The 1,153,433-nt window shown below is 35.6% G+C and overlaps 1 protein-coding gene, 1 non-coding gene and 3 pseudogenes across 5 annotated transcripts; 2 read left to right on the top strand and 3 right to left on the bottom strand.

The window, feature by feature from the left end:
• Positions 1–225,315: 225,315 nt before the first annotated feature.
• Positions 225,316–1,003,000, bottom strand: PCDH11X (protocadherin 11 X-linked). Of its 4 annotated transcripts, XM_039475604.2 has the most exons (8): positions 1,002,713–1,003,000; positions 946,791–947,373; positions 897,172–899,661; positions 606,640–606,720; positions 555,454–555,483; positions 447,477–447,675; positions 366,828–366,851; positions 225,316–230,231 (listed from the first exon to the last, which is right to left on the bottom strand). In XM_039475604.2, the coding sequence occupies exons 2-8, from the start codon at positions 947,328–947,330 to the stop codon at positions 229,591–229,593; spliced, it is 4,005 nt and encodes a 1,334-aa protein (XP_039331538.2). In that variant the 5' UTR covers positions 947,331–947,373; positions 1,002,713–1,003,000; the 3' UTR covers positions 225,316–229,590. The 4 variants fall into 4 exon arrangements, with proteins under 4 accessions (XP_039331538.2, XP_074248273.1, XP_039331539.2 ...); XM_074392172.1 differs by lacking the exon at positions 366,828–366,851; XM_039475605.2 differs by lacking the exon at positions 555,454–555,483.
• LOC101033218 (large ribosomal subunit protein uL4 pseudogene) lies at positions 415,138–416,454 on the top strand (annotated as a pseudogene).
• Positions 858,011–858,881, top strand: LOC104652982 (KATNB1-like protein 1 pseudogene; annotated as a pseudogene).
• Positions 984,112–984,302, bottom strand: LOC120366728 (U2 spliceosomal RNA). Its single transcript, XR_005581300.1, has one exon. It is a non-coding gene; the product is annotated as a U2 spliceosomal RNA (small nuclear RNA).
• Positions 1,003,001–1,112,944: 109,944 nt separating the features above from the next.
• Positions 1,112,945–1,114,190, bottom strand: LOC101033848 (transcription factor Dp-1 pseudogene; annotated as a pseudogene).
• Positions 1,114,191–1,153,433: the final 39,243 nt, after the last annotated feature.

Raw genomic sequence — 1,153,433 nt, 5'->3', positions numbered from 1 at the left:
TTTTATGTGTGGCCCAAGACAATTCTTTCATTGTGGCCCAGAGAAGCCAAAAAATTGGAACCCCCCTGACATAGAGTGTAATAAGTAAAATTTCAATGCTGCAAAACAAATAGCACTCAAAGACAAATCCTCTCAGCAAGGCAGTTTACTTCTGTAGAAGGGTGCACCACATGGATGGAGCAATGGTGAGCACACACCTGGACAGGGAAGGAAAAGGAGTGCTTATTCCTGATGGAGGTCACCCCTACTGCTGTGTTCTATTGGCTAGAGTTAAACCACACAGGCTTGCCTAATACGGATTGGCTATTTTAAAGAGAGCAAGGGTATGAGCTGGAGTGGCAGGGTGGGTAGTTTCCCAGGAAGGATGGTTACGAGCAGGTCAGAGCAGGTAGCCAGGGGTGACCTAGGTCAAAACAAGTGACCAGAGCAGGTGACTGGAGCAGATGACCTGGGCTGGTGACTGAAGCAGGTGACTGGGATGAGTCAGGATGGAGCTGGGGACCAAGGGAACAGATGTGAACTACTGATTAGAACTAGTGGATATGGTTGTTTACTGAAACTCCAAGGAAGTTAAACTTTAAAATGGGGGACAAAAAACTGAACATACTGACATACTGATTCTTTGAAAAGAAATTTAGAGCTCATTGTATCCAATAATAGGATCTGCGATTAGCCCAAAGTCACACAGACAATAAGTGAAGAACCAAGACTCAGCTCATGACTACTGTATCTTTATAATGGAAAAAGTGCTTTGTAAGGATCTACATTTAAATTCATCCCCAGTGGTGTAATAATATATATCTCTATTATCCTTATATTAGATAACTATTGCTGTATAGAAAACCACCTCAAAACTTAATGGCTTCAAACAATAATCATTCATTTGCTTGCAATTCTGTGGGTCAGCAATTTGAGCTAGACTCAGCCAGGAGGGTTTACCTCTACTGTGTGAGGTGATGGCTGGGATCAGTGTTCAGTCTAAGGCCACAGTTTGCATAGATGGAATGGCCGGGATTACCAGTCCTCTCCCTCTCCATGATCTCTCATCTCCCAAAAGACTAACATGGTCTTAGTCAAATGGTAACAGCATTTCTAGAAGGAAAGAATAGAGCTATTAGGCCTCCTGAGGCCTAAGCTTAGAAAGGGCACCACATCAATTCTGGTTCACTCAGTTGGTCAAAGCAAGTCAAAAAGTCAGCCCAGGTACACAGACTTTAGAACTAGATTCCATCTTTTGATAAAGGAAAATGAAACTAATTTTTGGTAATTTGAGATTTTCCATATTCCCATTAGTAGTAATAAAGGCCTGTTACTTAATAATTACTTAATTTCAATTATTTAGTAACTACTTGAATATATTTAATGTAGTATCAAAATAAAGACTTGAAATTATGAAGATAAAAATGAAAATACTGAAAATGGTATTATTATTGGTAAATTAATGCGGTAGATTCAAATGTAGTTAATTTGTTCAGTAGGAGAAACAGAGGTTTCATTAGAATATACTGTAAAGTACAATTCATTTTTAAGTTTAGTGTCTTATTTTTGAATCAACTCAGGAACATAAATCTTTTGACATCTTTTATTAATATATAAGTAGTTTCTAATAGTTAAAAAGAACCATCAAATTTAAATTTATCACTGTTTTCTGATACAATCAAATTTATTTTAAAACATTTTATCTTTGGAACACCTAAATGAATGCATTGAAATATTCAGATAACAGAAACAAAGATTCAACAACTGATACAAGTATCTTGTCAACAAGTTACAGAAAATGTATTAAAAGAAGTATAACTGTATAACTCATAATTTTTCACAGAATTATAAAATGATTAAGAGGTTAGTGCAAAAATATTATCAGCCTTTATTTCTGTTTTATAATAATAATTTTCTCCTAAAATTAATGAAAACATTAGGTAATAAGCACTTCAGCAGTTGGCAAGCCAATATTGCTTTGTGGGCTTTCCAATGATTAAGACTAATCATTCAGATTATTCTATTAGAATTTCTCTTTCTGGGTTAAAAAATAACTTTGTTTATAAAGTCAAATACTGAGCTTTCTTTTCAACCTGAGTATTGACTTATTCTTTTGTCTAATGGAGAGCAGTAACTTCTACATCCCAGGAAGTATACCAAGCATAGGATACCAAACTGATAAATTGCCGTACTATTCTTTATATATTGACTCTCAAAGTCCAGTTAAGATCCAAGCCCAAGATAAAATAAGAGGAAAAATTAGCTATAGATCAGCAAACACAAAAAACTTCTTGTGAAATCCAAGTGGAAATATTTGGTTCTAGAATCATGAGCTTGACTATTTGTGAAAAATATACAAGGTACATTCTCACCTCACCTAATGAACAGGTTTTACTCTATAGAATGATTATACCCTAAGCTTGATTACTGTTGATAATCTCTGAGTAAAATTATCCATGCCCACAATACACATCCTCTCACGTGGCAGACACCCTGATAATTTACCTTGTCTTTTGCTATCTTGTATAGTTGGCACCAAGGACACAAGAAGGCTAAATAAAGACTTGATGTAAACAGTGTTTTCAGGAAACATGGCTTACCAAAAACCATCAGACATTTTCCAACTTTGGTGTGGATAACAATCATAGTAAATGCAATGCAATTAATACTCACAGACTACCAGACCTATAACATCACATTTGATTTAATGTTTACAACTCTCTGTCTTATGCATTACTATCTCTATTCCCCAGGCAAGTAAACTGAGGTTCCAAGAATTTAGTGGCGGATAAAGGCAAGATTCAATTCAATTCTTTTTCAGAACTTAGGACTTCTGTGAACAGTAAATGAAATCAGAGTCTAAGAGATCTGAATTCACAATGGGGCTTTATCCACAGAAAATATCATAAAGCAGGCTATGCCGATTCATACTGACCTAAGTCTCAAAAGGGAATTGAGTTAAATATAAGCTCCATACTTCACTGAGTTCTCAAAACTGACCAGAACACTGTCTAATTTTGAATGCACATTTCTATATATGTCTTTGTGTGCATATGTTGAGTTCTTCTGATGGAGCAAAGTACTTCGTTATCTAGGTCTGAAGCATGCACAAAGAAAATGAAATGACTAGGATAAGAATCAGATCATATTTTTGAATTGTAATTCATTTAAGTTAATTAAAGATGTCATATCTTCGTATGAATTGGGTTTAATTCATGTATTGAGTTCAAACAGTTTCTTAAGGGGAAAAATTATTTCCTGAAGTAGTCAGATAACAGTAGCAAAGGTCTTTTAAAAGTTATACTGATCTAATTTTTTGTGTTCACTGTTGTTTACATACATTAGTATACATTAAAGTTAAGCACACAAATGCACTTATAAATTATTATTTTATAACCTTTCTCAATACATCTAATTCTAAATCCTGACTTTGCATATAGAACCTTCTTTGATACCAGTTGCACTTTCATACTTTAAATATCAGCAGCTCATCTTTGATGAGCTGCTTAACAATTTGAAAATAGCATGTACATTATTTAAAAAAAAAGAGAACCAGTTTGCAAACTCGTGTCAATATTTTATTCTACTGCAAATAAAGTGTCTATTGTTAAAATCGGTGACTTGAAAATCAGCTAGCTGGTGTCCTTTTCAAGCCCATTACGTTCTAGTAAAGTTGACTGTAATATATTGAAGCTGCTAAAGACTCACTTATACCCACACATGAAAAGAATATTAATGTAGCACTGGAAGTTTGAATATGAGCATCAGAATGATGTTCTTTTCCTGTAGACATTATATCATATTAACAGATGGCTTGCTTTTTTTCAGCGAATATTTTTTTACTGCTACAAAAACTCTCATGGTATAACTGAAAAGGCAGTTGGACAGGGAGGGAGAAGACTGGGTTTTAGTGTAAGCTTTTTTATGATGCCACTAATATGACCTGAGGTAAGTCAGTTTTAGAAACTGAAAATAAAAGAAGTTTATGTTAATGCTGTGGATATTAAAGAGGAAATTTGAAGTAAATATTTACTATCAACCTCAAAGAAGAGGAAGGAAGAGAGGACCACAAAATACCACTTTCTCCAGAGTACCATTAGAGGATCACAAAACCCATTAGAGGATTTTTAAATAAATTAAGTGGACCATAATTAGCATTTTAAAATAAATAATTCAGAATACAGTAGAGGGAAAAATATTTGTATCTCACAGATAGCAAGTGTATATACTCTTTGAGAGTTCTCTTTTAGTTATATAAATGTCTTGTGGTTTTCCATGAAATGTTAGATCAACTTTTCCCCAAATAAACTTAGTTTAAATATCAAGACACCAAGAAGGTATAGGAAAAGGCATATAATTCACATAAAGAGGCTTCCTGAGAAGAGCAGGGAAGGCACAAATGTTGGTTCAACTGACTTGAGTGAAGGGAGGGGCCAGTAGGTTTGTTTTTATTATGATTTGGAAGTGGGGCTGGCTGGAGTGAGTGTTTTTGGGGTTTGGGTGGTTCGCACTTCCCTCTGGCACCAAGAAAGCTAACTAGAAAATGTACGTGTTTTTTCATGAATTTTCTCAGGTTTGAGAAAAAGGGGAAAATGGAGTGGTTGATCTTCGAAGCTTTCATGATCAAACATCAAAAATGCATTCAAAATCTTTGTTGTAAGAGGTATGCGTGTGCATAACTGGTCACTTCTCATTGAGAAATGCTATCAAAAAGAATTAAAGTGTCTATTCTCAAGTGGTTTTACCTCTTAAAATTGAGGAAAATTAGGCTAAAGACATTTCAAAATGTTAGGAATCTGGAAGTCACATTATGAGGGGAGAGTTCCAGTTTATGTGTTTCCTATCTACTTATTTATCCCCAGTGCAAGGGGACTTCTGCAAGTGGCAAGAGACCCTGCTTACTAATAGATAGACAGGTCATACTTGTGCAAGAGTCATGGTGTGTTAGCCATCGCTCAAATTACAACTGATCATCAGGAAACCATGTCCATTGGTAGGCCTGTATGAGTATTCGATCCACTCATCACAGAACAGTCAACCCATCAGAGAATATGTCAATATCTCTCAGCCAGGCATTAGAGTCTCCTTAGAAACTTATACTCCTAGCCCTGGTGGATATAATTTTCCAGAAATTCCTGACTTGGAGCAATCCCAGCTGTTTGACATCTCACTCATACACATGGATAATTGCTTCGAGGAAATTTGTATTTTGCAGCCCTTTCTTCATTTTTCTTAAAGTTAATACTAAATGCATATTTCAAATTTCCTCTTTAATATTCACAGCATTAATATGAACAACCCATATCTCAGACTTTTAGCTTTATTGTGTAATATGCCTTACCATATAAATTACAATTCTACTGATAATATATTTTTTATTTTTCTCTATTTATGAAAGGGTTAAAAGATTCTCCTTCCTAAAATATTTCTATACCCTAAGTTATTGTAACCCAAATATTAGCTAAGGATTTATTGACCAATAAAATCTAGTTAGAATGAATTTGAATCCTTTTACAGGTCTCATAGAAGTGTCAAACTAGTATCAGGAGTTCTGCGAATTCCTAGAAAACCTATGTTATCATAGTCACCCAAGCTCTAGGCTTCAACTTCTGCTGAATTACTTCTGTTTATAAATAATTTCTCAAAGCCATATTTTTTTCTATTCCTGTTTTGCCTTGCATTATATGAAGAAACAATCTCTCTCTTTCTCTGTGTGTGTGTGTATGTGTGTGTGTGTGCATGTGTGTGCGTGTGTGTGTGTGCATGTGTGTGTGTGTGTGCGTGTTTTGAGTCAGAGTCCCACTCTGCCACTCAGGCTGGCTTGCTGTGCCATGATTATAGCTCACTGCAGCCTCTAACACCAGGACTCAAGTGATTCTCCTATCCCAGCCTCCTGATTAGCTGGCAGTATAGGCGCATGTCACCATACCTGGGTAATTGTTTTTGTAGAAATTGGGTCTCACTATGTTGTCCAAACGGGTCTTGCATTCATGGCCTCAAGCCATCCTCCTGCCCCAGCCTCCCAAAGTATTGCAATTACAGATATGAGCCACCTTGCCTGGTAGGATTAGCATGATTTATTTAAAATTTTTAATTTTAATTTTTGTGGGTACATAGTAGGTATATATATATATATGTTTATGGGGTAAATATATATATTATGAGATATTTTCATATGGGAAGGCAATGCGTAATAATCATATCATGTGAAATGGGGTATCTATACCCTCAAGTATTTATCCTTTGTATTGCAAACAATCCAATTATACTATTTAAGTTATTTTTAAATGTAAAATTAAATTATTATATGGTTTGTGGAAAGGTGTTCTTTTCAAAGGTATTAAAACTGCAAATATATATTAGTATTGTCATTAACTAAACTCCATGATTTATTCAGATTTCTTTGGTTTATTTCCCAGAGTTTCATCCTGGATACATCCTTAATTTAGTCATCATGTCTCCTTAGGATCCTCTGGAATATGACAGTTTCTCAGATTTATCTTTTTTTTTTTTTTAATAACCTTAACAGTTTTAAGGCAGACACGCCAGGTGTTTTGTAGAATTACCCTCAATTTTGGGGTGTCTTCTGTTTATCTCATAGATTGTGGTTATGAGTTTTGGGAGGTAAAGAGCTATTGTAATCACATCATATCAAGGGTAAATCCTACCAACATGATTTATTACTGAAGATATTAAACTTGAACAACCAGTTGAGGTAGTTTTTGAAAATTTATCCACTGTAATGTTACTTTCCCCTCCTTTCTTTTCCAGTAAGAAAGCCAGTTACACACTTTAAGGGAAGGAGAGTTATGCTCCGCCTTCTTGAAAGATATATTATTGCTTAAATTACTCCAGGTTTGGCCCTTAGGAGCTCTTTCAGTTGGTTCTGGTGTCTCCTTGACAAATCTCCATCATCATGGGTTTATTTTTTTTTTTTTAATCTCTCTCATTTTCCTGCCCTATAAACTGCTCCAGGCCCATTCTATATGTTTTCTGACTCAGGCCCGGTTCTAACCTTTACTCCAAGAATCCTCAGTTCTTTTTGTTGGAGAACAGCATTAGACAACAATGCCTGGACACTAGATGTGTTTGTTGTTACTGCCATCCCATTGTCTCTAAGCCCTATCAACAGATAATACTAATGTATATTAACTACAGTATATACACAGGTCTATAATTACTTCTCTCTATCTATATCTATATCTCTATATCTCCAAATGTATCTATATTGAAATAAAAATGAATTGAAACTGATGTCTCCAACTCTAATCAGTACTAAAAGCCTCATTCTAGCCTTCTCTCTTTGCTTATCTGTAATCTCTAACTGCCATTGTGAAAAACCTAGCCCCACTATCCACGAATCACTTTTCTCATTTGTTCAATTTTATTCTACCTGCATAGAAAATGACTTTCCCAATCAGAGTACAGTGTTTATGTATCATTTTTTTTTTTGTCTTTAGTCTTGTAGATTCTGTTCATTTCCAAAGCCACTCAAGTCAGCATCTCTATTTCTTTCCCTGTTTCAGTGAGGCTATATTATACATTTATAATATAGCTAGATTCTTTGGTCATAATCTGCATTTTATTCTAGGATACCCTGCCCTTCTAGCTGATGTTTTAAAAGTTTTAAAAGTTTATTCTTTAAGGTTTATTTTAAGGTTTATTCTTTCTGTTGTGAAGTTCTGTGGATTTAAAAAGGTATCGTATAATATATCCACCAATAGAGTACCTCACAAAACTGTTTCACCATCCTGACCAAAAAACAAAAACAAAAACAAAAAAACTCCTGTGCATCATCTAGTCCACCCTTCCTCTTTTCAAATCCTTGACAATTCTCGATCTGTTTACCATCTTCATTGTTTGTTATTTTCCAGATTGTTATATAAATGGAATCATATAGTATGTTACCTCCTCAAACTGACTTCTTTCAGTTAGCAATAGACATTTAAAATCATCCATATTGGCAAGTGAATTAATAGCTTTTTCGTTTCAATCAATGAAAATAGTATTATATACTACGGATGTACAAGTTTATTTATCCATTCATCTATTGATGACATCTCTTTGTTGCTCCTAGTTTTTAGTGACCATGAATAAAAACTATAAACTTTAACATGCAGGGTTTTCTATGGACATATATTTTCAAATCACTTGTGTAAACACCTAAGAGTTTAATTGCTGAATGATGTGGTAAGACTATGATTAGTTTTGAAGAAACTGTCAAGCTGTCTTACAAAGTAGCTCTACCATTTGCATTCCTGCCAGGAATGAATGAGAGTTCTTGCTGCTCCACATTTTTGACAAAAACTGGTATAGTTAGAGATTTTGTATTTTCATCATTTTAATAAATGTTCATGATATTTCATTCTTTTAATTTGCATCTTCCTGATAGAAAGAATATTAAGTACCTTTTTGTGTCTTTGTTTAGTATCTATAAATCTTCTTTTGTGGTATTTAAAAATATTTTCCCAGATCTTATAGGAAAAGCTTTACATTTTTCTCACGTTTAAATGGATTGTTTTCCAATTGTTGACTTTTATGAGTTCAGTGTATACAATTTACTTATCAGATATGTATCTTCCAAATATTTTCTACCAGTCTGTGATTTGTCTTTCCCCCTGAGGAGAGAAGAGGGAAGAGTGGTGGGGTTGTTGTCGTGTATCGTGGATGATCAGCTCAGACACAGCAGGATAGAACTCTAGTCAGAATCAAAAGGTCCTCTTTCCAGGCTCCCAACTAACAATTCTATGGACCCTGGGCCAGAAGGGAACCTGATTTTTTGAAGAAACAAAAATACAGCCTTGGGAGGATTAATCATCTGCTAATTGAAGAGCTTTGGGACCTTGAATTACCAGCAGTGATATAAAGATATGACATTGACGGCCTTGGGTGGGACTCTGAGACATGTTGGCTGCAGATATCAGCTCAGCCATGGGGAAGGTAGAGCAACAAGTGAACCCTTGAGCTTGTCAATTTCAGGACTTGGCTCTTGAATGGAATTTCCAGAGCTTCCCTGGGTCAGAGGGGAGCCCACTACCCTGAAAGGTGAGTCCCAGGCCAGATAGCCTCCACCACAAGCTGACTGAAGAGCCGTTGAGTATCAAGGGAACATTTGTGGTAGTCTAGCAGTACCCTCCATGGGCCTGTTGTAGCAGTGATCACAGAGTGAGGCGCCTCTACCTTTGGAATGGGTAGGGAAAAGTGGAAAGGACTGCATATTGTGGTTTGAGGGTAGACTTCTAAGGTATTTGACTCTAGAGCCTGGCTCCTAAACAGCAACTCTGGACCCAAAGAGAGCTTGGGTGGAACTCCCTATCACAAAAGGAAAGAGACAGACCTTACTTGCTTTGTGTACTGGTGATTCTAGAGCCCCAGGTCTTAGAACAAACATAGGAAGTAGGCAGTAACCAGTGTGTGGTTACCAGAGGCCTTTGATGAGACAGAGTCCTATCCTGGCTTCAGAACTGATCCACTGCAGTCTTAGTGTGGTGGTCATAGGGATGCTTGGACCCAGTGCAGAATTACTGGTGGTGACCATAGGGATGCTTATGTCACTCCACCCCAAGCTTCGGGTGGCTCAGCAAATAGAGAGACTCCATTTGTTTGAAGAGACAAAGAAGAGAACAAGAGTCTTTGCCTGGTAATCCAAAGAATTGTCCCAGTTCTTGCCGAAGACCATCAAAGTGATACCTCTATAATTCTGGAAGAACAACAGTGTGAATGGGTTTGTGTCATACCATATAGCAGATACAGCTTAGATAACAACACCCAAGTCCTTCTTAATATCTGAAAAGCCTTCCCAAGAAGGACGGGTACAAACAATCCCAGACAGTAAAGATTACAAATAACTAAATCTTCAATATCCAAATACAAATGAAGATCTATAAGAATTGAAATAATCCGGGGAAACATGACATCATCATATAAGATAAATAAGGCACTAAGGAATAATCCTGGAGAAACAGTAATATGTGAACTTTGAGACAGAAAATTTAGAATAGCTGTTTTGAGGCAATGCAGATATTCAATTTAATACAAAGAAGAAACTCACAAATTACATCAGAAACATTCAACAAAAGAATTAAAATGATTACAAAGAATCAGGAAGAAGTCCTGGAGCAAAAGAAATGCAATTGGCATACTGAAGAAGGCATCAGATTTTTTTTTTTTTTTTTTTTTTTTTTTTTTTTTTTTTTTTTGAGACAGAATTTCACTCTTGTTGTCCATGCTGGAGTGCAATGCTGCGATCTTGGCTCACTGCAACTTCTGCCTCCCGAGTTCAAGTGATTTTCTTACCTCAGCCTCCTAAGTAGCAGGGATTACAGTCATGCACCACCATGGCCTGTTAATTTTGTATTTTTAGTAGAGACGGGGTTTCTCCTTGTTGGTCAGGGTGGTCTCAAACTCCTGACCTTGCGTGATCCACCTGCCTCAGCCTCCCAAAGTACTGGGATTACAGGCATGAGACACTTTTAATGGTAGAAATCATCAAGCAGAAGAATTAGTAAGCTTGAATACAGGCTATTAGAAAATACATAGACAGAGGAGAGAAAAGAAAAAAATAATAAAAAAACAATGAAGCACACTTGCAGGACCTAGAAAATGACTTCAAATGAGCAAATCTGAGAGTCCTTGTTCTTAAAGAGGAGGTAGAGAAACAGGTAGGAGTAGAAAGTTTTACTCAAAGGATTAAAGCAGAGAACTTCCCAAAACTGAAAAAAGAAATCAAGGTTTTTTATGGTGTTAGGTCTTATGTTTAAGTCTTTAATCCATCTGGAGTTAATTTTGGTGTAATGTGTCAGGACAGGGTCCAGTTTCTGCTTTCTACATGTGGCTAGCCAGTTTTCCCAACACCATTTATTAAACAGGGAATCCTTTCCCTATTGCTTGTTTTTGTCAGATTTGTCAAAGATCAGACGGTTGTAGCATAGGCATACGCAAGGACCTCGTGACTAAAACACCAAAAGCATTGGCAACAAAAGTCAAAATTGACAAATGGAATCTAATTAAACTCCTGAGCTTCTGCACAGTAAAAGAAACAATCATTAGAGTAAACCAGCAACCAACGGAATGGGAAAAAAATGTTTACAATCTACCCATCTGTCAAAGGGCTAATATCCAGAATCTACAAAGAACTAAAACAGATTTACAAGGAAAAAACCCCATTCAAAAGTGGGCGACAGATATGGATAGACACTTTTCAAAAGAAGACATATATGAGGCCAACAAACATATGAAAAAATGCTCATCATCACTGGTCATTAGAGAAATGCAAATCAAAACCACATTGAGATGCCATCTCACACCAGTTAGAATGGCAATCATTAAAAACTAGAGACAACAGATGATGGAGAGGATGTAGAGAAATAGGAACACTTTTATACTCTTGGTGGGAGTGTAAATTAGTTCAACCATTGCGGAACACAGCATGGAGATTCCTCAAGGATCTAGAAGTAGAAATATCATTTGACCCAGCAATTCCATAACTGAGTATATACCCAAAGGATTATGAATAATTCTATAAAGACAGATGAACACATATGTTTATTGCAGGGATTTCATCAACACTAGACCTGTCCTAAAAGAAATGACAAAGGAATTACTTCAATCAAAAATAAAAGGTTGTTAATGAGCAATAAGTAATCACATGCAGATACAAAACTCACTGATAATAGTAAGTACCAGAAAAATGAAATATAATACTGTAATGGTAGTGTGTTAATTACTCTTTTACTAAGTAGAAAACTAAACAATAAACCAATGAAAAATAATATCTACAACAACTTTTCAATATACAGACAGTAAAATAATTTATAAATAGAAACAACAAAAAGTTAAAAAAATGGGTCAACAAGTTTAAGATGTAGTGTTGTTGTTAGTTTTATTTCTGCCTTTTTGTTTTTATTAAGTGGTTAGTAGGTTAAAATAATGGGTTATAAGACAGTATTTGCAAGTCTCCTGGTAACCTCAAAACAAAAACTATACAAGAGATACAAAAATAAAATAAAACACCACGTCTGCAAGAACAACATGCAAGAAACAAAATCTTACCACCAGAGAAAGTCATTTTACTAAAAGGAAGACAGAAATGAAAGAAGGAAGAGAAGACCACAAAACAAACAGAAAGTAAATTAAAAACTGACAGAAATTGGTCTTTATTAATCATATCATTTAATGTAAATAAAATAAACTCTCCAATCAAAAGACATAGACTGGCTGAATGGATTATGAAACAAGATCCATTAATCTTTTGTCTGCAAGAAAGTCACTTCACCTATAAAGACACATATAGATTGAAATTAAAGGGATGGAGAAAGATATCTCATGAAAATGGAAACCAAAAAAGAGCAGGAGTCACTATACTTATATAGAATAAAATAGATTTCAATGGCTGAACGTGGTGGTTCACACCTGTAATCCTAACATTTTGGGACACTGAGGCAGGCAGATTGCCAGCTCAGAAACTTGAGACAAGCCTGGGCAACATGGTGAAAACCTGACTCTACTAAAAATAAAAAATAATAAAAATTCAAAATAGATTTTAAGACATAAATTATAAGCAGAGACAAAGAAGCTCACTATATAATGATAAAGGGGACAATTCAACAAGAGAGTATAACAATTCTAAATATATATGCACCCAACAATGGAGCACCCAGATATAGAAAGCAAATATTATTAGACCTAAAGTGAGAGATAGATAGGTCCCATTACCATAATGCCTCACTTTCAGTATTAGACAGATCTTTAAAACAGGAAGTCAACGAAGAAACATCAGATTTAACCTGCACTATAGACCAATAGATATTTACATAATTGAAGACATATTTACAAAGCATTTTATCTAACAGCTGCAAAATATACATTGCTTTCTCAGGACGTAGATAATTCTGAAGAATAGACCATATGTTCGGTTACAAAACAAGTCTTAAGAAACTTTCAAAACAAATTAAAATAATGTCAAGCATCTTCTCTGATGACATGAACTAGCAGTTAATACTCAAGAAGAATTCAGAAACTATACAAATAAATTGATATTTAAAAAGATTTCGCGGAATGACCGGTGAGTCAATGAACAAAATAAACAGAAAATAGAAAAATTTCTAGAAACAAATCGTAATGGAAACATAGCATATCAACCCTATGGGATGCCGGAAAAGCAGTACTAGGAGGACAGTTTGTAGCTATCAGGGCCTACATCAAAAAAGAAGAAAAAATTTTAAATTAACAACCTAATGATGCATCTTAAAAAACTAGAAAAGCAAGAGCAAACCAAACCAAACCCAAAATTAGTGGAAAGAAAGGAAATAATAAAGATCAAAGCAGAAATAAATGAATTATAATAATGGAAACAATACAAAAGATCAATGAAAGAAGAAGCTGATTTTTGGAAAAGTTAAATAAAATTGACAAACCATTAGCCAGACAAAGACAAAAAAAATAAGATCCGAATAAACAAAATAACAGATGAAAAAGAAAACATTACAACTGATACTGCAGAAATTAAAAGGATAATTGGTGGCTATTATGAGCAACTATATGCCAATAAATTGGGAAATATAGAAGAAATGGACAAATTTCTAGACACATAAAGCCTATCCAGACTGAACCACAAATAAATAAAAAATCTAAGCAGACTAATGATGTGGAACAAGATCGATGCCATAATAAGAAGTCTCTTAGTAAAGAAAAGCTTGGAACCCAGTGGGTTTGCTGCTGAATTCTACCAAACATTTAAAGAATAATACCAATTCTACTCAAACTATTCTGAAAAATAGAGGAGGAAGAAATACTTCCAAGCTCATTATAAAAGGTCAGTATTACCCTGATACAAAAACCTGACAAAGATACATCGAAGGAGAAAACTATAGGCCAATATCTCTGATGAATATTGATGCAAATATCTTCATCGAAGTACCAGCAAATAAAATTCAACATTAAAAAGGTAGTTCATCATGACCAAGTGAAATTTCTCCACGGAATGCAAGAATGGTTCAACATAAGCAAACAATCAATTTGATACATCATATTAGCATTTACATTGATACTGAAAAAACATTTGATAAAATTTAGCATCTCTTCATGATAAAAAACCCCCAAAAAACTAGGGCTAGATGGACCATACCTCAACACAATAAAGTCATATATTACAAAACCATAGTTATGCTTCTGTACCCATAACTAATGAGATGGTTTGGGTCTGTGCAGGGAAAAATTGAAAGCATTTCCTTCAAATTGATATGGTTTAGATCTCAATGGGGAAAAGTGAAAGCCTTTTCTCTGAGATTGAAAACACAGCAAGGATGCCCACTTTCACCATTGTTATTGAACATAATACTGGAACCCCTAGCTAGAACAATCAGACAAGAGAAGGATATAAAGGGTGAAATCAATTTTTTGTTGTTTGCAGATGATATGATTTTATATTTGGAGAAACTCAAAGACTTCACAAAATCAACTATTAGAACTAATAAATTTAGTTAAGTTGCAGGATTCAAAACCAATATACACAAATTAGTAGCATTTTTATATGCCAATGGTAAAAATTGTGACAGATAAATTATAAAGTAATTCTAATTACAATAGTCACAAATAAAATTAAATACCTAGGAATTTTTTTAAAAGTGTGAAAGATCTCTATATTAATGAAAACTATAAAACACCAATAAAAAATTGAATAGGAAACCAAAGAAGTGAAAAAATATTCCGCTTTCCTGGATTGGAAAAATCACTATTATTGAAATGTCCATGCCACCCAAAAACATTTAGATTTTGTGCAACCCTTATCAAAATACCAAATACATTCTTTACAGAAAATGAAAACACCAACTTAAAATTTATATGCAGTCACAAAAGATTCAGAATAGTCACTGCTATGTTAAGTAAACAACAGCAAGCTAGGGGAATCAAATTACCTGATTTCAAATTATACTACAGAGCCTATAGTAACCAAAACAAAATTGTACTGATGTAAAAACAGACACATAGACCAATGAAAAAGAATAGATAACCCATAAACAAGTCCACAAACCTGCAGTAAACTAATTTTTTCAGAGGTGCCAAGAACATGTGCTGGAGAAAAGACAATCTCTTTAATAAATGTGCTGGGAAAACTTGACTTCCATACAGAGAAGAAGGAAACTTGAACCCTATCGCTCGTGGTATACAAAAATAAAATGTTATCCCTCCCCAGTCCCCCCACACCCTGTTATCTCTCCCCTATTCCCCTCACCCCCTGACAGGCCCTAGTGTGTGATGTTCCCCTCCCTGTGTCCATTTGTTTGGGGGATGAATGCAGCAAACCACTATGGCATGTGTATACCTATGTAACAACCCTTCGTGTTCTGCAAATGCGTCCCAGAACTCAGGAACTTAAAGTATAATAATAATATTTAAAAAGTAAAGACGTTCAAGCAGAAGCCACAGGGAAAAAGCAGGGTAAAAGTAATAAAATGGATTAAATACTTAAATCTAAGATCACAAACTTTGAAACTACTACAGGAAAACTTTGGAAAAATTCTCCAGAACATCAGTCTGTGCAAAGATTTACTGAGTAATACACAAGCACAGACATCCAAAGCAAATATAGGCAAATTGGATGACATCAATGTAAAATGCTCCCACATAGCCAAGAAAATAATCAACAAAGTGAAGAGACAACCCACTGAAAGGGAATAAATATTTTCAGATTCCTCAACTAGCAATGGATTAGTAACCAGTATATACATAATGATTTTATACTGTATATATACACATATGTATATAAAAGGAACTCAAACAGCTTTATAAGAAAATAATAATTCAATCAAAAATGAGCAAAAGATTTAAACAGACATTTCTCAAAAAAAGACATACGAATGGCATGCAGGCATATGAAAAGGTGCTCACCGTCACTGATTATCAGAGAAATGCAAATCATAACTATAAAGAGGTTTCATTTCATCCTAGGTAAAATGGCTTATATTCAAAAGACAGGCAATAACAAATGCTGGCAAAGATGTGGAGAAAAAAGCATTCTCATACACTGTTGATGGGAATGTAAATTACCACAACCACTAGGAAGACACAGTATGGACGCCTCACAAAAAATTTAAAATAGAGCTACCGTGTGATCCAGCAATCCCAATGCTGGGTATACCCTCGAAAATAAGGAAAATCAATATGTAAAAGAGATATCTGCATTCCCATGTTTGTTACAGTACCATTCACAATAGCCAAGATCTGGAAGCCACCTAAGTGCTATCAAAAGATTAATGGATGATAAAATGGGTAACTTATATAAAACAGTGCATAAAAAATGAGATTCAGGCATTTGTGAGAACATGGATGGAACTAGAGATAATTATGTCAAGTAAAATAAGGCACAGAAGGAAATTCATCTCATGTTTTCACTTATTTGTGTGATTTAAAAATAAAAATAATTGAACTTGTGGATAGAGAGAGTAGAAGGATGGCTATCAGATACTGAAAAGAGTGACTGATTGTTAGTTTTATAAAGGCAGTTTTGTCCTCAAGCAAGGAGGGGATGTGTTTTGGGTAGGGGCTGTTACTTTTTTTTTTTTTTAAGTTAAACTATAAACTGAATTCCTCCCAAACTTAAGTTGAGCTATACCCAGGTATGAACGAGGGAAATTTGGAGGTTGGAAACAAGATGTCGTTGAATAGGCCACATTCAACTTCTCTAACTACCATAATTTTTTCACTGTTGCAATCTTTGCAAAGACAGTTTCAATGTACCCACACTGCACAAGTAATATTCACCAAATAAATTACTTAAAAAAATAAGTTCCCACTGTTGTTACTGGGTATAGGGTTAATCCAATCTATATTAAATAGCTATGACAAAATGGAAATGGATGAAACAAATGATAGAGTGGTGAGCAATCTGCCCAGCAGAAGCTAACCTAGCCTGTAATACATACTACGTGTTCAATAAATATTTGTTTCACTTTAGTTTCCCTTACATAGATAACGCTTTCTATAGTAAGGGTAAAAAAAAAAAAAAAAAATCTATACAAAAGTTTTGATTCAAGGAAAAAAAAAAGATCTTCAAAGCAATAAAATCCTTTATACACTGATGCGTAAATGAAGACTATTAGTTAAAATGATATGGCTTGATTTATAAATTTTATGTTCACCTTGTATTTTGAAGCCAACACATTTTAAGAGCAGAAGAAAAAGATTCTGAAAAAAGTGCGGGAAAAGGGTGGGTGGCATGGTGTTTCCTAAATGGAAAATATTTTTCATCTGTTCTATCTACCAGGTGTGGAAAGTGTATTTCTGACAAGAATTTCTTGATTTGCTTTTCAATTTATGCATTTAAGCAATATTCTTTCTACCACACTACATCAAATTGAAATTTGACATACTGAATGTTCTTTGTTAAGTTTTTTATATTATATAATGGTCAATAGAGTTGTGAACTCTGATAAACCATAGAAATGCCTGGGAACTCTCTGTATATGTGAGAATGCTTATAATACCATGTTATTACTCAGTATTCATTTCCCTGGAGTTTCCTGCTAATTGACTCTCAAATCATTAAGAAAAGAGTAGTCATTAGTTAGATTGTGCTTTTATTTTCTCAATATAATTGCTTAAATGTGTCACTTATTATTTGCTTAAGGGTAAGATCAAATAAAATGTTTTTTTCACTTTTTCTGATGACCCAATTCTGGAAACTTCAAGCCTATACAAATGTAGTGTTTATAACAAATTGTTTTAGACAAGCACCTTTTGAAATAGATGCAATCAATTTCAGCCTTTAGTAAGTTTGAGATATTAGGATGTCTGGCATAGCACTAATGAAATAGAGCTACTTATAGTCAAATCTTATTTCTGATGCTTCTAAATGAGAACTTAGCTTAACATAATAGACAATTTAGCATATAAATGTTTCCCATAAAAGCAAGATGTTGGTAGTTCAAAACAGTAAATGCTAACCTTCAGGCAAGCTGTTAGTGAGGTGTAAAAGGCCCTTGAAATTTTAATGAGTTAGCTTATTCTAAGAATTTCCTATACAGAGTATCTTTTCTGATTTTATCCATTCCTGCTCTAATGACCAACTACAGAAGGAAAAAATTCAAAAAGTTCATCCTTAATAATTGAACTTTTCATTGGATTATTTTCACAAAAGATTTAATGCATTCCTTTCTCCTTAACATTTAGTTTGCACCTGTGATCTATTCTGATAACTGTCTAAGCTCTAGTGGCAGTTTATTCCCTAGGACCAAGAGGAGGAACGAATTACTGTATCTTTCTGAACTTGGAAGCCACTTTCAGTACAAGCATAACAGTATTTTTATAATCCAAATAATACAAAGATGGCTGTATGTCTTCCTCATTTTTCTAAGCAGATATATATCATGGTCACATCTACCCAGGAGACCTCTGCTAGTTGCTGTAACCCTCAGGGGAGATTAAAATGTCTGGTAGTGGATTTCATTGAAATGGAAACCCAGTTTAAAGTGGACTTAATCAAGTCTCCGGAGGAGATTCTTCTACTCATCTTTGTCTGTGTCTTCAGCTATCTTCTCCTCCATGGTCTTCGACTTCGTAAATTTAAATACTCTCTCAACTTTACTCTTTTCTCACTTTGCCCCTCTTTACTTTTTCTTTATTTTTCTGTGTTTATTCTATTCACTCCCAGAGTGCTTCAGTTATCCCTATAAAATTGATTCCAAATTATATATCAAGGCTTCCTCATAATTTGAGCTTTGGAAACCATTTTTAATGCCTCATACATGATTAATTAATAAAGTCAACATTTTAAAAACTTAACATATCTTTTATTTTTCTCTTTTTTTAAATATATTTTTTTCAACTTTTATTTTCTATTCAGGGGGTACAAGTGTAGGTTTGTTACTCCAGTATATTGCCTGTATTGCATAATGCTTAGGTGTGGTTATGTATGATTCTACCACCCAGGTACTGAACATAGTACCCAATAAGTAGTTTCTCAACCCTTGCTCCCGGCCTTATAATCCCCATTTCTATTGTTGCCATCTTTGTATCCATGAGTACCCAATGTTTACCTCCCACTTATAAGTAAGAACATGTGGTATTTGGTTTTCTGCTTTGGGGCTTAATGTAACAGCTTCCAGCTGCATCCTCCATGTTTCTGCAAAGGACGTGATTTTATTATTTTTATGGCTGCATAGCATTCCATGGTGTATATGTACCACATTTTCTTCATCCAATCCACCATCAATGGGCAGGTTGATTATATGTGTTTGCTTTTGTGAAAAGTGTGACAATGAACATGTAAGTAATATGTGTTTTTTTGTAGAACAATTTGTTGTCTTTTGGGTATATACCCAATAATAGGATTGCTGGATTGAATGGTAAATCTATTTGATGTTCTTTGAGAAATATCCAAATTGCTTTTCACAGTGATTGAACTAATTTACATTTTCACCAAAAGTGTAAAAGCATTCTCTCTGCAGTCTCACAAACATGTTTTATTGTTGTTGTTTTTTGTTTTGTTTTGTTTTGGTTTGGTTTGTTTTGACAGAGATTCGCTCTGTCACCCAGACTGGAGTGCAGTGGCATAATCTTGGTTCACTGTAACCTTCACTTCCCAGTTTCGAGCAATTCTCCTGCTTCAGTCTCCCGAGGAGCTGGGATTACATATGTGTTCAACTACACCTGGCTAATTTTTGTATTTTTATTAGCAACAGGGTTTCACCATATTGGCCAGGCTGGTCTCAAACTCCCAACCTCAAGCAATCCACCTGCCTCAGCATTCCAAAGTGCTGTGATAACAAGCATGAGCCACTGCACCTAGCCTTGTTTTTTGACTTTCAATAGTAGCCATGCTTGACTGGTGTGAAATAATAGCTTATTGTGGTTTTGATTTGCAGATCTCTGATCATCATTGATGTTGAGCATTTTTTTCTTGTCTGTTGGCTGCTTGTATATCTTGTTTTGAGAAATGTCTGTTCATGTCATTAGTCCATTTTTTAATGTTTTTTTTGTCTTTTGCTTGTTCAATTGTATAAGTTCCTTATAAATTCTAGATATTAGATCTTTGTCAGATACATCGTTTTTAAATAGTTTATCCCATTCTCTAGGTTGTCTGCTTGCTCTGCTGATAGTTTCTTTTGCTGTGCAGAAGCTGTTTAGTTTAATTACATTCCATTTGTCATTCTTTGTTTTAGTTGCAAACAATTTACAGAACTTAATCATAAATTATTTCCCAAGGCTGGTCCAGAATGGTGTTTCCTAGGTTTTCTTTTAGGATTCTTACAGTTTCAGGTCTTATATTTAAATATTTAATCCATCTTGAATTACTTTTTGCATATGGTGTAGGGAAGGGGTTGATTCTCATTCTTCTGAATATGGCTAGCTAGTTATACCAGCACAATTTATTGAATAGGGAGTCCTTATTCATCATTTATTCTGGTGGACTTTGTCAAACATCAGGTGTGCCGCTTTATTTCTGGGTTCTGTATTTTGTTGTTGGTCTATGTACCAGTCTTTGTAGCAATAACATGCTGTTTTGTTTACTATAGCCTTATAGTATAAAGTCTGGTAATGTGATGTCTCTGGCTTTCTTTTTTCACTCAGGATTCCTTTGGCTACACAGGCTCTTTTTTGGTTTCATATCAATTTTAGAATAGTTTTTCTTTTTTTCCCTAATTCTAGTTCTATGAAAAATGTCATTGGTAGTTTTATAGAAATAGTGTTAAATCTGTACATTGCTTTGGGCAATATGGACATTTTAATGATATTGATTTTTCTTATCCATGAACGTGAAATATTTTTGCATTCATTTGCAGCATCTATGTATTGTAGTTCTCCTTGTAGAGATCTTTCACCTCCAGATTGCAAGGGACTCAGGAGAAGGTTGAAAATCAACACAAAAAAAGTTCTAAAGCAATCAGGAAAATAAAGGAAAAGATAGACATTTTAAAAAGGAATTCATCAGAGCTTCTGGAATTGAAAAACAAGTTAAGAAATTTCAAAATACTATTGAAAGCTTTACCAATAGACTATATTTTTTACAGTCCTAGGTTCACAGCAAAATAAAGTGGAAGGTACAGAGAGTTCCCATATACTCACTGTGCCACATATGCACTCTCTGCACCATTATCAATATACTCCATCACAATGATACATTTGTTACAATTGATTAATGTACATTAAAACATCATTATTACCCAGAGTACATAGTTTAAATTAGGGTTAACTCTTGGTGTTGTGCATTCTATGGGTTTGGAAAATTTTATTATGACATGGTTTCATCATTTTAGTATTTTATTGAGTAGCTTCACTGCCCTCAAAATAAATTATCTGTGCTCCACTTATTGATCCCTCCTTGCCCTCTAACTCCTTGAAACCACTAATATTTCACCATATCAGTAGTATTGACTTTTCCACATGTTAGACTCATAAAGCATGTGGGAATCATAGAATATGAAGCCTTTTCAGGTTGGTCTCTTTCACTTACTATTACACATTTACGTTTTTTCCATGTCTTCTCATGGCTTGATAGCTCATTTATTTTTAGCCTTGGACAATATTCCAATGTATGCATGTGTCACATTCTATTTATTCATCCATCTACTGAAGAACATCTTGGTTGCTTCTTAGTCCTAGTAATCATGAACAAATACACTTGTAAACATCCATGGACAAGTTTTTGTGTGGATATACATTTCCAACTCTTTGGGTAAATACCAATGAGTGTAATCGGTAGATCATATGATAAGAGTATGTTTACTTCTCCAAACCATCTTCTTAAGTGGTTGCACAATTTTGCATTGCCATCAGCAATGAATGAGAGCTCCTGTTGGTCCCCATCCTCACCAGCATTTGGTGCTATCAGTGTTCTAAATTTTGGCCAATCTAATAGGTATGTAGTGGTATCTCATTGTTGTTCTACTTTGCATTTCCCAAATGACACATGATACAGAATATCTTTTCATGTGCTTATTTGTCATCTGTATATCATTTTTATTGAGATATCTGTTAAGATCTTTATCAATTTTTAGTGAGATCATCTTTCTTTAGAAACCAGTAAATAACAATATAGTGCCAAGCAGTGTTCTAGATGCTTTACGTAAGTTAAGGTGTACATTCTTTCAACAACCTTTTGAAGGTACTGTTTCTTAACATCATTCCTTTTTTAGAGATTGAAAAATGGAGGCACAGAAAGTTTTAGTGACTGTGATTTGAGATTAAGCAATCTAGTGCTACAGTTCATGGCCTTAACTACTTTGCTTGGCTGTAGTTCATGATTTTTTTTTTAATTTTTTTTCATACCTTACCCCACTTCTCACATCAAACCAGTTGCAGGTACCCAAGTTTTATACCTCTACCACTTCAGATCTGTTTTCTTTTTTTTTTTTTTTTTTTTTTTTTTTTTTTTTTTTTATGAGTAGTGGGACTCCTTTCCTGGCTTCACTTTTCTTCTATTCCAATTTAGGGCTTACGAGATTAATGTTTCTACAGCACAGTTCTAATGCACTTTCTCCTTTTTATTTACCATAGAGTGGAAAAAGACTTTCAATCTTGAATTTACAGTTCTCCACAATATGGGCTCTAACTACTTTTCTAAGACTATTTATTATAGTTCCAATACACAAGCTCCGTATATCAGCCATACTGAACTATTCATTCCTGTATGGAAACCTCTTCATTGAAGTGTATCCCTCATCTCAGAGCTCTTCATTTTCTGATCCTCATGTACATAAGTATAATCCCTTCGTTAATTCTTGACTTTCTTAATTACAACATAGCCACTAGCACTATATATCACCAATATGCAGGGTCATTCGTGATCATTTTAGATATCAAAAATAACAAATTGACTGATATATAAAAAGTGTTATTTGGTGGTAAAATATAAATTAAAAAATTAATAAAAAAGAAATATAAATGATTATGAACCAATGAAATATTCAACATTGTTTGTAATAAAATAAATTTCTGTTAAAACAATTGGCAACGGTATATGAGATAGCCCCTTAAATTTATGATGGTACTTACCATCTAAATTGGCTCAGCCTTTTGGAAATTAATTTTATCAATCTGAAACAAAAGATTACAGTGACAACTAAAGAAGAAATGTGTAAATATCCACTGCTACGACAGTCACCAAATTAAACATGGTATATATATTTTATTCAAATTTATACAATATTTAAAAATAACAAACTACACTTATATGTACTGAAATTAAAAGGTCTCTGAGGTAGATTGTCAAGTGGAAAAGCCAAGTTGCAGAATGATACACATCATATTTGTATCAATATATACAGACAAAATATCTGGTACTCTGTGACTATGATTGCATATATTGGTATATAAATACACAAAAAATCTTGCATTGTTGAAACTATATTCTAAAATGCTTATGCACTTTGTTGTGGTTGATCCTATTCTAGGATGACTTTTTGGGTGGATCATCAGGAAATACACAAAAATGCATATATGTTTATCGTTAAATTATAATAACCTTAAGGTCCAGTATTGGAATGATGTTGATATGGTTTGACTGTGTCCCTACCGAAATCTCATCTTGAATTCCCACATGTTGTGGGAGGGACCTAATGGGAGGTAACTGAATAATGGGAGCAAGTCTTTCCAGTGCTATTCTGTAGATACTGAATAAGTCTCATGAGATTTAATGGTTTTAAAAAGAGGAGCTCCCCTGCACATGCTCTCTCTATTTGCCTGCTGCCATTCATGTAAGATGTGACTTGCTCTTCCTTACCTTCTACCATGATTATGAGGCTTCCCCAGCCATGCAGAACTGTAAGTCCAATTAAACCTCTTTCTTTTTTTTTTTGATATTATCTATATTTTTATTTTTATTTTTATTTTTTTTATTGCATTTTAGGTTTTGGGGTACATGTGATGAACATGCAAGATTGTTGCTTAGGTACACACTTGGCAGTGTGGTTTGCTGCCTTCCGTCCCCTCACCTGTATCTGTCATTTCTCCCCATACTCTCTCTTCCCACCTCCCCACCTCCCGCCCCTCCCCCATTTCCCCCCAACGGACCCCAGTGTGTAGTGCTCCCCTCCCTGTGTCCATGTGTTCTCATTGTTCAACACCCGCCTATGAGTGAGAATATACGGTGTTTGATTTTCTGCTCTTGTGTCAGTTTGCTGAGAATGATGGTTTCCAGGTTCATCCATGTCCCTACAAAGGACGTGAACTCATCGTTTTTGATGGCTGCGTAATATTCCATGGTGTATATGTACCACATTTTCCCTATCCAGTCTATCATCGTTGGGCATTTGGGTTGGTTCCAGGTCTTTGCTATTGTAAGCAGTGCTGCAATGATCATTCGTGTGCACGTGTCCTTGTAGTAGAATGATTTATAATCCTTTGGATATATACCCAGTAATGGGATTGCTGGGTCAAATGGGATTTCTATTTTTAGGTCCTTGAGGAATCGCCACACTGTCTTCCACAATGGTTGAATTAATTTACATTCCCACCAACAGTGTAAAAGTGTTCCTATTTCTCCACATCCTCTCCAGCATCTGTTGTTTCCCGATTTTTTAATGATCGCCATTCTAACTGGTGTGAGATGGTATCTCAATGTGGTTTTGATTTGCATTTCTCTGATGACCAGTGATGATGAGCATTTTTTCATATGTTTGTTGGCCTCCTGTATGTCTTCTTTTGTAAAGTATCTGTTCATATCCTTTGCCCATTTCTGAATGGGCTTGTTTGTTTTTTTCTTGTAGATCTGCTTTAGTTCTTTGTAAATTCTGGATATCAGCCCCTTGTCAGATGGGTAGACTGCAAAATTTTTTTCTCATTCTGTTGGTTGCCGATTCACTCTAATGACTGTTTCTTTTGCCGTGCAGAAGCTGTGGAGTTTGATGAGGTCCCATTTGTCTATTTTGGCTTTTGTTGCCATTGCTTTTGGCGTTTTGGTCATGAAGTCCTTGCCTACACCTATGTCCTGAATGGTTTTGCCTAGATTTTCTTCTAAGGTTTTTATGGTATTAGGTCTGATGTTTAAGTCTTTAATCCATCTGGAGTTAATTTTGGTGTAAGGTGTCAGGAGGGGGTCCTGTTTCTGCTTTCTGCACATGGCTAGCCAGTTTTCCCAACACCATTTATTAAACAGGGAGTCCTTTCCCCATTGCTTGTTTTTGTCAGGTTTGTCGAAGATCAGATGGTTGTGGGTATGTGGTATTTCCTCTGAGGCCTCTGTTCTGTTCCATTGGTCTATATCTCTGTTTTGGTACCAGTACCATGCTGTTTTGATTACTGTAGCCTTGTAGTATAGTTTGAAGTCCGGTGGTGTGATGCCTCCTGCTTTGTTCTTTTTGCTTAGAATTGACTTGGCTATGCGGGCTCTCTTTTGGTTCCATATGAAGTTTAAGGTGTTTTTTTCCAGTTCTGTGAAGAAGGTTATTGGTAGCTTGATGGGAATAGCGTTGAATCTGTAAGTTACTTTGGGCAGTATGGCCATTTTCACGATGTTGATTCTTCCTAACCATGAACATGGAATGCTTCTCCATCTGTTTGTATCCTCTCTTATTTCGTTGAGCAATGGCTTGTAGTTCTCCTTGAAGAGGTCTTTTACGTTCCTTGTTAGTTGTATTCCTAGGTACTTTATTCTCTTTGTAGCAATTGTGAATGGCAGTTCGTTCTTGATTTGGCTCTCTTTAAGTCTGCTACTGGTGTATAGGAATGCTTGTGATTTTTGCACATTGATTTTGTATCCTGAGACTTTGCTGAAGTTGTTTATAAGTTTCAGGAGACTTTGGGCTGAGATGATGGGGTCTTCCAGATATACAATCATGTCATCTGCAAATAGAGACAATTTGATTTCCTCCTTTCCATTTTGGATACCCTTTATTTCTTTTTCTTGCCTGATTGCTCTGGCTAGAACTTCCAGTACTATATTGAATAGGAGTGATGAGAGAGGGCATCCTTGTCTAGTGCCAGATTTCAAAGGGAATGCTTCCAGTTTTTGCCCATTCAGTATGATATTGGCTGTTGGTTTTTCGTAAATAGCTTTTATTGTTTTGAGATACGTTCCGTCAATACCTAGTTTATTGAGGGTTTTTAGCATAAAGAGCTGTTGAATTTTGTCAAAGGGCTTCTCTGCATCAATTGAGATAATCATGTGGTTTTTGTCTTTGGTTCTGTTTATGTGGTGAATTACGTTTATGGACTTGCGTATGTTGAACCAGCCTTGCATCCCCGGGATGAATCCTACTTGATCATGGTGGATGAGCTTTTTGATATGCTGTTGCAATTGGTTTGCCAGTATTTTATTGAAGATTTTTGCATCTATGTTCATCATGGATATTGGCCTGAAATTTTCTTTTCTTGTTGAGTCTCTGCCAGGTTTTGGTATCAGGATGATGTTTGTCTCATAAAATGATTTGGGAAGGATTCCCTCTTTTTGGATTGTCTGGAATAGTTTCAGAAGGAATGGTATCAGCTCCTCTTTGTATGTCTGGTAGAATTCAGCTGTGAACCCATCTGGACCTGGGCTTTTTTTGGGTGGTAGGCTCTTTATTGCTGCCTCGACTTCAGACCATGTTATTGGTCTATTCAGGGTTTCGGTTTCTTCCAGGTTTAGGCTTGGGAGGATGCAGGTGTCCAGGAATTTATCCATTTCTTCCAGGTTTACTAGTTTATGTGCATAGAGTTGTTTGTAATAATCTCTGATGATGGTTTGGATTTCTGTGGAATCTGTGGTGATATCCCCTTTATCGTTTTTTATTGCATCAATTTGGTTATTCTCTCTTTTCTTTCTTATTAATCTGGCTAGTGGTCTGTCTATTTTGTTGATCTTTCCAAAAAACCAGCTCCTGGATTTATTGATTTTTTTGAAGAGTTTTTTGTGTCTCTATTTCCTTCAGTTCTGCTCTGATCTTAGTTATTTCCTGTCTTCTGCTAGGTTTTGAGTTTTTTTGATCTTGCTCCTCTAGCTCTTTCAATTTTGATGATAGGGTGTCAGTTTTCGATCTCTCCTTTCTTCTCATGTGGGCACTCATTGCTATATATTTTCCTCTAGAGACTGCTTTAAATGTGTCCCAGAGATTCTGGTATGTTGTGTCTTTGTTCTCATTGGTTTCGAAGAACATCTTTATTTCCGCCTTCATTTCATTGTTTATCCAGTCAACATTCAAGAGCAAGTTGTTCAGTTTCCATGAAGCTGTGCGGTTCTGAGTTAGTTTCTGCATTCTGAGTTCTAACTCGATTGCACTGTGGTCTGAGAGACTGTTTGTTATGATTTCTGTTCTTTTGCATTTGCTGAGGAGTGATTTATTGCCAATTATGTGGTCAATTTTAGAGTAGGTGTGATGTGGTGCTGAGAAGAATGTATATTCTGTGGATTTGGGGTGGAGAGTTCTGTAAATGTCTATTAGATTTGCTTGTTCCAGGTCTGTATAAACCTCTTTCTTTTGTAAATTGCCCTGTCTCTGATATGTCTTTATCAGTAGTGTGAAAACAGACTCATACAAAAGTTAAATGAATTTTAGTACATTCCTTATGTGCTTTAAAAGTTATACTTTTGAAAACTATTTAATGTGAGTGCTTATAATATAATGCTATAAAACTATGGTTTAGTTTGTATCTCCACTGTCAAACACATGGCATGGCACTGTTGAATAAATTTTGAGTGAATAAATGTGCATGTATCGTATTTTAATTGGAAAAAAAGAGAAAGTATGCATGCTTAGAATTTAGAAAAAAGTTAACTAAAAATTTAACAGTAATTTTTAATGGATTTGGGGCATAAGAATATATTTTCAATATTGCATCATTCATATACATATTTCTTTCAGAAATGGCCATTTGTTAAAGTAGACAAAATAATGGTTTTACAAAAATATCCGCATCCTAATTCTCAGAACCTGTTAATATCTGTCTACTTGGTAAAATAAACTTTACAGATGTGATTATGGGTAAAAACATATTGGTATGTAGATTATCCTAGATTATACAGATTGGCTCCACCTAGTCTTTATAAGTGAAGAACCTTCTCCTGCTATGGTGAAAGAGAAATCTGTGACAATGTAAAAAGGGTCAGAGAGACATTATATTGCTGGCTGTAAAGAAGGTGAAAGGGACCCTCAGCTCAAGGAATGCGGATGGTCTTCAGAAGCTGGGAATAGCAAAGAAATCGTTCTTTTCTGGAGCCTCCATAAAGGGATACAGCCATGCCAAAAACTTGATTTTAGCTCAGTGAGAACAGTGTCAGACTTCTGACCTAAAGAACTAGAACATAATAGACTTATATTGTCTTGAGATTGTAAGTTCATGGTAGTTCGTTATGACTGCAATAAAAACCCAATGCATTTCTGAATTAAAAAATGCCAAATAGAGATATCCACCAAAAAAATCTCTGATTCCACGCATAGATATAACTACCATAACAGTATGATACATACATACACTTCAAGTCATTTTCATACCTATATATAGATATATATATATGACACATCTCAGTAGTTAAAGACAACTTCATTTTTCTTGTTGCATAGGTCAAGTTCTTTAAGGTGGTCATTGAATTTGTCTTCCCTTTTCACATACTACATTTGATTAATCAGGTATAACTTGTAATAATCTAACCACTCCCATTGTTTCCTACACTACCTAGTCAAAACCACTATTATTCTCTCATCCAGATTATTTTTCTGTAGCCTCTTAATGCTTCTCCCTGAATCCATACTTGCTCTTTTACAGTCTCTTCATCATATTGTCCTAGAATGATCCTTTAAAAGATATAGGTTAGTCACCTACGAAAAATGGCCCCTCTCACTCAGAGTAAAAACTAAATTCCTTACAGTGGCTTACAGGCCCTGTAAAGATGACAGCCCTCAGCTGCTTCTCCCATCACATATTCTGTTACTCTTGCTGTTGGTCGGTCACCTCCAAGCATAATATGTTCCATTTTTTGTTACCCATGTATCAATCATGTTTGCAAAACAGGAATTTTTATTTTTGATTCTTCTGTCTATAGCATTTTCCTAAAGATGTCTTTGTGAGTCACTCTGATGTCTCTCAGGTTCGTGCTTGAATATTATCCTATCAGAGTAGCTTTCTCTGACCTTCCTATATAAAATAACACCACCTGTTTTGTCAGTGAACTGGTTCAGGTTCTTGCTTTCACCACACAAAGGAATTTGAGAAATAAATTGAAAGTAAAGTAAGCAACAAAGCTTTATTGCAAGGCAAATGTACATTCTGAAAGCAAAGTCCAGGTGGGCTGCCTGAGAATGAGACAGCACCAACTGGCACTAGGAAAACTCCACTTACCGGGATCTTACATGATTATTTATAAAGAGGCAGGGAAGAAGTGTTGCTATAATACTAAGCATGTTGTGGGTGGTTTTCAGGCCCACATGTGCCGTGGCTGTACATAATAGTATATCACATCTCATTACCATCTTAATTCTCCACCCAAAGGTGCATTTTTTTACTATTGAAATGAACATAAGTTAGCCCAAAGACACTAATCATAGGTTACGACGCTTGCACAAATCTGAGAATTTTCTCTTCTCTTCTTCTTTCTCCTTGCTGCAGGATGTTCTAACCACAAGCCCTTGATGCAGTTTGTGCCCTGTCAGGTGGTTTGTTTTCTCCATCAATTTGACATGTTTCTGTTGATATTCACTCGGGGTGGCTGGCAAAATCCTAAATATTAGGAAAAGTTACAGATTGTAATCTCAAACTTTTTGGAAGGCCAGAAGGTTTTATTGAGGCACACCGAAGGCAGCCACCTCATTTACATTAGCATAGAAAAGAAATAGAGACAATGAAAGGTATTCCCAGTTTAAGTACATTTACCCCACATCCCTTTATCTCCACTCTGTTTACTCATGTGAATTTTGTGCTGGTTGGTCTTCTCACTGGAGAGATCAAAGGGGAATTACTTACTAATAGGGTTTACTCTGGGCCCGTACCTAAAGCTTTTATCAGTTGTAAAACCATTCTTGTAACCATGTAAATCATCCACAAGTGTGTGAACTTAGAATCTCTGTTGTAAAATCTTGACTGAAAAAATGTAATGATGGAGAGGGAGTCTTGGTTGATTGGTTGCATTTCGCCCTCTGAAAACAGCCAATGGCCATCCCTAGCCCACTTGTATCACTGTAATGGTATGAGAGTGCATTCATTCATCCATTGCAGCCAACAAAGGTAGCTGTGGGCCAGACCTCCACAAGTTGTGATCAACATGTCATGTTTCTTGCTTTTGTCCAAGGGCGGCTAGGACCAGCCTATGTAATCTGCCTCATTATCACCGTGGTCTCCACCTGTTTACCTGCTTTATTTTTCTTCATGACACTCACCATGCTCTGTAATATAGTATATACCTTTTAGGTATTTTATGAAATTTTATATAAAAATATATTTTATATATATTTTATAAGCATATGCATGAACTTTTCAAAGTGTGCAACATTGTCAATAACATAGATATTTGTCTCAAATTTTTGGAAGAACTTGTGAATATGTATATGAAATTATCTCTTCCTAATACTTTTGTTATGTGTACTTTTTTTAGTTTGGGACTATTTCATCAAATGCCACCATGAACACTCTTGTTTATGTATTCTGGTACACATAGGCATGTGTTACTATTGCTTGTATACCTAGACTCACTCGTTTGCTTTATATACTGTGGCCTTCTTCTACATAGACTTTTATCTCTAATACTTTTTCCCACACAAAGCCTGTTTTACTAGATAATGGTATATTTATATTTCAATATATATTTTATATTATATGTCATTTAAATTACTATCCTATTTTATTTTTCTTTGCATTTTTAATTTTCTGTGTTAGTTGTTTTTTCTTAGACTTGTACCTCTATTCAAAATTATAAAACTTGTTTGAGATGGGTGCAGTGGCTCACACCTGTAATTCCAGCAGTTTGGGAGGCCAAGGCAGGTGGATCATGAGGTCAGGAGTTCAAGACCAGCCTGTCAAACATGGTGAATCCCCATCTCTACTAAAAATAAAAAAATTAACTGGCTATGGGGGTACATTCCTGTAATTTCAGCTACTAAGGAGGCTGACACAGGAGAATTGTTTGAACCAGGACTTGGGAGTCAGAGGTTGCAGTGAACCAAAATTGCACCACTGCACTCCAGCCTGGGCTACAAAGTGAGACTCTGTCTCAAAAAAAAAAAAAAAAAAAAAAAAAAAAAAAAAAAAATTCTTGGTTTAAATGTTGATAGTTGTATCAGTTACCTTTATTGGCTACAAACAATAAACATTTCTCTCACCAATTTGATCAGAATAAACAGTTTTTTTGGAAAGGTATCGGTGGGATCATAGGACTGATAGTAAGGATACAGAACCAGAATCAGAAAAAACAATGTAGCATTCAGGGAAGAAATAGGGGTCCAGGTATAAGAGCATATTCATCATGATACCACCAATAGAATAATTTGACTTAAAATGATTTCTCCTTTTTTTATGTGTTTCAGATATGAATTTACTAGTCTGGGACATATAACTACTCCTTGGCTAAGCAGGACAGAATGTTTTCTTTACAGTCCTACAATGAATCTATATAACTGGAAAGAGAAAATTATGCAATCATGCATTTGTTTTCCTAATGCTTTTTCAGCTGCAGTTGGTTGTATCTATGGATTTGAAACCCATAGATAAGGAGGGTTGACTGTGTGTGTGTGTGTGTGTGTGTGTGTGTGTGTGTGCATGTGCATGTATTAGATCAACCTTATTAATTTTGTTGCTCAAATAAACCATATTCTTACTAGTTTAAAATGTTTGTTGTCTGAATTATCAAACTAGAGAGAAAAAACAGGTAGGAGTAATATTTCTATACCTAAAGAAAAATATGTAAGATGAGTTTTATTTATCAAAATGATATGAAGAGTCCTTCAAAAATCAGGAAGTAGGTGATTGGTGAGTGTGATATGGCATGTTTTAATTAATATTAAAGTTTTATAGAGTATAAAATGATAAATAGTACTTATCACAATTTACTGCCTAAAGCTTATGCCAAAAAAATTACAGCATCATTATCATTATTACTGTTATCATCATTGACATGATCATCATAATCATTGATACCATTTATTGAGTTTTATTCTATAATAGACACTGTGCTTAATATTTTATATATGCTATATCATTAATTTCTTAGAAAAGTCCTCTGAAAAAGATACTAAGATAACAGCTACTTTTAGATGAGGAAACTAAAGCTAAGTGATTATGTAGTATGTTCTAAGTCAAATAGCTTACTGTTCCCCAGCCAAGACTGAAAATAAGTGTGTCTTATTTTAAAGCCTAAGCTACACTGTTTATTTCTATGTATTTCAGTGCATAACCAACTTGGTTTTTCACACACTTTCTCACAAAGATCATCCTTCCATTTATAACAGTAGTGCCGTGTGTGTGTGTGTGTGTGTGTGTGTGTGTGCGTGTGTGTGCTTGCATGTTTCTCCCTGTGACTATATTATCAAGCCACAGACACCTTTCCTTTCTTTGATCCTCATACCTGAACCTGGTTCACACAGGCCGGGACTATCTATTCAATCTGTGCTTTTCTTGTATTGTTAAACACAGAGATAAACTTGCTCCCTCCCTCTGTCTACCTGGAAGATTTCCTTCAGGCTACAGCCATTTCACTGGTGTCCAAATCAAGCAAGGAATCATGACCTGAAGTTACATGAGAAGAAAACAAAGAAGGTCCAAATAAGGAATTTGTTTCAAAACTTTTCTTCCACACTTCTACATATAACCCCAAATAAGAAACTATTTTTTTTCTCTCTAGGGCAGAAACATCACTAATTCACAATCTAGGCAAAAAGCAAGATTCTAAGGTTCCAACAAAAGATTAAAAAACAATCTAAACTTAGTATTTCTGGATCTCTCAGGCCGTGCAGGACATTTTTCTGCTGAATTTGACTATGTGGTTTCTTAAGAACCTGTTTTCCCCTAATATTGTATATGTTTTATTCAGTGTCATTATTACCCAGATTCTCTTTTGATCAATTTTTCTAACCCTAACAAATATATTCTCAATTCATTACCTCATATGAAGATAAATTTATTCATAACTACTGGATGTATTTCCAACCTAAGTGTATCTGCATGTTAATAAAAATCAAAGTTCAATGCTTACTGGCAAATTATAAAATTTCAAGCATTAGCCTCACTGTAAGCATTAGTCTTCTTCCTGACCCTCAAATTGCATCATTTAACTGCATCGTTTACAAAGTTTACTGACAAGACTATCCCATCGTGACACACATAGCATTTTTAGTTGCTCTTATGTTTATTCTTTTGTGAACCCTGCAAAGATTCCTACCATTTGATCACCAGAGATTAATTAATGTAATTTTCTTTCATCATCTGTTTCATAGACATATCTCTATTTATGGAACGAACAGCTTTGCTCCAGGGTTAGTGGAAAAATAACTTTTGTATATATTAATTTTTTATGAGTCTTTGTTATCACTATTTCTTCATGGAAACTGCAGAAAAGCCTCTGAGAAGACTGGAAATGAGATGCAGTCTAGTTTAGTAGATATACACTTGGGCACTAAAATCAGGTAAAGATTGAAACTATATCACTCATTTTCATTGGAGGTATGGCATTGAATAAGTCAATTTAACTCTTCTATTCTCATTTGATATTGCAATAAAATAATGTACGTACAGTGCTTGCACACAGTAAAAACTCAATAATTGCTCACCAAAGCAAAAACAGCCACAATGAAATTTTAGAGAGTACATGGATTTCATAACCTTGTTGAAAACCAGATTGTGTCATCAATCAATTAAACTTCACTCTCCACAGCTAAAATTATATCTGTAAACCATTTGTATTTCATAAAAGTAAAAATTGAAATAATGATTAGAACGATTCAGATAGTAGGGACAAGTTCCATTGATTTTAAGTGTTTAAATTTTTCATATAAAATCTGTGTCAGAACTCTGCCAATGTTTGTGTAAATCACAAACTAGTCTTCATGGTTCAGTTTTGCATTCTTGATCATTCATTCAATATTTATATATCATCTACTGTGCACCAAGACTGTATCAATTACAATTAGTACAAGGTTGCAAAGTACATTGTTCCTTCCTTCAAGGAATGCAAGGTTTAGTAGAGGAGACACATATGTAAACAACTAATAAGAAGAAAATGTTGCGTGTATTCAAATTACTTGTTATACAAAGTGCAAATGACAAATGTCATAAAACAGATTGACCTGAGTCATGACAATGATTGTTGTAAAATAGTAAGATTCATAAAATTAGAGGCTGAGGAAGATAGTGGAAAAGAAAGCTCCACCAATTGTCCCCCTCTGCAAAGAAAGCAATTTAGCAAATATCTACACAGAAAAATCACCTTCACAAGAACCAAATGTCAGATGTGCACTTATAGTAAATGGTTTTAACCTCATATAGCTAAAAGAGGCACAAAAGAGATAGAAAAACACAGCCCTGAATGACCAGAGCCACCCTCACCACCAACAGCTTCAGCATGGTATGGAGAGCATCTCTGGGCACTGAGGGGGAGAGAACACAATTGTGAGGCATGGAACTCAGCACTATCCTGTTAAAGCAAAACGAAAAATCAGACCAAACTCAGATGATTCCTGGTTACAGAGAAAGGGTTTAAACCAGCCCTAGCCACAGGGAAATCACTGATCCTTTGTGGTCTGAACTTATGCCTGCAAACCTTGCCACCAAGGACTAGAGCACTCTGTCTCTCCAAGTAAACTTGAAAGGTAGTCTGGGCCATAAGAACTGCAATTCTTCGGTCAGTCTTAGTACTGAACTAGGCTCAGAGACAGTGAACTGTGGGGAAACATGACCTACTAAGACACAAGCTGGGGCAGCCCAGGGAGTGCTGACATCACCTCTCCCCTAACTCCAGGCTGCACATCTCGGAGCTCCAAAAGATACCCCTTCCTTATGCTTGAGGAGAGAGGAGGGACGAATGAGGAGGACTTTGTCTTGCATCTTGAATACCAACTCAGCCACTGCAGGACAGGGTACTGGCCAGAGTCACAAGGCTCCTGTTACAGGCCCTAAATCCCAGATGCTATTTCTAGACACATCCTGGGCCAGAAGGAAACCTACTGCCTTGAAGCAAATGACTCAGTCCTAGTAGCATTCATCACTTGCTGACTTAAGATCTCTTGGGCTCGGAATAACCACAAGTTATACCTTGGCATTACATCAAAGACCTTAGATGAGCCTCCAAGACTTGCTGGCTTCAGGTGAGACGCAGCACATTACCAGTTTGGGTGGTTATGGGGCAAAACTCCTTCTATTTTAGAAAAGCAGAGGAAAAAGTAAAGGGGACTTTGTCTTGCACCTTAGGTGCCAGCACAACCACAGAAGGTAGAGCAATAAGCAGGCTCTTCAGATCCCTGATTCTAAGATGTGATACTTGGATGGCATTCTTGGATGTGCCCTGGGCCAGAGAGCCGTACACTGCCATGCAGGGGAGTCCCAAGTCAGGCAGAATTCACCACAAGCTGACTCAAGAGACCTTGGGCTTTTAGAGGATATCCAAGGTAGTATGAGAGTAGTCCACATGGCCTGAGGTGGAGAAGGCTACAGGGTGAGGCTACTCTGCCTTTGGAAAGAGGAGAAAAGTGTGGAAGACCTGCATTGTATGGCTTGAGTGCTAGCTCTGCTGAAATATGATAGAATACCAGGTGGACTGTTAACATTTTTTACTCTAACCTCTGATGCCGGGATGGTGCTTCTGGGTTCACCTGGGGCCTGGAGAACCTCATTTCTCAGAAGGGAGAGAGACAGGCCTGGCTGGCTTTGGTACCTGCTGATTCTAGAGTCCCAGGGCCTTGAGGAAATATATACAGTAGCCAGGGAGTGGTTACAGCAGGCCTTGGGAGAGACTCAGTGCTGTGCTGATTGTAGGTCTGACCTACTACAGTCATATTGTTGGTGGGCACAAGGGTACGTAAGTAAGCCCACCCTCAGCTTCAGCAGGCTCAAAACAGAGACAACCATATGTTTTAGAGAAAGTAAGGGAAGAGAATAAAAGTTTCTTCCTGGTAATTCAGAGAATTCTCTTGGATATTGTCTAAGACCATCAAGGTGGTACCTCTATGAATCTGAAAGAACCACAGCATTGCTGGGCTTGATGTGTCCCCTAAAGCAGATAAAGCTTAGATCACAACATACCCGTACTTTTAAACATCTGGAAATCCCTCCCAAAAAGGAGAAGTACAAACATGCCTAGAAGTGAAGACTACAATAAATACGTATCTCTTCAATGCCCAGATATTGAAGAACATCTGTCAGCATTATCACCATCCAGGAAAACATGATCTCACCAAATGAACAAAGAAGGAATTCAGAATTCTAGAAGATACGTTTAACAAAAAGATAGAAACAATTTTTAAAAATCAAGCAGAACTTTTAGAGCTGAAGGATGCAATTGGCATACTGAAGAATTCTTTAGCATCCTTTAATAGCAAAATTGATCAAGCAGAAGAAAGAATTACTGAGCCAAAGACAGGCTGTTTGAAAACACACAGTAAGCAGAGACAAAAGAAAAAAAAAATGAAGCATGGCTACAGGATCTTGAAAATAGGCTTAAAACTGCAAATTTAAGAGCTATTGGCCTTATAGAGGAAGTCGAGAAAGAGATGGAGGAAGAAAGTTTGTTTAAAAGATAGTAACAGAGAACTTCCCAAACCTAGAGAAAAATATCCATACCCAAGTAGAAAAAGGATATAGAACACCTAGCAGATTTCACACAAAAAAGGGCTACGTTAAAGCATTTGATAAACAAACTCCCATCTTGAGTTAATTTTTGTATAAGGCATAAGGAAGGGGTCCAGTTTCTGTTTTCTGCATATGGCTAGCCAGTTTTCCCGTTATCATTTATTAAATAGAAAATCATTTCTCTACTGCTCTTTTTTGTTCGGTTTTTCAAAGATCAGATGATTGTAGAGGTGTGGTGTTGTTTCTGAGGGCTCTGTTCAGTTCTATTGGTCTATATACCTGTTATGGTACCAGTACCATGCTATTTTCATTACTGTAGCCTTGTAGTACAATTTGAAGTCAGGTAGCGTGATGCCTCCAGCTTTGTTCTTTGTGCTTAGGATTGTCTTGGCTATATGGGCTCTTTTTTTGTTCTATTTGAAATTTAAAGTAGTTTTTTTCTAGTTCTGCAAAGCAAGTCAGTGGTAGCTTCATGAGCATAACATTGAGTCTATAAATTACTTTGGGCAGTATGGCCATTTTCATGACATTGATTCTTCCTATCCATGAGTGTACACTGTTTTCTACACTGTTTTCCATTTGTTTGTGTCATCTCCTATTTCTTTGAGCAATGGTTTGTAGTTCTCCTTGAAGAGGTCTTTCGCATCTCTTGTGAGTTGTATTCCTATGTATTTTATTCTCTTTGAAGCAGTCGTGAATGGCAGTTCACCCATGATTTGGCTCTTTGCTTGCCTATTGGTGCATAGGATTGCTTAGGATCTTTGTGCATTGATTTTGTATCCTGAGACTTTGCTGAAGTTGCTTATCAGCTTAAGGAGTTTTGGAGCTGAGACTATAGGGTTTTTTCTAAATATACAGTCATGTCATCTGCAAACAGAGACAATTTGACTTCCTCTCTTCCTGTTTGAATACCCTTTATTTCTTTATCTTACCTGATTGTCCTGGCCAGAACTTCCAATATTATGTTGAAGAGGAGTCGTGAGAGAGGGCATCCTTGCCTTGTGCTGGTTTTCAAAGGGAATGCTTCCAGCTTTTGCCCATTTAGTAAGATATTGGTTATGGGTTTATCATAAATAGTTATTATTTTGAGATGTGTTCCATCAATACCTAGTTTATTGAGATTTTTTAGCATGAAGGGATGTTGAAATTTTATCTAAGGCCTTTTCTGCATCTATTGAAATAATCATGTGTTTTTTTGTCATTGGTCCTGTTTATGTGATAGATTACATTTATTCATTTGCATATGTTAAACCAGCTTTGCATCCCAGGGATGAAGCCAACTTGATCGTGGTAGATAAACTTTTTAATATGCTGCTGGATTCGGTTTTCTAGTACTTTTTTAAGAATTTATGCATTGATGATCATTAGGGATATTGGCCTTAATTTTCTTTTTCTGTTGTGTCTTTGCCAGGGTTTGGTATCAGGATGATGTTTCCGAGAACTTAAAGTAAAATAAAAATAAATAAATAAATAAATAAATTCCCAAACATCAAAGATAAAGAAAGGATCCTAAAAGCAGCAGGAGAAAAAAAAAAAAAAAGTAGCATAAAATGGAGCTCCAATGTCTGGCAGCAGACATTTCAGAGGAAACCTCAAAGGCTAGAAGGCAGTAGCATGACATGTTTAAAATTCTGAAGAACAAAAAAACTTTTACCCTAGAATAGTATATCTGGTGAAATTATCATTCAAACATGAAGGAGAAATAAAGCATTTCCCAGACAAAAGCTGAGGGATTTCATCAATAGCATACCTGTTTTGTTTTTTGTTTTTTGGGGTTTTTTTTAGACAGAGTTTTGCTCTTGTGGCCCAGGCTGGAGTGCAATGGCACATTCTTGGCTCACCACAACCTCTGCCTCCTGGGTTCAAGCAATTCTCCTGTCTCAGCCTCCCAAGTAGCCGGGATTACCGGCATATGCCACCACGTGCGGCTTGTTTGTTTATTTTCAGGAGAGATGAGGTTTCACCATATTGGCCAGGATGGTCTTGATCCCTTGACCTCATGATCCACCCGCCTTGGCCACCCAAAGTGCTGGGATTACAGGTGTGAGCCACTGTGCCCAGCCAATTACAGACCTGTTCTACAAGAAAGGCTAAAGGGAGTAGTTCAGTCAGAAATAGAAGGCCATTAATGAGCAATAAATAATTCCCTGATGGGGTGAAAATTACTGATAATAGTAAGTAAACAGAAAATTCTTAGAATATTATAACACTGTAACTGTAGTATGTAAACTATTCTTATCCTAAGCAAAAAGAGTAAAATATATATATATATATATATATAACTAAAAATTATTTCAAGATATAGTATAATAGGATATAAATAGAAACAACAAGAAGTTAAAATGTGAGAGGATGAAGTTAAGGCATAGAGTTATTATTAGTTTTCCTTTGCTTATTTGTTTATTTATGCAAATAGAGCTACATTGTTATCAGTTTAAAATACCAGGGTTATAAAATAGCCTTTGCAACTCTTGTGGTAACCTCAAAGCAAAAACCAAACAGTGGATACAAAAAATAAAAAGCAGGAACCTAAATGAAATCACCAGAGAAAATTACCTTCGCTAGGGGAAGACAGAAAAGAAAGAAAGAAGAAAGAGAAGACCATAAAATGACCAGAAAACAAATAACAAAATGGCAGAAGTAAGTCTTCATTTGTCAATAATAACATAGAATGTAAATGGGTAAAATTCTCCAATCAAAAGCCATAGGCTGGCTGAATGGATGAAAAACAAGAAGCATTCATCTGTTGCTTACAATAAACACACTTCACCAATAAAGACACACAGACTGAAAATAAAGGGACAGAAAAAATTATTCTATACTATTAAAAACCAGAAAAGAGCAGGACTCATAATACTTATATCAGACAAAATAGATTTCAAAACAAAAACCGTAAGAAGGGACAAAAAAGCTCACTATATAATAATAAAGGGGTCAATTCAGCAAGATAATATAACAATTTTAAATGTATATGTACCCAACACTGGAACACCCAGATATGATAAGTTAATGTTATTAGAGCTACAGGGAAAGACAGACCTCAACACAATAATCGATGGAGACATCAACAATCAACTTTCATCATTTTACAGATCTTCCAGACAGAAAATCAAGAAACATCAGACTTAATTTGCTCTATAGACCAGGTGAATTTAATACATATTTATAGAACATTCCATCCAAGAGATGCAAAATATACATTCTTTTTCTCAGCATGTGGATTATTTTCAAGAATAGATCATATCTATCTATAGGTCACAAAAAAGTCTTAAATCCCAGACATTGAAATAGAATCAAGCATCTTCTTTGACCATAAGAAAATAAAACTAGAAATTAATAACAAGAGGAATCTTGGAAACTAAACAAATATGTGAAAATTTAAAAATATGTTTATAGTTATTACCAGTGGATCAATAAAAAACATGAAGAAGGACATTGAAAAAAAATTCTTGAACAAATGATACTAGAAAGACAACATACCAAAAGCTATGAGAAACGGTAAAAGAAGTCCTCAGAGGGGATTTTATAGCTGTAAGTACCTACATCAAAAAAGAGGAAGAACTTCAAATAAACAACATAATGATACATTTTAAATAACTAAAAATCATTAGAAGAAAAGAAATAATAAAGATCAGATCAGAAATAAATTGAAATTAAGAAAAAATGCAAAAGATCAATTAAACAAAAGTTGGTTTTTCCAAAAGTTAAACTAAACTGACATACATTTAGCAAGACTAACTAAGCAAAAAAGAGAGATTATCCAAATAAATAAAATCAGAACTGAAAACGGAGACATTATGACTGATACTGCAGAAATTCAAAGGATCGTTAGCGGGTACCATGAGTAACAATATGTCAATAAATTGGAAAACTTTAAAGAAATGGGCAAATTCCTAGAATTGTACAACCTACCAAAATTGAATAATGAAGAAATACAAAATCTGAATGGACCAATAACAAGGAACAAGATCAAACTTGTAATAAAAAGTCTCCTAGTAAAGAAAAATGCAGGACTCAACAGCTTCACTGCTAAATTCTTCCAAATATTTAAAGAAGAATTAACACAAATCTTATGCAAACTATTTTGAAAAACAGAGGAGGAAGGAACATTTCCAAACTCATTCTATGAGGTCGGTATTACCTTGATACCAAAGAAAGACATATCAAAAATAAAAATCCTCAAGTCAATGAATATTGATGTGAAAATCTTCAACAAAATGCCAGTAAACTAAATTTAACAATATGTTAGAAAGATCACTCATCATGACTATGTGAGACTTATTTCTGGAATGTAAGAATAATTCATTACATGCAAATTAATCAATCCGATGCATCATATTAACAGAATGAAGGATAAACACCATACAATCATTACAATTGATGTGAAAAAGCAGTTGATAAAATTCAACATCCCTTCATGAAAAAAACCCTCAAAAAACTGTGGATAGAAGGAAAAAATCTCAATATAATAAAAGCCATATATGACAGACATACAGGTGCTATCACACAAAAGACAGGAAAATCTGAACATCTTTCCTCTGAGATCTGGAACATGACAAGGTTGCTCACTGTCATCACTGTTATTCAACATAGGAGTGGAACTCCTAGGTAGACCAATTAGATATGAGAAAAATACAAAAGATATCCAAATTGGAAAGGAAGAAATCAAATTGTCTTTGTTTACAAATGATATGACCTTATATTTGGCAAAACCTAAAACACCAGCAAAAAAACTGATAGAACTGATAAATGAATTCAGTAAAGTTGTAGGATACAAACCAAACACACAAAAATGAGAAACATTTCTTTGTTTTTCTTTTTTTGAGATGGAGTCTCACACTGTCACCTGGGCTGGAGTGCAATGACACAGTCTTGGCTCACTGCAATCTCCACCTCCCAGATTCACGCAATTCTCCTGCCTCAGCCTCCTGAGTAGCTGGGATTACAGGCATGCACCACCACACCTAGCTATTTGTTTGCACTTTTAGTTGAGATGGGGTTTCGCTATGTCACCAGACTGGTCTCGAACTCCTGACCTCGTGATCCGCCCACCTCAGCCTCCCAAAGTGATTGGATTTCAGGCGTGAGCCACCACACCCAGCCAAATCAGAAGCATTTCTGTATGCCAGCAGTGAACAATGTGAAAAAGAAATATAAAAGTAATCCCATTGGCTATAGCCACACATAATATTAAATACTTAATAATTAACCAAGAAAGTTAACATTCCCCAAAATGAAAACTACAAAACACTGATAAAAAAATTGAATAGGACACCAAAAAATGAAAAAAAATATTTCAATGTTCATGGGTTGCAAGAATCAATATTGTTAAAATGCCCATAGTACCCAAAGCAATCTACAGATTCAATGCAATCCCTATCAAAATCTTGAAGATATTCTTTAGAGAAACAGAAAGAAACAATGGTAAAATCTATATGAAACCACAAATGCCCCAGAATAGCCATAGCTATTCTAAGAGAAAAGAACAAAACTGCAAGAATCATATTACCTGACATCAAATTATACTACAGAGGCCATATTAACCAAAACAGCCTGAAACTAGCATGCAAACAAACACATACACCAATGGCACAGGATAGAGAACCTAGATACAAATTTTACACACCTACAGTGAACTCGTTTTAGACAAAGTTCCGAAGAACATACACTGAGGAAAAGACAGTCTCTTCAATAAACAGTTCTGGGAAAATTGGATATCCATATGCAGAAGAAGGAAATTAGACTCCTATCTCTTACCAGATACAAAAATCAAATTAAAATGGATTAAATGCTTAAATCTAATACCTCAAACCAAAAAAACTACTGCAAGAAAACTTTTTGGAAAATCTCCAGGACATTGGTTTTGGTGAATAATTCTTGTGCAATACCCCTCAAGCACAGGTACCCAATGCAAAGTGGAAAAATGGTATCACATAAAGTTTAAAAGCTTCCACTCAGCAAATGATACAATCAACAAAGTGAAGAGACAACCCACAGAATCAGACAAAATATTTGCACACTGCCCACCTGATAAGGGATTAATAGCCAGAATATTTAAGAAGCTCAAACAACTCTATAAAAAAAAAAACTAATAATCCAATCACCAATAGACAAAGATTTGAATAGACAGCTCTCAAAAGACGTCAAGCAAATGACAAATAGGCATATGAAAAGGTGCTCAATATCACTGATTATCAGAGAAATGCAAATCAAAACAATAGAGATATTATCTCAACCCAGTTAAAATGGCTTATATCCAAAAGATAGGCAATAACAAATGCTGGTGAGAATGTAGAGAAAAGGAAATGCTGGTACACCAATGGTGGGAATGTACATTAACACAACCACTGTAGAGAACAGTTTCGAGGTTCTTCAAAAAACTAAAAATGTAGCTAATATAAGATCCGGTAATCCCATTGCTGGGTATATATCCAAAAGAAAGAAAGTCAATATGTTGAAAAGAAATCTGCGTGATGTCTTTCGCAACACTTTACAATATGTCAGATTTGAAAGCGACCTAAGTGTCCATTGACAGATGAATGGATAAAGAAAATGTGGTATATATACACAGCGGAGTAATATTCAGCCATATGAAAAAGTGAGATCCAGTAATTTACAACAACATGGACGGAACTGGCGAATCTTATGTTAAGTGAAATAAGCCAGGCACAGAAAGACAAACATCACATGTTCTCACTCATCTGTGGAATCTAACAATCAAACAATTGAACTCAAGAACATAGAGAGTAGAAGGACAGTTACCAGAGAATGGGAAGGAGAGTGGGGATGATTAATGGATACAAAAATATAGAAAGAATTAATAAGACCTACTATCTGACAGCACAAGAGTGTGGCTATGGTCAAGAATAACTTAAATGTACACTTAAAATAATTTAAAAAGTGTAATTGGTTTGTAACTCAAAGCATAAATGCTTGGGACATGCTTATTTCATATTGAATGCCTGTATCAAAATGTCTCATGTGTCTCATAAATATATATGCCTACTATATGTACACACTTTTTAAAAACAGAAAACAAAAATAAAACTTTCCTAGAATATAAAAAGTATGTAGTTTACCTCATGTGCAATATTATCTCATGTGCAATAGTAGAATCAGGCATAGGAAAACAGGTGTTGTCTGATTATAAGAGCTCATAATGTCTTCTATAATTCGAGGTAATAAAGTTTACACTTTAATACTTGTATTGATAACTTGTTTAATCCAACAATTATTTATTAAGTTTTTATTCTGCCAGGCAATATGGTAGGTACTGGATTAAATAAGACACTGTAAATAATACATTTGATACATGGCAGGTCCTCAATATAAGGCAACTATTTAAATGGGCTTCCTGTAATAATACTAAAGTAACAACAGCAGTTAAAATGTATTAAATATTTTCTATGGGACATGTTACATTACTTTGAATACTTACAATGGACCGAAGGATATGGTTAATAGATATATTTGATGTTCTAGTCCAGCATTTATCTGTATTATCTGGAAATGATTCCCGCAACTACCAATAAAGAGATAGACTTATGTAGGATCCTTTGTATGAGGTGATCTTGGTCCCTAGTTACCACTGAGTGAACAAGTAATTGATACTTTACTCAAAATAAGCCAATCAGATTATCTGTCATTAATTGAAATAAGAGTCAAAATTAATAAAAATTTTGGTAAATACTGGAGGTGTAGCTTTTGAAGACTGAACTGTTAGTCATTTTAGCTGTGTGCACTCACAAAAGTCAATTCAGTATAGAGTAGCAGGAAAAGCAATAGCTGCAGAGCGGGAATCAGTAAGAACAGAACTTGTGGCAGTTGGAAGACAGAATAGTAGTAAGGGGAGCTGAGACAGGTATTCAGTGAAATTGGGTTGTGAAAATTCCATATAAATTCCTATGATAATGTCTTTTCAATTTAAGCTAGTTTGGTACCTGTAACCAAACATGCTCTACTATAGCTCGGTTTACTTTTTTGAGATATTGACTGCTTTTCTTTTGGGTATGTATACCCAGAAGTAGAATTGCTATATCATATGGTAGTTTTATTTTTAATTTTTTGAGAAACATCCATACTATTTTCCATGACTGTATCAATTTACATTCCCACCAACAGTTTACAAGGGTTCTCTGTCTCCACATCCTCACCAATATGTACCTCTTGTCTTTTTGATATTGATATAATAGTAGGTGTGAGGATATACTATGATTTTGATTTGTATTTCCCTTCATAATTTTTTAAATTTAGTATTTGTTGAGGTAAAATATATGAGATAATTTGCAAAGTTTACCATTTTTAAGTGTAAAGTTCAGTGGTGATAAATACATTTATATTCCTGCTTTTTACTCCATTTATCCCTGACCTTTTCCTTCCAGTCTCTAGTAACCACCAATCTACTCTATCTTCATGAGTTTCAGGATATGGGAACCCACATGAGTGAGAACATGGAATATTTGTTTTCTGCAGTTGGCTTATTTCACTTTCGCTTAATAGAATGATCCCTAGTTCCATCCATGTTGCTGCAAATGGCAGGATTTCCTCTATTTTATCACTGAATATTGTTTTATCATGTGTATTTATGTGTGTATATATATGTGATATATGCATATCACATACACACACACATACTATACTATCATTTACTTATTTTTTTATTTGTTGGTGGACACATGTTGTTTCTATACCTTTGTTATTCTTGGCAATACTGACTGCATATTTTGGGGTACATACCAATAAATGGGATTTCTGTACAGAATAGTAGCTTTATTTCTGATTTTGTGATAAACTTCCATACTGTTTTCAATGATTGTACTAATTTACATTCTCACCTACAGTGTGTTTCCTTTTTTCATACCCTCATCAAGACATTATCTCTTGCCTTTTTGATGATAGCCATTCTAACAGATATGTGGTAATATCTCTGTGGTTTTGATTTGATTTTCCCTAATCATTAGTGATATCAGGCACATTCTCATTTGCCTGTTGTGATTTGTATGTCTTCTCAATCAGGTTATTTGAGTTTTTGTTTTTGTTTTTGTTTTATTTGCTATTGAGTTACTCCAGTTATTTATGAACTTTGGATATTAAATGCTTTTCAGATATATAATTTGCAAAAGTTGTCTCTCATTCTGTAGGTTTCCCTTTCATTTTGCTAACTGTTTACTTTGCTGTGTAGGAGCTTTTTAATTTCTTGTAGGACTCCTTGCTTATTTTCACTTTTGCTACCTGTGCTTCTGTTGTCATTTTAAAGAAATCGTTGCTGACACCAATTTCAGGGAGCTTTTTCGCTATGCTTTCTTCCAGGAATTTTACAGTTTCTGACATTGTAAGACTTTAATCAATTTCTAGTTAAATTTTGTATAGGGTGTAAAAAAAATCACCCAATTGGGAAAATAAGCAATTAACTTCAGTTTGCAGATGAATGATGTTCTATATAGAAAACCCTAAATACTCCACCACAGAACTGTCAGAATAAATGAATTCAGTAAAGTTGAAAAATACAAAACGAACACACAAATATTCGTTATATATCTATACACTAACAAGAAGCATATGTTTTTAAAGAAATAGTACATGCTAAAATCAATCTTTTATCAATGCTTCACAGATTTCATTGTACAGATATTTCACCTCTTTGATGATACTATTATTAATGGGATTTTTTTTGTTTTAATTTCAGACCTTTTCATTTTCAGAAGCTTCCAGTTTTCTGACCCTTTATTTAGGTAGTTTTCCCTGCTCATAGCTTCACATCCTCTATTAAATGAAATAGCAGCTGATGGAAATTAATATAATCTCATACAATTAACCATAAAAAATTATTTATAAGGATGCTAGCATCTCATTAAGTTACAATAGTAAATAAAGTGGAAATATGACCGTAGTTCCAGGGCTAACAACATCTCCCTAATAGAACACAAATAACCTACTGTAAACTTCTGTTTTTCTATGAAATAGCATGGGCAATGTAAATTTCTAGACCTTTTATATTTTTGCTATAGCCAAAATTTAAAATCTTTTCCTGAAGACATTTTAGAGAAGCTGCCAACATATAGAAAAATTAACTAATTCAAACACCATTTCTTCTTCCCAACTTGCATTAAAATGCTAAGAAGTGATATACCTAACAAATGGGCAGTATAGAGGAAAATTGAATTAAATATCCAGATATATATTATCATGAGGTCACTCAACTGACCAAAAGTGGGCTATTTATAAATATATCTGCAGCAAAACGTTAAACCATTATACAACATTTTTAGAATTTTTTTTTATGCTATGTGCTGATCAGGAGTGACTAGTTTTTGTTCCAGTACCAAGCAATCTTAAGATCTCATTTGATTAAAGCAATAAAAATTTATTTTTTTTCTCATAGTACATGTGTTTCACAGGTTGGCTAGGATCTGTGTTACATTTTGTCTACCCAGAAACCTAGGCTTAAAAGAGGAGCTACCATCCAGGATGCCACAATCAATTGAGATGGGGGTAAAGAGAACATGGAAACAGGCACTACCTCTCAAAGATTTTACTAAGAGGTAAAATGTGACATGTCTCCTCACATTTCATTGGTTAAAGCTAGTTTAGTGGCCCTGATAAACTTTGTGAGGTTGGGGAAATACGATCTCATTGTGTAACTGAACTTAATGAGGAAAGCCAGAGGTAAATGGTAAATAACAATAGTGACTACCACAGTCTGCCCTTTTGGTCATAGAAAATTCAGTTCACTCCCTTTATCCACACGGAATATCATCACTACTTGCCCATGGAGAGCAATACAGAAATCTCATCTGGTGATTGTGTGGCACTCAAAATCCAAGCTCTTTGAGTCAGGCACAATATTCACTCTATCATATCCAGATGTGACTCCTCCTTACTTAAGACCTATGGAATATAAAGAAAAATGATCTACCTCCCACATATACACAATATACAATGGTCAAAGAGAAAGAAATAATCCAAATAAATATCTTCATTAGGGAAAGGGAAAGGATGAGAAACACACATACTGGTTGTTAAACCTTCGACCTGTAATTGACATACATCAGTTCTGCTCATAGTTCATTGCCCAAGCCAAGTCACATGGCTATACATAACTTAAAGTATTTGAAAAAATGCATTTCTAACACAAATCTGGAAGAATAAGAGTATGAAATAGTGTAGAACACTCATGATTACCATAAGTACACATAGGGTTGTCTGAAACCACAATATCCATGTTTTAAATAGCGATTATTTTCTTCTATACTCTGAAATGCAGGCTTTACTTGTCAAACTGTGACTATAACCAATCTTTTGTTCAGTCCACAGGGAGAGGTGACAAGTTTACTTTATTACATAAGGGCAGACACAAATGAATTTTTACATCTTGAATTAGAGGTAGAATTTGTAAAAGATGAAGTGTTGTGATAATTGCAACAAATGAAACATCACATAAGTTTGAAGTGTCACATAAATTTATTTTTTGTGTTTAGAAGAACATATTAATCTGTATTTAATACATCTTATTTCTAACATGTCAGAATTTTCAAATTTCATAAAGCATACAATTTTACTGTGCATAAAAATTACCGTGAATCATTAAAATGGAAGAAAGAAGGTAAGAAGAAAAAGAATTAACATGGGTTCTTATTAAATATTCAGTTAGCCCTGTTCCTTATTAGATCTGTGGTGGGTTTAAAGAATCTAAAATTCTGATGATTCAGAAGTAGGTAGTCTCTGAAAACATCATTTAAAAATGTATGAAATGGAGTAACAAAAAGAAGGTAATCATGAATTTCTGAACTACTTGGCAATGAAAATCTATATTAATGATAAAATTTGTGTCTCATATACCTAACTAAACAGCTAAATAAAAAACCACAGTACACTTCATGCTAAAATAGATAAATCAGTTATGAGTAATATTAATTACTTACTGGAAAAAATGAATCACATTTGATTCTAATATATTAGCTATTGAACTAAATATATCACCTTCTATATCAGATACATCATGCACTGAGTAAGGTATATCATCTGCTGAATTAGGTCTCCTGCATAAATCTGATACATCACCTCTTGAACCAAAAGTCTAACCCTCTAAATTACATATATAACTTGCTGAATCTAATATACTATAAACTAAATCAAAATTACCACCTACTAAACCATGAGTATTAAAATGACTACTTTAAGTTGCATATATCTTTAAAGAAGTTGTACAATGCCTTGCATCATTCTTAGTTTAGATTTTACTTGAGTGAGCTCCTAGAGACCTTCATTTTGTTCTATAGAGTTTGGTCAATTTTCCTCTACTTAGTGTAGAAGAGGCCACCAGTTACCAGGAGAAAAGGGAAATATATCTCTGCTTAAACTCTGAAAATATATGTATGACATATATAATAAACCTATACATAAAAATATAAGTACATATATTGAGCTAAGTAATCTAAACAATACAATATTCACTGAGATTTATATTTACTGTTACTACTCCTGTGTTATGCAAAGGCCATGCCTAAAATGAAGAAAAAGCAACTTGTCAGCTGTTTATCAAGATCCATAGCGACATTCTGGTGATCTGGAAAGATCTTCAAGGTAATCTTGCACTGGGTTTAAAACTCAAATTGAGTGAAACCATTGTTATTGTCTGATGAATGTATTTACATTTATAAATACAATTTTAATGTAGTGAAAGTCATAAATCTTAAAATAAGTATGGTTGTAAACAAAGACCTACAACATAGGACCAGAATATAATATATGAAATCATATCTCATGGCCTCTGTATATCATACTTAATTGTTTTCCAATTATGTAAACTATTTAGGCTTAGCATGAAGTTCTGTAATATCTTGTTATTATGTGAGCTTTGGTTATGTATAAAATTAATGTATTTAAATAAAGTTATCATACTAAGTATTTTTCCAGATATATCACCTGCTGAATAATTATTCTGTTACAGTCAATGTTTGCGTAGTTTTTTAATTTGTGGACTATTTTCAAACATCACTTTAAATAAGAAACATGATCAACATATTTATAAAAAATTAACTCAAGTGCAATAATTTAATCATTACTTCCTTTTATTTTTGCAATAAAATTTACTTTTTATAGAAAAATTAAAATACAAGTAAGAAACTTTAAAGTTACCAAAAATCTAATGACTCTGAGATTACCATTGTCACTACTCAGATATTCCCTACACAAATATATGCCTTGAACGCATATTGTTAAAGCCATTTTAACCGACATAGCAATGTGAGGCTGATTTGCAGCGTTAGAACTCAGCATATTTATATTTTGTTTGCTTAATTACTTAGCAGTCTTGTGAGATAAGATAGAAGGTTCTCATATTGTGTATTCCATTTTACAGATGAAGATAAAATAGAGATATGTTTTCATGTTGGCATATTGACATTTTAAGTCAGTTATTTGATCTGTTAAAATAACTTTTATACATGATTACAGTATAAATAGTCAAAATGAATCATTTATAATTGTTTGTCAAGGGTAATATTCTTTGCCCTTCACCAGGTTTTGTGCCTTTAAAAATATTCTGTTTAGTTTATTTATTTATGATAAGTATCAGAATACTGACCTTCACTTCATCTTTACTGAATTAATTCCATAGGTCAACCTTAATGTTACCATAGCTCTTTCTCACTTTGCAGCCATTATCTTCTAGTCTATGGGTTCTCTGAGTCCTTCTTATATTGTAGCACTGGGTCTATATCACAATTAGTGGAAACCAGTAACATGAGATATTAGAATCCAAAGCACTAGTGGAAATATTCATCAACTCCTGTATGACTTTTTTTCGGGAATGCCAAGAATAAGTACTACATAGTCTACCTATGTAGGAAATAAAGTACAGAAGAGGGCTGATATAGACAGACATGGATCAGTCAAAGTGAAGACAACCAAAGTAAGATTCATACTAGCAATGATCTCTCTCGGTAACCATTTCCCTGGACAAAAATAACCTGTTTTGATTGAACCAGTTTGCTTTATTATCCCATCTTTTAGTCCTCAAGGTTAACATTGAAACTGCACATCAGAATACTTAAAGATAATGCTGAGTCAGCTGGGAAGGTCATTCAAATGACTTAGACTAGTGGGTTCCCTTTTTAACATGAAGGGATGTTAAATTTTACTAAAAGCCTTTTCTGCATCTATTGAGATGATCATTTGTTTGTTGTTGTTTTAGGTTTTGAGGGTTTTTTGTTGTTGTTTGGTTTTTGGTGGGTTTTTTTTGAGATAAGGTCTTACTCTGTCACATGGGCTGGAGGGTTGTGGCACAGTCTTGGGTCACTGTGTCTTCAGCCTCCTGGACTCAAATGATCCTCCCACGTCAGCCTCTGTAGTAGCTCGGATGACAAGCTCACACCACTACAACCAGATCATTTTTGCATTTATTGTAATGACAGGGATTTGTCATGTTGCCCAGGCTGATCTCTAACTCCCGTGCTCAAGCTATACCGCCAACTTGGCCTCCCAAAGTGCTGGGTTTACAGGCATGAATCACTGTGGCTGGTTTGAACATGTGGTTTTTGTCTTTAGTTCTGTTTATGTAATGAGTCACATTTATTGATTTGTGTATATTCAACCAGCCTTGAATTCCAAGAATAAAGCCTACTTGATTATGGTGGATTAACTTCTTAATTTGCTGCTGAATTCAGTTTGCGAATATTTTGTTAAAGATTTTCAAGTCAATGTTCCCCAAGAATATTTGTCTGAATTTTTCTTTTGTTGTTATGTTTCTTCCAGGTTTTGTTATCAAGGTGATGGTGGCCTCATAGAATGAATTGGAGAGGAGTCTTGTCTTTTCAGTTTTTTGGAATAGTTCAGTAGAAATGATGCTAGCTCTTTTTTCTATGTCTGGTAGAATTCAGCTGTGAATATATCTGGTCCTGGTCTCTCTCTCTCTCTCTCTCTCTTTAATTTTGTTGGTAGGCTATTTATATTCATTCCATTTTAGAGCTTGTTATTGTTCTGTTTACAGAATCCATTTCTTCCTGGTTCAGCCTTGGAAGGATGTATGTTTCCAGGAATGTATCCATTTCTTCTAGGTTTTTTAGTTTTTATGCATAGAGGTGTTCATAGCAGTCTCTGATGGTTATTTGTATTTCGGTGGGATCATTGATAACATTCCCTTTGTCATTTCTATTTGTGTCCATTGGGATCCTCTCTCTTTTCTTCTTTATCAGTACAGCTGGCAGACTATCTATCTATTTTTTGCAAAGGCGAAATCCTGGATTTGTTGATCGTTGAATGTATTTTGTGTCTCGGTCTCCTTCAGTTAAGCTCTAATTTTGGTTATTTTTTTGTCTTCTGCTAGATTTGGGGTTAGTTTGCTCTTGCTTCTCTATTTGTTTTAGTTGTGATGTTAGGTGGTTAATTTGATATTTTAAAAACAATTTTTTTAGATATATATTTTACTACACTTTAGGTTCTGGGGTACATGTGAAAAACATGCAGGATTGTTCCATAGGTACATACATAGCAATGTGGTTTGCTGCCTCCATCCCCATCATATATATCTGGCATTTCTCCCCCTGTTATTCCTCCCTAACTCCCTACCCCCCACTGTCCCTCACCTAGTTCCCCCAACAGACCTCAGTGTGTGATGCTCCCCTCCCTGTGTCCATGTGTTCTCATTGTTGAACACCTTTCTATGAGTGAGAACATGTGGTGTTTGATTTTCTGTTCTTGTGTCAGTTTGCTGAGAATGATGGTTTCCAGGTTTATCCATGTCCCTACAAAGGACATGAACTCATCGTTTTTTATGGCTGCATAGTATTCCATGGTGTATATGTGCCACATTTTCCCTATGCAATCTATCATCGATGGGCATTTGGGTTGGTTCCAAGTCTTTGCTATTGCAAACAGTGCTACAATGAACATACATGTGCATGTGTCTTTATAATAGAATGATTTATAATTCTTTGCATATATATCCAGTAATGGGATTGCTGGGTTAAACAAAATTTCTATTTTCAGGTCCTTGAGGAATCACCGCACTGTTTTCCACAATGGTTGAACTAATTTACACTCCCACCAACAGTGTAAAAGTGTTTCTATTTCTCCACATCCTCTCCAGTATCTGTTGTCTCCAGATTTTTAATGATCACCATTCTAACTGGCTTGAGATATCGCAATTGAGGTATCTCAATGTAGTTTTGATTTGCATTTCTCTAATGACCAATGATGATCAGCATTTTTTTCATATGTTTGTTGGCCTCATATATGTCTTCTTTGGAAAAGTGTCTATTCATATCCTTTGCCCACTTTTGAATGAGTTTGTTTGTTTGTTTTTTTCTTGTAAATCTGTTTTAGTTCTTTGTAAATTCTGGATATCAGCCCCTTGTCAGATGGGTAGATTGCAAAAATGTTTTCCCATTCTGTTGGTTGCTGGTTCACTCTAATGATTGTTTATTTTCTGTGCAGAAGCTCTGGAGTTTAATTAGATCCCATTTGTCTATTTTGGCTTTCGTTCCCAATGCTTTTGGTGTTTTAGTCATGAAGTCTTTACCTATGCCTATGTCCTGAATGGTTTTGCCTAGGTTTTCTTCTAGGGTTTTTATGGTGTTAGATCTTATGTTTAAGTCTTTAATCCATCTGAAGTTAATTTTAGTGTAAGGTGTCAGGAAGGGGTCCAGTTTCTGTTTTCTGCACATGGCTAGCCAGTTTTCCCAATAGCATTTATTAAACAAGGAATCCTTTCCCCATTGCTTGTTTTTGTCAGGTTTGTCAAAGATCAGATGGTTGTAGATGTGTGGTGTTGCATCCGAGGCCTCTGTTCTGTTCCATTGGTCTATATCTCTGTTTTGGTACCAGTACCATGCTGTTTTGATTACTGTAGCTTGTAGTATAGTTTAAAGTCAGGTAGCATAATGCCTCCAGCTTTATTCTTTTTGCTTAGAATTGCCTTGGCTATGTGGGCTTTCTTTTGGTTCCATATGAAGTTTAAGGTGTTTTTTTTTTTTTCCAGTTCTTGAAGAGGGTCATACATAGCTTGATGGGAATAGCGTTGAATCTATAAATTACTTTGGGAAGTATGGCCATTTTCACAATATTGATTCTTCCTAACCATGAGCATGGAATGTTTTTCCATCTGTTTGTGTCCTCTCTTATTTCCTTGAGCAGTGGTTTGTAGTTCTCCTTGAAGAGGTCTTTCACTTCCCTTGTAAGTTTTATTCCTAGGTATTTTATTTTCTTTGCGGCAATTGTGAATGGCAGTTCATTCTTGGTTTGTCTCTCTTTAAGTCTGTTATTGGTATATAGGAATGCATGTGATTTTTGCACATTGATTTTGTATCCTGAGACTTTGCTGAAGTTGCTTATCAGTTTAAGAAGATTTTGGGCTGAGACAATGGGGTCCTCTAAATATATAATCATGTCATCTGCAAATAGAGACAATTTGACTTTCTCCTTTCCTATTTGAATGCCTTTCTTTTTTTTTTTTTTTCTTGTCTGATAGCTCAGGCTAGAACTTCTAATACTATATTGAATAGGAGTGGTGAGAGAGGGCATCCTTGTATACTGCCAAATTTCAAAGGGAATGCTTCCAATTTTTGCCCATTCAGTATGATATTGTCTGTGGGCTTGTTGTAAATAGTGTTTATTATTTTCAGATATGTTCCGTTGATACCTAGTTTATTGAATTTTAGCATAAAGGGCTGTTAAATTTTGTTGAAGGCCTTCTGTGCATCTATTGAGATAATCATGTGGTTTTTGTCTTTGGTTCTGTTTATGTGGTGGATTACATTTATAGACTTGCGTATGTTGAACCAGTCTCGCATACCCAGAATGAAGCCTACTTGATCGTGATGGATAAGCTTTTTGATGTGCTGTTGCAATCGGTTTGCCAGTACTTTATTGAAGATATTTGCATCTATGTTCATCATGGATATTGGTCTGAAGTTTTCTTTTCTTGTGGAGTCTCTGCCCGGTTTTGATATCACGATGATGTTGGTCTCATAAAATGATTTGGGAAGGATTCCCTCTTTTTGGATTGTTTGGAAGAATTTCAGATGGAGTGCTACCAGTTCCTCTTTGTATGTCTGGTAGAAGTCGGCTGTGAACCCGTCTGGACCTGGGCTTTTTTTGGTAGGTAGGCTATTCATTGCTGCCTCAACTTCAGTCCTTGTTATTGGTCTATTCAAGGTTTCAACTTCTTCCTGGTTTAGGCTTGGAAGGGTGCAAATGTCCAGAAATTTATCCATTTCTTCCAGGTTTACTGGTTTATGTGCATAGAGTTCTTTGTAGTAATCTCTGATGGTAGTTTGTATTTCTGTGGAATCTGTGGTGATATCCGCTTTATCGTTTTTTATTGAATCTATTTGATTTGTCTTTCTTTTTTCTTTTATTAATCTGGCTAGTGGTCTATTTTGTTGATCTTTTCAAGAAACCAGCTCCTGGATTTATTGCTTTTTTTTTTTATTTTGTGTGTGTGTTCCCCTGTCTCCTTCAGTTCTGCTTTTATCTTAGTTATTTCATTTCTTCTGCTAACTTTTAAGGGTTTTTGACCATGCTCCTCTAGCTCTTTCAATTTTGATGTTAGGGTGTCAATTTTAGATCTTTCCTTGCTTCTCATGTGGGCATTTATTGCTTTAAATTTTCCTCTAGACACTGCTTTAAATGTGTCCCAGAGATTCTGGTATGTTGCGTCTTCGTTCTCATTAGTTTCAAAGAACATCTTTATTTCTGCCTTCATTTCATTGTTTATCCAGTCAACATTCAAGAGCTAGTTGTTCAGTTTCCATGAAGTTGTCCAGTTCTGAGTTAGTTTCTTAATCCTGAGTTCTAATTTGATTGCACTGTGGTCTGAGAGACTGTTTGTTATAATTTCTGTTCTTTTGCATTTGCTGAGGAGTGATTTACTTCTAATTATGTGGTCAGTTTTAGAGTAGGTGTGATGTGATGCTGAGAAGAATGTGTATTCTGTGGATTTGGGGTGGAGAGTTCTGTAAATGTCTATTAGGTTTGCTTGTTCCAGATCTGAGTTCAGGTCCTGGATATCCTTGTTAATTTTCTGTCTCGTTGATCTGTCTAATATTGACAGTGGAGTGTTAAAACCTCCCACGATTATTGTGTGGGAGTCTAAGACTCTTTGTAAGTCATTAAGAACTTGCTTTATGTATCTGGGTGCTCCTGTATTGGGTGCGTATACATTTAGGATCATTAGCTCTTCTTGTTGCATTGATCCTTTTACAATTGGAATTTCATATCCAGCCAAACTAAGCTTCATAAGTAAAGGAGAAATAAAATTCTTTAAGAACAAGCAATTGCTCAGAGATTTCATCATCACCAGGCCTGCCTTACAAGAGCTCCTGAAAGAAGCATTAAACACAGAAAGGAACAACCTGGACCAGCCACTCCAAAAACGTACCCAATGATAAAAAGCATCAACACAATGAAGAAACTGTATCAACTAATGGGCAAAACAAACAGCTAGCATCAAAATGACAGGATCAAATTCACATATATCAATATTAACCTTAAATGTAAATGGGCTAAATGCCCCAATCAAAAGACACGGACTGGCAAATTGGATAAAAGTCAAAACCCATCAGTGTGCTTTTCCCAGGAAACCCATCTCACCTGCAAGGACACACGTAGGCTCAAAATAAAGGGATTGAGGAAGATTTACCAAGCAAATGGAGAGCACAAAAAAGCAGGAGTTGCAATCCTAATCTCTGCTAAAATAGACTTTAAACCAACAAAGATCTAAAGAGACAAGGGCATTACATAATGCTAAACTTTTTAATGTGGGTCCTCAGTGCTATAAATTTTCCTCTTAAAACTGCCATAGCTGTGTCCCAGAGAATCTATTATCTTTGCCTTGTTATCATTAGCTTCAAACAATTTCTTGATTTCTGTCTTAATTTCATGATTTATCCAAAAGCTATTCAGGAGCAGGTTGTGTGATTTCCATTTAATTGTACAGTTTTGAGCTATTTTCTTAATTTTAATTGCCAATTTGATTACACTATGGTTCAAGAGAGTGGTTGGTGTGATTTTGGTTCTTTTGCATTTTCTGAGGATTGTTCCATATCTGAATGATTGGTTAATTTTAGAGTAGGTACCATGTGGTGATGAGAAAAATGTATATTTTGTGTGTTGTTGTGGGAAGTTCTACAGATAACTATCAGGTCCATTTGTCCAGTGTTGAGTTCGGATCCTTAATATCTATGTTAATTTTATGCCTCAATGATCTGTCTAATACTCAAAAAATCAGGTTTTGAAAGAATCAAAGTAATAAGAGCCATCTATGACAAATCTACAACCAACATCATACTGAATGGAAAAAACCTGGAAGCATTCCTCTTGAAAACTAGCGCAAGCCAAGGATGCTCTCTCTCACCACTCCTATTCAACTTAATATTGGAAGACCTGGCCAGAGCAATCAGGCAAGAGAAAAAAATAAAGGGCCTCCAAATGGGAAGAGAGCAAGTCAATATATTCCTGTTTGTGGATGGTATGATTCTATGTCTAGAAACCCCATAGTCTCTGTCCAATAGCTCCTTGAGCTGATAAACAACACAAGCAGTTTTATGTCACAGAAATAATGTACAAAAATCACTAGCATTTCTATATACCTACAGCCAAACCAAGAGCCAAATCAGGAACACATCCCCATTCTCAATTACCAAAAAACAAAACAAACAAAAAAAATCAACAATAAACTGCCTAGGCATACAGCTAGCCAGGGAGGTGAAATATCTCTAAAGTGAGAATTACAAGGCACTGCTGAAATAAATAAGAGATGACACAAATGAAGATAAACATATCCTATGCTCATGGATAGGAAGAATCAATATAATTAAAATGGCCATATAGCAATTTGCAGGTTTGATGATATTTGTATCAAACTACCAATAACATTCTTTATAGAACTAGTAAGAAAAACTGTTTTAAAATTAACATTGGACAAAAAAGAGCTTAAATAACCAAGGCAATTTTAAGCAAAAAGAACAAAACAGGAAGCATCATGCTACCTGACTTCAAACTGTATAACAGGACTACAGTAACCAAAAGAACATGGACACTGGTACAAAAATGGACACATACACCAACAGAACAGAATAAAGAGCTCATAAATAAGGCTGCACACTTACAGCCATCTGATCTTCAATAAAATTGACTAAAGCAATAATGGAGAAATGATTCCCTATTCAATAAATGGTGCTGGGAAAACTGGGTAACCATATGCAGAAGATTGAAATGTATCCCTTCCTTATACCATAAACAAAAATCAAGTCTTTAATCCTTAAGATGGATTAAAGACCTACATGTTAAACCTAAAACTATAAATCCCTGGAAGACAACCTTGGCAATATCATTCAGGACATAGGAACAAGCAAAGATTATATGACAAAGATGCCAAAAGTAATTGCAACAAAGGCAAAAATAATGAATACGCTCTCATTAAATGAAACAAATTCCATACAGCACACACACACACACACACACACACACACACACACACACAAAATATGAGGAAACAGACAACCTACAGAATGAAAGAAATTTTTTACAATCTGTACATCTGAAAAATGCCTAATATCCAGTATCTATAAGGAATTTAGACAAATTTACAAGAAAGAAACAGACAACCTCATTAAAAAGTAGAAGGACTTGAATAGATACTTTTTAAAAGAAAACAGCAGCATATGAAAGAAACTCAATATGACTGATCATTAGAGAAATGCAAATCAAAACCCCTATGAGATACCATCTCACACCAGTCAGAATGGCTATTACTAAGATATCAAAAAATTACAGATGCTGGCAATGTTGCAGAGAAAAAGGAATGCTTATACACTGTTGGTGGGAGTGTAAATTCATGCAACCCTTGTGGAGGACAATGTGGTAATTCCTCAAGGACGTAAAGATAGAAATACCATTTGACCCAGCAATCCCATTACTGGCTATATATCCAAAGGAATCGAAATTGTTCTATCATAAAGATACATGCATGCATATGTTTATTGTAGCACTATTCACAACAGCAAGGACATGGATTAAACCTGAATGCTAATCAATGGTAAGCGGACTAAAGAAAATGTAGTACTTATATACCCTGGAATACTATGCAGCCATAAAAAAGAGATCATGTCTTTGCAGGAACATGGATGAGGCTGGAGGCCATTATCCTTAGCAAACTTATGCAGTAACAGAAAAGCAATTAGTACCTGTTCTCACTTATAGGTGGGAGCTAAACGGTGAGAACACATGGACACAGAGAGAGGAACAACAGACACAGGGGCATACCTGATGGAAGAGGATGGGGGAAGGCAGAAGATACAAAAAAAAATAGCTACTGGCTGCTTGTATTAATACCTGGGTAGCAAAGTAGTCTGTACAACCAGCATGACTTTACCTATATAACAAACCTGTGCGTGTACCCCTGAACCTAAAACACAAGTTTTTCTAAGAAAGAGTAGTTTGTTCCTAATGTAGAACCCATAGCTATATAGTCTTAAGGAAATCATATCACTTTTCCTGGTCTCATCTATTAAATACCATTACACATCTCTTCATTTCAAACACTGTAGAATGTTATGAATGTTAATTATTTTCCATTAGGTAAAGATTTTGAAGTTCTTAGTAAAAAAGGGAGGAGCTATGTAAGAACAAGGACTACCTTTATTTTGTTTATATTTTTAATTTTGTTTCAAGACTGGATCTTGCTCTATTTTCCAGGCTGGAGTTCAGTGGTGCATTAGGAGCTCACTGCAACCTTGAGTTCCTGGGCTCTTGGCAGTATTTCTACCTCAGCTTCGCAGGTAGTTAGGACTATATTCATGCACCACCATGCATGGCTATTTCTTTTTTTTTACTTTTTGTAGATATAGGGTCTTGCCTTTTGTTGAGGCTTGCCTTAAACTTGAGCCTCAAGCAAATATCCCACCTTGGCCTTCCATAGTGCTGGGATTACAGAAGTGAGCCACCGTGTTTGGCCCTAAGAACAAGGACTACTTTTAATATAACATAGCAGAAAAATATAAAACAGTCTAACAAACTTCAGTTCAAAATCAATTTTTATAAATTCTATTCTTCTTTATTTTCTGAATGTCTATAAAATTCCTCATCATAATTTGTAATGGGAGGGAGCATTGATTGAGAAACTGCAAAAACACCTGTGTGACTAGTGTTCAGAGAAAAAGAAAATATTTGTAATAGACGAGGCTGGACAAATAGAGAGGGACAAATCAAATAAAGTGTCGGGAGCCATGCTGAAGATATTTTTCTTTAGCCAAAGACACAATTGAAAGTAATTGAGAAGTTTTAAACAGAAAAATAAAATGATCAGACTTATATTAGGTTAGTCACCATTACTTTTAATGGAGAAAACCATGATTATTTTTACACCAACTAATTTTTTACGAAGCTCACTCTGTTTGTACTGTGGAAAGTTGATTTGCAGTGGACAAAAGCAGTTATAGTAAAACTAACTAGAAAATTGCTATAGCAGTTCAGGTAAGAGAAGATAGGGAATTTGTCTTAGATGTTATTTATGGAAATGACACAAAGTGGGCCAAATAGTAGTTTCTTTGAATCAAGGGAGTCAGTAATGGGATATAGGAGAAATATAAAGAGATACATGAAATATCAATGTACTTGGATTAGAGAGGTAGCTGATCTATGTGTATTTATTATTTTATAAATTAGCAAATAAATTAAGATAGAACAATACATAGAACAATGGTGACAATATTTCATGAAGCAAAGATTGCGGCTAATCTTATACAAGCAACTGACACCCATAAGAAATAAGAAAGGAAACACAAGAGACTTTACTAAGTAGAAAATGTGAATTTAATTGAAAAACATGTCCTAATGTAACAGCAATTTCAATGCATATAAATAGATTATAATGATTAATGAAGCAAAGCAAATATACAATTTCAAAAAAAAAAAGAATTTACAAACATTGTTTAAAAGTACACAGAATAATTGGAAATAGAGAAGAAGAAGAAGAAATACTAAGCAGTATGAACCAAGAAAAGCTGGGGGTGAGGCAGATATAATTTAGGGAAAAATGTTATTTTATGGTAAAAGGGACCATTGTACAAGGAGATGTATCTATTATAAATATATACTCCCAAGAGTGCCAACTCAAAATGTGTTAATTAAAAAGTGACAGAACTTTAAGGAAACATGGATAAACTATTTTAATTAGAAACTTTAACACACTCTTCTAGAGAACCCAAAATAAAGGTTTAAATATATATACTCTCTGTGTGTGGGCACATATAACTACAAAAAACTGAAAATTATTTTGAGTCACACATAGAACATTTAAAATAATAGACCATATATTTTGTCTGATGGAAAGTCTCTGTAAATTCCAAAAGATCTGTAAAATAAAATAACATTTGAAATCAATATTAATGAAAGAATAGCTTAAAATCACAAGTTAGAAAATAAAATAGCATATTTATAAATAATTCATAGTTTTAAAAAAGAATCATACAAAATTACAATAAATAAATATTTTGGGTGTGTTATCGGACACCAATTGTCAGAAATTGTAGGTCACAGAGAAGCAATAATTACTGGAGAATGTGTACGGTTTATGTCTTATAAACAAATAAGAATAATTTTTAAATTATTGAGAATTTAGTGCAATATTTTGGAAAAATTGAAACAAACTAAAACCAACTTATCTAATAGTATAAAAATGACAATGGGCAGAAATAATAGTAATAGTAATAATGATAATAAAACTCAGAAACAACTTTCTTTAAATTTCAATATTTCCTTAAAAGGAGTAATAAATTCGTTAGACTTCTCTCAAGTGTATAATAAACTAGAAAAAATGCCAAATTAATACAATCATAATATAAAAGAAAATAGCTACAGACCCAACAGAGTTCTAGTAAATAATAAGGAACAAAATTGGTGACTATAACATCAATTTGAAAACTAGATTAAATGAATACGTTTACAAAATAATATAAAATGGCAAAATTGGAAGAAGAAAAAGGTACTTGAGTATATCTAGAAGCATCAAAAAATAGAAATAGTGGCCAAAACCTTTGTTCCTCAAATCACATGCCCAATAATTTTGCAAGTGACTTCTATCCAACTTTCATGTAAGTTAGTCTATATTTTAACAAATTTTCCTGGAAATACTTTTTAAAAACTATACATTCTCAGCTCTTTTCATAATGCAAGTGTAGTATTTATTGCTAAAACAGCTGTGAACAATTCAAGATCGAAAGCATATTGACCATTTAACTTATGAAAGTAAATGTAATTAGCCAAGCTTGGTGGCACGTGACTGTAGTCTCAGCTACTCAGGAGGCTGAGGAAGGAGGGTCTCTTGAGCCCAGGAGCTCCAGGCTCCAGTGGGTTATAATCCCACCACTGTACTCCAGCCTGAGTAACAGAGAAAGACCCTCTCTCTAAAAAATAAATAACTAATTAAAAATAAATAATAAAGTAAATACAAACATTCAAAAATAACCTATGGAATTCTATAGTATATTTTTAAAACTTTATAGTTAATTATTATAAGTGCAAAGATATAGCTACAGCAGAAAATAAATGAATGTTAAGGATGGCCGAATAACAAAATAGACTACCCTGGGTCCCAGGCAGAATGCAACCACTGTACTGAATTGCTTTTGCTCAGGTTGTTATTGGAGAGAAAACAAAACTTCTAGCTTGTTAAACCGCTACATTTTTGTTGTTTGTTGTGGAATCTAAACCTGCACCCTAACGAATAGCCCTACTGTCTCCCAAATTGTGTTTAAACTGTCCTCATTGCCAGCTGGCTGAAAAGTGACACAGTACCAAAATCCCACTGTAGAGTTTGCTTCCTAGGTTTACACCTGCCACCAATTATGTTAATTATTTTCCCTAGCAGACTGATATGGGAATTAGCAAGCAGAAAATGCATTGAGAAGTGTTTCAGTTGTAGTGAATTGAAATGTCTAGGATTGAATAGTGGGAGAAACTTAGCACAATTCCCTAATAACTTAGTTATCAAGTGATATTCAGGTAGTATATTCAGCAGACAGCAACTCTGGAGGTGGGATGGCCCTTCAGAGTTGCTCCAGTTGAAACAAAGGCCTGGGCTTTTGCATCCTTGCATTGGCCAGTCATTTACTGCAGCCTGCTTCCTTACAGAAGGTGTAACTTTAAGAAGGCAGTTCTCTAAGGGCAATTGGCAATTTCCCATGAGGAATGCAGCTGTGGCTTGTCAGTAGGCCATTCTCAAGCAGGTAGGGAATGGATGCAGCCCTGAAGAGTGAATCTACTCAGGAGATCATAATATTCACTACAATACTCTACCATAATACCAGGCTTTCATTTAGTTATCTCCTCAACTACAAAATACCATATTTTGCTGCTGCAGAATTTAAAATTACCTGTGGAATTTAACAGGACCTTTTGCTTTTAAACATGTAAAAAAATCAAGTTCACTTATAAGACAAATGTAAAATAAATTACATGAGAGATGGGTCTCCTGAATACAGCAAACTGATGGGTCTTACTCCATTCAATTTGCCACTCTGAGTCTTTTAATTGGGGCATTTAGCCCGTTGACATTCAATGTTAATATCATTATGTGTAAATTTGATCCTATCATTATGATGCTAGCTGGTTATTTTGCCCATTAGTTAATGCAGTTTCTTCATAATGTTGATGGTCTTTAAAATTTGCTATGTTTTTGCAGTGGCTGGTACCAGTTCTTCCTTTCCATATTTAGTGCTTCCTTCAAAAGGTCTTATAAGGCAGGCCTGGTGGTGACAATATCTCTCAGCATCTGCTTGTCTGTAAAGGATTTTATTTCTCCTGCACTTATAAAGCTTAGTTTGGCTGGATATGGAATTCTGGGTTGAAAATTCTTTTCTTTAAGAACGTTAAATATTGGCCCCCACGCTTTTCTGGCTTGTAGGGTTTCTGCAGAGAGATCCTCTGTTAGTCTGATGGGCTTCCCTTTGTGGGTAACCCTACCTTTCTCTCTGGCTGCCCTTAACATTTTTTCCTTCATGTCAACCTTGGTGAATCTAATGATTATGTGTCTTTGGGTTGCTCTTCTCAAGGAGTATCTTTGTGCTGTTCTCTGCATTTCCGGAATTTGAATGTTGGCCTGTCTTGCTAGATTGTGCAAGTTCTCCTGGATAATATCCTAAAGAGTGTTTTTCCAACTGGTTTCATTCTCCTTGTCACTTTCAGGTACATCAATCAAATGTAGGTTAGACTTTTCATATAATCCCATATTTCTTAGAGGCTTTATTCATTCTTTTTTATTCTTTTGTCTGTAATTTTGACTTCACACTTTATTTCATTAAGTTGATCTTCAATCTCTGATATCCTTTCTTTCTCTTGATTGATTTGGTTATTGATACTTGTGTATGGTTCACAAAGTTCTTGTATTGTGTTTTTCAGCTCCATCAGGTTATTTATGTTATTCTCTAAACTGGTTATTCTACTTAGTCATTCCTCTAACTTTTTTTCAAGGTTCTTAGCTTCCTTGCATTGGGTTAGAACATGCTCCTTTAGCTTGGAGGAGTTTGTTATCACCCACCTTCTGAAGCCTACTTCTGTCAATTCGTCAAACTCACTCTCCGTCCAGTTAATAATAGTTATAACTTCTAGGTGGATTGATTCATTTATCATAATTTAATGTCCTTCTTTGTCTGTTGTAACAGTTTGTGACTTAGAGTCTATTTTGTCTGCTATTAGTATAGCCACGCTGGTTTCCTTTTGGCTACTATTTATTCACATGGAATATTTTCTCTCCCTCTCTCTCTTTTTTTTTTTTTGTTTTTACCTTTTTAAGAAGCATTGTCTCACCCTGTTGCCCAGGCTAAAGTGTAGTTGTATGATCATAACTCATTGTAACCTCAAACTCTAAGGCTCAAGAAATCACATCTCAGCCTCATGTGTACCTGGGACTAAAGGCATGTCATGCGCCACCATGCCTGGCTTTTTGTTGTTGCTTTTTGTTTTTTAAAGATGGGATCTGGCTGTATGGTTCAGGCTGGTCTCTAACTCCTGGCCTGGCCTCAAGTGATCCTCTTGCCTTGGCCTCACAAAGTGCTGGAATTATAGGCATAAACTGCAACACATTGTCTGGAATATATTTTTCTATTCTTTTACTTGTCCTAATGTGGGTCCTTAGATCTAAAGTGAATCTCCTATAGATAGAATAGTGGAATGGATTTTGGGTTTTTGTTTCTTATCCATTCTGCCAATCTGTGTTTTGATTGGCAGTGAAAGTTATTTACATTTATGTTTAACGTACGTGTAAAGTAACTACTAATAGGAAAGTACTTACATTTAAAATAATTACTAATAGAGAAAGACTCACTAATGCCATTTGGTAATGGTTTTCTCTATGTCTTATGTTTTTTTTTCATCCTTCATTTTCTTCCTTATTGTTTTTCTGAGTGTTTAGTTTATTTTAGTAGTACCACATTTTGATTCCCTCCTTATTTTCCTTTGAGTATATTTTCTTTGTAGAAAATTATCTGCTTTTTTGTTTTTAATATGGATATTACATAAAACATTTCAGTTAGTCAATTTTAAACATAACTTTAATTTCATACAAAATCTCTACTTGTTTACCACTCCACTTTTCATTCTGTTATTGATGTCTCAAATTACATCTTTATAGATTGTATACAAATTAACATAGAATCATAAGTGTTTTCTGAGGTTGTGTTTTAAATTCCATTAAAACAATAAAAGCAAAGTTATAAACCAAAATCTTAATAATACAGGTTTTAATATTTGTTCATCTATTTACCTTAACTGGGTAACTTTATATTTTTATATTGCTTCAAGTTCTCCTCTAGGGTCCGTTTATTTCAACTTGAAGGATTTACTTCATCATATATTGTAGAGTAGGTCTAATAATAGTGAATGAATGGATGCTATTCTTTGGTTACCTAGGAATGTCTTAATTTCTCCCTTAATTATGAAGGACAGATGTTTGAGGTACACAATTCTCCTTTGACATTTTTTGTTCTTAATCTCAGTTCTTAAAATATATAATCCAATTTTCTCTTAGCCTAAAAGATTTCTGCTGAGATATCTGCCGATAATCTTGCTGAGGAAAACTTGTATGTGATGAGTCACTTTTCTCTGTTTGCTTTAAAGATGATCTCTTCCTTGACATTCAACTCTTTTATTATTACCAGTCTTAGTGTGGGTATCTTTGAACTTTTCATATTTTGAGTTTTTTTGCCTCTTGAATTTGTATGTTTTTCTCCAAATTTGGGAGATTGTGGTAATTATTTCATCAAATGATCTCTCTTCCCCTTTCTTTGTATCTTCTTCTGAGACTTTCATAATGTGTGTATTAATCTACTTGATGGTGTCTCATAAGTCCCTTACTCTGTTTACTGCCTTAATTATTTTTTTCTTTCTTCTCCTCAGACTCCATACTTTTAAATTATCTGTCTTCATGTGTACTATTTATTTATTTTACCTTTTTAAGTCTGCTGTTGAGCTTCTCTAGTGTATTTTTCAATTCAGTTATTAAATTTTACAGCTCCAGAATATAATTTGATTCTTTTAAATCATTCATATCTTTTAATTATTTTTATTATGTTAAGGTATTATTTTCCTATGTTTCTTAATTCTTTTGTTCTCCTTTAGCTTTTTGAGCATATTTAAGACAATTTTTAAAAATAGTTTGTCAAATAACTTCTAAGACTGTTTTCTTATGGATGGTTTCTGAAGATTTACTTTGTTCTTTAAAATGGGACATTATTTCCTGGGTCTTTTATGCATTGTGATCGTTTGTTGAAAATTGGTTTTGAAAAAACAATCACTTCTTGCAGTGCTTGTAGATTAACTCTATACAAAAGACATCTTCACTAATCACTTCTGCATGAATACTCAAGATCTTATCTGGCCTTTTCTGAGGATACATATTCATGGGGACTGTGCATGTGCTCTATTACACAGTCTCCCATGTACATGGCTGGTTTTAATTATCTTCATTCCTTTAAAAGCCTCATCTCTGTTTCTTCTCTGGTCCTTAGATGTTCCATTAGTGTGCTTGTAATCTCTTGTCCTCAGCCATCCACAAGGCTGCAGTTTTCCTGTGGTTTTCACACACCACTGTGCCCACTATTGTTTTCAGTACCTTACAACCTGATATTAAATCTATGCCACTGTCCCCATCAGTGTTCTAGTTAAGACAAGACAGAAACCATTACCTAGGGCAGGCCCAAGACAAGCCAAGTAATTGTGAACAAGTTCTACATTTTTTCTTCCGTCTTGAGAAACTAGGAATCAAGGAGGCTTCCTCCCAACTATGCCACACCACATCAGGGAGGGAGTAGGGACATGGGCAAGAAAAAAATGTCAGAAAATATATCACCATTTTGAGTGTGGGTTTTTCTTGGCTGAGGGTTCTCTGAGATGCTGCATTAGATGTTTCTTAACTGATTTCCAGAGTTTCCATAAAACTACTTTGGTCCATATGTTGTGTACTTGATGTTTCCACAGGGTAGTGAACACTTGGCTCTTCGTAATTCACCATCTTGCTGACATCATTTACTTATGCTTGTTTTGAGTTATAAAAATTGTGTGACAGAAATTGTCTTCTGTGTATTGCTCTTTGATGCAGAAATTATGTCTCTAATATTTATCATACTTGTAAAGTATAGTTGCAGTTCCTCAAGTATCACAGTTGGATAATATTATGTAAGGTGAATATGCCAATGCATATATATATCCATTATGCTACCACAACAGTTATATTAGTCTATGTTTTTGCTATTAGAAAATTGTTGCCAATTGTATTTTCATTTAATTTGATTTCTATTTTTATCGTGGTTACTTTCAAAATCTTATCTTTATTTTAGAACGTCAATAGCTTCACTACAGTGAGTTTATGAGTAAATTTATTTTTTGTTTGTGTTAACATTTCCTCTTATTTCTGAGGCTTCATTTATTCTACAAATATTTATTAATATTTACCACATATCTAGTTTATGCCTCTGAGACTCTGTTCATTTTTTAAAATTCTTTTTTTTTTTTAACTTGTCTGATTGGTTTCATTCAAAAGCCTTGTCTTCAAGCTCTGAAATTCTTTCTTCTCCTTCTTCTAGTCTATTGGTGAAACTTTCCACTGCATTTTTGTATTCTTCTAAATGTGTCTTTCATTTCCAGAAGTTCCAATTGTTTTTCTTTATAATATCAACTTCTCTGGAAAATATTATATGCATATCCTCAAGTTTTTTTTAATTTAAGTGAGTTTTCACCTTTCTCTGCAATCTCTTTTACTAGCTTAAAAATAAATCTGAATTTTTTTATCTGACAATTCAGAGACGTATTCTTGGTTTGGATTTATTTCCAGGGAACTAATGTCTTATTGCCAGAATTACTTTTCTGGCTTCTTCTCATTTGGGTAGACCATTTATTCAAATTGTTCTTGAATTCATTTTTTATGGAACTCTTTTTTTTTTAATATGTATTTCTTTTTTGTTCCACTTAAGGATCAGTCTTTAATGTTTATATTTCATTTTAGCCTCATTTGATTATTGGTGCTTTCAGGGGTGAAAGTGAAGACTCTGTATGAGTTCCTCAGTTATACAAAATCATTGTGCACTAGCTTTCCCAGATGCTGGTTGTAGTATTTATGTACTTGGTGTGTGGGCATGTTCACTATCTCCTATGCGGTTGGAAGGTCAGGGATCTCTTGAAGGTTATCTCATTCTCTCATGGTGCATAGTTAGTTTATTTAATTTTCCCCTCAGTATTTTATTCGCTGAGTTGATTTTTTAAGCTTCAGGCCAAAATGGGAGATATCCCTGAATGGGCACTGACTGTAGCTAAGGCAGGAGGGTAGATGTAATACCCAATGGTGGGCAGAAGTCCTAGGCTTGGTGAAGGTGGCTGGAGGAGCTCTCAATTAGAATTGCTGAGGTTTTATTGGGGTGGATAATGGGAGCTACCTCAGCTTCCCTGCAAAACCAGCAGGAAAACTATTCACTTCACAGCCTCATTTTTGTACAGGCGTTCTGACTAGTCAGATGAGACGGCAAGTTTTTTCGTCTATAAGAAATGTTGATATTCCAAGAAGGGAGGAATTGTGGCTCTGCCTGTTATGCAGGCCTGAATCTGTGGAGTGCTCCTCTTGTGGGGTTGCAATCACCCTGGATTGTTCCAGGAAGGCTTTCTATAGGTGCAACAGTGCTACATTCCCATAGAAGCCACAGCCGCCTCTGCAGTGGTGTGCCAAGGGCAATAAAGACCTCCTCTCCAAGGCCTTTCATAATCACAGAGGCTGCCTGCCTGTTGGAGCAGAGATGCAAACTTTCTTTACTATGTCCAGCACTACAATTGTGTCTGTGCTGTAAGAGTCTAACCACAAGTGGAAAGATCTGGCACTACAGTCTCCCATGGGGTGATGCCTTGATGTGGTGCTCTCTCCCTTCCCCTGGAATGGGGTACCCTGAGAGCCAGTCTACAGTGATTGTTATTGCTCTTCTGGGTGTAGCCACCCAGTGGGGTACCAGACTCTGAGCTGGTGCTGGGGAATGTATGCAAAGCATTCAGTGATGTGACCTCTCTTCAGGTCTCTCAGCAATGGATACAAGCATCTGCTCTGATGGAGGTGGCAGGGGAGTAATGTAGATGATGTTAGGTTCCTTGGGTGTAGATAAGCTTAATGTGCTGGCTTTCTCTAATGCTTGTTATGCTAGCAATGAAGTTCTCTCGTGGACAGACTCAGGACCTCTGGTTAGCCAGGATGTTGCAGGCAGTGGTGTTAGCAACCATTTTCTTCTTCTTGGGTGCGGTGTTATTCTATCAAGAGGTGCTGTAATGGCCTGAGTTGGTTGGTCTCCAGCCAGGAGGTGGCATGTGCAAGAGAGCACCAGCTGCAGTAGTAGCAGTAGAATTTTTGCTTTCTCTAAGTTGTTCAGGGGAAATATTCTGGTTTCTCAGCTGATGGGTCGGACCATAAAGCTCCCAAGAGTTTATGTCCTTTCTGTTAACCTACCAGGGCAGGTAAAGATATTTCATCAGGTTTGGGGAGGGTTAGTCAGGTCAGAACTCAGACTGTCTTTGGGCAGGGCCTGCCACAGTCACTGTACGGGATGAAGGATGAATCTCAGATCACTTGGGTAATGTTCCAGAGGGGAGAATAACTGCCTCTGCTGTGAATAAGAGTTTTCAAGGGGAGTGGGGAATAGCCAGCAAGGGTAGTCCTCACCTAACTCCCACGCAGTTGGTATGGCCAGCCTCATTCTTGCAGTGTCCTGCTAACAGCTCAGGGTTTAGATTCAGGTAACCTGAGTACAAAACTCAGAACTGCTGCAGGCTCTAAGATTCCCTATAGAGATAACAATCATGTCTTTCACGCCATGACCCTCCCTGTCTGACCGCAAGGCTGGATGTGCAGCTTCTGCTCACAAATCTGCAGCACACTTCCCGTTCATCCCCAGATTCTGTTCAAGCAAGCTTTTCCCCAGTTGAAATTGTATCACAAAATTAGGTTGGGAACTTCTTTCACTATGCAACCTCTCCCTGAATCCATTGTGACTTTCCTGAGGATTCCTGTGAGATATAGTTACAAATAGCTTCCCTGGGCTTGTGCTGGAGACTGGGAATACTTATAAGGCACTATTCACTGCTGCTTCTACTTTTATATTTCACACAACTCCATAAATCTGCTCCAGCTCTTAGCAGGGCAAAGGTCTTCTCCTGTAATCTGAATTTTCAAATTTCTAAGTGGAGATGTGTGTTTGGAGGCATGTGGTCCACTTCTCACACTCTGGAAACTGACAGTTTTTTGCTTCTCTCATGCCACTTCTTTCAGAGGATCAGTGAATTGTTGTGATTTTCCTGGTAAGTTTCTGTGGGGATTCTTCAAGAACACATTCACAGTGTGAATCTCTGCCCACTATTCTGTCCTTCCAAGTGGGAGAGACACACCAACACTGCTTCCTATCCACAATCGTTTCTCAGCTTATATTAGAAAAACATTAAACCAAGTAATCTATAGACTTCTGCTTGTGAACAAGACATGGTAATAGGTACCAGATTTATCCTCACAACTGAAAGAACCAGAACAGAAAATAACAAAAACAACCAAAAACATTTGAATGGTGCCTCTTCCCATCTGCCAGATTGAAAAACCTTCACATTCACAGATAATTCAGTAGTGTCTCACCTCAGTACTGGGAAATGACTCTCCCAACATTGAATACTGTTCTAGTCTTGCCTACCTGGATTTTAATAGCAAATATGCATAGGAAAAATCTGACTGTGAGATTTTACGATGCGTAAAATAAAAAAGAATAAAAACAGTAAATATTGACAAATGTTATAGTCTGGATATTTATGTCTACTCAAAAACCTCACCCTCAAGGTAACTATTAAAAGTTGAGCCTATTAGGAGGTGATTATCTCATGGGGGCAGAGCCCTCATAAGGATTACTACCCTTATAAAAGAGGCCTGAGAAAAAAGTCTTGCTCATTCTACCCTGTAATGTTAGCGTGAAAAGAATGCTATCCATAAGGAAGTGGGCAGAGCCATCAATGAGGAGTGAGTCAGTGAATCTGCTAGCTCCTTGATCTTTGATTTTCTTGCCTCCAGATCCGTAAGAAACACGTATCAGTGGTTTACATGCTATCAGGTCTATGGTGTTTTGTTGTAGCAGTCCTAATGAACTCAGAAAGTCAGCTGGAACTGTCATACTTTGACCCTGGGAGTTAAAATTGTTTAACCACTTTGGAAACTCAGCTGTCAACCTCTACTAAAACTAGACATATTCCCGCCAATGAATCAGCAATCCTTCTAGATATTTACCTAACAAAAATAAAATAATATACAAAAACGATTTGTACAAGAATATATTAAAAAGCTTTATTCCTTGTAGTCTCAAACACTATTATTCATAGTAGCCCCAAAGACACAACTCAAATATTCATCAACAGGGGAAGAAATAAAAAACTGTGGAATATTTGTATAACGAAATGTTACCAAGTAATGACAAGGAACAAAGTATTATTATATGCAACAATTGGGCTGAATGGAAAACATCTGACTCAAACAAGTACAGACTTTGTTATACCATTTATCTAAACTCTTACAACAGGTAAAACTTATCTCTGGTGAAAAAAAATAAAAATGAAACAGTGGTTGCCTGGAAGTGAGAGTAGAATCAAATGAAAGGGGGAAAAAGGGGTCTTTCTTAAGTGATGGGAATGTGCAATAACTTACTTGAGATGATTATGCAGTTGTAAGATCTCATCAAACTACATGCGTAAGACTTATCCTTTTCTTACACATGTAAATTATAGCTAAATTTTAAAAATAGTTTGAAAATAGTTGACAGAATCTCTTTTGGATATGTGATAATTGAAAATATGACAGTGAGTCACAGAAATAAAGTCAAGAGTCAGTATAACAAAGTTGGGGTATCCATCAGGATCAAATGTTCCACCATTACCATCATGAAATGCACACACAAGAATAACAGCTCTATGGAGGAATAACTTATTATCAGCTTTTTTATTTGATTTAACTCTGCTGTGGGACTGACATATAGTTATTTCTCAATAAGTATCTGTTGAGTAAATCAATATCCTCAAAGTTGAAAGAGATAGGATATGAGGAAAAGTCATTGGATTTTCAAGTTTTGTTAACAATGAATTTGAAATAATAGTTTAAATAGAATAATGGGTTTGAAATAAATCTCTTCTTTGTTAAACAATCCTTGGATATTGAATCTACATGGAGAGGAAAGATATGCATAACATGGATTTCAGTAGCTTTGAAAAGTGTTTCATGTTTTAAGATATTTAATTGGTAAAACAAATTAACTTCAAGTGTTGAGTAAGAGAATAATGATTTTTGTCTCCCATGTGAAGTTACAGAATGAAAGAAGAAAATTATATGTTCACACATATAATTACTGTGGTAGATTGTAAATGCAGTTTGGACTGCAATTATGACAGCTGCAAACCTATGGTTACAAATTTGGTCCTACTGAAGAGACTTTGTAGAGATTCTTTTGTTTAATACTTAACTGCTTCTAAAACAAAAATATGTGGTACCAAATTTTATGATGATATTATCCAAAGGAAGAAACAGTTGTGAATTTTCTTGATGTCCATAAGTATAGAGATAATACCACTTACACGAAACCATGTATTTTGTAAGATTTTATAATTCCAACTATGTTCTATGTGTAAAGAAAGAAAAAATGAATTATAAATAACAAAGCAGTTCAAATAATTGATACTTGCAGGTCTAAAGGGAAAAAAAGAAAAAAAGCATGATGGTGGTATTTTGAGGGGGATTGTGTTGAATTCGTAGATCGCTTTTGGTAGTCCTTCTAGACATTGGCTTAGGCAAGGATTTCATGACCAAAAACCCAAAAGCACCAGGTGCAGTGGCTCAGGCCTGTAATTCCAGCATTTTGGGAGGCTGAGTTGGGGAGATCACAAGGTCAGGAGATCGAGACCATCCTGGCTAACATGATGAAACCCCATCTATACTAAAAATACAAAAGATTAGCCGGGTGTGGTGGCAAACACCTGTAGTCCCAGTTACTCAGGAAACTGAGGCAGGAGAATTGCTTGAATCCGGGAGATAGAGGTTGCAGTGAACCAAGATCATGCCACTGCACTCCAGCCTTGGCAACAGAGGGAGATTCTGTCTCAAATAATAATTTTAAAAAAAAAAGGCAAATGCAGTAAAAACAAAGATAAATAGCTGGGACTTAATTGAACTAAAGAGCTTTTGCATGGCAAAAGGAACAGTCAGCAGAGTAAACAGTCAACCCACAGAGTGAGAGAAAATCTTCACAATTTAGGTATCTGACAAAGAATTAATATCCAGACTCTACAATGAACTCAAATCAGTAGGAAAAAAAAAAAATCCCATCAAAAAGTGGGCTAAGGACATCAATAGACAGTTCTTAAAAGAAGATATACAAATGGCTAACAAACATATGAAAAAATGCTCAACATCACTAATGATCAGGGAAATGCCAAACAAATTTCCAATGCAATAGCACCTTACTTCTACAAGAATGGCCATAATCAAACAATCCAAAAACAGTAGATGTTGCCGTGGATGTGGTGATCAGGGAACACTTCTACGCTGCTAGTGGGAATGTAAACTAGTACAAACATTGTGGAAAACAGTGTGGAGTTTCCTTAAAGAACTAAAAGTGGAATTACCATTTGATCCATCAATCCTGCTACTGGATATCTACCCAGAGGAAAGGAAGTCATACGAAAAAGATATTTGCACATGCATGTTTATAGCAGCACAATTCACAATTGCAAAATCGTGGAACCAACCCAAATGCCCATCAGTCAATGAGTGTATAAAGAAACTGTGGTATATTTATATGATGTAATACTACTCAGCCATAAAAAGGAATTAATTGATGGCATTTGCAGCGACATGGGTGAGACTGGAGAATATTATTCTAAGTGAAGTAACTCAGGAATGGAAAACCAAACATCATATGTTATCACTGATATGTGAGAGCTAAGCTATGAGGATGAAAAGGCATAAGAATTGTATGATGGAATTCAGGGAGTTGGGGAGAAGGGTTGGGGGTGTCAAGGGACAAAAGACTATGAATATGGTATAGTGTTTACTGCTCGGGTGATGGCTGTACCAAAATCTCACAAACCACCACTAAAGAACTTAATCATGTAAACAAATACCACCTGTACCCTAATAACTTATGGAAAAATATATATATATAAAAAGGTTTATCAGGAGAGGTGTTAAAATCAAGGTTCTGAATTGACTGAAGATTGTAGTTATCTATTATATAATTGGAACACAGTGAGTTATTAATGATTCTTTAAATAAACAATGAAAGAATCAATCTCCGTACTCTATCACAGAGGGGAAACAGAATTGGCTGTTGTGAAACAGGAAGGAACGCTCTTTTCATAATTGATTTGTAATCAACCCTTCCCATCCAACAAAAAAAGTGATGGCCCTAGGAAATTATCAGTGGTTTAAACTCTGAAGCATCAAGAAAAATCATCGTAAGTCGTCAGATAGCCTTCAGTTGCTGAAGCCTAAGTTCCACTAAGAATTGTGAAAGGGATGATAGGGTTGTAGAGATTAAGCAATTTCTTTTTCTAAAAATTGAATTCAGTTTTGTGAATTGGAATTGACAAATCATTAAAAGTGAATATTTCTTCCTGTCAGAAAGAAAGGGGAAATACTACTAGTATACTATGTATGAAGCACACTAAAATATATTTATATTTGAAAGTACTATTGACAATATTATTGAGATAGAAATATATTGATTTCTTACAAGAAATCCTAGAAGGCTATGATCTACAAATCTTTTTAAAAAGTACTAAAAAAAACCTCTGTCTGCAGAAAGCCCTTTTCTTGGTTTGAAAAACAATCTTCTCGCTATTATTGCATTTTATGAGCACTAGGTATGACTCATAAGAGGGGTACTCTGTATGCCCAAAGGTCTAGACGTACCCTTTTGTATGCCGGGTTAGCGTTTCTTCACATACATTGGAAATCCATTAAAAGGTTGTCTTTGCTGGGATGGAATAAAACTTGAAATAGTTGCTTTCATTTCTTTCACAAATTGCTGGAAAATTCCAGGTTCATATCCCTATTTACTGTTTTAAAGCAGTGACAAGATAAACGATACATTCCTAGAGAGAAATATGTCATTAGTGATAGTCCCAAACTCAGTCAAGCAAGTAAATACCCCAACAATACCTCACATCCAAGTAATACACCACATGACGTATTTGAAGGAGAAAATGCTTTTTCTACTGCTACATGCTCAACAATTTATACTATTTGCTAATGTAGAGATAGGAAGGATTTGCAGTAGTAGAGGAATGCATTTACAAATTTTATGAGCTGTAGGGATGCAATTCACAACTGAAACTCATCCAGAATATTAGCCAAGCAATAAATCATGGTAGAATATCATGACTAACAAGATTACATGTTCAATGTAACTAAAGATTAGGTCCTGTAGACAGAAAAGACCCAAATTCAATGTCTATAAAATTACACTTGATATTGGTTGAAACAGCAGGGAGAGAGGGGATTTTTCATTCTCGAGTTAAGCCCATTTCATATTCCCTCTGTCTACTCAACTGTAGATGAATTAATTATGAATATGATAATAGACTCCTACTCTCTCTCCAGTCAACTAATACAGCTTCAGAAGCAGTAGGGAGGAGATTGCTTTCAGTGTTTAAGTATTTAAACAAATAGAACTATATTACTTGAATTTTAAAATCTAGATTAAAAATTACCTATAGCTATTCTTTTCCCAAGCAAAAGCTCACAGCATTTTACTGACTATATTGGTAAATGGGATAACTCTATATTATTTTTTCATGCAAAGACTATGATTCAGCCATGCCATATGGAACGATTTCACAGGTTTAGGGCACACCAGATATTTCCACTTAGCATATTTTGGCAAAATCGCATTGTAAATAATCAATCATAACTCCATGCTTTTAGAAGCCATACTATTAGTGGGTTTTATCATCCAAAATCTATAAATAAATGAGAACAATGGTTTCTGTAGAGTCTATGCACATTTCCTGCAGGAAATTCCCAGAGCGGGGGGCAAAAAGCAGCTTAGAATTAAAAGTTACATTGTTTACATATTATTGCTTAAAAAAAGCATATTAGAAGCAACCAGAAATCAGGACTGCTTTAATAACTAACCTTATATACAATATTTACTTCAGTCCAGACACTGTTTTAAATGTGCTACATAACTAATTCCATCCTTAAAACGAGACTATAAATACATTCTGTGACTATCCCCAGTCTACCCTTGAGAGAAGTAAAGCATTCAAAGGATAAATACATTGTTCAAGATAAAAAACCCAATTAATGATTAGAGTCGTTATTAGAAGCCAGAAAATCTGCTTCAACACTCTGCATTGTTTACCTTTATGCTGTACTATTGGAAATTAAAATACTGAAGGATGATGGTAAACAGAAACAGAAAAGTAGCAGCAGCAAAGACTCGCCACTCTAGGAGCAGTTCACAGAGTGCAAAAAAAATCCTCTAAGGGTTGCATTGCGTTAGCACAAAGGAATAATAATAACACGGAAATAGAGGCAACAGTAACAGTGGTTTCTTGAGCAACAACTACACAACAGATGCTTTCACAGAGTTATTTATCTGATTAATCCTCAGAATCCCCAAATTAGGTTAATATCCTGCTTTTGAAACAAAGACTATCTGACTTCCAAAGAAAATATGACTTCTAATAGATAATACTGGCCAGTGAAACAATTGCTTTATATTAGGATGGCTATGGATGTCCAAAAAAAAAAGAAAAAAAAAAAAAGAAAAAGAAAAAACGTTATTTCATACTGTTAACAAAGACAGGATATCCATAAATGCAGTTTACATATTTTTTTTAAATACTGGAAAACTAATTTAATCTAATTTAATTCAACAAGTATTTGCTTGTTGAATTAAGCAACAAATACAGACGGTCCCTGACTTAGGATAGTTCAATTTGAGATTTTTCTGACTTTATAATAGTGTGAAAACAATACACTTTCAGTAGAAATGGTACTTCAAATTTTGATTTTTTTTTTTCTGGGCTACCAATATGTGGTATGAAACTCTAAAGCTCCCAGGCAGCCATGCAATCTCAAGGGTAAACAACCAATAATCTACAATAAGCTGTGTTGCCATGTTATTTTGCCAAACCACAGTCTAATATATGTGTTCTCAGCATGTTTAAGGCAGACTTGGCTAACTTATGAGGTTCAACAGGTTGATGTATTAAATGCATTTGCAACTCATGATATTTTCAACTTATATAGATTTATAGGGACATAACCCAATGGTAAACCGAGAATCATCTGTAGTTAAGGCACCAAATTAGATTTTTTAGGGGAAACAAAAATGAGTAAGCAATGAGACAGACTGCTTCCACAGATCTTATAGTCTACTGAAGGAACTCACTGCACAAAAAATAATGCTGTATGCAAGAAAAGCAAACACATTTTGAAAGAGATACAAAATATCATAAAGGTCCATCTAGATTTAGGATGATATAATGAAGAGATTTCTGCATATTTATCTTCTGAGAATCATTCCTAAATAAGAGAAAAAGATAGAAAATGAAAACCTGACCACCATGATTGATGAACTCAGGATGTTGCTGAAAGAATGTTTTTATTATATGAAGGTGGAAAGTAGATGGAGAGATTGTAATAGACTCAGCGGTGATAATAAGGTCCACACACTTGTTTTCTGGGTGGAAAACAATTCCAGAGGTGAGAAGAGAAATTGGGTGAGAAGCTTTCATTTGTACTTTTTCATTTGTCCTGCAAATTCTAGGGATGAGCCTGAGCTCAAGCATATGGAATATTGTATGTTAGACATATTAAAACATGTGCTACATAACTAATTCCATCCTTAAAACGAGACTATAAATACATTCTGTGACTATCCCCAGTCTACCCTTGAGAGAAGTAAAGCATTCAAAGGATAAATACATTGTTCAAGATAAAAAACCCAATTAATGATTAGAGTCGTTATTAGAAGCCAGAAAATCTGCTTCAACACTCTGCATTGTTTACCTTTATGCTGTACTATTGGAAATTAAAATACTGAAGGATGATGGTAAACAGAAACAGAAAAGTAGCAGCAGCAAAGACTCGCCACTCTAGGAGCAGTTCACAGAGTGCAAAAAAAATCCTCTAAGGGTTGCATTGCGTTAGCACAAAGGAATAATAATAACACGGAAATATTAAGTAAAACAAAATATTAAGTAAATATTAAGTAATATTAAGTAAAACAATATTAAGTAAAAAAATTAATATTAAGTAAAACAAAAACTAATTACATGAAATACTATTATATACTTTTTGAGTCAGCAGTAAATATTTCTTAGTTGTAAATATATATGTGTGTGTTTATCTATCTATACATATATATATATATCTATATATATATATAGATATATGACTTTTGTATTAAACTCAATCACTTTCTTGTGTAGCCAAGGAGTAAGAAGAGAAACAAACAGAAATTGATGATTAGCGAAAATGTGGTCTAAAATTGTGTGACTTAAATGACACATGTAATGTGCAAATTTTGCTGTTGTGCATAAGTTTTAAATTACTCTGTTTACAGTTTGAATGCAGTATATAACCTGAATATAATTAATTTTTATTAACATATTATAAATATTCTTTAATGTATTTTGAATATTTTCTTATATGATTAAATATTATATATTAAAGTATGATTTACATACAGTGATACACAGATCTTACATGTTTTGAATACTGGTAATTGTATACATTATATAACCGTCTACCACAAGAAGTTATAGAATAGGTGCATTGCCCAGGAAAGTTTGCTCCTATCCCTTTTCACGTCTACCACCTCATTTCCAACTGGATCACTCTTTTCTTACCTTATGACTATAGGTAAGCTATGCTTGTCCTTGTATTTCACATTAATAGAATCACACAGTACAAACTCTCGAGGCTGGTATCTTTTAGTAAGTATCAGGTTTCTAAGTGTCAATATATAGTGTGTTTCTGTAGGTTGTTTCTTTCAACTGATGAGTGATATACTTTTATCTGAATATGCCCCAGCTGTTTATGCACATCTTTTTTGGACTTATGCACATAATTTATTTTTCTGTATTATTTTATTCCCCTTTAAGAGCAGAGAGCATTAGCATTATTGTGTGTCGGCACCTAACCCTTCACGTTTCCTTCCAAATTAATGACTACTGTATTTTCTTTTTCTAGAATATAAAAATATGACTAATTAGGAAGTCTCTGAATTTGTTATTTAAATTATCAAAATAAAATCAGTGCTATACATTTAGTTTAATCAACAAATAAAATTTCTCTGCTAGAAATATCTGTAAACCAAACATTACATTATAATCTCCTGTATTAAAATACATTTTGTTTTGTTTAGAAACTTGACTTTAAACTATATACCAAAATAAACCAGTGTATTTTTTTACTTAAAAATTATTTTAAAATTATTATGCAGTAAAACTGATTTTATTTTTCTTTCAGTGCACATTTCTATAAATTTTAAGACATATATAGATCTTTGGAACTACCACCACCATCATAATATGGACACTTTCATCCTTCAAAAAATAAAATTAACTTATGCTATTAATTTATGATCATACTGTATCCCCAGCTCTAACCCATGGACATTCTTCAGCACTCTAATTTTGTCATTTCAAATCTGTCATATAAATGGAGTCATGCAATATGTAACATTTGAAGACTGGTTTCTTTTACTCAGCACCATTGATATTCATCCAAATTGTTCCATGTATCAGTAATTAACTCCTTTTTATTGCTGTGTAGTATCCATTGTGTGACTATAATCCAAATTATCAATTATCTAGTTATAGGACATTTCAGTTGTTTCAAATTTTGGCTACTATGAATAATGTTTCTATAAAATGTGTTACGAAATTGGAACCGTTATTTAAATTTTCTGATTTTCAGGAGGTTCTTTCATAACACAGAGAAAATGCTAATAATCACCTCATAAGATGAAACAATTATTAGAATGTATGTAAAACGAAGTATATGTTAAGCAAAATTTTATTGATTACTAATGTAAGACAAATAAAAAGACAATGCAAAATTGCACTGTCGTCATCTACTTTTGCAATTGATTAAAAAAATGACAGCTGAAGAATATTCCATTTACTTCTATTTTACATCATTTTATTAATGTTTCTATCAGTCAGAGAATATCAGTTTCCTCATGCTGAAACATTAATTGCCCTTTCATAAGATGAACCATCTAAAAATTTGAAAAGTATGTTTTTCACACTTTAAATAATATGCTTCGGAACCATCCCAGCAACCCGACCAAGTCTGGTCTTCCCTGGACAACACGAATCACACTGTCCAAACCTTCTTCACTCCGGCCAACACTGGCCCTCCGCTCAACTATGAGATGCTGAAAGAGGAGTACGAGGTGGATGTGCTAAGGGCGCCCCACAACCCTTCCCCCCCCCCCGACATCGACCGTGTTCCACACCCTCAGCAAGACCTCCGTGCCCAACCATGTCGTCTGGTACCTGTTCAGCACCCCCTTCATGAAATCCTGCTCCCTGGGCTTCATAGCTTTCGCCTACTCCATGAAGCAGCCCAGAGCAAGTCTCCCTATAACCCAGTACCAGAAATTACAGCCTCACCTTCTAGACAGGCAGCCAGACTCCCCCAGAAATCTAGGGACAGGAAGATGGTTGGTGACCTGACCAGGGCCCAGGCCCATGCCTACACCAATGAGTGCCTGAACATCTGGGCCTGATTTTGGGCATCATCATGGCCATTCTACTTATCATCATTCCAATATTGATTTTGCAAACCTATCAATAGATCAAGAGGAATCATCCAGGCCATGGGCTCTGCCCGTGACCTGTTTCTTATGTACACAATCTTCCATTCCTCACCCTGCCCCCAAGCCAAGTCCTGTATCAGCCCTTTATCTTCACACACTTTTATACAGTGGTGTTCAACAAAATGCACATGTTCCTGGAAAATAATAATAATAATAATAATAATAATAATAATATGCTTCACAAGGCACAATAGTAGTCAGCAATGTGGAAATGAATAGATTAATTCAAGATAAATTAGGAAGAATTAAAATGAATTTGCATGTTTTGAATATAAGAGCTGATAGTAAAAAAAGGAATAAGATGAAGCTTTGGACTTGAGTCCTGAAGTCAGAACTGAAAGAGGAGGGATATTCAATTTTATACATGAAATTCTCCATGGTAAAAGAAGTATAATATTTTTAAAACATATATTATTAACTGTAAAATAAAGTTAAAATGCTTTGGGGAAAAGTAAAGAATAAATGAACATATTAGTATATAATCACCTAAGAGAAAATGTTCTAATGAGGAATCATGGGTCTCTAGATTTAGCAAATAAAAATATATGATACCCAATAAAATTAAAGATTCAGATAAATAACATTTTATTTACTATATAAAATACATTTACTAATATTATATGGGGCATAGTTATACTACAAATTATTCATTGTTTATTAAAATCAAATTTAACAGAATCTTGTATTTAATCTAGAAACCTCTGATGGTTAAAAAAATTTGTTGAACTCTGAGCATTTGCAAAAATTTAAGCAGTAACACTAACAAGCCTAAGATAAAGTAAGAATCAGAAAATAAAGAGATCAGAAGAAGGGTAAAGAAAAGACAATAAAATAGGAAAAAAGAAAAAAGAGACTGAGATAAATAAAGTAACATACACATTTTAAGGTGCTAGAGTATCATTATCCAGGGAAAGGCCTTGATGGGTTCCATTAAGCAAATGTTAAGTAGCCATAAGATAACTAGTATTTGGCTAATTCTCAGCTAGACTTCACAGAGCTGAGGTCCTTGTAAAGAATTGCTTATGATTCAGAGAATTCAAATACCAAACTAAATAAATAAATTTATACTGTAATTGTCCCAGTTTATCCATGTAGTAAATGTTTTGAGAGGTCGATGTGGAAGATGAGGAAAGTGAGCAGCTGAGATGTGCCTAAACTTGTACAATGGATTAGAAAATGAACTACAACTAGATTCTAGGTGCCTGATTGCTACTTTCATTGTTCTTTTAATTTAGACCTTGATATTTCAGTGCTTTATGGAGGTAACATTCAAAACGATGTCAAACAAAAACACAAAGAGAAAGTTTGATATCTCCATCATGTAGACGAGACATAAAAGGAACCTCAGAATGTAATTTGTGTAGCAGTATATAAATAGTGTGAGGAAAACCATTGAGCCAGAATAATGGCTAACTACAAAGCTTTGGCAGGGTATGAATCATTGTTCAATTCAATTTTGCACCAACAGAACTGAGCACATAATCTTGCAGTTACTGGATGCTCAATAACCACTCATTGAAAATAACAGGAAGATTTTTTTGTTTATGGTGGAGATCAAACTTCTCATAAACTTCACCAAATGTTTTACAATACTGGAGACTAACTCAATAGAGATCACAAAAAAGATCTGAAAAGTTAAATTGAAATATATATTTATTTATGTATGGTGTGTATGTGTTTGTGTGTGTGTGTGTGTGTGTGTGTGTGTGTGTGTGTGTTTGAAAGACATGACGGACATGAAAGAATCATGGTCCTCAGAACGTAAGGCTGAACATTGACAATTAAACAGGACCCTTGAAGCTATGATGAGAAAACATGTCATTTTGAAACTAAACATATCTAAAATATATTTTAAACATTTCAAATACAAAATAAGGTGTGCAGATTTTTGAGTCATAAATACATACATTCTTTATCACTCATTATCTCTTATTTTATCCCAGAGATACACGCAGACTTTTCTAAAATTAGAGAGGTAAAGTATGTTTTGATTGGAAAGGATGGAAGATCCATTTAATAATGAACTGCTACTTAAAATTTTAAGTATGTTTTTATAATGTCTGAAGACAAAAAAGACCTGGAGGCATTTTGAAATCTCATTTGTCATGGGAGGTAATTCTTCTAATGACTTTAAGTCCAAGCTTTTATGCGGTTTGTTTTATGTGTGTTTAGGAATCACTTGGCCAGACAATTTCCTTAGGACAAAAGAGAAAAGACATGGCTCATTGCAACTCAAAAGGACATTTAATTATCATTCCTTCCCCTCCATAGTAGACCTGGCAGTATCTTTTCCTGGCTATTTGTTTTGTGAACATAGACTAATTAGCTGCTATCTCAAAAAATAGCTTTGCTTGGTTAGCACTGATTTCTAGTCTATAAGAGGAAAAAACACTAAAGGTGCCAATTGAAATTTTTTGCTTACTTCTTTTGTAATGTTGTATTTGGTTTACTCCAGCAACTAATCCAAAAGAATTTTACTATATAGGAAGTATAAAAAACTTGGATCATTTTAAAGACCTGTAGCTATGACAGAAACCAAGAACCTTAAGCAAGATTGAGGCAGATGTTGCTTTTATAAAAGCCATGAAACTCCCATTTATACAAATATGATGATTCCAAAGATCAAATACAGATTGTTTTACTTCATAGATGTAATATGTATTTGGTAATGAAGGCACAGTTGCGTCCAGTTACTAAAATGTCTCCGACTTTGCACACAGGATAAGAAACTACACATGCATTTGGGAATATGATTTGCTATTAGTGTTATTGATATAGGACAGTTTAGTCAACAAATGATATCAAGAAACGAAAAGTCTAGCAGAGAGCTAATTGATAGTGTGATGCTTTAATACTGGGCAAAGCTATTAGAAAGAGCTATGGAGTCTAGCATTTCTCATGCGGAAGTAAGGGCAATACTACACTGCTAACAACAGCTTCAGCCAATTAAGAATTCTTCAATACCACATAAGAAAATGAAGAACAGAAGTAGAACACAATCTTTATTTCTTTTCTTTAAATTCAGAGGGTACATGTGCATATTCTTTTTAATTTTTGTGGATACAGAGTAGCTGTATATATTTATGGGGTTCATGAAATGTTTTGATATAGGCATGAAATTTGAGATAAGCACATCATAAAAAATCGGATATTCATCTCCTCAAGCATTTGTTCTTTGAGTTATAAACAATCCAATTACACTCTTTGTTTCAAAATGTAAAATTAAATTTTTGTTGACTATAGTCACCCTGTTGTGCTATCAGTCTTATTTATTTCTTCTATTTTATTTTGTACCATTAACCATCCCCACCTTCCCACCAGCCCCTCACTACCCTTTCTAGCCTTGAGTAATCATCTTTCTACTCTCTATGTTTATGTGTTCAATTGTTTTGATTTTTATATATCACAGATAAGTGAGAACTTGCAGTGATTGCCTTTCTGTGCCTGACTTATTTCATTAACATAATGATCTCTAGTTTCATCCGTGTTGTTGAGAATGACTCGATTTTTTCTTTTTAATGAATTCATAGTACACCATTGTGTATATGTGTCACATTTTCTTTATTCATTTGTTGATGGACATTTACACTGCTTCCAAATCTTAGCTATTGTAAACAGTTCTGCAACAAACATAAAAGTCCAGGTATCCCTTTGATACATGGATTTTGTTTATTGGGGGTATATACTTGGCAGTGAGATTACTGGATCATATGGTAGCTGTATTTTTAGTTTTTTGAGGAACTTCCAAACTATTTTCTATAGTGGTTGTACTAATTTACATTTTTCACCAACAGTGTATTAGGGTTCCTTTTCTTCACATCTTTGCCATCATTTGTTATTGACTGATTTTGGATATAAGGCATTTTAAGTGGGGTGAGAGGATATCTCATTGTAGTTTTGATTTGCATTTCTCTGATGATTCATGATATTGAACACCTTTTCATATACCTGTTTACCATTTGTATGTCTTCTTTTGAGAAATGTCTATTCACATATTTTGTCCATTTTTGATGAGATTATTAGATTTTTGTCCCATACAGTTGTATAAACTCATTATGTATTCTGGTTATTAATCTCCTGTTAGATGGTGATGTGGTTTGGATTTGTGTCCTCACCCAAATCTCAAGTCAAATTGGAGGAGGATCTTTGTGGGAGGTAATTGGATCATGGTGGCAAATTTCCCCTTTGCTGTTTCTGTGATAGTGAGTTCCCAAGAGATCTGATGGTTTTAAAATATATGGCCCTTCCACTTTCATTCTTTCTCTCTCCTGCCTCCATGTGAAGAGCTGCTTGCTTCCTCTTCACCTTCCTCCACAATTGTAAGTTTCCAGAGGCCTCCAACTCATGCATCCTATTAAGCTTGCAGAGCTGTGAGTCAACTAAACCTCTTTTGAAAATATATTACCTAGTCCAAGTTAGTTCTGTCTAGCAGTGTGAAAATGGGCTAACACAGAAAACTGGTACCAGAAGAGTAGGACCCTGCTATATACATGCCTGAAAATGTGGGAGTAACTTTGGAACTGGGTAACAAGCAGAGGTTGGAACAGTTTGGAGGGTTCAGAAGAAGACAAAAAGATGTAGGAAAGTTTGAAAACTTTAGTGACTTGTTGAATGCTTTTTACCGAAATGCTGATAGTGATATGAATAATGAAGGACAGGCTGAGTTGGTCTCAGATGGAGGTGCGAAATTTATTGGAAACTGGAGTAAAGGTGACTCTTGCTATGCTTTAGAAAAGAGACTGGTGGAATTTTGGCCCTCACCTAGAGATCTGTGGAACTTTGAACTTGACAGAGATGATTTGGGGTATCTGGTGGAAGATATTTCTAAGCATCAAAGCATTTAAGATTTTACCTGGCTGTTTCTCAAAGTGTACACTCATATGCATGACCAAAGAGATTATTTGAAACTGGAATTTTTGTTTAAAAGGGAAGCAGAACATTGAAGCTTAGACAATTTGTAGCCCAGCCATGTGGTAGAAAAGAAAACCCATTTTCTGGGGGAAAATTCAAGCCCACTGCAGAAATTTGCAAATATTAGGGGAGCTGAATGTTAATATCCAAGACAATGGGGAAAATGTCTCCAGGACATTTCAGAGACCTTCGCAGCATCCTGTCTTATCACAGGCCTGGAGCCCTAGGAGGGAAAAAGGGATTCATGGGCCAGGCACAGGGCCCAGCTGCTCTGTGCAGCCTTGGGACATGGCATCCTGTGTCCCAGCTGCTCAAGCTCCAGTGGTAGCTAAAAGGGGCCAAGGTACATCTCAATCCATGGCTTCAGAGGGTTCAAGATCCAAGTTGTGGAGGCTTTGACATGGTATTGGTGCAACACGTGTGCAGAAGGCAAGAGGTGAGGTTTGGGAACCACCTAGATTTCAGAGGATGTATGGAGACACTTGAATGTCCAGGAAGAAGTCTGCTGCAGGTGCAGAGCCCTCTTGGAGAACTTCTATTTGGGCGATATGGAGGGGAAATGTGGGGTTGGAACCCACACACAGAGTCACCACTGTGGCACTATCTAGTGAAGCTGTGAGAAGAGGATCATCATCCTCCAGATCCCAGAATGGTGGACACACCAACAGCTTGTACTGTGTGCCTGGAAAAGCCACAGGAACTGAGCATCAACCTGTGAAAGCAGCCTCAGCAACTGTACCTTGCAGAGCTACAGGGGCAGAGCTGCACAAGTTCTTGAGAGCCCACCCCTTGCATCAGTGTGGCCTGGATGTGAGACATGAAATCAAAGGAGATCATTTTGGAGCTTTAAGATTTAATGATTGTCCTGCTGGGTTTCAGACTTGCATGGAGCCTGTATCTCCTTTGTTTTGGCTGATTTCTTTCACTTGGAATAAGAGCATATGCCCAATACCTGCACCCCCATTGTATCTTGTTAGTAAATAACTTGTTTTTTATTTTACAGGGTCATAGGCAGAGGGAAATTACCTTGTCTCAGATAAGATTTTGGACTGTGGACTTTTGATTTCATGGTTAAATGAGTTAAAACTGATGTGCTGTTAAGAAGGAATAAGCGTATTTTGCAATTTGAGAAGGACATGAAATTTAGGAAGGGCTGGGGCAGAATGATATGATTTGGATTTGTGTCCCCACCCAAATCTCATGTTAAATTGGAGAAGGGGCCTGATGGGAGGTGACTGGATCCTGTTCTTATGATAGTGAGTAAGTTCTTATGAGATCTGATTGTTTAAAAGTGTATGACACTTCCTGCTTTGTGCTCACTCGCTCGCTCTCTCTCTCTCTCTCTCTCTCTCTCTCGCTGACATATGAAGAAGCTGCTTGCTTCCCCTTCACCTTCTGCATAATTGCCAGTTTTCTGAGGCCTCTCAGTCATGCTTCCTGTTAAGCCTACAGTTCTGTGAGTAAATTAAACCTCTTTTCTTCATAAATTACCCAGTTGCAGATAGTTCTTAATAGAAGTGTGAAAACGGATTAACACAGATAGGTAGCTTTTAAAAATTTTCTCCCATTATATGGGTTGTCTCTTCACTTTGTTTATAGTTTTTTTTTTGTTTTTTTTTTTTTTAACTTAATGTGATGCCATTTGTCTATTTTTGCTTTGGTTGCTTGTCTTATGGGGTATTGGTCAATGATTTTTTTGCCCACATCAATGTCATAGAACATTTCACCAATATTTTCTTTTAGCAGTTACATAGTTTGAGGTCGTAGATTTAAGTAATTAGAAAATAAATTTTAAAAATGATTTAAATAATTAATTCATTTTGATTTGAGTTATGTACATGACTGAAGAGAGAGGTCTAGTTTTCTTCTTCTTCATATGGATATGAAGGTTTCCTGTCACAATTTATTGAAGAGACTATCTTTTCACCTTTGTTTGTATGTGCTTGGCATCTTTGTTTGAAATGAGTTCAGCAAAGATGTATATATTTGTTACTGGGTTCCCCACTCTGTTTCATTGGTCTGTGAGTCTTTTTTATGCCAATATCATGCTGTTTGGTTACTATTGTTCTATAGTATAATTTGAAGTCAATGTGAATACTCCAGTGTTTGTTTTGTTTTGTTTTTTTACATAGAATTGTTTTGTCTCTTCTGGGTCTTTTGTGGTCTCACATAAATTTTAAGATTTTATTTCTATTTCAGAGAAGAATGTTACTGGTATTTTGGTAGAGATTGCATTGAATCTGAATATTGCTTTTGGTAGTATGGACATTTTAACAATATTGATTTCATCTATCCATGAACATGGAATATTTTCCCAAATTCTCATGCCTTTTTCAACTTCTTTCATTGGTGTTTTATAGTTTTTATTAGGGAGCTCTTTCACTTCTCTAAGTGAATTTCCATGTATTTAATTTCATGTGTGGCTGTTGTAAATGAGATTACTTTTTATTTCTTTTACACATTGTTCACTTTCGGCATATAGAAATGCTACTGATTTTTGTACATTAATTTGTATCTTATAAATTTACTGAATGTATCAATTCTAATAGTTTTCTTTTGTAGTCTTTAGATTTTTCCACCTATGCACTTATAATATCTGCACACAAGAATAATTTGATTTCTTCCTTCCTAATTTGGAAGACTTTTTCTTTCTTTTTCTGTTGGCTCTAGCTAGGACTTCCACACTGTGTTGAATAATAATTATGAAACTGTTTATCCTTGTTATGTCACATATCTTGGAAGAAAGGCTTTCATTTTTCCCCATTTCGTATAATACTACCTGTGGATTCATCATCATTGGCTTTTAATATGTTGAGGTATGTTCCCTCTATAACCAGTTTTCTTACAATTTTTATGATGATGGGATGTTGAATTTTACCAAATGCTTTTTCAGCATCAATTGAAATAATCATACAGTTTTGTCCTTCATTCTGTTGAATAATGTATCACATTGATTGTTTTGCCTATGTTGAATCATCCTTGTATCCCAGAGATAAATCTCACTTGGTCATGATGAATGATCTTTCTGAAGTATTCATGAATTTCGTGTGTTAGTATTTTTTTTTTTTTTTTAGGATTTTTGCATCAATATTTATCAGAGATATTGGCCTGCAGTTTTCTTTTTTGATTGTGTCTGGTTTCAGTATCAGAGTAATACTGACCATTTATAATGAGTTTAGAAGTATTCTCTCCTTCTATATTTTCCAAAATAGTTTGAGTAGAATTGGTGTAGGTACTTATTTATATGTTTGGCAGATATACAGCAGTGAAGTCATAGGGTCCCAGGCTTTTCTTTACTGTAAGAGTTTTTATTATGGCTTCTTTTGCATTTCTTATTTTATTTGAATTCTCTCTTTTTTTCTTAGTTAATATGGCTAAAACTTTGTCTTTTGTTTAACTTTTCAATAAACCACCTTTTTGTTTCATCATCTCTTGTATTGTTTTCTTCATTCCAATTTCATTTCTGTTCTGATCTTTATTTCTTTTATTCTACTAATTTTGGGCGTGGTTTACTGTTGCTTTCCTAGTTTTTTAAGATGCATCATTAGATAGTGTATTTGAAGTTTTTCCTCTTTTTTGATGTAGGCACTTATTATGGCTAAAAAGTTTTGTCTTATTACTATTTTTACTGTATCCTATAGGTCTTTGTAATTGTGTCTCAATTATCATCAATTACAAGACATTTTTTAAATTTCTCACTTCATTTTTTTTTTATTGACCCACTAATCATTCAGGGACATTTTGTGTAACTTTCATGTATTTTTATAGTTTTCAAAATTCCTTTTTTTTATTAATTTCTGGTATTATTTTCTTATGGTCAAGGTAGTTGCTTGATTATATTTCAATTTTGGGGGTTTAAGACCTGTTTTCTGACCTGTATGGTTTATTTTTGAGAATGATACATGTGCCAAGGAAAAGAATGTGCAATCTGTAGCCACTGGATGACATATTCTGTAAACATCTATTAGATTTATTTGGTCTACAGTGCAGATTAAATTAGAAGTTTCTTTGCTGAATTTCTGTGTTGAAGGTCTGTCCAATGATGAATGTGGCATGTTGAATTCTCTAGTTTTTATTTTTGGGGGGTTTATCTCTCTCTTTAAGTCTATTAGTATTTCCTTTATATATTTATGTGCTCCAGTGTTAGGTGCACATATATTTAAGTGTTATATCCTCCTGTTGAATTGACTCCTTTATCATTATATAATTTCCTTCTTTTTCTCTTCTTATAGTTTTTGTCTTGAAATATATTCTGTCTTTTATCAGCGTAGTGACTCTTGTTCTTTTGTGGTTTTCATTGGCATGGAATATTATTTTCCATCTCTATTTTCATTCCATGTGTGTCTTTATAGATGAAGTGTGTTTCTTGTAGGAAACAGATCAATTTGTCTTGTTTTTTCATTCATTCAACCAATTTATGTCTTTTGATTGGAGGGTTTTCTCCATTTTCATTTAATGTTATTATTAAGTAAGGACTTACTCTTGACACTTTGCTATTTGTTTTCTAGTCATTCTATGGTTTTCTATTTCTCATTTCCTTCTTATTTTCCTTTAGTGAGGGTGATTTTCTCTGATGATATGATAGTTTATTGCTTTTTTATTTTTTGTGTATTCATTATATGATTTTTGGTTTGAAGTTACCATGAGATTTCTAAATAGTATATTATAATCTATTATTTTAGACTGAGAATCACTGGGCACTGTTTTTATAAACAATAAACAAGCAAAAAGAAAACTGATTTTAAAAGTCTACATCTTAACTTCCCGTCACCATTTTGTAACATTTTGTTGTTTCTATCTGTGTCTTTTTGCACTGGACTTTATGTCTTGAAAAATTGTTGTAGTTATCATTTTTGATGGTTCAGTGTTTAGTCTTTTTACTTAGAATAAGAGTTGTTTACTCATCACAGTTAAAGTGTGGTAATATTCTGTGTTTTTTTGTGTACTTGCTATTACCAGTGAGTTTTGTACCATCAAGGGATTACATATTGCTCATTAATATACTTGTCTTTCTAATTGAGGTACTCCCTTCAGCATTTCTTTTAGTACAAGTCTGGTGTTGATGAAATCTCTCAGCTTTTATTTGTCTGGGAAAATATTTCTCCTCCGTGTTTGAAGGATATTTTTGCAGGGTATATTGTTCTAGGGTAAGAGTTTTTTATTGTTGTTGTTTTCAGCACTTTAAATTTTTCATGTCACACTCTCCTTGTCAGTAAGTTTTTCACGGAAAAATCTGATGCAAGAATTATTAAGGCTTCATTGTATGTTATTTGCTTCTTTTCTCTAGCTGTATTTAGAATCTTTCTATTTTTTCTGTACTCTTTGGGAGTTAGATTATTAAATATTTTCATATAGTCTACTTTTGGTTAAATTTGCTTGGTGTTTTATAAGCTTCTTGTAGTTAGATTTTGATTTCTTCTCTTGGTGTGGGAAGTTTTATGTTATTATTCCCTTGAATAAACATACTACTTGTTTCTTTCTCCACCTCCTCTTTAAACCCAATAACTCTTAAATTTGCCCATTTTAAGCTTTTCTTCTAGATTCTGAATAGCATACTTCATAGTTTTTTTATTATTTTCTCTTTTGTCTCTTCAGATCACGTATTCTCAAACTGCCTATCTTCAAGCTCACTAATTCTATCTTCTAAGTAACCTTGACAAGATTGTTTTCACGTGAAAACTATAAATGAAGTTTCTTGTCCATTGAAGCATTAATTTATCTACTGCTTCAAACAATATAATTGTTCTTGTAACTAAACATGAACCAAATACAGTTATCAAATTACTGTGAATCTGAAATACCTTCCAAAATCACTAGTGATAGCAATACTAATAGAAATTGTCCTATGACACAAACACGTTATAATATGTTTTTAAGGCTGTTGAAGATGTTAATTTATAAATATTAGACTATTACAGATAGAATGATATGTATGGAAACTTGGAAAGTAAAATTCTTTTAGGAAAATTGGTTTAGTTATTTCTCTTGCCTCTAGCAAGCAAATTATGTCTTACTGAACAGCTGTTCTCAAATTTAGTCATTTACTTGAAATACCACACACTCATTTTGATGGTAAAAAATGATGAGAAACTGCTTTTAAACACCTCTCTACTTTTTTTTTCTTTTTTGTTGGTGTAATAATTGAGGCATGTTTTCTTACTAAGCTATATCCTTTGTTGAAACATTTTGAAGTATCAATTTTGATTCTTGGGTTTGCTTATTGCTTGGCATTTCATTGTAGTATATTAGAATGTGTTGCATGTCAATTAAGAATCAAAGCCTGTAAAATATTTGAAGAGATTTATTCCGAGCCAGATATCAGTGATCATGGCCCATGGCACAGTTCTCAGGAGGTCCTGAGAACATGTGCCCAAGGTGGTTAAGTTGCAGCTTGGATTTATGCGTTTTAGGGAGGCATGAGGCATCAATCAAATACTTTTGAGAAATACATCGGTTTGGTCCAGAAAGGTGGGACAATTCAAAGCAGAGGGCTTCCAGGCTGTAGGTAAATTTAAACATTTTTTGGCTGACAGTTGGTTGAGTTTTTTAAAGACCTGGGATTAATAGAAAGGAAATGTTAAGGTTAAGATAAAAGATTGTCAAGACCAAGGTTCTTTTGAAATCTCATAGTGGCTGCTCTTAGAGACAATAGATGACAAGTGTTTCCTATTCAGACCTTTAAAAGGTGCTAGATTCTCAGTTAATCTCTTCAGAATTGGGAGGGCCTAGAATAAAAAATTCTGGCTTTGTTAATAGAGATTCTTTACAGATGCAAATTTTCTCTCACAAAGGACTGCTTTGCAGGGACATTCCAAAATATCACTATGAAACATGTTTTGGGGTCACATATTTTTATTTTCCTTTTTGTCATATAATATTATGCCAGTCATATTGGAAAGTAACTCCCAACACATAGGGTTAAATAAAATCCATATAATGAGAGTTTTGGGATTGTAAAGCATGACTCCTAGACTCTTTAGATAAGAATTTGGGCAAGATAAAAAAAAAAAGCAGAACGTAGTCCTCAGTGGTACCCATTTTACATTTATGACATCAGTGCACTATAAAGTTTTATGACACAATTTAGTTCTAACAAACTCTAGCACTACTGTAACTGTGTATGTTTCATCTGCTTAGAAAGAAATGGCAGAAATCTTTATTCATCTTTGAGGAGTGGAGTAGTTACTCTAACAGGAAGTTCACTATTTGGATAGTACTTATCCAAAATTGTCATAAAGGAGAAAAGATTTTTACAGCTTTAAATCAGACGTAGACATTTCAATTAAAAGTGCTCTATTTATAGAATCACTAAACCAAATAAATATATATATATTTTTTAATGGTAAGATGGTAAATGTCCTACTTGTCAATGTGCCTGCTGCTGAAGTCCTATGAGACAGGAAAATAGGATCTGGAGGCAGGAAGCATAAGGCCCATTCATACTTCAGCTATAACAGGAAATAATCTCTCCACAGGGCATAGGCCACGTAATTGACCTTGTAACTTTACTTCATCCTCTCCATTTATGTAGGGCCTACCAGAAGTAAGCAATGGAATCCTCTAGAGGGTATTGCAACTTCCCAAAATGCTCAAAATCCCTTGAGCCCCTAAGGACCTGCTCCCACACTGTGGAGTGTACTTTTATTTTCAGTAAATCCCTTCATTTCGTCCTTGCTCTGTTTGTGTGGTTTGTCCAGTTCTTTGTTTGAGATTCCAAGAACCTGGACACACTCCACCACGACACTAGGTGCTCTCCTACTGCAAAAAGACAAATTATTTAAATATATACATACATAATAATATTTCTAAAGACATACCATTCAAAACTACTAGTACTTAAGACCACATGCTTTCGGAAATAAATCCCTAATTCTGCAAGAAGCCTCATCTGAGCACATTTCAACTATGTTTATAATTAGGATTTTAAAACTTGACACAATCATAAAAATACAAAAATCATGAAGTAGCATCAATGTACTAAATTTTTTCTGTAAGAAAAAACACATTTATACTTGTATTCATTGAGGAGGTTAGACTACCTCCATAACCTATAATATTTATCTAACTTGACCTGCCAGAAATGTTTACCGTTAGCCAATTATTTGTGTTAAAACATTATTACCTCCCTCTATCAGATTGCGTGTATTATCCAACAGGGAGTAGAATATTAAGCCATTAAATGTAAACTTCAGATGGGTTAGATTTTTAAAAATGAGACACAGCCAGTTTTTTTCAGTTGAGGCCAATTTCTCATGAAATAAAAGTAGGCATATAAAAATGAATAATTCAGTATCAGTAGTTACATTAACAATGTTGTACAATCACCTCTATCTAGTTCTAAACATTTTCATCACCCCAAAATAATATCACATACCCAGTAAGCAGTTATTCTTCATTCCCACTTTCCCCCAGCCTTTGAAAACAATCAATCTACTTATTTCTATGAATTTACCTATTCATAAATTATATATAAATTGGATCATACAATATATGGCCTTTTGTGTCTTAACAAAAGATATTTTGCAGGTTATAGCACATATAGGTGCTTTACTCCTTGTTATAGCTAAATATTTTTCATTATATATATATATATATATAAAACACCATTTATTTATTAATTAAGCTATTTATAGACATTTTGGTGTTTCCAGATTCTGTCAATTCTGACTAGTCCTACTATGAATATTTGTAAACAAGCATTTTTTTTTCAGTACTAGTATTCTATTCTTTTGAGTATAGACCTAAAAGTGAAATTGCTAGATTATAGGATAATTCTATGTTTACCTTTTTAAATGACTGCTCCTATACTCTCCCTTTTGATGAATGTACCTTGGATCCCAGGTGAGCCCCCACAATGAAGTGGCCTTGTTGTCTAGGGTGACATCCGAGGTTTGTTGTCTCAGCCACAGAGATCAAGGATGCAGACACAAGAGTGAAACCTGGAAACCATCACTCTCAGCAAACTGACACAAGAGCAGAAAATCAAACACCGCATGTTCTCACTCATAGGCGGATGTTGAACAACAAGAACACATGGACACAGGGAGGGGAGCACTACACACTGGGGTCTGTTGGGGGGAAATGGGGGAGGGACAGTGGGGGGTGGGGAGTTGGGGAGAGATAGCATGGGGAAAAATGCCAGATATAGGTGAAGGGGAGGAAGGCAGCAAATCACACTGCCATGTGTGTACCTATGCAACAATCTTGCATGTTCTTCGTATGTACCCCCAAACCTAAAATGCAATAAAAAAAAAAGAGAAAAAAAAGTGGAAATTTTAGGTGAAAGGAAGATAATAGCTTTCTATTACAAAGAGGGGTCCTGGAAAAATGGGCTGCTGATCTGCAGTGAAATGAAGGGGTTTTATAGATGAGCTAGTGGGGAGCTGGTGTCTTATATACACAGGGCATGAAAAAACAGAACAAGGTTTGCCATTTGCCTAAGGCACAAATCTCTGGCAGTCCCCACTCCGATCTTTTATTATGCATGTGGGTTTTCTGTCTGAGCTTCTCCATGTGGCCCATTTCTTTCTTACTGTGCAAGTGCTAACAACAACAACAAAAAAGAAAACAGAGCTTCCCCGGCAGACATGCCTGGCTCCCAGGTAACCCTTTTCTATTGGTGTAGCTGCAGGCATTCCCCCTTGCAAACTTCCACCTTCCTTATCTGTATTTGCAGCTCAATCTTTCAGGCTGCTCTTTGTTAGAAATAAAATGCTTTTTTGGATTGCTTTCCTTAGAAGGGAAGTTCTGCCAAGGACTCTTTTTGCTCTCACTATCTGCCTAAATAATTTCTTTCTATCTCCTGTATCAGAACTGTTAAACTTTTCCACAGCAACTGACCAATTTTACATTCTCATCAACAATGTAAAAGGCTTGCAATTTTTCCATATCCTTGACAATGCTGGTTATTTTTCTGCTTTTTAAAAATTGCCCTCTAATGAATTGGTATCTGATTGTGATTTTGATTTTCATTGACCAAATGACTAATAATGTTTAACGTCTTTTCAAGTGTCATTTGCACATCTGTAGAGGAGCATCAGTTCAAGTCCGTGGGTTGGTTGTGTGAGATTGTTTTCCTTGTTCTTGTTGTTAAAGACTTTTAAAAGTTGAATTGCAGTACTTTTCATTTTGTTATTGAGTTGTAGGAGTTCTTTATAAAATCTGGACACTATAACCTTATCAGATATATGATTTGCAAATATTTTCTCCCATTCTGTAAGTTGTCTTTCTCTTCCTTGATAACATCCTTTAACATGAAAAACGTTTAACAAACTCAAATTTATCTATTTTTTCTTTTGTTGTTTGTACTCTTGATGTCAGCTTGTGATAACCAACCCTTTGTTAGTCTAACCGACTCTTTCTTAGCTGTGAGCTGTACAGACTCCATGTTAGCTTTTTGAGCTGGACAGACTCCATATTAGCTTCTTCACTTGACCCCTTTTTCCTTCCCTGAGCACGTAGCTGGGTTAAGCTGACTCCAGGCAGACCCAGGAATGTCCTTACAGATAAGATATAGAGTTAAGCTGTACCAGACACTCCTAGGGATGTGTCTGCTGATAGTATCAGCAGCCCCTTGGAATGTGCCTGCTGATAACCAAAAGCCCCTACATCTGCAACTGTTTATCTTTCTGTAATAGTTTACCTTTTAATTTTTGCTTGTTTTGCTTCCGTAAAAATTTGCTTCAGCCAGGCTCCCCCCGCCTCCTTTAAGCAAGGTATAAAAAGAAACAAATCCCCTTCTATGAGGCTGATTACCCATCTCTCAGTCGTCAGCAAATAAAGGACTCCTTATTCGATCTCAGAGTATGGAGCTTTTCTTCAATGATCTCAGAGTGTGGCGCTTTTCTTCAACTTGCTCGGGTACACCAAGCTCTTAGAATCCATTGCCAAATCCAAGATAATGAAGGTCAAGAAACCCCTTTTCTTCCTAAGAGTTTTAGAGGTTAGCTCTTATAATTAGGTCTTTGATAAAATTTTAAATAGTCTTTTGTATATGTTGTATAATTTTGTATAAAGCTCCAACTTTATTATTTTGTATATGAATGTCAATTTGTCTGAGGACCACTTTTTTGAGGAAACTATTCTTTACCTATTGAATGATCTTGGCATCCTTGTTGAAAAGCAATTGACCATACACATATGCGATTATTCCTGGACTCTCATTCCTGTTCCATCAATGTGTATGTCTATTCTTCTGCTGTTTAATTATTGTAGTTTTATAGTAAGTTGTAACACTTGAAAATGACAGTAGTTCAACTTTGTTCCTCTACTTTGTGAGCATTTTAATATTCAAGGCTCTTCACAATTTTATATGAATTTAAGAACTGGATTTTCCATTCTTGCAGAAGGGCTCTTAGAATTTTGATAATGATTGCATTGAATCTATAGATTGCTTGAAGTAGTATTGCTGTTTTAACAAAGTAAGTCTTCTAATCCATAAACATGAGATATCTTTCCATGTATTTATGTATTCTTTAGTTTATGAAAGTAATGGTTTGCAGTTTTCAATGTATAAGCTATTCACATATTTGGATGAATTTATTCCTAAGTACTAAACTGTTTTGGACACTATGGTAGATAGAATTATTTCCATAATTTCTTTTCAGACTGTTTATTATTCATGTATAAAAAGACAGTTGATTTTTATGTGTTGGTTTTTACCCAGAAGATTTGCTAAATTCATTATTAGGTCTATTAGGTTTTGGTGGGTCCTGTGAGATTTTCTATATATAGAATCATGTCATCTGTGAATCAGTTTTGTTAGGGGTATGAAGAAGTAAATAACATCATACAGTATGTGACCTATTCTGTCTGGCTTATTTCACTTGGCATAAATGTTTTTCAGGTTATGTCATGTATCACTATTTCATTCCTTTTTATGGCTGGATATTTTTATATATGCCACAATTTGTTTATTCATTAACTGCCAATGGACATTTGGGTTATTTTTAACTTTTGTCTATTTTGAATAATGCTACTATGAACATTTGTGTACAAGTATTTTTTGAGTAGCAGTATGTAAACCTTTTGAGTATATACCTAGAAGTAGAATTGCTTGGTTATATCATCTTTGAGTCATATAGGAAAGAAAATATTCATAACATAGGAGTGCAGAGGATGTAAGTCTTGCATATGATGCCACAATTGGTATAGAGAAAGAAGAGCCAGAGGGAGAGATAGAATATTAAATTCCCAGGAAATGTGTAGAAAGAAAGAAGTTAAAAAATGGGTTAGAGAAATTTGTGAGGTGAGGTTTTCATACTTCACAATTTATTCAGTAGTTGTCTTTATTCATAGAAGAAACGAAATAACCACAGTTAATCACAATTCGTATTATAAGTATGGTACTTAGTGACATGTTCTTGTTGTAACAAAAACTTGATTCTCTAGGAGTTCACTAGGTCAAATCCTTAAATTCTGTATATATAAGGCCAGGTGCAGTGGCTCACACCATTATTCCCAGTACTTTGGGTGGCCAAGGTGGCCAGGTCACCTGAAGTTGGGAGTTCAAGACCAACTTGACCAACATGGAGAAAACCCGTCTTTACTAAAAATACAAAATTAGCCAGGCTTGGTGGCACGTGCCTGTAATCCCAGCTACTCGGGAGGCTGAGGCAGGAGAATAGCTTAAACCTGGGAGACAGGTTGCCGTGAGTTGAGATTGCACCATTGCACTTCAGCCTGGGCAATAAGAGCAAAACTCCATTTCAAAAAATGTATATATACATATATATGTAAATATATATACACATATGGCCTTTAACATATAAGGTAATATGTTTTATTTTAGTAGATGCTTCCAATTAAATCATTTAGTATCTCCAAATAATCTTATAGCAGGTAACATGGAGTTTGAAGGCATTTAATAAAGTAGATTTGCATTTTAAGAATTTCTACAGTAGATAGTATTTTAAAATTTGCCTACCTACTTCAACACAATTTAATTTCAAATGTTTCAATGTTGATTCATGAGAAACATTCAGAATTAGAATGGTCTATTTTATATGCATTATTTTTTAGTTATGTCTGAATAATAATAAACAGAAAAAGGCACAAGTAAGTCATTTTAATCTACCATTGAATTTTAACCTCATCATATCTCAGTAGACTAAATAAATTGTCCTTTCTATCACTTGATTTCCATCTGCCACATTGATTAGATCGGGTTTCCTGTTTAACCCTATTATTTAACATAATCAAAATATCAAGTAAATGCCTGAATTAGAAATCTAATTTCTTTCTGAACACTTTTCTTTCAGTCTTCACACACATCTAATCCATCAAAGTTTTGAAATTTCTACTTGCAAAGAATATCCCACTTCTCCATTTCTCTTTCTCCTCATTATCACTAGCCTAGGCTAGGCCACCCTCACCTCTTGGCTGAATATTAATATAGCCTTATTATTTGCACCTGGTTCTCCTCTCCACCTAGTTATGCTGTCCATACAGCAATGCAAATGATCATCTAAAAATTTAAATTAGAAAATTTCACTGTCTCATTCAAATCCTTCAGTCTCTTCTCCTTTTACACATAGAATGTAATATTCAAACTCTCTTAAAAAAATCCTGTAAAACCCTGCAAGATCTGAACCTTTACTGACTCCCCCATATTTTCTACTGCTTTGTCCCTCACAAGATATGCTCCAGCCACTTTATGACCCTCCATATGCTAAATGTGTTACCTCTTCTGAACATTGTTATTTTCCTGTTATTTCTACTTGAAAGGCTTTTCCAGCTGGTCAGCACCTTGTTCAGCCAACTTATTAAGATCTTAGCTCCAATGAAATTTCTTAAAGCTGGTCTTCATTTACAAGCTGATCTAAATTGGCTGTCTAATCCCTCCCCTTTTCCATATTTTTTTTTTGTTTTCACAACATTCAATTCTTTTCTACAGAAGTCTTATTACCATATATATATGTATGTATATATAAACCATCTATATATACTTCATGTTTATGAGTCACATAAACTAATCTAGCCATTTTCAGTGCCTTGGCTTGCTCTATTAAATTACATTAATTTAGCTCTAGGGAATGTCCTCTTGGTTCAAAATAGAGGTCCGAAGTGTTAAGCTAGTATTAGGACACTATTTAGTGTATATATGTGTGTGGGTGTGTGTGGGGGGGGTGTGTGTGTGTGTTTCTGTCTCCTCTACTAGATTTTAAGCTTCATAAAGTCATATCCTTGTATTTAATGATTACCAGTCTATAATATGCACCCAGACTGGTACCTGATTTATAAAAACAAACATTTATTCACTGTAGAAATAATTTTATTCTGTTAAGGAATAAGAAAATGCCAGCTCAATTTCTCAATTCATTACTTCCCTCCACAAACTTTATCCTTTCTGTTACATATTTAATGTCTTCTACTCAATTGTTTTTTTTTTTTTTTTCATTTCTCTTATACATATGTTCTAATTATCTTTAGGAAACAAAATGAAAACTTTACCCCATGTGTCAAGGCATGCCTGGGTTCCTCAACCGCTGCCTTGCCAGCTGTTTCTAGCCGGATGCCTATGATTTGAAAGCTTGTTCTTTACCTGATTCAAAATGATATATACATTACATCAATGGCCATAGCTCTAATTCTACTGACATGAGTAGTAAAAGCTATATATTGAGTTGCCCCACAATTCTTGCTGCCAAACAGTCTAAAATCTGGTTCACTGAGATATACCCTTCAGAATGTGCTTTCCTAGATTCATAGATGTATTGTGCATCTGCACATTAGTTTCATAGAGGCCAAGGGAGACTTTCTTCTTGCTCTCTGAATGTTTGTTGAAAATCACTGACATAAAGTAGATTAATAGGAGAGAAGGCATATAAATTTATTGTGCAGATGGGGAGCATCACAGAGTGATTTTTCACTATCCAGTGGAGTTCAGGAATTTACCACTCTGGCAAAAAAGGTTATGAAAGGCGAGAGAAGAGAAAATCTATTAAGGGGATCACTAGGGAGAATAATTTGATCAGGGAACAAGTAACTTGTACATTATTTTGTGAAAAGGCTTGTTAAGATCCGATTGTACTCTTGGCTTTACACAGAAGAAAAAATTGTTCTCCTTGGTGGATCTGGATCTTAAGGGAAAAAAAAAATAAGCTTTTGAAGACCTAATGTGTAGGGGAAGAAAGTCATAGAGACATTGAAGGATCTTCAGAATGTCTATATACCATATTTTGGAGTACTGACTTCTGAACCCTAACATTTCATTCACCAGACCCGGATTTTTGTGTTAGTTTATATTTCTTCATTGTGACAGGTTATTCTGTCTGTCTAGTTTTTATTCCAGGGCTGGAGTCCTGACATATCTCGTGTTCACCTACTGGTCAACCTGCTGTTTTGACTTACTTTTACCCTATTTCACTTAAACTGCAGAATTGCTCATTAGTGTAGTCTCAGGGCTGAGGACTAAGCATTTAATCCACTTATTTTCCTGAAGAAAAAAAATGTTCTAAAGAAGGACTGGCCACTCTTTAAATGTCTTCCAACAATTTAGATCCTTATATTTGAGTATTCTCCTCAGGACCAACTATTTCCAAATTGTTATTGAGATTTCAGTGGGTGGAGTAATCAACTTTACCACTAAGCTCTTAGTCCTGTCCTTATGAAGAAGCCTTAAATACCAAGTTCTGCCTACTTTGGGCTTCTTGGTTGCATAAAATTCTTTAAAACTTTATACAATTATTTCCTCTATTTTGGCAACCTTGATCTGAACTTTATTTATTTGTATCTGATTTCTTTCTCTTTCTCATTATTACAACTATTCTTAGAAGTGATTTCCAAATGATAAAACTAATTTTGTAGTTGTCATTAAAATTTATTTCCCTGCAGTAGTTGACTAATCCTTTCTTATTGAAACAATCTTAAACTTTATAGTTTGTGACCTTTTATTATCATGTTTCTCCTCTCATCTTTTCAACTAGGTATATTGTTGTTTTTCTAATAACTCCTTTTCCCTGCTGCTGCTTAATATAATACTCTGCCCTTGATTTAATTTTACTTTGCACCTTAGATAATTTATTTCATTATCTTAATTATTACTTCTATGTGAAGTTTGTATACTTAGGTCAAACATCTCTGGAACACTCTTCTGATGTTTGTATTTGATAGCTGGCTATTCCCATTTTGAAGTTCTATCAAGATCTCACTCTCAATATGTCAAAACCTCAAGCCCATTGTGTAATGAACCACAACTCCTTTTTATTAATGGTTACCCTTCTTTTCCTGTTTTCCGTCTACAAACTTTAAAATTACTTTTACATCCTCCTACATCACTCCCTACCCAGTAGGTATTATCACGTTTTTCATTACACTGTTTCTCAAATAAGACTATATATTCAGTGTTTTTTCCAGAAACCGAGATTAATCTTTCATGTCACGGAAACTACATAAACATTTGCCTAATCATATCTTCTGTTCTCAGTAATTCCTCTAGAGCCGTTGGCTACAAATTCGAAGTGCTGTGACACAAAGATACACGAGATTACTCTTTAGAATTATTAAGTTTAGTCTAAAGCTGCCACCTTACATATTTTGACTGCAATCTAAAAGTTTCTGGGTACACAATGAACTGTAATCTAAGTGGTTTTAAAAATAGACGGCACTTATTCTTGTACCAATCATTGAGTTTTGGCCAGTTAAAGGCAACCAACTCTTCAGCCCATGTTGAAATAAACAAAACACCAAGCTGTGTTCAATCCACCTGTTTCTGGACCTCACTTTCAGTTTCTGTATGTCACTTTCCTGTTTTAGTCCACAAACATTCTTCAACCATGGGACATAACTGGAGATTCTTTGAACATATTCTGGTCTTAGAGACTGTCCAATTCATAAATTATGCTTTGCTCAATTAAACTCTGATTAATTTAGTTTGTCTAAAGTATTTCTTGGTGGAAGGGACAAGATGGCCAACTAGATGCAGCTAGGAAGAACGTGTCTCACTGAGAGAAACCAAAACCTTGGGTAAACAACCAAACTTCAGTTATTTCAGAGGAAACACTGAAAGTTGACAAAGATACAATACAGACTCCAAGATTAAACAGGGAGGAGGCTGAGAAGTCCACACAGAATCACCAGACCAGGCTCTTGGTCCTGAACAGGTCCTAAGGAACAGGTAAATGAAGGAACTCTGTGACACCACATTCCTGCTGTGGAGCCTCTGGAATCCTAGCTAAAACAGATGTCATGACGCTCACAGACATTTCAACTGGCAGAGGAAACTGCCTAAACAGTAGGCAGAGGCAGAAAATAAACTAGCACAGAGCCTAAAATGTTATATGGCACACATGGCAACTGCAGCAAAACGTGACCATAAGTGCCCATCTCCCAAGGTTCTCCATCTTGCTCTGAATGGGTGAAGCCCCTCCTGAATGTTGGCTAGGGAGAGCAAGTCTGCTTTTCCTGCAGCATTAAGGTACAACTTATCTGCATGCCCCCTTTTTCACTGGCCCCTCACAAAGCAAGGTGCCTTTCAGCTCCCACAAGAGAATGCACACAGCATAGCCTCCAGTATTTTTGAGTGTTTTTGCCAGCAGCCGAAGAGCGGTTCAACAGCCCAGTGCAGCCAGTTTTTGGCCCCAAGACCCCAGAGGACAAAGCCATAGGACTAGTTTCAACTCCCCAGGGTTTGAGCACACCAATCACAGTTATTGAGCTGAGATTTTTGGCTACAGTTCAAGTTGGGAGGGAAACCCCAAGTCTCAGAACACAGAGAAGAGTGAGGTATGGATTCATATGCTGGTGTAGGAGCTAAATGTCCCTCCCTCTACAAGACCAGTCAGGGAAAGGTGGAGCCTGTTGACCAGGCACAGTTTCTTCCTGAAAGAGTACCATGGTCTTGATCACCTGGAACATGCCAGAAATCTGAGTGCAGAAGGTTTGACACAAAACTAACTGATCAGGCTGGATATGGGGATCTCTTTGCCCAAGGATCCTCCACCCTAGACCCACTATATCACCAGATCACCTGCAGACATACACCATGACGTGCTCTGTCTTTGCTAAGCTCAGAAAACCAATGAGTCCCTGAGGAGTTGCAGGAATCCTGGTAACCTAAACTTTGGCTCTGGCCACCCTTAAGGGAGGAGAAATGTAGGCTGCCAGGGCCCTCCTTGGAGCTAAGAGAAAATGAGCACAGCACCAGTGATTAAAAATGGTTTCCCCAAGGCCCAGGAATAGACTTGGTGAGGGAGTTATTTCTTGCACACCCCATCTCTCTCTCCACAGAGCACTGCTGCATATGAGCCTATGTGCTGACCCTTATTCTTAAGCACCATCTACTGGATCACAGCCTGAATAACATTAATAAACAAAAATAAATTCATTTCACACTGTGAAACCCAATGTAGAAACCCAGTCATAACTATGGAACTCACAAAGAGCTTTATATAAGAAACAAAACAAAACAAAACAAAAAAAACACAATTAGAAGACAGAAATTTCAAAAAGATAAAGGAATACCAGCTTCTCAGATGAGAAAGAATCAATGCAAGAACTTCAACAATTCAGTAAGTCAGAGTTTTCTTACCTCTAAATATACACAGTAGCTCCAAAGCAAAGGATCCCAACCAGATTGAAATGTCTGAAATGACACACATAGAATTCAAAATATGGATGGGATAAAAGCTCAACGATATTTAATAAAATGAAAATCCAATCCAATGAAGTGAGTAAAATTATTCAAAAGTCACAAGATGGCATAGCTATTTTCAGAAAGAACCAAACTGAACATCTGGAATTTCAAAAAGTCACTACAGGAATTTCAAAATACAACTGAAAGCCTTAACAACTGAATAAGCAAAGCCAAGAAAAGAACTTCAGAGTGCAAAGATAATTCATTCAACTCAACCCAGTCAGACAAAGACAGAAGAAAATTATAAAACAATGAAAGTTTCTGAGAAATATAGAATTAACATATTTAAGGATAGAGTTCATTAAAATTTTCCCATTCATGATAGAGATCAACATGCAAATTCAATAAATTAAGAGAATCCTGTGAGAAACTGTAAAAACAATCAACCCAAAGACACAGTCACCAGAGTTTTCAAGGTCAATGTGAAAGAAAAAATCTTAAAGGCAGCCAAAGACAATGATCAGATCCCTTACAAGGGAAACCCTGTTAGTGTAGCAACAGGCTTCTCAGCAGAAATTTCACAGGCCAGAAGAAAATGGGGGCTTATTTTCAACATTCTTAAAGAAAAGAAAATCTAATGAAGAATTTAGTATTTCACCAAACTAAGCTTTATAAGTGAAGGAGAAACAAAATCTTTATCAGCCAGGCACTGCAAAGGGAATTTGTTTCCACTAGACCAGACATATGAAAGATTCCTAATGGAGTTCTAAGCATGGAAACAAAAGAATAATACTTGCTATCACATAAACACACTCAAGTACATAGTCTGGAGACCCTATGAAGAAGCCACACAATAGAGACTACAAAGAAACCACCTAACAACATTAAGATAGGATAAAAACCTTACACATCAATAACAGCCTTGAATGTAAATAGTCTAAACACCTCAATTAAAAGGCAGAGTATCAAGTTGGAGTAAATGCAAGACTCAACTGTCTGCTGTCTTCAAGAGACACATCTCACATAACAGCATGCACGGGCTCCAAGTAAAGGAATAGAGAAAAATTTATCATGCAAAGAGAAAACAATAACAACAAAAAAAGCAGAGGTCACTATTCTTATAAAAGATAAAACAGACTTAACAACAATATAAATGGACAAACAAGGGCATTACATAATGATAAAGTGTTAAATCAAGCGAGAAGACTTAATAACCCTAGATATATATGCATCCAACATTGGAGCCCCCAGATTTGTAAAACAACTACTTGTAAATCTATTAAAAAAAAAAAAAAAAAACCGTAGCCACACAATAATACTGAAGGACTTCAACACCACAATAAGTGAGCTACACAAACTCTTGAGGCAGAAAACTAATAAAGAAATTCTGCAATTAAATTTGACCCTTGACCAACAGGACTTTGTAGATATCTACAACATAATCCACTCATGAACCACAGAATATGCATTCTCCTCATTTTAACACAGAACATATTCAAAGATTGGCCATATGTTTGACTATAAAGCAACTCAATAAATTCAAAAAATATAAAAAATCATATCAAGAATGCTTTTGGATCACAGTGGAATAAAAATTGAAATCAGTACCAATGAACTCTATTAAAATCACACAATTACATGGAAATTAAACTTGCCCTCAATGACTTCTTTTATTCTTTGAGGCAGAGTTGCACTCCTGCTGCTCAGGCTAGAGTGCAATGGCATGATCTTGACTCACTGCAACCTACACCTCCTGGGTTCAAACAATTCTCCTGCCTCAGCCTCCCCTGCCTCAGCCTCCTGGGATTATCGACACATACTACCACACCCAGCTAATTTTTATATTTTTAGTAGAGACAGCGTTTCGCCATGTTGACCAGACTGGTCTTGAACTACTGACCTCAGGTGATTCACCCACCTCGACCTCCCAAAGTGCTGGGAATACAGGCATTAGCCGGAGCACCTGGCTGCTCCCCAATGACTTTTAAGTAAACAATGAAATTATAGCAGAAATCAAAACATTCTTTAAAGTAAATGATAACAAGGCCGGGCGCGGTGGCTCAAGCCTGTAATCCCAGCACTTTGGGAGGCCGAGGCGGGCGGATCACGAGGTCAAGAGATTGAGACCATCCTGGTCAACATGGTGAAACCCCATCTCTAATAAAATTACAAAAAATTAGCTGGGCATGGTGGCGCATGCCTGTAATCCCAGCTACTCAGGAGGCTGAGGCAGGGGAATTGCCTGAACCCAGGAGGCAGAGGTTGCGGTGAGCCGAGCTCGCGCCATTGCACTCCAGCCTGGGTAGCAAGAGTGAAACTCCGTCTCAGAAAAAAAAAAAAAAAAAGAAAGAAAAGAAAAAAAAAAGTAAATGATAACAGATGTGTAACATACCAAAAGCTCTGGAATGCAACAAAAAGAGTGTTAAGACTTAAACAAAAAAAATAAGCCTTGAGATCTAAGGCTCAGCTGTCACTTCGAAATTTTTCTGTCTTACTATTTAGGTAGGATTTATTGTTTCTTGGATTCTGTGGCTTTTCCTTTTATCTTTTTTCACTTGTTTTGGTGCAGTACATCTTCCAGTCATTCCCTAAGAAAGAACACACTATAGAGATACATTTTATGAATCTTCACATCTATAGTAATCATTTTTCTTTGTCCTGATTGGCAGCTCATTTGGGTATAGAATCTTAAGTTGGAAATAATAGTCAATCAGAATTTTAAAGTGATTCTGCTGGCTTCCAAAGTTGCTGCTGATAAATATGGTGTTCTAACCCATTATTTTCTTTTTTTAAAATTCTGCCTCGTCTTTCAAGTTTTTATGGGAAGTATTTTGGTCCTTCTTTTTATCATCCACCTTGTTGAATCTGATGGTACTCTTTGTTTTATGTCTCTTCTCATCTATGCTGCAGAGTTCTCATGAGATCTTTTAATCTAGAACACTTTCTTGTGTTTTTCTGACAGTTTATTTATTTATTTATTGAGATAGAGTTTCACTCTTGTTGCCTAGGCTGGAGTGCAATGGCAGATCTCAGCTCACTGCAACCTCCGCCTCCTGGGTTCAAGTGATTCTCCTGCCTCAGTCTCCCAAGTAGCTGGAATTACAGGCATGCACCACCACATCTGGCTAATTTTGTATTTTTAGAAGAGACAGAGTTTCTCCATGTTTGTCAGGCTGGTCTTGAACTCCCAACCTCAGATGATCCCTCCGCCTCAGCCTCCCAAAGTGCTGGGATTACAGGCATGAGCCACCGTGCTTGACTGTGACAATTTTTTTCTCTATATTTTCTCCTTTTGAAAAGTTGATTGGTAAAAGTTGGACCTCCTGGATTGATAAAGTATTTTTGTTCTTTACTATTTACTGGTACTTTGGGAGATTTCCTTAACTTTATCATCAAAATCTGCCATTACAATTTTCATTTTAGCAACTATCTTTTTCATTTGCAAGAGTTGTTTTTGTCCTTTGTTGGTCATTTTTGCATCTTATTTTTGACTTTTAGATGTCCTCTGAAGATGATTTTTGGACGTTGATTTTTTTTTTTCAATTTCAATAGGTTTTTGGGAAACAGGTGATATTTGGTTTCATGAATAAGTTCTTTAGTGGTGATTTCTGAGATTTTGGTGCACCCATCACCTGAGCAGTGTACACCATACCCAATGTGTAGTCTTTTATCCCTTGCCACCCCCAACCCTTTCCCCGAGTTCCCAAAGTGCAATGTATCATTATTATGCCTTCAAAAAGTCACTCAAATCTTTCTGCGTTGTCTAAATTTGTCAGAAGCAGGTGTTAGAGACACAAATTCCTAAAGGACACAGAAAACTTTTTTTCTTTCATATACATATTGCTCTCTTTCATGTCTCTTAAACATATTACAATCTTTATGTACTTTTTTTGCTATGGCAAAAACATGATAACATGTATCAATTGACACTTGGCCTTAAAGTCACAGAGACAAAAGAAAGAAGTTGCAAATTTGATTAAGTAGTTCAAGATGACAAAGGGCTTTAGAAGTAAAGGATCTAGAGAAAATAGAGACTCAAGAAAAGCCTTTGATATCAGAAAGAACTGTGGAAAAGATTTTCATACGTAGATTGCAAATGGCACAATTGAAAATCAGGCTATTAATAGTTCCAGAAAAATGAAAGAGCTGTAAAACGAAACAAATGTAATCACAATCACTAACTCATGCTACAATTAACAATGTAAACACTAATTATTCACTTAAAGTAGCACGTTTTAGAAAAAGAGCTAAAATAATTGAAGAAGAAGTTATATTTAAAAGATAATGGCTGAAAATTTTTCTAGAACTAATAAAAACAGGACTATAGATCTAGAAACCACAGCACACCGAAGCATTTGGAAAGAAAAGGCATCTAAAAAGAAACAATAATTTTAATTGCAACTTCTTTAAAACATTAAGAACTGGAATACAGTAAAATCAAATCATCAAAATTTCTGAAAGAAAGTAATTCAGTATAGATTACTGTACTGTTTTAAATTTTTAGTAATTGAGTCAAATTAATTTTCCTCCCTATATCCCTATAACCATGTCCTAACCCCTTCCATATTGACTTTGGGGTTGGTTCTGTGAATTGATTTGCCAATTAGACTTTATCAAATCTGAGACTTAAAAAGCACTTGATCATTGGGGCTTAGCCTCTTACTGTTGGAAAGTCTACCTCTATCATATGAAGTCTGGGCTGGCTTACTAAAAGATAAAAACATATGGAGCAGAAACAAAAAAAGATCTCAAGTGAGATCCTCCTAGATTGGCTGTGGTAGACATAATAATTTTCTCCCTAAACCATCCACATCTTAATCCCTGGAATGTATAAATATGTTACCTTACATAGCAAAAGTGACTTTAAATATATATTTGATTAAATTAAAGGCCTTAAGATGAGGCTATTGTCATTCAGTATCCCAGTGGTCCTAATGTCATCAAAAAGATCCTTAAAAGAGTCAAATAAAAAGATGTGACAGCAGAAACATAGAGAGAGAAAAAAAAAGGAAAAAGATGCTAATATTGCTGGTTTTAAAAACCGAGGAAAGACCCAGAAGCCAAGGACTGTGAGTAATCCCCAGAAGCTAGAACATGTAAGGAGATTCTTCACTAGAGTCCCAAGAAATAACACAACTCCACCAGCATATTGATTTTAGCCCAGGTAAGATTCATTTTGAACTTCTGAACTCCAGAGCTATAGGATAAAAATTGGGGTTGTTTTACGTTTTTACTTTTTAAAAAATGTATACATTAAAACTGTACATATTTTCATGACACAAGTGATAATTTGATATACATATACAGTATGTAATAATAAATAAGGGTACGTGAGATTTCCATCACCTCAAATATTTACCTTTTATTTGTGTCACCAACACTACAATTCTTCTCTTCTAGCTATTTTGAAATATACAACAAATGATTGTCAATTATAATTTCCTATTGTACTATCCAACAATAGGAGTTTCTCCTAACTGTATTTTTGTACTCATTGACCAACTTCTCTTTATCACTTTCCTTTTCTTCCTGGCCTCTGATAAGCACCATTTACTCTGTCTTCATTAGATTCACTTTTCTAGTTTCTACTTATGAATGAGAATATGAAATATTTGTCTTTCTGTGCCTGACTTATTTCACTTAACATAATGTCTTCATGTTCCATTCATGTTGCTTAAAATGACAGGATTTTATTCTTTATAGTTTAATAAAATTGATTGTGTATATATACCACAGTTTCATTATCCATTCATTTATTCATGGACACAGGTCGATTTCAGATCTTGGCTACTGTGAATAGTGCTGCAAGAAACATGAGTAAAGATATCTCTTTGATATCTTTATATTTAAGAAAGAAAATTTCTTGGATATAAATTTCTTGGAAAGAAAATAAGTATTCTTTCTTTTGGATATATAACGCATCTCAGTGAGTTTCATATGGTAGTTCTAGTCTTAGCTTTTGTGAGGAACCTCAATACTGTTTTCCATAGTGGTTGTACTACTTTACATTCCCACCAAAAGTGTAGGAGCATTCTCTTTTTGTCATATCTTCACCAGCATTTGTAATTTTTTTTTATGATTTCCATTATAACTAAGGTGAGATATTTCATTGTGGTTTTGATTTGCATTTTTTTGTTGATTAGCATTTAGTAGTTTTTTTTATATAGCTTAGTCATTTGCATTTCTTTTTTGAGTGATGTGTATTAATGTATTTTGTTTTGAAATTATTATTTTTGCTACTGAGTTTGAATTCCTTATATATTCTGGTTACTAATATCTTGGTGGATAGTCTCTGAACATTTAACCCCATTTTGCAGGTGATCCCTTCACTGTGTTAATTGGGGTGTGTGTGTGTCTGTGTGTGTGTGTGTGTGTGTGTGTGTGTGTGTGTGTGTGTTTTGCTATGCAAAAGCTTTTTATTTTGAGGTAATTCCATTTGTCTGTTTTTGCTTTTGTTTTCTGTTCTTTTGGGATTTTACCCCAAAAATATTAGTTTCAAATTTTCAGGTCTAACATGTAAGTCTTTAGTCCATTTTGAGTTTACTAGTTTTATACATCAAAGGATGGGGATCTAGTTTTATTCTTTTGAATAGAGATATTTAGTTTTCCCAGCATCATTTTATTAAAAAGACTATTCTTTCTCCAATGTATGTTCTTGGTGCAATGCTGAAAATGAGTTGGCTGTAAGTGCATGGATTTATTTATGTGTTCTCTATTCTGTTTCATTGTTCTATGTCCAGTTTATATGACATACTGTTTTGGTTATGACAACTTTGCAGCACAATTTGAAATCAGGCAGTACAATACTTCCAGCATTGTTCCAGCATTATTTTGTGAAAGATTTTTTTAATGAATTTGGCATATTTGATGGTGAAATTTGGGTTGTTTTTAAAACATTTGTTTTAATTTTGTGGGTACATAGTAGGTGTATATGTTTATAGGGTACATGAGATCTTTTGATGCAAGCATGCAATATTAAATAATAACATAATGGATAATGATGTATCAATCAATTCATTTTCTCTTTTATAAAAAGGAATTTCTATTTTGTGTTACAAACAATCCAATTACCTTCTTTTAGTTATTTTTAAATGTAAAAATATTGTCGATTATAGTCACCTTGTTGTGCTATGAAATACTAGACCTTGTTTAGACTTTAATTTTTTTTGTACCCATTATCCTTCCCCACCTTTTCCCAACTCCTCACTATACTTCCCTACCTCTAGTGACCATCCATTTACTGTCTATGTCCATGAGTTCAATTGTTTTGATTTTTAGATCTTACAAATAAGTGACAACATGCAATATTTGTTTTTCTGTGCCTAGCTTATTTCACTTAACATAAAAATCTCCAGTTCTATCCATGTTGTCAGTGACAGGATGTCGTTCTCTTTTATGGCTGAATAGTAAGTACCCCATTGTGTATTTGTACCACGTTTTCTTTATTTATTCATTTGTTGATGGACACTTAGGTTACTTTCAAATCTTAGCTGCTGTGAACAGTGCTGCAACAACCATGAGAGTGCAGATATCTCTTCAATATACTGATTTCCTTTCTTTGGTATATATACCCAGCAGTGGCAATGCTGTATCATACGGTAGCTCTGGTTTTAGTTTTTAAAGGAAACTCTACACTGTTATTCATAGTGATTGTACTCATTTACATTCCCAACAACAGTGTACACAAATTACATTTTCTCTACATTGTCACTAGCATTTATTATTGTCTGTTTTTTGTTTTTTGTATATAAGCCATTTTAAGTGAGGTGAGATAATACTGTAGTTTTAATTTGGATTTCTCTGATAATCAAAGGTGTTAGGCACCCTTCCTTATGCCTATTTGTCATTTGTATGTCTTATTTTGAGAAATATCTATTTAAATCCTTTGCCCAATGTTTAATTACACACACACACACACACACACACACACACACACACATATATATATATATATATATATTTTTTTTTTTTTCCTGTAGAGTTGTGTGAAATTCTTATATATTTTGGTTAAGAATCCCTTGTCAGATGAGTAATTCACAAATATTTTCTGACACTTTGTGGGTTGTCTCTTCTTTTCATGATTGTGTTCTTTGCTGTGCAGAAGCTTTTTAACTTGATGTAATGCCATTTGTCCATGTTTTCTTTGGTTACCTGTACATGTAGGGTATTGCTCAAGAAATACTTGCCCTGACTAATGTCCTGGAGATTTTCCCCAAAGTTTTCTTGTGGTAGTTACATAGTTTGAAATCTTAGATTTAAGTCTTTAATCCATTTTGATTTGATTTTTGTATATGGTGAGAGACAGTGTTCTAGATTTATTTTTGTGTATGTGGAAATCCAGTTTTCCCAGCACCATTTATAGAAAAGACTGTCTTTTCCCTAATGTATGTTCTTGGCATATCTGTTGAAAATGAGTTCACTGTAGGTGTGTGGATTTGATTCTGGGTTCTCTATTCTATTCCATTCTTCTATGTGTCTGTTTTTATACAAGTACCATACTGCTTTGGTTGCTATAGCTCTGTAGTATAATTTAAAGCTAGGTAATTTGATTCCTTCAGTTTTGTTCCTTTTACTCTGAATTGTTTTGGCTATTCTGGGTCTTTTGTGCCTCTATATAAGTTTTAGAATTTTTAAAATATTTCTGTGAAAAATGTCATTGTCATTTCAATAGGGATTGCATTAAATCTGTACATTGCTTTTGGGTAATATGGACATTTTAAGAGTATTCATTCTTTCAATTCAGGAACATAGAATATATATCTTTTTATTTTTTGGTATCCTTTTCAATTTCTTTTATCAATGTTTTATAGATTTCACTATCTCTATTTTACACTTCTTTGGGTAAGTTAATTTCTATAAGTTTATTTATTTGGATCATATCTCTTTTTTACTTAGTCTGGTTAAAAGTTTGTCAGTTTTGTTTTACAGTAAACCACTATTATGTTTCATGTTTCATTATCTCTTGTATTGTCTTCTTCATTTCAATTTTCTTTATTTCTCTCTGATCTTTATTTTTTCTTTTCTTCTGCCAATTTGAGGTTTGGTTTGCTGTTGCTTTTCCATTCCTTTAAGATGCATCATTAGATTGTTTATTTGAAGTTTTTCCTCTTTCTTTAAGAGGAAAAACTTTAAACTTTCTTTAAGTTTTTCCTCTCTTTATAGGTCCTTGTAGCTATTCAATTGTCCTTTAGTATGGCATTTGCTGTATCCCATAGGTTTTTATATGATTTTTTTCATTATCATTTGTTTCAATATTTTTTCAATTTTTTCTTAATATTTTATTGACTACTTGTCATTCAGAAGCATACTTATTTGTATGTATTTATACAGATACAAAAAAAATCTGTTTTTTTTATTTTTAGTTTTATTGTGTTAAGAGAAGATGTCTGATACAATTTCAATTTTATGTTAGTGTTTTAAGACTCCTCTTGTGACCTAACATATGGTCCATACTATACCTAACATGATCCATGTGCTGAGGAAAAGAATGTGTATTCTGTAGCCATTGGATGAAATGTTCTGTAAATACATGTTATATCCATTGGGTCTATAGTTCAGATTAAGTCTGATTTTTCTTTTTGGTCTGCAAGATTTGTACAATGCTGAAAGTGTGATGTTGAAGTTTCCAGCTATTGTGGTATTCAGACATCTCTCTCTCTTTAGTTCTGATAATATTTTTTAATTCTATCAGGCTGCTTCAGTGTTGGGACAAGATTTATTTAAATTTGTTGTATCTTCTTGCTGAATTGACCCTTTATCACTATATAGTGACTTTATTTGTCTCTTCTTATGGTTTTTGTTATAAAATTTATTTTTTCTTATGTAAGTATAGCAACTCCTGCTATATTTGGGTTTCCTTTGGCATGAAATATTTTTCTATACCTGTATGTTCAGGCTATATATGTCTTTATAGGTGAAGTGTGTTTCTTATAGGCAGCAGCTCAATTGTTCTTTTTTTTTTTTTTTTTTTTTTTTCATTTATTCAGCCAGTCTACACCTTTTGATTGGAGAGTTTAGTACATTAATATTCAATGTTACTATTGATAACTAAGGATGTACTCCTGCAATTTTTGTTTGTTTGTTTTTGTTTTTTCTTTGCTTTCAGATTGCTTTGTGGTCTTTCTCTCTCTCTCCCTCTTTCTATTTGTCTTCCTTTCTTTCTCCCTTTTTTCAATTCGGGAATGTAGTTTTCTCTTGTAACATGTTTTAGCTTCTTTCTTTTATTTTACTTTTGTGTGTGTGTGTGTGTGTGTGTGTGTGTGTGTGTGTGTGTATCCATTGTGGGTTTTTTTGTTGTTGTTGTTTTTTGATTTGAAGTTACCATGAGGCTTGCAAATACTATATTATAACCTATTATTTTAACCTGATAACAACTTAACACTGTGACATAAACAAAGAAGCCAAATGAAAACTGACAAAAATTTTACATCTTAACTTTGTTACTCCTCTTATGTTTTGTTCCTGCTATCTGTATCTTCTTGTATGTCTATGTGTTTAAAAGTTGCTGTAGTTATTATTTTTGATTTGTTTATTATTTACTCTTTGCACTTAGGACAAAAGGGTTTATTCACCAGAGTTAGTGTTATACTATTATGTGTTTTTTGTGTGCATTCTATTACCAGTGAGTTTTGTACCTTCCGGTGATGATTTTTTGCTCATTCACATCCTTTACTTTATGATTGAGGTATTATCTTTAGCATATCTTGTAGGACACATTTGGTATTTATTAAATCCTTCAAGTTTTGTTTGTCTGGAAAAGTCTTTACTTTTCCTTTATGTTTGAAGGACATTTTTGCTACATATACTGTTCTAGGGTAAAAGGTTTTTCTACATCAGCACTTTAAAGATGGTATGCTACTCTCTTCTGGCCTCTAAGGTTTCTACCAAAAAGTCTGCTGTTGGTTGTATTGGAGCTCCATTGTATGTTATTTTTTTCTTTTATCTTGCTTCTTCTAGGATCCTTTTTTTTTTTTTTTTTGTATTCTTGGTATTTGAGAGTTTGATTATTGTTTGATTATTAAATGCCTGGGGATAGTCTTCTAGGGTTAAACCTGTCTGGTGTTTTATAACCTTCTTGTATTTTGATGTTGATATTTTTCTCTAGGTTTGGGAATTTCTCTGCTATCAACTTTTAAAATAAACTTTCTAATTCTATCTCTTTCCCTACCTTCTCTTAATAGCTAAATAACTCTTAGATTTGCCCTTTTGAGGTTATTTTCTAGATCATAAAGGAATGCTTCATTAAATTTTATTCTTTTTTCTTTTGTCTCCTCTGACTGTGCATTTTAAATAGCTCTTGAAGCTCACTAATTCTTTCTTGTGCTTGAGTCCATTATTAAAAAACTCTGATACGTTCTTCCAGCTCCTCTTTCCCTTTTCTAAAGGCAGAGGAGGCTCACTCCCTAGCCACCTCTACCACAGGCCATGGGGAGTACTGCCAGACTACCACTGATGTTCCCTTAAATTCCAAGTGCTATTAAGTCAGCTTGTGGTAAATGCTGCCTGGCCAAGAACTTACCCTTTTGAGGCATTGGGCTCCCCTGTGGCCCAGTGCAGGTCCAGAAATGCCACTCAAATATCTAATCCTGGAATCAAAGGCCTCAAGTACCCACTTGGTGCTCTACCCTCCTGTTGCCATGCTGGTGCCTAAGGTGCAAAACAAAGTCTCCTTTACTTTCCCCTTGCTGGAGCAAAAGGCATTTTGTCTTGTAGCCACCATAGCTGGTAATGTGCCTAGTCTTGCCTTAAGCTAGCAAGTCTTAGAGCTCACTCAGTGTATTCAAGGTAGTAGCTGAGTATCGCTGCCAATTATTCAAGGCCCTACGGCTTTTTATTTAGCAGTTGATGAATGCTGCCAAGACGGAGTCTTTCCTTTAAAGTCAACATGTTTTATTTTATTTCATGGTGTGTCTAGAAAAGTCATCTAAGGGCCAGTGCCTGGAATGGGGTCCTCCCAACCCTTACCAGTGCTCTATGTGCTGTGGCTGAGCCAGTATCCAAGATGCAAGAAAAAGTCCTCCCCACTTTTCCTTCTCCTCACCTGAAGCAAAAGGAAGAGGTCTCTTTTGGAGCCATGAGCTGTGCAGCCTGGTGGTAGGAGAGAGGGGATGCCAGCACTCCCTTAGCTGGCCCAGCTGGGCTAAAGTCTCCGTAAGTCATGTGTTCTCCCAGTCCACTGTCTCTGGGCCCAGTTCAGCACTAGGAATCACCTAAGAGTGTCAGTCCTTATGGCTTAGACTGCCTCTCAAGTTTTTGGGGTTTGTTTTGTTGTTGTTGTTGTTGTTGTTGTTTTAACAGACCCAGAGTAGTTTAGCCCTTGGTGGCCAGGTTTGAAGAAACTCACCTTCCAGCTGCTGAGACTGTTGATTCACTTCTGGGTTGGGCTGTTTTAAATGCTCTCTTCATGGACAGGCATCAGTTGAGTTTGGTCAGACTTTCCTCTGTGCTCTAACAGCACAACACTAATTTCAATGCCTTGCAATTGCTGTGCTCTTCCTTCCCCAGTGCCCAGAGATGCTCTTCTTACCACCACACTGTTGTTGGGGGTGGGGAAGGCGTGGCATTGAGGATGCAGAACATTTTCTTCTACCTCTTCAGTGCCTCTTTCAGTGATATGAAAATAAAATCAGGTACTATGAGGGAGATTACTTGATTTTGTTTTTTTATGAAGGTATTTTTTATGTGTGTGTAGATAGTTGTTAAATTGGTTCTTGTAGTAGAGATGATCAGTGGAGTCTTCTATTCTGTCATCTTGCTCTGCTTCTTTCTCCTTGGGTTATTTTAAATCACTGTTAATTTGTTACAGCAGCAATAAGAAATAAAAAGTTAGCTAAGTGTCTCTCAGCCAGAAATGTCAGAGGACACTAGTGTGTATGTGAAGACATTTCTGGTTGTCATAATTTTGGGAGTTATATGGTTTGTAATAGAAAAAGGCTGTGAATATTATGAACATTCTACAATGCATAGGAAAGTCCCACAAAACATAAAAATATACAACTCAAAATGTCAAATATTCTGAGGTTTACAATTCCTATTCTGGGCTAACATGCCCAAGCTAATCCACAAGCTGAGCATAGCCATATGACTAATGTTAGATAAGATCAGCAAAAAAAAAAAAAAAAAAAAAAAAAAATCCCATCCAGCTAAACATAACTCTAGTTGATAATTCATATTGTGATCACCTGATAAAATATATGTAGCTGTTTTGTGGCATAGAAGTAGATAACTGATACATATACCCAGCAAATCAATAAATTTAAAATAATAGTGGAATAAATATATTTTCAGAGAAATAAAAAAGGTAATATAGAAAGTGTACTAAGTCATCTTTTTAAGGATTAACAGTTGATGTCAGAAGAATAGTTTGAGAAGCAGAATAGCAATCAAATACAATGGTAAATAGGTATGTAAATTCAAATAATTTATTTTTGAGACAGGGTCTCATTCTGTTGCCCAGGTTGTGTGTCACCACGCCCTGCTTTTTTTTTTTTTTTTTTTTTTTGTATTTTTAGTAGAGATAGGGTTTCACCATGTTGGCCAGGTTAGTCTCAAACATTTGACCTCAACTGATCTACCCACCTCAGCCTCCTAATGTGCTGAGATTACAGGCATGAGCCCCTGTGCCTGGCCCCAAACTATTTTTTTAATTAATAGAAATAAGTTATAATGCATGATATTAAAATAAATAAATAAATAAATAAAATAAGAGACAAAAGTGGTATATGAATAAGGATGCAAATGTTTTGGATTAAAGTGTTCTAAGTTCTTAATACTATTCAGAAGGGGCAGCAAGATAAATTTACTTTTTTTACACCTGTTTTGTTTTGTTTGTTTTCATGTTATCTGCATTTTTTTTAAGTTGATTGAGATTTGTGATTGCACATTTATGTGATTACTGATACATTTATTTTGGTAAAAATGCAAAGAAAATTACTTAAATAATGTGGAAGGTAATTCCAAATAAGTGGAAAATATGGAAAATGAACAAAAGCAGACAAAAACTAAACTGATAAAAAGCCAAGCATATAGAAAATGCAGGACAAATACAAATAAAATTAGGATGGTGGAAGTAAGCCTCATAACAATAATGACCATTGCAATAAAATATAGGTAGATGAAATTTAAGTAAATAAGAGATAATCAAACAGCATTGTAAAGACTACAGCTGTAAATGTCTTCACAAGAGACAGTTCTTTATTTTTTTAAATATTTTTTGAGACGGAGTCTCGCACTGTCACCCAGGCTGGAGTAAAATGGCATGATCTTGGCTCACTGCAACATACACCTCTCAGGTTCAAGTGATTCTCCTGCCTCAGCCTCCCAAGTAGCTGAGATTACAGGTGTGCACCACCACCTCTGGCTAATTTTTTGTATCTTTAGTAGAGACGGGGTTTTACCATATTGGCCAGGCTGGTCTTGAACTCCTGATCTCATGATCCACCTATCTTGGCCTCCCAAAGTGCTGGAATTACAGGCATGCACCACTGCACCCAGACAAGAGACACTTCTTAAGTATAACAATGAAGATTGGTTACAAGTTAAAGTATGAAATTGATTTACTAAGAAAGACTAATTGAAAGAAAGCTAATATCAGACAAAATCATTATTAGGAATAAAGAGAGTTACAAATAATAAGATTTAAATTAACAAAATATAAAAATTCTAGACTTCTTTTAATAGTTAATTATATGTATCAACTTGTTTGAACCATTGAGCCTAAATATTTGGTAAAATATTGCTCTGCATGACTCCAGGAAGATGACTTTGGAGGAGATTAACATTTAAATTGGTGGACTTTTAGTAAACAAAATTGTTCTCCCTAATATGGGTGGACCTAATCCAGTCAGTTAACAAACTAGATAGAACAAAAGACTAACCTCCCCAAGCAAGGGAAAGTTCTGCCAAGATACAACCTTTGGACTTGAACACCAATATAAGATTTTCCCAGGCTCTCCAGCCTGATGGCTTTCAGATTGGAGCTGCAACATTGGCTTCTCCCTGGATCTCCAGCCAGGCAGCCCCTCATGCTGATTTTGATTTTCCCAACCACCATAAGCACTTGAGCCAACTTCTTAAAATAAATCTGTCTCTATTTCTCTCTGTCTCTCTCTATCCAAACACACACACAACACAGGAATACATCCTATAAGCTCTGTTTCTCTAGAGAATTTGATATACTTATATTTAACTAATGTGTTCTCAAAATGTATCAAGCCATACTTGAAATGTTGATAGGAAAAAAATTGAAATAAAAACATGCCACAATAGTTGGAAACTAATTCTGCATTATTGATGGATCAAGTTATCTAGAAGTCTGTATATGTAGAGAAAATTTTATAAATATATTTAACAATTATAGTATAATTGCATATGTAGCATTCTGTACCAAAATATTAGAGAAGATACATTATCCTCAATCGTACAAGGAAGATAATTTTCAAAATTCACATTTTAGATTATGATGTAAGCCAATTTCAACAACAAAAAATAACATATTTGCTACCACACTAAAATTAAGGTATAATCAATTTAGCACATTTTTTAAAAGTCATATTTACAGAAATTTTAAAACACACAACAATTTATTGAGTCAAAATGAAATTTTAACATTATGGAGAAAAGAAAGATAATACAAATATTTCTTATAAAGCTTTTTAAGATGCAGCAGCAACATGTTACTTTTAGAAACATTTATGGTCTTAATGACAGTATTAAAAAAAAATAGCAAGGCCGGGCACGGTGGCTCAAGCCTGTAATCCCAGCACTTTGGGAGGCCAAAGCGGGTGGATCACGAGGTCAAGAGATCAAGACCATCCTGGTCAACATGGTGAAACCCCATCTCTACTAAAAGTACAAAAAATTAGCTGGGCGTGGTGACACGTGCCTGTAATCCCAGCTACTCGGGAGGCTGAGGCAGAAAATTGCCTGAACCCAGGAGGCTGAGGTTGCAGTGAGCCGAGATCATGCCATTGCACTCCAGCCTGGGAAAAAAGAAAAAAAAAAAAAAAAAGCAAAGACTATAATATATGCCTAACTTCAGAAATTTAAAAATAATAAGAAAATAACTGTAAAGAAAATAGAATAAAAGAGAAAATAATAGAATAAAAGAGAAAATGTAGAATCTCAAGCATGTATCACACAGAAAATAAATGCTTCATAGAATAAGAATCCACAAAGCCAAGAGTTAGTACTTTTAAAACTTTCATAATACGGACAAACACTAGTCAAACCGATGAAGAAACATTAGAGAAAGGGCATATCAAAAAATGTAATGAACTTAAAAGGGTACATAAGCACAAATAGAGCAGATATATAAAGACAATAAGAAATCGTGATATATTTTCAGCAATAAATAAAAAAAATCAGTCAAATGAGATACACTTCTCTCAAAATAAAACATAAAGTTTGAATTCTCATGCACCTACTACTGAGCAAAAATGAAATTCTACCTCAAATGGTTTTACTTGAGTGTTCAAATAATGTTCCAAGAAATAGGTTACTTTATTCAGTAGTATTAATGTAGACTGTTTTAGACTAATTCTTCCAGTGTTAATAACTAAAGAATGATTACCTAATGTAGACAACATATGGTTAATAATGTTACAAAATGACCAAGTTTTCCAAGGATTTTGAGACCAGGATCTCACATGGAAGGGAAGCGTGTTGAAGTCAGCCCAATATTTTGTAGCAATTTGTCTCCAAGACATTTTCCATTCCATAATTGTCAGGAGGCTAAGAACAAGTTGAGAGGAAAAAAAAGAAAGCTACAAGTAAAGGGCTGGGAAGCCAAATATAGCTCTTAGTAATCTCACGGAGTTGGAGAGAGAAAAAAATACTGCAGTTAAGGCTGAGAAAAATATGATGAGTCTTGGTAATAAGATTGCTACAATCAGCAGATAAAAGTCCAATATGCCTCCATAAATTTGAACTTCAGCTAAATAGCAATTGTTTTATAGTATAAGCATGTACCATGCAATACTTAGACATACTTATACTTGAAATTATGTATTGTTTATCTGACTTCCATATTTAATTGGGTCTCCTGCATTTTATATGATAATTCAACTTGATCGACATACCAGATAACTAGTTTGAAAATTTAATAAGCCTATACTCCAGAAAGGAAGACAAACCAAAAATATACCAGCCCTAACAGACAATGAAATCAGAACAAGAAAAAAAAATAACATAATAAGGAATTGAAATAAAAATCTCATTAGTCACAAACACATTGCTGTGTATGTTCAAAATAAAAATAATCAGATAAATTACTGAGTGAATTAGAATTTATTAAGGTCAGTGGATGCAGATTAATTGATCAAAATGATTTTTAATAAGCAACAAATCTTCATAATATACAATTTTCAATGCGACCAAAAACATGCAATTCCAAGGATGATATGTAAAGAAAAGATGTACAAGACAGCTACATTAACATTTTAAACACAATTCAGAGAGAAATTTCAAAAGTCATACATAAATGAGGAAATATACCGTATTCAAGGAATGAAAAATTCAGTATCTTTCTCCAATTAACAAATAGATTCAATATGATACCAATCAAAATTCTAAGGCTTTTTAGTGGAAATTGACAAGTGGATTCTTAACCTAATATTTAATTTGAAGAAATAGCTAAGTAATTCTAGAAAGAGAAAGAGAAGAAGGGAAAGAAGGAAGGGGAGGAGGAGGAGAAAAACAACAGCAACTACAAAAAAAATATCAAAAGTTTGCAAACCTATACTATGATATATTAAGACTAGTTATAAAACTGAAGCATGGTATTGTAACAAAACAGACAAATAGACCAATAGTAAATTGTGGAGTCCAGAAACAACTCCACATAGTACGGATATTTAAATCTATGACAAATATATTACTATGGAACCATAGAGAAAAGATGATGTCTTCAGAGTGTGACTTCAGCAAGATGCTGGGTTAGGAAGCTCCAGGCCCTAACTTTCCCATGGAAGAATCAGATAAACAATATGTAGGCCAAAACAGCTTTTGAAGAATGCCAGAAACCAGTTGATATAGTTTAGATATTTTCTCCACCCAAATCTCATGTTGAAGTGTAATCTCCAATGTTGAGAGTGGTGCCTGGTAGGAGGTGTTTTGGTCACGTGGGTGGATCTCTCATGGCTTGGTGCTGTGCTGACAATAGTCAGTGAGCGCTCATGAGATCTAGTTGTTTAAAAGAGTGTGGTACCTATCCCCTCTCTCTCTTGTTTCTATTCTTGCATGTAATATGCTTGGGCCCCCTTTGCCTTCTGCGATGATCCCCAGTGCTGTGCTTTCTGTACAGTCTGCAGAGCCATGAGCCAATTAAACCTTTTATCTTTATAAATTACCCAGTCTTAGATATTTATTTATAGCAATACAAGAATGGTCTAACACAGAAAATAGATACCAAGGAGTGGGACATTGCTATAAAAATATCTGAAAGTATGGACATAACTGGAACTGGGTAGTGGGCAGAGGCTGGAGAGTTTAGAAAGCTCAGAAGAAGACAGAAAGATGAAAGAAAATTTGAAATTTCTTAGAGTCTGGTTAACTTGTTGTGACCAAAATGCTGATAGTGATGTGAGGGAAGCAGGAACCTAGGGAGCCAGAGTGACACCATTTTAAAATCAACCTCATATTAAAACTAGCAAGGCACCTTTCTTGTCAGTCATGACCCATGGTCTTAGAATATTTATGGTTGAGGATACAGCCTAAAGATACCTACGAGGACATACTCCTACAACAGGAGAAAGTCCAGAGATCCTAATACCCATAATCATATATGTTTTGAAGATAACTATAGTTATGCTTTGTTTTATTTGCATGCTACATTGTCAAGGATAGTTTTCCTTAAATCAATACAATAATAAATTTTATCATGCTGTCAGTCCACCTGCACATAGGCACACCTTTGCTTAGCTTTTACATCAGCAACACCCATATATATATATATGTATATATATATAAACTTAAAGAAGGTGCATTTTCCCACTTACGATCTGAGGATTCCCTACTCTGTAATGGAGTACCTTTCAATAAACTATCTCTTCTCACTGTAATTTGAGACTCACCTTGAATTCATTCCAGCATGAGATCCAAGTATATTCTCTTGGGGTCTGGATCAAGACATTTTTTCTTTATCTTTTTCTTTTTCTTTCTTTTTTTTTTTTTTTTTTTTTTTTTGAGACAGAGTTTCGTTCTTGTTGCCCAGGCTGTAGTGAAATGGCATGATCTTGGCTCACTGTAACCTCCGCCTCCCAGATTCAAGCAATTCTCCTGCCTCAGCCTCCTGAGTAGCTGGGATTACAGGTGCTCGCCACCATACCCAGCTAATTTTATATTTTCAGTAGAGATGGGCTTTCACCATATTGACCAGGCTAGTCTTGAACTCCTGACCTCGTGATCTGCCCGCCTCGGCCTCTCAAAGTTCTGGGATTACAGGCATGAGCCACCGCATCTGACCAAGACCTTTGTTTTTCAGTAACAATGATGTGGACAGTGAAGTTCAGACTGATGAAGTCTCCAATGAAAATGAGAAACTTTGAGAACTGGAACAAAGGTCGCTTGTGTTATACCTTGACAAAGAACTCAGCTGTGTTGTGTTTTTGACCTAGTAATTTGCAGAAGTTTGTACTTAAGAGTAATAATTAAGGCCTGGCACAGTGGCTTAGACCTGTAATACCAGCAGTCTGGGAGACAGAGATGGGTGGATCACCTGAGGTCAGGAGTTTGAGACCAGCCTGGCCAACATGGATAAACCCTATCTCTACTAAATAAAATACAAAAATAGCTTGGCTTGGTTTCACATGCCTGTAATCCCAGCTACTCAGGAAGCTGAAGCAGGAGAATTGTTTGAACCTGGGAGGCAGAGGTTGCATTGAGCTGAAATCATGCCACTGTACTCCAGCCTGGGAGACAGAGCAAGACAAGACTCTGTCTCAAAAAAGAAAAAAAAAAAAAGAGTGATAATTTAGAGTATCTGGTGGAAGAAATTTCTAAGTTGCACAGCATTTTAAGAATTGACCTGGCGGCCAGGCCTGGTGGCTCACGCCTATAATCCCAGCACTTTGGGAGGCCGAGACTGGTGGATCACGAGGTCAAGAGATCGAGACCATCCTGGTCAACATGGTGAAACCTTGTCTCCACTAAAAATACAAAAATTAGCTGGTCATGTTGGCACATGCCTGTAGTCCCAGCTACTTGAGAGGCTGAGGCAGGAGAATTGCTTGAACCCAGGAGGCCGAGGTTGCGGTGAGCTGAGATCACGCCATTGCACTCCAGCCTGGGTAACAAGAGTGAAACTGTCTCAAAAAAAAAAAAAAAGAGTTAACCTGGCTTCTTCTAACAGCCTATGATCAGATATGGATGCAAAGAAATGACCTACAGTTGGAACTTATATTTAAAAGGAAAGCAGAGCATTAAAGTTTGGAAAATTTGCAGCCTAGCAAATAAGAAAGGCTGAAAGTGACTCAGAAAAGTCAAGTTATGAGTAAGAAGTGATACAAGTAAATATAAAGTTATTATGAAAACAATATATAGAGAAAAAATGTTGCACAATGTAAAGACTGGGGTAATTGTTGGTAGTAACAAGTACAGGAGAAGCAAAGACAAGAGAAAAGGAATTGCCAGAATGAAAGATGTCTAATACAGGCCACCAAGAGACAATTATACCCCCAAAGATTGGGCAAACTCAGTCTCTAAATTGCATTTCATCTTCAGGTGTGCAGTCATACAATTAATTTTGAAATCCTGCAAAATTGCTCTTTCCTTTACTGACATAAGTGACATTTATTATTTATTACAATAATTTAAGCGAATTTATATTCTTTTTGATAAAAATAAACTATGACAGTTCTATGTTTTTGTTCTATATAATACAAATGTGAATTATTTACAAAAGCATATGGTTTGATAAGACTTCCTAAGAAAACAACAAGGAATCAAATATTTATAAGAAATATACCCATGCACCAAACAGTTGAAGCATTGTTTCTATTAGGGTATACAATTGTTAGGATTAAAATATTGAGTTTTTTCTTTGTTAAATATGATTGTTTTCTTCTTAAGTTCATGAATATTATTTCACGTTTTTCTATTTTACTTCTATTCTTCAATACATTATTTCGAAAGCTATGTGACCTGACTATTGAATTTGAAATGCTGCTAGACTTGGCAAAATATATTATGTAATCTATGTTGATAGGACTTCTTTATCATTTTTAATGTTTTTAACTTTTATTTTAAGTTCAGGGGCATGTGTGCAGGTTTGTTATATAGGTGAGCTCATGTCATGGGAGTTTGTTGCACATAATATTTCATCACCTAGGTATTAAGCCTAGTACCCATTACCATTAGTTACTTTTCCTGATCTTTTCCCACCTCCACTCTCAACCCTCCACTTGGCCCCAATGTCTGTCATTCCCCTCTATGAATCCATGTGTTCTCATCGTTTAGCACCAACTTATAAGTGAGAACACATGGTATTTGGCTTTCTATTCTTCTGTTAGTCTTCTAAAGATAATAGCATCCAGCTCCATCCATGTTTCTGCAAAGGACGTAAATAATTTCATTCTTTCTTCATGTCTGCATAGTACTCAAAGGTGTATATGTACCCCATTCTCTTTATCCAGTCTACCACCAATGGGCATTTAGGTTCATTCCATGTCATTGCTACTGTGAGTAGTTCCACAATAAACATGCACATGTACATGTCTTTATAATAGAATGATTCATATTCTTTTGGGTATATACTCAGTAATGGAATTGCTGGGTCAACTGTTAGTTCTATTATTTGGTCTTTCTGGTAGAATTCCTCTATAAAATTTTCACAAGGAACAAATTTATACTCCCACCAACAGTGTATAACCGTTCCTTTTTCTTTGTAACTTTACCTGCATCTGTTATTTTTTGACTTTTAATAATGGTCACTCTGACAGGTGTGAGATAATGTCTCATTGTGGTTTTGATTTACATTTCCCTAATAAACAGTGATGAGCTTTGTTTCATATGCTTGCTGGCAACATGTTTGTCTTGTTTTGAAAAGTGTCTGTTCACGTCCTTTGTCCACTTTTTTTCTTTTCTTTTTTTTTTTTTTTTTCAGACAGAGTTTCATTCTTGTTGCCCAGGCTGGAGTGCAATGGCGAGATCTTGGCTCCCTGCAACCTCCGCCTCCCAGGTTCAAGCAATTGTCCTGCCTCAGCCTCCTGAGTAGGTAGGATTACAGACATGTGCCACCACGCACAGCTAATTTTGTATTTTTGGTAGAGATGAGGTTTCTCCATATTTGTTGGGCTGGTCTTGAACTTCTGACTTCAGATGATCTGCCTGCTTCAGCCTCCCAAAGTACTGGGATTACAGGTGTGAGCCACCGAGCTCAGCCCTTTGTCTCCTTTTTAATGGGATTGTTTATTTTTCTCTTGTAAATTTGTTTGTTTCTTATAGATGCTGAATGTCAGATACATAGTTTGAAATAATTTTCTCCCATTCTGTAAGTTGTCTGTTTACTGTGTTGAAAGTTTCTTTGGCTGTGCAGAAGTTCTTTCGTTTAATTAGATCCTATTTGTCAGTTTTTGCTTTTGTTGCAATTGCTTTTGGCACCGTTGTCATAAAATCTTTGCCCACTTCTCTATCCAGAATGGTATTGCCTTTGTTGTCTTCCAGGGTTATTATAGTTTTAAGTTTTGCATTTAAGTCTTCAAACCATCTTTAGTTAATTTTCGTATATAGCGTAAGAATGGGGTCCAATTTTACTCTTCTGCGTATAACTAGCTAGTTATTCCAGCACCAATTACTGAATAGGGTATGCTTTACCCATTGCTTGGTTGTTTCAGCTTTCTAGAAGATCAGATAGTTGAAGGTGTGTGGCCTTAATTTTGTGCTAATTCTGTCCCATTGTTCTATGTCTGTTTTCATACCTGTGACATGCTCTTTTGGTTACTATAGCCCTGTAGGACAGTTTGAAGTCAAGTAGTTTGATGCCTTCAGATTTGTTCTTTTTTGTTTAGGATTTCCTTGGCTATTCAGAATGTTTTCTGGTTCCGTATCAATTTGAAAATCATTTTTTCTAGTTCTGTGAAAAATTTCACTGACAGTTTAATAGGAATAAAATTAAATCTATAAATTGCTTTGGGCAGTATGAACATTTTAATGATATTGATTTTTTTCTATACATGAAAATGGAAAGTTTTTCCATTTGTGTTATCTCTAATATCTTTGACAAGTGTTTTATAGTTCTGTTTATAGAGTTCTTTCACCTCCTTTGTTTTCTATATTCCTTGGTATTTCATTTTTCTGTGGCAATTGTGAATGCAATTGCGTTTCTGATTTGGCTGTCAGTTTGACTCTTGGTTTATAGGAATGCTAGTAATTTTTGTATGTTGATTTTGTACCCTGAGACATTGCTTAAGTTTCTTATCAGCTTAATAAGCTTTTGGACTGAGACTATGGGGTTTTCCAGGTATTGAATAATGTCACCTGCAAACAGAGATAGTGTGACTTTCTTTCTATTTGCATGCCCTTTAATTCTTGCCTGGTTATGCTGGCCAGGATTTCCAGTACTATGATGAATAGGAACAGTGAGAGAGGTCATACTTGTTTTGTGCCAGTTTTTAAAGGGAATGCTTCCAGCTTTTCCCTATTCAGTATTATGCTGGCTGTGGGTTTTTCATAGATGGTTTTCATTATTCTGAGGTATGTTTCTTCACATCCTAACTCATTGAGACTTTTTAACATGAAAGGGTATTGAATTTTATCAAAAGTCTTTCTGTACCTGTTGAGGTAACCATGTGGTTTTTGTCTTTCATTCTGTTTATGTGATAAATCACATTTCTTGATCTTCATATGTTAAACTTACCTTGCATCCCAAAGATAAAGCATATTTGATCATGGATAAGCTTTCTGATGTGTTGCTAGATTCAATTATCCAGTACTCTCATTGAGAATATTTGCACCAATGTTCATCAAGGATATTGGTCTGAAGTTTTGCTGTTGTTGTTGTTGTTGTGTCTCTGCCAGGTTTTGGTCTCAGGATGATGCTGGCCTCAAAGAATGAGTTAGAGAGGAATTCTTCCTCCTTAGATTTTTAAAATAGTTTTGGTAAGATTAGTACCAGCTCTTCTTTATACATTTGGTAGAATTCCTCTGAGAATCCATCTGATACTGGGTTTTTTTTGGGTTGGTAGGCTACTACTGGTTCAGCTTAGAAGTTTGTCATTGCTCTGTTCAGGGCTTTAATTTCTTCTTGGTTCAGACTTGGGAGAATACATATAATCAGAAATTTATTTATGTATTCTAGATTTTTTAGTTTGTATACATAGAGGTGTTCATAATATTCTCTGATGGTTATTTGTATTTCTGTGGGGTTAGTGGTAATAACCCCTTTGTCTCTTCTAGTTGTGTTTATTTGGATCTTCTCTTTTAGACTATCTGGAGGTCTATTTTTTTTTAACTTCTGCATTTGTTGATTTTTTGAATGTTTTTTATATGTCAGTGTCTTTCAGATCTTATTTTTGTTATTTCCTGTCTTCTGCTAGCATTGGGGTTTCTTTGCTCTTCATTTTCTAGTTCTTCTAGTTGTGATGTTAGGTTTTTAAATTGAAATCTTTATAAACTTTGATGTGAGCACTTACTGCTATATATTTCCTTGTTAATACTCTCTTAGTTTTGTTCTAGATATTCTTTTATGTTGAATCTTTATTCTTGTTAGTTTCTGAGAACTTCTTGATTTCTGTCTTAATTTCATTATTTACTCCAAAGTCATTCAGGAGCAGGTTGTTTAATTTTCATGTAATTGTGTAGTTTGTAGTGATTTTTTTAGCCTCGAATTCTATTTTGATTGCACTGTACTCTGAGAGAGAGTTTAGTGTGATTTTGGTTCTTTCGCATTTGTTGAGGATTATTTTATATCCAATGGTATAGTCCAATTTAGAGTATGTGTGATGTGCATATGAGAAGAATGTATATTCTATTGTTTTTGGATGGAGAGTTCTATCAGGTTCATTTGATTCCAAGCTCAGTTCAGGTCCTGAATATATTTGTTAATTTTCTGTCTCAATGATCTCTCTAATATTATCAGTGGGATGTTAAAGTCTCCCACTATTATTGTGTCAGAGTCTAGTCTCTGTAGGTCTCTAAGAACATTTTATTGTGAATCTAGATACTCCTGTGTTGGGTGCATATATATTTAAAATAGTTAAATTCTTCTTGTTGAATTGAACACTTTACCATTATGTAATGCTGTTCTTTGTCTTTAGCTTTTTGAGTTTAAATTCTTTTTTTCAGATATTAAGATGGCAACCCCTGCTTTTCTGTTTTTCATTTGCTTGTTAATGTTTTCCACTGCTTTGTTTTGAACTTACAGATGTGAGATGGGTCTCTTGAAAACCACATACCATTGGGTCTTTATGCTTTATCCAGTTTGCCACTCTGTGCTACTTAATCAGGGAATTTAGTCTATTGACATTCTAGGTTAGCATTGATATTTGTGGATTTGATGATGTCATCAAGATAGCTGGTTATTATGCAGACTTGTTTGTGTGGTTGCTTTTTATTGTTACGGTTTTATGTATTTAAGTGGGCTTTTGTAGTGACTGTAGTGATCTCTCCTTACCACAGTTGGTGCTTTGTTAAGGAGCTCTTGTAAGGCATGTCTCACGGTAAAGAATTCCCTCAGCATTTGCTTTTGTAAAAAGGATCTTATTTCTCTTTTGCTTATGAAGCTTAGTTTGGCCAGATATAAAACTGTTGATTATTTTTTTTTATTTAGGAATGTTGAATATTTGCCCCCTAATTTCTTTGGCCCTTTAGGGTTTCTACTGAGAGGTATGTTGTTAGCCTGATGGTCTTCTCTTTGTAGGTGAACTGACCTTCCTATCTAGCTTTAACATTTCTTCTTTCATTTTGACTTTGGGGAATCTGATGATTACGTGTGTTGGGGATGATCTTCTAATGAAGTATCTTACTGGCATTCTCTGCCTTTCCTGAATTTGAATGTCAGCCTCTCCAGCCAGCTTGGGAAAGGTCTCATGGATGACATCATGAAATGTGTTTTCCAACTGACTAGCCATGTGCAGAAAGCAGAAACTGGACCCCTTCCTGATACCTTACACTAAAATTAACTCCAGATGGATTAAAGACTTAAACATAAGACCTAACACCATAAAAACCCTAGAAGAAAATCTAGGCAAAACCATTCAGGACATAGGCGTAGGCAAGGACTTCATGACCAAAATGCCAAAAGCATTGGCAACAAAAGCCAAAATAGACAAATGAGACCTAATCAAACTCCACAGCTTCTGCACAGCAAAAGAAACAGTCATTAGAGTGAATCGGCAACCAACAGAATGGGAAAAAATTTTTGCAATCTACCCATCTGACAAGTAGCTGATATCCAGAATTTACAAAGAACTAAAACAGATCTACAAGAAAAAAACAAACAAGCCCATTCAAAAGTGGGTGAAGGATATGAACAGACACTTTACAAAAGAAGACATACAGGAGGCCAACAAATATATGAAAAAATGCTCATCATCACTGGTCATTAGAGAAATGCAAATCAAAAGTATGTTGAGATACCATCTCACGCCAGTTAGAATGGTGATCATTAAAAAATCTGGAGACAACAGATGCTGGAGAGGATGTAGAGAAATAGGAACACTTTTACACTGTTGGTGGGAGTGTAAATTAGTTCAACCATTGTGGAAGACAGTGTGGCAATTCCTCAATGACCTAAAAATAGAAATCCCATTTGACCCAGCAATCCCATTACTGGGTATATATCCAAAGGATTATAAATCGTTCTACTATAAGGACACATGCACACGAATGTTCATTGCAGCACTGTTTACAATAGCAAAGACCTGGAACCAACCCAAATGCCCATCAATGATAGACTGGACAGGGAAAATGTGTTACATATACACCATGGAATATTATGCAGCCATCAAAAACGATGAGTTCGTGTCCTTTGTAGGGACATGGATGAACCTGGAAACCATCATTCTCAGCAAACTGACACAAGAGCAGAAAATCAAACACCGCATGTTCTCACTTATAGGCAGGTGTTGAACAATGAGAACACATAGACACGGGGAGGGGAGCACTACACACTGGGGTTCATTGGGGGGAAATGGGGGTGGGATGGGGGTGGGGAGGTGGGGAGAGATAGCATGGGGAAAAATGACAGATATAGGTGAGGGGGAGGAAGGCAGCAAATCACACTGTCATGTGTGTACCTATGCAACAATCTTGCATGTTCTTCACATGTACTCCAAAACCTAAAATGCAATAAAAGAATTTTTAAAAAATGAAATATGTTTTCCAAGTTGCTTCCATTCTCTCCATGTCTTTCAGGGATACCAATGAGTAGCAGATTTGGTCTCTTTACATAATACCATAGTTGTCAAAGATTCTGTTTGTTGCATTTCATTTTTTTCCTCCATTTTTGTCTGAGTGTCTTATTTCAGAAAGCCAGTCTTTAATCTCTGAGATTCTTCCTCAGCTTGGCTTATTCTGTTGTTAAAATTTGTGATTGCATTATGAAATTCATGTATAATGTTTTTCAGCACTATCAGGCTGGTTACATTCTTTTCTATACTAGGTATTTTGTCTGTCAGCTCTTGTATCATTTTATTGTGACTCTACGCTTCTTTGTATTGTGTTTCAACATACCACTGCACCTCGATATCTCCATTCCTATCCACACTTTGAACTCTATTGCTGCCATTTCAGCTATCTCAGCTCAGTTTAGAACCCTTGCTGCAGGGTTAGTGCAGCTGTTTGTAGGAAAGAAGGCACTCTGGCTTTTTAAGTTGTCAGACTTGTGCTGGTTCTTTCTTGTGTTTGTGGGCTGATGTTCCTTTAATCTTTGAATCTGCTATTCTTTGGACTTTTTTTCTTTTATCTTATATGATGACCTTGAGGGTTTAATTGTATACGATGGGCTTGGTCTGCTGGTTACATTTCTGGAAGACTTTAGGGGGCCAAAACTCAGCTCTCAACTCTTGTCCTGTGCGTTCTGAACCTTGGAGACTTATATCATGCCCTGACTTATTTCTCTGGCTCCTTGAGATTAGAAACCACTGTGCTAGGGGGAACCACTGTGCTAGGGGGAGCCAATGTGCTTCTGGACTGCTGGTCACTACACTGATGGGTGATGCAGCCAAAGCATTTCATAGGTTGGTGGCAGTAAATTCCATTCTTGTTCATATGTGCCAGCAGTAGAGGCAGGGCGGCAAAATGCACACTCATGATCTGCAGCAAGGTGCTGATGGCTTCAAGGGCACTTGTCTCCCCAGGGGCATTCATAGCAGCAGCAAAGGCAGCATGGCGCTGGAGTAGTGGGGAACCCTTGATTGTCTACCGTGTGAATGGTCACCCTGGTGGTGATGTTAACAGGGGGATGGGGCACTTGCAGGCGCAGGTCTATGTGCACCTTCTGTGACTGCTCAGGGTGGAGAAGTGTCCACTGTTCTCAGTACGTAGTTTCACTCTGGCACAATGTTGTCACAATGTCAGTAGCTGGCTGGAGCAGGCCTGGGATACTCTGTGCCTGTCAAGGCTTTGACTGCAATCAATGGTGGGACAGGGGAATGGGGTGCATTTCAGATAGAAGCAGAGCTAGGGCAGGGTACACACACACACACACACACACACACACACACACACACGTGTGTGCTGGTGGAGCAGGGAGGTACAACACACTGCCATGCACACACACATTGGCAAAGTGATGTGGAGAATTGAGGTGGGCCTGGAGTAAGCTGTGGTATGGAAAGTGATACAGTGGGCTGGTCCATGGCTGTGGTGCTGCCCCACTGGAACTCTCTGACCGTCAGGCACAGTCCACCAGTGCAGGAGCTATGATACAGAAACCCTGGGCACCCAAGGCTGCCCTACAAGCAGCCACTACCAAGCTGGAGCCTCAGTAGAAGCCAGCACGACAAGGGGTGCTCAGGTCAGACTGGTTCTGTCTAATGGGCAAGACGGCACTGCAAAATTTAGGTCTGAGAGTTCCCCCAGTGCTAAAGTCTTCTATGGGAACAAGTTGAGCCTGTAAGGGATGGGCATCCCCGGCCATGTTCCACTACAGATGCTCCCACACTAAACCCTCCGTGCTCTGCACTGGCTGGAGTTCTGCCCCTACCACATCTCTAAGCAGCCTTCTCTGCCAGCTCAAGTGTCTATAGTTGTAGAGGAGTCTGTTACTGCCAGGATTCCAGAGATCTGTGGGGAGAGTAGGTTGCTCCTTGGCAGCTCAATAAACGTGGTTTCTTTAGTGGGATTAAAAATTTCACACAATTTATAGATATGTATGTATATATGTATACACGTAAATGTGTGTATATATATATATATATATATATATATACACATGCACACAAACATATATATTTATATTTATACACATATGTTTTATATGTACGCATAAAAGATCTTGACAAAATCAAGTCAAAATTGACATTAAGAAGTCTATTTTATTCATTTATTTATTTGCAGGATCTGTAAATCATTTTCTTGAAATTTCACGAATAACACAACAGTCGTTCTAGGCTAGAGGCCACCTTCCCCAAGCCATTTCCCACACTCTGTGCTTCTAGGCACAGAGCTTGCACAGTACATTTTTTTTTAAAGTTACCTCTATATAGAAATCAGACTCTGCCATGACATCATCATGGACTATTTACAAACCTTCACATTATAATTATTTCTTTTATGGTTTTTTCCTCCTTTCTTTCCATACCCAGGGGCTCCAGTACTTTCCCTTGAAGGATCCTGAAGGGGTGAGGGTTACTGTAGGGGAAGGGGTGGTAGGCTACTCATAACTATGGGCACCAGCCTTAGGGTGTTGTCTCTTACCACAAGGTGGTAAACAGTCTCTTCCCAGTTGAGTGGAGGACTTGGTGCAAAGGTATTAGACAGAATAGGTGGGTTGGAGTAACTCCCTATAGGCACAAGAATCCACAGCCTGGACTGACCGTAGCCTTCGCCCTCTCAATTTGGGAGCGGTGGCAACAACTAGTTGCAGTATGGGGATCAGCCCAGCCCTGGGTAGAGAGAGAAGCCCCCACCCAGTCTCCACTTCTATCAACAGTCAGCATACTGCCCATCCATCTGAAAGTGGGAACAGACGTTAGCTAGGTGGGAAGAATCAGGCTGGCACTGCCCCCAGCCTCTGTCCAACACAGGAGGAATCGAGGTAGCAAACCGTGGTAGCTGAAATGCTCTGACTAGGGCTTAAAAGGGAAGTGAAGAAAAGGAAGTTCCTACTTGTATACAGCGCTGACAGCCTAGGGGCTGGAAAGAGGCAGACCTTGCTGACAAAGTGCTATAGCCTCTACCAGGGTTAGGCTCCAGGCAAACTTGGAAGAAAACAGATGAGGCGAAGAACCAGGTACCAGGCATTCCTGACAGGTGTAAGCCCTGCCATGCTACTTGCAGGAGTGGCTGGGGAGAGTGGGGTGCTAACTCTTCCATTAGCCTTCACCAGCCAACAGTCACCTCTTGTCCACACACAAATCAACACCCAACCAATACTGCAGGACTAACCCACTCACACACAGCTGAAGGTTATGTGCCAACAGAGTTTATTCAGGGTTGTGGCCCCAGCCTGGGCTCCTCAATGGCAGCCACACCTTGAGCCTGGGAGTTTCTTGCTGGAGCAGGGGGAGCTGCTGTCTGCCACCTCCCAGGCTTATACCTCATAAAGGATCACAAGGAAATCTACGCAGATGTGGGGTAGAAGGGGGGTGATTCCAGAAATTCTATTTTATAGTAAAATAAAACTAAGAAAAGCAAATAGTAATGAATAAAAACATAGATTATCAATAGTGATTATTTTATTACAAAATATTGTAAATTTGGTATATTAAAAATATAAGATGAAATTTTTCCTACTTTGATAGAATTAACTGGTAGTGAACTTGCCCTCCTTTCAGAAAATTTACAAAACTTGAAAATATAGATGAAACACTGTTTGCCGACTTTGGCAAACATGCAGCATAGAACCATAATCAGTGAACAGATAAAAGACGGTAAGCACCACAATACCCAGACAGAGAAATCAGATAGGTAAATTCAGGAAAATGCCAGTAATCTTCCTGGATTGAAAAGACCAGAACTGAAATTTTGGAAAGTTTAGATGGCTAAACTTTGGAATTTGTGGAGTAGAGTACCAGAGTTGAAGGAATACCACCGAGGAAGAGCATTAAAAATCTGCATAGAAAAGCCTTTGCTTTTATTTATTTATTTATTTTTTATTTTTTATTATTTTAAAGACGGGGTTTCACCGTGTTGGTCAGGCTGGTCTTGAACTCCCGACCTCAGGTGACCCGCCCGCCTTGGCTTCCAAAGTGCTTGGATTACAGGTGTGAGCCACCACGCCCGGCGAAAAGCCTTTGAAATTTTTGCTAGATAAAAAGCTGTGCATACGTAAGATGGAATTCCACGAGGTAACACAGATAACTGGAAAGCGCTGACTTGAATAATTCCCAGATATTACCCAGGGTTGGGAAACATTTAAATTCCGGCCAATGAGGTTGAAAAAATTTCATTGTTTGATAGATTTTTCAGTAGAGAGGGATTCAACTGATCTCTAAGTAACTTAAATGCCTGTCTAAACATAATTCAAGTTTAGTTAATTTAGAACAACAAATTTAGACACTCAACACCATAATAATCACCGATATTGACCATAGAGTAAAAATTATTAAATATGAAAGAAGCAGAAAATTATGACACATAAAAGTAAAGTGATGGAGAAACATATACCATGCTAATGACACTAACAAGGAGACAGCTACAGTAACTATATTAATTTCAGACAAAGCAGATTTGAGACTAAGGAAAAATATCAAAAGTAAAGAAGGGTATTATATAAAGATAAGTGAATCAATTCTCCAAGAAGATATAACAATTCTTAATATGTGTGTGCTTAACAAGAAGCACAGAATATGTGAATATGTCTTCTACAATGAGTCTGATTTTGTCTCGTAAAAAGTGTGGCAGGATTTGGGTCCAAATTAACACTTGATATTTTATTTTTTCAGACTCTTGCTTTTTTCCAGTATTAGTGTTCAGTTAGCCAGTAGCGTCAGCCCCTACTATTTACTCCATGTGTGTGTGTGGTGGGGCAGGATAATACTGTTATTTCTCTTCCATGGGGTTTTAAATTAATATTGAACATTTTTATGTCTTCTTAATATGTTAAAATACATTCTCTAGCATATTGATGGTGTGCATGTGTGAGTATTTTAAAGAGAACCCATAGGATCACCTAGACTTGAATTGTCTCCTCTGTGTTTAACCTTTAGTTTTCTTCAAGATTTGAAGGATAAAAGTTTACCTAGGCAATTACTTCCTACTCTATAGCATATGCAGCTGGTTTTATAAAGCAACTATTCAAATAAAATTTGTTATATTTTCTTCTAAATCTTTTACTAACAGACACTTCTATAGCATATGGTTAGAAAAAAAAGGCCTAAAGGAAAATCAATTTACTGTTTATCATTCTTCTGAGACAGTTTCATAAACAGATATTAAGAGATTCTAAGATGATAAGTATGTATGTGTTTGTGCATGTGAAAGGTAAATCTTTTGAACTTACCTGCAGTAGATTTAAAAAGCAGTCTCTGTCTCTCTAACACACACATATACCCCCCATACATACACTCTTAGGTTTCATGCCACAATATTGTCATCATCAGCCTGTGTGCAAACATATTCTTGAGAGATTGTCCTTATTGTATGTTTACTTCTTTTGCTATCATAGAATTTGTTTGGAGTGTTTCATAGAATTTATGAATTATCTATTTCATATAAATATAAAATTATTCCCTTTTTAATTTATTATTTTTATTTTTATTTTTTGCAATGGAGACTCGCCCTGTCGTCCAGGCTGGGGCACAGTGGCATGATCTTGGCTCACTGCAACCTCTGCCTCCCAGGTTCAAGTGATTCTCCTGCCTCAGCCTTCCAAATAGCTGGGATTATGGGCACACGCCACCATGCCCAGCTGATTTTTATATTTTTACTAGAGATGGGATTTCACCATATTGGCCAGACTGGGTCTTTTTCTTTTTTTGATGGAAACAGTGTTGGGAAATGTTTCCAGTTTGGGGGGTACAATGCAAAAAGAAAAGTATAGCAGAACTGTGAGAAATTGTATATCAAAGCAAGATAAAAGGTATTACTGTGCAAAAAAATTTTCTTAGTCAATGGGTATTGTCTTTTTGGTCAGTATGTGGCATTAACAATGAGAAAGGGCAAGTTAAAATATGTAATTAATAAACAAGCACGATGGCTCATGCCTGTAATACCAGCACTTTGGGAGGCCAAGGTGGGTGGATCATGAGGTCAGGAGTTGGAGAGCATCCTGACCAACATGGTGAAACTCCATCTCTACTAAAAATACAAAAATTAGCCAGGCATGGTGGCACAAGCCTGTAATCCCAGCTACTCTGGAGGCTGAGGCAGGAGAATTGCTTGAACCCAGGAGGCAGAGGTTGCAGTGAGCCAAGATCACACCATTGTACTCCTGGGTGACAGAACAAGACTCCATCTCAAAAAAAAAACAAACCATATATATATATATATATATATATATATATATATATATATATATGTAATTAATTATTCAACCAAAGTATGAAACTAGGTGGCTGCACAAAAAATTTAATTACACATTTAAGGAACAGATTATCTGCACTATGCAATTTTGTTCTTTAAATATAAAGAACACAAAGATGATAAAAATATTAATCTGGACAACTATTATAATCATGCTATTAGTGGCTTCTTTTAGAAGTAATGGAAGATCTGGTAATCCTGGCCTTACATTTTTGAATGGAAATAATTAACGGCAGCAGAGCAGCAGTGGCATTTTGGAAATGAAACTGTAATCTTTGTAGCAAAATATAGTTTAGCATATTTTTCACCACTCATTACATTTCTGACATTGAAAGATTTTTAAATCACTTTTCGGCATAGTGTCATGAACCAATTAAAATAAAAACATGCTACTGATAACAAGTAATTATTTGAGGGATGAACTAAATATTAGAAAAGGAATCAATCTGAAGTTTCCATAAGCAGAAAAAAGTGCAAGAAGTAATTGCTAACTTTCAAGATAGCCGTATATTATGAATCACAAAAAGGCTGCAAATTTTTTTAAACTGTCCATTCAACATTGGCTATGAATTATAATAGTCATATGATTATTTCTGAGTCTTCATATGTCAATGACCATTTCAAATAATGATTTCAGGCTATAGAAACATAGAAAATAAAATGCGTTCATAAAAAATTGCATTATTTCATTGTGGAAGAAATTATGGAACTGTTTAGCTATTTGTCCCTTGAGTATGCTGCTAGGTCTCATATAACATCCTCACGATCCTTCAAGCAAAGTGTTGATATTAACTTTGTCCTATCAACAGTTTCTATCTCTTGTTGTTCATTGATATAGCATGTTTCTCATTTAAGAATTAATATGAAATATTGATGCAGTATGTGGAGTATTTTGTGTTATTAATAACACACTGTTGTTTCTCATCGTTGAATCTCTCTTGTAATGTTCCCAGGAAGAATAGCAAGGGTAGTGGTGAAATAAAAATTGGGTAATTACTAACAGCTGAGATGGCTGAAACTCATGGTTGAGATGATCATCTGTGTAGCTTGTGTGCTCTCCTTGAACCTCCTTCTGTGGGTAATCAAAAATCTGCTATGTGATTTCTTTAGCATAAATACTACATGCAGCTGTTAAATCATGTTGCCAAAATCTTTTTTTTTCTTGCTCTTAAAAGAGAATGCTAGTAGAAAACGTTTGTTGTCATGTAACTCACTTCAGCTGTGTAAGTGTGTTTTTCAGATATAAATTTTTAGGTGATTTCTGAAGCTAGGTGACTCAAAAGTAAATTTTTATAATACCACATCCAAATTACTGAATGCCTGCTTTAAAGCAAAAGAACATACTGTATCATGTTTTAGAAAAGAAACTATTGAAACAATAAGTAATCTGAGCATCTAAAAGGACAGTTTAAGCAAATATATATATATATATATATATATATATATATATATATATATATATTTACTTTAAAAGTTTATGCAAAACTTCAAAACACAGCTGTTTTTCCTCAGCAATTGAGCATGATTTGGCTATGTAGTCCTTGGCAAGTTATATAAGATTGGGTTTTCTTGGATCATTAGGATTTAATGATAGCTTTTTAATACCACATTCACTTTAGGGAATAGAATACCGCCAAAGCACAGAATTTGGGAATGCCACGAAATCACTCTCCTTAAATATAGCTACCAATTGACGAACGCATGTCTCCCCGTTATATCATCAGCACTTTATCAAGCTCAAATTACACTTAATTCCTGTTCAAATTATCCTAAAAGGAGACACTAGCTGTAAGTTAAATAAACCATTAGGTTTAACGTAAAATGAGTCACATGAGCAAAATTAATCAGTTTTATTATTATTGCTGAGCTCTATCTGATTTCTATACCCATTTTACCAAAGTAATTGGTGGATTTTATTATCAAGACTGCATAACCTCACTTTTAGTTTTATGCATTATTCTATTTAAACAGTGCTAAAATGCATACCTATGACTAGGAGATTAATAGAAACAATATAGAAATCCTAATGGATGAATAAAGTACAGAAAAATGTATAATAATCTTCTCAGATACAAATTTAGAAGTGTTCAGGAAATTGTAGGTTAATGGAAAACTAATATATAATACAACTTTGAATATTTAGCTATATTTACAATTGAAAATTATGTGAGGTCATGGGATAATACTGCTAGAATTTCTGATATAATAACTTTTATTTTTTAATACATATATTCTAATTGTCTATATAATGTACAGGGCACCAGAGTTATAAAAAAGAAAATATGCAGTTCTTATGTATTAGTCAAAATATATGCATATGTCATCATAGCAGGTAACCCCACTCAACTGCAAGAGATGGAAAAAAAAAATCCCGAGGAAAACTCAATATAGGTGGCCACAGCAGTTCATGCAGGATAGCCCTCTTGTTACCAAATGTGTGGTTCCTTCTACTTCCCTCATATAGAACACACACTATTCATGTCAGATTCCATACTTTACATGTAATGTACGTTGTCACTTAACATCATGGATAGGTTCTTGGAAACTGTAACATTAAATGAAACAACATACAGGAAGTCCTTGAATAACATAATGGTGATGAGAAAACAAAATGATTTTGTTATGTAAATTGTTTCATTTGATGTAGGTTCATTCCATGAACCTATCAAAGATCTCAAGTGAGGACTTACCGTAATAGTCTTGTAACCACCCAACAGATTCACCTTGCCCACTGTCTAGGCGGACTTGATTTTTTAAGACAGGGGAGCTGCAAGAGAGAAACAGTAATTCACACAGAGCCTGCTGTGTATCAGACCAAAGTTTTATTATTACTCAAATCAGTCTCCCCAAGAATTAAGGGACTGGAGTTTTTGAAGATAATTTGACGGGAGTTCTGACTGGTCGGGTCAGAGATGAATCATAGGGAGTTGAAGCTGTCCTCTTGTGCTGAATCAGTTCCTAAATGGGGCAGGGAGCCACAAGACCAGATGAACTAGTTGATTAGTCTGGATAGTGCCTGCTAATACATCCAATGCAAAGTATGTCAAGCACTGATCTTACATTTCACAATAATGATGTTATCTCCAAGGAACCATTTGGGGAGGTTAAGATTCTTGCAGCTTCCAGCTGTATGACTCCTAAACCATGATTTCTAATCCTGTGACTAATTTGTTCGTCTTGCAAAGGCAGTGTAGTCCCTAGGCAGGAAGGGGATTTGTTTTGGGAAAGGGATATTATCGTCTTTGATTCAAAGCTAAACCATAAACTAAGTTTCTCCCAAATTTATTTTGTCCTACACTCAAGAATAAAGGACAACTTTGATGTTAAAAGCAAGATGGAGTCAGGTCATATCTCTTTCACTGTAAAAATTGTCTCAGTTATAATTTTTGCAAAGGTGTTTTCTAGTATCTTTAGCAGTACAGATCTTTTCAAAATCAGTAGGATACTATGGTCTTGAAAATAAAGAATCAACATTATATTTCAATTTTCCTTGAGTTATCTAAATGTAAAACTATTCCAATAAAAATACCATCAAGCACTTTTATGAGCCTCAGTTTTATAATTCATTTGGTAAAACCAACAAGAATACTTAGGAGGACCTTGAAAAATAGCCATGTGGATAGGAGGGCAAATGTCAAAATATATTATGATGTTTCTTTTATTAAACCAGTGGACTATGTGCATATACATAGATACATGAATCAATGGACCAGAACAAAACAGTCAAGAAATAAAACAATGTTATATATGACAAATATGACATCTCACAACAGTTGGGAGAAAAGATGGGCTTTTTAAATTAGTGGTATTGGAACTACACAAAAGCAAAACACATGAAACCCAAAATTTGTTCTGTTCCTCATACCATATACCTTGATGTGTTTCAAGTAGACCAGAGGTTGAAAAGATCGAAAAGTAAAATGAAACACAATGCCGGTAGTAGAATCAGGCAAGGATGCTTTAATCTATTACCTGTGAGAAATGAATATTTTCTTAATTGAGACTTAAACTTCAGATACTGTAAGAGAAAATATTAATAAATTTGAGCACATTTAATTAAAAAAGGTTTGTCTCAAAGAAAACACCATCAGCAAAAAAATAAAAACTTGTGTAGATTATATAACAGAAAAATAGTTAATATAGATAATATGCAAAGAGCTTGTAAAAAAAAAGAGAAGAATACAGCAATAGGCTTATGGGAAAATAGACATAAGATAAAAGCATATTAGCCACAGCTTAAACATATTACAAAATCACAGAATAGGTTAACATTAAAATCACATGGTGATATAATTTATCACTTATCAGATTATTAACAATTCAAAAGCTTGACCACATAGTTTTCTTTTTTTTTTTTTTTTTTTTTTTTTTTTTTTAGCAAAGCTATGGAAAAAATAGGCAATCTGGCACTACAAAAGGGTACAATCACTTAGGAGTAGACTTTGTCAAGATCTAACCAAAACAGTGTGACTGAATTTTTTGTAGTGGACAGCAGACAACTTTTAAGACCCACCACTCCTGCTTGCCCTTCCACACACATCTGCCATGAGAAAGCCTGGGTGTTCTTACCTTTGGTGTCAGTAGGAAGTTCAAAACACACAAGTGCTAGCCCCTACTCAGTAATTCTTATCCTAACCGCACTCCCAGCTACCATAAAAAACAAACTAATCTCCTTTCTCCACTTTCTCAAGCCGTCCTTATTTATTTTTGAGACATTGTCCTGTTCTTCTAAAAAAAAAAAAAACTCATTTTGTGAGTAATATAACTTTTTATACCCTCTTGGTACATATGTGGCATCATCAGCCTTGATATCCAAACCAAATTTTGGGTGAGGGTCTATCCCATTTTTGTGGGATGGCTGCATTAGAGTTGTCTAGAGGGACAGAACTAATAGGAGATATATATGTATGTGTGTATATATATATATATACACACATACATGACACTTCTAACAAATTCGGTATCTAATGTATAAAAAGTATAGAAAAATATAAAATACACTTTAATATCTATATATTAAATATATTAAAATATATATTTATATATATAAATAAAATATAGGGACATTGTGGCTAAAGAATTAAAATCACTTGCAAAATAAACATATTATTATGGCAAAAAAAAAATCAGTAACTATACCTCCAGTTCTTTTCAAGTTATATTCTCAAATATTATATAAATCATAAAAATATTATGGATTATATGATACTATATATTTTTATTTTAATGTTATATATATTTATATTTTACATATTTATATTTAGTTTTATTGTATATTATATAATCTATCATATATACATATATATATAGAGAGAGAGAGAGAGAGAGAGAGTTTTTGAACCTCCCTACTCTCCCTCAATTTAATCGGGATAGCCTTGAGGTGAGGCTTTCAGTATGGTCTTCTCTTGGAAGGTCACATACTTAACAGGATTTTTGTTCTGAGTTACCTTATTAAATTAAAATATTTTATTAGGTGCCACACTCTTAAGCAAAACTTTTTCCAGAGGAAATTTAAATCAGATTAAATGTTTTATTGGGAATTCATTTCTTAAAGTCTTATCACCTTATCTTTTATATTTGGAGCTCAGAAGTAAGTAGATTTTTTTAAACACTGGAAGGTCTAGAATTTTTGGACTTTTCCCATTATTATTATTATTTGCTTTCAAACTAGTCGATTATTTTCAGAGTTCTTCTTTTACTTATAATACTATGCCAAACACAACAAATAACAACTAACACAATTACCATTAGGTTGGTGTAAAAGTAATTGTGATTTTTGCAATGAAATTGTTGCCAAAACCACAATTACTTTTGTATCAACCTAATAATGTTTTCATTTTCTACTTTGCTTTCTATCTTCTTTTTGGCTACAAGTTCATTTGTTCCATGTTCTGCTTAATAATTTGTGAAACATGACAGTTATTCCAAATGCATTGTCACTGTATAATACGGTTACCATCCTTCCCAGCTATATTAAAATGTTTTATTTTATTTTACTGTTGCCACTTCTACAGTCAAATTTAGGTTATTTTTTTAAATTCATCTAAAAAATATATACTGCAATTACAGAAACTGCCAAACTTTGGAGGCTCTGCACAATCACCCAGAGACAGAGACTGATAGACTTTTCACTCTCTCTCGAAGCTGCATCGTTTAGAATATGTATATGTGTTAACATGTCACAGGAAGAAAAGACTGGAACTGATTATTTTAAACCAATTAGCCATAACTGTGGCACCATCTCCAGCCTTATTATAAAGGAAAGAAAAGTATAATTATCCTGTGTACCTGAAAGAAGAGAAAAGTTCATTAGATATTAGTGCACACTAGAAATCCATACCGCACCTTGACCTAAAGCACTGTGAATCAAGCAGATTAGTAAACCTCATGTTACAATACAGAGCAATAACTGATATGATAAAAGTATTCAGTGTACAACAAAACATTGTGAGTGATATAGAGGAACTCTCGTGGTTGTGTCTGTTCCATCCTTGCTATAAAGAACTACCTGAGACTGGGTAATTTACAAAATATAGAGGTTTCATTGGCTTATGGATCCACAGGTTGTACAGAAAGCATGGTGACATCAGCTTTTGGGGAGGCTTCTGGAAACTTTCGATCATAATGGGAGGCAAAGGGAGAGCCTGTCCTTCACGTGGCTGAAGATAGAAGAATAGGGAGAAGGAGAGGTGCCACACACTTTTAAACAACCAGATATCATGAGATGTTCTCACTATATATATGTATTTTATTGCACGTTTGGTTCTGGGGTACATGTGCAGAACATGCAGGATTGTTGCATAGGTACATACATGGCAATATGGTTTGCTACCTCCATCCCTCCCATCACCTATATCTGGCATTTCTCCGTGTTATCCCTCCCCAACCTCTCTACTCCCCACTGCCCTTCCCCTATTCCCCCCCAACAGACCCCAGTGTGTGATGCTTCCCTCCCTGTGTCCATGTGTTCTCATTGTTCAACACCCGCCTATGAGAGAGAACATGCAGTGTTTGATTTTCTGTTGTGTCAGTTTGCTGAGAATAATGGTTTCCAGATTCATACATGTCCCAACAAAGGACATGAACTCATCATTTTTCATGGCTGCATAGTATTCCACAGTGTATATGTGCCACATTTTCCTTGTTCAGTCTATCATTGATGGGCATTTGGGTTGGTTCCAGGTTTTTGCTATTGTAAACAGTGCCAGAAAGAGCATACTGGTGCCTGTGTCCTTATAATAGAACGATTTATAATCCTTTGGATATATACCCCATAATGGGATTGCTGGGTCAAATGGAATTTCTATTTCTAGGTCCTTGAGGAATCGCCAAACTGTCTTCCACAATGATTGAACTAATTTACACTTCCACCAACAGCGCAAAAGTGTTCCTATTTCTCCGCATCCTCTCCAGCCTCTGTTGTCTCCAAATATTTTAATGATTGCCATTCTAATTGGCATGAGATGGTATCCCAATGCAGTTTTGATTTGCATTTCTCCAACGACCAGTGATGATGAGCATTTTTTCATATGTTTGTTGGCCTTATATATGTCTTCTTTTCAAAAGTGTCTGTTCATATACTTTGCCCACTTTTGAATGGGTTTGTTTTTTTCTTGTAAATCTGTTTTAGTTCTCTGTAGATTCTGAATATTAGCCCTTTGTCAGATGGATAGCTTGCAAAAAATTTTTCCCATTCTGTTGGTTGCCAGTTCACTCTAATGATTGTTTCTTTTGCTGTGCAGAAGCTCTGGAGTTTTATTAGATCTCATTTTTCTATTTTGGCTTTTGTTTCCAATGCTTTTGGTGTTTTAGTCATGAAGTCCTTGCCTATGCCTACGTCCTGAATGGTTTTGCCTGTCTTGAGAACAGCACCAAGAAGAAATCTGCCCCCATGTTTTAATCACCACCCACCAGGCCCCATCTCCAACATGGGGGATTTTTTTTTTTTTTTTTTTTTTTTTGAGTTTCACTCTGTCACCTAGGCTGGAGTTCAGTGGTGCAATCTCAGCTCACTGCAACCTCCATCTCCCAGGTTGAAGTTATTCTCCTGCTTCAGTCTTCTGAGTACCTGGGACTACAGGCATTTGCTACTACGCCCAGCTAATTTTTTTGTATTTTTAGTCAAGACAGTCTTTCACCATTTTGGTTAGGCTTGTCTCAAACTCCTGACCTCAAGTTATCTGACTGCCTGAACCTCCCAAAGTGCTGAGATTACAGACTTGAGCCACCATGCTGGGCCAACATTGAGGATTAAAATTAAACATAATATTTGGGTGTCACACAGAGTCAAACCATATCATGCTGCCCCTGGCCCCTCCAAAATCTCATGCCTTTCTCACATTGCAAAATATAATCATGCCTTCCAAACAGCCCCCCAAATCTTAACTCACTTCAGCATTAACTCAAAAGTCCAAAATCTTATTGGAGACAAATCTAGTTCCTTCTACCTATGAGGCTGCAAAATCAAAAAATAAGTTCATTACTTCCAAGACACGATGAGGATACAGGCATTGGGTAAATACTCCCATTCCAAAAGGGAGAAAGCTGCCAAAACAGAGAGGCAATAGGCCACATGTGAGTCCTAAACACAGCAGGGAAGTCATTAAATCTTAAAAATCCAAAATAATCTCCTTAGACTCTATGTTCCTTGTCCAGGACATACTGATGGATCTTGTTTACTTTTGGTTTATCAATCTTGTTTATTTTTTGCAGAAACAACTCAGTTTTATTGATCTTTTTATGGATTATCACCTCTTAATTTTATTAAGTTATCTGATTTTAGTTATTTCTTTTCTTTTACTAGTTTTGAAGTTGAGTTGTTTCTTTCTAGTTGCACTAGGTGCAATGTTAGATTATTAATTTGAAATCTTTCTAATTTTTTAATGAAGAATTTGGCACTGTAAATTTTTCTCTTAACGTGAATTTAGCTGTTACGATTCTGGTAATTTTTATCTCTGTTTTCATTCATTTTATATTTTTTTTTACTTCTGCATTAATTTGTTGTTTACCCAAGAGTTATTCAGGAGCAAGTTGTTTAAATTCCATGTATCTGTGTAGTTTTGAGATACATTCTTGATATTGATTTCTATTTTTACTGCACTGTGGTCAAGCGTATGCTTGATATGATTTTAATATTTTAAATTTTTGAGACTTGCTTTATCCAAACATGTAGTTAATCTTAGAATATGTTCTATATGCAGATAAAAATAATGCATAGTCTGTACTTGTTGGGTGAAGTATTCTATAAATGTTTATTAGGTCCAGTTGGTCAAGTGTCAAGTTTAATTCCAGAATTTCTTTATTTTATTTCCAACTTGATGATCTGTCTAATGCTGTCAGTGGGTTGTTGAAGTCTCCCACTACTGTTGTGTGTGTGTTTAGTCCTTTCTGCAAATAAAAAAAAAAAAAAAAAAAAAACTTTTATGAATCTGGGTGCTCCGATGCTGGGTACATATATATATTTAGTTAAGTATTCTTGTTGAATTCAAACCTTTGTAATTAAGTAATGTCTTTCTTTGTCATTCTTAATTGTGTCAATTTAAAGTCTGTTTTATCTAGGATAACAATAGTGACTCTGGTCCTCTGTGTTTTTCATTTGCATTGAAGATCTTTCTTCATTCTTTTACTTTGAGCCTATTGGTGTCATTACACGTGAGATGGGTTTCATGAAGACAGCAGACAGTTAAGTCTTGTCTTTTAATCCAGCTTGTCACTCTAAGCAATTTAACCATGGCATTTTGACCATTTTCATTGAGGGTTCATATTTGTTTTTTACCTTTTAAGTTCAGGGATACATGTGCAAGTTTGTTATATAGGTAAATTGTGTCATGAAGGTGTGTTCTACAGATCATTTCATCATCCGGGTATTAAGGCTAGTAATCATTACTGATATTTCCTGATCCTCTCCCTCTTACCATCCTCTACATTCTGATAGGCCTCAGTGTGTGTTGTTCCTCTCTATGTGTCCATGTGTTCTCATCATTTAGCTCCCACTTACAAGTTTGCACATGTGATATATATATTTTTTTGTTCCTGTGTTAGTTTGCCAAGAAAAATGGCCTCCAGCTCCATCCCTGTTCCTGCAAAGGGCATGATCTCTTCCTTTTTTAATACTATATAAAAAAAAAGATACAATAGTATTCCATGTTGTATACATAACACACTTTATTCAGTCGATTACTGATTGGCATTTAGGTTGATTCCATTTCTTTGCTATTGCGAATAGTGCTGTAATGAACATACACTTGCATGTATCTTTATAATGGAACAGCTTATGGTTCCCTCTGTATAAAAAAGTAAACATCAGAAATAATAGAAATCAATGAAATTGAAAACAGGATATCAGCTAACAACATGAGGACAGGATCAAAATCTCATAATCTTTATTTTGTTTGCTGGTTTCCTGTTTTCAATTTCATTGATTTCTGCTCTCTTTGTAATTTCTAATGTCATTTTTTCTTCTGCATGCTTTGGATTTAATTTGCTGTTTTTCTAGTTTTCTAAGTTGGAGATTTGACTGCCGATTTTAGTTCTCTTTTCTTTTCTAATATAGGCATTAAATGCTATACATTTCCCTCTAAGTACTGCCTTGGTTCTATTCTACAAAAGTCAATAATTTCCATTTGAGGTATTTAAAAATATTTTCTAAAATTATCTTCACACTTCTGATTAGATATGTATGTTATTTTAAAGTATTAAACTCCAAGTATTTTAAATGTTTTCCATGTAACTTTCAGTCACTGATTTCTAGTTTAGTTGCATTATGGTCCGATAGCATACTTTGTATGATTGCTATTAATTTAAATTAATTGAGGTGGGTTTTAAGACCCAGAATACTTTCTAAGTTGGTAAATGTTTCATATAAGCTTAAGAAAAGTGTTTATTTTTCTGTTTTTGAATAAATTTTTCTATAAATGTCAGTTAGATTCAGTTTATTAAAGATATTATTCTGTTCAAACATGTCCATACTGATTTTATGAATTCTGAATCTGTCAATAATGATAGTGGAGTGTGTTGAAATCTCCAACTATATAAAGGTAGATTTTTCTACTTCATCTTTCATTTCTGTCATTTCTTCTTTCACATATTCAATGGTCATTGTTAAGCACACACATATTAAGAATTTTTATATCTTTTGAAGAATTGATTCCTTTATCATTATATAATGCCCTTCCTTAATTTTGATATTTTTCTTTACTCTCAAATCTGCTTTGTCTGAAATTAATATAATTACTACAGCTTTCTTATTGTTAGTGTGATTAGCGTGGCATATGTTCTTCCATAATTTTACTTTCATGGGTCATAATTTTTGGTGTCTTTGTACATCTAGTAATTTTTCACTGTATGGTAGATTATGACCCTATATTTGTTGTCCTACATTAACGAGATTTGAATTATATTTAGACGGGCAGCTATGTTACTTACAGATTAGTTTAATAATACTCTACAGAAAAAATCTGTCAACCTGATTGGTTAGATAAAGTCTGACAGATTTTTCAGCAGAGAAGGATTAAATGAGTTTTTTCAACCTGATTGGTTAGACTTTAAATGTCTTCCCACTTGTGTAATTTCTGGGAATTAATTAATTTTTTATTTTAATTTTTTTTTTTTTTTTTTTTTTTTTTTTGAGATGGAGTTTCGCTCTTGTTACCCAGGCTGGAGTGCAATGGCGCAATCTCGGCTCACCGCAACCTCCGCCTCCTGGGCTCAGGCAATTCTCCTGCCTCAGCCTCCTAAGTAGCTGGGATTACAGGCACACGCCACCATGCCCAGCTAATTTTTTGCACCTTTAGTAGAGACGGGGTTTCACCATGTTGACCAGGATGGTCTCGATCTCTCGACCTCGTGATCCACCCGCCTCGGCCTCCCAAAGTGCTGGGATTACAGGCTTGAGCCACCGTGCCCGGCCTTTCTGGGAATTATTAGAGTCAAAACTTTCTAGTTGTTGTTTAAGTCATGAGTTTCATCTTACGCATGCACAGCTTTTTATTGAACAAAAATCGCAAAGCCTTTTTTGTGCAGATTTATGAAGCTCTTTCTCTGTGCTATTCCTTCAACTCTGGTACTCTACTCTGCAAATTCCAATGTTTAGCCATCTAAACTTTCCAAAAGTTCAATTCTGGTCTTTTCAATCCAGGGAGGTTACTGGTATTTCCCTGAGTTTACCTTTCCTGTTTCTCTGTTTAAAATATTTTGGTGCTTACCTTCTTTTATCCCTTCACTAATTACAGTCCTATGCTGCATGTTTGTCAATGTCTGCAAACAGCATTTTACCTTTATTTTCCAGTTTTGTAAGTTTTTCTGAAAGGAGGGCAAGTCCACTACCAGTTATTCTATCAAAGTAGAAAAAATTTCATCTTGCAATTTTAATATAGCAAATTTACAATATTTTGTAATAAAATAACTTAGGGTAATCCACGTTTTTATTTATTATTTGCTTCCTTTAGCTTTATTTTACTCTAAAATTGAGTTAGTGTCAATTTTTACTTGTTTTTGTCAAGATCTTTTATGTATACATTAAAAGCGTATATGTATAAATATGAATATACATACATACATATCTAAAAATGGTGTGAAAGTCTTATTCCATTAAAGACGCCATGTTAATTTTAGCAACATTTCAATGAAAGTATGTATCAAAAATCAAGGATAGGAGCTTGGATTGTCTCTGAAACTGGTTGTGGTCTGGCCGTTGAGGTATTTGGGTCTTATAATAAACACATGTGTACAGGTGTTTGTATGGACATATATTGTCATTCCTTTTGAAGAAATACCTAAAAGTGGGATTGCTGGAATCAAGGATTCTATTGTAATTACTCAGCATAGATATTTATAGAGTTTTCTGGTGGATTTGAACAAGATGGCTGACTAGACTCAGCCAGGTGGAACAGCTGCCACAGAGGGGATGGGGATGACTGATGTACTCCTAACAGATCTTCAGATGGGAAGGCATTGAGAGTGGATGGAGGGAAGACACAAAAACTAGCCTGAAGCAGGAGGAAGCTGGGAATACTTCAAGGGGCTAACATGCACAGGGACTCATTCCCAGCATCCAGTGGCTGGGGCAGCCAGTGACTTGAACTGCCAAGGAGCAACCCACTCTCCCCACAGACCTCTGGAATCCTGGCAGGCGAAAACCTCTCTATAAGTATGGAACTTGAGTTGGCAGAGAAAGCTGCTTAGAGAAGTGGTAGGCGCAGAACTCCATCCAGTGCGGAGCCCAGAGCGTTCAGTGTGGGAGCGTCTGTAGTGGAGCATGGCCAGGAATCTCCATCCCTGAAGGTTCCACTTGCTCTCATGGGAGATTTTTGCCCTAAGTGAAGTGTTGGTCCTGAACTCTGGAGGGTGTCGTTGCCCATGAGTCATGGTGCCTCCCCTCAGCACCCCTCATTCTGTTTGCCTCTTCTGAGTCTCCAGCTTGTCTGTGCCTGTTTACAGTGCAGCCCCCAGGTAACTTCTGGGGCCCGCATAATAGCTCCTGCACTGGCAGATTATGTATGACAGACAGAGTGCTCCAACAGATTGGCCCCCAGAGACACGCACCACTCCACCTCTCCCCTCCCCACTCCAGCCTCCCCCATGACACTCACCCACAACCAGCCTTCCCCATTGCTTTGCCAGTGTTTGTGTGCATGGAAAGACCTAGCACCCTCTACCAGTGCTGGAGTGCTCATGCACCCTGCTGTGCCACTGTTGCAGAAGTGACTGCACACACCCCCCACCTACAGTGCATGGCCATTGCCCCAACCATTGCCCCAGTTCTGTACCAACACTGCTGCTGGTGTGAAACTAGGCATGGAAAACAGCAGACCTGCCCACACCTAGTGGCAGTAGCCACCGTGTGTTCAGAGAGGGTGCACATATTACAGCACTCTCAAGCACAGCACCCCTGTGCTGACATCAGCATGAACATGTTCACAGTGACTGGAGGGTGTTCTACTGCCATTAACACTGCTGTGAATGCCTGCACAGAGGCCAGCAACCAAGCACACACTAACGCCCCATCACTACCAAAAACCATGAACCCTCCTGTGTTGCCACTGCTGCTGTTACTACCACATGTGAATTAAGATGGATCCAGCTTCCACTGCCCTATGAAGTGGTTTGCCTGACCCCACTCATTAGATCGTTATGACCAGAAGTCCAAAAACACTTTGATCTCTCCAGCACAGAAAGTTCTTAACCTTTGAGGAGCAAGAGATAAAAGCTGGGGCCTGATATCTGTCCTCCAGAGTTAGAATACCCAGTACAGGAGTCCTGAGATGAGACTTGGCCCATAAAGGCTTCCAGGCATGAAACCAGATCACTGAAACTACCTTATGCCACAGTCAAACCACCAAGGTTTTCAAAAAGGGAAAAAACCTAACCAAAATATAACTACTTCAAAGATTAAAGAAACATCAGCCCACAAAGATGAGAAAGACCCAGCAAAAGAATTCTGACACCTCAAAAAGCCAGAGTGCTTTTTTACCACTGCCCCCACAGAACTACAACCATTAGAGACTTTTATGAATACCTCTATGCACACAGACTAAAAAATGTAGAAGAATTAGATAAATTCCTGGATATACACAGCCTTCCAAGACTGAACCTGGAAGAAATTACATTTCTAAACAGACCAATAATGAGCTTTGAAATTGAATCAGTAATTGACTACCACACCCCCACAGCCCCCAAAAAAGCCCTTGACAAGACAGATTCAAAGCCAAATTCTACAATATGTATAGAGAAGAGCTTGAACCATTTCTCTTGTAACGATTCCAAAAACTTGAAGAGGAAGAACTCCTCCACAACTCATTCTGTGAGGCTAACATCAACCTGATTCCAAATCCTGGTGGAGTCACCACAAGAAAGAAACTTCAGACCAATATTCTTGTTGAACATTGATGCAAAGTCCTCAACAAAACACTGGCAAACCAAAGCACATCAAAAATGAATCCACCACAATAAAATAGGTTTTATCCCTCAGAGGCAAGATTAGTTCAACTTATGCAAATCAATAGCATGATTCATCACATAAACAAAAGTAAAGACAAAAACTGCATGATTATCTGAATAGATACAGAAGAGGTTTTTATTCAAACTCAACATTTCTTTATATTAAAACTCACAACAACCTAGGTATTGAGGAAAAGTACCTCAAAATAATAAGAATAATCTCTGGCAAACCCACAATCAACAATCATACTGAATGGACAAAAGCTGGAAACATTCCTCTTGAAAACTGGCACAGGATAAGGATGCCATCTCTCACCACTCCTATTTAACATACCATTGGCAGTCATATCCCAAACAGTCACGCAAGAGAAAGGAATGAAAGACATCCAAATAGGAAAAAAGGCAGTCAAAATATCCCTGATTGCAGATGACATGATTCTATATCTAGGAAATCCCATACTCTCAGCCTAAAAGTTTCTTAATCTTCAGCAAGGTCTCAGGATGCAAAACCAATGTACAAAAATCTCTGGCATTCTTATACACCAACAATAGACATACTGATAGCCAAATCACAAATGCAATATCATGCATAAATGACACAATAAGAATAAAATAACTAGTGGTATAGTTAATCTGAGAGGTGAAATATCTCTGCAATGATAAATACAAAACACTATCCAAAGAAATCAGAGATGACACAAACAAATGGAAATACATCCCACACTCATGGATAGGCAAAATAAATATCAATAAAATGGCCATACTGTCTAAAGCAATTTATAGATTAGGTGATATTTCTATCAAACTACTAATGACATTCTTCGTAGCACTAGAAAATAATTAAAATATCCCACACCAATCAGAATGGGTATTATTAAAGAGTCAAAAACCAAGAGATGATGAAGTTACAGAGAAAATAGATCAATTACATGATGTTTATGGAAGTATAAATTAATTCAAACATTGTGGAAAGCAGTGTGATGATTCCTCAAAGAGCTAAAAACAGGACTACCATTTGACCCACAATCCTATTACTGGGTATATACCCAAAGTACTATAAATCATTCTATCATAAAGACACATGCATGTGTATGTTCTTTTCAGCACATTCACAATAGCAAAGACATAGAATTAACTTTAATGCCCATCAATGAAAGACTGGATAAAGGAAATGTGGTGCTAGTCGCCATTGAATACTATGTATCCATAAAAAAGAATAAGATCATGTCCTTTGAAGGAATATAGATGAAGCTGGCGGCCACTATTCTTAGAAAACTAATGCAGGAACAGAAAACCAAATATCACATGTTTTCACTTATAAGTGGGAGGTAAATGATGGGAACACATGGACACGAAAAGGGGAACAACAGACACTGCAACCTATCAGGGGAATGGGAGGAGGGAAGGGAGCAGAGAAAAAGTAACTATTGAGTTTTACGTTTAGTACTTGAGTAATGAAATAATCTGTACATCCAATTCCCATGACATGATCTTCCCTGTGTAAAAAACATGCACACGTAATGCTGAACCAGAAATTTTAAAAAAAGGCCGGGCGCGGTGGCTCACGCCTGTAATCCCAGCACTTTGGGAGGCCGAGGCGGGCGGATCACAAGGTCAAGAGATCAAGACCATCCTGGTCAACATGGTGAAACCGCGTCTCTACTAAAAATACAAAAAATTAGCTGGGCATGGTGGCACGTGCCTGTCATCCCAGCTACTCAGGAGGCTGAGGCAGGAGAATTGCTTGAACCCAGGAAGCGGAGGTTGTGGTGAGCCAAGATCGCGCCATTGCACTCCAGCCTGGGTAACAAGAGCGAAACTCCGTCTCAAAAAAAAAAAAAAAAAAAAAAAAAAAAAAAAAAAAAAAAAAAAAAATTAAAGAAAATTGAATGAGTTATATAAAAAAGAAAAAATAAATAAAATCATTAAACAAAACTCAAATCTCTCTGTGACTTGCCAGTCCTCTCCCTTATTTAAACATGTGCTATCCATATATAACACACTGTGAAAAGGAAACAACATATTTGGGTAACGTTGGCTCACCATCATTTTGCTATAGTGCTAGATCTGATAGTGGGTAGGAAAAATTTGTTAGTGAGAATGCCAAGCAATGTGATGTTGGAATTATCCATTCAAATTGAAGATGATGAATTTGCATCAGAAATGCTGTGTATAGTAAAACAATAATACAAAATAATTAAATGCATATGCAAACAGAGAGCACTAACAGGAAAATTAAAGAATAAGAGATTTAACTCTCAAAAAGGTATCCAGCTGAATATTGACTGAATAGGCAAACTAAGTATTTACAGATCATTTTGGATCACAGTGAATCAGAAGAATTGGTGCCAAGGATTCAGCTGAACCAATTGAAAGAAGCTATGGTTAACAGAATTTCACTAGCTATCTGATTGAATGGTATAATCTTTTCAATTTCATTTGATTATCTGAAATATTATGTCATACTCTTTTCTCTCTATTTTTTCTATGTTTAACTTTCATCCTCACTCCTTTCCATATTTCCTTTCCTACCTGTACTATTAGCATCACTTTTCATCAGTGTTCTATTGGTGATTCTGATACACTTAGAAGAATTATTACTAGCATACATAATGAACAACATTTAGGGCACTGAAAAAGTATCTGCCTTATGCTATGATGGAAATTACTTCAGGTCCTCAGATCAGTTTATTCTACATGCTTGTTTTACTTGTCTGCCTGTATCATCACTGGATAATTTTCATATTGATAAAATAATTGTAGTTCAGTGTAACATGACTTATGATAGATCACAAAGACCAAAATTATTCATGATTCTCCACTTTTTATTTAAATAATAAAAAGTTATATGATTTGGTACCATCTTCATCTGTCTCTCCTTTCATGTGGCAATGTTTTCAAGTGTCCCCTTATAGTAAATTGTATTTTAGAAAAATTAAACCATTAGGTTATTCTCCTCCTTTCTTAAACACTGTTTCCTTGCAACTTTCTACCTCCAATCCTTTCAGGAATCAAATTTCCTTGGTTAAACGTGATCAATTTCCTTTATTAGTCATGAGTGTCAACATTGACTTTCTTAAATTATTTAGCAAGAGAAATATTGTTAAAGGTCAGACAAGAGGAAATAATAAGTAACTTTATCTACCATTTAAGAAATTAAGAGGTGGACTTAGTTGATTATAAAATTTCAAATAACAATATTACCAAGATGGGAAAAGAGAAAGAAAAGCCAGCTCATTCTGGTTCCAGGAAATTCTGGGAAGAAAAATTGAGACACAATGAGGATTAGGAGATTAGACACCAGGACTTTCACGAACCCCTACTAGAACAAATGGATAGAGGTGAAGGAGTCAGATGGATGTAAATATTAAGATTATTGACACACTAGGCAGAAGCTGCAAACCTCTAGAAGAATCCTCACATGCCCCTACTTTCAACACAATGTTTGAGCTATGATGTTGAGGTGTAGGTATTAGTTAAATTGTTTGATTAACCTGAGTCCAAGTATCTGATTCCCTGTGGCCTGGAAAATTGGGACTTAGATGTTACAGTGTACCTCATTGTGGATGCTATTTGGAGTTCACAGGATGCTTTTGGGGCAGCAGCAACTTGGAATTGTAATGAAGAGAAATTATGTGAATTGAGACTTCAAGATTAGGGGCCAAAATCCAAGAACATGAGCTCAACAAGTAGGTGCAGCACACCACACATGAGAGGGCAAATGAGACCAGTTGCACATCAGAACTCATCATTCTAAGAAGCAGCACCAACTGCTGAGTATCTGGAGAGAACAACGGGAGTGCAATGGGTTCCATAAGAATGCAAGACATCCCGTACCCCTTTTAGTGCCTTGAGGGTCACATAAGCCATATCCACTTTCCTTCCAAACAAGCCATCTGATAAAGAATCAGGAGGAGGTAGGCAGAACACTAAAAATGGAGATACTTGGGTCTTCCAAGGAGACAGGAACTGAATTACCTAAAGAGATAGTTTCAGTTATTGGAGTGAAATGAGATTACGGGACTATATTCAACCTTGGGTGGGGGTAGTTTTTATTATTGCTTTTTATTACTATCTAATAGGATCATGAACAGGTCCTGAAATGAAAATCAAGTCAATTGTAGACAATTAGAAAAGACATTGCATTTATATATCTGAAGGCACTTTCCTAACAACGCTACATAATTAATTTTTTCTGATAGTCAAGCAAAGTTGGAATGTATTAAATAACTATAATTGAACTAACATAATATTGCTAATCATTTGTATTTTACATGGATATGTATTGTGCTGTCTTCCAACTTCTTATAGGCCACATGAGGGAAAACCACATGTAGAAGAGAAGGAAGCAACACACAGTTCACAAAGTGAAGCAGAGCCGAAAGAGTGAGGGAGAGCTAAATAGAAAACTTTTGAATATCTTGGTACTGTCATGCCTGAAACTGAAACTACACTTAGTCTTCCTCTATTTACAGGTCGCTACATTCCCTGTTTTACATAAGCTATTTTATGATGGATTTTCATCACTTACATTAAAAAATCACAATAAAGTATGTTTGTTTTCAAGTATACACTCTTTTAACATAGTAAGCATACATGTTAAAGATTTTAACTCTTGACTTTTACATCCATTGTAAAGATTGACACCAGATTTGGTGTCATTTTCATGTATGGATGTTTCGGATTTTTTGGTTCTATATACTTATTTATTTTTTACATTTTTCCCAGCTTTATTGAGGTATGATTGACAAAAAATACATATAGTTAAGGAGTACAATATGATTTATTAATTTACTTGTACATTGTGAAATGATTACCACAATCAAGCTAATTAAGCATGTTGTACACTGGATCTCCGTAACTTATTTACTCATCCTGAACAACTGAAACTTTTTACCCTTTGACTGACATCTCCCCATTTTCCCCACCCTGCAGCCCCTGGCAGCCATCCATATTTATAACATGCAATTCTTCTCTTTTATGTTTTCGTTTTCCCCCATAAGGTCAGAAACGCCTGCTTCAACAGAGATCAAATGTGCATTCAACAAGAGTTGTTCCCTTTTTATGATTTTATTATTAATGAAAATTTAACTATGATAAAGAAAATTCCAAATATCACATAATATTATTCATCAATAATTTGTTGTAAATTTTTAGAAAAACCACTTTTTTAACTATAACTATAATCTATTTTTACACTGACATATTAATACTAATCCTTTAAAGCAATACAATTCCAGTCAATATTAACATGTCCTTGATTGATTCAATGTGAATTTTGATAGTTGGTTTCTTCAACCCGTGTCCAAACAAAGATATTACACTACATTTGGTCATGATGTCACTTTTATACAATAACAGTTCCCTTTCCCTTTTTACTACATATTAATTAAAACAATTTATCTTTGAGAAGTTCCCATGTTCTGGAATTGCAAGATTGAATCATCTTTATGGCTTTTAGTATTCCTTTACTTTGCATTTTCTATAATCTGGTGGATAGTGTCTGGACATTTCACTTTTATGATGTTACATTTGATTAGGCACAGGTGTTATAGACCTGGTATATCTATTATAAAGTTTTTTATCAGCATTTCACTATAATATTTTAGGGAACATTGATTATCTTCATGTAGACTCAGTATTTCATTTTTGATTCGTTTACTGCCAGACTTTCTGTATTCTTATGTCTTAAATGTTTCTTTAAAACAGTATACGGGTAGATTTTTCTTCTGATATTTTGCTTCATAAATGGAACATATAATTCATATATAACCAACAAAATTACTAAAAAAAATTAGTTTTAATGAACTGTATTGTGTTGCGATTTTTGTTTGTACTAAATATCCTGTGTTACTTTGTCTCTTCTTTTTTTGCCTAATTTTGAATGGAATAAATTTTATTATGTCACTTTTTTCTCTACTAATTCAGAAATTTTACTTTCCATTTTGAATTTTGTATGGGTAACCTGGAAATTACAGATGTCTACTCGATGAAGTCTTAGTATAAACAAAATCTCTTTTCAATCCTTGTGATTGTGCAAATACCTTAGAATACCTTCATTCAATTTAATCACCTCAAAAAGCATTTGTCTCTTTTCTTACTTATTTTAATTCTTTTTCATTGCCCCATGATGTTATCATTATTGTTGCCTTATGCAGTCAATGTTTCTTTAGATTTCTTTACATATTTACCGTTTTATTTGTTTCGCATTGTCTTACATCTCAGACCCTCCATTTCAGTTTACTTTTCCACTTGAAGCATATCCTTTATTTAGGATTTTTATTTATGAACTTCAGTTGGTAATTACAGATTTCATTATCCACAAATGTTTTTGTTCCCTCTTAGTCGCGAAATATACCTACTCAGTTTAAAACTCTTTTGGCAGCTGTTTTTTAAAACTTTATTCAGTATACTGAAGATATTATTCTGAAAATCACTATAGTTGAAAAGTCAGATTTCTATTTAAACTGTTACCTTTTAAAAGTAATTCAGCTTTTTCCTCTGGCTACTTTTGAAATTTATCTTTATCTTTGGTGTTCTGAAATTTTATTAGAACATACCTAATGATGATTTATTGACATTTATCACATATATGCAATCCAATTGGTGTCTTAAAATTTCTAGAAATATCTCAACAATAGTTTTTCCAAATGATTTTAAGTTTAGTAAAATTGGATTTAAAATATAAGTGCATTATAACTTAAATCTGATATGAGTATTATTGGACATGAAAGCCACAATCATTTTTTTCAGTTTTGATTTTTGTATTTCATGCTTCTTTTTCATTTTCTCTTGGTGAACCGAATCAGTCAAATGTTATACATTCTCAGTCTATCCTCCATTTCTTTAAGTCTTTCTTTTTATATTTTCCATCTTATATCTTTAACTGCACTCTGAATAAGTTCTTTGGATATATTTTCTAGTTCACTAATCATCTCATTATCTGTGTGACAATTGCAAGCTGCCATTTATTCCCCTCATTGAAGTTTTGTTATTACACTGAATATGTATTTTTTTACTTCACGAAGTTTCACTTTGTCCACATATGTCTACTGCTTTCTGATATTTTCTTACTAAATGATCTTTGTAATTTAATCCTTTATTCTTTAAACATTGTGTGCTTAGCTACTCTATATTTCATGCCTGACAATGTATATAATTGCAGTTTGTGGATGCTTTATTCTTGGTTGCTTCAAAATTAAATCAAATTGCCTGTGAAGATGTTCACTCCTTCTTTCAGAGATTATACATTTTTGATGTGGTAAATTATGACATAACACAACATGTTCCATTGCAACCATTTTTAAGTGTACAATTCAATACTCTGCACAAAAACCACTATATATTTCTAGAAATTTTTCATCACACCAAGCAAAAACTATATACCTGTTAAGCAATAAATCTCCAGTGCCTCTCCTTTCAATCACTGGAAACCTCTAAAATGTTTTCTATCTCTACATTTTTGTCTATTCTACATAGTTTTGTTTTGTCCTTTGGTGTCTGGCTTACTTTATTTCAAATGATGTTTTTAAGGTTCATCTATGTTGCAGTGTGTATCAGAACTTCATCCCTTTTAATGCCTGAATAATATTCCATTATGTGACTATACATTTTTTATCCACTAATCCAGTGATGGACATGAGTTATATTTCCACCTATTGGCTACTGTGAATAATGCTTCTATGCACATTCATGTACCACTATCAGTGTGAGTCTCTTATGGTAATTCTACATTTTAACTTTTTGAGGAACTCTCAAACTGCACTTTTCACGGAGGCTGCAACAGTTTGTATTTGCACAAGTAATGCAAAAAGTTTCAATTTCCCCACATCCTTTACAATTAATGTTATTTTTTAGTAGTCATTCTAATGGGTGGGAAATGGTATCTTATTGTAGTTTTGGTTTGCATTTTCATATAACTAATGATGTTGAGAATATTTTTATATGCTTATTAGCCATTTATATATCTTCTGTGAAACGATGTCTGGTGAAGCACTTTGACCATTTTTTAAATGGGTTACCTCTTTGTTAGAGTCCTTTATATATTTTAGATGTTAAATCTTAAGATATTATTTGCAAATATGTTCTTCCATTCTGTGGGTTGTCATTTTATTCACTTGATTGTGTCCTTTGATATACAAAAGTTGTTAATTTTTATGTTATAAAGTTTAATTTATCTGTTTTTTTTTCCTGTTAATTGTGGTTTTGGTATAATGTTTATATAACTATTGCCAAACAAAAGGTCATGAAAATTTGTTCTTAAGATTTCTGCCAAGGATTTTGGAGTCTCAGCTCTTCAATTTAGGTCTTTCATTCATTTTGATCTATTTTTGGATATGCTGTAAAGTGAGGATTTTACTTCATTCAATACATTTGGATATCCAGTTTTATCAGTGCCATCTGTTGAATCACTTTCTTTCCACATTGAATAGCCTTGGCACTTTGTTACAAATCAATTCGTGATATATGTGAAGGTTTACTTCTGAGCTCTCATTTCTATTCTCCTTGCCTTTATGTATATCCCTATATGAGAGTTCTTAAAGTTATTGTCTAGTGTTCTTTTATTTCAGCTTAACGTAGTCCCTTTAGTATTTCTTGCAGAAAGTTCTGTGATTAATAACCTTTATCAGTGTTTGCTTATCTAGATATATTTTAATTCTCCTTCATTTTTGAAGAATAGTTTTGTCAAGTATAGAATTTTTGTTGCCAGTTTTATTTCTTTAGCACTTTAAATATGTCATCTCTCCTCTTGTCTTATTGATTCTAAAAAGAAATCAGTTGTTAATCATATTGAGGATTTCTTTATGTGAAATTAATCTTTTCTATCTTGTCATTTTCAAGAGGTCTCTTTGTCTTAGGTTCCAACAGTTTGATTATAATGTGTTTCAGTGTGAATCTCTTTTAGTTTTTCCTATTTGAAATTCATTTAGCTTCCTGGGTGGGTAGATTCATGTATTTTATCATATTTAAATTTTCATCCATTAGTTATTTAGTATTTTCTCTTTCCCTTTTTTTTCTCTTCTCCTTCTGGCATTGCCATAACATGTATGTTAATACATTTTTGATGTTTGACATTTGCTTCAGTTTTTGTTCATTTCTTTCATTATTTATCTTTCTATTCCTCGCACTGGTTAACTTTAATTGATTTATCTTCAATTTTGCTGATTCATTTTTCTGCCTGCTCAAACTTGAACCCTTTCAGTGAATTTTTAATTCAACTGTTGTACTTTTCATCTTCCGAGTTCCTATATTGTTTATTTTTCTAACATCTCTTTTTTATACTTACAATTTTATTATAAATAATATTGAAAAGGATACACATAAAAAGATTCATAAGGCTAAGAGTATGGGAGGGGTGTGAAGATTTTATGGCTCTCCTGGCACATCATCATTCAGGAAATTACCTGTGTTCAATTATTCAGAAATTCTCCACACCCATCCTTTTGAATCTTTATGAAGGCTTTATTATGTAAGCATAATTGATTAAACCATTGGCTACTGGTGATCAACTTAGTCTTCAGCCCCTCTCCCCTCCCTGGAATCTGGGGAAATCTCTCAACCCTCTAATCCTGCCTTAATGTTTCCCATAACCAGCTCCTATCCTGAAGTTACCTTGGGGCTGCCAGTCATCAGTCAAGTTATTAGCATATACAAAGACATCACTTTGGAGTTTCTAAAGATTTTAGAAATTGTATTACTGGAAACAAGATTGAAGACTAAATATATATTTCACAATATGGCAGACTGCCCCTGATCTTCAAATTCAAATCCCTTACCTCAAAAGGACATACAACTCAGAGGACACTGCTGCATACTAGAATCCCATGTAATCATTAATAATTAGTTCAGTCCATTATATCACATGAATGTCTTCCAGGGTAAAGGCATTAATGTTTACAGACATTAATTCAATCTTGGCAGGTTACAAAAGCAGCAGTGGTCTTCATCCTTTCAGGCAGCTGGCATACTTGAGCTAAGAGACAATATAATCTCTTTCTTTAAGCCTCTTTTGAGGTTTTAATATAATAAAGGATTTCCCTCAATTCATAACCCATTTATTCATTCCTTTACCCTCAGCTACTATTCCATCTCTCCATTAATACTCAGACTTTTCCACCTTTGGATTAGACCTTACAATCAGCAGTCATGTTGATTTCCATTGCAGGCACTAGTTTAGCAAGTACCTCCTCCTCAGTCCATTCACATTTAGATGGCTATTTTTACCACCAGAAAATATAGCTACACTCACTGTTAACTCCAGTTTTGCCAGATGGGGTGAATGCAACACCCACCCCCATCTGGCCTCTTGAAATTCTGACGTAAAGTTTCAATACATAGTTATAGGTTCTTTCTTAAAAATTGTCTCTGCTTCCAGCACTTGTTGTTACTGCCCTGGTCCTAGCACCACTGCATCAAATAGGGAAAATATTTTTTGAGGTTACGTAGGGAAAAAATATAGTCGTTATACTAATATACTCCTCCTCTCTTGGTAACTCTCACATAGTTACACTAGCATCCTTTCCCATCCCTTCTTCACCAAAACCACAGAAATGTGAAGGAATCTAACCAATGGGAAACTTCCCTTAGCCCCGCTTCCGTTGAGTGTGGGTACACATTTATGAAGCCCTGTGCTCACACTCATAAGCCATCCCTTTATTCTTTTATCTTCCCTTGTTTTAGACAGCCCACGTTTTCATTACCTGTTTCATTTTTCTATCAAACTACTGCTCTGAGAAGGAGATCTCTTTGCCCCCTGTTGAACGTTATTGCCTGTATGGTGAGTCTCTCAGCCTGAAGTAGTGATGCTTGACCATTCACCTCTACTCAATATTTTCTGTTCTGGTTTTCTTATAGAACTTTGAACATTTACATCTTCCACAGGATAATCAAAACCTAATCCAGAATCAGTAAATGTCCTGCAAGTAAAAAGATTTTAGTTCAAACTTTTAGGAGTCACCAGGCACTCACAGGCTTTTACCATAAACCCTACCTCAGTGAACACTTGCTGACCTAAATGGAAGAAGCCAGGGCAAAACTAACAAAAGCAGAGATTTTATTGGGGCCAAAATTAACAATTGCAGCCTAAGAACATAGATTCATGTTGTCATGAATATAGCAGGACAACTTCAATTAGCAGCAATTACAGGTGTATTTTTTTTAAAACTTTAAGTTCTGGGGTACACGTGCAGAACGTGCATGTATGTTACAAAGGTATACACATGCCATGGTGGTTTGCTGCATTCATCCCCCCATCATCTATATTAGGTATTTCTCCTAATGCTATTCCTCCCCTATTCCCCTACACTATGCTATCTCTCCTCTAGCTGCCTACCTCGTGACAGACCTCAGTGTGTGTTGTTCCCCTCCCTGTGTCCATGTGTTCTCATTGTTCAATACCCACTAAGGAGTGAGAACATGCAGTGTTTGGTTTTCTCTTCTTGTGACAGTTTGCTGAGAATGATGCTTTTCAGCTTCATCCATGTCCCTACAAAGGACATGAACTCATCCTTTTTTATAGCTGCATAGTATTCCATGATGTGTATGTGCCATATTTTCTTTATCCGGTCTGTCGTTGATGGACATTTGGGTTGGTTCCAAGTCTTTGCTATTGTGAACAGTGCCACAATAAACATGCAAGTGCATGTGTCTTTTTTAACAGAAAGGTTTATAATCCTTTGGGTATATACCAAATAATGGGATTGCTGGGTCAAATGATATTTCTATTTCTAGTTACAGGTGGATTTTTAAAGGAAAAGAGTCCGTTTCTGAGTTGTTTCCCCAGCATTTACACTAAAATTACATAAGCTATTGATCAGCTATACATTGTTCTTTTCATCACAAATTTCAGGAACATAAAAATAATGGGTAAGACAGCTATGCAGACACGAAACCGCTTTTAAAAATTTTCCCCAGGCAGAAGTGTGAACAGAGGGAGATGACTAACATCCCATACTCATTTTCTCTTGTTTCTACATACCTCACATAGTTCAGATTGCTCTGAGCTATTTTTCTTTTCTCTCACTGCACACAGGCTTATTAAATGGAGAATTTATGCCTACCAGAACTCCAGTTTCTCACCTACATTCTGTGGGCTCAGAAAACCTTACTGGTTTCGGTTTAACATGTCCAATTAATATTGCTAAATAGGCAGATTTATATTTCTTCTGTTTTAAACAACTAGGTAGGAGATTTCTCATTCAGATACAATGTCCATGCCCATTATACAATCAAGTAAAAGAGATACTACCACTTCATATAAATCATATTCAAATGTACAAACTCTCCTATAAACTTTTCATTTTATCAACTCTTACTTTCCTAACTGTAGCCTCCATTAGAACTTTATCAATAGGTTTTTGTTGTACGATATCAGGTAGGAAAAGTGTTCCCCATTCAGATGTAATATCCAGTTTTATAAAATATGTAGGTAAAGGAGACACAACTTCTTTATATGAAACCAGTTAAAGCATTCCAACTTTTATAATTATATCAACCCTTACATTTTTATGTTCTAGTCCTAGGAACGTCTCTTCTCCATTCCCAGACCCTTTTATCCCCTCTTGTACACAAAAGCTTTAGGTCCCCAGTAAAACTGCCTTTGAAAGAATTATAACTGAGAAAATTATGGCAGTGAAAGAGATCTTACCTAACTGACTCCATCTTGCATCTATCTCTAAGCTGTCCTTCTGCATTCCTAGACTGGGCATAGTTTGAACTAACTTTGGGAAAACTGAGTCTATATTTCAACTTTGAAACAAAGATGATAACAGCTTTTTTTCCAAAACAAGCTCCTCTGGCTGGGGACTAGATAGCTTCTCAAGACTAACAAATTAGCTACCCAATTAGAAATTATGGTTGAGAAGTCATGCAGATGCAGGCTGCAAGCTGGGGAACCTCCCAAAATTGTTTCTGGAGATAACATCACTATTCTAAAACCTAAGATCAGTCCTTGAGATATTTGTCAGACTCTGTCCTCAATCAGTTGGCACAACCCAGATCAAGAAACTTGTTCATCTGGTCTTGTGGCCATAATCCAGAAACTGACTCAGCACAAGAAGACAGTTTTGATCCCTATGACTTTATCTTGACCCAACCAAAATCAACACTCCCCACTTACTCTTCTGTACCCCCCAAGTTATTCTTAAAATAAACTCAGTCTCTGAATTTTCAGGGAGACTGATTTGAGGAATAATGAACCTCCAGTCTCCCATTCAGCTAGTTCTGCATGAGTTAAACACATTCTCTATTGGCATTTCCCTGTCGTGATAAATTTGCCCAGTCTGGGCAGCAGGCAATGGAAACCCATTGGGCAGTTATATTCTCACAATCCATTTTCGTAAAGGCTTCTTAGGATGTGATAATACAGATCTACAAAATGAAACAATTTTTTCACGCTATACCCTCTGCTTCCAATCATTACTTGATTTTTCCCTTCCCCCACATTGGATACCTTCTTAGTAACCACAGTTCTTAGAAGTACTGTCCGTTGTCCCTGCATAATTTTTCCCTTGGGCATCAGCTTAGAGGTTAGTAGCTGAAGCTCAGACTAACTGAAGTCTGTGCTTGTGCTAGAATGAAGGTCTGACCCAGTACTCTCTTTTAGTTTCATTTCAGCTTTCACAGATAACAACCAAGGGCTTGAATGTTTTGCCTTTTTTTTTTCTTACTAGGTGATATTTTGTTAAAGCATCCAGTGAACTGTCGATTTAAAAAACTCAAAATCTGTAAAATATCTGAAGAGATTTATTGTGAGCCAAATATGATGTACCAAAGACCTGTAATACAGTCCTTAGGAAGTCCTGAGAACATGTGTTCAAGGTGGTCTGGCCACAAATTGGTCTTATACATCTTATGGATAAATAAGTTATCAATCAATACATTTAAGATGTACATTGGTTTGGTCTAGAAGCGGGGGGGAACTGGAAACGTGGGTTTTCTAAGTCATAGGTGAACTCAAAGATTTTCTGATTGGCAGTTGGTTGGAAGAGTGATTATTGATAGATAGGAATGTCTGGGTTATGATAAGAGGTTTTGGAAACCCAGGTTTTATCATGCAGATGAACCCTCCAGGTAGCAGGCTTCAGATAAAATGTATTGTAAATAAATTTTTCTTATTAGACTCAAAGAGCTGTTCTACCAGTAGTTCCAAAAGGGAGGAGGGCGTAATGAGTCATGTCTGGTCCACCTTACAATCATGGCCTGAACAAGTTTTTCAGGTTAATTTTGGAATGCCCTTGGCCAAAGAGAGAGATTCATTCATATGGCTGGGGGTCCTTATTACTTTATTTTGGTTTAAAGGACCAGGTCCGTGGGAGCTAGATTCATCTCTGAATTCCACTGGTAAATTTTACCTTTAGTAACTGATTTCAGCACATCCATGGCTCCAAACCATGGGTGACTACATGGCCCCTCAGAAATCAAAGATTCCTTATCACCAATCTTTTATTCTTTTTCTTCCAAAACCACATGTTTCTAAGAGCCAGGACTATTCTAGTAAATCCCACTCCACTGACACCAGTTGAGAGTAGAAAAAGCTTACGCACAAACTCTAAGTGCTCTTTCTATTCTCTCATCAACAACAATCAACACAGAACATTTCTGTGACAAAATGTATGGGGATTTCTCTCAACTAACAAGCTATCAATCACTTCCACAGTTCATATCAGCCAGGTTTCCTCTAATTCAGTTCTATTCTGACACTGTCTACTTGAAGATAGTCTCAGATCCCACAAATTGAGGTCTCAATCCCAAAGACTGTATAACCCCTACACATGCCAATTGCAAGCTCCAGGCTGTTTTACCTGTGCATCTTACCAACTGGCTATCAGTCAAAATCCCACAACCCCCTCCTTTCATTTGATTAATTTTCTAGATCAGCTCACAGAACCCAGGGAAACATTTACTTATATTTTCCATCTTATTATAAAGGAAATCCCAAAAGACTGGTCAAGGTAGAGAGGCCCACTGGGTTCAACCAACAGGCCAAATGTGGCCAAATGTGGCGGTCATAACCTGAAGCTATCTGGCTCAGTGGGAACCTTATTCCACCCAAGCCAGTCCACCTCCGTGGCCAGCATCTTATAAAAAGATGCATAGGGAAAAGCACATGGAAAGGAGTATGAAGCTTGAATGCCCTCACTAGGTACGCCATCTGATAGATTGGCTCTGTGTCCCCACCCAAATCTCATGTTGAGTTGTGATCCCCAGTGTTAGAGGTGAGGCTGTCTAGTGCTGTCTTATGATAGAGTTCTCATGAGATGTGGTTGTTCAAAAGTGTGTAGCACATCCCCCTTCTCTCTGTCTCCTGCTCTCTGGCCATATGAAAACCATGCCTGCTTCCCCTTCACCTTCCACCATAATTATAAGCTTTCTGAGGCCTCCCCGGAAACAGAAGGCTGTGCAGCCCATAGAAACGTTAGCAAATTAAACCTCTTTTCTAAATAAATTACCCAGTCTCAGGTATGTCTTTATATCAGTGTTAAGAATGGACTAATACGTCACCATCCAGGAACCTTCGTAGGTTCCATTATCTGAAAGATCTATCTCTTTTCTAACATTTGCTAGTTGTTCAGACATCATTCTTCTGAATAACTTAAATTCATTTTCTTTGGTGTCATTTTGCTCTTTGAGGGTATCTCAGGCATTCTATGTAACGTATTTTACTATAAATTCAAATGTTTGGGCTTTCCCAGAGATGGGTTTTGTCAATTTTTCCCCTGTGAGTGGGCTATAAGTTTCAATTTTCTTTTTTTTGTATGCTTTGTAATTTTGTTATTGTTGCTATTCTTTGGAACTGTACGTTTTAAATATTATAATTTGGTAACTCTGGAAATCAGATTTTCTTATTCCTAAGGGTTGCTTATTTTTGCTTGCTGATAGCTGCCATTATCGATTTGTTTAGTAACTTTTTCAAACTATTTTTGCAAAGTTTGCATTTCTTGTTGTATATGGTCACTGAGGTTTCTGATTCAATATCTCTGCCATAAGCCAGTGCAAGTTCAGCATAGAAATCCTAAGCCAAAAATGTATAAGCCTGAAATCATCATTTTCTTTCATTAACCTCTCTACTATGGTCAGAAACAAACACGCAACCCTCAAACCTATATTATTCATTCCAAAAATAATAGTCTATAACAATTGCAATTCATTAGAGTTATCAGTAAATCCTTAACTATTGGCCACTGTGTCCCATGAACTAACAGTAATGCATTTTCCGATAGTAACAGGATTGTCATAGCTTTATACATACCAAGGCCAGATAACCAACACAAGATTACCAATTTTGAAGTTTAATTGCCCATAATTACTTCTAGTATCAGGCACTGTAGTATCAATCAGGGCTCAGTTTAGGTAACAGAAGTCACTTAGAATGTGTAAGTAAAAAAGAAACAACGGGGTAAATTTAGTATTGACTAGTTTATTGCAAGAATTAGAGAGTAAAGATTAAGGTTGTACCTCTAGAAACAACCCCTACTACTCGTAAGAACAAATATATCAGAACCACTACTACCTTCATCATAATCAGAAAGGTAAGGAATCAGAAAGCATGGCCCTAAAATATAAACTTTAATGTAATCTCATTGAAGCCATGATCCAGGGATTAGGAAGACTGTTTAGGAAGCTATGACTACTGCTGTAATTACTACAGCTGTGGTAGGCCAGGTCTCCATTAGGAACCAGAGAAAGCCTTCACCAACACCCTACAGAAACTCTAATAAAAGTACAAGTTAAATACTAATGAACTAAAGGAAATGACACCTTAGAACAAAGGCTGGAATGTAAAACAAGGCATTTAAGACCCCACCTGTGTTTCCTCGGAATTTAGTTTGATTAAAATAATGGAAACATTCTAACACATCTTGTACACCTTGTATCAGGATCCACTTTAGATTAAGTAATTCTTACAAGGCTCTAAAGTAATTTTTCAGATCCCAGACCCTAGTCAAAGATTAAACAGGGTGAAATACCTTGGCTTGCAGATGCACTCTCACACATAGGCATATGGTCTGAATTTATATGAGCACTGGAGAAGAAACTTGTAACTTTGAGTTGATCTGCTGAGTTCCTTCGAATTTCTGCCTGTAGCCGGTTGCAGAAATAAACTCGCTTCTTTCCCAGTCTGTATGCGTCTTGTTACTGGGCCGCAAGAACAGGCAGCCAAACCTTGTTTTGTCTGGGAACACAACTGTCTAGAAAATGAAATATGAAATCTAGCCACCATGACAGGCTGTATTTTTCCCAACACTCAGGATGCTTATAAACAAATTTTAAAATGTTAGTCCATTATTATTGCTGTCACTGCAACTTTCATTGTGAAAACTAGAAATTTAACAACAGAATCTACATAGATGTTGTTTGCTAGACAGAAACCTGAAAAAAGTCATTTTAGAGGAGTTATGCCTCATTTTAGCCTTAAAATCTTAAAGAAGTGCAACTTATTAGTAAAACTTAATTTGACTCTATGATAGCTTTCTATTACTACATAACAAGTTACCACAAACTCTATGGTTTAACACAACACTCGCTTTTTTGCCCACATTTATGTAGTTCAGAAATTGTCATGTCATAGTTGATTTCTTTGCCCAGCATATTACAAGGCTGGTACCAAAATGTCAGTCTGAGTTCCGGTTTAGAGGGTTTGGAATGTTTGTACTCCTAGCTCATTCTAGTTGTTGGCAAAATTTAGCTTCCTGAGGTTGTAAGACTTAGGTCTACATTTCCTTAATGGCTGTCAGGCAGGGGTCACGCTTATCTCCTAGAAACCACTCTCTGGTCCTTGCACGTGGTCCTCCTCATCTTCAAAGTCAGAAATGGAAGTCAATGTTTCTGCTGCTTCGAAGCTTTTCAATATTGTTTTCTGCTATTATTTGAACAAAATGTTCTGCTTTATGCCAGCCAAAATAAGCTAGACAGATAAAGACAAATATTGTATAATCTCACTTATATGTGGAATCTAAAAATGTCAAACTTATAGAAACAGAGGGCGGAATGGTGGATGCTAAGAACTGGAGTTCGGAGGGAATAAAGGATGGTCAAACTGTATAAACTTCCAGTAAGACTATTATGTTCTGGGAACATAATGGATCTTATCTGTGGCGACAGATGTATTAATTTATTTGATTGTAACAATTATTACAAAATATATCCACATATCAACTCATCATGTTGTACAATTTTAATATGTACAAACTTTGTCCATTAAATATTTTAAAAGAAAGAAGGTGCTCACTTGATTGGATCATGCTCACTCAGATAATTGCCATATATTAATGTCCATTAACTTAAAACTTAAATTACAGCTATAAAATCCCTTCACAACCATACCTAAATTAATATCTAATTCAGTAACCAAGAATGGAAACCTTGGGGCTAGAGAGAGCAGATAGAATTCTGTCTATTACAGCCCACATAACTGTAGTTCCAGCTACTATAGTACTAAAAAAAAAAAAAAAAAAAAAAAAAAAAAAAAAAAAAAAAAAAAAATCACACTGCAAATAACTTTGAATTTGGTCATTTAAACATTTTCAGCCTAGAATGTTTGGAATAAACAGGAGATATATTTTTAAAGTGGAGATATTTATGAAACTGCAAGAAGTTTAGTATGATTATATTGAAGGGTAGACACATGATGAGAGAAAGAGGAAAAAAAATCAGCCTCTAAATGTGGCTTGAGGAAAATTGTGAATAACTGTGTATGAATTTTTAGGAATGTTGAACTTCTTTCTACAGGCAATGGAAAGTTGTGAAGGATAGAGTTTAAAATAATAAATATTGATTTGGTATCAGATTCAATACATATTTGTTACATTCCAGTTTCAACACTTACTAACTTTATTCATCTGCTCAGATTATTTGAATTTTCTGAGTATCAATATCCTTATATATAAAGGAGGATGATAATAATAGTAATCTATGACTTGAAGAACATTTTTAAACAACTAAACATGTCATGTGAATAGAGTACACATTGCACTTCAACATGCTAACTTTCATTGACATTAAATATATTGAATAGGAGAGTTATGTTATCTATTATGTGTTTTTAAAATAAAACTCAAAAATTATTTTGGACGATAGTTTATAATGAAGAAAAGATCAGAAACAGACAAGTTAGCAAAGGTCCAAATAAGAGAAGGAAATAATATGTAAGCTAAAACACTATTGATGAAAATAAAGAGGAAAAGACAGAATCACTTCAGAAATAGATTTAGTTTTTCTGTGTTGATTTGTTTCCTTCACAGATGTTCTCAATCAGCCAATCATAATGCCTGCTCGGTCAAAGTTCATTCTATGCGGGATTATCCTCCGCAAGACTCCTGCTGAAGGAAGTGACCCCTGGTTGTTTCTTGATTATGGTCTGCCCACATGGTGTGTCCCTTTATGATTCTCTATAACCAGTACTCCAATACAGAAGATTAGACTACAAATGATAATTTGACCAACTTGACCAAGAAAAGCCATTTCCTAAACATCACTAACCTATAAGGTGGCAAACCATAAATAATTCTGGCCAAATATAGATAAACTGGTCTAATCAAATTATCTGTTAAGAAACTTAAATTAGGAGTCCAAAGAGAATGGGATAGTTAATCGGGGGAGATAAGACTGAAAGCATGCATAAAGAGGGGCAAAAATGCAAGAAGGACCATGAGAAATAATGAAATTCATGGGTCAAAATTATAAGCACACATAAAATTTTAGTAAATTGAACTAATTTTGTAGGACATCAATCTTACACACAAATAAAAGGAATTCATGAACAAAAATTTGGGGGATACTGGGGTATGGTGAATTAGGCATAGTAAATCTGGTTAACATCAGGTCAAATAAGAAATATATTAAATGGTGTAAAAAATCAATGCATAGAAGATGAAATGAATAGATACAAAAAAATCAAAAACCAGAAGAGTACCTGAGTTAAATTAGTAATTGAACATTAAATTGAAAATCCATTAAAAATGCTGCAGAGGTTTCTAGAATAGTCTTTGACAGTCCATAATATAGTCTCAGAAATATGTTTTAATTTCTATCCTTATGAAATATAACCAATGTCTTTTGGGTTTTTTATGAGTCTCATTATGTGTTTCTGCATATGTCTCCTTACATTATGCTTATAACTTGAACTAGTCAGTGAGAGACTCTGTTCCTTTCAATTAGAATAGATAGAGAATAAGGAAGCTTTTATCTGCCTCTGTCCTTGCTATTATATTCTATTTATTAGTATTTCTATTTTTTTTTTTTTTTTTTAGACAGAGACTTTGCTCTGTTGCCCAGGTTGGAGTGTAGTGGTGCGATCTTGTCTCACTGCAACCTCCACCTCCCAGGTTCAAGCAATTCTGCCTCTGCCTCCTGAGTAACTAGGACCACAGCAGCATGCCACCATGCCCTGCTTATTTTTGTATTTTCAGTTGAGATGGAGTTTCTCCATATTGCCCAGGCTGGTCTTGAGCTCCTGACCTCATGATCTGCCCACGATGGCCTCCCAAAGTGTTGGGATTACACTCTTGAGTCACCGTACCCGGCCTCTAACCCCTGAATTTTTTAAATCTCCTTATGTCAGGTTTCCCTCCTGTATCTACAAACATGGCTCAGCTCCTCTAAACCAAAAAAATCATTTACTAATTCCTATCACTGCTTCAAGGGACTATCTTGTCTATTTTTCATAGTCCCACATTTCCTCCAGAGAAGATTTCACGCCAGTTTTCTTCACTTTCTCATCACCCATTTATAATCATACTTTTTACAGTCAGTTTCATTATACCACTGCTCTACTGAAACTGCTTTAAGAGATACTACAAATGAGTTTCCCGTTTCTGAATCCAATCACCTTTGTCGGTATTCATTCTTCTTGACATTTCTGCAGTATTTGAGGCTGTTGATAACTCCATACTTCCAGGAATTTCTCCTCCTTTGCCTTCTGTAATACTATACTCTCCTCATTTCTATCTGGCTGATTCTGTATCCTTTTGCAGCTTCTCTTATTCTGTCAGCCTGCTAAATATATATAACACGAATTGCACTATCTTGTTATCATATTTGCTGACAAGATTTACTCCAGTCTCCCTGCAATGACTGCCCCTATCATTTTTCAAAAAATCTTATGAATGCTCCACTGCCAATGTATCTGCGTTACTCTATTAGGTGCTATAGTCATCACTGCCATTCAGCTAAGTACAGTAGTTCTCAAATTCTGATGGTTGCCTCTCTGCCTACTGCAGCAGGCATTAATTACTTCAGTATCATAGAACAGACTGTTGCCGCTGATACGACGCCCCTGCTTTTTTGGATATTGTAGTCTTTCTACTTAATCTGCTAGGCACAACAGCTATCTTTCAGTTGCCAAAGCTAAAAAGGTTTGCATGACAGTGTGATGAAGAGTAACTACTTATTTCTTTTAGAATTTGTTATAGAAATCCTTAAGAATTATTCTTGTGGATCTATATCTTAAAGAACATTCATCGAAAAATCTCTCCATAGGTCTCAGACAATCCAACTCAATTAGGGCCAGGCGACTAAGCATAATAACAGCAAACATTTGTTAAAGACTTAGTAAACCTCAAGAACTGTCTTATATACTTATTGTATTTTAACTTTTTAAATTACTAAAACTAACCTCTGGTGTAGTATTATTTTTCCCAATTATACATTTAAAGATACTGAGACAGCCAGGTGTGGGTGTTCACGCCTATTATCCCAACACTTTGGGAGGCCGAGGCGGGTGGATCACTTGAGCTCAGGAGTTCAAGACAAACCTGGCCAACATGGTGAAACCCCGTCTCTACCAAAAATACAAAAATTATCCAGGCATGGTGGTGCACTCTTGTAGTCCCCCCGACTTGAGTGGCTGAGGTGGGAGGACGGTTTGAGCCAAATGGCAAAGGTTACAGTGAGCCGAGATCGTGCCACTGTACTCCATCCTCGGTGACAGAGCCAGACCCTGTCTCAAAAGTAATAATAGTAATAAAGATACTAAGAAGCAGAGAAGTTAAGATAATTGCTCAAAGTCACCAAGCTAGTAAGTGACAGGGCAGGAATTCAAACCCATACGCTTTGGCTCTAGAAACTATATTCTTAACAAGTAGACTTTATCATCATTCAAAATTTATACTGAGGACACAATGTTTTACTTAGATTATTATTGCCTAAATTAACTAAGCATTGTTACTGGATCAAGCAAAGGGTGTTTAAGTCTCTCTGCTAAAAGGCTTCTATTGGGAGAGCTCACTAGTTTGATGGACATGCCACACTCTGAGTTGTTTCCTCAAATTTTACTCACACAAATAAATTTTGTGAACCTATCACATGAGCTATTTAGACATTTGCTAGATATGTCCTAATGACTTTTATCTTCAATATGGATTCTACTATTTTTGTATATCCCTTAAGATTTTATTCACATTTCTTTTTAGAATCTATTTATCAGAAATATATCTATATCCATAGCTTCAACTATCACCCCTATGTAAATGACTCTTAACGACCATATCTTCTGTCCTATCATCTCTCTAGTTCAGGAGGCCTACACATCCCACTGCTTCACTGATTTTTTCTACCTCATGAGCACAATACAATCGACATTTTCTTTTTTGTGCTCAAGGTAACTTATTTTCCTGATATTTAATTTATTCTAAAAGCTCTAACCAGGCTTGAGAACTCTTTATCATCGTTGATTCCCCTCTATCTATTCCTTATGGCCAGTTGCTGAATTGTATTGATTTTAGTTTCCACAAAAAAAACTCTTTATTCTCCTCTGTTTCCTCTGCCACCATTCAAGTTCAGGCTTGAGTGACTCAATCTTGTGCTATTGTAAGACGTTTTTACCTGATCTTCATGTCTTCTGCATCCTAACTTAAATTTTCCCGCCTGGACCTGGGCATAACTTCCCCTCAGTAAGCTTTCTATATTGTATAGACCTACTCAAAAGTATTCATTGCTCCTCAGCTAACTGTAAAATGAACTCAAAATTCCTCAACTTTCTATTCAAGACTCTCATCATTTTGTTCAAACTATATGATGTTCAGGCTTTTAATTGTCTAATCTGCTAGATTCTCTACAAAGCATCACTCCTCCATCACACTGGGTGCTTTCTGCCTCATGATTTGCTTTGTCTATGCATATTTTACTCCATTTTTTTTCTTTTTCTTTCTCTTTTTTTTTTTTTTTTTTTTTTTTGAGATGCAGTTTTGCTCTTGTTACCCAGCCTGGAGTGCAATGGCGCGATCTGGGCTCACCGCAACCTCCGCCTCCTGGGTTCAGGCAATTCTCCTGCCTCAGCCTCCTGAGTAGCTGGGATTACAGGCATGTGCCACCATGCCCAGCTAATTTTTTGTATTTTTAGTAGAGATATGGTTTCACCATATTGACCAAGATGGTCTTGATCTCTTGACCTCGTGATCCACCTGCCTTGGCATCCCAAAGTGCTGGGATTACAGGTGTGAGCCCCTGCGCCTGCCCCTCCATTTTTTTTTTTTTTTTTTTTTTAGAATGTCTTATATCCCCACCCTGAATGTCATATGTCAAAATTCTGGAATAATATCTAACCACCTCTTTAACAAAAGCACATTTGATCCTCTAATTCGATGCAATCATGTCTTCATTTGTACCCATATCATTTTGTACATTTTTAAATGCCACTCAACTCATCCCCATCCTGATTTTTATTTTTACATTTTTTTACTTACAAGACTTCCTTAGACCCCCACCTTATAGATCCACCTCCAACTTCATGTCAGCTAGTATCTGAGCATTTTAAGATTCTAGATGATCTTACTTATGTTTGTGTTCCCTGTAGTGATTAACAGATTTATTATAAACAGAAAGTAATCAGTGGAATCATTTAGTTCAATGAAAACTTCAAATAAGTAAGACTTTCTTATATATAAACTGGAAGTATAAAACATCTGTTAGTGCACATGAAAGCAAAAGGAAGTCTAATAGTTTCTTGAGTAGAACCAGAGTGGCAACAAATAGAGCTACACTATGGGCTGCTCCCTCATATTTTTATAGCACACCCCAAAATGTATCACTATATTAATTAGCATTCTCTAGAAAAAGAGAATTAATAGGAGATAGATTGGTTGATTGATAGATGATAGATAGACAGATAGGTAGGTAGAGACATATATAGAGAGAGAGATAAATGCATAGATACATAGATAGATAGAGATATACAGATACTGTTGGTAATTCCTACCCAATTAAATTCTGGGGCCGAGTGCAGTGGCTAATTCCTGTAATCACAGTACTTGGGGCGACCAAGGTTGATGGATCACAAGGTCAGGAGTTCCAGACCAGCCAGGCCAGCATGGTGAAACCCCCCTCTCACTAAAAATACAAAAATTAGCTGGGTGTGTTGGTGGTCGCCAGCTACTTGAGAGGCTGAGGCAGGGGAATCATTGAACCCAGGAGACGGAGGTTGCAGTGAGCCAAGACCGTGCCACTGCACTCCAGCTTGGGTGACAGTGTAAGACTCCATATCAACAAAATAATAATAATAACAAATTTTTTTAAAAAGTATGTACCCAAATACATAATTTTATTGAAAATGAATACAATTTTTATTTCACCAAATTTAGAATAATGAAGGGAGATGCTGCCTGCCAAAGATAACACAGAGGAAATCAACAGAACTTGCTGAACAAGAGACAAGTCAGGAATTCTGCCTTATTTCAGTTATAATTTTCAGTGTTATTTAAATCTTAGCCATTCCAACTGTGTTGAGGAATGCACTATTTATTTTTAATAAACTAGACACCTCCAACATTTACTTTTCACATATTGCAGATAAAAGAAATAAACAAATCAAATGTATTTCTTCTACAAAAGACACAAAAACAATGTATCCAAATGTAAACATGGCAGAAATGGGGAAGATTGCAATCTCTTTTTTTCTTTAACGGTGTTTCTGTTTAGGCAGCTTTTCTGTCAGAGAAAGAATAGGTACATATATTTAATCCATTGTATTCTGGGTTGCAAATTATAACTCTGATTTATGTGGAAATATTCAAGAGGCAATTTATATGCAAAGTAAAAGATGAAGAATCAGAAGTTTTTCTTCCTTAGTCGGTGGCTTATCAAAGATTGAATCTAAGTGTTACTCTATAAACTATGTGTTTTTAGATAAATGAAATTCATATAAAGCAGCAGGTCTTAAAAATCTGTTTTGGTTTGTTTTAAATAGTAACTTAATTGTAGGTCAATGTAGAGTGATAAGTTAGGTATACATAAAACAATTGACTATTATTTATTCATTTGTTTCTTTTTCTTTGTAATTAATCTTTATTATGTTACTATGTAAACACCAATCAACAGTATGAATTAAGATTTCTTTTACCTCGAAATGCACTAGCCACTTCCTCTCCTTTTTACAAACAGCAAAATAAGCTGTGGAAGCCAGCTTTTATTTCTGGTTTATCATAGGCTAGAAGATTATACAAATAAAGAAAGCTTCCGAAACATTTATTTTTTCTAAAAAGATGAACCTGTACAATAGCAAAATTAACAGGCTCATCTTTTTTTTTTTTTTTTTTTTTTTTTTTGAGACAGAGTCTTGTTCCGTCGCCAGGTGCCAGGCTGGAGTGCAGTGGCGTGATCTCGACTCACTGCAACCTCTGCCTCCCGGGTTCAAGCGATTCTCCTGCCTCAGCCTCCTGAGTAGCTGGGACTACAGGTGTGCGCCACCACGCCCAGCTAATTTTTGTATTTTTGGTAGAGACGGGATTCACCATGTTGGCCAGGATGATTTCTATCCCTTGACCTCCTGATCCACCCGCCTCAGCCTACCAAAGTGGGAGCACCAGGCAGGCTCATCTTTGCTATTATACATGAAAATAAACATCTGGCAAAGGGGCAGAACAGGAAGGCTAAATAGAAACCTCCACCAATTTGACCATCCAGAGGAACACCAAATTAAAGAATTATCTATACAATGAAAGAATCTTCATAAGAATCAAAAATCAGGTAAGCAATCACAGTACATAATGTTAACTTTGTATCACTGAAAGAGGTATTAAAGGGAATAGAAAAAGAGTCTTACATGCTGATGCTACCCCTCTTGTATACTCTGGCAGCGGCTGTGTGGCCATGAGAATCTGTTCACCTGGGGAAGGCAAGGTGCAACAACTGTGGGAAATTGCATTGAATTCAGTGCTATCCTGTCACAGAGAAAAGCAAAACTGGACTAAACTCAGCTGACAACTACCCATGGGGAGAGCATTTAAAGCAGCCCTAGGTAGAGGGGATTCACCAACCCCAGTGATAGGAACTTGAGTTTCAGCAAGCCTTGCCACCATGGGCTAAAATTTCCCTGGGGTCTTAAATAAACTTAAAAGGCAGTTTAGGTCATGGGACTGTAATTTCCAGGCAAGCCCTAGTGCTGAGCTGAACTTGGAGGTAGTGGGCTTAGGTGGCACATGACCTAGTGAGACATCAACCGGGGTGTCTAACAGAGTGCTTGTGATACCCCTCTGCGAGTTCCACACAGTTCAGCATTTAGCAATGAAAGTGACGCCTTCCGACTGGGCGCAGTGGCTCACAACTGTAATCCCAGCACTTTGGGAGGCCAAGGCAGACGGATCACGAGGTCAAGAGATGGAGACCATCCTGGCCAACACGGCGAAACCCCATCTCTACTAAAAATATTTTAAAAATTAGCCGGGAGTGGTGACACGCACCTGTGGTCCCAGCTACTCAGGAGGCTGAGGCAGAAGAATCCCTTGAACCCAGGAGGCAGAAGTTGCAGTGAGGTGAGATTGCGCCACTGCACTCTGACCTGCTGACAGAGCAAGACTCCGTCTCAAAAAAAAAAAAAAAAAAAAAAAAAAAGAAAAAAAAAAAGAAAAGAAAAAGAAAGAAAGAAAAGAAAAGAAAGAAAATGATGCCTTCCTTCTGCTTCAGGAGAGGAGAGGAATTTGTCTTGCAATTTGGATACCAACTCAGCCACAGTATGATGTGGCACTGGGCAGAGTAGTGAGGCTCCCATTCTAGGCTCTAGCTCCTAGACATTTCTAGAAACACACTAGACTAGAAGAAAACCTGCTGCCTTGAAGGGAAGAACCGAGTTCTGGCACTATTCATCACCTGCTAACCAAAGGGTCTTTGTCCCTGAATAACCATTAGCAAGATCCAAGTTGTATATACCGTAGGCCTTGGGTGAAATTCTGAGGTGTGCAGGCTTCTGGTGAGAGCCAGGACATTCACAGCTATGGTGGCTATGAGGACAGACTCCTGCTTGAGAAAAGCAGAGGGAAAAGTAAAGAGAATTTTATCTTGAATTTTAGGTACCAGCTAGATCATATCATAGAAGAGCATCAAGAGGGAGCTTGGGATCCCTGCTTCAAAGCATTGGCTCACATTTAAAGTAGTGTCTAGAGGGAAATTCATAGCACTAAATGCCCACCAGAGAAGCAAGGAAAGATATAAAATTGACACCCTAATGTCACAATTAAAAGAACTAGAGGAGCAAGATCAAACAAATTCAAAACCTAGCAGAAGGCAAGAAATAACTAAGATAAAAGCAGAATTGAAGGAGATAGAGATACAAAAAATCCTTCAATAAATACATAAACTAAGGAGCTGGCTTTCTGAAAAGATCAACAAAATAGATAGACCGGTAGCCAGATTAATAAAAAAGAAAAGAGAGAGGAATCAAATAGATGCAATAAAAATGATAAAGGGTATATCATCACTGATTCCACAGAAATACAAACTAGCATCAGAGACTACTACAAACACCTCTGTACACATAAACCAGTTAATCTAGAAGAAGTGGATAAATTCCTGGACACATACACCCTTCCAAAACTAAACCAGGAATAAGTTGAATTACTGAATAGACCAATAACAAGATCTGAAGTTGAGGCAGCAAATAATAGCCTACCAAAAAAAAAAAAAAAGTCCAGGACCAGATGGGTTCACATCAGAATTCTACCAGAGGTACAAAGGAGGAGCTGCTACCATTCCTTCTGAAACTATTCTAAACAATACAAAAAAAAAAGGGAATCCTCCCTAACTCATTTTATGAGATCAACATCATCCTGATACCAAAACCTGGCAGACACATGACTAAAAAAGAAAATTTCAGGCCAATATCCATGATGAACATTGATGCAAAATCTTCAGTAAAATACTGGCAAACCGAATGCAACAGCACATCAAAAAGCTCATCCATCACGAGCAAGTCCGCTTCATCCCAAGGATGCAAGGCTGGTTCAACATCCACAAACCTGTTAACGTAATTAATCACATAAACAGCTCCAAAGGCAAAAACCACATGATTAACTCAATCAATGCAGAGAAGGCATTCAACAAAATTCAACTGCCCTTTATGCTAAAAACTCACAATGAAGTAGGTATGGATGGATCATACCTCAAAATAAGAGCGATTTATGACAAACTCGAAGGCAATATCATATTGACTGAGCAAAAACTGGAAGCATTCCCTTTGAAAACTGGCACAAGACAAGGATGCCTGCTCTCACTACTCATATTCAACATAGAATTGGAAGTTCTGGCTAAGGCTATTAGGCAAGAGAACAAAATAAAGGACATTCATATAAGAAGAGATGACATCAAATTGTCCCTGTTTGCAGATGACATGATTGTATATTTAGAAAAGCCCATCATCTCTGCCCAAAATCTCCTTAAGCTAATAAGCAACTTCAGCAAAGTGCCAGAATACAAAATCAATGTGGAAAAATCACAAGTATTCCTATATACCAATAACAGACAAACAGAGCCGCAGCATGAGTGAACTCCCATTCACAATTGTTACAAAGAGAATAACATACCTAGAAATATAACTGACAAGAGATGTGAAGGACCTCTTCAAGGAGAACTATGAACCACTGATCAAGGAAATAAGAGAGCACACAAACAGATGGAAAAACATTCCATGCTCATGGTTAGGGATAATCAATATTGTGAAAATGGCCATACTGCCCAAAGTAATTTACATATTCAATGCTATCCCCATCAAGCTACCATTGCCCTTCTTCACAGAATTGGGGAAAAAAAAAAAAAAAACAGAAAACAAAAACCTTAAACTTCATATGGAACCAAAAGAGAGCCCACATAGTCAAGATAATCATAAGCCAAAAAAAAAAAAAAAAAAAAAAAACAAAGCTGAAGGCATCGCACTACCTTATTACAAACTATAGTGTACAGGGCTATTGTAATCAAAACAGCATGGTACTGGTACCAAAACAGAGATGCAGACCAATGAAACAGAACAGAGGCCTCAGAAAGAATGCCACACATCTACAACCATCTGATCTTTGACAAACCTGACAAAAACAAGCAATGGGGAAAAAGGATACCCTGTTTAATACATGGTGTTGGGCAAACTGGGTAGCCACATGCGGAAAGCTGAAACTGGATCCCTTCCTTACACCTTATAAAAAATTAACTCTAGATGGATTAAAGATTTAAACATGAGGCCTAACACCATAAAAACTCTAGAAGAAAACCTTTGCAGTACCATCAGCATATAGGCATGGGCAAGGACTTCATGACTAAAACACCAAAAGCAATGGCAACAAAAGCCAAAATAGACAAATAGGATCTAATGAAACTTAAAAGCTTCTGAATAGCGAAAGAAACTATCAATAGAGTGAACCAGTAATCAGCAGAATGGGAAAACGTTTTTGCAATCTACCCATCTGAAAAAGGGCTAATATCCAGAATCTACAGAGAACTTAACCAAATTTACAAGAAAAAAGCAAACAACCCCATCAAAAAGTGGGCAAAGTATATGAACAGAGACTTTTCAAAATAAGACATTTATGGAGCCAACCAACATGAAAAGAATCTCATTATCACTGGTCATTAGAGAAAGGCAAATCAAAAACCACATTGAGAAACCCTCTCACACCAGTTAGAATGGCAATCATTAAAAAATCAGGAGCCAACAGATGCTGTAGAGGATGTGGAGAAAAGGAACACTTTTACACTGTTGGTGGAAGTGTAAATTAATTCAACCATTGTGGAAGACAGTGTGGTGATTCCTCAAGGACCTAAAAATAGAAATCCCATTTGACCCAGCAATCCCATTACTGGGTGTATACCCAAAGGATTATAAATGGTTTTATTATAAAGACACATGCACACATATGTTTACTGCAGCACTGTTCACAATAGCAAAGACTTGGAACCAACCCAAATGCTCATCAATGTAGACTGGATAAAGAAAATGTGGCACATATAAACTATGAAATACTATGCAGCCATAAAAAAGGATGAGTTCATGTCCTCTGCAGGGACATGGATGAAACTGGAAACTTGTCTCAGCAAAGTGACACAAGAACAGAAAACCAGATGCTGCGTGTTCTCACTCATAAGTGGGTGTTAAACAATGAGAACACACGGACACAGGGAGGGGCACATCACACACCAAAGCCTGGGAGTTGGGGGACTAGGGGAGAAATAGCAGGGGGTGGGTGACTGGGGAAGGATAGCATTAGGAGAAACACCTAATGTAGATGATGGGGCAATGGATGCAGCAAACCACCACCATAGCACGTGTATATCTATGTAACAAACCTGCATGCTCTGCACATGCACCCCACAACTTAAACTATAATAAATAAATTTTAAAATAAAAAACATTAGCTCTTGAAAGGTCTTTCAAAACATGCTCTGGGCCACGGGGGAACCCACTTTCCTGAAAGGCCAGTCCCAGGCCTGGCATAATTCACCACAAGATGACTAAGGAGCCCTTGGGCTTTTGGAAACATCAATGGTAGCCCTGCAGTACACTCCAAGGGCCTGTGGTAATGGTGGCCATGGGGTGAGACTCTTCTAACTATGGAAAGGGGAGAGAAGAATGGGAAAGACTTTGTCTTGTGCTTTGACTGCTTGTTTAGTCACAGTAGAACAGAGTACCAGGTAGATTTCTAAGTTTTGGCTACAGTCCCTGGCCGTGGGACAGCATCTCCAGGCCCACCCAGGGCCTAGAAGAACTCACTGTTCTCCTTGAAAGAAAAGACAGAAGTCTGGCTGGCTTCACCAGCTGCTAATTGTAAAACCCTAGGACCTTGAATGAACAAAGGTGATAAGCAGGTAGAGTTACAACAGGTCTTTGCTGAGACCCAGTGCTGTGCTGGCTTCAGGTCTAACTCAGTACAGTCCCAGTGGTGGTGGCTCTGGGGGTGATTGTGTCACCCTACACCCAGCTACAGAGGGCTCAACACATACAGACATTCTATTTGTTCAGAAGAAAGGAAAATAAACAAGATTCTCTCTTGAAAAGTCCAGAGATTTCTTCCAGATTATACCCTAGTCCAAGAAGAGGTACCCCCATGAGTGTGTAAGAGCCACAGCATTACTGAACTTGGTGCTCTCATTAATGTACACATGGCTTAGTTTACAACACCCAAGTCTTTTTGAATGTCTAGAAAGTCTTCCCAAGAGGGATGGCACAAACAAGCGCATACTGAGAACACTACAGTAAATACCTAACTACTCCATGCAGAGATAGCACTTAACACCCACAAGCATCAACGCTATCCAGAAAGCCATAATTTCACAAACTAAACTAAATAAAGCACCAGGAAACAATGCTAGAGAAACAGATAAATATGTCGTTTCAGACACAGAAATCAAAATAGCTGTTTTTAGGAAACTCAAGGAAATTCATGATAAGAAGAAATTTTAAAGAATGCCAGATACATTTCACAAAGAGATTGAAACAATTTTTAAAAATCAAGCAGAAATGATGGAGTTTAAAAAATGCAATTGACATACTGAAGGCTGCATCCGAATCTTAGTAGCAGAACTGATCAAGCAAAGAAACAATTCATGAGCTTGAAGACAGGCTATTTGAAAGTACACAAAGGAGACTAAAGAAGAAAGAATAAAAGGATTGAAGCATGCCCACAAGACCTAGCAAATTTGACAAGTTAAAGATACAAGGGCTGAAAAGAAGGAATAATAAAAACCTGTCAGTGGCCTCAAAAAGAGGAGGAACCAGGAGAATCATCCCTAAGTAAATATCCATGAAGACCATTCTCGTGATGCTTTCTTTGTTTGTTTGTTTAATTTCGGCAGCTTGCTCCCTGAGTTTTTGACATGATTCTGCACTATTCTCTATTTATTAACATGAACACAACATTCTTCTCCAAGGACTAAACAAATGCCTCATTGGGCTGCTATAAGCAGATTTATGACACAGCCAATTTGCATTACAATGTGTGTTAGGAAGTTGACCTGACTTTGGAGGACTTCCTGGGTGTCCGAGATATGTTTGAACTTGGTGGTGAGTTCCATTGAAAGGCTGTAATAAATACGGGCTGTGAAGCTCATACCTATTATTCCCATACTTAATCCAATGGCAATTGCTGGGCCAATGAGCAAGGCAATCAGATGGATTGCTCAGTTTTCCCTGCTAGAACTGTAATGTGGGATTGGGAGGAATTGTTTGGAAGGAGCAATTTAGATGTCTAGGGCTAAGTAAACTAGTGTACAAGTTCTAGTCCAGTTGGCTGAAAGATAAATATATGCATTTGATTCACAGAGGAAGAATGCTCCCTCAAATTTAAGGCAAGATATTGAAGTTAGAGTGAAGTTGTTAGAGGAATTCACAACCTTGCAATTTCTCCATGGAGTTACATCAGGGCAAGTGTCTGGAGAGGGCCTCACTGTACAGAAGTGACAGATTATATTGTGGAGATTTGGGGCATTGAGGTTGGCAAGGCATTATATTATAACTGGTACCAAATTATATTTTCTTCTGATACATATTTTCTATTGATGCCATTTATAGTTACAGTGTAGTTGCAAATGGGTTGAGGAACATTACCAACAAGGATGAAGTATTGTTTGTTTTCTGTTGCTTAAAAAAAAAATAGAATCTTAATGTTTAAGTTGGACTTGTTTAAAAAGTGGGGCTACAATGGGGTTTTCTCTTGGGTCAGGAAACCAGTCCTTTGAGAGGGTTTCTGTTTTTAGCTTGGTTGTGTATCAACTTAAATGGGCAGAGAATGAAGCTACCATTTCTTGTGTATGCTTTTTAGGGTCTCATGGGAGTGGGGAAACAGGAATTTGGGATACAAAGTGGCGTAAAAAGAGATGAAATTCTGAGCATAAATGGGAAATGTGAAATCATACCTTTCAGAGGCTAATAGTAAGCAAAACCAACAATCCTTTGCATACAGAGAATGTTGTATCCTTAAGAGCTTATGAGTCCCTTCAAGTAGAGTGTAATCCACAAGACTTGTCAGAGTAAGATTCAATCTACGTGTTAATGCTAAGTGGAGAGACATCCAAGTAACAAGGATGACCCCTGACCTGTTGAAATTGACAATATATAGTGAATTCAGGGAGACAGGAAAGGAGAAGGACTGTCAAGCATATAAGAAAAATAGTTAAACAAACACCTAGTATCTTGGTATATTGTTGTTGTGATGTGGAGGTATATGAGATTACAAGTACAAATACAAAGAAATTTTATCTGAGTGGTAATCTTGGAAGTCCCCCTGCAAACAGCAACCGTATTCTACTTCCCTTATAATAGTATTAATATCAAGAGGATGATGCTGTTTAAGTGAGGCAGTTGGATTATTACTGTGAGCCTATAATAGAATTGAGTACAAAGAGTTGGATCTAAGAATAAAGTTTAAAAAAGGCATTGGGCTAATCTCCATCAACTTCAGTAGAGTTCAAAATATTCTAGATCTCTTGGGAAAGCAGGAAGCCCTGTTATTAAATGATGTTTTGGGGATCTCTATAAATTATAACCTTGAAGTTCGTCCCTCCTTGCTTCGGTGATTGGTAATTTAGAAAGCACAATTACACACAAGGACATTAAGGATAAAGTATTGTTTAGGCATCTGGTTTTTAGACATTGTTCTAGTTGTTTATCTTCACAGAAAATCCAAACGAGGGAAGATTTTACTGAAAATTTTATGCTATTTTCTCTATAGTATGTGGTATTGACTCGGTGACATTAAATTATATGGCTAATTAGATAAACTCAATGCTCAAAGTTGGTATTATTGCCTGAGTCCACCAGTACTTGTAGGTTTTTATGTGCTTGACAGAGTGCAAATTACCTTGATGCGTATCTGTTTGCTAATTTAATAAATAGATTAACTATTTGGGATCTCAACCAGAAATTGAAAAGGACTCAGTAATAGCTTTAATTGTTAGCTGCAGTGGCCGAACATTGTTATGGTGGTTGGGTTATTGGAATGCCTATTCTTTAAGAGTGAAGTTCAAGAGCAAAGGAGAATGTTATTCCATCCAGATGTAAAAAGGTAGGTAAAGTGCAGGACGATGAAAGCAATGATCAGGATGCAGTTTACAGCTGTATTAAGTAAAGAATCCAGGAAAAAATAGAATTCTTTACTTTTAAAGAAAGTAAAGGGAGTAACAAAAAAGAAACTCCTTGAAGCTAGAGTTGAAAATTAGAGTTAATATTACCTGAGTCCAACTCAGAGTCTCAGTTTATCTAAACAACAGATAGAGTCATCTGGTTTGGCTATGTCCTCATCCAAATCTTATATTGAATTGTGAATCGAATCCCAAATCCCCACAGGTCATGGGAGGGACCGGGTGAAGATAATTGAATCTTGCAGGTGGTTTTGCCCATCCTGTTCTCATGACAGTGAGTTAGCTCTCAGGAGATCTGATGGTTTTATAAGGAACTTCCCCCTTCACTGGGCACTCATTCTTCTTCTCTCTGCCACCATGTGAAGAAGGATGTGTTTGCTTCCCCTTCTGCCATGATTGTAAGTTTCCCGAGGACTCCTCAGCCATGCAGCACTGTGAGTCAGTTAAAACTCTTTTCTTTATAAATTACCCAGTCTCAAGTATGTCTTTGTTACCAGCATGAGAACGGACTAATACAGAAAATTGGTACCAGGAGTGGAATGCTCCTATAAAGATACCAAAAAATGTGGAAGCAACTTAGGAACTGGGTAACAGGCAGACACTGGAACAGTTTGGAGGTCTCAGAAGAAGACAGGAAGATGTGGGATATTTAGAACTTCCAAGAAACTTGTTAAATGGCTTTGACTGAAATGCTGATAATAATATGAACAATGAAGTCCAGGCTGAGGTGGTTTTAGGTGGAGACGGGAAACTTGTTGGGAACTGGAGTAAAGGTCACTGTTGCTATGCAAAGAGAATGGTGGCATTTTGCACCTGCCCCAGAGATCTGTGAAACCTTGAATTTGAGAGAGACGATTTAGGGCACGCACCCCCGAACTATGGCCCGCGGGCCTCATGCGGCCCCCTTGAGGCCATTTATCTGGCCCCCCTCCACACTTCAGGAAGGGGCACCTCTTTCATTGGTGGTCAGGGAAAGGAGCACAGTATATGGCGGCCCTCCAATGGTCTGAGGGACAGTGAACTGGCCCCCTGTGTAAAAAGTTTGGGGATGCCTGATTTAGGGTATCTGGCTGAAAAAATTTGTAAGTAGCAAAGGATTTAAGAGGAAGCAAAGAATAAAAGTTTGGAAAACTTGCAGCCTGGCCGTGGGATGGGAAAGAAAACCCCATTTTCTGAAGCGAAATTCAAGCCGGCTGCAGACATTTGCATAAATAATGAGGAGCCAGATGTTAATCACCAAGACAATGGGGAAAATGTTTCCAGGGCATGTCAGAGACCATCAGGGAAGCCCCTCCCATCATAGGCCCCAAGGCCTAGGAGGGAAATGTGGTTTCCTGCCCCAGGTTGTGGCCCCAAATACTGTGTGCAGCCTTGGGTCTTGGTGCCCTACATCTCAGCCACTCCAGGCTAAAAGGTGCCAACATACAGCTCAGGCCATTGCTTCAGAGAGTGCAAGATGCAAGACTTACCAGGTTTCACATGGTATTGGGCCGTGGGTGCACAGAAGTCAAGAACTGAGGTTTGGAAAACTCTGCCTAGATTTCAGAGTATGTATGGAAAGGCCTGGATATTCAGGCAGAAGTTTGCTGCAGGAAACTCTGCCAGGGAGGTTAGTATAGAAGGAAAATGTGAGGTAGAAGCCCCCACACAAAGTCCCCACTGGGGCACTGACTAGTGGAGCTCTGAGAAGAGGGCCACTGTTCTTTAGACCCCAGAATGATAGATCCACCAACAGTTTGCACCATATGCTTAGAAAAACTGCAGACACTCCATGCCAGCCCATGAAAGTAGCCAGTAGTAGGGCTGTACCCTGAAAATGGTCCTAACCCAGACATTGGGTCCCTTCCAATGACCAATCACATAGTTATCAAAGAACCCTGATTGGTTCACACAGGGCTGTCCTCCATTCCTCCAGGCACTAGCATCTGTGACCCTATTGGTTGAGGGGTTCTCCAAGCTAACTCAGGGCAAAGAAATAATGATATATACCCTGCACAATGTAATAAATATTTTAAACTCAAAGACCATCACTGAGTCAAATTAGCAGATATCAAACACTACTATAAACACCGTAATTAAATATTAAGCCATGCCAATTTCTTAATCCTGCCACCCTGTTACCAGATCCAAATGCAGATGGACCACTTAAACACTCCTGCTTACAAACTATTGATTTAACTTATAGCACCAGAATGGACCTCCAAGATATCTCCCCTTACCAATCCAGTGGCCACTCAGTTCACAGATGGCAGTAGTTTCATGTTGGAAGGTACCCAGTTATCAGGATATGCTATTGTTAGCCTTACTGAAGTTATAGAATCAAGGCCCCTACCAGGTGACACCACCTCGGCCCAGAAGGCAGAACTTAGTGCCCTTACTCAAGCCTTAACAATCAGGAGCTGGCATGAAACTTAATATTTACACAGACTTGGCCTATGCATTCACATAGTTAATGCTGATGCAGCCATTTGATGGGAAAGGAAACTCTTAACAGACAAAACGTCTCCAATTAGACATGCTCCTATAATCATAAATCTGTTAGAGACAATTTTGCTTTCTCACAGGTAGCTATCATTCACTGCAGAACCCATCAGGGAAGCAGTGATGAAATCTCAATCGGGAACAATTGAGCTGATGACTAAGCAAAAGCCACTGCCAGGCTGTACCTTCAGGCAGTTTTGGTTCCTAATCCTGGTCTCCCCTCATGCTATTCACAGAAAGGAACCTAAAGGGCTCTAGTGAAAGGCTTCTCCTGTACCACAGAAGGCTGGCTAAGAAGCTCTAATGGCAAACTTTTGTTGCAGAAGCCTCACAGTGGAAACTTACAAAAAGTTTCAGGCCAGGTGTTGTGGCTCATGCCTATAATCCCGGCGTTTTGGGAGGCCTAGGCTGGTGGATCACAAGATCAGGAGTTCAAGACCAGCCTGGCCAAGATGGTGAAACCCCATCTCTACTAAAAATACAAAAACTAGCTGGGCGTGGTGGCAGGTATCTGTAATCCCTGCTACTTAGGAGGCTGAAGCAGAGAATTGCTTGAACCCAGGAGGCCGAGATCGGCCGCTGCACTCCAGCCCGTGCAATAGAGCAAGACTTCATTTGTTACAAAAACAAAAAAGCTTACACAAATCAACTAATTTGGGGGCCAAAGCCCTCCCAAACTTAATAAATACACTCTTGCTTGGCAAAGAAATAACCTAATCGTAATGAGCCATCTCGCAGGCTTGTGCCACCTGCTGCGAAAACCAATCCTGAGGCCAGGCCAGGCCAGGAACGGTGGCTCATGCCTATTATAGGGCCCACTATTATAGTGGCGCAATCTCGGCCTCCCAGCACTTTGGGAGAATAGTTTGAACCCAGGAGGCGGAGGTTGAGGTGAGCCAAGATCGCGCCATTGCACTCCAGCCTGGGTAACAAGAGCGAAACTCCGTCTCAAAAAAAAAAAAACAAAAACAAAAAAAAAACAATCCTGAAGGGACCCACAAATCTCCTCCTCTCCTCTAATCAATTTGAAGACGAGGGGCCCTACCAGGAGAAGACTGGCAGCTAGAGTTTACACACATGCCTCCAATACAAGGAACTTCAATGCTTGCTAGTCTTTATAGATATTTTCACTGGGTTGATAGAGGCCTTTCCCACCAAAACTAAACAGGCATTAGAAGTCACCATGGCCCTTTGGACCACATTCTTCCCGGTGTTGGGCTTCCTTTTCTCACTTCCGTAAGACAATGGCCCTGCCTTCATTTCTCAAAGCAAGCAGTTGCTAAGGCCCTTCAAATCAAACACTACTCGCATGCATTCTGACATCCACAATCCTCTGGAAAGGTAGAGAAATCTAATCAAACCATAAAAAGGCATCTCACAAAGCTAATGCAGGAAACAACAATTACGGCCCCTTGCGTTCCCTATTGCCCTCTTAAGGTCTTGCATTACCCCAATTTCAGAAACCCATCTCAGCCCTTTTGAAGTTCTTTATGGAAAGCCCTTCTTACAGACAGACCTCTTGTTAGATCCAGAAAGTCATTATCTCACACAGCATGTTATACCTCTAGGACACACCATCAAAACCATTAACCATTACCATACTCTTCTTAGTCCAAAATCCAGTCCCTCTTTTCCAGAGAACACACAGCCGAAACTGATGCCTGAGGACTGGGTGGATTTTAAAACTCTCCCACAGGATGAACCGCCTTTAGAATCTGTTGGGACTGGGCCATTATCAAGTTCTTCCTGCCACTCCAATGGCTGTAAATCTCTGAAGTCTCTCTCCTGGGGTCTGCCTCTCCAGGGTCAAAGTCACTCTGGCACCAAGTGAAGATCCTTCACTGCCTACAGCTGTGAGACAATCAGAGACCTCTGTATTAGTTTGTTGTATCACTGCTAATAAAGACATACCAGAGACTGAGTAATTTATAAAGGAAAGAGGTTTAACTGACTCAGAGTTCAGCATGGCTGGGGAGGCCTCAGGAAATTACAATCATAGCCCCTTTTAGCCACTGCTGGAGCTGAAGCAGCTGGGATGCAGGGTACCACGTTTGCATACAACAGGAGGCTGCATAGAACAGGAGGGCACTGGGCCAGGCCCACAGAACCAAGTACTGTTTTGAGGACTTTGGGCCTTTGATGGGAGGGACTGCCATGGAGGTCTCAGACATGCCCTGGAGACATTTTCCCCATTAGCTTGGGGATTAACGTTCAGGTTCCCATTACTTATACAAATTTCTGTGGCCCGCTTGAATTTCTCCCCATCAAAATGGGTTTTTCTTTTGTATCGAATGGTCAGGCAACAAATTTTCCAAACTTTTATGCTCTGCTTTCCTTTGAACACGTTGCCACTTTAAAACGCCATCTGTTAGATATCCTAAATCATTTATCTCAAATTCAAAGTTCCACAGATCTCTAAGGCAGGGCCAAAAAAATGCCACCAGTCTCTTTGATAAAGCATAGCAAGAGTCACCTTTATTCCAGTTTTCAACAAGTTCCCATCTCCATCTGAAGCCACCTCAGCCTGGACTTCATTGTCTATATCATTATCAGCATTGTGATCAAAATCATTCAACAAGTCTCTAGGAAGTTCCAAAATTTCCCACATCTTCCTGTCTTCTTCTGAGCTCTCCAAACTGCTCCAACTGCCTGTTACCCAGTTCCAAGGTTGCTTCCCCATTTTGGGGTACCTTTATAGCAGCACCCTGCTCTCTGCTGTATCATCTTACTGTATTAGTCCGTTCTCATGCTTCTGTAAAGAAATACCTGAGACTGGGTAATATACAAGGAAAAGAGGTTTAATCACCAGAGGGATGAGAAAAGCTGGTTGCTGAAAGACAGAAAAAAAGTTAGTAGACTCAGGTCCCTTACGAAACAAGTTATGGTGGTCAGACCCTTCCACATAGACACCTTTTGGTCTCGCCAGAGTGTAATTCCAGTCCGTGACCTGAACGTGGCTCTGTGCTTAGATGCTGTCTGCTGAGGGTCCACAGTGCAATCTTGGCTCACTTTCCCAAGTTGGGAACCGGAAAGAGAGAGGGGAGAGAGTTCCCCGTGAAAAGAGAGTCCCCTAATGGGCCACCAAAATGTTACAGGCAAATGACAACTATCTGTGCCAGTGGCATGGGGATAGAAGAATATACCATGACAATTGTAGATAAATAAAGACAGACTTATTAGAAAATTTATTAGGAAAATCGCTTTCAAGAAGGAAATGGGCAGGCCAGCAGAAGCTGACTGCCAGGAAACAAAGGCTTACTGGAAATCTAATAGAATAGCATTTATGCTGTCTGCTGAAGAGAGTTCCGTGCAGTACTGATAATGCCAAGGTTGCGGTGACCTAATTTGCAAGTAACTAATGGTAATTGGGCTCAGGAAGATTGTCAGTGGTGTGTACAGGAGATCTGTGTGCCCTGAACCATGAAGAAAGGCACACTTAACAGCTTACCTGTTTTTTTCCTTTTTGTTTTTCCCATCTCTCACCAGCCTAACTCCTTTGTCTGTTTAAGACTCCACGCAGATCAAACTCGTAGATGGAAATCCCTTTTGGTACCAACAAATTTTACTTTCTGTCACTGTTCAGAGAATATTCCAAGGGTGTATATGTTTGCCTTAACATTTTCAAAATCAAAAAATGTTTCACATCTTTAGAAATAATGCAAATAAAGCAAACTTACCTATCAACCAGAAGAAATAAATGAGAGACAGAAGTCTACGGTATGAAATTCAAATATGACAATATACAAAAAATGTACAAAGGTGGTGTTTTTGCCAATTTTACATGTAAATAAAGATACAAATGGAAAAATTTTACATACAGACATAGAGATAGAAATACATACATAGAGTCGATTCAATAAGCTTTTGTTACCTAAAAGAAAAATCAGAAGTTGATTAAAATGTATCAAAAGACTTGTTGGCTTAGCATTTGTTTTCTCCACTAAACAGCCTTGAAAATGATGGGAGCCGTGGGTGATGAATGCTTGCTTGTCCCTTAAGCTATAGTGAATAAATTGCACAATAAATGAGCAGGGATCTATAAACATAGCTCCAGGATCCTCCATTCTGTTAGTTTCTGATTCGGTGTCCCTCCTGTATACTTTAGGCAAAATGATGCTTCTCTGAAAGTGCATTGTAACTGCTTGAAATGATTTTAAAGCAATAGCATATAAACTATTTCTAACCCCTTTTATATTGCAACTTTTCTCTGTTCTTCAAGAATTGATCAAGTTGGAAGGAATATTCAATTTCAAAGTTTGACTGTAAATAATTTTTATTTGCAAAAAGAAAACTTCTAGAAAATTGTCAGCTTACTAAAATTAAACCTATGAAATGTTTCAATCTACAGAAATTCACAAGGTATTTTCTAGATGTATTATAAATATATGTCAATGCAAAAACTGATTCTAGAATATAGAGATATAATAAAGTTATATATTATAGTAACTATGCCTCATGTTTCTTTGAAAAAGTGACATTTATTTTATTACAATATTTTGCATTTTTAGTGAAAAGGATTAGATATGTTTGCTTTAACTGTTAAAAATCAAAATTTTTTTTCGCATCTTTAAAAATAATATAAATAAGGCAACTTATTTATTAACCAAAATAAACAAATGAAAGACGGAAGCCTGGGGTATGAAATTCAAATATGAAAATATATAAAAAACGTACAGAGCTACTTAAAAAACAGCTTTGCTTAGATAAAATTTCTTTTTTTCAATATTTAGATTTTTTCATAAAAGCCATAAATTGACTTTTTCTTATTAATTCTAGCTCTTCAAAATTTGACACAGGCTATACAAGAAATTACCCATGCATGTATTCATTTGTTCAATCCACCAGTGAATAAAGTAAACAAATATTGATTCATTGGCTAAAATGAAAGTTTTTAATTAATTGGTTTGAAGATACATTGTTTCAATGATTTATTGCTGCATAAGATATCATCCCAAGCTTAATAACATAAAACAAACTTCTTTTAATTATTACCTTTTATGGTTTGAAATATAGGTTAGGATTAGATCAGGTAGGCAAATATTTTTGTACGTCTCCCAGACTATAATCCATAGGTGACCAGGGCTGGAGACATTTAGAAGGCTTCCTGATTCATGTATATGACAATTGATTCTGGCTGCTGCCTGGAAACTCAATAATGGCCTCAGCTAAAAGATATAAATATGTGATGTGACCTGGGCTATTTTCCCAAAAGTAGCCAAGTAGAAGCTCTATTATCTTGTTAAAGATGTGACATCTTTTCAAGGACACAGTCTATCCTTAAACTTTATATATCATCATTTACATTGTATGTAATATCACTTGCATTGGGACAGTAACAAAGGCCCACCCAAATTCAAGAGAAAGAAACACGAGCTTCACTTTATTTATTTATTTATTTATTTATTTATTTATTTATTTGAGACTGGAGTCTCGCTCTGTTGCCAGGCCAGAGTGCCATGGCGCAATCTTGGCTCACTTCAACCTCCACCTCCTGGGTTCAAGTGATTCTCTTGTCTCAGACTCCCGAGTAGCTGGGATTACAGGCACGCACCACCATGCCTGGCTAATTTTGTATTTTTAGTAGAGATAGAGTTTCACCATGCTGACAGGCTGGTCTCAAACTGCTGACCTCCTGATCTGCCCACCTAAGCCTCCCAAAGTACTGGGATTACAGGCATGAGTCACCATGCCCAGCTCTAGACTCCACTTCTTCACAGGATAGTAGCAAGGATGTAGAAGAGCCTGTGGGACCATAAATATTGTTGCAGTTATTACTTGAACAAACAATCTGCCACAGGCATTATAGAAAGCAATGTAAGAAAACAGCTCAATGCAGTACAAATTCTGATGCCTGCTAGATGTATGAACGTAGTAAATTGCTTGACTTTCCTAAGGCATAGTTTCTTCATCTGTAAAATGCAGATAATAACCCATAATTTATAGGACTACTATTATTATTATTACACATTATTATTGGTATTATATGACATACAGCCATTCTTTGTGATAGTATTTTCTTCAACAGTGGAAATGTTCCATATCTTCACTGCCAATAAGATAGCTTCTAGCCATATGTGACTACTGAACTCTTAAAAGTTGACTCATGCACCTAAGGAACTGACTTTTCAAATTTATTTAATTAGATAGTAATTTGGGGAGATAGTTTTCAATAGATCTTTTGAGTGTCTGCAAGTCGTGTGAATGGGGTGCTAAGTGTCCCTTGTTCCAAACAAACATTTCAAGGATGTGTATAGAGAACAGCCTTGAAAGATTGAGACTGTTTCTCTCTGGAGAAAAAGGAAGGCATATAGAGAACCCATTATAAAAGATGTGAGATTCATAAACTCAAGATTTCTCTCGTGCATATATCCTTTTATAAGAGAGACTATCAACTGGGTTTCTATTGCATCACTCTGTGAGAACTGGGGCTCAGTAAAGCAGTGCAAAAAATGGTGACACTCTTGATTACTGCTATTGTTGTGAATAATAAACTGTTCTTTGTTGCTGATCTAGGAGTTCCAAGTCTTCTTTCTGAAGGAATGTATTCTCTCCCTGGGTCCACAAGGGGGTGCAGTTTTGAATGAATAACTTCCCAGCGCCATACCTCACCACATTCTCCATCTGGGAGCTTAGAGTTCTTTGACTTTCACCCGCTCGCTCGGGAAGATAGACTGCCCAGAAACAGAGATCAATCACTCCAGCGAAAGTTTGAAGGAACTCCTCTCATAGGACAAAAACTGTGAATAGTGCAGGAGTAATTCCCAGGTTAAATTCCCCTGCTCCTTTGCCCACACGGACTCCATCTTTTTGGATTCCCCTTTACGCAGTGTGAGAGTTGTTTTTGTCTCCTCTCACTGTGACAGCTGTTTTTCACTTCTCTCTCTCTCTCTCCCTCTCACTCTTCTCTCTCTGTCGCTCTCTTTCTCTCCCCAAAAGAAATCACTTTTCTATAAAACTTTTGGGGTCTGATATTTACTCTAAGGAGCTCACCATTGCTGGCGGGGTCCACTCCCCCAATTCTTGGGCGAGTGTGAGACCGAGGAACCTCAGGCACACCTGATCAGGGAAGGAATAGGGCTGTTGTTCCTCTGATAACATCATCCTCTTTGGTTACATTTCCATTAGGCTGGCCCAAAATCATGCCCACCTAACAAGTTTGAGTAAAATTTCAGACCCTTCACAGTTGTTTGCAGGAGCATATGGCTCATGATTACCGTATTTCAAATATTTTTCTTCAAATATTTTCTCTGTTCCCACTCTCCAATGTTGGGGGTCAACTTAACATGTTTACTAGGTTAAAATTTTCTCCCAGCTCACACTTTTTATTCCTTTTTATTCCAGTTTTATTTATGATGGTTGATGATAAGTCTTTAAGTTCAATTATCTTTTCTTCTGTAAGTCTAATCTGCCATTCATCTAGAATATCATCTGAGACATTGTATTTTAAAATCTTACAGATTTTATTTGTGTCATTTTGAATATTTTTCTTGTCTCTACATAATGTTGAATCCTTCCACTATCCTGTTGTGGTGGCGATTTTTCTATTCTCTAATTCTTCTCAAGCTTTATTCTGCGATGCACTTTTATCTCATAAACAGCCTTATCCATGCTTTTTAAGGTTTGTTAGGTGAGACCTAAGAAACATTTAATGTAAGGCTAATTATCTCCAATCCTGAGGAAAGACTTTTAAAAAATACTTTTTATGTCTGGGCACGGTGGCTCACACCTGTAATCCCAGCATTTTGGGAGGCCAAGGCAGGTAGATCACCTGAGATCAGGAGTTTGGGACTAGCCTAGTCAAAATGGTGAAACCCCGTCTCTACTAAAAATTAAAAAAAAAAAATTAGCCAGGCATAGTGGTGAGCACCTATAATCTCAGCTACTTGGGAGGCTGAGTCAAAAGAATTACTTGAACCTGGGAGGCAGAGGTGACAAGAGTGAAACTCCATCTCAAAAAAAAAAGAAAAACACTTTACTTAATGCTCTGTGAATTATTACATTTACCTGTCCGGTCCAGCTGGTAAGAGCAGGCATTATTCTAGGCCTTTTTTGAGCTCTAAGTATTCTATCCTCTAATTCTTTTGGGCAGTTATTTTGTCTTCAGTAATTTTCTCTTGAGCATCAACTTAACAGTATTCTGCTAAATACTCAGTGATGATCCTATTGTGTTCTCCAAAGTGTTTTCTCTGTGTAGACCTTTCCTTTAAGTTACTCTACCTTGTAAACTCTAACCACCTTGCTCTCTCTTGATTCACAGACAAGTCTCTTCAACTGTGAGAGTCTGCTGGGTTTCCCCTGGCTTCCCCGTCTCTGAGCTGCATCTGAAAATCTCTCAAAAGGCGGTAAGCTGGGGAATTATTGTTATGCATTGCCTGAACACCAATGTTTTGAAAAGTGTTATTTTCATATGTTTTTCAAGTTATTGCTTGCTTTTAGGCAAAAAAAAAATCAAATATCTGTTACTTTCTTTGAGTTGGATAAATTGTTTTATTCATATTATCGGACAGTTCTTTTGCCTTGAGTAGTTTCCTTCCCAAGCATGAACTGATCAGTACTCTGATAACTACTCCAGAAATTTTCCATCAATGATTTATATTGTTGCTGTTTTATTGGCATTTTGTATTCCAGTTTTTCTCAAAAGTCATAGTTAAGAAAGAGAAACCAAAAACTGTTAAGAAGCTCTGTATAAGTAAATCGAGCTTCCTTACATATAAGCTTAGGAAGACCTTTGTTTCATTAGAGATTTGCTCGTTATGTTGGTAAATGTTCAAACGGAGAACTCAGAAAATTTCACTCTAAGATAACTCTGTTTTCTTTAATTGGAATAATCTGCTATATCTGGAAGCTAGTACTTCCAGATGTGGAGGCAATACTTATTTTTTATGATGGATATATTGAATGGGAAATTTACTCATTAATATTCATACTTTCAATCAATTCCCTATTGTCAACGCAATGTGTGTCTCAAAAACTCTCTTACTTAGTAGAAAAAGTAATAATTGGGATTGAAAACCACTAGAGAGGCTGAATACTTAGCACATACATGGTGGAGTGCACACTTGTCTATCAGTCACAGAAGTGGAAGACTGTCTACAGATACTCCAACATCCTCTTCAAGCATAGAGGTGAGCATGTGCATTCCAAGATATTTTCTAATTTTTAGTGACATTGTGAGACTTTTGTGGGTTTCAGAATTGGTCATGAAATGAAGAATTTTATACATTTTTTTTTTTTAAAAAGAAAACAACAGATACAGAACTCACAGAAATGAGTTTTCTATACTGGAAGAAATAGTATAAGCATGTATTTTAAGGCATCTGTGATAGAACTTTTAAAGCAAGGCAGAACAGTTTTGTGTAAGTGTAGATGAGTGAGTTACAATTAGAAGCACACCACCCACCATTACTGTGTGTAAAGCACTATGATTTGCATGCTCCAAATAATTTAATCTCCACACCCATCCTTTATTTTACTATGAAACAAGAAGTTTATAATCCTGATTTTATCTTTGCCTTTGGTATAGTGGGATTCAACTAATTTTGAAACTAAAATACATTAAATAATTAACCAATAACAGTACAAACCCCAATAAGATGATTTGGAATGTACATTTTTATAGACTGAGGGTCTAGAGAAAAATAAAGACGAGATGTTTTAAAAATGGGTTACCTCTAACCCTAGATGTTTACAACCTAATTTAGCATGGTACCAGCCTATTATGCTCTCATAAGCATTACAGATTAAATAAAAAATCTCAGTTTTTAATGTGTAGCACTTAGGAAGGCCAGTTTTCAAGTAGTCATTGAGAATCACCAAGAGGTAAAAACTATCACTTAATATGGAACACTATCACGTAATTATAGCAACATTGATTGAAGCTTGGCTAAGATAAGGAATGGCATGCTTTGGAATCTAACCCCTTGAAGTTCATCTTAGCACAATACCCTTATAAGGTCAAAACAGCTGACTCTCCAGTCTGAATTTCATGGAAAATATCTAATTTATAAGACATACTTTTCGTTTTAATTCACACAAGATACAATATTAAATATTTCATGTGAGAACCTGACCCATTCCTCATAGAAGTATAGGTTAATGTGAAGAGTGATGCCTTTTGTTATATTTTACATAGAATACTGAAGCTATTTAATTTGAGTACAATCTATAATTTTAGTTTCTTTTAATAATTCATATGCATTCATTTATTCTTGATTAATGAATCAAGATCTGAAAAAGAATATATTTTACTTTATGGCATGTATTATTAATAATTTATTACTTCACTCACAAATCTTTTATTTGAGAAAAGAGTGAAAAAATATTCAGGGAAAATAATTTATCCAATCATAATCATACTAATGACAGGTAGCTATAGCATGCTATAAAGGGCAATGTTGCTGAAATTGACAAGAGAAATTAGTGTGTGGAGAAGCAGAGTTATATAAAACTAAATTTCTATGAATTTAGAATGAGCACTTTTTCCTGGGATTATCTAGGTAACTGTGCCTAAGTAAAATACATTCTATTTATGGTTTATCCTCAAGAACTCTCAGTTGACTTTCCAATGTTTCTAATCTTTTTAACATGGTTGTACTTCTGTGACTGACCAGGCACACAAAATGGAAAATAGCAAATTTGGTGCTCTTAGATACCTTAGTAAACACAGGACCTCTATAATGAAAAGACTATGTTGAATTCCATTACTAAGACAAAGACTCTTAACCAGTCATGTGTGTGAAAACCCTTCTTGGTGTGTTGCCAAATTCTTTTTAAAGTATATGTTTTATTGTTACTATTGAGAATACATAAATTTTATGGCAAAGTTTGTCAGAAGAAATACTGACTTAAACAGTTGTGAGATGCAATGCAAGAAGAAAGAGGTATGAAATATCAAGATACTCTTAACAGATTGGGAACGTTCTCCTGGATAATATCCTGAAGAGTAGTTTTCCAACTTGGTTTCACTTTCCCTGTCACATTCAGGTACACAAATCAAACATAGATTTGGTCTTTTCACATATCCCCATATTTCTTGGAGGCTTTGTTTACTTCTTTTCACTCTTTTTTCTCTAATCTTGTCTTCAAATTTTATTTCATTGAGTTGATCTTCAATCTCTGATATTCTTTCTTCTGCTTAACTGATTTGGCTATTGAAACCTGTGTATGCTTTGTGAAGTTATCCTGCTGTGTTTTTCAGCTCCATCAAGTCGTTTATGTTCTTCTCTAGGCTGGTTATTCTAGTTAGCATTTCATCTAACCTTTCTTTCAAGGTTCTTAGTTTCTTTGCATTGGGATAGAACATGCTCCTTTAGCTCGGAGACGTTTGTTATTAGCCACCTTCTGAAGCCTTATTCTGTGAGTTCGTCAAACTCATTCCCCATCTAGTTTTGTTCCCTTGCTGGTGAGGAGTTGTAATCCCTTGGAGGAGAAAAGGAGTCATGTCTTTTGGAAATTTCAGCCGTTTTGTGCTGGTTTCTTCTCAATGGAATTGTTGGATCAAATGGTATTTGATTTCATTACCGGGTTTATACCCAAAAGATTATAAATTATTCTACTATAAAGATACATGCACATATATGTTCACTGCAGCACTGTTTACAATGGCAAAGACTTGGAACCAACCCAAATGTCCACCAATGAAAGACTGTATAAAGAAAATGTGGCACATATACACCATGGAATACTATGCTGCCATAAAAAAGAATGAGTTCATGTCCTTTGCAGGGACGTGGATGAAGCTGTAAACCATCATTCTCAGCAAACTAACACAGGAACAGAAAACCAAACACCACATGTTCTCACTGATAAGTGGGAGGTGAACAATGAGAACACATGAAGACAGGGAGGGGAACATCACACACAAGGGCTTGTCAGTGGGTGAGGGGAAAGGGGAGAGAGAGCATTAGAACAAATACGTAATGCATACAGTACGTAAGACCTAGATGAAGGGTTGATAGGTGCAGCAAACAAACAACCATGACACATGTATACATTCACCTCATGTATCCCAGAACTTAAAAAGAAAATAATAATATTTTTATGAAGATTCCCCAAACAATAACTCCATTGGGATTATTACTGGATGCAGTAAAAAAAATGTAATTAATTACAAGGTCTTCATATTTTGATGGTATTATGTCTTCTCATCTGAGACCATGACTTGTTCTTCCATTTAGACTCATTTGTTTTTGTGTTTTCTATGAAATTTTATAGATTCATGTAGATTTTTTCCCTTTTGTTGAAATTGATTACAAAGTAATTGATGGTGGTGTTATTAGTGTGAATGAGATTTTTTTTTCTTTTCTATTTTTAGTAGGGTAGTATACAAAAAAATGTATTGATACGTTTATGGTAAAAATTTGGTAAAAAGTTTAATAATAATTGTACTATGAAATTGTCTTAATTCTAATAACAGAAAGTTGAATCTTTTAAATTACTAGAATACTTTTATTTTTGAGTTTTTAAAAAATTTTCAACGTTTATAATGATGTTTCATTTGCTTATTGTGCATTGCATTAGCTAAAGTCTCCAAAAACATTGTTGAATAATACTGAGGATGGCAGCTATAAATCTTTTTCTGATAGCAATAAAAATTAGTATTTCAGTATAAACTATGTTTGCTCCTAGTTTCATTGCAAAATGTATTTATCAATTTTTATAGTTCCTCTTAATTTCTATCTAAATTTTTATGTAAGTTGAATGTTTATTTTGACATCTATTGATGCAATCAGATATTTCCCCTTAAATTCATTGATAAAGTGAATTCTTTTGACATTTTCTTTAAAAAATGTTGCATTTAAGAAATAAGATATTCAGAAATCACGGTATTATTCTCTTTATTTATTTCTCAATTTGATTTACTAAGATTTGTTTTAAATTTTTTCACTGATGTTTATAATTTACATTTGCTACCATTTTCTAATTTTGTACTACTGTTTTTAGTTTTCATTTCAGTAGAAAACGTTTGTTAGTTTTATATGATTAATTGTGGAAGTTTGTAATAGTTTTTTTTACCAATGGAATGAGTTGGGATAATATAGAAGTTTTCTTAGAAGAAAACACAAGGGAAAAGCCTCTTGACAGTGGCCTTAGCAATGATTTCTTGGATATAACAACAAAACACAGGCAACACAAATGTAGACAAAGGAGAATTCATTAAACTTAACAGCTTCTGCACAGCAGAAGGAGGAATAGCCAGCAAAATGGAAAAAAAAAAAAACCTCATAAAATGGGAAAAAAATATTTGCAAACCATATATCTGATAAAGCCTTGATATCCAAAATATATAAGAAACTCCTACCACTTAGTAGCAGAAATAAAACCAATAAACTTACTTAAAAATTAGTAAGACACCTGAATAAACCTTTTTTTCAAAAAAAAAAAAAAAAAAAAACATACAAATGGACAACAGGTATATGAGATGGTGCTCAAACCAAACTATAAAAAAAATTATGTCACAACTCTTATGATGGCTATTATTAAATATAAAAGAAGAAAAAATAAATATTGATGAGTATGTAGAGAGAAAAATCCCTTGTACACTATTGGTATGAATGTAAATTGGCATAGCTACCATGGAAAACAGTATGAAAGATTCTCAAAGAATTAGAAATATAACTACCATATGATCCATCAATCCTAATTCTGAATATATTGCCTCAAAGAATTAAAATCAGGGTTTTACAGATGTATCTACACTCTTATACTTATTTCAGCACTATTTATAATGACCACGACATGGGAACAGCCTAAATGTCCATCAACAGCTGAATAGATAAAGAAAATGGGATCTATACATAAAATGGAATATTATTCAGCCTTAAAAAAAGAAGAAAATTTTACTATTTGCTAAAATGTAAATAAACTTGGAGAATACCATGATATGTGAAATAAGATAGACGCAGAAGAGCAAATACAATATGAATCCATTTATGGCATTGTTTATGGTGATGATTTTGTAGGCATATATTATCTTCAAACTCAACAAGATGTAAACATAAAATATGTACAGCTATTTTGTACATGAACCAATTCTAAATAAAAAAAATATGAGTTTTATGGTTTTATGTGCCCAAATCATTATGTGTAATTAAAGACCAAAATAATCTAAGCATGATCTCTTTTTAAATAAGTCGATTTTAAATTGTCTTTGCTCTCTCTTCTGAGATTACTTTACTGCCTAGATATTTTACCATTTCCTCAGTCAGTTTTGGTAATTATGTTTGCAGAGAAATAAATTACTTTTTCCAGACTTTAGACCCACATTAATTTTTTAAAATTTTAATTAACACATAATTGTACATATTTATGAGCTATGTTGTAATATTTTGATACATACAATGTATAATGATTGCATCAGGGGAATTAGCTTACCCATCACCTCAAACATTTATTATTTTCTTGTGTTGGGAATGTGCCAATTCTTTTATTCTAACTATTTTAAAATATACAATAAATTATAGTTAATTATAGTAACCCTACAGTGCTGTAAAATTCTAGCACTTACTCCTCCTATCTGGCTGTAACTTGCATTTTTTTAACCAACATCTTTGTATTCTCCCCTCTTTCCCTTCCCAGCATCTAGTAACCACTATTGTACTTTATACTTGATTGTGAGCAAGTTTTTTTGTTTTTGTTTTTGTAACCTGCAACATATAAGACAGAATATGCAGTATTTATCTTTCTGTGCCTGGTTTATTTCACTTGATATAATGTCCTCCAGTTCCATCCGTGTTGCCACAAATGAAGGATTTAATTCTTATGGTTAGTGTTTCATTGTCTATATATACCATATTTTATTTACCGATTCATCTTTTGATGGACACTGAGGTTGATTCCAAACCTTGGCTACTGTGAAGAGGGCTGCAATAAACATGGGAGTGGAGATATCCCTTCTATGAACTGATTTTCCTTCTTTTGGATACATATTCAACAGTGGAGTTGCTCGTTAATATGGTAGTTTCAGTTTCAGTTTTTTTGAGGAACCTCCATATTGTTTTCCATATCGGGTGTACTACTTTACATTTCTACCGACAATATGAAAGCATTCCCCTTTCTCCATATCATCATCAGCATTTGTTAGTTTTTGTCTTTGATAATAGCCTTTCTAATTGTGGTGAGATAATATTTCCTTGCAGTTTTGATTTGCATTTCCTGATCATTGAGAATGTTGAGCATTTTTAATATACTTGTTCGCCATTTGTATGTCTTCTTTTAGAAATATCTATTCAGATTACTTGTGCATTTCATACTTGATATGTAGTTTTTTGCTGTTTAGTTCCATTTATATCCTGAATATTAATCTTTTGTCAGATAAATACTTTGCAAATATTTCTTTCCATTCTGTAGGTTGTGCCTTCACTCTGTTGGCTGTTTCCTTTGTAGTGTAGAGGTGTTTTAGTTTGCTGTACCGCCACTTATCTGTTTTCCCTTTTGTTGCCTGTACTTCTGAGGTCTTTCTCATAATTTTTTTTTTTTCTGACCACTGTCTTAAAGCATTTTACCTATGTTTCCTTCTAGTTGTTTTATGATTTTGATTCTTAAGTCTTTAATCCACTTTTAAAATGGTTTTAGAGATGAGAGATGGGGTATCACTCTGTTGCCCGGAATGAAGTGCTGTGACTAGCCAACCACAGGTGCAATCATAGAGCACTACAGCTTCGAGCTCCTAGACTCAAGTGATCCTCCTGCTTCAACCTCTTGAGTAGTTAGGACTACAAGCTCATGTCACTACACAGAGCTTTTTAATCCATTTTGAGTTGATTTTTGTATGACGTGAGAGACAGGAGTCCAGTTTCATTCTTCTGCATATGGATTTCTTGTTTTCCCAGCACCGTTTATTGAAATGACTGCTTTTCCATAATGTATGTTCTTGGTGCCATTGTTAAAAGTCAGTTGGCTGTCTCAAGCCTGTAATCCCAGCACTTTGGGAGGCTGAGGCGGGTGGATCACGAGGTCAAGAGATCGAGACCATCCTGGTCAACATAGTGAAACCCCGTCTCTACTAAAAATACAAAAAAAATTAGCTGGGCATGGTGGCGCGTGCCTGTAATCCCAGCTACTCAGGAGGCCAAGACAGGAGAATTGCCTGAGCCCAGGAGGCGGAGGTTGCGGTGAGCGAGATCGCGCCATTGCACTCCAGCCTGGGTAACAAGAGCGAAACTCCGTCTCAAAAAAAAAAAAAAAAAAAAGTCAGTTGGCTGTCAATACATGGATTTCTTTCTAGGTTCTCTACTCTGTTACATTGGTGTATGTGTCTTTTTTTTATATCAGGTCCATGCTGTTTTTAGTTATTTCAGCTTTGTAGTATAGTTTAAAGTCAAGTTTGGTAATTTCTATTTGAAATAAAATATTTTATCCAGATCTTTAAATTTCTTGAATAATGTTCCACATTTAAAATTTTTCAGTAACTTCAAAATCTTTGAATATGTAGTCTTTCTCATCCTTTATTTGATGTTTTTTAACTTTCTTGTCTTACCCTTCAGACAGTTTCCCATTTCATTCCTATTTTTCAACAATTAGCTTTTATTTTCATTTGCCATTTCTTCAAATTAAAAAAAAAATAGAGAATTTAGTTCCAAAAAAGTAGCATCAGAAGTTTCCCCCAAAACAACAACCATAACTGGTATAAATTATTTAATAACAAATATTTAGGCCAGGTGCGGTGGCTCAAGCCTGTAATCCCAGCACTTTGGGAGGCTGAGGCGGGTGGATCACGAGGTCAAGAGATCGAGACCATCCAGGTCAACATGGTGAAACCCCATATCTCCTAAAAATACCAAAAATTAGCTAGGCATGATGACGTGTGCCTGTAATCCCAGCTACTCAGGAGGCTGAGGCAGGAGAATTGCCTGAACCCAGGAGGCAGAGGTTGCAGTGAGCCGAGATCGCGCCATTACACTCCAGCCTAGGTAACAAGAGTGAAACTCCATCTCAAAAAACAAAAACAAAAACAAAAACAAAAACAAAAACAAATATTTAAAGTGTCTGAAAATTATTCTACAGACATACTGTAAATTGGAAAGAAAACACTTTTTTTGTCAAGAAAATTTACGGAATCTTGGCAAGAGCAAAGCAGGCTTGTGGCATTTGGAGTATAACCCACTCCCTCACCCCAACTCCAGCGTATAATAACAAGAGGCATACGCATAGTGGGGTCACCTAGGAACTCAGGGTTCTCTGTCTTTCAACTTCAAGTCAAGATTTACAGTGTAATGCAGGGATGAGAAGGCCACCAGCATTTTTTTTTCTCTCAGCCCTGTGTAACGTACAAATGCTCTGTTCCAAACTATAGCATCTAAAATTTCTGAGGCTCTCTTCTACTACCCAGTCACCACTCATAACATACAAGCTCTTGCCCTGGTGTGGCACACGAAGGATTCAGGGGCCCATTTGTCTTCACTTCAAATTACTTCTAAAGTGAGGATTTCACACTAAAGAGGGCAAACTGAGATAATCAGAAGCTACCACTTACCACCTTGGTCATGAAGCAAATGTGCCTCGATGATAGTAACGAGTCACTGTTATCATAGCAAGTTTTGGAGAAGTGGCTCAAAACTTTTACATAGGGAAGGAGGCAGGTTGTAAGAATAGAAAACTGTGAAGCTCATCAAAAGTTATAAGACTATCTTCAGAACAGACTGTGTAAAAGTTCAATTCCAGGAGTAAGTTGAAAGTAATGGAAGATTTGGTCACAACCAATTAAGAGGAGACTTTTGGCTCCATGAGAGCAACAAGCCAAACTGTAGACCACGTAGAGCTTTACCAGACAACCAGAGAAAATGGTAGCTAACAAGACAATTATAAGATACCTCAAAGACATCCTCAAAACTATATTTGTAAACGGAACAGTGTTTAATCAATCGGTAGAGCAATTTATACCTTTGAGTATTGTTAAAACCAATAAAGGAATCAAATGGGAAGTTGAGGCTTACTTCCCAAATTTGATGGAAAACAATCTGCCAAACATTATATCAAATGTTGCAAGGTAACATTGTCTTCTGAAGAGTGTATCCCAAAGATCCATACCCACACACATAATAGTAAAACTGTGGAAAGTCCTATGCAAAGAGAAAACCTTGAAAGCAGCAAGAGGAAGAAAACTCATCATACGTAGGAGAACCCCAACAATATTAACAGCTGCATTCTCACTATAAACAATAAAATGGAATAGTATATTTAAAGTACTAAAAGAAAAAATATGCTATCAACCAGGAATTTTAAATCTTGCCAAAACTATATTACGAAAATAATGGCAAAGTAGCAATATTCCCAGATAAACAGAAACGAAAACAAATTGCTACTAGAAGAACCACCTAACAAAAAAATACTTAGGGAAAGAAATTCTTCAATCTGCAAGCCAGTGACTCCAGAAAGAAATGTGAATTAATTTTAAAGCATATAAAGTATTGGTAAAGGTAACTCTGTAGCTTTTGTAAAAGAAAGTATAATAGTATATTCCTTCTCCTTTTCTTAATAGTTTAAAAAAAAACAATTGCATAACAATGTATATAAATTATTAAGTCTACAATATATAGAAATTCAATGTATTTTACAATAGCAGCACAAAGCAAGTGAGTAGAAGCAAAGTTGCATTGAATTAAGGGGAGAGCACCAAAGTGGTAGCTCAGACCCACAGGAACAAATGAAAAGAAGAAGAAATTTTGAGAAGAATGTTGATATAATGAACTCTTTAAAAATGTATTCTAGGCCAGACGTGGTGGCTCACGCCTGTAATCTCAGCACTTTGGGAGGCCAAGGCGGGCAGATCACAAGGTCAAGAGATCAAGACCATCCAGGCCAACATGTTAAAATCACATCTCTACTAAAAACACAAAAATTAGCTGGGCGTAGTGGTGTGTGCCTATAGTCCCAGCTACTCGGCAGCTGAGACAGGAGAATTAGCTTGAACCCAGGAGGGAGAAGTTGCAGTGAGCCGAGATCATGCCACTGCATTCCAGCCTGGTGACAGAGCGAGACTCAGTCTCAGAAAACAACAACAACAACAAAAAAAATGTATTCTATTCCTGTCTCTCTTCTTTAAAAGACATAAAATTATATAAGATAAAAATTGTAACAACATATTTTTGGATTTATATAAACGTAGTAACAATAATAGTACAAAATGTGGGGAAAATAATAAGAGTTTTAAAGGAATAACATTCCTATTACTAACTTATTTGGTATAAGTTTGAAGTAGATTTTCATAAGTTAGGATGTATACTAACTCTAGAGAAACTACGAAAAATACTCAAAAATATATTGAAAAAATAATTAAAGGAATTAAAATATTACAATAGACAATATTTACTGAATGCCAAACAATGTAGTTAAAAAAAAGAACAGAGCCACAGGAAAGAGATGAGACACATAGAAAACATAAAGTTAAATGTCAGATATAAACCCAATTAGATGAATAAAATCAATGATTGTAAATTCATTAAAGAATCTACTAAAAAGGCAAAGGTAGTGTTTTTCATCCCCCAAGGGGTCAGATTAGCAGTTTGTTAGCATACCTCTTCAACCTGTAAAGACAGGATAGTGTTTAGAGATTCATACGTGAAATGTTTTCCACGAAGCAGCACAATAAATTAACAGAAAAACAGAACAAAACCACAGAGTTTTTGAAAGAAGCGGCAGGTCGCAGCCTACAATTTGAACCAGAGGAAAACCGTGAGTCTCCACTGCGTGAAACAGAGAGAGACTGCTGCTTTGACACACACGCCCACAAAGTAGCCAGGCAAGCCAGCCCATGGGGCAAAGCTGTAACTCTACCCAGCACTGGAACTGGTTTAGTGAACAGTGGGGAATATATGAGAAGCAGCATGCTTTGTGCACACTCTCAGACTCTAGTGAGGATGGAGAGAAGCCATTCCTGCTCCTTCCTCACAGGGGACCGTGGAAGTCTGCCAGCTAACTCAGGCAGCAGTTCAGAGACACACCCAACGGAGATTTGCGATATAATCTTGAGTGGGCATGAGCCCCATTGGCCGGAACCGAGGGGTGAGCAGGAAGTGTACTACAGCCATAGTTGCAGGAGTTCCGTGACCCTGGGTGTCCCTGCTTCATGGGCACATAGAGAGAGGTGTGGCCTGAAAGCCACAGTTTCAGCCTTCCTGGAAAAAGGCTTATGGCTTAGGGCAGTTTTGAGTTGTGAGCTCTGGCTGCCTGGAATCCAGATAGCTGTTGTTGGCATAACACTCTGGATATGAGGCCTGCCTTGCCAAGTGTGTGGTAGCTGAGTGGAGCTCACTGCCACCTGCTATACCCTGCTCCTCGTTCAGATTCTTATGGGCAACAGAGTTAGTTGTGCTCCTCCCTGGAACATTACTCCAGCAGCCAGGGAACTGTCATCTAATCTCCATACAGCAACTGCTTGCGGCTGCATGTTGGGAGCCAGAGGATAATCCTGCCTGACCCACCCCCAACTCAGCTTTATCCCTTCACCACCCTGGTAGTGTAGCATGTAGACAGGGATATTTGGGAGCTCCAAGGCCCTGCTTATTGCCTGAGGCACCATACTACCTCCTCTGGGTAACATAAGGCAAGAACACATTCTATTGCTCCCTCTGCAGGTGTTATTCTTTTGCAAGTGCCACTTCCTGGCTGGAGGTCCACCAGCAAAGCCTATTACATCTGCAGGCACAGTAACACAGCACTCAGGAAGAAAACCCTTGCACGACCTCAGCTATTTCCAATGCCTGCATCACCCTGATGAACCAAGAGGTCTTGAGTCTGTGCTGGTGTTTGAGAAAGCCAACATGCTAAGGCTATTTATAATCAAGGAAATCTGAGAGTCTATATCATTCGCTTCCAGCCTGCATCAGAGAGGGTGCTTATAAACACTGCTGAGAGATGAGGACACGTCACATCACCAGATCCCTTGCAGACATTTCTCAGCATCAGCCTGGAGCGTGGCAGCCCAAATGGGTGGCTAGACCCAGAGAAGTAACAGGATTCACAGTAGCCTTGCCCTCAGGGACTGCTAATCCTAGGGGAATGGTGAGTACACCACATTAAGGGAGTACCCAATTGGAAAAAAGAAACCAGACTGAAGGCTTTGCATCTCTGAACTTTCCATGTGTGGAAAGTTTTCTTCAGCATTGGTACAAGTGCAGTGTTAGGCTCAGTGGAAAAGTCTGTGGTTTGCTTCCAACACTCAGGCACCCATCATTCTTGTGTAGGATCTGCGAGGAGGAGACTTCTTGTCCCCCTTACCCACCACTGCAGAAACATCTGGGGTGTCTACCATGGGAACTTGGCATGGATCCATCTGCAGGGAGCCTTTCTGGAAGACTTCAGGGTGATTGTATCCAGAAAAGAAGAGTGCCTTACAGGTTCAGGTTTGCACTAGAGGGAAAGTCACAATCCCTCTCTTCATGGAACATCAGCATTCCTCCAGATGAGTAGAAGGTGCCTGCCCTATCTGAATAGCCAGAATCCTGGTTAGGAACATGACTAGGAGGCATATTGCTTTTCTGAGGCCTAGAAGGAGAGCTGTGGTAGCTTCCTCTCTTCTCCCTGAAAATACCACGTTGCAATTTACTGAGAATTTTCATAGCAACATCTAATAGCTGGGACCTCCTCTCACCATTGAGGTATTGCATTTACTTACCTATTTTAGCCACTGCTGATTTTATCTTTGGGCATCTTCTACTGGCCTGAAGCCTGAACTGTACAACCCAGTGGGGAAAAAAAAATATTGGGAGTAAAGGTTAAAAATACACACCACTGGGAAACAAGATAAGCTTCATGAGGACTCTGCCACTTCAGCCAAACAGGAGACAGTGAATCTGCTCATACACCTAGCATAACCGTAACACAAGCAACATCAGAGACAGCCATGGCACAAAATCCTTAAGGGGAAAAAATTACAAAACCTAGTTGAATCAAAAATAAATTAAAAATAAAGAAAATGAAAGGTTTATCCAAATAAGAAGGAACCAAATAAATATTTCTAGCAATATGAATAAAACAAGTTTCTATATCATTCCTTCTCCCTAAATCACAATAACTGTCCAGCAATAGATCCAAGTCAAAATAAAATATTCGAAATGCCAGATAAAAATTCAAAAGTTTGGTTATTAACTTACTCAAGAAGACACAAGAGAAAGGTTAAAACCAACATAAAGAATTTTTTTAAAAAATCAGTATCCAAATAAGAAATTTTCTAAAGAGATAGATACTTTGAAAATAAGCAAACCAGAACTTCTGGAAATAAAAGGAACATTTAGGAAAATACAAAATTCAATGGAAAGTTTTAATATTTGACTAGAACAAGTAGAAGGAATTTCAGAGTTCAAATACAAGGCATTTAAATGAATGCAAACAGATAAAAATGTTTTAAAACTTAAATTATCAACATCTCCAAGAAAAATAGGATTATGTAAAATGCCCAAGTCTAAGAATTATAGGTGTTATTAGGGAAAAGAAAAAGCAAAATGTTTGAAAAACCCATCTGAGGAAAAAATTATGAAAAACTTCCCTGGTCTTCATAGAGTTTTAATCATACAAATATAAGAAGCTCAAACTCCTGTGATACTCACTGAGAAAAGGGCATATAGTTATCGAACTATCTAAAATCCATGTGAAAGAAAGAATTTTAACAGCAATGAGACAAAAGCACCAAATAACCTAAAAGGAAAACCTATCAGACTAACTGCAGACTTCTCAGCAGAATCCTTACAAGCCAGAAGTGACTGTAGTCCTATTTTTATTCTCCTTAAAGCCAAGAATTTTGTATCCAGCAAAACTAAGTTTTATAAATGAAGGAGAAATAAAGTATTTCTCAGACAAGCAAATACTGACGAAATTTGTCAATGCTATATCAGTTTTACAAGAAATTCTAAAAGGAGTTCTCCATCTTGAAATAACAGGTCAATACACACCAGAATAAAAACTCCTGAAAGCGTAAAAGCCACCAGTCTTATAAACAATAACACGGTGAAGAAAACAAAGTTACTAGGTAAAAATCAACATGATGGCTGGCACAGAACCTCACAACTCAGTATTAATGTAGAATTTAAATGGTCTAAATATTCCATTAAAAAATATAGATAGGCAGACTAGATGAAATTGTTGTAAATCAAATATCTACTACCTTCAGGAAATGTACCTAAGACATAAGAATTTTTTATATACTCAAGGCAAAGGGGTGGAGAAAGATATTTCACGGAAATGGAAACCAAAATTAAGCAGGAAAAGCTGTTATTTTATAAGACAAAACAAACTTCAACAACAGTAAAAAAAAAAAAAAAGGCAAAGACGATTATATACAATGAACAAAGGATCAATTTGATAAGACAATATCACAATTGTAAATATATACCTGTATACACTTAACCCCTCAGCTATCAGATTCATAAAACTATTTCTACTAAAGTAAAGAAAGATCATAGCACAATAATAGTGGGGGACTTCAACACTCCATCGACTACATGAGACTGATAATTAAGGCAGAAAGTCAACCAAGAAACATTGGACTTAATCTGTACTCTAGAACAACTGGATATACTGTAACAAACACTTACAGAACATTATATGCAAGTACTATAGAATATACATTTTTGTCATCAACACACAAAACATTCTTCAAGACAAACCCTATTAAAGGACACACAAAAAGCCTCAATAAATTCTTCAAAATCAAATTTTTTTTGTAGAAGTATTCTTTTTTTTTTTTTTTTTTGGTCAAAATCCTACTTTACTGTGCAAGGTTACAACCTCTTAACACTTTAAGGTTCTACTGTCCCAAAGTTGTTTGGTTTTTTTGTTTGTGTGTTTGTATTATAATTTAAGTTCAGGCGTACATGAGCAGAACGTGCGGCTTTATTACATAGGTATACATGTGCCATGGTGGTTTCCTGCACCCATCAACCCATCATCTACTTTACGTATTTCTCCTAATGGTATCCCTCGTGCTGCCACCCACCACCTGACATGTCCCAATGTGTGATGGTCCCCCTCTCTGTGTTCATGTGTTCTCATTGTTCATCTCCCACTTATGAGTGAGGACATGTGGTGTTTAGTTTTCTATTCTTGTGTTAGGTTGCTGAGAATGATGGTTTCCAGCTTCATTCATGTCCATGCAAGGGATGTGAACTCATCCTTTTTTGTGGCTACATAGTATTCCATGGTGTATATGTGCCTCAATTTTTTTTAATCTAGTCTATCATTGATAGACATTTGGGTTGGTTCCAAGCCATTGCTATTGTGAACAGTGCTGCAACAAACATATGTGTGAATTTTTCTTTATAGTAGAATAATTTATAATCTTTTGTGTATATTCCCAGTAATGGGATTGCTGGATCAAATGGTATTTCTAGTTCTAGATCCTTGAGGAATTGCCACACTGTCTTCTACAATGAACTAAGTTACACTCTAACCAACAGTATAAAAGTGGTCCTATTTCTCCACGTTCTCTCGAGCATCTGTTGGTTGCTGAAATTTTAATGGTCACCATTCTAACTGGGGTGAGATGGTATCTCATTGTTTTTATTTACATTTCTCCACTGACCAGTGATGATAAGCATTTTTTCATATGTCTGTTGGCTGGCTGAATAAATGTCTTATTTTGAGAAATATCTGTTCATATTCTTCATCCACTTTTTGATGGGGTTGTTTGTTTTTTTATTTTAAATTTGTTTACATACCTTGTAGATTCTGGATATTAGCCCTTTGTCAGATAGATAGATTGCAAAAGTTTTCTCTCATTCTGTAGGTTGCCAATTCACTCTGATGATAGTTTATTTTGCTGTACAGAATCTCTTTAGTTTAATTAGATCCCATTTGTCAATTTTGGCTTTTGTTGCCATTGCTTTTGGTGTTTTAGTCATAAAGTCTTTTCCCATGCCTATGCCCTGAATGGTATTGCTTAGGTTTTCTTCTAGGGTTTTTATGGTATTAGGTCTTACATTTAAGTCTAATTCATCTTTAGTTAATTATTGTATAAGGTGTAAAGAAGGGATCCAGTTTCGGCGTTCTGCATCTAGCTCCAGTTTTCACAACCCCATTTATTAAATAGGGAATCCTTTCCCCATTGCTTTTTTTAGAAATATTTTATTTTTATTTCAAAATTATAAGGAAAAGAATGTACTTTTTAAAAGATTTATTTTTAGTTTGAGGATGCATGTACAGGTTTGTTACATAGGTAAACGTGTCAGGGGGTTTGTTGTACAGATTATTTCAGCACCCAGGTATTAAGCCTAGTACCCATTTTTATTAGCCCATTTTCACACTGATTACAAAGACCTACCCAAGACTGGGCAATTTACAAAAGAAAGAATTTTAATGGACTTACAGTTTGGCGTGGCTGGAGAAGCCTCACATTCACGGAGGAAGGTGAAAGGCACTTGTAACATGGAGGCAAAAAAGAAAAGAGAGTTGTACAGGGAATCTCCCTATTACATACTCATCAGATCTCCAAGGTGCTTCCATACATCTGAAATGAAGCTGGTGGTTACCAAACCCCAATTCTTGAGTTCTGTGCACTGGCAGGCTTAAAACCATGTGAAAGCTGCCAATGCTTGAGGCTTACACCCTCTGCAGCCACAACCCAAGCTCTATGTTGGCCTCTTTCAGCCATGACTGGAGTGAATGGGACACAGGGGACAAAGTCCCTAGGCTGCACACAGCACAGATACCCTGGGTCTAGCCCATGAAACTACTTTTTCCTCCTAGGCCTTCAGGTCTATGATGGGAGGGTCTTTGTGAAGTCCTCTGACAATACCCTGGAGATATTTTCACCATTGTCTTAGAAATTAACATTAGGTTCCTTGTTACGTATGCAAATTGCTACAGCCAGCTTGATTTTCTCCTCTGAAAATGGAATTTTGTTTTCTATTGCTTTGTCAGGCTGCACATTTTCTGAACTTTTATGCTCTGTTTGCCTTTTAAAACTGAATGCCTTTGACATCACCCAAGTCACCTCTTGAATGTTTTGCTGCTTAGAATTTTTTTCCTCAAGATACCCTAAATCATCTCTCTCAAGTTCAAAGTTTCACAAATCTCTAGGGCAGGAGCAAAATGCCATCAGTCTCTGCTAAAATATAACAAGAGTCATCTTTGCTCCAGTTCCCAACAAGTTTCTCATTTCCATCTGAGATCACATCAACCTGGAGTTTATTGTCCATATCATTATCAGCATTTCGGTCAAAGCCATTCATCAAGTCTCTAAGAATTTTCAAACTTTCCCACATTTCCTATCTTCTTCAGAGCCTCCCAAATGGTTCCAACCCTTGCCTGTTACCCAGTTTCAAAGTCACTTCCACATTTTCAGGTAACTTTTCAGCAGCATCTTACTCCTGTGGTACCATACAATTTACCATATTAATCTGTTTTCATGCTGCTGATGAAGAGATAGCCAAGATTGGTCAGTTTACTAAAGAAAGAGGTTTAATGGACTTACAGTTCCACGTGGCTTAGGAGGTGCACAGTCATGGCTGAAGATGAAAGGCATGTTCTCACATGGCGGCAGACAAGAGAATAGAACTGGTGCAGGGAAACACCTCCTTATACACTCATTAGAACTCATGAGACTTATTCTCTATCACCAGAACAGCACAGGAAAGACCTACCCCCATGATTCAATTGCCTCCTACTGGGTCCCTCCCACCACACATGGGAATTCAAGATGAGATTTGGGTGGGGACACAGCCAAACCATATCACCATTAGTTGTTATTTTTCCTGGTCTTCTCCCTCCTTCCAACCTCCAACTTTTTAGAGGCCTCAGTGTATGTTGTTTTCCTCTACATGTCCATGTATTCTCATCATTTAGCTCCCCGTTATACGTGAGAATGTCCTGTATTGATTTTCTGTTCTTTCGTTTGTTTTCTAAGGATAATGGCCTCCAGCTGTTATCTTGGACATGATTTCATTCTTTTTTTATGGCTGCATAGTATGTCATAATGTATATACATAATTTTATCTAGTCTGCCATTGATAGACATTTAGGTTGGTGTCATGTAGTTTTCTATTGTGAATACTGCTGCAATGAACTACACATGCACATCTTTATAAGTAAATGATTGATATTTGTTTGAGTATATACCCAGTGATGAGATTGCTGGGTTAAATTATATTTACATCTTTAGGTCTTTGAGAAATTGTCTCACTGTTTTCTACAATGGCTAAATTAATTTGCCTTTCCGTTAACAGTGTGTAAGCATTTCTTTCTACCCACAACCTTGCCAGCATCTGTTATTTTTGACTTTTTAGTAATAGTCATTCTTACTGCTATGAGATGGTATCTCATTGTGGTTTTGATTTGCATTTCTCTAATGATCAGTGATGTTCAGCTTTGTCTCATATGAATGTTGCCTACATGTATGTCTTCTATTGAAAAGTTTCTGTTCATGTTCATTGCCCACTTTTAATGTGGTTGTTTGTTTTTAACCTGTACATTTGCTTAAGTTTAGTTTAGACGTTGGATATTAGACCTTTGTAGGATGCACAATTTAAAAAAAGGTTCAAGGAAAATAATTGTTTAGTCTATCGATGGTTTAGTCTGTTGATAGTTTCTTTTGCTGTGCAGAAGCTCTTTAATTTAATTATACCCTATTTGTCAATTTTTGCTTTTGTTGCCTTTGCTTTCTGTCTTCATCATAAAATCTTTGCTCCCGCCTATGTCCTGAATGGTATTGCCTATTTTGTCTTACAGGGATTTTATAATTTTGGGTTTTACATTTAAGTCTTTAATCTATCTAGAGATAGTTTTTAATTCTGTTTATGAGATTAAAAACTCCTTTAGGAGGAGTTCAGTTTTAATCTTCCACATCTGGCTAGCCCATTATCTCAGCATTGTTTATTAAAATGATAAGTATCTTAAATCACAGCAGAATAAAACTAGAAATTAATTGCAAAAGAAACCCTCAAAACTATACAAATGCATAAAAATTAAACAATCTGTTCCCAAATAATTATTGAATTAAAAATGAAATCCATATCCAAATTTTTAAAAATATTCAAAATGAATGTTATAACTGACACAAGTTATCAAAACCTCTGAGATATAGCAAAAGCAGTGCTGAGGGGAATATTCATATTGCTAGATGCCGACAACAGAAAGTCTGAAAGATCACAGTTTGGCAACCTAACCTCACATCTCAAAGAACTACAGAAACAAAAACAAACCAAATTCAAAACTAGTAGAAGAAAACAAACAAACAAACAAACAAAAAACTCAGATTAGAGCATCATTAAATAAAATTGAAGCATTCTTATTCAAGTTCAAAATGGGTCGTAAGGCAGTGGAGCCAAATCGCAACATCGACAATGCATTTGGCCCAGGAACTGCTAATGAACATACAGTGCAGTGGTGGTTCAAGAAGTTTTGCAAAGAAGATGAGAGCCTTGGAGATGAGGAGCATAGTGGTCAGCTATCAGAAGTTGACAATGACCAACTGAGAGCAATAATTGAAGCCGATCCTCTTACAACTACACGAAAAGTTGAAGGACTCAACATCGACCGTTCTACTCATTCAGCATTTGAAGCAAATTGCAAAGGTGAAAAGGTCTCAACAAGTGGGTGCCTCATGAGCTGAGCAAAAATTTTAAAAAATTGTTGTTTTAAGTGTCGTCTTATTTTATTCTCTGCAACAACAATTCATTTCTCTATTGGATGATGACGTGCAATCAAATGTAAATTTTGTATGGAAATCAGAGACCATCAGCTCAGTGGTTGGGGACTGAGAAGAAACTCCAAAGCACTTCCCAAAGCCAAACTTGCACCAAAAACATGTCATGGTCAGTTTGGTGGTCTGCTGCCTGTCTGATCTACTACAGTTTTTTGAATCCCAGCGAAACCATTACCTCTGAGCAGTATGCTCAGCAAATCGATGAGACTCACTGAAAACTGCAATGCCTGCAACCCACAATGGTTAGCAGAAAGGGCCCAATTCTTCTCCACAACAACGCTCAACTGTATGTTACATACCAAGCTTCGAAAGTTTAACGAATTGGGCTACCAAGTTTTGCCTCATCTGCCGTATTCAACTGACCTCTCCCAAACCGGCTACCACTTAGTCAAGCATCTCGACAACTTTTTTCATGAAAACACTTCTACAACCAGCAAGATAAGAAAATGCCCTCCACAAGTTCATTGAATCCTGAAGCACTGATTTTCATGCTACAGGAATAAACATACTTATTTCTTGTTGGCAAAAATTAGCTGATTGAAATGGTTTCTATTCTGATTAACAAAGATGTGTTTGAGCTGACTTATAATGATTTAAAATTCATGGTCCAAAACCACAATTACTTTTGCATAAGCCTAATAACACATGCTACAACATAAATTAACCTTGTAAACATTATAATAAATGAAAGAAGCCAATCACAAAAGACCACATATTGGGTGGTTCCAATTATATAAAATATTCACAATTTGTAAATGTGTAACAGAAAGAAAATTATTGGTTGCATAGACCTTGCACCAGGAGATGTAGTGACTTTTTGTTGGCGTAAGATGTCTCTTGGGGATGAAGAAATATATTCTGGAGTTAAATAGTACTGATGGTTGCACAACTTTCTGAAGATACTGAAACCACTTAATTCTTCACCTTAAGCAGATGCATTTTGTGGTACGTGAACTACATCTCAGGGAAAAACAGATTGTATGAGACAGAAAAAGACCTTGGGGATATGATGAGAAAGCAGAATAATTGAAAATAGAAGCACCAGCTAGAGCTGTAGGAGAAAAACCAGACACATGTGGTGTCATAAAAGTCAAGTGAAGAAAAGTTTTCACGATGGATGCTTAAACTATGTCAAATGTTTCTGAATACTTCAGTAAGAACTGGAAAACTAGCCATTGCAGTTAGCAGCATGGTGTGATTGGTTACCTTGATAAGGGAAATTTTGGTACAGTTGTGGGATAAATAGCTGATTAGAGAATAATCAATGGCTTAATTAGATACATTGACTAAAAACAGCTCCCCTGAAGAGTTTGTTAAAGGTGAAAGATAAAAAAAGAATAGGAACTGGAGGATGAAATAAGGTCAGGAAATAACGTTTTAAATAGCAAAATCAATTGCACATTTTAATGCTGATAAGCATGTATGGTAAAGGCATAAAAGTTAATGATACAAAATAGATAGGGGAAGATTGTTGAAGCAATTTGCTTAAGTAGGCAACAGAGGATTTGACGCAATGCATATCTACAGTGACTGACCTTAAATTAGAGTTTCAACAGCTCATTGATACTAACAGGAGAGAAAGAAGACTACATAGTCACAGATGCAGGTAGATGGAAGTAAGTATTGTTGGTAGGAGCTGAGGATATTCTATTTGTGTTGCTCTAATATTATCATTGAAATAGAAAACAAGACTATCAACTATGAGAGAGTTAACTAATAATCTACAAAGGTAGGAGAGAAAACAAAAATATTGTATGGTTGTAGGCCAGCACTAAGGTCCATTTGAGGGGAGAGACCATTAACCTAAAGTTCTGACATTTACCAGAACCAAATATTCATATTTCATTGATATTATTTTCCTCTTTGGCTTCCAAAAATTACTCTTGGTGTTTCATTTACCTATGTCATCTTCTTCTCACTCTCGACTCATCACATATTTGTCTCTTTTTGTTGTTCATATCTCCTCTCAAATGTCTTCTCACAAATACCTTCTAAACTGGTTATGGTGTTTAACTACACCGAATCTATTCCATATAGTCTAATTTATTCATGGCTTTTTACTCAGTTTAGCAGTGATTGGTTTTAATAAGGGCATATGACTTCATTTTGGCCAATAAAATAGTCAGATGGAAGGCTCCTGAGAAGATTTTTCTCTTTTTTAAAGAGTGATATCTCCTCCTCTTTCTAAGAATGTTGCTGTGTCTAGACGCAACAATGAAACTGCAGCAAAATTTTAATATCATCCTGAGGAAAGAGCCAAAAAACAGCAAGAATAGAAAGCAATGTAAATACAGGAAAACAAATTCAGAGCCTGAATGTGCCATGCTTGAAGTTTTCTTACCTCTGGATATCATGTAAAGGAAAATAATAAAATTTCTCATTTTGAAGCTCTGTGAATTAGGGTTTTTCTGTAATCCGGAGCTAAACTTATCTTAACTGATACAAATCTTAGATAAAATAGCCTCTATTGGCTGGGCACAGTGGCTCATGCCTGTAATCTCAGCACTTTGGAAGGCCGAAGTGGGTGGATCACCTGAGGTCGGGAGTTCAAGACCAGCCTGACCAATATGGAGAAACCCTGCATCTACTAAAAATACAAAATTAGGGCCGGGTGCAGTGGCTCAAGCCTGTAATCCCAGCACTTTGGGAGGCTGAGGCGGGTGGATCACGAGGTCAAGAGATCGAGACCATTCTGGTCAACATAGTGAAACCCCGTCTCTACTAAAAAAAAAAAAAAAAAAAAAAAAAAAAAAAAATTAGCTGGGCATGGTGGCACGTGCCTGTAATCCCAGCTCTACTCAGGAAGCTGAGGCAGGAGAATTGCCTGAGCCCAGGAGGCGGAGGTTGTGGTGAGCCAAGATCACGCCATTGCACTCCAGCCTGGGTAACAAGAGCGAAACTCTGTCTCAAAAAAAAAAAAAAAAAAAAAAAAAAATTAGATAAACGTGGTGGCACATGCCTGTAATCCCAGCTAGTCGGGAGGATGGGGCAAGAGAATTGCTTGAACCCAGGAGGCGGAGGTTGCAGTGAGCTGAAATTGAGCCATTGCACTCCAGCCTGGGCAACAAGAGCAAAACTCCATCTCAAAAAAAAGAAAAAAAAAAAAAGCCTCTATCATATTACCTTGTTTGATTTTCCTTACTTATTTATCACCATCAGACATTCTCTTATAAGTGTCTATATTTTCTTGTTTGTTGTGTTTTGTCACCAGCATATCATTAGATCATAAGCTCTAGAAAAGCGACACGGCTTTGCTCATCGGCATTGTATTTTCATCACCTATAACGATGCTTGCTACATCATAGGCACTCATTAAATGCTCATCAGATACATGAACATTCTCTTTTAGGCCTCTCTTATTTTCTTTCTTGTCTCACTAGCTCACGCCTGAAATACTTGTTTCCCTGGAGTCTTTCCTTGGCTGCTTCCTTCCTCACTAATGGTGTTGTAAGTAGAAATTTTTAGCCATAATGTGATGGCCATGGTCAGGTTAGGTATTTGAAAACAACTGTAAGCATTGCCTCAACACAATAAAGAACCACCGACTCTTTGGTTCTTTAGGTGAGTGCTGTGGTCTGACTGTATCTCCCCCAAAATTTATATGTTGAGACTTAACCACCACAGTGATAGTACTAATTGCTGAGGTCTATAGGAGGTCATTAGATCATTAAGGCTTTGCCTCATGAATGCAAATATTTCCCGTATAAAAAGGCCTGAGGAAGACTTTCACTCCTTTTACCATGTTAGGACACAAAGAAGGTGCCATTCAGGAGTAACAGCTCTCATCAGACACAAAAATCTGCTGGTGCCTTGTTCTTGGATTTCCCAGCATCCAGAACTATGATCAATACATTTTTCTTTCTTTCTTTCTTTCTTTTTTTTTTTTTTTTTTTTTTTTTTTTTTTGAGACAGAGTAGTCTCTCAGGCTGGAGTACAGTGGTGTGATCTTGGCTCTCTGCAACCTCCACCTCCCAGGTTCAAGCAATTCTGACTTAGCCTCCGGAGTAGCTGGGATTACAGGCATGTGCCACCACGCCCGGCTAATTTTTGTATTTAGTAGAGACATTGAGTTTCACCATGGTTTTCAGGCTGGTTTTGAACTCCTGACCTAGTGATCTGCCCACCTTGACCTCCCAAAGTGCTGGGATTACAGGTATGAGCCAGGCAATAATTAAATTTATTGGCCAGGCAATAAACAAATTTATTGCCTGGCCAATAAATTTGTTTCTTATAAATTACTCAGTTTAAGATATTTTATTATAGTAGCTCAAATAGGCTAAAAAGGACATTGGTTTTAAAAACTGGGGTGCTGTTGCAACAAACACAAAAAATATGAAAGCAGCTTTGGAACTAGGTAATGAGTAAAGGCTGGAGGAATCTTCAATTGGATGCTAGAAACAGCCTATATTGCTGGGAACTGACTAAAAAGGGAAAATCTGGCAAACACTTCAAATAAGAAGAGAGCTGTAGAGAAAATGTCAGTCTTCTTAGAAATTACTTAAGTGATCACTGCCAGAATGTTTGTAGAAATGTGACAGCAAAGGTCATTCTCATGAAATATCAGACTGAAATGAGGAAAGGTTATTAAACACTAGATGAAAGGTGATTCTTGACATAAAGCAGCAAACAACTTGGCTGAAATGTCCAGGTCATAGTGTTCCCTCGAAGGAGTTATGAAATAGAATATTTGGCAGAAGAAATCCTTTAGCTAACAGTTGAGGGTATGGCATGACTTTAATTAGACTGTGTATAGTAAAATATGAGAAACAAAGTTGGAATTGATAATCGGAAGGGAAGGAGGGCTTAAAGATTTGAAAAATTCTCAGCCTGGCCATGTTGTAGAGTGGGAAAATGTGTTCAGGAAAGAACATCAAGGATGTGGCCAAGTGAGTGTTTGATAAGATTAGTCTGAATAGAAGGAAGCCAGATGCTTTTCATTCAGGCAATGGAAGAATGATCCTAAAAGCATTTCAGACATCTTTGGGTTGTACCACCCACTATGGGCCTAAAAGCCAGGGCTTTTGGGGCACAATTATTACAAAGTTCCACTCTCCACATTCCAGTAAAGCACTCTTTGGCTACCCTATCTGTGGCTCAAGCAGGCCCAGGTGCAGCGCAGGTTGCCCTCTGAAAGGCACAGATGGTAAACCATGGTAGCATCTACATAGTGGCATCTCCAGGAGTGTGCAACTTGCACAAGGTTTGGAAGCATGCCTACCTTTACCTAGAGTTCAAAGGATGCCCTGGAGAGCCTCAAGGCCCAGGCAAGTAACTGCTAAAGTGGTAGAACCGCTATAGAAAGCCCCACTAGGGCAATGACCAGTGAAACCATGGGAGCAGGGCCGTCAAAAATAATCCCCACTAGGGAAATATCCAGTGAAAAGATGTTTATGGGACCACCTTCACATCCTCAGATTAGTATAGCCACGACTGTACTAATATAGCCATAATTTCTCTGTTTGCCATAATTTCTGAAATTTTCATTGCTAGTGGAATGTACCACACAACTCATTTCCTATTGAGAAAATTGGAAAGGGAAACACATTTACTTAATATGTTTCTATTAATATTTTATTTTCAATTGTTTTATTAGAGACTGAGTAAAATAAAATTTAAAGGTGGTCTTCTATATGATAGGTGGGAATCTGAGAAAAGAGCATGTCCTGAATTGTCCTAGCCGTCAAACTTAGAAAGGACAGGTTGGTCTCTGCCTCAATGGTGAACAGTACATCATGAGCATAAAGCAAAATGATTCCAAATGCTAACTTATACAGGTTAAAAATGTGCTATCACTTACTCCTGATGGCATGTGATGACATGAGATACGTTACCTCTGAAATCTTCCACACAAAAACCCATAACCCTGGTCTAAACACAAGAAAACTTACCATTGAAATCTCAACTAAGGGACATTCTACGAAATACCTGATCAGTACTCTAACAATTGTTCAAGGTCACTATCAACAAGGGAAGTCTAAGAACGTGTCACAGTCCACAGGAGCCTATGAAGATACAATGAATAAATATAATGTTGAATTTTGTTTGGAATTCTGGAACCAGAAAAGGATACTAAGTAAAAATTAAGGAAATCCGACAAAACTAATGGACTTCAGTTGACAATAATGTAAGAACATTGGCTCATTAATTATAAAAAAATACCATGTTAAAAATAAAGAAAACTGGGAGTGGGATATTTGAGAATGAATTAATATCACAGTAATAAATATGTAAGTGAGAAAAGAAATAAAACAAAAAGCACTAAACAGTGCAGTATGCAATTCATCAAAATTTGGAGCTAATAAAATTATAAATGGAATTACATATTGAGTGACACCATGTAGTTTGAGAGGTTTCAATGAATTCTCTCCATTTAGCCAAAGTGAAAACAAAGCCAGGAGTAAAGTTATTTTGTTCCACAAATATCATCAACAATCTCCAGAAACTGATTTCACGCGGATCGCCTGTGGCTGTACAGAGAAATCCTTAGGTAGCTTTTACATCAAGTCAAGCAAAAGGTCTAATCGGGAATAAATAAATCTCTCTTAAACCATGTCTTAAAAGATGTAAAATAAATGCTCAGAAACACTATAATAGTGTTCACAAATTTTGAAAGTGATTGAAATTATGTCGAAGGCAGGAATTTTATTGATGGAGCAATCAGAGTGAACAAAAATATGCTAACTCTAAAATATGCCACTGAAAAAGGGTATTTTATTCTACATAAATTTAAAATTTTATTTAAAATAAAGTGAATCCTTTGTGTTTTGCATTAATGAACACACATAATAAAAATGTTTTTTCATAACTTTTATTAATATATATATATTAATAAGAAAACATGCAATACAGAACCTGAAATAGAACAATTAATACAAATTTGCTGCTGGATTACACACTACCACCCTCAGCCATACAATAGCCAACCTTCTTACTTCCAAATCATGGTTAGAACTGCTTTGGGATACTGTTCACTTTCAGATGCTGTATAATATCACAGAGGAGGAATCTTTCCACAACACAAACATAAATATATATTTTATAAAATTTTTAACGTTTTAAGCAGGGATAGCATAAATTTCACACAGTTTACTCCTAAAAAAGTATCACTTACAATCACTAAACAATTGCCATCATTTTTTTTTATTTGTGCACATACATTTTTTTTTTCTGAGCGTTACTGTTTCTGCTGTTTTCAACTTGCACTGCTTTTAAAAATTGTATTTACTAAAAGCACATGATGGTTAGTGTAAGAAAGCTACTGTGAAAGAATATTTTAAGGCCTCTGCATAAAATTGATCTGGTGTGGTAATTGGCACATAATATAGAAAGGTTCTCGTAGAAATATATTTCAGCTTCTCTTGCTCCCGTGTTTTCCAGGCCAATGGGGCCAGTTGGAAACATTCAACATAGTTTCTAATGATAATGATAAAAATTTTATCCAAACTAACTATAGATTTGGTTTTCAAAAAATATAAAAGAAAGATAAGAAATAATAATAATGAAAAATATAAATCAGAAGTGTATAAATAAAGTCTAAACAAGTAGATTTTCATAAATGTATATTAGGAAGTACACACAACTTCAGTAATAACATGAAAAAGAAACAAACAAAAAAAACCTAATGTTGAAATATACGTGAGTAAAACTCCCTTAACTTTCTCAAGATTGAAAAGGATTTTTGTTTTGTGTGTGATATGATTACGTTTTAAGAACTGAACAATTTGTGATTTTTTTTAGTCTTAGTTTTTCCCATTTAATGGCTGTGTGTGATAAATATTAGTTTGGGAAGGCAGAGGCTCTTTGTAACTGTTACCATTACACAATAGCACTAACCATTTAACAATCATTTTTTCTAACCAAACATATATAATTAAAAATAAAATGTTAAGTAACTAAATAAGACTACACAAAATTACTCTCTAAATTTATTACATTGTAGTCATCACATGTAAAAGCTAATTTTTAATACACTGACACAATATTAGTTAAAACGAAGATAAAGTTTAAGAAAAGAGTGTGTATGCACGTAGCATAAAGGTACTTAGTATTTGAATACATACTTACACGTGTAATAGTAATGCGATAGCTAGAAAATTAATAAGTTCAATCTAATTGAATATGGACACAAAACAGAAAAAGTAGTTTGATTGAACCTAGTATTCTCATATAAGACATTCAGTTTGAAGTTTTAATTTCAAATAAAACCAAATCCTTCTTTTTAAAACAGAACTACTTTTTGATTGACGGTTAAGACATTTTGCAGTTCTAGGACTACATCTTCATACATCACAATAGCCACCTGTGAGCTGTGTCAACCGATACCTCTGTCTAATTCAGTCAAAGAAAGAATCTGTAATGTGATGAAACAGATTTCATCAGATCTGAAGCCCTAGAAGTTACAGGTTTCCAGGGTCAGTCCTAGTGGAAGCTTAGAAAGAGAATGCATAGGGGAGAATAACTGGGCTCACTCCCCTTGCCTCTTCGGCTACTCTCAGCCTGCTTCCATTCAAAGCCTCTCCGGTGCAAACCAAGAAGAGGGTGCCCAGTCATTTAATATTCGAAACACAAATCTAAGTCTGATTATAAAATCAGAGTTAGAAAGGGTAATAAAAGCATATTGGTTCATTCCTATATGTATAGGAAAGGTGTCAAAACTTCACAAGTTTTTAGACATGAGGATTTAGGAACCTCCCAAGTAACTCAGTAAATTATACTACCAGAATAAAAATCCCAAATATCCAGCTTGGGGTCCTATTCGATTTTCATTAACATAGATAGTAATCATTGAGATGCCTGATAAGTTATTTAATAATCTTTCAGCCTCTTCCTTTTGTATCCGTTAAGAGTGTCTGTGTGTGCGTGTGTGTGTATGTGTGTGCGTGTGTGTGTGTGTGTGTAGAACATAACAAAATTAAAGGTTTGCAGAGAGAAAATGTGAAAATAATTAAAATACAAGAAAAAATCTTATTCACATAATCTTTCAAGTTGTTGAGGCAAAAAGTGTTCTAAAATCTACTGTAAGCACTGATTTTTGTCATTATTTTTTCTTTATCTTCAAGTTCAAAATTTTCATCAACAATAGCAACAATAGCAACACATTTATATAATATTAATAAACGTTCAAATATCATCAGTCCTTCAGGATTCACATGCACCTGGAAAACCAGTATGCTCCAAATCCCTTGGAACATCAACAAACACAAAAGAAAAATAAATATATTAATTGGGTTAAACTGATAGTTAAAAGTTATTCTGCACGTCCAATCAAATATGATTTAAGGAGCTTTACAATCGATGGAATAATATATATTCTGAAAACGGCACTTAACCTGCTGGGCACATGGAAAGCTTTCTCCACATTCAGTGGAGATCCTCACTAATGAAATTATGCAATTACCACAGTTTATGTTACACAATTTACACATAGTTTAGTTGTAAATTAAATATCAAGTTACACATCACAAAATCTATGTCTAACTTAATCAATAGGAGATATTCACTCCTCCCGACTGCCCTCATTAAACATCAATTGGTTTAGTGTTACACTGAAACAAGATATTTTCTCAGTTTTACTATGGAAGAAAAATAAATTGGTAGTGTTTCTGTAAATTTATGAAATACGCACATAGAAGATAATGGCCAGTTAAGAGGATAAAAGAAAAAAAGTAAAGAACAGATAACAGAAGAAAACTAATGTTTTCTCTGAATAATACTGTTTCTTTGCTTAGAAGGACATATTTAATATTATATATGAGATTTTCTTGTTTTTTTGTTTTGTTTTGTTTTGTGTATATTCTTGTTGACCGCAAGAAGCAGTCATGAGCCTTATTTCTCTCTCTGCATTTTTCCTTAAAATTCTATGTTTGATGTCGGTTTAGAATTACATTTCTTAAAAAGTTTGTTCCTGACTTTCCTGTTGTTATTAGTCATTTTCTTCAGTAAGTTGAGCTAGAATAAGAAAAATCCCTTAGTCTTGTAGATTTAGTATGTGGATTTTATGTACAGTTATAGGTATTTGTTATTTTTACTGAACACCCTTTGGTAACAGCCTATTGAGCTGTCAAATCAACATTTAAATCTTCCTGAGTTTCTCTACAAAATAGTACTTTGCAGTCAACACTGTAAGTGACTCATGCATTGAATGCATCCACCTCCTTTTAATTTTCTAGACTGTTACATACAAATTCCCCGAAGTAAAGACCCAAGTGATAATGGACTACAGGCTTAAAATGGCAGATACAGTTTTATTTCTGATGTACTTTACACTAAACTATTAAAGTAAAAAGAGGCCCTTTTTAGCAAATAGTTGCCTAATTTGGGCAGATATTGCACTTTTGTGTCTCGGACTCTACTAAAGAGTAGAGAAATAGGTTATAAACCTAGATCTGTACAGTTTATATATATTCTTTATTGAAAATGTATATACAAATTATATCAACAATATAGTACTGGAATAAAGTAGAAAATATAAAAGCAGAGACAGAGACACAAACCACAAGCAGTATTTACACTACCTACTGTGTATTTTGAAGGGAAAAACACTAAAAAAAAAAAAACAAAAAAAAAAACAAAAAAAACCGAAAGCAACAAAAAAATCAAACAAAAAGCCAAAAAAAAGCTAGAGTATGTACACCTTTAAATATTATCAGAAGAAAAGTTGAGATAAACTAAAGGTAAACTTGGAAAATAAGATATTTCTAGGCTTTCCATTAGGTACATACTGGTTCCACACAATCAGAAAGGAAAAAATCAGTAATATTGCACATGGTGACAAAAAACAACAAAAATACTGTACATCAGAAATAGTATACACTGTCATGATAAGCCTTACTGTACAAGGGGATGCAAATTGTTAAATTCCTTTTCTTTTTGAATATACATTCTGAATTAAACAAATTGCAATTTTTTTGTTAACTTTTGACTAAGGGTCTAGCTCTAGTCTTATTCTGGTGTCTGTATCTATTTACATAACTATTTACAAACCTGATAATCAGAATACTCATTGAAATTGTATCTTAACTTTTGACTGCATACTTCTTTTCTGAAAGTTTGAAATAACTATTTTAGCTTTACAAGGGATGTTCTTCCATAACGGGCGAATCAGGACTAGAGGGTCTGGCCTGTTGGCCTGGAGCGAAGGTTGTCAAAGGAATTACTTTAATTGAATCATCACTGGAATGCAGTCTTTCAGACATGGTATAAAACTGAGATGTTGCACTACCTTGCACTCCCTGATCAACAGAGCATAGTCCATCAGCACCTTGCACCCGACCTTGCTGTAAACTAATTGACATTTGGGCCTGGCTGAGATGGAGGGCAGTAACCTGTGGCAGAGGAGAGCTGTGGCAGACTGCAGCAGCCTGTGCTAAAGGAGGGCTGTAGCAGAGGGCTGAGGCCTGTGCTGATGGTGGGCTGTGGCAAAGTGCAGTAGCCTGCACTAGCGGAGGACTGTGGCGGAGAGCAGAGGCCTGTATCCGTGGAGGGCTGTGGCACAATGCGATGGTCTGTGTCACTGGAGGGCTGTGGCAGAGAGCAACGGTTTGTGTCACGGTTGGGCTGTGGTGGTGAGTAGAGGCCCATGCTTGCGAAGAACTGGAATGGGTCAGAGATGCCGGCATCCAGCAGGCATCAGAATGGCCCAAGATGAGACATTCTTGAGTGCAGGTGTCGGAGACCTCTTCCACAGTTGGCTGAACAGTTATTTCTGCAGCTGTTGGAATGAGGAAACAAACAATAAAATTTATATTTCAAAGGCATATTTTTATTAGCTACTTAAGTAACATTGTAACAAAGAAAGGTAACAACCTATATACAAACACATTAGAGACTCCCATTATTTACAGAGTTAGTATTTTTAATTTGTTGAGACATAATTCCTAGGGAAGTATAAATGACTTGGAGTGGGTGGATGGGATCTCATTATTATAATTAGGATCTTTTGGCCTAGTCTCCCAAATGTAGGTATTTTTTATTGTATTTGTGACCCTCAAGGAAACTATGCTCATTCATCAAAACATGTAAGTCAGCTGAAATATAGCTTCTAACTAGCACTTAGAGAGGATGTAAAAATAAAACGAATAGGAAAACAAATTAAAAGAATATATAATTAACTAATTATAGCTAAAAAATAGTTGAGAATAAATTACATAAATTTGGAAATGTAGTTCATTGAACTCTAAGATATGACTTAGTTTCAAGAATAAAATATAGTTGCAATTGTTTTAAAGACAATTAATTTCTGTACTTTTCATTTTCTGAAATCATCATAAAATAGAGGTTAGCAACATAATAAATTAGAGATCCAAGTACTTAGCTATAAACTATAATAGCTTGTAGTACTCTTTTTATAAAATTTCTGTATAGTCCTCAAATGTCAATAGATAATCAGATATCAATATAAATATTATACAAATTTTAGTAAAATAGAGATGGAGTTACCATATCTATATAAAGTTTACTTGAGAGCAAGAAATACTATCTAGTATAAATAAGTACATTATATAACAACAAAAAGACCAATTCTCCAAGAAGACATATGAATCATAAGTGTGTATGCAGCTTACAGCAGAGCTTCAAAATATGAGAAGCAAAACAAGCCAGAAATGAAAGGAGAAATAGACATATCCACAGTTACACTTGGACACTACAATACTTTTTAGAACTTGATGGAAAAAATAGAAAATCAGTAAACACATAGAAGACTTGAAGAATACAATCAACCAGTGATATCAAAACTAATATTAGAACTATCCAATCTTAACAAATTAGAAACCGGGGAATATCTTCAAATTGACATGTAGGTTCTACAAAAAGATAGCAACTGACATTATATTTAAAGGTTAAATATTGATTACCTTTCCCCCAAAATCAGAAACAGTAAGGTTGACACCACTCCTATTGGACACAATATTATAAGTTCTAGCCAATGAAATAAAGCAAGAAAAATAAATGAAAGACATACGGATTGAAAATAAACAAATAACACTGTATCTATTCACAGACACATTTAGGTATATATCTAACAAAATGTGTGTTGTATCTGTGTGCTTAAAATTTTTTTAAATGATAAAAAATAAAGAAGATGTAAAGAAATGGAGAGATATACCATGTTCAATAGCTTGGAATACTCAATATTGTTATGATGTCAGTGGTTTCACAATTGATCTGTAAACTCAACATAATCTAAACAAAAAAGAAAATCCTAGATAGATTTTCTGTTTTTGTAGATATCAACAAGCTGACACTTTAATTTATAGTGAAAGATAAAGTAATTAGGCTAGGCAATAAATTTTGATTAAAAAAAACCTATTTGTGGACTCACATGATCTGATTTCAAGATTTACTATAAAATATACATAATCATTATAGTGTAATATTAGTAAAATGATTAACAAAAATAGAATAATCAGTACAGAAATAGATTCACAAAAATATAAAGTTATTTTCAATGAAGGTCTGAATTCAATAGAGAAAGTATATACTTTTCAACAAATGGTAATAGAACAATTATAGGTTATAAACAAAAAATTAAAACTTGACCCACATTTTTAATCTTATAAAATAATCAACTTGGAATCAACCAAAAGTCTACATGTAAAACTCTACAATCTCTATTAGAAAATATTGGATAAAATCTTTGTGACTATGGGTTAGGCAGCATTCTTAACTGCAATATCAAAAGCACAATTTGTTTTTAAAAACATAACAAGTTGAGCTTATTTGTAATTAAAAATATTTACTTTGCAAAAGGTAATATAAACGAATGAAAAGGCAAGCCACAGACTAAATAAAAATATTTGCAAATCACATTTCTTACAAGAGACTTCTATATTTTGAAAAGGATGTAAACTAACTGTAATAACAGATTATTTTTCCATGATGACAGATTAAAGCCTTTTATCATGCCTCAGTGACTTGGAAATAGCAAGACAGTATGTAAAGAGCAACTTTGTAAACTTTAATTCAAGAAGAAAAATGAGAATCCACCAGTATTGTGAAGGGTGCTCCAGGCCCCAGGGAGGAGAATGTGGGCAAACAGTCCACGTGATGGCATCCAGTTGATAAAAGTAAGTGAAGCCCCAGTACATCAGAGAGGCAGAGAGCCTCCCTCTGACTCACCTTTCTACTGGGGATCTGAGCAACCCAAGAGGAGGGAGAATATTTTGTTTCTTTAAAGTCCTGGTGTTAACTTGGGGAGAGGCTTGGAGACCTGTGAGGGAAAAACACCAGGAAAAACTACAGACATTTGCCCAGGCTGAGGACTGAGAGCAGGATGCCATTTTCAATCCAGGCATATACAAAATCAGCCATTCCTTTGAGACCTAGCAGCATGGCCGTGCAGGTATTTTAGTCTCAGGTAAGAAATTGGAACAGCTGCTCTGGAGCAGGGCAGGGGCCTCCATAGCCAGAACTGTAGAAAGCACCACAGCAGTAGGCACCAGAATTGTACGCTCCCCTGCTGAAGCCCTGGGGCAGGAAAAGAGCTGCTATAGCTGTAGTTTCTCCTGAGTGATGAGACTTTCATTCAAGGCCAGCTGGCAACGTGAAACTGACCTGCATATGCCATTAATGGGTTCCCCAGCATGCTCCCTTGAGATTGTAGTATAGCAGGGCCCTCTCCATTCCACCTCCATGCAGAAATCCAAGCATTTGGAGCACCCATTTGCTTGAATCAGCAATCTGAGTTGCCCCACTCTTCATGGGCATAAATTGTGCTATAGCAGGCACTTTGCCCTCAACGCTCAAACAGATCTCCGGGTATTTATTTGAAGCACTGCCTCACCTGGATCAACAGCCTTAGCTGCCCGTTTCTGTGCATAGATTGTGATGCAGTGGGGCTTTCATCACAACACATGCAGACACATCTCCAGGAATTTGGAGTACTTGCTCGCATGGACTAGTAGTCTGAACAATCCCGCCCTTTTTGGGCATGGATCATGGTGCAGTCAGGCCATCTACACTTTATGCCCATTCAGATCTTCAGACATTCAGAGCACCCACTCACCTGGTTCAGCAACCTGGAGTTGCCCCCTACATACTGTGCAGAGATCTTGGTGAAGGGTGGCTCTCTCTGCATCACACACAGGCAACTCTCTCTGTTCCATACCAAGGCATATGTCCAGGCATTGGAAGCACTAGCTCTTCTGGATTAGAAATTTAGGCCTCCTCTAATTCCTGTCCAGAGAACTTGGGGCTCAGGAGGTCTCCCAGCTCCATGCCTAGGCACACCTTTGGGTGTTTAGTGGCTGTCCACTGGATACTTGCTAAGTGCTGGTGCTTGTGCCTGACATCTGGGGACATTTAGGCAGGCCACACCCATCTTGGACCTACCCCAACATAGTGCTGAGCAAGGAGCTCAGACAACTGTGTACTGCACATATCAGCCCATTGCCTTAGAAGACAGAGAGCCCATCTTCAGCACTCCTATTCAACAAACTACTGGAAGTGCTAGAAAGAGAAATCCAGAAAGATAAAGAATTAAAGGCATCTAATCAGAAAAAGAAGATGTTAACCTAACTCTATTTGTGGCCAGTAGTATTCTGTATGTAGAAAACCCTAAAGAGCATTGAAAGATTCCTGAAACAAAAAAATTCAGCAAAGTTTCAGGATACAAAATCAATGTGCAAAAATCAGTAGAATTTCTATATACTAGTAATATTGAAGCTGAGTGCTGAATCAAGAATAGAATTGTATTTGCAATAGCCAAAAAAAAAAAAAAGCTAGAAATGTATCTAATCAAGTCAGCCAGAGATTTGTACAAGAAGACTACAAAACACTGCTAAAAGAAATCATAGATGACACAAACAAATGAAAAACTATCCTATGCCCATGGATTAGAAGAATAAATATAAAAATGGCCAAAGCAAAATTCAGATTCAACACTCTTCCTATCAAACTACCAAAGTCATTTTTCCAGAATTTGGGAAAGAAAAAACTGTTCTAAAATTTATTTGGAACCACACAATAAGCCAAATAGCCAAAGTAATCCTAAGCAAAAAGAACAAAGCTGGAGGCATGACATTATCTGATTTCAAACTGTACTGTAAGGTTACAGTAATAAAAAGAGCATGGTACTGATACAAAAGCAAACACATAGACCAATGGAATAGAAATAAAGGACACAGAAATAAAGTTGCAAACCTATAGCCATCTAATATCTGACAAAGTTAACATAATTAAGCAATGGGGACAAAACTTTCCATTCAATAAATTGTGCTGGGATATTTGACTAGCCACATGCAAAAGAATGAAACTGGACTCTCATCTATCACCATAAACAAAAATTAACCAAAGATGAATTACAGATTTAAATGTGAGACCAAAAAACAAAGAATTCTTGAAGGAACCATATAAAACATCATTCTGGATATCAGTCTTGGCAAATAATTTATGACTAAATCCTCAAAAGCAATTGCAGCAAAACTAAAAATTGACAAATGGTACCTAATGAAACTAAAGAGCTTCTGCAAAGCAAAATCAGCTACCAACCAACCAGACAACCTATAGAATGGTAGAAAATATGCCTAAACTATACATTCAGCAAAAGTCTACTATCTAGAATCTATACGGAACTTAAACAACAACTCAAACAACTTAAGCAAAAACCAAAATAATCCATTCAAAAGTGGGCAAAAGATATAAACAGACACTTCTCAAAAGAAGACATTACAAGGGGCCAACAAATATATGAGAAAATATTCCACATCACTCTTCACCAGATAAATGCAAATCAAAACCACAATGAGAATCTATCTCACACCAATCAGAATAGCTATTATTCAAAAGTCAAAAACCAACAGATACTGATAAGGTTGTGGAGAAAAGAGAATTGTATACACTGTCGATGGGAATGCAAGTTAATTCAGCCTTTGTGGAGAGCATTTTGAAGATTTCTCAAAGAACACAGAACAGAATTACCATTCAACCCAGCAAATCTCATTACTGTATATATATCCAAAAGAAAACAAATTGTTCTACCAAGAAAGACACATCCACTTGCATGATGACATAGCACTATTCATAATAGCAAAAACATGGAGTCAACCTAGGTGCCCATCAATGGATCACTGGTGGACCGAATTTCTTAAATGTAACGCACATTTACTATAGGATATAAGCAGTCTTAAAAAGAACAAACTATATTATTTGCAGCAACATGGATGCAGCTGGAGGCCATTATCCTAAGCAAATTAACACAGGAACAGAAAGCCAAATACCACATGCTCTCTCTTATAAGTAGAAGCTAAATATTGGATACTAATGAAAATAAAGATGGCAACAATAGACATTGTGGGGTATTAGACCGGGGAGAGAGGGGAGAAAGGATTGAAGAACTATGAATATGATGGGATTATTTATACCCCAAACCTCAGCATCATGCAATATACACAGGTAACAAATCTTCACATGTACCCCCTGAATCAAAAATAATAGTTGAAATTTTTAAAAACTAAAAACAGCAATAAGAAAATAAAGAACTCAATTAAAAAACTGGCAAAGGATCTGTATAGACACTCTAACAAGGAAGATATGAATATGTTAGATAAACATATAAATAGAGGCTCAGCACAGTCAGACATTGAAGAAATGCAAATTAAAAACACAAAGAGATAACATTCTATTTGAGTGATTAAAAGAAAAAACTAAAAATACCAAGTGCTGGTAAGTATTCCAAACATCTGGAATCTTCAATTAATGCTGCTGCTGACACAGAATGGCACAGGGAATTTAGATAACAGTTTGTCAAATTCCTATAAAGCTAAACATAGACATGAAAAACAAAAACAGAAGAAAACCAGCAATCTCAGTCCTGCACATTTATGCAAAATATTTGAAAACTTATGTTAACATAGAAATTTATATGTGCAAGTTAAACAGCATTATTAATAATCACCAAAAAGTAGAAACAACCCTTACTGTTTTTCAGCTGGTAAAAGATGAACTGTATCATAGCCGTACACTGAAGTACTACTCATCAATAAAAAGGAGCATATTGATTCTTAGAGCAATATGGATGAATCTCAAATGAATTTTGTTAAATGAAAGAAACCATAATCAACAGTCTACATCATGTATAATTTCTATTACATAATATTCTGGAAATGGCAAGCTTACAAGGACGAAAAACCGATCCGTGATTGTCAGGAGCTGGGAACTAAGGTAATGTTGACTAGCAGAGCAGCACAAAGAAATTTTAGGAATAATGAAAGTGTTCTCTATATGAAAATTGTGATGGATATATGATTGTAGGCATTTGTCAAAACTGGTAGAACTATAGAACATGAGTGAATGTTATTGTATGTAAACATAAAAAACATCAATGAGTGTTTTCAACTGTCGAGAAATTGTACTTTTTATAAATTATCTTTTATCTCTTTTATTCAGTTCAGAATTATTTTTCCAAAAAATATCCTAATCAAATTAAATAGCATTGGATGCAAATATTACGTGCTTCTTTTTGGGCTCACTGTCTGAAATATTTGTAATATAAAGTTATCAAATTCAAAACATAACTGAAAATAATGTGTGGAAATATTTAAAAACATAAGCAAATACCGTATTTCTTTACAGACAATATAGGAAAAACTATAATACAAAGGTTTCCTAAGATATTTAGCCTCATACATTTTCAACTTTCACAAAGCTACAAAAATGACAATGAGTTTTGTTTAGGTGCATGGAAAGAAGGGCAGAGCAGGAAGAAAGAACTTGTGGGTTTTTTTTTTTTTTTTTTTTTTTTTTTTTTGGTGAGGGGAAGAAACGATCCATATAATCCTCACCATTTTCTTAACTTTGAGTTGCAACTACTAGTTAATTTCAAAAACTTTATAAGTGATTGATATAATTTGTTTTCACACTTAGTTTCCAGAAAAGAAAAATAAATATTATTTTCTCTCTGAACATGTGTGCTTGCTGAGTGATAATGGCAATTCAAATTTTTGTGCATAATTCAAAAAATTTAAAAATAGAGCTTCAATTTCTTATAGAGTCTGGTGACTCATTATCTTATCATGCTTAGTACTAAAGAATGGGATGTAAAATAAGTTATAGTAAGACTAATAGCTCCCCATTAGACAACCATTGATCTTTCTTTACTTAGAGCTCACTTAAACGGGTCCCTAGGTTATTAACATTTAAAATGTTCTATATTTTTTGCACAATTGTATTTGAGAAATGGAAATATAGAGTTTTACATATTTCAAACAATATTAAACCATAATCACAGGCATGAAAATACGTGAACACACATATAACTTTACTTTCAAAGTTTAATGTCCTGGTCATCAGAAAAGCAATTAATTTGGTAGCCTGAAATTTCACAAAAAATAATCCATCATAGTCTCAACATTGAGCTTCCAGACTATTTGTGATAAGGAAATTGAAGCAAAGTCATTTTCTCTGGAAAATGATATAATTTATAATCATTCCTTTTTAACAATGTTCTTGAGATATAGTTTATACCTCAAAATTCACTCATTTAACATGAGAAATTCCGTGGTTTTTAGTGTATTCACAGCATTGTGCAACGATTTCAATTCTAGGATATCTTTATCACTTCAAAAAGAAACTACTAGCAGCCACTGCTCAATTCCTGTCAAACTCCAGAGCCCTAAACAATCTCTAATCTCCCTTGTCTCAATAGATTTGTCAATACTATACATATAATAGAATGTGATCCTTTATTCGGACAGTTTGGTAAGTGGTCTGTTGTATTTAGCATAATGTTTATCGAATTTCATTCATGTTGTAGTATGTATCAGTATACATACTAATATGTATCGGCATCTTTTTAATTACTCAAGATTATCTTTTATATGGATATGTTACTTTTAATTTAGCCATTCATCATATCATAGATGTCTGGGTTGTTCTTATCTTTTGGCTATCATGAACAATGCTTTTATTAACATTTATGTAAAAGCTTGTATGTTGGGTCATATGTTAACTCTGTTTTCCATTTGAGGAAGTGCCAAATTGTTTTCTAAATTAGGTGCACGATTTTACATAAACATCAGAAATGCATGAATGTTCCCATTTCCCTGTGCATTTGCCAACGTTCATTATTATTTGTCTTTTTATTACAGGAATCTTAGGAGTAAGAAGTGCTGTCTCACTGTGATTTAGATTTGAATATCCTTAACTGCTAATGAAGTTAAATATATTTTTATATACCTGCTGGCCATTTGTTGACTTTCTTAGGAAAAATATGTCTATTTGTATTTTTTACCCATTTAAAAATTATCTTTTGCATTACTATTGTTGGATTTTATAAGTTCTTGTTATGGTCTAAATTTAAGACCCTTATAAGATATACAATTTACAAATATTTGCTTACATTCTGTGGTTTGTCTTTTCACTTTCTTGATGATATCCTTTGATGTACAATAGTTTTGAAGTTGATGAGGTGTAATGTATTTTGTTGTTGTTGTTGCTTGTACTTTTAGTGTCGGATCTAAGAAAACTTTGCTTAATGCAAAGTCATAAAGGTTTACCTCTGCTTTTTCTAATAGTTTTATAGTTTCAGTTCTCATATTAAGGTCAGTTATCAGGAGTGGTTATTGTCATGCATTTTGTAAGAAAGGAATCTAAAAATTGTTCTTTCGCATGTGGATATCCAGTGATCCCAGTGCCACTTGTGGAAAGACTATTTATTCTTTATTGACTTTAATTGGCTGAAAATCAATTGTCCATGAATATGAGGGTTTATTTGTGGACTGTAAGTTCTATTAAATGCGTATATATTTCCTTATGTCAGTATCACACTAGCTTGATTGCTATTGTTTTGCAGAAAGTTTTGAAATTCAAAAGGCTTAGTTATGCAACTTCATTCTTATTTTTTCACAATTATTTTGGCTAATCTAATTCTCTTAAATTTCCATGGTTTTAGGATTAGAGTCATAATTTCTGCAAAATCCAAGTGGAATTGTGTTTAATCTGAAGATCGATTTGTGAAGAATTGCATCTTATTGTCTTACAAATTATGAACATGGAATGTCTTCACTTATTTAGATTGTTCATTTCTTTCACCAGTACTTTAGAAGTTTTAGAAGATAAGATGTACTTGTGTTAAATGTATTTCTAAGTATTTTATTTCATTTTATTCTACTGTAAATCAAATTGTTTTCTTAATATTTTTAGAAATGCTTAATGCTAGAGTATAGAAATACACTCAATTTTTAGTACATTGCTCTTACACCTTGAAGCACTTCTAAAGTATTAGTTATAATAGGCTTTTAAAAGATTTAAGATTTTCTGTATAAAAAACTCACATCATCTTCAAATAGAGATAATTTTACTCCTTTCTTTGCAATCTGGATGCTTTTGTATCTTTTTTTTTTTTTTTCCTAATTATCTGTGGTAAAATGTTTAATAGAAGTGGTAAGTATGAACATCCTATGTCTTGTTTCTGATCTTACCGGAAAAGCATTGAGTATTTCACCATTAAATTGTCATTTCTCTTGTTGTTTCTTCTTTAACCAATTTATTCCGTAGGAAGATCTTGTTTAATTTTGATATATTTGCTAATTTTCCAAACTTCTTTTGTTATTCATTTCTAATTTCCTTTCATTTGGTCAAAAGAGATATTCTGGATGAGTTCAATCTTTTCAAATTATTGAGGCTTCTTTCATAGCCTACCATATAGTCTATCTTGGAAAATGCCTGTGTACTTTCAGAGTATACCTATTCTGCTTTTACTAGTTAGATACACGTCTGTTAGGTCTAGCTGAGCGAGAGTGCTGTTTGAGTCTCCTGCTTATTGATCTACTGCTTAGTTGTTCTATTATTGAAAAAGAAATATAGAAATATCCAATTGTTATTGAAGTGTCTATTTCTCTCTTCAATTCTGTCAGATTTGCTCCATGATTTTGGTGGCACTGGAGTTAGAGGCATATATGTTTATAGTTACTATGTCTTTATGATAGTATAACCTTTTTGTCATGATAAAATGTTTCTCTTTATTTCTGATAACACATTTTAAAATCTTTCATTGCCAAATATTTGTGTTGTCACTTCAGCTTTCTCATGATTCTTACTTACATGGTATAATGTTTTTCCATAATTTTACATTCAATACATTTGTAGATTTGAATCTAGGGTATGTGTGCTGTAGGCATATGTTCAGATCTTCTTTTTATTCTATCTGACACTGTTTACCTTGTTTTATGTTGTTTAATCCATTTACTTTGTTATTAATATAAAAAACTTATATCTGCCATTTTTCTTTTTATTTTCTATGTGATTTGTGGTTTCCCCCTACTTCTCCTTGCAGCTTTCCTTTGCATTAGGTGAATATATTCTAGTGTAATATTTTAATACTTTTCATATTTTTCACTATACATGTGTAGGTATATATATGTGTGTGTATATGTATGCCTGAGTGTTAGTCTCTTAGTGTCTAGTGCTTGAATCTTAATTTATCAGAGTTGCTTTGACTTATTGTAAGTTAATTCCATGGGGACATAGAGATATTACTCCTATATGCCTCTATTTACTATTTCCTTTCCTGTAACATATATATGTAAAAAATTCAATAACTACATTGCCATAATTATTTTATGTATTTTAATGAAGCTAATAAAAGGGGAGTAGTACATAATTATAAATTATATTTCATTAACCTTCCTATTTTACATTTTTTGTTCTTTTATTTCTTTTCCTGTGACTTTTAATTATGATCTGGTATCATTTCCTTACTCCAGTGCTTTGTTTCTACCTATTTTTTTTTTTTTTTTTTTGAGGCAGAGTTTTGCTCTCGTTACCCAGGCTGGAGTGCAATGGCGAGATCTTGGCTCACCACAACCTCCGCCTCCTGGGTTCAGGCAATTCTCCTGCCTCAGCCTCCTGAGTAGCTGGGATTACAGGCACGTACCACCATGCCCAGCTAATTTTTTGTATTTTTAGTAGAGACGGGTTTTCACCATGTTGACCAGGATGGTCTCGATCTGTCGACCTCGTGATCCACCCGCCTCGGCCTCCCAAAGTGCTGGGATTACAGGCTTGAGCCACCGCGCCCGGCCCGTTTCTACCTATTTTTGTGCTATTGTTGTAATTATGTATCATTATTATACATGACAGTTCCATATGTTATAGACCCAACAACAAAATTATATATAATTGTTTGTGTATATATATATATATATAATATGTATAAATCTTGTCTTATACAATTGTTTATATTGGTATCTTGCCTTATACAATTGCTTTTCAAATTCATTAAGAGGAAAAAAGAGAAAAAACCATAAAATTATACTGTTTTGTACTTACCTACATGATTGCTTTTACTGATAATATTGTGTTTTCTAATATGATTTCAATTATTATCTTGGGTCACTGATTTTCAGCCTGAAGAATTTCTTTTTGTATTTTATGTAACATGAATATACTAGCAATAAATTTTCTCAATATTTGTTTAGCTAGGAAGGTTTGTATTTTACTTTCATTTCCAACAAATATTTTGCTGAATAAAAAATTATTTCTTAACTTTTTCTTCTTGCGATTTTTTTTATTTCACAGCCTTTTTCCCTTCTGGTATCCATTGAGAGTCATTTTTTTCCTCCAAAATTTTCTCATTTTCTTTATCTTTCAGTATTTTTACTGAGATGTGTCTGTGTAGATTTCTGTGTTTATCAGGCTTCATTAAGTTTATTGTGTGTATATATATGGCTTTTTAACAAATTTGAGAAACTTAATAACATTATTTCTTCTAGTATTATTTCCACTCCTTTTTTTCTCCTTTCCTTCTGATAGGCCATTTCTTCATAATTGTCCTTTTGTTCTTTTTTACTTCAACAAAGTAAATGGATTAAACAACACAAACAAGGCAATATTGTCAGATGGAATAAAAAATAAGATGTGAGTATATGCCTTTTTCTTTTTTTTTTTTCTATCTTTTACTTTAGATTGCATAATACCTACCTACCTAAATTCAAGTGTTCTGATTCATTCTTCTATTGGTTCAAATGTACTGTCGAATCACTCTAATCAATTTTTTATTTTGGTTATTGTACTTTTCAACTCCAGAGTTTCCATTTGGTATTTTTATGCCTTTTATTTAATTGTTGATACTCTGTATTTGATAAAATATTGGCATTTTACCTTCCTTTACTTATTTAAGCAGAGCTTCTTTTAAATATTTTAATATTATTATAATGGCTTCATTGTAGCCATTGTCTGTTAAATCTGACATAGGAACCCTCTCACAGTTTTTGTTGCTTGCTTTTTTTCATGTATAGGTCACAGTATAACTCATGATTTTGTTACAGATTACCTCATAATTTTGTCAAAAAGTAGACATTTTAGATTACATATTGCATTAACCACAAATACTGATACCCCTACCCTTTCTGGGACTTGATTTTCCTGTCGTTTATTTGCTTATTTGTTTTGTTACTTGGCTGGACTATTTGGTGAAGTCTATATCCCATTTAATGTGATAGCTCTGATGTCATGCATCAGAGGGTGCAGCCTTAAATATGGACATAAACTAAGATGTCAGTGATTTTAGCTAGGCTTTCTTTGATGGTCTCTTTCCCTGATTTTTCAGCTAAACTACCTGCTTCATTTGGTATCCATTCTAAGCCAGTTAGGCTTCACTCATTACTGGCTCATTGCTTGATTGTTTTTGGCAATGTCTTGGGGCATAAATTGCTCAGCAGTCTGATCCAATTAAATTTGAGCTCCTTTGCAAGGGTAGTTTTTAAGCCAAGACTTCGATGTTGGTTCTGACCCAAGTGGGCTCTTTCTCTGCACTTTTTTGTCGTTCTCTCTGCTAAACATACAGCTAATCTACAGTCTTTTATTTTTTAATTTAATTTTTATATTTTTGCTCTCATGGAGCTATCAGCTTCTTCTTATTGCCTTACCATCAAAATCTCCACTGGTTTTGACAACTCCTTTAGCCTGAACTTTCCCATACTTTGCTCCAAATGAAGTCCCTTCTCTTGAGGACAGCTTTGGTGCCCTCTGTATTTATGGTCCCCTGGGAAAAACGTGTGTGCCACTGCTTTGGGGTTAAAAATGAGAACAATAGCCTGCTTCTTCTAGATTGATACTCCTGCTTTTTATCAGACAGTTGAAGTATCCTCTGGTCTTCTTAACTTGCCTAACCCAGCATAGGATTTCTACCATATAAGTGAATGGGAGTATGGGCTTTAGGCACAGTATTCTTAACCATTCTTGCCTGATAGAGTTTCTGTAACATACACCTGTTATTAAATTAGAAATCCTGGAAGCCTGTGCCTCAGTGGAAGATACCTTAACCCTAGACTTGGAGTTGGAGGGAAAAGGAGTTCTGTGTTTTTGAATGACCCTGCAAGAGATGAAGATTTTGTCACACTAAATTATGGGGAGAGATATGGGTTATGATTCCCATGCCACAAGCTCTCACTATTCATGCAGAATACTAGTAGATTTTGTAGAATAAGTGCTTTTGCATTTCCTGTTTGCTCTTAGGACAATCTCTTAGGTTGCTTCTAACTCTTGGCTGTTGTGAATAATCTAGCTATGAATATGGGTACTGATATCTGTTTGAATCTCCATTTTAAATTCTTTTTAATATCTACCCAGAGTATAACAGTTGGATCATATGGTAATTTTATGTTTATTTTTTTTTTGATGAATCACCATACCATTTTCCTTAGTATCTACACCATTTTACATTCCCATCAGAAATGTATTAGCATTTTAATTCCTTCACATCATTGTCCTTCCTTCCTCCCTTCCCTCCTTCCTTCCTTCCTTCTTCCTTTCTTCCTTTTCCTAAAACTTATTCACTATCACAAGAATAGCATGGGAAAAATCCACCCTCATGATTCAATTACCTCTCACTGGTTCCCTTCCACAACACATGGGGATTATGGGAGCTTCAATTTAAGATAAAATTTGAGTGGGGGCACAGCCAAACCATATGATTCTGCCCCTGGCAACTCCCAAATCTCATATTCTCACATTTCAAAACAAATCATGCTTTCCCAACAGTTCCAAAAAGTCTTAATTCAGCATTAACTCAAAAGTTCACAGTACAAAGTCTCATCTGAGACAAGGCAAGTTCCTTCAACCTGTGAGCCTGTAGAATCAAAAGCAAGTTAGTTACTTCCTAGATGCAACGGGTGTATAGGCATTGGGTATATATACTCATATCAAATGGGAGAAGTTGGCCAAAATGAAGAGACTATAGGCCTCATGAAAGGTTGAAATCCAGCCAGGTGGTCAAATATTAAAGCTCCAAAATAATCACCTTTGACAGCATGTTTTACATCCAGGGCACAGTGATGCAAGAGGCAGATTCTCATGGTCTTGGGCAGCTCTGCCCCTGTGGCTTTGGAGAGTTCAGCCCCTCTCCTGGCTGCTTTCACAAGCTGGCATTGACTGTCTGTTGCTATTTCAGGTGCATGGTGCAAGTTTTTGTTGGATCTACCATTCTGGGGTCTGGAGGATGGTGGCTCTCTTCTCATAGCTCCACTAGGCAGTGCCTCGATGGGGACTCTGTGTGGGTGCTCTCACCCTACATTTCCCTCTGCACTGCCCTAGCAGAGGTTCTCCATGAGGGCTCTGCCCCTGCAGCACACCTCTGCCTAGACACCCAGAAACTTCCATACATCCTCCAAAATCTAGGTGGAGGTTACAAAACCTCAATTCTTGACTTCTGTGCACGCAAAGGCATAACAACAAATGTAATACACCAACGTGTGGGGCTTGAACCTTCTGAAGCAATGGCCTCAGGTGTACATTGGCCCCTTTTATCCATGGCTGTGATACAGGACACTAAGTCCCAAGACTGCAAAAAGCAGAAAAGCCCTGGGCCTAGCCCATAAAACATTTTTTTCCTCCTAGGCCTCCAACCTTGTGATGGCAGGTGCTACCACAAGAACCTCTGACATGTCCTTTCTATTATGTCATCAGGCTGCTAATTTTCTAAACTTTTGTGTTCTGCTTTCATTTTAAATATAAGTTTCAACTTCAAACTATTTCCTTGTGAATGAATACAACTGAATGCTTTTAAAAGCACCCAAGTTACATCTTGAATGCTTTACTGCTTAGAAATTTCTTCTGCCAGATACACTAAATCATCTCTCTCATGTTTAAAGTTCCACAGCTATCTAGGACAGTGGCAAAATGCTACCAGTATCTTTGCTAAAGCATAGGAATAATCAATAAGTTACTCATCTCCATCTGAGACCACTTCAGCCTGAACTTTTTGGTTAACACCATTCAACAAATATGTAAGAAGGTCCAAACTTTCCCACGTCTTCCTGTCTTCTGAGGCCTCCTAACTGTTCCAACCTCTGCTTGTTACCCAGTTCCAAAGTCACTTCCACATTTTCGGGTATCTTAGTAACAGTGCCCCAATCCTGGTACCAATTTGTTCTATTAGTCTATTTTCTTACTTCAATGAAAAAATTCCTACAACTGGGTAATTTAAAAAGAAAACAGGTTGAATGGACTCACAGTTTCACATGGCTGGGGAGGCCTCACAATCATGATGGAAGGCCAAAGGCATGTCTTACATGGTGGCAGGCAAGAGAGCATGTGCAGCACAACTGCCCTTAATAAAAGCATCAGATCTCATGAGACTGATACACTATCATGAAAACAGCACAAGAAAATCCTGCCACCATGATTTAATTACCTCCCATTGTGTCCTCCCATAACACATAGGGATTATGCGCACTACAATTCAAGATGAGATTTGGATGTGGACACAGCCAAGCCATATAAGGGCAAATAAGATGTTTTGTTGCAGGCATGCAAAGTGTAATACTCACATCATGAAATATGGGCAATCTATCCCTCAAGCATTTATCCTTCATGTTATAAACAATCTAACTATAATCTTTTAGTTCTTTTTAAATGTATAGTTAAATTATTATTGACTATAGTCATCCTGATGTTCTACCAAATATTAGGCACTATTCATTTATTCTAACTACTTTTTGGAACCATAAACCTGCCCTGCCACCCAATCACTTTCTCTACTATGCTTTCCAGCCTCTGATAAGCATATTCTACCCTCTCTCTCCATAAGTTCAATAGTTTTTCTGGATTTCACAAATAATTGAGAACATGCAATGTTGATCCTACTGTGCCTTTCTTATTTCACATAATATGATAACCTCCAGTTCTATCCATGTTGTTGCAAATGACTGAATCTCATTTTTATATGAATAAATAAAACTACATTGCATATAAATTTTATATTTTCTTTATCATACATCTGTTGAGGAACACCTAGGTTGTTTCCAAATCTTCCTTATTGTAAACAGAGTTGTCAAAAACAGTGAGTGCAGATATCCAATTTCTGTACTTTGGGCATATACCATGTAGTAGAATCATTGAATCACATAGTAGCTCTATTTTTAGTTTTGTGAGGACCCTCCAAATTGTTCTCCATAGTGGTATACTAATTTACCTTCTCACAAACAGTGTATGAGGGTTCCCTTTCCTCCACATCCTTTCCAGCATTTTTTATTGCCTGTCTTAGATAAAAGCCATTTTAACTGGGGTGAGATGATCTCTCCTTGTAGTTTTTATTTGCATTTATCTGATAATCAATGATTTTGTGCATCTTTTCATATCCTGTTTGCCTTTTGTATGTTATCTTTTGAGAAATGTATATTGACATCTTGTGCCCAGTTTTTGATGAAATTATTAGTTTTTGTTGTTGTTGTTGTTGTTGTTGTTGTTGCTGTTGTTTTTAATACAGTTGTTTGAACTCCTTATATGTTCTGGTTGTTAAAACCATGTCAGGAGGTAATTTGCAAATATTTTCTTCCTTTCTGTGGGTTGTCGCTTCACTTTGTTGATTGTTTTATTTGCTATGCAGAAGCTTCTTAATTGGATATGATCGCATTTGTACATTGTTGCTTTGGTTGCCTGCACCTGTGGGGTATTACAGAAGAAAACTTCGCCCAGATTGATGTAGAGCATTTTTCAAATGTTTCCTTTTAATAGTTTTCTTTTAATGCTTTCACAGTTTGAGGTCTTAGATTTAATTCTTTAATCCATTTAGATTTGATTTTTTTATATGGTGAAAGAAAGGGATCTGGTCTCATTCTTCTGCATGTGAATATCCAGTTTTCCCAGCACTATTTTTTGAAGAGACTGTCTTTTCCCCAGTGTATGTTCTCAGCATTTTTGGAGAAAATGAGTTCATTTGTAGGTGTTTGGATTTGTTTGTAGGTTCTCGATTCTGTTCCTTTGGTCTATGTGTCTGTTTTTATGTCATTATTATGCTGTTTGGTTACTACAGCTCTGTAACATAATTTGAAGCCAGGTAATGTAATTCCTCCAGTTTTGTTCTTTTTGCCTAAGATAAGCTTGGCTATTATGGGTCTTTTGTGGTCCCATATGAATGTTAGGATATTTTTTTTCTATTGCAATAAAGAATGCCATTGATATTGTGATAGGTATTACATTAAATCTGTAGTAGCTTTGTGTAATATGCACATTTAAAAAATATTAATTCCTATAATCCATAACATGGAATATTTTACCTTTTTTGGGTGTCCTATAAAAATTTTTTCATCAACATTTTATAGTTTTTTAGCATAGCGATCTTTTTCTTCTTTGGTTATGTCAATTCCTAGGTATTTAGTTTTATGTGTGGCCACCGTTAATTTGACTACTTTTTCATTTCTATTTCAGTTTGTTCACTGTCGGGATATAGAAATACTACTAATTATTGTCTTTTTATCTTGTGTCCTGCAAGTTTACTAATTTTTTAAATCAGTTCTAATAGTTTTTTGGCACTCCTTAGTTTTTTTCTCAATATGGAATTATGTCATCAGCAAGAAAAGATAATTTGACTTTTTCCTTTCCAATTTAAATGTATTTTATATATTTTTCTTGTCTGATTGCTCTAGCTACAAATTCCAGTATTGTTGAATAACATTGGTGAAAATGGGCATCCTTGTCATGTTCCACATCTTGGAGGAAAGGCTTTTATTATTTTACTATTCAGTGCAATACTAGCTATGGATCTGTCTTATGTGGCTTTTCTTATGTTGTGGTATGTTCATTTTTTCAGAGTTTTTTTCATTAAAGGGTATTGAAGATTATTATTTTGATATCAATTGAAATAATCATAGTGTTTTTTCTTTCAGTCTGTTGATATGATCGATCACATTGATTGATTTGCATATGTTGAACCATCCTAGTGTCATAGAAATACAGATTTCTTGGTCATGACAAGTAGTCTTTTTAATATGCTGTTTAATTCAGTTTGCTAATATTTTGCTAAGGTTTTTACATCAATATTCATCAGAGATATTTGGGCCTGAAGTTTTCTTTTATTTTAACATCTTTTTGCATGGCTTTGGTATCATGGTAATACTATATTCATAGAATGAGTTTGGAAGAATTTTCTCATCTTCTATTTTTAGGAATAGTTTGAGTAGGCTTGGTTTTAGTTCTTTAAATTTCCGGTATAATTCAGCAGTGAAGTCACAGGTCTTGGGCTTTTTTATCCTGAGAGATTTTTATTAGAGCTTTGATCTCATTTTTTTTTTTTTTTTATTGGTTTGTTCAGGTTTTGGAGTTCTTCATGGTTTAATCTTGGTAGATTGCATGTCCCCAGAAATTTACCCATTTCTTGCAGATTTTCCAATTTTTTGGCGTATAGTTGCTCATAGTCAAAATTTTTTCACTGATATATTTTTTTTCAAAGGTGGTTTCAATCCCCGTTTGCCTTTTTTGTTTTTGTTTTGAGACAGAGTCTCACTCTGTTGCCAGGCACCAGGCTGGAGTGCAGTGGCACAATCTCGGCTCACTGCAACCTCTGCCTCCCGTGTTCAAGCAATTCTGCTGCCTCAGCCTCCCAAGTAGGCAGGACTACAGATGCACGCCACCATGCCCAACTAATTTTTGTATTTTTAGTAGAGACGGGGGTTTCACCATGTTGGCCATGATGGTCTCGATCTCTTGACCTCGTGATCTGCCTGCCTTGGCCTTCCAAAGTGCTGGGATTACAGGCTTGAGCCACTGCGCCTGGCCTGCCTTTTATTCACCTTATTCTTTTTTCTTTTTCTTTTCTTTTTTCTGTTTTTTTTTTTTTTTTTTTTTTTTTTTTTTTTTTTTTTTTTTTGAGACAGAGTTTCACTCTTGTTACCCAGGCTGGAGTGCAATGGCGCGATCTCGGCTCACTGCAACCTCCGCCTCCTGGGTTCAGGCAATTCTCCTGCCTCAGCCTCCTGAGTAGCTGGGATTACAGGCACGTGCCACCATGCCCAGCTAATTTTTTTTTGTATTTTCAGTAGAGACGGGGTTTCACCATGTTGACCAGGATGGTCTCGATCTCTTGACCTCATGATCCACCCGCCTCGGCCTCCCAAAGTGCTGGGATTACAGGCTTGAGCCACCGCGCCCGGCTTTTATTCACCTTATTCTTAAGATGTTTGTCAGAGAGATGGAAAAACAGCAATGACTACTCTGGCTTCTTCTTGCTGACAGGTGGTATAATGGGGGGAAGGTTGGTCCCAGGAGAATAGGAGTAAAATGGCTGCTTAGCAGCCATCTGCATGTATTCATTGGTGTATGACGAAAACTTTAATATTCTCACCCACAGTTCTGATAAAGCACTTAAGTGAACAATAAACCATAGGTTGTTAGAAAGACAGATTGGGAGAAACAGGAAAGGGCAAATTAAATATATCATCATCTTTAGTATATTTGAATATCTTTTGAGTCAGTTCAGTTAAACAGCTGTTTCCCACATGAGAAGGTGGCATTTCAGATTGGCTAGGCTTCTCTATGTTATGAAGGCAAACTAATTTTAATAAGAGGCTTTTTTATAGAGACAGAAGAAAAACAAAGGTTAATGTTGGGTACAATGTAACCAGGTGTTAGTTTTAAAGCATCTTTAGGTATAGAAGAGGACATCGGTAGCAATCTGACACATTTTTCTCTCACCTGTATTACAAGCAATACGCTTCAACTTACAGGGCCTCAGGAAAGAGGTAGTGATAATTTGATTGAGGCCAAGTCAAAAAAAAAAAAAAAGAAGAAAAAAAAAGAAACAAAACTTCGCAAAGATTAGTATGGACACCTGTAGCCTGGAAAAAAAAATTAGTAATTGTATTCTGTCTAATTTGCACTCAAAATAGGGGGCTAGAATCTAATAATGGGTGTACTACAGTTTTTTTTCTGAAATATAATTTTTATCTATCCAATCCTTGTTTTTACTAAAAACAAATCACAGCAAGACTGATTTTTTTGTAAAATAAGTTTTAGTCTTACTATACTTGGCTGGAGTATTTGCAGAACTCCAGCAAGAATAATTATTTGCCACACAGTCCCTTTTTTAAATTGAATTTTCTAGAACGTTATTCCACAAGAAATCTCAGGTAAAACATTTTTAAAGCCTTTAAGCATAGCCCCAGATTTATCTGTGCTTACAAATACCTGTATTAATTGGGTGAATTTCTTACCTCAAGGTCCCAAGATAATTTGGGCTTTTGGAGCCTGTCAGGAATTGACATTCTTTACTTACCACATGGGAGGAACCCTATTCAGGGACTGTATAGACAAGGTGTGAGGTCAGTTTTCCCAAGGGGCTTTCATTGGCCCTATCAGTCAACTTTGACCCTTAAATGAATCTGAAAGTGGCTGGGTGTGGCTCACACTTGTATTCCCAGCACTTTGGGAGGCCAAGATGGGCAGATCACAAGGTCAAGAGATCAAGATCATCCTGGCCAATAAGGTGAAGCCATCTCTACTAAAAATACAAAAATTAGCTGGGTGTGGTGGTGCATGCCTGTAGTCCCAGCTACTTAGGAGGCTGAGGCAGGAGAATCGCTTAAAGGTGATTGTCCCTGCTTCTGGTAGGAGGAGGTTGCAGTGAACTGAGTTTGAGCCACTGCACTCTCCAGCCTGCTAACAGAGTAAGACTCTGTCTCAAAAAAAAAAAAAAAAAAATCTGTAAGTATGCCATTCCATAGAAAGACTTGGTAAAATAACCACTGTCTCTAATTTTTTCTGGTTACAAAAGAAAAAAGATTCTTATTGAACTTATGCAAATAACTATACCTGTCATAAAGTAAGTACACATGGAAATAGTTTTCAAGTTCTGGAGAAATCAGGTAGAGAGAAACATGCTTCAGATTTTACTCACAGGAGTGTAACTCACCAAATTGTTTAAAGCTATAGACATCTCAAATGAAAAAAAAAAAAGTCTGCTAGACTCCAAAACAAAAGAATTAGCAATGTTTTAAAAAAAAATTATATAAAGATTATTTTGGTTTTCCATTAATTCAGTCTATGTAATTAATTCCTGTGCTGCTTGATATTCGTAAACACATTAGATCTCTATGGGAGTCTTGGAAGTTTCTTCTCCTATTTTAATGTCACAATCTCCAAAGTTATCACAAACCTGCATTCAAGTGCACCTGTCTGAGGCCTATAGCTGATTATAAAACCTACCTGAATAAAGTCAAAATAAAACAATTGTGGATGAAAAAATCTCAAAATCGCCATGATTAAGGTCTGGCCATCTCTGTAGCACATAATAGCAAAACAAACATAATTATTACTAAAAATATACTGAGACATATCAGAATTACAGGAATCTCACACAATTCTGAACACACACCAATAACACATTTATGCAAATACAGCCCACAGAAGAAAGCCAAACACAATTTCATACTTGACAATGCTTCCGGTGTGATTTTGGTACACCAATTAAGCCAAATATATCTCTTTTGGACTTCGGAGTATTTAATATCTGAAAGGTTAACTAGATCAAAAAAGGGCTTATTTTAGAATTTGTCAGTCAAAGTTTGTCAAATATCAAATAGTTAAACACTTGATATTACAAAATAGAACCCATGTAACTGTAAGTAATTTATTTAGCCCAAAAGGATAACTAAAATAAATGTAAAAAAACAAAATTCTTTACTTGCTGATAGAGGGGAGACTCAGCTTTCCAAATAGGACCCAATAAAGACAGCTTCAAAACAAGTGGATGTTTTCTTTCACCCCTCTCTAATTATTGTCGTTTATTCAAAAGGCATATAAAAATCTTTTACAATATTTTATAATACACTAAAATATTGTTTAAAAGAGAACACAAAATTTCGCCTTTGCATTAGTGTCTTATTAACTGTTAAACCCTATTGTTAGGGACAAGGAAACCCCCTTCCTGTAGGCTGACCCCTTACCCACCTCTGATTGCTCTGCAGCTGCAATCCTGAACCCCTACCTAGGCGCCACACCAAGGCTGCCAGACGTGCTGCAATTAAGGAAAGCCTGATTACAGCCATCCGGGCTGCATGGGCAGCTCGAGGGAGGACAGGGAAAACGAATGTTGGTTATCTATACTTGTAAATTCCTATTTGACACATAGCTATAAAAAGAAAATCCTGGTTTCTGTCTTTTTTAAAAGACTGCCGCCACAAAAGTCACAGGATGATGTATTGTAGGTCTGTTATAAGTTAAAAAACTATCTCTGTGCCTGTTACCAGTGGATAGATTATCTCAGTTCTAACCACCCCCCCCACCTTATACCTCCCTCACCATATATAAAGCCGTCGTTTTGTAAGCTCGGCACTGCCTTCTCTGATTGTTACGGAGCAGACTGGCAGAGGTTAACAAAACTTGCTTGCCTGACTTTGGGTCTATGCTCCTTTCTTTCAGCTACCCTTACACCTATTATTAATAAAACCTTAGAAACCAATCTATACAATTTTAATTAGCTTGACCATGAGGCAAAATTTTCCTAAAACTCTTATAATTCTTTACAGTTTTCTATTAAACAGCAGGTCCATTCTCTAAGAAAAACATGCTATTCAGACACATGGGCAGAGATTCTGGCCCGGCATTAGTGTGCTTTTATTTTAAGGTTTAACCTACAGAAAAACTAAATAATCCTTTTAAATTTTAGCTAATGTGTCAATATCCACAAACCTTCATTTACAAGATCAGTCCTTCACAAATCCTTTATAGCTTGCTTCAATTTTGTTTTGTCCTATTATCCTTTTCAGAATTAAAAAAACAAACAAACAAACTTCTGAACTAGACAAAATTACACTCCCTTCAACAAAAAACACATTGCCATGCCTTCTTATAACCTCCTACAAAAACCAAATTCTACTTTCCTTTTACAACATGCTTGTAAAATTGTTTATCCAGTAGTCTCAAGTACATGTTACGCTGTGAACTCTTAGCAACTTTCATTCTTGGAAAAAAACCCAAAAAACCAGAAACCTGGTAAGCAAGCAATTTTAACCATGTATAACACTGCAGAGACCATGACAAAGACAAAGCTGCTGACAATGTCTGACTCTTCCCAGCCCAGCCAGGGACTCTGACTAACCCATATGTCTCCAGGCCTTATTTAGAATCTAATGACTGTCTGTAAAACAGACAAATTAACAATTATTAAAAGTCATATAAGCAGTTTATTACCTTAAAGCATCCAGCAAATTATATTTGACCTGCCTAATTCAGACCAAATGTGTAAACCCTGAAGACAGTTTTTAGTTTACCAATAAATAATCTTTTAACTGTCTTTATTTTTCAGACATTATCTCAGTCACATGACCTAAAACATACTAAAGTTTCTTTCTGAAATTTGATCTAAGCATTAGTTTTCATTAAGCCAATTCATTAGAGCTCTTTTATATAAACAGCCCATACATACATACATACATATAGTGACACATACAGACAGAAACAGAGAATCAAGACAGAGTTCCGTCAACTGAAAAGTGATTAGAGGCAGAGCAGGGTCTTCAAGACAATATCTGCATGCATATAGCACAAATATTTTCTATGGAGTTCTCCAAAGAAAAATCCATTTAAAATATTTTACTTAGCCAGGATAAATAGTCAATATTTCTGGCATTTGAATCTTTTTTACTAAAGGTAACCTCCTATGTAAAATCAATAAGCCATTACTAAGGGGATAGCTTAACCGCAGACACACAAGGTTTCTCCAGAGAAATGGTAAGGGATTTTTACAAGATCTAGAATCTCCCCAAAGGTAGTTCAAATAAAAGAAAATTCAAGACAAAAAAATCAGAAGCTGTCTGTGGAGGGGAAAAAAATGTCAATAAATGGCAAAATTTCCACAAGTATCAAACTTCGAAGGATTCACTCCAAAGCCAAAACTGAACACAGGCCACCATTGGGAGCAGGTAAAGAGTTAGCACCTGACCCAGAGCAAAGGTGACTGCTGTTCTTCCCTGAGGGAATCTTGAACATTTTCAAGCTTGCAAAGTATTTTAACTGCTCAGGAAAATTTTCTAAGACTAGCCATGTTATTATGATGCATCCTTCTCTTAATTCAATCATTTACTTTTAATGGTACACTCAGTTCCAATAGTGACTCAATCCAAAATGTCTGGTAAAGTCCAGATCATAATTTTCCAGGTTTTGACTATATCAGCAAAAGGCATTTCCAGAAAGGGGGTAGAGGAGGTGTTTCCAGAAAAGGGGTAGAGGAGGCATCTCGATGATCTTCATGATTCCCAGGAATTTACTCCCAGAAATGGGCTTAAGATAGCAAAAGATCATAAAAGCCCAACAAAGATGAGACCTTTTAAGACAAAACTCACCCAGGGGCTTGGCACATTCAGGATGAAGAGCATGCTGAGTCATCTCAGACTCCTCCTCTCAGACTGGCTGCCTGAAATAAATTCGAATACTCCAGCCCTCCAGATGGTACAGGCCAAGAGAGAGTATTCCACATGGTCGTAAAGTCATGCTCTCAAGGACATAAAGCAAGACAAGAAGAAACCTTCATCTAATTTTTGCTCCAGGGATCTGTAGCTTAGTTTGTTACTGACCAGTATGCAGGGCTGGCTTGAGTAGTAAGCTTACAGGAGCCCTAAATACACATTCTATTCTGTGGTACCTCTCTTCTTTATGACAGAATGGCATAGAAAGACACATTCACAGTGCAAGGTACACCAAGTTTACTACAGTCTCAGACTTGCCTCATAAAAACTTTTTCTCATTAATAAACAGTGATTTCTACAGATCACTCAACTGGTTTGCACAGAGAGAAAGAGGGCCTACAAGCCAGATTGGTAAGAAATTCATTCTTATGCTGTTGCTGGCATGCGGGATTTCCGGGTTCTCTTTCCCTTGGGGCCCTGGCCGCCCTGCTCACTGCACTATAGTCACAAAGGAAAATCACCTTTCTCCACTTCATGGAGCCTTAGGAAAAAGCCTCTTAATTTTGCAAGATGCCACCCAGTGGGCTGTGAGGGGAATCCTAATTGGGGGAACCAAATTAACCTTTTCCATCCCAGCTGACCCAAAACACACCTAACAAAACAGACATTAGTCAACTTGCTGAGCACCCAAAATTGACCAATTCCCTTTGCTCCCTGTTTTCTTTGATCCATTCAAAGTGGGGAGGGACCTCTGACTGATAATTCAATGGGTGGTGTCTGGGCAATTTGAAGAGGAGATAGTCAGCCCTAGTCAGGCCTGTTGACTTTCCACTAACAATTCCTTCAGGGCTTACCAAATGTGACCAGACATATAAGGAGGCTTCTCTTGAGTTAGGCCTGCTGGACCTTCATCCGCAATTTCTTCAGAGATCCCATCCACAAACAAAAACACACACAACAAAGATAAAGAGAAGACCTTCCAAACTGATTCCAGACCAGAGGATCATTCCTCCAAACAGTCCCATATTCTTCACCCAACTGAGGAGACAGTTCCCCAATCTGAAAACCCTCATGATAGGGCCAGTCCCTGTGACAGGGCTACAGTGCATCTTAGTAAGGTCAACAGATCAGGAGAACGGTGGAGGTGATGGCAGTGCCTAGCATGCTCACCAGGCAAGTTCCAGACTATTTCTCCACTGCAGTTTGGCCCAAACACTGTGGGTCAACAGCACCTCATCAGCAGAGACAGCACCAGAGATAGCCTTCGGTTAATGCTTACTTCCATGCTCCTCATTCTGGTGGGGGGGGACTAACAAACCGTGGTCAGGGGATCCCCGATGATTCCCCAAATTTGTAACTTCCCATCAGGTTCTTCCTGCCTACTGCATAAAGAAAGACCATGCCATTGCAGAAAAGCGTTTAATAGATATGAAGCCAGGAAGCCCAAGTGGGACTCGGAGTTTTTACTTAAATCATCTCATCCAAAGCTCATCAGTTAGGGCTTTTTAAAGGCAGTCTGGGGGAAGGGGTGGGGGTGGCCAGGTAATGAGTATTCATTGCTGATTGCTTGTGGTCGAGATGAAATCATAGAGGGTCATAGCTGTCCTCTTGCAGGATGAATTGGGTGGGGTTGGTGGGTCCAGGTGGAGCCGTGGGTGTCAGATATGCAAAAAAAAAAAAAAAAAAAGAAAAAAGAAAAATATATCCCAAAAGGCCAACCTACAATAGTGTTGTTATCTGCAGGAATAATTGGGAAAGTTGTAGATCTTATAATCTTCATAATAATAGCTGAAAATCTTTCAAGTCTGCACTTCAGCAGGACTCAGGCTCCTCTCCTCAGCCCACACTGATGGCCTCCCATTAGCTTTACAAAAGCCCTCGAGTTTGGGGCAAGGCTTATTATCATTTAAACAATAGACTAAATGTCTCTCCTTGGCTTGTATTAATAGCCCAGGAATAATTAAGGGAAAGCTAAGATGGGGGCAGGTTAGCTCAGATCTTGTTCACTTTTGTAATTGTCTCACTCATATAATTTCTGGAAAGGCAGCGTCTTCATTTTAATGAAGGTGATTTTCCCTGATGATATGATTTCATTTCTTGCTTTTTATTTTTTCTGTATCCATTGTATATTTTTTGGTTTCAGATTACCATGAGGCTTGGAAATGCTGTTTTATAGCTCATTTTTTTTAAGGTGGTAAAAAACTTAACAGTACTTGCATAAACAAACAGGCAAAAATAAAACTAATAAAGACTCTATGCTTTCACTTTGTCCCGCAGTTTTCAAGTTTTTGTTGCTAATATTTATATCATTGTACTGTTTAAGTCTTGAAAAGTGGCTAAATTATTATTTTTATTAGGTTTATCATTTTGTCTTTCTACTTAAGAGTAGATTACACACCACAGTTACAATGTCATAATAATCTGTTGTGTGTGTGTGTGTTTGTGTGTGTGTGTGTGTGTGTGTGTGTGTGTGTGTGTGTATTTACTATTGCAGTCAGGTTTGTACCTTTAAATGATTTCTTATTGTTCATTAATTTCATTTTCTTTCTGATTCAAGTACTCCCTGTAGCATTTTTTTGTAGAAGAGGTCTGGTGTTAATGAAATATGTCAGCTTCTGTTTGTTTAGGAAAGTCTTTATTTCTCCTTCATGTTTGAAGAATATTTTTTAACCAGACATACTATTCTAGGGTAGATAGGGTAGAAGGTTTTTTGTATTTTTTTTTTCTTTTGGTTGTTTTGTTTCCTGTCAGCACTTTAAATTTGTCTTACCAGTCTCTCCCGGCCTGTAGGGCTTTCACTGAAAAGTCTGCTTCTAGATGTGTCTGAGCTCCACTGTATTTTTTTTCCCCTGAGGTGCATTTAGAATCTTTGTTTTTTAGTCCTTGACCATTGGAGGGTTTCATTATTAAATGCCTTGAGGTAGTGTTCTTTGGGTTAAATCTGCTTGGTGTTCTATAGACTTCTTATACGTGGATATTGATATCTTTTTCTAAGTTTGGGAAGTTCTCTGTTATTAAGTATTATCCCTTTGAATAAACTTCCTACCCTCATCTCTTTCTCTACCTCTTCTTTAAGGAAAATACCCCTTACAATTGCTCTTTTGAGGCTATTTTCTAAATCCTCTAGGCATGTTTTATTGTTTTTTATTCTTTATTATTTCATTTCCTCTGTGTATTTTCAGTCTGTTTTCAGGCTCATTAATTCTCTCTTCTGTTTGATCAATTCTACCATTAAAAGACTAACACATTGTTCAGTATGCTAATTGCATTTTTCAACTCCAAAATTTCTGCTTGATTCCTGTTATTTCAAGCTCTTTGTGAAATTATACATATATGCATATATATATATATATATATATATATGTAGATACACACACGCGCACACACACACACACACACACATATATGAAAATCTACCAAACATTAGTAAATCAATTTTAAACGATGCACAAAAGACAGAAGTGTAATAAGCATTTTCAGGATTTCTATGTGAATGAATGCTGCTAAAATATTCTTTTAAATATATACATTTTTAGTGCACTGTACGGTCTTTCTTAAATAGCAACATCATTTAATTATCTTAAAAATTATTTTTCAAGGAGAAAGTATGAGACTATCACAGATTAACTCAGTGTAGTTTCAAAATAACATGCATTGAGAATTTGCGGGGTTCAATTTAATTATACTTAAAACAATATACTCTGAGGGCTTCTGTAACTCATTAATAACATTTAATTTTTATGAATTGAATATTCTTCCTAGAGAAATATATTAGCCTCTCACATAGCACCAAAATACCCTGTGGATATCACAGTAATTCTTCTCTAGGGAAATTGTGATGCAGTCATACAGTTGATAATTTTATCTTGATGAAAAGGAAACTTGAATTAAAATTATTATTTAAATGCTGGACAAAAAATTCTGCCAACACACACATCAATGGAATACACTGGGAAGATAGAATATACAGCAGTGTAATAGAAATAGCTATCAGCAAAGAATAGATTTCAGAGAAGACTGCTCCAATATCTCTTCTTGGAAACCATTTACAAGTACACTGTTGCCATCTGCATTTACTGAGAAGTAGTAAGAAGCAATTACAGTATTTTGAAATATATTTTAGCACAATTCAATAAATATCACTGTCAGAGCATAATTCATCTGTTTTGGCTCAGAAGGAAGATTTGCTCTTATGATATTAAATTCTTTTGGGCAAGTTTTTTCTGCATTCTAAATGCTTTCACTTTTATAGACTTTAGATTGCTTTTGATAACTATGTACTATATCATATTTTTAATTGGATGATGCAGAATATGTTTCAAGAAATAAAGAAGAAAATCCCAGTCTTTCAAAATTCAGATAGCAAGTTAACAGACATGATTAAATCCACACTTGTGATGCTCCCTATTATTTTCTAATCTCTATCAATTTGAGAGCAAATATATATTTTATCGATGTTTTTCTTAATATCATTCCAAAGCAGAACTGAATGCTCATTATACAAATATTTCCAGTCAAACTGTTCTATTTAATGTATCTGTTAATGTCTGATAGCAAATTTCATATGATAAAGGTCTCATACAGACTATGTGATTAATGTTCTAAGCTGAACTCTCATGAAAAGAAATAAGATGCTGTAAAATTGCTTTTGATCTTTCTTTTTGATCTCTTGCACTTTCAACAGCTTCCCAATTGCCCCACTGAAGACTGTCAATGTTGTGTTTTAGGGCCATATCAGGTTGTAACTGATATACTAATTTCAGTCAAAAAAAAAAAAAAAAAAAAAAAAGCTCTGTGTAGAGTTCATCATTTGCTCTTTTCAAAACAATAAATGACTCACCTAATGGGCTGACACATCAATGTTTAGTTAAGTGTGGTATACATGCATAGCTGAGTTATTTGAAACATTCAATCCAGATTTTAAGTTTTTATTTAGGGACTTGTGTGACTAAGCTCTGTATTGTTGGGGATATTCTGTGAAGATTGATAACTTCAATCTATTCTATTCATGTAAACTAACCAGAGCAGCCAAAGGACACCCTAGGAAAAAAAAATACCATAAGATGAGTCATCCCATTTTCACCTAACATTTCTTATAATATTTACTGGAATTTGCTGGACACCAATTTAATGAAGTTATCATCACCAAGTTAGTAATTTGGAACCTACATAGATAGGCAGATATCAGGAACTTGGTAAGCATGGGCTTTCTAAGAAAGTATCATCAAATGTTGCTACTTTATACATATAAATATAGCTATACTTTATGTTAATAAAGTGTGCTTATTCAACTCCAGACCTTTAATCAATCCATGGTTCCATAATTGTATTCTAGGTTCAATTATTCAAGTTTCCATAGTTTTATTCCTATACAACTTGAAGTCTAAATCAGATAGGTTACCTACTTTTACAAAGATCAGGTTTAAGCAAATTCTTATTATTAACAGTCTAGCATTGCAATTAGAATAAAATGATGAAAAAAATCCACATTCTCACTCAGTGAAATAAACTATCTGCAGTGGCACAAAAATATTCTTTATATATTAAAATGCTGCCCATACAGCAATACAGAGCTCATTATATCAACAACCATCAAACAATGACAAGCAACTTTCATTTGCTGTAGCATTTCTAATTAACCAATACCTGCAGCATTTTTTACATTATCAGTTTATTGGAACATCAGTAAAAGGAGTGTAATGACCACCTTCCACTGGTTCAGTCAGCAATAGGCAGTAAAGTCTTTTTTTCTCCTTTAGAAGTAGTCTTCGATGAATACTGCAGTGAAGTCCTGGTATTTTTAAAAGCCCCTGAATTATCTTAGCAACTAAAAATAACCCATGAATAACAACAGTATTAAATATTATGTTACATATTATTCTGTATCACATAACTGTAATGTATTTTTAAACACCCAAAGCTATCCATGTTAAAACAGAGTGCACACAAAAGCCAAATTTTCAATTCCTTTATCATTTTATATTTTATCATATTATGGGTATTATTGAAATAGTGCACTCAACTTTGATGAAGATGCAATCACAATTTGATGCAAAATGTTCTCATGCTAGGGGTTTAGTGATTGAAAATATTCTTTAGAAAGCATTATTTACATTTGGCTTTTGAAATAGGAAAGGACAATTAATAGGGTTTAGTTCTGTGACCCTGCCCAAATCTCAGGTGGAATTGTAATCTGCAATGTTGGAGGTGGGGGTGCAGCTGGTGGGAGGTGATCGGATTATGGGGGTGAATCCTTCATGAATGGTTTAGCACCATCCTCTTGGTTCTGTTCTTTTCATAGTGAGTCAGTGACTTATTGTGAGATCTGGTTGTTTAAAACTGTGTAGCACTCCACTTTCCTGCTCCAGCTATGTGTAGTGTTGACAGCACTTTGCCTTCTGCCATGATTATATCCTTCCTTCCTCCTTTCCTTTCCTTTTTCCCTTCCCTTCCTCTCCCTTCCCTTCCCTTCCCCTCCCTCCCTTCCCTTCCCCTCCCTTCCCCTCCCCTCCCCTCCCTTCCCCCTCCCCTCTCCTCCCCTTCCTTCCACCTCCCCTCCCCTCCCCTCCCTTCCCTTCCCTTCCCTTTTTTTGCTTTTCCTTTTCCTTTCCTCTTTCTCTTTTTTATTTTATTTTATTTTTTTCTGGAGTCTCACTATTTTGCCAGGCTGGAGTGCAGTGGCGCAGTCTCAGCTCACTGCAACCTCTGCCCCCAGGGAACAAGCAATTCTCCCACCTCAGCCCCCCAAGGAGCTGGGACAACAGGCACCTGACACCAAGCCCTGCTAACTTTTATATTTTTAGTAGAGATGGGGTTTCACCATGTTGGCCAGGATGGGCTTGATCTCTTTTTCTTGTGATCTGCCTGCCTCAACCTCCCAAAGTGCTGGGATTACAAGGCGTGAGCCACGGTGCCCCACCGATTATAAGCTTTCTGAGGTCTCCCCAGAAACCTAGCAGATGCCAGCATCATGCATCCTGTATAGTCCATGGAACCATGAGCGAATTAAACTTATTTTCTTTATAAATTACCCAGTCTTAGGAATTTATTTCTCGAAATGCAAGAACAAAGTAATGCAACAAATTTTCCTTTTTGTGGTGGGACTTTTAAAAAAATATATTGTTTCATTTACAGCTTAGGCTTAGTATTTACTGAAGAAGTCCAAAGGAGATCAAAGCCCTTGCCTTTGGTATACCTTCCAATTTTTGTTTGTGTGTTTAATGGAGAGTATGTCAGACTGAAGCTTTCATTTGGGAGATGAAGAATGTGTTTTTTGGTCTATGGCCACAGACACTGAAGAAACATACAGAATTATTCATAACAAATAAATGTAGCCGATGCCATTCAGTCAATAACCCTGGCCAATTTGTGCCAATGAAGTGTATTAGGTAATAACTATTGCTACTCTATGAAGCAGGAAACTGGTATTTATTTAGATTGTGCAAACTGGGATACAACTGCCTTATGCAAGAAATTGTTTGGTTAAACCTTCATGATTCAGTGTTAATCCATGCCCCTGTTAGGTTTAGTATACCATATGAGAAACAGAAATCATTCTCTCTTTTTAAAAATTAAGAATTCTACCATTCAAGACTTCCTCTTTTATAAACTCTGGAAATTTCTTATAAGCATGTTAGGTTCCTCAAACAATGAGTTGCTTTAGAAACTTGCATCATTAATAATAAATGTGCTCACTTTATTTATTAGAAAAGGTTATTCAAATTCAACATAATTACACATTATTTTTTTCAGAAACTCAAAAGTGATCATTAACATAAAAGCATTCATGAAATTTTCGTGACTTTTTTGGAAAACATTTTCAGACATTTACCATCAGTTAGTTACTTATTCAAAGTTGCATTTGGCAAAAACAAGAGTTTATTTTAATGAATAAAGAGGTCTATAATTAATAAATGCATTTAGTAATTTTTTAAAATGCCATTTTAATATGCCTTTCAACAAAACCTACAGCATGAGTATATTTAACTTTAACGTAAGGAATAGGAAGTATGGCAGGCGCAGTGGCTCGTGCCTGTAATCCCAGCACTTTGGGATGCTGAGGTTGGTGGATCACTTGAGGTTAGGCGTTCAAGACAAACCTGGGCAACATGGTGAAACCCCATCTCTACTAAAAATACAAAAATTAGCCAGGTGTGCTGGCATGTGCCTATAGTCCCAGCTACTTGGGAGACTGAGGCAGAAGAATAGCTTGAACCAGGGAGGTGGAGGTTGCAGTAAGCTGAGACTGTGCCACTGCACGCCAGCTTGAGCATCAAAGTGAGACTCCATCTCAAAAAAACAAAAACAAAAAAGAATAAGAATTATCAGAAAACAATATATTCAAATATCCTGAAAAAGTAGCATTTGACACTTGTTTTTAAAAGTATATAATTTCATTTATATCAAATTAATTTTTATGCTAAAATATTTACAACATCAGAGAAAGTGTTAGCTATCACTATTGTCATTACTAACTACTTAAGAATTGGAGAAAAGAAAGAATTTATTCCTCTAAAGATGCTCTTCGAATAGGGCACCAGTAAGAATAAGATTAAAAAAACAAGAGCACCAGAGAGTCCCAATGCTAACATCAAGTCTACATTGTTCTGGACTCAGCTTTGGAAATGCCAAAGTATATAATGAAACCAATGTGAACATTTATTTCAAAGCGACTTAGAATAGATTGATCCAATTGTGAAAGAAGCCATAAAAATTACCTTTAGTGGCAATATTATTCTTCCCATTGTGGCATTTATGAAGAATTTTCCAGGTTATAGATGTGTAGGAATTAACCATTTATATTTGACTATTTTATATTATTTGAAGGCAATAGTCAATAAATTCTAATTCAACGAAGCTAAACGTCATGTTTAGAAACACTTATTCACTATTTTGTATTTCAGTCAAACTAATTAAATTATGTTCCTGGTGTCAATATGCTGGTTGCCTTTGAGCAAGATTTAAAAAAAATAATTGCCTTTCCTTTTGAAAGATGCTTGCTACTTGCTTTTCTAGTTGTGCTTGTATTGATTTGCATATATTTTAGAGGTGTATCATTAAAAGAGCAACTATATAGTTTTACACTTGTAACAGAAGCACATGTTAATTGGTTAAAAGATGAAGCTCATTGCTCACTTTTCATGATGCAGATCTCATACATAGACTGTAAATGTCACATGAAGATATTTTTCCTTCAAATTAGATTTTCAGAACTGGCAATCAGTGTCCTGGATGTATTAAGTATACTACATATTCAAAATTCTATCTGGAATTTTGTAATGTGAAGGCATTAGAGTGTTTCTACCGATGTAAGATCAATATTAAATAAATCAAGTTCAGCCTAATGACTGATAGCGTTGATGTTTGCAATGGACATAACTTGTATTTGCATTTCCCTTTATAAGATGTCAAAGGTAAGTGTATGTGCCATAAAAATATGTACAATTATGGAGTATGATATCATTGAACCAAAACTCATTTTCCAAAAAACTAGTCTTGATTATTTAGATAAATAAACTGTTACATTGTGATGAACAAATCATATTCTACTTTCAAAATAGCTGAAGAGAGGTTTGAGAAAAAATGGGGTTTCTTAAAAATTATTTGATTTGGAGATTCATAGGTAACTTATGAATAACAACCAAGTTAAGTACTCCACATATGAGAAAAATGATGAATAAGACATGGGTTTGTGTTAACAAACGATGTGTGTGTGTATGTGTGTGTGTGTGGGGGGGGGGCACGTGCATGTGCACATGCCTATGTGTATAAAGAGAGCCAAAATGTGATTGTGGTCAGTGTTGTGAAGAGAGTACAATATCCACAGTGGACTAGAAATAATGAAAATAAGCAGATGAGAGAGAAATTGTATGGGAAGATTTGCAGCAAGCATTGATTAATTTCTGGATACACGCACCCTCCCAAGCCTAAACCAGAAAAAAAGTTGAATCTCTGACTAGACCAACAATGAGCTCTGAAATCGAAAAAGTGATAATCTACCAACCAAAAAAAAAAGCCCAGGACCAGATGAATTTACAGTTAAATTCTATCAGAGGTACAAAGAGGAACTGCTACTGTTTTTTTTCTGAAACTATTACAAACAATAGAAAAAGAAGGACAGCTCCATAACTCGTTCTATGAGACCAGCCTCATCCTGATACCAAAACCTGGCAGAGATACAACAAAAAAATAAAATTTCAAGCCAATATCCCCGATGAACATTAATTCAAAAATCTACAATAAAATACTGGCAAGCCAAATCCCGCAGCACATTAAAAACTTCTGTACCATGATTAAGTCAGTCTCATTTCTAGGATGAAAGGCTAGTTCAACTTATGCAAATTAATAAACATAATTAATCACATAAAACTAGAGACAAAAATCACATGATTATCATAATAGTGCAGAAAAGGCCTTCAATAATATTCACCATCTCTTCATTTTAAAAACTCTCAGTAAACTAGGTGTTGAAAGAACATACTTCAAAATAGTAAAAGCCATTTATGACAAACCCACAGCCAATATTAGACTGAATGGACAAAGCTGGAAGCATTCCCCTTGAAAACTGGCATTAGACAAGGATATCCTCTCTCACCACTCCTATCCAACATAGTATTGGAAGTTCTGGCCAGGGCAATGAGGCAAGGAAAAGAGATAAAATGTATTCAAAGAGAAAGTGACAAAATCAAATTATCTCTGCAGATGACATGATTGTATATTTAGAAAACCCCTTTTTCTCAGCACCAAAGCTTTTTAAGCTGATAAACAACTCTGGCAAAGTCTCAGGATACACTTTGGGAGGCCGAGGCGGGTGGATCACGAGGTCAAGAGATCGAGACCATCCTGGTCAACATGATGAAAACTCGTCTCTACTAAAAATACAAAAAATTAGCTGGGCATAGTGGCGCATGCCTGTAATCCCAGCTACTCAGGAGGCTGAGGCAGGAGAATTGCCTGAACCCAGGAGGCAGAGGTTGTGGTGAGCTGAGATTGCACCATTGCACTCCAGCCTGGGTAACAAGAGCGAAACTCTGTCTCAAAAACAAAAACAACAACAACAAAAACAAACAAACAAAAACATTCCTATACATAAACAACAGATAAGCAGAGAGCCAAATCGTGAATAAACATCCATTCACAATTGCTACAAAGAGAAATACAATTGCTAAAAACAGAATAAAATACCTAGGAATTCGGCTAATAAGGAAAGTGAACAACGTCTTCAAGGAGACCTACAAACCACTGAACAAGGAAATAATAAAAGGAACAAACAAATGGAAAAATTCCATCCTCATGGATAGAAAGAATCAATATTGTGGAAATGGCCATACTGTTCAAAGAAATTTATAGACTCAATGCTATTTCCATTAAGCTACCATTGACATTCTTCACAGAATCAGAATAAACTATTTTAAAATTCATATAAAACCAAAAAGAGCCCTTGCAGACAAGACAGTCCTAAGCAAAAAGAACAAAGCTGGAAGCATCCCATTACCTGGTTTCCAACTATACCACAAGGCAACAGTAATCAAAACAGCACGGCACTGGTACAAATACAGACACATAGACCAACGAAACAGAATACAGAACTCAGAAATAAGACTGCACATCTTTAACCATCTGATCTTCAACAAACCTGACAAAAAAAAAAAAAAAAAAAAAAAAAAAAACAATGGGAAAGGATTCCTTATTTAATAAATAGTGCTACGAGAACAGGCTAGCCATATGCAGAAAACTGAAACTGTATCACTGTATCTGTTTCTTACAACATATATAAAAATTAACTCAAGATGGATTAAAGACTTAAATGTAAAACCTAAAACTCTAAAACCCTAGAAGAAAGTCTAGGCAATACTAATCAGGAGCTCAATGTGAGACATTGAACTCATTGCCACACTGTTAAAAAGGAAAAGCTGACCAAATTCAGAAAGCACCCTGCCACAAAGGAAGAATTTAAACCAGCCCAAGTCAGAGGAAATTTGCTGATCCCAGCAGTCAGAAGTTGAGTTCATGCAAGCTGTACCATGACACACTAAAGTGCTCTAGGAATCTAAATAAACTTGAAAAGCAGTGTAAGACAATAAGAATTCCAACATGAAGGTGACCATTAGTATTTGAACTGGGCTGAGACAGTAAACTTGAGGGGATACAACCTACTGAGATACCAGCACAGGCAGTTAAGGGAGTGTTGGCCTCACCTCTTCCCTAACCCCAGGCTGCACAGCTCATGGCTCAAAAAGAGATTCCTTTCTGCTCTTGAGAAGAGAAGATAGAAGAGTAGGAAATACTTTGTCTTGTATATTGAATACTAGCTCAGCCACAGCAGGATATGGCATTGGTCATTCATGAGGTCCCCATTCTAGGACCTAGTACCTGGATGACCTTTCTAGACATACTCTTGGCTGGAAGGGACCTGATGGTTTGAAGGGAACGACTCAGTCCTGGCAGCATTCATCACTTGCTAACTCATGCGTCCTTGGGCCCTGAATATCCAAGTATGACATTGAGGGCCTGGTGAGCCTCTGAGACTCTCTGGTCTCGAATGAGATTCAGGATATTACCAGCTGTGGTACCTACAGAGCCAGACTCCTTCTGCTTGAGAAACACAGAGGGAAAGTAAAGGGAATTTTCTCTTGTATCTTAGGTACCAGCTTGGCCACATGGGGGTAGAGCACCAAGTAGGCTCATGGGGTCTATGATCCCAGGATTAGGCTCTTGGATGACATTTCTGGACCTGCCCTGGCACAGAGGGTTGCCCATTGCCCTGAAGGTTGAACCTCAGGCCCAGCAACATTTACCTCAAGCTGACTGAATAGCCCTTGTCCCTTAATGAAACATTGACAGTACATTAGAAGTACTCCCACAGGCCTGAGATGGCAGTGGCCACAGGGTGACTCCTCTGCTTTTGCATAAAGGGGGAAGAGTGAGAAAGATTGTTTCTTGTGGTTTGAGTGCCAGCTCAGCTGTAGTTCAATAGAACACCAGGTAGACTTCTAGTATTTACTCTAGTCCTTGACTCCCAGATGGCACCTCTAGACTTGACCAGGGCTTGGGGAAATTCACTACCTTGAAGGGAAAGACACAGGCCTAGCTTGCTTTGGCCAACTGCTGATTGGAGAGCCCCATGGATTTGAGAGAATCCCTGGTAGGAGCCAGGGAGTGGTTACAGCAGGCCTTGGGCAAGATCCAGTTATTCCAAGTAATGCATCAGGTGGCTCATAAAATAGACTGAGGCTATGTTTGTTGGGGGAAAGTGAAGGAGAGAACAAGAGTCTCTCCTTAATTCAGAGAATTCTACTAGACCTTGTCAAAGACTATCAGGGTGATTCCTCTATGAATCTGCAAGAACCACAGTGTTAGTTGGCTTGTGGTTCTCCCTAAAGCAGAGATACAACTTAAATAATCAGGACATCCAAGCACTTTTGAATACCAAGTGCTTTTGATACCTTGATAAAAACAAGCCCAGACTCTGAAGACTACAATAAATACCTAAATAATCAATGTCAACACCCAGACAAACATCTGCAAGTTTCAAGACAATACAGAAAAACATTAGCTTCCCAAATGAACTAAATGATGCACCAGAGACCAATCCTAGAGAAACAGAGGTAGGTAATCTTTCAAAAAGATAACTCAAAGTTATCTTTGAGATATGAGGAAATTCAAATAAATTCACAAAGACACAGAAAAGAAAATTGAATTTCTATCAGGTAAATTTAACGATGAAACTAAAATAATTAAAATGAATCAGGCATAAATTCTGAGCTGAAAATGCAAATGGCATACTGAAGAATAAATCTGAGTCTTCTAAAAGCAGAATTGATTAAGCAGAAAAAAAAATTAGTGAGCTTGAAGATAGGCTATTTGAAAATGCAGTCAGTGGACAGATATACAACAAAGAATAAAAAACTGTGAAGCACACCTACTGGACTTGAAAATAGCCTCAAAAGATCAAATCTAAGAGTTATTGGCCTTAAAGGGGAGGAAGAGAAAGAGATAGTGGTAGAAAGCTTATTCAAAGGAAAACTAACAGAATACTTCCAAAACTTAGAGAAAAATATCAATATCCAAATACAAGATGGTTATAGAACACCAAACACCAAACAGACTTAACCTGAGGAAGACTACTTCAAGGAATTTAATTATCAAACCCCCCAAATCAAGGATAAAAATGAATCTGAAAAGTAGCAAGAATAGAAGAAATAACAAACAATTGAGAAAACTTTAGCCAGACTAAGAGAAAAAGAAAGAAGATTCACATAAATAAAAATCACAGATGAAAAGGGAAATATTACAACTGATATCAAAGAAACTTAAAAGATCATTAGTGGCTACTATGAGAATCTATATGCCAATAAATTGGAAAATCTAGACAAAATTTACAAACTTCTGTACATATACAACATACCCCGATTGTACCATGAAGACATACAAATCCTGAACAAACCAAAAATAAATAACAAGATCAAAGCTGTACAAAAGAGTCTCTCTGTAAAGACAAGCCCAGTGTCATATGGCTTCACTGTTAACTTCTACAAAACATTTAAAGAATGTGAATGCTACTCAAATTATTCTGAAAAGTAGGGGATGGAGGAATACTTCCAAACTTATTCTACAAGCCCAGTATTAACCTGTTACCCCCAAAACCAGACAAAAACACATCACAAATTTTTAAAAAAGAAAGAAAACTACAGGCCAATGCCTCTGATAAATACTGATGCAAAAATCCTTAGCAAAATATTAACAAACCAAATTCACCAAGTGGGATTTATCTCAGGAATGCAAGAATGGCTCATGATATGCAAATCAGTTAATGTAATACATAATATCATCAGAAAAAGCTCAAAAAACCATTTAAGCTTTTTAATTGATGCTGAAAAAGCATTTGATAATGTTCAACATTCATTCATGATAAAAACCAAGAAAAAACAAATTATAGGAAGAATATACCTCTCTAAAATAAAAGCCATATACAACAGATACAGCTAGTATCATACTGAAAGTGGAAAAAATTGAAAGCCTTCCTTCTGAGACCTGGAACATGACAATGCCCATTTTTACCACTGTTATTCAACATAATACTGTAAGTCCTAGCTAGAGCCATTATACCAGAGAAGGTCATCTAAATAAAAATTTTAAAAAAAGTAGTTTTACTATCTTTGTGTGCAGATATTATCTTACATTTGTAGAAACCTAAAGATGCCACAAAATAGCTACTAGAATGAATAAAGAAGTTCAGTAAATATGCAGAATACAAAATCAACATAAAAAAATACATAGCATTTCTATATGCCAATAGTGAACAATCAAAAAAAAAAACTCAAAATATGTAATTTTCAATAGCCATGAATAAAATTAAATACCTAGTAATTAACCAAAGAAATGAAAGATCTCTAGAATAAATACCATAAAACACTGGTAAAAGTAATTGAATAGGACACAAAAACTAAAAAGGTATTCCATGTTCATGGATGTGACTAATAAATATTGTTATAATGCCCATATTACACAAAGCAATCTATAGATTCAATGTACTTGTTATCAAAATATCAATGGCATTCTTCACAGGCACAGAAAAAAACCAATTACAAAACTTATGTGGAATCACAAGAGTCAGAAAACCCAGTGCTAACCTAAGCAAACAAAAACAAAACTGGAGAAATCACTTTACCTAATTTCAAATTATATTACAGAGATATAGTAAGCAAAACAGCATGGCACTTCCATAAACACAGACACATAGACCAATGGAACAGAACCCAGAACTCGGAAATAAATCCAAACACCCACAGTTAACTCATTTTCTGCATAGATGCCAAGAACATACAATGGGGAAAGTAACCTCTCTCAATAAATGGTGCTGGGAAAACTAGATATCCGAATACAGAAGAATGAAACTAGATGCTTATCTCTCTCCCTACACAAAAATCAAATCAAAATTGATTAAAGACTTAAATATAACACCTCAAACTATAAAACTACTACAAAGAAACATTGGAAAAACTCCCCAGGATTTTAGTCTTAACAAAAATTTCTTTAATAGTACCCCACAAAGATAGCCAACCAAAATAAAAATGGACAAATGGGATTACATCAAGTTAAAAAGTTTCTTCACAGCAAAGGAAACTATCAACAAAGTGAAGAGAAAACCTATGTAATGGGAGACAATATTTGTAAACTACTCATCTGACAAAAAAATAAAAAACAGAATGTATAAAGAGCTCAAAAAACATCACAGAAAAATATTATGATATAATAATCAGAGCAAAAAAATGAGCAACAGATTTGGATATACATTTCTCTAAAGAAGACATACAAATGGCAAACAGACATATTAAGAGAAGCTCAAGATCACTGATCATCAGAGAAATCCAAATCAAACTACAATGAGATAATATTTCACCCCAGTTAAATGACTTATATCTAAAAGACAGGCAATAACATACTGAGAGAATGTGGAGGAAAAGAAACCCTCATATACTGTTGCAATGTAATGTAAACTAGTATAACCTCTATGAAGAACAGTTTGTAGGTTGCTCAAAATAGCTAAAAATAGAGCTAACACATGATTTAGCAATCCTACTGTTGGGTACATATCATATTAATAGCATTACCATATGTTTAAGACATTTTTTCCAAAACTTTTTCCGTTTTGAAGTATTCATGTTAGCCTGCTGAACCAAACTCTAAGAGTTAAGTGAAAAAAACTACCAAGCAAATACACAATATTTTATAGCAATCTTCAAATGCAGAAAACCTACCTGTCAAAACATATAGTAGATGTCAAAACATCTAATATAATTGACTACCTGTCAAAAACAAATTTTTGTAAATTTATGTGCAATAACTGAAATCACATAAACAACTAATTAGCCCAGTAGTTAGTAAATCTAATCACTTCATGCCTGTGCACTTGACATGAGGAAAGAACAATTAAATCAATTTCACCAGATGACAATATTAAAAATACTTGAATGGCATTTCAATAACTGAAAATTAACTGCAGGGTTTACTATATTAGTTTGTAAGAATGAGAGTAGCCTTTCCTCAATGTATATTCTTGGCACTTTTGTTGAAAAGTAGTTCTCTGTAGGCATGTGAATTTATTTCTGAGTTATCTATTCTGTTTCTTTCGTCTATGCGTCTGTTTTATATCAGTACATACTGTTTTGGTTACCATACCTCTGTAGTATAATTTGAAGTAAGGTAAAGTGATGACTCCAGTTCTGTCCTTTTGGCTCAGAATAGTTTTGACTATTCTAGGTCTTTTAATAAACCATATAAATTTTAGGATTGTTTTGTTCTATTTCTGTGAAAAATGTCACTGATATTTGAATAGGGATTGCATTGAATCTGTAGATTACTTTGGGTAGTATGGACATTTTGAGAATATTGATTCTTCCAATCCATGAACATGAAATACCTTTCCAGTTTTTGATGTCCTCTTCAGTTACTTTTACCAGTATTTTATAGAGTTTATTGTAGATACTTTTCACCTTTTTGGTTATTTCCTAGGTATTTAATTTTACTTGTGGCTATTATAGATGGGAATATTACTTTATTTCGTTTTCAGATTGTCTCCTGCTGAAATATAGAAATGCTATTGATTTTTGTATATTGACTTTGTATCCTGAAACTGTATGGAATTTATCAGTTCTAGAAGTTTCCTGGTTGTTGTCGTTATTTTTTATTTCTTTCTGCTTAAGACACAAGTCATTTACACACCACCATTAAAGTGTTTTACTATTCCATTTTTCTGTGTGCTTACTATTACCAGGGAGTTTTTATCTTAAGATGATTTCTTCTAGCACATTAATATATTTTTCTTTAAAGTTGAAAAACTTTTAGCATCTCATGTAGGATAGGTTCAGTGTTGATAAAATCCCTCAGCTTTTGTTTGTCTAGGAGTGTTTTTATTTTTTCTTCATGCTTTAAGGATGTTTTCACTGGATATACTATTTGAAAGTAAAAGCTTTTTTCCTTAAGTACTTTAAATATATGATGTCACTCTTTTCTGGCCTATAAGGTTTCCACTGAAAAGTCTGCTTCTAGACCTGTTGGAGCTTGATATAATTTGAGTGTGTATCCTTGCCAAAATCTCATTTAAATATAATCCCATATACTGGGGATGGGACCAGGGTGGAGGGTGATTGAATCGTAGGAGAATATTTCTCAGAAAAGTATTAACACCATCCTTCTTAGTGGTGTCCTCTTGATAGAGAGTGAGTACTCCTGAGATCTGGCCATTTAAAAGTGTGTTGCACCTCTCTCCTCCCTCTCTTGCTCATGCTTTAGCCATGGGACATAACTGTTCCGGTGTTGCCTTTCACCATGATTGTAAATTTTCTGAAGCCTTCCCAGGTACTGAGCATGTGCCAGCATCATGCTTCCTGTGCTGTCTGCATTATGATGAGACAATTAAAACGTTTTATTTTATAAATTTCCCAGTGTCAGCTATTTCTTCATAGCAATGGGACAATGGACTAATACAAAAAAATTGGTGCCAAGGAGTTGGGAATTCCTCTAAAGATATCTGAAAATCTGGAAGCAGCTTTGGAATTGGGTAGCAGACAAAAACTGGAAGAGTGTGGGAAAGGTTCAGAAGAAGAGAGAAAGATGAGGGAATCTTTGAAACATTTTAGTGAATGATTAAATGGTTGTGGCCACAATGCTGATAGTCATATAAACAATGAAGTCCAAGCTGAGGAAGTCTCAGATGAAAATGAGGAACTTATTCAAGTTAATATTGTTTTAATACCATTAATGTTAACACCAATATTTTTCCAAGAGTTTTTAGTAGGATTTCTGATACTTTAAAAATCATTGATCTTATATCCTTAGTACTGTAAAGCATTCCAAATCACTCATAAGCTAAGTGTAGCAGTGGATGATCTTATTTTTTTTCTTGTTTCCAGACAGTACTTCAAGCACATAAGTCTTAATCTAATTTACTCTTTAATTAGTTCCTTCCCAATGAACTCCATATTTTCAGAGTTTAAACATTATTTCATATATTTTTTATATTATGCCATTAGTAACAATGTAACTCTTCTATGAGCATGTGCCTTTTTAAAATATGTCTCATTTATTTATTCATTCAGAAACTTAATTTAGTTTCTACAATATGTCTGGGCACATAGAACAATGGGCAGGGAAAAAAACAACCTGTGTCGTGATGAAAGTGCGTACAAGGGAAGAACAATGTCAAGAATAAAGTGTGGTGTTTTGAATGCTGTGTATTCAAATAGTGAGTCCCCTGTGAAACATATTATGTGTTGATATGGTTTGGCTGTGTCTCTACCCAAATCTCATCTTGAATTGTAGTTTCCATAATCTCCATATGCATTGGGAGGTAATTGAATTATGAGGATTACCCCCATGCTGTTCTCATGATAGTAAGTGAGTTCTCACGAGATCTGATGGTGTTATAAAGGGATTTTCCCCCTTAGCTTGGCACTCACTCCATCCAGCCAACCTGTGAAGAAAGTGTCTGCTTTGCCTTCTGCCATAATTATAATTTTCCTGAGACTTCCCCAGTAATGCAGAACTGTGAGTCAATTAAACCTCTCTCCTTTATAATTACTGAGTGTAGGGCTGTGTGTGTGTGTGTGTGTGTGTGTGTGTGTGTGTGTGTGTGTGTGTGTGAGTATGAGAGAAAACTAATATAGTCAATTGGTACCAAGGTACCACTGCTGTAAGGACACTGGAACATATGGAAGCAACTTTGGAACTGGGTAACAGGCAGACATTGAAACCGCTTGGAGGGCTCTAAAGAAGACAGGAAAATGTGGGAACGTTTTAACCTTCATAGAGACTTTGAGGGCTCAAAGGTAGACAGAAAAATGTAGGAAAATTTAGAACTTTCCAGAGACCTATTGAATGGCTTTGACCAAAATGGTGGCAGTGATACAGACAATGAAGTCCGAGCTGAGGTGGTTTCAAATGGAGAGAAAACATTTCTTGGGAATCGGAATAAAGATGATCCTTGCTATGCTTTAGTGAAGAGACTGGGGGCATTTTGCTCCTGCTTTAGAGATCTGTGGAACTTTGAATTTGAGAGAGATAATTTAGGGTATCTGGCAGAAGAAATTTCTAAGTGGCAAAGCATTTAAGAGGAAGCAGAGTATACAAGTTGGAAAATTTGCAGCTTGATGATGCGATAGAAAAGAGAAATCCATTTTATTTTCTGGGGGAAAATTCAAGCCTTCTGCAGAAATTTGCATAATTAATAAGTAGCTGAATGCTAATTGCCAAGACAATGGGGGAAATGTCTGCAGGGCATGTCAGAGACCTTCACAGCAATCCTTCCCCTCACAAGCCTGGAGGCCTAGAAGAAAAAAATGGTTTCATGGACTGGGCCCAGGGCCCTTCTGCTCTGTGCAGCCTCAAGTTATGGTGACTTCTTTCAGTCTCAGCCCTTGATGGCAAGAAGAGGTCAACATATAACTGACGAAGTTGCTTCAGAGTATGCAAGTCCCAAGCCTTGGTGAATTATACCTGGTGTTGGGCCTTCTAGCACACAGAGTGAAGAACTGAGTTTTGGGAACTTTCAACTAGATTTCAGAGGATGTATGGAAACACGTGGATGTCCAGGCAGAAATTTGCTGCAGGTTGGGGGGAGCCCTCATGGAGAATCTCTTCGAGGGCAGTGTAGGAGGGAAATGTGAAATCGGATCCCTCACACAAAGTCTTCAATGGGGCACTGCCTAGTTGGATGTGTGAGAAGGCCACTGTCCTCCAGACCCCAGAACGTTAGATCCATAGACAGATTGCCATGTGCACTTGGAAAAGCTGTAGACACTAAAAGCCAGCTTGTGAAAGCAGCTCAGAAGGGTGTTGTACCCTGCAAGGCCACAGGGGTGGACCAGCCCAAGGCCAGGGGAGTCTGCCTCTTGAATCAATGTGGCCTGGATATGAGACATGGAGTTAAAGAAAATCATTTTGCTGTTTTAAGATTTAATGACCTCCCCCGTTGGATTGTGGACTTGCATAGGCCCTGTAGCCTCTTGGTTGTTGTCAATTTCTCCCACTGGGAACAGGTATAATTACCCAATTTCTGTACTTTCATTGTTTCTAGAAAGTAACTAACTTGCTTTTGATTTTACAGAGTCACAAGCGGAAGAGACTTGCCATGTCTCAGATGAGATGTTGGACTTGGGCTTTAGATTAATGCTGGAATGAGCTAAAACATTGGGAGACTGTTGGAAAGGTATGATTGTGTTTTGAAATGTGAGTACATGAGATTTGGATGGGACCAGGGGTAGAATTATGTGGTTTGGCTATGTCTCCACCCAGATCTTATCTTGAATTATAGTTCTTATAATCCCCACATGTAATGGGAGGAACCCAGTGGGAGGTACCTGGATCATAGTGGTGGTTACCTCCATACTGTTCTCATGATAGTGAGTGAGTTCTCACAAGATCTGACAGTTTCATAAGGGGCTTTTTTCCTTTTTGGTTAGCATTCACTCTGTCCTATCATCCTGAAAAGATGGTGCCTGCTTTGATTTCTGCCATAATTGTAAGTTTCCTGAGGCCTCCTCAGCAATGTGAAACTGTGAGTGAGTCAATCATATCTCTTCCCTTTATAAGTTACCCAGTTTGGGGCATTTCTTCACAGCAGCGTGAGAATGAACTAATACATGTGTTTAGGCAAAAGGACCTTCCAGGAACTTATAATAGCCTATGAAATATGATTTTTTTATCAATAATTCTTTTAACTGCAGAAGGACAGAAGCTTTCTAAAATTGAACACAAGGAATGGTAATGCAAGTGCTATGCAAATACCAACCAGCTGTTTCATAAGGGAAACTGTGGCTTTGGAAATCTAACAGCACTACTTACGTGAAGTCATCAATGTGTTAGTTTAAGTCCTCAGACCTCAGACATCTCCAAACTGCAAGTACTGCCTACAATAAACTTTAAAATATTCAGTTGAATTCTCTAATCTGTATGATTCAGATTTCCTTTGGTTATATCAGGATTATAGTACTATCATATTCCAGAAAATATTAGACATTTTTCAGTCAAAATTTCAGGTCTTTGGGAGTTAAAAAATAATCTCCCTATCATAAACCTAATTTTTTTTATGCGAATGCTAAAATACCATCACGATAGACCCTACATACATATTTAAAAGAAGTACTGAAGGTGAGATATTTCTTCTGTGTTTTAGACTATACGCTTGAATTAAAAATTCCTTTCCATTCCAAAGTTTTAACCTTATAAACTCAGTAAACCACTTCTGCTGTGTGGGCCTCAATTTTATTTTTTTAAATAATAAAGTTGTAGAACTAGATGATTTCTAAGATTCTTTCTGATATCAGCATGCATTTCAAAAGTTAGGAGCTTCCTATGTTGCACCAGATATTGGGCTAAACATTGCAAAAACAAAGATAAACATCACAAAAATCCTTCTACTAAGGCTCTGATATTATAATAGAGAATACATATTTGTAAACAAGTAATAACACTAGAAAGTGCTAAAATACGAATTGAGATGCTTTGGTGGGCTAAGGGAACAAAGAATAATCTTAGACAGTATGGAAAGTTTTGGGGGAAGAGGGATGTTGGCAGTGAGAAGAGCTAGCTTACATAAAGGCATGCAGAGAAGAAAGTGAGGCTCTTTTGCAGGACACTTCTTAGTTCACACTAGTAGAAGAATGTGACATATAGAAAAAGACAGAAAAAAAAAGGTGGACGTTATAGAGCATAGAAAACAGATAAGAACTACAAACTTATTTCAATTATTTTTGTAGCCATTAAATAGCTAATAAATTCAGAGCAGTGATATTCAATTTAAAAATTAATAATACATCAATATAAAAATTATGAGTAGCCAAGTGCTCTAGGCTAAAGAATAGTTTATAAAAATGGTGGATTATGGAAGGGGTGATAGTAAGATATACATGTTTGAACTGTATAATTAATATAGTCCTTCTGATTCTAAAGGGTTTGAGGCTTTAACAAGGTTATGCCATGTACCCCATAAATAAATACACCTACTATGTACCCACAAACTTTTTAAAAAATAATATTTTAAAAAGATTCTATAGGTCCTGAAATATCAGACTAAATCTTAGTGTTTAGCTGTAAATAATGCAGTTCTTTTAACTGATTTAAAGAAAGTGGCATGCATAAAAGTGGCATAGAAAGTCTGCATCTATTCTTACTGTATACAAGACATTGAAGAGTAAAATGCAGAATATCCCTGTCTTCCACAATTAAAACATAATACTTACAATAAATATTATGTTTTGAGGAACTTACAGGTCATCAAAGTGGCCAGTTAACTCTTCTTTGCAGATTTGCTGGTGAAAAATGTTGAGAAGAATCATGGTACCCAATGTCTAAGGTATATTCTACCTCTAAAATCGACTGTTCTATGATTACAAAATTTGTCCTTGGTTGATTAACAGTGAAGATCTAGTGTACTTCCAATCTGAGTAAAATTGACTCTGTAAATAAAGAAGACTCTCCAGTAATGGAGAATGAGATACTGAATTGGCCAAGCTTTTCCTACTGAATTTTTGTCACTTCTATTACAAATTTATGTTCTCTATTCCGAATAATGTAGTGGGTTGATTTGAAAGTTTATCCAGAACTCCAGAAATTCAGACAGGTGGGAGAGCAAGATGGTGGAATAGAAAATTCCACCTATTCTTCCTCTAATAAGAATGCCAGTTTGGCCGGGCACGGTGGCTTAAGCCTGTAATCCCAGCACTTTGGGAGGCCGAGGAGGGTGGATCACGAGGTCAAGAGATTGAGACCATCCTGGTCAATATGGTGAAACCCCGTCTCTACTAAAAATACAAAACATTAGCTGGGCATGGTGGCTCATGCCTGTAATCCCAGCTACTCAGGAGGCTGAGGCAGGAGAATTGCCTGAACCCAGGAGGTGGAGGTTGCGGTGAGCTATCGCGCCATTGCACTCCAGCCTAGGTAATAAGAGCGAAACTCCATCCCCCCCCACAAAAAAAAAAAAAAAGAATGCTAGTTTAAGAACTATCTACACAAAAAAGCACCTTCATGCAAAACCAAAATGTGGTGCACACTGACCGTACCTGGATTTTACTTTGTATTGCTGAAAGAAGTACTGACGAGGTAGAAAAAAACAGTATTAAATCACCAATGCCAACCCTCTCTCACCCCCAGTAGTGGCAGTATGGTACAGAAAATATTTCTGAGTGCTGGGAGAGGAAAATCCCAGTAATTGTGATGTATTTAATTCAGCGTTGTCCTGTTATGGCAGAAAGCAAAACCAGACCAAACTCAACTGATGTTCACGCACAGAGGGAGAATTAAAACAAGCCCTAGCCAGAGGGGAATCACCAATACAGTGGTTGTAACTTGAATTCCCACAAGCATCAACACTGCAGATTAAATTGCTCTGGGGATCTAAATAAACTGGAAAGGCAGTCTGGGTCAGAAGAACTGAAATATGTACGAGAGATTCTTAGTGCTAAACTGGGCCCAGAAAGTGGACTAAGCGGGCGCATGCAAGCTACCAAGATACCAAGTAGGGGAGCGAAGGCATTACTGGCGTCACACCTCCCTGAACCCGAGGCTTCACATCTTGTAGCTCAAAAAGAGACCCATACTTCAGCTTGAAAAGAAGGGATGAAAGAGTGGAAAGGACTTTGTCTGAACATGCTTACCAGCTCAAACACAGCAGGACAGAGAATGGGTCAGAGTCACAAGGCCCCCCCTTTCCAGAAGGGCCAGAAAGGACCTGCTGCTTTGAAGAGAAGGAGGGAATCCTGGCAGCATCGATCACCTGCTAATCGAACAGACCTTGGTCCCTGAATAACCAGCGGTGATACCCAGGTACTAAGTCAAGGGCCTTGAGTGAGACTCTGAGGCTTGGTGACTTCAGGTAAGATTGATCACATTCCCAGCCATGGTGCCTAAGGGGCCAGACTCTTTCTTCCTGGGGAAAGCAGAGGGAAATGTAAAGCTTTTGTCATGCACAACAGGTAGCAGCTTAGCCACAGGAAGATAGAGCGTCAAGTGGGCTCTTTGGATCCCTGATTCCTGAACTTGGCCCTTGGACAGCACTTCTGAAACTGTCCTAGGCAAAAGGGGAGCCTACTGACCTGAAGTGTGAGTCCTAGGCTAGGCAGCATTCACCATAAGCTCAATTAAGATCACATGAGCCTTTAAGGAACATCAATGGCAGTCTGAGAGTAAGCCCTGTGGACCTCTGGTGGTAGTGACCATTTGCTGGGGCTCCTCTGTCTTTGGAAAGGGGACGAAAGAGTGGAAAAGACTGCCTTTTGCGGTTCTAGAGCTACACTACAATGGAACACCAAGTACACTTTTAAGGTTGTTGATTCTAGTCCCTGGCTCACAAATGGCACCTCCGGATGCTTCCTGGGCCTGGGGGAACTCACTACACTGAAGGAAAACCACAAGCTTTGCCGGTTTGGGCACCTGCTGACTGCAGAACCCCAGGACATTGAGTGAACATAGGCAGAAGCCAGGAAGAGTTTACAGAAGGTTGTCAGTGAGATCCAGTGCTATGCTGGCTTCAGGTCTGACCAAGTACAGTCACAGTGGTAGTGGTCAAAGGGACGCTTGTGCTGCTCCACCCTCAGCTTTATGTGGGTCAGAACAAAGGAAGAGAAACGTAAGGAAAAATGAAGAGTGTCCGTCTCATAATTCAGAGAATTCTCCCAGATCTTGTCCAAGACCATCACGATGGTACCTCTGAGTCTGCAAGAACCACAGCATTATTGGGCTTAAGGTGCTCCCTAAAGTAAATACAGCTTACATCATGAAATACAAGTTCCTTCAAATATCTGAAAAGCCTACCCCCAAAAAAACAGGTAAAAACAAGCCCAGACTGTAAAAACTAATAAACAGCTAACTCTTCAATGCCCAGATACAGGTCAACATCTACAAGCATCAAGTCAATCTAGGAAAACCTGGCCTCGCCAAATGATCTAAATAACACATCAGGGACAAATCCAGTAGAGATATGTTACCTTCCTTTCTTTCTTTCTTTCTTTTCTTTTCTTTTCTTTTTTTTTTTTGAGACGGAGTTACGTTCTTATTACCCAGGCTGGAGTGCAATGGTGTGATCTCGGCTCACCGCAACCTCCGCCTCCTGGGTTCAAACAATTCTCTTGCCTCAGCCTCCTGAGTAGCTGGGACTACAGGCACGTGCCAGCATGCCCAGCTAATTTTTGTATTTTTAGTAGCGACGGGGTTTCACCTTGTTGACCAGGATGGTCTTGATTCCTTGACCTCGTGATCCACGCGCCTTGGCCTCCCAAAGTGCTGGGATTACAGGCGTGAGCCACCATGCCTGGCCATGATATGTTACCTTTCAAAAATAGAATTCAAAATGCTTATTTGAGAAAACTTGAGAAAATTCAAGATAAAACAGAGAAGGAATTCAGAATTCTATCAGATACATTTAACAAAAAGATTTAAATAACGAAAAAGAATAAAGCAGACACTCTAGCTGAAAATGCAACTGGAATAATGAAGAATGAATGACAGTCTTTAAATAGCAGAACTGATCAAGCAGAAGAAATAATCAGTGAGCTCGGAGACAGGCTATTGGCAAATACACAGTCAGAGGAAACAAAAGAAAAAAGAATAGAAAAAAAAAAAAAAAAAAGCATCACACCAACAGGATCTAGAAAATAGCCTGAAAAGAGCAAATCTGAGTTACTGGCCTTAAGGAGAGTATAGAGAAAGAGATAGGAGTAGAAAATTATTCAAAGACATAATATCAGAGAGCACTCAAAATGTAAAAAAGATATTCATATTCAAGTACAAGAAAAATGCAGGGCACCAAGTAGAATTAGACCAGAAAAGTATACCTGAAAGCATCTAATAATTCAACTCCCAAAGATTAAATATAAAGAAAGGATTCTAAAAGCAGCAAGATAAAATAAATAGCTTTCAATGGAGTTCCAATATGACTGGCAGAGGACTTTTCAGTGGAAACCTTACGGGTGAGGAGAGAGCGGCATGACGTATGTAAAGTGCTGAAGAAAAACAACTTTTATGCTACAATAGTGTATCTAGTGAAATGATCTTCTAAACACGTAGGAGAAATAAAGACTTTCTCAGAAATCAAAAGCTGAGAAAATTAATCAAGGTGAAATCTGTCCTATAAAAAACATTAAAGGGAGTATATCAACCAGAAAAAAAAAAAAAAAAAAAAAAAAAAGCTATTAATGAGCAATAAGTAATCACTTGAAGGAACAAAATTCACTGTTAATAGTAAGTACACGGAATATTATAAAACTGTAATTGTGGTGTATAAACTACTCATATCCTAAGAAGAAAGACTAAATGAAAAACCAATTGAAAATAATAAATATGACAACTTTTTATGACATAAACAATACAATAAGATATAAACATAACAACAAATTATTAAAAGCAGAAGAACAACGTTACAGCATATTGTTTCTCTTAGTTTTCTATTTGCTTGTTTGTTTATGCAAACAGTGTTACGTTGTTGGAAGATTAAAATGAGAGGTAACAAGATTGTATTTATAAGCCTCATGGTAACCTGAAACCAAAAAACATACAATGAATACACAAAATATAAAAAGAAACTAAATTATATGACTGGAGAAAATCAACTATACAAAAGAAAGACAGAAAGGTAAAAAGGAAGTAAGGGAAGACCATAAGACAACCATAAAATAAATAACAAAATGGCAGAAGTCCTTATTTATCAATAATAAAAGTGAATGTAAATGGGCCGAACTCTCCAATCAAAAGACATAGACTGGCTGAATAAATTAAAAAGCAAGACCCATTGATCTGTTACCTACAAGAAACACACTTCACACATAAAGACACACATAGCCTAAGAATGATGGGATGAAAAAAGATATTCCACCGGGCGTGGTGGCTCAAGCCTGTAATCCCAGCACTTTGGGAGGCTGAGGCGGGTGGATCACGAGGTTGAGAGATCAAGACCTTCCTGGTCAACATGGTGAAACCCCATCTCTACTAAAAATACAAAAAACTAGCTGGGCGTGGTGGCGCATGCCTGTAATCTCAGCTACTTAGGAGGCTGAGGCAGGAGAATTGCCTGAGCCCAGGAGGCGGAGGTTGCGGTGAGCCGAGATCGCGCCATTGCACTCCAGCCTGGATAACAAGCGCGAAACTCCGTCTCAAAAAAAAAAAAAAAAAAAAAGATATTCCATGCCAATTCAACAGAAAAAAATAGCTAGAGAGCTGTACTTTTATTAGGCAAAATAGATTTAAAGACAAAATCTGTAGGAAGAGGCACTATGTAATGATAAAGAAGTCAATTCAGTATGACAATATAACAATTTTAAATATATATACACTCAATACTGGAGCACCCTGATATATAGAGCAAATATTATTGGATAAAAAGTGAGATAGACTCCAAGAAATAATAGCTGGATATTTCAACAGCTGACTTCCAGCATTGGATGTAACTTCCAGGCAGAAAATTAACAAATAATCATCCAACTTAATCAGCACTATAGACCAAATGTATCTATCTAATTGGTATTCACAGAACACTTTATCCAATATCTACAGAATATGCATTCCCTTTCTTGGCACATGAATCATTCTTAAGAATAGACTTTAATGGTGAATTCTACCAAACACGTAAAGAGCTAATAAGGATGCTACTCAAACAATTCTTAAAATAGAAGTGGATGGAATACTTCCATATTCACTCCACGAGACCAGTATCATCCTGATATCAAAAGCAGACAAAGGCAACATCAAGAAAAACACATACATACACACAAGAAAATTGCAGGACAATATCCATGATGAATATTGATTCAAAAATCCCCAACAAAATACTAGCAAACCAAATTCAAAAAAGCAATAGAAAGATCATTCATTATGACCAAGTGAGATTTACCCCTGGGATGCAAGGGTAGTTCAACACACACAAATCAATCAGTGTGATAAATCATATAAGCAGGTGGAAGGATAAAAGCCATATGACCTTTTCAACTGATGCTGGAAAGTATATGATAAAATTTAGCATTCCTTTATGATTAAAAAAAATAAAAGTAATAGGTATAGAAGGAACATACATTAATACAATAAAAGCCAAATATGACGGAACCTCAGCTAGTATCATACTAAATGGAAAAAAAATGGAAATCCTACTAACACCTGAAACTTGACAAGGATACCCACTTTCACTGCTGTAATTCCACATAGCAGCAAGAACTAGCTAGAGCAATCAGATAAGAGAAAGATATGAAGGGCATCCAAATTGGAGTGAAAGAAGTCAAATTATTCCTGTTTATAGAAAATATGATCTTGTGGCTGGGCGCGGTGGCTCAAGCCTGTAATCCCAGCACTTTCGGAGGCCGAGGCGGGTGGATCACGAGGTCAGGAGATCGAGACCATCCTGGTCAACATGGTGAAACCCCGTCTCTACTAAAAATACAAAAAATTAGCTGGGCATGGTGGTTCGTGCCTGTAATCCCAGCTACTCAGGAGGCTGAGGCAGGAAAATTGCCTGAACCCAGGAGGCGGAGGTTGTGGTGAGCCGAGATCGCGCCATTGCACTCCAGCCTGGGTAACAAGAGCGAAACTCCGTCTCAAAAAAAAAAAAAAAAAAAAAAAAAAAAAAAAAAAAAAAGAAAAGAAAAAGAAAATATGATCTTGTATTTGGAAAATCCTAAAGATTCCACAAACAAAACCATTAGAACCCATGAACAAGGTCAATAAAGTTGTGGGTTAAAAAAAAACATGAAAAATCAGTAGCAGTTTTATATGCCAACAGTGAACAATCTGAAAAAGAAATTTTAAAAGGTTATCCTATTTACAATAGTAACAAGTAAAATTAAATACCTAGCAATTAACCAAAAGTGAAAGAGCTCTGTAATGAAAACTATAAAAAGCTGATGAAAAAAATGAGGACACTAAAAAATGGAAAGATATTCCATGTTCGTGAAATGGAAAAATTAATATTGTTTGTTAAGATATCCATAGTACTAAAAGCAATTTACAGACTCAAGGCAATCCTTATCAAAATACCAATGGCATTACTCACTGAACTAGAAAAAAAAAATTCTCAATTGGTCAAAGCTATCCTGAGGGGAAACAAACAAACAAACAAACAAACAAACAAACAAACTAGAGGAATCACCTTACCTGACTTCAAATTATACTACACTGCTCTAGTTAACCAACACAGCATGATACTGGCATAAAAACAGACACACAGATCAATGGAACAGAATAGAGAACCCAGAATCAAATCCACACACTTACACTGAATTCATTTTTGACAAAGATGCCAAGAACATACTCTTGAGGAAAGATAGTTTCTTCAATAAATAAGTCTGGGAAAATTGGATATTCATATGTAGAAGAATAAAACTAGACCCTATCTCTCATCATGTACAAAAATCAAATCAAAATGGATTAAATACTTAAATCTAAGACTTCAAACTATGAAATTACTACAAGAAAACATTGGGGAAACTTTCCACGACATTGGTCTCGGCAAAAATTTCATGAGTAATACCTCACAAGCACAGGCAACCAAAGCAAAAATAAACAAATGAGATCACATTAAGTTAAAAAGCTTCTGCATGGCAGAGGAAGCAATCAACAAAGTGAAGAGACAACCCACAGGAGACATACAAATGTAAAACAGGTATATGAAAAAGAAATGCAAATCCAAACTACAACGTGATATCCTCTCAACCTAGATAAAATGGCTTTTATGCAAAAGACAGGCAACAACAAATGCTAGCACAGACATGGAGAAAGGGAACCCTAGTACACTGATGGTGAACATGTAAGTTAGCACAACCACTAGAGAGAACATTTTGAAGTTTCCTCAAAAAAAAAAAAAATCACTAAAATTGAGCTACCATATGATTCAGCAATTCCACTGCTTGGTATATACCAAAAAGAAAGGAAATCAGTGTATCAAGGAGATATTTGCACTCCTATGTTTGTTGCAGCACTGCTCACAATAGCTAACTTTGTAAGCAACCTAAGTGTCCATCAACAGATGAATAAAGAAATAAAATATGGTACATATATACAATGGAGTACTATTTAGCCATGAAAAAGAATGAGATCCATTTATTTGCAACAATGTGAATGGAACTGGAGATCATTATGTTAAGTGAAATAAGCCAGGCTCAGAAAGATGAACATCATATGTTCTAACTTATTTGTAGGATCTAAAAATCAAAACAATTGAAGTCATGGAAATAGAAAGTAAAGAGATGATTACCCCGGGCTGGGAAGCATAGAGTGTGGTGGGGTTTAAGTGGGAATAGTTAATGAGTACAAAAATAGTTAGAAGAATGAATAAGACCAAGTATTTGATGGCACAATAGGATGACTATAGTCAATGATAATTTCATTATCCATTTAAAAGTAACTAAAAGAATATAATTGGATGGTTGGTAACATAAAGGATAAATGCTTGAGGAGACGGGTATCCCATTCTTCATGATTTGATTATTACATATTGCATGCCTGTTTCAAAATATCTGATGTATCATATAAATATATATACTTACTATATATCAAAATAAATCAAAATTTAAAAAATTAGAGAAAGAAAAGTATTCCAGAAATTTATACTAAACTAGTCATGTCTTTCTTTTTTAACTATATAAGTGAGAGAGTACCTAGATATCCCAGGAAAATATTTATGATATTACAATAGGAAAAATACAAACCCCTTATTTAACAGCACATTTAATATGCTTTTTATGTGAATACACAGATATGGGTGAACCTGAAGGATATTATACTAAGTGAAATAAGCCAGGCACAGAGGATTAATATTGCATGTTTCCACTTATATCTGGAAACTAAAAATTTGATCCCATGTAAGCGGAGAGTAGAATCATGGTTACTAGAATAGTGGTTACTACAAAGTCTAGGGAGAAGAGGAGAGGGGGAGACATTCATCAAATGATACAAAATTACAACTAGATAGGAAGAAGAAGTGCTAGTGTTCTATAGCATGTGGGATTACTATAATTTACAATAGTTTATTATATATTTTCAAAAAGCTATAAGAGAGTATTTTGAAGATTCTCACTACAAGAAATAATAAATGTTTCGTGACTAATACACTAATTACCCTGATTTGATCACTATCCATTGATGTACCAAAGCATCACTATGTACCCCATAAATATGTACAATTATGTCTGATATAAATTAAATTAAAATACCTGTGCTGTACCATTAGTAGTATACTTGAGTTTCTTTATATGTATATTTCAGTGAGATGACTTTATTTATTCTGAACTATAGATATTCTTCATTCTCCTTTGCCATCATGAAAAGGATGATAGGAAGAAATTAAATAAATCGTTAAAGTTTTGTTCTGAATAGATAAACCACAGAAAAAAAAGGCACTACTCATTGTGAGAAATACATGTGTTGTCTTAGCAAGCATTTTATAGAGGAACTCAGTGAATCTGAATTTAGATATCACAAATTTGAAAATGTTCATCATTTTCATAAAGCTTCTCATTTTTTATGTTATTTCAGAACTTATTTACATGCATAAAGAAAATTTGCTGAAGGTAAATGTAAGCACTGAACACACTTAACTTCAGATTGAACAATACAGGTAGCATCTTTATATTGACCTGAAATCATGATACTTTCTAAGTAAGCAGTAAATGAAATGAAGTGAAAGTCCATTTCATGTTCAAGATGAAATTATTAATGAGTGCTCCAAAATAAGGCAATGTAAGGTATTAAATCAAATTTTAAATTAGAAAAGCAAAGTCAAATTACATATACGTATATATATATAATTTCTTAATTAAATGTTGTGATATTTGGCAATTACATCTTTGTGTCCCTCATAAAGTACTGAAAGATAGCATTTTGGACCTGTATAATATGCTTTGTGAGAATACATAATGAATCATTTTTTTTTTTTGAGACGGAGTTTCACTCCTGTTACCCAGGCTGGAGTGCAATGGTGCGATCTCGGCTCACCGCAACCTCCGCCTCCTGGGTTCGGGCAATTCTCCTGCCTCAGCCTCCTGAGTAGCTGGGATTACAGGCATGCGCCACCATGCCCAGCTAATTTTTTGTATTTTTTTTTTTAGTAGAGACGGGGTTTCACCATGTTGGCCAGGATGGTCTCGATCTCTTGACCTTGTGATCCACCCGCCTCGGCCTCCCAAAGTGCTGGGATTACAGGCGTGAGCCACCGCGCCCGGCCGAATCATTTTTTATACATTATCTAGTTCTATAATGGTTAGATGTACCTGGCGTAGGCTTTACCATGCTGAAAGGCACACTTTAAGCCTGATTTCAATAAATGACAATTGCACTGTTTTTTTTTTTTTTTTTTTTCACATATCAAGAAAATGGATTAGATAGTTTTAAAGACCTGAGCCTTTCATTTATGTTTTGGTGATTGTTTCAGCTGACATAATTTTTAAAACTCTAGTAATGCTTGCAATATTCTCTAATTATGGGTCAAACATATCACTGAAAAGCAAATGTACCTTTTCTTCTTTGATCCTGTGAGCAAATATTTGAAATAGAATTTATGTCATTTGGTGTTGGCTCTGTCGTCTTTTAAAATGACTATAGCATTTCTATAGCATTTTTGGAGATATAAGGGGAAAATGACTGAAAGGAAAACTTGACATTGCAGTATCGAATTTGGCTCACATTTCAGAAGGCGCTAGTGTTAACTGAAATTAACTTGGGGATGTTCATTATGTCATCATAGGTTTGACAAAATCAGCAACTATCATTCCACATACTAATGATAAGATGCCAGAAGGCGAGGTAAGAGAAACTAAGGGCCTGTGTGCGATGGCTCACGTCTGCAATCCCAGCACTTTGGGAGGCTGAGGTGGGTGGATCGCTTGAACTCAGGAGTTTGAGATCAGCCCGAGAAACATAGTCAAACCCTGTCTCTACAAAAAATACAAACATTACCCAGGAGTTGTGGTGTTCATCTGTAGTCGCAGCTACTCAGGAGGCTGAGGTGGGAGGATCACCTGAGCCTGGGAAGGTCCAGGGTGCAGTGAGCCATTACTGTGTCACTGCACTCCAGCCTGGGAAACTGAAAGCATGTCTCAGAAAAGAAGAAAAAATCTAGAAAGAGAAAGAGTTAAAAAAAATAGAATTGCAGAAAAGGAATGAGTTCTTTCCTTTAAGAGTATTTTATGACATGGCAAAATTTAAACTTGAATTGTGAGACAGGAGGAAACCAGATCATCTCCTTTTTACAAAGGCTTTTGGTTTTAATCACCTTTTACATATATTGAAGCTATTGGCACTTTACAAAAATAGAATAAGCATGTTAATGTAATTTCTGTATTTCCAAAATTACATTTTGATCTATGCTAAAATTCTTGCAAATAGTTTACTGTCCATACAATGAAAATTAAGTAGAACAGTTTGTCAAAGGCCTGTGTAAGGTTTCTTTCTCATGTATAGGTGGAATTGATACACTTATACAGGAAAAAGAGAATCCATTTAACATCAACAAAGAGTTCAGTCTGGGAGTGGTGGTTCACTCCTGTAATCCCAGCACTTTGGGAGGCTGAAGCAGGTAGATCACTTGAGGTCAGTAGTTCGAGACCAGGCTGGCCAACATGGAGAAACCCCATCTCTACTAAAAAATACAGAAAAAAAAAAAATGATCTGGTTATGATGGTACCCGCCATTAGTCCCAGCAGCTGGGGTAGCTGAAGCAGGAGAATGATCTGAACCTGGGAGACTGAGGTTACAGTGAGCCAAGATCCAGCCACTGCACCACTGCAGCCTGGAAAACAAGCAAGATTCCATGTAAAAAAGAAAGACAGAAAAGACAGAAAGACAAGAAAGACAGACAGAAAGAAAGACAGACAGAAAGAAAGAAGAAAGAAAGAGAAAGAAAGAAAGAAAGGAAGGAAGAAAGGAAGGAAGGAAGGAAGGAAGGAAGGAGCTCATTAGAAAAAAATGTCTATCATTTTTTTCTCAAGGTAAATGTTTAGCTTTTAAAGGCCTTGATAGGAAAGAGCAACACTAAATATAAATCCTCATAATTGTATAAGAAAAGTGACTAGAAACATTCAAAATACTAAGGAGGGAGGAAAAGAGGAGAAAGAGAGGGCAAGGGAGAGAGAGAGAAGGAGACAGGGAGAAAGGGAGTAAGGAAGATAGAGATTTTCATTCACATTTCTTTCTGAGATTACAATTTAATCTTCCCTTGGAAACTTCAGGTGAAAAGTAGAATCTGCATTTCAACAGCATTTTTCCAAATAACAAATATTGCCTTAAGCAGCATTTTTAAAAGATCTGCTTTTATTTCAACATGTTTTATTTTATAACCATTTCCTTTTACTACTAATCTGTCACCTTTTATGTCATGTTCTAAATAGTTTATCCAGGAGTTTTGACAGTTATGAGCCAATAGAGAAATCAATCATTAATTTTCGCAGTTCTTGCCAAATCACCTTAATACTTCTTAAATTCACAGAAAGAATTAACAATTCCTAAAAGGGAATTCATGTAGAACTTCTGTAATAGTATTTTCTAACAAAACTATCTGGCAGCTGCTTCTTTTTTTGCTGGGCTTTCCTTAAGGTACAATAAATATGTCCATGCTGAGGAGGAAAATCATTTCTTCCCACAGCAGTGAATGATGTCAGTGCTTCAAGGAGGTGAATAAGATACTATGCTAAGATGCATTGCAAGGACACAGTAAAGAGAACAAAAGATAGGTATTTCAGGCAACAAGTCCTTGAAATATAATTATTGAATATTGACTAGATGATATATGGTCCGTTTGCCCCTGCAGACTTAGACCCAATATAAAGGGCAATAACTAAAACTCACTTTCAGATATTCTATTTTTTAAGTTAAAAGGAATAGACTTGTGTAAATAGTGAGCAGTGATGAAATGATTGTGTGCTTTGAAATACCGCAAGGAAACACAACATTTCATCAGACACCTACACGTTTTATATACTTCCTCATATGAATATAAACCTAGATATTTTTCTCCACCGAAATGTATTATTACTATATAGCAACTTAAGTTAGACTGAAAGAACATGTGTAATTTGTAGAAGAAAATGAGGAATTTGGCATGACCTTATTTTCTTCCTTATGCTAACATATGAGAACTACTATTTTCCATTTTTTTTGCTATCCATTCTCAAAATGAGAATTGATAAGAAAAAACACAAGTAATATAATTTAAATTTGTATTAGAAAACTGTTATATATACAGGGAGATAAGAATTTTTTAAGGCTCCTCTTTTATGTATGTTGATGGAAGATAACATTATTTGGACTTTAAATCAATGCAGTCTTCTCGATAGTGTATAAGTTTTCTGATGTTAACCCCATTCCAGCTAGAATCTGATAGATGGATATTATTTGCCCAATAATTTTTCTTTCAGTTTATAGTCTTTGTTCCACAACTGAATAAATGTGTGATTGTGGGTAAGTCACATATGCTCTAAAACTTAGTTTTCCCATATACACAATAATTTGGTCTCTGTGATTTTTAAGAATGTTTCAAATATAAAATTCAATTATTTTTCTTTGCTCTTTTTCTAAGAGTAGAAAAAGGTTCTCTGTGGTGCAATAATCAGCTCACCACATAGTACATCAAATTGAATATTCAGAAGTTTATCATTGGGTTCACATTTTACAAATATAAAAGAGGTAGACTCACAGCAACAGTACCTGAGGGGTAGTGATAATACTTCCCCTACTCCCTATCATACAATTTAGTGGAAAATGGTATCAGAGAAAATGCTATTTGTAAATCAAAAGCATTAAGTGTGATCACAATTTTATATTCTTGAGATGTTGAATGTAATCACACCTTTTAACTAATTCTACTAATAATCAGACTGATGCAAAAGCTTTATTTAAATTTGTATTTATAAATAGAGAACTCTACGCATACCAGATAATTAATTACGGATTCAAGACTTTAACCCTTGAGGCTGGGTGTGTGGTGGCTCACACCTGTATTCCCAGCACTTTGGTAGGAAGAAGGGGGCAGAGCACCTGAGGTCAGGAGTTCAAGACCAGCCTGGCCAACATAGTAAAACCCCGTCTCTACAGAAATACAAAAATTAGCCCAGCATGATGACAGGCACCTGTAATCCCAGCTGCTCGGGAGCCTGAGGTGGGAGAATCCCTTGAACCCAGGAGGTGGAGACTGCAGTGAGCCAAGATCGAGCCATTGTACTCTAGCCTGGCCGACAGAGCAAGATTCTGTCTCAAAAAAAAAAAAAAAAAGAATTTAACCCTTGAAGTCAATTATGCTAAAAACGAGGTTTTAACAACTTCCCTTATTTGATAGACTACATGTCTCCTATGTAGTAACTTCTTACTGATCTTTGGAACCAATAAGCCTCTAAGTTGTAAGTCACTCAAGTAAAAATGTAAGAATATGCACTAAGGTAAATCCTCATATGGCCCCCGAGTTTTCATGTCAATCACAAAACTTAGTTGCTAATCATTACAACTTCTCTCTCTACTCTTTCCCACAGAGCGTACCAAAAGCTAAAACGGCCTTTTTATTCCAGGCCTCCACACGGAAGCACACATTTGGACAGCAGGATCTCTCCAACTATGCTGTTAAAATTCTACCCTACTGAATAAGCTTTCTGTTCACTTAAAGAAATCACAGAATCTGGGCAAAGGCAATATGAAGAGACAGGTAGCAATATACTCTGACTGCATTTTGTAGGGGATTGAATCTGGATATATCAATTATAGTAGTCTGCACCATCAGGAAAAACATGGCATCCAAATGTAATGTAAAATTTTCATTCATACTAGTTTTCCTTGCTTTCAAAAAGTACTTCCATTATTAATGCACACAAGTAAATTTTCTTCATAAAAGACACTTCTTCATAAAAAATTTGATTGAATTAGGACCTTTAATTAGGGTGAACCTGAGAAAATCTGATGTTTGTGCTGAACATACCTAACCTTCTGAGTTAAAATAAAATTATAATGATGGGATTAAATTTAAGGTGTCTTCAATGGTACCTGTTCACCTAAGACAAGATTAAAAGGAGTAAGAAAAAAATAATAAAATGAAAGCAAAACAAATCATAACAAAATCCAACTCATGCTGACTTTTCAGAGTACCTCAATGACTAACTAACTTTAACATATCTTTGCAAGTCTTTCTAGTCTCGCCATTTAAATAAGAAAATCAAGGGCAAAATGTTTTGCTGTATCTTTTGTTAATTATAGTGAATAATTTCTCTTCTATTCTCCAAAGGCTGTGCTCTTCACAGAATCTATTTTGCAGGAAAATGTAATTATATTTTCCCCAAGGGTAACTTACTCACCTAAGAAAAAAGGTTCCTTCTTGAAATGGTAAATTTCTTTAAGGCATTTTGCTGTCCTACTTAGCAAGTACATGGGCAAATGTCAAGTATGTGGGAATCATGCTCAAGAAGAAAAATTCAATGAAAAAAATGGTAATTGCTTAAAACTCAGGGTTTTATTCCAATTACCTATAAAGTCCATGGTGAGAAAGGTGTCTGACAATTGCCACACATTAACCCTCAAGGATACTAGTTTTATCTCACAAGATACTTTAAATGTCTGAAGGATGTGGTTTTAAAAATTACCTCACTTCCTTTCTTCCTTCCATTGCCTATCATCTGTGCTACTTACGAAGTTTTGTGGTTAGTTTTCAAATTATTATATTAGCATATCTATATTCTTATTTATCTTTAATATGTTTGAAAAACAAGATTGGCTTTTGATGACTTCCCTTAGATGGTATGAGTGTAGTATTTCCTTCTGTTATTTCAGACTATGTATTATGATAAAACTTATTTATTTATTTATTTTGAGACAGAGTCTCACTCTTTCACCCAGGCTGGAGTGCAGTGGTGTGATCTTTGCTCACTGCAACCTCTGCCTCCCAGGTTCAAGCCATTTTCCTGCCTTAGCCTCCCTAGTAGCTGGGATTGCAGGCATGTGTCACCAAATCCAGCTAATTTTTATATTTTTACTAGAGACAGGGTTGCACCATGTTGTCCAGGCTGGTCTCGAACTCCTGACTTCAAGTGATCTGCCTGCCTTGGCCTCCCAAAGTGCTGGGATTACAGCCATGAGCCACCGTGTCTGGCCAAAACTTTATTTATAAATAATGACCCTGATCCCAATTTAATGAATTCATATCATAGCTTCTAGACCATTTAGAAAGTTTCAAAAAATGAGTTAGCTAGATATTTCTTTCTAGTTTCTGATTACTAAGGATTATAGGAAAGGTAGAATTAAAAACAAAATCTCTTTCCATGTATATATATATATATATATATATATATATTTTTTTTTTTTTTTTTTGAGATGGAATTTCACTCTTGGTACCCAGGCTGGAGTGCAGTGCAATGGCGTGATCTCGGCTCACCGCAACCTCCACCTCCTGGGTTCAGGCAATTCTCCTGCCTCAGCCTCCCGAGTAGCTAGGATTACAGGCATGCACCAGCATGCCCAGCTAATGTTTTCTATTTTTAGTAGAGACAGGGTTTCACCATGTTGACCAGGATGGTCTCCATCTCTTGACCTCGTGATCCACCCGCCTCGGCCTCCCAAAGTGCTGGGATTACAAGCGTGAGCCACCGCATCCAGCTCCATGTATATTCTTAACAAGTTCTTAACATCTTCTTTTAGAAAAGTTGTGCCAAAAAATGTGAATATCAATACAATATAGTACTGTATTAATAAGTACATTACTGTAATATTTTGCAAGTCAATTTTATGTAATATTTGCTTTCAATCACGATTGGAGAATATTATGTCTACAGAAAATTATTATAATGTTTTAAAATAAAGTTTAAAAGATATTAAAAGCCAAAATTTTAAAGGACAATATTGTTATTGTATGATTAACAATTGCTGTGACCTGATATTCAGGAGACTTTACACTGAGTTGGAATTTAGAATGCTTTTAAAATACTTGTAGAAATCATATAATCTCATTAGTTCCTTTTATTCTCAACAGAAAAGTGGAAATGAGTGGTTTTATAATCTAGATTTAAGAAGCATATTTTTTGAAGGATAAAACTGTGGGCTAAAGAATTTTGATGTCCTATAATTAATAATCCTGTTCAGGATTGTTAATAACAGAATTGGTTGAAACACTTCATTTTTTTCTATACTTTGAAAAATCTAGAAAGATGGCTCTCAAGAGACTAAAACAATATTTTCTTTATGGTATTGTTTTAAAGATCATGTATTCTTTATATTAAACCTGTATTGAATTTTGTAAATTTCTGCCACTAGAGAGGCTTTAGATTTTTCAGAGTACACCAGATATCAGAAAGTAAATGACAATCTTTTTTAAAGGTAAAACATTCCATTTGTTGAAGTTATTTTGCCTATATTCACAGAAAATAATGTTTTGTCCTTTCATCTAAAAGATTTATATGTCTTATATATTAGTTGACTTCTAATTATATTATTTTAGATAATTTTTAAGAAACATACATTGATAATATATCATGAGTCCCACAAAACTTTGTCTTCTATTATAAGTTCTTAGAAAAAATATATAAAAATGTGGTTTTATTATAACTTTATTCTAATTTATGGACAGTTTGAAAGGTTCTAGTAGTCCCAGTGTTCTAACAATATAATATAAAATATGGTAATACATAAAATTGTAAAGTCAAAAGTTTGGAAATCATTGGGACAATGATTAGTATTTGTGTGCAAAACTACAGGTAACTCTTCTTCATCTTCTAATGCACAACGACATATTAGGGTGTCCTAATATCAATGGAAAAGTGATATTTAATGATTTCTTTTCAATAAAAGGGATTATATCTGCAATGCCAAAATATTCACCTGGTAGAGTAAAATTCAATCAAATAGGTGTTGAATTTCAGTTTATTTAATTCAAAAAGTTTTAAGCTAAATTTAATGATTTTTATAGATTTCATCTTAAATATGTAGTGTGAGAATATGCTATATAATTATATAAAATACATTTGAAATAATCTGATCTCTCCCTGAGGAAAAAATAATATAGAAAATTGTTTGAACTAGAAAACATATACGTGGCAACGTAATTTTAAGTGCAGTATAGGCTTTTTATAGTGAAAGGGGGTAGATGGTCAAATATGGCTTTTTAAAAATTAATTATTTAAAAGAACTTCTTGTTTAAAAGAAGTAAAAACTTAAGAAAAATATCTAAAGAAGGTGGAGTAAGATGGTAGAAGAAAAGCCTACACTATTTGTCCCCATGCTGGAACACCAAATTTTAACAAATATCTGCATACAGAAAAACACTATCACTGGATCCAAAAATCAGGTGAGTAATCACAGTACATGCTTTAAATTGATATCACTGAGAGAGGTATTAAAAAGGATAAGAGAGATAGTCTTAAATAGCTGACACCACCCCGCCTCATCCACTGGCAGTTGTCCTGTGGCACAGAGAGTCTGTATATTTGCGGGAGGGAGAGCACAGTGACATTGAACTTGGTGCTGTCTTGTCACAGTGAAGAGCAAAGTCAAGTCGTGCTGGAATCAACCAGTGCCATGCCCAAGAGGGAGCATTTGGACCAGTCCTTACCAGAAGGGAATCGCCCATTACAGTGGTCAGAACTTGAGTTTTTTAGCAAGCCTTCCTGCTGTAGGTCAAAGTGCTCTGGGGTCCCAGGTAATCCTGAAAGGCGGTATAGGACATAAGGAATACAATTCCTGGACCACTCCAAGTGCCAGGTTGGGCTTAGAGCCAGTGGACTCAGGTGGCGCGTGACCTAGGGAGACACCAGCTGGGGCAGCTAATGGAGTGCTTGTGTCACTCCTCTTCCAAGTCCAGGCAGTGCATCTCACAATAAAAATGACACCTTTCTTCAGATTAAGAAAAGGAAAGAAAGGAGTAAAGACTCCTTTTTTTTGTTTATCTTGGATACCAGCTCAGCTACAGAGGTATAGGGCTCTGGCCGAGTTGTAAGGTCCTCATTCTGGCTCACAGATGACCTATCTAGACACAACTTGGGCTAGAAGCTAACCCACGGCCTTGAAGAGGGGAAAAAAAAAACCCCACTTCTGATAGGGTTTAAAATCTGCTGACTAAAGAGCCCTTGGGCTCTGAATAATAAGGAGTGATACTCAGGGAGTACTCCATGAGACTTGGGCTCTGAGATGTACTGACTTCAGGTGTGACCAGCCATTTCCCTAGCTGTGCTGGCTACAGTGAAAGACTCTGAAAAAAGCAGAGGGAAAAACCCACAGAGACATTGTTTTGCACACTAGATACCAGGTTGGTCACAGTGGGGTAGGGTAACAAGCAGGCCCTTGTTGTCAAGTCCTGGCCTAGGCTTTTTGACAGCAATTCTGGACCTGTCTTAGGTAGAGGGGGAGCTCACTACCTTGAAAGGTGTGTCCTAGTTCTGGCAATATTCACTACAATCTCTCAGAAGAGCCCTTGGTCTTTAAGTGAACATCAGTAGTGGTCTGGCAGAACGCCTTATGGGCTGCTGGAGGTGGTGACCACGGGGAGAAGTCCCTGTGCCTGTGGAAAGAGGAGGGAAAAGCAGGAAGGACCTCGTATTGTGGTGTGAGTGCCAACTTACACAACATAGAATGAAATATTAGGTAAATTTGTAAGGTTTTTTTACTACAATCGCTGGCTCCCAGAGAGGATCTCTGCACATGTCTGGGGCCTGAGGGATCTCATTGCCCTGAACGAAAGGACAGAAACCTGGCTGCTTTCACCACCTGCTGATTATAGAGTCCTCGAACCTTGGAGTGAACATAGTTGGTATCCAGGTAGTGGTTACAGTAGGACTTTGGTGAGACTCAGTGTTCTGATGGTTTCAGGACTGACCCAGCACAGACCCAGTAGTAGTGATCCCATGGGACTTGCATCATAACACCCACAGTTCCGGGTGGCTCAGCACATAGAGAGAGACACTGTTTGGGAGAAAGTAAGGGAAGACAACATGAGCCTCTTTCTGATAATCTAGGTAATTCTTTTGGACCTTATCTGAGAATACCAAGGCAGTAGTACCTCTATGAGTCCACAAAAACTACAGCATTTTTGGGCTCAGGACCCAATTCCCTTAGAATACATGGAAAACCTTCTCAAGAAGGACAGGCATAAAAGAAGCTCAAACTGCAAAGGCTACAATAAATACATAACTCGTTAATGTCCAGAAACTGAGGAAGGTCTATAAGCAATCACGATAATCAAGGAAAACATGGCCTCACAAAATGAACTAAATAAGTCACCAGGGACCAATCCTAGTGAAACAGGGACATGTGACCTTTCAGATAGATAATTCAAAATAGCTGCGGTGAAGAAGCTCAAAGAAATGTAAGATAACTCAGAGAAGGAATTCAGAATTCTTTCAGATAAATTTAACAAAGACATTGAATAATTTAAAAGAATAAAGCAGAAATTCTAGAGCTGATTAATGCAATTGACATACTGAAGAATGCATCGGAGAATCTTCATAGCAGAAATGATCAAGCAGTAGAAAGAATTAGTGAAGTCAAAGACAGGCTAGTGGAAAATACAAGGAAAAAATTTAAAGAATAAAGAATGAAGCACAGCTGTAAGATCTAGAAAATATCCTCAAAAGGGCAAATCTAAGTATTATTTTCCTTAAAGAAAATGTAGAGAAAGATATGGGAGTAGAAAGTTTATGCCAAGAGATAATATCAGAAAACTCCCCCAAATCTAGAGAAATATATCAATATTCAAGAACAAAGAAGTTACAGAACACCATACAGATTTAACCCAAGGGAGACAACATCAAGGCATTTTAATAACCAAACTCCCCAAGGTCAAGGATAAAGAAAGGATCCTAAAAGCAGCAAAAGGAAAGAAACAAATAATATACAAAAGCTGAAGGATTCCATAAACAGAAGCCCTGTCTTACAGGAAATGCTAAGGGTGTTCTTTATTCTGAAAGAAAACACACTGATACATGAGAAATCATCTGAAGGTAGACAACTTACTGGGAATAGTAAGTACATAGAAAAACACAGAATATTATAACACCCTAATGATGGTATATAAACTACTCTTAAGTAGAAAGACCAAATGATGAACCAATAAAAAATTCTAACTGCAAGACTTTTCAAGACATAGACAGTACAATAACACAGAAAAAGTTAAAAAGGGGAGTTTAAAGTTAAAGTATAGAGGGTTTATTAGTTTTTGTGCTTTTTGTTTGTTGCAAATCACTGCTAACTTGTCATCAGTTTAAAATAACGGGTTATAAGATAGTATTTGCAAGCCTCCTGACAACCTCAAATCCAAAACCATACAACAGATATCCAAAAATAAAAAGCTAGAAATTAAATCATATTACCAGAGAAAATCACTCTAGCATGTATGTGGAAACCATGGTAACTATCATAGCATAAATCCTAGAGTAGGTCCTGTTATAAAGTATTCAATAAATACTCATTAGGGATATTTTAATCATTCATATAAAATTATGTGATAATGTCACAGGTATTATGGCTATATTTTACTAAAATTTACTTTAAAAAATTTTTCCTCTCAAAGACACTTTATTTGTATTCTGTTTTGAAAATGATATTGTGTTCTAAAAAGCCTGTTATTTTCTATTTTAATCAGTCTTTAATGTTTAATTTTTTACTCTTTCCAGATATTTAATGTTGGCAGTTAATCTACTTAATTTTTATTTTTTAATTTTTTTAAAGTTTTTGTGAGTTTCCAGAAAGTGTATATATTTATGGGGCACATGAAATTTTTGTTACAGGCATGTAATGTGAAATAGTATCCTCATGGGGAATGGGATATCCATCTTTTGAAGCATTTACCCTTTGAGTTACAAACAATCCAATTACATTATTTAAAGTTATTGATTACAATCACCCTACCATGCTATCAAATAGTAGGTCTTATTTGTTCTTTCTATTTATTTGTAACCATTATACAACCCCACCTCCCCCCACTCCCATCCCTCTACTATCCTACCCAGCCTCTGGGTACCATCCTTCTACTCTGTATGTTCATGAGTTCAATTGATTTTATCTTTAGATCCCATAAATAAGTGAGAACATGCAATGTTTGTTTTTCTGTTTCTGGCTTATTTCACTTAACATAATGATCTCCAGTTTTATCCATGTTGTTGCAGATGACAGAATCTCATTCTTTGCTATGGCTAAATAGTACTCCACTGTGTATATGTACCAAGTATTTTTCTCCATTCATCTGTTGATGGACACTTAGTTTGCTTTCAAATCTTAGCTATTGTAAACAGTGCTGCAATGAACATAAGCATGCAGATATCTTTTTGATATACTGATTTCCTTTCTTTTGGTGTCCTCTTAAATTTCCTTTATCAGTGTTTTAGAATTTTTATTATACAGATATTTCACTTTTTGGTTGAATTAATTCCTCAAGGTTTACTTTTATGCGTGGCTATTGTAAATGGAATTACATTTTTTTGATTTATTTTTCTCATTTTTCATGGTTGGCATATAGAAATGCTCCTGATTTTCATATGTTGAATTTGTATCCTGCAACTTTACCAAATTTATCAGTAAAGTTATCCTATAGTTATCCTACAGCTATAGGTAGCTATAGTTATCCTACAGTTACACCATAAAGATATAGTATCTACTATAAACAACTAATGGGAATGGGAGTCTTTTGACTCTGACTGGTCAAAAGACCCCCTTCTATCCTATTGTGGCTTAGCTGGTATCCAACATACAAGACAACGTCCTCCCAACTCTTGCCTCTCGTCTCCTCAAGTGGAGGGGAAGGCTATCATTTGGAGCTGAGAGCTGTGCAGCCTGAGGTTAAGTGTGGAATGATGCTAGCACTCCCTTGGCTTCCCCAGCTTGTATCTCAGTAGGTTGTGTGTCCCCCGAGTCTACTGTCTCTTGGCCTAGTTCAGACCCAGGAAGCAACTAGGATTTGCATCCTTTATGGTCTAAACTGCCTTTCAAGTTTACTTAGAGATGCACAGCACTTTTGCCCTAGGCATGGAAATTCATAGAACTCAAGCTCAGACAGCTGGGATCCACAATTCCTCTCTAGCTAGAGCTGGTTTACATGCTCCTTCTGTGGGTAGGCATCAGCTGAGTTTGGTCTCTGTTTCCTTTATGCTGTAACAGGACAGCACTGAGTTCAGTGACTCATAATTGCTTTGTTCTCTCTCCCCCAATACCCAGAGATGCTCTCTACACCAGGCCACCACTACAGGGGTTGGAGGAGGGGTGGTGCTAGTGATTCAGGATTGTTTCTCCTACCTCTTTAGGTTCCTCTTTCAGTGATATGAAGTTAAAACCAGATACTCTGAGTGTGTGCCTAGTTACTGGTTTTTATGAAAGTGCCTTTTCTATGTAGATAATTATTAACTATTGTGTGGGGGTAATACGGTTTGGCTCTGTGTCCTCACCTGAAGCTCATTTTGTAGCTCCCATAATTTCCACATGTTGTGGGAGGGACCCAGTGGAAGACAACTGAATTATGGAGGTGGGTCTTTCTTATGCTGTTCCCATGATAGTGAAAGGATCTCATGATATCTGATGGTTTTGAAAATGGGAGTTGCCCTGCACAAGCTCTCTGTTTGCCTGCTGCCATCCATATAAGACATGACTTGCTCCGCCTAGCCTTCTGCCATGATTGTGAGGCCTCCCCATCCACATGGAATTGTGAGTCCAATTAAACCTCTTTCTTATGTAAATTGCCCAGTCTCAGGTATGTCTTTATCAGCAGTGTGAAAAGGAACTAATACAGGGGGTGAACTGGTAGAGCTTTGTATTCCACCATCTTGCTTTACCTTCTACTTATTTTTTTTTCAAATGAAGGAAGAGAACTTTATTCTTGTTAAATATATTATTCCCCAACTTATCCCATATCCCTTTGAATATATTATTAAATCTCACAGCCTCCAAAGGTAAGCATCTGTTCAATTTTTGTCTTGTTTTTTTTTTTTTACATGAACCAAAGCTATATCTCTTCTTCCATTTCTACTCTTTCCTAATTTATTCTTCTCAGTACAACTAAATGCATCTTGTCTTCACTGTGTATTCTCATTATGCTTAATGCAGTATAGACTTAGTGGATGATAATGATTGTATGGTGTCCATTAGTATATTATATTTCATAAAGAACATTTTCTTTAGAAAATGAAGGAACCTTAGAACTACTCCTTATATTTGAAAAATAAAAAAATCATTATGCCTCTAATTTCTTAAGGAGAAAACAAGTCTAATAGAAATTTAAGCTAATGCAATGATCTCTCTCTTAAAAGAGTTTCCTATTGATGTCCTATCCTTCCTTCTCTCAGTAACTCTGGGGGAATATGCATTATATTTATCAGAAGCCAATCTTTATATATCAGCTAAATAATGCAACTTGAAGTAGAAAAAGACAGACCAGATCCTTTTGAGGTACCAGAGGTTCTAAATTAAAATGTATTTCTATTGGTATACCTTTCTTTCATGAAATTCTACTTACTAGAACTTATTTTCTCCAGTGTCCACTTTGACCCTATAGTATTGAAGTGGCTCTGTGTGATCATTACTAATACATTATAGCAACAAGACAGAAATCCTATATATTCTTACAACACCAATGGAGTACATATTATATTATCTACACTAGTGAAATTAATTAACTCAAAGAATTTTCATTTCTCATCCCCAGGCATACTGTTAGGTCATGATCTTTCATGTTTTTTTCTCAGAAAAATATAATTGACTTTATTTTTGTGACAATATAAGGCTCTCACAAAACCCAGAAAAGCTCAGAGCTAAGGAAGATTATATAAATGGGTCAGTCACTTAATACTAATATTTTTCCTATCAAGTTCTCTGGTATGTCAAATATTGTCAAAATTATTCTTTTCAGTATTAGCATAAGGATTTAGCAGCATATTTAATATATTCATTTAAAAACTTCGTATGTCAACTTTTCATAAAATCTGGTTGAGGAAATTTTCACAGCATGTTACTTATTGTTAATAGCAAATAAGATGGCTTAAGCTAATAATATGTAGGAATATCTTTATAAATTAAACACATAAATTCACTAACAGTCTTCATACAGAGTTCAGATTTTCAGAAAACAGCAAGCTTTAGTCCATTATTTACATTACAGGAAATTATATTCACTTATAGAGAGAATAACTTTGACATCTTAAAGTTAAGAAAAATTGGAACACTAACAAACAGACATCCTACTAAAAGGAGTCTCCTTGGCAATTTTGATAGTACTTGTATATTCCTTTTTTTTTTTTTTTCTTTTTTTTTGAGATGGAGTTTCACTCTTGTTACCCAGTCTGGAGTGCAATGGCACAATCTTGGCTCACCGCAACCTCTGCCTCCTGGGTTCAGGCAATTCTCCTGCCTCAACGTCCTGAGTAGCTGGGATTACAGACACGCGCCACCATGCCCAGCTAATTTTTTGTATTTTTAGTAGAGACGGGGTTTCACCATGTTGACCAGGATGGTCTCGATCTCTTGACCTTGTGATCCACCCACCTCGGCCTCCCAAGGTGCCGGGATTACAGGCTTGAGCCACCGCACCCGGCTAGTACCTGTATATTCCTAACCCTTTGTTCTCAGTACACTGCAGAGTTTCACTTACAGAGTTGATTATAATTGAAAACATTATATTTGGTCTTAAATTCTGACAAGAAATTTCATAGAAGTTGATAAAACTTTCTGTGTGCACACACATGCACTTTTAAACTAATGCTTTATTCCTACTAAGTTGATATTTTTGTTTGGCTTAAGGAAGCCTTTCTATTTCTAGTGTTTTTCTCACCTGTAGGAGCTCCATTGAAGTGTTTTTCCCAATACAAAAATATAGTTTTGAATATAATGTATTAACATGAGGATTAAGAAAAACCTAATATATAGTATTAATTTCAGAATTATAAAAAACAAATTGCATTCTAGATTGGCCACCAATATACTTTAAGATGCACTGAAACTTTCTCCAGCTGTATTACTTTCCATCTGGAAAAGATAATTTACAATGCTTGAAATTTTGTGAAGAACTTGATAACTAAATACAATAATTTCACGACTAATACAATTATTTCTATGGTAATCAGTTTTAGAAGAGATAAAAAAAAACTAAGCTAAAAATAGTCGATTCAAATATTCATCTCCGAGGTGATATCATAATCTGTCTTTAGAATGTTGTGGCTGAAGTAGTCCTTGTACATCTTTCAAAGTTTCTACAATCTTATTCCTCAAGCACAGACCTACTGTGAAGCATTACTGTAACTTATGTACTAAAGGCCATTGTATCTTTGAAAGGGGCATGTGTGACCAAGTAGTAGGAAAATGCTAAACTTACTCTTACTATTGCAAGCACTGGTCTCTGGGATTTCTCCTGCCTAACATCTATAGGTTAAATCTATCATCGTAGAAAGGTTTTTATAATTTGTAAAGTAACAACAATGCAAGGCTTGTTTTGGTGGGGCAGATGCTCTTCCCCACCATTCCCCAGAAGTTTGGCATTCATGCACTTTAAGGTAAAAGAGCAAGGGGAATCCACCTGTTTGCAAAATAGCAAATATTCGAATGATTTTGAATCTTTGAAACAATTTGTACTCCCCCATAGATGAAGCCTAATTAGAAGGGCTAATCTACACTTCGACTTTAGGGTTTAAAGAACAGTAAACATAAATGACTGATCTTTTAAAAATATTCTTTTTCTTGGCTGGGCACAGTGGCTCATGCCACTAATTCCAGCACTTTGGAAGGCCGAGGCAGGTGGATCATCTGAGGTTGGGGGTTTAAGACCAGCCTGACCAACATGGAGAAACCCCATCTCTACCAGCCTCTACTAAAAATACAAAAACTAGCCAGGCATCGTGGTGCAGGCCTGTAAGTCCAGCTATTCAGGAGGCTGAGGCAGGAGAATCCCTTGAACCCAGGAGGTGGAGGTTGCGATGAGACAGGATGCACTACTGCACTCTAGCCTGGGCAACAAGAGCAAAACTCCATCTCAAAAAAAAGAAAAAAAAATTTTTTTCTCTCTTTGAGAACCATCTAAACTGAAAGCTCCTTCTTAGGTTCAAAAGTTTCTTTTCTTTTCTTTTTCACATGTTTATAAGAAACATGGTATCAGAGTATTTTGAATCACTTGTTTTTATAATCCTTAGGTCTATTACATACTTTTTTATTTACAAACCCATATGTCACAAAAAAAGAGGTCAATGCTTTCTAAGAAATGATATATTATAGAGAAGTCATTTGACTCTACATTCCTGGTAAATCCTTACATAAGGTAACTTTAAATTATTATTTCTACCAAACCTAGAAAAGACATCAACAATGGACCTCATTGTTGACTCAAGTCATAGATAATTCCAGTTTTTGGTTCTTATTGCCGAACACAATAGACCACTGCACTTTTATTTAGCTATTTTTACTTTTAAAAGTATCTCCCTGTATTAGTATTCAATAGAACATACTTTAGGAAATGCTAGTCTCTGCTTACCAACCTTTGAGTAAGCTAATAATTTTTTCTTTTCTTTTTCTTCAATCAATGACACCTAGAGAACAGATATGTGACCTGCTCTGTGCCATTTATATCTAATTATTCATAATTTTAATTTCCCTAATCCTCTGCACATTCTCTCCCATCTCAATGCTACTCTGAGCAAGACCCTAGACTGGCTATAACTCCTATAGTTGCTCTTTATTATCACAGCGTGAAGGCTATAAAGCATTACGAAGATTTATGAACACAAATGAATAACAGAGAAGTAAAAATCTAGAAAGCTTTAGGATTGGTAATGGCACTAAATAATACATACAGATTCAGTGAACTGTGATTAGCATTTCTCTGAAAGGTATCACAGACATGTTCCGCTGTTAGAATAACCTTTTCAGCCATGGAATAAATCTAAATTAACGCTGGAAACCATGACTAATGCACCTAGCTTTAATAACTCATCCAGAAACAAGCAATGGTGGTGTGCATGTTACATCAACACAGATTGCTCACTAATCACTGCCCGCTTCTGCAAACATCAATCCTACTGTGGTTTTTGCTCCTAATTTTCTTACAAAATTTTTTTCATCCTATAAACCCATAAAAATGGCAATTTTCCACAATGTGAAATATAATGCTTCGGGATAAAGTGATGCATTAAACTGTTCTACCCTTTAGTTCAGTCAGCAATCTAAATCTAATGTAAGGCTGGGTTTGTTAAAAGTATGTGGATCTAATTATCTCATGCAGCACACCCCTCTGTGACCTTTATCAATCTTGCACTTATCTTTCATCAATTAATAATGTCACAAATAATAGGGCTTAACATGCACCTTATTTCCTAGGTCTTAATGCTGATATTCTCATTTTATCACCAGAGTTACAGTATGCATTTGTAGGTAGTATTTTTTTAAAGACAACCGAATGCTTTTTCACATTTAAAACTTTTGTAAAACATTACCTCTTCTTAGAGGTTCTGACATAATAATGTGAATTATTATTAAAATATAGAGAGATATAATAATGCTGTTAGGATTAGATGGAAATGGGTTGAACTGGAATTTTTCTAAGGATTCCTGTCACAACTTAGGACTCAAGGCCGGGTGTGATGGCTCAAGCCTGTAATCCCAGCACTTTGGGAGGCTAAGGCGGACGGATCACCTGAGGTCAGGAGTTTGAGACCAGCCTAACCAACATGGAGAAACCCCATCTCGACTAAAAAATAAAAAATTAGCTGGGTGTGGTGGCATATGACTGTAATCCTGGCTACTCAGGAGGCTGGGGCCGGAGAATCGTTTGAACCCGAGAGGTGGTGGTTGCGGTTAGCTGAGATTGCGCAATTGCACTCCAGCCTGGGCAACAAGAGTAAAACTCCATCTCAAAACAACAACAACAACAAAAAAAAAAAAAAAAAAAAAACAAAAAAAAAAAAAAAAAAACTTAAGACTCATTAAATACATGCAGGATATGCATGTGTGCATATGTGTGTATATGTGTGAGTGCATATAATTTTTATTTTCTTCAAATAAAACTTCTCTTTAATTTTGCTAGATCTATTATGTATACTCCCGTTCCAGAAAAATGAAGCAAATTCTTTTAATCAAATAAAGAGACCCTTTTCACCATTAATCAATCTTATCGATTATGAGATTTTAATCAAATAAAGAGACCCCCAGTTATCAATCTCATTCTGTTTATGATTCGTATCTAGAAATAAGAGTACATTTAGAAGTAGTTCTAGCAATTCACCCCAAAATGTAGAATGTTCCTTACACCAAAAGAGCTATCTTGAAATATGTCAGATAAGGGTCCCCTCAATTCACTCATGCACTCTTTCATTCATTCATAATAAATCAATAATACGTTTTTAAATATGCTTGATATTATTGCTTGAAAGGAAGAAACTTAGTTTTGTCAGTGAAGTAAAATTCAGATATTTGGGCTAAACAATTCACTTGGGTCTTGAAAACATGAGTAAGTGCTCTTCCCAAGAAATGGCCAGTTACGTTAGATTCCTCCTCATGGGCAGGATTTTTAAACAGGAGAATGTATTTTATGTGTTGCTCTTTTAAAAAGTATTTTATTTTAGCTTTAGGGTCTGATAAGTGTTTTAAAGTAAATTAATTTTAGGGCTAATTTTCTAGCTTATTATATTAAATAAGACTGGTTCATTTGTGACAGTGTCTAGTGCTTTAAAATAAGCTATAATCTTTCTAAATATATGCTAATAATACCTTGTGTAATTTAACAAGAAAAAAATGTGTTCCCTGATTTCAAATATCCTTCATGGGAACTGAAATCATAACACTTTATAACACTTTTAACTTTTAAATTTCTAATTTTTTATTTAATTTTTATGGGTACATAGTAAGTGTATATATTTATAGGGTACATGAGATGTGAAATCATCTCATCGTGGCGAATGGGATAGTTGTACCCTCAAACATTTATCCTTTGAATTAAAAACAATCTAATTACACTCTTTATCTTAAAATGTACAATTACATTATTATTGTTTGTAGTCATGCTATTGTGTCGTCAAATAGTAGGTCTTATTTATTCTTTCTATATTTTTGGATCCATTAACCATCTCTACCTCATCCCATACCCCCACTACCCTTCCCAGACTCTGGTAACCATCCTTCAACTTTCTATGTTCCTGAGTTCAATTGATTTTATTTTTATATCTCACAAATAAGTGGGAACGTGCAATGTTTGTCTTTCTGTGCCTGGTGTATTTCACTTAACATAAAGGTCATCAGTTCCATAGATGTTGCAAATGGCAAGATCTGGTTCTTTGTTATGGCTAAATAGTACCCCATTTTGTGTATGTGTCACATTTTCTTCCTCCATTCCTCTGCTGATGAAAAGTTAGATTGTAAATCGTGCTGCAACAAATATAGGAGCGCAACTGTCTCTTCACTATACTGATTTCCTTTCATTTTGGTATATACCAAGCAATGGGATTGCTGGATCGTATGGTAGCTCAATTTCTTTTTCTTTTTCTTTTTCTTTTTTTTTTTTTTCTTTTTTTTTTTTTTTTTGAGGGAATTTCAAACTGTTCTCTATAGTGGTTGTACTAATTTACATTTCTACCAACAGAGTACTAGGGTTCCCTTCTCTCCACATCTGCACTAGCATATGTTCTCGCCTGTCTTCTGGATAAAAGCCGTTTTAACTGTGGTGAGAGGATATTTCATTGTAGTTTGGATTTGCATTTATCTGAGGTTCGATGACGCTGAGCACCTTTTCAGATGCCTGTATGGGATTTGTATATCTTCTTTCCAGAAATGTCAATTGAAATCTTTTGCCTATTTTTGATGGGATTATTGATATTTTCCTATAGAGTTATATGAGCTCCTTATATATTCTGGTTATGAATCACTTGTCAGACGGATAGTAAGCAAATAGTGGCTCCCCCATGTAAACATGAACTATTAAGCAAGCAATTGGAGTGGCCCTCATTAAAAAATCTCAATTCTCCTGAAGCCTTAGCTTCATAAAGGAATTTGAAAATTCTCCTTTTCCTCACTTCATTTTTGCCACCTAAAGTACTCCAAAGGCTGCTAATAATCATATACACGATGTTATGTTGTAAGTTGTACAAGAAAAAGAAAGAAAATGCTAAAGTCAGTCTAAAACGACATAAATCTCCTGTGATGTAGAAATTTGCTGTAAATAAAAACCACAGTTTTTCAGTGAACATTTTTTATGCTGTCTTAATTTTTTAATTATAAAATATCTTGGGTGGGTGCAGTGGCTCATGCTTGTAATCCCAGCACTTTGGGAGGTCGAGACGGGCGGATTACCTGAGGTCAGGGGTTTGGGACCAGCCTGGCCAACATGTTGAAACCCTGTCTGCGCTAAAAATGAAAAATTAGCTGGGCATGGTGGTGGACGCCTGTAGTCCCAGCTACTGGGGAAGCTGAGGCAGGAGAATCACTTGAACCCAGGAGGCAGAGTTTGCATTGAGTCGAGATCACACCACTGAATTAAGAATGAATTTTATTTTAGGGTAGATACTATTCAAAGTTCAGATACTGACCGATTATATTCTGACATCTGGAAAATATTTGACAGGGAACAACGGGATCTGGAGCCCAAGTACTGAGTTCTATTTGTTAATATTATATCCCAATTCATTCTTAGGTCACTCTGTAGTGCTATGTGTTTATCTCCTAATTAAACAAATTGGAGTAAAAATATGGTAATGAACCAGTGAATGAATTCTATGCCCTCACTAAAGTTGCATTATTATTGAAAAATTTTTCTTTTAAATGGTTATCAATTAAAATTTAATAATCTAGCTTCAAGAAAGCATATCATTATAATGTTTGTATTAACTTTTTAATATTCAGTTGTGTACATGGTTGGCCAAGAACTGATAAGATAGTAACTCTACTTTTTTTTTTTTTTTTTTTTTGAGATGGAATTTTGCTCTTGTCTAGGCTGGAATGCAGTGGCGCCATCTCAGCTCACTGTCACCTCTGCCTCCTGGGTTCAAGCAATTATCCAGCCTCAGCTTTGCATGTAGCTGGAATTACAGGCATGCACCACCACACTGAGCTAATTTTTATATTTTTAGTAGAGACAGGGTTTCACCAGGTTCATCAGGCTAGTCTCAAACTCCTGACCTCAGGTGATCCACCCACCTCAGCCTCCGAAAGTGCTGAGATCACAGGTGTGAGCCACTGTACCCAGCCAACTCTACTTTTTTAAAAGTCTTATTTTGGTAATTTCATGCAGTATTACTTTTGCGGATACACTGAATTATTTTTATCTTCCTCTACACGTTGTTCTTATGTCTATAGAGTATAAAAACAGGCAGCCTCTCATCAAGTTGCAAAGACATAATTCAGGAAGGAAAATCTAGCAGTTAACAAAAAGAACTCAAAATTGATAAGAAGGTTATGCTAATGTTAATTGTAATACTGCATAGATACCAAGGTTAAGTTCATTTAATAAAAATGAGGTTTACATTCATTTTGTGGGTTGATTGAAGACATGTAATAGTTTATGAATATTTTTCTAAGCTTCCATTTAAGGACTCCTTTCTGGCACTGTTCTATATTAACTGAGTAAGGAAAACATTTAGATGTTTCCAACTATCAGACTTACTTCTTTGGTAGATTGAGGATTAATTATTAGAAATCATAGAATTCTGCATAGCAAAAAAAAAAAAAAAAAAAAAAAAAAAAAGGCCCTGATTAGAGACACAGCACATGTCCTCTACTAAATTTTAGGCATTACCATAAATATACACTTGTACAGATGATACTCTCTAAACTTTCTATGCTGCTATTAAGTTAATTTTAGTTAGTTATCACGTCTGAAGTGAGTGGCAAGTCACAGAACGGCAAGAGATTGAAAACCGAGTCCATTGAAGGGACAGAGAACAGAATACCACAGGATAAATTTAACTAGTATTTAGTCTTAGGAAAAAAAAAGGTCAAATTCATGCTGAAAACTACTGCTCCAATGAAACTAAACACAAATCTTTTATTTTTTTATGAGTACAAAAATAGGGATGAGGTTACCGCCAACTGGGCAGTTGCTGTGGGCAGTAGATAACCACATTGGAAGATAACATGTCAGAAATCAGAATATAAGCCAGAAAAATAAATATTCCTGTCTCATCAGTTATACTATAATAGGTATTTACAGAAGTCCCTTCTGAAAAATGAATAGGCAAAAAATTCACATTTTGGATAAAAGACATAAAGCAGAATTTGAACATCTGGATTTTCCCCTATCAACTCAACCTGATTTATGGCTTGATGTATTTGCTTCAGATTCTAAATCCTGATTCGCAACTCTAGAGCGACTGAAAGAGAGAAAATGGAAAAGAGAACTTTTCTGTGTATAAGTTGGTTAAAATCAATGGAGATAAAGGCAGAATCAGGGTACTGAGGTGTAATAGGATTTAAAATTTAACTCCATGTAATATGTAATAAAAAACAACAGAATCTTTGCCCAGTGTATTTTTGCATTTGAACCCACTTTTGAAATGTTCTAGAACACCAATCTCCTGTCTTCTGTGCTAAGCATTTACTCATATGCCTGGTAACCACCCCTAGTACTGTATACAGAAAAAAAAATTCTGATCCGTTGTCTGAAAGAACTCACCTTAATTGAAATATTGAGTCATAACAAAGAATTTAAACAGCCCTATTTCATTTGAAAAAATGCTAAAAATTACATAAAAAACAAATGTCTGATGAACTGTGAGGTGAAGGATAATAAAAAGAAGAAAAGCAAAAACAGGGGAAGTTTTGGATTGGTAAGTAAGAAAAGTGACTGAAAGTAAAAGAAACAATTTCATGATCATGTAAACTTCTAAGTCCCAGAAAGGCATACTGATTCACTGCTGTCAATGCTCTTTCTCTGGAAGTCTTTAAAAGGAAAGGTAAGTGTTCATTACAGTGCCTGATTCTTCCCATAGGAAAGCCCTGTGAACTTTATAGGACAGAGTGACCAAAGCAGGGACGAAAAACAGTGGAGACAATCTCTGCCACCCACCAGTGAGTCTAGGAGTGAACTTCGCTGTTCACATATCCTGTAACCATCAGTTAAGACTACAATAGCACTATTAATGTCAAGTTTCAATCTTCATTCAACATATATATATATATTTTTTCTGAGATCCGAGCGATGTCTAACATTACTTTTGCTATTTATAGAAAGAAAATGTAGCTCACAGCTCTCTAACACCTTAAGAGGGAAAAATGAGGAGAAAATGACTGTATACCATATCTGTGGACCAATTTAATAATATAATATTTTAGAGCTAGACTAATAGAAAATTCCCTGTATATCTAGAAAGACATTCAAAGAAGCCTGTGGCCAGAGTAGTATGCAAAAAAAAAAAAAAAAAAAAAAAAAAAGCGACTCATTCAAACTAATATATATTATTATTTTGGTCAAAAAGCAGTGCATCACTGAGAAAAATACATGGGACATTGGACAGCAATAACAGAATGGATTGCCTGTCACTGTGATATTATTCTGGGGAAAAAGACATTAAAATGGCACACCTTTTAAAGGATGTGCATATCATCAAACATCAAAATAGTGCAGGAGGCCTCGCCTCTTATTTTCTTTCCTTTATATTTAGCTCACTCACTGAATGGCCCATCCATGGCAGATTTGTCAGAAAGCCTTAATTTCCTAGTGGCCAAATCTTAACTACTGAGAATAACTCTTGGATAAATGTCATCCAAGTGATAACAAGTTCTGGGAGAAACATTAGTATTAGGGTCAGATTGACTTGGGCTTGATTTTGTGTTTTGCTACTTTATAAATTTTGATCTTGGGAAAGTCAATTAACTCTCTCACCACAATCTGTTACTCACAATTTCTTAAGCTCTGGGGTGCATTTGTAATTCCTCTTCCTCAGAGGACTATTTTGAAAATTAGATACAACATCTATAAATTGCTCAATGTGGCATCTTGTAAACACAATAACATAACATTTATAAGCACACCTAATTTTACTGCCCTTCACTTTGTTGTTCTTCACAGATATTGTGTTTTTTACATATTGAAAATTTGTGGCAACCTTGTGTCCAACAAGTCCATCTATGCCATTTTTCTAACAGCATGTGCTTAATTTGTGTCTCTGTATCACATTTTGGTAACTCTCATAATGCTCCGAACTTTTTCATTATTATTATACTGCTTTAGTGATTAGTGATCTTGGATGTCACTATTATAATTGCTTTTGGATACCATAAACCAGGCAAAGATAACAGGGCAACCAATCAATAAATGTGTGTATTATGACTACTCCACTGACCAGCCATTTTCCCATCTCTCTTTCCTCTGGCCTGTCTATCCCCTGACACACAACAATATTGAAATCAGGCCAATTACTAACCATACAATGGCATCTTACTGTGTTCAAGTGAAAGAGTCACACATACCTAATTTTATATCAAAAGTAAGAAGTGATTAAGCTTTGCGAGAAAGACATGTCAAAAGCCAAGATGAGCCAAAAGCTAGACCTCTTGCACCAAGTAGTTTGCCAAGTTGTGACTGCAGAGGAAAAGGTCTTGAAGGAAAGTAAAAGCGATATTCCATTTAACACATTAATTACAAAAAAGCAAAACAGCTTCACTGCTAATATTGAGAAAGTTTTAGTGGTGTAAATAGATCAAACCAGTCCCAACATTCCTTTAAGCTAAAGACTAATCCAGAGAAAAGTTTAATTCTATGAAGGCTGAGAGAGGTAAGAAAACTGCAGAAGAAAACGTTGAAGCTAGCAGGGGTTGGTTCATGAAGTTGAAGGAAAATAGTTATCTTGATAACATAAAAGTGAAGGTGATGCGGCAAGTGCTTATGAAGAAACTGCAGGAAGTTATCCAAATATAGCTAATATCATTCATGAAGGTGGCTATGCTAAATAGCAGATTTTCGTTGTAGATGAAACAGCCATATAGTGAAAGAAGATAACATCTAGGACTTTCATAAAGAAAAGAAGTCAATGCCTAGCTTCAAATCTTCATAGGACAGTCTGATTCTCTTGTTAGGAGCTAATGCATCTGATGACTTTAAGTTGAAACCAATGCTCACTGACCATTCTGCAAAATCTAGGGCACTTGAGAATTATGCTAAATGAACTGAGCCTAAACTCTATAAATGGAATAATAAAGCCTGAATGACAGCACATATTTTCGTAGCATGGTTTACTGAATATTTTAACCCAACTGTTAAGATCTGCTGCTGAGAAAAAAAAAGATTCCTTTCAACATGGTACTGCTCATTGCCAATGTACCTGGTCAGTCAAGAGCTCTAATGGAGATGTACAGGAAACAAATGTTGTTTTCATGCTTACTGACACAACATCCATTCTATAATCCATGAATTAAAGAAAAATTTTGACATTGAGGTCTCATTACTTAAAAAGATATTTTCCAAGAGTATAGCTGAAATAAATTATGATTCCTCAGATGTGTATCACATCTGTGTAAAGTAAATTGAAAATTATTTAGAAAAGGCTCACCATTCTAGATCCTATTAATAACATTCATGATTCATGGGAGTGGGTCAAAATATGAACATTAAGAGGAGTTTGGAAGAAGTCTATTCCAATGCTCATGGATAATTTTGAGAGATTCAAGTCTTCAGTGAAGGATGTAACTGCGGATGTGATGGAAATAGCTGGCAAGAGAACTAGAATTAGAAGTCGAGGCTGAAGATGTGACTGAATTGCTCCAATCTCAGAATAAAATTTTAATAGATGAGGAGTTGCCTCATAAGGATGAGCAAAGAAAATGGTTTCTTGACATGGAAACTACTACTGATGAAGATCTTGAAGACGTTGTTGAAATGACAGGAAAGGATTTAGAATATTACATAAGCTTAGTTGATAAAGTGGCAGCAGTGAGAAGATTGACTCCAATTTTTTAAGTTCTATGATGGGTAAAATGCTATCACACAGCATGCCATGCTACAGAGAAATCTTTTATGAAAGGAAGAGTCAATTGATGCAGCAAACATCACTGTTGTCTTATTTTAAGAAATTGCCAGGCCAGGCGTGGTGCCTCATGCCTGTGCTTCCAGCATTTTGGGAGGCCGAGACAGAAGGATTTCTTGAGTCCAGGAATTCAATACTAGCCGGGACAACGTGACAAAACCCTGTCTCAACCAAAAAAAAAAAAAAAAAAAAAAAAAAAAGGCCACAGTCACTCCAACCTGCAGCAACCACCACTCTGATCAGTCAGTAGCCATCAACATCAAGGCAAGACCTTCCACCAGCAGCAAGATTTCTACCCACTGAAGGCTCAGATGATCTTCAGCATTTTTTAGCAATATTTTTTAAATTAAGGTATACACATTTTAAAAGACATAATGTTCTTACACATTAGACTATAGTATAATGTAAACATAATTTGTATATGCACTGGGAAACAAAAAAAAATTCCTGAGAGATTTGTATTTATCAGTATTTCACTTTATTGCAATGGTCTGGAACTGAGCCCACCATATTGCCGAGGTATGCCTGTACTATAAACACCATAAATGTTAATGTTGATTCCGTTCTATTTATCTCCTTCATCCACACAAGATTTGTATTTATCAGCATTTTTCCTGTACTTGGAATTATTTTTACAAATGGTGTCTAATTATCGCATCTTCTCTTTTATGTAATTAGAAGCCAATTCATTTTTCCCTCGACCCTATCCCACAGGACAAAAAAAAAAAAAAAAAAAAAATGCTTAATGTGTGTCCGTATTAGTTTTCAACCATTATAGTAAAAACTCAATCTCCAAAGATATAGCTATTGACACTATTGTTATCTTTGATCAGAAACCCTCAAAAGCCCAAAAGATGCACATTTTTTGGGGGGGTTTTACTATTAAAATCTATTTTAAAAGAGTGTACGAAGGCAAAATGACTGAGAGGAATAAAGAGAAAGTATATCCTTGTAAACATGACATACTGAAGAAATCAAGTGTACTGTTTGAATGTACTGAGATTATTACAAATGAACTAATGATAAAGGGTACACTTTTGATTTACCTGTCATAAGACAAAAAACAAAGAATATGACGTTACTATGATATTTCTGTTTTCTAAGCCTTATAATAAATTGAACTAATTAGAACAGATAGGTTAATACTCTTTTTGATAGATGAGTCCATAGTTACTAATGATATGTTTTTACCTTGAGCAAAGAAGGAGTGGTAATTAATTATACTTAAGTGCATTGCCAGACAGTGATACTAATTTAACCAGAAAGTAAAATAAAAAGATAAAGCACATATTAGATGGCATTAGGAGAAAGAAGATCAATTTTGTATCACGTTTTGACAGAGATGATAAAGAAGTCTATTCGCTACTCTAATAGAAGGATAAAAACAAGTTTGGCTTCAATTATACATGAGCTAATGCCCAATTCCACTGCTGCCTACTGTGTGAGCTTGAGTGAGTTACCCATCTTCTCTATACAGATTTTTTCATCTACCAATACATTGTATTAAGCACTAGGCATGTGTAATATATTATCACAACAAATGAAGTTGTGAATCATGGTCCTCATTTTACAGATGAAGAAATGTGGTTCAAAGTGTCCAAGGCCACACAACACAGTAAGCAGCAGAATCAGAACATAAAAGATCTTTTATTTGTAAGCCACACTGAATGTTCCCTGAAAGATTTAATTTATATCTAGTGAAGTCTTCTTTTGCTAGCATGCTCACAGAAGGTCTTAAACAGGCCAAGTTAGGATGTTATCTTGAAGGCCCTGAATCTTACCTTTTGTAAGATTGAGGAAACAGGACTTATACAAGCAAGTTAAGTAGGTTGCTGGACCAAGTGGAAAAATATAAAACATAGGCCCCTTTTAGTTGTTAGGAAGACTGTGATGTTCAGGAAGACACATTGACTCAATTGAGTATATCCGTAGCAGACTCCTTAATCACTGGATCGAGTTTACAGAGTATGTAGACATGTACTTCATATATATGCACATGAACACACATATCGATGTATGGTTATGTTGCTAAGGAAACTGTAATGACAATATCTACATGATAGATAAGGCTAGAGTAAATGAAACTCATTGGAAGTTTTTCACAGACATGGAAAGTCATTTCACAAAGAGAACACATATCACAACATTTACTTCTCAATTTGGATGAGTTTACTGATACTTTTTAAGATAAAAATCTAGTTAAACACACAGAATTAATTACTAACAACAGGTTTGGGGCAGATAGGAAAGAAATTCAACTTAGAAATCTAAAATTATGTGATAGTTTTTACATAATTGTTTGCTTAAAACAACCAATAAATAAAGACAAATCAATCCACCAATTGTGGGATCAATCTATCATCTTAATGTAAGCAATTTTCACCAAAAGAAGACAGAGCCGAGCCCCAGTAAATGAAAAGGCTATCATTGCAGGAAGACAATACTTTTTAAAAATCACAGAAGTCAACAATCACAGAGTATAGTTTGAGGGACTTGATACATGAAAACAATAACATTTTTTTTTCAAATCGAGAAGGAACTTTATTGAATAAAGTAGCATTGCTCAAGAAGTATTTTGTCCAGGCCGGGCACAGTGGCTTACGCCTGTAATCTCAACACTTTGGGAGGCTGAGGAGGGCAGATCATGAGGTCAGGAGTTTGAAACCAGCCAGACCAACATGATGAAACCTCAACTCTACTAAAAACACAACAATTAGCTGGGTGTGGTGGCACATGCCTGTAATCCCAGCTACTTGGGAGGCTGAGGCAGGAGAATTGCTTGAACCTGAGAGGTGGAGGCTGCAGTGAGCTGAGATCGCGCCATTGCACTCCAGCCTGGGCAAAAAGAGCAAAACTCCATCTCAAAAAAAAAAAAAAAAAAAAAAAAAATTAAAAAGTATTTCACTCAAAGTTTATGGCTGTAACTTTTCATGATAGAAAGTGAAGTTGAGAAGAAAAGACGGAAGGGGAAATGTACTTCACATAAATGTCTGAATTAAGTGAATAGATTAGAAAAAATAAATTTGGTTGTATTAATTTTCATATACTTAATGCTTTATATATTTAGACAGAAATAAAAATCTCATTAGATAAAATTTAATAAAGACATAAATCCGGTTTAAAATGAACAGTCCTTTTTATGTAGTTGGCTCTTTAAAGTTATATATTTGAGACCACTGTTCTGGTACACTGTATTGCCCTTGTAAACTAGTTGACATGATTAATTTTCTTATCTCAAAGTTTATTTCACTGGGCATAAAGTGATCCATTTTTGAATTGCCATGAAGATTATGGAAAGTTTATCCATTGTCAGCTTTACAAAAAGAATGGTAATGTGATGTAGCTGTGTAACTATTAATTGTTGACAATTTTCTCAAGAGCCTGAATTGGCTTTCACAGAGATATCTGACGCAATTCCAATTCACTCTTGAAATTTGGTATGAGCACACACACACACACACACACACACACACACACACACACTCTGTTTTTTGTATTGAGCTTTTTAAGTACACAGACAATTGCAATAAAAGCAGGGAGGATAAAAGTTATGGGATAGACAGGGTAGAATAGGAAAGGTTCGAATCATTCAGATTATTGGTATCTATTCTTCAATTTGCCCTCAATAGAAAACAATTAATAAAATCTTGGGTACTGTGAGACATTATTTAGTTCATATTCAGCCTGGACAATATCTCACATAAATCAATCCAGGCTTCCATTCTCACAATCTTTCACAAAAGGTCATTCTTTCATTCAGCAAGTCATTGTCAGAAAACACCCAGTCGTGCCTATCATAGATCACCTCATCTTACATTTCTCTTGAGAGGTCAGCCCCTTTTCTCTCCAGTGGTCCTGAAGATGGCAAATGCCAAATGTTAGAAAGATACTGTTCTCCGAAATGAACCTTCATATCTAGATGGTTGTGTTTGTGATTGAGGTTGCGGTCATCGTTTGACATTGTGTGTTTTATTTTATATCACAGGAGAAAATTAAGAAAAGAATTGTAAAATCTGAGTCTTTATAAGACAGATTGATAACCTCTATAAATACAATGCAAATGCATTCTTTGGAAAATAAATTGATCATATTTGAAATTCTAAATTATTTATAGTAAACCTATATGCAAACTAGAGTTCAATCATATGATTCAGTAATCTTTTTTCCCCTTGGGATTTGGTTTTTTTACTAGTCTCAGCCTTGTATATTAAACTTTTTGTTGTTGTTAAACTACGTGAACTAGAAGGCATTTTTCAAAATAATTTTCTCCCTTAGACGATAAATCCTATTCTCCTCATATTTCACTTCTGTTAACAAAAATTCAAACATTAATCAAGCTGAAAAATCTCCATTTATTTCTTCATTTCCCCAGGGCTCCACCAGTACATTTCACAGACTCTTTTATCTTCTAAACTTCATCATATCAAGACTTTTGTTTAGTCCTTTTCTGTTTTCATTTAGAATCATCATCTTTTTCTTGTTTCTTTTCTAAAATCCACATGCTTTTCAACCTCCTATGACTGGAAATAGTCTAAGCTCAGCAATCAAGTTGGCACAAATATGATTGCCAGGGATTAACAACCCCTCAATTCAATAGGCAGAATTATGCTCACACAGCTGAGAAGATATAAATCAGTTGCTTCTCTAATTAGGCTCCAATGTTGATGGAATTATCAAGACTTCACCTGATAAAATAGAACCTTATAAGGAGATAAAGGCCTATGAGTCTTTCCTCTTTATTTGAACAGGATATGAACTATACTCATTTACTGAATCTTGAGCAGTATAACATTGCAAGAGAACAATTCCTTTTTCATTTGATCTATTGCTTCCATAGGTATATTTGCAAATGAAAGACTCTAATGGAAAATATCAAACATGTATCCAAGTACTTTTAAATAACACCAAATTTGTAATATTACTTAGAGCAATTATTGTTATTGCTATTGTGCAGAAAAAAATTGTCACTGCTTTCAATATGGTGAGTAACTTCTTCAGATGAAGAAATTTCAAATAGACAAACTACCCTTTCTTTAAATTCACATAAGAACATTTGGACATTGAATTCTGAACTACTAACTTAGGGTATTTACAAAATATTCTTCATGAAATAAGAAATGAGAATTGACTAGTAAATAAGTGAAAAATATGTTCATCATGTATCTCCCTGAAACATTTATTATAATACTATTTGAAAACTTAACATTTTCTTATAAGATAAAGCAATACATATGACAAGAGTTAGAGTCAGTTTTGAAGGATAAGGGTGATTTGTTTTTTACTTTTATTTATTTATTTGAGATGGAGTCTTGCTCTGTCACCCAGGCTGGAGTGCAGTGGCACAATCTCAGCTAACTGCAACCTCTGCCTCCCAGTTTCAAGCGATTCTCCTGCTATTCGGAAGGCTGAGTAGCTGGGATTCCAGGTGTACACCACCATACCCGGCTAATTTTTGTAGACCAGGTTTCACCATGTTGGTCAGGCTGGTCTCAACCTGGGATTACAGGTGTGAGCCACCGCGCCAAGTGGGTGATTTAAAAGTATTAATTTTGGTAACTTCAAACTATTAAGCCAGATGCCCTTAAATAAGTAAAACCAAAACCGATTTGAGAAAACTGAAGTTTATCTGATCTTATTCAGCCTCTTATTCACGAAATGCTGGTGATGATGCAAAATGGCACAGCTGCTTTGGAAAACAGTTTGGCAGGTCTTCATAACGCTAAGCATAGAGTTACACATGAACTGGGTATTTCGCTCCTAGGTGTATATCCAAGAGAAATGAAAACATATAAGTGTCTGTGCACAGAAACTTGTACATGAATGTTTATAGAAGAACTGCTCATAATAGCCAAAATGTAGAAACAAACCAAACATTCATCAGCTGATGAATGAATAAACAAAATGTGTTATGTCCATACAATGGGATAGTAGTCCACCATAAAAAGTAATGGAGTAGGCCGGGCGCGATGGCTCAAGCCTGTAATCCCAGCACTTTGGGAGGCCGAGGAGGGCGGATCACAAGGTCAAGAGATCGAGACCATCCTGGTCAACATGGTGAAACCTCGTCTCTACTAAAAATACAAAAAAGCAGCTGGGCATGGTGGCGCGTGCCTGTAATCCCAGCTACTCAGGAGGCTGAGGCAGGAGACTTGCCTGAACCCATGAGGCGGAGGTTGCGGTGAGCTGAGATTGCGCCTTTGCACTCCAGACTGGGTAACAAGAGTGAAACTCCGTCTCAAAAAAAAAAAAAAAATTAGTGGTTGCTCAGATTTGGGGTGGCCACAATCTTTCTTTGGGCAAAGAAAATGTTGTAAAATTGGGTCATGGTAATGGTTGGACAAGTCTGTTAATTTGTTGAAAATCATTGTATAGTACATTTAGAATAAATGGATTTCATGGTATATAATTTATACTTCAAAGAATCTGTAAAAAAAAAAAAAAAAACTACATATTGAAAGATAAAGAAGGCAATGTGAAGAACTTTACGAAAATAACAATTCCAAAAAAAAGTACTTTTCAAATTGAAAATTTTAAGTGAAAAGCATGTTGAAATAAGTGAATCTTCAGAAGCTGAACCCTCATTTAAAAGCTGAGTTTTAAAATTTTTCAAAAGAAATAACATTTATACAGTGAGATGTTTTATGGCCAATAGAAAAGCTCATAAAATTTTACGTTATGTGGTGGCCAGAATTCTAATATTCTCATGTTGTGTAATACTAAACATTAAGAAATTACTCACTATGCATTATTTTTATCAATTCCATAAGCTTCGAATCCCCTTTTACTTCCAAAAATCTTCATTATTTTTGCTAGTAATATTTTTACCACCCTCATAATATAAAATTTGTTACTTTCTTAGTTGGCAATGCTTCTTCCTGTCATCATCAGTAAAATAACAATTTACATAGATTTGTGGGTGTTGTTTTAGAAAGAACAGGTGAAACTTTTAAGTTATTCAAATTGCAGTGGGTATGTGTACACACGTATATTAAAAATTCATTCACCATTGAGTTTCCACTTTTGTTCAGATTTTAACAATAGTAACCATACGCATATACTACTTGTATATTTTATGACTACAAAAGAAAGAACTAACTAATTTGTACTGAATAAGCACCACCCTAAATGTTTCACAATCATTTTATCTCAATTGATCCTCATATTAAATAAAGTTGACCCTTACTGAAGACCTCATCTATGCCAGGCACTCTTCTAAACACATTAAATACATCATCTCTCATTTAGTCGTCAAAGCATTTCCATAAGGTAGGTACCAATATTATCTCCACTTAAGAGATTAGAAAACTGAGCTGTGATTAAGTAACTTGCCCATGACCACATAGCTAATAATTGCAGAGCTGAGAGTAAAAATTTAGTCGAGAATCATCTTAATCACTACACGATGTTGCCTTCAACTTTGTATTAAATTTTCAAGCTCCATTTAAAAATAATCCAAAATATTTTGATTTAATAAATTCACTAAAAAAATTACTCTTCCCATTGATGGCTGATCACTAACAGCTCGGGATTGTAGCTCCCACCGAAAGCGCAAAGAATGAGAGGACGCCACATCTTCACATGAATTCTTGTTGCTCACGCACCAGGAGATTCCCAGCGGAGGAGCCCCACGGGTCGCCAGCGTGACTCTTGTGACCGGCGAGGCGGTTTTGCCAGCGCCTTGGAGCGACGGTTCTTGGTGCAGAGTCGGAAAAGCACCATTAATCTTAACGCCGCTGATTTGGTCGGTGCAGTGGGTTGCTCAGATTTCGGCGCTGAGAATCAGTAAGTTGGACGTCCACTCAGAAACCTAATTACAAAGACGGTGAATTCAAAGACCACAGATGGATAAATTTATAACGAAGGGAGGAAAACGGCCAAAAAAGGCTGAGAATGCCCAAGATCAGAACGCCTCTCCCTCAGCGGGGGATCACAGTTCCTCATCAGCAACGGAACAAGGCTTGATGGAGAACGAGTGTGTTCCAATTACAGAAGCAGGCTTCAAAATGTGGATAATGAGAAACTTCTGTGAATTAAAAGAACTTGTTTTAACCCAATCTAAAGCAACTAAGAACTTTGAAAAAAGATTTGACGAAATGTTAACAAGAATACACAATTTAGAGAGGAATATAAGTGAATTGATGGAGCTGAAAAACACAATAGGAGAACTTCGTGAAGTATGCACAAGTTTTAACAGCCGAATTGATCAAGCAGAAGAAAGGATATCAGAGGTCGAAGACCAACTCAATGAAATAAAACAAGAAGACAAGATTAGAGAAAAAAGGATACAAAGGAACGAGCAAAGTCTCCAAGAAATATGGGACTATGTGAAAAGACCTAATCTACGCTTGATAGGTGTACCTGAATGTGACGAAGAGAATGAATCCAAGCTGGAAAATACGCTTCAGGACATTATTCAGGAAAATTTTCCCAGCCTAGTAAGGCAGGATAATATTCAACTCCAGGTAATACAGAGAACACCGCATTAAGAACATCCCATTAAGCTTGAGCACTCTGTACACTCACTGTGACACCGTGACACCCTGGCTCAGTTTTATGGCCTATAGATACAAAGATAATATAACTTTAATGAGACAGTTTTCTTTCTTTTGTATATTGCCATTTAAATATCTGTCTAGTAATTTCCTTCTATCTAAATAATTTATCTCTTAGGAGAAATTCATCTCAATTTCATATTTCATAACCCAGTCTCCTCAAAACATTTTAGTTGGCTCTCTAAAAACATTTTAGCATGATGAAAGGATTCTGATGAATTTATTATCATTATGTATGTCCCTAAATAGTTCCCACTATTAGTGTATGAGTTACAATCTACTGATATGGAAAATATTGCAGCTATCAAAAGCTTACACTTTCCATGAAGTGTCTGTCTTTTTATAAGAGGAAACACTGATTTAAATCAGTGAATCATGTAGACCAAATTATTTTGCTTTCCGAGAGGTAGAGATAAAAGTACAGGTGTTTGCATTAATATGCTGGTGCCTTAGAGAAAGAGACTATTATGCCAGTATGGCCTTCATATAGTATATAGTATGTAAATTTAGCTTCTTTGATGATAAGCCTTCCAAAGATTCTGATTTGCAATACATTGCCTTAACAACAAGTAACAGCACATATTATACTTGAGGAATAGTTCTCCCACAGCATCATTTTATAAGGACTCATATTTTGAGGAATATTTTTAAGAAGCAGCACAGACAAGCCATAGACATTACAAGGTGATGCCATGGATAAAGGCCTTATTGAATTTCTGCTAAGTTTGCCATCACGAAGCTAGAGCTGTTGTACTCTTAGGCACCCCCTTAACTTCCAGAAGTGTGGAAGTTCCTTGGTAGCTTTTGATGATAGTATGTACACTATCAGGAAGCAAATTAAGCATTGTAGAATTTCAGGCCTTTTTTTTTTTCTGCTATGCTGAATTATTTCCAAAAAATATAAGAAAGTCTGATCACACACAGTATCTTGCCACTGTTCTCTCTCACTAGAAAGTACTGCATCAAGGTAGAAAGTACCGAATTTAGATTGAATTTTGGACTCATTTAGTGCAGTTAACTTCTCTGTATCTCACTTTATCTATGGAATAATAATGCCTACAGCAACAATAACAATAGCTACAATCCAGAAAACACTCTGTGACAGGCATCACACTTAGTGTTTTTAAAAACATTATTTCATTAAGGTTGGTTGAATTATATTGATTCACAGTTGAAACAAATTAGGCTAACAACTAAAAAATACAATAATCAAACTCAGACTCACTCTACAAAGCTGCTCTTTTTCAGTCACATTAACATTGCCTATTTGTCCCCCTACTACTTAAAATGAGATTGTGAGGGTTAAGAGTCTTTGTTGTCACTTCTGATGTAAGTAACTTCCAGTGACATGTTTCAATGACACCATTCATGCCACTGTCTCTTCCTGGAGTCAATACAGTTTACTAAGAATTCTAAAGCTGCCACAGATCTGTTTCGCTGTGACTAATAGATATCACAGAAACTAATAGATCTCACAGGTGTTCTAATCTCTCCAGTGACATTGCATATGAATGGGTACTGGCCACATGTAAAGACACTGTGAATGGTCAGTAAAGGAATTTCTACAGGCCATCCTTTTCTACTTCTCACTTACATCTGGGGAAACTATAGGTCCAATAGCAACACCAACCACACTCAGTGTTTCTGTCTGCAGTCTGAACATTCAGCAACTTTAAAAAGTATTGCTAAATGTTTATTTATTAGAGATAAACAAGATAATTGAAAGCCTGAGGATGGATTTCCATAATTTAATAATACCTTTTATTCACAGTACTTTAAAAGCAGAGTGAAATTGATGTGTTTGGGGAAGCTGTACTTAAAAATCTGGAGATGAGTTAGGATAAGACAACTGAATTTTAAAATAATCTAATAGAATACAAAAGCAGGAGAGTTCCACTGAGAGAACATGTGCTTTCTAGAACTACCCAAGATACAGTCTGTTAACACAAGGAAGCATTGTTAGGAATACTAAATCAAATCTACTCCAAAACCTAAATCACTGCCAGATAATAAGTGAGGTTGCTGCAGTAGCACAGTTCCCTTTTCACAGTCTCTTAGGGATAATTTAGTGCTTTGGAAATTGGCAGTAATGCACTAAATGCCCTTAGGTTACAGCTTCATAGGTTAAGAAGTAGAGATTTGTAGCCATTATTATATCAGAACAATTCTGACAAAAACCCTTTCCTGAATTTATACTGATAGCTACTTTAAAAGAGACAGGGACTGGCATTTGCAAAGTTGTCCCTCTTTTATTTAATTTTCTTAACCATGTTGACACAGCTGAAGTGCTTATCTTATCCACAAGTTGCTGTTCAAGAAGAGGGGAAAACAACCTTTATTAGCTATTACCAAATGAATGAAACACAGTATCAGCTTAGGATACCTCTGTAGACAAGATGTTATAGTCTGGTAATGATCCCTATTAATCATATTTCAGTGCTGTCCTCAGTAAGTTATGAATTTCAGTTACATCAAGATATAGCTTTGTTATGAATCAAACATTTCATTTCACTCACCCTGAAATTGTATACTACATGTTCATTTTCACACAAACCTGACTATGGTAGCCTTACAAATTAAAATGTCAATATGGACAACTTATTGTTACATTATTAAATATCCTATAATTTTCAAGCTAGATTCTAACTCTATCTCATTGTTTATTATAAATGTGGGTATATTTCATTACTAGTCTCAGAAAAAGAAAAAGATATCAAGATATCCAGTGAACATGTGATTAAAGAAAATTAATAGGCTATCTCAAAAATAAGTAGTTGTTTCATTGTATCAATAATTTCATAAGTTGCACAAAGGAGCTTTTAGGAACCTGATTTTTGGCTAGCCAAACAATTATTTGTTCAGAGGAAGGGATGCAAACTAACTTATTAAGCACCACCTGTAAATCAGAATCTAGACTACAAACCAGATCACCTAACCCTTAGCCTCATGTTTCCGCACGTTTGTCATGCTGCCCTTCTTGAAATGCAGAATGAACAAGTAAGCAAAATATTACTGAGAAAATATTAGCTCTTATAATAAATAACAGGGACGGTGTCATCAATAATAAACTCAGATTGCGTTCAAATAACACATATCTCAAAGAAGATGAGTATCTGAAACAGAAATCATTTTGCAGAATTATAAGAACATGTCTCAAAAAAAGAAAAACAAATATTTCTTGTCACTATTAATAGCTTTTTATGTGATGTTTTTATCCTTAATAATCAGGATAACCAGATTCTTGACTTCTTATAATTTATTTGAAGGAATTACATGTCTAGTGCCAGAGTATCAATCATTGCAGGGCTTAAAACATGGGCCAATCTGGTATACCCATTCAGCTTGAACGTCATCTACATTGTGAAGTTTCCATCCCATCCTGTGAGCTAAGAAGCAAATCGTACAATTTATTACAGACTTGCTGTAATGGTCCAATTGATCATATGTGACAGAGCGGCTTAACTTCAAGAGCTACTGCTACTTTCCGTAACTGCTGACACTTTTGCTTTCCTCATCTTCACCTTCATAAACAATTTCCTTGTTGCTGCTTTAATTTTGAGACATCTTGTTTCCCTGGGAAATTGCTATAAGAGTGAATAAAAATAGGTGGCTGTAAAGTATTTTTCCCAAAATACACATTAATTTTTGCTTAATAATCATAGTAGCAGAGCAGTGGCTGACACCAGACCCATTGTTTTCATAGCCAATATGAATAAGTGGCCAATGTCTCATGTTGGCAAAACTCTTTACTTTTCAAGTGATATATAATTCATTGAAGCAGGAAATACAGCTTTTAAAATTAAGTGTTATGATCTTAATATTAAGTAAGAAAATTGCACGTGCTTCAGGCAATTTAGAAATATATTCCATTTCAAAAGTTTTTATATACAAAATTATTTTCAGCCATATTGCATTAAAATTGTGGGTGTATTTTTGTCCCAAGTGCTATTTTTATTTTTACCGTCATTCTTTTTATTTTTTATATTGATTTACAATAATGAGTTTATTTAAGTGTTAGCTTTATATCATTTAAAAAATATCAATAAAGCATTATACATTTTGAGAGGGCTGATATGTGTTGGTATTAAGAAAGTTCTTGGTTTGGCCAGGCACAGTGGCTTACGCCTGTAATCCCAGCACATTGGGAGGCTGAGGTGGGCAGATCACTTGAGGTCAGGAGTTTGAGATCAGCTTGGCCAACATGGTGAAAGCCTGTCTCTACTAGAAACACAAAAAATTAGCCAAGCACAGTGGTGGCAACTGCAATCCCAGCTATTGGGGAGGCTAAGGAAGGAGACTCTCTGGAACCCAGGAGACTGAGGTTGAAGTGAGCCAAGATTGCGCCACTGTACTCCAGCCTGGGTGACAGAGCAAGGACTGTGTAAAAAAAAGTTCTTGTGGTTCAGTGTTAATATTCTTGTTTCTTTTTTGGATTCTTTCTGTTTAGTTTCCTTTGAATTCACATTCTCTTAGGAGCATGCTACCTCTCAGCAGTGCTTCCTCAATAAGAACTTGCCTGTTCATTTCAAGGCCAGCATCAAACATTCATTTGCACATAAGTTTTTCTTTCAGTGTCAATCACATATTTAGTATCCAAATTTAAAACCAGATGATTGAGCTGACCTTTTTGCTGCATATGAAAATAATGTCAGTTTCCAAATAATGCATCTTATTTTTAAAAAATTGAAATAGAGTCAGCTCTCAGCCATCTAGCCCAATGGAGAAGGACAGTAGCGAGGATAAACCAGAACATGAAAAGTGCTTTGAAACCACTGAGAACAGAGATGCAATATACCAGAATCTCTGGGACACAGGTATTAAAACAATGTTAAGAGGCAAGTTAACAGCCCTAAACATTTACACCAAGAAGTTCAAATTAACAACATAATATCACACATAGAGAATTAGAAAAACAAGAGCAAACCAAACCCAAAGCTAGCAGAGGACAAGAGATAACTAAAATCAGAGATGAAACGAAAGAATTTGAGACACATGAAAACATACAAAAGATCAATGAATTCAGAAGTTTGTTTTTTGAAAAAACAAATAAGATTGATGGATCTGGCTAGACTAATAAAGAAAAAAGGAAGGAAGATACAAAAAAGCACTCAGAAATGAAAAAGGGGACATGAACGCAGACTCAGAGAAATAGAAAAAAACCCTCAGAGACTATTATGAACACCTCTATGCACAGAAAATAGAAATTCTAGAAGAAATTCTTACATTCCTGGCAGCATAAAACCTCTGAAGATTGAACCAGGAGTAAATTGCAACATGAAAAGCCCAATAAGGAGTTCCAAAATTGAATCGGTAATGAAAAGTCTAACAAACAGAAAAATCCCAGGACCAGGTGCATTCACAGATGAATTATACCATATGTACAGAGAAGAGCTTGTATCGTTCCTTCTGAAATGATTCCAAAAAATTATAGATGATACTAGCATCATTCTGAACCAAAGCCTGGCAGAAACACAACCAAAAAAATAAATTTCAGGCAAATATAATTGATGAACCTAGATACAAAAAGCCTCAAAAAAAAAAAATTACTAGCAAATTGAATCCATTAGCACATCAAAAAGCGAATTCATCACAATCAAATAGGCTTTATTACTGGGATGCAAAGTTGTTTCAACATATGAAAATCGAAAAATATGATTCATCATATAAACAGAACTAACATCAGAAATGAAATGACCATCTGAATAGATGCAGAAAAGTCTCTTGATATAATTAAACATCCTTTCATATATTAAAAAAATTCCTCAACAAATTAGGCATTGAAGGAACTTACCTCAAAATAATAAGAGCGATCTATGACAAACCCACAGCCAACATCATACTAATTGAGCAAAAGCTAAAAGCATCTGCCTTGAAAACCGGAACCAGAGAAGGATGCTCGCTCTAACTGCTCCCACTTAACACAGTACTGGAAGTCCTAGCCAGAGCAATCAGACAAATCAAAAAAAGAAAGAAAGAAAGAAAATGTATCCAAATAAAAAAGGAGAATAATGTTTAAAAAAGATAATGTTAAAAAAGAGAATTTATGTTTATCTAAATATAAATTCAAATTATTTATGTTCACAGATCATGTGATTCTATACCTAGAAAGCCTCATAGCCTCTGCCCAAAAACTCCCAGATCTGGTAAATATCTTCAGCAAAATTTCAGGACATGAAATCAATGTATAAAAATAAATAGCATTTCTATATATCAATAAGGTATAAGCTAAGAGCCACATCAAAAATTGCAGACCTTTCACAATAACCACAAAAAGAATAAAGTATCTCGAGATACACATAACCAGAGAGGTGAAAGATCTGCAAAACAAGAATTATGAAACACTGCTGAGAGAAATCAGAGATGACATAGCACATGGAAAAGCATCCCATAGGGCCCAAAGCAATGTCCAGATTCAATGCTATTCCAGTCAAACAACTAATAACATATTTCACAGAATTAGAAAAAAAATTTTTTCTAAAATTCATATGGAATCAAAAGAACCTAAATGGTTAAAGCAATCCTACACCAAAGTTCCAAAGCTGGAGGCATCACATTACCCGACTTCAAACTATACTACAAAGATACAGTAACCAAAAGAGCATAGTACTGATACATAAACAGACACAGAGACCAACGAAAAAGAATAAAGAGACCAACAGTAAAGCCACACAACTACAGCCATCTGATCTTCAACAAAGTTGGCAAAAACAAGCAATGAGGAAAGACTTCCTATTCAACAAAACGTATTGGGATAATTGGATAGCCATATGCAGAAGATTGAAACAGAACCCCTTCTTACACCATAGACAAAAATCAACTTCAGTTGAGTTAAATGCTTAAATGTAAAACCTAAAATTACAAAAGCTCTGTAAGATAACCTAAGAAATACCATTCAGGACATAGGCCCTGGCAAAAATTTAATGATGAAGACATCAAAAGCAATTGAAAAAAAAAAAAAAAAAAAAAAAAAAAAAGTGGAACTTAATTAACTAAGAAGCTTCTGCACAGAAAAAAAAAAAAAAAAAAAAAAAAAACTATCAACAGAATAAACAGACAGCATGCAGAATGAGAGAAAATTTATTCCAATTATGCATCCAATAAAGGCCTAATATCTAGAATCTAAAAGGAACTTAAACAAATTAACAAACGAAAAGCTAACCACATACTAACCGAGCAAAAGCTGAAAGCATTCCCCATTAAAAAATGGCCAAAGGACATGAGCAGATACTTTTCAAAGTAAGTCATACGCTTGGCCAACAAGCATATGAAAAATTGCTCAATATTACTAATCGTTAGAGAACTGCAAATCAAAATAACAATTAGTCAAAAAGGCTTTTATTAAAAACCATAAAATAACAGATGTTTGGAAGGCTACAGAGAAAAGGGAATGCATATACACTGCTCATTAGAGTGTAAATTAATTCAGCCATTGTGAAAAGCAGTTTGGTGATTTCCCAGAGAACTCAAAAGAGAACTACCATTTGACCCAGTAATCCCATTATTGGGTATATACACAAAGGAATGTAAATCCTTCTACCAGAAAAACACATGCAAACATATTTTCATCACAGCACTATTTATAATTACCAAGACATGGAATCAATCTAAATGTTCATCTGTGGTAAACTGGATAAAGAAAGTGTGCTACACGTACTCGATCCAATACTATGTAGCCCTAACAAAGAATAAGATTGTGACCTTTGCAGCAATATGAATGGAACTAGAGGTCATTATCCTAAGTGAACTCTTGCAGGAACAGGAAACCAAATACCATATGTTCTCACTTATAAGTAATAGCTAAGCACTGAGGATGGATGGACACAAAGAAGGGAACAATAGACACCAGGGCCTACTTAAGGAGAATGGAATGAGAGAAGAGTGAGGATCGAAAATCTATCTATCTGGTACTCTGATTATTACGTGAGTCATGAAATAATCTGTACACCATACTTCTGCAACACAAAATTTATGTATATAACAAATCTGCACATATACCCCTAAACTCTTAAAATAAAAGTTTTTATTTAAACATCTATAATATGAAGACAGATATTGTGCTCTGAAATGCATTTTTAAGAAGTTTCTTTCTTTTTTTTTGCAACTTGGGTGCTTACTGATTTAGAGCATTTGGTTCAAATGAAGACTTTCAGAGACATCATAAAGGGTGAGCTCTGAAACTGCTGAAAAGCAGTTCTGAACCTGGATGTCCAGAACTCCCCCTCATCCCACCACATGGTCACACTCTTCAATTCTCTTATTTCTAATTTGACTTTTATTCTAAGTTTAGGTTACATGTGCAGAATGTGCAGGTTTGTTACATAAGTAAACGTGTGCCATGGTGGTTTACCACACAGATTATTCCATCAATGAAGTATTAAGCCCAGCATCCATTAGCTATTCTTCCTGATGCTCTTCCCCACCCCTACAGATACCCAGTGTGTGTTGTTACCCCCGATGTGTCTATGTGTTCTCATTGTTGAGCTCCCACTTGCAAGTGAGAAAATGCTGTGTTTGGTTTTCTGCTCCTGTGTTAGTTTGCTTAGGATAATGGCTTCCAATTCCATTCATGTCTCTGCAAATCACATGATCCCGTTCCTTTCTATGGCTGCATAGTATTCAATGAGGTATGTGTACCATATTTTCATTATCCAGTCTATCATTGATATGCATTTAGGTTGATTCTATGACTTTGCTATTGGAAATAGTACTTCAATGAACATATACATGCCTGTAACTTTATAATAGAATGAATTGTATTTCTTTGAGTATATACCTAGTAATGGGATTGCTAAGTCAAATGGTATTTCTGTCTCTAGGTTTTGGGAATTGCCACATTGTCTTCCACAGTGGTTGAACTAGTTTATACTCCCACAGACAATGTAAAAGTGTTCCTTTTTCTCCACAACCTCACCAGCATTTGTTTTTTTTTTTTTTAAACATATTTGTAATAGCCATTCTGATTGGTATGAGATGGTTTCTCATTGTGGTTTTGATCTGTGGATCTCTAATGATGATACCTCCAGCTTTGTTCTTTTTGCTATAAATTAACTTGGCTATTTGGGCTCATTTTTAGTTCCATATGAATTTTAAAATAGTTTTGTTCTAATTCTGTGAAGAATGTCACTGGTAATTTAATGGGAATAGCACTGAATCTATAAATTACTTTCAACATTATGGACATTTTAAAAATATTGATGCTTTCTATCCATGATCCTGGAATGTTTTCTATTTGTTCATGTCCTCCTTGATTTCCTTGAGCAGTGGTTTGCGGTTCTCCTTGAAGAGGTCCTTTACTTCCCTTGTTAGTTGTATTCCTAAGTATTTTATTCTTTTTGTAGGAATTATGAATGAGAGTTCATTCAAGATTTTGCTCTCTGCTTGCCTTTTGTTGCTGTATAGGGATGCTAGCGATTTAGATAATTTGACTTCCTCACTCCCTATTTGAATACTCTTTATCTCTTTCTCTTGCCTGATTGTCCTGGCCAGAGATTCCAATACTACGTTGAATAGGAGTGGTGACCAGGCAGCCTTGTCTTGTGCCAATTTTCAAGGGGAATGTGTCCAGCTTTTGCCCATTCAGTATGATACTGGCTGTGGGTTTGTCATATGTGATTCTTATTATTTTGAGGTCTGTTCCTTCAATATCTAGTTTATTTAGAGTTTGAAACATAAAGGGATGTTGAATTTTATTGAAGGACTTTTCTTCATTTATTGAAATAATCATGTGGTTTTGTCTTTAGTTCTGTTTATGTGAATTACATTTACTGGTTTGTGTATGTTGAGCCAGCCTTGCATCCCAGGGATGAAGCCAGCTTGATCATGATGGATAAGCTTTTTGATGTGCTGCTGGCTTTGGTTTGCCAGTATTTTACTGAGGATTTCTACATCAATGTTCAACAAGGATACTGGCCTAAAGTATTCTTTTTTGTTGTTGTATCTCTGCCAGGTTTTGGTATCAGGATAATGCTGGCCTCATCGAATCAGGGAGGAGTCCCTCCTCTTCAATGTTTTAGAATAGTTTTAGTAGGAATGAAACCAGCTCTTCTTTATACTTCTGGTAGAATTCCACTGTGAATCTGTCTGGTCTTGTGATTTTTTTTTTTTTTTTTTTTGGTTGGTAGGTTATTTAGTACTGCCTCAATTTTAGAACATGTTGCTGGTCTATTCAAGGATTTGATTTCTTCCTTTCAGTCTTGGAAGAGTGTATGTGTCCAGGAATTTATCAATTTCTTCTAGATTTTCTAGTTTATGTATATAGAAGGATTTATAGTATTCTCTGGTAGTTGTTATTATTTCAGTGGTATCAGTGATGATATCCCCCTTATCATTTCTGATTGTGTTTATTTGATTATTCTCTCTATTCTTCTTTATGAGTCTAGATAGCAGTCTATCTATTTTATTAATTTTTTCAAAAAACAGCTCCAGGATTTGTTTACTTTTTGAAGGGTTTTTCATGTCTCTATCTGCTTCAGTTCTGCTCCGATCTTGGTTATTTATTGTCTTCTGTTAGCTTTGGGGATTGCTTGCTATTGGTTCTCTAGTTATTTTAGTTGAGATGATAGGTTGTTAACTTGAGATCTTTCTAGCTTTTTGATGTGGGGATTTAGTGCCATAAACTTCCCTCTTAACACTGATTCAGCTGCATCCCAGAGATTCTGGTATGTTGTCTCTTTCTTCTCATTACTTTCAAAAAACTTCTTGATTTCTGACTTAATTTAATTATTTACCCAAGAGTCATTCAGGAGTAGGTAGCTGTGTCTTTTTGAGTGAATGTCTCCATCTTGCATACTCTTCAATTTTCTGCTTAAATCTTCCCTCCATCTCTCAGGCTTATATATTATCACAAGTGTCTGACATTGCCTCTTACACTTACAGGATTTCCTTTTAGATTATTCCTCATGTTAAACAAAGGGTTTTGCTGTGTTTTCTTAAAAAAAAAAAAAAACAAACACTGGAAATATAATATTTGCCCCCTCCATTATAGATGAAGTGTAGAAATTGATGTTGTGGAAATGGTAATAAAAGGCAGGAGAAATCAGTTGCTTTTTTTATAGTTTCGTGTCATATTTTCAACAAATTAAACTCCCTTAAGTAGAGAGATCTCCATAGAATTCAGATTCCTGAAATATGATTCTTTAAAAGATAAATTAATAGGCATATGAAAAAGTAGAATGCAATAACTTTAAAACATTTTACATCTTGATTGCAATGGAAGCCTGAATTTATTCTGTTTCTCAAAGAATGTCTTAAGTTAGTATCAATTTCAAAAAAAGTTTTATAAGGCACATAAATTTCCATCAATAAATAACCCCTATGAAATACAATATCTGCATTTATAAATGTGTGTTACACAAGAGCAGAAAATCAAACACCGCATGTTCTCACTCATAGGCGGGTATTGAACAATGAGAACACATGGACACAGGGAGGGGAGCACTACACACTGGGGTCCGTTGGAGGGAAATGGGGGAGGGACGGGGGGGTGGGGAGGTGGGAAGAGATAGCATGGGGAGAAATGACAGATACAGGTGAGGGGAAGGAAGGCAGCAAACCACACTGCCATGTGTGTACCTATGCAACAATCTTGGATGTTCTTCACATGTACCCCCAAACCTAAAATGCAATAAAAAAGAAAAAGAAAAAAAAAAGGAAATGTGTGTTACAAAGTAAATAGAGTGAAGAGCTGGATTTGCAATTTAAAAAAAAAAAAAAAAAACATATTTATAGTACAATGACCAGAACTAGCATCAGAAATGCCATAGAAAAATTGTAATTATTTCTTGCCTTTCTTTTGAAGGTAAAGGTCTTTCTTTCCCTCCCTCTCTCCCTCCATACCTTTCTCTCTCCCTTTCTTTATTTCTTTCTCTCTCTCTCTCTCCCTCTCCCCACCCCCTCCCTCTCTCTCTCTTTTTCTTTCTTGACACAGTCTCTATGTCACCCAGGCTGGAGTGCAGTGGCATAATCATGGCTCACTGCAGCCTCTACCTCCCAGGGGATAGTTTTTTTTGTTTGTTTTTTTTTTTTTTGAGACAGGGTTTTGCCATGATGCCCAGCATGGCTTTGAACTCCTGAGCTCAAGCATTCTGCCCCTGGGCCTCCCATCATTACAGGCATGAGCCACTGTACCTGGCCAGGAAGGTATTTCTAAAGTCCTTTATTGAAGGTGATGGCAGTTAACTATCCACTGGTTTATTTTTTTCAAACTCCAAATGAGGAGAGGTACTTCCACTTATTTTATTCTTCCTGCTTTTTTATTCACAACCTTTATGTAGGCAAAAATTACTACAAGTAAAAAATTGTATTAACATACAATCAGATATTCAATCATTTTATATTTATTTACATAAAGAAAAATAAATTTAAATTAACAGGTATCTTATTGATGAGTAAATTTTTTCTATAGGTAAATGGCCATAGATATTGAGACAAACATCACAGAACTACTATATTCTGATTTTTAAAAAGCTTTTCAGTTTATTGAAGTGATTTTGATTTTAATAAAAATAAATAAGATATGAAAAAAATTTACAATGAACATTAGTTGATATTTAATAGATTTAGGAATAATTTTCAAGGTGGTAAACAAAACTGTGTGTATTTTTTTGGAAGCATTTAATAATCAGCTAGAAATATTATGCTGCTATACAGCTGCTCAAGTTATCTAAAAATATACTCAAGAGATTTCAAGTTTTATTATAATATCTAAAATATTGTTGATGAAAATATGAATCAAACAACAAATAGGCGGCTATTTGAGTTAAGGGATTTATCTTTCATTGTGTATTTTGCAATCACTAATTCATGTTATAATTTTTATTTTTTATTTTAGAGTTGTATTTTATGTATGAGTGTGATCTTTGCTTTTAAACATTTTATGAGTTTTAAGTGCTACATATTATAGAAGTATGCAATACATTTACAGTTTGCAACAGAATGATAATTGCTACATTATTGTATTGATTTAACAGTAGGTTAAAGCTATATGTTAGTTACTAAAATATAGTAAAGCTAACTATATGGCTAATATAATAACCTTGCTTGAAGCTTCATTCTTTTGTCATGACTTTTTTTAAATTTTTAAGAAACTGGGCAGTAGGATATTTAAGGAAAAGAAGCCCCTATTATAAACATGTAGCAGAATTATTTTAAACTGTCAATTGTTTGTATAATTAGGGATATTCCAGCACATTTTGTTAGTGAACCACAAGTGTCTCTTAAGAGTGGGTAATCTGGCATACCATATGTGATACCATGCTGTTCCAATAGCATAGCATCTTTGCTATAGAAACTTTGCAAGTTATCATTATACTTTTCCTAATTCTGTAGCTGAACTAATTTTACTCAACTAAAGACAAGCGAAATTATCTCCTTTAAGGAGCATACATTCACAAAATAACTTTAAAAGAGAAATGGAAAAGTCACAAAGTATGATTACTTGTGGACATTTGAAATAATAGTCAAATTATAGAATTCTCATTAAACGGTATGCATATGCTTGTGCCATATATATATATATATATATATATATATATATATATATATATATATTTTTTTTTTTTTTGAGACAGAGTCTTTCTCTGTTGCCAGGCTGGAGTGCAGTGGCGCGATCCCGGCTCACTGCAACTTCCATTTTCTGGTTTCAAGCAATTCTCCTGCCTCAGCCTCTTGAGTAGCTGGAACTACAGGCATGCATCACCATGTCTGGCTAATTTTTTGTACTTTTAGTAGAGATGGGGTTTTACCATGTTGGCCAGGATGGTCTGGATCTCCTTACCTCATGATCCGCCTGCCTTGGCCTCCTGAAGTGCTGGGATTACAGGAGTGAGTCACTGCGCCTGGCCAATGCTTGCTATATTTTACAGTTGAAGCCAACAAGGAATGTGTCTTTACCCGTTAACAAAACAATAAATATATAATTGCAAATAGTTAGTAAACTGTTAATCAGAAAGTGTTTGACTTTTCCCTCACTAAACAAATTAATCAGACCTTTTGCCATCATGCATATATTTTTCTTAAATGATTAAAATCTGCTTGGAACAAATAAGGGCATAGCAATCTTTACAATAGCATATCAGAAAAAAAAATGTGATTACAAATAACTTGAGACAGCTGTTTAGTCCTATATTAGCCTTCTTTCTTATCATTCTCTAATGATTATTTGAAACAAAGGCATACTACTAATAAAAGTTTTAGTCATAGATCAGAAAGTAACTAGTTTCCATTTTCATAATTACTAAATATATATAAACATGTCAATCAGAAGTTTATACTTTGAAGGCTTTATCATTTTCTTGTAGAATCCTAGTATCTAATTCCTAATGAATACCAGCCACTAAAGCTACATGTTTTTTAAAATAGTAGCTCACATTTACCTTATACTCTAAAAGTTAATTTCAATTCAACAAACATTATTTGCACGTGCCAAGCATGGTGCTATTTGTGAGGAATACAATATTGAATGAAGAATAATCTTTACCCTTCTGAAGCTTTCAATCTAGTGAGAAATATGTTAAAAAACAATTTTTAGAAAGCTATTTCAGTACAGTGTGATGAATGTTTTGATAGAAACAAAGAGCCTCTCCTTTACCAAACTTTGCTCGGGCTCCTTTAAGACCTTTCCTGATTAGGCCTTTTTCTTCAGCCTTGTCTTCCAATCTGCTTAGCCCAGTTTCAGTCCAAATCTCCCACCTTCCATATCACCTGACTTGCAAGACTCCACAAGAATTATGTTATGTGAATTTAAGCAGAATTTCCCCTACTCCTGATGGCTCCTCTTAGTAATTTTCCATCCACCAGGCTTCACCTGACAACTTCCTCCTTGTCTATAAATCTCCACTTGTCCTTGCTGTATTTGGAATTGAGTTCAGTGCCATACTGAGGCATCTTTTCCCCATTTGCAGTAGTTCCTGAATAAAACCTGTTTTACCACTTTAACTGTTGTCCAACTCTGGTTTTCTTTAGCACTAATATCTCAGAGTGCTATGGAACACAAGGTAAGACTCTCAAGTAATTTGGTCAAATATGTCCTCTTAGGTGACTTAACTTCAAAATTAGAGCTTATGACTCAGAACTAACTAGATAAAGGGATTTGGGAATCGGTGGAAAAGCATTCTAGAGGCGGGTACTGCAAAGGCATGTAAGAAGAGGTTAAAGTGCATTCTTAGAACTTAGTTATTTAGACTACCTGAAATATAACATTTTAGGGACTCATAGTGAAAGATAAATGTAGATAGGTAAGCAGTATGTTTACGTACCTGGGCTTGTTCCCAGAAAGGTGGAATTACTTTGGTTTCTACATTACCATAATTTTGTGTTTGCCATATACCATAATCCATTGTCATCTTCATCGAATATTTTCTGTGTGGGCATATTTAACAGTAGTCCCAAAGTCAAAGAAAACATATCTCTGAAAAAAGGCTTTGCAACCACCTTCATCTACTGGCTAGCTGCTAGGAATGATACACCTATAGTTTACTAATTGATATTCTAAAACATAAGAGTTACTTTTCTTCCAACAGTTAATTTTGAGATGGCCTACACACAAGAGATGCTTAATTCATCACCACATTTTACCTTACATAATTATCATATAATTAACCAACTTCCATTTTAAGTCTGTTTAGAAAACAGTAAACCCCAGATAAGGCTCAACTTCTGTGATTTTAAAGGGATTACCTATAATTAAATGTATGAGAAAGAAATGGATAATTTGCGTCTTATACTCCCTAATTTATAAAGGTTCTCATGTAAATTTTATGCTTTTATATATTAAAACCAATCTCATCTATATCATAGACAATGAACCCCTACTTTATATATATTACAGAATTACATTGCCTAATAAAGTTATTTCAGTCAATACACATTTACCAATTAACTGATAAAATCTAAAATGTGAGTCACTCCAGTAGGTACTGGGAAAATGAAAAAACTTCTAGGAATAATAATTATGTTCAGTATTTTGATCATGGTTGATCATGGGCTCTGTGTCCCCACACAAATCTCATTTTGAATTGTATTTCCATAATTTCGATGTGTTGTATGAGGGACCTAGTGGGAGATAATTTGAATCATGGGGGCAGTTTCCCCCATACTGTTTTTGTGGTAGTGAATAAGTCTCACAAGGTCTGATGGTTTTATCAGGGGTTTCTGCTTTCGTATCTTCCTCATTTTCTCTTGGCGCTGCCATGTAAGAAGAGCCTTTCACCCCCTGCTGTGATTCTGCGGCCTCCTCAGCCATGAGAAAATGTAAGTCTAATTAAACTTTTTTTTATTCCCTGTCTTGGGTATGTCTTTATCAGCAGCATGAAAACAGAATAATACAATGGTGATAATTTCAAATGTGTACTGATATGTCAAATTGCACACTTTACATATGGGTAATTTATAATTTGTCAGTTATTTCTCAATAAACTCATTAAAATACATAATAAATTTATCTTAGCTGATATGACTGCAGTCCATATAGGGCATAGTGATGTCACAGAGGAGAGAGTGCTCAATTCTACCTCAAGGAGGAGTCATGGAAAGCATTACAAAAAAATTGACTCCGACCATGTCTTGCAAGAGAAGTGTTTTCAAAGTGGACATTCAAACAGAATAGCATATCAGCTGGCACATGAAGCTGCATGAATCATTAAGTGAACCTGAAATTATCTGGATTGTTTAAAGCCTTGGGATTGAGGGGCAACTGGAGAAATCAGTATGGAGAGAAAAAGATGGTATGCACATTCATGGAGGTTTTATTATGCTAAGCAATTCACTTGAGATGATGAAAGAGAACAGTAAATAAAGGATTGTATCAGTGTATAAACATTTTATGAAAATATTGAAGGAAACTCACTATTAAAAATGTGGTATGCCATACTGAGGAAAGAACTTCGAGTATGGCAAATCAGGGTTTAAACATTGATTCTTCCATGTAGTAACTATACGACTACCAAGTTTCCTAACATCTTTGAGCCTTAGTTTACATCTTATCACATAAATTCACTTAGCTATGGGAAAATACGATACCAATGTAGTGATACTTTCGTATCTGGTACAGAGACATCAATGGTAGAATGGTACCCTATAGTCTGTATAAACAACTGTAATATGAGCACCCAGCAATAAAACACTTATGTTCTGTTGTACTGACAAATACTGGTGAACTATTCATAAATCTTATGCACTTACTGATACTTCAGGTCAAAGCACTTTCACCACTATTCAGCCCCTGATGCCTTATTTCAAAAAGAGGACATAGCTGTAGATCAATGCATTTTCTTGACTATTCTATGTAAATTCAGTATTGTCAGTGAGAATAATGGATTATAGTAGTGCTGACCTAAAAAATTCACTGGCAAAAACAAGGCTGATTAAAAAAAAAAAAAAAAAAAACAGAAAATCACATATCAGCCTCCCCTGAAACAAAGTGGAAAGTGAATTGTTTGTACATAGAGCATGACAGCCCCACTGATATATACTTCATTTTTCATAGAATAAGCCGACAGTGATATTTAATACTCCTAACAAGGGCTAGATGTTCTGATCTGTTTGCTTGGCAGTTCATGCAGAGAAGACCAAAGTGCACTGACATCCTATTGAGAGGCCAGGACAAAATATATATCTCGAATCACAAATAAAATGAAAAGAATTTAGGACTGACCATGTATGCATGTATGCATGACTTTCATGTTATTTTATAATAAAAGTGTTCTCCACAATTTATACCTCTTTACTATTTCATGTCCAATAATTGCATCCTGGTTTTGTTTAAGGAAATTTTTGAATTGTGTTTGAATTCAGGGTGAGGATCTCTTAACTATCTTTAGAATAGATAATGTGCAAAATAACAAAACGGTTCTTTTGATAAGGATATGTGTGACCCTTCAGCAGATGCTTTGCATTTATTTCCCTTTGCATTATATCACACAGCCTTGTGAAGAGAAAGAAAATAACATTTAAAAACAAACCTGTTGGCAAAACAGGGTTATAAAAATTAAGGGGGCGGCAGGGTGTGGTGGCTCACACCTATAATCCTAGCACTTTGAAAGGCCAAGACAGGTGCATTGCCAAAGCTCAGGAGTTCACGACAAGCCTGGGCAACACAGTGAAATCCCATCTCTACTAAAATACAAAAAATGAGCCAGGCATGGCAGTGTGCACCTGTAATCCTAGCTACTCGGGAGGCTGACATAGAAGAATCACTTGAACTTGGGAGGAGGAGGTTGCAGTGAGCCGATATCGTGCCATTGTACTCCAACCTGGGTGAGCAAGACTCCGTCTCAAAAAAAAAAAAAAAAAAAAAAAATTAGGGGGCAAACATTATGTAAGTTTTACTACTGAAGTTCTCTAATTTCTGTGTTCTGCAGAATCTAAATCTTGAATGAAAGCTTCCCATAACTTTGTTCCTAGGATTTTGTACTAGAAATGCACACATCACTACCTTATTGACTTCTAAGGAAACTAAAAAAAATAAAAATTTAAAAAAAAATGTGAACTGCCCTATTTATTACATTAGAATTCCAATGCTATAACTTTTTATGACAACTTTTAAGAAAATTGCACTTTATTGTAGTTAGAACACTTAACATGAGAACTACCCTCTTAAATTTTAGGTGTCCAACATGGTATTGTTGACTATAGATATAATGTATAGCTGATCACTAGAGCTTATTCATTTTGCTTTGAAGTTCTTACTAAAATGAAACTTCAGAATTTTTAAAAATTATCATTGCAGTAAAAATAAATTATCTCACTGGACTCTATTGTAGTCTTATACAGTGTGATGATCTGTATTTATGACCTTTTAGTATATGTAATATGCATACATTTAGCTGTGTTTTAAATAGATACTTAGAAAATAAATGTTTATTTTACATAATTCTGATTTTGAAAAAAAATACAATTATATTATTTACTTACATTTAGAAAAATCATACCATAGTCGACATTAAATAACAGGCTCTCAAGTATGTTTTATAAAGGTGTTTGCATATTCTCAAGCTTTACCTCAGTTTTAAACTATCACTTAGTAATGTGGTAGACAAATTTAAGAAATACACAGCAAGCTTGTTGGAAAATGAAAGAAGAGATTATCATAAGGAACAGAAAGAAAAAGCTTAGGAAGTTTTGTTCCAATTATCTATAAAAATTAGTACCTCTAATGCTTGTTTCATACGTTCCATTTGTCATCCAGCACCTGTCTCTTCTGAATTATCACACATGCTGTTTAATAATAGATATGCAAATTGATAAATGCATCTTCTAGATTCCTACATCTGTGTCTGTATTAGTCTGTTTTCATGATGCTAATAAAGACTTACCCAAGACTGAGCAATTTACATAAGAAAGAGGTTTATTGGACTTACAGTTCCATGTAGCTGGAGAGGTCTCAAAATCATGGTGGAAGGCAAGGAGGAGCAAGTCACATCTTATGTGGATGGCAGCAGGAAATGAGAGAGCTTGTGCAGAGAAACTTCCACTTTTAAAACCAACAGATCCCTTGAGACCCATTCACTGTCATGAGAACAGCATAGGGAAGACTCACTCCCATAATTCAATCATCTCCCACTGGGTCTCTCCCATAACATGTGGGAATGATGGGAGCTACAAGATGAGATTTGGGTGCAGACACAGAGCCTAACTATATATAATTCCAACCTGGGCCCCTTGAAAATCTCACATCATCACACTTCAAAACCAATTATGCCTTCTCAACAGCTCCCCAAAGTCTCAACTCATTTCAGCATTAACTCAGAAGTCCATAGTCCAAAGTCTGATCCAAAACAAGGCAAGTCCCTTCCACCCATAGGCCTGTAAAATCAAAAGCAAGATAGTAACTTCCTAGATACAATGGGAGTACAGGCTTTGGATAAGTACAGCTACTGCAAATGGGAGAAACTGGCCAAAACAAAGGGCTACAGGACCCATGCAAGTCCAAAATCCAGCAGGGCAGTCAAATTTTAAAGCTCCAAAATGATCTCCTTTGACTCCATGTTTCACATCCAGGTCAGGCTGATGCAAGAGGTATGTTCTTATAGCCTTGGGCAGCTCCACCCCCGTGGCTATGAAGGGTGCAAACTCCTTCCTGGCTGCCTTCATAGGCTAGTGTTGAGTGTCTGTGGCTTTACCAGGAACACAGTACAAGCTGTCAGTGGATCTACCATCCTGAGGTCTGGAGACAGTGGCCCTCTTCTCACAGCTCCACTAGGCAGTGTCCCAATATGGACTCCGTGTGGGGGCTCTGATCCTGCATTTTCCTTCTGCACTGACCTCGCAGAGGTTCTCCATGGGGATCCTCTCCCTACAGCAAACTTCTGCCTGGGCATCCAGGCATTTCCATATGTCTGAAATCCATATGGAAGTTCCCAAACCTCAATTCTTGACTTCTGTGTACTCGCAGGCTAAACATGACTAGGAAACTGCCAAGGCTTGGTGCTTGCACCCTCTGAAGCAACCGCCCAAGCTCGAAGTTGGCCTCTTTCAGCCACAGCTAGAGCAGCTGAGGTGCAGGATACAAAGTCCCTAGGCTGCACACAGCATGGGGAACCTGGGCCCCGCCCACAAAACCACATTTTGCTCCTAGGCCTCTGGGCCTGTGATGAGAGAGGCTGCCACAAAGATCTTTGACATGCCCTGGAGACATTTTTGCCATTGTCTTTGTGATGAACATTTGGGCTCCTCATTACTCATGTGAATTTCTGTAACCAGCTTTAATTTCAACTCAGAAAACGGGATTTTCTTTTCTACTGCATTGTCAGCCTACAAATTTCCCAAACATTTATGCTGTTTCTCTTTTGAAACTAAATTCCTTTAATGGCACCCAAGTCACCTCTTGAATGCTTTGCTGTTTAGAAATCTCTTACATCAGATACCCTAAATCATCTCTCTAAAGTTCAAAGTTCTACAAATCTCTAGGGCAGTAGAAAAATGCCACCAGTCTCTTTGCTAAAACACAAGAGTCACCTTTGCTCCAGTTCCCAACAAGTTCTTCATCTCCATCTCAGACCACTTTAGCCTGGACCTTACTGTTCATATCACTGTCAGCATTTTTGTCAAAGCCATTCAACAAATCTCTAGGAAGTTTCAAACTTTCCCACACTTTCCTGTCTTCTTCTGAGCCCTTTGAACTGTTCCAGCCTCTTCCTGTTACCCAGTTCCAAAGTTGCTTCCATATTTTCAGGTATCTTTTCAGTAATACCCCACTCTACTAGTATTAGTAGTATTAGTAGTATTAATACAATTTACTGTATTAGTATGTTTTTATGCTGCTGATAAAGACATACCTGAGACTAGATAATTTACAGTGGAAAGAGGTTTATTAGACTTATAGCTCCACATGGCTGGGGAGGCCTCACAATCATGGTGGAAGACAAGGAGAAGCAAGTCACATCTTACATGGATGGCAACAAGCAAAGTGAAAGCTTGTGCAGAGAAACTCCCGTTTTTAAAACCATCAGATCTTGTGAGACCAATTCACTATCTACAGAACAGCACAGGAAAGACCTGCCCCCATGATTCAATCATCTTTCACCAGGCCCCTCCCACAACACATGGGAATTATAAGAGCTACAAGGGGACACAGAGCCAAACCATATCAACATTGTTACCTGGTGATATGTTGCATACAATGTTCTTTTTAAGTGCCTTAATTAATGACATTCCACAGGCTCATCTTCCAGATGACTCAACAAGGGTAAATACCATACATAAGGGCATACATGCACATTCTAATGCTTGATTTAATATTTAAATATTCTGCCTAGTCCATCTAGCTATGCTAGCTCCCCAGAGAAGCACCTCCTGGGATACTATTAATACTTGTAGAGGGCCTCAAGGTGGATGTATGCAGATGATTTTCAGAGGGCATAGTTGTATTCTGAGAAAGTTAAAGCCTAGTCCTGGTTTTTGTGTTAATGAACTCTCTCCCAAGCCCCTATGGTTTGGCCATGTGTAAAACAAACTGAAAAATCAAAAAACCAAAAGAGTTAGAAACAGCCTGAATAACCTTACAGCAGAGTCACCTGAGAAATACAGCCATTTTTCATAGAGTTTTCAACTTTTATAATGAGTCTGATACCTTCCACCTGAATCTCACAACAATCCAGGCAATGAATCAGGGTGGGGATTGATCGTCTCCATCTGATAGGAGAGCAATTTAGCCATATACAATCGGTAGGAATTCTCTTATAGTAAATGGCAGAAAAGGAGCTAGAATTACAATGCAGATTTCTAGGTTCCTAGCCCCAGGCATATTAACGTTTCTGAAAGGCTGATGTAGTGATCTTGCCACTCTGTTATTGGGGCTAAAATGAAACATTGACTTAAAATACACAGCTGCTTTCTACCACCAAAACACATTTGTTTACTTTCACCAGGACTGCAGAATAGACTATACAAGTACAATGCTCACTGTTACATTGAAACACAAATTGATTGATCTGGTCATATCTTGTATGTGTCCCTAGTAGTGTTAGCTTATGTAATCAGCAGTAATGATCTTGCCAGAGTACTTTCCATTCCTTTGTGTGCACAGAGATAGATCTGAAACACAGTTTCCCACAATTATGCACCCAGTTAGGGGAGAATATTGCTACCTAAATTTCTAATCAATGACATAATGATAGTTTTACTTTAGCTCATCACATCAATGCACAAAAAATGCAGCTTTCTCCAAAGCAGACATGTTTTACTATGAAAAATTGTGAGAACAAAATAAAATTATCTGACATTAAAAAACTGTGCATAGAAATTTATTTGGATACTTGTATCTAGCTATTCAGACGAGAAGATAATATTACAACAAAGGTTGTTATGCTGGCAAATGCAAATTCAAACTAATTGAATTATAGTCACTTGTTTGTCACAGCCACCAATGTAAAAATACTGTCTGCTAATACAATGTAGGTTACCTTAAAGTTTAAGTGGCTCATTACATTATTGTAGAAACGTAAGTAGTTTCTAATTCTTCAAATTGTACCCAGAGGCTCAGAGCCAATTAGCAAAAAAATAATAATAATAAATACAGAACATTTAAACATTAAAAGAGAATTAATCACAGCTCACAGCAGTTCTTATAAGCAGCTAAAATAGTGTGTTTGATGATAAAATGTAAACTTTGAAAGAGTATGATTTGTCACTATTACTGATTACAGTTTCCAATTAGTGCATATTTGCCTATATCAAATTCAAAACCAGGAAGTTTCTGCCAGCTATTGCCCACATAAACTGTATTTTTGTGCTATTAGAAATTTGAGACTTCATGATATTCCATAATATTATTCAGCCTTAAATTATATTAAATACAAAAGCAGGGAGTTTCCTGCCAGCTATTGCCAACATAAACCATATTTTTGTGCCATTAATAATTTAAGACTTCATGATATTCCATAATATTTTTCAGCCTTAGGAAAGGATATATTGCCATTGGTGAAAACAGATGTGAGTCTAAAGAACATTATCCTGAGAGAAATAAGCCAAACATAGAAAGAAAAATACTGCATGATCTCAATTATACATGATATCTAAAACTAAGTTAAATACATAGACATAAAGAGTAGAACAGTGGTTATCAGGGGTAAGGAGTGGGAGAAAATGAGGAGAAATTGGTCACAGAGTAAAAAGTTGCAGCTATGTAGGATGAACAGGTCTAGAGTTCTAATAATGAGGTCTAACTGTAGACCTCACGATAAAAATAAATACGTAAATGCACCACTAAAAATAGAGACTTAATACAAAATATCAACAAGCCAAATATCTTGTATAAAGCGGTTAGGACAATACAACGTACTTCTGGAAATGCAACTCAGGGAGGAATGCACTATGCTTGCCCTATTTCACTTCTTGAGAATTTTACAAGGGACCTTGTAATTCTCAGAGTGCGATTTATTATGTAGCATCCATTCCAATTGCTCTCTTTCTCCTCCTCTTTCCCTTTTAAACTGCTTTAATGAAATTCGAAAGATGATTCTGGGAATAACAGTCATGCCATATTATTTAATGGTTTTGAATAGACAAAATATGGTCACTCATATTTTACTCAACTCTTTCTTCCTTTTGAAAGTTAGATCTGTTTCAGTTCGTATGAAAATAGATCGCAAAATATAACACAAGAAAAGCTTAACAAGTCTCCTTAAGTGTGTGCCTTATTTTTTCTGGTTGACCTTTTCATAGTTAATTATAGTCATTTGGCTGTCAAATTCCCAGCTTGGGATTCCCTAAGATCTGCACCAAAACTCACAGTTGTCATTAATTGTTCCTCTAGTTGTCATTTCAGTAAATGTTCCAAGGACCAAATGTCTTATTTCTTTCTTTCTCTTAGAACAAGGTTTCCTGGGCATGCATGGTAGTGAGACAGGGCACCAAAGTTTAATGTCACTGTTCATGCCATTTCCATTCTGTGTATTATATAGAGAACCATGGTGTCTAGATTCTTTCTGACATCTGGCTTAAGTTCTATTGGTGACAGGTTCATTATAAATACATAGATCTTTCAAGATCCTCAATACAGAATGCAGCATTTTGTTTCCTAGAGGTATCTAACTTCATCCTGCATCCAGATTCATACTGGAGGTTTTGTTCATTGTAAATACCTATTTCTGACATAAATTTGACAGCTTCATCACAATAAATGCAAGGAGGAAAAATAGCGCTGAATATGTGACGTAAAGCTATGTGGAGGAAAATACCTGTAGAAGTGTAGGAAATACAAATTATATTTTAAGTTTTATTGTTATAAATCATATAATTAGTTGATCTACTCCAAAGAACATTCATGTCTTTACCTTTCTACTAATTTGACTCTGATGTTCTCATTTCTCTTTCAGGACAAGGATCTCTCCTATCTCTTTTGGACAATTTCTTAGTATCAGAAGTACTAAGAATGTATTGACTATCGTTTCATCTAGTAGTATCCATTATAAACAATTAATTAGGTTTATGTATCAGGAAAACTTTTTTCTGCTTCTGTACAAGTAGAAGGATTATATTGCTTTACTATGCTTACAAAATTGTTTTCTGTCTGCCTTGAATATCAATTTTATTTGTAAAAACTATTATGTTATTGTTGTTATTTTTGTTCTTAGTGTTACTATTATTATAGAATTATAGATGTTCAAAATATCATACCAGAATTAATTACTTGTTGGGTCCAAGTAAGATCAGGTTATTTAGTAAAGTGGCTGATGTGAGAATATTAGCAATGTAAAGTATATATATGTATACATATATATGTATACATACAAATTTATATAAATGTGTATTTATATATGTGTGTATATATATATACATATATATATATATATATAAATCTTTGTGGCATAATTCCTGTTATTTTCATAAATGAAATAGGTAAAAGTGGTTAAAATGATAGAGAGGTAGATTGTTTAGGAATATTTCTGATAGTGAGAACAGAAGGGAGTGAGAAAGAAGAGACACATTATTATGTTCTCAGTTTAGCTGCATGAGGATCTGAAGGGAAAAAAAAAAGCAGGAGTGGGGATACATGCAGAAAATGACAAAATAAACTCCCAAAACTTGGCTCTGCCCAAGAAGAAAAATAAAAAAAATACCATGAGAGAAGAGATAATGGATAAATATATTATGTGGTAAATGAACATGCAAGTGTAAATATCCCTGCATTTATAGGTGTATGCCTCTAAGAGGGCCATTGTCTTCCCCAGGCCTAGTGACTTATTTAAGCCCATGGCAATCATTTCAGCTCAGAGCTGATAGTGGGTGCTTTTCACCCAGCTATAATGCCAGAAATATACCTTCATGCCTTGTTTGCTTTCTTCAGACATAGGAGTAAACCAGAAGAGGTCAAACGTGAGTTAAATACTTCATACACACCTAGATTTCTGGTATTATGATACCACCATAACTATACTTTGTAAAAAAATGTCATTCTATTGTAATATTAAAAGTTCAATTAACATGGGTCCTGTGCTCACAGGCTAGAAGTCATCAGATTGGATAGAAACTGTGCTTTAAAGGTCATATTTTAAAATGCTTGGTAAATGGGGGTATATACCCACATTCAGGGTAAAGGTGCATCTGGCCATTTGGAACAGGTAGGAATTAGCTTGTGCAGGAAAACACTCCCACAGAGCTGCAGGTGTCACCTTCTGGAAAGTTGAGCTGGAATACATGATTTCAAATTGCCATCCTGAAAATTGTTTTTAGCATTCCTGCTTATTCTTGCCTCTCTTCCTATTTATGTAATGCCAGAATCCAGAGGAACCATAATATCATGGCTTTTGAGACAACTGAAATTCCTTCAGATCAGAATTTGCATGGTATATGACTCTCCTTGGCAATAAGGGCTTTGTTGCGTCTATACTGAAACTAATTCAGCCTTTCTTTTCGGGTCAGATTGAAACTACTTCGAATACAGAATTTAGAATACAAACAACTTTCTCAAGCTTGCCTGATTTAGGCAATATAATAACACATATAGATATATAATATATAATATATATTATTCATATAATATATAACACATATAGATATATAATAAAAATATATATAATTACTAATTTGAGTTTTCCAGGAGCTAATTAGCCTAAAAATTCTACCTTAGTTATTATGTCCAAGTTTTGTATATATTTGTAAGATACCTAGAACAATTAGACTTTATTAAGGGAATAGACAAATGATTGCTACTTTAGGTAGAAATTTACTAAATGAATAATTTATTAAAAATCTTCTATGGGCTAAATATTGTTGAAGAAACTACAGAAACACAGGTGAGCATCTCAGACAAGACTGCTGTCATCATAGAGACTATATGCCAGTGAGCTTACATTCAAGTTATTCTAGACAAAAAAATTGCTAATTCTCAAGACACTGAACAAAACTTTCCCATGAATACAGTCCTGTCATTTCTTGCAATCTGATAATGTGCTCTCATTTCATAAAGATGCTACTAATGCTAAGGGGTTAACCAAAGAGTTAATTATGCTATATGATTCTAATAAAACATTATCCAAGTCCAGGAGTGGTGGCACACACCTATAGTCCCAGCTTCTGCTAAAGCTGAGGCAGGAGGATCACTTGAGCCCAGCAGTTCTAGGCTGTAGTGAGCCATGATTGTGCCACTGCACTGCTGGGCAACAGAACAAGATGCCATCTGGTATATATTCACTTTTTTCTGATATACGGAATTTGAAATTAATTGGAAGGCAATTCAACCACACCATTGTAGGGTATCAATCAAAAGATAAAGTACTGTTGTCGGTGCTGTGTACACATTATTAGTTTGCCAATATTAAGGATTCAAAGACAAAAATATTAGGTCTCTTAGTTAAGAGTCAGAATACCCTTCTTTTTTCTCCTCTGGAGAGAAGAAAAATGAAAGCACCCTTTCCATACCTCTATCTTCACTTACTGTATTATATTAAAATTATCTATTTATGAATCTAAATGTTTCCCAGAGTCAGATGGCAGTATATATATTTCCGAAGCCCAGCTTCTACCACAATACCTGACACAGAGTAAAGGCTCAGAATTGCTAATGGAAGAATTATTTAACAACAGTAATACTGTTTTTCATAATGAGAATTTAAATGCCATTTATAAATACCAACTATTTGAAAATATTATCTTTTCTGCTATTTTTCTGCATACAAAAATAACTTGACATATTAAAACACTAAAATACTTAACATCTTATAACTAAATATTAGAAAACTTGATTACCGTCTTGTATTAACTTAAACACAGTAAGTGTATTTTATCAGTATTCTCAATAGAAGGCAAATTTGGCTCCAAGGAGAAATGTGGTAATGTCTGGATACATTTTTGATTGTCACAACTCAGGACAGGGAGGTACTACTGGAATCACTTGATAGATGATAAAAGCCAGTAATGCTACTTAATATCCTAAAATGTACAGGACAGCTCCCCACAACAAATAATTAGCCTACAATATTAATTGTGTCAAGGATGAGAAATACTACATTAGATAAATGTAGGCTAAACGTATAGGAAAAAGATACTGATGTGTACTATTTTGTAAACATCCAAGTGATGATGGTAACTAAACAGTCTAGTAAATATTATTAGTGAATAACAGGCAACATATGATAACACTTTTGTCTCATTTGTAACAGCTATTTTAAATGCTACAACTGTATTTTCCACTAAAAATACATAGATTCAAGCCATATATGTAATATAAAATTCTGTTGTAGCCACGTTTTAAAAAGTAAAAAGAAACAGGTGAAATTAGTTTTAATATTACTTTAATATGCTATAACCAGAATATTACCATTTGCAAGCCATATATGCAATTTAAAATTCTGTGGTAGCCACATTTTAAAAAGTAAAAGGAAGCAGATGAAATTAATTTTAATATTAAACTTTAACATGCTATATCAAAAATATAATCATTTCAACATGTAATCAACATACAATTATTCATATATTTTGCATTCTTTTTTAATACTAAGTCTTTAAAATTCCATATGTATTTTATACTCATAGAACATATAAATTTGAGCTAGCCATGTAATAAGGATTTAGTTCATATATGTAGCTAGTGGTTTCCATATTGTACAGGAAGGCCTAGATATTCAAAACTGACTCTTTAATTTGTTTAGGGGAACCTGGAGAAAGAGGAAGAGAAAACAAGGAATCATGGTGTTGTCCTTATAACTAAGGAGCAAGTTTCAATAGTTTCTTCCTAACTCGTTTTCTGTGACTTATGATAAGGGCTATAACTAGAAATACAGGCCTTACTTTTTTTAAAAAAGCATTATTAAGTAAATAGTGTAATATAAAATAATCTGAATTTTTTTGTTTTAAAATCTGAAGCAAATTAGGATTCAGGGATATTAACTAAACAATAGGATGACAGCATTGGGTTTGTAAAGTTCAAAAATTAACAATATTAAGTACTATCTCTGCAGTCCTTTGGCTTATTTTCATGAAAGCCTTCATTTTTAACCATAATGCAGATGTTTATAAATAAGACTGTAAGAAATTTATAACTTTCTATGTTAAATATAATGCCTTTTGTATCATTCAATCAGTGAATTTCTCTCTCCTCCACCATCCAGTTAACAGTTAAACCAGATAAATTATTTCTTCTTATAGTTTGGGTATTTGGGATTGTTATCGTTAATGTTACATAATAATAGCAACAATCAAAATATTTCATATTCCTTGCTGTTATAAATAGCTGGCACTTAATCTTTATACTCTGTTCTGTATTCTGATATTACTTTCAATCTGATCATCTATTATAGTACAAGGAAAGGCAGTCCCAGAAGGCAAGCTTTGACCTTGTGTTCTACTACATAAAAAATTAATGCTCAGACTCACCGTCCAACCCAGCTTTAATAAAACTACCCAAATTCTCTTGGCTGTATCTTTGGCAGGGTGATGTAAATCAAAGTATTCAATTTTGTATTTGCTAATTCAGTAGGTAGGCTGAAGACGCTTTCAGATCTACATTTAATGGGATAATAGGCTTGTTACATATTTTCAATTTTTGCTGTGTTGACAGAAAAAATGAGTTTTGAGAACTACAGGATGTTCTTTTCTAGTAATAAATGTCTCTTCTAAGTTTAACATTACTGACCATTTCATCAATCTATTATTATGCAAGGTTATATATTAGAGAAAAATAATATTATCTTTACTATCACAAGTAACTGAAATTTCATTGATTATTAAAAATAATATACTGACTCATAGATTGCATGTGCATTCAGGCCTTACAGATAGCTTCTAATTGTGATGAACCATTATGTCATCCTGTTACATTATTATGAACACTTATTATTAAAGGCAAAATTATTCTTCATTGTAAATGTGCTTCTTATGATATATAAAAACATGTGAACATTTTTACATAATAGATGAAGACTTCCTGATCTTTTTCCTACATGATTATCCTTATCATTAATCACTAATGTTTCTGGGGTATATACACTGTTATATATTTATGTTAGGCATCTTTTTAAATATACTTAAAAATTTGAGCCATATGGACAAAGAAAGATTGCTCCAAATTGCCCATAATATTTACAAATTTTGCTACTATAGTAATTACGAAAAAAATATGAAATCTTATTATCTGAAAAATCTCAGCCATAATTTTATATGGAAATGTGAACAAATATGTATTAATAAATATATAAAAATGACAATTTAAAAAAAAAGTTTCAAAAATTTATATTGGTCTTTGATGGAAATCAATTTTAATTCAATTCAAGAGTATTCATCTTATAGTTTCCAAGGCAGGTACATGTTGTGTTCTATAAATAACTCAGAAATATCTCTCTGGGTCTTCATGTAATGCAACCTTTGCAAAGTAGAAATATATGACAAAGACTAAGTGAAATAAATATAATCATAGCCAACTTTTGATATTAAAAAAAATAATATTCAGACAGGGCATGGTGGCTCACACCTGTAATCACAGCACTTTGGGAGGCCAAGGAGGGCAGATCACCTGAGGTCAGGAGTTTGAGACCAGCCTGACCAACAGAGATGAACTTTGTCTCTACAAAATATACAAAATTAGCCGGGCGTGGTGGCACATGCCTGTAATCCTAGCTACTCGGGAAGCTGAGGCAGGAGAATTGCTTGAACATGGGAAGCAGAGGTTACAGTGAGTCAAGATGGTGCCATTGCACACCAGCCTGGGCAACAAGAGGGAAACTCCGTCTCAAAAAAAAAAAAAAAAAAAGAATATTCAATGTTTTGATTAGACTCAGAAGTTTTTACTTCCCCCCCATGCCCCAAGCTTTATTTAAGGTATAATAGATAAATTAAAATTGTGCATTCTTACAGTGTACAACGTGGTTTTGATACATGTATATTTTGTGAAATGATTAAATCAAGCTAATTAACCTATAAAAAAGAGTATTCATCTAAAGTCTTAAATCATACTCATCTTTTTTTAAATGTTTCCTCCTCATTTTATATAGCAATTACATTTAAAAAAATTTTTTTACATGAATAAGTTATTTAGTTGTGATTTCTGAGATTTTGGTGCACCTATCACCTAAGCAGTGTACACTGTACCCCATGTGTAGTCTTTCATTTCTTATCCCTCTCCTATCCTTTCCTCCAAATCTCCAAAGTCTATTATATCACTCTTATGTCTTTGTGTCCTCATAGCTTAGCTACCGTTTATGAGTGAGAACATGTGAGGTTTGATTTTCCATTGCTGAGTTACTTCACTTAGAATTATGGTCTCCAATTCCATCCAGGTTGCACAAATGCCATTATTTTGTTCCTTATTACTTTTTATGCCTGAGTAGCATCCCATGGTATGTACATATATATATATATGTATGTTCATATATATATAAAACAATCATATGTACATATATATGTATGTACATATATAAATGGTATGTACATATATGTGTGTGTGTATATATATATACATATATATATATATATATATATATATATATATATATATATATATATATAAAACATTTTATTTATCCACTCATTGTTTGGTGGGCATTTGGGCTGGTTCCATATTTTTGCAATTGTGAATTGTGCTGCTATAAACATGCATATGCAAGTATCTTTTTCATATAATGACTGCTTTTCCTCTGGATAGATACCCAGTAGTGGGATTGATTGCTGGATCAAATGGTAGATCTACTTTCAGTACTTTAAGGAATCTCCATACTGTTTCTCAAAGTGGTTCTACTAATTTACATTCCCATTAACAGTGTAAAAGTGTTCCTTTTCACCACATCCATGCCAGCATCTATTAGTTTTTGACTTTTTCGTTATGGGCATGCTTGCTAGAACAAGGTGGTATCAGATTGTGGTTTTGATTTGACTTTCCCTGATAATCAGTGACTTTGAGCATTTTTTTTCATATGTTTTTTGGCCATTTGCATATCTTCTTTTGAGAATTGTCTCTTCAGGCCCTTAGCTCACTTTTTGATGGGATCGTTTGTTCTTTTTTCTTGCTAATTTGTTTGAGTTCCTTGTACATTCTGTATATTAGTCCTTTGTGACATGTGTAGATTGTGAAGACTGTCTCCCACTCTGTGGATTGTCTCTTTACTTTGCTGATTGTTTCTTTTTCTGTGCAGAATCTTTTTAGTTTAACCAAGTCCCATATATTTATCTTTGTTTTTGTTACATTTGCTTTTGGGTTCTTGGTCATGAAGTCAACCTAAGCCAATGCCTAGAAGAGTTTTTCTAATGTTATCTTCTAGAATTGTTATGGTTTCAGGTCTTACATTTAAGTCTTTGATCCATCTTGAATTGATTTTTATATAAGGTGAGAGATGAGGATCTACTTTCATTCTTCTACATGTGGCTTGCCAGTTATCCCAGCACCACTTGGTGAATAGGGGGTTCTTTCCCCAGTTTATGTTTTTGTTTACTTTTTTGAAGATCAGAACATAAACAAAAAGGGAAACTACAAGATTAATGTCCCTGATGAACTTATATGCAAAAATCCTCAACAAAATACTAGCTAATCAAATCCAACAGCATATCAAAAAAGATAACCCACCATAATCAAGTGGGTTTCATACCAGGGAGCAGGGATGGCTTAACATCCACAAGTCAATAAATGTAATACACCACATCAGCAGAATTAAATACAAAAATCACATTATATCTCAATAGATGCAGAGAAGGCATTTGACAAAATTCAGCTTCATTTTGGGATTAAAACCCTCAGCAAAATCGGCATAGAAAGGACAAACCTTAAGATAACCAAAGCCATCTATGACAAACCCACAGCCAACATTAAACTAGTACTAGGTCCTAGCAGACCTGCTCTAAACCAATAACAACCGACCCGAGAATCAAATCAAGAACTCAACTCCTTTTACAATAGTGGCAAGAAATAATAAATAAATAAATAAATAAAACCAACCTTAGGAACACACTTAACCAAGGAGATAAAAGACCTCTACAAGGAAAACTAAAAACACTGCTGAATGAAATCATAGATGACAAAAACAAACGGAAACACATCCCATGTTTATGAATTGGTAGAATTAACATTGTGAAAATGACCATACAGCCAAAAGTGATCTACAAATTAAATGCAAGTTCCATCAAAATACCACTATTCTTCTTCACAAAGCTAGAAAAAGTAATCCTAAAATTCATATAGAATCAAAAAAGAGCTCACATATCCAAAGCCAGAATAAGCAGAAGGAACAAAAGAGGAATCACAGTACCTGAACTCAAATTATATTACAAAGTTATAGTAACCAATGCAGCATGATACTGGTATAAAAACAGCGTATTAGACCAGTGGAACAGAATAGAAAATCCGGAAACATAGCCAAATGCTTGCAGTCAGCAATCTCTTTTTAAAGTATTAGTTTATGAATATTTATGAAATTTCTCCCATAACTATTATTTATATACATATCAACACAAACAATAGATTCAAAGTTTTAATCTTTATTAATCTTAGATGTCTATTTGTCCAAAATTAAACTTTACTAGTAAATAAGAATAGAAAGTGTACGAAAATTGTACAATAGAATTATAACTAAACACTTCTGTGACCTTGACTGTCATGGACAAGGTAAAACAAAAATCAACTACAAATGATACTTACCACCTAAACATCAGTTATTTACAGTCTAAAATACTGATTTGGCATCACACAAACATAGCATATAAGTGAAGGAAGATAATGTTCTCCAACATAGATTATCGTAAAAGCCCTACTACTTTTCATTTTAAGGAAAATGGATTATCAACATACAGGACACAGAAAAGCATAAAACAAAACAAAACAAAAACAAAAACAGAGGGGTTATTTTAATGTTAAGATACATTTTAGTACCTGGGGACAGTAGAAACTTGACTAATGAAATAATACTACTTTTAAATTAGTAATAACAAATTCCTTACATTTTAATGGCAATTTGTGACTTATACATTACTATTTACAGTTCCAAAATCATGCTCAGATAAGCCAACTGTTTTCTTAATTTTACACTTAGCAATGATCTCTGAAGTCAAGTTTAGTATTCTTTCCACCAAACCATGCTCCTTACTTAATCAGCAATACTCAGAGGAGTACAGTTACATATTATACTACTATGTCATTGCATTTTCTAGCAGAAATATTAGAAAATCAGAAACAACCTCACACTGGAATAGGCAACATGGCAAATGCAAAATATTGCTTAAATGTTTAAATCATCTCTCTATCTATAAAGAAGTGGTTTCTTTTATGGAGTAAATTATGAAATAAAAAAATAAAATATAAGCTTGCTCTTTCTGATGGTGGGGATTTCAACTTAACTGACATTTATATTCACACAGGGTAAGAATATTGTAATGAACAGTCTGAACTTCCAAATAATTGAACATTACCTAGATTTTAGGGACTGTATGAAGAATACACAGATAACCCTTAGAACTAAAAAAAATTAAAAAACAATTATCCCAATTAAAAATGAGCAAATAATTTGAATAGACATTTATCCAGGGAAAACATATAAATGGCCAGCAGCACAAAAAAAGATGCTCATGTCATTAATCATTAGGGAAATGCAAATTAAAATTTAATTTAGATACCACTGCACACTAACTATGATGGCTATAATAAAAGCGACAAATAATAATAAGTGTGAGTTAGGATACAGAGCATCAGGAACCTTCATGCAGTGCTAGTGGGAACTTAAAATGATGCAGTTCCTTTGAAAAAAGTTAAACAGAGTTACCATATTACCCAGTAATCCTATTCCTAAGTATACACCAAGGAGAGTTAAAAAAATATGTTCACACAAAAACTTATGCACAATTGCTAACACCAGTGTTATTCATAATGGCCAAAAGATGGGAAAATAAACCCAAATATCTATCAATTGACCATGCCTAAATAATATGTGATATGTCTCCACAATAAGATAAATGTAAGTTCTGTGTTATTCAGCAACCAAAATATTAATGAACTGTACAATTAAAATGACTAAATTGGTAAATGTTACTTTTAAACCAAATTATAAAGAAAAAAAAAAGAATTTAAGTACTAATACCTGCTACAACAGGGAGGAACCTTGAGAGCATTATGCTAAGTGAAGGAAGATAGTCACAAAGCCTCCAAATAAGTGATGTTATTTATATGAAATGTCCAGAATAGGTAAATCAATAGAAAATAGAAGGTAGATTAATAGTTGCCTGCAGTAGTAGATCAAGGGAGTAAAAAAATTGGGGGTGGCCATTAATGGGCATAGGTTTTCTTTTTGGGGAGACAAAAATGTTTTAAAATTATATTGTGGTGATGTCTGGATAACTGTGAATATGCCAATAACCACTGAATTTACTTTAAATGGATAAATTTTATGGTACATTAATTATGTCTCAAAGAAGCTGCTAAAACCTATCATCTATTTATCACACATAGAAACTTGCTTTCAAAGAATAAAGGGAAAGGGAAAATGGTAACTTTGGAGTGGGGATACTTGGCAGAAATTATATTAACCAAGAGTTTAAAGGTAAGACCACCAGTGATGTCATATGGATATTACCTTCCTCCTGATAAAATGTGGCAAGAAATGCATTTCCCTCTTTGTTATTCTTCATTCACAACTGCTGTCTAATCATGAGCAAACATCAGATAAACCCAAACTGAGGGACATTCTAGCAAATTCCTGACCAGTACTCTCTGAAAGTGTCAAGTTCATGAGAAATTGTCACAGATTAGAAAAGACAAAGGAGACACGACATCTAAATGGAATGTTGTATCCTGGATTGAATTCTGGAACAAAAAAGAATATTTTTGGAATTATTAGTTTAATCTGATAAAGCCTGTAGTTTGCTTGATTCTCTTAGCAGTTTAAATTTCTTAGTTTTCATCGGTAAGATGGTAACATCAGAAGAACTGGAGGGAAGGGTACATAAGAACTCTTTGTACTACCTTTGCAGATGTTCTGTACATCTAAAGTTGCTCCCAAATAATAAAAATGTTTAGCTATGTAATATTAGATATGTAGCATATGTGACTGTTATACTTCCGGTTTGCAAATGAGTCAATAAATCAGAAACAAATAGAATTATTCTTATTCCAGTAGTCAAACTACAAATAAAAAAATATAATTTTTGATATTAAAAAAATATATATGACAAAGTTATGTTTCTTCTCATGTTATTTCAAAATGAAACATATTTGTGTTAAATGAATGACAGCAAGAAAGTACTAAATCTAAAATAAACAATATCATTTACTTTGGAATTTGTATAATGAACTTTAGCAAAGCGTTGGACATGATTTTATGAATAAAATAAATTACAAAATTTATAACAAATACATCAATATGCAATTTATGAAAATTAAGTGTAAATCATTCAGAAGTGAAAGATCATAGACCTTATTCAGAGTGTATTATCGGCTCGCCAGTCTCTTGAGCCTTCCTAAACTAACTTAAAGGCCATTTATTATAGTCTTGAATAACTGCTTTTGTGTTTATGTCATCTCATCTTCCCTTTCTATGCAAAATTATTCAAATGCATCATTAAAAGCAACATCTGTGTCACATGTGGAAAAGCTGACAAATTTTCCCATACCAAAGTACAGTCTGTTGGCCAAGTGATGACACCAGGAATATTACCCAGTGCGAGAACTATCTTTGAGGAATAATATAAATTCCAAAGCTTGGAGAAAATACCATTTTTTCCCGTAATACTTCACTACCTCTGACTATAGTGTAAAAGGTAATAAATTGTTTCAGTACAAGGAATGTCAAACAAGCCTGGTGTCACAATTGTGTGGCTTCTCTTTGTCTTTATGAAGTTATTGCAATCAGTGTCTCTGTGTTAATTTAATAAATTCATTGCATCACTTTGGTAAAAGAACAAAATACAGATTATCATGATGTCAGACATAAACCTTACAAGAGCCAGATAATTTAGTTTGAGTTTAGCTGTATGTCTTGTCATATGGCTTCAGGGAATTTAATAAATACCTTGGTTATCTTTGAGGCGTAAAAAAGATAATTAATTTACATCTTTCACATCTTTCCTTGAAACACCTCATACACTAAAAAGTATCAAAGGATAAGATTAGAAAGGAAATGTTATGTTTAATGTTTGGTGTCAGATACTTAAGTTAGACACAATATACTGTTCTCATGGATGTTAAAATGCAAATATTTCTGTCAGATTCTTAAAATGATATTCCCCTTTATTACTAACAATCTGATTCAAGCTATTTATAAGGAGTCTACACATAAAACTTTGAAGACTAAAAGAAAAACAAAGTAGAAGAATTTTTCTAATAATTTTAGTAAGACATACGTGGGTAGCAGATATTATAACCATAGATTGATATGCATAAATCTATTCATTTACATCAAAACTTTGATGAAACTTTAAAATACGCTAAAAATGCAATTTAATCATCTTTGCAGTTAGACATTAATTAACAGAGAGGTTAGCTTAATTAAAGGTAAAAGACAATCCAGATTTAATTATGAGAATGGAGACTTCAAGGTATATTTAACAATTACAAGATTATTTGATAAACTCGTAAAAAGAAGTATCTCCTCTGTTTCTTAAGATACAAGTGGCTGAAAATACTAATCGTGATAAAAGAACAAAATTATGCACACAGCTTTATTCTTTAAGTCATAGAAAAATATTTCACGGGTTAATGAAAACAAGCAGTACCTCTTTTACTTATATTTAAAATAAAAACAAAATAAAAATAATTTTGCCTAAAAGGTAATGGGTATCCAATAAAAGTTCCATCCAGAAAAATAAGAATAATAATGGAATAATAAGAATGCTATTATTATATAAGCATAATATTTAACATCTACAATGTCTAAAGGGCAGTGCTAAATTATTTGCAATAGTTGCTATTGGTATTTATATTTTACAAATGAGTAACAGACTTTAAGAGGTTAAATGATTGGAACTGAGCAAGATGGCCAACTAGAAGCAGCCAGGTGGCACGGCTGCCACTGAGGGATCGTGACAGCTGCCGCACTCCTAACAAATCTTTGAAGGAAAGACACTGAAAGTGGACAAAGGGAAGACAAAAATGGGCTGAAGGGGGAGGAAGCTAGAAATACTGCAAGGGACTACAGTGCACCAGGACTCATTCCTGGCCCCTGGTAATTCTGAGGGAACAGGTAAGTTGAACTGGCAAGGAGCAACTAGCTCTCACCATGGACCTCTGGAATCCCAGCAGGAAGAAACCACTTGACCACCACAGACACTTGAGTAGGCAGAGAGAGCTGCTTAGAGAAGTGGTAGGGGCAGCATTTTATCCAGTGCAGAAAGCAGAGGGTTTGGTCAAGGAACATCTGTGGCACAGCATGGTCGATGACACTCACCCCTCAGGTTCGACTTGCTCTATAGGAGAATTTAGCCCTAGGGGAACTGTCATAGTTGAACTCTGCAGGGAAGTCTTGCCTATCAGAAGGGGATGGTCCAATCTGAGCACCCCTTGGTATAGCGGGCTAGTCCCATAGACCCAGCCTGACTGTACCTCCGTACAGTGCAACCTCTGAGGTGCCCTGGGGACATGCATCAAAGCTCCTGCCCTGGTGGACTGCATCTCACTGGCAGAGAGCCCCAGCAGAGCAGGCCCCATGGCCATGTACACCCCATCAACTGCTTACCCCCACTACATCTACCCCCAGGCCCACAGCTACTCCCCATATTGCCTTGCTGGTGAGTGTGTATGCAGGTGGTTTTGCATTCCCTGTTCCGTCAGTGCTGTGTGTGTGTGTGTGTGTGTGTGTGTGTGTGTGTAAACCCTGCCCTGCCACTGCTGCCAGCATGAGTTCACTCCACCTCCCCTCTCCCCACTGCAGGGTCATTGCAGCCAGAGCCTTGGTGGGCACAGAGCCCACCAGCCCCACCTTTACCAAGCCACTGCCCCAGTGCAGTACAACAATATACAAATGGAAAAACCGAAAGGTTAAAAAGTAGGAGAATAAAGATAAAGTGTAGAATATTTATGAGTTTTCTTTATGGTTTTATGCTTGTTTGTTGATGTAAACAGTGTTAAATTATTATCAGCTGAAAATAATGTGTTATAAGATAGTATTTGCAAGTTTCGTGGTAACGTCAAATAAAAAAACAGACAACCAATTGACAAAACAAAACAAAAAAACTAAATTGCATCACCAGAGAAAATTATCTTAACCAAAAGAAAGCAGAAAGGAAAGAAGGAAAAGAAGATCATAAAATGAACAGACAACAAATAACGATATGGCTAGAACAAGCCCTTGTTTTTTAATAATAACATTTAATGTAAAAACAACTAAACTCTCTAATCGAAAGACATAGAGAAGATGAATGGATAAAAAGAACATATCATATAATCTATTGCCTACAAGAAACATCACATTTAATGACTTTCATAGATTGCAAATGAAAAGATGGTAAAAGATATTCCATGCCAATAAAAACTAAAAAAAAAAACAATGCAGGCATAGCTAGACTTATATCAGACAAATTATATTTTAAGATAAAAACTATAGACAAAGGAAGTCAGTATATAATGATAAATAGGTCAATTCAAGAGAAGGATATAACAATTATAAATATATATATATATATATATATATATATATATATATATGGCACTTAGATATATAAAGTAAACATTACTGAGCTACAGATAGAGATAGGCCCCAACACAATAATAGGAGGTGACTTCAACACTATACTTACAGCATTAGATATTTCAGGCAGAAAATCAACAACAACAACAAAGAATTGAACTTAATACTCACTATAGAACAAAGAAACCTAATATTTACAGAAAATTTCAACCATCTGCTACAGAACACACATTTTTCTCCTCAGCAAATAGATCATTTTCAGGAAAAGGCCACATGTTAGGTCAAAAAAAACAATTCTTAAAAACATTTTAAAAAATCAAAAATTATCAAGCACTTTCTCTAACCACAATGGAATAAAACCAGAAATTAATTACAAGAGGAATTTTGGAAACTATACACTCACATAGAAATTAAACAATATGCTGCTGAATGATCAGGGTGTTAATGAAAAAAATTGAAAAGAAAATTGAAAAATTCTTGAAGCAAATTATAATGAACACACAACATAATGAACCCCGCAAGGTATAGCAATAACAGTACTATGAGGGAATTTTACAGTTATAAGTGCCTGCAGTAAAAAACAAAAAAACCCTTCAAATAAACAATCAAATGATGCATCTTAAACAACTAGAAAAGCAAGAGTAAACAAAAGCCAACATTAGTGGGAGAAAAAGAATAACAAATAATAGAAGATAAATCAATGAAATCAAAACAAAAACATAAATACATAAGATCAATGGAATAAAAAATTTGTTTTGCCAAAAGTTAAACAAAATTGACAACCCTTTGCCAGAATAAAAGAAAAGAGAGAAGACCTGAATAAAATCAGAGCTGTAAAAGGAGACATTACAACTAATACAGAAGTTCAAAAGATGATTAGTGGCCATTATTAGCAACTATATGCCAATAAATGAAAAAATCTAGAAGAAATTGACAAATCCTAGACATATACAGACTATCAAGATTAAACCATTAAGAAATCCTAAATCTGAACAAATCTGTAACAAATATTGAGCTCTAAGCCATAAGAATAATTTTCCGGCAGAGGAGAAGTCAAATTATCTCTGTTTGCAGAAGACATAACCCTATATCTAAAAACGCTCCATTATGTCAACCCTGAAACTTCTGAAGCTGATAAGCAACTTCACCAAAGTCTCAGAATACAAAAACAATGTGTAAAAATTGCTGGCATTCCCATATATCAACAACAGTCAAGCTGAGAGCCACAAACAAATGCCTATTCACACTTGCCACAAAAAGAATAAACTACCTCGGACTACAACTAACCAGGGAGGTGAAGAATCCCTACAAGGAAAGTTATCAGCTACTACTCAAAGAAATCATCGATGACACAAACAAATGGAAAAACATTTCATGCTCATGGATCGAAATGATCGTATCATTAAAATGGTCATCCTGCCCAAAACAATTTATACATTCAATGGTATTTCTATTAAATTACCAATGATATTCTTTACAGAAATAAAATTTAAAAAATATTTAAATTCACATGGTACCTAAAAATAGCCCTAGTAGCCAGGGTAATCCTAAGCAAAATGAACAAAGCCAGAGGCATCATGCCACCTGACTTTATACTACACTAAGGATTATAGGAACCAAACAGCATGGCACTGGTACAAGAACAGACACATAGATGAATGGAACAGAACAGAGAACCAAGATGTAAGACCCCACACCTACAACTCTATGATCTTTCACAAACCTGAACAACAACAACAAAAAGCTATGAGGAAAGGATTCCCTATTCAATAAATGGTGTTGGCATAACTGGCATATGCAGAAGATTGAAACTGGACCTTTTCCTTATACTATATGCAAAAATAAACTCAAGATGGATTAAAGACTTAAACATAAAACCCCAAATCATAAAATTCCTGTAAGACAACCTAGGCTGGTACCACTCCTTCTGAAACTATTCCAAACAATACAAAAAGAGAGAATCCTTCCCAAATCATTTCATGAGACCAACAATCATCCTGATACCAAAACCTGGCAGAGACTCAACAAGTAAAGAAAACTTCAGGCCAATATCCATGATGAACATAGATGCAAAAGTCTTCAATAAAATACCAGCAAACCAATTGCAACAGCACATCAAAAAGCTTATCCATCACGATCAAGTAGGCTAAACCATTATTATTATCATTCTTCTTATTATTATTTTATTATTATCACTGCTATTATAATTCAGAGACATACAAATATTGCAATTTTTTAAGTGAGGGAAACAAAAAAAGTAGAGATCCTGTGAGTTTAAATGTCTTGGTTAAATGTTTGCATCTAGTCAGGTGTAGAACTGTCATCACAACTCAAGATGAACTGACTCACGTTCAAATGCTCCTTCCACTATACCCATGAATACTTAGGACCACAACACCTTGACGATGTATTACAAACACAAATGAGTCCCCACAACAACTAATTATCTGTTTTTCCTGAAGAGTATCAGAGGATGCCAAGAAACCAATGAGGAGGAGACAAAATAAAAGGCACATACAACGCATTTACTTTAACCTGCGTACTGAATTACGCATGTAAACTGAATTTTCAAGTTTCTCAAAGGGAATAAAATATTCAGCTTGAAATGTCATTATTTAGATGATAGCCAAAAATGTATCATGGTCATTAGGACTGATTATAGAACAGGAGAACTACCCAAACACAATGTAAAAAGTCAAAAGCAACATTTCACAACATTTAAAATACCAAAAATTGATAAAGTATGTCATTAATATTGCTAATATGTCAAAATTAAAGATTAAAGGTAAATTTCTTCTTGACATAACAATTTAGGTTTATGACTGATTTCAAGAAAATTTATTCTTTAAGTGCTATTTCTATTTCATCAAAACATAAGTGTATTATACATTGCAGTTTCAAATAAAAGCATATGAGTAAAATAAATATTGTTATGAAGAGCAGTGGAACAATAAGACAGAACCATAGCAAAATGTAAAGCGGACAATAAAGAAATGTGTGCATATACACGATGAGTGCAAATATATTTGGAACATTCACTATATCCTACAGCATTTTAAAATTTTATCAGCACAAGAAATATATATATATATATATATATATATATATATATATATATATATCTGATTGCTTAAACTCTATGGTTTTAGAAATCTTTTCTGTCAACCTTATTACAAGATTACACATAATCTATGTGTTAAAATTTGGCAAAGAAAATGCATATTACATATTATTTCCAAGTTTATAAACAATGTAAACTTTATTTTGTTAGTAATTTAGAAAACATATACAATTTATGGATCAAATTGTAATAGAATGCAGAAAAGTATAATTACATCTTTAAGGGGTACTCAAACAAGATATTGAAAATGCTGACACTATGAGAGGAGAAAAATGAAAAATTAGATTCGTAGGTAATTTGAAAGCAACTACTTTAAGCCAAATAAATAACTATAGGGTCACATTTATTTTACTATCTAGAGACTGATGACACACAACTTAGAAAAAGCATTCAGATCTATAAGATATCCAACTGACTGAATGCCCTTCCTATATTTCAGATGTTTTAAATGTATTAAAAACGTGTTTTAAGCAAACAGTTGATATTTTATGAAAAGCAAAAAGGTAAAAAGTTCTTAAACACAAATCAGCAATTCATCTGAAAATGAAACATGCAACATGATTATGGTTTGTGTTGATTTCTACTGTACCTTTCTTTAGTCCAGGAATGAAAGCTAAAAAGAGATTTTAATAAAGTTAGACACAATACATATTTTCTCTGATTTCTACAATATTATGTTAACATACCTAACTAAATGTAAATTGTAACATATTGCAATATATTTTCAACTTCACTTTACAAAAAAATGTAATAATTCAGATAGACAAGGACTGGTGCTCCTTGAAATTTGTCCTTTTTAATACATTTTTATAGAATTGGACCAAGCTTATACAATATGTTGGCTTCCTGGGAAGTAATGATTGGTCCTTTCTGTAAAAGAAATGTGTTGTTGAACTTCACATTTTGCAGTAACTCGGTAGATTTTCTAGCTTGGTCACCTGTGATGGCTAAGTACAGCTCTCTATTGACATAACAGTTTCTTTCATGCAATCTACTATAAATGTAGAGCAAAAAAAGACATTGTTTTTGACTTAACAGGTTGCTCTGTCTCCAAATTCTTGTATGTAAAATCTAATAGGAAAAACCCCAAATCAGCAGACACTAGCATGAGAATGGCCTAATAAAATTATTCTTATCATGGTTTAAGAAACTTTTTCTATAATACTGCTGTCTTCACCTACATTTTATATTATTTCTCACAATTAGAATATAAGGGATTAGAGATTATTGTCATTATTATCTAGGTAAATTCAAGCCTTGCATTATTGGCTTTTCTTGAAACATTGTAAAATCATGCTTGATCTGGAACAAGTAGCAAAGTCTATTTTTAAACAAAATAATTTTATGTTTATAAACACCCAAAAACGTATTGATCTGGGCAGATGACTCACAAGTTTATTCACTGTAAGATTTTAAAGGCAATATTAATAAGTGATTTCCTGATGACATCTGTATTTTATGAATTACTTAATAATATGCATTATGGATAAAAGCTTAAAAGATAAACATTTTGAACTTGTTAAAAATCTATTTTGAATAAAATTAGAATATTATATAACCAAAGACATGAAATTCTTAGATAGAAGTAATAAGGCAGAATAGAAAAGTAGAGGTGAAGGTAATGTTTCTATGCAGTAATAAGGATCAATAAGAGAGCACTGTACAATATTTTGAAGTGTCATTGACAAATGGCACATTTATTTCTCATCACAAAGTGTTTCATCTGTATGCAATGTAAGTTAATGGTAATACAAGCTGAAGTATAAATTTTTTTTTAAATAGTGTTTTCATAAAGGGAAGGATTGGTCTTCTAAACAGAATTTTGCAACTTCCCATCTTTTAAATGAGGATTCTACTTCAATGATAAGAAACACACACACACACACACACACACACACACACACACACACAGAGAGAGTCACACATACACACACATACAATCATTCTAATTTTTATTAATTAGAATTAACAATCAACTCGTAATATTTAAGTGTAGAGTTTTTAAATATACTGAAGTAAAAAAAGAAAGACTGCTTTAAATAGAGAAGTAATAATGTATCCTCTTTACTTTTTTGTTTTTTAATTTTTCTGGGGTACATGTGGAGAACATGCAGATTTGTTACATAGGTATACACGTGCAATGGTGGTTTGCTGCACCCATCACCCCATTATCTACATTAAGTATTTCTCCTAATGCTATCCCTCCCCAATCCCACTACCCACTGCTCTCTCTCCCCTAGACCCCCATCCTCTGACAGGCCCCAGTGTGCGATATTCCCCTCCCACTGGCCATGTGTTCTCATTGTTCAACACCCACTTAGGAGTGTGAACATGCAGTGTTTGGTTTTCTTTTCTTGTCAGTTTGCTGAGAATGATGGCTTCCAGCTTTTTCCATGCAAAGGACATGAACACATTCGTTTTATGGCTGCCTAGTATTCCATGGTGTATATGTGCCACATTTTCTTTATTCAGTCTATCATTGATGGGCATTTGGGTTAGTTCCAAGTCTCTGCTATTGTGAACAGTGCCACAATAAACATATGTGCGCATGTCTCTTTATAACAGTATGACTTATAAATCCTTTGGGTAAATATCCAGTAATGGGATTGCTGTGTCAAATGGTTGAAAGTCTTTTCATTTTTAAAGACTGTAATTTCAGTGTTGTCCAGAGCTTAGTGATAATCATCCTTTCTAATTTGGTGACTAAGAATGTCAGAAAAATAAGTAATGTAATGGGTCTGGACTTATTTCTAAGAGTATGGAAGGTACGAACAAAAGCAGCAAAACAAGGGATGTGACAACAATAAAAAAGAAAACAAACACATTTTAACAATCTATTCAAGACCTTTAGTTCTCAATTGAAAAGTGAAAATTGGTTTATTAGCCACCAAAGTCAAATGTTGATTAATTTTTCTTAAAATTCAAAACAATAAGCATATTTAACATAAAACTTTTAAGACTGAATATAAAGAATTTCTTTAATTCATCATATGAGAAAACAGTCCAGAAAAGGAACCATTTTCCCACTGCAAGACAGTATATATATATATATATATATATATATATATATATATATATATATATATTATTATATGCTGACAACCACTAAGAAATGCATTCATTATAAGGACTTTTTTGCATAAGGTAAAGGTCCATCTTCAAATGTATCTCTAAATTTCAGAGTAATTTTTAATTAAGGTTAAAAGGTTTATCACTGACATTTTTAAAGCATCCACACAGCCCAAGATGTTTGTAGTAAACAGATCAGCATAGTCCTTGTTACCTGAAATACTATAGTTTATGTGAATCATTACTACTGGAATGAATTTTTAAAATAATTTTAATAATTTTAAAATAATTAAAATAATCCAACGAAATATCATATTATGAATGACTAGGTATACAATATGACTAATGTGTAACTAAAAATGTAATTTGTATAATATAAAAGATGAATGTATCTCATAGTTAAGGTTGTTTTTAACAAGAATATTGTTTTCAGCCTATTAAATATTGTGTGATTAAATTTATTAGTTAATAAATTTAAACACAACATTTTGGGTATCATTATTTTTACTTACACAAATTCAATAATAAAAAATATGTTTGCATAAATTATTACTTTGAGTAAAATTGAGTTTTTAACATTATTTTCTGAGTTAATTACTATCAAATATTTTAATTAGTAAATTAAAACAATAGAAACAACTAGGCTTCTTTTACAACAAAATTAAGGAAGATATCTTTTAAAGAAAAAAAATCTCCTGTTTGAGTTTCATAAATATTACTAAAATTTATCATAAGAACAATACCAAAACATGCTACATTATCACATACACACATATTTTAATATCTCCTTTATAATCCTAAAACAAATATTTAAGTACTAAATATAAACCTGAAATATCTGGCTAAATGTAAAAGAGAATTCCCAATAACTAGATGATATTTGAAGAGCTTAAAGGTCAGCAGAACTCACCATAAAATTCACAGTGTTGGCATAATGTTTGTTGAGTAACTGTCATGCATCAATCTATAATTGCCATTTACTTCAATAAAGAAGTGACAGTTGCAGTTTTATGATGCATAATTTTTTAAGTCATGTAATGAAGCTGCATTAATGAAGCCCTATTAAAATAAAAGTATCATTTATTGGAATAAATAGGAAGTGAAAACATTTTCAAAGACATTTGTTTAGAAATAATCTGATATCTTTACTACTAGTCAATTGAAATACAGTATTGTAAGTATTTATCACTCTGCATATGCATATGTCTTCTCCTTAACTCAATGCATTACAATGTTTATTATGCTTCCTATTACACATAAAATCTGATCAGTCAAGATCCAATTCATCTGATAACTAACACATATTCTGTTCTTATGAGCTTTTATTCTCTTTTAGAGACAGGCTCTCACTCTGTAGCTCAGGCAGGAGCACACTAGAAAGATTATAGCTCGGCCGGGCGCGGTGGCTCAAGCCTGTAATCCCAGCACTTTGGGAGGCCGAGGCGGGTGGATCACAAGGTCGAGAGATCGAGACCAACCTGGTCAACATGGTGAAACCCCGTCTCTACTCAAAATACAAAAAATTAGCTGGGCATGGTGGCGCGTGCCTGTAATCCCAGCTACTCAGGAGGCAGAGGCAGGAGAATTGCCTGAACCCAGGAGGCGGAGGTTGCGGTGAGCCGAGATCGCGCCATTGCACTCCAGCCTGGGTGACAAGAGCAAAACTCCGTCTCAAAAAAAAAAAAAAAAGAAAGATTATAGCTCAGTGTAACCAACCCCAAATTCCTGGGTTCCAGCAGTCATCCCACTTCAGATAGGACTACAGGCCTATGCCACCTATAGCATGGACTAGCACATGCCACCATGATATGGGCTAATTTTTGAGAACAAGTTTCTCATTTTCTTATGCAAAGCCACACAGTAGTTTATACTGAAGGTCACAGGGTATGGCAGACTCGGTATGAAAAAATTATAAAATCAATGTATGGAAGATCGTAATAGCAAATCAATAAACCAATACCTCTGAATAATGCTAATTTAAAAAAATTCTACAAAATATGCCAAAAGATTCCATTCTTCTTGATGTATAATTCAAATCACCCTAGTGAATCTCCTATTAAGTGTAAAACTAATAAGCTATAGCAATGTTGTAATTGTGTGGATTGCATAGGGTCCGGACTACAAAAATAGTGAAGCACAAATCAAATGTTCTATTCAAATTGTATAAAAAAATTAAAAATTCTGTATTAGTTCGTTCTCATGCCACTATAAAGAACTGCCCAAGACTAGGTAATTTATAAAGGAAAGAGGTTTAATTGACTCACAATTCCACAGGGCTGGGGAGGCCCCAGGAAACTTAGCTTCGTGATAGAAGGTGAAGCAAACATATCCTTCCTCACATGGCAGCAGAAAGGAGAAGTGTCGAGCAAAGGGGGAAAAGCCCCTTAGAAAAACCATTAGATCTCTTGAGAACCCACTCGTTATCATGAGAACAGTATGGAGGTAACTGTCCCCATGATTCAACTACCTCTCACTGGGTCCCTACTGAGACACGTGGGGATTATGTGGACTATAATGCAAGATCATATTTGGGTGGGGACATAGCCAAACCATATGAGCAACAAACAGAAAAGCTTCAAGGTGATTAATATAATGAGCATCTTATTTGCAATGAAATAAACGTTTCAAATATAAAATTAATTACATATCCCTGTATAGTAAATTTTTCATCCATATTCCTCTGTGTCTTGGGTTTCAATAAAAATTAGGCTACTACTTGATCAAAGAAATATTAATTTGAAAATTGACAACAGCTAAATTGATAATGTTGGCTTTATCACAGAGGTAACTGAAACCTTAGGAATCAAAACATTTTCACCAAATACGCAATTACCATTTTGTACATTAACAGAATTTTGGTTGACTGAACTCATGCAGTGCCATAACACAAAATGGCTTATTTTCTTTCATAGAGTTATATACATTTTCTTCCATTTCTGTAATTAACTCATTTTTCCTATTCTTCACAAAATCTTCCTAGTCCACAAGCTGTTGGCTCTATTTTCCGCTCTTTTATTCAGGGGAAATGTTTGCAAACATTGTAATTGATACCACTTTCAAGTCTCATTTTTTATGTTGACAGCGTTTATGTACTTCGAAGAGCCTAGAGTTACAACTTAAATTTTACCTGAAATAAAATAATTAGAAAAGTCAAGGAGCAGAACCCTTAGACAGTAATCTGATTGAGCATACTCAATAAACACATGAAGAAATGACATCAAGATAAATAAAATGAATTAGATCTATGACTCACACAACTAGTTAGGGAAATAAGTAGAATTAGAATTCATGTTTTCATTACCAAGGAACTCACACACTATTAAATTCCACCACTTATTGATCATTTCCAAGGTATGAAAACAATATGTGTATCCAAACCTATTTGCTGAAGCAAAAGTTTTATCAGTGCTTTCAGAATATACTTTTGGAAAATTCAAATTTAGATGAATATTAAATGTGATTTACCTCCTCATGTACACATCAACTGACAAGGGGAAAATAAAAGATATTCATATTTTAAGAAATAAAATCTTGCTTTGGCAGTTCCAATAAAATGATAATGCCTATTGAAAAATACTAATTAGCAATTTAGCTTTGTCCTGAAGAGAAATATAATTGAAGTTTATTTTTAGAATAAAAATTTTCAAAACTTTTTCTTCACATTTCACCAATCTGTTTGCTCCATTACAAATTCATTTAAAAAACAATGAGTTTGTGTCCTTTGTAGGGACATGGATGAACCTGGAAACCATCAATCTCAGTAAACTGACACAAGAGCAGAAAATCAAACACCACATATTCTCACTCATAGGTAGGTGTTGAAAAATGAGAACACATGGACACGTTGAGGGGAGCATCACACACTGGGTTCTGTTGGGAGAAAATGGGGGAGGGACAGGAGGGTGGCGAGGTGGGGAGAGATAGCATGGGGAGAAATGCCAGATATAGGTGAAGGGGAGGAAGGCAGCAAATCACACTGCCATGTGTGTACCTACCTATGCAACAATCTTGCATGTTCTTCACATGTACCCCAAAACCTAAAATACAATTTAAAAAATGGCTTTTATCCAAAAGAGAGGCAACCACAAATTCTGGCAAGGATAGGGATAAAAGGGAATACTCATACACTGTTGATGAAAATGTAAATTAGTACAACCACTATGGAGAACAGTATGGGGTTTCCTCAAAAAACTAAAATTAGATCCACCATACAATCCAGCAATTCCACTGCTGGGTTTAAATCTAAATGAAAGAAAATCAGGCCGGGCGCGGTGGATCAAGCCTGTAATCCCAGCACTTTGGGAGGCTGAGGCGGGTGGATCACAAGGTCAAGAGATCGAGACCATCCTGGTCAACATGGTGAAACCCCGTCTCTACTAAAAATACAAAAAAAATTAGCTGGGCATGGTGGCGTGTGCCTGTAATCCCAGCTACTCAGGAGGCTGAGGCAGGAGAATTGCCTGAACCCAGGAGGCGGAGGTTGCGGTGAGCCGAGATCGCGCCATTGCACTCCAGCCTGGGTAACAAGAGTGAAACTCCGTCTCAAAAAAAAAAAAAAAAAGAAAAGAAAAAAAAAAGAAAGAAAATCAGTATATCAAAGAGATATTTGCACCCCCATGTATATTTTGCAGCACTATTCACAATAGTCAAGAAATGAAAGCGATCTAAGTGTCCATCAATGGATGAATGAATAAAAGAAAATGTGCTGCATATTCATGATGGGTTATTATTCAGCCATGAAGAGAATGAAATTCTGTCATTTGCAACAACATGTATAGAGCTGAAGGATATTGTGTTAATTGAAATAAGTCAGACACAGAAAGACAAATGTTACTCGTTTTCAATCATATGTGGGAGCTAAAAAAGATTTGAACTCATGGAGGTAGAGATTGGAATGATCATTGCCAAAAGCTGGAAAGCAGAGAGTAGACGGGGGATCAAATGAAGGTGGTTAATGTGTACAAAAATAGAGTTAGAATGCATAAGATCTAGTATTTGGTAGCACAATAGGTGATTCTAGTTGACAGTAATTTTTATATATTGCTAAATAACTAAAAGAGTGGAATTGGAATGTTCCTAAAACAAAGAAATTATAAAAGCTTCAGATGATAGGTTCTCCAATTACCCTGATTTGATCATTGTACATTTCATGTCTGTATCAAAACATTACACATACCTCATAAATATATACAATTATATATACATAATAATTAAAGTTAAAAAATGACAATAAAAAGCACTTGAAAGTTTTATTTTGTTAGTGAATATCAATTTTGTGAGGTCCTTCGCATATTTGTCTTTTCGCATGTTTGTATGCATTGCTAAATATATTAAGCTCTGCATACAACTTAGGACATAGTTTGGAAACTAAGAGAATTCATTTGAGAAAGACATAAATTTATCACATATCATGTGCCCTCTGTATTTATATTAATACTATATTATATACATATTCTATTATATATAGCATATGTAACAGAAAACTGGAATAAGAAGTAGGTAATATAATTACCATTTCAAAAATATCTATTTCAAGTTTATTTTAGGCAGATGCTTACATGTTTCTATATGTGAAAGCATGCTTTTTCAAACCCATAAAGAAAAATTTGAACTAATTTCAATAGTTTTCATTATAATAAATATTGCATAGTTCCCCCAAAGTAATGTTCTATTACTTTCACTTTAAAATTTGCTACAAAATGAAAAAGACAATGATGTTTATTCATTGACAGTATTTTTTTTCCTAATACATCAGTTTAGACAGATGCTTCTGGATGGACAACTTATAAAACTACAAATAAATTTATTATTTTATCATATAGATAATATTTACATATCAAATATTTAGAAATAATTGAAATGAAAGTATGGTGTTGGAATTGCAAGCTGACTTGATAATTCTCTTTATAAATATGTTTTCATAATCTCTTATGCTATGTTAGCCTCTACTGAAGTTGTGATTTCTTGTAATCACAGTGAATTAGTGACAGCTTAACAGGAGTACCATGCTGGCAATTTCAAAGAATTGGAGACTTTGATAGATTTTCTGTATTTAAAGTTTTTTCATATATATATATATATATATATATATATACACACATATTATTGGGATTTTATGATTGTATGAACACAAGCTTTGACAGAAATTTTCATTTATGGAACCAGCTGGTTATTTGTATGCTGTAACACTGGGGAAAGGAGGGATCCTTGAAATGATAGGTCACATCTAAAAACATAGTCTCTGAATAATGTCATTATTTTAATTATTTGGGAAATCATAGTAATGAAACAATGAAAAATAAGTGTATTAGTAAGCTTGTTTTCCATTATAACAATTAAAGGAATGGAATAAAATGCAAATCCATGTTTACATTATATTGAAAGATATATGATTATTGTTTTAGTTTAAATCTAAATTATTTTAAAATTTACTCTTTAGTGGCAATGTTTATGCATAATTGCTATCCACAGAATTACTTAGTTTTACATTTTCAAATATCAATGGATAAACCAGACATATGGGAATTTGGCTACAGATTTTAGGAATAAACAAAAAGAGACATTTTCCATGTGGTGAAACATATTGGATATCTACTGTGGAGAACCAATCTTCTTAGATGATATGTTGATAAATATTTTATGTCAGCAAAGAATAAAGCATAAAAAGTAGTGCCACAAACATGAAGAGGAAGCGAAAATAGAAGCAAGCTATTTCAAACAGAATTAAATAAAAGCTTATATGCACAGGAAGAGGAGGGGGAGTATGAGGAATTTATTTTATCAGTCTGACAGATTAACTCACTGCAAAAGACATGTTAAAAGGTTTTTTGAATAAACCAAATGCTGTCTGCCTTAAAAATCATCTCCACTTCATGATTAGAAGATAGAGATTTAAGGTAATGGCTCTTTGGATACTCAAAATATAAATATTATATTTTGGTATTTATAAAAGGAGAGTATAACACTAACAGATAAAATATTGTCCAAGTTCTAGTTATATAACAAGGAAGAAGATATAAATCTTTAATACACTATAAATTTGATTCTGCATTTGTTTGAGTTCCTATTAATCTCTCCCTTTGTTTCTTTAAAAATAAAATGATGTTTCTGCTACACAGTTTGGATAATTTATACAGAAATTCGCTCAAATATGCATATTAATATTGCTAAGAATTTGACTGAAATTTAGTCTAGGAGACTATAAACCATGAGTAGCTAACATATTTATTTAAACTATAAGCCAGTCCTATCCATTCCTTGAATGCACATTTGTGCTCAGATGAAATATCTCGTCTGCTGATGAAAAAGGTATGTCCCCTGATCCCTAAGTAGCAATATATCCCTATTCTCTTTCATCTTTTGTACTCTATTGTACAAAGAATTACCAATGTTCCCTTATTTTGCATGGACACAACTCACTGAAAATCTTCCCAAAATTATTTTACTTTTTAAAAGTAGAATTAACTTCAAGTCTACATGTACTTTTGCTAGCGGAAATTAAAGACTATATATATATATTTTATATATATATATATATATATATATATATATATTTTTTTTTTTTTTTTTTTTTTTTTTTTTTGAGACGGAGTTTTGCTCTTGTTACCCAGGCTGGAGTGCAATGGCGCGATCTCGGCTCACCGCAACCTCCGCCTCCTGGGTTCAGGCAATTTTCCTGCCTCAGCCTCCTGAGTAGCTGGGACTACAGGCACGCGCCACCATGCCCAGCTAATTTTTTGTATTTTTAGAAGAGACGGGGTTTCACCATGTTGACCAGGATGGTCTCGATCTCTCGACCTCGTGATCCACCCACCTCGGCCTCCCAAAGTGCTGGGATTACAGGCTTGAGCCACCGCGCCCGGCTTAAAGACTATTTTTTATAATTTGTCAAAATTCCCAAAACACAGGTGAGTTTCCTAAAATACAACAATCAATTATTCTGATGTTTCCCCTATAATTTGAAATCTTACACCAGGATTTCAAGTGTCAAGAGAGAGCAAAATATACTCCTATCTTGAATAACAAATATATTTGGTTTAAATAAGATTTTGAAATTATGTTCTTTTCCTAATAGAAGATAACTTTTTAAAGATACAAATTATCCCCATAAGTTAACTAAGTTAAAAAAGAATTAGTCATGTAATTTTGAATTAGATATGGATAAACTTCCTAATTCACTTTTTTCTTTTTATTAAACTTGTTACTTCATATAAATAATTAATGGAATAACATATAAAGGAGGACATGTATGGTGGCTCATGCCTATAATTCCAAGGCTTTGGATGGCTACGGGAGTAGTATGGCTTGAGGCAAGGAGCTCCAGGTTAAAGTGAACCATGATCACGCCACCGCACTCTAGCCTAGGAAACAGAGTGAGATCCTGTCTTTAAACATAAATAAATAAGCCAAAGTTAGTCCAACATTACATTCTTCCAACATTAAACTATATACAAGCAATGCTAAAGTCTGAGGACCTACCTCAAAAATTCCTTCCTTTTGAAAAATGGGCACCATTAGGAATGGACACATAATATTCCCAGTTATCACTTGGCCCTTTAGCTACAATAATTTAAATGAGATACACTGGGAAGAAGACACGATTAACAATTAATTATATAATCTAAATAAAAGTTTTAGGAGTCATAAAGGTATCACAAAATGTAGCACTGACACTAATAAGTAAACATGATACCACCACTCAAGTACTAATACAAATATAAAACTTCCTGACAACAAAAGTCACTAAGAACAAGTTCTTTATATAAGTGAAACTATTTTCTGTCAATGTATAATCAAAACCAGTCATACTTTAGGAAAAAAAGGTACATGCAGAAGCATATAATGCATTAACACATTTCCTCACAATATTTTTCTCAAAATTTTTGTGTAAGGGTAATGTATATTTCGTTTACATAAAGGTTACATAAAGAATACGCTACAATTGTGTCTGGTACTATGCAACCTTAATAAATATTTGTTGAATGAATGAAAACACGTTGAATGCTTAAGGGTCAATATGCCACAATTACCCTGTGACACTCATTCTAGCTCAGTGAAAAGGAAAAAAAGCAAACCTAAGAATGAAAGAAAAAAAACAGTAATTAGCTCATGCCCATATCTAATCAACTTCTTACACTTTTAAGACAAAGTTCCTAAATAGTCTTTTTCTCAGACTTCTTTATAACCCATTTCTTTCATAATGAACATTCTTCTTCATCATTACCTTAGTGTCCAAGCCATGAATTCTTCACCAAAAAGAATTTCTGAAACCCTGTACTGCACTGTTCATGTCTTTTAAACTTAAAAGAAGAATATTTTTGCTAACTATGCCCATTTGGGTAGAATTCCCAAATCTAAAACACTATCAAAATAAAGCATTTTTGACATTCATTAAACCAAACATATGTATTGATTATTTATTATGTTTCTGGTCTTGCTACATACGAAGAACACTGTGCTGAATAAATGACATGATCCCAGACCCCACTTGGCACTGACTTTGTATCTTTGTATATATTTAGATAGATATATATTTTACAAATAGATACATATATAATATCTATATATACTGAATATATAAATATATATGCTGATTATATATAATATACATAATTTAATTATATGTTTAACATATATGTATGAAGACATGATAATTACAGGTCTTTATTTGGCATTTTTGAGCAGTCTTGTCATTCTGTGATTAGTATGCTGTGTAAATGATTTCACTTCAGTGAGCTACTTTTTAAAAGGGGCAAGTGAGATGACATTTTTCTACAAGTGATTGATTCAAACTAATTATATTTTTTATACAAGTACAGATACAGATTATGGAACATCAGCCCACTGGAACTGTTACTGATATTTAAAATTTTAGAACATTATCAAATAATTTATATGCACACAAAGCAAATAGGTATGGTTGTCATTGAAAATATTATTAATACAGCAAGAGTCAAAAGACCATACAGATTTCACCTGATTTGCAAATACCTGTAATCACTTTAAAAGCTCCGACTTTTAAGATACTCTAAACACTACTGCAAATTGAAGTAACACCTTCCTTGGTTTTCAGAAACATGTAAGTCATGGACTGTCTCAGCAGAAAGAATTATTTAAAAATAATTTATTAGACAATAGAGAAAAGTAAAACACAGCACTATATGTAGTACCATAAAATGAAAAAAAAAATCTGTTAACTAAATAGTTGGAGAGGATTCCATGCATATGTCTTTTATAAAGTCAGTACATGCTTATACTTGAAACATTTAATACAGGAATTCGTCTTCCTATAGCTTCATAAAATAATATTAACTAGGATAAAATTTAGAGCAGATACTCATGACTATAGTATTTGCTATAAGTTTCTATGTGTTTGTCCTGTGTAATGTGTGATGTGGTGGTCCAAAAAAATGTTTATCATAGTGTAATTCATCAGAATAAGCCACTTCACTAGTTTGCATTGACTTAGTAATAAAGGAAGTCATTTGTTCCATATCATTAATATATAATCCCAAATTAATATTTAATATTGCATAAATTGTGTCATTACCGGTTACATTTATAAGACAGATTTAGGAGAATAATTTGTCTACTTCAAACACTGTTATAAATACTGACATATCTATAAAAAGGCAACATAATTATAATTCCATATAAGTCACTTACTAAGGATGCAAGGTAACATAAAAGAGGGATAGAAGAAAATAACAAAAAAAATATGGAGGTAAAAGAAGGAAGAAAAAGAGGGGTAGAATAAAACATTAAAATAGAATGCAGAAGTAAAGGAAGAGACCCAAATACAGCAAGTGCTATATTAGACCGTATTTTATATTATATAATATTATATAAACTAATATATATGTAATTTTCCTCTGTTTTAGATCATCTCAGCTTTGCAGTATAGTGCTCAAATATAATTTTAATACTTATGCTATCAAGATGGGCTCATCTTTCTAACAGAGAGTTCAAATGATTCTCATTCTTATAGGAAGTTTTCATTGTAGATGTTAGAGAGCTCAGAAATGAGTAGTTACTTGCTCGAGTTTATAGAGCTGTTATTATTTGAATCTAAGTCATATGGTTGAGATGAATATATTCTTTCTTTTGAGAAATATTTGGTTTTCATAAATGAATTTCTACATAAATAAATATTCTCAAAAGGCATTTAGTCTGGATATAATATGGGTACATCTCTCTATCTACATAATTTGTATATACATATTCAAATACAGCTAATATTAATATACAAAAGAATTCACACATTTATGTGAACTAAAATATAACTTCACAGTCCTTCAGTTTTCATACAGGTTCAATGAATAATCTTAGATTAATAAAAATATGATGATGTATAATAGAGTAAACTTAATATCCATTTGAATCATTACCAATCACTCTTCTGTTTCCTACATTTTGATTATTAAACAAAACATGGAATTTAGCATAAGGAGAATTTGACATCATTAAAGGAAATTTTCATTTCTGTCTGTCTACTAATGTATTTTGTGATCATCAAATACTGTCAAGTAGTCAACTACAAACAAATAAGAATGTCAGAAGTTTATGGCTCTTCACTAAATCAATCTCTGTTAATCAATCAAATTTCATTGCTTTTCTTATCATGAAGTCTTTTTTATGTTACATTCAGCCTAACACTCTTAAGAATACGCCTACTTAGCAAACACATTTTCTTACCCTGTAACAGCAATAATTGATAGACTCAATGATAAATCTTTACTTTTGTTCTCACTGGAACTCAAGTGGTGAATGATTGGAACACATTTCACGGTTTTCCATTTAAATCAGGTTTTTGTTTTTTTTTAAAATTTGCATGTACATAGATCAAATGGATAATTTTACAAACATATTATTTCCAGGCTACACTCTCAAAGGAAATAATAACATTAGTAGAGCATGGCATTAATATTTCTTTTTTGCCTTTTTTATTTTGGCAAAATGTACATAACATAAAATTTATGTTATATGATGGATCTGCACATGAAAGTTTGAGGTGCACTGATTTTAACTACTTTTTAAAATTATGCAAATGTACTTGTTTCATTCAAAAATTCATACTTTTGGTTAAAGGCTGGTGCTGCTGTCATGTAGCAGTCAGGTTACCGTGAAGGTATGTGTAGATTGCAAACAAACATCTTGAGATATGAGAATCATCAAAAATTCAGTTTAGATTTGTAAATATAGCAGTAAGTTGTGAAATCTTCCACAATTGGATGACTTACTCTGATATAGTAAATGCATCAATATTAATAAAGAGGAAACTTTTTTTACAGGCCTCTACTTAGCCAACTCTTTCAAGTAAATAAAGCTCATTATTCTCACAGTGAGTAAAACATTCACTTGATGAATTCAACAAGCTTTATGTCCTCAGGTAGGATGCCACTTTACAGTATGCCTACTCACTTCTAAGCCAAAGTGAGTATTATGCTTAAGAAAAGCCAAATGTTGTTTTAAAGTACATTTACATGAGCTGCATTTGCTATTACAACCATTTAATTAATTAAAATCTCACATAACCTGACATTAATATTAATCTAAAAATAATTGCTTCAAAGAAGATGAAATTAAACTTTTCAGAAACATTTATAAAGGGCAAAGTGCTACAATGACTTGTCATAGAGTACTGTCTGAGAAAGAGAACTACAAAAGATTCAGAAAAAGTATCATAAAACTCTAGAAGCATTCCATACTCTAATCACTTTTCAGGAGCATTTAAACACACACTCCATTTTATGGGAACAAAAACTGGATACCACAGAGGATATAATATTGGTGCAGTGTATGTAATAAATATCGTGCATTATGCAAAAATAAGTGAACATATATACAAAGGAAAGGCAAAGACTCTAATTCAAATTATGGAAGATTAATGTACTCATCATTCTTTCAAGTATTTGTCATATATATGTAATATATATGAGATATATATGCATTTCTTAATGATTTACCTGTTCATCTGATTGCTTTGATGAACCAACTTACTCCTGATTCTGACTGTGACTGTTTAAAGAGCTTCTATTGGAATTAAATGGGGTTACGTGCCTGCTAATAAAACCCTGATGTTCTATAACCTTCTAACCAAAGATTTGCTAGCCTTGTGAGTAAAATTTAGCTCTAATATCTAATCTCTAAGGTTGCATTCTTGGTATGTATTTCTGAGTGTATATTTGTGAGAGGAAATTTTTCTAAATAATCTGAGATGGATACAATGTTATTGACTTTATCTTTACCATTTCAGGAATTCTATAATAAAGTTATTATTTATTCAATATTATATGCAATATTAATTTTTTTAAATTGTACAATTAAACTTTTCCAAAATTTTAAGAAAAGCACTACAATACACTAATACTTGTTACAACTACCATGTGCCAGGAAGTCTCTTTTTGGATGCATTTTATCATTTCAATAACTCTCTGACATAAATAATATTTTCATTCCTGTTTAATCAATGAGAAAACTGAAGGTGAAATAGAAAGGTAAATGACAGAGCTGAGATTCGAACAAAGAGTGTCTGACTCTAGAGCTTTTCTTGGGCTTAACTGCTGTATGATAATCACCCTCCAGAATGTTTTCTGGCAGAATGGGCAGAGCACAATGTAAATTAAGCTCTCACGTATGATTCAAATATAATCGTGATACCGTGTTTGAACATGTTTAATAACATGTTCTATTATTAAATATTTTGTGTAAATTTTTGCAAATAATCTTTCCTTCTCCAGCTTTCATTTTCACATCTTTAAAATGGGGTATTTGTATATATTATTATAAATGTTCACTTAAAGTTAAAATAATTTTTACACTGTCATATCAAGGACTAAATTTTGAATTAGTAGGTTGACCAGAAATTAAGTTTCTGCTGCTTGATGTTTCCTAGTCTTCCACTGTTCATGAGAATGAACAACCATCTGGGAATAGTATGAAGACAAACAAAAAATCCTCATTTAGTAGTTTACTGAAATTTCTGCTAGAGAAGATTGAAGCTACTATATAAGAAGTTAATTTGAAAGTTGTGTACTTCTCAAATATCTATGTTGTCCTGATTCTACTCAGTTGACTTAACTTTTCTGTTCATATAGTCTACATAGAAAATGCCTAAGTAAAATGCCTATACTATTTGTTGAGATTTTTTCCTAAAACTAAAAATGTGGACTCCACTTGTAGCTTAATAATTGTAATCTATCAAGAATGAGCAAAATATTTGGAGCATGTCTATGCTGATCTATCTGTTCTCAATCAGTTTAGTAGCTGAAGGATGTCAAACACTTGTTCGTTATGCTTGGCAAATAGAAGTAATGACATATTACATTATAAGAGGACTTTAGAAAAGCCCTATCTGGTACTGCACATTTAAGTGATGCCTATCTGAGGAACATCAAAGCCATCTGCAAAAGAACAGATCTACTTATGCGAGTCATTCTAAAAAGATATGAAAATCTGTTGCTCTATATTTTTAAACATAATGCTTTTGCCAGCTAAAAAATGATAAACTTTCAGCTATAAGAAGTTACTGAAAACTATCAAAACTACATATACTACGTAGACTATGCTGAAATATGGACTTTCCAAAATTCACAAATTGTAAAGAGTTAATTAAACCCTCTTTCCCCACGACACACACATGTTCTTGGAGGCATATATGCTCCATCTCCTTAGTTATTATTTTAAAACATAGAGGAAATTTCATGTGTTAGTCCATTTTCATGCTGCTAATAAAAACATACCTGGGTAATTTATACAGGAAAAGGGTTTAATGACCATACAGTTCCACATGGCAGGGGCATCTCACACTCATGGCAGAAAGCAAGGAGAAGCAAGTCATATCTTACATGGATGGCAGCAGGCAAAGAAAGAGCTTGTTTGGGGAAAATCCCAATTTTAAAACCATCAGATCTTGTGAGACTCATTCAGTATCATAAGAACAGCACAATAAAGACCTGCCCCCATAATTGAATCACCTCCCACCAGGTTTCCTTCACAACATATAGGAATTGTGGGAGTCAAAGTTAAAGAGGAGATTTGGGTGGGAATACAGCCAAATCATATCATTCCACCCCGGCTCCTCCCAAATCTCATGCCCTCATATTTCAAAAACAAGCAAATCTTCCCAACAGTCCCTCAAAGTTTTAACTCATTTCAGCATTAACTCAAAATTTCACAGTCTGAAGTCTCATCTGTGGAAAGGAAAGTCCCTTCTGCCTATGAGTGTGTAAAATGAAAAGCAAGTTAGTTACTTCCCAGATACAATGGGAGTATAGGCATTGGGTAAATACAGCCATTCTAAATGGGAGACATTGCTTAAAGCAAGGGGGTTACAGTCCCATGCAAGTCCAAATTTCAGCAAGGCAGTCAAATCTTAAAGTTCCAAAATAATCTCCTCTGAGTCCACATCTCACATCCAGGTCTCACTGATGCAAGAGGTAGGCTCTCATAATCTTGGGTAGCTCGGCCCCTGTGACTTGACAGGGTACAGCCTCCCTCCCAGCTCCTTTCATGGGCTGGCGTTGTCTGTGGCTTTTCCAGGCACACAGTGCAAGCTGTCAGTGGATCTACCATTCTGGGGTCTGAAGGACTCTATCCCACTTCCCACAGCTCCACTAGATGGTGCCCTAGTAGAGACTCTGTGTAGGGGCTCTGACCCCACATTTCCCTTCAGCACTATTTTAGCAGAGGTTCTTCATGAGGGCCCTACAACTTAGCAAACTTCTGCCTGGACTGCTAGGCATTTCCTTATATCTTCTGAAGTCTAGGCAGAGGTTTCCAAACTTTATTTATTGATCTTTGTGCAGCCACAGATCCAACAACAAGTGGAAGCTGCCAAGGCTTTGAAATTGCACCCTCTGAAGCCATGGCCAGAACTCTACCTCGGCCCCTTTCAGCCATGACTAGAGCTACTGACACACAGGGCACCAAGTCACTAGATAGCACACAGCATGGAAACCCTGGGCCTGGCCCATGAAACCAATTTTCCCTCATAGGACTCCAGACTTGTGATAGGATGGGCTGCTGCAAAGTCCTCTGATGTGCCCTGGAGACGTTTTCCCTATTGTCTTGGTGATTAACATTTGGTTCCTGATTAATTATGCAAATTTCTACAGCTGGTTTAAATTTCTCCTCAGAAAAATGGTAATTTATTTTCTATCAAACTGCCAGACTGAAAATTTTCAGAACTCTTATGCTGTGTTTCTAATATAAAACTGAATGCCTTTAACAGCAGCCAAGGTACTTCTTGAATGCTTTGCTGCTTAGAAATTATTTCCACCAAATACCGTAAGTCATCTCTCTAAAGTTCAAAATTCCACAAATCCTTAGGACAGGGGAAAAGTGCCACCAGCCTCTTTGCTAAAACATAACAAGGGTCACCTTGGCTCCAGTTCCCAATAAGTTCCTTATCTCCAACTGAGCCCACCTCAGCCTAGACTTTATTGTCCATATTGCTATCAGCATTTTGGGCAAAGCCATTCAACATGTCTCTAAGGAGTTCCAAACTTTCCCACATTTTCCTGTCTTCTTCTGAGCCCTCCAAAGTGTTCCAACCTCTACCTGTTACCCAGTTCCAAAGTCACTTCCACATTTTTGGGTATCTTTTCAGCAACACCCCACTCTACTGGTAACAATTTACTTTATTAGTCTGTTTTCACATTGCTGATAAAGATGTACCTGAGACTGAGCAATTTACAAAAGAAAGAAGTTTATTGGACTTAACAGTTCCACATGGCTGGAGATGCCTCATAATCACGGCAGAAGAAAAGGAGGAGCAAGTCACATCTTACATGGATGGCAGCAGGCAGAGAGAGTTTGTGCAGGAGAACTCCTCTTTATAAAACCATCATATCTCATGACACTTATTTGCTATCAGGAGAGCAGCATGGGAAAATCCTGCCCCCATGGTTCAATTACCTCCCACCAGGTTCTCCCACAATGCATGGGTATTCAAGATGACATTTGTGTGGAGACACAGCCAAACCATATCACCACATATTCTTACTTATAAATGAGAACCAAACATTGGGCACTCATGAACATAAACATGGCAACAACAGACACTGAGGACTACCAGAGTGGGGAGGAAGCATGGGAGGGAGGCAAAAGTTGAAAAACTATTCAGTACCATGCTCAGTACCTGGGTGATGGGATCATTTGTACCCAAAACCTTATGAAATATACCCAGGTAACATATTGCACACGTACTCAGTGAATCTAAAATAAAACTTGCAAAAAAAACCCACTTAAGATCTTTCAAATTATAACAAATTATTGGAAAAATAATTTCTAAACAGAAAATTTAATCTTTGACATTATTAGGCATTAAAATCGAGACTGACACTGGAGAATACCAAGAAGATAAACATGTTCACACTCCATAATAAAAGACAATGAAACTGATTTTTTAAAAACTAGCTATCACAACACTATCATGAAGTATAATTATCAAGCAAAAATGGTTCTGAAATGTAACTATTTGTACTCCCTTCTCCCATGTAATATCCCACAATTTATAACATCTTGTTGCTTATTGTTTTTAAAAATCTTTAGTTTTCCAAAGATTGTTTAAGTGTAATGTTTTGTCAGGAATCATTTTGCATAGAATGTATCTAATGCATAAGTAGATGCAAATAGAAGAAGGGATGGTAGGAAGGAAGGGAGGGAGGGGAGAAGAATCGAGGAGCGGAGAGAAGGAGGTGAAATTTCTAAGTTAATACCTCTTTATGTACCTAAAGCTGAACTCTCAAGAAATTCATAAAATGTTTAAAATGAATTAAGCAATGAAGTCTTTATATAGAGAAAAATCTTTTGGCAAGATTTGATTTATAAACTCCATCACTTTTTCATACTCTCCTAGATATATTTTTTCAAAATTATAATGGTTTCAGTACTATATGCAAGCTAACTTGATCCACAGCCATCCAGAATAGCTGCATGTTTTGGTCATTCATTACAAGGAGGAAGATCCTATGACTCTGATTCCATCTATGGTCTATCCATATTTCTCCAAATTCAGGTCACATTTTGTTTTCCTTTTAAGCTCTGGCTTCCATTTCAATATAATAGAGATGACCACAATCCAAAGTAATTTCTAAGAGAATACACAAGTTTGTTATTATTGTAGCCTGGTTGGTGTTACTACCTTCAGAGGTAGGATCCTAAAGAAACTCTTCTTTACTACTTCATTTTTATGACAGTTCATAACCTCAGTTTAATTCCATAAATGCCATTAATTCACAATAACACCTAAGAAGCCCAAATGAATTCTGGGTTGTATATTTATGCATAGTCTGATGTTTGTTAAAATTCCAGATGTCTTCTGTGTGTTTTTCTAACACAAAAATATTAAAAATTACATTCATGTATATTTCTGGTATCATGACATATAAGTCAAAGTATGTCAAGTTTACTGTGGAAGAGAGGAGAAATATCTTTTCCTCACTTATATTAATTTCATGTTTCAGGCACTATAACAAAAGACTAACAAGAGAAAACCATACAAATCTATTTAGTATAGCTTTCATATGACATGGGGACTGTACTCAGGAAATGAAGACCCATTAAAAACAGGTAAACTTGTATATTTTTATGCTTATGTTTGACCAAGAATGAACAATTATGGAGAAATAATTGGACAAAGAAGGGTGGATCTAATGGTAACTGGTGGATAGTTAGCAAGAACTGTTGTTTCAGATCCTTCTCTATGACCCTTCATCTTCAGAAATAAAGATGTTCTTTTCCTCTGGGTATAAGAAGGGCACTTTTCTAATGAGTGTCTTACGACCTGCTTCAGGGAACAGTCAGAAAATCCTTCCTAAGTTTTATGGCATGCTTCAGGTAAGGAGAGATGGGGAGGAGTTGAGACTGACCTTCCTGCTTCTGCTGTCTTCTCAAATTACTTCAGCTTAAAATATTCAGTATGCTAAGGTATCACATTTTGGAGTAGAATATCCTGAACTTCATCAACCCCAATGAATGTTTGATATATAATTAACTTTTTAAAATGAAACAAAATAATCAATTCCCTTAATAATAACTGCTTTGAGTGAAAGCAATAGCACTCAGGTAGTTTTTTAAATCAAATTGTGTGTCTTATGTTTAGTGAAATACATGCTCATGCAATATACATGCAATTTATAAGACAAATTCTACTCTAAACTGGTAGTTTTTTCATTAGAGTAGAATTAAGAAAAGGACAATATGTAGACTAGTTTGCTTGACTGAGTTGAAGACGGAATATACAACTTTCAATTTACTTACAACATCACATTTCTATAGACTCTAAAATACTGTCTTTGCTCATGTTTGTCTGACTACCTAACAGGTTAAGTTCAAAGCACACAACTGGCCATGTTTGACAGCATCCAACTTTCTATTCAATCTTATGTGTAATTGTTTGCAATACACTTAAATCATGTGGTCATCTGTCTTGCTACCTAAAGCTGTATTTTTTAAATCTTTTTTTAAATTATTTTCTCTGCAAGGTTTACTTATATTAGGGCTTAAAGGAGGGCCCTTTTCCACCCTTGACTTCATTCAGACTAATTGTAAGTTTTTTTTTGTTTGTTGTTTTTTTTTTTTTTTTTTTTTTTTTTTTTCCCTTACAAGAATATCTTAAGGGAGAAAGATATACTACACAGCACCTAGGAAAAGTTCTGCACCTGTTGCAGGACTTGCTGTTTCCGTGTAAATTAGTGGGTCATTCCATGTAAGAAAGCTTTGCTTCTGCTTATTTAAGACTCAAAAGCAATAACAGTACAGTGCCAGCACACATGATACACTTACTAGAAGCCAGGGAAATTAATTAATGAGCAGAAGCTAAATTTAAAGAGAGAAGGGAGGTAACATATGGACAATTTTAAAATTATAATCATATTTATACTTCTGTTATAAGATAAATTATATATTTAAGTAAGGTGATTTATCCTTAATTATCAGTATCTGACTTTCCAAAATTACGTTTTAAATATTTTGCTTTTCTTAGTAGGGATTCACTGAAGCTCAGACTACAAAATTGTACCAACATCTTCAGAGAAGATAAAAAATTTTACTAAAATCATTATGTGGTTATTTTTAATTAGAATTATAAACAGAATCCTGACTTTCTATTTTAAGTGGTTACACTAATTCCTATTCTGTATGTTAAAGTTCAACCTTAATACAAAACATACACATATGCACACATCTACTATATTTGCCACTTCGTGTTTTTAATTTTTGTGGGTACAGAGTAGGTGTGTGTATTTGTGGGATGCATGAGATGTTTTGATACAGGCATGCAATGCACATTAATCCCATCATGGATAATGCAGCATCTATCCTCTCAACCATTTATCCTTTGTGTTACAAACAATCGAATTATATATATTTTTTAGCTTTTATTTTAGGTTGGGGTACATAAGCACGTTTGTTATGTAAGTAAACTCCTGTCATGGAAGTTTGCTATACAGATTATTTTGTCACCTAGGTACTAAACCTAGTACTCAATAGTTATTATTTCTGCTCCTCTCCCTCCTCAACACTCCAGCCTCAAGGAGGCCCCCTTTGTTGTTTCTTTAAGTTCTCATCACTTAGCTCCAACTTATAAGAGAGAACATATGGTATTTGGTTTTCTGTACCTGTGTTAGTTTGCTAAGGATAATGGCCTATAGCTTTATTCTTGTGCCTGCAAAGCACATGATCTCATTATTTGTATGGCTGCATATTTCATGTGTGCCATATCTTATTTATCCAGTCTGTCATTGATGGGCATTTAGCTTGATTCCACGTCTTTACTATTGTTAATAGTGCTGCAATGAACATTCGTGTGCATGTTTCTCTAACATAGAGACACTTTTCTCTATGTTAGAATCGTCTCTACTCCTCTGCGTATATACCCAGCAATAAGATTGCTAAGTCAAATAGTAGCTCTGTTTTAAGCTCTTTGAGGAATTTCATACTGCTTTCCACAATTGCTGAAATAGTTTATACTCCCACTAACAGTATATGTGTTCTCTTTTTTCCACAGCCTCACCAGCGTCTGTTATTTTTTGACTTTTTAATGAAAGCCCTGTTGACTGGTGTGACATGGCATCTTGTTGATGTTTTGATTTGTATTTCTCTAATGATTAATGATATTGAGATTTTTTTCATATGCCTGTTGGCCACATGTATGTCTTTTTTAGAAAAGTGTCTGTTTATGCCCTTTGCCCACTTTTTAATGGTTTTTTTTTCTTATACATTCTTTTAAGTTTCTTATAGATGCTGGATATCAGACCTTTGTTGGATGCACAGTTTACACAAAATAATTTATTCTGTGGGTTGCCTGTTTACTCTGTTGATATTTCTTTTGCTGTGCAGAAACTCTTAAGTTTAATTAGATCCCATTAGTCAATTTTGCTTTTGTTGTGATTGCTTTCAGTATCTTTGTGATAAAATCCTTGCCTGCTTCTATGTACAAGAGGGTATTGCCTAGATTGTCTTCCAGGGTTTTTATAGTTGTGGGTTTCACATCTAAGTTTTTAACCCATCTTGAGTTGGTTTTTGTATATGGTGTGATGAAGGGGTCCAGGTTTAATCTTCTGCATGTGGCAAGCCAGTTATCCCAGCACAATGTGTTGAATAGGGAATTATTTCCCCATGACTTGTTTTTGTCAGCTATGTCAAAGATCAGATATTTAGGGGAGTGTGGCCGTATTTTGTGCTCTCTATTCTGTTCCATTGGTCTATATACCTGTTTTTTACTAGTACCATACTGTTTTGGTTACTGGAGCCCTATGGTATAGTTTGAAATTAGGTAACATGATGCCTCCAGCTTTGTTCATTTTGCTTACGATTGCCTTGGCTATTAGGGCTCTTTTTTGGTTCCATAAAAATTTTAAAATAGCTTTTTCTAGTTCTGTAAATTATTTCCTTGTTAGTTTAAAGAAATAACATGGAATCCATAAACTGTTTTGGGCAGTATGGTAATTTTAATGTTATTGATTCTTCCTATTCGAGATCATAGGATGACTTTCCATTTGTTTATGTCATCTCTGATTTCCTTGAGCAGTGTTTTGTAATACTCACTGTAGAGATCTTTCACCTCCCTGGTTAGCTGTATTCCTAGATATGTTATTCTTTTTGTGGCATTTGTAAGGTTGTGTTTTGGATTTAACTCTCAGTTTGGCTGTTGTTTGTGTATAAGAACGCTAGTGATATTTGTACATTGATTTTGTATTCTAAAACTTTGCTGGAGTTGTTTATCAGCTGAAGGAGCTTTTGGGCAGAGACTATCTTACTCTAGGCAAAATATCTTATCTTGCTTTTGGTATTCTCCTGCTTCTAGGAAGGCAACTGTGTGTTCAGAGTGTTTTCGCATTGTTTCGCCACAAGTCACATCATTAATGCTTTTTGATTATGAAAGGACAGGCACATGTCAATTTTGTCGCATATTGTAAGTCTTGATAAATCAACAAAAATAAACATAAGAACAATAATTATCATTGCTGTTCAAGCAAAAAACTTCAACCACGACATAAGGAGCTTTACATACATTATATCATTTGTCCTGCACATCTACCCTCTGAGGTAGACATTGTTTTATCAATTTTTAAGGAAAATCAGAATTCACTTTCAGGACTGATTCCAACCTCATGTTTTTTACACTATTCCACATTGAGGGTCATTTTGTAATCAATTACAAGTTCCATAAAAATGACATTTTGGCAACACTATGTGAACTTTACTCTTAACATGGGCAGTCTCAGGGTATAAAATCTAAGAAAAAGAAATAGAGCATATGGGACCCCTTGCAGCTGCCTTGTATCTCCCTCATATGTTAATAAGACTTTCTGTTAATAATTTGAAAATGTGAGTGATCTACAGTGTGAGTGTAGGCCACAACAACATGTTTCCAAAATGTAGAAGCAACCAGGAAAGAAGACTGAATACTGTTTAATATTACTATCACTGCAAATAATAGGAATTACTTATATGCTAACTATTCATTTCCTCACTATTTTTATTTGCTGGGTCAGGCTCAATGCAGGAACAAGATATTGAAGCTTTAAAACAGCAAATGATTTAGAAAACTTTTTTTGAATAAATTTATTGTTGACTTATACTCCCTAGTAGCAATGACAATAATAGCTCTTTAAAAACAAAGACACAAAATGCGAAATGAACAACAAAAAGCACCACTATAACTCTCCCCGTCACCATTTTCTATTGCAGAAACTAAGGTAGTTCATTTATTGTCTATTCGTTGTTAAACTAAACTACAGTAGCTGATTTCAGACCTGTATTAATGGATTCACAGTATGCTTTGGAGTAACATTTCTATATCTCAAATCAAAATTGTACCGAAGATGATTTAATTCACAAATAAGTTTTAGTTGATTTAAAACATAAAAATCAAAAGTATAAATTTTGAAAACTTATGAAAGTTTGTTCACTAGGTTTTTCTGTGGATTTCGTTAATGATTCAGAGCTCTAATTATAAATTTCATGGCCAGCAGTAAAAAAAAAAATTGTAATGATGTTATAAATATACTGACTGATTATTTTTGTCAAAAATATATTTTAAGTTTGTTTGGCCATCATATATATGAACAAATAAATATCTACCCTCCTTCTTCCTTTTTAACATAGAGTGTCCATGGAAATTACAGTCATTTTCTGGTAGAATTCATTTAGCAACTGTTTTCCATACATATTCTACAAATATTTATTCAACTCCTACACGATATGAAACACTGAACTAGCTACCACAGGAAATACACCAAATAAAGAAGGTATTTTGAGCCATATAACATTTATTAATGCATCTGATGAAATTTTTCAATTTTGAAGAAGTATTTTGATATCACTCAGATCTTGTAATATCACATGCTGGAGAATAAAACTTTTAAAATGCAAAGCTACATTTAAACTAATTTATGCAATCTTTTAATCTAATTTACATGGTATTTCTGTTGAAAGATACCAATATAAATACACAGCTGGTCATTGAAAATATTAATCATTAGAAACTTTAAGAGAATGGTGCCACATTATTTGCAATCATTTAAAAATTTTAAAATGACAATATAATTTTAAAAGACCATGAAAGGAAGCCTACAAAGGAAAAAATAAGAGAAAAAACAAGGACAAATACTGGTATAGAGATGCAAAAGAATCATTAACTATGATAAAATGGTCAATTCATATTACCATTTGTGGGATGCTTTTATTCATATTTCTTGGAGGGTACGTTTCTGAGTCAATCAAATGTTAAGTAAATCTATTGTCAAACCATTCTGTCCTTTATATTAAAATATGTAAAAATTACTAGGTTAATGAAAATTTCATTGCAGAGTTAGAAGTAGTATGTCTATTGTAGTGTTACTTTAAAGGGAATTTAATTTTTTTTTTGAGATTTTTCATCTTGTCTAAGTTGTCAGAGGAGTTAACAAAAAGATGAGCTTCTAGATATAAGCTAATTAATTTCTATATAGATGATACATGGAGAATTCAGTTTTTACCAATATGTAGCTTTCCCAATTCTTGCCTTGATGCTGTATTGTAAGGTGGAGAACTTCAGGTAGTGAAGGAGAGAAAGACTGATCATTTTTTTCTCATGTCATATAAAGATAATCTGATTAAGATTACTGTGGATTGAAGTAATAGGTATCTTAGACATGATATAGAATAAAAGAAATACTCCCATTCCACCCCATTCCAAAATAGTATCTCAGTTGCTGCACATTTCTAAATGCTTTACTTATAACTACATTTTTCCCCTTACCTCCTTATACGTGTGAGTAAACTTGTCGAAAACAAAAATTGAGTTCTTTTTTAAGTCTTAAACTCAAGTGCAATTTTCTTCAGCCCTTAAAACTTCCTTTGTATCATAGTGTTAATTCAAAGACAGCATTATCAACTAGGAAAAAAAACTGCCCCTTTTCAAAATACAACTATGCAAAGAGTCAGATATCTTCAATGGAAAATTCCTGTCTACAAATAAATTTCATAAATGTGTTACTACTCTCACACAAAATGTCAACACATTTTCTTCACAAGTATGGAGACTTATAGGTATTAAAGAAAATATGAAGACAATTTACTGTTTTAAATAACAACTTGAAGGAGACTGTTGGAAATCCTGCACTTTTAATTTCATTTCCAAGAGACAATATTATATAGTAAAGCTGAGATAAGCTTTCTTTTACATTTTCAACTTTTAAAAAAAGGAAAGAAAGAATGCCTCCTGCAGGTAAAGCTGTACTTTGTAAACTGATTAAAAGAATAAGTAAAATAAAATTCCCTTTAGCTTGTAATTCAACCATTAGCTTCTATCAGAGAGGGGCTTTCAAAGTCAGTTTTGAGAATTCAAAGATGTATTCTCTCAATAAAACTATAAAACACATGCTATCATGCTTTACAGATGGTTGCAAACAGAGCTGTAAACCTGCTTTATTTTTATTTATGTGCTACATATAGTGCTGCCTCTGCCATCACCTCACTGCCTCATAACAATGAGCCACACATGACAAACTGCAGTGTGATTACAATAAGTTGTATTTTCAGAATATTCCTAAAACCTATTTTAAACCGATCTTCCACAATAGAAATGACACAGTTTTGCTCCTCTGTGGCTTCTGAATATATTTTATAACACATAATTGACTATGGATTTATAACTGATCTCAGAGTTTGCAAATTATTATTAGAGCAAAGATCAAAGTCCAACCACATAGGCAATGCCTTTACAGCCACGGAGAAGATCAAACTACCTGAAACCAAGCTGTTCTATTGGCAAGGTAGCTCACCCTTGGACATAATTAGTGAAAAACACTGACATTTTCACAGAAAGTAAACAATATAAAGTAAAATTAATAAACTGCTCAATTGAAATTGGAAAGTTACTATTTTAATCAGGCAACTGTGCCAAACTTTTGAACAAATGTAATCAATTGCCATGGAAAATTGTATATTAGTTCTTAACAGTTATTTTTTATATTAAATGCTTTTCTTCTGAATTCTATCTAGCGTTATCTCCTCCTACAGATAAAAGTAGAGCACAAATTTCAAACATGGATTCAGAACAGAAATATTATGCATATTAAGATGAACTGTCACAAAATTTTACAAGAAGGTCTGAAGTTTTGTAGAATGTTATTGAGAGGATATTTTCAGACTGGGTGAAATCCTAAAGACGCTTGCAATACAATAAGCTCAAGTCTATACCCTAGGAAGGTAGTCATTGATAACCGTTCTCCAATGACATTAAAGCAGATGACAAGGCTGATGTTCTCATATGGAGCAGTTTATGCTTTTACACAGACAGAAACTCTCAAGACTGAAAGAGTTTCGTTCTCTGTTGTTTAACAATATACTAGAAGTTTTAAGAAAACTTATATTGGAAGAAAAGTTATCAATTACTTCTAAACCTTTCCCACTCATCAACAAACCTGAATGTGTTACTATCTGTCAGTGACACTGACTAGGCAGCAATTCTCAACAAGGCTATGCATGGCACCACTATGGGCTTCAGAGAATCTGGGTAGTAAAGTGGTAAATTTTTAAGGGCCCATAATATGTCATGATACACATCCCCTGTAGCAGCATTCCCACCCACTCAACCTCCTTGAAAATCAAGAGTCTTTCTTCTCATAAGGCATAGCATATTGGAAGAAGGGCCTGAGTAAAAGCATTTAAAACACTACCTGCCCTAACTTTCCATTAGCTGGGGGTGGATTATTATTTTAAAATTTCATTCCTTGACCTTGGCTTTCAAAGATAGCCCATTTAACTCCTAAAGGGTTTGTATGATAGACACTAGTAATCAACAACAAAGTTATCTGTGACATTAATGATCAGGGTGCTAGCTGTCTCACCTGTGCTATCTGGTCAGTGTGATTCTGTAGGAGATACAGATTTCTCAAACTGTTTCTTTTTTATAGGCTGATTGAGAGCATAACAACAGTGACTTGCTTATCTTGGTTTGTTGACTATGTCCCTAGGAGTTTATTTTCAAATACTGTTGGATTTCTCATTGGTCAAGGTAGGCAAGGTAGGCTTTATGATACAGGTAAAAGAGGAAATCCACTTACATTCTGAGTTAACGTCTCCTAAATAAGTGCAAAGGGCTATTTATGCTAGCTCAAGTTATTGACCACTGCCAAGAAAATGAGTTATCATTTTCCCTATAAGTTGACATTTGAACTTTCACTAAAAAATGCAGGTCCAAAAAAAAAAAAACAGCTTTGAGGCATCTAGAACTTTTAGGCATCAAAAAACCAGCTTTGAGGCATTTGGTCACACTGAGGCATCACATCTAGTACAGGACATACTCAATTCAGTAACCTAGCAGAGTGCTTCCTGGTCTCTATGAAGTGTTATCCCCTCTTGCTGTATCGAAAGTCAGAGTACATGGCTTTACCTGCTCCACATTCACCCTAACATATTTGTCATAAAAGCTCTCTTGCTCTGAAGAGAGGGTGATATTATACATTCCAAGTTGCCTTGACAGTGTGGTACAAGCTGGATTTATTTAGTTCATATTAATTATATCATCAAGAAAGCTAAAAGGCTAGATTCTCAGATAGCACAATCATACTAGCATGATCACTGAAAGAAAATAAATAAGTAAATGTACAAGAGTTTGCTAAATTTTTTTTAAAAAGAAAGAAAAATAAATGACACTCTTTTTTTTGGGGGGGGGGGCGGGGGGGATGGAGTCTTGCTCTGTCACCCAGGCTAGAGTGCAGTGGTTTTGACTCACTGCAACCTCCGCCTCCCGGGTTCAAGCGATTCTCCTGCCTCAGCCTCCCAAGTAGCTGGGATTACAGGCGGGCACCACCATGCCCAGTTAATTTTTGTATTTTCAGTAGAGACGGGGTTTCGCCATATTGGTCAGGCTGGTCTCAAACTCCTGACTTTGTGGTCCGCCTACCTCAGCCTCCCAAAGTGCTGGGATTACAGGCGTGAGCCACCACGCACAAAATGTGTACAAAGAAATCCAGTGTTACATCACTCAGCCCCTTATGGACACAGATGTACAGTTCAATGTATGCTAATATAGGCTATCAATTTCCAGAGAAAATTCATTGTCATTTCATTTTGATGCACATGTATATTCTGTAAGAGTTTTATTATGATTCTGAATATAGTATGTACAGGAGATGCTGCGATGTCATTTGTACACTTGTATGAGAAATTACAATGACATTAGTAGATGCTCATTTGAGGCTCATAAATACAATTTTCCATATCACTTTTAGTAAAACCCATTTCAACGGTACAGTTAAACACTCTAATAGCAAGCTCAATCAATTCTATTATAATTATTGGATTTCTTAGGATGGAGTATGGACACATGCCAAAAATATCAAAGCAAACATAATATAATTTAGATTATGTGTCATATCTTCATCTTTTGGTGATTTAACTAACTAAATTTTATGTTAACCAGCACCACAGTACTTCACAGGTCCTACTTTTAACTAATTTCTGAAACAGTGACTGAAACATTTATGAGTTTTCAGAAAGATATTTTCCATTGGAAGAGTGTTATTATTGGTAACAACAGCAATAATAGCAATAAAATAATACAGTTATGAGACAGGTGTACCATGTACAGCTATCAATTGCTTTACAAAATAAGCATTAGTGTCATCCTTATTTTTTAGATTAGAAAACTAAAAATCAGAGGTCTTACATAATCTGCAAACTTAAAAAAATAGTGACTATGAAAAGCAGAATTTAAAATTGTGCCTGTCTGCATTCATATGATGCTAAAATTTTGCTATATCGGTCAATAGCTGACAGAAAAGTGAAACCTCAGAACATGATTAATCTGAGGTTCATGAAACAAATCTTGGTTTATTTAATAAAGTATGGTTACTGTTACTGCTTTCTGTCCCAGGATACAATATTGGACGTTACTTTTTTTTTTTTTTTTTTTTTTTTAGACGGAGTTTCGCTCTTGTTACCCAGGCTGGAGTGCAATGGCGTGATCTCGGCTCACCGCAACCTCCGCCTCCTGGGCTCAGGCAATTCTCCTGCCTCAGCCTCCTGAGTAGCTGAAATTACAGGCACGTGCCACCATGCCCAGCTAATTTTTTGTATTTTTAGTAGAGACGAGGTTTCACCATGTTGACCAGGATGGTCTCGATCTCCTGACCTCGTGATCCACCCACCTCGGCCTCCCAAAGTGCTGGGATTACAGGTATGAGCCACCGCGCCCGGCTGGACGTTACTTTTTAAACTAGAAATAATTTGAAAACTTAGTGCTTTTAGGATTTTATCTTCCAAATGGCTTTAGATACGTGTGTGCATGTGCATAAGCATGAAGGTAGATAATTTTAGGGGAAAACTACTAAAATAATTCTCCTTTTTCAACTTCCTCCCACCGCATTAACACTTAAGTTTTCCTTTCTTAAAGAAATGGAAAATTTTTTTTATAAAGCTAAAAATGGATGAGGACAGAAAGAAGAGAAAGGCAGGGAATGAAGGGGAGGAAAGAGGAAAGAAGAGAACACAACGTTTTCCACATGTTTCAGTTGCTTCTCTAATATAATTCTGAATAGTAAAGTGGCAGTAGTACTGAACCCCACAGAATACCAAACATTGTCCAAATCAGTTGTGTTACTTTGGGCAGGCCATTATATACATTGCATCTAAATTGCTACGTTTATAAATGAAGAACATTGGAAAAAATCAACTCCAGGGTCCCTTTCAAATAAAATAGTATTTCCTCTAGTATTTTCAGCTTAGATTATGAGACACCATATTATTTTTAAAGGGATTTTTAAAAAATAAGCATTTTTAAAAATGTTTTTGCCATTTCGTCATATTTTCAACTTCATGAATATAAATGATTTATTTTAATAATTTCTTAAAATAGTACTATTTTATACAACAATACTTAAGCATTGATATTAGTTATCATATTGTTAAAACTGAGCCTTTATATTATTCATTATCTTTGTTTTTGTATGAAAGCGTAGTTCGACGCAAATTTTTCCTTAATTTGAAACACACATATCAGTCCTAAATATGCACTCCAAAAATAATGCAGGCCAAACTGTTATTATTATATTCATGACATTGATGAAAATACGTATCTTAGTAAACTCTGGTTGCTCTCTTTCTCTACCTTGCATTGTTTTTTTAAAGACAGGACAGTAATGTTTCAAATTGCTTGCAGCAATGCCTGAAGTCTAGAATTACTGAAACGTCCTTAGCTCTATAAATATTATTTACGCTCTATTTATTAAGAGCAGAACATTTTGGTCAATTCTATTATACTTTGAGGTTAATAGGTATCTATTGATTGTCTAATAGCTCAATAGTTAAAAAAATACAGTTGCTGAAAGAACTAACATATTAATAACATTTTTAATCTAAATACAATCTATATTTGTTCTCTGAAAAAGATTTTCTTGAACTCAAAATTTCTTTGCTCCCCTTTCTATCTTGAACCTACTAGATCCACACTTTCACTCCCAATATTACCCTAAAAATTATCTTTTCAAGGTCACAAATAACCCTCCATCATGCTAAAATCAAATAGTTATTTGTCAGATCTAATTTTACTTCACAGATCTCATTTTCTGAACTCTACGTTTGACATTGTTGATAAAGCTTCACCTTTCTTGAAATAGCTTCTTATGTGACTTCTGATCTGCCATTAGCTTAGTTTTCACTTACATTATACTAAACTTTTCTCAGTCTACATGGCTGATTTCTTCTCAGCAACTCTATTTCTAAAACCTGGAATATCTTAGAATCAGTACCCAGACTTTTCATCTTCTCTATTTGTACTCTTACCCTACATGATCTCATCCCTTCTCATGGTTTAAAACCCCATTTGTACACTTTTCATTCCAAGCCAACACATCTCTCCTAAAATACAGCCCCATATATCTAAGTGTCTGCATAATATCTATTTACACGAGAAAGAGGAATGATAAACCCAATCTTCCCACAAAACCTTTTATTCTAAACTCCAAACTTTCTTCTCCACAAGTCTTTACCATCTCTATTTTTAAAAATGCAACCTTCTATTTACTTAGGTGATAAAAAATGGAGTCACCTTTGATTTTTTCATTATTATCAAAGGAGAATGGATACGTACATAGCACACATACGATATATTAGGGAATCTTGTTGGCTGTATCTTTAAAATACATCTATAATCTAACAAATATCCGCCACATCTACTGCTATGAACCTTGTATAAACTATAATTCACCTAAATTATTTCCAAAGCTTTCTATGTGGTCTCCATTTTGCTCCAGTCCCATTTATTGTTTTCCAAATAGCGATCAGACGATTCATTTTAAAACATACATTAGATCATGCCACTTCTTCGCTCAAAATTTTTCTATAGGAGTGATCTCAGACTTTGTGTGTGTGTGTGCTCGTAACAACAGTTTGTCCCAGGACTCACTGCTGAAACCACCTTGCAGTTTTCCCAACACTTCTAGAACCAGCCAGATTACACTTCCCTCACAAATACCACTACCAGTTAGCCATCATCTCTTTCTCAAAGTTCTAGGTCTCAAGCCCACAGAACCCTCCTCTGTGCTCATAAGCATAAGCACCAGCTGAAGTGCACAGCCTGTACAGAGGGTTGCAGTTGCATCCAAAAATGTAGTAAGCCCAGTATAGCCCATATATACCACTTGTCATAACTAAGACCTCTGGAAAATATACAAAAGGCAACTACCCGAGGACTCTGAAATGTAAAAAAAAAAAAAAACAAGGGCAGATATAGAAAAGTAGTCAAATCATAGAGAAGCAACCCATTCAGGGATGAGATTTCTCATACGTTTTTCCCTTTTGTCTTACAGATTTGACCATAATAATGGGTCCCCTTTGCAAAGCTCAGCAGAGGAATAGAGCTGGCAGCCGAAACTTTAATTGAAAATGCATCTTTCTGCCAGAGGAACCAGAAAAGGGTCAGAGGATGTGGCAGAATTCCTGGAAACAGAAATGTTAAGTAAAGGGACTCCCTAATTCTATGTGTATCCACACAAATCCCAGGTTCACCTCTGAACTGCACCAGCCAGAGAGAGACCCAAAGCAGAATAGTAAGGGATTTTAAAAACTGAACTATGATATAAACTACAACCTGAACTTCAGATTAACCCCTGAATCATGCATGTACTGGATTAATCCAGATATCATAGAAAGACTTTAAAAATTTAACAGATACTAGAACAACTGCTGTTTAAAAAATAAACAAAGAAAAAAATCAGCATTATCCAGATAATTAAAATAGAACCCAAAAAGCTACACTATATAATATATTACATGAAAATGCTCAGAAAAATATGAAAGATTCTGAAGGAAAACAAAATAACATTTGCCAATAGAAATTCTGTGTTCCTGCTGAGAGAAATCATAGACAACACAAACAAATTCCATGTTCATGAATGAGTAGAATGAATATTGCGAAAAACACCATGCTGTCAAAAGCAGTCTACAAATTCAGTATAATTCCCATCAAAATACCACCATCATTCTGCACAGAACTAGAAAAAACAATCCTCCAATTCATATATGACACCAAAAAAGAGCCTTCATAGCCAAAGCAAGACTAATCAAAAAGTACAAATCTGGAGGCATCACATTACCTAAATTTAAACTATGCTATAAGGCCATAATCACCAAAACAGCATGATAGAGGTACAAAAATAGGCACATAGACAAATGAAACAAAATAGGGAACCCAGAAATAAACCCAAATACTTACAGCCAAGTGATCTTTGACAAAGCAAACAAAAACATAAAGTGGGGAAAAGACATCCTATTCAACAAATGGTGCTGGGATAATTGGCAAGCCACATGTCCAAGAATGAAACTGGATCCTCATCTCTCACTTCATACAAAAAACAACTTACGATGGAACAAGTCCTTAAATCTAAGCCCTGATACTATAAAAATTCTGCAAGTTAACATTGAAAAAAACCCTTCTAGACATCGTCTTAGGCAAACGCTTCATTACCAAGATCCAAAGCAAATGTAACAAAAATAAAGATAAATAGGTGGGACTTAACTAAAGAGCTTCTGCACAGCAAAAGAAACAATCAGGAAACAGACAACCCTCAGAGTGGACAAAAATCTTCACAATCTATACACCCAACAAAAGACTAATATCCAGAATCTACAAGGAACTCAAACAAAGTCACAGGAAAAAGAAAAAATCCCGTCAATAAGTGGGCTAAGGACATCAATGGACAATTCTCAAAAGAAGATAAACAAATGGCCAACTAACATGAAAAAAGGTTCTTCACCACTAATTATCAAGGAAATGCAAATCAAAACTACAATGCAATACCACCTTATCCCTGCAAGAATAGCCATAATCAAAAGATCAAAAAATAATGGACATTGGAGGGGATGTGGTGAAAAGGGAACATTTTACACGGTTGGTAGGAATGTAAACTAGTACAACCACTCTGGAAAACATGGTGGAAATTCCTTAAAGTACTAAAAGTAGAAATATCATTTGATCCAGCAATCCCACTACTGACTACCCAGAGAAAAAGAAATCATTATATGAAAAAAAAAAAATACTTGCACACACATTTATAGCAGCACAATTCACAATTGAAAAAAAAAAAAAACAATGTACATCAATCAAAGAGTGAATAAATAAATTGTGTTTTATACCATGGAATACTACTCAGCCATAAAAAGAAATGAAATAATCGGTTTTGCAGCAACCAGGATGGAATTGGAGACCATCATTCTAAGTTAAGTAACTCAGGAATAGAAATCAAACATCATATTTTATAACTTACAATTGGGAGCTAAGCTATGAGAATCCAAGGGCATAAGAATAATACAACGGTCCTTGGGGACTAGAGAGATCTAGGGGGAAAGGGTGGGATATGGGTGAGGGATAAAAGTGTATACGTTATCACATTTGTGATAACACTGCTGGGGTGATGTATTCACCAAAATTTCAGAAATCACTAAAGAACTTATCCAGGTAACCAAACACTACCTGTTCCCCAAAAACCTAAGGGAAAAAAATAAAAATATAAAAAAATAAAGAAATTCTATCTGTTCATTTATTTCATTGAGCCAGTGTATAATCATTATAGCTGCTTAAAATCATTGTCTAATAAGTAGGAGTTCTATTTCTTTCATAGAAGTAGAAACTATAAGATAATCAAATGAAAATTTTAGAACTGAAAATGCAACATCTAAAATAAACAATTACAAAGGTCTAATATCCAGAATCTATAAGGAATTTAAACAAATTAACAAGCAAGACACCACCCCATTAAAAAGTGGGCAAAGTGCATGAACAAATACTTTTCAAAATAGAACATACATGTGACCTACAAGCACATGAAAAAATGTACATCACTGATCATTAGAGAAATGCAAATTAAAAACACAATGAAATACCATCTCACACCAGTAAAAATGGGAATTACTAAAAAGTCAAAAAAAACAACAGATACTGACAAGATTATGGAGAAGAGGAAAGACTTACATATTGCTATTGAGAATATAAATTAGTTCAGCCATTGTGGAAAGCAGTGTAGTAACTTCGCAAAGAACTTAAAGTGGAATTACCATTTGATCCAGTAATCTCATCATTGGGTATATACCTAAAGGAATGTAAATCATTCCGCTATAAATACACATGCATGTGTATGTTCAATGAAGCATTAGTCACAATAGGAAAGACATGGAAACAACTTAAATGCCTATTAATGATATACTGGAAAAAAATATGTGGTACCTATATACAATGGAATAGTATGCAACAATAAAAACAGAATGAGATCATGTTCTTTGCAGAAACATGGATAAAGCTGGAGGCCATTATCCTAAGAAAACTAACACAGAAACAAAAAACCAAATACCACATGATCTAACTCATAAGTAGGAGCTAAACATTGCATACATATGGACACGAAGAAAGGAACAACAGAGACAGTAGGGTCTATATGAGGTGGAGAGTGGGAGGAGGCTGAGGAGAGAAAAACTACCTATTGGGTACTATGTTTATTACCTGGGTGACAAAATAATCTGTACACCAAATCCCCATGATGTGCAATACACCTGTATAACATGTGCCCCTGAACTTAAAAGTTGGCCGGGCGCGGTGGCTCAAGCCTGTAATCCCAGCACTTTGGGAGGCCGAGGCGGGTGGATCACGAGGTCAAGAGATCGAGACCATCCTAGTCAACACAGTGAAACCCCGTCTCTACAAAAAATACAAAAAATTAGCTGGGCATGGTGGCGTGTGCCTGTAATCCCAGCTACTCAGGAGGCTGAGGCAGGAGAATTGCCTGAACCCAGGAGGCGGAGGTTGCGGTGAGCTGAGATCGCGCCATTGCACTCCAGCCTGGGTAACAAGAGGGACACTCCGCCTCAAAAAAAAAAAAGTTAAAAAACAAAACACAGATAAATAAACTATGCCCATAATATGATCATGCGATCAATAGCAGAATGGAGATGACAGAGGAAAGGGTCAATGAACTTGAAGACAGATCAATAACAATTATACGAGCTGAAGAACAGAGAGAGAGAAGAAAGACTGAATAAAAAGAGCTCCGAAAATAGTGGGACAATCTCAAAATTTTAAAAATAAATGTCATTGAAGTCTCAGGAAGAAGAAAAGTGATTGCTCCAGAAAAAAAATTTGAAGAAATTACGATAAAAAACTTCCAGATTTGATGAGATAAAATTACATATGCATGAAGCTCAGCAACCCCCCAACCATGATAAACTCAAAGAAATCAATGCCCAGATACACCATAATCAAGATGCTAAAAACCATAGAGAAAGAAAATATTAAGTAGCTAGAGAAAAATAATTCATTATAATTAATGGAACAGTAATTTGAATTACCAATAATCTCTCACTAAAAGCCATGAACCCCAAAAAACAATGAGATGGCATCTTAAAATGATGAAACAAAACGACAGCTAATGTAAAACTTTATATCCATTAAAAACCCTCCTCGGGATGAAGGATCAAGAGAGGCATTCTTAAATGAAGGGAAACTCATGGAAGTCATTGCTGAAAGACCTCAGGCTGAAGGAAAATTACATAAAGTTGAATTTGTTAAATCTCTTTCTTAAGAGAAGAAAATTAAATGTTCAGTTTCATTGTTGTAACTAACAAAAAGTTAATTTGAAGACCAGTAGACAAAATTTTCAGGAATAAAGTAAGAGGAAGATGAATAATAAAAAATGTGTAGTATGATACTCAGTTTTCTCTTCTTAAATTCTTTGAATTGTGTATAAACTTTGCAATCAATGTGTACATAGTTAGAACCCATGACAATTATAACAAAAATGGTGGGAAAAGATAAACTGCATGGTAAAACCTCTACGTTTTTACTGTGGTGATAAAATATAACTCTGAGTAGACTGTGAAAAGTTAGATATGTATATTATCAGGCCTAGCACAAACAGGAAGAAATAATAAAAGGGTCATAGTCAGGGGTCAACAAATATATTAAAGTGGAATATGAAGAAAAATCCAAAGAATTCAAAAGAAAAGGGGGAGAGAGAAACAGAAAAGAGAAGGGACAAATAGAAAACACTTATTAAAATGGTAGAATTAAATGCAATCACATCAATAAATACATGAAAATACATAGTTGCAGCACATGGATTATAAGATTTTCAGGTTGGATTAAAAAACAAAACAAAACAAAGCCCAACTATATCCATCAACAAAAGAGCTGCTTTAGCTACAAAGAGATAGGGATGGTAAAAGTTAAGATAGCCACCCAGGTGCAGTGGTGCACACCTGTAGTGACAGCTATTTGGTAGGCTGAGGTAGGAGAATCTCTTGAGCCCTGGAGTTTGAGCCAGCTGGGGCAATATAATAAGACCTTGTCTCTATGAAAGAAGAAAAGAGAAAACAGACATACAAAAAAAAAAAAAAAAAAAAAGCTAAAAAATGAAAAAAGATATATCATACAAACCAAAATCAAAGTTGAAATGACTATATTAATATCAGAAGAAGTAGATATCAGAACAAGGAATATAAACAGGGATATAGAGTGAAATTTTATAATTATGAAAGGATCAATTTACCAAGAAGATTTAAGAATCCTGCATATATATACACAGTAATAACAGAGCTTTGAAATACATGAAATAAAACCTAATACAACTGGAGACAGAAAACGAACACTTCTAAACAGTACATAGGCCAAAAAGAAATCACAGTTGAAAGAAAACAAAATAAAGCACATCACAATCGGTAAGATGCAATGAAAGCACGGGTACGAGGGAACATTACATTACACTAATTACCACAAACTAGAAAAGGAAACAGTTCTCTATTCCATGTTCTAAATTTTCACCTTAAGAAACTGGAAGAACAGCAAATACAATCAAAGCAAGCCAAAAAAAGTAATTAAAAAAAAAAAAAAAGTCATTAACCAGGCATGGTGGTGTGTGTTTTTAGTCCTAGCTACCAGAGAGGCTGAGACAAGAAGATCACTTGAGCCCAGGAGTTTGAGGTCACAGTAAACTATATTCGTACCACTGCACCCCAGCCTGGGTAACTGAGCAAGATCATGTCTATCTAAAATAAAATAAAACAAAAACATAAATCAATAAAATTCAGAACAGAAAAATAATAGAAAAAAATATAAAATCCAAATCTGGTTATTTGAAAGGTCCAAGGTGGGGATAATGAAAAGGGGTAATACACAGCATTTAGTATATATGACATTTACTTGTAATGATATTTTTCTTCCTGGCAAAGTAAATCATAGCAAAACTCTGACTACAATATTATGTAGGAAACAAAATCAAGAATATCTGCTGTTGCCTCCAGGAAAGAAAATTACATGATACATTTGAAATGCATGTATGCTTTTGTGATTACCTGGCCATTTGTATTTTATGATTACCTTCTGTTATAGATAATCAAAAATTTTCTTTATTTGACAGTTATGTCTCAGTAAGCAACAAACCCGAATAGTAATTATTTCACGTTGCTAAACTAGTAGAAACTACTAGCAATAGTAAGGGTGTTAAATTTGAATAAAAAAAAAAAAGAAAAATAGAATAACTAGTAGATAGAGAAGAAACCTGGCTTGCGGCAATGGAAGCATAATGGAAATCTGATAGCGATAAGTAGTTCAGGTACACACCAATATATATCAGTGAAAGGTTAGTTGAATGTTATTTAACACCACATAGAATATATAAAATACTTTATCTACCTACGTAAAAGGCCTACGCTAAAAATGAGCAAACTGAATACATCCTATGTATTAAACCAATCTGCTAGGATTGGGCTATTCAAGGCTTCACCTTCTGGCTTGTGAAAACTGAACAGGCTTTTGCATAAGAGAGGAAAGAGACAAAGGAAATGAAAAACAAGAAGAAAACAAAAGTGTACGACCATGGCTATAAACCACAGGTGATTTTGCAGTTGTTCAATACTAATTAAAGACATTAGGCAACCAACTAAGCCTCTGCAATATTCATAGCCAGCAACAGTTTCAGTCAAATAAAAGCAAGATGGAAATCTGTTGCTAATAAGTAGTTCAGGTACACGCCAAATATATCAGTGAAAGGTTAGTTGAATGTTATTTAACATCATATTGAAAATATAAAATACTTTGCCACTCTAGATAAAAGGCCTACACTAAAAACGAGCAAACTGAATATATCTTATGTATTAAACCAGTCTGCTAGGAGTGGCCTATTCAAGGCTTAACCTTCTAGTTTGTGAAATCAGAAATTAGTTATTCAGATTTAACACCCTTACTATTACTAGTAGTTTCTACTGGTTTAGCCATGTGGAATAATTATTATTCAGGTTTGTTGCTTACCAAGACATAACTGTTTTGACCTATAACAGTTTTAACCATTCATTTTTACCTTTAATTTTAGAGTGAGCAAAGAGCAGAAATATAGTTTAATAAGAATTACATGCAAATATTAGGATTCTCTGAACATTGAAATATACTCTTCAGATCCATATTGAGTAGTCTCTAAGTGTCTTTTATGACATAAAATTAGAAAAAATTTCTATTTCACTCTTGTAAGTAATAAAAATATTTGTTTGAAAGCTAATATAGAGGATTCATAATTTAATTACAGACACATTTGGCAGTCATGTCAACTGTGACCAAAGCAGAGCACGTAGCTTTTGTTCTAATACTGACTGCATTCATAAAAAATAGAAATCAAAAAGAATAGTACTAATTTTGCAGCTATAGTCTTGATAGGTCATTAGCACTGTAATTGAAAAAATATATATACATGAAAGTAATTGATACTTTGGAAAGGTCTACTGATATAAAATGTAAAAGCTAATATTTACTTTCATTGTACAGTTCAACTAACAATATTTGTTAAGTTTTACTGGAATTTTTATTTATTGCTACCTTTCTTTTAATGAATCACTCATTTTTGTCTACAGATGGCATTTATTCAAAGCATAATGCATGCTACAGCATCATTCAGGGAAGGACTACAATAGATTAAGAAAAACCGCTCTGACAGTCATCCACCCACCTCTGTCACTGGTAAAATCAATGAGATATATTTATATGCAATGAAGTAATTGCCTGGTATATGAAAGTTATAATTATGAGACAATGTTAAACTAAAAAACTGCCACTAAAGTGGCTTGGATCCTGAAAACACAGTAAATCACATGCAACTTTTATTCGTATTGAACACATATTCTATTATCAGAATAAACAGCAGTGCTTAGTTTAATGTACTCAAAGAGAAATATTACATATTTTACTTCTTTAAAAAGGGGTAATAACTTTTTTTATTCTTTATTTTTATGGACACATAATAGTTGTACATATTTATTGGGTACATGTGATATTTTGATAAAAACATACAACAGGAAATGATCAAATTAGGAAAACGGGGAAAATATCACCTCAAACATTTATCATTTCTTTGTGTTAGGAATATTTTAACTCCTCTCCTCTCGTTATTTTGGAATCACTTTCTAATTTCCATTCTCAATCCGAGATTTTTCTTTATAAACACATGCCTTCCATAGTTTCTTTTTAATTGGATGTATAGAATTATTTCAATTTTTATTTTTAAATTTTGTGCATATATAGTAAGTGTATATATTTATGGAGTACACGAGATGTTTTGATACAGGTATGCAATGTTAAATGATTACATCATGGAGAATGGGGTATCAATCCCCTCAAGCATTTATTCTCTGTGATATAAATAATCCAATTACACTTTTGTTTTTTTCCAGAATGTACAGTTATTATTGACTATAGTCAGCCTATTGTTCAATCAATTAGTAGGTCTTGCTTATTCTTTTGATTTTTGGGTACTCATTAACCATCCCCATATCCACAATCACCCCACTACCCTTCCCAGGCTCTGATAACAATCCTGCTGCTTTCGATATCCAGGAATTTTTTGCACAGTAAAAATTAATAGTTTGACCCATTAAAATACCGACACACACACACATTCATATACACAATAGCAAACCTATGACTTTGAATATATCATATAGTGAGAAATGAAAAGTGTTCACTCACATATAATAAACACATATTATGGCAATTTTTCCAATTATACAAAGTAAAAAAAAAACCTATGTCTTAATAATATGAATATTTGAAAATAAAATATATTTTTCTATTAATCTAAATGAATTGTAGAATGTCACTATTCGTGGTATTCGGGACCTGTGCCAGATCACCTAGTAGTTAAAATATACATTCAGTCTAAATTGTGTTCTTGAATTTCCGTTTGCATGATTGCTATTCAGTGGAGTACCTAAATAGGTTAAACATATCTCTTATTGTAGCTATAAACAGAATGAATTATTATTTTTCTTTCCTTAAAATCCATACAATTCAGCTTTAAAGTCATTAGGAGATTTTTATTAAAAATATGTTCTAGTTGCCTACACTGCTTCCTCTTATTTTAGTGCAAATGAATGCTGACATATTTTAGACTATTTCAAAATTTTTCATTTATACATAGTAAAAGTAAAAATACTATTTTTTGGGAGACATACTTAACATTCAGGAAAGATAATTGCATTAAGGGACTGGAGTTCTCATTCACATAAAAAATTACAAATTACATTATTTGTTAGTCAATGATGTAAATGTACATTAATGTCATGAAATAAAGGTCAACAATCGTCTGGAAATTGTTTTAAAAGGATAAAATTATAGGCACACATATGTTGACCCATATATGGTTAACCATCTCTTCTAGGAAGTTAAGTGTTTCTCCTGAAAGCAGTAGAGTACTTTCCTCTGATGAAGTACATGATTCTCTCATCTCAATGAGCAGTGAATGGGTAATGATGAATGCATTATAGAACTTTTCACTCAATACCATCTGCTTCAGAGAAAAAAACAAAAGCTGAAATTGTCTAGGAAAGTTTAAAGAAATATGAGATTTCTATCAAAATCCACATGCTTGCAAAGAAAACTTTCTTTTCTCTCCAAATTAGCATTACTGATTAGAACAGAGAGTCTATACTAAAATAAATAAAAAAGTATAGACTGTACTCAGAGGTAAATGCTGAGAAGAGAATATAATTGCCTTCTGAAAATGAAATTTTCAATTCATAGGCCAATGGATGTGACTGAGAATAGAAATTCTATTCTGATTGCTTATGTAAAGAATTGCATCCTAGAACTCAAGATATGAGGTGTTACTGGCACAGCCATGCAACTCGGTTGAGAATGGTTGATGGTCTTGGAAAGCTGTAATATTGTAGAATTTTAAAAATGGTGATTCTAGGAAACAGTTTGTGATGCCTTAATTCAATTTCTTCTTGTTCCATCCACCATGGAAGTGTATGTGTCAATGTGGTGAATCTGTAAACAAACTTATTTGTTTCAGGATAACATAACAGTTAAAGACAGATATTGGTGGCACATGTACTACTGGTTCCATCATGTCCTAATGGTGTAAATTGAAAAACCTCCTCCTTAACCCCTTTAAGCTTCAGTTTACTTACCCTTAAATTTGAGATATTAAATTTATCCCATATGTTTGTTTTGAGAATAAAATGTTAGCGCTTTGAGCATGGTAAGCACGTGATTAAAGGCCTTGATATTATTACTTAATAGTAGTAGTACTTAAACATTTAGTTTGACATAGTTTCTACATTTTCCACAATGATTACTGCATGATCTATTCTACTGAGAAATAAAAATAAAATCTTAAGCCCATAATTCAACTGAATGACCCCCCGCATTGGCCAACGGATTCCCCAAAGAAACCTTAGAACCTGAGTTTCTGGCCGTGACTCAATGGGAGGCCGTCATTCCTCATTATAATCCTTCCCTCACTCACTAACCACCGTTAGACTTTCTTCTCTAAGGATTAAACAAAAAACCATCACTTTTAAGAGACTTGCTGCATTGCCGTTTTTAACCAAGCACCTGATATATCGCTCCATCTTTTTGCGGTTTTCACAAAACAACAGATCAGCACTTCTTCCTAACAAGAGACTGCCAGCTATGGATTGGTTCTAGACAGTCTACGTAGAATGCACAGTGAGGGTTTTTGTGTTCTCTGCTTCATCTTTTAATGTCAGAGGGTCAAAAACTCCACCCTCATATGCTAACACTGCCATTTTTTGAACATGGATCCCATGAAGAAGCATAAAGCTCAATTCTGCATGCATGTATTTCTTCTTTCATAAATATTCATGCCTCCTCCTATAGCTTACTGAATATATATATTTGGGCACTTCATTCGGCATATATCCCTGTCTTATTCTTCCAACCCTTTAAGTATGTGTTTCTGGCTTCTGACTAGAGGCTAGCTTTCCCAGCCTGTCACAATGGCCACTCCACAGGCTATAATCCTTTATGGAAATAAAGATCTTCTTTCCAAATTTATGAACCTCATCATCCTTCAATTGACACTATCATAGTATATTGACAGTCTATGAGTTGAGAAGCCATGAATACCTAAGCCTAACAGCCCCATTCCATGGTAATAAGACTTTTTAGAAATATATGAGCATCAAATAATACTATTTGATTCTTTTCAAAGAGAGGTACCATTAGAATTTATTCAGTTCTTAAAAAAATTCTATATCTGTGTATAATATATATACAGATAGATGGATAGATAGATAGATAGATCTAAAGATTCCCAAATTCTTCTTAACAGAAATGAAGAACGCCTTTGATGGCCTTATCAATAACTTGGAGATGGCTGAGGAAAGAATCAATGACTTGATGTCTATTGACAAAACTTGTGAATACAAGTTTTCCAAAATGAAATGCAAATAATAAATAAAGAATGAAAATAAAAAACAATCCAGCAAAAAGGTGGATAGAAGAGAGGACTAATGTGCAACTCTCACTTGCAAGAACAGAACAGCATGTGGAGACTCACATCATGAACTTTTGCTGCAAGAATCACCACAGGAAGATACCAGAAAACCAAAAGAATTCACAAACCCTTTGAAAGAAGCAGCTTGCCACTGCAAATCCCATGAGACACCTGAAGAACTGTGAGTTCCCAGAGTATGAGAGGGGGAATAGTCAGCCTCCAAACATATATCCCCACTAGACAATCTGAAAATCCAGATTACAGGTGGAGGATTTAACCTTACCTAGAACTGAAACAGGTTCAAGTAGCCAAGTGAAATATAAAAGGAGAAGAAAAAGCCCTGTAGGCACTCCTGGTCCCAAGCGCAGGGAAGCCAACCCTAGCTTTATCTCATAGGTGTCCTTGGGCAAGGCTGCCAGCAGAATTGTGAATGGGCCTCAGGGTAAAGGATGCTTCTAGCTGAACTTTGTAATAATTTTGACTGCACACAAATTTTCCTGAGCAGAATTTATGGTAGGTGGGTGAATGTGAAGTGCAGATACAGATACGAGCTCAGAAGACACAGCTAATGGTGCAGGCAGGCAGGGAGGGGCGAGGACTGAGAGCCCTGCTTTCTTTCTCAGCAGGGAGATTTATAACCTGGGGCAAGATCTCAACCCTATGCACCTGCTGCCTAGATATAAACTCTGCACTGTTGGTGGGGCACAGCAGTGGGAGTGAGACTGGCCTTGGTGAATGCATGGGAACTGGGTGAAGTCAATGCCGGCTTTCCCCCATTTCCCTGGTGACCTGTGTGACACAGCAAAGGCAACCATAATCCCCTTTGGAAACTAACACCGTTGGCCTAAGAACCACCCACTCATCTCCCACAGTAGCTACAGCAAGCCCAACCCAAGTATAGATACCTGCCTAACCCTGTCCTCATCTGATGGTTTTTCTCCACCCTGCCTGGTAGCCAAAGACAAAAGACATAAACTCTCAGAAGCCCCATGGCCCCCATCACCTGAGAAACCTGAATACTTATTCTGGCTAACATAGGGCAAGCTTACATTCCTACTGCTGCTACTGCAGCTGGCTGTCTTGCAAGTGCAATCTCCTGGCTGGAGGCCAACCAACTCATAACAAACAACCCTGTTCCAAAGAAGGAGAAAACAACAGTTAATTCCACTGCCTGCAACATCCTGGCTAACCAGAGGTCCTGAGTCTGTCCAGGACCTGGACAGACTGCTAGCACAACCAGCATTCAAGAAAATCAGTACACTAAACAAAACTACAAGCAACGACTACCACAGAGTCCCCTTTACTCCCATTCTACCTCCACAGGAACAGGTGCTGGTATCCATGGCTGGGAGACCTGAAGACTGATCACATCACAGGAATCTTTGCAAAGATTGTTCAGCACCAGTCCATTGGTGCCATTGGTGGCTAGAACCAAAAGGGCAATATCACACTGCAGTCTAACCCTCAGGAAGCCCCGTTCCTAGGGGAAGGGGGAGAACACCACATCGAAGGATTACCCAGTGGGACAAAAGAATCTGAACAGTAGCCCTTGAGCTCCAGATCTTTCCACTGAAACAGTCTGCCCAAATGAGAAAGAACGAGAAAAGTAATTCTGGTAATATGGTTAAAAAAAAAAAAAAAGGCTCTATAACAACCCCAAAAGATCAAACTAGCTCCACAGCAATGGATCCAAACCAAGAAGAAATCTTTGAATTGCCAGATAAAGAATTTGGAAGGTTGATTATTAAATTACTCAAGGAAGTACCAGAGAAAGGTGAAAAACATTAAAAACAAAAACAAAAACAAAAACAAAAACAGAATATAGATGAAAACTCTCCAGAGAAATAGATACCATAAAGAAAAAGTAGTCATAACCTCTGGAAATGAAAGACACCATTAAAGAAATACAAAATACACTATAAAGTTTCAGCAATAGACCAGAACAAGTAGAAGAAAGAACTTCAGAGCTCAAAGACAAGGCTTTCAAATTAACACAATCCAACTAAGACAAAGAAAAATAATTTTAAAAAATAAACGAAGGCTTCAAGAAATTTTGGATTATGTTAAATGGCCAAACATAAGAATAATTTGTGTTCCCAAGGAAGAAGATAAATCTAAAAGTTTGGAAAACATATGTGAGCGAATAAATGAGAAAAAATTCCCTGGTCTTGCTAAAGATCTAGACATCTAAATACAAGAAACTTAAAGAACACCCAGGAATTCAGCACAAAAAGATCATCACCTAGGCACATAGTCATCAGGTTATCTGAAGTCAGGAGAAAGGAAAGGATCTTAAGAGCTGTGAGGGAAAAGCGTTAGGTAACCTACAAAGAAACACCTATCAGATTTACAGCAGATTTCTCAGCAGAAATCCTACAAGCCAGAAAGGATAGGGGTCCCATCTTTAGCCTCCTTGAACAGAACAATCATCAGTCACAAATTTTGTATTAAACAAAACTAAGCTTTACAAATGAAGGAGAGATAAAGTCTTTTTCAGACAAACAAAAGCTGGAAGAATTTGTCACTATCAAGCCAGCACAACAAGAAATGCCAAAAGGAGCTGCTGGGCTGAGAGGAGGGAGGCTGTCTTCTCTCTCCGCCATGGCGTGTGCTCGCCCACTGATATCGGTGTACTCCGAAAAGAGGGAGTCATCTGGCAAAAATGTCACTTCGCCTGCTGTATTCAAGGTTCCTATTCGACCAGATATTGTGAACTTTGTTCACACCAACTTGCGCAAAAACAACAGACAGCCCTATGCTATCAGTGAATTAGCAGGTCATCAGACTAGTGCTGAGTCCTGGGGTACTGGCAGAGCTGTGGCTCGAATTCCCAGAGTTTGAGGTGGTGGGACTCACCGTTCTGGCCAGGGTGCTTTTGGAAATATGTGTCGTGGAGGCCGAATGTTTGCACCCACCAAAACCTGGCGCCGTTGGCATCGTAGAGTGAACACAATCCAAAAATGATATGCCATCTGTTCTACCCTGGCTGCCTCAGCCTTACCAGCACTGGTCATGTCTAAAGGTCATCGTATTGAGGAAGTTCCTGAACTTCCTTTGGTAGTTGAAGATAAAGTTGAAGGCTACAAGAAGACCAAGGAGGCTGTTTTGCTTCATAAGAAACTTAAAGCCTGGAATAATATCAAAAAGGTCTATGCCTCTCAGCGAATGAGAGCTGGCAAGGGCAAAATGAGAAACTGTCACCGTATCCAGAGCAGAGGCCCCTGCATCATCTCCAATGAGGATAATGGTATCATCAAGGCCTTCAGAAACATCCCTGGAATTACTCTGCTTAATGTAAGCAAACTGAACATTTTGAAGCTTGCTCCTGGTGGGCAGGTAGGACGTTTCTGCATTTGGACCAAAAGTGCTTTCTGGAAGTTAGATGAATTGTATGGCACTTGGCATAAAGGTGCTTCCCTCAAGAGTAACTACAATCTCCCCATGCACAAGATGATCAATACAGATCTCAGCAGAATCTTGAAAAGCCCGGAGATCCAAAGAGCCCTTTGAGCACCACGCAAGAAGATTCATCGCAGAGTCCTAAAGAAGAACCCACTGAAAAACCTGAGAATCATGTTGAAGCTAAACCCATATGCAAAGACCATGCGCCAGAACACCATTCTTCACCAGGCCAGGAATCACAAGCTCCAGGTGGATAAGGCGCCTGCGGCAGCAGCAACACTAGAAGCCAAATCAGATGAGAAGGGAGTTGCAGGCAAGAAGCCTGTTATAGTAGGTAAGAAAGGAAAGAAGGCTGCTGTTGGTGTTAAGAAGCAGAAGCCTCCAGTAGGAAAAAAGGCAGCAGCTACCAAGAAACCGGCCCTTGAAAAGAAGCCAGCAGAAAAGAAACCCACTACAGAGGAAAACAAGCCTGTTGCATAAACTCTTAAATTTGATTATTCCATAAAGTTCAAATCATTTTGGACAGCTTCTTTTGAATAAAGACCTGATCAAACAGGCAGAGAAACACACACACACACACACACACACACACACACACACACACACAGAAATGCCAAAAGGAGTTCTAAATTTTGAAACAAAACTTTGAAATACACCAATATAGAACCTCCTTAAAGCATAAACTTTACAGGGCCTATAAAAGAATAGCACAATAAAAAAGGTATTCAGGCAAAAACTAGCATGATTAATACAACAGTACCTCACATCTCAATACTAACATTGAATGTAAATGGCATAAATGCTCCATGTAAAAGATACAGGATGGTGGAATGGATAAAAATCCACAAACTAAGTATCTACTTGGTCTTCACCAGACTCACCTAACACATAAGGACTCACATAAATGTAAAGAGGTGGAAAAGGATATACCAGGCAAATGGAAACAAAAAGAGAGCAGAAGTAGCTATTTTTTATATCAGACAAAATAGCCAATAAAGCAACAATAGTAAGGAAAGACAAAGAGTGACATCATATAATGATAAAAGCAGTGGGAAAATATCACAATTCTGAATATATATGCACCTAAGACTGGAACTCACAAATTTATAAAACAATTACTACTACACCTAAAAAATGAGCTAGACAATAGCACAATAATAGTGTGGAACTTCAGTTCTCCACTGACAGCACTGGACAGGTTATTAAGACAGAGAGTCAACAATGAAACAATGGACTTAAACTCTACTCTAGAACAAATGGACCTGAGAGATATTTACAAAACATTCTACCCAACAACTGCAGAATATACATTCTTTTTAGCAGAACATGTAACATTCTCCAAGGCACACCATGTGATAGGTCATAAAAAAGCCTCAATAAATTTAAGGAAATTGAAATTATATCAAGTACCCTCTTATACACAATTAAATAAAATTGGAAATTGACTCCAAAAGGAACCCACAAAGCTATACAAATACATGGGAGTTAAATAATCTGCTTTTGAATGATCTTTGGTTCAACAATGAAATCAAGATGGAAATTTAAAAATTAGTTGAACTGAACAATAATAGTGACACAACCTATCAAATCCTGTGAGATACAGCAAAAACAGTGCTAAGAGGAAATTTCATAGCATTAAATGCCTATGTCAAAATATTAAAAAAGAGCACAAATAAGCAATCTAAGCTCACACCTCAAAGGAACTAGGGAAACAAGAACAAACCAAATTCAAACCCAGCAGAAGAAAAGAAATAACAAAGATCAGAGCAGAACTAAATGAAATTGAAAGAAAAAAATACAAAAGATAAATGAAACAAAAAGCGGTGCTTTCAAAAGATAAACAGAATTGAGAGATCACTAGTGAGAACTAACAAGAGAAAAGTCCAAATAAGCTAAATTAGAAATGAAATGGGACATATCACAAACGATACCACAGAAATAACAAAGCTCATTCAAGGCTACTACGAACACCTTTATGCACACAAACCACAAAACCTAGAGGATATGGATACGTTCCTGGAAATATACAACACTCCTAGATAAACCCAGGAAGAAATGGAAACTCTGAACAGATCAATAATAACTAAGGAGATTGAAACAGTAATTTAAAAATAGCCAACAACAACAAAGCAAAGTCCAGGACCAGAATAGATTTACAGCTGAATTCTATCAGACATTCAAAGAAGAATTGGTACCAGTCCTACTGAAACTATTCCAAAAAAGAGAGAAAGAGTGACTCCTCTCTAAATTGTCCTATGAAGCCAGTATCACCCTAATAAAAAAACTAGGAAAGGACATAATGAAAAAAGAAAACTACAGACCAATATCCCTGATAAACACAGATGTAAAAATCCTCAACAAAATACTAGCTAACTGAATCCAACAGCATCAAAAAAAAAAAAAAAACCACACACACATACACACACACACTCACACACACACACACACACACACACACAATGATCAAGTGGGTTTCATACCACAGATACAGGGATGATTCAACATCCACTGACTTAATAAATGTGCTACACTACATAAACAGAATTAAAAACAAAAATCATATTAGTATCTTAATAGATGCAGAAAAAGCAGTTGACAAAATAAAGCATCCCTTTATGATTAAAACCCTCAGCAAAACTGACATGGAACCAAACTTAAGGTAATAAAAGCCATCTATGGCAAACCCACTGCCAACATTATGGCAAATGGGGAAAAGTTGAAAGCATTCCCCCCAAAGCAGGAGCAAGGATGCCCACCTTCACTCCTTCTATTCAACATCATACTGGAAGTCCTAGCCATAGCAATCAGAAAAGAGAAAGAAATAAAGGGCATCTAAATGGGTAAAGTGGAAATGAAACTGTTGCTGTTTGCCAAATATATAATTGTATACCTAGAAAACACTAAAGACTCATCCAAAAAGCTCCTAGATCTGATACATACATTCAGTAAAGTTTCAGGATACAAAATCAATAGATAAAAATCAGTAGCACTGATATACACCACCAAGAACTCAACCCCTTTAACAACAGCTGCAAACATATAAAATATTTAGGAATATAGCTAACCAATGAGGTGAAAGACCTCTGAAGAAACTACAAAACACTGCTAAAAGAAATCACAGGTGACACACACAAATGGAAAACCATCCCATGCTCATAGATGGGTAGATCTAGTATTGTGAAAATGACCATACTGCCAAAAACAATCTAAAATTTAATGAAATTCCCATCAAAATGTCATCATCATTCACAGAACTCAACAAAAACAATCCTAAAATTCACATGGAACCAAAAAAGAGGTCGCATAGCCAAAGCAAGACTAAGCAAAAAGAATGAATCTGGAAGCATCACATTACTTGACTTCAAACTACTCTATGAGACCATAGTGACCATTACGTTAGTAATAATGTATCAATATTGATCCATTAATTATAACACATGTGTCATACAAATGTCAAATGTGAGCAATAGGGAAACTGTTAAAGACAAAATTATTCAATTACACCTGTTGAAGCATGGTAAGGAAGATTTCATTCAAAACTATCACAATTGGCATAGGGAGCACTGCAATACATTGCAGTGGGGGATAGAGATTGTGCTTAATTTCAAATACAGATGGAAAAGTGGGAATATGTAACCAAGGACCAGCGTGGAGGTTAGCGAGTGGAAAATTACTAAGAGGAAGCATTAAGGCTAAGGGAGACCTTGACTAAACCTACCTAATAGGATTCTTGTGAAATACAGGCTAGGGTGATCAGACATTATCTGGAGGGTGGTAGAGGATTACATTATATATCTGATATCACCAATGGGATATCAGGGTGATCAGATAGAGAGGAGGGTGTGTTCTTCTTAAAACTGAATTTTGCAAAAGAGTACACAGATGGAACTAAGAGAAGGTTCAGGAGCGATATTGACATTTGATCAACCAAATAATCTTTGTCAAAACTCAGTATGGATATATTGGAACTCTGTTCTATCTCCAAAATAATTCTGCAAATCTAAAACTTCTGAAAGAAGTTTATTTTAAAAATATTATCAGGCCGGGTGCAATGGCTCAAGCCTGTAATCCTAGCATTTTGGGAGGCCGAGGCAGGTGGATCACAAAGTCAAGAGATCGAGACCACGGTGAAATCCCGTCTCTACTGAAAAATACAAAAATTAGCTGGGCGTGGTGGCACATGCATGTGGTCCCAGGTACTCAGGAGGCTGAGGAAGGAGAATTGCTTGAAACTGGGAGGCGGAGGTTGCAGTGAGCCGAGATCACACCAGTGCACTCCAGCCTGGCATCTGGCGACAGAGCAAGACTTTGTCACACACACACACACACACACACACACACACAAAAGAATGAATGTGTGTGTGTGTGTATATATATATATATATATATATATATATATATATATATATATATAATCAAACTGCCAATTACTACATTTAAATCAATACACTTAACATCTCTTACCCAAGGTTCTTTGGTTAGAGTACTATTAATTATTTGAAAATAATGACCATTTATTTGTTAAATCACAGGTGAGATTTTGCTAAATTTGCAATCCACACACTTATTTTCTTTTTTTCTTTTTCTTTTGAGAGACGGAGTCTCACTATCTTGCTCAGGCTGCTGGCCTCAAAGTCCTGAGGTAAGTCATCCCCTGCCTCAGCATCTCCACCCCAGCATCTGGAAATACAGCCATGCACCACCATGCCCAGCTTTTTTCCCCAATTTTGATTTTTTTTTTCAGACACTTGTCATGTCTAGAACATAATTTCTGAGCGTGTGGTCCCACTAAGAACTATAAGATGTGTACAATTCATACTTACCAATAAAATAGCAATATAGGAATGGGATGTGGTGGCTCACACTTGTAATGCCATTGCTTTGGGAGGCCGAAGCAGGAGAATCCCTTAAAGCCAGGAGTTCAAGGCCAGCCTGGGCAACATAACGAGACCCCGAATTTTACAAAAAAATAAAATAAAATTAGCCAGTTGTGGTGTCATGTTCCTGTAGTCCCAGATACTTCAGAAGCTGAGGAAAGAGAATCACTTGAGTCCAGGAGTTTGAGGCTGCAGTGAGGTATAACTGCACCACAGCACTCCAGCCTGGACGACAGAGCAAGACCCTATATAAAAAAATAAAGAAAGAAATAGAAATATAGTATTCTATATTGAAGGGTAGTCATTTCTGTAATAAATAATATTACATTAGGTAAATTATATATGTAGTCCACTGTACAAGTCAGCATAGTCACATGAATTTTAAAATATGTTTATGTTTGAAACAAATGTGAACATAAGCCTACATGTAATATGGAGAAACCATGACATAGTTTCCAGTTGTTGGACTAAAAGAGAAAAAGACAGTCAGCTGTATGAAGTGCATTTTGAGTTTTGCTTTGTTTGGTCAATCCCTAGAACAGTGTGAGTCACATATTAGTTGAACTATGACTATATGTTAGATGCATGAATGAGCATTGATGGTGGATACTGACAGCAAAAAGATGGATGATTGATGTGGTTTTGTAAATTCTCAGATTTATATTTGAATAGGATTCTTAGAACTGTTGTTCTATGAGTTCAAAACTCTAAAATAATTGAACTCTCTCTCCTCATTTTCTCCTATTGTTCTCATTTTTCTCTAAGACTAAGCTTCCAGAATAATAGAGAATATCAGAATGAGTTCTCTGTATTACTTAGTAATATATTTCTGCTCTTAGCGAAGCTTATGAGGAACGTGGAATGCTTTTATATGACAGGATTTGTCTTGTTATTCTTGCTAGGTTGAGAGGGAAATAAATCTAAGATCCAGTTGAGTATCAGTAAATGTACTTAGTTGGCGGAAAGATAAACGACAATGTGAGAAATCCCCCCATAATATCTGAGAGATGATTGTAATCGTGGTATGCGTATGTTATTATTTAAAGATTCAATTATTCAAATGTGAATTGTTCATGTTTAAAGGAGAAAAGGATCTCTATTGTCAGGGTATGAATACTATCAGGTATCTACTATTAATTTGTCTGTTTTTATAACCAGCATACACCGAAATTCTTCTACTCACCATTAATCAAAATCAAATAGGAAGAAACCTAATGTACAACAAAATGAAATAAGTGTAAGAGTTAAAAGGAAGAAAGATAATATAAAAGCATATTAAAATAAATGTAAGTGGAATAGCAATGCATTAATTAAATGCTACCTTCTTGCTTTATTGGGGCCACAATTTTGGCTCTGTACTTCACAGAAAACAACACAAATGAAGTAACATAATTAGATAAATTATACATGCAGTCAAAAATAAAAGACAAAGCAGTTTCTTAGGAGGAATAGAGCTATCTTCATCAGAGAACCGCCTAACATGTACATATGATCATGTACATATGAAGCTTCTAGCTGCCTATCTTAAAGAGAATGAATATGCTTACTTTTTTCTCTATCTGAAAATACATTTGCACAGAGAGAGAAACAGAGAGGAAGACTGTTCTTTGAAATATAAGAGAAATTGTTAATAAGTAATAATTAATAGAAAATAATTCTTTTTGCACTTCCAACCGAAGAAATCTTTAAATGATGGTACTATAAGGCCGGGCGCGGTGGCTCAAGCCTGTAATCCCAGCACTTTGGGAGGCCGAGGCGGGTGGATCACGAGGTCAAGGGATCCAGACCATCTTGGTCAACATGGTGAAACCCCGTCTCTACTAAAAATACAAAAAAATTCGCTGGACATGGTGGCACGTGCCTGTAATTCCAGCTACTCAGGAGGCTGAGGCAGGAGAATTGCCTGAACCCAGGAGGCAGAGGTCGCGGTGAGCCGAGATCGCGCCATTGCACTCCAGCCTGGGTAACAAGAGCGAAACTCCGTCTCAAAAAAAAAAAAAAAAAAAATGATGGTACTATAGATGCAAGGTTGTCCCGTTATGGCAATAAAAGGTAAACTCCAAGAGTGTGGGTATGTGGGTTTACAAAAAAAAAGAAATGGTAAATATATACCATGTTTATCTAGCTATTTCTCTGTATATCTATATACGATTTTCTTTATTTAAAACATCAATATTTTATTTTTAGAAAGTAAATTGTAAACAATTAAAGCTCCTTGTGACAGTGTAGCACCTCAGTAGGTTCTGAGACGGACAATTAATTGGGCAACTACATCATAGTTTAAAATTGCCAGTCCTGATATCACTGTTACAGGTGCCAATAGAGTGAGAGCCAAGTCTCACCTTCAGAAAGCCGATAAAAAAAAGCACTACAGCAGGCAGATGTGTGACAACGTAAAGAAAGACCTTCAGCTTAAGCAGTTGTAGGTAAAGCAGGATCCTTATTTTGGCAACAGGGAAATTTCTCTTTCTCTCCCTTTTATTCGTCTTCCTCCTTCTCCTCTTTTGCCTCCTCCCTCTCCTCCTCTTCCTCCTCTTCTCTCCTCCTCCCTCCTCCTCCTTTTTCATTCTTTCTTCTTCCTTTCCTCCTCCTTCTTTTCCTTTTCCTTCTCCTGCTTCCTTTATTCTTCCTCTATCTCTCTCAAAATTTTACACCAGTAGCATCCCTTGTTTACCTTCAGTTTATCTGATTATACCTCTCTGAAACAGCATAGCCAATCTGCATTTCCTGTTAACTCTTAACTACCCTTAAAAAAAAGTGCAACAGACCGGGCGCAGTGGCTCACGCCTGTAATCCCAGCACTATGGGAGGCCGAAGTGGGCAGATCACAAGGTCAGGAGTTTGAAACCAGCCTGGCCAATATGGTGAAACCCCGTCTCTACTAAAAATACCAAATTAGCCAGGCATGCTGGCGCATGCCTCTAATCCCAGCTACTCAGGAGGCTGAGGCAGGAGAATCACTTGAACCTGGGAGGTGGAGTTTGCAGTGAGCCAAGATCACACCATTGCACTCCAGTCTGGGCAGCAAGAGTGAAACTCAGTCTCGATTTTTTAAAAAGTGCAACACTAATTACAAAAGCAAAGACTTGGAACCAACTCAGATGCCCATCAATGACAGACAGGATAAAGAAAATGCGGCACATATACGTCATGGAATACTATGCAGCCATAAAAAGAATGAGTCCATGTCCTTTGCAGGGACATGGATAAAACTGGAAACTATCATCCTCAACAAACCAACACAGGAACGGAAAACCAACACTGCATGCTCTCACTCATAAGTGGGAGTTGAACAATAAGAACACATGCACACAGGGAGGGGAGTATCACACACTGGGGCCTGTCAGGGGATAGGGGGAAAGGAGACGGAGAGCATTAGGACAAATACCTAATGCTTGCAGGGCTTAAAACCTAGATGATAGGTTGATAGGTGCAGCAAACCACCACGGCACATGTATACCTATATAACAAACCTGCATTTTCAGCACATGTGTCCCAGAACTTAAAATTTTTGAAAAGTGCAATAACATAGATTAGTCAATTTATTCAACCTGTAGGGAAATATAACATTAATGTGTATTTACAGCATTGATCTATTCAAACCTTCTCTGATAGTAATCTCTTGCAATATATTTAGATTTTAAAACATTTCTTCTTCATATTTTATATTAGCTTTAAAAATTGGTGACACACATGCACATATATATTCATTGTGGCACTGTTTACAATAGCAAAGTCTTGGAACCAACCCAAATGCCCATCAATGATAGCCTGGACAAGGAAAATGTGGCACATATCCACCATAGAATACTAAGCAGCCATAAAAAAAATGATAAGTCTGTGTCCTTTGTAGGGGCGTGGATGAATCTGGAAACCATGAATCTCAGCAAACTGACACAAGAACAGAAAATAAAATACCGCATGCTCTCACTCAGAGGTGAGTGTTGAACAATGAGAACGCATGGACACAGGGAGGGGAACATCACACACTGGGGTCTGTTGAGGGGCGAGGAGATGGAGAGAGGGTGGGTGGGGAGATTGGGGAAAGATAACATGGGGAGCAATGCCAGATATAGGTGATGGGGGGATGGAGGCAGCAAACCACATTGCCATGTATGTACCTATGCAACAATCCTGCAAGATCTGCACATGTACCCCAGAACCTAAAGTGCAATAAAAAAAAAAAAATTGGTGATACAAAACAACCAGGAATAGTGAAAACAAGAGATTATTTTATATATAACCTGCTGAGTTTATTTATTTACACAGCAATAATGGGATGTACATAGCTTTCATTAAATTAAGCCTTTTTCTTAGTGATTGATACCACATGAATATATTTTGCTTCTTACAGAGTTTGCAGGTATTTCTTTCTTACCCCCAAGACACAAATTGTTTTCTTTAATAGAAGACCAGTATCCTTTGATGGCATCAAACATCAGTTGGCCCTTCTGAGATCCCTCAAGAAAGCAGTCTTTACTACCTATACAAGTTCTCTTATTTTTCCATTTTCCCCTATAACATTTTGGCATTGTTGATTCAAAATATGAGCTTCTATATTCCTAACATTTCCTGCCATATTTTATAATAATAGATATTATGCTTGAGTTTCATTTAAGCCAATTAAGCAAAAACTAATGATAATCACAAACTAGATTTTTTAAATATCCTATATTATCCTTTGTATCTTGATGGAAGCTACTACCTCTCCTCAAAGGAATCTTTTCTTTATAACCTTTATGATTCTCCCTTTCACACAGGTGCGGCATTAAAATCCTATAACGTGGTACCACAGGGGCAATTTTGCAAGAAGCATACCACTCAAGTACCGATTTCACCTTGAAAATGTCACAAGAATGTACCTTTTGTTGCTGTGCAGGTAATTATCAATATTTACAGTATGTCCCCAAGTAAAGCCACTTCCTATATGTACTAAGAAAGGTGATTCACTCTATTTCCAGCTAAACACCTGAATGGATGCTTACCAGAAAGCAATAGGAGGAAAACAGATAATTGCTTATAATTCCCAAATGAGATTTTCCTTCCTTAATTATATTTCTTCCTACCAATTTACTCAATGACAATGATCGGGGGAAAAACTGAAATGCTTAAGAGATATTTCTTTAAAAATAAATTATACTGATGCTACTATGGAGGAGGGGACTATGGGAGGAGAAAACTTTTATTCCCATAGAGACTCATTCTAAATTCTGTAAAAGTAATTAAAGTTATTATTACTACAGTCATATTTCTAGTTTAAATTTTTTGCCACCAGTTTTATGTATAAATCTATACTGATTTTAAAAGGTTTAAAAAATAGGCTTATAAAGTTCTGGGAAAGCTAAATATTTCACACTTCAAAGTATAAGCCTTAAAATAAGCAATTTCTTGGCATTGATTTTTCAGTAAAAACAAATGTTGAGTCCACTAATTGAAACAGAATAAGCACAAGCAAAATGAGGTAGAGTAAATCAATTAACTAAGAGAAATGTGAATCAAATACAGTTAAGAACCAACTCTTCACTTGAGTTTGGACATTGTTACTTTTCTACCCAATAAGTCAAAAAGCGTGAGCAAATATAATGCATGTTTTGCAATTGTATAAACCAAACAGTTTGAAATTGTGTGTAATCTAGATCTAGGGAAGAAAAACATTTCATGCCTCCATCAGTTCAACCAAATCACATTTTCTGCCATTGTCATCTACATGACATATCTATGTTATGCTTCTAATAATACATATAATTCAGATGGCCTATTCACCAACATAGAATTTATTTGTAGAATGAATGTTTGTAGCTACAAAAAAATGGTGCTTTATAATTTTTCTTTTCCGTGAAGCCTAACAATGCAATTAAGTGAGAGGAATGTTTACCGTTTTGATGGGTGTTTAAACAGAACGCCAGATCAAGTCCTAGCTTATTGTGTGATATGATTATGTCTATGTGACAGAGATACTATATAAGATTGTCCTCTGCTGAACTATGGCAACATCAAGCATATTATTGGATGACATATAATTTAGGTTAATTCCAAAAATCCATTTGGTTTTGTAAATAACTTCTCACAAATTGGTCTTGCATGATTAAAATAAGCAAAGCCTTAATCAAGAGAAGTCATGCTATCAAAATAAATTCCACCAAAATATTTTAAAACGTTCTCACTCATAGGTGGGTGTTGAACAATGAGAACACGTGGACTCAGGAAGAGGAGCATCACACACTGGGAGCAGTTGAGGGGGATAAGAGAGACAGCGAGGGGAGTGGCGAGGGAGGGGAGGGTGGGAGGGATAACATGGGGAGAAATGCCAGATATAGTATGCACCTAAAGTAAAATAAATAAATTAAAAAAAAACTTATTCAAATTAGCAATCAATGGCTTGTCCAGCCCCTTATCTAGTTCTCAGAAAGTATGTAATAAACCACATATTAATCTAATATTGGTACTTCCCGGCTTAAATTGTATCATTCTAAATATTATTGGCCATTTACATTTTTCAAAATATGTTAAGGTTAAGCATGCTTTTATATAAATTCTGTATCTATTTGAATAAAAGTAAAAAAATCTATTTATTTAAAGAATAGTATTACATGAAGCAGTTCTTTCCATTACATGCATTCCAATAACTCTGGCAAACACTAACATTTGTGGTGTTCCTTCCCCCTTCTACATGAGCTTGACAAGGCAAATTAATTTCAGATGCATCCAGCTCTATAAAATTGGCAAACTATTTTTACCAAAAAAAAAACACCTGCAATAATTTGCAAAAGTCTTGTATTTTCAAGTAATAATGATGAAGGGAATTTTCTGTAACTGAAATTACTATTCTGATAAATACATGTTAAAACATGCTAACATCCTCTGTCTCACTTACAAATATGGAAAATTATATCGAGGCATCAATGAGACATTTTTTTCAGCTATTCATTTCTTAATATTAAAACTCTTTAAGGCTGGGCACGGTGGCTCACAGCTGTAATCCCAGCACTTTGAGAGTCCAAGAATAGCAGATCACGAGGTCAGCAGTTCGAGAGCAGCCTGGCCATGGCCAACATGGTGAAACCCCATCTCTACTAAAAATATAAAAATCAGCCTGGGACAGTGACATGTGACTGTAATACCAGCTACTCAGGAGGTTGAGGCAGGAGAATTGTTTGAACCCAGAGGCAGAGATTGCAGTGAGCTGAGATTGCACCCCTGCACTCCATCCTGGGCAACAGAGCAAAACTCCGTCTCAAGAGAAAAAAAAAACAAAAAAACAAAAAAAAAAAACACTTTAATAGTATCCAGTTTATACAAGAGTTTAGGGGAAGAGTAACCTCATACATACTTAATGGGATTATAATCCAGTTTATTCTTTTTGTCAGGCAGCTTAACAATATCTACCAATACATGTGTTTTAATGTACATACAGAGAAGATGAATTGGATATCAGAAGATGACACATGCCATACATATATCTGATTATTTTTATCAAGGCTATGTAAAGAATACAAAAATTACTAAGTATAATACGATTTAAAAATCAGCTACATTCACGAATAGTTTATTCAAGAGAAGAAAAACACCTAATAAGTAATACATTTTTGAATAGATACTCAATCATATCAGTAAACTAGAAAATGTACATAAAAGACAAAATGATGTTCCATTTTATAATTTTCACATTTGAAAAATTAAAATAGATTATCAAATGGCTATGGGATGTTGAGCAACAGTTGTCTCTTGTACTAGTGAGAGACTTTGATTAAATATGCTTATATTCTACAACTCAACAATTCAATCATAGGGAAATACCTAAGAGAAACTTTAAACATGAGCAATAGAAAGCACATAGAAGGTTGTTCTTTGTAGCAGTTTTTGTAATGGTCAAGTATTCATAAACAACATCACTTGAAAATATCAATATGGAACTAACCTGTGAAATGTTCAAACAAAACACTACAAAACAGTGGGAGTGGAGGAAATAGACTTACATACACCAATAAATAAGAACTGGTAAAAGGAGCAAACAGCAGAAAGGTCTGTACATGACTATACTGTTTATCATGTATAGTGTATATAATAAAAATATTTAAAATAATAATTGGGGGTAATAAACACCAAATTTGGAATTGTGAGCTACTCTGGAGAGAGAGGAAGTAGATTGGGAACAGAGGAATATTTATAACTCTGAGAGTTCAATTTTTTCTTTTTTTTTTCTTTTTTTTGAGACACTTCACTCTGTCACCCAGGCTGGAGTGCAGTGGTGCCATCTCTGCTCACTACAACCCCGTCTCCCCAGTTCAAGCAATTCTCCTGCCTCAGCCTCCCAAGTAGCTGGGATTACAGGTGCCTTCTACCATATCTGCTTTTTTTTTTTTTTTTTTTTCATTTTTAGTAGAGACATGGTTTCATCATGTTGGCCAAGCTGGTCTTGAATTCCTAACCTCCGGTAATCCACTCACCTCGGCCTCCCAAAGTGGTGGGATTACAGGCATGAGCCACTGCGCCCAGCCAAGAGTTCAATTTTTAATAATAAAGGGTGATATGACACAATCATGGCAGAATGGTAATCTTTCAAAATATTAAGAGGATAGAAACAATAATGTATTATTATCAGTCATTTTTTCTTACTGATTCAAAAATTTAATAATTAAAATTGCACAGTCCTTTTCATCCACCAATTCCATTGTTTCCTTGACAGATTGACTAGTGATGAAGCATTACAATTTCTGCTCAAGTACACTTTGCAGCATTGTCTGTTTTAGCAAAAATCTGGACATTACCTAAAAGTTATCAATAGGTTAAAGCAGTCATAGTTCATCAAATCATTAGAATACTACGCCACCACTAAAAATAATGAGTTACATTTGTTCTTTTTAATGTAGAAAACTCTCCAAGACATACTTTAAGTGAAAAACAAAACAAAACAAGACATCAACATTTGTGTATAGCAATAATAAAACATTTTTGTACTGGTAAATTTTTTAAAAATCGTCTATCTACATATACATAAATGTTGGTATACAAATTTTAGGTGAAATTAAACGGAAAACACTTTTAACAGAAATCTGTTTTAAGAGGTACTTGTAAAGCAGTGAAGAGGGGTGCTGAGGGAGACTAACTTTTACCTGCATCTCTTACAGTGGTGTTTAAATGTTTTACCATGTATGCACATGTTATTACTTTTATTTTTAATATAACTGGTATTATCTTGGTACTGAGATTATGGGTCATTTTATTTTCTTCTTTATTCTGAATGCCAATATAATGTTCTTTGCCATAGAGACTAAAGAAGAGCTACTTTTTAAAAATACAACTAAAGCTTTGTCTATATGAAAATAAAATGACTGATGAACTCACTCAATTTATCTAAACAATTATCTTCTAAAAAGAACCAGAGAAATCACCTATTAACATGAGTGGTTCAGGCTTGGAAGACAAAATGGTCAATGAAGATTCTTCTAACCTAGTAAACTAATACCTATGGCCTTTCTTGTTGAGGTCAATCAACTGAATCTCCAAAGTGATCAAAGACTTTGTGAAATCCCATGTGGATCCTTGAATGAATGTTTATTATTCTGGGAAAGGAGTTCATGGCTTGAATATGATTAGAAAAGTATCCATTATTAACACCAAATTGTTTAAGGTATGCGAGATGTGGTGTTATGTGTATTGTATTGCTTGTGTCATTTGGTCCTCAAAATTATCCAGTGAGGTAGGTAGTATTCTTACATACATTATACAGAGGAGGAAATTTGATAGAGCATGAGTATGTAACTTCCTCAAGTCACAACCACTCATCATTCCATAATATATATTACTTTGTAGGAAGTGTTAGGGGCAATAACAGAATGAATGTAGAATATAATTTGCATGCATTGAAAATTGCTCAGACACAACAAACCATTATTGTCTCTTAAAATTCTTCAGATATATGTTCACTTACACCTAGTGGCAGAGACCAGAGATGGCTTCCATAATATGTAGCCAAGTCCTTTCTCCAATACCTGCTTATTTTACTCATGCACAAGTTGGAGAAGTGGAAATCAGTGACTAAGCTCAAAAACCAACCTATTACCTACTACTCAAAGTCCTGAAACTCTGCTAGAACAGTTCCAAAATTATGTAAACAGGAAGGAGGCAAGTTGCGATCTATTTAATCTCCTGCTACCTAATTTTTCCTTAAAAGTCAAACTTTTCAGAAAAGAATAATGATTCTATCTCCATACATAAAACTTTAAGATAAATAACAAACAGGAGGATATTCTTATCATACATCAAAGCTTAAAGATGCAGTAAGGCTAAGTGTCTTGTATAATTTTTTCTGATTTAGCAATCAGAGGAGATTAGAGTGAAATTTTTACTCTACATTTCTATGTGATCCAGTGAAAGACTTAACTTCCCTATATAGATTATTTGAATATAAGTGAGGATAGAATGAAAATTTATTCATTTTTTTAATTTCACAGTAGACATAATACACATGATCATAATTTGGCCTTACCAGACTAAAGCTTCCAAATATTCTTAGATGTCTTTGAAAGTCCAAAGTAGGCATTTCTATTTTTACTATTTGTCACCATTCTCAGTAGATAGATAATGTTGAAAGAAACTTTCAATTTTCTTTCATGTTGAAAGAAAATACTATATGTAAGTATTTTTGAATCTGTTCCTATCTCTTTTCATAACTTTTGATTCCTGTGAGGGTGGAAACATGGTTTTGTGAGGTTTTGCTTTAAGTATTGATGAGAGCAGGCTAGGTCAATTACAAAATATACAGTTACCACATGACATTTGTCAATTTTAAAAAATTTATTTTATCCAGAAGAATTATGCTTTTAATATTAAATGGTGAAACTTTAGTGAAGTCTTCTTATATTCTGCCACTGTCACCAGTGCGCAGATCTCATTCCAATCATCTTGTTCAAAATAAGATACTAATTCGACTCAAATGAATTACTCGGTCCTATTTAACATTTTGAAAATGATGACCCAAACTAGGAAAATTTTTAAATTCTACAAAGAAACTTGAAAATGTGAGTCACATTGATTTTCTCGTTAGATTTTATCCAGAAGACAAAGCTTTGCTTATTGTCTTCTGTTTTCCTGATTGCAATCTCATTTTACTTGCCCTTCAGAAAACACATTTGCAGTGACCTCCAGCTTGTTAAATATTCAGCAGAAAGTTTATGGACTTTCCCATAACCTTGATCAAAAGCCTTCTGGGAAACTAAATGCTGAAAGAAGAACTTTATTTGAAAAGTAACTTGAGTACTCCATGCTGATTTCTGTTTCACTAACAGTACATATAATCAGCAGTCACTGACTTAAAATGAGGACAGAGGTAAAATATTGAAAAGCAATCTTTCTCTTTTCATGAGTTACTGTAGTAGCAGATTAAATGAGATATTTACAACTTGATTTAGCAGAAAGAAGAGATTTATTTTTAAAGCCACAGGAGATATCCATAAAGTGACTTGCAGATTCCCATTCTACCAAAAAAAATTTAAAAAGCAAAGTAAATGCCCTGACACATATCGTAGAATACACATATAAACAGATACTCCACTCACACAGCAACAACACGTGAAACAACTCAGGATGTTTTGAACCAAAATAACCAGGAGATTTGAACATTTTAAAGTTGAAGATCTAGGTAGAAATTAATCATTAAGACTGATATAAGATGAGCTTCTTATATTTTATTAGTGATTTACAGTTTATCATTTATTTGTTATATTCTTTTGTTCTAGAAGTTCCTCATTATCAGTATCTCAAGAGGCAAGGAAGTAAAATTTCCAGAATTTACAAATATATATGTGTGTGTGTGTGTGTGCGTGTGTGTGTGTGTGTGTGTATACACAAAAATATACATATATATATACAGACACATATACATACACACACACACACACACACATACACATACACACTTTTGGCAAATATATGAAATTATAAACACATATAAAAGAACAAATGCAACAGTTGAAAATACAATGTTAATTATTTGTCTTGTATTTGCCTAAGAAGCAATTGTGAAATTTAGTAGTTGCTCCTTACAGATGCTGTAAGTTGTCTGTTTACTCTGTTAACAGTTATTTTGCTGTCTAGAAGCTTTTTCATTATATTAGATTTCCATTTGTCAATTTTTGCTTTTGTTGCACTTGCTTTTGGGGGTCTTCAAATCTTCGCCAGTTCTTATGTTACAAATGGATTGCTTAGGTTTTATAGTTTTGGGTTTTACATTTAAATCTTTAACCCATCTTGTGTTGATTTTTGTATATGGTGTAAGGAAGGGCTCCAGCTTCAATCTTCTGCATATAGCCTGTTACCCCAGAACCATTTATTGAAGAGGGAGTTATTTCCCCATTGCTTGTTTTTCTCGGCTTTGTCTAAGATCAGATGGCTATAGGTGTGTGGCCTTATATCTGGGATCTCTATTCTGCTCCACTGGTCTGTGTTCCTGTTTTTGTTTTTGTTTTTTAACCAGTACCATGTTGTTTTGGTTACTGGATCTCTGTAGTATAGTTTGAATTCAGGTAGTGTGATGATTCCTGCTTTGTTCTTTTCATTTAAGATTTAATTTGGCTATTTGGGCTTTTTTTGTTTCTGTATGAATTTAAAATAGCTTTTTTCTACTTATGTGAAGAATGTAATTGGTAGTTTGATAGGAATAGAATTGAATCTGTAAATTGCTTTGGGTAACATGGCCATTTTAATGATACTGATTCTTCCTATCCATGAGCTTGGAATGTTTTCCATTTGTTCATGTCTACAAGGTCACAGAGTTATTGTTAGAATCCAGACTATATATCAGGTCCTCTTCTTTCTAATCATATTCTTTCCACTGAATATACAATACCAAAGAGTTGTATATGTATTAATTTGATAACAGAATTAATCTTGAAAAACAGAAAGGAGTAAAGGACATCAAGGATTAATTCATGTATCCAGCTTAAGGCCATTTACTTTTTCACACAAATGACTATAACTCTTGAAAGTCATTTTTACATTTGTTTACAGTAAAAATATAGATTAAAGGATGATATGAAGCATTATCATTTGATCTATAGTAATTTTTTCAAAACTACAAATTATTCCTTCAAGAACTCTCATGCTTGCCTAACACTATCTTCATTAGATAATTACTTGTTATAAATCAGCACAGCCTGAAGTCTGATAGGGCATTCAGCATTCCATATGTACAGAAGTTTCTTTGCTAAGTTAAAGATACAATCATTTAAACAAATTGCATTGATTAAAAATGTAGTCTTTGTGCTTCCTATGCAATTTTTAAAACAAAAAGATAGCATATTGCCATGGGGTTACTAGCAATAAATCACCTTAAAATATCACAATAAAATGGCTTGGTCTCGTATAATACAGCCATTGTAAAGAAAATTATAAAAATATACTAAAGATTTGAAATGATACACTCTTATGATGAAGTAAAAGAAAATTGTACTGCCATGTCTATACAAGAAAAAAATGTAATATTAAAAATGTTTGATTTCTGTGAAGATTTAGAATTATAAAAATGCCAAGTATACTCATTATTCCCTCCTGTTGAGAGTAAGTTAGTTTGTTTCATCATCAATATATTCAATATTCCACCACACCTTGAGGACGAATGTTTATTTGTACTTATTCCTATGTGACAGTAAGCTTGATTATAAGTTAGCAATGACACATTATCAATCTACTTCTAACATCTCAGAAAGTTGTCTGTAAATTTAAATATGAAGAAAGTAAAATGTTGACTATATGATTATTATTGCTGCTGCTAGTGTAAGATATGAAACCGTTCGTGTCTTGGGAAACTTCAGATGGTTAATTCGAGAATGCTAAAATAATTTGAAATAAATAAAATGATCAATACATTTTAAACTGAATGAAGTCTTAATTCCAATGAGCCACAATGTTCTTAACTTGGCTATCTTTGATTCCTACCATGAAACAGAAAAAGCTACATAGTGTGAGAGGTGAAAACACACCTGCCTACAATTTCCTTAAGCATCTATATTCAGAAAACATCATGCATACTAAAACACATAGACTTCCCTTCATTTTATGTCCATTAGACTCAAGGCACAGAACCTCCTAAAACATACTGGGAGAAGGAGATTGCAAAGAAAATGAATGGTGATAATTTTAAAAGATGCAAGAGCAAATATTCAGTCAATATTCCTTCACTCTTTGGAATTAAACTAGGATATATTAGTAAGCAATGAGTTGTTTTTTAAAAAGAAATAAAACTTGCACATAATCAGCAGTTACCCAATTAAAATTCCTATCATATAATACATCCACATTAAATAGCTAAGCAAACATGTTTCCCAAAACTATGAGGACTTTAACAGGATGTTTGGGATGTTTGTTTTTTATGATGCAATAGGCATGCACAAAAAACAAATTCTTCTGGTTATTGGAAAAAGTAGTCAAATAAAACAGTCTGGCACCCCACATTCAATGGAAAACTTATCTGTCTCTTTTTCCTCTACTTTCTGTAACTTTCTTAGATTCCTTTGTTCACTGTTCCAGTCTGATAATCACAGGCAAAAGTTGGCACTTCAACACCAGTAATGATCCAGAAGGATTTTTAATCTGCTTGAGTGTAATAGACATCACAATGACTTCACCTGCAGAGATGTTTGCTGACTTGATTAGTTGACGGTGCAGCTGGTACTCTGCTTTGCTAGTGCCCTATCTGCCCTGTTAGTCTTCTTCTGATCAGTTTCCTAGAAATGAAGAGTTCATCTATAGGTGACCATCTAAAATAAAAATGGCATTTATGTTCAACTAGATGACATGGGTGATGTATAAATAGAGTGCATTGTTTTTCAAATAAAAATTATCAGAAAAAATCAGGTGTGCATTTTTGTGTGCATGTGCACATTTGTGTATGTGGACAGAGAGAAAGAAAGAAGGGAAAGTCTATTGAAGAATCAAGCAAGTATGCACTGACACTTTGAAACTTTCTATAATACGTTTCTGCACTATGAGACTTATCTCAAAGTCCCTGTAATATAAACTCTGGTATGGCAAAATTTTATGTATCTTAAAATATAATATGTTTGAGGCTTTAGGACAGACCTTCATGAGTTATTTTAATGCCTCAATTTATCATGGCCAATTGCTGCTCTGCTCTCCCTCATCTTTACCTGCATCAGTTGCTAAACACATTTGTTAGAACTTTGGTACCCAAAGTGTAGCCCCCACACCAACAGCATTCACATACCCTAGGGATTAGTTAGAAATGAACTCTCTGGTCCCTACACCCAACTGCTGAGTTTGCATTTTACCAAAATTTCTAGGTGGTCTCTATGCATGTGAAACTGAAAAGTACTATGTAAGAATATGATTATCTTATATTTTAAAATGATGTAAATATACGTATATATTCAGACAAATACATGTACTTATATTCATTTAATACGACAATGCTACAAAGCAGCTGCTTTTATTATTCCCATTTTAAGAATACAGAAACCTGAGGCACAGGAAGCCCGAATGTCTTGTCAAATGTCATTCTACTAGGAAGGACAGACTTGAGATTCTACTCTAGGCAATCTGGCCCCATTCCAATGGAATGCTTCTCTTCATAACGAATTATTTAATCATACACATTTTCATAGCCACTAAGGTGTGTATTGTAGATAAGAGATTAAGAAATAAAATAGAAGAGAATTAAACATATCTGCATCTCTTACATTTTAATGTATTTTTAAAAATCTTATGAGTGTTAAAATTCTCTGATTTCAAAAAAATCTTTCTGGGAGTAGACAAAGAAATTCAAGGTCTTTTGAAAACAAGGTCTCTGAAGGTCAACTTTTTTTTTTCTTTCTGCAAAAATAGTACTGCTAAAGCAGCTCTGAAAGTTGTTTCAAGCGTATGATACATTTTACTTACGCAGTGGTCCCATTCTCTGCCCTGAAAGCAGTCTGTTTTTACCCTATATTGCATACTAACGCATAGACAGATTCACTTCAGACTGTTGGGCATTATGGAATCTTTCTAGATGAAAGCTTTTTTTTTTTTTTTTTAACTTAGCCACAATTCATATCCTTTGATACCCTGAGGGGACAGTCCAAAAAGTTACATTGGTATTGAATTGGGCTCAGTGTGTTTAAGATATTTCCTCATGATATTTGGATTTCAGATATTATATTTCAGAAGTTAAGCTGTTCTGCAAAAATGTAATGGCTAGTTATCTCAGAAGGGAAGACTTAATAGCTCAATACTATGGCACTTTTAACTGGAATTTCAATATTTGGATTTAATTTGGGTCGAATCCTAAAACTCCAATTTTCTACTTGAAGAAAAACAGATATTTGTGTGACATTTTTCAATATATCCTGTTCTTCTGCCCAATTCAATTCATAATCAACTGGGGAGGAGGTAATAGAACACATTATTACTGCAAAATTTGCAATGAATTTAAAGTAGTAAAAGTAGTTTTTATAGAAGATTTATCTGAACAACAACCAAAAAAAAAAAAAAAAAAAAAACCACACACACAAACAGCTAAATCAAAAACATGATTCATCCAAAAACTAAGAAGGCCTTTGGTACATTCATATATCAAAAATATCTCTAATGAGTACTCTGTCCTTGTAACTACCGTACCAATTAGGCAAAGAATCCCTGAATTCCTTGTTAATATTTAACTTAGTCTTTAAAAACCAGATTAATTAGCTGCATTCTTTAAAAGAATGTAGAAGATACGTATGTACCTCTGTAAAATTGACTTCTCCCTCAAATCAAATTTAAGAGGTATTTATGCGATATGAGGACACACATTTTCCAAAGAGACAGGCAGAGTACAGTTAAATGGAAAGATCTGTTAGCAAAAATGTCAAATTCAGTTTTAGATTAAGTTATATGCATAAATCTAAGGAAATCACAGTCTAACCTCAACCCTGGAAAACTAGATCATTAAAATAAAAATTATAGTCAGCCAAGTGAACCTTGCAATGCACTATTGCTAAGTGAAAGTGTAGGAAGATCATCAAGTTTTCTTCTCAAAATATTTTTATTTTTTGCATGACTTTCTCAATCTAGAGCATCAATTTCTATGTTGTCATCTATTAGTATAAATAAAAGCTAACTGACTATATGTAAGACAAACTTCATATAACTTAATGATTTGAGCAGAGGAGTTGTATTCTGCTCAGTCCATTAGAACTAGAATCAGAAAATAAAGCAGGATTATTATTATTTTTTTTTAATATATATACAGAGTCTCTCTGTCACCCAGGCTGGAGTGCAATGGTGCCATTTTGGCTCACTGCAACCTCACCTTCCTGGGTTCAAGCGATTCTCCCATCTCAGCCTTCCAAGTAGCTGGGATTATAGGTACCCACCATCATGCCTGGCTAATTTTTGTATTTTTTGTAGAGACGGGGTTTCTCCATGTTGGCCAGGCTGTTCTTGAACTCCTGAAATCAGGTGATCTGCCCGTCTCGGCCTCTCAAAGTGCTGGGATTCCAGGCATGAACCACTACACCTGGCTGCAAGCAGGGTAACTTTTATAGGACATTTATATAACTAGAAAAGTTATCCTGCTTTCATCTCAAGTTCTAATCATTGTCCAAAAAGGACTACTATAATAGGTTTTACCCAAAACATTTTGATATATGGCACACTAATCAATTCCCTATTAACTGAGACTTCATTCTTCCAGAAAGCATAGAGTCACACAGGAATTTCATATAGAGGGAGTGCTGAGTTTACAGCAGAATGCATGATGGATATATTCACATATTCTGTGTTTCTCCTGGAGATTCTGTTTACATATGTTTCATCATATTCAAAGGAAATTTACCTTCTAAAAATCAGTTTTTAAGTCCAAGTTGCTCTAGAAGTAATCATACACACACATAAACATAATTTAACTACATTAGATAAGCAAAGCGAAGAGTGGCAAATTTTCCTGATCATTATCATCCAGCATGTTTACAATTTTTCCTGCAAGACTTTCACTGGTTAGCACTCACAGTAATTTCAGAAATTAGCAGTCCATATTGCTCCAAATGCCCTTTCAGGGCATTTTTAAAATGAGAAACTTTTTAAAAAAATAAAGGGTCTCATCACATATATAAAAAGTTTTCAATTTGGATAGATTATGACATGCCCCTTGGGTGATGATAATGCTAAATTTTATACTACTTTTCTCCCATGAGTTGTTTCATTTAAATTTCAAAAGGAACTGCTTACCAACATCAGTGACTCTTATTTTAGAACAGGATAGATGATAAACATCAAATCTTAATTTAGAACATTAAGTTGTTGCTTAAAAGGGCCAAATCTCAGTTATCTCATTTGCATAATGAGGGAGCTGGACTAAATAAATAGCACTCAAGGCCCCTTAGAGCTCTGAAATTTAAAGACAATATCAAAGGTAACCACCTGCACATGTAAATTCTGGGATTTTAGTAGTTACAAAATTATGACCCTAGAAAGGGCACTAGAGATTCTTATAATCCCTTCACTATATAGGTTAAGAAAAAGGGACCTAGTTAATTTCAGTAAAAGGATTAGAGTCCTATGATATGTAAGGTGATTGCCTAAAATGAATTATCTACAATGGTCTGTGGTGAAAAGGTTTCACAAAGAGTGATTACAAAATGAATTACTGCAATAAAAATTCTTACTCAACATTCAAGTATTTTTAACATACAATTAAATAGATGCTCCAAAATAGTATTTTAAATTACCAACTTTTTCAGAGCCTTTGAGGTCTATACAAATTGCAAGAGGAGCATTTTCTAAGAAAAAAATAAACTTTTAATGGCTAATTTCATATACACTATTCAGAAAAAGGTTTTTTAGATAACATACAAACAGTTCCAATATAAGATTGATTTAAAAAAAAAAAAAAAAAAAAAAAGAAGTGCCAGATGAAAACCACGTACCTAGTGGAAGTGGGACAACAACTTCTAAGATTATTGATTAAGGCAGACAAAGAATTGGCTAAGCAAACATTGTCATCTCTATTCTAGCCTCTACTGAACATCTTCAACATTCAATAATGTAAATTTAAAAATAGCAGAAATCTTGGTAAGACAGATGGTCTATAGTTATTCATTTTTTAGTGAATTCTTTGATATATTCACTAGTTGCTGAATGTTCTGTTGATGTAAGCAATTATGAAAGATGCAAGTTACTGTACAATTTTAAGTGTCATGGAGATTAAAAATATGTTGCTATAGTACTCCTCATTCATTAAAATTTATAAATCATTTCAAAGTAAGAAGTTGGTGTGTGGCTAACACTACTGAAATTCCAAGTCACCCAAATGCTACATCTTGAATGACTGATTATATTGACTTTCAAAGAACTACAAAAAATAACAAATGGCAAATAGTCTATCTTATAGGCAAAGAAAAGTGAGAAGCAAGAGTAAGACGTTTTTTAAAAAAAGCAGAAGGAAAAAAGGTTGTCATAAAATGAATTGCTTCATGGCTCATGAATTATAGAAACACAAACATCAAATGACCTTTATTATATGATGTAGGTAGTTTAATAAAAATTTAGAAGCAAGGGGTTTATTGTGAAGAGAAGGCCACCTATTCTCTGTCACTTTAGGTGATTATTCAAGCTTATTGACGTTCCCGACCTTATGGCATTGGCTTTCAAATGGAGGCTTGTGCCAATCTCCTAGTGCTTGTCATTTTCAAACAGAAAAGACAAGAGATTGCTTTACTTATAGTGGACTGCTTTTGAGCAATAAACCTCTATCTAATCCGTATTAGATTTAAGATATTAAAAATACACTCATTTTAGAGACTGTCACCCAAATAAAATCCTGTAAATGTCTTCAGGTCTCCAACTTTAAAGATATACTTCTCATTTTGATTCATGACCTCTATGACTTTTTAAAGGTTATCTCTAGCATAAAGGATTTGTTGGCCAGGCGAGGTGGCTCACGCCTGTAATCCCAGCACTTTGGGAGGCTGAGGCAGACAGATCACTTGAGGCCAAGAGTTCGAGACCAGCCTGCCCAGTATGGTGAAACCCCATCTCTATCAAAAGTACAAAAATTTGCCAGGTGTGGTGGCGGGCACCTGTAGTACCAGCTATTCAGGAGGCTGAGACAGGAGAATTGCTTGAACCCGGGAGGAGGAGGTTGCAATGAGCTGAGATCATGCCACTGCATTCCAGCCTGGGCAAAAAAACCTTCGTTGCCTTCATAAAGCCTACGTGCTACAACTTAGCAGTCATTTTTCAATTGGTCTACATTGTGATTGCATCTCTTATATAGGGAAGTTGAATATGATAGGATGGTATCATCAGGTATCATTACCTATTTTCTTATGATGTATAAACTTTCATAAGCTTCAATAGAGAAAGATTTACTTTTCAAAAGCATGTCAGTTTAAATGGTAAAATTAATATACATCATAGAGCATCTGTTACTAGATCACTGTTTATTCCTGCCTAAGCACATTTATTATACAAACTACTATCACAGTCAGTATGCCTTATTGTCTCTAAAATAAGGGCAGATGACAGAGAACTCTTGCGTGAAACCATTCTTTATAATCTATTTATACATAGACACTTTTGTAACACTATTTACATAACACTGAGGGACTAAAATAAACTGGTAAACATAGAAAGTACCAATTATTACAATAATATTTCATTTGAAAAAGAATAAAAGTGACTTTAATATTATCATTACCTTAAAAATATTAATAGATGCAAATGAAATGTTTAAAATTTCAACAGCAGCATAAAGCTATATATTATTTTCTGTTGTCAAGACGAGGAAATAGAGCAGGGATTTGTCCTGTATTTCCAGAACCCAGGGCCACAGAGTCCAACCTCTTTTTCCAAATAGACCATAACTGATACCATTGATAATAATATCACTCCATGGAAACACTGATTGATTAATTTTTCAAAACACATGACATTAAGCTTGCTGAACTGATTTAAATTATTTTACTCCCCTCTCTCTACCATGGACTGACACTATTATATAGGCTAAGAATGAACACAGTTTTAAGAAATAATCTAAAAATTACATATCCCACAGAGACAGAATTGGCCTTACTACATAATTAACCTCCGAAGGGAGCATAACTTCGTTTTCTTAAGGGGAATGTATTTCCTATTTGTTTCATGTGAAACTATTAACAAAATGATGGCATTCACTTTTGATTGTGATACATGAATTGATATGTGACTTTCCTCAAAAATGCATTTTAAAGAAATATTAGAGAGCCTATGGAGTCAAACTTTCCTGGGCATATAGCAGCAAAAGCAAAAAAGAAAAAAACACTTAATTAACAGTTATATGGATAACATTAGGTAAACTGTGGATTCAGATGATTTTCTGTCACATCAGAAGAGTTACTGGCCTCTTAAGTATACTAACCAATACTACTCCTTTTTTCTATAACTGAGTCATATTTTCTCCTTGAATTTTTTAGATAAATAATTAGATCACTGCTTTCCCCAAGGTACTAGTATATCAATATTTTCCAGGAAAAAAATATTTGCATGGCTTTATTTCGCTTTTAGACAACTCATACCTAATACTTTAAATTATGAAATGCTGAGTTTTAATGACCCATTACTAGGTGATTCTTTTAAAGTTTCACAGTTTTGGGTTTTGATTTTTTAATTTCAGTTTCCTAACTTTAGAATTAGATATTTAAATAATGAAATGTTCGAACACTTACTAGTAATTACCCTAGTGTTATTCATGTCAATACTCTTAGCAGATCAAGAGAAAATTTGGCATTTCTCTGTGTAGAAATTCATTTTAGTCAATCAAATTGGTCTCCCACTTTTTATACCAATTGATTATATTACTAGTAGAAGATCAATCAAAGTGCCTTGCCAGGGAAAGATTAATTACTTCCTTGTGAATTAATCAGTAGTGTACTTGAGTGCTAAACAAACCTGATATGCTGAAATAAAAATGAACGTCAAACAGATGTGCTAACCTGAGATAAACTCTAGCAGACATTATTTTCAGTTAATAACCACGTATATTTATCTTTATTTTAATTATAGAAACTTTTTAGCCCTAAATGTTCTAGAAACTCTATATTTTCTTCTTTCATATCACAGAAATGACTATGGTGTACACAAATAAGAAAAGCATTAACTTTTTTTGGAAAGTTGAAGAAATTTCACTCAAGTATTTCATTACTTTAAGATCAAATGTTATACACTAGATTGGCCGTAACATTTTCAGAGAGTGACTTCATGTGTGAAATGACCACATACAATGAAGAGGTTTTAAAAATTTCAGATGACATAACTTGTTCAGTTGAAGAAAATTAAAATACTGATATAAACTAATTCATTCTCCCCTTCATTTTAGGGGGATTTTCTCTGCAATTAAACTGATATATGGCTAGTAAAGTGAAGACTGATTTGAGTCTCTTCAGCAACATTCTCTTTCACCATTTCTCTTCCAAGCTATTTTATCTCTTCAAATGAAGCTGGAAAATTATAATATACCAGTGGATCAGTAGAAACTTAAAAATATTAATAATTATCCTTTTGGATCCAACTTACTTATAGTGAAAGAGTAACAATGCATTCTTTATTTGAAGACAAGCACAAAAACCCTGGCTTCATAAACATAGACTATTAAAAAATCTCAGAAGTTTAATGTGGCAGACATTTGCTAATATTTCTATATGTCTCCGAACTCTGATTTATAAAAACAGAATAGAGTTTCAGAAAATAAATTGGAAAGCACTTTAAAATCATATCCTCATAAATCATATTTTACCTGAGGTTACTTAAAATTAAGCCGATAGAAACATAGGGCAATATGTAATGGGTTTACAGTAGCCCCTAAGAGGATCTCACTGTTCTAAAATCTCTTAGTTAACACTATATCTGGATATGTAAAATCCTCAAAAGTAGATTTACAACTTGTTCTTTAACAGGGACACATGTGTCTCCATGAATATGCATACAGAAAATTCTTTGAAAATGCAGGCATTATCTGTTCCAATATTGACAATAACCCAGCAGCAACCAATAATGCTGTTTTTTAATTGGGTTTCTGTTTTATGTTTTTTGTTTTGTTTTGTTTTTGTTGTTGTTTGTTTGCTTGTTTTTAACAAATTAGCTACCTTTATTTCTTTTTTTTTTAAATATATATATATTTTTTCCTTTTTTGAGACAAGGTTTCACCATGTTGGTCAGACTTGTCTTGAACTCCTGATCTCAGGTAATCCACCCGCCACAGCCTCCCAAAGTGCTCGGATTACAGGCGTGAGCCACTGCGCCCAGTCAATTAGCTACCTTTAAAGAGCAGGGTTCATGCTAAATAATTTGATGAGGCTGTGGTAGGAGAAAAGGTCTGGAATATAGGCTGTCATCCAAGGAAGACAGAGCTGTATGAACATGACCCTATGGTGAAATAGAATGTTGCTGAAGAGAGTCAAATCAGTCTTCACTTTACTAGCCATATATCAGCTGCATTAAGTGACCCTTAGTCCAGTGGCCACAGTAAAGAGATTGTAATTATAAAATTTAAAAATTACAGAGTCTTGGGATGAAATGAGACAGGATATTTTATTAAATTTGTCTCCTGAAAAAGTAATGATTGGCTTGAGTTTGTTTTCTTTATTTTAAAAAGTAAAGTTAATAGTCTTGGCAAAAGACTTAAGAGAATGAAACTGAGTAATTTCTTCATCTAAACAGCAGATTTTTATCACCCAGGGAACTATATTTTTAAAGCAGTATTAATAAATCCCTCTAGCAAATTTTACAGAAAACCCTTATTCACAAATGTCATATTTATCTCTGTTTTGTAAATTTACAAAGGATTTGCAGAACTATGTGCTATTTTTGGCAATTCACTAGCAAGAAAGAAAGCAGATTGAAGATGTAATACATTTCAAAATATGAAATGGGAACTGCATAAATTAATTCCATTGCTTAAAGACAGCATTTATTTCCTCTAACACTTTACATTCCTATCTGTGGTGCTATGAACTAACACTGAGCAGAGTATTGGCATCAGCTCCATATCACAAAGCTCATTATTGTGTAATATTTCAGAGCAATAGCCTTTCTTTTTGAAGAATCAAAGTATCTTATCATCAGTGTTAGCCTAAAGAGATTGCTGTGCCATGGCCTTCTAAACCAGTTTTTTTTTTCTTTTTAATTAAAACAACACACATACACACACACACACACACACACACACATACACACACACTCACTCACTCACTGTTAAGCATTTCACTGCTATGACACATTAAAACAATACAACTTCATTTCAAGTAAATTATTGTGTTTCTTGCACTTTTAGTAGGGCCTCAGACTGTCCCCAAACAGGACACCTAACGAAAATTTTCTTGGAACATGATTTAGGGGGAGGTTTCAAGTTTAGTAGGAGAACAGTTTGTTAGTATTATTCATAGCAAAAAACACCCTTTAAATATTCACTCAACAATCTGTTAGACTTGTAGAAAAATGGACATTCATTTTTTTTAATTATCTCTACTCTTTTCATACGTTTATTAAAATAATAAGCAGCAAAATATGTAATTTGCTTTACCATTATCATTGCCCATAGACATCTTCATTTTAAAATAAAATCAATTTAGCAAGTTTTAATGCAAAATTTGTGAGTCCTTTATTCTGTAATCATAGAAAAGATATTTAATGGTCAAGATAATAGTGTCAATATAATTAGAAGAAATAAATATTTAGCTTCTAATAGAAATAAGTTATTTTTTAATAAGCCCCTAAGTATGTCAGCTAATACACTGATGCTAGCACTTACATCCTAAACCATAAACAAGATCAGCTTCTGTTAAGAACTCTGTGTTTGAACACTTTTTAAAACAACTACTAATTTCTAGATATAATTGGGATTTATAAAGCTATATTTAATGTTAAATGTTTTATAATTTCTAACACATACCAATTCTTCTCCTCTTATTTTCAACAATATTCCATTTGAGTCCCATTCAGTTAGAATTTTGCTTCAGGGTTAGATGTGCACTGCGGATGCTTATGCTGAGCTTACTCTTTAATTGTTGCTATGCAATCCTCTGTGAAAGAGGATTAGTAACACCTGTCATGTGCAAATGAATCATCAACTCTTTGTAGTTTATAAAAATGATACTTATTTCATTTCTATATTCTTACCATTTAACAGGGCATGATAGACCTACAAATAAAATAATAATTTATAAAGTAAAAAAGATCAGTGGCACCTTTGCTTAATGTATATTTGTTACTTACTGGAGATTGGCTCTTAGTTCATTTCACAAGTAAATAAAATCACAACTATGTATTTCTACCAGGAGTCAGTATGTTGTGCATATATACAAAGTAAATAAAGATGGCTCAGTGACACAAAGTATAGGAAAATGTTTCATACTCAGAACAAATGTAAATTATTTATTCCAAGTATAAAATTGAAAATGGAGTTAGCAGATGTTTAGGACTGCCTGAACTTGCTGACTCAAAAATCTTTAATATTTTTGTATTGAAAATACATATAATATACAGCATCTACATTTGTACAGAGAAAAAGTTGATGTTATGTTGTCATTGGTTCCATATGTTTAGCCTTAGATTATATCATAATGTTTAACCAATCCATTTCCCTTATTTTTTGAAGTTTCAAAAATAGAGGAATAAAATACCAAGATAGGGAAGCTATTTTGTTCTAAAGCCTAGATGCTTTATTTGAATTATACATCCCTGCAATTCATAATGCTCAAAATAACCTTTCAAAATGTCCAGTTTATATTACCGTATTTATGTTTATGTCAGGTATTTGGCCCGTTTTTTTTCGTATTGCTTTATGGCTATTACTTTTCTCTCACATGTATCATATGCTTTTTTGTACCTATGTTCTTTTATGTATATAACATATATGGTGCGAATTGTAGCTACTTTCAATTTCAAAAATATTCTGAGAAATGTATACCTTATCAAATTTTCTATTTCCTGAAATTGTAAATCAGCAGGGTTGGTCGCTACATGTTCAAGATAATACGTTTAATGAAGTTTTATTTAATATCAACTCTATAGTCCTTTTAAAGACTTCAACATCTTTGGAATTTGCAAAACACAGATTTCGTGCCTTCTGTCTGAAGACAAAATGTGACGTGAATACCTTTCTAAACAGTAACATGGCGCAGGCATGTGATTTCAGTATGTTATTGAAAACGTCAGACACACTCTCCTACATTGGAGTCAGGATCTCTTATTTCCTCAGGAAGAAAATAACTGTCAATGTTTTTTATCTCTACTAAAAATAAAAATAAAATCTGGATAATAATTTTTGTATATTAGAAAAAAATTATACCTCCATAAATAAATGAATAAAATAAAATAAATTGGCTGTTTATATACAAATAAATATACAGGTATACATAAATGGGAAATTCTATCTATGCCTTAACAAAGTCACTATAATAAATTTCATTCAAAGTAGTTATGATCATACATTTCAAATATTATCAACTGCTACATATATGCTGTCCATCTAATTCTGGATTTTTAGCTTTTAAAAACTGTGTCACTGTTTCCAATAACATAATGAATTAGCCCATGTTAGTTATTATGGCTATGACTGCTTGAATCGCAAACAAAGTAAACCCATTTATATTGAAGGACCAGAGAGGTATCACTTACTAGATTCAGGATCGGAGTTGCCATCCCCTTCAGTGCGATTGCTGGGCGTAGCATGATCAAAGTATTCCTCCTGAGGATAGCCAAGGGGCAGGGCATGGGATGTGCTCTGAAGGCTGCCTGCGTCATGGTCTCCAAGTCCACCATCACTACTGCTTTCCTGAGAGCCTTCTGGCAGGTGAAATGTGACACGCCGCTGGGACTGAAAGGGAGAATGAAAATTACAGGGTTTCAGATATGATCTGAATAATTGCTTAATGTCTGCAATTTACAAAATGAATTATTTCAGCTATCTGCTAAAGACACATTAACATTATCTTGAGTTGTGTACAATTTCAGGCTTCTGTGATAAGCAATTCTGTGTTCAAATCTTCTTCATCTGAAGGTAGTGTTGCTTCCCTTATATTTCAGAACAAGGCATAACCGATGCAGAATGAAAGCCAACTTGCTCTAAAGCAAGAGACAGCTGGCTTTACATCATATTTGAACAAACTGGAAATGCCAATCATCATTTTAACATGTATTTATTTAGCTATTATTTGACAATAACTTATTTTTGAATAATACGTGTGGATAAATATAACCATACTTTTTTGCTGTATCTGTAAGTTGCTAGTGGGTTGAAACTGTAAATAATAACAGATTTATTCAATCATGTAGGCTTAGAAAACTAAAAGTACATTATCTTTAGCAAAATCTTAGGAACAGAATTTTGAATTGGAATTCATTTAAGTTGATTTCACTAACGAAACAAAAATAATTACATAATATGGATAACAGTTGATGGTAATTATAAAATCAAACTATAGTTATCATCATAAATGGTATTCCTAGCAGAATATAAAAATATATATACATGTAAAAATATAAACATGAAGCACTTGGATTCCAAAAGAAGAAGTTTGTAACATCTTCACCAGATCTTGTAGCAGCATTTTTGCTTACAGCATTGCTATGCTATATGTAGTAGTCTCCAAAAATAGGCTCTCCAGTGGACATCACTATTCAGATTTTCATGTAGCCTGAGACCACATTAAATCTGAGCAGGCCATGTGAAATCAAACCTTGTAGCTTCTGCTTTGCAACCTTGGAAAACTCATCCTGGAAAATCAAGCTAGCTGCGTGGAAAGCCTGTATAAAAAGAGATTTGAATGCTGAGAGAGGCCCACCTGTTCCAGCCACTCAAGTTCAGGTGCCAGATATGTACATGAAGAATCCATTATGAACATTCCAGCTTCAAGTAATTTGAAACTTTCATGCTGCCAGTAGTTTAGTGCTTTGGTTGATCTATTGTTCTGTAGTGAGCCACCAGTAATCTTTGGAGACATAAAAACCAATAGTCCTTCTTAATTTTTAGGTCAGGAATTTAGGTAGTGTACAGCAAATATAGCTATTTCAGCTCCACAATGGCTGCTAGCTTAAGTAGGGGGTTCTCAAATGTCTGAAGATGATTAGGATGACTCCAATAAAGCCACCAGCTGGAATGTTCATAATGGGTTCTTCATGTACGTATCTGGCACCTGAACTTGAGTGGCTGGAACAGGTGGACCTCTCTCAGCATTGAAGTCTCTTTTTATACAGACTTTCCACGCAGCTAGCTTGAGCTTCCCCACAGTATGGCATGCTCCCAGTACTCAAACTACTTTCAATGCAGCTGCTATTTTCCATGGTGAGTTTTCCAAGGTTGCAAAGCAGAAGCTACAAGGTTTGATTACACATGGCTTGCTCAGATTTAATGTTTAGAGATTTACATACATGGAAGATTACAACAATTTAAGTCCTAGGCATTTTCACGACAGAATGCATACATTTTCACAAATTCAGGTCTAACAGCCATTTCTTCAGATGGAGCTATTAAAAGATTTCAATATCATACTTCAAACTTATTGAAAGATATATGAAAATATAATAGATGCATATAATATTTAAGTAGCTCACTTGAATCTTCTTTAATTTTTAGCCATTATTTTTTATATTAAAATCTCTATAAAATATGAGGAAATGACTAATGTATGTAATATGTAATACAATATATCTTATGGAATAGGTTTATGATCATAAAATTATTCCTAATGAGAAATAGTCTGCTGATTTTCTACATGTAAGTGCTGAAATAAAGAAAAGCTTGCTGGAATTAAGTAATATTGAGGAGTTCAGAAGGCAGGGGTTTTTGTTGTTGCTTGTTTTGTTTTTTGAGACAGGGTCTCTCTCTGTCATCCAGGATAGAATACAATGGCCCAAGCTCGGCTCACTGCAACCAATAACTCTTAGGCTCAAGTGACCCTCCCACCTCAGCCTCCCAAGTAACTGGAACCACAGGTGCATACCATCACGCTAAGCTAATTTTTTGTATTTTTAGTAGAGATGGGGTTTCACCATGTTGCCCAGGCTGGTCTCAAATTCTTGAGCTCAAGCAATCCACCTGACTAGGCCACCCAGAGTGCTGGGATTACAGGTGTGAGCCACCTCACTCAGTCTTGGTTTTAGTATTTTGGGGGGTGGGTGTTGGGTTGTGTGGAAACTGTGAAGAGTGAGATTGACTCTATTATCTGAGGAAACCGCATTGTACCTTCTAAGATTTAAAGCATTTATCAGGGAAATAATGTAACTGAAATATCTTTTTGTATGCTTTTGCCCAGTCAATATCCCTTTTTCTGTTTATCTCTGTATCTAGAACCCACAGTGAAAACAGCAAAATAAAAGCTTCAGGTCATCTTCTGATCATGTCTATACAGACATAATCTGAATGTTACCCTGTGTTACATGGTATTAAAATACATGGATTATCCAGCCTGTCAGTCAGCTATTATTTATTACTACTAAAGATACTTAGTAGGGAGCTACTGAAATAATCATCAATGCTGTATTCTTCAAAAGCAGAGTTTAATAAAAGTTTATAAAAAGTTTAGCTGCTTTAACTCTAAAGTCTCAGAGTACTAAATAAGCCCTTGTGAAACTGCCTTTGCAAAATTATGACTGAGACAGTGAAAGGTATCTAAGCTAACCCACTCCATCTTGCTTCTAACCTCCAAGCTGTCCTTGTCCATTCCTGGGCAAAGGCTGAGCTAACTTTGGGAGAAACTTAGTTTATAGTTTAAAACGAAGATGATAAAAGACCTTTCCCAAAGCAGAACTCCTTCTTGCCTGGGGACTAGATTGCCTTTGTAGGACTAACATTAGCCACAAGGTTAGAAACTATGGTTTAGGACTCATGCAGCTGGAGGATACAAGATTCTGACCCTCCCTAAACTGCTCCTAACATCAGTGCTTAAGATATTTTGCATGTCCTGCTGCACCACCCAGATCAATAAACTGGCTCATCTGATCTAGTGGCCCCCTAACCAGAAACTGACTCAGCCCAAGAAGACAGCTGTCAATCTCTACAATTTCATCCCCAACCAATCAGCACTCCTGGCTCACTGGCTTCCCCACACACACCGAGTTGCCCTTATAAACTCCTCACAAAATGCTCAGGGAGACTGGTTTGAATAATAATAAAACTCTGAACTCCCACACAACCAAATCTGTGTGAATTATTCTTTCTCTACTGCAATTCCCCTGTCTTGATAAATTGGCTCTGTCTAGGCAGTGGACAAGGTGAACCCATTGGGTGGTTAGACTTGCATTATTGCAAATAAACAAACTGAAACACTGTCAATAGCTTGACGGATTTCTGTAGAAGTTCATAATACATAAAAAATTTACAATATTTAAAGGAACTATAATCAGAGTGAACAGGCAACCTATGGAATGGAAGAAAATTGTTTCAATCTATCCATTTAACAAAGGGCTAGTATCGAGAAACTACCAACAACTTAAACAAATTTACAAGAAAAAAACCAACAACCCCATGAAAAAGTGGGCAAAGGATATGAACAGATACTTGTCAAAAGAAGACATTTATACAGCCAACAAACATGAAAAAAACCTCATCATCACTAGTCATTAGAGAAATGCAAATCAAAACCAAAATGAGATACCATCTCATGCCAGTTAGAATGGTGATCATTAAAAAGTCAGGAAACAACAGATGCTGGAGAGGATGTGGAGGAACAGAAACACTTTTACACTGTTGGTGGAAGTGTAAATTAGTTCAACCATTGTGGAAGACAGTGTGGCGATTCCTCAAGGACCTAGAAATAGAAATTCCATTTGACCCAGCAATCCCATTACTGGATATATACCCAAAGGATTATAAATCATTCTACTCTAAAGATACATGCACATGTTCACTGTGGCACTGTTCACAATGGCAAAGACTTGGAACCACGCCAAATGTCCATTAATGATAGACTGGATAAAGAAAATGTGGCAAATATATGCCATGGAATACTATGCAGCCATAAAAAAGGATGGGTTCACATCCTTTGCAGGGATATGGATAAAGCTGGACACCATTATTCTCAGCAAACTAACACAGGAACAGAAAACCAAACACATGTTCTCACTCATAAATGGGAGTTGAACAATAACACATGGACGCAGAAAGGGGAACATTACACACCAGGGCCTGTCAGGGGATTGGGGCTAGGGGAGGGAGAGCATTGGGAGAAATCCCTAATGTAGACGACAGGTTGATGGGTGCAGTAAAACACCATGGCATGTGTATACCTATGTAACAAACTTGCACATTCTGCACATGTATCTCAGAACTGGAAGTATAATTTTTTAAACATCACAACATTTATCTACAATTTTAAGAATGATTATCTAATCATCCTCTAAGATCCCTCTTATAACCATTGAATTGAAGGGTCAGCAAACTTTTTCTGTGAAGAATTAGATAGTAAATATTTTAGGCTTTGTGGGGCGTATAATAAAGTCTCTGTCTCAACTACTTAAACCTAATGTTGTAGTGTAAAAACAGCCATAGACAATATGAAACTGAACAGAACTGCCTGTGTTCCAATAAAACTGTACTTATGGATGTTAAAATTTAAATTTTTGATACTTTTATGTATTATTAAATATAATGCTTTGCTTGAACTTCTTCAATCATTTGGCTCTAAAGGCCATGGTTTGAAGACCTCTGATCTAGAAGGCTAATTTTGTCAATATGGTAAAGCTGGTTAAAGATAATTATTGTGCAGTATAAAAGGGCTACTACATTAATATTCATGTCATAATTTGTTCATGACAAACTTCTGTCTTTAGCCCTGCAGAGAAGCTGTGTCATAGAAATTAAAACAAATCTATCGACTGGAATAGTGACTTTATGGGATGGAAATACATCCTGGAGATTTCATGAATAAATATTTGGCCTGAATAGCTAGTTATTTTCTGCCAGTAGCAGAGAGAAATAGCACAGGATGCTTCTCCCTAAAATCTACACACCTCATTTTAGCTCAAATCAGTCAAAATTCCAGAACAGTCCTGACCCCCAGAAGAAGAAACTGGTAGCAACCCTTACTGTTCTGCAGCTGCTGCAGGTGATCCCCAGGCATGCAGGGCCTGGAGTGGACCTCAGAAGTCCTACAGCAGAGGGGCCAGACTGTTAGAAGGAAAACTAAGAAAGAGAAATAATTTCACCATTAACAAACTGGATGTTCACTCAGAGCCCCAATCTGAAAGTCAGCAACTACAAAGATGACAGGCGGATAAATCCACAAAGATGGGAAGAAACCAGCACAAAAATGCTGAAAACACTCGAAACCAGAATGCCTCTCCTCCTACAAGGGATCACTACTCCTCACCAGCAAGGGAACAAGGCCTGATGGAGAATGAGTGTGATGAAATGACAGAATCAGACTTCAGAAGCTGGATAATAAGAAACTTCTGTGAGCTAAAAGAACATGTTCTAACCCAATGCAAAGAAACTAAGAACCTTGAAAAAAGATTTGAGAAAATACTAACGAGAATAGACAATTTAGAGAGGAATATAAGTGAATTGATGGAGCTGAAAAACACAACACGAGAACTTCACCAAGTGTGCACAAGTTTTAACAGCCGAATTGACCAAGCAGAAGAAAGGATATCAGAGGTCGAAGATCAACTCAATGAAAAAAAAAAGTAAACACGAAGGCATGATTAGAGAAAAAAGGGGAAAAAGGAATGAACAAAGTCTCCAAGAAATATGAGACTATGTGAAAAGACCTAATCTACGTTTGATAGGTGTACCTGAATGTGATGAAGAGAATGAATCCAAGCTGGAAAATACTCTTCAGGATATTATCCAGGAAAACTTCCCCAACCTAGCAAGGCTGGCCAATATTCAAGTCCAGGTAATACAGAGACCACAAAGATATTCCTCAGGAAGAGCAACCCCAAGGCATATAATCATCAGATTCTCCAGGGTTGAAACGAAGGAGAAAATGCTAAGGGCAGCCAGAGAGAAAGGTCGGGTTACCCACAAAGGGAAGTCCATCAGACTCCCAGCAGACCTCTCAGCAGAAATCCTACAAGCCAGAAGAGAGTGGGGGCCAATATTCAACATCCTTAAAGAAAAGAACTTTCAACCCAGAATTTCATATCCAGCCAAACTAAGTTTCATAAGTGAAGGAAAAATATAATCCTTTGTGAACAAGCAAGTACTCAGAGATTTCATCACCACCAGGCCTGCTTTACAAGAGCTGCTGAAAGAAGCACTACACAAAGAAAGGAACAACCAGTACCGGCCACTCCAAAAACATACCAAAAGGTAAAGAGCATCAACATAACGAAGAATCTGCATCAACTAATGGGCAAAACAGCCTGCTAGCATTAAATGGCAGTATCAAACTCACACATATCAATATTAACCCTAAGTGTAAATGCACTAAATGCCCCAATCAAAAGACACAGACAGGCAAACTGGATAAAAAGCCAAAACTCATCGATGTACTGTATCCAGGAAACCCATCTCACATGCAAGGATACACAAAGGCTCAAAATAAAGGGATGGAGGAAGATTTACCAACCAAATGGAGAGCAAAAAAAAGCAGGAGTTGTAATTCTAGTCTCTGATAAAATAGACTTTAAAGCAACAAAGATCGAAAGAGACAAAGAAGGACATTACGTAATGGTAAAAGGATTAATGCAACAAGAAGAGTTAACGATCCTATACGCACCCAATACAGGAGCACCCAGATACATAAGGCAAGTTCTTAATGACTTACAAAGAGACTTAGACTCCCACACAATAATAGTGGGAGACTTTAACACCCCATTGTCAATATTAGACAGATCAACAAGACAGAAAATTAACAAGGATAGCAGGACTTGAACTCAGACCTGGACCAAGCAAACCTAATAGACATTTACAGAACTCTCCACCCCAAATCCACAGAATATGCATTCTTCTCAGCACCACATCACACCTACTTTATAAGTGACCACATAATTGGAAGTAAATCACTCCTCAGCAAATGCATAGCATTTCACTGGTTTAAATGAAATATTGTTTGGTTGCTTGTTTGTTATCTTCCTCCCTTACTCCTTCCTGTCTCCATTGTCAAGCACAATTATTGGCATAAAAGAGGTTTTTAATACCCATTTTTAGACTGCACTCCAGCTTGGGCAATGCAGCAAGACTCCTGATCTCTCTCCCTCTTTCTTTTCCTCTTTCTGTCTCTCTCTTTCTTTCCTTTCTCTCTCTCTCTCTTTCTCTCTTTCTTTCTTTCTTTTTCTTTCTTTCTTTTGTTCTTCTTTCTTTCCTTCTTTCAAAACACACACACACACACACACACACACACACACACACACACACACACACACACAAATATTGGCTGGGCATGGTGGCAGGAACCTGTAATCCCAGCTACTCAAAAGGCTGAGGCAGGAGAATTGCTTGAAACTGGGAGTTGGAGGCTGCAGTGAGCTGAGATGGTGCCAATGCACCTCAGCCTGGGCAACAGAGTGAGACTCTATCTCAAAATAAATGTATAAACAAAATAAATTTCATCTGTTTCTTCTTACGTTTTAAAATGATATTTCTAGACAATAAAACATTATGCTCTTGGCTTACATTGTTTCTGTTAGATGCTGCTCTGCACCAAGTGTTATTTCCCTTTCTGAAACTCCATCACTGTTTTTGTTAAAGTGAACTGCACCCATTCATCAACTCTCTCAGGAAAAGTGGAGGGTTGGCTGTTTTTCAGAGTAATTCATGCTGTAATTAAGAAGTCATTTTTTCTTTTTGGGACAGGGTCTCTTTCTGTCACCCAGGCTGGGAGGCAGATCACAGTCCAGGGCAACCTCTGCCCTCTGTACCCCACCTTCCTGGGATTCAGGGTATCCTCTCACTTCACTCTCCCAAGTAGCCTAAGTAGCTGGGACTATCGGCACACAGCACCACACCAGGCTAATTTTTGTATTTTTTGTAGAGACAGGCTATCGCCATGTTGCCCAGGCTGGTCTCAGTCTCCTGGGCTCAAGTGATCCTCATGCCTCAGGCTTCGAAAGTGCCAGGATTATAGGCCTGAGCCACTGCATCCAGCCATAGTCATTCTTTACTTGAGAGATGCAGACAATCTTAGCTACGGCCTGCTCATTCATAGGGAGGCTAATTTCCTTCTCTTACTATTAGCATTTCCTTCTCATCAGGTAGGAAAACATTCCAAAAAAAAAAAAAAATCCAGAACACACCAATACCCAGAAATTATATGGTGTCACTCCGATAAATCATTTACAGACTAATTATCGAATGGCCAACGCTCTTGTGTCCATTAAACCTCATGAAGGCATCGTTTCATATTACATATCAGGTAAAAATTTTCACATTTCATAACATGATGCAAGTGGCATTTTGGACAGGTTAATCTGGCACCACAGAGCCTGTGATTCTAATTATAGATTACTTTAGTATCATATTAGAGAAAGCTCATTAGAATTACCTATTATACAACCTTGCACACTCCATAAGTCAAAATCTAATACACTCTAAGGCAATCTTCCTTTAGATTCATTGTCATCACCAGTAAATCTGATTAGAAATAGTAATCATACATAGGGTTATTACTTTCTAAGGTTACCATATCCAAGTTTGTTTTTGATTCATGTATAAAATATTTTGAATTTCAAACTATTAAGAATACTTTAAGATTCCAAATTCCCATATTTTATAATAGTAAACAACTTCATTCTGGATGCCAGAGGACTTCTGCATTTTTTCAAAGGTAATGTCTCTTAGCCAAATGATTTATAATTACTCAATATATCATAAAGTATGTAAATAGCCAAGTTAGAAACTAAAGATTTTCATACATTATGTGGTCAGCATACATATCCCATGTGAAGATCACAATTCCCAGTGTAAAAACTCACAGATGACATATCAGGCCTTTTTATTGTGTAGCAGGCCTTTACTACTTGACCCTGAAATTTGTAGTCATAAAACCTTCTACTTTAACAATTCAAGTCATTTTGTAGAATGGATCAGTTGACCTGTTGGCCTAATTGTTTTTTCACTGCTCCATTTCATAGAATTTGAATAGTCTCATTTCTCATGTTTCTGGAGTTTTTACCCTTCAAGGCTATTTTTTTTTTCTTAAGTACCGTAACACATCACTAGCATGTGCTGGAGGCTTTTTATGATGATCCATTGTACCAGCATCAGGTGACCTCCAAGCTCTGACTATTCTGCCATTGCATTTTTCATGGTATTTGGTGTGTGTGTGTGTGTGTGTGTGTGTGTTTGTGTGTGTGTGTGTGTGTGTGTGTCAGAGTCAGATATATTTTTTGACGATTAGAAGACTACATGGCATTATAAGCAGGCAACTTTCCTTCTTTCCTTGAATCATAACTCATTTCAGTTCAGTCAGAATAGAAATAATTTATTTGTAGATATGCAAGGTGAAGTTTCTTCTTTCAGGAATATTATTGCTTATAAATCATTAAATTGGCTATTACCACAGTTGCATGAACTTTGCAAATGAAAACAGCAATACTGTGAATGTTTGAGAAACTACAATTCTTTGACTAAAAATTAAAATATGACAGAATTGAAACTTAACATGCTTTGAAACTGGCATGTGTCCAAAAATGCCATTAAGTAATACTAAAACCAAACATTAAAACTAAAATATACAATGGTTTCAATGAAAAGCCCAATTATCCATCAAAAAAGTATAGTAGAAATATCTACATTGTTTTTGGTATTAACCTCATCCATATTTAGTGACCTACATTTAAACTCATAAATGAGCAAAGCACCTTGACTATCAAGAAGTAGTTATCTGATAGCCTCAGCCATCCTAATAGAACCTCATAGCAGGAGTAAGTGGGGGAATAAAGACTTAGAAATTCCTAAAGTATTTATCACAGTTTGTTTTCAGAATCATAGCTACCATACTCTGCTTTTATTTTTAACAACATTGGATATCTGTTTCTTCAGCTCATTGTGTGTATTAGGAGACTTCATAGCTGCTAGAAATGAAAATATTGACAGAAGGAGAAATTCCCACTAATTTTCTTTAGATCTGTCTTTAGCTTCATAAAATATCTGTGGTTCTTCTTCGATATGACAAGCCCTCCTGTGTTTGAATAGAGTTAAGCCTCATGTAAGTCTTCCTATTCCAGGCTAAATTCCCATCCTAATTTGTTAGGTTTTCAGAACTTTTATTATCATATTCACCCTTTTCTTTCTTGTTCCTGTAGTCTATTTGCATAATTAACAAGATCAGACCTAAACTACTTATCCATCATTGTCAGTGATGAAATACGTTTGGGAGATGATGGAATCATGGATCACATATGTTCTAAATAATCATTTTATTTTTAAGACTATTAGTCAATAGTTAAGTTTTTCTAGTTGTTAAATTATTTGAAAATATGTTTCCATTGAATAAGCCACAAGTTTACACACTGCTTTTTCTCTGGTGTCACTCCTTTATATTTGCAAAATAATTATCCCATTTCCATAGTTACACAATATGTCTGTTTAATTGATACATTTTAAACAAACCAAATGTCATTCAAGCAACAGATGGTTTCTGACTTGGATTTGATGTTGGAACTATTATGCAGCCTGCAACGAAATAGGAAAAACCTGGCATTCTCATTAATTGCATAAACACTTGGATCAAAATATTTCTTGTTTAATGTTAGTAAATACCACAACAAAAAGTTGTGATGGTGAATATCAGTTTTTAAATAATAATTATTAGAATGTTTCCCTAATAAACTTGGAGAATGCATCTCTTTTACCTGGTTTTCATTAGCACATGAAAAACAATTGCTACTTATGTAATATGTGTCACTTCCTGGAAATTAATATGAGATGAATAGAGCAATGTTTCCTTTGAACTTTTCGTACATTAAAAAAAAAAAATTGAAGTTCTGTAATCATCATAGGTAATCAAATAATAAATTAAAATAGCTGCATCCCTACAACAATATGTACCAGTGCGGAAGATAATAGAAAGCAACACTGTGGTAAATATAGTTGTGGGTGGACGGGGGAGGAACTGTAATCAACTAACACCTGTAGTGTTACTGTAGTCTTTTACCTGTGGCTCTGTCTACAGAGATGGATTTCTTCTGTAAGTAGGCTTCCATCTACTTATTTTCCATACAGACAAAACATCTCTACATACTGTCCCCAATACCCTCATACTTTACACCCACATACACACACACAATATTAAAAATAACCTCGAACTGACTGACAAGTTAAAGAGTTTACCAAAGAAATCATTATGCTCCAGTCCCAGGAGTAAATTGATTTGGCACTGCCCTTTTCACTGTTCTTAAAAAGGTATATACATGTACTTCTTAATTCTGTCTAAATTGAGGATGGTAAGAGAAAGTAGTAGAAAGATATAGTGTCCAGCTCTAAAACCCATAAATCAATCTTATATATTTACTTCCAATACATTATTTGGACCTTTGTAACACTACTTTTGTTGCCTTTAATAACATTTGGGAATTAGATAAGGGTATACAATTTTGGGTAAAATTGATAGCTAGCTACTGCAACCAGTAGCCATCCAGTGGTTTTCAAAACAGCAGCTATGTAGAAATCACCTAGTCAATCTGTTAATCATGCAAATGTCACAAGATCCTCGGGGTGCTGCTTCACCAGACAGAAACCTCTGTAGCCAATGGTGTCTTTGCCTGAGTTTGGCTTGGGTCCACTGGGCTTGCTCCACCCACTCAGCCTGGCAGGCTGCACCGGGCTCTCACTGTCAGCCCAGATCCCAATGCCTGCTAAGGGCAAGCCAGATGCAGGGCAGAGAGGGGTGTGTGAGCGAGCAAGCACAGGTTCTGGCCACTGCGCATAGACAGGTATGCTGGTTGAAGTAGGGTGGGCAGCTCCAGGTGCCAGTCTGGGCACTGGCTTCCTGCAAGGCTGTGGCTAAACCAGGTGTACTGCAAGCGAATTCCCCTGTGGGCACTGGGGAACATGGTGGCACCTGGAAGCTTGGTGATGCCAGGAACCACAGAGCCCCCAGAATGGTGTCGCAGCTCCTCAGGGAGCTTCTAGGTCCAAGCTCCCGGAAGGGCACGGCTCTTTTCTGTGCTCTTCTCTGCTCTTCTCTCCTTCTCATCACCCCCAAGGTGGCAAGTTCGGGTGGGGGTGTGTGTTTCAGCCCTGTTTGTGTTATAGCTCTTTCAGTCCTGCCATTTGGTGGGTCCTGAGTCCTGCGTCCAGGAAAAATGAGGTATGCAGACAACTGGAGGGTGAGCAAGGTGAAGAGGTGCTTTATTGAGTGACAGTGCAGCTCTCAGGAGACCCGGAGTGGGCAGTTCCTATCAGCAGTTAGGCCATCCTGTCGTTTGCCCCACTCACACTGAATGCTGGGGATTTTATGGACATCAGAGAGGAGAAATTACATGCTGATTGGTCCGTGGGCAGCCATGGATGAGCCAGAAAAAGCACACATTCTCACTCTGGTCTGAGGAACTGGTCAGAGGATCCCCAGTATTCAGACTCTCTCTGACCGGAAGGTGAGACTTCACCAGGGACCTGCCCCTTTCCAGGCAAAAGCTTATCTGCCTCCTGCCACTATCTATCATGTCATCCATGGCACCCAGGCTGTTCATGCCAAAGGGCACCTGCAGAGCCATGCTCAGCTGCTCTCCACACCCCCTCAGCTTCCCTCCCGTGCTTGTGGGCGGCCAAAGTCTGGAGGGGGCTGAGGTAACATTGGGCTGGTATGTCAGCACTGCCAAAACCTCACACACACCCCACCAGGTTGCCACAGCACCCAGTCTCCGCCTCAACTTTGCTCCAAAATCGGAATGGGCACCTGGAGAGCTGAGAGGCCAGGCAGCAGGAGCAGGCACTTTCAAGCCCCCTGGGGCAGGAGGGCTTCGCGCGTCCCCAAGAGCACAGGATGCCTGGGGCAGCAGCCGCAGCCGAGGCCCCACAACTACACCTGGGAGGGCAGGGCTCACCCCTCCAACTCAGCGGGGCAGGGCTTCCACCTATTCCTGGTTCCCACAGGCTCCGTGGAGTATGCAACCGTGGTCTCGCCTCCCCCACTGCAGCTGGTGTCATGGCAGTGGCCAATCCAGACAGCCTCAGCTGCCATCACAAATTTCTGCGTTTCAATATTCAAATATTCTCTTCTATTTTAGTAGGTCTGAAGTAAGATTCAGATTATTTAATCCATATGATCTACCATCAAGTGAAAGTTTGTGTCACCCTAAAATTCAAGTTAAAATATAATCACTGATGTGATGGCATCTGGAAGTTAGCCTTTGGGAGGTGCTTAGGTCATGAGGACAGATCCCTCATTAATCAGATTAGTGCCCGTATATAAGTGACTTCAAAAACCTCTTACTCCTTCTGACATGTGAGTACACAGCGAAAGACGCCTCCTTGTCTACGAACCAGGAAGTGAGCCCTCACCAGATCCTGAATTTGCCAATACCTTGATCTAGGACTTCTTAGCCTCCAGAACTGTGAGAAATAAATATGTGGTTTATAAGCCACCTAGTTAATAGTATTTTATTAAAGCAGCCTGAACAGATTAAGATATGGCTCTTCGACAATTTCAGAAACATATATATTTATATGTATGTCTGAAAGAAAACTGGGTATGTTGATTTTTCTAAATATATTTATAATAGGTTCTCACTTAACATTTTAATATGAATGACCACACTGGAATAATGAAATTCTAATGATGTCAAAGTGTACCCTAATTAGAACAATTTTGGAATATGATTATTTCATAATTTTTATTCTATAGATATCTCCTTTTGCCACAATATTATATTAAATCACATTTATTGCCTTGACACTCATTAAAGGACCATTAAACAAGACAACTTACAGTAAAACTATGAAATAAAAACTCTAAAACTTAGATCATTATTTTTCCTAACAATCAAAAATGAATCTACACAAAAATATCTTTCTACATTGATAATATTAGTCATTTGAAGGCATTTGAAATCATTATGGGCAATATTTCTGGGATTTTTATTGCCCATATACCTTCTTTGTAGATCAAAAATACATCATATTGATCAGAGAAATCATGATTACAGATTGTTTTCTATTGAATGATTAAGTTCTATAACATTCAAAAGTCATAGGATTATCTTAAAAATAAGAGACTAATTCTTAAACATGAATATATTCACTTTTACTTCGTAAAATTGATGAATTATATTTGTATATATTGATAATTAAAAAAAAATATTTCCTTGGATGTCTGAAATGTTTTTAGTATTACTGGTTCCCAACATTACTGGAGAAGGATTTGTTTTTCAAAAATAATTTTGAGTATGTTTCCTGATCATAACATAAAACACAATCTCAGTAGTAACTGACATAAAGGTCAGGAGTTAGTTAGAACTGTTGGTACTTTGAAAACTGTCATTAGCTAATCATGTTTAAATTTAAAGAATGTTACATTAAACATATTGGAATATTAAGTTATTGCCACAAATGAGTACAGGATTTTTTTTTCCAGAAAGTGATACTGAAAAGAGGAAGAACCAAACGCTATTTATTTTACCTGCAGAAAGAGAATCACACTCTTAACATTTGCTTCTGTTTTGACATCAGTCTTTGAAATATGTTTTACTAATCTAGACTTCACATTGACTTAGTCATCACAGACAACCAGGCAGCTTAAAATCCTCATAGGAATACGGCACAAAAGAATTAATTGAGCTCTATTGTTGAACGGTGAGTTTGCTGTATATTAGTGCTGCTAGATCCTTTTTGTTCCATAGCTATGTGAAAATGCAAATCCTCAAATCTCTTCAGTGTGTTTATTAAATTTGGTTACTTTTCATGCTCCTCTAACATTGCTTATTCATGAATCTATTAAAATTTTATTGTGGTAATAAAGCAAGAGCAAAATAATTACATCACTTAGAGAAAATAACACAAGTCACTCGATGTTAGCAAGGTAAACTCTAAAGTTGAAAACTGGTCATAAGAGATGGAATAAATTCAATTTAAAGAAAATTGCTCACCCGACAATTGATTTTTTTAAAATAAGTTTGAAATGTCAGTTTGTGGTTCATTTTATGAAATAGATTTTATTCTGATTTAAATAACAGCAAAATATGTTGTGATATATACATTTAAAAATATGATCTCAGACCTCATAGGAGAAACATGGTCAGAAAGAATATATATTGATGGTAGGAAGAATACACACACACATACACACACACGCACATGCATTCACATATGCACAATGTTTTTGAAAAGTCTAGGCCCATCAGTATTTCTTAATTTCTTTCTGCAGTTATTTAAAAAATTACATTTAGCAAACAAAACATATTAAAAGTCATTTAAACAAGTAAATACTTCAAATAGGCAATAATCTTTAGATACTACTAGCAAATATATTTAATGTAATAATTGAAAATACATATAAACATAAGCTATTTCTTTAAAATATAAATGAATGGAATGATTCAAAATTAAGTGAGATAAACTCTTTAAAATCTGCATGCTTAGTTTTATATTTAATAATACCAAATATTTACAAAAAATTTCATTAATTGCATATATAAAAATGTTTTCCATGCCAATGTATTAGGAAGAAATCACATCTAAGTTTGCTTACCCATATATTCTTATAATATCAATATAAATCACTAATTCATTTCACACCAATAATTTCAAGATAGTTATTAACAATTTAATATGATAAGCCTAGGGACATTTTAGTAAATTTTATACACATTTTAAATATGAATTAACAAGATCTGAATTACATTTCACACATGGTGATATGGATTATCATTTTAAAATACGGCTCCACTGAATTGCAAAGACATTTGTTAAATGGCAACAGTGTAACATTTGTTAAATGTTGCTTATTACACTCGAATACAACTCATATCCAAAGGATGTATTATTTTCAACTGAATTAACAAAAAGCTCACATTCCAGGAGAATCATTCTTCAGTCAAACAAATATAACCAATTATCACACTAGAAATGTAGCATACTGTGAAGCTTCCACACCTACTATTCCTTTGTTAGGAGAAAAAAAAAATAAAGTTTTTATTGATATTCTAAAGTTTTGGTAAAGGCCCTCCTGATTATTACTGTGATAAATGCAAATATCTGGAGAAAAACAGTGAGCACTCTTAGGGAGACAATGGATAAATCCTCTTTGGATAAAAGAAAAATGTTAAGATAACAAACTTGTACTGTGGAAACTCAGGGCAGTATTCTGTGGTGGAAAAGATAAAATGTGAGTTATACCTAATTCAACTGAAAATAATCTTCAGAAATTAAAATTTGGTAACTGTCTTTTAAAGGGTTACCTTATTGATTTTTTAAAAATTCATATTATAAAAAAAGAAATGGCCAGGAAAATATACAGTTCCATGATTCATCTCTGAAGAAAAAATGACAAATATAAAAGTGAAGTTTTGAAAATGTGATAAAAACAACATAAAAACTATATGAAAATAAACCATGGAAGTTATAACTTTGGTCACTTCATTAAATAAAATTATATATAAAAACTTGAAAATACTAATCTCATAGGAACATGCATCCTTGATCTTTAAAATGTCTCATTTTGTAGTGAAACATCTATAAACAAGCAAATTATTATTTTTTTTATTGCCATAGGTGTTGAGTGGAAAATTGGTTATTGGAATCGGATGAGTGCTGTGAAGACTTAGAAAAATAGGATACAATTTCACTTAGATGAATGAATGTAAATGAATCCAGTTCACTTGTTTGAACACTGCCTTCTGTTATAAAAAAAATCAGTTGATTCAGTAAAGCATTACCCTTTAGGTTTACATTAAAATAGATAGGCATATTTCTAAGAATCAAATATAATTATCTTTCTCATGTAATTATTTGATTATTAATGAGCTGTTTTAAAAAATCAAAGTGTTTAATACCTCTTAGCCTCATTCAAGAACAGCCTACTTCTTAATTTCTCTCAGAGATTTTAAGATTCAGAAGCATCCTTTTAAGAGTTACATTCTGCTCTTTTCTTACTTTGAAATCTAATGCAGTGAAGGACTTTAAGATGCATCACTCCAACTTATGCTCTGCTAAGGGCATTTGAAAAACAGCAGGTGCAAGAAGTTCACGCTGACCTTCACTCTGTTTCTTAAACAGCAAGAGATGAAATCCCCATGTGAAAAATAACCTCTCTATACTGGAAGGCAAGAAACTTTGTCTTCAAGGACAGAAAATTGAGACTGAGGGAAATTTGTACAAACTTTGTTAAACCGACCTTATCTTCTTAATCACAACTCTTACCCAATTAACTACCCTAGCCCAAAACCCCTTTAACTTGTCACATTTTCACAATTTACTATATTTGGTCCAATACAGCATATAAGTTTTCACCTCCAACTGCATTTTTGAGTCTTCATTTCCTTATTTATGAAGATTCCCATGCCATGTAAAATTTGTATTGAATAAATATGCATGCATTTCTTCTATTGATCTGTCTCATGTCAGTTTAATTCCCATGTCGAGCTGAAAAAATCCTAAGAGGCAAAAGTCTGCCTTCCTTTTAGCAGTCTCTGAAACATATTTTAATCTCTTATTATCAATTTATGAATAATTATTTTTAAACATTTGCAAATTAATTTAATTGAGATACCAACTTGAGTCAGATGATTCAATCTAGTTAATGAATTGTCATTTACGGTGTAAAAATTTTTAAATTGTATAATCAAATCTAAGTGCTAGGTCTTATTACTCTGCAACGTCTCTTCAATTTAGCTGAAAATAAATGTTCTATTAATAATATAGTTTTTCGTGATCTATCAATGATACATGCTTAAAATTAGTGGTTTTCAAACATCAGACACATATAGAAATATAACAATTGATAAACTATTAAATACTTGTGATACATTTCAACTTCATTTAAAATGCATTGTATAAATGAGACATTGGAGACCAGTGGTGACTGTGGGGATTGGGGTGGGGGAAGCCGCTGTGGCCACTGCTGCTGCCGCTCCTGCTCCTGATGCTGTGGCTGTTGTTCCGGGAGGTGCAGCCTCCGCCATTACCGTTTACCCCACACAGCAAAGGCCCCGGAACTTCCAAGATCACATAGTTCCGGTCCTGCTGCGAGGAGAAGACAGCAAGGCCAGGTGAGAGGAGGGGAAGGAGAGTGAGGCACATGTTCGGTCCCTGCCGGCTCCACGTCGTGTCTCCGAGCACTCCCGCCACTTGAAGAAGTCACTTTTTATACTGTATTAGTTTAGTTCACTTTAAAACATATTCTTTATAACAGTGTAAAATTGAGGGTTAGATTATTGTCCTATATCTATCAAAGGGAAGTAACAGGAGTTGCTTATCACAAAAAAAATAGCATATTGCCTCCCGTAAGAGTATTTTATTTTCCTTCATGATGTCTATCAGCACACTTTTGTGATATTTTCTGAAAGGAGAAGCTGATATTGATAGTCATGAATTACTCAGTGTCCTACATGGATTCTGGCTTTAATTTCCTTTTTCAATTAGCATTGAACTTAGGAAAAAAGGTAGTTTATTTAGCCAAAACTGACAAATAGGATCGAATTAAACTAAAGACCTTCTACATATCAAAAAAAAACTATCATCAGAGTGAACAGGCAACCTAGAGAATGGGAGAAAAATTTTGAAATCTACCCATTGGACAAAGGTCTAATATTCAGAATCTACAAAGAATTTAAACAAATTGACAAGAAAAAAAAATCCCATCAAAAAGTGGGGAAAGCATGTGAAAAAAAACACTTCTCAAAAGAAAACATCTATGTAGCCAACAAACGTATTTTAAAAAGCTCATTGTCACTGGTTATTAGAGAAATGCAGATCAAAACCACAATGACATACCATCTCACACCAGTTAGAATGGTAATTATTAAAAAGTAAGGAAACAACAGATGCTGGTGAGGCTGTGGAGAAACAGGAGTGCCCTTATACTGTTGGTGGGAGTGTAAATTAGTTCAACCATTGCGGGAGATATTGTGGTGATTCCTTAGGGATGTATAACCAGAAATAATATTTAACCTAGCAATTTCATTACTGGGTATAGATCCAAAGGATTATAAGTTATTCTACTATAAAGACACATGCACACATATGTTTATTGCAGCACTATTTACAATAGCAAAGACTTGGAACCGACTCAAATGCCCATCAATGATAGACCTGATAAAGAAAATGTGGCACATACACACCATGGAATACTATGCAGCCATAAAAAGAATGAGTTCATGTCCTATGCAGGGACATGGATGCAGCTGGAAGCCATCATTCTCAGTAAACTAACACAGGAACAGATAACCAGACACTGCATGTTCTTACTCATATGTGGGAGTTAAACAATGAGAACACAGAGACACAGGGAGGGGAACATCACAAACCGGGGCCTGTCAGATGGTTGGGGATGAGAGGAGGGAGAGGATTAGGACAAATAACTAATTCATGTGGGGCCTAAAACTTAGATGATGGGTTGATAGGTGCAGCAAACCACCATGGCATATGTATACCTATGTAACAAACCTGCAGGTCCTACTCATGTATCCCAGAACTTAAAGTAAAATAAAATAACTAGAAAAAACGAACTAGAAACACAAGAACAAAGCTAGCAGAAAAAAAAAAAACTTTTTTAAATAGAGCAGATATAAACAAATAGAGAACATAAAAACAGTAGAAAAAATATATAAACTAAGTATTGAATCTTCAAAGAAGTAAACAAAATTGACAAGTTTTTCCAGACTTACTAAAAAAAAGAGTGAGGAATGAAATAATTAACATCATAAATGACAAATGAGATATTACAATTAATTCTACATAAATAAGAATTCTAAGAGTGTACTATTATAATTTCTAATTGTCTATAAAAGACAATTCTATACCAAAAAATTGGGTAACCTAGATAAAATAATCAAATTTCTGAAAAGTGCAACTTATAGAACCTGACTCATTAAAAAAAAATAAAACAACAACAACTGAACAGACCCATAACTAGGACAAAGATTGAATTAATAATTTAAAAAAAATTCTCAACATATAAAAGCCCATGACCTGATAGTTCCACTGGTGAACTGTTGTAAATATTTGTATTAGTCCATTCCATGCTGCTAATAAAGACAGCAGGTAAAGATACTGAGTAATTTATAAAAGGAAGAGGCTTGGTGGGCGCAGTGGCTCACACCTGAAATCCCAGTATTTTGGGAGGCCAAGGCAGGCAGATCATGAAGTCAGGAGATTGAGACCATCCTGGCCAACATGGTGAAAATCTGTCTCTAGTAAAATATAAAGAATTAGCTAGGTGTTCTGGTGTGCACCTGCAGTCCCAGCTACTTGGGAGGTTGAGGCAGGGGAATCACTTGAATCCAGGAGGCAGAGGCTGCAGTTAGCTGAGATCGTGCCACTGCACTCCAGCCTGGCAACAGAGCAAGATTCCATCTCAAAAAAAAAAAAAAAAAAAAAGGGAGGTTTAATTGACTCACACTTCCACAGGCAGGCCAAGCCTTGGGAAACTTACAATCATGGTGAAAGGGGAAGCAAACACATCCTTCTTCACATGGCAGCATCAAGGAGAAGTGCCAAGCAAAGGTGGAAAAAGCCCCTTATAAAGCCATCAGATCTTCTGAGAACTCACTATCATAAGAACAGTAGGGGGAAAACCACTGCATGATTTCATTTTGTCCAACTGGGTCCCACCTTCGACATGTGGGGCATACTACAATTCATGGTGAGATTTGGGTGGGGACACAGAGCTAAACCATATCAATATTTAAAGAAGACTAAACACCAATCTTCTTCAAAGTATTCCAAAGAATTCAAAGAGAGATTGCTTTCCAGGCACAGTCTTGCACCACATAACAACATTTCAGTAAATGATGAACCACATATATGACAGTGGTCTCATAAGATTACAATGGAGCTGAAAAATTCCTACAACCTAATGATATGATAGCCATTGTAACATCGTAGCACAATGCATTATTCATGTGTTTGTGGCAATCCTGGTATAAACAAATCTACTGGCCAGATGTGGTACTCACACCTTTAATCCCAGCACTTTGGAAGGCCAGGAAAGGATGATTGCTTGAGTCCAGGAGTTCCAGACCAGCCTGGACAACATAGTGAGACCCTGCCTCTACTTTTTAAAAACACAATACAACAATGACAACAGCAAAAACCTACTGCACTGCCAATGGTATAAAAGTAGAGCACATACAATTATTTGTAGTACATAATACTTGATAATGATAATAAACAACTATGTTATTGATTTATATATTTTCTATATTATACGTTTAATTGTTATTTTTGAGTGTACTCCTTCTACTCATTAAAAAAAAAAAAAAAAAGGTTAACTGTAAAACAGCCTCAAGCAGGTCTTCCGGGAGGTATTTCAAAAGAAGACACTGTTATCATAGGAGAAGACAGCTCTGTTCATGTTACTGTCCCTGAAAACCTCTCAGTGGGACAAGATACACAGGTGAAAATAGTGATATTGATTATTCTGAACCTATGCAGGCCTACACTAATGTACGTGTTTATGTATTAGTTATTAACAGAAAGATTCAAAAAGTTTAAAATACAGAAAATATTTAAAACTAGAAAAAGCTTATAGAATAAGAAGAGAAAGAAATAAAAATTTCTTTTATTTCTTCTTTATTTTTTTTTTAAGGAAGGGTCTTCTTACGTTGCCCAGGCTGGAGTACATTGTCTATTTACATGTGCAATCTTTTTTGTATACTACAGCCTGGACTCAAGGAATCCCCCTATCTCAGCCTCCCAAGTATTTGGAATTACAGGTGCCCACCACTGTGCCCAGCAAAGAAGAAACAATTTGAGCTAAAAAATGTGTTTTTGTCTTAATCTAAGTGCTATTACAACAGAGTCAAGGAGCTAGAGAAAAATAAAAGTTCACAATGTAAAAAAGTCATAGAAAGCTAAGGTTCATTTATTATTGAAGAAAGAAAAATATTCTTTCAAAAATGTAGTGTAGCCTGTGTACATGTTTATGAAGTACACAGTAGTGTAAAGTAATGGCCTAGGACTTCACATTCACTCACCATTTATTCATTGACAATATTACATCCGCTGAAAACACTGGTTTTTATTCACTGAATTTTAGCATAGAGACATAAACTTTGCTTTAAACTAAAGTTTAAATTCCACTAGTTCGCTTGTATCATACTGTGTAAGAAATTAGATACAACAATCCAAGCTGTTCATTGTGTGTGTGTAACAAGTGATATATTTACCCTTAATTGTTGTGAGAAATCTATTTAGATGTTTTATGCTAATATAGTACCTTATAGACTTTTAATTACAGTCAGTTCTCACAGTGCTTTTTCTTTCCTTCTGATCAATAAGTATAAACAATGAAATACCAAATTTTACTGCATTAGTGGCCAGCAAAAATAGCCAATCACTTCTGCACATTCTGAAAGATGGAGATAACACACACAAGATAATGCGTGTTTATCCTCCTCCATTCCGAATCTAATCAAGTTGAATATATATTTTTTTCTAACAAAGGGCAGCTTGGCAGAAGAAAAAAACATAAATGAAATTAGATGAAAAAATAGCAACGCCTGCCCCAGGCATGAGAAACCGCCACTCAATTAATTTACAGAGAAAATGTACAATATAGATACTGCCTTTTGATGACAGCTTTTCACATGAATCAGATTGTAAGGCTGAAAGACTGCAGATTAGTGAAAATTGATGAAATCATAAATGTCCTTGCTTTAAGATTATTACAGCCTGAGGTAGAAACTTACTATAAGCAGGTTCCTTATGAGAAGAATTTGTAATAAATAAATATGAGAACCTATAGATCTAAAATTCTAGATGCTAAAAGAAAATAAGAGAAACTAACAGAGGTGGAATAAAATATCATTCTGTTTGTTCAAGATCATATTTTTGTCTCCATTTGTGAGCATGATAGGTAAAAGAGTTTTTCTTGTCTGTGGGTACCCAGGTTGTGTCATTGGTAACTTAAGCACCAGGAGAAATAGAGTACTTAAAGTCGCAGTGTAAACCATGGGTTAATTTGGGCAAATAAATATGCAATAATCAAATTTCTAGGCTTGCGCAAAGTCTAGAAAAGCACAAAACATCAAAGAATTTACCAGCAATATTATAACATTTTTCAAAAAAGCCTAAAAAATATCCATTTAGGACCTAAAAGGATCTGACAATAGCCAAAAATATAGATTCTACATTAGCTGAATCCACACATTCAACATCTTTGTGTTTCCAATAACAGGAGTTTTATTCTTTTCACCATTATGTGTGGCACATCGTAGGCACTCGAGATTATTTGCTGATCACAGGGATAAATGTGTATATTAAGAGTCTCTAGAATCTTTACTCATGACATCAATGACTATCTCTATCTAATGATTAACTATTTGCCTTCAGCCCTGTTAGATGTCTCTTCTGAGATTTAGACCTATAATTTTTTTTAGCTATGGAATCCATTCCAGATCTACCACTGTTTACTAACAGACATTTCAAAATCAACATATCCAAAAACACAATCCATATTCTCCTTCCCTCAGTCTTCTGCATGTTGCTTTTCATTTATTGTGGTTCCTAGGCTTTGGCCTCATAGACATTACCAATTGTTGTCTATTCTACATCCAAAATATGCCCAAAATTTCTTCCTTCCTCCATCCTTCATGCCTCTTGCTTTATTCTTACAATCATTGCCTATGACCAAAACTGTATGTGGAGGTAAAACATAAAATACATCCTAAAAATTAACTTTCAACATATTCAGTTCTCTTAGTTATAAAACAAAAAACAGACATAACACTGAAAAGATACATATTAAAATAGATTTGTACTTAATGAGATCTATACAAGTAATACAGGGCATCTTAATATGTTCAGGCTTATATAACAAAATACCATAAACTGGGTATCTTATAAACAACAGGGATTTATTTCTCACAGTTCTAGAGGCTGGGAACTCTAATATCAAGGTACTGGACAGCTTCATTGTCTAAGAATGGCCTGCTTTCTGTTCATAGAAGGTTCTTTAGCTGTGTCCTGACTTGGTGGAGTTGGTGAGGGGACTCCCTCAGGCTTCCTTTATAGGGGCACAAATCCCATGCATGAGGACTCCACTTACATGACCCAATCACCTCCCAGAGGCCCAACTTCCCAATACTATCACCTTAGGGGTGAGGTTTTGGTAGGATGCAAACATTCTAACCATAGCACAGGATAACAGAAAGACTAGATTTTTTTTTTTTCCAAATGAGTTAAATGCAATACAGAAATATGTCCTCAATCATAAGAATTAGTGGTAAAGACAATATTAGGACATCAATATGCATTTTTTTCAAATTTTTCCTGATCATCAACTGTAGTAACCACATTCAACTGCTTTATTATAATGATGCAAGGAGAAATCAGGAATTTAAATTAATGATTTACATTTTCTCTTTTGAGCAAAATATAACTTATCAGGCCCGTCTTTTTATTAAAAAAAAAATGAGGCATTGGGTGATTCAGTCAGAAAAAATAAAAATAAAACCATTCTATTCTCCACTGAGAATAAATGTGAAGTTTCGAACTTTGCTCCATCCTCAGTCACCTGCTTTTGGCATTTAGTACTTATTGCATTTTCAATGTTCAAGAGGGGCCATGTTCCCTTCAAAGGTGTACATTTCCTGCTGCCTTTCATGATGCCAATCTTCATTATAGTCCCTGAATCACCTAGAGTAAACATCTTTATGTGGTCCATCTCTGGAAAATAGCCATTGCTGTATAAAGATAATTTCACTTTAAGTAAATAACTAGGGGAACTGACATGGCCAAAGACCCTATTCCAAAGATTACAGCAATTCCCTAGTATGATACTCTGTGTCACATTGCTTAATAGTTTGGCTGTATTTATCCTATTGAGGTTGAAAGATATATGATTTAAGCTGTTATACTTTCTTACACGGTGATTATGGAAGCAACAACAAAGTGATAAGAAAATAAACAAATGTGTGAATACCTTATTTATAAGAGGTAATCCCACCCATATTACAAGCAAATGTGTTCTCTGCTTTCAAGCATACTACTCTATTCTTGCTGCATTTGTTGTTTATTCTACCAAGAGGTGAGTATGTAGGTTTTTAATTTTATTATTACAAGGCCATTCTACTCTAAATTATGTTGTACTATAGGGGAAATATTTCAAAGAGTGAATTGCTTAATAGTTTTAAAGGTTGGGATATACAGTTACCTTAACAGAATATATATGACATAGAACTAGATATATTAGAGCTGAATTTGGTATTATTTCTTTCCTTCTTCAAAGAACTCAGTTTTAGGTAATTACACACGACAATTTTCAGAGACATGAAACATTTTAATGTGGTTAATGGATCGTTGTTGTAAAGTCATATAACTTGCAGTTTCTTTGCTGGCAAAGGAAGACCAGTCTGTGAAGAAAGTAAATGAATTCTTAGTGCATCAAAGAAATAGAGGAAAAAAAGTTATAACTTTTGCTTTGCTCTCCAAATTATCTCCTAGGATTCCCTCTGGGGAATAAAAGTTGAAACATTTACCAGAAGCATTGACACAGAAGGAGCTTCCGGTGATCTATTCATTCTATATATACACCACTTGTTCAGTTGAAGTATGAGGCTGTACATGTAACAACTCTCAGGAGTATTTCAAACATCATTTAAAGTGTTTTTTAATAGAATTTGCAGTGATTATATAAAATATGTGAAATAGCATGTATTTATACAGTCTTGAGATAGCATGGTTCTCTAGCTGCAGTTATCAGTTACAAATGTGCAAAACTATATTGCAACATGAATCTACATTTCTTCCAAATCCTTCCAAATGGACCCTTAGGATCCTATTGCTTGGTCATGATCAAAATTGGGTAACCATGAGCCACATATTGAACAGGAAATATCTATAGTAGCTCCCATGATATTTGCAATATACATATACATATATACAAGCATTCTCTAAAATTTATAATGACAATATAAACTACAGTTAATAAATGAAGAAACAATTCATGTTAAAACAATTCTTCCTTTAATAATATATCCTTGTTATAAAACTCATAAATGTATATTTTATTTGTAACCTTCAGATATATTAAAGAGCTATGTTTTGGTTTTGTATTACTTTTAATAAAGGAGATTCCCCTTCAACAATTTCTTTTTACGAAAAGCAGTCATCTTAGATTTTTATCAGATTCCAAGGCAGATAAAGATTACAAGAATAGCAATTTCTTTTAGAAAGTGAAATCAATAAAAATTATTAATTCATTAGAACTCTAACTACAGACTAGCATAAATGGGGACTATTTATTTCAATAATGCTGCTATTATTCACACATTTTACTGTTTCTCTTTCAGATTTATCTTCTGTGCTATGTTCTGAGCCACACAAGTTCACTGGCATTATTTTATTGATTGGCCTCACATTTATCAAGGCTTTTGTAGCTCTAGGATGTTGAATTCCTCTCTTTCACTGAGTATCTACTAATGTCTCAGAATTTTTCTTGGTGCCTTTAGTATAACTTCAGCCAATTTCAAATATTTCCTTTTCTCCTTGACTGTATTTGTTAACCAACACTTGCCTTGGTGATGAAGAAAAAATCTTACATTATCGAGACCATCCTTGTCAACATGGCGAAACCCCGTCTCTACTAAAAATACAAAAAATTAGCTGGGCATGGTGGCGCATGCCTGTAATCCCAGCTACTCAGGAGGCTGAGGCAGGAGAATTGCCTGAACCCAGAAGGTGGAGGTTGTGGTGAGCCGAGATCGCGCCATTGCACTCCAGCCTGGGTAACAAGAGTGAAACTCCGTCTCAAAATAAATAAATAAATAAATAAATAAAAATAACCTACATTGAATTCTTCATTTATAGTAAAGTTTGGAAGACATAATTCATAATGAAAGGAGTTTGGTGGCATAGAAAAAGCCCTAGATAATGAATTGACAGATCTAAGCTCAATTTCCAGTTCTTGTTCATATAAATCCAGGTAATTTATAACTAAGTTGGCATCAGTTTTCTCAAAAATCAAATGAGAGAGTTGAGTGTATAATGTCTTTTTAAAATCCCTTTAAAATTCTACGGTTTTTGTAGGAATACATTAACTCCAGGCAAAAGCTCCAATCCATTTAGAATGCAAGGTCAGTAGACAGAGTACAAATACAAGATACTGCATCTTGACTAATAACATTTTTTTATTGTATAAAGTAGAAAGTCATGATGATGATGAAGAAAATTATTGTTTCAGTTGTAGGGCAACTGGAAATAGCTTATTCTCTAATTGATGGTATAGTCACATAGTCAGATTGAGTTAATACTTCCAATTTCCCATTGCTTGAAAATAACAGAGGTTTCCATTTAAACACTTCACATGTCTTCTTTGTAATGTATATTATCCTTTATAGGCAATGTCTAGGAGTGGACTAATGATCTTAAGTAATAATAACATCCTTTCTGTTAACACATAGCTGCTGCACTACAGGCAGATTCCAGATGACGGGATGATTTATACACAGTAGAGGATTATGAAGTGAGCTAAAGAAAAATGGATTTTGCCTCATTTAACAGTGACTAATATGATGCTTGCAGTAAATGAACATGCAATGTTTAATTACTGTGTTAAAAAATTTGACTCAAGGCCAGTGTACTCCATTCAAATGTAAAGATCATATAACTGTTATTATACTATAAGTAACATTGTTATCAGTAAGATGAAATAGAATTTCATAGTTACAGATCTTAGAAAATTATTCAATGTAAATGTTAAAGATAGCTAAATAAGTGGAAAGAAAACTTTCTATATGTAACACATAGGTTTAGGTGATATAAAATATTTCTAAATGAAATTATTGTTAGTTTACATGAAATTAAAATAGGTCATTTATTAGTCAAACCTACTCTGAGTCATTCTTGAATGATTTGTTCTGAAAGCAAAGAGATATGAAATTATTTGTGAAACTACACAAAAGAGCTTTGTAGAAGTAGAATTATGTTGATGGAATAGTTCATAAAAAGTGAGTCTTGCAAATTAGAAGTAATTTTAGTTCTTGAAAGAGATATACCTGATTAGAGGTTATTGTATTTTAGGACTGAAGAACAATTGACCTGTGATTGCAGTAAGTAAGCATCATACTGCACCGAAATTATTCAGAAGTTTGAAATTAACTCACAAGTTCTTTCTTCCACTTTGAATTGCAATTAGTCTACATAAGTTCAAAACCTGCCAGCAGTGAAATGAAAAACCTAAAGATGCCAAGTTTCGTTGCCTATCAGTGCACAGTAATTCATGACAAATGAGAATAATGAATTATATGGGTGAAATAGATGTGTTTTGAAGTATGATAGCATAATACAAAAGAATAAAAAGTCACAGGTCTACAATTTTATACACATCTTGATAAGCTGTTTCGGATGGATTCTGAGAAAAATGGTAGATAGAAAGTAGAACTAAATTTCATCTACCATTCAGACAGACACAGCAGCGTGTGGACTTGCATCATGGACTTTTGTTCCAAGAACTACTGCAGGAATATACTAGGAAAGCCAAGAGAATCCATAGACACTCTGAAGAAAGTGGATTGCTCATATAGGACCCAGGAGACAACCCAAATACTGGGTTGATATTCACAGCTGAGAGACCTGAAGACAGTACACATCACAGGACTCTGTGCAGACAACCCCCAGTACCAGCCTGAAGCCTGGTAGTCCTGCTGGGTGGCTAGATCCAGAAAAGAAATAACAATCACTGCAGTTTGGCTCACAGCAAGCCACGTCCCTAGGAAAAGGGAGAGTACTACATCAAGGGAAAACCTCATGAGACAAAAGAATTTGAAGAGCAGCTTTGAGCCCCAGATCTTCCCTCTGACATAATCTACCCAATAAAAAGGAACCAGAAAAACAATTCTAGTAATGTGACAAAACAAGGTTCTTTAACAACCCCTAAAAATTACACTATCTCACCAGCAATAGATCCAAGTCAAGAAGAAACCTCTGATTTACCTGAAAAACAATTCAGGTCAATTATTAAGCTAATCAAGGAGGCACCAGAGAAAGGTAAAGTTCCATTTAAAGAAATCAAAAGAATGATACAAGATATGAGGGGAGAAATCTTTGTGAAGTAGACAGCATAAATAAAAAACAATCACAACTTCAATGTATATGTTGAAGTAATAGTCTCTACTAAAAACACAAAATTAGCTGGGCGTGGTGGAGCATGCCTATAATCTCAGTTACTTAGGAGTCTAAAGCAGGAGAATCCCTCGAACCCAGGAGGCAGAGATTGCAGTGAGCCAAGATCGTGCCATTGCACTACAGCCTAGGCAACAAGAGTGAAACTCCATCTCAAAAATAATAATAATGACAATTTTTATATGTTTGATTTCCCTAAATTAAAACACCTCATAGCTGAATGGTCTCAATTACTGAACTTGGATTTTGGATGGTTACATCGTATTGGTTGAGATCCTGGACTTGGGGAGTCAGATAAACCAGGATTAGAATTCTACTTTGGCTATTTACTACTTTAACACAGCCTTTGGCTTACAAGATATAATACTTATTTGTGTATTTTGTTTTTGTTTCATTTTGATTTTGTGAGCCAGCTGGGGGCTGGATCATTCATTCCTCGTAGTCCACAACTTCACCGTCAGAGGTCCTCAGAGGTGAAAATAACAAAACTGCTTCAATTACTTAAGCAACCATTTTGCTTAAGCTTTAGGAACCAGGTGACAGTGTTGTGTGAAAGAACACAAAAATGCCAGAGTTTGGTGGAATGGGGTGGATTCTATAATGAATTACCCTAACAAGAAAACTTGTGGCTCCAGTGTCCGTAAAAATGGGACACTGACTGAAATAAGTCCTTGTTTTCTTTTTGAATTTCTCTCTGGCTCTGACGTATAATATCTTCTTGTTACATGTAATCTCTCTGGTCCATAACCTAAAATGATATTTGGCTTCCAAGATAGCATTAAATTGCAATATTATGCTACTTGGAGAAAATAAGAAAAATTGATTTGCAAATCAATGGAAGACCCAACTAGTTCTGTGGAATCTACTATGTATATGCTATAATACAGATACTGAGCCAAAATGATAAAGGGTTTTTTTTAATGCACCTTGCTCCAATGTAGTTATAACAAAAGAAACTATCTATGAAGTTATAATGGAGGATATAGACTTGATCCCATGCCATCTGGGAATCCAAGGCCCTCAACTGCAAGAATGGAAATAGGTTGTGATGAACTAAATTAGTGACCTAAACCCAGGTATAAATGGTTTAAAGTGTCTGTGAAGGTCAGTTGCTTTCCTTAACACTCAGGAATACTTAGAGAATTCATTTCTACCCAGAAGCCTCTCAGATTTTGAATTAGGATTTCCAGTGCTCTTTATTTTCTCCAGCATATTTCCTTCTTTGTCCTGTCAAAATTTTTGTTGAATTAGAAGAATATAAGAGCATCTGAAGGAGAAAAAAAGTCTTCTTTATGAACTATTAATGCCATGTTTCACATCGAACATTTCATTAAGTCAAACTATGTGAATATATAATGGCATCTAATATTCTACAATTTCTTAAATTACTTAATGAGTCACTTGTCAAAGAATAAGTTATTTATATGATTATTGACTAATTTGACATTTATCACTAATAGTAACATGGTTTATGTCTGAGCTTGTACACATACAAAAATATGTCCACATATGCAAATAATTTTAAAATATATAAATCAAAGTGTAGCTGTAACTCAATTCATACTTAAGGTTATAAAAGAGAATTTCAAGCATACATAAAAACATAGAAAAGATTATTTTAGCACGAAAGTCACATAATATGTGTAGATAATGCAAGTGAATGACTCAAAAGTGATTTAATAAAACTTAGTCCTTTTATCAGCAATTAACAGAAAAGTAATAGGAAACCAACTGAAAAAAAAATAGATCTTACTGGATACCACATAATACATTTTCTAGGGAAAAATATGCTAGAAGACATCTTCTTTAACATTTCAATACCTTTAGAAAATACATATTGGAAACCATGGCTGCCACCACGAGGATGTATTAGGATAGGCCCCTCTGACTAGAATAAATTATTGAACATTAAGTAAAAGAATTGAATCAATTTCTTGGCAATATTTAATTTTGGTAAAAAGTCAAGATACACAGGCATTTATTATTAAATGTTGATTGTAGTCTACTACATATACCTATGTTTACAATAAAAATATAATTCTACATGTCACTTGTACAATTTTAATACAAAGTCTTACTTTCTGAGAAGATGGTAAGATAAAGTTCAGGTTTTTGGACTTGTGGAGGTTTTATTTATATTATGGGAAGGGATGCTTGGAAGCAGAAATAATTCATCTTGCACAGAGGATCCATCTAGTAAGTGACTGAGTATTCTATTATTGCAATGTTTAAAGGTTTATAAATCTTGAGATGTAAAATGGAGCAAAAATGCTCTCCAACAACAAATTACGCACATATCCCTATCTGAATTGTTCACTGACATTAAACAGACATTTCTATTTTACAAGACAATAAGACTGACTGATAAAAAATTCTATGACCTTTCCTTTTCCTCTTTCTTCCACAACAGAAATGGTCTACTTCAAAATGTCAAGGAAAGCATAAGAACTTAATCTTGAATCTGTCGTATGAGTTGATGAATTCATTGCCAATATAGCATTGGCAGTAGTTAATGTACATGCAAACATCCCATCTATATATGCTGCTTCAATTAAGTAAAGAAAAAGAAGACTAAAACCTATCATTGGACATTCAAAACAATATTTTACTTTAAAATTGGGTTCCTACGTATTTTCTCTTTAGATGGCATACATTAGGTTTCTTTTGATATATTCGCTACTCACACATTAAAAGCTACTACTTTTTATCAGAAAAAATAAAAATACAGGTACTAATTTTGATACTTTTCTTACGTGTGCTCAGGGGTATCTAATTAGCTATCAATATCATGTCTCCTGTGTTGTCATATTCTGAAAAATAATGAATTTATTAAAGTTGCAAAGTAACTTCAAATAACAGATGAAGATGACAGAAATAATTTCATGAATTCCTACGTGGAAAGGAAAAAAATAACTATCAAGACTATGAACTTATTTTATAAAGCAATTTTTTGAGATTTCCTCTGATATTATTGTTCTTAAAACAAATATAAATTAAAAATCTTATTGTGGATTTAATAAAATCTGTTTAAATAATTCTTTAAAACATTTTTAATGTTTAAGAAATTTGATAATATTCTGACTGTGTTCAGAATATTTCTAGTATAAATTTGGTGCCAGTAAGAAAAAGAGTATAAAGCATCATATTCTCATTTTCTCTGTGGTTTTTCTTTGTAATCCCTCCAATTTTTTTTTATCTTCAAGCCAATTATTATTTACTTCTATGTAAAATTAGCTTTCCTGTATTTAACCCAATGGGAGATAGGTGACATGTTTATGTACCCTGTTTGTATGTGATAATAACTATAGTTGAATTATTTCATATTTCTGAAAAGCAAGTAACTAACACATTAATAGTAAAAAAAAATGTACTAAATTGAAAAGGAGTCTTTCTTTCTAACCTTTTCAGCTCTGTTTTCACTAAGGCTATATTATTCTATCTTCATATTGTCTTTTGTTTCATTAATAAGATTTAAAAATTCTTCTTTCAAAAAGCACAAAAATCAAAACAAGTAGAAAAGAACTACTAAACATTTGGAAACATCTGAAAAATTAAAATAAAAAAGGAAAGGAAGTAGAGAAAGCATATTTTTTAAACAGGAAAGATGAAAGGCAAGCATTTCCACCTATTCACCATGTTAGCTAGCAACACTGTATAGTAGGAAATAGCCCTATTCCTGCTTTTTGAAGGGATAGTACACAGTGCTCTGTTACATCCCTGAATACTCTTATCAGATTTATCCTCATTATTTTTTTTCCTTCAATTCTAAATTATTAATTATTCTTTAGTGCTATTACTTCTGTCATTGGCCCTTTATTTCTCATTCACAATTGAGTTTATTGCATAGACGTTAATGTTAAAACAAAACATAGGAGTAGCTTACAATCAAAATGTTCATGAGAAATGAATTTATCTTACATCTTTATCAAGCATCACTAATTTTCTCTGCCTTGGCAATATTTATGAAATCGATAAAATTTATTATGATCAACAGCATTTCTACAATGCAATTCTCTAGTACAACTATGGAAAATGTAAAGAATAAGATTTTACTTTTACAAGTGTTTACCACTACATATAATGTTGTTTAAATATGATCCCCCTCATCCATTCCAGAAAGTAGAGGAGAAAAGCAGCCTATTACAAGGGAGAACTCAGACTCAGACAGAAAACATAAATTATGCTCCTCTATCTGTTTTGACTTACTACCTGACCTTGATAAAATAATGTTAACAGCCACATTGTTAATTAGCTTATAAAATAGTTAATGAAAAGTTCTTACTTTTTGCTAATTATAAATTAAATAATAACTTTAATTTGCTTCTACAGGCATGAGGAAAGGTCCAAGTGGATATAATCTTCAAACATCATCATTCATTAGCCTCATAGTCTGTAAGTCACAAATTATTCATTTATGGAGTCCCTGCTATATCTAGAATAATGTGCCAAAATAATGTGCCTAGCATGAGGAAAGTTCCAGATGGATATGATGTTCAAACATCACAATTCATTAGCCTGAGAGTCTGTAAATCACAAATTATTCATTTATTGAGTTTCTACTATATGTAGAATAATGTGCCAAAACTTTAGAACCCAAAGAACTTAGAGGACAGGAGCAAGAAAAAAACTGCACAACCAGCCTTCAAGAAATTTGAAATCTAATTTAGAGCTAGAATACACAAAGCAAAGTTTTCTCATCCGGCTAAGTTTGTAAACACTCAATACATAGACATTGTCCAAACTCAACAGAAGATCCAATTTGGCTTCCATATAATGTACAATTGAATGTCCCAAAATAGCATTGAATGCTGTTGAGGTGGGTATTCAATTTGGCAGTATTATTTTCACAAGCTTGCTAAAGGTACAATTTATTTTTTGAAATACAGCCTGAAAATTTCCATTAGATAATTCAAAACTAGTTTGGTAAAATTAAAAACTGTATTTAATATGATTCTTTTTCTTTAAAGGCAAAGTCATTTCACATAAAGAAACACATGTAGATACGTAGTTTGACATAAAACAGTTTATGTATGGTCCCTTATGATAATGTCCAATGTGGGTGATTCTGAAATAAAACTTAAAATGTCACTAGAGGTTTAACAAGTAGTGTTAAATCTTTTTCCCTACTCTTTACTGTAATATTATCCACCATATCAAAGGATGAGGTGAAAACCGACTCTGAAAAGCTATTCTGTAATAAAGTCTGAATGTCTAAGTGCTTTGGTTGATTTTTAAAATAGTACAACTATATAGGCTTATACAATATTATTCCGTTGATTTGTGTAAGTTCTGTTCTACCTAAAACTAAACAAGGGAGATAGAATTTCCAAATCTAATCTGGCCTTAATGTTTGGCTTTCCAAATGGCTTTGGTGCAAACCCATTTCGAAAACGAACTTTGCCTGAATGCTATTACACATTTAAAATGAGACCGCTATTTGAGTTTCAAATAATGGTGTTTAGTCCCAAGCCAACTTCAGCAAACAGAGTCTTCATTGTGTTTCTGATTATATAAAACACTTAATTTGATTAGAAACAGTCTCATGTTTGGTCAGCTATTTATCTTGGCAAATGTTTCATATTAGCAATTGAAGAGCATAAAGTAGAAATGATTTCATCATCTATCAGAAAAGGGAAATGGAATAATATAACTATATTCATATATTCTTTTCTCATTTTTATTTTAAATTTAGGGGGTATATATGCAGGATTCCTACAAAAGTATATTGTGTGATGCTCCTGCTCTGGACATGTAAGGTACCTGCTCCCCCTTCACCTTCCACAGTGGATGACAGTGGCCCTCTTGTCACAGCTCAACTAGGCAGTGCCCCAGTAGGGACTCTGTGGGGACTCCAACCCCACATTTCTCCTCTGCACTACTCTACTAGAGGTTCTCTGAGAGGGCTCCATCCTGCAGCAAGCTTCTGCCTGAGCACTCAGGCTTATTCAAACATCCTCTGAAATCTAGGCAGAGGGTCCCAAACCTCAAGTCTTGACTCAGTGCAACCACAGGCTTAACCCCACATGGAAGCCACCAAGGCTTATGACTTGCATCTTTTTAAGTAAATTTCCTGAGGGCACCCCAAAAGCCAAACAGACATCAGCATCATGGTTACTGTATAGCCTGCAGAACTGTGAGTCAATTAAACCTCTTTTCTTTATAAATTACTCAGTCTCCAGTATCTCTTTACAGCAATGTGAGAATGGACTAATGCAAAAACCTGGTATCAAGGAGTGCAGTATTTCTATAAAGATACTTCAAAATGTGTAAGTGACATTGGAACTGAGTAGCAGGTGAAGGTTTGAAGAGTTGGGAGGGCTCAGAGGAAGACAGGAAGACAGGAAGATAAGGGAAAGTTGGGAAGTTCTCAGAGACTGGTTAAATAGTTGTGATCAAAGTGCTAATAGTAATATGGACAATGAAGTAGAGGCTGCTGTGTTCACAGATGGAAATGAGGACCTTATTAGAAAACGAAGTCAATATCACTTTTTTTTATGTCTTAGCAAAGAACTTGGCTGCAATGTATTCATGCCCTATGGTTCTGTGGGAGTTTGAACTTGAGAGTGATGATATTGAGTAACTGGCAGAAGAAAATTCTAAGCAGCAAAATGTCCAAGGAGTGCTGTGCCTGCTTCTAACAGCACATGTTCAGAGGTGGGAGTGAATACATAAGTTAGAACTTATATTTAATGGAGAAGAAGAACATAAAAGTTTGAAATATTTGCAGCCTAGCCAAGTGTGAGAGAAAGAAAAAACTGTTTGGGAAGAGGAATTCAAACAGGTGGTTGAGCAAGCACTTGCCAGAGAAATTTGTATAAATGAAAAGCCAAGGACTGATAGGCAAGACAATGGGGAAAAGGCCTTGGAGGCATCTCAGAGACCTTTGAGACAGCCTCTCCCATTAACAGGCCTTGAGGCCTAGGGCGAAAGAATGGGTTTGTGTGCCAGGACCAGGACCCCACTGCCCTGGCACAGGCTTGGGACACTACTCCCCACATCCCAGTTGCTTTGATTCCAGTCTCAGCTCTACAGGCCTCAGATATAGTTAAGGCCACTGCTTAAAAAGATGCAAGTCATAAGCCTTGGTGGCTTCCATGTGGTGTCAAGCCTGTGGTTGCACTGAGTCAAGACTTGAGGCTTGTGACCCTCTGCCTAGATTTCAGAGGATGTTTGAATAAGCCTGAGTGCTCAGGCAGAAGCTTGCTGCAGGGATGGAGCCCTCACAGAGAATATCTAGTAGAGTAGTGCAGAGGAGAAATGTGGGGTTGGAGTCCCCACAGAGTCCCTACTGGGGCACTGCCTAGTTGAGCTGTGAGAAGAGGGCCACTGTCATCCACTGTGCACCTGGAAAAGCTTCATTCATTCAATGTCAGCCCAGGAGAGCAGCTGTGGGGTCTGGAAACTGGAAAGCCACAGAGACAGAGCTGCCCAAGGCCTTTAGAGCCCATCCTTCACACCACTGTGCCTTGGATGTGGGACATGAAATCAAAGGAGACTATTATGTAGCTTTGAGATTTAATGACTGCTCTCATGGCATGGGGTCTGCAGCCCCATTCTTTTGGCTGATTTCTCTTTTTTGGAATGGGAATGTTTACCCAATGCTGGTTTTTTCATTGTATCTTGGAAGTAAATAACTCATTTGACTTTACAGGATCATAGGAAAAACAAACTCATCTCCAGATGAGAATTGGGATTTTGGATTTTTGAGTTAATGCTGAAATGAGATAAGATTTGGGGGGACTATTGAGAAGGGATGATTGTATTTTGCAACATCAGAAGGACATGAGATTTGAAGGGGCCTGGAGTAGAATGATATAGTTTGGATATGTGTCTGCACCCAAATCTCATGTTGTATTGTAATGCCCAATGTTGGAGGTAGGGCCTGGTGTGAGGTGACTGGATCATACAGTTGGATCCCTCATGAATGATTTAGAACCATCCCCATGATGCTATTCTCACAATAGTGGGCAACTTCTTGTCAGATCTGGCTATTTAAAAGTGCGGCACTTATCTTTTTCTCCTGCTCTGCCCATGTGATGTGCCTGCTCCCCCAGGTCTTCCATCATGATTGTAAATTTCCTGAGGACTCCCCAAAAGGTGAGCAGATGCCAATATCATGCTTCCTTTATAGCCAGAAGAACCATGATCCAATTACATCTCTTTCCCTTATAAATTACCCAGCCTTTGATATTTCTTTATAGCAATGTGAGAATGGGCTAATACAGGTTGCAGTTGCTTTAGAGGACTTAGCCATAAATTCTTTACTAAGGCCAGTGTTAAGAACAGTATTTCCTAGATTTTCTTCCAGGATTTTTATAATTTGCCAGCTTACATTTAAGTAATTAATCTATCTTTAGTTAATTTTTGTATGCAGTGATAGATGGGAGTACAGTTTCATTCTTCTGCATGTGGATAGCCATTTTTCCTACACCATTTATTGAATATAGAGTCATTTATCCATGGCTTACTTTTGTCCACTTTGTCAAAATTCAGATATTTGTATGTGTGTGCTTTTACTTCTTGTTTCTCTAGATGGCTACATTGGTCTTTGTGTCTATTTTTGTATGGGTATCATGCTGTTTTTGCTACTGTACGTTTGTAGTATAGTTTGAATGTAATCACATCAGGTAATGTGATGCCTTCTGTTTTGTTCTTTTTGCTTAGGATGGCTTTGACTATTCAGACACTTTTTTGCTTCCATATTATTTTCATATATTTTATTCAGTTCATGTTGAATTTTATATAAAAGTAAATACATTCAAATCTGTAGCTTTGAGCAGCCTGCCGGTAGATAGAAATAGAGAAGAAGCAAGGTACACACTTGAAACTTTTCTCTGATACCTGAGCTTCAGGACATCAACCAACATGACCCAGCCACTACGCAGAGTAATTGGTAGCAATACAAATTAACAATTTGATTTGATTGCCTATTGCTTATTTACAAGCATTTTCCGTGCTTGTGTGTTTCTATCTCTGCCAACCGAAGACTACTGTCATGTTGTATAAAATTAGGAGTGATTATCTCAGTAAGTGAATATAATAAGTTGCTCTAATAGATAGCGATAGGTAGTGGGATCTAAATCCAACAATAATCCGAGGCAGGAAATAGTAATATGTGGTGAAATGCTTCCAACATTTATAAAAGAACTAACTTAATTTGTATGCCATTTCACAAATTGGATTATGTGCTTGTACTTGTTTTTATAGCCTTTTTTCAGTCTCCAGGCTCAAATTACTCAATTAAAAAAAGGAACATTGTGACAGTCCACAGCTGCAAAGTCTGCACTCTGCGATCCTAACGTGGATTAATCTAATCAATACAGAATGTAGCCTAGACGTTCTAAAATAGCAGAAGCTGATTTAATAACTGTCTAATTAAGAAAAAAGAAAGTAATATAACATTTACTTAAGATAGTAATTTGAATAAGAATCTTCTATGTGGAAAGGTTACCAGCCTGGTTTATTGTTTTATTTCTAAAGGTGATTTAAACACCAGTACAGATCTTAGGAAATGGAATTTTGAGTTCTTTTGGAATAATGACTTTTTGTTTTAAAACATATTTAAAGCATTAACCATCCCCAACACCCTCCCCCAACCCTCTCACTAACTACCCTTCTCAGCAAACTGAATAGGCAAAAAGATTTCTATTTCTTAGTTATGGAAATTTATACCAAAGAGAGGGCCATATAATGTAGAGTTTAAGAATACATCTAATCAAAAAACTGTGGACTTTAGGCAAATGTTTTGTACATCATAAGACTTATTTTTTGCATTTCTTTGGGCACAAATATGTTTGTTTAATTTATATATTCATATTTTGAAGAGTTTTTAGCTTGTTTGTTTGTATGCCTTTAATTTTATCAACATTTCTTAGTATGGTTCATTAAAGATAATAAACACTCTCACTCTATAAATGGTGGATATAGATATAGTATTCATTTTGCCCACAGTAAATCACCCTCTTTTATACATGTATTCATATTTAACATTTTTAGAAAACTCTGAAGATGGCCTTTCTGGAATCAAGACCTAGTTATGCCAATTAATGTCTAGGAATCTACTCAAATTACTGAAACAGACTTACTTTCTTCTCTGCAATCAGGTAGGGCCTCATATCAATACATATCTTTATTACACAGTTTGTTCATATTATATTACATATTTAAATTATCGTGTCTTTCTTTCTTAATTGTTTATAACTTTTACTCAAGCTGGGACCTTATCTTATTCAGTTCTGTGTCCCAGGACCAAGAACAATGAGAACATCCAGGACATTCGATTTTTGTTGAATGAATGACCTATGACTGTCAGCATTTTATTTCCTGTGATGTCAATGGATGCAATATAGTGCTTTCTCTGAAAAAACTAATAGATTGGGAGAAGCCAGAAGTCTATTAACTTACCAAAGGGAGCAAGGGCTCACTTTTACTTATCTACTATAAGGAAGCCACAGGGATAGATGTTTCCAGAGAACTTGCGGAATTCATCAATACATCAGTAGTACAAGGCATTAGGATCTTGGACTTGGATCATGGTGAGAGCTTGCCAGGTAACAAATGCAAAATTTCCTACCTTAAAAGACAGACTGTGAAAACTACATTCCACTGGCCATATATACACCCTCAGTGTTTGAGCTATCTCCAGTAACTTTTTAGCTATATAAAGATCACAAATGGTTCTACTACGTATTAAATATGTCACAGTTTAAGTAGTATAAATTCAGTATTTACATAAAGGCTGAGAAATAACTTCACATCTATATTTTTTTGGAGAAATCTAATGTCACTTGGAGTGAAACATCAAATATTTAGAACATATCAATCCCTCCAATGTAGATATAAAACTAGAAGACAGCACTGTATCAAAAAGTTCTTTGTATGAGTTGTTTGGTAGGACTGAGTTTACGAGTCCTGAGACACTATGACTATTTTCTTAAAAAAAAAAAAAAAAAAAAAAAAGAAAAAACTTATGCTGCACACTTTGCTGTGAACTAACTGGCTCAAGATTCTTACTGGAAGAGATTCAGCTACAAAGAGATAAAAGCTGTCCATGCATTGTATGACTCATAAGTGTGAGAAATATTTAGAAACTTTGAAAAATTGGAGGCAATTTGAGGTCAAGTAATTGTGCAGCCTACAGATTCCACTACAGCATATGTGGCAAAAATCAATGGATTCACAGCTTAACAAAAAATGCCCTAACAAAAAGCATATAAACATATACATTTTTGAATTTAAGGGAAAAGTTTTCATATGTTGTCAGATTTAGGTTCTGAAATTTACAAGGTTGAGATAATGTGAATGATTGATTATTAATGAAAGACTTTTGAATATATTTTTCACATACATGCAATAAACTTTTTAATATATTTGTTTTCAGAATCATGGACTACGTGTGGTTTTCTTTAATAAATGTTAACTATTTCAGCATTACAATGAATCTTGCAAATATCTCAAGATTCAATTTTATGACCTTGAAGACAGGTTTTTTCCAAATAATTTTGTGTGTGCATCCTCCTGACAGATTAAAATTGAAAAAGGATCTTTCACGCATGTCAAATATAACATACAAATTTATTTTCTTAAAATAGTTATTATGTAATTTTGACATATTTATATGACAGCTTCATTTTTTCTTTATTTTTTTCTATTTTGATAATTTTGGTAGATAGCTTCCTTGTAATTTATATAATGAGCACAAACAAAATCATTCAAATAATTGCTACAGTCGTTTTCTTGTGGTAGGTGTCATCTACAAACATTTAAAAGGCAGCTCAAAAGTGAGTTGCCAATTGATAAATTATAGCTTTGCTAATATAACCACTAGTGGTCTATAGGGTGATTTTATTCTTATTTTTATGCCACCGACTGCATAATAGCAGATCAACTACAGCAAAACTTAGATATTAAATAGAGAAGGTAGGTATTAACTGTCAAATCATGATCACTATTGTAAATATTTTAGAAACAAACCCACACCCAATATCTATCTATCTACACACATACATGTGTTTATTTATAAGATACTGGCTAGAATTTCATGATCTCATTGTAGTATAGTCTTAGCGTTACCAAGAAAGTACATTTAAAGAAACTTTTCTGCACAATGTTTCCAGTAGTCGCTTTTCGTTACTCATTGTAAGTGTGATTTTCACAGTTTGGAAAACTCAGGCCTGCTCCATTAACAGAAGAAGTGTTATTGATCCGATACTTGCAGATTAGAGAAGAGCTAATTTTCACTCTTAAGATTTGTTATCATTTGGTTGCTTCTAGTCGAACAATGGATTGGAAAACATGCCTATGCATGCAAAACCCATAAGAGATAAATAGATTTCGATTTCCTTCAAATGCCTTGATTTTCACTTATTTTCAGACAGCTTTCAGGAATCAAAGCCTAGAGCACATTACTTTCAGATTCCTTATTATAGATGCAAGTATGATTTAAACTTAAGAAGCTACTTATACATGAATAAAATAAAAAAGCAATCTCTCATTTTGGTTGAAGAGTCACTTGAGGTCTAAAATTATGGAATTTGGCGTTCATTTGGAATTGAAGGCAGTTACTCCTATGCTTTGGGCTCTAAAAAATGATTTTACATAAAATCAAGGTAGTTGCATGCATCCAGTGTTGGGAAAATAATTCCTTGTCTTCAAGCTAAAAAAGAAAAGAGGGGGTCTTGGAGTGTCAGAAATAGAGTGAATTGTGATTCTTTTTCCTTACCTGTAAATTATTGAGTCTAAACCCCAGGCCCTGAGAGATAGACAAAATACAGTTGACCCTTAAACAACAAGGGAGTTAGGAGAATCAGCCCTTCTTACACTTGAAAATCCACATATAACTTTTGATTCCCCCAAAACATAAGTACTAATAGCCTACTGTTGACTGAAAGCCTTACTGATAACATAAACAGTTGATTAACACATTTTGTTGTTATATGTACTATATATTGTATTCTTTTTTTTTCCTTTTTTTTTGGGGGGGGGGGGAAGAGTTGCGCTCTTGTTACTTAGGCTGGAGTGCAATGGCGCGATCTCGGCTCACCGCAACCTCCGCCTCCTGGATTCAGGCAATTCTCCTGCCTCAGCCTCCCGAGTAGCTGGGATTACAGGCACGCGCCACCATGCCCAGCTATATATATTGTATTCTTACACAAAAAGCTATGGAAAGGAAAATCCCATTAAGAAAATCATAAGGAAGAGAAGATTCATTTACAGTAACGTATTGTGTTTCTGAATACCATAGGGTTATCTTTTCTGCTTCTAAGATGAATCACTTGTATGCAATGGTGGGCAATGCAGCTGCCAACCATAATCTATGGCACATAGCAAGCAATTCAACTTTTTCCTGCAATGGCATGACTTTTCTTTGCTTTTGGGAGTATTCGCAATATGACTACCAGCACTTCGTATGGCTCCCATGACATTATTCAAGGTTTATGGTATTGCACTAAACATGATGAAAAATATACAAGAATGGAAAGATCATTTTTTACTACAATATACAATTTACTAGAGAGAGAACTGCTCACTTGGAGATGATTAGCAGCACAGGGAGTTTAAAGGAGATACTTGCAACACATGAGCTCACTGTAATAGAAATAGAAGATGGCTATCAAATTATTACAGCAGTACAGTATTCATTACAGTTAAATTTATGCAGTTATAATTTAATATAGCATCTTTATGTTTGATTGTATCACTCTCAACTGCAAATGGTGCCATGCATGGTCTGTGTCTGTGCGTGAACATTTTGATAAATTTTAACTTTTTATTAATAATTTTGTGTACAATTTATGGTAGTAAATGATGAAACAGACTAGTATCTACATTTATTTTATGCAGTCATGGTATACTTTTTTCTTAAAAATTTCAATTTTTGTAGGCTACACAGTTTGCAAATTTTTCCAAATCGTCAGAAATTTAAAAAAAAATTTACAGTATTCACTGAAAACAAATCATATAAGTGGATCCATGCAGTTTAAACCCATCTTGTTTAAGAGACAGCCATAGTTTGAAAGCAAATGCTATTCTCAGAGCCTGAAATGCAAATGGAGACATTCCAAAGCAACTCAACTAGAACAGCACAAAGTTAAGGTAGATCCCAACTCAAAATTTCAACACTGATAATAATTTTCTGGTTTTCTGTGACAACAAAGTACTTTGGTTTTTGTGTCACTGAAGATGTTAATAAGTGTCTGTTGCTTAATTGGACTTTGCTTATCAGAAATATCATAGATTTATATATGCTAAATTAGTATCAAAAGACTGAATGGAACAAAGTATATGAACCAAATTAGGTAAATTGTCAACTGAAACTAAACAAGTACTTTGTCCTGACTGTCTACAACCTCTACTGAGTTAATAAAACCTGCTGTCTGACCACCTCTCCTCAGGAAAGTTCTAAAAGTGAGTTCTTTCAATATCTTGACTTATGTTGCTGCACATGGGCTTATAGCAGGAAATGTACTTTAAGTTCTGAATAGTGAAAATTATTTCCAAAACAATTCTTGGAAAAATTAAATGCTTGATAAAACATTAGTTATTTAGTGCAGAACGCTACCTCCGACAGGTAGGAATAATTTCATCACTCTATGATTCATACAAGCATAAAATGTCAGCTCTATTAAACAAGCCACAAGAAAAAATAAAACTTCTCATGCAAAAATTTAGGATTTAAATCTCCTGTAATTCCAATACTTTATATGTATTAACCCCTTTAACCTTCACAACAATGTTATTCATCAGGAGTCATTAACCCCTTTAACCTTCACAATAATGTTATTCATCAGGTGTCAATATCATCATGCTCATTTTGGAGATATGAAAATTAAGTCACGAAAGTTTTACATAACTTGTTGTTCTTATCGTTACTTCATGGTGAGAGTGGGCGTCAAACTCTAACAGTTCTTAGCAAAAACAAGGGCACAGAACTAATTCCCTCTGTTGCCTCCCATGTACATGTTGCATAAATGCTTCTACCCTCACATAAATGCTTCTACCCTCACATAAATGCTTCTACCTGGGATTTAATATGACAGTATTTCTTATTTGTTAACCCCTCTGAAGGCCTAGACAGGAACTCAAGTTGTTAAGTTTCCACTGGGTCTAACCCAAATTCTCAACCTTATTGTAAACTTTAACATGCATCAGGATAAGCTAGCAGTCTATTAAAAAATCCACTGTTGAGGTTTATTCCTGAAGTTTTTGATTCAGCAGGTCTGGGTAGGGCCTGAGAATGTATATTTCCAACCAGTTGCCTGCTGCTGCTGCTGCTGCTACTGCTGTTGTTCTGGTAACTACATTTTGAGAACAATTGGTCAGATTACCCAATTCGTTGCCTACTAATAAACACAATATTTTGTAAAAGCATGTGGTAAGGATAAATTGTCATTTATCTTTAGAAATTGTCAAAACACACTTGTAAATTAAAGACAATAACTGTGGGCTGAGCACGGTGGCTTACGCCTATAATCCCAGCACTTTGGGAGGCCAAGGCGGGTGGATCACGAGGTCAAGAGATCGAGACCATCCTGGTCAACAAGGTGAAACCCCGTCTCTACTAAAAATACAAAAATTAGCTGGGCATGGTGGTGCGCGCCTGTAGTCTCAGCTACTCGGGAGGCTGAGGCAGGAGAATTGCTTGAACCCAGGAGGCAGAGGTTGCAGTGAGCTGAGATCGTGCCATTGCACTCCAGCCTGGGTAAAAACAGTAAAACTCTGTCTCAAAAAAAAAAAAAAAAAAAAAGACAATAATTGTTACTGATTTATTTATTTATTTATTTATTTATTTTTACTGAAAGACAGTGGTTATCAATAGTGAGGAGTGACAATGGTACTTTAATAAACACATAGGAGCTCAAATTAAAAACCTTGAGATCTCACATCTTATGGTCTTAACCTTTATATGTCAGAGGCATGCACGTGAATGCACACACGTGCACATGCATGCACACAAACGCCTATACACACGTAAAAGTTTGGGAAAGTAAGACAAAAGGGTAACCTGAGTACTGTTAAGAGTGGAGCTGCCCTGTGATACCAACAAATAGAAGCCATTGTCAAAAGTAATGGAATGCTCATTAGAAAGGTATTTACTTGCTTTCTTACATTTTCTTATTTGTACAAGTCTCATTACATTGAATATCATGCAATTTTCTTCAAGAAATTTAGGTCACCTTAGCTCTTAAGTATTAGCAGATATACAAATGGTGGTAATTTCACTGTAATTATATTAATAGGGCAACTTTTTTTTTTTTTTTTGAGGTAGAGTTTCACTCTTGTTGCCCAGGCTGGAGTTCAATGGCGCGATCTTGGCTCACTGCAACCTCCGCCTCCTGGGTTCAAGCAATTCTCCTGCCTCAGCCTCCCGAGTAGCTAGGATTACAGGCACCCATAACCATGCCTCACTAACTTTTTTTTTTTTTGTATTTTTAGTAGAGACGAGCTTTCACCATGTTGACCAGGCTGGTCTTGAACTCCTGACATCAGGCAATCTGCCCACCTCAGCCTCCCAAAGTGTTGGGATTACTGGTGTGAGCAACTGTGCCTGGCCATGGGCATCTTTAACAGTTTATAACTATAGACTTCAAGTTGTGAATAGAAACCCTAGTTATGGCATGTATTATAATTAATTTGTTCCAGATAATGCTATTTATTTGAATGTCTATTATTCATGGAACACTACATTGAACAAGGAGGAAAGATGGAAAATAGGGTTCTTGACCACAATTAATTTTAAATTACAGCTGTAATATAGTAACAGAACAAATAAATTGAGAAAAACTGAGTTTACCACACTTGAGAGAATGCATAATAATACCTGATGATAGGGATAGGAGATTAATCAGAGAAGGCTTTATAGAGCACATAGTTTTCAAACCAGTATTTTTTCAGGTGTACATTGTTTAAAAAGGAAGAAAACCATTTGAATAAAATGCCTGATAATCCAATTTCCTCTATAAAATTTCCCCAAGCTATTATGAAATATATTGATCTTTTGCTTTTCATAACTTAAATATCATAATTTGTAACAGAAAATTTGCCAGTTAAATATGTACTTTCTTGTTTTGACTATACTATTTCCTTTTTTTTTTTATGTTCATGCTTCTTTCTCAATTGAACCAGAAGTTTTTTGATGGCAGGTAAAAGATTTACACATTTTCTTTTGGTATTTCCTTTTTTAGTCTGTTAATATCATGAATTACACTGATTGCTTTTAAAATGTTAAACAAATCTTTCATTCCTATAATAAACACCACTTGTTCATGAAATAGTATCCTTTTCATATACTGCTGGATTTGACTAACCACACGTTCATTAAGACTTTTTACATCTATATTCATAAAGGATATTGGTGTGCAAGCTTTCTTCTCTTCAAATATTTGTTTCTGGTATTGGTATCAGAATAATTCCAGCTTCAAGAAATGAGTTGGCATATATTTTTCTCTCTTTATAATTGTTTTTGGAGTTTATATAGAATTGGTCTTATTTAGTCCTTAAATATTTGGTATAATTTCCTAGTGAAGCCACCTAAGCTTGGAGCATTCTTTTTGAGATGATTCATTTTAACTATAAATTCAATTTATTTAAGTGATATAGGGCTACTCAAGCTATTTCTTCTGGATTGGACTTCAGTACTGTTTTTTCCCAAGTAATCTGCATATTACATCAACACTGTCAAATGTATACAGCATAAATATTAATACTTCCTTTTTATACTTTTAATATCTGTAGCGGTATCATCTTTCTCAAGCCAAATACTAACAATGTATTTCTTCTCTCTTTTTTAATCTTATCAGTTTGCCTAGAGTTTTATCCATTTTATTAATTTTCTCAAAATACTAGCTTTTGGTTTCACTAATTTTCTCTATTGTTTTTCTCTTTTGATTTCATTGATTCATGCTCTAATTTTTATTACTTTTCTTCTGCTGCTTAATTTGGTTTTCTTTTGCTCTCCTCCTCGTTCCTCACTGTGGAACCTTAGATAGTTAGCTTAAGATATTATTTTCTGATATTGTAATTTTATGCCATAAATTTCCCTATAATCACTGACCAGGGACGCTAGCCACCTTGACCGCCCTGGCTCACAATTCCAGAAGAAGAATTGACTACAAGGTTCCAAATCATGCTCTGCTTGGGTTCCCTCTCCCTGTGCGAAAGGATAGAAACATTATGCAAGCAATAAGCTAAGGCAATCATAAGTATTGCTTCATTTATGTTCCATTTCTTAAGTATCACTATCCATGTAACTTTATGTATGATAAGTTGAGAAACATTGTTTCACACATTTTGTTTGGTTTCTTTGCTGTTTCCAGTAGAGGGTAAATTCACTCCCCACCACTTAATCGTCACAAGAAACAGAAGTTTCAAATGATTTCATTACTTGTACTTCCTTAAATGTAATTACTACTTTAAGTAGCTTTCTGAAAAATTTTAAACAGGACATTTTTAGTAACACATTTCTTGATCAGAATTATCCATGGCCGGGCGCGGTGGCTCAAGACTGTAATCCCAGCACTTTGGGAGGCCGAGGCGGGTGGATCACGAGGTCGAGAGATCGAGACCATCCTGGTCAACATGGTGAAACCCCGTCTCTACTAAAAATACAAAAAATTAGCTGGGCATGGTGGTGCATGCCTGTAATCCCAGCTACTCAGGAGGCTGAGACAGGAGAACTGCCTGAACTCAGGAGGCGGAGGTTGCGGTGAGCCGAGATCGCGCCATTGCACTCCAGCCTGGGTAACAAGAGCGAAACTCCATCTCAAAAAAAAAAAAAAAAAAAAAAAAAAAAAGAATTATCCAAGTTATGTCTCCAAAATTAGGTTGTATTTCTGAGAAAGAAATATTTACAGGCATAATATTTTTTTCAGCTTAATTATCAATACCTTAGTTCTTCAGAGAAAATGTCTTTCTATTGGAGAAAATCTTCCCCAAGAAAAAGCAAAATATCTTTTGCTGATATATTCATGTTGAATATAAATATCAGGTGTACTAATGCCAGGTGCATACTATAAGGACAGTTTGAGATATCCTCAATAATTTAATTCTGAAAAGGTCAGGATAAAAGCTGCCAGGACCCAAAGTAAAACAGTGAAATCAACTGGTTCTTTTCAGAGTGACAATTATTATTTCTCACATAATAGATGTTATTATCTCAAGTAGCCAAAAGCACATGGGAGCCTTGCAGGTAGTCTGAATAAAGCTCTTTCATGAGTCTTTTTAAAATAAATCCCCCTTAAAGCTTTAGAGGACAGCTCAGTGGGCATTCAACTAGACTGCCCAAGTGCAAATGAAAAATAAGAGATTTTGACAGTAATCAAGCACTGCAAAATCTTAAAATTGATGAACACAGTTTTTCATTACAGTTGTTTTTAAAACGATTTATGTAATTCAAATATTCAAAATGTTCCTGGACTTCCAAGTCCATTTTTTGACTCTATTATGTAAGACTTTTAGGTCTAATATTAATCTCTTTATTTTTACACTATAGTAATTTCCTTAAGATTTGGCCTTTGAAAGCATTAATTATTAGCTGACAATATATCAGATATACATGCTCTAGTTTTTCAGATTATTAACACAGATACCTGAGAAGACTGATGAAAGACTTCCTTTTGGAATGTTTTATAATCATTTATTGAATTATATCTGTAAATTATGAGATGAAGTCTTGGTATTTTTAACAATTTCTGTGGATTTTTCTTATTAAAGAGATTCTAACTTTTCAAATATTTATATTGGTAACTATATCTTCACGAAATATGGCAAAAGTAAATAAAAGTTTATATGCATTTATATAGTCTTCCTGGGAAGAGAAATGAGAAGAGAAAATAAAATTTCCTAAGTGGCATTTAGTCAACTCTCGTACCATTTTATTTTCCATTGTACCTCTCTCCATATATATGTTTATTAAAAATAATTGAAAATAGCATGCTACAGAGTAACATAGCAAAGGGCACAAAATGCCCACATTACTCATTTCGGCAGATCGCATTTTCCAAAGATGACTAGAAACATATCTCCTATCGTACATGTTCTCCTAGAACCTTGCTACTCCACCATCAAAAGGTAGATAGAATCTGTGTTCCCCTTGAATCTCAGTGGGCTTTTGTGACTGCCCAGACTAACAGAGTATAGCAGAAATGATACTCCCTGAATTTCAATGCCAGGTCATAAAAATGCTGTGCACTTTCACCTGCTTCTCTAGGATGTTCATCCTTAGACAATTCAGCCTCCCTGTAAATAATGTGATTACCCCGAGTCTACCATGCTGCAGTGAAGCCCAAACTACTTCATATGGAGAGGCCAGAAATCTACATAAACAGAATGTCACCTTGCCAATTTCCAACCATTTCAGCCACCTGCTGTATTAACTACAATCTCAAGCCAGAACTTCCTGCTAAGCCATTTCTGAATTCTTGACCCACAGATACTGTGAAACATAATACAATAATTGTTCTTATTTTAAACCACTAAGTTTTAGAGTCATTAGTTACATAGAAATAGATAACCAGAGGACTCATTCCTTTCATTATCTGAGAGGGACAACATGTTATCGATGTTATAGCTTTAATGACAGATAACATCAGTCATTTGCACTGTGCCATTAATTTCTCTGAGCAACACTTGACTACAGAGAGAAGTAACAGGAGCAGATTAGCTGTTATAGTAAAGTGGAGCTGAGGAAAATTATGGAACAATGGATGAAACTAACATAAGATGGCTTTGGGCAACCATGGGACAGCATGCGGACAAGTGCTATCATTAAGTATGTGTTGGAGGCAGAGAAAAGCTTTGTCCACTAAATCGAGGTGTTATTAAAGTATTAGCGTTGTGCTGACTGTGGCATTTGCCATATTTACAAGGCTTCCCATGGCACAGTGACAATCTGGTTTCCATACTGAACAGGGATGAAACTGGAATAATATGAGAAAAAAAATGGCGATCTCTTTTTCTCTCATTTAGCTGAAACTGTCATTTAAAATAAGTTTTGGTACCTACACTGGAATGCTGCATTTCCTAATATTTACTTGCTAAATTGCTGTGTCCCTTGATATTAAAATGATTTCATGTAGAGGGACTATCTTAATATTTTGTTTGATTGTCACTTAAAGATATAATACTTCTTTTTTAAAATGTATATATAATGTCTTGAAAAAGCAAGAGGTTTTGGCTCTATCATTTCCTTTCTGTTTTCATTTCTTTGATTTCAGATCAGAGAATACAGGGTGAATAAGGGTAAGAATAATTACTTCCAGAATTCTTGGGCATAGAATGTTGCCAAGTTTAGGAGTCTACAACACCATCTCCAAATATGTGGATTGTTCAGTTTCTATTCTCAACAAGTTACTGTATCTTTTTGTTCCAAGTAATTGCAGTATGTTGTATATTCATCGCAGCACTATTCACACTAGCAAAAGCATGGAGTCAATCTAGGTGCCCACAAGTGGCAGCCCAGATGAAGAAAATGTGGTACATTTACACCATCGACTATCATGCAGCCATAAAAAAGAAAGAGATGACGTCCTTTGCAGCAACAAGAATGAAGCTGGAGACCATTCTCCTAATTGACTTAACACAGGAACAGAAAACCAAGTATCACATGTTCTCACTTAAAAGTGAAAGTTAGACATTGAGTATACATAGACACACACACACAAAAAGAGAACAAGAGACACTGAGCCCTATTTGAGGGTGGAGGGTGGGAGGAGGGTGAAAATTAAAAAAAAAAAAAAAATCTACTTATCAAGAACCATGCTTATTACCTGAGTGACAAATTAATCTGTATATCAAACTCTCATGACACATAATTTACCTATATAATAAACTTGCCCCTGGACCCCTGAAACTAAAAGTTTTTTTTTTTAAAAGAAGAATTGCAATATCTTAATGATGGCACTCAAAGTGATGGTGATAAATAGTGTTATTATGTATTACATTGCTGTCTTTCTATATTAGGATCTTAAGTTTGCAATAAATTTTATATAAACATTATTTAGAATGGTCTATCTTCTTGTTACTGGAAGGTATTTGAAGAAAATTAGAAGAATGTCACCAAGTTATCTCAATAACTTTACAGACTGCTGTGAAGCTCTGAAGGTATAAATGAAGGTACATGTATCTGATCTATGAAGTCAGATTGTTCAATCTATTGACACTGATGAAAGAGATTGCCAGATTGATCTATAAGTACTCTGGACCCATCAAATTAACTTAATGCCTTCCAGCAACAGGTTGTCAGGTTTACACAGAAGACCATGATTCCTGGGGTGGCCTCAAGCATGACCTGAGTACTCTAGCCAACAGGGTAGGGCAAATATCAATGACTTGAGCATAACTTGTCAAAATACTAATTGGACTGGAGATATCACATGCCTACTCATCATAAAAAGGTATATGAGACGTTTTTGTAACACCTCCACCCAGAGATTCGCTCCCTATGCCAATCTTACCTTAACCCTCCAGCTTAAAGCAGAACCACATAATCATTGTTCTTAAGATTATTTTAATAAAGAAATACAGAATATATTAGATAGGATTTGATCATGACCCAAAACTAATCTTTGGAACACTGATTTTTGAATTTTATTTTTAACATAATTTTCCTGGATTGGTAATAAGTATGTTATTAAAGCCTAGGAAAATTGAAACTGTGTGAAGTAATCCTATTTCATTTCCATTGTTGAACCAGAGAAAAATCCAGATATTTAACTGAAATGGATTTGACACTTTTAGAAAGCCGGTTGGTCTGATGATTACAAATGTATCAGAGGGATGTGGTCTTGGGGAGTAATTATTAACTCCCCTTGTCTGGAGGCACATAGCTGTTTTCGTAGTTGAAAGCCAGTAACTGAAAGTCAAAAAAAAAAAATGGGCTAGATTGCAAGATAAATGCAGAACACTCTTTATACAGGGGCTCACCAAGACACCAGTGAAAAGGCATGTCTGAAAGCCAGCATACAAGATGGATCATGTCTGATTATTCATCTTACAGTGGTAGGTAAATGACAAATTCTATAGTTACCTCTCTTTCTTGTCTTGTAACAGTTTCAATATCAGCCTAAATAGTGTAACAGCAGAAAAAAAGATCACAGTCTGACAGTGTTTTGGATTCTTTTTTTTAATTATTATTGTACTTGAATTTCTGGGGTACATGTGCAGATCTTGCAGGACTGTTACATAGGTATACCATACTTTTAATTGATTCTATATGAGAAGGAGCTTATTTCCATTTTCAAACAACAGCTTTAATATTTTCCATTCATGTAAGCATAGTGATGGAATTAAATGGAAAGAAACAGGCTTTCTTCCGTTAAATATCTAAGAAGTATTTGTTTATTAAAATGCACTTGCTTGTTAATTGGTTAATTTCTTGCTTAAGCAAGCAGATAACCTAGAGAGGATAGTGTCATTACTCAAAAACTAAAGAAAGTAGCTGTAAACGTATTATCAATTTCGAGTTACTGATTTTTCCTTGTGGTTCCAATGACTGGACAATCTGAATCCTGAGAGAGAAAACACGACCTATTTGACAGATCTAAAGGACATAATACCACTTAAAAAGAGCTAAAGCATTTATTAAAATCACACAGTATTAAGTATCCCCTTCATCATTTCAGTGTTGCTGTCATTCTTTGCTTTCAAGCTATTTTCCCCAGTCTCTGCCATATTTTTGTCCCTAGAATGACAATATTCCCCTGGCAATAGACTTTCTTAGTGTTGATAAGTGCATTATTAATAATAGTATTGTGATAGCAATTGAATTATTATTGTTACCTCGGAAACACGTCTCTTAACTACTTTTGTTTGTCAAGAAATATTTGTAGAGTTATCTGTTTATAAAATATGTCATATATGTTTTTACTGAAATGAGTAGAAACTTGATCAAATTACAATAAAAAAGGTATAAAGACCTTCATAAAGCCATAGCCTATACCCAAATACCCATGATTAAGCCCATTTCTTTCTATTTTCCTGACATTGCACTCAACCCTTCAGCTTCAATTTAATCATCTGTAAACTGATGGTAAAAATGACCCCTTTCTCTGGTAATTTTGAATTTTATAAAATGAGGAATGAAAAGTACATAGTAAATACTGAGTAAATTTCAGTTATTTTTGTTTTGTTTGTTATTTGTGCTTTTTCTCATACATATTTGATTCAGTCATCCGTCCATTTGGAGAATATTGCATATAATTATGGGAAATGTTAATTATCTGAGAACAAGTTAATTATATTCCAGGTAATGCTGAATATTTTGTACTCTTTGTTTCTTGTAAATATGTGTATCCGTGCATGTGTTAAGTATGTAAGATTAAATTCCTAGACTACTGGGTAAACTCGCCATTAGAGAAAATCAGCAGAAAGTTAGACAAACATTAATTATAATTTAAAAGTCTATATACCAGCAAAGTATATATGCTTCTGCTGCAAAAGCTTTAAAAATAAAAAATATTCTGTATGCTCAATATGCACTTATGTGAAAGCTGCCTGTAGTATAGCCGAAAACTGCCAGCATTAATATTAAAATAGAGATCATAAGATGACAGAACAGTCTCTTTGTGGCTATAAGATACCAAATTATCAATAGGATCTAAGGCCATAGCAGGCAAGGGTTAAGATCCTTACACTTAAGAATAAACTCAGCTCTAACCTGCCACAAAGTTTTCCTTTTTCTCTTGCAGCTAAACAAGCACTGGCCACTAGATATGCAATATTAAAACAATTACGATTCAGCTCACAGATACTGACTCCCTGTTCCACAAGCCATAACTACAGTTTTGATTGGACAAGACAACTGATTTCAGGACTTCCTCCTGATAAGAAGCCCACCAATCAAAGACTGATCCTGGCAACTTTACAGAGACTGCAAACTTCTATATCTTCATGTTCAGAAAAGGCCCTTTCATGTATAGGGCCTAATTGTAATCCATTTAAATGTTAAATGGTAAGGTCTTCACCCCAAAGTGAACATAGGTCAGATGTTACCTGCATGTTGATTAAATACACGTGTCAGCACCTTCATAAATATTCATAGCGCTTCCTGTAACCTGTTGAATATGTATATTTAGCCAATCTGATCAGCATAAAGCTCCTACCCCAACCCCTCTTCCTTACAGTGCCTGTCTCTGGTCGCTGGAGGCACGCTTCTCAGCCTGCAGGATGGACACCTTACAGGTGGTAACCCCTTTTAAGAAATAAACTCTCCTCTGCTTTCCTATATTTATAAATTGTGTGGGTTCTTTAATTAATGAGAGTGTATAAGATTGTTAGAAAAACTTGTCCTTTCATCCTAGTATCTTCAAATATTGTTATAATTCATTATGTGCAACGAATCATAACTTTTAAAACTGTATTTAGGCATTATTTATTTGCTAGTGGTGTCAGTAAGCCTAGTGATTTATGTATCATATATTCTTCATATTGTTGATTTGGTTGAAAAAAAGTGTGTGTGCGCGTGTGACAGACAGAGAGAGAGAGAGAGAGAGAGAGAAGAGTTATCGTGAGATCATTGTCTATTTATTAGATTTGCCTACTTCCTTTCTATATGACAATTCCATAACAGGAGCAGAGATATGTAATATAAATTTCAACAGGAGTCTATAAACAGAGGAAAAATTCAGAGGCATGTGAGCTAGAACGTTTGTCTACTATAATGATTGTTAACATATTTTATTTTTCTCACTAGCCAGTTGCCACAGACACATGCTCTATTTACGTACCATATACAAAACTGAGCAGTATGGGAGAAGATAGAATGAGATGTTATTGTCTTTGTTTCAATGTATAGAAGAATATCATATCATATAGGATTCTAGTAATCAACCCCAAACCCATTAACTGTGGTAGCATTTTGGTTGGGCATGGACGCTTTAATTAACTTACTGAACATACATGAACACTGATTAGAATTATACCATGATGCTTAACAAAATAATCAAGAAAACTGTGTAATATTTTAAGAAAGCATTAGCAGTGTTATAAATGAATGGTGATATTTCAAAACAAATTCTGTATCCACTAGCAAACAAACTGAAAAGACCTTACTCTGCTTATCAGTATTATATTTATAAATTCTAATTTACCATTAATGATAATAATAGCAGCTTTCTCTGTTAAGTATTCATGATATGCCAAGGCCACGTGCAAGCTTTATATATATATAAAATCTCATTTCACTTTCCTGATAATCCTACCTGAGTTAGGTATGATTATCCACATTTAACATAGAAGACACAGAAGGCAGGCTGGATGCAGTGGCTCACACCTGTAATCCCAGCAATTTGGGAGGCCAAGATTGAGGGTCACTTAAGCCCAGGAGGTTGAGACCAGCTTGGACAACATAGTGAGACCCTGTCTCTACTAAAAATTAAAGCAAAGAAAGAAATAATGAAGGCACATAAGATTTTTAATTCTATGGCTGTGGTCTCACTCCTGTTAAGTAGAAGACCAGATCTTAAAATTCAATCCAAATTATTTAATTTTATTTTTTGTTCTCATACTCAGTGTCTAAAACCTGAAGTTCAAAGTATTCCTGTACTGATTTTTATCTTGAAAAATCAAAATATTAATAATGTTGCAAGACAGTGTCAAGACATATATGTAGACACACATATATAATAAATGACAGGGGAAGATAAATTGCACTACCTACTCTCAACGTAAAGATAATCAAGATCCCTGCTTAAAGTTCATCAAACATGGTTATCTAAGGTATCTGACTATTTTCACAAAACATTTTGATAGTAAATTAAATATTTTGGTTTACTTTACAGTTGTGCCCACACAGCAATGAGGTTGATTGCAAAATTGGACTATTTTTAGAGAGAATTTACATTTTTTGAATAAAGTAACAATACCTACTTCATTCTGTGAGAAAAAGTAGCTACCTATATAAAGACATTCATAGCTAGTTTCAACAAATAGGACTTTTTCATGGTATAATGCCTGTAAAATCACTAAATAACTATGGATTTCCTTTATGGTTTTTAAGGATGTTAACAGCTTCCCAGTCCTCTAACTAACTGATCGGTAAAACTGATAACAAAAGTGACAATTACAGAATTGTTTGCCTTTACCTTGGATGGTATTCTATTAATTTTGTTCTGGAAAAGCCAATTTTCCTATGATTAGAAAGACAATAAAACAGTTACTAAGATTTTATGCAATCAGACATGAAACCAATCTATTTCCAGGCTAAGGTGCTTTGAAATAATAATGGTGCTGCACTATATCCATGGAGGTGATGCCAAACGCTGACCTTAACACCAGTACAAGAGTGAAAATATCTGATAAGAGAAACAAAGGGTGTATGCAACTGTGGCCTCTATTTTTTTTTTTTTTTAATCACAAATATCAACTACCCAGTGTCTGTATTAAAAAAAAAAAAAAAAAAAAAAAAAAGTCTGAGCTTGGCTGTGCAATCATCGAAAGAAGAAATTTGAGGGAAAAACTGCTTCCTACTGACTATTTCTATTTTTGTCTTTGTGTCTGCAAGTGAGTTTTGATTGCTGGATTGTATGGGCAAGACTTTTCTGGTTGAAACTGTAGAAAAGCATGACAAATACCAAGCTTAGCTACAAAATATGGACGCCTCAGGAATGTGGCAAATCCCAAATCAGAGGATAAAAACAGAGTAATTTTGAAATGTAGGTAGGCAATAAAAACATAAGGAAAACAGTTTCATCCACATAGTGTATTTTGATAGAAATATACTATAGAGTTTATTCAAAGAGGGTTTTCTCCCCTCGTGGCAATTGTGATGCCAACTCAATTGACCTAAATTTTTTTTAGTAACAAATAAGTGTGGCACTAGAGTATTATACACTTAGAGATAAAGTATTATACACTTAAAGATTAAATGTATTATAAATAAAGATAAAATACATTACACATTTTATCTTTAAGTATATATTATAATAATTATAATACTTAAAGTATATACTTAAAGATAAAATGAGCTAAGAAATACCAAAAATGATAATCTTACATTTTTAGATATCACATTGCTGTTACTACTACTACTATTACTATTACTATCAGTACTCCCAATAGCAATAACATTGAATAAGAATTATTGTATGTTGAGGTTTTTAAGTCTATCATTATGTTGCATGCTAACAGTAATCTGAGGGGGTAATTATTATTCTTCTCATTTCTAGTTTGATAAATTGAGTTTTAGAGAAGTTACATAACTTGCTAAATTTTAAGTTAACAAATGGGGTATCCAGGATCTAACCTCAAGCAAGTATGTATAACTCCAAATCTGTGAGCTTGGCTGTTACATGAAATTGCTTTTTATACTTAAATACTAATGATAGAAAATAATCTGTTAGAACTGTTTAGATTTGCTATGAATTATAAATCTTGGTTCAAAATACTCAATATATGTATTCCCTACTTTTGTACCCAGCCAATCACTCCAACTGAGAAATAGTTGATATTTTATGTGCCACTGGAAAGTATTATCAACAATTATTGTCAAGTTTATGACTCTGTCCTCGTTTTTATAGTGTGCATTGAGAAACAGCATTATAAAATGAGAGAGAAAGATAAAGATATTTTAAAAATTGTTCGAAGAAGTGTTATTTTCACTAACAGAAAGGTTCATATTTGTCCAGCCTAGAGTTTTGGGACTCTTTAAAGAAACTGGTAGAATAATGAGGAAATCTGAGAAAGAAATGTGGAACACATATTATAGATCAAGAAAGGCTGAAGAAGGACCCTCTAAAGACAAATCAAACTATTTTGATCTATCAGTATGTCTTCATTCAAATTGAATGCAAATGTTATTCCTAGCAGGCATGGTGGGGGGTGGGAGGGACAACTTCACAAGCTATAACATATTCTTTCCAATTAACATTTCTTCATTCTTGTCCCTATCACATTTCCACTCTCTTACTCCAATGTTTAAAAATGAACAGTTTTTGGCCGGGCGCGGTGGCTCAAGCCTGTAATCCCAGCACTTTGGGAGGCCAAGGCGGGTGGATCACGAGGTCAAGAGATCGAGACCATCCTGGTCAACATGTTGAAACCCCGTCTCTACTAAAAATACAAAAAATTAGCTGGGCATGGTGGCGCGTGCCTGTAATCCCAGCTATTCAGGAGGCTGAGGCAGGAGAATTGCCTGAACCCAGGAGGCGGAGGTTGCAGTGAGCCGAGATTGCGCCATTGCACTCCAGCCTGGATAACAAGAGTGAAACTCCGTCTCAAAAAAAAAAAAAGAAAGAAAAAGAAAAAAAGAAGAAGAAGAAGAAATAAATAAAAAATAACAGTTTTTCAAATTACTTTTTTTTTTCCTCCTTGACTGAATTTTTTTCTGAGAGTATGTGTTTGGCTGTCTTTCAGACATAAACATTTTAATACCATTTTGGCGCTGGAGACCTTAATTCAGCTTTTCAATGTAGAAAGGCACAGCGGATAAATGCCTATCACGCATTGGTTCTTTAATGACTACAGCGACATTATGAGATTAAATATTCATAAAGAAAGTCACTTGGTTTAGCAGAACCAGCATGAGTTTCTAAAACCTACCAAATCTAATTCCCTTAAAACTTGAAATACAAAATAAATTCAGTTTCCTCAAAATTCTAACACCAGTTTCAGAGTAGTTTTGAACCTAGTAAGTTATTTGTAAAGAGCTCTAAATTAAAGAAACAAATAATATAAGATCAATAACAGAAAAAAATTTGCTGACATTACTGTTTTTATAATTTCATAATACTGTCTCTCAAAATGACATTAGAAATTCCTGTTTAATTAAATTTCTAAACTGAATTAATTATTGGATAATCACAGATAATATTTTTATGAAAAAGGATCCAATTATTTTAAGAAGAGATAAATAATACATCATATTTTATATCACCTTATATATATATGAAGATGCTAATTGGGGAACTGCTTTTGAAAAATAAGTTTCAGTGAACTGTTTAGTAAATCTATTATGCAGCATTCACTGGTCTATTTAGAGAGATTACTAGATTCCTCAGCATTTAGGCAATTTTATACTTTCAGGGTTTTCACAGACAGCGATTTTTCACAATATTATTTGCCTAGCATTTGGCAAATGCTAGGCAAAACAAATACATTGTTTTATAATCTATAATGTATTTGTCTATCTCCCAGTCTAAACTGTTGAGTTCATCTAAAGCCACATGACTTGCCTCTAGCACAATTGCCAGCACAAAGGCTCTTCAGAACATTTGATGGTTAAAGCATATAGGGTTCAATACTTGCCTTGACTTCAGAAGAGCACTACTAATTTGTTCTATTAGTGAAAGTAATATCCATGTTGAATTCATTTGCCAAGTTCATCCATGAAAATAAAATATATTCTTGTTTTGGTCATTATACTTGTCTTAATTGAGTAATTTCCCAACTCTTCATTTGGTTTCAATTAAAAACATACAACAGCAATAAGTGAAGAACAATGCTCTAAGATTAAATAATTCAGGCCTGGTACAGTGGCTCACTCCTATAGTCCCAGCACTTTGGAAGGCCAAAGAGGGTGGATCCCTTGAGTCCAGGAGTTCAGGACCAGCCTGGGCAACATGGTGGGACCCCATCTCTACATAAAACACGGAAATTAGCCCGGCATCATGGCATGCACCTGTAGTCTTAGCTACTCAGGAGGATGAGGTTGAGGATCATTTGAGACCAGGAGATCAAGGATGTGGTGAGCTGTAATCAGATCACTGCACTCTAGCTTGAGTGAAGGCGTGGGAGCCTGTCTCCAAAAGAAACAAACAAAAAAAAAACTTAATTTGATCATTTCTATCATTTCTATCAAGGATGTTATGATTTAAGTTTACTCTTCTGAGGCCAGAGAAGTGAAGTGGGACTTCCAAATGATTCATATGGCTCCAGTCAATAAATAAGCAAGGAAGCATCCTAGCTAGCAAACAAAATAAACAGCAATAATTGCATCAACCAGCTGTTAATAAAAGAGGCTTTTAAATATCTAAACTGTCTCTCTGTTGATTAAAATTAAATGGATAGATGCCAATCCTCCAGTGTAGTTCATGCTATATAGATCTGGCAGGAGTAAATAGTATGTGTTACAGAATATCTTAATAAGACTTAGGGTATATGGCTAATATCACTGTGCATCTAGAGCATCCATAAAAGTCTAAAGATTTGAAAGGTGTTTAGTGTTTTAACTTGCGTAGAGCTCTGTAGGGGTGCACATATTGATTGCACTCTTCTTGTGGCATTTCCTTTCCAGGGGCATTGATAAAGATTCTCAAAATTCATGCTAGAACTTGAAAGGAAAATAAATGAAATGGAAACACAAATCGTAACATATTATTAGGCATTTGAATTTAAACATTTTGAAATCCAAACCTGTAGAGGCTTGCATAGTGATATTAATTTCATCTGGTCTTCAAACATTGTACTTTTAAATCTTCATAGACTAGAAAACAGTCTTAACGCCCTATTTATATAATTAACCGTGATCCAGTATATCAATGTTTTAGATATCCCACAAAACTTGCAAAAACTATCCAGTGCTGTGTGTTGATATATAGTCCTGTGCCGCTTAGTGTTTGGGTCAGTGACAAACCACATATATGAGTGTGGTTTCATACGATTATAATGGAGCTGAAAAATTCCTATTGCCTAGTGACTTCGTAGCCATTGTAACGTTGTAGTGCAATGAATTACTCCTGTTTCTGGTGCGGCTGGTGTCAACACACCTACTGCACTGCCAGTCACATAAAAGTATAGCATATACAATTACGTACAGTATATAAGACTGATAATAATAATTATGCTTCTAGTTTATGTATTCACTATAATTTTTATCATTATTTCAGAGTGTGCTCCTACTTTAGAGAAGAAATTAGTTGTAGAAGAATCTCAGGCATGTCCTTCAGGAGCTGTTCCAGAAGACAGCATTGTTATCATAAGAGATGACAGCTTCATGCATACTATTACCTCTGAAGCTTCCAGTGACACAAGATGTGGGAGTGGAAAACAGTGATATTGATGATCCTGACTGGGTGTAGGCCTAGATGAACATACGTGTTTGTGTATTAGTTTTTAACAAAAAAGTTTTAAAAAGTAAAAATGTTAAAAAGAGAAAAAGTCTATAGAATAAGAATATAAGGACATAAAATATTTTTGTGCACCTGTATAATATCTTTGTGTTTTGAACTAAGTGTTTTTACAAAAGAGTTCCAAATATTTAAAAATTATAAAATGTATAAAGTGACAATTTTACAATAGGCTAAGGTTCATTTATTATTGAAGAAAAAAATAGACTTCCCTCAATTTAGTGTATCATAAGTGTACAGTGTTGATAAAGTCTACAGTAGTACAGAGGAGTGTCCTAGGCCTTCACTTTCATTCATCACTCACTCACCCAGAGCAACTTCCAGACCTGCAAGCTCATTCATAGTAAGTGCCCTATATAAGTATACCATTTCTTCTCTTTTATACCATATATTTACCATACTTTTTCTATGTGTAGACACATTTAAATATACAAATACTTACCATCATAGTTATATGTCTACAGGTTACAAATACATAAACATGCTGTATAGATTTTTTACCCTAAGAGCATTAGGCTGTATAGTACAACTTAGTTGCATAGTAAGCTATACTTTCTAGGTTTGTGTAAGGACATTCTATGATGTTCTCATAACAAGGAAATCACCTAACAATGCATTGCTCAGAAAATACCTTCATCATTAAATGGCACATTCTATGATTTTCTCATCACAAGAAATCGCCTAACAATGAATTGCTCAGAAAGTATCTCCATCACTAAATGACATATGACTGTTCTTAATAAACCCGCACAACGAACACTCTTGGGCATGTGTAAAATTTTCATGTATATATATATTAAAGAAAAGGTATGACTTGCTTCTTGTGATCCTTACATTTGAATACCTGCTATGTATAATTTTTGTAAGAAAAAAATTACATAGCAAATATTCAAATGTAAGGATCACAAGAAACAAGTCATACCTTTCTTTCATGTGCAGGAAGTGTGTAATGATGGAAAAATGATAGCTATTTGGCCAGATGTAGGTTTGCCTTCTCTATCGGTCATTGACTGTGTGACTTTTGCCAAGTTACATATTTTCTCTAAGGCTCTGTGTTATCATCTGCAAACAAAGTTAAAAATACCTACCCTCAGGTATAGTACAGTGCAATGTCCCTGTCACATAGTAGGGACTCAATAAATGTTAGCTACTCTCTTTCTTACAGAAAAAAAAATATATATATATCTGTTTTGTGGAATTATATACTGAAGAAATGTCATTCTTTGTCCCTGCTTTTTACAACTGTCACTGAGACTGCTTTGCTCTTCGCAAATTAGGACTAATGGAAAAGACCCTATTACTAGGAAAATATGGGCAATTATTAATATATAACAATCTAGCCATTAATGAAAAGACTATTTTATAGGAAATAAGAGCATCAGGGAAATCAAGCAATTAAATTGTTATTAATAGTTTTAGATACTAGACTAAGTCTCTACATGACCCCAAAACACACTGGGTAAGCCTCTATTCCTGAGCAGGAGTTAGTTATTTTAGGCCTCCTGTGTATCCTGGTTAATTCTTCTCATTCAGGGTACAGAGTTTAAAAAAGGAACTCATGTTAGCAAGGAAAATGATCTAAAGTAAAGTAGTAAGTTCAAACAGCGGAAAATGACATTTTTCAAAGGGCAAAGTAATCCACTTGAATGTAAATTTAAAAGTGTAAAAATGATTTGTGACTGGTTAAAAAAAAAAAAAAACATTCAAATTTCTAAGGCTTTAGTAAATGTTTACCATTCCTACAAATGGAAAACTATTTTAGATAGGTACTTGTCCTTTTAGTGTGTGCTCTTGTGTAGTAAATTTTATGAAAATAATACAGTATTCGTGTCAGTGATATTATTAATCTGAGTAGTACATTAGTCAAAACCTTTTCCCCAGGGGAACCAATCTCTTACTTTAACAAGTAAGTGAATATAAAAATAGTATTACTTGGCCAGGCACAGTGGCTCACGCTTATAATCCCAGCACTTTGGGAGGCCAAAACACGTGGATCACAAGGTCAATAGATCGAGACCACCCTGGCCAACATGGTGAAACCTGGTCTCTACTAAAAATACAAAAATTAGCTGGAAATGGTAGCACGTGCCTGTAGTCTCAGCTACTTGGGAGGCTGAGGCCAGAGAATTACTTGAACCCGGGAGGCAGAGGTTGCAGTGAGCCGAGATCGCGCCACTGCACTCCAGCCTGGTGACAGAATGAGACTCCATCTCAAAAAAAAAAAAAAAATAGTATTACATCTTTACAAATTTAAAAGAATGTGGCACCAAAATAAATCTATTTAATTAAATAAGGAACACATATGCTAATAAATCTTTTTTCATATTACATACTAAATCTCTCCTTGAACTTATTTTACAGTGCTATTACATGTTTCTCAAATTTCCTGTTTTGCTCTACAAGTTCTCTAAAGGCTAAATTACTGCACTATATCATTTTTAAAAGGTAAATAACTATGCTTTGTGGGAGAAAAATAAAATAGAAAAATTAATTTATCATGGAACAGTTTTATTACCACCAATGGAAAAAGTCCGTGCATAGACAAGTCTGACCAGGGCATTCTTTCACAAATTTGGTTATGCTAAATAATTTTAAACCAAAAGCATACCCAACAATGTTTATTTACTCTACATAATACATGTATTTACTTTTCAAAAGATCATCTTTTTTTACTCTAGTCTCTCAAAAATAGTAATCAATTTCTTTTCTATGCTAAAAAGGTAAATAAACTATCCCCTTCTATTACAAAACTGTTAATATCCTACTACTTCCTTATCATATATTTCATTTTATCTGTATTGTAATAAAGAGGAAAAAGGTCAATATCTTTTTATTTCCATTTAATATAAAATCCTAGAATGTCCCATGTTAAAATTATAAAACTGAATGTTACAAACAAATTTGTAGCACACACACTGTAATTGCTTACTTTCTGGAGTACATGAAATAAACACTAGTAGTGATGAATGATAAGTCCTGTGAGCTACTGTGAAAAAGAAAAAAAAGCAAACATTCAATTATATGGAATTTTTTGAGAATTTACTTTCAATTGCCAAATGTGGTAGCTTCTCAATTTAACTGAACAATGTAAATCTGATACATTGGCCTACTTGGGTTTTGGTGGGCTTTTTTCTCTCTTTTATTTGAAGAACTAAATAAAACATCCAAATAATAATTACCTATGTTGATGGCACATCAAGATTACAAAGTTATCACAAAAAGGAGAAGAAATATTAAAAACAATTATTGCCACTTAAAGAAACACTGACAATTAATTAGTGTAGAGCACTTCCAGTTTTAGAAGGTGCCTCAAAATGGATTCAAGGTAAAAAATAAAACTGACTTGAAAGTAGAAAACAGCCTATTATAACTGAGTGTCTACTATGTACGAGGTGAGTTTTATGCACTGTTTTCTAATTTATAAAACATCAACGGATTGGTATCTTCCTTATTTTACATTTCTATTGTTCTTAAATGTTTCACATATCAAAGTTCATTCTCCATCCATTCTTCATCTAACAGAAATTAGATAAAATGGAAATTTAGTTGAGGTAAAAGTCACTGTACATAAAATCATTTGGGTTACTGGAAAAACTCAAAGCCCGAGAAATTCATTAGTTGACTCACTCATTGATCTAACGTCTTATTATAGATGAAACTGCTCAGATTATTTTACTCAGTTCCAGGTGAACTGGGACTTCCAAATAAAATCTACAGTGTGCTACATTTACAATAAACGAAACCTATATTTTAACCATTTCTCAGAAGTTTTAAATGTGTTTTATTGGAAGGGAGTTCACATTCTCTTGAGGAGATGGCACTTATCCTTATTGTTTTTGTTTTTCACCCATCTCAGAGAATGAATGGAGTAAATATTTTTAATTTACCATTTAGAGGCCAGGCAGGGTGGCTCATGCCTGTAAACCCAACACTTTGGGAAGTCAAGTCAGGCGGAGCCTTGAGATCAGGAGTTCGAGACCAGCCTGGCTAACACGGTGAAACCCCATCTCTACCAAAATTATTGGTGGGCACCTATAATCCCAGCTACTTGGGAGATGAAGCAGGAGAATCGTTTGAACCTGGGAGGCTGAGGTTGCAGTGAGTCAAGCCTGGGCAACAGAGTCAGACTCCATCTCAAAAATTAAATAAATAAATAAATTACCATTTAGAAAAAACATGAGGGTAACACAAAGAAAACTAAGTAAGGCACATGTTTCTGAAAGAAAAAGATATTTTAGGATGTGATGATGTTGATACAATTGAAAGTTCTATTCCCAAATTTAATTAAACATAAATTTTCCAGCCTGACCAAGATCTTACGGGTCCGCATTTCAGCCAGAATAGAAAAGCAAAACAAGAGGGAATACAGGACACAGTGGAGAAAATTGTTTAGAATCAGGTCATAAAGGAAAGTGGAAGAGAGTAGTACATAAGAAACAAAGGCATAACATAAACAGCAACAGAGTGAAGCAGGTGGTGAAAAACAGGGCAAAAAAAAAAAAAAAAAAGAAAAGAAAAAATCCAAGTAAGAAAACAAGAAGAATGATTAAACTTGAGGAGAATACATGCTAAAGTGTCTGGAAATTGAGTCAAATTTTTCTGTTCTTTAAAAAATTAATAATACAATTGTAAAAGTGTCATTCTGCACCATTGAGGAAGAGGTGTCTGAAAAGCAGCATAAAGCAAATCTAGGTCAGTATTAAATAGAAAATTGCTGCTATACAGGTAGTTGCATTTGTCCCTGCTATCACTGGCTTGGGGGAAATGTCTCTGGCAGTGAGAGAACCACCACTAGAAAGCAATTTCCTCTTTTTCCTTAGTGGAGGGAAAATTCCATTTAATTTTAGACATGGTAGAAGTTACAGATTTGAGTTTTGTGTTGTTTTATTGTAAATTTGTTTCTTTCATTGTGATAAAATACACATAACATACAATTTACTATTTTAACCCATTTAAAGTGTACATTTCAGTAGCATTAAGTACCGGCACATTGCTGTGAAACTGTCATCACCATCCGTCTCCAGAATTTTTATCTTTCCAAACAAAAGCCTTAAAACCATTAAACAATAATTCCTCACTCTTTCCTTCTCTCCAGCCCCTGGCAACCACCATTCTACTTTCTATCTTTATGAATCTGACTAATCTAGGCACCTCTTTAGGTGGACAAAGTGGAATCTTCCAGTATTTGTCCTTACATGAATGGCTTAATTCACTTAGCATAATGACTGCAAGGTTCATGTATATGGTAGCATATTGCAGAATTTCCTTCCTTTTTTAAAATTGACTGACATTCTATTGCATATGTATATACAAAATTTGTCTTTTTATTTATCAATAGACACATAGATTTCTTCCACCTCTTTGCTATTATGATAATGTGGCTATAAATATGGGTACACAAATATATGTTCAAGATCCTGCTTTCAATTCTTTAGCATTTACACACAGAAGTGGATGTGCTGGATCATATGTCAATTAGTTAAATTTTTTGAAGAACCATCCTCTCAGTTTCACAACAGCCACACCATTTCACATTCGAACCAACAATGCACAAGGCTTCCAACATCTCCACATCTTCACCAAACACTTGGTATTTTCTTTTTTTTAGTAATAGCCTTTGAATTCATGTAAAGTGGTTTCTCATTGTGGTTTCGATTTGTATTTTTCTAATAATTAGTGATATTGAATATCTCTTAATATGCTTATTAGCAACTTATAGATTATTTTGGGGGAACCTGTTTAAGTCCTTTGTCCATTTCTTAATCAGATTGTTTAGTTTTGTTGCTGTTATTGTAGGAATACTTTACCTATCTGGATATCAATTCCTTATCAGACACATGGTTTGCAAATATTTCCTCTAATTCAACGGGCTGCCTTTTCATTCTGTTGACAGTGTCCTTTGATGCAAAAAAGTGTTACTTTTAATGTATTATTTTTATTGCCTGTGCTTTTGATTCCATATCCAAGAAATCATTATCAAATTTAATGTAATGAAGCTTTTCCCCTATGTTTTCTTCTAACATTTTTATGCATTATCCCTTATGGTTAAGGTCACTGATTCATTTTGAATTATTTTTTTCATATGATATAAGGTAAGAGTCTCACTTCATTATTTTGTGTGTGCATATCCAGATTTCTAACACCATTTGTTTAATAGACTGTCCTTTCCCTATTCAAAAGTCTTGACACACTTGGTGAAAATCATTTAACCATACACATGACAGTTTATTACTGGGATTTCTATTCTATTCCATTGGTCTATATATCTGTCTTCATACCAGTACCCACACTGTTTTGATCACTATAGCTTTGTAGCTGTGAAATAAGAAAATGTTAGGCTTCCAACTTTGCTTTTTTTTTAAGATTATATTCAAGATCCCTTGAGATTTCATATCATTCTTAAAATGTATTTTTCTATTTTTGCAAAAAGCATCATTGGAATTGATATGGGTTGCACTGAATATGTATACAGCTTTGGGGAGTATTGACATCTTAATAATACTAAGTCACTCAATTCATAAACACAAGATATCTTTCCATTTATTGGTGTCTTTAATTTCTTTCAGCAATATTTTGTAGTTTAGAGGCTACAAATCGTTCACCTCTTCAGTGAAATTTATTCCTCAGTATTTTAATCTGTTTGAGGATACTTTAAGTGACACTGGTTTCTCAAATATTTTTATACGTTCATTTTTAATGTATAGAAATATAGCTAATTGTGATAATTTTATGTTCTTCAACTTTACTTTTAATGTATTATACTCATTTTTAGTTCTAAGAATTTTTCAGAGCTTTCACAACTTGAGGCACTTACGCAATTGCTATGATTGCCATGACCCCTTCATGCAAATGGAGACAATCATTTAACACATTTTTAGTTCTAAGAATGTCTTTATAGAATCTCTAGGGTTTTGTATTTACAAAATCAGGCCATAATGCATAGAAGACAACTTAATGTCCTTCTTTCAAGCCAATTCCGTTACAGTGTTAAATGGAAGGGATGCTAGCAGACACTCTACTCTTGTTCCTCATCTTAGAGGTAAAGCTTACAAACTTCCATATTATGTTAGCTGTGAGTTTTTAATATGTAGCTTTTATTATGTTGAGATAATTTCCTTCTATTCCGGTTTGTTGGTTATTCTTTAACATGAAAGGGAATGTTGAATTTTGAAAGTGTTTTTTGTACATTGAGATAATTTTTTTCCTTTATTCTGTTAATGTAGTATATTATATTGATTATACTATTTGATTTTTTTATTTTTTATTTTTTTTGAAATGGAGTCTTGCTCTATCACTCAGGCTGGAGTACAGTGGCACGATCTCAGCTCACTGCAACCTCCGCCTTCCAGGTTCAAGCAATTCTCCTGCCCCAGCCTCCCGAGTAGCTGGGATTACAGGTGACTGCGACCACACCTGGCTAATTGTTGTACCTTTAGTAGAGACAGGGCTTCACCACGTTGGCCAGGCTGGTCTCGAACTCCTAACCTCAGGTGATCCACCCACTTCAGCCTCCCAAAATGCTGGGATTACAGGCGTGAGCCACTGTGCCAGTCCTATTGTTTGATTTTGATACACTGAAACATCCTCTTACTCTAGAAATAATTCTCACTGGGTCATGGTGTATAATCCCTTAAATACGTGGTTCCATTTGGTTGGCTAATATTTGTCAAGAATTTTTCATCAATATTCCTCAGCAGTATTGGTCTGTAGTTTTCTTTTCTTGCTGTGTCTTTGTCTGACTTTGATATTAGGATCACACTGACTATGGAATGAGTTCGTATTTCCTTTTCTATAATTTTTTGGAAGAATTTGAAGAGGATTGGTGTTAACTTTTATTTGAATGTTTTGTAGAATTCACCAGGAAACACATATGGTCCTGGGCTTTTCTTTAAGAGTTTTTTGTTTCCTTCCCCAGCACCCACCCTGCCCAGATAGAGTCTCGTTCTGTCACCCAGGCTGGAGTGCGATAGCATGCTCTTGGCTCACTGCAACCTCCTCCTCCTGGGTTTAAGCAATTCAACTGTCTCAGCCTCCAGAGTAGCTGGGATTACAGGCCCAAACCACCACACCTAACTATTAATATTATTATTATTTGTATTTAATAGAGATGAGGTTTCACCATGCTGGCCAGGCTGGTCTTGAACTTCTGACGGCATGATCCACCTGTCTGAGCCTCTAAAAGTGCGAGAACTACAGGTGTGAGTCACCGCACCTGGCCAAGAGTTTTGGTGTTTTTTTTTTTTCTTTTTTCAATTATTATTATTACAGATTCAATCCCTTTACCTATTATAGTGCTATTTGGTTCCTTCCTATCTCTTTCATTCTTGATATTTCTCATCTTTCATTCTTGATATTAGCTATTAGTCTTCTCTTTTTATTTTCTTCATAAATTTAGTGAAAGTCTTGTCAATTTTGTTGATCTTTTTAAAGAACCATTTCTTAATCTCATGGATATTCTCTATTGTTTTTTCTATTCTCTATTTTATTTGTTTCTGCTCTAGTGTTTATTATTTCTTTCCTTCTGTTCACTTTGGGTTTCGTTTGTTCTTTCTCTGCTTCTTTCTAATGTAAACCTAGGTTGTTAATCTGAGATTATTTTCTATTTTTAATGTAATTTTTTATAGCTGCAATTTTTTCTGCTTTCAATGCATCCTACAAGTTTTGGTATGTTGTTTTATTTGTTTCAAGATACTTTATGTATTCCCTTGCAACTTATTCCTTGATCTATTGGTTGTTTAAGAAATTTCCACATATCTTGGATTTTCCTTCTGTTGTTGATTTCTAGTTTCATTCGATTGTGATTGAAAAGGATACCTTGTATATATTTAGCCATTTAAAATTATTGACTTCCTTTATGGCTGACATATGGTGAATTTTGGAGAGTATTCTAAATGTACTTGAGAAAAATGTGTATTCTATTTAAAAAAACACACACACACACACACACAAAACCTGTTAATTACCATTGTCACCCATTTCACATTTGGTTCAATGGTTTTCAGAGAAAAAAAGATATTACTCTTTTATGTTGGTTAAATTTTGCTCTGGTTATGCGCAGCAAAAATAGTAATAAATGGAAGGGTGATGGATAGTTTGAATGTACCTCTGTCACTCAATCATATTATACTGTATTTGTAACACATATGCATGTGCCAGCTTCCTCTAGGTAGATTGCACTTTAAAAGTCTGTGACTAAAAAAGATGTGATGAAGTAACATCAAATTTATATGTTTAACAGGTGTTATAAACCAAATAGATGTCCCCCAACCCAAATTCATACTTTGAAGCCCTAACCCCCAATGTGACTGCATTTGCAAATAGGGCCTTTAGGGAGGTAATTAAGGTTAAATGGAATCACAAAAGTGGGGTCCTAATTTGATAGGGCTGGTATCCTTATAAGACGAGGAAGAGACACCAGATATCTCTCACTCTGCATGCACACAAAGAGGTCATGTGAGCACACAGCAAAACGGTGGACATCAGCAAGCCAGGAAGAAAGGCCTCACCAGAAACCAAACTTAATGGTGCCTTGATCTTAGTCTTGTACCATCTAAAACAGGAAGAAAATAAACTCCTATTGTTTAAATTACTCAGTCTGTGGTAACTTTGTTACCCATATGTGGTAATTTTCTCAACTGTTATGGGAGCCCACTAGACTAATACAATGTGTCTATGTGTGGCATCACCATCAATAATTTTAGGATTTTGTTAGGAAGTTTTTCTGAATGTCTGATATAATCTGCTGCTAAGTGCAGTCTTAGTAAAATATAGCAAATCAACAAGAAAAATTATATTCAATTGGCTGTCGGTAGACAGATGTGAGTGTAACAGATTGCTTTCAAATATTCCAATTTCCTAGATTATCTCTTGGGATACAGAAAAAAAAAATTGGCTGCAAGATTATATTCATTGCAATCATGGCTAACTTAAGAGGGCTGGGAAGCTGTTATTTTTCTAAGTTTATTTCAATTCAATATTATCATATTTTCATCTCAAATTCACTAGAGGGATTAGTCAAAGTAACAGTTTTACTTTACTGCTCTGAACAAAGTTTATTATGAGTTTTAACATAATGAGTAGTGTAGTACAGTGGAAAGAATATTGGATAGGCTAGAAAGAGTTCAGAACATAAGGATGGTAATCCAGTTTTTCAGAGTAAGATATTTTGTGAGCCAGGGAATATTACTTATGTCTCTGAATCTCATTTTTGTCCTCTGAAGAAGAGTGGGAAGGCAAGCTAGATATTCCCTAAAGGTTCCCCCAGCTCTAACAGTATATTTATCCTAAGACTAGTGTTTTTCTTATACAATATTCTCTATTTTACTTTGAATTACAACAGTCATAAAAGACCATATCTAACACAGATATGGACATCATAAGTACCATATTTCTATCATTGTGTGGTTCTTTCATGATGTCATCAATAAATATCAGTTAAAAAGAAAACATTTATATCTATGTAGGATTTTGTCAATTTTATAAGTTCTAGTAAATCTAAATCAATTTCTTCTTTGCTTCTTACTGTAGATTTGAAGGCCTTCGATGATGCCAAGATAACCATTTTTATATCTTAAATCAAGGGCAGATAGCTGTATTCACTAAATGAATACAGTAAAAGTCTTTAGTAAAAACCAATTTTATTTATTTATATTGGTTAACATTAAGTTTATCGCTAAATTGGGAAACATGAAGGAAGAATTTTTCAGGTATCTGATTAATATCATCCATATAGGTTGACAATGTGGATGACCCTTGGGAGACATAACTTAAACGTAACACAGGAATAAAACAGTGTTCTTTTGATTTATCTTTAAATATTCTACTTGTTTGTCTTCTCTAAACATTATTGTTGACAGAATTTCCAACTCCACTGGGAACTAAGGGTTCTTATTCTTCCAACATAAAATATCTCAACTTAGTCATTTAAAACTCATGTTGCATTGTAATAAATATCTGAACTCATTTAAGAACTGTTTATCTTGTGAGGCATGATTGTAGAGCACCAGCTGTAAATGGCATTACAGTGCACTATCTTGGACTATAACTCAACCACTAGTGTTTGTTGTACTCTTCACGGGAGGGAAAAGCAGTGTCTTAGTATGAAAATTACTATGTAAAATGATCTTTTAAAAATGAGAATGAAATGTTCAATTTCATATGTTTGACAGATATTGCCTCCTAAACATCTGGGAGCCTGAGAAACATTTAAACACATAATTGCAGGTGGCAAACAGATGCAAATATATTCACAGTTATATAAAATGGGACCTCTATAGAAAACATACAGTTACTAAGCACAGTCTTTGCCAGACAATGTTTCTTTATATTACATGGACATACTTCCTGTCAAGAATATTTCTCTGACTGATATTTACCTCAGTTGGAGGTTCTCTAGGACACTATATAAATAGTCATCTTAGAGAAGGAGATATAAAAACTCGCTGAATTTTAGAATTTGGTAGAGAAAGGCTATCCATACTCTCCTCTTGAAACTCTGTCAGGCAATTGCCCTTCAATGCTGTTATGTTCCTCTATTCCATTTTTTTTATCCTCTTCCAGTAGAATTTTCTGACTTCTCTTCTTCCGACCATAGCATTGAAAGTACATTGTGCCTGAATTTCACCCTCGGAGCTGTTATCATCATCTTCTTCTATGTGATCTTCTTGGGTAACATCTGTTCCAATGACTTCAAATATTGTATATCCTATCATGCCTCCCACCTTTCTTTCCCCAAGTTCAATGCTCTCATACCTTAAGAGCCATACTTGTAGCTGCCTCCTAAGCATTTCCCTCAGGATGTCCTACAGCCAAACAAAGCAATGTCTCCAAAACCATACTCATCATCTTCTGCTTCGAGTTTGTTCCCCTCCTTATGTGTTCCACTCGTGCTCAAATCAGACATTAGTTACAAAATATTGTTCCATTATCAAATTTTTACCTGTCTGCTAGTCAATATCCATATTCAATCAATAATGTCTCAACTTTCTATCTCTAATATTTCCCTTGAATTCATTTTCTATCTTTTCTTACTCTTCAAGTCATGGTTTAAGCTCTTGAGTCATTTAATATCTGGGCTTAGCTTAGTTGCATTTCCCTTCCATACAGCTTTCGTAATTATTCTCTAAAACCCCAAATCTGGTCATATCACTCAGGTTCCTAGATAGTACGTGGGTGCTGCACTTCCTAAAGGATAATTTTTTAATTTCCTAGTATGACATACAAGGTCCTTCACAATCTGTGGAAGTCTCATACCCTAAGCTCCAGGCTATTAAAAAATAACTGTTCTAGCCAATAAACTCTGATTTTATATTTTTTATGTTAAAATCATAGTGTAAAAACTGACTTCCAGCATGACATCTGAGGAGCTACATGGATGTTATCCCTTGCAAAACTGGTAAATATTATTTTAAAAACAGCCATTTAAAGCATCAGAATATGATCTTAGAGCATCTAGCAAACGAAGAAATACTTGTTCAAGAAAATCTACTAAAATTCTATAAAAAGAGCAGGAGTCTGTGGTATTTGCATGAAGACCTGTGCCTTCCTTTTTCCTCCCAAGTCAGCAAGACTACAACTCCATTACGTATGAGGGCAGCTAAGAACACAAGGTTCCATTTTACCTGGCTTCCAGTGCGAGTGCTATCTTTATGAAGGGATTATAAGGTCAGCATTTCTTATCCTGCCCCTAAATTCCTGTTGTTGAGGCTAAGTACCAAGTAAATGCAGCTGAGCGGTGAGGGCTTTCTTTTCTACCTAGCCCCCATTCAAGTAATGGAGGTTCTACCTTGGTGAAGACACAAGCAACAGTACTAGGGTCCCAATCTGCCTTGCCTTCACTTATAAGGCAGTGGTTTCATCACCAAAGAATGGCTGAGAAGACCTGAAGCTACTTCCACTGATCACTTTGCTACCTCCACTAAATACTCAGCTCCCAAAGCAAGAGATTCACACACAAAGAAGTGGGCCAGTACAAGACCAGGTAATTTCACTGTTGAATTCTACCAAACATTTAAAGGAGAATTCACACCAATTCTTCACAAATTCTCCCCCTAAAAAAATAGAAGAGTCACGGATACTTTCTTTTTTTTTTTTTTTTTTTTTTTTTTGAGACGGAGTTTCGCTCTTGTTACCCTAACTCATTGTATGAGGCGATGATTTTCCTGGCACCAGAACCAGGCAAAGACAACACAAGAAAAGAAAACTACAGAATAATATCTTAAATGAATATAACACAAAAATTCTCAAAAAAAAAAAAAAGAGTGAACCCCCATTCCGAGGAAAGAGATGAGTTGAGTGGGTGAGGAATGATTCATTTTCACCATGGACATCTGGAATCCTGGTAGCAGGAGACCCCATGAGCCCCATTGACACTTGAGCTGGCAGCAAGAGCTACTTAAAGATTTTTAAGACTGGACAGAATTCCAGTCTATGTGGAGCCAAGAAGGTTTGGTGTGGGAAGATCCGCAGATTGAGGAAACATCAGCCCACACATATGAAAAAGAAACAGCACAAGAACTCTGGCAACTCAAAAAGCCAGAGTGTCTTCTTACATCCAAATGAACACATTAGTTTCCCAGCAATGATTCTTTTTTTAATGTTTAATACTTGTAGGTACATAGTAGGTATATATATTTATACATATACATGGCACATACTCATAATTGAAGACACAATCAGACATAAAACAATCCTCAGCAAATTTTTAAAAATCACACAAACCGTGTTCTTGGACCACAGTACAATAAACATAAAACCATATACTAAGAAAATCATTCAAACCCACCTAATTACATGAAGTTAAACAACTTGCTCCTGAATGACTTTTGAGTAAACAATGAAATTAGGGCAGAAATCAAGGCATTATTTGAAACTAATTATAGCAAGGATACAATATATCAGAATCTCTAGGACACAGCTAACATAGTGCTAAAAGGCAAGTTAACAGCACTAAAAACCAACATCAGAAACCTAGAAAGATCTCAATTTAACAATTTAACATCACAACTAGAGGAGCTAGAGAAACAAGAGCAAACCAACCGCAAAGCTATCAGAAAAGATATCCAAAATCAGAGCTGAACTGAAAGAGAATGAGATGCTAAAAACCATAAAAAGATTAATGAATCCAGGAGTTGGTTTAAAAAAAAATGATAAAATAGACTGCTAGCTAGATAAAGAAAAAAAGAAAAAATCCAGATAAACATAGAAATTTCAAAGAGGTAATTACCCCTGACCGCATGGAAATACGAAAAAAATAAAAATAAAAATCCCACAGAGACTACCATGAATACGTGTATGCACACAAAATTTACAAAAACCCAGAAGAAATGGATAAATTGTTTAACAATCTCTCAAGACTGAACCAGGAAGAAATTGAATCCCTGTTCACATCAACAATGAGGTTCAAAACTGAATCAGTAATAAAAAGCCTACCAACCAGAAAAAGCCCGGAACAGATTCACAGTGAGTTTCTACCAGATGTGTAAAGAACAGCTAGTACCATACCTGTGGCAGGCGAGGTCTCACTAATGCAGGCCTCCATAACAACTGTTTCAGTACTGACTGGGTGGTTACTAAAAGCTGATAGAGCTTTTAGTAACCACTCAGTCAGTTATTTATCTCTCAGCTTTTAATAACCACTCAGGATGGAATGTAACAAAAGCCCATCAAGAGTTCTGCCTAGGGGTTTCCTGGGCCTTAAGGCATGACAAGATAATGAAGGAATTCTTAATAGGAACTGTTTAGGATTAAATAAGTTTTATTGGGGGTGTGGAGAAAGTCCCCAGGCCTCCACAAACAAGCTTTCCTGGGGACCAAAGGAACTCCCCAAACCTCTACAACTTAGCAGGAGACAAAATAAGGGTAATCACTCCAGCAGCCAGAGCCATCTAAGTTAAGTACATTTACTGAGGCTCCAGAGGAAGATCTTCAGGACGCAGATCTTATAGATTAAGTTAATCACTTACGACTTTAAATGAATGGACACTTACATGTGACATATAGCTTAGAAGGTACTCTAGAAGACTAATTTTGAGTTGGTCCAGCAATATTTTTCAGGGTTTCTCCCTGTAACCAGTTACAATAATAAAAACTCTCTTCTCCCCAGTTCATCTGAATCTCATTATTGGGCCACAAGAAATAGCAGCCCCACCCTCAGTTTGGTCTGGGAACATTCCTACTGAAATGATTCCAAAATATGGAGGAAGAGGGACTCTAACTCATTCTATGAGGCCAATGTCATCCTGATAACAAAAGCTGGCAGAGACACAACAAAAAAGAAAACTTCATGCAAATAGGCTTGATGAAAGTGGGTATGAAAATTATCAACAAAATACCAGCAAACTGAATTGAGCAGCACAGAAAAAAGCTAATCATCATGATCAAGTAGACTGTATCCCTGGGATGTAAGTTTGTTTCAACAAGTGCAAACCAGTAAATGTGATCTGTCACAGAAACAGAACTGAAAATAAAATATTCATTTGTATCTCAAAAGATACAGAAAGGGCTTTTGATAAAATTTAACAGCCCTTCATGTTAAAAACACTCACCAAACTAGGCATTGGAGGAGCATTCTTCAAAATATGAGTCATCTATGGTAAATCCACAGCCAACATCATACTGAATGAGCAAAAGCTGGATGCATTGCCTTGAAAATTGGAACAAGACAACAATGCCCTCTCTCTCACCACTCCTATTCAAAACCATACTGGAAATCCTGGACAGAGCAGTCAGGCAAGAGACAGAAATAAAAGGCATCCAAATAGGATGACAAGAAGTCAACCTGACCCTGTTTGCAGGTGATATTATTCTATACCTAGAAAACCCCATAGTCTCTGTCAAAAAGCTCCTTGATCTGATAAACAACTTAAGCAAAGTTTCAGGATACAAAAATCAATGTACAAAAATTGGTAGCATTCCTATACACCAATGACGTTTAAGGTGGCAGACAAATAGAGAATGCAATTCCAGTCACAATAGCCACCAAAAGAGTAAAATATCTAGGAAAACATCTAACCAGGAAGGTGAAAAATCTCTGTAACAAGAATTGCAAAACAGTGCTCAGAGAAATTAGAGATGACACACACAAATGGAAAAGCATTCCATGCTAATGGATAGGAAGAATCAATATTGTTAAAACAGCCATAGAGCCCAAAGCAATTTACAGATTCAATACCATTTCCATCAAACTCACAAAGACATTCTTCACAGAATTAGAAAAGCTATTTTAAAATTTATATGGCACCAAAAAAGCCTGAATAGTCAAAGCAATCCTAGGCAAAAAGAAAAAAGCTGGAGGTATCACATTGCCTAACTTCAAAATATATTACAAGGCTACAGTAACCAAGAGAGTGTGGAATGGGTACAAAAACAAGCACATTGACCATTGGAATGGAATAGAAAGCCTGGAAATAATGCCACACACCTACAACCACCTGATCATTGACAAAGTTGACAAAAACAAACAATATGGAAAGGACTCTCTATTCAATAAATAGTGCTGGGATAACTGGCTAGCCATACGCAGATGATTGAAACTGAACCCCTTTCTTACACCATATACAAAAATCAACTCCAGATGGAATAAAGACCTAAATACAAAACCTAGAAGTACAAAAACATTAGAAGATAACCCAGGAAAAATCATTCTGGACATAGAACCTGGCAAAGATTTCATAACAGAGAAATCAAAAGCAATTGCAACAACAAGGTAAGTGGCAAATTAGATCTAATTAAACTAAAGAGCTTCTTCACAGCAAAAGAAGCTATGAACAGAGCAAACAGGCCACCTCCAAAATGGGAGAAAACGTTTGCAAACTATGCATCTAACAAGGGTCTATCTAATATCCATAATCTATGAGGAACATATATATGGAAAATGTTCAACATCATTAGTGATGATTAGTCATTACAAAATGCAAATCAAAACCACAATAAGATACCATCTCACACTAGTTAGAATGTCTATTATTAGTTGTAACAGATACTGGTGGGGGTGTGGAAAAAAGGAAGTGCTTATGCACTGATGGAGGGAATGCAAATTCGTTCAGCCATTGTGGAAAGCAATGGCAATTTCTCAAAGAACTTAAAACAGAATTACCACTCAACCCAGCAATACCATTATTGGGCAAAGTCCCAAGGAATATAAAGCATGCTACCTGGCTGGGCACAGTGGCTCATGCCTGTAATCCCAGCACTTTGGAGGCTAAGGTGGGTGGATCATGAGGTCAGGAGCTCAAGAGCAGCCTGGCCAAGATGGTGAAACCCTGTGTCTACTAAAAATACAAAAATTAGCTGGGAATGGTAGCAGGAGCCTGTAATCCCAGCTACTCGGGAGGCTGAGGCAGAAGAATCACTTGAATTAGGGCAGCAGATGTTGCAGTGAGCCAAGATCGAGCCACTACACTCCAGCTTGGGTGACAGAGTGAGACTCTGTCTCAGAAAAATAAAATAAAATAATAACTCTGTCACTCTGTCATAAAGACCCATGCACATGGATGTTCATTGCAGCACTAGTCACAGTAGCAAATACATGGAAAAAACTTAAATGCCCATTAATAGTATTTGGATTAAAATAATGTGGTACAAACATCGTGGAATACTACGCAGCCATAAAAAAGAATGAGATCATGTCTTTTGCAGCGACATGAATGGAGCTGGAGGCCATTATCTTAAGCAAACTAACACAGAAACAGAAAATCAGATACCACATATTTTCACTTATAAGTGGGAGCTAAATATTTAGTACACAAGGGAACAACAACCATCGGGGCCTACTTGAGGTTGGGGGGTGGGAGGAAGGCGAGGACCAATAAACTGCCTGTTACTACCTGTCAGGTACCATGCTTACTACCTGTGTGATAAAATAATCTGTATGTCCAGCTCCTGTGACATGCAATTTATCAATATAATCAACTTGCCCATGTATACCAAAACCTAAAAGTTTAAAAGAAAACATAGTGAACCGAATTTAGCAATGTACAAAAATAATTATACACCATAATCAAGTGGGATTTATTCTAGCCATGCAAGACTGGTTCAGCATAGGAAAATCTATCATATATCAAATCAATAAATAAGAAACAAAATGCAAATGATCTTTTTAATAGACACACACACACACATACACACATACATAAAAAGAAAAAAAAAAACAAACCACTTGTCAAGATCCAATACACGTTTATGGGGAAAATATTCAACAAACTAGGAATAGAAGAAAACTTTCTGAACTTAATGAATCGTATTTATTAAAAACCCACAGCTAACATCGTAATTAATGATGAAAGACTGGGTGCTTTCTCACTAAGACCAGGAAAACAACAGGAATATCCACTCTTGCTCATTTCTAACATGTTATCTTGGAGGATGGAGCTAAGATAACTATGAAAAACAAAAATGATTGCAGCAATAATAAATGAAATTCATACAGATTGAAAAGGAAGAAGTAAAACTATCCCTATTTGCAGATGACATGATTGTGTCTACAGAAAATCTCAAGGAATCCACTAAAAATTATTAGAAATAACAAGAGTTCAGCAAAGTTGCAGGACATAAGGTCAACATATAAAAGTCAACTATATTATTCAGTTAGTTTTTGTTCACTTTTAGACAAGACCAATATAAAAAACACCAAATACTTAACTTTCGGGCTGATTTATATCATTTTTATATTTTCTCAGTTCTATGATTACTTACAATTCAGTGCTTACCATATTTTTTATGAGTCATATTTTGTTTGCATTTACCCTTTGCAAAGTTTAAGTTACTATTCATGATTATTTTCTCAATGATTTTGGTTTCAGTAAAAGTTTTCTTAACAATTCATGAAACTACATTTATCTATTTATTCCAATTAGTTAACAAACACTCTAGCTGACTTCTTTTTAAGTATCTACAATTTTGGCTTCGAGAGGAGAGTTTGAAATAGCTGAGGTAGAAATAGATAACTTTGAAACTTCTGTGACTCCCTTAGCTTTACAATATGTGATGCTTCATTGTATTAAATTTGAGTTAATAGTAATTTGCCCACCAAAGAGTACACACATATGTTTCTCTAGGGCTTTGAATCTAATAATTACTGTTTATTTTTATGAATCTCCAAACAGTAGTTCTCTGAGAATATGCCCTTATTTTACAAGTGAAATCCTAAGCTATTATTGATGAGATCTAGCATATAGCAGCTCCAGGGCAATCGTTTATTAAAATTTATCCTTGTAGTAACTTTGAGCCCTCTTGTTTTTCCCTCAAGACCACAACTCCTAAAATGTATAAACAAAATTGAAATGTCTATTCCTGTTGAGTATTGTAACATTTTGAGTAGCTGTCTTCTCAGGTAATGAGCATATTTCAAGGAGATTCAGATAGATTGGAATAAAAGCCATTAGTAATGTTAGAATTGTTACCAGGACAAAATGCTCTAATGTTTTTAATAAACTTCAGAATTGGCAGGGTGAGGTGACTCACACCCTATAATCCCAGCACTTTGGGAGGTTGAGACAGGCAGATCACCTGAGGTCAGGAGTTCGAGACTAGCCTGGACAACATGGTAATACCCTGTCTCTGCTACAAATACAGAAAAATTAGCTGGGCGTGGTGGCGGGTGCCTGTAATCCCAGCTACTCGGGAGGCTGAGGCAGGAGAATCACTTGAACCTGGGAGGCGGAGGTTGCAGTGAGCCGAGATCATGGTATTGCACTCCAATCTGGGCAACAAGAGCAAAACTCCGTCTCAAAATAAATAAATAAATAAAATAAAATAAACTTCGTAATCTTTAATAAATTTTGGAATTATTTTAGATTTTTTAAAAAGTTGCAAAGTTAGTATAGTCTTTCTCTATACCCATTTTCCCTATTGTTAATATCTTACATTAGCATGATACATTGTGCCACAACTAATGAATTAATATATCTATACACTATTATTAACTAATTTTTACTTCATTTCTATTTCTTGATATCTTTTTCTCTGACCCAGGATCCCATCTAGGGTTCCACATTACCTTTAGTCATCATGTCTCCTTCAGTGCATTTTAACTATGACAGTTTGTTAGGTTTTCCTTGTTTTTGATGACCTTGGTAGTTTTGAGAAGTACTAGTTAGGTGTTTTACAGACTGCCCTTCAATTTGGCAAAAGCCCAAGTGTTTTTCATTGAGGTTTCATAACAGAAGAGAGAACGATACGCTTCTACATGCCAAAATAGTCTTTGGAACATATTTACAGCTTTAGTTCTATGTTATAGAACTCTATTATAATTCCAAAGTGATTCATTAAATTTTATGCAGTGTTGTTTTTAATTTTACTTTTGGTCACACTGGAATATTTTATTTTAATGAAAAAGTCTATTGGATGCCACGCCCTAGACATAATTTTATCTTAATCTTGGCATCAAAAATGACATTTTAGCGTCACTGAGATGTGCCTCTTCATTTTTCTCCTCACTTTGTTTTCTGTAGAAGAAATTTTCATGTAACTAAACCTTACTAGTGCAAAGTCACAGCTAAAATCCCTGCATATGTGCACACATGTACAGCATGACAACTGCCTTGGCAAAAGGCTCTTTGTTTCCTGAATGGTTTCTTTATGACTTTCAATCACTGGCTGTTATTGATTCGAGAAACAAATATGATACTTTCTTGGATTTACTAGGCACACTCTCTCTTGCTAAATACTCTTAGTTCAAATCACTTTGCATTTTGTTAAGGTCAACGGATTGAAGAAACTGAATAATTCATTGCTGGACTTTCACTGCAGTTCCCTTTCTTCTACATCTCAGTTCTTTGAATACCAATAAAAAATAAAAACATTTTCTTCTTTGCCTATTGCTCCCAATAGTGTCTCTGTGTGGCTCTATGTGTATGCTGTCGGGGAGGGGTACATGGTATAAGGCACCAACAGTAAAGATTACGGAGCAAAAGGTAGAAAGACATTATCTCCCTTGAACGTTTTCTTTTTGACTTTTCTTATTTTCCTTGTCAGGAGGTTGTGGCTTCAGTAAATGACAGTTTCATTTTACTGTTAAGAGAGGCATTTTAAGAAAATCATCCTCTATACACCTAACTTTAAAAGGTCTCCTGAATTCTATTTTTTTTTTTTTTTTTTGAGACAGAGTTTCGCTCTTGTTACCCAGGCTGGAGTGCGATGGCGCGATCTCGGCTCACCGCAACCTCCGCCTCCTGGGTTCAGGCAATTCTCCTGCCTCAGCCTCCTGAGTAGCTGGGATTACAGGCACGTGTCACCATGCCCAGCTAATCTTTTATTTTTAGTAGAGACGGGGTTTCACTATGTTGACCGGGATGGTCTCGATCTCTTGACCTGATCCACCCGCCTTGGCCTCCCAAAGTGCTGGGATTACAGGCTTGAGCCACCACGCCTGGCCAATTCTTTTAACTAAAATAGAATAAGACATAATCTGACCCAGCAGGTAGTACTTAGAAATGCCTTTCATGAAAAGGTTGCATAAGTAGACATAAAATAAGAATCAGAACATCTAAAACACAAATGTGCAGGCAAAATGTTCCGGGAACGTGCAAAAACATTAGGGATACTTCCAATTTATGAATTTTCTCTTCTTTTCCGTAAAAAGTTACCTGCTGACTGTTAAGACATTCAAAATAATTTTCTCCAAAATAATTTCTTTTCTACAGCTGGCTTTGAGAAGTCTTTGCACATTGATAAAACAAGATCAGCCACTTCCATAGTTTTAAAATTTAAATGACTTTGCATCCATAATTCAGAAAGGCAAGATTAACTATATATTTTATACATAGTAGGTTGTAACTATTATCTATAGTACCTAGTAAAATATATAATAGCCCATATTTTATTGGATTGTATGTTACCATCTGGTAATCCTTAACCAAAGTGATATATTTCACATTTTGCATTCTTTCTATTCAGAGCAATTTTCCAAATAGTCTCCAAATGGATAAAGAAAATGAATTATTTTATTTTATTTATTTTTTTTTGCTTTTGGGTTCATGCTTTTTTTTTTTTTTTCTTTTTCCTTTCTCTCTCTCTCTTTTTTTTTTTTTTTTAAGACAGAGTCTTTACATTTTCATAATGCCACATGGTAGACTAAGTCATGATTTTAAAGTATTTCAATGGCCATAAGTCATGTGTCTGATGCTCTTTTCCAAGATATGACTTTTTCATCTCTGCTCATTCAAATATATAAACATTCTTTGTTTCATTTCCAAAGATGAAAAAGAAAAGTAAGCATATAAGTTTAGCTATAGCTTATAGAACTTGTTCAAAAGTAGGAAACACACAACAAAACTATCTATCTTTAATCTCTTAGTAAGCAACAGAGTAATTAGATAGTTCATTCTGCTAGCTTTAGGCCTCATTACCATTTTTATCCTATATTGCTTGCAGGCATAGACTTTAAAAAGTTGGAATTGGGTTACAGAAGATGTATGTTGTAATTTACCAAACCTGAAAAGTTACAAACACGGTTTATCCATTGGTGAGGCCCTCCTATATGGTAGGAGGGTAAAAATTCTATGATTTTTACAAATGGGAATATTTTTCTGAAACTGTGTTTAATTATTTACAGCTATCAAATGTATATACAGGGAACAGGGTATATACCTCTCCTCCTCAAACACACACAGACTTTATAGTATTTTATAAGAGAAAAATCTTTGGAAAGAAAATGTTGTATCAGTATGTTTTAACAAATGAAAACTTTCTGGGTTGGGTGAAGTGGCTCACACCTGTAATCTCAACACTTTGCGAGGCCAAGATGAGAGGATTGCATGAGCCCAGGAGTTCAAGAGCAGCCTGGGAAACACAGTAAGACTCCATCTCTACAAAAAATCAAAACAACAACAACAAAAATAGCTGAGAGTAGTTACAGACACCGGTCGTCCCAGCTACGCCAGTCTGAGGCAGGAGGATCCCTTGAACCCAGGAGGTCAGTGCTGCAGTGAGCCATGTATGTGCCACTGCACTCCAGCCTGAGTGACAGAGAGAGACTCTGTCTCAAAAATAAATAAATAAATAAATAAATAAAAACATGAAAAGAAAAAAATATTTTCACCGGGCACCATGGCACATGCCTGTAATCCCAGCACTTTGGGAAGCCGAGGTGGGTGGATCATGAGGTCAAGAGATCAAGACCATCCTGCTCAACATAGTGAAACGCTGTCTCTACTAAAAATAGAAAAATTAGCTGTGCATGGTGGCACATGGGAGGTGGCGGTTGCAATGAGCAGAGATCACGCCACTGCACTCCAGCCTGGTGACAGAGTGAGACTTCATCTCAAAAAACAAAAACAAAAACAAAAAGGAAAACTTCTCAGTTCGTCTTTTATCCACAAACTGCATCCTCAATGTAAATTATTTTATAAATCTTGTAATTAAGGAATACATGGTGGTGCATTGTTACCAAACATACAAATACAAATACTATACAATACTATATAATAATTTTGCCTACCAAAATAATGTGATTAAAAAAAAAAGTTCAAGAACTTTAATCAGGTTTTGAAAATATTTGCCCAGTTAGTTATGCCAATGTTTAGTCATTGCAAAATAGTAAACATATTTTAGACAAACATGACAGCATAGGAGGACAATTTCTTCAAACACTTGATTTTCTGCTTTTACAAAGAGTGAATTTGATTTTTCCACAAGTCAATATGCTGATATACTTTCTAAAATATGACTAAAATATCTTTGCTATGACTGCTCTTGACGATTCTGAAATGATGGCATGTGTTATTTAGGAAGTGGAACCTGGTTAAAACACATGCTGTGGAGCCAAATGCTATAAGCCAATTGCTTCTTTCTGGTTATTACATTGAATAGCGTTAACAATGCGTGTTTTAACCACCTAGTGAATCTGTGAAAGTGATATACTGATTCTAACCTCTCTCTACTCATGGTGGAAAAAATAACCATTAGACGTAAAAGCTTGTAAAAATTAGCAAATTTTATGTCTGTTCACCTGTAATATACATACATACAAATGGAAGGTGAATAAGAAATGAAGGTATAATTAGTGTTCACTAATTTGATTTATAATTGTTTTATTAGATAACAAATAAATAAGAACAGCTGCATTATCATTAAATTGTAGCTGGTAAAAAAATTATTCGGTCAAAATTGTAGCTATGATTAATGATAATTTTAAATATTACCTCTACCATTGCCACTACTAACCTTACATAAAAGAAGCCTTTTAAACTAATATGCTTCACATTCATTTCTATGACTTACTTCCTTTAAAAATATAGTAAATATGATTTAGGAAAATGTGAACAAATGATAAGCTTTTCTTGGAAATATTTATTAGGTGAGCTGACAGATATTTCTAGGAAACTGTTCATATAAAAATTATGACCTGTATTAGTCATTTAAGAGAAAAAAAGTAAATAGTTATCTGTATAATGAATTATGCTTTTAGGCAATATTGTTCCTACAGTTACTGAGTCTACACAATACAAACATAGTTGCATTTTTTAACTGAATTGAGGTTTCTGACGTAGTCATAACAGTGGTTTGCTATTTATTTATATGTGAACATCCTCACAATCTTCACATATAAATTTGTTTTCCCTCTTTTTCTAACCCAATAGTACTCAGCCTTTAATTCACTAAAATGTATTAAAATATATTTAACTTTTCCATTTTAAATACATTTGTTCATATTCATCAGTGCATAAGTACTCATTCACAAGTAAAAGCTGAAATAAATGGAGCTGTCGTTTAAATCATGAAAATATAGTTATTTAATTTTATGATGCTTTAGAAACTACGTTTTAGCCTGTGCTATTACAAGTTGGAATAATTGAGCCTCATTTCTAACAGAAAAAACAACTTGAATAAATATTCAACCTTGGTATGCTGTATATTGCATCCATTGAGAAGACAGTAGATATATGATTCCAATGTGATTTTAAATACTTGAGCTGAAATTCTTTGTAATCCTTCATAATGGATGCAATGGTAATAGTTTATATTTTAATGTATTTTTAATAATATGAATAAAAACCCAGCAATAAATCTTGAAGGAATTTCTGCAAATAGAATTGTTACACAGTCAATAAAGATAAACTATAAAAGTTTAAACTGGCCAGGCACGGGGACTCAAGCCTGTAATCCCAGCACATTGGGAGGCTGAGGCGGGTGGATCACGAGGTCAAGAGATCGAGACCATCCTGGTCAACATGGTGAAATCCCGTCTCTACTAAAAATACAAAAAATTAGCTGGGCATGGTGGCGCATGCCTGTAATCCCAGCTACTCAGGAGGCTGAGGCAGGAGAATTGCTTGAACCCAGGAGGCAGAGTTTGCGGTGAGCCGAGATCGCGCCATTGCACTCCAGCCTAGGTAACAAGAGTGAAACTCCGTCTCAAAAAAAAAAAAAAAAAAAAAAAAAGTTGAAACTGGTTAAGTTGTAACTCTATTTGATAGTTCCAGTACAAAATTTACTAAAAGATAAAATACTCATGGTCCGTTATTAAAATAAATATTTTCAGTCTTCTGGTTGATGATTCACAGTTCTTAAATAAATAGAAATTATAATGGGATCAAGTGCAGAATGACTGCCTTTCCGTACAGCATTAATTAATTTCTCTTTTACATTATAAAAAATTTGGTCAATTATGAAATTAAGAAAATATATTCATTTCCATGATATACTCGTAAAAGCATTTTGAAATTCAGACTAAATTATTTGCTGAGATGATATAAAACCTGGTACATGTTTTTGAAAATAAAAAAAAAAACACATTAAGATTAAAATCTGTAATTAAATTCTTAAAACAAATCACAGAAATAATACATTTCCTGAGATTTTTATTTTTCAGTAATGACAATAAAATTTAACTAATGCAAATATCAAGGCATGTGCAAAGAAATGGCTGCCTGCCTTGATTAACAGTAAAAAACAAATATTTTAAGTCTGGAATTTATTGATACAGCCTTAGAAGTAACTAACTCAAAACTTGTAGTGACCTCAGTGCCTCCAATTGACTCTAGATCCTTTCATAATAGTAGAACATTTCTTCCTAAAAGGTAGTATAAGAATCTATTAGCTACAGAAAGGAAAAACTATAGCAGACCTCTTGAACAGGGCTAAAATTCCCAGAAATAGCCATTAATTTTGGTTTCTGCAATCTCTGCATCTAAAAAGAAAATGCATTTCAGTAGTAATACATTACATCCAATCGCATGGATTTTGTATTAGTCTGTTCTCACCTTGTTATAAAGAACTACCTGAGACTGGGTAATTTATAAAGAAAAGAGGCTTAATCAGCTCACAGATTTGCAGGCTGTACAGGCTTCTACTTCTGGGGAAGCCTCAGGAAACTTAGCATCATGGCAGAAGGAGAAGAGGAAGTAAACAGTCTTCACATGGCCAGAAGGAGACAGAGTGAAGGGGGAAGTGCTATACACTTTCAGACAACCAGATCTCGTAAGAGCTTACTCACCATCACAAGAACAGCAAGGAAGAAATATGCCCAAGGAGCCAATCACCTCCCACCAGATCCCTCCCCCAACCTCAGGGATCGCAAGAGATTCAACAAGAGATTTCTTTGGGGACACAGAGCCAAACCATATCAGATCTATTCCAGTAGTATTAGCTAGCTATCAATTTATTAGAGTGCAAAGCCTAAAGAAATGATATATTGCATAAGAAAATGTTGATTTAGTAAAATTTAAAAGAGAAAAGGGAGAAAAGGCTAGGTTTCAGGATAATGTCCAAATAGTGCTGGATCATATAGGACAGTGCAACACTAGTATCAGGGCTGCTGGTTGATTGAATATGCACATTAAATGCTGTAGTGGGTAGACAGAAAGCCAGCGGTGGATGCTGAAAGAGAGGTATGCTGGGAAAGGTGAAAAAGTAGCTTAACGCAGGAAGAGAAAACCAAACATCACATGTTCTCCCTCATAAATGGGAGTTGAACAGTGAGAACACTTGGACACAAGGAGGGGAATATCACACACCGGGGCCTGTCAGGGGGCAATTGGCAAGGAGAGGGAGCGTTTTAGGACAAATACCTAATGTATACGGGCTTAAAACCTAGATGACGGGTTGATAGGTGAAGCAAACAATCACGGCACATTTATACCTATGTAACAAACCTGTAAGTTCTGCACATGTATCCTGGAACTTAATGAAATAAAAAAGAAAAGAAGCAGTATTTTCACGTTCTATTTTGTACTGACAGTCAATTACAACAACAAACCACTAGTTTGGTACTCACTGTCTTAAAGTCATGTAACTACAATGTATTAAATCATACTATTACTACCACGAATAATAATGATAATATATAAACTTTGCATGGCACTGATATGTTCCAGGCACTGTTGAAATCATTTTTAGATACATGAACTTATTTAGTATTCACTTACTTAAAACTTATAAGAACCAAGTGAGATAAGTATGATTATTATTCCCATTTTACAAACTGGAGAAAGACCTCTTTTTATCATTTAAAATACTTTCATGTTTGTAGGTGTCAGATCTTTTCAGGAGCTATAGATTATAGCTCCCTTCTTGCTATATAATTCCATTCCAGATTTTCAGTTGTAGCTACTTTGCTCTTTTTTCATCTTTCAGTAGCAATAAGTAAACTAAATTCTTTAAGAGAGAATCTCCAAAATTGGAACTAGTAAGATCATTTAGTAGAACTTACCTCATCTAATCATCAATTCAAAAATATAAAAGTCCATTTAATCTAGAATAAAAGAAGTAGTCTCTTTTAAGGAAGAAACCTGAATTGTATTTATTTGATTTTCCTTTTATTTTATTATTTTATTTCATTTTCACTTTCTTTCTACTATATCCGTTTGCTTTTCCTTTTATTTTAATTTTTGTTGTTTGAATTTAATTTAAAACTGTAAGAGGAACAATGCTTAACTTCTCACTTTATTTTTCAAAATGTCAACTGGACTTTCTATTAACTTTTAATATCCCTGCATTGAAAGATAATTCTGAATCTTCTGTGAAATGCTGGAATATTTGTGTGTTCCAACATTAAATAATTTTTTCCTGGGCTCATTAATGAGAAGCAAAGCAAAAATTATATAGGCGTGATAAAACTGTGCTGGCTTTATCTTTAGCCATGACGATCTTTAATGACTATTCCTTATATGTGTATAGAATAATAAACAGTTTGGCAGTATGTTTCCTTGTTTTCAGTTTTAGTTCCCTGACAAAATTCAAACCTAAACATATATATATTATTACACACACAGAGTGACTTACTACTTTTACAGAAATATGCTACAGTCTAACAGAAAATCCATACTGTATGATGATGTATGACTAGTATCATAGATTTTGCCGGCACATCTGCATCATATTGCCTGCTAATATCATAACAACAATAATAATAATGAACTGAGCACTGGATAAATGTCATCTTTCATCACAATAAAAAGCATCTGTGCTTGTCTCTTCATTGCAATATCGGTATAGATTGTATGTTTGCCATCTGCAGTGATTTGGAGGAGAAAGCAGAGGGGAAAAGTGGAGAAAAGGGCTTTTAATGTCTATGGGTCTCCAGATACCACAGTTCACTAGCTACACAAATTGTTTCTGAGCAATTTGGTATATCTTATCAAGTCCTTCAGATTAAATTTAAAAGCCAGTCCCATATGTGAAAATATAGTGTTTTATGCACTAGACCCTCGAGTTCCAGCTCATTTTTAGATGCTTCTGCAAAAACGCCATTGAGAGTTGATGCCAGATTTTCCCCCAAATAAAATCTATATATTACATTAGAAAATATCCTGTTCAAGCATAAAAATAAACTGTGATTTGTAGGCAGTAGAAATATTCTTGTACACAAACAATTGTAAGCTTCCTTAAAAGCTTCCGAAAAAAACAAAACAAGGCCCTGCCTCACAGCCAAAATTGTTCTCATCCTGGGTTTTCTAGCACTCATTAGGGGTACTGATCTGGAAGAGGGTCAGTAATATCAATTTCCCCCTTTCTTAGAACTGTCTTAAATCATGATGATTAAGAGTGGATTGAAATATATTGTTTTGTTTTTTATTCTAGTAAAATACGACTGAAGAAACTTTACAGCGGGTACAAACATAACTTGTTTTTGTTAAAACATTTAATTGATTAAAAAACAAATAGTAATTTACAGTGTCTAATAACTGGACCCAGTCCCACACACATTCTATTCCATACATGCTATGCTGCTCTTCGAATTTTTTATCTAATAATGCAATTAGGAAGCATAACTTTAGAACTAGCAGGAATAAATATGAACCATTATGGTGGTTAACATTTATGACTAAGTTTCTCCAAAGTGTAGTAAAGAATGAGAAGAATATTTTATATTGGTCATTAAATTTACATATGCTGGTTGATTTACGTCGGCAGTAATCAGCTACATTGACTATCAATAGGACTCTAAAGAGAATTCACATGTGTTGTCTTAATTTGATTTGTATTAGGAAAAATTAACTACAACGATCAGTTTGTAAGGCAAGTTCAATTAGTTTGTAATTGCATAAAATCTGAAATTGTGAACATGCTAAAAGAAACCTGGATAAACCTGTCAACTCAGAAAAAAGCAAGCTTGTCCAAAATGACAACTTTTAAGCCCATTAATGAAGACTGTTTAAAGTCCATCAAGTAAAAATAAAGAACTGTAAAGGGAGAAAAATATGTCTAACTTCATTCCATACTGAATTTCATGTAAGAAAAAAATTAATCTAATAAGTCCAAGATATACACCTCAAATAAAATATATAAGCCTCTATAGCTAGTGAAAAGTGAATGAATGGAATAAATATGCTCAGAAACACTGGCCATTTTATGTGATGATATAGCAATTTATGTGGCACTATATGCAAAATGTTTATCCGATCATGGAAAGTGCTAATCCCTTTGTGTTAGAAAGTCATATAATTTGTAGATCTTGATGTGGAATTATGTAAAAAATCAGACATTAGAAACCTAAACAGTTGTAAGTAGCAAAAATAAAATGAAATAAAGCCCTCACTAAATCACTGACTCATCAATATTAGGCATGGAATGAAAGCTAGATTAAAGAAAAACCTTCAATTGTGATAGGTAAAAGGCATCCATAGAAGTTCAGGGCATTCTGTTTTAATCACATTGCAACACTGTACACTCAAATGGTTAGAGGCTTAGGAGCAATATTAAAATAAGATCACTTCTATAAAACCTCTAAGTAAATCCTTATTAACATAGCCTTTCTTACCAACAGGAACGAAAGGGGCAAGCAAATTAATAATGTTTTTCTGTACAACACAATACAGCATAACTTGAGTATTCATTTTAAAATATCTGTTTCTATATGATATTAAGTATTGCCATAAGTGTTGCTAAATGATTAATCCTAATTGGAATTATCATGTAGTGATCTGGAAATGTTTATCGCTTTATCTTGATTCTGTCCATTTAATTTTTTTTTACTTAGGAGATCTGGCTCTAGAATTATATTAAGGCTTCAAATCCCAGCTTCATATACTTCTTGGCACAAGACATGAGCGCAATAAATTTGAGCAATAATAGATATATAGATAGAGAGAGAGACAAATGTTCCCATGACTCAGATTTTTTAATATCAAGAAGCTATGACTGATTTTGTGTGTCTTTTTAAATTGTGTGGGATAGATTCACAATTTTAGCACTACAGGAAATAGTATTCAAAGTCTCCCAATAATGAAAAATGACAGCAATCTGCCCATACCTTCCCAGCAGAAATACTGCAACTAATATATGCTAGAGATTTCATTCTAGTTATTCACTGTGGTCAAAGTATGTTTGTTGGTAGTGAAGTTGTGTTCAGATTTAATAACAAAATTGACCTGCTATCTACTAAACCATCTAGCTCATAAATATCCAGCATTGACCAAAAAAGCATAAATACTATTATTTTAGCATAATTCATTGCAAAGAGCTTAACATACCATATAATTTGATTATACTTGTGGCATACTGGTTTTAACTTCATCATACATACAATATTCTACCCTCAATGTTATATAGCAGAATGATATAGGCTTTTTAATGAATGGAACCATTTTATCGTTCAGTCCTGAATAATATACTAAATTCTATAATTAAAAATTATATTTTTTTCAAAGACTGAACTAGGATATTATTTTTGGAAGACATTAACTATGTGAGGGTTAAAATGCTCTGTTTTTTATTTTTTATCTATTTTTAAGGAAAAATGTTTAAGATCAGCACTAAAAAAATTGACCTTCAAAGCGAAAAATAAATACTTAACTTAGTAATTTCTTAGCTATTATACAGACAATTATTTCCTAGACAGCTCCTGTGGAATTAAATAACTACAAAACATTATTTTAGAACTTCTTATTCCCCAACTCCCTTTTCTCTCCTTCTCCTTATTTTCCTTCTTTTGCTTTTCTTCCTTCTTCCCTTCCCTCCTCTTCTCCTTTTCTTGTTTTTCTCATCTTTCTCATTCTTCTTTATCTTCTTCATCTCTCTCACAGTAACTCGGGTCTAAAAAGTTTAAGTGACTTGAATAATGCCTATGTCTGAATGTATATGTCACAACTTACCTTAGAGTGAGGTCTAAATCTGAACATAAATCTCAGTTCCTGAGACACAGTGGGGCTTCCATAAAAGTTTATTGAATGAATGAATGAATGAATGAGTATTTGTCATATACCATAACATGTGTTTTAGAGACAGCAGAGCAGTTCTTATTCTACTACCAAATTAGTCTAAGAAGAGAATGAAGCCATTATACAGAATCCAGATGAGTTGAAAATATGAGACTATTAGTATGTCAACATCCACAATTCACTTCTCCTCAGTTTGGACTCTAATTGAAAGAAGCTGTGTGACAAGGGAGTCATAAAACCCAATTTTCGGAGATTGACGCTCCATACCTCATGATTTAAGACTCTTAAGTATAATTATTATTAATTCTTCCTATACATTGTATATCACCAAACCACATTGCTACCTGTTCTTGTTTCATACTGACTAGTTCTATTAATCATATTTCCAGATCCAACTTAGTAAACATAATCCGCAGTACATACCCTAATCATGTCAGCTGCCTGGGAATGCCTTTAGTTTCCTTTTTAATTGGGATTTCCCCCCAATGCATGTGTATGAACATACATAAATTAAAGTCAGATGGAACTGGAGCTGCAACCTTCTAAATGCTTGCTTTAATAATAGTTGTCTGTGTATGTATCCTTGTGTTCTCTTGTGTATGTATGCATATGTGTGTTTATCAGAGGACAAATCTGAAATGTAAAATAAGAAAAATGATTCAATATGACTTCTGGTTCAGAAATGAAAACGAGGTTAAGTTGCCGTGGATAAGTAGCGGGATTATGACACCCAGAAAGGTGCTGAGAAAGATGTTAGTCACTTTAGTTCAATGATTGCAGTTCACAAAGGGTCCTAATTTACTAACACCACTCAATTACCATCACCACCACTAAAAGACTTAAGATTCAGCTAGTTGGAACACAGATGCTTCTGCTTAGAATACTATAGAAGGAACTCATTTTGAACTTTAACATATACTTTGGCAGTTCTTCGATTCATTTGCTGAAAACAATTTTTATTTTTCCTATCTCATTTATTTAACATTGATACTAGACTAGATTTCAAGTTTCTCACATTTACTACTGTAAGTAGTAATGTTTTCTACCAAATTTACTAATGTCAATTTTTTAAAAATTCTATTAATTATTTCAAAGGATTTGTTTGTTGAAAGTAACTCAATTGTTTCCTAATTTTCAACCTAGTTTTTATTTAGTTATGCAGCACTGCATGTTTGTATCTCACTTAGTTTAGGACATAATTCTCCAGTGTAACTGAATGTGAAATATTCAGAACTTGACAGTAAAGTATACTCATATATCGGTTAACAACGGAGATACATTCTAAGAAAGGTGTCATTAGGTGATGTCATCATTGTACAAAAATCACAGTGTACTTACACAGACTGAAATGACATTGCCTACTACACACCTAGACCATGTATGTTTGCATGTGTGCCTTTGTGTACATAGGCATGTGTATGTGTTTATAGTTTAGCCTATTGCTTTTAGGCTACAAGCCTATACAGCATATTAGCATGTTTCTGCACTGAATACTGCAGACAACTGTAACACAATGGTACTTGTGTATCTAAACATATCTAAAAATAGAAAAGTTACAGTAAAAATACAATATTATAATCTTATGGGACAACCCATTGTATAAGTGGTCCATCATTGACCAAAACATCATTATGTGACACATGACTGTGTAAGAAAAATTTACCCAAGGAAATGTAACAAAGTTTTTTTATTTGTTATCTTAAATCTATAAGATCTGCTGTGAATTAAGTTGAAATGTCAGTATTTTGGACCTTTAGAAACGTAACAAATATGCTGGGCAAAAACCATTCATATATTGCCAAATATATGCCAACCACTAGGCCAAGTAATATATTGCCAAGTAAAAGTTAATAGGAGCTTTTGTTTAAAAAGTCTAACATTATCGTTTCTGCCATGAATTTTGAATTTTTTTCCCTATTTCAAGTAGCTTCTTTTCTCAGATTTCTAATTGGATTTCCTGTTTTGCAATACCACCAACAATTTTGTGTCTAATCTGATCATAATGTGTTAAATAAATACAAAAACTACTCTGGAGTTATGCAACAAACAATTCCCAGAAATCACCTTTACTACACAATACAAAACAGATCTGAGACAGTTCCTTTAATGCTAGAGATTTACAGAATTGCATTCAATGCTGACTATGGAAAATATTAAAGGTCAGTATATGTGACTTGCTCCACTACACCTTTGTTTTCAGGAAAATAAAGAGGGTAACCTGTCATGTTAGTAAAGAGATGCATTGTTTGAAGCATTACGCACTTCAAGAAAAAACCCTACTCTTACATCAATGTTTAAAGTATAGTTGGATGACAATACGTTTTATTCATGAATAATAAAACAGGCTGTTAAAGTGTATCTGATAAATATACTAGGCTAAAAGGAATCAAATATAACGGGAAGGAGAATGCTATTTGAACAGAATAAAAGTTCAATGACTTACATGACTGGCAAAAGCTAAAAAGAGACCACCAGAACATGAATGCTCCAAAACATAAGCAAAAACAAGAAAGTAATGTATTTTTTTTTTCTTTTTTTTTTTTTTGAGATGGAGTTTTGCTCTTGTTGCGTAGGCTGGAGTGCAATGGTGTGATCTCGGCTCACCCCAACCTCCACCTCTGGGTTCAAGCAATTCTCCTGCCTCAGCCTCCCAAGTAGCTGAGATAACAAGCATGTGCCACCAGTCCCGGGTAATTTTGTATTTTTAGTAGAGACGGGGTTTCTCCATGTTGGTCTGGCTGGTATCAAACTTGAGACCTCAGGTAATCTCCCTGCCTGGGCCTCCCAAAGTGCTGGGATTACAGGCATGAGCCACCATGCCCGGCCGAAAGTACTATACCTTAAACAAAGGTTAGTGAATTTATGAAGCCCTTACTTCTAAATGAGTAAGCCAGACAAAGAACCTAAGAATATGTAAGTGAAATTTAGTTTTATTCAAGAGGAATATTCTATAATAGGTTATTATAATAAATTAAGCTAGTTGTATCAAATAGAATTTTTAGTTTATGAAACTCTTTTTTTTTTAAATTGCATTTTAGGTTTGGGGGTACATACGAAGAACATGCAAGATTGTTGCATAGGTACACACATGGCAGTGTGATTTGCTGCCTTCCTCCCCATCACCTATATCTGGCATTTCTCCCCATGCTATCTCTCCCCAACTCCCCACCCCGCACTGTCCCTCCCCTATTTCCCCCCAAAAGACCCCAGTGTGTGATGCTCCCCTCCCTATGTCCATGTGTTCATTGTTCAACACCCATCTATGAGTGAGAACATGTGGCGTTTGATTTTCTGTTCTTGTGTCAGTTTGCTGAGAATGATGGTTTCCAGGTTCATCCATGTCCCTACAAAGGACACGAACTCATCGTTTTTTATGGCTGCATAGTATTCCATGGTGTATATGTGCCAAGAACCTCTTTTTCTTACTAAACAATGGGGTTCTGAAGGCCAAAGTGCTACCTCAATTCCTTTAGATATCTTCATCACCAAGCACTGAGTTTGACACATAGAAACCATTCCACATGTTTGTTAAATAAATGACAACACATATTCATTCAATATTTACTAGGTTTCAAGTGGTTTGCTAGACAAAAACTCCAGGAACCTATAAGACCTGTGAATTATTAATTCTCCATAGTCCAACATTAGATCACAGAATCTACCACTTTAATGTCTCTAATTTGAAGAATAAAAATTAATCCTGGAAATTTGTTTTAAGCAATAAAGAAATAATTCAAATAACTGAGGTAGATTAGTTTGACAGTGATCCTCAAGAAATAAGCTAGGCAATCAACTAGTAAATTTAAAATCCTTTGGTAAAATGCCACCTTATAATTAATTGCCTGAGGCTTCCTTGTGAGATCCCTGTGAGTTAAGTAAGAGATTGCCCAGCTTAAAAATTAAATGTACAATGAGGGACAAATACATGAGACGTAAATGGACAGAAGAAAATATGCCTAAAATAATATATCTAACATAGTGGTTACAAAATATGAGATTTGTAAATCACAATTCTTTCTCATACATGGTTTAATATCTGACACAGCAACCCCAGCTAACTCTATTGGAGAAACACATCTTCAGAAGAAAATTTCTTAACTTTCCAATATAAATGCCCTTGGTAGAAAAGGCAGACATCTAAGTCAGTACTACTGATGACTCCACTTATATTTTATATTGAGACTGTAAAGTCTTTTAGGCTAAGATGAGCCATGGTGACCCCCATGACCCGCACATACACCTCTGGATGGCCTCCCAGAACTAGAAAAGTCTGAAGTAACTGGAAAACCACAAAAGGAGAAGAAATGATCAACCCCTGAGGTGCCTAATTAACTTTGAGACATTCTCTATTGTTCCTTATTCCTGGCTCAATTGATAAGGCAATTGGACTTTGTAACACACCTTGGTCAATGTTAGGACTCCCAACCCTACAGCCCCCTCCCAGCTTGCAAAAAACACTCTAAACTGTAACTTCTGTAAGTTTCCACTGATGACCCTAAACCTATAAAACCAACTCTCATCACACTGCTCTCTGCTCACTCTTTTTTTGGACTCAGTCCACCCACACACGGGTGAATAAACAACCGTGTTGCTCACACGAAGTCTGTTTGGCAGGGCGGGGGGTGGGGGTGGGGGCTCTTCATTCAGAGTGAGTTTGAACAGACATACTTTTCCATCCAGAAACTTTGTCATAAAAACAGAAAAAAATCTGAATCAATACCATCGTGTACTGTCAAACTTCACCACCTCCATGAGTCTGATCTATTTATAGATTTCTCTGGACATTAATAAATACTTGTTCTAGTCTTTAAATCATAATGCTTAAGGGACATATACAAAATAAATTGTCTTTAGGATAACAAAGAGTTCTTCATGCTTGAAAGACTCAATTAAAATTCTAGTATGTTAATTACTGTAAAGCTTAGACAATTATGAATATAAAAATGTTATGGAAAGCCAATATCATTGCAAAAGAGCATGGTGATGAGGTTCAGGATATTCCATGCCAAAATATGACTGTAAGAGACGAGAATATGGAAGTAGAACAATAGGGTCTGGAAGTAGGGAACATAAGGCTGATTCACACTTCAGATATGACAAGAAATACTATCTCCATAGGGTGTAGGCCAAGTAAATGACTTTATAACTTTACTTTCTCCTCTCCATTTATATAAGGCATGCCCCAAGTAACCAATGGAGTTCTCTAGGCGGTACTTAAAACTCCCCCAAAATTCTGTAACAGGAGCTTTGAGCCCCTATGCGCAGGTCCACTCTCACACTATGGAGCATCCACTTCATGCCTTTCTTGCTTTGTTTGTGCTTTTTGTCCGATTCTTCGTTCAGGACACCAAGAACCTGGACATCCTCCACTGTTAATAATATGCCTCCTTGACACAAAGATTTTTTTTTTTTTAAATGTTTCTTTTTGGCTGGAAGCGGGAGAGGATGAAAGAGGAATTTTTATTTTTATTTTTTGAGACAGAGTTTTGTTCTTGTTGCTCAAGCTGGAGAGCAATGGCACAGTCTCACTCATTGTAACCTCCAAGTCCCAGGATTAAGCGTTTCTCCTGCCTCAGCCTCCTGAGTAGCTGGGATTACAGGTGTGTGCCACCACATCCGGCTAATTTTTTTTTTTTTTTTTTTTTGTATTTTTAGTATAGACGGGGTTTCCCCATGTTGGTTAGGCTGGTCTTGAACTCCTGACCTCAGGTGATCCACCTACCTCAGCCTCCCAAAGTGCTGGGATTAGGAACCTGAGCCACTGTGCCCTGCTGCAGACACAAAGATTTATTTAGAGCTGTTATTTTGAGAAACTGCTGACAGGAGAATTTCAGAGAAGTTACCCTTTTGTAAAATAAATTTACAGCTATAAAGGAAATCTCCATTTGTAATGTGTTTCTTGTCTGCACCAGGAAGAAAAAGAGAACTGAATTACTAGAGATTCTTAATCAAAGAAGAAGGCTTTCACTTAAATCTGCACAACAAACATGACCTTTGTTACATGGTGTTTTTTCTATCTCATCTTAACTGGGCCTTTTCCCACACCCTTCTTAGTTTGCTTCAGAGAATCATGTAGTAAAGCCTGAAGTTTAAGATAACTCTTTGAGATCTACTCTAGGGATTTACTCATTTCTCTGGATTATCTTCTGGGAATGGAAAATAAAAGCATAGGACTCCAATTCATTATGCCAAAAGGAAAAAATTAAGCTGAAAGCTGAATCATGCAGGAAACTGCCTTTTCTTTGGTTCCTAAGCAGATAAAGATAAAAATTAAATATCTCCACAGGCAGCTACTCTATGTTCACCATATCTTAGGTAGAGTGTTGATTTACTGAGCTTGAGAATAATATATAATTGACTATTCGCCTACTTGTTCCTTTTGCTTACAACATGTGGACTCCATAATGTGACCACACCCCTCTCTATTTCACTGCCAGCCAGTTCTTCACCTTTAAATATCAAAGCCTTCAAAATCATCTTTAGAGAAAAGCACAGATCTCTGTCCTAGGCATGTCCTTCACATTGGCAAAATAAATTTCTAAACTGATTGAGACCTGTTTCAGATACTTTTTGGTTTACAAATTGGTGACCAATGAAGGGAACTCTGAGTGGAAGGCTGATATGTATTGGTATTAAGAACATCCTGTGATCACCTGAGGTCGGGAGTTTGCTGGAAATACCCTGTCTCTACTCAAAATACAAAATGAGCCAGTCGTGGTGGCACATGCCTGTAATGCCAGCTACTTGAGAGTCTGAGGCAGGAGAATCTCTTGAACCCGGGAGGAGGAGTTTGTGGTGAGCCGAGATGGTGCCATTGTACCCCAGCCTGGGTAACAAGAGCAAAACTCTTGTCTAAAAAAAATAAGAAAAAAATAAAAAAAGAACGTCATGTGGTTTGACTGGGCATGGTGGCTCACGCCTGTAATCCCAGCACTTTGGGAGGCCGAGGCGGGGGAATCACTTGAGATCAGGATTTCCAGACCAGCCTGGCCAACATGGTAAAACCTCTTCTCTACTAAAAACACAAAAAAAATTAGCCAGGCGTGGTGGTGAGCACCTATAATCCCAGCTACTTGGGACAGGAGTCTGAGGCAAGAGAATCACTCAAACGTGGAGGTGGAGGTTGCAGTGAGCCGAGACTGCACCACTGAACTCTAGCCCAGGGATAAAGAGAGTCTCAAACAAGCAAACAAACAAAATTGAAGTATAATATTGGGCCAGGAATTGAGAAGACACAGAATAAATATGTACTTAATGAACATGAAGTCACAATCTAGGTGTGAATATTACATTTATATATACAAATGAGTAAAGAGATCACAGAAGGTTTTACGGAAGAAAAACTTCCAGAAAAATCAAGAGAAAAGCAATGGTTAAAATATATAACAGAAAGTGTGGGATGTAGAAAGCAGAAAATCTTGCCCAAATTATAAAAGGGTTCTACTTTAATCAGGAAGGGAATGTAATTAATTATAGCAAAAAATATGTGGTGAGAAAATGTAGTTAATACGTGGGAGATGAGCCCCTCAATTTAGTAGTGAATTACATCAATATTCAGCAAGGGTAGCTGACTTAAGGGGAGGCCTTTTTATTTCATATATATATATATATATATATATATATATATGATATAAATATATATATATTGACAAATGACTTTTACATATTTTTAAATATGAAAGGGTAGTAGGGCAGTGGCATTTAGGAAGGGACTAAAGAGCTAGATATTTCAGATTTCAGAGGAGTAAATGAGAGGCTAGAAAGGAACTCAGAAATATATCGAGGTTACAAAAATTGTTTCTATCTTAGGATAGTAGGATTTAAAGTAATCTGCTGATAATTCAGGGCTGGAAATTGTGAAAGAAATTTGAAAATTGTTGAAAAGGTTTGGAAAGTCACTCAAAGCATGGCATACAACGATAATGAGAGGAGAAAAAAAGACATCAGAGCAATAGCTAGATCCCAACTGAAACTTAGTACTATTAACTTGTAGTAAGCTAAATCTTCAGTGTGTGTGTGTGTGTGTGTATATGTGTGTGTGTGTGTGTGTGTGTGTTCAGTGGCTGCAGAGAATGCATTCTGCAAGGGTAATCTACAGTTGGAAACTGGCACTGCAAACAGATAAACCAAGGATAACAGGGATGAGAGAGAGATAAATATAAACAGGAAAGAATTTTATAAAGTGGGTAAAATGGAAAGAGACTGAGTAACTGGAGAACCTAATGAATGGAAAGCTCAGGTTAACCAGACAGGATAATATAAAGCAATTAATAAAGTTGTGATCTTAAAAAGGGAGGACTATGTTCAAAATTATGCAGACCTTGAAATCACATGAATATAAGATCCAGGGAATGCACAGACCTACCTATAAGAACCACAGAATTGGGCCAGGTGCGGTGGTTCATGCCTGTAGTCTCAGCACTTTGGGAGGCAGAGGCCGGCGGATAATGGGGTCAGGATTTCAAGACCAGCCTGACCAACATAGTGAAACCTCGTCTCTACTAAAAATATAAAAATTAGCTGGGCATGGTGGCAGGCACCTGTAATCCCAGCTACTCAGGTGGCAGGGGCAGGAGAATCCCTTGAACCCGGGAGATAGAGGTTGCAGTGAGCCAAGATAGCACCATTGCACTCCAGCCTAGGTGACTCCATCTCAAAAACAAACAAACAAACAAAAAAAGAAAAAAGAAAAACCCACAGCATTGAAACATGTAGTATACAAAGATGTAAAACAACCAATTTTCACCTGCAGTAATGGCTACATTGAGAGTTATTAACACTGAATGTCAGGCATAAGCATAAGTCTTTTTTTTTTTTTTTTTTTTTTTTTTGAGACAGAGTATCACTCTGTCTTCAAGGCTGGAGTGCAGTGGCACAATCTCAGCTCACTTCAACCTCCACCTCCCAGTTCTAGTGATTTTCCTGCCTCAGCCTTTCACATAACTGAGATTACAGGTGTGTGCCACCACGCCCGACTAATTTTTGTATTTTTAGCAGAGACAGGGTTTTGCCATGTTGGCCAGACTGGTTTTGAACTCCTGACCTCAGGTGATCCACCCACCTCGCCCTCCCAAAGTGCTGGGATTACAGGTGTGAGCCACTCCACCTGGCTGATAAGCATAAGTCTTGAATCATCATGAAACTAGCATGGATGGGGAATCCAAAAAGATCAAAGTGTCCTTTATATTATATGACATTTTTTGCCACTGATCAAATTTTCAGTCGTTACCATTGAGTTAAATAAATAATCTATTCCAAAGTAAGAAGCTGTTAAAACCCTACAAAAGGCCTTACAGTGTACCTGCAGTACAGTGTCCCTAGAAGAGCATATTTATAGAACATACGTAGGATGAAGGTAAATTAGTTTCTTTAGGTGATAATGCTAAATTAGAGCTCCTAGTGTGATTTAATTTTTTATAATATTAATAACACCCACCTTGGCCAACCTGGTGAAAACCCTTCTCTACTAAAAAATACATAAATTAGTTGGGCGTGATGGCTAATGTCTGTAATCCCAGCTACTCAGGAGGCTGAGACAGAAGAATTGCTGGAACTTTGGTGACAGAGGTTGCAGTGAGCTGAGATAGCACCACTGCACTCCAGCTTGGGCAGCAGAGTGAGTCCCTGTCTTAAAAAAAAAAAAAAAAAAGGTACTAATAACACTAAACTGAACGTTTGGTAAGGAACACTGGTAAAAGAAACAGAAGAAGTAGCATTTATAAGTGTGCAGATTTAGCCTCATGCATTTGCTAGATCATAATATTCCAAAAAGTAATGTAAAAAAATAATGCCTCTCTAAAATAAGATATGAGAATGTATCTCTTCAGAAATATACCATTAGAATTTGTTTTATTTAGGTAACTGGAAAAATCTCAATATTGCTTCTGTGGTTTGAATATGCCTCCAAATTTTATGTGTTAGAAACGTAATCCCCAAATTCACACATTGATGGAATATGGGACCTTGAGGGGGCCATTAGGATTAGATAAAGTCATCAGGGTAGGGCCCCCATGATGGGTTCAGTGGCTTTATAAGACGAAGAGACACCTAAGCTGATACACACACTCTTGCCTTCACACCAGGTGATATTTTCCACCATTTTATGATGAACAAGAAGGTCCTCACCAGATGTTGGTACCTTGACATTGGACTTCCCAGCCTCCAGAACTGTAAGAAATATGTTTCTTATTTTGTAAATTACTCAGGCTGTGGTATTCTGTCATAGCAACAGAGAATGAGCTAAGATAGTGCTATTCAGTTGTTACCATCGAGTTAAATAAATAATCTATTCTAAAGTAAGAAGCTGTTAAAACCCTACAAAAGGCCTTACAGTGTACCTGCAGTACAGTGTCCCTAGAAGAGCACTCAAAATTATTGTGTTTTGAATTATGTTTCAGGAAAAGTTCTGAAGCAGGAACCTCCAAACATGTCTGGACTGTTGGACAAAATAACAGATGAAGAAATACCTTGGAGATACCAGCATTTTAAAACATGTTGGATCAAACATATTTATTTTTGCCCCCTCATCTTCATGTAGCCTTGGTGCAAATGACTACACAAATGTCAGTAGTCTGGTCAATGAGAGAGAATGAGTTTTACTTGCTTTGCTGCCATAGCTACTCTTTCTGTTATCTATTTTGCTAGTCTGAACGAATCCACTTTTTATTACCTCAGGCAGATATAAAGAAATCAGAAATATACTCCTCGGAGAATCTCAGTCAGTTCTGTTTATGCCATATTCAGTTTAGCATTTTGGTGAACATACTCTTTAACAAGCTAGGCCATTTGTGCAAACCCTAAGGGCAATTTAGTCTCAGGCTAAGCCAAAGTGGGAAGGTATCTTGAAAAAAATGTCTACATGGAAATGTTCAGGTTAATGCTAAGTAAGGGAAAGCTGGTAGATTGAATAAAAAGACCAATTTGTATTCATGTAAGAACAATTTACAAACTATTAAACAGGTTTAAAAACTGTAATTCTTTTTTTTTTAGTTGAAATAAGTATTGCTTACAATATTTAGTCACAGGTGGCTATGTGAAATCTGTTTTTCCTCCTAACTAGTAATTAGTCATATGGATACCAATTGGTTAAAGAATGAATGAACTATGACATGTGGCATTTGCTTTTTTTCTGCTGTGAATGAATGCCACTATCTTATCTATGAAATATAATATAATCCTTTAAGAGGGGGTAGGAAAAGTGTCTATCTTTGTAAGTTAAACCTCTGATCTGAAATCTAAATATAGGTCCTATTTGGTGAGTACTTTGATTACACTTAAATCCAGAGAAATCGTTGAGAAATTATCCTCTTCTTTGATGCTTTAGACTCTAAAATATCAAGAATTCATCTAGATACTTCATTCTTAGCTAAGATAATGAGTTGCCTTACTTTTTTACAAATGCAAGAACCTTATACTTTCACATACTCTGAATTAAACTGAACATAAAAGCCATATTTTATAATTCATAAAAAGACTAAAAAGGTGAAGTTCAGGAGTTCAAGAAATTAATTTAACTTTTTATAGAAACATTTGCAATAAATCCCAAGTTAATGAATATTCTGACACTTAATATGTTCGAAGTTTATAGCTTCTTGAATTTAATATCCAAAATACCCTTCAAAAGGCATACATAAATGCAATGAACCAAAAATAAAGGACACCAGAGTACAGACCTAATCTCCATAGTATACGTTAACCATATTATAGCAGGCAATGTATGGAATGTATATAGACTAGTGAAAATGGGTTGATGTTTGTTCTGTAGCATTATCGTAGTTGACAGAAGTAACTTTTTAAAAATTACTATTCCAGAAACATCTTTGGCACCTTATAATGGTAAATATATTAAATGTTACTACTAAAATACAATACAAACAATTATTTTAAGATAAACGAAGTATTTGTTTTATGATTCCAATAAGTTATCTTTTTAAAGAGAGAATTTCAAACCCTGGCTCTTCTACTTGTGAGCTCTGTAAACTTAGGCAAGACACTTAAGCTCTGTGTATTACCATTCCTCATCTGCAAAACAGCCTACAGGGTTATTGTGAAGATTATCTGTCTATATATATGTGTATATACATGTCTATATATATTTATGCATACCTATATGCATATATACATGTGTACACACATGCACAAACATAGAGTGCTTGGAACAGAGTAAGCAGATTAGTATTTTTTTTTTTTTTTTTTTTTTTTTTGAGATGGAGTCTCCATTGCCCAGGCTAGAGTACAGTGGCATGATCTCGGCTCACTGTAACCTCTGCCTCCTGGGTTGAAGCAATTCTCCTGCCTCAGCTTCCCAAGTAGCTGGGATTACAGAAATCCACCACCACACACTGCTAATTTTTGTACTTTTAGTAGAGACAGGGTTTCACCATGTTGGCCAGGTTGGTCTTGAATTCCTGACCTTGTGATCCACCCACCTTGATCTCCCAAAGTGCTGGGATTACAGGTGTGAGCTACTGTGCCTAGACTTATTATTTTTTATTATGGTTACTTTATTATAAAAAAGCTAGTGAAAAAGTCAACTTCACAGTTGCCCATTTTTAACCCTCTACTTTGTCCTTACCCATCTTTTGTCAGTCTTTTTGCCTTCCCACAGGTGCCTGAGCTTGGCTTGACACCAAGCCTGAGCAACCACTAAAAAAGATGGAATGTGCCCCAACCATTAGCTTCTCAGGAAATCAGATGGCAACAGACAGTTTTGAGCCCACTTTCTTGTTTGTCCAGCTTCCTCTTTAAAGATTCTGCTTATTGGCCGGGTGAGGTGGTTATCACACATAATCCCAGCACTTGGGGAGGCTGAAGTGGGATGAACAGTCGAGCCGGGAGTTCAAGGCTGCAGTGAGCTATGATAGATTGTGCCATTGCACTCCAGCCTGAGCAACAGAGCAAGACCCCATCCCCCACCTCCAAAAAAGATTCTGCTTATCTCTGCTTGGTTGCCCTCCTTGATTGTATAAAACAAAAGCCTTTTCTGTTGAATTCTGAGATCCTTGCAGATTTTTAAAGTCAGAACTTTCTCCCTATTGCAGTATTCTTTCTTCTGAACAAAGTCTCTCTCTATGTCAGTCCAGATTTATTTTATTTGACGAAAAAAAAAAAAAGTCCTTCTTTAAGAACCTCTTTTTCCATTGATCCTTATATTGATGTTTTACATATTGAAGCGTTTTATGCTGAAATGTCTGACTTAAGAGTTTCCTGACCGGGAACATGGGTTTATCCCAGAATGCTATATGCAGAATCCTAATTTTTAAAACAAAGACATGTCCTTATTTACATTCACTAAGCTAGAAAAAAATTCCAATATTCTTCTTCGTCAAAATTTCAATGTTGAACTAACTGAGTCATAAGTTCATTTCCACATTTACCAGAATGGTTAAGAATGTTAGAACACAAAATCTCAAAATCTGTGGGCCTTTTCTATCTTTCATTTTCTCTCCCTCTTCCTCTAAATACACACATAATATATGTATACATGTTTTATACATATACATTATATATACACACACACACACACACACACACACACACACACACACACACACACTTTTGTCTTCTGGGAGGAGCTGACTTTCAAAACTTCATCACTCCAAGGCCACAGTGATACTCAATATGATTCAGATAGGCATTTGAAAGCTCTCTGAAAGATATATTGATTTACAACTCTCTGATGCTGTTATTTTAGTTTATCTCTCAAACATTAGTGAAAATCCCTTTTGGCATTATATTCAAACTCCATTTTCCATTAATTCTCGCGCTTGATAAAGACATCCAAGGTGAATAGATTACCTTCTGACACCACTCTTTGGAAAGTGCTTTTTCAAACATAAAGTTTGGTCTCTTAAGCTAGAATAAGATAATTCATCTTTAAGATGATATATATTTGCCCTAGCATCAGCAAATATAAGATTCTGGTGCCTAATATAGATAGCATTTAAAGCTTACTGAATTTAATATCCCAAATGTCTTCTATCAGAAATTTAAGAGAAATCCATTTCTTTAAACCTCAAAACATACTAAGAAACTAAGGCACAAATGCTAGGAAAGAAATGTTAATAACCAGAAAACTTTACTTTTAGCTTAATGAGTGAAGTTATTTAACAGTATGCATGAGATTATTTATTTAACAGTAGAAACGCAAATTTTTCTAGAAGACCAGACTGTTCATATACATTAGGTTGGTGCAAACATAATTGCAGTCGTTGCAATAACTTTTAATGGCAAAAACCACAATTACATTTGCACTGACCTATACTTGAGCAGAACTTAAAATTTTCACATTGAAAAACGACATTCCAAAGCCTAGTTTCTCTGAGATCATCATTTTTCTGATTAACCATTTTTAGTTATGTAATTCTTCTCTGTGACCCTATCAAATATCATGATTTATATTCACTAACTTTCTGCTGTCACTGCTAAAATGTGAGTTGACACTAAAATGGTTCCTTTTTTATTGCTAGCGTTTATCATAAAATAACTATATTATCAGAACATTCACAAAGTGATGCTGTCAACAGTATGTTGTTTTTGCATGGTGGGAAAAGAAAGTATTGGTGAAAAATAAAATAAGACTGGAAAATTGTTTCCAGAACTGTGTAAATGATACAAAATGTGAAAACAGCTCAGCTTAACTCTCTTTTAAAGTAGAATCACAACATAGGTTATTCTAAGTACTTAACAGTTTTAACTCCGTGGACTAACTACTGTAGCTTCACACAGTATAAACATAACATTTCAAAATCAATTTTCTTTGAAATTTGCAGTCTTACCTTTCCTGCCCCTTTCCCTTCGGATTTCCGCTGATTTAGGATAAAACGGTGGCAAGGGAAGCAAGAGAAAATGAAAGAAAACAAAAACAAAAATCAGCTCAAGTTTGGTTATTGCAAATACATTAAAAAAAAAAAAAAAGTCAGTATTCCCTGTGCAATAGTACACAGTTTTGTTTGTCTGCTGAAACTGCTTTCATCTGCTACATTCTTCAGTGGTTTGGGTAAAGGGATATAACAGCATTGTAAATCTCATGCAAAAATATGAAGCGCCACATACAAAATTTCAATTGGCATAAAAAACATATGCTTAACTCACTTATGCATCAACCAAGAAAAGGTACCCTTCCAATTAGATATTCTAGTATTATACGACTTGTTTTCTATTTTTTAATCAATGGGCCTTTATTTCAAGCATAAATGCATTTTTTAATTAAAATGAGAAGAACTAGACTCATTGAAAATTCATGATTTGGGGGCAAACATAAGAAATGTTAATATAGCATTGGGATACTATTGCTGAATTTTAAATCAATAGTTTTTGTTGTTCATAGGGGCATCTTAAACCAACTCTGTTCAAATAAATCCTTTTGAATACCATCATGAAAGGCATTCTTTTCATTTTATTTAAGATCTTTCCCCCACTTCAACCACTTTCAGGAGACAGTTTAAGTTACTTTTTAAGATACCAGAGACACATAGACCATTTGTCCTTTTGGATTCATTCTCCTTTGTAGAGGATTAAATTTCTGAATTAAAAGTGAAACAAATGTCTACATTTCTAGCTAATGATGCTCCCAAAAGTCTGTTCTCTGCAATCTTTATCTTAATTCACTGTTCTTTTTACATTTATGGAAAAGATCCTTATAGAGTCTTCCTGAGCACAAAGAATCATAGAAAATTGTCATGAGGGTAGGTTTGAATCTGAAATAAGGGTAAATACTAAGAGAAATAGAGTCAACATAGTAAGAAGATCCATGCTCTCTATGGTGTTTTTGTTATCCAGTGGCTTATTCCCAGACCAAGAAAGTATCTATTTTTTCTGTCATTCTCATATAACTTGAGTTTACAAAATTGAATTTGAGGTAAGCATCCAGATATAGGCACAAACTTATTATCCAATAAAATAATGTATGCTTCTTGTCCTTCTATTTTGAGTGTTTATTTTTAGCCTAAGATATTCATATTATCTCCCTGCATCGATCAGATTCAAACATCAATGGCTCTATTTTAGAATTTAATTTTCTGTGAAGGCATAGCCTGAGGATATTGCCTTGAGTAATGTATTCCAAGAAAGTGTCTTGGATTTTTCTGTCTTTAAACAATCACTATTTATATCTCTCTTTATTATGAATGATATATTTAAATAATAGATCAAAATTTTTAACTTTCCAAAAGAATCTCAAGGACTAAAATATCACCAAATTTTTAACCATATCTAAGAATATAACATTAAAAAATAGACTTTTCTGTTTTATAGAAACACAAACAGTTAGTTTCATTAGAAATTACTGTCACAATCACAATAGATTATTGTTAGATGTTTTAACACTTATCACAAAGCAATCCAAAAGCATTAAAATTTTTAGTGAGCCAAGTGAAAGTGTAAAAATGTGAATTGTATCTATCTTGGTAAAATACTTCATAATTATTGAAAAGTTAATGACTCAGTCAACATTTAAGTCTAGTGAACAATTTGGGGTGAGCATTTCCTCCCCTTACCATTTTACTGAAAAAGAACAACTCTAGAATGTCTTTATTTCCCTAAACTGTATATTTTCATTAAAAGCACTGCTTATGCTGTGCTACTTTTGCCCTTATTTGCAAATTTATCTTGTGAAAAGCCTAAAATAGATAATGTGGGGAATATTAAAATGATAGCCTTTGCATTTATCCACACCATGTAGACACAATACAGTCTGTCAAGTGAGTAGTTTCTAGTGTATGACTACTAAAGAAGCATTAGAATGAAAAGAAAGTACAGAAATATATTGGCAAGCAGATAAGTAGCATGGTAAACTCATACCAGATTTGATGACAGAAATACTAAAAAACAAATCAATGCTGGAAGGTGAAAAAGCATGATGAAAAGCAACTCCTGTTTTAATAGAGATATGGATTTTTTATACTCTTATTTAGAAACTGGCCACAAACAGGCAACATTATATCAACAAAATAATTGCCCAAATTAAATTATATATAGTGAGGAGGGGGAGAAAATTTAATGCATCTGAACATCTATTGGCTCAGTTTTTGCACAATATACATTAGTAATGGAGTGTCGTATGTTCTTATTAACCTCCTAATGTGAGTAATTCTAACACTTACCACCAATAGGTGAACATTTCTCTTACTGCATCTAAATTTCTGGAATGACAGAGCTATTCAAGTAATGAGAGAGTGGAGGTAGAGCAAGATGATGAAATAAAAGGTTCCACTGATAGTTGCCTCAACAAGGAAAACACTTTAACAACTGTCTACACAGAGAAAAACACCTTCATGAGAACAAAAAATCAGGTGAGCCCTCATAATACCTGATTTTAACTATGTATTCCTGAAAAAGTCATTGAAGAGATAGAAAAACACATTCATGAATTGCTGACGCCATATCTCCCCAACCCCAGGCAGAGGAGGCATGGTGCAAAGAGCATCTCTGGGTGTTGGGAGAAGGAGAACACAGCAATCATGAAGTACCCCAAACTCAGTGCTGTTTTGTTAGAGCAGAAACGAAAACCAAACATAACTCAGCTGACAACCTCCTACGGAGGGAGCATTTAAAGCAGCCCTAGCCAGAGGGGAATCACCAATCCCAGTGGCACAAATTTGAGTGCCGGCAAACACTGCGACCTATGGCTACAGCACTCTGTGTCTTCAAGTCAACTTGAAAGACAGTCTAAGCCATAAGGACTGCAACTCTTAGGTGAGTCCTAGTGCTGAATTAGGCCCAGAGACCGTCGGCTGAGGGGCACAAAACCTACTGAGACAGCAGCTGGGGAGGATAAAGAAGGGTTGGCATCACTGATCCCCTAACCCCAGGCTGCTCCGCTCATGGCTCCAAAAGAGATCATTCCCGCTTGAGGAGAGGAGAGGGGAGAAAGGGGAGGACTTTCTCTTGCATCTTGGAAACTAGTTCAGGCGGAGGAAGACATGGCAATTGTCACAGCTATGGGGCACCTATTCCAGGCCCTAACTCCCCAGCAATATTTCTAGACACATCATGGGAAAGAAGAGTATCTGCTGCATTGAAGGAATGGACCCAGTCCTGGCAGCATTTATCACCTGCTAACTAAAGAGCGCTTGGGCCCTGAATGACCAGCAGTGATACCCAGGTACTACATCAAGGGCCTTGAGTGAGATGCTGACACTTGCTGGCTTCCAGTGAGACTCAGTGCATTACCAGCTGTGGTAGATAAATATGGTTTGGATCTGTGTTCCCACAAAAATCTCATGAATTGTAATCCCCAATGTTGGAGGTGGGACCTGATGGAAAGTGATTGGATTATGGAAATAGTGTTCTTGTGAATGGCTTAGCAACATCCTCTCAGGGCCCTCAGTGCAGTTTCCATGTTAGTGAGTGAGTTATCTCGAGATCTGGTTGTTTGAAAAGTGTGTAGCACCTTCCCCTTCCTCTCAGTTCTTCTCCAACCATGTGAAGTGCTACTACCCCTTTGCCTTCCACCATGACTGTAAGTTTCTTGAGGCTTTCTGAGAAGCAGTAGCTGCGAAGCCTCCTATACAGCCAATATAACTGTGAGCCAATTAAACACTTTTTCTTTATAAATTACCCAGTCTCTGATATTTATTTATGGCAATGCAAGAATAGACTCACACAGAAAATTGGTATGAGGAGTGGGGCATTGTTACAAAGACCCCTAAAAATTTTGAAGCAGCTTTGGAATTGGATAACAGGCCGAGGCTGGAAGAGTGTGGAGGGCTCAGAAGAAAAATGAGGAAAAATTTGGAACTTCCTAGAGACTTGTTAAATTGTTGTGACAAAAATACTGATGGTGATATGGACACGCATGGCCAAGCTGATGAGTTCTTAGAGATGAAGGGCTTATTGGGATCTCTAGCAAAGGTCAGCATTATAACTCATTAGCAAAGAACCTGGCAGCATTGTGTCTGTGCCCTAAGGACCTGTGGAACTTTGAATTTGAGAATGATGATTTAGGGTATTTCGAGGAAGAAATTTCCAAGCAACAAAACATTTAAGATATTGCCTTGCTGCTTCTAACAGCCTATGCTCTTATATGTGAGCAAAGAAATGTAAAACCAAAACTTATATTTTAAAAGGAAGCAGGGCATACAATTTTGAAAATTTTGCAGTCTGGCCACATGGTGGTGGGGGGGAAGAGCTCCATTTTCAGGGGAGGAATTTAAACTGGCTGTATAAATTTGCATAACTTAAAGGTGGCTGAGTGCTGATAGCCAAGACAATGAGGAAATCACCTTGAAGGCATGCCAGACACCTTGATGGTAGCCCCTCCCATTACAGGCCCAGAGGTCTAGGAGAAGAGAATAGTTTTGTGGGCTGTGCTGAAAGCCCTGCTGCACTGCACAGCCTCAGGAGACTGCTCTCTGAATCTCAGTCTCTCCTATTAGATAAATAGGGCTCAGGATGCTGCAAGACATAAGTCTTGATGGTTTCCACATGAGGTTAAGCCTGCAGGTGCACTTAGTGCAAAAGTCGAGACTTGGGAGCCTCTGTCTAGATTTTTAGAGGGTGCATGGAAAAGCCTGGATTTCCAGGCAGAAGTCTGCAGAAGGGGTGGAGCCCTCATGAAGAACCTGTATTTTTGCAGTACAAAGGGAAAATGTGGCGTTGGAGTACAGCACAGAGTCCCCTCTGGGACACTCCTTAGTGGAACTGTGAGGAGAGGGCCATGATTCTCCACACTTCAGAATGGTAGATCCACCAACAGCTTGAACCATGTATGTGGAAAAACCACAAGTACGCAACACCAGTCTGTGAGAGCCCAAAGCCACAGGGGCAGATGTACCCAAGTCTTTGAGAGCCCACCCTTTGCACCAGTATTTCCTGGATTTGAGACATGGAGTCCAATGAGATTATTTTGGAACTTTAAGATTTAATGACTTATCTGTTGTATTTTGGATTTGCATGTTTGGCCAGTGTCTCCCTTTTGAATGAGAGTATTTACCCAATGTCTGTAAGACCACTGTATCTTGGCAGTAACTAACTTGTATTTTATTTTATAGGCTCACAGACAGAAGGGACTACCCTGGTCTCAGATGAGACTTTAAACTTTGGATTTTTGAGTTAATGCTGGAATGAGTTAAGACACTGGGGGACTGTTGAAGAGGTATGATTTGTTTTGAAAAGTGAGAAGAACGTGAGATTTCGGAAAGGCCAGGGGCAGAATGATATTGGTTGGTTGAGTGTCCCCACCCAAATCTCGTATCTAAATGTAGTCCCCAATGTTGGATATGGGGGCTGATGGAAGGTGACTAGATCATGGGGGTGGAGTTCTCATGAATGGTTTAGCACAATCCCCTTGGTGCTGCTCTCATGATAGTGAGTAAGTGAATTATCAAGAGATCTGGTTGTTTTAAAAGTGTGTAGCAGCTCCTTTGTCCCTTGCTCCTTCTCTGGCCATGTGAAATGCCTTTGCCTTCCACCGTGCTTATAAGTTTCCTAAGGCTTGCCCAGAAGCAGAAGCTGCTATGCTTCCTGTATGATCAACAGAACCATGAGCCAATTAAAACTCTTTCCTTATAAATTACCCAGTCTCAGAAATTTCTTTATAGCATTGCAATAATGGAATAATTCACACGCTGAAATTCCTTCTGCTTGAAAAAAGCAGAAGGAAAAAGGGGAAAAAAAAAAAGAACGAGATAATGTCCTTTTCAGGGTCATGGATAGAGCTGGAAGCCACTATCCTCAGCAAAGTAATGCAGGAACAGAATATCAAATACAACATGTTCTCCCTTATAAGTGCGAGTTGATTGATGAGAACACATAAACACAGGGTGGAGGACAACACACATTGGAGTCTGTCAAAAGGTTGGGAGTGGGAGGGGGAACAGCATCAAGAAGAACAGATGATGGACGCTGAACTTAATACCTAGGTAATGAGATGATCTGTGCAGCAAACCACCATGGCACATATTTACCTATGTAACAAATCTGCATATCCTGCACATGCACACTTGAGCTTAAAGTTGGGGGAAAAAATGAAAGAAATATCATTCATTATGACCAAGTGGGATTTATTCCAGGGATGCAATCACGGTTCAATGTACACAAACCAATTGCATCAACAGAATGATAGACAAAAACCACACAGTCATTTCAAATGATGCTAAAAAACTTTTGATAAAATTCAACATCCCTTCATGGTAAAAACCTATGAAAAACTGGGTATAGTAGGAACATACCTCAACATAATAAAAGCCATATATGACAGACTCACAAGTAGTATCATACTTAATGAGAAAAAACTGAAAGCCTTTCCTCTAAAATTTGGAACACAAGGATGCCAATTTTCACCACTGTTATTCAACATACTACTGGAAGGCCTAGCTAGAGCAATCAGACAAAAGAAAGAAATAAAGGGGATCTAAATTGGAGTGAAAACAGTCAAATTAACCTTGTTTGCAGATCATATGATCTTATATATGGGAAACCTAGACTCTACAAGAAAACTATTAGAACTGATAGTTAAATTCAGTAAAGTTGCAGGATTCAAAATGAACATACAGAAATCAGTAGCATTTCTATACACCAACAAAGAACAATCTGAAAAAGAAATAAAAAATGTAATCTCTTTTACCAAAGCCACACATAAAAATAAAAATCCAGAAATTAAGTTAACCAAAGAAATGAAAGATCTCTGTAATGAAAGCTATAAAACACTAATACAAGAAATTGAAGAGGACACCAAAAATTAGAAAAACATTCTATGTTCATAGATTGGAACAATCAATATTGTTAAAATAGCCAAATCATCCACAGCAGTCGACAGATTCAACGCAATCTCTATCAAAATACCAATGACATTCTTCACAGAAGGAAAAACAATCCTAAAAATTACAAAGAACCACAAAAGATCCAGAATAGCCAAAGCCATCCTAAACTAAAAGAACAAAACTGGAGGATATATATTACCAGATTTCAATTTATACTAATGAGCTGTAGTGACCAAAGCAGCGTGATACTGCCATAAACACAGAAACAGAATAGAGAACCCAGAAACAAACCCACACCAATAGCGAACTCAGTTTTGACAAAGTTGGCAAGAACATATACTTGAGACTCCATTTCAAAAAAAAAAACAACTAATTCTATCCAAATATTTTTAAAGACTATATGCTGGTATCCAAAATTGGTTTAATTATGTTAATAAAATTATGTAGCATAACTATTTTACATGAAGCGACACTTGTTAAAAAAAAGTATCAAACTCATCCTTTCAAAGGGTTGAAAAATTACTCATTACCTAACATAAATTTACCTGATTGAAATACATATTTTAAAGGAAATTCCCTCTGTTATAGTGAATGACAATTTTAAAAAGATTATCAAATTAATATTGATTAAAATCTCAACTACCGTATATCACTGTTAAAGTCTTAAAAAAAGACAATTGGAAGAAGAGACACAGTATCATGGGACAATGACATTGCAGTTACTGGACAAAGATGAAAGAAATTAAGAGTATTGGATTAAATCTCCTTGAAATGATTTTTTTATGAATCCTGCATCTTGGAATTGGAACATACAGATTCTATAAAGCACTATAACAAAAGCCAAATTAAAGGAGATATAAACCAATGCTATTCTCAAAATGGGTCCTAGGGTCCATCTAACAAAGCTAAACGAAACAAAATATTCTCAAAATAATGCAGAAGCAGAATATTATGGATGATAGCAAATTCCCAGCTGCTTAGCAGGAGAACAGTTGAATTAGAGTACAATTGCACCTTTTCCTCACATAACCCTGTTGGCTTATTCAAAACCCTACTCTTGCCCTGAAACATTCTTTACTATCATAGTAACAAAAGCAATGCGACAGGCACATCTGCTTTCTGAAAATATTGCATGCCAGTTGAAACAATGTTTCATTTTTAATAGTTTGAATTTTGCATAAAGATACTTTTATTTGCTGCTAAAGATGTATGTATGCAAATGGCTCCAATATCACTTTAAATTACAGATCATCATAACGTGTCACTCTTGTGGCATGTGCAAATCTGACTGAGAATGTGTATTGTGTCTATTAAAGCTTGTAGATGTTTACACGATGAACATAAAAGCCATAAAGTGATTATGAGAATAAAAAACAGAATACAAATGATCTTTCTTATTTACTGGAAGGAAGGCATTTTAAAAAAATGTAATAGCTTCAAGACTGTTTAATTCTGTGAATATCTGGTTTTCAATTACATGATAGCATGACAAACTATATATACGTGATAAGAAAAAAAAAGGTTAAAAGCTTGCTTTTATATCAAACTCCAGGATATACAAAGGGGCATTTAAAAATGGAATTATTACAATTTATTCCTTCAGTCTATGTTTGATAGCACAGTAGAATAACTATAGTTAACAATAATTGACTAAACATTTCAAAATATGTAGATTTGGAATGTTCCCAATGCAAAGAAATGACCACTGCTTGATGTGATGGATATCCGAACTACCCTAATTTGATCATTACATATTATATGCATGTATCAAAATATCACATGCACCCCATAAACATGTGCACTTATTATGTGTCAATTTTAAAGAGAAAAAGATAAAATAATACTACTATTTCATCATGAACATAAAGCAATAAAGTGATTATGAGAATAATCACTTAAGTGAAAGTAAAATGCTATTTTAGTAATTTTAACTAAAGAGTAGTTATATGTACATAACTAACTTTCTGCTACTGACTTGAACCTAGACCGTGGCTGCATTCTTTTTGATTTACCCCTAAAGATTTAGTTTCAAGGTAATATTTCCTAGCTTATAACAGATTGAGAAGTTATTATAATTGTCTGATACCTGGTACCATCTTTTGTTATTTCCTAGGTGGGAAAAACATTAACTTCTGGTATTATCATATAGTTTCCCTGAGTTCGTAGTTGACTCTACTATATTCTCCCTATTTCAAGCTCCTCTAGCAATGCCATGCTGAACTTCCACCTTCAATGCATTTTCTGTGGAATTTTCAACTTCATTTCAAATCGTCTAAGAAAAGTGAAGTTCAAGATAAAGCCATTCATTTTCTTTTCCAGTTGAATTCATTATTTTTATGTTTGTCAGGTTTCACTAAACCTGTCTCAACACTATCAACTCAAATAACGCACAATAGCTACAGAGGGTGAAATAGTGCCCTCCAAAAACTCATGTTCATTCAGACCTCAAAGTACGGTCTTATTTGGAAATAAGGTCTTTGCAGATGCAGTTAGTTAAGGATCTAGAGATGAAATCATTCTGGATTTCGGGATCCTTAGATCCAATGACTGATGTCCTTATAAGAAAAGGACACACACTGACACACAAAGAGAAGAAGGCCATGTGAAGATGGAGGTAGAGATCGGAGTGGTGCAATTACTAGGCAAGGATTGCCGGTGCAACCAGAAGCTGGAAAGGACATGGAAGAATTCTTACCTAGAGCTTTCAGAGGGAACACAGCTCTGAGGACACTTGATTTCAGACTTCTAGCCTGAAGAACTATGAGAGAATAAATTTCTACTGCTGTAAGCCACCAAACTTTGTGGTAATGTGTTATGGCAGTCCTAGAAAACAATGCAAACAACCAAAGAGATATGCTTCCACCTCAGGGAAAGAGGAAGCTAGTTAGAAAATGGTTTGTTCTATCAGTTAACTAATTTATATCTTTTAAATGCCTTGAAAGACTATTTAACACGAATCACTGCATTTTGTGTAAGATGTAAGTTTCTGGAGAGTTAAGATGAATAAGTAAGCATGATACATAAAAGAAGTGTTAGGCTTTAAACAACCAAATACAGGTTATAGTCCCAGATTACTCTTCATTGGTAAAGCATTTCGCAAAAGCCTATTTGGTACTATGTACAGGTTTTCTAAGTCATAGAAAATGAATGCATTAAGGCTTCTGTCCTGGAGGAACTCAGAGTTTAATCGACTCATAGTTTAGTAGCCGGAATAGATAATTGCAAGATAACATTTTAAGTGTTATCATGGGTAGATAAATAAAATGCTGGTGATGGTCTGGGATCAAAGAGCTGTGAAACATGGACCAAGTCCCTGGATCTCAGATTATTAATCTGTAAAATGGGAATAAACAACATACACCTTCTATCTTTAGAGGTCATTTTGAAGGTCATGTAAAACACTCTTTCTCTCCATTCCTCCTTTCTTTCTTCTTATACTTCAACTATTTTTGGCATCTACTTTTTTATTTTTTATTTTTTTTGAGATGGAATTTCACTGTTGTTGCCCAGGCTAGAGTGCAGTTGCGTCATCTCCACTTACTGCAACCTCTGCCTCATGGTTCAGGCGATTCTCCTGCCTCAGCCCCCTGAGTTGCTGGGACTACAGGCATGCGCCACCAAGCCAAGCTAATTTTTGTATTTTTCGTAGAGACAGGGTTTCACCACGTTGGCCAGGATGGTCGGGAGCCTCATGATCCACCCACCTCAGCCTCCCGAAGTGCTGGGATTACAGGCATGAGCCACCTCGCCCAGCTGGCATCTACTATTTTAAAGTGTCTTCTGAACCAGACGCATGTCAGGTATTTAATATATATTATCTGAATTTATTCTTAAATATTTTATCATAGTAAATATCCTACTTTTACATTTTTGAAGATGAGATACAGAGATTTCTACTATTTGCCAAAATCACATAGACTATAAGTAAGTATATAAAAATCTTTTCAGGTGGCTCACGCTTATAATCCCAGCACTTTGGAAGGCTGGGACGGGTGGATCACCTGAGGTACAGAGTTCAAGACCAGCCTGGTGAACATGGCAAAACCCCGTCACTACTAAAAATACAAAAATTAGCCGGGCATGGTTGCGGGTGTCTGTAATCCCTGCTACTTGGCAGGCTGAGGCAGGAGAATCACTTGAATCTGGGAGGTGGACATTGCAGTGAGCTGAGATGGAGATACTGCACTCCAGCCTGAGCCACAAAGTAAGACTCTGTCTCAAAAAGAAAAAAGAAATGAAAAAAAATCTTCTACTATATACCTTAGATATAAATATGACCAAATTAAATATACTACTGAGAATTCATGTCCAATATGCCCCAATACCTATGAATAAGTGAGTTAGATGTTAAAATACAAGAATTATTATCAGTAGATGAATATTATGTAATCTTTATAGTACTTCATTTCCTAATTAAATGATAATCTATGCTAAAGGAAGAACATTCAGATACGTTTCTACAGTATAGGCATTTGAATTGATTTTAGTGTTATGCAATTACATTTATATTTACCTCATGAAGTTCTCTAAGTTAAATCCCCCCCCCAAATATACAATTAGATTTATATTATTAGGATATTCAGTATTTTTAAATATACAAGTAATATGGCCAGCCCCTAACATGGGTCCTTGAGTATTAATCAGTTTATTTTTATAATGTAGTTAAACTAGTAAATTGTACAATTGACAAATGTTTCAATTCAACCATTTTAGGTCTCTATTCAGTTTCCGCATGGTTAATTAAGGTACATCATATGTAAAGAGAATATCCTTTGTGTGGAGAAAAGGCCAAGGTTTAACAATCTATCCCCACTTCAGGTAGGAAGGACTGCCCAGTGTGTCAAAGCTGGGATATCTACAGCTTAAGATACATCTTTGTCTCCTACATCATTTCTAACCCATTCATTCATTCACCAGGCTAGTTTCTCATTCCTTTATTCATTCACTAGGCTAGCTCTTAATTATACAGGGATTACCAAAATAGACATATACACCTTTGTCCTCTCAGAGATTAGAGTGCCCTTAAGGAAATAGAGACAAAAGTATAGTGATGTCAAAATAGTTTGGCAACTTTTTCTTCATTAATAGAGGTATCGTTGTACAATTTTGTCTCTCAGAATAATTTATAAGTATTTAGTTACAGCTTTAGCAGAGATATACAATGAGCATTAATTCAAGGTACAACTTAATATTTACCATAGCTCAACTCCAGTATCTATCAGGCTGCCAGATTTCCATAATACAGAAATAAAAGCACACCTCCTGAGTGATCCATGAAGTTTTGAATTATCAAAGGCTTACATTAAAACTGCATAAGATAGGGTCTGAGCTTTATTTAAAAAGGTATTTCATTCCCCTAAGGCTCATCCGCCTCAGGCATCTACACAGTATTTGGCTCTTAAAGTATCTAAAATATTTTAAACTTGTACATATTTACTGCTTCATGAATCTATCATGTAGGTCTCCCCTTTTCCCCATTTGTCATATTGAAGCTCTTATTTTCAGCTTCCAATTCAACATAAAACACTTGATGGTTTCATTTGTCTTTCTGGCTGAGTTTATTCTCACCAGAGCTCTGTATTCAGGATATTTTTATTTTTACTATTAATTATTTATCATTAGTACTTTTGGAAGAATGAGAGGGTTGTATTTCTTTGTGAGCTTTAATTGTGGAATTTTCTCAATCAGTAAATATTACATAGCACTTTATCCCAGGCTCTGGAAGCAGACTGCCTCGCTCAAAACCCAATTCTACCACTTAATTCTATGACCTTGGGAAAGTTACTTAATTAGCAAAGGCCCATGACCTTTGTTCTTAAGTCGATTAATCTGTAAAATGCCAATAATAATAGTGAGTATAAGAGAGGATGGCTGTGAGGGCTAATTGAGCTAATACAGTAAAATAGTACCACATAGTCCTGGAGTAAGCACTTAACGATTTCCGGCTATTATTATGATGACATTCATTATTTTAATCATGCACTGTGTGAAACCTTGAGAATACTATGATTCAAAAAGAAACAGTCTTACAATCTACTGACCAAGTCAGCTACTAAGAAATACTTAAGGAAAATCAATTAATTGCTGAGATGTCTAAAAGTGCTCTGAATGGCAGTAAAAGATTGTGAGTGGGAAAACTTCAGCTTTGGGATCCCAAGTGAATCATTACCTTGTGAAAATGAACTAGAGAAAAGTGTATAGTACTGATCTAGTTTGCCTAAAGCATAGAAAATATGTTTTAAAAAATAAAACATTTTATTGAGCTCATCATTATGGTCCAAAAGTAAAAGAGCTAGGTTTATTAAAGACTTTAAACATTTATAAATCTCCAGAGCCACAGAGTTAATGCATGCCCCTTAATGTTAAATCAGTAGTGAAACAGAAGTTTCTATCTTAGGCTCATGGGATCAAAACTCCTGGCCCAGATTATGAGCTCTTTATCATATTCATTCTAATTTTGGCTCATCTTGAAATGATTAGATCTATTGTTAGAAAGTGGCCTTGTCAGCACTAAGTATGCAGTGATTAATATAAAATTCAGAATAATTTCTTTGGATATATGTCTAAACTCTCAATCGAGCTTCTGACTCAAATTATTAAGTGATTACAGAAATTTTAATTTCTACTCTTTATTCACATTCATCTGCCCAGGAAGTAATTATTGCAAGCAAAGAATGGCAGAAAGCAAAATATTTTATAACTAGTTATCTACAGAGAGACAGAAAAACTTAAAGTAGGCTGTGTGAACAACCCCCGATATCATAAGCCAAAACTAAAGTATATCATTAGAAATGCTCTAATGAAGCCCAGTTCAATTTAGATGAGGGCCAAGCTTACTCTTGTGGGTATCAAGAACTTTTTCACCACTACTAAGGCAACTTTAGTTATTTTGGAGGTATAGATAAGCTATTCTAAAATTATATGGAAAGGCCCATGATCTAGAATAGTTAAAACAATTTTGAAAAAGAATAAAATGGAAGGAATCACTCTACCTTACATTAAGGCCTATTAAACAGCTACAATAATCAAGACAGTGAGGTACTGACATAGGGATAGAAATGCAGAAAATTGGAACAAAGATCACCCAGAAATAAATTCTCACAAATGTCTCACCGATTTTTGAAAAGGGTACAAAAGTAATTCCTTGAAGAAAGGGTATCCTTTTTGTTAAATGTTTCTGATGCAATTGGCTATTTATAAGTAAAATAATGTACCTTGCTTTAAACCTCATTCTTTACAAAAAAATTAATTCAAAATGGATAATGAACTCAAATGTAAGGTGTAAAATTATAAAACTTCTATAAAAAATTTTTCTTAATTTCAGAATTTAAGGTTAGGCAAAGGGTTTTGTACCTGACACCTAAAGCAAAATGCTTACAAGGTGAAATTGCTTAATTCAATTTTATTAGAAATGAAATCTTACGATTTACAAGATTCTGTGAGAAGATTGGCAGAAAATACTTGGAATTCATATATCTAAAAAAAAGGAATAATATCTACAGTACATGAAGAACTTTAAAAATTCAATAGTAAAGAAAGAGAGCAGTTCAGTTAGAACATGGACAAAAAATGTGAACTGCCATTTCAATAGAGTATATCCGAATGGCAAACATGGGCAAGAAAAGATGTTCAGCATAGTTAGCCATCAGGGAAATACAAATTTAATCCACAATGAGGTATCATTATACATCTATCAGAATGCTAACTTTAATAATAATAATAATAATAATAATAACAATACCACCACCAAATGATGGAGAGATTGCAGAGAAATGAATCATACATACAATGCTGATGGCAATAAAATGGTATAGACAGTCTGGAAAACAATTTGGCAGTTTCAAAACTAAACATGTAACCTAGAAATTACACCTTTGAACATTTATCTCAGAGAAATTAAAACTGATATTCACACAAAATACTGTACACTAAAGTTCATAGCTTGATTCTTAATAGCCAAAAAATTAAAAACAGCCTAGGTGCCCTTCAGCAGGTGACTAGGTAGACAAACTGTGGTACAATCATAACATGGAATACCATCCAGTAATAAAAAGGAATGAACAGCGGATGCAAACCACAACTTGAATGAACCTCCAGAGAATTATGCTGAGTGAAAAAGCCAATCTCAAAATATTATGTACAAGGTTGCTCTATGTTGCCCAGGCTGGCCTTAAACTCCTGGGCTCAAACAATCCTTCTACCTCAGCCTCCCATATAGCTGGGACTACAGGTGTGCACCACCATGCCTGGCTTACATGCATTCTTAAAGTCCCAAAATTATAAAAATTGACAACATATTAGTGGTTGTCAGAGGTTAGGCATGAAGAAGGGTAATGAGAAGGAGAAGAGTATGTTTATAAAAGGGCAATAGGAGAGGTCATTTTGGTGATGGAACTTTTTTTTTTTTTTTTTTTTGAGACAGTGTTTCACTCCATTGCCCAGACTAGAGTGCAGTGGCATGATCTCGACTCACAGCAGCCTCTGCCTCCCGGGTTCAAGCCTCCTGGGTATGTTCAGTATCTTGACTCTAGTGGTGGATACATGAACATACACATGTGATAAAATTGTACAGAGCTGAATACACACATATAAACAAATGACTGTATATGTGATATTATACTATACTTGTGCAAGATATTAGACAACAGATAAGAAATCCAGGGAATCTCTTCGTTTTATCCTTAAAACATCATGTAAATCTAGAATTGATTCAATAAAAATTACAATGTAAACTATTTTGAGTTCAAAAGAAACTAACCAAGGAAAAACAGAATTTTGAGAAGCCAACAAGTTGTCCTGTCTGGTGCAAAATATTGGTTGTAAACATTGTTTCTGCTGTAACAGACATCCACTGAGAGGAATGTCCACTTTTTATAGTTTTAACAAATGATTAGCTCTTAGAAACTAGATTTTGTTTTTCATGCTCAGGGGCTTTAAAGAAATAACAAGGGATAATTTTTTAAAATGGAAAATAAAGTAGTATCTAACCCAGAAACTGGAAGGATCTCATCAGGAGAATGATTTTATTTGGACTTCATTGCCGTATATCTTTCATGTGAGTCATTAGTGACAAGAATAGATACATTGAAAAGAATATATTGTTTTTTATAAGTCATTGCACACCATTTCATTGTTGATGCATTCATTCAGTCTTTCTAATTTTATTTAGCACTTTAAGAAAATAATTTTATATAATGTGTACCTTCACATTTTTTAAATAACTGAAGTCACGTCTATATACCTTCAATAAACATCAAAGCCAGCAAGTCTTCTTTATTACTTCTTGCAAGTTGACCCTAATTTATAATAACTCTGCTCTAAATATGATGGAATTTACTTGGACCACTATTCTCATTTATATTTAAATGTATACCATTAAAATCAGGGCAACTTTATCATTACTATTTTAATATCAGTCCCTGTGCATCATCACATGAATATATACTAAGCAATGTTCTTCTGAGGCAGTGTAACCTGAATTAAAAATGTCTATACAAATTATACTGTCATTTACAATTTCAAAATTTTTGCTGAGATTAATAAAAAAAGAACCCAGGTTAGCATTAAGCTGTGGTTGCCAGACATTGAGACACAGTTCTAATAATTATCTGGCACACTCTACATGATCGAGAAAAGTAAAGTGCTAAAAAAAAAATGTAGTTTATTCTACCACAACTTCTGAAAACAGAATTGTAAAATTTTTCCATTAGCCCAGACATACGTTTGAGTATAATCCCAATGTTATGATTGGGAAAGTTGACTAAATAGTTATTAATAATGTAAAAATTTATTTTAAAATACAACCTTTGACATTAAAAAGGTAATAGATAAATTTTATCGTATGTCTTACTGTATTTCAACAAAGCTGTGAAGAATGTTAATGACAGAATACAGACAGTGCATTGTTTCAGGCAGAATTCGAAGATGCTCCACCCAGTGATCCCCATTCTTGTATAGCCTCCTGTACTTTGTGAGTGGAACCTATGAATATGATGGGATATTACCCTTGTGATTATGTGCCATTACATGGTATAAAGGGAGATTAACTTGGCTAGGTCTCCTAATTAGGTAAGTCCTTCAAAAACAGAGCAATTTCTCCAACTGATCAAAGAGAAGGAATCCAGAGAGATGCAGTGCATATGTTCTAGAAGAAAACAAGTATCCATGTTGTGTGCTCTCTATGTTGAAAGCCATGTATCAAGGAGCTGCAGGTGGCTTCTAGATATGGAGAGCTGTTCCCAGATGATAGCTAGCATGTAAATGGAGACCACAATCCTTCAACAGCAAGAAAATAAAATTTGAAAACAACCGGTGCATTTGAGAAAGGATTCTGATCCCAGAGGACCACAGTCCTCTTCAATGCCTTGATTTCAGCTCTGTGAAACCCTGAACAAAGAATCCAGCTATGCTGTGCTTGGACTTCCAACCTACAAAACCTATGAGATGATAAATATGTAAGTATGTTTTTCTTAAGTCACTATGTGTTAAGTAGCAATAGAAACAAATAAGTCTGTATACTAGTATTCATTGTAAAATTATTTCAAATTGGTTATATATTTAAACATTCTCCTAATTAAATGTTGAGTTAAAAATAAAAAATTCTAAAAGGATGAGCAATATAGAAGTGGCTTGTTAATCTTCACAGCTATAGCTTTGGTCTCTGGAAAAATAAAGAATCCTACATCCCAATCTTAGGCATAATTCATCTGAGTTTGTGCCAGAAGTTCCAGAAATGCGTAACAGAGGATAATAAATAACTATGGTATATACTGCATTATGAAGTAGAAATAAAGCACTCTGAGTTACATCAAAATTTTCAATCAGACAGTTGGGTCCCTTAATGTATGAGCTAACAGGTGACACATCAATCACTTTAGTTGTCTGGCAAGAGAGTAATGTGTATTGTCAGTAATACAAAGTTGCATAATTCAATGAAGACCTTTTTTATTAAAAAAATCTTTACACAGAAATTATCATTTCATTTGCAGTTCCTCTGCATCAGTACTCAAGTTAATTTTCATGGTTAGGTATATTAACATTTATGGAAAGTGAAATTTACCATGACTATTACAGAGCTTGTGTGATTCCCATTTGAAACCTGTTTATTTCTCTGCAGAATGGTTTTTAAATTTGGCATCTTAATAAAATTGATCATCTATATTAGTTTTAAGTCTGTGCCTGGTGGACTCTGAAACCACAATCTATATATAAATTAACTAAATAAGAAAAATAAATAACCAAATATTCATGATAAATAGAATATATTTTAGATAAATTATATATTAAACACAATGTCACAAAATATAGACTTCATATTCTTGCTTCTTGAATCAATATTTATGGAGTGATTCACTCATTTCACAAACTTTTAGTCCAGTTTCAGTATATGAGACATTCATTCAAAATAAATATAAGAAGAATGAGCAATAGATGAAAATAAAGGCAGATGATATCTGGCAAGATGAAGTGAAATGACTACAAGTAAGATAGGTAAAACACATTATTTCAAAGACATGAAGAAAGGTAACATATCAATCTATGGATGGAAAGGAAACATGTAAAGTAAAATGACTATTTTTCTAGAATAATGACTGAAATGCTTTGTTATAAGCATATGTGATTAATCAGCCAGATAATTGGAAAGTAAGTCTCTACCAAAAGCTACTGAAGAGTGTATGTGTGTAAAAAAATGTGCAGTGTTCATAATTATTAAGATATAATTTATTGAGCACTTACTATTTTAGGTACTGTTACTTTACATGTATTTTATAGGAAATATTTATTTAATTGTATGAATTATATACAACCATTTTTTCAGTCTAGACAGCCATATATTACCTAGATGTGTGCACAGACAACAGCAACAATAATTATAAACAGCAGAAGCATCTAGAATTTAAAAGAGTTTATTGGAGTCAGACATCAATATGACACCTTGTATTACCTATATTATCTCATTTAACCTTTGTAACAACCCCCCAAAGTAGTTGTTTTTCTCCTTAGACAAAGTAGTTGTTTTTTTCCTGAAACTCCCACTACATAGATGAAGAATGCGTGGCTCCGAGATGTTATATAATGTGTCCAAATTAGTCATCTTCTAAATGGCAAAAATAGGACTAATGCATATCTATCTGAATTCTATTTAACATCATGCATAATGCCATTCTGCGTATTGAATATGATGCTATATACAACTGACATTGTTATAGAAATATGATCCTAGACAATTAGATGTCTATGTAAACTATTCACAGTACACACATATAGAATACATGTACACACAAACATTATAATTATTGACCTTTATTTTAGTCTTATTGAGGGAATGTATTCTCTTCCCGGGTCCACAAAGTGGGGGGAGTTTCAAAGGCAAGAACTTCCCAGCTCCATGCCTCCCCAGCCTCCATCCAGGGACTTAAAGATCTTTGTTTAAACTCTGGCGTGTGAGCGAAATAATCAAAGATCAATCACTCCAGAGGAAGTTTAAAGGAACTCCTTTCATAGGTCAAAGGGCTTGGATAGGGTGGGAATTCCTCCCAGGTTAAAAGTGCCTGTCCTCACATCTGGCCAACCATATTTGGGTCCCCTTCCACAGTCTTGTGGAAACTTTTCTCTCCTATCTTTTTCTTTCTCCTTTTTCTCTTTCTCTGCCTAAATAAATCACTTTTTGCAAAAACTCTTTGGGGTCCGATATTTACTTGCAAGCACACCATGCCCAGCGTGATCCCCTCTCCCATTCTTGGGTGAGTGAGAGACTAACAGCCTGGAACAACAGCCTACCAGGGAGCCAGCTAAGCCTCCCCTGCACCCCAGGTCCCAGAACCTGGCAACATTATAATCCCTAAGCAACACAAATAGCCAATGCTTTCAAAGTCACAAGATGCATTTAAATATTTTTTTAGTTTTCAAATATTTCTAAAAATTTTGAAAGCATCTCATGACTCACAGACACATAAAATTGTGGCTGGACTATGTTTTATTTCAAATATGTGGAAAATTTATCTTTTAGAAAAGGCACTTTTAAAAGCCAATGAGTTTTCTAAGGACAAAATATTGAGGTAAGTTTGCTTTGTTCATGACTGATAAGAAATAGAAATGTGTAGTTAGAGCACTCTATCACAGATTAACGCCATTAGTAGGTAAATCCCTTACTGACCTGAGGCTGTAAACAATTGTCCATTGTGTTATTCTGCCCTGAGGAGTTGCTGACTTGTATTATTCATGCTTTGGCATAAGTGGTTTTATAAATGATGAACTTCTTTCATCATCCATAGCTAAATATGGATGCAGAAACCAAGGAAAACAACCACAACAAAACTAGAACTGAAGATTGAAGAGAGTTACTGCTGTGGAGTCTTAATAGGTGAAGGCAAGATAAGGAGGTACTTGTTAGAGGCGCTTAGTGAACACTGATAATCTCCTAAAGGGAATTTATGACTTCTTTTGAAATTATTTTCTTGTATTGGCAATTGAACAATCAAAATAATAGAAACTTTGCTATAAACAATGACAACAATCAGCTGGACGCGGTGGCTCAAGCCTGTAATCCCAGCTCTTTGGGAGGCCGAGGCGGGTGGATCACGAGGTCAAGAGATCAAGACCATCCTTGTCAACATGGTGAAATCCCGTCTCTACTAAAAATACAAAACATTAGCTGGGCATGGTGGCATGTGCCTGTAGTCCCAGCTACTCAGGAGGTTGAGGCAGGAGAATTGCCTGAACCCAGGAGGTGGAGGTTGCGGTGAGCTGAGATTGTGCCATTGCACTCCAGCCTGGGTAACAAGAATGAAACTCGGTCTCAAAAAAAAAAAAAACAATGAGAACTACCTTTTATTGAGTTTACTAGGTGCCAGGCATTATGCTAAAGCCTTATATTCATTATCTTATTAAATTCTCCAAATATTCTTCTGCATTTGGAAATGTTACTATCCCATTTTACAAATGAGTTAACTAAAACATACTGAATTGAAGTGATTAAATGTCGTGAAAGGATAAATTGCTCATAGTAACAATGGTAAAATTAGCAGGTATAGAATTTCAGCTCAGACTCATCTGATTCCAAAGCCTGCTATACTGACAAAATAAAAGTCATTGATAAAATTATTGATCTTTATGGATTTCACCTACTGTAATCTAAATGTGATTATAAATTTAAAATAAATAGTAAAGGATATTTTACTATATTAGTACATTTTAGAAGTATATTTTAAAAAAACAAATTTCTCTTCCTATAAAAGACCAAGTTTACCTGTATACTAGAATGACAAAAATGAAGAGTTCTCCTGCACAGGTGCCAATCTATCAGGTAAATCATGGCAGGGATCTTTTTTCTTCAACAATTTAAAGAACTGAAACAAACAGTTTCTAAGTTGGATATAAAATTTTGGTTTACTTGGCAAAAACTTTACCAGCCAAATTGTCTTCATTAGAGAAGAAAATCTAATTGGATCCTTTCATTGATAGTCTCAGTGAGCATCAAGCTAAGTTGGTATTTCATTGTACACTGTGGACAATTTCTAAGAAGAGTATTTTATGAAAATTTATTTTCTCTTTGTAGGCCTATTAGGCAGTACCAACATATTAACCAGATAAAATAATTTATTTCCATATTTTCAAAATAAATAGAAAATATTTTTCTAGATTCCATACATAGTAACGTAATGAGTAAGAATGGCGACAATCACCGGCATCATTTTATCAGTACCTGTCAGCCTTCTTTCTTTTGCTGGCTTGATTCTTATTAGCGTCTTATGATGTGATTTTTCGCCTTTTGTAAAAAAAAAAAAATGTGTTTCTTCTTTATCTTGTATACATTTTCCCTATCATTAACTAATTCTTTTTGTAAAATAAAATTTTAGAAACAGGAAAGTATGTCAATGAGTCATAACAAGAACTGGTTAGAAGGTATTTTAACAAATTTGAAAATCATTATTAAGAAAAATATACAAAATAATTAAGATCAGGTTCTGTCTTACCTATTTATTCTCTCCTAATGCAAATAAACGTAGTTGATTTTCAAAATTATTTTTTATTTAAAAATATCTGCTTCCCTATCTCTGAGTAGCTAATCCCATTCACAAGTACTATTTATTCAAGACTTAAAGGAGGGAATCTGGAATGGTTTTTAGATGGCAGTTAACTATGACTTAAGTCTCCTTGGTACATTAATTCTTTGTTCTTCTGATGTTCAAAGTAGTTACAGTAATCAAATCTACTTAACATATACTTGGATGAACAAATTCAGCTTTCTTTGATGAAATTCTGAGAAATATAGTATCTTAATACGGACTGTTAGCATTCTGTTATATAAAAAATACATAAATTTTTATTATAATTATATTAGCTTATGGAAATATCAGTTTGTGGTAATGTGGCAGTAGTTGACTAGGTCATCTTATCCAATATTATTTGTATTTATTAAGCAAACATCAGTTCAATACTGTGATAATAAGTTTTGCAGATAAAGCCAAGATCTTGCCCCGGGCTGTACATGAAGGATGACAGTCCATTTTGAGGTGCATTGCAAGCTATTTTTTGATCAATAATCATTTAGGTTTGATTTGCATTTCAAACAAGTGCAAAGCTGGATTCTCCTCAACATGATCCCATTGCACATGCTTCCAACTTGGTTCTTCAAAAAATGTTACTCTATTCTTTTATTCACTCCCTTAAGAAATATTAAAATATAAAGATAGTTTTGAATGGTGAAGTCTTGCTCTGCTTGCTTTATCAAAGCTCTAGGGTTGCAAACCAACTTTGCCATTTTCTGCAGTAATAATTTTTGAAATTCTGTCTACAGAAAATTTTGAGATATCCTATCAGCTACGAAAAGCAAATTTGGAACACCTGTGTTAAAAGAGGGAGCATGCTTTCGAGTTTATTTTATTTATGTTTAGTTTTCTATTATTATTTACACTATACCACCTTTATCAGAAAATATTTATGTTAAGATCAAAGGGTCCTATTTGTCAAAACTCTTACAAAACTGATAAGAACTAGCATTGTCTATGAAATCATAACCCAGACCTGACAGCTATAATTCGATGCAAACCAATCATGTGAAGCCTCAGGGAATCTCAGGGTTACTTTTTAAAATCTAAAAATATAACCAAGAACCATCTTTATCAATAACCTGCTAGATTCATGGACTATAATATATTTTTTAAAAAGAAAAGATTTTGTGCTTTTATTTCTCTTTCTTTTTTTATCATATTCCTAGGCACTTTGATTTTAATAACTTCTATCCTTTTGCAGCTGTTTTTCTGAAGCAGTAGTTTTTTCATCTTGTATTTCTTTTTTTTGTTGTTGTTGCTATGATAATATGGACTTTCAATTTTTGAAAAATTCCCTGCTTCTAAAGTTTCTTTTCTAAAATGCTTATTAAAACACATTTTGGAAATAGCATATAACTTATAAAGAATAATTTTTCCTTTACAATTAAAAAAACACATGGGAGAAGAAATGTTTTATTATCTTTTAATGCAAAGCATCTTAATAAAGACATGATTTCATTGAGAATAAACAGTATCCCTTCTGAACATGTGTGTAAAACTCATTGTTTCCTCCATGGTTCTTATTAATATAAGAAAATGACAGTTGTCTCCAAATGTAAATGCTCACAATGGGAAAAAGAAAAAAAACAGATAAATAGTTTTTAGGCATGAGTACAATAATCCTTTACATTATTTATTCTTTCATCAGAATCAAACAATGTAATATTCTTTGTATTCTGTGAGCTTTTTCATAAAGTGCTGCAGATTATATATATATATATATGCACATACATACACACACACATAATTCCCTTGGAAAATAGAGCCTAAAATTAAAAACCCCAATGTGTTTGTTGAAACTCATTATCAAAATGCATGACAAAACTATTTCATATGTTAGATTTGATATGTCTGGTGTCAAAAAGTACATTAAGTACAAGTCGTGCCTTAATAATGCATCATTTTGCCTAGGGAGATTGTCAACTATGTGTCTTCTGGTATGATTTTGAGAGCCGCTTCATTTGCCACCTTGGCAACTGCTGCCCCATACCTCCCTCTTGAAGCTACCACTATAATTATCATTTTCTCTGTATGCTCTGACCAGTCAGAATCTTCTTGCAGGTGACTTTTAGTTCTATAACTATTGACATGCTATAGGCAAGCAAAGAAAAGATTATGCTATTCAATGTTGTCAAGTTAACATTGATTAAAAAGAAAAGAAGTATTTTTAAAAGAACATCATTTTCTAGAAAAGTAGTAAGCGTTTTCCCATTTTAGACACTAATTATAACAATACTATTGGATTATCTGGATTGCCTTGGCTCCTTTATGACATCCTTTAACATCAGGTTTAGAGATTGTGCATTATTCTGTGAAAGTCAGGTTGCTAAAACCATGCCAATATTGACAGAAAAAATTGAAATCACTTTTTCTTCATATAGTCATAAACTTGAAGTTACCTTTCATTTGGTAGAACTGCTTTTTTTGATCAGTGAATATAACAATAAAAATGAAGTATGCTGTAAAAAAATATATTTAAAGCATAATTGAAACACAACTATTCTTGTATCCATAGCACACTACAGCCTTTATTAGTTAAGTTTGAAACACACTTAAAATTCTTGTGGCTAGTGTAACTATTTTCTGAATTCAAAAATATTTATAGATTTAATGTATATTCTTCATTATGTTGGTTCCAGGTAAATATTTCTATAATGAAAATGAATTTTTTTCTATGAACTAAAAATACACACTGTATGTCTGCTTTAGTTCCAAGAATGATTTCAATTGGCTTTATACAATATATCACAGTATAAAACAGGCTAAAATTGAGTAAAAATAGAAAAACAAAACCATCAAATACTGAAACATAGATACACCCATAACTCATGAGTGTTTTAATGTTATAGTTAAGCTAGGAACTTAGCTCTAACCTAGCATGACAACTAAAGCATAAAGAGAAACGTTTAAGTCACTACTTAGGACTATGCCATATTGTTCCTGCAGTTTCTGAAGAATTTTATGTTAAATATTATGCAGAGTGTTATGTAATGTTTTCTACATCATTAAACAAATCGGAAAGGACTGTGTTTCCAGGTACTAAGTATGGCAATAGGAGAAAAAAAACATAATCAATGAGATAATAGTTTATTACAATGTTGTAACATTACCAATATAAGAAAGGAATATACAGTAGGAATTATTACCTAAGACAGTACAATTGACTGAGGCTCTAGGAGGTATTTAGGGTTTAGGGTGCAGGAAATCAAAAGAAACAATGGATAAGGACAGGTGAGGGGTTTGGGTAGAGTCAAATTTTACTAGTTAATTATATTGAGGGCATACCTGAAAGTCAGGACTAGCAACTTTTCTATTAGTTGAGAGAATCTAAATAATTATATTTTTATCCTTAGATTTATTGTCTATGTCCATAGGATCTGAAAAAACAAGTGAATGTATGTAGGTAAGCACATGTACAAAGCCCCCTAAGACCATACAATCATATTAATTGATGAGTAGAGACGTCTACCCTATTAGATAGTCATTAATAAGATATCCCATATTACTAGCAAACTTTAGGGAAAACATTTAAGTATTATGTATGTACAGGGCATTTAGGGTATTTTTCAGAATTTAGGAAAATATGAAATCAACAAAGTTGCAGAGTACACCATCTAGTGGTTCGGTATAGTACATGACAATATATTCTAGTCTTGACTACTAGACCGCACAGGGTCCTTGTTTTATGATTTTGACTCATGTAGTTTTATGCTTTGCCTTCCCTTGACCTCTGTTGCCACTGATCATTCTACTGCATTAGTTTGAGAAGAACTGAACACAGTGATGATGGCTTTTATAATATACACTGCTATCAATCTGTTCTATGCCATTGTTAATCAAAAAACAGAAACTTTTTATCAAATAATTACTCAACAACTAAATAATGCAATAATAATGGCTGCAACATATCTCAAGATCTGTGAATAAATGAATATCAAATGAATTTATCTATCTTTCTTCACAAAGCTGATGTAACATTTGGAGCACTATATGGACCCTTCCCTCCAAATAGTTCCTCAAATCTCCCAGTGTGGCCTAAGATGGAAATGACTCTACCTAGTCACATTGGAATGAAGTGAGTCTTCTCTGTTCTTTACAGCCCTAAGATGGACACAAGAGGCTGTCCATAGTACTCCCATGGGTGCCATTATGGACTGAGATATTTCATGGCCAAGTGTGATTCTTGGGGAGAAGCATACCTACTAGCCTATGTCCATAAGAACTTAAAATTGGCATATGCTTTGTAATCGCCTATCTGTATATGTGTTCATACAGTAGAAGATCTTTTTCATATTTGGGAGAGTCTCATTCAACTAATTGCTAATGACCAGAGAACTGAAACCACATACTTAACTATTCCCGTATACCACTGCATCTCTACTCAGCCGCTAAGGGCAAATACAAACATATTAAAGGCCCTGTAGGTCTAATACAAACAGTGATTCTCCTAGTACTTTGTTTCTTTTGCTAGCATCCTTACATCATAATGGAATTTCCCCAGTTCACCCACTTAGCCTCCTACTGAGACTTTTAATGCCATTGTTATAATTGTTTATAATAATAGAAAAATGGAAATTGTCAGAGATGGCTTTTCTTTCAAATGATCTGGCAATTTTCCTTTTAGATACTCAGCTGCATGTAGCATACAAAATCTTCCACATAAAAATTATAAAATCTTAAATGGCTGAAGTTTTTCCTCACCAGCTTACTTTTTACATTGGTAAACCATAAAAAAGAGCTTATTTGTAATTATCTTCTGATACCTCAAAATGGGCATATTTTGGAAAACAAACAAACAAAAAATTCTCATCTACTAGGACAGACAAAATAAAAAACATTTAGAGTTCTTTTCTGTTTCTAATTTGGGCGAAGTTATCTATGATACATAGACACATTCTCTGCTAGAAAGTGAGCTAAATGCTGAAAACTGCCTCAAGCTGCTGCCTTTGCTCTCCATACTCACAGATGTTGGTGAAGAATTGCAGTGATTTTACTGCTAATTCCCTATTGCTACATTCTGCACCTCTAGACTATATTCTATGGCTGTGGCAGATTGAAAATTAGAAGGCCCTGAAACAGTGACTAATGTTCTTCCAGTCCTGTCTGCACTGCCATTTTCTCCTGTGGTATGGCTACCAATGGAGAATCAATTTGGAAATTCCCTTCAGCAAATGGATTCTCTGGAATATTTGCTGACAGTAGCAGAACATTTATCAACAGCACTGGTAAGTTGTACAGCAACCTCTTCCTGTGGACTTTTCAACTCTGAAAAGTAAAGAACAGTTCCTAGGATACCAGCTCCATTGGTCACTCCAATAACATCCATATTCACCAAACCAAGATGACTTCTGTGTAGAGAAAGGCATTTGCCTTTCAGCAGAAGATATAGAAATATAAACATGTATATTTCACAGAAAGGCATTTTTTAGGCCAACATTGAGATATACAAAGCAAAAATAAAAAAATGAAAAAACAACCTTTGTTCCAGGGGACACTGTAAGTACACATTTTCAAACTGACTTAAAAGTCATTTTTATACTTCATCTGCTATACAAATTATATGAAGAAAAGAGCTCATATTTTCTGCATGCTAATATTTTTCTAAAACAAATATCCTTATGCTAAAAAAAAGTTTCAATATTTTTAGTACAAATGCATTTCAGGATATGAGATTCTTGCCATACAAAGATGGAATATTATCTCACTGTAATATTAGCCAAATTTCTCGTGATTGCCCTCCATTGATTTTAATTACCCCTGTAAGCCACAGTCCATTAGTTCAAAGCAATAAAAAGTCATCCACATTTCTGGGTTTCTAAACTTGAAAATTATTTTAATGCATTTTATAAGGTATTCTGAACCACATCTAGGTAGGCATTTGGTTTTATTAGGGGCCTTTTTGCCAGAAAACTCTTTTTCAAAAAAGTGAGATTGTAAGCCAAAATTACATAAGTGCTCTCACTAACAATATCATGAACTAGGCTCCTTGGAAACTTTGGTCATGTTTCCAGAAGTAAATAAGTTTACTTACAAGTTTCCTTCAGTGTTTTGATTTCATTTTATCCAGAATAAATATTAAAATCTTATTTTAGACTTGTCAATAGCCTGAATGCCTAATGACAATATAAAATTGGAAAAGTTATAATTATTCCCAGAAAAAACTCATGTCACCTTTGCCACTCTTTTGATATTAGCTAATTTATTTCAGGTGCTGTCATAAAAGTTTCAAGTCTAGAGTTTTTCTTCTCTCTAGGCTGTTAATGCATTCTGGCATTATTAATGGTTCCCTTATGGATTCACACAGTAAGTTGAAAGCTCAGCTCTCTAGGCATTAGCATTTATATTTCAGAATCACTTAGCAGGGATGAAAACAAATTTAAACTCTTCTATGTCAAGCAAACCCATCACTCAGTCATCTTCATGAACTGTCTAAGGAGAAAGATGAGATCTTGGCAAAATGAAGGGAGACCTTGTGACTACTGCATGTTATCCTTATAATTTTATTGATACTCCTACCCCGTTAAATGCTATTTTTGTTTTCCCTGCTCTGCCTCTACTCATGCTGTTGACAATTTCCCCACTTAACAGCCCAGTAGAATATTCTCCCTATTCTTTTTCTCCCATCCAAGTCACACCCATTTCTAAAGGCCCAACTCAAATCTCACCTTTTCCAAAGTGTTTACTGAGTACCATAGACCACATCATTCTCACTGGTCTTAAACTCTTAGGGTACCTAAAGTCTGCAGTGCATAATTTAGTACTTAATTAAAAGGAGATTTGTGACTTTTTTTTTTTTTTTTTTTTTTGAGATGGAGTTTCACTCTGGTTGCCCAAACTGAAGTGCAATGGCACGATCTCAGCTCACTGCAACCTTGGCCTCCTGGGTTCCAGTGATTCTCTTGCCTCAGCCTCCTGAGTAGCTGGGATTACAGGAGGGCACCACCATGCCTAGCTAATTTTTTGTATTTTTAGTGGAGACAGGGTTTCACCATGTTGGTCAGGCTGGTCTCGAACTCCTGGCCTTAGATAATTTGCCCACCTCAGCCTCCCAAAGTGCTGGGATTACAGGCATGAGCCACCCTGCCTGGCCAAGATTTGTGATTTTTAATGTGAGTCTTTTCTCCCAATCTAAGATATAGGTTTGTTAGAGGAAAGAAGTGGTCTTTGAATATCTATGCATCCCTTAGCCTATACAATGCACACTTGAAAATATGATTATTTTGGGTGTGATACCTATAAGGAAAGACAAGTTCTGTCATAATGAAAAAGTTAGTCACCACCTTTCAGTGGGAGAAAATGGCTTTTGCTACTGTTTGAAGATAGATAGTGTAAGCGGCCTAGATAACGTCCTTTCTTTGATGTCAAAATTTTTTTAAAGTAATAATAACAACTGCTCTTTTATAGCTTTGCTATGGCTTAGCATTCACTTAATTACTTCACGTGCATTAATGAACTTAATCTTTCCAAAAGCCATATGCGGCAGGTATGGTAGTATCATCTATGTTTTACCAGTGAGAAAACTGAGACTTAGAGAAATTAACTAGTTTGCTCATTGTTGTATAATTACTAAGGAGGACTAAACTAAGATTGAAATCCAGGTTTGGCTGTTTCCAAAGCTCATGCCTTTAAAGCATCAAGTGTGTTCTACTGCCTCCCAAAAGAGAAGCTGAATTCAAAGGGGAGAAAACAAATACAGAATTCTTACTGAAAAATTTGAATGCAGATGGCATGGCAAGGGCAGACCTTAAGGATACGCTGTGGTCTTAATCTCTAAAATTTAAGCATTCGTTTTCTCTGCCTCATCAGGACTTAAAGTACTCCCTAAGTATATATCAGAGAACATGGAAAACATTACTATCTTCTTTTAGATCACTAAGTCTTTCAATTAATTAGTATACATTTATTGCTTGAGTAGTCCAGCATAATAGAATTCAATCTGTCAGGTGTTTTAACACAAGTTTCAATGTCCAACTAACTAGTAGACATCCAAAAACAAAAACTCAGATCAATACATTTTGGGTGTATTGCTGGTAAGACTACCTTCCCTTCAACACCGTGCGCACAAAAATAGAAAGGTGAAGGAATTGATGATCTTTCAGTAACGGGTATAACACAGTTTTAGCTGTCTGTTTTCCATCAATTCCTATTTCATTTTATTGTTAATCTTAATTGTCTTATTATCACTACTTATTGCATACATGTTTCACTTTCAAAGATAGTCTTTTTCATTAAAAATATATAACTATTTTTCATTTTTGATAGATCAATGTTCCACATGTTCATTATTAAATGGATGTGATTGTTTAGTTTTCTAAATTTTAATGGTTTGCAGAATTTTTCAATAGGCTCGTACTATATCTTTATAGTAACTACATTATAGTATCTATGAAATTATAAAAACAAACATGAAACTCATTAAAACCCATAAAAATAGGCCGGGTGCGGTGGCTCATGCCTGTAATCCCAGCACTTTGGGAGGCCGAGGCGGGTGGATCACGAGGTCAAGAGATCGAGACCATCCTGGTCAACATGGTGAAACCCCGTCTCTACTAAAAATACAAAAAATCAGCTGGGCATGGTGGTGCGTCCCTGTAATCCCAGCTACTCAGGAGGCTGAGGCAGGAGAATTGCCTGAACCCAGGAGGCGGAGGTTGCGGTGAGCCGAGATCATGCCATTGCACTCCAGCCTGGGTAACAAGAGAGAAACTCCGTCTCAAAAAAAAAAAAAAAAAAAAAAAAAAAAAAACCACAAAAACTTACAAATCGGTTTCTGTCGCCAAGGAAAACAGAAACACAGAAATATAACAAATTGAATTATGGATATTATTTTGTAAAGGGCTGCATAAATGTTAGTGTGGGTGATAAAGCAGACTAATTACAAGGAGATTTTATTTGCATGAACAAAAGAGACAAATTTCTTAGATGAAAACTTCAAGAAAATAGACTAATATTTGCCAGAAAACCCAACAGCTTTAGGATCATTAGGCATAACCAGGAACATTGTCACATCAATCTTAGAAAATATATTTCAAAAATTAAAATAAACTTGGGTGGATATTAATGACTAGAATGTATTGAAATTTGCATTAAGTTTATAGATCTTGACACACTAAGCAATGCCAGGAAAACAAAACAAAACAAAACAGAAAAAGGGAGTTAAAACAAGCATATTTTATAGGATTAATGAGGAGATCAGCTGTTACATTTCTCAATGAAATATAAGAGGTGGAAGAAAGCTCAGGAAAAGGCAAGGAGTGAAATTCAGATGCAGACGTTATGAATTCACTCCTTGGAGGACAGTTGCTATTACAGGTGGGTCACAGTGTGTGAGGTACAAGACAGTGATGTATACGATGACTGGCAAACTTGCTAATGCTCAGAATATATACTTTATCTGTTAATTAATAAAAGTAAATTTGCCCTGAAATTATCGTTACAGTAAAAACTAATGTAGGTATTTCCTTATCTGCTTCAAAATTTCTTCTAAGGATTAATTAAAAAAAAAAAAAACAGGAAACAAGTCACTTGAGAGTCCATCTGCTTTGGCCTCTTTATCTCTAAAACTTTTTATGCTCTTCCATGATTAAAGCTCAGAATCAAAAAATTGTAAGCACTGGGGCTCAAAAAATAATAGCATACACTGAAAGCCTCCAGATGCAGCCTCAGAAGCAAAATCTTTCTCTGGGCTTCTCCTGTCTCTCAGCTTCATTCTCCCCAAGGCTAGACTACCCATAGAAACTGTAATCCCTCTTCTCCAAGGGAGGCCAAAGTAACCAAATTCCCTTCCCCAAATCCAGTCATTAAACCTAAAAATATTACACTGTTTCCTGCTTTTCTTTAAGCAGTTTAATATTACTGTAACTTTCTCCTGCTTTTCTTTATGGCCAGTAGGAACTAATATTTGAATTCCAGTTCCAGTAAGAACTGGCTGTAAAGTAATTCTCTGAACTACCTTGTTTGATTAGAGGTCATAACACCCCATTCCAGGGACAGTCAACTCCATACCTAAGAGGAAAGAAAATAGCGTAGACAGGACAAGAAGAATTTGAACAGACAGACCTTGCTAAATTTCTCTACTCAATCTATTAACATTAAAGTATATCATTTTTATCCAATGACAGTTCTGCACAGATGTCCATTCTTCATTGAACCTAAGCATAGAAATGGATATTTCCCCCTATATCTTTGAATCTTCATTCTGAAGGCTACCATTTAACATAAAGCTATAATCAAATAAATTTATTATGCTTTTCTCTTTTTAAACTGTCTTTTGTTATTGGGTGCTGGCCAAGACACTTACGATGAGGAGGAAAGGGATCATCCCCTTTCTGTCCCTACATAAGGGTACAAATTGTGTTTATATATTTCAATATTTCCCAAAGATTATTTTGTAGTAGTCTGAATTTTGCATTCAAATGACGTGATGCTCAAGAACAGTTCTGATTGTTAAAGTTTTTCTCTCATATTTATTCCCCAAAATAAAAATTCCAAGGATGATGAAATTCTATCAGAAATTGACCTATTTCAATTTAAGACTTTTCTTGCAGATATTGAGTCACCTCTGTTGATTAGGACATACTTTGCTTAAAAAGAGAAAAATAGGCCAGGCCTGGGGGCTCATGCCTGTAATCCCTGCACTTTGGGAGGCTGAGGCGGGTGGATCATGAGATCAGGAGATTGAGACCATCCTGGCCAACATGGTGAAAACCCATATCTACTAAAAATACGAAAAAATTAGATGGGCATGGTGGTGCATGCCTGTTGTCCCAGCTACTCAGGAGACTGAGGCAGGAGAATTACTTGAACCCAAGAGGCGGAGATTGCAGTGAGCCGAGCAGAGATCATGCCACTGCACAACAGCCTGGGCAACAGTATGAGACTCCATCTCAAAAAAATAAAAAGAGAGAGAAAAATATACAAAGCAAATTCTCACGTAAACCAGGAGATATGGTTTCTGACTCTGCCACTGACTACTTTTGTGAGCTTAGAAAATAGTAACTATTACTGGTGCTTGAGGGTCTGTTAAGTACCGTAAAAAAATATTTTTTTTAAAATTTTGCAACATCTCATGTCTTTGTTCTTAACCCCATCTTCACCATTCTAATATTTGCATTTTACCTCTAGTGCCTTTACCAACCAGAATTCTTTCCTGATCTCCAGTCCCACTCTAATGTAATCACTCCTTTTGCGTGGACACAGCATGTTAATTATTCTAAACTTTTACACCCGTTTCTTTCCATCTTTTATAATTGCTAGTGGAAAAAAAATACTCTTTCTTAATAAACTATGAGCAACTAGAAGTCAAGGCCTTTATTATTTTTTTTTTCTTTTTCATGATTATATTTCCAGTTTATTTCTTCAGGACTTAGCACAATCTAAGCACTCAGTAAGTGCTTTTTTTTTTTTTTTTTGAATTATTGTGTTAAGGGAAACTAAAGTAAGGAAAAAATACTACAAACAGCTTATTCTGAAAAATATTAAACCAGCAGAGGAAGTGGGACATATGGCAAAAATAATTTATTTACGACATTTAGAGCAAAATGTATTTTGTACAGGTGTAAATTATATTGCCTTAGAAGAGCTAACTCAAAAAGACATTTTTATTAGAATATTAAAAGAAAAAATACGTATTTGACATATTGTAAAACTCCCCTTTAAGCTAACAGCAGCTTTTTCAATAGTTGTTGCAATAGAAAAAATAGCAATAGAAGCCCAATTTGTTTCTGTACTATATACTAACAGCAGTGTCAAACACTCAGAGGTGATGCAAGAGAAAAAAAAAAAGAAGAGCAATTTTGTTGGTGGAGGACACCCACTGAATTCTCACAACACACACAATTTGACAAAAGATAATCATTCTAGAGCAAAGGTAAGTGACGCCTAGCGTGCATGTTCAGTGATTCAGGGTAAATTTTAAGAGGTTGCTATAGTTGTTTTTCTTGCAATCATTTTCTAAGTTGTTAAAAGAAAAGCTTCAGACAAATTAAATGTAACAGAATTTAATTAAGCAATGAATGATTCGATAATTGGGCAACACTCATAATCAGCAGAAGTTCAGAGAGTTCTACCTCACAAGGTGGGCAGGCAGCATTTATGGACAGAAAACAGAAGTGAGACACAGGAAACAGAAGTGAGGTACAGACACAGCTCAATTGGTTACTGCTCAGCCTTGGCCTTACATGAACATAATCTTGTCAATTGACAGGCTGTTATTGGTTGAAAATACACATAAGCTAGGCTTTCTATTTGTTTACATACTCAGTTAAGTTGCGATTTGTTATGTAGAAACTCAAGTTATGGAGGCATCCTCGGGCCAAATTTCATTTAATTTAACAAAATGCATAAGTTGAACACTTTCAAGGATCAAAAACGTCGGCATTAAAAGAAGTCGAATTTCTCCCATAAACATTCTCTACTATCATCTCCTTAAGGGATCAAGGAGACATGGTCTGCTGGTAAAATTACCCCAGTGTTGCCTTCAGTGGCATCATCCTAAATAAGCATCACTGCCTTAAAGAGTCAGCACAGCTATAGAACTGAACATTCATTTTGCCTTAACTCTCAATATGCCTAAATGAGATACTTCTTCTGAATGACCTATTGTCAATGGGGGAAGAAAGTTAAGAGTAGGAGTTAGAGGTGTTACAGTTCTTACTCCTTACCTCAGAGTAGTTAAGACACTCCCTTAAAGAAATTTCTTCTACACACAAAGGCAAATGGCCAAAGAGGTCCTGGATGATATCCCTCATGGTACATATAATGTGTGTATTAAAGAGCTGAGGCAGATCACTAAACTTGTAACCTTAGCATTTGTGTAACCTTAGCATTTATGTCTTGCAAGCAGGTTCCCATTTATGTAATACATGGAACATGTACATACACCATATGTATATATGATGTAAGTTACATTTATTGAATATTTACGACGTGTTAGAAACTATACTAAGTGCTTTATATAGGTTATGTAATAGAGTCCACAATAATTCCTGATTAAATAAATCTAAATATTATTGTCATGGCAAATGGTGGAAATAAAACTCAGAGCTATTAAACAGTTTGGTGAAAAATACATAGTGAGTCAATGGCAACGTTGGTATTTAAACCCCAAATTGTCTGACCTCAAAGCCCAAGTTCTAATCTGACGTAATGTATTGCCTCTTAATTTAAAAAAATAGTGTTATAGTGTTGGTAGATACCAGTTGCTTAAGGTGAGAGAAGATGGTTGTACCTGGCACTGAAGAACACTGAGTACAAGGTACTATGCTAGGTGTGGAGTCATGAGTTAAAAATCATATCTGCTCTTAAGAACCTTCATCGCACTGGGGGAATATGACACAGGCATAGATGCTTGCAATGTAAATTTGTGTGTGAGAAAATCTTGAGAGGAATAGACACAGTGTTAGTGAAGTTCAAAGAATGGAGAGCTAAAAGCCAGGTGGGCGCCTTGAAAGATGAGTAAGTAGATAGCGGTTAAGCACATAAAGAAACAGCATTGTCTGGCAAAAGACAACTATATACAAATAAGTAGGGAGGAATGAATACAAGAGATTAATTAAAGAAAGAGCAAAGAATCCAGTTTGGAACATAGGTATGCATTTCAAAATTAGGCATGTGTGTGGCTCATGCCTGTAATCCCAGCAACTACAGAGGCTGAGGTGGCAGGATCACTTGAGCCCAGGAACTGGAGGCTGCAGGGAGCCATGTTTACACTGCCACACTCCAGCCTGAGCAACAGAGCAAAACCCTGTCTCTAAAAATAAAGAGATAAAAAACAAAATTAGCAGGTGACAAGACCAGAAAGAAAGATGTAAGCCAAAACATGGATAGGCAGGAAAGTAACTTACACTTCTTTCAATGGACAATGAATGGGAAATGACGGAAGACTTGAAACTAGGATGATCCATAAATCAGGGCTGGAATTTAGAATGAAAAATATGATCACTCTTTAAGAATGAACCAAGGGGAAATCTAGGAGAGGGGAAAGGATGTAGAATTTGACCGCAATAGTCCATGTGATCTGTTTTACAGCCTCAGTATAAGGCCTATGCAGATGAATCACATATGGAAACTCACTCTGGTTAATTATTTCTATGACAAATTAAACCAGGCCAAAAATCATTGCAGAAACCTGGTGAGAGTATCAATGAGTGGAAAGTTGGAAAGTCTTCAGCTGTTCTACCCTATTTGCAAGAACTTTATGCCAATAACAACAACAACAATAAATAAAAGGAGTTCTACGTCACAGAAAAGAGCCAAGGACTCTAGAGAGATCAGGATGCTCTACAACGTATGCTAATAGGAAATTGCAGCAGGAAACAACAGCAGGGGAGAACTATCTATTATAAAGTAAAATAAAACAAAACAAAACAGAACGATCTTTAAAATCTCAAAGGCATGCAACTTGCTAAATTGTTCTCCTATTGTTTCTCTTTACATTTGGGCACTAACATAAATAGGGCAATCTGACATTATTACCTGTGAAACAGAGTGTTTCTAAGAAACAAGTCCTGAAATGATACATTCAATATTTAGATTGAGTAATCTTCCAAAATTGTGATACAAAATATTTTCACATCACACCAACGAGCTCCCTGCCACTGTATGATCCTTAAAAAAAAAATCTGTTGAAGAGGCCGGGCACAGTGGCTCATGCCTGTAATCCCAGCACTTTGGGAAGTGGAGGAGAGTGGCTCACCTAAGATCAGGAGTTCGAGAGCAGCCTGACCAACATAGTGAAACCTTGTCTCTATTAAAAATACAAAAATTAGCTGAGTGTGGTGGCTTGCACCTACAATCCCCGCTGCTCAGGAGACTGAGGCAGGATTATCTCTTGAACCCAGGAGACAGAGGTTGCAGTGAGCTGAGATCATGATTTTACTCCAGCCTGGGCAACAGGAGCAAAACTGTGTCTCAAAAATGTATATATATATATTGAAGAAAATGGTTTGCTCTGAAATTATGCTGGAAGTCAACAATTGATCGAATGGTCATACAATAGACCCATAAAAGAGACTGTGAAAAGGTTCACTTTTATTTTTATCGTTTTTAAATTTAGCTCTAGATTAAATCAGCAAATGTTTTAAAGTAACTAATATTTGCTACTACAGATCTGAGCAAACTCAGTGGTGTTTCTTTAAAGACAATCTCTTTTATTTGCTTATAATAGTTCTAGATTAGTCAAAGTGAAGTATTTTCAGCATATAACTTTATGCTGATCAGATAAAGTGACATACAAACTTGAATCAACGGAATTTTTGTTTCCTTCACAATAACTCCTGCCAGAATCAACAAAGAGACAATGACATACAATGTCTCTGGCCTTTATCTAGCCTTCCACTACAGATACTTCTGAGGGTTCTCAGCCTGCTCAACTGCTTGAGGTGAGAGCCAGCTTTGCCTTGGGCCAGAACCAATCTGTACCCTACCTGGCAGTACATTGAATATATATGTGTGTGTGTGTCTGTGTGTGTGTGTGTGTGTGTGTGTGTGTGTGTGTGTGCGTGTACTGTATACAATGTTTTCTTCTCAGTCAGGATCTCCCTTCCATTGCCCAGGCTGGATTGCAGTGGCAGGCTCTCTGCTTACTGCAGACTCGACTTCCCGAGCTCCCGTTATTCTCCCATCTCAGCCTCCCAAGTAGCTGGGACTACAGGCATATGCTAGCACACTTGGCATTTTTTTGTATTTTAGTAGTAATGAGGTTTCACCATGTTGCCCATGCTGGCCTCAAACTCCTGGACTCAAACGATTCACCCGCCTCGGCTTCCAAAATTACTGAGATTACAGGTGTGATCCACCATGCCTGGCCTCCTAGCAGTACTTTAACAGGCCCAGCCTTAGTAGGTACAGAATTTAATGTGCTAGTTTGGCCATGGAAACCTACATGCCCACATTTGCTAAACCAATTTCACGTGGCCATGTTTCCCTGGATCCCGTTTTACCTTCCAATTTTCAGATGGTATTAGGGGGAAAAACTAAATTGGTTAGCTGGTTATTGAACAACTTCTATATGCTCACTTTAGAGACTTTATTGTACTAACCTTCATGGCAATTCTGTAAGAAAGATATAAACAGCCTCAAGTTACAGATAATGGAAACAAATTCAAATAATTTGTCACTTGTCCCAGGCTCTGTCTGTGGTTAATGGGATCGTCACTGGCTGCATTCTTACTCCATAGAGAAACAAATAATGAGGTTGCCTAACCATGAGTATCATCATTGATCACATGCTTTTTTCTGCAGAATGTTTCCCTCCAAATCGGGACTTTTGGCTTCTGAAAGTTTGTCCAAATTTGCCAAATTCCCTCTTGCGCCTTTGAATGTGCCCTGCTGGCAACGCTTCTTAGAGGATCATACCTTCACTCCAAATGAGGGCCGCAGCTCTGGCTTTACCTATTCCTGGTGTTTATTTCATTCTCAAGAGGCCTCCATTTCACTCTCAATGTACTTTACTTATGAGTCCTCATGCCAAACCAAGTGACGAGTTTTTAGCAGTTTGGTTTCAGTGTCATCAACGAGGTTACTTCTGTTATTACAAATGCAATTTGTTTTGCTTGGGTGCTAGACATTGCGAGAAGACTCATGCACAGGCTGATGAGTCATAATCCAAAACTCTCTGTAAACAAATGATTCATCTGATAAAAAAAAAAGTGTATTCACTCTTGATTTCTTCCTTATATTTGAAAACTGAGACTCCATATTTTCTTCATTTATTATATTGAATAGTGCTTAATTTCTATAATTTGTTTTCCAAAGCCTAATAACTGGTAGATATAAAAAGCATCGTTAGCAACTTTTTTTCTAAGTTGGATGCCAATATTTTGTGGTCCAAGAGCTCCAGAAGAATGGTTCCCATCTGTTGTGCTGTGTGTTCATCTGCTGTGGGAGCTCATAAGCCTTTTATCTGTGGACATGACACCCATCTGTTCTCTTGCTAAGATTCATTAACATGCCATGAGAATCGTGGGATGTCAGGTCGCACGTGGGATACATGTTCACCGAGGAGCCATTATGTATAAATATAAGAATAGGTGACAGTTCATGACTGGACAAACAGCATGGACTTTAGAATCAGAATGTTTAGGTTTGACTCCCCCTATCAAACACTTGCAAACTGTGCAACTTTAGGTACATTATTTAACCTCTCTGAGCCCCAGTTTCCTCACCTGAAGAATTAATGGCTACACAACAATACAGCTGTTATAAGGGCTGAAGAAATTGAAATCATTACTTTAGAGGACTTGTCTCGGCATTTAAGGCCTTCCAAAGCATAATTCTTGAGGATGAGAATTACTCTCAAAAGTTCCCAGATTAAGCTTTGAAAGAATTCTGACCTCAGATCTTTCCATGATAATAGTTAACTTATGTTTCTAAATAACATATATGTTTTCCATACAACTTAAAGAAATCAAACCAAAGAAACACATCCTGAACTTCAAGCCAAAAGATAAGTGCATTGGGCTTTGAGGAAAACATTAAACTATGAAGTGTGTGATTCAAAAACTTTTTTTTTTAAGTGTGAGTATCTTAAAAGTATCAAAAATATCAACTGCTGTGAAACTGTAGCTGACAAATAAAGGAAGTTAATGGTATGTGCACCTTAGAAATCTTTCTATTGTTTCGTGACCCCAGTGCATGTTTTTCAAGATACTTCTGTGGATAATAAAAGAGCATTCCAAGGACCAAGCATGGTGACTGGCACCTGTAATCCCAGTACTTTGGGAGGCTGAGGTGGATGGATTACTTGAGGCTAGTAGCTCAAGACCAGCCTGGTCAACATGGTGAAATCTCATCTCTACTAAAAATTAAAAAATGAGTGGTGTGTGGTGCTGTGCACATGTAATGTCAGCTACGTGAGAGCCTAACGTAGGAGAATTGCTTGAGCCTGGGAGGTGGAGTTTGCAGTGAGCTGAGATTGTGCCACTCCACTCCAGCCTAGGTGAGAAACCAAGACTCTGTCTCAAAAAAAAAAAAAGCATTGCCAGTGGCCCCACATAGACACAAATTGAAATCAATACAAAATGTTACCCAAGCATCGAACATTTAAAGAATCAATTATGTGTAGTCTAGAAAGGTAGTTTTCCTTGGAAAAGAAGTAAAGACACTAGTGCTGACCTTTAACCTGAGCATCTAAATCTCCCTTTGTGGTGTTTTGTTTATAAACAATAACAATGACAAAAACAACTCAGGCTGGGCAGGGTGGCTCATGCCTTTAATTGTAGCACTTGGGAGGCCAAGGTGGGCAGATCACCTAAGGTTGGGAGTTGAAGACCAGACTGACCAACATGGAGAAATCCCGTCTCTAGTAAAAAATACAAAATTAGCCAGGCATGGTGGCACAAGCCTGTAATCCCAGCAACTCAGGAGGGTGAGGCAGGAGAATCACTTGAACCCGGGAGATGGAGGTTGTGGTGAGCCAAGACTGTGCCATTGCACTCCAGCCTAGGCAACAGGAGTGAAACTCCATCTCAAAAAAAAAAAAAAAAAAAAAAAAAAAAAAAACAAGCAAACGAACAAAACCCTTAAATGTGTGTGACTCATTCTGTCAGAAATTACAGACCATTTGGAATATGAAAGAGTTATAAAAGAGCTGATTTTATTTTATGAAAACTGATTAGCCAAATTTCTGTGGATTTCTTAATTGGGGTGTGGTAAAATATTAATGTAGCAGTTCCTTCATCAAGTAAATTTTTCTGCTAACATATTGAATTAGTGATCCTATTAGCACTATTCCAGGATGAGAAGGTCATTCTTCAGTACTGCTATTTTTCATATCCTATCTCTCTTCATTAGTCTCTCTCAAACTCCAGAAATATTTTCATTAAAGATTATCATAGCAGTTTACTGATATAATTTGGCTCTGTGTCCCCACCAAAATCTCATGTTGAAGTGTAATCCCCAATGTTGAGGGAGGGACCTGGTGGGAAGTAATTGGATCGTGGTGGCAGATTTTCCCCTTGCTCTTCTCAGGATAGTGAGTGAGTTGTGAGGCTATCTGGTTGTTTGTAAGTATGTAGGACTTTCCCCTTTTCTCTCTTCCTCCTGCTCCCACCATGTGATGATATATTGGCTTCCCATTCACTTTCTGCCATGACTGTAAATTTCCTGAGGCCTCCGCAGAAGCAGAAGCCTGTACAGTCCACAGAACCATGATATGATTAAACCTCTTTTCTTTATAAATTACCCAGCCTCTGGTATGTCTTTATAGCAGTATGAGAATAAACTCATACAGAAAACTGGTACCAGAGAAGTAGGACATTGCTATAAAGATACCTGAAAATGTGGAAGTGACTTTGAAACTTAGTAATTGGCGGAGGTTGGAATAGTTTGGAGGGCTCAGAAGGAGACAGGAAGATGAGGGAAAATTTGGAACTTCCTAGAGACTTCTTAAATTGTTCACCGAAGTGTGGATAGTTATATGGACAATGAAGTCCAGGCTGAGGTGGTCTCAGATGAAGATGAGGAACTTACTGGGTAATGGGGTAAAGGACACTCTTGCTATGCTTTATCAAAGAGACTGGTAGCATTGTGTCCCTGCTCGAGGATCTATTGAACTTTGAACTTAAGGGACATGATTTATGGTATCTGTTGAATAAATTTCTAACTATAGTGTTCAAGATGTGACCCAGCTGATTCTAAAAGCCTATGTTCATTAGCATAAACAAAGAAATGACCTGAAAGTGTAACTTGTATTTAAAAGGGAAGCAGAGCATAAAACTTAAAAAAAATTTGCAGCCCGGCCATGTGGTAGCAAGGCCATTTTCTGTGGAGGAATTCAAGCTGGTTGCACAAATTCGTATATCTAAAGAGGAGCCAAATGTTGACAGCTAAGATAAAGGGGAAAATGCCTCAAAGGCCTTTCGGAGACCTTCATGGGAGTCCCTGTCATTACAGGCCTGAAGGCCTAGGAGATAAAAATGGTTTCATGAGCCATGCCCAGGACCCTGCTACTCTGTGCAGCCTCAGGACATGGTGCCCTGTGTCCCAGCTGTTCCAGCTCCAGCTGTGGCTAAAAGAGGCCAAGGTACCACTTGAGTCCTTGCTTCAGAGGGTGCAAGCCCCAAGCCTTGGCAGTTTCCACATGGTATTGAGCCTGCGCTTACATAGAGGGCAAGAGTTGAGGCTTGGGAGCCTCTGCCTAGATTTCAGAGGATGTGTGGAAAAACCTCAATGTCCAGGCAGACATCTGCTGCATGTGATGAAGCCCTCATGCAGAACCTCTACTAGGGCAGTACAGAGGGGATATGTGGGGTTGGAGCCCCCACACAGAGTCCCCACTGGGGTACTGCCTAGTGCAGCTGTGAGAAGAGGGCTACTGTTTTCCAGACCCCAGAATGGCAGATCCACTGACAGTTTGCCCTGTGCACTTAGAAAAGCCACAGTCACTCATTGCTAGACAGTGAAAGCAGCCAAAAAGGCTGCACAATGCAAAGCTGCAGGAGTGGGGATGCCCAAGGAATTGGGAGCCCATCCCTTGCATCAGTGTGGCCTGGATGTAATACACAGTAAAACAAAGTATTTTGCAGCTTTAGAATCCAATAACTGCCCTTCTGGGTTTTGGATTTGCATAGGGCCTGTAGCCAATTTGTTTTTGCCATTTTCTCCTCTTTAGAATCATTGGATTTACCCAATGCCTGTACCTTTATTGTATCTTGGACATAACTAATTTTTAAAAAAATTTTTACAGGCTAATAGTAAAATTAAATTGCTTTGTCTCAGATGAGACTCTGTATTTCCAATTTTTAGTTAATGCTGGAATGAGTTAAACTTTTGGGGGCCTGCTGGGAAAGCATGAGTGTGTTTTGAAATCTGAGAAAGACATGAGATTTGGGAGGGATCAAGGGAGAAGTGATATCGTTTGGCTCTGTGTCCTCACCCGAATCTCATGCTTAATTATAATCCCCAGGGTTGGGGGAGGGACCTGGTAGAAGGTGAATAGGGGCAGATGTCCCCCTTGCCATTCTTGTGAAAGTGAGTGAGTTCTCACAAGATCTGGTTGTTTGAAAGTGCATAGGACTTCCTCCTTCACTCCCTCGTCCTAATACTTCCAGCATGTAAGATGGGCTGGCTTACTCTTCACCTTCTGCCATGATTGTAAATTTCCTGAGGCATCCACAGCCATGCCTTCTGTACAGTCTGCAGAACTGTGAGTCACTTAAACTTTTTTCTTTATAAATTACCCAGTCTTAGGTAGTTCCTTATAACAGTATGAGAACAGATTAATAAATATACCATTTCTACAAATTGCATTCGGGCGGTGTTTCAACATCTTATATTTTGTATGGTCTGTGTATCTGTTTTTTCCTTTTCACTCCAGCATCATAAAGGATTATCTTACTTTATCATATGTAAATATATGCAGGTATTCTTCTCGCTGAATAGAAAACTATACTGGTCTAACACCAGAAAGAGCCTTCTTTAAGAAATATATATATATACACACATACACATTTGTTTCAGGGGCCACCTTCAGTTCGTACTTTTCATTCTTGGTGAGAAACTGTAACATAATGGTTAGGAAAATGAGCTTTGAAGCCAGAATGAGGGACTTTGCCTTCTGTCGTTGGTACTTACTAGCATCTTTCTATTCCCCAAATTCCTCATTTATAAAATATAGAGAACAAAAATAATTTTTATTTTTTAACAACAGTCACAGGTTTGTAAGGAAAATTAGGTGAGTTAATGCTTTAACAACTTAGGAGATTGCCTAATATAGAGTAAATTTATATAATTCTTTTAAATAAAAGAAAATTTTTTTTTTTTTTTTGAGACAGAGTCTCACTCTATCACCCAGGCTGGAGTTCAGTGGCACAATCTCGGCTCTCTGCAGGCTCTGCTGCCTGGGTTCAAGGGATTCTCCTGCCTCAGCCTCTTGAGTGGCTGAGATTACAGGTGCCTGCCACCACACCCAGCCAATTTTTGTATTTTTAGTAGAGATGGGGTTTCACCATCTTGGCCCAGCTGGTCTTGATCTCCTGATTCATAATCCACCTACCTCAGTCTCCCAGAGTGCTAGAATTATAGGCATGAGCCACCATGCCCAGCCAAGAAATGTTTTATGACATTTAGCTTCCATCATCTTTCCAAAGTGATCATTCTTTCAAATTTCTTTATTTATCTTGTATCATTTTACATTGCACTATTTTATGTCCTCCTTGTGCCAGAATTAAGTAATTTTTTTTAATAGGAGACATGAGTCATAAGCTGTGGCCATTGATATTTGAAAACTTAAAGTCAAACATTAGGGCCATTCTCCACTCCCATATATTCCGTAGCAGTTGTCCACTGCTATTAGTTCAAGCTACTTACTTCTCAATGAATATAAGACATGATTACAAAATATTGTATTTAATGAAGTACAGTAGTAGCCAAGTTATTGTGTAAATTCATAATTAGAATGGCATCTTCGTGGAATAATTTTTTTACAAGCAGGGCAATTGCTGTGCAAAGTCATAGAAAAGCATGAAGAAGTCCTAGCAAATAGACCTCAGTTTTATTTTGTTTCAATTTTTTGACAGAACATCATTCAGTTTTCGACTTGCTAACTCATAAAGCATTATAATTGCCATGAATCAGGGGCAGGGAAAGTAAAGGACGAATTTACTGTGGAAGGGGAAAAGGTCAAATCATCATAAAATGCCACATTACAAAAAAAATAAGAATTCCATGCTAACTGGCATATACATACGGTACGTGCAAAACTGATCGACTGTCATTTTTTGAGTACCTCTCTATTTGCTCTAAGTATTGCACAGCTGCTAGCATATTTGCTACATTGAATGTTTTTGATCCCTTGGCCCCTAGAAATTGAAAATGTTCTCAGGGTGATTTGATTTATCTTCTGAAGTTGATTAAAGCTTACATTAATTTCTGAAAACCTAATTTATAACTTCAATATATGTACTCCAGTTATGTATCAAAATATTTTTACGGATACTAACAAAAATGGTAATTATTCTGATAAGGATATGGACACTCTCATTTGATATTCTTTACTCAAAGAATAAACTGACCTATGATTTCACAATTCCCACATTAATTAGTTGAAGAGTTGACTTTTCAGCTAGCATCCACTCTGTTTTATGGCACACCACTGTAGCATTTGCCAATTAAAAAAAATAAGCCAGGTGCAGTGGCTCATACTTGTAATCCCAGTACTTTGGGAGGCCAAGGCTGATTGGTCACAAGGTCAGGAGTTCAAAACCAGCCCTGCCAACATAGTGAAACCCCATCTTTACTAAAAATACAAATAATTAGCTGGGTGTGGTGGTGGGCACCTGTAATCCCCAGCTACTCAGGAGGCTGAGGCCAGAGAATCGCTAGAACCTGGAAGGCAGAGGCTGCAGTGAGCCAAGACTGTGCCATTATACTCTGGCCAGGTGGACAGTGGGAGACTCCGTCTCAAAAAATAAAAATAAACAAACACTCAAAGTCACCATCTGTATCATGAAAATTAATTAATTGGCATCTAAATTGTTGATTGTGGCATTATCAAAGTATTTAAAGATTTCAATGGAGGAACAGAAATAACTTAACTTCTAAATTTCACTGTAGACCAGTCTAGAACTCTTGATCTTAGGTAATCTGCCTGCCTCGGCCTCCCAAAGTGCTGGGATTACAGGAGTGAGCCACTGCTCCCGGTGCTATCAGATAATTTTAAAAAGATCTTCAAAAAAGAGAAAAGTACCCCTTGTGTAAGAAACAATAGTATCAATAACAAGATTTTGTCTTTGTTAACAGAAAAAAAAATTGGTAATTGGTAAATTAGTAGAGTTAATTATATGGCACTCCATTTACTAGAATACAATCAGAAATAACTACTTGCTTAGAGTAAGATAACCATTGATTTATGCCTTGGTGCAGTAGCTCACGCCTGTAATTCCAGCACTTTGGGAGGCCAAGATGGGTAGATCAACTGAGGTCAGGAATTCGAGACCAGCCTGGCCAACATGGTGAAACACCGTCTCTACTAAAAATACAATAATTAGCTGGGCATGGTGGCAGGCACCTCTAATCCCAGCTACTTGGGAAGCTGAGGCAGGAGAATTGCTTGAACCTGGGAGGCAGAGGTTGCAGCCTGCTGAGATCATGCCATTGTACTCTAGCCTGGGTGACAAGAGTGAAATTCATTTTCCTCCCCACCTCCAAAAAAAGATCACTGATTTAGCATCTTCTTATTCATTGAGTTAAAGTATTATAAGGTCTAGTTCAACCTGACTTCTATTTATCCCAGTGATACCTGATGTCACACCTACCAGTCAAATGTTTTAATTTTAAGGTGCCTATTTGAAATTGTGTGCTTTTCTTCAACACTTATCTTCTGAAGACCACTGCAATGGTTTCTTCATCAAACATTCAAGAAACTGATAGTATAATTCTGAGGTGCCTTTCGGATACAGATATAGGTGGGGTTATTATGGTATGTTCGCCTTGTATTCTACATTCTCACCAATTTTCTTGAGACTGAATCAGCAGGGTATGACTTGAAAGTCATAGCAAAACCACTTTTGCAAAAATTATAACTAAGAAAATTATCACAGTGAAAGAGACTGAACCTAACTGATTCCATTTTGCTTTTAACTGCCAATCTGTCCTTGTTCATTCCTGGGCATAGGCTTAACTGTAGGAGGAACTTAGTTTACGGTTTAACTTTGAAACAAAGACAATAATAGCCTGATATGATTTGGCTCTGTGTCCCTACCCAAATCTCACTTTGAGTTGCAATAATCCCCATGTGTCAAGGGTGGGACTAGGTGGAAATAATTAAATCATGGGGGCAGTTTACCCCATGCCGTTCTCATGATATTGAGTTCTCATGAGATCTCATAGTTTTATAAGGGGATTCCTCCTTCGTCCAGCACTCACTTGCTCTCCTTCCATGAGGTGGCTTCCACCATGATTATAAGTTTCCTGAGATCCCCCCAACCATAGGGAACTGTGAGTCAATTAAAACTCTTCTATTTACAGATTACCCAGTCTTGGATATTTCTTTATAGTAGCATGAGATGGATTAATACCAATACTGAGGGAGTGGGGTGCTGATATAAGGATATCCTAAAATGTGGAAGCGACTTTGGAAGTGGTTAACAAGCAGAGGTTGGAACAATTTCAACAGTTCAGATAAAGACAGGAAAATATGAGAAAGTTTAGAATGTGCTAGAGACCTGTTGAATTGCTTTGACCAAAACACTGATAGTGACATGGACAATGAAGTACAGGCTGAGGTGGTCTCAGATGGAGATGAGGAACTTTTTGGGAACTGGAGTAACAGTCACTCTTACGTTTTAGCAAAAAGAATGGTGGCATTTTGCCCCTGCCATAGAGATCTGTGGAACTTTGAACTTGAGAAAGATAATTTATGGTATCTGGCAGAAGACATTTCTAAGTGACAAAGAGTTCAAAAGGAAGCAGAGCATAAAATTTTGGAAAATTTAAGCCTGCCGATGTGATAGAAAAGAAAAACTCATTTTTCTAGGGAGAAATTCAAGCCTGCTGCAGAAATTTGCATAAGTAATGAGAAGTCAAATGTTTATCACCAAGACCATGGGAAAAATGTCTCTAGGACATGTTAAAGACCTTCATGGCAGCCCCTCCTATCACAGGACCAGAGACATAGGATAGAAAAAAATGATTTTGTGGGCTGGGCGAAGGGCCTTCCTGCTCTGTGCAGCCTCAGGACATGGTGACCTGTGTCCCAGGTGCTTCAGTTCCAGTCATGGCTAAAAGGGCCCAACATATAGCACAGGTCATCGCTTCAGAGTGTGCAAGCCCCAAACCTTGGTGGCTTACATGTGGTGTTGGGCCTGAGGGTGCACAGAAGTCAAGAATTAAGGTTTGGGAACCTCCACCTAGATTTCTGAGTATGTATGGACATAGCTGGTTGTGCAGGAAGAAGTTTGCTGCAGGGACAGAGCCCTCATAGAGAACCTCTGCTAAGGCAGTGCAGAAGAGAAACATGGAATTGGAGCCTCCACACAGATTCTCCACTTGGGCACTGCCTAGTGGAGCTGTGAGAAGAGGGCCACCATCCTCCAGACCCCAGAATGGTAGATCCTCCAACAGCTTGTATTGTGTACCTAAAAATGCCACAGACACTCAGCTTAAGAAAGAAATGCCAGCTTAAGAAAGCAACTGATAGGGGGGCTGTATCCTGCAAAGATACAGGGGCAGAGCTGCCGAAGGCTGTTGGAGTCTACCTCTTGCATCAGCGTGACCTGAGTGTGAAATGTAGATTCAATGGAGATCTTTTTCGAACTTTAAGATTTAATGACTGCCCTACTGGATTTTGACTTGCACGGGACCTGTAACTCCTTTGTTCTGGCCAATTTCTCCCATTTGGCATGGGTGTATTTATCCAATGCCTGTATCCTGATTGTACCTAGAAAGTAACTAATTTGCTTTTGGTTTTACAAGCTCATAGGAGGATGGGACTTGCCTTGTCTTGGATGAGACTTTGGACTTGGACTTTTGGGTTAATGCTGGAATAAGTTAAGACTTTGAGAGACTGTTAGGAGGACGTGATTGTGTCTTGAAATGTGAGAAAATGAGATTTTGTAGGAGCCAGCAGTGGAATGATGTGGTTTGGTTCTGAGTTCCCACCCATATCTCTCCTAGAATTATAATAATCCCCACATGTCAAGGGTGGGACCAGGTAGAGATAAGTGAATCATGTTGGTAGTTCCCCTCATGCTGTTCTCATGATAGTGAGTGAGTTCTCACAAGATCCCATGTTTTTATAAGGGGCTTCCTGTCTTTCTTGGCACTCAGTGTGTCTTCTGTAGCCCTGTGAAGAGGTGAATTATGCAACAATTGTAAGTTTTCTGAGGCCTTCCCAGCCATGCAGAACTGTGAGTCAATTAAACTTCCTTTCTTTATAAATACCCAGTCTCAGGTATTTCTTCTTATCAGTATAAGAGCAGACTAATACATAGCCCTTTCCCAAAACAATCTACCGTCTTGTCTGAGGCCTAAACTGCCTTTGCAGGACTAATGAATTAGCCACAAGATTAGAAACTATGGTTTACAAGTAACATCTCTATTGTAAAACCTAAGATCAATGCTTGAGGTATTTTGAGACCCTACACTTGATGGATCAACTGGTACCATCCAGATTGGTAAACTGGTTTATCTGGTCTTATGACCCCATCTAGAAATTAACTCAGCAAAAGAAGACAGCTTTGACACTCCCAGTGATTTTATATCAGACCCAACCTATCAGCACTTCCCATTTTCTGACCACCTACTCCCCAAATTATCCTTAAAAACCTCCATTCTATCCAGAGTTTTTGAGTTATAGTAAAGCTCTAGTCTCCTGTACAGCTGGCTCTCTGTGAATTAAACTTTTTCTCTATTGTAATTCTCCTGTCTTGATAAATTCGCTCTGTTTAGGCAGCAGAAAACAAGAACCCATTGGGAGGTTATGACAGTTTCAAATTTGGCAAAACTTCACTAATTAAGGTTGGAATAACTTAAAACTTATGACAATTTGCACGGGATCCTGGGTTGGGATTTACCTTTATAATATTAATCATGTCTTCTCACAGTGCATAAATTAATTCTGAAATTCTTTGCAAAGAGCATAAATTAACTCTGTGAAATATTGTAGGATGTTATTATTGCAGAACACATGGCTTCCGTGAATTTCAGATGCACACATGAATTAATAAACAATAAACTAACATGATCCACCTTGTATTCCATTTGGGTTATTTATTAAATAGTCTAGATTCATATTTATATATTTACATTGTCTGAATTTATTTATCCTATACTAAAAGGCATTTGAAAATAACTAGGTAGAAGGCAATTAATGGATATCAATTTGATACCCAAGGAGTCAGATTTAGGACCTTATTAACAACAGTATAATAACCAGCCATAGAATACCAAATAACATATAAATGTCTGGACATTGGCCTTCTAATCCTATTTTTTTAAGTCCCCTTAAATCCTATACTAGGAACAGAAACTTGAATTTAATTTTTTGTCACATTTTGAGCTGTCCTGACCAAAATAACTAAAAGTGGTTGCTTTACAAATATACCTTACGACTTGATTTTAAAAATAAATTCAGACTGGTTTTGTTAGAGTAGGTAGCTATACAGACATGAGCAGGGCAGAAAACTCTCCCACTCCAGGAATGTCAGGTGATCATCAGGTGATGGCCAGGCAGTCATTAAACTGTCTCCCTAAAATAATAATTGGTTGCAGCAGAGGCAAGGAAAGACAGTCTCCCAAAAGATAGAAAACAACTGAAGCTAGTGATCAGCAGCTTCCCAGCAAGAACTCGGGAGTTGGGTGAGAGGGCTCAAGCATGTACACTAAGAGGCAAAATGGTGGAGTTTAATTGATATATCACCTTCCTCTAGGAACACTCAACTGGTAAGGAAAAAATGCCTCAAATGAGCACGTGCACAACTTCAGTAAACACACTGCATATGTGGTCCCTCCCAAGTGCTGGCAGGCCACTGTGCATGTGGATAGCCCAACACCCAAAGAAAAATCAAGGGAGAAGACACGCAAACCTTGGAACCACCCCAATGTATAAAAACCCCAAGTTAAGGATCAAACAGGGCACTTGGTTTCTCAAATTGCCCACTTGGCCCTCTACCAAGTGCAGTATGCTTCCTTTCATTCCTGCTCTGAAACTTTTTAATGAACTATTACTCCTACTCCAAAACTTGCATTGGTCTCTCACTCAACCATATGTTCCTCAGTTAAATTCTTCCCTCCAAGGGAAGAGTTTCCTGCAGACCTATCATATTTACTTCTGCTAACATTATCCCCAAAACAAATTTGTTTTGGTGAAGTCTTACTAAAGTTTGCCTAAATAACATAAAAAGCAAATTATGCTATATTGTGCTAAAACTGAAATTTAAGTCATATTATAAAACAGCAATTTTAATATTTTTCAATTCATGATTACAAAACTACACTTAAACATCAGTAGAATAAATATTTAGAAGATGCTTTTAGAGGAACACTTTCACGTGATCCAACAAGTTACTTTCGCTATTATTATCAAATCACACTACAAAGATAGATATATACTGCCATATTTTCAACTGTAAATTTTGAGTCCAGCACAAAATCACCTGAAGAAATGTCAGGGAATACACATTGTATACACTGCTTAAGAATGTTCCTTATACATTTATAAAAATCATTTAAAAGGAAGAGGGAGGAAAAATCCTAAGTGCTTTTTTCATACCTGTAGTTGGGGATGAGTCCAGATCTCCACAGTTGTAGACTCTTTCATGGGGGTGCAAGATATCACGACTTCCTTCATTGGCTTTAGAAGGAAATAAAAGAGAAGTATTTTAAGCTGTTTGTTAAAAGTAAAATACACAGTACATTTCATGTAAACATTGCCTACAGGTAGCTAAAATAGTGCCTAGGTAAATTATCTCTTTTTAGACATCACAGTTTATTTATGTAACAAATGGTTATTGAGGGTTAACAATATGCCACACATAGCTCTGGGTACTAGAGTTAAAAAAGAGAGAGAGAGAAGAAAAAAGAAAGGAAATTCCTTTAAACATGTGAGTGAAATTGCAGAGAACAATTTAAATGATACCTGTAGCCCCAGTGCTTTGGGAGGCCAAGGTGGGAAGATGACTTGAGCCCTGCATTTTGGGGTCTGCACTGAGCTATGATTGTGCCACTGCACTCTAACCTGGGTAACAGAGCGAGACCTTGTCTCAATAAAATAAAATAAAGTTAAAAAATAAAATATTTAAATGGCTGACACTTAAGCTGGAAAAAAATTCTTTCCGATGATTTTAAAACCTAATGGCTTCAAGGCTATATTTGTGAATGTGCTCTTGTCTCAAATTGAAATCAATCTTGTGTGTGCCACCACAACACAAATTTGCTATTTGCCATATTTAATAGACGTGATAAATGCCAAGGGATTTAATAGATGTGATAAGTGCCAAGTGCATTGAGGACATACATCCTTAGTGCAAATGATCCTTGTCTTTTCATGAATTAACAGATGTTACCATGGATGTGCAGTTGTTACTTATGTAAGGAAGCAATACCAAGTTCGAAGTGATTGAAGAATTATCCTATATTTAGGCTATTGTGGTTAGTGCTGCAATAAACATAGAAGTGCAGGTATCTCTTTGATATTATCAATTTTCTTTTCCTTTTTTTTTTTTTTTTTGTATGTATAACCATCAGTAGGACTGCTGGATCATATGATCTATCTATTTTCAGGAAACTTCTTACTGTTTTCCATAGTGGATGTACTCACTTACATTCTCACCAACAATGTGCTAGCATTCCCCTTTGTCTACATCCTCTCCATTATCTGTTATTTTTTGTCTTTTTGTAACAGCCCTTTTAACTGGAATGAGATGCTATTTCATTTTTTTTTTTTTTTTTTTTTTGGAGATGGAGTATTGCTCTGTTGCCAGGCTGAAGTGCAGGAGCACGATCTCGGCTCACTGCAACCTCTGCCTCCCAAGTTCAAGCAATTCTCCTACCTCAGCCTCTGAGTAGCTGAGACTACAGGTGCTCACCACCATGCCAGGCTAATTTTTTTTTTTTTTTTTTTTTTTTTAGTGTGGTGGTGTGATCTTGGCTCACTGAAACTTTTGCCTTCCGGGTTCAAGCAATTCTTCTGTCTCGGCCTCCAGAGTAGCTGGGACTACAGGTGCATGCCACTAGCCAGCTAATTTTGGTATTATTAATACAGACATGGTTTCACCATGTTGACCAGGATGGTCTTGATCTCTTGACCTCATGATCCACCTGCCTCGGCCCCTCAAAGTGCTGGGATTACAGGTGTGAGCCACCGCGCCTGGCTGAGGTGCTATTTCATCGTGGTTTTTATTTGAATTTCCCTGAAAATTAGTAGTGCTGAGTACTTCGGGGGTTAATAAGGGATTAATAACCAGAATATATAAGAAACTCAAACAACTCAATAGAAAAAAATTTAAAAATGGGCAAAAGATATGAACAGACATTTCATAAAATAAGACATAGAAATGGCTAAAAGGTACATTTAACTTTTTTGAAAGCTAAGTTTATTTGGGTTGTATTTCACATGCACATTTTAAGCATCTAATTTAAACATTCTCTGTCAACTATGACTAGTTCAGTGTCTGCTTGGCAGCCCTCTGTCAAATACGTAATGCTGTATTCACATGTCCATTTAATTAAGTAGGGATGCTATTTTACATGGTTAAAACCATAAGTCTATGTGGATGTATCTTGCACATTTAAATTTGGCAGCTAAACATGTCTACTGTATAACATGCTTCAGTATTCAAACATTAGAAAAAATTGTTTTGTACAAAAATTAGAACTTAAAATAATACCCCCACCCCTGCCAATATTCTATCACTCTTCCCTCTCACTCCAAAATCCCATAATTATACAACTAAAAACCAGGAAATTATCTAATTGACTAGCTCCAATATGCAGAACTGCTGAGAATTAACTGTAATGCAAGTGAGAGAAATGGCAATTGCAGGAAAACTTAGTGCTTAACTAGATTTATGCTTGACTGTTTTAAGAAAATGAAACATGGTTCATCAGTGACACCTGAGAAATAAAATGCAAATCTGCATTTCTCTTTCCTTATATGTACCACATACTGAACCAAACAATCTTTCCTTTTATGGAATTAGATGTCAGACTTTCAAAAAAAGACTAAAATGCTTTATAAGAATCAGTCTTTGTAGATTTAAGTCACTGCTCAGTGCCAAAAAGTGAGAAGTCTGTTTTTGCAATGATCTTACAGAGTCTTGAGAAGTGTCGCTGTCATTATTGCTAATAATGAAAAATACTTCTAAGAGAAGAAAGGATAGATATTGGATCTTATTATTATTCCTGAGTTAGAGATTACTTGTTAATGGTCTAGACATCGAAAGGGAAGTTGTCTTTGTTTAAAATTGCATTAACACCTTCAAGCGCAAATATTTTGTTTCACTAATAATGCTGCATAAAGAAATAGACATATGTGAGAGAAAAGGGGGAGGTTTATATTACTTCTCACCTTTTAGAATCTAGAAACTGCATAGATTAAAAATTATCTGTAATTTGCTTGAATTATTTTATTTATGGAGGAGGCAGGAAGGGGCTGGATCATAAGAAGCATGCTTAATCAAGAAAATGCTCAAAATTCTATTAATTCTAATTTTGTCAAAAAGAAAATTTTAAGGAAAATTCCATTTCACAAAAGTGAGAATTATTTCTCAAAATATACACAATAATAGAGTTTTTGTAATAAATGAAAAATGTATTTTCAGCATCCTAAAGACTCAGTCTTTTATGAAATTAGTAAGAAGCAGGTAACCTAAAAGAATAATATTCACTTGCCAAAATATATCTGTTTTGCAAAAATAGACTTATTAAGTAAGGTCATTTGATTGAACTTTCTAAATCTGGCCGGTTCTTCTTGCTGTTCTCAAATGTTTTCCTGACAGTGTCACACAGTATCTGAGCTTTACTAACTTCATGCATAAACTGCATTCCTTAACTTGACTAATTAGAAACCTACTAGGAGAAGTAAACCTTGACTGGTTTTGTAATTTTTTTTTTTTTTTTTTTTTTTGAGACAAGGTCTCACTCTGTCACCCAGGCTGGAGTGCAGTGACACAATCTTGGCTCACTGCAGCCTCAACCTCCCAGGAGCAAGTGATTTTCCCACCTCAGCCTCCTGAGTAGCTGTGACTACAGGCGCATGTCACCATGCCTGGCTAATTTTTGTAATTTTCTGTAGAGACAGTGTTTCATCATGTTGGCCAGGCTGATCTCAAACTCCTGAACTCAAGTGATCTGTATTTGCCATGGCCTCTGAAAGTGCTGAGATTACAGGCGTGAGCCATCTCACCTGGCCCCTGGTTTTGTGATTGTTTTCAGGAGAAATGTGGAATGCATCCTTTCTTCTTGCAATTAGAAATTTTATTGCAACTCAAACCTAATGGTAAGAAAATCATTCTTACAATAAGGTCATGCTATTTCTGAATACAGTCTCACCATTATTGTTTCAAAATCTAGCAAAAAAAGAATCCACAGAAGGATGGGTACATTCAGCAATTACATTTCTTTCTCAAATGCAGTAGCTCTTCTACTAGAAATGTAAGTATGCTATAATTTTCTGGGTAATCAAACCCACCACAGAAATCTCAGGATTTAAAAATATGTGACATTATAAATTGTCATAGTCATCACTTTATTTTAGCTACCAAATACTACAAGTGGGTATAACTGAAACATTATTGTTATCTTATTGCCATATAGTGGACATGTTGACAGGGCAAAAAAGGTCTTCTCAAACATGCATATGATATATTTTTTGGAGAGTCTTATGTAACGTCTAGCATGATGATATGTGCCTAAAGACATGTGTGTATGTGGGTGATGCTTTTAGTGATTACATTTATAAAAACGTTTCTTCATTCTTATTTCCTTATAAGAAATTATGATCCTTACTGTGGAAATAACATTCATCAAAACTATGGCAATGTTTACAAATATTAAGTGTAACTTGATGCTTATTTTTCTCAGGACATATAGGGAAGAATGATTTTCATTCAAAGCATTGACACAATAACAACTTTTAATTTTTATAATGTTACAGGACACAGTTTCTAATTGTAGTGAATATACTCCAGAGGTTTCCTGAGTAGTAGAAACCCTCAGTTAAGTACCACTCTCTTTAATGTTTCATTTCTCCTGATGTGCCTTTCTGTCTTATATTTGTTAGAGGTGTTGAGATGTATTCTACAGGCAATATTTAAGGAAGAAAACATAGATATTTAAAAGAGACTAAAATCGACTCAAGAGGATGGTGCAACAGTGGAAAGGATAGAGCCTTTGGAATCTACATCTGTGCTACAGTCTACTAGTTTTATGAACTTTGTCAAGTTACTTAATATGACTTTCAGCTTCATCATCTGTGAAACAAGTATAATAACATGAGCCTCATAACATCCTTGTATGCCACTGAGCTGTAATAAAATGCTTGGAATTTTATAATTGTCCTCTTGGCTTGCACTATTGTGGCTTTATCTTCTCTAACAACATGAAGCAGAAGCCATTCACCATGTGATTCATTCTTTCTCTCTCTCATTCTTTCTCCACCTCTCTCTCCCTTTATCTGCTTTCTAAGTGAAGCTATCACTTTAACATAAGAGAAAGGCCCTGAGCAGCCCTGCCAGTGATAGAGAATGCTGGCCTCACAATCTATTCTCATTCACAAATGACCCTAAATTCTCATCAGTAAGGTAGTATGAAGGACATAATTTTTTTTGAAACTAGAAATTCCAGTTACTTCAAGGTGTTCTTTTTTTGTAGATCTGAAAAATGAAAATTTGCCACTGCTACAATAATGTGATGAGTGAGGGTGCTGGGAACAGGTAAGGCAGACATTAATTATTCTTTACTTATTCCAATGGTTACATATTTCTAGTTGGAAAAAGCCTCTTTTGATGAGAGAGAAATTCTCCTTAGGTAAATAAAAGTTTTTGTGTGAATTTAGTTGAAACTTCAAATTCAAAAGTTGTTTTTTAAAACTGGTTATTTCTCAACAACTTAAATTTTGAGAACTGGTATGAATCATACTTATAAACACTTAAAGTAAGGACAAACACAGATTTTAAGTCAAATTGACAATTGAAAGTATAAAATAAATTGGCTAAATGTTATAAAATGCATCTAAATTTGCCTAAAAATCAATGAGATTTCTTAAGGTGGAGACAAGGAGAAGGGTTGGATTAAATAGGTTTAAACTTGGAGTTTGGTGTTTAGTTGAAATTTTCAAGTATTGAGATATTCTCCTTCTTAGGACTCTATAGATTACATGCTTGAGGAAATTTGACAACTCTAAGCTTTCTTATAAGTTACACAGAGTAAAGCGTTCCCACATAAACTCACTGTGCTTTTTTTTTTTTTTTTTTTTTTTTTTTTTTTACTGTTTTTTAGAGATGAGGCAAGACTAGAATATACATAATTTAATAATGTTTCCTCTCCATGGGGAAATTGGCACACATTTATCAGAATTAAAGGGACATGTAAACCTATGTTAATCAACATTATGGCACAGAGAAGACATTGTGAATCTGGAACATCTGACATCCTACAATTAATTCTCCTTTATTCTTTGTGTGTTCTTTTGTTTTGTTCTTGAGTTTTGTATGAAAATAGGTGTCAAGAGACATGGATTTCTAACTGCAAAGCACAATCTGATAGCTATGGATGGAACATTTAGAAATGACTTAACATCGGGTAAATATAAACTAAAATTTATTTTAAGACTTCATTTTTTTCTAGGATAAAATCCACAGTGAGGAGATCATGAGTAAAATAGCGTTGGGTTATTTCATAGGCTTGTCCAATATTTTCCAGACTAGTCCGAATCCTTCTGAAGTGGTTTGTCAGCACAAGGAAATGAAGATCCTCCTTCTGGATGTAGTTAGACCCAAGAGAAACGTGGAAAAAACGAGATGAATAATTTGGGAGAAATATATTCATGTATCCATAAGGATTCCAGGGGTTCTGCCAAAAGCAAACAGCTATCTTGAAATTGCCGTCAAGAGTAACAAATCACCAGGTGGAAAAATCAACAAGCTTGGAGCATTTAATTAGATCCTTTATCTTAATCATCAAGTCAAGTATGTGTTCCTATGTGTGTTTAGGGAAGGGGGAATGTTATAGAAGGGGGATGAATTAACACTTAGAGAGCTCAGAGCTTTAACAAAACCCGACATGAGATTTACCAGATGGTTTGGTACCGGATTGTAAAACTTGAAACTAATCTTCATTTAAGAGTTTTAATGGTTGTATCGCTCTTATAAAGCCTCTTGCTCTTCTGCTAGGGTGATTCTGCAAAATTATACATGAGGCTTTAAAGAACAGCTTCCATGAACAGAGTCTCCTTAAATCTCAGCTAAACTGAACAAGAAGATTACATGTTATTATGATGTAGCACAGCAGGATTTCCTCCCCCCAGCAAATGATGTGAAAAAAGGATAAAGCTATCATTCTGTGCAAAGAGGTCATCCATAGAAGCACAGAAGAACAATGCTTTTCACACAGATTATCTGGACATTTTGAAATATTCACAGTGCAAAGTCTCTTAATGTTTCTGTATAGAACTCAGATCCTGACAAGCCTCCAGGTCTAGATAGCAAGACCCACTGACTGTAGATCTCTATGAGATGGCCTGCCCTAGGGCACCTGGGAGAGAGTCTAGCTGTCCCAGATATTGCTGGAAAAGTAAGTATAATATGTATTTCTCAGATGATATATATGTAGTCCCAGCTTATCAGTTTTATTTCAAGAAGACATTTTCCCACTTTTTATAATTTAAGTTTACTAAACTTTAAAAATACATACTCCTATTATGTGAAAGGACAAAAAAGGCACAGAACTATAATTCTGTGTATATTTTCATATTTCAATATTCCTGCTAAAAGCTAATTAAGATAGGTACCATAAAAATGAAGCTGTATTGAATTTATGGGCTTCAAATATTCAGTGGAAGACTTATGTATGAATTATGAGTAGACAAGTTCAATCCACCAGCTTATTTAACATTAGATAATTTGAACTTTCATATTTTAAATTTCAAATCTTATCAGAAAATATCAGTAAATTATGTTTAAATCCCTAAAATAATGTTATGTTTGCTTATTCATTGGATTATTTCTTATTTTTACCTCTCGGAGAATGGCTCAAGATTGCTCTTCAGTGTAGACACATACTTTAATAATCCTCAATTATTTAAGAACTAAACACAAATAAAGACAAAACACAATACTATAAGTTTCATTTAGTCCTTATTTTCAAAGTAATTATTGTAACTGCTGTTCCCATAAGTTCCTAAAAATATACTATGTAAGTTGGGACTTGTCTATTGAATATTATTCCATTTTTTAAAGGTGGCTATGAATGCATTAAAATCTTTTCTAAATGTATGCGCTTTCCAATATTTTATAAATTGTCAGAGCAGGATTAAGGGAGGGGGAAAACCATTCCATCAAAATAGTTTTTTCCGATAAGTATTTGAAAAGCTCCAAAGGGTGAAATCAAATGACTATTCAACAGCTTACCGTACAGTGATTTTTATATAAACATTTATTTCAAAATTTTTCTAAGAGATATGAGAGTAGAAATAATTCATGGGTTTATCATACACTTAAAAGTGTATCTTTCACTTGGAAACATTTCATGCATAAATCTCTTTAATGGGAAAATATACAGTAATTTATGTTATAGCAATGCATACTTTAAAATATAAAAGTATTATTTTGAAATTGGAAAGAAATATACAGGAATAGTTTGGCTAAATTTATGCCCCAAATACTAAATTTTGTTGTAATTAGTCAAAAATTATAATGTTCTTATTATTAATGGAGTTAAATATACTATAGGTAAAGTTAAACTACAAAGATTTAAGTAGCCCCTAAAAAGCAAAGCAAGATATAGTAAAGATAATTTAGACTATTGCCATTATTCTTGTCTCCACCAAAAAAAAAGTTATACATACTTTACTGTATGTAAAGTGGATGCCATCATGAAATAATCTGATGTGTATCAATAATACTAAGATTATTCACCGCTACCACCCCCCACCCTATGGTAAAAATGGATTAATCTTTCAGATTAGCTAGAAAACAAGCACATAAAATAATGTCTTCATCACTACCTTCAATATGCAATTTTGCTTGCAGGAAGTCTTTCTAATAACTATGTGAAATAAAAAAAAATTCCCTTTAATTACATACAGAAAGCTGTATTGATAATTCCTAAATAGTAAATAAGTCTGCCCATAACTATAAATGAATTATAATTGTATAACCCAGGGGTTGGGCACAGTGGTTCATTCTTGTAATCCTAGCACTTTGGGAGGCTGAGGCAGGAGGATCACTTAAGGTCAGGGGTTTGAGACCAGCCTGGCCAACACGGTGAAACCCCGTCTCTACTAAAATTACAAAAATAAGCTGGGAGTAGTGGTGCATGCCTGTAATCCCAGCTACTTGGGAGGCTGAGGCAGGAGAATGGCTAGAACCTGGGAGGCGGATGTTGCAGTAAGCCAAAACCGTGCCACTGAACTCCAGTGCAGGCAACACAGAGAGACTCTGTTTCAAAAAAAAAAAAAAAAAAAAAATCGTATAACCTGGGTCTACTCTAGCTTGCCATCATTCTGATACCTGAATGATGGCACTAATTGTTTAAAAACAGAATGCAATCATGAACTTATAGTTTTGTCTTTTATCCTTTCCAGTGATGTGCAAAAAGGTTTGCCAGAGAGTTAGTGGCTACTACAATTATGAGTTAACTTTCTTTAAAAAAAAGTCATTAGAGGCCGGGCGCGGTGGCTCAAGCCTGTAATCCCAGCACTTTGGGAGGCCGAGGCGGGTGGATCACAAGGTCGAGAGATCGAGACCATCCTGGTCAACATGGTGAAACCCCGTCTCTACTAAAAATACAAAAAATTAGCTGGGCATGGTGGTGCGTGCCTGTAATCCCAGCTACTCAGGAGGCTGGGGCAGGAGAATTGCTTGAACCCAGGAGGCGGAGGTTGCGGTGAGCCGAGATAGCGCCATTGCACTCCAGCCTGGGTAACAAGAGTGAAACTCCGTCTCAAAAAAAAAAAAAAAAAAAAAAAAAAAAAGTCATTAGAATTCACAAACTAAAGAATTATAGACCTTTTCATTTCCTAATATTAGAACATTAAGCTCAAGTGTGGGGCAAGGAGAGAGAATAGTTCTACTTTATTAAAAAAAATTATGACTTACATCAAGATCCATATCATAAGGCATAAAAAGGTACTTCTTCCTAACCTTGAGTATTTGATGAAGAATTGTTAACATTTCAGAAAATTTATGTATTCACTTCAATCAAGATTCTAGGGAGTAACCAAATCTCACTAGATTTCTTGTCATTGAGAAACCTGATCTGGGAGGTTGCTGTCCTGAATATCTTCCGAGTTCTTCAAAGATGCTATTTGTACTTAATTATTATGGTGAAATAGAGGCACTAAATGTTATCATGAGAACTTGCTTTGTAAGTGTAAACTCAAGAGTAAATAATTCAAAGTATTCTATGGAAATACACTAAGTTCTTAATTAAAATTAGTTTTCAGTTTTCAACGCCAAAAGAACTTTACTAATTCATTATTTTTAAAAGATTCATTAGTATTGCCTGCCAAACATAAATAACGGCAATTCCTAGGTTGATGTCAATAACCCAGTAATGAATGGAGTTAAGGTGTATTCTATAGCTGGCTGGATGCAGTGGCTCAAGCCTGTAATCCCAGCACTTTGGGAGGCCGAGATGGGTGGATCACGAGGTCAAGAGATCAAGACCATCCTGGTCAACATGGTGAAACCCCGTCTCTACTAAAAATACAAAAAAAAAATTAGCTGAGCATGGTGGTGCATGCCTATAATGCCAGCTACTCAGGAGGCTGAGGCAGGAGAATGGCCTGAACCCAGGAGGCGGAGGTTGCGGTGAGCCGAGATCGCGCCATTGCACTCCAGCCTGGGTAACAAGAGCGAAACTCCGTCTCAAAAAAAAAAAAAAAAAAAAAAAAAGATGTATTCTATAATTTAAAAGTATGCTAGACTAAGCCATTGGTAAATTTAATTTCTTTTTGTAAGAACCTGCAGAATATGCATTATGATTATATTAAAACCCCTTATATAATAATGTTATTTCTAATTTCTTAAATGGCTCTTCTAGGAATCTCAAGTGATAAGACAAGAAAATATTTTGACATAATTGGGCTACTTCAATTATCTAGGAACTTCAATGAAGATCAAAAGGACAAACAGAGAACAAATTCAAATAAGTAAAGGCAAAAAATAAATCAAATATAATTAGGAAAAGAAATAAGTCAGTTGTCTAAAATATGACTGGAAAAAAAAGTAGGTAAAAAAGATGATATGACATGTAACTGCACTTCAATTTTGAACAATTATCTATTGAATTTAGAAGCATAGTTAGGGAAAGGGACAATATTCCAATACCAACGACGATGACAAAGTAGAATCCATGTTAGCTTAATTAGAGCAAATGTATCTTGACCAAAACAAAAAAAATAACAAGCAAGTATGAAAATGGAATTTTAAAATTAGAATTAACTTACACAAATATAGAAAATTAACACTAGTTATTTTTGTATCAGGGCCTTGGGAAGGATTTGCATATTATTACATAATAATCAAAAATAACAAAATTATCAGTGAAATAGCAACAACAATCAGGTCCTCTTTAAACTAGATTCTCTAAGCTTGAAAAACAGAGTTAAAAGCTCTTCAGTTTATTTCATGTCAGATTTTACAATGAGCAATCTCTAGAGACTAGTGAAAATGGGGGGAAATGAAAAGGTGAATGATCTATATTTCTGCGAGAGCAAAAATTCCATTAATCAGTAATTCATGGTTATTCTATATTATTATTTCCCATCAAAGGTACTGAAAAAAATATTTGTTATTTATTTAGTAGACTCATGGAAACTTTTTTTTTTAAAAGAAACACAATACCTTTGCATTATATACCTGCATAGGAAGAATACTGAGACTGATGAGAAAGATAAGAATGTTGAAATTGTTTTGAAATAATAACCTGCAGAATATGCATTATGATTATATTAAAGCACTGCCTGGGGTGCAGTGATGGCAGAAATAAACAAAATTTATAGAAATTTTTAAAATTACTCTTTCTTAAACTGTTTACTTCACATAGTGAACAGAAACATAAACCAATGGAACAGAACAGAGAACCCAGAAATAAGACTGCACATGGACAACCATCTGAGCTTTGACAAATCTGACAGAAGCAAGCAATGGAGAAAGAATTCCCTATTTAATAAATGGTTCTTGGAGAACTGGCTAGCCACATGCAGAAAATTGAAACTAGACCCCTCTTCTTTACACTTAATAGAAAAATTACTGCAAGATGGATTAAAGACATAAATGTTAAAGCCAAAACTATAAAAATGATAGAAGAAAATCTAGACAACACCTAATTCAAGACATAAGCACAGGAAAAGATTTCATGATGAAAATGCCAAAAGAAATTGCAAATAAAGCAAAAGTTGACAAATGGGATCTAATTAAACTAAAGAGTTTCTGCACAGCAAAAAAAAAAAAATAAATAAATAAAAAAGATCATCAGAGTGAACAAACAACCTACAGAATGGGAGAACATTTTTGCAGTCTATCTATCTGATAAAGGTCTAATATCCAGAGTCTACAAGGAACTTAAGCAAATATGCATGACAAAAAAAAAACAACCTTATTAAGAATTGGGCAAAGAACATGAACAGACACTTCTCAAAAGAAGACATTCTTGTGGCCAACAAACATAGGCAAAAAGGCTCAACATCACCAATCATTAAAGAAATGCAAAGCAAAACCACAGTGAGATACCACCTCATGACAGTCACAATGGTGATTATTGAAAAGTCAAGAAAAAACAGATGCTGGAAAGGTTGCACAGAAAAAGGAATGCTTTTACACTTGGTGGGAGTGTAAATTAATTCAAACATTGTGGAAGTCAGTGTGGTGATTTCTAAAAAATCTAGAACCAGAAATACCATTTGATCCAGCAATCCCATTACTGGGTATATACCAAAAAGATAATATAAATCATTCTATTTTAAAGGTACATGCACATGTATGTTCATTGTAGCACTATTCACAATAGCAAAGACATGGAATCAACCCAAATGTTCATCAGTGATAGACTGGATAAAGAAAATGTGGTATGGTACATATACACCATGTAATATTATGCAGCCATAAAAAGGAACAATATCATGTCCTTTTCAAGGGCTTGGATTGAGCTGCAAGCTGTTATCCTCAGCAAACTTACACAGGAACAGAAAACCACACACCACATATTCTCACTTATAAGTGGGAGCTGTGCAATGAGAACACATGGACACATGGGGGAGGTGGGGAACAACACACATTGGGGCCTGTCATGGGGGTGGAGGAAGGGAGAACATCAGGAAGAATAGCTAATGGATGCTGGGCTTAATACCTAGGTGATGGGTTGATCTGTGCAGCAAACCACCATGGCACATGTTTACCTATGTAAGAAACCTGCACATCCTGCACATGTACCCCAGAACTTAAAAGAAAAGCTGAAAAAATATATATATATATATTAATTTTTTAAAAAGACTGCCTACAGGTTTTATAATTTTAGACATGTCACTACATTAAAATGTGCTTCCATTTATGGCTTTATGCTAATCAAATTTGACTATACTAAATTATATTCCAAGCATATATAATCATGGCAAAAGTCACATAAATCTGTGATTGGTTGAAGACACATATTATTGCAAAGAAAGATTTTCAATTTTCTCCCTTGTACTCTCATAAAATCAATGCCTTTGGGATCACTGTTGAGATCACGTTCACGTATAAACATAATAAATGTTGATGTCTTTGTAAATTGTTTGAAAGAGTAGAGATTTCCAAAGATGCTTCACTTAACTTACTTTAAGACTTTAAATATTCTCAGAATTCTTTTGTGTTTTATCTCATCCACCCCGTCGCATGGTCAAGTATGAGCAATGAATTAAATAAAGGGGGACGATTGGAAGATGAGGCTCTCCTATGCAATATGCTCTGCTTTCTTTCAATGATGTTGTTTTCTTCTAATCACAACAAAAACTGCTTGAATGGCTGCCTCAGCATTCCCTTCATTATAGTACTCCATTTGGATTTGTTCTCCCTTAGCAGATCTACAAGATAAGTTTCCTTTCCCTACTATTACATCAAATACATCTTAGACTTTGTTTTCTAAAGATGTTCTTTAGTAAATAACAGTATAATTGTATTAATGTATCCTCAGTGTCAATGCCTTATTATGCTAATTCCTCCTCAGCTGAACTTGCACTTGTGAATACTTAATACATCAGCCCAATGGAATAAATGAATGAGAAATGTAGAGGCTGGAGCTGACCAATGAGAAAAGAGCTTAGAAAGAAGAAAGAATAGGCAGAAGAAACTGGAAGGAGAGCTCTCCACGGTCTTGCCTCATCACTTCCCCAATCATCCCATTCATGGGACCTAGCCACAGCTTTCCTACTCTCCTCAATGGGTAAAGATGAAGATGAGCCTTACCCTTGGAAGGAGGTGAAATTGTCTCAATCAGATATTTGGGCTCCTAGGCTTCCCAATAACTTTATGTAATCAGTTCTCACATATAAGTTTCACCCTCCCTAGGCAGTTCATTGACGTTCTAATCTTTGGTTTGCTATTTTTACAGAGTATAAAATGCACTACAGAAGATTTTCATGTCTGTGATGACACAGAGAAGAACAAATACCATCATGTTTGTATTCAGGATTAGCCAAGGTTAAGAGCAAATAAAAGTCCATTGAACCTTTATCGCCGGGTAGAAATAATCTAATTATGGTATTTAATAAAGACTTCCTAATGTTCCAAATCAAATGTTCAGAAAATTTTGCATTTCTTTATTTGTTAACAAAAACCTGAACTTTCAGACTAGCTTGCAGCATTTATTATTTCAGCGGTATTGACAGAATTATAAACAACAAAAAAGTAACATTTTTCTCATACTAAGATCTATATATAATCTTGGGAATGATTTCTGTTTTTGACACAGATTTCTGTCCCTACTTTAAATTCATTCCATTTAAAATTCAACCCTATGTGGCAGGAAGAATAATGACCCTCTCAAAAACTGTCCACATCCTAACCATTGATTTTGTGAATATGTTAAATTCCATAACAAAAGGACTCTGCAGATGTGACTAAATTAAGAATCTTGAGGCGGCAGAATTATTCCGAGTTATCTGGGATATTTCAATGTAATTATAAGGGTCCTTCTAAAGAAAGAGGAAGGAATGAAAGCCAGAGAAGTTTTGAGGGGAGGTTGGATTGATGTGGCCTTGAGCTCAGGACTACAGGTAGCCTCTAAAATGTGGAAGGCAAGAAAACAAATTCACCTCTAGGGCCTACAGAAGGAAAGTAGCCCTGTCTATGCCTTAATTTTAGCCTTATTAGACTGATTTGGGATGTCTAACCTCCAGAACTGAAAACAGTGATTTTTTGTTGTTTTAAGGCACTAGGTTTGCTGCATATGTTACAGCAGCAGCAATAGGAAGCTAATACCTACTAAAAGCTAAATTAAATTCATACCACTGATATTCTGAAATATATCCATAAATAGGTTAGACACAAAATACTTTAATATTTTAGTTGGCATATAATTTATGGGGTACAGTGTGATATTTTGATACAAACTACATATAATTATCAAATCAGGGTAATTAAAATACCCATGACTCTCAATATTTATGATTTTTTTTTTTTTTTTTTTTTTTTAGACGGAGTTTCGCTCTTGTTACCCAGGCTGGAGTGCAATGGTGCGATCTCGGCTCACTGCAACCTCCACCTCCTGGGTTCAAGCAATTCTCCTGCCTCAGCCTCCTGAGTAGCTGGGGTTACAGGCAAGCGCCACCATGCCCAGCTACTTTTTTGTATTTTTAGCAGAGACGGGGTTTCACTATGTTGACCAGGATGGTCTCGATCTCTCGACCTCGTGATCCACCCACCTCGGCCTCCCAAAGTGCTGGGATTACAGGCTTGAGCCACTGCGCCCGGCAATATTTATGATTTGTGTTGGGAACATTCAAAACTCTCTCTTCTAGCTATTTAAAAATATATAAGAAATTATTGTTACCTATAGTTATCCTACAGTGCTATAGAAGCTAGAACGTATTCCTCCTATCTATCTATAATTTTGTGTCTGTTAACCAACCTCTGGTTAGATTCCCCTTCACCATTACCAGCTTCTAGTAACCACTGTTCTACTCTCCACTTCTATGAGATCAACTTTGTTAGCTCCCACATGAGTGAGAACATGCTCTCATATGTGCCTATTTCTGTGCCTGGCTTATTTCACTTAACATAATGTCCTCCAGGTTCATCCATGTTTCCAGGAATGATAGGATTTCATTCTTTTTTATAGCTGAATAGTATTCAATTCTGTATATGTATCATATTTTCTTTATCCATACATCTGTTGATAGACACATAGGTTGATTTTATATCTTAGCTGTCATGAATAGTGCTACAGTAAACATGAGGTTCAGCTATCTCTTCAACATACTTATTTCCCTTCCTTTGGCTATATACCCAGTAGTGGGATTGCTCAATCATATAGTTGTTTCATTTGTACTTTTTTGAGGAGCCTCCAAACTGTTTTCCATAATGGCTGCTCTAATTTATATTTCTACCGAAAGCCTATAAAAATTCCCATTCTCTTCATCCTTGCCAGCATTTGCTATTATTTTGTTTTTAATAATAGGCATTCTATTTATGGTGAAATGATTTCTCATTGTGATTTTGATTTGGATTTCCCTGATGATTAGTGATGTTGAACATTTTTTCATGTATGTGTTGGCCATTTGTATATCATTTCCCAAATCCCTTGCCCATTTTTTAATTGGATTATTTATTTTCTGCTGTTGAGCTGTTTGAGTTCCTTATGTATTCTGGATATTAATCTCTTATTGGTGAATAGTTTGCAAATATTTTCTCCCATTCTGTGGGCTTCCTCTTGATTCTGTTGGTTGGTTTTTTTCGCTTTGCAGAAGAATTTTGGTTTGCTATAATCCCATACTTCTATTTTTGCTTAGTTCCCTGTGCTTTTGAGGTTTTATCTATGAAGTCTTTTCCCAAACCAATGCCCTGAAGCATTTCCCTTATGGCTTCTTATAACTGTTCTGTAGTTTTGTGTCTGGCATTTAAGCCTCGAATTCGTTTTGAATTGATTTTGGTATATGGCGAGATATGAGTTTAGTTTCATTTATCCCAGCACTATATATTTATTTATTTAAATTTTTAGAGACAGGGTCTAGCTCTGTCACCCAGGTAGTAGTGCAGTGGTGCAATCATAGCTCACTGTAGCCTCAAAACCTTGGTCTCAAGTGATCCTCCTGCCTTAGCCTCCTGTGTAGCTGGAACTACAGGCACAGGCAATGAAATAGTCCCAGCTGTTTCATATTGTGAATATGCTAAATTACATAGCAAAAAGGACTCTGCAGATGTGACTAAATTAAGAATCTTGAGGTGGCAAGATTATTCTGACTTATCTGGTAGATTGCAATGAGTTATCAGGAAGAAAGCTGAGTTCGTTCCAGCTTATTTATACTATATGTTACTTATATTATTACTGCTCCCGATTTATTTATTGCTATTATTTTTGTTGTAGAGAGGAGGTCTTGCTTTGTTTTCCAGGCTGATCTTGAACTCCTGGCCTCAAGTGATCCTCCTGTCTTGGCCTTCCGAAGTGCTAGGATTACAGGCATAAGCCATTCTGTCAGGCCCCAGCACCATTTATTTAAGATACTATTCTTTCTTTAATGAATATTCTTGGTATGTTTGTTGAAAATTAGTTGTCTGTATATATATGGATTTACTTTTTGGTTCTCTATTATATTGTCTTGGTTTATGTATCTGTTTTTATGCTTGTACCATACTATTTTGGTTACTACAGCTTTGTAGTGTATTTTGAGGTCAGGCCACCTAATGCCCCAGCTTAGTTCTGTTCTTTTTTTTTTTTTTGTCAGCTTTGTTCTTTTTATTCAAAATTGCTTTGGTTATTCAAGGTCTTTTGTGGTTTCACACAAATTTTAGGATTGCTTTTTTCTATTTCTGTAAAGAATTTCATTGGTATTTTGGTAAAGACTACATTGAATCTTTAGAACACTTTGGGGAGTATGGTCATTTTAACAATATTAATTTTTCCAATGCAGGAAATAAGACGCCTTTCCATTTTATTGTAGACACAAAACATTTTATATTGCAACCAGAGCATTGAAATTAATGGCTAGTGATAAATGCAGATATGTGAAGATCTAAGTAAAGTCAGTGACTTTGGCAGTATCTACTTTCACCAAAGCTTAAAAATATATAAAATTTCATGACATTTTGTCATTAGTGAATTGCATGGCACAAAAGACAGAGGTACTTATATACTCATTCACTCATTTATTCAAAAAATATTTACTGAGCACTTATTTGTTATATATTGTTCCACATGCTGGGGATACAGTTATGAATAAAATCTTAAAAACTACCCTGTTGGAGATTATATTCTACAGGAATGTAAAATGCCATAAGCAAAAATTTAATAAATAAAATACACAGTCTATTATATAATGTCCAATGCTGTGGAAAAACTTTAACATGAAGGTGAGGGATAAAAATTTCTGGAGAGTGAGGTTGCTATTTTACATAGAGCGATCAAGAAAGGACTCATCAAGGAGCTGACATTGAGCAGGAATTTGCAGAGGGCAAAACAACAAGCCATAAGAATATCAAGGGAAAGAGAATCTCAGGCAGACATAACTGCAAAAGCAACATTTCTGACACAAGGGCTTGTTTGCTGTACTTGGTGTGACCACTGAATAACAAGGAAGCTAGTGTGGCAGGAGCAGAATGATCAAGGAGAATAGAAGCATAAGATTCAGAGAAGGATCACAAGGCCTGTCATTTTATAGTCTTTTAGACCATTTTAAATACATTGGCATTTACTCTAAGATGGTGAAACATTAGAAAAGATTTAACAGTGAAGTGACATGATCTAACTTGAATTTTTAAAAGGTTTCTCTAGATGATATGCAAATAGATTGGAGGACAATGGTAAATGTAGGAATGCCTGTTTGGAAATTAGTAATCCAAGAGCAAAATGATGATGGCATAGACAAGAATGGTAGCATTGGAGGTCATCAAAACTGATTGGATCTACATATTTTGAAGGTAAAGTCCCACAGGACTTGTTGAAAGATTAGATGTATGGCATGGCAGAAACAAAGGAGTTAAGAAAAACGGCACAGTTTTTTCAGAAGCAAGTAAGATGTTAAAGACTCAAGAACAGCAGGCTTGGAGGTAGGAAATCAAGAGTGGAGTCTTGGGAATGTTAAACTAAAAATACCTATTAGACATCTAGGTAGAGACTCTGAGGTTTAGGGGAGAAGTATGAGGTAGTGTACTAGTCCACTTTCATGCTGCCAGTAAAGACATACCTGAGACTGGACAATTTAGAGAAGAAAGAGGTTTAATGGACTTACAGTTCCACATAGCTGGAGAGGCCTCACAATCTTGGTGGAAGGCAAGGAGGAGTAAGTCATGCCTTACATGGATGGCAGTCGGCAAAGAGAGAGAGTTTGTGCAGGGGAACTCCTCTTACAAAACCATCAGATGTCCTGAGGCTTATTCACTATCACGAGAACAACATGAAACAGACTTGCCCCTATGATTCAATTACCTCCCACTGGGTCCCTCCCACAACACGTGGGAATTCAACGGGAGATGTGGGTGGGGACACAGCCAAACCATGTCATTCCCCTCCTGGCCCCTTCCAAACTTCATGTCCTCACATTTCAAAACCAATCATGCCTTCCCAATCATCTCCCAAAGTCTTAACTCATTTCAACATTAACTCAAAGTCCACAGTCCAATATCTCATCTGAAACAAGGCAAGTCCCTTACACCTCTGAGCTTGTAAAATCAAAAGCAAGGTAGTTACTTCCTAGATACAATGGGGGTATAGGCATTGGGTAAATACAGCCATTCCAAATGGGAGAAATCGGCCAAAACAAAGGGGCTACAGGTCCCATGCAAATCCAAAATCCAAAAGGGCAGTCAAATTTTAAAGGTCCAAAATGATATCCTCTGACTCCATGTCTCACATCCAGGTCACAGTGATGCAAAAAGTGAGTTCTTATGGTCTCGTGCAGCTACACTCCTGTGGCTTTGGAAGGTACAGCCTCCCTCTAGCTACTTTTACAGGCTGGCATTGAGTGCCTGTGGCTTTTCCAGGTACACAGTGCAAGCTGTCAGTGGATCTACCATTCTGGGGTCCGGAGAATAGTGGGCCTCTTCTCGCAGCTCTACTAGGCTACTCCGTTGGGGGCACCCACCCAACATTTCCCTTCTGCACTGTCCTAGCACAGGTTCTCCATGAGTGCCCTGCCCCTACAGCAAACTTCTGCCTTGACTACCAGGCATTTCCACACATCCTCGGAAAGCTAGGCAGATATTCCCAAACCTCAATTCTTGATTATCGACTTCTGTGCACCTGTAAGCTCAACACCATGGTGAAGCTGCTAAGGCTTGGGGTTTGCACCCTCTGAAACTATGGCTTGAGCTGCACCTTTGCCGCTTTTAGTCTTTGCTGGGGTGGCTGGGATGCAGGGCACCAAGTCCCTAGACTGCACACAGCAGAGGAACTCTGGGCCTGGCCCACGAAACCATTTTTCCTCCTAATCTCTGGGCTGTGATGGGAGGGGCTGCTGCAAAGGTCTCTGATGTGCTCTGGAGACATTTTCCCCACTGTCCTGGGGATTAACATTTGGCTCCTCATTACTTACACAAATTTCTGCAGCCAGCTTGAATTTCTCCTCAGAAAATGAAATTTTCTTTCCTATCTCATTGTCAGGCTGCACATTTTCTGAACTTTATGCTCTGTTTTCCTTTTAAAACTGAATGCCTTTACCAGCATCCTAATCAGCTCTTGAATGCTTTGCCACTTAGAAATTTCTTCTGCCAAATACCCTAAATCATCTCTCTCAAGTTTAAAGTTCCACAAATCTCTAGGGCAGGGGCAAAATGCTGCCAGTCTCTCTGCTAAAACATAACAGGAGTCACCTTTGCACCAGTTCCCAACAAGTTCCTCATTGCCATCTGAGCCCCTCTCAGCCTGGACCTTATTGTGTATATCATTACCAGCATTTTTGTCAAAGCCATTCAACTAGTCTCTAGGAAGTTCAAAACTTTCCTACATTTTCGTGTCTTCTTCTGAGCCCTCCACACTGTTCCATCCTCTGTTACCCAGTCCCAAATTTGCTTTCAAATTTTCAGGTATCTTTACAGCAGCATCCCACAGTACTGGTACCAATTTACTGTATTAGTCCATTTTCACGCTGCTAATAAGACATACCTGAGACTTGGCAATTTACAAAAGAAATAATTTTAATGGACTTACTGTTCCACATGGCTGGAGAGGTCTCACAATCATGATGGAAGGCCATAAGAAGCAATTGATGTCTGACATGGATCACAGTAGGCAAAGAGAGAGAGCCTGTGCAGGGGAACTCTTTATAAAACCATCAGATCTAGTGAGATTTATTCACTATCACAAGAACAGCATGGGAAAGACTTGCCCCCCATGATTCTAATTTCCACGGAGTCTCTCCCACAACATATGGGAATTCAAAATGAGATTTGGCTGGGGATACAGTCAAAGCATATCAGGTGGGGATATACATTTGGAATTCATCAATATATGTATAGATAGTGTTTAAAGTCATGGGACTTTACAAGCTCACCAAGAGCATGAGTCCAAAGAGGAAAGATAAGCTGTTTGAGGACTGCACCCTAGGGTACTAGAATGTTTAGAAGCTAGAAAGATGAGGAAGATGCAGTAAAGGAGACTAAAAATGAATGACATTAAGGTAAAATAATCAGGAGAGTGATATGGTTTGGCTCTGTATCCCCACTGAAATGGCATGGCAATTGTAATCTCCATGTGTTGAAGCAGTGACCTGGTGGAGGTGGTGGAACCATGAGGGCTGACTTCCCCCTTGCTCTTCTCATGATAGTGAATGAATTCTCACAAGATCTGGTTATTAAAAAGAAGGTAGTGATTCCTCTTTCACTCTCTGCTGCTCCACCATGGTAAAACATGCTTGCTTCCCCTTTGACTTCTGCCATGATTTTAAGTTTCCTGAGGTTTCCCAGCCATGCTTCCTGTACAGTCTGCAAAACTGAGTCAACTAAACCCCTTGTCTTCATAAATTAATAAGTTTCAGTTAGTTCTTTGTAGCAGTATGAGAATAGACTAATACCAAGGGAGTGAGGTCCAGTAAACCAACTGAGTGAGGTCCAGCAGTATGAGAATAGACTAAGACCAAGGGAGTGAGGTCCAGTAAACCAAGCAGGAATGATCAAGTGATCCACATGTTGCAGGGAGATCAAGTGAGATAAGAACTGATCACTGAATATGGTGACATAGAAGTACTGTACTGCTGATTGCCGCTTCAGTGGAGTGGTAGAAAAAAAAGTATCGATTGGAAGAAATAAAATATGTTCCATCAGTATCCCCAAACATGTTTCAGATTTTTACAGATGTAGAAATGCCTTTTGAATAAGCTCTAAATGCCTTTTGAATAAGCTCAAAAGGATTCTATAATACAAGCATGGAATTCACTTTGAACAGTGCTTATTCCATTAGGTAAATTAGACACAAAGAAATAAGCACTTTTCTGCTAAGAAACTGACTTTTTTAGATAACAAAGCCTTGTCAATGAAACTGAACATTTCATTTCACTATCTTCCTTTCTCTGGATCATTCCAGCATATGTTTGAGCAGTTTAAACACAGGTCTTTAATATATATATGCTCATATGGCCAGAGGCAAAAAGAAATTTACATTTATTTTTTGAAATTCAAATGGGTTAAAATGTTCAAAGTTTTATGTTAACCTTAGTGATGGATATGTAAAATAACATAAAGAGAAATCAAAGATTCTTCTGAAAAGAGGGGCAACTTCAAGTATTCTGCCTTTTAGAAAATTAAACCTGATGCCTTTATGTATTTATGTCCTTCAGAAATGTCACACTGCATTTTGTAACACACTGCATTTTGTAACTTGCTTTAACAAAGTCAAATGGAAAATTAAAGTAATAATTCAGATAGTTTAAGATCAAAATAGCCAGCTTTTGTTTCCAGTGGTTATACATTTGAAGAAATGTGACATTTTGGGTTGGATTAGTCAAATTATTTTATTCTTCTGACTTCTTTTGGCATATGGGGTAACATGAGAGTTACTACTAATTAGAAATCTAGCGATCTCAAAGAATTAACTACACAAACCTATGTGTTAGCATACATGCTGGGAAAATCTGTTGAAAAAAATAGTTATTATTTGAAAACTTCTCACTGGAATCTACATTTTTAGATATTATTAATAACAGTGAATAATATCCCTGTCCATTTTCTATAAAATACATCATTTAATTTTAAAATAGTCTCTGAATTAGATTTGAAATAAAAAATTATTTTTCTGTATAACCATCATTCTTAATTATAACGAATTTTGTTTGATGTGTAGTTAAGTGAAAACATGCATAATTTAAATTATTAGATGAAAACTTTTCAAACTTAAGAAATATCTGTACATACAAAAGAATAGTCAATATTATCCTTCTGGCCTGACCAATATGGTGAAACCCTGTCCCTACTAAAAATACAAAAGTTAGCCTGGCTTGTTGACACATGCCTGTAATCCCAGCTACTCAGGAGGCTGAGGCAGGAGAATTTCTTGAACCCAGGAGGCAGAGGTTGCAGTGAGCCAAGATCACACCACTGTACTCCAGCCTGGCAACAGAGAGATACCTCATCTCAAAAAAAAAAAAAAAAAAAAAGATTATTCTCCTTTTATCCTTGATAAATCAAAATGAAAGCCAATAATGCATGAATTATTAAATAAGATTTAAACCATAGAAAACTTGTAATACAGGCAATGAGAAGTGAAAGTCTTCATAATTATCTGATGAAGTTTATTTAACATCCATAATCAATTTAGAGATAATATAGTTCAATGTATACATTTCACAAATTGCCTGAATTTGTTATAATATTTTACCACTTTCAAATATTTAAAGTATGGAGACATACCATTAGGCCACTGTTTTAAATAATGCAGAATAGTATGAGACTGTGAATACCAAATAAATTTAATGTTTAATTCTGAGATTATGTCTGTAGCTAGATGCAATTTTATGTAATACTATGTCTGAAGAAGAAAATAATGAATGCAAATAATGAGCATAAATTGAACATCTGTAGCCATCCTTAGTTTGCTGAAGAACATTCATTGTTCTGTGTTTAAAATAAGTTGCAAAATCCAGGCATTATTCTTCAATTTTCATTATTTTGAGAGTCACTGGGGGATTTCGGGATTGCAGCAAGAATTAAAGCACTTTCATTTTACCTAAGGTTCCTACTGTTCACGAAATAGATTTCAAATTATTTCTGTTAAAATGTTTTAGTTTCTGTACTGGCAAGTTATCTTTAATAACAAGGAAAGAGAAAGCAAAGAGAATTCCTCTCACAATTCATTTATCCAAGGCTTCTAATCCTTCTCTGAAACACATAAAGATTCCAGGGAAGGAAATTAATGGGTAAAAAGTGGGTAATGGTAATGGTGGCTGGAAATCAAAACAAAACAAAACCTCTACTATACTACCAAATATAGAACATTTTCCAAATTGTGTTTTTGTGTGTGTCTACATGTATATATAATTTAAAATTAATATATAATTTTCCTCATTTTATGGATAATTATTTACATGTAATACATATGTATCCATAAATAAGAATCCTCAAGTGACTGTGATAACATATAACCCTTATATACCAACTAAAAACACGCACCAAAAAATTGGTTCAACTAAGATGTTCTAGGTTTCGTCTGAGTATTACACTAAAATTCACAGATTTAACTCACAAAGTGACTATTAGGTTTGCATATGTTTCAGCACTTCAAAATATGTTTCCATAATTTATACAGGCAGGCCCAAGAGGGAAAAATTTGCTTGGCTAAATTATGGCAAACTAAAAAATGGCCCCATCATGCAATTGTAGCTTATACTGTCTATTAAGAGACAGGCCATCTCAAGGATGAGGGTGCTAGAGATTATTCCAATTGCTGATTCTAGCCCCACATAAGCTTTTGTGATAAAACCAGAATATGTCACTATTTTCTGAGCTTTCAACTTCTACTCTTTAATAGCTAGGTTCATTGCTAGTACAAGAACTTCTCTAAAGACATTTAAGCATAGAGCAGCATGCCTCAGACTTTGTTTGAAATAAGAGTAACTACCTTGTGGCCAGGCACAGTGGCTCACTCCTGTAATCCCATCACTTCAGAAAGCCAAGGCTGGCAGATCACTTGAGGTCAGGTGTTCAAGACCTGCCTGGCCAACATGGTGTTACCTGGTCTCTGCTAAAAATACAAAAATTAGCTGGGCGTGGTGGTGCATGCTTATAATCCCAGCTACTTGGGAGGCTGAGGCAGGAGAATTGCTCAAACCCAGGAGGTGGAGGTTGCAGTGAGCTGAGATTGCCCCACTGCACTCCAGCATTGGCAACAAAGCAAGACTCTGTCTCAAAAAAAAAAAAAAAAAAAAAAAAAAAAAAAACCAAAACCAAAAACAACAAAAACAACTACCCTGTAGTTTAACGCTTAAAATATCTGCTAGTTACTGTAAGATCTTTGCTATCCACTCTCTTTTCTTTTTTTTTTTTTTTTTTGAGACGGAGTTTCGCTCTTGTTACCCAGGCTGGAGTGCAATGGCGCAATCTCGGCTCACCGCAACCTCCGCCTCCTGGGTTCAGGCAATTCTCCTGCCTCAGCTTCCGGAGTAGCTGGGATTACAGGCACGCGCCACAATGCCCAGCTAATTTTTTGCACCTTTAGTAGAGACGGGGTTTCACCATGTTGACCAGGATGGTCTCGATCTCTTGACCTCGTGATCCACCCGCCTCGGCCTCCCAAAGTGCTGGGATTACAGGCTTGAGCCACCGCGCCCGGCCTTGCTCTCCACTCTCAACACCTGCAAAAAGTGTGTCAATCTGTCCTAAGCATCTGTAGTATAGAGCCTAGAGAACATTAAAGAACATGATGGAAGCTGTAAACCTAGGTAGAAATATTGTAGTATCTCTTTGTATATATTTTTCTCTTCTTGTACTCTGACATAAAATAAATTCTCTCTCAAGAGCTACATGAGCTTGGTCTTAAATGTTCCATGTGTGTATGCTCATAGTATTCTGGGAAATGTACTTATTTATGTTTATTTGTGCTGACATATCCTTATACAATGGAGGCACTGAATATGTTATTTAGTTCATTATTAGAACAGCTTGAGTTACAGAACTACAAATGGTTTTATGATAACTATATAAGGGTTAACTTATAAAATTGACAAATATTCTGCATGTTGAATCTGGGTCTCATTCTTGAAACAATGTTCCCTACTATATTGCGCACTGAATTAATGTATGCATGGCAGGTGTTGTAGAAATAGAAGAAAGTTAAACTTGGAAGATTAGGGAAGCTTTACTTTTCAAACAACTCAGCACATTGCCTGAAAATATCTACAAGCCTGTGATTTGGCTAATCCATTAAATTCCTGTGGCATTTTAAGTGAAGCTTTTAAAGCCCTAGTGAAATCCATTACAATGAATATAAGAATAAACTCAAAAGTATCTCTATACCTAGTCATTTTTGTCGAGACCCAATCTAAGAAGTAAGTTCCTGGGTACATTCTAAATACTTGGAAACAAAGGTGGCATTCCAATGTTAAACCATATGTCAGTTGCTCTTGTTCATTCTGCTTCATTCTTCTAAGCTCCTAGTGAGGCAGTGGTTTGTAGTGAAAAGGATGACATTAAAGACATCAGCAGTTTGGGTTCTGGTTTCATTTTTGCCAGTAACAACTTCTGTGGTTTTACGACAGTTACTTTGATCATTAAATGGAAAAACTGCAATATTTTACAAAAGAGGAAATCAATCGAGATAATGTACCTTCATGGAATTATAAATTAGAAAGTTCTTATTTTGGGGATTTTAGTTATAACAGAGATGGGTAAACTCCTAAGGAATATATGTGTATTTTTGTTTCTCTATATATATTAATGCATGTATGTAGGTGTAATATATATATATATATATATATATATGCATATACATATATTCTTTTTAGGGAAGAATATCTTTATTAGTTACAGGGACACGGGTATATTTTTATCTAAGGAATACATGTATATTTTTGTCTCTATATATGTATTTATGTATATAGATAGATACAGATATAGATATAATTTTCAGGGAAGCCTATCTTATTAGTTAGCTGTAATCTCTATATTTGATTCACACCTGCTTCAAAAATTTAGAAAATTTTTTAACTAAAGGTACCTAGCATTTGAATGCTATATACTCACTAGAACTGTTTACTTAGTAATCCCAAATTATGGTTTGAACTTCATGGCTTTCTTGCAAAATCAGACTTTCTTTTTCTGTTAAGTTAAACTTTATTATAGGCCGTGGTGGGTTTTCTTGGAAGCTGCAGAGGTACAAGACCTGCCCTTCTTTTCCCTGAATGATTAACTGACAGTTTAAAATTTTTGTAAATTATATATGCTTTTATGCTGGAACTAAGTTTCTTTACATTATTGTGTTGTGGTTAACCCCATTTAATAGCTGCTGGGAAAGTATCATTTTCCATTTCTGAAGTATGAGGAGCTTTAAAGTCATAATTCTATATACCTCATAGAACAAAATATGGTTGAGTCTCTAGATCTTAACATGAAATAGTAACATTTATTTGTGATAGTTTAACAATGTAATTATCTGTAGTCAGACCTCAGAAATATAAGTAAAACATGGATTGCTTGGAGATTTGTACATTGTAATTGACCTACATTTAGCAGATGTTATCAGAGCTGCCATTCCTGAGACAACTAGATCTCCTTTCTTTTACAATGGAACATTCTCTTGGTTTCAGCATGCAGTCTTCTCAAATGAACATTCCCAGTTATGACTTAGCTCTTTATCCAGCATTTGCTTCTCTACGTTTTTTGATTCTCACATGCATATAACATTGGTATCCATGACCTCATAAAATCTGAACTCATTATGATCCCTCAATACTCAGCCTTCCTGTTCGCCCATTACCGTCATGATCAGCATCACCAGCAAGCAGTGCAAAAGTCACATTAATAGCCTCCATTCCAAGAGTGTGAACTCAATGTCAAAAAACGCTCTAGTATAAAATCATCACATTCTCCTTCAAGGTGAACATTTTCACCTTTTTCTCTTTTATCCTCTTTGCTGATATAAAACTAGGTTTTAAGAGTTTTTTTTTTTCTTTGTGTATTATTCTTTTTAATCATACTGTGGCCTCTTTTTCTGAAAATGACTTTTGACTTTGAAAATAAAAGTAGTTCCCTCCAAGGTTTTGTGGACCATTTACTATGTCTTTTCTCTCTATAACAGGTCTGCTTTGATCTTTATTGTGTTTCTAACAAAGCCTCTTGTTTAGGTGAGCAATTGGTTTTCTGATTGCTGTTCTCATTACTTTTCTTCTTTTTTTTTGAGGCAGGGTCTCACTCTATTGCCCAGGCTGGCGTGTAGTGGTGCTATTACAGCTCACTGTAAGCTTAAGCTCTGGGCTCAAGAGATCCTCCCACTTAGCCTCCAAGGAAGCTAGGACTACAGGTGTATACCAGCATACCTGGCTAATTTTTGCATTTTTTTTTTTTTAGAGATGGGGGTTCTCCATGTTGCCCAGGCTGGTCTCAAACTCCTGGGCTCAAGCAATACTCCTGCCTCCCAAAATGCTAGAATTACAGGTGTCAACTACTGCACCTAGCCTTTCTCATTACATTTTTAAAAAAATAAAATTACAAAATACATTTGGAGGTCACAGTCTTTAAAATCAGACTTTCTACAAAAGTAAATAATATATGCTCATTAAATAGGAAAGTAGGGTCTCTATATTACTTTCTTCCATGTGACTGTTTCTCTGATGAAGTCATCAACAATATATGTCCTGATCAATTGACTCCTTATTTTCAAAAAGGCACCAAATGGTATTATTTGCCTTCTTTGTCAGATCATGTCATTATCTACATCTAACAAACTGAGAAACTCCCAGAAGAAATTTAAAAAATGATCACCTCAAATAACAACAAAATGAGTTGTCTGTTTCATCTTCTTTATTCTAAAAAACAAACTCATAGTAGGGGCTAATTCATTGTTGAGCAGGTCTTAGGCACTAAATAAAGCTTAGAGATTTAAAAATGATTAAAAATCAAGTTTTCAAGGACAGGTTTACCAGCATTAAGTCCTAAACTCTCAGGATATTTCATCTAAAAACAAATACCAAAAGAAATACCCTGTATTGCTTCATGGTTCAGGACTCCTGATAAGAAAGACTAAGCCTTTCCTGACATTATATATATATAAAGCAGTTCTTCAGTGACAACCTAAAGCTAGGAAATACAACTTGATATATTTTATATGGTCATAGAAAATTAAAACAATGTAACAATTTATTCTTGCCACCTTGTATAGATAACAAATATTGTAAAAATATTCATTTGGACATTTTTGAAAAACCACCTTAGGAAAAGAGGTGGTAACTGTAAGAATATGGACAGTTACCTTAAGTACTAAAGGAAATATATAGTGTCCAGTGACTGATATCTCCATGCATATAAAAATAAGACTCATTCACTGTAAACAGGGAAAGAAATCTATATTTCTTTAAGAATAATCTCAGGCTTCTTCAAGTAATTCAGTTTCCTTGAAGCCCATCTATGACCCCAGATAAATGTTCTTCTTTAACCAATAGAAACCATATGCTGAAATGTGCTGAATTAAGAATTTTGCTCATAAATTTTCTTTGTTTTGCTTCTTTTCTACTGAATCTTGAAAAATGGGTCAGTTTTATGAATAATATAATGTTAATTTTTTTTTTTTTAACTAATGGCATGGTGGCAAACACCTGTAGTCCCATTTACTGTGGAGGCTGAAGCAGGGGGATTGCTTGAGCCCAGGAGTTCAAGGCTGCAGTGAACTATGATTTTGCCACTGCACTCCAGGCTGGGCAACAGAGACCCTGTCTCAAAAGAAAATAAAAACAAACAAATAAGAAAACTAACTTTGGTCATCAAATCAATAAACAAACAAGGAATATACAGAAACTACATCAACCTGGTAAAGGACATCTATGAAATAACGACAGCTAACTCAAACTAAATGGTGAAAGAACAGTGCTTCCTTGCTAACATCAGGAATAAGAAGAGTATGTATGCTTTCACACAGCAATTAAACATTGCACTGGAGCTTCTGGCTAGGACAATTAGGTAAGAAAAAGAAATGAACAACATCCATATTGCAAAGGAAGAAGTAAGGCTATCTCTATTTGAAGATGACAGGATCTTATATATAGAAAATCCTAACTGAATGTCTTTGCAGTAGCGATGAATAATCCAAAAATAAAACTTAAGAATACAATTCTATTTTCAACAGTGTATAAAAGGATAAGTATTTACTTAGGAATGAATGTAATAAAAGAAGGGCAAAACTTGTATGCTGGAAATTCAAAGTATTGTTGAAATAAAGAAGTTCAAAATAAATGAAAAGGCATACCACATTCATAGATCAGAATACTTAATATTGTTAAGATGGCAAAACTATTCAAATTTACATACAGATTGTGCATAATCCCTATCAAAATTCAAACTGGGCCAGGCACAGTGGCTCATGCTTGTAATCCTAGAACTTTGGGGAGCTGAGGCAGGTGGATCACCTGAGGTGAGGAGTTCAAGACCAGCCTGGTAAACATGGTGAAACCTCATCTCTACTAAAATACAAAAAATTAGCCACGCAGGGTGGCACATGCCTGTAATCCCAGCTACTCAGGAGATTGAGGCAGAAGAATCACTTGAACCCAGAGGCAGAGGTTACAGTGAGCTGAGATCACGCTATTGCACTCCAGCCTGAGCAAGAGTGAGACTCAATCACCAAAGAAAAAAAAAATTCAAACTGCATTTTTTTTTTTTTTGCAGAAATTGATAAGCTGATCCTAAAATTCATATGGAAAAATGAGGAACGCACACACACAAAAAAAATCTTGGGGAAAAAAACCGAATTCAATAAAAACCTCCGAGGTAGAAACAAATTAGCAGTATCTTTTAAAATTTTAAAAATTGCACAGCCAATGTTGGAAAATACACTGTTAGTGCAAATAGCAGTACTGGACAACTGATTCATAACTAGCTCTGAATCTCAGTTTCCCTGTTTGTAAAATGAGTACGGCTCCTGTCCTCAATGTTATAAATGACTATTTATATAAGAAAGGGCTTTTAAAACACACAGAGTAACCCCTAAAAATCAAGTTTTTAGGCCGACACAGTGGCTTGCAATGATAATCTCACTGCTTTGGGAGGCAGGAGGATTGCTTGAGGCCAGAAGTTTGAGGCCAGCCTGGGCAACATAGTGAGACCTCCATCTCTACAGAAGAAGTAAAACTTAAAAATTAACTAGGCTTGTTGGCACACATCTATAGTCCTTGCTTCTCAGAAGGCTGAAGCAGGAGGATTGCTGGAGCCCAGGAGTCTAAGGCTAAAGTGAGCTGTGATTGCACCACTGCACTCCAACCTGGATGAGAGAGCAAGATGCTGTCTCTAAAAATAAGATTAAGCCGGGCGCGGTGGCTCAAGCCTGTAATCCCAGCACTTTGGGAGGCCGAGGCGGGTGGATCACGAGGTCAAGAGATCGAGACCATCCTGGTCAACATGGTGAAACTCCGTCTCTACTAAAAATACAAAAAATTAGCTGGGCATGGTGGCGTGTGCCTGTAATCCCAGCTACTAAGGAGGCTGAGGCAGGAGAATTGCCTGAGCCCAGGAGGCGGAGGTTGTGGTGAGCCGAGATCGCGCCATTGCACTCCAGCCTGAATAACAAGAGCGAAACTCCGTCTCAAAAAAAAAAAAAAAAAAAAAAAGCTTAAAAATACAAATAAAGTTTTTAAGGGATCTTGGTGTATGAATGTCCACTGTAAAATTCTTCAACTTTCCTGTATGTTTGAAAATTTTCTTTTCTCCATACCTGGAACAAGATTTGTGAACTGATTCTACCCCAGGGACTACTACTATATTTTTTCATTTCTTTCCACTTTTATTTGAGGTCTCTTTCAGTAATCTTAAACTTTCTGTTCTTCAACAACAGAACTAAACTTCTGTAAATGCATCATTCATACACATATATTTGAAATATATAATACTGTTTGGCTAGAAAAACATAGATGAATCCTAAAATATTCATAAAATTAATATTTTCCCTTAAATTTATCTTTAATACTATTAAGTGAGAGAAGATAGTGAAATAGGTTATTCATTCTTGTCCTGAGTATCTTGGGACAATTAAAAATACAGCTTTCAGTTCAAAGTGATGAACTTATGGTGATGAAATATAGAGAAAAGTATTTTTATTTTATTTCTGTCCATATTTTTATACAAAATATATCTTATCCTAAGTAATGTGATGTTAGTAACAGAATCACTAGACTGGAAGTTACTTTGTATGAATTTCTCCAGCCTAAGTTAATTGCTACTGCCTCTGAGTTTCCATAGCCCTCTGTTAATACTCTGATGCTATAAAAAGTGGCTATTACAGTTAATATTAACTATATGTAGGTAAGCCTGTCCACTCCACAATACTGTGAGGTTCTCGAAGGTAGGAACTCTGTCTTATTAGTCATTGTGTCATCAGTTCATAAAATTCTTCTGAGTATTATACACAAATATAGTGCTAAGTGGTAGTAATTTGATGTAATTCCTGTTTCGGACAGTTCCTGGCTTATAGTAAGCACCCAATAAATGTTTCTGGAACTTGAACAAAATATAATATATTCCACTGCCTCCATAAGACAAAACAGAGCAAAGCAGTTAGACTAAGAAACCATTCAGTCATTTATTCATGAAATTGGCTAGGCTAATTCCAGATAATTAATAACACAGTCTCTTTCTAAAGTTATTGGTACTAGAATTCTATGGTGGGGGCAGGGGAGGTGAGGACCCATGTAATAATGGTTATCCTTTGAATTAAAACTTAATCCAAGAGGACCACTAGCTCTTTTCCTAACAAATTGAAACTCTCTTGTATTTCAATCTCTGTCTGTTGTGAGCAGGATTGTGGATGAAAACATTCAGAAGAGTAAGAATGCCCCTAAAATTCAGTCTTAGCTCAAATATGATTTTGCTGTATAAATTTGGAGATGAAGCATTTTTTGGGAGCTCTGAAAAAAATGGGGAACTATGCTAATAATTCTGTGGTTTGAGAGCCCCAAGTTTGCTTATTTTTTACACTAGACTTAAATTGTTCATCTGCAGTATTTTTCAATGTCTATTTTTAAAGTTCTTAAGAGAAGATTCCCTGTCAGCAATATAACTTCCAGTTTTATAGCTTTTAGATAATCTTTTAAAAATATACTTTAAAGATTAATATAGTACTTCATGTTGAGTGAGGAAAAGGAAGCAAAATTAGCAAGTAAAATTATAGAACGTAACTGAGTATAGCATGTATTAGCAAAAATAAATGCAGGTGCAGTTTTAAATTACAGGAAAGTATTAATTTTAATGTTCATAATAAGGAGAGTTGCCAACATGATAAAGAATAGAGTCATCAATTTACAGCTATTGGTGATATTTCCTACTGTCATTCAGCAAACTAACTGCCTATTTGCCAAGATGAATTTATTTTTGTTTTTTAAGAGATGGGATCTCACTCTGTCCACCACGCTGGAGTAGAGTGACATCATCATAGCTCATTGCAGCCTCAAATTCTTGGGCTCAAATGATCCTCCTGCCTCATCCTCCTGAGTAGTCAACTATGCCCAGCTAGTTTTTAAAATTGTTGTAGAAGCAATGTCTTCCTCAGTTGACCAAGCTGGTCTCCAACTACTGGGCTCAAGTGACTCTCTTGCCTTGGCCTCCTAAAGTGCTGAGACGACAGGTGTGAGCCATCACACCTGGCTCAGATCAATTCCCTATAACAGAGATGTTACAGGAAATTCTGTGTTTTCTAAAAAATGTTATATTTTAAAACTTTAATCTGTCTTGATATGTGGATATTACTTAGACGATTGAAATGATAATTATTACCAAGCATTCCATGTGAAATATGACAGAAAATACAGAGTTGTGAAGTCTCTGGGAGAACTAACATTCTAAATAAAGAGTTAATAATATTAGGAACAATTTTCTGATATCCAAAGTCATAGTTACTACTATATTTACTCAAAAATATTACATATCAGAAATAAACTGTAAGTAGAATGCTATTTTATAAAAATAAGATGTACAGTAGATTGGTAAAAGAATTATATCAACAAACATGTAATATGTGTATATTTTCTGAACACAATATCATACAAATACTTTTGAGAAAATTTTTTCTCTTTTAATGTATTGAAAATATATTCATAATTGTATGAAAAAATAAAAAAGCAGTGGTTAGCTATATTTAAATATTAATTACTGTACACTATATTTCACTAAATATATATTCATAATTGAAGACTGATTTTTCCTAGGTTTATACAATAGAAGTAATGTCACTCACAATCCCTATCAATATAAAAAAAAAAAAAACAATAATTCTTGATGGCAACATAATTCAGTAACCAAAATTTTATCTCTATATCAAGATGAGTCATTTATGTTTAGAAAGTACAATCTCCTTAGATTATCTCATTTTTAAACTGTAAAATGACTAAAATTTTGTGTTATTTTGATGTTGTAGAATTTTAAAAGCAATCTCTGGAGCAGAGAGGGAAGATGGTGGATAGGAGGCAGGACTAGCTTGCAGTTTCAGCTCAGACAGACAGAGCGGTGTGTGGAGACTTGTGTCATGAACCTTTGCTCCTGAACTCTTGCAGGAATACACCAGGAAAGCCAAGAGAATCCACACACCCTCCGAAAGAAGTGGAATGCTCCTATAGGACCCAGGAGACAGCCCAAATACTGTGAGTGCCCAAACTGTGACAGTGGGAAAGGGGAATTGTCTGCTCCCAAACACATACCCTCACTGGGGAACCTGAAGGTCTAGATCACGGGAGACAGATTTGAACTTACCTGGAGCTGAGTGAATTTCTGAAGCCATGCGAAATACAGGGGTAGAGGAAGCAGTGGAAAAAGCCCTGTGGGCTCTCCAGGTCCCCAGCGTAGCCATTTCTGACTTGTCTCACAAGGGTTCTTGGGGAGGGCTGCCAGAGGAACTGGGGTAGACTGCAGGGAGAAGGAAACCTCCAGCTGAACTTTACCACAATTCCCACAGAATTGGGAACTCAGGATAAGGCGTGAATCCGGTGTGCAGACTCAACAGGTGAGCAGGCGCAAAAGCCCTGCTTGCTTTCTCCGTGGGGAGGCTGGTAGCCTCAGGAAAGCTCTCAGCCCTGCTTGCCCACTGCCTGGAAACAAACTCAGCACTGTTGTTGGGGACACGGTGGGAGTGAGACCAGCCTTTTGGGTTGCATGGGAGCTAGGAGAAGCCTGTAACTGCTGGCTTTCCCTCACTTCCCTGACAACCTGCATGACACAGCAGAGGCAACCATAATCCTCCTGGGAACATAACTCCATTGACCTGATATCAGGCTCTTGCCAGATATCAGGACTTAGATATCCACCACACCCCTATCCACCACGGCAGCCACAACAAGCACTGCCCAAAGAGAATCTGAGCTCAGACACGCCTAATCCTGCCCCCAGCTGATGGTCCTTTCCTACTCACCTTGGTAGCTGAAGACAAAGGGAATGACCTCGTGGGAGGTTCTAGGGCCCTGATGCTCCCTAGACTACCCACAGCTGATGCTCCCTATACTACCCGCAACTGGTGCTCCCTTAAAAGCAGGAGGCCAACCAGCACAAAAATAGTGCATTAAACAACCAAAACTAAGGACGCTCGAAGAGTCCATTTCACCCCACTGCCACCTCCACCATAGCAGGTGATGGTATGCACGGCTGAGTGTCCCGAAGACAGTTCGGATCACAGGACTCTGTGCACACAACCCCTAGTACCAACCCGAGTCTGGTAGCCCTGCTGGATGACTACATCCAGAAGAGAGATAACAATTATTAGAGTTCCACTCTCAGGAAGCCACATCACTAGGAAAAGGGGGAGAGTACTACATCAAGGGAACACCCCACGGGACAAAAGAATCTAAACAGCAACGGCTGCGCACAGTGGCTGTGCCTGTAATCCCAGCAGTTTGGGAGGCCGAGGCAGGTGGATCATCTTAGGTCAGGAGTTTGAGACCAGCCTGGCCAACATGGTGAAACACCATCTCTACTAAAAACTCAAAAATTAGCCAAGCAGGGTGGTATGTGTCTGTAATCCCAGCTACTCAGGAAGCTAAGACACGAGGACTGCTGAAACCCAGAATACGGGGGTTGTAGTGAGCTGAGACCATACCACTGCATTCCAGTCTGGGTGACAGAGTAGGACGTCATTAAAACAAACAAACAAACAAACAAACAAAAAACTAAACAGCAGCCTTTAGCCCGGTATCGTCCCTCTTGGTATAGCCCATCCAAATGAGAAGGAACCAGAAAAAAACGATTCTGGTAGTATGACAAAACAAGGTTTTTGAACCACCCCCCAAAAATCACATTAGGTCACCAGCAATAAATACAAACCAAGAAGAAATATCTGATATACCTGAAAAATAATTCAGAAGGTTGATTATTAAGCTAATCAAGGAGGCACCAGAGAAAGATGAAGTCCAACTTAATGAAATCAAATAAATGATACAAGATACAAGGAGAGAAATCTTCAGCAAAATAGACAGCGTAAATAAAAAACAATGACAACTTCAGGAAATATAGAGCACACTCAGAGAAATGCAAAATGTACTGGAAAGTCTCAGCAATAGAATCAAACAAGCAGAAGAAAAAACTTCAGAGCTCAAAGACAAGGTTTTCTAATTAACTAAATGCAATGAAGACAAAAAGAAAAGAATTTTTTAAAATGAACAAAGCCTCCAAGAAGGTTAGGATTAGGATAAATGACCAAACCAAAGAATAACTGGCATTCCTGAGGAAGAAAGTAAATCTAAAAGTTTGGAAAACATATTTGGGGGACTAATTGAAGAACTTCCCTGGCCTTGCTAGAGAACTCGACGTCCAAATACAAAAAGCTCAAAGAACACACCTGGGAAATTCATCTCAAAAAGATCATTGCCTAGGCACATTGTCATTATGTTATCTAAAGTCAAGATGAATTAAAGAATCTTAATGCCCATCATAGACTGGACAAGGAAAATGTGGCACATATACACCATGGAATACTATGCAGCCATAAAAAACAATGAGTTCATGTCCTTTGTGGGGACTTGGATGAATCCGGAAACCATCATTGTCAGCTAACTGACACAAGAACAGAAAGCCGAACACCACATGTTCTCACTCATAGGTGGGTGTTGAACAATGAGAACACATGGACACAGGGAGAGGAGCATCACACACTGGGGGCAGTTGGCAGGGGTAGGGGAGAGACAGTAGGGAGTGGGGAGGGAGGGGAGTGTGGGGAGGGATAACATGGGGAGAAATGCCAGGTATAGTATACACCTAAAGTTAAATAAACTAAAAAAAAAAAAAAAAAAGAATCTTAAGTACCACGAGGAAAAAACACCAGGTAACCTAAAAAAAGAAAACATATTAGATTAACAGCAGGTTTCTCAGCAGAAACCCTCCAAGCTAGAAGGAAGTAGTAGGGCCCTATCTTCAATTCTCTTAAAACAATTATCAGCCAAAAATTTTGTATGCAGCAAAACTAAGCTTCATAAATGAAGGAAAGATACAGTCATTTTCGGACAAGTGCTGAGAGATTTGCCACTACCAAGCCAGCACTGCAAGAACTGCTAAAAGGAGGTCTAAATTTGAAACAAATCCTGGAAACACATGAGAACAGAACCTCTTTAAAGAATAAATCTCACAGAGTTGGGGAGAATCTTCACAATCTATACATACGACAAAGGATTAATATCCAGAATCTACGAGGAACTCAAATTAGCAAGAAAAAAACACAATCCCATCAAAAAGTTGGCTAAGAACATGAATAGAGATTTCTCAACAGAAGAAATATAAATGGCCGACAAATATATAAGAAACTGTTTAACATCACTAATGATGAGAGAAATGGAAATCAAAACCACACTGCGACACCACCTTACTACAGCAAGAATGGCCATAATAATATATATATTTTTTTAAATAGTTGTTGGTGTTGGTATGGATATGGTAAAAAGGGAACACTTCTACATTGCTGGTGGAAATGTAAACTAGTACAACTATTATAAAAAACAATGTAGAGATTCCTTAAAGAACTAAAAGTAGAACTACCATTTGATGCAGTACTCCCACTACTGGGTATTTACCCAGAGGAAAGGAAGTCATCATTCAAAAAGTTAAAAACAAAATAAAATTAAAAAACCTGCACACACTTGTTTATAGCAGCACAATTTGCAATTGCAAAAATAGGGAAGCAGCCCAAATGTCCATCTTTCAATGAGTGGATAAAGAGACACATTATTGAGGTCAGGAGATTGAGACCATCTTGGCCAACGTGGTGAAACCTCATCTCTACTAAAAATACAAAAATTAGCCAGGCATGGTGGTTCGCACCTGTATTCCCATCTTCTCAGAAGACTGAGGCAGGAGAATCGCTTGAACCTAGGAGGCAGAGATTGCAGTGAGCCAAGATTGCACCACTGCACTCCAGCCTGGGTAAGAGAGTGAGACTCTGTCTCAAAAAAAAAAAAAAAAAAAAGAAAGAAAGAAACTGTGATATATATATTATATATATTATATTATATATTATATATAACACATATATATTATATAATATATATTATATATAATATTAATAATTAATAATTAATATATTATTAATTATATATAATATATATAATATATATATGATGGAATACTACTCAGCCATAAAAAGGAATGAATTAATGGCATTTGCAGCAACCTGGGTGGGATTAGAGACTATGATTCTAAGTGAAGTAACTCAGGAATGGAAAACCAAACATCCTGTGCTCTCACGTTCTCACTCATAAGTGGGAGCTAAGCTATGAGAATGCAGGGGCATAAAGAATAACACAATGGACTTTAGGGACTCAGGAGGAAAGGGTGGAAAGGGGGTGAGAAATAAAAGGCTACAAATACAGTTCAATGTAAACTGTTTGAGTGATGTGTGCACAAAAATCTCACAAATCACCACTAAAGAACTTACTCATGTAACCAAATACCAACTGTTCCCCAATAACCTATGGAAAAAAAAAAAAAAAAAAAAAAGCCGGCCAGCAGAGCCAGCCAATTACAGACCTAAATAGATATATACATACATGCATAAATAAATAAATAAATAAAACCATTCCCTGTTAAATAAAATGTATGAAAGGCCATTGTTTTGGGCTGAGCTCCTGCACTAGGCCCCAGTCGAGCAAACCAAAATGGAGTCACTCATGGTAAGTGTCTTATAATCAAACTGAAACGTTAAGGAAGCAGGTAAATTCTGCCCACGTGTGATCCGATTCTTCTAGTACACAAGGCAAGGAACCCAGGGATACATGGCAAAACCCCATCTCTGCTAAACACACAAATATTAGCCAGGTGCCTGTAATAACAGCTACTCAGGAGGCTGAGGCAGAAGAAGCACTTGAACTTGGGAGGCAGAGGTTGCAGTGAGCTGAGATTGCACCACTGCACCCCAGCCTGGGCAACAGAGCAAGACTCTGTCTCAAAAAATTAAAAAAAAAAAAAAAATGCCAGGCGCAGTGTCTCAAGCCTGTAATCCTAGCACTTCAGGAGGCAGAGGCAGGCCCATTACCTGAGATTGGGAGTGCAAGACCAGCCTGACCAACTGGAGAAACACCATCTCTACTAAAAATACAAAATCAGCTGGGCATGGTGGCACATGCTTGTAATCCCAGCTCTGCAGGAGGCGGAGGCAGGAGAATTGCTTCAACCTGGGAGGCAGAGGGTGCAGAGAGCCAAGATCACATCATTGCACTCCAGCCTGGGCAACAAGAACGAAGCTCTGTCTCAAAAAATAAAATAAAATAAATTTTTAAAAATTAAAAAATAAAATAGAAAGGAAATAAATTTTTAATTTTAAAATTAAATTAAAATTTTTAATTTTTAATGTTTCAGACTTTTGCTAATGAAATGAAGAAAGCTTTGTCATTCTGAAGTGGGCTTCACAGGATTATTCTATCAGTATTTTGTGAATGCATATATGCATAAGCATATAAAAATATTCATCTATTTTAAATAAGCAAAGACTCTTGAAATAAAAGGTTAAAGTGCAGTTTTTTTTGTTTGTTTTGTTTTTGTTTTTTTGTTTTTGAGACGGAGTTTCGCTCTTGTTACCCAGGCTGGAGTGCAATGGCGCGATCTCGGCTCACCGCAACCTCCGCCTCCTGGGTTCAGGCAATTCTCCTGTCTCAGCCTCCTGAGTAGCTGGGATTACAGGCACGCACCACCATGCCCAGCTAACTTTTTGTATTTTTAGTAGAGACGGGGTTTCACCATGTTGACCAGGATGGTCTCGATCTCTTGACCTCGTGATCCACCCACCTCGGCCTCCCAAAGTGCTGGGATTACAGGCTTGAGCCACCGCGCCCGGCCCAAAGTGCAGTTCTAACGTACATTGTCTTAATGACCTTCCTTTCACCATGTGAAAAATGTTAGCGCTCCAAGTAGTCAAGTAGTGTTCATGAAGTATAACTGACGTCATACAAGAAAATATAAATTTATAATAAAGTTTTTTAAAATTTGGGAAAAGAGTCTACTACTTTGCATTATAACTGAAAAGTGCATAAAATTATATTGACTGGACTATGTGTCTAATATTAAAAATAAATCCAAAAAAGTGATATGTCATTCAGTTACTGGTGTAAAATGACTTTGTTTTCTGACTTCGGTGTTGGTTGGAACTACTCAAATATAAATATGCATACGTTGATGTTTGGCAAGGCACTAGCATACAATGAAGTCTTCTTAATCATCAGCACATTTTTTTTTAACTGTTTTTATGTATATTCGGTTTCCTTGGCAGGTCTACACAATTGACACACCTGTTAGAATGGCAGAATGCCCATCCAAAAACTGGAATGCTGAAGTCAAAAGATGTAAGTGCCAAACACAGGTGTGTTTTTAGAGCACATTTACACAAATGCAAAATATAGTTTTCCTCACCTATATGGTTTTCTTACTTCCTCCTCTAGTTATTATAGTATCTTATTCTTGATTGTTTTGACATCTGCCTCCTTTTAGAGCTATGTTTAAAATTACATAGTTTTAGCCATATTTAAACTCAGGATTACAGAGAAATAGTTATGTAGAAATTAAATGAATTAATGAAACAATTGTGGTTTAATACGTAAATGAACTCTAAACTTTGTTCATAATGATGAAAAATTCTTTTAGTCATATCTACAAACATGATGAAATAAAATATATGTAATAATAATAATAAATACTAGAGTGAAGGGTTTTTTTGTTTATCTCTGAAAAAGAACTACAGAATTAAGATAATTGATGATTTTAATTTGAAAAAAATTCTATTAGAAAATAAATATAATATGCCATATTAACAAAATAAAGAAAAAAACATTTCAATAAATGTAGAAAATACATTTGACAAAATTCATCATCTATTCATATATTAAAAATTCTAAGCAAACTAGGAATGATGGGTAAATTCCACAAACTAAAAAAGGATATAAGGCTGGGTGTGGTGGCTCAAGGCTGTAATCCCAGCACTTTGGAGGCCGAGGAGGGTGGATCACGAGGTCAAGAGATCGAGACCATCCTGGTCAACACGGTGAAACCCCGTCTCTACTAAAAATACAAAAAATTAGCTGGGCATGGTGGCACGTGCCTGTAATCCCAGCTACTCAGGAGGCTGAGGCAGGAGAATTGCCTGAACCCGGGAGGCGGAGGTTGCGGTGAGCCGAGATCGCGCCATTGCACTCCAGCCTGGGTAACAAGAGTGAAACTCTGTCTCAATAAATAAATAAATAAATAAATAAATAAATAAATAAGGATATATAAAAAAAATAAAGCTGAATTCATCCTTGAAAGATTGAATGCTTTTGAGACTAGGAAGAAAGCAAGAATACTGGCTCTTGTCACTTTGTTCAACATTTCCTTAAGAGCGATAGCAATTTGAATAAAGCAAAATACAAGCAAACAAACAAAACGGAAGTACAATGGTTACATGAAACATCTTTGGTTTGAAGATGACATGATTGTGTATTTAGAAAACACTATCGTCTCAGCCCAAAACCTCCTTTAGCTGATAAGGAACTTCAGCAAAATTCAGGCTGCAAAATCAATGTGCAAAAATCACAAGCATTCCTACACACTAATAACAGACAGAGAACCAAATCATGAGAGAACCCCCATTCAAAATTGCTACAAAGAGAATAAAATACCTAGGAATAGAACTAATAAAGTATGTAAAGGACCTCTTCAAGGAGAACTACAAACCACTGCTCCAGGAAATAAGAGAGGACACAAACAGATGGAAAAACATTCCATGCTGATGGTTAGGAAAAATCAATATTGTGAAAACGACCATACAGCCAAAAGTAATTTATAGATTCAATGCTAACCCCATGAAGCTACCTTGACCGTCTTCAAAGAACTGGAAAAAAAACACCTTAAACTTCATATGGAACCAAAAGAGAGCCCGCATAGCCAAAACAATCCTAAGCAAAAGAACAAAGCCAGAGGCATCATGCTACCTAACTAACTTCAAACTATACTACAAGGCTACAGTAATGAAAACAGCATGGTAATGGTACCAAAAGAGATATATAGACCAATAGAAAAGAAGAGAGGCCACAGAAATAATGACACACATCTACAACCATCTTCCACAAACCTAACAAAAATAAGCAAGGGGGAAAGGATTCCCTATTTAATAAATGGTTTTGGAAAAATTGACTAGACATAGGCAGAAGACAGACTGTTCCCCTTCCTTACACCTTATACAAAAACTAACTCAAGACAGACTAAAGACTTAAATGTTGCTGTGTGAGGTGGCTCAAGCCTGTAATCCTAGCACTTTGGGAGGCCAAGTTTGGTGTATTGCTTGAAGTCAGGAGTTCGAGACCAGTCTGGCAAACATGGTAAAACTCTGTCTCTACTAAAATTACAAAAAATTTAGCCAGGCACAGTGGCATATGCCAGTAATCCTAGATACTTGGGAGACTGAGGCAAAGGAATTGCTTGAAGCAGGGAGGTGGAGGTTGCAGTGAGCCAAGATCGTACCACTACACTCCAGTCTGGGTGACAGAGGGAGACTCCATTTCAAAAAAAAGAAAAAAAAAGAGTTAAATGTAAGAGCTAAAACCATAAAATCCATAGAAGAAAACCTAGGCGATACCACTCAGGACATAGACATGGGCAAAGACTTTACGACTAAAACACCAAAAGCAATGGCAACAAAAGCCAAAATTGACAAATGGGATCTAACTAAACTAAAGAGTTTCTACACAGCAAAATAAACTATCATCAGAGTGAAAAGGCAACATACAGAATAGGAGAATGTTTTTACAATTTATCTATCTGACAAAAGGCTAATTTCCAGAATCTACAAGAAACTTAAACAAATTTACAAGAAAAAAACAACCACATTAAAAAGTGGGCAATGGATATGAGCAGACACTTCTCAAAAGAAGACATTTATGCAGCCAACAAACATATTTAAAAAGCTCATCATCACTGGTCATTAGAGAAATGCAAATCGAAACTACAATGAGATACCATCTCATGCCAGTTAGAATGGCAATCATTAAAAAGTCAGGAAACAGCAGATGCTGGAGAGGATGTGGAGAAATAGAAATGCTTTTCCACTGTTGGTGGGAGTATAAATTAGTTCAACTATTGTGGAAGACAGTGTGGCGATTCCTCAAGGATCTAGATCCAGAAATACCATTGAGCACAGCAATCCCAATAATAGGTATATACTCAAAGTATTATAAATCATTCTATTCTGAAGACACATGCACACATATGTTTATTGGGGTCCTGTACCCAATAGCAAAGACGTGGATCCAACCTAAATGCTCATCAATGATAGACTGGATAAAGAAAATGTGGCACATATACACTATGGAATACTATGCAGCCATGAAAAAGGATTTTATGTCCTTTGCAGGGACATGTATAAAGCTGGAAACCATCATTCTCAGCAAACTAACACAGGGACAGAAAACCAAACACTGCATGTTCTAACTCATAAGTGGGATTTGAACAACAAGAACACGTGGACACAGGGAGGGGAATATCACACACTGGGGCCTGTCGGGGGATGGGGGTATAGGGGATGGATGGCCTTAGGAGAAATACCTAATGTAGACGACGGGTTGATGGGTGTAGCAAACCACCATGGCACGTGTATACCTATGGAACAAACCTGCACGTTCTGCACATGTACCCCAGAACTTAAAGTATAATTTTTTAAAAAGATAAATAATTACATTATACATAGCTGGATAGTTCCATTCTTGATTTTTTTTCTGCTAACAGTTTAAAGAATTAAACTTTCCATATTTCAATTCTCTTCTTTTGAAAGTTAAATAATAATAATGTGTCTACTGAGCTATTTATCTCACTCCCATTTGAGATAAATAAAAATGTAATCTCATATCAAATTCTGCTATATCTATTAGCTCAATTCTCTGAGTATTTACTTCGTTATTTATTTATTTAGTATTTGTTTGAGACGGGCTTTCAGTCTGTTGCCCAGGCTAGAGTGCAGTGGTGCAATTTCGGCCCACTGCAAACTCCAACTCCCGGGTTAAAGCGATTCTCCTGCCTCAGCCTCTGGAGTAGCTGGGATCACAGGCATGCTCAATCACACCCGGCTAATTTTTGTATTTTTAGTAGGGACGGAGTTTTGCAGTGTTGACCAGCCTGATCTCGAACTCCTAACCTCTGGTGATTAGCCCACCTCAGCCTCCCAAAGTGCTGGGATTACAGGCATCAACCACTGTACTTGGCCATCTCTGAGTATTTATTACTAAAGTTATAGTTTAACTTCCAAATTATCCAAGCTTCAAATTTTATGTAGCATTTATAGATACAGTAAATAGATCTTTTGTGATTTTAAGAATGTATTTAGGGATCAAACAGAATTATCAGGTGAATTCTGCGATATTGACTGGCTCATAGAGATATCCCAAAAGTCCAAAAGTCAACCCCAAAATGCTTAATATTGTTTTGCAGAAAATTGGAAAGATGCATTTATAGAATACAAAGGCAGTAATTAGCACAACAAAAACCAGTATTCCATATTGCCCCTCTTGGAAGACATTTTGACTCTTAGCTATTACACAAGTTGCACATACAGGGGGGCTGTAGGCTCCTTCCCAACCCCACCGCCCAAAAACAAGCAGTTGTATGCAGCAACACAAGTTTCCAGTTTAATAGATTCCCAGGGTGAAAGGAAAGATTGTTTTACCTGACTGGAATGTCTTTAGGGATTCTCAGTCATCAAAATTAAATCTCAAAATAATAGTTCAGTTTTTATTGGCCCATTTTTTCTCATAGGAAGGAAGAAGAGAGGAGTGTGCTAAAATACCCTATATATATATATGATGTTTATGAAAAAATATTATTCATGGCAGTTCTATAGAATGTCTCCTAGGTTTTATGATTTTGATGAAAGGAAAATATTCAGAGGTTGTCTCTTATGTGCAAAGCACATTTGCAAGACAATAGGCCAGAGGCAGTGCAATGATTTAGTGCTTTTGCATTCTCCGAATAGATATATTATACAATAAGAAAATACAAACTTTGGAACAGCTTGACACTCATATTTGAAAAATAGTTTCTGTGAAAGTGGAACTGAAACATCTTTGGAGAGATCATAAAACTCCTGAAAAACATTATCAAGTCATTATGAAGTACGCACAAAAGCCCAATGGGGTGGACAAATTTTGAAACTATACAAAATTAAACCTTTCATGTTTCGATTTTTCAAGTAAATTAGTGCATTCCTTTTTCATTTATGTATTTTTTTTGAAGATGGAGTTTCAGTCTTGTTGCTCAGGCTGGAGTGCAATGGCACAATCTGGGTTCATGGCAACCTCTGCCCCCACCCCAACCCTGGTTTAAAGTGATTCTCCTGCCTCAGCCTCCTGAGTAGCTGGGATATGGGCATGTGCCAACATGTCCAGCTAATTTTTGTATTTTTAGTAGAGACACGGTTTCGCCATGTTGGCCAGGCTGGTCTTGAACTCCTGACTTCTGGTGATCCACCTGCCTCAGCCTCCCAACTGCGCTAGGATTACAGGTGTTAGCCACTGTGCCCAGCTAGTGTATTCTTATATTAACCGTTTGATTGAATAAGATCAGTCCATTTGTTTAATAATTCACAAATTTTGAGTGCCTGAAGATATCTGGAACTGATTGACTCTAAGAGTTTTGGTATTGTTATAACTGACAATATTAAAAAGAAATTTAAATCTGCTGTTTCCAGATAAAATGCATACATTTTTCTTGCCACAACCATTTCTTTTCTAAGTAATATAACTTAGCTAGCTGTCTTCTATATGCACCACTTATAAAACAAAGTCATTTTATTCAGGAAGGATAAAAGGAAAAGCCTTTCCTATTATTTTCTTAAGTCTCTGGAAAATATTGCCTTTACATGAACTATCAATGATTTCCATGAAGTCTAAATTCTGACTTACAGTTTTCTACTCATAGACCATGAAAAGCCAAATAAATCATAAAAAATAAAATAAATAGGGGCCGGGCGCAGTGGCTCACACCTGTAATCCCAGCACTTTGGGAGGCCGAGGCGGGTGGATCACGAGATCAAGAAATCGAGACCATCCTGGTCAATATGGTGAAACCCTGTCTCTGCTAAAAATACAAAAAATTAGCTGGGCATGGTGGTGCGTGCCTGTAATCCCAGCTACTCAGGAGGCTGAGGCAGGAGAATTGCCTGAACCCAGGAGGCAGAGGTTGTGGTGAGCCGATATTGCGCCATTGCACTCCAGCCTGGGCAACAAGAGCAAAACTCCATCTCAAAAAATAAAAAAATAATAAAAATAAAAAATAAAAATAAAATAAAAATAAATAAATAAATAAATAAAATAAATAAAAACTGTAGATATTTGGGCTCATAAATACTCAACAAGTGACTACAGCAATACTTCTCTGAAAGTCCCAACTCTTTTTAATCTGTCTTAGGGCTGTTGTCACATTTTTCTGAGTCCCTTTGTTTATACTTAATGAATATAAAATTAGAGCTATTGTATACATATTTGAGTTAAATACAAGCAGCTTATTGACTTTGCACAATCATCTCACTGTCTACAGGTTATGTTCATTTGAAAGACAAGCCTATTGCCCAAACTGACACTATGGTAATTTTGTAATGGCTTTAATAGATAAAGCAATCCAAACAGAAGGATCAATAGTATACTTAGAAGAATAACTGTTGAAGAGGATGGTTGCACTGGCAGCCTCACCCAGGACATTTATACATAATATAATGACACCATATCACTTAGATTTCATCCATGAAACAAGAAGTTTTGTAGATACAGTTCAAAGGTCAGATGATTAAATCAGTTTGCCCTCATACATGAGAAAATTAACAATGCATACATTTTTAATGCATGTGAATATTATTCCTTCATCCTTCTGCATCAATTTCAAGAAGAACACGGAAAAAATGCAGAGCTAAACTATGTAAACCTATGAAAGTCTAGTACTAATGACATCAGGATAGCTGGCCATAAGGATTATAGTATAGGAGGCGAGCAAATCTGAAAGTCAAGTGTTGGGTGATATGGTCTGAAAATGTCAAAGTGCAAAACTACCAAATAAACAAAACAGCACAGCATCCAAGAATAATTATTAATTTGTTAGTGGCATTTGCATTAGCCTGTTTTTATGCTGCTTATAAAGACGTATCCAAGACTGGGAAGAGAAAGAGGTTTAATTGGAGTTCCAGTTCCACATGGCTGAGGAGGCCTCAGAATCATGGTGGGAGGTGAACAGCACTTCTTTTTTTTTTTTTTTTTTTTTGAGACGGAATTTCGCTCTTGTTACCCAGGCTGGAGTGCAATGGTGCGATCTAGGCTCACCGCAACCTCCGCCTCCTGGGTTCAGGCAATTCTCCTGCCTCAGCCTCCTGAGTAGCTGGGATTACAGGCACACGCCACCATGCCCAGCTAGTTTTTTGTCTTTTTTAACAGAGACAGGGTTTCACCACGTTGACCAGGATGGTCTCGATCTCTTGACCTCATGATCCACCCGCCTCGGCCTCCCAAAGTGCTGGGATTACAGGCTTGAGCCACCACGTCCAGTGGAAAGGCACTTCTTACTTGGCAGAGCCAAAAGAAAATGAGGAAGAAGCAAAAGCAGAAATCCCTGATAAAATCATCAGATCTTTTGAGACTTATTCACGATCACGAGAATAGCACGGGAAAGACTAGCCAGGATGATTCCATTACAACCCCCTGGGTCCTTTGCACAACACATGGGAATTCTGAGAGCTACAACTGAAGTTGAGATTTGGTTGGGGACACAGCCAAACCATATCATTCCACCCTCAGCCCTTCCAAATCTGATGTCCTCACATTTCAATCATAGTTTCCCAACAGTCCCCCAAAGTCTTAACTCATTTCAGCATTAACCCAAACGTTCACAATCCAAAGTCTCATCTGAGCCAAAGCAAGTCCCTTCTGCCTATGAGCCTGTAAAATCAAAAGCAAGTTAGTCACTTCCTAGATACAATGGGTGTTCATGTATTGGGTAAATACAGTTGTTCCAAATGGGAGAAATTGATCAAAAGGTGTTACAGGGCCCATGCAAATCTACAATCCAGTGGGCAGTCAAATTTTATAGCTCTAAAATGAGCTCCTTTGACTCCAGGTCTCACATATCGGTCACACTGACACAAGAGGTAGATTCCCATGGTGTTGGGCAGCTCTGCCCCTGTGGCTTTGGAGGGTTCAGCTTCCCTCCTGGTTGCTTTCATGGGCTGGTGTTGAATGTCTGTGACTTTTCCAGGTACACAGTGCAAGCAGTCAGTGGACCTACCATTCTGGGATCTGGAGGACGGTGGCCCTTTACTTACAGCTCCACTGGGCAATGCCCTAGTAGGAACTCCGTGTAGGGGCTCCATCCTCACATTCCCTTCTGCACTGCCTTAGCAGAGGCTTTCCATGAGGGTCCTGGTCCTGCATCATACTTTTGCCTGGGTATCCAGGTGTTTCCATATATCTTCTGAAATAAAAGTAGAGGTTTCCAAACCACAGTTCCTGACTTCCGTGCACCTGCAGGCTCAACACCACGTGGAAGCTGCCAAGGCTTGGGGTTTCCACCCTCTGAAGCCACAGCCTGAGCTCTACGTTGACCCCTTTCAGTCGCGACTGGAGTGCCTGGGACACAGGGCACCAAGTCCCTGGGCTGCACACAGCATGGGAACTCTCAGGAGACTGAGAGAGGAGAATCGCTTGAACCCAGAGGCAGACGTTGCAGTGAGTTGAGATCATGCCATTGCACTTCAGCCTGGCCAACAAGAGTGAAACTCTATCTCAAAAAAAAAAAAAAAAAAAAAAAAAAAAAAAAAAAAAATCCCAAAGTCTGTTCTGGTTGAGATATTTTATCTTTCTGTGGCTCTAAATCGCACAAGGAAAGATTTTAGTTTAATGTCGAATTGAACTTACTGAGAATGAGAGTCACTGAACTCTTTGCTTATTGGCACATAGGAAAGCAATCGGAATTGGTATGAGTATCATGGAGATTAAACATGACTACCAAGAATCATTTCAACTCTGAGATTATATGATTTTGTTAATATTCTGCTTTAAAATTTTAAAATTAAAATCAGTAATATGCTCGTACAAAGTAAAATGTGAAATGAATAAACTTCTTTATATTTTTCCTTGACATAATCTGGAAACTCTACCTACATATAGACTACTGCAAGTATTTATAAATGCATGCATATATAAAACCAGTATATAGTGGCTGGGCTCAGTGGTTCCCACCTGTAATCCCAGCACTTTGGGAAGCTGACGTGGGTGGATGACCTGACGTCAGGAGTTCAAGACTAGACTGGCTAAGATGGTGAAACCGCATCGCTACTAAAAATACAAAAATTATCTGGGTGTGGTGGCATGTGCCTGTAATTCTAGCTACTCAGGAGGCTGAGGCAGCAGCATCACTTGAACCCAAGGGGCTGAAATTGCAATGAACTGAAATCGCATCACTGCACTCCAGCCTGGGCAACAAGAGTGAGACTCTGGCTCAAAAGAAAAAAAAAAAGAAAAAAACCCCACTATATATAGACAATATAGATTATTTTAAAAGTGCGGTCTCGGTACACAGTTCCTTTTCTTTTTTTTTTTTTCTGAGATGAAGTTTCGCTCTGTCACCCAGGCCAGAGTGCAGTGGTGCAATTTCGGCTCACTGCAACCTACCCTGCCTGCCCGGGGTTTAAGCGATTCTGCCCTACTCAGGCTCCCTTGAAACTGGGATTAAAGGCATGCGCCACCATGCCAGGCTAATTTTTGTATTTTTAGTAGAGACGGAGTTTCACCATGTTGGTCAGGCTGGTCTCAAACTCCTGACCTCAGGTGATCCACCCGCCTCAGCCTCCCAAAGTGTTAGGGTTACAGGTGTGAGCCACCACACCCAGCCCACAGTTCCTGCTTATTGCTAAGTTTTACTTCCTATTTTCTGTGTAAGAAAAGGATACATTTTTTACAAGAAATATTAGCAAATTAAGTGAAGTAGTTTACATGAATAGCAATATATTTTTTATCTGACATCATTTAAGAGCAGAATGCTGACGTATAACTTCTGTGTTATTACATCAAAGACTTTCTCAGAATTATGTTCTGAAGAGCGTTTTTTTTTTTTTTTTTTTTTTTTTCTAAAGTAGATTCTATCGGTTTCTGGAAGAGAATGAAAATTCGAAGAAACTGGTTTTCCTTTTCCACTATAGAAAGGGAAAACAGTTGGCTATTGAAATGACCTCTTTGGAGTTTACTGTGTGAATCCATTGGTATCACTGTTACAATTCTAGAGGCAGAATAGAAACTTATAATAGCGATATTCACGGAACTCACTTGACTTCATTGTCAGTATGCAATTTGCAGCTTGAGATCAGTGTGACCTCTCACAGCAATCGGTATCATGATTTTTTTTTTTTTTTTTTTTTTTTTTGAGACGTAGTTTTGCTCTTGTTACCCAGGCTGGAGTGCAATGGCGCAATCTCGACTCACCGCAACCTCCGCCTCCTGGGTTCAGGCAATTCTCCTGCCTCAGCCTCCTGAGTAGCTGGGATTACAGGCACGTGCCACCATGCCCAGCTAATTTTTTTGTATTTTTAGTAGAGACGGGGTTTCACCATGTTGACCAGGATGGTCTCGATCTGTTAACCTCGTGATCCACGCACCTCGGCCTCCCAAAGTGCTGGGATTACAGGCTTGAGCCACCGCGCCCGGCTGGTATCATGATTAAACATTTTCTATAGTGGTACTGATTGAATTTTCTTCTACATTCAGAATATCAATTTTAAAATGCTCATAATCTTGGAAGGCATATTTTGGATGAATTTTTAAAAATTATATCAATGAGACTTCATATGTGAATAAAGCGCAGACAAACATATAGTAAAATAATTTTATACATCTTACAAAATGATCAACAATAATCTTTAAGCCATAAAGTTAATGTATAATATGTAATACTCGAAATAATTTATAACATCATATGTCATGTTTTATTAGACTTTTGGGACCTGTGAGAAAGAAAAAGGAAAACTGAGGAATGAGGAAAAGTAGAATGGGGAAAATAAAAAGTTGAATAGCATTCCTTTTGCTTTTGAGATAGGATGTCACTATGTTGCTCAGGTTGGAGTGCAGTCTCACGATCACAGCTCACTTCAGCCTTAACCTCCTCCCTGGCTTAAATGATCCTCCCACCTTAGCCACTCTAGAGTCCAAAACTATAGGCATGTGTCACCACATCTAGCTAATTTTTTTTTCTTTTTTAACAGATACAGGTCTCACTATGTTAACCAGGCTGGCCTCAAACTCCTGGGCCAAAACAATCCTCCCACCTTAACCTCCCAAAATGCTGGGATTGCAGGCATGAGCCACTGTACCTGGGTAGAGAACACTTGAAATGTTTTAAATGCATATATAGGTTTGTGTATGCGTAGATGTGTATGTGTATGTGTGTATGTGCATGCATCTGTATATGTGTGTGTGTGGTGTATTTATATCAACATATATGTATATGTGTATATATATATATACTTTAGGATAAAAATTTTGAATAAAGATTGGAACCATCTTATATAAGGTTGTCAAAGTTAAAAATTTAAGGCACAGAAAGAATGGTAGATGATCCAGTAGTTCACTGCAGAAAAAAGTACAAGAAGTTATCCATATTTGTAAAATGAATAAAATACTTTGAACTGGTGTGTGTGTATGTGTGTGTGTGTGTGTGCATTTGTGTATGTAATTCACAAGTAGTGTGTTCACAAGTGCTTCATTTAAGTGCTAAAACAATGAAATATCTAGCTTAGCAATTTGTACTTTGGTTACTTCAGTCATCAGAATAAACCCAGTCAATCTCTTATCTCTGGTAAGGTTGTTTTACAATTATCTGGCAAATTCGAGATCATCTCTAAAATTTATCCAACTTAATTTATACAATGTACATTTAACTTATAATTGCATAAATTGCATCTGCATTGTCTGAGAAGATTTACTCAAATAATAACATATACGAAACAGTATTCAACAATGATGCACAACTTTATGGGGTGAATAGCCCCATCTTAAAACTCATAGATGGTTTAGAACAAGTAGAATATCTCAGGCCAGGCGCGGTGGCTCACACCTATAATCCCAGCACTCTGGGAGGCCGAGGCGAGTGGATCACAAGGTCAAGAGACTGAGTCCTTCCTGGCCAACGTGGTGACCCCGTCTCTACTAAAAATACAAAAAATTAACTGGGTGTGGTGGTGCATGCCTGTAATATCTGGTATTCAGGAGGCTGATACAGGAGAATCGTTTGAACCTGGGAGGCGCAGTTTGCAGTGAGCCTAGATTGCGCCACTACACTCCAGCCTGGTGAGAGAGTGAGACTCCGTCTCAAAAACAAACAAACAAACAAACAAACAAAAATAAGTAGAATAAACAAGTAGACTATCTTAATTCCAGAGAAACATAAACATATTCTTAAGTACAGAGTTATTGCTGGGAATTAACTATATCAGGTTTTCCTAAAATATCTATTTCTGCCATCTAACACACAAGCCATGACTGCTACACACATAATAGATGTATTATACAAATACTGTAATAGAAATTATTACAGGGTAAGCATCATTAATTTGTTAAACTAAAGCACATGGCTATATTATAAACATAAAAATAGCAACATCATTGTGATGAGGAAGAAAATGGCATTCCAAAGAAACATTGGATTTAAATGATCTTTCTGTTTCATCAAGTATCTTACAAACAATATGGAATTTAAAATGGGGAAGTGAAAGAGCTTCATCTTAAATGTAACCTATAGCAACACTTTTTAAAATTAAAGTTCTGTCTTTGCCTGGCTTAAATTAAGATGTGAGATCTCAAGGCCGGGCGCGGTGGCTCAAGCCTGTAATCCCAGCACTTTGGGAGGCCGAGGTGGGTGGATCACGAGGTCAAGAGATCGAGACCATCCTGGTCAACATGGTGAAACCCTGTCTCTACTAAAAAAAATACAAAAAATTAGCTGGGCATGGTGGCGCATGCCTGTAATCCCAGCTACTCAGGAGGCTGAGGCAGGAGAATTGCCTGAACCCAGGAGGCGGAGGTTGCGGTGAGCCGAGATTGCGCCATTGCACTCCAGCCTGGGTAATAAGAGCGAAACTCAGTCTCAAAAAAAAAAAAAAAAAAAAAAAAAGATGTGAGATCTCTTAACAATACTCTCTTGTTTTGCTTTTTATGTTTTCTAAATAAACTAAGTAATTAATCATGTTGCAATTTCCACTTGCTGACCCAGCAGTCAGACAAGGTATGGTCCCATAATAATAATGAAAAATTAATTTGCATTGTTTCTGAATTAACACAAACAATGGAAAATGGAATATAGGATTTTTTAAAACTATATAACATTCAGTATTACTGATTACCGATAAAATCCTGCATGTTATTGAAATCAAACTGCTATTAATTCACTTCTGTGAGAGGAATATTAAGAGAAATGAACTAAAATGAAGCAAGTATAGTTTTCTACTCTCCACCTGTTTCCCCTTCTTTAAATAATATCAGTAAGAATCCTATAGAGGGTGGCCTTATATACAGACACAACTGGAGGAGAATGATCATGTCCCACCCCATGTAAAATTAATGATAGATTAATAATAAATAAAAATGTATAACACTTATGTAGACATTTGTATAGCTTTATTTATGTACTCATCAACTTTTCTCTGTAACGATGAAAGCAAAATGCTTATTTACTAGTATGTCTTCATTTCACATCAATTCTCTCAGGTACCTCTTAGAATGGATGCTAAATGAGAAGATGAAGCATAAGCTACATATATCCTAACACTAAATAAGAATGTTTTCTGAATAACGACTTTTTACAGCAGAAAGCTGGTTGTTTTTATAAACCTTGCTGTAAGTGGGTTGGCAGGTAGAAATTTGCAAGAAAAAGAATTTTGAAAAAAGGCCATGTATTCTGTAAATTTATATGTAAATGTTTTTATTTTTCAAGATTTGTGATTTTCACTAGTGGGTTTTTAATACAAGAAAAAGGTATAAAAGGGCCTTCTCTTCAAAGTTAGGAAAAAGTGGCAAAAGCACAATCATAGTTTTATATTTACATACTGTTTTATTTACCATTGTCAAGTAAATTACACAACAGTTTTGAAAAATGTATATTTATGGTACCTCTCCTAAATAAAATCTATAGCTACTAGTCATCTAGTCTTTCATAAAGAAAACCATATTCTATAACACAGCCTAGTAAATATTAACAATTTTTGAAGAGAGATTAAATTACAAGTCTACTTAGATGTCGAACTAAAAATCAAAACTGATAAAATAGCTTTTGAAATAATTATTAAACTCATAAATGCCTCTTCCTTTTTAATACATACATATGTATGATACATATATATGTATATAGACATTCACATGTACACGTGTGGGCACACACATTGTTTTTAAAATATGCACAATATATATTTATACTGTATATTTCAAAATTCTGTGTTTTTTTGTTTGTTTGCTTATTTGTTTTGAGACAGAGTCTCACCCTGCTGCTCAGGCTGGAGTGCAATGGCACAATCTCGGTTCACTGCAACCTCCGCCTCTGGGTTCAAGTGATTCTACTGCCTCAGCCTCCTGAGTAGTTGGGATTACAGGAGTGCACCACCAGGTCAGGCTAGTTTTTTGTATCTTCAGTAGAAATGGGATTTCACCATGTCAGGCAGGCTGGTCTTGAACTCCTGACTTCATGATCTGCCCACCTTGGCTTCCCACTGTGCTGGGATTACAGCTGTGAAACATCGAGCCCAGCCCAAAAGTCTGTTTTTGAAACATACTTAGAAATTTTGAAAATATTGTCTATCTATGTCTATAATTTCAAAGTTTTTTTTTTTTTTTTTACAGTATCTGTTAATCTTGATTCTAACCTCCTTTCACATTTTCTCCTTTAAGTCAAAAAAAAAAAAAAAAAAAAAAGAGTAGAAGGGCATGGACAGTAGATAATTTTAATCCTTTCTTTTCTTTCTTTTTTTTTTTTTTTTGAGACAGAGTTTCGCTCTTGTTACCCAGGCTGGAGTGCAATGGTGCGATCTCGGCTCACCACAACCTCTGCCTCCTGGGTTCAGGCAATTCTCCTGCCTCAGCCTCCTGAGTAGCTGGGATTACAGGCACGTGCCACCATGCCCAGCTAATTTTTTTGTATTTTTTAATAGAGATGGGGTTTCACCATGTTGACCAGGATGGTCTCGATCTCTTGACCTCATGATCCACCCGCCTTGGCCTCCCAAAGTGCTGGGATTACAGGTTTGAGCCACCACGCCCGGCCTTTTAATCCTTTCTTAAAAGTGATTCCATAAATGTGCTACGTTAATATAAATATGAATAACTGGGCAGAATATAGAAAAATAGTCCCTTCTTTATTGATAGATCCAAGGCACTATAATAGCATTTTAGTAATGAAGGTATGTATGTCACATTCTCTGCTGAATCATACACATAAACACTTTTTGTATATTATATTTAATTATTAGCTATTAACAAATTATCAAAACATTTGTGAAATGACTCACAGCAACACTGCATAGATTATCTTTCTGATAAAGGTTTCTTATTGTTGTCTCCTGGATAAATAGTTCAAAAAGAAAAACTACATTTATTTGAGTAAGGTACATTTGCCTGCAGCTATTGTCATTCTGATTAGGACTTATTGTAAAGTAAAACTGACTTTTTTTTTTTTTTCCAAAAAGCTCCTAATAGTAGCTGCAGATAATCTTAATACCAGATATTTACAAAAGGAAAAGAAAAATAAACTAAATTTCATAAAAAATTAAAATGTTTATTGGCATTACCGATCAAAGAGGAGAGGTGAAAATAATCTATATGTAAATGTATTTTCAAGGGCATACACCCTGTTATTGCCATTAACAATTAGACAAAACATTTGCATCTAGATTGAACATTGTCCTCTGTCCAATAAAATTAAAATGTGTTGTGCACATGTGAAGCCTTGGAAAGTTGTTGGTAAGAAACATAATGTTGATGAAAGGCCTCATTTTGAGATTCCTGTTTTTTTTTTTTTTTTTTTTTTTTAAATAGAGATGGGGTTTCACCATGTTGGTCAGGCTGGTCTCAAACTCCTGACCTTGTGATCTACCCACCTCGGCCTCCCAAAGTGCTGGGATTACAGGAGTGAGCCACCACGCCCTGCTGAGATTTCTTTTTGTATACTCCTAAAGTATTAGGAATTTGGAATTCTGAGATAATTATTTTTGTATACAAATACTGTTCAATACATTATAGAACTGATTAAAGACACTAATTCAGTAGAATAATATGAAACTAAATATTTGGATATCAATATAATACTACAAATGATTATCTGTTATACATTATGATTGTATTGAATGGTCATTTAATTTTAGGGCTCTGATACATTGGATGCTTCTTTAAGTCAAGACTAATATAAGAACTAATAATTACAATGTGCTTTGATACTCTAGGCTATTATAATATTCAGAGAATATATTATATTTGATATTATATTTCCAATACACATATTAATGCTACTTGAGGAAATATCCATATTTTTTAATTTTAATTTTGGTTATATTTAATTTAATTTCTATTTTAAAGTATTTTAATTCTTTAATTTTTAAATTATAGAATTACAATGGCATGCTCTTTTATGCTGTCAGAATTTGTGGAAAATAATTATGAAAATAGATTCTGATGCTAGAGTAAAACTGAGGACATGCCAGTTTTTATAACATACCACTAAAAAAGCCTTTTATAAAACATTATGCTTGCAGCACTATTCACAATAGCAAAGACATGGAATCAACCCAGCTGCCCATCAGTCATAGAGTGGATAAAGAAAATGTGGTACATAGCCACCATGGAATACTGTGCAGCCATAAAAAGGAATGAGACCATGTCCTTTGCAGGGACATGGATGGAGCTGGAAACCATTACCCTTAGTACACTAATGTAGGAACAGAAAACCCAACACTGCATGTTCTCACTTGTAAGCGGGAGCTGAACAATAACACATGGACACCGGGAGGGAAACAACAGACACTGGGGCTTGTCCAGGATGGAGGAGTGCGGCCAGGGAGAGCATCAGAAAAAATAGATAATGGATGCTAGGCTTAACACCCAGGTGATGAGATGAAAACGATGCCATAGGTTTACCTATGTAACAAACCTGTACATTCCGCACATGTACCCTGGAACTCAAACTAAATAAATAAATAAATAAATAAAACATTTTTTTGCTAAGAGAAAGAAGCTAGTAACAAAATACCACGTATTATATTATTTCTTTTGTATGAAATATCCAAAATAAGCAAATCTTCTGATACAGAAAGATTCGTGGTTGCTAGGAGTTGGTGGGTGGGGAGGTAGAATGGTAAGATTAGGGGTAACTTTTAACAGGTATAGTGTTTCTTTTGGGGTTGAGAAACATATTCTAAAATTAATTGTAGTGATTGTTGCAAAGTACTGTGAATATACTAAAAGCCATTTAGTTGTGCACTTTAAATGGGTCGGTTGTATGGTATGTGATTTATATCTCAATGACTCTGTTGCCATGAAAAGACCTTATGTAGTAAAACATGTATGAAAACGTTTTTCTTATTTTAATGGCATCTTAGAAGAAAAGTGTATGCTTCATTGCCTGCCAGAACTAAGGACAACATAGAACCGGTCAACCATTAAAGTTGATTGAAGTTGAGCTTTGCTACAGCAGACAGGCTTCAACCTAAACCGTAAGCTCTCCAAGATGACTTTTTTAAAGGACAAAATAGACTGTTTTGTTCTATAGGTTAACAGAAATCCACCAAGTTTATATTATAACCATACTTAATATGCATACTAATTGTATGCATGTATATGTATACACAGCTGTCTATATGTATATTTGCTTATAGTGTAAGAAAAATAACTGGGCATAGTGGAGTGTGCCTGTGGTCCCAGCTACTTGGAAGGCTAAGGTGGAGGGATTCCTCGAGGCCAGGAGTTTGAGGCTTCAGTGAGTCATGATTGCTTTTTTGAATAGCCACTGCTCTCCAGCCTGGGCAACAATGTGAGATTCTGTCTCAAGAAAAGAAAAAAAAGAAAAAAGAGAGAGAGAGAAAAAAAAAAAAAAAGAAAAGAAAACTGACCAGTAGAGAAAACATGAAGGCCTATTAGACTTGATTTATTGTTGTGAAGATAAAATTGTTTAGGGAAGATGAAAATATCCACTCTGCACCACCTCCCAAAGTTATTGTCATAGCAGGTAGCAGATAAAGTAATCCTGTGTAAAAAGAAAACAAGCTCATATAATTCCACTGCTCAACACCTAGCGAAGGGCTTCCCGTCGCACTCTGGTTAAAAGTTAAAGCTCTCAAAATGGCCTGCAAGGCTCTATCTGCAACAGGGGTCAGTAAACAGTTTCTGTAATTGAACAGATATCAAATATTTCGGGCTTCATGGGGTCCATCATGTCTTTTGCAACTACTCAGTTATAACCCTGTGGGATAAAAGCAGCCACAGGCAGTATAAAAAGGAATGAGCATGGCTGCATTCCAATAAACCTTCACTTACGAAACTAAAATTTGAATTCAACAAGATGTTCACATGTGAAGTAATACTATTTTTCTTGGGCTTATTTTTTAACCATTTAATACATGTAAACATCATTCTTATCTCCTGGGATATCTTAAAAGAGGTGAAGTTTGCTGACTCTTACTCTATAAGATCTGGCCCCCTGTTGTCTCTCTGACCTTATCTCCCATTCCTCTTCCTTTTGTACCTTGAGCTCCAGAGATTCTGGTATTCCTGCTGTCTATATCACACATATATCTTAGTGCCTTTGTATTTTCGTTCCTTCTGTTTGGAATATGCTTCCCCCAAATAGCCACACGATTACTCCCTCAATTCTTTCAAATCTTTGCTCAGAAGTCACCTACAATTTCAACAACAAGATGTTTCACTTTTATTTCTTTGCTTTGCTAATGAATAGTGCTTAACAGCTAATATGGGACTAATTAGTATTCCAGTGTCTTAATTTGAACACATAAGACTTCCTTGCCATGTGCTTGTAATTTGCAAACGAAAACCAATTATTGACTGAATAATTACAAGTGAGCAATCTATGGTTCTCTCCCAAATATTTTTGTTTAGAGATAATGACTTTTTTTTTTTTGCATATGTCATCTTTAAATTACAGTATATGTGTTCTCCGCTCTACTATCACTTCCTCATTACCAAAGATTGGCAGCCCAGATTTTCTTCACCAAGATGATTTTCATTCCAATTATATACAAAAGGCTGATCCTCCAACTGACTTCATATATTCCACCATACACGAGCACACATCTATGTACATAATGATCACAAGACTAAAATCTGAGCTACAGGGTAACGTACAGCTTGATTTGTATTAGTATACTATGCTCTCTCCAAGAGGACACATCATAATTGCCTTGGGCAGTGTTCACAATAATATTTATAATAAAACATAAACCCTATTCTTTCACCAGCAGTTGAGGGACATATTTTATCACTCTTATTGGAATAATACAACAGAATATTAATGAGATGTTGTACCTTCCTTCCCCCTACCAAAAAAAAAAAAAACAAAAACAAAAACAAAAAAAACTTCTAGCTACCACATAGAACCTTTTACTGCACAAAATCATCGTAGCCTATACAAGAAAGAGCTCTGTTAACATACTTGAAGAAATTATTCATTCCTGGATGGGATATTTACTTCTTAGAAATAATGGACTTCATTGCACTATCATTGTGACAAACTGGATGGGATGAGACAATGGATTATGCTATTTTGCCTTTTAGTTAAGAGATAGAGGAACAGAAGATAGGATAAAAAACGCTGAACTCAGAGAAGACCAGTAACACAACTCCACTATAAAATGCATTAAAGCTGCTGTTTCATTAGTTCATAGTAAAATGGGGAACTAAAATCCAACAGACTACCATTTTTAATACAATGATATGTGTTTAATACAAGGAAATTCCTTATGGACAAAGGACAGGCAGAACTCAAAGTCATCCCTCTGCTCACCTGAGACAAACGCATATCTGATTGCTTTCCTTACCCTATTGTTTCACTATAAATAGTCATTTATGTCTATAAATAGACATTTATAGACATAAATGACTATTCCCGTCAATTGTGCATTCAGTGAAAGGCTGATCAGAAACTCAAAGGAGTAACAATCATTTGTGTCTTATCTACCTATGACCTGAAAGTCCCCTCCCCACGTTGAGTTTTCCCACCTTTCCAACTGATCCAATGTTACATATATTGATTGAAGTCTCATATCTCCCTAAAATGTATAAAACTAAGCTGTACCCCTACCACCTTGGGTACATGGGGTCAGGACCTCCTGAGGCAGTGCTACAGGTGCATCCTTAACTTTGGCAAGGTCAACTTTCTAAATTGATTGAGACCTGTCTCAGACACTTTTTGGTTTACAATCCATTTCCAGAATATATGCGTATTCTGTTCCCCTTTTGAAATAGTCTGTCCATTTCTATGCATGGTCCATTTACATTGTCCTTGTATTTTAAGATATGTGGTTTCTCATAAAAAATAAAACATTTGGCTGGGCACAATGGCTCATGCTTTTCATCCCAGCACTTTGGGAGGCCAAGGCAGGCGAATCACCTGAAGTCCAGAGTTTGAGACCAGCTTGACCAACGTGGAGAAACCCCATCTCTACTAAAAATACAAAATTAGCGGGGTGTGGTGTCACATGCCTGTAATCCCAGCTACTCTGGAGGTTGAGGCAGGAGATTCGCCTGGACTTGGGAGGCGGAGGTTGTGGTGAGCAGAGATCATGCCACTGCACTCCAGCCTGGGCAACAAGAGCGAAACTCCATCTCAAAAAAAATAATAATAATAAAATAAAACATTTATCAAATTAAAAAGCCAAAAACCACAGTCCCTTATAATTCCAGGTGTCCATGAAGTTTCAAAATAATTTCCTAAAAGTATCTGACTTTTATCCAGACTAATGTGAGGAAAACACACAGATTTGATAATAGCAAAATATAAATTATCATTCACAATACATAAAAGAAGTCAGAACTAGTCAGCATAAAGGCATTAGACATTTCTGTAAGCTAATTACCACATTTTTAAAGTCTAAAATCTGGTTAATGTGTTTATATTCTCTTCATATATAAACCAAAGTGCAATGTCATTAATTATAAAATTATTTTGCATGAAATTAAAAATTTTAAAGTGCATTTCTCCATTTAAGAAACTCTTAAAAAGCCTAGTCATGAATATTGAATCTGTGTTGTTTTGCTTCAAAACATGTACTTACTTGATGGTATTTTTAAATGTTAAGAAATGTCAGAATCTAAAATTATTAATTGAAAACAATTTGAATTTTTGTTAATTCAATAGAGTTTTTCTTTCTTTCTTTTTTTTTTTTTTTTTTTTTTTTGAGATGTTGTCTATTGTCACCTGGGCTGGAGTACAGTGGTGCAATCTCGGTTCACTACAACCTCGGCCTCCCGGGTTCAAGCGATTCTCCTGCCTCAACCTTTTGAGTAGCTGGGATTATAGGTACTCACCGCTATGCCCAACTAATTTTTGTATTTTTAGCAGTGACAGGGTTTCATCATGTTGGCCAGGCTGGTCTCGGACTCTTGACCTTGTGATTTGCCCACCTCAGCCTCCCAAAGTGGCCCTGGAGTTTATTTTTCTAATAATTGTTTAGATTAGAACAAACTGTGAAGGATGCAGAAAATTAAAGAAAAATTATCTCATGTCATACTGCGGCAGGCCAGGTTTCAATAGTATAGGCCTCCATAACAACTGTTTCAGTTCTGACTGAGCAGTTAAGTGAAATATTAAAAGCTTAAAAAGCCAGTGCCCTTACACAAAGGCTGGAATGTAACAAAAACCCACGGAGAGTTTTGCCTACGCCTTTTCTGGGCCTTAAAACATGACAAAATAACAAATGCATTCTTAACAGGACCCATTTAGGATTAAAACAAGTTTTATTGGGGTTCTGAAGAAATTCCCCAGGTCTCCACAAACTAGTTTATTGAAGGTCTGAAGGAACTCTTCCCAAACCTCCCTGATCTAAGCAGGAGACAGGAGGAGGATAATTATCCTAGCACCTGAAACCGTTTGGATTAAGTAAACGTACCGAGGCTCTAGAGGAAGGTCTTCAGGGCTCAGATCTTACTTATAGATCAAAACAAGTTAATCACTTATGTCTTTAGATGGATGCACACTTGCACATAGACATACAGCTTGGAAGGTATATAAGTGCTGGAAAACTAACTAATTTTGAGTTTGTCTGGAGATAAATTCCAGACCTTCTCCCTGTAACCAGTTGCAGAAATAAAACTCTCGGCCAGCGCAGTGGCTCACACCTATAATATCAACAATTTGGGAAGCCGTGGCGGATACATGCATGAGGTCAGGAGATCCATTCCATTTTGGCTAACATGGTGAAACCATGTCTCAGCTAAAAATACAAAAATTAGCTGGGTGTGGTGGCACGCACCTGTAGTCCCAGCTAGTCGGGAGGCTGAGGCAGGAGAATTTTGTGAACCTGGGGGGCAGAGGTTGCAGTAAGTCGAGTTCGTGCCACTGCACTCCAGCCCGGGCAACAGAGCAAAACTCGTTCTCAAAAACAAAACAAAACAAAAAACCTGAAGAAAACCTGTCTTCCTCCCCAGTTCATCTGCATCTCCTTATAGGGCTGCGAGAAACAGCAGCCCAACCCTCAGTTTGGTCCGGGAACAAAATTATTTCCTCATCTGACTGAAGAGAAAGTTCATAACTCTGTGTTTCACATAAGTAAATCCTCCTTAACATTTATTTTCTTCTGTCTCTTGATTTAACATTCAAATCCGTAAAAATTCAAACCCATAAAAAATGTCCTGATCTTAGGACTTTGAAAGATAAAATGAACAGTGTACATATTTTTAAGCTCTATAAATATTGATCTCAGTTAACATATAATAAAACTATTGGTTTTTTAAATGGTGGAATCTAAGACATTAGAAAGCAATCTTGTTCAGGTAATAATTTGGTACTTTACATTCAATTATATATCATCATACAGAATATATTGCCTTTAATATTATGAAGACATTTTGTTAAGTGGTAATGTATTTTGCACCCATAACTGAAATTTTCTCAGGAAGTTGCATTTCAACAAACCCCTAAAATGAGATGTATATGGGGTTTTTTAAAACATATTTCCATGGATAAATATTATTTTCAAGTAGTAGCAAGGTATCTGCACAAAATGAGTTAATATTATTTTTCTTGATCATTGTACCTACTATACCATAAAAAGAAGTCGAATATATCAAACAATAATGATATAAAATGGGTTCCATTAAAATAAAATTATGGCCAGGCGTGTTGGCTCCCACCTGTAATCCCAGCACTATGGGAGGCCAAGGCAGGTGGATCACCTGAGGTCTGGAGTTCGAGACCAGCCTGACCAACATGGAAAAAGCCCATCTCTACTAAAAATACAAAAATTTAGCTAGGTGTAGTGGCTCATGCCTGTAATCCCAGCTACTCGGGAGGCTGTGGCAGGAGAATCACTTGAACCCGGAAGGCAGAGGTTGAGGTGAGCTGAGATCCTGGCATTGCACTCCAACCTGGGCAACAAAAGTGAGACTCTGTCTCAAAAAAACAAACAACAACAACAAAAAAAACAAAAACAAAACATAAAAAGTATACTTTTTAATCACAAGGCAATGGGCATGTAATTGCAATTAATGCGATACAGATATAAAATTAAGTATCCCAAGAAAAATTTAAAGATCTATTAAAAAAAAAATTAATACTGATTCAATAATAATTTTTTTTTTTTTTTTCTTTTTGAGACAAGGTCTCACTCTGTCACCCAGGCTGCAGTGCAGTGGCCATCTCGGCTCACTGCAAACTCCGCCTCCCGGGTTCAAGCAATTCTCTGTCTCCGCCTCCCTAGCAGCTGGGATTACTGGCGGCAGCCAATTCATCCGCCTGGGCCTCCCAAAGTGCTGGGATAACAGGAGCGAGCCATGGCACTTGGCCAATTACATTTTTTAAAAGATGTAAACCCCTAACAGTTTTTCTACTGATCTAGTAGAAACCTGCTAAAACGTGGTTAGACTAGACGGTTACTCAAGGAATTTTTGTAAGAAATAAAAATAGCCGGGCGCGGTGGCTCAAGCCTGTAATCCCAGCACTTTGGGAGGCCGAGGCGGGTGGATCACAAGGTCGAGAGATCAAGACCATCCTGGTCAACATGGTGAAACCCCGTCTCTACTAAAGATACAAAAAATTAGCTGGGCGTGGCGGCACGTGCCTGTAATCCCAGCTACTCAGGAGGCTGAGGCAGGAGAATTGCCTGAACCCAGGAGGCGGAGGTTGCGGTGAGCCGAGATCGCGCCATTGCACTCCAGCCTGGGTAACAAGAGCGAAACTCCGTGTCAAAAAAAAAAAAAAAAAAGAAAAGAAATAAAAATATAGGAGTAAACAAGTGAAATACTTTACAATAATAACACACAGGAAGATTTTTGTGAATATGTACCAAATTTTTGTTTAATGAATAATATTACCAATACTAAAAATGTTCTTCTGATTGTCCTAATGTTACATATATACATATATTACATATACTTTATATGTGCATGTATTACATATATTTTAAACATACATATATGGGGATTTATATTACATTAAGAAAATCAGATCTTAGATTTGGAAATGTGTGCGTATGTTTGCGTGTGTGTGCCTATAAGCCATTTACTCATGAAAACTACAAACTATCTTACAGAATAATGTTGTTGGGGTTAAAAACACACTACCCCCAAATGTAGCACCTTGGCATATTGAATATTTTATGCCAAAGAACTCTAAAAAGACAGGTATAGAAAGAACTTTGACCTTCCTGCCTCCCACGGAGCTATTCATGAGATCCTTCTGTGAGAAGTGCTCTCCCTATGCCTGAAGGAAAGAAGAATCCTCTCAAGAGAAGGGAGGGATGCCCAGAGCATTCTGAGAAAACAGGTCTGTTTCCCCCATTTTACTAGTCTTAGCGTATACCTTTTTGGACATATAGCACTTTTTTTTTTTTTTTTTAAACATTTCGCCTTCCCTCAAACCTAGTTTAAAAATACTCAGGCTTAATTGCTTCTTTGGATCACATTTCCTCATGAAGTCTACCTTGTCCTAAAAAATCTTACACTAAATAAATGTGTATGCGTTTCAGTTGTTAATTTGTCTTATGTCAGTTTGGTTTACAGGGCCACAGACAATGAACCCAAAATGAGTAGAAGAAAAGAACGTTTTTTCCCTCCCCCACAATGTTAAGGAATTAATTAGAAATATATACTATTTATGGTATTCATTTCCAGGGGAAAACTGAATTTTTAAAAAAGGATTCTTTGGTGTGCGGTGGCTCATGCTTGTAATCCCAGCACTTTGGGAGGCCCAGGTGGGCGGATCACAAGGTCAGGAGTTTCACACCAGACTGGTCAATATGGTGAAACTCCCTCTTCACTAAAAATGCAAAAAGAAGTTAGCTGGGCATGGTGGCATGTGCCTGGAATCTCAGCTACTCGGGAGGCTGAGGCAATAGAAACTCCATCTCAAAAAAAAAAAAGGATTATTTATTTTTATTTATTTACCTATTTTCTTGATATATATGGCAAACATCCATTTTAAAAACGATAATTATAATAAATGTCCTGTTTATGTTTGCATTCTTAGATATATCCAGAACTTTATTTTGTTATAATATTAATTATATAACCTGAAAAAAATCTCTTCTACATATAACAAATGATTGTAATAGAAAATGAATTAATTTTGACACATAATCTGCCTTTCGTCCATTTATTTTTTTTAATTTGTAAAGAATTAGTTTCTGATTAAACAGGAATCATCTTATAAAACTAATGCTGAGGCCAAGTGTGGTGGCTCACACCTGTAATCCCAGCACTTTGGGAGGCCGAGGTGGGCGGATCACTTGAGGTCAGGAGTTCAAGACCAACCTGGCCAATATGGTGACACCCCATCTCTACTAAAACTACAAAAATTAGCCGAGCATGGTGGTGCATGCCTGTAATCTCAGCTACTCAGGAGACTGAGGCAAGAGAATGACTTGAACCCGGGACAGGGGGTGAAGGTTGCAGTGAGCCGAGATCAGGTCATTGCACTCCAGACTGGACTACAAGAGGAAGACGCCCTATCCAAAAAAAAAAACAAAAAAAACAAAACAAAAAACAAGAAAACGAAAAACTAATACTGAGAGATTGCAGGTAAGAGCCCTATTTTTAATTATTTGTGTCTTCCTTCTCTGTCCAAGGCACAATTCCTAGAACATTATTTTTCAGCAGGTATATTCCGTAGTTACTCAAAACCAAGGAGAATGAATTTAGAGATGTAAGATCAATTATTTATTTTTTCTGTCAGTAAATACTACTTAGTGCATACTCTCCCTCGGAAGAATGTTTTACATATGTAAAGCAGTTAATAATAACTCAGATTGCTTCCACATTAACTGTAATACCTTGCTTGGTGAATCCGTTGGTGCAAGAGTGGAAAGAATAGAAATTTTACATATCTAATTACAAATCTTCACATACAAAATAGAGAATCAAGCTAATTCTAATCAAAATGTCTGCTGCTAAGACAAAATTACTCTTTTGGCTATTTACTGTTTTGTAAACTAGCTCCCCATTTCAAACAGATAATTTATTCAATAATCACCATAATAGTAACATAAAACAAATAGCTTTGCATTACATTGATACTTTAGGTTTGGGTAGAATTACTGGACTCTTAGAAAGGGGGAAGGGGTGGCAGGGCACAGTGGCTCACACTTGTAATCCCAGCACTTTGGGAGGATGAGGGGGGAGGATCAAGAAGTCAGGAGTTCAAGACCAGCTTGACCAAGGTGGTGAAACCCCGTCTCTGGTAAAAACTACAAAAATTAGCCTGGCGTGGTGGCATGCACCTGTAGTCCCAGCTACTAGGGAGGCTGAGGCAGGAGAATAGCTTGACCCCGGGTGGCAGAGGTTGCAGTGAGCCAAGATCATGCCACTGCACTCCAGCCTGGGCGACAGAGTGAGAATCCATCTCAAAAAGAAAAGGGGAAGAGTCACTATGTGGCTGCTTCTCATGTGACACTTAAATGATTTATTTAAAAGGCGCCTACTTTCAAGAAGAATTTCCGACTGTTGTTTTAATTCTCAGAATAAAATTGTGGCACAATTACAACCAAATACTGTAAAGATATTCAGTCTAATTCAACAGTAGAGGGAATAAAACAAATAAATCCGGGAATTGGGGTATTCAAATTTTTGCATTGTATGGAAAGCACTCATTATTAACATCTATATTCAAGTGAAAACACCAATAAATGACATGGCATATCACAGTACTTATTAATATTTATAACATATAATTTAATAACGATACATTTTAACAATATACATAGGGGCTTGGCAATGAATACACTGCATAAAACATATATGTTTGCTAGTCGTAATAATTAGATTCATATATCTCTCTTTTTCATACTATCCTAAAAACATATTTACATAGGATGTGTTTTCAAACACTTATGACCATTTCTGCAGCAGATATGCTCATGAAGAAATATTAAAATGAAAAAGAAAAGACTTGCCTAGAATTACAACTGAATCAAACAATGAATTTAATAAAAATCATGCTTTTAGGCAACAAAATTCAGCTCCCACCGATTGAAATACTGACATGAGCCAAGGTTGCGCCACTGCACTCCAGCCTGAGCAACAGAGTGAGACTCTGCTTCAAAAAATAAATAAATGGCCGGGCACGGTGGCTCACGCCTGTAATCCCAGCACTTTGGGAGGCCGAGGCGGGCAGATCACAAGGTCAAGAGATCAAGACCATCCTGGTCAACATGGTGAAACCCCGTCTCTACTAAAAATACAAAACATTAGCTGGGCGTGGTGGCGCGTGCCTGTAATCCCAGCTACTCAGGAGGCTGAGGCAGGAGAATTGCCTGAACCCAGGAGGCGGAGGTTGCGGTGAGCCGAGATCGCGCCATTGCACTCCAGCCTGGGTAACAAGAGTGAGACTCCGTCTCAAAATAAATAAATAAATAAATAAATAAATAAATAAATAAATAAAAAGTTAAAAATGGAGGCCAGTGTATCTGGAATATATAGTGAGCAAGGATTAAAGTGGAATGACTTAGGCAAGAGTCAAATCAGGTGGAATACTGTAGGTCATTGTAAAGATTTGAGTTTTAGTCTAAATGCATTGGAAAGACATTATAATCTGATTTATGTTTTGAATGTTGCTCTAGCTACTCTGAGAAGAATGTAATTGATGAGATGTGAGAATAGAAGTTTGGGAGATGCTCTAGGATACTGATACAAGTGAGCGTGGTGGATGGTCCATGGCCTAGTTTAGTGGGATATCAGTAAAGATGGAGAGAAGCTGATGAGTATGACAAAGTTTGGAGGTGGAATAAATAGGGTCTGGTGAGGGATTGATTCTAGGTTGGGGCAGGAGAAATAAAGAGAGAAACTGGGCTAATAATAGTACCATTTAATGAAATAAAGATGATGAAGAAGGAACTAGGTTTGGTGCAGCAGAAAGGCAGTTAAAATTAAAGATACCTGTGACTTATGCCAGTGTAGGCAGTTAGACACAAATTTGAAGATAAATGAGAGTCATATGCATAGAGATAGTATTTAATACCATAGGATACGATGCCATCAAGAGAAAGGTCTTAGAAAAAAAGTAGACAGTGGTTTAGTATTGACCTCTGAGAAACTACATTTACAGGTTGAGTAGGTGGTGTGACAATGATAAATTGTATGGTTACTGCCCACAAGGGCTTACAGTCTAATAACATATATATTAAAAAATCACTAGATTGTGATAAACACTCAGTTTATCACAATTATTTTTTAATTATTCATCAGAATTATCTTATTATTTATCACAATTATTATTTAATAAAAACGTGCTGTGGTAAGTTAGAGAAGTGAAGCAGTGTTTATCCAGGCAGAGGAAATCAAAGACAACTTGGTAGAGAAAATTAGTCGGCATTACAGAAAAAGATTACATAGATCAACATGCAGAGGGTAAGGACTGGAACACCAATTTCAGATAAGGAATAAACTTTCCCCAAAATGGGGATTAAGCACAGTGTTCATGCTCCAGAAACCTAAGCTGCCCTAGTTAAAGCATAGGGTAAATGGTGATAGCATAGGGTAGATGGAGGGCAATACATTCCAATTACCACTTCCCTCCCTCCCTTCCTTCCTCCCTTCCTTCCTCCCTCCCTCCCTCCCTCCCTCCCTCCCTTCCCTCCATTTATTTTTCTGAAATGGAGTCTCTTTCTGTTGCCCAGGCTGGAGTTCAGTGGCACCATCTTGGCTAACTGCAACCTTCACCTCCTAGATTCAAGTAATTCTCCTGCCTCAGCCTCCCGAGTAGCTGGGACTACAGGTGCCTGCCATCACTAAAAAAACTTCTGTGTTTTTAGTATAGACGGGTTTCACAATGTTGGCCAGGCTGGCCTCAAACTCCTGACCTCATGATCTGCCCACCTTGGCCTCCCAAAGTGCTGGGATTACAGGAGTGAGCCACTGTACCTGGCCCTTTCTTTTATTTATTAATTTATTGAGAGGGAATCTCACTTTGTCATCATGCAGTGGCACGATCTGGGCTCATTGTAACCTCTACTTCCCAGGTTCAAGCAATTCTCCTGCCTCAGCCTCCTGAGTAGCTGGGATTACAGGCGTGTGCCACCACACGCAGCTAATTTTTATATTTTTGGTATAGATGAAGTTTCACCTTGTTGGCCATCCTGGTCTCAAACCCCTGACCTCAAGTGATCCACTCACCTCGACCTCCCAAAGTGCTGGGGATATAGGTGTAAGCCACTGCTCCTGATCCAGATTACAGTTTTCTTAAAGGTAAACATTAAGTACTCAAGAATATCACTTGGCCTTCATTCTCACTATACCACTTTTTAATGTGACATCCATTGATTCTTTTTCTTTTCTTCGTAGAGGAATTTCTTGTAAGTTTCATAAATATAATAGGCATGTTAAGTCTGACAGAAAGAAACACACATTATGAAATAAGGACTTATAAAAACCATTTAGAAACTAGTTAGAAGCAGGTCATGAAAACATCAACCAGTTCATGGCTCAGTAATTTCAAAACCTGTTTCCCAAATGGTTTCATTATACTTATTTCAGGGAGACGAATAATGTTGTGGTTAACATTCTCGTTGGATTTGGTTTTTCAAGGCATGGTGGCTCCTACCTGTAATCCTAGCACTTTGGGAGGCCAAGGTGGGTGGATCACCTGAGGTCAGGAGTTTGAGACCAGCCTGGCCAACCTGGTGAAACCCTGTCTCTACTAAAAATACAAAAGTTAGCTGGGTGTGGTGACGGGTGCCTATAATCCCAGCTACTCGGGAGGCTGAGGCAGGAGAATCACTTTAACCCGGGAGGCGGAGGTTGCGGTGAGCCGAGATTGTGCCATTGCACTACAGCCTGCATGACTGAGAGAGACTGCATCTCAAAAGAAAAAAAAAAAGGAAAAAAAATCAATTTTAGAAGCTATATTAAAATGAACAATCATGTTACTAAAATTTAAAAATACATAACTCATAACCAATTTTCATAAAAATAATAGATATGTTGTTTATTGGTCTCAGCTACATACCCTTACTATTAAGAGAATAAAGTGTAGTCAGATGATTTAATAATTGGCTAAAACCTAAAAAGAAAGCCTACATTAACATGTGCTAGACCCTGAATAATTATTTTTAGTAAAAAAGACTTTATGATTAAAAGATGTCAAAATCCATAGTGCATACACTACAGGTAAGTGTTTATGGAGAGCCCTATGCTACTGATTTTGTTCAATCTAAATCATTTATGCCTGAGAAGACTAAACATGTTCAAATAAGCTGTATTGCCATCTACTATTACAATCATGGTGTAACTGTCACTTGGTGAAAGACATGCTGTTTTCTGTACCAAGACATTAGCTTCCAACTATGTATGGATCTGCTTTCTTCATGAATCTAAAAGGCATCTCTCTCTCTCTTTTTTTTTTTTTTTTTTTGAGACAGAGTCTCACTCTGTCGCCCAGACTGGAGTGCAGTGGCACGATCTCGGTTCACTGCAACCTCCGCCTCCCCGGTTCAAGCAATTCTCCCTGCCTCAGACCCCTGAGTAGCTGGGATTATAGGCGTCCACCACCACACCCAGCTAATTTTTATATTTTTAGTAGAGACAGGGTTTCGCCAGGTTGGCCAGGCTTGTCGCAAACTCCTGACCTCAGGTAATCCACCCACCTTGGCCTCCCACAGTGCTGGGATTAAAGTCTGGGCAACCGCGCCCAGCCAAGGCATCACTCTTTGATGTCACCATAAAAATACAAGGCTTACGATCAAAAGTGTAAAATATGAATTTGACAATTAGCATTTACATTACTACATCAAATTCAATTTCTAATTATTTTGAATCTGCACTTCACTTTCACTATACTTATCTCTTTGTTTATCTTTCCATCTTAGGAAAGTTAGAAAATGGTGCCATTCCATTCTACAAGTCATCAACTTTACTACATGGTTCATATGATGGATAGCATAGGCATGACTTTGTATTACTTGAAAAATACCACGGCATACCAGTCCTGCCCCCTTTTAGCTTATTCCATTCTAAGGGGGTGTTTTGAAACTGTTATGGGCCAGGCACAGTGGCTCATGCCTATAATCCAAACATTTGGGAGGTGGAGGCTGGTGGATCACGAGGTCAGGAGTTCAAGACCAGCCTGGCCAAAATAGTGAAACCCTATCTCTACTAAAAATACAAAAAGTAGCCAGGTTTGGTGGCTAGTGCCAGTAATCCCAGCTACTCAGGAGGCTGAGGCAGGAGAATTGCTTGAACCCGGGGGGTGGAGGTTGCAGTGAGCCAAGATCATACCACTGCAGTCCAGCCTGGATGAAAGAGTGAGGCTCTGTCTCAAAAAAAAAAAAAAAAAAAGAAAAAAAAAAAGAAAAGAAACTGTTATGAAATATCACCTTAAAGTGTCTGACAATCTGTATCAAGACTACAAAGCAATTTCTTCTCACAAAAAATACAGGTAGACCAAAATACTCTTGGGTATAATCCTCTTGTTTAATTTTGCAAAACATTAACGTGATTTTCTTCACAGATAAACAAATGTGTAAAATAAAAATATAAAATGCATGAATATGTCTCAGTCATTCAATATGCATTTAAGAGCCCACACTATTTGATAAGAAATGTGCTAACTGTTCAGCTTGGCTTGAATATATATATATATATATATATATATATATATATATATATATATAATGTAAATTAGTTTATTTAGAAATAATGAAATGATGAAAATAATAATGGAAACCTGTAGGTTTTATTACTAATGAGTTAACTTTGTTTTGAGAAATTATTGAATTGCTTAGGGACTCCCAAAATTCCATCTCAATTTTTTAAATTTCCCATCTAATAAAGTACTTTTGGTTAGCATGGAATATCCATACCCAATACTGTTCCTCAAAAAGTATGTGACTTGGGTAAATTTGCTGCTTATAAGGTCTGGTTCTATAATACCATATTGCTTTGATTTTTAAGTAATTCATCGAGGGCTAGGTGCAGTGGCTCATGCTTGTAATCCCAGCATATTGGGAAGTCGAGGCGGGCAAATCACCTGAGGAGTTTGAGACCAGCCTGACCAACATGGAGAAACCCTATCTCTACTAAAAATACAGTTAGGTGAGCTTGGTGGCATGCCAGTAATCCCAGCTACTCAGGAGGCTGAGGCAGGTGAATTGCTTGAACCCTGGAGGTGGAGGTTGTGATGAGCCAAGATTGCACCATTACACTCCTGCCTGGGCAACAAGAGTGAAATTCTGTCTCAAAAGATAAATAAATTAAATTAAAAATAAAAACAAATAAATAATTTATCAGATTATCTCAAGACCGCATTGTAACCAAACCAATAATATGCATGCCTAGTTTTCATTAAAATGCAATAAATTTTGAAATGTGTCAAATTTGAAAAAAATTCTAATTGAACTATTAATTTTAAAAGACGTGTTTATACTCTAAAGCATAAGTGAGGGAGGGCTGTGAGGATAAGCTAGTCAGACAAGACTTCCTGTAAGTGGAGGAGAAAGCTGACATGTTGATTTCACTGTTCTCTGGTTTTAAGGTCTTTAAGAATACTTTGGAATGAGTCAATACATATATATATTCCACCCTCTTCCCTTCTTGTGGGCTTCAAGATTTTATAGTGAAGAGATCTCATGCTGATAGTACAGCAGAAAATCAAATTTTAATTCTGGCACTTAGAGTGTTGTTTAGTTACATGTTAGATCTTTTTTTCCTGGTGTCTTAGTTTGCTGCCTTTAAATGAAAGATTTTTATGAAACATTAAGAAAATGTACTTTATTATGAAGGTAAAACCAAAATTGCATTGTTTCTGAAGGGCATATGGCTTCATAAAACTGTTGGTGGTAGATCTGTGTTGTAGAATAGAAATCTATAGCAAAAGTAAGAAAAAGAGTGGCTGCCAACTACCTGCATATGCGTGAAACATTTGTGGCCATTAAGAGACTACTGTTTTAAAACAGCAGTATGCATGACCATAAATACATTTGACATTTATACAGCCCGGCTCTAATCTCAGTGTTTTCTGCATGTGGAGCAGCAAGAGACATAAATGTTATTACACATTGCTCATTAATATGCAAAGGTGAACCTGTATACTCAGTACATATTGCCTCAGCTTGTTAATGAGCATTTCCTGGACTGTGTAACTGCTGAACTACATTCTGATAGAAACATTGAGTTGTTCCTTCAGGCCTTATGTTTCAGCAAGCTTGTTCTCACTTTGATGTATAAATTAGAGCAATACATTGAAAGGACCCAGGGGTTACTTAATGTGGAATCTTTCCTGTGAAATTGAATGTAGCCCTCTTCAAATGTGCTCCTGAAGAATTTTTTTCCTTCCTGTATTTCATGTGGAAGAATGTCTACTGCTACAGAAATTATCCTCTAGATTTAATATTACTTTTATTTACTTCATTTAATAAAAAGTTAATCTATCACATTTCCCTTGCATTATATGAGGAAATAAGAGAGTGAATCTCAAATAAACACTTACACTGGTATATACAGATCCTTTTGTTATTTGTTCTTCGAGGGAGTATTTGTGTGAATATGGTATTACTTTTTTTTTTGAGTTTCGCAATTTCGCCCAGGCTGGCGTGAAGTGGCCTGATTTCGACTCACTGCAACCTGTGCCCCGCCAGGTTCAAGCAATTTTCCTGCCTCAGCCTCCCAAGTAGCTGAGATTACAGGCACCCTCCACCAGGATCAGCTAATTTTTGTATTTTTAGTAGAAACAGGGTTTTGCCATATTGGCCAGGCTGGTCTTGAACTCCTGACCTCAGGTGATCCACCCAAAGTGTTAGGATTACAGGTGTGAGCCACCACGCCCAGGCCCGTATTACTTTTTGAGGACTTTCCTCCTACTCTTTACAAGTTTAAAGACATAAAACGATTGAACTGGAGGAAATCTTAGAAGTCCCCAAGTTCTGAATCCTCATTTTACAGAAAAAAACATATTCAGGTTCATATCAGAAAGGAGAGCTTCCCAAAGACACACAACTAATTCCTAATAAGGTTTCCTAATTCTCAGGATACTATTCGACATACTATATAACACTGCTAACCTAACATTGATTTTTTAAATTATAAGTTTGCTGGCTCAGCATGGTGGTTCATGCCTGTAACCCCAGCACTTTGAGAGGTTGAGGATGGTAGATTGCTTGAGCCCAGGAGTTTAAGACCAGCCTGCGCAACATGGTGAGACCCTGTCTCTACAGAAAAATACAAAACAATTACAAGGCACGGTGTCATATCACTGTAGTCCCAGCTACTCAAGAGGCTGAGGAGTGAGGATCACTTGAGCCCAGGAGGGAGAGTTACAGTGAGCCATGATTGTACCACTGCACTCCAGCCTGGGCAACAGAGGGAAGATTCTGTCTCAAAAAATAACAATAGATAAATAAATCAATAAATAAAATAAAAATGCATTTGCTAAAAGATGGAAAACAGCAAGAATGATTAAGAATTTAATTTGCTTGTAGCTTTCTGCATTTTTCTACAAGTACATTAATGCTAATATATTAATATTGTTTTTGGCCTCCAATGCTATTAAAAGTTGTATTGGATCATTCTGATAATTTAAAAAGATGATAGAAAGAGGTGTCTCTCAGGCCGGGTGCGGTGGCTCACGCCTGTAAATCCCAGTATTTTGGGAGGCTGAGGCGGGCAGATCATGAGGTCAGGAGATCAACACCATCCTGGCTAACATGGTGAAACCCTGTCTCTACTAAAAATAAAAATAAAAAAAATAAAAAAAAAAAAGAAAAGAAAAAAGTAAAAAGAAAGAGCTGTTTCTTTTTGTTCCTTGATTCTCTGTTGAGCTCAATAACTTAATCAATGTGCCATCATGAGTCAATTTTAAAGGTTAGAAATTAGTTTTGAATTAAATAAATGTTACAGGCTATTTAATAAATCATACCTTCAAGATGATCTATGAATACCAGAATAATGTTTTAATGGATTAACCCCAGTTCTGGTCAAAGTCTTAAGAAATATGCCGGGCACGGTGGCTCAAGCCTGTAATCCCAGCACTTTGGGAGGCCGAGGCGGGTGGATCACGAGGTCAAGAGATCGAGACCATCCTGGTCAACATGGTGAAACCCCGTCTCTACTAAAAATACAAAAAAAAATTAGCTGGGCATGGTGGTGCGTGCCTGTAATGCCAGCTACTCAGGAGGCCGAGGCAGGAGAATTGCCTGAACCCAGGAGGCGGAGGTTGCAGTGAGCCGAGATTGCGCCATTGCACTCCAGCCTGGGTAACAAGAGCGAAACTCTGTCTCAAAAAAAAAAAAAAAAATATATATATATATATATATATATATATATATATATATATTTCAAGTATGTCATTCTAGGCATTAAAAGCTAAGTATTGAGCTAATTAAAACACTCACATTTACATGTCTTATAAATATACTGCTGCAGAATAATAAATTTTACATTTTAAATTATGGGCAACTACCACTCTGAGAAACTATGAATCTAAGAATATAATTGCACTGAAGCTATAGTATTACAGGACAGAGAGTAGAAATCTCTCAGTGATGATTAATATTAGGTTTTAATTTGTTTGTATTGAAGGATGAAAAGTATTGTTTTTGGGCGTGTCTATGAGGGTGTTACCAGAGGAGATTAACGTTTGAGTCAGTGGACTGGGAGAGGCAGACCACCCTCAATTTGGGTGAACACCATCCAATCACCTGCCAGCACAGCTAGAAAAAGCAGGCGGAAGAAAGTGGGATAAGCCGACTTGCTGAGTCTTTTCTGTGTACTCTCTCTGCCCTCAAACATCAGACTCCAAGTTCTTCAGTTTTCAACTCTTGGACTTATACCAGTGGTTTGCCAGGGCCTTTCAAGCCTTCGGCCACAGACTGAAGGCTGAACTGTTGGCTTCCCAAGGTTTGAAGTTTGGGGATTAGGATGGAGCCACTGCTGGCTTCCTTGCTGTTCAGCTTGCAGATCGTCTATTCTAAGACTTCACCTTGTGATCCTGTGAGTCAATTCTCCTTAATAAACTCCCCTTAATATATGCCTATATCCTATTAGTTCTGTCCCTCTAGAAAACCCTAACTAACACAGTCTCTTTTCTAGTTAAATACGTATTCTTTCAGTATTTTCTTTCTTCTTGAAACTAGAAGAATAAAATGAAACTTTATTACTCTGCAAAACTTGTGGTCCATGAGTACCTCACAATAAATATGTGTTTCATTTAACACATAATTATTGAGTGCCCAAATATGGTCATGTAGATATAGTCTACATAGATAACTGCAATATAAAGTAGTGGTAAGAATAAATGACAATGGGTATTAGAGTTCAACGGATAGAGAGGTCAGTTCCAGTGGTTATGAGTTAGAACACTTCTCAGGAAGCGTTTCACTTCACAAATTGAAAGGGGCTGGGTGTGGTGGCTCACGCCTGTAATTCCAGTACTTTGGGGGGCCGAGGCAGCAGAGCACCTGAGGTCAGGAGTTCGAGACCAGCCTGACCAACATGGAGAAATCTCATCATCAGTAAAAATACAAAAATTATCTGGGCGTGATGGCAGGTACCTGTAGTCCCAGCAACTTGGGGAGGCTGAAGTAGGAGAATTGCTTGAACCTGGGAGGCAGAGGTTGCAGTGAGCCGAGATCAGCCATTGCACTACAGCTTGGGCCACAAAGCAAGACTCCATCTCAAAAATAATAAATAAATAAATAAATAAATAAATAAATAAATAAATAAATAAATGAAAAGGACCGGTGACATCCTTTTGATCCAGTAGGATGCAGGATAGGAGAGGGGAGTTTACAAGATGGAAGCTGCAAGTTTATGCAAGGCAGGGAGCAAGAAAACCACAAGGTATGTTTAGACAATGTTCAGAAAATAAGTTTGGATGAGACAAAGTGTTTGCATAAAGGAAGAAGCAGCAGAAAATACGGTTAGGATATGGAGAACTTTGAATAACTTTGATCTTTGCTTTTAAGGAAATGATTTTTTAAATTTTGAAAAGTTTACACTTTGTAATACACCTCTCCACCTTTTTAACGGCAATTTAGCAGAACCAAAGCCACAATATAGAAAATAGATAAAAAGGTAGGTATTATGTTGTTAAAGTAGAATTGCTGTTCCATCCCCTGAATCTAACCCATATACACTCACTGACCACCCTCAGATATTTAGGATCTGCCAATACTTTTAAGCAAAAAAAAACTGTCATATGTTCTTCTGCAGGGAAGTTGATCAATAAACTAAGTGTTTTAAATATTATCTACCACTGGTGTCAATCTCTTCCACCCAAAATAGAAAATGTAAGTCATTGCCTTTTTTAGAGTTAATTTACACTGAAACAACTTGAGTAATTCTTCAAAGAAACTTCAAACGATCAACTTTAACAATTAATTATAATTAGGACTCAGATGCCAGGATTTAAAAAAAAAAATTGAAAAATGGCCGAACAAATTAATAGCAAAATTTTCATGGCCGAGCACTGTGGTTTATGCCTGTAATCCCAACACCTTGGGAGGCCAAGGTGGGCGAACCCCGAGGTCAGGAGTTCAAGACCAGCCTGACCAACATGGTGAAACCCCATCTCTACTAAAAATACAAAAATTAGCCAGGCATAGTGGTACATGGCTATAATCCCATTACTCAAGAGGCTGAGGCAGGAGAATCACTTGAACCTGGGAGGGGGAGGTTGCAGTGAGCTGAGATCTTGCCATTGCTCTCCAGCCTGGGTGATAGCGTGAAACTCCAACTTAAAAAAAAAAAAAAATTCTTTTTTTTTTTTTTTTTTTTTTTGATACAGAGTTACTTGTTACCCAGCTCTGGAGTGCAATGGCGTGATCTCGGCTCACCGCAACCTCCACCTCCTGGATTCAGGCAATTCTCCTGCCTCAACCTCCTGAGTAGCTGGGATTACAGGCACGCGCCACCATGCCCAGCTAATTTTTTGTATTTTTAGTAGAGACGGGGTTTCACCATGTTGACCAGGATGGTCTTGATCTCTTGACCTCTTGATCCACCCGCCTCGGCCTCCCAAAGCGCTGGGATTACAGGCTTGAGCCACCGCGCCCGGCCTAAAAAAATTTCTTAATTATAAACTCATTATTAGGAGCCTCGTAATAGTGAATTAAATCTATAAATGGAGTATCATGGTGGAATAAAAGTGAGAATTTAAAAAATAAAACACAATGATATCAAATTGTCATAAGAGAACACTATAATCTCTTTATCTAAAAAATAAACACGCATATTGAAATTGTCCACACAAATGACAGTACGTAGCAATTATAGAATGAAAATCAATAATAGTTAAATTCATTTGAATTTTCCTTTAAGAGAAAATATCAAAATAACAAACATTTCAGGAGTTTTTTTGGGGAAAGGATTTGTTTCAAAATTTTAAATTTTAAAACAGTATGACACTATGATGACTCTAAAGTACTTTTTTTTTTTTTCTTTTAACTGGAACCTCACCCTATCCCAGATACTATATCTGTTTGCTAAGTCTCTCCCAATTCTATAAGCCTGCCTGCTATGATGTAGCTGTCTTCTGCACAAATAGCACATGTTTTGTCTTGCGTGTCCTGATCATATGCAGTTGCCATCTTGTATATATCTCTCCCATGAAATTATAAGCTTCATAAGAGCAAAGATGATAGCTTATAGCTGGTACTTTTCTTTTTTTTATATTCCTGGTTGTGGAATAGTCAGTGCAGTTTAGAAAAATGAACATTAGAGTGGGGTTGTGAAACAGCGTCAGTTCTGTCACTAACTACGTGATCTGGGAAACTGTATTTCAGAATTTCAGTTTTCACTTTTGAAAAATGATGACATTGGACTAGATCTAGGATACTTTCAACTTAGTGATTCTGTGACTAAAGAAAACTGGATAAATATATGCATTTTTTTCTCTTTCCTATACATTTTCCTTCTTATATTCTACCTTAAAATTAAAAATATATGAAATATTAATTATAATTTGAGGAAATTTACTTTCAAGTAGCATTAAGTTTTTATTTAAGATGCATAGATACAGCCCATAAGAGCAGAGTTGCTAATAGAAGGGCAACTACATTTTTATGAAAAAAATTCTTTTTCATTAGTAACTAGAAGCATAGGGTAGAATATGAAATTTCTAGACAGACTTTTTAAAAACTCTGATAAAATCTCATCTGTATTGGGAAAACATATGTTTAGAAAGTAGCTGATGCAGTTTTTTTTTTTTTTTTTTTTTTAATTTAGCATTAGGTGATTCAAATCCAGCTCAGAAAGTTTAAAGCGAACATAGAGCTTACCTTCATATTCTCCAAACCTACAGAGAATGCTGGTAATAAAATATCACTGATGCAGACTAAACTAAAGAAGCCTCATAATAATCTTTCCTTTGCCAAGTATTTAGAAGCTCTCTCCAGGTGAAAATATTTGCTGTTTGTGGAGCTACCAAAGGCCTAGAATACCCCAGATGTTGACTGCATTTACATATTAACATCACTGTAAGAAAGGTGATCGGCATGTCCTGGTTCCTCTAAGAAAACAAAGAAGAGCCAGAAAGGGATATTTGGAGCTGTTAGGAATATGGTGTGTTGTGAAAAGAAATTAAATTTTTGGACCCCAAACTCATTTAGCCAAAGGGAAAAGTCAAGCTGGGAACTGAGTGACACAAACCTGCCTCCCGCTTTTGGTTCCTAAAGAAGATGGCTACAAGATGAAAGGCTACGTGCCTCTGCCCTATTTTGCCCACAAGGAAATTCCTGGTGAGCTGTTAAAACTTCTCCATGGCCATGCAAATTGATAGCTTATCTTTACAGGTGCAGTCGCAGCCACCCAGGCAAAAATGCATTTCTCATTGTTCCCCTACCCCATCTTGTCATCTTGTCTGTGTTATATAAAATACAGATTCCCTACATTTTTCCTCTGCCCCCTATGTTTATGTAAAACCTGTGTGCTTCTCAATATCCCGCCCTATCCCGTTTACATTTGGAGACCTCAAAATCGTCTTTGGAGAAAGGCATAAACCTGTCTCCCGGGCGCATCCTTAACTTTGTCAAATAAATCTCCTAAAATGATTGAGACTTGTCATTTCCCTCGCTTGACAGTGTCTTCTGAAATTCAAAAATTTTCTTTGATTCGTTTAGGTATCTAGTCTATATTGGCATTGGTACTGTGAAATCTAATCTAAGATTTTATTTTTCTTTGTAAGATCCTATGATTTATGTATTCCAAGTGAATTACTTAGTCTATACAATAAAAATCTCATTTTCAATAAGCTGGAATTTTCTTAGACCTAATTTGTTTTATTCACAATCTTTCAAGGATAAGTTTAAAATAAAAACCCTTGTAAATATATGATTGATATATTTAGGGACTAATCTATCTATAAAAATTGCTATTTCAATTATGAAGTAACTTAGAGAAATGATTAACTGCTGAGAAAAATTGCAGCTCCATTGGTCAATAGCTAAATTATATTGTGTTTTATTCAATAACTATATCTCCAAAAAAAATAACTTCCTAGTACTGAAACTGTCTTTGCAAAAATTATAACTGAGGAAATTATGACGGTGAAAGAGATTAGACCTAATCGACTCCATCTTGCTTCTAACCTTTAAGCTGTCCTTGTTCATTCCTGGCTGAACTAACCTTGGGAAGAAATTTAGTTTATGATTTGACTCTGAAGCAAAATAATAGCCCTGTCACACAAAGACCCCCTTCTTGCCTTGGGATCAATCTGCCTTTGTAGGACTAACAAATTAGCTACATTACGTTTAGGGGTCATGCAGCTTCTGGCTACAAGAATCTGAACCTCACCAAATTGCTCCTGGGGATAACATCACTATTATACAACCTAAGATCAGTGCTTGAGATATTTTGCACTTGATGGATTATTTTCCTCAGTTGGTCAGGTTGGTCTGGAACTCCTGACCTCAGGTGATCAGCCCATTTTGACCTCCCAATGTGCTGGGATTACAGGCACAAGCCACCTCGCCCGGCCCTAATTACCTTTAAAAACTCCAATCACCAAGGGCTCTCCCAAATGCTCAGGGAGACTGATTTGAGTAATAATAAAACTCTGGTCTCCCACACAGCTGGCTCTGAGTGAATCACTCTTTCTCCATTGCAGTTCCTCTGTTTTAATAAATGGTCTCTCTCTAGGCAGTGGGCAAGGTGAACCCATTAGGTGGTTACAGTATTACAAAACTTTAATGATAATAGAACATTTTACATAATGTTATTCAATGCTTAACAGGACATAATTGAGGCTAATATTAGGTACTCCTGACCATAGTTATCTATGCATTTTAATTCTATGTCCCTACCTCTTAAGGCTTATTCAAAACCAAAAGGAGTAATATATCCTATAGAAGGTTAACATTTAGTAATTCAAAGAATAAGAGGTTATATTTGCAGATACATTATTGAAATTCTATTTAAAAAGTATTTCCTCCCACACTCTTCTATCAAAAACCAGCTGTGTAGTAAAGGTTACAGATGAAAACAGAATAGTCTATGTTATATTGTATGTGTACTATAATGGTAAGACATTAGTGTATATTGATAGATTGAGGGAAAGTTTTTTTTTTTTTATCTTATTGAGGTATAAAAAACAAAAATCAACGAAGCAGAAAACTAACCTCAGAATGACAGTGTTTTATGTTTTTCTAAGCCTCTACTAAAAATTTACTGTATTTTCTGACTTAATATTCAAAATGGTTGCATGCTGATTTGAAGTACAGAGTCTTCCCAAGGCATTCAGCCTTAGAAATATTAAATCCCTTTTACTTTTCTTTTTTTTAAATCACAATGTAAAATTCTCCTGAGTGAATCACAAGTCTAAGGTGGCTGAATACACTTGCCAGTCTATTGCCATTGATGCATCTTAATGAGATAAAGAAGAAGAAACTAATGAGCATCATTATATATTTCATTTGATACTGATGTGGACATTTTGAGGAAATCTGTATTTAGAAATAGCTATGTTTTCAGAGCAGATCTTTGACTACATGATGTTTACAAACTAATGTCCAAAGATCCTTCATGATTAAATTCCTTTCACTTAGCTTGTCAAAGAACTCTGCTTCTTTTTTATCAGAACTGTGTTTTTCCTTTATCAGTTCATATTGCTTATATACAAAGATATTTCACAAACTATCAAATAGCACGGATAAATTAATTTGACTAGTGATTTCCTATGCATATTGTCGATGAAAATGTCAAATTCTGGGCTGGGCGTTGGTGGCCCCAACCTGTAAGCCCAGCTCTTTGGGAAGCTGAGGTGGTGGATTAGGAGGTCAGGAGATAGAGATCATCCTGGCCAACATGGTGAAACCCCATCTCTACCAAAAATACAAAAATTAGCTGGGTGTGGTGGCGCACGCCTGTAGTCCCAGCTACTCCAGCCACTGCACTCCAGCCTGGCAACAGAGCAAGACTTCGTCTCAAAAAAAAAAAAAAAAAAAAAAAAAGAGTCAAATTCTGTAAAATATTTTAAGAGATTTATTCAAGCCAAATATGAGCGATCATGGACCGTGACACAGCCCTCAGGAGGTCCTGAGAACATGTGCCCAAGGTGGTCTGAATACAGCTGGGTTTTTTCTATTTTAGGCAAGTATGAGGCATCAGTCAAACACATTTATGAAATACGTTGGTTTGGCTCAGAAAGATGGGACAACGCAAAGCAGGGGCTTCCAGGCTATAGATAAATTTAAACATTTTCTGGTTGATGATTGGTTGAGTTTATCTGAAGACCTGGGATGAATAGAAAGGAAATGTTTAGGTTAAGATAAATGATGTGGAGACCAAGTTTTATTGTGAAGAGGAATCTCTCAGATAGAAATACGTTTTGGGGTAAAATATTTTTATTTTCTTCCTTGTTTCGCCAGAGACAGACTGGAAAGAAAGTCACCATATACATACAGGGTTAAATAAACCCAATCTGATGAGAATTTATGGTTTGTAGGGCATGACTTCTCAGACCCCTTAGATAGGAATTTGGGCAAGATAAAACAATCAGAGTATAGTCCTCAATATTATACTGGGTATTAACTCAATCAAGTTATACTTTTAAAATCTGGTGATATCCAATTCTATCTGTATCTATTTATCTCAATATAACACTTCGATTATTCCATGCCTTAATTAAAGGTATGGAATAATACCTTAAATAAAGGTCTTCTTATCTCTCAGTTAAATTACGACCCTCCCCTTTTCCTCAAAATTCTATATTAAGGCTACCCCTGCTTCCAACTTTTGTGGAATATGTGTTGATACAAACAACTAAAATAAAGATAAAACTGTAACTCCTAACATGAAAGATATAAAGTGACATTAAAAAAAAACTTTGCCTGCCGGGCGAGGTGGCTCAAGCCTGTAATCCCAGCACTTTGGGAGGCTGAGGCGGGTGGATCACGAGGTCGAGAGATCGAGACCATCCTGGTCAAGGTGGTGAAACCCCGTCTCTACTAAAAATACAAAAAAATAGCTGGGCATGGTGGCGCGTGCTTGTAGTCCCAGCTACTCAGGAGGCTGAGGCAGGAGAATTGCTTGAACCCAGGAGGCGGAGGTTGCGGTGAGCCGAGATCCTGCCATTGCACTCCAGCCTGGGTAACAAGAGCAACACTCTGTCTCAAAAAAAAAAAAAAAAAAAAAAACCAAAAAACTTTTCCTTTTCCTTTTTTTTTTTTTTTGATGTAGAGTTTTGCTCTTGTTGCCCAGGCTGTAGTGCAATGGCGCAATCTCGGCTAACGGCAACCTCCACCTTCTGGGTTCAAATTATTCTCCTGCCTCAGTCTCCCGAGTAGCTAGGATTAAAGATGTGTGCCACCACGCTCAGCTAATTTTATGTATTTTTAGTAGAGAAGGGAGTTTCTCCATGTTGGTCAGGCTGGTCTCGAACTCCTGACCTCAGGTGATCCACCCACCTGAGCCTCCCAAAGTGCTGGGATTACAGGTGTGAGTCACTGCCCCTGGCCAGAAAATACTTTTACATTTTTAGTACCCACTCAAACTGGAGAGGGTCTGAGTTGTTGTTCTACAACAAGATCTGGAAGGAAATAAAAGTCAGAAGGTAAACACAGCAAGTCCAAGGATATCTAGGGTAGCTTGTGCACAATGCATCAGAAAGGAAAAATGTTGCTACACATTGCCAGGTCCTTCACTACTTTTCTGATTCAAGTTTTCTCTTCTGACTTGGTCTATGCCTATAGCCAACAGAAGTGCAGTTCAAATATCCACCTTTACTTTTCATTTTATGAATTATTTGACCTCACTATTTTACTGTTCTTCAGCTAAAATGAAGACAAAATTATTTACTTTCCATGTAAAGGTGTTAGATTTTGTATGTTAAAGTTACGTAGGAAATAAGAATAAATAAAAGACTCCTCTTCAAAGCTTCCTTTTAGTTCATTATGAATAAATAATCGTTTCTTCAAAGGTTAATTTATTTTAAAGCTTTTGATAATAATCTTAAAGTAGCTGTTAGGCATAATAAAGAAATAAGTGTATCCATTGTTCTTAGTTCATACACTTTAGCCTAGATATTTGCTGTGACATGCCTGGACAAGCCCAGACAAGTCTTAGATTATAGCTTATTTCCCTTCCTTATTTGGAAATGTTATTGCTTCTCTAAGTATTCCTCAGTTTACTTCCTCTTTTCCTTTGTTACTTCCCCTTTATTCAAGTTTTAAGTTGTTAGCCAACCAGGTGCAGCCTAGGCTGTGAAGTTCAGTTTCAGCCAGTGGAATCAGGACACGGCAGTAGGGTGGATGCGTTAGATATAAATGGCCCTGCCTCCTTTGTTCAGTGTCCTCTCGTGGCAAGATGGCTAACAGGAGCACCCTTTCTGCAGTAAGTAACGTTGCCTTGCTGAGAAAATTAAATTTCTCTCCGAGTGCTACTTTTGTGGTACCAAAAATTCACATATAACACATTATAAAAGTGCTGTAAGGAGGAAAAGTGCTAAATATTACTGTTATTACATGATTGTATATGTGTATAGATGTATATGAAAGAAATGAGACAAAAAAGAAAACTGAAAAATATAGCACCTGTAACATTACTGCCTCACAGACGTTCAATTCTGAAGCTCCTCTTGGAGATATAGACAATGGATTCCATTAACATCAAAGGGTGTTTTGAATCTAAAAGTATCTAAGACAGCCCTCAAATTTGTGAACCCAAAAGTATCTGAGCCAGGTCTCAATCAATTTAAAACGTTTATTTTGCCAGGTTTAAAGACATGCCCATGACACAGCCTCAACAGGCCCAGACAACATATGCCCAAGGTGGTCAGGGTACAGCTTGCTTTTATAAATTTTGAGGAGGTAAAATATATCAATCCATACATGTAAGCTTTACATTGTTTCCATCTGGAAGGGCAGAATAACTCCAAGTGGTGAAGGGGGTTGAGGAGGGGGATGAGGGGCAGCTTCCAGCTCATAGGTAGATTTAAAAATGTTCTGATTGGCAATTGGATGAAAAAGTTATTATCAATAGAAAGGAATGTCTAGATTAAGTTAAAAGGTTGTAGAGACCTCATTTTTATCATGCAGAAGAGGCTTCCAGGTAGTAGGCTTCTGAGTGAATAAACTGTAAATGTTTCTTATCAGATTTAAGATCTGTGTTTATTGAATGCTGGTGGGATGTATAGTAAGGCATGTCCCTTCCCCTCTTCTATCATGTCCTGAACTGCTTTTTCAGGTTAACTGTCGAATGCCATTGGCCAAGACGAAGGGTCCATTCAGATGGTTGGATGGCTTTAGAATTTATTTTTGGTTCATAGTGTCATACAGCTAAATCCAAGGGAACATCTTAGAAAATGTAAGTGCTATCTTGGTAACTATAGAGTTAATTCAATATTTCAATTATTTTTAAAAGATAAACCAATAAATAATATGACTTTTTCAAATTTTTCCCAATAAGAAGTTTTTATAATATTTTAATCAGCAGGTATTTGAGGAATGCTGAGTCCTAGAGTAGATACCAAAAACTTAGTAAAATAAATATTTATTAAAGATTAACACAAAGTGTCTGAAATCACACAAAATTGATAAAAATATATACTGTGTGTTACTTCCAGTTTTGCTCAATATCCTCATATTTTTAAAATTTGCAATAATAACTTTGCTAAGATGGCAAGAACATACATTAACAATAATGAAAAGGAAAAAAAAATGTCTGAGTAAACATAACCACAATTGTACAATAGTCATAAGAAAAATCTTTAATATTTAGGACACAAAAAGATTGAATGGAATAAAAGAAAAGACATAATGTAATCTTGGGTAGAAGGATTCAGCATCATAAAGCTGATGATTTTCACTAAGTTAACATCAAATTTATGTGATTCCAACAAGAGTAGCAACATTTTTAGAGCTAGATAAATTGATTCTAAAGTTTATCTGACTCAACAATCTCATTTCTAGAAATATGGATAAATGACATGTGTGAAAGGTTTTTTTTTTTATTACAGCACTGTTTACAATTTTATCATTTTAAAGTTGAAAATACACCCCTATAAGGGACTGTTTATAACAGCTATGAGATAACCTATGAATATTTGTTTATATCTACATACAGAAACTCTGGAAGCATATTTGAGAAACTGATGAAAATGATTAAGTCTAGAGGGAAGTATATATGGAAAAAATAGAGACAAGCTTGGAAGAAAGGCTTCTTTGGGTGTACCTTGTTACATGGTTTTGATTTTTGAATCATTTGAATACATCATCTATTAAAACTCCCTAAAATAAATTTTAAAAATTAAAAACTTGCAAGAAAAAACACTTAAGGGAAAATATATGAACTACACATTCTGCTAAATGCTGTAAATGTTTGCTGTGTCAATATGATGGAATCTTTTAAACTTATATTCGTTATTTAACCAGAATTTTTGGATTAATATATGGAATTCAGCCATCATTCATCCTTGGCTGCTTGAAACTTGGAGTTGATTTTCAGAGAAATTACTGAGGGTCACTACTTTCTACCTAAACATCATACCATAGTGCACATTGATTTGGTTTTGATTACTACCAAAAGGAGTACATTTTCCCTGACAATTTTCAGCATATAAATACGAGCAGAATTTCACTGAATGACAGCGGGATACATAGCAATAAAATACACAAAAATTGAACTAAATTTTTGTGTTCTGTGTGAAAGAATGGCTCTGATCCCTGCTGTCAAGCTGCTAACACTAAATTTACTCAAAACCTATATTGTTTGCCTTCTGTGGGCCAAAACCTGCACTTTATTCTTTCTCCATTGTTATTCTAGACAGAAGATACTACAGAATTCAGGACTGAGAGAGAGAAAAAACTTTTTAGCAACCACAGTTTCACTGAGGTTTATTCCATTTTGGAGAATTTAATTCAAAAGATTAAAATGATGAACGTAGCTCAGCATATGACCTGCAATTGAAGACACCTGGCTCACAGCTTGCTTTACATTTGATACATGAGGTTATTTGGCATTTACTGCCATAAAGTTTGAAGGATGCATACTGAAAAGAAGACACAGCAGTAAACTTTTGGCATTAATTTCTCAAAGTTTCTGACAAGCTGGAAAGAAATGTCATTTGTATTTCTTAATTGGATTTATTTCCAAACAAATACAGACTTTCAGTAAAAGTTCCTAAACAGCTATACAGATGAAATTAAAAACCACACAAAGCACTAACTGAGCCAAGGTGTGAATGGATAATTCTAACAGAAATTACAAAGCAAGTCAAGATCAAAATATGATTAAGACAGGAGAGCAATTTTTATGGATGTTTTGATAAGCAGATATGAATTATGAGCCTGTAATTTGTAAACATGCTTGATGTGGCCAATATTGCTTATCATTACCCTTTTAGAAACACACAGATCTGGCCGGGCTCAGTGGCTCATGCCTGTAACCTCAGCACTTTGGGAGGCTGAGACGGGAGGATCACGAGGTGAGGAGGTCGAGACCATCCTGGCCAACATGGTGAAACCCCGTGTCTACTAAAAAAAACACACAAAAATTAGCTTGGCATGGTGGCAAGTACCTGTAATCCAAGCTACTCAGGAGGCTGAGGCAGGAGAATAGCTTGAATCAGGGAGTCGGAGGTTGCAGTGAGCTGAGATCGCACCACTGCACTCCAGCCTCATGACAGAGCAAGACTCCATCTTAAAAAACAACATCAGCAACAACAACAAAAGGAAACACACAGATCCATATGTATTTACAATGATTAAATGAAAGAGAGCATTTGGACCTTCAGTGGACAAGCACAGCCAGCTTAGTGGATTTCTGGCAGTGCCAAGAACATGTTGAGAATCATGCCTGTGCTTTAACCATGGATGAGATTTTAGCTAGTGTTCTAAGGGAAGAAAAAAACGATGAGCAAGTTCAAACATCATCGTTTGGTTTAGCCTTATGGCCAACTGCATGTTTATTTATGACAGAATTTATTTGATTTAATTAAAACAAAATAGAAATGAAGGTATATAGTATCACAATCACGTTCATTATTAGTTCCGTGTCCTGCTGTAGAAACACAATTTAGTGAGTCCTTACCTATCATTGGAGTTGAATCTACATCCACTTTAATTTGTTCCTGGGCTCAATTTTTGATAACATAATCTCACAACATAAAATGTAGCTTTGGTTACTTAGATTAGTGTAGGCCAGGAAATGTTGGTGTAAGAAGAAAAAAATAAAATAATAAATCCTTAGGATCAACAAGACCTCATCTGCTACCTCATTTTTTCCCCTCATTTGTATTTCTTAATTGGATTTATTTCCAAACAAATACAGACTTTCAGTAAAAGATTCTAAACGGCTATACAGATGAAATTAAAAACAACACAAAGAACTAAATTAGCCAAGTTGTGAATGGATAATTCTAACAGAAATTACAAAGAAAGTCAAGATCAAAATATGATTAAGACAGGATAGCAGTTTTTATGGATATTCTGGTAAAGTAGATATGAATTATGAGTCCTGTACTTCATAAACATGCTTGATGTGGCCAATATGTGTGCTTTAGGATTGACTTTAATTAGTTAAATACATACATATATGTATATATAGTCAGCCCCTTGTATCCACGGTTCCACATCCTTGATTTCAACTGAGGATCAAAAATATTTTAAAAACCCAATACAAATAAGAATACTACAATAAAAAGTAACACAAATAAATACAATAGAGTATAATCACTATTTACATAGCATTTATGTTTATTAGGTATTATACGTAATCTAGAAATAATTTAAAATATGCAGGAGGTATGTAGACTATATGTAAATACTATGTATAATTTTATATCAGGGACTTGAGCATCTAAGGATTTAGTTATTATGTGAGTGCTAGAACCAATCCCTTACAGATACCAAGGGAAGACTCAATGTAAATATACATATATATAGCATATACATAAATAGAGGATTCATATCCTGAAATTCTATGGAGTTCTGCATAATTCATAACTAATTTTTACTTATCAAACTATAATCTATAGCCTTATGTATTAACTGAGTATCAATTCTGCTAAATATTGATTTTTTTTCATATGAATGTACACCATCATTAGAGATGCAAAGGCTTAGAGAGGAAATAAAAAGAAAAAAATAAGCTAGGTGCGGTGGCTTACACCGGTAATCCCAGCATTTTGGGAGGCCGAGGTGGGTGGATCACGAGGTCAAGAGATCGAGACCATCCTGGTCAAAATGGTGAAACACAGTCTGTACTAAAAATACAAAAAATTAGCTGAGCATGGTGGTGTGTGCCTGTAATCCCAGCTACTCAGGAGGCTGAGGCAGGAGAATTGCCTGAACCCAGGAGGTGGAGGTTGCGGTGAGCCGAAATTGTGCCATTGTACTCCAGCCTGGGTAACAAGAGTGAAACTCCACCTCAAAAAAAAAAAAAAAAAAAAAAAAAAATATATATATATATATATATATATATATATATATATATATGTGATGGGGGAATGGTGCAATGAAAAAACATATTTCTCTGCATCTTTCCTGAGGACTTTTTTCAATTTTTTTTTTTTTTTTTTTTTTTTTTTTTTTTGAGACAAGGTCTCAATCTGTTGCCCAGGCTGGAATGCAGTGATGTGAACACAAGACACTGTAGCCATGACCACCTGGGCTCAAGCAATCCTTCCACCTCAGCCTAACAAATAGCTAGGACTGGCCGGGCGCGGTGGCTCAAGCCTGTAATCCCAGCACTTTGGGAGGCCGAGGCGGGTGGATCACGAGGTCAAGAGATCGAGACCATCCTGGTCAACATGGTGAAACCCCGTCTCTACTAAAAATACAAAAAATTAGCTGGGCATGGTGGCGCATGCCTGTAATCCCAGCTACTCAGGAGGCTGAGGCAGGAGAATTGCCTGAACCCAGGAGGCGGAGGTTGCGGTGAGCCGAGATCGCGCCATTGCACTCCAGCCTGGGTAACAAGAGCGAAACTCCGTGTCAAAAAAAAAAAAAAACCAAAAAAACAAATAGCTAGGACCATAAGTGCATGCCACCAGGCTAGTTTTTATATTTTTTGTAGAGATGAGGTCTCAGTATGTTTCCCGGGCTGGTCTCAGACTCCTGGGTGAAATGATTTTTCCCACCTCAGCCTCACTAAGTACTGGGATTACAGGTATGAGCCACCATGCCTAGCCCGTGACTTTTTCATTTTTGCTTTTTAATCTTACAGGAGAAAATAACAAAATTAAAGAGAAATGTAAGCAAGATTATCAATATCTTACACCTTCTTATTAGCTAAAATGTCAAAATCACAAGATGAACATCTCTGTCTAATAAAGATTGACATGAGTTTGGCAGATCCATTAGGCTCCGTTCCACCTTAATTCTAACTTTTCCCAGATATTCATCCATACACATAATTTGTATATAATTTTATACAATGTATATATATGTGATATGGTTTCACTCTGTCGCCATCCAAATCTCACCTTGAATTGTAGCTAATGTAATTCCCACATGTTGGGGGAGTAATCCAGTGGGAGATAACTGAATCATGGGGGTGGTTTCCCTCATACTGTTCTTGTGGTAGTGAATATCTCATGAGATTTGATGATTTTATAAAGGGCTTTCCCTTTTGCTCAGCTCTCATTCTCTCTTGCCTACTGCCATGTAAAATATGCCCTTTGCCTTCCACTATGATCGTGAGGCCTTCCCAGCCACATGGAACTGTGAGTTCATTAAACTTCTTTTTCTTTTTTAATTACCCAGTCTCAGGTATGTCTTCATCAGCAGCATGAAAATGGAAGAATACAATATGATATATGTATACATTCATATATAGCAGGTGCATACACACACATACACACACATACGCACTCCACTCAGGGCCCTTAAACTATTATAAACTTGGCTGTTTATTCGGTCTTCTTACATAGTTCCCCTAAGAACAAGTGAAAATAATGACCCATGTGTTCAAAGTGTCTATATTAAATCATAAAAGAAAAAGGGGCCTTTGTATATCATTCAGAATGAATCTCCACTTCTTTAGTCTATGAATAGGGTAGACAGACTCTCCCTTGATTATCTTAAATATAAAGGAAGATTGATCTTCCAACAAGTGACTTGCATTTGGGAAAATATCAAACAACATCTCAATTTAACCTTATTTTCCTTCTGAAATATATGTAAGGGAAATATCTTGTCTTTGATTCCCACTGTGATAACAATGTAAGTAATTCTATTATTTGCAATTTTATAATCTTTAATAATTGCAATAGTATATTCAAGAACTTGTCAAAGATGTTGAACATCTTAACTTTGTTTCTAAAAAAAAAAAGGCATGATAATTGGCCTAACAATGTTCAATAATTCTCTTTGTCTTGGAACTTGAATAGCAAAAAGTAATTCAGAATCAACTTCGTTGCCATTTAAATAACTTCTCTAAGATTGTTCTAGAAAAATGGAAGATTTCCCGAAGTGGTGATTTTTGCCTTGTCAATATCTATTAGCAATTTCACTACGTGTACAGATTTAATTGCTAAAAAGCAGTTATTGCCCTTGATATGCAGGACCTAAGGTTTCAATGGAATGTATTTTTATATTATGGATTGTTCAAATTTCATACTTATAGTATATGTTCACCATATCTTTGCTGACTTTCTGGTTGATTTAGAATGTTTTATTGTTTAAAGTTTTGAAGTAGGCTTAATTTAGGCCAATAATGATGACAACATGAAAAAGAGATTACTTCTACATGAGAAACTCAACAAAAATTACTGCATGAGAGAGAAATGCAAATTCCTTCCTTTGGGATATGCCATAGAATAAAATCTTTTTATTTTATTAAATATATGTTAAAAGATATATCTTATTCAGGGTTACCTACCTTTAAACAACAAACTAGAATATGGTGAATAACATTTAAAAAATATTTCTGGAGGAAAAACATAGTATTAGAAATAGACTTCTAAGGACATGTGCTATAAGATGTCACAAAATAACCAAAGAAGAAAAGAGGAGGTGAGGAGACAGAGGATATGAAATGCAGAAAATGTCCGAAAAATTAGTGAGTAACGGAAGAGTAAATGCATTAGCTTTGCTGAAACAGTATGTCAACCTAGATATTTCCGTGGTGGAAATGTCACCATAGCTGGGGATTGGGGGTTGAGGGTAGGAGGATCCAGATTTGGGATTTGGACTTGCATTTTTATTAGAAGAAATCCCTACAGAATTCACTTGTGGCTCTATGTTCTTCAGTTGATAATGTATAAGTTACCATATATACTGCAATGAAAGGGCTTTATTCTTAGTTATATCTTTAATGTAATTTAAATAATAATAATGTGCGTGTGGAGTGACATCATTCTACATTCAAAATAAGAAAGGATTTTAATGTTTTTCTGAACCTCTAGATATTAGAAATTACTATTTTACTTATTTCAAAATATTCTCCAAGTAAATAAAAAGTAGTACAGTTGTTATTGTTGTTTTCCCCCAAAGCCAGAAGGTATTCACGATGGCATATTGGATTGCCCTAGTGAATTAATTCTGTTGTTAAAATCCAACCGAAATACTAGAGGCTAAGATAATTGGAAAGCACGATCATCTGACTGGCAGACAGCCCTTTTGGTGGACATGATAGAGTAGTTAAATGGCTCACATTATCCTAGTGTATAAAATGAGGGAGAAGTAGGATATTTTTCTACACCTTGATCTTCGGATATTCCTTTAGGAGGAGAGAATAAGTGGGCTTGTGCTCATATATACTTATATATCCTCAAAGACAGATAAACAATTAAATATGAATAACACTTGCATATCATAGGGCATAAAAATACTTTTTTTTTTTTTTTTTTTTTTTGAGACGGAGTTTCACTCTTGTTACCCAGGCTGGAGTGCAATGGCGCGATCTCGGCTCACTGCAACCTCCGCCTCCTGGATTCAGGCAATTCTTCTGCCTCAGCCTCCTGAGTAGCTGGGACTACAGGCATGCACCACCATGCCCAGCTAATGTTTTGTATTTTTAGTAGAGACGGGGTTTCACCATGTTGACCAGGGTGGTCTTAATCTCTTGACCTCATGAGCCACCCGCCTCGGTCTCCCAAAGTGCTGGGATTACAGGCTTGAGCCACCGCACCCAGCAAAAATACTTTTAAGCAAGAGATTATGGTTCAAAATCAAATTTCTATTTCTAATATCTAAAGAAAAAGATTCTGCAATGATAATTAGCCTAGCTCTATTCATTTTATAACGTAATTTAAATGTTATGCTAAGAAAAGTCTTGATAAAATGCTGTTGTCCATTTTTTCAGCTATTTAAACCAGTGTGTGTGGGATGTCAACCAAATAACCAAGCTAGACTAGATATTATTACTTTTTTTTTTTTAGACGGAGTTTCACTCTTGTTATCCAGGCTGGAGTGCAATGGCACGATCTCGGCTCACCGCAACCTCCGCCTCGTGGGTTCAAGCAATTCTCCTGCCTCAGCCTCCTGAGTAGCTGGGATTACAGGCACATGCCACCATGCCCAGCTGATTTTTAGTATTTTTAGTACAGACGGGGTTTCACCATGTTGACCAGGATGGTCTCGATCTGTTGACCTCGTGATTCACCCGCCTCGGCCTCCCAAAGTGCTGGGATTACAGGCTTGAGCCACCGCGCCTGGCCTATTACTTTTATTTTGAATGTTATATATATATATACACACACACACATACATATACATATTTTTGTGTGGTGCTGGATATTTTTAAATAGGAAAGTATAAATAAGGAAAAGGGAATTAAGCTTTATGAATAAAAAGTCATACATAATTTGTGTTTAATCAAAACAGCTAGATTTAGAAGAAAAAAGAAATCATGAGTTTCAGTAAATGTATATTCAATTTGTATCTTGTAATAACTAATTAAATGATAAATGTTGACATTTTAATATACAAGACCCAAACGACACTTTAAAATGTTTGGAGAGCTAATCTCTTGCATATCACTATATATTAGATATATTTGTCTTACAAATGCTGATACCCTGGAAAATGGAGCCATTTTCCCTGATGAATCTGAGCATGTTCTATGCCTCTTTTCTGCTCCACTAGACATTTGTCATTCTGGCTGGCAAATTTGTAACTAATTATGCCAGGCTACTGCTTTTCATACAGATAAATTCCTGAAAAATTACCAGTGAAAGGGCCGAGCATGCATAGATGGATCTCAAAAGGGAACAGTGATTAGGTATAAAATCACGTGAGACATTTGTGTCTATTCACTTTTTACCAGGAAGAGTCTATTCTAAGAATGAAGGTAGTTTCTCTTAGGGACTCTTACTATCACTCTGGAACCCTGTTGTCCATATGTTAAATAATCAATTTAAATATGGTCCAGTTCACACTGATGTAGTAATAAATATCTTCTACAGTTCAAGCTGTAGATAAAACTGTCTCATAATTAATATCATTTTCTTTCTTTCTGAAATGGTTACATGATTTAAAATATGCACATTATGCTAAAAGAGAAATATAATGAAATAATATTTATCTATCAACATATATTCTCAAGTAGATTCCTCTTCTCACTTTTCAGCATGTGAGAATGAAAACGTACGCTCTCACCACACAATAGTCTCATTTCTCTCTAGACATGTTGTATCAGTCTCTTCTCCAATTGCTGTACAGAAATACCTGAGGCTGGGTAATATATAAAGTAAAAAGATTTATTTGGCTCAGGGTTCTGCGGGTTGTACAAGAAGCATAGTGGCTTCTGAGGAGGCATCAGGAAGCTTTCAATCATGGCAGAAGGTGACATGGCCCTAGGAGGAGGAAGAGAGTGAGGGGTGAGGTGTCACACCATTTTGAGGTGGAGTCTCACTCTGTTACCCAGACTGGAGTCCAGTGGCGTGATCTCGGCTCACTGCAAACTCTGCCTTTTGGGTTCAAGTGATTCTGCTGTCTCAGCCTCCTGAGTAGCTGGGATTACAGGCACCCACCACCACACCCAGGTAATTTTTTTGTATTTTTAGTAATGACAGGGTTTCGCCATGTTGGCCAGGCTAATCTTCGACTCCTGACCTCGTGATCTGCCCACCTCAGCTTTCCAAAGTTCTGGGATTACAGGCATGAGCCACTGTGCTGCATACTTTTAAACAACCAGATTTTGCAATAATTTAATCAGTCACAATTACCAGGACAACACTAAGGGGGATAGTGATAAACCATGAGAAACTGCCCCCATCATCCAATCACCTCCCACTAGACCCCACCTCCTACATTGGGGATTACAACTGGAAATGACATTTGGATGGAGACACAGATCCAAACCATATCTCTGTGAGAGGAAAACATCTTGGAATCTGAAATCACTAAGCTAAAGGGTAATGTCAAGCTGAGAACTGCTTAGGGCATATCTGTCTTCCATTCTACTGAGAGCTATCCCTCTGCTCATTGAGATAAATGCATATCTGATTATCTCCTTTGGAGAGGCTAATCAGAAACTCAAAAGGATGCAGACATTCGTCTTTTATCTACCTATAACCTGGAAACTCCCTCCTCTGGAGTCATCCTGCTTTTGCTTCCTGTTGTCTTGCCTTGATAATGTTCATCTTACTTATGTTAATTAATATCTCATATCACCCTAAAATGTATTAATGTATTACATGAAGCTGTACTTTGACTACCTTGGGAACACGTTGGGACCTCCTGCAGCTGTGCCATGGGTGTGCATCCTCAACCTTGGCAACATAAACTTCCTAAAACAACTGAGACTTATCTCAAATTTTCAGAGTTCACATCACACAGAGATCACTACTATATCCATTTGTGTTTCTTAGAGTAAGGCTTGTAAGGTCTTTTAGGCTGACTGATGACACTGTAGACACCATGGTAACTTCTGTGACCTGCATGGACACTCCAGATGAGTTCCTGGAACTAGAAAATCTGAAATCACTGGAAGACCAGGAGAAAGGCAAGAATGATCAACCCCTGCATTGCCTAATTAACTTGAGACATTCTTCTATTGTTCCTTATTTTTGCCTCAACTGATAAGGCAACTGGACTTTGTAACTGACCTTGGTCAACATCCTGACTCCAGACGCTAGGATCCCCTCCCAGCTTGCAAAAACTGCCCAAAACTGTAACTGCTGTAACTTTCCACTGCCCATCCCAAACCTATAAAACAAACTCCTATCCCACTGCCCTTTGCTGACTCTTTTCAGACTCAGCCTACCCACACCTGGGTGAATAAACAGCCATGTTACTCACACAAAGCTTGTTTGGGGGAGTTTCTCCATTCAGGGCACGTGTTTAACAAGGCTAGTATCTTCAGTGTATTACTGTGTAAAGTTCTGGAAGACATAAATTGCATTTTCTAGCCTGCTGAGATATTGGGCAATTATACAGCGATGTCAACCTACCCGGATTTGAGAATGAGGACTAAGCTATGATTTTTTTTTATTTTTCCCATACTCTCATGTAAAGGGTTTGGGGAGTCATGCCCTACAAACCATAAATTCTCATCAGATGGGGTTTATTTAACCCTGTGTATCATGCTTACTTTCCAGTCTGACTCTGGCATAACAAGGAAGGAATTAAAAATATTTTACCCCAAAATATATTTCCTTGCCATGTCTTGAAATGGTTCTGCAAAGTCATCCCTTGTGGGAAACATTCACATGCTAAGGAGAATCCTTTTTCCACTTTGTTTTCCTTCCTTCCTTTCCAGATCCAGGAGATGATCAACTAAGAGCAAGGCACCCTTTTAGGTCCAATAAGAAACATTTTATAACCTTCTCTCTCTGAAGTCTGCTACCTGAGAGCTTCCTCTGCACAGTAAAACTTGGCCTCCACAATCCTTTATCTTAACCTAAACATTTCTTTTCTACTGATCCCAGGTCTTCAGATAAATTCAACCAATTGTGAACCAGAAAATGTTTAAAATTACCAATACCCTGGAAGCCTCTGCTTTGAGTTGTCCCACCTTTCTGAACCAAGCCAATGTATTTCCTGAATGTATTTGATTGATGTTTCATCCCTTCCTAAAATATGTAAAACCAAGCTGTACCCCAACCACCTTGGGCACATGTTCTAAGGACCTCCTTAGAGCCATGTCGCGGTCAATGGTCACTCATATTTGGCTCAGAATAAATCTCTTGAAGTATTTTACAGAGTTTGACTCTCTTCATAAACAAGAATAATTACATATAGAGTTGAAAAATGCAAAGATAGGCATGTCTGACCACACAGAAGACAAGAAGTCTGACAACAAATCCATACTGGCAGTCAAATCTGGGAATTTAAATGGAATATGCAAACAGTTGCTAGAATGTACTTCACAGCCTTCTGTTGTGATTGTATTAGGTTGGTGCAAAAGTAATAGTTGGATACATAACTCTGCAGTCTTCTAAATTGACTTTCTGTTTTAAGAACTAGAAAATTCCTGAACAACTTGATGGAAGACTGCAGAACAGAAAGGAAAGGAAGAAAGAAAGAAAACCTCACTAAAGCATTGCTACTTAGGTTAATATGATAGCAACTCAATTTATACAAGTGCTGATCAATGCTCAACAATCAGAGGGGTTCATGAATTATGTATTACAAAAGAGCCTGGTGCTTTTTAGTGAAATGTCACAAGGTTAACCAACTGGTATACATGGATTCCCTTAGGCAGAATTTCAGCTGTAGTGCTTACTACTTCAGTTGATGGAAGAATATCAAAATAGAGTTTTGTTTGAAATACATAATGAACTGATCTCATGAATTTCAACCTTCAAAAGTCATTATACATGAGAGATTGATGCTGCAGACAATTACTGGATCTCCATTTATCTGTCAATATCATTTCTTGTTGCTTTATTTCTTAACCATATCTCAGAAATTATTGATAACACAATTGTCACAGATTGCTCAGTTAATACAGATGCATTTGCAATTAAAACAACTTGTTATGTGTATTTCCTACTTAAGGGTCCTCTAGCCTGTTTCAAGTCTGTCTCCATTTCTTAGAAATGCTTACTTCTGTAAAACCTGAAGGCCTAGCCTCTACTTTCCCATATATGCCTCATTTACATAATAATTTCTCCAATTTTCATTTTTTATTAAAATTGATGTCAGTATTCCTTTACCCTGTCATTTTAAAATTGAGGACAATTCCATTTGAAGCTAAAGTTGGAGTATTGATAAATCAAAACCGGCATTTTCCAAGGAGTTTTTAAGAGGCAGGAATCAGTCTACACTACTAATGAGGTTATAAATTTAAACAATCAATTAACTCTTAGATCATTTGGAATCCACTTTTATAATATGTTTCTATCATTCTGCTCTAGTTATTAAAAAATCTTGCAGTTATGCAGAACTCATAAACATTTCATTATCATTAGCCTATCATGCCCTCAATAAAAAGGTGGCACTGTATCTGAAAGCATCAATTCTATGAATAGCTCTTTCACAGATGCAATAGTGTATCTTGACATTTCCAACAGTTACAACTCTTAGCAATGCCACACAATCATAATTCCTCATGAACAGAATCTGTTCTTTCAAAATGTAGTTCAAAATGTAGACCATAGAAAAATTAAATGAAGTAGGTATTCACCTTTACCAATATTAAAATAAGGATACCCATCTTGAGGAAAAATGGGACCAAATTGCAAAAGATTTATTGCAATGTTATTAAAATACTGAATCAGCTTCTCAACAGTCTGTCAATTTATTTACTCAAACCTCAAATCACCTGATGTAATGGAGATTCCCTTCTAAACAAGCAGAAAAGGTTTAAAAAACAATCTACTTATGGTATTTATGCCCCATTATCTGAAAGCAATATAGAATGTGGGCTTTTATTTTATTTTAGATATCCCCTTCCCATAAAGCTAAGTTCAAGAGACCATGAAAAATTCATTTATAAATTTAATGAAACTAATAGAACATAATTACACATGACCATGTGAGCAATAATGATTTAACATCTACACAGATTAGGCTGTTCAGAAATCAAATTGTTATATTTAGATTGGTCATTTTTTGGGAAGATTCACTGTCCTCAGTTTTAATGAATGGATACCATCATTCTCTTTATGGTAAAGCATGTTAATGTCTCCTATATTATGCGTATAGTTATATCATAATTTATAATTGTCTTGAAACTGTTTTATATTTAAGGTGTAAAATTAGCAAATCAGTATGTTTATGTTTCTTCTAGACATTAGGTATAAAATACCTGTAAGTATTTCAAAGAATTATTGTATACTGCCCAGTAACAGGACATTGACTTCGGATGCACAGACAAGATGTTTCTACATCCCAAGAACAATTTCGTTCTCCATTCCTCCCTGGAGTTAAACAACTTATCTTAGGTTCTGTTTTGTTTTGTTTAGATAATTACTTCTTTTCTGCTACCTGAGTATAATAATGTGAAATATTAGGAGATGATATATTAATGTGTTACCTTTAAGATGGTAGTATTTTGTAGGACACAACAGTACTCTCAAAACTAGTGGATATACCAAACAATAACTTTTTCTAAGGCAGGAAAAGGAAAGAAAGACCAATTCTTGGAGGAATAAATCGCCATAAAATGTTGTAGGAGGATTTTATATTCATTCCATAGACAGAAACATACTTTACACTAGGGAAATCCCTACTTGGGCATTCTTTTTTAAATCTGTAGTTCCCAGATATATGTTGGCCCCTCCAATGAAAACTTGCTAATAAATCAAAAGTGACTTTGAGCTTTAAAGCATAATTTTTGGTGAATCATAATAAGCAAAAGTAATTTCTCTTCTTACAGCCCATTTCGTACTTATTGAAAATGAGAATTATCAGATAATTCAAGGACCAACTAAATGAACAGACATATAGATGAGTTCCCAATGATTTCGCAGGACATGGATCAAAGGATTAAAAAAGAGAATTCCTTAAAGGAAAAAAATATCGAATACTTTATCTAAAACAGTGACATAATTGTGTTTATGGTATTTTTAAAATTTATTAACAAACATAAGAATAAACTGCTATAGCTATTAGGCAATTAAAAAATATTCAAGAACAAAAATGTTTTGCTCAGAATTTTACATCCTAAAGACCCTATCACTGTAAATTTATTAAATCTATGTAATCTCTTCATTTTAAATGCAATTTTTTTAATGATCATATATTTCCCTATTTAATTTTACTGAATATAACTCTAGTAACTTTAAATTCCCAAGAATGTAGTCAAACTGGAAGTCTCACACTCAAAATGATCAGTACTTTAAGATAACGAAAGCGATCAAGGCCTTATATATGTAGTTAAATAGCTTTTATAAGAAATATATAAGCAATTTTCAAACTAAGTAAAATCAGCATTCTTTAACTCCCATTAATCATTCAGCATAAGTCATTGTTTGCCATTACAAGTACATATTTGGAGGATAAAATGATATCCAACATGATATAAAATGAATTCCTTTTCTAGCTTGTTGGGTCATAATTTCAACATTAAATGATGAAGGGAAAGTTAAGCATTTGAAAACGATTTTCATGATTTGATTAGATATGAATTATGTACAAATCCATCTAGGGAGGAAAAGTTAAATATTAAATTTGAACTCAATTGAATATGGACACAGACAATGGTCATCAAGCCCTGGAACAGGTTGTGTGAGTCCCTCGGGGCGTTCATCCAGCACTGTTTCAGAGAAATCTCTATTTCAACCTATTTCTACACATTAGTTATTGAAAAACAACAGACGATTGTAAAAAACACACACCTTTTGTGTTCCTTGAGCCCAGTCGTGAAGTGTCCTTGTGACTGGGACTCATGCCAAACAACTCCTCACAGAAAGAACTAGGAGCTGGGCATGGTAGCTTACGCCTGTAATCCCAGCATAATTGGGATTACTTCGGGAGGCCGAGGTGGGTGGATCACCTGAGGACAGGAGTTCAAGACCAGCCTGACCAACATGGAGAAACCACGTGTCTACTAAAAAATACAAAATTAGTGAGGCATGGTGGTGCATGCTTGTAATCCCAGCTACTCAGGAGGCTGAGGCAGGAGAATTACTTGAACCCAAGAGATGGAGATTGTGGTGAGCCAAGATCATGCCATTGCTCTCCAGCCTGGGCAACAAGAGCAAAACTCAGTCTCAAAAAAAAAAAAAGAGACCGAAGGTCCCAAACTTGCGCCAAAGCCTCATGACACCTCTCTTAGTCTGTGCACGGATGGGTGACCAACTCTGTATCTCAGGCTGTTGCTTCCCAGGCTGGTGATGCTTCCTCCATAGTCTGATGAGTGTAAATACATATACATCTTTTCCCTTCTCCCCTTCCAATTGCAATTTGTTTATTGTATCATTTGCTTATTATATCTGTATTGCCATATACTTGGGATAAAGGGTGTTTACCCTCATAAGTATTGTGTGTGCCTTTTCTTCTCCCCTCCTGTGTCTCCCGCACAGGACACTGTCACAAAATATACTTAATATAGTAAAATAAAGAAATCTGGAGGCCGGGCGCGGTGGCTCAAGCCTGTAATCCCAGCACTTTGGGAGGCCGAGGCGGGTGGATCACAAGGTTGAGAGATCGAGACCATCCTGGTCAACATGGTGAAACCCCGTCTCTACTAAAAATACAAAAAAAAATTAGCTGGGCATGGTGGCACGTGCCCGTAATCCCAGCTACTCAGGAGGCTGAGGCAGGAGAATTGCCTGAACCCAGGAGGCGGAGGTTGCGGTGAGCTGAGATCGCGCCATTGCACTCCAGCCTGGGTAACAAGAGCGAAACTCCGTCTCAAAAAAAAAAAAAAAAAAAAAAAAAGAGAAAGAAATCTGTGTGTGGTTGTCTTTCTCGTAGAAAAAAAGTTTTGTACTTTTGAGTGCAATAAAATACGAAATACAAGGGTGTATGTTCTCTATTGCACAAACCCACAAACTCTTTGAAACTTATATCTATGCTTTATTTAGCAGTTTGCTCAGAAAACAAGCCAAAAAAATAATCTACTTAAAAGATGTGAAGGGAAGTGGAGTCTCTAATTAAGTGTCAATTTTCTGGAATTAATTGTATATGACCATGCATATTTAATGTTAATATGCAGGTCATTCATCATATTTGTAATTTCATATTAATATTTAATAGGCAATTCCTGAAATTGTACATGTCTTTGGTATTATATTTTCATTTTATTTTTATTATTATTTTAAGAAATATTTTTAATCCGTTATGACATAAGAAGCAAGAAAGTCAAACGTATTGGTACTGAGCAACCTTCAGTCAAAATCTTCCTTAGTAAGTTTGGTATAAAAGAGGGGTTGTCAACAAAAATTTAAGACAAACTACATATGTAATTTCTGGTAATCACAGGAAAAGAAAAAGCCAAAATGAGCAGGTGAAATTAATTTTAATAATCTGTTTTATTTAACCCAATATATCTAAAATATTTGAATGTCAACATGCAATTAATGTGAATATTAATGTCTTATCAATGAGCTATTTTACATTCTCTTTTTCATAGCAAGTGATCAAAATCTGGTGTGTATTATATACTCATAGCAAATCTCAATTTAGACTAGTCATATTTCAGGTGCTGTAAAGTCACACATTGCTACTAGCTACTGTACTAGGCAGCATGGGCATGGAATATATCTGTGCTGGTGTTTTACTTTTGATAGACGTAAGTGCATTAAACCCATAAAGTTCAGCTCTGTGATATTTTTGTTTTCCTTTCTTTCTTGCAAAGGTGTTATTTGGGAAGAAAAAAAATGTTCTGACCATAACTTACATTTTTTCTTTAGTCTTTGAAGTCTCAATATGCCAGATGGTAGAATTTCTTGGGACATTTTCTTTTTTTGTTTCTATAATATGAGGGTGGGGATTGTAAAAGATTTAGCATAGCTGAGCACATACTGTTCAGTAATGGCAGAATTCCAGGGTGAAAAAACACAGGCAGCCATGGCATGTGGGTGGCTTTTTTTCTTTTTTTTTTCTTTTTTTTTTTTTTGCAACCAAGTTAAGAAGAGACTTTTAGAGAATGAATTTCTAACATAAGAAGAGTCAAATAGGGGGAGGTTTAAATCAAGTATTCAGCACCCAGTTAAAGGTTAATTTTGTTAAATTAAATAAGCAGGAATCGTTGGATTGAGGCTGTTCCCCTACTTTGAATTCCTACAAAATGAACCGCAAACTACAACCTATTTTAGTATATAAGCCAACTGAAACCCAATTTAGATGTATATTTTGTAACAAAGAGCCAAGTTTCAGCCAATCACAGGCACTGAGCTTCAGTTAATCACAAGCAGCAAACTGATCAGACCATGCCAAATGAGGGAAGCATCTAGCCTCAGCCAATCAGGTCATTACTCTGCTTTTGTATTCAAACTATAAAAGCTCACTGTCCACACTACTATGGAGAGTTCTCTGAACCTCTCCGGGTTCTGAGTGCTGCCTCATTCATGAACTTGCTCAAATAAACTCTCCCAAATTTAATTTGTCCAAAGCTTTGTTTTAAATTATTATTATTTCAACAGTTTTAAGTCTAACCAATTAGAGCTACATATAACAAATCATATTTGTCTTATATCAATAAAGAAACCAGTGATGAAATGAATAACTGACTCAGACTGTATTAAAGTAGATTAAGATAATTTACAATCATAACTAAAACTATATCCAGTGATGTAACATTGTATAATAACCACTATTTAAAAAGCTCTCTAAAATTAAGAGGTAGTCTAACCCTCTAAAGGTCAAGAGGTAGTCTAACATTGGTAATCCAACCAAGTGCTTGTGATCCTCTGGAGGATCACATGCTAGCTGCAGCCTTAGAGTTTTCTTATAATAAAATCTTTTTCAATATTATGTGTAAATTATTTAAGTAAATTTTTTTCAACTTTTGAAAGTGTTAGTTAATATTAGACTATTTCAATGAAGCAATGTTTTGAGAAAAATTAATTCAATCACTATTAATTAAACTCTTCCAAATTTTCTCTTTTTTTTCTCCAGATGGCTTTTCACTCTTGTTGCCCAGGCTGGAGTGCAGTGCATTATCTCAGCTCACTGCAACCTCTGCCTCCCAGGTTCAAGCGATTCTCCTGCCTCAGCTTCCCGAGTACCTGGAAGGGCAGGTGCCTACCACCCTGCCCAGCTAATATTTATTGTATTTTTAGTAGAGACGGGCTTTCACCATACTGGCCACGCAGATCTTGAACTCAGGTGATCTACCCACCTCAGCCTCCTAAACTGCTGAGATTACAGAGGTAAGCCACGAACTCTTCCAAATTTTCAAAAACCAGACTACTATTAAAAAAGATAGCTTAACAAAAATGTTCTAATAAGCTGTATAAAGTAAGCTATTCAATTGGTAGCTTCTTGATCAAGTGTTCCCATCCTAAGGAACCTTTTTTTTTTTTTTTTTTTTTTTTGATACAGAGTCTCACTCTGTCACCCAAGCTGGAGTGCAGTAGCGGGATCTTGGCTCACTGCAACCTCCGACTCCCTGATTCAAGCTATTCTTCTGCCTCAGGGAAATTCTAAAATTAAAACAAAATAGTGGTTGTTTGGATTATTTTGAAATTAGCCAACCTTGTTGGTACATACTAATACCTTACATAAATATAGTAGTTGTATTTGTTTAATTTTGGTAAAAATATATCGATTTCAGACAAACAACTATCACAATTCATTGCTCCAAAAGGACTTCCTATCACATGAAAACACATACAATAAAATAGAGGGTGAGTTTCTTTGTTCATTTACAGAGTAACACTAGTGCTCCAAAAGATTCATGCAACATCTAGTATCTCATATGCTTAATTTCTTTACTTATTTGGCAAGCTCAAATTCATCATACATCAAAGTTTACATCCTCATAGTTCCATATTTTGAATACATTATAATATTCTACTGTAACTTCTATTAATCCTGCAATAATTTTGCTACTTAAATTTAAATACTTGTGGAATTAGTATTTATTGTTTTCAAGGTGAATGAAGCAAAATTGGAAAGCCAAGAGAAGCCACTTGTGAAAATATATGTTTTCCAGTTATTTTCAACCTGAGATTGGTAGTACATGCCATCAACTGTTAATGCCTCTGTAATTATTAACAAACTTAAGAACCTTTGCTATACTGTTCTAAAGCATTTCATATTTAAGTTTTAAATGAGAATACATTTTGTAGGCTCTTTGTCATATACTAGCTTTCACATGCAGTGAAATGACACCAGTTCAAGTCATCTGCCCATTTGCTTTAAGCATATCTATTTCATTGCTTCTTAGAAAAGCACATTGGTCATCCTTTTAGTATGATTTAGAAGGTTTTTAATTTAGTACAACTATCCTATTATATCATTTTGAAATACTCTGTCTTATCCTTGCAAAAACAAGAGCAAAATCTATCACACTATTAACTTAATTTTGGTGACATTCAGACAAATGATTTCAGATGTCAGTGTGTACTTCAGCAATTTACATAGTTATGTCAAAGAAATATGGTAGCCTTCTGGAAAATTGTAGTTTAAACTGTTGAATTATAAGTTCTCAAAGGCGAGATGAGCATATATGCTAATATATGCTTCATATGGAAGTATGCTTACCTGTAAACTGAAAACTTCATTTAGTGTTTAAAACCTACTCAATTTTATTTTTCTCTACATCCCAACTCCTCAAGTGCATTAGAGTTAGACTGGTGTCAGGTAGCCCTGGGTTTTAGTCTTGACTTTGCTACCCCAGAGTATTGTTGTAAAGACAAATTGAAATAAATGATGTAAGTTACTCAGGCCATGGGGTAATTTAATTTTCCCTAAAAAAGCCGTACCATTCAATATTTACAAAACAATATATTTCAGGTCTATTTTGCTATTATTCTAGCCACTGCTGCAAATTAAATAACCATCATATAATCATCATGCCTTGAGATCAAATCAAGTTCTCACTTCTGTTATGAAACCAATATTGAAGTCTGTGTGTATATATGTATGTTTGTGTGTGTGTGTGTGTGTTATTGGTTCAGATAAAGTTGTATTTTATTATGTTATTCTCTAATTTCCAGTATCTTATTTATTAGTGCCTTATTATATATTACATCATACTAATGATGGTGTGTTCATGTGCATTTCATCTTCCCAATTAGACTGCAAGTTATTAGTGAAATTGGAATGAGTCATAGATCTCATTGTAGCCTGCAGTGACTAGCCACAGAGTAAGTGCTTAATTGATCAACAGGAGATGAATTACGTATTTGGTCCTAGTTCCTATCTCTGTCTCACTCCTCATATGTCATATGAATTCCTCTCAATGGAAAATGTGTTTTGGGAGGGAAACATGTACAGGTATACATGAGACATGTGTTTTTCATTTTGGAATGAGATCTCAAGTTTCCTGAAATGTATTCAAGCAGGGGCAGATCTAGATTTTCTGTGCCCTGAAAATTATTTAATATGAGGGGGACTCTTTAGTATCCTATTATTATTGTCATTATGTTACTAACATCATTTTTGCAATTTTACAAAATCATGTGAACCATGTGATACATTGATAGGCGATCCAACCCTCTCTGGAGCTTGAAATATGTGTGTACATTTTACTAGTATTGAAGGAATTCAAAACACACCACTCCAAAGTATACCACTTTGAGCTAAAAATGATTTTGAACTAAAGAAACTTGAAAAACAATAGGTACAAGATCACTCTGACTTTCAATTCTTAAGAGATGAAATTTTCATGTTAAAGATGTCCTCCTTATACTGGAAGGACATTTTTATCACTGAAAACAGAAAACTGAGGCTGAGAAAAATCTGTACAAACAAACCTGGTTGACATAACTCTCTATCCAGTCACTTCTCTACCCAATTAATTAACCTAGCCAAAGCCCCTTTGCCTTGTCATATTGTCACAATTTATTACACTTTGTCCAATTCAGCATATACAACTCTATGTCTTTGGGTCTTCATTTCCTTGTGATGGCTCCTGTGCCATGTAAAACTTGTATTGAAAAAAAATTGTTTCATTTTCTTCTGTTTATCTGTCTTATGTGGTTATAATTCTCAGTCCCTGAGCCAAAAATCCCTCAGAAAGTGGAGGTAAAATTTTGCCTCCCCTACAGTATCAAGTTAAATCCTCCTCTATATCCAGCAGTCCTCCTGGTAAAATTCCCAATTTGTGCTGTCATTTCCAGACTTTTTTACCACATGATCATAAATGATACTGAAAATGATATTGAAGGAGAAATCTTTTTAGCCATGGTGTTGTTCTCATTTAACTCTTTTTTGGTACCAGGTTAATTTTTTTCTTTTTTTTTTTTTTTGAGATGGAGACTTGCTTTGTCGCCCAGACTGGAGTGTAATTGTGTGAGGCTCACTGCAACCTCCATCATCCAGGTTCAAGCGATTCTCCTGCCTCAGCCTCCCGAGTAGCTGAGATTACATGCACATGCCACCACACTCGGCTAATTTTTGTATTTTTAGGAGCGACGATTTCACTATGTTGGCCAGGCTGTTCTTGATCTCCTGACCTCGTGATCCGCCCTCCTTGGCCTCCCAAAGTGCTGGGATTACAGATATGAGCTACCAGCTACCATGCCTAGCCAGTACCAGGTTAATTTTTATACATTCTGAGTAATAAAACATCAACAACAGCAAAATCTATCAACTTATGATTTGGAGACATCTGTATTTGTTTTCTATTGCTACTATAACAAATTAGTACAAACTTTGTCATTTAAAACAACACAAATTTCCTAGTGTATAGATCCGAAAGTCGGAAATCTCAAGTAAGTCTCGCTGGGATAAGATGAAAGTGTCAGCAGGGTGCATTCCTTTCTGGAGATTGTGAGAGATAATCTATTTCCCTACCTTTTCTAGCTTCTACCCATCAGCCACACTCTTGGAATGATGGTCCTGTTATATCTTCAGAGCCAGCATGCTGGGCCTTTTGCCCTTTTTCTGCCTTCCGTTTCCACTTTTAAGAGCTCTTGAGATTATATTGGACCCACCAGGATAATCAAAATAATCTCCCTACTTTAAGATCAACTGACTAGCAACCTTAATTATATCTGCAACTATAATCCTCCTTCACTTTGTAATCTAACATATTCATGGTTTCCACAGATAATGTGGACATCCTTGGGGGAGGGGCATTATTCTGCCTACAACATCCTTTGGGAAATCATTGAGCAACAGTTACTATGCATTCATGTAACAGGGTCAAACAATAAATAATATTAATTATTTCTAGGTCAGTGATTCATTCCTTTATTCAACAGATACAGTTGGCTATTGTTATCTGAAGTAGGCATGCTCTATAAAGTAGCTGAGAACTATGAATTAGCTAATTTACTCAAACATTGCTACTAGGAAAAATGTACATATGTACACATATCTTACATATATTATCAACTTAAAGCCTAAAAACACTTATTCTCGTAGATTCTATTTTCTTTACTTTACAAAAGAGAAAATGGGCCAGTCGCAGTGGCTCACGCCTGTAATCCCAGCACTTTGGGAGGCCAAGATGGCTGGATCACCTGAGGTCAGGAGTTCGAGACCAGCCTGGCAAACATGGTGAAACCCGTTTCTACTAAAAATACAATAATTAGCTGGGCGTGGTGGTGGGCACCTGTAATCGTAGCTACTCAGGAGGCTGAGGCAGGAGAATCACTTGAACCCAGAAGGTGAAGGTTGCAGTGAGCCAAGATTGTGCCATTGCACTCCAGCCTGGGTGACAGAGTGAGACTCCATCTCAAAATAAAGAAAAAAGAGAGAGAAAATGGTCTTCATAAGTTTTAAGTGACTTGCCTGAGGACACCCACTAACAGATATGAGTTGGGGTTTAAACCCCATCCAAGGGGCTCTCAATCAGAGCTTCTTGCAGTATACTGCACTGTTTCCTGCCATCTCTATCTGCTGGTCATTTCTGTATTAGTGCTGGAACAGGACAGAGCAGGGTCGTGCTGGAGCTCAGCTGGAAACCTGAGCATGAGGCAACTTACATTTGTTACTGCTCTGCCCATATGCGTGAATGACCGAAAAGCTTCATGAGTATTGATTGTGAGGTTACAAGTATATTTTAGAGAGTAGGGGCATTTGCAAATATGGAATCCTCAAATAGTGAAAATCAACTCTATGTTTGGAGCACCCATGGTGTACAATGCACTGTGCAGGCCTGCTGACATTGATATCCCAGTGAGACCCCTTGTAGATTTCTGACCTCCAGAACTATAAATTTGTGTTGTTTTCAGCCACTAAATTTGTAGCCATTTGTTGCAAATGACTGCATTTATCATTTGCAATTGGAAGCAGATACAGATGTCTTCAAATTGTAAGTTGATCATTTTTGCTGTTGTTGATTTTTTGGGGGAGAGAAGAAGATTCCTTTGTCTCTCATAACTTAGGGAATTGAACAATCAACAGGCATTATGAGAAATGGATATTCATGACAATTCCCTGTAAGTGTGTGGGAGAATGTCTGTGCATACCAAATCGTGAAAGACCTAGAATCAGATCAAGACCTCCAGAGAAATAAACACGCAAAAATACGCTGAGTGTCAATACCCACGAAACGACCATGTGATCTCATTTTCACTGACCTTGAAAATGTTCATTTTCCCATGCTATTCCTGGCAAGTAGGCTTAGAAAAAAAATGAGTAAGGCTTAACACAACTCTGAAGAATTAGCATAGTCAGCTGCTCAGCTGAGCAAAATTTTAATGTAAAGTACTGTTAATGGAGAGAATGGTACCATGCCATACAAACAGTGTTGCTATTCCTTTTTATAACTGCCCTCATTCTGCCAAAAATCCTCAGAATCACTCATTAGCACCCTTAAAATGACTTGAAGATGTTATCCTTGCAAATATTATAAGCATGTTTCAAGCAAACTTACCTAAATCAACAAAACCTGTATACATACATTTGATGTTGAGTTTAAAAAAGTAGAGCAAAAGGCAAAAGTTGCCCAAAATACATACCTTCTCTGTAAAAGTAAAAAAGGAAAAAGAATAATGAAGAAAGATTTAAGCTCTCTGTACTATTGGGATTTAATTACATTAGATAAAACATTTTATAAATATTTGCAACATGAGCAGATCCTTTGGAATGTTTAAACTGAAATATTGCAAAGATGCCAAGTCTTCCAGTTTCTTCATTTAAAAAAAAGAAAAAAAACCCTGAAGTTCAATTTTCAACAAAGAGACAAATTTATTTATACCTGGTGGTAATTATTCAAAAATTAAAATAAATTAAGGTAAAAGCATAGCAATATATATATTTCCACTTCAGCATCAGATGAGAATATTAAATTTGTTTAAAAGTATGCAGAGAAGGGCCAAAATAGTTTTAATAGTCTATTGAGTACACCAGGAAACACTACTCCATTGCGTTTTCAGGAACAAGCATAGGGCTAAAACTAACAGTAATAATGTTATTTATAAAGCACTCGTTTTCCCTACAGAGAAACTCAAAATACATCAGTTTAAATCTGATCATAAATAACCACTTAACCTTTCTCATTACTATAATTAAAATTTTGTGAAAATATTCACTTAAGTTTTTGGAGGTCAAAAGTACTAACGGAAATAAAGGTATTTCTGAATTTGCCAAATTGGAAATACTTAGATCAGAGCTTTAGTTTAAATTCCTTTAAGAAAGTAGCCTAGAAATACTCTTATTTTTTTTTTTTTTTTTTTTTTTTTTTTGAGACGGACTTTCGCTCTTGTTACCCAGGCTGGAGTGCAATGGCGCGATCTCGGCTCACCGCAACCTCCGCCTCCTGGGTTTGAGCAATTCTCCTGCCTCAGCCTTTCAAGTAGCTGGGATTACAGGCTTGTGCCACCATGCCCAGCTAATTTTTGTATTTTTAGTAGAGACGGGGTTTGACCATGTTGACTAGGATGGTCTCAATCTCTTGACCTTGTGATTCACCTGCCTGGGCCTCCCAAAGTGCTGAGATTATAGATGTGAGCCACCATGTCTGGCTCCTATATGTTTCGTTTAGAAGTTTATGCACTATATATTGAAGTGAAATTTATGTGATGAGTTTATTTTTACTTGATGTCTCTTTTTCCTTCCTCCCTCCCTCCCTCTTTCCCTTCCTTCCTTCCTTCCCTTGTTCTTTCCTTCCATCCCTCTTCATTTTCCTTCCCTCCTTCTTTCCTTCCTTCCTTTGTTCCTTCGTTCCTTCCCTCCTCCCCTCCCTCCCTCCTTCCTACCTTCCTCCCTCTCTCTCTCTTCCCTCCCTTCTTCCTTCCTCCCCTCCCTCCCTCCTTCCCTCCCTCCCTTCCTTCCCTCCCTCTGTGCATTCCTTCCTCCCTCCCTCCTTCCTTCCCTCAGTTTGTTCCTTTCTTCCTTCCCTCCCTTCTTCCCTCCCTCCCTTCCTTCCCTCCCTCTGGGCATTCCTTCCTCCCTCCCTCCTTCCTTCCCTCAGTTTGTTCCTTTCTTCCTTCCCTCCCTTCTTCCTTCCCTTCTTCCTTCCCTCCCTCCCTCTCTCCTCCCTTCCTTCCGTCTCTTCCTCCCTCCCTTCTTCCTTCCTCCCCTCCCTCCCTCCTTCCTTCCCTCCCTTCTTCCTTCCCTTCCTCCCTCCCTTCTTTCTTCTTTCCCTTTCTCCTTCCCTCCTTCCTTCCTCCCCTCCCTCCCTCCCTTCCTTCCCTCCCTCTGTGCATTCCTTCCTCCCTCCCTCCTTCCTTCCCTCACTGTTTGTTCCTTTCTTCCTTCCTTCCCTTCCTCCCTCCCTTCTTCCTTCCTCCCCTCCCTCCCTCCTTCCCTCCCTCCCTTCTTCCTTCCCTCCCTCCCTCCCTTCTTTCTTCTTTCCCTTTCTCCTTCCCTCCTTCCTCCCCTCCCTCCCTCCCTTCCTTCCTTCCCTCCCTCCTTCCTTCCCTCCTCCCCTCTCTCCTTCCTTCCTTCCTTCTTTCTCTCCCTCCCTTCCTTCCTTCCCTTCTTCCTTTCCTTTTTTTTTCTTTTTTGAAACATTTAAAATAAGCAGCCAACAGGAATGAGGCCTGCTATAGAAGCAATTATAAATGCCTTTATCAAAAAATTTAAAATGACATTTTCAGTATTACATGGTTATATATTGACGGAACTATCATGAAACAAATTTCATAATGCTGACTACTCTAATTCTACATTAAAGCAAATTGAAGTCCTTGAAGTGGAAACAATTTTGCATATACTACATGGCAATTGAACAATCGAGTTAAAAAGTTAGGATTTATATGTCCTTACGTCTGCTCGGGTGTTCCTTCAGCTATACTGTGTTGTCCTCTATTCATGAAACATGTATACGCTGATTGCCTACTATATTCTGGGTATCATGTGAAGGCTATGAAAAAATAATTCAGGTTATCTTCAAAGTTTACTGTAACTATGGGGCTGGCTTACATCTTTGTCCTCAAAGTCGATATAAACTCCATGAGGGCTGATATAATTTTGCCTAGCTCACCATTATTCCCTGGCACCTAGCACAATGCTTGGCCCATGATAGATGCTATACAGTTTTGTTGTACAAATGTTGTGTATAAAAAGAGGTATTAACAAAAGACATGAAAGACAATGTTCATTGAACGTCAGTGTTTCGGAAGTCACAAAGTAATTTCCAATATTTCAAGTGAAAAAAGCCTTTATCAAATAAGTACATTCATCGCAAATGATTTTTGTCACATACTTCCAGCATGCTAGATCTAACTTAGTGTTTAAGAGATCATTTGAATGCACAAAGGTTTTTATGTAGTTTTGGTGCCAGATAATAAAAACCGAGGATCTAGACATTTTGAATAAACCCAGCTGGGCAGATGTCAATTTTATTGTATTTATGTATTCAACTCAGAATATTGTGTTAACTGGCAGGAAACAAAAAAGCCAAATGCCATTAAAAATAAATGACTCCATTTCAATTTACTGAAATAACATAACTTGAAGATTTTGTAGATTTGATGAGGGTACCCTGAGTCCCACAAAAGCTATGGAACTACGGTTATTTGTCCCTTTTGGTGTAATCATGCCTTTATGATTCTGATCCTGTTCCAACCCATTTACCACGTCTGTTCTACATTGTGAGCATCAAAGTTTGATCTCATTAAAACCCAACAGAGAAACCATTTAATCGATCACAGACCTTACTGGAAGCATTTCTGAACAAAGTGTAGCTGAGTCCTTTGCTTCCCTTTCTGGGTGATAAACACTGACTTCTCACTACATTGCACTAAGAAGTCTGGCACATCTTCACCTGATCATAAAAATTACAAAAAATTGCTGTGGTCTCTCATTGGTTTCCTCTCAGAGACATACAAAATGTTATAAAAAGAATTCAAGTAAAATGATGCAAGACCTTTTTTAGAGACCATAAACCTGCTGTCATTGAAAGAGTATTTGGGTAGCAGCTAACCTATTTTCTTACACATAATTTTTTTCTCTTTATCTTTTACCACCACTCTCTCTCTCTCTCTCCTATGCCCACTCGGACAAATAATTGCAATCACAAGGAGAGTACAAGCATCTCTTCCAATGCAATTAATTTGACCAAAGTCATATTGCACCTTCATTTCCTTATCAAGCCACGGCATACCAAGAAGAAGTCACTAACACCTTTCCACAGCCTCTGGGTATTAGGCTTGATGTGCTTGTACACTACTGGCTAGTGCATTGGAAAGAGAACAAGATATGGTCTGCAGTAAACATATCTGAGGCAGGATTTGTGCTTATTAAATGCACATCCTGGGGGAAATTGACCATAATAGAGCTCAATTTCTCCATGTGTAAAATGAGAAGGTGATAGTTATTCTCACTGAATTTTTGTGAGGATTTGACCAGATGAAAAAGGTGGTTGAAACTTGTTCAATTCTTACAAGTGAATTTTGTGGATCTGGATAATTTTCTTTTGAAGAAGCAGAATGATTCGGAAATAGAAACTTTATTTAATTCCAAGAAAACTAAAATACCCTTGAACAAACTGAAGATTGCTCACATAATTTGCAAAAAGTCGTTAGAATAATACCTAGTCTGAGTCACTTTATGAAAGCTCCTTTTACTTCTTTGTTTCAGTTCCACACACTGTATGCCACAGGGGTGAATATGATTTGTTCATTCAAGTAGAAACCCCATACTAGCTATTTGCTCAGGGCAGGCATAGCTGAAGTCAGTGTTTCTCAAAGATAAGTTCAAAAGCCACCTGCATTCAAAGGTGATGAGGTACCTGTCAATAATGTCGTTTCCTGAACTTTACTTCCCACCTGCCAAATTACTGTTTCTAGAGGTGGAGCCTTGAAATCAACATGCTTTCAAGAGCCTCAGATGATTTTCCTGAACACGAAAAGTTTGAGACTCATTGACCTAAGGAAATACTATGGCTGGTTATTATAGAATTCCAGCTGAGGTCTCTAGGAAATGCAGGTACAAACCATAAAAAGCTTTTTAAGTAAATTTTTTTTTTTTTTTGAGATGGCGCCTCACTTTGTTGTCTAGGATGGAGTGCAATGGCATGATCTCAGCTCAGTGCAACCTTCCTCCCCGGGCTCAAGTGATTCTCCTGCCTCAGCCTCCAGAGCAGCTGGGATTACAGGTACCCACCACTATGCCCAGCTAATTTTCATATTTTTAGTAGAGACGGGGTTTCCCCATGTTGGCCAAGTTGGTCTTGAACTCCTGATCTCAGGTGACCCACTCGCTTTGGCTTCCCAAAGTGCTGGGATTACAGGAGTGAGCGCCTGCATCTGGCTGCATTACAAGTATTTTTGAACCTAGAATCCAGCATTGCAAGAAGAACAAAATCCCTCTGGGTAATTACTACCAAGAATAAAAGTATCCCCATGCAAATATTATGCAACTTTGTTTTGCTTCATTCCTTTTATCAGTTTTTACCTGCAAGCTCTATATCCATTGAGTGGTTAGTTACAGATGCTCGACTTGGAAAGGCTGCCAACGTCAGTAAATTCTGTGTATGTGATATAACACACACATTGCTTTTAACCCCAGGGTAGATAGAATTTTGAGGGATGGAATAACATTAAGAAAGGAAAACCAGAAAGAAAAGAAATGTATCTCAATTGAGAAAATGACAATTTCAGCTGGAATTAACACTTTTCAGATTAATAAATCATTTATGACTCATGAAATTTAATATTGGGTAGAAAAAATTCTCCAAGTGTATTATGTGAAAAAATATTGACTGTTAAGAAATGATTATCTATTGCATTGTTTCCATCTCTGATTTCTGTCTCTATATCTGTAGTTTCACCCAGATATTTGTATTTTCTAATAAGCTAAATTGAGTGGTCAATAGGTGAATGAATAGAACAAATTTTTTTCACATAACATAAAAATGAGTATTGAAGCACACTAAGAAAAAAATTGTATTATTAAACATGCACTAATATAGATTATAAACTAGATGAATGTGTAAAATAGGACACATGGAGGTTTGTTTTTCCTCTTCATTTTCAGACATAAATAAATTCATTTGCATTTTCTGAAAATGCCAAACTTTACCACCACAATCCTTACTTTGTATATTAAATTGAATTGTATCTTTTAATCTGGTCTCATTTTAACTTAACTTTATCAGAATATAGACAAATTGCCATCATTTTTGTTCTTTTCCAATGCCCAATGAGAGTTTGGTCTAAAAGTGTCTTTCATTACAGAAGTATTACATTTAATTGGTAACAACAGAAAGAGAGGAATACTAAACAGCACATTGGCAAAAAGGAATTAAAGAGATAGATGTTTCTTACTGTGGATCCAATAGCCACCTGAAGGAACATTTTACTTTGAACATACTCCCCATGTAATTCGAATTTGGATTATTATAAAATCATGCTCTGACAAACATGTCTAATGGAAGCAAAGCATCTTTGAATAACCAGGTGTAAATGATTCATCACAAGAAAATAAAATAAGTGAATTTGGTGAGCATCAAATTGTATTCTATTCTATACACATGAAACACTTGCAAACAACAACTTAACATTGCCCTATACATATTTATAGCCAGCTTTTATCCTAGCTGGATGGGTCTAAATCACATTGACCTGCTACAATTCCAAAATGGGTACGACCTCCAAGTATTCTAGTCATTTAACTATTTTTCTGTACAAAACAGACCACCCCGATCTTTGTTGAAACATATGGATTAACTGTCTCATCATTAAAGAGGCTATTTGCCTCATTTAGACTTCTACTACCCCTAAAGAACTGACCCCTTCAACAATGACCACCAGTTACCTATTGCTCTGAAAATCTATTCTGCATATGTTCATCCAGACAAGTATATAGTTCTTCCATCCCCTCCAGGTTCCTGTATAATTGCTCTGCAGATATTTAGAGGATATAAAGTAGGTAAGGTGGATGAAACATGGTAAGAGATCTTATTTTATTCTCACTCCTTTAACCAGTAAGTTTTCTGGTTTCCACTCACCGTATTAGATATAGAATGAGAATCATCTCTCTTATTTTCAGCATAGGCTTAAAGTAAAAGGACAATACACGCTTTTCTGCCAAGAATATTGCCACAGTTGTAAAGAGAAGGCAGAGAAAGATGACAGAATGGAAGCCTACACTTATCACTTCCCCCGCTGCAACACCAAATTTTAACTGTCTGCACACAGCAAAGCACCATCACAAGAACTAAAAATCAGGGAAGCAATCAGCCACATGGCTTTAGCTTCATAACCTGGAAAGAAGCATTGGGGAGGGCAGAAAAGAGAGTCTTGAATCACTGATGCCACCCTTCCCCGAGCCCCTGGCAGTGGCCATGCAGTAGGGAGAAAGAATATCTGTACTTTGGGAAGACAGAGAGCAATGACTAGAAGACTTTACATTGAACTCAGTGCGACCCTGTCACAGTAAATAAACCAATGCTGAACTTAGCGCTGAGCGCTCATGCACAGAAGGAGCCTTCAGACCAGCCTTGGTCAGAGGGGAATCTTCCATCCCAGTTGTTAGAACAAGAGTTTCCCAGCAAGCCTTTCTACTACAAGCTGAAGTGCTCTAGGATCTTAAATACACTTGAAAGGCAGTCTAGGAAATAAGGACTACAATTCCTAGGCAACTCCTAGTGCTAGGCTGGAACCAGAGCTAGTGATCAGGCTGTCATGTGACCTAAGGGGACACTAGTTGGTGAGGCTATGGGATTGCTTACATCATGCCACCTTTTGCCCCAGGCAGTGCAGCTTGGAACAATGAAAGGGACTCCTATTTTCTGCTTAACAAGAGAAGAACAAGGAGTAAAGAAGATTTTGTACTGCATCATGGGTACCAGCTCAGCCACAGTAGGACAGAGCACTGGGCACAGCCAAGAAGGTCTCATTTCAAGCCTTAGCTCCCACATGACATTTCTAGATACACCCTGGATCATAAAGGAACCCGCTGCTTTGAAGGAAAGGATGCAGTCCTGCCGGCATTTATCACCTGCTAACTGAAGAGCTCTTGGGCTCTGAATAACCAGCAGTGATACCCAGGTCCTATATCAAGGTCTTGGGGAACCTCTGAGATGTGTTGGCTTCAGGGAAATCTCAGCAGATTATCAACAGTGGTGGTTATAGGGCAAAACTCCTTCTGCTTGAGAAAAGCAGAGGGAACAGAAAAGGGACTTTGTCCTGCACTTTAGATACCAGCTAGGCGGGGTAGAGCAACAAGCAGTCTTTTGGGGTTCCAGAGTTCAGGCCTAGGTTCTTGGACAGCCTTCCTAGACATGGCCTTGGCCAGGGAAAGCTGATTGCCATAAAAGGTGAGTTGAGACCTGGTTGCATTCACCACAAGCTGATAGAAAGAGTTCTTGGGCTTTAAGGGAACATGAGCGGTGGCTTGGCAGAAACCCCTCATGGACTAGTGGTATTGCTGACCGCAGGGAGCGGCTCCTAGCCGGTGGAAAGGGAAGGGAACAGTGAGAAGGACTGTGTATTGTGGTTCGAGGAAGCTTAGAACAGAATAACAGGTAAGTTGGTAAGGTTTTGACTCCAATTCCCGGCTCCTAGAAAGCATCACTGGGCTTATAAGAACTTGCCACCTTGAAGAGAAGGCCTTGGGCAAAGGCCAGAACTGTGCTGGCTTCAGGAATGACCCAGTGGTTGTGGTCACAGAGGTGCTTGTGTCACTACTCCCCCAGTGGCAGGTGGCTCAGCACAGAAAAAGAGACTTCATTTGTTTTGGAGAAAGCAAGAGAAAAGAACGGACTCTCTCCCTGGTAATTCAGGGAATTTTTCCAGATATTATCCAAGACTACCAAAGAGGTACCCCTATGAGTCTGCAAGAACCACAGCATTGTTAGACTTGAAGCCTAGGTCCCTTCAAATTCCTAGAAATTATTCCCTAAAAGGACAGGCAAAAACAGTCCCAAGCAGTGAAAACTACAATAAATAGCTAAGTCTCTTTAATGCCCAGACGCCAATGAACATTTAGAACGTGAATACCATTCAGGGAAATATGACGTCACCAAAGAAACTAAATGAAGCACCAGGGACCAATCCTGGAGAAAGAGAGACACAGTATGTTTCAGAGAGATAATTCAAAAAAAGCTGTTTTGAGAAGAATCAAAGAAATTCAAGATAACACAGAGAAGGGATTCAGAATTCGATCAGATAAATCCAACATTTCTAGAGTTGAAAGTTGCAACTGACATGCTGAAGAATTTATCAGATTCTCTTAATAGCACACATGATCAAGCAGACAAAAGAACTAGTGAGCTTAAAGACAGGTCAGAGAAGACAAAAGAAAAAAGAATAAAAAACTATGAAACACGCCTACGAGATCTAGAATATAGTCTCAAAACGGCACATATATGAGTTACTGGCCTTAAAGAGGAGGTAGAAAAAGAGACAGGGGTAGAAAGTATAATCAAATGGATAATATCAGAGAAATTTCCAGACTAGAGAAAGATATTCACACTAAAGTACAAGAAAGTTACAGAATGCCAAAGGAGATTACCTCAAGGTATTTAATAATCCAATTCAAAAAGGTTGAGGATAAAGAAAGGATACTAAAAGCAGTAAGAGAAAAGAAACAAATAAGATACATTGAAGCTCCAATAAATATTGCATCAAACTTTTCAGTAGAAACCTTACAGGCCAAGAGAGAGTGGCATGACATATTTAGATTGCTGAAGGAAATAATTTTTTACTCTAGAATAGTATATCTGGTGAAATTATTCTGTCAGCATGAAGGAGAAATAAAGACCTTCCCATACAATCAAAAGCTGAGGGATTTCATGAACACCAGACCTGTCCTACAAGAAATCCTAAAGGGAAATCTCCAACCTGAAAGAATCATCATGACCAAGGAGAAATCACTTGAAGGTACAAAACTCATGGGTAATATTAATAGTAAGTACACAGAAAAACAGACTAGTATAACACTGTAATGGTGATGTGTAAATTATTCTAAATCTAAATAGAAAGAATGAATTATGAACCAATCAAAAATATTAACGCCTACATTTTTGCAAGACGCAGACAGCAAAATAAGACATAAAGAAAAACAATAAAAGGTTAAAAATGGGAAGATGAAGTTAAAGTGTGGAGTTTTTATTAGTTTTCTTTTTGCATGTTTGTTTAATCAGTGTTTTTATCTGTTTAAAAAATCAGGCCAGATGCAGTGGCTCACGCCTCTAATCCTAGTACTTTGGGTGGCCGAGGTGGACAGATTGCCTGAGGTCAGGAGTTTGAGATTAGCCTTGCCAGAATGACAAAACCCCGCCTCTACTAATAATACAAAAATTGGATTGGCATAGTGGTGCATGCCTGTAATCCCAACTACTCAGGAGTCTGAGACAAGAGAATCACTTGAACGCAGGAGGTGGAAGTTGTAGTGAGTCAAGATCATGCCACTGCACTCCAGCCTGGGCCACAGAGCAAGAATTTGTCTCAAAAAAAAAAAAAAAAAAAATCAATTTTAAGATAATAGTTGCAAGCCTCATGGTAATCTCAAAGCATATATCACAAAACGTATACACAAAAACAAAAAAGCAAGAAGTTAAAGAATACCACCAGAGAAAATCACCTTCATTAAAAGAAAGGAAGACAGTAAGGCAGAAAAAAAGATCACAAAATAATTGAAAATAAATAACAAAATGGCAGAAGTAAGTACCTACTTATCAATAATAATACTGAATGTTAATAAAACAAACTCTCCGATCAAAAGACAGAGTGGCTGAATTGAAAAAAACAAGAAGACCGAATCATCTTTTGCCTACAAGAAACACATTTCACCTATAAAGATAAGCATAGACAAAAAAAAAAAAAAGATGGAAATAGATATTCCATGCCAATAGAAACCAAAAAACAGCAGGAGTATCTATAGTGATATTAGACAAAATAGATGTCTAGACAAAAAGTGTAAAACACAGTAAAGGTCATTATATAATAATCAAAGAGACAATTCTACAAGATTTAACATTTGTAAACATATATGTGCCCAACACTGGAGCATTAAAACATAGAAAACAAATATTATTAGAACTAAAGAGAGTGATAGACTCCAATACATTAATAGCTAGAGACTTCAACACCCCACTTTCATCATTGGACAGATTTTCTATACAGAAAATCAACAAGAAAACATCAGATTTAATCTGCATAATAAAACAAATGGATCTAATATTTACAGAACATTTCATGAAACAGCCACAGAATGCACATTTTTCTCCCTAGCACATGGATCAGACTCAAGGATAGACCATATAATAAGTCACAAAACTAGTCTCAAAACATTCAAAGCCGGGCGCGGTGGCTCAAGCCTGTAATCCCAGCACTTTGGGAGGCCGAGGCGGGTGGATCACGAGGTCGAGAGATCGAGACCATCCTGGTCAACATAGTGAAACCCCGTCTCTACTAAAAATATAAAAAACTAGTTGGGCGTGGTGGCGCGTGCCTGTAATCCCAGCTACTTAGGAAGCTGAGGCAGGAGAATTGCCTGAGCCCAGGAGGCAGAGGTTGCGGTGAGCCGAGATCGCGCCATTGCACTCCAGCCTGGGTAACAAGAGCGAAACTCCGTCTCAAAAAAAAAAAAAAAAAAAAAAAAAAAAAAACATTCAAAAAATTGAAATAATATCAAGAATCTGGCTAGGTGCGGTGGCTTATGCCTGTAATCCTAGCACTTTGAGAGTCTGAGGCAGGTGGATCACTTGAGGTCAGGAGTTCAAGACCAGCCTGGCCAACATGACGAAACCCCATCTCTACTGAAAATATAAAAATTAGCCAGGTGTCATGGTGCACATCAGTAATCCCAGCTACATGGGAGGCTGAAGCTGGAGAATCACTTGAACCTGGAAAATGGAGGTTGCAGTGAGCCAAGACTGTGCCCCTGCACTCCAGCCTGCGCAACAGAGGGAGACTCCACCACAAAATAATAATAATAATAATAATAATAATAATAATAATATCAATAATCTTCTCTGATCATAATGAAATAAAACTACAGATCAATAACCAGAGGAATTGTGGAAGCTATAAAAACAGGGAAATTAAAGAATATGTTTCTAAATGATCAGTGAATCAGTGGGTCAATAAAGGAATTCAGCAGAAAATTTAAAAATTTCTCAAAACAACTGAAAATGGAAACACTGCAAAATCTTTGGGATACAGCAAGAGCAGTACTAAGGGGAAAATTTATAGCTGTCAGTACCTACATAAAAACAAACCAAAAAAGCACTTCAAATAAACAACCCAATGATGCATCTTAGAGAACTAGAAAAGCAAGAGCAAACTGAATATAAAATTATTATAGAAGAAAAAAATTAATAAAGATTGAACAGAATTAAATGAATTTGAAATGAGGAAAACAACATAGAAGATCAATGAAATGAAAAGTTGGTTTTTTGAAGAGACAATCAACGAATCTGCAGCCTGACTAAGGAAAGGAAAGACAAAAACAAGCAAAATCAGAAATGAAAAAGGAGACATTACAATGGATACCATAAAAATCCAAAGAATCATCAGTGGCTACTATGAATAACTATATGCCTTTAAACTGGAAAATCTAGAAGAAATAAATAAATTCCTAGACACATACAACCTGCCAACATGGAATCATGTAAAATCCAAAACCTGAACAGACCAATAACAAGAAACAAGATTGAAGCTCTAAATAAAAAGTCTCACGGGAAAGAAAAGCCTGAGACCTGATGGCTTTACTGCTGAATTCTATCAAACATTTAAAGAAGATCTAGTACAAATCCTACTCAAACTTTTCAAAAAATAGAGGCAGAGGGACTATTGCCAAACTCATTCAACATGGCCAGTATTACCCTGATACCCAAAGAAGATACCAGACAAAGATATATCAAAACAAAAAAAAAAAAAAAGAAAGAAAGAAAACTACACGCCAATATCTCTCATGAATATTGATGCAAAAATCTTCAATAAAATACTACAAACTGAATTAGACAATACATTAAATAGACCATTCCTCATAACCAAGTAGGATTTATCCCAAGGATGCAAATATGACTCCACATACACAAATCAATGTGATACATCATATCGACAGAATGAAGGACAAAAATCATATGTTTATCTCAATTGATGCTAAAATCCTTTGATAAAATTAAACATCCCTTCATGATAAAAGCCCTCAAAAACTGGGCATTAAAGGAACATATCTCAACATAATAATAGCAATACCTGACAGACCTAGGGCTAGTATCATAGTGAATGGGGAAAAACTGAAAGCTCTACTTCTTATGTTTGGAACATGACAAGCATGCCCACTTTCAACACTATTATTCAACATAGTATGAGAAGTGCTATCTGGAGCAATCAGAAAAGAGAAGCAAATAAAGGGCATCTAAATTTATTTTGAAATTTATTAACTGTTTAATTATTTAGACAGAGCTTGCTCTGTCACCCAGGCTGGAGTGCACTGGCAAGAGCCTGGCTCACTGCAACCTCCATCTCCCAGGTTCAAGAGATTCCTGTGCCTCAGCCTCCCACATAGCTGGAATTACAGGCATGCACCACCACACCCAGCTAATTTTGTGTTTTTAGTAGAGAAGGGGTTTCACCAAGTTGGCCAGGCTGGTCTTGAACTCCTGACCTCAGGTTATCTGCCCACCTCAGCCTCCCAAAGTGCTGGGATTACAGGTGTGAGCCACTGCTTCCTGCCAGGCGTCCAAATTTAAAGGAAAAAGTAAAATTATCTTTCTTTGCAGTTGATATGATCTTAATTATGAAGAAACCTAAAGGCTCCACCAAAAAGCAATTAGAACTGATCAAATAAATTCAGTATAGTTGCAGGATACAAAGTCAAGATACAAAATGAAGTAGTATTTCTACATGTTAACAGTGAGCAACTTGAAAAAGGTATTTAAAAATAATCCAATTTACAGGAGATATAAATAAAATGAAATACCTAGAAATTAACTTATCCAAAAAAGTCAAGGATCTTTATAATTAGTGACATAAAACACAGATGAAACAAACTAAAAAGGACACAAAAATATAAGATATTCTATGTTCATCAATCATAAGAATCAATATTGTTAAAATGTTCATGCTACCCAAAGCAATTTACAGATTCAATGCAAAACATCAATGACATTTTTCACACAAATGGAAAAAAACAAATCTAAAATGTATATGGAATCACAAGAGACTCAGAATCACCAAATCCATCATGGGCACAAGGAACAACACTGCAGGAATCATATTACTTGACTTCAAATTATACTATAAAGCTATAATAACCAAAACAGCATGATAATGGCAGAAAAAGACACACAGATCAATGGAACAGCACAGACAACTTGGAAGAAAATTCTATACCTACAATGAACTCATTTTTCACAAAGGAACCAAGAATATACATTGAGGAAAAAAGTCTCAAAAAAGTCTCTTCAATGAATGATGCTGGAAAAACTGGAGAGTCGTATTCAGAAGAATGAAACTTTATTTCTCACCTTATGAAACTATCAAATCAAAATTGATGAAAAACTTAAATCTAAGACTTCAAACTATGAACAGACTACAAGAAAATTTGGAGAACCTCTCTAAGACATTATTCTGGGCAAAAGTTTCTTGAGTCATACCCTAAAAGCAAAGGCAACCAAAGCAAAATGGACAAATGGAATCACATTAAATTAAAAAGCTGCACAGCAAAATATATCATCAACTACGTGAGGAAACAGCTCAGAGAAAGGGAGAAACTATTTTGGAAACTATCCATCTGACAAGAGATTCATAATCAGAATATATAAGTAGCTCAAACAACTCTACAGGAAAAAATATCTAACAATCCAACAAAATATGGGTAGAAGATTTGAATAGACATTTCTCAATAGAAAACATGAAATGGCAAACAGGTATATAAAAAAAATGCCTAAGCACTTGATCCTCAGAGAAATTTAAATAAAAATTCTGAGACGTCATCCCAGTTAAAATGGGTTTTCTCTAAAAGTCAGACAATAGCAAATGCTGGTAAGAATGTGGAGAAAATAAAACCTTTGTACACTTGGTGTGAATGTAAATTAGTATAACCACTGTGGAGAAAAGTTTGGAGGTTCATCAAAAAACTAAAAATAGTGCTAACATACAATCCAGCAATCTTATTTTTGGGCATATATCCACAAGAAAAGAAATCAGTATAATGAAATGATATCTGCAGTCCCATGTTTGTTGTGACACTGTTCACAATAGGCAAGATATAGAAGCAACCTACATATCCACGAATGAATGAATGAATAAGGAAAATGTCATACTTATATACAATGGGATACTATTTGGCCATAAAAAAAGAATGAGATCATCTAGTCATTGGCAGCAACATGGATGGTGTGCATTCATCTACCCCTGCAGTTTACTCCCAGGATGGAGGAGTATACCCACCAGTCCTTGGGATCCATCCTCAGGCAACAGGGTTGAATGTCCAGCCTCTGGGAGACCACCTGTCAGCTCCTGTAATCCATCCTGCAGCTACTTGGGTCCACCTTCAGCCTCCTGAAGTTTACCCCTCAGATCCTGGAGTGCACTCCCAATGTCCCTGATGCTGAGGGCCATGCTTTCCTCTGAAGGCCCTGGGAACATATCTCCTCCTTCTAGAACCAACTGAGGAACTACTCCCTTTCCCAGCAAGCCTAGTGTTTTGTTGCTTCCTGCATTTTCCCATGGAGAAAAGTTTGCTTTTTTGTTTTGACCCCGAGCTCATTATACAGTTTCCCCAAGGGAAAAAAAAAAGAAAAAACAAAAAAAAATTATTGCACAGCTCAATTTAGAACTAATAAGTTTCTTAATTATAAAAAAAAATCACAAATCTATAATAACTTTGTGATTTCATTTAAATGAAATTCTAGAATGAGCAAACTTACCTATCACGGCAGCAGCAAATTAGCAGTTGCCTGGTACAGGGACCAGGAAAGACTGACTACAAAGTAACGTGACAGAACTATTTATTTTGTTTTGATGGTTTTTAAATTTTTGTGGGTTTGATAGAAATGTGCCATACCTTGATTGGTGGTTACATGGGTGTGTACATTTTTCCGAACCTTTTGAATTGTACAATCGAAATTGGTGCATTGCATTATATGTAAATTATATGTAAATAAAGTTAGACTTTTAGAAGAACAAAAAATGAAATCTATGGTAACAGGTCCTTAAAAAGTTTACAACTAAAATGAGACCATCACTGTTGCCAGTGCCAATGTGTGCATGGAGGCCAGCATACTGAGACCACCAGTGACCCACCCTTGCTGCTATCACTGCTGTTACAAGCACATGCATGGACACAGGCAACCCTGCCTCTGCAGCCCCCCATCCCCACAACACCACCTGTACAAGCGAACTCAAGAACACCAATGCACCGTTCTCACCAGTACCCAGCCTCAGCAAATACACGTGTACTCTGCTGTGCTGCCATGGCTGCTGGTACGCATGAAAAAGCATGGAACCTGCTGCCACCACCCCAAGAGTGTTTTAGCCAATACAACCCATCAGAGGGTTGTGGGTGCAGGCAGGGAACATTTCAGTTCCTCCGGCATAGCAGATTCCTGATTTGCAGATGTGTACTATGCTTATTACATGCACGACAAAATAATTCGTATGGTAAATTCCTGTAACATGAAATTTGCCTTTATAACAAACCTGTACATGTACTCATGAAGCTAAAATGAAAGTTAAAAAAAATTCCCCAGGAATCAAAAAGAAGAAACAAGATTACTTACAACGTCATCTGAAATTTAGAGAAGTGATCCCATTTCCTATGAAATTATTTTTGTGTTACATTATGACACACAACAGAAAAAAAAGCAAACATTTTTATTTTAAATCATTTTTTCTGTATTTTTAAATTGGGAGTTCATCAGATTGTAGATGGAATTGTCTCAAAGTGCCAAGCAATTAGCTAATCCCTTTTTTTAGATGCAAACTTTTTTTTCCTGGGTGTAATTTTAGTGTTTGCAACAATCTGTACCTATGAATAAAGCAGAAGAACCTAATTGGATCAAGGAAAGCACCTACATATTCAATTAGTTGTACATGTCATGCTGCATGTATAAGCAGAGTAGATAAATTTAGCTGTGACTAATATATGTATGTTTTTCAAATGATGACTAAATGGACATTAAATACCTGTTAAATAGGTAAGCAGAAAGATTAAATAGTAGCTATGCCCGGGCTTGCAGAGTTATCATGAAATTGTTATACTGAGGAGGTCTAAATTACAGAATTGTAATTCTAGAATCAAAAGCCTGGCTTTGTTACCCATCACAAAAATCAATGTGTCCTACTTTCTTCTATGCAGGTATGGTATAGAGATACATTATTTTCCAAATGTGATATTTACGTGATTTTTTTTTTACATGTTAAAAATGTAGTGAACCAAGGTAGGATATTTAGGTGCTGGAATTTCTTTGGTTTAGAATTCATTTGATATAGGTAAGGTTGTTCTCACCATTGAGCCTTCATATCTATACCCTACACACATATTGTAAGCATATACAGGCCTTTTACAATTGTTACAATTAAAATGAAAATCTGAGTACTCAGAGCAATGCAGTATACTGAAAAATATCACTAGACTATGTTTCCAACCTAGAAAAGTCAAATACCTCTTTGAATTTCCATTTTCTCATCTTTAAATAGAAATTTATAAAGCCTGCCTTTCCTAGCTCATGGGATTGTGAGGATCAAATAATGTAATATGAAAAAGTCCTGTACAGTATGAGGTAGTATCATTATTATACTTAGGTTTTCTGTTACACAGTATGTATCATTAAGAAGTATGTATCAAATTTCTACTATGTTTATATGTTAGTTGGATCTTTTTCTCAGACATTTGGCTTTTAAGCACAAAATTAATGCATTCATATCATACAGCCAAATTTTATTAGACACACAGAATCAGCATTTTAATAATTTTTAATAGCTCTGTGGAACCATCATATCACAAGCTTCAGTTTAACTCAGATGCAAAACCTAATTCAACCCTTTGGATTTTTATATTTTCGAAACACTTAGGAACGTATAATTTCCTCACCTCTGCAACAACCTGCCACTATTAATGACCAATGTAAACCTTTAGACAAGAGAGGAATCTATGCATCTTGAATATCAAATTCAATTACCTACCACAATTTCTAAAAATATAAATCACAGAAAAATACAGCATTGAAATAAAAATCAATTATTTTGAATCTGAGTATTTATTAGGTTCTACTTTTTACCGTAAATCTGAATTCTGATCAGCATTTATCAACAAAAACACACACGCATTACTGTACTGGAATTATGAAATACAATATCAATATCAAGGACTAAGTATAATATCTTGTACTTCATCCAAAATTTTTAATAAAGGTATGTTTTATGAGCACATAACAATTTGACTGAATGCGCTGTGTAAACACCATGACATGTACTTGTATATAGAAACAAATTAGATATATTTTGAGGATTAAACACATACATACAAGCAGATATGTTTTTACATATATAGAATTGATTTTATTCATAGTATTTGCAACCTCTTATGGACCACATTGGTAGCTTTACAAAATATAGCCCAGAAATAGGTTTTTTTGTTTTATTTGATTTTATTTTAGATTCAGAAGGTACATGTGCAGGTTTGTTTCATGGATATGCTGAATTATGGTGAGGTTTGGGCTTTTAGTGAACCCATCACCCAAATAGTGAACATTATATCCAATGGCTAATTTCTCAGTCCTTAACACCCTTCCATTCTTCCCCTTTTTGGAGTCTGCACAGAAATAGTTTCTGGAACTTATGTCATCTCTTACCACCAGCCCTTCCTGTTTTAGATATTAGTTGTACTAATAAAAACAGAAAGATAGATATCTTCGCTAATTGTAATATATCCAGCCTTGTGACTATCTCCATCTGCCATGAGGCTCTAGAGGACTAAGTTAAAATAGGCCTGAGAGAAGTGAGGCAAGACCACTGGGATGTTTTGTCCCAAGACTTAGGTATCCAAGATGGACAATAATGTGAGAAGAGCAACATAGAAAGGGAAGAAATTAAATGCAAATCAAGTAGTCTTTGGGATTTTATTGTATGCAGTTGTGATTCTACTATCATCATGACTAAAATGAATACTTTCAATTCTAATAGTAAAATAACTGGCTTCAGAATTGAATCCACAATATAATGAGTAAGATGTCTATTCTCTGAAGAGTGACTATATACTCAAGTTACTTATCTATAAAGATAAGCAATAAATCTTTTCCTCAAGTTATATTAATGATATAACTTTATAAAAATGAGCTATCCTATGGAAGTTCAAATTGAACACATGGCAAACAGAATGTAAATCCAGAATTGAGAAACTAATTTGCAAAACTCATACTAGATTGGTATTCTGATAACTAAATTAAGCACCATTAATGATCTCTATTTCATTTATTTCATCTGCATTTTGGAACTTTTAGTTCCAGTTCAACAATAAAATGAAAGCTTGGAATAAATCAAAAAGTATTTTGAAATCCCTGAAAGATATCAAAATAACACAGTTTTCAAATTTCAATATCAGATGCCCGCTGCTAAAGACCGTCAGACTCACTGTAGGGTTTTTGATATGCAGTATGTTAGCTTTAAGCACTTTATGTAGAAAACTCCTATGACAGCATTCTGTGCCACTTCCTGGCCATATGCACTATCAACTATAGCTCCCACTTAGCTAGGACAGAAAGAAGCCTCATTATAAAGAGTAGAGCATAGGCAAGGACTTCATGACTAAAACACCAAAAGCATTGGCAACAAAGGCCGAAATAGACAAATGAGATCTAATTAAACTCCAGAGCTCCTGTACAGCAAAAGAAACAATCATTAGAGTAAACAGACAACCTACAGAATGGGAGAAAATTCTAGCCAACTGTGTATCCAACGATGGTCTAATATACAGCATCAATAAAGAATTAAATTTGCCAAAATCCCCACACAATCTTATAGTGGGCAAAGGACATGAACAGATACTTTTCAAAAGAAGACATACATGTGGCCAACCGTCATGAAAAAAAGGTCAACATCACTGATCATTATAGAAATGCCTATCAAAACCACAATGAGAAACCATCTCATACCAGTAAGAATAGCTATTATTAAAAAGTCAAAAAATAAGAGATGCTGATGAGGTTGTGGAGAAAAAGGAATGCTTATATACTATTGGTAGAAGTGTAATTTAATTCAACCATTACAGAAGACAGTGTGGTGATTCCTCAAAGACCTTAAGACAGAAATATTATTCAACACAGCAATCCCATTACTAGGTGTATACCCAAAGGAATATAAATCATTCTATTATAAAGACACACGTACACATGTGTTCACTCCAATGCTATTCACAATAGCAAAGGCATGAAATCAACATAAATGTCCATCAATGATAGACTGGGTAAAGAAAATGTGGTACATATACAACATGGAATACTATCCAGCCATAAAAAAAGATCATGTCCTGTTTAGGGACATGGATGAAACTGGAGGCCATTATTCTTAGCAAACTAACAAAGGAATAGAAAACCAAATACTTCATGGTCTGACTTGTAAGTGGGAGCTAAATGATGAGAAAACATGGACACATACAGGGGAACAACACACACTGGGGCCTATCAGCTGGTGAAGGGCAGGAGGAGGGAGAGGATCAGGAAAATTGGCTACTAGGCTTAATATCTGGGTGATGAAATAATCTGTACATAAGTTTACCTATGTAACAAACCTGACATAAGTTTACCTATGTAACAAACCTGCACAAGTAGCCCTGAACTTAAAAGTTAAATAAATAGTTACATAAATAATTGTTAATATGGCTCTTATGTAAAGCCCCAAACACATGTGATACAAATATATACAGCAAAAAAATGATATTTGCTAGTATTTTAAGTAACGTATATGAGCTTTAAAAGAAGATTCCTTGTCTGTCTTTCATTCCAGGATTCTCCTACAGGCAACTTTCCTCAGTGTCTGGTTTGTTTCAATAGTGACTTTCTATTTATAAATACAATTATAAATCAAATGTCATTGGATGGTTCCTAAATTGCTCTTTTTCTAAGACAAACATAGTAATGACATAATCCTGAAACCTGTAAACTACTATGTATCAAGTGGCGGTATAAAGGAAAGTAAAATGAAGAAACTCAGTTCAAGTTTTATTCAGGTACATTATCCAGGACCTCTCATGACAACATATCCCCATATACCTAATTGCTCTTCATGCCTACTTTCCTTTAGGAGAAGTTAAAATGATGAGTATTTTAAAAATTCCACTCTGCGTTTCCTGGAATAGGAAGTTCAGGCTTTAGGATAACAGGTAATTGCTCTAGTTAGCCACACAATGCATATTCCATATTCATCGAACGGCAATCTCCTTTTCTCTAAAGTACGTATTCATACAGTTTGATAACTTCTTTTGAGCAACTGGTTTCCTTTACGATTGTCACATGTGTTTTTAATTTCAAAGCCTACATTAACCATTATACTTTGGTCACGTTTTAATCCCAAGAACCTCTTCCTTGGACTTCTGGTGAAGAAGCAATGACTATATTAAACATGGAATCCAATAGAAATTTCTTACTAATAAGGCTTTGAGCAATGAAGTAAACGTTTTCACATAATATATCGCATTGGATTCCCACCAAACTGTGAGTTCGAAATAATTATTTCCATGGTCTACTTCAATAAGTGACTTTAAAAGGGTTGCATAATAGGGAAATAACAAGAAATATTGATCTTGTCCATTCCTTGCTAAATTTACCCCGCTTTGCTTCTACGGTCCAAGTAGACATAAATAGATAAACTTAAGCCAAATTTACAATTTTTAAGCGATTTAGCAACTAATGAGGCATTTATATAAGCTCTTGGCACCCTTCAGATTATCCTCATAGCAATGTTGAGTGTTGAAAGGTTAGATATTTTCAGTTAAATGATTGTGAAATGGAATCAGGAATACATGTGCATAGGCTGAGGTTCTGTTAAGTACGAGTGCTGTGATCTTGGCCAACTTTTTTATTCTTTCTTAGCCTTTATTTCCTCATTTGAAAAATGGGGATAACAGTTCTGAGATCAACTATGTTGAAAATTAAATGACATATCAAGAACAGATGACAACACTCAGCATAACATTTCAAAAATACCAGACTCTGCCGGGTGTGGTGGATCACACCTGTAATCTCAGCACTTTGGGAGGTCAAGGTGGGTTGATCACAAGGTCAGGAGTTCAAGACCAGCCTGGCCAAGATGGTGAAACCCCGTCTTCACTAAAAATACAAATAATAGCTTGGTGTGGTGGTGGGTGCCTGTAATCCCAGCTACTTGGAGAATCACTTGAACCTGGGCAGGAGAAGTCGCAGTGAGCCAAGATCCTAGCACTGCACTCCAGCCTGGGTGATAGAGCAAGACTCTTTATCAAAAAAAAAAAAAAAAAAAAAAAGACTCAATTCAATGTCAATTCTTACACTCCTCCTTATCTGAAAAATAGTAACCCTGAAAAAGATAGTTTTAATCTTTTGGGTTTGATGATTTTCAGAACATTCTTGATGATAACATTATGAATTTTAAAATAATTACAGAAGGTATAGATAGGTAGTTATGAATGACTACTATGAGGACTGCAAATGTTACAAATCTGATTTAAAGTCAGTTTTATAGCTTTTTTTTTTTTTTTTTTTTTTTGAGAAGGAGTTTCGCTCTCGTTACCCAGGCTGGAGTGCAATGGCGCGATCTCAGCTCACCGCAACCTCCGCCTCCTGGGTTCAGGCAATTCTCCTGCCTCAGCCTCCTGAGTAGCTGGGATTACAGGCACGCGCCACCATGCCCAGCTAATTTTTTGTATTTTTAGTAGAGACGGGGTTTCACCATGTTGACCAGGATGGTCTCGATCTCTTGACCTTGTGATCCACCCGTCTCGGCCACCCAAAGTGCTGGAATTACAGGCTTGAGCCACTGTGCCCGGCCTATTTTTAAAGTTAATAGGTTGACACCTTGGAGTTTATTATCATGCTGCTGTCTGTTGAACCAATGTGGTTTGGGACCCTATGCCTCAGGATACACATGAAGTTTGTGTTCATATGCCAATAAAATATAAATTGTCTTCTAGTGTAATAAAGCACACAGGCAATTTGAGAAACACCTGAAATATAATAAAATTGTTTCTAATAACTTCCTAAATTTATATGACAACTTAAATATGTAAATACATGAATAGTACTAGTAATTAACATTAGAATACATAAAATAAGAAATTCTGTGAGTAAAAAATGTGTTTTGCATTCAATGAACATTTATTAAATAACTAAGTATGTAGAGATCTTTTCTCACATCTAGGAAATATTTCTGCTTTTAATTTCCAGCAATAAAAATGTAACTACTTTATTTTAGAATTTATTTTTGACTTTAATTCAAATAAGAAGTCAATAGTAAAAAATAAAATTGTCTTACTTCATAAAGTTTTGATAGTGTCTACTTCAAAAAGCCTTGTTAGAGAAGAAAATGCTAGGAATTCTATGTAAAGTGATGTATTTTCAGAGAATAAAAGTTATGCATATGATAAAGTTCAACTATATCACAAGTTTACAGAATATATCTGAAAATTGATGATGTTAACATATAATGTCTCCTGTGGTTTGGAAAGAAAAAATTAATCTACACCTACCAGGTTAATTAGGATTTTGTAGAATATTTGTGTCTGCAAGGTTAGTTTTTACTCTCTGTAACTTGTTTTACTATAAATGCAGAAGTAAGCTGAGAGAGAGAGAAAGAGAGAGAAAGAAAATGAATTAGAGAATTATAACTGGGCAATACTTATTATGCTATTTTTTAATAATTATTTTCTTTTTTTATTAATTTTTTTTATTTTTTAAAAAAGAAATCGAGACAGGGTTTCACCATCTTGGCCAGGCCTCTTGAACTCCTGACCTCATGATCCATCTGTCTCAGCCTCCCCAAGTGCTGGGATTACAGGTGTGAGCCACCGCACCCAGCCTTTAATAAGAATTATTATTTTTTTAAATGATATCTTCCCCATGATTTTTATTTCTCTCTGATTTATAATGCATTAAAAGAGCTAGTCAGTCAATGCAGACTTGAAAATCAGCACAACTTTATACATTCTTTGTAAAACACGGCACTTCAATGACTTAGTATCAGCCATACTGATCCCATTCCCACAAAACTCACTTACATGTAAAGCTAATTTAAAAACTAGACTTTATTAGGATTATATTTGTTTACCTGCAGTATTCAACATGTTTAAAAAATATTGTGCCTATTACAGTTTTTTTTTAAAATCATAAGGAATCTAAATTTCAAGCCAAGGGTCAGATCATACTAAACATTCAAGTTTACTAAAGCAGAAGAAATGGGAATGAGACATTCATTCCAGCTCCTCTGAGTTGCTAAGGGGATAAGAACGATTTGAGAAGCAAATTAGGGAGAATAATGAAAATGGAATTTTACCTTTTTGTTACTTCTCAGTGTGCATGTAGTGGCTTTTTCTGGAACTGGATGGAGACTAACGAAAATATACTGTATGATAGCTGAATTGAAAGTGTTCAGAATGACATTTACCATTCAAAAATTATTTGTATCAGCATTTTGCCAGCTTTATTGAAATGTATTTTAAGTGTCATACTGTTCACCTTTTGAAACATAAAATTCATTAGGTTGCAGTGTATTCACAGACTTGTACAACCATCAAAACTCTCAAATATATTATTTTTATTATTAACCTGAATGCCTAAAGTTATTTATCCAGGCCCTCTCTGACATTTTACCAAATTTTAATATACTTCAGCTTTAGAAACTCTTACCTTAACAGCCATCTGATTCTTTGAGGATATATTGAGACCAATATTATACAATCTTAGTAATAAAACTCCATACACTCTCAAATCTCCCGATGTACAAAGACAAAGAAATGTCGATTTCTATATTTTTCACTATATTGTTTTTAGTATAGTAGAAATAAGAATATAAACTCTACATGTACGTGTATCTCAACAATTTATTATATTTTGTTTCTGGCCATAAATAATAAACACCTAATTAACATACAAGTACGTTTCTGCCAGCTTAGAATTTAGAGTATGCTGTATTTGAAATCATTGCTATATCACTGTTCATATCACAAACCTAGGAGATACATTCTCTTTTGAAGTACTGTAACCGGATTTTTTCTTACTGGTTTAGTGCTTGGAATTGAATGGCTAATGGTGCTTTCAAACTATACTTCATTTGATGCGCTTCTTCATCTATTTTGCTATCCTTCCATCTATACATCCTGTAACTCATGATTTGGTTGTATAGAATTTGTGGAGTGCTAATTTTCATACTATAGAAATTTGTATGAATAAATTTTTGAACACTTATTGTATCAGAAAAAGAGAATATCATTTAATGAAGTCTATGTGAGCAGACACAAAGTGGGCATCATGCTATAGAGATTTTTCAACAAATATTTATTGAATTGAGATGTAAACCAGCTGACTTTGTCCAACTTGGAGCTAGATGGGGTTCCAGTGCAATCCGAACCAAAAATTGCAAGGGAATTATAGTCAATTTTCAACATTTATTGGAACATATAGTTTTATTTAAAATATTTATTATTTGTTTACTATGTCTGCTAGAAACTATCCTAGGTACTCGGAGTATATAGGTGTGTATGCCACAAAGTATATGTTACACTTAAAGAGTTTACAATCTACTTTGCTGGGACTTAGGTTAACTATCTTATATAAAAAGTTCTATGATGAATGTCTCCATCTTATAAGATATAGAAACTGAGGTACAGAATGATTAGTTGGCTTGTCCAAGGTCACATAGAAAGTGTCAAAGTGTAGGACTTTGAACCCAGGCGGTCTAGCTCCAGAATCCATACTCTTAAAAAGTTTACTGTACACGTAGTGCATTCTTTTGTGAATACTGAATAAATGAACATCAAAACATGCTTCCAGTAAATTATGAATTTCATGATGGCAACTCATTCTACTATCCTTTATATTCAGACCAATAAGATGATATGAAATACAACAACAACAAAAAATCCTTCAATTTACATGGATACCTAACTTATGCTCCGAAAATATTTTCCTTGAAGTATGAATGCCAGCTTTTCTAAGAAGTAAAGGTAATTTTATTTTCTTATAATAAAAGCTTGTATCTCTAACTGAAAGAGCAGAAAATGAATTAAGGTGGGTTTCTGGGTCACCAAAACATTGACATGTCTATATCAATAATATCCTTATTTTTAAGGCAACTATTTTGGTAAATTTGGAAAATAAACCACACTAGCAATCATTGGTGCTAAGATAAACTTAATTTTGTAATAATAAAGTATAAAAATATGACAATAACTAAACAAGGAAAGGGAAAATTACCTTGGTAAGTATAAAATATTAACAGAATATTTATTTTTAATTAAAATACCTGTTTATTTACAGACTTTTTCTGTCTATAAATAAAATTTTAATCTTTTAAAGGCTCAATTCAATATTAAATTGAAATTCCAATTTATTTTCCAAATAGAAATTAAGTGACTTTCCTTAAATACCACAGGAGATCCTTTAAAACTGTGAGAACTGAGTTCTGATTTTTTTATCTTGCCCAAATTCCATTCTAAGGGGCCTTGTTAGTCATGTCCTACAAACCACAAATTCTTATCAGATGGGTTTCATTTAACCCTGTGTATCGTGACTTACTTACTGTCCAGTCTGACTCTGGCATAACAAGGGAAAAAATCAAAATGTTTTACCCCAAAATATATTTCATTGCTATACCTTGAAATTACCCTGCAAAGTCTCTAGTGGGAAAAATCCACATTCTATACAGGATTCCCTTCCCCCTTTGTTTTCCTTCCTTCCTCTCTCCACATCCAGAAGATAATCAACTAAGAGCCAGGCACCCTTTTAAGTCCCATAAGAAACATTTTACAACCAGCTCTCTCTAAAGTCCGTTATCTGAGAGCTTCCTCTGCACAATAAAACTTGGTCTCCACAATCCTTATCCTAAACATTTCCTTTCTATTGATCCCAGGTCTTCAGATAAAATCAACCAATTGTCAATCTGAAAATGTTTACATTTACCAGTAGCCTGTAAGCCCCTGCTTTGAGTTGTCCCACCTTAGTGAATGAAATCAATGTATTTCTTAAATGTATGTGATTGATGTCTCATGCCTTCCTAAAATATATGAAACCAAGCTGTACCCCAACCACCTTGGGCACATGTTCTCATGACCTGAGGGCTCTGTCACAGTCCATGGTCACTCATATTTGGCTCAGAATAAATCTCTCAAAATAGAGTTTAACTCTTTTCATTAACAACTGTATTTGATGAGAAATCATGAACTACCAATGCCACATAATGAATTATATATATTTTTTAATTGCACTTCAGGTTCTGGGGTACATGTGCAGATCATGCAGGATTGTTGCATAGGCACATACATGACAATGTGGTTTGCTGCTTCCGTCCCCCCATCACCTATATCTCCTATATCTGGCATTTCTCCCCATGTTATCTCTCCCCAACCTCCCAACCCCCTGCTATCCCTCCCCTAGTCCCCCTCAACAGACCCCAGTGTGTGATGCTCCCCTCCCTGTGTCCATGTTCTCTCATTGTTCATCACCCGTCTATGAGTGAGAACATGCAGTATTTGATTTTCTGTTCTTGTGTCAGTTTGCTGAGAATGATAGTTTCCAGATTCATCCATGTCCCTGCAAAGGACACAAACTCATCGTTTTTTATGGCTGCATAGTGTTCCATGCTGTATATGTGCCACATTTTCCCTGTCCAGTCTATCATCAATGGGCGTTTGGGTTGGTTCCCTGTCTTTGCTATTGTAAACAGTGCTGCAATGAACATGATAAAAATGAATTTATTTTTAATAGATATTTAACACATAGCACTTTCAGCCAAAAACAATGTTACTTGCCTCTAAATCATATTTTCTGATTAAAACTCAGACCTTTTGCCACATTTAGCTTCTTTTGGTAAGTAGCTATGTAAAAAGAATAAAGTATATATTTTTTCAGTAATAATATAACTAAATTTTGAATTGTTTGGTAACTTGTTATCTGGCTTGCATTTCCTCATTGAAACTAGATAGTTTATTCTTCAAATAAAAGCTTTTTTTGTTTCATTTACTTTGACGTGTATCTTATAAAATTGAGATTCTTTCATCTCTAAGTTGTAAATAATGAGTATTTCAGAGAAGGGACACTTTGAACATCACCAGAGTGAGAAGATAAATGTTGAAGAAGAGAGAGAAAGTAGTTTTTCTTCAAAAGAAAAGCTTTATATCAATAGGCTAGCAATAATTATTTGTATTTTGAAATGATGTGTTCCTGGAAGAGCATGTCTTCTCCGGTCGTCACTATGTTAGACTACTGGTCATTTCTTCTGAAGCATGAAATTCCTGCATATTAAGACATCCACAAACATGGTATATCACTAAGTAAGAATCTACTTGTAATGCTGATACAAATGTCATTACTTTAGCCTGACCTGAAAATAGTCCTTGGCATTGGAATGCAAATTTTCTTTTCCCTCCTAGGCAGCCTTCCATTGAGCACTTAAAGCTCATCCATAAATGGTATGGGTAATCCAAAGTGGCTCCTGTGCATATAACTACTTTGATTTCGACAATTCATTGAGCTGGATAATGCTTGCTTTCTTCTGGGGTGCTAAAACCTTCTCACTGCTTGAAAATACATTGTGTGCACGTTCTTAAATTAGACTTCCAAAAATATGTCTCTCTATTCTTTCAACAATGGATTTTAAATTTCTGACTGAAAGATGAGAAGATGGGGGGTAACTATTTACTCTGAATTCTTAGAAATAACAACAACAAAAAAAATAGAAAATGCTGCTCGATTTTCTATAGCTAACCTGGTAATTTAAAGCCATAAATATTCTCTGTTTAGTTGTCACTGTGCCATATGTCAGATTTCAATATATAGCACAATAGTATTACATCCTAAAGTTAAAATATAGCTAAGTAAAGGCCCAAAGCTAAAGTACATAAATAAAAGAATCATCTAAATGTTTTGATTGGCAAAAAGAGCTGGAGGCTCTATCATTTTCTCTGCTCCTGACTCAGTTCCTATCTATAAAACAAGGTCTATCAGGGCCTGAAAAGAATCAATGCAATAAAATCCTAGTTTTTACAGGTTATACCCACAGAAAACAGGGACCAAGAGTATTTATATTTCAAGGAATACAAATGGAGAAATGCAAAATACAAAGTAAATTGTTGCCAAATATAAATTATACAGTATTATTACTATAATCAATTGTGTATAATATCTGAATCTTTATACTTCACATTAATATGCCATGTGAAGAAGATAGTATGTGTTTAAACACCATTAAAATGTATGATATTATTACAAACCTATCTTACTACTCTCAAGATAACTTCCCGAAGAAGAGAAAACAAAACATTGCTCTTTGCCCCTTTTCTATTTTACATTTTTTTTTATTTTTTTATTTTTTGAGATGGAGTCTCATTCTGTTGCCCAGGCTGGAGTGATATGGCATGTCTCAGCTCACTGCAACTTCCACCTCCCAGGTTCAAGTGATTCTTTTGCCTAAGCCTCCTGAGTAGCTGGGATTACAGGCACCTACCACCATGCCTGGCTAATTTTTTGTATTTTTAGTATAGATGGGTTATTCACCACATTGGCCAGGCTGGTCTCAAACCCCTGACCTTGTGATCTGCCCACCTCAGCCTCTCAAAGTGCTGGGATTACAGGCGTGAGCCACCGTGCCTGGCCTAGATTTTATTTTTTCATGGAAGCATGTGTATGCATAGATGGATATTCAATCTCCCCTTTGTTACTGTTTTTTCTTAATTGAATTTTGTGAGCTCAAAGGGAAATCTGTATAATGTTCTAAATAGGAGGGCAACACCACTTAATCCTATGGGAAAATATGTTGGAGACAACTGCATTTGAAAAAAGCCTTGAATCAAGATTTTTGTAAAAGTTTTTGTATTTCTAATAGTAATGAAGAATATGTTTTGCCAAAATTGACTACAGTGTGAATCATCTATAAATATGGTGCAATTTTAACTCAAACAGTTTAATAAAATAAGTGTTTTGTCTTTCTAGTAATTTTCTAGGCATTTATGTTGCTCATTTGATACTTTCAGAAAAAAAAATGTACTATTTCCCTTGGCACCCCGGTCTTGCTTATTTTGTTTGGATCAGCCAACACACACTATCCAATGCAACAAACAAAAAGAATTTACAACAGTACCGATATCAATGTAAAACAAACAACACATGTTCTTAGTTAACTTGTTCTAAGGAATAGATGGTACTTTCCAAAGATTATAGTTTTGAAGGGCTTTAAATCTTTAGAGGATCAAACTATAATTTTGTGTTTGGTAGATTATCATCTCCCTGTTATGTTAAAGCAACAATGATAATACTCCTATTTTTCATAGAGAGACTGTTACCAATTTGAAAGGTCTCATGAAAAATCAAACCTATATGCTTAAAAATCACCAGTAGACACTAACACAAAGAGTGTTGTGTCTATCCTGTGGTATATTGGTCAAAATTAATTGACCAATTCTCAAAAGGGGTGAAAAACACCCTGTTGTAGGATTTGGCAATTTTTGTGGCATAGATGCTCCCACTATTGCCTGTTTCAAGCTAACAACATGATATCACTAGTTAGAGTTGGAAAGAGATGCACAATTGGCTCTCACAAGTGGGTACTTGTTAGCTCCAACACATCACCATTGGTGTATTTTTAATAGCAATGGTGTGAAATACAGTGAACCGTATTAGCAACAGATTTTTTACTGGAATCCCTGCCAAAATAAACTTTTGAATTTTTTTTTTTTTAAAGACGGAGTCTCGCTCTTTTGCCCAGGTTGTACAGTGGCATGATCTCGGCTCATGCAACCTCCGCCTCCCAGGTTCAAGTGATCCTTCTGCATCAGCCCTCCTAGTAGCTGGGATTACAGGCATGAACCCCCATGCCTGGCTAGTTTTTGTGTTTTTAGTAGAGACAGGGTTTCACCATGTTGGCCAGGCTGATCTTGAATTCCTCACCTCATGTCATCTACTCGCCTTGGCTTCTGGAAGTGCTGGGATTATAGACGTGAGCCTCTATGCCCAGCCTGAAAGCGTTGTTCTGACTCTCCATCCCCAAATTGTAAATGTCAACTGAACTCATTGACTTGGCATCCAATATCCAAATCTAACATTTCAAATTTCCTCACAACTACTACGATTCCATACAATGCAACTGAACTATTTGATTTGTATCAGTGTACACCAGAGATTTCCGGTTAGTGCCTTTAACAGTTCTGTTCTTATTTCTGAAACACCTTTTTATCCTGATGACCTACATATCTAAATTTGATCTTTCAACAACCTGCTTAAGCAGCACCTGCACTATAATCCTTCTGCCTGAATAGATCTCTCCTTCCTCTGGTGTCCTGTGGTTCAGACTCTGCATCTTCATTCTGGATTCAGTTTCTTCCTGAATTGATAATTATATACCTATATTTCTTATCTGCACTAATTTGACTACAAGTTCCCAAAGGGCAGTTACCAGGTGTAACTGATCTTTCTATCCCCCAGAGCTTCTAAAGCACCATGAATGTCTTGAAATCTACAGTTGTGCCTAATTCATCTATTAGAGCAGAGTAGAAGAGAAAAAGTCGATATTGTCATTTTAGAAAGAGCACGATTACTTTTATCAAGATTTAATTTAAAGTTTATCTTTCCTTATAATTGCCAATTACAAACTTTCGAATTATATGGCTTTTTCCCTAGGAATTCCTTCTGTAACTCAGTGAAAGAAATGATGGGTATGACAGGGCTGAAGACACACAATCATGTAGATGTGGCAATATATCATACACTTACTTGAAGCAAATAAAGCATATTTATTTATTTTTGAGACGGAGTCTCATCCTGTTGCCAGGCTGGAGTGCAGTGGCACGATCTTGGCTCACTGAAATCTCTGCCTCCTGGGTTCAAGCAATTCTCCTGTCTCAGCCTTCCAAGTAGCTGGGGCTACAGGCGTGCACCACCATGCCCGGCTAATTTTTGTATTTTTTAGTAGATACGGGGTTTCACCATGCTGGACAGGATGATCTCAATCTCTTGACATCGTGATCTGCCCACCTCGGCCTCCCAAAGTGTTGGGATTACAGGTGTGAGCCACCGGGCCTGGCCAAAACACTCATTTTCACACCTACCATTTTGACTTTTAAGCTCCACTGTACTTGCATCAATCAGAAAACAGTATAGTAGTAATCCTTTACTAAGTCTAAAGACATTTCTCTTAGCAAGAATTCACGAATTTTCTCATTACAATACATCTGCAAAGATCACACTTAAGGTTTTAAGATTTGATATCTCAAAAGAATAGATGCAAACATGGCTGAGAGCAAATGAATAACTTAAATACAAAGAACAACAACAACAACAAAAAAAACCATGAAATCACAAAGATGATGGAGGTAAAAACAAAGACGCAAAACCAGTAGCTAAATTTTTACATATTTAAAACTTTATGCTTCAAAAGTCCGTACTTACTAATCAATTTAACAAAGTTGTGGACAAATTCTACTTTCTATTGCCTATATGGTTAATTATTAAGACAAACAGGAGTTCCTTTGCAAACTTTTTGTTAATCTATATGCTCATTAAATACGCAAGAACATGATCTTATTATTTATATGGAAGGGGAGATATTGGCAAGACTATACTATAAAGTATTTAAAACTGAGTATCTTTCTGTAAAACAAATCGAAATAAAAACAAATCCTCTAAACAACAGTGAATATATTCATCTCAATTCAGCTTTTAGCGCCTATCAGTAAAAACTTTAGTAGACAACAGAGTCATCAGAATTACTTTGTCACAACTCTACAGAGATTTTACTAATTCTTTTCAAGTCGATTTCATTAGTTGGAAAAAAATAAAATATTTTAAGAAGTCAAATCCTGATTTAATAAGCGAAGTATTTAAGTAAATTACATCCTTTCCATGTTCAATGAACTTTAAATGAATTTCACTACACTCCATTGCCAAGCAGCTAGACCATATCCTTAGGAATTTCAACAACATATTTATATTAAACTGACAAGTTGAGCTAATAGTTTACTTAGTATTTCAGCTTTGCAAGATTATATGTGAGCTGGAATATCTCTTATTAATTCTATCAATCATCTATAAATGCAAGATTATAATTAATACATTAATGCTGCTATTTTAAACTTCAAGAAAGTTGTGCCTATGACCGTATGTTTGTCAATGAAGTTCAAGCTATTTAAAGGCAAATTAAAATTTTATATTAGGATTTGTATATGATTGTACAGTGGGGGTTGTACATAATTTCGACTGATGAACTGACAACTTAGTATTTCTGTGAAGCTTTTCTCATACAGTCAGCATTTCTTTATAAATTACAGTAGCCAAGGGATTCTATTTCTGAACTGTATGTTTTTTCTTTTCCTAGCTCCAGGTTATGGTTCCTTCACCAAAGACCAGTGGCCCATGAAAGTCAGAAAGCCAAAGATCACTTAGTACTTTGATGAAGGACTAAGAGAATATCAGTGTATTTATTTTGTAAAAAATGATATATTTTAGAAATTATGAGCCTTATGGGATAACAACCCTGACAATCTGCTAGAGATTTTTCAGGGTCTCAGTTATGTATAGATTAAATGTTTTATAGCCCAATCCTCCACATTTTGTCCAATCACTACTTAGTTGAACTGACAGGGAAAAGAATAAAGCTAAAACCATTAATTGCAGAAATAGCAATGCAATTTCAACTGAAATGAAGTCAAGAGAAGTAAAATATGTTAAAGAAATTATTTGGATTATTAAGTGCTGGTGTACTTATGTGCCAATCTGCTAAAAGAGGTAATATTTAAGTTTTGAAAAAATATTCTTCTTCACTTTTAAAACACATAAATATTAATATACAAGTATTATTTCTTTCAAGTAGAAAGATAAGTTATCTTTATTCAATAACAACATAGAAATATATAATACATGGAAAATGCAGTTATTTTTAGGTTACCTACAATAGTATAATAAACTGAAAATCACAGAAATGTGCTCTTAAAAAATCAGCAACAACTTTATAGCTTCTTGAACTACAATCTTTCTTCAAATAATTATTTGTGTGTATTCAAAAGTGGCCAATAAATAGCTAAATGTAGTTCATTGAGAGAAAATCAACATACTATATGTATATTACTATAAAATCACATGGTACTGCTCAGTAGGAAAAAATTGTCAAAAGATTTTATACTCAGAAATGCTAGATTTTGTAAAGTATGTGTCTTAGTCTGAGTCATATACTATGATATACAGAAATCTTCAGAAGGCACATTCATTTAACACAGATTAGTTTTAATTTAGGCATGTATTTAATAAAAGTAAATATGTTTAGTTGATCATTCATTCAAGACAAGGATTTCTGCTTGTTCACTGAAGAAGGTGACATTATCTTCCATGATATATTTTAGTTTAAGAAGATAATATTTTAAGATATTATAGGCTATTTATGGTGTTTCTTAATTTTGACCATTCAATTTTAATGGATTGCATGGGAAATCTTCACACTGGTCTTCTTATCACATAATAGTATAATTAAAAATGAAATTATATTTAGATACTTTGCTTTAGGATTTTATATTACTTATTAAAATTGATTTATCAATAATCCCATGTCTCACTGTAAGATCAAAATGTGATTTATAGTCAAGTATATGAATATACATACTTTTCAAAATGTAGCTTTTTTAAAGTCACCATCATTCTATACTTCATTGAAGGAGGAGTGGCAAAAGTAAAAATGAGTTGTGTTATAGAGTGATTCTAGTTAGCAAAAGTATATTGTATAATTCAAAGTAGCTGGAAAAGAGGACATAAAATGTTACCAACCCTTACAAATAATAAAACCTAAGGTGATGGATTGTTCAAATACCCTGACTTGATCACTCCTCATTCTATACATGTGACAAATACTCACAAGTACCCCATTAATATGTAAAATATGATGTGTCAGTTAAATATAAAAGTAGAATTATTTCTTTTTTCATGTGCAAATATATTGAGATGTTAGATACAATCAATAACATAATCAGCAATTTCTAAAACATTCAAAATATGTAGCAATAGTTTTTGTTTGTTTGTTTGTTTGTTTGTTTTCAGACAGAATCTTGCACTGTGTTGCTCAGGCTGTAGTGTAGTGGTGTGACCTCAGCTCACTGCAATTTCCACCTCCTGGGTTCAAGCAATTCTCCTGCCTCAGTCTCCTAAGTAGCTGGGAGTACAGGCGTGTGCCACCACGCCCAGCTAATTTTTTTGTATTTTTAGTAGAGACAGGGTTTTCCCATGTTGGCCAGGATGGTCTCGATCTCCTGACCTTGTGATCCACATGCTTCTGCCTCCCAAAGTGCTGAGATTACAGGCATGAGCCACTGCGTGCGGCCCAGTTTTGTCTTAATAATGAAATTTTGAAACTATGGAATGAGGAAATATTTATCTAATTTTCAAAATGCATTAATTCATCTTTGGTAAAATATCTGTCTTACCACAGAGAAAGATGGCTGAACAGAAGCCTCCAATGATTGTCCTCTTGACAGGAACATGAAATTTTAACAACTAGCCACACACAAAAAAGCAATGTCATGAGGCCAAAAATCAGGTGAGCAATCACACAATTTAAAAGTTAAAACCTGGTTTTAACTTTGTATCACAGCAAGAGGCACTGAGAAGGCTAGGAAAGACAGTCATATATCATAGACGGCTCCCCTCCCATATCCATGGCAGTGGCTGTATGAATGGGGAGAATCTGTGCACTTGGGAGAGAGAAAGTAGAGTAACTAGGGGACTTGGCATTGAACTCAGTGCTGTCCTGTCACAGTGGAGAGCAAAGCCTTCCTGGGCTCAGCCCTCACTCATCCACAGAACGAGCATTTGAACCAGCCTTAGCCAGAGAGGAATTGCCCATCCCAGTGGCTGGAGCTTGAGTTTCTTGGCAAGCCTTGCCACCGTGGGGTAAAGTGCTCTGGGATCCTGGGTAAATTTGAAAGGCGGTCAAAAGCATAATGACTAATATTCCTAGGCATGTCCTAATGATGAGCTGGGCTTAGAGCCAGGGGACCAGAGCAACATGTGACCTAAAGAGACATCAGCCGGGTAAACTAAGGGTGTGCTTGCGCCAAATCCCCTCTCCAATCCCCCAACCCCAGGCAGTGCTCGAGGAGAGGAGAGCAAAGAGGAAAAAGGACTTTGCCTTGCATCTTGGATACCAGCTCAGCCACAATAGGATAGGGCACTAGGCAGAGTTGTGGGGTCCCTATTTCTAGGCTCTGGTTCCCCGATGACATGCTAGCCATACCCTGGGCCAGAAAGTAACCTGCTGCTTTGAAGGGAAGGCCACAATTGTGGCATAATTCAACAAGCTCTGAGTAACCACCAGTGACAACCAGGTAATACATTGTGGAACTTCAGTGAGATTGTGAGACAGGCTGGGTTCAGGTGAGACCCAGCACATTCCCAGCTGTGGTGGCTGCGATGAAAGACTCCTAATGCTCTAGACAAGCAGAGGATAAAGCAAAGGGAACCATTCTTACACTTTATTTGTTTTGTTTTGTTTTGTTTTGTTTTGTTTTGAGACGGAGTTTCGCTCTTGTTACCCAGGTTGGAGTGCAAAGGCGCGATCTCGGCTCACTGCAACCTCTGCCTCCTGGGTTCAGGCAATTCTCCTGACTCAGCCTCCTGAGTAGCTGGGATTACAGGCATGCGCCACCATGACCAGCTAATTTTGTTGTATTTTTTTTTAGTAGAGACGGGGTTTCACCATGTTGACCAGGATGGTCTCAATCTCTTGACCTCATGATCCACCCGCCTCAGCCTCCCAAAGTGCTGGGATTACAGGCTTGAGCCACCGCGCCCGGCCCTTCTTACACTTTAGGTACCAGCGTAGCCATAGTGGGGTACAGCAAAAAGCAGGCCCTTGGGGTCCCTGAGTCCAGGTCTAGCCTCTTGGACAACACTTATGGACCTGCCCTTGGCCAGAGGGGAGTCCACTTCCCTGAAGGGTGAGTCCCGGGCCTGCCAGCATTTACCACTAGCTGACTGAAGAGCCCTTGGGCTTTAAGTGAATGTCAGCAGTGGCCTGGCAGAAATCCCTGTGGGCTGGTGGTGGTGGTGGCCACTGGGAGAGGCTCCTCTGCCTGTGAAAAGGGAAGAGAAGAGGAGAAAGACTTTGTCTTGTGGTTCAAGAACCAACTTAGTCATAGTAGAATAGAACACCAGGTAGATTTTGAAGGTGTTTGACTCTAATTCTTGGCTCCCAGAGCACATATCTGGACCTGCACAGAACCTAGGAAATTGGCTGGGAAGTAATTTTAGAATTTGGGAAGAAAAGGTCACAAACATGGCAGCATTTCCCACCTGCTGACTGTAGAGCTCTAGGGCCTTGAGTTAACATAGAAAAGAGCTTGGTGGTGGTTACAGTGGGCCTTGGGTGAGACCCAGTGCTGTGCTGGTTTTGGGTCTGACCAAGCACTGTCACAGCGGTGGTGGCTCCAGCACCATGTAGCTCAGCATAGAGAGATGTTTCATTTGTTTAGAAGAAACTAAAGCAATAGAACAAGGGTCTTTGCCTGCTAGTCCAAATAATTCTTCCGGATCTCACACAAGACCACCAAGCCAGTGCTTCTATGAGTCTCCAAGGATGACAGGAGTTTTGGACTTGGAGCCCAAGTCTCTTTTAGGACCTAGAAAGCTGTATTAGTTGGTTTCACACTGCTGATAAAGACATACCCGAGACTAGGCAAATTATACAGGAAAGGTTTATTGGAATTGAAGTTCCAGGTGGCTGGGGAGGCCTCACGATCATAGCAGAAGGTGAAAGGCATGTCTCACATGGCAGCAGACAAGTACAGCAAGCTTGGGCAGGCAACCTTCCGTTTTTAAAACCATCAAATCTTGTGAGACTCATTCACTATCACAAGAACAGTGCAGGAAAGACCTGCCCCACTTCAATCACCTCCCACTGGGTTCCTCCCATGACACATGGCAATTGTGGGAGTTATAATTCAATGACGTTTAAGTGGGGACACAATCAAACCATATCATTCTGCCCCGGCCCCTCCCAAATCTCATGTCCTCACATTGCTCAACCAATCACAGTTTCCCAACAGTCCTCCAAATCTTAACTCATTTCAGCATTATCTCAAAAGTCCATAGTCCAATATCTAATTTGAGACAAGGCAAGTCCCTTCCTCATATGATCCTGTAAAATAAAAAATGAGTTAGTTACTTCCTAGATGCAATGGGGCTATAGGTATTGGGTAAACTCAGCCGTTCCAAATGGGAGAAATTGGCCAAAACAAAGGCGCTACAGGCTGATGCAAGTTTGAAATCCAGTGGGGCAGCCAAATCTTAAAGCTCCACAATGATCTCCTTTGACTCTATGTCTCATGTACAGGGTCCACTGATGCAAGAGGTGGGCTCCCATGGCCTGTGGGAGCTCCAAGCCTTGAAGGATATAGCCCCTCCCCTGGCTTCTTCCACGGGCTGGCATTGAGTGTATGTAGCTTTTCTAGGCGCATGGTGCAAACTGTTGGTGGATCTAACAGTCCGGGGTCTGAAGGATGGTGGCCCTCTTCTCACAGTTCCACTAGGTGATGCCCCAGTAGGAACTCTGTGTGGGGGCTTCAACCCCACACTTCCCTTTCAAACTGCCCTACCAAAGGTTCTCCTTGAGAGCCAAACCTCTGCCACAAACTTCTGCCTGGACATCCAAACATTTCCATACATCCTCTGAAATCTAGGCAGAGGTTCCCAAACTTTTGTTCTTGACTTTTGTGCAATTGCAGGCTCTATACCATGTGGATGCTGGCAAGGCTTGAGGCTTGCACCCTCTGAAGCCACAGCCTCTACATTGGCCCCTTTCAGCCATGGCTGTAGCCTCTGGGACACAGGGCACAAAGTCCCTGGGCTGCACATAGCATGGGGACCCTGAGCCCGGCCCATAAAACCACTTTTCCTTTTAGGCCTCCAAGCCTGTGATCAGAGGGGCTTCCATGAAGACCTCTGGCATGCCCTGGACCTCTTTGGCTTGGGGAATTAACATTGTATACCTTGTTATTTATGTCTATTTCTGCAACCTGCTTGAATTTCCCCTCAGAATATGAGATTCTCATTTTTATTGCATTGTCAGGCTGTGAATATTCTGAACTTTTATGCTCTCCAAATGTTTCCAACCTCTGCCTATTACCTAGTTCCAAAATCACTTCCAAATTTTTGGGTCTCTTTTCAGCAGTGTCCCACTCTACTGGTACCATTTTACTGTATTCCATTTTCATGCTGCTGATGAAGACATACCCAAGACTGTGCAATTTATACAGGAAAGAGGTTTATTGGACTTCCAGTTTCACATGACTGGGGAGGCCTTCCAATCACGGTGGAAAGTGAAAGGCATGTCTTCAATGGCAGCAGACAAGAGAAGAGAGATTGTGCAGGCAAACTTCCATTTTTAAAACCATCAGATCTCCTAAAACTCATTCACTATCATGAGAAGAGTGCAGGAAAAACTCACCCCCATAATTCAATCACCTCCTACCAGGCTCCTCCCATGACATGCGGCAATTGTGTGAGTTACAATTTGAGAAGAAGTTTTGGTGGAGACACACCCAAACCATATCAAAAGTCTTCCCAAGAAAGACGGGCACAAACAAACCCAGACTGTGAAGACTACAGTAAATACTTAACTCCTCAATACACAGACATAAACAAACATCTACAAGCATCAAGAACATCCAGGCAAACATATGCTCATGAAAGAAACTATATAAAACATCACAGATCAATCCTGAAGAAGCAGAGATATATGCCCTTTCAGACAGATAATTCAAAATATCTGCTTTGAGAAAACTCAAAGAGATTCAAGATAACAGAGTAAGAATTCAGAATTCAATCAGATAAACTAACAAAAAGCAATAATTTAAAAGTATCAAGCAGAAATTATGGAGCTGAAAATTGCAACTGGCATACTAAAGAATGCATCAGTCTTTTACCAGCGGAATTAATCAAGCAGAAAATTAATTAATGAACACAAAGACAGGCTGTTTGAAAAGGCAACTGAGATAAAAGAAAAAGAATATGAAAGCATAAAGCATACCTGATGGCTATTGCTATTTAGGTAATAGCCTCAAAAGGGCACATCTAAGAGTTAATAGCCTTGAAGAGGAGGTAGAGAAACAGATAATGGTAAAAAGTATATTTAAATGGACAGTATCAGGAAATTTCTCAAACTTACAGAATGATATCAACATTCAAGTACAAAAAAGTTGTAGAACACCAAGAAGATTTAACCCAAAGAAGACTACCTCAAGGCATTTAATAATCAAACTCCCAAAGGTCAATTCCAAAGAAAACAGCCTGAAGGCAGCAAAAGAGAAGAAACACATGACATGCAACAAAGCTCCACTGCATCTGGGAGCATACTTTTCAATTCCAAACCTTACAAGCCAGAAGAGAGTGACAGAGTATATTTAGTGCTGAAGGAAAAAAAAAATACTTTTACCATATAATTGCAAAAATTGTCAAAAACATCCTTCAAGCTCAAATGAGAAATAAAAACTTTTCCAGACAAATGAAAGCTGAGAAATTTCATAAACACTAGATATGTGCTACAAGAAATGCTAAAGGGAATTCTTCAATCTGAAAGAAGAGGACATTAATGAGCAAGAAGAAATCATCCGAAGGTATAAAACTCACTGTTGACAGTTAGCACACAGAAAAATACAGAATAACATAAAACTGCAACTGTGGTGTATAAACTATTTTTATCCTAAATAGAAAGGCTAAATAATTAACCATTCAAAAATAATAATAAGATAGTATAATAAGATATAAACAGAAACAAAAAATGTTAAGAAGTAGGGGGATAAAGTTAAGGTATAAAGTTTGTGTTAGTTTTATTTTTGCTTGTTTATGCAGACAATGTTAAGCTGTTATCAGCTTAAAATAATGGGCTATAAGATGATGTTTGCAAGCCTTATGGTAATCTCAAAAAAAAAAAAACCCTAAAATGGATACACACACACACACAAAAAGACCAAGAAACTAAATCTTGCCAACAGAGAAAATCACCTTCAGTAAAAGTAAGAGAGGAAGGATGAAGAGAAGGAAGAGAAGAGCACAAAACAAAGAAAACCAATGACAAAAAGGAAGGAGTAAGTCTTGACTTATCAATAATTACATTGAATATAAATAGACTAAAATCTCCAATCAAAAGACATAAAATGACTGAATGGATTAAAAAAAAAAAGCAATTCCCAATGATGTGTTGATTACAATAAACAGTTCATCTATAAATGTACATATAGACTGAAAATTTAAAAAAAATGAAAAAAGATATTCTGTGTCAATGGAAACCAAAAAAGAGCAGGAGTAATTATACTTATATCAGACAAAATGGATATCAAGGCAGAAACTGAAAAAAGAGACAACGAAGTTTATAGTATAATGACAAAGTGGTCAAGTCAGAAAGAGGATATAACAATGGTAAATGAATATTCATCCAAAGCCGGAGCACCCAAATATACAAAGAAAATAATATTAGAGCTAAGAAGAGTAATAGACCCCAATACAATAATAGCTAGAGACTTCAACACACCACTTTTAGCATCGGACAGATCTTCCAGACAGCATATTAAAAAATAAACATCTGACTTAATCAGCACTATAGACCAAATGGACCTGATAAATATTTACAGAACATTTCATCCAACAGCTGCAGAATACACATTCTTTTCTTCAACACATGGATCGTCCTCAAGGCTAGACCATACCTTAAGTTACAACATGGGTCTTTAAACATTCCAAAAAATTGAAAGCATATCAAGCATCTTCTACAAACACAACTTAATAAGCCTAGAAATCAGTAACAAGAGGGATTTGGAAACTATACAAACACATGGAAATTAAATAAAATGCTGAATTATCAGTAGGTCTATGAAGAAATTAAGAAGAAAATTGAAATATGTCTTGAAACAAATGATAATAAAAACACAACATACCAAAACCTATGGGAATATCAAAAGTACTACTAAGAGGGAAGTTTATAGTTGTAAATTCCTGCATTAAAAAAAAAAGAAGAAGAAAACTTCAAATACATAACCTTACTATGTATCTTAAAAAACTGGGAAAACATGAGCAAACCAAACTCAACATAAGTGGAAGAAAATAAATAATAAGGATTGGAGGAGAAATAAGTGAAATTGAAACAACAAAACAATACAAACTATCAATGAATGAAAAGTTGGCTTTTTGAAGACAAAATTGACAAACTTTTAGACAAACAAAGAAAAAAGTCAGAAGACGCAAATATGTAAAATCAAAGATGAAAAAAAGAGATATTATGACTGAAACCACAGTAATTTAAAGGATTAAAGGATTAATTTAAAGGATTATGAGCCACTCTGTCTATAAATTGGAAAACCTAGAAGATATAAATTAATTCTTAGACACATACAACCTACCCATATTGAACCACGCAGAAATGCAAAACCTGAACAGACCAGTAACAAGTAATGAGAACAAAAATATAATATGAAATTTCCAGGGGGGAAAAAAAAAAAAAAAAAAGGCCGGGACCCAATGGCTTCACTGTTGAATTCTACCAAATATTTAAAGAAGAACTAACTCCAATCCTATTGAAACTATTTCAAAAAATAGAGCAGAAGGGAATACTTCCAAATTCATTCTATGAGGCCAGTTTTACTCTCATACCAAAAGCAAAGACACGTCAAAAAAGAAAACTGCAAGCCAATACTGCTGATGAATACTGATGCAAAAATCCTCAACAAAACACTAGCAAATTTAATCCAACAATACATTTAAAATGATCATTTGCTGGGCCCCGTAACGTAAGCCTAAAATCCCAGCACTTTGGGAGGCTGAGGTGGGCAGATCTCTGGAGCCCAGGACTTCAAGACCAGCCTGGGCAACATGGAGAAATCCCATAGCTACAAAAATTTACCCAGGCATGGTGGTGCACACCTGTATTCCCAGTTCCTTGGGAGGCTGAGGTGGGAGAATCATATGAGCCCAGGAAGTTGCGACTGCAGTGAGCTGTCACCGTACTAGTCTCAAAACAAACAAACAAAAAAACAAAACATTTATCATGGCCAAGTGGGATTTAACCTAGGGATTCAAGAATTATTCAACATAGGCAAATCAATTGATGTCATACATCGTACTAACAGAATGAAAGACAAAACTATATGATCATTTTAACTGATCCTGGAAAAGCATTTGATAAAATTCAACGTCCCTTCATGATTAAAAAAAAAAAAAAAAAAAAAAAAAAAAAAAAAAAAAAACTTTAAAAACTGAGAAGATAGGAGAAACAGACCTCAATATAATAAAAGTCATATACAACAGACCCACAGTGAGTATTATACTGAATGTGAAAAAACTGAAAGCCTTTCCTCTAACATCTGGAACACGACAAGGATATCCACTTTAACCATTGTTATTCAACATAGAACTGGATGTCCTAGCTAGAGCAATTAAACAAGTAAGAAATAAAAGGCATCCAAATTGGAAGGGAAGAAGTAAAATTATCTTGGTTTGCTGATGATATGATCTTATACTTGGAAAAACCTAAGGACTCCATAAGAACACTCTAAGAACTGTTAAAAAAATTCAGTAAAATTGAAGGATAGAAAATCAACATGCAAAAATCATTTCTATATTCTAGCTGTGACCAATGTAAAAAGGAAATAAAAGGTAATCCCATGTACAATAGCTACAAATAAAAGCGAATACCAAGGAATTAACCTAACCAAAGAATTAAAAATCAAGACAATGAACACTATAAAATGGTGCTGGAAAAAATGGAAAGATACTCTATGTTAATGAATTGGAAGAATGAATATTGTGGAAATGTCCACACTACTCATTGCAATCCTTATCAAAATACCAATCACATTCTTCACAGAAATAATTTTTTAAAATCCTAAAATTTACATGCAACCACCAAACACCCACAGTAAACAATGCTATCTTCAGCAAAAGAATAAAACTGGAGGAATAACATTACATGACTTCAAATTTTAATACAGAGCTATAGTAACCAAAATGGCACGTACTGGCATTAAAAACACATAGATCGATGGAAGAGAATAGAGAACCTAGAGATAAATCCATACACCTACAGTGAACTCCTTTTCAACGAAGATGCCAAGAACATACTCTGGGGCAAAGACAGTATGCCAGTCTCTTCAATAAATGGTGTTGGGAAAACTGGATACCCATGTGCAGAAGAATGAAACTAGACTCCTATCTTTCACCATATACAAAAAAATCAAATCACAATGGATTAGACTTAAATCTAAGACATTAAGTTATGAAATGACCACAAGAAAACATTGGAGAAATGCTCCAGGACATTGCTCTGAGCAAACATTTCTTGAGTCATACCCTACAAGCAAAGGCAACCAAAGCAAAAATGGACAAATGGGATCACATCAAGTTACAAAGCTTCTATGCAGCAAAGAAAACATTTTGCTAAGTGAAGAGACAACCCACAGAATGAAAGAAAATACTGAAAAACTATACATCTGGGAAGGGATTAATAACCAGAACATATTAGGAGCTTAAACAACTCTATGGGAAAAAATCTAATCATCTGATTGAAAATGGGCAAAATATTTCAATAGATATTTCTAAAAACCAGAACTATAAATGCAAACAGGTGTATGAAAAGTTGCTCACCATTGATCATTAGAGAAAAGCAAATCAAAACCACAATGAGATATCATGTCACCCCAATTAAAATTAAATATCTAAAGTCAGGCAGTAACAAATGTTAGTGAGTATGTGGACTATAGGGACCTCTTTTACACTGTTAGTGGGATTGTAAACTAGTACAACCACTATGGAGAAAAGTTTGAAGGATCCTCAAAAACTAGACATAAAGCAATCCAGCCATCCCACTGCTAGATATATACCCCAAAGGAATGAAACCAGTATCATGAAGTGATATCTGCTCTCCCATGTTTGTTGCAGCACTGTTCACTGTAGCCAAGATTTGAAAGCAATCTAAGTGTCCATCAACAGACAAGTGGATTTTAAAAAGTCACATATATACACAATGGAGTATTATTCAACCATAAAGACTGAGATCCTGTCATTTGCAACAGCATGGATGGAACTGAAGGCCATTGTGTTAAGTGAAATAAACCAGGCACAGAAAGATATGCTTTGAATGTTTTCACTTATTTGTGGGATCTAAAAATTAAAACAAATGAACTCATGGACATTGAGAGGAGGATGGTTACCAGAGGCTGGGGAGAGTAGTTTAAGGGTTGGGGGAGATGGGGATGGTTAATGGGTACAAAAATAAAATAGAAACAATGAATAAGATCTAGTATTTTCTAGCACAAAAGGGTGACTATAGTCAATAATAAATTGTACATGTTAAAATAACATAAAGTATAATTGGATTGTTTGTAACATAAAGCACAAATGCTTGAGGGGATGGATGCCCTATTTACCATAATGTGATTATTACATATTGCATACCTGTATCAAAGTATCTCATCTACCCCATAAGTATATATACCTACTGTATACCCACAAAAATTAAAAAAACAAAAAAACTAAAAAAAAATCTTTGTCCCACCAACAACTCAGTTACTATTTAGAAATCTAGTTTAACAGAAAGGTTGAAATCTACTTATTGTTTCTCTTTGTCTTATTGGCCTGGTTTTCTAATATCAGTCCACAACCCAGTCTGAAATGGACAAATCAATTAAGATTTCTGTTTACTTAATAGGTGATATAGTAAGGTTTTAAATTATGAAAAATTATGTTCAAGTGCAATGTTCATTAAGCAGCATTTCTTAATCCAAAAAGCTTCTCTTTGTTTTTGGAAACATTTAATACTACCTAATGTTCAAAACAATTTTGAAATGTACTCCCTCTCCCCTATTTCTTTGTGAAAAGTTTCCTAAACAGCATACACTACAATAAGCCTAAACAACAACTCACCTATACTAGGATTGTATTGGTATAGTAAAAGAAGTTTATAGGGTAGTCTTTCATATATGGTGAACTTGAATAAATTTTGACAAAAGAATCTGAATTACATTGGGAACTCTACAATCTCATATTCATTATAAATGCCTGATTTCCTCCAACTTCTGATCATGTCACATATTTTAAGTTTTAACTAGAAAGTAGGAGAAATTTCAGCCTCACTTGAATGCCCAAAGTGAAATTGAGATCAGTGACAATCCAATGAACTGGGATAGAAAGACAGTTAACAGTAATGGGGGAAGAATTCCAGCAAATAAAATAATGCTAATTATGTTCAATCATTACCCGTAGGAGGTGGTGATGAAAGGGACATTGGACTTTGGATTAATCTTCGAAAACTCTGCCATCAGTAAACTTGCTCCTAAAGACCAGAGCTATTGAAGTCTCCTTTAATCAGCAGTTGTTCCTATCCCGTAGCAGATGTGCATTTTACCAACAAACTGAGCCAGGTTCTCCCAAGGCATAAGCTATTCCTGGGGAGTGTAATAAGCCTTTCTGAAAGCTACATTAATTCTGTAAAGCACTGAAACAGTAATTTTCAATGGTATCCTGGCCCACCAAAAAGACAAGGAAATGGCAAGACCAAGAGTGTGCGTACATTGCTCATGATGGGTCATTGATTCTTCCTTCCAACCTGGCACAATCTGCAGTTTTAGCAAAAAAATCTCAGAAGGAGAAAACGGACAGCTTGTTGTTGCTGTTTCTGTTACTGCTGTGTTTTTGGCCTCCTTTGTACCAATGTTTATACTTGTTGAGTCCTAGAGAAAGTATTCAGAGGGCAAACAAGTAGAAACTAATTCATGAGTATTTGAGCTTCACTCTATTTTAAAAATGAAATGTGATAATAATTTATAAATGGAAATTTATAGAAAAGAGCAAAGAAGCTAGTTTGAGTGGGAGAGAAAATACTAGAAAAAAAAGTGGTAGACCTGAAGGAAGATCTCGTAGAGCCTTGCAGACCACTGTAAGGACCTTGGGTTTTATTTTAAATGAGAAGCAGACATTGGTGATTTGAAAAGAAGAATCAGCCAGCTTCCTTTTAATAGAATCTCTGCTACATTGAGAAGAGAATGTGATAAAGAAAATGTGAAAACAGGAGACAATTACAGAGACTATTGGAATAATTCAGGTGAGAGATAAAGGTGACTTGGACCAGTGTAGAAATAGTGAAGATGGTAAGAAATGGTTGGTTAATAAACTGTAGGTCTGACTTCAATTCACAAGCAAGAAGCTTATAAATAAGGATCAAATTTTCAAATCTGTCCTAATCCTTACTGTCACCATCATACGGTATATGAAGTATGTAATATTATGCACAGATATACTTTGGGGAGGTTTCTGCCAAATTTTTGAGACTTTCCTCACCATGTGATCTTTAAATTTTAACACTTACCTTTGTTTCTCTTAATTAATTAGCTTTTAATGTCACTGACTATGCAGGGAGCCTTATACTTACTTGTCACTATAAGGCAATGAAATAATAATATTTAGAAAACTCTAAACTTAAATGGTAAGTTCAACTCTTAAGGGTAAGGATAGATGTTTAGAAAGCTGGAACAAGGACCATTAAAAATTTTAATTAAAAAGTTCACAATCTGGAGTCATCTATGACAAATTGTAAGAGAGAAAATAAAGTCAAATGGAGAAAGCCTATATGTGCTTTTTAGCAAGAAAACATCAAATATAAGATGTGCATAATTCAGATGGCAAGAAAATCACATAGTAAGGTGAATTTTCTTGCAATTCAATGACATGACAATGGTCATGCACACATTTGTAACAATAAATTAGATCTTGTATCCTGGCTGAAACATTGACATATTAAGTCAGTTCCCACTGGATTATTATAGTTTTGTTTATATAAGTGAATTTCAGATACTTAACTATATTTTTGCATCTATATTGTAAGATTATATGTATTTTATAATGTTTTTGTATGCTAAGAACTGCTAAGCATAATTGACAAATCTAATATTCATGGATTAGTGAAAAGGGGAGTGATATGGTATTACTTTCATGATTTTCTTGCTATGCTATATATAAGGTGTAATAAACTTAATTTATGACTCACATTTCTCTTTCTTGGCCATATTACACATGGTCCCTAGGGCTATTTAACTGTTCTTGGTATGTCCTATTCTTTGATTAAGAGACAATCAGTAAAAATTGCTTCGGCCACCTATGTTCTATATTATTTGACGTCTGTATAGCTAGTAGATGTAAAATTGGTACTGTGAAGGCATTTAGCTCCCAACTAGGAGTTTTCTTATACAGGCCAACAAGCCCCTTGGTAATTGTATTCCAATGAAATAAGAAAGCTAAATTATTAGATCATACCAATATATTATCATATTACAACAATGACACTATCATTGAGACACATTCATACATAAATATAATATGCAAATAATGCACATTATATATGGCATACACTATGTGTGTGTGTGTATGTGTGTGTATATACACACACATACACACAAACACTGAATATTTAAGCACAAGGAAAAAATGTAAAGAATGAACCTTAACAAAATACAAAACATAGTCACTAAAAATGGCAATATGTATCCCTGATGATTGTGTAGAATAAACAGTCAGTCATCACATTCATATTCCCGAAAAAGACAGGGCAAAAGATGAACAGAGATAGGCTAAATTTCAAGTGGATACAATTCTCTCCTTTTAGCCTAGAAGTGTTCTTTTATGGCATCAGAGCAGCAATTTTCCTCCCAGCACCTACTTTCTAATCAGCAAATAGGGAAGAGAACTCCCAGGTAATAACTATGCTCATCTTGAAGGAGATACAGTTTCTATTCTCACATGACACATAGAGAAGACAACACGTTACAGAGTAAAAGCTTTCTTTTCTTCTTTCTACCTGTGTTCTCTTCTTATACAATGTTTGACATAAGAACCATAGTACTCAGAAACACATGCTCACAGTGATTTATCGCCTAAAATTGAAAAATTATTCTTCCTCCAAATTCCAAAAGGCAATCTATAGATGTTCTTTTGTTTCATTCACATCACTTGTTAAACCCCTATCATTTTCTCTTAAGAATGGATACTGAGCTGGGCGCGGTGGCTCATGCCTGTAGTCCCAGCACTTTGGGAGGCCGAGACGGGTGGATCATGAGGTCAAGAGATCGAGACCATCCTGGTCAACATGGTGAAACCCCGTCTCTACTAAAAATACAAAAATTAGCTGGGCATGGTGGCGCATGCCTGTAGTCCCAGCTACTCGGGAGGCTGAGTCAGGAGAATTGCCTGAACCCAGGAGGTGGAGGTTGCGGTGAGCCAAGATCGCGCCATTGCACTCCAGCCTGGGTAACAAGAGCGAAATTCCGTCTCAAAAAAAAAAAAAAAAGGATACTGAATGTTCCCTGAGTCTTATGGGAAATGCATCTCCTCTTTTAACCACACATTCCACCAGTGTGAGTGACCTACGTACAGCAAGAGTCAGCATCTTTTTGTTATATATATAAAAAGGCAGATAGTAAGTTTATGATTGTAACTACATGGTTTCTATTGCAACTAGTCATTTCTGCCGCTATAGTGTGAAAGCAGCAACAGGCAATATGTAAATGAATGGTTGTGGCTGTATTCCAATAAAACTTCATTTATGAACACTGAAATTTCACATAATTTTCATGCATCACAAAACATTGTCCTTCTTTGGATTTTTTCTTAACTTTTAAGAATGTCGAATATTGGTCCCCACTCTCTTCTGGCTTGTAGGGTGAAGCTGAGAGATCTGTTGTTAGTCTGATGGGTTTCCCTTTCGTAGGTGACCTGGCCTTTCTCTTTGGATGCCCTTAACATTTTTTCCTTTGTTTATACCTTGGAGAAATTGATTATTATGTGTTCTGGGGTTGATATTCTTGTGGAATATCCTAAGTGGTCTTCTCTGTATTTCTTGAATTTGCATGTCGGTCTGCCTTGCTAGGTTGGGGAAGTTCTCCTGGATAATAACCTGAAGTGTGTTTTCTAACTTTTTTTCATTCTCCATGTCTCTTTCAGGTACTCCAATCAATTGGAGGTTTGGTGTTTTACACAGCCCCATATTTCTCAGAGGGTTTTTTTTTTTTTAAATTTATTCTGTAATCTGCAGCAAGACGGTCTTCAACCTCTGAGATCCTTTCTTCCCCTTCATTGATTCAGCTGTCAATACTCGTGTATGCTTCACAAAGTTCTCGTGCTGTGTTTTTCAACTCCATCAGGTAATTTATGTTTCAGATTCTTTCTTATCTTCATGAGTTTGTCTAGTTTTGATCTTTGAGGCTTCTGACCCTTGGATGGTGTTTTGGTGGGGACCTTTTTTGTTGTTGATGCTGTTGTTGTTGCTTTCTATTTGTTTTTCTTTTAATGGTCAGGTCTCTCTTCCGTAGGGCTGTTGTGGTTTTCTGGGGGTTCACTTCAGGTCCTATTCATCTGGTTTGCTCCTCCTCCTGAAGATACCACTGGAGGAGCCTGGACAACAGCAAAGATGGGTGCCTGCCAAACCCTGTTGGAGGGTCTCACCCAGATTGGTGGCACGGGGAGCAGGACCCGTTTAATGAAGCATTTTGACTGTTTCTTGGTGGAGGGAGTGTGTTTCGTTGGACAGAAACCCATTCATTTGGGTTGCCAGGATTCCTCAAAACTAGGAGGAGGAAAGACTGTCTGCTGTTCCACAGAGACTGCGGCCACCCCTTCCCCTAGGAACTCAGGCTCAGGGAGATCAGAGTTCTGTCCCTAAGCTCCTAGCTGGAGTTGCTGGAGTTCCTGCAGCAAGGCCTTGCCCAGTGAGGAGGAATGGGTCAGGGTCAGGCCTGAAGCGATGCTCTAACCACAGTCTGCCACAGCCGGTGTGTTGGGCTGTGGGAGATATCACTTAGGACCAAGCCACCCAGGTTCCCTGGCTCCAACAGGGGAAAAACATGACCTGGAGCTATAGAGATGACTGCTGCCCTTCCCTTGCCCTGGGAGCTTAGTGTTAGGCAGCTATTAGTCCCAGTGCTGGCTGCCACCCCTCCCACAAGGAGCTCAAATGGCTTAGACGGCACTCAGCAGCAGCTATGATGCTGGCTGCCCCTCCCACGGGGAGATTGGTAGGCTTAAGCTGTTTTTAGCTGAGTGGCTTTTGAGAATCTACACAGTTCTGTGGTTGAGGCTCTAGGCCCTGGCGCCATGGGCTCACACGTGGAATCTTCCAATCCATGGGTTGCACAATTCGGAGGAAAAGCACTGTTTCCCAGGCTGGGTAGCACACTCACTCACTGCCTCCTTTGGTTTGGGATTGGTGGCTCCCCTGCCCCTTGTGGCTCTTGGGTGGGCTGCCACACCACACTGTTCTTCCTTCCTCTCCATGGGCCACGCCAGCTGCCTAGTCAGTTCTGATGACAGAACCTGGATACCTCACTTGCTGGTGTTGGATTCGCACACTGTTATCGTTTTTTTCGATACGAGTCTCTGATCTCTCCTGCTTCTAGTTGGCCATCTTGGCCCCACCCCCCTGAGATCTTTTTAAATTGATGTGGGCATTTAGTGCTATGAATTTTTCTTCAAACACTGCCTTAGCTGTGTCCCAAATATTCTTGTATGTTGTATCTTTGATCTCATTAGTTTCCAATAACTTTATTTTTGGCTCAATTTCATTATTTACCCAAAAGTTTTTCAGGAGCAGGTTATTCAATCTCCCTGTAATTGGACGGCTTTAAGAAAACTTCTTAGACCTGATTCCTAATTTGATTGTGTTGTGGTCCAAGAGAGTGGTTATTATAACATCAGTTCCTTTGCATTTGCTGAAGAGTGTTTGTGTCTGATTATGTGGTTGATTTTAGAGTAGATGCCGTATGGTGATGAGAAGAACGTATGTAATATTGCTTTTGGGTGGAACATTCTGTAGATGTCTATCAGGTCCATTTGATATAGCACTGAGTTCGAGTTCTGAATATCTTTGTGAATGTTCTGCCTCAATGATATATGTAATACTGCTAGTGGAGTAAAGGAGTCTCCTCTTGCTAGGATTCCAGAGGCTCCTGACAAGAGCAAGTTAATTTGTTTGACAGTTTAACCCACCTGTTTCCCTGGGGTCTGTGGGGGCTAGGAATGAGCCCTGGTGTGCAGTAGCCCCATGCAGTGTTCCCAGCTTCCTTTGTCTTCAGCCCAGCTTCTATCTTTCCTCCATCCACTCTCGGTTCCTTACCACTAAAGATCTCTTAGTAGTGTGCCAGTTGTCTTGATCCCTCAGTGTCAGCTGTTCCACTTGACTGTGTCTATTGAGCCATCTTATCCTCTAAATCTGATGTATCTAAACATTTAAAAATGTTGAAGATAAAAAAAAAAAAAAACACTATTTGTAGCTCCTAGAAAGACTATATGTGCCCAGGATTTATAGTTTACTGACTCTGGATTTGTAGCATAAAGTATTTTCTGATACATGTAAGATTATAAACGAAGGTGTCGTGCAGCTAGAACACAGGCAATCAGGCTCTTCTTTTTCATTTTCAATGGTCAATGTGTGTGTATATGTGTGTGTACACATGCAAACATGTACATGGCTCTACAAATAATCAGATCATGTGATATCCTTGAGAAACATAACAGTATCACATCATAATTAGATACTATATGAAGCATGGTTATATATTATTATAACTGGTGTTTAACAAACCTATCAGAATGTATATACTTAGACAAATGCCATTAATTTCCAGGTACCTGTCTTGAGAGGCTATATTCATTACAAGTGGGCTACCATTGCTCAGACCACTTTTGGAATATTTAATTTGAAATTGCACTCAAAGATAGCTGGTACCAAGGCTATGGCATTTTTGACTCTGTACATACTGGTCAATTTTTTAAAAACTGTTAACATTGCCATTAAAAATGCTCTACTTAGCAATGTATATTAATTATATCCATTTAAGAATTTGCAGACATTAATATTGATTTTTTGCTCTTATAACTATATTCTTAAATTGGCATTGTTATTTTTTAAAACAAAATATATCTACACAATTTTATTGACATCTATTTGTTTAATGAACTTGGAAAACAAACTCTAATACCATTTGTGGTTGAGACTCAACTAATACATAATGATTTCAGATAATGTTTTTCTAGTCATTTTTATAATGATCCGCCCATCAGCTATGACAGCAGATAGTAAGAATGAGACAAATAAATGCCAAATACAGTAGCTACTAAAGCATCTAGTTCTCTGAGCCTAACCATTTTGCTGCTTGTTATTGTTGTTTGTATCCAGATATTTCACACACTGGTAAAGGCTGAGTATTTACTATTTTGCATTAATCACCATAAACAACATTAACAAGACACAATACAGACATAGCTCATTTTATTGTGCTTCATTGTAGATATTTTGTTTTAAATTTTAAAAATTTAAAATACATATACAATATATACATATATACACATATATAATAAATATATATACACATATATACATATATACACATATATAATATATACATGTGTGTATATATGTATATATACAACAACTATGTATATATATGTATATGTATATGTACACACATATATAGTGTAGTATATAGATGCGTGTATATATACTATATATAGAGATATATAGTGTATATATATATGTATATATAACTTTTTGTTATTCTCTGTGTATATATGTATATATACATGTCTATATATTTACTATATGTGCATACATATGTATATACACATATATACATATATACACATGTATATAATATATACTATATATGTGTATATATTATATATTAAATATATGCATGTGTATATATATTTTACATATAATATATATTAAATATATACGTGTATACATGTTTATATTCACATGTATGAAATATATATACACAAATATATATTTAATATATAATATATACACACATATAGTATATATATTACATATGTGTATATACACATATGTAATATATAATATATAATATATTTATTTTATATATAATATACAATATATCCATTTTATATATAATATATAATATACATTTATTATTATTCTCTCTGCATATGTAAAGAGAGAATAACAAAGAAGTTATATATATGCATGTATACACTATATATATGTATATATACACACATATATATACTATACTATAGTGTACATATACACACATATATACTATATTATATATATGTGTGTGTATATATACATATATAGATATATGTATAGTTGTTGTTGGTGGTGGTGGTGGTTAGACAGAGTCTCACTCTATCACCCAGACTGGAGTGCAGTGGCACCATCTTGGCTCCTTGACTCACTGAAACTACCCCCTCCTGGGTTCGAGTCAGTCTCATGTCTCAGCGTCCCAAGTAGCTGGGATTACAGGCATGCGCTATGACACCCAGTTAATTTATGCTTTTTAAATAGAGACGGGGTTTTGCCATGTTGCCCAGGCTGGTCTTGAACTCCTGACTTCAGTAATCTGCTCACCTCAGCCTCCAAAAGTGGTAGGATTACAGGGGTGAGCCACCATGCCCCACGTACTATTATATCTCTTATGGTGATCTGTGATCAGTGTTCTTTTTCATAATTTTTAACTTTTGTCGGTACATAGTAGATGTTTATATTTATGGGTTACATTAGATATTTTGATAAAGGCATGCAACATGTAATAGTCACTTTAGGGTAAATGGAGTATCCATCACTTCATTTATCTTTTGTGTTACAAATAATCTAGTTAAACTCTTAGTTATTTTACAATGTACAATTTAATTATTTTTGGCTATAGACGTTACTACTATAATTTTCTGGGAATCCACAAACCCTGCCCATATAAGATGAAGAACTTAATTGATGAATGTTTTCTGTGTTTTGAGTGTTACATGAACTGGCCCTTCCAGGTCTCTCTCCTTCTTTTAGGGCCTCCTTATTTTCTAAGACACAATACTCTTTAAAGTAGGCCAATTAATGATCCTAAAATGGCCTCTTAAGTGTTCAAATGAAAGGAAGAGTCACATGTCTCTCATTTTAAATTAAAAGCTAACAGTGATTAAGTTTAGTGAGGAGGAAAGCATATCAAACGCCAAGACAGGCAGAAAACTAGTCTTCTTTTGCCAAAAAGTTAGCCAAATTGTTAATGCAACGGAAAAGTTCTTGAAGAAAATTGAAAGTGCTACTCCAGTGAACATAAAAATGATAAGAAAGTGAAACTGCCTTATTGCTAATATGGAGAAGTTTCAGTGGTCTAGATAGAAGATCAAACCAGCCACAACGTTCCTATCAGCCAAAGCTTAATCCAGAAAATATTCCTAACAGTCTTCAATTCTGTGAAGGCTGGAAAAGATGAGAAAGTTGCAGGAAAAAAAAAAAAATGAAGTTATCAGAGATTGGTTCATGAGGTTTAAGGAAAGAAGCCATCTCCATAATATAGACGTGCAGCAAGATAAAGAAGTTGCAGCAAGTTATCCGGAAGATCTAGCTAAGATAATTAATGAAGGTGGCTACACTGAACAACAGATTTTCAGGGTAGATGAAGCAGCCTTACATTAGAAGAAGATGCTATCTAGGAATTTCATAGCTACAGATAAGTCAATACCTGGCTTTAAAGCTTCAAAGTACATATTGCTCTCTTTTTAGTGCCTAATGCAGCTGGTGACTTTAAGCTGAAGACAATGATCATTTACTTTTCTAAAAATGTTAGCGCCCTTAAGGATCATGCTAAATCTACTCTGCCTGTTCTGTATACACAGAACAACAAAGCCTGGATGACAGCATATCTCTTTACAGAGTTTAAGCCCACCGTTGATCCCTATTGCTAAAAAAAAAAAAAAAAAAAAAAAAAAAAAAGATTCCTTTCAAAATATTTTCTTATTAACAATGCACCACGTCACCCAACAGTTCTGGAAAAGATATACAAGCAAATTAATGTTGTTTTCATGGCTGCTAACACAACATTCATCCTGCAGTTCATGAATCAAGGAGTAATTTCAACTCTTGAGTCTCATTGTATAAGAATTACATTTCATAAGGTTATAGCTGTTATAGTCAGTGATTTGTCTGATGAATCTGAGAAAAGCAAATGGAAATGGTTCTGAAAATGATTCACCATTCTATATCCCATGAACAACATTCATGATTCAAGGAAGGAGGTCGAAATATCAATACTGACGAGAGTTTGGAAGAAGGTGATTCTACCCCTCATGGATGACTTTGAGGGGTTCAAGACTTCATTGAAGGAAATCACTGTAGATGTTATAGAAGTAGCAAAAGAAATAGAATTATAAGTGGAGCCTGAGGATGTGACTGAATTGTTGCAATCACATGGATAAGAAGTTGCTTCTTATGAATGAGAAAATAATGTGGTTGCTTGAGATGAAATCTACTCCTGGTGAAGATGCCATAACATTGTTGAAATGACAACAAAGGACTTAGAATATTGCATACATTTACTTGATAAGGCAGTGGCAGGTTATGAAAAGATTGATTCCAGTCTTGAAAAAAGTTCTGCTGTGGGTATCATGTTATCAATCAGCACTGCATGCTACAGAGTATTTGTGTCATGGAAGGAAGAGCCAATCAATGTAGCAAACTTCTCTGTGATCTTCTTTTAAGAAACTGCTGCACCTACCCCAACCTTCAGCATCCACCACCCCATTAGCCAGCAGCCATCATCAAGGCAAGAGCTTTCACCAGCAAAAAGATTTTGATGGAATTACATATCTCACAGTGTCCTGTCAATAAAGATTAAAGTCCATCATTTTCTTTATTAAAAAAAAAAAAAGATTTCATGCTACTGAAGTCTCAGACAATTGTTAGCATTTTTAGTAACAAAACATTTTGAAATTAAGATATGCGAATTATTTTATGAGACATTAATGATTAATGCTATTGTACACATAAGCTACAGTATTGTATAAATGTAACTTTTTAATGTATTATAAGATGAAAAAATTTCCATGAATCACTTTTTTGAATATTTGTTTTATTGCAGTAGTCTGAAACCAAACCCATAATATCTCTGGAGCATGCTTCTATAATATTTTTACTAAATCCAAAAGAATTGTGTCCAATAGGACTATGGAATTGTATGAAATCTACCTTTGTAGAGCCCTAAGTCATTTTAGGCAGGGATTTTATAATGTGAGACACAGGCTATTTTAACTACTTGTTTAACACTGATTGTACCTAGATCTGTTCAAATATGTTTATACTTGTATATATTTATACTTTCAAGAAGAACAGACTTGCAAAAAGTGCTTTTAAAGTCCTCTTTTCAATTATGTATAACATTTTGTACCAATTCAGTTTTCTATATTTTGTAAGGGAAAAAATCCTCTTACAGAAGCCAATTACAAAGAGAATATTGTTCCTAAAGCAGCACAGATGTTGAGAATAATTTTACATATGGGATAACTTCTCTTTGCCCATTTAAGGAAGCATCATATATTCACAGCTGGAATTTCTCTAGTAAGAGGTCTTCTAGGGTAAAGCCAGCTGCCATTTCACAATCTCCCTAAGATAAGCGACTCAGCAGCACATCACAACATTACTACATTAAACAAAAATAACACATGGTCTTTATGAACACACATCTGTTCTATGTATTCACCACCACTTCATTATTTTAATATAACCTGAAGAATCAAGTTGTATCTAATGTTTTTAGAGTACAAAAGATATGTGCTAGATTTGCCTATTGGGTTGCTGTAATGGCCCCATATGTCAAGATTGACTTTAAAAAAAACTATCACCTAAAACAAGAATTGCCTCTTAGATATTAGAAGCTTCATTAGACTACATTAAAAATATATCAAAACTACTATATGGGGAAAGTAGGTCCAGATTCTAAGACTGGCTCTAACATTAAAACAAGAGTTTGGACTTGGCAAGTCAGAGTCAGTATTCTCCTCTAGATTTAAGTGACTTCCTCTATAAGACTATGGTTTCCATTAAATGATTTTCAGGGTCCCTTGTAATGCTGATTCTAAAACCTAAGTATCAATGTTCTTCCTGTTTTTATCAATAATTCTATCTTCTATCAATGTGTATATCTACCTAATCTAACTTCTACAGCAAGCCACTGAAGTGGCAAAATGGGAAATGATATCTATTAAGAAGATACTTTTTGATGTTTGCTCTTCCTTCAAATTTGTAAAATCCTTCAAGGCCATAAACTCTCTTTTCTATACTTCAGGTATTAGAGTCACCACTTTAAATAAGAAAACTGATCAACCAATTTAGAGCCCATTTTCTTCCAGAAATATTTGCCTTCTCAAAATTGAAACACATTTTACATTGAATTAAGTGATATTCTGTGAAACCAGGGCCCTTTGATAAAAATGGTGACTGCTTTCAATGGTCATTATTAAAAAGTCAAATAACAACATGTTGGTGAGGTTGCAGAAAACAAGGAATATTTACACATTGTTGGTGGGAATGTAAATTAGTTTAGCCACTGGGGAAAGCAGTGCATATTATTCAATGATCTTAAAACAGAAATAACCATTCAATTCAGTAATCCTATTACTGGCTATATACTGAAAGGAATATAAATTGTTCTGCCCCAAAGACACATTTGTGTGTATGTTCACTGCAGCACTATTCACAATAGCAAAAAACATAGAAATCAACCTAGATGCCCATAGGCTGTGGACTGAATAAAGACAATGTGATATATATATATATATATATGTATATACACACCATCAAATACTACATAGCCATAAAAAGAACAAAATCATTTCCCTTGCAGTAACATGAATATGGCTGTAGGCCATTATCCTAAGTGAATTAGTACAGGAACAGAAATCCAAATACCTCATGTTCTCACTTATAAGTAGGAGCTAAATATTGAGTACCTGTGGACACGAAGATGAGAACAATAGATACTGGGGACTGATTGAGTGGGGAGGCAAGGAGGAGGGTGAGCACTGAAATACTATTAGGTACTATGCTCACTACTTGGGTGATGAGATCATTTGTACACTAAATCCCAGTGACAAATAATTTACCTATATAAGAAACCTCCTCATGTATCCCCCGAACCTAAAAGTCAGAAAAAAAAAAAATGGTGACTATTGCTTTTTCACTAGCTTAAGATTTCTCTAGTATTCATCTAAGAAACAGAGACGATATCTATGCATATCTATCTTATAGAATTATTTAATCAAATATTTTGAATACATAAGATCAAACTGTTCTGTACACATGGAAAACTGTGTGAATTATGAATTAATGAGGGAATGAAAGAACTCTCTGAGGGGGTAAAACAGTACCTACATACCAGTCACTGTGATGAATTTATAAAAAATTCCAGATAGAAAAGCTATATTATTGGCTATGTCTGGAAGAACATGGTAAGTAAGAAGAAAATTGAGAGAAGAAATTGCTAAAATTATTTTAATGATCTTCCTAGATGACAGGAATGCTGACAAATTTCTGTAATTGGCTTTACTTTTCAAACTATAAAGGCCCATTTACATTTGGGGAACAAGGCAACTTAGTTGTTATTTATTTTAAATGACTGTGGATCATTTGCAAACATATTTCTTTTTCTCCACATTGTTCTTTATGAGTAGATATTTGCTTATTTTGATAAAAGTGAATATTATTTTTTAACACCTGAGAATCATATTACTGTCATACGCATTCTTCCATGTGTACAGGATAGTTTGGTTATATGAAATCAAGGTATTTGTTAAAATAATTAAATAAAGTTGATTTGTACAGGTATTGTCTCTGTTTTTTGGATGAATACTAGAGAAGTCATAAGTTCGTGAAAAAGCAACAGGCTGGGCTGGCAGTCGCTTACACCTGTCATCCCAGCACTTTGGGAGGTTGAGGCAGGCGGATCATTTGAGTTCAGGAGTTCTAGACCAGCCTGGCCAACATGGTGTAACCCCATCTGTACTAAAAATATATATAAAAAAACACTAGCTGGGTATGGTGGCATATGCCTGTAATCCCAGCATCTTGGGAGGCTGAGGCAGAAGAATCCCTTGAACCCGGGAAGCGGAGGTTGCACTGAGCCGAGATCGACGTGGAAGGTAGAGTGAGATGACTCCTTCTCAAAAACAAACAAACAAACAAACAAACAGTCACTGTTTTTTATCAAGGGGCCCTGGCCCTGGTTTCATAGCATATCAGTTAACTCAATATAAAATGCTCTTCAATCTTGAGAAGATAAATCTTACTGAAAACAATTCTTTCCTGAAAAATGTCAAGATACTGGTATGCTTAAAACAATAAAATCCTTGTGAATTTATTTTAATTGCATTGTAATTTACATTTTATTTATAATACATCATAAAAGAACAATAAGATTATAATAATAATTTTAATACTATTCCCAATGCAAAATATAGTTTGTGCCATTTAAAATATATATTAAAGAAAAATAAATCTGAAAACTATTAAATATTATTAAATTTTTTTGTAAACTGATAGCCCTTAAAAATTATTTTTTGGGCTGGGCACAGTGGTTCACATCTATAATCACAGAAGTTTGGGAGGCTGAGGCAGGAGGATTACTTGAGTGCAGAAGTTAAAGATCAGCCTGAGAAACATAATGAGACCCCGTCTCTATAAAATAAAAATAAAAAATTAGCCAGAAGAGTTGGCATGCTCTGTAGTGTCAGATACTCAAGAGGCTGAGGCAGGATGATTACACTACTCTGCACCTAAGCCTGTGAGACTCTGTCCAAAAAAAAAAAAAAAACAATCTGTAAGAATGTTCTATAAGGTTACTTATGAGAAAAAAAAAAAAAAAACTTCAATAAGACATTGCTTAATCTAATATGTAGTAAGTTATAATGAAACAAAATACAATCATGTAAATTTTGTAGAAAACTTAAACTTTGTACTCAATGACTAAAAATGATTACATCAGTAGTATTAAGATAGAAGCAAGATAAATAGAAGAGTGCTGCAATCATCCCTACCCTAACCCCAGGCTGCAAGGCTTTCAACACTGAAAGATACCCCTTCCTTCTGCTTGAAGAGAGGAGAAGGAAGGGTGGGAAGGACTTTGTCTTGCATCTAAGTTTCCCACTGAGCCACAGAAGGATAGGGCACTGGTCAGAGTCATGAGGCCCCCATTCCAGGCATTAACTTCCAGATGACATTTCTAGACACACCCTGGGCCATAAGGGAAACTGCTGCGTTGAAGGAAAGGACCTAGTCCTACCAGCATTCATCACCTGCTAACTGAAGAGCCCTCAGGCCCTGCATAACCAGCAGCAATACCCAGGTACTACACGGAGGGTCTTGGTGAGTCTCTGAGACAGGCTGGCTTTAGGTGAGGCTCAGTGCATTACCAGCTGTGGTGACTATAGTGTAAATCTCCTTCTGCTTGAGAAAAGCAGAGAGAGTAGTAAATGGAACTTTGTCTGGCATCTTACATATCAGCACAAACAAAAGCTGTGGGATTTCAGCAATATCAGGCCACAGAAGTGGAGAGTCGTAGACCACCAGGTGAGCTCTTGAGGTCTGTGATTTTAAGACTTGACCCTTGGGTGGCATTTCTGGTCCTGACCTGAATCAGAGGAGAGGCCACTGCTCTAAAGGGTGAGTTCCAGGGCAGGCAGCATTCACAGTAAGTTGACTTAAGAGATCTTGGGTCATAAGGGAATATCAGTGGTAGTCTAGCAGTATACCTCATGGCCTGAGGTGGTGGTGGCTATGGGGAGAGGCTCCTCTGATTTTGGAAAGAGAGAGAAACAGTGGGAAGAACTGTGTCTTGTGGTTTGTCAGCTCAACTGCAATACAATAAAACATTAGGTAGACTTTTAAGGTTTTTGACACTAGTCCCTGACTACCAAACCATACTTCTAGACCCACCTACGGGCTGGGGGACCTCATTGTCCTGAAGGGAAGAATGTAGGCCTGGTTGGCTTTGCCACATGCTGATTGTAGATCACCAGAGCCTTGAGCAAACATGGGAAGTAGCCAGGGAATAGTTACAGTGGGTCTTGAATGAGACCCAGCACTGTGCTGGCTTCAGGTATGACCCAGTAGGGTCATAGTGGTGGTGGCCACAGAGGTGCTTGTTGTCACTGCAGCTCCAGTTTTACATGGGTTAGAAAAGATAGAGAGAAACTCTGTTTGTTTGGGAGAAAGTGAGAGAAGAGAACAAGAATCTCTGCCTGATAATCCAGAGAAATCTCTCAGATCGTGTCTAATACCATAAAGGCAACACCATTGCGAGTCTGCAAGAATCACAGCATTAATGGGATTGGAGTGTCCCCTAAAGCAGTTACAGCTTAGATCACAAACCCACATCCTTTCAAATATCTGGAAAGCCTTCCAAAGGAGGATGGCTACAAATAAGACAGTGAAGACTACAATAAATATCTAACTCTTCAATGCCCAGACACTGAAGAATATCTACCAGCATCACTGCCATCCAGAAAAAAACATGACCTCACCAAATGAACTAAATAAAAACCATGGGGCAGTCCTGGAGAAACAGAGGTATATGACCTTGCAGACAGATAATTCAAAATAGCTGTGTGGAGAAAACTAAAAAAAGGGTCAAGATAACACAGAGAAGGAATGCAGACTTCTATCAGATAAATTGAACAGAGAGATTAAAATAATTATAAAGAATAATGCAGAAATTCTGAAGCTGAACAATACAACTGGCATACTGCAGAACGCATCAGCATCCTTTAATAGCAGAATTGGTCAAGCAGAAGGAATTACTGAGCTTGAAGACAGGCTATTTGAAAATGAACAGAAGAGTCAAAAGAAAAAAGAAAAAAAGAATGAAGCACACCTACAGGATCAAGAAAAGAGCCTGAAAAGGGCAAATTTAAGAGTTACTAGCCTAGAAGGAGGTAGAGAAAGAGATAGCAGTAGAAAAATAATTCAAATGGATAGTGACAGAAAACTTCTCAAACCTACAGAAAGATATAATTATCCAAGTACAAGAAAGAAATTGAACATAAAGCAGATTCAACCCAGAAAAGGTGACCTGAAGTCATTTAATAATCCTACTCCTAAAGGTTAACAGTGGAGAAAGGATTCTAAAAGCAAGAGAAAAGCAACGAATGGCATACAATGCAGCTGCAATACATCTGGCAGCTGACTTTTCAGTAGAAACCTCACAGGCAAGGAGAGAGTGACGTGACATATTTAAAGTACTGAAGGGTAAAAAACTTTTACCCTAGAATGGTAAATCCAGCAAAAATATCCTTCAAACATGCAAGAGAAATAAAGATTTTCCCCAGACAAACAATAGCTGTGGCATTTCAGCAATATCAGACCAGGCCTATAAGAAATGCTACAGGGAGTGCTTCAATCAAAAAGAAAAGGACATAAATAAGCAATAAATAATCACTTGAAAACATAAAATTCAATGATAACAGTAAGTACATAGAAAAATAAAGAATATTATAAAACTGTAGCTGTGGCATGCAAACTAATTTTATCTTAAGTAGAAAAGCAAAAAGATGAGCCCACAAAAAATAACTACAACAACTTTTCAAGACATAGTCATACAATAAATGGTATTGGGAAAACTGGCTAGCCATCTGCAGAAAGCTAAAACTGGACCTCCTCCTTACACCTTATACAAAAATTAACTCCAGATGGATTAAAGATTTAGACATAAGATCTAACACCATAAAAACCCTGGAAGAAAACTTAGACAATACCATTCAGGACATAGGCATAGGCAAGGACTTCATGACTAAAACACCAAATGCAATGGCAACAAAAGCCAAAATAGATAGATAATTAAACTTAAGGGCTTCTGCATGGCCAAAGAAACAATCGTTAGAGTGAACCAGCCACCAACAGAATGGAAAAAGACTTTTGGCAAGCTACCCATCTGACAAAGGGCTAATATCCAGAATCTACAAAGAACTAAAACAAATTTACAAGAAAAAAATAACTGCATCAAAAAGTGGACAAAGGATATGAACAGACACTTTTCAAAAGAAGACACTTATGTGGCCAACAAACATATGGAAAAATGCTCATCATCACTGGTCATTAGAGAAATGCAAATCAAAACCACATTGAGATATCATCTCATGCCAGTTAGAATGGCAATCATTAAAAAATCTGGAGACAACAGATACTGGAGAGGGTGTGGAGAAATAGGAACTCTTTTACACTGTTGGGTGGAGTGTAAATTAGTTCAACCATTGTGGAAGACAGTGTGGGATTCCTCAAGGACCTAGAAATAGAAATTCCATTTTACTCAGCATTCCCATTACTGGGTATATACCCAAAGGATTATAAATTGGTCTATTATAAAGACACATGCAAATATATGTTCATTGTGGCACAGTATACAATAGCAAAGACTTGGAACCAACCTGAATGATCATCAAGAATGGACTGGATAAAGAAAATGTGGCACATATACACCATAGAATACTATGCAGCCATAGCAAAGGATGAGTTCATGTCCTTTGCAGGGACATGGATGAAGCTGGAAACCATCATTCTCAGCAAACTAACACAAGAACAGAAAACCAGACACTGCATGTTCTCACTCATAAGTGGGTGTTGAACAATGAGAAAACATGGACACAGGGAGGGGAATATCACACACTGGGGTCTGTTGGGGAGCGGAAGGGCTAGGGGAGGGATAGCAGGGGGTGGGGAGATTGGGGAGGGATAACATTAGGAGAAATGCCTAATGTAGGTGACAGGGGGATGGATGCTGCAAACAACAATGGCATGTGTATAACTATGTAACAATCCTGCAAGATCTGTACATGTGCACCAGAACTTAAAATATTTTAAAAAAAGGAAAGAAATAAAAAAAAAAAGCAGGAAAACTAAGTTCAGGCACAGAGTTTTTATTAGTTTTCTTTCTTTTTGTTTGTTTATACTAATAGTATTAAGTTGTTATCACGTTAAAATAATGGGATGTAAGTTATTATTTGCAAGCCTCATGGTAACCTCCAAACCAAAAAGTGTACAATGGATACATAAAAAATAAAAAGAAAGAAACTTAGTCATGTCACCAGAGAAAATTACCTTCACTAGAGGAAGACAGGAAGGAAAGAAGAAAGGAAGAGAAGACCATAAACAACTAGAAAACAAATAAGAAAATGGCAGGAGTAGGTCCTTACTTACCAATAGTAATACTGAATGTAAATAGACTGAACTCTTGAATCAAAACACATAAACTAGCTATATGGCTAAAGAAACAAGACCCACTCATACGCTGCCTACCAGAAACACTTCACCTAAAAAGGCACATGTAGACTGATAATAAAAGGATGGAAAGATATTCCAGGCCAATGGAAACCAAAGAAGAGCAAGGGTCATTATACTTATATCAGACAAATTAGATTTCAAGACAAAAACTATGAGAAGAGACAAAGAAGTTCATGATATAATGATATGGGGTCAATTTCACAAGATAATATAATAATTTTCAATATATATGTACACTGAAGCACATGGATACATAAAGCAAATATTATTAGAGCTAAACAGAGGGATAGGTCTCAATACAATAATAGCTGGAGACTTCACCACACTTTCAGCATTGGATAGATCTTCCAGACAGAAAATCAACAAAGAAACATCAGATTTAGTCTGGACTCTTATAGACCAAATGGACCTAATAAATATTTACAGAAAATTTCATCTAACAACTATAGAATAACTTTATTTCCTTAGCACATGGATCATTCTCAGGGATAGATCATATGTTAGGTCGCAAAATATGTCTTAAAACATTGAAAAAAAATTAAATAATACCAAGCATTTTCTCTGACTACAATGAAATACAACTAGAAATAAATAACAAGAACTTTTAAACCTATATAAATAAATGGAAATTAAACAATATGCTTCTGATCGACCAGTAAATAATGAAGAAATTTGAACAATTTTTTGAAACAAATCATAATGGAAACACAGTATACTAAAACCTATGGAATTCAGCAAAAGCAGTACCAGGAGGAAAGTTTATGGCTGTAAGTGCCTACATCAAAAAAGAGGAAAACAAATCAATGTGATATGTCAACAGAATAAAGGATGAAAACCGTATGATCATTTCAATTGACGCTGAAAAACCATTTGATAAAATTCAACATCCTTTCATGATAAAAACCCTGAAACAACTAGGGATAGAAGAAACTTTGCTTAACATAATCGAAGTCATATGTGAAAGAGCTTTAGATAGTATCATAATGAATGGTGAAAAATTGAAAGCCTTTCCTCTAAATATAGAACATGACAGGAATGCCCACTATCAGCACTTTTATTCAACATAATACTGGAAGTCCTAGCTAGAGCAAACAGTCATAAGAAAAACATAAAAGAATCCAAATTGGGAAGGAAGAAATCAAATTATTCTTGTTTGAAGATGATATAATCTTATATTTGAAAAAAACTAACAACTCCACAAGAAAACTATTATAAGTGATAAAAATATTCAGTAAAATTGCAGGATACAAAATCAACATACAAAAATTAGTAGCATTTTTATATACCAACAGTGACCAATGTAAAAAGAAAATAAATTCAATCCTATTTACAATAGCCACAAATAAAATTAATTACCTAGTAATTAACCAAAGAAGTAAAAGGTCTCTATAATGAAAACTAAAGACACTGATGAAAGAAATTCAAGAGCATACAAAAAAATGGAAAAATATTCCATGTTCATGGATTAGAAGAATGAATGTTGGTAAAATGTTCATGCTACTGTAAGCAATCTACACATTTAATGCAATCCCTATCAAAATACCAATGACATTCTTCACAGATTTAGAAAAAAAAATCCTAAAATTAATATGGAACCACAAAACACCCAGAATAGCCAAAGCTATTCTAAGCAACAGAACAAAACTTAAGGAATCACATTACTTGCCTTCAAATAATACCACGAAGCTATAGTAACCAAAACAGCTGGTACTGGCATGAAAACAGACACATAGACAAATGGAACAGAACAGAGAACCCAGAAAGAAATCCACACCCTTACAGTGAATTTGTTTTTTACAAAGGTGCCAGGAACACACACTGGTGTTAGATGAAAATATACCAGTCTCTTCAATAAATGGTGCTGGGAAAACTGGATCCTTACATTCAGAAGAATGGAACTAAACCCCTATCTCTTGCCATATACAAAAATCAAATGAAAATGGATTAAAGACTTAACTCCAAATTAGAAGACCCCAAATTAGAAGACTACTATAAGAAATCATTGGGGAAAATCTCCAGGATATTGGTCTGGGAAAAGAATTCTTGAGCAATACACAATAAGCTTAGGCAACCAAAGAAAAAAATGGACAAGTGAGTTAAAAGCTTAAAAGCTTCTGCACAACAAAAGATACAATCAACAAAGTGAAGCAATAACTCACAGAATGGGAGAAAATATTTGCAAACTACCCATCTGAAAAGAGATTAATAATCACAACATATAAAGAGCTCAAACAACTCTATAGGAAGAAAATCTAATAATCCAATAAAAAATGAGCTAAAGACTTCAATAGACATTTCTCAAAACAAGACATACAAATGGCAAAAAGGCATATGATAAGGTGGTGAATGTCACTGATCAGCAGAGAAATGCAAATCAAAACTACAATGAGATATTATCTCACTCCATTTAAAATGTCTTATATCCAAAACACAAGCAATAACAAATGCTGGGGAGGATGCGGAGAAAAAAGAACACTTATATATGGTTGTTGGAATTGTAAATTAGTACAATCACTGTGGAGGACTGTTTGAAGTTTCCTCAAAAAACTAAAAATTGAGCTATCATATTATCTAGCAATCCCACTACTGGGTATATATGTAAAAGAAAGGAAATCAGTATATCAACAAGATTTCTGGACTCGTAGAACTCGTATGTTTGGTGCAGCACGGTTCCCAATAGCTAAGATTTGAAAGCAACCTAAATGTCTATCAACAGATGAATAGATTTTTTAAAATGCCATACATATACACAATGGAGTACTATTCAGACATCAAAAACAAAGAAATCCAGTCATTTGCAACGACATGGATGGAGCTGGTGATCATTATGTTAAGTGAAATAAACCACGCACAGAAAGACAAACATGGCATGGTCTCATTTATTTGTGGGATCTAAAAATCAAAGCAATTGAACTCATGGGCATAGAGAATAGAGGAGACTAGGAAGGGTACCTGAGACTAGGAAGGGTAATGGGGTCTTGGGTGAGGGTGAAATATGTAATCGGTAAAAATAGAGTTAGAAAGAATAAACAAGACTACAAATTGGTAGCACATGGTGACCATAGTAAATAATAACTTAATTATATATTTTAGAATAACTTAAAATATTTAATTGGATTGTTTGTAACTTGAAGGATAAGTGCTTGAGGGGATGGATACTTCCTTCTCCGTGACATGCTTATTTCACATTGCATGCCTGTATCAAAAAAAATCTCATGTGCCCCATAAATATATATACTTATTATGTACTCACAGAAATCATTTTTTAAAATAAGAATGTTATTAAGTATAACTTTAAATATAACAGAAACTAAATATGTAATATACTAAATACTATTTTATTTCATTGTATACAGTGGTACTTGAGATAACCAGAACCCAGGCCACTGGCACTTCGGCGAATCATATGTGAAAATGGAACAAAGGGATTAATGTAAATCCAGAAGAACTAAAGATTTGGACTAAAATGTAGTCTGTTTGATATCATCAGGCAAAATATTCAATTTATGCTAAAGTCATAACATTTATTAATTATTTTAATTAAGGAGTATAACTTCGGGATAGCCTATGTATGATCCAGCACTGGTCATATATAATCATGACTTTCTTACCTGGTGAGGGTAGAATGTGTTTTCCTGCTAGTTGACTCATGTTTTTAAACCCCATATACATAATGAAAAACCATTTCTTCAGTCATTAGTCTAGAGTTACTTCGTCAGCTAAGACAGCTAGAGCTAATGTTATATTTTCCATTTTTAAAGTTAGACTCCTATTTTAAGTCTGTCCCTTTACACCTGCTTACTCTGAACTGCTGGAAGCCATGCAGCTACTCATGTAGCCTTAATTCGAGAACATACAGCTTTGGTAGGGATAAAGAAGAAACAATGAAAGAGAAAAATATGCCATGGTAGATTGTTCAAATAAACACCAGCAATGAGATTATTTGTTCCAAAAGGATCATTCTTCTTGCCATCTGATTCCATGACTACCTCTGAGTCTCTCCATCATCTAGTACAGCCAGTGTTATCTTTTTATTCTTCAATTAAAAACTAGAAACCTGTCATTTTTTATAAAGCTCTACTGACTCTATTATTTTAAACCATACAAATTTTAGAGTAAATATTTTATTTTTTCTTCTAAGTTTATGCTGTTTATGTAACATTTTTAGTAACACTTTTGCACATTTTAATGTGGCCTCTTTCCAAACATATTGCTCTGATTGAAGTTACATGAGAAACATAGTTGTCTTCCAAAAAAAAAAAAAATTAGAGAATTAAGAATGTAAACAAATATCAATGCACAGATTTGAGGGTTTTGGTGGTTGATCCCACTAGTCTCATCACGGGATATCCTACTTGAAATAATTGCACTGAATAAAGTGATGAAAACTGTTACATGAAAAACCATTAATCAAAATAAATTTGTTGCCAACATACCGATTAACTGGAATGTTCCTGCATTCCTGTTTTACAGAAACATACTATTAAGGCCGGGCATGGTGGCTCACATTTGTAATCCTAGCACTTTGGGAAGCTGAGGCAAGAGGATTACTTGAGCCCAGGAGTTTGAGACCAGCTTGAGCAACACAGAGAGGCTCCATCTTAAAAAAAAAAAAATTAAAATAGTTGGGCATGGTGGAACATGCATGTAGTCCCAGCTACTTGAGAGGCTGAGGTGGGAGGATCCTTTGAGCTGGGAAGGTTGAGGCATCAGTGAGCTGTGTTTGCACCATTGCACTACAGCCTAGGAAATGGAGTGAGACACTGTCTCACAAGAAAAAAAAGAATAAAACTATGCAAACATGCTATCAATCAGGAAATAGATTATTTACTAAGTACTAAATGCTTAGTTCTGTATTTGGCATAGTGATAATACAGGAAAATATAACACATGAGCCCCACCCTATAAGGAGCTTATAATTTGAATAGAGAGGAAAAAAATTACATAAAAGGACAATTAAATATAAACAAATAAATAAATGTATAAATATAATGTCGAAAATGGTAGAATATATCACAGAGAAATGATTGGTCTGGATGGGCTAAGACTAGAGTTAAGATATAGCAAAAATTACGTCAGTCATTTGTAGTATTAACAAATACCACCATAGGATATAAAAAAATAAAAATGATAGAGTAAAATAATTAAAAATCATTGAGAGTATATATTACTATATATTACTTTTAATTGTAGAATAAATGAAATGCAATATGCCAATGGTCCCTGCTCCTTAGGATCTTCCATTCTAAAACGTGACAGTATACATAGTAAGTATACCATATATATAGGATATATTTTCATTTTGGTAAAATACACATAACAAAATTATCATTTTAAAGTTTACAATTTGGTGACATTTAATACATTCACAATATTGTGTAGCTATCATCACTATCTAATTCCAGAACTTTTTCCTGCCCCCAAATGTAAATCCCATATCTATTAAGAAGTCACTTCCCACTCTTTCCTTCTTTAAGCCTCTGAAAACCAATAATTTGCTTTCCATCAGTATAGATTTGCCTATTTTGAATATTTCATATAAAAAAATAGTACATTGTATGGGCTTCTTTAATTTGATGCAACGTCACGTTTCATCTACATGGTAGCATATGTCAGTACTTTATTCCTTTTTATGATTAACAATATTCCATTTTGTGGATATGCCACATATTGCTTAGCTATTCATCAGTTGACGGACATTTGAGTTGTTCCCAGTTTTTGACTCTTGTGACTAACATACATGATATATTAATCAATCTAGAGGAGGCATGTGATAAACACATACAATCACAATTACATACACATTCCATTGTTTCTACTTTACAATAATTGTTATTGTGTTTAAGCAATCTTGATAAAAAGCTAATGGGAAAAGGTACTTGTTTAGTGTGGAATGTTTGGGAGAATAATATAATTTCTCATTAGGCTGTTTTCTTGCATAGTTTGGAATTTGAGGCATCTTGTAGTTGTAATATTATATAATACATTAGAATTTGTGTTGATTCTGTGTGAACTGAAAGAATAATCTGTCATTTAATCTGGGACAGTTATGTTCAAGACAAATAATACATCAGCTGGGAAAAAAAGGAGCAAATCTGAACTATTCTGAGAACACTAGAACATAAGTTTAAATGGAGAGTACTGTAGTATTTCTGCTTATAATTAATACATGTTAAAATTAGACAATACACCATGTCTTACATCAAGTTAAATCCAGGGTAAAATAGAAATATCATATTCCTTTATGCAAAAGCTTTCTTTCCTTATGCATTTTTCCCTAATAGACATTACCTTAAATTATAGCATTTAAAAGTTCATCTTTTTGTAATTTTATTTTCATATATATAAACTTAAAGGGTACTCTGGAGCTTTCAATAAACTTAGTTGATGTTTTCTTTGCTTTGCTTTATAAAGGTTATTATGTTTCAGGCAAGCCTCAAGTAGCAAAATATTAGTTAAATGTAAACTAATATACACAATAAAAAAATCTACAGATAAAAGGAGTAACATCAACAAGATGGCAGAATGGGAGTTATCTGCCATTATCTTCCCACAGAAGCACAAATGTTGACAATCATTCATGGGCAAGAGTATTTTCATGGGTGTCTGGGAGTCTAAGAGAGAAATTCCAGCATACCATTTGAGCAAAAAATTCTAAGAAAAGACACAATGAAGAGGGTAATAAAAGCACTTTTACTTTACCCATGTTACCTCTCCCTCAAGTTGGTATGACTCAATGCAAAAAGAGATGCTCTCACTCCATGATTTCTCCCATGGGAGAAAATAGGAATGTATTGAGTGAGTGTTCAATTTCTACATCTATGTAGGATGTTTCCCAAGAAGCCCATTTCTTTCTCTCCCCACCCAGAATATGGACGACACTAACATGGCTCATTATTTGGGAGAAGTTGAAAGCAGAGAAGGAAGAGTGGTGGAGACTAACAGCAACCAAAACTCAAAATTCAACAAAGGGTTGCAGGCAACTGCTTCACAGACTTCATTATGAAGTCATTCCATGCACTTCTTATATTACCTCAACTATAGGTACCTCTAACTGGCCCACAGGCATCTTCAACACTCAGTATGCCTCATAATCACCATCCATGGTAGGTCCCTGCATGTACCCTTGTGGACAGCAGATGGATCATGAGTATGTGCAGACAGCTAGTCCAACTCAACAGGTTTGGGAGAAGACACACAAACTTGAGCATTTCAGGGCACTGACCTAAAAATAAGAAACGAGAGACTTGGCCAGGTTTGGGAGATCAAGAAATGGCATACAATTTTAATTATACTCCCAAAAGGGAACGGAGGTGTGGAGTGGCTGTGTTGATAGACGGGATTCAAGAGAGGCTCAGAATCTCAAGCTGAGGTGACTGGTGAAGTTGTTTCTCTTTTGAAGCTAGTCAGAAAAGACTGGAGAACATGATTGCTTCTTCAAGTATACAGATAGCAACAAAAGACTTAAATGAACATGAAAAAAATCAGTAAAATGATACCACCAAAGCAACACAAGACTTTTACAGCAACTAAGCCCAAGGAAACAGAGATATATGAATTGCACAACAAAGAATTCAAAATAATAAAAAAAAAGCTCAGCTACAAAAGAACATAGACAACTCAAAATATATCAAGAAGACAAGGCATAAACAAAATAAGTTCAACAAAGAGAGGAATTTTAAAAAACAAATCAAACAGACATTTTGGAGCTGAAGAATATGAGAAATGAAATGAAAATTGCAATGGAGAGCACCAAGAGCAGATGTGATCAAGTAGAAGAAAGAATCTGTGAACTTGAGGCCAGGTCATTTAAAGTTATCAAATCAGAGGAGAAACAAAAAAGAATAAAAAGGAAGAAAAGAGTTTACAGGATTTAGGAGACATTATCAAGAGAAATAATGTATGGATAATGGGACTGCCAGAAGAAGAAAAAGAGAGAGAAAGAGGTAGAAAGTTTATTTAAATAAACGCTAGCTGAAAACATCCCAAATATGGGAAAAGCTATAGAACTCTAAGTACATGAAGCTCAAAAGTATTCAAAAGTTAAAAAAAAGTTTTCAAACACATTCAACCCAAAGAGGACTTCACTGGGACACATTATAATCAATCTGTCAAAAATCAATGACAAAGAGAGAGTTCTGAAAGCAAAAAAAAAGAAAATACTCTCATTACATGAAAAGGGACTCCATAAGTAAATCATTAGATTTCTCAGCAGAAATAGTGTGGGCCAGAGGATTTGGGATACTATCTTCAAAGTGTTCAGAAAAAATAACGAACCACCAAACCTGCCATTCCAGAATACTTTTCCCAGCAAAGACTACCCAGTAAAGCTATCCTTCAAAAATAAAGGGGGATATGAAGACTTTCTGAAACAAAAGCTGGAAGAGCTCATCAGCAATAGCTCTGCCTTGAAGGGAATGCTAATGGGAGTTCTTTAAGCTGAAATAAAATTATGCTAATTAGCAACATGAAAACCTGAAAAAATTATCACTCACTGAGTAAAGGTAAGTATACAGTCAAATTCAAAATACTCTAATATTGTAATCATGCTTGGTAAAATACTTCTAACTAGTATAAAATAATTGAGATACGATAACAATGTTATAATATTTTAAAAGGTATAAACTGTGACATGTTTTAGGCTTTCTCAAAAACATAAAATGTGTGGCGTAGGAGTAAAAGTGAAGAAATTTTTGTATGTTACCAAACTTACATTGTTACCAACTTAAAATACAACATTATAACTACAAGAAGTGTTATGTGAGCCTCATGGTAACCACAAAGCAAAAACTTATAAGAGGTACCCTAAAATAAAAAGATAGAAAGCATAGCACTACAGAAAATTATAAAATCACAAAAGAAGGCAGCATGAGAGAAAGAAAGAAAGAAAGACACAGTGAAAGAAAGGAATGAACTAAAAAAGTATCAGAAAACAATGAACAATATGGTGATGGTAAGTCCTTTCATGGCAACAATTACTTTAAATGTAAATAGATTAAATTCTACAATCAAAACACATAGACTGATTGATTGGATTCAAAACAGGACAACAAAAATAAAATCCAACTATATGCTCCCTCTAAGAACTCACTTCAGTTTTTAAGGACACACATCATTTGAAAGTGACAGGACAGAAAAAGTATTTCATGTAAATGAAAAAAAACAAAACAAAACAAAAGAGAACAGTAATAGCTGTATTTATGTCAGATAAAGTAGACTTAGAGTCAATTAAAAGCAAAAGAAACAAAGGTAGTCATTATATGACGATAAAGGGGTCAATCAAAAGATTTATCATGTAAATACACATGCACCCAACATCAGAGCACCTAAATATATAAAGCAAAGATTAATAGATCTGAAAGGAGAGGTAGACAGCAATACAATAATAGTATGGAATTTCCACTTTCAACAAGATTTAGAACAGAAAGACAAAATATTAATGAGGGAACACTGGAATTGAAACAAATGCATACTTAGACATACAAAGTATATTCCATCCAACACCAACAGAATTATCAAGTTCACACAGAATATTCTCCAACATAGATCATATGTTATAGCACAAAATAATTTCTAACACATTTAAGATAGCTATATCAAGCATATACTCTGAATAAAATGGTATACAACTAGAAATCAATAACATGAGGAAAACTGAAAAATTCACAAATATTTGAATGTGTCCTCCAAAGTTTGAGTGTTGGAAACTTAATCCCTAATGCAACAGTGTTGAGAAGCAAGACTTTTAAGAGGTGATTATGTTATGAGGGCTCTGTCCTCATGAATGGATTAATGCTGTTATCATAGGAGTGGGTTAGTTAATGCAGAAGTGGGTTGCTGATAAATGAATAATGAAAATGTAATATGTATATACAATCAAATATTATTCAGGCCTTAATAACAAGGAGAAAATGCTATTTGTGACAACACTGATAAACATGGGGGACATTATACATAAAGAGAAATAGTTCATTGTTTCTCTTAATGTGAAATCTAGAAAATCAAACTCAGAAACAGATTGCAGAATGGTTATTACCAAGGGCTGGGAGGGTGAGGGAAATGGGAAGAAGTTGGTGAAAGGGTACATACTTTCAGTTAGAAGACGAATAAATTCTAGAGACCGAATATATTTGCTAAGAGATCAGATCTCAAGGGTTCTCACCACAAACACAAAGAAGTAACTATGTGATGTAATTTATATGTTACTTAGTTTTTTGTGATAATCATTTCACATTGTATATGTGTATCAAAACATAACACTGTATACCTTAAATTTATACAACTTTTCTTTGTTAAATCATACCTCATAGAAGTGAACGAAAAACGAGGTTGCTATTGACATAAAATATGGTATTATTCCTGTGTCACCTTCACCAAGAAAAACTTTCAAAAAAGTAAGCACTGAATAATGACTGGCAAAATGCTGTAGAGGATCGGTTTACATGAAACAAGCACAGCGGCAGAAAACGTTATTCTTGACATTAATAATAAATGTTAAGTGTAAACGAAGTCAGGCCAATTACCAGAAAGAAGTATTACTCTTGCAGCCAAAGAGACGGGAAGAAGACCCTAACAGGTCCCTTTCTTTATATTTCCTGAAAGCAGCCTTGTAAAGCATTTTTGTCAATCTTCCTGGAGATTTTCAGGTCCTAAGAAAATTAGGTTTTTCTAATTTCATCAGTTCTAAATTTATTACTTTCCCAAAACTCAACTTTAATGTAGTGGCATCCTTAACCTCCAACTCTTTTTCTAAAAGAAGGGGGAAAAAACGCCAAGAGTCTAATATGCATTTTAGCAAAATTCATAGCTTAATATTTTGTAAAAATATGTACAATATTCATTGAATTTGCAATTTCTCATCTATGAAAGGATGACTCAAAACAGTGGTAGTCATGGCAGCTTTTTAATATTTTTGGAAATAAAACACAGCCTTACATGTGAGGAGAAAGTTAATAAAAGATACACGATTCCAATTTCTGTTTGTCTGCTGAAAGCCCTAGGTAATGTATGTTGAAAGTTACTTTTCATAAAATATAAACCAGTCTACTGTTAACACATCACATTGTGAAACTAATTAATGAGGACACAGATTTTGCAAACTTGTTAATCTGAAAGGACTCTAAACTTTAACAAATTTCACCTTGGTGTGTTATGTTTTTCTTTACACACAGATCTAAACTTGTTTTCAAAATGTTTAGTTATGCCTGCAAATGGATATTGCTACAATGTGTGTGGCCAATGGCAACTGCTGATTTAATGATTTCTATTGCTTCCTGATAACAGGAATCTCACCACTTTTTTTTCACTCTTGCATTTCCAAGGCTACACCCAATAATTAGCATATTGTAAGTGCTCATAAAATGTTTGACTTAAGGAAAAATTATTTAATTAGAAAACATAGGTTACTGCTCCTAAGCTCTGCCCCAAACTACACCCCATTTACACCAGTAGTGAAGCAATATCTGATAGTTAAAAGCAAAAGATTTAATGTCCACCATACCTAAGTCCTTGCTCTTCCACATATTAGCTGTGCTAAACTTACTCAGGTTCAGTTATCTCACCTAAAATACAGAGATAATAAGAATAATTGCCCCACAGCACTGTTACGAGTCCAAAGCAAGATAATCTTTCTCAAGCTGTGAGCAGAGTAAGAATAATAAAAGATGATTCTGGGAAGATGATGAAGATGGCAGTGTTTGAAACTCCCAGAATCTCCTTAGAGAAACAGAGCTGCCTAACAGCAAAACCAAAAAACCAGAGACAATATTTACAACTGCACTAGATGACAAAGAGTGTTCTGATTCTCAAAATACAAGTGGTTGAGAGAAAACCCACCTATAACCACAAGACCAGCATATCATCTAGGTTTGTGTGGAAATGAGCAGAGAGACACAATAGGATTGCAAAACCTAAATCATGAGAATGCCAAAATAGCAAAGAAGTGCTCACAGGAAAATACGGTAGGCAAGGCTGAGAAAGCAACCAAAATTGAGAGGGATTTGGCCCACTCCAAAAGTCAGTATTTATGACTGAAGCCACTACCGTAGTGTAGATTGATGAACATTTGAAAATGACTAGCCAGGGCTTCCTTCTAGAGAAAGGCGCTACACCAAAACAAAACTAGTGGATTTGGAATAAGAATTAAGCAGGATAGGAACAATAGTTACAAAGGAAAGATAAGGTCCAGGTAAAGCAGGGAAGAGGTAGGGTACCATGACATCACAGAAGGCAAGTCAACATTTTTTTTTAACATAGCAGGAGAGGGAGCTCTGTGAAAGTAGAGCTAGCTGTGAAAGCAGCTCCAATGAGCTTCCTTGAATCTTTGCCTTCATCTAGAAGTTTAGGAAATGTAATCATACATAAGCATGAGCAATGGAATATTATTGAGGATAATCTCATATGTTACTATAAGATTTTTTTAAAAAAGTAGCAGAATAGCATCCCTATAACTCACAAAAACTGATTAAAATGAAAACTTAATATTTAAAAATAAGCTAACAGACTAAAAAATTATGCAAGACACAAAAGAGCAAAATATAATAGATATTGTAAGAAAAAACAAACTGAGGTGACAACTCTGAAAACAATTAGAAATGAAAGAAAAAATTAATTTCAAAAATGTTCCTTCTAAATTTAAAAAGAAAAATAAAGAAACAAAATAGATACTTACAGATCAAACAGAGGAAATTACTTAAAAAGCAAAAATAAGAGAAATTTAAAAACACATTAATGATTTAATAAAAAGTGTCAAATGTTCAAAGCAGGTAAATACTATTCAACATACAAATCGTAGGGGTCACTGAGGAAGAAAACAATAACAAGGTAACTAAACGAATACAAACTGAAAAACAAAAACAAAACAACTGAGACTACGTATTGAAAGAACAATCCAAGTTCCTGAGAACATCAACGCAGAATTACCAACATCAAGGTATAAGCTAAAAAAAAAAAAAAAAAAAAAATAGAATTTAGAAAAAAAAAAGAGAGAGAGAGAAAAAAACTCTTGGAACATCTAAGAGAAAGTGATTTCTACTAACACAGTGTGTAGAGAAGCCAGACATTGGCCAGAGTCCTCAGAACTCAAGGAAAGACATGATGGTGAGTTCTCTGCGTTTTCTTTTTGCCTTATGTATCCCAGACTGGGTACTGGAAAAGCCAGTAACCTGGAAGCACCAAGAGACAAAGCCAAGGAAAAAAAAGTCTTAACAAAAGCCTAGGTTTGTTCTCAGTAGCCAAAGGTCCTGGAAAGGAACAGCTTAACAAGGAAGAGAATGTTAGATGATAACTTTCTGAGTCCAGCCAAATGCCACGGGAAAAAAATGTAGCCCCATCCAAGACACACCAGCCAAGAGGAGGGTGTAGACTTCTCTGATTGACAAACTATAACAGGGGTCCTTATCCCCAGCCCCCGCTTCAGGTTGATACCAGAGAAGATTGTGCAGAAAGTAGTAATTAGTCATTTTTACTCTTCCTAGCCAAGGAAGTATCAGTGGAGATTTAGTGGAAAGCTAGAGCTTCCATCATAAGCTAGCAGTAACAAGCAACTCCCTCTTTCAGGTGTAAAGCTAAATGGAGAACCTAGAATTGATTGCCACATCCAACCAGGTAGTAAGGAGGTGCCCTTCTTCCTCCCCACCAGCGTAGATGGTATCAGAGAAGACCTAGTGAAAAGTCAGATTCCTCACTTCTGCACAACCGTAGTGAAGCTAGCCCCCCAGAGTTCAGGGAGGCCACATAGTGAGTAGTAATGAGGCCACTCTGCCATTCCCTACTAGAAATAACAGCAGAGGCTTAGTAGGGAAAAGGTACACCCTAGCCCCACCTAGCAGTAGGTAGGAGCCCCTGCACCTCCCATGTGTTAACAGAAGTTGAGTGGGAGATTGGGATTCCCACTATCCCTGGAAATAATGAGGCAATGTCTTCTTTCCCACTGGAGTGGTGTCAGATGAGTCCTGTTAAAGCAGGAAATTTAAATGAAATTTGGAGTTTCTTAACATAATTCTCAAAATGTCTAGATTTCAATTAAAAATCACTCATCATACCAGGAAGCAGGGAAATCTCCATATAAAAGAGATAAAATAATCAAGCGACACAAACAGCAGAATGAAGAGAGTTAAATCTATTTTTTGTCAGGACTTCTCAGAATGTTGAATATGCTAATATGCATTTGAAATCAAAATTTTATAAATTGATTAGATATATAACTATTTTTTTTCATAACTGTAGTTTGGGGTCATGCCACCACCTCCAGCATGAGCTTAAATTTACATTCTGCATTGTTTCCTTCAGTTTCTTTTCTTTCTTTTTTTTTTTTTGACAAGAAACACTGGGAATCCAATGACAGTTGCTTTTTTTTGTATTATTATTAAAGAAGTAAAAGCAACTTCTTTAATGGAATCAAGAAGGATGAATCAGGAAGGATGGACTTTCTTGAGGCCTTCTAGTATCACAGCAGGTAGCCTCCCTCCAAAGGATGTGTGAGAAGCATTGTCCAATGAAACAGGGTTTCTTCAGGCCCTCTGTGGTTTGAAAACCTGCCTAACCCTTAGTAGCAGATTTCTGGATAGTGCAGGGGATAGTGAGTCCGGGTAGATGAGGTAATAGATGCAGAAAACCAAACCTGATTTAGGGTTCCTTGAGCCAATTGGTCCCCTGTGACATGGATATATATTTGAATCAAGAAGTGAATTCCTGGAAGCCCAAGAATGAGCTTTTTCACACTGAGTGGTATAAGTAGTATAATCATTCTCTTTGAATCCTAAGAGATTGTGTTGAGTTCTGAATCTACGCTATACCACGGTAGTACTGGTCTGTGTCCTCTACCAGAGTCTGTAAGAGTCTGTAGTGTTTAACAACTGCATTACATGGCAGCCAAGAGCAGTGGCCATAGCAGGACCTTCAAATTTCACTTCTTGGATTTTGAATTCAAACAGATCCCCATTTGGACTAGATGGAGCACCATAGCATTATTGGTCAGTTTGAGGTGGGGACAGGAAGAGCCTCAATTCGAAAAATGTGAAGATAAGTGACAGTTAACACTGCTTCTATTTAGGGATACTTATAGCTATTTAAAGTCATTCCAATGTTCAAATGCAATTTCAGTCCCTTGGTAAATATTGCGAGCCTACCTTCAGGTATAATGCAATATAGGAGAAATGCTCAGCATTTCTCAGACACCTGTCATTCATACATTTCATCAGACACCTATATTCATACATTTCACAGACACCTGTCAACTGATCAGTGGAGACTACAGAAATGAATGTCATGGTCACTGCTCCCAAGATATTCAAAATATAGGTGGACAGATATAAATATAATGTAGAAATTACAGTACAGTGTAAGTGCTATAAAAGAAATATGGACAAACTGCTCTGGAACAAAAACCACAGTGATTTTCTCTGCCTCTGGAACTACTGAAAGTGTTAACCTATGGGACTGTGGAAAGAGCCTTGAAGATCTATGTAAACATTTACCATCATATTTTTGTATTCTAAAAGAAATGTATAACATTAAGAAATCAGATAAAGCCCTTTCTCAACAGGTATATTTTATATAAATTACCTCATAATTCAATGTAAAATATACTTTCTTAATGTCAAAGATACTATTTAGAGACTTCAGTAAAGATCAATTCCCAAGGTAACTAAGGATTCTGATTTCAAAATAAAGCTCCATGAGTCCCAAACTATCTTTAGGTATTGTTTTCCCTTATCTGAACCAGTATTCTTTCTGGCAAGGACCCTAATCATGTTATTACAATTACGTTTTTTTAGTCAGTCAAATTTAGCAATGGGGGATTGTACACCAACTTCAGTAACAATAAATGTTAATATGTTCTGATAACCCACTACCATCGGACCAGCCATAATTATGTTTTGAGAAGGATCTGTAATTTATTAGTGTTGGCTCTGATTAATCCATCAAGTTTACCTGCTCCCACTCATTCTTAGGTATGTTTCCGTATGTTACAGTTAAAATTAAAATCATCTCAAAATATTATTAATTTTTTTAATTGTGTGGTGTTTTAATGTTTTACTCTACTGCTTCAAAAGAGAACATATAGATGATTCTCTATAACCCAAGATACTAAAAATTAAATGTCCTAATGTAAACCTCTTATGCCTTTGACACTTAGGGTGGTCTAAAAGACAATGGAAAATGATTTAATTTGAAAAAAATTAATGAAAAATAAGTTACATCAACTATTTTCCTGAAGTAAATGTGTTATCTGACTCTGTAAATACAACTTACATCTTTATTCTCTTATATTTGACATAGAGATACTAGAAGGTACATGGAATTCTTGGAAGCCAAAGGATGGGTAGACTTGGACAGCTGAACTTATTCACAGTGAGTAGTATAATCATTCTCTATATGATGTGAATCCTCTCAAAACATGACAACAGAGCTATAAAGATAAAATAGAATGTTTTAATCTATATATGTTATCAATAACTTCTATTTTGCAGATCAAAAGTAATTGCGAAATCTCCGTGCAGTTCATTTTATCAAATGCTGTCTAATCTCTGATCACTTGAACACATAATCAGCTACACACTTCTACCCACCTGAGAATTATTGATTCTTTCCATTAAAACACAAGTTCAGGTGACACATATTATAATTGTCATAGGTAAGGTAATCACTGCATGCCAATTGATTACTATAATTAGTTTATGGTTATTTGTATGAGAGAGAGAAGTAAATTGCAATGTTTTGGGGGAAAAAAGATTAAGACAACATATCCCTCAGCAAACAAATAAAGAGGAAGACCCATTAAGTTAACAATATCTGTCACCATGACACATGTTTTAAGATATATTAACTGAACCACTTCTGGTCGCAGATTTTAAATTACTTCAGCATGAGGAGGAGAAGAGAGGACTAGATGTGGGAAACAGAGGAAGAGAAAATAGAAGATTCAAAGAGAGGGATGGAAAGAAGGGAAAGAAAAAGGAAGAAGAGAGGAGAATAGAAGGAGAGGAAAGAGAAGAGAAAGTGGCTGACTTCACACAGAAAATTAATCTAATATTATCATAATAGTGCTATGTATTATGGTATTGCTCATAAAAAGAACTAGGCTAATAGTGCCATTTTATTCCAAGATTTTTCTCTGGTTTTAAAATTTTCATTTCTAAAAAGAATTGGCTTTGACATCCTCACAGCTCATAAATTAAAAAACAACAAAAACAAAAGTGCCATTACATCATGGGAGAGACAAAGATAAATAAGACATGGTTTCTCTCAAAATAAAATGATTTTTGTGAGAGATTTTTATAGTTTTTTATAATTTTCGAATAGTTTTTAAATAAACCATTAAAAAAAAAAACATTGGGTCTTTCAAAATGTTTCAATTCTTTCTTATTTTAAATTGTACTTTAGGTTCTGGGGTACATGTGCAGATCATGCAGGTTTGTTGCATAGGTACATACATGGCAAGGTGGTTTGCTGCCTCCATCCCCCCGTCACCGATATCTGGCATTTCTCCCCTCATTATCCCTCCCCAGCCTTCCCGCCCCCCACCCTGCTGTCCCTTTCCTAGCCCCACCCTACTAACCACAGTGTGTGATGCTCCCCTCCCTGTGTCCGCGTGTTCTAATTGTTCATCACCCACCTATGAGTGATAACATATGGTGTTTGGTTTTCTGTTCTTGTGTCAGTTTGCTGAGAATGATGGTTTCCCAATTTCATCCATGTCCCTATGAAGGACACGAACTCACAGTTTTTTATGGCTGTGTAGTATTCCATGGTATATAGGTGCCACATTTCTTTATCCATTTTTAACCAACATTTGGGTTGGTTCCAGGTCTTATAAATTGTTCTATTATAAAGACACATGCACATGTATATTCATTGTGGCACTGTTTAAATTCTTAAACATTATTGGAATACAAGTCAATTAATTCTTAAATAGTTTATTTTGTTGATGAAACTTCACACAAAGGACATCAGATTGGTTTTTTTGGCTGAGCCTTATAGTATTTTATTTCAGAATGTAATTTCTGACTGATCCTGAATACAGAATAATTTACTAGATTAAGTCATAAAATTGACCTTTTCCACAAATTTTGTGCATTTGTGAAATGCAAAAAAAAAAAATCACTTTATGGTAATATTTGTTTCAACCATTTTGTTTCTCCTTTTTTCCTAATGACTCTCTTGTATTTCTTAAAATGAAAATAAGTGTTTCTATAAAATTCCTAATATTTAGGATAGGCAAATTATGTATGAAGCATTTTTCCACCATACAATGTAAAATCTTCACAGTGGGTTAGTATGAATAATTTGCAATATAAAATTAAATATAAACTTTAAAAATATACCAACCTGAGAAATTATAAAGCATTTATATAAATAATTAGTAGATTTAAAATAAATAAGCATCTGTCCATTGTAATCTAGACATAAACAGTAGACACTCATTATGTTGAATAATATCACCCAATTTTATGTTATTTGATTAAGAAGAAATATGTCTGGGCCAGGTGTGGTGGCTCACACCTGTAATCCCAGCACTTTGGGAAACTGAGGCAGCTGGAACACTTGAGGTCAGGAGTTTGAGACCAGCCAGGACAACATGAGGAAACCGCATCTTTACAAAAAAATACAAAAATTAGCCAGACATGGTGGAAGATGCCTGTAATACCAACTGCTTGGGATGCTGAGGCAGAAGAATCCCTTGAACCCAGAGGCGGAGGTTGCAGTGACTTGAGATTGTGCCATTGCACTCCAGCTGGGGTGACAGAGGGAGACTCAAACTCAAGAGAAAAAAAAAATGTTAAAGCATTCCTTTTGTAGGAGACAATTTTCATTTTTGGCCTGGCTTGATCTAAAATATTTCAGTTAATTTTTTATCATGATATTACTGAGTGAATGGGATTGAATATATTGGCAATTCATTTGCTCAGGCAAACTTTTAGACAGCTGAGATCAAGGTTTTAATTACATAAATCATGGTAAGACAGAATGATGGCTCCTAAAGATGTCCGAGGTCGTCCAATTCCAGAATCTATTTCTATGTTACCTCACATAGCAAAAGTGACCTTGGTGGATGTGATTAAGGGTAAGGTCCTTGAGATGGGGAGACTCAAGGACCTGGATTATGCAGGTGGACCCGATCTAAACACATGAGTGCTTAAAAAAAGAAAATATTTCCTAGATGTAGTCAAAGGGAGTCATGAGGTGAAGAAGGGTGAGAGAAATGCAGTCTCTTTAAAGATAGAGGAAGAGACCATGAGCCAACGAAGGTAGAAAAGGGAAGGAAATGGCTTCTTCCCTAGAGGCTCCAGAGGAAATACAAACATTTTGCCACCATGATGTTAGTCCACTGATACCTATTGGGCCTTTAACCTTACAGAAATACAAAATGATAGATTTGTGCTGTTTTCAGCCACAATTTGTGATACCCTGTTACAGCAGCCGTAGAAAACTTATATACACATAAATATGGCTCAGTTGCTACATCTTGATGTTAACATAGCATCAATGACATATATAAAGATGAGGTTTTAAAATGGTTGATTCATACATAATTTAATAGAAAGTTAGCATATTTATGATTCAATTAATTTAAATCTTTATTAACTTCATTTCTCTAAACTACTTTAAATTCTTAGTATTTACTATTTTAGTGGGCATAATTTAAAATTGTATCCCGTAAAAATTGGCAGTTGAAACTGCCAGAATTTTTAAATGAGTTGTTCTACTTCTTCCTTACCTCATTCCGTAAAATCTATTTTGAAGAAGGGGCTGAGGTTAACTGTGCTGAAATAAGCTTCTCTGAGCTAATCACTAAAAGAAATAGATTCATGAGGAATGAAGCCAGATATGCAAGTGAGGGAAGAGGCATCTGCTGTCCTCACTGTAGTGGGATATATCCCCGTGGGAGGCTGAAAAACATCTGTGCTTCATGAAACCCTTCCGTGAAAGAATTATGCGTCTCCACCAGACATTTCAGGCTCTTTAAAAAAAGATGCATTTTAAAAAGACAATTTTCCATACTAGCATTTAACTTAGCATTTGGCTTAGTTTTATTCTGAATTAATTTAAGTTTCCTATGAAGTAGATTTCAAGCTAGATGTGGATTTCTGCTAGTTTTATAAAGCATACCCTTTCCCTCTGAAATGGTAACTCCATGAGTTTGGAAGGCAGGAAAGAAGACAAGAAGGATGTATTTAAAAGTTAAGTCCAGATATAAGCAAAACAAACAAAAACCTCAGCAAAATCTCCATTTCAGCTGGAATACGGTAATATTCTGTGAAGAATGCAAAGCCTCCAGGGGAAAAATAGGATTTGAGTATGGTTTTCCCTGAATGTCACAAGTTAAACTTTGAGCATGTAAAACCTAGTAGATTTCCATTTCTGTTAATACGGGAAAACAGATAACCAGAAAACTCTCCTGCTACAAAATCCATAGAACTACAGAAGAAAATATAGCAACTCCCCTTTATGTGTATGACTTTTAGATAATAGGAAAAGGAAAGCAATCCTTAGAGGAACAATACAAAAAAAGTCCCGACATCAGGGCTGCCCTAGTGATGACTTTGTGGTGGAGGGTGTGCAGGTTGTGGGAGGACTTAGAGTTCCTCAAACCAAGGAGCTTGGGGTTCAATTGCAAGGAAAGGACACAGGCACAAGGCTAAGGTCTTAGGTTCACTTAAAGTGGGAATTTGGAAATGAGATTCCCTGAACAAAGCCAAGACTTTGAAGAAGCATACATATGTTGGATTTTTAAAAATGCCATCAGAACAGTGAGATTTCAAGCAACTACACCTAGGTTAGTCTGATCTCTGGATGGGGGGAAAAAGTGTCTCCTGAGAATTTATAAATGCAGATCTTCATTTTAGCAGGTTATGGTCTGAATTTATACTACTCACATGATCTATGGACACCTAAAGTAAAATATTAAAGTAAAAAGTGATCCTCAGTAGGCAATACGCCTGGGTTGCCTTAGCAGTGGAAAACTCAAAACTCGTCTATGAGGAATGTTCAATCCAGGCAGAAGAGGATTCCTACAGATAAATTATCTCTGAGGATTAGTTCAGAGTTCAAAATTTGCCATAGAAAAGAGTCAACAGCCGCAACAAATAGCTCTGGTATTACTCCAGGAACTTCAAAGAATCATTAGGTAGATAAAAACAATATCATTAAATCAATTAAAGAAACAGTACCAAAATAATGTTTTAAAAATGAGGCAAAGAACATTATGACAAAAGTTAACACATATTCTTAAAGAGATTAAACTAATAAACATGAATAAATATATAGGTATTGAAACTAAAGGCTAGCAGAATATTTATTAAAAAAGTGAAAATCTCCAGAGTGATAGGATTCTAATGGGTAAAAACCTATTAAAGCGGTTTTAATAAGGTAAAGTTAAAATTAGGACAGTCATGCCACATAGATTTCACTTTATTTTAAAATTTCCCCTGATTTTAAAATAATACTATAATAATCCTAAGGTTAAAGAACATCACTGACTTTTAGATAGCTGGATGTATATTTTGTAGTAAAACAACTGAAAAGTAATTTTCGTATGACATACAGTATGCAGTAATAAATTGGGATGATTTTCCAAATTAAACTCAATTAAAGACTTCGAATATAACTGTAAATGCTAATAATGCAATAAGAACACAGTCTACATATAGATAAGTATTTAAATATGAGCAATTTTCTATGATACTTTTTGTCTACAGATTAACATATAGTATTTTTCACGTACATATATATTCTTCATTTTATTAAATTGGCTTTATTGGTGATTGATACAGTTCAGCTCTGTGTCCCCACCCAAATCTCATCTTGTAGCTCCCATAATTCCCACAGGTTGTGAGAGGGAACAGGTGGGAGATGACTGAATTCTGGGGATGGGTCTTTCCTCTGCTGTTCTCGTGGTAGTGAATGGGTCTCATAAGATCTGATGGTTTTAAAAATGGGAGTTGCCCGGCACAAGCTCACTTTTTGCCTGCTGTCATCCCCCAACATACGACTTGCTCCTTCTTGCTTTCCGCCAGGATTGTGAGGCCTGCCCAGCCATGTGGAACATTAAGTCCAATAAACTCTTTTATAAATTGTCCAGTCTTGGATATATCTTTATCAGCAGCATGAAAATGGATGAATACAGTAGTATAAAAGGTTGTGGTAGATCCAGAAATATAACCTATAATTTCTGATTCCAAATTATTATTTTTTCTGAGGAATCATTTTGTGCAACAGCAGGCAGTGGGGGATTTATCAGCTAGCCACAATTTTTTTTTTTTAGTATGCATCATTGTAGACTTCCAGACCACTTAGGAAACCACAAGAATAAATCATTGTTCAATATACAATCTCTGCAAGGACAAGCCAAATTTTACTTGAATAATTAAAAACATAGCTAAGATGGAACTATTTGATGGAACTTGGTTCTCCTTCATTTTTTCCTTATTCAGTTCTCCATTCAATGATTGAATGAGGAGGGAAGTAAAATCACAAATAACTTGTCAGTCATAGCACCGTAGAGTTAGCTATTAAACATTTACGAAATGTAAGATTGCCATGGTGAGTTTCTTGAAGAAAGAGAACAAATCTTGCTCACTATATATATATATATATATATATATATATATATATATATATACATATATATATATATGTGTGTGTGTGTGTGTGTGCATACAGAACCTCACACAGAACTTCAAGACTAATAGACACTCAATGATATTTACTGAATTAACAAATTAACTAAATTCAACTGCTATTCATTTCCTTCTTTTTAAATATAAAAATGTAGTAATGCGGTATTATCATTTGATATGTGTTGCATGTCTTTCATCAAAGCAACATAAAATGCTGTATAAAAATCTCCAGTTTGGCCTGGGGGTGATGGCTCATGCCTGTAATCCAAGCACTTTGGAGGTCAAGGCGGGTGGATCACCTGAGATTGGGAGTTCAAGACCAGCCTGACTAACATGGTGAAACCCTGTCTTTAAAAAAAAAAAAAAAAAAAAAAAAAAAAAAAAAATCTCCAGTTTGGGGCTGGGCACAGTGGTTCATGCCTGTAATCCCAGAATTTTGGGAGAGTGCAGCGGGAGACTGTTGAGCTCAGGAGTTGGAGACCAGCAAGGCCAACATAGTAAGACCTTGTCCCTATTATAAACAACAACAAAAATTAGCTAGTGTGAGCCTGTAGTCTCAGCTACTTGTAAGACTGCTTGAGCTGGTCCCACAGCACTCCAGTTTGGGCAAGACCCTGTCTCAAAACCAAACCAAATGAAAAAAAAAATAATAAAACCCTCCAGCTTTTTAAAAATTGTCACTTGCTAAAATAACTTTCCTAAGACATCCATCAAAAGATCAGAGCTAGAAAGATCTGTTGAGCAATCATTAAAATGTAATATGATTGGTCAAGGAAACATTCCTGCTTTGAGTCAGCTTCAGCCTTTGCTTTGAAAGAAGTGCTGAATATTGCCGGTGGAGAAGTTTGCAGAGGGCAGTTCAGAAAGATGGAATTGCCTGACCTAGGATTCCAAGACTGTTTTAATAGCATAAATACTCTGGTTCAGGTTAGAGCTGTCAGCTTTTAAAATTCTAAAATTTCTACTCCACTCCTCTCTTTCATTCAACTGAATTTTGTCCTAAACTTAGGATAAACAGCCAAAGCTGTTTTTACTTCTCAGAAATTAGACACCAAGCGCATTCTTGCTAATTTTAATCCAGGGCATTTCAGGATAAGTTATCATTTGGTAATCTCATCAATGCCTGCCCAGTTTTTGATGTAATCCTCAAACTGTTGACTATTGAGACTTATAGCTTGATGAGTCAAATTGTTTTTTTTAATATTTTATTGCATTTTAGATATTGAGGTACATGTGAAGAACATGCAGGATTGTGGCATGGGTACATACATGGCAATGTGGTTTGCGACCTTCCCCCTCATCACCTATATCTGGCATTTTTTCCCATGCTATCCCTCCCCAACTGCCCCCCCTCACTCTCTCTCCCCTAGTTCGGCCCCACAGACCCCAGTGTGTGATGCTCCCCTCCCTGTGTCCATGTATTCTTATTGTTCAACACCCGCCTATGGGTGAGAACATGTGGTGTTTGATTTTCTGTTCTTGTGTCAGTTTGCTGAGAATGATGGTTTCCAGGTTCATCCATGTCCCTACAAAGGACACGAGCTCATAATTTTTTATGGCTGCATAGTATTCCATGGTGTATATGCATCACATATTCCCTGTCCAGTCTATCATCATTGGGGATTTGGGTTGGTTAATTGTATTAACTCACTGCTTTTTAAAGTGTTTGCCTTTAGATACAGCATTAAACAATTGGATTGGTTGCTATATGATTGTTTTGTTGCTCAATAATTACCATTTGGTCACAATTTCATTGGCAGTAAAGATAAGGAATGCTTTAACATTTTGCTTTTAAATTATTTGTACGAACAGCTATGATGACTGTAACTCCACAAATTTGTAATCACATTATAGAGAAACACAGCATCTCTTCTTTGCAGTTAATAAAACAGTATACACACTGGAGATTTAAAAAAGTCAAATGAATGGGAACAGCATACGATTATGTTAAGGTCCTTGGTGTGGAAATGAAGGGATCTGAATTTTAGTCCCAGCCCTGTTACTAACTAGTTGTATGTCTTTGAGCAAGGCATTTAGATTCCCTGACCTTTTGTTTTCTTATCTGTAAAATTATATGCTCTATTTTTACAGTAAAAAGAATATAATATGAATGGGATTGGCAGGAAGGAGAAGAGGAAATACATTAAAGAAGACAATATAAAAAGTAAAACAGCCTGCCATTACTCTTTCTTGTCTTGCATTTACACTTTAACAGAAGTATTAAGTTGCCTTAATATTCTTAAGCAATGCAAATTATTATAGGTTAATTTAAGCCCCGGAAGGGTAATTTTGCCAGTTTCATATTCCATATCTCGCCAAATAGAAGAATTTGTGAAACCTCACTCTGAAGAACAAACCTACTGAATTTTATTATGGTTAGCTATTCCCAACTGATACCCCGTTCATGTTTGTTATAGACATATTAACATGATGTCATTAGTATACTATATGTTCAGTTTGAATTTTATCTCAAATGTCATGAAAATAATTTTTACAATGCATTCGAGTATATAGAAAATTCAATGTATTTGATTTATTGTTACATTTTAAACAGACAAAAATGCCCTTATGGAAGGCTCATATAGAAAAATAAATGCAGATATGAAGTGCTGAATTACACATACCATGTACCTCAAATCATCAGAGGTAGCGCTAGAATTAGGCTATGCCCTGAGATATTGGAAGAATCCTGGAATCTGAGAAAAACGATAGCAGCCGCTGTTACTGATGCTGGCGCCAAACCAAACTGTGATGTCTACAAGCATCAATCACAGCGCCCTGAGTCCTGGCCTCTGTCTTTATCACCATCTCCAAAATTGGAGGGTAAAGATGTAAGATTTATAAGCAAAACACCATAAAGAAGTTTAAGAGGACAAGAGGAAGAGATTGAGGATCAGACAGACAGCAAGTGGGTAGCAGCTGCCCACCGAACATAAGTAGGGAGAAATAGGGAGATTCCTCTTTCACCTATTCAAGGAACATCCCTTGTGCACCTATTATGTGCAAGACACTACTGGGTGTTGGTAATACAAAAATGAATTTGGTTTAACCTTGCTTATCACAGAGCTCTCCGTACAGCAAAGTGAAGCAGGGACACATAACTCTTGAAATACATTATGGTTAGTGTTACAATGAAGAGATGTGCAATGTGTGATTGGTAGCCCAGAAAAACAATCAACCTCCCCTGAGACTCAGGAAACTCTTCACAAAGGGATTATTACATGAGTTGAGGCTGGGTAGAAGAATAAGCATTTTCTAGGTAAAGGAGAAAGTCCAAGTGAGTATAGGCAGAGAAAAGCACAGAAAAAAGAAAGGGAGCTGAAAGACGACTCAGGCTAAAAGGACTAGGTATAACTTGCTCTCTGCTGTAGCTCTTGGTGTATGTTGTGAAGACAGGATATTAACAAAAAGTGGAAGTGAAGGGACTGGGAAAAGTAGACTGGAACCACGTGATGAAACTTTGCATCTGCCATGTTAGAGTTTGGATCTTACGCCACATGCAATACAGAAGCGAACAGGAATTCCAAAGGAGGGTTATATAATCAGAGCTGTTTTCTTCGGTTACTGAATCTGGGGAAAGGGTGGAGGGTTAGTTGGACAGGGAGGATTTACAACTTGAAGAAAACAATTAGGAGACTGGATTACAACTGTCTAAGGAAGGCTTACAAACCCAAATGCTTTGGAAGGCCTCAGAAATCATGCATGTATAAAGCAGCAGAACCTACCACACCCACCCTGTCCCCAGGCATTACATTCAAATTTTAAATAAAAGAAACAACTATGCTGGCCAAGTATCACTCAGGATGGAATTAGGTTTAGATGTCAGTTTTTTAGATCATATGTAGGAGAAAGGGGGATGACATTATAAATTTTGGAATGGAGAAATGAGAAAAAGGAGAAGATGAATTCCATGTGTATTTCAATGGTGAGTTAGACTGACTGTTCCTACTTTTAAAGCACTAGGAAATCAGGAGATTCACTGCAAATGTTTGACATGTGCTCATGGACTCTATCCACTCATGGCTAAGGAGAAAGCAAGAGAGAGATCTCTGCTCCTAATACACTGCCATTGAAACAAAATTCTGCATAGATACAGTTATAAGTTAATGTGGTTTGGGGTGTTTCTTTCTTTAACATATTGAAAATACTTTCGGCCTAACATAAATAAAATGACCTTGTCTTAGTTAGAAGCTGGTTTATTTGTATAGTTACTTATTTTTGTAAGGCAGACAGTGGCTGAATTAAGCACCTGGGAAAAACCACAAAACAAACAATTATGCTATAGCAATGACAAGAGGCCAAGATGACTATATAATTAGAAGTGATTTTCTTTTTATTTTTTAAAAGAGATTTTCATTTATAACTTTATGATAATTTTATACAACTAATCCTCTTATTCTTGCAATTTATATCTAAATAGACGTATTATCTATAACCACAGTATGGCAGGAAAGGACGCAGACATAATGTCTACTTAGACTTGGAGAGGGAAACATAAATGAGGAACTACAGAGACTTAATTCAAAGGTTGAATAATTTCTGGACAAAACAGGAATTCTAATGGATAAGAATAATGGATTGAATACCAGCTGTTATCTCAAAACCAAAGTGGAGCATTAATATGGCTTTTCTCCACTTAAGCTAACCTGATCATAAATAATTACGGAGGTAATATAGATAAATATAATCTTAAAAACTACTATATGTGGTAAAAAGCACCATATGCGATGCTGGTAAATTTAAACACACAATTTAAGTGCATTTCCTGGTTTTAAAAATGGCTGCAATTTACATGTATTACTGGCATAAATATAGAATACCTCACATACATGAGGTGATTAATGAATAAGTTAACTGAACAAGTGGCTAGATAGCATAAAAGAAAGAACAGTAAACTTCATATCAGAAGACCAACATCATCTTCAGGGCTGAGAGAGAAGTTAAGTGTCTTGGTTATATCATAGCTAGCCATCTGATGTGCAAGACATTTGACCTCTCTGTTCAGATCTCTCTTTTGTGAAGCAAGATTAGGAAAGGCCAAATAGCAAACCAAGATTTCTCTCTAACAAAAAGTCTATCATTCAATGCCCTTATAGAAGAGAGAAAGTATGTCTGGCCTTGAAGAGGAACATGTATTTAGATGAAAAATTCAATTATCTTGAGCTAGAAATCCAAGTCTTTTATACGTCTATATAATAATGAAAATAACTATACTATCAAAAGTATACCTCTTTTATTTTTTTTTCTATGCCAAAGCAAAAGTACATTTAATAACCAGGGGTCACAAATTCAATGCTCTTTCAGGAGCCAAGCAAGAATCATAAATATGGGCCGGGTGTCGTAGTGCATGCCTCTAGTCCCAGCTACTCAGAAGGTTGAGCCTGGGAGGTTGAGGCTGCAGTGAACCCTGATCACGCCACTGCACTACAGCCTGGGTGACAGAGTGAGACCCAGTCTCAAAAACAAAAACAAACAGAAAATAAAAATATGTGAAGACCCTCAAACAAAAACAAACAGAAAATAAAAATATGTGAAGACCCTCAAATATAAAATAATATGACATGATGGGGTCTGTGGCTAATAGGAGAGGATGTATCTCCCAATAGCCTTCACATTCAATTATCTTTTTCTAAACACTGCCTCTTAAAGCCCATCTCTGTCTACATGTGGGCAGTGGGCCATAAGATTGTGATCCCCAGTCTTAAGTTGTCTATTATTAATAGCATTAAAGTGTCTTCTTTCATATGGATATTGATGTGGCTTCTCACAAGTCAGTAAACTATCTTATCAATGATAAGTTTCCTCCTCATCTTACTTGATGTTATCAGCAGCGTTTAACCCAGTTGATCCCTTCCTCCTCCTTGATGACTTTCTTCACCTGACTCCCTGGATGCCACACACTCAGGTTTTCCTCTTACTTTTACAGCCATTCCTGAGTCTCCTTGGCTAATTTCTCACCTTCTCCTAGATCTCCAAAAGTTGACGTTCTCTAAGGTTTTCTCGCTTTTGTATCTACACACTCATTTCTTTGGTGATAACCAGTCTCATGACTTTAAATAACAACTGCATGTTGTCAACTACCAAATTTATACCTTCAGCCAGGACCACTCTCCCAAACTCCAACTTCTTATATCCAACTGCTCACTCAGCATCTCCACATAGGTGTCGAATTGACATCTTAAGATTAAGAAGTCTAAAGCTGAACTCCTGATATATGTGCATTCTTAGCAATCTCAGTTGACCGTAACTATTCTTTCAGTTGCCAAAGCCAAGAATCTTGGTGTCGTCTCTATTTTTCTCACATTCCGTATTTTCGTCTATTAAGACATCATCTTACCTGTTCCTAATAAATATAGAATCTGATCACCTTTCACCACCTTCATTGCTTCCATCCTTGTGCAAGCCATCATTCTCTTCTAAGGAGTACTACAATAGGTCCCTGCTTGCATCATTACCCCATATGTTCTATTCTCAACACAGCAGCCAGAGTGATCCTATTAAAACTCAAGTCAAAGGCCGGGCATGGTGGCTCACGCTTGTAATCTCAGCACTTTGGGAGGCTGAGGAAGGCAGATCACCTGAGTTCAGGAGTTCGAGACCAGCATGGCCAACATGGTGAAACTCCGTCTCTAATAAAAATACAAAAATTAGCCAGGCATGATGATGGGTGTCTGTAATCCCAGCTATTTGGGAGGCTGAGACAGTAGAATCAATTGAACCTGGGGGGCAGAGGTTTCAGTGAGCGAAGATCGCGCCACTACACTCAAACCCGGGCCACAGAGTGAGACTTTACCTCAGAAAACAAAACAAAACAAACAAACAAAACCAAGTAAAATTATTTCATGCCTCTAGGCAAAAGCCTGCCATGGCTCCCTGTTTTACTCTGAATTAGGCCATTGTCCTTAACAGTAGCTTCTTATAAGGCCTTTCAAAATGTCTCCTTTGCCACTGTCATCTTCCGTGTCATGTCCTCTCTTGTCACTGCCCCCTAGTTCAAGCTGCGTTAGCCACACTGAACACCTTATGATTCCTTGAAAATGCCTGTAATGTTTTCATATAATGCTGAATTATTCCCACTCCCAGGAAAATTATTCCCCTGGGTATTTGCTTGAAGAAATCTCTTACCACCTGTAATGTTTTCATATAAAGCTTAATTAATCCCTTGGGTATTAGCTTGATGAAATCCCTTACCACATTTAATGTGGGCTCCATATTCCGCCTTTTCAATGAGCAAACCCTGACCACTTGCGGAACAGTGACGACCGCACCACTGGTACTCCTAATTCCATTTATGACGCACCACAAAGGTTGTCAGTTTCTAATAGTCTCTAAACTTTGCACTCGTTGTCACTTAATACAAAATTGATGATTTTTCTTCAACAAGAACTTTTATATATTTCTCAAGATAATTAATATATAAATATCTAAATAAATCATGGATAGGTAAGGGTGAGACTGATCTACAATTAATAAAAATAAATAAACCATGGATAACTGGCTGAGACTCATCTACAATTAATTAGTCATCCATTTCGATTTTAACATTCTTAAATCTTTGCTCATATTATAGAAAAAATTCTTTTTTTTTTTTTTGCAGGTTTATGAAAAGTTTTCTCCCACTGTAAAATTGAGAATAAAGAACTGATACAAATGTGAAATAAATTCAATATAAAGGCTTTGTAAAATACTTGCTAATTTTATTTTTTCTTTTCTTAAATTTATTTTTTAGTTGACAAGTAAAAGTTGTAGGCTGGGTGCGGTGGCTCATGCCTGTAATCCCAGCATTTTGGGAAGCCAAGGCAGGTGGATCACCTGAGGTCAGGAATTCAAGACCAGCCTGACCAACATTGTGAAACCTCGTCTCTGCGAAAAATACAAAAATTAGCCAGGCATGGTGGTGGGTGCCTGTAATCCCAGCTACTCAGGAAGCTGAGACTGGAGAATTGCTTGAACCTGGGAGGCAGATGTTGTAGTGAGCCGAGATCACGCCACTGCACTCCAGTCTGGGTGACAGAGTGAGACTATGTCTCAAAAAAAAAAAAATGTATATACTTATGGTGTACAATATGATTTTTTCTGTATGTATACATTGTGAAATGGCTAAATCAAGCTATTTAACCTACATTAGCTCACCTACTTATGATTTTCTGTGTGATTAACTATAGTCACCGTGATGCACAATAGAGTTCTTGAACTTACTTTTTTTTATCTAATTAAAATTTTATGTCGTTTGACAAACACCTCCCCAATTTCCCAAGTCTCAAATGCTGGCAACCACCATTTCAGGTAGTTTTATTTGTAAAGTATATCTTACATGTAGATACTAGCTTCTTTAGAGTTTATCAAGCAATATAAAAATTACCCCAGAAACCATAAAACAAGTTCTCTCCATGTTTTCCCTAAGTTTTCAATGCTTAAAATTGAACAGATCAGCTACTGGAAGAAATATTATGGGTTCGTCTGACAGCTTCTGTTCACTGTCAGAATTCTGCCAACTAGTTGTTAGCACAGGCAAAAATTTGTCACTTAAGAGACTAGTGTGTTAAGTCTAAAAGTCAAATTGCTCATTAAGGATAAGATGACTGTCTATACGAACAAACAGCTATGTTTTTATTAGAGGTAAAGCTCTCATAATCATATGGCTATTTACATCAGAAAATCAGCCACTTCAGTGAACAATTTATCTTCCAGACTGGATTCATTGTCTATGCAAGTGATACAATTCCCTGGTTTAGAGCTTATTATCATGCTGAAAACCGAGTAACATATTCCCCCGGACATAAATATCTACAGAGCTCCCCTTAACAAGAGTCAAGTGTCCTTTTCAACTTTGCTAAAACACTAAGATGCCCTGAATAAGCTTAATTGAATTACTTTGTTTTACTAAAGTATGCAAAGTTGTTCAGTTTCTTCTTTTTTTTGTAATAATGAGGACCCCAGGTACACATAAATGAATTCTCTCCTCCTTTTGAAAAAGATCAAGAAAAATTCCCCAAGTGCAAAATCAAAAGAAAAGAAAGCTTTCTTTCCTTACTTGAGCTACAAATCTTGTCTTAATGTTCCTGTAATGCTTTCTCAAATGATGAAAATAAGTAAAGAGCAGGTAATCATGCATTTTTTCTTAGCCATTTTCCTAAGGGAACAAATTTATTAAAATTTCAATGTATTTTTAAGTTATATTAGTAGTAAGTAGTACCTGCATAACACTATGGTTGACCATGCCTTTCAACTTCATTTGCATTTGGTCTTTACAATTCATTGAAAAGCTGAAAGTAACAAGCAATCATTGGATGCTTATGAGGTCCAACATTGTGTTAAGTGCTTCTCCATATCACATCTCAGTAAGGTAGTTATCACTATATCTTAATTTTTACATGTGGAAGCTGAGTATTTTCCTGTTGCATCCTATTTCATTGCATCTGATGTTTTTGAAAAGCAGAATAATCATCAGAACTAACTTTAGTCAGTGCCTATGAGGGGCCGCACTATGAGGTGCTACAATATGAACTTTATCTTATTGCTAATTTTCATTAAAGCCATTTAAGAGAGGTATTATACCTGTTTTACAAATGAGGAATTGAGCTTTAGTGAGATTCAATACATTATCCTAAGTCACAGAACAGGAACACAGTCAGGATTCTAGGCTGTGTTCTCCACCAAGCCATGCTGCTAAACAAGATGATCTCTTTTTCTTTCTTTTGAGACAAGGACAACTCTTGTCACCCAGGCTAGAGTACAATGGCACAATCACTGCTCACTGCAGCCTCAGCCACTTGAGCTCAAGTGATCCTCCCACTTCAGGCTGCGGAGTATTTGGGACACAGGAGCATGCCACCACGCCCAGGTAATTTTTTATTTTTCATAAGAAGGGGTCTCCCTTGTTGCCCAGGCTGGTCTAAACTCCTGGGCTCAGGCCATCCTCTGACTTTCTGACTCCTAAAGTGTTGCGATTATTGGTGTGAGCCACCATATCTAGCCTACGATGATCCTTCTTTGATTATCTTTACTAGCTTGAGGCTTACTTAGTCAATTCTAAACAATTCTTCAATTTTACTAATGTGATGCTACTTTAAAAAAAATTACAATGTTTAAAAAAAAATCACAAGACACTATTTTCCAAGTAATCCACAGGAAGTGAGCAAAGACATGTTTGGATACTAAGTTCATGGTGTAAATTGGTACAGGGAAAGTTGCTGTGACCTGTGTTTATACTTGTAAATTTGGCCCTTGGCCTTGCAAAGTATTCTCTAGAGTCAAGCAAATGCTCATATAATCAAGCTCCCCATTCTGAGGTAACCACTTTTTAACCAACTATTTTTTATAGCAACTACATTCCTTTGGGTAATAATGGGGGGGTCTCATATTATACCCTCATACTTTATAGTGTTTTAATTGAAAGAAGTATCACTGAATACTTAAACATTTTGTGTCTGCCAGAATCTATAATCATGCAAATAAAAAGGAGCTGGGAAAGAAAACGCACATCTTTTCTGTTTATATTTCAATTAGGATGTGAAAGTTCATTGCTGAAACTGAAGATTTAAGACTTTCTAAGAGAAATGAAGACATGCCTTTATAAAATTCTAAGCTACACAGATTTCTACCAACAATAGCTTTTAATAATTTCATGTTATACATATATGTTGCATTTGAACGTACAAAGTATGATTAAACTAAGTCACCCATTTTTAGATTTATAACAATATCGTGTGAAAAATCACAATGTGTTATTGCAATATTTCAATGTGGCATGGTGAATTAGACCTTTCCAAATTGGTAAGGTCTTCTGGAGTTGAAAATAAAACTTCTTAAAAGCTACACACACACTTTTCATGTCATCAGGTTATTTTATAACATGTAATGATAAATGGTTAAGTATACCTAAAATACATTATTATAAAGTCTTATTAGTCTCTGAAAAATTAAGCTAAGACTAAAAGAGGGGATATTTAAAAGAAAAATAAATAAATAACTTTTACTGTCCAAACAGCTCTAGCCTAAATTTAAGAACCTGAGATTTGTGCTGTACACAAACTAGCCGTGAGACCTTGGGCAATGCTGTTTATTTGCTTGTGACTCAGTTGCTTTAAATGTGAGACAGGAAAACAAACTAAAGAAAAAATAACAAATATGGTGGTATTTTGAGATAGAAAAAGACTATTTACAAATCTAAGGTATTCCTATTGTTATTTTACTGTTTATACTGCAGACGGAGACGATATAAATACTTAACAAAGTGAACCTGTTGAAAAAAATATTAAAACCGCACAGAAGAAAATACAAAAAAAACAAACAAACAAACAAAAAAAACCTTAACCTTCTATCCTAAATCCGCTCCCCTGGAAAAAAAAACAAAAACAAAAACAAAAACAAAACTACTATGTTCTGCAATCAGATTTTGAAAAATAAATGTGAAGATTTTCTATTACAGTGAAGAGTTCATTTTGAAAAATCAGTTCATATTTGAAGGCTTGCTTTTCCATTCACTGCACTACTCAAAACTGCATTTCACTCTGTAGAACCAGATGTGAAGGAAAAGCAAATGGATTGCACTCAGAAGACCTTGTTCAAGTTCTGGCATTACCCTTTATTAGCTGGGTGAGAAGGTTAAATCTCTGAGTATAAATTTCCCACCACTAAAATCAGAGTAGCATTTCCTTTCAGCCTTATTAATGAAAAAAGAGAACATAAAGATATTCTTTAAATTATAACAAGCAATATTAATTTAAGAGATTTGTTATACAACTAAGTTGTTCCTGCTAATATAGTTATTAAAAAGTAAATATTAATCTGTATAGATAGAGATAACAGAATCAAGTACTCTTAAATTTACAATGTGTGCTCATGTGATGTTGCTAGGAGGTTTTACCTCTTTTCTACTTTGTCAGCTCTCTGGAAAGGTTGAATGCTCAATTGGAAACAAGGAAATATTTCTGTTTGACTCCTTTTACAAGAGTGGTCCCCAAACTTTTTTGGCACCAGGGACCGGTTTTGTAGAAGACAATTTTCCATGGCTGGAGGGTGGGAGCGGGTGGGTGGATAATGGTTTCAGGAAGAAACTGTTTCACCTCAGATAATCAGGCATTAGTAAGATTTCTCATAAGGAGTGCACAATCTAGATCAATTGAATGAGCAGTTGAGAATAGGGTTCGAGCTCCTGTGAGAATCTAATGAGGCTGCTGATCTGACAGGAGCTGAAGTTGAGGCCGTAATGCTCGCTTGCCACTGCTCATCTCCGGCTGGCAGGCAGGCTGGCTCCTGATAAGCCAATGGATAGGTACCGGTCCATGGCCCAGGGTTTGAAAACCCCTGTCTTGGGCAGGCGCGGTGGCTTACACCTGTAATCCCAGCACTTTGGGAGGTCGAGGTGGGTGGATCACGAGGTCAAGAGATCGAGACCATCCTGGTCAACATGGTGAAACCCCGTTTCTACTAAAAATACAAAAAAATAACTGGGCATGGTGGCACGTGCCTGTAATCCCAGCTACTCAGGAGGCTGAGGCAGGACCATTGCTTGAACCCAGGAGGTGGAGGTTGTGGTAAGCCGAGATTGCGCCATTGCACTCCAGCCTGGGTAACAAGAGTGAAACTCTGTCTCAAAAAAAAAAAAAAAAAAAAAAAACAAAGAAAGAAAAGAAAAGAAAAGAAAACCCCTGTCTTACAGCATTCTAAGTTACACAGCTAGTTCAAACCACTCCCCCACCCCCCCACCCCCACCAATAACTATACACTGGTAACAGACAAAAAAAGGGGAAGAAAAGAATGACACTAAAACATCCCTTCCAACATCTCTCCTTGAATGAAGCTGGAAGCCATCATCCTCAGCAAACTAACGCAGGAAAAGAAAACCAAACACCGCATGATCACATGTTCCTACTTAGACATGGGAGTTGAACAATGAGAACACATGGACACAGAAAGGAGAATACACACTGGGGCTAGTCAGGGGGTGGGGAGCAAGGAAAGGGAGAGCATTAGGACAAATATCTAATGCATGTGGGTCTTAAAACCTAGATGGATGGGCTGAAAGGTGCAGCAAACCACCATGGCACGCATATAGTAACAAACCTGCATGTTCTGCACTTATATCTTGGAAGTTAATGTAAAAATAAAAAATAAAATTAATTTCCCTTCACTGAAGAAACTGTTCTTTAGTTGAATAACACATCTCTTCTATATTCTAGGAAACAGTATTCTGAATAAGTTAATTTTCCCTCCAAAAGCATCAAATATTCATTCTCTTGAAACCGACTCAATAGTCCCATAGACAGTTGTTTTTGGATAAACATAGATGTTGATCTTTCTGGTCTTAAAGCTTGAAACTTACATTTATTTTATCTGCATTCCTTCCTCAGGAAATGATGTTCAGGCATCTTAAAAAAAAAAAAAAAAAAAAAAAAAAAACACACAGAGAATCGAAACTCACCAGATCAGGGCATCCAGACAATGAGATGCCAGACCCCTTATTCATCATGATTGCTTTCTTACCCTTCTCTAGTTCCTGTCTTCTAACACATTGTCACATTTCTTGCCTGCTATATAAAAACTTAATTTTAGACAGTCAAGGAGAGGGATTTGAGACTGAGCTCCCATCTCCTTGGCTGCAGTACCCAGTTAAAGACTTCTTCCTTGGCAATACTTGTCATCTCAGTCATTGGCTTTCTGTGCAGAAAGAGTAGCAGAACCTCGACCAAACCCATTCTATTTCAGGAACACTTTCGACTGACAGAATGTGGCCTTCTAAAAATTAGAGAAAACCAAATGTATGGTTTTAATAGATTTCCTTTCTCTTGTAAGCCAATGTGTTCAACTTCTTAAAGTGATAACTAATGGTTGCTTAAAGAACTTCATTCATTGAAAGAAGTCTTTTATTAGGAGATAGATATAAAGAAACATCAATGGAGAATCAATTTATCCTAAACTGGGGCAAAGAAATCAGGTTTCATAAATTGTAAAAATGACTTCATTGTCTGTCAAGTCCCTTAATTGGTCTCTCAACTACAAATTAAGTTTAACTCACAAATGTGTCTAGAAGACACTCCATCTAATGTCTGCTGTCAACACAGTCAGAGCTGGGAATTGCACATCTAATGAACACGGCCTCTAATTGTTATTTTGGCTGTAAATAAAAAGGAAAAAAAAGAAGTCAAAAATGGAGTTTGCAAGGGCCCACCAGTATGCTTGACATATAAAAATAATACATTATGTGATATACAGTGTTTGTATGAATGAACTGTTCGACTCTGTGTGTTCTCAAACATAACTTACTCTGACAAACAGAATAAATTATAAACAATCTTCTTAACCACTATAATTTCTATTGTTATTCCATATTCAGCTTTCTCATGCACTTTTATATTATCTCCCACTTCCATTATAAGTCATTAAAATAGAAGATTGTTATAACTTTCCTCTATTTCCAATAACTTTAAGTTTCTCCTCTGTTCTTTTAAAGAGCTGAATGTACTTTAAATTACTGAATGCAAAAGTAAATATTCCCTTTTTTCATGCACCGTTAAAATGTTAAGGCTTTACAAATTATCTGTCATTGATACTCAAAAACACCCATGAAAAAGATAAAAACTCAGCGACCCACAAATGATAGCAAGCTTTGGCACCATTTAAACTAAATGCAAGCAGTTTCCTTCAGCTCTGTCCTTATGTATGTCTCCTGTTTTCAAGAGCTGTCTACTGTTCCTAAAGATTCTAAGGATTGAAACCTGTACCCTAGTCATGAAAAGTCATCTGACACTGCATGTTGCTAGGCCAGAGAGGCACACTTGGAGTATGTGCTCTAGTACAACTTGCCAGCTCTCTAAACAAAGCACGTGTAAGTCCTGCTGATGGAGGAAATCTGGAGAGAAAACCCCACACTTTAGCAGGAGCATTTTCAAATAGAAAAGATAATGTAAAAATATTATTTAAATTCAAAGACTCTGATGCTCAATAGTGTAATGTTACATTATGGTTTTCTTCCTAAGTGATCTTGATCTTTATGCCGTCATAATAACTAAGTTTTCAAATAAAATATGATACTGTTCATTAATATAACATACCACTATCATGTTAACGCTTAACATGCATTCTTTCTAGCTGAACAGCTGGATAAAATCTTGCAATATAAATAACAAGTCTTAGGCAAGACTGTGATAACTACATAATAGACCTACTAATGAAATAAGGTTTCTTAAGTTTGCGTTGGCTATTCTGGATACTTGGTGGTTCCGTATGAATTTTAGAATTCTGTTTTATATTTCTGTGAAAAATAATATTGGCATTTTAATAGGAATTGCACTGAATCCATAGATTACTTTGGATGGTGTGGACATTTTGACAATATTAATTCTTTCAATCTAAGAACATGGGATATCAGTGGCTGGCAAGATGACCAAATAGGAAAAGCTCTAGTCTGCAGCTCCCAGCAAGATCAATGCTGAAGGTGGGTGATGTCTGCATTTCCAACTGAAGTACTTGGTTTATCTCATTGGGACTGGTTAGACAGTGGGTGCAGCCCAGGGAGGGCGAGCTGAAGCAGGGTAGTGTGTCACCTTACCTGGGAAGCATAAGGGGTTGAGAAACTCCCTCCCCTAGTCAAAGGAAGCCGTGAGGAACAATGCACTCCATCTCAAATATATATATATAAAATATTATATAATATAGATTATATAATATATTGTTAATACATAATAATTATATAATATAAATTATATAATGTTATATAATATATTGTTATATAATAATTCCTATATATAATATATAGTAATTCCTATATATAATATACATAAGCAATAATATATTATATAATATAATAATATATAATATATTGCTTATGTATATTATATATAGCAATTACTATATATTATATATTATATATAACTACATATAATATATATTATCATATTATATAATATAATAATAATATATTATATATTATATATAAGATATATTATATATATTATATATAAGAATTACTTATATATATTATATATATAATATATAAGAATTACTATATATTATATATAGTAATACCTAATCAGAATCACATTAATACTAAAAATAATATAATAATGTGTTTTGCAGCAACTTAGGTAGAACTGGTAGCTGTTATTCTAGGTGAAGTAACTCAGAAATGAAAAACCAAATACTGCATGTTCTCACTTAGAAATGGGTGCTAAGCTATGGATATGCAAAACTATACAGACCGGAATAATGGAAGGACATAGAAGACTCAGAAGAAGGGAGGGTGAGAGGGAGGAGGGATTAAAAACTACCTATTGGGTAGAGTTGCATGCTACTCAGGTGATGGTTGTACTAAATCCCACACTTCACCATTATACAATTCACCATGTAACCAAAATTACTTGGAACCTGAAAGCTACTGAAATAAATTAAATTTAAGATGATAAATAAAAACATTGCCTGCTTTGAAATACATTTGGAAATGCTGAAATATAGTATTGTCTTCAAATACATTCTACAAGAATGTAACATGCTAGTATAAATCATTAAATCACACAATCCCTATGTGATGTCTCATTGTCTACTCTCTATTCCTGTCTGGCTGCTCTCATGATTGGCCCATCTACAAGCCACTCCCCTTCTCCTCATCACTCCAGTTATGCCTCCTGTTAGAATTCTCTTTTTTGTCTCCCTTTCTCTATCTGCCTATGAAAATCCCAGCCAGCTTTTTACGCAACTGCAATCTATATACTTTGAATGCCACCTCTTTCCTAAACCTCCGCCGTCATCCCAGCCTTTGCTTATTTCTTCTTTTCTAAAAAATATAAAACTATTCACAAATATACATTCTCAAATATAAATATAAAATCATTAAAGGTCTGATATATAAAGCCATTACATAGGTCTGGAGTGAATTTTAAAGCTCATTTAATCTAATTTCATTTTATAGCAGAGAAAACAGTGCTAGAAGCTGAGTGATTTATCACAGTCAACCAGGTTACAAACGTAGTGTTGAGTCTGAAAGCCTCAACACTTGACTTCTAATAAAGTATTTTTCCACTCCATCAAACTGCTTGTATGAATTAGTTTTAATGTTTTTCCTGGTCGCTAGACTTTATTTTACCATTATAAGTTGCAATCAAATTCCAAATGCTTTAGCCTATGGTATTAATATTATCTCTCAGGTTATCTCGTCTATTCAGAAGCCACAGTATTTTCTTCTGTAAGGTTCTTTTCCCTCTATATCTGCCTTCTCAAAAAATGCTTGGCATTTTTTGTCTGTTTAACTATAATTTGGCTGTTCTTGTCTTGTCCTGTACTTATCAAGCTGTTATTGTTTCAACTCATCTTTGTCAGAATCTTCCTTGAGATAATCAACCCCCAAAGATCGTAATAGCTTCTTACTGCTCCCTCCATGCACTTTAGTCTTCAATAGGACAGACCCATTCCATAACAGTCTTTTTTCTGTGAACCCAATAACACGGGAAGTGCTGAACTGCAGAGTATTGGCTTTGTGTATGTATTTGTATGTTGTAACAAATCATCTCTCTTAATCAGGCTCCTCCAAGGCCTCTGCTTGATGAGACCTGATCTTGGGTTTCCCTCTCTATCCTTGTAGAATCCAGTTTGAGTAAGAATCCTTCTAAACCAGTTTAAAGAAAATCCCCCACCCTTGGTGTCTGTCCTCGTCCTCACCTTCTATATCTTATTGTCCTGGTCTGTCTTCAGCAAGAAGTCTGTTGAGTTGGCATAGCAGTAATCTTTCTTAAGCCTGATATTTCCTCTTAATGATATTCTATCCACTGACCCCAGACTGTTCCTTGGATATCAATCTCCACTTGTCTTTGTTGGAGTCAGAGTCAAGCCCGATCTCTCTTCCCCACTGCACTGCAAGGCCCCACTGCAGTGGTCCCTATACCTATTGCAATGGTCTCCCCTTAGGATCTTCTTCATCTTATTTAACAAGTGTTATAAATAATGTTTTTCTTTAACAGTTCTAACATATTCAACTAACATGAATGTATCATCTGATTGCAACATCTTAGCGTAGGACAAAGCACAGCTGGTATAACCATGAGGTCTACTGTATTGAATTCTAAACCCAAGATACATTGTCGGATCAACGTGGAATTTTACATTTCTTCTTTACATGCCATCACTTATCCCACAATCCATTATCCCTAGCACACCAACATAAGCTGCATGAGTTTAGTTGCTTCTTTTTGGCTGTAACATAACATGGAATTGGAAATAATGTGGTGGGCAGAATTGCCAATTATTACTTAAACACAGATTTTTCTTTCACTTTGATTGCTAACTTTATTGTGCGAATTTTAAATAGCATTTCTTTTTTTTTTTTTTAAAGTGATAATGTTGACTTAAGCTTTCCTTGGTAAAAATTAAACATTCCGTTTAAAAATAGTTTTATAGGGCCGGGCGCGGTGGCTCATGCCTGTAATCCCAGCACTTTGGGAGGCCGAGGCGGGTGGATCACGAGGTCAAGAGATCGAGACCATCCTGGTCAACATGGTGAAACCCCGTCTCTACCAAAAATACAAAAATTAGCTGGGCATGGTGGCGTGTGCCTGTAATCCCAGCTACTGGGGAGGCTGGGGCAGGAGAATTGCCTGAACCCAGAAGGTGGAGGTTGTGGTGAGCCGAGATCGCGCCATTGCACTCCAACCTGGGTAACAAGAGCAAAACTCTGTCTCAAAAAAAAAAATAGTTTTATAATAATGATAATTAAAAACTCTTAGTTAAGGCATAGCATTGGAAGCTAAGGATCCAAGAATTGTAAGACTGCTTACATGAGAAAGAAGTATAAACAAAGAAAGCACCTTAAATTTGCTTCTAGGAAATCCTAAAACATAGGATGCCATATAGCATATAACAAAATTTAAAACATTTCAGAGGTCTCAGTAGCCTAGATTAGGAAGGAGATCTTGGTAGCATGGAATGACTCATAACACATTGCCTAGAAGGCATTTCCCTCCAAGCAACTGAATCTGATTTTTGAAACAGAAACAGGATTGGCTTCTGTTTTCCAGAAATTTGGGTATCTGGCAGGATACCAGTATGTTACCCAAGTTATTAGAAGTGTGTACTTAGAAAGGATATGATTTAAGGCAACCATATCCCACACACCAATCAGTGAATTGCAAATGACTAGATTCCCTGATTTTTGTGCATTTGTCAAGACAAGGCCTGGAGCAAAATTATTCTTTATATACCCCCAGGACAGTGGTAGAGAAAAGAATTCCTAATCAAAAGCCTCATCCTGTAGTCTTCTTGAGAAAAATCTGTATGGGCATTTTCTCCTCTCTAAGATTTCTTTTCTTCTAAATTTCAAACTGCAAAATAATATCAATCTTTAGCTGCAAAATTTTGTCAGTTGTCACTAAAATAACCACATAGAATATGAGTTTTAAACATAAAACTTCCTCCAATTACTAAGTGCATCTTAAAAAATGACAACAATTTTGTACAGTGTATGTATGCAAAACACATCTTGCAAGTGCATAAATGTTCCCTAAATGTGACTATACAGAAATACCTGACTTCTGCTCTCTCTATTCTGGAATTGCTTCTTACCCTACAGTTTTCGTATGTCCCTTGCATCAAGATTTACACTTGAATGATGTTGATAACAACCATTACTTGGAGTCTACTATTAAGACTTTTTTGACTGCTGCACCCCCCAACACAAACCTTCCCCTAGCTTGCACACTCAAGTGCACACATGTGCCAAAATTTTTATAAAAATTTGCATAGCTAGTCTCAGCATGAATATGAATATAGGGGAATTCTTAGGTAGTGTGCTCTTTGCAGTAACTGCACTTCCTGATTGGCCGCTACTCAGGATCAGCTTTGTAATACATATTATCCAGGGTTTATCATTGGGATTCCTATGATAGGTGTTCCAGAGTTAAGCCGCATGCTCTCCACTACAAGAACTGAAGCATGTATCCAGGCACAAAAACACATATTCATTATACATAAAATAAAAATTGTATTGAGATACGTCTTCAGGATTTTTAAACTTGACCTGCTTTCATTTTAACACCTATAAGCATACCTTAGGAAACTGTCTGTGTAAGTATGGACAAATTTTGAATAGTCACAGTGAATATAAACACCAGAAGAAAACAGTGAGAATCAGTCAGAGAGAAAGGTAAGAGAATGAAGATCAGAATTAATGAGATGCAAATTACTGCTAAATTTTAAAAATGTTTATTGCTTCAACCTGTCCTTCATTTAAAGATAACTATATCACAAATATTTCCGAGTAGAATATTTTAAATAGAAAAAAAAAATACAACAGGGAAACAGGTTTGAATCCAAATTCAAACTCCAGACATCAGGACATATGACAAAAGCACAGCGTTCTTATATTTTTTTAGGGTCATATATTATACTTGTAGTCAAGTATAATATATTTTTTAATTAACTTTGCATGGGATTCCAACATTTCACAGTTTAACAACTATGTTATGAATAAGATCATGGTACTGGGAAAGTTTTTTCAGCATCAACTTTAATAGTATAATGTTTAAAGTATAAATTACAATATTCCTGACAATAAGAGCGTGAAAAAGCAAAATTTAATATTTAGTTAAGGCAAAATAAATGTGCACTTCCAAGATATGTGATTCTGGGTCAATAATTGAACCCACCCACCTGTTCTTCCTTATCTATAAAATGGGGATCACAATATCTATATCAAAAAGGGTATTATGAGGAGTACAACCAGCAAAAAATGCCCAAAACACACCCTTGCATACTAAATAAAATGGCTCTGAGTATTCGGTTTTATCATGGAGACGATTCAGTGTGTGTATATATAAAATCTTCCTTATCCATTCTATGCGTTGTGTGTCCCCATTAAAAGTATAACGTAGTTATAGCACCTGAATACTAAAAAATGTCTAGCTCATTCCTGAATCATTGGTTCATGCCAAAAGTAGTTGATGCTAAATGCCTAATCTGAAATCTGGCAACAGAACTAGTAACAGAGCTGAGAAGTAAGGTGTAGAAAATCTAAGATGGGTTTGGAAACATGCAGCAATTTCAAAACAGGAAAAGGTTCAGATCCATCCTACAATTATCTGAACCTAGAAGACAAATTTTAGTTTTTGTAAAAGCCTACTATAATTCTTTCTTTGTAACAAAAGTGGAAACTTACCATTAATTTTTACTTATAATATTTATTATAAGATGCTGGGAAATAGGCTGTGTTTTTAGAACACCAGACAATGCATTCTACTACCATAAAATTCCAAAGATGTATTATCCTGTACTTGTCTTCTGACTTAAAAATATGTTTAGAATACAAAGAGTTGCCCTCTTTGAAGTCTAACAAAAGAACGTGGTGCATCTAGTTCATCATGTATGACAAAACTGGTCTTTGCATTTTGGGATAAAAGAGGCTCCAAAAATTTAGGAATTTCATTTAGAGTTAAGTTTGACTTTCATTGTAAAGGCCAGGATTATTTATAATTTATTCTCACCTCCATAAAATTTTAGTTGTTCAGTTTTGACTGCCAGCATATTAATAAAGTGAATTGGCATGGCACTGTAGAACTGTCCTGCTATCTACTTGCATATGTTAGACATAAGATTGAAAGATTTAGCCCTGAATGATTACAAAATTAAAATAAAATTAGTCCTTTCATATAGCTTTTCATCTTATACCAGAATAGTATTTTTCTTTAATCTAAACCCCCAGAGATTAATTTCCATAGGAACAATGTATTTTTAAGATCTGGCCATTTTCACTGTGTATGAAAATAACACCATCTTTTTGACATATAAGAACATATATATATATATATATATATATAATATATATAATGTATGTATATATATGATGTCTGTGAAGACTTAGAGAAAAATAAGTGAGAGCTGCAATTCTAAGCAGTTAATATAAAGACTTTCAGAGAAGAGGGATTTTAAGTATGATCTTATGGTACTATGTGTCATGTGATGGTTTTGATCTAAGTACTGATGTGACTGCACTTAATGGATTTATGTACTTGATTTGTATTTTGAAAGCTGTTCCTTTTTAATAGTATGAAATGTCTTTAAAATAATAAAATAATGATTGTTTTCTATCAACAAATGAGAATATGATGCTAAAAGATAAATATCCCAGTTTCATCTTACATGGTTGCATTAAATGTGTAAATCCATTTAAAAAGAAAACCCATACATAATTCTTTGACTATTACTAAGGGATTTTGAGGGGTCAACTAAAATAAACCATTTCAATTTGTGTCCTGTAAGAATATTTCCCTTCCAACCTATTTTCTACAGACAGCCAGTGTATAAAAATCTAAGAAAAATGAGGAAATATCAAAGGGTTATTTGATGTTACATAACACACTATATGATTGACCTGAAAATTACTTTCTTCATGTATATTGTTTCTTAATTTTTAAAACATGATTTATACACAGATATTTTGTGTGAATATCCCTATTGTGTGAGATCAGATACAAGCATTTTTAAGAAGTTTTCATGTGCTAAAGATCACTAGCTTTCATCACAATAATTTTGATGTAGCTTTTCCCCCTGAAGTATAGGCAAATAAAATGAAATCTAACAGTACCCAGAACTCTCCTTATAAGAATTTCAAGCTAAACTAATTGTTTTTGTGGGTACTCTTACAAATTAAATTCAGCCACTTCTACTCACTTCACATGTTACTATCAGTTTCCTGTTTTGTGTGGAGTAGGTAATGCTAATTCTAGCATAATGTGATCAAGGAAATCTAATTGTATACTAAAAACTTTTGTAGGTCTGTTACTATGCATTGAAGAACAAGTACATGAGCATGTGAACAGACACACACACACACACACACACACACACACACACACACACACACACACACAATCCAGAAGGAGATACAGCTTTGAGATATGCACCTCTGAAAGGAGAAAAGCAGTTAAGCCAGTAAGCCAGCTAAGGTAAAATCACAGATGTCTGTCACCGAGTTTGTTGGATGTTTTAATGACTACATCAAAATGTGTAAGTAAGCTTGTGGCTTGTTTTGGTTTACTTTTTAATCTGAAAAAAAAAATGCATAGTATCATAATTAGCAATATTTATGCGTTTCTCTTAACTATGGCAAGGCTGTTATTCTGCTTTCAAATGTCAGATGTAAAGTACTAACTGATAGATTAAAGACAGTGCTGTTAACCTTTAATATAATAGTTTCCTAATATTTGCAGGTCTTGCTTTTGATATTCAGGGGAAAGCATTCTGTTTTTCACCATTATTATGTTGTTACCTGTAGGTTTTACGTGGATATTATATTAGGTTGTGGAAGTTCTTTTCTATTTATATGTTATTAAGAATTTTTATAAGAACTAGATGATAAATTTTGTCAAATGTTTTTCCTATATTTGCTATGATGATCACATGATTTTCCTTTTTAAATTTTCTTAATGATAAAATATATTAATTGATTTGTTTTAATAGAGTTATTTTTTAGAGCAATTTTAGGATCACAGCAAAATTGAGAGGAAGGTACAGAGATTTATCATATACTCTCAACTCCACGCATGCATCGCTTCTTACATGTTAATAGCCCCCATCAGAGTGGTACATTTTTTACAACTGATGAACCTACAGTGAGACATCATTATTAGCTAAAGTTCATAGTTAACATTTGGGTTCATACTTGGTGTACATTTTATGGGTTTAGACAAACATAATGACATGTTTCCACCACGATAGTATCATAAAGAGTAGTTCCACCACCCTGAAAATGCTCTATGCTCCATTTATCAGACCTGCCACAACCCCAGGCAACAATTAATCTTTTTACTTTGCTTTTCCCAGAATGTCATATAGTTTAAATCATAAAGTAGCATTTTCAGATTGACTTCTTTCAGTTAGTAATACACATTTAAGTTTCCTTCATGTCTTTTCATGGCTTGATAGTTCATTTCTTTTAAGCACTAAATAATATTGATAGATTTTTAAAAGCTTCACTTGATCTTAGCCAAAAGGCCAAGAAGCGATGCTTTTTAAGAGCTAAACCATCCTTGCATTCTAGAATAAACATCACTGGCAAATTATGCATACCATATTGGATTTGACTTGATATAATTTTGTTTAGAATTTTATATCTATATTTATTATGGATATTGATCTTTAGTTTTCTTTTTTCTTTTTCTTTTTGTGTAATTTCTTTATCAGGGTACTGCTGGCTTTATAGAAGGAGTTGGGATATATTCTCTGCACTTTAACTGTCAGGACACTTTTTATGGGATTAGTGTTATATTTCCTTTAAACACTTAGTTGAATTGACAAGTGAAGCTATGTGCGCTTGCCATCTCCTTTGTGGGAAGATTTTAAATAAGAAATTCCATTTCCTTAATAGATATAGGACTATTCAACTTATCTATTTCTTTAGCGAACTTTGGTTGTTTGTATTTTTAAAGCAATTTGTATATTTCATCGAAATAATCAAATTTATGTGCATAAAGTTATTCAAGATATTCCATCTTTCTCCTTTTAATATATTTCTAATTTGTAGTGATGTCACTTCTTTCAGTGTTGATATTAAAAAGTTGCATCTTCTCTTTTTTATGTATGGCTGAGATTGATCAGTCGTAAACTTACTGATTTTTTTCTTGCTTTTCTTGTTTTCAGTTTCACTAGTTTTGGCTTTGATCTTTATTATTTTTGTGTGTGATTCCTTTGCGTTTAACTTCTTCTTCCTGTTGCTTAATATTAAGACTGAGGTCCTTGATTCTTTTTTAATAAATTTAGACTGAAGTCATTGCTTGTAGTAAAAGCACTATAAATTTCCCCCTATTTTCTGGTTTAGTAGCATCATGGAAATTTTGACAAATTGATTTTTCCCTTTCCATTCAGTTTAAAATGTTTTATTTTGGTACCAATGATTTATTTAAAAGTGTGTTATTTAGTTTTCAATTATTTGGAGATGTTTCCAAGTATCTTTCACTTATTGATACACAGTTGAATTCCACTGAGTTTACTAAACATACTTTCTATAACTTGAATTCTTTTAAATTTATTGAAACATTTTATAGTCCAAATTAGAGTGTATCTTAGTAGATTCTCTATGTGCACTTGAAAAGAATGTATTCTGCTATTGTTGAGTGGAATGTTCCATAAATGTCAATTAGGTCAAGTTAGTTGATAATGGCAAATGAGTATATTATGTCCTCTTTGATCACAAAACTTGTTGAATCAGTTAATGAAAGAATATTGAAATTCTCAGCCAAAATTGTGAATTCTTCCATTTTTCCCTACTGTTCTATCAGTTTTTTCTTCATGTATTTTAAAGTTCTTTTATTAGTTGTACAAACATGAATAATGTGTATATCCTCTTGATGAATGTGTGTCTTTAACATTATGAATGATCTTGCTTGATCTCTATTAGTATTATTTACTGAAATCTATTTTTCTGATATTAAATAGCCATTTCAACTTCTTTTGACTATTGGCTGTATAATGTATAATTTTAGATGTGTTTTTATAACTGAAGTGCATTTTTGTAGAGAGTCTACATTAAAGTCTTGTCTATTTTCATCAAACCTGATAATCTGCATTTTAATCGAGGTGTTTAGACTCTTTACATTTAATAGTATTACTGGTTGTTTAAGATTATGTCGATCATTTTGCTATTTTTTTTTTGTCCTATGTCTTTCCTGTTTTCCCCTTTTTCTGCTTTCTTTTCTGAAGGTGGGGTATCCACCCCTGGAGCAGTTATCCTTTGAGTTTCAAACAATCCAATTATACTCTTTATTTTAAAATGCACAATTAAGTTATTAGTGACTACAGTGGACTGAATTTTTATAATCCAATTTTATTTCTGTTGTCATATGTATATATAATTGCACTTTAGGTTCTGGGGTACATGTGCAGAACATGCAGGATTGTTGCATAGGTACATATGTGGAAATGTGGTTTGCTGCCTCCATCCCCCCATCTCCTGTATCTGGCATTCTCCCTATGTTATCCCTCCCCAACCTCCCTACCCACCACTGTCCCTCCCTTATTCCCCCACAACAGACCCCAGTGTGTGATGCTCCCCTCCCTGTGTCCATGTGTTCTCATTGTTCGTCACCCACCTATGAGTGAGAACATGCAGTGTTTGATTTTCTGTTCTTGTATCAGTTTGCTGAGAATGATGGTTTCCAGATTCATCCATGTCCCTACAAAGGACACAAAATCATCATTTTTTATGGCTGCATAGTAATCTGTATATGTGCCACATTTTCCTTGTCCAGTCTATCATTGATGGGCATTTGGGTTGGTTCCAGGTCTTTGCTATTGTAAACAGTGCACCAATGAATATACATATGCATGTGGCTTTATAATAGAAGGATTTATAATCCATTGGATATATACCCAGTAATGGGATTGCTGGGTCAAATGGAATTTCTAATTCTAGGTCATTGAGGAATCACCACACTGTCTTCCACAGTGGTTGGTTCATACTCCCTGTCGTTTTAGATACAACATTTTTGTTTTAGTGGTGGCTTTACTACTACTGGTATATATCTTTTACTTATTGTAGACTGCCTTCAAACTATATTATCCTACATCATGTCTATTATAAAAACCTTGCAATAATATACTTCTGATCGGGCATAGTGGCTCACACCTGTAATTGCAACACTTTGGGAGGCTGAGGCAAGAGTGTCACTTGAGCTCAGGAATTTGAGGCCAACTTGGGCAAAATAATGAGACCTTATCTCTACCAAAGGAAAAAATAAATAAATTAGCCATGTGTAGTAACATGTACCCTTAGTTCTAGTTACTTGGGAGTCTGAGGCAGGAGATAATTTGAATCCAGGAGGGTGAGGCTGCAGTGACCTCTGACTGAGCCATTCACTCCAGACTAGGCAACAGAGTGAGATCCTGTTTTCAAAAACAATACATATGTATGTGTGTGTGCCTGTGTGTGTATATGCGTACACACACACACACACACACACACACACTTCCATATCTCCTCTTCCAAATATTTATGCAATTATTAAAATATATTTTACTTATATATGTTATAAACTCCAATATATTGCCATTAATGTTTTATAAATAACCAAGTTATTTTATAATAGAGTGTGTTAGGCTGTTCTTGCAATACTGTAAGGAAATACCAGAGACTGGGTAGTGAAAAGATCTTTATTTAATTGGCTTATGGTTCTGCAGGATGTACAGGAAGTATAACATCAGCATCTGCTTTTGGGGAGGCCTCTGGAAGCTTACAATCATGGTAGAAGTTGAAGCAGGAGCAAGAGAGGAGTGGGAAGGTGCTCCATGCTTTTAAATGATGAGGTCTAAAGAGAACTCACTCATTATCACAAGGACAACACCAAGGGGGATGGTGGTAAACCATTCATGAGAAATCCACTCCCATGGTCAAATCACCTATCACCAGGCCCACCTCAAACACTGGGAATTACATTTCAGTATTAGATTTGGCAGGGCACACATCCAAACTATATCAGAGAGTTCAGTGACATAAAAAAAAATTGTATATTTACCCTGTAATGACCATTTGTAGTGTTATTCTTTGTTTTCGTATGTCCACGTTTCCATCTGATGTTTTGTTTTTCCCTGCCTGATGGACTTCAACATTTGTCTGCCGGTGATAAATTCTTTTGACTTTTGTATACTGGAAATATCTTCATTTTACCCTCAGTTTTGAAAGATGTTTCCTCTGGATATAAATTTCTAGGTTGACTTCTTTTTTTCTTTCAGCACTTTAAAGATGGTCCTCCACTGTCTTTTCACTTGCATTGTTTCAGACAAGAATTCTGCTGTCATCTTTGTTTCTCTCTATACAATACGTTTTGTTTCTTTATCATTGATTTTGAGCAATTTGATTATTATGAGCTGTAACGGGTGTAGTTTTCTTCATGATTCTTGTGCTTGGATTCATTAACCTTCTTGACTTGGTGAGTTCAAAGTTGTCATTAAATTTGGAAAATTTTTGCCATTATTAACTCACATATTTTTTTTCTGACAGTTTCATACCTCCTCTCTATCTTGGACTCTAGTTCCACATATATAAAGCTACTTGAAATTGTCCCAGAGCTCAGTTACTTTGTTATCATTTTTTAGAGTCATTATTCTGAATTTCATTTTAAATAGTTTGTATTTCTATGTCTTCATATTCACTAATTTTTTCTTTTTCCATGTCTAATCTAACATGAATTCCATTCTGTGCATTTTTACTTCTCATGCATTGTAGCTAGCATTTCTGGAAGTTTGATTTGAGTCTTTTCAATATTTTATGTACCTCTACTCAACATTTTGAACATATAAAACAATTACAATAACATTTTAAGATGCTATTATATGCTAATTCTAATATTTGTGTCAGCTCTCAGTTTCCGTTGATTATTCTACTCATTATAGATTATGTTTCCCTGTTTATTTGTATATTTGGTAATCTTTGCTTCTATGTCATTTGTTGTGAATTTCACTGTGTTGGCTTCCAGATATTTTTCTACTTTTACAAATGTGATTAATATTTTATCTGAGATGCATTTAAGTTACTTTGAAAGTTTGATTCTTTCAGGCCTTCTTTTAGTTATTTGTTAGAAAATGCAGAGTTCTGCTTCATCTAGGGACTAATTATTTCCCACTACTGAGAAAGACATTTCAGAGTACTCTGTTCAATGCCTTGGAAACATATTTTTTTTCCAGTCTAACAAGTAGAAACAGGCACTATTTCTAGCCATGTATAAGCACCAGGCACTATTCTATAATACTACTGGATGGCTTTTTCACACTGACTTCAGATGGTTCCCTCACTGATATACTGATCAGCAAGCTGATGTATACCCAAGGGAAACCCTGTGCTGATCTCCAGGGTTTTCTCTCTGTCTAGCTATTTTTTCTTCCATGCTTTGCTCTAGAAATTCTAACCAGCTCTGTCTCCTTAACTCAGGAATTTATTCAGGCTCCCCCTGGACTATCTTTCTCTGCAATGTGTTCTGGCAAATCCCTCAAGATTGTGAGCTGTGGGAATTTTAGGTTTACTTCGCTTGTTTCCTGACTGTCAGGGATCACTGTCCTTTTTGGCCTGAGGTCCATAATTTTACAGATGTCATTTTACATATTCTCTCTCTCTCTCTCTTTTAGTTGTGTCAGAAGTAGGATAAATCTGGTTCCTCTTATTCCATCTTGGACAGATAGAAAAATATTAAAGTAGTTTTTAAAACTACAAATATGCTTTTGAGGGTGTGTCATGGGAAAACACATATGTTCTGACTTAGACGTGTTAGGCTACTTTGATTCTTCCAACCTTCAGATATTAAAGGGAAGTTGTAGCAACTTTAGATTCAAGATAATAGTTATTCATGGATATTACCTTTCTTTTGGAAATATGTTATGAAGGAATATGCATAAAAGAAACTTACACATTTTTAAAAGGAACCAGTATTGTTTCATTATGAAATGTTCTGGTGATAATTTCTTCAATGTGAGAAGAATTGCATAATATCATATGGACAATCTAAAATTAATGGTGACTTTATTGACCCAATTAGACAAATAGGCATACATAGTGAATTTAATTCAGTTACATGAGATGTAAAAGTCATATTGGCATGAAGAAATTAAGCTTAATTTTTCAAATTTGAGGAAAAGAAGAAAAATCTGCTGAAACAGTATAAGATGTTAAAATTATTCAATGAATAAAGGAAAATCTTATACAGTCACTAAAGACAGAGAGAGACAGTGTAATGTTTTGAACTAATGAGACCCAGCTAATCAATCTAATCACTCTTCCTATCCACACAGTAAAAGCTCTGCATATCAGAATGGATTATTGAAAGAAACAATTTCAAAATACATTTTCTAATATTAGTTTTTTTAGACTCATACAAATCTGGAAGAAATGAATTAGTAAAACTGTTAGCAATCATTTCACAAGCAGCCAATACGCAGACCTTCTAAATTTTGTTGCATTTATTTGAATCTTGTATTTTACTTTTTTCATAAGGAATAAACTTTTGGCATTTAATATTTGTCCCTATGTTTGATACAATGGGAAATTATTCTGATTTTACTCTTTAGATATGTTTATTTTAGAAAACATAAGTGAAAGCAAAGCAAATAGTTTCATATATTAGGTAAGAAAAAATTTTGTAAATTTGACTAGACTCTCGAAACTATAATAGCATAGTACTGATGTGTACTATTATTAAAAAAAAAACAGTCATGTATATTGAGTTATTGACATAGAAAAAGTGATCAGACTATTGTCCTCCTTCTCATTATATATATGGCAGTTGAGTGAAAAAAGTCAGTGAGTCTAAACCTCTCCTCACTCACAAAATCTGTATATAGTCTTAGAAATATAAATTCCTATTAAGCAGCAGTGATCTATCAATCCAGAATCTTAAAGGCTATTATGGTTTAATTAAAGTGATTCCTTTGCCAGTTGTAACTTTGAATTAAACTACTTAAAACATTATATAAATAATTATAACAACATATATTTAAACTTCTTAATAGTTAAATCTAATAAAATGAAAAGGTAGCAAGCATCCTTATTGAATATTCTTAAAAAATGAAAAGGTAAAATGTTAAGCCCACTCAATTATGATCATTTCCTTAATAACACCAATGCAGATAAGAAATAAACTTTATTTATATATGGCTTCATGCTAAAATCATATAAACATTTTGCCTATAGCTAAACTTAAATCATTCCTTTCAGGACTCTGAAAAATCAAAAACAAATCAACAAATGCCTTCAAATATTACCTTCAAGTTAATTGCAAATGATAAAAATTATTTTAGTTTAGGAACCATTCCCAGTGTTAAAAGAACTGTATTATACAAGCGGTAGGCATTGTTTCAATTTCAAAAAGAACTAGCTATATGTTTCAGAGAGGAGTAAGTCAAGAATGAAAATATGATTGTAAGTTTTAAGCTTTTCAGATAATTATAAGTGATCAAATGTGTAATTTTTGGTGTATACATTAGCTAAATGTTAAGAAGGTTAACATTACTTAGGCAAATCAAATTTTCATCTCACAGAACTGTCAATTACAGTTTAACTCTATGTCCACTGCTTTCTACTTCTTTAGGAACTATCAATTGAGGGTTACTAAGGAGAAATATTGTCCTATAGATCCCATTATTCTGAAATATCCCACCCCCTCTGTATTGTACAAAACTTGAAGATCATAAGGTACCTGGATAGGACAAAGAAACTGTAAACCAAAAATAAAATATAAAAGCCCCCTGCAGCCATCTGAATGGGCTCCCTCCTCTGCCAGGGCACCCTAGAATTTAACCTGAAAGGCTGGTTCAAGCCATTATGAGAAGTGGGTGTTTGGCATGCCTCATTATAACCTTCCAATATTAACATCAATATAGACTTTGGTAAGAAACACTTACATTTGATTCTCTCAAAAGTCTGCTACTTGGAGGCTTCATCTGCAGGATAAATCCTAGGTCTCCACAAACGCTTCTAAGAACCCAGAATTTCCTTTCTATAGATAATAACTCTTTCAACCAGTTGCCAATCAGTGTATGTTTAAATCTACCTATGACCTGGAAGCCTCGGCTTTGAGTTTTCCCACTCTTCCAGATTTAACCAATGTAAATCTGGTTTGTGCTGATTGATGTATTACGTCTTCCTAAAATGTATAAAATCAAGCTGTACCCAACCACCTTGGGCACATGTCATCAGGACTTCCTGAGGCTATGTCATAGGGGCATCCTTAACCTTGGCAAAATAAACTTTCTAAGTTGATTGAGACTTGTCTCAGGTACTTTTTGGTTTACAAAACTGTTTCCCTAAAAATATGGACAGTAACAAAAAATGTGACAACGTTTAGTAGATACTCTCAGTACTGAGCCACTATGAAGATTTAAGAGTGTATTGTTAAATTAATTGAAGCTCACTGATAATATAAAATAACACGTAAATTCAGGAATAAATCTTCCTTAGGAAAAAAATGTATCTTTAGGATAAATGGCAATACTAAGCCAGGAAATGTAAGTGTAAGAAATTGTACAAAATTACAAATGATAAAAAAATAATTTAGCTGTCCATGAAAACTGGGTCTTCCTCTTGTACTGGGTCTTCTCTAGTAAGACATTTATTATCTCTATAGCCATGAAAAACTGAAAACATGTTCCAATATTCTTCCTCACTTGCATATTTCCTTTTTAAACAAAGCCTTTTTTAAAACTTGAATTTCCTAAGCTTGACATATAATTGGGATAACACATCTTGCTGAGGTATTTTCTACCTGAATTAGCATACATTGAAAAATACTTATTTCCCTTTCAAATTTCTTATCTTCGTTAAGCTGTGTCTATTTAGTTACATTGCCTTACAACTTGCTGAACTGCATCTTATACAATTAAATGTTCTTCTAATTGCCTAGTAATTTTCTGTTCAGCTTTGGGTGATTTATTTTAGATACAGAGTTATTTCAGTTTAAACTCAGTGACATATCTACAGTGCGATTCCAGTCTAATTTCTATAGTTTGCCTATGACTGTCAGGAAGGAAAAGACAAAACTCAAGCATTCTTCAATTCAGTGAAGGGTAACAAATGGTCTTCATTGAGGAAAAACAATGAGGATGGCTCAGTTGAAATTGCTGTCATATAATGTACATAAACACGAACAATTTGATGTTCCAGCAAAGTCAGTAGCATTTTGGGTAAATAATTAATTCAAATTACTCAGAATTAGAATTTTAAAATCATACATTGACTTAAAATATAATTTAAACGATTTCCATATAGTTTTAAAGAATTGGATAAGGTGTCCTTAGTCTGTTTTAGAGTATCCTAAAGAGAGACCCACAGAAGGTATCCCAGAGCTAATGTCTTCAAACCTCACTAGAGTCAGAAAAAAAATCTAGCTAACAGTGGAGTGTTGTGCCAAGAATTTCCAGTTTTAGCAAGAAACAAAGAGTGACCTGTAAGTCTCAAGAAAAAGCTATTCTTTCAAAAAGAGAAAATTATCTTTAGGGAAAAAAAAAACGGTAAGACTAGAAGCATAACAAAGGCTGACAGACATCTTTAATTATGGGTGCTATTCTAACCCAAGCCTAAAATAACTAAGCCTTTTCCTGGTGCTGGTAAAATGTGAATGCCACTGATCAATGATTTTAATAGCTTGGGCCATGAAATTATTCTACAATAACATTCCCAATGGTCAGGGACAACTAACAAAGGGAAGAGCTAAAAGAAAGACAAAGACAAAGCCCAGTTTTAAAGGAAATAAAGATTTCAATAGCTGTGGTGGAACATTTAGCTATGTTTTAAGAAAAGAATATGTCTGGGTGTCAGTTTTATTATTGTCCTAATTAACAGACTTACAATGTTTTGCTTGGATGGAGACATATCCTTAACTACAACTTTTTTTTTTATCATCCTTTCTCTTTAGAGATACTCAACACACTCAATGGAAAGGCCATTAAGAATGTCTCCATTTGGAAACCCTATTTTATGTGATTTTTGTTAATTGTTCATATTATGATTGTTATTCCTTTTTTTGCTGGAAACTTTTTGAAGAGAAGAACTAAACACTAATTGCAAAAGAAATGAAATTTGGTTAGGCATGTCTGACACCTAAAATATTCACCTATTCACACCAACTCTCCTATTTAGCAATACTTATTCACTGACAAATTTAGAAATAACTGCTTACTACCTAAGCAGTTCATAAATATGCATTGATTTTTGTCAACAAACAAAAAAACTAGAGCATATTTTGATACAAATGCATCTAAATATGTCGGGATTACTAGCTAACATTAATGTTGTTTTTCCTATAAAAGCTGAGCTCTTTTTCATTAGTAAAATAAATTTTCTTTAAAATTCATCATGGGTGGAAATATCTTCAAATATTTGCATAGAACTGTGCTAAATTTTGTTTGAAGGTTGAAAAAATGCATTGTAGGTATCTGTAAACAAAAATTCACTGATGTAAAGTAACATTATACATCAAAACAGTTTCTAATTTTTTACCAAGCTATTTCACTGCTTATTCTTTAAGATGACCTGGTCCATGAGTAACCCATTATCTTTCCCAAGGCTGATAGTAGCAGAGGAGGAGACAATTTTCTCTGGTTGTGTCTGAATCTTCTGAATACAGCTTGGTCTGTTCATTACTACAGTCTTTCAACTGGCACAAATGAGGCATTAGGAAGTAGCAAAAGTTTTGTAAGACAGTAGGTCTGCTTTGACCAGTTAGAGATTTTCAAAATAGACCCACCTATTAATCTTAAAATAATTTTATCATCCAAAAAGTGATATTTAGGAAGTCAAGAAGTTAAATGTTTTTGATGATAAACTTTTTCATGACATCTTCAATAAATGCATCATTTCAGTATTTGGTCATAACAGATAAATTTTCCATTCGAAGGTAAAGGAATCAAAATTAACTAAGGGTGGGTAATTCCAGAGACTTAACTGCCTTTAAGATTTGGGGGTGAAAATGGTGGGAGCATGAGTGCCAGTAATCTCCAATTCTTATTGGAAATGCTACTTGTAATGAAGTCATGCATTTCATATAGGATAATTTTAAGACATTAATGAAAATGTTTTTAATTATTAAGCACGTACTGGATGAGTATGTTTCGGTACACAGTTAAGTCTAGAAATGTACTCTCTTTCTCTGTCTCTTTCTCTCTCAGGCACATATTCACACCACACACACACACACACACACACACACACACACACACACCATGCCCACTTCTCCATACCTCTCTTCCCTCCCTCCTCTCTTTCTCTCTACTCTTTTCTTCCATTTCTTCCCATTTGTCTCTTGCTGCTACTGATTCTGGATGCCTCTCTTCATCTTTCACACGTTTTCTCTCTCTCAGTCTCTCTTTCGAACTTTCCCGCTCTTGCTCCCCTTTCCCTCTTCCCATGTTTCTCTTTATCTTTTCCGTACTCTTTTTCTATTTTTACTTCCCTTTTCTTTCAGGCTTCTCCCCCCATCTCACCTCCTACCTCTTTTCTGTCTCTCCCCCTTTCTTTCTCACCATTTCTCTTTCCAAAACTCAAAAAAGGCCTGACATTTTTGTCTTTTCCTATTTAAAAATAACATATACACATAATTGTACACAATGTTTCACAGTTGTGGCTCAGCTTTGGTCAGGAACAGACCGTTAAAAAATATAATAGTGTATTCCGTGGAATACTATGCAGCCATAAAAAGGAATGACATCATGTCCTTTGCAGGGACATGGATGGAGCTGGAAGCCGTTATCCTCAGCAAACTAATACAGGAACAGAAATCTAAACACTGCGTGTTCTCACTTATAAGTGGTAGCTGAATGATGAGAACACATGGACACGTGTGGGGAAACAACACAAAATAAAGCCTGTTGTGGCCAGGCACAGGGAGGGAGAGCATCAGGACAAACAGCTAATGGATCCTGAGGTTCATACCTAGGTAATGGGTTGCTCTGTGCAGCAAACCACCATGGCATATATTTACCTATGTAACAAACCTGCACATCCTGCACATGTCCCCTGGAACTTAAAATAAAAGTTGAAGAAAAATAAAAAAAAAAAAGATATATATATATATGTATGTATAATGGTGTATTTTTCTCTTGAGTAGAGAATATTTTGACTGCTTAAAATATGATTTCTCTATGGGATTAAATTGCATTCATCAGCCAAAAAATATTATCTTAATCATTTTTTGCTGAACCCAACCTCTGACAAAAGACCAGATAATGCACATCTAAAATACCGTGTTTATTTTAATCAAGAAGTGTTTAAAAAGTCATACGATTATAAAATACAGAGATAGAAGTGGACTTAGAATTCATATAGTGTAACCTCATCTGAAGCCCTTCAACGGAACCCTCTGTCTGTGTCCACATATCCTTTGCCTTTTCAATTTTAGTGCTTGAAATGTCACTACCTCGTAGGATAGCTCATTTCATTTTATTAGAAAATGCTGTCTTCTAATGAAATAAAATCTGTCAATGTAAACTCCACTCATAGGTTATTACTAATTACTCATAGTGCATTAGCAGATTATTTTAAACATAATTAATTTGCCTTTCATAATTTCTTTTTCTGGCAGCCCAACAGGCAAATAGTTTTACTGCCCCTTATTATATAAAAGTTTATTGGAACAAGCTAAAAACTTTCAAAAAGGTTTTATTTCAAGTAAACTAATGTTGACAGTTATTTTAAAATCAATGATCACACACATGCATGCAAGACACACCACACACACACACACACACACACACCCCACTAAAGCTTATTGAAAAAGAAAAGAAAAATGAAAAAAAAATACCTATAATGAATTTCTCAAAACAAAGTTCACCTAAGCTCTTTTTCCTGAACAGTGTTTCGAAATATTCCCTCTAAGATTACTTGCACTTTTAAATCTTATATATTTAGAAATCTAAACTATTTAAGACTAACCATAGGAGTGGCTACAGAATTTTCCCATCTACATATATATTTTACACTTAGACTTCACGTCTGAACACCATAATCGTATTGAATGAACCAGTCTAATGACCAAGTCTGACACTAGGCTACTTTCAAAGCTGATTTACCATGCTCTCTGGTTCCAGCATTAAGGGCCAAATTAAACCATCACATCTAGTTTGAAGTAAACATAACAGTTGTCCTTGTATCAGGAATTATACGGAAAACTAAGTCTTAAACATGCTACAGCTTGTGACAGAGGTACCAGCTTTGTTGCATTTGGTAGCTAAGGTCTAATCCCTACCTGCCACTTTTGGTGGTCACAAGTTGTACCTCAAAGTTTATTTGTTTTTTTTTTCTGAGCATGAAACAAATTGATATGTATATATTTGGAGAGGATCTCTCTTCTTTTTTGCTCTTACTATTTTCTGCCAAAAATCTTTCTCTCCTGCCATGGTTAATCTGTTACTTTACAGAATTAATATGACCATATATCTCTCCATAGTGTCTTAGAAGAGATGATTTCCTTTTCTTTATTCTTTTACTAATATTTCTCACACGCACACAAACACACACACACACACAAACACACACACACACACACACAGCATTTTACCACTACTATCAGGTATGCTTCCAAATTTTGTGTTTTTTTTTTGTATATTTAAGATATATTTCTACCTATTACTACCATTTTTTTCTATCACTTAAGTCCAGTGAATATTCCATGTTATAGAACTATCTACGGACATTTGGGCTAGATCTAACACCTTTTAATGAGTCTTTGGGCCTTATGAAACTTCTATTTTTGGGCTTATTTCTCTTTATTATCTATCTGTTCCTGAATTTATTTTGAGACATCATGTATATATATGAACACTAATTATAAAATAATTAAGTAGTTTCTTACTACTTTATGAATTTTAATTTGCTTTCTGTCATTTTAGACCTCCTCTTTTTAAGTAAATCATTCCTCTCTTCTTCTCAATAGAGACTTCTGTGAGCCTGCCTAGTATATGAAGAACACAGAATCACCAATATATTATATAATTGCATAACATTGATAGAAGTCATGTAGTTCTAAAAACTCACCAACTTTCTGAGAATTGAACTGTCTAGAGTTAAATCTTTACTGCATATCTTTTCTTATAGACTGCTGGAATCTCACTGAACAATGGAGTCATTAAATGTGTAAATTCTTATATCACTTCCTTAGCATTTTATCTGATATGAAGTTAATTTTATTATTTTTCCCAGATTGCTGCTTTTAACAGCATGCCTCAATCTTTTGTAAGGGTATTGGTAAGAATGCTACTGCTTTGCTGATCAACATGGTCATGATAATCAGTAATGATAGTTAAAACAAAATTCCTGGAGCTAGACTATCTGGGCTTGAATCCTAGCTCCATTACTTCCTAGGTTGATGATCTTGGGCAATTTACTTAGCATTTCTGGGCTTCAGTTTCCTTACCTGAATAACAGAGATGATACAAAGAAACATAAGTATTTCATAGGGCTCTGTGTTATGTTCAAGGGCTCAGACTAGTACCTGGCACATAGTAAGAACTCAACAAATCTTGTTTACTCTTTTACTCATTAGACTCTCTGTATTCATGACTATCAAGTAGATTGTAAATATAATATGTTAACTATAACTAAATATAAATGAAACAATTCACTGTAATGATCGAAATGGTAGATAAAAGTCTGATAAATAGGATTTATATTTATCAGACTTTAAATTTATTATTTTATTTTATAATTCAAATATACTAACTATATAAAATTGTTTTCATTATTATCTAAACTGGGCACCATTCTATCAGATTCAGGTTACAGTTGTTGGGGTGCCTAACATATTATAGAAACACTCCTACAAAGCTCGTAAGACATCTACACAAATGTTTGTATATACACACTAGACCTAAGGATTTGATTCATTTGCTCACACTTAATCTTTGTTCACAAGCTTACACAATTTATTTGTTTCATTTTTCTACTCAGTTTTTGATTAATTCTATGATATTCCAGAACAGCGAATTTCATATATTAAAATATGCTTTATAATGTGAATTAGAAGGACATTATATCAGATCAGAACACTTGAAAATGAATCAAAACCCATCTGTATCATTTTCAGGGCATGTATTATCCATTGCGAGCTCTTACGCGTGACATTTACATCCTTAGATTGGATATACCAGCCATTAATTTCCCTCTACAAAGAAATTTGCTCACACAATAAACCACTAATTGTTGAAATGTAATTTGAGGGTATCTGAAAGTGTATTGTCTGGAAAAACTTCTGTTAAAGCTTAGTAAATATATTAAGTACTTATTTTCTTCCTTGCAAAGTAATATTTAAATTTTATTTAGGCTCCAAATGTGTTTCTTCATTTACAGTAATTATTTTTGAATCTCATCATGTCTAATGAATTTAATCAGGGCCTTTTTAGCATCTTCTCTATGCAAAGCACCACTCATTATATAATATATATGCCTAAATGATGATCCTCAGCATGATAAAAGGTTATATAGTTACTATGGGTGCCTACAAAGAATAAAATCTACAAGAGCCAAGTTTGATTAGGTTGTTCATTTTACAAAACCCCAAAATAAATAGTTTGGTGATTTTTATATAAATAATGAGAGAAGTGTTACTAAGTGCATCAGTTAAGTATATATTCACAGCATGCTGTTGGTAGTAAGTACAGATAAGGGGAATCACGAAAATAAACCATGAAACTTAATTTCCAGGCTAAGTGTCTGTTTCATTTCTTTTTTTAAACTGAGAAATAGGTGCAGAGAAATACATGTACTTTTATCTGGCCGTTTATTTGGACTATAAATTAGACTAAATCTGCCTTTAAACACTGGCTGAACGTTAAAACTCCCTGGTAAACAATGAAGCCCTGAGTACAATTCATCTTCCTCCACACCTTTATGAATCGTGAAGCTTATTCATGTTCATGTCTAAGCCAATATCTAAATTAAGTAGCAGATCAGAAGCTGGAAACAAATTCTGCAGGTGTTATACAGCCTGTTTCAGAGCGATTTATTTTTCCTGCTTCCCTATCTCCCACCAGCCTTCTGTGATAGGGGAACTTCTCAGAAAAGTTGTAACAGATACCAAAGATGTGTTGCATGAGCAGAGCAAGTCATTTTACTACTCTGGTTTCCTAAGATTCCTCACTGATAAAGAGAAAGATTCAGACATGAAAGCTCTTGTAGCTTTGTGAGTCTAAAATCTCTATCAATTACATTGTTTACAACTGAATCACACTATGAGAATTTTTTAAAATCTCATTTGAAAGGCTTTATAGTTTAATTGTCAAGAGAATGGTCTCTAAAGGCAAAAAGGCTGGATTCCTGCTCTGTTCCTCAGTCTTCTCATTCATGAAATGGGGAAGATAATGGAATCCGTATCATATAGTTATATGAAAATGAAATGAGTTAACCCATGTATAGCACTTAGAAAAGCATTTGACACTTAGATGCTGAATTTGTCATGGTCTCTAACTGCTGATGATTCTTCGATCATATTGACTACATTTTCATTATTTTACTGAGTATTTCACAAAAACATTGTCTTCTACCGAGAAACATACATATTCAGGAAACATAAAGCGAGTGTGCATGCACGTGATTGTATTATTTAGCACATTATCTATCTAGATTATTTATTTCCCATGTGTCAAAACAGATCTTTCTTTCATTCTTGATGCAGAAGCTAAAAAGTTTGATTTCACAGAAGTAGAGAGTTGAATAGTAGTTACCAGAGGGTAGGAAGGGTGGAGGGGCAGGGGAGGTAGAGGTTAGTTAAAGGTTACAAAATTACAGCTGGAAAGAAAAAATAAGTTCTAGTGTTCTATAGCACTGTAAGATGACTACAGTTAAACATAATATGTAGTTTCAAATAGTTAGAAGGAGGATATTGAATGTTCCCAATGCAAAGAAATTATAACTGTCTGAGATGATAAACATGGTAATGACCCTGATCTGACCACTATACGTTATATGTATTACAACATCACTATGTACCCAATAAAGATGTACAATTATGTGTCAACTAAAACTTTTTTTAAATATACAAATCAAAAAAATATAGTATTTGCAAAAAAATTCTATTACAATCAGAATTACACATGGAACATACAGATATTTGGGAAAAATGTATTTACTTAGTTTCAATCAATTGGCTGTCTGATATAACAATAGGCTTTTAAAATCTACAATAGTTAAAAATAAAGTCATAGAAGCCAGGACAAAATAGCACCCTCCCCAGAAGAAGTGATAACTCTACAATGGCATGAAATGTTTCTTACAATATCATGGGATGGTTAATTTTGGAGCCAACTTGAAGGGTGTTTTTGCATTTAACATTTAAATCAGTGAACTTCGGGTAAAGCAGGTTGCCCTCCTTGATGTAGGTGGGCCTCATCCAATCAACTGAAGGCCTGAATAGAACTAAAATATGGGTCTCCTTGTGCAAGAAGAAATTCTCCAGCAGATGGCCTACAGATTTAATCAGTTCCATTGGTTCTCTTGGGTCTCTACCTTGCCAACCCACACAGCAGAATTTGGACTCACTAAGCCTCCATAATCTTATGCTTCAATTTCTTATTATAAATCTCTCTCTCTCTCTCTCTCTCTCTCTCTCTCTCTCATATATATATATATATATATATATACATATAATATATGTATATTAGAGAGAGAGAGAGAGAGAGAGAGAGAGATTGTGTGTGTGTGTGTGTGTGTGTGTGTTGATTCTGTTTTTCTGTACAACCCTGACTATACAGTATTTGCTCAGTCTTCTAAGTGTCCCAACTAAGAAAATGCACCAAATATTAGGAGAATATGTCATCAAGCGATACCTCTCCCTTCTATACCAAGAAAGGAAACGTATCAGCGTGCTTTGAATTGAAAGGAAAAATCAGTCAAGGATGTGATAATTCTGCCATACTAACTTAGAATTCATTTAGGTTAAAAAGTCATTTACTGTTTTAAATCATTGCACAAAAGCTCTAGCTATATTTTATTTCTCAATCCTGAGACTCCTACTTGTTAAAAGAAATAGTATTATTAACTATGAGTAAATCCTCCATGATGATAAAATTCAAGTTTAATGGTAAATTATTCACTAAGAAGTTTGGAAAGCACCTGTCTGCTTTTTAACAATCTTCAATTACCTTAGCATTTCCTCTGAAAATCAGTGTTCTATACAGCTAGTGCTTGGCAACAAGGGATCTCAAATAACCAGTTTAGTGAGATAGAAAAATCTGTTTCGGTTCAAAAACAATTACAGAGAAAGACAGCTAGATCATGTATTCATATTTCAATGAAAATAGAGTTTGTTCCCAATATCAGCTTTTCTATATAGGCAGTCCCTGACTTACCATGGTTTAACTTAATGATTATTTTTTTTTTTACTTTACAATGGTGCACAAGTGATACACATTCAGTAGAAACCATATTTTGAGTACCAATACAACTTTTTGGTTTTTCACTTTCTGCACAATATTCAATAGATTACATGATATATTAAACACTTTTTAATAAAATAGGCTTTGTAGTGGATGATTTTGCTCAACTTTGGGCTAATGTAAGTGTTATGAGTACATTTAAGGCAGGCTAGGTTAATCTATGATGTGCTGTTAGGTTAGATGTATTAAGTACATTTTTTACATACAGTATTTTTAATTTACTGTGGGTTTATCAGAATGTAACCGTACTGTAAGTTGAGGAACAACTGTATTTATGTTTACAATGTTTGCCTAGTTGATTCTTAATACTGGTAGTTTCTTTTTAAAGATTTTGTAGTACAAGTCAAACCACGATGAAGATGAGACTGCCATGTGTTTCTTTCAAGTTGAGCCTCAATGATCCATTATTCCCTTGAAAGTTAGATACTAACATATTTCTTAGTATTTAAGCCCCTAAGTGGCATGTTTTAAAAAATATTTCCAGCAGCCATTCAGATGTTTCTATACTAGTTTTGTGCCTTACTTCCCACACATACACAATTACCGATGAGACCAGGAGGAAGTAATGTGTTTAAAACAGCTAAACAAAAGGTACTCATTTTCATATTCTCTATAATCAGAAGAATTGGAATTCCAAGTAAAGTCCCACAAAAAACAAAGCCAGCAATAGGATCTAGACAGATGCAAGGATGAGAGAGCTCAAATAGGTTAAAAGTCAAAAATTAACCAACAGATAAATTCTGCATATGGCTTGAATAAGCAAAGACAATGTTTTCAATTAAAGCCAAATTTTGTTTGTGTGCTTGTGTGTGTGTGTGTTATTACTTTCCTATCACCATTGTGCCAAATTACTACAAAATGGTAGCTTAACACAGTACAAATCTACATTACAGTGCTGGAGGTAGAGTTCCAAAATGGGTCTTGCTAGGTTAAAATGGAGGTGTTGGCAGGCCCATATTTCTTTCTGGAGGCTCTAAGGAAGAATCTCTTTCTGATTTCTAGAGACCACTCACCTTTCTTGGATTACAGCCCTTTTCTTCCATCTGAAAGCCAATAAGGGCAGGTCAGTTCTTCTAACATCCCATCACTATGATCTTGTGTTATGCCTCCCTCTTCCAAACTTAAGGAGCCTTGTGATTAAACTGAACAAACCTGGGTAATTCGGGATAATATATTATTGCAATCTCACCTGATTAGCGACTTTCCATGTCCTTTCCCATCTCAGGCATCATATTCATGGGTCACATTAAGGCATGGGCAACTTTGGGAGGCCATTACTCTTTTTGCTGTTGTTATGAGTTTTTTGGATGATTGCAAATTTTATTTTAGATCCAGGGGGTACATGTACAGGTTTGTTACATGGGAATATTGTGTGATGCTAAGGTTTGGGGTATGAATGATCCCTCACCCAGATAGTGAGCATAGTACTCAATTGGTAGTTTTTCAGCCCTCCTTCCTTCACCCTCTCCATTCCAGTAGTCTCTAGTGTCTACTGTTCCCATTTTTATGTCCATGCGCACTTAATGCTTAGCTCCCACTTATAAGTTGGATCATGTGGTATTTGGTTGTCTATTCTTGCATTAATTCACTTAGGATAATGGGAGGCTGCGTTAGTCAGAGTTCTCTAAAGGGGCAGAACTCATAGGATATATGTACATATGAAGGGAAGTTTATTAGGAGACATGACTCACACAATCACAAGGTGAAGTCTCATGATAGGCCATCTGCAAACTGAGGAGCAAGAAAGCCAGTCCGAGTCCCAAAACCTCAAAAGTAGGGAAGCCGACAGCACAGCCTTCCATCTGTGGCCCAAGGCCTGGGAGCCTCTAGCAAATCACTGGTGTAAGTCTAAGAGTCCAAAAGCTAAAGATCTTGGAGTCTGATATTCAAGGGCAGAAAGCATTCAGCATGGGAGAAAGATAAAGGTTGGAAGACTCAGCATGTCAAGTCCCTCCACCTTCTTCTGCCTGCTTTATTCTAGCTGTACTGGCAGTAGATTAGATGGTACCTACCCAGATTGAGGGTGGGTCTGCCTTTTCCAGCCCAATGACCCAAACGTTAATCTGCTTTGGCAACACCATCACAGACACACCCAGAAACGATACTTTGCATCCTTCAATCAAGTTGGCACTCAATATTAACCATCACATGTCCAGCCCTTGTCAACTTGAATCCATACACATCTCTTGAAATAATAATCTTCAAATATAAACAATAGTAAGGTTATAACTACGCCTAACATACAGCTATTCTTCATACAACCGGAAGTGCACTAATTATTCTTTGTAGCACAATATGTATATATATATATATATTATTTACATTGATATCCACAAAATATGCATTTGTTTTTGATTTTTATTAATTCAAGAACCTGTATCTTTTGATTTAGAATCTCCAGAAGCTGCTATTTTGTAGAGTCCGTGTGAAATGGCAGGTCATCTGAATTTGCCTTAAAAGTTAGCAAGAGATATCTTACATCAATTGCATTTGCTAAGGGTTATATGCTGCAAAAGTGATTTATCCTCTGAAAGACATTTATAACAGAGACTTAAGATTCTGTCCTTGAAAGCAGGGGTCCTCAACTTTTGTGGCATCAGGGACTAGTTTCATGGAAGACTATATTTTCCAGGGACAGGGGTAGTTTTGGGGATGAAACTGTTCCAAGTCAGATCATCAGGCATTAGATTATAAGACGCGCACAACCTAGATCCTTCGCATGCGCAGTTCACAACAGGGTTTATACTCCTAATGAGAGTCAAATGCCATCACTGATCTGATGGCAGGCAGATCTCCGGCAGTAATGCAAGCCATGGGGGGTTGTTGTAAATACAAATAAAGCTTCACTGATTTGCCATCCACCCCCACCTGCTATGTGGCCCAGTTCCTAACAGGCCACTGACCTGTACCAGTCCACAGCCCAGGAGTTAGGAACCCCTGATCTAAAGCATCTTAAACACAGCTACTATATAGTCTTAAAGTCTAGAACTAGACAGACTGTGTTTAAACCCCAGCTTTACCACTTACTAACTGTGTCATCTTCAACAGGTCATTTAACCACTCTAGGCTTCAGTTTCCTAATCTGAAGAAACAGAATTTAAAATATCACCTAAGTGAGATATGACCTAAGGATGGTGTCTGGCACAAAGTTAAGTGATACATACATGTTAGCTATTATCACTGAGTTATCATTTTAAGACTATCCATCTAAAATATCTAATTTAATAAAAACATATTGCCAACATTAACAGTAACAGATCTTGTCTCATTTCATAACTACTAACAGTATTATGAAACAAACACTGGTTTAAAAATTATACATTTTATACATGCATATGTAATGCCAAATACTAACCGAAATAAAGGTCATTCCTATATGATAGAAAACATTGAGTCATAAAATGGCTGAGTTATTATGTATTGCCATCTTGACAGTGAGAGAGAATCTACGGTCACTTTTCAAGATAGTTTGGCAGTTTCTCACAAAACTAAACATGCTATTAACCATAAGGCTCAGCAATCACATTTCTTAGTATTTACCCAAAGGAGCTGAAAACTTAGTTTACACACACCCAGCAAACAGATATTTATAGCAGCTTTATTCATAAATGCCAAAATTTGAAAGTAACCAAGATTTCCTTCAGTAGGTGAATAAACAGTGGTAGATTCAGAAATGATTATTCACTGTTAAAAAAATAAAAATAAAAGAGCTATCAAGCGATGAAAAGACACGGAGGAGCCTTAAATCTATATTACGAAGTACAATAAGTTAATTGAAATCGGCTACATACTGTATGATTCCAGCTATATGACATTCTGAAAAAGGAAAACCTATGAAGACGGAAAATACCAGCAGTTGCCAGGGGTTGTGGAAAAGGGGAAGGGGCATGAACAAGCAGAGAATGGAGGATTTTTATGGTAGTGAAACTACTCTATAGATACTATAATTGTGGATACTTGTTATTATAAATGTTTTCCAAACCCATAGAATGTACAAAACCAAACCCCACTGTAAACTATGGACTTTGGGTGATATCGATGTGTCAGTGTAAGTTCATCAATTATAACAAATGTGTCACTCTGGTGGGGATATTGACAATGAGGGAGGTTATGCACGTGTAGGGTAGAGAATATATGAGAAATCTCTGTAACTTCCTCTCATTTTTGCTGTGAACCTAAAACTTCTCTAAAACCTAAAGTCTATTTTAAAAAAATGAAGAGGGGTCAAATATTTCTGAGTCCCCTGGGGGGAAAGTTGTAAATGGGAAATCCACTCACAGATCAACCATCACTGGAAGCTTTGTGGTAAATGCTATTATTGCTTTTTTAATAATACTTTGACTCCAGAAATCCATATAGTGAAAAGCATTTGTAGATCTAGAGTTTTTCAAGTGTGTGCTTTCTGTAAGTACTCAGATTATGAAATTATAGACTAATTAGTATAACTGGCAATATGGATCTCAACTGAGGTTTCTAAAATCATAAGTCTGCTAATGAGCAGGTAAAAGAGAATTCATGATTCCAAGATTTCTTAAGACTTAGAATTTTTCAAATTTTGAACATACTAACATAACAGTAAAATTATATTTAGTGAGAGAAAAAAAGAGGGATCTTTTTCTAAGCAAATATATTTTTCTCACTTTTAATGTTCACACACAGTGTAAATAATTAATGCAGTATAAAATGCCTCAGTTGTTAAGAAAACATTATGAAGCAAATTATAACAACAATAAAGACAAAATTCTTGATTTTGGTGAGGGAGGGATAGGTGGGGTAGAATGAGATTTCTATGCTTTATCGTTACTCGTAGAAACTGAGAAGATAATTCAGGATCATTTTATATATCTGCCTTCCTTTCAAAATTGAAAGCAGTAAACTGAACAAAACTCCTTTTTCAAGCTTCATTGCTTTGTGTTTGCAGTTGTTTACTGAATGAAAAATGCATGTTTGAATTATTTAGTATAGACGGGGCTTATAGACAGCTCTAGAGAAAATGCCTTTGGTACAATATAGTGTGGCCCTATTTTATCCACCATTGCACAGAACATCTATAAATGGTCCCAGTGCTTGCACAGTGCTATAGGGCTCATTCCCATTATCTCTGAGCTGTGGTTACTTCAAATGCTCTGCTAATCGTTCTGTGCTCTAACATGCTCTGGAGAAAAATCTAAATGTTCCCACAAAGTCAAAGAGAAGTCCCACTAATGAAATTAAGCAAAGGGAATAAATGTGTTTTTGTCAATGTAGGCCCCTTAAGTGAAATTTTGCAAGGTGATGCACATGGATTATTCAGTAGAAAAGCTTTTAATTAGTGTTACTTCACACTTACGCTGTAAAGGGCAAAAATAATCAAAACGGTCCATCAAGTTTGTTGAATGTGTAACCTAGCAAGTTTTCAACAAGCTGAGTTCCCATCAGTTATTTACTTGAAAAATATCTGAAAGTTAATTTATGAAGAGTTACCGGAGTGGGTAATCCACTGCTTTTAGAGGAAACATATTTTGTTCCTTTAACCCATAAAAGTAATTTTTATCAAGAAAGTATTTTTTATTAAACCTAACCTTCATTATTCTTTTTCTTTCTTTTTTATCCAGATAATTTTTATTACTATTGAAATGCCTAAGAATGTGACAGAGAGATATGAAAACAGAAGAAAGACAATTTCATTAAAGAATATACTTGAACAACTTTCTAATGGTTATTTCTTTCTCTTCCTGGTAAGGTACTCTTTTTCCCAGTACCTCACTCTTTGTGTCCTGGTTGTGGAGTGAAAAGTGCATTGAAAACAGCAATTTCCAAAAGCTTTGGTGAGGATGTTAAGACAGCGAAAAAATATGCAAATATTCTGACTCTACCTCAATAGTGATTTCAAATCAGCCTGATGTGTTAATGTAATTACTTTAATGGACAATTGTCTACACCGTTTAAACTTCAATCAACCTGAGTCATTTTCACGGAAGTACTCACAACATTGTTGATTCAAATATTGCCTCTGGAAACAAACATAATCCTTTTTTGAGACTTAAAATTTAACTTATAGACTGCGTGTGACACCAGGTCAGAGCCATTAGCTGAACACCAATTGACCTTGACAGTTCTGACATTTTAAACAGGCAATTGGTAATGATTGGCTCACCGAGAAGAGCTCATTACTTACAGAGCTATCTCTTATAGAAACAAACAGCTCATTATTTATAGAGCTATCTCTTATAGAAACAACTTGATTCTGACCTGAGTAGTTTTCATCTGCACCTGAGCAGTGGAGAATTACAGATCCCTACTGAATTGAACAGTAATTTGTTCCTTTGTATTCCTTAAGTTTATAGTTTTCATTTTTTTCCATACCCTGCAAGGTTTGTACCTCCTCCTGCGGGTGACATCCTATCTAGACTGTTTCAGTGAAAAGTACTGATGATACATGCATGTCTCTCTTAAGTCTACATCATCCTAAATGCTATTCTGTGGAGTACAATTCTTCATGATATTTGAAGAGAGAGAGAGCGAGAGAGAGAGAGAGAGAGAGAGAGAGAGAGAGAGAGCGCGCGCTAGAACACCAGTGGTTGTTTTAGTAGGCATTTATCATGTGCCCATAATAAATTTTAAAAAACCCTGCACATGCAAACCCATAAAACTCAGTTTGATTTATCAGGAGGTTTAATAAAAATTCCCTGAAATAATTTATAACTTCCTTTTATTAAAAGTGAAAATTCCACCATTAGTACAAAATGTGGGGAAAAAAACATTTTTTGGCAGTAAATATCCTCATGGCAATGTTCCTGAAACAAATTTTAGATTAAGTACAATGTCTCTCAATCAACATCTTACTTTACACCTGGCTTATTGTTATCTATCATTATCTAGATATGCTTCTCCTTGTGTCTTCCAATGTTTAGGTGCAAAATAAACATATTATTCCTAGAAGTTTAGCACATAAACACTGCGTTGGAAAAATTCTACTACATATAAATGTTTGAAACAAAATTTCAATTAATAATATGTGGCATTCTGCTTGTAATATTACTCAGCAAATGCACAGCACTTTTATACTTGATCTCCTTAAGATGAAAACAACACAGCAAGAAATTACAGCACAAATAAACATACTTTTCTTCCCAAAAAGAAAACCTAGCCTAACAGATTAAAAGTCTTCACCAAATTCACAGTGCTATTAGTGGCAGAATCAGAATCAAAATCAATCTTAACAGGCTCTAAATTCAATGTTCTTTTTTGTATACAGCCCTCCAAATTAAGAGGAAGCATGGTCTCATGCACACTGAGATTTTAAGCAACTGTAATCACTAGAAGAATAATAACTGTGACACATCCTTTAACTCTCCACTCCAACCCCTCAGGTGCACACACACACACACACACACTCCCTCTCTCTCTGTCTCTCTCTCTCTCGCTCACCCCCACACACACCATTAAGAGAAGACTTAAGATTGACTATTTACTAAGTAGTAATTTCTTTGGAAAGCCCAATGAACTTACTAAAATGTGGTAACGATATATCATAATAAAAGCAATGGAGTAGCATCACACACAGGGGGCAGTTGGGGGGTAGGGGAGAGACAATAGGGGGTGGGGAGGGAGGGGTGGGTGGAGAGGGATAACATGGGGAGAAATGCCAGATATAGTATGCACCTAAAGTTAAATAAATTAATTAAAAAAAAAAAAGAGGCATCTTAGGAACAAGAAAAAAAAAGCAATGGAGTAAAATGTGACAAGTAAATAGTAAAAAACAAACAAACAAACAAACAAAAAAAACTAAGCAGAAAAGTGATGAACTCTGATGGACAACTATGAATGAATCAACAAATTCAGCTTCAAATATATCTAAGAATTAATTAATCAAAAATCTCAAGGCACATTATCTCTGCCAGACATCTAGTTCCCAATGTCAGTGGTAGCTCTCCTTATTGGAAGGCTAGGTCTCTGGGGCAAGGTTCTATGCTCAGTAATATTCAAAGGATAGCTCCTTTTCCCCACAAGTTTAGGAACAAATATTTTATCTGATTCCTTGTTTTCTCTTCTTTGCCAATACAACAAAGAATAATGACAAAAATCTAAGAGTAATAGTCAGCTAGCAAGGAAAACTATAATTTTGAATTCAATAATCTACTAACACAAAGGAATTCATAGATTTTTAAATCACTAAAGGAACTCAGTTCTCCATGTGGTTTACATGACAAACTGACAAAAAGTTTGTATGTATGTTTGTTGATGAAAATATATAAACTTCAAGAATTATAGTAAAATGTATATATTTTTAGAGAAAGAGTCTTGCTCTGTTGCCCAGGCTGGAGTGTAGTTGTCTGATCATATCTCACTGCAGCCTCTGGCTCTTGGGCTCAAACAATCCTTCTGCCTCAGCCTAGCGCATTTTATGGACAGAATCATCTTTCATTAATTATATGCTACTTTCTTATACTAATATAATTTTAATTGAATGTTTTTATAGAATTACAATATAATATGTATATTAAAATGTACAAACTTCATAAAAGAGAGATTCTCATCTTTAAATTATATGATTTATCTCCATTGTGTAAAGTACTAAGATTTTATGAATACAGAATACTATAAAATAAATATTGTCCCTCAAATTGTTATTTCATCATAGAGCTAAAAATTAGCTGTTATAATCCTAAGGTCAAGTTCTAAAATCAGGACTCCTACAGGAAAAATTCTAATAAACAATTTTGTCTCTAGGTTGAACATACTCTATAGATTGCCGCTATTGCAGCTAGATTGTATGTTATAGAAGGTATAGTGATTTTGAGAAACAAGTTGGAAATTTCATATTGTAGCTAGATTATGGAGGATTTTAGCTACAAGACAAAGAAGGAACTTCTTCAGTAAATGATGGGAAGTTTGGAGAAGAGTATGACATTATTAGAACATGACTATAGGAAGGTGATTCTGACACCAATTGCTCAAATCTGCTAAAAAGCAGATAGCTTGGAGCCAGTGAAAACATTTAGGAAGTCATTTTAATAGGTACAGTGAAAGACCACAATAAAATAAAATAAAATAAAATAAAACAAGCAAAAATAAGAAAACTGGTGCCTGAATTACAATGGCAGCACTGGTAATGAAAACAGGTGAGCTACTTTGGAGTTAGAGTCAAGAGCTTGGGACGTTAATGGGTATGAGGATGAAGAGGAATGTTGCTACAACAGTTATTACTATATTTTAGCATTAATACGGTGATATCAGGCACCCATTTAGCCTACAGTTAAATTTCTATAAATGAAGTACTATTAAATAAACAAACGCGTAATTAAGCAGATCTTAACAAAAGTGACACAATCAGGTGTCCCAAATTAACTTTCTTCATACAAATGAATGTATCTTGGTTTTATGTATGACTTGTGCTTTTAGATATTTACCTGTAATTCACATAATTTTTAAGATGTTAAAAACTGTACGATCACTTCCTATAGTTAATTAAATGATGCTTTTTAATTCTATGTTAATCGCAGAAATTTATTTACTAGAAACCAACTTCAATAATAATTGAAAGACAGAAGAAGTTGCAGAAAACTAAGATTAAAAGAAATATCATTGGCCTGATTGTATAACCTTTATTACTTTACAGGAATCCATCATGTCAACTATTAGTGGTAAAGAAACTCTCATTAAGAGAACACAAAAATCTCTTTAGTGAACATGAGCAACAGATGGCCTGCTGTTGGAATACAGATAATTATTTACATAATATAACTTGCTTACATTATGATTAGACAGAAGGAATATTTGAATATGTTTAATACTTCACCAGTTAAACCCAAATTTGTTAATACCTGGATACACACTGAGATACATAAATTTGAATTATTTCTCTTTAAGTATGTTTATTTTTACTATTTAATTAAAATGATAATTTATTTGATCTTAATTTTTCCATATTTCAATTCAATTTGCAGTTTTTACAAATGTGTTGTATCAACGCCTTTTAGCTTTATTTTATAAAATTCTAACATATGGCATAGCCTTAGTGCTTTATTCATAACAATTGTGATCTCTGAATATCCTTGCCCTCTCCTTTGTTACCAAAATTAGCTAGATACGTTTTTTAAATAATTAGCTTCATTAACTGGATGTTAAAAGCTACAAAAACATTTTAAAAGTTGCTGTGCATAAGAGAAAAAATTCCACTAAACTAATGAAATCTTACGACTTAAAATTGCTTACTGAGCTGACAACTTATCCAGGGGGAAAATAATTTACACTTTTTTGTATTCCAAGCACCCAGTACAGTGCCTGGTATCCTCAATACATACCTTAGTTCTTTTTGAATGACCCATAATTCAAGTAATTTTTAATCCAAAATCAATATACATGATCAGCCAAAAAAATTCCACTATTCTTTCTGTGGGTTAGCTTTATCTCTAGAAAGTTACCAACAACCAATGAAGATAGGAAATCTATAAAGTATGACAATTATCTTTAGGATATTTTGAGAAGATTGACTTGAATCATTGACAATTTCTAAATAATTTGATTGGAAGGTTTAAAAGTCCAGTTACATTGCTAAGTGAAACCATTTCAAAAACCTCTTGCACTTTCCAAATCATTTTGTATAATAATTACTTATGGTTTTAGATTGTTCACAGAAATGGAACAGATATTGCTACCTAAAAATTCACTGTTCATGAATCACTCCGTGATAAGTATAGCCACTTCCTTAAAACTACTGCTTCATAAAATCTAATTTCATTATTTTAATAGTGCTTTCTGTTTCTATTTTCTTGGTCAGTTAAAAAGTATGATACAGATATCCCTGAGGGCCCCTCACGCGGCTGCGTTTGAATGGCCCTGAGTGGGACTCGGCCCAAGCGGAGGGACACTCTGGGCTGTAGGGGGATCGTCGGCGACAGGGCTGGGCTAAGGCGCTGCGGTACCATGAGGTGCGGGTGCTTAAGAGATGGCATCGGAAACCCACAAATGTTAAAAAACGGAATTTTCTTAATAAGATTGAGGATCATTTCATTGATCTTCCTAGAAAAAAGATCTGTAATTTCACTAATAAGAACACGAAGGAGATTAAGAAATCTCCAAAACAGTTGGCTGCTTACGTAAATAGAACGGTTGGACAAACTGTGAAAAGACCAGATAAACTATGTAAAGTGATCTATCGCAGAAAGCTCCCTGGAAGTGGGGGCTGTGACATGGCAAATAAAGAGAATGAACTGGCTTGTGCAGGCCACCTGCCTGAAAATTTATATCATGATAGTCGAACATACTTAGTTAACTCCAGTGATTCCGGTTCTTCGCAGACAGAAAACCTATCATTGAAACACAGTAGGTTTTTTCCTGACGTTTCTCAGGACCATGAAACAATGGCCCAAGTTTTGTTCAGCAGAAATTTGAGATTGAATGTAGCTTTAACTTTCTGGAAAAAGAGAAGTATAAGTGAACTTGCAGATTATTTGTTGAGGATAGAAGATCTTGGCATTGTAGTAGAGTGCCTTCCTGTGCTCATCAATAGTTTACAGGAAGAAAAACAGTATATCTCACTTTGCTACTGTGTAGACTTGTTGGCTCTAGTAAAGTCACTACTTAAAAGCACATTTGAAGAATATGTCATAGTTGGTTTAAACTGGCTTCAAGCAGTCACTCAAAGGTGGTGGTCAGAACTATCATCCAAAACAGAAATTATAAATGATGGAAATACTCAGCTTTTAAAACAACAATTCAATGGATTATGGGAACAGGAAAACCATCTTACTATGGTTCCAGGATACACTGGTAACATAGCTAAGGATATAGATGCTTATTTGTTCCAGTTACATTGAGAGTTTTCATCTACTAATGAGCATTTGGTTTTTCAAAACATTCCTGAACTACATAATTTACAAAAATTAAAAAAGTCTGGTCTGAGAACTGTGAACTGTGGAAGAAATCAAAACTATTTTTTCTTTTAAAAAGCCACATAGGGCCGGGCGCGGTGGCTCAACCCTGTAATCCCAGCACTTTGGGAGGCCGAGGCGGGTGGATCACAAGGTCAAGAGATCGAGACCAACCTTGGTCAACAAGGTGAAACCCCGTCTCTACTAAAAATACAAAAAATTAGCTGGGCATGGTGGTGCATGCCTGTAATCCCAGCTACTCAGGAGGCTGAGACAGGAGAATTGCCTGAACCCAGGAGGCGGAGGTTGCGGTGAGCCGAGATCGTGCCATTGCACTCCAGGCTGGGTAACAAGAGCGAAACTCCGTCTCAAAAAAAAAAAAAAAAAAAAAAAAAAAAAAAAAAAAGCCACATAATGAAACCACTAATAAAACTGCAACAATCTACTTCACATTGAAGTGGAAAAATATCCAAAAGGAGCAGCTTCAACTTCATGGAGGTGAAAACGCACTATGAAAATTGTTCACCTTTGCTGCGTTTGGGAGTTATGTGGTTTAGTAACATTAAGAGCTATTGGATTTTAATGCAATCCTGCATAAGAATGTAATTTATACTATGTGAAAAAATAAGACAGGATTTATTAGTAGGAACCACCAAGACCAATCATCATTAACTTTGTTAAGATTATATTTTAAGAAAAAAACCACTTAAATGTGTACAGCTGTTTTCTTATGCTGAAAAGACTGAAAGTTTAAAACATGGAAAAATCAATATTAATGTTTTTTGTTCACACTGAAAAAAGTATTATAAGTACAGTGGTTAAATTCATAAAATTATGTAAAAGTTCTTTCTGATAATAATACTGATAATAATTTAACTTTATTTAGAATAATGACCCCCAGTTCCATGTTAAAATTAAATAATAATAATAGCAATAATTTCTTTTAACTTGTTATCTATCATAATTAAATATAGGACACTAAATGAAAATGACAGGAAAACAGAAAAAATACTGAAAATAAATATATCAATGGGAAAAATGACAGTAATAGCGTATGTTTTAAACAGAAATGTTGTATAGTAATAGAATTCCAAAAATCAAAATACGTTTAAAAATCCATGACAAATCTGTTGATTTAATACAATTTTATCAATTTTGATTAAGGAGTGTTACCAGGGAAACTCGTATTTTACAGGTAATTAAGTATCCCAAACCATATTGCAAAACACATGATTCTATACCAATTATACTCATGTTTTTCTAATAAAAACTACATGTTCACAGATATCACGACGTTTAGCATCCCACTCACAAAACATTAATTATCCAACCTATTATGCGATATGTGCTGTAGATATGGAAACATCTACAGCATATAACTGAAGATATATTTTGTCTAAACATCTACAGATTTAGACAAAATCATGGGACCACAGACGAATGTGACTAATATCATGCTTAATGCAAATGGAATGCTTCTCCTTTCCTGTTTCTCTTTTTGTGAATAATTATTTCACAGACTTAGTTTATTTGTGAAACGGCAGCCTTATCTTTTGGGTAAGGCTGAAATTTCTGTTCATTAGTAGTGTACTCCTCTGACCTCTTGCAGAGTTATCTGAAGAACTAAATCTCTCCTTAACACAGAGAACATAGAATGGTATATTTTATTTTTTTGTTTCGTCACTTGAGACAGAAATAAAAGACAAGACCCCTCAAAATATTGGTACATGTAACGGATTACCCAGAGTCCAATTTACTTCCAGAGACAAGATTGATTAAAATGAGAATATTGAGAACTAAGTAGATCATTTTTATCCAATCCCTTTTGTGATAGAAGTCTAAAATGCTCCTCAAAACCCCTAACACACCCATTCTAGTCTCTGGGATTATGATGATGATGAAATGCCTGTGATTGTGTTACACTGAGTGGCAAAAGGAATTTTGCACATGAAATTAAGTCCCTTACCAGTCGACTTCACATTCATCAAAAAGAAAATCTTCTGGGTAGGCCTACCCTATTTACATGAGCCCTTTAAAAACAGTATTTCTATTCTAGCTGGTAGAGGATAGGATGTCAGAGAGACTGGAAGTATGAGAACAATTCATGCAGAAGGTTTCTCCATTGTTGAGATGGGGTGGCAGATTCATGAATCAAGGACATAAAGTGGTCTCTAGAAATTAAGAGAATGGCCTCTTGCTGATGACCAGTAAGAAAACTGGGACCTTGGTTGGGTGTGACGGCTCATGCTGGTAATCCCAGCACTTTGGGAAGCTGAAGTATGTGGATCACTTGAGGTCAGGAGTTCAAGACTAGCCTGGCCAACATGGTGAAACCCCATCTCTACTAAAAATACAAAAATTAGCCAGGCTGTGGCACCAGTTTGTAATCCCAGTTACTTGGCAGGCTGAGGGAGGAGGATCACTTGAGCCCTGGAGGTGGAGGTTGCGGTGAGCTGAGATCACAATTCTACACTCCAGCCTGGGCAAGAGCCAAGATTCCATCAAAAAGAAAGAAAGAAGGAAGGAAGAAAGGAGAGAAAGAGAGAAAGAAAGAGAGAAAGAAAGAGAAAGAAAAAGAAAGAAAGGAAACAAGAGAGAGAAAGAAAATAAAAAGAAAATGAGGACCTCAGAATTACATTTTACCTATAACCTGAATGAAATTGGAAGCGTATTCTCTATAGACTCCAGATAAGAGCCAGCATGGCCAATATATTGAGTTTAGCCTGTGAAACCCTAAATAATGAACCCAGCCAAGCCTACCTGGACTTCTGATCTACAGAACTGCGATATAACAAATGAGTGGTTTTATGCTTCTAAGTTAGTGGTAATTTATTACACAACTTCCAAAACTAATACAACATTCATTTTTTTTTTTTTTAGATAAAGAAACTGAGACCCAGGGAGGTCCACAAATAGAAAATGATGTGTCTCTCTTCAATAATCACATTCCAAATGGCACACAAGCATTATGTTCTTCTATTGGCAACTGTCTATGAATCCCACAAAGCAAAGATAATTAATATTTTAAATAGCCAAATATCCATAACAACTGGCAGGGAAATAATACCTGAATGACTGAATTATCAAATGTACTAATGTGGAAATGATTGTTATGCAAACCTATATCTTAATTAATTGATACAACTTTCCTTTTAGGCATGGAAGTAATAAACTAATGGGACCTCCCATATTAATAGGTCCAGAGTCTTTGGGTGCTCATAACAACTTTACTTCATATACATTCAATTAATTATGTAAAAACAACCTCTAGAGATAAGCTTAATTATTCTGACTTAGCTAGTTTCATTATTGGACATTGAACATGCAAAAGTTCCTAGGTGTTTGCAAATTTCAGAAATAAATATAAAATCAACTATCTTTGTATAGACCTAAATGAGCTTTAAAAATACATCACGTCAAATTAACGGAGTTTCTGAAATCCTATTCAGGAAGAGAGAAACTGCTTATGTGACTGGGGAACCTGTCATTTGCTAGAGTTACAAAGTGTTTGTTCTCAACAACTTGTCAGGCAGTAAAATTAGGTGTCAACTTGATTGAATGGAGGGACACCTACATGGTTGGTAAAGCGTTGTTTTTGGTTGTGTCTATAAGGGTGTTTCCAGAGGAGACTGACATTTAAGTCAGTGGACTGGGAGAGGAGGAGCTACCCTCAATGTGGGTAGGCACCATTCAATTAGCTGCCAGCATGGCTAGAAGAAAGAAGGCAGAAGAAGGATAAACTTGCTTGATGAGTCTTCTACCTTTCTTCTTCCTGTGCTGGATGCTTGCTTCTGTTCCTCCTACCCTTGGACATCAGACTACAGGTTCTTTGGCCTTTGGGCTCTGAGACTTGCAGCAGCAGCTTACCAGTGGCTCTAGGGCATAAAAGCTTCCCTGCTGGCTTCCCTGGTTTGGAGGTGAATTCCAGACTGTGTTACTACTGGCTTCTCTCTTCTCCAGTTTGCAGATGGCCTATCGTGAGACTTCACCTTGTAAGCATGTGAGCCAATTCTCCCTAATAAATTCTTTTTTATATATACATATATTCTATTTGTTCTGCCCCTTTGGAGAACCCTGACTAACAAAGCTATATTAGGATCCTGCAGCTAAAAAACAAAATAGAAAATTCTAAGTAAATATTCAGGATGTGCCCAAATACCAGATTCTTTGTTATCGTGTGTGTGTGTGTGTGTGTGTGTGTGTGTGTGTGTGTGTGTGTACATTTTATGTGTGCTTACTGGCATTATCTATAGAAAAATAAGGATGAATTAAGTGATATCAATTGAAGAGGCATGTTAGTGTCTTGAAAAAAATTACTGAAGTAAGTAACAGAGAGTAGATTTGACTAGTCTCTCCTTAATCCAATTTCTGAGTTGGCTTGTTTTTACCTGGTTGGTAATGCTCCTTCCAATTTATGGATATATTTTAGAGATAGGGCTAATAAACTTATTATCTGATTATTTGCTTATATATGATATTTTTCTTTTAAGTCCTATTCCTCCCCTGTAATTTCGTTTCTAATGATTATAATGTTATAATGATGATCAAAATTAAAAGAAGAATGAACCTGTGATTTTTAATCAGTAGAGCTTGAGTTTGATCCATTTTGCTTTTGATTCTGTACTCTTATGGTGCAAATTGTTTGCATTTATTCAAATTGTTGATGCCCTCAGTTCATCTTTAAGATATTGAATTTTCATGTTCATGGACCATGACACAGAGGGATTTGATTTTTGTAGCTAAGTCATTATTTCTGAGAGAAGGTTTTCTACTTTTATGTACATCTGTGTTTTAGTGTTTGCTACACATCAGTATGGTGGTATATTTTGCTCCATGTGTAATGACTGTATTAAAAGGAATACTGATCTATAGTCTCTATTTTGTTAGGTCAAACATGAGTATTTTCTCAGAGAAGATTAAAATTATTTTTTGAGTGAATTAATAAAAATAATTAATTTTCTATAGGTCTGCTTCAATATATGCAGGCCAGGAGCACAGTGAGATAGGAAGCTTCTCTACCATGGCATTTGAATGATATTGAAAGTGAATGACTCTTAATTTTTGTACCTCAACCTTGTCTCAGACCTATAAGGTACATTGACTAATTTTTACATTATTTAATTTTGTGTCATTTTTTTTTTGGTAAAGATGCTATGCTGAATAACAATTGCAGATGTACAATATGGACATGTTTCCATTTTTAGTATTTGTACAAAAAAGAACAAAAATGTGATACAACACACAAAATCTATTTGAAGAGATGAATGTATATGCTCACCAAGAGGTTTCTTTATAATGATGAGACAAATCATAAAACATATTATACAATGGATACATAAAAAATAAAAAGCTATCAATTAAATCATACCACCAGAGAAAATCTTCCCTGAAAAGAAGGCGGGAGGACAGAAAAGAAAGAGGACCACAAAATAACCAGATAACTAACAACAAAATGGCAGGAGTAAGTCTTTACCTATCAATAATACCATTGAATGAAAATGGACTAAATTCTCCAATCAAAAGACATAGAGTGGATGAATGGATTTTTAAAAAAGACCCCATGATCTGTTGCCTACGAGAAACAATTTCACCTATAAAGACATACATAAACTGAATATAAAGTGATGTAAAAAAGATATTCTACACCAATGGAAAACAAAAAAGAGAAGTAATAGCTATGCTTATATCAGACAAAATAGATTTCCAGTCATAAATTATAAGAGACAAAGAAGGTCACACTATATGATGACATAGGGTCCAAAAAAGCAAGAGGACATAACAATTGTCATTATATATGCACCCAATGTTGCAACACCCAGATATATAAAGCAAATATTATGAGAGCTAAAGAGAGACATAGACTTAAAAACAGTAATACCTGGAGAGTGCAACAATCCAGTATAAGCATTGGATAGGCTCCCAGACAGAAAATCAACAAAGAAACAGCAAACTTAATCTGTACTAGAGACCAAATAGATCTAATAAATATTTATAGAGCATTTCATCCAAAGGCTGCAGAATACACATTCTTTTCCTCAGTAGATGGATTATTCTCAAGGACGGACCATATGTTAGGTCACAAAAGAAGTCTTAAAACAGTCTAAAAATTGAAATAATATCAAGCATCTTCTCTGACTACAATGGAATAAACTAAAAAATCAATAACAAGAGTAATTTTGAAAACTGTACAAATATATGGAAATTAAGCAATATGTTTTTGAATAGCCAGTGGGTCAATGAAGAAATTAAAGAAATGGGAAGATTTCTTGAAACAAATGATAAAGGAAACACAACATACCAAAATCTATGGGATACAGCAAAAGCAGTACTCAGAGAAATTTAGAGCTATAACTGAGTATATCAAAAAAGAAGAAAAACAAAATAACCTAACAATGCATAATAAATAACCAGGAAATCACGAGAAAACCAAATCCAACATTAGTGGAAGATAGTAAATAATAAAGATCGGAGCAGAGATAAATGAAATTGAAATGAAGAAAACAATACAAAAGATCAATGAAATGAAAAGTTGGTTTTTAAAAAAGATAAACAAAAGGCAGAATAAATAAGAAAAAAAAGTGAGAAGATCCAAATAAATAAAATCAGAGACAAAAAGGGAGAGATGCAACTGATACCACAGAAATTCAAAGGATCATATTTGGCTACTATGAGCAAATATATATATGCCAATAAATTGGAAAATGTAGAAGAAATCTATCAATTCCCAGACACATGCAACCAACTGAGATTGAACCATGAAAAAACCCAAAAAGTGAACAGATCAATAGCAGATAATGAAATTAAAGCCATAACAGAAAGCCTCTGAGCAAAGAAAAGCCCAGGACTCCATGGCTTCACTGCTGAATTCTACCAAACATTTAAAGAAGAATTAATAGCATTCCTTCCCAAACTATGTCAAAAAACAGAGAAGGGAATACTTCCATATTCATTCTATGAGGCCAGTATTAGCCTGATATGAAAACAAAACTAAGACATATAAAAAAAAAAAATAAAAAAATCTGGGTGTGGTGGCCATGCCCATAATCCCACACTTTGGGAGACTGAGCAGCCAGACTACTTGAGGTCAGGAGTTCAAGAACAGCCTGGCCGACATGGTGAAACCCCCTCACTACTAAAAATACAAAAATTAGCCTAGTCTGATGGTGTGCACCTGTAATATCAGTTGCTAGGGAGCTTTGTTTTGTTCTTGTTTCTCTAGTTCCTTGAGGTGCAACTTTAGATTGTCTACCTGTGCTCTTTCAGACTTTTTGATGTAGGCATTTAACACTATGAACTTTCCTCTGAGCGCTGCTTTTTTTTGTATCACAGGTTTTGTTAAATCGTGTCATCATTATTCAGCTCAAATCTTAAATTTCCATCTTTATTTTATTGTTGACTCAAATGTAATTCAAGAGCAGATCATTTAGTTTTCATGTGTTTGTATAATTTTAAGGATTCCTTTAGGAGAAGATTTCCAGTTTTATTCCACTGTGTTCTGAGAGCATACTTGATATAAGTTTTTCTCAAATGTATTAAGACTTGTTTTGTGACCTATCACACGGTCCAACTTGGAGGATATTCCATGTGCTAAAGAAAAGAAAAAAAGTATAGTCTGCAGTTGTTGGGTAATGTTCTGCAAATATCTGTTAAGTCCATTTGTTCTATAGTTTAAGTTCATTGCTTCTTTTTTGACTTTCTGCCTTGATGGCCTGTCTCGTGCTGGCAGTGGAGTATGGAAGTCCTGCAGTATTATTGTGTAGACATCTGTCTCATTTCTTAATCCTAGCAGCAATTGTATTATACATTTGAAAGTTTCACCGGGTGTGGTAGCTCATACCTGTAATCCTAGCACTTTGGGGGGCCGAGGCAGGTGGATCACCTGGGGTCAGGAGTTCAAGACCAGTCTGGCTAACATGGTGAAACCCCATCTCTACTGAAAAATACAAAAATTAGCCGGGTATGATGGTGGGCACCTGTAATCCCAGCTACTCAGGAGGCTGAGGCAGGGGGAATTGCTTGAACCTGGGAGGCGGAAGTTGAAGTGAGCTGCAATGAGGCCACTGCACTCCAACCTGGGCAACACAGTGAGACTCATCTCAGAAAAAAAAAAAAAGGCGGGGGGAGTTATTTTTGTTGTCATAATGTTTTCTTTTTCTATAAATATTTTAAAATAAAGAAGTCCTTTCTATTTTTATCTGTCAAAAGGAGAACGTAAGGTTTTTTATACTCCTTGATATTTTGAAAAAAAGTATATTGATATTTCTTATATTATGAAACATAATTGCAGTCATATGAGGGTGGAAATAAGGATTGAGACAGGAGATTCCAAAAAGATTTTATCTCAATTTTGAAACTACTTAAGAAAAATGTGAGTTTGCTAGAGTAACTTATTTAAATGTCTATTTCATTTCTCTAGCATTAAATTACTAAATATATATCATTGCTTTGAGTAATTTTTCTTTTAAAATTAACTCACTTTTCACAGTAAGTCAACTAACTCATTGCCTACAAATAAGTAAATGCTTCATATTTTGTGTACATTATATTTTATTGAGGAAAGAATGACATGTTCCAGTTTTATGCTATATTCTTAAACTATTTATGACTTACTAATAGGTACTTGGGATTACTGCCACACTCCACCATGCCCAGCTAATTTCTGTATTTTTAATATAGATGGGGTTTCACCATGTTGGCCAGTCTGGTCTTAAACTCCTGACCTCAGTTGATCAGCCTGCCTCAGACTCCCAAAGTGCTGGGATTACAGGTGTAAGCCACTACTCCTGGCCTTGACTTTTTAATAATAGCCATTCTGACTGGTGTGAGTTGGTATCTCATTGTGATTTTGATTTGCATTTTTTAAATGATCAGTGATGTTGAGTTTTTTTTTCAAATGATTCTTGGCCACATGTAAGTCTTCTTTTGAGAAGTGTCTATTCATATTCTTTGCCCACTTTTTTACAGTGTTGTTTGTTTTATTCTTGGAAATCAGTTCCTTATAGAGGCTTATAGTTCTTTTTTTTTTTTTTTTTTTTTTTTTTTTTTTTTAAGAGTGGGGTTTCACTATGTTGGCTAGGCTGGTCTCGAACTCCTGACCTTAGGTGATCCACCTGCCTTGGCCTCCCAAAGTGGGCTTATAGTTCTTTATAGAGGATGGATATTAGATATTTATTGGATGCATCGTTTCCAAATTTCCTTCCATTCTGTAGGTTACCTGTTTACTCAATTGTTTTGCTGTGCAGAAACATTTAGTTTAAACAATTAGTTTAGTTGGATCCCATTTGTCAATTTTTGCTTTCATTGCAATTGTTTTTCTGATTTTCAACATGACATGTTTGCCCATGCCTATGTCCTGAATGGTATTGCCTAGGGTATCTTCCAATAGCAAAAACATGGAATTAACATAAATGCCCATCAATGATAGACCGGATAAAGAAAATGCGGTAAATGTACACCATGGAACACTATGCAGTCCTAAAAAAGAACAAGATCATGTTCTTTGCAGGGACATTAATGGGGATCATAATCCTTAGCAAACTAAGACAGGAATGAAAAGACCAAATACTACATGTTCTCACTAATAAGAGGGAGCTAAATGATCAGAACACATGAATACATAAAGGTGAACAACACACAATGGGGCCTTTCAGAGGGCAGAGGGTGGGAGGAGGGAGAGGACCAGACAAAAACAACTAATGGCTACTAGACTTAATACCTGGATGATGAAATAATCTGTACAACAATCCCCCATGACACAAGTTTACCTATGTAACAAACTTGGACTTGTATCCTAAACTTAAAGTTAAAAAAAGGAATTACATAACTGTGATTGTTTGAAAAACTGTTAAAGAAATAACTAAAATACATATGGTTGTCCTTGACATTGGCAATATATTAAAATTGATTTTTTAAAATATAAATTGAAAACCATTGGTACTATTTAAGACAATGGCAATTTGAATATCTATATTTGTCTATTAAAATAAATTCATGTCAGTCTCTCTCTCTCTCTCTCTCTCTGTGTGTGTGTGTGTGTGTGTATGCATATATGTTTGTGTCTTGAGGGTGTGGTGTATATCACGTACAGGCATGAGTGTATCAATGGTTGCTCTTTGGGGAAGTAACAGAAATTTAGAATCCACATAGCAAATAAAAAATAAATACCATATACACCTATCTCTATCTGAAGATCAACTATTTACAAAAACACTAAAATCATTGTAATAACAGCTTATGTTTTAGAATTATAATAGTATAATAGTGTAAATAGTATGGTAGTACACATAATTTTTATACTTTTACTAGTCATGTCATTTTCTTTTAAAAATAGCATTAAAAACTATATATTGTCTGTATGGCATTAATTTGGCAGAAGTACCTAAAATTTATTCCTTGGTCACAAACAGTGTGTTCATTAGCACTTAATTAGCCAAAATACCTTGCTAGAAAAAATTATTTTTGGTTTTCCTCAAGTGATTTATCCTTCTTGGACAAAAAGAGTAAAAGAATAATAAAAATTTGTTCCAAAGTGGTTTTGTGTTTGATATTTAAAAAGAAATTTCACAAATATTTTGCTTGTCACTACCTAGGAATCGAACAAATGCCAAGATTCTTCATTAATGAGTTCATATGACCATAATTAATTAATTAATTAATTTTTCTGAGTGCCTATGTGCTGAAAACCAAGCTGGTTACTAGGGATACAAAGCTAATAAAGGCTTTGTGTTTGCCTTTCAAATGCTCTGTCTAGTGAGTAGAAGGTTTTTAATGAGCAATACTTCAAGTATGTGGATAAGCAGTCAATTAATGAATGCAGGTATGTTTATGTTCAGTGATTATCATCCTTGTTTGCTCAATATAAATTATTTGTCAGGCTGATTAAAAAAAAAGAAACAAAGACAACTAGGCTTTAACTCAGACCTCTATTAGAATTTCTTAAGATATATTCTGACCTCCAAATGTAATTTTAATGTACAGCCTGTGTTGTGAATTTCTGGTCTAGACATTGATCAAATAAAAGGTCACTTTTATCAAAGTGGTTAACATATTCTGCCACTGATGATTCAGCTTGTTTGCATTATTCTAATAGTGGGAGAAGGTGAAGTCTTCATTACTCTAAATGAAAACATAATGGGAAAATGCTAAAGAATCTTCAGTGCATAATTGCTTATTAGATAGGTTGACTGCCCATATGCAGCATAGGAAACAATATTCAAGATGTTGAATTTTAGTAATATAAGGTTAAAAGTTACTTATACATATCTGAAGTAAGTTGTCGTCATCTTCTACAGCAAATTGTAAGCTAAAAATGTCTTCTCTATGACAATTTTGAATATATGGGTCAACTACATTAAAATTGTTTAGTCTTTATCTATGACCCCAAAATGTAAAGATCTTATATGTACATAGAAAACCATAAAGTCTGGTCTGTGATACTTCTACGTGAGTTGTCTGAAGCAGTAATTTTGAAGTATATAAATGACAAATGACTAATTATATATATGAAGTCTAAGAACAAATGAATTATAAACCTGTTTAACTTACTTAGAAATTATGCAGCAAAAATCAATATAAATTGGGCAGATTTCTTTTCTTCTGACTGGTACCCTGGTACAGTTAAACACTTAGAAAAAGGCACAATTTATTTTTTAGAAACAAAAGTTTCAAATCTTGAGAAAGTTAGTTGATGTGTCATTTCATACCTTAGTAAAAAAATGTGTAGAGCTAACACAGAGGGAAAAAATGAAAGAAAGAAAAATGAAAATATCATGTGTCTTGAAGAAAACTATTAATTATGCATTATTTTTCAATTAGACATAAAACATAGTTAAAATATAAATCTAAACTCGTAAACTGAATTTCTCTATAAAATTACTTTTATACAAAAAGTAATTATTATATTAAAAAGAAAAGTATTTAATAGTGATATGTTATCTGTTAGAACATTGATAATGGTTGAGATGGTATAAAAATATCTTTTAAAACTTAGTAGCTTTCAAATATTTTTCTTATTTATCTGTACAATAAATTTCTGGAAGTAGAATTACTGACTTTACTACACATCACAAAAGTTAACTGCTAAAAGCTGTTCTTCCAGCCTAGGGAATATAGTGAGAACTTGTCCCAACAAAAACTAAAATAATTAGCTGGGCATGGTTGTGCACACCTGTAGTCCAAGCTACTTGGGAGGCTAAAGCGGTAAAATAGCTTGAGCCTGGGAGGTTGAGGCTGCAGTGAGTCAAGATTACACTACTGTACTCCTGCCTGGGTGACAGAGTGAGACTCCATCTCAAAGTAATAATAATAAAATAATAAACAAAAAAGTAAAAAATAAAAGCTGTTCCTCTTTACACTGCCAGAAGATTTTCTTGGAGTTTCTTGGTGGAAGATCACTATAAACAATAAATATTAATAGCACTATATTTTTCTTTTTAATATTTATTCTTTTTCCCTGTACTATTGTTTTAAATGGAATGTCTAACACAATTTTAAACAGGTAGTGATCTTAGATTATTATAGATTTGAATGGAATTGCCTCCAGTGTTTCTTTGTGAATTATACTGTTAGCTGTTGGATTCGTGCACAAAGAGATTTATGTTCAAGAAGGTTCATTATAGTATTGTTTATAATAGCATAAAAATAAAAAACATTCATTAATATTGGATCTCTAAATGTATTATAGAATATTTATATGATGCAATGTTATATAGATACCAGACATCTAATTTGAGAAGAGTATTTCATAAAATAAAAAAGTATGGGCACATACATAGAAAAAAGATTGAAAGAGGCCAGGCAAATATGCACTGAATTAACATTTATTATCATTGAGTTGGTAGGATTGTAGGTAATTTCCGTTTCTTTTCTATTTTATCTCTATTCATCTGTATTTTTCAAGCTTTCTACAATTAATTTATGCTATTTTATAGTCAGATGGGTATCAATTACCAACAATTAAATAACAAGTTATTTAAGTCATTCTTGAGAAACATAATAACCAAATTGAATTCCAACTGAAGAAACTCTTTGCTTATTATTAATCAGTTAATTATAGTTGGATGCTTCCACCAAACTATACAATGACAAAATGTAAATATGTGATTGTACTGCTGCTTTAACCTCACACTATATTCCCAGCATATGTTCAACTGTGCTAAATATCCATTTACTTATTACATTAGGTTGGTGCAAAAGTAAATGTGGTTTTTGCCATTACTTTTATGTTATGTAAATGGCAAAAAACATAATTACTTTTGCACCAACCTAATATAACAGCTTTATCATATACTATTTCCTACATTTCAAAGTATTTAATCCCCACACCCACCTTCTCACCCTTTTGTCCCATAGTTAAAATGAATCAGAGTTTTGCCATTTTTACACATAAAACATCTTAACATTTGTTCTCCATCTCCTCAACTCCTGCTTCTTTACAGAACTTACACTCCTGATTACCTTAGTTCAAACTCCAATTGCTAATCTCTGGTAAACTGCCTTCAATTTTCGAGTTTGCACTAGAAATTATACTCTATTTGATCCCCATACCATCTCATTCATCAGCCCCTATTTTCAATTCCCAACTCTACTACCCTCATCCTGGCCCTTGTCCTTTATTTTGGTCTTAAGGCAATGTTCTTCTGGTTCTCCTAGCTGGTTTTCCTACTTTCAAATTTGCATTCCATTTTTCATTATAATTTTTAATTAATCATCTCAAAATATTTGTTATATTTTTTCCTACTCAAAGATTTCATACACACAACACACACACACACACACACACACACACACACACACACACACACATGCACATACACATGGAGAGGAGCCTGAGCTGAGTCAGGACGATTCTGTGGAATTTAATCATATTATGTAAATAGAATAGCAAAGAGCAAGTCTCTGCTATAAAAAATATGAATGAATTTGCAGAAACTAAAACCAGCATGCTGTATAGTACAAAACTTCAAGGAATTTGATATCTCTGAAGTGTAAACTATGACCCAGGGATGAATGAGACCTCAAGTTGAAAAGTAAGCAGAAGACTACACCATGGAGAGTTGTGTTGGGTATACTTAAAAACTAGGGCATTTATACTGAAACTTACGAGGATGCAATGAAGGATTTTAAGCAGAGGAGTGGGATGATGAGATTTGCAAGTGAAATAGAATATTCATTGGCTGTCTGATAGCTGATTTGAAGGAAACAAGATTAGAGATATGATGAATGCCAGCTAAGCAGCTATTGCAATTGTCCACATAAAATATGAAAAGAACTTAAAATAGGATACAGGAGTAGAGATAGGAAGCAATAAATGCTACTGTTATGTTTAAGAATATAGAATTTGGAATGTAAACATTTGCATTTAAATAACAGCTTTAGTGAATACTATCTGTGTGACATATAGCAAGACAATGAACCTTCCTAAGCTCAATTGTTCCCATAAGTGAAATGGGAAAAATAGTCCCTGTAATATGAAAATTAAACGAGTTAATATTTTTTAGATTCTTGGTACCAAAAATTGCATGCAGTACCTTTTCCAAAATATTATCTTCTATCATTTTCATTATTTTAAAAACATTTTAAATGTAAAATCAGAAAAAAAAGTTGTGAACAATTGGAATAAAGGGGAGGGGGAGAGAAGGAAGCACAAGATGTTACTGAAATTTTTAACTTGAGTGACTTGAATGAATGGTGACTCTATCAGTTGATGTAGGTAAGAAACAGATTTGGAAAAAGGAAGTTGAAGGGAATCAATCCAATTTGGAGCAAATGGAGCTTGAGCTTCCATGGACCAGTGAAGGGGAGATGTTCATAGGGGAGCTTGATATATCAGTCAAAATCTCCTGTGAGAAGCCAGGACTATGTACAGAGATTAGAACTCATCAGGATATAGGTCATATATAAAACAACAGATTATAAAGTGATGGGAACAGGCTGAGGATATAACTCTAATAAAAATTAACACTTAGGCAGTGGACATATGAAATTACCACACAGAAAAAGAAATGGAATTATCAGAAGGCCAAAAAAAAAAAAAATCAGAAGGGAATATCACCATGCAAGCCAAGAAAATCGAACTTCAAAAGGAGTGAATGAAAGAAAAAAAACTGTCAAATGGATCAGAAAGATGGAAATAAAAAATATCCATTGAGTTTAGCAAATAGGAGGCCGCTGCTAACTGCATGAGACATGCGAGTGAATGGATGAGGATAAATACTAGATTAAGATATTTTGAAGAGCAAATGGGAATCAAGGAAGTGTAGATGGTTGATGTAACATTCCCATTTGAGAAGGACACATGAGAAACAGTATTCCAAAAATAAATATAAAAATTTCTTTCATCGGTTATTTATTGCCTCCACAAAATTGTCAATAATATGGCCCTAACATCTCCCTAAATGTTATCTCAACAGTAGTTGAGAACATTGCTCCAGAAATATGACATATGTTTTAGCTTATTTAATTCCTACCAACTGGGACTTTTCCTTTCTCTCCATTTTTTTCAAATTCTGCATTAAGGACCAAATCATGTTCAATCTCTTCCATGAATCTTTCCCAATTTACTCTAACCCTTTCTAGTTTCTAGTTTCTCTCTTCAGACTCAAAAATGGGAATTATTCTCATACCATCTTGCATTTTAGGTATTTATTTTCATGAATGTATCCCTGGTAAGCCTAAGTAGTATGTATTCTGAAACCAGTCAAATAAGAATTAAATTTTGTCTTTATGTTTTATCTTGGGATGCCTATTTTAGTTAGAGTTATCTCTGTAAGACATCCACCCGCAATCAAGAAATAAAGTGTTTATAATTTCAAAGATAATAGAGTGATAATAGAGTAAAACGGCTAATACTAAAATCACATATTAAGTCATATTCTTATGATTTTATTATGAAATTCCCCCTTAAAGTAATTTAGAGGTAATTCAGAAAATAGAGTTATACTTACATAATATCTCCCTATGCCTTTGGAGAAAGAATGTGAAAAAGATAATTAATTATATATTTAATGCCATGCATAGTGACTAGTGACTCAAATCTTATGAGTTGATAAACTACTATTGAACAGTGGCATTTGAAGTCTGATGCCAGAGGCAGAAATGCTGACAGGAAAGAACTGGGAACTGAGAGTTAGCCAATCTTGGTAAAATTCTAGACAGACCACTTACCAACTGCCTGAGCTTAAGCAAATCACTGCGACTCTGGAACTCAGTCTCCTATTTTAGTTTGTGATGTGGGGATAATGCTAACATTACTTGCCTACCAGGTAGTCTGGCAGGTTAGTTGAGATCACTGGCGAAGAAGGGGCATAATGCTTATCAAGTATCTGTTATGTCCCAGTCACATCTCATAGTTTATCTAATTTAATTCTCACAACGAACCTGGGAATTTGACATTACTTTTGCCATTTTTATAGTTAAAGATCCCAAGGCTCAAAATCTTAAATAGTTTTATGCAAGGTCCAACAGCTAAGGACCAAAAAGTCAGTATTATAACCCATGTCCCCTGATTCTGAAGCTCATTCACTTCCTGTGACCCCAGTGTGCCTGACGCAGAGTAGACACACAAGAACAATTTTCTCCTTCGCTTTCTAATTTTGAGGAGAAGCACTATAGTTACCATTTCTAAAATGGCCTTACTTGCCACCAAAAACTGTCTGTTTCCTTAATTAAGTGCCATACAAACCCACGGTTTTAAGGAATTTGATTTCTTGTCCTTATGCGCTATTCTAAGAAATACTTGGCATAAATTTAGTTTATGAATTAGAAGTTGCATTTCAGAAACATGGGAGTCTTACAGTCACCCCCCATATAATCCCAAGTTTGATATTTTGGATACTTGCATGAAATTTTAGGATATTTGTAATCAAAGACCCATCATTTTCAGTGTCTTGTAAGGGAGGAAACCTGATTGTAGAGCAGGTTGAAAGTCTTGTTTAATTACATAGTGTTCCCCATCATCCTGAAGCAGCTGGACTGATAGAGTGGTGAAGGCTTTGCAGGGCTGGGCCAAAGTTCTCCAGAAGGTGGCATACGCTCTGAATCAGCATCCAATATATAGTATTTCTTCCTACCATAGACAGGATTCACGGGTCCAGGAATCAAGTGACGAAAGTACAAGTGGCATCACTCACCATCACCCCTAATAACCCACTAGCAGAAGTTTTGCTTCCTGTTCCAGGACAGCATATTCTGCTGGTCTAATGGTCTTAATTCCAGAGGGAGGAATGCTGCCACCAGGAGATACAACAATTCCATTAAAACGGAAGTTAAGATTGCCACCTGGCCACTTTGGGCTCCTCCTACCTCTAAGACAACAGGCTAAGAAGAGAGTTACAGTGTTGGCTGGGGTGGTTGACCTGGACTATCAAGATGAAATCAGTCTACTACTCCACAGTGGAGGTCAGGAAGAGTATGCATGGAATACAGGAGACCCCTTAGGGCAACTCTTAGTGACCTGTACTGTGATTAAGGTCAATGGAAAACTAAAACACCCCAATCCTGGCAGGACTACAAATGGTCCAGACCCTGTAGGAATAAAGGTTTGGGTCACCCTACCAGGTAAAAACCACGATCTTTTGAGGTGCTTCTTGAAGGGAAAGAGAATACAGAGTGGGTAGTAGAAGAAGGTAGTCATCAATACCAGCTATGGCCTTGTGGCTAGTTGCAGAAACAAGGACTATAATTGTCATGAGTATTTCTTCCTTGTTAATAACATGTTTGTGCCTGTATACACTTGTACTAAGAAAATACCTTCATTGTGTTTCCATTCTTTTTTATCATGTGACATAAGATTTATTGATTTCATTTCAGCATCTAACTGTTGCCAACTTTAGAAAATAACATTTGGGTTAGGGATTGGTGTCTTTCTGGTTATACAAAGGATACCTCTATTATGTTAGGTGTAATTGTTTGAAGATCATATATGTGTATAATTTAAGGAGACATATATAGGTTCAAGTTGACAAGGGGTGGACTTATGATGGTTAATATGGAGTGTCAGCTTGATTAGATTGAAGTATGCAAAGTATTGTTCCTGGGTGTGTCTGTGAGGGTGCTGGCAAAGGAGATTAACATTTGAGTCAGTTGATCAGGAAAGGCAGACCCACCCTCAATCTAGCTGGGCACAATCTAATCAGCTGCCAGCACGGCTAGAATAAATGCAGGCAGAAGAACCTGGAAAGACCACTGGCTGAGTCCTTCAGCCTGCATCTCTCTCCCATGCTGGATGCTTCCTGCCCTCGAACATCGGACTTCAAGTTCTTCAGCTTTTGGACTCTTGGACCTTCAACCACAGGCTGAAGGCTGCACTGTTGGCTTCCCTACTTTTGAGATTTGGGGACTCAATCTGGCTTCCTTGCTCCTAAGCTTGCAGACAGCCTATTGTGGGACTTCACCTTGTGATTGTGAGAGTCAATACTCCTTAATAAATTCCCTGTCATACATACATCTATGCTATTAGTTATGTCCCTTTAGAGAACCCTAATAAACATGGTATTGGTAACAATGACCATTTATATAACGTTCTCATTTTTCAAATGCTTTTTGAAAAGTCATCTTGTTTGGAGTTCTGAACAACCCATCATCTTCATTTGACACACGAAGAAATTGAGTCTCAGAGAGAGATGACTGATTTTCCAAGGTCACAGTAGATACATTAGATAGGAAACTAAACTTCAACAATGGTCTGGCTCCTAAAATGGTATTATTATGGTTAACTTCACTTTTTCTTAATTTTAATAGTCATCAATGCCATTTCATACAGTTGCTACAGTGTTGTCACATAGTAAACAGAATGTGTATTCAATGGTAAGTATCCTGGACCGGAAGTCAGGAGCTTAACACTCATCACCCACTTCTATTAAAATCTAACTGAAGAAACTTGGGCAAGTCATGCACACATTCTGAGTCTTATCTTCATCTGACATTTTATGATTCTACCACTTAGTCAATATCGTCAATAATTTTCACTATCACTAGAAGACAAGGCCGGGCGCCGTGGCTCAAGCCTGTAATCCCAGCACTTTGGGAGGCCGAGGTGGGTGGATCACGAGGTCAGGAGATCGAGACCATCCTGGTCAACATGGTGAAACCCCGTCTCTACTAAAAATACAAAAATTAGCTGGGCATGGTGGCACACGCCAGTAGTCCCAGCTACTCAGGAGGCAGGAGAATTGCTTGAACCCAGGAGGCGGAGGTTGCGGTGAGCCGAGATTGCGCCATTGCACTCCAGCCTGGGTAACGAGAGCAAAACTCCGTTTAAAAAAAAAAAAAAAAAAAAAGACAAAACTTCACATTAGCTGTATTGAAAAGTACCTTCATCTACAACTGAAAAGGCTTTAAAGTTACATTACTGCCCAGAACTAGACTCAATATTTCTATTCAGGCTCCCATAAAGAACCCACATGGCAGGGTTTAAGAAGCAACATTCCTACCAGGCAAGCGAGCTCTAATTAAGCAGTTAATAAAGTAGAATCAACTAGACTGTTGATATGAGATAGCTTCGGTACAGGACAATGAAAAATAAATTGACTAAATTCGGCTGGGGCAAATTATTGAGCTCTCTGAGAGCTCAATCTTTAAAATGATTATGATACCAATGATATCTAGCTCATAACATTATAGGAAGACTAGATGAGTTCATCTATGTAGAAAAGGACTTATACTTACTGTTCCCTTTATGCTGTGACATGTACATTTTTACATATTATCTCACTTACTCCTCATGATCCTGTTGATTAGACATCTTGGTATCACTGGAAAGATGAAGATCCTGAGATTCAAAGAGGATCAAGACCAGAGCTAAAACGGGCAAATCCAGATTTGGAAAAAAGGTCTATCTGCCTTTAAAGCCCAGTGATGTCCCACCACACCTTGCTTCTCAGTATACCTAGCACTAGGCCTGGGCCGTAGTAAGCACTCACAGAATTTTCCTTAATTAATCCTTCTCTCCTTTTCTCCTTTTTACAAATTCTAATTTCCAGAACTTAATGTAGCACAGGAATTTGATGTATGGTCCCTAAGTGGACGTAAGGAGTAAATGCAGCTTCCTAAATAAGTGATGAACTTTACCTCTTTGGCACAAAATGTATTTATATTATGGCATGGTTTATATTTGACAATATTAAAAATTAATGTTGCAATTGTTACATATGAACTAAACAGTTAAATTAGGAAGCACAATCTAGAAACAAAATATATTTCCAATTTATATTATATATGCAAAAGTCATTCTGACTAATTTGGGAATTCATATTGTAATTAAATTGATTATTTTCCTTACCTTTCATAGATATCTGGTGGTCCATATTTGATATATATTTCTGGTCATTATCAATATATCTAATCAGGTTAAGTAGGAATTCATAGCTATATTTAATGCATCAAAATGTTCCTTTTCATTATAAATTGATGTCAAAATTACTTTACACTTAGATTTGGTGATGTGTATATATTCCCTCCTCTATCGAACTCACCCTATGGCTTACAAAACTGCAGGACATTAGAATCATATTATGTTTTAAAGATGGCAAAGGCAGAATCGATAACAGAGCTGGGGCTTGCAACACACTATCTGCAGGAAGTTCAAATAAAAGTTTTTGAATAACTGCTACCTTCAGAATTTGTCCTGGGTTCATATATCAGAAATGAGAGTAGATGAAAGAAGAGGAACTTCCTTGTCTATGCTATTTACATTTCCCAACTGATTTGTTCATAGGAAATTATGCCCCATGGCAAATATCTGCTAATAATAGTAGCTTCCAGAATGAATGTAGTGCTTGCCAACTTTATGAAAATTTAATAAAAATAATCATATGCCAGATTATCTACCTGACCTTAAATAGAAGAGAATGAGTCTAGGGAGGTGCAAAGAGTGTTGGGAAAATATAACTGAACTTGGTGTTGATTTATAGAGCAGAGGAGAATTTTTTTTTTTCTTTAGACAGTGTCTTGCTCTGTCACTAGGCTGGAGTGAAGTGGCACGATCTCGGCTCACTGCAACCTCTGACTGCCTAGTTCAAGGGATTCTACTGCCTCAGCCTTCTGAGTAGCTGGGATTACAGGCATGTACCACCACGCCCAGCTAATTTTTATATTTTTTTTGTAGAGACTGGGTTTCACCATATTGGCTGGGATGGTCTCAATCTCCTGACCTTGTGATCCACCCACCTCAGCCCCTCAAAGTGCTGGGGTTACAGGTGTGAGCCACATGGAGCACTAAAAGTGAAGGGCCTATGGACTTCAAATTAGGAGATTGGGGAGCCATAGATCTGCCAGAATTGTGATGTAGTATAGTGGAAGGAGAATTTAAGAGTCAATCAAACTTAACGTTAGATCTTCTCTCTGCCACTTACTAATGTTGTAACCTCTCTGAGATAATAACTAACATATGTATGGCACCTAGCACATTACCTGACATAAAATAGCTGCCCATTAAAGGTCAGTTCTTTCTCTGGGCCTTGGTTCCATCATTTGTCAAATAATAGAGGCAGAGTAGGATACTACATGATCTTTAAGGATCCATTCCATCTCTAAAAGAGAAGCAGAAGATAGATAAAACAGTAAGTCTCATAAAAAGTGTAAGTGATACTACAGACTCCAGCTTTAGGTCAGGCAGTATAACGCAACCACCAGAAGACTAGAGAGCATTCTTGATATAAATTAAGGCCAGGTGCAGTGGCTCACTCCCAACACTTTGGGAGGCTGAGGTGGGTAGATTGCTTGAGTCCAGGAGTTTGAGACCAGCCTGGCCAACACAGTGAAATCACATCTCTACTCAAAAATACCAAAAAAAAAAAAAAAAAAAAATCCAAAGGTGGTGGTGGGTGCCTGTAGTTACAGTTATTCGGGAGGCTGAAGTGGGAGAATCACCTGATCACAGGAGGTTTAGGCTTCAGTGAGCAGAGATCGCACCACTGTGCTCCAGCCTGGGTGACAGAGAGAGACCTTGTCTTAAAAAAAATGTAGTAATTAGTTAAGTAAGTAAAATATTTTTCCAAGATGAAAACAAAGATTTGTTCCCATTAGAAAAATATAATCTTCATCTTCTTAGTTTTTTAAAAAATTATGGCCTAAGTTCTAGTAACTCTATTTTAGTTTTATATTTATATATACTATGTATATGTATTATATACATATATATGTTATATATGTATTATGTATATATGTATAATGTATGCAATGCTATGTGTATTACATATTATACATGTAATAAATACATAATACATAATGTAATACATATATAATACACACAAAATATATACATATATATAATGTAGGATGTATTATCAGTATTTATACATCTGTATAGAATCAAACCTATATAAAGATCTTTCTGGACTGTTATGTTTCTTTGGGCAAGGGGAAACCTCAGGGAGAATATATATAACTATTTGATTTTTTTTTTGGGGGGGGGGGGGACAGATTCTTGCTCTGTCACCAGGCACCTGGCTGGAGTGCAATGGTGTGATCTCGGCTCACTTCAACCTCTGCCTCCCGGGTTCAAGCAATTCTCCTGCCTCAGCCTCCTGAGTATCTGAGACTATAGGCACATGCCACCCCATCCAGCTAATTTTTGTATTTTTTAATAGAGACGGGGTTTCACCATGTTGGCCAGGATGGTTTCGATCTCTTGACCTCATGATCCACCTGCCTCAGCCTCCCAAAGTGCTGGGATTACAGGCATGAGCCACCACTCCAGGCCTATTTGATATTTCTGTCAGAGATGAGAGAAGGTGGTATAACTTGGGGGCATGACTATGTGAAACCTTCGGAAATGACAACTTGTTTAACGACCAATCCTAGGCATTTGCAGGGAGAGGCAAACTAATAAAGATACAGGTTGACGAAACTGAGGAAATGTCTGAGAGAATCTATAATTTTGATCTTTTGGATCCTACCACCTCTTTCTCTTTTCCTGATTGGCTTTTGATCTTTTTAGCACTAGCACCCTCTCCCTGTCTCAATCTCTTTTTGTCAACACTCAACCACCTTGTATAGCTTTAGCTACACAAACTACACTTCTCTCAATGTGAAAAACGTATTTTCTGAATAGCAGGTTACGTGATTAAATAAACTTTACTTTCCATACAGTGTATATCGACATTGTGATGAGGATAGTGACCACCGCTTAGGCAATGAGAATTCAGGTGATTGGAATAAAGTATACTACAAAGTACCATTGTTAAGAAAGGCATAAAAATGGATTATAACGGAACATGATCAGAAAACTTTTCCTGAGTAAAAAGGAGTCCCCTTATCCAGAAAGTCTGTAGGTAACTGAGACTTTTTCACCTACTGGATGAACAGCAATTATGTAAGAGACAAGGCACATGTCCCTATGTGAACGTGGTGTCACAAAGGGTTCCCAGAGGATGAGAAGGTCTGACCTACAGCGTGTTTCTTTAATGTGTTAATAGGACAAGTCTCTATCTGTTAGTACATCCAGCACTTCCCATATCTATATGTGGTAGCCAATCTGGGGTTCTAACACATTCTAGATGCCAGACTAACCTAAAAAAGGATACGTTGCAAGTCTATTTTCTGAGTTGTCTCTTGGGATTTCGATTTCATATCAGAAAGGATATGATGTTTTTCTCCATGAAAGAAAAAAATGGACCATGAAATTTGAAATTTCATACATAAGCATAGTGATATTTGAGGTAGAAATAGAGTTAAGGCAGATTTGGAATATTGTTATGGTACATTATCAGTTAGATTCATTTTAGTTATAATTGTTTATAAGGAATAAATCAGAGTAAAATATACATATGGCCTCTATCAGATTAAAAAGGAATGAGGGTGTGCATTTATGAATAATAATCTTGCCAATGCCCTGATGAAAGTACTTAAAAAAATATAAGACACCACACAAATATAAAGGAAACGTTTGTTCACTAGAAATATGGTAATGCACTGCTCTTGCTACGTTTTTCATGTTGTTGAGTCCTTAGCCTTGCTCTTCATATCTAGTCTTCCACTTTATTATCCCTTTATAACGACCCTCTATTACCAAGGTATGTGCACTGAAGAAAACAGTCACCTATTTTAAGAATGTTAGTAGCCTCTTTCATTTTATCTGGGATGATTGAAAATTCTCTATAGTTGTAACTGAGTGAAAGAAACATTATTTTCCTACTCATGATCGTGTTCCTGGCTTTTATAAAACCAGGTGAAATAAGTAATGAATTTTTGTAAAACATGTACCATGGAAATGTATTATCCTAAAGTTGGTGTTACAGAATCTCCTGATATAAGATTGTCCAGGGAAGATATGAAAGAGAAACAAAACAAAATCCCAATTCCTCAGAATGTTTCCTACCTATAATTTAGAAATACTTTTTCTGTCATAGTAAGAACGGGAAAAAAAAAAGGGCTAACTTATGAACTCAGTGGGTTATTTTTATCTGTTCTGTTTCTAGGAAGCAGGTAGCATATTTGCTTTCAATATATGTGCCAAGAAGTTCATTCCTTAAAATCATACACACACACACACACACACACACACACGCACACACACACACACAGTCAGTTTTGACTAGGGATATGTAGTTTCTGCATTTTAGAGTAGATCTGCCATGTTATAATTTGGACATACATATATGTACATTTGATATCCCATGGTTTCTCCATCTGTTCATGTTTTCCCAAAATTGATAACTTTGCTTTTCAGTAGAGGGGAGAAGAGACACAATGATTTCTATTTGGGTGAACATTTCCTCTCAGTACTTCGGCGACAGAATTTATATCTATACAAACACATCGAAGCCATAGTCATTAATATAGATTTGCGATTATTCACCATAGAAAATGTCCCTCTATTGAAGACAAGAATATCTTTTTTTTCTTGCCATATAGCATACTGGCAATATTTTTCTTTGAAGAAATCACACTCTGAGATGCTTCTTGTGCAAAAATGCCTAAAAGCAGTATGTGGTTCTCTCACCCCTTTGTATATTGACTATATCTAGATCAACAAATGGGTTACGTTTTTTCCTTTGATATTTTTTGAGTACAATTTATGGACAAAGGCGTAACAACAATCAAAATATCCAAAATAGATATTTAAAATTCTTTCTAGAATTAATGAAGAAAAGTAATGTAACAATTTTCCAGGAATAGTGTCCACAAACTAATGTTTAGAGGTTATATGACCTAGTCATTTATTTGAAGCATTTTAATTTTATAAGAATTATGTACGGTTGATGCTAAGATTTGAAAAGATATGGAAGGAAATGATACCATAAAGACTTGTTTCATTTTTAATAAAATCAGATCGCTTTTCTTCATTTTTGTCATTCTATCTGGTATTAAAATTGTGTTCTTGTCCAGGCACAGTGGCTCATGCCTGTAATCTTAGCCCTTTGGAGAACGAGGCTGGCGGATCAGTTGAGGTCAGGCTTTCGAGATCAACTTGGCCAACATGGTGTAACTCCCACCTCCACTAAAAATACAAAAATTAGCCAGAAATTGCTTGAACCCGGGAGGCTGATGTTGCAGTGATCCGAGATGGGCCACTGTACTCCAGCCTGGGCAGCAGAGCGAGATTCTGTCTTAAAAAAAAAAAAAAAAAAAAAAAAAATTGTGTTCTTGTCCTATCTCCACAGTTGCACTTCGATATAGCCAACTGCAGCTTATTTTTGTTGTCCTCACAGCAGTGTCTTAACCAAAATAAGTCCTGAATACAATTCTGGTAAATGGTGCAGATTTATGGAGGCACCAAGGTGCATGCCATGGTCAGAGAAGAGGGGATAGCAGAAGAAATAACAAAAATATGAGGTACATGGCATGGTAGGAGATAGAATGAACAAGTAGAACTGGTTAAGATTGCAAAGTCCCTTGAAAAATAGAATGATTGAGGCTTTATTCTATGTGCAATGAGGAAAGACTCAGAAGCTTTTCTATCAGGCTTCACTGGATCAGACCTGTGTTTTAGGGATATTATGGGTACGGGGTAGAAAACTGATTGAATGAATGAAAGTAGGAAGTAAGACAACCTGTTAGTAGTGGAACAGGTAACTGATGATGAAGACCGGAAATAGGAAATGGCAATGGAACAAATGTCAGGGGTATTCTGGAGGTACTAGCAACAGAATTTAGTTGTTACTTGGATGTGACTGAGGGGAGGAAAGTGTTGCTGACTTCAGGATGCTTCCTGAAATGGGTTAGGAGCCTGCATGCCCATACCCAATACATACTTGGGAGGTGGTTCACCGGTGATAGTCTCTCCCTCTCTCTCCTCTCTCTCTCTCTCACACACACACACACACACACACACACTCCTAATTATTATAAACACTGAAGTTTTTAATATTTTGTCACTTTTATGTGCTTTCTTGTTTCTTTTTCTAAAATTTGATATTAGATACTCAGAGATTTTCTGAACTGAAAAAAGAAAAGTTGTTGTTTGTTTGTGATTTCTTTTAAACATACTTGCAGTTCAACTCCCTGGGCAGGGGGCTTTTTACATTACTGGCAACTAGGAGAGAACCTTGGTCATCCTGCATTTCCATCCCCCTATACCCCGTTTCTCCCCATAACCATTGACCTTCTCCACACTGCCTTACTCACAGTAGGAGTTTGAGAAATATTTAATCTTGTTTGAACTCATGGCAAACTCTATCATCGATAATGTTTTATCAAACACCGTGGTTCACAAATGATACCACCTTACCAATATTCAAAAAAAGTTAGTACAATAAAACGCACAACATTAAAACTTTAGTAAATATGACTACTTCATTGTTTTGGGTTAATCAAAAAAGATCAATTACACCACAATGGTGGTGAATAGAAATGACAATATAAAAGTTCTGGTTAATCCAGCACAGATAAAGAGCTACACCATGAAGAAGGGTATTGTTATTGTGCTAAAAATATTTTAGGATCCTTGATGATGTTAATGAAACTAGTAGCCCCTGCTGACAACAAGCGCTTCAAAAAATATCAGAAGATGTGTTATTGGAATGCAGAAACAACTTTATTTATAGGTATTTCACTTAATACAGATTACACACACTGCATGCACTGAAATTACATCAAATACAACCAGGTTTTAGTATCTACATGTATTCCAGTTGAAAGATGCTCTATAATTAGTCATTCTAATGTACTCATACAAAAACCTGTTCATTCTTTTTTTAAAAAAATTACAGCTCCAAAGTACAAAGCAAAAACAATATTTTTAAAGTGATTATGAATCCTCTTGTATTTTAAATCTCCATAATTTTAATTTTATACTGCTTTTCTTCAACGCTGTTCTTAGTACTAACTCTACTCAAAATCAGAAATGATAACAAACTGTATACCCATTGCTCAATTTGAAAATTGAATGTATCTTCATAATCATATTCCTATGATTTATGTCAGTCCAAAGTCCTCACTGAGCTGTTTATAAAAACGTTTGTTTATATATACATAGGTAGGCATGTACTCATGTATATAATTATGGTAAATCTGTACCATAGCCATTTGATGAAGATGTAAATTAAACCCATTACGTTAAAGACATATGAAACTGCAGATCTGACACTGAGAACTACTTATTTATTTTCAAAGTTATTAAAATTAAAATAATGTAACAATTCAAAATAAAAAGGATTGTTTTAATGAACTTTTTTGGGATATATTTTAGTTATAACAACTAGGTGGAAGTTGGCCATTACAGAATGCAAATTTATTTTTATTTGTGTGTGTGTGAAGCAGAATCTGTGCTTAGATAACAAAAAAGTTTAATTTTTTTCATATGTACTTTAACATTACTGGATCTGTGATCATTTGGGAAACAGCCAAACAATTTGATTAAAAGAAGAAAACACAGGACATATACAGAATGTACTTGATATGACAGGAATTTTCTAGATGAAAGATTATATATGGGATGATATAAGGGATACTCGATGATTATGGTTTAGAAGCAAGGAATAATAGTGTAAAGGGGGACAATAACATTGTAAATGTAGGTGCAAAATCTTTTAAGAAGTTTTTTTTTAGTTTGCAGTTTATATTACTTTTTCTGCTGGAAATTTGACAAACATAAATATGCACACAAATATGCAAACATATCTGTGCTTACACATACACTAACCCATTTTAATTCTAATACGTTAGAATTGCTTAAACATCAAATTAATATGACTTTTTTTCCAGACACACAATTAGCTTTATTAACTTCTAAATATGGGTTTGGTATATTTATCTTTCAGTTCAGACACCTAAAAAGATTGAAATGTTCATTCCCTCTCATTTCTGTAATTTGTGTTTATTTCAAAATAAATAAGCGTATGGCTTTATACACAACTGAAATGTATATATGTAAAATTGAATTGCAGCACTGTGTGGAATTTTGTTGTTAGCTGTTATCAATTATTCTAGATTCAGATAATGACAACTTTATATAGCATGTAAAAAGTCTTTTTCTATAGAAAATGAAACTACTTACAACATCACTCTGTAGTACTAAATTCTGTGTCTTTATGTAGTCAAATAATTTTGTCAGGTCAGCAAAATATCCCTAAATGTAGTAAAAAATTGTATTTTGCAAACACAGCCATGATTATCATCTGGAAGATATCAGCAGCTTCTCTTGGATAATTTTGTGTAAAAAAAAGTAATTATTTGGTCAGGTGTGCTGACTCACGCCTGTAATCCCAGCACTTTGGGAGGCCAAGGTGGGCAGATCACCTGAGGTCAGGAGTTTAAGACCAGCCTGGCCAACATGGCGAAACCCCATCTCTACTAAAAATATAAAATTTAGCCAGGCATGATGGCACATGCCTGTAATCCCAGCTACTCAGGAGGCTGAGACAGAAGAATCTTGAACCCAAGAGGCAGAGGTTGCAGTGAGCTGAGATCAGGCCCCTACACTCCAGCCTGGGAGACAAAGCAAGACTGTGTCTTTAAAAAAAAAAAAAAAAAAAAGTAATCATTTGATCTGAGCATCATAAATGATGTGTATATTTTTCTGCAAAAAGAAAATACACTCAATTCATAGTTTTGAATAACAAGTGATGAAATAAATTAATAATAAAATGTAGTCTCTCATTTAAGAGGCCATAAACTAGTTTGAATATGAGACTACATCTGTATTTACATGTCAAAAGAGCCAGTCAATTTCTAAAAATGATTTTAGTTACTTCAAGTTTGTGTCGCTCAACAACTGTTCAACGTGCATATTTGAATTACCGAAAATATTTTTGGATAACAGTTGTTATGATCAATTCCTTAAGTTATATCATTGAAATGGTGCTCTGCATTGATTTTGTAACTGAGGTTAGAACTGATATAGAATAAAGAAATATATTTTAAATTTTATTTTATAGATTTCTGTAAATAATGTTTTTCTTTAGAGTTGCATCTTTGTTTTACTTTTCACTACCATTGAATAAGAGTAAGAGCAGTGCTACTTAAACTTTCCTCTAACTAATGAAAGTGTTATCGTATCTAATGTTTCTTCTAAGTTTTAAGACAAAAATAATGAAAATGTTTTTATTTATTTATTTGTAAAAAAAATTCTTTCAGATGGAGTCTCACTCTGCCACCCAGGCTGGAGTGTAGTGGCATGATCTAGGTTCACTGCAACCTCCCCTACAACCCCCCTGCCACTCAAGCAATTCTCCCATCTCAGCCTCACAAGTAGCTGGGACCACAGATATGTGCCACTAAACTCAGCTATGTTTTTGCATTTTGGATAGAAACAGGGTTTCACCATGTTGCCCAGGCTGGTCTGGAACTCCTGAGCTCAAGCAATCCACCTGCCTCGGCCTCCCAAAGTGCTGGGATTACAAGCGTGAGTCACTGTGCTCGGCCACTGAAAATTTTTTAAAAAGTCAACTGTATTCAAAAGATAGTAACATTTTATGAAGTAAATCAATATATAATTGACACATATAAGGTTCCAGGATAAGGAATAAAATACAAATATTTCTAGAAAATCTATTGGAATACTTGATTTTCATTATTATGTGAATTTGACTACCTGCAACCTAATGAAATGTGATTTGTGATTTTTTTCACTTGACAAAAAAGTTTTATTATTAATTGAATATACTTGTGTATGGGTGGATAACTAAATAAAACTAACCCTTTCAAAAAGAACAGTTAAAACAATTTTGGTTGAGAATATCTAGAATATGGAAAAATTAAAAGAGTTGGTTCTGAAAATTCAGGGAAATAATTATGTAACTAGATTGTTTGTTCTAAGGAAAGTTTTGGAAAACATTTAGATGGCATTATTTTAAAGTCTAAAAGCTTTTTCATCAAGACTTTCTATTTTTACTGAGGCGAGTTTAATCTCATGGTGGAGATATATAACATGCCTCTGTATTACACTATCAACTAATCAAGCTATGCAAATTACATAAATTTGTCCAATCATACATCTATAAAAATAAACAATATGCTTAATAAATCAATCTTCAATACATGTAAAAAATCCTGCATGTATAGTTTATAATTATAAAACAATAAGCATAATTCTATAATTTAAAAATGTACCACTTCCAAAAGTTATATAGCCTTCAAACAGAATTACTATTATAAAGAACTTACTGCTATAGCTTGAAATAAAAACAAATAATTTTAAAATTCTTCATCTAAAATCTTTATACTATTTTCTAGATTTTTTTACAATAAATGTGTATCACATGTACCATAAAAATAGAAACCTATAGCTACTCTAGAATTTTAAAAGGCTACTCCTAATTCTAAACACATTAAATCAAAGATGTCATGTATGAACACCCATGATGTATGAAAAAAATGCACTGTAGTTCTTTCTAAAACTACTAATTATATACAACAAACACAGCTTTGTATTACCACAGAACCTTTGAATATTGTAGAAAGCTAAGGCATATTTAAAATAAACACAAACTAAGCTTCAAAAAAGCTAAGAAAACACGTCTTTTACCCGATAGCACCTACAGGAAGCGTTTATGGAATGTGGCTTAGATTTATATGAAATTACTCAAGGTCTGCTTGTCCTATAGCATTTCTGTTGCACTCAGGCTGCACATCACATGTAGCTAGACACACAACTACAACATCTAGTTGAACAGTGAGGAGTACAGGTGACAAAATAGCAAAATGAGGCAGTAGTATTTCATGATGAAATGAAAAGGATAATAAATATTGATTGAATATAAATTCATTTTTTAAAAATTATTCTAAAGCATATACACATTTTCATTTATAACATGGACAGGGTGGTCAACAGAGAAAACAGACTTATACATAAAAGATTAATGAATGAATGGGATTAAAATTGTTTCATAATTTTTCCATTTAAATCATTGAATATAAAAAGTGTCAGAAATATAATAGCTTAAATATTGTATCATTTAAAAATAAACTTGCATAATTCAAATAAATGAGATAACATATTTCAGAATTTTCTGTTCAGTTTATGCACTATAGATTTTGATCAAATTAAGTAATATTTCTTTGAGTGCTTGCAGGGGAGAAAGAATACAGTACACTCTAGCTCATCAATTAGGCTACTTATAATTTAATAGACAAAGTTCACTGAAAGTTCCTTTTATTTATCTATGATGACTAGTCTTAAGATTTGCTATCTTTCTGTCTTTTTCTATGCATGACTAGAATAAGAACCAGAGAGACCATCAAGAACATTTCATTGAGAATATTCCAGGAGTCCATTAATGACAACACAAAAGGTTGGAAGATATCTGTGACTTTGTGAGGCAAACATAACATAATAATGACAAATAAATTAAAGGTGCCACCAAGTCAACTGATTAGAAGGAATCAGGTAAGGAAATAGATATTTTTGCCCTCTAGCCTTTGTGGAAAACTAGCCTTCTATATTATTCTCAAATGGAGATAATCTCTCAAACAAAAGCAAAGGATAGATCAATAATAGTTAATAGTCAAAAATAGCATTCATTTTCATCTACGGCCCAAATGTAAATACTGTTAAATCCCAGTACTATCATTGGCTTATATGGGTAAATATTTTAGCCCAAAGCAGAAGTCAGTTTAGAAGTTCCTTTCTCAGAGACACTGCATTCTAAGACATGGAGTCACAGCTTTAAAAATAAAGTATCTATTTTCATCTTCTTCAAATACAGCACTCATCAAACCATTGAGGAATGCTTTTAAAAAGATTCTGGATAATTATTTCAAGGAATTTTCATCTTCATATATACAAAGGAGTGATAAGGACCTTTACTCGTTACAGTTATGAAGGAAAGGTTCACTGAAATGGAAGAAAAACGAGGTATTCTCCCTTAGTTCAGAGGGTGCAGAAAAGGAAAGGCCAGGATAGTCATGACACGAGCAATCAAAATGCAAATGCATTTGTATAAAAATTACATACACTAATGATCATGAAGACATGGCAGCTTATTATGGGACATTTCAATTTCTGATTCACTTTTCTGGGCTTTGTCATTTTATTCGAAATTAAATTAAGACTTAAGATTTTGGAAACCTCCACTCCAGGTATATCTTGCTACCTGCAGGGCACTGATTTTAGGAATATACTAAGTTAGCTCAATTTTTACATTCCTTGGAATGATCTGAACTAAACTGAAATTATCAAGAATAAATGGGAGGAGCTGCAAACTTTTTCTATGTGAATAACTTGTACAAAGGTATATTTTAATTTCAAGCAATTTTCCTACAACAGTTGTTTATAAGTATGTAACACAATATTGAAACTCACATGACACCTCACATTACCAGTAAAAGTAGTTAACACTCACAGTAATTATAATCCACTAAGTAATGTTTAAATGACCAGATAGCATGTACATTCAAGGAACCTGACATCACTGGAAATACAAGGGATTCTGTATGGAGCTAATGGGAATACTAAATTTTAACAGAAACTTTAAAAAATATTACCTATATATTAAATACCCAAGAATTATACTAATTTGAAATACTGAACAGAGCATAAAACTTTTCTATATACCTTTACATCAAAGAACACTTCAAATTAACACACTAATTTTAAGGTACATACAAAACAGACCAAATCCTATTCACACTTTCAAGATAAAATGATACATAATTAACATTTGAATAAGAATTCAAGAAGCATATGTTACGTAGTCATTACAAGGGTCCTTTGTACTCCCTTTTTATCCCAATAAATCATGATTTTTAAAATTTCTGTTAGTACTGTAAGTCATAGTTTAAGAATATAGCATAAAATTGGAACATGTCATTCTTTTCTAAATAAAACATAATGTACACAAAATAGGCATTTCTCATTTGTGTAGGAAATAAGTTAGTTGACTTACTGTGAAGGGTTAACATTAAAGGAAAAATTAAAGAAATGATATATAATTAGTAATTTAATGCTAGAGAAATAAAATAGACTTATTTAAATAAGTTACTCTAGCAAACTCACATTTTTCCTAGGTAGTTTCAAAATCGAGATAAAATCTATTTGAAATCTCCTATCTCAATCCTTATTTCCACCACATATGACTGGAATTATGTTTCATAATATAAGAAATATCATTATACTTTTTTTTCAAAATATCAGGGAGTAAAAAGAACTTTACATTCTCCTTTTGACAGATAAAAATGGAAAGGACTTCTTTATTTCAAAATAGTTATAGAGAAAGAAAACATTATTACAACAAAAATAACTTTTTTTTCCTTTTTTATTTTCCGAGACAGAGTCTCGCTGTGTTGCCCAGGCTGGAGTGCAGTGGCGTGATAGTGGCTCACTGCAACTTCTGCCTCCCGGGTTCTAGCAATTCTCCCTGCCTCAGCCTCCCCAGTAGCTGGGATTACAGGCGCCTGCCACCACGCCCGGCTAATTTTTGTATTTTTTAGTAGAGACGGAGTTTTGCCATCTTGGCCAGGCTGGTCTCAAACTCCTGACCTCAGGTGATCCGCCTGCCTCGGCCTCCCAAAGTGCTGGGATTACAGGCGTGAGCCACAGCACCCGGCAAAAAATAACTTTTTAATGATTAAAAGGAGTGGAACAGCATGATTACAACCAACATAAAAACCTAGTAAAATTGTTTTCTGTGATTCAACTTTTAAGCAGAGAAGTGGGTAATTATAGTGATTTTCTCAGTAATGTATCAGTGAATATTTTCAAAAAACTGAACCAGAGCTTTTTGGTTTCGTTTTTTGTTTGTTTGGGGTCTTAAAAAAAATCTCTTGCCCTGGATATTTTTTCAGAGAGTAGCCTGGATAGTTCAGCTTCACTTACAAACTCCCAGAGATAATGTTTTAATTATTTAACAATTAGAGCAAGTAATTGCATGTTTCATGACTGATATATTAACCATAAGTTTATATACCAAGACAGCATTATATTACATCACAGCTGTTGACATTCAGAGCAAACAAACAGAGAAACAGCATGAGAGAACTCTGTTATTGCACTGCACTGTCTCTTCCATAAATTTTAAACTTCCATTACTAGATTACAGCTAAAGAAAGAACAAGGTTCACTGGGACATCATTTTTAAGATAGTTTTTGTTTGCTTTCAATGGGAAATCTAAATCACAAAATTAATAATCTTAGCCTAATTTGGAAATCACAAATCATCGAATTTTTTTGGAAGGGGAATAGAATTTTGTTGTTCCTAGAAAGTTATATCTCAGTGCAGATTTCAATAGGTGATGTACTGGAATCAGTCTAGGACAAGAAAAATAACACGTTATCAAAATCAGATGGTTGTGTTCTAGGAGTTTTATTTGCCAAGCATGCTTCATGATTAAAATCCACATTACCAAAATATAAATGCACAGACTCAAAGTTACTGAATTTTACGATAGCGAATACCAATCCTATTCCCAGCTAACTCAGACTGCAATTATCATTTCAAATCCATGTATCATGTCTACAGCATAGTTTCATGCATGAATTAGAACTCTCTAAAGTTTTCACCGTTCATTTCACCTCATTTCTGAAACTGAAAGACTATTCCAACTCAAATCATGGAAATTTGTAAGGTTTGTTTTTTGGGAAATGATATACCCCAAACACATGTCTTAGACAGTGACTGGAAGACCCTCAAAAAATTCTTCATTTTTATTCTCCCTTCTGTTTTTTTACATGTATAGTCTTCACAATATTTAATGGGGAAATTGTATTAAGGAAGACATGGTTTTGGCAGTTTCTCTCTTTTATGTGATATTGATCAAAACAGATTTTAAAATAATTGTTTATACTTATGGTTTCTCTAGTGTCATACCAACCAATTACCATCGGCTTGCTCTGGAAGGTTTTAATAGAAAATAATGTGAAGCCTCATCCTCTCAAATTTCATGTTTTTAAAATTTCTACTAGAATACATACAAAAATGCCTTCCATAATACATGTAGAAATTGATGCCAAAGAAGAGCATTATATTCCCCAGGTATAGATGGCTTTATGCAATATATGCACTTCTAGCTAATAAATGTTCCATATATTTTTAAAACATCCAAGTCAGAAAAACAACCTATAGAATGATCAAAGAGAATGAGAAATTATGAGGAGAAAGTATTTGATTCCCTTTTTAAAACACAAAATTTCAGATGAATTCCCTTGTCTCTTATAGTCTACTAGAACCATTTTATATTCCACTTTCATGTTTCTATTCAGATGAGTAATGAACTAACTGTAAATATCCCCAAATCCTCATTTCAAAAATGCATTTCTCACTGTTTAAGATAAATTGGAATACTTCTGCCTTCTGCTAACAGTAATATTTTATTCCACTCTAAGTATTTCCTTAAGGAACAATGAATTTGTATTGTATTGGCTGTCACTTCTCCCATTTTGTATGATATTTCTTTAAAAAGAAGACACCTACTGTATTTGAATTTTTAAATACATAATTTCTTTTTCAGTGTTCACGTATCTTCCTAGCATTCTGCAACAACAGTGAACACCCTAATATTAAACACAGATTGGTGAGTATATAGAAAAGGTAAAGAACATTGAAATGTAGCACGAAAGGTAAAGATACAAATTATTTTTAGTATTATGTTAGTCTGCCTAAGTTCACCAATTCATGTATTGAAGATATTTAGTAATGAATATGAAGCAACTGTGAACCAATGACAAAATATGTAATTTGTTTATTTTTAAAGATGTGAAAAATATCAAATAAGTCATCTGCAAATTCAGTGATTCTAACACAGTCCTTTTAGTTAATAAATACCTAATAACAACCAATAACTGACTGTCATTAGCATTTACTTTTTTGTATTTTGCTTAATTCTTATGTTTAGGAAAATGTCTCCCAGTTACATAAGATGCATCATGAAAAATGGTTTATTAATTTTATTGACTTTTTAGGATTATAAAATATTTTAAAAAACAAAAAGGTGAGGATTTTGAAAAATACTTCAATTTTTTATTCTTCATCCATGCCCTCCTTACTACATATTCATAAACTCAAGTAAAATTAGTCTAGCTCATAAAATATCTCTGTGCCTTCACTAAGCACTGAAACTAGAACTTACTCTATAACTTCATTCATTCTATTAAAAATGATGACCTACACATGTAATTCACAAACCCACTCTTTGTATACATTTAAAGAAAGTCACAAATTAAACCCAGGAAAAAACTGTTATTATACCCAAACCATATCATGTTACTCATAAAAAATACTTTTACGTTGAGAAACTTATCCAGTAAGCAGAATAGCAATAAGAATTAGGAAATGAGAGTGCCCTTTTTAATGGTTAAATATAAACAAAAACACATCCTGTGGAGACATTTGACGTCTATTATGTTTGTTGCCCATCCCAGATCCACTAACTATGTAAAATATGGTATTCATCTGAACTGTAGAAATAATGACTGCAGCATAAATTCATTTAAAGTCTAACAGTAACTATACAAACACTAAGTTTCTAGTTTACCTTTTGAAACAGCATTTAATTGTGTACCTATTGTAACAAAAATGCTCCCACATCTGAATCAGTACCTTACGTTCACTGTGTGATTCAGAGAGCAAGGTTGATGTTATTGTATTATTTAACTGTGCTTATGCTTGAATGACTTCCATTCTTAAACCCATTTCCAAAGCTATGATAAGTTATTTGCATTGTTATCTTGAATGTAGTGACTTCTTTAATATCTCAGACTTTTGGTGAAAGAAAATCCGTTTTGACTTTCACATTACTACCATTTTGTTAAGCTTGAATAGTTGTTCAAAATACTTTACTCCCTGAAACTTAGATTACCACCTTCTTAAGAGTCAACACAGACAAAATAATAAAATCAACATATAGCATGACTTCAAGAGAAAAAAATGTAGGTAAATTCCATTGCTTGTCTTTTTAAAGGGAATAATCATATGGAAATCATTTAATATTTATGAGTTTCTGGATAAATTTGTATTCATTTCTCCACGGAGCACTGATAAAAGGCACTGGATAAACTCTTGCTTTCATAAATGCATTGGGTTTTAAATTATCATGCACCGATTTCTTGAGTCTTAACATGCCCACATTTTTCTTTGTGCCCATTAGAGAAAGCAAACATTTTATTTTCCAAAATACATCTTTTAAGACTGTCTTCTGAAGAGCTCAAAAATACGTTGAATAAATATGCAAATATTTAAATAGCTATCTAGAGTAGAGACCTCATATATATTTCATTCCCTGGCTTAAAGATGAGAGTGAGTAGGCTTTCATTTTTCTAATCCCATTCTTGTTATATTCTATGACTGTAGATTTGATGAACCAAAATAATTTTGAGTTCCTAATCTGAAAATGACACTTTTCTTTGTGAGGACCTGAAGGCCTGGTAGAGTGGGTGGTGGTGGGGATTATTTTGGTGCTGAATTTCTGTGAACAACCATAAATTTTCTCAAGTGTAGCTAGGATTCTAAACATCATTAGTATTTAGAGCTATTTATCAAATTCTGGAAAGCTTTACTGTGCTGTATCTAACCCAGACTATTCTGATCCTCATGCACACAAAAATGGTACTGAGGACAGGGCTACAACCCTTTGTGTTGAAGTTTTTCTAATATATTCTGTAGCAAGAATTGTCATACTGCCATCTACAGACAAAACTGCCCCTACTATAATCATCATTCTACATGCAATTTTCCTAAAACAGCAGTTATTTTGTTCTCATCTTCTACCAAACTCAAATAAATCCATATATCTATTTGGATACATCTGTAGAATATGATTGTTTAGATCCCTCTTTGAAGTCAATAGATTTTGTAAAGTTCTACATCAACTGAAAATAATAAAAAAATATAGTTAGAAAGTTGTATTAGAAATCTGGGTTACCTACCGGTCTGGCGTGTACAGACACAGGTGCCTTGAAGGTTGTCACTGGATAGTTGCAGTCAGAAACACTGTAGGGATCGGAGCTGCTTGAGGAACACTTGGAGATTGAATCACAGGCCACAAAGGTGTTATCAAGAGGCAGTTCTTGGATGATGTGGTGCTTTGAATTCAGGGGAGTTTCAGGCTGAATCTGGAAGGCAGGCTGTGGAGAGGCAGATCTGTAGTGTCGGGCCAAATCAGGGCTGTCAGGCTTGAAAGTAGTGGGTGTGGTGCTCCAATTGTACTTGCCCATGGTTTGCTCTTCTAGATCAATAGGAAGGTCTAGTGTGACTCTGTTTTCATCATTGTCAACATCATCTGTCTTAGTTTCTTCAATAGTGACAAATTTAAGCAGCAGGTTCTTAGGGGAATGCTTCTTCTTCTTCTTTTTCTTCATCATTATCATCTGCCTGTTTTCTGGGTTTGGGGTAGCCCATTCAGAATTCTGCTTGTTTTTCTGAGCAGCCTTAAGGTGTGGTGCCTGGTGACATCTTACTATAGCAGTGATGGAAAGAACTACAACGACAGTTATGGTGCCAGCAAGAACTGCAACCAGGATCTTGACATAGTCACTTGTTGGTGAGGATGTATCAGCTATCTCAGTATTTTGGGTCACTGGTGATTCAATGCTTTTGTGCACCAGTTCATTAATCAGCGTAGCGTTGGTCACTGACTCATTCACAAACAGATTGACAATTACAACACTGAAGAGAGGATCCGGTTGTCCTAAGTCCTGAGCTTTGACCAACAGTCTGTGTAAACCAAGGTCTGTAACACCACATTTCTCCTTCAGTGTTATGTTGCCTGTTACTTGGTCAATTTCAAACAGATCTTTTGTGTTCCCTCCTACAATGCTGTAACGAAGCTCTGCATTCTTGCCAGTGTCATTGTCAACAGCAATTACCTTAAAGACCTCTGTGTCTGGATTAGTGGATGGTAGAACCAATTCGTAAGAGTAGTTGGAAGGAGGGACAATAAAAACTGGTTTGTTGTCATTGACATCAACCACATTTATGGTTACTCTGACACTTGAAGAACGTGATACTCTACCACCATCCTCAGCCTTTACATAGAAGGTGTAAGATTCTTGTTTTTCTCTGTCAAATGAAATATTTGGTCGGATGACACCAGTTTCTGAATCAATGGTGAAGTAATCATTCATATCTAAAATGGAGAGAGTAACTGCAGAATTCTCTCCATAATCAGGATCAGTTACAGTGATTAGTCCTACTGTACCATGTTTTGGAAGGTTTTCTGGGACATAGAAATTGTATTCATTGTGAGTGAAAATTGGGCTATTGTCATTCTGATCAATAACATTGACAAAGACCGAGACATTGGAGGTTAAGGGTGGCACCCCATTGTCTTTTGCCAGAACTGTGAATAAATATTTTTCCTGTTTTTCTCTATCTAGTTTCTTCACTGCAGACAGCATGCCTGTACGACGATCCAGCTCGAACTCAGGTGGAGCATCACTGCCCAGCAGGAAACTGATCTCCCCATTAGGCCCACTGTCTGCATCTGTTGCACTTACTTTCGTCAACTGTGCACCAGGAAAGTTATTCTCAGGAACAGAAAGACTTACGAAAGACTGGGTGAAAACTGGAGGATTGTCATTTTCATCTTTCAGTTTGATGAGGAGCATGGATGACTGATTCAAAGGAGGTTTGCCAGCATCGGTAGCCAGTAATTTAATGGCATATTCTCTTGTGGACTCAAAGTCAAGAGGTGCTGCGGTCTCCAGGAGGAACTGATTACTGAATACTGGCCTTAATCTGAAAGGGATTTCAATATCTGTAAAGCACGTCACCCTGCCATTATGATCTGCATCCTTATCCGTCACAGTTATGAGGGCAATTTTGGTGTTGTGTGGAGCATTTTCTGAAAGAACAACAGTGCCATTGATTGGATTGATGATGTATCTTATGTCAATGGATGGGACATTATCATTGACATCTGTAACATTTACCAGCACCATTGCTTTTGCTGGAGTCAATCCACCATCACTTGCCAAAACCAGTAACCTGTGGCTTGGTGATTCTTCCCTGTCCAGTGGTTCTTTGATTGTGATAAGTCCAGTGGTGGCGTTGAGGTGAAATAATCTCTTGGCAGTGTTGGAGACTAGATTGCTGAAATAGAAGTGGATCCTGGCATTTTCACCTATGTCAGCATCTGTGGCATGGAGCTGTGTCACTGAAGTACCTACAGGAGCATTTTCTGGTATACTGACTTCAATCTCCTCCTCCTTAAAGACTGGGTGGTTGTCATTTACATCAGTAACACTTACTTGCAAAATAGCTGTACTGGATCTTTGAGGAGAGCCACCATCTTCAACCTTTATTTTCATCACGTAGGTATCCTTCTCTTCCCTATCTAACTCCTTTTGAACAATCAGTTGTGGTATCTTGTCTCCTTCTGGTGTTTCAATGACTTCGAGGCCAAAAACGTCTTGACCCTGGAAAACATGCAATGAAACAGAATTGACTTATGTTAATATAAATTAATATATGAATATGAATAATAAAATATAATTTAACTTATGTTAGCTTATGTGATGAGAACAATTTTCAGTTTCTTGAAGCCACATAACATAGTAGGATCAGTTCAGACACAGGTGTCAGAAGACTTGAGTTCTAAGTCTCAACTCTGTTTGTAACAATTATTGTGACTACAAGTAAGTTACTTAACATTTCTCGACACGTAAAATTAGAGAACTGTACTAGACGATGTTCTGGGGGAGGGAGGCTTCAGATTGTAGCATTTTATGGTAATAAATGTAACTCACTTACGTGAACTATATTTTTTTAATTAATTTATTATTTTATTTTATTTTTCCATAAGTTATTGGGGTTCAGGTGGTATTTGGTTATACGAGTAAATTTTTCAGTGGTGATTTGTGAGATTTTGGTGCACCCATCACTGGAGCAGTATACCCTGCACCATATTTGTAGTCTTTCTTTCCTGGCCTCCCTCCCTCTCTTCCCCCCAAGTCCCCAAAGTCTATTGTATCATCTCTACCCTTTTGTGTCTTCATAACTTAGCTCCCATGTATCAGTGAGAACATATGATGTTTGGTTTTCGAACTACTTAAGTTTTCAAAAGGAAAAAGTATACAGAATTGTAAAAATAATTGTCACTAAATTTTCACAAGATAAATGAAGCTATAAGCGAACTATCCAAGATTATTCCAAATGAATTAAAATATTTTTGGCTGTAGATTTCAATTGTCTAAGATGCTTTTTCAGTACCAAAGTAAGCACCAAGATAAAAAGATTCCTCCAAGACAACATCATAAGTGTCATATCTAATAAATACAGCTAAAACCTTTAGCAGATGGGAAAAAAAAAACAACTCTGGTCAAAATGTAAACTTATATAAAATACACAGAATTTCAATATTTCCCATAGGAACACACAATCGAAATGAAATTATCTCAGAGATTAAAAATACAACATTATTTTCTTAACTTTTTTTGTTAACATGCAAGCACAATGAACTAAAATTCACTGGTCAAATCTCAAATTGAGAAAGACATGTTGGGATAGGACCTATTTTCAATTCATGCCCACAAAGTCACAGTATGGGAATATTTAAAAAGCAATCTCCTCCCTGAACTATAATAAGATAATCCCTACACACAAACATAGTGATCTTGCCAGCTCACCGAGGAGTAAGGAGAGAGGAGGATTCCTGTCCAGTGTTACTTGCAGCACTATGACAGAGATGAATGAGATAAAAAGGTACTGCGGGGTGTGAAGAAAAGATCAGAAGAAGACCTTAAGATTCCTATTCACAGGTGATTTATGAATATATATATAGACACACACACACACACACACACACACATACACATATGTACATCTGAATAATTTTTAATTATCACTTTTTTAACATACATGTTGTGGACATGTGGCAAGGATCAGTTATTGGTCTCTTATTTATGTGCTGTGTCATGAAAGAACAGGATAAGATCTGAGGTTATATTTTTGTCATACTACTGTCTAAAACAAGATCCTAAAAATTAGAACCTAATAAATAATAATCGAATTTCAGAGATTGCTAGAATATATAGTTTACAAATATATTTTGATCACATTCTCTTTTAAAAATTTACCTTATAATTGCCTAGTCTTTTTATTTATAAACAAAATATTTTATTATAAAACCATACATTGATGGAATGATCAAATGAGATTATAGAATCATGGCTATAGAAATAGAAATACAAGTCTATTGACTAAGCCCACTATGACTCATGTAGGATATCTTCTAGAGAAAAAGATGGTCATTTAATCAAGTACTTGTGATCATCGTTTTTAGAAAGAAAAGTCAGATGATTCCAAGTTCTAAAGTCAGAAATAGTTAAATTAATAACTGAAAAATTACAGATTTTATTGAATAAATGGTTATTTAGTTGTGAAAATATATTTTTTCCTCCAGAAAGTTAACATGCCTGAGTACTGACCCTCTTTTGTTTATAATTGACAATATCCCCAGGATGTTTTTTTCAAGAAAATTATCAGTATAAACATTTTAACTCTCTAGAGAAAAATTTATATATAATAATTTTCTTGAAGGAAACATCTTAGGATTTTTGCCAATTACAAAGAAGGCTTAGCATTCAGGCTCTTTGTCTTAAGGAAACAGAACTTTGCATTTTTCTTTAATTGCCTAAAAAAACCCTGCTGCATAGAGCTCTTTATGACTCTGATAAAGGACATGTGTTTTTGTGTATCTACTAGAAAAAGGAGCAACCTCTGCTGCCCAGGTTCAAGCAACTCTCCTGCCCCCAGCCTCCTGAGTAGCTGGGATTACAGGTGCCTGCCACCGTATCAGGCCAATTTTTGTAGTTTTTAGTAGAGATGGGGTTTCACCATCTTGGCCAGGCTTGTCTTGGATCCTGACCTCATGATCCACCAGCTTTGGCCTCACAAAGTGCTGGGACCACAGGCATGAGCCATGGAGACCAGCCAGATTCTGTTCGCTTAAAGCAGGATCCATTTTTCACATGTAATTTCACAATGCGTGCTATGACCAGCTAAGCCTATAAATGATCATTGCACGAAATCAGGACTCTAAGGTACTACTGTTTTAATTTACCATGGCCTAGCACATGTAGCAAAGTTGCATAATAGAAGAAAAACAAATCCTGGTCTTACAATTCTCATGGCATTAACATAATCTCCAGTGAGTAAAATGATATTTCTTAAAAATTGGCCCAATTTATCTATTTTAACTATAGTCTATAAGGTACTTTCAGTAACAAAGTGATTGTGATAAAGAAGAATGCTGGCCAGGTGCAGTGGCTCATACCTGCAATCCCAAGACCTTGGAGGACCAATGCAGGAGAATTGCTTAAAACCAAAAGTTTGAGACCAACCTTAGGGAGACATCATCAAATACAAAAAATTTTAAAAATTAGCTGAGCATGGTGACAAATGCCTGTAGTCCTTCCTACGTCAGAGACTGAAGTAAGAGGATCACTTGAGCCCAGGAAGTCAAGGCCGCACTGAGCCGTGATCATAGCTACCCTCTATTCTGGGCAACATAACAAAACTCTGTCTCATTAACAACAACAACAACAAATAATCTTTTTTCTGTCATTCAACACTTGATTTTGAAAGCTTGATAACCTGGTTAATAGAACTGAGGGTCCCTGGAAAGAGGTGTTTTTTTCTTTTCTTTTTTTTAAATTTTTAACAAGTTCTAGGGTACATGTGCAGATCGTGCAGGATTGTTACATAGGTATACATATGCTATGGTGGTTTGCTGACTCCATCCCCCCATCACCTACATTAGGTATTTCTCTCAATGTTATCCCTCCTCAATCTCCCTACCCCCTGCTATCTCTATTTGATTCTTCTCTCTCTTTTTTTATTTTTTTATTTTTTATTATTAGTCTGGCTAGCGGTATATCTATTTTGTTGATCTTTTCAAAAAACCAACTCCTGGATTTATTGATTTTTTTTGAAGTTTTTTTTTGTATCTCTATCTCCTTCAGTTCTGCTCTGATATTAGTTATTTCTTGTCTTTTGTTAGCTTTCAGGTTTTTTTGATCTAGCTCTTTCAATTTTGATGATAGGGTGTGGATTTTAGATCTTTCCTTGCTTCTCATGTGGACACTTATTGCTATAAATTTTCCTCTAGACACTGCTTTAAATGTGTCCCAGAGATTCTGGTACGTTGTGTCTTCATTCCTGTTGGTTTTGAAGAACATCTTTATTTCTGCCTTCATTTCATTGTTTATCCGGTCAACGTTCAGGAGCCAGTTGTTCAGTTTCCATGAAGCTGTGCAGTTCTGAGTAAGTTTCTTAATTCTGAGTTCTAATTTGATTGCACTGTGGTCTGAGAGACTGTTATGATTTCCATTCTTTTGCATTTGCTGAGGAGTGATTTACTTCCAAATATGTGGTCAGTTTTAGAGTAGGTGTGATGTGGTGCTGAGAAGAATGTATATTCTGTGGATTTGGGGTGGAGAGTTCTATATATGTCTATTAGGTCTGCTTGGTCCAGATCTGAGTTCAAGTACTGGATAACCTTGTTAATTTTCTGTCTCATTGATCTGTCTAATACTGACAGTGGAGTGTTAAAGTCTCCATTATTATGGTGTGGGAGTCTAAGTCTCTTTGTAGGTCATTAAGAACTTGCTTTATGTATCTGGGTGCTTCTGTATTGGGTGCGTATAGATTTGGGATCCTTAGCTCTTCTTGTTGCATTGATCCTTTTACCATTATGTAATGCCCTTCTTTGTCTCTTTTGATTTTGTTGGTTTAAAGTCTATCTTATTAGAGACTAGGATTGCAATTCCTGCTTTTTTTCTGTTCTCCATTTGCTTGGTAAATCTTCCTTCATTCCTTTATTTTGAGCCTATGTGTGTCATTGCAAGTGAGATGGGTTTTCTGGATACAGCACGCCAATGGTTTTTGACTTTTTATTCAATTTGCCAGTCCGTGTCTTTTCATTGGGGCATTTAGCCCATTTATATTTAAGGTTGATGTTGTTATGTGTGAATGTGATCCTGCCATTTTGATGCTAGCTGGTTGTTTTGCCCATTAGTTGATGCAGTTTCTTCATTGTGTCGATGCTCTTTACCATTTGGTATGTTTTTGGAGTGGCTGCTCCTGGTTGTTCTTTTCCATGTCAAATGCTTCTTTCAGGAGCTCTTATAAGGCAGGCCTGGTGGTGATGAAATCTCTCAGCAATTGTTTGTTTGTGAAGGTTTTATTACTTCTTTGCTTATGAAGCTTAGTTTGGTTAGTTATAAAATTCTGGGTTGAAAATTCTTTTCTTTAAGGATGTTGAGTATTGGCCCCCACTCTCTTCTGGCTCATAGGGTTTCTGCTGAGAGATCTGCTGTGAGTCTGATGGGCTTCCTGTTGTGGGTAACCCAACCTTTCTCTCTGGCTGCTCTTAGCATTTTCTTCTTCATTTCAACCCTGGTGAATCTGACAATTATGTGCTTTGAGATTGCTCTTCTTGAGGAATATCTTTGTTGTGTTCTCTGTATTTCCTGGACTTGAATATTGGCCTGCCTTGCTAGGTTGGGGAAGTTCTCCTGGATAATATCCTGAAGAGTGTTTTCCAGCTTGAATTCATTCTCTCTGTCATATTCAGGTACACAGATCAAGTATAGATTAAGTCTTTTCACATAATCCCTTATTTCTTGGAGGCTTTGTTCATTTATTTTCACTTTTTCTTCTCTAATCTTGCCTTCTCATTTTATTTCATTGAGTTGATCTTCAATCCCTAATATCCTTTCTTCTGCTCAGTCGATTCGGCTATTGAAACTTGTGTATGCTTCGCAATGTTCTTGTGTTTTTCAGCTCCATTAAGTCATTTATATTCTTCTCTAAGCTGTTTATTCTCATTAGCATTTCGTCAAACATTTTTTCAAGGTTCTTATTTTCTTTGCATTGGGTTAGAACAGGTTCTTTTAGCTCAGAGAAATTTGTTATTCCCCACTTTCTGAAGCCTGTTTCTGTCAATTCATCAGACTCATTCTCCATACAGCCTTGTTCCTTTGCTGGTGAGGAGTTGTGATCCCTTGAAGGAGGAGAGGTATTCTGGTTTTGGGTGTTTTCATCTTTTTGCATTGGTTTATTCCCATCTTTGTGGATTTATCTACCTGAGGTCTTTGTAGTTGGTGACTTTCAGATGGGATCTCTGAGTAGAAGTCATTTTTGTTGATGATGAAGTTATTTATTTCTGTTTTTTAGTTTTCCTTCTCACAGTCAGGCTCATCTGCTGTAGGACTACTGGAGGTCCACTCCATACCCTGCTTGCCTGGGGATCACCTGTGGTGGCTGCAGAACAGTAAGGGTTTCTGCCAGTTTCTTCTTCTGTTATCTTCGTCCCAGAAGATACCCACCAGATGTCAGCCTGAGCTCTCCTTTATGAGGTGACTCTTTGGTTCTATGGGGGTCAGGGAGCTGCTTGAGGAGACAGTCTCTCTGTTATAGGTGCTCAAGTGCTGAGCTGTGAGTTCCATTGTTCTGTTCAGAGCTGCTGGGCAGGTACATTTAAGTCTGCTGCAGTGGAACTGATAACTGTCTTTTTTCCCAGGTGCTCTGTCCTGGGAAGGTGAGGTTTTATTTATAAGTTCCTGACATGCTGCTGCCTTTTTTCAGAGCTGCCCTGCCCAGCAAGAAGGTAGCCTAGTCACAGTCTGCCATCAGAGGCATTGCTGAGCTGCCATGGGCTCTGCCCAGCTGCTGTGTGAACTTCCTTGTGGTTTTGTTTATAGTGATGTAGTTAGAACTACCTCGGTAATAGCGGTCTGCCTCAGTAATGGCAGACTGCCTCTGTAATGGTGGACTTCCTAGGTAATGGTGGACTGCCTCTGTAATGGTGGACTGCCTCAGTAGTGGTGGATGCCCTTTGCCCAACACAGCTGGACCATCACGGGTCCAGCTGCGTTTGCTGTGAAGCTGTCAATCCAGAGTGTTTCAGATTGCTGGTCTTTGTGGGGATGGGATCTGCCCAGCCAGATCACCTGGCTCCCTGTTTCAGTCCCTTTTTTTCAGTTGAATGGGCAGCTCTGTCTCTCAGGTGTTCCAGGTGCCAGTTGAAATGGCCACCCAGATTTTTGTGATTTTTTTGTGCGGAGACCTGCTGCGCTGGCTAAAACAGCCATGCTGGAAACTCATGGTGCTTTTCAGCCTGGGAATCTCCTGGTCTGTGGGCAGTAGCAACTCGTTTGGAAATGCAGTGTTCACTCACCCTCTGTGTTGTTCTCACTGGGAACTGCACTCTAGAGCTGTTCTTATTAGGCCATCAATGCATGAGGATTCTATTCCTATTTTACTCTAATAAAGCAATAATCAAGCTGGCTTTTCCTTGATTATATAGCAAAAAAAAAAAAGACATTTTCATGTAATATCTATTTATAGTGTGAAAATTAGCAAGCAAAATTTATCATTTTATATACTGTATATTTTAAGAAAAAATAGAATTTTATTACAACATTGAATATAAGTAAATACCATAACATACTATTGTAATTTGATCTAAATAAACTTAGTGATTAATGATAATTTGATTTTTGTAATGATATTCCAAAAGGTTTTTAGGAAGATTCAAATCCCAAATGTCTATTTATGGATAGAAAAAAATAGTTTCTAAATTGTACTTCATAAAATCCGTGGCACTTAATACTCTTTTAATCCTTGACGTTCCAATACTGAGTGGCTAATATGGTCAGAGCATTCTCCCAGACGCCAGGGTTATGATGGTGAGAAAACATGTTTTACTACTGTAATAAAAGTTAAGTTGTAGCTAAGGTGAAAGAAAAATTAATAACTGTGGATTTAATGTTGTTATTGAAACTAACAGATGTATATTGATTAAGACAATAACTACATTTTTATTTATTTATTTATTTTTTGGAGACGGAGTTTCGCTCTTGTTACCCAGGCTGGAGTGCAATGGTGCGATCTCGGCTCACCGCAACCTCCGCCTCCTGGGTTCAAGCAATTCTCCTGCCTCAGCCTCCTGAGTAGCTGGGATTACAGGCACACACCACCATGCCCAGCTAATTTTTTGTATTTTTAGTAGAGACGGGGTTTCACCTTGTTGACCAGGATGGTCTTGATCTCTCGACCTCGTGATCCACCCGCCTCGGCCTCCCAAAGTGCTGGGATTACAGGCTTGAGCCACCGCGCCCGGCCGATAACTACATTTTTAATAAGAGCTATGTGGGAAAATTATAAGGTATTATTAGAGGTTGCATAAACAGAAACAAAGATAGATAATATAGTATAAAAAGAACAATTAAATGTTCTGAATTTCTGAAATTTTGGAGCCTATTATCCAATTTATGAATACAATACATCTAGGAAAAAGAATGTTAGTTTTAATTTTAGAATTTATGTATGTATGTATGTATGTTTGTGCATTTCTTGTTTATATATTTAGGTTTTAGTTTTATGTGTTTGTCTGAATTTTGAGTTGGCCTTTGCTTTCCCAAGCAAATTAAAGCAAGCTTGTTTCAGATAAAAAACCCAAGAACAGCATACTCACTGTCTTTTAATTACTTTATGTGAAATGGCAGTAATCTTAATAATACATTTTTCTAATTCTCATGGTGATAAGAAATGTACATACTAGTTAATAGATAATGTCATCAATGCTCTTCTGTATTTCAAAACTGCTCTGTTATATATGATGGTAATTAGCCCCAAGGGATCCTTTAAATTTAGATTTAAATTAAATGAATTGGATTAATTTTTAAAAAATCAGTTCCTACTTGCACTGGTCATATTTTAAGTTCTTAACGGCTCCTTATGGCCAGTAGCTACTATGAACACTGCAGATATAGAATATTCTCATTATTGTAGAAATTCTATTGAACTGTACTCTGCTAAGACGTCATATTTTTATTTAAAAAAAAATCTATGATTAGCTAGGTGATTGCATGCATAGCCCCCATTTTTCCAGATTTTTAGAACTCTACAAAGACTTGCTGGGCAAACATATTTAAACTTAATATTGTCCACAGAATTTGAACAGGATTTGCCCACATGTAAGACATAGATAATTTTCAACAAAATTTTGATGAGATATCTAAGTTGATGTCAATGTATAGCACCAGCATGAGCTTCATATTATTACTGAATTATGATTCCAGGGCTGTTCTCTGTTCAGTCTCCTTCAGGAATAAAGAGTGACTAACACATAGATCCAACATCAGTCCTAACCCAAATAGAGTTAGTTTAACTGAGCTCACATCCACATGATCAACTAAAAAAACTAAAGCCCTTTGCCATATATTTGACCATGACAGGAGGACAATGAGAGAAATGAAAAAGGATATAAGACGTATGGCTCCTTAATTCGTCATCTCCCCAACTTTAGCATAGACACGTCCTTATATACAAAAAAAATTAAAAGTTCGGGAGAATTGACAGGCACTATCCTCAATTCAAAATGCACTTAAAATTATTTATTTTCCTGTATAGAAACAAACTCTATATGTATATCTCTAGGTAATTTATGTAAGCCTTCATATACTAAAGAATGTGAGTGTAGAGTAATATGACATGAAGCTTTGTTTAAATGTGTAATCTCTAAAGAGAGCACCTGGCATATGTGAACACGTTTAGTAAATGTTAGATAAATAAACGTATGAATTAAAGTAGTGGTTCTTATTTTAAAAGATAAAAGATGAAGAGCAGCAGAATTTGGTCATTCTTAATTCTCAGTCTGTGTAGGCACAGGAATACCCTATAATTGTTGACTTGGGAATTTTTGTCTTTTATTTTAATAAAACTGTTCAGAAAACAGTTTCAAAATTATTTCCTGAAACAACTAATTCTTTTCTGTTCAAAAATGTTATAAAATCCAAAGCGTCAATTACTAGTAAAAATTTTACAACCTGGTTGTAAACTTTATTTTCAGAAGAAATTACGACAAATACTAAGTGGGGCATGTAGCCAGTGCGTTAGTGAAAAAAATACAAAATCCTACATCTGTCAAACATGGATAGGTGTGATCAATAAAGAAAACCAAAATCAGAGAAGAAAATAATATATATGAACTGCACACAAGAATCATTTACACATGATATGTCAATTTTTGGATTCTGGTATATTAAACGGTGATGACCTCTAGTATACAAAACTGCCAATTCAGGTTGAGGTCATGAAAAATTTACGGCCTTTCTAAATAACCTCATCCAATAACCTCATTCTAATAACCTTCTTTTGTGAATGATATTTCTTCCTAAATTCAAAAATAAGCCTTAGGATTGTAAGTCCAAGACAAAAAATATGCTGAAATAAGCAAGATAAAGCCCTACTGAGACTTTAATTCCTGTGGGGAAAAGAGAAAGTTGATGTTGGATGTGAAACTCGAAAAAGAAGTATTATTTTTTTCTTTTTAAAAATAGATAAAGGACATTCATTGCCAAATAAAGAGATATATATTTTGCCTATTGTCCTTGGAAAGAATTAACTAGACCACTGTAGAAAACTTTAACATTTTTGACATATGCATGTGCAAGACACCACTTTATTGCCTATTGGAAGGCAATAAATAACACAGCACTTTTAGAGCTATAAATCTGGTACAGTTGCCCAGAAAATGCATACAGTGCCAGTAAGTACTAAAAATAGTCCAAAGAGATCTAGTTCTAAAACTGATTAAAAGGCATTTATTCTTTAGATCGAGGAATGCTGGTGGAAAGAACTAAAAATTTATTTTTGACTTTCACTACTACTTATCAATAACTAACCTACTTGATATCTAAATTTTTTTTTTCACTTTTCTCTTAATATCACTGATACATTTTTGGGCCACAGGAATGCAAGAACATAGATTCAAACGGATAACACTACAATAAAATAGCTATTTTAGAAAACATTAAGGAAATACTTTAATACACATTGAATATCCTCAATATAGATACAATAGGTATTATAATACACTCACTTTTATTCCACTAAAAATTTCATGGTTTGCTATAGGATGGCTAAAACTATTAGAGGGAATAGCAACTGTTGCTTATATATTCAATACTGTGGTGCCAGTAAGAGTCTATGCACTACTTCTAAAACATTTATTTCAGCATTCATTTGTAGCATTGTCAAGGGAAATACAATAAAAAATTGATTACAATCAAATGTCCCAAGCCATTAGTCACACATCTGCTGATAACCCTAATGTCACCAAATCCCTCGCTACTTGAAAGTCATATTAAGGAAAGGAGAGTGATGTGTAAGAAAACACCATCTCTCTTTGGAAGAAATAAGTTTACATTAAAATATTAATAATAGCATTGCTAATTTTGGTAAAGCCACATACAAGGTTTAAGATGTTCTATATGTATATTTTTTCCATTAGGACTTGGCAAAGCCTATTTTGCAGAACAATACTACTCATAACATGTGGTTCTTTTTTCTCTTTTTAATGTTAGTCCAAAGAATAGGAATTTCTGTCATTGATTTTTTTTCTCTATCTTGTCAGATTTCAAAATTAAGAACAGTCTTTGTTTTTCCCTTTTTACAAGAGAGTAGGCACTTAGGGAGTTTCTTGAAAATGATAGAATTTTTGTACTAAGTTCTGTTTTAATGTGTGCTTCCCTCAACATTGCTTTTTAAAAAAAATATATAATAAACTCTATTTCATGTTTTCTGGCCTTGTGTTCACCATCACTACTCTAGTTTCTCCATCTGAGTGAACAATCAAATGATTTTATTTTGTTACTTGAATATGTACTCAGACTGAAATGTCTTAAAGTGCTAATTTAAATTCACAATGTTTTGAACTAGAACAAAAGAAATTTAATTGAAGATATCAGGGTTGTTATATCCATGAGAACAGTGAAGCAAGTCCATTCTTCATGTCTCCATTTTGTTAGTCTAGACTTTATTTGATTTCGAAAAGTCAGCTTTTGACTTTCAGAAAGGAAGGAAAATCTTAAACATAGGACTTAATGTGAAGTATAGAAATTAAACACAAAACATAATCTGATTCATTCTGCAAACATCCTAGGCGGAACCAATCATTTTTTAACTAGCATATATAATAATTCAGAATTCTCCTTTTTACTTGTTTCATTTGCTTCTGCTCACATATGCACTTGCATTCTCTATCTCGTTCTTTGACTCTGTCTCTGTCTCTTCAGTTTCTAAAACATGCAATGGCTAAGCTTGCCTTATATCATAGCAAAACTCTTTAATATTATGCAAATGTTTAAGTACAAATTGGCCTTGACACTAAGATTTTAATGTTTTACCTTTTATTTGAAAATATTTCCTTTTAAAGACTGTATTTCAAGCATGTGATTTGAATCACTAAATGCTTTTAATTGGGAAGACATGCAATACAAATGAAATGCCACTCTTAACTGTTGCTAATCAGCTCTTTTTAGCAGCTGTTTCCTTGTGCTTAAGTTAGATGAGCTGCATTCATAACAAGAAAATAGTATATTCAACTACTGCATCCTAGTACTAGAAAAAACTTCAGATATCATCTAGCCTTCCTTCACCTCTTATGAATAGGACACTAAGACCCAGTAAGGTTAGGTGACTTGCCCGTGATCACACAGCTGGTTTATTGCAGAACCAGATTTGAAAGCCAAGTCTCCTAGTTTTTAGTTCAATGGATTTTCAACTGAAATATGGTTACTTCTCAAAAGGGAAGTCATTTTGTTGCTGGCAAGAACTCTGCACTCTGGAGAGCTCTCAGTATGAGAAACTCACCAGGTAATTACTGTCCAAAAGGAGCAAAAGCAAAACAAAAATTACATGTTTTCTGATTCCAGAATGTTGAACCACTGATAAAGACTTCTTCTCTGCTCCCTTCGAAATTACCACCCCTAAAAATGTAATGTTTATTGAAAAAAGAAACCAAAGAAATAGCATCTAAATTTGTAAGAGTACATAAACAATATTTTAACTTGCCAATTTAAAAATATGAATAAATATTGAGTGCTATTTTTCTATGTATAAATTGAATCAGATTCTCAAAACAAAATTCACCTTTACTATTCTTTAATAGGTGGTATAAAGTATTTTACAGTTCTTAGAAGATTTTCTTAAAAATTCTTTAAAATACGTTCTTTAAGAACATTCTAAGAAAAGTCCAAAAGCTTTCTAGGGTGCGGTATTCTTTATCTAAACCATTGTTTTAAAGAAGCAGGGTAATGATCTCATGGTAAATTTTAATGTAAATACATGATTAGGTTAAACTTAAAAAAATCAGTTATCAAAAATGAAAATATGATCTTTCACTAATAGATACTGCTATAAACCTCACTGATTACTTTTTAATATCAGGAAAATAAAACTAAAGTTGCTTCTGGTTCATTGTATGTCAGAGAAAACTTCAGGTAAAGGAAGTCAGTACATAATACAACTTTAAGAAGAGAAAACAGTGCTAAAAAATTTAATGTCATATGAAGGTGTTTTATCTTTTAAGTCTCAGGGCTCCTTGAGTGCTTCTATATCTGATTGGTTCTACCTTCTAAATTGCTAAAAGATCTCAACCAGTTTCTTTTGGATCTACTATCATCAAAGTCGAGAAATCTCCTTTTATCCAAAACAAGATTTCAGTTTCTATATCACATGAGAAGGCCATTTCTTCTGTGTGTCATGGCTTCTGACTACTGATTAAAGGATGTCATAATAAAGATGGCGGCAAATTTTGGGGAGAGAAGTTCGGTGAATGACAAATTTGTCCAGGGATCACATTCTTTTGAAAATGGGTAAGAATTTTAAGAACAGTTCATATATTTTGCTCTTTGATGCAAATAGAGTTTCAAATTGGCAATAATGAATCAGAGATGGTTCATTCTAATGAAGTCCTTGGTGAGTAATTGGAAGTCATTAATGCTATAGTGGGTGAATGACAGAACCTTGTGGTAGATTTTTTTTTTTTTTATTTTTGGTCACTAAGACATTGGCCACATATATGAATGAAAGTCCCAGATTTCTCAGTGACCTGGTTTTTGAGAAGTAGGATGTAACCCAAGTAGAATTAAACCTCCACAGGTGAGCTTGGGAAGCTGAAGGATAGCATGGGAGAGTCAGCAAAGTTGGATCTTTTTTCCCTTGAACATTTCAAGCAGACCAAAAACATTATTTTTCCCAGTGGAGGTGAAGGAATGGGAATCATAGATGTCTCTTTTTTCATAAATCTGAGTTTTAACTAAAATGCATATTCTTCTTTGTTGGAGGCAAGACTAGTAAAGGAATGGGGAGTATGGGATAGCTGTGATATGTATCTGGGATAAGGGATAATTAAAGTAAAGAGAGAAAAGTTTAGGACAGAAAATATGAGGCCATGCACAGAGAAGCTAGAGAAAACTTCAGGTAAGTCCATTTAGAAGGTCTATCCAGTTGGCCCTGACCCCATGGGATATATCTGGAGGGTATATGTTAAAGGGCCTTACCTCTGACTCACACTTTCCTGCTTTAATTTAGGGGAAAGCAGAACTCATTGCCATTTGTCCTAATAGTTTCTCATTCTGTATTAGAAAGAAGTACCATGTCTTCTGAGATGATTTCTGACTATTCATTATCTCTGACCCATCTTAAAACAACTCACTGATAGGAAAAATGTCAGCAGTGTTCTGTAAACATAACTACTGTTTATATATTTTGGGACTCTCTCCCTACTCAAATTTGCTAGAAGTATTTAATATTTCTAGTAAAAATACTATGCCCCATAGCAATGAAGCTAGGAGTGATTTAAGTTTTGTTTGGGATCAAGTTGAATTAAAAGAAACAATGATATTTTCATACTATTAGTAACTTTTTTCTTCAAGTGCAATAAATATAACACCCTTTAATCAGGGCACGAATACAACATAATCTCTAACCTCCATCCAGATATTAATAACACATATGAAATTACACCAAAATTAATTAAAATGATGTCTTGAAAGTCAGAACCAGAATTTTACGGTACAGCATTCAGCAACTATGTAAGTCATTTGAATAATTAAAATTTCCATTCATATATAATTAACTAATTCTTTACAGACACAGCAAGTGACAAGCTTACAGACACTGGTCCCAGTTTTGCTCAATGAAACAGACATTTTTAATGACTGATAGCAGTTTCGATAAAAATGATTATAAGTGTATGGTCAAAAATATTTTTTCATATGCCACAACACTGAAGAGATAAAAATTCTAGAATGAAAGACAGAGCAAGATGGCAGAATAGAAGGTTTCATTGATCATCCTCCCCCAACCCCAAACAAGGACACAAATTTAACATCTATCTACAAAGAAAAGACACCTTCATAGGAATGAAAACATCAGGTGAGCACTCATAGTACTTAGTTTTAACTTCATACGCCAAAAGAAGCTCTGAAGAGATAAAACAAAAAACAGTCTTGAATCACCCAAGGCACTTCTCACCGCACCACTGCAGTCGCCTCATGGTACAGAGAGCTTCTCTGGGCATTGGGGGAGGAATAATACAGAAATTGGGAGGCATTGAACTCGGTGCTGTTCTGTTAGAGCAGAAAGAAAAACCAGACCAAACACAGCTGACAACCACCCACGGAGGGAGCATTTAAACTATCTGGTGGGGAACCACTGATCCCAATGGTCCAAATCTGAATTTTCACAAACCTTGCCACAAAGGGCCAAAGTGTTCTAGGTCTCTAAGTAAACTTAAAAGGCAGTCTAGACCATAAGGACTACAACCCTTAGGCAAGGCCTAGGGCAGAACTGGGCATAGGACAGTGGACTGGGGTAGCATGCAATACTCAAACATCAGCTGGGGAAGTATCACCCTAACCCAAGGCTGCACGGTTTGTGGCTCCAAGAGAGACCCCTTCCTTCCACTTAGGGAAAGAAGAGGGAAGAGTGGGGAGGACTCTCCCTCATATCCTGGATACCAGCTCAGCCACAGCAGGATAAGGCACTGGATAGAGTCATGAGGCCCCCATTCTAGGCCCTAGCTCCCAGATGACATTTCTAGACAGTTGGCTTCAGGTACCAGTATGACAACAGGGGAGCAGAGCATCAAGTGGGCTTTTAGGGTCCTCAATTCCAGGATGTGACCCTTGGTTAGCATTTCTGGACCTGCACTGGAAAAGAGGGGAGCCCACTTCCCTGAAGAGTGAGACCCATACCAGATAGCAATCACCACAAACTGACTTAAGAGCCCTTGGCCTTTATGCAAATATCTACGGTAGTTTGGCAGGACTCCTTGTGGCCTTGGGTAGCAGTGGCTATGGGTGAGACTCCTCTGCCTTTGGAAAGTAGAGGGAAGAGAGGGAAGGACTGCATGTTGTGGCTTGAGTGTCAGCTCAGTTGCAGTACAATAGAACATCAGGTAGATCTCTAAGGTTTTTTGACTATAGTCCCTCACTTCCAGGTGGCACCTCTGCAAACAACCTGGGTCTGGTGAGACCTTGTCACCCTGAAACGAAGGGCAAAGACCTGACTGGCTTTGCCACTGGCTGATTGTAGAGCCCCACATCCTTGAATAAGCATTGAAAGTAGCCACAAAGTGGTTATACCAGGCTTTGGGTGAGACCTAGTGCTGAGCTGGCTTCAGGTCTGACCAGGTGCAGTCATATTGGTGAAAGCCACCAGGGTGCTTGTGTTGCCATACCCCCAATTTTAGGTGGCTCAGAACAGAGAGAGCAACTCTGAGAAAAAGTAAGGAAATAGAACAACAGTCTCTGCCTGGTAATATAGAGAATTCCCTTGGATATTGACCAAACCATCAAGGTGGTGCCTCTATGAATTTGCAAGAACCAGTGTTACTGGGCTTCAAGTGTACTCTAAAGCACATACAGTTTAGATCACAACACCAATGCCCTTTCAAATACCCAGAAAACATTCCCAAGAAGGATGGGTACAAATACCAGACACCAAAGAATATAATAAATACCTAATTCTTCAATGTCTAAATACTGAAGAACATCTACTAGCACCAACACCATCCAGAAAATCATGATCACACCAAATGAACTAAATAAGTCACCCAGGACAAACCCTAGAGAAACAGAGATATGTAACCTTTTGAACAGAATTTAAAATAGCTGTGTTGAAGAAACTCAAAGAAATTCAAGATAATGTAGAGAAGGAATTCAAAATTCTATCAGATAAATTTAACAAAGAGATGGAAATAACTAAAAAGAATGAAGCAGAAATTCTGAAGTTACATAATGCAATAGATATACTGAAGAATGTGTCAGAGTCTTTAAATGGCAGAATTAATTAGCTAATTAGCAGAAGAAAAAGTGAGCTTGAAGACAGGGTATTTGAAAATACAAAGAGGAGACAAAAGAACAAAGAATAAAAAACCGTGAAGAATGCCCACAGGATCTAAGAAATATTAGTAGTCTCAAAAGGGCAAATCTAAGAGTGACCTTAAAGAAGAGGAAGAGAAAGAGATAGGGGTAGAAAGTTTTTCAAAGGAATAATAACAGGGAAGTTCCCAAAGCTAGAAAAATATATCAATATCCAAGTAAAAGGATGTTATAGAACACCAAGTAGATTTAATGCAAAGAAGACTACCTCAGGTAATTAATAATTAAACTCCTATAGGTCAATGATATAGAAAATATTAGTAGTCTCAAAAGGGCAAATCTAAGAGTGGCCTTAAAGAAGAGGAAGAGAAAGAGATAGGGGTAGAAAGTTTTTCAAAGGAATAATAACAGGGAAGTTTCCAAAGCTAGAAAAATATATCAATATCCAAGTAAAAGGATGTTATAGAACACCAAGTAGATTTAATGCAAAGAAGACTACCTCAGGTAATTAATAATTAAACTCCTATAGGTCAATGATATAGAAAGGACCCTAAAGGCACTAAGGGAAAATACACACACACACACACACACACGCACGCACACTGGAGCTCCAATATGTTTCTGGTAGCAGACTTCTCAGTGTAAACCTTAAAATCAGAAGAAAGTGGCATGACATATTTAAAGTGCTAAAGAAAAATAACCTTTTACCCTAAAATAGTATATCTGGTGAAAATATCTTTCAAACATGAAAGAGAAATAAAGTCTTGTCCAGACAAACAAAAGCTGAGAGATTTCATCAACACGAGATCTGCTTTATAAGAAATGCTAAAGGGAGTAATTCAAAAAGAAAGAAAAGGACATTAATGAGCAACAAGTAATCACCTGGAGGTACAAATCTCACAATGGAATACCTGGTAATAGCAGGTACACAGAAAAAATGGAATATCATAACACTGTAACTGTAAAGTGTAAACTACTCTTATCCTAAGAAGAAAGAATAAACAATGAACCAATCAAAAGTAATAACTACAACCACTTTTCAAGACATAGTCAGAAACAACAAAAAGTTAAAAAGCTCAGGGATGAAGTTAAGGTGTAGAATTTTTATTTGTTTTCTTTTCGATTGTTGGTTTATTTAGGCAAACAATGTTAAACTGTTATCAGCTTAAACTACTGGGTTATAAGATGGTATTTATAAATTTCAAGATAACCTCAAACCAAAAAACATACAATGAAAACACACACACAAAAAATAAAAAGCAAGAAATTAAAACATATTACCAGAGAAAATCTCCTTCACTAGAGGAAAACAGAAGTACAGAAAGAAGGAAGAGAAGACCACAAAACAACCAGAAAACAAATAATGAAATGGCAAGACTAAATTGTTATTTACCAATATTACTGAATGTAAATGAACGAAAATCTCTAATCAAAAGACAAATATTGGCTAAATGGATGAAAAAACAAGAACCAGTGATCTGTTGCATACAAGAAACACTTTTCACTTATAAAGTCACACATCGACTGAAAATCTAAAAAACATAAAAAGATATTCCATGCCAATGGAAAACAAAAAAGAGCAGGAGTAGCTATACTTATATCAAACAGAGTAAATTTCAAGACAAAAGCAATTAAGAAGAGACAAGGAAATTCAGTATATAATGATAAAGGTGTCAATTCAGTCAGAGGATGTAAGAATTTTAAATATACATGTACCCAACACTGGTTAGAGATTGGGCCCAGTAAAATAATTGCTAGACACTTAAATCACCCACTTTTAGCATTGGACAGATATTCCCAACCGAAAATAAACAAAGAAACATCAGACTTAATCTGCACTATACACCACATGAATCTAATAAATATTTACAGAACATTTCATCAAACAGCTGCAGAATGCACATTCTTTTCCTCAGCACATGGATCATTCTCAAGAATAGACCATATGTTAGGTCTCAAAGCAAGTCATAAAACGTGCAAACAACTGCAATAACATCAAGCACCATTGCTAAGCACAATGGAATACAATAAAGAGAGGAATTTTGGAAACTATACAAATACATGGAAAAAATAATATGTTGCTGAATGATCAGTGGGTCAATAAAGAAATTAAGAGGTAAATTGAAAAGTTTCATAAAACAAATAGTAAAGAATATGCAGCATATCAAAACCTATGGGATAAGGTAAAAGCAGTGCCAAGAGGGAAGGTTATGGCTATTAGTGCCTACACCCCAAAAGAGGAAAATATTCAAATAAACAATCTAAAAATTCATCTAAAATAAGTAGAAAAGCAAGAGCAAGCCAAACCCAAAATTAGTAGATGAAAATAAATAATAAAGATTAGAGCAGAATAAAATGAAATTGAAATGAAGAAAACAGTAAAAAAAATTAAAGAAACAAAAAGTTGCTTTTTTAAAAAGTTAAACAAAATTGACAAACTGTTAGCCAGACAAACTAAGAAGAAAGAAGATACAAGTAAATAAAATCAGAAATAAAATAATCAGACATTACAGCTGACACTGCAGAAATTCAAAGGTTCATTAGTGACTACTATGAGCAACTCTATGCCAGTAAATTGGAAAATCTAGACAAAAATAGATAAACTCCTACACACATAGAACCAACCAAGATTTTACCGGGAATAAATTCAAAACATGCACAGGCCAATAACTAGTAATGAGATCAAAGCTGTAATAAAAAAGTCTCCCACTAAAGAAAAGCCTGGGACCTCATGGCTTTACTGCTAAATACTACCAAACATTCAAACAAGAACTAATCCAATCCAACTCAAACTTGTGCAAAAAACAGAAGAGGGAATATTTCCAGACTCATTCTATGAGACCAACATTACCCAAATACAAAAACCAGACTAAGATACATCATAAAAAGAAAACTGGGTCGTGGTAGGGCCAAGATGAGTGGTGGTGGGGCCACGATAGCTTATTAGATGTGTGATTGGCAGCTCCCACCAAGAAGAACAAAAATGGCAAGTGAATCCTGTACCATCAACTAAGGTATCTAGGCTCTCACATTGGGACTGACTAGGTGGTTGGTGTGACCCATGGAGAGAGAAAAAGCAGAGTGGAGTAATTACTCCCCTGCTAGTTGCACTACCCTCAGCCAAGGGAGGGGGTGAGTTATTGTGCTACCCTTCTCTGGAAATCATGCTTTTTCAACCAATCTGTGCAACCCAGGGATCAGGAAATCATGCTTTTTCAACCAATCTGTGCAACCCAGGGATCAAGAGATCCCTTTGTGAGTCTATGCCCCCAGGGCTTGGGTCTCAAGCATAGAACTGTGCAGGATCTCAGCAACTGTTTGGGTTGCAGCCAGTGGCAGCAAGCTGGAGACTGCCTAAGATGACCAAGTTCCTGGAGGGAGGTGCGGCAGCCATCACTGTAGTTCTAAACTGTCACTTCCTGCTGCTGAGGCCAAAGAGACTGGAAAGTTTGGACCAGGAGAAATTCTCCACAGTGTAGCACAGCAACTGTGACAGACTGTGGCCAGATTGCTTCTTTAGGTGGGACCTGGATCTATCCCTCCTCACTGGGCAAGGACTCCCTGTAGGAATATGAGCAACTCTATCAGGGATTTACAGACAGAACTCTAATCTCCCTGGGGCAGACAGAATCTGAAATGATAAAGGGGATATCACTATTTACCCCAGAAAAACACAAACAAGCATCAGAGAATACTATAAACACCTCTATGCAAATAAACTAGAAAATCTAGAAGAAATTAATAAATTTCTGGAAACATACACTCTCCCAAAACTGAACCAGGAAGAAACTGAATCCCTGAAGAGAACAATAATGAGTTCTGAAACTGAGGAAATAATAAATAGCCTACCAAAAAATCAAAGCCCAGGACCAGAAGGATTTACAGCTGAATTCTACCAGAGGTACAAAGGAGAGCTGGTACCATTTCTTCTGAAACTATTCCAAACAACTGAAAAGGAGGGACTCCTCCCTAATTCATTTTATGAGGCCAGCATCATTCTGATACAAAAACCTTACAGAGATACAACAATAACAACAAAAAACCACTTCGGGCCAATATCCTTGATGAACATCAATACAAAAATCCTCAATAAAATACACGCAAAGTGAATCCAGCAGCAAATCAAAAGGCTTATTGACCACAATCAAGTCAGCTTCATCCCTGAGATGCAAGGCTGGTTCAACATATACAAATAAATTAACATAATTCATCACATAAACAGAACTAAAGACAAAATGCACATGCTTATCCAAACAGACACAGAAAAGGCCTTCAATAAAATTGAACAACCCTTCATGTTGAAAACTCTCAATAAACTAGCTATTGAAGAAACATATCTCAAAATAATAAGAGATATTTATGACAAATCCATAGTCAATAATATATTAAATGAGCAAAAGCTGGAATTACCCCCTTGAAAACTGGCACAAGACAAGGATGATCTCCTCTCACCACTCCTGTTGAACATAGAATTGGAAGGTATGGGCAGGACAATCAGGCAAGAGAAAAAAATAAAGCAGATTCAAATATGAAGAGAGGAAGTAAAATTGTCTTTGTTTGCAGATGGCATGATCCTATATCTAGAAAACCCTTGTCTCAGTCCAAAAGCTTCTTAAGCTGATAAGCAACTTTAGCAAAGTCTCAGTATACAAAAATCAGTGTGGAAAAATCACAAGCATCCCTAAACACCAATAGCAGACAAGAAGAGAGCCAAATAATGAATGGACTCCCATTCAAAATTGCTATAAGGGGAATAAAATACCTAGGAATTCAGCTAACAATTGAAGCGAATGACCTCTTCAAGAAGAACTACAAATGACTGCTCAAGGAAGTCAAAGAAGACATAAAGAAATGGAAAAATATACCATGCTCATGGACAGGAAGAATTAATATTGTCAAAATGTACATTCTGCCCAAAGTAATTTATAGATTCAATGATATTTCCATTAAACTACAATTGACATTCCTTACAGTATTAGAAAAAACTATTTTAAAATTCATACAGAATAAAAAAGGAGACTGTATAACCAAGATAATCCTGAATCTATAAGGAACTTAAATTTACAAGAAAAAAAGAAACAACCCAATTAAAATGTGGGCAAAGGACATGAACAGACACTTCTCAAAAGAATACATTCATGCAACCAATGAACATATGAAAAAAAGTTCAAGATCATTGATCACTAGAGAAATGCAAATCAAAATCACAATGAGAAACCATCTCAGGACAGTCAAAATGGCGATTATTAAAATGTCCACATAATACAGATTCTGGAGAGGCTGTGGAGAAATAGAAATGCTTTTATATTGTTGGTGTAAACTGTGAGATCGTCAAACCTCTTTTTCTTCATAATAATCACCCAGTCTTAGGTGTGTCTGTACTAGCAGTGTGAGAATGGACTAATATAGTTAATTGGTACAAGTAGAGTGGGGAGCTGCTGTAAAGATACCCCAAAATTTGGAAATGAATTTGCTACTAGGTAACAGGCAGCGACTGGAACAGTTTGGAGAAATCAGAAGAAAACAGGATTGTGTGGGAAAGTTTGGAAATTCCTAGAGACTTGCTGAATGGCTTTGATCAAAATACTGACTGTTAAATAGACAATGAAGTCCAGGCCGAGGTGATCTCAGATGGAAATGAGGAACTTGTTGGGAACTGGTGCAAAGGTGACTCTTGCTATGTTGTAGCAAAGAGACTGGTGGCATTTTGTCCCTGCTGTAGAAATTTGTGGAACTTTGTATTTGAGAGAGATGATTTAGGGCATCTGGCAGAAGAAATTTCTGAGCAGTAAAGCATTCGAGAAATGACTTGGGTACTGTTAAATGCATTCGGTGTTATGTATTCATCCAAATATGATTTGGAATTGGAACTTATGTTTAGAAGGAAAGCAGAGCATACAAGTTTGGGAAATTTGCACCCTGACAATGTGATCAAAAAGAAAAACCCATTTTCTGAGGAGAAATTCAAGCTGACTGCAAAAATTTGTATAGGCAACAAGGAGCCAAATGTTAATTGAGAAGGCAATGAAGAAAATGACTCCAGGACATGTGTCAGAAGTCTTCATGGAAGCCCTTTACATCACAAGCTAGAAATCCTAGGAGGAAAAAAAAATGGTTTTATGAGCTTAGACCAGGGACTTGCTGCTATGTGCAGTCTTAGGACTTGAAGTCCTACATCCCAGCCATGGTTAAAAGTAGCTAATGTAGAGCTCAGGCTGTTGTTTCAGAGCATGGAAGCCCCAGGCCTTGATGGTTTACATGTGGTATTGGGCATGTGGGTGCACAGAAGTCAAGAACTGAGGCTTGGGAACCTCCACCTAGGTTTCAGAGGATGTATGGAAATGACTGGATGTCTAGGCAGAAGTGTGCTACAAGGGCAAAGCCCTCATGGAGAACCTCTGCAAGGGCAGGGCAGAAGGAAAATGTGGGATGGGAGCTTCCATACAGAATCCCCACTGGGGCACTATCTAGTGGAGTTGTGGAAAGAGGGCCACGGTCCTCTAGACTCCAGAATGGTCGATCCATTAACAGCTTGTACCATGTGCCTGGAAAAGCCACAGACATTCAATGCCAGCCTGTGAAATCAGCCAGGAGAGGGGCTGTAAAGCCACAGGAGTGGAGCTGCCCAAAACCATGGGAACCTACCTCTTGCATCAGCGTGACCTAGATGTGAGATATGGTGTCAAAGCGGATCATTTTGGAACGCTAAGGTGTGACTGCCCTATTGTATTTCAGACTTTTACGGGGCCTGTAGCCCCTTTATTTTGACCAGTTTTCCCCATTTGGAATGGATGTATTTACCCAATGCCTGTACCCCCATTTTATCTAGGAAGTAATTAACTTGCTATTGATTTTATAGGCTCATAGGTGGAAAGATTTGCCTTGTCTCATATGAGACTTTGGACTTGGACATTTTATTTAATGTTGAAATAAATGAAGACTTCGGGGGACAGTTGGGAAGCTATGATTGGCTTTAAAATGTGAGGACATGAGTTTTGTGAGGGGCTGGGGCAGAATAAAATAGTTTAGTTGTGTCTCCACCCAAATTTTGAATTGCAGCTCCCATAATTCCTAAGTGTCATGGGAGGAAACTGGTGGGAGGTAACAATCGTGGAGGCACGTCTTTCCTTTGCTGTTCTTCTGATAGTGACAAAGTCTCATGAGATCTGATGGTTTTATAAAAGAGAGTTTCCCTGCACACACGCTCTCTCTTGCCAGCCTCCATGTAAGACCTGTCTTTCTTCTCCATTGCTTTGTGCCATGGTTGTGAGGCCTCCCCAGCCATGTGGAACTGTGAGTCAATTAACCCTATTTTGCTTTACAATTTACCCAGTCTCTGGTATGTCTATGTTAGCAGCATGAGAAGAGACTAATACAATCTAGAACCAGAAATATCATTTGACCCAGCAATCCCATTACTGGGTCTATACCCAAGGGAATATACATTATTCTACTATACAGCTACATGCACGTGTATGCTCACTGCAGCACTATTCACAATAGCAAAGATGTAGAATCAACCCATATGCCAATCAGTGATAGACTGGATAAAGAAAGTGTGGTACATATACATCATGGAATACTATACAGCCATAAAAAGGAATGAGATCATGGCCTTTGCAGTGACATGTGTGGAGCTGGAAGTCATTATCCTCAGCAAAGAAACACAGGAACAGAATATCAAACACCACATGTTCTCATTTATAAGTGGGATCTGAACAATGAGAATGCATGGACACAGGGAGGGAGACAGCATACCCTGGGGCCTGTTAGGAAAGGAGAGCATCAGCTAAATAGCTAATGCATGCTGGGTTTAATACCTAGGTGATGAGTTGATAGGTGCAGCAAATCACCATGGCACATGTTTACCTATGTAATAAACTGCACATCCTGCACATGTACTCTAAAATTTAAAAATAATAATAAAAAGAGAAAACTACAGGCAAATATCTCTGACGACCTTTACTGTAAAAATCCTCAAAAAAATACCAGCAAACCAAATTCAACAATACATTAGAAAGATCACTCATCATAACCAAGTGGGATTTGTCCCTGGTAAACACGGATGGTTCAATGTATGCAAATCAATGTGAGACATCATCAACAGAAGGAAGGATAAAAACCATATGATCACTTCTATTAATGCTGAAAAAGCAGTTAATAAACTTCAATATCCCTTCATGACAAAAACCCTCAAAAAACTAGAGATAGAAGGGACATATCTAAACATAATTAAAGCCATATGTGAAAGACCCACATTTAGTATTATACTAAATGTGGAAAAATGGAAATCCTTTCCTCTAAGATCTGGAACATGACAAGGATGCCCATTGTTACCACCGTCATTTAACATAGTACTGGAAATCCTAGTTAGAGCAATCAGATAAGAGAAAGATATAAAGTTTATCCAAATTGGAAAGAAAGAATTCAAATTATCATTGTTTGCAGATAATATGATCTTATATTTGGAAAAAACTAAAGACTCCACAAGAAAACTATTAAAACTGATAAACAATTTCAGTAAACATGCAGGATACAAAACAAATATACAAAAATCAATACCATTTGTATATGTCAACGGTGACCAATGTGATAAATAATTTAAAAAGTATTTCCATTTATAATATAATAGCCACACAAAAATTTAAATACCTAGGAATTAACTAATCCAAAGAAGTAAAAAAATCTCAATAATGAAAACTATAAAACATTGATGAAAGCAATTGAAGAGGGCACCAAAAATTGGAAAAAAATATTCCATGCTCATAGATTAGAAAAATCAACATTGTTAAAATGTCAATACTACCCAAGCAATCTACAGGTACAGTGTAATCCCGATAAAAATTCCAGTGACATTCTTCACAGAAATAGAAAAAACAATCCTCAAATTTGTATAGAACCACAAAAATACCCCAGACTAGACAGAGCTATCCTGAGCAAAAAGAACAAAACTGAAGGAATCACATTACCTGACTCCAAATTATACTACAGAGCTATAGTAACCAAAATAGCATGGTATTGGCATAAGAACAGACACATGTCCCAATGGAATAGAACAGATAACTCAGAAACAAATCATCACTACTACAGTGAACTCCTGTTTGACAAAGTTGCCAAAAACATACACTGAAGAAAATGCAATCTCTTCAATAAATGGTGCTGGGAAAACCTGATATCCACATGCAGATGAATAAAACTAGACCCCTATCTCCAGCCATATGGAAAAATAAAATCAAATTGAAGTAAACACTTAAATTTAAGATCTCAAGCTATTATACCATACAAGAAAACATTGGAAACAATCTCCAGGATATTGGTTTGGGCAAAGATTTCTTGAGCAATTCCCCACAATCACAGACAATCAAAGCAAAAATGACAAATGTGATCACATCAAGTTACAGCTTCTGCACAGCAAAGGATACAATCAACAACAAAGGGATGAGACAACCCACAAAATGGGAGAAAATACTGCAAACTACTCATCTGACAAAGGACTAATAATCAGAATCTATAAGGAGCTCAAACCACTCTAAAGAAAAAGAAATCTAACATTCTAATAAAAAAATGAGCAAAATATTTGAATAGGCATTTCTCAAAAGAAGATATACAAATGGCAAACAGGCATATGAAAAGATGTTTGACATCATTGATCATCAGAGAAATACAAATCAAAACCAAAACAAGATAACATCTCACCCCTATCGAAATGACTTTTATCCAGAAGACAGGTGATAACAAATGTTGGCGACAATGTGGAGAAAAGGGAATCCTTGTACAGTGTTTGTAGGAATGCAAATTGTTACAATCACTTGGAGAACAGATTGGAGGTTCCTCAAAAAACTAAAAATTGAGCTACCATGCAATCCAGCAATCCCACTGCTGGGCATATACACAAAAGAAAGGAGATAAGTATATCAAAGTGATATCTGCACTCCCATGTTTTTTGCAGCACTGTTCACAGTAGCCAAGATTTGGAAGCAACTGAAGTGTTTGTCAACAGATGAATAGGTAAAGAAAATCTGATTCATATACACAATGGAGTACTATTCAGAAAAGAGAATGAGATCCTGTTATTTGCAACAACATGGATGGATAGATCGTTATGTTAAGTGAAATAAGCCAGGCGCAGAAAGAAAAACCTCATGTTCTCACTTGTTTGTAGGAGCTAAAAATTTCAACAATTGAACTCATGAAGACAGAGCGTAGAATGTGGTTACCAGAGGCTTGGAAGGGTTGTTGGTAGGCAGGGAAGGTGGGGATGATTAATGGGTATCAAAAAAGAAAGAATGAATAAGATCTAGTGTGTGCTAACACAACACAGTGGCTACAGTCAATAATAATTTTACATGTAAAAATATCTAAAAGTATAATTGGATTGTTTGTAACACAAAGGATAAATGCTTGAGGGAATGGATGCCCGATTTACCACAATGTGATTATGATGGATGGCATGTCTGTATCAAAGTATCTCATGTACCCTATGAATATATAGACCTACTATGTACTAACAAAAATTAAAAAGAAAAAGTAAAAAATATTTAAAATTTACAAAATAAAATTCAAGAGCTCAGTACAATTTTTCATAAATAAATCTATAACTAAAAATATTAGCTTAAAAATGCTTATTAGTCCTATCATACACCAATATCAAATTCGTGTCTCATTCATATATTGAATCTTGAATTTGTTTTTCATTTGCCTAATTCTAGATGTCAATTTTTATCCTTTCTTATCCATTAACAACTAGGAAATAGTTTTTCTCAAAGATTATAATTTTAACACTGCTAATAATTCTTACATAACTATGAAATCAAATTAGAAAAATAATGATTTTACTATTCAAAATAATAAAACCTCCTTTACTAGCTAAGGTTGAATAATTTATAATACATATTCTAATATATTCATATGTATCAATTTTCTTATTCCAATTTTTTATTCTAAGATTTGAAATTAGGTTGGCAAAACATTCATATTTGATTAACATAAATATTCTAGTTATGAAGTGGGCTCATTACATAAGATTTTGCTAATGCTAATAACTGTGTTTTCTGTATACATATAAAACAAATTTAATATTGAGAAACTTTTGTGCAATTAGTGAAATGCACATCTGACCTAAAATTAGAAGAAAACCACCTCAGGCTACTCTGTTTATATCATTTAGCATTGTGTTCCCCTTCCGTTACACAAATAAGAAAGTAATTTCTACATTTATAATCAATTATAACATATTGCATATTTTTAAAAAGCAATATTACTTCATAAAATATCTTTTGATCAAATGAGTTGGTATATGTGCTAATGCTATTCCACCTTTGACCACTAAAGTATGAGTTGCTCAAACAGTATTCATTGTTTTAACATTTCTGATTTATTTTCTTATCTGAAAATGCTCATCATTTGAAGGTTTTGAAGGTTTTCAAAACAGTTGGACTCCTTTTAGGAGTTAATAAAATCTTTCTATAAAATATAAGATCCTCTTTTAGGAATATGTGTAAGGATGTGCTACAGCAATGGTTTTCTACTGGAGAAATTCCTGGGCCCCTACCCCAACCCCAGAAAACCATCTGTCAAACTCTGGAGACATTTTTTCTCATCACAATTAGGCAAGAGTGTGCTACTAATATCTATTTGGAAAAGGCCAGAGATGCTGCTAAACTTCTTACAGTGCACAAGACAGCTCCCTCACCACTCCACAAGGAAGAATTATCCAGACTCAAATGTCAATAATGCAAAGGTTGAGAAGCCCTAGGCCAACATAATGAGAAATTGCAATCATAGAAGAAAAATACTAAATTGTACCTCAATACAAATTTTGCTCTGAAATCAACATAACTGGAATTATAAATGTAGGGTCCCATAAATAATCAGAGAAGACTCTGAGAAAATATAAATGTATAGAAACTAATAACACTGCATTATAATCATTTGTGCAAACATCATTTTTTTAGAGCATTAAGCTGACTATAACAAAACATAGTTTTGTTTAGACCTTCTTATTTTGTGGATAATTAAAAAACCCTCAAGTCATCAACAAATATCTAATTTTGGGCTGGGCATGGTGGCTCACACCTGTAATCCCAGCACTTTGGGAGGCCGAGATGGGCAGATCACCTGAGGTCAGGAGTTCGAGACCAGCCTGGTCAACATGGTGAAACCCTGTCTCTACTAAAAATACAAAAAATTACTCGGGCACGGTAGCAGGTGGGTGCCTGTAATTCTAGCTACTTGGGAGGCTGAGGCAGGAGAATTGCTTGAACCCGGGAGGTGGAGGATGCAGTGAGCTGAGATTTTGCCATTGCACTCCAGCCCAGGTGGCAAGAGCAAAAACTCTGCCTCAAAACAAAACAAAACAAAACACCCTAATTTTATGAAAATATAAGTGGATTAAATACATCCAGTATGAGAAGTTTTGTTTTGCTTTTTTTTTTTTTTTTTTTTTTTCTCACTATCATAGAAAAACATGAAAAGCAAAGCTTTTGACTTAGGTTATTTGTATGCCAAGACAGAATAGCAGCAAACCAGTTTCTATTTGTTACCAATGGAAGTACTGCCTGAAAGCTGCAAGATTCATACAATAGCTTGAAAGTAAAGGTGATAAAAATGAATGCATATGTGAAATATAATACTTGAGTTTATGTGAATCCAATTAATCTAATGATCAGACCACCTGACTATAGAACTGGAGAAATCTTGGTTTCCTCAGCTGACCTGTGGATTTCAATGAAAATTTTAAAATCAAATTTTGATTTAGGTTCTAAGACAAGTTCTTATTCAATCAGAGCTAAAACCGTAGGTAACAAAGAACTGAGGATACCCCATTTAGGCTGATGTGATTATTACACATCGCATGCCTGCATCAAAACATATCATATACCCCACAAATACATAAACCTACTATGTACTCATAAAAATTAAAAATGAAAAAAGAACAGAAAATATGGAAAATAATATGTATCAATAGAAGACATTAGTCTGTTTTTTTGATATAAATAAATGTGTACAACTTTTTATTTTATGTTTACATTAAATCTAATACTGGTCATTAGTTCTTAAATGAAAGCGGTAAATGTATTTGATCTGTGACAGTATTATATGAAAAACTACAGTGGCTTAAATATCTAGGTTTTACAGCTACTTTTAATAATATTCTAATGTAATTTTTATCATTTCATGCATTATTTAGTGATTTACTGGTGTACAGTTAGTAAACATAGGTTTATGACAAAATATTGATAATTTTCCACAGCTCCCTACATATCTTAATTAATTAGCATCACTTTGAGCAATAATATATAATTCAATCTTTAGTGCAGAAAGAAAACAATAGTATGGAAGTGGAATTATCATTACTTTGTAATCTACCAGAAGGCTGATCATCATCATTTGCCTATTATAACATTGCCTCTCCCTTATTCTCCTAAGTTAGCTGTCACAAATATCAAAAGATGTGAGAGTTCTTGACAGTTAAGGGTTATAGAATAAATGCTTCAACAGTATACAGGTAGCACACGGAGTTTTTAGTTTAAATCATTTTAATTGAGAATATCTAGGTTTTTGTCTCCTTTTTATGATCTACTTTGAATAAAGTTTACCAGTTGGTAAGGACATAAATCAGCATACCTGTTTTCAATCCATGAGCAGCTACATTTCTTAATTTGAAAATAAAAAAGAACAAAGTATATGTCTAATTGTAATAAAAAAAATGCTATATTTGGAAAGTCACATCTTGATAAAATTTTAAGATAACCTTCTCAAAATTGAGTTTCAAACTATAATGCCCACAAAAACATTTTGCAGCATTGGTAAGTTACTATGATAAAAGGATGATAATTGAGGAATATGGAAGAAAACATTTTAAAAATACATTTTATCTTGTCTAAAAATTAATGTAAAGTTCTTATATATCAGAGCCAGTATAATATTTATACTTTCTCTCTGGGAATCAAAGCAGAAGTTAAAATTGTTGGTATCCACAGCCTCTATAGTTATCACAGCATCAGTAAGAAGCTAATAGTTGTAAGAGAATGGTTTAAAGACATGCATGCAAGGATACCAAGAAAATCTTCAAAAGGAATGGAGCTATAGTCAAATAAATTGTTAAAAGAGGAATCTCTTATCAATGATGCCTATTACACTGAGGTTTGTGAGACCTATAAAATCCAATTTGAAACTCTCTTAAAAATCCCTATTATGCTAAATAGACACACCTGTTTGTTTTGACCTACCCTCTTAGAAGAGGGAAGATGCTGCTCCTTTTAAGATACTCTAAACGTAATAGAAACCAAGAAGAAGGGTGTTAAAACACTGATCTAAACTAAAGAGTGGAGTTTACTAAGAACAGAACATCTAAATAGAGATTTGAGCTTGTCTAATCCTATGAATAATTCTGGACTATAAAAATATTTTCTGAGAATCTTGAAATGCATTTACTAAAGTAGATAATTTCAGACAATAAACAAAAAAATAAAATAGATAATTTCTAGGAAGTATTTTAAAAGTATTTTGAAGAAAAATGAAATGTGGTGGGAGGCATATTATTCATGAAATTTGACTATTAACTGCTGAATAATGAAATACTGGCTACGATTTCAAATAAATTAGCTATACATATTATGCTAAATTACTTTGAAGAACATAATAGCATATACAAACAATTCTGGATATTAAAGCAGTGCTCATGTGATGGATTTTGAAGTTATGTTTTAATTTTCAAACACTAATTTAATAAAATCAGAATATCTAAAAATATCACAACACTGGGATATATATATTGAAATATAGTGAGCATCTTCAATGATAGGAGACTGGTAAACATTTGGTAAATACAGATTTTTAGCTTCTGAAAAACATATTTTTCTCTCATAAAAATCAAATTTCTACCAAAAAAAGTCCAGGTCAGATGGGTTCACAGCCGAATTTTACCAGATATACAAAGAGAAGTTGGTACCACTCCTTCTGAAACTATTCCAGATAACACAAAAAGAGGGAATCCTTCTCAAATCATTTCATGAGACCAACATCATCCTGATACCAAAACCCAGCAGAGACTCAAAACAAAAAGAAAACTTAAGGGGAATATCCATGATGAACATTGATGCAAAAATCTTCAATAAAATACTGACAAAGTGATTGCAATAGCACATCAAAAAGTTTATCCATCATGATCAAGTAGACTTCATCCCAGGGATGCTACTGGTTCAACATGTGTAGTCTATAAATGTAATCCACCACATAAACAGAACCAAAGACAAAAATCACATGATTATCTCAATAGATGCAGAGAAGGCCTTCAACAAAATTCAACAGCCCTTTATGCTAAAACCTCTCAATAAACCAGGTATCAGGAGAACTTATTTCAACACAATAAAAGCTATTTACGACAAACTCACAGCCAATATCACATTGAATGGGCAAAAACTGGAAGCATTCCTTTTGAAAGCTGGCACTAAACAAGGATGCCTTCTCTCACCACTCCTATTCAATATAGTATTGGAAGTTCTAGCCAGAGCAATCAGGCAAGAAAAAGATATAAAGCGTATTCAATTAGGAAAAGAGGAACTCAAATTGTCTGTATTTGCAGATGATGTGATTGTATATTTAGAGGACCCCATTGTCTCAGCCCAAAATTTCCTGAAACTGATAAGCAAATTCAGCAAAGTCTCAGGATACAAAATCAACATGCAGAAATCACAAGCATTCCTACACACCAATAACAGACTAACAGAGAGCCAAATCAAGAGTGAACTCCCATTCACAATTACTACAAAGAGAATAAAATACCTAGGAATACAACTAACAAAGGATGTAAAGGAACTCTTCAAGGGGAACTACAAACCACTGCTCAATGAAATAAGAGAGGACACAAACAGATGGAAAAATATTCCATGCTTATGGTTAGGAAGAATCAATATTGTGAAAATGGCCATAATGCCCAAAGTAATTTACAGATCCAATGCTACCCCATCAAGCTACCAATGACCTTCTTCACAGAACTGGAAAAAAGAAAAAAAGAAAAAAAAACACCTTAAACTTCATATGGAACCAAAAGAGAGCCCACATAGCCAAGACAATCCTAAGCAAAAAGAACAGAGCTGGAGGCATCACACTACCTGATTTCAAACTATACTGCAAGGCTACAGTAATCAAAATGGCATGGTACTGGTACCAAAACAGAGATATAGACCAATGGAACAGAACAGAGGCCTCAGAGACAACACCACACAACTACAACCATCTGATCTTTAACAAACCTGACAAAAACAAGCAATGGGGAAAGGATTCCCTGTTTAATAAATGTTGCTGGGAAAACTGGCTAGCCATGTGCAGAAAACAGAAACTGGACCCGTTGTTGACACTTTACACTAAAATTAACTCCAGATGGATTAAAGACTTAAATATAAGACTTAACACCATAACACCCTTAGAAGAAAACCTAGGCAAAACCATTCAGGACTTGGCATAGGCAAGGAATTCATAACTGAAACACCAAAAGCATTGGCAACAAAAGCCAAAATAATCAAATGGGATCTAAGTAAACTCCAGAGCTTCTGTACAGCAAAAGAAACAATCACTAGAGTGAACTGGCAACCAACAGAATGGGGAAAAATTTTTGCAATGGCAATCATTAAAAAATCAAGAGGCAACAGATGCTGGAGAGGATGTGGAAAAATAGGAACACTTTTACACTATTGGTGGGAGTGTAAATTAGTTCAACCATTGTGGAAGACAGTGTGGCAATTCCTCAAGGATCAGAAATAGAAATTCCATTTGACCCAGCAATCCCATACTGGGTATACACCCAAAGGATTATAAATCATTCTATTATAAAAACCCATGCACACGTATATTCATTGCGGCACTTTTTACATTAGCAAAGACCTGGAACCAACCCAAATGCCTGGACAAGGAAAATGTGGCACATATACACCATGGAATACTCTGCAGCCATAAAAAATGACGAGCTTGTGTCCTTTGTAGGGACATGGATGAATCTGGAAACGATCATTTTCAGGAAACTGACACAAGAACAGAAAATCAAACGCTGCATGTTCTCATTCATAGGTAGATGTTTAACAATAAGAACACATGGACACAGGGAGGGGAGCATCAGACACTGGGGTCTGTTGTGGGAGGCTAGGGGAGGGACAGTGGGGGTTGGGAGATTGGGGAGAGACAACATGGGGAGAAATGCCAGATATAGGTGACGGTGGGATGGAGACAGCAAACCACCTTGCCATGTATGCACCTATACAAATATCTTGCATGATCAGCATGTGTATCCCAGAACCTAAAGTACAAAAAAAAATATGTATATATTCTTTTCAAAAAAAGAAAAAAAAAATTCCAGTTTCTGATTTAGCAAACTGCCAAGTGGTGATAGAAAAATAATTAATATAAAAATAACTCATGGACACAAAGAAGAGAACAAGAAATAATGGGCCTACTTTAAGGTTGAGGCTGAGAGGAAGGAAAGGAGCAGAAAAAAATATCTATTGGGTACTTACTTGTCTTAGTACCTGGGTGATGAAATAATCTGTACAACAAACCCCCATGACAGGAGTTTACCTATATAACAAATCCGCATATGTACCCCTGAACCTAAAGTAAAAATTAAAAGATAACTAAAAAAAAACCTAAAAAATAAATAAATAGTAAAATTAAGGAACCTAAAAATAAATAAGTAATTTGCATTTTCAACATCATTACTCTAAAATCGAATGTGGACTAGTAAAATATTAGATTATTACATTAACTGAACTCTATGCCATGTCTTGTATTTAACTTGATTTTTATGGTCAGCAGAATGATTTAGATTTATAATAATTTCTATTAAATCTATTAACTAGATACTAAAATTTATTTCAATTATTTTTATTAGGGACTATGCTAAAATATTCAAGCTATCGTTAGGAGTTAAAGGCAAGTTTTAAAATAAACATACTTGGAATGTGTTTAGTAATTCATAAAATTCCTTCTTTTCATAAATAATGTCATGTGAAGAAATCAGTAATCATTATATGGATAGTTGAAAGTGTAAAGTAGAGGTCTGCATCATATCTGGTTCAATAAGTCAATGCATGTAGAAATTGTTTTTGACCAAACTTAAACTTAGCTTTAGAAAAGTGATTACTCGTGCTAGAATACAATACAGGCATTTAAGTCACCACCAAATGATACATGCTGCATACAAAATATATAATATCCCAAACCCGGAGTGAAAAATTTTAGGCAAATGAATGAAGAAATCCAAAACATATGACGCAAAAATAATTAAACTATTATGGGCGACAGCACATTTTTGCATTGTTGATGAATGGAGACAAACAGCAAAATACAAACTTGATCCCAAATCAATGATATCGATTATTTTCAAATCAGAAAAAATAAAAGAAAGTATAACAAAAACAATTAAATGATTATTGGTGACACCACGTTTTGTAATGTAGATGAACAAAGAAAAGCAACACTTGTTCCTGCATCAATGCTATAAATTATCTTCAAACCAGTACAATAGAAGACATTATAAGCAGTTCTAAATATTTATGAAGAATACCTCTATGGAGATAAAGTCATAAAGAATCTTTTGTAAGATTCTTCTCTTAGAAAAACCACTCAAAACGTTGGCTCTACAATCTAAGATCTCATTTTGGAAAGCTGCTCAAGTGGTTCTGTATCTTATCCTCTCTTCAGGCTATACTCAAATGGTCTGTAGACAAATGGCTATTTAGGGAAATATGTGTAGAAAAGGAGAAACTCGGTCACACATTTAGCTTCTGAAAACTTTACTTGTTTAGTAACTTGGCAAGACAAGTAATCCCTCCTACATTTTGTGGATCAGTGCATGGAAGCCAATGATATAGTCTTCATCTATTGGAATAATGTCAAAGGAAATAGAAGTCTTATGTCCAAAAGTAACAGAATTCTAAATGCAATTATGCCTGTTTTCCATGCCTGGCTTTTTTTTTCTGTGTATAATTTAACTTTAGAAAACACTACATTAGATGAACAATGCCAGCTCAGAAAAAAATTCACTCTATATAAGTTTGATGACAGCATTTCTGCTGTTAGACAATCCTTCAGAAGCTAGTCTTTTGCCAATAGAGCCAGGTCACCCTGAGAGTCATACTGCTAAAATAAAACAAGAGTGTAGTTCAAGTTTGTGCAAGTAATAGTTGACCCCATTGATGCTGTGCAGAAGATGGCAGCTCTCTAGTTCAAGGTAGACCAGATGTTGAGAAGAAGGATGTAAAATGGAAAAGAAGGAACTAGTGTAGAAATTTGGGGTTTTAAATATTGTGACTATATATTCTGGTTGTCCCTGTTTAATGTCAAAATTGTCTTAATTTGGAGGATAAATGATATGGCCATCCTAACATTATAGGCAAATAGATAACAAAAATTCAGATGAGGATAAAATCAAGGTAAAAAATGTACAATAAGGTTGGGCCTGGTGGTGATAGCCTGTAGTCTCAGCTTCTGGGGAGGCTGAGGCAGGGCAATTAGTTGAGCCAGGAGTTCAAGGCTGTAGAGTGTTAAGCTCGTGCCTATGAATAGCCACTGCACTGCAGCCTGGACAACACTGTGAGACTCTATATCTACAATAAACACACACACACACACACACACACACACACACACAAATACACAAAGTACACAAAGATAATTCAATCTTTAAGCTACAAATTGAATATGACCTGTACAGGTCGAACCATTTGTCCACTACCTCTGTGAAAAATCATTTGAGAAAGCAATACTTAATAATAAATACTGCCTAAGCAGTCATCAAAATAAATAGAATAAAGGTTCTTCTTAAGAAGCAACTACTGATAACTGCAACTAGGAAAGCAAATCCAGTTATTCATGAAATAGCAATTGCTAACCACATAGTAAAGCATAGAGTCATGCAGTCAGTTATTTGTGAGGAATCAACAAAACTCTCAACATCACACTGTAAATACAAAACAAAAAAGCTGTTGTCAGTGAAAAAGAAGTGTCAATAATTCCTTGTGGCAATACACCACAAATATGGATGAATAAACTATCACTAGCTCATTGAAACAATCACAAATTGAAGGAAACTCAACAGCAGCAACAGATTAAACAATTGTAAATGAACTGTGTAGCAAGGCATGGAGACACTTAAAAATAACTCTTGTGGTTACATAAGAACATAGTTTATGTTTACTTATAGCTGTATTTAATCTAATTAAGAACCTATTCCTTAAGATGAAAAAAATGCAAAAATAATTGCTTCACTAAATTCCATAGTTACCTGGTAATAACAGGAGGTTATTGGGTAAAATGCTATTTTTTTTACATTAATCAATACCTAAATGAGACCAGTCACTATTTTGTGGTATAAAATAGTAATGTAAAACATTATTTCAGAAAGAAGTCATTTTTTGTTTTGCCTCACACCTTTATAGTCTAGATTGTAGAACACCAGACACAGTTACAATGAGATTTCAATTTACAAAACATCCACAAAACAGTTGGAGAAAAATTTTAAATTACTTAAATTTCCGTTAGTATAATTATATTTGAGTAGACAAATATAACTTAAGAATTCTTGTCTATTAGATAAATAATTAAAATCCAATTTCTGAGAGCTAAAGAGATTATCAGTTTTATTAATCTGGTTATCTTACATGTAAACTAGTTTTGTGTGAGAGCTTTAGCTATATAAAAATGCTTTCATTTAGCAGTTAGGTATTTGATCTTAAACACATAGATACACAGACTATAATTAACCTCAAACTGCAGAGAAAATAGATTATAGAGAAATGTTTAGAATCCTAAAACTACAGATGAATAAATAGGCTATAAACAGCCTATAAAGAATCCAGTCAATGATTTTCCAATTTAGGGCCATATATCCATTCCCCAAGGAGGTCATTTTGACTTTTCCAGGCCCGTGAGTACTTCTAGTTAAAAAGGTGCATTCCTATACCATTACTATGGTTTCCAAAGGATTAAACATTGATAGCATGTCATTGCTAATTCAACTTGGAGATTTCTACATAGGGTTTGGAATCTAGGAAAATGATGCATTTGATGGGGTAATACAGCTATCTGTAACTGATTTCTTAGGAATAACTTTTCTCACAGCAAAATTAAAAGATTTAAATGCCTCCTGAAACACACAGAATCTGTTAAATACTTACTTTCTGCAAGGAAAAGCAGTATGAAGACCCTAAACTGAAAATAAAATAATCAGCATCATAATCTTATTATACTGTGTATTCAAACAATGTAAGTAGCCTTCCTTTTACATTTACTTATTTATTGAAGGTAGTTGAATGGGAATTAATTGAATATTCATTGGTTTGTAACTAAGCATGATCATATTCTCTGGCTTTTTGATACCTATATGCAATTTAATATTCATTCATTCAGTGACTTAAAGGACTCTGTTCAACTAAAAGTAATCTATAAAGTCTTATTAATTTATTTATAATCCATTAACTTGTTTCTCTAGAATTCATGCATCCAGACAGTAGAGACAACACTTTGAGAACAACACTTTGTTCTTCTGTTAACCATTTACTTCATTATTTTCATTACTGACAGCAAAGCTCTCCTTGTTCCACTGTCCTTAGGATGCAGGCTATTTATTCTGCTATATTTTCTTGGTCAAACTATTTTAAATGAATTATTCTAAACAAACTGTTGTCCTCAGAGGGTATCTTGGCTGTCTTATAAGCCAGAAAAAACATGCTAGCATCCAAGAAAGGCTTGTTATAGCAAATATTCTGCTTGAAAAAGGATATTCTAAAACCTATTTAATTTAGAATAATTAAAAATAAAAAAGTTCAAGTATGCTATTACATACCTGTTCTACAAAATCTGTTGAAAAAGTCATTATTGTCTTAGAGAAGGGATAGGAAAATAAATTCTCAGCTTGAAAAAAGAAAGACAAGAGAGGAAATCTTTTTTTTTTTTTAAAAAAAAGGGCATATGAATGAGATGTAAATAAAGCAATTCCAGACGGTAGAGGCAGTATATGAGAAAGTACTCATATTAGCAGTATCACTGTCATATGGAGGGCCAGGAGGAGGAGACGAAGACAAATGAAGAGGAGACATCCGATTCAAGACATAAGCCAAAGAGGGTAAATGGAAGACTTAAAAAAGAAAAAAGAAAAAAAAAAAAACTAAACTAAACTAGTTCCAGAAAAAAATGTGGAGCCAGTGGCATTGATCAAAAAAGAGATAAATGTCATATTTTTCTCTGTGTACATACATAAAATATGTACGGAAAACTAAGTTTAAGTCATAAAATAGGCATTTCAAGGAATATAAAGCATCAGCTCTTAGAACAAAATGTGAAAGACTATAATTAACCTCAGCCTACAGAGTAAAACCCATAACTATTGTTTACGGAACAGTTTTCCTCAAGGTACTCAGCAAACTTTATAGATTTTACTTATTTTATTAGCTTTTATAATATCCCTGCATGCTACATAAGGATAATTTAAATTTTCTCCATTATATAGGAGAGGAATTGGAGGCATAGATAACAAGTTTGAAAATTAAGATAATATAAAGACTTATGTAATTACCACAACTAGCACAATAATTATCATTGTCGTCAAAAGGTTTTATTTCCAGTCTCAAAATGATCGTGCAGATAAATGTTGGCAAAAAGTACTGCCGTAATTGCAGACCTAGTAACAAAATAAGATATCATAAGTTAATGAAGGTGCTTGGTGAAAATCTACTAAAAATAGATTTGAAATTTTAACTTCTCTGAGAAAATAAAACTTCAAATAATTTGATTTTCTAAATGGCAGCATGACCAATTTAAGATAAAAAGTTTTTTCAACATAATAAATATGGCCAGCTGCAGTGGCTCATGCCAGTAACCCCAGCATTTTGGGAGACCGAGGTGAGTAGATCACTGGAGGTCAGGAGTTTGAGACTAGCCTGGCCAAAATGTGAAACCTCATCTGTACTAAAAATACAACAACAAAAATTAGTCGAGCAGGGTGGCGGATGTCTGTAGTTCCAGCTACTCAGGAGGCTAAGGCAGGAGAATCACTTGAACCTAGGAGGAGGAGGTTGCAGTGAGCCACTGCACTCCAGCCTGGGTGACAGAGCAAGGTTCTCTCTCAAAAAAAAAAAAAAAAAAAAAAAAAAAAGAAAAGCAAGGAAAAACAATATAGAAGTATACACACACACACACACACACACACACACACACACACACATATAATAAATACGCTTTCCTCTTTACTATGATTAGAGCAAAAATATAATCCCAATAATGCCTATCATTAATCTCCTTGTGGACACTGACTGTTTTCCAAACACATTTTTTTTATCCCTCAAGACTTTGTACATTGGGCACTCATTAAATATGTGTTAAATATAGACTACTGGAATTAGACTGAGATATTAGTTAGCAGTCAGTTGTTGTTATATCTAGACAAAATGTAATAGAATGGCTTTAGAATTTCACTTCACTGCATTGAAGAAGCTTAAAATATTGAACTTCTGTATACAAAATAAGTAAAAGGATGAGAAATAGTCATGATAATACCCTACACAGAATCCAGATTGAGATCTCATAGACAAATATAAATTACGTCAGATACTCTAAAACTTCCGTTTATGATATTCAACTTTTAAATTGTTTGCTTTGTTTAATGAAAGGAAATTCACACTTACTTTGCAAAACAGGTCTTTGGAATATTTCCTATATGTGACTTTATGCTACTTTCCTCAGTTTACCAACAAGTATAGAGATACGTGCATGCAGGAATTAAAACATACTACTACTAAGTAATCTTCCAATGTATAAAGAATAAGCAGTAGTTTTCTTATAATTGCTCATCTAATATTACCTCTTCTATTTAAAAGGAAATAAAAAATAGGTGACTAGCTATATTTTTATAGTTTTCATTGCTAAAACATGTGTGTCCATATGCATTCTATCTTGATCTCATTAGTGCTCTAGTAATAGATATTTAACATTTTATGGAAAAAACACTTTATTACATATTTGTAGAATAAGATTGGTGAAGATGCAATTTGTGCAAACAAAAGACTAATGAATAAAGGACATTTCAAAGATAGTTAAAAAAATTAAGTTCTGCGTTATTTAATTAAATTAGACCCAATATTTTCTTTCCTCCAGTAACATCTACCTGCACTGGGAAACTGAAAGACACTTGAACAACAATCTACGAAAATTTAATTTGTGGTCAAAGCAATTTATTTGATCTATTATGCTACTGGATTATTTAATTATTCATTCTTCATTGGTGTTTGTGAAGATGGCTGTAAACTGATAAATACAAAGAGAGAATATTAATTTATTTAGTATTTGATTTTTAAGTGAGAATTAGTTTTCAGGTGCATTTTATAGTATTTGCTAAAGAACAATTCCACCAAAAACTGGTCCAAAGTCACATACCCTGGTAAAATCATGAAGATAGATACATTAATTTATAGATAAAACTCAAACTCAGAAAGTTTTCCGCAGAATGACCTTATTGCTTTTATCATCACTTCTCATACAAGATGTCATCACCTCTGATACAGAAACCTTACCAATCCATCATTTTTTTAAATCTAAGATTGAAAGATCATACTTTAGTTCACTAAGAGATAGTCTCCACAACAGTGTTGTTATATAATCAATATAAATCAGTGTACACAAAGAGAATAATTTATGTCAAGAAAACTACCCACATTGGAATATATATTATCTTAATTATTAAGTTTGATCAAAATTATGAAAACCAATTAGATCTGTGTAACACATCATGTTTTCATTAAATAATTCTATACCAATTAATTTTGTCTTGTATGTTTTTATTTTAGGGTTTAATCATTTCCTTTGGCAGGAATAAAATTAAAGTTCAAATTCATTTTTATTTAGATAGAGTGGACAATGAAATAACAGATTAAAACTCTGTACCTACTAACATAAAATTTAATGATGCTTCTTAAAGTTAGTTCATAATATTAAGAGGCATGATGTAAATCACTCCAATTTGGAAACACATTTGGTCTTCAGAGCCTCAATTTATAAATTCTAGAACTGAACTATTTAAGATGCCCAACTTATGTTCCATAAATGTTCATCCATACTGTGGAACTATTAATAACAGAAGTAATTAACAAAAGGCATTAGTGGATGATGAATGCTAACCAAGACTCTGATAATAGTAATGAAGTCAAAAGTTACTTAATTCTATTAGTGTCACACTTCCATATGTTAAAACCTGACAGCATTAATAAAGATTCATTATTAAGACAATGAGTTTTATGTTGTCATTTTTTTCCCCACTGGAAGTGTACTTTGATAATAACCCCAGCTTTTAGAAACCTCATAGTCATTAGCATTTGATTGTCATCTCTTTTGCTTCTTTACACTAGATCAAAAATATTAATATGCAAATTATAGAATTCAGAGAATATAAAATCAAGTAATATTAAAGCTGGAATGGGGAAATTTTAAGTGAAACTTCATTTTATATTTGAAAAAAATTGAAGAAATCATTATATTCAAACTCTTCTGAGCCTCTTGGAGGCAAATAAACTAGGTAAGTTTTCTAAAATTGTTATACTCATTGTTATAGTATAACAATGACGTTAATAAATCTTTACTTACTTCTCCTGACATTACACATCACTTTGAGCTATGGACACATAAGGTTAAAAAATATTATTTTCTTCAGAAAAACAAAGTTTGCTTGTTCTTTGTCTTCATAATATATTATTTGATGCCTCATTTCAGAAATTTAAATCAAGATTTCTAAATCTTGTGGTAGATGAGATCTTTTGCAATTTAGATTTTCTAATCCCAGATCTCAAAACAAATCTAATTCTAAACTTAGTTTCATAAATCCAGTCCAACTTTTATCAATGGGGAAGATTTTTACTTAAAATAGAATCAAAGGCCCAAACATCTTGGCTATGTTAAAAGACTACCCCAGATTAAATGATCTTTTGAGATTCATTGAAAAGACAAGGATGCCTTATGGGATGGGTAGAAACAAGTGAGGGGTTTGAGTATGATTACTAATCTGAGAAAAAGCTGATCATCTGTTCTGTTAACACAAACTGCCAACCTTTGAAACACTCTCAGGCCTGCCTTAAGGAAATCAATCAGCACCCTGTCACTGGGATAGTACAGAAACGTGACTGCTGATATACACCAGAGAAGATGGAAATTTGAAGCAGAAAATAAAAATATCTGTAACATCATTATATAAACTAATTTCCCCTGAGTTCCTACCATGAGGAAAGAAGGAAGTCCCTGTGGTTTATATACATATTCTGAGTCAGACTGGGTGCTTGAGGGATGTTTCTATTTGTGAAAATGTTGGCTTCCCTGTCAGAAAATACTTACAGTATTTTAAAAAGCTTTATAAATAACAGGCCATCTGAATTAAAAAATGAAAGTTAAAGAGATCCTGTGATTTCCTACTCCTGACCAACAGTTCTTTGAAATACTGCAATGTGTAGTATGATGTGTGTGAGTATGTAAATATCTATATGTATATAGGAAATTAGTATTGTAGTATGACTTTTCTTGAAAGAGAAGGCTTCAAATCTGGATTCCTTTTTAAGTGGTAACTATTAATAACATCAAGAACCCTTATAGATTATTTTTTTCTTTAGAGAGAAACATGTTCTATTAAAAAGTTGAAAATTAACCTCATCAAAGTCACAAATAAGTTTTATTTTTACCTTTTTTTTTTAACCAATCAGAATTACTTGGTAATCACTTTAATCACTTCATTCCCCTACTTTTTCCTTTTTTTTTTTTTTTTTTTGAGATGGAGTCTTGCACTGTTGCCTGGGCTGGAGTACAATGGCACAATCTCAGCTCACTGCAACCTCCACCTCCTGAATTCAAGTAATTCTCCTGCCTCGGCCTCCTGAATAGCTGGGATTACAGGTGCCCACCACCACACCTGGCTATTTTTTGTTGTTGTTGTATATTTAGTAGAGATGGGGTTTCACTATGTTGGCCAGGCTGGTCTCGAACTCCTGACTTCGTGATCTGCCTGCCTCAGCCTCCCTAAGTGCTGGGATTACAGCCGTGAACCACCACGCCCAGCCTTTTTTCTGTTTCACTCTTTTCCTTTTGTAACATGAACTTGCAGTGATCCTGCTCTTAGGGTTATCTAAACATCTACAAGCTATCTGTTAATTAGGAGTCAGGAACTGCACTCTGGTTCCTACCACTATCATTTACCAGTCATATGATGATAAGGATAATATATTATCACTCTGAAACTCATTTCCCAAATATTTAAAATGTGAAATAACACTTTCCCTGTTTGTTCCAAGGTATACTGAAACTCATAAAAAAGTAAGCTAAATCAATATATGTATATATTAGTTTTAGAAATATTCTAAGTCTTATGAAATTTCATACTATATACATTTCAAACATTTAATAAATCTCTTCTGCCAATGCCTTTAATTTCAGCTAATGAATATTAAATAGTCAATAGTAGGACCCCTTCATGTATAAATTGACCTATTTTTTTCTAGAATATTTCTCCCTTCTCTTTCATTGCTATTTGAACGTTTCATATACATTTTATATTAGCCTAGTTAGGATAAACTAACTGTGACTTTGCTATTCTTGTCTATTCAACAAAAGTAGAGCAAATTAATATTAATTAAATTTTCATCCTATTCTGCAGGACAAAGGGTCTTTTAAAAGAAATCATTATGGTTGGCCTACTTACTTCACATTGTAAAATTTACTAAAGTTTATGGATGAATCAAAACATGCTTTTTTTTTTCTCCCTCTCTCTTTTTTTTAAAAACTCTCATTTCCCATAGTAAATATGCCACTTTCATGACAGGACCTTTCTGCAAGTCAAAGTGCATTCAGTTAAAGTCACCCATGTCATGGCCCTCTGCATGCCTGGGGCTATGCTTTGTATTCCATTCTCATTACTTTTAACAAGCAGTCAAAACAGTATATTTGTCCACGGGGCCATACAAATGCCCCAGTACTTTCGGCACATCATATACTTACTTTAGGCGTATCACACATTCTAAAACAAAATTTAGAGCATTTCTATTTCTAAGACTCATCTAAGAACCTGTAGTGAGCCTTTTTGTCATGTGCTGACAATCTTTCAAAGAATGTCAAATGAAAAGCACATTTTAACAAAGCTAAAATTTTGCCAGCAGGCTTATTTGTTTTATTTGAATTAATTAAGCAGCTTTCAAGACAAATCAGAAATTTCTTGGAAGTTCATTAAGCTGCCCTAAGGGAGACACGACAAAATTTTTCCTTGAATAAAGCACTACATTTTAAAACAACACATTTGTCAAGATGGTTGAGTGAAAAGACCTGATTGCCAATATTCGATTTAAATTTGGTAAGGTCTTATTTTGGTTTTATGTATTAATTTTTATTTTCCAAATAAACTTTTTGTTTCAGCTGTGCTGTGCAATTATGATAGCCACTAACCACATGTGGCTACTAAAATTAAAATTGAATTAATTAAACATTTAGTACCTTAGAAGCGCTAGCTACTAAGTACTTTCAAGTACTCTATAGCCATGTGTGACTACTGGCTACTGTATTGTATCACAGATCATAAATCTACTGTCATTGCAGAAAATTCTGTCGTGGAGTGTTACTTTAGAGAGAGAGTATCCACTCTGCTACTTAATTTATTATTTCAAGTGATAAGCCTCACATTTCTATAAGTAGTCGAATGTTTTAAAGCATCTTCAAAGATCTTCTATGCAGGCATATCTACTCTATACTAAGTTCTTATTCTTTCCAATTCTGCCCCTGTGATAGTTACATTATCATCCTCATATTATGACTGAAGAAATTAAAGGTCAAAAAGATTAAGCTGAAAGTAGCCTATCTGGTAAGAGGTAAGCACAAAACTGTGATCCATATCTGTATGACTCCTGAATATTTTTCCATTTCATCAGATAAGACGTCATTGCAGGGAATTCATCCAAAGTGCTCGTTTAAAAATCATCTAAGTTTTAGTTTTTTGAGGACCCTCCAAACTGTTCTCCATAGTGGTTGTACTCATTTACATTCCCACCAACAATATACAAGGGTTCCCTTTTTTCCAAAGCCTTCTCTTTCTGTGTTCACTTCATATATTCAAACATACCTGCATTTCACTGAAATTTGCTTAAGAGATCTGTAGTCTTCCATTTCTGAATGAATTTATAAAGAAGTATATCCTTACAATAGATCAGCATCAGTTGAGCAATTTTCCCATAATATATAGCCTCCAGGTCAAAACCTTCAGATGATATATAGCAGAATATCTTATTTATGTGTTTTGGGGCACATTTTTTAACACTAGTTATTATGCAGATCACAGTCTGGCAGAATATTAATAAAAGTTTGAAAATCCCCTGAACATATCTATCTGAAATATGCACATTTGTTCTTTTATTAACATATATTTTCCAAGATCATTCAAGTGCATTGTACTATCTTACATACTCGGATCTGAGTTATCTATTACTCTTTATATCATATAAGTAATTAAAAAGAATTGATTATTAACTTGATAGATGTGGCCCCTCTGCACATATTTTGAAGAATACCAAATATTCCATCTATTCTTCTCTCTGCCTTCTCGATCTTAAGACCCAAATCAAGCCTGAATACGTTTCTTAAATTAACTGATTGAATCTGTTTTGTTAAAAGGCTTACTTACCGTTTACAACAAATGAATCCTCTGTTTTCAAAGAATTGCAAAATAATGAAAACATTTAACATTAACAGAACATTGACAACAATTTAATCTAAATTTGATGATTCAGAATATGCTAAAGACCTTGCCTTGCCTCAAAATCCTCACAAAAACCATTTATCATTTATCAAAATATTTATCTCTCTCTATATATATATATTTAGAATTGCTAGTAATTGTTCTATTTACCTCTCAAATAAATTTATTTGGCACCATATCAAATGGCAAGATAAAATTCTTATATCTAAAGTAATCACTAGGAAAAATTGATCCGGTCACATTAGTGGATTCATTCTTAATGATTTGCTTATGTTAAGTTTTTGGCAGAGGCATGACTAGACAGATTAAAAGAATGAAGCTGGGAAAACTACTGATTTGTAAGTAGCAGGGCTGACCTTCTTGTCTGATCCCTTTATAGATTAGTGGAAACACAACTGTTTGAAAATGAATATACATGCCATGAATATTCATAATCCCCATGTAATTGCAAAAACTGCATTGATGAATTTTCTCCACTATGCTTTACATTACACAAATTTTGAAAAATTGGAGTGATGGTTTACTCAAAATTTGAAATTTAATATCATTTTATTTTACTCTTTAAGAAATGAGGTAATATCTTTAACAAAGTGATTTTAAAACGCACCTTAATTAGATGGTAGTTTTGAACTCCGTTTATTCCTACGTCAGGATCAACGGCCGCTGGGAGAGCATATCTAGAGTTTATAGCCGAGTTCTCTGGAATTGATATGTTGATAACCGTTGCTGGGAACAATGGTGCATTATCATTTATGTCTTCTATCAGAAAACGTATCTTAATCAGTCTAAATATTTCATCCGGCAAAACGGCAACCTCCACTTCATAAAAGCACTGATTATCCATTAAGGTACCAGCACATAAATTCTCACGATCAATGCGAGCGCCAGTAGTGAAGATCTCACCAGTACTCTCTTCAATTCGAATCAGTGGCACCTCTCCGGGCTTATAGACTAGCTTGAGCTGCATAGGAGATTTCAAGGACTTTTTTGGAATCAGTGACAAATTAAGGTCTTTCACCAAGTCGCCTATCAGGACATTTTCTGGCATTTCTTCTCGGATGGTGTAGTTCTTCTCCTGGGCGCCAGACTGGAACACGACGCATGCTAGCAGTACCGCAAATATATACGTCCCGGACAACAAGTCCATAACAGGCACACCTTAACAGTTCTTTGTGTTTACCCACAGAGAACTGACAAAGAGAAGAGGAGAGAAAAGAGACAGAGAGAAGAGGAAGAAGAAATTATTAAGACGTCAACCATAAACGTGCATGTTAACTAAAGCTATTTTAAATTAAAATCACTAAATGAGATGTTAGCATAATCGACACTGTTAATTAGTGATAAATTTGTTTGAATCAAATATGAATTTGCACATTAAGAATAAAGATAAATAAGATACCTACAGTATAAAAATGACAGAGTACCTATAAAAGTGTCCACCATTCATAAAATATAAAAAGATAATGCATTAATATGCCAAGATAGTTAAAGGTTTAATACAAATAATTAAAACGATTTAATTCAATAGTTAAGGAAATATAAATGGGTATTTCTTACAAATCACAAAATAGAATCGTTATTCTTTGTTATAATATGGGTTTCAACTACAATTATTCTATTGGCGATGATTATTTTTATACAATAGTCCATTTCTTCAGTTCTGGACATCAAAGTGAAAAAAAGTTGATCTGGACAAAAAGAGACAAAGAATCATAAAGGAGGTACTAAGAAAGTTTGATTTGAAAAAGAGAAGTACTTTGGGAGAGGAGAGGAGTTGATGTGACAAATGCCTAAACATGGGAACAAATATCATACAGATTAGAGTTTTTTTCTGTAGATGAGAAAAACAAGAATAGCTATTAACAATAAGTACAGGTAAGCGACTTTCAGATTAACATAATTGCTCATTAAAAGATTCTGAAACATAAAAGGTAACAGGATATTTCAGGAGTGTACTCCATAGTTTTGGAGGTGCTGGACCACCAGATTAGATCTAATATATTTACTTGTGCTTCTTCTGGATATTATTTAAAGATGATATATATACAGAATTAAATTTGTATCACACTGTGCTAAAGACTATCAGATGTTATACTTTTTTTTTTTTTTTTTTTTGAGATGGAGTCTTGCTCTGCCACCCAGGCTGGAGTGCAATGTCACGCTCTCAGTTCACTGCAACCTCCACCAATGGGTTCAAGCAATTCTCCTCCCTCAGCCTCCCAAATAGCTGGGATTACAGGTGGGTGCCACCATGCCTGGCTAATTTTTGTATTTTTTTAAATTAGAGACGGGGTTTCATCATGTTGGTAGGGCTGGTCTCGAACCCCTGACCTCATGATCCACCCACTTCAGCCTCCCAAAGTGCTGTGATTACAGGCATGAGCCACTGCGCCCCGCAATATTATACTTTTATAATTAAATAAGGTTTAATGCAGCTATTAAGGCATTTAGCAGTTTTTAAAACTCAGTGGACAGATGGTTATTTAAAATTCCATTCCAGAAATGTATTAATGCACATAGATATCCGATTAAGGAATTTCTCAATATTTATTGGTAATAGAGATCAATAAGTTTTAGTAATCATTCTAAAAACCAGAGGACTAAAGGATATAAAAAACTTGTTATGGATATTGTGTTCTGATTATGCCAGACAACGTGTTATATGAAATAACCATCTCATTGCATAGCTGCACATCTGCATTTTTAAAAATATGCATATGCTGCCTGGCACAGTGGCTCATGCCTGTAATCCCAGCACATTGGGAGGCAGAGGTAGGCAGATCACGAGGTCCAGAGATCGAGACCATACTGGCCAACATGGTGAAATCGGGTCTCTACTAAAAATAAAAAAAAAAATTAGCTAGGCATGCTGGTGTGTACTTGTAGTCCCAGCTACTTGGGAGGCTGAGGCAGGAGAATCACTTGAATCCAAGAGGCAGAGGTTGCAGTGAGCTGAGATTATGCAATTTCACTCCAGCCTGATGACAGAGTCACACTCCGTCTCAAAAATAATTAAATAAATAAAAATGTGCCTATGCCAATGTTGGAAGACACAAAATGGGAAAAAAAGAAATCTTCCTATTTACAGTCAATAATCAGATGAATGCATTTGTTTCAACAATTGAGATGGTTTGGATTATGAGTAGACCTTAAACATCTCATTTGATAAATTTATCACAAAACTTTAAAAATATATATTATGAACCCAACTACTTTCCTGTGTTGAGCAGTTGGTATCATATATAAAATATGTTATGATAGCAAGTAATGCTACACCTGAAGACATTCTTTATCCTAGTAAACAACACAAAAAGACCGTTGCCTGTCGTATAGTATTTTTAGTATCATTTGTACAATGATGTGCATTGGCATTACATAATATAGAAACTTGCTCAAAATTCAATCTTGTGAATTACTGGTTTTATGCTCTGTTATGAATGTAAGATTAAAAATACCCCATTGATACTACCAGCTAATAGGCACACATATATGTGTTCTATATGCTGTGAATCTACTATATCTAAGAAGTTTTGGATGTTATGTAATTGTATAAATGTCATGCACACATAAGCAGAAATAAAAATGGGGCAGTGACAATTGGAATTAAAACTATAACTTTATTCTTTTTTTTTTTTTTTTTTTTTTTTTGAGACGGAGTTTTGCTCTTGTTACCCAGGCTGGAGTGCAATGGCGCGATCTCGGCTCACCGCAACCTCCGCCTCCTGGGTTCAGGCAATTCTCCTGCCTCAGCCTCCTGAGTAGCTGGGATTACAGGCACGCACCACCATGCCCAGCTAATTTTTTTTTTTTTGTATTTTTAGTAGAGACGGGGTTTCACCATGTTGACCAGGATGGTCTAGATCTCTCGACCTCGTGATCCGCCCGCCTCGGCCTCCCAAAGTACTGAGATTACAAGCTTGAGCCACCGCGCCCGGCCAAAACTATAACTTTATTCTTATCTTACCCTTAGTATTACACATTATTACAACTGGCAGAAGAATACTATAGACAGTTTTTAAAAATATTGCAGGATATTCTACCTTATAAGTGCAAGCTAAAGGATGAGAACTCATAGACATATACAAGGGAAGAACACACACTGGGGCCTATTAGAAGTTGGAAGATGGGAGGAGGGAGAGTATCAGGAAAGGTAACTAATGGGTACTAGGATTAATACTTGGGTGATGAAATCTGTATAACAAACCCCCATGACACAAGTTTACTTATATAAATCTGCACATGTATCACTGAACTCAGAATAAAAGTTAAATTAAAAAAATAAAACAACCTTGAATTCCTGGGATAGCCCTCCAGCCAAAAAAAAAGAAAAACAAAATAAAGAAATAAAAGCAGTGGTTTTGAACAATGAGGCAGATGTTGAACAATGAGAACACGTGGACACAGGGAGGGGAAGATCACACACTGGGGTCTGTTGGGGGGAAATAGGGGAGGGACAGTGAGGGGTGGGGAGTTGGGAAAAGATAGCATGGGGAGAAATGCCAGATATAGGTGAAGGGGAGGAAGGCAGCAAATCACTCTGCCATGTGTGTACCTATGCAACAATCTTGCATGTTCTTCACATGTACCCCAAAATCTAAAATTCAATAAAAAATAAAAATTAAAATTAAAAAAAGAAATAAAAGCGGTACATGCATGTTGCAATATCTCTACACAACAGAAAGAATTAAGAATGCGATCTAGTACCAGGTTGTCACCCTCTCCCAATTCTTTCTAAATCTGTTCAAATCTATCTTTAATATTGTCATCATATAAAACATTTTAAAATGTGTTTCATACTTGGAAATTCATTCAGTGGTTTTGAAAATGGGGAAAAAATATTGAGAAAAAATATCATTTCTAAAGCTTAAGTGAATACATATTGCCAACCTAGAAGGAATATTCACCCTCTAATTAGTAAAGAGTTTGAGATGAAATAAATTCATGGAGGTTTAGCGACTTATTCAGCAAATACTTATTAAGCATTCTTATTATGTCAAGCACAGTTCTAGACAATGAAAGTACATCAGTGAACAAAACAGATAGAGTTTATATTTGATAATATATTCTAGTATGTCTTTAATTCAGTGTTCAACTACTGTATAATGAACTAATCTCTTCTTCTACCAAAATGTGAATATGCATGTTTAAGTAAACTCAATCTCCCGATTTTGATTTCAACCATCACATTTAACCACTTGAAAATTTATTATCCTTAAAATTAAGAATTTCCCTTGAAAAGGCTGAGTTTAATTCTTTGAATGACCAGTACAGAAAAATTAAGGTACTAAATATGGATATGCTTAGTCTTAATGGAAGCATGGCACATTTAATTCAGATATTCAGGAAAAATATGCCTACAGATGTATCTTAACGTATATAAATTACATTCTAATTTTTCTGTCTCTCATGAAAAATGTGATGAGACAACCTTAAATTTCTTTACCCTTCTCCTGCAACCCACTCCCACTATAGATTAAGGTTACTTTGGAAATTGATGAGGGAAACTACTGAAAGAAGATATGAAGATTTAAAATTTTCGACAAAGTTCCAGTAATGCCCATGCTATTTAAGTGGTACCCTTTATCAGCAAGACATCATGGTTGAATAAGCAACAGTTGTATTTAGAGGGACAGAATGATGTCAATTAGATAAAGCAAAGGCGTAAATAAAATAAGCATCTCTGAAAATTTAAAGATACATAGAGCAAAAATGGAAGTTCGTTTTATCATCTCTGAGCAATTTAGTTTTTGTTTTTTTTTGTTTTTGTTTTTGTTTTTTTTTAGATGGAGTTTCGCTCTTGTTGCCCAGGCTGAAGTGCAATGCTGTGATCTCGGCTCACCACAACCTCCACCTCCTGAGTTCAAGTGATTCTTCTGCCTCAGCCTCCCGAGTAGCTGGGATTATACGGATGTACTACCACACCCAGCTAATTTTGCATTTTTTAGTAGAGATGAGATTTCTCCATGTTGGTCAGGCTGGTCTTGAACTCCTGACCTCAGGTGATCTTCAGGTCCCCTAAAGTGCTGGGATTACATGCATGAGCCACAGCACCCGGCCCCACAATTTAGTTCTTAAAAGGTAGGTAGGTAAGGCAACTAGGCATTTACTATATGCAATTATAGAAATTTCAAATCACACAATTCAAATGCTTTGCCAGAAGAATTCCAAGGCATCATATCCTCGATAATTTTGTTAATTTATTCTTCATTATAGTGCTGGTTTCATTTGTAATATATTAAATGAATTCTATGTGAATGACTGGATTATATGCTACAACACCAAATATATGAGTGAATGGTTTATACGCTAGAATTTTTGACCAATTTTTACAACAGTACATATTTAAGTATTACAAGAAGATGAGAAATATCTACATGCTGCCCATTATCATAACTCTACATAGATCTCATCATTCTGATTATGTCAATGTCTCATGAAGCAAAAAATACACCATTTAACCACCATGATATATTGGGTAGTCACTACTATGCTCTTGTTCTCACATACAGCAAAGCTTCTTTCACAGCCTGGGTAAACAATAAGGTAGTTGTTGAGGTTGACAGGAATCTAGAACATTGCAAGAAAAGTAACCACATTTGGAGAAAGACAAACTGGAGCAACTGATAAACCTAGTATTTTCAAAGGAACTGACCACAGCAAGCAGAGGGGAAGCAAGGGCATTGGCTGTCCAATTTTACATATCTATTTCCTGTGTATTCTGATACATGAGATGTTAAAATGAAAGATTTAATAAGGTACTTTAAGTATATAACACTGGTTTTGTTAAACTTTATTCCATAAAGAGCTTGCTTATTGTACTTATTATATAGGTCTAATTTTTCACATTTGGGTCTAAATTTCTCTGAGAAGTGAAATCTATCAATGCTGCTTTCTTCCCCAAACTATTTCTTGTTTACTGATTCATTCTAGCATTCCAACAACAGTTACTGTGGTGTTCTCTAACACAGCTTCAAAATCTGACATTAATTAACGCACAAACAACACTTATAAGACAAATTCTAAAGGTTGCTCTTCGATATTAATTTTTCTTGATTTTAGATATATGATTTAGAAAATGTGAAACATGGCTTTACAGATTAATCAAGCAAGAGACACATTCTTTATGGCAAAAATATAATATTTGTCTATCATTGCACAGTATTCTATTACTGCTGGTTGAATGTAACATTGCTTGTTTCAGTATCTAATAATTATTTTACTGTACTTTGTCAATAAGTACCAGATTATCATAATAAATAAATCCTAAATTCATCGAAGTTCAAAGGTTAATTTCACTTGGTGTAGCATTTTAATTGCTCTATGTGATTTCAAGTCAGTTATTTCATTTAATCTATATAACACTATGTGATATATATATATCTATAGGCATTGCCTTATATGTAAAATATTTTTTATCAAATAGGAATTAATTTCACATTCTATAAATCCTCTAGATGATCACATTTTAAGACGGTAACTAAAGGTCCTTCATGTGTAAAGGAAAAGTGCTTACAAAAGAAAAGAGAAAGAAATAGAAAATGATGGGCTTGGAATCCATTATTCATGGATGAAATTACGGAGATGCTACAGCATAATAAAATTAAGGAAATAAAGGGGTATGGAGAGGTGTTGTTCAATAAAAGAGGATTCAGGCATGACAATTTTAGTCATTTCTTAACAAAATGTGGTTTCTTCACATATGTGTATATAATGTGTGTATATGTGTGTGTGTGTATAATACATTTGTGACTTCACTGAATATTTGTTGAAAAGCCTATTTTGTGTTTTATATATAAGGATAAATAATAATTTTATTAATCACTATTCCATGAATAAAGCAGTACAGGAAAACAGGTAGTATTAGATCTATCATATTAGTGTTTTTTTTGTTTTTTTCTTTTCTTTTTTTTTTGAGATGGAGTTTCACTCTTGTTACCCAGGCTGGAGTGCAATGGCATAATCTCAGCTCACCACAACCTCCGCCTCCTGAGTTCAGGCAATTCTCCTGCCTCAGCCTCCTGAGTAGCTGAGATTACAGGCACGTGCCACCATGCCCAGCTAATTTTTTGTATTTTTAGTAGAGATGGGGTTTCACCCTGTTGACCAGGATGGTCTCGATCTCTTGACCTCGTGATCCACCCACCTCGGCCTCCCAAAGTGCTGGGATTACAGGCTTGAGCCACCGCGCCCAGCCATATTAGTGTTTAAATTATCTATGTAGAAAGACTGATTAATATTTTACTATTGATTCTTCACTTCCCCAAAGTTCAGTATTAATTGCAGTATCTGTTCAAAGCACTTTATCAGATTACTCCCCTATATACAATGAACATTCTAGCAGGACTTAATTTATTTTTTGTTTGTGTCGGCTTCTAATTTATCAAAATTACAATGCAATAAAATCAACAGTGAAAAGCAAATGAGATACAGCATCAGAACCTTGGAAATGATGGTTAAAAACAAAATCCAGAGAGAGGATCCAAGATGGCCAAAACGGAACAGCTCCAGAGTGCAGTCCCCAGCAAGAACAATGCAGAGGGTGAGTGCCCTCTGCATTTCCAAACAAATTCTCACTGCCCACAGACCAGGAGATTCCCAGGCCAAAAAGTGTCATGAGTTTTCAGCACAGGGGTTTCAACTTGTGTCACGTTGGTGCACAGAAATTCACACAAATCTGGGCAGCCATTTCAACTGGTGCCTGGAATGCCTGGGAGACAGAGTCACCCATACAACTGAAAGGAAGAGGGCAGACACAGGGGGCCAGGTGATCTGGCTCGTCAGGTACCATCCCCACAAAACAAGCAATCTAAAGAGCTCTGGATTGACAGTTTCGAAGCAAGCACAGCTGGACACAGGATGGTCCAGCTCAGTGAGGGGAAGGGCGACCACCACTACCCAGGCAGTCCACCACTACCGAGGCAGTTCAAACAGCAGCTGGGCAGAGCCTGCAGCAGCTCAGCAATGCCTCTGCTGGCAGACTGTGACTAGACTACTCCATGCAGGGCAGGGCATCTATGAAAAAAGGCAGCAGCATGACAGGAACTTATAAATAAGGCCAACCTTCCTAGGACAGAGCACCTGGGAAAAGAAGACATTATGAGTTCCACTGCAGCACACTTAAAAGTACCTGCCCAGCAGCTCTGGATGGAACAATGGAGCTCCTAGTACAGCACTTGAGCTCCTATAAGGGACAGACTGTCTCCTCAAGCAGCTCCCTAAACCCTGTATACCCAATGAGACACCTCATAAAGGAGAGATCAGGCTGACATCTGGCAGGTACACTTCTGGGACAAAGATAACAGAAGAAGAAGTCGGCAGCAACCCCTACAGTTCTGCAGCCCTCGTGGGTGATCCCCAGGTAAACAGGGTCTAGAGTGGACCTCCAGCAGTCCTGCAGCAGAAGGGCCTGACTCTTAGAAGGAAAACGAAGAAACAGAAAGAAATAACTTCATCATCAACAAGAAGGATGTCTATTTAGAGACCCCATCTGAAAGTTAACAACAACAAAGACCACAGGTAAATAATTTGGTTAAATAAAGCCACTAAGATGGGGAGAAACCAGTTCAAAAAGGATGAAAACACCAAAAACCAGAACATCTCTCATCCAAAGGATCACAACTCCTCACCAGCTAGGCATCAAAGATGGATGGAGAATGAATCTGCTGAATTGACAGAAACAGGCTTCAAAAGGTAGATAATAACAAACTCTTCAGAGCTAAAAGAAGATGTGCGAACACAATGCAAAGAAACTAAGAACCTTGAAAAAAGTTTAGTTGAGAATGAGATGCTAACTAGAATGAACAACTTAGAGAAGAATACAAAGGACTTGATGGAGCTGAAAAACACAGCACTAGAACTTTGCAAAGCATACACAAGTTTCAATCGCTGAATCGACCAAGCAGAAGAAAGGATATCAGAGATTGAAGATTAACTCAATGAAATAAAACAAGAAGGCAAGAATAGAGAAAAAAGAGTGAAAAGAAATGAACAAAGCCTCCAAGAAATATGGGATTATGTGAAAAGACTTAACCTATGTTTGATAGATATACCTGAATGTGACGAAGAGAATGAATCCAAGCTGGAAAACACTCTTCAGGATATTATCCAGGAGAACTTCCCCAACCTAGCAAGGTAGACCACCATTCAAGTCCAGGAAATCCAGAGAACACCACAAAGATATTCCTCAAGAAGAGTAACCACAAGGCACATAATCATCAGATACACCAGGGTTGAAATGAAGGAAAAAATGCTAAGGGCAGCCAGAGAGAAAGGTTGGGTTACGTACAAAGGGAAGCCCATCAGACTTATAGCAGATCTCTCAGCAGAAACCCTATGAGCCAGAAGAGAGTGGGGGACAATATTCAACATCCTTAAAGGAAAGAACTTTCAACCTAGAATTTCATATCCAGCCAAACTAAGCTTCATAAGCAAAGGAGAAAGAAAATCCTTTATGGACAAGCAATTGCTGAGAGATTTCATCACCACCAGGCCTGCCTTACAAGAGCTCCTGAAAGAAGCACTAAACAAGGAAAGGAACAACCAGTACCAGCCACTCCAAAAATGCACCAAATGTTAAAGATCATTGACATAATGAAAAAAAAATGTGCTAACAAATGGGTAAAATATACAGCTAGCATCAAAACGGCAGGATCAAATTCATACATAAAAATATTAACCTTAAATTTAAATGGGCTAAATGCCCCAGTCAAAAGACACAGACTAGCAAACTGGATAAAAAGTCAAGACCCATCAGTGTGCTGTATTCAGGAAACCCATCTCATGTGCAAGGACACACAAAGGCTGAAAATAAAGGGATGGAGGAAGAATTTATCAAGCAAATGGAGAGCAAAAAAAAAGCAGGAGTTGCAATCCTAGTCTCTGATAAAATGGACTCTAAAACAACAAAGATCAAAAGAGACAAAGAAGTACTACATAATAGTAAAAGGATCAATGCATTGAGAATAGCTAACCATCCTAAATATATACACACCCAATGCAGGAATGCCCAGTTACATAAAGTAAGTTCTTAACCTACAAAGAGACTTAGACTCCCACACAATAATTGTGGGAGACTTTAACACTCCACTGTCAATATTAGACAGATCAATGAGACAGAAAATTGACAAGGATATCCAGGACTTGAACTCAGATCTGGACGAAGTGGACATAATAGACATATACAGAAATCTCCACCCCAAATCCACAGAATTTACATTCTTCTCAGCACTACATTGCACCTACTCTAAGACTGATCACATAATTGGAAGTAAATCATTCCTCAGCAAATGCAAAAGACATAATCATAATAAACAGTCTCTCAGACCACAGGTCAATTAAATTAGAACTCAGAATTAAGAAACTAACTCAGAACTCCACAGCTTCATGGAAACTGCACAATTGGCTCCTGAATGTCGACTGGATAAACAATGAAATGAAGGCAGAAATAAAGATGTTCTTTGAAACCAACGAGAATGAAGACACAACATACCAGAATCTCTGGGACACATTTAAAGCAGTGTCTAAAAGGAAATTTATAGCAATAAATGCCCATATGAGAAGCAAAGAAAGATCTAAAATTGACACTCTATCATCAAAATTGAAAGAGCTAGAGGAACAAGATTAAAAATATTCAAAAGCCAGCAGAAGACATGAAATAACTAAGATCAAAGCAGATGTGAAAGAGATTGGGACACAAAAAACCCTTCAAAAAATCAATAAATCCAGGAGCTGGTTTTTTGAAAATATCAATGAAATAGATAGACTGCAAGCCATATTAATAAAAAAGAAATGGAGAAGAATCAAATAGATGCAATAAAAACGATAAAGGTGATTTCACCACTGATTCCACAGAAATACAAACTACAATCAGAGATTACTACAAACAACTCTATGCACATAAACCAGTAAACCTGGAAGAAATTGATAAATTCCTGGACACTTGTATCCTCCCAAGCCTAAATCAGGAAGAAGTTGAAATGTTGAATAGACCAATAACAAGGGCTGAAGTTGAGGCCGCTATTAATAGCCTACAAACCAAAAAAAGTCCATGTCCAGATGGGTTCACAGCTGAATTCTACCAGACATACAAAGAGGAGCTTATACCATTCCTTCTGAAACTATTCCAAACAATCTAAAAACAGGGAAATTTATGGCAATATCCATGATGAACATAGATGCAAAAATCTTCAGTAAAATACTGGCAAACTGATTGCAACAGCACATCAAAAAGCTTATCCATCACAATCAAGTAGGCTTCATTCCAGGGTTGCAAGGTTGGTTCAACATACATAACTCTATAAATGTAATCTACCACATAAACAGAACCAAAGACAAAAACCACAAGATTATCTCAATAGATGTAGAGAATGCCTTTGACAAAATTCAACAGCGCTTTATGCTAAAAACTCTCAATAAACCAGATATCAATAGAACATAACTCAAAACAATAAAAGCTATTTACAACAAACCTACAGGCAATATCATACTGAATGGGCAAAACTGGAAGCATTCCCTTTGAAAACCAGCACTAGACAAGGATGCCCTCTCTCACCACTCCTATTCAATATAGTATTGGAAGTTCTAGCCAGAGCAATGAGGCAAGAAAAAAAAAAAAAAAAAAAAAAAAAGGTGTTCAATTAGGAAAAAAAGAAGTCAAATTGTCTCTATTTGCAGACAACATGATTGTATATTTAGAAGACCTTATCATCTCAGCCCCAAATCTCCTTAAACTAACAAGCAACTTCAGAAAAGTCGTAGGACACAAAATCAATGTGCAGAAATCACAAGCATTTCTATACACCAATAACAGACAGAGGGCCAATTCATGAGCAAACTCCCATTCATAATTGCTACAAAGAGAATAAAATACCTAGGAATACAACTAACAAAGTATGTAAAGGACCTCTTCAAGATGAACTACAAACCACTGCTCAAGAAAATAAGAGAGGACACAAACACGTGAAGAAACATTCCATGCTCACATTTAGGAAGAATCAATATCGTGAAAATGGCCACACTGTCCAAAGTAATTTATAGATTCAACACTATCCCCATCAAGCTACCAATGACCTTCTTCACAGAACTGGAAAAAAACATCTTAAACTTCATATGGAAGCAAAAGAGAGCCCACATAGCCAAGACAATCCTAAGCAAAAAGAACAAAGCTGAAAGCATCACGCTACCTGATTTCAAACTATACTACAAGGCTACAGTAATCAAAATGGCATGGTACTGGTACCAAAACAGAGATATAGACCAATGGAACAGAACAGAGGCCCTAGATACAATGCCACACATCTACAACCATCCGATCTTCGACAAACCTGACAAAAACAAACAATGGGGAAAGGATTCCCTGTTTAATAAATGGTGTTGGGAAAACTGGCTAGCCATGTGCAGAAAGCAGAAACCGGACCCCTTCCTGACACCTAACCTTAAAATTAACTCCAGATGGATTAAAGACTTAAACATAAGACCTAACACCATAACAATCCTAGAAGAAAACCTAGGCAAAACCATTCAGGACATAGGCATAGGCAAGGACTTCATGACTAAAATACCAAAAGCATTGACAACAAAAGCCAAAATAGTCAAATGGTATCTAATTAAACTCCAGAGCTTCTGTACAGGAAAAAAAAAAATCATTAGAGTGAACTGGCAAGCAACAGAATGGGAAAAAATTTTTGCAAACTACCTATCTGACACAGGGCTAATATCCAGAATCTACAAAAAACTAAAACAGATTTACAAGTAAAAAACAAACCTATCTAAAAGTGGGCAAAGGATATGAGCAGACACTTTTCAAAAGAAGACATATATTAGGCCAACAAACATGAAAAATGCTCGTCATCACTGATTATTAGAGAAATGCAAATCAAAACCACACTGAGATACCATCTTAACCCAGGTAGAATGGCAATCATTAAAAAATCTGGAGACAACAGATGTTGGAGAGAGTGTGGAGGAAAAGAAAATTTTTACACTGTTGGTGGGAGTGTAAACTAGTTCGTCCATTGTGGAAGACAGTGTGGTGATTCCTCAAGGACCTAGAAATAGAAATTCCATTTGACCCAGCAATCCCATTACTGGGTATATGCCCAAAGGATTATAAATCATTCTATTATAAAGGCACATGCACACGTATGTTCATAGCAGCACTGTTTACAATAGCAAAGACCTGCAACCAACCCAAATGCCCATCGACGATAGACTGGACAAGAAAAATGTGGCACATATACGCCGTGGAATACTATGTAGCCATAAAAAATGATGAGTTTGTGTCCTTTGTAGGGACATGGATGAATCCGGGAACCATCATTCTCAGCAAACTGACACAAGAACCGAAAATCAAACGCCTCATGTTCTCACTCGTAGGGGGGTGATGAACAACGAGGACACAGGGACACAAGGAGTGGAGCATTGCATACTGCAATCTGTTTGGGGTGGCCAAGAGAGGGACAGCAGGTGGTGGGGAGGTCGGGAAGGGATAAGATTGGGAGAAATGTCAGATGTAGGTGATGGGGGGAATGGAGGCAGCAAACCACATTGCTATGTGTGTACCTATGCAACAATCCTGCATGATCTGCACACGTACCCTAGAACCTAAAGTACAATAAAAAAAAAAAAAATAGAATTTAGCCGTCTGTAAAGCAAATCAAGGTAAGATATTAGTTATCAGAAAATGAATTATATCCATCAATCTATTGTTCCAAGGAACAGGGAAATGAGTTTCATCATTAAAGTTCCATTCATTCACCCTGTGAGACAATGCAGCTCTTCCTATTAAGACAATTTTGGAATTGCACAATCCATAATCAGTAACAACGCATCATAGAACACTAAGCAAAAATGACATAGCAACCTTTTAAAACCAATCCTGCCACTTGGTTTATCAATTGCCCAGTAACAGATGCCTCAGAGAATCAACCTAAATGCACATCAATAACAGACTGAATAAAGAAAATGTGGTACATATACATCATGGAATACTATGCAGCCATAAAAACTAATGAGATCATGTCCTTTGCAAGAGCATGGATGAAGCTGGAGGCCATTATCCTTAGCAAACTAATGCAGGAACAGAAAACCAAATACTGCATGTTCTCATTTACAAGTGGGATGTAAATGATGAGAACTCATAGACACAGAAAAGAGAACAGGCACTAGGGACTAATTGAGTGCAGAGTGTGGGAGGTGGGAGAGGAGCAGAAAAAATATTGAGTACTAGTCTTAGTACCTGAGTGATGAAATAATTTGTATAAAAAACCCCTGTGGCATGAGTTTACCTATATAAAAAATAAGTAAAATGAAATTTGCATTTATAAGGTAAAATAAAAAATACTTCTTGTCTGTTCTTTAGTTTCACAATGAATGCATGTACTGAGTTCAGCCTGGTTTTCATGAAGAAATAGTATCTATAACAGAAAATTCAAATGTATTTACAAGATGTTCATACAAAGATAAGTTATAAATGTTAGCGTTTATATAATTTTTTCTTTCTCTTTCATCTAGGTTAATATATAAGACATGTTTTCTCTAGCAATATTCTTCATATCTATATTGAGTTATTTCAACTGTGTCTTAACACATTTTAACTCCAAAGATAAACGTAATATTAACCATTTAAACTTCAATTTGGGCATTCAAAATAATCTTGCTATGTGTGAGAAATCCTAATTTTAGAGAAGCCCTGTTGGGTTCTGCTTCAAAAGTATTAGTATATTTGAAAGTGCAAAAAGATAAGCAGTAAATGTTGGGCATTTTTCAAGACATCTATCTACATAATACTCAAAGATTTAGCTCTTCAAAAATAGCAATTTAGATATAAAATTTATTCTTCATAAAAATCAGTTTTGAATTGAAACAACTGTACAGATCCATAATATTTTATACTATCAATCTTAACTCAAAGCAAATGAGTCATTCCAAATATACACCAAAAATGTTAAGACATTATATTTAATTTAGCAATTCATGGGCACTGTACCAAATACTGAGTAAGTGCTTAAGAAATGTTTGCTGGAGATTCAGGTCACCAATTCTTTTGCTTTGAATCTTTTCTTCCAAGAATATATCACTACAAGAACCAGCAAAGACTTCAAGAAATAATAGTAGTGATTTACAATTACTTGGAGTGTTCATTATTTTATGAATTCCATTTTATTCGAAAACCTAAAGTTTTCTGGTAAGAGTATATTTTATGGATAATCTTCACCTGTAGTTAGTTTCATTAGAAATTACATTAAGTCATTCTTAGGAAACCAGTTTTTCAAACTATTATTAAGTAAAATATTTAAATTAATTAACTAATCCTACATGTTTTCACAATATCTTTAGATTCCTTTTTATTTTTATTTTTCAATTCCACTTAGTACAACAACAAACCCCACTCCAATTCATCAAAAAATGAAAAGTGATTCCTTTTATCATTAGCCTTCATTTGGCATATTCCATGCCTTATCACCACAAGTAAAGAGCAAGTCTTCTAAGGGGTAATATACTAGCATATTGGAGGAAGAATGATATGCAACCCTCTTTTATTTATAAGTCAAGCAGTGCACTAGCCTCAAAACAACTATAAGTAACCGTCAAATGGGAAATCAAGAATATGCAAGTTCTGCCTCTACAGAGTTGGATACAGTATTGCTTGCTGGACTAACAAACACTAGTCAAATTGTAATTGAGAAATATTCATGAGATGCTTTATTTGTATGTTTAAAATAACAATCTCTGTGTTTCACTGTGAACATATGCCCTTGTGTGCATTTGTGTGCGTGCACGTGTAGATAGATCACTGTAAGGAAAATTGCCAATTGAAATGCCATTATACTAAACAATAGTTGAAATGCAAGTGGTGTGATCAGGGTTACTCTCACATGAAGGCAGCCCCAAAATAGAACTTTCATTGTGTTTCATACCAATGCATTTTTAAGTGAGTAACACATTCAGATAAAAAAATTTCTTTATGCATTTGTAGTTACTATTATTTTTATTAATTTAGCTATTGCACTGCTTATAAAAATGTAATTTGATTTCACATTGGTTTTGAAAAAGAGATTACAAAAAAACAAAGACACCATTATTTTATTAGGTACTAGAAGCTCCAATTACTTGTGAGACATTTTGATTTTTAGAATAACTTACTCCGTAATGATTTCAGTTTGTCACAGAGTACAAAATATGTGAAAAATGGCCATTATTTCATTTTAAATTATTTCTATATAGCTGATAAACATAAAATATTTTTCTATTACAGAAAACACTAGAAATACTGACATTTGATTTTTTCTTTTCAGAGATATCCAACTCCTTAATAGGTATCATAGAAGAAGCTATCACAAACAGCTATTTTACACTTGCCAAAACTGGCACTCACTCTGGGAAACTGTGATCACATGGTGCATTAATTATTTATATAAGCTGACAACCCTGGAAAATAAAGACCAGTGTTCTTCAGAGTAAAATTATTTTGCATCGATTTGATTTATAGATAGCACAAGAACAAAAATTAGAAATGAAGGTGATTGATTATGCCCTGAAAAAAATCTCTTTTCCATACAATAGTTATATTTAGACTATAAGCATCCACAGCTGTGCAGTCCAATATAGTACCTCTTGCTGTGTGTAGCTGTTAAAATTAAACTTAAATCAGATTAAAAATTCAATCCCTTAGTTGTATTAGGCACATTTTAAGTGCTCAATTGTCCAGTGTGGCCAAGCACTTAAGTACTGGTCAGCACAGATCATAGAATATTTCTATTAATACAGAAAGTTCTGTTGGAAAATACTAATTTAGATCAGGAGGTCAATAATCTTCAGCTATGCCTGCCCCAGGACAGTGAAATGATGGCTAGGATATCCAATTCATAGACAGGACAAAAAAGTATAAAACTAAATAATACAGTAAAATATATTCTTGAATAATTTAGGAATGAGTAATATTTTATGGTACTAAATATTGAAACTATTGGCCAGTGAATATTTGTAAGAGACTGGTAATTTGTTAACTCAAAAAGAAGCAATCAAATCTCCCCTTATTTTAAGTTAGAAATCATACTGTTCCAGATCCTCTGAGAAAACAAAATTACAGTTTTACAGTTATAAGTAAATAGTATCTTAAAATAGAATTATTTCATAAAACATGATATGATCCCAATAAAACCTATGTGATATGCTATATAAATAAATGTACTGTATCTGAGACATAAAAATTATGAAGTGGTAGTATACCAAATAACTATCCACTTGATAATCTTTAGTGTATTGAGTAGGGTCGATAGGAATTTGGGATACTCACCATGTTCTTCTCATTTATCACCATCATAATCCTTATACAGATAGTATGAAGAATATGATGCATGACAGAAATTATTAGTTCTTCAAAAACTTCAAACAGAAAACCCAAGAGTATAGGGCAAATATCCTAACAGACAACTACGTAACTTCATCACTGTCGTGCTTTTGCAGTATCCGAAATGCATGCATACTGTAAATAAGAACCTGTGATATGGAATCACGCAATGCCAGCCACTGTTTTCTAACACAGCCAATTACCCTTTCACTCTTAAACCTTCTCCAGTGTCCCTCAGCCCACGCTGCCTCATCCTACACTGCCTCATCCTTCCTTAAATATATGGTCAGAGCACTAATATATATTGGCTAACACTGTTTATCAATTTCCTCATATTTGCACTTTTGGGCAGACTCTCCCTTGACCTCCAAGTTCTACACAGTCCTGAATAATCTTAATGAATGCCACCAATTTATCATTTTTTATATTATCCTATAATATGTGTTTTACAAAGAAATAATATTGGATGAAGCAAAAGGTTCTGAGAGTTTTAAAAACATAGACAAGCCAGGCGCGGTGGCTCAAGCCTGTAATCCCAGCACTTTGGGAGGCCGAGGCGGGTGGATCACGAGGTCGAGAGATCGAAACCATCCTGGTCAACATGGTGAAACCCCGTCTCCACTAAAAATACAAAAAACTAGCTGGGCGTGGTGGCGCGTGCCTGTAATCCCAGCGACTTAGGAGGCTGAGACAGGAGAATTGCCTGAGCCCAGGAGGCGGAGGTTGCGGTGAGCCGAGATCGCGCCATTGCACTCCAGCCTGGGTAACAAGAGCGAAACTCCATCTCAAAAAAAAAAAAAAGCATAGACAAAATAAGTTAAATCACTAGTAAAAGCTATTAAGCACTGAAATGGAAATAGAATCCTTCAGTGTTCCCTATACAACATACAGTCTTGCTCCCAATCCCTTTCTTCCCTAAAAAATGAAAGAAAATAAAAAAGAAATGCATTCCTATTTCTTATGAGTCAGACTTTAATTTGTCTTTCCACTCTATCTGAACAGGAATAAACAAATTGGGGCAATGTATGGAAGATCTCATGTTCTAATATTTTTAATTTTATATAATAATTTTCAGAATGTGCTCCATAATTATACATAAAACAAACTTATATAGGCATTTTAGGTATTAGAGATTTCTTTTTTTTCTTTCTTTTTTTTTTTTTTTTTTGAGACTGAGTCTTGCTCTATCACCCAGGATGGAGTGCAGCGGCACAGTCTTGGCTCACTGCAACCTCTGCCTCCTGGGTGGAAGCGATTCTTGTGCCTCAGCCTCCCAAGTAGCTGGGATTACAGGTGCCCACTACATGCCCAGGTAATTTTTGTATTTTTAGTAGAGATGGGTTTTCACTATGTTGGCCAGGCTGGTCTCAAACTCCTGACCTTAAGTGATCCACCCACCTTGGCCTCCCAAAGTGCTGGGATATTTTTACCTTTCCCATATCTACTATATAATGTTGCTGTATGTATCAATATATTAACATGTCAATATGTCAAAATATGTTCTTTCCTATAGAGTAAGATTTTATCCAATATTACTTTCAAAATAGTAATTGAGTCTACAGAATAAAACAAGCTAGAAAAAAAATAGGGCTTTTATTCCTGTGTTTTGCCACATTAATAAGAAAATGCAAAGTCAATTTTGTTCACATAATCATTACCAAGTATATGAAAAAATAATTAGTTGATAGCTCATTTTACCCTTCTCACAGAAGGAGCCACTTCATGGAGACATTATTTAAATATATTTTTGATTTGATTTTCTAGTTTTAAAAATAAATGCAATTTTTTTCACATACAGAATAAACCAAAAGACTCCATAGAGACCACTGTTTGCAACTGTCTTAATGAACAATATTGATGATTTCAGACAAATCATTCATTCAGGACTTCACGTACATTGTAGCAAGACCATTCATTTAAAACTATTGCAAAATGTATATGATATGGAAATTAAGACAATCATTAATTTCTACTAAGAAATGTTCTTATACCCTACTGAAAAATTAAAGTCATGAAATGTTGTTATATCCAAATATAATCTACCCTGGCAATAAGAAATATAAATTTTTAAAAGATGTCCTAGCATGATAGAGTAGACAGGGAAAATGTGGCACATATACACCATGGAATATTATGCAGCCATCAAAAACGATGAGTTTGTGCCCTTTGTAGGGACATGGATGAACCTGGAAACCATCATTCTCAGCAAACTGACACAAGAACAGAAAAACAAACAGCACATGTTCTCACTCATATGCGGGTGTTGTGTGTTGAACAATGAAAACACATGGACACAGGAAGGGGAGCATCACACACTGGAGTCTGTTGGGGGGAAACAGGGGAGGGACGGTGAGGGGTGGGGAGTTGGGGAGAGATAGCATGGGGAGAAATGCCAGATATAGGTGATCGGGAGGAAGGCAGCAAATCACAGTGCCATGTGTGTACCTATGCAACAATCTTGCATGTTCTTCACATGTTCCCCAAACCTAAAATACAATTAAAAAAAAAAAAAAAAGATGTCCTAGCATGAGCTATGGAGCTGGAGTGTCTGGTTTTATAATAAATCCCGGATCCACCACTCAAGAGCTGTGTGACTTCATGCAAGATATTTAAATTATCTGCATCTCTGTGTAAAATGGAGATAACAATTGAATCTACCTCATAGTGTTACTGTGTACACTAAATGAGTTAATATATGTAAAGCACTTAGTTCCTGGAACATTAATGTAACATGTGTAACTGTTGATATTGTTATTATTAAACTAAAAAAATAAAATAAACAATGGCATTTGTATACCTGCACTCACAAAGACAAGTCTAACCCTGTGGAAAAAACTAACTGGATTTGAATTCTAGCATTAACTATGCCTTTAGGTAGCTGTGACTTTGGACAAGTCATTCAGTCATTCTGTGCTTCATTCTACTCACTGAGGGTGAGTAGCCTTGGGAATCATCTCTAAGATCTTTTCTTGTTCTAGCCATCTGTGATTGAAACAAGGTTTAATCATAAATGCATAATCATTTGCATAATGGATCTCAATTATGAGCAATGCTACAGCTCTAAAAGATCTTACATCACAATTCCACATGCGAAGTCAAAATGTCTTTTCATCAAATGCATATTTCATAAAATTTTCAAACTTAAAATTATGTTTATAAGGTTTAAAGACTGTTTGCTCTGTTTTAGGTGGTTAGTGATTTTATAATTGTTCCCAGCTTGGCAACAACATTTTTTTTTTCATGTAATTTAGTTTAAAAAGCTTATTTTAAAAGAGTGTTTTAATGATTATATTCCACTTTCAAGGTACGTTTGGTAATATTTTGGTAATAAAATTGCCTTTCAAAATTTTATAACCCTTCATAACATTTTCAAGGACATATCCCAGTGACATTTATCTTTAGATATTATTATGACTGGTTTTCAAATGCTTAAACTGCACAATGAATGTTTTTGATAAAACAAGGAACATATTGAGTTACTAGATGATTTTAATTAATATTTAAACTTTTAAAGAACAAGTATAAATTAGAGAAAGTGGGAGTTATTTTAACTGGATACATGCAATATATCTTGAAACCCTGTAATCCAGCACTGTATTGAAAATATTAAAGCAAGCATGTCACAAAATCAAGTGAATTTTGAAATAGTATTATCAACTAAAATATGTGAACTATGTCATCATGATTTTGCCCTGAAAATAATAAAAATTTGACATCTGTACATTTTATCACTTTAAAATAAAAAAGATAATTAAAACCTGTTACAGCTGACAACAATATTGCAACTTCATAATTTTACACTAAGTACAGCTACTAATTTTCAAGAAGAACTGTTAAAGAGAGTTAGATTTGACAAAAGGACTGCTTCTCCTCTCTCTCTCTTTTTTTATTTAGAAGAAAAGGTTTTTCAAAACCAAACATTTCCAAATATATTATCTATCCCACCAGTACTTTTTTTGTGGTCTAATTCCACATTCTTATGGTGTTGAAAAACAAGTATTCACTACTTTAAAAAACATTAGATATAACAACCAAACCAAACCAAACAACAATAACAAAAACTAAAAGCAAAAAAACTACGTTCATTATCTTTTGAAATCTATAGAATCTAAACTCTGAGGCCTAGCATTCAAGGTCCTCAATTAGCTGCTTCTAAGAAACGTTTTCCTCTTTAATTTATTATCCATGACCTCTCCTCTTCAACCAAGCCAACATCTACTCTCTAGCCATAACATTTTGCACATCTTCTCTGTTCATTGAAGGTCATCATCTGCTTCAGAGCAATTCAAAACTATTTCCTTCAAGAAATTTTCAGATTAGCATCACGTGGGGAAAATCTGAATAAGCATAATAAGCATAAGAGTAAGGAGAATATTAAATGTAAGTGCTTAAGGGATTTGTAGTTAAAGTATGACAACTGAAGTGGTGGTAGTCAGCAAGAAAAAAATTCTTAGACAAATGAGTTTTTCTTTTAACTTTAAAATGGAAACAAATCTCATCAATATTCAATTAGCACATTCCATTGTTCGTGTTTCTCTTCCACTCCTTAAAGAGTACATAGAATATTATTTTGAACTGAATGAACTGAATGCCTTGTTAAATAAGACATTTTCACCTTGGTTTAATTTGGCTTTACTATCTGAGCGTTATTTTTTTGTAATTCCCCTCTACTATCTCAAGTTCTCTTAAAACCAAGAGTGGTACAAATACCAAGTCTATAAAATGTTGTGTATATATAAAGTTGCAATAAAGAATAAGATTATGTTAAACTGCCAATGATTAAGCTACAGACTGTTTTATTCATGGCAGTTTGCGAATTTAAGCTATTTCTAAATATGGAAATAATGTGATGAGTTATATTCCAACTACCTGCAAGAGACTTGAATAATTTGGGAAGAACTGAGGCACAAGGGGAAACTGGTAGGAGCAGAGGATACAGAAAAGATTGCAGAGAAAACTTGGAAAGAATGAAGGTATTAAAGAGAGAAAAGGAATGATTGAGAAGTAAGGAATGATTTTGAGCATTAGGATGAACTAAGAAAATAAGAAGCACCCATAGAGTCTGAGCAACAAGTTTGTATGGCAACTTGAAAACTGGGGTGACAATGAACATGTAGAACTTAAAAACTAGATAGAGACTTGGAAGAATTATAGACACTCGAAAAGAACAGGGAGAAATCTGGGGAAACTAATGGAACTGAGAATGACTTCAATGAATGGAAAACTTGACAGAATGAAAGGTAGAGGGAGCGAGTGGGAAGATTTATTGGATCTTGGAAGTCCCAGGCACCATAAACAGTGGATTTATGTACCTGGAGAGAATGATGGAAGTGACAGAGGAGTAATGGAGGGAATAAAAGGGAACAATAAAAAGAATGATGTAAAAAGTGGTTTAAATCTTTTCTTCCCTAAAGTTTAAAGTGTCTGAGAAATTTAACGTTGATTAGAACTTTCAAGATATTTCTTCTTTGAGCAATGTCAAGGGGCACATATTTTGCTATCTTCTTCTGCCACATGGACAAGAGAAACTGAAAATGAATACTTATGACAAATAATTTAAATATGTTACTTTTAAGTGTATTACATCATTAAAGTATTATGACAAAGTTGAGTGGGGTGCACCGGAGGACACATTAGTCACTAAGTGGACAAACCTAAATGATTTTTGAATAAATCAAAACCTCCCAGGCAAGACACTGAACATTACTTCTAAATTTGTTTTAATTAAATAGAATAATAAACATTTTTTATTCATCTAAATGGAGATTTGGGGGATATCTTATTAGCGTATTAAATCAAATCATACTCCTACCAGTACAATAACGTCTATATATTTATTCATTAGAATACTCTCTTGTTTATTTGATGTCTATTTGTAAAGTATATTCTGTGTACCAGGCATCAGAAATGCAAAACTGAGGAAGAACAGTCCCTCTACTTAGGGTACTCACATACTACACAAGTATTTGTTATGAAAATAGGCGCTTCCAGAATTTTTCATTACACGGATAACTCATGGTCCTAAAAACATCTTTGCACTATCCATAAGGGCCTTTATATCTTCATAGTTTACCATCAGTAAACTGTCAATTCTTTAGAAACCGTCAATCCACTGACATGTGTGGCCATCCAGGCCAATCCAGGTAAATGATGCTTACTACAATTTATGAGATTTTTGTTGTTGTTTTGCTTCTCTCCCCACATCATATCCATCAGTATATTGGAATACAGACTTCCTCTTACTCTCATCCAATCTCACTGTTAACATTTTAAGCTGGAAACAAATCTTTTTAGAAAATGAAAGTTTCAAACATGAAAAATCAGAATTCAGATAAAATTACTACTCCCGAAAATATGCAGAGGAGACGAGACTTATACGGCATTTAATATATATGAAACTCACTTTGAAATATCTGAATTAAAACCCACTTTTGTACAGTCCTCATAGTGTTCTGCAATCAGCTGTGGAGTGGAGGATAAAAGCAGGGAGAGGAAGAAAAAGGGTCTTTGCCTCCAGTACATTGTAATCAGTTTAAACTTAAATAAAATGGATGCACTAAAAAGATACAGCTCCAATAAACCAAATGCTGGACTAGATAGGAGGTTCCATGGCAGAACCTCAGACTGCTGTTAGGGGCAAATCATCCAGGATTCTGAAATGTAGGAACAAAATAGTCTATGAATTAAAACTGGAGTGAAGTCTCTGCTATCCTTACTTGTCTGCTACTGAAAGCTTAAACAAAAACACCCTTCCCACCAACTGGGATCATTCCAATTTTATCTGTTAGGTTTATATGGCAGGATCCTCCAAATAGCTGTAATTGCTGTAAATCAAAAAAGGTTAAATATTTCTGAACAATTTTAGATTTTGGAAAAAGGAAAGCAAAGAACATAAAGATTGTGTTTTATGATCTCATGAATCTCTCTTGGATTAAAAAACAAGTAATCCCTGATACTTTTGGAGGTAGGGTATATTGAAAGGTATTTCTTAGCTTTAACAGGGAATAAGCTATTACAGTTTTTGAAAACCCGGCCCAGCCTGTGGCATTCTTATTCTAATTAAGCCAGACCTGTTAAAACATTTAACACATACTTATATGGAAAATATGACATCTTCCTACCTATTTAAATTATAGAGTTTCATATTATTGATGTTGCAAAAATATGGATTCAAAGTGATATTAACGATACTAATGTAAATCTTCCTCTTTGAGGGGTAATTGCTTTTTTTGTAAATGGCTATAAATTTTACTTTTTATTATGAGAAGTGGTAGTCCTAGGCCTTATTATTTGTGCTTATGATCTCCCTAGAACTCCACGGAAGTGTTTCTCTCCTCCATTCCTCCAGCAAAAATTTCTAGAGCAGAACTATCCAATATAACTTTCTGCAATCATAAAAATATTCTATTAAAATATCTGCATGGCCCAATATGGTAGCCACTTGTGCCTATTAACCACTTGAAATGTGGCTAGTGCAACTGAGTCATTAAATTCTTAATTTAATTTATTATAACGTAAATATTCGCATGTAGCTAGTAGCTACCATATTCAACAGCAAAGCTCAGAGGTACTTCACATTCTGTATTTAATTTGGAGTATGCATGGATGTACTTAAGGAAAATGAGTTTTGTTACAATATTCCATCCTCTTCCATCCATTCATCCATGCAGTTGATCTGTACTTTTTAAACACCCTCTGTGTATACAACACATGTTAAGTTTATGTAGTGAGGAATATCATACAAGATTTGTAGAAGATAAATATTATACTAAATAGGCTAAGTGACAAAGGACAGAGCAAACTGATATGGTAGTACCAAAGAATGTAAGTACTTTGAGGTAATGGACTTAAGAAGAGCTTCATGGAAGAAGCAGCTCTTTAAATATTTTTGATAAATAGCTGCAAGGTGTAGAAAGAAAGATAGGGAAGCGAATGAGATTGCAAGATAGAAAAGTCTACAGTTTAATCTGGAATGTGGGTATAAGGAAGAGGAAATAGTCCAAACCTTTTGAAGTGTGAATGACTGAAGAGGTTTGTGCCAAGAATAGCTAAGGCAAAGTCAGGAGAAAGTATATGTTTTATAAGAAAATGTTGAGACTAAGTAAGATAATGTACTATAAGCTGAGGTTGTATAAAAGTTACTTGATTATAAAAAATTTATTTGTAATAAACTTTAATGGCAAATGAGCTGGAATTTTAGCCATTAAACAAACCTTATACATTAATTATAATTTTACTAAAGATAAATATGATCTATGTGGAAATAAGATATGCTTAAAGAGACTTCTAGTAAAGTATGAGCATTTAGTCGTCTATTTAAACTTCCCTATGTGTTTCTATATTTAAAGACTAGGACAGCTACAGTAAGTGCAGATAAACACAAACCCAAATAAATTTTCTCTTAATTTCTGTATACAATTATTTGGGCAGTGCCAGATAAACTAAAATTAATTAATTATTTTCATGCCCCAGGGGAGTGCCTTAAATACTTCAGCCACTATGACATTCTGTATTAATCTAAAAGCAAAGACCAAAATACTTTGAGGAAGTAGACATCCTTGTAATGTGATGTAGATAGCTAATCAAACATCATAAATATAGAAACTTAATGATGGATTTATCAATGCCCAGATCCATCACACATTCCTTTTGAATACACATTTGTTAACATGTATGAAATTTGAATAAAAGTTAATATTACCTACAGAGATCTTTGCTATTTTTGCTTTGCCTCTGTGAATTAATGCTTACTATTTTGACCAGAAAATCTTTCTTTGCAAAGGAAGAATTGAATGTTTTTATAGTACGAGTAAACAAATTTTAAATACATAATCAGGTATTTAATACAAATACATAATCAGAAGACTGGGAGAGAATTAGGGTTATATCTGTGCCTTTAATACAGACCAGTCCAATAAGTGGATTGAAGTTATTTTTCTAGCTGATCCTTCATCCCTGGATCCACAGAGCTAACAGATAAGGGTGTTATTTCTTGGAAAGCAATTATGAATTCCAAATTTTATTAAAATGAGTATTTTTTCCATTAATGTTTATAATAATGTTTTTAATTGAAAAGTTGTAACCCTTTATATTTAATATTTTATGAACCAGTCAGATGCACTTCATGACTTAGGGGCTATGCCTATGTTGGCATGTTTTTCTCCTAGAATAATTTATGACAAACAAGAAGTTGTGAACTCTTGTGAACCTGTGAATACACAGTTTGCTAACGCGTGGATTCTAAAATTCTGGAATGTCTGGTTCCAATAAAACATCTCTATGAATTTGGCCATGCAATAGAATGTTGGTGGGTGAATTAAAATACTATTTCTCCAATATTTCTCTTTCTCTCTTACACATACACACACACACAAATCAAAACAACAACAACAAAAAACATCTTTACTGGTTGATTCAAGCTTATTGATATTAATTTGTCAATTCCAGTTGCTGTCTACCTTAATTATTGATTATTCCTGTTGACCTTCATTTATATTTTATTGTTTTAGAGGCAGGGTTTTCACTTTATTACCCAGGTTGAAGTGCAGTGGCATTATCATAGCTCACTACAGCCTCCAACTCCTGGGCTTGACTGATCCTCCTGCCTCAGCTTCCCAAGTAGCTAGGACTACAGGAATACATGAACAGACCTGGCTAACTTTTTATTTTTTGTAGAGATGAGGACTTTCTATGTTGCCCAGGCTGGTCTCCAACTCCTATTTTCAAGCCATACTCCTGTTTCAAGCCATACTCCTGTTTTGGCCTCCCAAAACACTGGAATTATGGGCTTTCAGCCACTGTGTCCAACCCCTGTTCACTTTTATATCAATATGGTTTATGGAGATATTTCTGTTAAAAAATAACATACTTGAATTTTGTTCAATTCAGAGTTTTGTTTAACTGCTTCTCTCTTATCCTTAGAATACATACATCTTTAGACCACATCATTGGTGTTATTTATAGTGGAAAAACTTCATCTTTATTCAGATTTTGCAGAAGCTGTAAGTAAAATGTCTGCTTTTTGCTATTGTGTACATTTTGTTATGTGATGGCATAGATACAGTAAATAAGGGAAAACCACAAGGAGGATGGACACTAGCCCCTGTCAATGGTAAGAAAGTTTCTGAAGTTGTTTGTTGTTGTTGTTGTTGTTGTTGTTGTTCTTATTGTTTCTGCTGCACTGAATAAGTGTGGTCAGGTACCAAATTCCAGTTTGCCTATTATCCCTCCACCAGCATAGGCTTAAGCTTAAACTCAAATTGTAAGTTGCATATGCAAATTTAATTTGCATAGAAAGATTGAGTTTTTCAGTGAGACTAAAATTTCCATAACCTGGATGTCTTATTAGTTGAAAAGTGGTAGGAAAACTCCCACGAATGAAGTAACTGTAATTTACACTCCTTGTTAATTATCATCTTGAGAAAAGTTTCTTTTGTAGTTTCAGATTTCTATGGACTATGATTTTTAAACAGGTATACTGTGAAGAATACGAGAAATCTACACTTAGAGAATTTAAGATATATAAGAGAACTGTCACAACCGTGAAAGATGAGAACCATGAAATGCCCATTGTCCCTCTTTTAAAGAAACAGCATTTTCTAGTGGAACTCAAACATTTTTTAGGACACAGAAGACATTCCTTCAGTTTCATTTTCCTTATTCTAGCAAGTTTTATTTTTGGCATACCTCAAGACAGAAAAACAAATATGAGTATTTCTTGTCAATTTTCAAAAATTAACAAATCCTACAAATATTCATTATAAATACATCAAAACATTCAGCCACATGCTATTACAAAGGCAGTCAATAGAAATCAAGTTTGACCTGCAAAGTTTCTTCTCCCCCACCTACTTCTACAGTCCTGCTGATCTCCCCACTTCATAGTCCCTGATTTGCATAAAATATACTAAATTATTCAAGAAAAAAGTCCTAGGCACTTCATAGATTCAATATTACCTTCATATTAACAAATATTGTTTTCTCTTTACTTGAGGTGGGTAAACGTTCTGTTCATTTTACCCTTTATCTTTTTAGTCTTAATTACATTTTTTATTTTGCGACAGGATCTCACTCTGTCACCCAGGATAGAGGGCAGTGGCGTCATCATGGCTCACTGAAGCCTCTAACTCTGCTCAAGTCATACTCCCACCTCAGCTTACCCTGTAGCTAGAATTACAGGTGCATGCGTCACCGTGCCCAGCTAATTTTTTAAACTGTTTTTTTTGTAGAGACAGGGTCTCACTATGTTCCCCCGGCTTGTATGGAACTCCTAGGCTCAAGCAAGCCTCCTGTTTAGCCTCCCAAAGTGTGAGGATTACAGGTGTGAACCACTGTGCCCAGCCTAATCACTTATTTTAGTGTGAAACTACTCTAAACACATGAAACTGATAAACATTATTGTGGCAAATACATTGTTTCTATCCTAACATTAGAAACTAGGAATATTCGAAATTCCTTTTTGATGTTACTACAAATACCAATGTTAAAAATACATAAAAATACACGTATATATGTATAATATATATGAAATATGCAATATCTAGATGAAAAGCGTCTAGTGCTTAGTTTAAAGAAAGCCAGAAGATTGGATAAGGAAATGCCATTTGGGGAGAAACAGAATTCTCGGCCTCAAACATGTATGATTTTTGTGTATTTCTTTAGGGAGACTAAAATGTTTCAAAACAGCTACTACATTTAAATATGTTGTAATAAGCAATTTTTAAATAGATCACCTGAATAGAATTAGAAGTGGCTGTAGAAAGAAACTTAAATTGGATCCTCATCCTTTATATTCACACAAAAAAGTCCTTCTTAGAATAAACTTTTGTGTATTAGTTGTTTGGTATATTCATTGTTCTTTAATACATTGCAAAAGTAAAATGCAACTTCTAGGAGTCTTTTTGTCACTTCAGTTAAATGGAAATGAGTATTTTTCATGACCATTTTACTATAGGTTATAGTTACTAGTTTTCAAAATTCTCTGATTTTATCATGTTGAAAAATGAAAGAACATTTTTCTTGGATTTTTCCCTAAAACTGAGTAAAATTCCTCTGGAAAATTATTCTTTCTGAATAGGATCAAGTAACATGTCTTTTGTCTTTTATAATGACATTTTATAGTATGCCTATTATTATTATATGAACCATTTCTAAACTTTCATACTTGAGTTACATAAATATCTGATGGTTCAAAACTAAAATGTTTACAAATATACAATTTAACAATGAATAATTACACTTTTAACTATACCCTCTATGACCTGATAAAGTGATCAGTTTAAAAACACAATACCATTTCTGTCATAAAAGCAAAGAAATCGACAATTTTTTTTTTTTTTTTGAGATGGAGTTGCACTCTGTTGCCCAGGCTGGAGTGCAGTGGCGTCGTCTGGGTTCACCACAACCTCTGCCTCCTGTGTTCAAGGGATTCTCTTGCCTCAGCCTCCCAAGTAGCTGGGACTAAAGGTGTGTACCACCATGCCCGGCTAATTTTTGTATTTTTAGTAGAGACGAGGTTTCACTATGTTGGCCAGGCTGGTCTTGAACTCCTGATCTCATGATCTGCCTGCCTCAGTCTCCCAAAATGCTGGGATTACAGGCGTGAGCCACCACGCCCGGCCAAAATCCACAACTTTTATACATGTTGATTGAGTAGTCATTTGAAAATAATAAAGTAACATTCATTTAAAGTAACATTTATTTTAAAATAGAATTTACTCAGAAATACCAGTTTCCTCAGAAAAACCAATTAATACATTACTAAAGACTCTATAAATATTTTAATTTAATTATATTTTTTACAGTCTTTTTTTCTTATTTCCTCTTTGGTTAATTAAAAATGACCAGGCCACTTGAAATATAAAATTGCCACTCCATATGTTGAAGCATTATTGTAAATAAATAATATTCTCACTGACCAAAAAAATTCCCATTAAAATTGCATATTTTAATGATATAATGTCCTTTTAATTAACTTGATGATTTTTTAAAATGACTCATTGTGCTAAGATTTGAAAATACATACCTTTGGTAAAAAGAGAGAATGTATCATGTTAACATTGCTTAAGCTGTTCAGAAAGAATATTCTTTATTTGCAGCAAGGCCACTGATACAAGAAGCATAAAACTTCCACAGTTTAGCTAACAGTGGGGATTATTGCTATCCATATGTGATCGAAAAACTGGGGATTATTGCTATCCATATGTGATTGAAAAAATGTGGGAAAATTCATAGTTTTCTACTCAGGCTATTTGAATTCCTGCTGCCAAGATCATATACACACTAGCAAACTCCTGCAAGTCCTAAACCTATTTTAAAAATATATAAAGGAAATACAGATTCATGTTTCTGCAAGTTACTGTGGTGACAAATATAGTGATACACTAAGCAGCTGGAGTCATCTTAATACAATTTCCAAAGACCGTAATCAGTTATTAAAATAAAAGTCGCTACCATTTATTAAGTTCTTATTACGTGTGAAGAACTGTGCTAAGTGAATTTAATATAGCAGTCTTACGATATATGTACTGTTATAGTCACCTCCATTTACATATGAGGCAAATGAGACTCTAAAAGTTTCAATAACTTGCCCAAGGTCACAGACCTATTCAGGTATACAGCTAAAATCTGAAAGATTTATATGAGTCAAAAGCTTAAGCTCTGGCTACTACACAGACTTTATACAATACAAAATATGTTTATTTTTCACTTACGCTAAAACAAAACTTAGTAACATTTTGGAATCAGAATCTAAATTGTAATTATCAAGGACATCGCCCAGTAAAGAGCTCTTCTGTTTGAAATGCAAGTTTAGAAAATAAAATGGAAAAGATAACTGATGGCAAATGGTTTTGTTAATTTATCTTTTTCTCAGGAATCAAATTTTGCAAAATTTCTGATAATGGGATAAAGAATTATATGGAAGCTTTATTCTGTGTGTTTCTAGAATCCATATTAAATTGCAAACACAATAAATCTGCAGAAACAAGAAAATGCTACCATTTAATCCAAATGCCTATCTTATTAGAAAAATGCCTGTTCATTCAATAAGTCATTGAATAGGAAAATAGATTTACTTGATGCTACATTTCATTGAAATTGATGTTGGATAATTGGGTCATTTGTACTGAGGCATTTAATAGAACTGTGCTTCATTTTTCAAGAACTCATATTAACATTAAATCAGAAGTCTCAACTTTATAAACTGACTTTCATTTGATCTTAGCCAAAAAACTGAGAAGTGATCAAATCTCACTTTCTCCAGAAGTATGCATTATTCATAAAGACTTCTCCAACACTAATTTTTAGTTAAGCCTATGTAATTGTCTGGACAAATCTGAATATGTGAGGAGAAATTCAGAGGATATCTCCACTGACAATTATGATTTCCTCTTTTTCAGTGCATCTGGGCCGTGACCTCTGTTTATTGGCTGAAATAGACAAAATTGCTGATATTTAACCAACTTTTACCTGAAAAATATGAATTTCATGTAGTCTGACTTCATGTATTCTATGTATATATTTAGTCAGACTTTCCACTAACATGCAATTCTCCATACAAATCACTATATCACTAAGAAAAGATTTATTCCAAATATCTGGAGAAAATACAAAACTAAGGGCACAGGAAAGCTTATTTCATGCAGGTGGGCATTAATAATATATTGAAATGGTCAAAATGTGTAGGCCTTCTTAATAATGGAACTTTGATATGGGGTGAGGACTAGGATGTTTAAATATGCAAAGATAAATTTCTTATTTGAGAGCTGTTAAAAGCACAGCAGACAAGATAAGGTGTGGTGGTGAGAAGCAGGATATGGGATCAAAAAACATGTATTTTAGTCAACAGAATTAACTGATCTAAATTATGTGCAGCATACCATACTAGCATAGATAACTGTAACTGTAAAGAAGAAACGATAAAGGGCACACAAATAAAAGCTGGGAGAGTCTTTCTCTCGTATCTGTATAAAGAAAATTGCCCGTATTTAATTTCAAAGATTTACGCTGAGGTGAAACAGAGATTGCCAACAACAACTTAGATAGACATGTTCCTCCATCTTTTCTAATGTGTGCATGCAGATGCATGTGTATGATTGTCAGCATTGCTCCTTAAACATATAAAATGCTATTCAGACAGGAAGAGAATCTGCCTCACTTACCGCTAGGTCAGTTTTCTGAATTATTTCAGTGAAGCATTTTCTCTCGAGACCAATTCTTCAAGAAACTACATTGTTAATGCATCAGTGTGCTTTCAAATCAATCGGGATTTTATTGTTTCACTTAAATAAAGTTATTTAATATATTTTGGGCTTTCAGACTCTTGTTTCTCAAACATCTTTCACATATACTGCCATCTAAATGTGACTGTGAGTCTTATGTAACACCTGGAGGGCTGACAACAAATTCCATCTTTAATACACTCTGAGAGTTTGATATTTCGAGTCTATGATGAATTCATTTACACAATGAAGAATCTTTCTGGAAAACAAATCATTGGTAATTAATATTGCATTCATATCATGTAAAATTTCAGCTTTAATGTGAAAATATTTCTAGTTTTAAAATATGTAATTTATCTGTATGAATTTACTTTGTATATAACGTTTTAAAGTGTTTATATCGCTCCAAAAATTTTACTTGCAGGAATGAAAGAAAAGTTTACTTTATTCTGGAAAATTATGCCTTGCTATTTCCTTCTCCTTGAATATAATCAAATGTAATCTACTACTTCCATGCAAATGTTTTTCAATCAGTTTATGTTGAAGAAATCTCCATTATTCAGGCACAATACGCAGCCGGTTCTTTTTGTTCTCTTTATGACTCAAGACCCTCTTGTTTTGTTGACTAACAAAGGCCGAAAATGAATACTGCTCTCTAAACGCTTTATGTTTTCTTTTAAATTCTTCTGAGTTGAATAAGTAACTGCCCTTCTTATTAGAATCATTTTATCTGAAGCCTAGATGGGATAATAAACTTTTTTTTTTTTTTTTGAGACAGGGTCTTGTTTTGTTGTCCAGGCTGGAGTGCAGTGGCATGATCATGGTTCACTGTAATCCTCCCACCTCAGGTAATCCTCCCACCTCAGCCTCCAGAGTACCTGGGTCTACACGCACATGCCACCACACTTGGCTAAGTTTTAGTATTTTTGGTAGAGCTGGGGTTTCATCATGTTGCCCAGGCTGGTCTGGAAATCCTGGGCTCAAGCTCTCTGCCCCACTTCACCTCCAATAGTGCTGGGATTATAGGCCCAGGGTGACTAGGAATAAACCTTTTAAACAACAACAACAACAACAACAAAAGCATTTCTATGTTTTCAGTAAAAATGAATAACTTTTGAATTTAAATCAAATATTCCTAATATTAAATGGAAGCCATCAAGTACCTTAACATGAATGATCAACTGAATATATTTATTATAGGTTAGTTTGCTTTTGGTTTTTGCCTTTTTTCTAAAGTCAGCGATAACAGTAGACAGGGTCTAAGTTTTCAAAAGAAAACAATTGCTACTTCATCTGCTGAGTGGAAACAACCAAAACTAGGTACATGAACATTAAGTTACACATAGAAAATCATTTTAATTACAGCAAAATAGTCTATTGTGCATCATCTTTGTTCCAAACTCTAATCAAGAAATATCCATGGTTACCTGCGTTTACTTTGTGAGACAACATTTAGATATTCAGGATATAAAAGTCTTATTCTCCTGGACATATATCCTTTTACTGCGCATTTCCATGACAAAGAGCAAACAAGTGCTGAAATCAGAGTATGGGGCGAACAGTTGCCTTAAAGAGCCAAAGCACATATTCCTAATTGTACATTCTGTTTTTAATTTTAGACAAAGAGATGCTTAAAAACAGAATAAAGGAGATTTTCAAACTGATCACTGTTTTGACATAGATGTCTATTTGTAGAAGAATAGAAGTAGAAAACAGAGTGAATTGCAGTAAAATAGTTAATCTTTCAACAACTTTATGAAGAGTAGTGAAAATTCAAAGGAAGAAGGAAAAAAGAAAGTGGGGAAAAAATGGAAGAGTATGAAAAGTGTTATGTAAAAAGCTTTTCTTCTTGAGACAGAGTCTCACTCTGGCACCCAGGCTGGAGAGCAGTGGTGCCATCTCAGTTCATGCCACGTCTGCCTCCCTGGTCCAAGCGATTCTTGTGTCTCAGCCTCCTGAGTAGCTGGGATTACAAGTGTGCGCTGCCTTGCCTGGCTGATTTTTGTATTTTTAATAGAGATGGGGTTACATCATGTTGGCCAGGCTGGTTTGCAACTCCTGGTCTCAAGCAATCCACCCACCTCGGCCTCCCAAAGTGCTAGGATTAATTACAGGCATGAGCCACTGTGCCTGCCGCAGAAACTTTAATGAGGTATCAGTTCAATTTCCCTATTATGTGAAGCGGGCACCTTTCTCTGACCTTTTAACTCCCGTGACCTGGAATGTTGTAGGCTCTACTAAAGAAGTCAAAATACTACTAGTGTGGAAGCAATAAAAGATATTTGGAATTGATTCTGTAAATGAAAACTTAAATGATCTAGTTTGTAATTCCTTGATTAGTATACATGATAAATGGAAATTTTTATTAGGGAACATATGTCTAATCATTATATTGCCATTTGTCTAAGCAAGAATATATAGGCATATGTATCCACATATGCCTCTCCATAAATACTAATGTTTAATATATGAATAATAGACATATATCCCTGTAAGTGCACTTGCAAAATGTGTAGAAAATATACAACTTTGTTATGTGGCATCTCATCTGGTTTTATAAGTTATATGTAACACCTAATGTTAAAAACTTATTTATTTACTTATGAACACATATCAGTATTCACTGTTTATGGTAATTTATGAATATAAATGTTTACATCTAAAGCCTCACATCTTTCTTTTCTGAATAATACGTTTTTATTCAAGTTTTATCACTTATTTGCACAGTCAGAAAAGTTTTTAAAGTCATTGTTTTTATTTCACAACCAGGAAACTGACTATTTTGCAGAAATTCATAGTAAATTAAGTGAAAGGCCAGAAACCTACTTTCTCTTGTGAATCTTTAAACAACATTATCAAGCTCATTTATATCATGTATCACATTATACCAAAAAAAATTACGTGTTTTACTCTTCATACTAGCCTCTCAGTAATGTCACACTCACTCTTGTGAGCATAGCACAATTCCTCAATAGGGAGGTGCTCTTTTACTTAACAGAACTGTACATGTTTGTGACTAATTGAAGGATATTAGAAATTTTAGCTGTAGATATACTTTTTTAATGTCAAATAAAATGAAGATTTTTGTTTAGGAGGTCATAGATTTAGATCAAATCTGTTTGTCTTTGTGGAATATCCTAAAATTTTTATTTCAAATATGCATGTAGGATTTTTTTTCAAAAGATAATTCAGGAAAATAGAAAACAGAGCAGGTAAAAAATAAGCTATCCAAAATCTCTGGAAAAGGGTAGGTTTTCATTAAGTATTAATCGATAATATACGATAAGGAAAACAGAATAAATGTGACCTAAGTCTTTATTTTTAAAAGTATGTTTTGAATATAAGCATTTCATGACATTTCATGATTTATTATATAATTTCAGAAATTATGTATATATTTGTTAAAGGAAGAAATAATCCATGTCTACGTAAAATACTTTCCAACAAGAAATGAGTTCTTACAGCCTCACTGCTATCTGGTGGTAATATATCCTAACAGCAGGAAGACAACCTAAGTCCTACAAAAATAGGTTGTTTTCTGTGAAAAGTAGAACTTTCAAGTAACAAAGTGACACTGAATATGAGCAAGAGAAACATAATTTCTAAGCATTACTAAAAAGAAATTTCTATTTGTCTAGATGTAATTTGAAGCCCACTGTGTATCATATGTAAAAGTGTGTACTTATATTTTAGAAAAGTGATTCTACTGATTCTTTCTTTCTTTCTTTTTTTTTTTTTTTGAGACGGAGTTTCGCTCTTGTTACCTAAGCTGGAGTGCAATGGCACGATCTCGGCTCACCACAACCTCCGCCTCCTGGGTTCAGGCAATTCTCCTGCCTCAGCCTCCTGAGTAGCTGGGATTACAGGCACGCGCCACCACGCCCAGCTAGTTTTTTGTATTTTTAGTAGAGATGGGGTTTCACCATGTTGACCAGGATGGTCTCGATCTCTCGACCTCGTGATCCACCCGCCTCAGCCTCCCAAAGTGCTGGGATTACAGGCTTGAGCCACCGCGCCCGGCTCTTTTTTTTTTTTTTTTTTTTTTTTTAAGAGGGAGTCTTACTCTGTTGCCCAGGCTGGAGTGGAGTGCAGTGGCGAAACCTTGGCTCACTGCAACCTCTGCCTCCCAGATTCAAGTCATTCTCCTGCCTCAGCCCCCTGAGTAGCTGGGATTACAGGGCCCACCACCACTCCTGGCTAATTTTTGTATTTTTAATAGAGATGGGATTTCACCATGTTGGCCTGGCTGGTCTCGAGCTCTTGACCTCGGGTGATCCTCCTGCCTCAGCCTCCCAAAGCGCTGGGACTATAGGTGTGAGCCACCGCGTCTGGCCTGTAACACCGTGTTTTAACCCAGGGCAGAGTGCACCATTCCTGGCGGTACTGCAATACCAGGTCAATGCGAGGGGTGGATGGAGCAAGCTCCTATTCAATCCCTCTGCTCCAAAATTCCATTTAATATATTGTCCTTGGATAGAGGATTTATCAGATATTAAACTGATAAGAACAAATACTACACTAGATCTTAGACAAAAGGCCAAGAAGTGATACCGATTCTTTTTTTCAAGTTTTTAAAATATCAAGATAAGAACAAAACATAAAGCTTAGCTACTAGAATGAAAGTCCACTTAGACAAAATTCTACCATGCTTTTTCTTTGTTTGTACTTATCAAGCAAATAGATCTGTGTTCATTTATGTTTTTGTTTGCACTGCATTTGCATCATTATGGCATGATAATAGTTATCAAGAAAATAAATCCAAGAGAAGATATTTTAACTTTCGACTGACTTTTGATAAATATCTTTGACTCACAATATTCCATTCTGGCTGATAAACCCTAAGGATATGATTAAAGAATAAGGAACTGCTGTATTTTAGTTGTCTTAAGTAGAAATATAGACTGAGTTATTTGGACAATAAGGCTAATGTCCACATAAAAATAAAACAAGCAGTTAATTTGGAAGAAAATCAGTTAAAATAATTGATTGATTCAACTAGATGTGCTATGCAGATGGATTGTAAATAAGCTCAATTCTTCCTTTATGGTTCAAACAAATGTTATTTAGTTATTTAATGCTGAGAGACATTTTATCCCTCCAGTATTTATCTCAGTATTATGCATCAGGATTTCTGAACAGAGACTAGAACTGAAAGCTCTTATTTTAACTTGAGATTGTCCAAGCAAATCCATTAAAAATCAAAACTGTACATGCCTCTAGATCAAATCTGTCAAATATCTAATACAAGTGAAATAAAAATGCAATCATCTTTGATGAGAAAGATTACAAGTCATCTATAATTTTAATTTGCTTAAACTCATATAATCTACAACAAAAATAGAATTATCAAAGGAGAAAATCTAGTTTTAAATTAGACACTTAAAGTGTGTGTGTTCACATTCACTAGGCTGTAACTGAATTGTTAATGACAGACAATTTTATAGATAGAATATTTCTCCTACAATTAAGCTGTCCAGAATAAAGAAGAAAAACCTTAATATTCAGTTTAGCTAATGTACTTTTATGTTTCCTCAAGGAATGATGCTCTACACTCCTAAGACAGTTAATAAAGTTGAGAAATAGATATAATATAAAACATTTATCTAAAGAGAACTGAAAAGTCTATGTGCATAGTCATTATTAAGATAGTTAAATGATATTTCAGAACATAAAAATAAATTTATTTTTTGCATCCTGGGTAAAAACCTGGACTGTGAAGTGAAAAAGATGTGTGTGTGATCCCCGACATGGCCATTTACTGTCTTTGTAAGTTTAGGCAAGTCTCAGTTTCTATATTTATAACATGGAGATAATTAGACTACCTCCTACTTCACAGGGGCACAGATGTAGACATCCAAGATATAGATAACTAAGGATTACTTTGTACCAAATACACACACACACACACACACACACACACACACACACACATATATATATATATATATAAAATCCAATATGAAAAAGTAATTGTTTTGGTAAATTTGGCATTGGTATTTTAACCATAATCTTTGGTTCAAAATGAAGTTGAATTTTTCAGTTATTGTGAACTTGTTACTTTTAAGAATGTGTTTATCAAGTCAACTATTTCTAGACGACATAAGAAAATGATATTGACAGTTTTTCTGTCCTTTCAGTCCTTTAACAGTTCCCAACTTTACTTGTTTGTCTTCAGCAGCTTCTGAATCAAGGAATTGTTTTTCACTGAAGTTTTTCACTACATTACTAAAATTTCATAATTTATATAGTAATTTCAAAATAGTTATGCAATTAAAAAAACTACACCTAAAAATTTTCTCTGAAAATTCAAATTATTTCTTAAAAGAATTCACTCTAAAAATGTATACTATGCAGTGGGAATGCATGGCTCTGGTAGAAAAGAAAATAAAAAAAATTAATAGACCAATAAATATGTTAGATAAAATGCTATCTGTTCACAAGGAAAATCTTTTACATTTTGGAAAAAAAAAGCCACATAAAATAAATTTTTATTCAAACAAATATAACAAGACTAAAATATAACTGAGGTTGCTGGCTTTTATACTACTTCCTTGCACTTAACCAAAACTTGTTAATTTTTATTTTGAGAAAAGCATGGCCTTTAAAGGTGTGTTTGCTGAAGAATAGTCTACAACTCCATTCCATTAATCTATTACAAGTCTAATGTGTTAGACATTTTTAACAACAGATCAAATACCTTTAAAATATTTAAAATAGGGCAAATATTTATTTTTCTGTAAATAAGCAAAACATAAGTTTCATAAATTGGATGATTAGTAGTGTTTATGGAACATTAAAACTTTAATATATTCTGGGATCTTAAGTCATAGGGACCTGCTATTAAAGTTAAGATGACTATAAAACTGTTCTTACAGTATTTCTGCAAAACAAACTACTTGGGTTCAAGAGAGATCTATGTTGCCATAGAGTATTATAGTGAAATTTCAGTAAAATTTAAAGTTTAAATTGTAGCATGAAACCTCATGTAGAAGGTATATCTAACATTCAAAATGGTAAACATTATAACATATGTAACATTGCCTTATAAAATTTAAGTTTCATTCAGAAAATTAGCTAATGAGTTAGTATTTTTATGTCTTTAATTTGTTGAAAAAGAGTCACTATTTTACTATTTAACACACATTGGTTCGGTATTTAGTATTCAGATCTATAACTAAAACTAGTTTTAACACTTTGGACTATTTCAGGCTATATGATCATTACACATGTGATTTTTAAAAAATGTACATATGCCCTTTTACTATGGCAAAAGATGCAACAGGATGATATAGTGAAAAGCACACTGATCAGGGAGACCTAAATTCTATTCCAGACTTCCACTAAGTTGATTTTGTGACCTTGGACAAGTCACTTCAAAGGGAATGGAACCTTCTGGAAAACAACACATTAAGTCAGTAGGTTTAGTAACTGTTCATAGCTCACAATTAAACAGTATTTGTATTTTAAGTTACTTCCAAAAAAGTACAAGTTATGCATAAAGACAAAAAATATCAAAGATGGCCTTCTGTGTGAGTCTGTTTTCACGTTGCTGATAAAAACATACCCAAGACTAGGTAATTTAGGAAGGAAAGAGGTTAAATGGAGAACTTACAGTTCCACATAGCTGGAGAGGCCTCAGAGTTGTGGCAGACGGCAAGGAGGAGCCAGTCATGTCTTACATGGTTGGCAGCAGGCAAAGAGAGAGATTGTGCAGAGAAACTCCCAATTTTAAAACCATCAGATACCGCAAGACCCGTTCACTATCATGAAAACCACATGGAAAAACCCAACCCCATGATTCAATAATCTTTCACCAGGTCCCTCCCACAACATGTGGAAACTATGGGAGCTACAAGATGAGTTTTGTATGGGCACACAGAGCTAAACCATATCACCTTCCTAAGTAAAAATAGAAAAATCAAATAAACTAGAGATTATCGGTTATGACAGAATGCCTAGGAACATGCATTTCACTACAATAATTCCTACTTTCTTCATTTGGAGCCACTAATAATGAGAACAGAAATAAAACCCTAAGCAAACAATTAAATACATTTTCATCAAAACATAGCTAGTTATGACTTACCTCAGTATATTGCTAATTCAGTAGAACCTGAGTATCTCATCACAATTTGCATTTGTTCTGCAAAGAAATGTTAACCCTAACCTAGATTCCATATCTAAGAAACATTTCTTTTCTTTTCCTTCCTTTATTAAAAATCTCAAATCACTACATAATTCCTAGGTTAAATTATTCACCACCAGTAACTCAGTCCACATGAGAATGGTGAAAACTTCACAGAATCTTAAGTTACTCCTAATTAAATTGATGATGACTTCAGGCAAGCCATTTGGCTAATCTGGACTAGCCCAATTCTTCATTTGAAAAATAGTAATGGACAAAAGAAAAGGAGGCTAAAAATGCTGCCCCAGCTAATCCACAGGGTTGTTTGAAGTCTTAAATGATTACACGTAAAGGCTTCTGTCAAGAAAAGATTCACAAATATCACCTTTATGTAGAAATGTGGTTTTTAAGAAAACTTTACAATAAGGATAGTGTTTTTCTTATATTCAGTAGCACTTCAGCAAAGTATGTGTCATCATTTATACCTTTAAGTCTAACTCACGGTATTCACTAAAGAAACTAAACAGGGTTTGCTTCTCTAACAGCAAAATAGTTTTTTTTTGTAATAATTTCTAATAATCTAGTTCTTCCAATGGAAAACAAAGTATATTATCAGTGGATAAAACTATTCACCCCACATAGTTAACTACCATTTAACTACAGAAATGATTGAGTGTAATTCACATAAAATTACAAATCTGAAACCTACCAAAGTTCTGTGATCAAGCATTACCAGTACTTAGCCAGAGTAATACACCTTGCTTTATTATTAATAGTCTGTATCTAAGCCAACCCATAGCCATAATTTTCCTTTTTGCTCTGAAGTACTCTCCCTCTAGACCTATTATCTCAAATATTTTTATCTTCACAGAGAAGAAAATTCTTTGGGGTGTGGCTCTGGTTTCTGAACCTATTTGGAATGAGAACCAAATCTTAATTTGTTTTCCAACTTAGTATTCCTTTCTTATTAAATCTGATAAGATCCTTATTTCCTCGTCTATTAACTATTGTATGATTGTGTGGTTATCATATGTTTGAAATTATTAAAGCCAGGGATATAATAATAATTTTGCCAAATAAGAGTCAATAAATTCTCACTAAAACTTTCTAATGCAAATTTAAAACTCCTAAAAATTAGATATTTCTAAATTTTTATTTAATATATACCCTTAATTATATTTGAATCTAATAAATTGGTGCATATATTAGCTGATAAAACGAGTATTATTCCAGGGATAAGAACAAGGAACTAGTACTGTCTCTCAAACCTAAAAGGTATGTGATTTTAAGAACAGAAAAACTTGCCTTGCCTCTTTCCTCATATGACAAAAATATAAATATATGCAATACCTGTTTCACAGATTTGAGATTCAGATGAGATCAAATCTGCCAGAGCACATTAAAATGAAAACAATTTAAAAGTGATAATGTAATTATTTCCATAGTAAAACTAAAGGCAGTATCATTAATATTACTGGCATTTTCTTTAGCTTTTGTGTTAAGTTTCATTATAAATCTGCTTTGATTTTTAGTTTACCTGTTTCAAAAACTTAGTAGATTCAGTTACAACCAAAGCATGTTCTTAGGTGATCTATTATTGAGAAAACCTGCAATTATTTTTGCCCTAACCTAATACTTGCTACCATTGGCATAGGATATAAAGAATATATAAAGTGTAATGCTATTTTAAAGATAATATTGTATATTATGTTCTCAAAGAATCTTCCATTTCTCTGAAACATGATGCTTATTTGAGTTGTCAGTCCTTATCTTGGAATCTAACTGTAACCTAGAACTGTCATTTTTTTCCTAATGAATGTAATCCATCCAGTTCCTTTAATGTTCTTACTAATTCTTCTGATCCTATCATATTATTAGCAATTGAAAGTACTTAGACATTTAGTATATATTATATGGTATTGTCTTCTGGCTAATACTGTTCAACCTTTGCTACCACCTCTTTAAAATTTATTCTTCAAGTATGTAACTTATTATTAAAATTTGATCCAGTTATGTAATATTTTCCTGTAATTAAAACTAAACTTATTCTATTAAGATCTACTCAAATTGATTCTGAAGCTAGAAACAGAACTGACTTAAAGTTATGAAATGGAATTGAAATACTCTGACACAATTATTTTGTTTAATATTTTGAACAATTCTAATATTTGCTAGATTAGCCCAAGAAATTGATATTTTTTCCAGTTATGAGTCTGAAATAGTCTTATTTTTACATGCATTACATATGAATTTTTAATACCATTGTAAATTAACTCAATTGTTTCTCATTGTCCTAAAACATGAATAGATTATGATATAGAACTGATATTTCTAGTTATCATACAGTAAGTTTTCTTCTCTATTCTCTGATAATAGAACATGAAGATGTTTTGCTGTTTGTCTTGGTTTTTATATTTATTTTCCTTTCTGTATATTTTGGATTTTCCCTCTAAAAAAAAAAAAACTAAAAACTAAAAAGATACAAAGTATTTCAGCTGCTATAGGTGCCTTTTCAGGTACATGGAAATAGTCTATGCTTAAATCATATGGTTTGGACTTGTATCCCTACCCAAATCTTATGTCCAATTGGAATCCCCAATGTTGAAGAAGGGGCCTGGTAGAAGGTGATTGGATCATGGTGGGGGGGGGGGGAATTTTCCCCTTGCTGTTCTTGTGACAGTGAGTGAGTTCTCAGGAGTTCTGGTTGTTTAAAAGTGTGTGGCACTTGCCCCATGCTCCTTCTTCCTCCTGCTTTGGCCATGTAAGACATGACTCCTTCCTCTTCATCTTCATCTTCTGCCATGATTGTAAGGTTCCTGAGGCCTCCCTTGCCATGCTTCCTGTACAGCCTATAGAACTGTGAGTTAGTTAAACCTTTTTTCTCTACAAATTACTCAGTTTCAGGTAGTTCCTTACAGCAATGCAAGAACAGACCAACACAGAAAACTGGTACCTGGGGTTCATACTTACATGGGCACTAGCTTAACATTATTAAGTAACATTAAGGAAAATGAAATACAAGACAATTTTGGCAGATATTCAAGTTCATTTAGCACTTACAAAAACATTTGAATCCAATTGGTCCTACTGAGGTCCTCAAATTATTACCATCAAACAATTATTACCATTTTGCTGTTGCTGTTAGTATCAGAGCTTAGAAAAGACTAGTACAGCCGGGCGTGGTAGCTCACACCTATAACCCCAGCACTTTGGGAGGCCGAGGCGGCTGGATCACAAGGTCAAGAGATCGAGACCATCCTGGCCAACATGGCGAAACCCCGTCTCTACTAAAAATATAAAAATTAGCTGGGCATGGTGGCGCGTGCCTGTAATCCCGGCTACTCAGGAGGCTGAGGCAGGAGAATTGCCTGAACCCGGGAGGCGGAGGTTGCGGTGAGCCGAGATCGTGCCATTGCACTCCAGCCTGGGTAACAAGAGCGAAATTCCATCTCAAACAAACAAACAAACAAAGACTAGTACAGTTTCATTGGGAAGGTGGTGGTTTCTGAATCTCAATGGCACGATGAAGACATTAATTCCAACGATGAAGTGAAAACTTTCAGTTGTTTTCCTAACCTTGCTAGCAGCACCACATCGTGCCTCCTAACAAGCACGATTTAAACACTTAACACTTGACAAATTGCAATGGTTGATTTCAATGTCATTCATTTTAATTTGATACTGTTTCTGAGCTGTGTATAAAGAAATGTGAACTATGACAGTTTTCCTAATTGTATCATGAATGAAAGATTCATTAAGATTAAGGGACTATTTTGCTGTATTCGAAGATAAAATCCTAGTTGTGAGGAAAGTGGTTAGCACGGTGCCTGATTTACCATTAGTTTCCACTTTGAGGGCTTTTTATTTTGAGATAGCAAATACGAAATAATCTCTACCAAGTGTCTTTCATTGCTGCTGTTATTGTTACTCTGCAAAATGTGAATACTAATAAGAAAATAAAAGGAGGTCTTCAAATTAGGTAAATAAAAATTTAATTGGCTATTTGACTCTAAAATCTGAATGATTAGCTGATATGTTCACTTTTGATATTTTACGAACCAATATCTTTAAGGATCTATACTATACTAAGACTTCTCAGAGCTTTTAGATTTCTTTAAATAGATTTTAACATATTGGAACACTATTGACAGTGTATGACCAATGGTTTTCATTTTTAAAATGGTATAATCGTATGTATGTAGTGTCCATGAAATAGATTTGACTGTAAAATGAGCAAGTAACTGGTTGTTATTCTGAACTACAGCTTCAACCAATATAATCACATTAAAGGTTAAAATCAAATTTAACCTCTAAATGCTAATAATTGTATGTCTATTTGAATTTTAAAACTTTCATCCATTGCAAATACCTAAATTGTTTATTTTTTTAAAGAAAATCTGTTACCCTTGGCTTACTTCATCTTTATCATGTTTGTGTACCACACTATTAATTAGCACTTTCAGATAACTGTAGTTTAAGGGGCAGCAGCTTCTATTTGTACATAGAGCTTGTTAGAAATGCAGAATTTCAGGCCTCACCTAGAATCTACCGAACTAGAATCTGCATTTTTAACATTTCCAGATGATTGGTCTGCTCATTAAAGTTTGAGAAGCACAGGAATAAAATGTAAATTCCTAGAAACTGGAGTTTAAAACAATAAGTTGTTAGTAGTGATGCTGATTGATTACTAATTGTATATTGACTATTTCTTTCTAAAGTGTTTTGATTACGTTATAGATGCCAGCTGTCCAATTTTTGAGCATTAGTGTTATATCCCCATATCTGTTACTCCTGTATGAAGTTCTGAAGCATACAGAATGTCTGTGACTTTCAATGAATTCAAATGCCCTTTAATAAATAATCCTGCTTTGCACTCCTGACCGTTATAAAATGGCCAGCATATATTGTAACTGCTTTATTTCATGGATGCTAAAACTGAATTCATGGACTAGGAAAGGCTATAGACAATGAAAGTTTTAAGAACTGTGGAGGCTGACTGAAGGGTGAAAGGTCACTGTCAAACTGAACAAATTCTTTTCTGATCTAAAGAGAAAGACGAAGAAAATTCTGTCTGCTGAGCTCTCATGTAAAGGTTTTGTCCTGTTTGCTTGTGTTTGGTGTGTGTGTTTATTAACTATTCTTAAGCCTCTCTTTAAAAAAAATTGATGTGTTCACGTTTTGGAAGATTTTCCTTCTTGCAATGTAGCAAACAACATCAAATAACACTTAAGGTACTCTTTTTTTCTTTTTCTGTTTTTCTTTTTTTTTTTTTTTTTTTTTTTTTTTGAGACAAGTCTCGCTCTGTCACTGGGCTGGAGCACTGTCGTGCGATCTTGGCTCACTGCAACCTCTGCCTCCCGGGTTCAAGCAATTCTTCTGCCTCAGCCTCCCAAGTAGGTGGGACTACTAGGTGTGGACCAACACTTAGGTAATTTTTGTTTTTGTTTTTGTTTTTAGTAGAGATGGGGTTTCACCATGTTGGCCAGGATGGTCTGGATCTCTTGACCTCGTGATCCTCAGCTTCCCAAAGCGCTGGCTTGGAGGCATGAGCCACCACTCCCAGCCAACACTTAAGGTATTCTAAAGATACGATATGAGAGGTAAAAGAGAGAAGCTATCCTAGGCAGTTTCAAAAAGGTTGCATATTTCAAACTAAACTGAAAATCAGGCTCTATCCTCCAACGCAGTAGTTCTCTTTCTTCTCTATGTGATTTCCTTTCTCCTCCTCTCCTCCTCTCTGTCACAAAGTAACATAAAGCAGTCTAAGATTATTCTGGAAAGAAAGGAATGCTTTGCTTTGGCAAAATTTCCCCGTCTATCTTTCCCTGACCCATACTCCCTAACATATGGACATATGTCCTGACATAGAGAATGAGATTATGTAGCAAACATTAAATTTTAGAAAATGAACGCAAAATCTTACTCAGATTATATTTAAAATTGAAAGGAAATGAATACTTCATTCTTTAGGGTAAATATGCATTTATAAAAATAAAACCATCCTTCCAGGTATGTATATTTTAGCCATTTTAAGTAAATGGGCTTTTCCAATCATTCTTTTAAAAATTAAAATACTTAATGCATTCATACTTTAATTCATTCACTTGCTTTCAATATCAAAGCACTATTTCAATGTTTTATAACATAATTTGCACAATATAGTTGTTTTTAATAATCTCCATTCAAAACAAAATGTGGAAAACTATTTTCTAGTTCTGAGTCAGAAATTATTTACCACCACAAAAAAAAAAAAAAAAAAAAAAAAAAAAAAAAAAAGCCCAAACAAAAAAGTTTCGGATACATTTGACTTTCTGAGAAGATCCTATTATTAAATTTGAGCAAAGTAATTAAAAAGCCATACATGATAGTGTTTTAAAATTCTAAACACATTGGAAAGCAAGGAACAAGTTTGTTTGTGGAATAAATTAATTCATGCTATCACCCAATACCTTATGTGAATTCCTGTATCACTCATTTCCCATATGTGAGGCTTCCTTTCCTTATCTGTAAAATTAGGAGTTTGGAGTAAATTATGTTTCTGGTCCCTTTCACTTCGTGAGTCTACAAAACCTGCGCCATACTTGGTGGGCTGTAATGTAGATGACAACAAATATTTGTTGAATTCAATTTAATGTGATTATATATTACTTTTTTGTTGTTCGTTGCTTTAGCCCTATTAGAATATAAGCTTTTCAAAGACAGTACCCTCTAAAATTTCTTTAAGGGCCACCCTTCACATTTAAAGTATTGCTATGCTGGACAAGCCATACGCTTTTACTTATTGATAGTTAATGAGTCAATGCAGTCAAACTGATAATACGTGCAGAGTCAAAGTACAAGGAAAGAAGGTTCTAGACATCTACTGCTTTTTGTAAAATATCACAGGATTTTTTTTCCCTTTGGAAAGTGCCTTGAAATAACTTACAATTCCTTCATTTTACTTTTGGAGAAACTGAAGTCCAGGGAGGTGAAGGTTTTTGCCCAAGGTCACTTTCTAGAAACTAATAAAACATAAATCATAAAATACCTTGTGTTCACACAATTTAAAGAAACCCCTGCTCTCATTGGAACTAAAAAGAGTTTGTAATCTGAAGACAACAAACAATGACTTGTATCCTTTAGGTTTAAATGATACAAATCCACACTCAACTGATCACCAGTTACAAAAATGTCATGTCAGGAAAAAAACACTACCTAAAAATCACTGGCAAACATCTAAAATAAATCTTATGTAAAAATACAGGTGTTCTAAAAGATGATAGCAGGATAGTAGAATATCACCTTAAATATTTGCTACATTAAGTAAACAAACTTTATGGACTGTCATTGTGATGGGTCATAATTTAAATTACTTTTGTAAACAGAAAGGAAGGAGCTTATGAGCATGTGCTGTTAACATTGCAATAGTTCTACCATTTTATTTAATAGCATCTAATTTTTACAAAGTCTAGTGCACAAAAACACTAAATAGGAGTATATAATGTTAGTAGAAAATTAATTGACAAACTTATTTTAATATACTTTAATGTACTTGTCTTTTTTTCTTTTCTAATCCAAGACACATTATATGTTTTTGCTTTTGACATTCAGAACTTTGACAACATATACTCAAAGATATAAGAGAGGCAAAAAGGGATGTCGGGAAAAGACCTGGCTTGGAGACTAATCAATCCTCTTGAGGCTTCCCCTCTTAATTCTGGAAATCCTTAGGGAGCTGATTTCACCAGTGGGACTTTCAGTATTCCCATAGGTAAAATGGGTCTAACCATGTCTTCTTTTTCTGTTCAAAAATTTTTCATGTGACTAAAATAAAATCACTTTAAATTATATAAAAATATAAACTACTGTACATATTGAAGGAGTTAATTAAAAGAATGACTCAAAACAAACGTGATAGAAAACAATCTTTTAGCTTCATTTTAGGTGCTGATAGTAACTGAATTATACAATCAGTTAAAAATCTCAATTTGCATTCTAATTACTTAAAGTTTTTTTTAAAAAAATGAATTTTCCTTTAGTTTAACTGAAATCCATCAGCGAATTAATTTTATCATTGTCATGCTAAAAGTTATGTTAGATTATTAAAACAGAGAAAAATATTCTTCCATAATTTATTCTCTTCTTTCATTTTCTTTCCTCCTATTCACCCAAATCCACACATTTAAGATGAGCAGATTAGGTGTACAAAAACCATTCTTTCAGATTTGGTTTGGAAACAAAAATTATACCCACTGATGTTCTTTGTTTTAAAATCTATTCTATTGATCAAATGCTTAACACAGTAGAGAAAATTAAAAGGGCAGTTTAAATCCTTGAACAGTTGAAGATTTTTAGATTGCAAAAAGATAGTATGAATAGTTATGATTTCTGGCAAGCCACTTCTCAAATTCAAAACAGTAATTGAAAAAGACTCCTTTTCCCATGTTTTGGTGCTGTTTGATAACAAGAATGCAGTCTTTCCCCATATTTAACTAAATATCAAAAAACATTTTCACTCTAAAATAGATTTCTCTATCTGATAAACCATTATTTTACAATTAACTTTGTGCAGAGCATAAATCTTAAGGGACTGTGTCACATAGGTCATTTGATGTTAACTCCTAACAAATGAAGATGACCACATTTTAGAGATGACGCCTTCATGAAGAATATCTATTGGAAAAGAACACCATTTCAAATATGATTAATTTGAATATTGCAAGCCAGTTTGAAACATCAAGGCATCTTACCTAGTTTTCTTCATTCTGGATACAGAATGATCAATAACGTCTTCAAGTAATAGAACTCTGCTCAGACAATGCCATGTAATTCGGAATATTGTAATATAAAGTCAGTACAATTAAATGTTCCTAAATATTTTATTTTTCCCAAAGGTAAAATTTACATGTCTTTGATGAAAAATGTATTTTTAAAGCATACTCTTTCTTCCCTTCCCAATTCCCAGTGATGTTGAATTAATTCCATTGAATGTAGACAGGACGACATGAGAATTGTACCTTTACTATACACACACACAAAATTTTCTAACAATGCAGTTAAAATAAGACCAACAAGCGTTCCTTTGCCTCTGAAGATTGGTAACTGTATGTTGACATGAACACGTTGACCCAGGCCTTAAAATCCTGTGTGTGGGCAGAGGGGGGTAGTCTGCTGATGGAGGTAACTTCTCAAAATATTTAAACTCGAGCCACTATACCAATCCCACAAAGCAAAAAAAAAAAAAAAAAAAAAAAAAAAGAATTTTCACTGAAAATATAAAAGGAATGACCCATGGGAAGATAATACAGCAGAAAGGATGGGTTGCTGAGAAAGTGTCAAACAGTGTCAGGAGGTTGTCAGTGAGAAATTCAGAAAGGTTGGAAATACTTCCCAAAGTACAATATTTGAATCCCTAGCCACAACCAAAGGAAAATAGACATTTGCAGGCTATATATATATATATATATGTATATATATATATATATACATATATATATATATATATATATATATATATAAAACAAATTGAAGGAATTCCACTAAAAGTCTTGTGTGAAATAAAACAGCAAAAGTCACCTAAAGGAAGAAACCTTGATGAAGAAAATTTGGCAAATCTAAGCAAGTTTGAAGTAGAGTGGACTTTCTTTCTCCTTAGCTCCTTTGAGGTCTATGACAGGTGGATCCAAGGTGGCAAATGGGGAGGAGAATGTAAAAGGGTGCAAATCGTGGACAAATTAGCAGGATAATTAACGCAGGTGAAAGGGAGTCCGGGGTGGCTTACTTAGAGGAGGAAAGAGAAGTGAGACAGCTGTTTGTTAGTGCCTAAAGGGAGGACAAAGACAAGATTAAGGGCCTCTAAATGGTTGTAGAAAGAAGGCTGAAGTGAGTAAAGTGTTAGATGACGTAGGGTTCAGAGATGATGCAGGGGTGGGGTGAAGATGAATGTGCTTACAAGTGGCTGAAGGGCGGGGGGGTCTCCCCAGGACAAAGAAAGTTTAATCAACATGCGGAAGATGGGGAATTTGGAAGCTCAATGGGGAAAGTGAGATGAGTAAAAAAATCTAAGTGGATAGATGATGCCTAAAGAGAAATTTTCTTCCCCAAAGCAGCTTTCCTTTGTTTCTTAGTTATACTGAGTAGTTTTAGGCCCTTTTCATTCACTTGTTCTCTTTTTCGGATGTTATCTTCTTAACATATGTGCCTCTACTCTCTACTGAATGCATCAGTTTATTCAATTCTTCATTTAAATGCACACAACAATATTTCTAATGCGTGCTAGCTATTGCCCAATTTTCTCAGGCGATTTTTTTGTTGTTACTTTAACAAATTTGCTGGAAAAAAAAAATCTTCAAAGGTGTCCTAGGTCTACAAAAGACACATACACCTCAAAACTTTGTAGCAAGACATCAAGCCCTCATGCTTACTTAGTCTGTGTGGGGCATGACCTTCCAGATATATTTTCTTGCTAGCGACCTACTAGGAATACCTATTTTTAAAGCCACAGACCTCTCCTTTAAGAACCCCTTCGCAACCTGTTAACAAAAATTAATTCCTCCCTCCATTATGCTCAATCACACCACTGATAACATTGTATCCTAGATCTAGAAGAGTGTCCTGGCTCAAAGAAGCCCATGCCAGTTTGTCATACTCTCTTTTATATTCCTAGAGCCTAGCACATTGGCACAGTAGGTGACTAATTAAAGTCTGTGGATTCTTTAGTGAATAAATACAGGGATGACACCTCCTTTAAAATGTGGGAAGCAAGATTATTGGAGAGAATTAGCTTTCAAAATTTCACTCCCTGAATAATTTTCTTTCCCACTAAGAAAACATGACAGCCACATATATTTCTTCAATGTAGCTCAAAGCCAGGGGTTTAGATAAACTCTCCTTGTTGATGTGTCTCCTCTTGCTCCACCAAGAATCTTATAAATCCTAGCTAAAGGCTGTTGTGGACTGCTTGCGCAGAGAAAAAGAATTTTCTGCTTTCTGAATCTCCTTAACCAGATTTCTTCCCTGCCACCAGCAATCTGGAAGCTCTCTATCAGGAATTTCTATCTTGAAAAAAATACAAAGTTTTGAATACCAAGAGAGGGAATAATATGAAACCTACAATCCCTTCTGCCAGGGCTTTCTGCTACTGAAACCGAGCATTACCTGGGCGTCCCTCGGAATCCATTCCGGTGATAAAACGGCCGGGGACCGGGGGAAAGGGCAGGGAGTGGGGGTACTCAGTTGCTTTCAACCCTTAGCAAATGATGGAGCTCTAGAAAATGAATGTGTTTTTATGATTGGTAGGAGTTTCTTTACCATTCCTGTATTTCAAACGCACCGCAACTTTAAGCTTACTGCCAGCTATACGTCATGAAAGGGACGCTTTTCATCAAAGGGAAGAAGAATGGGAAGGGAGAAAATCCTAGTTTTACGAAATGGAGTAATTATTTGCTACTGCTCCCATTTCCCACTTCTCTCACCTGCGTCCAAACCAAAACACAATAGGTAAGCAGTTGCTTGCGACCCCCCTGGAAGGTAATTTCCTCTGGAATGTAATTTTGCTCCAGACGCCAGTTGCCTCTACACACCCTGCCTCTGCCCCTCCCTCTTGCCCTGTGCAACCTTCTCCAACTGCACGCTGCCGCCCTTCTACCAAAGCTAAAGAAGGAATTGTCGGCGATCAGGAAAACAGATTAGCTTCAAATTTGGGAAAGCAGGGGCTTGCTCCTTAAGACGAGAAGAGCAAGCTCAGAAGGGACGCCGCAGCGGGCTTCCGTCTTAAAGAAACCTATTCCTGCATCTTCCCAATTTGGAGTGCGTGTCTGTAAAATAAAGAGCATGGTGGCCTCTCCCCTATAGTAGTAGAAGATACAGCCTTTCCGAAACTTCCAATTTCCAGTTTCTTCTTTCAGTGAAGGGGACTCCCCAGCCTCCGTTTTTGCCTAAGGTTAAAAAGCCTCCCCCACCGCACGCGGAAGATGACCCTCCCCGCCTTCTAGAGAGCTTGCTCTGTGACAGGCGAAGCAGCAGCCACCAGGTTTTAAAGAAGCCGGTCTTCGAAGCCTTCTTTTTAATCACCCGAGGGGAGAGAAAACAGCAGAAATTTAACACCAGTAACTACTATCATTGCATCTGCAACACTTGCCCTTTAAAATGCTGCTAAATAAGTAAAATCACTGAATAGTGAAGGTGCAAGTTGAAAAAGGGAGCGAGCTCGGCCGCGGAGGGAAGGAGGAAATGGATGGGGGGAAGACCCCAAACTGGGTTTGATCCCCAGGTTTAAAACCGGCGGCGACCAGCCAGCAGTGGCTACCCCCGCCTCCCTCGCCTTAGCACGCCTCTGAGGAGGAGGGACTGGAAGGGGGGCGCTGCGAGCCGGAACGCAGGAAGGACCGAAGGGACAAGAGGGCGGCTGCGCGCAGGGAGCGCGCGGGGCAGGGCTGCTCGCGCTTGCGAGTCGGACTTGCCACTCGGCTTCCTAGCGGCCGGGCCCAGCCTCTCTGCAGCTGACATCATTGCCAGAAGGAGGGGCTGCCCCTGCGAAGGCGACAGAAGAACAGGGTTCTCTGGCCTGGTAGGCAAAGGCGCTCCCTCGCCGCTTGGCGAGCCTGACGCCCTGGCAGCTGCAGCGGGACTCAGCTTTCGGGAGCTGCACGCGGCAGTTCTTAATTTAGTCGAAGGAGAAAGGTATCTTTAGACCTTAGCGTATCCATCTCTCGATTCTTTCGTCAAAACCGCCCGCACACAGTCCGCGCTCTCTCCGATGAACCAGACAAAGGCAAGAAAGGGGGAAACGTGTACATATACTATTACTTCGACTTGCTTTCAATTGCTTCCCCACCCCCACCCCCGCCCCCGCCGCCGCCGCGACACACACACACACACACACACACACACACATACACACACACACAGACCCACAGTGGAAAGGCCAGCCCTGGCGCTGGGATTTCCTGCCGGGATTGCGGGAGTTTGTTTCAAACAAGATTAAAAGTGGAATTCCGTCAGTCTTTACCAAGTTGCAAGGGTGCCAGCAAATACCAGTTCCTTTTCTATTTTGGGTCACACCTGTTTTACTTTTTAGGGGACCTAGGAAGAAGGTCGATTTAAGTCACAAAGCACCGCTATCTTCTCAGGTGTTGTGCTTGGCGTTTAGAATTATCCGCATGCTCCTCAGGTTGTTTCCTGGCTGCAGCGCTGAGAGCGCACAGGCGACAGCTATGACACCATCGCCTCCTCCCCATCTTTGCTGCCCCCCTCCCCCTTCTACCCAGATTTTCAACCACTTTCTTCCACACACTTTTCTTCGTACAAACAGCTCCTAGGCTGGGTCTCAATCCCATCTTGGGATGTTTACACACAAGACAAGGACACTTTTCAAAAATTTGTTTGTTGTTGCGCTTTCATTCTATTTGTTTTGTCCTAACCCCTCTTCCCCACGGTTTTTGCTTTGTGGGTGTGTGCCGCAGTGGCGCAAATATCGATTCCCAGCCCCCAGCCCACATTTTGCATCGGAGAGGCTAGGGTTCCCCACAAGCGCTTCACAGGAGCACCCCAGCACCCCACACCCTAAGCCGCAGGCGGGTGAACCAGGGGAACGTGGAATAAATCATTCTGAAGCAAAAGGGCCCATCTTCCGTGAAGCTCTAAGAGTCTTTCCTTGGCAGAGGCAAAGAAGCGGCTGGGGCTATACATTCTGAGAAAGTGACCTCTCCTCGTACCCCTTAAGTCCCTTTGCGACTAAGCGCTCAGATGCAAGTCCCAGCTGCAACCCGGGCGGACTGCTGCTCCGCTCTTCTAAAGTCTAAAAGATTCACCCGTTTGCGGCTACTCGCTTTTTAAAAGTCACCTTTTCCGATGAACCTTTTTTTAAAAGAGACATTCCTTTTCTGGCGGGGTTGGGGCGGGGGGAAGGTATAGCTACGCGCTTTAAGAAAAAGAATTCCTCTGAGGACGTGAACTGTTTCTCGGTTCTCTTAGAAAACAGCATCTATTTATGGGATAGGTGGGCGGTTTATTGATTTATTTATTTGGCTAAGGGATTACAAGTCATTTCTTTAGATGTCTGGCAACACTCTTAGAAAAGTCATCTTTTTAAATGAGAAAATGATGCCGTTTTTCGGCTCGATTATAAGTTGCCTTAAAAAAAGATAGGAAGAATTTTCACACCTACTATCTCCGTATCCAGCAGGTGCTGGCTGAGTATACTCCCATAAATAGGGCGGGAAGGAAGGGCGGGGAGGCAAGCGCCAAGAGAAGCAGCACCGGGAACCCTGTGCGCTCCTGGCTCGCCTGGCTCTCCTTCGCTCTGCGCCAAGGGTCGTATCCTCAAAGGTTGGAGCCAGCCTGGCAGGGATCCAAACTCGAGCCCCCAGAGGAGCGCAGCGAGGCTGGGGGCAGTTTCTCGGCTGGAGATATCGCCTCTTAGCTCTGATCTCTGCCAGGCGAGTCTGGGACATGCTCTTTCGTCAACACCTGACCCAATCTTAGAGTTTCCCTCATCCTCGCTAAAGCTAGCTGTACCCATTAAAGGGAGAGACCTTTTTTCACAGCCAATGTCGGAGAAATTCCTGCGCCGACACATTTCTGACAAAAGTGAGAGTTTTCGCAAAGTAATCAAGCGCATTGGTTACTAAAAGTGCTAAAAAGATACTCTCCCTGCGCTCACCCCCGGGGTTTGCTCTTTCTCTTACCTCCTCTGAAGAGAAGGGGGAAGGGAGAACAGCAGAAGCCTCTTTAAAACCACTCCGTTGTCATAGTTCAGACCTCAGGCGCAGGCAGCGGGCAGTGTCCGCACACTAAGTGTGGAACTCATGCCTCCCTGGCAGCACCCTGTACAGGTACCCAGTCCGGTTACTTACCCACTGAACGAAGCCTCTGTGAGTAGAATGAAGAGGTAAACGAAAGGGGAGAAAAAGGCTTCCGCCCGCTCCACGGAGACTGCGACTGCTGTAGCGGGCTCTACCGCCACAGCTCGCAGTCCGCAGAGCAGCCGGAGTCGCTGAGGCAGTTTCTGAGGCTTTTCGGGCCGCCCGGGCTGCGGGTGCTGCCTGGGTCGCCGCTGCCACTCAGCGCACTCTGGCTTGCCTTCCGCTTTGCCGCGCGGGCAGCTGCGTGCAGCTCCGGCTTAAGGCTCCTCCCGTCCCGACAGTTCGCCGACTGCAAGGAGCCAGTGCCGAGCCAGCCCTTTTCAATGGCGAGGGGGAGGGACTTCACAGAGGGGGAGAAAGGGGAAGGAAGGGGGGTGAACCAGTGAAAGGCGTGGGGAGGGAAGTAAACCAGTGTCCGGGCCGCCTGCTGGGAAGGGAAGGAGCAGCACCAACTGCTGAGTACCCCCCTCTGGTCCCCACTCTCTGCACTTCACATCCCCCGTCGATCCGGGGGCGGCCCCTCCCCGCTGACGGAGAACCAGAAAGAAGGGCGGGGGATGGAGGTAAGCTTAGGAAGTTACTGCTTGCCTCCCAGAGAAGGAGGCAGAATGCGTACTGGCGGCACTCTCGCGTGCGGGACCCGCTGCTGGAGAGAACGCGCCGCTTTCGAGCTGCTAGCTTCCCGGAGCAAAACCCAGAGCATGCAGTGTTCTCCTCGGTCCTCTGCTCGCTGCTCTCTTAGACTTCCCTTTAAGTTTCACTGATTCACAGTTTTTCAGAGAAGTTTGATTTTTCCTGTGTGTTTTTCTTGTGATCACGCTGGCCGCCCTGACTCCAGCTAGTGAAAAAGCATCCTGCAGCACCATTTTCTCACACAAAGGATACTTAAAGCAGACTAGGGGAAGTAGGGGCAGGAGCCTGGCAAAGTCACAGTTGGAGCTGAGAGACTGTCTGTATATATCATACTCTACTGTGAGCGGGGTCTGGTACTTCGATCGCCTGTCCAGACTGATCCTCTGAGGGCAGTGAAGGGGTGTGTGTGTGTGTGTGTGTGTGTGTGTGTGTAAAAAGGTGAAGGAAAAGTTCTAGCGATCTAGCATTTGGCTACCCCAGAGATCAAGCAGGAGTGAGTCAGGCGGCATTGCTGCCAGAGACCAGGCAGCGTCGCGGGCGTGGACGGCTCATTTCCAAGGTAGGAGAGGGTGCAAGAGAAGGAGGAAACCAGCCCGGAACCTCATGCCTGGTGCTTGCCAGCGAGCTCTGGCTGTCTGGTGGGCGAAGGCCGGGTGGGTATCGGGGTGTCAGGTCCCCAAGGACCACCAAAGCTTCCAGGAGCTATGTGGCTGGTTTATGCCTGCGAAGGGTCGTCGGTATAAGGAAGTAGGGGCTAATTCCCCCTTTCACGGCATGTGATTAAAAAACCAATAGAAACAACATCAAAACCACGCCAGCTGGTCAACTCTTATTCTTGTTTTAAGAAGCAACTCCTTAAATTTACCCAGAGGCCAGAGAATGAACCAGGTGAATTTTCTAAATTCCTCTCTCCAGAAAGGTGTAGGATTTTATGGGGAAAATCTACTTTCCGTGCTTATCCTGTAGAAAACCTTATCTTTCTGGTGCTGTGCAATTTTTTGAAAGAATGTTGCTCTTTTTTTCTGAAATAAAAGGAGAAAAAGTAGAGAATGTTTTAGAGCACCAAGATCACAGTATCCATTCTTTAATTTTTTTGTCTACTGAATGGAAGAGATGACATCTGTATAGAGATAGAATATCAAGAAGGAAAAAATTTGTCAAATTATAATAAGTTCCTTTAATAGCTTCTCCAGGGAAAGTTTTTTAACTGAAAGGCAAATCCTTATGACTTGTTTCCCCGGTATATCCTTCTCCACCTTCTTAGCTGCCGCCTTTCCAATTCCTGATAATTTAAAGGTTAAAATCTTCCATCAAATATTCCTCACGTCACTTTCTTGCATATTTGTATACCCAAAGCCACACTACTATGAGAAACATCAGCACGGCAACTGAATGCAGGTCTGCATGAAAGAAAACAGAGAAACACCTGTGTTTACTTGCACAGGTGTGAGGAGACACTTTACTATTACGTTTTAGTACTCCTGTAACTGGCCCTCCATTCCTCACAATATCCAGCACGTGCATTGTACTCTTCTTAGGAGCTAGGAAATGTCTGAGAGGGGAAATCAGAAGCTGCTAAATGGTTACAGCTCCGACTCTTGGGGATTGCACTACTGGACGAGACTGTGTCATGGGAGATGGCAGGAACTCAATGCAAAGAAAATCGCTGATTGATCCAGGGACAGTGTGGCAAAGCCATGCTATGGGAGTGCTTTTAGAATACTAATAATTATTCATAATATCCACGTTAGATACCGATTCATTTATTGCTGAAGATTTTCATTTAATCACGAGGCAGGAGAAGGGAACTATTTGGTCACCGTTTAAAGTATTTAAAGTTATTATCATGACGGAGTTATGAGGTTAATATTATTATTCCGTTTTGCAATTTCTGAAACCGAAGTTCATAGAGGACAGGTGATTTGCACAAGACCATGGGGCTAAAGAGTAACAGACTCTAGATTTCCATTCAGGGTATATAACTCATAAATTCAGCTACATGGTTACTTTATAGTTAATCTGAATTCTTCTATATATAATATGGAGCAGAACATTTAGTTATAAGTGTATGGTCCATTAGAAAATGATCTGTGTAGAGTAGAAACATTACTTACAGACCAAGGAGACTCTACTAGTTCACCTAAGTAATCCAGAGAATTATCTAAGAAATTGAGTCTGTTGAAAAGACTGACAGAAATCCACATCTGAAAATAATGATTTTTTTTTTTTTTTTTTTTTTTTTTTACCATTTTCTTTTCTTCTGTGTTCTGTCTGATGGTGGCACCAATGAGTGGTGGAATAACCAAAAGTCAGGACACCTGGTGCTTGCCAGCGAGCTCTAGGCATTTTAACTCTAAAAGGGCTGATGAAGATTCTTTTCTGATTACAGACAGAAGGACTGTACTGAATGTTTTTTTGTACCCCATTGCTGAATTTTTTTTTTTTTGGTACCATCTGCATTATATAAATTGTCCTATTAATCCTCCAAATCATTCTATGACATAGGTATTATTAGCTTCATTTTTTTTTCTTAAAAAATTAGAAAATAGAGACTTGGTAAAAAAATGTCCAAGGTATTCTAACTATGAAATACACAGGAAATTCCAACCCATGTTACTTCCAGTCCATTGTGCTGCCCCTCAGCATATGGTCTTCAGATTGTGTAATGACACATTTTCAGAATGTGCATTACATCAAAAATTTTATGATTAACAAAAGCCCTCAAAAGCAAAAAGGGCACTGTGGTTATCTGGGTTTTGGATGAGGTGTCAGGAAAGAACTGTGATATTTATTGCATTTTGTTTCTTCAGTGTTCCCTTTAGGAACCTTGACCAGGGTTCTGCTATGATCATAAAAGGGAAATTATAGTAATATATATCCATAAACATGGAAATATGTCTATTCTCTGAGGGATAAACTATAAAGCCATTATGATGATATAATGGATCAAAGAAGAGTTTTCAAAAACATCAGTGAGTGAGGATGTTTCTCAGGCCTGTGAGAATTGATTAAAACCAAGAAATAACATGTCCATCTAAAAAGGGATTGATCAGCCATGGAATCCTGGTAAATGAACGCTCCGAAGATGAGCATTGGCAACACCTATTCATGTACATTTTCATCTCTCTGGCAAAATCACCCTTGATATGAGATTGATGAAGCCAAACAAATATTGTTATTTCATTTTCCCTTGCATGAAACATCCCTTATCAAGCAATCTGTCATCTCATTGTGATTTGTCTTTCCATAAAGTCTCTGTTCAGAGAGAGAATGTATAGGTCATGCTGATAGAAGACAAGAGAATTTGTATGTATCACGTGACACTATTTAGTACTAAATTCCATTCATGTTTTTGCATTGTACACTCCAAATTGCACTATACATTGCACAGAAATGTTAGGTTATCATTGCTATCGGAAAAGTAGATGGCTGTGCTGGAATGAAACAGCAAGCAAAATTGAATAAAACATGTTCTCCATGGTATATTTAATGTTTAATATTAAACCACCAGCAACAATTGCAATCAGTAGGAGGCAGTGATGCTCAGTAGTTAAGAAAAACCTTTGGTTTTTGACCAAATTTGGAGTCCTGGCTCTGCCATGTTCTAGCTGTCTGGCTGTGAAGAAATTAATCTCTAGACCTGTATTGTCGAATAAGATAACCCCTACCCACATGTGGCTACTGAGCACATGAAATGTGGCTTGCCCTATTTGATATATACTTAGAGTGTAAAGTACACACCAAAATTTGAAGGTATATTACATAAATACACACACATACCCACACGTATATAAAATATATTGGCCAGTTGCTGTGGCTCAATCCCAACACTTTGGAGGATCAAGGCAGGAGGACTGCTTGAACTCAAGAGTTCCAAACCAGCTTGGGCAACACAGTGAGACCTCATTTATACTAAAAGCAAAAATTTCAACAGGTGTGGCAGTGCTCACCCGTAGTCCCTGCTACTCAGGAGGCTGAGATGGGAGCATCACTTAAGCTCAGGACTTGAAGGCTGCAATAAGCTACGATTGTAGCATTTTACTCTAGCCCAGGCAACATAGCAAGAACCTATCTCAATATATAATATGATATAATATAATACAATATATTATCTTTGCATATCAGTTACATGATGAAATGCTATATTGACTCATTGGTTTAATAAATTAAGTCAATTTCACCTGTGTATTTTAAATATTTTCAGAAAATTTCAAATTACATGTGTGGCTTGCATTACATAGTATTTTTGATAGAGCTGTCCTAAAAAGCTACAATTCTTGATCTAAAATTGGAGATGGTGATAACCTTTCCACCTCAGAATATTATGGTGATATTTAAATAAGGTAATTCGCCTAAAATGCTCAGGACCATGTCTAACATAAAGCTAAAAAGTTGTCACTCTCCAAGACATTAAAAAAAATGTGTTAAGGAATATTAAAAGATAACTTAAACCTCAATGGGATAGAGACTGCTTAAAGGAAAAGCCTTACTTAAGAATTCATTTCTCTTTATCCCAGGTGAAATCATTTTACTTCTCTCTTTAAAAGCAACGACAAACATTCATGTGCTGTCATAGGGGTAGAGGGACAATATTATGACCTACAGATATTATAGTGCATATGCGAGTGCTTTGTGAAGTTAAAAGTACTTTCTCAATACCAGGCATTTTTACTAGTGTCATTTGTACAGGCACTTTTACATTTAATTGATAGATATTTCTAGTGTTCAGGCATTCACGTCACAAATGATAATAAGACTGAAACTGGTACAGGTACACAAAAGACAAATGAATTTCTTCAGAAGCTAAAGATACAGAAATGGTCGAAGGTCTGCTAGTTGCAGAGCTCTCTGTTGTCAGTAGTTTAACTGCTTTACCTAGCAGCTCACCAAATGCATAGCTCAGCTGGAGACAGTAGAGGGTACTATTACTGAAAACACAGATGAATGAAATCTTTCAACACACTTCCCCTTCTCCACCAGTATAAAGTATAAGAATTTGAAAAGGGCATCTGTGAAATAAAAGTAGCACTTCTCCATTCCCTCCTGTACATGACTTGCAGGGTGGTTTTTTTTTTTTTTTTTTAAGTCTATAATGGCTTAAGACGCTACCAAAATTATATATATTATATATATATAATATATATAATATATATAATGTATATATATTATATATATATATATATATATATATATATAAAGTGTGTTATAGTGATTGGGCCAATAATTGGGAAAAGTTTGAAATCATATTCTGCTCTGAGAAAAGCTTTACTGAAAGTCTGAGGAGGGGAGGAATAGAAGAGCTTTTTATGGGGAAAAGATTTTGATAAGAATTCTTAACTACTCCAGCAACCTCTTTAATTAATAGGGGTGGGACAATTGTTTAAAAATCTTATATGTCAGGTCATATAAGATATTTTTTTTCCAGTAGGCTTAAACAGCTCCACATTTGCAGTGGATAGAAGCTACAGCTGAGTTTCCTTCACAAGAGCCTTGGCAATTACAGCCTTATGTTTATAGCTGAGCTTTGTTGAAGCCCCGAGCTCTGATTGTAAATGATTACAAATGTGGGCTTGTTCTTAAGGTTGCTGTTTTCCCCTGAAGAATGCATTTCTCCTACTGTACTCTTATTTTTCTGCAAATGAATAGCTGCAAACTGTACCAGATGAGGATTTTCATCTGTGTGCTATTGGCCTGGGCTGTGATGGCAGCATGTGAGTGGGGAAATTTCTATGTGGCCATCTCTTCAGGACATAGGTATCAGCTACTGCTTTCAGTTTAGGAAATGCACACACACATTAAACCAACCACATAATATTTCCAAAGCAACATATTGAGATTGATGCAAATATACATTTTTCAAGAATCCTGGATAAATCCCACGCTACTCTGAGCCTTCTTTACTTTTTAAGCCTCTTTATTTCTATTATATGATTGCGAACTAAGTAGATTTAACTTTTGTATGCATTGTAAAATCAGTTATAGTTTTTGATATGTGATAACGAATATACTGTATTTCACAGAATCATGTAGGAAAACTGCTCTTTTTTTCCTTTTCAAAACAGTGCCCATAGCTTAGTCAATAAAGTATTTAATGAGTGGCTATTTTGAGCCATTTTTAATTGACTGGACTACTGCAGACATTACCGTTTTCAATGTTTACACGTGTGTTTAGAGAATTGGCATAGGATTTTTGTTTTTCCTTTGAGATCGAACAATTTTTATTCCATCATTACTAAAACTTAGCTGGATGTCAGTTTCTGCCTTTAAAGAAAATATCCAAATCCAAGATTATTCTCATTGCAAAAATGCAGCTGGTCTCAACTATTCCTTTTGTATTTTGTTTCACATAAGGTAGAAAATGGTGAATCACTGTATTTTCATATAATTAAAATGGTGTCTTGAATTTTAAATGTAATTGTCCTTTCTTGAGTAATTTCTAAATAAAGTGAAACCACAGAGGCAATTTGACACACTATTGAGTCTATCCTGGTTGTCTTTTTTTGTCAGGCTAGACAGTGAAAGGAAAGGGTTTGGAGCACAGAATGTTTTTCCTTTTAAAGAAAAAAAAAACTGAATGAAAAATTGGTAAGGAAAATAAAATACTGGACCTAGATTCCCACCTCTGTGAATGTTGTCATCATTAGTCTTCACCTTCTCTAGCCCTCTTGCTGGAACTTGAAGCACTAATCTCTCTTTCAGGCTGAACCTAACCCTGTCATAACAAAGCCTCCTTCAGAAACCTCCACTTTGTCAACTGATGGGTTTTTTGAATTCGGTATTTTTTCAGACCCAGGGTTCAGTATTCTTGTAGCAGATTGGCCAAATCTGAGTTTTACTCCAAGTGCAGACCTAGTGGTCTAGTTCATACAATGAGCCATCTAACTCAGTTTTCTGGGGGCACTGTAGTACCCTTGGCTAGCACCAGAGTTCAGGCTCTGATAGTTGGAGCATTGGCACCATGCTTAGTTTCAGTTAGTCCCTTTTCCTGGTGCTCTTGCCTCAGTGTCAAGGAAATATTACCTGCTTCACTGAGGGTCATGATCCTGAAAGGCCAAACGTTTTAGCACTGTCCTACAAAGAAGATTACTTATGACTCTAGCTTCTCATTTTATGTTTTATATCCTTGGACCAGTTATTCTATGGAAGATGCTGAAGTGGGTAGGTTGCATTTACCAATGCAATCTTTTGCAGTTTATCAAAATAAGTAATGCTACGTCATCCAATGACATTTGTTATTCTTGAATAGTGCGACTGAATTACTTACCACACTGCCAAAAGCAGATTTAGATCCCAAAACTAGATTTAGATAAATCCCAGATAACCAGAAGATAGTCTTTTACCCCCAAGTGAATTAAGTCTCAGAGAAGAGGAGAGGAGGAAGGTGGGACCTAAGGAATAGACAAACTCAGGGTCCTGAGCAGGGGAGCCAGCAGGGACCCTTTTTTTCCTTTTAAATTATTTTCTTTTATTTTTCCTTTAACTTCGCCACTATAACTTCTCAAATTTACACCATGCGACATCTCTTTCAAACTGTTCTACAAGTACTTCAGCGGGGTAAAATGCTCATCTGGAGACTGGTGTGGAGAGAAGGGAAGATGATAGGGAAGAAAGGAATTGAAGTCACCTCATGCCTTCATGATGATTTCCTTTCTGCAAACTCTGTAAGGAAGAGAAGGGTGTTAGCAGTTGACGAATGATGTAAAGACCACAGATTGGTGTTCAAACCCTGTTCCCAAACTCCTAATCTCTTTACTTTGAGCTTCCCGGACCCGAGTTTAAGCAGTGTAGTCTGCGATGGAAAGAGGAACTAGGAGAGAAGGCATCGATGGCGTGTGCACTGTGGCCAAGGCCCTCTAGGGGGCAGCAGAGGAACAAATTGGAGTTGGGGGAGTAGGTGTGGTGCAGAGATGGGAACAGGTTTATTTAGAGGATTTCCTGTGTGTCTTTAATATGTAAATATGTGTTGTGACTCTCCAGCAGGAGCATATTAAAAGTTTATTCAACCATGAGACCTTTTGGAGGTAATATGAAAAATACTGCTTGGCAGTTGTAAAAGTGCTTGGCTCTTCAAACCTGTCAGCCTATCATGATGAGATTAATCACTCTGCATATAGCTTTTCCTTTCTATTAACATTCATATTATCCCTTACCTTGCTGCTGCAGACCATACCGGACCCAGTTTCAAAACAACAGCAATTTGCGGATATGAAAATGAAAAGAAATAGAATAAATCTGTATATTGTAACATAGCAATAAGAACTTGCAACTAATTTTGACATATTACATTTTTGCCTAAAACTTGTGATGTATATACCACAATTTTAATTTAATAAGCTCCATTTGTTTTGGCCAGGTTTTTACAGCATGACATGAAAGAAGAAGAAATGGCTATGATATAATATTACCTAAAAATCTGGAAAGCCTGGATTCAATTTGTGATTTTATGACATTCTAGCTGTAGAACATTTGGTAAGTTACTCAAATTCTCTCAATTTCAATAACTATGTATTGAGAAATGAAATTACTTTGAGAATTATTAGAAAAATAAATGAGAATATATAAATTTTGTAATTTGAAACACAAAAAATTGCTATGAAATACCTGATAAAAATATTTCAATGTAATTTAGCACTCAGAAAATTGGACTTCATTAGGCATCTAAGGCAGTCGTTGAGGTACAATGAGGCAGAAGAAAGGGGAGGTGGGTATAGCGGTGTTATCCATTCACTCATTTGTTAGTTTACTTGTAAACAAATACTTATTGAATAACTATTCTAGGCACTTTTTAGCCATATGAATACATGAAATAGACTTTGTACTTCATGTCCGGTTTTTAGTTCTAGATAGTGACTTACACAATTCTAAGTACAACCCCAGCATTGTATAAGTCACTATCCCTTTCACTACTTAATTGACGTAGGCAGGTAATAGGGATTGGTAACCTCAGTTTATTTGCATAAAATAAATATTCCCTCTCACTCCCACCACATAATTTGAATCTCTCAGAGGATGTATTGCACCCTGAAATACAGTCCAAAATTTATAATTCACATGATCATTTATATGCATGCCTATGTTTATAGATGTGGATACAAATATTGATACAGATGTATAGTGATGCATATTTTGCAGCAACGTGTTGTTTCTATGTTATATCTTTTGAACAGCCACACATTGATTGAATAACTGATACAAACAGAGGCAGTTTTAGCATGGAGCTAATGAGGTTTAAGACTGAGCATCCTTCACTTACACTGCCCTCTTCTGAGGCCTGATAATGCAAAATCATTTTCATATGAAGAGGCAATCCAATGATAGGCACCAAAAAATATTGGAAAAAAGTATTATTGATATATGCATATAGGAAAAAACATAATGCATATAGGGGTAGGTAGTCTTTACACTTTCAGGCATCCATGGGTGTTCTTAAAATGTGAAAAGAAAAATATTATAGAGATGTGTCAAACAGTTTATTGTTAAAAGTATAGCATTTTCTTGGATTTTATAATGTTTGTGATATTTGTCAGCTTCTAGAAATATATCCTTTGTTGTGATCTCTCCTTACTCTACAAATATCCTGTTTATACATAGTTTGGTACAGTAATTTTGTATTCCTCTTTTAGAACGAGTTAACATGTATAAGTTTCAGGTTCCCAAAACCAGGATTCATCCCTATTTATCCATGTCAAAAGACCTGTCTTTTATTCTTCCAGAGGAAATACAAAATATTTTAAAATGGAACTTAAATTATAAGTTTGGGCTTTTATGAGTAGATTAATTTGGGTCTACAAAAATAATTTCAAATCTTAATTCTGAAAAAAATTTAATAGTTTCTGTAGCTTTCTGAAGTATGATTCTTAGCTACATCAGTGATTAAAGGGAAAATAGAAACAAAACCTCCATACACCTGTGGAAGAGATTACAGTCCTTTCATTACAGACAGCATGCAATAACCATATGTAGCTCTCGAAACTAGGACTGGCCTTTATCAACATAGAGATTATGGAATTTGTTCAAGTTTTGGACTTTTGGTCATAAGATATTTTTATTCTCAGATAATCATCTGTCATGTTTAAACAATATATGGGATTCCTGACAAATCAAATAAAATAGAATTTTATAATGTACATAAAATAGAAAAATATCAAATCAGTCTTTCCTTTGAGTTCTATGATGACAATTCTCTCTTGGATTAAGTTTTTCCCTCTTTGAACTGCTAAGTATATTATATTTCACACAAAGGAATATTAGTCAAATTAAAAAACTTTTCTTCAGACAAGTTGTCATTTTTGCTATTTTTAAATGACAAGAGATAGGAAGCAATTGCAATTTTATCTATTCCAATTGATGTTCTGTGCTCTTATTACACTGTGTTCCTAAAAGATAAGAACGTCATATTTTATAAACAAAGTTAATGTGAATGGGATTCCTTTGTGAAAATACAGTGTAACTAATCTTCAGCAAGTCTAGATTCTCATCCCCTGAATCACTTGTTTTTATGTTTGCTACAATACACTGCAGATAGTATTTTTCAATTTTTTAAAATGTTCATTGTTGTATAAGAGAATAAGCAACTTGAATTTTTTTTGTTAAAATGAAATATTTGTTAGTTAAAATGTGACCACATCTTGAGTTTTCTTCTTGGGTCAGTTTCTTTAAGTAAAGTGTTTGTGTGTTTAGATGTGTTAGAGGCATTTGAAGCAGACCAAATTAATCTTGTATAGAGGCTGGTAAAAAAGGCTGAGACCTACTGGGCTATATTCTTAGGAGGTTAGGTATTCTTAGTCACAGGGTGAGACAGGAGATCAGCACAAATTACGAGTCACAGAGACCCTGCAGATAAAACAGGATGCAGTAAAGAAGCTGGCCAAATTGCAACCAAACCAAGATGGCAATGAAAGTGTCCTCTGGTCATCCTCACTGCTCATTACACGCTAATTATAATGTGTTAGCATGCAAAAAGACACTCCCACCAGTGTCGTGACAGTTTACAAATGCCATGGCGACATCCAGAAGTTACCCTATATAGTCAGGGGGAGCCCTCAGTTCCGGGGAAATCCCCATCTCTTTCCTGGAAAATGTATGAATAATCTACCCCTTGTTTAGCATAGAATCAAGAAATAACTATAAGTATACTCAGGAGAGCAGCCCATGCCACCTCTCTGCTTATGGAGTAGTGATTCTTATTTTTTTCACTTTATTCTTCTTCTTCTTTTTTTTTTTTTAAATAAACCAGCCAGTTTATTATTTTATAGTAAGATGTAGAACTTTTACCATGCAGACTGAAATATCGGTGTCAGCATGAACAGTACATTTTCTTCCTAGAGGCAGTTACATGGAAAACCAGGTTATTATCAGGTTATTTAGCGAGTGTGGAATCCAAACAAGAGGAGACTAATCTTAAGACCTACAAATCATCCATGAAGGCTTGGGGCACACTTTCCTAGCACCCAAACACCTTAGCCTCCAGAAAGCTGTGGACTCTTCGCTCTCTGTCTTGTTCTGGCTGAGTACCACCACTGATCAGTCATTTCCTGCAGCCATACCCACAGGCCAACTTGGCCTAAGAGCTGTATCTCTGGTCACTGGTTTGTGTTGTTATAGCCACTGTTACTAACAGTTAAGGTTCTGAAGGGGGGCACATCCATTGCTCCCATGTACCAACTACGAGGCCCATGTACTAATTATGAGATACAATAACCCTGTTTGTTTTCCCAAAACTACTCAAGTTTATCAGGTAATACGCTCTGTAAGGTTCTTTCAACCCCATTAGCACATACAGAGATTACCAATAAATTCATCTAATATAACCTACCTTCCTACTGAGGATTGAGTTTTTCTTTTCCCCACTTTCTTGATTCTCAACCATGTCGGAATTAATGAAACCAGTTCTATGTCACCACTGCAACCAAGACAGCAATACCAAGTGAATATGTATTTTTCAAATTAATGTCATTTTGTTCTCTATACTGTGAAATACGATGCAGTCCTCAACTTGACCCTTCCTAAGTTGAGGACTGCATCGTTTTTCACTTTCTTAATAAACTTGCTTCACTTTCTTCTGTGAACTCACTCTGAATTCTCTCGTGTGAAGTCCAAGAATCCTCTTTTGGGATTTGGATCTGGACCCCTTTCTGGTAACAGAGGAATGGCCAAAGATCCATTAGTGAATAATGATGAAAAAATGAACTGTCCACATATGTATGTGATCCTGCTTGTTCCATTTTATTTTTTAAGCAGTGGTGATGAATTTCTTTTACGATCAAAGCGTAGACATTCTTTAGAGGCTTGGTTAATGGCAATGGGCCTCACAAGATATTTTTTCTGTACAAAATTAACTGGCCTATATGTGACTCAAATCCATGGGCTTGGGCTCATTAGCACAACGCTCTAACTAATTAAACTAATGAATCTCAAAATAATGACAAATTTTCAGTTTGAAAGAATAAAGTTCTTTAACTCGGCTTGTTAAAGAGTATTAAGCAAGGATGCCAAAAATGTGCTAACAATTCCTGGGATCACAATGACAATAGGGAGCAAGAATTGTTTTTCTTTGCTTTCCTCAGGATACTTGTTCATAAATGCAGTAAATGTCATACATCAGTAGTCCGTAGTCTGCCGGCAAAGTATTGATAGTAATGATGAACCTAAAAGGGGATGAGGGACTCAAAACATAAGGAAGATGGGGATTCGAAATGCTGGAAATTACTAAGACACTATGTATTCCTGTTTACACACAAAAGAGAATTTAAGAAATCTAATACATCTTTTCTGAAACATTTGGTGCTGAATCAGAGACCAAGTCAACATAATGCCACCAAATCTGGTATTGAGGGATCACCAAATCTAAATCTGGCAATTAATTTATTTGGATCATTGATTATTTTAGTGACCCTGATACCTACTATGAGAGAACTGAAGCAGATCCATTAATTTGCTTATTAAGCTACCTAAAGGATCCATTCAGACAGGAATATAACCCTTGCCAAATACTTATTATCTAAGTGATCCATTTACTTAAAATGGTGTTTTCTAATCCATGTTCTCGAGATTCATAATTAAATATTAGCTTTAAAGGCTCGGAGATGTATTACAGCAAAGAAATATATTTCTAACCCAGAATTTCCCAAGTCTGTCTTTTTTCTTTGCTTTTTAACAATAACACCTATTATTGTACCTTTGAACCCATTTCAAGAGATGGTGACTTATAAGGCATATATATTCCCATTTAGAAACATAAAAGAATAGATGAAAATTACTTGTATATTGTAGAAGTATCACAAGAGGAAAAATTGAGATCCAATTTTGTTTACAATTACTTCATGTCTCTGAATTTTACATTTTTATATTTTAATGTCTGAAATTATACAGTATTTCAAATGGTTAAAAATCAGATTAATAAATTTATGCAGCTATTTTTAAAGTTCTGGGCATTAAGACTACAGTGTCTTTATTGTGTATCAAAATGTTCATGAGTAGGGGAAAAGCAACCTCAGTTATTTGTTCCAAGTTCAATTTCTGCTAATTTACTTTCTGTCTAACTAAAATGCTCTTTGTGACATCATTATATGCAGTTTTATTTCACTTTGTGTTTCAAACCTCCATGTTATGTTGTCTTACAGTATTTAGTTGCCAAGTTGCACTGCTGAGATGACAGATACTTGGTTGGTTTGTAATGTGACTGTAGATGTGTAAGAGAGGGAAAAAAAAAAACCTTTTTCCTCTGCCCTCTCAGGTTCTGGATCTAGGGACCTGTGAATTAAACTGAGAAAAGATGGATTATCTAAAGGAAAGGCATACAAATTTTTTTGCTTTTAATATTTTTACATGCACTGGAGCTTCACAGAAAAGAAATAAGAAACTCCAAGAGGCCTTTAGATCGAGAGCTTCTATGCCATTTTAACACTGTATGATAAATTACACAGAAGTGACTAAATAAAGGACAGGAATTTGAGATTTTAGGGAGTAAATTGTGGGAACGTGACTAGGAAATATATGGTGGAAACTAATGGTGAATAGGGCTTGATTATGCAGACTCATCTTGGTGCCATCTTTAATGACAAGAATCATTCCCCGCTTTCTGATATTGGAGAGGAGGGCAACTTTACAAATGGAATTATCATTACAAATGAAAATTTCCTTTACAAAAGGGCAATGTATGACCTCAGATAGATAGGGGGAGGGCAGAGAGCTTCTCCTGTGTCTGATGTTCTCAATTGCCTTTAGCTTAAAATTATCTTTAGCCAAAGTGGCATGTTTTTGGGTAGCATATTCTGATCTCCTTCAGATGTTAATCACAGTATATGTGAAACTCATTTTGCTTTGTCATAATTTGTTAGATTTCTTTTGCATTTGTTTCTTTAAGAGATTAACTTCTTTTACAGGCATGAGAAAGAACTAAGCTATATTCCAGTGTATGTAGTTTAGCAGATTAACTCAGTGATCTCTCATAGACCAATTTCACTTTAGAGATTATTAACATGTCAGGTGATTATAGTTGGGTTTATCAATTTTGACTGATAACAGTCAACCATGAACACTAAAGCCACATATTTAAACCAGTGTTTCTTTTGGCTAAGGTTCAAAATAGTTTCAGTGTAGGAAATATTAACAGTTGTTGACAAAAGAAGTCCAACCCTGTAAAATATTTGAAGAGATTTATTCTAAGCCAAATACGAGTGACCAATGGCCTTGACACACCCCAGGAGATTCGGAGAACATGTGCTCAAGGCAGTCTGGCTATGCTTGGTTTTATATATTTTAGGGAGACATAAGACATCAATCAATACATGTAAGGTGTTCATTGGCTTGGTCTGGAAAGGTGGGACAACTTGAAGCAGGGGCTTTCAGGTCATAGGTGGACTCAAGAATTTTCTAACTGGCAATTGGTTGAAAGAGTGAAGTTATTGTATAAAGACCCAGAATAAATAGAAGTGAATATCTGTGTTAAGAGGTTGTGGAGACCAAGGTTCACATTACACAAATAGAATGAATAGAAGGGAATGTTTCTTATAGACTTAAAGAGTCTAGTCTATCAGTATTAAGGTCTTTGTGTTAATTTTAATGCTGGTCGGTGGTGCCTAAATACCAAAGAGAGGAGGGTATTTTAAGGCAGATCTGACTCCTATTTCCCATTATGGCCTGAACTAGTTTTTCAGGTTAACTTTGGAATGCCCTTGGCTGAAGGGAGGCTCCATCAGTCAGCTGTGGGGCTTAGAATTTTATTTTTGGTTTACAAAGTAAAATACTTATTTTTAGTATTTTTTATTAAACTCTCTGAAGGAAATAATGTGCTTAATAGATAAATAATATTTATAATTTTATTCTATAATCCAAAGTCATTTTTGAAAAATAATGAAGGAATTTATAGCACTAACTTTTTCATTTTTAAAAAACCCATGAGACATTTTTTCCTAAAGGTAACTACATATATAAATATATATATATATATATATTTATATTTATATATGAATATATATATACAATGTGTCTGTATATATATACATTTATTCATATATACATATATTTATATATGTATATATATACAATTTGTATATATACAATTTATATATAAATATAAATAAATTATATTTATATGAGTATATATATACACACACATATACATATATACATATATATATATATATATATATATATATATATACACATATACATGCTCTTTCAATTAGTTATAAAATTATGTTTCTATGGATAGCAGAATATCGCTAGTAGCTGGAAATGTTGGCCTCTGTGGTGAGCTTTGTTGTAAGTTTAAGACAAATGCATGTCTTCTTTTAAGTAGCATTCTGAACTCCTGAGGTATGTGTACTGGGTGTACAGGAAGTGCTTATTCATTAATTACGTACATTGTTTGAATAGTGGCACTACCTATTTTTAGCTCACTTATAACCAACTATTTTCAATATCTTTTTAAGAAAAGCACTACAAAGCTATATAATTTTCAGGCTGCAAATTTAGTTTTGATCACTTGGGAAGAAATAAAATGCCCTGTTCTAAAATGAGTCAGCCTAATGGGTCTGGGACTTTCTATGCATTTATTAATATCAGTAGGGTATTGAGTTTTCTGGGCGAGTGTTGTAGAATTTGTCAGTTTTGCTGTATAAATCTCGCAATTATTTTTGTAGCTGGTAATAACTACTTCTTACGGAGTACTGGAAGTCGTTGTTTAGAATGATGTTTTAAATGAAAAATTTAAATTTATCTGCTTTGTTATCTAATGAAGTAGAAATAGTAAATATAATTTATAACAACAAGCTTAATTTCATAATTGAGAAGACATCATGGTCTGTTAAAGTACAGAAATCAAAAGGCAAATGAATGAAGAAAATGTTACTAAAAATGTTTAATTTACTTCCTATTCATTTCTTAGAACTAAAATATTCCATGTAAAAACCAGTGACTAGCTCTTTTCAGTTGTCTTAATTTTAAACAGATATTTGAAACTGGAAGACAGATTAAGGTTATTTGGTTCAGATATTTTCACTCTGTATCCCTCAGAGTTGCACAGTTTTATGGAAATGCATGAGAAGATAAGGTATGGGATGCAATGAGAAGGAAGCTTGAAGGGCAAGGCTCTGGGTCATACTCAGTTAGAATTGCTTTGTTTTTTGGCTGAAACATATCTAAGTTTCCACTAGATATTTTGTGTGAAGTCAGAGTTCTGCTGCTAAAAAATTTAAAAATGACCTTAAGAAAATCACTAATCTAGGTCATCTTCATTTTACAGGTGAGAAAACTGAGGCCTGGTTCATTTAAATAACTTATTCATGAAAACACCCATTAACTGAGTGGCAGAATAAACTGTTTATTGAAGAAACTTGCTAGGATATATTGATTATCCCTTATGTTTATATATGATTTTAAGCTTTTCAAAGCAGGCTCATGTCTCTTATCTTATTTGATTCTCAACAAATACCACTATGAAGTGGCTATCGAAAGCCTTAGTCCAATTTTAGAGATGAGGAAATGAGGTTGAGAGACAAATCCACCAGGGTTATACCACATTCATGGTGGAATCAGAATGACAAGTAAGTTCTCTTGACTCCCAGAAGTTTGCCCTGGAGCATAGCTTGTTCTAATAACAGTTTGCCCAGGAAGTGAACATTTATACAGATGTGACATATACACTCAACCCGTGGTTAGCTGTCACCATAGATTCTCAACTCACTGAGACCTTAAAAAAAAAAAAAAAAAAAAAAAAAAGTAGACCTGTATTCCCATTTTATTGATGATAAACTGAGATTCAAGCTAAATAAAGGAGCTAAATAACTGAGATTCAAGCTAAATAAAGAGACAGGGCTTGAATTAACATCCACATATCCTACATTTAAATTAGTATCTTTTCTACCAAACTGCATTGTATCAATTTGCAATATATACTCTTCAGTGAAAACACATACTCTTGTGAAAACACACATTCTTGTCAGAGTTCTGTATCTGTGCTTTTAATAATCTAACTCCTCTATCTTAGAATGCCAAAGACCTTGCTGCAATATACTTATGTATCCTCTGAGATGGGTGTGATAAGCCATTTTATGAATTGCAATGTCCATACGCGAGAAAGGAATGTTAATTGTGTGAGGAGGGATTACGACCATCTAGCATTTGTATAGAAATTGTAGTTTTCCTGGCCAATTACTGTGACACTTTGCAAGTGAAGAAGTTGATACATGCTTTTCTGTCAAGGAAAAAGCATAAATCCTCATGTTTTCTGGATGAGGTCTCAGTTCATTAAAAGTTTAACACCCCTGAAAGGGGAGTAATGTTCTTTCTAGATCCCAGCCAATTCAGCCTTAAGGATTGTGCTAATTTAAACAATTGTTTTTCTAAATCTCTGCCAGATCTCTTAAAAGCAATTTTTTCATACTTTTCCATGTGTATTCTATTTCTACCCTTATGGATGTTTTCTCAACTGTAAAGTTTCTTTCCAAAACACACATGCAAAATTAAATGTGATTTAACATACCTTCAGTAATAACATCAGTAGCACAATTATATAATCTTTAATTGGCCATTGTCTGTATTGGAATTTAGCAACCACATTTTTTGGCAGTAAAAAATGAAGAAAAAATATAAGCTCCTCTCATGAACTTACGGTTTTCATTTAGTTGAAAATAAAATCAGAAATTATTGAAGAAGATCCACTTGAATGGCACACTTCACAGGGGAAAACATGACTCCAATGGCAGAAATAAGTTAGCCATAGAAGATGTATTCCAGAGCAACTGTTCTGTACAAATTATTATCAAATGCACATTAAAAATTTCAAATACAGGAAAATAAATATTAGTGTTAGGAAGACGGTGAGGAGGTAAGTATTGAAGATAGGATCTGTTTAATAAATAGGATTGAGCAGGACAGGAAAGGGTCTAAGGAGAGTAAGAAGTCAAAGGGTAAAGGCAATGCTTCTTAACCCCTAGAAGCTATAGCTCAAGGCTGCTACGTAGGATTGTGCAATTGTTCACAGCACTAACAAATGGGACAGGCAGAGACTCAAATCCAAGTTGTCCACCCTGGAGATTTTTTTCTCTTAAAGGAAGAGGTGTCGTGGAATGACAATTTTATTTTATTTTATTTTATTTTATTTTTATTATTTTATTTTTTTTTTTTTGGAGACGGAGTTTCACTCTTCTTACCCAGGCTGGAGTGCAATGGCGCGATCTCGGCTCACCGCAACCTCCGCCTCTTGGGTTCAGGCAATTCTCCTGCCTCAGCCTCCTGAGTAGCTGGGATTACAGGCACGCGCCACCACGCCCAGCTAATGTTTTGTATTTTTAGTAGAGACGGGGTTTCACCATGTTGACCAGGATGGTCTCGATCTCTTGATCTCCTGATCCACCCGCCTCGGCATCCATACTCTCCTCCGCCAAACTGCCCAAGATTTCTGTGCCTGGTTTACTTAAACACTGATCTAAATACTATCATGAAGGGATTTTCCTAATGTAATTAATGTCCGAATCAATTGACTATAAAATACACATGTGATCTAAGTGAGACTGACCTAATCACATGACTCCTTTAAAATCAAAGAAATTTCTCCAGCAGGAGAAATCCGAGGAACAAGGGTGATTCAATGTGCCTTTGCTGACTCTGAAGATGGAGGGAGTCATGTGAGAAGGAATGTAGCTATCCATTAGGAGCTGAAAGGAGGTGAGCTGACAGCCAGCGAGGGAGCAGAAGCCTTGGTCCCACAACTATAAGAAACTGGATTCTGCTAACAACCTGAATGAGCTTGGAAGAAGGCTCTTCCCCAAAACTTGGAATAAAGGAACGCAGACTTTCCAACACCTTGATTTCAACCTTATGACACCCTGAGCAGAGAACCCTGTCTAGTCTAGCTGAATTTCTGAACTGTAGACGCTGTGAGACGAAAATTGGGTGTTGTTTTAAGCTTACGAGTTTGTAGCAAATTGTTATGGCAGCAATAGAAAACAAATACAGGTGCCTTAAAAATATCAAGAGGCTTTATGAAATACTAAGCTGCTCCCTTTGTGGCTTTATGGCCAAGATCTTCAGAAAAGCAGAGGGAAGCCTTAGAACTGACCAATCACACATTTTCCTTTTTGATTCCTACTCCAAGTACCACCCCTTTCAGGGGAAGTTGTGACAATTGCTAGTGTAACTACTGACCTGAAAATCTCAAAGTGTTGTTTGTTCTGCTGGTTTCCTTTTCGTGTTTAATCTCTTTCACAGAATGATGTTAAAAGTGACTTCATTGCAAACTCGTTAATTAGGCTAATTCTTCCATAAACAGATTTTTAGGTAAGATTTTGAATTGTGAATGTCATTAAGGATTCTGCTTATGGAAAAGAGGCAATAATTCATTAGGGCTTTCAGCTGGGCCATGTAGTGAGCTCAGAGGGACTAGAGGGAGTAGGATTTGACACCTAACGTTGTCCGTGACAAAGCGAAGCCTTGTAACTAATGTCTGAAATAAGTGACAGGAAAACTATTTGTCATCACACGCATGCTTCTTAAACAAAACAAAACAACAACAACCCAAAACCCAGAAACATGGGCGAGAGGATACTGCTGAAATGTTTTATATTTTAATTAAAAAGACAACTTTATTTGACTATGGACTAAAAAACTATAAAATAACTTATACTTTGTATTTTTGCTCCTTTCTGTTCATCCACAGGCTAGGCTTTCTGATTTTCACAATCAAAGCAACACAGTGTTCAACAAGTAAGAAAAAAACTAGAGAAGAGTTCCAGTTAACTCTATTAATTGGAAAGTTAAAAGTTCCAGTTAATCCTTAGCACCATCTTTGATGCAAAAACAAATCAAACCAAATCAAAAAGTAGTGTTACACTAAATCTTATAAACAAAACTTTTGCTTGCTTTTTAAAAGTGTGCTTTAGGGTATTTATATTTTTTTTCAGATTTAGAGGTTTCAAATTTTCTGAGAAAATTTGTAACTATCAACTCCTGAAATGTGAACTCCTATGGCTAGTATTTATATTTTTTTCAGATTTAGAGGTTTCAAATTTTCTGAGAAAATGTAACTATCAACTCCTGAAATATGAACTCCTATGGCTAGCAATGTGTTAACATTATGAACATATCATAAAAGTTTCAGTTTTTTGCTGTTTTATAGTAAAGTAGAACACAGTCTAGGAGTAGTCTGCAGACTTTTATGACTTAATGTACTCTGAAGAAAAATAAAATAACTCTGTCACCCACGGCTATAATCTCTAATGAAATGAATGAAAATGAAAGCATCATGTATGCTGTGACTAGACGAAAATAAATTTTATTATAAACAAACTCCTATTATGGCAAAGGAAATAGTTGCCCTCTATTTCCTTCCTACTAAGTGTCCTTATGTAGTGATCACTATTCACTATATCTAAATTATAGTACATCCTAAAATAGGAGTGATGATACACAAAATATTACCCTCCAGCTGAATGGACTCTGACAGTGTTTAAAATAACACACTCATATACTCAGGCATGTAGAGTGCTTTCCCTGAAAGTTTTATCATTCATGAATTCCTGCTTAGACATCGCTTCTTATTCCTGGGATTAAATGACTGGCTTGTTCTCTTAATCAGTCTCATTTATCTACCTCATGGGTCTCCATTTCATTTCATCTAAACTACTGCTTAGAAATGGAAAGTGGAACAACATTTAAGAGAAGATGCTTTATCTCTATAATAAGAACTCTTTATAGAAATGTGATTTTGGATTATGTTTAGTTTGGCTTATAAACACTGATTATTATTAATATGACATGGCAAAAAACCTAATAATAATTCCTCTTTTGTCTCTGTAAATAGAAAATAAAAAATTCTGAAGTCTTTTTTAAATGTTTAGATCTATCACTGCAGAGCAGTCACAACAGCTAATACAGTCAACTACTTTAAACAAGCTATTTGTGACTTTAAAATAAAACTGTAAGTGCTTGAATTCAAAGAAAATCTCCATATAATCATTTGAGAACTTGAAAATGTTGTAGCTCTTTTTGATAATGAATTTTAGGGGGTTGGCTCATTTATTACGCTTTAGTTCATTTTTTTGCTTATGCTTACCATTTCTTCTTCCTAAAATTACACTTTAGTTGCAACTGAATTGAAATACCAAAGTAATTATTTGTCATTACGTATTTTTTTAACTGAAATGCTGATCTGGAAAATGGCAGATATTGAATGAAAGCCAATCTACATTTTCTAAGTGCTGTGTTTACTTCCTTCTACATCATTTGAAAAAGAAGTCAATATATTAATAACTATATTTGTTCTCATCAAACTTATATTTGGGCTAAAATAAAATTTATAACACTCTGTGTTATCACAGTATTTATGTCAAAGAACCATTTTCAAGAGTAGAGCTGACAGGGTTTTTATAACAAATGCTTGCCGAAATGGGGTTTTCAGTTTAATGACAGTGTCAAACCGAGGTATAAACAGCTAACCCTACAGAAAGCTAGAGAATAAAATTGGGAAATCTAAAAGAAGGGAATAGTAAGGCAAGTCTGATAGCTAATATAAAGACCAGTCATGCGTTATTAGAGGACAAAACCTAGGAAGACAATGAGCAAAAGTAACATAAGCTTGTAACCTTTGAGTTACTCAAAACTATGGAGACAAAATATCGAGGCTAGATTATGAGAATGAAGCAGAACCTCAGTGATCAGGGCATCAAGCCAGCAATGGATCTCTTTTATCTAAAGACAAGATTAATCTTAATAACAGGGACATGACTCAGCCAGCAGATAGAAGGCAAGAGCTGAATCTAAAGGAGATAAAGGACTACAAAAGTTTGGGAATGGGTCTAGGCAAGGATTTCTCGATATCAGCACTCATGGCATTTTGGATTGGATCATTCATTAATTCCTTGTTGTGGAAGGCTGTGTGGGGCCAGATAGTGTATTTAGTAGCATCCCTGGCCTCTACTCCACCGATGTCAATATCACTCACCTCCTCACAGTTGTGACATCCAAAAATATCTCCAGACAATGCAAAATGTCCCCTGTGGGGCAAAATCACCTCAGGTTGAGAACCACCTGTTTAGAGTATAGGATGGGCTCAATTGGTTGTAGATACAAGCCTAACCATATGGCTGAGGAGTTTGAAGTGGAGAGCAAGAAGCAGTTTCTGACCACCAATAAAAGAGAGTGCACTAAAAGTAGGCTTTAAAATGATCTAGTATTTTATTTTTTCTTAAAGGAATATTAACACAAATGCTACTGACCACAAAGAACTTGGTTCTTTGCTTGCCTTCCAATAATTGATTAAATAAATATATGCTGCGCTTCCTTAGTCCCCGCTTTAGAGTGGACAAATAAATGGAATAAGCTAGGACCTTGTTCCTAGCCAGGGATAATAAGGAAATAAGGAATTGTAGAATTTATCATGGAATAAACTTGATTCTTTCAATGCCAAAATTATTCTCTGTCAGTGCTGATTTGCACTAAAATAGTAATTTGATAACTTGGGTACAAAAAGCCTAAAGAAGTAATGCAGAATTCACAAATAATTAATTTAGCTTATGGGAATAGTTTGTTCACTGTGAAAGAGGGAAGTATGCTTGAATTACTCTTCCTCAAAGAAAGGTTTCTTGACATGTTTGACATTGAGTAACATGTACATGGCAAATGATTAGTGATATCTTGGAGAAGTATTTTAACAAGTACTTCTTAAACCTCAGTATACATACAAATTATCTGGGGTGGAGATTTTGTTAAACTGCATATTCTGATTTTTGGCTCTGAAATGAGGCCAGAAATCGTGCAGTTCTAATAACCTCCCAGGTGTTGCTTACACTTCGTCTACACACCATAACTGAAGTAAAGATTTCAATTCATTGGTTGTTCATTTCTTCATCCATAAAATGAAGTGTTTAGGTTATATAAATCTACAGTTTCTTTTAACCATGAGTTTTGTTGGTCTGCCTGATCTTGAATTAATACCTTCTATGTTGTTTTTATTTTCATTTGGTTTGGGGGTAAGAACATATTTCTTTCACAATCTTATTGATTTTTTGTTACCTCTATAATTATGTACTATAACAACTTACATAAAGAAGTTTCTTTTGCCCATTCTAACCAGACAGAAAGAAACCTGGAATAAAGTGCTTTTTGGATAATTCATTTAGATTTTTGCTATGAGAATTGCCGAAAAAAGCAAGTTTGTATATGTGGCTTTCCAGGGCTACTTTGTATTAGGCTGGGTAAAAATTTCTCATATGGTTTGGAAAGAGTGAAAGGAGAATTTGGAAGCCGAGTGGCTTTTCCAATTTGATTACTACAAGAAGACAGAGTCAGATTCTTCACAGTAGATTTACAAATATATTCCAGATTTTACTACCATTTGAATCTACCTCCAGGCATATAAAACCAACTACTGTGTTATTCAGTATCCATAATTATGAATTTTCTGTGTGATTGCCCCCATTCACTGATACGGATAACAGCAGATTGACTGTACATGCTCAATGTATACTCAAATTGTTTCATGAAAAAATTTTACCTGCCAGTTCCCATATGCCATTTTGGAATGTGCCATCTCAATTGCAGCTGATTTCCACTTCCTAAGAAAAGGTTTTCATTTGGATTTTTTACAATACTGTGTCCTTGTGTAAAGGTGCCATTTTGGGCTTAATTTAGTTAAGAGGCTAGAGACACTCAGATGTACCTTGCTTCTTCTTATGATATTTATTTTGGAGGCAGGCAATCCATGTACAGGTGTGATACGTGTAATTTTGCAATCCCACGAAAAGGCTCTTCTCATTAACTGTAGCATTAGTTAGTGTAAACTAAATCTTACTTTAGATGTATATTCACAGCTTAAGTCAACATCAGTGGGTGTTACGTGTGTTTATAAGGGAGGGTTCTTGCTGAATGTTATTTCTATTCTCCATATCTGAACTTTGATGTGTGGCTCTGGATCACAAGAAGTATGCTGTATAAATAAAATTTCCAAAATATCTTTATCATACTTATAATTTATAATTTTCTTTGTTACCTCCTGAAAAGTCTAAGTCTTATTTTGTTTTAGAAAACTTTTGCTTATTAATTTACCATGTGTTTTTCAAATATATATGGTACCATATATATTTGAGTTACAACTCTGTAATAAGTACCACATATAGCTAAACAAAACAAAACATAGAAATACATCTGCTTTCTAGGACATTCAGTCCTAGAAATAATTCTCAATCTCTCTCTCTCTTTCTTTCTTTCTCTCTTTCTCTTTCTCTCTCTCTCTCTGTCTCTCTATCTCTCTCTCTCTCTCTCTCTCTCTCTCTGTGTGTGTGTGTGTGTGTGTGTGTGTGTGTATTTGCATATGCATGTTGGTGGGGAGGAGGTACACAGTGTTTGGGAACATTATTACAGTAAGAAATTAAAGACATTTTATCTTTTACATAGTTTTCTTTTTCCTGTTATTATTGCCTTTCTAAAATTTGTGGCAAAAAAGAATGCGAAAAGAAGGTGGAAATAAGACAAAGAACCGAGCATCACAGAAAAGAGGGAAGGGCAAAGATAGGAATTAAAAGCTTGTTCCAAGGGGCAAGAGTACATTATCAGTCATGATTAGTATGTGGGATACCTTGTCCCATCTTTCATTCTAGGGAGATTATACATTGACAGGAGAAAGATTTCATGAAAAACATCTCTTCCCTTTTGTAGGCTGGCTTAGCCATTGTAAAACTTGTGTATTGTATTACTCTTCGGTAGCTCAGAAATACTGCTTCTATGTCTTTCTAAGTAATAACTGTAGAAATCCTGTAGAAAACAAGCATTGTTGGTCTGCTTATGTAAAAATATTAGTGCCATCTTCCTGTTTTGGAAAAATGGCTGCAGGCTATTTTATCAGCAGTTTCATCACATTGACACTTTCTTTTTTTTATTATTTTATTTTTTTATTGCATTTTAGGTTTGGGGGTACATGTGAAGAACATGCAAGATTGTTGCATAGGTACACACATGGCAGTGTGATTCGCTGCCTTCCTCTCCTTCACCTACATCTGGCATTTCTCCCCATGCTATCTCTCCCCAACTCCCCACCCCCCATTGTCCCTCCCACATTTCCTCCCAACACCCCAGTGTGTAGTGCTCCCCTCCCTGTGTCCATGTGTTCTCATTGTTCAGCACCCGCCTATGAGTGAGAACATGCAGTGTTTGATTTTCTGCTCTTGTGTCAGTTTGCTGAGAATGATGGTTTCCAGGTTCATCCATGTCCCTACGAAGAACACGAACTCATCGTTTTTGATGGCTGCATAATATTCCATGGTGTATATGTGCCACATTTTCCCTGTCCAATCTATCTTCGATGGGCATTTGGGTTGGTTCCAGGTCTTTGCTATTGTAAACAGTGCTGGAATGAACATTCGTGTGCATGTGTCCTTCTAGTAGGACGATTTATAATCCTGTGGATATATACCCAGTAATGGGATTGCTAGGTCAAATGGAATTTCTATTTCTAGGTCCTTAAGGAATCGCAACACTGTCTTCCACAATGGTTGAACTAATTTACACTCCCACCAACAGTGTAAAAGTGTTCCTATTTCTCCACATCCTCTCCAGCATCTGTTGTCTCTAGATTTTTTAATGATCACCATTCTAACTGGTGTGAGGTGGTATCTCAATGTAGTTTTGATTTGCATTTCTCTAATGACCAGTGATGATGAGCATTTTTTCATATGTTTGTTGGCCTCCTGTATGTCTTCTTTTGTAAAGTATCTGTTCATATCCTTTTCCCACTTTTGAATAGGCTTGTTTGTTCTTTTCTTGTAAATCTGTTTTAGTTCTTTGTAAATTCTGAATATCAGCCCTTTGTCAGATGGGTAGACTGCAAAAATGTTTTCCCATTCTGTTGGTTGACTATTCACTCTAATAACTGTTTCTTTTGCTGTGCAGAAGCTGTGGAGTCTGATTAGGTCCCATTTGTCTATTTTGGCTTTTGTTGCCAATGCTTTTGGTGTTTTGGTCATGAAGTCCTTGCCTATGCCTATGTCCTGAATTCTTTTGCCTAGATTTTCTTCTAGGGTTTTTATGGTGTTAGGTCTTATGTTTAAGTCTTTATCCATCTGGAGTTAATTTTAGTGTAAGGTGTCAGGAAGGAATCCAGTTTCTGCTTTCTGTACATGGCTAGCCAGTTTTCTCAATACCATTTATTAAACAGGGAATCCTTTCCCCGTTGCTTGCTTTTGCATTGACACTTTCATATTACAAAGTCTGAATTACTTGACAGTAACCCCTTTTTTTCCAAGCGATTTTTTGTAACTGTTTATCTTGTTATCTGTATTCTCCCTGATTGCACTAGCTTACCTAACTGGACAGCTAGACTATGTCAGAGAGCAGGCTGCTCTGAGAAACAAAATTGTTCCTTTAAAAAATTTCCCAAGATTTACTGGAACATCATCCAGGCCCTTTTCATTTCAAAAAGACTTGGGTTCTACATTAAGTGCGGTCTTTTATTTGAATTTATTTTACTTTATCAAGAAGAGTGCTCTCTGTGAATGCTTTTTGTGACTACTGAGACCATGAAAAATAAAAATAGCCCAATAAAGAAAGCATAATAATTAAAATATTTTTTTAGAATCTTTTATATTTTCATTGGTTTATGTCTGTTGACTTGGAACTCCTATTTCTGCTTCCTGCCCTCCAACCATGCTAGAAGGTACATTCCTTAATAGCATTATCAGAAATTTTTTTTTTACAAGGCCATTGCCTTGCTGGTTAAATGACCTTTAACTAAAAAGAGAGATATGTCTTATATTTCAGGGAAATACTGTAAGTCAATGTTAATGCGTTTTTTTTGTTGTTGTTGTTAAAAATAAAGCATGTGACTGTGGTATCATTTTTAGCTTCATGTTTTGCCATGGTAATATTTTAGTGCATTCTCTTTACTCTTGCTAGAGCTAAAAATAAATACTTAGTACATTTGAAGCTTCCTGAGCGTATGACATGACTGACTTCTTCATACTTAGTAACATTCATTAAAACCATATTTTCTTGTAAGAAGCTCTAAAAACATATTCTTTTGCCCCTTTATTTTTTTGTTTTCTATTGTCTCCTTCACTCAGGTGGTAGAGAAGCTCTTCTTTACTTCCTTAGTAATTCTTTGGTAATTTGATATTTACTATTATTCTACACAATGCCGGAAAAGGAAAGCAAATCTTGTAAAATGACTTCCTATGGAGGTTTTATCCTGGCCTCATTAGCTCTGCACCCAAGATCCATGAAAACTGCTTACAGGATGTGATGTGTGGTTTATAACTGCTTGTATAGCTCTTTCTGCCAGAAGATTTTCTTTTTATAAATCTTAGCTCCTACCCTGCATAGACCATGATTTTTGGTTCCAGATAGCCATCACGCAACCTTATCACTGGCACCAGCAATTCTTTGTACCTGGGCTCTGTAGTGTGTTATCTCATTACTGACTGGCAGTTGAGTCATAGCGTATCAACACTTGAAAATCTCCTCTTAATAACCGCCATGTATTATTCAGTTAGCACTGCTTCATAATTAATACTCTGTGAACATGCTATCTACTGGTATCATGACGGTAATTTCCTGCTCACACACGGCATGCTATTGATATTCTTAAAGGAATTTCTACTTAATGCTATGATTTTTAGAGACATGGTCCTCCTCACAGTTAAATCTGTGATCCTTGGTAAATAATGCTCATGTTTTTATCTTATATGTCTCACCAACCAGGAAAAGAGAGCCACAGTTTATTAGCATTCCCAAGCTAGCTGGAAGAGATATTATAAAATAATTAGACTACATTTCATGAGTAGTTTTTGGCTTTACAGAATTAGGCATCTAGAGTTATAAAGAGCTCACATACACCTTTATTCACCGTGCAATTTCACTGATGCAAAAACTGAAGTCCAGGGAAAGTTGTGTTCCACTTAATGTCAGAGGTTGAAGCTAGCTCTTTTGACTTCCAATCAGGACTCTTTCAACATGAAGCTCTTAAGTTTTCATCATCATATCTTACTGAATCATTACTCATGCTACACCTGCCGTATAAAAATCCACTGAAACGCTAATTCTAGCGATTAAAGGTCTGTTTTGCAAGTGATTACCTTGGAATTCTGTGGTGGGCTGAAATTGAGCACAATTTCACACAACATAAGATTTAAAATGTAAACTAAAACTGGAAAGTAATGTTGCTCATGTTATTATTTTAAATTATTTGGCCCCAGAGAAAAAAGACATTACCTTATGTGAGCAAGTGCTTTGAATACAATTGATTCACAAATATGAATTGATAGTATTGCCTATCAATTCACAATAAACAGTTGTCTGGCAGAAAGAAGTCTCCTTTCATGCCCCCAAGTTTTAGCCATGTAGGTACTATTAGTGCTGGTTATGCCTGTGTCATTCACTTGTTGAATGAATGTTTGGAGATTAAATGTATCAACATATGAGTTAGGAGATTAAATGTATATGAATTTGGAGATTAAATGTATCAACAGATGAGTTAGAAGAATGTCTGGTATGTGATAGTGTTAGCTGTTATGTTTTTAAAATAACGGTTAAGAACCTGGAGTCTGGAGTGGAAGTGCATGGATGCAAATACTTGGTTTTTGCAAGTAAATGGTAGCATTTACTTCCTATGTTACTTTGCCCTAAGTTGTTTTTTTTTTCTTTCTTTCTTGGCCTCAGTTTTTTGATCTATAAAATGGGAACATCGATAGTATGTAACAGGTCATTTGTAAGGATAGGCATTAATACACATAAAGCACTTAGAACAGTGTCTGGCAGACAGATAACACTTTATAAGTGGTAGCTGGTATTTTTAAAGGTTATTCATGTATTCATTCATTGTAAAATACCTTCCCTGATATGTTCTACTCATGATGGGGATATAGTCCATTGAGGGAAGGAAGCAAGTAAACTTGCACTGTACAGTTATTAATAATGTGCAGTCAGGTATGCAATATGTTCACACTCTACAGAGTTATTAATATGCTGTGATGAATGTAGTGGGTCCACAGCATAAAGGCATCCTACTCTGTGTGCTTGTGTATATTAGTGGGTGAGTAACCGGGAGGTGGGATTGGTTACCATGGTAGAGGAGAGATCAATGACTTGGCTCAAAAACAGCTTCCTAGAAGAGATTTTATTTAGGCTAAAAAATAAAGTATGAACAGGAATTAGGAGGGGGTAAGTGGAGTGAAACGAAGAGAGAATTCATGAGCAAAGAAAATACAGAGAAAGCACAGTATAATGCAAGGGAATGAAATAACTTGAGAATGGCAGCCTTAGGAAACTACGCATTGAGACATGTTGATTAGTTTACCTGTGTTTGTTTGGCTAGATTTAAAAAAAAAAATATGTCACTAAGCATTGTTTAGTTTTCTCCTCCCTCCAGTTGACTATCTATAGAATTTTTGGATTGGGTAGAGGTAACTAGCTTCAGTGTCAATTTCTTGACATATACAAAGAAAAAATGATCTAGATTCTGCATCTTAAAATAATTTAAAAGGATTAAAAATAAAGTGTGTAAAACTCATTGTTATTACTAGTTTTTGTTCCTATTATCTTCAGCATTATAGTTTTCTATTGGACAGAGAGTTACCATTTGTTTGCAGAGTGCACAGTATGTGAGTTCATGGGTACTTCTTTGACATAGTTGCTTTTCTTCCCTTTTCTCCATCTTTATGGACTGTCGTAACAAATCATCACAAACTTGGTGGCTTTAAACAAAAGATATTTATTTTCTTCTCAGTTTTGGATGCCAGAAGTTCAAAGTCAAGGTGTCATCAGGGCTGTGCTTCCTCAGAAAGCTCTCAAGGAGGTTTCATCTATTGCTTTTTCCAGCTTCTGGGGCTTCTAGACTTTCCTTTATTCATGGCTGCATCACACCAATCATTCCCTCCTTGGTCAAATTGCCTCTTCCTCTTAGGTCTAATATTCCTCTGCTTTATTCTTATAAGAAAACTTGTCATTGGATTTAGGACCTACTGGGATAATCCAGGTTAACTTTTTGGTATGCATTCATTGCCTTACTTACCTTCTCATCTGTTTTCCTTTTTTTACTTTTCTGCCCTTAAATCTTTTTCTAAGACGATCAACCACCATATTGTTTTAAGCTATCTTAATATCTTTAATTTCATAATATTTTCACGTAAATGCTAATGTCACTTGTATTTTAACTCTGAGGTAGTCATGTCAGAATTATTGCTCTTTATGGGTGAAGAAACAGACAGGAAAGCCAAAGGAGCAGAGCTAGGCTTAAATCCCAGCTTGTTGTTCTTTCTGTTACATGAAACTTATGTGCACACATAGATCACTTGGTACTTTGTTAAAATACAGATTATGATACTGTTCATATGGGATGGGACTGAGATTTTACATTTCTATGATATTCACAGGCGATTTTGATGCTGCTGGTCTTCAAAGCACACACTGGGTAACAAAGAGGCTTTAGGTGACAGATTTATAACAGAAGTTAGAAGTTCAATCTAAAAAGTTTTAAATGATTATAGCTTTAATCTTTATGTGTCTGGTTTGTGGCCCCGTGTTTATAAAGCAAAAGAAAATTACTGATATTTGGATGTCAAAAACAGATGTGACGTTTAAACACTCACAGAATAGAGAAAATAGAGAAAGATGGTGGTATAGAAAGCTCCATCAATCATCCCCCATCCTTCAACAAGAACACCAAGTTAACAACCATCTACACAGAAAAAGCACCTTCATGATAACCAAAAACCAAGTGAGCACTCATAGCACTGCTTTTAACTTTATGTTTCTGAAAGAGGCACTTGAGAGATTAAAAAAAGAGTCCTGAATCACCAATGCTACCCCACCTCCCACCCCTGGCAGCAGCAGCTGCATGGTGTGGAGAGCTTTTCTGGGGACTGGGGGGCGGGGGGAACACAGCAATTGTGAGGCTTGAACTCAGTGTGGTACTGTTAGAGCAGAAAGGAAAACCAGACCAAACTCCACTGATGCCTGCCCATGGAGGAAGCATTTAAAGTAGCCCTAGCCAGAGGAGAATCACCCATCTCAGCTTGAGGATCTAAACTTGAGTTCCCACAAATCTTACCACCGTGGGCTGCAGCACTCTCTATCTCCAAGGAAACTTGAAAGACAGTCTAGGCCATAAGGGCTGCAACTCTTAGGTGAGTCCTAGGGCTGAACTGGGTCCAGAGACAGTGGACTGGGCAGACACATGAGACACTAGCTGTAGCAGGGTCAAAGGAGTGCTGGCATCACCTCTTTTCTAACCCCAGGCTACACAGCTTTTGGCTCCAAAAGAGATACCTTTCTTCTGCTTGAGGAGAGGAGAGGGAAGAGTGAGGTGGACTTTGTCTTGCATCTCAGCTACCAGCTCAAAGAAAGCAGGATAGGGTACGAGACAGAGTCATGAGGACACTGTTCAGGACTTAGCTCCCAGATATCATTTCTAGACATAGAAATGGCCCATTATTTCTGGGCCAGAAAAGAACCTGCTGCCTTGAAGGAAAAGGCCCATTCCTATCAGCATTCATCACCTGCTAACTGAAGAGCCCTTGGGCACTGAGTAACCAGCAGTGATACCAAGGAACTACATCAAAGGTCTTGGTTGAACCTCTGAGACTTGCCGGCTTCAGGTGAGACTCAAAACAGTATCAGCTATGGTATCTATGGGGCAAAGCTCCTTCTGCTTCAGAAAAGCAGAGGGAAAATAAAGGGGACTTTGTCTTACACCTTAAGTAATAGCATGGCTACAGAGGAGCGGAGCACCAAGGGGGCTTTTGCGGTTCCCAATTCCAGGACGTGACTCTTAGATGGTGTTTCTGGCCTTGAACTGAGACAGAAAGGAGCCCACTTCTCTGAAGGGTGAATCCCAGGGCAAACAGCATTCATCACAAGATGACTTAAGAGCCTTTGGGACTTAAGGGAACATTGGTTGGTAGTCTGACAGTACACTTCACAGCCTGGAGTGGTAGGGGTTACATGGTGAGGCTCCTCTGCCTTTGGAAAAAAGAGAAAAAAGAGAAAAGAGTGGGAAGAACTGCATTTTTGTGATTTGAGTGCCAGCTCAAATGAAATATAATAGAACAACAGACTGACTTCTAAGATTTTCAAAAACAAACATGTAGAAAACAACAACAACGACATCAATGAAAAGGACCCCACAAAACCCCTTTCAAAGGTCAGCAACCTCAAAGATTGAAGGTAGATAAGGCCACAAAGATGCGAAAAAAATCAATGCAAAAAAGTGCTGCAAACTCAAAAGTCCAGAATACCCCTTTTCCTCCAAATGACCACAACACCTGTCCAGCAAGGGCACAGAAATGGGCTGAGGCTGAGATGGCTGAATTGACAGAAGAAGGCTTCAGAAGGTAGATAATAATGAACTTTGCTGAGCTAAAGGAGCATGTTCTAACCCAAAGCAAAGAAGCTAAGAATCATGATAAAACAATACAGGAGCTGATAACCAGATTAGCCAGTTTAGGTAAAAGCATAACTGACCTGATGGAGCTAAAAAACACAACAGGAGAACTTCACAATGTAATCACAAGTATCAACAGCAGAATAGACAAAGCAGAGAAAAGAATCTCAGAGCTTGAAAACTATCTTCCTGAAATAAGACAGGCAGACAAGAATAGAGAAAAAAGGAATGAAAAGGAATTAACAAAACCGCCATGAAAAATTGGATTATTTAAAAAGATTGAACCTACAACTAATATGGGTACCTGAGAGGGAAAAATGGAGCCAAGTTAGAAAACATACTTCAGGATATCATCAAGGAGAACTTCCTCAACCTAGCAAGATAGGCCAACATTCAAATTCAGGAAATCCAGAGAACTCCAGTAAGATAAAACATGAAAAGATCAATGCCAAAGTACATAATCATTAGATCCTCCAAGTTAGAATGAAAGAAAAAATGTTAGGGGCAGCCAGAGAGAAAGGCCATGTCATCTACAAAAGGGAAATGTATCAGACTAACAGCAGAGCACTCAGTGGAAACCATATAAGCCAGAAGAGATTGGGGGCCAATATTCAACATTCTTACAAAAAAGAATTTCCAACCCAGCATTTAACATTTGACCACACTATGCTTCATAAGCAAAGGAGAAATAAGATCCTTTTCAGACAAGCAAATGCTGAGGGAATTCATCACCACCGTGCCTGCCTTGCAAGAGCTCCTGAAGGAAATATTAAATATGAGGGAAAAAACATTACTAGCCAATACAAAAACACACTGAAATACACAGAGCAGTGACACTATGAAGCAACTACACAGACAAGTCTGAAAAGTAGCCAGTTAGGATGTTAATGACAGGATCAAATTCACACATAAGAATATCATCCTCAAATATGAATGAGCTAAATGCCCTAATTAAAGCTGTATCCAAGAGACTCATCTCACATCCAAAGACACACATAAGGAATTACCCTATGTGTGTCAGGGAATTATCATTATGTAATGCCCTTTTCTTTCTTTCTTTCTTTTTTTTCTTTTTTTTTTTTTTGGTCAGTTTAAAGTCTGTTTTATCAGAAACTAGGATTTCAACCCCTGGATTTTAAATGAGGATTGAAATCCTCATTTCTGACAAAATAGACTTTAAACCAACAAAGACCACCACCAACAACAACCAAAAAAAGACAAAAAAGGGTATTACATAATGGTAAAGGATTCGATTCATCAAGAAAAGCTAACTATCATAAATATATATGCACCTAATACAGAAACACCTAGATTCATAAAGCAAGTTCTTAGAGACCTACAAAAAGATGTAGACTCCCACACAATAATAGTGGGAGAACTTAATACCCCACTGACAATATTAGACAGATTGCTGAGGCAGAAAACTAACAAAGATAGTCAGGACCTGAGCTCAGCTCTGGATCAAGTGGACCTGATAGATATTTACAGAACCTCCACCCCAAAACAAAAAATCATATTATTCTCATTGCCACATGGCACTTACTCTAAAATTGATCACATAGTCAGAAATAAAACACTCCTCTGCAAATGCAAGAAAACAAAAATGACAACAGTCTCTCAAACCACAGTGCAATCAAATTAGAACTGAAGATTAAAAAACTGACTCAAAACCACAAAACTACATATAAATTTAACAACTCACTTCTGTATGACTCCTGGGTAATGAAATTAAGGGAAGGATCCAGGATGGCCAAATAGGAACAGCTCTGGATTCCAGTTCCCAGCGAAAACACAGAGGGTAAGTGATCGCCACATTTCCAAACAAATTTTTTACTGCCCACAGACCAGGAGATTCCCAGGTGAAAAAGAACCATGAGTTTCTAGGGCTACTGTTTCAGCAGGTGCAGTGGGTCTCCGCATAAAAACAAACACAAATCTGGGCACCATTTCAACTGGTGACTGGAACACCTGGGAGACAGAGCTGCCCATTCAACTGAAAAAAAAAGGGGACTGAAACAGGGAGCCAGGTGATCTGGCTTGGCTGGTCCCACCCCCACAAAGACCAGCAATCTGAAATGCTCTGGATTGAGAGTTTCACAGCAAGCACAATGGGAACCAGGATGGTCCAGCTTTGTGGGGGGAAGGGAGTCCACCATTACCAAGACAGTCCACCACTACCGAAGCAGTCTGCCATTACAGAGACAGTCCACCATTACTGAGGCAGATGGCCATTACTGAGGCAGTCCACCATTACTGAGGCAGCCCATTACCGAGGCAGTCTGCCATTACAGAGACAGTCCACCGTTACTGAGGCAGACCACCATTACTGAGGCAGTTCTAACTATACTCCTATAAACAAAACTGCAAGGAAGTTCACACAGCAGCTGGACAGAGCCCAGGGCAACTCAGCAACACTTCTGCTGGCAGACTGTGACTAGGCTACCTCCTTGCTTGGCAGCGCATCTCTGAAAAAAGGCAGAAGCATGACAGGAACGTATAAATTAAAGCCCCACCTTCCCGGGACAGAGGACCTGGGTAAAAAAAAGACAGTTATGAGTTCCACTGTAGCAGACTTAAACGTACCAGCCCAGCAGCTCTGAATGGAAAAATGGAGCTCTCAGCTCAACACTTGAGCTTTTATAAGGTACAGACTGTCTCCTCAAGCAGCTCCCCAACTCCCATATATTCAGAGACTCCTCATAATGGAGAGCTCAGGCTGACAGCTGATGGGTATTCTTCTGGGGCAAAGATAACAGAAGAAGAAACTGACAGCAACCCTTACTGTTCTGCAGCCACTGGAGGCAATCCCCAGGCAAGCAGGGTCTGCAGTGGACCTCCAGCAGTTCTACTGCAGAGAGGCCTGTTAGAGGGAAAACTAAAAAACAGAAAGAAATTACTTCATCATCAACAAAAAGGATGTCCTGAGACCCCATCTGAAAGCCACCAACTGCAAAGACCACAGGTAAATAAATCCATAAAGATGGAAAGAAACCAGCACAAAAGGATGAAAACACCCAAAACCAGAATACCTCTCCTCCTCCAAGGGATCACAACTCCTCATCAGCAAGGGAACAAGGCTGGATGGAGAATGAGTCTGATGAATTGACAGAAACAGGCTTCAGAAGGTGGGTAATAACAAACTTCTCTGAACTAAAAGAACATCTTCTAACAAAATGCAAAGAAACTAAGAATCTTGAAAAAAGGTTTGATGAAATGCTAATGAGAATAAACAGCTTAGAGAGGAATATAAATGAATTGATGGAGCAGAAAAACACAACACAAGAACTTCTCGAATCATACATAAGTTTCAATAGCCAGATCAACTAAGCAGAAGAAAGGATATCAGAGATTGAAGATCAACTCAATGAAATAAAACAAGAAGGCAAGGATAGAGAAAAAACAGTGAAAAGAAATGAACAAAGCCTCTGAGAAATATGGGATTATGTGAAAAGACCTAATCTTCATTTGATACATATACCTGAATATGATAGAGAGAATGAATCCAAGCTGGAAAACACTCTTAAGGATATTATCCAGGAGAACTTCCCCAACCTAGCAAGGCAGGACAATATTCAAATCCAGGAAATACAGAGAACACCACAAAGATATTCCTCAAGAAGAGTAACCCCAAGGCACATAATTGTCAGATTCACCAGTGATGAAACGAAGGAAAAAATGTGGAGGGCAGCCAGAGAGAAAGATCGGGTTATCCACAAAGGGAAACCCATCAGATTCTCAGTGGATCCCTCAGCAGAAACCATACAAGCCAGAAGAGAGTGGGGGCCAATATTTAATATCCTTAAAGAAAAGAACTTTCAACCCAGAATTTCATATCCAGCCAAACTAAGCTTCAAAAGTGAAGGAGAAAGAAAATCCTTTATGAACAAGCAATTGCTGAGAGATTTCATCACAACCAGGCCTGCTTTACAAGAGCTCCTGAAAGAAGCACTACACATAGAAAGGAACAACCAGTAACAGCCACTCCAAAAACATACCAGATGGTAAAGAGCATTGATACAATGAAGAAACTGCATCAACTAATGGGCAAAACAACCAGCTAGCATCAAAATGGCAGGATCAAATTGACATATAACAATATTAATCTTAAACGTAAATGGGCTAAATGCCACAATCAAAAGACACAGACCGGCAAATTGGATAAAATGTCAAAACCTATTGGTGTGCTGTATTCAGGAAACTGATCTCACATGCAAGGATACACATGGGCTCAAAATAAAGGGATGGAGGAATATTTACCAAGCAAATGGAGAGCTAAAAAAAGCAGGAGTTGCAAACCTAGTTTATGATAAAGTAGACTTTAAACCAACAAAGATCGAAAGAGACAAAGAAAGACATTACATAATGGTAAAAGGATCAATGCAACAAGAAAACCTAAAGATCCTAAATATATATGCACGCAATACAGGAGCACCCAGATACATAAAGCAAGTTCTTAATGACCTACAAAGAGACTTAGACTCCCACACAATAATAGTGGGAGACTTTAACACTCCACTGTCAATATTAGACAGAACAATGAGACAGAAAGTTAAGAAGAATATCCAAGACTTGAACTCAGACCTGGAGCAAGCAAACCTAATAGACTTTTACAGAACTCGCCACCCCAAATCCACAGAATTTACATTATTCTCAGCACCACATCCTACCTATTCTAGAATGGACCACATAATTGGAAGTAACTCACTCCTCAGCAAATGCAAAAGAATGGAAATCATGACAAACAGTCTCTCAGACCACAGTGCAATCAAATGAGAACTAAGATTCAGAAACTAACTCAGAACCATACAACTTCATGGAAACTGAACAACTGTCTCGTGAATATTGACTGGATAAACAATGAAATAAAGGCAGAAATAAAGATGTTCTTCAAAACCAATGAGAACAAAGATGCAATGTACCAGAATCTCTGGGATACATTTAAAATAGTGTCTAGAGGAAAATTTATAGCAATAAATGCTCACATGGGAAGCAAAGAAAGATCTAAAATTAACAGAATACCATCAAAATTAAAAGAACTAGAAGAGCAAGATAAAGAAACTCAAAAGCTGGCAGAAGACAAGAAATAACTAAGATCACAGCAGAACTGAGGGAGAGAGAGACACAAGAAAACCCTTCAAAAAATCAATAAATCCATGAGCTGGTTTTTGAAAAGATCAACAAAATAGACCACTTGCCAGATTAATAAAAAAAGAAAAGGGAGAAAAATCAAATAGATGTAATAAAAAATGATAAAGGAGATATCACCACAGATTCCACAGGAATACAAACCACCATCAGAGATTACTATAAACAATCCTATGCACATAAACCAGTAAGCCTGGAAGAACTGGATAAATTCCTGGAAACTTGCACCCTCCCAAGCCTAAACCAGGAAGAAGTCAAAACCCTGAATAGACCAATAACAAGGGCTGAAGTTGAGGCAGCAATTAATAGCCTACCAACCAAAAAAGCCCAGGTCCAGCTGGGTTCACAGCCGAATTCTACCAGACATACAAAGAGGAGCTGGTACCATTCCTTCTGAAACTATTCCAGAGAATCCAAAAAGAGGGAATCCTTTCCAAATCATTTTATGAGACCAACATCATTCTGATACCAAAACCCGGCAGAGACTCAACAAGAACAGAAAACTTCAGGCCAATATCCATGATGAACATAGATGCAAACATCTTCAATGAAATACAGGTATTGATCGACTTACGACCTATGCAATTAATGACCATTCAACTTTATGACCACAATTGCTAGCCACGACTGCTCCACATCTGGCAGCACAAACGTTGCCCAGCTGGGCGTACGACAGTGCGGACCAGCTTCTGGCAGCACTACCATCTCTGAATGCACCATTTCAACTGTTATCCCAGACTCAGTACAGCAAACTCAACTTACGACCAAATCGTGTTACGACCGGTCTGTCGGAAACAATCGTGGTCGTAAGTCAAGCACTACCTGTACTGGCAAACCGATTGCAACAGCACATCAAAAAGCTTATCCATCACGATCATGTAGACTTCATCCCAGGGATGCAAGACTGATGCAACATATGCAAGTCTATAAACGTAATCCACCACATAAACAGAGCCAAAGACAAAAACCACATGATTATCTCCATAGATGAAGAGAAGACCTTTGACAAAATTCAGCAGCCCTTTAGGCTAAAAACAAATTTATAAGAAAAAATGTTTTATTTACCATCAAAAAGTGGGTGAAGGACATAAACAGACATTTCTCAAAATAAGACATTTATGTAGCCAATGAACATATCAAAGAAAGCTCATCATCACTGGTCATTAGAGAAATGCAAATCAAAACCATGATGAGATACCATCTCATGCCAGTTAGAATGGTTATCCTTAAAAGTCTGGAAACAACAGATGTTGGCAAGGCTGTGGAGAAATAGAAATCCTTTTACACTGTTAGTGGGAATGTAAATTAGTTCAACTATTATGGAAGACAGTGTGAATATTCCTCAAGGATTTAGAACCAGAAATACCATTTGACCCAACAATCTCATTACTGGGTACGTACCCAAATAATTATAAATTATTCTACTATAAAGACACATCCACAGGTATGTTTATTACAGCACTATATACAATAGCAAAGACTTAAAACCAACCCAAATGCTCATCAATGATAGACCAGATATAGAAAATGTGTCACATATACACCATGGAATATTATGTGGCCATAAAAAAGCATAAGTTCATGTTTTTTGTAGGGACACGGATGAGGTTGGAAGCCATCATTCTCAGCAAACTGAAACAGGAACAGAAAACCAAACAACACATGTTCTCACTCATAAGTGGGAGTTGAACAATGAGAACACATGGACACAGGGAAGGGAACATCACACACTGGGGCCTGTTGGAGGGTTTGGGGCATGAAGAGAGAGAGCTTTAGAACAAATACCTAATGCATGAGGGGCTTAAAACCTTAGATGATTGGTTGGTAGGTGCAGCAAACCACCATGGCACCTATATACCTATGTAACAAACCTGCATGTTCTGCACATTCACCACATGTATCCTAGAACTTAGAGTAAAAAAAATAAAAAAGGTCAAGAAACAACAGGTGCTGGTGAGGTTGTAGAGAAAATCCAACACTTTTACACTGTTGATGGGAGTACAAATTAGTACAACCATTGTGGAAGACAGTGTGGAGATTCCTCAAGGATCTAGAACCAGAAATACCACTCGACCCAGCAATCCCATTACTGGGTATATACTCAAAGGAATATAAATCATTCTATTATAAAGATACATGCATGTGTATGTTCATTGCAGCACTATACATAATAGCAAAGACATGGGATCAATCCAAATGCCCATTAATGATAGACTGGATAAAGAAAATGTAGCACATATACACCATGGAATACTATCCAACCACAAAAAGGAAGGAGATTATGTCATTTGCAGGGACATAGATGGAGCTGGAGCCACTATCCTCAGCAAACCAACGCAGGAAAAGAAAGCCAAACACATCATGTTCCCACAGGGGACTGAATGACGACAGCACATGGACACATGGAGGAGAACAACACACACTGGGGCCTGTTATTGGGGGTATGGGGAGGGAGAGCATTAGGAAGAACAGCTAATGGATGTGGAGCTTAACAATGAGGTGATTGGTTGATCTGTTCAGCAAACCACCATGACACATTTTTACCTATGTAACAAACCTGCATGTCCTGCACATGTTCCCCTGAAGATAAAAGTTGAAGAGAGAAATAGCAGACACACATTGGGTACAGTGTACCCTGCTCAGGTGACAGTTGCACCAAAACCTCATAAGTCCCCTCTAAAAAACTTATCCATGTAACCCAAAGCCACCTGTTCCCCAAAAACTATTGAAATGAAAAAAAATAGATGAAAAAAATGGTGATGGGAAAACTGGATATCTTTATGCAGAAGAATGAAACTAGACCCCTATCTCTTGCCATATACAGATATCAAATCAAAATGGAAAAAAGTCCTCAATCTAAAACCTCAAATCATGAAACTATTACAAGAAAACTTTGGATAAAATTTCCAGTACATTGATCTGGGCAAAAATTATTTGAGCAAGATTCCACTATTACAGGCAACCAAATCAAACATGGACAAAAGGGTCACATCAGGTTAAAAAGCTTCTGTTCAGCAAAAGATACAATTAACAAAATGAAGAGACAACACACATAATTGGAGAAAATTGCAAATTACTCATCTGACAAGGAATTAATAACTAGAATATATAAGGAACACAAACAATTCTATAGAAAATAATTTAATCAATAAAAAATTGCAAAAGACTTGAATAGATATTTTTCAAGAAAGACAAACAAACGGCAAACAGGCATATGAAAAGGTGATCAGCAGCATTAATCATAAGAGAAATGCAATGAAAAAACAATGAGATATCTCACCCCTGCTAAAATCACTTAGATCCAAAAGACAGGCAATATTGTCCATAACAGCAAATGTTATGGACAATGTGGAGAAAACGGAACCATTGTACACTGTCGGTGAGAATGTGAATTAGTGCAACCATTATGGAAAACAGTTTGGAGATTCCTCAGAAAACTAACAATTCAGCTACTGTATGATCCAGAAATTCCACTGCTGCGTATATACACAAAAGCACAGAAATGGGTATATTGAAGAGACATCTGTACTCCTATGTTTGTTGCTGCACTGTTTACAATAGCTAAGATTTGGATGCGACCTAAGTGTCCATAAACAGCTGAATGGAGAAAGCAGATATAGCACCTATATTCAGCTCTAAAAAAGAATGTGATTCAGTTAATTCTAACAACATGCATGGAACTGGAGATCATTCTTTTAAATGAAATAAACCAGTCAGAGAAAGACAAGCATTGTATGTTTTCACTTATTTGTGGGATCTAAAAATGAAAACAATTGAATTTATAAAAATAGAGAGCAGAAGGATGGTTATCAGAGGCTGGAAAGGGGTGTGGGAGGTTGGGGTGAGGTGGTGATGTTTAGTGGGTCTAAAAAAAGTTGCAAATAATAATTAAGACCTACTATTTGATAGTACAACAGAGTGACTATATTCAATAACAACATAATTGTGTATTTTAAAATAAAGACTAATTGGATTACTTGTAACTCAAAGTATAAATACTTGAGGAAATAGATGCCCTGTTCTCCATGATATACTCATTTTACGTTGTATACCTGTATCAAAACATCTCATGTAACACATATATATATATATATATATATATATATATATATATATATATATACCCCTGCTATGTACGTATCCATTAAAATAAAAAAAAATAAAAAATACATTAAAAATAAACTCTCACAGAACAGATCAATGATATGGTATTTTCTTTAACTTGGAAATTTAGCTGTTCATCAAGGCCTTTTGCTGTTTATGAAGCATCATATTAGTATTGCATTAGTTTACATATTTCTTTAATATGACTTGGAGCAGTAGGGTGTATAATTGTTTGAATGTTCCTTTCCACTGACTGCACAGCATTGTTTTTTCCTGCACCTGAAAAAGTGTTTTCTCCTACCTGAACATTTAAGGAGGAAATTTCCAGCATTTAGCAGCAAAGGCATACAATTTAGAGCACATCTTATTCACATGATTAGGATTTAAAATGAAGCAGATTGCCAAAGAGTATTAGAAGAGCAGACATACAGGGAAATTGTGTCCTTGTTACTTTGCAGTATATTGTGCATTCATCTTGCTTTTTTATCTAGTCTCTCACTCTCTCTCTCTCTGTTTCACTAAGATAATAGAAATAAATTAAACCAATGAATCAGTTTTGCCTCTCACAAAGACTGTAATGCTAACTAAATCAAGAAGAAGACTAAAAGGAAATGACCCTTTCTTAATTTTCTCTGGTAGTTTCAATTGTTTAAGGTGTAATTTGAAAGCATCATGATGTGAGTTTCAGTAAAAACTTACAGTACTCTGCAGAAATAAGTCGATTTCTTCTGAGCAACAATAATACATTCACTGGAGAAATGGTGAACATTTTTTTTTTTTTTCATTTAGAAAAAGATGTTCCTTCAAGACCTAAATGATTAGGATATCACTCAGCCACAATGAAGGGTTATGTCCTTCAGTCTTTATGCAAGGATACTTTCTACTTCAACTCACTGCCACTGCTGGAAATAGCAGGTACAAAACTCTTTGTCATCTTAAATGTTACTTAGCTATCAATGAATGTAGCATGTATTTAACCTGATATTTTAATTCCCATCCCCAATTTTAAGGTATATTCTATTTTCCACATTAGTATCTACCTTCACTATTTATCTTTAAGAGGGCAAAACAGCTTTAAGAGGCCGAAAACATATATAGCAAGATGTCCTACTTGTAAATATGTACTTAATAGTGTCAGTACACTACACATACACAAAGCATATCAAAAGATAGGGGAAAATGACTTTCAATATTCTACATATTGTAAAGAGTAAGCTCCCCACCTTTTATTTAAGAATTCATAGTAAAAATATTGTCTCCTGAACTGATTTGTTTCTACCTCACTGCTCCTCTGTTCACCTACTCCAGAGTGTTTTGAAAGAGAGAAAGTAAGATTCCTTACCGTTCTTGATACAGATTTGTCTTCCCTCCTGGAAAGATCGCAGTCAGATGGAAAAAAAGAGATAGGTTTCTAAACCGTCCCAGATTCAAATATGAACAGTAGGATCCATCTGGTAGGAGAAAAAAGAGAATGATTCCAAAATACATTCTGCTGCACCAATTCCGACATGCAAATATGTATTTCTTTCTAAATGTACACAAATGAGGGTAAAGTGTTAACATTTCGTGTTAATTACTTATTCTAAAATGTACTTATTTGTAAATTATTAATTTGCCCCATTCATAGACACTAATTCATTATACTTACATCATTAATAAACTCTATAGTATTTTAATGGAAAATTATTTGATGGGATAAACTTTTTATGGAAATGGAAAATTTTTAAAGGGGCACATTTTCTGTTAACATTAAGCAAATATTAATTTCTTGCTGTTATGAATTTCAAAAAATACAATTGCATATGCATAAAGCAGAATAGTAAGATTATTTTGATCTTAGTTAATTATGGAGCAGAGATAACAGAGATTTATTTTGATATCTGCTACTGGCTTCCTTTGTGACCATGGCCACACATTTCTTGGCTTATTTTTATAGTTGGGATAATAATAAGTATAATCTTTCTCAGAAGGATTTGATTTAAAAGCACAGAATACTTTTACCTCGTAACATTCACTGAATCTTTCTGGAGGGAAAAATCATCAAATCTTCAGTGAACAAAATGGAGGTATCTTTCAATCTTGGGTACATCAGTTCAAGGCTCCTGTTGACCACAAAACATTTATCACACTCAATATTAAAACACACATTGATAGGAGAGAAGCGAGCAAACACAGGTAATACAGAAATTTTAAAGGAATTATTTTGAAGAGAAGTGGTGCTAAGGGGCTGAGAAAAGACAATTAGACTTTCTACTTCTAGAGAGACAGAAACAATGTCTTATTTAACTTTGTATCTGCAGGGTCTAACATAGTGCCTGGCACCTACTAGCCTTTTAGTAAATGTTTGTTATATGAAATTAAGAGCAAAAATTAAACTTTTTGAATTGAGTGCAGAGGTCTTTAGATTTTGAGGAAAATATTTCAGAAGACCATTTTCGTGTTGGATTATTTGGGGGTTGGCATAGCAGATGTTAGCCATTGCACTTGGAGATTAGGTCCTTTTGTAAAATGAAGCAATATGTTGCTAAATTTGTCTAATCGAATTTCCTTCCCTTATGAATACATGGCATTAATTGCTGTTAGCTCCTTTACCATGTTTACAGGGTTAACATGCAGCTCCCACATGAACAAACAAAACAGCATGTGGAGACACATGGTGATTTTTCACTCAAAGAACCATCCCAGGAATGTACCAAGAAAACCAAAAGAATTCAAAGGTCCTTTGAAAGAAGTGGCATACCACTGCAAATTTCACAAAACAGTAAAAAAAATGTGAGTTCCAAAAATGTGAAAGAGGGTAAACCTACTTCTGAATACACATCCCCATGGGGAATCTGAAAATCTAGGGCATGAGAAGAAGATTTAACCTTATCTAAAGATGAAATGGATATACAGTTGAGTGAAATATAAAAGTAGAAATAGCAGAAATAATTCCCTTGCCCACATTCCCAGTCTCCAGCTTGAGCCCAGAGAAGCCAGTCCTAACTCTTATGTCACAGGGGCCCTAGAGAAAGGCAGCCACTGGGACTAGGGATGGGTCATTGGGCAAAGGAAGCTCCCAACTAAAATTGGCAGTGGTTTTGGCTGGGCACAAATTTTCTTTAGCAGAGTCCAGGGAATGAGTGGAAGCTGCTGCAGATATGAGTGAGTGCAGTAGCACAGGCATTGCCAAACGAGTGGGCAGGTGGGTAGGGGTGATATCAAAAAGCCTTGCTTGCTGTCTCAGTGGGGTAGGTCAAGGCCTAGGACGTGGTCTGAGTGGGACACTGAAGAAGTGAGACAGACCTCAACAACTGCATGGGAGCTAGGTGAGGCCTCTCACTGCTACTATCCCCCACTCCCTTGGCAAACTATATCATATAGCAAAGGCAGCCAAGATCCCCTCTGAAACATATCCACATTGGCATGAGAACCACCCCTCATCCTCCACAGTGACCATGGCAAACCCCACCCAAGGAGAGACCAGACTCACCTAACCCTGCCCCCACCTGATAGTATTTCCCTACATGCCTTGGTAGCTGAACACAAAACAAAGAAACTGTTGGGAGCTTTATGGTCCTGTCCATCACCTGAGAAGCCAAAATATTTACCATGACCATTTTAGGGTTTGTTTAGAGCCCCCTACTACTACCACAGCTGGTGCTCTCTTGAAAGTGGCACCTCTTGGGTGGAGGCGAAACAACTCATGCCATTATAGCAACTCAGGACAAAATAATCTTGATTCTAGGAAGGAAAAGACAATGCCTAATTACACTGCTTGCAAAATCCAGCTAACCAGAGGCCCTGAGTGTTTACACAGGACAACTTCACCGCTAGCATAACCAGCAATTAATAAAACCAGAAAACTAAACACAACTTAAAAAAAAGGGGGCTCTCACAGTCTACTTCACTTCCCTGCCACTTCTACTAGAGCAGGTGCTAGTATCCACAACTGAGAGACCTGAAGACAGATCATTACAAGACACTTTTTAAACATCCCTGAGCACCAACCTGGAGCCTGGTAGCCTCACCGAATGGCTAGACCCAGAAGAGCAATAACAATCACTGTTGTCCAGCTCTTAGGAAACCCCATCCCCAAGGGAAGGAGGAGAGCAACACATCAAGGAATCACTTCGTGGGACAAGAGAATGGAACAGCAGGACTTGAATTTCAGGCATCTCCACTGAGATTGCCTACCCAAATTAGAAGGAACCAGAAAGGTAATCCAGGTAATATGACAAAATAGGGTTCCATAACACTCCTAAAATTCACAACAGCTTACCAGCAATGGATCCAAACCAAGAAGAAATTTTTGAATTGCCAGATAAACAATTCAGAAGGTGGATTATTTAGCTATTTAAGGAGATACCAGAGAAAGCTGAAAAACAACTTAAAGAACTTAAAATACAATGGAGGATATAGATGAAAATTTCTCAAGAGAAATAGATATCACAAAGAAAGTACAATCACAACTTCTAGAAATGAAAGACAAAATGCAGTTAAAATTTTATTTTAGAGAAATATAAAATACAGTTAAATGTATTTTAGAGAAATACAAAATACAATTAAAATTTCCAACAATAGACAAGAACAAGTAGAAGAAAGAACTTCAGAGCTCAAAGACAAGGCATTCAAATTAACCCAATGAGACAAAGACAAAAAATAATTTTAAAAAATGAACAAAGCATCCAAGAAAATTGGGATTATGTTAAATGACCAAATCTAAAAATAATTAGTGTTCCTAAGGAGGAAGAGAAATCTAAAAGTTTGGAAAACTTATTTGAGGGAATGATTGAAGAAAGCTTCTCAAACCTTGCTAGAGATCTAGACATTCAAATACAAGAAGCTCAAAGAACACTTGGGAAATTGATCACAAAAAGATCATCCTCTAGGCACATAGTTATCAGGTCATTGAAAGTCAAAACAAAGGAAAGAATCTTTAGAGCTGTGAGACAAATGCATCAGATAATCTATTAATAAAAACCTATCAGATTAATAGCAGACTTCTCAGCAGAAACCTTACATGCCAGAAGGGATGGGCGTCCCATCTTTAAATTCCTCAAAAAAAATTGTCAGCCAACAATTTTGTATTCACAAAAACTAAGCTTCATAAATGAAGGAGAGTTAAAGTCTTTTTCAGAAAAACAAATGATGAGAGAATTCACCACCACTAAACCAGCACTCCAAGAAATGCTTAAAGGGGTTCTAAATCTTGAAACAAAACCTCAAAATACACCAAAATACAGCCTCCTTACAGCATAAATCTCACAGGGCCTATTAAACAATAACACAATGAAAAAAATAAAACAAGATATTAAGGCAATAACTAACATGAGTAAAACAACAATACCTCACATCTCAATATTAGCATTGAACGTAAATGGACTAAGTACTCCACTTAAAACATACATAATGACAGAATGGATAAAAATTCACCAACCAAGTATGTGCTGTCTTCAAGAGACTTACCATATAAAGACTCACATAAAGTAATGGGATGAAAAAGTATATTTCTTGTGAATGAAAACTAAAAGCAACCAGGAGTAGCTATTCTTCTATCAGGCAAAACAGACTTTAAAGCAAAAACAATAAAAAATTAAAAAGAAGGACATCATATAATGATAAAAAGAAATAGCCCAACAGGAAAATATCACAATCTTCAATAAAAATGCACCTAACATTGGAGTGCCCAAATGTATAAAACAATTAGTACTAGATCTAAGAAATGAGATAAATGATAACACAATAATAGGATGAGACTTCAATACTCTACTGACATCACCAGACAGGGCATCAAGACAGAAAGTCAAAAAAGAAACAATGGACTTAAAGTACACCCTAGAACAAATGGATTTAACAGACATTTACTGAACATTCTACCCAACTGCAGAATATGAATTATTTTCCTCAGCACATAGAACGTTCTCCAACATAGAGGATATAACAAGTCACAAAACGAGTCTCAATAAATTTAAGAAAATCAAAATTATATCAAGTATCTTCCCAGACCACAGTGAAACAAAACTGGAAAATAACTCTAAAAGAAACCCACACAAGTATACTAATATATGGAAATTAAATAATCTGCTCTTGAATTATCTTTGGGTTAATATTGAAGTCAATATTGAAACTAAAATTTATTTGACCTGAACAATAACAGTGACAGAACTTATCAAAACCTCTGGGGTACAGCAAAAGAGGTGCTAAGAGTAAAGTTTATAGCAGTAAATGCCTACATCAGAAAGTCTGAAAGAGTCAGGTTGAACCTCAAGGAACTAGAGAAACAAGAACAAACCAATTCCAAACCCAGCAGAAGAAAGAAATAACAAATGTCAGAGAATAACTAAATGAAATTGAAACAAAAACAATTCAAAAGATAAAGGAAACAAAACACCAGTTATTTAAAAAGGTAAACAAAATGGATAAACCATTACTGAGATTAACCAAGAAGAGAAGAAAGAATATCCAAACAAACTCAATCATAAATGAATCAAGAGATATTACAATCAATATCAAAGAAATATAAAACATAATTCAAGGATACTATGAATACATTTATGTACACAAACTAGGAAAACTAGAGGAGATGGATAAATTCCTGAAAACATACAACCCAGCCAGAATAAATCACAAAGAAATAGAAACTCTGAAGAGACCAACAACAAGTAACAAGATTGAAATAGTACTTTTAAAGTTGCCAATAAAAAAATTCCAGGACCAGATGGACTCGCAGCTGAAATCTACTAGACATTCAAAGAAGAATTGGTACCAATCTTACTATAACTATTCCAAAAGATAAAAAGGAAATCCTCCCTAAATCATTCTATAAAGCTAGCCTCACCCTAATTCTAAAACCAGGAAAGGACATAACAACAACAACTACTACAGACCAATATCCCTGATGAACATAGATGCAAAAATCCTCAAAAAAATACTAATGAACTGAATTTAGCAGCACATCAAAAAATAATACACTAGGATCAAGAGGGTTTTCCACCAGGGATGCAGGGATGGTTTACCTTACACGAGTTAATAAATATGATTCATCACATAAATGGAGTCATAAACAAAAATAATATGATCTTCTCAGTAGATGCATAAAAAAGCATTTGACAAAATCCAGCATTCGTTTATGATTAAAACTCTCAGCAAAATTGGCATAGAAGAGTCATACCTCAATAAAAGCCATCTATGAAAAACCCATAGCCAACATTAGACCACATGGGAAAAAGGTAAAAACATGCCCCCTGAGAACTAGAGTAAGACAAGGATGCCCACTTTTACCTTTTCTATTTGGCATAGGACTGGAGTCCTAGCCAGAGCAATAACACAAGATGGTGAAATAAATGGCATCCAGATCAGTAACAAGAAAGTTAAACTGTCACTGTCACAGAAGATATGATTGCGTATCTAGAAAACCTTAATGACTCACCCAAAAAGCTCCTAGATCTGGTAAATGAATTCAGCAAAGTTTCAGGATACAAAATCAATGTACACAAATAAGTAGTACTGGTATACACCAAAAAAGACCAAGCTAAGAATCAAACTAAGAACTCAATTCTATTTATAACAGCTATAAAAAGAATAATAAAATACTTAGGAATATACCTAACCAAGAAAGTGAAAGATCTTTACAAGAAAAACTACAAAACACTGCTGAAAGAAATCATTGACAACACAAACAGATCAAAACACATCCCATGCTCATGAATGGGTGGAATCAATTCTGTGAAAATCACCATACTGCCAAAAGCAATCTACAGATTCAATGTAATTCCTATCAAAATACCATCATCATTCTTTGCAAAACTAGGAAAAAAAGTCTAAAATGTATACATCCCCCACTTTATACAAAAATCAACTGAAGATAGATCAAAGACTTAAATCTAGGACCTGAAACTATAAAAATTATAGAAGATTACATTGGTAAATCTCTTCTAGACTTTTACTGAGGCAAAAACTTTATAATCAAGAACACAAAAGCTAATGCAGCAAAAACAAAAATAAGAAGATGGGACCTGAGACCTGATGAAACTAAAAAGCTTCTGCACAGCAAAAGAAATAATCAGCAGCAGAGTAAACAGACTCCCCCAGAAGGGGAGCACATATTTACAAACTTACAAACTATGCATCTGACAAAGGAATAATATTCAGAATCTACAAGAAACTTTAAAAAATCAGCAAGAAAAAAAATAACATCAAAAATGGGCAAAGACCATGAATAGACAATTCTCAAAAGAAGATATTAAAATACCCAACAAATGTATTCAAAAATGCTCAACATCACTAATTATCAGGGAAATGCAAATTAAAACCACAATGAAATACTACCTTACTCCTTCGAGAATGGCCATAATTTAAAAATCAAAAACCGATAAATGCTGGCATGGGTGTGCTGAAAAGGAAACACTTTTACACTGCTGGTGGGAATGTATACTAGTACAACCACTATGGAAAACAGATAGACAGTCCTTAAAGAACTAAAAATAGAACTACCATTTGATTCAGCAGTCCCACTACTCGGTATCTACCAAGAGGAAAAGAGGTCATTACATGAAAAAGACACTTGCACATGCATGTTTGTAACAACACAATTTGCAATTGCAAAAATATGGAAGCAGCCTGAGTGCCCATCAATCAACAATGGGATAAAGAAAATGTGGCATATATACATCATGGAATAGTACTCAGCCATAAAAAGGAATGAAGTAAGGGCATTTGCAGCAACCTGGATGGAGTTGGAGTCTATTATCGTAAGTGAATTAAATCAGGAATGAAAAAATAATATTTTATGTTCTCATTTATAAGTGGGAATTAAGCCATGAGGATGCAAAGGCATAAGAATGAGATAGCAGACTTTAGGGACTCAGGGGGAATGCGGGTGGGGGTGGGGATAAAAGACTACACATTGGGTATAGTGTACAATGCTTGGGTGATGGATGAAACAAAATCTCAGAAATTACCACTAAAGAACTTATTCATGTAACAAAAAACAAACCACCTGCTCCCCCCAGAACTATTGAGGTTACTGAAAAAGGGGGAAAATGACAGCTAGTTTCTCTAACCAGTAGGGTTATAAGTATAATAATCAGATCAGAGACAGAGTGCAAAAAAAAGTTTGCATTAATTTTTCAGTGGTCAACCCTCAGGGGAGTAAACATTCTTGTAAAAGTGGACATAGCTTTCTAGTGAACAGCCTAACAAAAGATGTAAATTCCCAATTTATGCAGTCTGACCCTAATCTGACAAAGGATGTCTTGTTAAAATAAAAATCTAATTGCCCAATATTTTGGAGCAGGCAAATCATTGCCACGTAGAGTAACACAGTGAGACTCTAGAATTAGCATTCAAAAGATCTTGACATGATTAATTGTTAAACAAAGTTCTAGACTACTCTACCACTAAAGTCTCTGGGGAGTCTGATTTATATAAGAACCTATCGAGTGCTCCTCAAAATTGAGACGAAATGGTTGCTGGAACAAAGCCCCCTTTACATCCTCATGCTAGCTAGAACTACCTCTTAAGTCGTGGTACAACACTCACTGCAATACAAATGTTTCTGCTATAAGTGTCATATACGTAACTAGGAGAACAACACATCCTGCAAAATCACTCACTAGAAAGAAAAGCTGCTATGAGAAAAATAGGTTTGAACTCACTACTGAAAGAAACCCTATTCAACATTGCAGAAAGCAAAAACAAAAAAAAATTAATAAAATTATAGCACTGATTACAAATTGGTATGTCAAACTGCTCATAAAGAACTACAGCAGCATATATAGGATTTTATCTTGAAAGAAAAATGTGAATATAGCTTGAGGGAATAGTTCTGGAAACAAGACTAAAATGAACAAAAATTTGGAAGAGACATACAACAAGCACTTCCTAAACAGAACATTAGGCTATATCCAGCTTAGAGGAAGATAGTAAAAAGAATGGACATTGTATAAAGTACAGTCTTTTTCTGTGATTTGCCACAGTAGAAGTGTTAATATACTGCAGTTAAGCTCCTGATACATGGTGCCGCATAATGTTAATGATCTAGGAAAAGTTTTGCATAAACCAACATAATTTGGGCTATATAGCATGCTTTAGCCAAGAAAATATGCTGGTGGTAGGCTTTTTAAACTGCTCTTTGCCATTACAATGATTGTAGAAAAATGTCTCAACATAGAGTTACTAAAAGGAATCTGGAAGGTCAAGCCAACACGTGGAGGACAACGTCTTTGTGAAGTGGCCTGAACTCAGAAAAGAATAGGTGTGAGCACGGAATAAATTTTGTCTTAAGCTACTGGGATTGAGGTGTTTTTATTTGTTTGCTTGTTTTTGGTTTACCACAGCATAACCCAGACTTTTCTAACACACACACAAGTAGTTTGAAGGAAAGTTTGCAAATCTTTCCTAAGAGAGGCAGCGATTAATATTTTCAGAATAGCCTTTTTCCTCTAATGTAAGAGTGCTCTATATTTTTGAAGATTTTCTACCTGTTTGTGACTTTACTGCTCCTGGATATATTGGTCAGCCACAGAACTCAGAGTCCACAATAGTGTAGATTTTGTGGATCACACAAAAAGAGATAATCTGTTCTCTGGAATATCACCTTTGCTAAGAGTTTGAGGAAATTGTCAAAAGTTCAAATACAGAAACCAGAATGCCACCCAATACTTACATCATCCAGCATTCCCCTTTCAATAGGGGTATTGAACTACCTTACAAGGAACTACTCTTAAATTGCTCCAAGGGGCTCGAAATAAAACTCAACTAGTCCCTATTCTTTTCATGGCTTTCCTCAATTCTAGGTAAAGTTCCCATATCAGCAGCTTTTTTTTTTTCTTTTCTTTTTTCTTCTTTATCATACTTTAGGTTCTGGGGTACATGTGCAGATCACGTAGGATTGTTGCATAGGTACATACATGGCAATGTGATTTGCTGCCTCCATCCCCTCATCACCCATATCTGGCATTTCTCCCCATGTTATCCCTCCCCAACCTCCTTACCCACCACTGTCCCTCCTCTAGTTCCCCCCAACAGACCCCAGTGAGTGATGCTCCCTTCCCTGTGTCCATATGATGCTCAATCTGAGGACCTGCATGTAACCAGGGAAAGAAGAGGTCATATCTCAATGTTGTTACATTAACTAATAGGATTTTATAATACTGATATCAAAGATATGATTTACATTGAATGTTCTCATAAATTCCTGCTTTCTCCTTGCTATATAGTCACAGTTTGTTTACTATTACTCAGAGTATCTTCCATCTTTCCCAGATTGCCTTAGCTGTCATTTTCAAAAGTTGTTAATGTAAAACCATTATTCCAGTCGCATGCTAATAATTGAATTCAAGTACTATTTATATAAGCAAACAAAGAACTTTACAATTTTGCCTCTTTTCTTAAAAGAAGAAAATTTAACCATAAGAAAATGAGAGTAAAGTAAGTGGCTGACAATGACTGACCATTTGTAACCTTTTTAAGAAATATTAACAGACACCTTTATTCTCATTCCCCTTAGTGACACAGTGTGAATGCATTTGTACTGTCATTAGAAATTCTGTGAAAGTTGCCGGGCGGGCGTGATGGCTCACACCTACAATCCCAGCACTTTGGTAGGCTGCGGTGGGCAGATCACCTGAGGTCAGGAGTTTGAGACCAGCCTGGCCAACATGGCAAAACCCCTTCTCTAATAAAAATACAGAAATTAACTGGGTCTGGTGGTGGGTGCCTGAAATCCCAGCTACTTGGGAGGCTGAGGTAGGAGAATTGCTTGAACCCAGGAAGCAGAGGTTGCAGTGAGCCGAGATCGCACTACTGCACTCCAGCCTGGGCGACAGAGCAAAACTCCTTCTCAGAAAAGAAAAAAATAAATTCTGTGAAAGCCATTACTGTCTATAAACAGGCTTTTGAAAACCCCATCGCATATATAATAGAACCATGTTCACAGTGGTCATTACAGAGTTATTTCTTGGTAGTTAAGATGAGAGGATGATGACATAATAAGTTTTTTCTAATTTAAAATTGTTTTTGATTGTATACAAAGGTGTAAAGCATGTGAAATACTTAAATATCATAGTCCATCTCTCTCACTCTCTCTCTAACTGCTTTTTGGCAAGGGATATAATGAGTATGTTAAACTAGGGTATATTTAGAATTGGTATACTGGAAGAATTCTTATAACATGAATTTCAGTATTGGCTATACTGCAGCTGTACAATGAGAAGCCTTCTAAGAGACATTATTCTACTTTTGCTTTTTCAGAATTCTGTGGCTGAGGAAAAAGAAGGAATATGAAAAATGGCTTAAAATGATTTATTGTGAAACATAAGCCTTGACTACTAATCTAGATAGTAGCAGTAGGAAAGATGCCACAATTTTATGAAATGAACATAAAATAGGAAGTGAACAAGCTTTGGAGTTCTCAAAGTTTCCTTCTTGAGTTAGTATCTTTATCTTACAGGAAGAACTCCTTATTTCTCCAAAGCAGATGTTTTTCTATGTCAGACTAATAAAAGACTTTTCATTGCTAAAATATTGGAGTCTCAGGGTAAACTTCCTTGCAAGGTACTTTGATTTTAAGGAAGAGTTAGGGAAAATAGTGTACATGAAGAGCTTTTTATTAGTAGTGTTTGCTTTAAAGGGTAATTCAGTTCATATTAGAAGTCACCAATTTGTGTTTTAAATGAAAAATCCTATTAAAAGTCACAGCAGTATTTGGATATTTCATAAATTCTCTGGAAATATACATTTCATGTCTAATATATGGCATTGCAACTGTCTTTTGGCAGATAATTCAAATTGCTGTAGGAAAAAAAAAGCTTCAGCCATAAGGAGCAGAGATTCTGAGACTTATTTGTAAAATGGGAATAATAATTCCTTATAGGTTTGCTAGGAGACCAAATAAGATAATACATATAGATATGCTTTGTGAATTGTAAAATTCTCAGCAGTGTAAAATGCTCAGCAGATATTAATTCCAACTCCAGTGTCATGTACAATAAACATTATTACTCTTTTTAGTTCTTGTAAAGATTTTTTTTTCACCAATATCCTAAACTTTTTGATGAAATCAGGTTTTCATCTTCATTTGATCACATAGATAAAAGACAAATTATTCTCTGTAGCCAATAGGAGATCAATTTTTTTTTTAATGAGAAAGGCAATATAATTGGAGCTAGTCAGAGGTGTCTCAGACATCTTTCAAGAAATGGCCCCATTTTCACCTATAACTGGAATTCAATTTACGTTGTTTTGTATTTCTGAACCCAATATAAGAGAGCAGGAAAAAAATGTGTTCTTTGGTTTTTCTTTGGTTCTCCCATGTGACTTTCTGAATCATTATTTGCTGTGGAGAGATCTCAAATAAATTGGCAATTACTCTCTCATATTCATCCCCTGAGGTAGTGAGCAAGAGATCTCAGTGTATGAACAAGAAAAACAGAAGTGAACACTTAAAATTAACATAACTTTTAAGTATAAAATATTGTCTTAATTAACAATGATTTAAACTTTTCTGGTGAATTATTTCATTAAAGAGTAAAATAATTGTAGCTCCTAAGGCATGCATATATATATATATATATATATATATATATATATATATATATATATATAAAATGTATTTGAACTTTTGAACTGCTATCTTATAAATTGAATAATTCATGTTACATTTCTTTGACATGAATTATATTTTACTGAATTCAATCATTGTTTAGAAGAAGCTAGTTCTAAAAAGTATATGTAATTATAACTATATGAATATTTTTGTATATTTAAAATGCAATTATATAAATATATATAATTATGTGAAATGATATATATATATAAAATCTTTAGGCAACATTTTTTGATATATACTCAATTAAATATCTGGATATGTATTGTAAAATATCCTACATGATTTTAAACTATGCATTCATAGTTTTTTAAAAAGAATTTTTATTTTGCTTGTAGCATTGGGGTTGCGGTTCTTTTTTTAAATTCTCTTATTCTAAATTAATTCTTCATTATGACTCTATTAAAATTCAAGCCCTCTAATATGTGCTATTCAGACTCATGATTCTATTAAACTCTCTATTCATAAAACACACACACACACACACACACACACACATATATATATATATATATATATATATATATATAGTTTGATAAAGAAATAAGTGCTTTCACTTATAAAAAAAATAAAAACTTGATGTAACTCTTTTCTTGGCTTTGGATAAAAGATCATACCCTATATACTCTTAATTTATTTTAGCATTGTCTAAAACTGCGACAGTGACCAAAATTTTCACAAAGATTAACTCACTATTTCTAGCATGCAACTGCATGTCTGAGTGCTGTAATGACAAGGACCAGTGATTATGCTTTCATTATACTTTTCAATCTCATTTCTTGCCTGAGACAGCTGAACATTTTTACTGGGGGAAGAGGAAGGAAGAAAGCCTTCCACAATACTTTGCACACTGTAAATTCTCAATGTGTTTGTTGAACAAAAGTAAAATATTTGCCAGTTCCTCAAGTAAATGCCTTATTTCCCATGTCTTTATCATAATGAGCATTCATGTTAATGAATATATTATAAACGCATGTGTACAATATATTTCATTTTTGCTAAAATTTGAGATTTCAGACAGTAATTGATTATCCTGAGTATAAACTTGCAGGAAATAAGGAGTTGGTGGTAAGTTGTACAGTAGAATAATATTTTTGTGAACTGCAAAAAGAAGAGATAATTTCAACTATTTATATCATCTTGAAAAGAAATGGCGGTGGGAGCCATGTTAAAGCTGTGTAGAAAGTGGGAGAAGGAAAATCAAATCGGAAAAAAAAAAGCCTACTAACAAAAGCCATCTCTGGATTTGTTTATTAGAAATACTGAAGTAAAAATTGAAGATGTATTTTATCTGAGACATTTAAAATCATTTGGTTTCATTATACTGATATTAGTAAATTTATTTTTAATTTAAAATATAAATTTACATGCAGTTCCTGAACCCAAATCTTATAAAGACATAAAGTGTTTTTTTGTTTTTTTGTTTTTTTTGCAAGCTAACCATCTGACAAACGGCTAATATCCAGAATCTACAAAGAACTAAAACAATACACAAGAAAAAAAAAAAATCCCCATCAAAAAGTGGGCAAAACATATGAACAGAAATTTTTCAAAAGAAGACAATTATGTGGCCAAGAAACATATAAAAAATGCTCATCATCACTGGTCATTAGAGAAATGCAAATCAAAACCACATTGTGATACCATGTCATGCCAGTTAGAATGGCAATCTTTAAAAAAATCTGAAGACAACAGATGCTGGAGAGAATGTGGAGAAATAGGAATGCTTTTACACTGTTGGTGGGAGTGAAAATTACTTCAACCATTGTGGAAGACAGTGTGGTGATTCCCCAAGGATCTAGAAACAGAACAAGCATTTAACCCAGCAATCCCATTAGTGCATATATACCCAAAGAATTATAAATCATTCCATTATAAGGACACATAAACATGTATATTCATTGCAGTACTGTTTACAATAGCAAAGACTTGGAACCAACCCAAATGCCCATCAGTGATAGACTGGATAAAAAAAAAAAACGTGGCACATATATACCGTGGAATACTATGCAGTCATAAAAAATGATGAGTTCATTTCCTTTGCAGGGACATGGATGAATCTGGAAACCATTATTCTCAGCATACTGACAGAAGAACAGAAAACTAAACACTGCATGTTCTCACTCACAAGTGGGTGTTGAACAATGAGAGCACATGGGCACAGGGAGGGGAACATCACACAGTGGGGTCTGCTGAGGGTAGGGGGCTATGGGAGGGATAGCAGTGGTGGGGAGACTGGGGAGGGATAACATTGGGAGAAATACCTAATGTAGGTGACGGAGGGATGGAAGCAGCAAACCACCATGGCATGTGTATACCTATGCAACAATCCTGCAAGATCGACCCATGTACCCCAGAACTTAAAGTAAATTATATATATATATATATATATATATATATATATATATATATATATGTGTGTGTGTGTGTGTGTGTGTGTGTGTGTGTGTGTGTGTATGTGCACATATATAATTTAGTTAGAAACAGAATAACTTTTATTATATTTTGTATTGACCATACAAGAGAGAAGGTTCATATTTGTGTAGTTGTCACTGGTTATGCAATGCATTTCTACTATCTGTAAATTATATCTGATTCATGTGGTAAGGCCAAAGGAAGGTAATATATGCTATATGTAAAGTGAAGAACCAAGTGTCTGACACTCACTAAATTGTAGATATCATCCTCATTTTCATCATAACCATCATATCTCTTTCAAAGTTCAAAGAGTACACTTTAATCCTTTTGTTCTTAGCCTTTTATTAAGTTTGGATTTATATAGAAAAATAATATAGCATCGTTTGAATTTGTCGATGTGCCCTTCTTTTAGCTTTTTTCTTTTCTACTTTCTGTTCTCCAATAGCAGCTGCCAAATTTAGCGTGGTTTAGGTGTAACTGAACCCCACTGCATCATACAAAAATACCAGAGTAAGTAAAGTCCTTAGTTTTCATCATTTTCCAGAGTGATTCACAGTCAGCAATGACCTAAGTTTTGTTCCTAGGCCTTAAATGACAATGTAGACATAATAATTTAGGTTATATTTTCCTGAACTGAGTTGCCTCACTTTTACCTATCTTTAAAGTTTCCTTGAAACTTATCTGATGCTTTTCTGTCAACTAAAAGAGCCATGTTATATCTTCTCATGGTTTAACACATCCACGTAAATTGACATTTTTCTCTTCTTTCATTTGACTCTGTGCCATTTAAGTTATCTGAGAGTTAAGAAACAGAGCCAAATAACAGTGTACTCTGTTGTTCATGCCTCCCGAAGATGTGTCCTAAAATAAGAGTGGGGTATCTTTCAAGTACGCAGAATATAAGGCCACATTTGTGCTATTATTCGAGGGATGCTATAACTCTTTCCCCTGTCCTCAAGTACTTTTTGCCACACACAAAAATGGCTCCACACTCAACTTTACGTATTGTGAATATGTTAAGCAAATTTTAAAATGCTTTAGATCCTAATGGATTTCCTTGGATCAGGAGTCCAAGCTTAAATTTCATTTTATCTGGGAATACCTTCTTGACTACTCTAGGCAATTAGGCTTTACCCCATTCTCCTACTGGTCCCTGTCTATACTTCAGTTGTGGCATAAGACAAATGTATTTGTTTTCACAATAGCTGACACGGTACCTGAAAGAAAAATGCACAACGCATATGCGTCAACAAATGCAAAATAAATAAATGAGGCAATTTTTAGGGGAAATATTTCCTTTTTCGGCACCTGAAATACCTAAACAAGGAATATTTAATAGGATCTGCATGTGAGTTGATTTGTTAAGAATAGGGAGTTGTGTAGAGTGAGAGGAGTGGGTGATACCTATCATACAAATGAAAGGCAAGTTCTCTGTGAAGAGAAGTGTAGAGAAGATTAGTAGATAATTTTTACAGTTTTTCTTAGAACCTCACTAAATTAAATCTTTTTATACCTAATAATATACTCTACCATCCCACACTATCTCCTATAAACTAAAGATAAAATTCTAAGCCCCCTAACCATCTGAATAGACCCTACTCTCAGCTAAGGGTATTACAAAGTTAGCCTGAAAAACTCGTGTCAGGCCATGATGGGAAGAGAGAACTGGACATGCTTAATTACACCCTTCCTCCTTTTGGAATTCCTGGTAGAACAGACTCTTTAAGTCTGATAAGAAACATTTACTATCTTTTTTCTCTGAGGCCTCCTACCTGGAGGCTTCATCTGCATGATAAAACTGAGTCTCCACAACCACTTATTACAACCCAGACATTCCTTTGTATTGGTTATAACTCTTTCAACCAATTACCAGTTGGCAAATCTTTGAATCCTCTGACGACCTGGAAGCCCCTGCTTCCAGTTGTTCTGCCTTTCTGGACTGAAGGAGTGGACATCTTATATGCATTAACTGATGTCTTATGTCTCCCTAAAATGTGTAAAACAAAATTGTGGCCCAACCACCTCAGGCACATGTTCTTTTTTTTTTTTTTTTCCTATTTTTTTAATTGCATTTTAGGTTTTGGGGTACATGTGAAGAACATGCAAGATTGTTGCATAGGTATACATATGGCAATGTGATTTGCTGCCTTCCTCCCCATCACCTATATCTGACATTTCTCCCCATGCTGTCTCTCCCCAACTCCCTACCCTGTACTGTCCCTCTCCCCTAATTCCCCCCTGACAGACCCCAGTGTGTGATGCTTCCCTCCCTGTGTCCATGTGTTCTCATTGTTCAACACCTGCCTATGAGGGAGAACATGTGGTGTTTGATTTTCTGTTCTTGTGTCAGTTTGCTGAGGATGATGGTTTCCAGGTTCATCCATGTCCCTACAAAAGACACGAACTCATTGTTTTTGATGGCTGCATAATATTCCATGGTGTATATGTGCCACATTTTCCCTGTCCAGTCTATCATCGATGGGCATTTGGGTCAGTTCCAGGTCTTTGCTATTGTAAACTGTGCTCCAGTGAACATTCGTGTGCATGCGTCCTTATAGTAGGACAATTTGTTCTTATGATCTCCTGAGGCCTGTGTTACAGGCCTTTGGTCAGTCATATTTGACTCAGAATAAATCTCTTCAAATATTTTAGAGTTTGACTCTTTGCGTTGACACTTCCTACATCTCCTCACACTCTCTGACAACACTTTCTTTTCATACTCTTGCCTTTGTGGAGAAAATTTACCTGCTTATAAATGATTGAATATAAATTAGGACTTTCTATTGATATGGAGAAGGTACACAAACACAGAAACATTAAGAAACAAAAAGTGACAAGATTTAAAGCTGCAATATTCTGATTTGCACATATCCATTTAGAATGATTCCTTTCTTTAGAAAAGAAGGTATGTTCTGATTTTTCATAATGTATAATACTAAATATTTAAAATTTTGAGGACAAATGTTACATGAACAAAATAAAAACAGTCATAGCATTGCTCTTGGATGAATGCCTGTCACTCAGACACATGGTTTTCTACTAATCTACTCATAATGGGGAATTTGATGGAAGGTTATATTTCATTTTTGCAGCAGTTTCTCAGAAGAACATAAGTGTTTATGTGCATAATGTCATTATGAGTAACAAATGCCTCTGAATTTATTACAATGTGCCCACTACCATTTTGTTTGTACAGCAATCTCTCTCATGATACTTGCATTCATTTCTTATGTGTTTTACATTTTTAGAATTAGAATAAATAGACCATTTTTCCATTTAGGAAATATTTTAGGAAATGAGGTTCAATTTTAGGGCTATAAATTTATAATAAAATAAAACTGATATGTATACAAATAGATGTAAGATTGAATGTTAGATGTGGAAATAAAGTAGCACACTATTAGGATTGTGAGTGGAGAACACTGAAACATAATTAACGTAATTTTTAAAACCCATATTTGAATATTCCAAGAAAAATGTCGATTCTTGGTTGTACATCCCTCATATATGTTTTGAGGATTCTGACAATATTACTCTGGGAAATATCACCCTTAACTGTCCTCCTTCTAACTGCATTCCTGGTTCTGTCAGCCTTTTCAAGTCAGTTTCAGTCAGTGGTGGTATTTTCTTAAAATTCACCTGTGTAATGTTGTATATAAAGAGTAGAGGGTGTCCTTTTTTCTCCAGTTGCACTTTAAGAACATTTTTTATGTTTCAAACATTAGTCTACCTCATCCTACCAGGAACAAACAGCCCGTTTTATTCACTCAGAATTTGGACCATACGGCCCATCCTTACGAATGAATGGCTACCTATGTGATATGATGTGAAAGATGCTGACCTGCCTCTTAGTTTCTTATCTCCCCTATAGGTACTGACAGTATTATTGACAATTCTATTTTATTATTATTACTATGATAATTTTGAACAGTTTAATGTTTATTAGCTGCAGTGTCTTCATATGTACAGTGAAAATAGTAATATGACTTATTCTGAGGTTCACGTGAGATTATGTGTATGCTTGCATAGAGTAAATGTGGTACTATGGTTTGAAAGTGTCCCTTTCAAAATTCAGGTTCTGTCAATATGGTAGTTTTAAGAGATAAGAACTTTATTTTATTTATGATTTATTTATTTATTTATTTATTTATTTATTTATTGCATCTTCCAAATGCGAACAGTACATTTTTGTATTTTTAGAAACTCATGAATTTAAATACAGTTGATGTTTTCCAATTTATTGGAATTATTATTCACATTGATAAACTGTTCCCTTACTGGCCAACTTGTTCCTTTTTTCAAAAAAGTATTATTATACTTTAAGTTCTGGGTTTCATGTGCAGAACATGCAGGTTTGTTACATAGGTATACACATGCCATGGTGATTTGCTGCATTCTAGTATTCATAGTATTCCATGGTTATATATGTGTCACATTTTCCTTATCCAGTCTGTCATTGATGGGTATTTGGGCTGGTTCCAAGTCTTTGCTATTATGAACAGTGCCACAATAAGCATATGTGTGCATGCGTCTTTATAATAGAATGATTTATAATAATTTGAGTATATACCCAGTAATGTGATTGCTGGGTCAAATGGAATTTCTATTTCTAGGTCCTTGAGGAATCACCACACTGTCTTCCACAATGGTTGAACTAATCTACACTCCCACCAAGAGTGGAAGAGCATTCCTATTTCTCCACATCCTCTCCAGCATCTGTTGTCTCCTGATTTTTTAATGATCACCATTCTAACCTGTGTGAGATGGTATTTCAATATGGTTTTGATTTGCATTTCTCTAATGACCAGCGATGATGAGCTTCTTTTCATATGTTTGTCGGCTGTATAAATGTCTTCTTTTGAGAAAGGTCTGTTCATATCCTTTGCCCAGTTTTTGATGGGGTTGTTTGATTTGTTTTGTAAATTTGTTTAAGTTCTTTGTAGATTCTGGTTATGAGTCCATTGTCAGGTGGGTAGATTGCCAAAAATTTTTCCCTTTCTGTTGGTTGCCAGTTCACTCTAATGATAGTTTCTTTTGCTGTGCAGAAGTACTTTAGTTCAATTAGGTCCCATTTTTCTATTTTGGCTTTTGTTGCCATTGCTTTTGGTGTTTTAATCATGAAGTCCTTACCCATGCCTATGTCCTTAGTGGTATTGCCTAAGTTTTCTTCCAGGGTTTTTATGGTGTTAGGGCTTATGTTTAGAGATGGGGCCTTTAAGAAGTGATTAATTAGGCCATGGGGGCACTTACCTGGTCAATGAGATTAAGGACTTTATAAATGAGGTTTTATGCAGCATTAGGTCTGCTCAACTCTCTGCCTTCAGCCATATGAGGACACAGCATTCCCCCAAACTCGAAGGATGCAACAATAAGGGGCAATCTTGAGGGCAAAGAGCAGAGAGCAGAGAGCAGAGAGCAGCTATCACCAGAAAACCAAACTTGCTTGTGCCTTGATGTTCAACTTTCCAACCTCCAGAACGATGAAAAATAAATTTCTGTTCTTTATAAATTACCCAGTCTCAAGCGTCCTAGTTTAACATCACAAATGGATTAAGACATGTAATTATAATAATACTGATAACTACAGTGAAATATGTTAGTACTGCTCACCAATATTTCTCATTCTTCTCTCTTACTGAGTACAATGGAAAATTGTACCTTCCTTCCCCTTTGCCAATAGGTGTAGCTGTGAGAGTTACCTTGAGCAGGCAATAAAATATGAGGGAAATTAATGAATGTGACTTCCAGATAAAGCTCTTAAAAACATGTGTCTTGTTTTCCCTTATATTTCTCTTCCCATCATCCATAGTAAATGGCAACAGTCCAGATAGCAGAGTCTGTGTCAAACTGTGTCCCTGAGTGAGGATCATGTGAAGTAGAGAATTTATCTCCAATCTAAACAATGAATTTGTAGAACATGCAGTACTAAGGGAGTAATAAACTTTACTTTCTTTTAACCAATGATATTTTGGTGTTTAATCATAGCGCATATTAACATATCATAATTAACATAATTTATTCTTCGAGTTTCAGTATTTTATCATATTAAATATTACTTTTTTGTGGCAAAATTTACAAAGACATGGAAATTTACAAATTTGTAAATTTTTTGGCAAAATTTACAAAGACATTTTCATTTACTTGTGTCTTCTTTCTTTCACCAACATTTTGTTATTTTTAGTTTGTAAATCCGTCACTTCCATGTTTAAATTTCAATATTGTTTTGGCCATTTGGGGTTCCTTGTGACTTCATGTGAGCTTTAACGAGAGTTTGTCTATTTCTGAAGAAACTATCATTTATATTTTTATAACAATCGTGCTGAAACTATGCATTGCTTTGGGGAATATTGATATCTTACAATAGTAAGTTTTTGAATCTACTGACAATGGCTAGCTTTCCAATTATTTATATTGCCTTTAATTTCTTTCAGCAATATTTTGTTATTTTCTTCGATGTTTTCTTTGTTATCAGTCTTTCATCTTTATGTATTTTTTTCTTATTTTCTTCATTATTAATCTTTCACCTCCAAGTATTCCCACATTTTTTATTCTTTTTAAAAATTATTTTCTATTGTGGTAAGATAACCATAACATAAAAATTATTATTTTAACTATTTTTAAGTGTATGTGTCAGTGGCATTAAGTATATTCATTCTTGTAAATTCTAGAGATAAATCATCACAACTATTTATCTCCAGAATTCCTTATCACCAGAAACCAAAATTCTGTGCCTATTAAACAATAATTCTCCATTCTCCTGACCACCAGCCCCTAGTAACCATTTTTCTACTTTCTATCTCTATGAATTTGACTACGCTTGAAAGCTCATGTATGAGGAACCATACAATACTTTCCCTTTGGGGATTGGCTTAATGTCTCCACGTGGCCTAATGTCTTCACGGTTTGTCTGTATCATCGAATATGTCTGAATTTTATTTGTTTTTGTAGTTAGATAATAGTACATTGTATGTATATTCTAAATTTATGTATCTATTTGTCTATTGATTGACACTGGGTTATTTCTTTCTTGCGACTGTGGTGAATAACTGCTATAAAAATGGTATCCAAATATCTATTTGAGTTCCTCCTTTCACTTATATTGGGTATATACCCGGAATTGGTATTGCTAGATCATATGATAATAATTCTATGTGGAATTGCTGTCCCTTTTTCCATAGCAACTGCACCATGTTACATTATCACCAGCAATACATGAGGGTTCCAATTTCACCACAGCCTCTTTAACACTTGTTATTTTCTTTGTCTTTCTTTCTTGCTTGCTTTTTCTTTCTTTCTTTCTTTTTTTCTTTCTTTTTTTCTATTATAGGTGTCAGGAATTCATTTGAACTGGAGGGGCAGGGAGAGAGAGAGAGAGAGAGAGAGAGAGAGAAAGAGAGAAAGCAAATATGCTAAGCTGTTAGATGTGGGAGTAGCTGATTAAAGCAGCAAGTCAAAAATAAAATAGTAAAGTCTTTAAACCCTTACTGCAATGGTATAAACACGAAGCTAAAACCAGAATCAGTGCCAATACACCCTGTTCCATTTCCCCTGGTGCACTAGTGAAGGGTCACATGGATCAGCACAAATGTGGGATATATCTTACTGCTGAAGGAGCTCCCAATGAAAGACTCTAGCAGTTTTATGTCTCTGGGCTTGGAAGGAAAGCTAGGAGTAGAAAAGAACTCGTACTGAGTCAGAGTGGAAAAGTGTCTTCAAAATTTTCTCCTTACTGCTGCTAGGAGGTCTTGGCAGAAGAGCCTGAAGAGAACCTTTGCCAAAGGCCTCAGACAAAGAGATTGAGGAATGAAGACACCATGGCTAGGAATGTACATATGTGATGAGCATGATCAGACAAAAGAGGTTGAGAATTTGATTGCAACTCCCTATAGAGACTGTAATAAAATGGCTCTGCCCTAAGTCTGGTGTAGAGAGGGCAGTGTTTTCCTGTGATGCCTGTCAGGTTGTTGCTCATGGTCTGGCCTGAGAAATTACACATAGGTTTTTAACCAGGCACCCTGCTCTTCAGTAGGCATCCTACCAGAGTGAAGTGATATGTCATTGTGGTTTTGATTTGCATTTCCCTAGTGACTAGGGATAGTAAGCATCTTTTCATATATATATATATATATATATTCATATATATATCCAAATGGAGATAAGTTTATTTGAGTCCTTTGTCCAATTCTTAATTGAGTTGTTTTTTGTTGTTGTCAAGTTACAGGAATTCTATATATATTGTAGATATCAATCTCTTATCATATATTAGATTTGCAAGTATTTTTTTTCCTTGCTAGTACTTTTATTATTTTTTCACATTTAATTATTTAATCTGTTCATTTTAATAAAATGTATGAGAAACAAGTTTTATTTTCTTCTGGATGGGTAAAAAGTTGTGCCAACATTATTTATTGAACATTCCATCCTTTTTCCCAATGAATTTAATTTAAATATTTGCCATATTGGTAATGATAGCAGACTAGATATAAAACTAGACAGTACCTCCATGGATGTGTATAGGCTCAACAAAATGTATCTCAGTCAGTATGAGATTTGCAAGTATTTTTTTCCATTCCATGGATTGCTTTTTCATATTTTTGCCAGCATTCTTTGATACAAAGAAGTTTTTAATTTTGATGAAGTCATGAAATCCAACTTAACTGATTTTTCTTTTGTTCTCTGTCCTTTGGTATTTTATACAAGAAATCATTGCCAGACTCAAGGTCATTAAACTTTTCTTTTTTTTTTCTCTATAAGTTTTATAGTTTTAACTCTTACGTTTAGGTCTTTAGTCCATTTGGAGTTATTTTTTATACATGGTGTAAGATAAGGGCCCAACTTCTTTTTGTGTGTGTGTTATGGATATTCAGTTTTCCCAAAATCTTTTGTCAAATAAATTGTTTTTTCCCCATTAAGTGGTCATGATATCCTTGTAGAAAATCATTGTGATGATGTGAGGTAATGCATAAATATTAATAAGTGTATAATATATAAAAATGTGTAATAAAAGTGAGGTTGTGTGTTTTCTGACATTTATGAGAGGATTTATTTCTGGGCTCTCTATGCTATTCTACTGGTCTATATATCTGTCTTTATATCGTTATCACACTGTTCAGATTACTATGGGTTTGTAGAAAGTCTTGAAATCAGGAAGTGTATGAAGCCTCTAAACATTTTTTTTAATCCAAGTTGTTTTGGCTATGGGGGTCCCTTGAATTCCACATAAATTTTAAGATAATATTTTATATACCTACATAAATGTAACATGGATTATATTTTGTAGTTATATTATTTTATTAATGTATAATATTTTACATATTTATGGGGCACATATCAGTATTTTTTACATGCATAGAATGGGTATTAAGTCAAGTTATTTGGAATATTCATCACCTCAAGTATTCATCATTTCCATGTGTCGGTAGCATTTCCAGTCCTCTTTTCTGGCTATATATATATATATATATATATATATATATATATATTTTTTGAGACGGAGTTTCGCTCTTGTTACCCAGGCTGGAGTGCAATGGCGCAATCTCGGCTCACCGCAACTTCCCACTCCTGGGTTCAAGCAATTCTCCTGCCTCAACCTCCCGAGTAGCTGGGACTACAGGCACTCACCACCATGCCCAACTAATTTTTGTATTTTTAGTAGAGACGGGATTTCACCATGTTGACCAGGATGGTCTCAATCTCTTGACCTCTTGATCCAACCGCCTCGGCCTCCCAAAGTCCTGGGATTATAGGCGTGAGTCACTGCGCCCAGCCTCTGGCTATTTTTAAATATCCAATATATTGTTGCTAAATGTGGTCTTCATGAGGTCAACTTTCTTAGATCCCACATGAGTGAGATCATGCAACATTTGTCTTTCTGTGTCTGTGTTATTGCATTTAACATAATGATCTTCAGTTACATCCATTTCTGAAAACCACACAATTCTGCTCTTTTGATGGCTAAACATTATTCTATGATGTGTATACTACATTTTCTTTCCCCATTATTTCATCGTTAGACACTTTATTCCATACCTTTGCTATTATGAATAGTGTTGCAATAAGCATGTTTTTGCAGGCATTTATTTGATATCCTGATATGCTTTCCTTGGGATAGATTCCTAATAGTGGGATTGATGGATCATGTGGTAGTTCAATTTTTAGTTTTTTGAGAAATGTCCATACTCTTTTCACAGTGGCTACACTAATTTGCATTCCTATCAGTAGTGTATAGGAGTACCCTTTTCTCCATATGCTCACCAGTATGTATTATTTTCTGCCATTTTATATCTATTTATTTATTTATTTGAAATAGCATCTCCCTCTGTCACGCAGGCTGGAGTGCATTGGCGTGGTCTCGGCTCACTTCAACCTCCACTTCCCTGGTTCAGGCAATTCTCCTGCCTCAGCCTCCCAAGTAGCTGAGACTATAGGCACATGCCACCACACTTGGCTAATTTTTGTATTTTTAGTAGAGATGGGGTCTCACTATATTGGCCAGGCTGTTCTTGAACTCCTGACCTCATGATACACCCACTATGGCCTCCCAAAGTGCTGGGATTACAGGCATGAGCCACACACACCCGGCCTATTTTTCGTCATTTTAATAGGAGCCATTCTAACTAGGGTACGATGATATCTCACTGTGGTTTCGGTTTGCATTTTTCTGATGATTAGTGACAGTGAGCATTTTTCACATTCCTATTGGCCAGTTGTATGTTTTCTTTTGAGAATTTTCTATTCATGTTTTTGCCCACTTTTAAAAGGATTTTTTTTTTTATTGTTGAGTTGTTTGAGTTCCTTGTATATTCTGGATTGTATTCCCTTATCGTATAAATAGTTTGCAAATAGTTTGTCCCGTTAAATAGGTTATCTCTTTATTCTTTGATTGTTTCATTTGCTGTGCAGAGGCTTTTTAGTCTAATATGGCAATATTTGTCTATATTTTTTTTAATTTTACTTTAAATTCTGGGATACATGTGCAGAACGTGCAGGTTTGTTAAATAGATATACATGAGCCATGGTGGTTTGCTGCATTCATCAACCCATCATCTACGTTTTTAAGCCCCGCAGACATTAGGTATTTGTCCTAATGCTCTCCCTCTCCTTGACCCACACCCCTGACAGGCCCCTATGTGTGATGTTCCTCTTCCTGTGTCCATGGGTTCTCATTATTCAACTCCCACTTATGAGTGAGAACATGTGGTGTTTGTTTTCTGTTCCTGTGTTAGTTTGCTGAGAATGATGGTTTCTAGCTTAATCCATGTCCCTGCAAAGGACATTAACTCATTTTTTTAATGGCTGCATAGTATGCCATGGTGTATATGTGCCACATTTTCTTTATTCATTTTATCATTGATGGACATTTGGATTGGTTCCCCATCTTTGGTATTGTAAATAGTGCTGCAGTAAACATACCTGTGCATGTGTCTTTATAACAGAATGATTTCTAATCCTTTGGTATATACCCAGTAATGTAATTGCTGGGTTAAGTGGTATTTCTGGTTCTAGATCCTTGAGGAATCGCCAATCTGTCTTCCACAATGGTTGAACTAATTTACACTCCCAACAGTGTAAAAGCATTTCTCTTTCTCCACATTCTCACCAGTATCTGTTGTTTCCTGACTTTTTAATGATTGCCATTCTAACTGGTATGAGATAGAATCTCACTGTGGTTTTGAGTTGCATTTCTCGTATGACCAATGATTATGAGATTTTTTTTCATATGTATGTTGGCAGCATAAATGTCTTCTTTTGAGAAATGTCTGTTTATATCCTTCCCCCACTTTTTGATGGGGTTGTTAGTTTTTTCTTGTAAATTAAAGTTCCTCGTAGATTCTGGACATTAGCCCTTTGTCAGATGGATTGATTACAAAACGTTTCTCTCATTCTGTAGGTTGCCTGTTCACTCTGATGATAGTTTCTTTTGCTGAGCAGAAACTCTTTAGTTTAATTAGATCCTATTTGTCAATTTTGGCTTTTGTTTTAATTGCTTTTAGTGTTTTAATAATGAAGTCTTCACCCATTCCTAGGTCCTGAATTGTATTGCCTAGGTTTTCTTCTAGGGTTTATATGGTTTTAGGTTTTAGGTTTATGTCTTTAACCCATCTTGAGTTAATTTTTGCATGAAGTGTAAAGAAGGATTTCAGTTTTTGTTTTCTACATATGGCTAGCCAGTTTCCCCAGCAATATTTATTAAATAGAAAATCCTTACCTCATTGCTTGTTTTTGTCAGGTTTGTTGAAGATCAGATGGTTGTAGATGTGTGGTGTTATTTCTGAGGCCTCTGCTCTGTTCCATTGCTCTATATATCTATTTTTGTAGTGGTCTGTGCTTTTAAAGTCTTAGCCATAAAACTTTGCCAAGGTCGGTATTCTGAAGTGTTTTCTGTATGTTTTATTTCATTAGTTTTATAGTTTAGGTTGTTACATTTAAGTCATTAATTCACCTTTTGTTGATTCTTGTATATGATGAGAGATAAGAGTCCAGTTTTATTCTTCTTCATATTGATATTCAGTTTTTCAAGCAACATTTATTAAAGAGACTGTCCTTTTCCTAGTACATGTTTTTGTCAACTTAGTAAAACAATCCATTGGCTATAAATATATGAATTTATTTCTTGGTTCTTGATTCCATTCATCTCTGTGTTTATTTTTATAGCAATACCATGCTGTTTTGGTTAATACAGCCCTGTAATATAATTTGATGTCTGGTAGTGTGATACCTCCAGCTTCATCTGTTTTAATCAGGATTCTTTGGCTATTGTGGCTCTTTTCTGGTTCCATACAAATTTTAGATTTTTTCTATTTCTGTGAAAAAAATGACATTTGTATTTTGACAGAGATTTTATTAAATTTATATATTGCATTGAACATTATCATCATTTTACCAATACTAATATTTAGAATGCATGAATATGGTATATTTATACTGATTTAGTATCTTCTTCAGTTACTTTTTTCAGAGTGTTGTAGTTTGCATTGTAGATATACTTTTTCTCCTTGGTTGAATTTATTCCTATGTATTTTTTATTTTTTTGTAGCAATTGTAAATCAGATTGCCTTCCTGACTTCTTTCTCAGCTTCTTCATTATTGCTGTATCCAAGCACCACAAATTTTTGTGTGTTTACTTTGCATTCTACAACTTAACTAAATTTGGTTACACCTTTAAGATATTTTTGACGGAGTTTCTTGGTTTTCTTAAATATAAGACCATGTCATCTGCAAAGGGGACAATTAGACTTGCTGTTTTTTAATTTGGATACTGGTTATTTCTTTCTTTCACTTGAATGTTCTGGCTAGGACTTCCAGTAATATGCAGCAAAGGAGTAGTGAAAGTGGGTGTCTTTGTCTTGTTACAGTCCTTAGAGAAAAGGCTATCAATTTGTTAACATTTAGTAGGATATTAGCTGTAGTTTAGTTGTATGTATTCTTTATCATTTTGAGGCATATTTCTTCTGTGACTAGTTTATTGTGAGCTTTTCATCATGAAGGGATGTTGAATTTTGGCTGGTCTCAATATCCTGGCCTCAAACATTTCTTCTGCCTTGGCCTCCCAAATGTTGGAATTATAGGTGTGAGCCACCATGCCCAGCTGATCATAAAGTTTTTGTACTTCATTCTGTTATGTGATGTATCATGTTTATTGATTTGCATATGTTAAGCCATCCTTGCATCCCTGATATAAATCCTACTTGATCATTGTGCATTATCTTTTTAATGTGCTGCAGGATTCAGTTTGCTAATATTTTGCTGAGAATTTTTGCTTGTATGTTCCTTGGGCATACTGGCCGTATCAGTCATTTTCACACTGCTTATAAAAACGTACCTGAGACTGGGGAGAAAAAGAGGTTTAATTAGACTTACAGTTCCACATGCCTGTGGAGGCCTCAGAATCATGGCAGCAGGTGAAAGACACTTCTTATGTGGTGGCAGCAAGCTAAAATGAGGAGCAGAAAATCCTGAAAATCATGTTAGAATTCTATTTAGAAAATCATGTTAGATTCCTAATGGTTTATATTATTACGTGTTTTAAAAAAGGAATGAACAGAGGAAATGTATTCATTGTGGTCTTTCTTTTTACAATAACATTTTATTACATTTAAAATAAATGTTTTCTACACAAATATAATATATTTACATATCATAATATGTACTACAACAATACATACATATATAATCATAATAATTAAATGAACACATCTTTCTTTTAACATTAGGAAATAAATTTCATGCATTTGTTATTTATTGCTATATAACAGATTACTACAAACTTAGTAGTTCCTAGACTAACACAAATTTATCATCTTAGGATTTTCATGAATAACTTGACACATTTTGGTTGAGTCCTCTGCTCAGAAGCTCACAAGGTTAGAGGTCAAGGTGCCAGAATGCTGCATCCTCATTTGAAGGTACAGCTGGACTTCTAAGTTCCCTCAGGTCATTGGAAGATTTCACTTCCTTATGGTTGTAGACTGAGATATCTTCTTGCCAGAATCCAACTGGAGGCCATTTCATCTCCCAGGGGACACTTGCTGATTCTGGCCACATCTCTGTCTCCACAGTTTGGTCACTTGCTTCTCTAAGGTCAACAAGGGGAGCATTTGCTGTAGCTTCTAATCTCTATGACTTTGTCTTGGAGCTCTAGATCCTTTTTAAAAAGGGTTCACTTGATTAGGTCAGGCCCAGCACACTCAAGGGGAGAGAATTGTATAGGGCCTACACCCCAAAAGATGGGAATCATGGGGACCATTTTAGAATTGTGCCTATGGCATTCATAAATCCTGTGATTACTACTGAGCTGTGAGGTCAGAGATCTCTACAGAAGTTTCACCTGATGAAGTCTAAAAGGTGGCCACAAGGCTCTTCTCTTCTGAAACATTTAAATTAATCTTGTCCCAGATTATGTCCCACCCCTTAGTAGTCTTCTCCACAGAGAGTACAATGGATATATTCAAAAACGTAATTTTTATTCTTGCCAAAGGCCTAATTCCTCAAATCACAATCTCTTTCAAGTTGCCAGATTTATTAAAGTTCTTTCCTCTTGGTTGCAAGTTAATTTATTCTCATTTGCAGAAGAAATACAGAGAGGGTTTGTCTAAGAAGGTCCCTCCCAGGAACATAGGGGAAAAGAAATATGCAGGGAAGGAGCCCAGAAAGCAGTGTGTTGTAGGATTACAGACCCCAGGCTTGAGCCAGCCTAGAAGGTTGGTGCAGCAATGGGGCCTCTCTTAACAAACAAGGGAGAAGGGGTGGGGTTGTGAGCCTCTGCTCTCTGGAACAGTCTTTCTTTCAGTCCTCAACTCATTGCCTCCATGGTTTTCTGAATACATTAAAGAAAATGTATGGGTGCAAGAGCCTGGAATTCAACAGCTCATAACTACAATTAACCACCATTAATTAATGGCTGCAAGATAAATGAGCCATGCGATCCGTTTATTCCTGGGTTGTAAGTATTTAAATTCACAGTGGGATGCAAGCCCGTGTTTCATCAATGTGAATTTAAAACAAGTTTGAGTCAGGGCTGCATGCTGCAGGAGGCAGAATACAATTTCCTCTCTGTGTAGTTCACAGTTTAGGTCAATGAAATGGCAAGAGGACTACAGAAGCAAATAATTCCCATGCACAACAGAATTAGAGAGTAAAGATTAGTATTCAAACACATGACTTCCTGGAGTCATGGGAATTATTATGTAATGAGACTGACTTTGAACCAGGTATTGTGCTAGGAAACATACAGGGAGTATTTGATCTTAATTTTCACCATACCTTTATAGGGACATTATTATCCCCATTTGAAACTCAAGACAATTGACGATCAGAGAGGTTAAGAATTTCTGTAGAAACAAAGTTGGGCTTTCTCACTCTAAATTTCCTCCAGAATGCGCCCAAGGGATGCCTTTGGGTGTCCTTACTCCCGATTTTTACATATCCCCTATGGCATTTGTCCTTGTACATGAAAACTTTCCAAATAGTAACTAAATATTATCCTATTTCCTAAATTTTCAAACCATCAACTGGACATCGATAAGATTCAGAAGATAAGAAAACAGGCAAAGGAAAGACTTTAATATTGATAAAAAACAAAATTAAATAGGATTCTTCTCTTCCCCACAATATGTTTATTAAATAAAAAGAAAAAAAAATACTACTGTAGAATCCTACTAGTTAGTCATCTTCTTCACAAAGTGGTCCAAAGTCAACATCACCGGTGATAGGATATGTTAATGTCATTCACCTCCTGATAAAAAAAAAAAAAGGCCCAAAACTTCTGTGATATGCATGCGAAAAATGCCTGACCTCAGCAATCTAATCAGGAAGGTGAAAAATCAGATAAACCCAAGTTGAAGGGCATTCTACAAAATCACCAACCAATACATTTCAAAAGTGTCAGGTTATGAAGACAATGAAAGACTAAGAAATCATTAAAGATTGGAGGAGCCCAAATAGACACAACAAGTAAATGCAATGTGGGGTCCTGAACTGGATCCTGGAATAGATAAAGAACGTAAATTAAAAAAAAAAACTGCTGAAATTCAAATAAGGTCTGTAGTTTAGTTATATTACAATACAATACAATTATTGTGCTATGCGAACAGTGTCTTAGTCTGTCTTGTGTTGCTATAACAGAATACCTGAGACTTCATCATTTATAAAGACAAGAGGTTTGACACATGTTTCTGGTGGCTAAAAAGTCCAGGATTGAACAGCTGCGTCTGGGCGGGTGCCTCAGGCTGCTTCCACTCAAGGTGGAAAGGAGAAGGAGAGTAGATGTGTGCAGAAGCCACATGTTGAGAGAGGAAGTAAGAGAGCAAAATTGAGAAAGCCAGGCTCTTTATACAACCTATACTCTCAGGAACTCACTCACTTCTGCAAGAGTGAGAACTCATTTACCCAGGTCGTAGGGATCTATCCCTGAGGGATCTACCCCCATAACCCAAATACCTCTCATTAGGCTCCACTGTCCAATACTGCCATACTGGGCATTAACTTTCAATTTTGATCAATTTTTAAGTTTTCCAGGGAGAAACAAAACCAAAGAAGATAATATTATAGTACTATACCAAAGTTAATTTTCTGGTTTTGATTTATTTTATTATAATTACTCAAGATATCAACATGAACAGTAGCTGAGTAAAGGGTATACAGAAGCTCTATCACTTTTGCAACATATTTCCAAAGGTAAATATTGTCAAAAGTGAAATAGCAACTTGAAACAAAATTTTAAGTCATGATCAACTTGAAATTTTTCTTAAAAAATTCTATCTTTATGCATAGGTGTGAAGAAACCACTCTATTTGTAAAATATTTTATTCAGCTAAATTTGCTGTGAGATCAAAATGAAATATGTTCTACTGATTCAAAAAATAGTTTGAAATAAATGTAAATTCTGTTTGAGAACTGCTGCTTGTGGGAGCAGCACAGATTTGGTAAATAATGCATGTTTCTGTCCATCGTCACATGGCACTTACGTGGTGATGTTCTGCTTGGAAGCAAGCCACTATAGGGTCGGAGAGAGGAGATAAAACAATATATTAAACACCTCTGACATGGGAAAGGAGAAATTGAAGAAAAAGCTAGTCTGAGATCTCTGCTATGAGAAATAGAATTTGCACACTTTACTGTCTAATTAGGCAACTTTTTCAAATGGCATTTAAAAATTATACTTTAAGTTCAGGGATACATGTGCAGAACGTGCAGATTTGGTAGGTAGGTATAAACGTGCCATGGTGGTTTGCTGCAACCATCAACCTGTCATCTACATTAGATATTTCTCATTCAGGAACATAAATGACCTGAAGAAAGGTAATAATTCCTAGGTATCGTATTTCAGAATTCCTAAATAGGCATTCTTTCATCTACCATGCATTATGGCAATAAACAGATTGCTTTTAGTATCATTGTCATCTGTAAAGTGAGGATAACAGTAATTTACTACTATTTGGTTTGTATAAGGATCAAATGAGTTAATATATGTAAAGCCGTTAGTACAGTACTTGACACATAAAATGAATATTTTCTACTATAATTAACATTAAATCAGCAGTAACTTCTGGTTGAACATTTATCTGATAAATTGTGTCTAAAATTCAACTTCTATTAAAGGTTTTAGGACTCCTTAGATATAGAGTATTATACATATTACATCTCTACCCTCCTTTTTAATCTTTATTGGCCTTTAGCTGAATCTATATTAAGATACTTGATTGATATTCTCAGTCTATTACATTTTGGCTGACTCTGTCTTGGGAACAATAAATAAGTTTTGGCTTTTAATATAGTATATTCTTATAAATTCTTTGCTTTTCAGACTAGGACATATTTGACATTGGAAGTAAATGAGGTATGAATCCATTGGGCTTATGTATTTCTGCCAATATTGAAATCTGCTCCTGATTTCTCAGAAGAAGAAAATAAATACCTCAAATGTCCTGAGTAATATATAAACCAGGTCATTTCCTTCAAAGGCCTTTCTTTTGGGAGAAAAATATCTTTATACTTTTGGTTGTTAAGAAAATAAAAAAGTGTGGAGATTAACTTCATATGGGAATTTAAGATATGAATATCCTGATTAATTATTAAACCATGACTATAGTAAGCCTTTTTTTATTAAAAAGAAGTCCCCAGGATAATACCTGTAGATATTTATTGCAAACATTCAACAAACATTTCAATTGAATTTTCTGGCAATACTGTTTTTACCTCTTCAGGTATCCACAGCAAGGCCTCCATAACCTTGAGTTCCACATTCATAGATTTAACCAACTGAAGACCAAAAATATTTTAAAAAAGGAAAAACAACATCACAAAAACAAAACAACAAAATATAGTATAGCAACCATTTACATAGCATTTACATTGTCTTAGATGTTATAAGTAACCTAAAGATGGTTTCAAATGTTCAGAAGGATGTGCATTGGTTATATGCAAATACTATGCTACTTTCTAAAAGGTACTTAAGTATCTCTAAATTTTAGAATACGTAGGAGGCCCAGGAACCAATCCCCAGTGAATACTGAAGGATTAACGTAATGTTTTTTTTTTGTTGTTGTTGTTTGTTTTTTTTTAAGGGAATATCCCAGATGGCTGACTAGACATGGTGAGAAGAAACATCTGTCACTGAGAAATTAGGACATCAGGAAGACTGGCACACTCTGAATAGACCTTCGGAGGGAAGGCTTTGAGAATGGATGGTGAGAGGACACAGATGCTGGGTTGAAGGGGAAGGAAGCTGGGAACGCTGCACAGGGCTACTGAGCACTGGGAAATATTCCTGGCCCCCAGAAACTTCTGGGGAAAAAGTGAGTACAACAGAAAAGGAGTGGCCCACTCTTACCATGAACCTCTGGCATCTTGGTAGTAGGAGACACCATAACCGCCATGGACACTTGAGCTGACAGACAGCTGCTTAAAGAGATGCTAGGGACAGTGCTTCATCCTATGTAGAGCCCAGAGAGTTTGGTGTGGGAACATATGCAGTTGAGCATGGCCAGGGAGATGCATCCCCCAAGGCTTACCATGTTCCTGTAGGAGACAATAGCATTGGGTTGGCTGTTGGACTCAAACAGAGCAGGGAGGTCTTGCCTATGAGATGAGGCAAGTTCTATCTGAACACAGTCATGTCTGCTTGCCTCTCCCAGGGCCCCAGCCTGTCCATGCCCACTTGCCATGCAGCTTCAGATGCTCAACCTGGGTTTGAAGTAGGGGCCCTCATCATAGCTCCTTTACTGTCAGATCATGCCTGATGTTCAGAGAGCTCTAACAGAGTAGCCTCTGCTGACATGGACCAGTCTACCAGCACCCTCTCCCCATTGCAGCCTCCCCTGTGCCACTTTGCAGGCACACACTTGCCCGTGGCCAACCACCCATTGCTGTGCTGGCATGGGTGAATGTGTAGACCTCACCTCCCTTTCCCCACCAGCATGTATGTGTGCATGCACCCTCTCACACCACTACTGGCAGCAAAAGGAAACCCCTAGTGCTCTACCACTAATATGTACACATGGGAACACACTGCCATTGCTAGCATGAACATATGCATGGATGTCAGAAACCCTGCTTCCCCTTGTGCTGACACTGCCATTGATACAAACACACACATGGATGTGGGCCAGCATCCTGACTCCCCATGCTACCACTGCTGTTGCCGTGAATGTGTGCATGGAGTGCAATAGCCTTACATTGGCCAGCACCCTGCCTCAGCTGCTGCCACCAGTGTGAGAGTGAGCACAGATACCAGCAACCCCATGCCTGCCACCACTCTGCCTCTCCATACCACTGATAGCAATGGCATGAATGCATGCAGAAATGCAGCAATCCTGTTCCTGCCTGTATTCCACCCCAGCCAACGTGTGTGCATCCTGTCATACTACCACAGTTGCTATACTCACGAGCAAACATGAATCCTGCTGCCACTTCCCTGACAATACTTTTTGGCTGACATCACCCATTGAAATGTTGTGGCTAGCAGACTGAGAACACCTCAGCTCCTCTAGTGCAGCAGTTTCCTAACCTTGAAAGGCCAGAGAACAAAGACAATGGTCTGATACCAGCCCCCCAGTTAGTGCATGTAGCTCAGGGGTGCTGAGCTGAGCCTTGGCCCCCTAAAATCTTCCAGAATTGAAGCCAGTCAACTGAATCTACCTTATGCCAAAATGAAACCCTCAAGGGCATCAAAGAAGATAAAAGGAAAGGAAACTCATTCGAAAGATACCATCTTCAAAGACTGAAGGAACATCAGTTCACACAGAAGAGAAAGAACCAGCACAAGAACTCTGGAAACACAAAAAGTCAGAGTGTCTACTAACTTCCAAATGACTACACAACTTCTTTAGCCATGGTTCTTAACCAGGCAGAAATGACTAAAATTGCAATAATAGTGTCCAGAATGTGGATAGAAACAAAAATCACAGAGGCTCAGGAGAAACTCAAATCCTAATGCATGAAATCTTCAGAATACATGAAAATGATACAGGCAATGAAAGATGAAATGACCATTTTGAAAAAAAAAAAAACTGAACAGAGCTGAAAAACTCACTACAAGAATTTCATGATACAATCACAAGTATTAACAGCAGAATTGTCCAATCTGAGGAAGGAATCTCAGAGTTCAAAGAATGGTTCTTTGAAATAACTCAGACAATTATTTTAAAAAAACACCAATGTCAAAGCTGAGAGCCAAATCAGGAACGCAATCTCATTCACAATAGCCACGAAAAGAATAATATACCTAGAAATATAATTAATGAAGGAGGTAAAAAATCTTTACTATAAGAATTATGAAACACTGCTCACAGAAATCGAAGCTGACAAAAACAAGTAATAAAACATTCCATACCTATGGATAGGAAAAATCAGTATTGTTAACATGGCCCTACTGCCAAAAGCAATCTGCATATGCAATACTATTTCTAACTACTGATTATATCCTTCAGATAGTTAGATAAAACTATTTTAACATTCATATAGAACCAAAGAGAGAGAGAGAGAGAGAGAGAGAGAGAGAGAGAGAGCACTCAAAGTACCAAGTCAATTCTATGCAAAAAGAACAAAGCTAAAGACATCATGTTATCCAGCTTCAAGATATATTACAGGGTGACAGTAACCAAAACAGCATGGTACTGATATGAAAACAGATACATAGATCAATGGACCAGCATAGAGAACCCATAAATAAGACCACACAGCTACATCTAACTGATGTTTGACAAAATTGACAAAAATGAGCAATGGGGAAAGGATTCCCTGTTCAACAAATGGTGCTACGATAACTGGCTAGCCATATGCAGAAGATTGAACCTGAACCTATTCCTTACACTACATACATAAATAAACTGAAGATGGATAAAAGTCTTAAAAATAAGTTCAACCATTGTGGAAGAAAGTGTGGTGATTCCTCAAGGACCTAGAAATAGAAATTCCATTTGACCCAGCAATGCCATTACTGGGTATATATCCAAAGGATTATAAAGCGTTCTATTATAAGGAAACATGCATATGTATGTTGATTGCAGCACTGTTTACAATAGCAAAGACTTGGAACTGACCCAAATGCCCATCGATGATAGACTGGACAGAGAAAATGTGGCACATACATACCATGGAATACTATGAAGCCATAAAAGATGATGAGTTTGTGTCCTTTGTAGGAACTTGGATGAACCTGGAAACCATCATTCTCAGCAAACTGACCCAGGAACAAAGAATTAAGCACCGCATGTTCTCACTCATGGGTGGGTGTTGAACAACGAGAACACATGGACACAGGGAGGGGAGCATCACACACTGAGGTCTGTGGTGGGGGGGACTAGGGGAGGGAGAGTGGGGGTAGGGAGTTGGGAGGGATAACATGGGGATAAATGCCAGATATAGGTGATGGAGATGGAGGCAGCAAACCACATTGCCATGTGTGTACCTATGCAACAATCCTGCATGTTCTTTACATGTAACCCAGAACCTAAAATGCAATATACATATATATATAAATTTTGGATGGATACCTTCGAAATAATAACATTCTGGACACAGGCCCTGGCAAATATTTCATAAAAAGACACCTGAAGCAATCACAACAAAAGCAAAAATTGACAAATGGGATCTAAATACATTAAAGAGCTTCTTCACGGCAAAAGTAAATATCAACAGAGTAAACGGACCACAAATAGGATAGGAGAAAGTATTTGCAAACTATGCATCTGACAAAGGCCTTATATCCCGAATTTTATAAGCAAGTCAAATAAATTAACAAGCAAAAAAATAAAATTAGAAGAGGGCAAAATACATAAAGTGACTCTTCTCAAAAGAAGACACATACATGGCCAATAAGCATATGAAAAACTGCTCAACATCACTAATCATTAGAGAAATGCAAATCAAAACCACAATTAGATACCATCTCACAACAGTCAGAATGGTTATTATGTAAAACAATACAGATGCTGCTGAGGTTGCAGAGAAAAGCACTTCAGGTGGGAATGTTAAATTAGTTCTTCCATTGTGGAAAATAGTTTGGTGATTTCTCAAAAAACTTAAGACAGAATTACCATTCAACACAGCAATCCCTGTATTGGGTATATGCCCAAAGGAATAGACATCATTTAACAATAAAGATATATGCATGTGTATGTTCATTGCAGCACTATTCACACTAGCAGAGAAATGGGATCAACCTAAAAACTATTAAATTAATAGTAGACTGGAGAAAGAAAATGATGTACATATACATCATAAAATACCACACAACTCTAAAGAATAACCAGATTAAATCATTTGCAACCACACAGATGGCACTGAAGGAAATAATACAGGAAGTGACACAGAAACAGAAAACCAAACAGTGCATATTCTCACTTTGAAGTGGGAGCTAAACATTGATTAAACATGGACATAAAGAAGGGAAAAATAAACACTAGGGCCTACTTCAGGGTAGAGGGTGGGAGGAGGGCGAAGAATGAAAAATTACCTATAGTGTACTATCCTTATTATCCAGGTGATGAAATAATTTGTATAACAAATCTCCATGACATGCAATTGTATATATAACACCTGTAATCTTGAACCTAAAATAAAAGTTATAAATGAATATAAAAAGCGAGGTGAGGAGACAGATTGCCAGTTTCAATCTTGCCTCACTGTTTTGCACTATTTTTCCCAGTTGAGAAATGGGCATCATGACAGTATTATAGTTTTGTTGTGAGGATTAAGCGAGTTGATACAGGTGTAGCTTACTTTATTGTGCTTCACCTTATTGCACTTCTCAGATACACATATTTACAAATTTAAAGTTTGTAGCAACCCTTCCCTGAGAAAGTCTTCCAGTGCCATTTTTCCTAAGTGAACTGTGCTCACTTCGTGTCTCCGTGTTGTATTTTTGGTAATTCTTGGGATATTCCTAACCTTATTAGTATTATTGTATCTGATTATTATTGTATGTATTAAGATGATCTGTGATCAGTGATCCTTGATGTTACTATTATAATCGCTTTGAGGCACCACTAACTGCACCCAAAAATAATGGTGAACTTAATTGATGATTGTGGTGTGTGTTCTGACCGCTTCACTGGCCAGATGTTACCTGTCTGTCTCCCTCTACTTGGGCCTCCCTATTCACTGGGACACAACAATATGAAAATTAGGCCAATTAATCACACTAAAATGGACATAAAGTGTTCAACTCTTTCACTTTAAATCAAAAGTCCAAAATGTTTAAGCTTAGGAAAAAGGCCTGCCAAAAGATATGACAGGTTAAAAGCTAGGGCTCTTCTGCCAGTTAGCCAAATTGCGAATACAAAGGAAAAGTTCTTGAAGAAAATTGAAAGTGTTACTCCAGTGAACACACCAATGATAAGAGGAATAAGCAGACTTATTTCTGATATGGAGAAAGTTTGAATGATCTGGATAGATCAAAGGAGCCACATCACTACCTTAAATTGAAATCTAGGTGGGGGAGGGGAGTAAAGAAAAAAACCAAAACCAAAACAAAAAAACTGAAACCTAACCCAGAGCAAGGCCCTTACCCTCTTCAATTCAATGAAGACTGAGAAGTGAGGAAGCAGCAGGTAAAAAGTGTGAATTTTTGCAGAGATTAGTTAAACGAAATTTAAGCAATGAAGCCATGTTCATAACATGAAAGTACAAGGTGAAGCATCAAGTTCTGAAGGAGAAGCTGCAGAAGATTGTGATAAGTAATGAAGGTGGCTACACTAAATGACAGATGTTCAATGTAGACAAAATAGTCTTCTATTGGAAAAGAAGGTTTTTTTTCCAATAGAAAAACTGCAGATATGTTGTATATAGCAAGAGAACTAGATTAGAAGTGGAGACTGAAGGTGTACCTGACTTGCTGTACTCTCATGATAAAACTTGAGCCGATGGGTTGGTTTTTATGGATCAGCAAAGAAATTGGTTTCTTGAGATGGAATTTACTCCTGGTGAAGATGCTGTGGAACATTGTTTGGAATGACAACAAAGGACTTAGAATGTTACATAAACTTAGCTGATAAAGTGGTGGTAGATTTTGAGAGAATTGATTCCAAGTGTGAAAGTTCTACTGTGAGTAAAATGCTATCAAACAGCATCACATGCTACAGAGAAAGCTTTCATGAAAGGAAGAGTCAATTAATGAGACAAATGTTACTGTTGTCTTATTAAAAATTTCCCCAGGCACCTCAACCTTCAGCAACCAGCATGCTATTCAATCAGCAGCCATCAACACTGAGACAGAACATCTACCAAGAAAAACATTGCAGTTTGCTGAAAGTTCAGATGATTATTACCGATTTTTAGCAATAAATTTTTATTAATTTTACATGTACAATTTTAGGCAGAAGATAGTCTCAATAAATATATTCACAATCCTAAAATATTTTCTTAAATATTCCATCTGCAATGGATTTATTATCAGAGGAGAAAAAGCTTTTATTTTGTGATTGATAGAAACATATTTACTTTAGAAATTTCAAGGAGATTGTGATAGCCACTGATAGCCAACAGCATTTCTTAATAATTTCAACTTTTATTTTGGATTTGGGGATATTTGTACAGGTTTGTTACCTGAGTATATTGCATGATGCTGAGGTTTCTGCCTCTCTCATGCACTGGGGCTTTACTCACTTTTATCGGCCAAGCATTGTTAGAGGAGCTGTTTGCCCACAAGTTCATCCCCAGGATTTGGGGTGTCCTTCATGACTCTGGTGTATTCCCATTTTCCTTCTTATATTAAAGCACACAGTGTTTATCTTTATGTACTCACTTGGTATTTCCAAGTAGCTGAGGCAAGCTAAAGCTTCTAATGTGCCATCTTGGAAAGAAAACTAATAACATTTTAAATTATCTGTCATTTATTTGTCCATTAAAGCATTTAATCATTTTTAATATTTAGTTTAGATATATTTGTTATATAAAACATTTGAAACAACTCAATGTGTTGTTTAAAGCCATAAATTTATATATACTATTTAACCATGACTTTCATTACACATATATAAAATATATAACCTCATAACATATATAATAATTACATAAATTAAAATGTCGCTATATTATTTTATATATTTGTTACAAAATTTAGACTAGGGCCTTGATTTTATATTTATGATACTCATTAGATATTGAGTGTGGAAGTTTTATTTTCCTCAGTTAGATATTCAGAATTACCACATTTATTTATTTATCATGGCATCTTTTAGCAAACCCAAGCTACAGGTCATGTAAAACAGGAAAAGTATTTTTAATGAAAAACACCATTACAAAACTTTACTTTATTAGCAATGTATTTCCTGATATTTCGTACATTTTAATTTCATACTTGTCTCTCCTGTCTCAATTTTCATTTTATTTCCAAATATCCAACTATGGGGTCTATCAATCAAGATCAATTTTTAGTAGTGATTTGTATTGTACCTACAATACAAATATTGTATCTACAATACAAATAATTTGAAAAGAAATGCATTTTTTTTTGCTAAGTGAGAAATTTGCAGAAAGTTGAATAATTACAGTTACCACTAAACCAGTGGCATAAACAGTGAAGATAAATTCTTGCTTTTTTGTTTTGTTTTGTTTTGTTTTGTTTTGTTTTGTTTTGTTTTGTTTTGTTTTGTTTTCATTTGTTGGGAATGCAGTATACTCTGAAATCAATTGATATGGGAAAATAGAGCAGATATGGTTTTATTTTATTCTTGTTCTTTCCGTAAATCCCAACCCTAGTTTTCCTCCAGGGTTAAAGATACACACGGAGGATGATCTATGATAGCTAAAGAAGAGATGAAAGAAATGGTGCTATGAATAGGTTAACTTAGATTCAACCTCAGAAATATAACTGTGTACTCAAAGATAAAAGTAGCATTTTTTCTATTCTTCATATCTCCTTACTTATCTATTATCTCCTTAAGCACTAAGTCCAGATGATGTGTGTCCTGTAATGATTTTGTTTACAGTACATAAATTTAGTTTGCTACAAGTGTTTTTTCATACTAGATTATATATTCAAATTGCTATGATGCTCTTTCTTGAGATAAATGTGTGCCAGTACAGCATACATTTTACATTTAAAACTGATTATAGAGAATTTTGAGAGTCTTGCAATTTATATGACATTGCATTAAACAGGATTCCTGGATAATTCAAATTGCTGGGTTAACATAACTAGCATGTAATATATTGTTCTTTGAAGAATATTCCTATGTATTTATTGTTTTATCAGATCCTCATAACTGCCCTGTGGAAAATAAAAATTTTAGTATCTAAATGTTATAAATGAGGAAATTGATGCTTGGTGAGTATAAATTATATGAAGCAGGATTGAAACTAGAAATTTTATGTACTCATATTACTTCACCTGAATGACCGGAGTTCACTATAATTCCCTAGATCACTGACTGGTTTATGTATAATGTGTCACATTTCCAAGGAATTTCACAGGCTCTTGCATTATTTTCTGCAACTTCTGCAACAAATCTATTGCAAATAAGCAGTATTTTCATCATTTTCCATATTGCTGAAAATAATACTGCCATCCACTTGCAAGATATTAGATAATGTTAAGTAAATTTACTTTGAAATACTTTATAATAAAAAAATTAAAAACACAAATTTGAAGTTGAGTTCTAATGTGGTCATAACAGTGAATTTGGAAATGAGTATATACGTGATGGAAACAAGTATTTGAGGGCTGTCAAATGAAGACTACATATTAATTTACTTTGTTTCCCTTCCTTTAATTCCCATAAACTGTACTGTGGCTTTTTCTATACATGGCATTCTTTGGCCTGGCTGTACTTAGAAAACATCATTCCAATGGCCCTCTTTATTCTCCATTGAATAGACTTTTCATCTGGCTGTCTTAAAACAAGAGAACATCAGATTAAAAAAATTCACCCGATATTTACAAGATTGCTAGATATTCCTACTATACTCTTCACCTCCCCAATAACCTTCCACTGGTCATAATTCTCTTGTTCCCATTATTTTATGGGTAATGGACTTTAACCATATGTAACAGCAACCCACTCTTTGGCTTTTAGTTTTGATTATTCAGATTTACCATCACAACTTTACAAGAATATCTAATGGAACAAAAAGTAATGACTTATTTCTAAAGGTTTTCTTTTTGGAAGTTGCAAGAAAGAATTTGATATGGTTTGGCTGCATCCCCACACAAATCTCTTAAATTGTAGCTCTGGTATTTTCCTTGCGTTGTGGGAAGGACCTGGTGGGAGATAACTGAATCCTGCTGCAGTTTTCCCGATACGTTTCTCATGGTAATGAGTAAGTCTCATGAGATCTGATGGCTTTATAAGGGTCCATTTCACTTGGCTCTCATTCTCTCTCTTGCCTGCAGCCATGTTAAGATGTGCCTTTCACCTTCTGTGATGATTGTAAGGCCTCCACAACCATGTGGAACTGTGAGTCCATTAAATCTCTTTTTCCTTATAAATTACCCAACCTCGGGTATGTCTTTATCAGCACTGTGAAAACAAACTGATACAGAATTAAAAGGCAAAGAAAAGTAAAATTATAGTAATTTACTACTCCAGAGTTATGTCAAATTGATTACATATTTAATATTTTATTTGGTTTTACTAAAATTAAATGAAATAGTATAAACGTGTATATTAAAATTTCAAAAATTAAGGTATGGAGTTGTCTATGCTATCAGTAAATTAATAATTGCTTCTGTGTGAAGTAATATACATATCTCCTTAGAGTTACAAAAAGAGTCCTAATTATCATCTTAATATATAGTTCACTAGCTTGTTCAATAAAGTAGTTCTGGTGAACTCCTGTTATATGAAAGAATAGAAAAAAACTCTATTTCATTTATAAGTTTGAATAATAGGAAAATTATAATATTACTCTGAAGTTTTAAATGTTTCAACCTATAACTGATGTATATCCTTATTCTGGGATACCATTACTAGGGCAGTTCAACAGTTTTCCTTTTATTAAACAAGTATGTAATTAATTTCAATTAAAAATACTATACAGAGCTTTGATAAAACAAAATATTAGCTTTTACTGAATCACTTATTGTCCAACAATGGCTACAGTATGAATGACATGAAAAATAGCGTAATAGCAGATTGTCTAAGTCTTTTCAGGAGCAACAGCCATTGTATTTATAAATAGTGTAGAAATGCTGGATTGCTTTTGATTATTTTTTTAAATTTCGTTTTTCAAAGCAATTTCATTGAATTTCTCTTAGCCATTTGGATACATTAAAATTAAAGTATTGGTGTCTTCTTTTAGTTATGACAAATTTGTTTCAGACATAGTAGACGGAAAAGTAGTTTCTATTATGCTTAGTTTTTTTGTCCTACTTTGAAAGTAAATTCTTTCTCTTCTTTTTAAACCTCTTCTGCATTTTATTTTCTTTATAATTTTATAAATTAGGAATGATAATGTATTGTAAAGAAGTGTCAAGACAATAAGTGTGCCGTCTGTTGCGTTTTCTGAAAATCTACTGAACCTGAACCTCTTCCTCATCCCACTTCTAAATTTGTTCCATGTACAAAAGGATAAATGAGTACAGTGTTCTACCTTTGATTCCAAATTTTCATTCAGGTCAATTATTATTATTAAAATATTTTTCCTGGCAATAATCTTCACTTTTATTTAATAGACTTGGTCTCAGATTTGTGTGATTCTACCTTCTTTGAGCTTTAGTATCTCCATTTGAATAAAATTAACTACAAAAATTCCTCTCATCTACCAGTCGAAAACTTTACAAGTAATAATGAGACAGGGAAACGATGTTCCAAATGAATACCAAGAAAATCTCTATGTAGTTTAATCATAAAAAAATCATTAAAGAGTTAAAAACATTTACTGTTTCTTTTTGTTATCATCAAAATCAAGTACAGATTTGCCTTACCAGTGCAAGAGATATACAGTAATAAACTCTGCTTTCAGGAAAACTGTAACTAGATCTTAATTGTTTTATATATATATCATTAAGAACATTTGCAGCATATTCATTAAAAGTCAGAAAACTATTCTAATTTATTTGGATAATAGAAATATTTATTCAAACTAGTAAGAAAAATTTCAACAGTTTAGTGGAATATAACATTTTTAATATTTGAGAACAAAATAATTGCTTTGGTTACCTATTAATATTTTACTTATCATAGCAATTAAGTAAAAATCAGAAAATGTCTAAATACTGTAACATATTCTGATATAAATAATTACACTCAACTAATTCTACCTGATATCTTTTAGTTAGAAAAGTAGAGCAAAGATTCAATTTAACATGGTGTATAATGGGTTTTTTTCAAGATAATTCTGATAAATATACCAGACTATAACCTCCGTAAGAACAAGGACAATGTTTTATTTATTTTAAAAAATTTCTTGGAGCACTAGAACTGAGATTGCTAATGGTAGTTCACAGTAAATACTAGCTACAGTTATCTTCAAAATGGAAATAATAGTAGCCTTTATGATAGGGCTATGTGTAATAAATGAGATAATGTATATAAAATGCCTATCACGATCATTAAATCTTAGTAAATATTCAATGAATGTTAGCAATGAAAATTATAACTATTAAATACTATAATAAACTATTTTATCAAGTGTTTTAGGGAAGCAAAACATTAATGTATACTCTTTATATAAAAAGATGTTAATTATCCAAATATTTTAAAACCTAATATATCTTGCCAGAAGCTTTTATTCTGTTTCACCAAGATACAAACAGAATGCTACTGAGTGAAAGAAAAATGCTAGTATTCATATTGTTAAATACTTGGATTTGATCTTGATTGATAAAATTGGATTGTTATGTTAAATTGCAGTACGCTTGAGACTAATTCTTTGGTCCCTAACAATACTACGCAGCACCTACAGAGTAAAAATTGTCACTTAAATAGGTTAATTTTTAGACATTCATCCTCAATATTGTGCATGTTTTTATTACTATTGCTATCAACAATCAACATTTTCAATAGTTTTAATTTTCAATATAAATTCAACTTACTTGAAATATATTTTAGATATATTTGTGGAATATAACTATAACTGTGATTAAGGAATTTACTACTCTGTGTTACTGATAACTATAAAAACAGGCAAAATTTTAAATGGGCCATTCAAACTTACCAGCGTTAGTGCAGTATGTAGTAGAGCAAGGTAGTTAAGGATAAAAGCTTGAGCTGAAGGTAAACATGGGCGAGGGTACTGCATTTTGTCTGTACCAACCATTTCTCAGTTTCCTCATTGGTAAAGTGTGAAAAATAACTTCATCTTCATTAAATAGAGTAATTCATTACATTGCTTACTCTGGTACCTGCTATATAACAAAAATACAGTCTTCATCATTATGATTTGAAGAAAATCTCAGATCTCATGATATGCTTGTGATGTGTTACTAGTGTCACATTTCTGTCAATATTGATTAATTCTAAAACATTGTGATAAAATCTTGATTTTAATTATTCATTCCTGCATTAATCTTTACTTTGGTCACTTGAATAGTTTTGCGTTTTCTTTTTTCTTTTTTTTTTTTTTTTTTTTTTGAGACGGAGTTTTCGCTCTTGTTACCCAGGCTGGAGTGCAATGGCGCGATCTCGGCTCACCGCAACCTCCGCCTCCTGGGCTCAGGCAATTCTCCTGCCTCAGCCTCCTGAGTAGCTGGGATTACAGGCACGCGCCACCACGCCCAGCTAGTTTTTTGTATTTTTAGTAGAGACGGGGTTTCACCATGTTGACCAGGATGGTCTCGATCTCTCGACCTCGGGATCCACCCGCCTCGGCCTCCCAAAGTGCTGGGATTACAGGCTTGAGCCACGGCGCCCGGCTAGTTTTGCGTTTTCTTGCCTGATTTTGAAAGGTAGATTTTGTGTTGAATATAATTTTATTCCAACACATCATAGATGTATTATTCAGTGAGAATCTGGGAAAAATACCTAGTACAACTTTACTGGCTAAATCATGTAGATAACTATATTTTGTCTTTTTAAATAATCAATTTGGTTTTTAGGGACATCAATAATTGAGATTTTAAAACTTCAGCCTAGACTTCAGAGGGTGTATGGAAACACCTGGATGTCCAGGCAGCGGTGTCCTGCAGGGGCAGAGCTCTCATGGAGAATCTCTGCTACGGCAGAGTGGAATGAAAATGTGGGGTCAGAGCCCCCACACAGAGTCCCCACTGGGGCACTGCCTAGTGGAACTGTGAGAAAAGGGCCACTATTCCCCAGACCCCAGAATGGTAGATTAATCGACAGCTTGCACTGTGCACCTGAAAAAGCCATAGACACTCAATGCCAGGTTGTGAAGGCAGGCAGGAGGGAAGCTGTACCCTGCAAAGTCACAGGGTGGAGTTGCTCAAGGCAGAATAATATTGTTAGGCTCTGTGTCCTCACCCAAATCTCACCTTGACTGCAGTTCCCATAATCCCCATGGGAGGGACCCAGTAAGAAGTAATTTAATCATGGAGGTGGTTACCCTTAGGCTGTTCTCATGATAGTGAGTGAGTTCTCACAATATCTGACAGTTTTTATAAGGGACTTTCCCCGCTTTTGCTCAGCACTTCTCTCTCCTGCCACTTCATGAAGAAGAATGTGTTTGCTTCCCCTTCTACCAAGATTGTGAAGTTTCCTGAGGCCTCCCAGCCATGTAGAACTGTGAGTCAATTGAACCTCTTTCCTTTATTAATTACTGAGTCTGGGGTAGTTCTTTATAGCAATGTGAGAACAGACTAATACACCTTCTGTTTCAAGATAATAAGAGTCTGTTTTTTTTTTTTCCTTTTAAATGGCTTCTACTGAAATTTTTGTAGTTGTCTATTAGTTTTAAAGGTCAGCGATAAGACCAGGCCTAAGTCTCAGATAATGTTTACAGTTGTCTCAAATGACTTAAAAATGAACTAAAATATCTAGAAATAGAAATACCATTTGACCCAGCAATCCCATTACTGGGTATATACCCAAAGGATTAAAAATTAATCTATTATAAAGACACATGCACAGGTATATTCTTTGCGGCACTGCTTACAATAGCAAAGAGGTGAAAACAACCCAGAAGCCCATCAAAGACAGACTAGATAAAGAAAATGTGGCACATGTACACCATGGAATACTACACAGCCCTAAAAAAGATGAGTTCCTGTCCTTTTCAGGGACATGGATGATTCTGGAAACCATCATTCTCAGCAAACTGACACAAGAACAGACAACCAAAGACCACATGTTCTCACTCATAGGTGGATGTTGAACAATGAGAACACATGGACACAGGGAGGGGAACATCACACACTGGGGTCTGTCGGGGGCTGGGGGACTGGGGAGGGACAGCAGGGGGTAGGGAGATTGTGGAGGGATAACATTGGGAGAAATACCTAATGTAGGTGATAGGGGGATGGAGACAGCAAACCACCATGCATGTGTATACCTATGTAACAGTCCTGCAAGATCTGCACATGTACCCCAGAACTTAAAGTAGAATAAAAAATAAAGATAAAAAAAATGGACTAAAGTGTTTTCACTCAACAGTAGTAAAAGTTACAGAGATTACTAGATTATTCTTTAGTGGATCTTATCTAGTTCCTAAGTATGCACAGTAAAATATGTCATAAATACAGTAAGAAAGTTTTTACTTTAAGAGAAACTGCCAACCAAGGCATTAGAATGTATCTCTTGGGTATTTAAGTTGCTAGACAGAGGTGTTTCAAGAGGAGTTATTGTTAAAGGTTTCAGACCAATAACTACTAATTTTTGCCATTATATTGCTACTCTTAGTCCCAATATACTTCATTATTTTAAATACTTTGATTATACCCTTTTCAAGTTATTTGGTGTAGTTATTTTAAGTTATTGTATATGCGGAGGGGAAGGAGAAAGAAGGTACATATGATTCTCACTGGACTTATTGGATGTTACATATATTATTTCAAAGCATATATACTCTGGTTTAGGATTTTATTACTCCTTTTCAGGAATTCTTTTGGAACAAAAGTAAAAAAAAATATATAAACTACTGTCTCCTTTGTATTAGTCCTAGTCAACTTGGCACAGTTTGCATAATTGTAACCCAATCAAGTGTCAACCCAAATGCCCAACGATGATAGACTGGATAGGGAAAATGTGGTACATATACACCATGGAATATTACGCAGCCATCAAAAACGATGAGTTCACGTCCTTTGTAGGGACATGGATGAACCTGGAAACCATCATTCTCAGCAAACTGACACAAGAGCAGAAAATCAAACACCGTATATTCTCACTCACAGGCGGGTGTTGAACAATGAGAACACATGGACACAGGGAGGGGAGCACTACACACTGGGGTCCGTTGGGGGGAAATGGGGGAGGGACGGGGGGGGTGGGGAGGTGGGAAGAGAGAACATGGGGAGAAATGACAGATACAGGTGAGGGGACGGAAGACAGCAAACCACACTGCCATGTGTGTACCTATGCAACAATCTTGCATGTTCATCACATGTACCCCAAAACCTAAAATGCAATTTAAAAAAAAGAAAAAAAGCTTCAACAACAACAAAAAAGAAATACCTCAGAAGGATTGTTAACATTAGTCTCCTATAGTTGACTTCTGCTGCTGCGTCTGCAGAATCTATGAAAATAGAATTTTTAATAGACTTATAACTCATTCATTAGTAAGAGTGCTACTTATTTAGACTGTCAGCAATTATACAAATTTTAAAGTAAAGTTTAAGCCAGTGATCAGTTGTAGTTGAAATGCACAAGTGAAAAGCTTATTGTGAGTTCAGCTTGGAATATTTTAATAATATTTCTGGTTTCTGCACACTTCCTAGAAGAGGCTCACAAATTTGGTTCTGAGCATTTTAATAGCCAAAGTGGAGAAAGAAACAGTTTAAAAACACATTTATTCGTTTATTTAAAAAATATTCATTGACCGCTGTTAAGATGCTCCTTTAAAAGTCTCAGTATACACCAGCTACTCAGGAGGCTGAGGCAGGAAAATTGCTTGAACCCAGGAGGCAGAGGTTGCAGTGAGCCGAGATGGTGCCATTGCACTCCAACCTGGATAACAACAGTGAAACTCCGTCTCAAAAAAAAAAAAAAAAAAAAAAAAAAAAAAAAAGTCTCAGGCCGGGAGCGGTGGCTCAAGCCTGTAATCCCAGCACTTTGGGAGGCAGAGGTGGGTGGATCACGAGGTCAAGAGATCGAGACCATCCTGCTCAACATGGTGAAACCCCGTCTCTACTAAAAATACAAAAAATTAGCTGGGCATGGTGGCACGTGCCTGTAATCCCAGCTACTCAGGAGGCTGAGGCAGGAGAATTGCCTGAACCCAGGAGGCAGAGGTTGCGGTGAGCCGAGATTGTGCCATTGCACTCCAGCCTGGGTAACAAAAGTGAAACTCCGTCTCAAAAAAAAAAAAAAAAAAGTCTCAATATACATAAAAATAAAAGTAACTAATTTTTCAGGAGATGCATAATTCTTCCTGGGACCAAAGCCAGAGTGAAACTTCTTTTGTGGGCCATCATAAAGAGAATACTGTGTATGGCTCATTGTCCTGGTTTTGGCATTGTTTCCAAATGTCACAGTTAAGAATATTTCACAGCCCTAAATCCTGGCATGGTTTTCTGTATTTCAGGTGTAGGTTTTTAAGGTTTAAATTTATAATAGACACCTGTTTCATTAAAATTGAAACTTTGATTTGTGTAATGTCATAGGCATCATACTCAACAACATTCTCATAGTAAATAGAATAATGAATTTTAGAGGATAGTTTCTTATAATGTCCTTCACTGTAGGTTGATTACCTAATGCCAAATACCAGTATACGGAAAGCAGTTTTGGGGAAATAAAAATGATTTGGCCCCATCATACAGCTCTCTGGTTGACTGACTTCCTCTGATGATAGATTTTAATGTTTAGTACGTTCTTATATAACACAAGTATAATATTAAAAAAAACACCATATCTTTTCAAAATTTCATAAGAAAAACCAGAGAACTCATGAGAAAAATGAGGTTGGGGCACAATATTCAAACACTTTGACAGTGACACATAAAAAATAAATAATAGAAATCTAATATTCATGGTAGCACAATTTTCCATAAATGCTATAATATGGCATTTTACCTTGTGGAAGTAAGTTTCAGAAGGATTGCAGCTTATGAGTTTTGTGAGATCATGTGGGGTAATTATCTGAAAGCAAATGCAAAGATATAGCACTAGATGTGGATAGGTATGTGTATTAGTTCTCAGGGTGCTAATAAAGGCATACCTGAGACTGGGTAATTATAAAGGAAAGAGGTTTAATGAATTCACAGTTCCACATGGCTGGAGAGGCCTCAAAATCATGGTGCAAGGCAAGGAGGGGCAAGGCACATCTTACATGGTGACAGGCATGAGAAACCTTGTTCAGCGGGACCCCCATTTATAAAAGCGGCAGATCTTGTGAATTCTCACTACCATGAGAATAGTATGGGGGAAATTGCCCTATGATTCAGTTATCTCCACCTGGCCTCACCCTTGACACATGAGGATTATTACAATTCAAGGTGAAATTGATGTGGGCACACAGGCAAATCCTATCAGTATGGCTCATAGTCCTGTGTTTGCCATTGTTTCCAAATGCCACAGTTAAAAATCTTTCACAGCCTTAAATCCTGGGCATGTTTCTGCATTTCAGGTGTAGGTTTTTAAGGTTAAATTTATAATAGATACCTATTTCATCGAAATTGAAAATGTGATTTGATGTAGATTTCTTCTTCAAGGAAGTTTTGAATCATTGCTGGGAATTATATTTTGGATGTCTCATGTGTGTCCACTGCTTATCTGGACAGCTGATGGCTTTGAGAATTGTAGAGATGTTTGACAACACTAAAATAGGCACCATTAGGCCTCATTGCCCAAGATAAAAGAACTCACTTCTGCAGGATTCAGCAAATTATGGTTAAGAATGTTACGTATATTCTTTTCTTTTTATGAGAATATTGTTCCCAATATTTTTCACTGTTTAGACTAGAATTTATATGCCGAACAATCTTTTCATTCCCTTAATTTATTTAGGCCTTGTTGTTACTGACTTTGCAGCAATACTTAAGTGGCTCCTGCCTGTGTACAGTTTTTGTACACCAACAACCAATTCTCTGATTCTCTCACACCAACTGGCTGCCCAGCAACTCAATTTAATTTTGATTTTATCTACCTGAATTTAGCATCATAGCCCACAAATTAAAGGGTTTGATTCCTCAAACTGCTTTCATTTCAGATGCCAGCTGCAATTCCTGGGGGCCACCTGTGCTTTTGACTGACTGGCTATAATTCAGGGGTTCCTATAACATCCTTCTCAGGTTTGACAATTTGCTGGAACAACTCACGGAAGTCAGGAAAGCATTTGACTTACATTTACTATTTTATTTTAAAAGAGTAAAACTCAGGAACAGGAAAACAGAAGACATGCACAGGGCAAGGTATTGGAGGAGGGGATGGTGTGCCACTACCATGCCCTGTTCAGGCATGCCACCCTTCACAGCACTGTGAAGTGTTCACCAACCCAGAGGAAGCTCCCTGAATTACATGGTTCAAGGGGTTTCATAGGGTCAAATCTTCAGCATCCTGCTTATCTCCCCAGAGGCCAATGGGTAGAGTAAATTTCCACGTCGCAAATTACATAGTCCTTCTGGTGACCTGCCTCATCCTGAGGCTATCTAGGAGCCCCACACTAAATCAATTCATTAGCAAAAACTTAAGTGTTTCGATATGACACTACTGGTTCCCGGGAGACTTCTTAGATTTGAGGAGCCCTGTGCCAGGAACCAAAAACAAAGACCAAATTGACTGTTATTATACTGTAGAGTCACAGTAATTTCTTTTTCTTTTTTTAACCTATTATCTCTGCAGAAAAACAGAGTGGATTTCTGTCTGTTGCTTGGGAAACATCATGTTCCCTCATTCAGAGGCACTTTATTAATTCAAGCTTTTCCTCAGTACTTAAATTTTTTCTTTTCATGCACTATTAGGCATTTTTGAACCAAAATATTTATACATGTTTTGGATGTTGACTTTTTATTTAGTATAAAAACGTCTTCAAATACAAAAGAGTGGTAAAACATAAACTTGTAGGATAGAGTACATAATAAACTGAGGTTGCTGGTAAATTGTTTTGGGGGGTGTGTGTGTTTATATTTTTATGCTGGGTGCAGTTTTCTGTGTTTACCTAGAGATTTTCAGAGCATAATAAAATGTGAAATACTCTTTATGTTCAAATTGTTCCCTAATATATCAATTGTGTTGGAACAAATTCATGTTTTCAAAAAATATTTTAGCAGAATTGACTGCACCTTGAGGAACAGATGAGCAGCATATTCTCCGGAAAATGCTACCTAAATAATGGATATATTTCTCATATATATATTTATAACGTTGAGACACAGTGTTTAAGCCGATCCTCCCTAATAAGTAACTGGAGTGAAGTTATTCTATATTACTGTTTGCATGAAGTACTACTTACCTTCGCTGAGAACTCAGATCTAGGTTGCAGGATCCAGCACCCTATCCTCTTTACTTCCCAAAGCATTAGCTATAGGATGAACCTTTGCAATAAATAAATAAATAAATAAAATAAGTGAAACATACTGACTTCAGATACTACTGCTGCCCCTTACATATTCTAAAATTTAATATAGCTTATACTGTATTTTCAAATATATAAGTCAATATTTACAATGTTTTTACAAAGCCCAGGAGAACAAACCATTATCCAGTTAATCAGTCAACAGATATCTGAATCCAAGAAGCTGATATATTAGTTTCTGTTTTTTATTTCTTTGAGTTCTATTTACTTGCCACCACGACATCATTACATCATATATATATATATATATATATATATATATATATATATATATATTTTTTTTTTTGAGACGGAGTTTCGCTCTTGTTACCCAGGCTGGAGTGCAATGGCGCGATCTCGGCTCACCGCAACCTCCGCCTCCTGGGTTCAGGCAATTCTCCTGCCTCAGCCTCCTGAGTAGCTGGGATTACAGGCACGTGCCACCACGCCCAGCTAATTTTTTGCACTTTTAGTAGAGACGGGGTTTCACCATGTTGACCAGGATGGTCTCGATCTCTCGACCTCGTGATCCACCCGCGTCGGCCTCCCAAAGTGCTGGGATGACAGGCTTGAGCCACCGCACCCAGCCATTACATCATATTTTAATGAGCATCTTTTTTTAACCAACATTGTAAGTTGCCTCTTAATTTATTAAGTGAAACTTAGCTCTAGGACTCTTTATGTGAAAAACATTGAAATCTTTACCTTGTAAGAAAGCACAATGTTATGGTTTTATTACACTTTATCAGCTAGTCTCCCACAGGAGAAAATACTCAGAGAAGGTCTCCTGCTTTATGACATTATGTAGTTTATAAAAAAAAAAAAATGAACAGCATCATTAGCAAGAGATATGTGAAAAACTGAGTGACTGATTTGAATATCAGGCTCAAAATATAACCTTTCTTGTCATTTCCACCAGTTAGCATGACACTTAAATGTGAAAATTTTCTGTTTACCAAAGCATTTGAAATTAGTAAGCCATCCTTGGGGTATGGGAATGCAACATCTGGTCCTACCTAGTAGGAAAGAACTATAATAATAGAAAAATTCCTTTATATAACGATTTGCACTAAAAAGGCAAATATCATTTGGAAAAAAAAAAGGTACAACTGTTTGAAATGCTGACTCAGAAAAATGATGATTTTCTCAAAGAGTGTCATAATATCATGAATCAGAAAATAGGATTGTATTCTCCACTTATTTCTAGGTGGAAGGAAAAAAACTGTTTCAAATGTTTCAAAATGTTGATGGAAAGAGGGGTGCACTTGTAAAATGTGAATTAAAAAGGTCAATTGGAGATAGGGGAAATTATCTAAATCTAGAATCCTTCATTCTTATTCCTTGTAGGAAGTAGGAGAATACTATTTTTATCTTAAAGCAGAGAAAAAGAAGAGGATAGACAGATAAAAAAAGTTCTGTTTTAAGGATGCATGTTTCCTGGAGTGAGAGCACTCTTAAGGAAGAATATTTACAGAGGGAAATTAAAAATATATATTATCTATTATAATTTTGAAGGATGGCAGCTAATATGTTAATGTGTTTATATATTTTTAAATGTTTGAATGACATTTTATATAGCACATTTTAAAAGAAAAACAACTACAGTTTGTAGTGTGTTGGATATTCTTAAGGCAATTTTGCCTTGAAATCCAGAGCTTATTGAATCATAATATTCTTTTTTTATCCAGTAAATGTTGTTGAAGCACTGCTATGTGTTAGGGAAACTTCTAGGTACTGAGATTGTAAATAAAAATAAGATACACCTTCACACTTTGGGAATATCGCCATACAGCAAGAAGTTCTAGAGATTCTATAACACATCCTAGTATTACTGAACAATTACAAACTATGTATCTCTTAAGTAGTGTGAATGTGAAGGGATGATGTAGCAGATTTCTTAGAATCATCATTAGCATATTTCCTAATTAAATCACAGGCATTTTAAATAAGATCATTCTTGATTTAGAAATAGGTGTTATATTAGCACTATATTCTATACGCTAAAAACAGAAACTGGAATAGAATAAATCTTCTTGAATGATACATCATATAAGAATTTAAGGAATATCCCATTATCCATAAATTTTCTAAAGATACTCTCATCTACTCAAAATTAAGCCCCTTTTATGTTTTATTTATACATGTATTCATTCACTGATATGTTGATTCATTCATCAAGAAATGCCTCAGTCTGAGGCATAAAAAAGAAAACAACATATTCCTTGTTTGTAAAAAGCTCCATTTCTTAACTTGTTCTAGCATTCTCTACTCTCATTTCTAAAATGGCAACATCTCTGAGAGATTCTCAGTAGTAGTATTGCATTAGTCTGTTCTCACACTGCTATAAAGAACTGCCTGAGACTTGGTAATTTTTTTTTTTTTTTTTTTTTTTTTGAGACGCAGTTTCGCTCTTGTTACCCAGGCTGGAGTGCAATGGCTCGATCTCGGCTCACCGCAACCTCCGCCTCCTGGATTCAGGCAATTCTCCTGCCTCAGCCTCCTGAGTAGCTGGGATTACAGGCACGCGCCACCATGCCCAGCTAATTTTTTGTATTTTTTAGTAGAGACAGGGTTTCACCATGTTGACCAGGATGGTCTCGATCTCTTGACCTGGTGATCCACCCGCCTCGGCCTCCCAAAGTGCTGGGATTACGGGCTTGAGCCACCGTGGCCGGCCCGAGACTTGGTAATTTATAAAGCAAAGAGATTTAATTGACTCACAGTTACGCAAGGCTGGGGAGGCCTCAAGAAACTAACAATTATGCTGGAAGCGGAAGCCAACATCTTTCTTCACATGGTGGCAGGAGAGAGAAATGAGTGCCCAAGGAAGGGGTTGAGCCCCTGATTAAACCATCAAAATCTTGTGAAAACTCACTCTGATGAGAACAGGATAGAGCAAACTGACCCTATGATTCAGTTATCTCCACTTGGTCCCTCCTACGACATGTGGGGATTATGGGAACAACAATTCGAGATGAGATTTTGGTGGGGACACAGCCAAACTATATCAAGTATATAATCAGGCAGCCAAGGCCAGAGATTTGAAGCAAGTAAAAATGTCAGACTGGGCTGGGTGCAGTGGCTCATACTTGTAATCCCAGCACTTTTGGAGGCCGAGGCGGGCAGATCACCTGAGGCTGGGGGATCAAGACCAGCCTGACCAACATGGAGAAACCCTGTTTCTACTAAAAACATAAAATTAGCTGGGCATGGTGGCGTGCACCTGTAATCCCAGCTACTCGGGAGGCTGAGGCAGGAAAATCGCTTGAACCTGGGGAGTGGAGGTTGTGGTGAGCCAATATCGTGCCATTGCACTGGAGCCTGAGCAACAACAGCAAAACTGTCTCAAAAAAAAAAAAAGTTGGATTGGAGGAAAGGGATCGGCAATAAGAGCCAGACCCCTTTTCATAGCCCACTGACAACAGTAGGTAAGTATTTACTGTGATAACAGAAAAGAACGACAGGCCTAGATATTTTCCTGAATCTCCAAATCCTTTCTTTAACAAGAAGCTCATTTAATTAATTTATTTAACAGACACTTAAATATCCCTTAGCATATCTAATGTCCAGGTACCATTTTAAACTCTTTAAGATTGCAAAGAACTTTAAGTGGGCCCTGAAGAGAAGACAATATATGGTATTACAGGCTGGTGGGATTTAATCTTCTGGTGAAAAATCGTATCATTAATAATAATTGCTAACTCCACCTGCCTGGGACTTTATTTACATTTCTCTTAATATAAATTGCAAACACATATATATAGGCCCTATCTATTGCCACCCCTGTTTTACGGTTGTGTAAAATAGAGATTAAATGTCCAGGGTAACAAAGTAACTGTTAGAGCCTGGATTCAAGTCCACGTCTGCTTGACTTCAAAGCTTGAGATCATACTCATCACCATCACAATGTAATGGGTTGTATGTAAGTTTGGATGCATAGTTAAGGATCTTCTACAGAATCATCTTCACAGCTTATCAGATTTTCCGGCATTATATTATTATTGATTCATTTAAAGGGAACTCTCTTAAAATTACTCTTAAAAATCAAAAAACCAGAGACCTAGTAGCACAATGAAGAAGTTTTGATAGTAAATTTTTAGACATGCATATAGAAACCTGCAAGAGTAGTGAGCAAAATTGCTAAAGAAGGTGACTTTGTTAGAGAGAGCAGGAAGGTTGAAAGGAGATGCTAACTTGATAGACTTAACGGTTTACCTATCGATATCTGTCTACCTGACACTAATTGCCAAGTACAATTGTTCAGACTTGTATATTGAGTCTTGAAATATTTGCACCATCAATTAGCCGCATGTATATCTCTTGTCTTTAAGATTTAGATTAAAGTAAAAATAAGTGTGTGATAGATTAGTCTACTTTAACACAGGAGTGTTTTGGCACACTGGACTTTGTTCACCAGAGGCTAGAATAGGTAAGTGATATCTCAGGAAAGCAATCCTCAAAATGTTTCTCTTTAGGACTTAATTGGTCTCTAACACAGATCTCTTTCTTTTTCTTCTTTTAAGTATTTTAAGTCTTTCCGTCCAGATGAGAGATCCCTCTCTGTTTATATATATATATATATATATATATATATATATATATATATATATATATGACTTTCTAAAATTTCTTTCCATGTACTGTTGTTTTAGCTATTTTTCCATATTAGCTTACAGCAGTGGCTAGATAATCTCTTCTTTCTTAACCTTTGGAAAATCAACCCTGATATACAGTTGACCTTTGAACAATAAGAATTTGACCTGTGCAGATCCACTTAAATGCAGATTTTTTTTCAGTAAATACATTGGTATTTATTTTGGAGATTTGCAAGCATTTGAAAAAAAAATCACAGACAAGCCACATATCTTAGACATATAGAAAAAAATAACAAAAAGTTATGTATGTCAGAAATGCATAAAATACTCAGCTATTTTATCATTTATCACCTTAAAATATACACAAACCTGTTATAAGAAGTTAAAATACATCAAAACGTACTCATACAACCACTTACAGACCTTACATAGTGTTATTCGCATTTGAAAGCAGACAAACATAAAGATACATAATTAAATCATAACTCCATAAAATTAACTGTAATATGTAGTACACTACTACAATTTCTTAGCCACCTCCTGTTGCTGTTGCAGTGAACTCATGTTGTTAGCATTCACTTAAAATGCCCTGTGATGCTGAGCATCTCCACATGAGCAGTTTGTTTCCTGGTTAAATTGTGCATCACAGTAAAAAAGTGACTTCTTGTGGTTCTTGCGTATTTTCATCATGTTCAATGCAGTACTGTAAACCTTGAGTAACATCATGGGATTCATATGAAGTGCCACTGGTAATGCTGGAAGTGCTACCGAGAAGCAGAAAAAAGTTACGGAATTACAAGAAAAAGTTGAATTGCGTGATATGTACCATAGATTGAGGTCTGCAGCTGCAGTTGCCTGCCATTTAAAGGTCAATGTATCCAGAATAAGGAGCATTGTAAAAAGAGAAAAAGAAAGGTGTGGAGCCATTGCTGCTGCTATCCCAGCAAGTGTGAAAACCTTTCACATTTTGTGAAACACCTTTTTACCTTGCACTGAAAATGCAACTTTTATGTGGGTGCAGAATTGTTATTAAAAAAGGCATACCTATACACTTTAATGTAATTTGAGGAAAAGCAAAGTCATTATATGATAAGTTAAAGCAAAAGGAAAATGAATAATCTAAAGCTGAAGTATTTAATGCCAGCAAAAGAAGGTCTGATAAATTTAGAAAGAGGTTTGGATGAAAATATGTAAAGATAACAGAAGAAGCAGCTTCTGCCAATCAAGAAGCAACAGACAAGTTTCTAGATGCCATTAAAAAAAACAGTGAGGAGAAAAGATATTTTAATGCAGAATAAAGTGCCCTATTCTGGAAAAAGATGCCACAAAGGACATTTATTAATAAAAATCAAGCACCAGGATTTAAGGCAGGAATGGAGATCCTAACTCTACTGTTTTGTGCAAATGCAGTCAGGTTTATGATCAGGACTGCCTTTGTTTATAAAGCTGCTGACCTCTAAGTCTTAAGGAGAAAAGATAAGCAGCTTCTGCCAGTGTTTTTGTTTTACAGTAGGAAGGCCTGGACGATGAGAACCCTGTTTTGAATTGGTTCCTTCCATGTTTTGTCTCTGAACTTAGCAAGTATTTTACAGTAAGACACTGCCTTTTAAAATTCTCTTGATATTGGACAATATCCGTGAATACTTGAAACCCCATGAATTCAACACCAAAGGTGTTGAAATGGTCTCCTTCCCCAGATGCAATATGTCAAATTCAGCCTCTAGATCAGGGTTCATTAAGATCTTTAAGGCTAATTGCACATGATTCTCTATGGAAAGAATTGTGAATGTTATGAAGGAGAACCTGATTACTGAGAACCTCATAGGAGTCTGGAAGAATTACACCATTGAAGATGCCATCATTCATCATTGTTATAGAAAAAGACATGAAAGCCATCAAGTCCAAAACAGTACATTTCTGCTGGAGAAAACTGTGTTCAGATGTTGTGCATGACTTTACAGGATTTACAACACAGCTAACCAAGAAAACAATGAAACACATTGTGAATATGGTTAAAAAAAAAAGTGTGTGTAAGAAGGTTTAGGCTTTCAATATATGGGGCTTGGAGAAATCCTAGAGTTCATTGACCCCACACCACAGAAATTAAAAAAAAAAATGACTTGATGAAAATGAGTGCTTCCAAAACAGTGTCATACAATGAAGAAAAAGACAGAAATAGGGCCAGAAAAAGACAGTGTGGTGATTCTTCAAGGATCTAGAACTAGAGATACTCTTTGACCCAGCAATCCCATTACTGGGTATATATCCAAAGGATTATAAATCATTCTATTATAAAAGCACATGCACACGTATGGTTATTGTGGTAGTTTTCACAATAGCAAAGACTTGGAACCAACCCAAATGCCCAACAATGATAGACTGGATAAAGTAAATATGACACATATATACCATTGGAATACTATGCAGCCATAGAAAAGGATGAGTTTAAGTCCTTTTGCTGGGACATGGATGAAGCTTGAAAACATCATTCTCAGCAATCTGACACAAGAACAGAAAACCAAACACCACATGTTGTCACTCATAAGTAGGTGTTGAACAATGAGAACACATGGACACAGGGAAGGTAACATCACATACCAGGTCCTGTCGTGGGTTGGGGGAACAGGGTAGGGATAGCAGGAGGTGGGGAGACAGGGAAGGGATAGCATTAGGAGAATGCCTAATGTAGATGACGGGGTGATGGATGCAGCAATGGCACTTGTATACCTATGTAACAAACCTGCATGTTCTGCACATGTACCCCAGAACTTAAAGTAGAATTTAAAAAAAGAAATTGACATTAGGCAACCTGGCAGAAAGGTTCCTATGATTTAAGATTGCTTTTCCCTTTTTTTTTATGACATTGCCCCTTCTATGATATGGCCACTGAAAGTAAAGCAAAGAATGGAAGAATTGGTACTGTATAGAAGCACTGCTAGAGAAATGGAAAAGTGAAAAAGAAAGAAATTATGATATGTTTCCGTAAATGTACACCGAGTGTGCCAGCATCTTCTGCCTTCCCTTCTACGTCTTCCACGTTTCCACCTCTGCCCCTCCTGAGACAGCAAGACCAACCCTTCCTCTTCTTCCTCCCAGACAACCTACTCAACGTGAGCATACAGACCTTTACGTTGCAGATCTTTTTGATGATCCACTTCCATTTACTGAATAGTAGATACATTTTCTCTTCCTTATGATTCTTTACCAACATTTTTCTCTAGCTTACTTTATTATAAGAACAGAGTATATAATACATGTAATTAATCTACAAAATCTGCTGTTTTTTTGACTGTGTTAATTGACTGTTTATGTTCAGTTTCTGGAGAGTCAACAGTTTGAAGAAAAACTGAATTCTATTCTCTACACAGCTGCATTCTGTAAAAGCGTGACCACACAGCAATAAACATCATTATAATGTGAGACTTTTGCTCATCATTGTAAAGTTTGAATTAACAATTTTAACAGTGTATCCTTAGGCATTTTTAGTTAATTTGTCTACCTGCTAGTCTACAACATAATATACAATTACAAAGAAGCGGTGGGAGAAAAAAAATAGTGGTAATCCCAACAGAGGTGTTAACAGAGATTCCAATTTTACTGAAAAGAAGTAGAGATCCCACTGAGGCTGGCAAACAAAGAGAAATCTTCTTTAGCTAGTAAGATTGGCTCAATCTTACTTCTATCCTTTGTGCTATGTCAGATCATGTTGTTTCTCTGCTCAGAATCCTCCAATGGCTTCCATCTCAGTAAAGGTAAGGGCCAAAGCAAGCTATCATACACCTGAATGCCTTACTCCTTTGACTTCAACTTCTCCAACATTTTTGCTCACTCCACTTCATCAATGTGGTCCTCTTTACTCTTGGCAAGAGGCAAGCTTAGAGCTGTTACATTTCCTTTCCCTCTGGTTGAAATTCTCTTCCCCAAGATACGCATATTTTCACTTCATTGTTTCCTGATCTTTGTTCAACTGGCACCATCTCAGTGAATTTTTCCCTGATTATACTACAAAATATGATGTTTCTTCACCTCCTCTTCCCTGCTTCTTTTTGTTTCTTAACACTTATCCCCTTCTAATATGCTTCATAATTTACTTATTAATTTTGCTTGCATTCCATCTCCCCCAACTAGGTAAGCTCCATGAGGACAAAGGTTTTTGCTTATTTGTTTTTTTTTTTTTAAGACATTTATTCTGTGTCATGATCAGACTATTACATTTGGCAATCAACAGCATGGATGCAAAAAAAAAAAAAAGAAAGAAAAAGAAAAAGAAAAAAAATCTACATTAAAACCCTTTGTTGGAATGCTTTACACTTTCCACAGAACAGAAACTAAAATAACCTGTTATACAATTAGCCGCAAATACAGTCCTCGAGTTTTTTGCCCATACACAGTAGTATTTCTCTAAATCATGTCTTCTTTGTAGCAGCTGGGCCCTGCCACCACTGTGCTTGCCTGAGTTCACAAATCCGTTCTAACCTGTAGCTTCCCTGTCACTTCTCTGGCTCTCCTCTCCTGCTAAGCTTTGTCTCCTAATTAAAATCTTCTGCCACTGTCATGGCTACTGCTGCTACTGGAACCGCCATAACCACCTTGGTTTCATGGTTTGGCAAAGTATTGGCCACCACCACCATAGGGGCCAGAGCTTCTGCCTCCAAAGTTTCCTCTCTTCATGGGTCCACAATTTGAAGACTGATTGTTGTTGCTTATTTGTTTACCGCTATTTCCACAGTGCCAATAGCAATGCCAGACACACAGTAGGTGCTCACAAATACCTGTTATGTGAGTGAATGAATGATGGATGGTAAAATAAGGAAAGCCTCTATGTTCTGCTAATAATGTATGAATTTTCAAGCTTGCTCACAGTCAAATATATGCAATAATTTTAGGCAAAAAACCTTTCCGTAAGCCACCCTCTTTTGTTTTTGACAGAAGCTTTCTTTAACCTTCCCAATAGGTATCATGATGCCATCTTCAAACATGTTGTTTGCGTTTTTCCATTGAGGAACAAACTAGAATGTTTAGTAAAAGATAACCTCATCAGCAAAAGTATATCCGAAACTCAAGAACATAAATAGCATTTCGATGCTCTTTAATGGGGCAGAACATTACAGGAAGCGAAATGTCAAAGTATGTAAGTTTTTCCTTTCCTGTCATAGAATATAACCCTAACAATATTCTCTGTTATATGTTTGAAAATGGAAGATTATTCATATTCTAAGTGGAACTTCCAGGAAAGTATGCATATAATGAGGAGTGGGTAGATAAGATAGGAGGTGTCCTAAAAATAATAAGAGACCCATGAGATCTGATACAAGATGAATGACTTATTCTTATAAATTTCAGTGTACAATTTATGTGAAATATTAACTTAGCAGTATATCATCAGCTGAAAGGGACTGGTAAGTACAGCAAATAATCAATTTGAAACCACTTTTATCAAAAAACAAGCTTTTTATTCACTAGACTGCTAAACAATCTCTTAGCATAAACTAATAGGTATCGCTGTCAACATGGAAAATGTCAATGTGTCTTTTAAAAAATAATTTCTCCATCATCTCCTGGATTTTTACAGAAAGATCCTACTAATCCACCCTTGAAAAGTCACTTCATTCACTATCAGTCACATATGCTAAAGAAGTTTGCAAAATAATTGTGAGAGAAAAGTGACTACAATCTGCACAATATGAAATGAGTCGATTCAAACTGCTATTAAAGTATATAAATGACCTCATTTGCATTAAAATTAATGATAAAACTTTATTATATTCCACATAATTCGAACCTGCCATGTTTTTCCAAAGGCAGCTAACACTCAGCCTAGTGAGTGAGATCACATGGATCGAGCTGCATTCTTGAGTATCACCCATGTTCTATTTCCTTGAGGCTGAAGGAATTACCTCTGCTCATCAGTTTGACAAACTATTACAATGTGATGTTTTCTAAAAAAAAAAATATTTCAAGGATAACCCTTTTTTAAACTTAATCATTTATTGGTTTTGGTTATGGGTTTTAATAGATTGACCTGTAGGATTTATAATAGTAAATTAATTTTCTTAAAATAAAATGTGAAAAAAGAGATTTTTATTTAAAAATCATGTAGAGAATTATCTTTGTACTATAATCTCATGTTTATAATACATGATTATTTCCTGAGTTTCCAAAGCAGAAATTTGAACATCTGAGACTACTTAACCTACTCTGCTGTCTACTAAAATTTCACTCTTCTGATTGCACTGAGCACAATTTGACAAAGCTAAGCTATATAGTCAGGATGCATGGGCTGGAGCAGTTTCTGAGAGAGTATTTTGAGAAAGATATATTAATAATAATATTGCAAATACGTATTTGGACATGCACTATCCCAGGAGCATTATTGATTACTTATTTATTCACTCAACAAACATTTGTTGAGATATCCCAAAATACAGCTATGTCTTTAAGAAGCTCAGTATATGATTGGAGGGCAGCATGTAGCAAAAATAATTCATAGTCATTAAATATTATTCTAAGTGCATTTATAGAGATATAGATAAGTGCAATTATTAGGTATAGTGATGCCATAAATAAGGACTGCTAAACTGTGCTTTTTTCAATTAGAGAAATTTTCACTGTGGAGGAACCATTTGTTCTCGATACTGAAAGAGTGTTGCACAATCATTATAAGAAGCTACAATAAATTTATAGTTTCCAAGTTGTGATGGGCGTTAATTATTGACCAGTAATTCTTAGTCACCCGTAAGACAGAAGCTCTCAGATTCCTTTACGTTGCTCTTCAATGTCGACTCCAGACATACATTTTTCACCTCAAATCTCCTAACATTCCACTTTCTTCATCAGTGTTAGCAGGCTTAACCTCTCACTTCACTGAGAAAACAGAAGCCGTAAGGTAAGAATTACTACAACTTTTTTTTTCCTACTATGTATCTTCATGTCCCCATATTCTTTACTTCCTTACTCATATCTCAGTGGAAGAGGATTCCCTTCTTCTCCACGTGGCAAATTTCTCCCCTTCTGTCTATTCTGTCTCCTAAGAAACTTACTCCTTCAGATATCATCTCTGTATCTTTTGTCAATAACATAAATCTCTCTAGTCATCATGCCATTTTTTTAAATGCCCATGTGCGTTTTATTAATAAAAATGAACAGTGCCAAGTTAAACAAGTCAAACAATTAAATTCTCTTTATATTTCATAAAATATTACAGAAAAGTTTATTTGTGTTTCAATACAAAGACTATCATTTTAGAAGAGGCAACTAATAGCAACTGTGCAGTGAATGGGTTTTGTGAATAAATTTTAAAAGAGACTACTGCCTGTCCTTAAATTTCTTTTTCTTTTTATAATAAAAGAACTATTAAAAATGATTGACAAATTTTGAGTTAAAAACTGTTAAAACATTCTCTATATTTAATTTCAACTTTATAATAGATTACAGAAAGATGCTTATGGAGCAAATACATCTGTTTCAATACATGTTTTTAAATGATAGACTTATAAGTATGTAAACAACTAAATAATAAAAGGTTTCCAAATACTGCCTGTAAGAAATCAGGCAAATTCTACCATAAGCAATAAACCATTCCAAGCCTTCCAGACAGTCTCCATAGCCACACCAGTGTGGCAATAAGATTTAATCAAACCAAACAAAAACAAACAAATAAAATCACTTTGCAATTTATTGCTGCAAAATAGGGAAAGAAAAGAGTATATAAACTTGATAGAATCACAACAGTCAATATTATTTAAGGGAAAATAAAATCAATAAGGTTGATGGTGTTTCTTATTGAGAAAGTAGAATTCTGTTGTTTGCTTGGGGTTCTGGACACCATACCACTGAACGAATGGGAAACTCCATAGGGTCTGGCTATCCACCAGCGGGGGTTTTGTCTATACTCACAGCAAATAAACAACATCAGGTGCCCACTAAGCATGACAGGAGGGTGTTTTATTTTCATGGATGTGGTTGAAATACAATTTCTTCAGCAAACTCAGCAAAAACTGTTCAGGGACAAAAATGAACTGTGCACTTAAAGAAAGACAGAAAATGAAAACACAAAAATCTTAAAAAGTAAATAAACGCTCTGCATCAGCACACTGATATCAAAACACACATCCATAGGGTGTCCTAATCCTACTGGAAACAATCCTTGCTTATCAGAGGTGCATATCTAAATTCAATACCTTACCAATATCTTCTTGGGAGTAGGCCAAAAGGAAACAGAAAACCCATAGTAAAAAAAAAAAAAAAAAAAAAAAAAAAGGAAAAAAAAGTTTCTTTTTCCTAAAAGTTTTCCTGAAGCTGAATTTGAAGTGGGGAGGACATCAGTCGTCCTCGTCATTCTCATTGAAGTCATTGTCATCTTCAACATCTTCCCCAACGTAGGACACCGCGGTCTCCACCCTGGAGCCGCTGTACTGAGACCCTTTGGAGCTTGTGGCCAGCATCCCATCTGCACCATTCGTCAGGCCACTGGCAGAGAACCTCGTGCCTTTAGACGTGGAACCTGCCGTAGTGATGAACACATTTTCAACAGTTCCCTGAGTCATTTCTGTCACGTAGGGCTCCAGAGCCTTTGGGACCAGACTTCTGGTCATTTTAAGGTCTTCAGCAGAGCAGCTCCCCGACTCCAGCCCACACACCATGCCCATCCACTTCAGCACGTCTATGTCATCATGGATTTCGAATGTGTTGTCAAAATTAAACAGATACTCAAATTTGTCGTAGATGCTACAGTCGATGACGGTCTACTTTCTGGTGTTGACGATTATGAAGAGCAGGTGGGTGTTTGAGTTGGGTGGCAGCGGCCAGCTGGCCTACTCCTCAGTGTGTCGACTTCTCCGCACCAGTTTCTTGAAGACAATTTGCTATAGAATACGTTCTTGAAGTCAAGACTGTTTCGGTTTTATACTTTCAAGTCTCCTCTGTCTTTCCGCCTCTAAGTTCTGACATTCCTGAGCCGAGGTGGTGGGCAGACCAATCAATCTGATCTCCTTCTTCTTGGAGATGATGTTCATGGCCATCAGCACATTTAAGGTATTGTAGACACGCCGTCTTATGTTCTCCTGGTCATAAGCTGACTGGTTTGGTAAGATGTGGTTGTCGGCAGCTTGTCCACCACTTCGTTGCAGGAAATGGTCCCTTTCCTCTGCACCTTCTCATAGACCTTCATGAGGAAATGCTGCCGGACCTTGCCTTTCTTCCCTCCTTTACTGCTGTGCTTCCGGGCAGACCAAGATGAGGAATCTGAAGGCTGGTTCTGAGAGGCAAAGTGAGTACTGGGGGTGTGTGGGCTTCCTACCACGAGGGTGTTTGACTCTGTCGGTCTCTGAAGAGTACCAACTACCATATGCTGAGTAATGTTGACATTGGACTGTTCAAAGGTTTTTGGCAAGAGCTGTTTCCCGAGCAGGTTGACTGTGGAGGGGTGGACGGCCTCGAGGGACATCACACCTTTTCCCAGACTAAGGTTCTGGTCCATGAAGACCTTGAGTTCTCCGTTGGCTTCAGTTAGACTGGCATCTTTTGCCATGTTACCAGATCCGGGAAATCAATGCTATAAATGTTCACCTCCCCCGAGAAGAAAAATGATTTTTCTTCCTTCCCGAAGGCTCCCTCCATCCTAGGAGTGGAACTGCCTAAACCAACTCCCACACTTAGAATTTTAAGTCACCTCGCCAGAAGGAAATGCCCCTTGGCTGCCCAGTCTGGCCGCCCCCATAATGCCATTTGCTTTATAGTTAAGCGTCCTTATAAGAGTAATCATTTATTTACTGCTTCTGCTTATTTACTGCCCATTGTCCCCCAATTACAACCATCTGGCTTCTCAACAACCCCTTCCATTCCCTTAAAATGGAAAACACTGTCTTCCCAAATTTATCAATGGGATCAGTATTTCCAAAGGTACTGGGCACTTTGCTTTTCTTATCTTACTTCAGCTCTCTTTGATATTTTGGACTGTGGCCCACTGTCTTTGTAAGACTGTCCTTCCTCAGTTTCTATGATACACTTTCCTCCTTGTTTCCCCTCTATCATTCTGGCTATTTCCTTTCACTCCCTTTACAGGTTCTTTTTCAGTGTGAATAATCCTAAAATGTTTATGATATTCAGGAACCTATTCTAACCACCTGCATTTTTGTCTCCATGGGCTCTTTCTGGATAACATCAGGCACGTTCACATCTGTAGTTCTATGCCTACAACTCCAAAGTTTCTACCTATAGTCATAAACTCACTACAGAATTTCAAACCAGGCATGTTCAACTTGCAACTGGACATCTCCATTGGGATGTTCCTTGGCAACCTTTAAAAAAAGTCCTTCCTCCAGTCTTTTCTTTCTTCATCCCAGTTTTCAGCCCTTCCTAAGCATTATTCAGTATTCCCTAAAGCTTAAGCTTAAAACAGAATGCCATGGAGTTCCTATTGTATGCATATAAGTTCCCCAAAGACAAAAAAATAGCAAGCTAGAATATAAAATACAAGAAATAAAAATGACCTTTAAAAATTTCTATAAACAAATGTACAAGCAAAAACCAAATAACCCCCTTAAAAAGTGGGCAAAGGACATGAACACTTTTCAAAAGATGACATACTGGGCCAAAAAGCATATGAAAAAAATGCTTAACATCACTAATGATTAGAGAAATGCAAATCAAAACCACAATGAGATACCATCTCACACCAACCAGAATGGCTACTACTGAGAATTCAAAAGATAACTGATCTCAAGAGAACCTCACATCTCGGCCTGCAAAAGTACGAGGATTACAGGTGTGGGCTACCACACCCAACCCCTAAATTATAATTATATTTTTTATAACAATGTCAATGTGCCCTAGAATGTTTTCTTTTTTAACTTGGTTTAGGTTCAGGGGTGCATGTGGGGGTTTGGTTCATATGTAAACTGTACACCATGGAGGTTTAGTGTACAGATTATTTTGTCCTCCAGGTAATAAGCATAGGACCAGATAAATATTTTCTCTAATTCTCTCCCCCCTCCCATAATCCATCCTCAGTTAGAACCCAGGTGAGGTGCAAGCAAGATGCTGCTCAGGTTGCAGTGAAAAGCAAACACTTATACACTGCTAGTGGGAGGGTAAATTAGTTCAGCCACTGTGGAAAACAGTGTGGTGATTTTTCAAAGAACTTAAAACAGAATTACCATTTGACCCAGCAATCCCATTATTGGCTATATACCCAAAGGAATATAAATCATTCTACCTTAATGACACATGCATGCATATGTTCATTGCAGCACTGTTTATGATAGCAAAGACATGGAATTGACTTAATGCCTATCAGTGGAAGACTAGATAAAGAAAATGTAGTACACATACATCATGAAATACTATGCAGCCGTATAAAGGAATGAGATCATGTCCTTTGCAGCAACATGGATAGAGCTGGTGACCATTATTTTAAGCAAACTATTGTTTTAATGCAGCTACAGAAAACCAAATACCACATGTTCTCACTCATAATTCGGAGCTAAACAGTGAGAACACATAGACACAAAGAGGGGAACAACAGAAACTGGGACCTACTTGAGTGTATAGGGTGAGAGGAAGGAGAGGATCAGAAAAAAGCACCCATGTGTTGGTTATCTGCATGACAAAATAATCTGTGCAACAAACCCTCATGACACGCAGTTTACCTATGTAACAAACCTGCACATACACCATTGAACATAAAATAAAAGTTAAAAAAGAAAACATTCTTGGATATATTGGCACTGTTTTAATAATTATGATTTGGGGACTGGGTACAGCAACCCACACCTGTAATCCCAGTGTTTTGGGAGCCTGAGGTGGAAGGATCACTTGATGTTAGGAGTTCAAGTTCAATCTGAGCAACATAGTGAGACGCTGTCTTTGAAAAAATGTTTTTTAAAAATTAGCCAGGCATGGTGGCTTCAGCCCAGAAGCTTGAAATTACAAGGAACTATTATTGTACCACTGCACTCCAGCCTGGATGAGAAAGAACATGTCCCTTAAAAAAGTTATAATTTGAAGATAACACGCAAATATAATTAGAATTAAGCATGTTAGAGTCTTCAAAATATCTTAGTTTAATTGACTAAACTCACGTTCATCTTAGAAAGCTAGAAGAAAAAGTTCAGCATTACACTGGCAATTTAATATTTCATTTAAGTTAATCTGAGAGCATGTTATTGTTTACATTTAAAATACATTTAAATACATTTCTAAGAATATCACTAATTGTCATATGCAAAACAAAAAATGATTCATTATCATTCACTAAGCCGTCTTCCCTAGTGTTTTCTCAAAGCAAGGGGAGTGGTTGAGTGTATTACCATTTTAAGCCAAACATATGCTTTGGCGTGGACCATTTGGATAACTGAAATAAAAGTGGAATTTATACCTGGAAGATGAATGTTATCCTCTCAATTTGTTTGTGAAGATCTGATCAGGCTGGTAAAGGGAGCCTAGCTTAGTATGTTCTGATTACATTTTATTCTTTCTTTCTTATTTATTTATTTATTTTTACCTCATTTTCTAAAACTATCTTCAACTTTTTTTTCCTCACTTTCAAGTAATACGATGTGTTTTCTCAGGCTCTCTGTAACCAGTATCATATTTGGAGGGGTATTAAAAAATAGAAAAACTAGTCCTTTTAATATGCTTGATAAAATAACTGGCTTGCTTGTGGATTTTATGTTAGTTTATTTTCATTGAATTAATTTATAACTGAAATCTTTGAATTATCTAATACTTCAACAGACACTTTCCGGACCTAGAGAAAGGTATTGATACCCAAGTACAAAGAGGTTATGGAATACCAAGCAGATTTAGCACGGGAAGACTACCTCAAGACTACCTCAAGGCATTTAATAATCAAACTCTCAAAAGTCAAAGATAAAAAAAAGGTTTCTAAAAAGCAGTAAGAGAAAAGAAATAAATAATATACAATGGAGCTCCATTATGTGTGGTAACAGACATTCCAGACATTCTATAGGCCAGGAGAGATTGGCATGACATATTTAAACTGCTGAAGCAATAAAAAAACAAACAAACAAGCAAACATTGAAAACCTGAAAGAGAAAAAGACTTTCCACACAAGGAAAACTTGAGGTATTTTATAAACACCAGACCTGACCTACAGGAAATGCTAAAGAGTCTTTTTCAATCAGAAAGATAAGTACATTAATCAGAAATAAGAAATCATCTGAAAGTATAAAACTCATTGGAAATTCTAAGTACATAGAAAACCACAAAATAGGCTGGGCGTGGTGGCTCACGTCTGTAATCCCAGCACTTTGGGAGGCCGAGGCGGGTGGATCATGAGGTCAAGAGATCGAGACCATCCTGGTCAACATGGTGAAACGCCGTCTCTACTACAAATACAAAAAATTAGCTGGGTGTGGTGGCGCATGCCTGTAGTCCCAGCTACTCGGGAGGCTGAGGCAGGAGAATTGCCTGAACCCGGGAGGCGGAGGTTGCGGTGAGCCGAGATCGCGCCTTTGCACTCCAGCCTGGGTAACAACAGCGAAACTCCGTCCCCCCCCCAAAAAAAAATCCAATTATAAATTTGTATTTAAGTTTTCGAACTGTACATCTGATGAGTCTATCAAATGTTTTAAATTAAATTAATTTTACTTTTGTATTCAAAACCTATAGACAACTGCATTTCCTCATGCCAACCATGACAAGTTTAAGCTGACAATAAACATGCTTTGTTTACTTATCCATACTTTAACATTATTTTAATTCCAAAGCTGGAATAGAAATAGCATCAGAGCAAAGAATGTTGGATAGATAATTAATTAACAAATATTACCATGGGGAAATGTTAAATTTATTGTTCCATCTCATATATTAAAATACGTGTGTGTGTGTGTGTGTGTGTGTGTGTGTTTGTGTGAATGACTGTGTATGGAAATGAAGCATTTAGTTGATAAGTGAGGGATCTATTTAACCTTTAATATTAAGCAAATGGTTCACACTGTCTAGACAGTATTTACTGAATAATTATGCATAATCGCCAAAATGATTCAATAACAATGAAATGTAAATGTTAAAATATTGCAGAAATAATTGCTAAGATTGATTTTTAAATTGATTTTTAAATGATTGTGTTGCATTTCACATCTGTTTTCTACTCAATTTTGACTTTAATATATTTCTCCCTCTGTATATATTCCACCAGCTGTTCTCTAATAAGTGAGGTATGATAATTAGTCATTTATTTCACCCTGGTTCTTCTAGTCAGGCTCTTTTCTTCACTGTTTTTGCACTCCACGGCAATAGTTTTTCCCCCTTTACTCAGTTATCTCATACTACTCCTTTAGCTCGTAGGTGAGATTCCATTGTGAAAACCACCCTTTGGCTTTTGACCTGGTTAAATTCTATTTTATGTTGTCATAGTGCCATTTTCCTCTGCTTCATTGCAATTTTTGCAGTTCTAAGTATATATTTATTAGTAATGATTAATAATTAATATATAATTTTATTATGTCGTTTCTCCTAAGAAGATGATCAGCCACGTGAAAATAAGTCTGCCTATTTTGGCCCTACATTATTTGTTTTTCCTTCCCCTGTCACAGTGCCTGATATTAAGGGGGCACTCAAATAGGTATGAAAACAAAGGGGGAGGGAAGAAAAGAACGAAGAAAAGACTGGAGGGAGGAAGGTAGGGAAAAGTAGAAAGAGGGAGAAAATGCCACAATAAAGCTTCTTGTTTAGCTGAAGTACAATTGTACAGTCTTCATTTCCCTTCTTTGATCATTCAGATAAGTAGTTATGCTGCCTCTTAATTTTTTATTTTATATGTATCGTTGGTTAATCAGTAATCACCTGTAGGGCTGGACAGTTGACCAGAAAAACTTCCTAAACTAAGAGAAAAAAAAAAGAAAGTTTTATCTCTTGATCTCAGAGTTTAGTGACGCAACAGGAATTCAAGTGAGATGCTTATTCGTGGGAGTACATTTTACTAAAGGGTAGTGAATGTGACAGTGGAAATCGAGTTCACTATTTGGATGGAGCTGATTTATACTCATATGAGAAAGGTTGACTCTGGGGGCAAAGTCAAAAATATTTCTCCAACTCCTTTTTCTGATAACATTATGGAATAGTAGATGTAACACACATAGCTAGATGAGAGAGCCAATCCACTTCTAAATGCTCAGCAATTCCTCTTCTCTTTTGGGGATTAGATGGTTGTTCCACTAGCAATCAAAAACCTCATGGAGATTGAAACTTCTGTTTCAATATTTCTGAATGTTGTTCAGGTACGCCTGTACCCCTTAGGTTGCATCTCTTACATGGATGGCAGCAAGCAAAGAGGAGAGATTGCCTTAGGTTTAAGGGGTACCTGAGCAACATTCAGAAATATTGAATGTTACTCAAGTTTTACCTTGACAATGTTACTTTGTTTTTCTTAAATGTATTTCTCTGTGGAAATTATAAATTTATTTTAGTAATCATTCATTTAAACTTTTTGCATGTATGTGTCATTTTAAATGTAACTAAAAGTCTTTTTATTCTCATCAATCATAACACTTCTTTTTCTTTACAAATTACAGTAAAATATTAATAATATGTAGGGTGGAGGTGGAGAGTGGGTGTTGACAAATAATAAAAACACATAGTTTATATTTTATGAATGATCAAATTGAATGGAACTTGAGAAAGAGATGTCAAGATGCATAGCTCACTTTCCCAAGCATTTCCTTCATACAGTCTCTTTCTATTTCAAATGTAATTTAATGCAGAGATGATTACAAAGTGCAGGAAAACATAGGCTCGCTAAGCAAAGCCAAATGATGTTGACTAAGCGTTGTGTCACTGGAAGCAGACATTTAGACTCTTTGATGTTTTAATTTTTTATTTAATTTTTTGATAATGCAGCACAGTTGCTTCTCCTTGTCTCAGACAGGAAATAGAAAATATGACAAACTAAATTGTTAGAGAGTTAGGATCTACTTTCCAGGTTTTTTTTTTTTTTTAAATACTTTCTCAATTTTTTAATATCCCAAAGACAGAGGCCTCACGGGATAATAAAAGAGATGTGATTGACTTATTATCTGTCAAAGATAAAATACAGTTAGTCATACAATATTAAATCAAAAAGAATTGTAAATCCTAAAATGATATTACTTTCCCTATATTAATTCTGATAATCAAGTTCTCATTTACCTCGGATATATAAATATGCACTTCGATGCTCTATGTTTTCCTATTTCCTGCACTCTGATCAATGTCTCTATGACTGACTGCTACATAGAACACATCTATTTCATGAATATTTATTTGAGTCAGGCATCCCCAAACTACAGCCCGCAGGCCTCATGCGGCCCCCTGAGGCCATTTATCCGGCTCCCTGCAGCACTTCAGGAAGGAGCACCTCTTTCATTGGCGGTCAGTGAGAGGAGCACAGTATGTGGCGGCCCTCCAACCGTCTGAGGAACAGTGAACTGGCCCCCTGTGTAAAAAGTTTGGGGATGCCTGATTTGAGTTATAAAATAAAATAAATGAAAAAAATATTTGTATTCTAAAAGTATCCAGTTGAGCTTATAAAAGTCAAACCTACTGTAAGGCTTCCAATTGTTTGATTTCCAAAATTGAGGCTAACATTCAGATCTTCCTTACTTTTAGCAGTTTAGAAACTTTTGTTTTGTTTGTATCAATTTGAATCACTTGAACTTACAACTGAGAATTTTAGCTTGGAAGGTTGTATGCTTTTGCTATGTTTATTTCTACCAGTAGTAATGGGCTTTTAAAGTAATGTTTTTATGGTTAATCAACATGATTATATTAGCTAAGTGATTAGACCTAGAGAGTAATAAGATGGAGAAAAGAGTGGGAAAAAAGAATCACAGCCACTTTTTAAATAACCACTTACACAAAAATAAAAATAAAGATTGGTATCACAATTTTACTGCCTGCTATGATGAATATGACCATAAAATAAATAAGTAGCACCCTTCTTTACACAATGCCTATTACATGTCATGTGCTTTGCACTCAGTATTCATCATAAATAGGTATTATTTTTATTTACCAATCAAGGATCAAGTTAATAAAATCTTAGTCCCTCAGCTAGTAATTGGCCAAAATTAAACCCAATTTTGTTAGGAATCAATGTCCACTCTCATTGTTTCTGCACTGCACTGGTAAAGTAAGCTGTAACCATGATACAATGTTTAAATCCTTCCTTAGCTAAAATCAGGTGAATCTCTACCCTCTAGTGAAGAATTCTGTTTAATCACTCTACTCACATGTCCGAATTAAACTGTATACTTGTTGGAAACAATTCACAGGGTAACCCTTAATTCTTCAAATTCTTCAAGTAAATAGTGCTTTCCTTCATGCAGGTTATTTTATTGCCACCATACCAGAGAATCTATATGTATTTATAACAGAGGCTTAAAAACCAATATGAGTCAGCTTGGGATTAATTTTGTGTTTGAATTATAGAAGAAACTTTGTAACAATCAAGGTGAGAAGCCAAGAAAGGAAATACAGTATATCACAACATGACTCAGTTTAGTGATCTCTCCTACAATAATGTTACAGGGAAAACACTGAGAGTGCTTGTGATTTTAAGCTATCTTAAGTGTGGATTTTGATGATGCTCCCTATTAGAAAATTTTGCTTTAGTAAATTTTTTTTTCCAAACTGTTAGTGACTTTCGAGTAGCTCAAGTATCAGGCCTTCTAGAAATCTATTATGAAAAAACATGGGTAAGAGTCGATTGATTTTGCAACGAGCAAAATATTAGTAGGCATAGAGCTGTCTAGAAATCTAGATAACTTCTTGTAGCCCATTCTGACAGTAAGATTTCACTGCTATGGTTTCACGAGTGTGTGGTAATGGTAATGAAGATGACTTCTCTCTTTTCAACTGCCAAATCGAAACCATTACTGAACACATTCTGAAATTTCCTAGATGATGAAACTTAGTTTGAATAAATTGGGAATTGTAAAATAGTGACATGCCACACAATGAGAAAAAGAGTAGATCTTAAGTAAGAGTTTACTATCCTCTTCAAAAGAGGATGTAGTGTTATAATAGTTGTAATATACATATATTTATATAAATATATACATATAAATTTATAAAATTTATAAATTTGTAAATTTATTATAAATATATATATTATATTTATATATACTATATATTTATATTTATATATTATATATAAACATATATTTCTATAAATATATATTTCTATATATATATTTCTATATTATAATATAGAAACATATATATTTATATAGTTATATAAATATATATTTAAATATAAATAAATATATTTATAGAAATATATATATTCCTATAAATATATATATTTCTATATTATAATATTATAATATAATATATAATATTATATATTATAATATAATATATTTCCTATAAATATATATTTCTATATTATAATCTTATAATATAATATATTTCTATATTATAATCTTATAATATAATATAGAAATATATATTTAAATATAAATAAATATATTTCTATAAATATATATTTCTATATTATAGAAACTATAAACATATATTTATAGAAATATAAATTTCTATAATATAGAAATATATATATTTCTAGAAATAATATATATATATTACAACTATTATAACCCTACATCCTCTTTTGAAGAGGATAGTAAACTCTTACTTCAGATCTACTCTTTTTCTCATTGTGCTGCATGTCACTATTTTACAATTCCAATATACAATTTCTATATATAATTCTATATTATATATAGAAATATATATATTTATAGAAATATATATATTTCTATATGTATAAAATGCCAGGTCTTTATTTTCCTGATGCCTGATTTGTACCACAGAGTAAAATGTAAAGATTCTTTAACAGCAAATTCAAAGTTTGTTCAATGTTATGAAATTATTTAAATATTTTGTTTATACTTATTACATTAAACTAAAGGGGCGAAATGATCTGGTTTCTGAGTTAGGCCATTCTATAGAAAAGAAAGAACATAGGAAATGGTTCGGTGTTTTAATTTTTTTGATTCTAGTGTCTTAGCTTTAGGTTGGCAAAATTTATCTGAGCAACGAAGAAAATAAAGTTAATTTAGCAAACATCAGAGTATCTATTATATGCTAGTTGGAATGAAAGGAGGATGCAAATATGAATTAGAGGAGACACTTATCTTTGAGGAGCTCACAGTACAGTAAAGATTATAGTAAGAAAAATGACATTTTTTTCTTTTTTTTAAATTGTACTTTAGGTTCTGGGGTACATGTGCAGATAATGCAGGATTATTGCATAGGTACATACATGGCAAGGTGGTTTGCTGCCTTCATCCCCCATCACCTATATCTGATAATTCTCCCCTCATTATCCCTCCCCACCCCCGCTGTCCCTCCCCTGGCCTCCCTACTGACAGCAGTGTGTGATGCTCCCCTCCCTGTGTCCATGTGTTCTCATTGTTCATCACTCACCTATGAGTGAGAATATGTGGTGTTTGATTTTCTGTTCTTGTGTCAGTTCGCTGAGAATGTTGATTTCCAGATTTATTCATGTCCCTGGAAAGTACACAAACTCATCAGAAAAATGACATGTTTTCACCTACCTTAGGGAGCATTCAAATTACAGGTACATCTCAACTTATAATGGGGTTACATTTTGATAAATACATCACGTGTTGAAAATGCTGTAAATCAAACTTACATTTAGCATACCTAATCTATTGAACATCATAGCTTAGCCTAGCCTAACTTAAACATGCTCAGAGCATTTATATTAGCCTATAGTAGAGCAAAATCATTCAACACAAAGGCATTTTAAAATAAAGTGTTGAGTAACTCATGTAATTTTTTAACTGCTGTACTGAAAGTTTAAAAACATTATATGGGTACTTGTAGCATGGTTTCTACCGAATGCCTATTGAATTTGCATCATTGTCAAGTAAAAAAGTTTTAAGTTATACCATCCTCAGTCAGGGACTGCCTGTATATCTTTTCAGTATGCTTTACCTGGAGACAATCTTGGAAAGCACCGTGAAACAGTTTTTTAAATCCAATGGTTTATTAACTAAAACTGTAGCCAGAAAAAAAGATTCAATACTTCTTTCTTTACAGCCCAGATAAAATCAGTTCATAAATCTTTTATGAAGTGTTTCCTGTTTATTTCCAAGTAAAACTTTTTATTTTAGTTTCTACATTGCATATTGCCTAAACAACTTCTCTATGAATTCTATGCTGCTTTGTGTGATTATTTACATTTTTATGAATAAAATTTTCTGCATTAGAATATAAGCTAAATGAGAGTAAGGATTTATTTTGTCTGTTTGGTACACTACTATGCCTAGTGTATAGAAAGTGTTCAACAAAATTTGTTAAATGAATGAATAAATTAAGTAAAGGAGATGTTTTATTATTTATTAAGTAGCTTCACAAATAATTCATTCTGGTTATTCTGTTTTAGTTGGCCAAGATATTTCTTACGATTGTGCTAATTCTGTTTTTTTTTTTCTTTTTCTTTTCTCTTGCTTTGAAGCAGTACAAAACAAGCAGACACCTGTGGCCTTTCCATATCTAAGGTGAGTCTAATCTAAATATCTGTAAATTATACTTAAAATTATGACTGACTAAAATGTGCTGAGAAACCTAAAGCAAAATGATAGCTTTCTTAACATTTGCTTTGAATCAACATTATTACTTGTTCCTTTGCTAATTGTTTGAGTGCTTTCTAGATTTAAAAACACTAAGTAAGGTGGGATTTTGCATAAGTATGCATACACACACAAACACACACATCAACACCCCAAGTTAGAGTCGACACAAAGCAATCCCTTAGACAGTCGCTCAAAAAGCTGGAACATTAGATGTGCATGCTTCAGTCTTCTTTTGCCCCCTGACGGAGAGGCCATGCAATCTCAATGGGCCCTGTAAAACAGCAGGATGGTGCCTGGCTCTTTTGTCCGCACTGGCTTCCAGTAATCTAGAGTGTGCTGTCAGTGTTCCAACACTGGTTAAATACAAACCAGTCACTCCAGAAGCCTCCCCCAAAAGTCAGAATGTTAGTCAAATGGTCCAGTCTTCTCTTCTTCCTCAATGAGAAGCTGGAAGCTAGAAGTTTCCTCTCTGTTGTGTGACCTTGTGCTAAGGATGGACTATGGTGAGAGGCTGCCACACATTTTCCTATCACTTTCAATGTGGTTGGTTTTGTGCTTGATTGAGGGTGCACGAGCCTCTTACCTGGTTTCTAAATGTCTCATAAAAGGAATTGATCAGACTAGTATAGTTGAATTTTTGTTTCTGTGGGAAGAAGGAGGATCTAGGGCTTCCTATTCTGCCATCTTTCTAACATTCCTCTCCCTTCCATATTTCTATATTATTTTAATTAATATATTGATGGTTAATATTGAGTGTCAACTTGATTGGATGGAAGGATGCAAAGTATTGTTCCTAGGTGTGTCTGTTGAGGGTGTTGCCAAAGAAGATTAACATTTGAGTCAGTGGACTGGGAGAGGCAGACCTACTCTTAATCTGGGTGGGATTGAGTATCATTTAATCAGTTGCCAGCACAGCTAGAGTAAAGCAGGCAGAAGAAGTTGGAAAGATTAGACTTTCTGAGTCTTCTGGCCTTCATCTTTCTCCTATGATAGATTGCTCCTGCTCTCAAACATCAGACTACAATTTTTTTGGCTTTTCGACTCTTTGAACTTGCACCAGTAATTTTCCAGGGGCTCTCAGGCCTTTGGCCACAGATTGAAGGCTGCACTCTCAGCTCCCTATTTTTTAGGTTTTGGGACTCAAACTAATTCACTACTGGCTTTGGTTCTCCTCAACTTGCAGATGGCCTATAGTGGGACCTTACCTTGTGACTGTGTAAGTCAATTCTCCTTAATAAATTCCCTTTCATATATATATATATATATATATATATATATATATATATATATATCTCCTATTAATTCTGTTCCTCTAGAGAATCCTAATATATGACATATAGTTTTATATCTATATAACTATATTTATATAGGTATATATCTTTAAATATATATAGAGAGAGATCTAGATATATCTATATATAGGAACTTTTGACGTTGGGAAATGTGACTCCTCTAATTCTATTCTTCTTATTCAAGTTATTTTTGTCTCTTTGGGGCTCCTTGCAGTTTTATAAAAGTTTGAGGATCAACTTTTTTATTTTTGCAAATAATACTGTTGGACTTTTGACATTAATTTTATCAAATATGTAGATTGCTGTTGGTGGTATTGACATCCTAACAATGCCAAATCTCCTCATTAATGAACAGAAATATATTTTGATTTAATTAAATGTTCTTTAATTTCTTGCATAAACCTCTTGCACATCTAATCACATTCTGATTCTACTTCTTGAAGGATCTGAGCTAACATAAATATCAAATAAATCTACCCGTTGAAAATAACTTAAATTTATTTATATTTCAAATTATTTGTTTAATGAGCATTAGATTTGGTTCTGCTTTGTTTAAGACGTGAGTTCCTTGATGGAAAATGAGATTAGACTTAAATTAAGTAACTGTGATAACCAGATCTGTGTTTTATATTTCATATATATTAATGTGTACTATTTCTCTTTAGTGACCTTGAATTTTTATAAGTAAAATCTAGACAAATTTTCAGTCAATTTCCACAGCACTTGACAACTATTTCTAATGTGATAATTATCTAACTGTATTATGATAATTTCATAATTTCTTCTGCTATATTGTGAAATCCCCAAAATGAGAAAAAGTATCTTATCTTTACTTATTTCCCCAATGCCTAGCAAAATCTATAGGAAATAGATGTTCTTCACAAAAGTTTATTGAATGAAAAAGAATACTATGCTCCGATAAGACTTAAAGATTAAAGCAAATTTGTCTGAAGAGTATTTAATACAAAAACTTTGGGGCCGGGCATGGTGGCTCAAGCCTGTAATCCCAGCACTTTGGGAGGCCGAGGTGGGTGGATCACAAGGTCGAGAGATCGAGACCATCCTGGTCAACATGCTGAAACCCCGTCTCTACTAAAAATACGAAAAACTAGCTGGGCATGATGGCACATGCCTGTAATCCCAGCTACTTAGGAGGCTGAGGCAGGAGAATTGCCTGAGCCCAGGAGGCGGAGGTTGCGGTGAGCCGAGATCGCGCCATTGCACTCCAGCCTGGGTAACAAGAGCGAAACTCCGTCTCAAAAAAAAAAAAACAAAAAAAAACAAAAAAAAAAAAAACTTTGGAAAGAGAACACTAGAAGTTAATAAAGTAGTGATAGGAAGCACTGAAAACAAAGGAGAGAGAAGCAAGGCAGCTTTTTTTTTTTTTTTTTTTTGGCTGGAATCAGCAGGGAGTCCGGAGAGGCTCCCTATTGCAAGGAAAATGCAAATGAAAGACACACCCAGTGGTCCACATTCCCACCACAGACTTCTATAATCCTTGCCATAGCAGAGCCTCTCAACCCTCACAGGCCCTGAAATTAACATAAGATGCTGCCTGGAGACTACATAAAGAAATTGTTCCAGAGACTGAGCTCAAGCTGGGTCCCACAAACCTGAGTCCTAAGCAAATGCAGCATGGCACCATTTTGAGAACCCAGCCCCAACCAGACTGCATCCAGCCCAGATGCTCAACACCTTCTGTGTCTCCACATTCCTGGAGCCCCCGTTGACATTTCTCATCCACAGCTGTCACTGTCAGTGTTTGGCAGAAACCACTAGCAGTGACCTCATGCCACCCTGACCCCCAGCAGGGGATCAGTTGCACATTTTCATGTACCCTGAGAACAAATGACTCTGTCTATAACCACCTGCATACAGCTGAAGTGCTTAGGTTCAAGTGAAGTGTGTGACCCTCAGCCAACTCCCTATGGTTGCTCCCACAGAAAGCAACCATGCCCTACCCCAGAAGCAGGGCCATGGCACACATGCTACCCTCATCAGAGCATTTTGCCTGTGGCCTGGGGATCACCCTGCTCCTGCCTACCACACCCAGCCCATGCATGCACCACCAGGGGGCCTCTCAAGTTGATCGTCCAGCCCATCATTAACTCTACATAGTACAAGTATGTCATCAAGGAGTATGTAAATAACCCAGTCCTGTATACCACTGTTGGCATCTGAGTACTGAGTACTCCTCCCACTGTCTGAAGTCATGTCTACTCAACCTGCTACTAACATTACAGTTGGCATCCACCTACCTGTGCTACATGTGGGCCTGGGTACTAGACTGGCTAGTACCCACCCTTGTGTGGATAGCTTGGGCCCTGGAGGATTTCCCACCACTGCTACTGCCATCACCAATGCCATACTCATTTCCCAGAAGCTCATGAACCCACTTACTTGTGTGGCCCACCACTGCAATCCTAAGAAACTAAACAAGCAACATAGAGACCCAAGATCAGGATGCCTGAACCTACGAATACTAGTAGCAGCATATATTACCCTGAGACCTGAGGACAGATATGCTCAGCCCACCACTGACACCTCTGGGACATAAAGGCAGGCCAACTTAGTGTCCATGTTTTTAGAAAAACCTCACCACAGTTTCCTCTATCAACCACACCCTAAGCTACTGAGAAAATAGTAGATACTACTGCCACTGTTTACAAATGAAGAAATCCTAGAGACTACACTACTCCGCAAACCCAGAATCAAAGTGTCCTACCAAGCCAACACCAAAGACACATCTTCAGGAAAAAGTCCTCTCCCAAATAAATTGGTAGAAGCTACTATTACAGCAGATGTAATAATATTAATTTAAGGACATGAGAAACAAAAAAATAAATATGCCACTTCCAAAGGAGCACAATAACCTCCAGCAACAGACCTCAATCAATAAAAAAATTTAAAAATCATGCTAAAAAATGAAATGTTGATAATAAATAAGTCCAGTAAGAAACAAGATAATACTAAAAATAAATACATAGAAATAAAAATAATTCAGGATATGAATATGAAGTTTACCAAAGAGTTAGATATTGTTAAAAAAAAAAAAAAAACAAAAACAAAAAAAAAAAAAAACAGAAATTCTGACGCTAAAGAATACATTCCATGAAGTACCAAATGCATTTGAAAGCTTCAGTATAGACTAGATCAAGACAAAGAAAGTATCTCAGAAATTGAAGGCAGGTATTTTGAAACAAACCAGTCAGACAAGCATAAAGGTAAAATAATAATAAAGTTGAGCAATTTTTACATGACATATGGGAACTGTAAAATGATGAATATTCAAAATTTTGGTGTCACAGAAGGCAAAGAGTAAACAAAAGAGTTAGAAAACCAATACAACAAAATAATAAATGAAAATGTCCTAAGTCTAACAAGAGATTTAGACATCCTTACACAGCAGGTTCAAATATGTCCAAACAGCTACAGTTCAAAAAGTTCTCCTCCATGACACATTATAGTCAAACGGTCAACAAAGACCAAGAAAAAAAAATTAAAAACAGCAAGAGAAGAGCATCTATTCACTTATAAACAACACTCCCTTCAGACTAATAGCAGACATTTCAGCAGAAATTATATAGGTCAGGATGCAATGGGATTATGTGCTCAAAGGACAGAAAGAAAAAACCTGCAAGCCAAATATATAATATCCAGAAAGTTATCCCTCACAAATATAGGAGAAATAAATTCTTTAGATGAGGTAAATCTGAGGGAATTCATCACCAATAGACTGGTCCTATGATAAATGTTTAAAAGTGTTCTACATATAGAGGTGAAAACTGATAAACTATCATCACAAAAACACAGAAAAGGGGGAAACTTCTACCAAGATGACTGAGAGAAGGCAACTCCAGAGTGCAACTCTCAGGGAGTGAGATGCAGAGGGCTAAAGGACTCCCCAGTCCCAGGAGACACGCCAGGTGTATTTCGATGCGACTGGTAGGACAGTGAAAATAGCCCAGGGAAGGTGAGCCAAAGCAGGGTGGGAGCAGGCCAGGAAGGGTGAATCGAGACAGGGCAGGGCACTTCCCCATCCAACCGGAAAGTGCAGCTGGCTCAGAGGGTCGGGTTCTTAACCCCCTCGGTGCGCCGATTCAGATCCTGCACTTCCTCCATCTCTCTTGCCACCCATGATCCACGAGAGCCCCACTGGACTTGAGGGGCACTGTGGGTTGTTGACCCAAGTGTGAACGATGGCTCCAGCCTGCCTGGTGCTGCAAGTTGTCGGCATGGACCTGGGTAGAAGTTTGGACAAACACCAGTGGGACAGAACTACCTGCCACACAGAAAGAGGAAGAGTTGAAATCAGGGAAACAGGCCATATAGCCTGGCAGGTCCCACCCCCACAAAACCCAACAAACTGAAGCCCACGTGCTAGAGAGTTTCACAGTGAATACACCAGTTTTACCTTGACCAGTAACATCGAGCTTGGGGTAGGAAAGAAGCCCACCATTGGGAAGGTGGGGCTAATCTCACTTGCATAAACAAACTCAAGGGGAAGACTACTCAGCAGCCTGACTGAATCTGAGGCAGCACAGCAGCACCTCTACAAGCTGAAAAAAAAAAAAAAAAGAGAGAGAGAAAAAAAAGCCTCACATAGGAGATGTAGCTCCAACCTCAACAGAAAGGATATGTACTCAAGATTCCTCCTGAAATCATCAACTTCAAAGATCAATGGGAGAAAAATCCATGAAGATTGGAAGAAACCAATGTGAAAAGGATGAAATCATCAAAGACCAGAATGCCTCTTCTCCTCCCAGGGATCACAACTCCTCACCACCAAGGGAACAAAAGAAGATAGAGAATGACTTTGACAAATTGACAGATGAAGGCTTCACAAGGTGGGTAATAACAAACTTCCCTGAGTTAAAAGACCACATTCTAACCCAGTGAAAAGAAACTAAGAACCTTGAAAAATGGTTAGACAAAATGCTAACTAGAATAGCTAGCTTAGGGAAGAGCAAAAATGACTTGATAGAGCTGAAAAACACAGCACAAGAACTTTGGGAGGCATACACAAGTTTCAACAGCCGAATCGATCAAGTGGAAGAAAGAATATCAGAGACTGAAGATCAAATCAATGAAATAAAATGCGAAGGCAACATTAGAGAGAAATTAGTGAAAATAAATGAACAAAGCCACCAAGAAATATGGGATTATGTGAAAAGACTTAACTTATGCCTGATCGGCATACCTGAATGTGATGGGGAGTGGAATCCAGGCTGGAAAACACTTTTCCGTGTATTATCCAGGAGAACATCCCCAACCTAACAAAGCAGGCCATCATTCAAATGCAGGAAATACAGAGAATACCACAGAGATATTCCTCAAGAAGAGCAAACCCAAGGCACATAACCATTAGACTCACCAGGGTTGTAATGAAAGAAAAAAACCTAAGGGCAGCCAGAGAGAAAGGTTGAGTCACCCACAAAGGAAAGACCATCAGACCCACAGCAGATTTCTCAACAGAAACACTACAAGGTAGAAGGTTGTCAGGGGCAGTATTCAACATCCTTAAAGAAAAGAACTTTCAAACCAGAATTTTATATCTGGCCAAACTAAACTTCATAAGTGAAGGAGAAATAAAATCCTTTATCGACAAGCAATTGCTGAGAGATTTTATCACCGCCAGACTTGCCTTGCAAGAATTCCTGAAGGAAGCATTAAACATGGAAAGAAACAACCAGTACCAGACACTGAAAAAATGTACTAAATGGTAAAGACCAACAACACAATGAAGAAACTGTGCCAAGGAGCGGCAAGACAAGTAGCCAGTAACAAAATGGCTGGATCAAATTCACACATAACAAATATAAAGTTGAATGTAAATGGCCTAAATGCCCCAATCAAAAGACACAGACTGGAAAACTGGATTAAAAGTCAAGACCCATCAGTGTACTGTATTCAGAAGAGCCATCTCATGTGCAAAGACTCACATAGACTCAAAATAAAGTGATGGAAGAAGATTTACCAAGCAAATGGAGAGCATAAAAAAGCAAGGGTAACAATCCTACTCTCTGATAAAATGGTCTTTAAACTAACAAATATCAAAAGAGACAAAGAAGGGCATTACATAGTGGTAAAAGGATCAATGAAAGAAGAAGAGCTAACTATCCTAAATATATATACACTCAATTCAGGAGCAACCAGATACATAAAGCAAGTTTTTAACAACCTACAAAGAGACTTAGACTCCTGCACAACAACAGTGGAAGAGTTTAACACTCCACTGTCAATATTGGACAGATAAACGAAATGGAAAGTCAACAAGGATATCCAGGCCTTGAACTCAGATCTGGACCAAGTAGACCTAATAGTCATTTAGAGAACACTCCACCACAAATCCACAGAACACACATTTTTCTGAGCACCACATCACACTTACTCTAAAATTGACAACATAATTGGAAGTAAATCAGTCCTCCGCAAATGCAAAAGAAGGGAAATCATAGCAAACAGTGTCTCAGACCACAGCACAATCAAATTAGAACTCAGGATTAAGAAAAGCACTCAAAACTACACAATCACTTGGAAAGTGAACAACTTGCTCCTGAATGATGAATGGAAAAACAAGGAAATGAAGGCAGAAATAAAAATCAATAAAAACAGGAGCAGGTTTTTTGAAAAGATCAACAAAATAGACAGCTAGCTAGATTAATAAAAAAGAAAAGAGAAGAATCGAATAGACACGACAACAAAAAATAAGGAGAGATCACCACCAAATCCTGAGAAATACAAACTACCATCAATGATTAATTCAAACAGTAAATCTGGAAGAAATGAATAAATTCCTGGACACTTGCACACTCCCAGGACTTAACTAGGAAGAAGTTGAAACCCTGACTATACCAATAACAAGGTCTGAAGTCGAGGCAGCAATTAATATCCTAGCAGCAAAAAAAAAGTCCAGGTATAGACAGGTTCACAGCTGAATTCTACCAGATGTACAAAGAGGAGCTGATATCACTCCTTTTTAAACTATTCCAAACAATACAAAAAGAGGGAATCCTTCTTAACTCTTTCTATGAGACCAACATCATCATGATACCAAAACCTGGCAGAGACACAACTAAAAAAGATAACTGAAAGCCAATATCCATGATGAACATTAATGCAAAATCTTCAATAAAATACTGGGAAACTGAATCCAACAGCATATCAAAAAGCTTATCCACCATGATTAAGTGATTCATCCTGGGGATGCAAGGCTGGTTCAACATACGCAAATCTATAAACGTAATCCACCAAATAAACAGAACCAAAGACAAAAACCACATGATTATCTCAATAGATGCAGAGAAGGCCTTTGACAAAATTCAACAGCCCTTTATGTTAAAAACTCTCAAAAAATTAGGTGTCTATGCAGTGTATCTTAAAATAATAAATGCTATTTATGCCAAACCCACAGCCAAGTCATACTGAATGGGCAAAAACTGGAAGCATTCCCTTTGAAATCTGGCACTAGACAAGGATGCCCTCTCTCACCAACCCTATTCAATATAGTATTGGAAGTTCTAGCCAGAGCATTCAGGCAAGAAAAAGAAATAGAGCGTGTTCAAGTAGGAAAAGAAGAATTGAAATAGTCCCTATTTGCAGATGACATGATTGTATATTTAGAAGACCCCATCATCTCAGCCCAAAACTCCGTAAGCTGACAAGCATCTTCAGAAAAGTCTGAGGACACAAAATCAATGTGAAGAAATAACAAGCATTTCTATACACCAATAACAGACAAAGAGAGAGCCAAATCAAGAGTGAACTCCCATTCACAGTTGCTACAAAGGTAATAAAATACCAGAGAATACAACTAACAAAGGATGTGAAGGACCTCTTCAAGGAGAACTACAAACCACTGCTCAAGGAAATAAGAGAGGACTCAAAAAGATGGAAAAACATTACATGCTCCTGGTTAGAAAAAAATCTTAAACTTCATATGGAACCAAAAAAAAAGCCCACATTGCCAAGACAATCCTAAGCAAAAAGAAGAAAGCTGGAGACATCATGCTACCTGACTTCAAACTATACTACAAGGCTACAGTAATCAAAATAGCAATGTACTGGTAACAAAACAGAGATGTAAACCAATGCAACAGAACAGAAGCCTTGAAGGCAATGCCACACATCTACATCTACTTGATCTTTGACAAAACTGACAAAAACGAGCAATGGAGAAAGGATTCCCTGTTGTATAAATGGTGTTGGGAAAACTGGCTAGCCATGTGCAGAAAACAGAAACTGTACCCTTCCTGACACCTTACACTAAAATTAACTCCAGATGGATTACAGACTTAAACATAAGATACAACACTATTAAAACCCTAGGAGAAAACCTAGGCAAAACCATTCAGGACATAGGCATAGGCAAGGACTTCATGACTAAAACACCAAAAGCAACAAAAGCAAAATAGACAAATTGGATACAATTAAACTCCAGAGCTTCTGTACAGCAACAGGAGCAGTCATTAGAGTGAACCAGCAACCAACAGAATGGGAAAAAATTTTTTACAATGTACCCATCTGAAAAAGGGCTAATATCCAGAATCTCTAAAGAACTAAAACAGATTTACAAGAAGAAAACAGACTAACCCATTCAAAAGTGGGCAAAGGGTATGAACAGACACTTCTCAAAAGAAGACATATATGAGGCCAACAAATATATGAAAAAATGCTCCTCATCACTGGTCATTAGAGAAATGCAAATCAAAACCATATTGAGATACCATCTCATGCCATTTAGAATGGTGATCATTAAAAAAATTGGAGACAACATGCTGGAGAGGATGTGGAGAAATAGGAACATTTTTACACTGTTGGTGGGAGTGTAAATTAGTTGAACCACATTGTAGACTATATTATATATTAGTATTATATATTAGTCCACATTATATACATAGATCAATTAATTGTATAAGACAGTGTGATGATTTCTCAAGGACCTAGAAATAGAAATTCCATTTGACCCAGCAATCCTATTACTGGCTATATACCCAAAGGATTATAAATCGTTCTATTATAAAGACACGTGCACATGTATGACATTGTGACACTGTTTAGAATACCAAAGACCTGGACCCAACCCAAATGCTCATTGTTGATAGATTAGACAAATAATAATGTGGCACATATACACCATGGAATACTATGCAGCCACAAAAAAACGATGAGTTTGTGTCCTTTGTAGGGACATGGATGAATCTGAAAATCATCATTTTCAGCAAACTGTCACAAGAACAGAAAATCAAACTCTGCATGTTCTCACTCACAGGTGGGTGTTGAATAATGAGAACAAATGGACACAGGGAGGGGAGCATCACACACTGGGGTCTGTTGGGGTGGCTAATGGAGGGACAGCAGTGGGTAGGAAAGTTGGGGTGGGATAACATGGGGAGAAATGCCAGATATAGGTGATGGGGGGATGGAGGCAGCAAACCACCTTGCCATGTATATACCTATGCAACAATCCTGCATGATTTACACATGTACCCCTGAAGCAAAAGTACAATTTAAAAAATCAGTATTCTGACATTTATCAACAGAAAATCTATATTATTTTACTATACAAAATATAAGGAAAAGTCATTGCAAAAAGAATTTATAACTGAGTGGTCTGTGGAGTTTAATACTTTTTTTCTGTAGTTTTGTATGAATGTAGTTTGTTCTTTCTGAATGACAGTCAAACATTTTTGTGTGTCACTTCATTTATTAGAATTTCTTTTAGAATTTGCCAACTAAAAGCATTAAATTCTGTAGTAACTGCTACTTCTGACTTTGTATTAATTGGAAATAATGCTGCTAAAGCAATTGTAGTTCAGTGACTTACCTAAAATATCAAAGCTATTAAGGTAAAAGAAAACCTTGAACTCATTTCTTTATATAGAGATGTAGAGTTGGATTTTCTTTGTTTGTTTTGTTATTTATTTATTTTTATTTTTCAAGACAATGGTTTGGAGAAGGGGTTAAGGCCAATTACCAGAAAGAAAGCATTCATTCATGCTCCGAATGCTGGAGTATTAAAGACAGACAAGAACAGCTATGATAGTACGTGAAATGAGTCTGATAAGTTAAAGTATGTCTGAGACTAAAATCTATTTATCTGATGGATTTAGACAATGTGAGCTTTGAGTGGATTTGAGCATTTTATTCTTTTTCCCTTCTAGCTATTTTAAATGAAATTGAAAGTATTAATATGCACTATGATCAGTTGGCCAGTGTGGTTTGCAATATACACGTATGTATAGTTGAACTGAAAACTATATGTGTAGGAAGACGAATGTGAATTAATTAATATTAAGGTAATGTTAGGGAGCAGGACATCAAACTACACAATTAGATGAGATATGAAGGAAGAGGAAACAAATGTATCCAACATTCAAACCTCCCCTTACTCTGATAATCTGCCCTCAAGTGTTAGTGGGGAAAATTTTAAATTATGTATACATAACAAACAGGACTCCATGCATTATCAATGAGTTCATAAGCCAGTTTCAAATCTGACATTTTCAGAGCTATTCTTCATCAGTTTATTTGATGGAAAGGAAATTTTTCTAGGGTATAACCTTATCAGAGATTATCATTGCATGGCATTGTCAGGCTACTCCCAAGTGTCTTTTACGGCAATGTTACAATAAGATATTTTTTAGTATTGAAAGATAGCAGACCATTTCTTCTTAGGTTTCCCTGAAAAAGATGTTTAAGGTATGAACTTGATTCAATTTTAGTGACGTCATTTTATTGGTATATTTTCTGCTTACCTTTTAAGGAAAATATGTGTCATAAATAAAGATAGGTAAATGGGGTGATAAATATGTTAATGACTTTAATTTAATAATTCCACATTATATACATATATCAAAACATCATATAGTACACAATGAATGAATATAATTATGAGTTGTCAGTTGAAAATATAATTTAAACAAAGAAAAGAAAGAACAATATGACTAGAATGTAAGCTTCTTTGAGGGCAGTTTTTTGTTTTTCTTCTGTTTTACTCATTGCCAGATCTCCTGCACCGCTAACAGTGTCTGGTACATGGTAGGTACTTAGTATATACAAATCTGCCAAATAAATTATTTAATGGCTAATAGATTATAAAAATATTAAGGCTGATTTTTGTTCTGAAATATTTCTAGAATCAGTCATTGAAAATCAGGATTCCTGATAGGAAGTAAATGCTGTACTTTTTCCTAAAAATGTAAATGAATGTAAAATGAGCTAAAATTATGCCAAGGATATTTACTTTTGTAAATAAATTAGGCAACATTCAAGGCAAGATCTGAGTTTTTGAAATCACTACTTTACGTTGCAAATGTCTGACAATTAAGTTCTTAACATGGATTAGTGAGGGTACCGAACAGTGCTTTTATCAAGGCCAATACTGTTGTAAGTTTTTATTCTTTGATTTACTCAAAACATTCTTTAGTTGGTTTACTTGATTTTGGACTGTGTATCTGAGAACAAATGTCTATGGTTTAATTGGGCTTCTTATATTTTGAGAGTTTTGTTGTGGATTTGGCTGTTTCTCCCTATTTGTTCTTTTCGTTCCCGACAGAAGTAACTTAAACCATCTTCAAATAATGTGAATTTCAATAGAATTTCAAATTAATACAACTTTAGGAATTTTCTGTCCAAAAGGAGCACTCATTGTTTGGGAGAATGGAGGCTTTCATTTATAAGAGTACATTTTAACAACCTTTATATTTTGAAATAATTTTCTATTTACAAAAATGTTTCAAAGCTAGTACAGAGTTTCTGCATGCCCCTCAACCATTTTCCTCAATTGTTAATTTTTTACATCAGATGGCACATTTATAAAAATGAAGAAGTTGACATTGGAACATTATTATTAGCTAAAAGATGTGATATTTTAATAATTCTACTTAGCCATTTTGATGGATAGAAAATGGTTTTGAAATTGGAGCCTTCAAAACCAAATGATTGGAAATCAGTTGATGATTAACACATTGACTGGGTACGCTTTTAATGAAAACTCTCCTTTGAAACAAATTAAATGCAACTATCCAGCTTTGTATTACAAAAATTGCTATAGGATCCACAGGCAGGGTGACTAATACATTTTAAAATAAATAAACTTTTTTGCAATATTGAGTTTGTTTTCCCTTTTAATTATATATAGTTGGTAGTATTTTGTAGATTTGAACTTAATGGCAAAATCCTGTTTTTTTCCTGATAAATTTTGGAGTTTGAGAATGAACCTACTGATTTTGTTGCTATTTATATTTAAGAACCAGTCTGGGAAGTCCATCACTGCTGAGTAGCCATAATCCTTGTCCTTAAAGCTAAGACTGAGCTATGATGGTATAATGATTACTAATCCAGAGTTTGCAAGCTGCTTTAAGAAGGATTGTAACATCCTTCATTTTTTCTGCCAACTCAAGGGATTTATTTTTGTATATCAAAAAGATTGGTTTCTAAGACAGAATACATAAATTTGAAAAAAGTAACAGTCTATTATACCCACGATGATTAAAAATGTCTACCAGACAAAACATGAGTGTAAATAACTCACGTTTGCTCTGTTGTATAATGAACTTTAGGATTCTATATTAAAAATGTGCAGTTGTCATATCAAAATTTTTTTTCAGAGTGAAGGATCTATTAAAATCATTTCAATTGATACATAATTGTACATATTTGTAGGGTGCATGTGATATTTTGATACATGTATACAAGCTGTAGTGATCAAATCAGGGTATTTAGGATATCCAGTAAATCGAACACATTATTTCTTTGTGTTGGAAAAATTTTAAACCTTTTTTCTAGCTATTTTGAAATATACAGTATATTGCCAATAACTATAGACCCCCTACTATGTTACAGAAGCACACGAACTTATTTCTATTATCTACTGTATATTTGTAACTACTAAGCAACTTCTCTCCAACATCTCCCACCCTTCCCATCTTTGATAACTATGATTCTACCTTCATGAGATCTGCTCTTTTAGCTCACACATGTGAGTGAGAACCATGCAATATTTGACGTTCGGAGTCTGGCTTATTTCCCTTAACATAATGACCTCCAGTTCCATCCATATTTCTGCAAGTGACAGAATTTCTTTTTTTTTCTTTTTATGGCTGAACAGTATTCCATTCTGTATATATATGACATGTTCTTTACCGTTCACTTGTTGATGGACACTTAGGTTAATTTCATATCTTCGCTATTGTGAATAGTGCTGTAATAAACGTATGATTGGAAGGGTCCCTTTAATAAACTGATTTTCTTTCCTAGTAGTGGATTACTGGAATGTATGGTAGTTCTATTTTTAGTTTTTTGAGAAATTGTTATACTGTTTCTCACATTGGCTCTACTAATTTACTTACAGTATATCCTTGTATATCCCCCACATCCTTGCCAGCATCTGTTATTTTTGTCTTTTTGATAATAACCATTCTAACTGGGATAAGATGATGCCTCACTGTGAATTTAATTTGCATTTCCTCAATCATTAGTGATGGTGACCATTTTTTTATATACCTGTTGGTCATTTGTGTGTCTTCTTTTGAGAAATATATATTCATGTACTTTGCTTACCTCTTAAATTGAATTTTGTGTGTGTGTTTGTGTGTTTGTGTGTGTGTGTTTGTGTGTGTGTGTTGTGTTTCCTGTAAAATGTGGATTTTAGTCGCTTGTTAGATGAATATTTAAAAAATATTTTCTGCCATTCAACAGATTAGTTATCTTTTCACTCTGTTGATGATGTCCTTAGCAGTGCAGAAACGTTTTAGTTTAAGCTCCGTTTGTCTATTTTTGTTTTCCTTGGATGCCTTTTTGAAGACTTAATCATAAATTATTTGCTTAGGCCAATGTCAAGAGGAGTTTTACCTAAGCTTTCTTTAAGGATTTTGATAGTTTCAGATCTTGTGTCAAAGTCACATTTGAAAACAATCTATTTGTAATAGCTTGCATACAGTTTAATTAATAAACATGATTCTTCTTTTTCATCACCTTTTCATTTGAAAAACACTATTGCCACTACTAAATTGTGGTTCAGCTGTTAGCATCTTCTCAGGGACTTGTAAGAGCAGTCACAGTATGCAATAACTGTTAGATGGAGTAAAAAATAAAATAGACATAATTTGAAAGAGAGAATAAATGCGTAGTCATACTATTAATAGTATTATAAAAAAAAGATTTGGACTCTGTGTTTTTAAGAAGAAATATGGGAGTTGAAATTCTTACTCTGGCTTTTGGATGTTCAGTTTGAGATTCACTTTGCTTAAGTTGCCTTCTTGCTGTTGTATGCTTTTCCTCGCTTCGAGGTAACATATGGTTTAAAACTACTTGTGAAACACTCAAGGAACTTCCTGACTCCCTACTTATGCAGAGGGAATTCACTGTATATTAGTGATAATTGGATTTTCATCTTTTTTGCCACACAGTTGTTATTTCTAGCTTTCATTTTTTAATTGTTTAGAGATGACATTTTAATTTAAACATAGCCAACAGTACTCATTACTTTTAAAATAATGGGAAATGTGTGTCATTTTACATTAGTTGCCTCTGAGAAGAATAAGAAAGGAATTTAATAGCCACATGAGACACTGTAAACACACACACACACATTCACATGTACACAGACACACAATTTTGTGGTTGTTTAGGGACTATAAATATTTAATACCATAGATAAATTTGTTTTATTTTTATGGTGAATTGAAATTTTAAATTTCTTTTTCATAAGCACTTAAATGGTTCATACAATATGTAAGATTAAAACTGTGTGAACAATCCATTACATATCAAAAATAAAAGATACTCTGACTCCAATGGAAGTTTAACAAAATGAAATTATTTTATGCCTTCTAAATCAACATAAACACAATTAATTCTACTTTCTCTAATACTGGGTTTTAAAAATATGCTATTACCATGTTATAAGCTTGCATGAACTTTTGCAATATTTTAATTTAAAATCCAGATGTTTCTATGAGTGTTGCATTAGAAGCAATCAGTTAATTAGCCCACAAAGATTAAAGGAGACATACTGTACAAAATTCAATTAAGTTGCATACAATTGCTTAATATGTTGAGAGCTGTTTCCACAGGCAACCAAAACTAAAATTATGTGTCACTAGGGAAATGTTTTATTTTCCATATCTGTATTTCCTATTGATGTACAGAGATTTTGCTCTATTTTATTGTGATCTCTTCCCAACTGCCCTATAAAGCTATTGCTATAGTCATCTTCTTAGTTATTTTACTACAGTACTTGCCCTGGTAGTTTTATTAGTTCAGAGGCAAATGTTTAATCATCAGGATAATGCTAAGTAAGCTTAATTAGCTACACTGAAGAAGATGACAGAGCTATACATAAGTCCTGTGTATGTCTCTGTTTAACTGAACACCCATATATTTTAGACACAAATGAGACTACTCAGTTCTCCATTGAATATGTTGTTGCTCTGTATATTCTTATTATCTAAAAGAAAATGATAAAGACTAGGATTTAGCTTCTTACTTCTATTGTTTTGGGTTTTCTGCCTGTAATGAAAGAAGAAAAAAATATGCATAGTGTTAATTTTCTAGGTAAAAAGGTCATTAGGCAGTTGTTTAAGTGAAGAAGTATTTTCTTTTTCTTTTTTTTTAATAAAGCATTTTTAAAAAATTGTACTTTAGTTTCTGGGGTACATGTGCAGGTCATGCAGGGTTGTTGCATAGGTACATACATAACCAGGTGATTTGCTGCCTCCATTCCCCCTTGAAATATATCTAGCATTTCTCCCCATGTTATCACTCTCCACCCTCCCCACCCACTGTCCCTCCCCTAGCCCCCCACCAACTGTCCCCTGTGTGTGATGCTCTTCTCCCTGCGTCTACGTGTTGTCATAGTTCAACACCCGCCTATGAGTGAGAACATGCGATGTTTGGTTTTCCGTTCTTGTGTCAGTCTGCTGAGAATGATGGTTTCCAGATTCATCCAAGTTGCTACAAAGGACATGAACTCATCGTTCTTTATGGCTGTGTAGTATCCCATGGTGTATATGTGCCACATTTTCTTTGTCCAATCTACCACTGATGGGCATTTGGGTTGTTTCCAGGACTTTGCTTTTGTACACAGTGCCACAATGAACATACGTGTGCATCTGTCTTTATAGTTTTTTGGGTATATACCAGTAATGGGATTGCTGGGTCAAATGGAATTTCTATTTCTAGATCCTTGAGAAATCACCACACTGTCTTCCACAGTGGTTGAACTAATTTACATTTCAACCAACAGTGCAGAAGTGTTCTTATTTCTCCGCAACTTTGCCAGCATCTGTTGTTTCTTGACTTTTTCAATAATTGCCATTCTGACAGGTCTGAGATGGTATCTCATTGCGGTTTTGATTTGCATTTCTCTAAGTATCAATGATGTTGAGCTTTTTTTGTACGTTTGTTGGCCATATGAATACTTTCTTTTGAGAACTGTCTTTTCATGTCCTTTGCCCAGTTTTTAGTGGTGTTTTTGTTATTTTTTTTGTAAATTTGTTTAAATTCTTTATAGATTTTGGATATTGGGCCTTTGTCAGACGGATGGATTGCAAAGTTTTTATGCAACTCTGTAGGTTGTTTGTTCACGCTGACCTTTGTTTTTCTTGCTGTGCAGAAGCTCTTTATTTAATTAGATCCCAGTTGTAAAGTTTTGCTTTTGTTGCAGTAGCTTTGGTGACTTTGTCATGAAATCTTTGCCTGTGCCTATGTTATAAAGGGTATTGCCTAGATTTTTTTCTAAGGTTTCTCATAGTTTTGGGTTTTATATTTAAGTCTTTAATTCACTTTGAGTTAATTTTTGTATATGGTATAAGGAAGCAGTCCAGTTTCAATTTTCTGCATAGGGCTAGCCAGTTCTCCCGGCAACATTTATTAAGTAGAAAATCTTTTCTCAATTGCTTTTGTCCAGTTTGCTGAAGAACAAATTGTTGTAGGTGTGAAGTCTTATTTCTGAGTTCTCTATTCTGTTTAATTGGTCTATGTGTCGGTTTCTGGGCCAGTATCATGACGCTTTGCTTACTGTAGCCTTTTAGTATAGTTTAAGGTCTGGTCCTGTGATGCCTCCAGCTTTGTTCTTTTTGCTTAGGATTGTCTTTCCTATACAAGCTCATTTATGGTTTTATATGAATTTTAAAATTGTTTTTTCTAATTCTATGAAGAATGTCAATGGTAATTTAGTGGGAAAAACATCAAATCTATAAGTTACTTTGGGTATTACAGCCATTTTCATGATATTAATTCTTCCTATCCATTAGCGTGGAATTTTCTTCCATTTGTTTGTATCCTCTCTGATTTTCTCGAGCAGTGGTTTGTAGTTCTCCTTGAAGAGGTCCCTCACTTCCCTTGTTAGCTGTATTCCTAGATACTCTTTATGTAGCAATTAGGAATGAGTTCATTCATGATTTGGCTCTCTGCTTGGCTGTTGTTGGTGTATAGGAATGCTTGTGATTTTTGTACATTGATTTTGTTTCCTGAGACTGCTGAAGTTGCTTCTCAGCTTAAGAACCTTTTGGGCTGAGATAATGGGGTTTTCTAGATATAGGATCATGTCATCTGCAAACAAAGGCAATTTGGCTTCCTCTTTTCTTATTCGAATACCCTGTATTTTTTTCTGTTTTCTGATTGCCCTGGTCAGAACTTTCAATACTATGTTGAATAGGAGTTTTGCAGGAGGGAATCCTTGTCTTGTGCCAGTTTTCAAGGAGCGTGCTTCCAGTTTTTGCCAATTCAGGATGATTTAGGTTGTGGATTTGTCATAAATGGCTGGTATTATTTTCATGTATGTTCCTTCAATATCTAGTTTATTGAGAATTTTAACATGAAGGGATGTTGAATTTTATCAAAGAAACCTGTATCTATTAAGATAATCATGTGGGTTTTGTCTTTAGATCTGTTATGTGATGAATTACATTTATTGATTTGCTTATGCTGAACCAGTCTTTCATCCTGGGGATGAAGCCAACTTGATCAGGGTGGATAAGCCTTTAGATGTGCTGCTGTATTTGGTTTGCCAGTATTTTATTGAGAATTTTTGCATCAATATTCAACAGGGATATATTGGCTTGAAGTTTTTCTGTTCTTGTTGTTGAATCTCTGCTAGGTTTTGGTATCAGTATGATGCTGGCCTCATAGAATGAGTTAGGGAGGTGTCCCTACTTTTCAGGTGTTTGGAATAGTTTCAGAAAAAGGGGTATTAGCTCTTCTTTGTACTTCTGGTAGAATTCAGCCTTAAGTCCTTCTGGTCCTGAGTTGTTTTTTTTTTCTTGGTAGACTATTTATTACTGCCTCAATTTCAGAACATGTTATTGATCTATTCAGGGATTCAACTTCTTCCTGGTTCCATCTTTGGAGGGTGTATTTGTCCAGTAATTTATCAATTCCTTCTATATTTTCTAGTTTATTTGCATAAAGGTGTTTATAATATTCTCTGATCGTTTGTATATCTGTAGAGTCAGTGATGATATCCCCTTTATCAGTTTTTACTGTGCCTTTTTGATTCTTCATTCTTGTTTTCTTTATTAGTCTTGCTAGTAGTCCACCTATTTTATTATTTTTTTCCAAAAAAGAGTTCCTGGATTCATTGATTTTTTTTCTTTTTTATTGCATTTTAGGTTTTGGGGTACATGTGAAGAACATGCAAGATTGTTGCATAGGTACACACATGGCAGTGTGGTTTGCTGTCTTCCGTCCCTTCACCTGTATCTGTCATTTCTCCCCATGCTATCTCTTCCCACCTCCCCACCGCCTGTCCCTCCCCCATTTGCCCCCAACGGACCCCAGTGTGTAGTGCTCCCCTCCCTGTGTCCATGTGTTCTCATTGTTCAACACCCGCCTATGAGTGAGAATATACGGTGTTTGATTTTCTGCTCTTGTGTCAGTTTGCTGAGAATGATGGTTTGAAAATCTTTCTGTGTTTCTATCTCCTTCAGTTCTACTCTGAGCTTGGTTATTTCCTGTCTTCTGCTAGCTTTGGGATTTGTTTGCTTTCATTTCTCTAGTTCCTTTAGCTGTGATGTCTCAGAGGTTTTGTTTGCTCCTTTATATTCTTTTTTCTCTAATCTTGTCTGCCTGCCTTATTTCAGCCAGATAGTCTTCAAACTCTGATATCCTTTATTCCACTTGGTCTAGTCAGCTATTGATACTTGTGTTTGCATCATGAACTTCTCATGTTGTGTTTTTCAGATCCATCAGGTTATTTATGTTCCTCTTTAAACTCATTATTCTGGTTAACAGCTCCTATAATGATTTAACATGGTTCCTTAACTTCTTCGCAATGAGTTAAAACATACTCCTTTAGCTCAATGAAGTTCATTGTTACCTATGTTCCGAAGCCTACTTCTGTCAGTTATCAATTTCAGCCTCAATCCAATTGTGTGTTCTTGCTGGAGTCATATTGTGATCATTTGGAGGAGAAGCAGCACTCTGGCTTTTTAAGTCTTCAGCATTTTTGTATTGATTCTTTCTCATTTACATGGGTTTATCGATCTTTGACTTTTGAGGCTGCTGATCTTGGGATGAGGTTTTTGTGGGGTCCCTTTCATTTATGTTGTTGTTCTTGCTTTCTGTTTGTTTTGCTTTTAGCAGTCAGGCACTTCTTCCGTAGTACTGCTGTGTTTTTTGGGGGGTCCACTCCAGACCCTATTTGCCTAGATACTCCTCACCCCTGGAGGTATCACCAGTGGAGTCTGCAGAACAACAAAGGTGGAAGCTTGCTCCTTTCTCTGGGAGCTCTGATGCAGAGGGGCACTGTTGTGATGCTATCTGGAACACTCCTGCATGAGGTGTCTGGGGACTCCTGTTGGGAAGTCTCACCCAGGCAGGTGGAGGAGGATCAGAGATCAGCTTAAATAAGCAGTCTGGTTGCCTTTTGGCAGAGTGGGTGTGCTGTGCTGGGGAGAGACCCCCTCATCCAGGCTTTCCTGTCTCTCCAGAGTCAGCCAGAAGGAAAGACTAAGACTATTGATACATAATATCACAGCTACCCCTCCTCCTAGTGGCTCTTCTCAGTAATATCAGAGTTCTGTCCATAAACCCCTGACTGAGGATGCTGAAATTCCCACAAGGAGGCCCCACCGAGTGAGAAGGAGTGGATCAGGGTCCCAATTAAGAAGTAGTTTGGCCAAAAAATGCCCCAGACAATGTGCTGTGAGGAATTGCTCCTGGTCCATACTACCCAGTCGTACTGGCACCCGCAATAGGAAAACGGCCAGCTGGAGGCACAATAATGGCGATTTTCCCTTACCTTGCCCCAAACTCAGTCTTCGTAAGCAGTCTTCAACCTGCGGCGCTGGCCAGTGTGGATTCTAAGACACTGGATTTTAGCTTGAGGGGTTCTGTGGGAGTGGGGCCCACTGCGCGAGGGCACTTGACCACTTGGCTTCAGCCCCCTTCCCATGGGAGTAGACAGATCTCTTGTCTCACTGGAGTTCCCAGAGCTGTGGTGTGCAGAAACTCCTGTGTCTCAGTGTCTGCTTGAGCAGCCTCCCACCCGAGCAGCCACAGTGACTCTGCACTGCTCTGTGCTTGGGACCCAAAGCCCTAGTGGCTTGGGCTCACAAGGAGACCTTCTGATCCATGGGTTTCAAGGATTCATGGGAAAGGCATGCTTTTCAGGGAGGAGTAACACAATCCCTTATCTCCTTCCTTGGCTTGAGGAGGAAGCTCTCTTTGCTCGGTGCAGATCCCAGGTGGGACATCACTCCACTTTGCTTTTCCTTGCTCTCCATGGGTCATGCCAACTGACTAATCAATCCCAATGAGACAACTTTGGTACCTCAGTTGAAGTTGCAGAATCCACTCACTGTTTTCATCCTTTTTGGTGGGAGCCACAGAGCGGAGCTGTTTCTATTTGGCCATCTTGGCTGCTCTCCCTATTTATTTTTAAATGTTTTCTTTTTCTTTTTTTTTTTCTTTGTGGGACCACAGTAAGTATATATTTATGTGATGTATGAGATATACTGAGCCAGGCATACAATGTATAATAATCGCATCAGAGTAAATGGAGAGTATAAAAACATCACCTCAATCAATTTTCCTTTGTAATACAAACAATCCAATTATACTATTTTAGTTATGTTTAAATATACAATAAATTATTTTGAAAATAGGCACCCTGTTGTGCTATCAAATACTAGGTCTTACTCATTATTTCTATTTTTGGTACCTGCTAAAAATCCTGACTTCTTCACCACCCCACTACCTTTGCCAACCTCTGGTAAGCATCATTCTGCTCTCTATCTCCATGAGTTCAATTATTTCATTTTTAGCTTTCACAAATGAGTGACACCAGGTGACATTTGTCTTTCTGTGCCTGGAATATTTCACTTAACACAATGACCTCCAGTTCCATCTATGTGATTGCCAATGACAGGATCTCATTCATTTTTTGTAGCTGATTAGAATTCCATTGTGTCTATGTGCCACATTTCTTTATCCATTCATCTGTTGTTGGACAATTAGGATGTTTTCAAATCTGTGCAATTATGACAGTGTGGCAGTGAACACCAGAAGTGTGGATATCCTTTGGATACATTGGTTTCTTTTCTTTGGGCTATATACCTAGACGTGGGATTACTAGATTATGTAGTAGCTCTATTTTTAGTTTTTTGGGGGAACTTTGAAACTGTTTTCTGTAGTGGTTGTATTAACTTACATTGTCACCAAAAGTGTAACAAGGTTCTCTTTTCTCCACATCATCACCATTATTTGTTACAGTCTATCTTTTGGATATAAGCCATTTTAAGTGGGGTAAGGTAATATCTCATTGTAGTTTGGATTTGAATTTTGTAAATAATCAGTGATGATGAGTTCTATTTCATATGCCTGTTTGACATGTGTACATCTTCTTTTGAGAAATGACTACTTAAAACTTTTGCCCATTTTTAAATCAGATTATTATTTTTTTTCCTATAGAGTTGTTTGAATTTCTTATATACTCTGGTTATTATTCTATATCAGATGGGTAGTTTGCAAATATTTTCTCCAATTCCGTGGTTTTTTTTTCTACACTTTGTTGATTGTTTCCTTTGCAGTACAGAAGGTTTCCAACATGATGTGATCCCATTTGTGGATTTTTGCTTCACTTGCCTGTGCTTATGAGGTATTACTCAATAAATCTTTTCCCAGTTCCGTGTACTACAGTTTCCCTAAGGTTTTCTTGTAGTAGTTTCATAGCTTGAAGTCTTCGATTTAAGCCTCTTATAAATTTTGATATGATTTATGTGTATGTCAAGAGATAGGGGTCTAGTTTTATAGTCTCCATATGGATATCCAGTTTTCAAAGCATCATTTATCCAAGAGACTATCCTTTCTCAAATGTGTCTTCTTGGCACCTTTGCCCAAAATGAGTTCACTGTAAATGTATAAATTTATTTCTGGATTCTCTAATCTGTTCCATTGTTCTACGTGTCTGTTTTTATGCCAGTATAATGCTGTTTTGGTTACTATAGCTCTGTAGTATAATTTGAAGTCAGATAATGTGATTTTAAATAATAAGGCAATATTTTATGAAATAGAAAAATATGTTGCATGTTCCCCAAGTACACTGGCTTTGAACTCAGCGCAGCACTAAGACTTGCCTAGGAGTTGCAGTCCTTGTGGCAGAGACTCCTTTCCATGTTTATTTAAAACTCCAGAGCACTTTTTCCCCCAGTGACAAGTCTTGATAAAACTCAAATTATGACCACTGGGATGAGGAATTCCACTCTGGAAAGGGTTCATCTCAATGTTCTCTATGTATTCATCAGCTGAGTTCTGCCCAGTGTCAGCAGCATTGAGTTCCAATGACAATTCCCACAATTGCTGCACTGTCCCTCAGTAAAGTGCAGAGATTCTTTCTTAATACCATGCATCCTGTCATCATATGAGGGGCTGGTGTTGGCAATTCCAAACTATTTTTCCTATCCTGTTCAGTGCCTCTTTAATAAGAAGTTAAAGCCAGGTATTGCAATTACTCAATAAATTTTTGGTTCCTATGTAGGTGTTTTCGGTGTAGATAGTTGTTAAATTTAGTGTTTCTGTGATGAAAATGATTGATGAAGGCGTCTTTTCTCCCATCTTGTGCTGCCTTTCAGCAGAAAATTTATAGGCCAGAAGAGAATGTGATGATATATTCAAATTGCTGTAATAAAAAACAATCTGCCACCCAAAAATAGTGTCCATCGAATTATCCATCATAAATGAAGAAGAATTATTCTCTCCCATGCAAGCAATTGACAAGGAAATTTATTACATTAGACCAGCCCTACAAGAAATGCTCAAGGAGCTCCCAAACCTGGATGTGAAAGGATGACATTTACCATCATGAGAACACACAAAAGTATAAAAGCAGTAACATAAAAGAGGAAAAAAAGGACTCACTTTGTATCACTACAAAAATCCAGATGACCCCAATGACAATCTTGTTACAGCTTCTTGAAAACACTGAAGTAAAGAGAATGCTTCCTAACTCATTCTATGTGTCCAGAAGTACCCTGATACCAAAACCAGACAAGAAAGCCACGAAAAAGGAAAACTCCAGGTCTTTGTCTTTCTTGAACATGAACACAAAAATACTCACAAAATAGTACTGAACCAAATCCAACAGGACAATGAAAAGACAATACACTAAAATCAAGGGGTGTTTATTTCAGGGAACCTAAGATGTTTCAACATACACAAATCAATAAACATGATACACCACATCAACAGAATGAAGGAGAAAAGACATCTTACATTCTCAATAGTGAAGAAAAAAGGATTTGATATAATTTGACATCATTTCACGATAAAAACTGTCAACAAATTAGGCACAGTAGTATCAGATTTGACAATAATAAAGGCCATATTTGAAAAACACACAGCTAACATGAAAAGTTGAAACCTTTTCTCTAAGAACTGGAACAAGATATGGATGCCCAATATTACCACTCTTATTCAACACAGCCCTAAAAGTCCTAGTCAGAGCTATCAAGCAAGATAAAGAAATTAAAAAAGCAACAAAATAAAAAATGAGAAATTCAAATAGTTTATCTTTGCTGATGCTATTGTTATTATTATTATTATTATTTTGAGACAGAGTCTCACTGTGTCACCCAGGCTGGAGTGCAGTGGCACTATCTCAGTTCACTGCAACCTCCACCTCTGGGGTTCAAGGCATTCTCCTTCTGCCTCAGTCTCTCAAATAGCTTGGATTACAGGTGTCTGCCACCATGCCTGGCTAATTTTTGTATTTTTAGTAGAGACGGGTTTCACCATGTTGGCCAGGCTAGGCTCAAACTCCTGCCTCCAATCTCAAAGTGCTGGGATTACAGTCATGAGTCACCATGCCCCACCCTCAATAATCTTGTACCTAGAAAAATCTAAGGACTTTACCAAAACATCATGGATTTGACAAATGAATTCAGTAAATTATAGGATATGAAATCAATGTACAAAAATCACTAGCATGTCTATAAACCAATGATGATCTAGCTGAAAAATAAATCAAGACAATTGCACTTATAATAGCAACAACAACAAAAAAATAAAATACCTAGGACCAAATTTAACCAAAGAAGTGAAAAATCTCTACAAGGAAAACTACAAAACACTGACTAAATAAATTGAAAAAGACACAAACAAATAAAGATTATCTTATTTTCATGGATCGGAAGAATTAACACCATTATAATGACCACACTGCCCAATGAAATCTTCAGATTTAATTTAATCGCTATGAAAAATACCAATATTATTCTTCATATAACTAGAAAAAAAATCCTAAAATATGTATGGAATAAATAGGAGCCTGAATAGCCAAAGCAATCTTGAGCAGAAAGAAGAAAGCTGAAAGCATCACACTATCTGACTTCAGACTATACTACAAGGCTAAAGTAACCAAAACAACATGGTATTGGTAGGAAAATAGACAGATAGACTAATGGAATAAAATAGAAAACCCAGAAATAAAAGAATGAAACTGGACTTTTATTTCTCACCATAAAAGAAAAACACTCTGAATGGATTACAGACTTAAATATATTAGCTGAAACTACTGAAATGCTACAAAAAAAAAAAAAAAAAATCAGGAAAAACATTCCTAAACAAAGAGTTTGTGACAAAGTCTCCAAAGCCTATGTAACAAAAAGCAAAAATAGTAAATGTGGGATATAATTAAAGTAGAAAGTAAATGATCTAATTAACAGTGAAGGGACAACCAGCTTATTTGCAAACTAATTATCTGATAAGGGACTAATATCCCGAATATACAAGAAACCAAAATGATAGGAAACTAACCCAGTAATCCTGTTAAAAACTGGGCAAAGAACACAAACACACAACAAATGTATTAAAAAAGTTTCAACATTCCTAATAATTAAAGAAATGAAAATTTAAAGCATAATGAGATGCCCTCTCACCCAAGTAACAATGGTTATCATTAAATAGACACACACACACACACACACAAACAGACGTTGGCGAGGATGCAGAGAAAATGAAATTCTTATACACTGTTGATTGCAATGTAAACTAGTACAGCACTATAGAAAACAGTATAGAAATTTTTCAAAAAACTGAAACTAGAACTACCATTTGATCTAAGAATCTCTACTGGATATCTACCCAGAAAAGAAATCAGTATATCAATGAGATACCTGAAGTAGCATGTTTATTGCAGCACTCTTCATGGGAGCAAATATATGGCCTCAACTTAAGTGCCTGTCAACAGATGAACTGATAAAGTGAATGGGTATATATACACAATGAAATAACATTCAACCCTAATGAGAATAAAATTATGTCATTTACAGCAAGAGGAATGAAACTTGAAGTTATTATCTTAAGTGAAATAAGCCTGGCACAGCCTGAAGACCTTGCATATTCTCACTCATATCTGGTAGATAAAATATTTGATTACATAATGTAGAGAGCAGAGACATAGGTAACATAGACTAAGAAGGCTGATGAAAGTGAGAAACTAACAGAAGTTCGTAATAAGGTATAGACAGGCAGTAAAATAGCAGGAATAAATTCAATGCCTGATAGCAGAGTATGGTTACTACGCTTAACAAAAGTATATTGTACTCAGGTTGTGGACACCTTAAATTTTCGTTCTTTATCTGTATGCATTATATACATGTAACAAAATTTCTCATGTAACCCATAAATATGTACAAATTTTTTTGAAAAGTTTCACAGTCCATAATAGGAGATGTATCTTATACACATGGTTGAATGCCAAATGACCAAATACTAAAATCAGTATTTGGTTGAAGTTGAGTATAAGCATTATTGAATGATTTTCTAAAATACAAAAATAGGCCAGGTATAGTGGCTTACACCTATAATTCCAGAACTTTGGGAGGCCAAAGTGGGAGGATCACTTGAGCCCAAGAGCTCAAAGCCAGTCTGAGTAACATAGACAGAACCATCTCTACAAAAAAAATTAAAAATTAGCTGGGCATGGTGGCACATGCCTATACAGCTATCTGGGCAGCTAAGATGGGAAGATCACTTGAGCCTAGGGAAGACGAGGTCACAGTGAGCCATGATTGTGCTACCACTGCACTCCAGCCAGGGTGACAGAGTGAGATCTTGTCTCAGAAGAAATAATAAATAAATAAATAAATTACAAGAACAAAATAATTTTATGTTTTAAAGTACAAAGTATTATAATTTTATTACTAATAGCCCAGAATTCTGCTACAATATGGTATTCTTTAATTATTTTCTTAATACAAACTCAAAGTATATAGATAAAATGTGTTCATAATTTCTTAGTCATTAAAAGCCTTCACAATGTTTATTCTACAATCAAAGGCAATTGCATAACTATTATCTTTCATTGACATTTTATTCTCGAAATATTTCTTACTATACTGTCAATTGTGTCAAAGGCAACAACTGTTTTCCAGGTTTATCTTCTTGCTCTGTTTCAAAGTACAGTAGAGGTC

This window comes from Saimiri boliviensis, chromosome X (assembly GCF_048565385.1).
Source record: "Saimiri boliviensis isolate mSaiBol1 chromosome X, mSaiBol1.pri, whole genome shotgun sequence".
NCBI lineage: Eukaryota > Metazoa > Chordata > Mammalia > Primates > Cebidae > Saimiri > Saimiri boliviensis.
This window is presented reverse-complemented; position numbering and strand designations above follow the sequence as displayed.

Coding starts and splice junctions, on each gene's coding strand:
- PCDH11X (XM_039475604.2), bottom strand. CDS start 947,330: ATGGACTTGTTGTCCGGGACGTATATATTTGCGGTACTGCTAGCATGC. Junction 899,662..946,790: donor AAAACTACCATCTAATTAAG/GTGCGTTTTAAA, acceptor CATGTTTTCCAG/GGTCAAGACGTTTTTGGCCT. Junction 555,484..606,639: donor GGACTCATCCCCAACTACAG/GTATGAAAAAAG, acceptor ATCCTAAATCAG/CGGAAATCCGAAGGGAAAGG.